This window comes from Thalassophryne amazonica, chromosome 22, assembly GCF_902500255.1.
Source record: "Thalassophryne amazonica chromosome 22, fThaAma1.1, whole genome shotgun sequence".
In the NCBI taxonomy this organism is placed as follows: Eukaryota; Metazoa; Chordata; class Actinopteri; order Batrachoidiformes; family Batrachoididae; genus Thalassophryne; species Thalassophryne amazonica.
In genome coordinates, this window is record NC_047124.1 from 24,170,535 (window position 1) to 25,323,967 (window position 1,153,433).

At 40.6% G+C, this 1,153,433-nt stretch overlaps 3 protein-coding genes, 8 long non-coding RNA genes and 1 other non-coding gene across 17 annotated transcripts; 5 read left to right on the forward strand and 7 right to left on the reverse strand.

The window, feature by feature from the left end:
• Positions 1–6,950: 6,950 nt before the first annotated feature.
• atxn7l1 (ataxin 7-like 1) lies at positions 6,951–102,738 on the forward strand. Of its 3 annotated transcripts, none has more exons than XM_034163009.1 (12): positions 6,951–7,124; positions 18,603–18,707; positions 68,929–69,034; positions 69,375–69,561; positions 70,399–70,823; positions 81,474–81,556; positions 83,504–83,766; positions 84,044–84,269; positions 88,522–88,643; positions 89,971–90,489; positions 92,817–93,063; positions 98,033–102,738. In XM_034163009.1, the coding sequence occupies exons 3-12, from the start codon at positions 69,019–69,021 to the stop codon at positions 98,048–98,050; spliced, it is 2,106 nt and encodes a 701-aa protein (XP_034018900.1). In that variant the 5' UTR covers positions 6,951–7,124; positions 18,603–18,707; positions 68,929–69,018; the 3' UTR covers positions 98,051–102,738. The 3 variants fall into 3 exon arrangements, with proteins under 3 accessions (XP_034018900.1, XP_034018898.1, XP_034018901.1); XM_034163007.1 differs by lacking the exons at positions 6,951–7,124; positions 18,603–18,707 and adding exons at positions 41,171–41,344; positions 52,837–52,941; XM_034163010.1 differs by lacking the exons at positions 6,951–7,124; positions 18,603–18,707; positions 68,929–69,034 and adding exons at positions 41,171–41,344; positions 52,837–52,941.
• On the reverse strand, positions 84,385–91,850 carry LOC117503769. Its single transcript, XR_004558658.1, has 2 exons — positions 91,804–91,850; positions 84,385–84,435 (listed from the first exon to the last, which is right to left on the reverse strand). It is a non-coding gene; the product is annotated as an uncharacterized LOC117503769 (long non-coding RNA).
• Positions 102,739–133,679: 30,941 nt separating the features above from the next.
• Positions 133,680–188,624, forward strand: znf800b (zinc finger protein 800b). 4 transcript variants are annotated; one of them, XM_034163873.1, is made up of 12 exons: positions 133,680–133,953; positions 155,224–155,318; positions 156,776–157,109; positions 159,623–159,718; positions 164,874–165,017; positions 169,162–169,333; positions 169,801–169,990; positions 170,910–171,072; positions 171,959–172,323; positions 172,494–173,624; positions 173,732–173,841; positions 175,066–175,841. In XM_034163873.1, the coding sequence occupies exons 2-11, from the start codon at positions 155,265–155,267 to the stop codon at positions 173,831–173,833; spliced, it is 2,751 nt and encodes a 916-aa protein (XP_034019764.1). In that variant the 5' UTR covers positions 133,680–133,953; positions 155,224–155,264; the 3' UTR covers positions 173,834–173,841; positions 175,066–175,841. The 4 variants fall into 4 exon arrangements, 3 of the variants coding, with proteins under 3 accessions (XP_034019764.1, XP_034019765.1, XP_034019763.1); XR_004558791.1 differs by lacking the exons at positions 133,680–133,953; positions 155,224–155,318 and adding exons at positions 135,529–135,711; positions 188,612–188,624 and having other exon boundaries at positions 175,066–175,483; XM_034163874.1 differs by lacking the exon at positions 155,224–155,318 and having other exon boundaries at positions 133,681–133,953.
• On the reverse strand, positions 176,052–178,692 carry LOC117504406. The gene is made up of 3 exons (XR_004558793.1): positions 178,682–178,692; positions 177,427–177,431; positions 176,052–177,162 (listed from the first exon to the last, which is right to left on the reverse strand). It is a non-coding gene; the product is annotated as an uncharacterized LOC117504406 (long non-coding RNA).
• On the reverse strand, positions 180,784–195,753 carry LOC117504407. The gene is made up of 3 exons (XR_004558794.1): positions 195,739–195,753; positions 192,682–192,686; positions 180,784–180,933 (listed from the first exon to the last, which is right to left on the reverse strand). It is a non-coding gene; the product is annotated as an uncharacterized LOC117504407 (long non-coding RNA).
• grm8a (glutamate receptor, metabotropic 8a) lies at positions 180,870–847,691 on the forward strand. The gene is made up of 14 exons (XM_034163875.1): positions 180,870–180,959; positions 189,172–189,996; positions 448,422–448,638; positions 634,173–634,308; positions 634,632–634,786; positions 644,096–644,233; positions 693,706–693,909; positions 725,178–725,317; positions 741,705–741,851; positions 747,960–748,381; positions 753,880–754,246; positions 842,111–842,251; positions 842,417–842,519; positions 846,881–847,691. The coding sequence occupies exons 2-14, from the start codon at positions 189,454–189,456 to the stop codon at positions 846,928–846,930; spliced, it is 2,763 nt and encodes a 920-aa protein (XP_034019766.1). The 5' UTR covers positions 180,870–180,959; positions 189,172–189,453; the 3' UTR covers positions 846,931–847,691.
• Positions 625,253–649,061, reverse strand: LOC117504405. Its single transcript, XR_004558792.1, has 4 exons — positions 649,047–649,061; positions 631,765–631,772; positions 627,415–627,418; positions 625,253–625,390 (listed from the first exon to the last, which is right to left on the reverse strand). It is a non-coding gene; the product is annotated as an uncharacterized LOC117504405 (long non-coding RNA).
• On the forward strand, positions 656,233–656,424 carry LOC117504508. The gene has a single exon (XR_004558809.1). It is a non-coding gene; the product is annotated as a U2 spliceosomal RNA (small nuclear RNA).
• Positions 824,100–843,744, reverse strand: LOC117504408. The gene is made up of 3 exons (XR_004558795.1): positions 843,591–843,744; positions 831,285–831,289; positions 824,100–824,110 (listed from the first exon to the last, which is right to left on the reverse strand). It is a non-coding gene; the product is annotated as an uncharacterized LOC117504408 (long non-coding RNA).
• A 97,739-nt stretch (positions 847,692–945,430) lies between the features above and the next one.
• Positions 945,431–949,773, reverse strand: LOC117503762. Its single transcript, XR_004558657.1, has 2 exons — positions 949,658–949,773; positions 945,431–945,526 (listed from the first exon to the last, which is right to left on the reverse strand). It is a non-coding gene; the product is annotated as an uncharacterized LOC117503762 (long non-coding RNA).
• An 11,889-nt stretch (positions 949,774–961,662) lies between these two features.
• Positions 961,663–964,676, reverse strand: LOC117503789. Its single transcript, XR_004558663.1, has 2 exons — positions 964,580–964,676; positions 961,663–961,758 (listed from the first exon to the last, which is right to left on the reverse strand). It is a non-coding gene; the product is annotated as an uncharacterized LOC117503789 (long non-coding RNA).
• An 89,674-nt stretch (positions 964,677–1,054,350) lies between these two features.
• Positions 1,054,351–1,076,045, forward strand: LOC117504340. The gene is made up of 3 exons (XR_004558772.1): positions 1,054,351–1,054,361; positions 1,055,293–1,055,301; positions 1,075,945–1,076,045. It is a non-coding gene; the product is annotated as an uncharacterized LOC117504340 (long non-coding RNA).
• The last annotated feature ends 77,388 nt before the right edge of the window (positions 1,076,046–1,153,433 follow it).

Consider the following 1,153,433-nt stretch of genomic DNA (forward strand, 5'->3'; position numbering starts at 1 on the left):
GGGTATACATATAACTATAGTGAGAATTACAATGATAAATGTGTTAAATTGAAACAATTGAGGGCTTTGCTAATTTGGGGCTTGTTTTTGAGAGCTAGCATTAGCCACATTAGCTCTGCTTCATACTTTTAAATGGCTAAATTGTCCAAAATGTGGTGATGTTGTAGTGATGCAGTGTCTGCATCCTTTGATGTCCAAACCTTTCTATTTCCATGTGAAAATGTATAGGAAAGTCGTGGTTATAGTTAGCGCAATTATAAGGGCTAGCATTTTCTTTTTTTTTTTTTCTTTTTTGCATTTACTCGTTTTGGAAAAAGCTTTGATGACAATTTCTACCTGTTGGCTAACTTCTGTAGGTTAGCATGTTAGCTTCACGAGACACCTCATATGATGCGGACGCTAGCATGATAGCATGTTAATGACTCAATCAAAGTAGGCTTTTCCTCTTAATGGAAATCAATCTGCTGTCGATGCTAAAACACGCGGCCCTTGTGTACAAATTAACAGTACACATCTTAGGCAGAATACACAAGTAGATTCCCAAATATTCACATGTTGAATTTGTGGTAGACAAACTGAATTATAATAAAGGACATATATAGTTTTGTTGTATGTTAAAATATTTGCTGAACACCTGATTCTTGCACTCCAGGAACTGAGTCTTTGAACATTAAATTTCTTACGTCTCTGGTCCCGTTAGAGGACTTCACTTGGCTTCTTGTATGTTTTATTTAGACGATGATGAATGAAAAGGTTCTTTCATCTCAAGTCCGTGGTTCCTGACAAGATGCGCTCCAGGAAAAAGCAACATCTCAACAAAAACAAGTTGTTTGTGCCTCTCAGAATAGGTGACACTTTGAAGCATCATAAATTTATTGTGGAACACGTAAACCAGTGTTTTCTGAAATTAATTTTGACATATTTTTGTACATTTGACAAAAGGCAGATGTTTCGCATTTGTCTCAACCACTTGAACGTTTGCACATTTTGTACATTTGGAGTTTCAAAAGTATTTGCTGCCTCGTTTAATATTCTTGTTTCAAGAAGTCTCTCTCACAATTCGCCCACATGCCACCTAGTGGACATTAGCATGAATAGCAACATGCAGAGCAAGCGATGCCAAGCTTTTGCGATGCCTTCAAAGCTTCAAAGTGTGAACCTGTGAAGCTGTTTCCCCAGGAAATCTTTTTTTTTGGGGGGGGGGGGGTCCTCTAACCACTAGATTGTAGCGTTTCAGTTGCGTTACAACACAAAAGCATCTGTTCCTTTCAGCTCTTCAAGTGCTTTAAAACAGCGAATCAATTTTTTTTATGACATTTTTATTTAGGGGCAGCATGGTGGCTTAGTGGTTAGCACTGTTGCCTCACAGCAAAAAGGTCATGGGTTCGATTCCCACCTGTTGCCTTTCTGTATGGAGTTTGCGTGTTCTCCCCGTGTTTGCGTGGGTTCCCTCCAGGTGCTCCGGCTTCCTCCCACATCCAAAGATATGCGTCCCTGCGACAGACTGGCGTCCTGTCCAGGGTGTACCCCGCCTCACGCCCTATGACTGCTAGGATAGGCTCCACCCCCCGCGACCCTCAATTGGAGTAAGCGGGTGTAGAAAATGGATGGATGTTTCATTTAGTGTTTCAAAGCAGTCATTTTCTGAAGGAAATGTTTCACTTTGTAGTTCGGGGATTTCCAAATGGTGACTCACTCTTTGAAACGCCTGTTTTATTTTATTTTTGAGTGTTTTTGTGAACTCGGAAATCCCCCGCTGCCTACTTGTCACCATAATTGTATTTCATGTTTTGAACCAATGTATAATTTTTTTAATGCACTTGCTTCATTTAATGTTTTGTTTCAAAATGGAGAATCTTTAAGCAACTTTAAAAAAAAAAGAAAACATTTTGAAACTGATTTTCTGAAACAGTTGTTTCATGTCGTTCTTTGAAACTACATTTATGAAAGTGTTTTGAAGCTGTGGATGAGGTTCTGAACCAAAGAACCCCCCATTGTGCCACTACTATAGTTGTTTCTCGTACTTCAAAATAGACAATCGCTTCCAGAAGCAGCTGTTTTAGTTAATATTTCAAAAGACTGAAACAACTACTAAAGCAACTGTTTTATTGAGTGTTTCAATTGTATCTAACCAGTGTGTTGTTTTCAGAATTAAAAAATTGTGACTCCTTTTCACTCAGTTGTTTCATTTGGTGTGATAATTTTTTTTTTCCAGTAATTTTTTTTTTCCTGTTCTTGTTGTGAAGCTTTTAAAATTGTATTTTCTGAAGGAAATGGTTCATTTGGTTCCAAGCATCAGAAGGTCTGCTTTTTGCTACCACTGTGTAATGATTTGAACCCTACAATTTATTTCACTTTTCTGAGGTACTTCACATTTTTTGTTCTTTTTTTTTCTTTTTCTGCACCTGTTGTCACAGTGAATGTCATTTGTATTTTCATCATTATTATGTGTTTTTGGTTTCAGTGTATTTAAATTGTAGCCTGAACTGAAACAATCTTACTTATAGATTTTTTTTTTTTTTCCGTTGCATGTTTAAAAAAGTCCACATTTGTTGATGTTATTAGTTGTATAATGTCATGATGAATGTTCAAACCACTCCATCAGCTTTTTTGTTTTCTTCCCCTAAACGTATGATTTATTTTTTCCAATAAATACAAACCGATGTTAGCGGGTTGTGTAAGAGGTGTACTGGTTTACGCCTCTGCACTTTTCTACTCATCATTCAAAACAATTCCAACTTCAGCAACAATTCCTTTGCTCTTAATCTGCAAAACGTTTTTGTAATGTGAAGTATTTGTGTACCTTAATAATTTGAATAAGAATAAAGTGCTTTTTCCTACGCTCTTGTCTAAATTGTGCAACAAAATTTTAAAAAAGTAACTTTTTGATTTTGTAATTGTACAAAAAAGTATTTTGTTTCCTTGTTTGTCCTTGTGATCTGATTACAGCAAAGTTATACACAGACTGTTGGTAATATTTTTGCAGGATTACATGGATTGAATACTTTATAGCGGTCTTGTTCTCACATTTCTGGGCTTTGGCGGTGGTATGTGCTTCTGGGTTGCCCTGTGGCCTGTGGATGATCGCTGTCTGTGTTTGTGGTGCGGATGCATTCGACCTGATTTGATTCCTCAGCATAAACTAATCAGGATCATTTCTTTGCCCTCATTAAGGCTTTAAGGCTGTCATTTCCTCTGCGTTTCCACCCGCCGCTCTTCCTTAGATGACTTCATGCTTGTGTCATGTGATCACAAGCTGGATGCTTCACTTTGATTTCGAAAGCACTTTGTTGACTCCCCAGCTGTAGCTTTTGTCATAACGAGTGACGGGAAGTTCTGGGGAGGAATTTTTTTTTCTTACTATTACATTGTACACATCTAAAACACAGTAAACTTTAGTTTAGCATGTGTGTTAAAATGGATGTGGCACTTTGAGGTCAACAAATACCATCACTGACAGGTGAGCACCAAACTTCTGCACAAAATTTTACTTTAGAAAAAAATTTCAAGGTTAAAGTCCTGTGAGAAGTGGCTTTTCAGAACCTCAATTAGATGTGATCAAATGTCAGGAGGATGTATTTAGTTCATGCACTTGAATCAAAGTTTTTTGCGTTGTTAGGCTCCGCCCCCCCTCAAATTTTTTTGGTTTCTGAATTCTTTTTTAGATATTTTTCACAGAACATTGGTTACCTGCTATGTACAATTTGTCATTGATTTTTGGCACTTTGTTTCCGAATGGTAACTGGAAGATAGACAAACTGGCACAAAATTGGAACCTCCATCCAATTTTGCTGGTGTACTGTAGGTAAATTCATAACAGAAAAAAATAAGTGATTGAGGCACTTTTTATTGAGATATAATGCAAAATGTACACCAAATGGGCTTTTTAATATTAAATTTAAATATACGCAAAATCCGCAATCTGGATCAGATGCGGATCAAACTTCGTCAGGTGATAGTGAGTGCCAGTCTGCACCTCACTTTCAAATATGAGAGTGACTGGGGCACGTTTGATTAAGATATAATGTAAAATATACATAAAATGCATGTGTTTTTCAGTGTTAAATTTAAATGGCCACAAAATGTGTAATCTGGATCAGATCCGGATCAAACTGTCAGTTCCTAAAGGATATCATCCTACATAATACTCTCAAATATGAAAGAAATTTGAACTTTTTGGACAGAGTTATGAATTTTTGAAAATGCATTCAATGTTAAAGATGGGGATTTTTCCAGTATTTTTCCTGACTTTGACCTTTGACCTATGACCTTGAAAACTGAATTAGTTCTTGCCTATCAGGATATGAATCTTCAGTAAAAAAATTTAATTGTGATATATAAAAATCTGTGGGCTCCAGGCTGTTCACAAACAAACAAACAAACAGGAATGAAAACAATACCTTCTCCAATTTTGTTGGCAAAGGTAATAAAAGAAGAAACCAACTGGCTGTTGGTTTAAATAGAAAAGAGCTGCTTGCTAACCACGCCCACCTCTCTTTAAAGAAGATCATCACTGTTCCACCCCCACATACGGTCAGTGAAAGAGGTAGGTTTTGCAATTTATGTTAACTTTTTGTTTTCAGGTTACTTAAAATGCGTGTCTTTATTTTGATTTTTATCTGGAAAAAACCCCAAGTTAATTTAGTTAGATTCATTTGTTTTCTAACAATATAATTTTGTGGAATATTTACATATAGATTAAAAGATGATCTGGCAGAATATGAGCCCTTAAAATATGTGTGTGGCTTCATTTCACATTTCATTTACATTTTTCATATTTTGTTGAACAACCAACGATTAACATAAACCGTCTTGCACCCTTATCCAATATCTTGCTGTTGAATATGAGTAACCACAAATTCATCAAAAAGTGGATGTATATTGATTTGATTACAGAAGCAATTCACTTCACTTAAAATGTAGATTGTTTTCAGCCGCAAGAGGGCGATGTAGTATCTTGATACGCTTGACCTACTTGGTCACTGAGAAATGGACCAATCATATTAAACCTCTCCGTTAAATTCAGTTTAGTCCTGAAATCAAGTTTAAAGTTTTTACTTCCTTAGCATCCTTTGTTTTAGATGATTGTACAATATTTAAAGATTTTTATTTTTTGCTGTTTGCAGTGCAAACACCTACAAAATACAACCACAAATTAAAATCCTTTTACATTATAAGAGACTTTACTTGGGTAGTGGACTTTGATGTACCATATGTTATGATTTGGTGCAAAGAAAATTGAACTAAGACATAAGTCATAATATTAGACCAATAATTAAAAGATACAATCATAATTGCAAGGTACAAAGTTGCAATTATGAGATACTGAGTCACAATGACTTCACAAATCATATTTTTCATATACATAAAACTCTTATAAAAAGATAGTCATATTTGCTTTTCCCCCTCCAAGTACTAAGATGTAATTAAGACATACTGAGTCATTACAAAAAAAAAAAAAAAAAAAAAAAAAATCAGTGGTAATTACAAAATAAGAATTTTAGACAATACATTGTAATATGTTCATAATTACCAGGCACAAGTTGTAATTAGATAGCATATCATAACCAAGAGATACTATGTTATAATTGTGAGATACTAAGTCATATCACAAGATATTGTCATAATTACTAGGTACTAAGAGATAAGGTTATACATTATATTGAGATCCTAGGTCATAATTATGAAATATTTTTTAAACAACTTGTAGTTTCAAGATAAAGACATATTTACCAGGTACAATATTGTAACTACAGTGTATTAACTCATACATACAAGGCACTAAGGCATGATTAAGCTACACAAGTAGGTTTTAGACAATAAATACAAATGACAAAATAGTCATAATTTCAAAGTACAAAATATTAATACAAGATGCTAAGTTATAACGAACTAGTACATCATAACTGATAAACAGCCTTTAATATTAGTCACTAAATCATAATTACAAGATGCTAAGTCGTATTTACAAGATACCAAGTCACATTTTGACATTAATTAATTCCAAGAAAAAAGTAAAAATTAACAAGCTGTGAAATCAAAATCATGATATACAGTTTAGTAACAGCTACTGGATATTAAGTCATAACTATGATATACAAAGTCAGAATATTTAGACAATAAATCCTAATTCAAACTATTTGAGTTGCAAGTCATAACATAATGCGTCATAATTATTAAATACTAAATTGTAACTGTTTGATACTAAGTCATAGTTCAATACTAGGTCAGAATTGTTTATAATTACCAGTTATGTTAACTGCAAAACTGTAATCATGACATACATTATAATTATTACATAAGTCATAACTACGAGATTTATCCTAGAATGTTCAGCTATATGTTGTAATAACAAGTTGTAATTACTTTTTTATCTTTGTTGAACAAAAATGTATCAGCAAACAAACAGTAAATGTACCACAATTAGTAAAACATTAAATAAAAGTTTGGTACCACCTTTTAAGAAAATAATTAAAAGAAAAGTTATATGTAAGGAAGAATAAACAACATAGAGTCGTAATTACATGTCAATTACAAATCAGTTTTTTATGACGTATTTTCTCGGAATACAGATAAAAAAACACGAGTGTGTGAATGAATGACTTGAATGAAGTTATTTTTTAAAAAGCGATAGTACATTTTTATTTTTTATTATATTTTTTGGGGGGGGGCGGTATTTGCATACGTAGCCAGAATGACGTAGTCGTTTTTTTTTAACGCCTCAAATAATCTACAACTACTGATTAAAACGGCCGTTTCTAACGATATTTTATGACGCACAAAACTGTTGCTGTCCCGCAGGGAATCGTTAATATACGCTTTCGGCTATTTCACGTGAACTTATGAACTCGTCCACAGCGGCCAACCTCTCTCAACCCTCCGACAGATGCCGAAATCGGGCGATGTTTACCGATGGTGACGTCAGCGTATTCGCCTCCCCCGCCTTCTCTCCCCTCCTGCTGTTGGCTGCGTGAGAAGCAGCGCAGAGAGAGAGAGAGAGAGAGAGAAGCAACAAGAAGGAAGAGCAATGGCGACACTGGATCGCCAAATACCAAGTCCGGATACCTTCCTTTGCGAGCTTCGGTCTTCTATCGTCTCTGCGGCTAAATTACGCTTTGTTGACAGTAAGTTCGCACGTCGGCCGCGCTGTTGTTTTCGCGGAAAACTGTGGGGAAGTGCGTGTGCGTGATGGTGCAACTGCCTGTGATTGAGTTGAGTAAAAAGCTCGTCCGCCGCGCACGCAGCGTCTGTCAAAGTAACTGTCACATACATTACAACCAGAATGCGTTATTAACGCGCGGCTGCTTTAACAGCGCGGCGCAGACGCGTGAGCGGCGGACTTTGTCGTCCTGACGCCCGCCAGTGACGATATTCCCCCTCCTCCTGTCCAAAGCTGCAAGTTTTGTTAGCTTTTGACAGCTTCGCTTGGGTTTACGGGGGCTAACCCGCTAATGCTAACCCCCGTAGCCAGCATGGCTCCACGCATGCCCCCCCTCAAAGTTTGTTATTAACGGTCCTGCCTGTTTCTGAGTGGCTCTTCGGTTTGTTCACACGCAGACTTCACCGCCAAAAACAGCGACGTGGAGCTCCGCTGCCTCGTAGAAGCGACGAATCTCAGTAAACAAGGTGAGGAAGTCACGAAAAACACACCGTGTTACAGACTGTTTTGTGACCCACCACATTCTGTGACCTAGCTACAGCAGCTAGCGCCCACCTGCTTATACTGTGTTTGTGGCAGCTAGTATCCCAACTATTGTGTCACAAAATATAATTGTACGCAGCAAAAGCAATTTTTTTAGTAACCTCTTTTTTGTATAATTAAGGTTTAATGTTTGTCACACCAAGTGGGGTGAAGGAATTTGTTAAATCTGACGTGTTTATAACGCTGGAATTGATCCTTGTCGTTTGATTGGTGGATTGTATGTCACGTGGTGTACCGTATTCTTATTTTGCATAATTAGTGTTTTTTTAATTGTATGCTGTAGGACATGTACTATCAATAGTGACTTTTCAATTATTTGCCCAGTTATATTGTAGAAAATAGTCTTGAATGATTTATGTAATTGTCTGTGTAATTTATATACATTTCGCTCTTTTGGACAACTCCACCACCTTAACCTAAAAGTGCGCCCATAACACGAAGAAGCTTTCTATAGCACGTGGACTTTGCCTTGATGGTGATATATTTGGGCAATTCTTGGGTCACAGAATTACAATGACAGCAAATTCTGGCCGATCGATTGTTCTTACTGTATATATGTTCCATTTTCACAGAGTGCAGAAACAAACGTTCATTTTGTCAGTTGTTGGTGTCGTTCGCCAGTGCGTTTTTCTGTTTGGTAATGGCATTATTTGCTACTAACTGTATTGTATCTCTGGAGCATGATGATCGACAAAGATCTGAGGAAAAGAGCTGAAAGTAGCGACGTCCCCATGATTGGTTGTAATGGTCAAAGTAGTTAGATTTCAGCTAGTCTATCATGATGTCATCTTAAATGGCCATGTATAGATGACATCACAGTCGGTGAGTGGTGGAAATTAAAGCCAGTTGTCTATCACGATGCCATCTACTGTAAGTGGGGCCATTTGAGATGCTGTGACATTATGCAAACGTTATGCCCATGAATAAAAATGCTCCTTATCGCGCACTGGAATATGTTATATAGGTCTTATATATCACTCAAAACTCAGATATCCATGGATCTGTGAGGAATCCTCTTTCCTGTTGTGCTGTTGTTCTGGTGTTGACTGACAACAAGTAAATGCCTGTGGTTAATACAGTCAGGCTAGCATTTTAACCTACATCTGCACCAGAACTGAGACACACAGGTATACACATGCCAAGACAACCTGGATGGTGTCACATGGAGTGACATGACATGATGTCGATCCAATAAGAAATCTGGTTAGGAATGTACTATTTAGTACGTGTTTGTAGAATACAAGCTTTCCTGACCCAATATCGGGATGTTCATGTGAAATTTTGGGAATGTTCAAACCCCAGAGTCATTGTGTGGCATCTGCAAAAAGGTCCACCCCCCTCCAAAGGGACTGTACATTTCCTAAATTTGTTGTTGCTTGGAATAGTCTCCTTTTCATAACTTAGATTTGGTATATATATTTTTAATAATATGATTAAGGATTCTACGGTATTGCTGCTTGGAAAATCAATGATGCCTGACATCTGTTTGTCCAAATTCTAGGAAACAAAATGATTGTGTAGTAGAATAAACGTGAACATTAGAATTTATTATTATTATTTTAATATAAAAAGTACAGTTTTTTTGTTCTTGGTTTTTTCCCAAAAAAGTTTATATAGTTGAGTTGTTTGAATTTGAAACTGATCGTAGGTGTGCTGAAGTAAATTCAAGACATTTAGTGTGGGTAGGAAGTGGACAGGCAATGTTTAAGGGGAATGTTCAAATAGAAAAGTGGATATTTGCACATATTCCACCTATTGTCGTTTTGGAGAGCGTGAGCCTTTGGAATCCTAAATGGAGCTGATCCAACTGCATGTCCTCCCTTTAGATTTTGTAAGGGATGTTTTGTTGCTATGTGACAGAGTGCTGTCGCTCCAAGCAAATGTGTTTATATTGATCCGTAGCAGTCAGGAACGGGTTGCCTTTCGCACAGGTCAGTTCTCCGACCACTGATCTACCACACCCCTTTTAAGATAAATTAAAGTATTTACACATGAGGTTCAGTTCTGCTTTTGAAGCAGAGGGATTTCTTCTTTAGGTGTCCTATGTGATCTGGAAATTAATGTGTTTAATCAAGCAAGGTTGTAGGTCTTTCATTTGAAGAACTTTGTCCTATCAAAGTATCATTGTGGAAGAATTTGGCAGAAAGTCTTAAGGAGAGTACAGAGTGAATTTATTGAATTGAGCACAGATACCTGGAAAGTCAGAATTGTGTTTCAACATTACCTGTGGGTAAACAAAAACTGTGTAGCTCCATATTGTCTGGATATGTAACCTATTATCAGCAACCGTCAACACCTAATAAATGGGGAGGTGATGTCTGGTGCAGTGGTTCTCAAGTACTACCCACTCTGATTGAAAATGAATGACAGCTGTTTGCTTTGCCGCTGTCTCTTGGAGCTAATGTGTCCAAGGGGTGATGGGGTCCCAACAATGCTTGACAGCATTGTAAACAGTGCCATTTTTTAAAATGTTTGAATTTTTATGACTTAAAAAAGAATTCAGCTTTCTTTAAACATTTCTGAAATTCTCCTCTTTAAACTCACAGTAAAAACTAATATGGACACTGTGACATAAATGAAATAAAAATCTAAAAGCCAAAACAATAGTGTACATGAGTATGGACACCTTTCAATATAATGCAACTAAATAATCACTTTTACAGCTAGTTTTCTTGGCATTGGTCACGGGATGGATAAATAAACATTTATTTCTAAGTCACTCAATGTGTCTTGGACTTATTCACCATCAGTTATTAAGAAATACAAATTAGACTTTTTTGTCACAAACAATTAAAACAAGTAAAAGCTCAAGGGGATCACAAACTTTTTCACATAACTGCAGGCGATTCTCTCTCAAGCTTTTGTGCTGTTGTCACTTCCAAGGATGGGAGCTGTTGCTTTAGGCAAAAAAAGGGAAAAAATAAACAAACAAAAACGTCTTGTCTCTGTTTTGCAGAGCCGAAGCTGGCTTCTTATTTTGTTCAACCAGCAGAGCAGCTCCCTGATGTTTTCAGTGTACAGTGATGAACAGATCAGAGAGCCAGTTCTCACGTTTGACAAGCTGAAACGAGAGTATTTGGGGTTTTACTTGAAAATGAACAAACAGATCCAGGTCGTGTTGTAAGTGAGAGCGTTGTTGATCTCTGTGGTCAGGGGCGGATGAGTCTGAGTGTGTGGTATTTATCATCGTGAGGTTGCCTTTAAGCTCTTTTTTTTTTTTTTTTTGAAAATACAGCTGATGTGGAATGCAAGCGGAGGAAGTTATGGAATGTGGAACGCTGCCCTTAAGGAAAGGTTGATGCTTTTATCCCCCACCGCCCCCAGGGAGAACACCAGAGGAGTTCCTCCACACGTAACCGTTTATAAATATCACGGGCAGCACGCGTTCCACGGTAACACGCTTGAGTCATCCCTACAAGTTTGAGCGCGCTACAGTCTGGGGGAAACTCTTCTCACCCTCACTGGTCAAATACCAGACCCACTCCCATGCTCGCTCGCTCGCTTGCTCACATGCCTCATTTTCCTCCGCGAGCCAGACTAAAGCGGCATTTACCGATTTGCTGATGCGTTGTCAGCATGACACCATGGCGTGCAGACAGAGACGAGCCAGGGAACTACACAAGGAAAGGCGTAAAATGCTTTATTTGCATGCACACATCATGGAAAAGTAACGGATTTAAGCTTGATCGCTTAATAGCTTCAAACGCTCATGCACACGGACACTCTAGCCAGGTTGGCAGTAATTGGAGTGTTGTGGATTGGAGGGTGTGATTGGTTTAGGAGTAATTCTGTCACTCTGTCGCTTCTGTAGCACACATGCACACGGAGAAATAATGGGACCTGTGGTGTTAGCTTTGAAGCTACTGCTGTTAGCTGACTACAAATAGAACTTAACGCACTGTGTAGAAAACTGCAGGAACCTCTTATCTATGATACAACAGAATTTTTTCCAGAATGAGATTGGATGCATGTATCATTACTCTTAATGGATTCTGTAATAGAAAAAAGCTCATTAATAGTAGGCATGAGGCAATTACCAGTTTCAATTGCAAATACTTCCTGTTGAATGGAGTTCCAGAAACAAATCTGACATTATTTCCAAGTGGATCAGTTTGTGAGCTTTGCATAGCTACAATCCAAGCATCGTGACCGATGGAGGGTTGGGAATAAAACATAAAAGCAGACAACCTCAGCTTGCAGAGGAAGGCCACCTAATGCGCAAAGCACATTTTTTGAAGAGTGACTGAAACGGGAGGAAAAAATGTGACACCACCCACAGCTTCTTACTGAATGCAAGATCATGTTTATTTGAGATTAGCTTCATCAAGAACAAGGCAAGGAGCTGCAACAGAAAAATGAGGGCTCTAAATTTTGTAGCCTCACTCACAAGGCGAACTAGAAAGTGAACCTTAAGTAAATGGTTGCTTGTTTTTTCTGTGTCACTATGGACAGAATTCAGTTTAAAAAAAACACTTTCAGAGTCAACAAGTTGAACAAAATGCGGTAAGCTCAGCTCAGATTTTTTGTTAGGAGAGAAATGGCGAACAGTGACGATGTACCGTTGGACTAAAATGCCAGCTTGTTAAAATGATGCTTTAAATTTCACATTAAAAATCTTGTCTGAGCACTGTGAGATTTTTTTACATTAAAAACTTTTATTGTGAAGTAAGTCAATCAACAATAGCGTTATGGATCTTACTTCAATACCTGCACCAAAAGAATTTCAATTACAGAATTTAAAATGCATATATACATATGCTGAAAATGTTTACAATCTGAAGTTTGTTGCATTTTAGCCTAATTGTTCATTCCCATAATTTACCTGGCAGGAGTTGACATTGTCGTACCTGATGTACTACTCTTAATTATAAATCCTTTTTTTTTTTTTTTTTTTTTTTTTTTTTGTCGGCTTAAGCTTTTTTGAAATGATTTTCACACTGGCAAACATTGAAGTAAACACTTTGCCGTCGAGAAACGTCCTAAGAACCTTTTTGATGTCTAAAATTTTAGCCTAGCTTTGTATTTGGGACTTTCTACAACAAATGGAAAGAATTGCAATGTGTGATGTTGCAGACGTCTGACATTTGCTGACTCTGGGGTACATGTTGTACAGTGTGTGTAGCTCTCGGGTAGAACTGTTTGGTTGTAACAGTCAAGTGTCTTGTAACTTGATGGTGGACTTGTGTAAAGCAGTCATGGAACTGTTTGTTATTGAGAAGTGATGCCTCCCTTCCAGATTTCAGCAGTCAGAAGTTTTATTTTATTTGTATAAAGTGTTGAGGTAATAAAAGTTCTGTTGCCAAGCATTTTATCTTGGTCTTAAATTTCTAACTGACCAATGCAAAGTTGATTTACTTATTACTTGAGGAGATCTTGGCGTATTTTTTTTGGTTGTCTTTTTTTTTTTTTCTCTCACCTGTCACTCATTTGGTTGTCACTACTTGCATTTGGCTTGACACACAGACACAGTGCAGGCTGCAGAAAATAGGCTCCACACTACGTTTTGCATTTGCTTTGGCACATGCAAAGGAAATTGTATTCACTCCGTTCTCAGACTGTCTCGTTGTTAGTGTGACATGTGGAGTTTGCCAAAAAACAAAAAAAAGCAAGTCTTTTTCCTCCCCTAGAGCAACAATTTTGGTTGGTTTAGCAGGGCCTTGTTGATGCTCCATTAACACGAAAGTGTGCCTATTCCCCGGAAACACTCACAGGAAAAAGTACAAAATGTGGCGATGCAGGCAGAGAAAGAAACCGCTTGGCAGGCAGAAGAAACCTGCCAGCAGCGCTCCCAGTTTCTCTGCACAAGTGCTCACATTACTTTATTATTAATTCTTTCCACTTAACAGCCTGCTGGCTGCAGTGACGATGTTTAAAGGAAGCTTTATTCCTTAACACAGTCATGCATTTTTAGTAGTTTTGCTTACGGATCTGCTCACACGGTTGTTTTATGGAGTCCAATATTAAAAAAGTCACAATTTTATTTGCAGAAGAATAAGGAAAAAAAATTACTGGGATAACTGTATTTCCTATAATTGCCTCAGAGAAGGATGTAGTACAGCAGATAACTGTAAGAATAGTTCAGATCCGGTTACAAGCACCAAAATTAGACTGTGTATACCTTTTGGTACATATTGTAGAAAAAATAACGTTAGTCATTTGAATTTTCAATAGGGGACCAAGTAGGGGTCAATTAAAGTAACTGCATAGGGATAAAAAAATGTTCCATCATACTGAAAGCTATACCCACAGTATGTGTCTGATCGTAAGATTTCAAAAAGGTATAGTTTGGACTATAACTGAATGTTCTGGAGTTATGGGGTAAAAACAGCAAGAATGGTGACAAAGGTCAGTTTCAGTTTGTACAGGGGTCAAAAGTTAAAGTTGCTCCAGTTTTGATAAAACGTGGTGCAAATTATTGGTTGAACTAATAGGATAACAAATGGAATAGTTCTGACTGTGTTGAATGTTTGGTCTCCAAAGTGAAGGTCAAACAATGTCGCCGTCCATTGGATTCTATGACATGTGACTTATGTTACCCTGTAACATGATAACTAAGCACGACACATGGTGCAAACTATTCCTTTTTAAAATCCTACTAACTCAACCAATAATTTACTCATGTTTTTACCATAATTCGGAACAACTTTAACTTTTGACCCCTGTACAAACTGAAAGTGACCTTTGTCACCATGCTTGCTGTTTTTACCCCATAACTCCAGAACATTCAGTTATAGATAGTCCAAACTATACCTTTTTGGAATTGTTATGATCAGACACATAATGTGGTATAGCTTTCAGTATGATTGGAACATTTTTTTTTTTTTATCCCTATGCAGTTCTTTAATTGACCCCTACTTGGCCCCCTATTGAAAATTCAAATGGCTAACGTTATTTTTTCTAAAATATGTACCAAAAGGTATACACAGTCAACTTTGGTGCTTGTAACCAGATTTGAAGGATTCCTCTGCAAATATTCTGTTATCTGCTGCACTATTGTCAGAAACCAGCCATAGGTCAGATTTGATGGCAGTATTATTCAAATGGCGTTCAGGGTTTCGTGCATTTGAAGCCATCTGCTCTTTCACATTAGTACTGTTAAGTACCATTGAGGCCAAGCTAATATTAACTTGGCCTTGCTTTAATTCAGTGACATTACACAGTACTTACTGATTCACTGCTCTTTTTCAGCAAAATCAAAAGACGAGCAACAAACCGTGTTCGCTAGTGATCATGACACCTGCAGCGTGCATGGGTGTCATTGAGGACTGCCCACGCGCGTGCACGGCGTAGCTGGTGTATAATGCGCTACCCAATGACCTCAGCAGATCCTTGTCCAATTCCATTCCTCCTTCTCACTCATGACAACTCATCAGCAACGTTGGGTCATGATGACACGCATCTGCACACATACACCCACACGGTGTGGTTTAACACCCCCCCGACATTTGAGCTTAGACAAACGGAGGCTCATGTCTGCAGAAATCCCACCTCTCCTCTGTGAGTCTGTATTAACTTCCATGCTAATAAATGCCATGAGTTCTGTCAGCTTGACTGAAGACAGGAAGATCAAGTTCTCAGCTTGTAGCCATTGCTGTTTTCTTTTGGATGTTTGTTTTTCCTCAGTAATTATGTTAATGTTGAATTTTTGGGGTGGGGAGGATCAGCCGAGTTGCTTTTTCCTCTTGAAGTGTCTCAATTGTCGTGGAACTGGTCAAGAGAGGAAGAAGTACTCAGTGTGGAGTTTATTTCTATGTAAAACAGCAGAGCTTAGCTGGTGCATGAGGTGGCACGACAAGCACGGGATATACTGTACTGCTTTGTTCACAATAGAGCTGAAACAACTAATCGAGTTAATCGATTAAATCGATTATTAAAACTAGTTGTCAACTAATTTAGTCATCGATTAGTTGCTAAATAACTTTGTTTTACCGCAAATGTTTTGTTTTTTCCATATAATCAACCGAGCTTTGCTTTGAATCTTGAACCAATGAAGGAGTGCTTCGAGCTGCTGTTCGTTGGTTTCACTTGTTTTATTGTCGCTTTATCTTAATTTTTCCCCACTAAAACCCTAAAGAGCATATGTCTGTGAGGAATATTTATCTTTTTCATGTTAAACTGACCTGTTATGGTCTTCTGAAACAGTTGATAGATGTATTTATGCTAATGCCGATGCTAATGCGTTAGCATGTCTATGGCGTTTTCAATATTAAAGTTAGCGTTAAGCTGCTGGCATTTCAGCATGTTTGTGCATTGTTTTCTGTATAATAATTAATGGCTCAGTGTTTGTTGTCGTAAAAGAGTCAAATGTATTACAAATTATAATATTTTTAATTTATTTTTATTTATATATTAATAATAATAGCAACAATAATAATAGTAATAATAACTAATAATGCTACAATACAATTTCAGAGGAGACATGAGTCACATGTGTCATTGTGAAATGACCACATAGTTTACAAAGTTATACAGAGAATGTTGCACATATAATGAGTCAGGCTACAGTTTTTGATTTAGATTTTATGGTTAACTGGTTATGTTACTTGCTCATTTGCAGCAACAAAAATGCCTCTTTTTTCACCATATAGTTTATAACATTTATATGTTTCAATGTTGTTTGATGGCAACTCAGCACTTTGATAAAGCAATGCTATTTGAAATAATTATTTTTGTTCTTTATTATAAACCGTTTTATTCTTTATTATTTTATATTTCAACAGCCAAGGGACATTTGACAATTTGTTGATTTTCAAGTATTTAAGTTTTCCAAATAATGTTCTGTTGTTAAATAAAGTGATGGAAGGAGAGAAAATTGTTTCCTTGGCACATTTTTAAAAAAATTCCCCGCTTATCTGATTAAGCATGTCGAAACCCCATCAGATTAATCGATTAAACCTAATTCACAACTTGGCATCCAGTTTACACGCCACATACAGAAGTAGTTATTCTGAGGCATCGTGAGCCGTATTCAAGCTAAAATGAGGTATTCCAGCCGAATGTCCCGTGATGTGCTCCTCAGCAGAACCTGAGCAGTCCAGTGGCCGTAGTAGCATAGAGTTGTGTTGCAGAGCACAGAAAAAAATTCTGAGATATCAAGAAGAGTTTGCCTGCCTGGAGTTATGCAAAGGCATGCCGTGGGCTCTGACTCTGGGGAAAAAAATGACTTTTTGTAACTGACTTTTTTGGGTGGTAGTAGTGGGGCTTAAAAATTCCCCCCAAGAAAAGAAGAAAATTTATTTGCACCCACATTATCTCATTCACATTACTGCTGCGTTTAGTACAGGAAATGACATCACACATGGTCGACCACAGCTAGAGAGTATTATGATGGTTAGGCGCTGAGTCAAATGGAATTGGTTTGTAGGTTTCCCTCATCTGATCAGGATCGGAAATACTTCACTGATCCCTGAATGGACATTGTTACATTTGCTGTAACATAGATAATATTAAAGGAAAAAATAGAAATGAGAATAAGAAAAATAAGATCATGTAAAATATGGATTTGCATTAGTATCTTGAAGTGAAGGCACGTGTTGGTGTGGAAAGTGTAAAAATGCGTGACATTCATTTTGATTTGGCATGTTGTTGAAAGTGAAACTGGGGCAAAGACATTGTTGGGGGGGGTCCCCACCTCAGCTACTCAGCTGCTGCTGACTTTGGTTTTTGGGGTTTGTCCACCCCTTCCAATGTCAGTTAATTTCTTTTTTTTTTTTTTAAACAGATTAGAAATGTTTTTTTGGGGGAAAATTTTCTTAAGAGCTGAATTACAGCCACCTTTCTCATCTAAAAAAAAAAAAACAGACCTTCACTGTAAAAAAAATTCCCTTATTTTTTACGGAAAAATCCTGGTAGCTGTGGTTACCAGGAGAATTCTGTAAAAATTGCGGTAAATGTGTAAATTATTTTACATAAACTATGTAAATTTTACAGAGTAAACCTGTTGTAATTTTATTGTCTATTTAGAAGATAAAATCTCTGCGAAACGGCCACCTCATGTTTTATTTTCCTCTAAATGTAGTTTAAACAGACACATCACCTCTTGTTTCAAACCCTTAATTATCAGTATGTTACTGTATTTGTGAAAATTCTCATCTGTAAAATCTAACAGTTTTTGGTGTTACCGTTTTTTCTGTTTTTAAACTACCGTCATTTGTAGATTCTACAATGGTATATGATTATTTTGACATATTTGTACTGTTAAATTCACAGTACAGTTCCACATTTTACACATTATTGCTGTAAAGTAAACACCACTCCATTGTTTTTCATTTAACAATTTGTTTATGTTGTGGATTCACGGGATTTCACCATTTTTTCACTTATCACTTTGTTTACAGTGTATGAAGCTCTCAGTGTTGGTGCTCTATATTGGTGTTAATGGAAACATGTAGACAAGCACCGTGTGAGAAATTTGTATTTTTGAAGATGAGTCATGGGCATGATTTTTTATTGGTTAAAGGCACGAGGCATAGGCATGAGATTTCCCCATCAGTCATGGGTGTCACAGTTTGTGATGGACGATTTGCTGAAATTTCCACCAAACGTGTACATTGACATGAAGCGCGGTCATTTTTGATGCCATTGCTGACAATATTGCCAATAAAGATGCACCTTATCTAGTACTGGGATATGCTACACAGGTCCCTTCTATCAGTTGCTGTAGCTGCTTGAGGACATTCGTCTCACACAGACTCTATCGAAACTAATAAATAGAATTTTGGCTTTTTGACTGAATCTGATCTTTTCAATTTTTTGAAACTTGCTTGCAAAATAAGCTGCAGTAAATCAGACCATTAGCTCTCACTGACTTGTTTTAATGTCTGCTTCAGTGATAGATGTATCTTCACCCGCTCTTGTCTCTTTTCTAATTTGTGGTCTGTCCGCTGGATGTCTGTTTCAGAGATGCACGTCTGCAGCCTGTTTTCCGCGCTGGAGGATTTTCATCTTGTTGTCTGCCATGTCTGCAATCAGGTGGTCACTCCTCAGGGCGGCCTTGGACACGATGGTAAGAAACTCGCTCCTGCACCACAGAAAAGAGATGATCACGGGTTGCCTCGGATCTGATGGCCAGAGACCCGGTGTGACCTGTGCCAGATTGGGCCTCAATATCACTTTGTATTTTGGGGTCTGAGTTGGGTGGCGCTCTGTTGCCGTGAGATCTGTGTATGTTTAATTGACTCGAGGATTGGAGCGTGCTGCACACGGACAGCTGAGAGCGCAGGGTCCTCGCCTGAACGAAAAAGAAGAGAGGAATATTTCAGCGAGGAGGAGAGGTGTGGATCTGGATGCGAGCGCATCGTCTTGAACGACACGTGCAAGGAGAACAAGCTGCTTCAGTTCCGCACGAAGCGTCACAAAGCTTTTTCTGGCTCGAGAATTAAGTCATTGTCAAATGTTGTCGAGCCAACGATAACACGAAGAAGCTGATCCTTTTTTCTAAATGCCACCTCTGCCATTCCTCTTCCTCCCCAGACCTCCAGTCACCCGCGTCGACCGGCGCAAGCAGTGATATACGTGGTAAAAATGTCACTGTTTGATTTTTAAGCAGATAGTCAGATTTTCTATGTTTGTAACACTGTTCACTGTGGCAACCCACTGGTCAGCAATTTTACCTTCATTTGAAGGCTGGCAAGTACATTCCCAAAATAGATCGCCAGTCAGTGACTTGAATTTCTCATCTTGCCAGAGATTGCCCGTACGTTTTCAGGTTATCATCTGTAGGCCCTTAGTACAGGTTCAGTTGTGAGTTTGATTATGCCGGTTGAGGTAAAAGAAGGTGATCAGGGTCACAAAATCTGTGAATAAATCGTGTTGTTCACATTTTATCGGCAAATTATGTACCTGATAAGTTAATTGAGAGTCAAAATCAGTATAATGTTGGCTACCACAACCGTGCCTGGATGGTACATGCACTATCACAAGGATACTGCTGACAGAAAGAAACCACACAAATGTAATCACTTTGTATTATATAACTAGAGTGGCGCATTCATAGAGCGCAAACCTCCGCCAACACTACCGTATTTTCCGCACCATAAGGCGCACCTAAAAGCCTTAAATTTTCACAAAAATACGGCCGTGCGCCCTATAATCCGGTGCGCCTTATTTGCGCACCTGAATTCCAAAATCTGTAAAACGACCGACGTTGTCTTTGAACGTCGGAATACGGACCATTCCCGCTGACACAGGGACGTAATACGTAAAGTACGTACACTGGTAGCGTAGAGTACATACCCTGGCAGCGATAAACCAATCGGAGAACATTACGTAATATGTAAAGTACGTACGCTGGTAGCGTAGAGTACGTACGCTGCCAGCGATAACCAATCAGAGAAGAGTCTGTGGTACGTACACTTACCTCTGCCACTCCTCCGGTAGTTACCGTATACTACAGGTATCTTGCAAAACAACATTTGTTTGTCTAAGGACCCCCGAAAATAGCACCAGCGAAGAGACATGCTTACGAGGCAGAATTCAAACTGCAGGCTATCAGTTACGCGGTTGTTCATGGGAATAGAGCAGCTGCAAGAGGAAACAAGAAAATGAACTGTGCCGAGTTAAAAAGACCAAACAGAGTTTCCGCGGAAACAAAGCGAGGTGGCCACAGCTAGAAGACCAACTCAAGCAATGGGTCATTGAACAAAGAACAGCGGGAGCAGCGTCTCTAAAGTCACCATTCGACTGAAGGCAAAAGCGACAGCAATGATGAGAGGGAAGATGAGCGGGAACCTGGCGTGTTTGATGGCGAAATTGCCAGCTGTTCAATTCAGACACAAAAGATGAGGACTTCGATGGATTTGTGACAGAAACATAATAAAAATAATGTGAGTACAATATTGTTAAATACCGGTAGTTCAGAATTGTTAAAAAGTTCAAATAAACTCACCGTTTTAGCGTGTGCCTTTTGTAAGGGTTAAGTACCCGCTAATTGAGGCCGCACTTTATAATCCGGTGCGCCTTTTGTAAGGGTTAAGTACCCGCTAATTGAGGGCGTGCCTTATAATCCGGTGCGCCTTATGGTGCAGAAAATACGGTAGTTTCCAATTCCGCAAATTTTTCCCTTGGAAAAAAATTTCAAGCTCAAAGTCCTGTTAGAAGTGGATTTTCATAAACGAAATTAGATGTGATCAAATGTCAGGAGGATGTATTTAGTTCTTGCACTTGAATCAAAGTTTTTTTTTTGTGGTGCTGTCAGGGGTTGGTTTTTTTTTTCAACTTTCAACAAAATCTGTAATCTGGATCAGATCCAGATCAAACCTTGTCAGATCATAGTGAGTGCCAATCCACACTTCAATTTCAAATATGAGAGTGATTGGAGCACGTTTGATTAAGATATAATGTAAAATATACATTAAATGGGGTTTTCAAAGTTAAATTTACATGCCCACAAACTCTGTAATCTGGATCAGATCTGGATCAAACCTTGTCAGATCATAGTGAGTGCCAATCCACACTTCAGTTTCAAATATGAGAGTGATTGGAGCACGTTTGATTAAGATATAATGTAAAATATACATTAAATGGGGTTTTCAAAGTTAAATTTACATGCCCACAAAATCTGTAATCTGGATCAGATCTGGATCAAACCTTGTCAGATCATAGTGAGTGCCAATCCACACTTCACTTTAAAATATGAGAGTTATTGGGGCACGTTTGATTAAGATATAATGTAAAATATACATTAAATGGGGTTTTCAAAGTTAAATTTACATGGCCACAAAATCTGTAATCTGGATCAGATCTGGATCAAACCTTGTCAGATCATACTGAGTGCCAGTCCACACTTCACTTTCAAATATGAGTTATTGGGACATGTTTGATTAAGATATAATGTAAAATATACATTAAATGGGGTTTTCAAAGTTAAATTTACATGCCCACAAAATCTGTAATCTGGATCAGATCCGTATCAAACTTTGTCAGTTCCTAAAGGATACCATCCTACATAAAGTTCCCAAATATGAAAGAAATTTGATCTTTTTTGACTGAGTTCAATGTTAAAGGATAGGGATTTTTTCCAATATTTTTCCTGACTTTGACCTTTGACCTATGACCTTTAAAATTGAATCAGTTCTTGCCTATCAAGACATGAATCCTGTATAAACATTTCATAAAGATATAGGAAAAATTGTGGGTTACAGGCTGTTCACAAACAAAGAAACAGGGACAAAAACATAACCGGGCAGAGGTAATGAATCACAGTGGATGTTGTAGCAGCATGTGAACAGTAATATAATGTTTTTCAAAGGTACGCGCTGGTGTATCGCTGTTACGTCTGTCCCTGTAGGCCCATACAACGCAGAACAAGGCCCATTCATGCAGTAATGAGTGGGCTTTTGGCCCACTGTGCAATTTATCCACAAACACCGCTGTCTTAAAATCTTCAGGCATTCTGCATTTTAATTAATTTATCTCCATCTGAGTTTGCACAGGAATCCTACAGGTTGTTTTCGGCTCTTTTCTAAACCTTTGGACCTTTTAACTTAAACCCACAGTGACAAATCACCAATCTCGCACATTACATTAAAAATACATATTGATACTCAAATACCTCAAGAGTGCTTGCAGCTGTCACAAAGGCTTTGAAGAAATATGCATGTAACCACACCCAGAAGCACGCAGAGCAACACAATACATTAAAGTAATCCCCGCAGGACACACACACAGACAGACAAAAGACCATCAAACATGCTGATATTTGTGGAGATACCACTAAATAATTCACAGAATAACAAGTACAGATTTGTGTCTCAGACTTTATATCCATTGAGTTAATATTTTAACATGTCAGTTAAGGGAATGCTTATCTGGGCTGTTAATCTAATGTTGAGCTGCTTATTTTCATTTAGAAAAATGGTCAAGTACAAGGTAGATACAAGCCAATTTGTTTAAATCGTCGGAAATGTGTTATTTCTTTCTCTCTTGGAAGATACTTAACCCTCTGAGTCCGACGCCGTCATATACCACGGCTGGGACCAAGCTTTACTAAATTATGAATAACTTTTTAATGATATGAGATAGAAACTTACTCTTTTTTTCTTTTCTTTTTTTTTTTTTTTGCTGAAATGTTAACTCCATGGACTTTCAATCCACCGTCAGCCATCTTTGTACTCCTCATAGAAGCTGTGTGATGACGTGCGCAATATGAGTGTCCAGTCGGAATTGGTTCACTGTCACATGGTTTTCCAAAATCCAATTGTAGGGCAGATTTACCTCACGTGATAAACCAAAGATCGTTTTCAGGAGTGATATCTTACTAGTTGGCCCATTTGAATAGCCCCCTAACTTCTCCAATGCCCCCTGCGTCATTACGCACAGTGAAAGTGAAAGCAGACGGAGAGCCTCGCATGACAATCTCTCATGCTCAAACAAAGAGTGTGTAACTATCAGGATTGCTCCACTAGTTGCATTTGAATGTTACTGGATAACTCTGTGGCTCTCTCCCTCTGGCGTAAAGCACTGTTTACCATATCAATGGGGTGAGGGAGAGGGGCCGCTCCTCAGACTGGAGCATAAACGCATAGACCATTTTGTATATATTGTTCAAAATGTGCATTTGTGTTTATTGTTTGAACTTTTTTGTTGTACAGTCTTTCACACCAGACCTCAAATTACCTTTATAAGTGTCAAACAGTTGTTTATTATAGTTTGCTGTGTGTTTTGAATAAATGTGGAAAATAATTTTCCGCTTTACTTTTTTTTTATTTGTGATTGGAAACCTTTATTACAATTATAAAACACAACAAAAGCATATATATTATGAAAGAACAGGTTGTCCTGAAAAAAAACAGACATAAAACTTGATTGTGGGTTGCAGGGAGAGCTGTTAACAGCAATAATAAAACATTTATGCCAGGCGAGTGAACTGTCCAAAACATGCCCGCGGACCCCAGAGGGTTAAATTACATTCAGCAAGTGCAGGTAACTTTAAACAACTTATTCAACTTAATACATTGTGATGCTGGAAGTACGAGGCTGCAGTCAAGACACCGAAGTGGTTCGATAACACCGTTTAACAAACGTAACCGTGTCGGCTGGAGTTATTCACGAGTCCAAACAGTTTTCTTCTTGTAAGCTTTATGGTGGTTGGCTGCATTACCGCCACCCACTGGACAGGAATGTGTACAGCAGACTGTCAAAGTGACAAGTGGTAGTTGATTCGATTTGATTAGATAGAACTTTATTGATCTTTATTAATCTATTGAACTTGATTGAATATTGTGAAATATTGACTCCCCTTAGCAGTAGTTATGAGCTGCTACTGTTCAGACTTTGTTGGAAATGAACATGCATGAACTGGCACATAGCTTGGGTTGATTGGAGTGCATGGGTGGGTGTAGGCGTTGACAAGCGTTGCTTCTGCCTACACCTTTTGGGCATCATGTACATTGTGTTCTTCTGCTTTCTTTTCTGAAACTTTTTGTTTGATTTTGTGGTCTGTAAATGAGTGTTTTTTTTTGTTGTTGTTTTGTTAAGCAGTGGTGCCTAATAAATTCAAATTCAATCCCTTGGGAAGACTCCCTCTGGGAAATTGAGGTTCCAGTAGCATTGTATAGCAGCACACAGGGTAAGAAGCACACAGAGTATCAAAAGTGAAAAAAAAAAAGAAATACAGTTTGCAAATATAAATACAAAGACACAATATAAATACCAGACATACTGATGAATACTGGTTTACTGGCTACTACAGCTAGTAATACCACATTGTATAAATACTCTGTTGCAAGTTAAAGTCCTGCAGTAGTGTTATTGAAGTAAAATTATTAGCATTCAAATATACTTAAAGTACAAAAAATGCTGATTTCAGAATAATTCATATATTAGATTATAACTATTGAGCCGCTGTGTTCATCACTGGCTGTTGTGGATTTTTGCGATTTTGAGGGAGGAGAAAAAAAAAGTCAGAAGTAGGCTTCTCGCAGTCATCTTCAAACTTTGCTCCCATTGGCCCAGCAGCCTGTCCGTCTGTTGCTGTTTGTGTTTGACTGTGGCTCCGCTAAGCGCATTCGCATCTGCCCGCGAACCTCTGCTTCCTTCTGTTGGTCGGCACGTGCACCAGCCTGAGCCTTTTAGCGAGAGCAGGCACATGATCACACTGCATGACGGCACACACACACATGGGCAGGCACACCGTCACGAGCGCACACAGTGTGTGTAGGACGCGCACACACGGCCTCCCAGTAGCGGCTGTTGTTTTGTGGCCCCCCCTGCAGGAGCTCCCCCCCGTTGGCTGTGTTGGCGGCCCACAGTGGTGTGAATCTCCAGAGCTTTTTGTGACACAAATCATCCTCAGGCAGGCGTCTTATTGGATCCGACCGCTCGAGTCACACGCCTCGTATTTGTGCCTGCGTCACTTTATTAATTCATGAGAATCCAATTGATTGATTGCTTTCATCTGCAGTTTGAACGTAACATTACATGCATACCACACAAACACTGGCTTTGTGGAATGATAAACGCTCCGTCTGACCTCTGCAGAGAGGTTTGCCTCTAGCAACTGGCTCCAATATTCTTATGATTTATGCATTTCCTTCCATTGTTGCGCACTTCCATCATGTTACTGTGGTGCCCTGCTGATGTTTGCTGTTTACTTATGATCCTCACATAGCTTTCTACGTTACGGCGATGGCCCTGAATTTGTTTACATTCATGGTTGACCTCTGCATTCAGTCAGCAGGGAAGCTGTGCACGTTCAGAAATGCATGTGCACGCATGCATCGGCATGTCCGTGCAAAGTGGTCGGGCTGGCCTCCTCGTGTTTTCGTGCCTCCAAGTTGTGCACAGTCAGTTTCCTGCAAGCTCTGGTCTGTGCAAAATCTATTTCACCATGTGCTGCATTTTATAGTCACCTCAAAAGACTGTTCCATTTACTGGATTTGTTTATTCAAATCTCCTCAGAATAAGGCAAATGTGTCTTCTGAATGTAAGTGGCTCCAGTGGGATGTTTCATAAATTGCTCACCCCAGCAGCGTTTGCACCACGCTCACCTTAGGAAGCTTCTCAGAGCTTCTCTGAATTTTACTACTGCGCTGCTGCACGTTTGCGTTGCTTCTGGCTCATGCAAATAAGAGAATTAAGGGTGCTTTCTGGACGCATTGGTGTGCACTCATACCTCTTAGCAGCGTGTCACCTCTGCTGTAAGACGGGCCGGAGCCACGATAAAATGGCAGAGGAAATCCAGGAGATCTACGTTGATTTAAAACCTCAAGAAATGCAGGTGAACTTCAGCACCTCAGAATAAGATGCTATGTTAGCAGTGCATTCCGGTTGCACTCTGAGATCATAATTCCTTAGTTATCAATAGGATGTTTCAATTAGATCACCCCTGAAGTCGTAATTCCAATTTGTTGAAAGTCCACATACCGCAACAGCTGTAGCTTTTACTGTTTTTGACAACCCCAATTCCAATGAAGTTGGGACGTTGTGTAAAATGTAAATAAAAACAGAATACAATGATTTGCAAATCCTCTTCAACCTATATTCAGTTGAATACACCACAAAGACACGATATTTAATGTTCAAACTAATAAACTTTTGTTTTTGTGCAATTATTTGCTTATTTTGAAATGGATGCCTGCAACATGTTTCAAAAAAGCTGGGACAGTGGTATGTTTGAATCTTCTGATTATATTATGGACTGTAGATGATGGAATCCCTAAATTCCTTGCAGTTGAACATCGAGAAACATTGTTCTTAAACTCTTGGACTATTTTTTCACGCATTTGTTCACAAAGTGGTGATCCCCACCCCATCTTTGCTTGTGAACAGCTGAGACTTTTGGGATGCTCCTTTTATACCCAATCATGACACTCACAATTAGTGTCCTCAGTTCCCAAACACTTATTGAGTGTTGTTGGAAGGAAGGTGATGTAACACAGTGGTAAACATAATACTGTCCCAGCTTTTTTGAAATGTGTTGCAGGCATCCATTTCAAAATGAGCAAAAATATTTGCACAAAAACAATGAAGTTTATCAGTTTGAACATTAAATACCTTGTCTTTGTGGTGTATTCAATTGAATATAGGTTGAAGAGGATTTGCAAATCACTGTATTCTGTTTTATTTACATTTCACACAATGTCCCAACTTCACTGGAATTGGGGTTGTAATTTTATACCACTTCTGTCTTTTTGTGTCCAATATAACAAGTCATACGCACAGTACTGTCCCACTCCCACTGGTAGACATGTTGTTACTGTGTTTTTATATGTGAATGCCGCATAATCTCTTGTTTAGCAACTGGTGGCACTAATATTGGCCAACCTGGTCGATGTTGCTAACAGCAACGAATGGCTAAAATGCAGTAAAAATGTTTTTTTACACAATCAAACGCACTCAAATCCAAACATACCTGCGGCATCATCTGTCCTGGGGTCTCTTTGGCGGAATGCATATTTGTGTGTAGCTCTTTGTGTGCTGTAAAAGCCGTCACAACAATGGCTTTCTTGGAGGCGTCCATGTTGTTTTCTTATTTGCGTTGTTGTGTGGAGACAGAAACGCATTTAACTCTAGTGTGGCAACTGTAACGCAGCATAACAGGCTAAAAAGTCTTGACTACTACTTTTTTCTTCTACACTGCACTTTCGGTACTTTATGTAATGGTGCCCCTAGTGGAGAGCAGAAGGGGATCAGACCATCTATGCATTAGCACAGTAATGAAAGGAAAAAAACCTGAAGAAGTCCCAGTATAAACATTTAAAGAAACAATAATTGATATACGATAAGCAACTAGATGTATAAAATAATTTAGCACATCCCACCCACTACTAGGATTATTGTAGTAGTTTTCCAATTTCCCAGTTTGGGGCCATGAACACCAAATTAGACAGAGTACATAAAGTTTGTTTCTTTTTTGTATGTTTCTTTTTAAAGCTGTGTGCTTTCAGTAAATCACCACTTATTGTAAAGTAATAAAGTTGCAACATACTTTTGTGTTCCTCTGTTCTGTTGTGAGGGTAAGAGGAGTGCATGATTCCTGTTGGTTAAAGTCTTTATTATTATTTTTCTCTTTCCTTCTCGCCTTTCTTTGTTATGGTGCATTAGACACCTCTAAGGCAGGTGGGTGGGGAGCAGAGTCCTATTCTTCCTTTTAGTTTCATTTCACTCTTAAACTCACCCGCACTTGAGCAGTTGAGTGCTTCCGTGTCGGAGTTTATCGTGTGATCTGTGGTGTAGCTGTTGATCTCGATTTCTGGCTTTTTCCTCCCCTCATTCCCTGTTATCACGTTATTGCAGCTTCACTCTGTGTGAAAGTTTATCTGAGGCCAATGCAAGCTGAAATCTGTTATATTCAGTTTGACTTTTTAAGTTTTTTGCACTCTGTGTTAGTGTAAATGATGCAGATGTAAGTGTAGCTGTTTCTAAGCTGTTTTTGAATGTTAAATACTAAGAAAACATCAGCAGTTGTGCAGAAATCATTGTAATTCTCAGATTAAATCTGACACAGAAATGGGTTTTCCCAGTGCACGTTAAAACGTGCAGTGATTATACAGAATTTCTTGTGTGCATTTAGTTGTCATTTGTTCATTTGTTTTTGCTTGCACTTAATTTTTCTTATTTGCGTTTCTTCCTTTCATCGTCTGACCTGATCTGTTCCAAATGTAAACAAACCCAGTTGAGCTGTGAGACTGCTGCTTCCTCTCTGTGAGGTCAGTCTGCCCACATGACCAGGCAGCAGCCAATCGGTGTCTCTCTGAGCTTTAGGCATCGCCATAACAACAGGCGGGCAGGAGAGCGTGGATCTAAAGGGTGCCCTTGTGCTCGAGTGGCTTTAGTGATCTCACCTGGGCAGCCGTCCATCTAATCAGTACGTCTCTGGAACAGATACCTTCCAAAGTACAATATCATTATGTTTTATTATTTTATTTATTATTGCCAGGAAATAGTCCTTCTTCTTTTTTAAAGTTGACCCATCAGGAGTCTGTATAAAGCATCAGCGTCTGTGTAAGTTTTTTTTTTCTTTTTTTTTTCAATTTGACAGATGACTTATGATGCAAGTACAGTATTTATTCGCATTTTTTTAAAATCAGGTTTGGAGTGTTTAAAGGATCACATGACAGGTGTGCAACACAGAGTGTATGATATGTTTAAAAACAGTCAATTGGGCAGCGCAGTCTCGTTTGAGCACGGGCGCTAAAGGGGTAAAATATGATGTAATATCTCTACTTCCGCGGACAAAAACACAGCATTTTCTGAGTTTTTGGGAAAATTACATGCAAACAAAGTGAAAATGCAAAGAAAAAGTGACAATGCGGTGGGAAAGTGGACCTGTGTTGCGGTTGGTTTGTGACCTGGAGCATAAACATGTCGAGGCGGTTTTGCTGGCGGGAGAACGTAGCTACTCTGGTTAGCTGTGTAGGCTAACACTTACCGACACGACGTCTCCTATTGGCCTCACCTTTCCTCCTCCACTGGGAACAGAAAAAAAACACTTCATGACTGCTTTGGTGATTACAGCTGGAAAAAAAAAACGGGAGCGGAGGTCCCCATAAGTGGTCATTTCCCGCAATATCGCACAGGGTTCAAACGAGACTGCTCTGCGCTATGATGTAAAATAAATAAAGCCTAAAAGTATACACACACACACAGAGCAGGTTTTTTTTAAATGATTTGACCTAATTAGTGCACGACTGACTTGTGAAATTCTGATTTTAATGATCATTTTGAAGTGTGTGAACATGTCACGGCTGCAAACTAATACCTGGAAACACGTCTGGACTCGGATCCCGGTCACTTTGAATACAGCTGCCTGCCTGGTTCTTCACCTCCACCAAGCTGTTTACACACCTGCTGCACACACATGTGGACATGCACAGTTTACGCTTCAGAAAAATCTCACATAGCAGCGTGGCAATGCATGCCGCGCGCACTTTGGAGCACATACCCAGTGCTTGTTGACAGACATGCTACGTGTGCATAATTTACACAAAGCCAAATAACAGGCTGGACATTTATTAGGCTTGTTCCTGTTTGTGTCAGCGCTCACCAGAGCGTTTAACCTGCAGCTACATAACACCAGATTTATTTTTCCTCCTTATTTATTCATTTTTAACCAGCTGACCGATTTGCTTTTGCGCAATTAGCCAACAAGTCGCTGTTGTTTCAGTTTGTAACTGACATCACCGCGTGCAGCAGTGTGACGCAAACGCAAGCGATAGCTGCTATTACGCTAACCGACTTTAAAATAAATTAATGGCACACATCAACATCAAACAAATAAATAAAACCTAGCGGCTGTAACACAGCGAGTCTATTTGCCAATTTGAAAATGCTACGACTTGACCAAGGTGCGACGAGTTGGTAGGTGATAGGAGTTGATCTGATACCTTTGGCACAGTTGTTTTCCCTGTTTTGTTTCAAAATGGACATAGTGTCAATTTTGTGCAAAAACATTATTATTTATTTTTGCTCCCTTCAAAAAGTGTGTATAATAGCCATGGGGAAAAATGAAAGAAATGCTCTGCAGCTTCATTAGACGTGTGAAGGTGTCACGGCACAGCCACGGAGCAGCAGAGGTCTATGAAGGGGGATATACATCAAAATAAAAAAATTGTAGTGCTCAACATGCAGTTGTGTGCGCACTGCATATAATCCTTTCTCACGGTTTGATTTATTTAACATAAGTAATCGAGTCTTTTGTCAACGCACACAGCCAAGATGGTAGATTTTGTGTTTATTAGCTACATAAATGCACATATCCCTGACACAGTCACTGTCGAATTTGCACACAGTGTGCGTGCTCATCTCTGCACAGTGCACAAACTGTTTGGATCGCTGTGGCCTACATCCAGCGCATATGTAAACATGTATTTGACTGTATCGTTAATGTCACAGGGATGACAGATTCTACGTAGGAAGAATTCCTGCCAGTACAACAGTACAATTAGGGACATCCCTGACGTGATACATAACTGTTTTTAGATGCGCTTCCCAGTTTGAATGTGAAGACGACACCTTAAAATGGCCTTAAAACTAGAGCACCGCACTTGTACAGTGCAAACCTCTGCCAACACTAGTTTCCAATTCCACAAATCTTTTACCTTGGAAAAAAAATTTCAGGGTCAAAGTCCTGTTAAAAGTGTCTTTTCTTAAGCTAAATTAGATGTGTTTAGTTTGTGCACTTGAATCAAGGTTTTTTTGTGTGTGGTGTCAGGTTTTTCTTTCAACTTTTTCAGTTTTCTGAATTCTTTTTCAGATAATTTTCACAGAACATTGGTTATCTCTGCTATGCGCAACTTGTCATTGCTTTTTGGCACTTGGTTTCTGACTGAACTGGAAGACAAACAGGCATAAAATTGGAACCTCCATCCAATTTTGGTGGTGTAGGTAAATCCAGTGAGTGAGGCACTTTATAATGCAAAATGTACACCAAATGAGCTTTTCAGTATTAAATTCAGATGTCCACAAAATCCACAATCTGGATCAGATCTGGATCAAACTTTGTCAGGTGATAGTGAGTGCTGCACTTCACTATCAAATATGAGAGTGATTGGGGCACGTTTGATTAAGATATAATGTAAAATACACATTAAATGGGATTTTCAATGTTAAATTTAAATGGTGACAAAATCTGTAATCTGGATCAGATCCAGATCAAATGTTGTCAGTCGATAAAGGAGACCATCCTACATAACAATCTGAAATATGAAAGAAATTTGATCTCTTTTGACAGAGTTATATACTTTTGAAAAATTGTTCAATGTTAAAGGATAGGGATTTTTCCAGTTGTCAAAGATTTTTCCTTACTTTGACCTTTGACCTTGAAAATTGAACCAGTTCTTGTCTGTCAGGATATGAATCCTCTGTAAAAATGTCATAATGATATATGGCAATTGTTCGCTCCAGGCTGTTCATAAACAAACAATCAGACTGGGGTGAAAACATAACGTGAATCCAGGACAAAGGTAATTATCAGTCGTTTTGTGAATGCGGCAGAGCGGAGACACAGACAGCTATGCACACTCCAAAAACTGCGATTGATTAAGTTTGCATAATTGAGTGTGATTGCATTCTTCAGTGTGATTCTTATCCATAGTCCTATTACAGTTCCTAGAATACTGAAAGAGCTAAAAGTGCAGCTCGAGTCCATGACCTAATTTTAGCCTGTAAGGTGGCTCCTGTGACGTGATGTTTTCGACACACTGTTTTTATGCTAGTCAGCATGATTTATATTAGTCAGCGCAACTCTGTGCGTGTGTGTGTGTGTGTGTGTGTGTGTGTGTGTGTGTGTGTGTATATGCACAGCCCTTTTGTTGTCCACATCAGTCTTTGTCAGGATAATTTATGCAGGACCTGAGAACAACTATTATTTGTAGGTTCCTGTAAGTGTTGGTTTGCTTATGATGCTGCGCAGGAATATATTTGCACGTCTTTGCTGTGAATTTGGAAAGTGCCGAAACATTCAGTGTCACAGCGAGGCCCCAAAAGAAGCCGTGATGTCTTCTGGTGAAAATCGGCAAGGTCATGTTCAGAAGTGGGATCAACCAAACCCCCTTTTACACCCTATTTCAATATCACAGTTCTTGTCTAGTATTTGACTGGTTTTTATTATTGTGGTCTAATCCTGTTCTTCCAGGTGTTGGGCTTCCTTAACATGTTCATCTGGGCGGGGAACGCCTGGTTTGTGTACAAGGAGACGCGCTGGCACTCCCAGAAATTCTCGAACCAAGCTGGACCCGGACGGCAAACAGCTCCCGCCCCTATATAGCACATTCGTCAGCTCACACACTCATCCACATCAGCCGTCCATCTGTCTGCTCCCATCTCGTGACTCAAACCCCATTTTTCAACAGTTCCATCTGCCTACCAGAAGGTGGCGGAATTTCCACAGTTGACCCACAGTCGTGTGTTTGTCTTTGCTGTTTTGTGTTGCTTTGATGGTATACGGTACTTATTATTTTTTGTCAGTGTTGCCATATCCACTCATTATAAGCAGCACTGTAAAAATATAGAATTGGGAGGGAAGGGGGGCTTGTTCTCCCATCTTAATAACAATGACCAGAATAATTTTGAGACATCAAATAATCAGTTGGAGCGCCTCTCTCACCGAGCGCAAACCTCCGTCAACACTCGTTTCCAATTCTACAAATTTTACCTTAGAAAACTTTTCAAGTTCAAATTCCTGTTATAAGTGGCTTTTCATAAACTTAAATTCCAAAAGTATAGATCAAAAAGGCTTTTCGATGTTAAAATAAAATATCCGCTAAATTTGCAATACGGACAGATGTGGATCATCTTGGCCTATTTATGAGAGCGTCAGTTTGAACCTCATAATCACAAGTGAGAGTGATTGAGGCACTTTTGATTGAGATATAATGCAAAATGTCCACCAAATGGGCTTTTCAATGTTAAATTCAATGTCTACAAAATCCACAATCTGGATCAGATCTGGATCAACTTTGTCAGGCCATTGTGAGTGCCAGTCTGCACCTCACTTTCAAACATGAGAGCTAGTGGGGCACCTTTTGATTAAGATATAATGTAAAATATACATTAAAGGGGTTTTCAATGTTAAATTTAAATGGCCACAAAATCTGTAATCCCGATCAGATCCAGATCAAACTTTGTCAGTCGATATAGGATACCATCCTACATAACACTTTCAAATATGAAAGAAATTTGGTCTTTTTTGACAGAGTTATGAGTTTTTAAAATTCGTTCAACGTTAAAAGATAGGGATTTTGTCAAGATATTCCTGACTTTGACATATGACCTTGAAAATTGAATCAGTTCTTGCCTATTGGGATATGATTCCTCTGTAAAAATTGGATAACGATATATGAAAAACTGTGGATTCCAGGCTGTTCACAAGCAAACGGATGAAAACATAACCTCCGCCCAACTTCGTTGGTGGAGTTAAATATCTCCACCTTCAGTCAGTCACACCCTACAATGATGTAATCAATCATGTAATGTTTATGTTTTATTGGGTACGTATTGTTGGTTATAGGATGGCAAGTTGTTGAGCCGTCCATTGGTCGAAATCCTGGCAGGTGCTTCTCAAAGTCGGTCACGAGTTGCCTAGTTTCTAGGCATTAATCTAGAATTAATCTCTTGCGTTCTGCCTTTCACTATCGTTAAAAGGACGTAAATATCTGGTTTGGCGTTTTGACAGCTGCAGTGGTGGAATTTTTCCGGTGTCTTTTCGTTGAGTAGGATAGAACATCTGGTTTGTCACACATCACCTACATTGAATGCAACGTAACGCAGATCAGTGATACAAGTGATACATTATTTTAAAACCATTTCAGGTCTTTAGGAATCATGCCTGTTGCTTAAATGGAAGAAGCTGCTACTTGCTCCGCCCCATCTCCAGAGGGTAGGAGGAGCCGTTATAAATTAGTCATGTAGTTCTTCATGCGCAGACACAAACTGTGTTACATTATTATATTTAACTGTAGGTTAAAAGATAACCAGACGTCAGTTTTGCACAATATGACCCCTTTAATTCCTGCAAATCCGTTGTACAAATGTCAAGGACATAGCAAATGAGAACATGTCCGCTGTTATTGTGACAAACATTTATTCTGGGTATACATATAACTATAGTGAGAATACAATGATAAATGTGTTAAATTGAAACAATTGAGGGCTTTGCTAATTTGGGGCTTGTTTTTGGAGCTAGCATTAGCCACATTAGCTCTGCTTCATACTTTTAAATGGCTAAATTGTCCAAAATGTGGTGATGTTGTAGTGATGCAGTGTCTGCATCCTTTGATGTCCAAACCTTTCTATTTCCATGTGAAAATGTATAGGAAAGTCGTGGTTATAGTTAGCGCAATTATAAGGGCTAGCATTTTCTTTTTTTTTTTCTTTTTTGCATTTACTCGTTTTGGAAAAGCTTTGATGACAATTTCTACCTGTTGGCTAACTTCTGTAGGTTAGCATGTTAGCTTCACGAGACACCTCATATGATGCGGACGCTAGCATGATAGCATGTTAATGACTCAATCAAAGTAGGCTTTTCCTCTTAATGGAAATCAATCTGCTGTCGATGCTAAAACACGCGGCCCTTGTGTACAAATTAACAGTACACATCTTAGGCAGAATACACAAGTAGATTCCCAAATATTCACATGTTGAATTTGTGGTAGACAAACTGAATTATAATAAAGGACATATATAGTTTTGTTGTATGTTAAAATATTTGCTGAACACCTGATTCTTGCACTCCAGGAACTGAGTCTTTGAACATTAAATTTCTTACGTCTCTGGTCCCGTTAGAGGACTTCACTTGGCTTCTTGTATGTTTTATTTAGACGATGATGAATGAAAAGGTTCTTTCATCTCAAGTCCGTGGTTCCTGACAAGATGCGCTCCAGGAAAAAGCAACATCTCAACAAAAACAAGTTGTTTGTGCCTCTCAGAATAGGTGACACTTTGAAGCATCATAAATTTATTGTGGAACACGTAAACCAGTGTTTTCTGAAATTAATTTTGACATATTTTGTACATTTGACAAAAGGCAGATGTTTCGCATTTGTCTCAACCACTTGAACGTTTGCACATTTTGTACATTTGGAGTTTCAAAAGTATTTGCTGCCTCGTTTAATATTCTTGTTTCAAGAAGTCTCTCTCACAATTCGCCCACATGCCACCTAGTGGACATTAGCATGAATAGCAACATGCAGAGCAAGCGATGCCAAGCTTTTGCGATGCCTTCAAAGCTTCAAAGTGTGAACCTGTGAAGCTGTTTCCCCAGGAAATCTTTTTTTTTGGGGGGGGGGGGTCCTCTAACCACTAGATTGTAGCGTTTCAGTTGCGTTACAACACAAAAGCATCTGTTCCTTTCAGCTCTTCAAGTGCTTTAAAACAGCGAATCAATTTTTTTTATGACATTTTTATTTAGGGGCAGCATGGTGGCTTAGTGGTTAGCACTGTTGCCTCACAGCAAAAAGGTCATGGGGTTCGATTCCACCTGTTGCCTTTCTGTATGGAGTTTGCGTGTTCTCCCCGTGTTTGCGTGGGTTCCCTCCAGGTGCTCCGGCTTCCTCCCACATCCAAAGATATGCGTCCCTGCGACAGACTGGCGTCCTGTCCAGGGTGTACCCCGCCTCACGCCCTATGACTGCTAGGATAGGCTCCACCCCCCGCGACCCTCAATTGGAGTAAGCGGGTGTAGAAAATGGATGGATGTTTCATTTAGTGTTTCAAAGCAGTCATTTTCTGAAGGAAATGTTTCACTTTGTAGTTCGGGGATTTCCAAATGGTGACTCACTCTTTGAAACGCCTGTTTTATTTTATTTTTGAGTGTTTTTGTGAACTCGGAAATCCCCCGCTGCCTACTTGTCACCATAATTGTATTTCATGTTTTGAACCAATGTATAATTTTTTTAATGCACTTGCTTCATTTAATGTTTTGTTTCAAAATGGAGAATCTTTAAGCAACTTTAAAAAAAAAAAGAAAACATTTTGAAACTGATTTTCTGAAACAGTTGTTTCATGTCGTTCTTTGAAACTACATTTATGAAAGTGTTTTGAAGCTGTGGATGAGGTTCTGAACCAAAGAACCCCCCATTGTGCCACTACTATAGTTGTTTCTCGTACTTCAAAATAGAGAATCGCTTCCAGAAGCAGCTGTTTTAGTTAATATTTCAAAAGACTGAAACAACTACTAAAGCAACTGTTTATTGAGTGTTTCAATTGTATCTAACCAGTGTGTTGTTTTCAGAATTAAAAATTGTGACTCCTTTTCACTCAGTTGTTTCATTTGGTGTGATAATTTTTTTTTCCAGTAATTTTTTTTTTCCTGTTCTTGTTGTGAAGCTTTTAAAATTGTATTTTCTGAAGGAAATGGTTCATTTGGTTCCAAGCATCAGAAGGTCTGCTTTTTGCTACCACTGTGTAATGATTTGAACCCTACAATTTATTTCACTTTTCTGAGGTACTTCACATTTTTTGTTCTTTTTTTTTCTTTTTCTGCACCTGTTGTCACAGTGAATGTCATTTGTATTTTCATCATTATTATGTGTTTTTGGTTTCAGTGTATTTAAATTGTAGCCTGAACTGAAACAATCTTACTTATAGATTTTTTTTTTTTTTCCGTTGCATGTTTAAAAAAGTCCACATTTGTTGATGTTATTAGTTGTATAATGTCATGATGAATGTTCAAACCACTCCATCAGCTTTTTTGTTTTCTTCCCCTAAACGTATGATTTATTTTTTCCAATAAATACAAACCGATGTTAGCGGGTTGTGTAAGAGGTGTACTGGTTTACGCCTCTGCACTTTTCTACTCATCATTCAAAACAATTCCAACTTCAGCAACAATTCCTTTGCTCTTAATCTGCAAAACGTTTTTGTAATGTGAAGTATTTGTGTACCTTAATAATTTGAATAAGAATAAAGTGCTTTTTCCTACGCTCTTGTCTAAATTGTGCAACAAAATTTTAAAAAAGTAACTTTTTGATTTTGTAATTGTACAAAAAAGTATTTGTTTCCTTGTTTGTCCTTGTGATCTGATTACAGCAAAGTTATACACAGACTGTTGGTAATATTTTTGCAGGATTACATGGATTGAATACTTTATAGCGGTCTTGTTCTCACATTTCTGGGCTTTGGCGGTGGTATGTGCTTCTGGGTTGCCCTGTGGCCTGTGGATGATCGCTGTCTGTGTTTGTGGTGCGGATGCATTCGACCTGATTTGATTCCTCAGCATAAACTAATCAGGATCATTTCTTTGCCCTCATTAAGGCTTTAAGGCTGTCATTTCCTCTGCGTTTCCACCCGCCGCTCTTCCTTAGATGACTTCATGCTTGTGTCATGTGATCACAAGCTGGATGCTTCACTTTGATTTCGAAAGCACTTTGTTGACTCCCCAGCTGTAGCTTTTGTCATAACGAGTGACGGGAAGTTCTGGGGAGGAATTTTTTTTTCTTACTATTACATTGTACACATCTAAAACACAGTAAACTTTAGTTTAGCATGTGTGTTAAAATGGATGTGGCACTTTGAGGTCAACAAATACCATCACTGACAGGTGAGCACCAAACTTCTGCACAAAATTTTACTTTAGAAAAAAATTTCAAGGTTAAAGTCCTGTGAGAAGTGGCTTTTCAGAACCTCAATTAGATGTGATCAAATGTCAGGAGGATGTATTTAGTTCATGCACTTGAATCAAAGTTTTTTGCGTTGTTAGGCTCCGCCCCCCCTCAAATTTTTTTGGTTTCTGAATTCTTTTTTAGATATTTTTCACAGAACATTGGTTACCTGCTATGTACAATTTGTCATTGATTTTTGGCACTTTGTTTCCGAATGGTAACTGGAAGATAGACAAACTGGCACAAAATTGGAACCTCCATCCAATTTTGCTGGTGTACTGTAGGTAAATTCATAACAGAAAAAAATAAGTGATTGAGGCACTTTTTATTGAGATATAATGCAAAATGTACACCAAATGGGCTTTTTAATATTAAATTTAAATATACGCAAAATCCGCAATCTGGATCAGATGCGGATCAAACTTCGTCAGGTGATAGTGAGTGCCAGTCTGCACCTCACTTTCAAATATGAGAGTGACTGGGGCACGTTTGATTAAGATATAATGTAAAATATACATAAAATGCATGTGTTTTTCAGTGTTAAATTTAAATGGCCACAAAATGTGTAATCTGGATCAGATCCGGATCAAACTGTCAGTTCCTAAAGGATATCATCCTACATAATACTCTCAAATATGAAAGAAATTTGAACTTTTTGGACAGAGTTATGAATTTTTGAAAATGCATTCAATGTTAAAGATGGGGATTTTTCCAGTATTTTTCCTGACTTTGACCTTTGACCTATGACCTTGAAAACTGAATTAGTTCTTGCCTATCAGGATATGAATCTTCAGTAAAAAAATTTAATTGTGATATATAAAAATCTGTGGGCTCCAGGCTGTTCACAAACAAACAAACAAACAGGAATGAAAACAATACCTTCTCCAATTTTGTTGGCAAAGGTAATAAAAGAAGAAACCAACTGGCTGTTGGTTTAAATAGAAAAGAGCTGCTTGCTAACCACGCCCACCTCTCTTTAAAGAAGATCATCACTGTTCCACCCCCACATACGGTCAGTGAAAGAGGTAGGTTTTGCAATTTATGTTAACTTTTTGTTTTCAGGTTACTTAAAATGCGTGTCTTTATTTTGATTTTTATCTGGAAAAAACCCCAAGTTAATTTAGTTAGATTCATTTGTTTTCTAACAATATAATTTTGTGGAATATTTACATATAGATTAAAAAGATGATCTGGCAGAATATGAGCCCTTAAAATATGTGTGTGGCTTCATTTCACATTTCATTTACATTTTTCATATTTTGTTGAACAACCAACGATTAACATAAACCGTCTTGCACCCTTATCCAATATCTTGCTGTTGAATATGAGTAACCACAAATTCATCAAAAAGTGGATGTATATTGATTTGATTACAGAAGCAATTCACTTCACTTAAAATGTAGATTGTTTTCAGCCGCAAGAGGGCGATGTAGTATCTTGATACGCTTGACCTACTTGGTCACTGAGAAATGGACCAATCATATTAAACCTCTCCGTTAAATTCAGTTTAGTCCTGAAATCAAGTTTAAAGTTTTTACTTCCTTAGCATCCTTTGTTTTAGATGATTGTACAATATTTAAAGATTTTTATTTTTTGCTGTTTGCAGTGCAAACACCTACAAAATACAACCACAAATTAAAATCCTTTTACATTATAAGAGACTTTACTTGGGTAGTGGACTTTGATGTACCATATGTTATGATTTGGTGCAAAGAAAATTGAACTAAGACATAAGTCATAATATTAGACCAATAATTAAAAGATACAATCATAATTGCAAGGTACAAAGTTGCAATTATGAGATACTGAGTCACAATGACTTCACAAATCATATTTTTCATATACATAAAACTCTTATAAAAAGATAGTCATATTTGCTTTTCCCCCTCCAAGTACTAAGATGTAATTAAGACATACTGAGTCATTACAAAAAAAAAAAAAAAAAAAAAAAAATCAGTGGTAATTACAAAATAAGAATTTTAGACAATACATTGTAATATGTTCATAATTACCAGGCACAAGTTGTAATTAGATAGCATATCATAACCAAGAGATACTATGTTATAATTGTGAGATACTAAGTCATATCACAAGATATTGTCATAATTACTAGGTACTAAGAGATAAGGTTATACATTATATTGAGATCCTAGGTCATAATTATGAAATATTTTTTTAAACAACTTGTAGTTTCAAGATAAAGACATATTTACCAGGTACAATATTGTAACTACAGTGTATTAACTCATACATACAAGGCACTAAGGCATGATTAAGCTACACAAGTAGGTTTTAGACAATAAATACAAATGACAAAATAGTCATAATTTCAAAGTACAAAATATTAATACAAGATGCTAAGTTATAACGAACTAGTACATCATAACTGATAAACAGCCTTTAATATTAGTCACTAAATCATAATTACAAGATGCTAAGTCGTATTTACAAGATACCAAGTCACATTTTGACATTAATTAATTCCAAGAAAAAAGTAAAAATTAACAAGCTGTGAAATCAAAATCATGATATACAGTTTAGTAACAGCTACTGGATATTAAGTCATAACTATGATATACAAAGTCAGAATATTTAGACAATAAATCCTAATTCAAACTATTTGAGTTGCAAGTCATAACATAATGCGTCATAATTATTAAATACTAAATTGTAACTGTTTGATACTAAGTCATAGTTCAATACTAGGTCAGAATTGTTTATAATTACCAGTTATGTTAACTGCAAAACTGTAATCATGACATACATTATAATTATTACATAAGTCATAACTACGAGATTTATCCTAGAATGTTCAGCTATATGTTGTAATAACAAGTTGTAATTACTTTTTTATCTTTGTTGAACAAAAATGTATCAGCAAACAAACAGTAAATGTACCACAATTAGTAAAACATTAAATAAAAGTTTGGTACCACCTTTTAAGAAAATAATTAAAAGAAAAGTTATATGTAAGGAAGAATAAACAACATAGAGTCGTAATTACATGTCAATTACAAATCAGTTTTTTATGACGTATTTTCTCGGAATACAGATAAAAAAACACGAGTGTGTGAATGAATGACTTGAATGAAGTTATTTTTTAAAAAGCGATAGTACATTTTTATTTTTTATTATATTTTTTGGGGGGGGGCGGTATTTGCATACGTAGCCAGAATGACGTAGTCGTTTTTTTTTAACGCCTCAAATAATCTACAACTACTGATTAAAACGGCCGTTTCTAACGATATTTTATGACGCACAAAACTGTTGCTGTCCCGCAGGGAATCGTTAATATACGCTTTCGGCTATTTCACGTGAACTTATGAACTCGTCCACAGCGGCCAACCTCTCTCAACCCTCCGACAGATGCCGAAATCGGGCGATGTTTACCGATGGTGACGTCAGCGTATTCGCCTCCCCCGCCTTCTCTCCCCTCCTGCTGTTGGCTGCGTGAGAAGCAGCGCAGAGAGAGAGAGAGAGAGAGAGAAGCAACAAGAAGGAAGAGCAATGGCGACACTGGATCGCCAAATACCAAGTCCGGATACCTTCCTTTGCGAGCTTCGGTCTTCTATCGTCTCTGCGGCTAAATTACGCTTTGTTGACAGTAAGTTCGCACGTCGGCCGCGCTGTTGTTTTCGCGGAAAACTGTGGGGAAGTGCGTGTGCGTGATGGTGCAACTGCCTGTGATTGAGTTGAGTAAAAAGCTCGTCCGCCGCGCACGCAGCGTCTGTCAAAGTAACTGTCACATACATTACAACCAGAATGCGTTATTAACGCGCGGCTGCTTTAACAGCGCGGCGCAGACGCGTGAGCGGCGGACTTTGTCGTCCTGACGCCCGCCAGTGACGATATTCCCCCTCCTCCTGTCCAAAGCTGCAAGTTTTGTTAGCTTTTGACAGCTTCGCTTGGGTTTACGGGGGCTAACCCGCTAATGCTAACCCCCGTAGCCAGCATGGCTCCACGCATGCCCCCCCTCAAAGTTTGTTATTAACGGTCCTGCCTGTTTCTGAGTGGCTCTTCGGTTTGTTCACACGCAGACTTCACCGCCAAAAACAGCGACGTGGAGCTCCGCTGCCTCGTAGAAGCGACGAATCTCAGTAAACAAGGTGAGGAAGTCACGAAAAACACACCGTGTTACAGACTGTTTTGTGACCCACCACATTCTGTGACCTAGCTACAGCAGCTAGCGCCCACCTGCTTATACTGTGTTTGTGGCAGCTAGTATCCCAACTATTGTGTCACAAAATATAATTGTACGCAGCAAAAGCAATTTTTTTAGTAACCTCTTTTTTGTATAATTAAGGTTTAATGTTTGTCACACCAAGTGGGGTGAAGGAATTTGTTAAATCTGACGTGTTTATAACGCTGGAATTGATCCTTGTCGTTTGATTGGTGGATTGTATGTCACGTGGTGTACCGTATTCTTATTTTGCATAATTAGTGTTTTTTTAATTGTATGCTGTAGGACATGTACTATCAATAGTGACTTTTCAATTATTTGCCCAGTTATATTGTAGAAAATAGTCTTGAATGATTTATGTAATTGTCTGTGTAATTTATATACATTTCGCTCTTTTGGACAACTCCACCACCTTAACCTAAAAGTGCGCCCATAACACGAAGAAGCTTTCTATAGCACGTGGACTTTGCCTTGATGGTGATATATTTGGGCAATTCTTGGGTCACAGAATTACAATGACAGCAAATTCTGGCCGATCGATTGTTCTTACTGTATATATGTTCCATTTTCACAGAGTGCAGAAACAAACGTTCATTTTGTCAGTTGTTGGTGTCGTTCGCCAGTGCGTTTTTCTGTTTGGTAATGGCATTATTTGCTACTAACTGTATTGTATCTCTGGAGCATGATGATCGACAAAGATCTGAGGAAAAGAGCTGAAAGTAGCGACGTCCCCATGATTGGTTGTAATGGTCAAAGTAGTTAGATTTCAGCTAGTCTATCATGATGTCATCTTAAATGGCCATGTATAGATGACATCACAGTCGGTGAGTGGTGGAAATTAAAGCCAGTTGTCTATCACGATGCCATCTACTGTAAGTGGGGCCATTTGAGATGCTGTGACATTATGCAAACGTTATGCCCATGAATAAAAATGCTCCTTATCGCGCACTGGAATATGTTATATAGGTCTTATATATCACTCAAAACTCAGATATCCATGGATCTGTGAGGAATCCTCTTTCCTGTTGTGCTGTTGTTCTGGTGTTGACTGACAACAAGTAAATGCCTGTGGTTAATACAGTCAGGCTAGCATTTTAACCTACATCTGCACCAGAACTGAGACACACAGGTATACACATGCCAAGACAACCTGGATGGTGTCACATGGAGTGACATGACATGATGTCGATCCAATAAGAAATCTGGTTAGGAATGTACTATTTAGTACGTGTTTGTAGAATACAAGCTTTCCTGACCCAATATCGGGATGTTCATGTGAAATTTTGGGAATGTTCAAACCCCAGAGTCATTGTGTGGCATCTGCAAAAAGGTCCACCCCCCTCCAAAGGGACTGTACATTTCCTAAATTTGTTGTTGCTTGGAATAGTCTCCTTTTCATAACTTAGATTTGGTATATATATTTTTAATAATATGATTAGGCTTCTACGGTATTGCTGCTTGGAAAATCAATGATGCCTGACATCTGTTTGTCCAAATTCTAGGAAACAAAATGATTGTGTAGTAGAAATAAACGTGAACATGTAGAATTTATTATTATTATTTTAATATAAAAAGTACAGTTTTTTTGTTCTTGGTTTTCTTCCCAACAAAGTTTATATAGTGAGTGTTTGAATTTGAAATGATCGTAGGTGTATGCTGAAGTAAATTCAAGACATTTAGTGTGGGTAGGAAGTGGACAGGCAATGTTTAAGGGAATGTTCAAATAGAAAGTGGATATTTGCACATATTCCACCTATGTCGTTTTGGAGAGCGTGAGCCTTTGGAATCCTAAATGGAGCTGATCCAACTGCATGTCCTCCCTTTAGATTTTGTAAGGGATGTTTTGTTGCTATGTGACAGGAGTGCTGTCGCTCCAAGCAAATGTGTTATATGTGATCCGTAGCAGTCAGGAACGGGTTGCCTTTCGCACAGGTCAGTTCTCCGACCACTGATCTACCACACCCCTTTTAAGATAAATTAAAGTATTTACACATGAGGTTTCAGTTTGCTTTTGAAGCAGAGGGATTTCTCTTTAGTTGTCCTATGTGATCTGGAAATTAATGTGTTTAATCAAGCAAGGTTGTAGGTCTTTCATTTGAAGAACTTTGTCCTATCAAAGTATCATTGTGGAAGAATTTGGCAGAAAGTCTTAAGGAGAGTACAGAGTGAATTTATTGAATTGAGCACAGATACCTGGAAAGTCAGAATTGTGTTTCAACATTACCTGTGGGTAAACAAAAACTGTGTAGCTCCATATTGTCTGGATATGTAACCTATTATCAGCAAACGTCAACACCTAATAAATGGGGAGTGATGTCTGGTGCAGTGGTTCTCAAGTACTACCCACTCTGATTGAAAATGAATGACAGCTGTTTGCTTTGCCGCTGTCTCTTGGAGCTCATGTGTCCGAAGGGGTGATGGGGTCACCAACAATGCTTGACAGCATTGTAAACAGTGCCATTTTTTAAAATGTTTGAATTTTTTATGACTTAAAAAGAATTCAGCTTTCTTTAAACATTTCTGAACTTCTCCTCTTAAACTCACAGTATAAAACTAATATGGACACGTGACATAAATGAAATAAAATATTAAAAGCCAAAACCATAGTGGACATGAGTATGGACACCTTTCAATATAATGCAACTAAATAATCACTTTTACAGCTAGTTTTCTTGGCATTGGTCACGGGAGGATAAATAAACATTATTTCTAAGTCACTCAATGTGTCTTGGACTTATCACCATCAGTTATTAAGAAATACAAATTAGACTTTTTTGTCACAAACAATTAAAACAAGTAAAAGCTCAACGGGGATCACAAACTTTTTTCACATAACTGCAGGCGATTCTCTCTCAAGCTTTTGTGCTGTTGTCACTTCAAGGATGGGAGCTGTTTGCTTTAGGCAAAAAAGGGAAAAAATAAACAAACAAAAACGTCTTGTCTCTGTTTTGCAGAGCCGAAGCTGGCTTCTTATTTTTGTTCAACCAGCAGAGCAGCTCCCTGATGTTTTCAGTGTACAGTGATGAACAGATCAGAGAGCCAGTCTCACGTTTGACAAGCTGAAACGAGAGTATTTGGGGTTTTACTGAAAAGAACAAACAGATCAGGTCGTGTTGGTAAGTGAGGCGTTGTTGATCTCTCGTGGTCAGGGGCGGCTGAGTCTGAGCTGTGTGGTATTTATCATCGTGAGGTTGCCTTTAAGCCTCTTTTTTTTTTTTTTTTTTGAAAATACAGCTGATGTGGGAATGCAAGCGGAGGAAGTTATGGAATGTGGAACGCTGCCCTGTAAGGAAAGGTTGATGCTTTTATCCCCCACCGCCCCCAGGGAGAACACCAGAGGAGTTCCTCCACACGTTAACCGTTTATAATATCGACGGGCAGCACGCGTTCCACGGTAACACGCTTGAGTCATCCCTACAAGTTTGAGCGCGCTACAGTCTGGGGGAAACTCTTCTCACCTCACTGGTCAAATACCAGACCCACTCCCATGCTCGCTCGCTCGCTTGCTCACATGCCTCATTTTCCTCCGCCGAGCCAGACTAAAGCGGCATTTACCGATTTGCTGTATGCGTTGTCAGCATGACACCTATGGCGTGGCAGACAGAGACGAGCCAGGGAACTACACAAGGAAAGGCGTAAAATGCTTTATTTGCATGCACACATCATGGAAAAGTAACGGATTTAAGCTTGATCGCTTAATAGCTTCAAACGCTCATGCACACGGACACTTAGCTCAGGTTGGCAGTAATTGGAGTGTGTTGGATTGGAGGGTGTGATTGGTTTAGGAGTAATTCTGTCACTCTGTCGCTTCTGTAGCACACATGCACACGGAGAAATAATGGGACCTGTGGTGTTAGCTTTGAAGCTACTGCTGTTAGCTGACTACAAATAGAACTTAACGCACTGTGTAGAAAACTGCAGGAACCTCTTATCTATGATACAACAGAATTTTTCCAGAATGAGATTGGATGCAATGTATCATTACTCTTAATGGATTCTGTAATAGAAAAAGCTCATTAATAGTAGGCATGACGGCAATTACCAGTTTCAATTGCAAATCCTTCCTGTTGCATGGAGTTCCAGAAACAAATCTGACATTATTTCCAAGTGGATCAGTTTGTGAGCTTTGCATAGCTACAATCCAAGCATCGTGACCGATGAGAGGGTGGGAATAAACATAAATAGCAGGACAACCTCAGCTTGCAGAGGAAGGCCACCTAATGCGCAAAGCACCATTTTTGAAGAGTGACTGAAACGGGAGGAAAAAATGTGACACCACCACAGCTTCTTACTGAATGCAAGATCATGTTTATTTGAGATTAGCTTCATCAAGAACAAGGCAGGAGGCTGCAACAGAAAAATGAGTTGGCTCTAAATTTTGTAGCCTCACTCACAAGGCGAACTAGGAAAGTGAACCTTAAGTAAATGGTTGCTTGTTTTTTCTGTGTCACTTATGGACAGAATCAGTTTAAAAAAACACTTTCAGATTGTCAACAACGTTGACAAAATGCGGTAAGCTCAGCTCAGATTTTTTGTTAGGAGAGAAATGGCGAACAGTGACGATGTACCGTTGGACTACAATGCCAGCTTGTTAAAATGATGCTTTAAATTTCACATAAAAATCTTGTCTGAGCACTGTGAGATTTTTTACATTAAAAACTTTTTATGTGAAGTAAGTCAATCAACAATAGCGGTTATGGATTCTTACTTCAATACCCTGCACCAAAAGAATTTCAATTACAGAATTTAAAATTGCATATATACATATGCTGAAAATGTTTACAATCTGAAGTTTGTTGCATTTTAGCCTAATTGTTTCATTCCATAATTTACCTGGGCAGGAGTTGACATTGTAGTACCTGATGTACTACTCTTAATTATAAATCCTTTTTTTTTTTTTTTTTTTTTTTTTTTTTTTGTCGGCTTAAGCTTTTTTGAAATGATTTTTCACAACTGGCAAACATTGAAGTAAACACTTTGCCGTCGAGAAACGTCCTAAGAACCTTTTTGATGTCTAAATTTTAGCCTAGCTTTGTATTTGGGACTTTCTACAACAAATGGAAAGAATTGCAATGTGTGATGTTGCAGACGTCTGACATTTGCTGACTCTGGGGTACATGTTGTACAGTGTGTGTAGCTCTCGGGTAGAATGTTTGGTTGTAACAGTCAAGTGTCTTGTAACTTGATGGTGGACTTGTGTAAAGCAGTTCATGGAACTGTTTGTTATTGAGAAGTGATGCCTCCCTTCCAGATTTCAGCAGTCAGAAGTTTTATTTTATTTGTATAAAGTGTTGAGGTAATAAAAGTTCTGTTGCCAAGCATTTTATCTTGGTCTTAAATTTCTAACTGACCAATGCAAAGTTGATTTACTTATTTACTTGAGGAGATCTTGGCGTATTTTTTTTGGTTGTCTTTTTTTTTTTTTCTCTCACCTGTCACTCATTTGGTTGTCACTACTTGCATTTGGCTTGACACACAGACACAGTGCAGGCTGCAGAAAATAGGCTCCACACTACGTTTTGCATTTGCTTTGGCACATGCAAAGGAAATTGTATTCACTCCGTTCTCAGACTGTCTCGTTGTTAGTGTGACATGTGGAGTTTGCCAAAAAACAAAAAAAAAGCAAGTCTTTTTCCTCCCCTAGAGCAACAATTTTGGTTGGTTTAGCAGGGCCTTGTTGATGCTCCATTAACACGAAAGTGTGCCTATTTCCCCGGAAACACTCACAGGAAAAAGTACAAAATGTGGCGATGCAGGCAGAGAAAGAAACCGCTTGGCAGGCAGAAGAAACCTGCCAGCAGCGCTCCCAGTTTCTCTGCACAAGTGCTCACATTACTTTATTATTAATTCTTTCCACTTAACAGCCTGCTGGCTGCAGTGACGATGTTTAAAGGAAGCTTTATTCCTTAACACAGTCATGCATTTTTAGTAGTTTTGCTTACGGATCTGCTCACACGGTTGTTTTATGGAGTCCAATATTAAAAAAGTCACAATTTTATTTGCAGAAGAATAAGGAAAAAAAATTACTGGGATAACTGTATTTCCTATAATTGCCTCAGAGAAGGATGTAGTACAGCAGATAACTGTAAGAATAGTTCAGATCCGGTTACAAGCACCAAAATTAGACTGTGTATACCTTTTGGTACATATTGTAGAAAAAATAACGTTAGTCATTTGAATTTTCAATAGGGGACCAAGTAGGGGTCAATTAAAGAACTGCATAGGGATAAAAAAATGTTCCATTCATACTGAAAGCTATACCACAGTATGTGTCTGATCGTAAAGATTTCAAAAAGGTATAGTTTGGACTATAACTGAATGTTCTGGAGTTATGGGGTAAAAACAGCAAGAATGGTGACAAAGGTCAGTTTCAGTTTGTACAGGGGTCAAAAGTTAAAGTTGCTCCAGTTTTGATAAAACGTGGTGCAAATTATTGGTTGAACTAATAGGATTAACAAATGGAATAGTTCTGACTGTGTTGAATGTTTGGTCTCCAAAGTGAAGGTCAAACAATGTCGCCGTCCATTGGATTCTATGACATGTGACTTATGTTACCCTGTAACATGATAACTAAGCACGACACATGGTGCAAACTATTCCTTTTTAAAATCCTACTAACTCAACCAATAATTTACATCATGTTTTACCATAATTGGAACAACTTTAACTTTTGACCCCTGTACAAACTGAAAGTGACCTTTGTCACCATGCTTGCTGTTTTTACCCCATAACTCCAGAACATTCAGTTATAGATAGTCCAAACTATACCTTTTTGGAATTGTTATGATCAGACACATAATGTGGTATAGCTTTCAGTATGATTGGAACATTTTTTTTTTTTATCCCTATGCAGTTCTTTAATTGACCCCTACTTGGCCCCCTATTGAAAATTCAAATGGCTAACGTTATTTTTCTAAAATATGTACCAAAAGGTATACACAGTCAAACTTTGGTGCTTGTAACCAGATTTGAAGGATTCCTCTGCAAATATTCTGTTATCTGCTGCACTATTGTCAGAAACCAGCCATAGGTCAGATTTGATGGCAGTATTATTCAAATGGCGTTCAGGGTTTCGTGCATTTGAAGCCATCTGCTCTTTCACATTAGTACTGTTAAGTACCATTGAGGCCAAGCTAATATTAACTTGGCCTTGCTTTAATTCAGTGACATTACACAGTACTTACTGATTCACTGCTCTTTTTCAGCAAAAATCAAAAGACGAGCAACAAACCGTGTTCGCTAGTGATCATGACACCTGCAGCGTGCATGGGTGTCATTGAGGACTGCCCACGCGCGTGCACGGCGTAGCTGGTGTATAATGCGCTACCCAATGACCTCAGCAGATCCTTGTCCAATTCCATTCCTCCTTCTCACTCATGACAACTCATCAGCAACGTTGGGTCATGATGACACGCATCTGCACACATACACCCACACGGTGTGGTTTAACACCCCCCCGACATTTGAGCTTAGACAAACGGAGGCTCATGTCTGCAGAAATCCCACCTCTCCTCTGTGAGTCTGTATTAACTTCCATGCTAATAAATGCCATGAGTTCTGTCAGCTTGACTGAAGACAGGAAGATCAAGTTCTCAGCTTGTAGCCATTGCTGTTTTCTTTTGGATGTTTGTTTTTCCTCAGTAATTATGTTAATGTTGAATTTTTGGGGTGGGGAGGATCAGCCGAGTTGCTTTTTCCTCTTGAAGTGTCTCAATTGTCGTGGAACTGGTCAAGAGAGGAAGAAGTACTCAGTGTGGAGTTTATTTCTATGTAAAACAGCAGAGCTTAGCTGGTTCATGAGGTGGCACGACAAGCACGGGATATACTGTACTGCTTTGTTCACAATAGAGCTGAAACAACTAATCGAGTTAATCGATTAAAATCGATTATTAAACTAGTTGTCAACTAATTTAGTCATCGATTAGTTGCTAAATAACTTTGTTTTACCGCAAATGTTTTGTTTTTTCCATATAATCAACCGAGCTTTGCTTTGAATCTTGAACCAATGAAGGAGTGCTTCGAGCTGCTGTTTCGTTGGTTTCACTTGTTTTATGTCGCTTTATCTTAATTTTTCCCCACTAAAACCCTAAAGAGCATATGTCTGTGAGGAATATTTATCTTTTTCATGTTAAACTGACCTGTTATGGTCTTCTGAAACAGTTGATAGATGTATTTTATGCTAATGCCGATGCTAATGCGTTAGCATGTCTATGGCGTTTTCAATATTAAAGTTAGCGTTAAGCTGCTGGCATTTCAGCATGTTTGTGCATTTGTTTTCTGTATAATAATTAATGGCTCAGTGTTTGTTGTCGTAAAAGAGTCAAATGTATTACAAATTATAATATTTTTAAATTTATTTTTATTTATATATTAATAATAATAGCAACAATAATAATAGTAATAATAACTAATAATGCTACAATACAATTTCAGAGGAGACATGAGTCACATGTGTCATTGTGAAATGACCACATAGTTTACAAAGTTATACAGAGAATGTTGCACATATAATGAGTCAGGCTACAGTTTTTGATTTAGATTTTATGGTTAACTGGTTATGTTACTTGCTCATTTGCAGCAACAAAAATGCCTCTTTTTTCACCATATAGTTTATAACATTTATATGTTTCAATGTTGTTTGATGGCAACTCAGCACTTTGATAAAGCAATGCTATTTGAAATAATTATTTTTGTTCTTTATTATAAACCGTTTTATTCTTTATTATTTTATATTTCAACAGCCAAGGGACATTTGACAATTTGTTGATTTTCAAGTATTTTAAGTTTTCAAATAATGTTCTGTTGTTAAATAAAGTGATGGAAGGAGAGAAAATTGTTTCCTTGGCACATTTTTAAAAAAATTCCCCGCTTATCTGATTAAGCATGTCGAAACCCCATCAGATTAATCGATTAAACCTAATTCACAACTTGGCATCCAGTTTACACGCCACATACAGAAGTAGTTATTCTGAGGCATCGTGAGCCGTATTCAAGCTAAAATGAGGTATTCCAGCCGAATGTCCCGTGATGTGCTCCTCAGCAGAACCTGAGCAGTCCAGTGGCCGTAGTAGCATAGAGTTGTGTTGCAGAGCACAGAAAAAAATTCTGAGATATCAAGAAGAGTTTGCCTGCCTGGAGTTATGCAAAGGCATGCCGTGGGCTCTGACTCTGGGGGAAAAAAATGACTTTTTGTAACTGACTTTTTTGGGTGGTAGTAGTGGGGCTTAAAAATTCCCCCCAAGAAAAGAAGAAAATTTATTTGCACCCACATTATCTCATTCACATTACTGCTGCGTTTAGTACAGGAAATGACATCACACATGGTCGACCACAGCTAGAGAGTATTATGATGGTTTAGGCGCTGAGTCAAATGGAATTGGTTTGTAGGTTTCCCTCATCTGATCAGGATCGGAAATACTTCACTGATCCCTGAATGGACATTGTTACATTTGCTGTAACATAGATAATATTAAAGGAAAAAATAGAAATGAGAATAAGAAAAATAAGATCATGTAAAAATATGGATTTGCATTAGTATCTTGAAGTGAAGCACGTGTTGGTGTGGAAAGTGTAAAAAATGCGTGACATTCATTTTGATTTGGCATGTTGTTGAAAGTGAAACTGGGGCAAAGACATTGTTGGGGGGGTCCCCACCTCAGCTACTCAGCTGCTGCTGACTTTGGTTTTTGGGGTTTGTCCACCCCTTCCAATGTCAGTTAATTTCTTTTTTTTTTTTTAAACAGATTAGAAATGTTTTTGGGGAAATTTTCTTAAGAGCTGAATTACAGCCACCTTTCTCATCTAAAAAAAAAAAACAGACCTTCACTGTAAAAAAAATTCCCTTATTTTTACGGAAAAATCCTGGTAGCTGTGGTTACCAGGAGAATTCTGTAAAAATTGCGGTAAATGTGTAAATTATTTTACATAAACTATGTAAATTTTACAGAGTAAACCTGTTGTAATTTTATTGTCTATTTAGAAGATAAAATCTCTGCGAAACGGCCACCTCATGTTTTATTTTCCTCTAAATGTAGTTTAAACAGACACATCACCTCTTGTTTCAAACCCTTAATTATCAGTATGTTACTGTATTTGTGAAAATTCTCATCTGTAAAATCTAACAGTTTTTGGTGTTACCGTTTTTCTGTTTTTAAACTACCGTCATTTGTAGATTTCTACAATGGTATATGATTATTTTGACATATTTGTACTGTTAATTCACAGTACAGTTCCACATTTTACACATTATTGCTGTAAAGTAAACACCACTCCATTGTTTTTCATTTAACAATTTGTTTATGTTGTGGATTCACGGGATTTCACCATTTTTTCACTTATCACTTTGTTTACAGTGTATGAAGCTCTCAGTGTTGGTGCTCTATATTGGTGTTAATGGAAACATGTAGACAAGCACCGTGTGAGAAATTTGTATTTTTGAAGATGAGTCATGGGCATGATTTTTTATTGGTTAAAGGCACGAGGCATAGGCATGAGATTTCCCCATCAGTCATGGGTGTCACAGTTTGTGATGGACGATTTGCTGAAATTTCCACCAAACGTGTACATTGACATGAAGCGCGGTCATTTTTGATGCCATTGCTGACAATATTGCCAATAAAGATGCACCTTATCTAGTACTGGGATATGCTACACAGGTCCCTTCTATCAGTTGCTGTAGCTGCTTGAGGACATTCGTCTCACACAGACTCTATCGAAACTAATAAAATAGAATTTTGGCTTTTTGACTGAATCTGATCTTTTCAATTTTTTGAAACTTGCTTGCAAAATAAGCTGCAGTAAATCAGACCATTAGCTCTCACTGACTTGTTTTAATGTCTGCTTCAGTGATAGATGTATCTTCACCCGCTCTTGTCTCTTTTCTAATTTGTGGTCTGTCCGCTGGATGTCTGTTTCAGAGATGCACGTCTGCAGCCTGTTTTCCCCGCTGGAGGATTTTCATCTTGTTGTCTGCCATGTCTGCAATCAGGTGGTCACTCCTCAGGGCGGCCTTGGACACGATGGTAAGAAACTCGCTCCTGCACCACAGAAAAGAGATGATCACGGGTTGCCTCGGATCTGATGGCCAGAGACCCCGTGTGTGACCTGTGCCAGATTGGGCCTCAATATCACTTTGTATTTTGGGGTCTGAGTTGGGTGGCGCTCTGTTGCCGTGAGATCTGTGTATGTTTAATTGACTCGAGGGATTGGAGCGTGCTGCACACGGACAGCTGAGAGCGCAGGGTCCTCGCCTGAACGAAAAAGAAGAGAGGAATATTTCAGCGAGGAGGAGAGGTGTGGATCTGGATGCGAGCGCATCGTCTTGAACGACACGTGCAAGGAGAACAAGCTGCTTCAGTTCCGCACGAAGCGTCACAAAGCTTTTTCTGGCTCGAGAATTAAGTCATTGTCAAATGTTGTCGAGCCAACGATAACACGAAGAAGCTGATCCTTTTTCTAAATGCCACCTCTGCCATTCCTCTTCCTCCCAGACCTCCAGTCACCGCGTCGACCGGCGCAAGCAGTGATATACGTGTAAAAATGTCACTGTTTGATTTTTAAGCAGATAGTCAGATTTTCTATGTTTGTAACACTGTTCACTGTGGCAACCCACTGGTCAGCAATTTTACCTTCATTTGAAGGCTGGCAAGTACATTCCCAAAATAGATCGCCAGTCAGTGACTTGAATTTCTCATCTTGCCAGAGATTGGCCCGTACGTTTTTCAGGTTATCATCTGTAGGCCCTTAGTACAGGTTCAGTTGTGAGTTTGATTATGCCGGTTGAGGTAAAAGAAGGTGATCAGGGTCACAAAATCTGTGAATAAATCGTGTTGTTCACATTTTATCGGCAAATTATGTACCTGATAAGTTAATTGAGAGTCAAAATCAGTATAATGTTGGCTACCACAACCGTGCCTGGATGGTACATGCACTATCACAAGGATACTGCTGACAGAAAGAAACCACACAAATGTAATCACTTTGTATTATATAACTAGAGTGGCGCATTCATAGAGCGCAAACCTCCGCCAACACTACCGTATTTTCCGCACCATAAGGCGCACCTAAAAGCCTTAAATTTTCACAAAAATCGGCCGTGCGCCCTATAATCCGGTGCGCCTTATTTGCGCACTGAATTCCAAAATCTGTAAAAACGACCGACGTTGTCTTTGACCGTCGGAATATCGGACCATTTCCCGCTGACACAGGGACGTAATACGTAAAGTACGTACACTGGTAGCGTAGAGTACATACCCTGGCAGCGATAAACCAATCGGAGAACATTACGTAATATGTAAAGTACGTACGCTGGTAGCGTAGAGTACGTACGCTGCCAGCGATAAACCAATCAGAGAAGAGTCTGTGGTACGTACACTTACCTCTGCCACTCCTCCGGTAGTTACCGTATACTACAGGTATCTTGCAAAACAACATTTGTTTGTCTAAGGACCCCCGAAAATAGCACCAGCGAAGAGACATGCTTACGAGGCAGAATTCAAACTGCAGGCTATCAGTTACGCGGTTGTTCATGGGAATAGAGCAGCTGCAAGAGGAAACAAGAAAATGAACTGTGCCGAGTTAAAAAGACCAAACAGAGTTTCCGCGGAAACAAAGCGAGGTGGCCACAGCTAGAAGACCAACTCAAGCAATGGGTCATTGAACAAAGAACAGCCGGGAGCAGCGTCTCTAAAGTCACCATTCGACTGAAGGCAAAAGCGACAGCAATGATGAGAGGGAAGATGAGCGGGAACCTGGCGTGTTTGATGGCGAAATTGCCCAGCTGTTCAATTCAGACACAAAAGATGAGGACTTCGATGGATTTGTGACAGAAACATAATAAAAATAATGTGAGTACAATATTGTTAAATACCGGTAGTTCAGAATTGTTAAAAAGTTCAAATAAACTCACCGTTTTAGCGTGCGCCTTTTGTAAGGGTTAAGTACCCGCTAATTGAGGCCGCACTTTATAATCCGGTGCGCCTTTTGTAAGGGTTAAGTACCCGCTAATTGAGGGCGTGCCTTATAATCCGGTGCGCCTTATGGTGCAGAAAATACGGTAGTTTCCAATTCCGCAAATTTTTCCCTTGGAAAAAAATTTCAAGCTCAAAGTCCTGTTAGAAGTGGATTTTCATAAACGAAATTAGATGTGATCAAATGTCAGGAGGATGTATTTAGTTCTTGCACTTGAATCAAAGTTTTTTTTTTGTGGTGCTGTCAGGGGTTGGTTTTTTTTTCAACTTTCAACAAAATCTGTAATCTGGATCAGATCCAGATCAAACCTTGTCAGATCATAGTGAGTGCCAATCCACACTTCAATTTCAAATATGAGAGTGATTGGAGCACGTTTGATTAAGATATAATGTAAAATATACATTAAATGGGGTTTTCAAAGTTAAATTTACATGCCCACAAACTCTGTAATCTGGATCAGATCTGGATCAAACCTTGTCAGATCATAGTGAGTGCCAATCCACACTTCAGTTTCAAATATGAGAGTGATTGGAGCACGTTTGATTAAGATATAATGTAAAATATACATTAAATGGGGTTTTCAAAGTTAAATTTACATGCCCACAAAATCTGTAATCTGGATCAGATCTGGATCAAACCTTGTCAGATCATAGTGAGTGCCAATCCACACTTCACTTTAAAATATGAGAGTTATTGGGGCACGTTTGATTAAGATATAATGTAAAATATACATTAAATGGGGTTTTCAAAGTTAAATTTACATGGCCACAAAATCTGTAATCTGGATCAGATCTGGATCAAACCTTGTCAGATCATACTGAGTGCCAGTCCACACTTCACTTTCAAATATGAGTTATTGGGACATGTTTGATTAAGATATAATGTAAAATATACATTAAATGGGGTTTTCAAAGTTAAATTTACATGCCCACAAAATCTGTAATCTGGATCAGATCCGTATCAAACTTTGTCAGTTCCTAAAGGATACCATCCTACATAAAGTTCCCAAATATGAAAGAAATTTGATCTTTTTTGACTGAGTTCAATGTTAAAGGATAGGGATTTTTTCCAATATTTTTCCTGACTTTGACCTTTGACCTATGACCTTTAAAATTGAATCAGTTCTTGCCTATCAAGACATGAATCCTGTATAAACATTTCATAAAGATATAGGAAAAATTGTGGGTTACAGGCTGTTCACAAACAAAGAAACAGGGACAAAAACATAACCGGGCAGAGGTAATGAATCACAGTGGATGTTGTAGCAGCATGTGAACAGTAATATAATGTTTTTCAAAGGTACGCGCTGGTGTATCGCTGTTACGTCTGTCCCTGTAGGCCCATACAACGCAGAACAAGGCCCATTCATGCAGTAATGAGTGGGCTTTTGGCCCACTGTGCAATTTATCCACAAACACCGCTGTCTTAAAATCTTCAGGCATTCTGCATTTTAATTAATTTATCTCCATCTGAGTTTGCACAGGAATCCTACAGGTTGTTTTCGGCTCTTTTCTAAACCTTTGGACCTTTTAACTTAAACCCACAGTGACAAATCACCAATCTCGCACATTACATTAAAATACATATTGATACTCAAATACCTCAAGAGTGCTTGCAGCTGTCACAAAGGCTTTGAAGAAATATGCATGTAACCACACCCAGAAGCACGCAGAGCAACACAATACATTAAAGTAATCCCCGCAGGACACACACACAGACAGACAAAAGACCATCAAACATGCTGATATTTGTGGAGATACCACTAAATAATTCACAGAATAACAAGTACAGATTTGTGTCTCAGACTTTATATCCATTGAGTTAATATTTTAACATGTCAGTTAAGGGAATGCTTATCTGGGCTGTTAATCTAATGTTGAGCTGCTTATTTTCATTTAGAAAAATGGTCAAGTACAAGGTAGATACAAGCCAATTTGTTAAATCGTCGGAAATGTGTTATTTCTTTCTCTCTTGGAAGATACTTAACCCTCTGAGTCCGACGCCGTCATATACCACGGCTGGGACCAAGCTTTACTAAATTATGAATAACTTTTTAATGATATGAGATAGAAACTTACTCTTTTTTTCTTTTCTTTTTTTTTTTTTTTTTTGCTGAAATGTTAACTCCATGGACTTTCAATCCACCGTCAGCCATCTTTGTACTCCTCATAGAAGCTGTGTGATGACGTGCGCAATATGAGTGTCCAGTCGGAATTGGTTCACTGTCACATGGTTTTCCAAAATCCAATTGTAGGGCAGATTTACCTCACGTGATAAACCAAAGATCGTTTTCAGGAGTGATATCTTACTAGTTGGCCCATTTGAATAGCCCCCTAACTTCTCCAATGCCCCCTGCGTCATTACGCACAGTGAAAGTGAAAGCAGACGGAGAGCCTCGCATGACAATCTCTCATGCTCAAACAAAGAGTGTGTAACTATCAGGATTGCTCCACTAGTTGCATTTGAATGTTACTGGATAACTCTGTGGCTCTCTCCCTCTGGCGTAAAGCACTGTTTACCATATCAATGGGGTGAGGGAGAGGGGCCGCTCCTCAGACTGGAGCATAAACGCATAGACCATTTTGTATATATTGTTCAAAATGTGCATTTGTGTTTATTGTTTGAACTTTTTTGTTGTACAGTCTTTCACACCAGACCTCAAATTACCTTTATAAAGTGTCAAAACAGTTGTTTATTATAGTTTGCTGTGTGTTTTGAATAAATGTGGAAAATAATTTTCCGCTTTACTTTTTTTTTTATTTGTGATTGGAAACCTTTATTACAATTATAAAACACAACAAAAGCATATATATTATGAAAGAACAGGTTGTCCTGAAAAAAACAGACATAAAACTTGATTGTGGGTTGCAGGGAGAGCTGTTAACAGCAATAATAAAACATTTATGCCAGGCGAGTGAACTGTCCAAAACATGCCCGCGGACCCCAGAGGGTTAAATTACATTCAGCAAGTGCAGGTAACTTTAAACAACTTATTCAACTTAATACATTGTGATGCTGGAAGTACGAGGCTGCAGTCAAGACACCGAAGTGGTTCGATAACACCGTTTAACAAACGTAACCGTGTCGGCTGGAGTTATTCACGAGTCCAAACAGTTTCTTCTTGTAAGCTTTATGGTGGTTGGCTGCATTACCGCCACCCACTGGACAGGAATGTGTACCAGCAGACTGTCAAAGTGACAAGTGGTAGTTGATTCGATTTGATTAGATAGAACTTTATTGATCTTTATTAATCTATTGAACTTGATTGAATATTGTGAAATATTGACTCCCCTTAGCAGTAGTTATGAGCTGCTACTGTTCAGACTTTGTTGGAAATGAACATGCATGAACTGGCACATAGCTTGGGTTGATTGGAGTGCATGGGTGGGTGTAGGCGTTGACAAGCGTTGCTTCTGCCTACACCTTTTGGGCATCATGTACATTGTGTTCTTCTGCTTTTCTTTTCTGAAACTTTTTGTTTTGATTTTGTGGTCTGTAAATGAGTGTTTTTTTTGTTGTTGTTTTGTTAAGCAGTGGTGCCTAATAAATTCAAATTCAATCCCTTGGGAAGACTCCCTCTGGGAAATTGAGGTTCCAGTAGCATTGTATAGCAGCACACAGGGTAAGAAGCACACAGAGTATCAAAAGTGAAAAAAAAAAAGAAATACAGTTTGCAAATATAAATACAAAGACACAATATAAATACCAGACATACTGATGAATACTGGTTTACTGGCTACTACAGCTAGTAATACCACATTGTATAAATACTCTGTTGCAAGTTAAAGTCCTGCAGTAGTGTTATTGAAGTAAAATTATTAGCATTCAAATATACTTAAAGTACAAAAAATGCTGATTTCAGAATAATTCATATTATTAGATTATAACTATTGAGCCGCTGTGTTCATCACTGGCTGTTGTGGATTTTTGCGATTTTGAGGGAGGAGAAAAAAAAAAGTCAGAAGTAGGCTTCTCGCAGTCATCTTCAAACTTTGCTCCCATTGGCCCAGCAGCCTGTCCGTCTGTTGCTGTTTGTGTTTGACTGTGGCTCCGCTAAGCGCATTCGCATCTGCCCGCGAACCTCTGCTTCCTTCTGTTGGTCGGCACGTGCACCAGCCTGAGCCTTTTAGCGAGAGCAGGCACATGATCACACTGCATGACGGCACACACACACATGGGCAGGCACACCGTCACGAGCGCACACAGTGTGTGTAGGACGCGCACACACGGCCTCCCAGTAGCGGCTGTTGTTTTGTGGCCCCCCCTGCAGGAGCTCCCCCCCGTTGGCTGTGTTGGCGGCCCACAGTGGTGTGAATCTCCAGAGCTTTTTGTGACACAAATCATCCTCAGGCAGGCGTCTTATTGGATCCGACCGCTCGAGTCACACGCCTCGTATTTGTGCCTGCGTCACTTTATTAATTCATGAGAATCCAATTGATTGATTGCTTTCATCTGCAGTTTGAACGTAACATTACATGCATACCACACAAACACTGGCTTTGTGGAATGATAAACGCTCCGTCTGACCTCTGCAGAGAGGTTTGCCTCTAGCAACTGGCTCCAATATTCTTATGATTTATGCATTTCCTTCCATTGTTGCGCACTTCCATCATGTTACTGTGGTGCCCTGCTGATGTTTGCTGTTTACTTGTTATGATCCTCACATAGCTTTCTACGTTACGGCGATGGCCCTGAATTTGTTTACATTCATGGTTGACCTCTGCATTCAGTCAGCAGGGAAGCTGTGCACGTTCAGAAATGCATGTGCACGCATGCATCGGCATGTCCGTGCAAAGTGGTCGGGCTGGCCTCCTCGTGTTTTCGTGCCTCCAAGTTGTGCACAGTCAGTTTCCTGCAAGCTCTGGTCTGTGCAAAATCTATTTCACCATGTGCTGCATTTTATAGTCACCTCAAAAGACTTGTTCCATTTACTGGATTTGTTTATTCAAATCTCCTCAGAATAAGGCAAATGTGTCTTCTGAATGTAAGTGGCTCCAGTGGGATGTTTCATAAATTGCTCACCCCAGCAGCGTTTGCACCACGCTCACCTTAGGAAGCTTCTCAGAGCTTCTCTGAATTTTACTACTGCGCTGCTGCACGTTTGCGTTGCTTCTGGCTCATGCAAATAAGAGAATTAAGGGTGCTTTCTGGACGCATTGGTGTGCACTCATACCTCTTAGCAGCGTGTCACCTCTGCTGTAAGACGGGCCGGAGCCACGATAAAATGGCAGAGGAAATCCAGGAGATCTACGTTGATTTAAAACCTCAAGAAATGCAGGTGAACTTCAGCACCTCAGAATAAGATGCTATGTTAGCAGTGCATTCCGGTTGCACTCTGAGATCATAATTCCTTAGTTATCAATAGGATGTTTCAATTAGATCACCCCTGAAGTCGTAATTCCAATTTGTTGAAAGTCCACATACCGCAACAGCTGTAGCTTTACTGTTTTTGACAACCCCAATTCCAATGAAGTTGGGACGTTGTGTAAAATGTAAATAAAAACAGAATACAATGATTTGCAAATCCTCTTCAACCTATATTCAGTTGAATACACCACAAAGACACGATATTTAATGTTCAAACTAATAAACTTTTGTTTTTGTGCAATTATTTGCTTATTTTGAAATGGATGCCTGCAACATGTTTCAAAAAAGCTGGGACAGTGGTATGTTTGAATCTTCTGATTATATTATGGACTGTAGATGATGGAATCCCTAAATTCCTTGCAGTTGAACATCGAGAAACATTGTTCTTAAACTCTTGGACTATTTTTTCACGCATTTGTTCACAAAGTGGTGATCCCCACCCCATCTTTGCTTGTGAACAGCTGAGACTTTTGGGGATGCTCCTTTTATACCCAATCATGACACTCACAATTAGTGTCCTCAGTTCCCAAACACTTATTGAGTGTTGTTGGAAGGAAAGGTGATGTAACACAGTGGTAAACATAATACTGTCCCAGCTTTTTTGAAATGTGTTGCAGGCATCCATTTCAAAATGAGCAAAAATATTTGCACAAAAACAATGAAGTTTATCAGTTTGAACATTAAATACCTTGTCTTTGTGGTGTATTCAATTGAATATAGGTTGAAGAGGATTTGCAAATCACTGTATTCTGTTTTTATTTACATTTCACACAATGTCCCAACTTCACTGGAATTGGGGTTGTAATTTTATACCACTTCTGTCTTTTTGTGTCCAATATAACAAGTCATACGCACAGTACTGTCCCACTCCCACTGGTAGACATGTTGTTACTGTGTTTTTATATGTGAATGCCGCATAATCTCTTGTTTAGCAACTGGTGGCACTAATATTGGCCAACCTGGTCGATGTTGCTAACAGCAACGAATGGCTAAAATGCAGTAAAAATGTTTTTTTACACAATCAAACGCACTCAAATCCAAACATACCTGCGGCATCATCTGTCCTGGGGTCTCTTTGGCGGAATGCATATTTGTTGTGTAGCTCTTTGTGTGCTGTAAAAGCCGTCACAACAATGGCTTTCTTGGAGGCGTCCATGTTGTTTTCTTATTTGCGTTGTTGTGTGGAGACAGAAACGCATTTAACTCTAGTGTGGCAACTGTAACGCAGCATAACAGGCTAAAAAGTCTTGACTACTACTTTTTCTTCTACACTGCACTTTCGGTACTTTATGTAATGGTGCCCCTAGTGGAGAGCAGAAGGGGATCAGACCATCTATGCATTAGCACAGTAATGAAAGGAAAAAAACCTGAAGAAGTCCCAGTATAAACATTTAAAGAAACAAATAATTGATATACGATAAGCAACTAGATGTATAAAATAATTTAGCACATCCCACCCACTACTAGGATTATTGTAGTAGTTTTCCAATTTCCCAGTTTGGGGCCATGAACACCAAATTAGACAGAGTACATAAAGTTTGTTTCTTTTTTGTATGTTTCTTTTTAAAGCTGTGTGCTTTCAGTAAATCACCACTTATTGTAAAGTAATAAAGTTGCAACATACTTTTGTGTTCCTCTGTTCTGTTGTGAGGGTAAGAGGAGTGCATGATTCCTGTTGGTTAAAGTCTTTATTATTATTTTTCTCTTTCCTTCTCGCCTTTCTTTGTTATGGTGCATTAGACACCTCTAAGGCAGGTGGGTGGGGAGCAGAGTCCTATTCTTCCTTTTAGTTTCATTTCACTCTTAAACTCACCCGCACTTGAGCAGTTGAGTGCTTCCGTGTCGGAGTTTATCGTGTGATCTGTGGTGTAGCTGTTGATCTCGATTTCTGGCTTTTTCCTCCCCTCATTCCCTGTTATCACGTTATTGCAGCTTCACTCTGTGTGAAAGTTTATCTGAGGCCAATGCAAGCTGAAATCTGTTATATTCAGTTTGACTTTTTAAGTTTTTGCACTCTGTGTTAGTGTAAATGATGCAGATGTAAGTGTAGCTGTTTCTAAGCTGTTTTTGAATGTTAAATACTAAGAAAACATCAGCAGTTGTGCAGAAATCATTGTAATTCTCAGATTAAATCTGACACAGAAATGGGTTTTCCCAGTGCACGTTAAAAACGTGCAGTGATTATACAGAATTTCTTGTGTGCATTTAGTTGTCATTTGTTCATTTGTTTTTGCTTGCACTTAATTTTTCTTATTTGCGTTTCTTCCTTTCATCGTCTGACCTGATCTGTTCCAAATGTAAACAAACCCAGTTGAGCTGTGAGACTGCTGCTTCCTCTCTGTGAGGTCAGTCTGCCCACATGACCAGGCAGCAGCCAATCGGTGTCTCTCTGAGCTTTAGGCATCGCCATAACAACAGGCGGGCAGGAGAGCGTGGATCTAAAGGGTGCCCTTGTGCTCGAGTGGCTTAGTGATCTCACCTGGGCAGCCGTCCATCTAATCAGTACGTCTCTGGAACAGATACCTTCCAAAGTACAATATCATTATGTTTTATTATTTTATTTATTTATTGCCAGGAAATAGTCCTTCTTCTTTTTTAAAGTTGACCCATCAGGAGTCTGTATAAAGCATCAGCGTCTGTGTAAGTTTTTTTTTTCTTTTTTTTTCAATTTGACAGATGACTTATGATGCAAGTACAGTATTTATTCGCATTTTTTTAAAATCAGGTTTGGAGTGTTTAAAGGATCACATGACAGGTGTGCAACACAGAGTGTATGATATGTTTAAAAACAGTCAATTGGGCAGCGCAGTCTCGTTTGAGCACGGGCGCTAAAGGGGTAAAATATGATGTAATATCTCTACTTCCGCGGACAAAAACACAGCATTTTCTGAGTTTTTGGGAAAATTACATGCAAACAAAGTGAAAATGCAAAGAAAAAGTGACAATGCGGTGGGAAAGTGGACCTGTGTTGCGGTTGGTTTGTGACCTGGAGCATAAACATGTCGAGGCGGTTTTGCTGGCGGGAGAACGTAGCTACTCTGGTTAGCTGTGTAGGCTAACACTTACCGACACGACGTCTCCTATTGGCCTCACCTTTCCTCCTCCACTGGGAACAGAAAAAAAACACTTCATGACTGCTTTGGTGATTACAGCTGGAAAAAAAAAAACGGGAGCGGAGGTCCCCATAAGTGGTCATTTCCCGCAATATCGCACAGGGTTCAAACGAGACTGCTCTGCGCTATGATGTAAAATAAATAAAGCCTAAAAGTATACACACACACACAGAGCAGGTTTTTTTTAAATGATTTGACCTAATTAGTGCACGACTGACTTGTGAAATTCTGATTTTAATGATCATTTTGAAGTGTGTGAACATGTCACGGCTGCAAACTAATACCTGGAAACCCGTCTGGACTCGGATCCCGGTCACTTTGAATACAGCTGCCTGCCTGGTTCTTCACCTCCACCAAGCTGTTTACACACCTGCTGCACACACATGTGGACATGCACAGTTTACGCTTCAGAAAAATCTCACATAGCAGCGTGGCAATGCATGCCGCGCGCACTTTGGAGCACATACCCAGTGCTTGTTGACAGACATGCTACGTGTGCATAATTTACACAAAGCCAAATAACAGGATGGACATTTATTAGGCTTGTTCCTGTTTGTGTCAGCGCTCACCAGAGCGTTTAACCTGCAGCTACATAACACCAGATTTATTTTTCCTCCTTATTTATTCATTTTTAACCAGCTGACCGATTTGCTTTTGCGCAATTAGCCAACAAGTCGCTGTTGTTTCAGTTTGTAACTGACATCACCGCGTGCAGCAGTGTGACGCAAACGCAAGCGATAGCCTGCTATTACGCTAACCGACTTTAAAATAAATTAATGGCACACATCAACATCAAACAAATAAATAAAACCTAGCGGCTGTAACACAGCGAGTCTATTTGCCAATTTGAAAAATGCTACGACTTGACCAAGGTGCGACGAGTTGGTAGGTGATAGGAGTTGATCTGATACCTTTGGCACAGTTGTTTTCCCTGTTTTGTTTCAAAATGGACATAGTGTCAATTTTGTGCAAAAACATTATTATTTATTTTTGCTCCCTTCAAAAAGTGTGTATAATAGCCATGGGGAAAAATGAAAGAAATGCTCTGCAGCTTCATTAGACGTGTGAAGGTGTCACGGCACAGCCACGGAGCAGCAGAGGTCTATGAAGGGGGATATACATCAAAATAAAAAAATTGTAGTGCTCAACATGCAGTTGTGTGCGCACTGCATATAATCCTTTCTCACGGTTTGATTTATTTAACATAAGTAATCGAGTCATTTTGTCAACGCACACAGCCAAGATGGTAGATTTTGTGTTTATTAGCTACATAAATGCACAATATCCCTGACACAGTCACTGTCGAATTTGCACACAGTGTGCATGCTCATCTCTGCACAGTGCACAAACTGTTTGGATCGCTGTGGCCTACATCCAGCGCATATGTAAACATGTATTTGACTGTATCGTTAATGTCACAGGATGACAGATTCTTATCGTAGGAAGAATTCCTGCCAGTACAACAGTACAATATGGGACATCCCTGACGTGATACATAACTGTTTTTAGATGCGCTTTCCCAGTTTGAATGTGAAGACGACACCTTAAAATGGCCTTAAAACTAGAGCACCGCACTTGTACAGTGCAAACCTCTGCCAACACTAGTTTCCAATTCCACAAATCTTTTACCTTGGAAAAAAAATTTCAGGGTCAAAGTCCTGTTAAAAGTGTCTTTTCTTAAGCTAAATTAGATGTGTTTAGTTTGTGCACTTGAATCAAGGTTTTTTTGTGTGTGGTGTCAGGTTTTTCTTTCAACTTTTTCAGTTTTCTGAATTCTTTTTCAGATAATTTTCACAGAACATTGGTTATCTCTGCTATGCGCAACTTGTCATTGCTTTTTGGCACTTGGTTTCTGACTGATAACTGGAAGACAAACAGGCATAAAATTGGAACCTCCATCCAATTTTGGTGGTGTAGGTAAATCCAGTGAGTGAGGCACTTTATAATGCAAAATGTACACCAAATGAGCTTTTCAGTATTAAATTCAGATGTCCACAAAATCCACAATCTGGATCAGATCTGGATCAAACTTTGTCAGGTGATAGTGAGTGCTGCACTTCACTATCAAATATGAGAGTGATTGGGGCACGTTTGATTAAGATATAATGTAAAATACACATTAAATGGGATTTTCAATGTTAAATTTAAATGGTGACAAAATCTGTAATCTGGATCAGATCCAGATCAAATGTTGTCAGTCGATAAAGGAGACCATCCTACATAACAATCTGAAATATGAAAGAAATTTGATCTCTTTTGACAGAGTTATATACTTTTGAAAAATTGTTCAATGTTAAAGGATAGGGATTTTTCCAGTTGTCAAAGATTTTTCCTTACTTTGACCTTTGACCTTGAAAATTGAACCAGTTCTTGTCTGTCAGGATATGAATCCTCTGTAAAAATGTCATAATGATATATGGCAATTGTTCGCTCCAGGCTGTTCATAAACAAACAATCAGACTGGGGTGAAAACATAACGTGAATCCAGGACAAAGGTAATTATCAGTCGTTTTGTGAATGCGGCAGAGCGGAGACACAGACAGCTATGCACACTCCAAAAACTGCGATTGATTAAGTTTGCATAATTGAGTGTGATTGCATTCTTCAGTGTGATTCTTATCCATAGTCCTATTACAGTTCCTAGAATACTGAAAGAGCTAAAAGTGCAGCTCGAGTCCATGACCTAATTTTAGCCTGTAAGGTGGCTCCTGTGACGTGATGTTTTCGACACACTGTTTTTATGCTAGTCAGCATGATTTATATTAGTCAGCGCAACTCTGTGCGTGTGCGTGTGTGTGTGTGTGTGTGTGTGTGTGTGTGTGTGTGTGTGTGTGTGTGTATATGCACAGCCCTTTTGTTGTCCACATCAGTCTTTGTCAGGATAATTTATGCAGGACCTGAGAACAACTATTTATTTGTAGGTTCCTGTGTAATGTGTTGGTTTGCTTATGATGCTGCGCAGGAATATATTTGTGCATCACGTACCTGAGTATTTATACGCAGCCGTATTTGCGCTCTTGTTTCCAAGGTGAATAATAATAATGACTCTGATGCTATTATCTGCTGGGTGACAAATGGCTCCATGTGGCCTCTTATCAGACTACAGCCTGAAAACATTTCATTTTCATTTTTCTGAAGGTGTACCTGAAAATGTCACTTTTTTTTCCAGTCTATTTCTGAAACATTGTTATTTAAACCCTCTCTGGTTTTATTTTCAGTATCTTATCAGTGGACAGGAATGTGGACTTTACTACAGGGGTTGAGCCATCCCAAAATTACTGTTCTGCCAATTCTTTTTGTTTTATTTTGCAGCAGATTCTTGTTAGGTCCTCGATGTGGAAGTTATTTATGTTCTGACACAGCAGAGAGATTCAGAGAATGTATGCTGAAGCAATATAGAAAAAAACAAGAACCTTATGATCAAATCAAACTCCAAACGTTGTTAATCTACAGGCGATAAACAGCGCGCGCACACACACACACACGGCCCTTAAGGCACAAAAACGCTATTAAATTGTCTGACTCAAACCAGATAGTAACTTTTTTACTTCACACTGAAGAGGCTGTGTACACTCACCATTTACAGATTAGACAAATTTACTGTCCACATCTTGTTTTTTTATGTCACCCCGCTGTGCTATCGGATGCAGTTGCCATATTTTTGTGCGTGTGTGCAGATTATTGTGTACATAACTCTTACACATAGTTACCCACTGGAGAGTGGGTGAGATGAATGGATTTTAAGGTTGTTGTTGATGCACCTATTTCCAGATTGAGGATTTTTTTGATTTCTTTTCTTGAAATGAACGACTGATTGAATTTTGAATTTCAGTCAATTTTCAGACACACTTTGTCTTTTGGTCACACAAACAGGATGACAGCCACAATTTAAGCATGTCTGATGTGAGAATTTACATTCAGAGTGTACAGTAGTGTTCAGAATAATAGTAGTGCTATGTGACTAAAAAGATTAATCCAGGTTTTGAGTATATTTCTTATTGTTACATGGGAAACAAGGTACCAGTTGATTCAGTAGATTCTCACAAATCCAACAAGACCAAGCATTCATGATATGCACACTCTTAAGGCTATGAAATTGGGCTATTAGTAAAAAAAGTACAAAAGGGGGTGTTCACAATAATAGTAGCATCTGCTGTTGATGCTACAAACTCAAAACTATCATGTTCAAACTGCTTTTTTAGCAATCCTGTGAATCCCTAAACTAGTATTTAGTTGTATAACCACAGTTTTTCATGATTTCTTCACATCTGCGAGGCATTCATTTTGTTGGTTTGGAACCAAGATTTTGCTGGTTTACTAGTGTGCTTGGGGTCATTGTCTTGTTGAAACACCCATTTCAAGGGCATGTCCTCTTCAGCATAAGGCAACATGACCTCTTCAAGTATTTTGACATATCCAGACTGATCCATGATACCTGGTATGCGATATATAGGCCCAACACCATAGTAGGAGAAACATGCCCATATCATGATGCTTGCACCACCATGCTTCACTGTCTTCCCTGTGAACTGTGGCTTGAATTCAGAGTTTGGGGGTCGTCTCACAAACTGTCTGCGGCCCTTGGACCCAAAAAGAACAGTTTTACTCTCATCAGTCCACAAAATATTCCTCCATTTCTCTTTAGGCCAGTTGATGTGTTCTTTGGTAAATTGTAACCTCTTCTGCACATCTTTTATTTAACAGAGGGACTTTGCGGGGATTCTTGCAAATAAATTAGCTTCACACAGGCGTCTTCTAACTGTCACAGCACTTACAGGTAACTCCAGACTGTCTTTGATCATCCTGGAGCTGATCAATGGGTGAGTCTTTGCCATTCTGATTATTCTTCTATCCATTTTGATGGTTGTTTTCTGTTTTCTTCCACGCGTCTCTGTTTTTTTTTTTTGTTTTTTGTTTTTTTGTCCATTTTAAAGCATTGGAGATCATTGTAGATGAACAGCCTATAATGTTTTGCACCTGCGTATAGGTTTTCCCCTCTCCAATCAACTTTTTAATCAAACTATGCTGTTCTTCTGAACAGTGTCTTGAACGTCCCATTTTCCTCAGGCTTTCAAAGAGAAAAGCATGTTCAACAGGTGCTGGCTTCATCCTTAAATAGGGGACACCTGATTCACACCTGTTTGTTCCACAAAATTGACGAACTCACTGACTGAATGCCACACTACTATTATTGTGAACATTGGATTTGTGAGAATCTACTGAATCTACTGGTACCTTGTTTCCCATGTAACAATAAGAAATATACTCAAAACCTGGATTAATGTTTTTAGTCACATAGCACTACTATTATTCTGAGCACTACTGTATATGACGGTTTACAGGTGCTCTAATTATTTTGCCTATTTTAAAACGCGGCATTTATATTAAAATTTTTGGATGCCTAAATCAAAGTTTGCGTGCCTTTCATGTTAAATAGCTGATTTCATGACTTTGACTGGTGGAGCATCCACGCTGTTCGAAAATATCTGTATTTGTTGTATTGTGTTTGGCTTTTCCCACTTGTACTTCTAACGTATTCGACCCTTTGTTTTTATTCAGGTAACTGGGGTGTAGTTTCCCTGTGAGCCAGAGTGTGACAAAGTCCTGGACCGTACCCTCCATCCCGTCTTGTCCCACTCCTATAAAGACATGCATAGCAAAAACCGTAAGTGCGCGCTCACCTCGTGCTGCTGTAAATCCTCCTGGTTTATTCTGCTGCACTTTAGCCACTTACTCTGATCAGGTCCGTATTTAGAAATGGTGACTCGTGTTTGAAGTACACATTTAGAAATACTCTGCAGAAACTGTGACACTTCACATGAGGGCACATGGTGTGATACTTACAGTCTCCACTTTGCTTTTTATTATATTACAACTGTCAAATTGATACACACTTCAGACTGATCCAATACCGTTCCCCGTGTGATAATTTGTTGGCCCGGTTGAGTTTGGGCACATTTATTTGGACTCTTGATGTATCTACATTTTTTATCTGTTCTCTCCAGAGAAGCGTCACGGCTCCCCTGCCCCCTCCAGGAGCCTACCGGTCCCCATGAAGCCCAAAGCACCTGCCGTGGCTCCAAATACTGGGGACATGCTGGCTTTCAGGGTCCCAAAAGATTACCCACAGTCCCGGTTCAGCAAGGCACCGCTCGCCGTTTACCCACCAAAGGGGGCACGGAACAAGACATGGTGCGTACGTTGACTTGTTGATTATTATGACTTGCACAAATGCAACAGCGGCCTCCAGTGGCCACAAAAAAGTAGCGATTAGCAGCAAGACTTCATAAGCAGCTTGATAGTTCTGTCTGTCTGTATTTTATGCTACTGTATGTCATTGTGCGTGTTAAAAGAGTCCAGAATAGGAGGGTCACACCTCACCTGTATCAAATAGAACCCAAAACTTCAGATTGTTCCAGTCATCTTCCCCAGCATGTCTTGGTCAGCCAAGGAAAAGACATTTGCCTGGAGGTCTGTTTTGCCAACAAATTATCCCATTTGGAGTATAATTTTGAAAGAATGTTGCTTTTATGCAAAGTGACCAAGATAACTTAAACTGTGGGGAATGAGTGTACAAAAACTGAAGTTTAAGTCCAGCATAATTCAAGAAATTTGCTGGACCTTTGCAGGATTTATTACAATTTTTATGGGTTCTGTTTCTTTGGGTCACCCTGTATGTCCCTTTTGGGGTACTTTATCAGCATGGCGGCCTCTATGAGGGAGCCCACCCCCATGTACATGTGCAGTGCTTTTGACAAATGCATCAATTCAATGCGGCAGGCAGTAAAACACTAATGCACAGATAGTTACGTTTACTCTAGTCCATGTCTGCTAGTAAATCCTGCATCCAGAAAGGGCAACATTTGTTCTGTTAGCATACTGCCTCATTAACGGTTGCTTGATGTTTGATGAAAACTTTGATTTTGTAATACCCTCTATTTATTTATGACTTGCCTTCTCTCGTCTGTTGCGCCAAAAAAAAAAAAAACATATTCACCCTTCTCTTCCTCTCTCCTGTCTTTCCTCCAGCGTGTCTCTTCCTGTCGTAAGCCTGGAGAAGATGCCCTGCCTCAGCAGGGACTCGGCATCCCACGTGCGTCTCACCCCCTCCTCTTCCTTCCCCCATTCCCTCAAAGCTTCATCCCTCACACCACCACTTTCTCAACGTTCCGGTGAAAAGCTGATGAATGGTCGCGTTGGCGTTAGCATTGGCAGTGGGCTGACCACACCACTGTCTGCCACGCCTCCATCCACTCTAGATAGGCGGCCCAGTCCGGCACATTCCCCGCTGGACAGACGACCGTCCTCGACACCTTCCCCTTCCTCACTGGACCGGAAACTCTCTATGTCGCCATCACCTTCTCAGCGATCTGGTGCGCCGTCATCATCGCCAGTAGAGAAGAAGCACCAAAATGGAAATAAGGGGTTCTCCAGTTCTCACAAAAGACTCTCAGGTTAGTCCTTTATTGTTTTTGTGTTGATCCAGAGCTCGGGACTCCATGTTTAGGTTTAGAAGTAAGAACTGATGAACTGAAAGGGAAAGATTTTAGCCAACAAACTGTCGAGTTGTTCGATAGTTTGGGTGATTAGTACCAATTGTAGGGCTGAATGATTTTAGTATAAGTCCTATATAGGACCTGATGCCCATTGATTCTGGTCCTTACCCCTGGATTGTGTTGTGTGAAGTGGGTAGGAGTCTGTTACGTGACTCCTCCCAGTCACATAACATGACTGGGAATCGAACCCAAGAGCTGGCCGATAAGTACTTGATGTGCAATGATTTCTTTTAGGCAAAAAAAAAAATAATTGTGTTGGTGTCATGTCTGTATACATCTTCTGCGTCTTCTCCATATGTTCCATTGCTGGATGCATTAAATGATTCTAGAGTTACGGTGTCATAATCTTTAAGAGTTCCTTATAAGAAAGAGTCATTCCTAACACATAGGACACACATGAGATCGCTCTCTCCATTCCTTGTCTCTGTATCCTTTGGAAAAACATCCAGCTTGAGTGTTTGGCTCCAGACTGGACAGTGGTGGGTTGAGGATGTTCATGCTGGAAAGAGTGTAATGTCTTTGTACTGTTCTTGAAATCTTTATCACTCTGTTATTTATTGTCCCGATCTTTGTCTTTTTTTTTCATTTTGTTTGCCATCTGTCTGCTATTGTTTTCAGTCATTTAAATAGTCGAATAGGTATTTTTTATTCAAAATGTGGTTTCATATCGTACATCTGGCTTAAGCTTGGGCGTGTTGGTCTAAAAATGAGGTGTGGTCAGGTACAGAGCTGCTGCTTTGATATTGTCAGTGTTTGCACCTTAGATTGCCACAAACCAGGTCTAAAGACAAGCAGTGTCTAACGTTACACAGAATGCAACAAACTTGCCTGTGCGTACTGACACCTTATGACTGTGTATTACGGCCACTATAGGCAAAGAAAAGGACAGGCGCCACACCGATTGGCTGATACCATATTTCAAATCAAATCAAATCAGATCAAATCAATTTTATTTATATAGCGCCAAATCACAACAGTTGCCCCAAGGCACTTTACGTATATTGCAAGGCAAAAGCCATACAGTAATCACAGAAAAACCCCAGCGGTCAAAACGACCCCCTATGAGCAAGCACTTAGCGACAGTGGGAGGGAAAAACTCCCTTTTAACAGGAACCTCCAGCAGAACCAGGCTCAGGGAGGAGCAGTCTTCTGCTAGAGGTATATTTGGACTAAAACCCCCATGACTAGTCAACATGGTAAACCCAATACTTTTACACTTTGTGCCACCACTTCCTGTCACAGAAAAATGCCACACTACAAATGGATTTGCACAGCTGACTGTAGCTTATGAGCCTGTAACCTTTTCAACTGTGAATCAAAGATGAACAGCACACAAATTGCATTTTTTGACATGGGCGCACCAGTACATGGGTCCTGGTTGGTATTTTATATTAATACAAGTAAAATTTCCAATATAAAACATATCTTGTGCAAAGTCAGTTAATTATGTTTAACGATTTTGTTTGTCGGAGCACATCCATACAGTTTTCTGAGAGTCCATTCGGAAAAAGTGGCCCAAGATACTGCCGTTCTCTTAGACCGCGGCAGTTGTGAGTCTCCACGGAGATCTGCCAGTTTTTTTTTACATATATGCTGGATAGACGTGACAGAGTGCGCAGTGAATATTAAATTGTTCATTTTTCCCGCTCGTCAGTTTGGATTTATCTTGTGTGGATGCGCGCGTGTGTCAGCGCATGTTTCCCCGTCATTCACTGGACAAACCACACCTGTCACTGGACTTTCTATGACGAGAAAACAAGTGGCAGCCAGGAAAGATAAAAACTTTTTTCCTTTTTCTTTTCTTTTTTCAAAACCATTACAGGACTGAAAAAGGTCACTTTTTGCCCCTTCTTTAGACCGGCGCACCACATGCGCTGTGTGAGTCAGTGCAGTGCTACAGGATGTCATCATAACAGTAATCGGGGTTGAGATTACTGCTCTGAGGTGACGCCTCCTTTCGGTGACAGTCAAGCTGCGTGTCCGCTTATCCCGAATTGACACCAGAGCTTTCAGAAGCCCAGAATGAACCATCAGCCACAGGAGAAGTATAAAACAAATCTCTCCGCCTGATCTGTTTAGATTTGAACACACACACGCACACAAAAGTTTCTGATGAACTCAGCAGACATCAGCTGACAAAGAATTCATTTTGGGCTTTATGAAACTTTATTCATAAAAGAATCACAGCACGGCTGCCATCATTGTGCCTGTTGGCTGTGATATTGAAATGACATGTGTGTGTTCATGTCCAAACTCGCTTCACTCAGATCATGTTACAGTGGAGGATCTGCTGTTGCCGTGGTCATTGCGTGCCCGTCCGGCGGTCTTCAGGTGCTCTGTGAAATGTTTCTGTGTGGCCTATGTGGTATTTGTGTGCCTTCCGATGTCGCAGCCCGAACAGTCTGCCCTGCCTCCACTGCACATGCATCATTTCGGACCACAGCAGCTCCTCTAGTGATCAATTCAATTTAATGCAGTTTATTCAATTTATAATGCACCAAAACACAACAAAGGTTTTCTCAAGGCGCCTCACACAAAACAGTTTAAAATTAAAATGAGTGAGTAAATTAAAGTATTCAAATTCGCAATTAAAGGACACAGGTAAAAGAATAAATAACGAATAAAATAAAAGAAAAAGAGTAAAATTAAGTTTTTAGTCTCGACTTAAAAATGTCCACGGAATCTGACTGCCTCACGGTCACAGGGAGACTGTTCCATAGAGTGGGGGCACAATAAGACAAGGTTCTTTGACCCGCTGACTTCTTCTTTGCCCTAGGAACACACAGTAGTCCGCATCCTGTGACCGCCAGTACGTAGGGTTTCACCAAATCGGCCACGTAAGAAGGCACCAGTCCATGAAAATTCTGTAAGGTGTATCTTCTGTTATATACCAATTCTAAGGTAGAACTCTACTAGTGTATATACTACAGTATATCTTTTTTTTTTCTTTTCCCCTGTCTGCATATATGGTATGGTAAGTAATGGTAAGTGCCACACTGGCAGAACCATTTATGAACATTAATACCCATATATGCAATTTATTCTTGCAAGACAGAAGGTATATAGTGCATAAGTGAATATGGTGTGTGTGTGACCTCCATCCACCCTTCCCGATCAGCCTACAACATCCTACTCAAAGCCAACCGACTAAAGTATATCTAAATATGCCTGGTCTTGAGAACCAGGGATGGTAGGTTGACAAGCTTTTCTATCCCATGGGAGCTCTGCCTCCCCACCTAAGTGGCTCAAGAAAATGGACAGCATGTATATATATGATATTTACACAATCAGGGTAGTAAACAGCATATACAAGAAATATAGATACTACATAATATTATAGGAGTTAGCTACTAAAACCTAAATATTCATACAGGAGTAGATTGTAGTATATGTCTACCTAGTCTGTAAATTATAGCTAGTAGGCTAAGCTATAAATATGGTTATGTTATTATAGAAACAGAAGCTATGATGTAATAAGTTTTAAGTATCTATCTATCATGAACAATTTTATAGGTTAGCAGCAAGACCTTAAAATCTGACCTGATCAAATGTATTAATGGGATTATTATCCATCAGATGACAAGGTAAAACCTCTTAAATCAGTCTGAAGTCAGTTTTAAGCAGAAACGCGGCGATATTCTGTGATGCTTTGAAATGACGGACGCCCAGTGAATGCATCAGCTAGCAGTTTGTGTAGCCACGTTGCTTCCTCCGTCTTTTATGATGAAACAATGCTGAATTTATGTGGAAATGATTGTTGTACAAAAGCTTCAGATATCTGTCGCTGAGATGGATGATGACTGGAGTGCAGTTTGAAGCAGAAACGAGGTGATAATGGGTGAACCGCGGCTAATGACGCATGCACAGTGAAAGCAGGGTGGAACAATTTTTAGGGGGGACTGTTCGGTCTGCGACACCGGTCTTAGAGACTCTTCTGTGGAAATCAGGTGCAGCTTCATACTTCACCGCGCTCATGGCGGTTTGCGAGAGGATACCGAGAGGACCTTGTGAGGTACTGGCGGCAGCTGTGCACCTCTTCGGTGTCATGTGGCATTCAGTGTGATTTCATGACCGCACAGGAACCGCTGAACACACCCTGTCCCTGTGTAAAGGTTTTTTTTTATATATACAGGGACACATGGCAGTGCATGGTGCGTTTGGTTCAACCGTGTGTTTAACACCTACAGTAGTGTTCAGAATAATAGTAGTGCTATGTGACTAAAAAGATTAATCCAAGTTTTGAGTATATTTCTTATTGTTACATGGGAAACAAGGTACCAGTAGATTCAGTAGATTCTCACAAATCCAACCAGCATTCATGATATGCACACTCTTAAGGCTATGAAATTGGGCTATTAGTAAAAAAAGTAGAAAAGGGGGTGTTCACAATAATAGTAGCATCTGCTGTTGACGCTACAAACTCAAAACTAATATGTTCAAACTGCTTTTTTAGCAATCCTGTGAATCACTAAACTAGTATTTAGTTGTATAACCACAGTTTTTCATGATTTCTTCACATCTGTGAGGCATTAATTTTGTTGGTTTGGAACCAAGATTTTGCTTGTTTGCTAGTGTGCTTGGGGTCATTGTCTTGTTGAAACACCCATTTCAAGGGCATGTCCTCTTCAGCATAAGGCAACATGACCTCTTCAAGTATTTTGACATATCCAAACTGATCCATGATACCTGGTATGCGATATATAGGCCCAACACCATAGTAGGAGAAACATGCCCATATCATGATGCTTGCACCACCATGCTTCACTGTCTTCACTGTGAACTGTGGCTTGAATTCAGAGTTTGGGGGTCGTCTCACAAACTGTCTGCGGCCCTTAGACCCAAAAAGAACAGTTTTACTTTCATCAGTCCACAAAATATTCCTCCATTTCTCTTTAGGCCAGTTGATGTGTTCTTTGGCAAATTGTAACCTTTTCTGCACGTCTTTTATTTAACAGAGGGACTTTGTGGGGGATTCTTGCAAATAAATTAGCTTCACACAGGCGCCTTCTAACTGTCACAGCATTTACAGGTAACTCCAGACTGTCTTTGATCATCCTGGAGCTGATCAATGGGTGAGCCTTTGCCATTCTGGTTATTCTTCTATCCATTTTGATGGTTGTTTTCCGTTTTCTTCCACGCATCTCTGTTTTTTTTTTTTTTTTTTTTTTTTTTTTTTTTGTCCATTTTAAAGCACTGGAGATCATTGTAGATGAACAGCCTATAATTTTTTTGCACCTGCGTATCAGTTTTACCCTCGTCAATCAACTTTTTAATCAAACTACACTGTTCTTCTGAACAATGTCTTGAACGTCCCATTTTCCTCAGGCTTTCAAAGAGAAAAGCATGTTCAACAGGTGCTGGCTTCATCCTTAAATAGGGGACACTTGATTCACACCTGTTTGTTCCACAAAATTGACAAACTCACTGTCTGAATGCCACACTACTATTATTGTGAACACCCCTTTTTCTACTTTTTTTTACTAATAGCCCAATTTCATAGCCTTAAGAGTGTGCATATCATGAATGCTTGGTCTTGTTGGATTTGTGAGAATCTGCTGAATCTACTGGTACCTTGTTTCCTATGTAACAATAAGAAATATACTCAAAACCTGGATTAATCTTTTTAGTCACATAGCACTACTGTTATTCTGACCACTACTGTATGAAACAGCACCAGACGAAGCTAAACATAAAGGTCTCAGTATATCCACAGAGCAAAATACTGCATTGAGCATGTGAGTGACAAGAATGGAGACGTGCAGGCGGTAGGTTTGGATTTTTATCTGCAAATGATTCAGGGGAAAAACCCTCATTTATGTAAGTAAATTAATTCCTTCAGTTTTAATCAGATGGCACTCACAGAACCGAGTACTGTGTAAAATATGCAAAAATCAATGTGCCCACAAAAGGAAATGCAAAAAGGGAGAAAACCCATCATGTCGGTCAGCGTAGCAGAATTCCTATCTGCGACGACGCGAGTCATTTTTCAATGTCATCAACGTGGACGATAATTTACTACATTGAAAGACACAACAGAGGTTTTGCTCTTTTTTTTTTTTTTTGCACAGTGTTGTGTTATAAAACAGGAAGCCTGGGTGCTGATCACAGCTCAAACAGTAAAAAGTAAAACTGACTCCGGATAAAGCGGAAGAAAATAAATGGATGGATGTTTGTGAAGTTATTGATTCTGTAACATCACACAAATTGATTCATACTGATCTGTCGTGGAAAACAGTGGAACATCCAGTTTACTGTCTGCCGCTTGTGAGCGCAGTGTTAGGCTGCAGCCATGAAGAATGCCGAAATTGTTTTTTTTTTTTAAATCTGTAATAAAGGTCAGACCGAACAGTTGGAGACAAATCTGCCACACGTGAGCCTTCACTATTACAAACTGTCCACGCTGTGGGACTGTGATCATGGTGCTAATCTGTGTGTGTCCCTGTGTGCCCCCTCATGTCACCCACACACACACACACAGAGCCACCGGCACTGTTTGAAAACATTCCCCTCCCTACCCCTCCCTTTTGGGACATGCTGCATGCTGTTGTTACACTTTGACAGTGGTGACACATGCACACATGACCCGACCTCGTGGTCTCCTCTACGAGAGGTCTGACTGCACAAAGAAGCAGTTTTGGACGTGAATATTTTGCTGCGTTACGGGAACTCTCTCTTCCTTTTGCACATCTTCTGTCCAGCTTTTCCCCTTTTCTTATTCATCTCTTCCACTTTTTTTTGCAGTCCAAGCTTCTGATTTACACCCTCGAAGTCATGGAGTCATGCTGCCAAAAAAACTGCTTGTCTCAGAGAATTTTTTTTATTTTTTATGTTTTAACCATAATATATTGTTTTGTTCTCTCTCTGCACCTCCTGCTTTGGCCTCCTCATTACACCACAGTATTAGTTGCATCTGTCCAAAAATATCTTTTTTTTTCTTTCATTTTTAATTATTTATTCAATTTTATGTTGACTTGTTTTATGTAAGTCGCCTTGAGACGGCTTTTGCTGTGATTTGGTGCATTATAAGCTAATTAAATTAAATTAATTAAATATGTCATGAAAGGGGGAAAACATAAATAAGTTGCATTGATCTATGTCACACTTATTTGTGAAATGTGGTGTTGCCACTTCATGTAATGGGAAGCAAAATTAATATAATTGGCATATTATTTAAAATGCAAACCTCACATTAGTGAGCAAAAGCTAACGAGCTAATTAATTGAATTGTATGAGGAACAAAGAACTCTAGTTAAAGTGTTTATTTTGCCTTCGAAGCAGATGATCATAGGTGAGGTCAACCTGCATTGCAGTTAAATGTTTGAAAACTCCTGTAAAGCAGTTGTAAAAGATAATAGCTTTATATTAGAGTTGGCTTTCTTGAACGCCTTTGCAATACTTGTTGTCTCACAAAGTCCAAACAAGTGTTATGACCAGTAGATAGAATATATTTTTTATTAACCTTTATTTAACCAGGTTAGTGGGTGATCTTTCAGTTTGAGAACATGATTTTTTAAATAGACTCATTGTCTAAGACTCGGACTGTCTCTCTCATTCCGTTTTTTTTCTTATTCTAGTTTTGCAGTGGTTGAGTATCCATCTTAATGGTGCATTTCCACCACCTTCTGCTTCTGCTCTAGAGTGTGAATTAAAGTGCCTGTATTTTTTTTTCATATGTTACTTGTGAGTATGTTGCAGCTTAAACAAATATAAAAATGCAACGTATAGTCCAGAAAATGCAGTACTTGTCTTTTTCTTTTCTTCCTGCATTCCAACGGGTGACCTTTTATGTTATGCATCTGTTTGTCTCTCAGCTTGATGACTTAATCCTGTATGATGAAAAAGCAGCTTCCTTTTTTCCCCTCTGACTGTGAACATGTGAACCAGCCCTTCAAGTTTGTGTCAAACACAGTTCTTGTTGTTACCCAGTTGTGTGTTGACTTACTTCCCCCCACCTGTATCTATTTGTGCTGTCATGTCACTGCTACTGAAAGATTACAGGGATTATAGGAGAGGCTGGAGCTAGATTACAGCCTTCTGACAGCAGCAGAGTTTAAGATAACCTGGTAATAACAGGTTGTCATATGCCTGCAAGTTCGGCACCATAGAGGTGCTTTAATAGTTGATATCAGGTTTGAAGTATCGCCGAAAACTGGTTTGGAAATACAACTTGAGTTCCAGCTATAACCAGTTGTCTAGCTGTTACTTCTCAGATAAAAACACAACTTTTTTCTTGCCATTGTTAATATTGCGTTTCTGGTTTTAGCTCTTTATCATGTTGGTTGACACAACAAATTGTTTACCAGCTTTATTGCTGAGTTAAAAATTTGACTCACGAACAAATCAGCACAGTGCAGGTTTATAACGAGTAACACATTTATCTGTATTATCTGAACAGGTTGGAGTAAAATCAGAAGTGAGTGTTAAAAGTTAACCTAAACTGTTACTTTTAAACGTTAGATTGTTTTTTTTACCACTTCCTGGATTACTTTGACCTTCCTGCCCCTGTTGTTGATGCACATTTTTTGAATACAGGGAATGTAATTATTTTAACCCTTTAAACTTCAACCAGTTTGATATTATTCTTATTAATAGTATTAATTGTACTATTAATAAGAATAATTTATGTAACACTTTGAGTTGTACATCCAAAGTTTTCCACAAAGTTGAATACATTTAAAAAATACCACCACATAACATTTATTAACAGAAATTATTAAAATAGGACATATATAAAATACAAATTTAAACATGAAATCAAAAAATTATCAACCACGACTGATCAAATTGAACTGTTTTGTGTCCCTTTCACCCCCCCCCCCCCCCCTTTTTTTCTCTTTGTTTTTGTGCTTGTAACATTTTACTGAATCTGAGACAATTTTTCACTACACCTGCAAATCTTGCACCACTATGGAGAGGGTCAAATCATGAATAAGTTGGAATAAGTGGAAATCAGAAATCTAGTGGTTACGGTGTTGGGCTTGAGTCCAGAAGATCATGGGTTCAAATCCCCGCCTGACTGGAAAATTACTAAGGGCCCTTGGGCAAGGCCTTTAATCCCCTATTGCTCCCGGTGTGTAGTGAGCGCCTTGTATGGCAGCACCCTGACATCGGGGTGAATGTGAGGCATAATTGTAAAGCGCTTTGAGCGTCTGATGCAGATGGAAAAGCGCTATATAAATGCAGTCCATTTAAATCAAACATACACAGATGTAATATCATAAATGAAGAAATAAAAAGCAACAACTTGAATTTCTTTCAAAATTTCTAAAAATGCTGTAAAAAGTTGGAGTATTTTTCCAAGTGGTGGTTAAGTGTTACCAGCTTTGAGGGACGGGCGTCTCCACAATCAGCCTCTGATGAAATTCAGATGAAGATTGGCTGTTTTTCATTTTACTTATTTTGGTCATGTGACCACACAGAGTTATTTGCTAACCTGTGACACTATGAACAGGTTTACAAAATGAATTGATGGATTTATTTGCAGAATATGGATCAAGGCTTGAAAAAAATGTTTATTTCGCAAAAAATAAACTAAACAAGGTATAGAAAAAAGTGATTTTGATGAAATCGTTATTTTAAGATTAGATTCCCCCCCCTCCCAATTGATTGTAAATTTGAAAACTTCAACAATAATTCCTGTTTTTGCAGTTTCTGGCTGTGATAGATCATGTAATTTTGTCTCTTTTTTTCAACATGCCTTTCAAACCCACCACAGAGTTGTGGGATCAGAGGGTTAATGTGATTAAACTAATAATTTAGTTTTTGATTTATGAATATTTTGCTGCAGCTGATGCCATCTGTCTGTCAAAGTAATGAAACCTGTGTTTAAAAAATAATTTAAAAAAAATTGGAAATACATGCCTTTATTAGTGCCATTTTTGCTGTTTTTTTTTCGTTTTTTTTTTTTTTTAATGTCAACATAGTTAGAAATGTATATTTGTGTTGCCTTTATGTCTAAATTGGAAGCTGAGCATCTGTGGCTTTGGTGGCCACCAGACCTAGGCTTCGAAAATGAAAGAAACAAGCGCACACAAATCTAAGATACATACTTCAACCACTCCTACTCCAAACACCTCCCCTTCGACAAGCCCGGATATGTCCAGGCTGCAGGCAGTATGTTACAGATAAGAGAAAAAAGCTTGGTTTTTCTGTCGAACTGGTGGATCAATGTTCACCACATTTTAATCAGTTTATCTTTATTATTTAACCTTTTCATTTGTGGACTTGCATGGTTATATCATTTATTGTTTTTGAGTTGTTGCGTTAACAACCTGGAGGCTCATTTATCTATCTGCTCACTCACTGCATTTTACACTCTATGTGCCTAGGTTTTTGCCCAATCCTAGGCACATGTTTTCAATTATTGCAGTTGTTGGAGAAACTGACATTCTCATGAATTTTATATTAAACTCTTGGACTTTTACGTTCCGCATGTGAGCGCAAACAAGTGAGGTTGTCGCAGCGCCGATCACGGTCCTCGTAAATTAACGTAAGGAAACAGGAAGTGGCAGAGCTGTTCTAATGTTGAGCTGCGTTTCTGCTTTCCAGACAGGGTGTTTGATCCCAACAAACACTGCGGAGTCCAAGACCCCGAGACTTCACGTCCCTGCACGCGGTCTCTCACATGCAAGGTACAGCACTCAAGGAAAACTGATGGTAACCTTCTGCAACAACACGCTTCCCTTAATAATGCCCCAGTGGGGGCCACGCTTTCAAAACAAATATTGCAACATTCGAACAACAACCTAAGTTCAGAAACGATCTGTGATATGTCTCATTGCACTGCTGAGGCGTTAGAGGGCTGACATGTCTCTTGATGAGGTAATTATAGATGGTGGATGAGGCCACAACATCTTTCAGCAGTAATACTCTGTTTTACTGTCCTTTAATTATCTTTAGCAAGCTCGACTAATCACTTCAAACTGGTTATTAAGCAGTTAGAGAAGCTGGATTTCTCTCTCTCTCTCTCACTCTGACTGGTTGATGAGAACAATCTTAAATGTATCTCCGCTCTGTATTTGCCTTCATGTTTCCACACTGGGAACAGATTTTCTTATTTAATTGGCTTATTTAACGACAGCGCCGGCGAGAACCTGGATTTCAAGTTGGAGCTGGTCAAGTGAGATGATATGTTAATCAGCAAAGACATTAACATTTTCATTTAAATTTTCCCCTCCATATTCTACTGGGCTCAGATCATAAGAAACACTCCTGATGGATCAGTGAATGTCGTTAGGATGCACCGTACGATAGGCCAACCATTTGCTGGAATGAGATTGTACTTATTTTCTTTGGTCTTGGAATTGGCCGACTGTGTGGGTCTGCAATATCTTGACAAAGACTTTGTGTAAGAAAGTGGTGCTTGGTACACAAGTTGACCTCACAAAGACCTCCAATGGGTTCAGCGTGGGGCACGTGTCAGTGCTAATTGTGGCCACCAGGGGGCTGACTCTGAAAATTCTTGTAAGCGTTACCTTGAGAAAGAGTTGCGATATCAATGTGAAACTTAATTCAAAACGTCACCCCACTAAGGCCTTGGACAAGTTGAACATTGAGTGTGGTTCAGTTCTAATTCAGGCCACCAGGGGGCTGGATCTCCGAAATCTAGTTCATGAATCATGGTCTGCTGTCGATTAGATCTTGTATGGAAGTAAATCTGTGCCATCAGAGTTTAAATTAGAATTTTTAAGGTTGAATTTGTTTAACATCAAAATATTCAGTCTCAAAAAATTCAACCTAAAAAAAAAATCAACCTCAAAAAAATTCAACCTCAAAAATATAGAAAAGCAGGAAGAAGCAGTCGATCCCTATCTCAATCATCCAACGTTTATGGAAGTAAATCTGTGAGGCTGGATTATTGAGACAGGGATCGATTGCTTCTTCCTGCTTTTCTATTTTTGAATTTTTTTGAGGTAGAATTTTTTTTTAGGTTGAAGTTTTTGAGGCTGAATATTTTGACTCTAAACAAATTCAACCTTAGAATGATGCTAAATAAACATTCAGCCTTAAAAATTCAAATTCAAACTTTGATGGCACAGATTTGCTTCCATAATCTTGTAAAAGAACGAGGTTGGGCTCGGCGACACAGGTTAGGTTAAGTATTGTACTTGTTTTCTTCTAATGACTCAAGTAAATCATTTGAGCATTTCAGCACGGCGCCTCCTTAATTTTGTGCACCTGTAAGGGTATTATTGAGCGTGAAAAATAATGCACAGTCCAGGTTGTCCAACCTAGTTTCTGTGTTATGGCCTTGGCTTGTCCGTTGTCTGATTCCAGGGAACACAGCACGTGTAGCGCTACATCCCCAAACCAGTCATGAACACTTTTTTAAAGCGCACATTTAAATGTTTGACGGTTATTTATCTACATATGTGACTGGAAAGATGAACCGGGAATCATACGGCACAACACCAATGTGCCGCAGTGATTAAGGACCCGCCTTAAAGTCACAGACACATTTCACTGCGATGGTGTATCTTGCTGAAAAAGCTCTTAAACAAATTGCTGAATGAATCTCACAGGAAAAACAGAGTGAGACTTATTACTGTGTTACCAAACTTTTGTTTTACCCGCTTCAGACTCACTCCTTAAGTCAACGGCGAGCCGTCCTCGGCCGGAGGAAACAGTTTGACGCACTCCTCGCCGAACACAAAGGGCGGCCGAAAGAGAAGGATTGTGTTCAGGAGAAGGAAAAAAACAGGGATGGAGCGAAGGGAGCAAGGGACGGATGCAGCCAGAATAGCACTTCACAAGAGAGCGCGAGTCCCAGCAAGCCTCATTGCCCCAACGGCCGACCCCTGTCGACGCTGAAGCTACGCCTGGCAAACGCACATATACCGAGGTAGGACACTGCTGCTTCAAGGCTCATTCAGGGCGACTTCATGGAGTTTTTGTTGGGTCACTGAGATTTAATCTATGCCCACATTGAGGGAAATCCTCGTCTGTTCTTGTTTTTTGCCACCAGGGGGTGCTGTGTACAATAATACAGAATGAACGTCCCCCAATTTATTCTGTTTAGATGATGATGGACTATTTATTTGACAGTTATATTTGTGTTTCCACTGCGTTTCTCTTCTTGCCTTCCCACCTCACTTTTATTTACTTTTATTTTCTTCCAGACACATCCAAACCAGGATTCCTGGCTTGATGACATCCACTTCTAGTCCTCTGCCCCCTGCACCATCTCCGGCGCTGGCTCTGAACCCCGAGCCGTCCCTCCACAGCAGCGTGACGGTAGCCGGAGATGGCGGTCGTCTTTCCAGTGACGATGGAGAAGCAGAGACTCCTGAGGACGGGGACAGACCTGCACTCCACTGCTCCAGTCATCATCCTCAGCCTTTAGGGGTGAATTCTCAGTCCACTGTACCTGAGCTTTGAAAATATTAGTCCATGAGCCCAATGCTAGTTTTGACAAAATAAACCAATAATTTACATCACTTTTTTTTTTTTTTTTTTTTTGCCAAAATTGGAGCAACTTTAACTTTTAACTCCTGTACAAGCTGAAATTGACCTGTCACCATTATCTTTTATGTTTTCTGTAAGATTTTTATAGCTACAAGAAAGGGAATTTTTAAACATTTCTCAAGAAGTAAATAAGGAATGAAACTTGGTAACAACAGAAACCATTTTGACCTCTTATTAACACAGTATAAATAACTAGAGTGCCAAGGCCCTGTGGGTTACCGGTTCAATTAAAGCCCAAGGCAAAATGGCCTCAAAAACAGGCCTATGAAACCCAAGACAATTCATAAAATCAGGATCACAGGTGAAATCCAGATCAAATCCATAGAAAAAAAGAGACAAATACGAAAGCAATTCTCCACTCATCGATACACTTCCAACCAAATTATCTTATGTCGTATTTTCACTGTTGCAGTGATCGGGCACTATGTCACTACAACAGTTGTATAAATTAGTTTGTTCTGTAAAACGGCTTGGTGGAGTGGTCCCTCTGACTATAACCCAGACGGGTGATATCACCACTTCTCATCTAGGTATCGTCTCGGGGGTTATGACAGATAATATGCTGATCATAAATAATTTTGGGATGGGAACAATGTCAGTGACCAATATTGTGCCCTTGTTAAATTAAAAGAAAAGTTATCGGACAGTGTTTGAGATAATTGAGTCCAAATACCCAAATTGGCTGTTTTTGGCATAAAAATGGCCGCCACTTCCAAACAAACAAATCTACAAATATGATTGTTAGACGGGAACTATGTCAATGACCTATATTACATCCTTGCCAAATTGGAAAAAAGTTATCAGTTTTTGAGATATCGTAATAAACGGACGATGCAGACGACTACGACGGACACCGCGCCACGACATAGGGTTAGCGGCCTATTAGGCTGGTAACCCAAAAAATATGTATACTGAACCGTAGATCCGTGTGTTGGCATGGAGAATTATCAGCCTACGGGGAGCGCTGGTTACTCTGTGCCTTCTAGTTTTTGAGTGTTTAGCCTCTGTTCTGGCTGTTTTTCTGTATTTTCACGAAAACAAAAGATTTGAAAAGCTTTGTGAGTCTAGTTTTGTTGTCTAGAATATCATTTCAGAATCAGTGTTCATAGTAACAGCCTTTTTTATTTTATAAATATGATGTCATGATCTAAAATTTTGCTTACTAGACCAGCTGTTATTAGGAAACATCTTGTGGAATTTAGCTGAATGGAGTGTGTCAACACAGCTCCTTTTATAGTTGAATTAAGTTGTACATAGTATATCAGTTAAGCGATTCATTGTAGACTGAATGCAGTAAATACAGTTTTATTGAAAATGATAAACCTTGGGCTCTTTTGCTAGTGAGCAAAGGTTCACTAACCTTCACTTTCCAGACTATACTGTGAGTGTTGCGAAATCAATAGATGACCTGATTGCAGCAGTTGAGTGTGAAGTCAGGGTGTCTGGCTTTGGGTTTGTAATTATTTTAGATCAAGCCTAAGATCCAGACTTGATGGCTTCCTGGACATAGCTGTAAGAAGTGTGTTTGTATGCGGTGGAGGTATTTAGGTTGTAGAGACATTCACTTATCTTGACAATGACATTCATGTCACTGGGAGGGGCTCATGGAGCTGGTCACAGGTTGCTTGGGGAAGCTGATCTGTTTCCAGGAAAAGGAAGGTCCAAGTGTTTTTGGTGCTTCCTTGTCTTACTGTATGGTTGTGAGTTCTGGATGCTAAACAGTGGCCTAATCCGATGATTAGATGTCTTTGGTACTAGGTGTCTTCAGAAGATCCTTTGGTACAGCTGGAATAACTTTATATCAAACAAACAATTATATGGAGAGACTCAGATGAGTTGTCCTATTTGCGTAACTAAGGAACTTGTGGTACAGTGTTGGTGCCATGCGGTGCAGTTCTGTGGATAAGATCCAGCACTGATGTGCCTTAATGTTGAGGACACCAACAATTCAATTTGTTTTATTTATGTATCGCCAAATCACAAACAAAGCTCCCTCAAGGCGCTTCACATGATGATATTGAGGAAGAAACCTAAAGCAGACCAGACTCAGAGGGGTGACCCACTGCTTAGGCCATTCATTGAGGTGAGCACGCAGTCATTTGCCCTACAGGCAGGGTATCATGAGATCAGTCCACCACCGACCAAACAGTCACCTCTAAAAATTGGTCCATCTGGCCTTCGCTGCGTGTGCGTCTGAGACTGACTCTGTGTCTGACTCTCCACACCCAAAGCGATCAAACGGAATAATGTGATTATTAACCATCAGATGACAAATTAAAACCTCTTAAATCATTCTAAAGTCAGGTTTAAGCAGACATGAGGTCGTTTTAAGCAGAAACAAGGTGATAATCGCTGCTGACTCAGACGTGCTGCTGTGGCGCTCCGATCGCTTCCTCCATTGTTTATTATGAAATAATGCTGAATTTATGTGGAAATGATTGTTGTACAAAAGCTTCAGATATCTGTCGCTGAGACAGATGATGACTGGAGTGCAGTTTGAAACAGAAACGAGGCGATAATCGGTGAATCGCTGGTGACGCTCAGAAATGACGCTGCTGATGCTCCGAAATGAGCTTGTGCACAGTGAAGCCAGGGCGGGCAGATTTTTAGGGGGGGCGTTCGGTCGGTGACACTGGCACGGTCAAGACAGATGACTTGTCTTCTGAAGCATTTGTGAAAACTCTCTGTACCCTTACAGTTTTGCTGTGTTATGCCGCGTTCACACCGGGTGCGATCAGACGCTACAAATTCGCGGGGGTCGTGTGGCAACGGACGCGCCACCATCGCCCGGTGTGTCGTTCTGCTTTTGCTGCGAAAATTCGCCCCGGTGCGTCATCAAATAGGAGGCACTTTCATTCTGCTCGCCGGCTCCGGTTGTCAGTCAGGTTAACATGACGGACCTTGATCACACGAAGTGAGTTGTTGTGGAAAGCTGACAAATGTCATGAGACGTTCCCAATACAGGGAGTATCATTAATTGCTGCAGAGCTGTGTCTGGATGATGGCTGCTTTCAGCGGTCCTTCCGCCTCCGCGGGACCCAGTTTGATGATCTCCTGTCCCGTTCACACGTGCACATGTAAACAATAAAAAAAAAAAGAAACTCTGCTGCTTGCTGTGGGACTGCACCTCGCTCTTCCCCCCAAAAAACTCTGTCATAATTGTGTTTAGAAACCAGTCACCATTTGTTTTATTATACATCTGTGTAGTTAATAAAATGTTCTCCACAGACGATTCGCTCACGCTCGCACGCATACAAAAAAAAAAGAAACTCCGCTGCTTGCTGTGGGGCTGCACCTCGCTCTTCCCCCAAAAACTCTGTCATAAGTGTGTTTAGAAACCAGTCACCATTTGTTTTATTATACATCTGTGTAGTTAATAAGTAAAATAATCTCCATGGACGATTCGCTCGCGCGCACACGTAACATAAAAAGAAACTCCGCTCCCGCTGCTGAGGGGCTGCTGCTCGCTCCAAAAACTCTGTCATAATTGTGAAATAAAGGACATAAGAGACATAAGTCCTGCTCACAGGCTGCTACCAGATACAGGACATGTTCACATCTTCGGTCAAACTCCAGACATCTCCACGTCACTACATATTCAGTCCCTGATCGGTCATCACGGTGCGACGAGACGAAGAAGTTCAGATTTTTCAACTTGGGGAGGAGGGCAACGCGACGTGATGCAACGCAATATCGCGCCACAAACGCGCCATTCGCTCAAAATCGCTTCACCCGCGTCGCTTCATTTGCGTCCATTGCATCGCGCTGCGTGACTTGGCGCCAAAACGCGTCGTTCCATAGCGATTACATGGCAACCTGTCGCTACTGTCGCTCACGTCGCGCCCGGTGTGAACGCAGCATAATAACTCCACGTACGAAATGCTTCTTAAAGGCGCGATGATGTTGAGTCATCGTGTTCCTCCAGGAATCATTTCAGTCCAACTGTGCGTTGAAAACAACCACACATTTGTAATATAATCCTGACTCAGAGAGGCCGCTTGTTGTTTCCCCACTTCAGTCCTTTTTAATCTTTGTTGAAGTCTCTCTAAAACAGTCCACCGTTTGATGCCTCTTGTCCGTCCAAATCCTTTTCTCACCATGTCACACATTTTCTTTCTTTGTTTCTTTGCAGTGTTGCATTTTCAGCAGCAGGCTCATGGGGCGGGGCCACTACGTGTTTGACAGACGATGGGACAGAATAAGGCTTGCGCTCCAGAACATGGTGGAGAAACATCTCAACGCACAGATGTGGAGGTGAGCGTGTGTTTTGCGTTTGCCCGCGTTCGTTTCCGTTCATCCTGAGCCTGTTTTCTGCCTTTGTTTTATTTGCTTCAAACAAGAAAATTGATTTAACTTGAGGCTTTTAAAGAAAATCCTTCTCTGTGTCACTCCACCAGGATTGTCTGCTTTTTGTACGTCTCAGTGATTGAGGTAAATGAAGTCCGATGTTGGAATGTTGGTGTATTCGTCTTGTGATTTGTCCAAGGCAAACTGGCTGATTTCTATGAATACAGACTGTATAAAAATGGTGATGTTTTCATTAAACGCCTTGAATTAAACCTCAAAATCTACACGGCATGTTGAATGCATCATTTCAACTCCAGTGTTGTCTCCAGAGGCAAAATTAGAAATATTGTGTCGCTGTCCAAATTCTTAATTACCTGACAGTAGAGAGCGGACACGCTGTCAGTCACAGGTTTGCGTCGCTCTCTTTTATCAGCTTTCGTGACCCAACTGATTGACTGTTTCAGACGCGTAGTGTTTCTCAGCAACGTCACTGACAAAATGTGGTCATACTGATGACTTGTGGAGCTTTGGTCAACGTCAACTTGGGTACACGCTACAACCTTTTATAATCAGTCTCTTTGTTTTGTGATTGCCGCCACTTTTACGTCAACTTTGCCCCAACAGCCCGCCTGGCCTGTATAATGGTAGGGGAAAGCCTTTATTTAGATACGGCTTTTTCAGGGCCAATACTGATTAATACTGATGTAGGAAACCGATAACAGATATGCGGAACGCTTATCAAGTGCCAAAATTAGTGTAACACACAATGTTTTTGAAATGCCTTGCAGCATAATGTTGAATTCACAGAACCTTTCAACATGTCCTTCTCACAAAACATGCATGGAGCTATAGTCAGCGTTATCACCAAGTGGAACAAAGAAATAAATACAGTCAACACAGGTCTGCTACCTTCTTCTAAACCCGTCTGTGGGACAGTAGTGTTCACCGTTGATGGACTGAACTTGTGACGTCGGACAAATCAGGTCGTGCTGTGGGCGGGACATTGCTAAAGACCAGAAAGTAGTGACTTCACCGATATCAGAGCCAAAGTAGTGGATTTTAAAAAGAAATGGTTGTATCTTTAAAAAATGATCGATACTGATAACCATAAAAATGTTGAATATCAGTCAAGCTGATAATAGGTCGATCCCAAGAATCTACTGTGTGGAAGCTACGGAGAAAAACAACTTCATGTTGATTGGTGCTTAGGTTTTTCTATACTTATCCTATTTTGTCAAAGAAGACTTTTATTGGGTCTTTTATCATTGAAAAGGTCCTGTCTTTTGTGTTCCAGGAAGGTGCCTCTGGCTGCTGAGAGCCTCCTTGCCCTCTCCTCCAGTACCTCCTCCACCACTTCACAACAGGCTCTCCCTCTCTCTCCCACCTCCGTCGCCCCTCCTCTCATATCCACTCCCTCGAGCCTCTTCACCTACACAGCGACATTTCCTCAATCGGCATCCATGGCCGGGGTGTTCAACATCCGAGATTCCCCACAACCTCTGGCCCCCGTTTCCACGCCGGGCAGAGCCCGTAACGGCCCACATAAAGCCAGCCGCCAATCCAAAGAGACAGAGGACTCATTAGCGGGATGTAAGAAGAGAAAAAACTCTTCCACCTCCTTTTCTTCTTCCTTGTTTCCGCCTGTGGACAATCACAAGAGGAACGGGAGCAGTTATAATCCAGGTCCAGGGGGGACAGCTGCCAATCCAGCACAGAAGAAGGGGCTCGGGCGCGGAGGAAGCAGTCTTTGGAGCAGGAGGGAGGACTGGCTATCCAGAGCTGACGGATCTCAAAGCCAAAACTCTCACAACAGGTGGGCTGCAGGGATGTAGCCAGGAATTTATTTGTTCTGGTGTGTGTGTGTGGGTGGGGGGGTTTACCAGGTTTTATCTGTTAAAAAAACACTTGAGTGTTTTGAATTATTTGAATCTTATTCAGTACTTTAATTTGATTCAGTAGTTTTAATTTTTTTTTTTTCTGATGCAGTTGTTTCATCCAAAATGTTCTGAATAAGTGAATTGTTTTGCCATCTGAGGACTCGGCACTGTCCGCGAGGTGTCCCCGTCATATTAGTTTGAGCATTTTGAAACTGAGCCATTAATTTAATTAAGAAGAAGAATAATTTCAAAACATTTTTTAAAAGCATTTTTCATTTTGTGTTTATTTCACATCAAAATAATGTTGCGTTTTCTGATGCCGTTGGTAAATTTTGTGTTTTCAGCATTTTTGGCACATTGAATCGTGATTGTACTTTTCATTTTTGTGAGTGAATCGGTTTCTGAAAAGGTTTTGGGGCTTTTGCCAACTGAATCATTTGTTCATCCAAAGATATTTCCACTATCCACATGTCACCTTTGTTGTGACTGAATCGGTTAGTTTGGTTTGTTTTGTGTTTTGGGCTAGAGGAGTGAATTGTGTTGCAAAGTAATACTTTCATTTTGTGTTCATAGGATTTTGAGTGAAACCGTTGTTTTTCAGTTTTCTAAGAGTCTGTGTAGTCGATGAGCCAGTCATGAATTTTGACCTAATCGGTACCACTTAAGAGGATGAAACGACGCTTAGAATCCAACCTCGCTGTATCATGGCCTACACAAAAATGTATGATCGCCATCCCAGGGTCGTAGCTGTAGCCAGGTAGGGGTCAATGAAGAATTACACAGAGGTCAAACTTTAAAATGCTCCAATCACGTTGAAAACTATATCACATTATTTTAATGATTCCAAAAAGGTATAATTTGGACTATCTATGATGGAATGTTCTGGAGTTATGGGGTCAAAACAGCAAAAATGGTGACAAAGGTCAGTTTCAGTATGTACAGGGGTCAGAAGTTAAAGTTGCTCCAATTTCAGCAAAAAATTATGCAAATTATTGGTTTAAATAAAAGGAGCAATAAATGTTTTGACTGTGTTGAATACTTTGCCTCCAAAGTAAAGGTCAAACAAGGCCAACATCCATTGAATTCTGTGACATGTGACCTGTGTTACCCTGTAACATGATAACTAAGTATTACAGATGGTGCAAACTATTCCTTTTTAGAACCCTATTAACCCAAACAATAATTTCCATAATTTTTTACTGAAATTGGAGCAACTTTAATTTTTGACCCCTGTACAAACTGAAATTGACCTTTGTCACCATTTTTGCTGTTTTGACCCCATAACTCCAGAATATTCCATCATAGATAGTCCAAACTATACCTTTTTGGAATCGTTATGATCAGACAAGTAATGTGATATAGTTTTCAACATGATTGGAGCATTTTTAAAGTTTGACCTCTGTGTAATTCTTAAGTGACCCCTACCTGGCCACAGCTACCACCCTGGGATGGCTATCATAAATTTTTGTGTAGGCCATAATACACTGAGCCTGGATCCTAAGTGTCTTTTTTTCCCCCTTAAGTGATACCAAAAACCAGCTTGGCCCATGCACTAATGGAGACATTGTCTCAGAGCGTGGAAGTCCATTTCTCCTGCAGCCAGTAGGGTCTTTAAACAATTGCAAACATAGAGTTTTCATAACAAGTGGCTATTAAAAAAAATGACCGCCACATTGCTTCGGTAACCGTGGAGATACTGTCACCAGGCTCTTGATACCTGCTAATTAGCGTTAATGATGCTATTGTAAAAGTTAAATAATAAAATTTCACTCAACAGAAATACTGAAGCACAGACTTCTTGGATTGACCATTTATGCTATTAGGTGCATCGTTAGCCATATTATTTCAGATACTTGTAAAAAAAAATGCTCAGAAAGGAGAACTGCTGTCATGTCTACAGCAGCTAGCAGCCACTGCTAGCATACGAATTGTCACATGTGAACTGTCACATGTGACAATGCCCCTGATGATCTTAATGTTTGAGCACCAGATGTTGCTGCTTGTCGACAGTGGATTTATCAAATATTATCTTTCAAGAAACAATCTGGTTTAACAAAAAATGTGGATGCGTGCAGTCTGTTGGCCCATCTCCAGAGGATAGAGCACTGGTATTGTCCACAACAATGGCTGATATTTGTTTTTTTCCCCCATAAAATAAAGCAATATGAAGTCCATTGTGGTTATTTCATTTAGTCCAAATAGATCATTTGCAAAGTGAAGTGAAGCATTCAAAAGATCATGTTTATCTGCTCTTCCTCTCTAGCCGCGATCTTGGTACCATCAGTGTACCCTACTCACTCAACAGAGACCCGGCCTCCACTTTGCATCAGCCCCCTGCTGGCCCCTCTGGACCCCTGACTTACAGAGGAGGAGCAGAGGGGCGGAAGAGGAGAAGCCCCAGTTCCTACAGAGGGAAGGTCAGCAAGCTCAGCAGGACAGACGGGCTGGAGAGACTCTTTGGGAACGATAGTGGAGGATTACTGGCCTCCAGACCTGACTCTCCGATACAGGTAAGTTGTTACATACAGCATGCATCTGCACTACCCAAAACTACATATCCCATAGTGGTAAAAGTTTTGTATGAATTTCCAGATATGTAGATTCTACCTATTTATCCTGGTCACAATGTTTACATGGTGCTTTTGATGGTTGAATGGCCATATTAAATGAAACTAACCACAGTTTGTTAGCATTAGCATACGTGACCATATATCATATTTTCCGGCATATATATATATATATATATATATATATATAATACATACATATATGAGGGCTGTCAATAAAGTATAGGTCCTTTTTATTTTTTTCAAAAACTATATGGATTTCATTCAGATGGGTCCGCGCGTCAGGACGCAGCCGGCGCGGTGCGGCGGCACAGGAAAAACACCTCCGTGTTGATAACCATTTGTAAAATCCAGGCGGCTTTTGATGGCTTTCAGTGGAGTGAGTATATGAGAAATTGTTTAACAGCTGGACATGTTCCAACTTGTCCTTAAGGCTTCCAACGGAGGTGTTTTTCCTGTGGCGGAGCGTCGCGGCAGCTGCGAGCCGACGCTGCAATCCGCCCGCACGTCTTTCATTAAAAAAATCTCCTTTAACAGTGGAATATCCGGATAAAATGCTGAAACCAACTTCTTCTGAAACGTCTCTGTTCTCTCACGACATCCTGGATCAATAGAGCCTGAAATGTGGAGGTTTTCAGCTTGAAGCAGGCTGACGACGGCGCCTGAGACGCTGCATGACGTCTCGCTCCGTGGCAAGTCCTTAAAGCGACAGTATCACCTCAAAATCTCTCATCAGCTGTTAACATTTTCATTGAAAACCAGCTTAATTTTTCGAACCATGTCCACTTCGATGTGTCTCACAGGTTTAGAAAAAATTTTTGATCAAACAAAGCGCCAGTCTCTCAGCAACTTCTCAGACAAAGGAATTCCGACGAGGGGCTGGACGACTCCTCCCACAAGGAGTGCTCACAGGCGAATGACGTCACCGACAGGCGTGGAAAAACTCACGCATGCGCACGAGGGTTCAAGCATGTCTGACGTAAAAACATATGAATGAAATCCATATAGTTTTTGAAAAAAATAAAAAGGACCTATACTTTATTGACAGACCTCGTATATACATATACATATATATATATATATATATATATATATTTATACACACACACACACACACACGAGGTCTGTTAGAAAAGTATCTGACCTTTTTATTTTTTTCAAAAACCTGATGGATTTGAATCATGTGTGCTTGCATGAGCCAACCTTGAACCTTTGTGCGCATGCGTGAATTTTTTCACGCCTGTCGGTTGCGTCATTTGCTTGTAAGCAGCCTTTGTGAGAGGATGGGTGGAGTCTCTCGTCGGATTTTCTTTGCAAGGAAAAAGACGGAACGACTGGAGCATCGCTGCATCAAATTTTGCTAGAAACTGGGCGACAGCCAGGTGGAAACCATTCGGATGATTCAGACGGCTTTCAGTGACGATCCTATGGGCATCACATAGATTGAGGAGCGGTACAACTGGTTTAAAGATGGCCGCACAACGGTGGAGAGCGCGCCGCGCTCCGGGCAGCCATCAACATGCTGAAATGACCAGGTCATTCCAAAGTGAATGCTGTGGTGATGTGGGACCATCGTGTGACTATCCGAGAAATTGTGGAAGAGGTGGACATCAGCACTTTTTCGGCACATTCCACTGTGACAGAAGATTTGGCCATGAAGAGTGGTGGCAAAATTCTTTCCTGAAGATGCCCACCTCTTCCACCATTCGGAAGATTCAGACGGCTTTCTGTGGCTTTTCAGTCTTGTGACTATCCGAGAAATTGTGGAAGAGGTGGGCATGTCACAACACGTCCTGTGAGACTTCAACACTGTGCCGCTTTTGCTCCATCAGCAGCTTCGTGCTGAAGCCATCGGCATGAATTTCGCCGCCACTCTTTTCATGGCCAAATCTTCTTTCAGAGTGGAATGTGCCGAAAAAGTTCTGATGTCCACCTCTTCCACAATTTCTTGGATAATCACATGACGGTCCCACATCACCACAGCGTTCACTTTAGAATGATCTGGTCATTTCAGCATGTTGATGGCCGCCCGGAGCGTGGCGCGCTCTCCACCGTTGTGCAGACGTCTTTAAACCGGTTGTACCGCTCCTTAATCGATGTGATGTCCAGAGGATCGTCACCGAAAGTCGTCTGAATCATCCGAATGGTTTCCACCTGGCTGTTGCCCAGTTTCTGGCAAAATTTGATGCAGTTGCGCTGCTCCAGTTGTTCCGCCATTTTCCTTGCAAAGAAAATCCGATGAGAGACTCCACCCATCCTCACACAAAGGCTGTTTACAAGCAAATGACGCAACCGACAGGCGTGAAAAAAATCAAGCATGCGCACGAAGGTTCAAGGTTGGCTCATGCAAATCCATCAGGTTTTTGCAAAAAATAAAAATGTCGGATACTTTTCTAACAGACCTCGTGTATATATATATATATATATATATATATATATATATATGTATATATATATATATATATATATCAGTAAAATCACATTCGCTGGCAGTAACATAATGACAAATGATGCAAATTTTGAAATTTCCAGGAATCAAAGCACTAAACAAAATAAACTTCAATGACAAAAGGTAAAAAAATGCCAATAATAACAACGTACACTACAACAGTCCCAAATTAAAGATGATAATACAGAAATGAGGTGTGATTTATACTCATGTGCAACTGATATATGGGCTTTTCCTCTTCAAGTGGCATTTTTTTAACAGGTGTAAGTTATACTTCTGGAAATACGGTAAGTATATGTGATCATGCTAACTTTGGTTGACGCCAACTACAGATGTTGCTGACCATTAACTTTTGACTGCACTTAGCTTGTGTATTTAGCATGTGCGGTTACACTAATTGTGGTTAGTGCAATGAATCATTTATCAGTTGTTTATTATAACAGTGGTACAAAGCTGAAATATCTTGGAATTAATAATTTTTCTGTTGCCAAAAAAATAAATAAATAAATAAAAAAAAAATCACACTTTACCAGAACATGAAACATGCTATGCTATGGCAGCCAAAATATTTTATTCAGTAAAATGTGTGAAAATGCTGAGGCTCGACTAGAAAACATGACTAATTAAAGGTGCAATCCCTTTAGATTTTTTTTTTATCCCCTGAAGTCATGAAAAAGGTTTTCTTCCTCACCACTACAGTTTTATTTCTTACTATTCAAATAAAGAATTCACAGTCGTTTATCATCAATACAATCAAAATTTGCCTTGTATGGCATCTCTTTAGAATTTTGACCCACATGGGTTAGAATACAGAGGCAAGATGGCTTTGCAGTTTTTGTGGTAATGCTGTGGATGACATGAGAGGGTTTAATATTAATATGGTTGTTGTAGGAAACACCGCTTTACTGCTGTGCCGCTTATGCTAATGCTACCATCATGAAGCTAAATAAATGCGTTGGACCTTCAGTTGTGACAGTTACAAAAAAAGAGGAATGTAAAATAGAAAAAGACAGTTATAGACACATCTAATAAACCAAGGTTACCGGGGTTCCGTAAGATAAAACCTGGACTAATTTTCACGCTACCATTTTGCTGGATACCCACTGGACACGTAGACAACCTTCACACAGGTCTACTATGTAAAGGTGTTTTTACACTAGTACTACTCCATAACTCTGCGGCCATGCAATCGCTTTGAGGCAGTCGTGAACCTCTTGAAGTTCTCCGTTATCATTGGTGGATGTTGCAATGCAATTCACTGCCAGAACAGTAGGGGGTGCAACACTTTTCTTGAAGACTTGGCCTACTATCCCATGTCCTCTGTGGTCATGAAAGTCATTGATTGTACTGGAAAAGTGAGTTTCCGAACATGCCGTGATGTTTTTGGAAGGCTCGAAGAGAGTTCGCAATAACAGAGGGTTCTGCATGGCTGCGGCGTTATGGGTACAGAGTAGCACAATTTTGGCTTTAGTTGTTGATACTACAGTTAGTTACATTGACAATGAATTTGCTTGATTTGTCAAAACAAGTAACTGGCAAGATTAGCATTGTATCATAGCTTTATTAGATGGTTTTCCTTGTTGTAAGTCAGAAATTCCGAGTGCCCAGTTTCCATTGAATGCAGTCTGAGCTTCAAACCGTACGTGTGTATTTCCTCCTTCATGCCATCAACAAAATCTTAAAACAGAAACTTGAGATATCAGAATCAGAATTTCTTTATTGTCCCGTAAAGGGAAATTAATGTTGCAGCAGGAGCACACAAAGGACAAGGTACACAAAGATAACAATATCAACAGTGAAAATAAGACCCAATTAAAAGTCTAAAATCAAACAAGGAAGGAAACAAAGTAATAAACTTAATAATAATAACTAACTAAGTAACCTTTATCACTAAACTTAGTAATAAAAGTAAAACTTAATAATAACAATAATAATAATAGTAATAATAATAAAATAAAATAAAAACAATAAAAACAATACCCATACAATGTCAAATATTCAATCCAGAGTCCATGCCAAAAACAAAAAGTATTGCAAAAATGCAATATGTGGATGTGCAAATAAGCAATAGTAGTGCAAAATAAAATCATCAAAGGCTAATTGCCATTGAGTAATAAAATTGCACTAGGAATAAACGAGACCTGAAATCTTTTAGTCCTCCTCATAGGAGCCCTAAAACGAAGGCCTGAGGGCATAATATTTCCTCTGGAATCCCCACCAAAATAAGTACCTGCCAAAAAAATTCACTGTAATTTTGTGATATACCACAGAAATAAAAGTACTTTTACAATTAGAATTAAACACAAAGTAAATTTGTTCTGCTTTGAGGAAAACCAAACAGGATTAGACCTTTAACAAATAGTGAAATTGTTTAAAATTTAGCCTGACTTCTAAGTTGCAGCTTCCTGGAAGCTTTATTTATGGCACAAGATGTCACTAACTTTCATGCTCACCTCCCTGCAGGTCAAGATGCATCATTAGCGACAACCTGTGTGATTGGACGGACGTTTGGGCAGCTGTGCAGGCCATCGCCATTTGGGACCTTTGACCGTCACCACTCTTCCGCTTCAGCACCAGTCAGACTGCGCCATCTCAGCAGCGCCGCCCTGTTTAGCCAACGATAGTTGGGCTCACGCACTGTGACCTTGAGGCGTTGGAGTCTTTGCAGCAGCCTCCTTCACTGGCTCCTCCCACCTCACGTGTCCAACCTTTGGATCTTTTGATGGAAACCTACCTGTTCATCACTGTGGTTATTTTTTTTCTTCTGTTTCTCTGCCGTAAATAAAACTTATCCTCTGAAAAGGGAATTTGCCTCAAGTTGAGAAAACTTCACGGCATTGTTCATATTACAGCCACCTCACAATTCGGGAGCATTTCATCAGAGTTTAATTCAGCGTTGTCCAGGCTTTTCTTCCCCATTTTTTTCCCCTCGTATTTGCTCAACCGATAAAGAAAAAAGTCTTTGTTTTTAGGATTTGATTGGTGAGAGACCTACTGACACTACTACTGTAGGATGCAAACCCCCTTCCGTAATTTTTCCTCTTTCCTCAGCCTCTGAGATGGAAGACGTAAAAGCAGCCTTTGTTGGTTTTATCCAGCTTGGATTTTTTGTTCTTTTCGGCTTCTTCCTCGGCATCTTTCTTTGCTGTTTCTCACGTCACTGTGGAGTTTTTTCCCCACGTGCTTCCCCTCCGTCTCCACCCAGCATGGCCAATTCAAAGTGCACTTACTGTCCTCCCTTCTCTTCGTGTCCATACTCGTCGACTCCGGAGCGGTTTCCAGCACTGCCACACGGAATACGTCTGTGTTACTGTCACCTGTCGAAGCTTTTCAGTCTCCATAGGAAGAAGTTCCCTTTAAGTTGAAGACAGTCCATGAATTATTTTTGTTTTCCTTGTTTAAATGTTGCAAGAAACACAAAAGTGTGTCTGTTTGTATGTCAGGACTTGCATCCAAAATGGAATTATTTCTCTGCTGTTGGATTTTTATTTTTATTACTATTATGTTTTTTTTTTTTTTTGTACAATAATTTATCCTTCTCTAAATGATATTTGATTTCTAACTGACTGCCATGGTTTGAACAGACATTTTGAGCAAAAATTATTTCTATGGCATTTTGAAGAAATGTTGGAAGTATTACGATAGTTCATATTGTTAATGTGTACATATGTTATTTTTGTATTTATTAATAATTGTCCCCTTATACTAATTGTGAGCTAAAAGGAGAGTGTTCTCCCTTCTACAGTTTTTCTTTGTGTAATAATATTGACATTGGCCTGGTTTCTCAAAAACGCGTTCTTCAGCAAATTTTCAGCTAATATAGTAGGTAGCTTTTAACGTTAGCATTTATCTTTGTAGCTAAACTTTATAACCACTTTTACTTTGTAAATTACAACTTCCAGAGAAACAGTAAAGGAAAAATACTAAAAAAAAGAAAAAATCAGGAAAAACTAAAGGATATATCTCCATGTTAAAAAAGTATTTCCCCATCCTGATTTTTTAATGTATTTATTTTTGTAATAATTTTGTGTAATTGAAATAGTTTGATTTTCAAACCAAATTTGTAAAAAAAAAAAAAAAAAAGTAGAATTTTTATAGGCTAATTTTATTTATTGAAACAAAATACTTTTCCAACGCATATAGAGCATGTAAGGAGCAAAAGTACCTCATAAATGTAACAGCTGGTGTGTCACCGTCATCACTTTTGACTCATCTGTCAACAGAAACTTCTTCCAAATGTTGAGGGTCATCACGGTGTGTTTGGCAAAATTGAGACAAGCCTCAATGTTAGTGAAGTGGTTTTGGTCTCACCACTCTCCTGTGGATGCCATTTGTTTGAGATTATGGTTCTCACTGTGGTTCCTTCAAGTTCTGGACCTTTAGAAATTGGTTTCCAGATTGTATTTCACCCACCTTCTTCCTCTTCTTTTAATTTTGACCTTGGCATTGTGTGGTACTGTGACTGATGGCTTTTAGCTGACTTTACACTGTGGACAGTTCTAGGTAAGTGTTTATTTGATTGAACACTTCACTCCAGGTGATCCCAGTTATCAATACAGTTTGATAGATTGGTGGATTTAGCAACTCATAAATAGTTTTTCTAACATTGAATAACTTTAATTCCATAAAAATTTACAAAAGGATGTTTGTTTAGTTATGTTACTTTTGTGTTAAATTTGTGGTAGTTTGAGTAGCCAAAATAATTTAAAATGTGACATACACCAAAAACTAGCAGGTCAGGGGGTTTTAAACCTTGGCTCAGTGCTGTATTTGATTTACATGCAGCAGTTTAAAATGTGAAACTTATTTGATTGTCAGTCTTACCTTAGCCACTCAGTCACTGCTGAGACTAAAAGCCTCTGGGGTCATTTCTGGGTGTGTGGTCAGAGGTTCCATTTTGTTCTCAACAAAATGTCATAAGCTGCTTTTATGAGATCTTTTGCTCTTTAGATTTTACCCACATCCTGTAGCATATGAAGATGTAGGTCTTTAACAGACAGTGCTGAGTTGTATTACTATACCAGTGATGATTCATGTATGTCACAACACCACATGAATCTGAAGCCAGCTAATGAACAGTTGTTTGTGAAACCAGGCCCTGGTTAGTGTTTTTTGTTTTTTTTTTTTGTTTTTTTTAAAGAAAGGGCCCCACATTCCTCTTTGCTTGTGGTTCCACCCTTTTTTCATTCTAATGTTCAGAACTATATATATTTTTTTAAACTCTTCTCTAATTGCAGCTGTGTTTGTAAAGTCAGGCCTGGGTCAAAAGGCTCAAATCTGATGCTGTGGAGGTTGTAACGAAGCTCTGGGATACTTCAGTGTGTTAGTCAGTGATTCCTTTTTTTTTGTAGACATTACCCAACTTCATCGTACAACTATGCTAGACATCATGGTGTATTTGCATAATCATGGGAGATTAAAGAAAAAAATTGCTAGTCACAGTTCGCATTAGAGCCCGACTGATATATCGGTTGACCTATATTATCGGCCGATTTTGAGCGTTTCACAAACATATCAGTATCAGAGTTATCTTTGCCAATATGACAACTTGTATTTTACCAAGTAAACAATGCAGAAAAACACTTTGGCTCTTGGAAATGGTGTCATTGCATAGTCTGTCCAGCAGAGGGTACTCTAAGGGCATTACTAACAATGCTGTCAGCCATGGTTAGAACCCCCATCACCCCATGGTCACATTAGCTACAAGACAGGGGCAAAGCAACCAGCTGCCATTCATCTTCAATTAGGGGCCGTTTTACAGCTACAATAGACAAATGGTCACCAGCTAGGCAGGGCCATAATAGACGGGAACTCTATTTTTCTACAAATGCTGAGTCATGCGAAACCATGACTGCCAAACCAGGCAAAGGCAGCATGACATAAATTGGTTGGTTGTTGGTTATACTTATAATAAAGTTCATGTTTAAACTGTAAAATTCAAGTCTCAAATACATTTCTTTGTCATAAGGGTTTGATCACAAAATGTTAGGAGTCATTGCCATTTTTATGTATATATTGGCAGACATATCGCTATTGTAGTTTTTTTTTAGCCCCCAAATAGCCATATCGGTCGGGCTGTAGTTAGCATTAGCATATGCATTCACGCCAACCTAGTCTTGATCGTCCAGTCTCTCTTTCTAACCTCCAGCTTCTAAAAAGAGGTTCTGGATCCAAGCACATTTTTAGATTGTGAAATGATGATGGAACCAATAAGTTTTTAATTAGCTCATCGGGCAAGAAGCAATTTTGTGTTTTAAGATTGCCCTGTGCCATTACATTAATTAACAAGTTGGTTCATGACAGTGTTTGGTTCAAAATCGATATTGACCTATTTTTTTTATTATTATTTTATTTTTTTAAGTAAAAAAGATGACCCCGAATGTAAAAATAGTCCAGGTTGAAAAATACAGAACTTCCACTTTAAACTGGTGAAGCTTTACACAAACCTTGTAAATTGCACGATTGTATATTAAAATGGCTGTGAAGTGACCGCTATACTGGTTTAAACAAAAACAAATGTTGAAACCCCCTAAAAACATGAAAGTACACTGTTGTTTGATGGAGTTTAAAGTAAATGAGAGCATTTTGATTTGCCTGATTGAAGCAGCGGGACGCTATGAACAGAAGTCCCACCTGGTACTGAACTGCTTCAGGATTCACATCTGTTATTTTATTTTATTTTTTGTCTCAAAGGCATCTAAGTACTAATGATAAGTGAATTGTACATAATCATATATTTTTATTAATGCTTTTCCAAGTGCTCAAAGTGCTTCCCATGATGACGCTTTTCCGTGTGGATTTCCGCGTGAGGCCACTGCGTGAAGCTGCCAAGTTCAGCTTGTTGGTCTGAATTTTTCTGTGGATACATGTTGCGTATTTTGGTACTCCTAGCATACACTGATTGACATGCTTATGTGCAGTGTGGACACAGCTAAGCTAAAAATTAGCTTCAGTAGCTGCTAATCCGCTAACTGAAACATTAACTGTGATAACCAATAAATCTTTTGTGCATTGAGCAAGACGTTTTGGCATGCCAACATCAGATGATGATCAAGATGTACATAAATAAGTACATTAACAAATAAAATTAGTTTACGTTTAACATACACTGTTCACAGTCCAGAAAGTATTAAAATAAGAAATATTAAATTCAAATAAAAATTCACATGGAAGTTTTTTTTTTAATGATCTAATTAATGCATTTACTCTGGCTTGACTTCTCCTCGAGGTGATGCTTGTTAGCGTTGTATTTCACTGGGCTGCTACTATTGGCGAGTAGTTGGAGACACAAATTCATGACAAAACACAGCAATTAGTGATTACTTGGAATCACACTGAAATAACAACACATTTGCAAACAAAGTGCTCAGCATGGCTGCAAGCTGCTATGATGCTGCTATTATGCCATAGGTATTAAAGGCACTGCGCTGCAGTGGTTTGAATCATATTTGTCTAATAGATTACAATTTGTTCATGTAAATGGGGAATCTTCTTCACAGACTAAAGTTAATTATGGAGTTCCACAAGGTTCTGTGCTAGGACCAATTTTATTCACTTTATACATGCTTCCCTTAGGCAGTATTATTAGACGGTATTGCTTACATTTTCATTGTTACGCAGATGATACCCAGCTTTATCTATCCATGAAGCCAGAGGACACACACCAATTAGCTAAACTGCAGGATTGTCTTACAGACATAAAGACATGGATGACCTCTAATTTCCTGCTTTTAAACTCAGATAAAACTGAAGTTATTGTACTTGGCCCCACAAATCTTAGAAACATGGTGTCTAACCAGATCCTTACTCTGGATGGCATTACCCTGACCTCTAGTAATACTGTGAGAAATCTTGGAGTCATTTTTGATCAGGATATGTCATTCAAAGCGCATATTAAACAAATATGTAGGACTGCTTTTTTGCATTTACGCAATATCTCTAAAATCAGAAAGGTCTTGTCTCAGAGTGATGCTGAAAAACTAATTCATGCATTTATTTCCTCTAGGCTGGACTATTGTAATTCATTATTATCAGGTTGTCCTAAAAGTTCCCTAAAAAGCCTTCAGTTAATTCAAAATGCTGCAGCTAGAGTACTGACGGGGACTAGAAGGAGAGAGCATATCTCACCCATATTGGCCTCTCTTCATTGGCTTCCTGTTAATTCTAGAATAGAATTTAAAATTCTTCTTCTTACTTATAAGGTTTTGAATAATCAGGTCCCATCTTATCTTAGGGACCTCGTAGTACCATATCACCCCAATAGAGCGCTTTGCTCTCAGACTGCAGGCTTACTTGTAGTTCCTAGGGTTTGTAAGAGTAGAATGGGAGGCAGAGCCTTCAGCTTTCAGGCTCCTCTCCTGTGGAACCATCTCCCAATTCAGATCAGGGAGACAGACACCCTCTCTACTTTTAAGATTAGGCTTAAAACTTTCCTTTTTGCTAAAGCTTATAGTTAGGGCTGGATCAGGTGACCCTGAACCATCCCTTAGTTATGCTGCTATAGACGTAGACTGCTGGGGGGTTCCCATGATGCACTGTTTCTTTCTCTTTTTGCTCTGTATGCACCACTCTGCATTTAATCATTAGTGATCGATCTCTGCTCCCCTCCACAGCATGTCTTTTTCCTGGTTCTCTCCCTCAGCCCCAACCAGTCCCAGCAGAAGACTGCCCCTCCCTGAGCCTGGTTCTGCTGGAGGTTTCTTCCTGTTAAAAGGGAGTTTTTCCTTCCCACTGTAGCCAAGTGCTTGCTCACAGGGGGTCGTTTTGACCGTTGGGGTTTTACATAATTATTGTATGGCCTTGCCTTACAATATAAAGCGCCTTGGGGCAACTGTTTGTTGTGATTTGGCGCTATATAAAAAATTGATTGATTGATTGATTGATGGGAAAAGAGGCTGTGGAAATACCCCAGCCTGTAGCGACGGAAAGCAGAGTCCTGTAAATAATAAATAAAAAATTTGCCTAGTGTGGCTCTACGGAGGAGAAGAAAATAGAAGAAAAAAAATGCATATTTTGTGGTGACTCACCAACTTGAGGAATGATGACCAGCAGTGACACCCCAGCAGGTTGTCGCCGGGCTGGCAGCATTAAAATTAGTTACTTTGAACTAAAAAAAAAAAAAAAAAAAAATCCAGATTGCCCGCATCCTCTGCCACCGGATAAATCTCATCTATCCTCATGACCCTGCCTCCACGGTGGATCGTAGCCAGTCTGGCAGCACAGCCGCTCAGTTGGGGGCTGCCGGGCTTGCTCGTTCACTTCCAGAAGTGCTATTCCTATCTGATCATACAAAAGGAAGAATGTGGCATCAACTACAACCAGTTGTCTCACATGTTGCACACTTTCCGACTCACAGAAACTAAATTCAGAAGGGTTTCAGATGCCCAGGAGGACTCTGGGACTATTTAGAGAAGAAATATGTCGCTCAATTTTTTTTTGGCATGTTCAAACGTTCAACCAGCACAAGAGCAATGCCCTGCGTCTCATGCAAGGAGAATGCAAACCCCCATGCGCGTTTTGTGAAATTTCGGGGAACTAGCTTGCGAATGTTCGCAATCTGTCACAGCCCAGTGAAACGCCACCCTGAATGTGTCGATTTCACTTAATGGCCTGTCGTACAAGAGGAAAAAAAATCATTTGATGCTAAGTTTTTAAAAAGTTGTAGACCATTAAACGTAAGTCTGAAAAAGTTACTTGACGTAAAAGTCAGCAGAGCTAAATTTAATGGACACCAACTGGTCCACCAATGGTTTTTAAAGTTTGCTGAAAAGCTAATTTAGCCTTGTTGATTCGTCATTAGCTGAACTGCGCCCACTGCTGCCAACGTACAGTATCATGTTTTCATGATTTTTGCATGTCGCGGATGGATTGCTTCGGAACGCCTGAGAAACATAACGAAATTATGTGTAGGTGACCTGCTTTCACCTCACCAGTACGTTCTCACATCTGTGTCTACGGAAAACAGGAAAAGAAAGACAGGATGGTTTTTTTTTATTATTTTTTGGGGTCAGATTCCACCCCGTTTGCCGGAGTGGGAAGTTACAACCTTGTGTAGCTATATTGAAGACACTGTTAACTTCAGAGCAGTTGTAGATTGTCTATGCTGTTAAATTTTATGGTGTTATTTACTTTTTTAAAACTAGTTCCCTTACTTTTTGCACTTTGTTGTAATGCCCAGACCTTTAACAATTTCTATTTATATAAACATCTGGGATGTGCAGTACACGATGAAGAGTATTCTTGAAAACAGAAGGGCCTGAAAACCAACACGCTGTTTGTTGGGTCTGATCCACAGTGGTAAATGTACTTTCTCACATTATTTGGATCAGAAAAATGGTTTTCCCTTCAAAATGACTTATCACTTGCTGTAAAATAAAATGGTCTTATATACAAGCTTTTATTAAATGGTTGCAAGTTAAGTGTTGTGTTATTTGTAAATCAAAGATCCAGCTTCTGAAGTTTTAGGAAAGTCCCTCTTTTACTCTGTTTTGTAAGCTTCACTTGTCATGTGCCTGATCGCTGATGACTGTTCTGTTACGAAATTAGATTTTAACGTGGTAAGAAAGTGCCAGAACATTTTTCCAACACACTATCAATTACAGTTTTTTTAAGTAAGGTGTCAGTGATTCATTTTTTTCTGTGATTTCTTTGAACAATCCCTTTTTTGAAGCAGAACGATTGGCACAACATACAATTTTAATCGAAAAACAAGAATTTGGTGCCCGAGTTTTAACTTACTTTTGTTTTTCTGAAATCAGATTTACATACATCGCACCTAATAATTGGTTGAACGTCCCTTAGTACGTTTCACCTTGGTGGTTGCCATCAGTGTTTGGGCACTCTTTTAAATTTGTTGGTTTTATGACGGACCCGGCTTTTAAGCACTTTCCAGATACTTTTGAAAGTCGTTCTGATGGAAAACCCAACTGTGCACAAGTTTAAACCATCCAGCTGATGGTTTCGGTTTTTGTTCAGTACTCAAATAGTTGTCCTCCTTTGACCTGAACTTGAGCGGGATTAGTTTTTTTTTAAAAGAAATGATGTTCCCATATGTGGATGCAGGGTCTCAGGTGGTTAATTATTCCCTGCACTTTGTGTAATGCACCAATTCTACTCTCAGCAAAACTGCTCCAAAGCTACCACCATTCTTACCAGTTGATACAGTGCTCTTAGGATTCAGTGCAGCTTTATTGTGGCCAAATACCTCAATCTTTGCCTCATCGGTCCATAAAACTTTACTTCAAAACCCATTTCCTCTGAACTCAAGGTGACAGGTTAGGTCTTTTTACAGACCAATGGTTCTCAAACCTGGTATGGAAAATGGGTAGATTAGCTGGTACTTCATGACCGGGTTGAGGACCACTGTTCCAGATTATGGCAAAGTAGCTCCATGCAATTGTTTGGTCTGATGATCTTAACCATCTGCAGTTGTTTAAAAAAGGCTTTAAAAGACATTCCAGACTTGCGCTCCTTGGACTTTCCCATTGTATTGTGTGTTGGTCAGTCCATTGAGTTCTCTTAAACACTTTTTATTCTTTCATGGAGAAGCTACCAGTTGCAGTGATCCATCCAATTTCTGGACCCACTTATTCCAGGTAAGGATCACGAGGGGCTAGAAACAATCATTCGGCCAGAGGCCTGGGTACACCCTGAACAGGCCGCCAGTCAGCCATCAGTAAACAGAAGTTCAATCAATCACTTCCGTTAAAGGTCTTGGCAAGGTATTACACCTTTTGGAACTTTCAACACCACTATACAATCGGTTGTGAACCTGCTAATCTCACACCCAGTTGTGGGTAATGACTTAGTGTAATTCTTCTGGTACCCAGCAGCAGGTGTCTTGGAGTCAGTCAGTTGTGGGTTCTGTCCAAAATCTGCTTAGCCACCTCAAATAAAAAGGTCTCTAAGTCATAGTATGATTTTGCACCGACAGATCCCATATTAATAATATGCAGAACAGGCCAGTGTTACAATGGTGATTGCACCCACCACCACTGGAACTTCCCATATGCCACATTTGGCTAGTTTGAGGCCAAGGGCCTTGGAGATACAGTGGCAAATGGACTACTCTTGACCATATCCCCCACCAATACTTTGTGACCTTGTATAACTTTAACCCTGTGCTGATTTCAGGAAACCTGGAGTGGTGTCCCGTTTAGGGAGTCAGGAGATTCTTATTGGCATCACACTATGGAATCTGGTGATCAGAACAGTACCAGCTGTCTTTGGGGCCTGTTTTTTGACTTACTTCTTCCTTAGTAATGAATCAAAATGTAACTTTGTTTAATGTGGTTCACAAACAAAATTTGAACTTTGAAAATTTGAATGTATTTTGAAATTTGAATGTATCTGATTGCAAGGGGTGTGATGGCACAGTCCATTTTCACCAAAACTGATGAAAGTGATTTTTGCAAGATGGGGTATTTGGGGCATTTAGTTGAGGTATACGCTCAGAGTCCTATTTTGATCAGTGTTTGATGTACACTACATTGAATGTACTACTGACTTCACAATGATTGCCTTGAAACTTTTGAGGTTTCTCGTCTTTGCTGATACAGGTTATTTGTCCAGGTTTTAAATCATAAAGTGGACCTGGTAAGTCCTGCTCACCATGCTGAGGAGATGCTTCGGTCTCAATTCAAGTGTTCATCCTACACTGAGTCAACATAAATGTTGATGTTAGCAACATCATTCATCTTACTGATTGAAATGCTGTCTCTAAATAAGAAGATTTAGTTAAAACTAGAAGATCTAGAAATATTTCCCTTTGAGAACTGATTTGAAAAAACATCTTGAACTAGCTCCTGCAGATGTGACCCATCACCGCTTGAGAAGACGGTAACAAATTTTACCTTCATTTGATGGTCTTGGTAGTATTGACATACTGTTCCCTGTGTTCTAAGAGGCTAGGGCTAGATAGCAAAATGTAGATGAGTAGGTGAGCGTGCTAATTCATCACAGCTAGCTTGTTTAAGTTTAGAACTCAAAAACAACAAATTCTATAAATGAGAATGAAGTGATTAGTGGGCGGGTAACTCATACAGCAGATCAATCCTCAAAATTGTTTTGCCGCTAATATTCCATGAATGTCTAACACCTGTATGGGATGGACTTTGAAAAATTAGTACTAGCTCAGTGCTAGCATCAGCTAGCAACTGCCTTTGTGCGAGTACCTCTTGATAAGCTAGCATCCACAGGTAAAACTGGAATTAAAAGAATAACCACATGGTTGAGGTTGATACCAAAACTTTTTAATGTTATTGTAAATTATTACTAATAACAAACAATAAATATTTGCTGCATTTCCAAATCCTTGGTTTCAAAGGAAGAAAGTCATCGCACACTGTACTAAGTGAGGCTTCGTTATGTCACCAACTGCTTCTAAAGTTCCTGTTATGTGCAGACGCGAGTTGAGGAGCTGACCAGCGTCTGACTGAACCCAGCACTAAATAACCAGAAAGCGGTTCCAAAAAAAAAACAAATTTATTTCCCTTCTGTGCAATAATTTGTGTACAACATAAATGTGCGGTTGTCTGGCGAGGTGAAGGACAGCGCGCTCTCCAGCGCCCAAATGGATCACCGCCGAACACCCCCCAGGTGGATACGACAAACTGACTCTCTGATGTGTGCTGACAGCATGTGTCCCTCACCCGTCCTCCTTCACAGGCACGATGTGTCAAACCCAGGCGCGGTCCTCAGCGTCTCACAAACGAACGTCACAAGGTCGAGTTCCCGGCAATTCTGCTCGAATCACTCATGGCTTAAATGCAGAATGCCATCTTATTATCTGCTTCAGCTGAAAGTCTTTAAGTTTGTACGTGAGCATCATCCACAGGTGCTGCAAGTCATTAGGCCTGCACGTGAACATCCTCCACAAGTGCAGCCAATAATGCTGATGAGGGTGAAGGACTCTTCTGCCAGCCCCTTCTCCACAGAAAAAACCCAGTTTGCATACCACCTGGAGAGCAAAGAAAAGAAAACAACACCAAAATGTCCAGCCAAACCCCCCAACACACAACAGTTCCAGCTGATGTACTCCCTCTGGTGTTGAAACATAACAAAATACAAGTTAATACTTAAAGAAAAAAATAAAAGATGCATTACATATTAAACGGCTACAGTTAGCATAGGGCCTAGCTGTTCCCATATGCACTAGCATGTACGCTATTCTGAGGAGGTGCCATTTTGCTGCCCCTCTGATGTCATATTACATTTTTATCGTAATTTTAGTGTATAGTTTTTCAAGCATTGCAGAAGTGCATTATTTCTTGATGTAGTTGTTTCGCTTTTATAAGTTTCAAAACTTAGATTCATTTTCCAGTGATGAATCGACCGTTCATAAGATGTCGATGTCATGTTTGAAGCAAAGTGAATCTTTTGAGTCTTTCCGAAGCAACGGTCCATTTAGTGTTTTTACTGCTTTGAAACGGCGGCTTGACGTCTGAAGCTAAAGCTTTACTTACTGTGGTTGTGAAATGGAGAATTATTTTGCAAAGCACTTACTTTGTTTTGTTTTTACTTTCTTACTGTCATTTCTGAATGTTTTAAAATGGAATCATTTAATCAACCAATGAATTTCCTAAGTCAACTGCTGTAGCATTTCGTATCACTGAATCTTTTTGTGAAGCACCTGTTTCACTTAGTATTTTGAAATGGTGATACATTTCCAAGAGAAATAGTTTAATTTAGTCTTACGGACAATAGAAAACTAATTAATTTTATGAATTAAATAATTCCCATCATTAACAAGATGTTATTGTAGCACAATTAGCCATTTGAAACACAACCTTTTTCTGAAGCAACAGATTCATTTAGCACCTTCACATTTAAGAGTTTCTCAAGTAATTATTTCAGTTAAAGTTTAAATTGTTTTAAATAAGCAATTTTTATATAAAGCAGTAGTTTCTAGATGGTTAGAGGGTTTTTTAGTTTTTTAAAAGGATTTTGTGATGAAATTTGATATTCAGCTTTAAAGCATCAAAATGTCAAATTTTGGCCATTCTTAAGCGTTTTTTAGGGGGGCTTTATTCAGCAGATTCACTCCTTATTAACACCTGTGCCAATGACATTAACCTTGTTTACCTTTAACGCATCATAAAACACCAGGAACGTTACACTTTATTTCTTTCTGTCCAGCTTCATGATGTTGATGATGCTGCAAAAGAAAACTCAGTGTTGCAGATAAATTGTCAACAGCAGAATCCCTGGGAAGCAAATAAATTGAGATTGTAAACTCAAGAAAAAAAATTTAATTGTGTGAATGGCATTTCACTCCAGACAGTTGCCTTGATTTGCCTCTGTGAGTCATCATCGCTGGAAGGACTGAGATGAGTTATTGCACATAAAACCAGCTCACCAATGACCCAAATATCATTGACAATATTTTTTGTTTCAGTCATAACCGTTGGATGCTGGATCAGCCTGCGCATTGATATGGTGTCTTGATGCTCCGTAGGCGTTGGCCTTGGTCACGGATATCTTGGTGTTATCCTCATATTTGAGCATTCAGTGTTTTGGTCATCTACATCTAGGCTACGTCTTGGTCAGTCCATTTTCAAAGCAGAGGGAATTTTCCTGTTTTCCAAATAAATTTCAAAATAATGTAGTTGCATAACTTATATTATGAATTTAACATCCATTGTTAACAGTGTTTGGGTCTTGACAACAACACTGGTTCCCGGCTCACAGCACTGAATATATAGACTTTTTTGTTGTTGTTGTTGTAAAACTGACAGTAATATAGCCTTCTTGGTTGAGGTAAAACATCTAATTTGTTAGTCTACAGGACTGTCCTCAGGCAGAAATAGTGTAGAAAGTGTTTCGAAGGACTGTGCAGAAGCGATGGCTGTTAACAGTGTCTATTTATACTCTGCTTAGATAAATACTTCCATCCAATTAGATTTATTCCAGCATGACATCCAACAGGCATTTGTGCCTGATCTGACTACAAAACCGGGCTGGAAACACAATCACCAAATTACACTCCCACCAACATTGACACCTTGTGGTCAGATACCTCCAACACCACCTACTGCCCTGTTCCAGCATTTGAATTTCCCTTACTCAATTTTCATTTATTTTAATGCCGATATGGACAATTAATGCAGATGTTTTCATTTCCAAAAGCTTCTGAATCCATTTTTTTTTTAACCAACATTTTGCTTTGAAATATAGTTGGGAGTTTCTAGTTAAATATCCCACACTTCATCTAGGTGCAAAATGTGGGGAAACTCACAAATTACACTTCTTTCGATTTTTTGCCAAGGTAGACTTAGATGACCACAGAATATTTCTACAATGTTGTGGTTAAACTGCAGTCACAGTTTTTGGCATTTCTAACATATATTTCTTATATATTTGGTAAATTTTCCTTGGGTACGAAATTACAATTTAAATGCATTTAGATGGAACATTATATAACATTTTCCAAGATTGTTTTAGAAAAGTTTTGGTAACATTGCATTGCCTTTCACTATGACAATTATTCATTCATATATATATACGAGGGCTGTCAATAAAGTAAGGGTCCTTTTTATTTTTTTCAAAAACTATATGGATTTTATTCATATGTTTTTACGTCAGACATGCTTGAACCCTCGTGCGCATGCGTGAGTTTTTCCACGCCTGTCGGTGACGTCATTCGCCTGTGAGCACTCCTTGTGGGAGGAGTCGTCCAGCCCCTCGTCGGAATTCCTTTGTCTGAGAAGTTGCTGAGAGACTGGCGCGTTGTTTGATCAAAACTTTTTCTAAACCTGTGAGACACATCGAAGTGGACACGGTTCAAAAAATTAAGCTGGTTTTCAGTGAAAATTTTAACGGCTGATGAGAGATTTTGAGGTGATTCTGTCGCTTTAAGGACTTCCCACGGAGCGAGACGTCGTGCAGCGCTCTCAGGCGCCGTCATCAGCCTGTTCAATCTGAAAACCTCCACATTTCAGGCTCTATTGATCCAGGACGTCGTGAGAGAACAGAGAAGTTTCAGAAGAAGTCGGTTTCAGCATTTTATCCGGATATTCCACTGTTAAAGGAGATTTTTTTTAATGAAAGACGTGCGGACGGGTCCGCGCGTCACAGCCGCCGCGATGCTCCGCCACAGGAAAAACACCTCTGTTGAAAGCCTTAAGGACAAGTTGGAACATGTCCTGCCTGTTAAACAATTTCTCATATACTCACTCCACTGAAAGCCATCCGTTTTTCCTGTGCCGCCGCACCGCGCCGGCTGCGTCCCGACGCACGGACCCGTCCGCACGGACCCGTCCGCACGTCTTTCATTAAAAAAATCTCCTTTAACAGTGGAATATCCGGATAAAATGCTGAAACCGACTTCTTCTGAAACTTCTGTTCTCTCACGACGTCCTGGATCAATAGAGCCTGAAATGTGGAGGTTTTCAGCTTGAAACAGGCTGACGACGGCGGCTGAGAGCGCTGAGCGACGTCTCGCTCCGTGGGAAGTCCTTAAAGCGACAGAATCACCTCAAAATCTCTCATCAGCCGTTAAAATTTTCACTGAAAACCAGCTTAATTTTTCGAACCGTGTCCACTTCGATGTGTCTCACAGGTTTAGAAAAAATTTTGATCAAACAAAGCTCCAGTCTCTCAACAACTTCTCAGACAAAGGAATTCCGACGAGGGGCTGGACGACTCCTCCCACAAGGAGTGCTCACAGGCGAATGACGTCACCGACAGGCGTGGAAAAACTCACGCATGCGCACGAGGGTTCAAGCATGTCTGACGTAAAAACATATGAATGAAATCCATATAGTTTTTGAAAAAAATAAAAAGGACCCTTACTTTATTGACAGCCCTCGTATATATATATATATATATATATATATATATATATATACATACATACATACATACATACATACATACACACACACACACACACACACACACACAGCACCACCACACTAACTCAAAAACAACAAAGCAATGAATGATATCTTCTTGTAAATCACCAAATTAAAAGGGAATGTCGTCATGGCAATCCCATGGTAGCACAAAAGATCATCTCTTTATCGATTTCTGGATGGATTGGTGGACCCGGAGATGACAGAAGACAGACGCTGCTCATGGTTGCGCTGGTCGGGATCTTGCACTCTGTCCTTTCTCTTTCTCCTCTGTGTTGTTCATCCACCTTTTTTTGAAGACTTCCACTCCCATAAAGATCATTGCTCACCAGCTGGCTTGGTCCTTCACTTGTCCTTCCCAGGTCTTCCAGTTGATAAAGCAACTCTTGAGGTTGTGCTTCAGGAGGACCTTGTAGCCTTTATTCTGCCCTTCTCTGGACCGTTTTCCTTTGCTCAACTGAGAGTAGATCTGCTTGGAAGGTCGGCTTTCATCCATCCTAATGATGTAACCCACCAACCGAAGCTGGCTCTTGATGATGACACTTTCTATGCTCTGGAGCTTAGCTTCACCCAGGACGCCAATGTTTGTACAGTAGTCAAGCATTGAAGTTTGGGGAACTACATGTAAAATTAATACAAATTCAATATTTTTACAACAAAAGAAAGCTATAAGAATTATTAGTAAAAAAAAACATTTTGTGAGCCAATAAGCTCACAAAATGAGCCATTATTTGTCTGTTTAGATATTTTAAAATTCTGGGACTTGGTCGATTACATCATACAAATAATAGCTACAAATTACACTCAACAAAAATATAAACGCAACACTTTTGGTTTTGCTCCCATTGCATTGTATGAGATGAACTCAAAGATCTAAAACTTTTTCCACATACACAATATCACCATTTCCTTCAAATATTGTTCACAAACCAGTCGAAATCTGTGATAGTGAGCACTTCTCCTTTGCTGAGATAACCCATCCCATCTCACAGGTGTGCCATACCAAGATGCTGATTAGACACCATGATTAGTGCACAGGTGTGCCTTAGACTGCCCACAATAAAAGGCCACTCTGAAAGGTGTAGTTTTATCACAGCACAATGCCACAGATGTCGCAAGATTTGAGGGAGCGTGCAATTGGCATGCTGACAGCAGGAATGTCAACCAGAGCTGTTGCTCGTGTATTGAATGTTCATTTCTCTACCATAAGCCGTCTCCAAAGGCGTTTCAGAGAATTTGGCAGTACATCCAACCAGCCTCACAACCGCAGACCACATGTAACCACACCAGCCCAGGACCTCCACATCCAGCATGTTCACCTCCAAGATCGTCTGAGACCAGCCACTCGGACAGCTGCTGAAACAATCGGTTTGCATAACCAAAGAATTTCTGCACAAACTGTCAGAAACCGTCTCAGGGAAGCTCATCTACATGCTCGTCGTCCTCATCGGGGTCTCGACCTGACTCCAGTTCGTCGTCGTAACCGACTTGAGTGGGCAAATGCTCACATTCGCTGGCGTTTGGCACGTTGGAGAGGTGTTCTCTTCACGGATGAATCCCGGTTCACACTGTCCAGGGCAGATGGCAGACAGCGTGTGTGGCGTCGTGTGGGTGAGCGGTTTTCTGATGTCAATGTTGTGGATCGAGTGGCCCATGGTGGCGGTGGGGTTATGGTATGGGCAGGCGTCTGTTATGGACGAAGAACACAGGTGCATTTTATTGATGGCATTTTGAATGCACAGAGATACCGTGACGAGATCCTGAGGCCCATTGTTGTGCCATACATCCAAGAACATCACCTCATGTTGCAGCAGGATAATGCACGGCCCCATGTTGCAAGGATCTGTACACAATTCTTGGAAGCTGAAAATGTCCCAGTTCTTGCATGGCCGGCATACTCACCAGACATGTCACCCATTGAGCATGTTTGGGATGCGCTGGACCGGCGTATACGACAGCGTGTACCAGTTCCTGCCAATATCCAGCAACTTCGCACAGCCAATGAAGAGGAGTGGACCAACATTCCACAGGCCACAATTGACAACCTGATCAACTCTATGCGAAGGAGATGTGTTGCACTGCATAAGGCAAATGGTGGTCACACCAGATACTGACTGGTATCCCCCCCAATAAAACAAAACTGCACCTTTCAGAGGGCCTTTTATTGTGGGCAGTCTAAGGCACACCTGTGCACTAATCATGGTGTCTAATCAGCATCTTGATATGGCACACCTGTGAGGTGGGATGGATTATCTCAGCATAGGAGAAGTGCTCACTATCACAGATTTAGACTGGTTTGTGAACAATATCTGAGGGAAATGGTGATATTGTGTATGTGGAAAAAGTTTTAGATCTTTGAGTTCATCTCATACAAAATGGGAGCAAAACCAAAAGTGTTGCGTTTATATTTTTGTTGAGTGCATGATAAAAGTTAAAAATAAACTTTTACATGTCCAGGACGTGTTTAAAAATGAGGGACTCCAGTTATAATTTGTGAGGAACATTATTATTTGAGAAATCAAAGATTCAAGCTACTGTAAAAAGTCATTGTGTTTGTGTTAAAGGTGTCAACATTTGGAATAAGTGTCCTGATAACATTAAATCATTTGATAACTTAGTTGGCTTTAAAAGGCTCTATAAAAATCATTTAATTAGTTGAATTAGGTTTATCAATTTTGTTTTGTTTTTGGGATTGTGCATTGTGCACTGTTGTTTGCTTGTTTGTGTTTTGAAATTTTAGTTCAGGGAATAATTTCTACTTTGTATTTGTTGTCATGAGTATATATATATATATATATACATTTTTTTTTTATTTTTATGGTTCTGTCTACAACCTTTCGGCCACATGGGTACATTGTTAAATTCTTCTCTTTATGAGCTATTTTGTTATTTTTGAGTCTGTGTGTGCCAAATAAATAAATTCATTCATTCATTCATTCATAGTCTTCCCACCAGATGCAGATGACACTCCTCAGGTGAAACTGCTCAACGGTGTTCAGGTGGTTTAGTTCACACATCTGTAAACCAGGGTTGGCATGACGATAGCTTTGTTTAGAGGATTTTCGTCTTGTGTCGAAGGTCTCTGTTGTTGAAAACGTGCAAAGCCGGCCAAAGGCACTTCCTGCACACTCAGATCAATGTCGGATCTCGTCATCGATATCGGTGTTTGATGACATATGGTTGCCCAGGTATGGAAAGTGTTCCACGTTCTCCAAGACTTGTCTTTGTAGTTTCACAGCAGGAAGCTTTGGATTGACCATGTTGGATGGAGGCCAATAGAGGATCTGTGTCTTCTTCAAGCTGATGTGGAGTCCAAACTCGGTGTACGCTTCCATTAATTGTTATTCTTCTAGTTTATTTTCAGGCAACAATTCATTAGTTGGGTTACAATGTTGCTGAAATATTGTTAAAATGTTATAAATGCTCCTTATGCAACATTTTTCAGCAAGTGTATCAACATTCTGATAGGGCTGTGATTTAAATCCAACAATTGTGTTGTGATATTGAATTTTTGATATTGCGCATATATTTCACTTTTGGCTGTATTCCCTTTGCTGCAGAGTGAGGCTTATTAAGACGGTGCAGTAAGGAACCGTAAGTTACCCCCATGCAGAAAGCTAGTATGAGAGGATGAGCATACAAGAAGTATTGACGGGTCTCACATCTGTAGATTCCAGTGGTTGGTTTGATCGCTCCAACACCAGTGTTGCTTATATCATCAGTCAACATGAAGTATGGCTGGAGAATGCACAAGTAAAAGTAAATCAGGTGCACAATTTTCCATAGATGAAGTCATTAACATACCTCATTTGATTAGATTCAAAGTCAAGAACGAGTCAAGCACTAAGCACAGATGGTGTCCATTTGAATTTGTTATGGGCTGATGAAACTTCATGAAACATTTGGAGCATTCCCCTTGTTGTTTTGGATGAAGTGTCCGTGCCCGTGTCTCAGCCGAAACCTCTCCTGATGAGAACTGTTGTCGCTTTAGAATCAATAAATTTGACATAAACGACAAGTATAGTGTGTTATCTTATGTTTTTGTTAAGAAGTCACATCTCATTTACAATTGGAGGTCAGTTATAGGATGAGGGGAGATGGCAGTCATTACTTCAACAGTCAATGCGCAGGTGGGCACTGACGTTTTTGACGCAGTTCACATTTCATGTTATTTTGTTGCTGAAGATGTCATGTGTCTGAATGATAATGCATCTTGCCAAAGACATACCACCTCAATCTCAAGCCCCTAGAGGTGCAACAAAGTATTGATTTTGACTTTGGGTAAGGTTGGGAAATCCAGAATGTTTTCCTTCATTGAGTGATTCCATTTTTTTCTCTCTATCTGATCTGGAATAGTAGCAGTCATTAAATTTAGTTTGAGGTATATTTCCAAAAGTCAGATTTTTCAGCTATTGGTCAAAAATTGTTTAGTGTCACACATGTGATTTGTAAATTTGCTATGAAGCAACAAAGTTGAATTACCACCCTCTGAGTGGTGATTCCATAATTTTTGCCAGGACTTGTATACGGTGCATCCGGAAAGTATTCACAGCACTTCACCTTTTCCACATTTTGTTATGTCACAGCCTTATTCCAAAATGGACTGAATTCATTTTCCCACCTCAAAATTCTCCTCACAACACCCCATAATGATAACATGGAAAAATAGTTTTTTGTGTGTTTTTTTTTTTGCAAATTTACTGAAAGTAAAAAAAAACAACAAAAAAAAAAACAGGCGTACATAAGTATTCACACCCTTTGCTCAGTACTTTGTTGATGCACCTTTGACAGCAATTACAGCCTCAAGTCGTCTTGAATATGATGCCATAAGCTTGGCTCACCTATCTTTGGGCAGTTTTGCTCATTCCTTTATGCAGCACCTCTCAAGCTCCATCAGCTTGGATTGGGAGCGTCAGTGCACAGACATTTTCAGATCTCTCCAGAGATGTTCAATCAGATTCAGGTCTGGGCTCTGACTGGGCCACTCAAGGACATTCACAGAGTTGTCCTGAAGCCACTCCTTTGATATCTTGGTTATGTGCTTAGGGTCAATGTCCTGCTGAAAGATGAACCGTCGCCCCAGTCTGAGGTCAAGAGCACTCTGGAGCAGGTTTTCATCCAGGATTGTTATGCGCTGGGGTGTTTAGCTGGCTTTGTTTTGTTTTCTGTTTCTCCCACCAGGTGGTATGCATTCAGGACTGAGTGGCTGAGCATTAGGACCTCACCCTGAACACCTGAGGCTTGTTTTCACGTGCAGGTCATCAGGACTCACAGCTGTGGTGTATTCTGTCTTGATCAGAGATTGCTGCATTTAAACCTTGAATGCACAGTGTGTGATTGCCAGAGACTCGACCTTGTGAGCAGACGTGTGAGATCGACGTCAGGAGAACAATCTCACCATTACGGATGCAGAGACCGCTCCAGGTTTGACGCCACAGTCTGTGAAGGAGGATTGGATGAGGTCTCACGCTCTTCAGCACACTTCCTGAGGTAATTTGGTTTTGGTGACTTTTATGAAGTAATGACAGTGGATTTGGTGTCCCTCAAACCTTGTGTTAGTGAGCTGTCACGTTATGCTAATTGTCTAATCAGCTTCTGCTGCAGTGGAGATTTGAACTGAGTTGTTCCGTGCCTGCAGGGTGAGAAGCTGATGTATAGATTTAAGCCAGGAAGTGTTTGCTGATTGTGTGCACCTTTTGAGCTGTGTCTCTCTGGGTGGAGAGTGTTGGACTCACCTCATGTTTTCTTTCTTCACAGACTCGGTTTGTCGCGGCCACCTGGGGGGTGTCGGCGGGGTCCCTGGGTCCGAACTGCTGTGGCTCCGGACCGTTTGCGCTGCTGAGAGCGCGCCGTGTTTTCACCTCACCAGACCGTGGACATTTTTGGTTGTTTATCACTGCACTCATTATGATTATTAAATTCTGTTATCTTTTGAACCGTGCTCTGCTTATTTTGTGCTGGGTCCTGTCAAACGCTGGGTCGGTGCTCCGACCGCGTCCGACACATAACACAGGATGTCTCTGTACATTGCTGCATTCATCTTTCCCTCAATCCTGATGAGTCTCAGTTCCTGCTGCTGAAAAACATGTCCACAGCATGATGCTGCCACCACGATGCTTCACTGTAGGGATGATGACTGTTTCCTCCAAACATGACACCTGGCATTCACACCAAAGAGTTCAATCTTTGTCTCATCAGAACAGAGAATTTTGTTTCTCATGGTCAGAGTCCTTCAGGTGCCTTTTGGCAAACTCCAGGTGGGCTGCCATGTGCCTTTTGCTAATGAGTGGCTCCCGTCTGGCCACGCTACCATACAGGCCTGAGTGGTGGATTGCTGCAGAGATGGTTGTCCTTCTGGAAGGTTCTCCTCTCTCCAAAGAGGAATGCTGGAGCTCTGACAGAGTGACCATCGGGTTCTTGATCACCTCCCTGATTAAGGCCCTTCTCCCCTGATCTCTCAGTTTTGACGGGCGGCCAACTGTAGGAAGAGTCCTGGTGGATCTGAACAACTTCCATTTCCAGATGATGGGAGGCCACTGTGCTCATTGGGACCTTCAAAGCAGCAGAAATGTTTCTGTACCCTTCCCCAGATTTGTGCTTTGAGACAGTCCCGTCTCAGAGGTCTACAGACAATTCCTTTGACTTCATGCTTGGTTTGTGCTCTGATATGCACTGTCAACTGTGGGACCTTTTGGTGTGTGCCTTTCCAAGTCATGTCCAATTAACTGAATTTACCCCAGGTGGACTCCAATTAAGCTGCAGAAATATCTCAAGGATGATCAGTGGAAACAGGGTGCACCTGAGCTCAATGTTGAGCTTCATGACAAAGGTTATGACTACTTATGTACACATGATTGCTTAGCTTTTTTATTTTTAATAAATTTCCTTTTTTCACATTGTCATTATGGGGGATTGTGTGTAGGATTTTGAGGAAAAAAATTAATTTCATCCATTTTTGAATAAGGCTGTAAAATAACAAAATTTGGAAAAAGTGAAGCACTGTGAATACTTTCCGGATGAATCGTTTCTTGACTCTTAGCCTCCTTGATGGGGGTTATGTTTTCTTTGAGGTTTACCTGTCCACCTGTCTGCTACTTTAGTTGTTTGTCAGCAAGACATCCCAGAGATCACTGATCCACAATCCTTTGATCCTGTGATCAAGATCATAATAAAACATCAAAATCGAGATTAAAAGAATTACAACCAAAGGCAAGATTAGGATCAAAAGCATTAGGACCAAATATGAAAGGGAGGCTCAGAATCTAAATAATCAGAGAGGCAAAGGCAGGATCAAAATAATCCAGATGAAAGATCAAAGACAGAATATGGATCAAAGTAAATGGGATCAAACCTCAATGTAGGGATCAGGATCAAAAGAGTTGGAATGAAACATCAAGGCAAGATCAGGATCAAAAGAATCAGGATGACAGTCAGGACCTGAATCAAAAGCAGCATCAAGAACAAAAGAATGGCAGTTTCATGGTCAGAAGAACTAATAGACTCAGTTACAAAAGAACTGGGGTGAAAGCACAAACGCAAACTCCAGATCAACACAATGAGGATCAAAGATCAAAGGTAGGACCTGAATAAAAAAAAAAATCAAAGTCTGGATCAACATCAAAAGAATGAGGATCAAAGATCAAAGGCAGGATCAGGGTCCAAAGAACCAAGATCAAATATCAAGAGTAGGATCTTTTTCAAAAGAACTGGGATGAAATATCAAAAGAATCAGCAAAGTAAACTTTTTTGATGCAAGATCAAAGTCAGATCCACCTTTAATTATCTCTTCAAGGCCTACCTCTGACACGTCACTGAAATCTGTTTATGTCCTCACTGTTATGTGTCAACGCGGGTTGAGGAGCGGACCTGCGTCTGACGGAACCCAGCGCTAAAATAACCACAAAGCGGTTCCAATAACAAAACAATTTATTTTTCCACCCTCTGGTGCATAACAAAGTGTATGAACAAAAAATGCGTCAGTCTGGTGGAGTGAAGGCTGGCACGCTCTCCAGCGCCTAAAAGGATCGAGGCCCGGTGCTTCTGGACCCACGTTTACCGCCAAACACCCCCCAGGTGGACACGACAAACCGACTCTCTGCGAAGGATAGAAAAGGTGAGGTAAGTCAGCAGCTACAACCAATATCCTTCAAAAGGCACACACTATCAGCAACACATTCAGGTCTGTATTTAAGCTTTATGTAAATGAGCAGCTTCTCACAACAGGTGGAGGATCACCAGTCCGCACGCCACGGCAGTGAGAAGCGAGCTGCACAATTCTCATCACAATTCAAATATACTGCGTAACAAAATACCAAGTTACCATCAACAATTAGTCAAACAATTAATCACCTCTGATGTGTGCTGACAGCATGTGTCCCTCACCCTTCCTCCTTCACAGGCACGATGTGTCAAACCCAGGCGCGGTCCTCAGCATCTCACAAACGAACATCACAAGGTCGAGTTCCCGGCAATTCTGCTTGAATCACACATGGCTTAAATGCAGAACGCCATCTCATTATCTGCTTCAGCTGAAAGTCTTTAAGGTTGCACGTGAGCACCATCCACAGGTGCTGCACATAACGTTGATGAGGGTGAAGGACTCTTCTGCCAGCACCTTCTCCACAGACAATAAATCAGTTTGCATACCACCTGGAGAGCAAAGAAAAGAAAAGAACACCAAAATGTCCAGCCACACCCCCCCAACACACAACACTCATGCAATTATCTGTCGACAACTAAACTCATGAACAGACAAGTGGCAATGAAACCACCCTCTGATACCCATAATAAATATATTTTATATAAAAAACATGCATTTTTGAAGAATTTTGAAGACATTTTCAAACAATACTCGACATTAACAGATTATAAGCATGACTTGTGGATTTCCTATAAAACTGTCTATCGTGACACCACTCTTATACAATTACCTGTGATATGTTTTTCGTTCGTTGCCGCTTGTTCGTCTTGAGTGGATCCCACTTGAGATCTCTGGGGATCTCCACTCATCCCCTTTTCACACAAGGTTTAATTATCAACAAATAATTTAAATTACTGGTATAAACACTTATCCTCTGTGCTTGACAGAAAGTGTCCAAACATGTCAGTAGGTACTGTGGTAAAGGCAATCTGCGTGTAATTGAGAATATAAAAGCTCTCGGCTACATTGGGTCGGGTCCATGAATGCAGAAGAGGTCCCCCCCCGCCCCCTCTTTTTTGCAAACAGCATTCTTATGATAATGGAATAATGCGGTTGCTTTAGATAATTGTGTATGGCCGACAGTGGTGGGCACCTTTTGTTGTGGGCTCCCAGGGGGCTAAAGGAAAGAACTGCCAGGGATTAGAACTATAGAACTTCTAATAACTATTGGTTGTTTTGCATTCAGTGAGTTTCTTGATGAAACAGGAGGCCAGAACCTGCAGGTACAACTAAATAAATAGACATTGTGATACCTCTGAAATACAGCAGTGAACTTTAGGACACACTTTTTTGTGAGCTCCAGGCAGTTCCATATAAGTATTTTGGACAGCAACACAACTTTTGTAATTTTTTGCTTCTGTACACCAACACAATGGAGTTAGAATTTAAGAGGTTTAACAAAAATATTGCATGAAAAATGCATTAATTACAACCATTTTTTCATACATAGCCCCAACATTTGCAGAGACTATAAGTAATTGAACATGCAAAATATAGCAGCCTTGCAGACAGGAAGGCACTGGGGAGGGTTGTGAGAGCAGCAGAGAAGATTATTAGGGCCAGGCTGCCAACCATTGGTGAACTGGCAGAACAGCACTGCTTGTCCACGGCAAGAAGGATAATCAGGGACACTTCACATCCCTATAACAAACTGCTTTCCGTCCTGCCCTCAGGTAGACAGTATGGTAGCCTGAGCTGCAAAACATGCAGATTCAGGGACAGCTTTTACCCACCTGCCATAAGACAGTTAAATAAAAATTGATAGAAAGAACTATGCAATATAGAATGAAGGATATAGAATACACTGTAGCATCTGGTAGCAACTTTATCCTTGTAGCAGTTTCATATGTGCAATATCCTGTGTACTTTATTTATCCTTGCATGTTGTGTATACACAGATGCAGAGGTGGAAGGTGGAAATTGAGCTACTGTTGCACAAAGAACAACAAGAAAGGGAGAAGGTACTGGGAGTTGGCTGATACGAAAGAGGAAAAGGTAGTCATACTGTGTGTACAAGAGACCAAGTGTAAGGGAAGTATGACCATTGGAAGTGGGATTAAACTGTTGTATCATGGTGTGAATCAGAAGACCAAATGGTGTTGGGTTTAGCCTAAAGGAAAAGTATATTAAGAGTGTCTTGGAGGTTGAATGTCTGACAGTGAAGTTGGAAATTGAAGGGTTGGTGCTAAATGGCATCAGTCCATACGCCCCACATGTAGGTTGTGAGATGAAAGAGGAAGAAGATATGACGAGGTGAAGAAGAGAAAGACAGAGAGCTGGGTATATAAGGAGAATGATGCTGAGGATGGAGCCACAGGAGAAGAAGGAGGCCAAAAAGAAGGTTTATGAACAGAAGAAGATACAGAGGAAAGGGTGAACTGGAGACAGATGATCTTCTGAGGTGACCCCTAACAGGATGAAATAGTTGTGGTAAACCCCTTGAATTAAACCTGAAAGTCAACACACACACAAAAAAAACATTTTTGTGTTTGTCCATCCAACCATCCATCTATCCATTCATTCATCCATCTGTCTGTCCATCTGTTTGTCTGTGCTCAGCATAACTCCATTCCTATTCCTGCCAGGGTCTTCAAATCCACAGGTAACATTCTTGGGACACAGACCTTGGACAAGTTCAAAGATGGTTAACCTTGACCTCTTCTAAGGGGTCAAAAGGTCACTTTCTTTCTACACATCTTTCATTGATTACATGCGCCTATGGCCGAGGATGCTTTAGCATTGCGTTATATTTACCATTTCATTTAAAATCTCAATAGATAGATAGATAGATAGATAGTACTGTAGGTACTGAGATAAAGGCATTTTGCAGGAGAATGAAGATCAGAGTCTTTTTGTTGATGACCCTGGTTGGAGAAGGCTAAGGTAAGGCTGATGTTTCACCTGGCTACAGCAGAGCAGATAGATGGTTACTTTCTAGAGGTGGGGCTGGACTGGCTGTCTACATGTGTGGTTGCCACCCAGAACCCAAGGAGGTTCTGTACTGTGGTGGATGTGGTGACATACGACACCACCTGACCTAGATTTTGACATGATACAATATTTTCCGATTCAGCCAAAAGCTGTAACTACGATGGAATTTATTAACATCTGTAAAATGAATATTTTCATTGCAAATTTCTTGTTGCTGTCACTGATCCACCAAATTAAAAAAAAGGGCATAATGAGAATGAAAGGATTAGTTTGTGATGAAATTTGATGCAGCAACTTTGTTTTAGCTAAATAATATTGCCCCCCGTGCCCCTGACCCTTAGTTGGAATAAGCAGGTATAGAAAATGGATGGATATCCCATAGATGTGTCTGCCACCTGCTGGAGGGTTACTGAATTTGGACAGATTATGGAAAATTACAAATGGCTGTAGTTGCACAGGCGTTCAAACGTATGGGGGGTGGACTGCTCAGAGGTAATAATACTGTATAATATCATAATATGAATAAATACTACAATCAGCTATCAGCACATTCATTCATACTGCTAAAATCACAAGCCTATGTTCACATTCCCAGCTGAAGTGACCCAAATATGGGTTTTTGTCTCCGTGTGACATATATCTCATCTTTTCTGTGCACTACTAATGCTAAATCTGCTCTTGAAATCTGATATTGTTTCAGTATTTGCCCATATGATTGTTATACCAGATCTCAGGCAATGTGATGGGCGTGAGAACAGTCAGAACAGACAGGTCTGACATTTTCTGAGTAGTGAAGCTTATGTATTTTTGTTGTATTATTCCAGGGTCATTGCATTCATCGCCCTGGATCTGATTCAGATTTATATTTGGGAGGTGGTAACCTAAATGTTTGATCTGATCTGGCCACAGGTTTGAATTTATAGGAAAAATCTGGTTAAAATCAGGACTAGCACCCTGTTCACAATGCTAGCTGAAGAGTACTCAATCGGATTTTTAATATTATTATTATTATTATTTTCTTTGGTACTTTTTGGCAGCTCAGATCATTCTGTCTGGACAGTCACATTAACTTTTGTATATAGGTAACTTGTACCTGATCTGACTGTTGTCACAGCAGAGATCAGACTTTAAGACAATGCTGTTTTTTAATGGCATAAATTAATTAAAAAAAAAATTCATTACACAGGAAAAGGTTAAAATTGTCCTCTTTAAACTCACTCATCTTCAACCATTTACTTTTTAGACTTCAAACTGGCTTTAAGACTCAGCAGTGATTGAGTGGCTAAGGTAAGACTCACTCACTCACTAATCTTCAGGTGCTTACTCCAACTAAGGGTCGCAGGGGGCTATCCCAACAGTCACAGGGCGTGAGGCGGGGTACACCCTGGACAGGATGCCAGTCTATCACAGGGTCACAAATAGACAAACAAACACGTTAACACCTACGGACAATTTAAAGTTTCCAACCCACCTGCATGTCTCTGGATGTGGGAGGAAGCCGGAGCACCCCCACGCAAACACGGAGAGAACATGCAAACTACAACCACAAAGGCCACACATGGGAATTGATCCCATGACCTTCTTGTTGTGAGGCAACAGTGCTAACCACTAAGCCACCGTGCTGCCCTTCTTTAAACTTACAGTATAAAAAAACGATGTGGTCTAAACTACATTAAAAAAAAGTTACATTTATTTATTTCATTACTATGCAAAGTATTAAATACAACACAAAATGTATAATCACTTTTAGAGCCACTTTTGTATATTCAAGTTAGGAGATAAACACAAAAAAATCTTCCAAGTCATCAAATCAATCATGGAGTTCATTTAATCCAATCATTAAGAAATTCAAACAGACGGATGTTTACATACAATCTTTTAATGATGGGCTTTTAATGTCTGTGACCTGTTCTTTTTCCTGGAATGATTGTGTAACATCTATCAGTAATGACTCTAAAAGACATAACAATTGGGTGCACAAGTTTGAATTTATTTTGGATCTTCTCTAATCCAGGTAGGGTCAAAATTACACATACAGGCTCAAGCACATACATACACCCCACAAATATTTAGTTAAATGTCTCTTAGCAAGCTGCACCTCAACCAGACCCTTTTGGGCACCATCAACAAGCTCCTGGCATAATTCTGACTGGATGTTTGGCCACCATCCTTGGCAGGATTGGTAGAGTTCCTTTAAATTGCATCTCAGTGTAGACACTGAAACTGGATTTCAGAAGTGTTCTTTCCCTCACTTACAGCACAAAACCAACAATGACATCAAATCCAGAGCATCGCCTATGCCATTACCATGGCAACCCAGATAGATTATATACTGTCACATGTGGATTCACAAATGTGACTGGGTCACTTTCAAATAAGAGTGTGAACGGTCTTATTTTATTTTATAAATCTAGTTTACTTGCAGCGTGAATATAGGCCTACATCTGATTTGAATTACATTTGGTTGGTTTCATTCCATTCTTTGGTGATGTGACTGATGTGAGAGATAAGATCTGCACTTATTAGTATGAACATAAACAGTTCAGAAAAAAAGGTTTAAAGTCCCTAAAAGAAGCTGGTTCTTTAAATGGAAAGAAGCTGCTGGTAGCCACGCCCCCTCTCCTTTCTGAGAGAGGGCATCCTGCCTTCCTTCTCTCGGAGGCTGTGCGACCGTGTCACACAGACAGCCTCAGTCGGTGTGTCTCACTGAGCAAGTGAGAGTCCAGATATGGGCTTCCGTGACATACGAGGTCTGTCCATAAAGTATAGGTCCTTTTTATTTTTTTCAAAAACTATATGGATTTCATTCATATGTTTTTACATCAGACACGCTTGAACCCTCGTGCGCATGCGTGAGTTTTTCCATGCCTGCCGGTGACGTCATTCGCCTGTGAGCACTCCTTGTGGGAGGAGTTGTCCAGCCCCTCGTCGGAATTCCTTTGTCTGAGAAGTTGCTGAGAGACTGGCGCTTTGTTTGATCAAAATTTTTTCTAAACCTGTGAGACACATCGAAGTGGACACGGTTCGAAAAATTAAGCTGGTTTTCGGTGAAAATTTTAACGGCTGATGAGAGATTTTGAGGTGATACTGTCGCTTTAAGGACTTCCCACGGTGTGAGATGTCGTGCAGCGCTCTCAGGCGCCGTCGTCAGCCTGCTTCAAGCTAAAAACCTCCACATTTCAGGCTCTATTGATCCAGGACGTCGTGAGAGAACAGAGAAGTTTCAGAAGAAGTCGGTTTCAGCATTTTATCCGGATATTCCACTGTTAAAGGAGATTTTTTTAATGAAAGACGTGCAGGCGGATTGCAGCGTCGGCTAGCAGCCGCCGCGATGCTCCGCCACAGGAAAAACACCTCCATTGGAAGCCTTAAGGACAAGTTGGAACATGTCCAGCTGTTAAACAATTTCTCATATACTCACTCCACTGAAAGCCATCAAAAGCCGCCTGGATTTTACAAATGGTTATCAACACGGAGGTGTTTTTCCTGTGCCGCCGCACCGCGCCGGCTGCGTCCCGACGCGCGGACCCGTCCGCACGTCTTTCATTAAAAAAATCTCCTTTAACAGTGGAATATCCGGATAAAATGCTGAAACTGACTTCTTCTGAAACTTCTCTGTTCTCTCACGACGTCCTGGATCAATAGAGCCTGAAATGTGGAGATTTTCAGCTTGAAACAGGCTGACGACGGCGCCTGAGAGCGCTGCACGACGTCTCGCTCCGTGGGAAGTCCTTAAAGCGACAGTATCACCTCAAAATCTCTCATCAGCTGTTAAAATTTTCACCGAAAACCAGCTTAATTTTTCGAACCGTGTCCACTTCGATGTGTCTCACAGGTTTAGAAAAAATTTTGATCAAACAAAGCGCCAGTCTCTCAGCAACTTCTCAGACAAAGGAATTCCGACGAGGGGCTGGATGACTCCTCCCACAAGGAGTGCTCACAGGCGAATGACGTCACCGACAGGCGTGGAAAAACTCACGGATGCGCACGAGGGTTCAAGCATGTCTGACGTAAAAACATATGAATGAAATCCATATAGTTTTTGAAAAAAATAAAAAGGACCTATACTTTATTGACAGACCTTTATGGACAGACCAGTCTAAAATGAGCTGTTTCAAAACCAAATTTTGTTTATAGCAGAATATTTTATCATGCATAGTCCTAGAATTGTAGGACCTATGGAGATATTTAATGTGAAACCCAAAATATGCCTAACACTAAAATGTAAATAAAACTGATTATTCAAATTCAACAACTCCTTTAAAGAATCTAAGCTGAAGTGTGATTGACACTTTCACTGGCAAATGATTTTTCTTTCCTTCACAAATCCAAAGATGGTGAAAAACCCATTCATAAAATCCTCACCAGTTTATCAAAAACATGCACATCCTGTACACTCATCAGAAGATCATTTTCTATCTTCGGTAACTCAGCTTTAGCACCATCGTTCATGTGCATGATCACCTGCAGGTGGCTGATGATGCTTTCTCTCACTTTCAATCCAATCCTTGAAAACGGTCTTTCATTCATTCATTCATTCATCCTCTGACGCTTATGCGGGTCGTGGTGGTAGCAGTCTAAGCAGCTCATCCCCACACTTCCTTATCCTCAGCCAAGTCTTGGGGGATCCAGAGGCGTTCCCAAGCCAGCTGGGAGATGTAATCCCTCCAGAGTGTCCTGGGTCTTCCCCGAGGCTTCCTTCCAGTTGGACGCGCCTGGGAGACATCCCTAGGGAGACGACCAAGGGGTCGTCTCCTTAGGGATGTCTTCCAAGGGGTCGTCTCCCTAGGGATGTCTTCCAGGACGACCAAGGGGTCGTCCTCACCAGGTGCCCAAAGCACCTCAGTTGGCTCCTTTTGATGCAAAGAAGCAGTGGCTCTACTCAGAGTCCTTCACAGTTGGACGCGCTCCCACCCTGGGATCGCACGTTGCAGTGGTTCTGGTACCCCATACTCCTGCAGCTCCCCACACAGGAACTCTCAAGGGACCCGGTCATATGCCTTTCCACAAAACACATGTAGACTGGTTGGTCATACTCCCAAGACCCTTGTAATATCCTTGTGAGGGTAATGAACTGGTCCACCTTTCTACAATTTGGATGGAACCTGCATTGCTCCTCCTGAATCTGAGGATCGACTAACACTCTAAGTCTCCTCTCTCGTACCCTGGCATAGGCTTTCCCAGCGAGACCAAGAAGTATGATCCCTCTAATTGGAACATAGTCCCCTTTTTTAAATATGGAGACCACCACACCAGTTTGCCAATCTAACAGTACTATCCCCAACTTCCTTGCAACATTGTATAATCGTGTCAGCCATGACAAGCCCAACAACTTCTGGAGACTTCAGCATCTCATAGAGGAATTTTTTTGAGTACCTCGGTGACTTCTGCTAAGATGATGGCACCAGATCTGCCTGAGTCTTCCATCCCTGCCTCCACAAGGTAGGGCATGTCAGTAGGATTGAGGAGATTCTCAAAGTGTTCTTTCCATCACCTGATGATATCCTTTGTCTAATTTAGCAGCTCTCCTCCCCGCTGAACACAGCCTGGTTTAGGAACTGCCTTCGAGGCTGACCGAAAATCATTTTCCAAGGCCTCTCCAAACGCTACACCCAAGTTTTTGTCTCAGCAACTACTGTGGCTGCAGTCCATCTGGCCTGCCGGTACCTGTCCAGTGACTTTGGAGACCTCTGTGCCAGCCAAACATGAAAGTCCTCTTTCTTCACCCTGATGGCTTCCATTATGGCAGGTAGCCACCAACGAGTTCTTTGGTTAGGTAAAAGGGTCATGTTGTGAGAATTCTGCTTATTTACTCTATACAATTAACCTGCATTAAATATGATGCATGAAATGGCTTGTTTTAAACTTCCTTGACATATGTCACAAAAACAAATTTCCTATCTCCTGCTTGCTCTGTCCCACTCACTCTGTCATTAATAGAGAGATGGAGACATGCCCCCCAAGAGTGGAAGGGACGGGCGGGGTGGTTGGCAGCTCCCTTCCATTTAAAGTGACACACGTAGAAACAGGTTTTTTTGTCATAAAGACTGGGTGTTTAGTCTATTTTAACAAGGTGTTTAAAGGATTTTTTTTTTTTTGCTTTCACAGCTTAATAACTACTTTTAAGGCACCTGGTGACATATTATCTTGCTAAAATAGTGTTTTACATGACCCCTTTAAATATCTATACCATAATTCTCTAAGTAACAAATCTGTGTCTGTTATGTTAATTAGTCTGTCCAGGGAGAGCTCAAAAACCACACAGTTGCACAGTTAGTCAATTTTTCAGGCAACATGTAAAATTACCTCAATATGTGCAGTTACATTTTTCAAAGCAAAACTGTCATTCCAAGCATTTCTTTTAAAGCGCATTATAAATCCAGTTGTTCAGAATAGAGGCGCTCAACTCATGCTAATGTTAGCCCATTAGCATTGCATCATGTGATGCTAGCAAGTTTTCATGCTAATGTTCCCTTACCAAAAAGTAGTATATGCAAGTATGTTTCAAGTATACTTCGTTTACTTTTTATATACTTATAAGTACTATTTTTTGGTAAGGGTTAGCCTGCTTGTGTAGCTATATGTGGTGCTAATTAGCATTGCATTATTTGTTGGTGTCAAGTTGCTATGGTAATGTTTGCCACTTACCATTGCGTTATGTGATGCTTGCTAACATCACATTATGTGAAGCTAACAATTTGCGAGATATGTAAAATCCACTGGCCGCTCAGGTCATCAACCGCCGCAAGTATGTATTTTTTTAAGCACATTATAAATCCGAGGCACTCTGCACTCACTAGCGCCATCACAGCTAGCGCCAAGCCAATTATGTAATTTATTATATGAAGACTGTAAATTTCAGCTAAAATAAATAAACAATGCTGCAACAAAATGATTTGCCAATTATGAACTGATACCGAAATAAAATTTGTATAATTAAAATCACCTTATATTTTATTTATCAACTCACATATACTGCCAGTCTGTCACAGGGCTTTAATTTAATAAATTTACTAAAACATATATTTTAAGTATTTTATTTTGGGGAACTTCAACTTTATTAGAGTGGATTCAGTAAGCGGAAAATGTATATTTTTGTTGTAAAAAATGCTTTGTTTATTGGACTACTTTTTTCTGAGCCAGTGGCGAATTAATATTCCTTAATGTGGTTATGCGGACATAACTCGAATATTAATTATGGTCGTTTATCAACAGGTGATTAACACGGTAAAAACGTCCTTTTCCCCTCCCTTTTTTCGTGTAATTAACACATTTTCTCGTGATTTAGTTGTGAGCGTTTGTGTCAACGTGTGCTGTACCGTGTTACATTTTATAATAAACCAAAATGTGGACGCTTACTGATTAGCTTGTTAGCATAAACCTCAACAGCTAGCACAATTTTTTTGCTACATACGTGAATTCCCTAAACAAATTAAGAGAGAAATATTTTCTCCCTATAATGTGAAGGTTAATGTCCATGAGGGGGGAAAAAATAAGTCAGAGAAGTTGTTTGCTTGTTATTGCTGTCACAGTCATGAAGTTAATATTATTGAATAATCAGTAACACTTATGTTTTAGCATGTAGTTTCACATAATCACTTAATGTTTATCAGTGATTAAATCAGTCTGGTTGCATTAATCAGGCATCCTACGATTTTTTTTTTGTAGAATTTTGCCTTTGTGTGCCATCACACAAAGTTGAAATCAAACAGTCACAATGTAATTGAGTAGAATTTCAGCGTTGATTCAACATTTAACAGTAAATATTGTATTCATCATTTAGGAATTACAGTCATTTTGTCCACAATCCCTCAGTTTTCAGAAGTAATTGAACAATCGTGATGGGCGATGACACCAAGCTTTATGGTGGAGTGGCAAAAATACAGGTTTTCTTACAAAGACAGGAAAATTCAATAACATTTATCAGATGGCACATGGGAGACTCAAGCCTATATTTGACCTGTTTGACATGAAGCTGTGACTGGTCCAACTTTGGCAAAAGTTGCAGTACACTGTTTCCCCATATAGTGTTGTTCTGGGTGTCTTTCTTGGTGGCTTCCCTCACTCATCTCTCTCTTGCACACTCATGCAGTTTTTGATAACTGCTGGCTCCAGATGGGTTTACCACACACTATGTATTTCTTAATGATCTATGTAAATGAAATTTGAGATATATTCAGAGTATGAAATGTTTATGCATCCTTCCCCAGACTCGTCTCAAGAAAACTGGCTGTAACAATGATGATTTGACCAATTACTTATAACCTTTGAAAATGAAATTCATTAATTTGAATAAAATGCATTTAACTACTTGTGGATCAGACTGCAAGTTGAAAAGCATGAAACAGTTTAATAAAATCAAATCAAATATGCGTCATGAGCAGATCATGCAGAGGAGCACCATCGTGCATACAAGGTGATTTTGTGCAACAAATGTTTGACTTATAGTTTGCAATTTGTTGAATATGAAAAGTCAACAGTTTTAGTGTGGAGAATATCCAGCAGGTGCTGTGCTTAAAATGACATGAAACCTACTAAAACATGCCAAAGTGCAAGATGTTCCACAGGTGGGCTCTCCATCCATTTAGTTATAGTACATTGCAGTACTTGGCAGTGGATTTTAAATATGTAATTCTGTGAATGAAGTGGTGACATATAGAATATTGAAGGAATGAAATGAAAAAATAACCTGCAAACTCATTAAACACCTGTGCACATGTGGATCTTTCAGGGATGTGACTTTTGGAGTGACTGGCACAAGTTTGGAACAAATAGTGCAAAATCGCATCTGCATTTATTAATGCGCAATAAAATGTATTTTTTTTTAAGTTATTTTGTTGGCAGCTCCGCGCATAATGTGCATTTGATTGTGGGTGCGCAAATTTTTTTTGATTTCGCCTTCATTTTTTTTGTGTTTTTTGTTTTTCCCAGTAAAGTGGTTACTTGTATCAAATCCGCCGATTTAAAAAGTATTTTTTGCCCGCGTCGTTAAGTTTGATTTTGCGTTCACGTCGTGGAGAGAGCTGCGTGTGGCGAAAACCCCCGTGCGTTCTGGGTACTCGATCTGGGTTCACGCCGTGGCCTTTGGGCTCGAATCTTGAGGTTTTTCAAAGTGCATCGAACGCAACAGAGTGCCTCCTTTCCGTTGTGCGCGGCATCGCCCCGAAGCACCAGCGTTGGCGGTAGAAATCGGACGCAGATGGTGCACCTTTGCGCAGAGACTGGCTTCACGCTGATAGCGTGCACAAAGGCAGCGGCTCGCAGAGGAACTTGTTCGGAGTGAGCCGGGGGACACTGGGAGGCGAAACAAACAATCTCCGGACTCGAAGTAGCCCGGCGCCGCGCAGTTTTTAACACCCTCCAAAACGCAGGATTCCTCCATCCCAGCCGGGAGATCCAAGGTAAGGACGCGTTTTTTGGTGCGTTTTGGTGTGCGGAGCGGGTTAAAGCGTCTTCGCTTTGGCTCGCCCAGCGTGGTTGTTTTTGCAGAAAATGGCGTCATCGCCCTCTTGTTTCTGCCTGGCCGCGGCGGGGAGAGGAGCACTTTCGGAGGCTTCTAGCAGTCTCTCCGTGCGGCGTTTTCGCCTCTCGAAGGCACCACCGGCTACGGCAACGTGTTGTAGTTAATAATCGAGGGTCAAAATGGGAGACGGTTCACGATTTGGCTCGGCAGAAGGACGCGCAAAGATGGAAGGGTCACTGGTCCTGTGCGCCAAGCTGCTTCTTGGAAAAGGTGGCACAGAGCCGCAAAACGCAGCGCTTTAGATTGACAATAACGGCGTTTTCTGCGGTTCCGAGTTCATCCAAACCGGAGGTAACACTTTGGTGTTACCGCCAGCGTACCGACGGGCGGGTTTGTGGCGACGCTGCGCCTTGGCTTTGTGTGGATTTTATTCGGGTTAGCTCGTTTTTACGCCGCACTTCTCGGCCATGCTGCAACGAGGGGCCTCTCTCTCTTTTTACGGCATGAAAGGTGCATTTTGCGCTCAGCTTTTCCTTTGATAAACTTAAGCTGCCCTCCTCTTTTGTTGCTCGAAATAGTGGCGTTTTTCTTTCTTTTCCCCGACCGACAATCTAACCGTGTAAAAAGAGATTTTCGGGGATAATGGGGCGGGGGGGGGGGAGCCGATGCAAATCGTGCCATGAGAAACGGCGACTTTGCCCTGCGCGCTGGCTCGCCAAAACACGGAGTGTGAATTTAAACTCAGATAAAGGCTCTTTTGGAGGCGAATCGCACAGTTTGCACCAAACTGTGGGGAAGTCCGGACTCTGCGCAATGATTGCACAGCTTTGCGCAGAGCTCAGCAGCAGCTGGTGTAACCGTCGCCACCATTCCGCCGCGATATTCTGTGTGCGCGCCGGCCAACCTTTTGTAAATAGTTGGGGACTCTTGGATAAAAGAGCACAATAGTGTTCACGCGGGTCCTTTATGGCGTGTGAATGCGGTCCCACGTCCCCACTCCGGCTGTCCTGTCCTTCCCCGTCAGCTACGTGCATGCGTCCTAGCGCTGGCCACATCCACCACAGCGAGGCCACTCGCTTCCTTCACGCATTTTATTTGTTTATTTATTTATTTATTTTTGGAAAGGTGGGGTGGGGGGGGGGCAGGCTCTTCCTTCTCTGGACAGAAAGTCGCGCGCAGAGGGATCGAAACAAGCGCAGCCGTCACGCACTGGAAACGGCGCGTCGTGCAGGTTTGTGTGTGTGTGGTTTTTTAAATTAAGTTTCCCCGAGTTATGCAACCGCATCCCCGCGGAGCCAACTGGCTCATCCGCCTTTATTTTACCCGTCGGCCCCCTCGGATACGGACGGATATCTGCACTTGATGAAGTCGAGCGGCGGCGCGTGCGGCGACGGCACCGGAATAGGAAGAAATGACCCGGTGCCATTTGCGTCACGGCCCGCGGCCTCGCACGCCCATGGGGGGGCGATGGAGTTGCAAATGGAGATCGCGCGCGCGCGCGTGTGTGTGCGCGCTGACGCTGCCTTCCCTCCCTCCCTCCAGTTGAAAGGGAACCAATAGACGCGACAACAATCGCCGTGCGCGCTGCGACTCTCGAGTTGTGCACCGAGTTGGGATGACTGTTTTCCCCGCTGGATCAACGCGGAAGATTGTTTGTTTCAGGATGGTGCGCGTAACATCACCCCGCACGGCACTCGTAAGTGGATGTGCACACGCTGTTTTTAACCCCACTTCACGGCGCCACAAGCCAGCCGGAGTGCGTGTATCCGCCCGACGCTTCGATCCTCGTGGTGCTCGGCGCATGTGGCCGCGGTGGAGGCGCCCATGCGCGGATCTTGTACTGCCATCGCGGCGATATGACCGTAAACTGATTGTGATAAAAGCGTTGGATTGTGGGTAGGAGGCTGGTTTTTGCTGCCATCCTCAGCGCGCCACGCGTTTCTGGTTTGGAGAGGCAGCAGGGCGTTTTATCCAGTTCATTTTCTGCTCCTGCGCTTTTGACCACTGCGCAGATGCTCATCCAGCAGAGCAACGAGAAGTTATTCACGATGCAGAAAGTCCTGTATTGCTGAATGTGGAAAGTGTAGACAGAATTGAAGTTAATGGGTTACAGTGTGGGTAGTGGTGTCATGATGATGACGTTTTTGAGCCAGTTTGATCAAAGTGAAAAACAAAAAGTAAAGGCTTGTTGGTGTTTAACATATAATACTTACAACTTATAAAAAAAATCCGTAAGAAGGAGCTGTCTTGAGCTCATTGGGTTGAATTTTGTAGTGTTGTTGAATATGTTAACTTTTAAGGCAGAAAGATTTGGAATTACTGAGCAAGCCGAAAACTTCTGGTATTTGGCACCATTGTTGTCCATGCTTTTGGCACAAAAAGGACACATCTCCAGGTGCAACTTCATTGTTTTCCCACACATTCGGGGGCACTTTTTGTCGTTATGTTCTCTTTGTCACTCTGAACAGCTGTGTGCCCCACTGTGGAAACTAGAAATTAGTTTAGTATGTGAGCGATGCTTTTTTTTTTTTTTTTTTTGCCACAGCTAAACAAAATCTGATAGGGCCACCGACCCATCAGTTAAATCCTGTGCATGTTAGCGATGCTGTCGGATTCAAGAAAACCACTTTAAAATCTGGCCCTCCCACAAGTGATGTCATTGTGAAAAGTCAGCTTCTAGACTATCTTGCTTTCACTAGAATTATCTCTGGATCGCAAGGCCATAAAGTCTCATGTTGAGCCTCGTTTTGTTTCAGAGAATGCAAACTTTCTGCAAAAATTTAGAAACTGCTGCAATGTTGAGAAAGAAGTTCATAAAATTAAGTACACTTAAGTACACTCACATTTATGCTCCAGTTCAGTGTGACTTCAGTGTCAAATTATTCAGAATGTTATTACATCTCATTACGTCTGAGTTGACAAGCAGTGTTTCTTCTCATGAAAAATCAAAAACCAATACTACATTGAAAATACAGACCCAAATATTTAGGGGTGTGTGTATTTCCCTTATAAAACAATATACAGTGTGCATGGATAAGGGGCATCACATGATTCAAGAACGATACGGTTTGATTTGGTGTGATATATGGTGCAGTTAGATGGCATTCATTTTTCATCATGAATTACAATAAGCCAAAAGTGGCATTGGCTACTTCAAACACATATTTCATGAAAAAACAGGAACTTTAAGTTTTTACTGCTGTGCCATGCAGAAGTAGGAGCGAAACAAAAGTTTCGCAGCTGATTTCTAACATTAAAATTCATCCATCAATTGCTTCGTCATACATTTAGGTGGATTGAAGGGTCCGTGTGTTGATGTGAGTCAGTTGTTGAATCTCCACAAATGACAAATTTGGTGCAACAGAAGTCAGTATAAATGTTCATACCCTTTAATATAATGCATCCAAATCATCACTTTTACAACCACAAGTCAGGAAATGGCTTCAATAGCATTGTTATGGGCAGGCTCACTTCAATAACATGGTGATGGTGCTCAAAGCAGACTCGTGCACTCTGAGGAGACGGGCAACTTTTCTGCTGCTTCACCAGTCACACCATCCTGTCAGAGTGATACACAGGGGTTAAAAACCCCCAAAAACTAAATGTTAGCTGAAGTTGCCTTTGTGCCTTCTGCCAAAGTGCAGCTTTAATTTCACATTTTCATTTTAACCAAGTCTTTGTCCCAACTCTACAGAGAAGTTGTAACTGGTAAAACAGCAGGCTAAAAGTTGCCTGATACTGCCCCTCAAGTCGGCCCAAGTTTGGAACACCTTCAAACTTGTCAGCAGGCTCTTGGAAGCTTCCCTCACTTGTCTGCTTTGTTTATATCACTCTGTTTTTGAAAGAAATTATCACACTGACATTTTGTTCCTATTTATTAATGATTGAGTTCAGCGAACTGCAAGATACATGCAGTGACTTAGAAAAGTTCATCCCCGGGCTTCCTGAAGCAAATTGGCTGTAAAAGTGAAGCCAGATGTTAATGAAAGGAGTTTGCACACTTTGACAGACTTGTTGGGTTGAATTTCTACTTTGCAACCTGTATTTTCAACACAGTCTAAGTAAATTTTTGATTATTCTTACATGTCATTGGTATTGCACAGGGGCACCCTGACTTTTGCTCACTTTATCTTTCATTTGTTTATTTATTTGAAACAGCAGACAGGTGTAAACAAATAAAAACCAATAGGTTTATACCTGCATCCTGATGCAGGTTATCGCCCATAAGACCAAAGATTAAAAACAAAACTTTTTATGTCTAATTAGTTCAGCTTCCAGTTTGTGGCACAACGTCTAGTTTGTGACTGACTGCAGTTGTTATTTATTTTTGTATTACTGACTGTGTACATGACTTATAAGTTTAAACTCTCTGAAACTGTATCTGAGCAAGCCTGGCTCAGGCCGGGCTAACCTTCAGTAAGAATATCAATTGGTAAGTAGGACATAAGTGTAGATAAAAAAGTGGGTTATAAGGAACAAAAATAAAATTGCCCAAAAAAAAAAAAAAAAAACCCAACCCATTGTGGCCTCATTGTTGACAGAATTGACCCTTATTTGACTGCTTGAGTTCTAAGAAGTCAAGTTTAGGTTCTTATTATTCGCACAGCTGTAAAGATCACCTGGCTCTCTTGTGCATGTTTCTCAGGTGTCACGTCCCTGCCGCAAACCAGACTGGCTCCCAGCCATAACGGCGTAATGATGTCACTGTATGATTCAGTCAGTGTAATGATGCAGTGCGCTTATTCAGTCACTGAGTCAGCTGGTCAGGCTGATGTGCAAGTGAAGACAGTCTGCAAGAATATTAACAGAAAGACAGAAGATGTTGTTTCAGACATCCATCCTGCAAGAGACAGGAAGATGTGCTTGTCGTGTTACCTGCAAGTCAACTGGAGAGGTTCCAAAACAGGCGTTAAGCACTTAAAGCGGTGCAGGAGAAAACTGAAGCACAGTTTGTTTTGTCAACAAAGGCCAATTTTCTGCTGCTTTTTGTCAAAAGTTTCTGACTGAACAGGCTTGTTTTGTTCAGGAATCTTTTATCATCATCATGTGGCGAGAATCCCAGGTGATTCCCTCCTTTCAGGATTGTAGATTTCTTGCTTTGATTTTACTGACACCACAGCTAATAGCTAATCATTGTATTAAGCAGGTTTCCATTTGAATTGAATTGACTTGATTCTATAGATCCCAGGCAACATATTTACTTGTGATGTAATGGAGAGTGGAACAGTAGATGATCCGTATGGGGGTACCCCCCCCCCCCCCCCCCCACACACACACACACACACATATAGATATAAACCTTGGATTACAACATGTGATTATGTAAAATACAGATTTATTGTCTTGGCAATTTGTTTTTAAAGTAACAAGAAAATCTCTGCAGAGTCACAGTGAAATCAGTGTGAGTGGTGGAAAAGCATCTGTGCATTCACATGAACAGAACATGTTAAAAATAGACAGCCTCTGCACCATAGGCTTTGTGTGTGTGTCTACATACAACCCCAATTTCAATGAAGTTGGGACGTTGTGTAAAATGTAAATAAAAACAGAATACAATGATTTGCAAATCCTGTTCAACCTATATTCAATTGAACACACCACAAAGACAAGATATTTAATGTTCAAACTGATAAACTTTATTGTTTTTGTGCAAATATTTGCTAATTTTGAAATGGATGCCTGCAACACGTTTCAGAAAAGCTGGAACAGTGGTATGTTTACCACTGTGTTACATCACCTTTCCTTCTAACAACACTCAATAAGCGTTTGGGAACTGAGGACACTAATTGTTAAAGCTTTGTAGGTGGAATTCTTTCCCATTCTTGCTTGATGTACAACTTCAGTTGTTCAACAGTCCGGGGTCTCCGTTGTCGTATTTTGCGCTTCATAATGCGCCGCACATTTTCAATGGGCGACAGGTCTGGACTGCAGGCAGGCCAGTCTAGTACCCGCACTCTTTTACTACGAAGCCACGCTGTTGTAACACGTGCAGAATGTGGCTTGGCATTGTCTTGCTGAAATAAGCAGGGATGTCCCTGAAAAAGACACTGCTTGGATGGCAGCATGTGTTGCTCCAAAACCTGGATGTACTTTTCAGCATTGATGGTGCCAGCACAGATGTGTAAGTTGCCCATGCCATGGGCACAAACACACCCCCATACCATCACAGATCCTGGCTTTTGAACTTTGCGCTGGTAACAATCTGGATGGTCTTTTTCCTCTTTTGTCCGGAGGACACGATGTCCGTGATTTCCAAAAACAATTTGAAATGTGGACCCATCAGACCACAGCATACTTTTCCACTTTGCGTCTGTCCATTTCAAATGAGCTCGGGCCCAGAGAAGGCGGCAGCATTTCTGGATGTTGTTGATGTATGGCTTGCACTTTGCATGGTAGTTTTAACTTGCAATTGTAGATAGATGCAGCGATGAATCGTGTTAACTTACAATGGTTTTCTGAAGTGTTCCTGAGCCCACGTGGTGAGATCCTTTACACAATGATATTAGTTTTTAATGCAGCCTGAGGGATTGAAGGTCACGGCATTCAATGTTGGTTTTCTGCCTTGTCGCTTACGTGTAAAAAGTTCTCCAGATTCTCTGAATCTTCTGATTATATTATGGACTGTAGATGATGGAATCCCTAAATTCCTTGCAATTGAACATTGAGAAACATTGTTTTTAAACTGTTGGACTATTTTTTTCACGCAGTTGTTCACAAAGTGGTGATCCTCACCCCATCTTTGCTTGTGAACGGCTGAGACTTTTTGGGGATGCTCCTTTTATACCCAGTCATGACACTCACCTGTTTCCAATTAACCTGTTCACCTGTGGAATGTTCCAAACATGTGTTCTTTGAGCATTCATCAACTTTCTCAGTCTTTTGTTGCCACTGTCCCAGCTTTTTTGAAATGTGTTGCAGGCATCAGTTTCAAAATGAGCAAATATTTGCACAAAAACAATAAAGTTTATCAGTTTGAACATTACATATCTTGTCTTTGTGGTGTATTCAATTGAATATAGGTTGAAGAGGATTTTCAAATCATTGTGTTCAGTTTTTATTTACATTTCACACAATGTCCCAACTTCATTGGAATTGGCGTTGTACACAGGGACTGTTCACATTGCAATTTAACATAACAATTATGTATTTTATTTAAAAATATTAATTAAACTTTGTTGACACTTTGTTTTGATTCAGGACTATGGGCCAAAGTTCCTTATTTTTATTGTTCTTGAAGTCTTTGGTAAAAATGGAAACAGTGATATTTGCTTCTTTTTTGTGGCTGATCTGAAAATGATGCCCTCTATGACTAAAAACTATGATCCTGTCCAAACCATGAGTTTTGTGATCCGTTACCCTGCAATATTTACGTTTGCCTGGAAGTGCTTCTGCAGCTGCCTTGTCTCAGTTGAAGTTTTCCCTCTTTTTTGTTCTTATCTTATACATTATGCTGCTGCAGTTACACTGCTTTCATATTAATTGTGTCTTTACATTACATTCATTTTGCAAACGTATGATCAGTGTTGATGTAATTTCATAGATGGTATTAGAGATGCAGTAACAGTTATAATGAAGTCTTTTGGTTGGGCAACTTGAGTTCTGAGTTGACTGAATACTGTAACTCCAGAGTGAAGTGTAGGTTTTTGATGGCCATAAACCTGTACTCAAGTAACAAATTTATATGTGTTAAACCTTGAGTAGCGACATTAGTGTTAAAAGTGAAACTATTATTTTATAGTTGAGTACATATGTGTGCAGAAACCGACACAAACAATGATTAGCTGGAAAAGTTCTCTATGCATACCTCTGCCAAAGCGATGCAAGCCCACATTTATTTATTTTTGCTAGGATTGACAGTTGTTGAGTGCATATTTCAGGGAAATAGAATCTAAGTGAACATTTCACTTGTTTATTGTGTATCATAAGCTGTACATGACTGACAGTTTATCACATTTTTGAAAATTTGATGGACATGTTGAAAAATAGCCCGTTTTACATCTGCATCCTGATCCACACAAAAGTTTTCGTGGGTTCTTCTTCCTGATAAGTTTTATAATTCTACTAACTTTCATGGAAATCAAGTGACCAGTCAAACTATCAACAAGTGCCACATCTTGCTAGTTGGGTACATAAATATGTGGACACGAACACAATTTTTGTGTTTATTATTATTTTTAAACTATTATTTATTTATTGGCACACCACGGCAGCGGTGTTGAAATGAAACAATCAAGATGTGCTTTTAATTCAGGGGGGTTTAACAAAAATTTACATTAATGATGGAGACATTAGAGCCCATAAAAAATAGTTTATCATCCTTGACATCAGGAAAAAAGGGAGGGTACATTTTTTTTACATGTATTTTTTGTATATTTATATATTTTAGTTTTCTTTGATACAACAACAGTGAAGGATTTTCTTCGAAAGAAGATATGAAATTTCAGCTACAGTTTGCCAGAAGGCACGCAGAATAGAATGTGTCGGCACAGAGCTACAACTCCCTGAGGAAAAACTCACCTTGCAACCATTGTACTTAGCATCTAAGCTACTTCCATTGTCAAGCGGCATATTCCGGGTCCGGCTCTGTAAACCTCGGTTGTCTTCGGCCAAAGCATACTCGCCTCCTAGGGGATGTGTCAGTTCTTGCATCAGCTGTATCTCCATCAATGAAATTTGGCAAAAATAAATAAATATATAAAAAAATGATGTGGGGCAATTTCGGCATGCAGGTGAGGATGATAAACTTTTTTTTTTTTTTTTACGGGGCCTTAGAGCCCATAAGTAAGTGGGAAAGTTATCATTTTTACAGTCAATATCTTTTGTAGAAGTTGCGATGAATATGTGAACATGTGTTGGACTTAATTTATATCAATCATTAAGAAGTATAAACAGTTTGGTACTGGATGAGAAATCTGTCTGGGGTGGGCAGTTATTTAAAAAAAAGAGTGAGAAGGTTAGCGAAGGTTTTAAAAGTTTAAAGCAGGACTGCAGAGTAGTCAGCTGGTTAATTCATCAGTTATGCAACTTTTAGTTGGTACATAACAAATCTTTATTGCATTTGTTTATCCAGACAGGTCAGATTTTACATTTGGCGTCATTTTCTTACTTCTTTCTTGAACTAAAATGACCAAAAAGAAAAAGAGGAACATTAAAATATAAAGATACAGGCTTAAGATTCAACAATATAAAACAATATTTAAGTGCTGGGCAAAAGTTTGAAACTATGTAGACAGTTTAAAAAAATTCTATAAAAATGTGCTGTAAGGTATCTATTAATTGAGACTATTCCTACTGTAGTAAGGTGAAGTCTGGATTGAAAAGATGTTCCTGCTAGCTTGGCTAACGGGGAATTCCCCTTTGGATGACCTGGTAGAGTTCTGGTCTTTAGTTCGAGCAGTCCGGTTTTCGATTCCAGTGCCATCCTGGCCACAAAGATAGGTCCTCTGGTCACACTACTATTGACAGAGCACCAATATTTAAAAAATATATCAACAACCAAACCTTTGATACTGTATATATGGGGAGTAGACACATGGCATATACTGGATAAAAATCATAATAAAATAGCCCAAACAATTTCCAGACATAAATTAGTAATAGACAGCAAGGAAGGTTTGGCGAGACAAATTCAGCTTGTTCAGTGTATCATTCAGCTCGCGTAAGCTAACACACCAACTTACTGCTAAAGGCTAGGCTAACATTAGCCTAAAAAGACTTTGAGTGTTCAGTAGCACTAAGATGGCGTTTTATTTTCATATTAATCACGCACCTCGGACAAATTGCCAGCTTATGCGTTCAGACAAACTGGTTCTGTGTAATTTGTCCGCATCTGGAGATTGTCTGCGCGTCTCCGCCGAGCAGACGAAATGCTGGCTACTGAGCCCAGAAAATGGAGCTCTGTCACAATAACAGCAAAAGTCCCAAAAGTGCCACAGGCTCTTGTGTTTTTGTTGTTCATCTTTTATATATATACTCAACAAAAATATAAACGCAACACTTTTGGTTTTGCTCCCATTTTGTATGAGATGAACTCAAAGATCTAAAACTTTTTCCACATACACAATATCACCATTTCCCTCAAATATTGTTCACAAACCAGTCGAAATCTGTGATAGTGAGCACTTCTCCTTTGCTGAGATAATCCATCCCACCTCACAGGTGTGCCATATCAAGATGCTGATTAGACACCATGATTAGTGCACAGGTGTGCCTTAGACTGCCCACAATAAAAGGCCACTCTGAAAGGTGCAGTTTTATCACAAAGCACAATGCCACAGATGTCGCAAGATTTGAGGGAGCGTGCAATTGGCATGCTGACAGCAGGAATGTCAACCAGAGCTGTTGCTCGTGTATTGAATGTTCATTTCTCTACCATAAGCCGTCTCCAAAGGTGTTCCAGAGAATTTGGCAGTACATCCAACCAGCCTCACAACCGCAGATCACGTGTAACCACACCAGCCCAGGACCTCCACATCCAGCATGTTCACCTCCAAGATCGTCTGAGACCAGCCACTCGGACAGCTGCTGAAACAATCGGTTTGCATAACCAAAGAATTTCTGCACAAACTGTCAGAAACCGTCTCAGGGAAGCTCATCTGCATGCTCGTCGTCCTCATCGGGGTCTCGACCTGACTCCAGTTCGTCGTCGTAACCGACTTGAGTGGGCAAATGCTCACATTCGCTGGTGTTTGGCACGTTGGAGAGGTGTTCCCTTCACGGATGAATCCCGGTTCACACTGTCCAGGGCAGATAGCAGACAGCGTGTGTGGCGTCGTGTGGGTGAGCGGTTTTCTGATGTCAATGTTGTGGATCGAGTGGCCCATGGTGGTGGTGGGGTTATGGTATGGGCAGGCATCTGTTATGGACGAAGAACACAGGTGCATTTTATTGATGGCATTTTGAATGCACAGAGATACCATGATGAGATCCTGAGGCCCATTGTGCCATACATCCAAGAACATCACCTCATGTTGCAGCAGGATAATGCACGGCCCCATGTTGCAAGGATCTGTACACAATTCTTGGAAGCTGAAAATGTCCCAGTTCTTGCATGGCCGGCATACTCACCGGACATGTCACCCATTGAGCATGTTTGGGATGCTCTGGACCGGCGTATACGACAGCGTGTACCAGTTCCTGCCAATATCCAGCAACTTCGCACAGCCATTGAAGAGGAGTGGACCAACATTCCACATGCCACAATTGACAACCTGATCAACTCTATGCGAAGGAGATGTGTTGCACTGCATGAGGCAAATGGTGGTCACACCAGATACTGACTGGTATCCCCCCCAATAAAACAAAACTGCACCTTTCAGAGTGGCCTTTTATTGTGGACAGTCTAAGGCACACCTGTGCACTAATCATGGTGTCTAATCAGCATCTTGATATGGCACACCTGTGAGATGGGATGGATTATCTCAGCAAAGGAGAAGTGCTCACTATCACAGATTTAGACTGGTTTGTGAACAATATTTGAGGGAAATGGTGATATTGTGTATGTGGAAAAAGTTTTAGATCTTTGAGTTCATCTCATACAAAATGGGAGCAAAACCAAAAGTGCTGCGTTTATATTTTTGTTGAGTGTATATATATATATATATATATATATATATATATATAAAATTCTTGGGGTGGGTGCTAATGCCTTTTTAGGGGGAGTGGGGGACAGATGTGTCTTCAACAAACATGGTGACGTTTCGGACTTGCTCCGGTACCCAGAACAGAAACATCATAATGTAGAAAAGTCAGGGGTACCGGGGGTCTGCCTTCACTTTTGCCCAACTTTTGCATTTGATGTGAAAGCCCCAATTTTCATTTCATGGAATTACGGAAATAATAGATTTTTGTCCAGCACACTTTGTTGTCTGATCAAAATCACATTTGTGACCAAAGTCCATATCCCACAGTGGTAAGTGGACCCCAGTGTCCCTTTTCCAAGGGGGGTCCATTTACAATCTGACACTGGCTTCCCTCTTGATACCTGTGTTCGTATTTCCTTTTGTGGCAGTTTTGTGAAAATGGGTTTCTCTCATATGACACAATAGTCCTGAGGCTTGACTACAAAGTGTTTTAATATGATTAAGGTTATAATAAAGTAAAATTGTCCCTTAAGAATCAGTGGGCTCACACTCTGAGTTATATTAGGTTATAGATATCCAATCATGCGGGCACTCATTTGGTCACCTTAGTCATCCGATCACCTCAGCACAAGATTTCTCTCATACACTGCTTCTCTCTGCTATAAGCGTGGAGTGGAAGGAAAACCTGCAGACTGTTGGCACATCATGGTGCCATTTCTGGCAGCATTGACATAAGATAAACTTTATTGATCCCACAGTGGGGAAAATCACTTGTTGCAGCAATAAGTGACATACAGTAGTAAGAAAAGAAAAATATCTACAATGTATATTACAATGTTTGCCTGTGGGTGCATAAATACTAATGAACTACATTTATATAGCACTTTTCCATCTGCATCAGATGCTCAAAGCGCTTTACACATCAATGGCTCACATTCACCCCGATGTGAGGCTGCTGTCATACAAGGTGCTCACTACACACCGGGAGCAACTTGGGGATTAAAGACCTTGCCCAAGGGCCCTTAGTGATTTTCTGGTCAGGCTAGGATTTGAACCAAGGATCCTTTGGTCTGAAGTCCAACGCTTAACCACTAGACTATCACCTCCCTAATGTGAACAGATTTTGTGAAAAACAGAATATAAATAGATAGATAGATAGATAGATAGATAGATAATACTTTATTGATCCCCCTTAGAGGGAAATTCAACTGTCCAGCAGTAAAAAGAGACATACAACAAACGAGCACAAAATACAAAAACACAAGCAAACATTAACACCATCAGTATGTGTTATTCAGCCTAATGGCCGAAGGGATGAACGATCTCTTATAGCAACATGTAGCAACATGCAGTGAGTGAACATGCAATAGCTATAACTTGTTTTTGTGGTTGCTTATCAAATAAATCACCTGCTGCAGTTCTTAATTAAACAAAAACAAATATGAGTATCTTATAAGACATCAAGTAGGACCTCAAAAGTTGGTAAGGTAGAGTTTCTGGTCCTAATTTCTGAATTATTTTCTTTTCATTGTTTCATTTTTCTAATAGGTCCAGTTGTTTTTGACAGTAAATGCTCTGAAACGGATCCAGTAGGGCTGCCACAAATGATTATTTTGATAATTGACTACCGTATTTTCCGGACTATAAGTCGCACATTTTTACATGTTTTGGCCGGGGGTGCGACCTATACTCCGGTGCGACTTATAAATGAAAAATATACCGGCAGGATCTCAATTAATTTACTGTAACAAAACAATTTTACGTGACAGAGTCGATCTATGTTTTAAAATGGGCACCGGAAAAGGAAATGCAATGCATCATGGGCACTGTACTATCAGAATCAGAAGAAGTTTATTGCCATTGCCAATGAACAGGATTCACAGACTAGGAATTTGCTTCGATATAATGGTGCAACATTAAACAGAGAGCAATATAAAATGCTAAGATAAAATATACAATATGTGCCAAAATAAGACAAAATATAAGATAAAAATGACATATGAAATGTGAAAGGCTGTGTGCGACAGAAAAACAGAAAGAAAGAGGAACAGAAAAAAAAACTGTGCAGTGGGAGGAGTGCAATTAAAAACCAAAGTACATTGTCTAAAGTGACCCGTGATAAAATGATAAAGTGACAGAGTTAAGGTTAAGGTGACTGAGTTATGAGGAGTTCATGAGTCTAACGGCAGAGGGGAAGAAACTGTTCTTATGGCGGGAGGTTCTGGTCCATATGGACCGTAGCCTCCTGCCCGAGGGGAGTGGTTTGAATAGACTGTGTGCAGGGTGAGAAGGGTCGGCTGTGATCCGACCTGCTTGGCCCAGAGTCCTGGAGACGTGCAGGTCCTGGAGAGATGGAAGGCTACAGCCAATCACCTTCTCAGCAGAGGCCACAATGCGCTGCAGTCTGTGTCTGTCCCTGGCTGTGGCCCCGGCGTACCACACCGTGATGGAGGAGCAGAGGATGGACTCGATGATGGCCGTGTAGAACTGCACCATTAGCTAGCTGGACAGGCAGCTTGGCCTTCTTCAGCTGCCGCAGGAAGTACATCCTCTGCTGGGTCTTCTTGATGAGGGAGCTGATGGTTGACTCCCACTTGAGGTCCTGGGTGATGGTGGTGCCGAGGAAGCGGTGACAGTCCACAGTGGTGATGGGACTGTTGGTGAGGGCGAGGGAGTGCGGGGGGGCTGTGGCTTTCCTGAAGTCCACGATCATCTCCACTGTTTTCTTGGCGTTGAGCTCCAAGTTGTTGCTGCTGCACTAGGTCACCAGCTGGTCCACCTCCCTCCTGTAGGCAGACTCATCCCCATCCGAAATGAGTCCGATGAGGGTGGTGTCGTCCGCAAACTTGATGAGCTTTACGGAGTCGTGGCTGGAGGTGCAGCAGTTAGTGTAGAGGGAGAAGAGCAGAGGGGAAAGGACACAGCCCTGTGGAGATCCTGTGCTGAGAGCCCGAGTGTTCGAGACATTCTTTCCCAGCCTCACATGCTGACTCCGGTCCGTCAGGAAGTCTGTGATCCACCTGCAGGTGGAGTCGGGCACGTGGAGCAGAGAAAGCTTGTCCTGGAGCAAAGCCAGAGGGATGGTGTTGAATGCAGAGCGGAAGTCCACAAACAGGATCCTAGCGTAGGTTCCTGGGGAGTCCAGGTGCTGCAGGATAGAGTGCAGGGCCAGGTTTATGGCGTCGTCTACAGACCTGTTGGCTCTGTAGGCAAACTGCAGGGGGTCCAGGAGGGGGTCGGTGATGGACTTCAGGTGGGATAAAACCAGGCGTTCGAAGGTCTTCATGACTACAGACGTGAGAGCCACAGGCCTGTAGTCATTAAGTCCAGTGATGCATGGTTTCTTGGGGACTGGAACTATAATGGAGGACTTGAAGCAGACTGGAACATGGCATGACTCCAGGGAGGTGTTGAAGATCCCCGTGAAGACTGGAGCCAGCTCAGCAGCACAGTGTCTCAGGGTGGCAGGAGAGACACAGTCTGGGCAGTATGGCGGCCGTCCTATAAGTCACGCTGGTCGCGATAACCAATCAGAGAACAGAACGTTGGACGCGTATTCCTCACCTCGCCCACAGCGTGTGAAGCTGACGAACACGGTGCTTGCTGTTATTCCGGCATGGCGAACAAAACAGCTTCAACTCTTGGATATCAGTGTGAGCAGAGTGTTTAAGTTGACGCTGAGAGCTGCGCGGGAGCACTGGGTGAGCGACGGCGGAGGATTAGCGTGTACACTTGGAAGGAGCTGGAGTCGATGATTGTGAAAAGAGTTTGAAGCAGACAAACATGGTGTTTATTCCGGGACAGCTAACAAAACAGCTTCAACCCTTGGATATCAGTGTGAGCAGAGTTGATGCTGAGAGCTGCATGGGAGCACTGAGCGACGGCGGAGGATTAGCGTCTGCACTTGGAAGGAGCTGGATCGACACCGCTGGGTGGTCATGAGCTGCGCAGGTAGGTGCTACATGGTTCGGCTTGCAATATGGGCCGCAAAATACAAACATATCTGTAGGTAAAATGCAGCTCACGAGAGGGCACTCAAGGCTTGTGTGACTGTTCCTGCGACTTCTGACTACCACAGAAAATAAAAATTTCAACGTTACTGATAACTTAACAAGACAACGGAGAAGGCCCGAAAAAATGCCACCAAAAAGAAAATCATACTCTGCAGATTACAAGTTACGACTGGTGAAATATGAAATCGAAAACGGTAGCCGTCACAATATTATCATCTGAACTTTTCATGTTAAGTTAACATACCTGTATGTCCATGCGACTTATAGTCCAGTGCAACTTATTTATGGTTTATTTTTCTTTATAATGGATAAAGTGGCTGGTGCGACTTATACTCCGGTGCGACTTATTTATGGTTTATTTTTCTTTATAATGGATAAAGTGGCTGGTATGACTTATACTCCGGTGCAACTTATAGTCCGGAAAATACGGTAGTCACCGATTATTATTATTATTATTATTAATTTAATTAGTTTTTTTGATTAGTCATCTCATCGGATCATGTATAAATTGTGGCTTATTGCACCAGCATGCAGCTGTTATTTGTCTTTCAGTGTTGCTATTGTTTATTATATAATTTAATTAATTATTTATTTTACTATGTGTTATTGTTGGCAATATTGCTTTAATACATTCATGCCAATAAAGCAAATTGAAATAGAGAGAGAGACCTTCTCAAAGGTTGTATCATATTTCTTTTCCATCATTGTGGTGGCATGAGATCGCCTGGTAGGTAGTTATCATGATATTCTGGGTTGAACTGCTGGATCATCTGTTTGAATCCTTGATTGCCAACCATGGACAGGGGTCTCATATCAGTCACCAACAAGTTCAAGATTGCTTCAGTCAGGATATTTGTTTGCCGAGGTGTGCATGTCGTTGGTTTGGTAACAAAGTCGTCCGTTGAAGAGGAACGCATTTGTTTTTTTAGCACTGTAATGTAGCGTTATAAAACATTGGCATTATCATATTTGCTATTTAAACATGGCATCGCTGTTATAACATTACAGCAAACATGTATTCTGAGGCTAATGAAATGTTATCGTTAATGTTAACGTTTAAAGCTATCAATAGAAGTAAGTACTGTAGCTCACTATAGATGTTAATGTTAGTGGCTAACTAGCCAATTAGCTTACCGAGACTACTGTCCCTTTTCGTTAGCATTTGAATCAGCCACAACGTGTTTCCTTCTCAGATGCTCCTGCATCGCCGTTGTACTGCTGTGGGAAGGCAAATTCTCCCTTGCACATTTTGCATTGAACGGTTTTGTCTTTAATTTGGCTAAAATCCTCCCAAACGTTTGAGCTCTGCCATGATACTGTTTGGGCATAACTTTTCCGTTGACATCACAGCTGACCCCGATTACCACTACTGCGCATGTTTTTCTCTCAGAAAGGCAGCGGAGAGTTCAGCAACAGTTCTGAGAGAAAAACAAAGCTTTAAAAAATAAACAATGATGCCGATTATTAAATTAGTTTCCGACAGTTAAGATAGTTGACGTAATTGTGACTAGTGGCAGCCCTGATCACCAGTCACATACATCACCTGAAACATTTCTTCTGCTGCAGCTATTGCACTTCAGCATGGTTAGAATCCTTGTTATGAGAGCAATTTGTACAACCCCAATTCCAGTGAAGTTGAATACAATGGCTACGTTTACATGCCGTTAATATTGGGGTTAAGGTCAATATTCCGGTTTCTGAATCATTAGGAATAACCCGTTTACAGGCAGACAGAGTTACTCCTGTATACATGGTCATTGGTATCATTTGGAATATCCCCATCTAAACTGCGATGCACATCTTCCAGTGTTGCTTGATTTGGTCTGGCGTTCACGCAAATCCTGTTTCGCGTAACTTTTCGGCCACCTTCTTATAAATATCGCTATCGCTGTACTTTATACCGCAAATAAAGGCATTATATTCATGTCTTTCACGATACTAATGAAGTACTTGGTTTCCTCTTCACTCCAAAAGTGTGGTGCTGTGCTGCCGCATCTGGATTTCCCCATACTTGTTTACCTCTGCTTCTGTGGTGTCCGGTGGGTTGCGCGCGCGGCATACAAATAGTTGCCGTCCTCAAAAGACCAAGATTCCTTGCGGATAGGACATGCACAGAACACAAAATAATGTTCCTTTCTATGGGGATATTCCGATGTGCATTTATATGACCTGATATTCGGGTTAGAAAAGGAGTAACCTAGGGGTCATATTCAGGTTTTTAAAAACCGGAATATGAGCATATTCGGGTTTTTGCGGGTGTTTACATGGCCGTGTGCAACTGGGTTATTGCTAATATTCTGGTTATGAAAGGGTTATTGGCTGCATGTAAATGTAGTCATAGATTTGCAAATCCTCTTCAACCTAATACACCACAAAGACAAGATATTTAATGTTCAAACTCATAAACTTTATTGTTTTTGTGCATGTATTTGCTCATTTTGAAATGGATGCCTGCAACATGTTTCAAAAAAAAAAAAGCTGGGACAGTGGTATGTTTGACCAGACGGTTTAAATTCTGATTGTTGCTCAATTTTGATTCATATTTCCCTTTTTTTGGGAAGCGGTTGGGAGGATGATCATAGTTACACCAAACACGTTGGATTTACCAGAACAGATCATGATTGTGTGGTTTGAGTTGATTTACCGCAGACATTTGAGTGGGTTGTGCTTGAATGCAATTATCTGAAAACTTACTATTTTAAATTTTTTTATGAGGAGATGTCAGGATCCATCATGTGTTACTACTGTAATCCTAATTTTCCTGACTATTCATCCGGTACTTGCTGTGCTCAGTCATGAGCGTAGCTCGGATTTTCAACTTGGTTGATGCAGCCAGGAGGCTTCAAAAGTACAGAGGGCGGGCTTCGAAGTGTACTAATGTATGGAATTTTAAATGGTGCAACTTTGTTCATATTGTTGAATACTGACTAAAACTTTCATCTGGAAAAACTAGATGAAAAGAATGCCCAGTATCTTGTTTTGAGCCACACCTTCAAGCGCTATGATATGTAGTGGAGCTGCAATGATTAGTTAATCCACAACTATTTTGATAATTGATTTCATCTTTTTGAGTAATTAAAACAAATCAGTTTTTTTTTTTCCCCAGCTTCTTAAATGTGAATATTTTCTGGTTAGTTTTAAGACCTGCTTTACTCCTATCTGGTAATAAATTAGATGTCTTTGGGCTGTGGAGGAAACAAGACATTTGAAGATGTAATTTTGAACTCTGAATAACAATGATAGATGTTTTTCACCATTTTGATATTTTATGGACTGAACAAGTAATTAAGAAAATAATCATTAGCAGCAGCCATCCTATGTAGTGACATTACTAAAACACAAATAATTTTTTTTTTTTTTAATTACACACAGAGATGTCAATTTTAGGCCTAATCCTGTGTGACAACCTGATTTTCACAGCTATCACCTTACAAAGTATTTAGTCCCTCCCCCTCCTTTTTCTTAGACCATCAGGGTGTTCTGACCTTTGACCCTTGATGTACTCCCAGCCTTGTTGTTGACACTGTTGAGGTAGAAATACTAGTCAATGGACACGCTGTCTTTTCAAGGCAGCACAAGACTGACAAACTTTGTCTCCCTCTGCTGGTCTTTCAGTGGAATTGGTAGCTCTCCAGTGGAGTTCCTCTAAACCTGGACGGTCGCGTCTAGGCTCAACATCTGCACATCACTCCTTTCCACAGCCTGAAACAAGACCGCATGTCGTTTTCTCACAAAACTATCGACTATTTTGAAATTTAGATCAGTCACAGCTGTTGTGCAGAGTCATTATTTCCAGCTCTTAACTTTTGATAGTTTATTTCAAAATGTGAGGATAAACAGTTGCTACCCTCGGCTGCTTTTCCTCGCTCATTTTCATTCATTGCGTCCAGCTGTTGATGTCGTCTGTTTGCCGGGTGCCGTGCCAAATTTCCACACGGTCTTCATGCCTACACCAAGTCATATACGAGCAGCCGTGATCGAGTGCATGAGATGTGGGCGTGGCACATATGGCTGCAGTTCATTGGGCCTGCTGCTTGTGTTGCTGGTCCCAGTTGTTCTGCAGAGACAAAAACCCAGTAAAAGTCAAGGTTGAAGCTGAGTAACAACAGGTCAGATCACGCAGCGTGTGTAACCATTACACCTCGCGTCCTGGATGGCAACCACCCAGACTAACCCTAACCCTTCCAATTATTGGAGTTCTCGACACTAAGTCGTGCCTTGAGAAAATGCCACATGGCCAAAACATCTTAGCTGATGCGCCCTCATAGTGCATGTGATGCTCCTCTTTTGAGTCTCCCAAAATAGCCGCTCTCAGTCTCAAATGCTGAGGACCCAGAGACACATTGTCCGTGACAGCGAAAACCTTCCAAAGCCTTTTTCGTGAAGCAGCAGTTTTTGTTTTACGAAGCACAAAATGAAGAGCAAAAGGAGCTGAAGTGTTGAACGGAGCAAGATAGAAAAAAGGTCTCAGAAAGGTTTCAGCGTCTGAGGAGGATTGTTTGTGTTTGGATCCAATAGACGGCTTCAATCCGCACCTTCAGTTCAGCGACGAGCTTTCAGATCGACCCTCACAGCAAGCAGCATCGAAGAATGATGTCAGACGCTGGGCTTTTGGCCAAGCTGTTAACTTAAACCACCACTAGAGGGCAGCCACTGGTGGCATTTCCCCCATTGCAAATATAACGAGTTATTGATTGTCTTCTTTCATTGAAGACTCCAAAGTTTATTGCAAAGTAGGGGATCTAGCGGCATTAAACCAGTTAGTTTGTCAAGAACTGTGACTCCACTGTTTGCGTGTATACGCTGAGGACAACTTACCAGAATATTTTGTGTGTGTGTGGTATTAGTTATAGATAACAGCACGCCTCTTATTGTGAGATGGGAGGAGACTTGCTGAAGTTCAAACTGGCATCAGATTGAGGAAGAAAGGTGGCGTGGTTGTTGGTGCCAGACGGGCTGCTCTGAGTATCTCAGAAACTGCTGATCTACTGCAATTTTCACACACAACTATCTCTAGAGTTTACAGAGAATGGTCCAAAAAAGAGACGATATCCAGTGAGCGGCAGTTGTGTGGAAAATGCCTTGTTGATGTCAGAGGAGAATGGGCGGGCTGGGTGAATGGGTGATTGCGTGATACTGTCATGTTAGTATACACCAACATCTCTGAGGAATGTTTCCAACACCTTGTCAAATCTGTGGCATGAAGAATTAAGGCAGTTCTGAAAGCAAAAGGGGGTCCAACCTGGTACAAGCAAGGTGTACCTAATAAAGTGGCAGCTGAGTACACACAAGTTTGTTTCAGCAATGTCATTATTGTTTAAGATTGGAAGAGATTTGTACATTACCCATCGTTGTTAGTGCTGCAAATGCAACAAGGTAGGTGTGCATGTACAGTTGTAGTGTAGATATTCTGAATGCAAAGTGTGCACAAACTAACTACGTTAACACAAATGTTACAAATTGCATATGAAATCTATTTAAATTTATGGACTCAGACATTAGAAACTTTATTTCCCAGTATAGTCCAGGTACAGCAAATAGAGCGAGAGCTGTTTTTTATATTTTATTTTTTCTTTGAAGCAGCCCCTCGGCTCATGTGGCATGTTATTACAGGTTACAGGTGTGTGCTGGTAGTGAAGGTGTGGTGCAGCCTGATGAAGGCCCAGAAGCCAGCTGGGAGGAAGAACTCTCACTGTCTCCACAGACAGGTACTGAAGAAAGACGAAGGGAAAAAAAAAACACAAACAAATCACAAGAATACCTGGATGCCTTGATTCACTGGTTGACACTCATATATTTTAAGTACAGCATAATAAGTAAATGTACATGAACCAGTACACTGTGTATGAACCTTGTATAACTGGTGAAGCAACAGACATATTGTACAATGAGCTTGTGATAATTTTTTTATTATTATTTATTAATCTGCAGATTTTTCTGTCGTTGGTATCCTAAAGTTTGTGATAAATTTTATTTTGATGGTAACAGAAACTAACTGAATGCAGTACATGAAGTCCCACCTGCAATATTTTTCACCAGCGGTCACCCGTTTTCAACACGTTTTGGAAGTAAAATTCCTGAAGACCAAATCTTTTATTTTTAAATTTAGAAAATACTTTTATTTTAAAGAAATTCTAATAAAAGCACATTTTATGAGTTATCCCTTATTTATTTATTTGTCAACCACATGCTTAGCTTTTCTGACTTTTTCTTGGCTGCTTGAGAGTTGTTTGAGGACTCTGCTCCATTTTGCACCAAGAGATTTAAGTTTGCATGATAACCTTTCCACCTTGCTTGTAAACTTACCTGACTTTTACAGCACTCCTTTTTCAGAACTGCCTCTCTCCATTACGCAGCACTGTAAGATAATAGCTTCAGTCCAGAGATATTTGGCGCCACCTACTCTTCTGGATGTATACCATATACAATTCCAGACCCTGAATATAAGAGAATCCCACTTTTTCTTTACAGAGGGGGGAAAGCAGTGTTTAATACTCAGAAAAATTTGGTATTTGTATACTTGTATTTAGACATAGGATTATGCTGTAGTCTGCACAGGAATTTTTACTTTTTTTCTGTATGTGTGGTCAACACATTGTCCAAGTGTCCCACTCATTCCTTGGCATAGCGGGCTGTAATGCGCCTGATTGGTTGAGTAATTTATCCATCTTCAAGGACAGTGTGGGACACGAGTGAGAAATGATGATGGACAAAGAGAGAGAAAATGAGGATAAATTGTGGAGGGAGAACAGAAAGATTGGGGACTTGGAGTAAGAGGAGGTTTGATCAAGACACGCGCAGAATGGCTGAGCGATCGGCACAGAGTCACTTATCTGTTGAAAGGTGTCTGCGTGTGACAAGGTTAATGCCACCCTGTGAAAACTCCGGATGCTCAGGAGACATGACGGATTCACACTGTGCTGTCATGACCCCTCGTTCTTTTTTGTAATGTGAGTTTTCTTCTCTGACAAAGGGCAGACTCATTTTTTACAACATATAGGAATTTATTTCCCCACAACAGAATGTATTTATGATTTGTTTGTGTGCATTTCTATTTTAAAGAATCTAGTGTCTAAATGATGACAGGATGCCGCTTCCGTTGCCTGAGAAAAGAATATTCTAGCATTTAATGATTTGACCAAATTGTCTCTTTTCTGTCCTGCAGTGTGGTGGCCAGATGGAGATGGAGGTCGGCCAGCACCAGTCGGACTCCCAGTGTGGAGGAACAGACCCGTCTTCTGATCAGGCTCAAATCCAAACCTCTTGTTCAGCCGAGGCTGCGTCAGATGACTGTGAACTGAGGCAGAATCGAGTGGACATCGAGGAAAGAGGATTTTCTCACGCCAGGTCCCTGCCCAAGTCTCTGTGGAAGCCCATTCCTCCACTGCAGCTCGAGCTGGGAAACCACGGGAGCAGCGCCACTGCGACCAGGGATCAAAGCTGCCAGACTGAAGACGAGCTTCACCAGAATGGAGCCAGCGGCTGCCCTCACCACACAGGTCAGGAGGATTATCTTCCCTCCGCACTCCGTGCTGCTTTAATTCCTCCACCTGTAGGCTAAAGCTGTGTGTCGGCTTTGTGCATTTCTGCAATGGAGCACAGCACCAAAGATGAATCCGTGATGGATGAAAGTCAACACAGAGCAACAGCACAAGCACAGGTCAAACGCAAGGGCTTAAATACACAATAAGATTAATAAAGGATTGTGGGGGGGGCATCATCAGCTAAATGCAATGAGAAGCACGTGAAAATATAGTCAGCTAATGAACTCAATAACATAAGAGCCAGAAATGCAAGGAACAAAATTCCATGGCCAGAGGAAAAACCATTGAAAACGGCTCTAATCACATCCTGAATCACAGAGGAGGCTGCAGCCGGAGCCACGCGCGCATGCACACACCTAACTACCTGCAGAAAGCATTTTGAGCCATCTAAAAAGGTAATTATTTGTCATGTTTAAATTATCATGGCTTGATAAAACAGTTGCGTGAACTTTCCTTCTTGTGTGCAGCTGTTAAAGTATGTTTATAACAGATGTAACTTCTTGTTATAATCTTTCAGACGAGTTGCGCTTTGATGCGATCCGCTGATGTCACCACTCGCACTGTTCACTTTTCTTTACTCCACTTGACGAGCTGCACGTGGTGTTGGAGATTAGATCGCGCCACATAGCACGACATTTGTGCGTAAAAGATTTTTTGATCATTTCAAAATTCTCCATGCGCAATAGCACGCACTGGCGCCCCTCTGGCGTCTTGTCTGCACCAGTTAAAGACGAATTTACTCTCCAGCATGACACAGGTCATGCTATTGCGTGAATCAAAAACATACTCCAATGGGCCTTTAGCCTTCAGGTGCCTTAATGTCCTTTTTTTTTTTTTTCCTCCTTGGCCTTGAGGGTTCTTTTTCTTGAATTTTAATGCCTCATAAGTGAGAAATTTTGCTTGTAGACATGCAGCTACTGTATTTTCCAGAGTACTAGTTTGGGAGGTGGTGCAACTTTATACACTGAAAAATAATGCATTTGTTATGCATATTAATACAGTTACTACTTATACAGGACTTTCACAGGAATTAAACATATATGGGGTTTAATCTCTTCAAGAGGCCTTTTTTTAACAGGTGCAACTTATACTCCAGAAAATTTGGTAATTGTAAAGATAGTATCATAACATGAATTGTTTTTTAGTTTTAGTTTGATATGTGTGTGTGTTTATTTATATATATATATATATATATATATATATATATATATATATATATATATATATGAAAAGTTTGAAAGATTTGAAGTGTTTCATTGTGAAGCAATAGCAGCTTCCAAAGCATAAACATTTTTCATACAATATTTGGGAAGCTATATAACTGGGCACATATGCAATGTTAGGCCAACAATTTTAGAAGTTAAAGACATCTAATGGCGTAGAACAATCCCTGCACATTTTAAGCGTGTAACACGAATAGTTCATTACTTTTGCTTTATGGAACCGACAACCCCTTTTGTTTTGCAGCCTCCATATCTCGGGGTGCACAAGCACCATGAGTACCAGTTAATGTGCATACCTGCGTATGTCCATATATCACAGCAGACAGTGACATTATTTACTTGATGTATGAAGCAAATCCAAGATGGTTCAGTTCACACGGAAAGACCCTGAAACTGGATTGTTAAATTTAAAGTGTAACTACTAAAGAGATGTGATATTTCTGCAGGTCACCATTGTTCTTGTTTCCTTCTCCCCTGCTGTTTCCTCCCTCCTTCCACACTTCTCAGACAGAAACCTCTTCATTCAGATGTAAAAACCTGTAGGTTTTGCTTTCAGAGAACCCCTGTCCCAGTAGAAAGAAGCTGTTTGTGTAAAAGGGCATGTCTGATTGGTTGATCTTTGACCTTCTGGTTGAAGGGGGTGGAGGGGTGGACTTCGGGGGAGGGGGGTTGACCTGCAGTGTTGGGATTATAGTCGGTGAGGGAAGTGGAGGATGGGAAAGATGAAAACATTCTGTCACGTGTTGCACCAGTTATCATTAGCATGTAGCTGCTTCTCTATCATCGCGGGTGTGTCGCCATGTGTGTCGTTTGCCTGATATCTGTCGTTTGCCAGAGTCTGTCTCTTACACACTCACGTGCATACGTGTCCCTGTGCACCGCTTCCCATGAAACATGGTTCTTGATACGCATGGACGTGTATGGAGCCAGTAAGGCTTCAAAATTGCATGAAAATGAAAAATCTAATCTTGTGTTCATGCTTAAAAGCTTCTGCTGCTGATCGCTAGAAACCAAATAAATGTCAGGAAAAAGACTTTATTTTGTTGTTAAATAATAATAGTTTTGATGATAGGGTCTGGTCTGGTCTTCAAAGCCATTATCTATCTGCTGCCACCAGGGGCAACGCTGGGAAATGTTTGACATTTTTTTGTTTTACAAATAAGTTGCACAGTCAAAATGTAGTATTTGTTGATCAAATTTACACCAGTCAGTAATAAAAAGCCCCCCCCCCCCCACTGTCTTTAGGTTACTGTGTGGAGCCTGGAGACCCTCCTCTCCTCCAGCAGCCTCTGCAGACCTCCAAGTCTGGAATTCAGCAGATAATTGAATGCTTCCGTTCAGGTTGGTGCTTTTCTTTTCTGCACTCCAAATAGTTTGGTGGTGGTGGGGAGAACAAATGTGTCTTTTTGCCAAAGAGGAAAAGGAGCATCTATTCTTTCATTCATGTCAGGTTCACAGAAAGGCTGAAGGGTTGGGCATCTGTGATGATATGGGGTGACGGGTAACGAATACATCGATCGGGGTTCAATTAGGGAATAACCCTGTTGTGTCTGATAATGGGCAGACGTTTATGCTGGGTTATACGGTCAAAAATACAGCTTTACCTGAGGCGTGTAGCAGAGCCAGTAAAACATAGTTTTACCGGTGACACGTTATATGGCGACCGTATAACAGCATGAATGTCCGCCTGTCATCAGACACAAGGGGGTTGTTCACATTCTAATCCAATTTCATCGTTTGCAGGGTTTATTTTTCTGTAGGTAATTCGGTTGGCGAAGCAGCGAGCGTCTCTCCAACAGCGGTCAGGGCACGGAGTAATCCATCAAATGTGAAAATCCATCAAACGTGAAATGGTAATTCTGTATCAGAATACACATCAATACTTTCATATGGTAGCTTAAATTCACTCATTTCGGCAGCGGCACGCGTCTTTCTCTCACTTTGAGCTAACAGTGCTAACAGCTAGCAGCGCGCGCAGGCAGTGTTCTGACGCATTGTACGTCTTGACAGTTCTGCGTCCCGACAATACTACGCATGCGCAGTTGCATGCGCGGAGTACAGTAATTACATCTCGTCAGGGTGCGGAGTAATACATTTTTGGCCACCGTTCCACAGATATTATACGTCTGATATGTCATATGATTAACCAATCAGTCGCGGAAAAAATGTAATTGGATTAGAACACAGATCTTAGAGCAAATACAGTAGTGTTCAGAATAATAGTAGTGCTATGTGACTAAAAAGACTAATCCAGGTTTTGAGTATATTTCTTATTGTTACATGGGAAACAAGGTACCAGTAGATTCAATAGATTCTCACTAATCCAACAAGACCAAGCATTCATGATATGCACACTCTTAAGGCTATGAAATTGGGCTATTAGTAAAAAAAAAGTAGAAAGGGGGGTGTTCACATTAATAGTAGTGTGGCATTCAGTCAGTGAGTTTGGCAGTTTTGTGGAACAAACAGGTGTGAATCAGGTGTCCCCTATTTAAGGATGAAGCCAGCACCTGTTGAACATGCTTTTCTCTTTGAAAGCCTGAGGAAAATGGGATGTTCAAGACATTGTTCAGAAGAACAGCATGATTTGTTTAAAAAGTTGATTGGAGAGGGGAAAACTTATACGCAGGTGCAAAAAATTATAGGCTGTTCATCTACAATGATCTCCAATGCTTTAAAATGGACAAAAAAACCAGAGACACGTGGAAGAAAACGGAAAACAACCATCAAAATGGATAGAAGAATAACCAGAATGGCAAAGGCTCACCCATTGATCAGCTCCAGGATGATCAAAGACAGTCTGGAGTTACCTGTAAGTGCTGTGACAGTTAGAAGACGCCTGTGTGAAGCTAATTTATTTGCAAGAATCCCCCGCAAAGTCCCTCTGTTAAATAAAAGACGTGCAGAAGAGGTTACAACTTGTGAACACCCCCTTTTCTACTTTTTTTAATAATAGCCCAATTTCATAGCCTTAAGAGTGTGCATATCATGAATGCTTGGTCTTGTTGGATTTGTGAGAATCTACCGAATCTACTGGTACCTTGTTTCCCATGTAACAATAAGAAATATACTCAAAATCTGGATTAATCTTTTTAGTCACATAGCACTACTATTATTCTGAACACTACTATATGCTGTATTCCACTTTTGAAACTTCACAAATTGGTGCTAAAGTGTCTGAATGCTTAAAAGATGCTTTGAAATTAAGGATTATGTAATACAATTGTGAAGACACGACTGTCAGCTTTTACAACATTTTATATACCGTATTTTCACAATTTATCCCCCCTACAAACAAACATTTGGGGGGGTGATATTGTAATCACCCTGTCTCTGTCCATGGGTCTTGTAATTGCAGCTCCTCCTAAACCCTTTAGTCATTTTCAGTGAAACCTCACAGAACGGTGGTGCACCATCTGAAGATGTCCATAAATGAAAAATAATTCTGGTCCAAAGTCTACAAGTGGATGTAATTGGAATTTTCTGTTTAATTAATGCATTGTAAAGCGCAACTCTTTCTAAACCACTTCACCGATTTCAATACAACTTCACACAGTGAAGATGTGCATGAAGGAAAATATTCAGTTCCAACATCTTCAAGTTGAGATAATCGGGCTTTTGTTGTTTTTAATACATCATATTTGTCAGTTATGTGTGCCGAGATTGACCAGTTTGTTAATGTAGGTATTCCATCACAAAAAGTCTTCACTACCATCAAGATATAACATATGCAAATAACTAGTCTGTTGAAGAGTGTTTGTGGAAACAGGATTGTGGATGCAGTTTTGTCAAACAAAGACATGGCAGTGACTATTGTGAGTGAGTAAGGGAGCGTCCCCATTAGCTGTGTGACGCGCTGTGCGCAGGAAGTCTTTACTTTCCATTAAAAGTAGATTTAATGGCAGCAGACTTTATTGCAGTATGATAGCAAGACGAGGATAAGAGGAAGCATTGAAATATGTACGTGAGAGTCATAATAGTTACCTGATTACATTTGCATGAAAGTGGCTCAGTGACACACGTACGCACACATGAGTAACATATTTAACAGATCATAAAATACACACTTAAATTGAGTTTTTGTGTGAAACTGTGAGTCAGATACGAACACTGACAAAACATCATTTTGTGAGTCAACACAACATGTCTATGTGGTGACGGACAGTAATGTGGTAAATATTTTACTTAACAAAAGGAGTTATTTAAAATCAAGAGGCTCCGCATAAGCCAAGGCGTGTATGTACCCTGTAAAATGGAGTGAGTGAATGAGTCCATCCCATCTTGTTTTTGACAAGATAACTCAAAGGCAATAATCTTGTAAGTCTCTACATTAAAAGGACACACAATGAGGATGAACTGATGAGACATGGGTTAACCTTCATGTCCAGATCACTCCGAAAAGCAGGGCCATAGTAAAATACGAAATGGGGCAAAATGGGGGCTGATAATCACGAAATGAGGATAAAATGTAATGAAATGGACCAGAGTGAACCAGACCGACTCCAAATAATTACTTTTATTTAATTGTTTAGCTTTTGTTTTTTTTTTGTGAGATGGTACATGTAGTAGGGGCCGGTGCACCATCTGGTGTTCAAGAGATGAAACTTCAGTCAGTGGGTCAGTCTGCTCCATTTTGTTACGTTTTACCCCCATTTCATTAATATGCAGTGTTGCCACAGTTACTTTGAAAAAGTAATCCAATTACTGATTACTCCTTGAAAAAGTAACTTAGTTACTTTACTGATTACTCAGTTGGAAAAGTAACTAAGTTAGATTACTAGTTACTTTTTAGTTACTTTCCCCAGCTGCCGACAACAACCCTCTGCCACCTCAACATGACAATGATACTTGTTTTGCCAAAACTCACTTTATAGTCACCCTTTCTTGGCTTCAGTGAAAATAAATACTTGTTTTATAAAAAGGAAAATAAAGACCTCTTTCTTGACCTCATATTTAACTGTTGACAGCACTGTAACAGTAAAACTTAACTGAATCATATTTGGAGTCAGTCTGCTCCATTTCGCTACGTTTAACCCTGTTTCATTATTATCAGTACCCATTCGCTCCATTTTGCTTAAAAATAATTAAATAAAGTAATTAAGTGAATCGTATTTAGTCATATTTGGAGTCAGTCTGGGTCAGTCTGCTCCATTTCCTTACTTTTTACCCCCATTTCGTGATTATTAGGCTCCATTTTGCCTCATTTCATATTTTAGTATAGGCGCAAAAACCACGTTTGTTTGGCTAATGTAATGCAACACAAGCAGCTGTGGCCTTCAGAAATGAAAGAAACTGAGAAATAAGCACATTTCTAGTTATGTGTAACTTAATTACCACACATATCTTGAGAGAGAAGGAGTCTACTTTGGCTACTTAAAAAAAAAAAAAAAGTCCTTCCCAGAGGCTTGGGTGGACTGTGTTATTTGAGTTTTAAAACATAACTGTTGTCACACAATCAGAATATGATTTATTTGTGTGATCAGTAAGTACCTGTGCAGAAACACACGGACTGTCATGGACTCCATTCTCTGCAGACCTTAGACTTAGACTCGTTTTAATGTCATTCAGTAAAAAACATCATCGATGCTGTCACAGAAAAAAATACTGATGCACTGCAAGAAAAGATAAAAACAGAATAATGCACAGAATACCAGTCCAAGGTGTGTGATTGTGACAAGGATATTTTTAAACTATCGATTTGTATGTAACTGTCTTATGGTGGTTGGGTAAAAGCTGTCCCTGTGAATTTGCATATTTTGCATCTCAGGCTACAGTACCGTCTGCCTGAGGGAAGGAGGGAAAACCGATTTGTTAAAGGGATGTGAAGTGTCCCTGATTATCCTTCTTACCCTGGATAAGCAGCACTGTTCTGCCAGTTCACCAATGGTTGGCAGCCTGGCCCTAATAATCTTCTCTGCTGCCCCCATGACCCTCCCCAGTGCTTTCCTGTCTGCAAGGCTGACCTAGCTTGTAAATTGCGTTTGCCATGTAATATAGTAATGCTTAACAAAATGCCAATATATGGATATAAATGGAAAGCTTACCAGAACAAAATGAGCTCAAGCACATTTCCTGATGCTGCAGTCCTGACAAAAATCCAGCGAAAGGACTAGATAGTTTGGGAGGGCTTTACATTTTACAGTCCTTCCTCGTACTTTAGTAGCAGCAAATTTAATTGATTTGTTGCTGGACCTATCGGCTTTTGTTTATCCGTGGCAACAGGCTGGGTTTTGTAAAATATGTGTTACGTGACAGGTCCCTCTGTGTAATAAAATGGTGTTTAGACAGGGGAAAAAGGCAAGTCGGGTCTCAGGTCCTTTTCAGTGAGCGCAACATATACAAATCTAATGACATAAATACTCTGCAGTTAGATTTTTTTTTCTTTTTCAAATTCACTGTGCTGGAAGTCAGTTGGTCTTTTTTCCTCCCATACCATGGTTAGGATGATGTTCTCTTTGAAATTAACAAGCTAATTGCTGTTGTTCCTCACTTGTAGGCACCACCCAGCTGAAGCAGATGCTGCTGCGGGAGGTGGACACCATCTTCGAGTGCAAACTTTGTCGCAGTCTGTTCAGAGGGCTCCCCAACCTCATCACACACAAAGAGTACTACTGCCTGTCGCGGCTGCCCGAATCTGACGGTTTGTGCAGCAAGAAATCGCCATTGCAGATGCACACAGCTGCAAAAGCGTTGAAATTTGCATATTTAGCAGCATTAACAGTGCTGTTTCTTGTGTTCCTGTAATACGCTGCTAGTTCTGGGTGCATTTATGTCATTTTAGGTTGTAGGACAGGTGGCTGTGAGATCAGAGTTTAATGACCAAATTAAACAGGCACATTTGCATAAAAATTCTGTTTTTTGTAAATAGTCCTGCCCCCAGTGAGGTGGCGGGGGCACATGTGGAGCCGCCGCTGGTGCACAACATTCAACACAAAGCAGGAAAGACTTCTCAGCTTTCTGAAGATGTTTTGAGAACTTTGGAGGTATGTTTAATAAAGTGACTGACCTCCTGGGTGAGAGGACGGTGTCTGGTCCCAGTTTATGCAGTGGACTGCTCAAATTACTTCATATCCAAGACAAAAAGAAAGTGTCTAAAAGACTGAATAGTCAGTTGAGCAGATCACTCCAGAGCGAGGCGTTTCGCGGATTGTGAGGTGTAACTACGCGGAGCAGAATGCTGACATCAGTTCCTGGATTCTGACACATCCTCACTTTTGTTGGCGCAGCTCTAATCTGTGCACAGACTCATTGATTGCTGCAGCGCATCCTAAAGGATTTACACATTTTCTATTCTGTCACTTCAAGGTTTTTTTCGTCCTTTTACACCGTCTGTCTCCTCATTATTTCCTTTCCCACATGCACACTTTAACACTTTCAGTTTGTGTATCGTGCCCTTGACTTCGACTGCTTACTCCTCTGCTGCGCCCTTATGTCACAAAGAAAACTGACTTTGATCCTGCTGCCTTTGCATTTTATCTGCTTCTTGTTAGCTGCTGTATGTCTCCATCTGCAATGCTCAGGCAAAGACTGGAGCTGAGGACATTACTCGAGTCATGGTGTTTTTTTTGTTTTTTTTCTTCTCTGCTGCCTCAAAGCACAGTTCAGTGAAAAATAAGCATTTCATCTATCTTCTCGCCTGTGGGTGTTTTCTTTATTAAGATGTTTCATACACTGCTGAGCTGATTTTTCTAAATCAGGATTCCCTTTAACAGTGGCTGGAAGTGTGTTGTTTTGTTAAATGATTTAATTGGTGTCTATTTTTTCACCTCTGAGACTTCAGGCCTAATTGGGAAGTGTATTGCAATTCTGATTATTATTTTATCAGTTTCCCCTTTTCACATTCTTACCTTGACAGTTTTCGTGCATACAGTGATGATCTGTTTATTTTGAAGTTGCTGAACGCAAGTAAAGAGCTTGGAAATGTTAGCAGCACATTCATACCCACGCGTGTGTGTATATATATACACACACACACACACACACACACACATATATCAGGTGATGGTCTCAGTTAAATTAATGATCACTCATATAAAAATTAGCCTTGCTCTTCATGATCACCAGACATACCATATTTTCCAGACTGCATGCTGCATCAAAGTATTAGTCATATCTGTCAAAAAATGTCTGATGAAAAAACAAACAAACACATAATTTGCATCTGTCTAAAAGGCGCAATTGTTTTTGAAATGTGGTGCTTCTGCTTCATGCAACAGTAAGCCAAATTAATTTAATCTGTGCCTTATTTAGAACACAACCACCATGTTAATAAGTAGAAGCTAATGGGCTAATTAATGTTATTGTACAAATAACTCAACTCTAGAGTAATCTGCGTCTTATTACATTGGAAATACTTTTTTGTCTGAAAAAGCATGTTTACATCACTAAATGTAAATAAACTTTTAAAAATGTCTATACTTTTAAAAATTGTTATACATTTTAAAAACGTAGTTAGCCTTGGGAGACCACTTAGACATGATGGATTTTCATGAAATTTTAACAAAATGTTTTCTTCACCATTTCTCCTAAAATGAAGGAGTGTGCGACTTGAAATGTAAAAAAAAAAAAAAAAAAAAAAAAAAAAAAAAAAAATCTTTTCGGCCACCCTAGTGTGTGTGTGTCTGTCTATATATATATATATATATATATATATATATATATATATATATATATATATATATATATATATATATATATATATATATATATATATATATGGGTATATATATATGGGTATATATATGGGTATAATCTGTGCCTTATTTAGAACACAACCACCATGTTAGTAAGTAGAAGCTAATGGGCTAATTAATGTTATTGTACAAACAACTCTAGAGTAATCTGTGTATATGGGTATATATATATGGGTATATATATGGGTATAATCTGTGCCTTATTTAGAACACAACCACCATGTTAGTAAGTAGAAGCTAATGGGCTAATTAATGTTATTGTACAAACAACTCTAGAGTAATCTGTGTCTTATTACATTGGAAATACTTTTTTGTCTGAAAAAACACGTTTACATCACTAAATGTAAATAAACTTTTAAAAATGTCTATACTTTTAAAAAATTGTTATACATTTTAAAAACGTAGTTAGCCTTACATTAGCCTCGCTGTCCTCCTGGTCAGGGTTCGATTTTAGCGGTTACCCGGGAACCCGTGGCACCCTACTTTGGGGGCGGGCACACAACTCTTTAGACTTGCATTCCTGACTGGAATCCACCTTTTTTATTTCATACCTGTACAGAAATCTATCAAATTTGGACAAAATGTGTGCAGAATTTGACTTTCTGAGACCGACACATACACAAAACGTCATGAAAAAATGTTCTTCTCCTCTGTTTGTAATGCCGCGTTTTATTATACACAGATCAAATGGAGCATTTTTGAGGGAAGAGCGAACAGCAGCCAGCGGAGAGTTTTTTATATTTCTCTACATGCGCGCACGAGCAAATCATCCATGAAGATTATTTTATTTATTAACTACACAGATGTATAATAAAAGCAAATGGTGACTGGTTTATAAACACAATTATGACAGAGTTTTTGAGGGAAGAGCTGCCTTAGATTCTGAGCTTAATTCTGATTCTGAGGAAGAACACCTTGAAGTGCTGCAGAGAATGGCAGATGACCATGATGACTGCTAATAGATTTTCTGTAATCACAAGTGTAATCAACACTCATGGCAGCCATGATTGTTAATGGGCTGGATGTTTAATAAAACATCGGCAGCTGAGATGACCCCATGCCAATATGCACAGGCAGATTGGCATGGGGTCATCTCAGCTTCTGACAAGGTTAGAAAATTTCAAAATTTCAGAAAGTATTACTCCAAAAACACAAAAATTCCCTTCCATAATTTCATCCTGTCTGATGAAGGGCGAGGCCCGAAACGTCACCTTTGGTGTGTTATTAAAGGCTTGTTTGGGAGCTAACTGGCTGTGCAGATCTCTTTTGTTTTTTGTTCTTCCATAATTTCACCCCGAATCTGCCCCAGATATCACCAGAATGCACAATTTGCATCCTTTTATATCAAAATTTTGTGGTGGTAATGCCCCAAGACCCCCCTAGTTGCTTTGCCACTATGCTGCGTAGCGGTAGGTTTGGTACCGAACTTTTCTGAGGGGCACCAAACTTTTCAGATTTTGGTGCCCTTAAGACACACAACTATTTATTCTAAAAGGCAAACCCTGCTCCTGGTTGTCCTTTGGCTTTTCCTTACAGTGCAAACAAGTGGAGTTATGAGTAGTGTGAAGGTAATTCCATATCTTTATTCCTGAATTATTAATTTTGCTCATTCTCTTAAGACCCAGCATTTCCTCTTCATTCAGACCTCCTTTCTTTTCTTTTTTTACGGTAGTTGGCATCAAGCTTAATTGTGCATTGCTGACAGTGTGGATTAAACGTCCTCTCATTGATATCAACATACAAGAGCAGCTTGTCACAAGTGTAGACACTGCCATCTTGTGGCTGTAGATTAATATGTTACATGCACCAGAGTTAATTACTGTTGTGCACATTAAAGAATAGTGTTCTTATTTATTTTTATTTTTTTTAATTTGTTGACTTTCTATAAAATATAATGGAGTTGCTTTTATGTGATTCTTTTGGCTGGCCCCCCCCAACCCCCGCTCTGGGTAACAACAGCGGCTCTGGTGTGGATCCGCATTTTGAGTTAGCATGGGTTTTACACTGGACGCCGCTCCAGACACAACAGTTAAATCTCATTATGAATTTAATTCTTAATACAAATTGTATTTTGTGCCGTGTGTTCGCCAGGTGATGACAGACAGAGTGTAGCCATTAAAGACCTGCTCGATGCCATATATCCGAGGGTGGAGCAGCCGGACTACGTGGTCCGACTGGAGCCCATCCAGACCAGCACCAAGGCTGTGTACCAGTACGTCACCACAGAAGAGGAGCTGGCAAGAAATCCCTCACAAACACCCAGGTACGTGGTGACTTGATGGATTCATGCTTGCTGCATCTCTGAAGGTGTCCCACAGTCATGGTTTATTTGTTTTTGTAATGCCACACTACATGCTCCATCTACCTAGTACTGGCTTACCCATTTGTAATAATAACGTAAGTGTAGCTAATGAATTTATCAATGACAAAATGTTAAGTAATCATCTCTAAGCATCTACTAATTCTGATGATACATGGGCAGTGATTGCTTTTCACTTTTTGGGGAGAAAAACCCATTAAAAAGGGCAAAACTACTTAGAAAAACCATTGATTCATAGCTTTAGCATGGCGTCAAAGCCTGTGGCCGTATGAAAGATCAAACAGACAGTGTTCAGCTGTTCAGTTTGACGCTAGTTTTACAGAGGCCGTCACTAAAGAAATGATGTTACACATAACTGCTCCATAAGTGTCTCCCACCCCTGATCTGTGTGTTTCATTGTTTTCCTGCAGTGCCAGAGAGAGCCCAGTAGCTTGGGAAAGAGGACCGGAGGAGAGTGTAGACGACAACCAGCCCACCCAGCCGGCAGGGTCGGACAGCCACAGCAGCCCGGGCCACAGCCAGGGTCAGAAAAGATGGGAGGCTGAGGAGGAAGCTAAAGAAGAGACACCACAGCCTGAAGATGAGGAGTCCAATAGTGGGGTTGGTTACTGCATGCTTATAAATAAGGAAGTGGTTAAAAAACACGTTTTTGTTAGCTGTCAGCTTGATGATTGCAGTTTTGTTTGTTTGTTTAAAAATAACACTATTTCTTAATTCTTCCAAGTGCAATATGGGACACCTCAGGGTGTAGTTCTAGGTCCGCTGGTATTCTCTTTATATGTAGCACCTATTGCTCAGCTTGTACATCGATGGCTTTGTGGTTAGCACTGTTCTCTCACAGCAAGAAGGATCCCAGGTTTGCTTTCATCAACTTTCACTGCTATGCAGATGATCTACAGATGTACATGACTGTTTTAGCATGTAAAACGTCTCATACCGCTAAGGTGGAGGCCTGTTTGGTTGTGGTGAAGAGCTGGTTGTCATCTAATGGATTTGAGCAAAATTAAGATGATGGTCACCGTTCCTTCAAGACAGAAACACATGCTTGATCACGTCACACTGTCAGTCAGTGATTGTGTGATTCAACACTGTAATCAAGTAAAAACAAAATAAATCTGAATGAATGTCCAGATCAGCCCTATTCTCACTTTCACAACTATGCATCTTGGAAGGTCACAGTCTACATCTGTGACAAATTGACACGTGAAGATCACAGTTGCCCAGGAGTGTGATCTAGTGCATGGTTTGATGACATAATGCTCCAGACTTGTACCTTGTGACATGCAAAAACAGCTGGAGCACAGCCTCAGTATGACTTTTGCACATGCTTGATGCTTCCGGAAAACCTTACGGCCCAATAACTGAATACCCTGATTCATCACGGATCCTCAAAGGTTATCCAGCATATGGAATTGGTGCATGTCCATGAAAGTGAGAACCTTTGAGCATACGAACAGCCTGCTCCACATTCTTACTTATAAAATAATAAGATTTTTTTTCATTCTGTTTCCTTGTCCAGGTTGATGATGTGACAATTTCTTGTTGTCTGTGCGGTCAAGAGTTCAACTCGCGCCGCAGCATCAGGCGCCACTGCCGCAAAATGCACCAGACCAAACTTGAAGAGCTCAGAAAGTTCACAGAAACGCGGACAGTTCCCACAAGTCTGCTGTCGATGGTGAAAGGTTAGTGCCAACACATATAAGACTGATAGTGGCAGTTCATAAGCATTAACAATCGCTGTTACCGCTACGTCTCTGTCTCAGTTTGCTTGGTGTCGATGGGATTAACTTGTTTTAAGGTTTAGCCATTTTGGGATCAGTGTCTTGCTTAAGGACCCTTCAGTACTTATCTATAACTGGGACTTTACAGAAATCAGATGACATTTAACACCTTTATTCTCTGGTACAGAGCCGCAGTTTAAAGGCGATGTGATTACCCTGAGATGGCATGTTTGATCAGCGACGGACCGTGTTTAAAAAAGCTTTAACAGCTGTTAAAGTTAAAGTGTGTGGCCGCACTTTAGCGTTAACATAGCGTTAGCGTAGCTGATTAGAAGCCACAACCAAACCGCTTTAAAAACATCTGATCCTGTTAGATCTCAGAAGTACAGCAGAGTAGGTCCTGATTAGTACCTGGCAGAAAAAAACCACTTGGGAACGGCGTGAGTTGTGGTTGGGTTTTTGTTTGTCGTGCTGGAGTTGCATCAAGAAGGGTGTCTGGCGTAAAACTTGTGGCAAACATCAGTGCGGATCTGTACCAGACGGGGGCAGCTGAAAATAAACCAAACAAGTTAGCTTAGCTGAACAAGCTAACCACTAGCATGAGCTGTAGTTGGCGTCAGCTTCCCACAGTTAGCTTAAGTCTTGTTTAACGTCAACCTGTAACCACGAGTATGTGATAATCCAAAACTAGCTACGTGTGGGTGTATATGCTGATAACTCTTGGTATTTTCATGAAAAAAAGAGAAGTTACAATAAGTTGATATCCCACTCTCTTAAAAATAGCATCTTGTTTTTCTTTTCAAAGTAAAAACAGGAATTCACTGTGTTGTTGTTTTTTTTACTAAAGGTCGCCCAAGAACGCTCACCTCACCGACTGGAAAATCCTGCCCCGTCTGTTTCAAAACGTTTGCCACGAAAGCCAACGTCCGCCGGCATTTTGACGAAGTGCACCGCGGTCTACAGAGGAACACCATCACCCCCAGCATCGCCTCGCGGCCCGGACAGCTCTTCTCTCTGGACGTTTCACTACCCAAAAAGAGCAACAACGCCTCGCCAACACGCACCCAGAACCCAAAGTCCACCCCGGTTAACCCGAAAACCACGTCTTCAACCCAAACCCAAGCCAAACCGCAGAGTTTACTTCCTGCCTCGCCACAGTCCAACCCAGCTTCTTGTCGCTGCACGCTCTGCAAACGCAACTACAGCTCCCAGGTTAGTCTGCTCCAGTCATACCGCTTTTTTTTTCTTTTCTTTTTTGTCTTATTGTAGTTAGTTACAGAATTCTGATGCACACAAGGAAAGAGAGCGACATAAAGCAGATTGTAAATGGATGAAAACAGTGTCGGTTACATAATTAATCTTTCATCTTATTTGCGTTTCAGCTCATGCTGAAGAGACACATGCGCATCGTTCACAAGATATACAGCCTCAAAAGTAAGAGATCTGCAAACGCGCCGCCTTTAACCACGACAGCACCCAGCCCAAACAGCAGTGCTGCTAGTTCTGCCCCTATCAACAGTATCCAAGTGAAAGAAGAAGCAGTAGAATCCTCAGATGAGGACAATGAAGAGGAGATGGACAGCAGTCCAGCCCCATCTCCACGCGACAGCACCGGGACAGGTAAAAGCGTCCCGGCGGCCAAGAACACCACCAAAGTGAAGGAAGAAGAGGCACCGTCCAGCCCGAAGTCAACTGCCTCAATTTCGGGATTGACCATCCGCGGAAGCAGCAGCGTGTGCAACAGCAGCGTGAGCGTCAAAATGACCAAACTGTCGGTGGGTTTCGACTTCAAGCAGCTGTTCTGCAAACTGTGCAAGCGGCAGTTCAGCTCGCGGCAGAACCTCTCCAAGCACATCGAGCTCCACACGGACGGCAATGACATCTTCATCAAGTTCTACCGCTGCCCCCTCTGCCGCTACGAGTCCCGACGCAAACGCGACGTCCTGCGTCACGTGACCGTGGTCCACAAGAAATCCTCGGCGTACCTGGCGAAGATCATGCCCAAACTGGAGAGCAGGGCGGTGAAGAGGCAAGCCGAGGCCGTCCTCAACAGTTCAAACCCAAACAAGAGGAGCACCAAGGAGGAAGTGAACGGGCGCCACACCTCTTCTTCGTCCTCACCCTCGCCTCCCGTCACCCGCAAGCAAGACCTCCACTCGTCTTCGTGCTCCAGCCCCGCCCCGACCACCTCGTCTGCCTCCTCTTCCTCCTCCTCCGGGGCGCCCGTCACTCGGAAACAGCAGGTCCTCTCATCTCAGACCGTCACTCCGTCTCCTCCCGTCACCCGTAAGCAGGAGCGCCAGCAGATGCATCAGCATCGCCCCGTCAGCCCGCCGCTGACCCGCCGTAGTGACAAACAAGCACACCAGCGCATCTCCGTCTCGCCCCCACACACACGGCGCCATGATGCCCAATTGGAGAGCAGCGGTTTCAGCTCATCCACTGAAGTCAGGGTGACCAAAAACTTCTCCCTGCACGCCTGCGACCAGTGTGGACGAGCGTTCGCCAAGAAGGTTCGGACTCCAATGTCCTCTGAACAACAACTAGCTTCAGTGTGGACTTGCTTCAAAATTCGATGTAAATGATGAATTAATGTGGATTTGTTTGTTTGTTTTTTCAGTTGTATTTGGAGTCTCACAAGCGAAGTCATCGTAACGCAGCGGCGGCAGCAGCCAGCAGGAGGAAAGGAGTCAGCACTCGGTCCAAATCTCTAATCTGGTGAAACACAACGTAAGAATTTCAATTTTTATTTTGTCTTCAGTGTAATAAATGTGCCACTATGTCACATCGCCATGTGTTCCACTTTCTGAAGTACACAAAATTTATTCTTGTCTTATTTTTGCTCAGTGAATCAGTCGCTCAGAAATGACGAAAGTTGTCTTTTTTGTGATTCTGATTCCAGGACAAAGAATGAAGCGGTACGGACACTTTATATGCCGTGCGTTTGTAGTGCCACGCTGTTGTTTTCCTGCCGATGATTATCGTCTTTAAATCTCTTCCAACATGGACAGCAGAAAGAAAACAAAACATATCCACATGTAGCTAATGTGGTTTGAATCACCTTGAAACATAGATGCTAAAAAAACCTCCCATTTCAAACCGCCATTTTTACAAATCCAAGATGGCCGACAAGGTGGTTTCCAAATGGGTGTTGCATGCATTTTCCAAAAAAAATTATTAGATGTACATAAGGAGCCTTCCTAAAAGAGCAATGCACCTGTTTGTGGCGCACTCCACCTCTTAAAGGGGATGTCGGATTAGTTGAATTCACGTTATGCTGAAAACACGCCCATGACTCATTAAGGGGTGTAATTAGCACACTGTGTCTGACACAGTGTGCTAATTAGGTGACAGTTGCACTATTGACTGTGTGCTGCAGATTATCAAGATAGGGCCCACAGTGTTTGCAGTCCAGAGGAACCCCCGCTACACTGTGAATAACTGGATCAAAGGAGGACATTGTCCATTTAAGTAGGAGGAAATGTTGGTAGTCATGTGACTTCCTGTGGGGAAAAATGTTGCATTATAACGAGGTATGTGTGTTTGTTTTGTTTTGTTTTTTTTTTGTTAAGCAGCTCTCACAGCTGACTGAGTTTGGCTCGGTGTGCTGCTCGGCACAACTTAGGTCTAGCCTGTTAATTTTGGCTCGGCCGGGCTTGACGCAAGTTGGCATCCGATTTTCCACTGAGCATGGAGTAAAGGATGAGTTTGTGCGGTGTGGGTGTGTACACACCAAGTTTGCCCAGAGTTGCCCTGAGCGTCAATGTCGGCGGAGTCAAAATGAGCTTGTGTGGACAGAGCTGCTGTGGGACAGTCGGGCGTGGCGTGTACGGGGTCTCTGGTGTTTGTGCGTGAGCGCCGCCCTTCAGGTGGTGAAACCACAATGTCTAGATGTTGGAATGTTCATTTATTTTTGATTAGAAATCGCGTCTTAACCTGTTTCTGTCCCTGCAGTCACCTGGGATTAATCCACCAGTGAGCCACTGCAGAGGAAAAACACGAATAAACAGACGGAGCACAGACGAGAAATGAAGGAATGAAGAGGAAGAATGTGACGGAGGAGTGACTTATGAAGGATTTTTCCACGTTTTGCTTAAGAACCAAATGTATTGTTGGAATCTGACGCTTTGGTAATTGTTTTTGTATAGAGATTAAATATAAAAGCAGACAGCTGCAGTGCACAAACTGACTGGATGATGGCGCTGCTATCCACATGAAAGACTGTGGCGAAGGTTTCCTCCTGCTGTATGTCCGCGTTTACGTACCGCCGCATGGAAGCGTGGAGCCGTACGCAGTTAACTGATTTACACTGCTGTAGTAAACGGCCCTCAGTCAGAGAAGGACAATAGACTTGAAGAGTGTGTGTGTGTGTGTGAGAGAGAGAGAGTGAGAGAGAACCAGAGCTGGATGTATGTCTTAGGAAATGAACTGGAACAAACCTTTTTTTTTTTTTTTCTTTCATAGGGAAATGGGAATCACGGTGTACAATCATCCAGATACACAAAAGCCGTTGCAGTATTTGTCGGTTTTACGTCAAACTTAAATGGAAGGGTTTTTTTTGTTGTTGTTTTTTTTTCACGTATCTACTGAATTAGCTCTATTAGCAAATCACTTTAAACGGAAATCATCCCTGACTTTATTCCCTTAAACATTCCACTCATAACTGGAGCTGTGTTTCTAAGCAGAGACATCGCAGCCTTTCCCAAGTCTCACTTCTTGCCTTAATGTTAGGAAAAAAATAAATAAAATAAAAATCTGCACGTTGTCCACAGCAGCCAGAAACTACTGTAAACAGATCACAGGTCAGCTTTTAAGGTAACTGCTCGCACCACGTCAACATGGCATACACCCCCCCCCCCACACACACACACCATTCTTTTTCTGATATGACCTTGTTTTTGTCTCTTAAAATTATTAATTACATTTTTTTCTCCCAAAAGCTGCAAAAACTTCATCTTTTCACAATTTAAGATGCATTCACATTATTGCGCTCAGCCTGCTGCACTGGTCTGCGCAGACAGAACCGCGCGTGGATCTCTACTAGCGTTAGCTATGTCATAAACCTAGCTACAGTATTTATGTTGGACTTTTTTTTTTTTTTTTTTACAACAAACTGGACAGTTGTTTTTGAAACTCACATTTTCCCATTTTTTTTTAGCTGAAAATTCTGCTTCTCCGTTGTTCGCACAGTCACCGCCCTGCTCTCAGCTCTTTGGCCACACCTCCAAACATCAGCGTGTTTTGGCATCTTAAGCGCAACAAATTTGAAATGTCGGTGCCGTGTGTCGACACAGTGCAAGTCACAAGACCGCTGTGACAAATTGCTAGAAATAAATAAAGAAGGTGCACATAAACTATGTTTGGCTTCAGTTATGCAAATGCACTTTTACTGTGGCACACAAAAAGTGCACATTTTGGAAACCATGGGGTGCACTCAAAATAAGAGATCCCACATTTCTTTTTTTTTTTTTTTTTTTTTTTTTTCCTCTTTCTGTTTCGGTCAGTTATTTCTGCATTGTGCATCTCATTGTTGGCTCTCAGAGGTGTAAAATGGGAAACAGTTTGTGCGTCTCCAGAGAGCTGGGTTGATTATAGATCATGTTGGTGTTTTAATGGACCAAAATCACAACGCCGCTGTCCCATGGCGCACTTTTCATTTACCCCATAATTGTAACATTTAAATATTGATATTTTATTGTTTTTATTTCAAATCTATTTAAAATGTTATTTTACATTTTATTGTTTCCTTTATTTTCTTTTCAGTATGTTAATCGTTTATCAGATCCAGCAACAGAATAATTAAAAGCAGCGAAGAGATGATGTGTAACAATCCGAGGTGATATCCCACTCTAAACACGTTCTCCAGCTCATTCTTCACACCTCTTAAATCACGCCACTGTTTGCATTCATGGTTATTAGCATGAAAAACGTTGCAGCACAGCATTTCATTTCTACTTTTGCCAACACAAACAATCATATCCACATTGTTAAAAGCCCTTTTGACTTGTTTTAATGTGTGAAAATGAACTTTTCAGTGAGCAGGAAAGGCTGCTTTTTTTTGTTTTTTTTTTCTTTGCGTTGTAATTTTTCGTTGCGTTGTAAGGTCGCGTTATATTTAAATACTCACTTTAGGTCTTTCAAATGTCACATAGTTTACTTTAATAAGAAAAAAAACACATACCATTGCTGTTATTTCGACTAAATGCTACATCAGTTCCATTTGAGTCAAACTTAAAGGTGTAGTCCTTTTCGATTCCTTTTTAAAAATTTTAATGATTGTTTTTGTCATAAAAAATGATCATCTTCATTCTTTACCACCACTACATTTTTTTTCTTTGTCAATATGAACAAAATTTGCCCTCTATGGAAACTATTTAGGATTTTGACCCATGTATCGGTGCATACAAATGCGCACTTCCTTCTTCATGTCATCTACAAGATTTTCTGACGCAAACTCACTGTTTTCCATAGATTCCTTGACCAGCAATAACATTTGCTGTAGAAACAAAGGAGCTTTGCAATAGCAACATTTTGTCAGAACGTACAATTTTGTCAATTTTATGGAAAATCGAAGGGGGCTGCACCTTTTCCCGACAGTTTGAGGTAGTCTAAACACTGGAAACGATTCACAATCTGACAGACCAAATGTAGATAGACGTCTTAAAATTTAAACAGAAAGCCATGAAATGGAGCGACATCAGAAAGATAGAAAGACCAAATTTTATTTTTGTATAAGTAAAAATGATCTAGCATATCCTGACTATACTGAAATAGATATAATAGTCAAACTAGTTATTGACTGTATCTAACTGTTGGTTGACCACATGCTTGAACCCGTCTGGTTAGTTGCTGCTCGTTTAACGCATAGGCAGATTTGTGTTTTTCGTTAACTAGTTGTCTTTGATGTCATTCCTTTTGTAGGTGGACAAGCCTTTTGCTGGAAATTTTAAAGAGCGAGAATCAAACCTCGAGAGATTTAGTTTTTTTTTGTTGTTGTTTGTTTAATTCCTGTCATTTCTTTCAACATTGTAATACGTTCCTAAGCTCACCTTCTAGCGAAGCCGAGAAGAATGTTAAAACCAACTACTTCATAAATAAAGAAAAATATTCCGCTTTAGTCCAGAGGGGAGTTTTTGTCTCGCTTTGCTTTTTGTCCTCAGGAAAGAGTTAAATTCTTCCAGCAATCTTGTTTGTTTTCAGAATTTAAAAGGAGCTGGTTTCATTTGTTCTCAGGAATTGCATCTTTGGCAAAACACAAAAAAGACCTTGAGTTTCCTGCTGCTTGTGTGATGTAATTTATTTATTTTTTGATGTGTCTTCCAAGTTTAATCAGAAGAAATGATCTTGGTGACACAGCACACAGCGTTTGACTGCAAACTGATTTCATATGTTGGAAAAATTGATGGTAATCATAAGTAACGAGTTGAAACAGTCACTTGACCACTGTTTTGTAAGTACTTTATCAGACAAAAAATTATGAATATTGTGTGATTACTGCCTCATAAATGAATTTGCAACTTCTGTCTGGTTTTGCTGCACTTTGGAAAAGCCTCGGCGTGCACCTTGTAACAACATAACTCAAAAACATTAAATGCTGTCATTTGCAAACTCTCCAAATTAAAAGGGTATATAAAGAGCATAAACTGATTGAAATTTGGTTAACTTTTATACACAACATCCATAATAAAACCAGGTTTGTTTTGCTTGTTAAACATACTGTAGACCTGTCTGCCACCTGCTGGACACATCGGCTTGTTGCGGGATATACCCTTATCGCTTGCATGGTGGAAATAAGGAGCAGGTGTGGTGTCCACCAAGGCCACAGCTGCTTGTATGAAATTTTTGAAATCACTATATTTACCCGGAAGAACTGCAAACAAAATGGTCAAGATGATTATTTGTGAAACAGTTGACTGGTGGATCATGAGCCAAGAAAGAACCCTTTAAAATTTAGGAGGGTTTGGATTCAGATTTTTTTCTTTTTTGGTTCTTTTTCACCATTTTATTTAACATGGTAACATGGGACAGTTTGTGACATTTTAATGAAAATTTCCAGAAAGATTACATACATCTTTATGGGGAAAAACTGGCATATGTATCCAGGTAAGTTTGAATCCAGTGCACATGTTTTCTTTCTAGAAACGTGTAGGAAGTGTTTAGATGCAAAACACACAATTTTGCTGGGGCCAACATGCACTTATTAAATAATTTTATTTAACCATTTTCACGTATGCAAATTTTCTGTTGTATTTTGCTGTGAATTCTGCTTTTCCACATTATTTTTTTTATTTATTCATTTATTTTTGAAAAAATAGATTATAGCATTTTGCTTCTAAACTCGTCATAAAGATCAAGGATGGAGGATCATGATCATAAATCTAAGTGGATAGAGGGGCGGGGCCAAAAATAAGTGATGTTTATATTACAATAAAGTGGATTATATTTTATAGAAGGTTCATATTTTAAACCTACAATAAACATAATAAAAAATGTGCAATAAAATATTTAAATGAGACAAAAACACAAACTTTAATCTGTTTTGCAGTCAGTTATTAGTTTGCAGAGAGATTAGCCATTAGCATGGTGACCCAAAATGAAAGCAATGTGGATCAATTGTGGTCCACAGGCCCCAAATTGGGCATCGCTGTCATTAAAGATTGTGCTGTTTTCGCTTAATTTTGTTCATCAGATTAGGAATTCAGATTATTAATGTTCCAGCCCTAAAGAAATAGTTTGGAAGTAATTTAATATAGTAGTTTTTAATGTGCAAGAAAAGATCTCACGTAATTTGTCTTTTTTATTTCTTTCCCCCCGTCGATTGTTTTTGCTGCAAAATCAAAGCTGATCTCTGCTGCAGTTTCACTCGCTTCGCCACCAGATGTCGCCGTTGCACCACGTGTGCGTCTCGCGCGTCGGCCGCGTTGCGCGCGTCTCCCCGTGCGCTGTCACACGGCGCGAACACGCCGCACGCATCTGTTCGCTCCGCAGCGGCAAATTGTTGCACATCGGACGGGAGGCGCTTCTTTTATTCGATCCACCAAAAAAAAAAAAAAGCAAGCAGCACGCGAAGAGATTTTAATTTTTTTATGATTGTTATAATTCCTTTTTTTTTTTTTTTTTTTTTTAAAGAAATCTAAGTTGTGTATGCGCTTAATTTGGAGGAGTTATCAATGCAGTTGCCGATCGCCAATGGCGTTTATTGCGGAGTATCGATCTGGAGGAAACTTGATTGACTGAGTGGCGCACGTTTTTTGGGGTGTGCGTGTGTGTGTGTGTGTGTGTGTGTGTGTGATTCATCTGGCCGCGGTAGAGTCGTGCGCTGTTCTTTTCAGCACCGACAACCGGAGCGGGAGCCTCATCACGGGAATCTGCGCGCGTCCGCGCTGTGCGTAAAGAAGATTGGGGGAAAAAAAAAAACCAGACCTCATGGATCCGTGCGCCAAAGAGGCGCCGAACTACGCGTGAAGCTCAGGTGGGATATTTATTTATTTTTCTTTTCAAAACCAATATTCTTGATCACGACTGACAGACTGAATCGCGGATTGACTCCAGCGGCGCCTCCTTAAACAGTCCGGGTTCATAACTGCGCCTCTGCGCGCAACCCCCCCCCCCCCCCCCCCCACGCTGGGATTGAGGTCCATTTTTCCTCCTTTCTGTGCATCCTGGATGCTTTGATCTCCTGAAATTCCTTCGCTCCTGTGGGAAGAATCCCACTCTGCAGGACTGATATTTGGCTGAGGTCGAGGGGGGAAACTGCTGAGCTCCGCAAGGAAGTTGCCTGAGGCGAGCAGGGACCCCCAAAAGAGGCTTGTGTCACCCCTCCTCATCTCCGCTGGGGAAGATCTCAGGTATGTCGTGCACCTCATTAGGATGGAATGCATGCCTCTGCAGGATGATGATGATTTCAGTTTGATTTATGGGGTGAAGTGTGCATCATTGCAGTGGCACCGTCTTAATTAGGGTGCAATCAGCAGCAGCCTATAGGGCTGCAGTATTCACCTACACCCCACTTTGATCTGACTCCTTTCTGAAGCTGTGGGCTGAATTTTGATTTCAGGAGGCACACACACATCATTCATCTGTGTATGGGCTTTTGTGTGTGCGCGAGAGATGTCATTCTGCAGACTGCTTTCGAGATGCTACAAGGAAAAACAGATGAAAAAGGTCTGGAAATCTGGTTTACCTTCATGCCTGCATCCCCCCCCCCCCACCCCCCCATACACACACACACCCATCATACATTTTGGGGACTTCGCCATCCTCCTCACAAGCTCACAAATTTTGCTGTCACAGGCGTGTGTGTAAGGCAAGTGGAAGTCAGACAAAGAGGGACTCAGGATGGAGAGAGTCTCACACTCCGGAAAAGAGCAGCATCCTCCCCTCGGGGGGGGGGGGTTGATGCACAAAGACCAGGTGTGCAGGCTAAAAGAGCACAAAGTGGGCAGTGGTGGCTCCGACAGCCAGCTGTGGGTTTAAATTAAAAAGAGTGATGAGCTCTCCGCGGCCTCTTGGGGTTGCCTTAAGTCATCACAGCACAAGAAACCTTGTATTCCCTTATCCTGGAGAGGAAACCAGGTTTTGAGGCGTTCAGACCCTCGTGGGAGCTGAGGGTAAAATAAAATCTGTGTGCGATTGCTGCCATGTGACAATTCCAAAGAAGGAGAAGAATTAGTCCAGTACAGACCCTGAGGCTCATCGCTGCCTGTGCTGATCCCCGGATAGTGTCGCGTGAACCAGATGAGCATCGACGAACCGCCCTGAATGGAACGTGAGATTGGCAAAGGTTACTTCCCAAGTCAAGGCCGGTACCCAATTGGGCGTATTGGGACAATCCAGAGTCTTGTTGTCTTACCCAAGTCTACAGCTTGGTATCCCAACTCTTTATCTTACGGATTTGCCTGCTCTGGGATCGATTCCCACTTATGCTACCTGGTCTTGGCTGGGGAAGTAACCCACGTTGGACTGGTGTGTCTCATCCACGGGGAGTTTTAGGCTCTCATCCATTTCACACTACAGAATCCAGCAATAAGCAACTGCACCAATGGGACTCAAAGCCTATGGAGGACTTCCTTCTTCTTTCTTCTTCTGTCTAACACTCGTGTGATTGCTCTTCCTTTGAAGAAGACAGCCATCAACCTGTAGGTATCATAATGGAACCTCAACTAGACTCGTTTGCAGTGGAGTCAAGAAGAGCCTGAGATGGAAATGCTGAATCAACAACATCACTGCCAGGAGAATAAACAGCATTAGAAGACAAATTAGCGCTGGCCAAACTATATAAAGGGAGTGTTTTAATCATAGCGCGCTCCGAACACCCCATTTTAATACAATAATTAAGTTAATGTAACTCAAACTTTGCAAAAACTTATTGTCACTCATTCCCATTAATTAAACTAACTCAACAATGAATTGTTGTCATAACTCTGTTCCTTTAAGTGCATTTAAAGTTTTGGGGCATTTAAGTGTTGGTGATGTATTTCCAGTGTATTCCATTCACTCATTTTAATTGAGTTTATGTAACGGAGGCCAGCAGGTGTCACTGTGCAGATGTAGTTAGTAAACCTCACTCCCAACAGCTCAACAGAATTCTCTGGTTACAAGGACAGAGCCCTGGGTTTTAGCCTTCTGGTTAGAGTCCAACTTCCATGCCAGAGATCGTGAGGTCGCATCCCGAGTGGAGCGAATGGGCGGAGTCATAACAACACAACGCAGAGTCAACAAGTAAACCAAAGAATGCATCAAAAAATCAAATTCAAAATGTAATGCAAATATTTTAGGCAGAAATTTGTCACTTTGTTATTGAAAAACATAAACTAGATTTACATGTTTAATTAACTATAAATTAAGTTACTAAAACTCCAACAAATTTTTGAAAATTATTTTATTTAAGTTGGCAAACTCAAATGGTTTAAGGCAATCGATTTCCTCAAATGGTTTGAGTTCAACTAACTCAATGAGTTTTACAGTGTAGTTTATAAGTTAAAAAGAATTACTATTTTTAGTAATTGATTTTGAAGCAATTCAAAGGTATTCAGATTAAACTGTTAAGTATTCTGATTGTATTGTACACTGAAAAATGGCAATAGTTGAGCCAACTTAATTCAATTATTTCAATTGGTAGCACCTGAATGAATTTAGTTGTTTGAACTTAAGTTAGTAAGTTAGATCCACTCTAACTTACTAAACTAAGTTCAAACAGCTTAATTGTTGTTTGAACTAATACTTTTCAATTGGTAACACCTGAATGAAATATGTTTTTTAAACTTAAGTTGGTAAGTTATATCAACTCTTAAGTTACTAATGCTACATTTACACATAACGACGACAAGTCACGAATGCCACGAAGTACACATTCTTGGCCGCTGATCACGAATGTGATGATTCGGGGCAGAGGCGTCAGGTGTCCTCAGGAACTGCTGCAACCTGTTACCACGCGTTATGATTAATGGCACATGTTGCCGCAGAATTATCAGGAACCATTATGCACGTTCAAGAATAGTGTTCCGCGTTGTTACGCGCTATCGTGCAGTTCTGTCACGTTGTGAACGAGGTGAATTGTCTCCACACACACCCCCATATTCATCCAACCGAATTCAGATCGCTCCAGTTTTTCAGAAGAACTTTGTGACTGCATGCGTAGTTGGGCTCTGTGCCATGGAGTGGCGCAGAGAGGAGGAGGAGGACATAGCCAGATGTGTGGCTTCATGCGGCTCTCGTCTCGTGCATTTCCCCAAACATCAGGCACATTTAGCAGGTAGAACACCTGCATGAGCGCGCTGAAGAGCACTGAAATTTGACTTTTAGCCGACTTGGTGTCAGCAATCAAACAATGTTGTGCAGCGCAGGGTTTAATTGTGCACGCGCTTCTTCCTCCGCCGAAATGGAGGAGGTGCAGAGATGTCTGGCTGCACATGAGTCTCCTCTCGCTCCTCTGGTTCAGACTCGTTCTCCCGCTCATCGGTTACAGCAGGTGGAACTCCTGCAGGAGCCTCCTGAGGAGCTTCAGCAGGAACTGTGGAACAACATTTGGAGCTGACTTTAATTGTGCGCACGTGACAGAAAACTGATCCGTCGTGGCGCGCAGTGAAATGTGATGCTGCGTTACAAGTCGTGTCAAAAGTTGACAGTTTCTGTGTCACTTCATAATAACGTGTGACAGTTTGGGCTCCAAGAACCATCACAGGAACCACTACGAACATTGTCACGTTCTATTAAGGATCACTACTCATCAAGACGCATCAGTACGCTCAGTTGCGACCTCCACGACATGAGACGAAATGAGGGTGATGTGTGACATTCGTGGCAGATTTTTTGACAGGCAAAAACGTGCTCCACGAATATCAAGAATATCATGCACCAACACGCACTATTAAGAAACCTATTGAGATGCGTTAAGTCACATTAAGAATGTCAGGAATGTGTCACGAATGACAGAAAAATGACATTCGTAACGCGTCTTGCTTATGTGTAAACGCACCTTAACTTAAGTTCGGTAATATCTGAATGAATTAAGTTGTTTGAACTTACTAACTTAAGTTCAAACAACTTAATTGTTGTTTGAACTAATTGAACTAATAGCTGTTTGAACTTAAGTTAGTAAGTTAAAGTAGATCTAAGTTACCATCTTAAGTCCAAACAACTTAATTCTTTCAAGTGTTACCAGTTGATACAGATTCATTCAAACAACTTAATTCATTCAGGTGTTACCAATTGAAACAGATTTTTAAGTTGGTTCTTTTTTCAGTGTATTTTGTATGTAGTAAGTGAATACATTTCAAAGTAATCCTACCCATCTGTGCAGACGTACTTAAACAAAATGACAAGGTCAACTTCATACATGATTTAAAGTTATGAAACATGAGTTGTCTGAGAATCTGTTGTAAGTCTACATAATTTCTACAGACTAATAAGTAATGGATTAAATTAAGGCAAATAAAAGGCTAAACTATGTGAAATGGGTCATCTCGATAGCTACAATCGAGGTAAGCAGGACAGCCATCATAAAGCAAGAAAATTCAGAGCAATGGCCCAAATAGAGAGAAATGATGAATTAAAAATAAAAAAATGAACATTCAGTCTTTAACAGTACTGTCCATCTGTGTGTTTTCCGCCACTTTCCAAAGTTGGGTGAGCGAGAACATCACATTAAGCATTGAAGCTCATGCTCTAGCCCATGGCAATCTCTGGCAATATGCTATATGTAATCCCACCGGTCTGTTATGAGTATCTAGGCAAAGTCCAAATGGAGGTATCAATGATTATCCAGGTGGCTAGGTGACTCCTTTCAGTGTGGGCAGTTCATTCCCCGCCACTCTGCAAAAGAAAGCCCTTCTTGCTATTTGTGCCCATGATCCTATTTTTGGAGATACCACCCACAAATGAGGGTACGAACTTTTGTAGATTGGAGATCATCATCCCTGCTCCTGGACTGGGCACAGATCTGGAAAATGAAGTCTGAAGGGATACTGCTGCAATCTGAATGTAGATCTTTGACTCCATTTGGTTAGAAGACCCCAAGATACCAGTTTGCCTGCAGATCTCATGTCCCTAGAACAAGCCTCAAGGGGTTGGCCCCAGCCTGATCTAGAAATGCTTTACCCACAAACCCATTGCCTGTTGTTGCAGGTGGTGCACCCATGTGTGGCTGGCTTCACCATGGCTTGAGCATGGCCAAACCTCATGGAAGTAGGTCCAGCCACCAGGTACTTGTTGATGAACTACCCTTCAGAGTCTCCTCGCAGGAAGGAGCCCTGCTTTCTTGATTCTGTTTGAGGTGGGGGAAATAGCAATTAAACCACCCAGCTTAGGTTTTTGGTAATGTTTATTTATTTAACCTTTATTTAACCAGGTTAGTCCCACTGAGATCAAGACCTCTTTTGCAAGGGAGACCTGGACAATAGGGCAATATATTGGTTATATTTAGTTTATGGTTATCAGAATAATTTCTAGAACATTTACCTAACTTTATTACTTCATTTTATATATTGACAAGTTATGTTTATAGCTGAGGGAAATTTGACAAATATATTAATTCTAGTCTCACCATCTTTCTTACTTGAAATGTCTTTCAATGACAAAACTATGACTTTTGGTAACGTTATCAAAATGTTTTGGGAACATTTGGATAAAACATATACGAGGTCTATTAGAAAAGTATCCGACCTTATTATTTTTTTCAAAAACTATATGGATTTGAATCACGTGCGATTACATCAGACAAGCTTGAACCCTCGTGGGCATGCGAGAGTTTTTTCACGCCTGTTGGTTGTGTCATTCGCCTGTGGGCAGGCTTTGAGTGAGGAGTGGTCCACCCCTCTTGTCTATTTTTTCATTGTTTAGGAATGGCTCAGAGACTGCCGCTTTGCTTGATCAAAATTTTTTCATAAACTGTGAGGCACATCCGAGTGGACACCATTCGAGAAATTCAGCTGGTTTTCGGTGAAAAATTTAAGGGCTGATGAGAGATTATGGAGTGTTACTGTCGCTTTAAGGACAACCCACGGAGCCGGAGGGTGCGCCGCGCTCCGAACCGCCGTCATCAACCTGTTTCGAGCTGAAAACTTCCAAATTTAAGCCTCTGTTGACCCAGGATGTCGTGAGAGAAGCGTTGGAAGCGTTACGGGACAAGTTTGAACATGCCCAGCTGTTAAACAGTTTCTGGGATAGTCACTCAACTGAAAACCATTGAAAGCCGCCTGAATTTTTCGAATGGTTATCAGAGTTATCAACACGGAGGTGTTTCTCTGTAACGCCGGGCCATGAGCGGCTGCCTGCCAATGCGCAAATCCGTCCGCACGTCTTTCATTACAAAATCTCCTTTAACAGTGGAATGTCCGGATAAACTGCTGATCCCGACCTCTTCTGAAACTTCTCTGTTCTCTCACGATGTCCTGGATCAACAGAGCCTTAAATTTGGAAGTTTTCAGCTCGAAACAGGCTGATGACGGCGGCTCGGAGCGCGGCACGCCCTCCGGCTCCGTGGGTTGTCCTTAAAGCGACAGTAACACTCCATAATCTCTCATCAGCCCTTAAAATTTTCACCGAAAACCAGCTGAATTTCTCGAATGGTGTCCACTCGGATGTGCCTCACAGTTTATGAAAAATTTTGATCAAGCAAAGCGGCAGTCTCTGAGCCATTCCTAAACAATGAAAAAATAGACGGGAGGGGTGGACCACTCCTCACTCAAAGCCTGCCCACAGGCGAATGACGCAACCAACAGGCGTGAAAAAACTCACGCATGCGCACGAGGGTTCAAGCTTGTCTGATGTAATTGCACGTGATTCAAATCCATATAGTTTTTGAAAAAAATAATAAGGTAGGATACTTTTCTAATAGACCTCGTATTTAGGTGACTTTATGCAATGTTACCAGTGTTCTGGAAACCAAAAAGAAACTTTCCATGTAACAATGTTCCCAGATTATTAGAATGCTCTCTAAACGTTTATGCTAATGTTATTGTCAAACGTTCTGGGAACCAAAAAGAAACTTTCCTTAAACATGTTTCCAGAATAGCATTCTCTAAACGTTTGTGCTAACGTTATTGTCAAACGTTCTGGGAACCAAAAGGAAACTTTCCTTAATGACATTCCCAGATTGTTAGGTCTAACACTCTCTAAACATTTGTGCTGTTATTGTCAAATGTTTTGGGAACCAAAAAGAAACTTTCTTTAAACACGTTTCAAGAATGTTAGGTCTAACGTTCTCTACATGTTTGCGCTATCATTACTATCAAACGCTCTGGAAACCAAAAGGAAACTTTCCTTAACAACGTTCCCAGAATGTTAGGGCTAACGTTCTCTAAATGTTTGTGCTATCATTACTATGAAACGCTCTGGGAAAAACCCCCGAAACTTTCCCTAACAACGTTCCCAGAATGTTAGGTCTAACGTTCTCTAAACGTTTGTGCTAACGTTATTGTCAAACGGTCTGGGAACCAAAAAAGAAACTTTCCTTAAATGCGTTCCCAGAATGTTTGACCTAATGTTCTCAAAACTTTTGTGCTAACATTTCAATCAAACGTTCTGGGAACCAAAAAGAAACTTTCCTTCAAAATGTTTAGAGAACATTAAAGCTAACGCTCTGTTAGGTGGGCATGCAGTTCTTGTTGAAGTTTGAACAAAGAGCTTCCTCACTTTATGAAATTGCAGATGATGCAATGATGAACTCAGGGTTGTGAAACAGCGGGGGTTAAATGAGACAGTAATACCTGAGGGTGGTCAACGCTAATGAAAGTGCGTATATCATGCAAACTAATTTTCAGGTCTAGCTGGATCTAGGTTGTACCACTTTTTTTAAATAGCTCAGTAGGACGAGTGCCCCATAACGTTGCCCATGGTAGAAGGCCATCTTTGGCTCAAGGGGTGACAACCGCTACCAGATGATGTATTGACTGCATTATGGAACAGCATTCAACATTAAACCTACCTGTTGGTAATTTTGGATTGTACGGCTGGATGCGTGGGATGTAATGTGTTCATTTATTCGCTGCAAAAACAGCAGGTGTGTGTGAATGATGCAGTAGCTCGGAGGCGCCAGTCGAACTTGCTTTCCCACTGCTGTCTCTCAGTCTCAGTGTCTCTCGAACTCCCTCTTTCCTCATCTCTCTCTTCACTTCTGTCTCTCTCTGCTAGTCTCTCGCCCCCTCACTGGAGCCGCTCTTCCACTGCAGCGGGTCGCCCGTGCCTTCGCACAAATTGCCCGAGGAGCTCACTGCGGTTCTCCACTGTCATTTTAACAGCTGTTCCGCTCATCGTCAGGTGGAGAAATGTGTGTCTGTGCACGAACGTGCAGGTGATTACAATCTGCCAGACGCTGGGTTTTCAATTATAGAATGGAAGTATAAATTTTGACAGGTCTGCTGGGGAAAATGGCTCTTGTGTGGGTGTGGGTGCATGTTTATGGCTTATTTCGGGTATGCTTGGCCGTTTTTTTTTTGCCATGCCCCTCAGTGGTTTACACATGCTATTTGTCTGGTGGACCGTGCATCCCTACAGCAGGTTTATGGTACTTAAATACTCCCTCTATCTCTCTCTCTGTCTTTGTCTCTCTGTCCCCAACAGGCTCCACTGAAGATGTTACTTGCGGATTACAGTCTCAACTCCCGAAACAGATTTTCTACGACATAACGGCCATATTACTGTTCTACCTATCTCCGTCACGCTGTCTTTTTTTGGAATATGACTTGCTCATTGGGGTCGCTCACCCTTCCTACATTGACCAATAGGAAGGCTTTACTCCTCAATATCCCTTAAAAATACCCCTCAATTGTGATTGGTCTACTGGATTACTTTACCCTGAAGCCTGTTTTTAGACCACCTGGGCTTTTTGTTTGCCAACCGATCATGGAATCGCAGTGCTACCCAACGTTGTACACACAGTGCCCTGCTGTCCTCTTTCTGTTGGTTGCTACTTCCTACACCTGGGTTCTGCCCCTTGCCTCCCCTCAGCGGATTCCCACTGACCCCCAAGCAGCACCAGAGTACGCTCACTCCATCCGATTGGATGGGGATATCATCCTTGGCGGATTATTTCCAGTGCATTCACGGGGGGACCGCGGCACACCCTGCGGGGAGCTGAAAAAGGAGAAAGGCATCCATCGTTTGGAGGCCATGATGTTCGCTATTGATCTGATCAACAAGGACCCCGAGCTGCTGCCCAACATCACGCTGGGGGCCCGGATCCTGGATACCTGCTCCAGGGATACCTATGCTCTGGAACAGTCCCTGACGTTTGTGCAGGCGTTAATCGAGAGGGATGGCTCTGATGTCCGCTGCGCTAACGGAGACCCTCCTATCTTCACCAAGCCGGATAAAATTGTTGGGGTGATCGGGGCGGCGGCGAGCTCCGTGTCTATCATGGTGGCCAACATCCTGCGCCTGTTTAAGGTAGGATTTAATTCCAGTATTCTTCTGAGTGCAAGACAACACCCAAAAACCTGAGTTTTTACCTCTCAACAAGGCTGCAGGGGTATTGTCATCATGTTTGTTAACCACAAATTGCTTATGAGCGCAATAATATTGGGTGTACATACTTGATTGTTAGCAAACTTGAAATGTATCAGACAAAGAACCCTATTGGCCTTTAGCCTACACTCGAAAAACTGATGCATTGGATGAACTCAATTTAATTATGAGCAGGATTTCCATCTAGTAAATATATGTAGCCCCAACCAAAGGTGGGATGAAGTCACTGTCAAGTCATTCTCAAGTCAACAGTCTGCAAGTCCCAAGTCAAGTCTCAAGTCAGCTTGCAAACAATTTGGTGTTCATTATGACTTGAGACTTGACCTGGGACTTGCTGATTCATGACTTGAGAGTGACTTGACGGTGACTTTGTTCCACCTCTGGCCCCAACTCAAATAAAGCACATCCATGCAAGATAATTTAATTTAATTGAGTTGGGACTGCATATATTTATTACAGTAGTGTTCAGATTAATAGTAGTGCTATGTGACCAAAAAGATTAATCCAGGTTTTGAGTATATTTCTTATTGTTACATGGGAAACAAGGTACCAGTAGATTCAGTAGATTCTCACAAATCCAACAAGACCAAGCATTCATGATATGCACACTCTTAAGGCTATGAAACTGGGCTATTAGTAAAAAAAAAAAAGTAGAAAAGGGGGTGTTCACAATAATAGTAGCATTTGCTGTTACAAACTCAAAACTATTATGTTCAAACTGCTTTTTTAGCAATCCTGTGAATCACTAAACTAGTATTTAGTTGTATAACCACAGTTTTTCATGATTTCTTCACATCTGCAAGGCATTAATTTTGTTGGTTTGGAACCAAGATTTTGCTGGTTTACTAGTGTGCTTGGGGTCACTGTCTTGTTGAAACACCCATTTCAAGGGCATGTCCTCTTCAGCATAAGGCAACATGACCTCTTCAAGTATTTTGACATATCCAGACTGATCCATGATACCTGGTATGTGATATATAGGCCCAACACCATAGTAGGAGAAACATGCCCATATCATGATGCTTGCACCACCATGCTTCACTGTCTTCACTGTGAACTGTGGCTTGCATTCAGAGTTTGGGGGTCGTCTCACAAACTGCCTGCGGCCCTTGGACCCAAAGAGAACAATTTTACTCTCATCAGTCCACAAAATATTCCTCCATTTCTCTTTAGGCCAGTTGATGTGTTCTTTGGCAAATTGTAACCTCTTCTGCACATGTCTTTTATTTAACAGAGGGACTTTGCGGGGGATTCTTGCAAATAAATTAATTTCACACAGGCATCTTCAAACTGTCACAGCACTTACAGGTAACTCCAGACTGTCTTTGATCATCCTGGAGCTGATCAATGGGTGAGCCATTGCCATTCTGGTTATTCTTCTATCCATTTTGATGGTTGTTTAGTGTTTTCTTCCACGCGTCTCTCTTTTTTTGGTCCATTTTAAAGCATTGGAGATCATTGTAGATGAACAGCCTATAATTTTTTGCACCTGCGTATAAGTTTTCTCCTCTCCAATCAACTTTTTAATCAAACTATGCTGTTCTTCTGAACAATGTCTTGAATGTCCCATTTTCCTCAGGCTTTCAAAGAGAAAAGCATGTTCAACAGGTGCTGGCTTCATCCTTAAATAGGGGACACCTGATTCACACCTGTTTGTTCCACAAAATCGACGAACTCACTGACTGAATGCCACACTACTATTGTGAACACCCCCTTTTCTACTTTTTTTCTAATAGCCCAATTTCATAGCCTTAAGAGTGTGCATATCATGAATGCTTGGTCTTGTTGGATTTGTGAGAATCTACTGAATCTACTGGTACCTTGTTTCCCATGTAACAATAAGAAATACACTCAAAACCTGGATTAATCTTTTTAGTCACATAGCACTACTATTATGAACACTACTGTAGATGGAAATCCTGCTCATAATTTAATTGAGTTCATCCAATGAGTCATTTCACTCAAAAAAACTGACTCATTGGATTGGATTCCATCTAATAAATATATGTAATCTCATCTAAATTAAATTACATTGTCTTGGATGAATGTGTTTTATTTGAGTTGGGGCTACATATATTTGTTAGATGGAAATCCTGCACATAATTGAATCAAGTTCATCCAGTGAGTCATTTGTTTGTGTGATACACTCAAAAAACTGACTCACTGGATTGGATTTCCATTTAATAAATATATGTAATCTCAACTAAATTAAATTACATTGTCTTGGATGAATGTGCTTTATTTGAGTTGGGGCTACATGTATTTGTTAGATGGAAATCCTGCTCATAATTGAACTGAGTTCATCCAATGAGTCATTTGTTTGTGTGATACACTCAAAAAACTGACTCACTGAATTGGATTTCCATTTAATAAATATATGTAATCTCAACTAAATGAAATTACATTGTCTTGGATGAATGTGCTTTATTTGAGTTGGAGCTACATATATTTATTAGATGGAAATCCTTTGCCCTTGAATGATCATAAAAGAGTGCATCTTTGAATTTTTTGCTCTCTCTCTTGGGCTCTGATTGCACACTGCACAGAGCCACTTCTCGGCAAAACGGCACACCGTGACTGATCACCGCGGTGGTCGTACTCACACACTTCCCCTCACTCATCACCCACGAGATAAAGTTCAGCGATGACAACCAATTAAAAAGCAGTCCATCTTTTAGGGGGGTTCTTGCCTGCGCCGCCTCCACTTACTTGGGAGAGACAGGCAGAGATTTAAAAAGAAAAAGAAAAAAAAATCCTGCATGGTTTACTTTATATATATTTTTTCTATCTCTTGTGTTCGAATGTGTCAAGTGATGCTTGTAAGCGATGGGACTGTGTTTGCTTAGATCTTTCCCAGTTTGTGGTTAAGCCAAATAAAAATGGCTGCCAAACAGAGATATCAATTACGGCTGAAATCTGTCAAGCGCCTCTTCATGTATCCGTGCAACAGTATTGTTTGTGTCCTTGCAGTGTACTTGTGTGCTTGTTTGCGCGCTGTCATCACAAGCTCAGCATTGATGCTCGTGTCCTCTCACATCCACGTATCGCCCATGCTACGGCCGCTTCTACCCTTTCTCTTGTCTGAAATTTGTGTAGTACATATGTAGATCTGCATATTAAACAACAACAGCAAAACACTATTTATGCCAGGATCTGTCACACCAATAGCGTGCCTTTTGGGCACTATGCTACCTTGTTCTCTTTTGCCTAATAAGATATAGGATACGGCGTGTGTCCGCCAGCGTATGCTAAACACATGTTGTCATTGTGGGAGTCTTGCACGTGCTTACATAGGTGTAATTCTGTGTTTGTGTCCGTGATTTTTGTGAATCTAGCATCAGTTTGGATGTACGCATTACACCAAGCAACGGCGGCCTTGGTGATCACCAGACCTGTAGACCTGAAAGAAAGTAACAACCAAGCTAACGTCAATTTATGTTTAATGGTGACCACACCTGCTCTTAATTTCCACCATACATATGATGATGGGATTATTTTCCGCAACAATCCCAGTCAAGTCCAGCAGGTGGCAGACAGAAAAGCAAAGGTTATTGTTATATTGATGTGGTGCATCAAAGTTAACTAAACTTGAAATTGTTCGTCTTCATTATATACCTAACCGATATAACTCATCCTTTTAAGCTATTTTAAAACATAAAGGTTTGAATAATAGGAATGTGCTATCTTTGAGTGACAGCTAGCGGGTCCAGGCAACTGCTGGCTGTTGGGCGCTAGCTGTGAACATGACTGTGTTTGTCATTTTTGAGCATTTTATTAAAAATTATCTGAGATGATTATGGCTGACTGTGCAGTTAATTGCGCTAAAGAGAAGTTGGTGTTCTGCTGAGAGAAATTTTAGCATTATTTAATTTGTGCGTTAGCACCATTAGTGCTAATTAGTAGGTATTGTTAGCTTGTTAACATTAGCTACACTGATGGTGCCATGGTTAATGAGGCTCTATGCTGCTCATAGTTTTTAATGCTAAATTATAAGAACCACTGCCCACTCAAAAAGAAAAAAAAAACCTGTTAATCATCTTCTGAATTTCAGTGAGCTCATTAGCCTGAGCTTTACTAACTTTGGGATATAGGTGGGTGTGTTTGAGCTTCATTAATCAAAGTCACACCGGTCTTGTCCACATTGTGCCCCCATACAAATTTATAATTGGTTTGGTGTTTAGCAGAGTGGCGCTAGCACAACCTGGTCTCACATTTTTTTTTTGTGCCCCGTCACGAAAAGTGTCCGCTTTTCGTGACAAGGTATTTTTTATTTTGTGATTTCTAATCTTCCCCTTCTCCTAACTCTAACCATAACCATAGCGTAAATGTGTATTCTCCCAAAACATTAACCATGACCCCCCTTTCACCCCACATTTTGTGCCCTCCATCACAAAATTAATTTGCGCCCCCATTACGAAAAACACCCCATTTTCGTACCCCCCGTCACGAAACCTGCTTTTCAGAAAACGTGTAGGTGACGTCACAGGTTTGTTCAGGATAGTTTAAGAACATATGCACAGAATTGTGTGTAGGCAATAGAGGTGGGCGGATCGATCCTAATATCGATACCAACGCTGGTATTGATATTGAACGATCCTCGTGTAAAAAAGATCTTTTTCTCTCCCGCATGCACTGTCTGCTGCGCACGCAGATTCATCAAAGTCTACTCTCTGTCTGTAAGAGCAGCGCGTTGCTCTGTGTCACACAACATGTAGCAGCCCACCCTTGTATTGTGGTTTGTCAGCTCTCTACCTCAGGAGATTTTGTTTTAAGTTGTGTTTAGTGATATTTTTTAAACAAAAATGTTGATTGTGATAATAAAGTATTTTGTTGTCACGTACAATGTTTGGCGAAATTCTAGCCTAGGTCTTTTGGATCCTTTGGATCTATGAAGCTTAAATATGAAAAAGTATCGGTATCGGTATCGGTATCGGCGATACTGGGCTTGTATTTACTTGGTATCGGATCAATACCAAAATTCCCGGTATCGCCCACCTCTAGTAGGCAATGCCAGTGTAGACAGGGCAATAGCGGCACCAATAGCCCTGGAGGAATAAAGAGTGATGTTTTAATATCTTTGAGGTCCCATAAATGAGGACGTTTGTTGATAATTTATCCACCGTCTGTGAGGTGCTCTTGGTTAGTAGGCGATCGTATTTAATGGACATATTGTCGTGTTTGTGTGAGACGATATCAAACACAGTGCACTGTGATTTCTCCTACACTGGATAAAATGAATAATGCAGCATCTGTCACAGTCTGAAAATAGCACGGAGCGACACATACTGTACACTGCACGAAACGTGAGCTTTATTTTATTTTATTTAAATCTGACAGAGCCAGTCACAGCAAGTCACCCACTCCACACACACACGAGAGGCTCAGCATGCAAATGCAGCAGGCCGAGGATAAGACGGAGACGGAGTCTTTAATCTCACAGCAGACAAAAGAGATTCAAACAACAGATTGTGGGAAATATTCAGCATCCAGATCCTCAAGACAACAGCCGTTATTTATTTTCTTACTTGCTTTGCTCGTAAGCGAGCAGCGAGCAGGCGGTCACACAAATTCCAAAATCCAGTTTAACACAAGCTGGTGGTTCTGTTTTATTATTATTATTATTATTTGTTTTGTGGGATGACATGAGATACATTGAGATCGAACTCCTCGTTCCTCCTCGTAGGGAAACCGGGGCTCATCCAGTGGAGGAAATTCCAAAAGAATTTCTGCCAAGGTGTTATGTTTTTCCACCCATGTTTGTTTGTTTGATTGTTAGCAGGATTATGCAAAAATGTATGTTAATGAAACTTTTTTGTAAGATAGGGAGTTTTTGAATCTAAGGTTCACACATAAAGGTCAGTGTACATGATCTTTGTTTAGTGATCAGTGTCAAAGATCCACAACAAATAGGATCAAAGATCAGTGTTTAGGATCAAAGGACATTTATTAAACTCAAAGATCACTGGTCAGGTCAGTGGTCCTGGGCTGTGTTCAGCATTAAGGATCAAAAGTCAGGAACAGAGATTAGCATCAAATATCAGTGTTTATGTTCAAAGGTCAGCAATTAGCATCAAAGGGCAGGAACAAATATTAGGAGCAAAGATCACTGTTTTAGATCAAAGGGCAGCAATCAAGACCAAAGGTCAATGTTCAGATTCAAAATTTCAGTAATCATGATCTATGCCCAGAGGTAAGGCTCAAAGGTCAGGAGGAACAAAAACTAGGATGAAAGATCAGTGTTTATATTCAGAGGTCAGAGGTTAGGATCAAAGCTACTGATCAGGCTTTGGTCATCATTTTAAAACAAAGGTGAGCAATCAGAATCAATGATGAGTGTTCAGATTTGATGGTTAGTGATCAAGATAAAAGATCAGTGGCCAGGCTCAAAGGTCAGTGATTCATGTGAAAGGTTGGGAACAAAGATTAGGATCAAATACCAAAGATCATAGTCAGAACTGGGTGAGCAATCAGAAACAAAAGTGAGTGTTCAGGTTCAAAGATAAATGTTCAGATTCAAAGGTCAGCCACCAGGATGAAAGATCAGGAGATTCAAAGTCAAGGATTATGATTAAAGGCCAGGAACAAGATTATTATCAGAGATCAGTGAGCAGGATCAAAGGTCAATAATTGGGAGCCAAGGACAGGAACAGAGATAGATGGATCAAAGATCACTGTCAGAATTGGGTCAGCAATCACAGAGGTGAGTTATCAGGCTCAAAGGTGTGTTCAGGATCGAAGATCTGCAGTTATGATCAAAGATCAGTGAACACTTTGAGCGGTCAGTTCTTGCTTTTTTGTTATTGTTCTTTTGATCTGCGCAGAATTGAATGAATATTGGACAGCTGTTGCTGTGGTGTCGTTTAACTCCTACTCTCATTCCCAAACGCAAATGTGGAGAAAATTCCATCAGTGGTAGCTCGGATTTTTCTCTCTCCCACCAACTTCCCTCAGAGACTAACAACTTCATCCTTGCGTATTGATTGTGTTTGTGTACTGTGGGTAATTACGGCGGTGGTATGGATCAGTGACCCCCCGAGACCTTTAGTCACCTTGAGACAAAACCCAGACACAGCTGGCGGCGTATTGCAGCGTATTACGTTCACCATCAGACAGCTAATAAAGCTCATAAACAGTCCGATGATAACGGATGCTAATACAAGGCCGAGCTTCTAAAAATGAAATATGATGAAGCACGGCGGCTGCATTCACATCGGTGTGATGCTAATGCGCGGTGTGTGGCTTTGTGAGCACCGCCGCGCAATTCTCAGCCTCTTACAATGGAGTGAAAAGCGCCTTTCACTCAGCGCCGTTCACATGCTGTGTGTCAGAAGCTGAAAATGAAATTCAGTTCATAAATTGATAAGTGTCGTCCGTCCCCCCGGTGAGAGCAAATGGAATGACTTTGCCTCTGGGAATTTGGGAAACACTGCTGTTATGCGTGCACACGCACACACACAGAAGACTCAACCTTTCATTCAATCAGCATCACTTCCACTTGATTCCACTTGTGGCTTTCAATTACACGTGAGTGCGCACACACACACACACACACACACACACACACACACACACACACACACACACACACACACATTTTTGCGTTGTATTTTGTGTCTTTGCTGGCAGTTTTTTTTTTTTTTTCCACAAATTTGTGTTTTACAGTGGCAGATCAGAAACAGAATCCTTTCCCATGCTCTCCCAGATTGCCTCATATTTATATTTGTGCGTCTGCTGGTGGAAGCAATGTTTGTGTATCTGTCATTACTCACAGTTGTACATCACACAGAAATATCTCTTTTGCATGCGTGTCTGCTCCAGTGTGTCATGTATGAGGGAATATCTGAGAATGGAAACCTGAGAATGTGGAATAAACCTTGAGAATATGGATGAGAAACCTCAGACTATGGAATGGAAACCAGGGATTATGGACAGAAAACCTGTGGATATGTAATGAAAATCTAGATTGTGGAATGAAACCTGAGAACTGGAATGACACTTGAAAATATAGAAAGGAAACCTGAGAATATGGACTGGCACTTGAGAATATGGCATGAATATGGAAAATATGGAATAGAAACCTGAGATTATGAAATTAAACTTGAGAAAATGAAATAAAAAATATATAACGCAAGGCTAAAATACCCTCTGCCGTATGAGCAATGTGTTCTTTATAATTTGCAGTTGTTTCATTAATTATTAAGCTTCTATAAATCAATCAATCAATAAAGCCCCTCTATAAATCAAAAACAATATTTATGTTTTAACAGCATCTGCAGCAGGTCTTGCGTGTGCGTGTACATGTTAGCGTGCACACTGACGTCAGCGAAACCTCTTATAAATCACTCCAGAGGTGTTATTAGGTTACAAAAACAACATTTTCAGTGCTTATTTCTTGCTAGCTTTTACATAAAATATGAGAAAGGTGGTATCTCGACAAAAATTAAGTGAAGTTAGCAGCTAGCGACACCAGGAAGTGATGTTACCACACTAATGCCTGCTAAATGTTTTGTAAATCCTTCCAGAGGTGTTGTCAGGTTACAAAAACATCATTTTCAGTTTTAGAAGTGTTTATTTCGCCCTAGCTTTTAAATAATATATGAGAAAGTTGTTATATCTCGCCAAATTGTAAGATATGTTAGCAGCTAGTGACACCAGGAAGTGATGTCACCACACTAGCATTCGCTAAATGTTTTGTAAATCCTTCCAGGCTTGTTGTCAGGTTACAAAAACAGGATTTTCAGTTTTAGAAGTGTTTATTTCTCCCTAGCTTTTAAATAATATATGAGAAAGTTGTTATTTCTAGCCAAAATGTAAGCTAAGTTAGCAGCTAGTGACACCAGGAAGTGATGTCACCATGCTACCATTTGCTAAATGATTTGTAAATCCTTCCAGAATATGGAATGTGGAATATTCTTGGAAGGTTTGCATTCCAAGAATATGGAATGGAAATCTGAGGATATGAAACAAAATTCCAGAACTGGAAACCGTTGTTGTTGAAGTTACTTCAACAAGTAACAACTCACTTTTATTGTGTGAACCTCCATCTTTGTATGATTCATTGTCATTCATTTCTTTTATTTGTGTCTTAACCTTGAGGTTTCAAGGTTTGGCCATGAGTGGTCAAATCTTAAGCCTTGTGTGATTAGACCTTCACTAACACACTGCCAGCCAATGACGTCATCATTTGTTGTTGATGTTCTGGTCACAGAACAAACTTGTGAAACGCTTGTGAGAAGCTAGGTGTCCAGGAGGTCCGTGAGGACCTTTGGCTATGTTTCCTGCTTACAGAGAAAACATCCATCGCTGCCGTAGCTTTGCTAGCACAGCAGACATTATTTATATTCTCATAAAATTGCATACATCTTTCTGTCTTTATGTTTGAGGTTTATAACTTTCTAGCATACATACTAAGAAAGTACTTCTTTGGGATTTTAGCGCTAAGCTATTTAGCGTTGCCGCCTTTGCCATTTACACACGTAAATCCTCTTTTCACACTTTATGTTGTTAAGCAAATTATGGAGGGCCAGTGTTTGCTTGACCCCTTTGAAAACGCAGCAGGCTGCGTGCTACTACACCAGAACAATTTGCTTTCTGGGCTCGCCAACGCCGTGTGAATTACAAATCAATTTGGCGCCCGGCTTCACAAGGATGACAACAGCATCCATTAGCTACGCAATTAATGGGGAATGTGGTCATTTCACTCAGATGCCGATTCAGACGGAATTCCCCAAAGGACCTGCTATTGTTATCAAGGTCGGGTGCCGCGCGGCCGAGTATAATCCGCTAGAATGTTTGAAGACGTAATGATGGAAAAGACACCACAGAAGAAGACAGAAGAAGGGGATAATGAGAAACAGGCACCGCGGAAATGAAGAGCAAAAGACAAGTTTAGAGAAGAAGAGATAAAGACAAAAGAAAGTTTAAAAAAGATAAAAGCATCAGGAGACGACGTCCTCTAGAGTGTAATGATGTGCTGCTGACTTCTTTCACGGAGGCGTTACACATTAAGACGGTGACAATAATGAAGCCTCAGAGACACGGTGAACGGCGGAAAAAACCCATTAGGGCATGAGACGCATTTCTGTCAACGTACGCGCGTTCATGTTTTGACGTGCGTCTGTACTTGCGGCTGCGTGCAGGACGCCCTCACCCATCCTCCGCTAACCAAGGCACGCTTAATGAGCAAACGGTTAATGAAGGGGAACTTAATTGTACTTCTGAAATTATTTATTGTGTTCATTTGTTGAGTATTGCCTGGAGATGATTCATTTCCACCCAGCGTGCGTGTTGTGTGAAAAGTGACTAAATTGGATTTGTTAGCAAATGAGTCACACCAATCCGACAATGTGTTTTTCAACGCGATGAGTGGGAAAGTTAAACATTTCCCAGATACGTTTGTGAGGCTGATTTTATTTTTTATTTTTTCCTTTTTCGCCCCCATTCCACGGAATGTCAAACTGCTTCTTTGGAAACACAAGTGGACATTCAAAATACAGTATATTGAGTATTTTTCCCTTTGAACAGATAACTCTTTAGCAATGCATCATATATATATATATATATATATATATATATATATATATATATATATATATATATATATATATATATGTGTGTGTATATATATATATATATATATATATATATATATATATATATATATATGTGTGTGTATATATATATATATATATATATATATATATATATGTGTGTATATATATATATATATATATATATATGTGTGTATATATGTGTGTATATATATATATATATATATATATATATGTGTGTGTATATATATATATATATATATATATATATATGTGTGTATATATATATATATATGTGTGTATATATATATATATATATATATGTGTGTATATATATATATATATATGTGTGTATATATATATATATATATATATGTGTGTGTGTATATATATATATATATATATATATATATATATATATATATATATATATATATATATATATATGTGTGTGTGTATATAATGACTTTCTGTGATTAATCATGATTAATCACATGCTATATGTGAAACCCAAAAATGAATTCAAAAGCCGCTTAAAAGCACAGTTTTATTTGAAAATGTAAATGAACATTGCTTAAATTTGAAAATGTAAATTTCAACTGAAACACACTAATGAAATCAAATATAAAACCACTGGCAGGTCATTTGTTATCCTGTTTCATATCAAAATAACAATATTCATGTCCATGACTAAATGTACTAAAACAAATACATCACAATTGTACACATACCACAATTTGATATGTGTACAATTGTGATGTATTTGTTTTAGTACATTTAGATTTTGTTGTGATTTGGCACTTTATAAGCCGATTAAATTGAATTGAAATTGAACATTTTATTGAGTCTTAAAGTAAATAAATATGAATTTGGTCACTGGATCCTTAAACTTTGTACATAATGAACTCTACATGGTGAATCCTTGATCTCTGGACATAAATAGGAATAAACGAAATCTGTAGTTTTTGTTAAAAGCATTTCCTTTCAGACATTGGCATGAATGTGTTTCCATATATCTGAGCTGAGCTTACAGCTGCTGTGCTTCACTTCAGGATGTAATTTGAAAAGAAAATACAGCACGTTTCATTTTGGGAGGAAAAAAAATGTTTTAGTCGATTGTAGTTTCTTGTCTGTATTACATTTGGAAAGAGGTGTCATTTTATTTAAAGCGGCGATTCATTTTGAAGTTATTAATTCCGACCGGACTCTGTCTCAGCCGCGCAGCGTTTCGAGCTGTGTGAACGGAACGGAGGACGATTCTCGTTTCTTGACAGCAACAAGACAAGAGTCCCAGTTAGTGACTTTAATCCACACAAAAGTGACTGACGATATTTTAATGGCTTTGCGAGGGGTTAAGAAGCGGCTTGCCGTTTCTGAAGAGCAGTGAATCAAAGAACCAACGAGCTACTGGATCGAAGCATTGCTTCAATGGTTCATGGTTTCAAAGTGGAGCCGCGCTGCAGAAATAGTTTATTACAGACCAAACCCTGAATATCCGACTTTATTTGTACGTCCGTATGACTCTGAAACTCGGAAAAATCTGTATCATTTACGGACTATAGGTTGACATGAAAACCACCGAAAAGCTGTGTTCACCGCGGGGACACATTCGGCTATTCGAGATTATTCAAGATTTTTTTTTTACCGATGACGAACGATGCATAAAAAAAATTTATATATATTTATTTATATATATATATATATATATATATATATATATATATATATATATATATATATACGAGGTCTGTTAGAAAAGTATCTGACCTTTTTATTTTTTGCAAAAACCATATGGATTTGAATCACGTGTGATTGCATCAGCCAAGCTTGAACCTTCGTGCGCATGCGTGAGTTTTTTCACACCTGTCGGTTGCGTCATTCGCCTGTGAGCAGGCTTTGTGTGAGCACTGGTCCACCCCTCTTGTCGGATTTTTATTGCGAATAAATGTCTGAACGATTTGGAGCTTTGCTGCATCAAATTTTTCCAGAAACTGTGAGAGACCTCCAGGTGGACACCATTCGGAAAATTAATATGGCTTTCAGGGACGATTTTATGGGGATTACACAGATTAAGGAATGCTTCAGCCGGTTTAAAGACCGCCCACAGCGGCTGAGAGAGCGGCGCACTCCGAGCGCCGATCGACAGGCTGACACCCCGCTGAAACAACCACATCATTTCAAAAGTGAAGGCTTTGTTGATCCGGGACGTCGTCTGACTTCCACAAAAATGGCAGAAGACGTGGACATCAAGACTTTTTCGGCACATTCCACTGTTACAGGAGTTTTTTTCATGGAAAGAGAAGCGGAGGGATGCGCCACGGAGCCGCTCATGGCGCGGGACAAAAGCACCTCCGTGTTGGTCTCACAGGCCGGCTTTCGGTGGCTTTTCAGTCGTGTGAGTATCCGAGAAATTGTGGATGAGCTGGACATGCCAGAACATGTCCTGTGAGGCTTCATCACGGCGTTGCTTTGCGCCATGCGGCTCCACCGCGACGTGCGGAATTCCGCACGTCTGTCTCAATGTGCCGAAAAAGTGCAGATGTCCACGTCTTCCTCAATTCCTGTGGAAGTCAGACGACGTCCCGGATCAACACAGCGTCCAGTGTGGAAATGAACGGCACATTCCACTGTTACAGGAGTTTTTGTCATGGAAAGAGGAGCGGAGGAAATAGGACTGCAGGTACAATGCCTCCATCCATGGTTGACCAAGACATGTTGGTAAAGATTGGAACAGTAGTGTTCTCCAACATGTTTTGGTCAACCGAGGAAAAACATGTATGTGTGTGTGTGTATGTATGTATGTATATGTGTGTGTGTGTGTGTATGTATATATGTATATATATATATATGTATATATATATATATATATATATATATATATATATATACACACACACACACACACACACTGTTTAACTCTTTCCAGTTCTGGAGTTCCATATTCTTGGGTGTCCATTCCATGTTTTTGAGTTTCATTCCATATTCTCAAGGGTTATTCCATACCCCCAGGATTCCTTTCCATATTCTCAAATTTCCATAATACATAGAAGAGTCATTCCATTGCTACAGGTTTAATTCCCATATTCTCAGCTTCCCATTACATATTCTTAAGAGTCATTCCAATGATACAGGTTTCTCGCCAGTATTCTTAGGATTCCATCACAATCTTCTCGACTGTCATGTCAGGTTTCTTTTCCATGTTTTTAAGTACATCATCAGTAGGGTTAGGGTTATTTCTAACATATATCTGCATATTAATGAGCATAAATAATTTTTAATACTTAAAGTGAAAAGGTATAAAGAGTACACAGTACACACTTGATTTTTACACTAAAGGTACCTCAATGAGGAGTAGATGTGCTGCATATAGTTCCACGTTAAATGGATAAAGTCATTTTTCGTGTGAGCATGATACCTCCTTGGAGATGTGGGATGAGGTACAGTTTGATTGCAAAGTTGTTTATTGCATATATCTGCATTTCAATGACCTTTTTTTTTTTAAATACTGAACACAATAACCTTTAAACAATACACAATATACATGATGATTACACCACAGATACAGCTTGAGATGAAGATGTGCTTATTGGATTTCATGCATATATTTGCATCCGGCTTATAATAAAGTCATTTTTTTTGTGAATATAATAACTCAATGCATGGTAGATACTTGATACTTACATCATAGGTATATCCAGCAAAGAAACTCACATATTCAAGAGGAAGAAAGAATTTGTAGTTGTGACATGATTGCTGTGGTCTGTCCCCTGTCTGTGTCCCTATTAGTGCAGCAGATAACTGAAACAATTCTTCAAATGGTGATGCAAGCACCAAAATCAGCACAAATACACCTTAGACATTACTCTTAAAAAAAAAAAAAAAAAAAAAAAAAAAAAAAAAAAAAAAAAGACTGGCCACTTGAATTTTCAATAGGCAGCCAGGTAGGGGTCAATTGAAGAATTACACAGGGCTCAAAAATTAAAAGACACTCCAATCAAATTGAAAACTATACCACATTACTTGTCTGTTCATAAAGATTCCAAAAAGGTATAGTTTGGATGATCTGTGGCTGAATGTTATGGAGTTATGGGGTAAAACAGCAAGAATGGTGACAAAGTTCAATTTCAGTTTGTTAAGGGGTCAAAAGTTAAAATTGCTAATAAGTGATGCAAATTATTGGTTGAGCTAATAGGATTAATAAATGGAATAGTTTTGACTGTGTTGAATGCTTGATCTCCAAAGTAAAGGTCAAACAATGTCAACATCCATTGGATTTTATGACATGTGACATATGTGACCCGATAACGTGATAACTAAGCATGATACATGGTTCAAACTATTTCTTTTTAAAAGTCTGTTAACTCAAACAATAATTTGCATTACCTTTTACCAGTTTTTGTGTGTGTTTGTAGGCGTGTCTTTGTCACCCGGTCTCCCCCACAACTGTTGCTTATAATCAAATGACACCACCTGTTGCTCGTCTGCTCGTTTGTGTCACTATTTAGTACTGTACTGTTTCCCTTTTTTTTTTTTTTTTTTTGCCTCCTTGCTCTTGGCTGAGACGGTCGCATTTTTCTCTTCTCCCTCTCTCCTTATCTTTCCTGCTTCTGTGGCATGTTGTCTGTGAGGCTGCCAGCTTTGCTCTTCTGGAAACAGCAAAAATGGATCTGTTGAAGTGGTCTCTGAACGCAATTGACACTATTTTTTCTACAAGACACTCGGGAGCGGAGGACCCGACCTGTCCTGCTGGGACACATGTGATGGGCTACGTGATGGACAGTTGGAGGAAATGGCAGGTCATGTGCCTTTACACGCTTTCTGTGGAGGACGTCGAAGATGTGTATATATTTGGCATGATGGTGACCGGGTTTCTGCTGTGTGGAGCGGGCATAGCGCTGGTTTACCGGAAAATTAAGAAAGTGGAACCGGCAATGATCTGCTCACATTGCTTCTTAGACTCAGGATGTTTTGTCATTATAGCTATCAATCTATCTAGCTAGTTAGGTAGCTAGATAGTAATAATTTACATTTGCTGATAATGTTAAATCAGTAATCAGACAGACCAGAATATTTTTCTATTTGACTGTAAAAAAAGCGATGCACATCTTAGTCTATTCCCCAAGAATATATAATTAATACTTGATAATACATTTTTGCTAAAACATATTTACAGTCACTTCTGTCGAAGACCAAGCTGGAGTTTTATGGTCTTAGATTGAACTATTTATAAATATTTATTGTATTAATGTTTTAGTTGCCTCAAAACATTGCCAGTTAGTTTTAAACAATATAAAATTCACATTGAACAAATATAATGCACATTTGAATATAAAACACAATTATATTTGATATGAAAAGTAATTATATTGCAATTGCAATATTGCTGTTGCAATAATTGCAATTCAATACATGATATATCATGTACTGAATTTGAGCCCACCAATACATTGCGAAGTATAGATACAACCACAGAGAGAAAATTCTTATATTTTGCAAAATGGATATGATTTTTTTCACAAAAAAATAAAACGTTACATACATATGTTTTCACATATGTATATTTTTAAAAGTTTTTGTGAAAAAGAAATTGTATCCATCATATCCAAAGGAAAGGCAAACCCTATATCCGCAAATTTGCATAGGGTTTGCGGTCAAGATTTCTTTAAGTAATTGACCCATGTAAACTACTAAAACCCAAAAGAAAATATATGTCATGAATGATATTCATGTTTCGCGAGACCTGCATTCATGTTTTGTGGGATATTTTATTCACAGTTTGCAGCAAAATCATGAACGGTTCGCGGATATTAACAGTTTGCTTGCAGATCATTCACGATTTTCAGCACATTCACATTTTTGGGGGTTTTTGGGTCTGTTTTTCACCCTGTGTTCACACGGAGTTGATGTGTGGTGGCATGTGACGCCACGCACGCATGGAGTTGTGCATGTGTGGACACGCGTGGCTGTGCATGTGTTAAATTTTGCATCATCCTGAAAATAACTGAGTGTTACAGTGACAGAAAAACAGATTCTGTTCCATCTAACTTGCATTTGTGTTTTCTGAAAAATATCTTTTATTTTTTTCTGTTTTGCATTATTTAGCAAGAGGTTGTTTCTGGCTTTAAATCGATTGGCTGCAAGCCACTGTCACTGTAATTGATCAGTTTGGTTGCTAAATGATATTGCTTACGCACGGATCAGTTGCCAACGTTAAGTGGCACAATGAACAATTGGGTGACAATTTCTGCACTGTGCTGTGAAGCTCAAACCGTGTAACATTTACTAAAGTTGAAGTTTTTTCTCTTTGTTCAGTCAGCATTGATTCTTTAAAGATGTCATATCTTTTTATCCTGCTTCCTTTTATGGTTAAATCTGGATGTAAACATCCTCAAGGGCCCAAAATTCTACATCTGTGCGCGTAGAAACTATTACAACTTGTGTCTAAAACGGCCCGTGTTCGACATCCGTCACACAACTGTGTCCCTGAACTTTGTCTATGAGGCATGCCACCGAGATGGTCGTAATTATTTATATTTAATTATGAGTTATATTTGCACTTTAGCTGTTAGCATGTGGTCAGATATTAGCAGTTAGCATTAACATGCTATCACAATGTGTACCATCAAATGGGTGAAGCTGGTGTCATCAAATTTGACCCAAAGGGTGATGAGTTGATGATGACAGCTAGCAGTTGATAGTATTTGTTGTTTTTGAGTTATCAAATTATCATTCTGGAGGGACTCGTTCATTAAGTCATATGTTTTTGCCCTGTTTGCTTGTGAACAGCCTGGAGCCCACAATTTTTAATATATCGTTATGAAATTTTTACTGACGATTCATATCCTGATAGGCAAGAACTGATTCAACTTTCAAAGTCATAGGTCAAACGTCAAAGTCAGGAAAAAGCTTGGAAAATTGGAAAAATCCCTATCTTTACCACTGAATGAATATTCAACAATTCATAACTCTGTCAAAAAAGATTACATTTATTTCACATTTGTGAGTGTTATGTAGGATGGTATCCTTTATCAACTGACAAAGTGTGATCTGGATCTGATCCAGATTCTAAATTTTGTGGCCATTTAAATTTAACATTAAAGTCCCCATTTAATGTATATTTTACATTATATCTTAATCAAAGGTGCCCCAATCAAGTTTTCATATATTGGTATGAAATTCTTACTGACGATTCATATCCTGATAGGCAAGAACTGATTCAACTTTCAAAATCATAGGTTAAAGTCAGGAAAAAGCTTGGAAAATTGGAAAAAATCCCTATCTTTAACACTAAATGAATTTTCAACAATTCATAACTCTGTCAAAAAGATTACATTTCTTTCACATTTGTGAGTGTTATATAGGATGGTATCCTTTATCAACTGACAAAGTTTGATCCGGATCTGATCCAGATTCCAAATTTTGTGGCCATTTAAATTTAACATTAAAATCCCCATTTAATGTATATTTTAAATTATATCTTAATCAAAGGTTCCCCAATCAAGTTTTCATATATTGTTATGAAATTTTTACTGACAATTCATATCCTGATAGGCAAGAACTGATTCAACTTTCAAAATCATAGGTCAAAGTCAGGAAAAAGCTTGAAAAATTGGAAAAATCCCTATCTTTAACACTAAATGAATTTTCAACAATTCATAACTCTGTCAAAAAAGATTCCATTTCTTTCACATTTGTGAGTGTTATGTAGGATGGTATCCTTTATCAACTGACAAAGTTTGATCTGGATCTGATCCAGATTCCAAATTTTGTGGCCAGTTAAATTTAACATTGAAACTCGCGTTTAATTAATATTTTACATTATATCTTAATCAAAGGTGCTTCAATCACTCTCGTATTTGAAAGTGAGATGCAGACTGCCACTAACTATTGCCTGACAAAGTTTGATCTGGATCTGATGCAGATTGTGGATTTTGTGGACATTTGAATTTAACATTGAAAAGCCCATTTGGTGGATATTTTGCATTATATCTCAATTAAAAGTGCCTCAATCACTCATTTGTGACAGTGAGGTGCAAACTGGCACTCTCAATGAATAGACTGTTTGATCTGCCTCTGATCTGTATTGCAGATTTAGCGGATATTTGATTTTAACATTGAAAAGCTTTTTTGATCTATATTTTATATATAATCTATCTTATGAAAACCCACCTCTAACAGGACTTTGACCTTAAAATTTGTGTCCAAGGTAAAAATTTGTGGACTTGGAAACCAGTGTTGGTGGAGGTTTGCAGTCTACGAGCGCGGTGCTGTAGTTATTTATTATATTTTCCTACACTTTAGCAGTTAGCATACGCTCAAGTGTTAGCATTTAGCATTAAGATGCTGTCACAATTTCTACCATCGAATGAGTGAAGCTAGTGTCGTTATAGTTGCCCCAGATGGTGATGAGTTGATGAGGACAGCTAGCATTTGATAGCATTCGCGGTTTTTGAGTTATCAAATTATCATTCTGGAGGGACTCATTCATTCAGTCATTGTCACGTTTTGCCAAATCCTAGAAATAACTGTTTTTAAGATGCCCAGTGAGCTACATTAGGTTGATGAAAATATCTATAATATGACCCCTTTAAAAGGTGATGTGGGGATGTAAAAGCAGCGGTCTAAAGAAGAACGATGCTGTAGTGTATTAAAATTAAATAACACTCATAGATTATTTCACACGTCTATCGCTGGGACTCATACATGATGTCAACATGGAGAAAAAAAAAGAGCACTTCCATCCATTTTTAATAGGCAGCCGGAAAAAACCCCCACAAGTGCTTCATTAAGTCTGTTTTATCTTTCAAGTAGTGTTTGAAAACGCAGAGGTTGTTCAAGGCTTCAAGATTTTAAAAGACCCCAAATATTTCAAAGATTTGACAGCAGATCCAATACGCAGTTGTTTTTCTTTTGTTTTAAATAAACGTGATGGAGTGTGGGACAGATGAGAAGAGAAAATGAGGGTAAAGTGGATTTAAGCAGAGAGCAGATTTGCTGTGAAATGAGATACAGAGACTTTTTAATGAGCCACCACTGGTGTGGAGCTCAAACTCCCTCACGGGAAGAGAACCTACAAGCTTGAAGACAGTCTGACATCTGACCCAATGACCTTCACCTAAATGATTAACCCCAGGCTGATCTTGCCAGGGCAGTTGTGGAATCCTCCTTAATGTGCGCCACTTTGGGTCAAAATGAAGTTGAAAATCAAATTCCTTGACCTTTGCCAAAATTCATTCTTGAAAGGGTAATTTGAGGGTCGACCTTCTTCTGCAAAGCAAGATTGGTAGAAATCAGCAAAAGGATTTGGTGGTGGCGGCGATGTCAATTATATTTTGACCTTTGACCCCAATGACCTCAACCCCAATGATTGACCTTTGCAGATTTTGACTTTACCTTAGCAATTCCAGGGCTTATCTACATATGTGTACCATGTTTTTTGCAAATAGGACTGAAAAATATTTAAATAATTTAATATAAATTTTGACCTTTGAGCTCAGTAACCTTGACCCCAGTGATTGATCTTTGGGAAATTTGATCTGGCCTGTGCAATTCCAGAACTCGCTTACATATATGCGACAAATTGGGTGTAAATCCTAGTGGCAGCAGTGGCATCAATTAAATGTTGACCTTTGACCCCAATGACCTGGGCCCCAGTGATTGACCTTCATGAAATTTGTTCTGGCCTGTGCAATTTCAGAACTTGCTTACATATATGCGACAAATTGGGTGCAAATCCTAGTGGCGGCAGCGGCATCAATGAAATGTTGACCTTTGGCCCCAATGACCTGGGCCCCAGTGATTGATCTTTGGGAAATTTGATCTGGCCTGTGCAGTTCCAGAACTCGCTTAAATATATGCGACAAACTGGGTGCAAATCCTAGTGGTGGCAGTGGCATCAATTAAATGTTGACCTTTGACCCCAATGACCTGGGCCGCAGTAATTGACCTTTATGAAATTTGATCTGGCCTGTGCAATTCCAGAAATCACTTCCATATGTGCACCAAATGTGGTGCAAGTCGTGGTGGTGGCGGTGTCAATTATATTTTGACCTTTGACCGAGTGATTGACCTTTGCAGAATTTGACTTTACCTGAACAATTCCAGGACCTACCTACATATGTTTGCCAAATTTGGTGCAAATAGAAATGGGGATTTTTTTTTAAAAGAAATTAATTGAAATTTTGACCTTTGAGCTCAGTAACCTTGACCCCAGTCATTGATCTTTGGGAAATTGGATCTGGCCTGTGCAATTCCAGTACTCGCTTACATAATATGCAACAAATTGGGTGCAAATCCTAGTGGCGGCAGCGGCATCAATTAAATGTTGACCTTTGACCCCAATGACCTGGACCCCAGTAATTGACCTTTATGAAATTTGATCTGGCCTGTGCAGTTCCAGAAATCACTTCCATATGTGCACCAAATGTGGTGCAAGTGGTGGTGGTGTCAATTATATTTTGACCTTTGACCCCAGTGATTGCCCTTTGCAGAACTTGACTTTACCTGACCTTCCTACATATGTGTGCCAAATTTGGTGCAAATTGTTTTTTTTTAAAACAAATTAATTGGAATTTTGACCTTTGAGCTCCGTAACCTTGACCCCAGTGATGGCATATGTGTGCCAGATTTTGGTGCAAATCCTGGTGGTGGCAGCAGTTAAATTTTTGACCCCATTGACCTTACCTGAGCAATTCCAGGACCTACCTACATATGTATGTCAAGTTTGGTGAAAAGTGGAGTTAAATCAATCAATCTAAAGTTTGACCTTTCATCCCACTGATCTTCACCTTTGCCAAAACAAACCTTTTAAGGGCAATCCTTGGGTTGAGGTTGACTGTCGTCCACACGTCACGTTTGGTGGAAATCTTCCAAAGGAGCTGTGAGGAGTTCACAGACACATCAGATTACGTGTTAATTCGTGTGACACGGAGGTGCTCAAGCACTGCGTTCAGGCGCTGTGATATTGACTGATTATCAAACGGTAAAGATAAACCTCTTGAGTCTCTTCTCCAAACTCATGTTTCCGTCTCATCTCCAAAAGAGCGTGAAACAGGTCAGCGGGGTGGTCTGGCTTTAAGGTCACATTTTCTTTCCTCAATTTGACTCCTGCTTCCTCGCTCTGTTCTTCTGCCTCCTTGGCGCCTGTCCATCCTTTAAAAACAGAAGAAGGAAAAAAAAAGAAAGACCGAAAGAAGCAGGGCTGTAAAAGTGAGAGATGAAGAGCGGGAAGGCAGTAAAACGGCAATCGCCAGAGGAAAAGAGTTCAGTAAAAGAGCAGCGGAGGACTCGAGGGAGAAAGACGGCTCGCGGGCCGCGTTTATTTTTTTACATCTCATGTGCGCGGCGCGTTAGATTAGAGCACCAAGGTGGGAGGATGAGGGAGGATAAAACGGAGGAGGTTAAGTGTTGTGGTTCAGTCTGTCTTTGGAATCCTTTGTTGAGTTGCGTTCTGCTGCAGCCTTTGTGAGCGCGGGTTATTAACACCATTAGCAGAGCGGCACACGGCCTCTCTGTTTTACGATATTTTGTACCAAGCGCCCACATGGTGGTGCTGTGACGTAGAATCTACAGAAAACCTTAAAGGTCCAGAAAAAGACTTCAACGATTAAAGTTTTGCAGATAAAGAAACAAACTGGTGTTTTTTCGTGCACTAGCACTCTAACAACATGGCATGTTTGTATGATTTGACTAGCATGTGCTAACTGTAGCTAGCAGAACCGCATAAGCCAATCATATGCTTAGCATTTGTGGACATGCTAACTACTTAGTCGTCAGTGTATAAATATGGTTATTGTATCCATATATGTTAACTAGCCTAACTACCTTTGCTAACAGCTTCAACCGTCAAAGCGCCAACATAATGTCCTGAAAAATCACAACAGTTCACCTCAGACTGAAAACATCTTGGGTCAAGTAAGAACCGGTTAAGTATTGATGTAGATCTGCATTAATCCATTATTTTGAACTTTGGTCTTGCCTTTGATCTTTGATTCAGATTAATTTGATCCTGCTTGCAGGATTACAGCAATCAGCAAGCAGTTTATGAGTTCAGTGTTAAGGATCAACGATGAGTGATTAGGATTAATGGTCAGCATCAAAGATGAGTGATCGGGATCAAAAGGTCAACAGTCAGGATCTGAGCTCAGTGTTCAGATCAAAGGTCAGAAATCAGGATTTGAGTTCAGTAGCCAGGGATAAATGTGGGCATCAAATATGAGTGATCAGGATCAAAGATCAGAAGTCAGGATCTGAGCTCAGTTGTGAGGATTAAAGATCAACATCAAAGTTGGGTGAGCAGGACTAAGGCTCAGTGGTTAGCATTGAAAGGTCAGAATCAAAGATAAGTGATGATGATCAGAGTTTAGTGATCAAGATTAGAGGGCAGCACTAAGGAGGAGTGATCAAGATCAAAGCTCAGCAGTCAGGATCTGAGCTCAGTGTTCAGGATCGAAGGCTAGAAATCAGGATCTGAGTTTAATAGTCAGGGTTAAAGGTGAACATCAAAGATAAGTGATCAGGATCAAAGTGCAGTGATTAGCATTAACTGTCAGCATCAAAGAGGAGTGATCAGGATCAAATTTCAGAAGTCAGGATCTGAGCTCAGTTATTAGGATTAAAGGTCATCATCAAAGTTGGGTGATCAGGATCACGTTTTAGTAGTCAGCATTGAAAGGTCAGAATCAAAGATGAGTGATGAAGATGAAAGTTTAGTGATCAGGATTAGTGATCAGCATCAAGGAAGAGTGATCAAGAGCAAAGGTCAGCAGTCATCATCTGAGCTCAGTTTTCAGGATTGAAGGTCTATATCAAAGTTGGGTGATCAGGAGCAAAGTTTAGTGATCAGCACTGAAAGGTCAGAATCAAAGGCAAGTGATCAGGATCAAAGTTTAGCGATAAGCATTAACTGTCAGGATCAAATACGATTGATCAGGATTAAAGTTCAGCAGTCAGGATCTAAGCTCAGTAATCAGGATTAAAGGTGAATATCAGAGTTAGGTGATCAGGATCAAAGTTTAGTGAACAGCACTGAAAGGTCAACATCAAACGTGAGTGATCAGGATTTGAATTCAGTGATCAGGACCAAAGGTCAAGTTTAAGGATGAGCAGTCAGGCTCAAAAGACAACAATCAGTAAAAGATATCAGTTTAATTAACCCTCTCACATGAGTGCACTTGTAAATTGGCCAATTCAACCCGTCACCATTTTCTGGTCTGCGTGGTCCCACAACAACTTGTTGAGAGATGCTAATTCTGCAGGATAGCATGGGTGCTAGCTTAGCATGCTAGTCTTAAGGCTCCAGAAATTTCAGATGCTTCTAGTGCATTCAGAACTTTGTCTTTTGGATTGGAAATGTTCACACAGAGAAGCCGATACATCAAGCTAAACTTTTATTTGGACTTGTTTAGTACATTAGCTGTAGGTAGACTCTGTATTAGCTCAAGTGGGCTGGTTGTGGAGGTCGCCATCTTGGTAGTGCTTATACTCAGCAATTAACCTGAGCTAACATAACTTAATATTGCCAATATTTGTTATAAAATGCTCAGAAAAAGCAAACACCGTGAGGCTTAAAAAAGCTGAGTTATATAAAAATGTACACCCCGTGTAGTTGTCATGATTGGGGAAGCTATAGCTATAGCAACCAAAAATACCAAAACTGTTTTTCTATACCAGTCTTTAAATGTTTATTTCCTCTGCAAATTTGGGCATTTTAACATGAGATTCCAATGTGATTGACTCACTTTTTGAGCATAGCCTCAAGTGGCCAATCAAGGAACTACACGTTTTGACACGTCTTCATTGGCTTCATTTTTTTTGTTGTAGCACTGGAGGTTGCCGCTTGGAAGCTTAGCATTAGCGGTTGTGAGGAAGTTACAAACCTGTATATTTTCATCAAATTATTACCTATTGTGCTGTAGTTAGCACCCTCCTAATGACAGGTCAGCTGTCCTTCCTAATGATGGGACTGACGCCTCTCCTGATGACTCTCCTGATGATGTGAATGACTCATTACCATGAACAAAAGACTGAAACTGCTTTGACCTGAGTACCACATTGTAAACAGGGGACAAAGCGTGTCTCAGACCCCCTCCCCGGTTAAGGCTGGGTTTCAACTGTTTCACATACAATGCCTCCTTCACTCCTCTCTCAAACCATTTCCTTTCTCTGGCTAAGATTTTAACTTCCTTGTCCTCAAATGTGTGGTTAGTGTCTTTAAGGTGGAGATGAAGTGCAGAATGAGGTCCACCAGCGCCCTCTCTGCGGTGCTGGTATAGCCTTTTGTGTAACGGCTGCTCTCAAGATGCCTGTTTCCTCTCGTGTATCCCCCCGATGACCTGGCCCCTGGCACTCCTCTGAAGTTAAGGCCGTGCTAAATGGCCTTGGCGCAGCGTTCACGTGTATTTTTAATGGACACGTCAGTCGCACCGGATTCTCGCACCTGAATTATGCAGAGTGGATGAGTGGAGGAGTGAGGGAGGACAAGTGGGGAAAAACAAAGGGGTTAAAATGCGACAGGGATGGAAGGAATGGAGGAGAAACGTGACAGGAGAGCAAAGAGATGGAATGAGAGTGCGGTACTCTAGATTAATCTTTGATGGAGAGGAGGAGGAGTGCTAATTCTCTTTCTTCTATCATTTTTTCCCCCATGCTCACCTCTCATCACTGCACAGCATCCCTTCATCTCTCTCTCTAGGGCTTCCTTTCTTCTCTGTCTTGCCGTTTCTTTTCCTAACTAAATCCTCCTTTTACTCACCAGTTCTCTGTCTCACACTCTTTTTTGGTCTTTCCCTCCCCCAAAAGACTTTTTCTTTGACGCCACACTTGATAGAAAGAGGAGAAAAGGTGGAGGAAGAAGTGAATGATAAACCTCCTCCCAACAAAACAAGCATTAGCATGTCATTAGCATTGGCATGGCTAAGACTTTATTAATGCTAGTTTGTATGTGTTTAGGGGTGTTTATTTGCACAAAATGAATATAGTAATCAAACTCATCTGTTCATTTGTGTATAATTCTCTGCATTAATCAATATGAGTATTTTCACAAGCTTAGAGTGAGCCCAGGGGCCCCTCATAGATGCCGCCATGTTGCACCGCCATATTGGTACAGTAGACTGCCAGAAGACTGCAGAAAAAATTGTCAAATTTAGTTGAATGAGACTAACACGTGAAAGAAAACTTGGAAATTAGCAGGTACTCAGAATGGGCACACCTCCCCTAAGGCCACATATGAGTAAAAAAATAAATAAATAAAAAATTCTGGATCCTGGATCTAAACTATGTTCCAAATTAAATTCAAAACAAAATCCCTCATTTTCTACGACATTATCCATCTGCTCACTAAATTTCATGAACATTTCACTCAGTGTTTTGAGGTAAATATTGCTATGTGAGAAGCATTCTGCTGAATCTCAGTTGCAGAATATATTCCGTATCACCTCCAAAATTGAATCACTATTTCCCCCAAACATTATTTATCAGCTCAGAAAAATTTTATTGAAATATGTTATTTACATTTTGAGCGAACTTATAAAAACTTAGTTGGCTTTCCATGGAATTTAATAATACATTTTAAGTAAAATAAATAAATAAAATATGAAATTGTAGTTCACTGCAAATCAAAGTGCATAAAATAATAATGTAATGTAAAATAAGAATTATTTATTATTATTAATAATAATAATAATTCTGCAACCAGATCCCAGATAAGCGGTTGAAAATGAGTGAGTGAATAATGATGATGATGATGATGATGATAATAATAATAATAATAATAAATTAGCTTTCAATAGTAGTATATCATTAAATCAAGTGGCACTCATGTAAAATAAATAAATAAGTAAAGTGTTAGGATAGGCTCCAGTCCCCCATGACCCTTAATTGGAGTAAGCGGTATAGAAAATGGATGGATAAATGCCTAAATAAATAAACCCTGCACACCCCAAACTATTTCAATATCTTGCTTATTTGTGATGTCATAAAGGAACAATACTGTATAATAAGAATAAAGAAAACCCAATTTGGCAGTGGTAAAGTAATCCAATGATGTACAGCAGTGAAAAATAAACAGAAGCAGATAGGTGTGTCTTCGTATTCACTGGCCAAAGCTTTAAATTACTCTCTGTCAAACAGCTCATGCAGCTCAGTCCAAACATTTCGCATTCAAAGTACTTCAGTCTGAGTCCAAACGCTCAAATACGTACCTCATTATTTTCTTACTAACAGTATTTTTTTAATATAAAGCAACTGCAACAGTCTTCTGTCATTGTGGCATCATTTGAATATGTGAAATTTGAATAACAGTGATTGTTTTCATAGAACTGAAAGGCTGATATTTATTTTGAAGTGTTTGTCAACCAAGGGGCGAACTCCAATAATAAAAAATGAAGCAAACAAGGAAGTGCCAAAGCCTGCAGTTCCATGAATCACCACTTGAGACTGATTCTAACAGTTAGTCAATTCCCATAGACCCCCATGTTAAAATATGAACCGTTACAGCAGAAATAAATATGTTTGTAATCTGGTACAAAAACTTTTTTTTTTTTTGTATCTGAGATCTTTTTCTTTGTCATTTTCAGAAAGTGTTACATAAATATCTCCGTTCACACAAAACTGAGTGAAACTGCCTGAAAACACTGCAGTACATATAACAATTTCAGACATTTTAAGCCATTAAATTAAGAATAATTGGGCATGTGGTCACTTTGAGTGATAGCTAGTGAGCACCCGTTGCAGATATCCACTGCTAGAAAGTGGCTGCTCGCTGTTGTTGACTCAACCACGTTTGTCCTTTACAAGCATTTGATACTGAGACTTACTTTGGGTTTAATTGTACCACATATGAAATCTGTGCTCCAGTATTCCCGCAGAGTGAAATTTTAGCATTATTTACCTTGTATGTTCGCACCATTAGCACTAATTAGCAAGTGTTGTTAGCTACACTGAAAGTGCCACAGCTAATGAGGCTAGCAACTGCAAAAGTAAGCTGTCATTGTGGCATCATTTGAAATTTGAATAACAGTGATTCTTTTCATAGAACCGAAAGGCTGTTTTTTATTTTGAAGTGTATGTCAACCAAGGAGCAACCTCCAATTATGAAAAATGAAGCAAACAAGGAAGTGCCAAAGCCTGCAGTTCCATAGGTCACCACTTGATACTCTCTCCAAGAGTTAGTCAATCCCCATAGACCCCCATGTTAAAATCTGAAACATTACAGGTGAAATCAATATGTTTACAGCCTGGTACAAACAGTTTTTTTTTTTCCTTTGAGAACTTACCCTATCGGATCTTTTTCTGTGTCATTTTCGAAAGTGTTACATAAATATCTTTGCTCACACGAAACCGAGTGTACATATGAAGTCTGTGCTCCAGTATTCCCGCGGAGTGAAATTTTAGCATTATTTACCTTGTGTGTTAGCATCATTAGCACTAATTAGCAAGTGTTGTTAGCTACACTGAAAGTGCCACAGCTAATAAGGCTATATGCCAACCAAACTGCAAAAATAGCCATTAATCACCAAAACCAAGGTTGGCTTGCTTGTTAGCCTTAGCTAGCTTGGTAACTTTAAGACTTGCGGGTATGTTTGGGTTTCATTTAACCTTCCCAGGTCTTGCTAGTCGTACCCACACTCCACTCCTTTACCTGTATATGTCTGGGATATGTTTGTGTGAATTCTAAACAAAGAAGTAACCAAACAGAAGTTATTATTTCCTTAAGTCAGCAAAATTTATTCTCATCAGCGTCTTGTTGTTCTGTCAGAGGTGATTCACAGTGAATCACGCGCGCAGCCTGACCTGCTGTCGACTCCGCTCGGGCTTCAGCGCGGCTTTGAGAGCTGGCGATAAGTTTGAGGGGTTACGTGATGAAGAAGAAGGAAAAAAAAACCCTTCAGGCTTTGGTATTTTGGTGCGTTTTTGATATTTCACGGAGACATCTATGATAATTAGAATGACATTTAGGAAGGTTTGACACGTTTCCTCTTATCTGTTAGTGACCGTCAGAACTGGAACATTCTTGTTTTTGTACCGTGTTACTCAGAGAGAAGATTTATATTTATATATGATGTCAGAATGCTGAGTTATAGCTTAATCACTGCCTAAATTAGACAAGGACAGTCAGTAATGTGAATTCTTTAACCCTGAGCTGTAAAAAAAAAAAAAAATTACAGTTTAATCTTCTTATTTTCCTTTCAGCTGCTCCCATTAGGGGCCGCCACAGCAGATCAATCGCTTCCATCTCACCCTGTCCTCTCTGTCACACCAACCACCTGTATGTCCTCTCTGACCACATCCATAAACCTTTTTTGGCCTCCTTCTTTTCCTCCTGCCTGGTGGCTCCATCCTCAGCATCCTTCTCCCTATATACCCTGGCTCCCTCCTTTGCATACGTATATCCAAACCATCCCAATCTCACCTCTCTGACTTTGTCTCCAAACTGTCCTACCTGAGCTGTCCCTCTGACATGTTCATTCCTTCGGGCCCATCTTCTTAATGCAAAGACATTAAGGATTGAATGCCTCTTTTCCACAGTGACCACTTACCTCAGAAACCGAAAACTTAATTTTTATTGGCCCAAATCAGGCTGCAGGTTTACTACTTTGTTTTTTTAAAATAATGAACGTAATAGTGTTACAAAGAGGAGACAACTAAGCCAGTGTCAGCGTCTGACATGAACATTTTCACAAAAATGACAGTGAAATTAATTTCAACGACAGCAGACGATCTGGTTGCTTCACATGACCTGGTGTAATTAATCAGTGTACGCTATTAGTTCCACACAGGGCTAAATGTGGAGAGAAGCGTGACGAGGAGAAGGTGAAATGGAAAAAAGATCACACTGAGGACACACAGGAATGTTACCGAAGTGAACCTTAACCATATGGTTAACCAAAACCATACCTGTTACTGGAAAGATTCCCGGAAGAGTAAGTATTGTTGAGATTTCCGAATTTGCTATGTTTCTAACATTTCACAAATTCAGAGCTCCAAGTCAAATATTTACTTCATCAGTCTGCTGGTACACACTCCTGTCCAGTAGGTGGCAGTAATGCACCAAAGGTTTACCAACTGCCTTGAAAATACCAGATGATGATGCTAACTTAGCTAACATTAGATTAATGTATTTATCGATGATAACTTCTGCACTAACGTTGTCTTTTTGTGGTTATACACTATTAATGATTTTAACTAGTGGATACTGTAATGTTTGCTAATGTTATTCCAAACTGCCTGCTGAACGCACCTCGTGGCTCCAGTGATAACATTTGCGAAATGCGTACAAGTATTTTTGGCTTCTGTTGTTTGTGGGAAATTTCGCTAATTACCCTGGACATCAGCAAAAGTGGCGATAGCAGGGTTTTGCTCTCATTGGTGTGTGCGCAAACAAGATAACAAACTAACATCATGCTAACTTAGCTAACAATAGATGAACATATTTAGAAATGATAACTTCTGCAGTAACGTTGTCTTTTTGTGGTAATACACTTTTAATGATAAAGTTGTTTCAACTAGTGGCTAGTCTACTGTAATGTTTGCTAACGTTATTTCAAAGTACATGCTGAACGCGTCTCGTCGCTCCAGTGCGCACATTTGTGAAATGTGTACAAATGTTATTTGGCTTCTATAGTTTACTGGAAATTTAGCTAATTACCCTGCACGTCAGTAAACCGGCAATAGCAGGGTTTTGTTTTCATTGGCGTGTGCATGAACAAGATAACAAGCTAACATCATGTTAACTTAGCTAACATTAGATGAAAGTATTTGTCAATGATAATTTCTGCGGTAATGTTATCTTTCTGTGGTAATACACTATTAATGATAAAGTTGTTTCATCTAGTGAATACTGTAATGTTTGCTAACGTTATTTCAAACTACATGCTGAAGGCACCTCGTTGCTCCAGTGCGCACATTTGTGAAACGTGTACAAATGTTATTTGGCTTCTATAGTTTACTGGGAATTTCGCTAATTACCCAGCACATCAGTAAAGCGCCGAAAGCAGGATTATGCTTTCATTGGCATGTGCATGAACAAGATAACAAGCTAACATCATGCTAACTTAGCTAACATTAGATGAACGTATTTATCAATGATAATTTCTGCAGTAACGTGGTAATACACTATTAATGATAAAGTTGTTTCATCTAGTGAATACTGTAATGTTTGCTAACATTATTTCAAACTACATGCTGAACGCACCTTGTCGCTCCAGTGCGCACATTTGTGAAATGTGTACAAATGTTATTTGGCTTCTATAGTTTATTGAAAATTTTGATAATTACCCTGCACATCAGTAAAGCGGCGATAACAGGGGTTTCCTTTCATTGGCATGTGCGTAAACAAGCTAACAAGCTAACATCATGCTAACTTAGCTAACATTAGATTAATGTATTTTTCAATGATAACCTCTGCAGTAACATTGTGTTTTTGTGGTAATACACTTAACAATAAGGTTGTTTCAACTGGTGGATACTGTAATGTTTGCTATCGTTATTTCAAACTGCATGCTGAATGCACCTCATCGCTCCAATGTGCACATTTGTGAAACGTGTACAAATGTTACTTAGCTTCTATAGTTTACTGGAAATTTTGCTTTCGCTGGAGTGTGCGTGAACAAGATAACTAAAAAAAAATGCTGGGTGGATTTCTCTCAAACTTGGCAGGAGTATTACTTGGATAGATAGCTAAAGTTTGGGAAAAAGATCAAGGTAAATATGGTCCAAAAAAAAAAAAATTTGTAAATTTGCCCCTTGGTGTTCCTAGATGGTTGCTAATCATGGCTCTTGAATGTTCTGTCAGGTGGTGCATGCCATATTAATTTTTAAAGGTGGTAGGTAGTCTTGGTCGTCTGCCACCAGTTGATGGGTTTGGAAGGTCACTCAGTGATCCTATGTCTGTGTTTTGGAACACCTGTTGACGGACGCCTTTGGGGCTGCTTACCACCACTTAAACAGCTTTGCAATAATACATAAAACTTGTTGAGTGCGTTTCACTCGCCGTCTCAGAGGGGATTTAAATGCTAAGACAAGACAAGTCCTTCACACCTTTCACTGAGCTCTGTCCAAGTACAGCTGGACATCAGCCAAGCTTTAGGCATTAAGAAAAAAATAAATGTGACGTGCGCACCGGGACGTAGAAGCTGCACACAGACGCGTGCAGTTGATGTAAAACCTCTTGATCCTACTTAAAGTCCCAACCTGTAATCCAAGCTGACCCGCGCTGGCTGTCGCTTGCTAAAAATGCTGAGATTTTTATTTTATTTATTTTGTTCCCCCCTGAGGTTTGTCTCTGAGGATTTGTAAACGGAGGCAAAACCGAGGGCTGAATTTGCTTTAAACACTGCAACTGACGTTATCCTTTCTGTGAACTGCAAGTTCAGGCCTGACTAAATTTAACTTTTCAGGACTGTAGTGTCTACATGAAACATGTAGCTAAACCACCAGAAGAAACCTCACAGATGTTTGCAGTTTATATTTTTCTTTACTGGATGGTGAAAAGCCATTGCCCTTTCCATGCCAGCTCTCACATGGCGGAAATGGAAGTACTCTGGCATACCGGAGGTTGATTTTATCTGTAATAATTTTTTAAACTTTTACAAAAAACAATGATTCAATAGTCTAAGCAATTTAGAAATAATTATTTAACTTATTCCAACATTTTTATCCTTTTATACTTCCATAAATTGTCAATAAATTATTTATTATAAAAACAAGTGCCTTAAGGGCAACACAGGGACTTTCGCAAAGATCGTTTCCTTCTCAGGTGCCATTAAACTATTAGTTCAGTCAAGGTCGAGTTTTGTTTTATTTCGCGAAATAACTCCTGCAGGTTCAAATGCACTATTTTGTAGAAAGGGTCCTGTAATATTTTAAAGATTCAGCAGTTTGCATGTCATCGGGATTATATAATCAATTTCAGTTCCGTTTATATAGCGCCAAATCACAACAAAGCTGCCTTAAGGCGCTTCACGCAAGTAAGGTCAAACCTTACCAACCACTAGAGCAAACACACAGGCGACAGTGGTAAGGAAAAACTCCCTCCGATGATACTGAGGAAGAAACCTCAAGCAGACCAGACTCAAAGGGGCGACCCACTGCTTAGGCCATCCTACCAAAAAGGTTTACAGTACAGAACACAACACAACAACAACTGATAAGAGTTCATGCAGGCGTCCAGTCCACCGTCGGGGGTGAGGGCGGGGGGATTATTATATTATATCAGTGGATTATATAATCAGATTACAAAGTAAAAGTAACTATAATCAGATCAAATTACATTGGAAAATGTGTAATTAGATTATAGCTACATTACCAAACATTACTTAATTACATTTGTTCTTAAAATATTTTAAAACCATTAAACCTTCTTTAATGATCTAGTGCTCTTAACCCATTAACTAGTTGCAGCTCTACCCATGTAGCCCACTAGAGGTCAGTCTTCAACCAATAGCCTGGATTTTCTTCTTTGTTAAACCCATCGTGTGGTACATTTCACTTGTGAGCGAGATTACTTCAGTTGTACCATCACTGAACTTTGTATGTGTTTTACATATATTGATCCCAAGAAATCTAGTAGTTTTGGGGTCCAAAGGTCAAGGTCACTGGTGCTTACGTGATAAAATTGACGAGTGCAATAACTTTTCCTAACTGCCTGATTGACACCGAACTGTGTACGTCTGTTAGGCATGGCGACCCCAAGAAGACTACTGATATTTTTTTAAGTGGGGGGGGACAAAAGATCACAGGTTAAATCACTACCATGCAGAAGTAATCTGCAAATAAAGTAATGACAGGCTTATCAATGTATCAAGGTTAGTGCAGATGTTGCACTTTTTTCAGATTATTGAGCTGATTTGAGATTGTACTGCCACTGGGCTTTTTAAAAGATTTAAGTCATAAAATAATTTTCTTTGGCACCACTATAATTTTATTCAGGAATTCATAATATGACATTGCTAATATGATCAAAACATTGAAGGGAAGACACAGACATACAGACAGCCACGAACTGCATTCAGTAGCGACGTCATAAATCATGTGAGGGCTAGTCTCGACTTGCGCAAGGAATGTTGGGAAACACATGGCAACAGCCAATCAGAATAGTGAGGCCCAGTGACGTCAGACTGGCTGCTCGCTCAAACATGATAAACCAAGGTGGCGGGAAAAACGCTCGGAAACAGCTTTTTTTTTCTGTATAAATCTTATATGTTTTCAGATATTTTGTAAAAGTTAATAAGAAATAAACACTTGTAGATCTAAAACTGTTTTTTGAAACCAGATAACACCTCTGAAAGTGAATTACAAGACATCTTATGGATGTTAGCATTTGCAGCGCATCACACAAGGTCTGGCAGTTTCAAAACCTAATACATGCGCGTCCACCTGTAGATGCCGTTAAAAGGAAGATAAAATAGTTGTTAGCTTGGTGGCATATTGTAATGCCAAGTGCTAATTTGGTATTTCCAAGAAACGGGTCACATTTGGTAACTACGCTGCTGCAAATAGACAATTTGTTCTCAAGCCGAGAGCAGTTTTATGTTGGTAGCCGACCTAAATGTTTAAATGTTTGAACCTGGCTGTAAAATCGCTACAACCTGATTTTCAAAGCTCAGTTGGAGAGGCTACAAAGATAACCTTAAAATTTAAGATGTGTTCTGGTTCGGGGATTTCAAGGTGCACCGGCTTAATCATCATGTTTAAAAATTGCAGAGAGGCTGAGGAAGAAATCAAAGCGGTTCTTCAAAAGGGAAAGGCACTTGCTCTGAACTCGTGTGTGTGTCCCGTTGGTGGGGGCGGGTCTGTTGGGTCGCTCAAGGGGAATTGGTGATTCAAAAGGAAGCTTGTTCGGGGGGATGGTGTGATGATACATTAAGTTTATGCATGATAATGTCTTTTTGCCGCTTGAGACTTGAATTCTGCACGCAGCTCACAAATTCACTTTTATCTTTCTACCAACTATAAAGTCATTCTTAAATGCGCCCTTATGCCACTGACACTGTACCATGAAGCAGAAATCAACTCCTGCATTACTTTAGGCTGTTTTAAGCCATAAAGGTCATTTTGATTGACAGCTAATGTCCAGATGCTAACAGGCCGCTAGCAGCTGCCCACTCACAGGTTTGTATCTCCTTTCTGAACATTTTAGAATACAAATATGAGATCATATTGTTTGCTGTATAGTTTATTCTACTAACAGTCCATTAACGTGTGGGCTGTAGTATATTTATTGAGTGAAAATGTGGTATTTATCTTGCATGTTAGCAAGTATCAATAGCTGTGTAATGTTAGCTACACAAACAGTGCAACCACTGCTGAGATAATTTAAACAGGCGGATGGATCATTATTCCGAAGGTCTGTTGGTCCGAGGGCCCTAAAGAAGGCCAGTTAGCTAGTTAGCTAGCAGGCTAACAGCACGCAGCAACAGCAGTGCTATGAAAAAGCTTTTCAAAACAGCAGTGACACCTTTCCGTTCTCAAGTCTTCCTTGGGATTTGAAAGTTTCTCCATGACACATCCTCATTTGGCTTCTGGCCTGGCAGCGGGGAAGTGCTAAAACTCCGGGTGTCTGCCTGCACACTCTTACTTTGGTCGGGGGCTTCTTGGTCGGGCATTATGCCATCACCGCATCTAGTCTGATGTACCATCGGACCAATGGGCCTTCGGAATATTGATTAGGCACCATTTGCCAGCCATAATTTTTAATACCCACTCTCAAGCCACCAGTTATTGATGCCACCACCTCGTCCACAAAATAAAAAGTTATTTCATCAACCAAACCCAGTTTAAGACTTGTTAGCCTTGGCAAGCTTGGCAACTTCAAGATATTTGAATGTGTCAAGCCCGGATCACACCATCTTATCATATTCCACCAATTATTCACTTATGGGTTGGTTTTGAACCTAGACTGTATATTTACTGGAAAACGGCTGCGTGGCGTCACCCAGAGCTTTTCTATCATGACCCAGAACAGGCGATATGATTCCCATATCTGCGTGTTGCCATGTTGGCAGCAACAGCAGCACTTAGTCTGGAGATGTCACAATGAACTCATTAATGCATAAAGGGGTGGAGTGTGGGTGGCTCCGTGAGTGGCCAAAAAAGGTCCGAACCAGCTAAGCTAACAGGTTAACCTCATTTCGGGTGTTTATTAAATCATGCTTTTAGGGACTGCGCTGTGGTTCCACTAACAGATTCGATTGGTGTGGACATTAAACGTTATGAGCTGCTTATTTTCTCAGTAAAGGGGCCTAATGAATGAGGCTACTCACAGCTGCTAAAAAGTGAGAGATAGATGGTCAATCTTTGGTCTTGTCAAAGGACAAAGACTGGTTCCATGACTGTTTCTGTGAAGGCTCTCAGTTGTCCAGGTGGTTTCCATAGTAGAGAAGCTTGAATCTTCGACTGGACTGGGTTGCTTGATGCGAGGACATTTTGCTTTTAATCGCAGAAGCTTCCTCAGCTAGAATTCTTGCTCTGGTAGTCTGACTTCTGTCTTGACTCTTGTAGAGAAAAATAACCGAAGCCAGCAAAAGCTGGAGTTTTAAACCTAACCAGAACCCTCCTACGGAGAGACAGACTGCTATTGGCCAGTGACTAACAGTTGCTCTAATTAGCACCTATTGTGCTCTAGTTAGCACCCTCCTAATGACAGGGCAGCTGTCCCTCCTAACGATGGGACTGACGCCTCTCCTGATGCCTCTTCTGATGACGTGAATGACTCATTACCATGAACAAATGACTGAAACTGCTTTGACCTGAGTACCTCATGGTAAACAGGGGACAAAGCGTGTCTCAGACCCCCTCCCCAGCCTTAAAGTAGACCTGCGTTGAAATAAATGTGGTCAGATTTCAGAAAGAAATAGCTGATATGTATTTATAAGACCCTTGTGAATGCAGTAAAGTAAATCTGTAAGCCCACATTTGTAATTCAGTGGAGAAATCTTCGTTTAAAAATGACAAATTTGCAGCTAAAATTTAGCCCTCTGTGAAAACCGTTTGTACAGCCGTATCATTTCCATGACGTCAGGGACAAGATGACGCGCTCCCGTTTTCAGTCCGATCCCGCATTGAAATTGATTTTATCTGTTAGTAATGTTACTTATACACGTCCTGGTTTCAACATCCAGAAGTAAGCTGCAATGAATGTGAGATACAGATCTGTGTGCTCAGATCAGCAACGACATCGACAGCGGACGCCGTTCTTCCTCTCCCGCTCTCTGCCTCCGCTGCGCTTATTAAAACGAGCTCGTTAACCGCCGACGCGGGCCACTCACACCCCCGTGTCTGCTTTGCAGCCGGTGTTGTGTCAGATTCAGCGCACACCGGCATCACCTCTCTGTAAGTAAGTAAGTAAGTAAACTTTATTTATATAGCGCTTTTCACAGACAGGGGTCACAAAGCGCTTTACAAGGTAAAACAATAAAAATATACAGTAAAACACTCAGTACTAAAAGATTATTGGCCATGAAAAGCCTGTTTAAAAAGTAGAGTCTTTAGTTGCTTTTTGAACATCTCAACAGAGTCCAGGGATTGCAGGGACAGAGGGAGTTCGTTCCAGAGACGAGGCGCTACGAGGAACCATCAACAGGTTCTGACCTAAAGATCTGAGGCTGCGGGCTGAGGTATAAGGCTGAATCAAGTCAGCAATGTAATCAGGAGCCTGACCATGTAGTGCTCTGAAAGTCAAAACCAAGATTTTAAAATTAATTCTGGAGGCAACAGGGAGCCAGTGGAGGGATTCCAAGATAGGCGTGATGTGGGCTCTCCTGTTGGTGCGGGTCAGAAGCCTCGCAGCAGAGTTCTGGACTCTGTCTACTGAATGGAGCTGCAGCACACTTGGCACAAGTCTTGAGATTACGCTCGCTGTTTTAATGCAAAGCGGCCGGTACACCTGTTGCTGCAAGGACAGACTTCTTGCGGCAAAATCCACAGCACCGCACGTCTCGGCAATCGGAGCCCCAGAGCTCCATGGACGCTGAGAGAGGTTTATATATTTTTAATGACTGGGATTCTTTGCAGGTCTCGCCTCCAGTACCATCGCGGGATATGGAGGCGAGACCCGCAAAGAATCCCAGTAGATTTTCATTGCGACACCACTCAAACGGGCGTATGAAAAAGTCCCAAGCACAAATAAAAGAAATGTGTACTCACCAAACGTGCCGCAAGACAATATGAAGTTTTAAAAAAAGTAGATCCTTCCGTATAAGACAAGAAAAAGGTGCAGATGCAAACTGACGTAAATCCACAAATTACAATTGGCGCAATGCATGTTGGGAGAGGGTCTTGTCCGTGGCGTCTCGGCAGCGTCCATGATGAGAGGGACAATTTGCGGAAGGCTAAATGTTAGCTGTAAATTTGTCATTTTCAAATGAAGATTTCTCTGTTGAATGACAGATCTGGGTTTGCAGATTTACTTTACTACATTCAGAAGGATCTCATGTGTAAATGTAAGTCATTTTTTGTTCAAAAAATCTGACTGCATTTTTTTCAATGCAGGTTTCCTTTAACTGGGGAGGCGGTCTGAGATTAGAAGCAAAACCTGCAATTAGAAGTGAAACGTCCTCGCGTCAAGCAACCCAGTCCAGTCAAAGATTCAAGCTTCTCTACTATGTTCCATGACTGGTACAATGACTAGGAATCCATCCCTGGTCTACATAATGTTAGTCCAACTCCTGTCCTATGGAGCTACCTACATAAAGTATAGAGCAGTGGTTCTCAAGCTCAGGTGTGCAACCTGTCAACAACTAACAGACACCTGAATGTGCCACTCAAATTGTGGCAGAGAGAGAGAGAGAGCTTGAGAGAGAGAGAGAGCTTGAGAGAGAGAGAGCGCTTGAGAGAGAGAGCTTGAGAGAGAGAGAGAGAGAGAGAGAGAGAGGGAAAATGTGTAGGTTTGGTGGCCTGTGAGGACTGGTTTGAGAACTACTGGTATAGAGAATTTTTAAATAACTTGAAATTTGTTATGAGCACTATTTTACTATTTGTAGACATGACTGATATTTAATTCAACACCAAAGCATTTGGACAGCAAACCTGTTTTGAAAGTTGCCCAGGAATTTTGTCCATCGTAGATATCTCTGGCTGTCTTTCTCAGAAAAATTTAAACTCCAACCCTTACATTCAGGAAAACAAACATAGAAGAGGCGTATCTGAATGTCTCCAGCAACCATTTGTGTTTTTTTAGGAAACATCCCCAGTGAACAGCCTCTAAATGCTATGGCTGGTTGGACCCGGACCTGTTGGGTGTAATTGTTTCTGCTGTTACTGGTGCTTAACGGGAACATGTAATCCATATGTTCATTAACACATGGATAGAATTTGGTACCCGGAGGGTGGACGGGAAATGGCATCAGTGATCCGTTCTCTGCAGCGCTACATGCAGCTTGGCACCACCGGTCACATTTTATAGTTTTCAGGTGGGGGAAAGACGATGATACCATTTTGCGTTTCATTCCCTCCCATACCAAGAGTTAGCAATGCAGGCAAGATGAGCTGTCACTTCAGTCCTCTCAGTTGGGTCATCATGGCACCACATCTTGACCAAGATCTGATTGTTGGAATATATTCTTCAAACATGTACATGGTTCAGTATGTTGATTGGTAGTTTTTGGCTTTTGTTAAACTCCTACGGATGGTTTGAAAATGTAATAGCGTGGGGCACTATTGAAATGAGGTATAAACTTGTTATGGCATCTGACCTCCACGAAAAAGCAAGATCCAGATTTTGCAGCCACAACAATCAACTCGACGGGTTCCTCCATGGTCAAAAGATAATTTTGACTCCATCTTTTAGTAAATGTCATGGAAGGGTTTCAAGATACTGCTGGACTTTAAAACTTTGGCATGCCTTCTATACAACTTTGCTCGTAACATGAACTCTAACCCTGCATGCTGCAGTTTTGCATTTGGAGATTTAATATATTTTCCTCACTGGTAGCTAAAGACCTTCGTTGCTTTTGCAGATGCAACCTAACTAGTGAAGGCGCCGTGTCTCGTCAGTGGTAGGCTTGGGTTGGCATTCGCTTGTTGTTTGTTCTAACAATGTGGATGATAAAAATAATTTGTTGCGTAGTTCAAAATTCATAAATTGGATTATCCTCCCAAATCATCTTGGTGTGGTGTCAGTGCCTAAACATTTCTTCGATTCTATGAGTTGTGAGACCAAAACCATCATGTGCATACCAGAGTCGACTAATTAAGGTACTTATAACAGGTCGACAGTATTTAGACGGGATTGTTTTAATAGGCTTGAAACATTGCCATGCCAATGCCTTAACCTACTTTTCAGTATGGTAACAAGCTTTATGTTACAAAAGATACTACTAGTCTGTTCTGCCCAATATCAGTTTCTAGCATTTGGGAAAACTATATGTATGTGTTCGTATCTCATTGTGTGTTTCAGAGGGGATGTGAGAAGGGAACACGAGCAGGCATTCCTCAGTTGGAGGTGCTATTACAGAAATGGGAATTAGATTTACTTTGCTGTGGCACACGCACACACACAGATTCTACGGTAATTTGCTGCCCCCTGTGTGTTGGCAGCAGAGTTAATGTATTCATAACTCAGCCAACGACATGAATTTCTCTTCTATGCACAGAACACAATATCTGAACACTTTAGATGTTCACACACAAGGCAATAACATACTTCATCTGACAGCTTTTGATTATTTTGGTGACAAAACGGGAGCGAAAGCACCCAACAAGTTTCACAACTGCCTGACACGACAAACTGTCTTTGGGTCTTCGGCCTTTGAGATCGGCAGAGACCTGGGATAAGTGTCTGAAAATGCCAATATCTTTGCAGTAGAATGGAGGTTATTAGGGTCTGGTGCTTCCTGTCATACTGTTTGATTGTGACACTTGGAAGTTAACCAGCGACCTACTAAGGCAATGTCTGGATATCTTTGGTACTCTGTGTCTTTAGCAAATTGTTGGTCATTCCAAGTACCCCTGGACTGGGTACTTAAGGAGACTCTGGTGAGTTGTATGTTGGATGGAATGTTCCATGATACACTCAACAAAAATATAAACGCAACACTTTTGGTTTTGTTCCCATTTTGTACGAGATGAACTCAAAGATCTAAAACTTTTTCCACATACACAATATCACCATTTCCCTCAAATATTGTTCACAAACCAGTCTAAATCTGTGATAGTGAGCACTTCTCCTTTGCTGAGATAATCCATCCCACCTCACAGGTGTGCCATACCAAGATGCTGATTAGACACCATGATTAGTGCACAGGTGTGCCTTAGACTGTCCACAATAAAAGGCCACTCTGAAAGGTGCAGTTTTATCACACAGCACAATGCCACAGATGTCGCAAGATTTGAGGGAGCGTGCAATTGGCATGCTGACAGCAGGAATGTCAACCAGAGCTGTTGCTCGTGTATTGAATGTTCATTTCTCTACCATAAGCCGTCTCCAAAGGCGATTCAGAGAATTTGGCAGTACATCCAACCAGCCTCACAAACATCGCGTGCATGTCACCTGCATACAATGTCAAATGCAACACTCTTCATCCAATCACTTAACTGTACTGATCCACGCAGAAGGGCAAAGCCTGCCCACCTGGAGGTTGGCCGAGTGCTGGCTTAAAACGTAGGTGGGGCGCAATGTCGGGACTCTTGTTGCAGTGTTGAATGAAGCGCTTGCTTCAAGACCTCAGCGCTGTCGTAGTGACTCTCTGTTCATTCAGTGAAAGCATCTTTTCAATACAGCAACTGGATTTTGAAGTCTGTTTCCTGTCAGTCCTTTGAGTCTTTGAGTTTGCTCACCACATAAAATTATCGAGAGGGGATCCGAAGGTGATAAAATCCCCTACATGTATAACATGAGTCAAGGGAGAATGTCAGTTATGACAATTTAGCAATGTGGTACACTTCTCTGGGCATGATCCAGCATGCAGGTACCTCAGTGCTGAAGACCCCGGCAACTGGACAAGGCCAAGGAATTGCTCACATTTCACTTGGCTGCACTAGATGGATGGCTGCTTAAGGGTGGTGTGGCTGGACCAGCTGTATGTCAGGGTGGCTGCTATCCAGAACCCGGGGTGTTGCTGTGCTGCTGTGGATGCATATAATAAGCCAAAGCAGGTGTATACCTTTGCTCTGGTCCAGCACACCTGACTGAACTGATTTGGTCTGAGGAGATCAGGGACAAATGCAAGCATGCAGTGCTTTGAGTCCTGAGGAATAGTAATGGGAAACACTGATCTATAACGATCCAAACCCTGTTGCTTAGCTCAAAAGTCACATAAAGCATGCTTGAATTTATCACGCCCACTTTTTCATAACTGTGCATGAGTCCATGACTGCCCAAGCAGGGGGTCACCCCTTTGAGTCTGGTCTGCTTGAGGTTTCTCCCTCAAATCATCAGGAGTTTTTCTTCACCACTGTCGCCTGTGTGTTTGCTCTTGGGGTTGGTAACCTTAGACCTTACTTGTGTGAAGCTCCTTAAGGCAGCTTTATTGTGATTTGGCGCTATATAAATGAAAAAATTGAAATTAATTGAATCGAATTGACTGAAAAACTGAACGGCCAAAGAAAAATGGGAATAGGTGCGGAAGCAAAGAAAATTGGAAAGCCAAAGTAATAGGAGACAGTCTATCGTGCCTTCACCTTATTTGGGGTCTATGCACAAATTCCTGCACAAATAAGGTCAGTGACGAATTTGGAAGTGATGGATATTGAGTTTGAAAAGTCATTCTTGCGCGTGCATGAACTTGCTGTTTTCGCCTTTAGGATATTTGTTTCCCAGTGCGCGTGAGAACTGCACGGTACGGCCGAGGATTCCATCATTAAATGCCACTGATCACTGTTTTTATGCTTGTTCCCAACCGGAAAATTCCAGCAGTCTGGCTCAGACGTGCTTTCTTTGTTTTGAATGTTAAATCTGTGTGTGTGTACTTGTTTGTGAGCATGTGTGTGTCTTATATATCACACCCGGACTCTGTATTCCTCCATGGGGTGCTATTTGGACTGTTTGACTCGGTGAGTGATGCCTCTGCAATATTGTGCAATGTCTGGGGTCTGGTCAAGCGGCCTGCGGGTTTATGATTAATTTAGCAGCCTATTGGTGATAACAGACTGCCTTGAGGTATGGCTCCCTGGGTGTAGCACATATGTGCACGCCCGTATGTGCACACGCAGAATGTGAAACGCATCATCCAATTGAGCCGGAGATGACCAAGGGGCGCATTTATGTGCATACAGACTGAAGCGCTCAAGTAAATGTGTACGTTTTTAGTGCACATGAGGGTTGTGCATGCATATATTCACCTTTGAGAGAAGTCGTGGTGAACAAGGTTGGGGTGGGGGGATAAACTGAGAAGTGTCAAGTTGCGCCTCCGTCAGATTTCTGCTGTCATAGCAGGTTTTTGGCAGCCAGAGACAGTAAAGGTTGTGTGTCCAGAAGTGTGTGCGCACATTGCGCGTACATGGGTTTGCGCGTGCACTGCAATGAGCTGCCACAAGTAAGATATTTCATTGCATTTACCATCTCATGGCTTCCACCTCAGCCCACCCTGTGATTGTAAGGCTTATATATTTAGAAGAAATGCAGAATTACTCAGTTTTAGCATTTAATTTAGCAGAACAAGGTGAAATTTTCATGATAGGTCCAGAAAAATATGAAGAAACCTTTACCCAAAGTCCTTGAAAACCCCTCTTGTGGCTTGTCAGCAGGTAGCTCAGAGCTGGCCTGCCCTGGGTTCGATAGTCAAGGGTTCATATCTCACTCATAGTACTTGTATGTATCCTTGGACACAAAACTTCAGTTGTGTTGTCTCAGTCCACTGAGTTGTAAAAAATCGGCACTGGTCTTTGTTGGGGAAGTAAATGTGAGACGTTTCGTTTAGCTAGAAGGAAAAGTGCGATAGAAATCCTTTGTTTTCAAAATCTAAGATGGTGTCCAAAATGGTCACCATGCCACCCATTTTTATATGTATTTGCTTCTGATAAGCTTAGAAACCTAATTTAAGTATCTATCTATCTATCTATCTATCTATCTATCTATCTATCTATCTATCTATCTATCTATCTATCTATCTATCTATCTATCTATCTATCTATCTATCTATCTATCTATCTATCTATCTATCTCTCTATCTCTCTATCTCTCTATCTCTCTATCTCTCTATCTCTCTATCTCTCTATCTATCTCTCTATCTCTCTATCTCTCTATCTATCTCTCTATCAATCAATCATGGGACTGCATATATTTATTACAGTAGTGTTCAGATTAATAGTAGTGCTATGTGACCAAAAAGATTAATCCAGGTTTTGAGTATATTTCTTATTGTTACATGGGAAACAAGGTACCAGTAGATTCAGTAGATTCTCACAAATCCAACAAGACCAAGCATTCATGATATGCACACTCTTAAGGCTATGAAATTGGGCTATTAGTAAAAAAAAAGTAGAAAAGGGGATGTTCACAATAATAGTAGTGTGGCATTCAGTCAGTCAGTTCGTCAGTTTTGTGTAACAAACAGGTGTGAATCAGGTGTCCCCTATTTAAGGATGAAGCCAGCACCTGTTGAACATGCTTTTCTCTTTGAAAGCCTGAGGAAAATGGGATGTTCAAGACATTGTTCAGAAGAACAGCGTAGTTTGATTAAAAAGTTGATTGGAGAGGGGAAAACTTATACGCAGGTGCAAAAAATTATAGGCTGTTCATCTAAAATGATCTCCAATGCTTTAAAATGGACAAAAAACCAGGGACGCGTGGAAGAAAATGGAAAACAACCATCAAATGGATAGAAGAATAACCAGAATGGCAAAGGCTCACCCATTGATCAGCTCCAGGATGATCAAAGACAGTCTGGAGTTACCTGTAAGTGCTGTGACAGTTAGAAGACGCCTATGTGAAGCTAATTTATTTGCAAGAATCCCCCGCAAAGTCCCTCTGTTAAATAAAAGACATGTGCAGAAGAGGTTACAATTTGCCAAAGAACACATCAACTGGCCTAAAGAGAAATGGAGGAATATTTTGTGGACTGATGAAAGTAAAATTGTTCTTTTTGGGTCCAAGGGCCGCAGACAGTTTGTGAGATGACCCCCAAACTCTGAATTCAAGCCACAGTTCACAGTGAAGACAGTGAAGCATGGTGGTGCAAGCATCATGATATGGGCATGTTTCTCCTACTATGGTGTTGGGCCTATATATCGCATACCAGGTATCATGGATCAGTTTGGACATGTCAAAATACTTGAAGAGGTCATGTTGCCTTATGCTGAAGAGGACATGCCCTTGAAATGGGTGTTTCAACAAGACAATGACCCCAAGCACACTAGTAACCAAGCAAAATCTTGGTTCCAAACCAACAAAATTAATGCCTCACAGATATACAACTAAATACTAGTTCAGTGATTCACAGGATTGCTAAAAAACAGTTTGAACATAATAGTTTTGAATTTGTAGCATCAACAGCAGATGCTGCTATTATTGTGAACACCCCCTTTTATACTTTTTTTTACTAACAGCCCAATTTCACAGCCTTAAGAGTGTGCATATCATGAATGCTTGGTCTTGTTGGATTTGTGAGAATCTACTGAATCTACTGGTACCTTGTTTCCCATGTAACAATAAGAAATATACTCAAAACCTGGATTAATCTTTTTAGTCACATAGCACTACTATTATTCTGAACACTACTCTGTCTGTCTGTCTATCTATCTAGGAAACTCATTGCAGATGATGCAGCGTTATTCCATTGTCTAGAATGACAATACAGCAAACCACTAAAATACATGAGTTGGGCTCAGTAAAGGAAGAGACTCTTGGATAAAATTTTTATTTAGTTAAAATAGAATTTGGCAACATTTATTTCCTGCATTAAAACATAAATGACAAAGTAAGTGCACGGTAATGGTGTACATAATGACTATAAACAAAAAAACAACATCTTAGAAATTAAGTTTTACTGTACATCTCATGAAAATATGCACAAAAGAATCGTTAAATCTTCAAGCAATTGTGGTTGATTTCGCAAGCATGTAATTTCCCCTTTAGATCATTAATACATTTCAGATTTCAGATTTCACACAAAAATGTAGCACCAGTGTTTTGTAGAGTTGAAGGGAATACGTGAGAAGGTTTATGGAAAGCCTTTGGGGATTTTTTTCATCCTCTCCATCTGCAAATGCTTCAGCCGGTGATAATAATTATGCATAAGGCGATATAAGTATGAGAATTCATAGAACGGTGCGCGGCATCCAGATCTAAAATGTTAAAATCGGAATATTCACATCTAAACGCTCTAGATCAGGGGTCGCAAAGTTTGGTCCTTGAGAGCCACATTCCTGACACTCTTAGTTGTCTCCCTGCTCCAACACACCTGAATCCAATGAAAGAGTCGTTAGCAGACTTTTAATGAGCCTTTCATTGGATTCAGGTGTGTTGGAGCAAGGAGACAACTAAGAGTGTCAGGAATGTGGCTCTCGAGGACCGAACTTTGCCACCCCTGTGTTAATGTGATGTCTGTTGTGTGTTGGTGTTTAAATGTGCTTTTGTAAAATATTCCATTTTTTTATTTGTAAAAACAGGCGTTTTTACAGAGCTCTGGAAGTGTCATCACAAATTTTTTTGCATAGTTTTTTTTTTTTGCATTCTTTTTTTTTCATTTTTTTGCATTCTCTCTTTACAACATTCATTTGATGTTGTAAAACATACTTTACACTGTGCGAGATGATTTTTCATGCAGGACTTTTTTGGACCAAGTTTCAGGTTAATCGTGCGTCCTGCATCATGTAGTGTTCATGGAGTATCAAGCTGCGGTCAACATCTGACGACCACCTCCTGATCGCTGATCGTATGGTCGAATGAGAATCAAACCTGTTTGATATATTATTGTGGTCGGCCGTCGTGAGGTTATCCTGCTGCTGAACGCTACAAGCAGCATCCAACCGTTCGCACTGTACCTGTGCAAACACTGCAGAGCTGTCTTGTAATAATGTTATTATTATTATTATTATTATTATTATGCAGTTGTTTTGTTTTTAAACTTCATTTGTAAAAAAAAAAAGCCATTTGCAAAGCAAAAATTTGATTTGACAATCATCTTTCTTTCTTTCTTTCTTTCTTTCTTTCTTTCTTTCTTTAATATTTATTTCATTCATTTAAAAGAAAAACCCCCCCCCCCAGAAAAAACAGAAATAAAGCATCACAATCACCAGAATGAAAAGGAGCAGAGAGAAGAACAAGTCTTATATCTGACATAACCGGGGTCAAAATAAATACAACACTGCCATCTACTGGTCCCCAGACACTGCCATGAACACTACTGGCCAGTAGATGCTAGATGGCAGTAGAGGCTTTCAAAACAAATTCTAGATAATCCCTGTCTGTTCACATTTAAAATGCGTGGAATTTAACAAACGCAATTAAAAAAAGTCAATGTCTATAAACGCAGAGAATATATACAAGAGAGTTTTAGGCACTAGAGTTTAATGCTGTTGTCCTTGGAGCCTGAACAGAGTGTCTGAAATGCATTTGTCCTGTCTTGACGTACTGAGATTACATCATCCTACCCATAATGGACTGCGGGGCAGAGCATGTGCTCACAAAACCTTAAAAATTAACACATTACTTTTAAACTAAAACATATATCTGATATTTTTACTTTATACAACTTCAGACATGACAGTAATTTTAAATAACTTGTCCAAAATTAGTTTGGTTAAAATTTGAACCATAAGTTAAAGATGTATGCCTCTGGATGACTTGGGTCATATTGCCAGCATATCAGTATGGTGTTAAAGGAAATGTTTTTTTTTTTCTTTTTGGGGCTGTTTTTACTTTGTCTGCAGAGGATTGAGATGCTTTTTATACAAGCAGTTCTATTCTGTTTGCGTTTGCAAAGGTTATAACTGTGTGTCTGGTACAAAACTTTTAACAGGTGGGTGCTGAACTAATTTTAAAAATGGTTGTCGCTGTTCAGCTTTGTTTATTTTGTTTATCGGTTTAAAAGTTATCGGACACAAATTCATCGGAAGATAATTAGTCCGATGATGGTCTTTAAAGTTATCTTAAAAGATAATCCGATACTGAAAATGTTATCTTTGATAATTATCTGTTATCAGATTATCGGAACTGTGCCCACCACTGGTCATTGTACACATTTATCTGGACCTATCCTGTAAAATTCCCGCGACCCAATCCCGGATAAGCAAGTGAAGATGAGTGAGTGAATGTATCCTGTAAAATTTAAGATTATTATATAAAATTTCCATTAATTGGCCATCCATCCATCTGTCTATTTTCTTCCGCTTTATCCGGAGTCGGGTCACAGGGGTAGCAGCTCAAGCAAAGCCGCCCAGACCTTCCGATCCACACACACCTCCCCCAGCTCCTCTGGGGGAACCCCAAGGCATTCCAAAGCCAGCCGAGAGAGCTGCTGCTCCTCCATGTCGAAAGGACCCAGTTTTGGTGGCTCGGGCATCTTTTCCGGATGCCCCCTGGACGCCTCGCTGGAGAGGTGTTTTGGGCACATCCCATCTGGAATATTAATTGGCCATTTTTCAGATAATGCTCTTGGACTAAATATAAAACCAGTGGATTCAAAGTTCCAGTTGCAGATGAAATGGTGTGAAAATTTCACATCACATTTTTCTTACCAAAGTTATCACTGTTGTCAATATTATCACGGTATCATTGGTAGAGCCTGGATAATGTATTGGTTGGCCACTAATATTGGCTGTTATCATATACCTATAAATGATACGCCAATATGATTTAACAGCACATTGTGTTCTGTGTCCTTATCAGCCATACACCCTTCGGCCTCAGGGTGTATGAACAACTTGATAACTGATAATATGAACCTTTCACAAACACATCTGCATTGGCATTATTTTTGCCAATATAAAGATGTTTATTTTACCAAATAAAGAATGCAGAAAAACACGCTGGCTGTTGGAAATGGTGCCCTTATATAGATTGATCAACTTCATTGTTTACAATGGTGTGATGCATGGCTGGGATCCTGTCACCCCTTGGTCACCTTAAGAGAAAGAGGCAAAGTGACCAGTTGCCATTCATCTTCAGTCAGTGCACATTTTACAGCTAGGCGGAGCCACAGCGCACTTTTTTATGTAAATGTTGAGCAACGTGACACAACTGCCAATCTCGGTGAAGTCAGTGTGATATTTATTGGTGGTTACAATGAGTTATTTATGTATTTGTCAAAGGGTCTGATAACAAAATGTTTGGAATCATTGCTGTTAAAAAAAAATGTATATATCCGTGTTGTGTTTTTTTTTTAACTCCCCGATATTGGTATCAGCCCCTCGAAAATCCATATCGGTCAGGCTCTAATTGTTATAATATGCTGAAGATGTTCAGTAATGAAAAATATGGAATTACCAGTCCACTGACAAGGCGTGCCAAGAATGAGGCAACCGCAAGTCAGCATGGTAAAGATGGTCATATTACTGGTTTTCAACAAGGGCTCTTAGCCAGCTATAAGAAGATACTCCAGTGATACTTCCTTGTGCACCAGAAAGCTCAGATGTGACCGTACCCTGGGCCTGGATTAGGAACAGGATGGTGGCGCTGTTTGTCTTATGTTGGACCATGTGATCTTCAAATTATTTGTAAAGTGCCAAATTACAACATCAGCTACTGATAAGTGCTGCACATTAATAAGGTCTGGGCTAGCGGCCACCAACCCTGGTCGTGGAGATGCAGGTTGTTCCAACTCTTCCTGCTCCACCTGCTGCTAATTCACCAAGTCAGGTGGGCTCAGCCAATCAGGAAAGCCCAGACCTGACCAATCAGCTGTGGTTGCATTCAGGGTAGGCGATCTCCAAGAGCACGGTTGGTGACCTCTGATCTTAACCCTACTCATCCCATGTTGTCCTGCCATGCTGCCTTGTCAGCCTCGCCGTGACACTGTTATTAAAATGTGTTTGCTTCCCGTCTTCCAGCTGTGCTTTCTTTACTTCCAGAGTTCCTTTTTTGTCTAAATTAACTTCTTCAGCAAAATAAACGCCCACTTAATGTCTACCACCTCCTCTGGCACGCTCCCTCACACCTCCCTCCGCCGCATTTCTAATTCCCTCCGCTCGCTGCTTTTCCACCTCCACTCTCCTCCTTCGTCTTTACTGTCATGGTAAAGAATGTTTAATGCAATGAAAGATCTCGTTTGGGTAAAAAAAAAAAAAAAAAAAAAATGGATGTGGCTTCCTGCTCCATTCTCTCGTCGCTATCTGGCGGTAATTACAGCTGTCTAATTGGGCCCGCGGAGGCTCTGTGAGAGGAGCATCCATGTGAGCGAGACAATCAGTGAGACAGTCAGTGTATCTGTGCATGTAAGAGTCGAGCTGAATACAAAGCAAGAGACCTTGTTCGTTTTAAAATTGAGAAATATATATTTATATTTTAACAATAAATGAACGGATCATTAAAAATGTCCACGAATCAAAGTCAAAAGACATTTGCACAAGTAGAAGCTCTCCACTTATTGTGCTCAAATTCATATTTTAGAAATGACTCTGTCCTGATAACAACATTAAAGGCAATTACATATTTTGTCAAAATTACAAGTTGAAATGAGCATTAAAAAAAATTCATCATGAGGTTTATGTCACAGAAATCCTACTTTACAATCACTGCAGTCATTGTTAAATTATTTCCTGTTGCATTTATAATAAACATTTGTATTTATTTACAGTGTCTGTTTTTCTGGTTGAAATGAGATACAAATAATCTACCAGACTTAAAAAAAAATGTACAAATTTCCATGTTATTTTGTCTAAAAATAAATGTCCGAGGTTCCTTATGTTAAACAAAAAATTATCTAATCTGACATAACAGGTGGTTTTAATTTACAGATGAAAGGTTTCTAAAGAACCATTTATTGATTTATTTGGCTATTTTAATTACAAGTGTTTTAAACTTTTTTAACAGTAATCAGAAATTCTGAGGTAACAAACAACAACAAAAAACATTTCCAAGGATTTTTCTTCATAAAACTGCTCCATAAATGAGCAGTCCTGTGACACGTTTGTTTTGTACAGATCAGTGGTTTATTTCTACACCGATCCATTTTGTACAGATCAGAGGTTTCTGTTTCTGCCACTAGTCTTCCGTGTTTTGGCCCGACGCGTCGTTCCTATTGGACAACGCAAAGGCTCAGAAAGTTGGATTGGCTTGAACTTTGTCTATGTCAGCCTGCCGACAAGTGGCAATGCGCGCTCCCGTCAGCATCTAAAAAGAAACGCGTCTCATTGAAAATAATGCTTTTTAGACTGTTTTTTGACGCGTCTGACGTATTCAGTGTGAAAGGCCCATTAGCTTAGTGAACAAATAAAAAATTAGCTGTCGTAGGCTAGCCCACTTACCAGAAATGCAGACAGCGCCAGGTTTATCTCCTCCACTCAGGGTGCAAACTTCATCAATCGGCCCTGAAGCAGCAGGTGGACGTTTTGGAAAAAAAAAAATCTAAAACCGAGGCCTGTTTTCTTTTCATTTTTTCAGGTAATAATCACCATCGATACTTCCAGCATTCTGCTTGTTTGTGTGCGGCTTTCACGCTGATTAGCTGGTAGCCCCGCCCCATCTCTCTATGAGCCAATTAAAACTCTTATCTAGCAGAGCGAGCGGGGGTGGGACATACGGTGCCCTCTGCAGTGATGGATGCCTGATGGCTGTCTTTTAAATGGAGAAAATAAAATTACAGTCAATAAGCGCTTATTTTATTTACACCGTCACGTTCCCCGGGGCAATTTGAAGTGGGTAGATGGAAATTCCCGGTCATTTTAGGTGAGTAGACGGCGTCTACCTGCGTTCCACGTAGACTACACCACTGGTATTGAGTGATATGTGCCTCAACATTAAATATATCAATGAAAATGAAAAAAGGAAAATCTGACCATGATCTTCAGTTCTGGATGAGGCGAATTGAAATCTATCTATCTATCTATCTATCTATCTATCTATCTATCTATCTATCTATCTATCTACCTATCTACCTATCTACCTATCTACCTACCTACCTACCTACCTACCTACCTACCTACCTACCAACCACTTTGAACGTTACCTTCCACATCTGCTCCAGTTGCTCCTTCAGCCTTTGGTACTTCTTGAGTGTCTTGTGCTCCTTCCTTCTAACGTTGCTTTCAGCTAGGATTGCCACATCAATCACAACTGCTTTCGTCTTTCCCTTGTCAACCACCACTATGTCTGGTTGGTTGGCCAGCAGCTGCTTGTCTGTCTGGAATTTGAAGTCCCACCGGACCTTAGTCCTGTTGTTCTCAACCACCTTTGGTGGCATCTCACACCAGGACTTGGGGACTTCTAATCCGTATGTGGCAACAATGTTCCTGTACAAGCTTCCTGACACTTGGTTGTGGCTCTCAGTGTACTATGCTGACCCGGCTTGCAGCTTGCATCCTGAAACTGTCTCTGGGGCACATTTGCACAGCCTGCAACTTGAGGCCTGTCACCTGTGGTAGACTCCTGTCTCTACGGATCTGGTGCTTAGGGCTTGTTCTTATGCTGCCATGATCAGAGCCTCTGTACTGTCCTTTAGGCCAGCTTTTCTAGCCACTGGTAGGTCTTCTTGATGTCAATCACTTCCTCTATCTGTCAATGGTACATCCCATGGAGGGGCTTGGTCTTCCAAGATCTCTCCTCTTCCCGCTCATATATATATATATATATATATATATATATATATATATATATATATATATATATATATATATATATATATATATATATATATATATATATACTCAACAAAAATATAAATGCAACACTTTTGGTTTTGCTCCCATTTTGTATGAGATGAACTCAAAGATCTAAAACTTTTTCCACATACACAATATCACCATTTCCCTCAAATATTGTTCACAAACCAGTCTAAATCTGTGATAGTGAGCACTTCTCCTTTGTTGAGATAATCCATCCCACCTCACAGGTGTGCCATATCAAGATGCTGATTAGACACCATGATTAGTGCACAGGTGTGCCTTAGACTGTTCACAATAAAAGGCCACTCTGAAAGGTGCAGTTTTGTTTTATTGGGGGGGATACCAGTCAGTATCTGGTGTGACCACCATTTGTCTCATGCAGTGCAACACATCTCCTTCGCATAGAGTTGATCAGGTTGTCAATTGTGGCCTGTGGAATGTTGGTCCACTCCTCTTCAATGGCTGTGCGAAGTTGCTGGATATTGGCAGGAACTGGTACACGCTGTCGTATACGCTGGTCCAGAGCATCCCAAACATGCTCAATGGGTGACATGTCCGGTGAGTATGCCGGCCATGCAAGAACTGGGACATTTTCAGCTTCCAAGAATTGTGTACAGATCCTTGCAACATGGGGCCGTGCATTATCCTGCTGCAACATGAGGTGATGTTCTTGGATGTATGGCACAACAATGGGCCTCAGGATCTCGTCACGGTATCGCTGTGCATTCAAAATGCCATCAATAAAATGCACCTGTGTTCTTCGTCCATAACAGACACCTGCCCATACCATAACCCCACCGCCACCATGGGCCACTCGATCCACAACATTGACATCAGAAAACCGCTCACCCACACGACGCCACACACGCTGTCTGCCATCTGCCCTGAACAGTGTGAACTGGGATTCAGAGAACACCTCTCCAACGTGCCAAACGCCAGCGAATGTGAGCATTTGCCCACTCAAGTCGGTTACGACGACGAACTGGAGTCAGGTCGAGACCCCGATGAGGATGACGAGCATGCAGATGAGCTTCCCTGAGACGGTTTCTGACAGTTTGTGCAGAAATTCTTTGGTTATGCAAACCGATTGTTTCAGCAGCTGTCCGAGTGGCTGGTCTCAGACGATCTTGGAGGTGAACATGCTGGATGTGGAGGTCCTGGGCTGGTGTGGTTACACGTGGTCTGCGGTTGTGAGGCTGGTTGGATGTACTGCCAAATTCTCTGAAACGCCTTTGGAGACGGCTTAAAATGAACATTCAATACACGAGCAACAGCTCTGGTTGACATTCCTGCTGTCAGCATGCCAATTGCACGCTCCTTCAAGTCTTGCAACATCTGTGGCATTGTGCTGTGTGATAAAACTGCACCTTTCAGAGTGGCCTTTTATTGTGGGCAGTCTAAGGCACACCTGTGCACTAATCATGGTGTCTAATCAGCATCCTGATATGACACACCTGTGAGGTGGGATGGATTATCTCAGCAAAGGAGAAGTGCTCACTATCACAGATTTCGACTGGTTTGTGAACAATATTTGAGGGAAATGGTGATATTGTGTATGTGGAAAAAGTTTTAGATCTTTGAGTTCATCTCATACAAAATGGGAACAAAACCAAAAGTGTTGCGTTTATATTTTTGTTGAGTGTATTTGGAATTTGAGCATGGACAACTGCTCAACCTTCCTTATTAACATTGTTGGTAAAAATGATCACAGATTGTATTTGGCACTGATTTTTCCCTTCAGTTTCCTTTGTTTTAACTTGACATTTTTTTTAAGCAAAGCATCATGTTTACCTGGAACAAAATATTTTGGGTTTAAATCCTGCCTGAAAGAAACAAGGCTTTTTTTTTTTTTTTACTTTAGACCAACTGAATCAACTATTTCACAAAACAATTTACTGTTTCAAAATGCTCAATACAGTTAATAACCCAACTATTTCAGTGATTTACTGTTTCAAAACACTTTGAACAGTAACAAAGAGCTGCATGAGAATTTATTGTTTGAAAACACTGCTTCATCACAAAATGATTCACTGTCATGAAGCTTGTAAGAGTATGTGACAGTGCCTTCATGGAATAAGTCACAGTTTGGAAAGGATCAAAGCACTTGAAACAGTAAGCACTGTTCAACAACTGCTTCAACGTGTGATATACTGTTTCAGAAATCCAAAGAGAAAAGTGCTTCAGACAATGAAACCGTTTCAAAACAACTGTAATTGTTTCATTTACTGTTTCATCAGAGCAAAAATGGCTCGGTCAGAAGGACGTGGTCTTCATGTGCCATTCCTGCTTGGAGCGGAGCTGAATCAGACTCTAAATGATGCTCTGTTCGTATTACTGTGCCACAGACTGTGATTTCATCTTGTTTGCCGAAGCTGGAAGAGCTTTGAAAAAGGGCTGTGCATGAATTATTTACAACCAGCCTTTTGACACGCCGAGGACCTGGAGTTGAGGGGATCAGAGTTTATGATGCTTATACGGACCCTGATTCAGCCCAAAATCCTGTACTGGTTTGGGACATCACTACTTTTTGGACTCTTATTTGGACACATTTTGGTTTTCAGTGACTATACAAAGTTTGAGTTCTCTTCAAGGAACTAACCGACCAAGGCGGTTAGTTTTGACTCATATATGCATGTAATGGGCTTCATATCTGTGTAACTGTACTTTGATACACCCACTCTGATTGTGATCAAACTTGACAGGTATACTGGGATGGGAAGGCTGCATTTGGTATTGATTTTGGTTTGGATCTGTCCACAATCATATTTGAGGTCCCGTTGTCATATATAGGAAAATTGTAATGCTTTCTGATATTTTATTATTGTGAACTTGAGTCTTTCACACCCGTGTAACATGTACGTTCTTTGCCTGATACTTTGAAATATAGGTGTGGCCTCACTGTTGTCATTGCAATTTCTTGTCAACAGGAGATCATAAAGGGATCTAAAGACATTTTAATGAGATTTGGGAGAGATGTAGACCTTGGATAAGGAAGAACGTCTTAAATTTTGTTGCAACTCCACATCAAGAGCTGCATCTTGGTTGGATCCGAGTCATTTGGCCCTGCCTTTGATCTGTAACAGTGATATATTTGAGTAGCTTCTCAGTATCAAAGACAGACAGGAAGACCAGTGGCATTGAAGCTATAACTTGAAAATTTCAAAACGTGGCATTCAGGATGATGTTTAGGATCAAAGATGAGTGATCAAGATCAAAGGTCTGCAATCACAATCAAAACGCTCTAATCTGGAACATATAGTCAAAGGGTCAGTGATCAGAAACAAAGATTGTTGTCAAAGGTCAGTAATCTAGATGAAATGTTTGCATCCAAGATCAAAGTTTAATCAGGAATATTGGGCCGAGATAACTTTCAGAATATTAGTTTTGAAATATGAACAATTCAACAATGATCGGGTCAAAGGTCTGGAGTTGGATCAAATGTCAGCAATCAGGAATATCTGTCAGTGATAACAATCAAAATATGAGTGATCTGAGTAAAAGGTCAGTAACTGGTATCAAAGCTCTGTAATCAAGAACATAAGCCAGGAACAAGAATCAAAATATTATTGATCAAATGTGAGTGATCATCATCAAAGGTAAACAGTCAGGCTCAAAGATTAACAATCAGGATCGAAGATGGAACATTGGATTAAAGCTCTGTGATAATTATCAAAATATTAGTCATCAAGATCACAGGTTAACAATCAGGATTAAAGCTCTTAAATCAGCAACATATGACAGTGATATGAATCAAATGTATTTGATCAGAATAAAACATCTGCATCACAGGTTAAAATCAGGATTAAAGCTTTGTGAAATGAGTCAAAATATTACTGATTAGGATCAAAGGTTAACAGTCAAGGTCAAAGCTCTGAAATTGGCAACATAGAAGACAGTGATTTGAATCCAATATGTTTGATCAGAACAAACATTGGCATCACAAGTTAACAATCAGGATTAAAGCTCTGTGATAAGAATCAAAATATTAGTGATCAGGATCAACAGTTACCAATCAGGATCAAATCTCTGAAATCAGCAACATATGACAGTGATTTAAATCAAATATGTTTGATCAGAACCAAACATCTGCATCACAGGTTAACAGTCAGGATTAAAGCTCTGTCATAAGAATCAAAATATTAGTTATTAGAATCAAAGGATCAAACTTCTGAAACTGGCACCTGAGGACAGTGATTTGAATCAAATATGGGTGATCAGAAACAAGCATTGGGATCATAGGTTAACAATCAGGATTATAGCTCCGTGACAAGAATCAAAATATTTGTCATCAGGATCGAAGGCTAGCAATCAGGATTAAATCAGGAACATAGGTCAGTGATCAGTGTGAAATATGGGTGATCAGATACAAAGACTGGGATCACAGGTCAACAATCAGGAACATAGTGAGTGAATGGGTGATCAAACATGATTGACTGGAAACAAAGTTTGGGATCAAAGATTAGCAGTCAGGATCAAAGTTTGTAACTACAAACATAGGTCAGTGATAAGAATGTAGTGATCGAATATGATTCATCGGAACCAAAGATTGGGGTCAAAGGCCACAATGATGTAAGAATTTTAGACAAGAGACTGAAGGAATCAGGAAAAAGGACTGGACCTTGGCAGAGGTCTGCGCACCGAGTACCCTCTTAGTACAATAAGTGAACGTGCGCTGATTTGGTGAGGAGAGTTGAACCTGGGCTGGCGCAGACACATTTAAAGTCTCCTCCAGACGGCAGCATGCCTGGCCCACAGGTCGCCATAAAGCCACAGGGCCGGCAACAAAACCAACCGTCTGTGACACTACAGTCTGCAGAGAAGGTCACACTCTGTGCGCGCGCATGTGTGTGTGTGTGTGTGTGTGTGTGTGTGTGGTATGTGAGAAGGTCTCTGGGTGCCTTGGGCTTTAATTCTCTCCCCCTGTTATGCCTGACTGGCACCACGGAGGCCAAAACAGAAGCAAACGCACACGTAAAGTCGACCCCGAAAACACACACATCTGTCACATGGCAGTAAATGGCGTGACTGTTGGATCGTCCAATCCAGGAACAGGGTACAATGACATCTGTATACGTGCATCTATCAGGCAGCGGCACGCCATTGCATGGCAAGAACTGCTGCGACTCAGCGCGGCACTGAGCGTTTAACCGTCCCATCAGCTCTGAGTGTCCTCATTGTGTTTTTATTATGGCTCCAGACATTAGGCTTTAGAGGGGGAAGAAGATCCAGTGATAAACTTTAACTTCCGCCTGTGCTTAAAACCACCTGAGTCTGCCTTTACGAGAAAATGGAAGGAGCGCTAAAGTGAGAAGAAGAAGAAAAAAAAAAACAACAACCCAAAGTTAGAAATGCAGTGGAATCTAAGATCTCAGCAAGTTTATTCATTCATTTATTCAGATGTTACATTTTTGTCTGAATTTATTCTCTCCTGCCACTTTGTATGTATTTAGAATGAGGTACATGATGTTGTGTTTACCTGTGTGCGCATCCTTATGAATGTTATGACATTTTTACTGAAGATTCATGTCCTGATACGCAAGAACTGATAAAAATTTTCAAGGTCATAAGTTAAAGGGCAAAGTCCGAAAAAATCTTGGAAAATCCCTATCTTTAACATTTAATGAATTTTAAAAATTCCTAACTCTGTCAGAAAAGATCAAATTTCTTCCATTTTTGTGAATGTTATGTAGGAGGGTATCCTCTATTGACTGAAAAAGTTTGATCCTGATCCGATCCAGATTACAGATTTTGTGGCCATTTAAATGTATCATTGCGAACCCCATTTAATGTATATTTTAGATTATATCTTAATCAAACATGCCCCAATCACTCTCATATTTTTAACTCAGGTGCAGACTGGCACTCACTATCACCTGACAAAGTTTTATCTCGATCCGATCTAGATTACAGATTTTGTGGCAATTTAAATTTAACATTGAAATCCCCATTTAATGTATATTTTACATTATATCTTAATCAAACATGCCCCAATCACTCTCATATTTTTGACTCAGGTGCAGACTGGCACTCACTATCACCTGACAAAGTTTGATCTGGATCTGATCTAGTTTACAGATTTTGTGGCCATTTAAATTTAACATTGAAAACCCCATTTAATGTATATTTTACATTATATCTTAAACAAACATGCCCCAATCACTCTCATATTTTTAACTCGGGTGCAGACTGGCACTCACTATCACCTGACAAAGTTTGATCTGGATCCGATTCAGATTACAGATTTTGTGGCCATTTAAATTTAACATTGAAATCCCCATTTAATGAATATTTTATATTATATCTTAAACATGCCCTAATCACGCTCATATTTTTAAATGAGGTGCAGACTGACACTATCACCTGACAAAGTTTGATCTGGATCCCATCTAGATTACAGATTTTATGGCCATTTAAATTTAACAATGAAATCCCCATTTAATGAATATTTTATATTATATCTTAATCAAACATGCCCCAATCACTCTCATATTTTTAACTCGGGTGCAGACTGGCACTCACTATCACCTGACAAAGGTTGATCTGGATCCGATCTAGGTTACAGATTTTGTGGCCATTTAAATTTAACATTGAAAACCCCATTTGATGTATATTTTACATTATAGCTTAATCAAACATGCCCTAATCACTCTCGTATTGGAAAGTAAGGTGCCGACTGGCACTCACTATCACCTGACAAAGTTTGATCTGGATCTGATCCAGACTGTGTATTTTGCAGACATTTTATTTTAACATTGAAAAGCCCTTTTGATCTATATTTTAGGCCATGAAAAGTCACTTCTAACAGGACTTTGACTGTGAAAATCTTTTTTTTCCAGGGTAAAAATTTGTGGAATTGGAAATTTGTGTTGACGGAGGTTTGCGCAGTGCTCTAGTTTGCATGCTGTGTTGACAGATATAACATATTTGCTCTGGAAACGATGATGCTGATTTGCGCAAACTCCGAAGTTTCGAGTGCGTAACACTCGACGGGACTTCGGACAATTCAAAGTGTCTCTTGGCGTGATTTCTCCCCTGTGTATGTTCTTTAATTAAATTCCCCTTTTCTCTTTATTCTACCCCCCCTCCCCTACACGCACACTTTTTGTGTGTGTACGTGTGTGCGCATATAACTGAGCGTCCTTTCTGAGCCCGAGTTGTGTTTATCCGAAGCTGTTAGGGTGTGAACGGCAACACCGAGAGCAGATGAGCCTTGAAATTCTTTTTTGAAACAACAAGAAATAAAACTTCCCCCCACCTTCCTGTAATTTCCCCAGTCTTCATCTACATCAGTTTCTCTCTCGCTCTCTCTCTAGCTTCACTCTTCTGCCACTTCTTGTTTTGGCAAATGAAGCGGAGATTCTCAGAAATGCCTTCCTTTTTTTTCTTCTTCTTCTATTCATTGACTTTATGTGCTTGAATGACAGTGATGACTTTTTGTTTTCTGTCCTCGTGTCATTACTAATGCATTTCAAATTGGGATGGAAAAGGACAGAAAATACAGAATTGGTGGTGGGGGTGTGGCTCTGGTAGTACACGCCGTTCTATCCACCACACTATAGAACCATTTGGCATCCTGGATGGCAGCCACTCTGGCAGACAACCGGTCAATCCCGCCCTCTTGAAGACCTCGAGACAAACAGTGGGACGTCTGTCGTGGTTAGCTATCACGTTACGCGGTAAAATACATCAAAGAATGACAGTTGATCTTGTTTGATCGTCAACGTTCAACACAGGCAACACTATTCCATTTATTAATCCTAATAACTTTACCAATAATTTGCATCAATTTTTTTTTAAACCACAAATGTTGAAATTGAAATCGACTTTTGTTACCATTTTTGTTGTTTTTACCCCATAACTCCAAAACATTCAGTCATACATGCTCCAAACTATACTTTTTTGGAACCATTATGATCAGACAAATCATATGGTACCCTTTTCAGTATGACTGGAGCATTTTTAAATTTGACCCCATCCTGGCTACAGATGCCAAATTTATGATGGCTATCATATATTTTTATGGAAGAGGCTGGATTGTAAGTATTGTCTGGTCACCCTGAGTGGTACAGATTAAGCTAAAATCCATTTTGGGCTCATGGACCATGTGGAGAATTTAAAAAATGGACAGATATCTGATTAGATTTCATACATAAAGCTACTAGATTTAAAATGTCTTGTACATTTCAAATTTTTCAAGTCTCTATAGAATGGTGACCAAAATGCCATATCAAACATTTTGCCTCCCTGAGTGGGAGTAACCAACCCACAGACAACCTATGTTTTCCACAGTCAGATGAAACGTGGCCATGTCTTTGGACTTCTCCAGAATCTGGGGGCCTCAACACTGAGGTTCCTCTATGCTGAACCCACCACATGTCCAAAAATATCTTAGCTGACATTCCCTGGAAAATGCAAGTGATACATCCTCATTGGAGTTTCCCAAAGTAACCTTTTGTTTGACACAAAGTCATTCGAGTGGACCCTCTGGAGACGCCTAATACCAAAGACATCTAGTCATTGACTTAGGCCACTGGCTGGCATCCAAGTCTCACATCCATACAGTCGGACAGAAGGCACCGGGATCTTAAATGATTTGCCTTTCTAGAGTGCATTTCCAACAATCAAAGTGTTTTTCAATGGTGCATCACGCTCACCCATCTGCACTCAGACTTGCACACCGATGCAAGGTGCTCAGCTGCACACTGTGCCCAACTTGGGGACTGTCCAAGAAACCTTAGCGAAATTTCCAGTCAGACAGGGAATTGAATCGGGGATCCTCCCTAACTTCTAGTCCATGGTCAAGACAGTTGGTAAACATTTCCTAGCCACCAAACTACCCAGTTCATGTAACACTACCAAACGCCCAGTCCATGCAAGCATTGAACAGGAAAGGAGCCAAAACATATTCCTGAGGAACGCCAGATTTTTTTTTGGGGGGGGGGATTCTGAGCCACTTAGTAAATCACTTACTGTACGTGTTTATAGACTGGCTATGATGACCAGCAACTTCTTAGGGATCCCACAAATTCTCAGGATGTCACACGGAGAGCAGCCCGGTCAACCAACTCAAACTTGGATGGATGACAGGGATATAACATAATTATTTTTGCTAATGTCAAGGCTGTAGAATGAAACTGACATTGACGTTCTCTTGTGTTTGTACATGGGGAAAAAGAACAAATAAAGGCTAACTTTGGAGAATATTAGCTATCAATGTATGTTTGACGTGCAATGATTGCCATGTCATCAGAGCGCTGTGCTAGCCACGTGCTAATTTGTGTAAGTATCTGTCCCCATATAGATTCAGGGTTCCAACACAAAGTACACCTCGAGTACGCAGAGGTGCGGCCTGATTCAATCACAACTTGCTCACTCTGCACGGCCCCGTGAGGTTTGGAGAGGTGCGAGGAGTGTTGCGTACTGTGCAGCAGTGACTCGTGCCTCGAGTTCCGCCTGCAGTCGCCACTTTCTATTTATGCAGCTGCAAGAGGTGGAGGTGAGAAATGGAGCGTGTTCCTTTCTGTGTCATCCTGTCAACAGAGGGCGAGAAAAATTCATCCATGCACACCCTGCTCCTCTGCATCTGCAGCTAGCCACATGGAGTTGGATGTGCACGTGTGCTATACAAGGACTGGAGCATCCTGTCAGCTGCAAAGGTCGAACTTGGGGGGAGTGGTTGGGGTTGGGGGGCCGTGTTGATCATCCCGCTGGATCTACAGAACACAGCGACTGAGGGGGATCTTAACAGGATGGGGGGTGAGGGGGGCTTGTCTAAGAGGTGACAGACGCGAGAGGCTTCATGTGAAGTGTTTGACAAAGTGAGACACTGTGACATCACAATGAAAATCTCATCAATTATGCAGGATTTGGAATTTGAGATGGCCTCGGGTAAAAATAAACAGTATGGAATGGAAACCTGAGAATATGTGAAGGACACGTGTATCTAAATCCTTCCAGAGGTGTTATCAGGTTACAAAAACAGCATTTTCAGTTTTAGAAGTGTTTATTTCTCACTAGCTTTTATATAAAAAATGATAAAGGTATTATTTCTAACCAAAAACGAAGTGAAGTTAGCAGCTAACACCACCAGGAAGTGATGTTACGATGCTAAAGTCCGTGACATCATACCATAAAAATAGGAACAGAATGTGATTTATTAACGTCTTAAAATAGGTCAAGGTTACCTATTTTTGAAGATGTCCAAGGTCTATGTCCCAAGAATGTTCCCTGTGAATTTGAAGACTTTGGCAGAAACAGGACTGGACTTATGCTGAGCACAGACAGACTGATGGGCGGATGAACGACAAGCCTTTGCAAACATTTATTATTAACAATTTCTACCTGTTGCTTACTGAAGGATACCTTTTGGCTAATTTGATTCGAGCTGCTTTTTTTGAAGTGTCGTGATTTGATGCCTTGATATTGAGGCTGAAGGAGACGCCATCATTTTTGTTGTTGTTTATGGACCTAGAGATGATGTCATTGGTTTAAACAGGAAACATTAGTTACCGTGCTAACTTGTGCTAGCACAGTAACTTCTGTAGGTTAGCATGTTAGCTTCACGAGACACACCTCATATGACGTGGATGCTAGCTCGATAGCATGCTAGTTACAAAGTAGGCTTTTCCTCTTAGTGGAAATGAATCTGGTTTTTGGTTGTAAATCTGTTCTTGTGTGCAGTTCCACATGCTTTTCTGATGGTCCAGATAAACCAAGAAATGAGACAAATCTGTCACTAATCACGAAGAATTCACAATCTGTTTTTGTTTTTGGGGGGATTTCTTGACTTAGCTGTCGCTTCATGTTCTGTCTTAACACAAGCTCTGGTTAAGAAAAAGTGTCAGTGTTCGGTATTTATACTAAACGCACAGGACCAAATTTAATACATAAATAAGTCAAATAAATCACAACACATGCAGGGGCGTAACCACTAATATTCTGGGAGGGGGTCCCCATTCTTAGTCATTTGAAATTGAACCATTAGTGCTTCATGTTGCAAAACGGTGTTTTTCTTCTTTGTTTCAAATATTTTAAAATTGTGAATTGTTTTCTGAAGCATTTGGCTCAGGTATCATTTTGATCATTTCAAAATGCCAAAGCATTTTCTGCAGTGCAGATGCATAATTACTTTGGTAATACAATTTTTTCTCCCTAAAATTAAAATAATAATTTTTTACCTATATATTTTTTTCAAATATGTTTCATAAAAAACACAAGACAAACAAACAAACAAACTGTGGTGATCAAAGTAAAAAAAAAAAAAAAAAAATTGAACGGATAAGAAAATTTTCATAGAATATCTCAAAAATTGCCATATCCATTAGTTGCATGAATGGGTTGACGTCCGCTGTCTCTGATCACCTTATTTTATTTATGAAATTTCTTTGAGCATTTCTGCACAGAGAATTTAGTTCTTAAGCAAACTTTTTTTCCTGAAATAATTCATTAATTTGAGCATTTGGAAAAGCAAATTGGTGTTAGTGGTTTATCCTGTTTGGAGCATGTTATTTTCTGAATATTTTTTGTTACTTAATAATTTTGAGGCATCATTTTTTTTATCATTTGGTTTATTCATTGGTTTGAGTGTTTATTATTTAATGAAGCCTTTATTTCACAATGTTTTGTGCATTTTTTGGGCAACACTGAATGATCTTCTGAAGCAGATAATTTGTGTTTTGACCATTTTGAAATAGTAAGCTACTGTTGTGGTCTGTCCCCTGTCTGTGTTGTGTCCTTATGTTAGTTGTCATTGTGGTCTTTCCCCTGTCTCTTGTCTGTTAGTTGTGTTGTTTTGCATGCTTTAGCAATTTTTGAGTTCCACTTTAGATTTTAGCTTTTGTTCCTTGGTTTTGGGACTTTGTTATTTTGTAGCTTGGTATTTAGTTATGCTAAGTATTTGTTTATATTCATCCCGAGTTGTTCGTGGTTTGTGTCACTCTGTCTCTGTCAACCCTGTTTGTTTGTGTGTGTTTGTAGTCATGTCTCTGTCACTGGTTCTACCTCACAGCTGTTTCACATGCCCAATCACAACACCTGTTGCTCGTCTACTCATCTCTTTGTCATTGCTTAAGTTTGTCACAGTGTGGTTCTCAGTTGCTGGGTTTTTCTGGTTCATGTCTTTTCTGTGTGTTTAATTTTTTTTGTGTGTGTTTGCTCATATCTGGTAAATAAACTGTTGACTTTTTCCCCCTACTCCAGTCTGGTATCTGTCTGCATTTTTGGGTTCAATCTCATCACACCCTAAAGGCTACATTATGACGCTATTGTTTGAATTAATGCTTTAAGCAGTTTGGAAGTTTTGATCAATTCCAGAAGCAGTTACGTGTTTTGAAAGAGAATAAATTTATGGCATAATGGTTTAATTTAGTGTTTCAACACTTTGCAACTGAATTTTCTGAAGTTTTGTGTTTTCGTCATTTGAAATGGCAAATGTATTTTCGACAAATTGACTTGAACATCTTGAAAGGTGAAGTATTTCACAAAGGTATTGTTTGAGTTGGGTTTATTTTTTTTTTAAACATTTAATCAGTTGGCTCCTTTTGCTTTTAAAGTGCTTCCAAGTTTTTGTCACATGGTGTTTTGGGCATTTTGCAACAATGAATCATTTACTGAAGCACTTCGTTTGTGTTGAGAGTATTTTGGAACTGTAAAGCTTTTGTTTCATGGTGTTTGGGGCATTTTGACTCATTTTCTGAAGCACAAGATTCATGTAGTATGATAGTATGACTTTTGTCTCGTGTATTGCTTAACCGTTTTGAAAGAGTGCATCGTTTATCGAAGCAGAGTCTGTGTATTATTTCATGTGGATGCAAATTTGACTTAATGGTTTTTGTGAATCATTTTCTGAAGCATTTGGTTCATTTAGTGTGCCTACATTATTTATCACAATGTTTGAAGCATTTTGACTGGCTCACTTCCTGAAACACTTGAAAGTGAAAAGAACACGGCCTCTCGTGATCTTAACCATTTTGAAAGAATGCATCATCTACTGACACAGTGGTTCAGTTTTGACTGACTGTTCTGAAGCAACTGGAAGATTTAGTGTTTTGACCGTTTCAAAGCAGATAATCATTGAACGAAGCTATTGTCCCAAAGGGATTTGAGTATTTTGACATGGTAACTTTCATGAAGCATTCAGTTTCTATTTTAAATTTCATAAAGCCTTTTTTGCCATCACTAGTTAAAAAACCCAAACTCTTCCATAGGCAGTTTTGGTCACAACTGTGTCGAATTAGTGCCTAACTTTGTACCACTCTACAGTTGGTGTTAATAATATGCTGTTCATGTGTCAACTTCAGATAAATAAGGGAAAAACAAAAAGTGACAAATTAGTGTTCAAGATGGTTACAAATCTAGTCAAAAAAATCATCATAAAATCTCATCTGCAACAGTAATTTCACTGACAATTTGGTCCTCCTTGTCCAATCCTGACAGCTGGCCTTGATCTTCTGGTCACATGATTACCAAAAATAAGTTGGTCCCACTCTTGTATGCTCAAACTTTAAACAGGCTCAATCCATTCTGTGTTCGTTCTCCTAGGCTGTATAAGTTTATCAGCACTTGACAAAAGTAACCTTTTAAAAATGTCACATTGAAAGGAAAATGGATTTATATTAAGCATAATGTATGTACAGGCTGTGGCATTCCTGGACTACATCATGCCGTCTTATTACAGCTAACATTTGAAGACGCAGCGAAAGGTAAAGGACATCCTGCAGTGTATAACACAAATGTTAATGCCCAGATGAAGTTGTGTGTCAGTGTCAAAAGCTGTAACATTTATCAGCCAACCGCTTCATTGAACAGCTGACATCTACTGGTCAAAAATGATGTGTTGGACCCTCTTTTGCCATCACAACTGCCTTAATTCTTCATGGCATAGATTCAACAAGGTGTTGGAAACATTCCTCAGATGTTGGTCCATATTGACATTATGGCATCATACGGTTGCCCATTAAACCAGTCTGCCCATTCTTCTCTGACATCAACAAGGTTTATTTGTCCCCACAACTGCCACTCACTGGATATTTTCTTTTTCGGACCATTCTCTGTAAACCCTAGAGATGGTTGTGCGTGAAAATCCCAGTTTATTAAATACTCAAACCAGCCCTTCTGGCACCAACATCCATGCTACCTTCAAAGTCCCTTAAATCCACCTTTCTTCCCCATTCTTGAACTTCAGCAAGTCATCTTTACCACATCTTGATGCTTAAATGCACTGAGTTGCTGCCATGTGATTGGCTGATTAGCTATTTGTGTTAACAAGCAATTGAACAAGCGTACCTAATAAAGTGGCAGGTGACATAGATTGTAATATCATCATGAAATGTAGATTTTTGTGATGGAGTTGTCTGTTGTGGTTAGAGGTTTGGGTGTGACCGAACTTTTGCAGGCAATGGACCCAAATGCAGGGAGCTGGACACGGAGAAGAGTACAAAGGAAAATATATTTATTTATAATAAATAAAGTAAAGGTACTGCGCTGGGGTGCCTGCAGTGTGGAGAGATGGCCTGGCTCCTGGCGGTGAAATGAGGGAGCTGCAGGATCCTGAGCCAGTCTTTGAAGGAAAATATCAACTAAGGTTTCAGGGTTCAGGACCAGGTGGAACGCTTGCCTCTGGGACCAGGAACTATGGGGAATAAAGACAGACAGGTGAGTGAATGCACTCGTAATGCTGGAGCCTCGAAACAGTTACAGTTCATAAAAGGTTTAACACAGGTTGTTTCAGAGGTCAGGAAATAAAGTTCTCTTCTTAAGAAATAAAGTTCACTGTTCAGGAATTGTTCATAAGTAGTATCCAAAGGTCAGAGGTCAAGTGCTGCATGTTGTGACACAGTTCCAATGAAGCAAGACTTGATACAGCTGGGTTTTCAATTGTTTATCAGAATTCATGCAGTTCTTAGGAAGAGTTCTTAGAACAGTTCTTTATCATAGCACAGTCACAAACAGGAATGAGTAAGAACGGGATCTCTTTGAGACAAAGAGGAACTTAACTGGTGTGGAGTCACAACGCGGTGTGTGCCAAGAGCCAAGGAGTTCCAAAATGATGTTGCTGTGCAGGTAGTCAGAGCCAGGATTCAGGTCTGCTTGGGAGCCATACCGGAATTGTCTGGAGTGTCAGGAAAAGACATTTTGCTCTAATGCGGGAATTAGAGGGGAGGCCAGGTTACCTGAGGTTTTGTTGTGGGATGCTTTGGTGTCTTAAGTGCACAGCTGAAAGACTCAGTCAGTGGTACAGGGCAGCATTCAGGTTTAATCCTCTTGGAGACTGTCTGGATCATGGAAGGTGGCTCTGGAAGCTGATGAGGCAAAATGAGGCAAGCAAGGCAACAGACAAACACAGCAGACACGTATCTGGCAATACATGAAAAGAAAGTCAGGGTTTAAATAGTCTATCAATAATCACTCAGTCATTTCTGTGTAGGCTCTCAGTTGTCCAGGTGGTTTCCATAGTAGAGAAGCTTGAATCTTTGACTGGACTGGGTTGCTTGACGCGAGGACGTTTCGCTTCAAATCGCAGAAGCTTCCTCAGCTAAAATTCTTGCTCTGGTGGTCTGACTTCTGTCTTGACTCTTGTAGCGAAGAATAATCAAGAAGTCACAAAAGTTGGAGTTTTAAACCTAACCAGACCCCTCCAGCACGTATTAGCACCTACAATAGGTGCTAATTAGAGCTATTGTTTAGTCACCAGCCTATAGCCGTCTGCCTCTCGGTAGGAGGGGTCTGGTTAGGTTTTAAACTCCAGCTTTTGCGACTTCTTGATTATTCTTCGCTACAAGAGTCAAGACAGAAGTCAGACCACCAGAGCAAGAATTTTAGCTGAGGAAGCTTCTGCGATTTGAAGCGAAACATCTTCGCGTCAAGCAACCCAGTCCAGTCGAAGATTCAAGCTTCTCTACAATCACTCAGTCACTCATCTGATCCAGGTGTGAAACAAAACTGAAGGCGCCATCTAGTGGAGAAACTAACACATGACACTGGTAAAACAGAGTTAAAACCAGGCTCTGAGGGAAATCCTGACGGTCGAACCATAACCAAAACACAGCCCAATCTCACGCCATTTCCTCATGACATTGCAAAAAGTAAATCAATCTATACTTCTTGATGCCGTCACGAAAATCTGGTACTTTTTGTGACAGGAGAGCAAAATGCGAGGTGAGGTGAGGGTTAGGGAGAGGGTTAAGTTAGGGTTAGGGGAATGGGTGGGGTGAAAATCTGACTCATTTTGTGACGGGAGCACGACAAAAAAGCACGTGAGCCTGGGCTGTCCAAACACCCTAGGGTGGGTCCGCAAAACCCTCCCTTTCGTGATACCTTATTTCATGATGCATCATGCAATTAGTTTGATACCATCATGACAATCTACAAAATTCTGTGACTGCATCACGATCTAATAGATTAAATCGCTTTTCGTGATGGCATCACAAACTGGTGCAAGACTGCGTTGGATATTACAAGCTTTTGTGGACGTAACAGCAGAAAATATACTTATTTTTGATCATTACTACATAGATACAATAGATTTTATTTTTTTTTGGCATTCACAAAGAATTAGATTTTTATTCCAGTTTATATAAAACTGAATTTAAATTTAACACTGTGTAGGAGTTGCTGCCATCAAGTGGTAAGGTTGCAGATTGCATGATGGCCATGATATTGTTTCATTTCTTTTTTGATATGCTAATGAACAGTTACGAATGTGATATTCCGTCCATGCTCAAATGCTCCTAGATCCTTCACACTGCAGCTTTAACGAATGCAAATGTCACACAGTGCTTGTTCAGCGTGGTTTCTGCTCGTTTTTGCTCAAGTTAAAAGTTAAAATCCATAAATATAAGTATTTCCAGGGCCACACTACCATCTAATGTAACTGCAGAAAGAGGGTCTCGGATTATCTGACAAACTGAAGAATTTATCAGCCACATACTGTATTAAAGCAGTGGGGCAAGTCCAACCGGTTTTCTTCAGTACATTTTTCTGTGGAAATGAAGAAAAATGAACATTCAGCATTAAATGTCTGCATAAGGAAAAAGGATTCCCTTGACTCCAATTATGTAACAGCATGTGTGAATGCAGAAGTGAACCTAAAGTTAGCAGTTTGTGATGGAAAGATGCAGGCGATCATCGGTCTGGACTGCAAGGCAGTTGATCCATCAGCCGTGCTCTGACATCCCGTCAGACACGGACTTTAGTTTCCTTCTTTTTTCGGTTTTACTGAACTGGTACTTGTTCTGACACAGCAGTCATGCTGCACTGCAGTTTTAAGTAATAAAATGACCCACCAGCAGCATTGCACGGTTTAAAAAAACAAAAATCTGTTTTGTTTTTTTTGCGTTGCTTATTTGAGACGTTGAATGAATTTGCGGTGGTAGGGGGGTTACCCATTGAAGGGGTTTCTTTCACAGATTTTTATAATATGGGAGACAACCCAAGTTTCTTGTTGGTAATCAATCCCATGTGTCCCAAATGTAGCTACAGACAACCTATAAATCCTTAAAAGTCTTCATGGATGTTTTGGTAGCTTCCTTCGCTGTTTTTGAGAACTGCCCTCTCCAGACAGATCTACCATACTGTCTGTATTTGTTAATGATTGCTGTTAAAAAAAAAATCAGTGAATTGGAAATGTTTATTTATTGCTAGGGGAGCTATGACCACTACCTTTGCACCCCCCTCCCCAGGACTAAACCAAACCAACTTTTTTAGGTTCTGTAGATGACCCCAAAACACAATCAGGATGTTCCCAAAAATAAAAACTGGCTCCCAACTGTCCCCCCCCAGAAAAACTATTCAATGATAAGAGTCTATTAGTGGCCATTTTAGACGCCATTTTGAATCTTAAGCCCATGAATGAATTTAGTTTAGGCACAAATGAGTTTGCTGTGACCTGCAATGGCCTTCCCATTGAATCTATGTGATATTTAAGTTGTTTATATTATCTTTAAAGGTGTTTTAGTGAAAAAAAAAAACTATTTTGGTGGCCATCTTGGATGCCATCTTGGATAACTAGCTTGAGGCCAGTTTTTATTTTTGGGAACATCCTGAATGTGTTTTGAGGTCATCTAAGGAACCTAAAAAAGTTGGTTTGGTTTAGTCGGGGGGGTGCAAAGGTAGTGGTCGTAGCTCCCTTAGTATATCCATGACCTGACTTGCCTAAAGAAAAATGGCAGCAAAATTGAGTTTTTTTCTTTTTTCTATAACAATAATCCTTCCACAGAGTTTGCCCCTATGACATATGGTCTCTGAAAATGGGGAAAATTTGTATTAAAAATGGCTGTAAATCCTAAATGGTTAAAAATTATACCTCTTGAATTAAAGTGAATGTTCAAGAATAAAATCGTATAGAAATAATTTCACTTCAGCTCCATTGTGTTGGAGTACAGAAGCAAAATTTCAGCGTTATGGTCCAAATACCTATGGGCCTGACTGTATGTACAGATATACAGTATACTGTAGCATTTCAGAAATGCGTTGCCAATAAAATTGCTGTTTTGAAGCGAGTGTAAGTGATGTGTTTTGTAACATGAGAGGAGCTCACACAGTGACTCAGGCATTTTAATAAAGAGTTCATAAAATCATGAAAGTGATGATGTCTAATAAGCGGTGAACCATATTTGGATCAGAAGGAAGTGAACAGACACTTCAAAGAAACATTTCTAACATTTTACAATAATTTAGTGACCAAATGAGGACTTTAGGCGTTTCTCTCGTTTTTATCAGTATTCGCTCAACACAGTCGGGGCTAGATTATTGATGAGACCTCATAACAGATAACCCATTTTTATTGGCTTGATCTATTGAAATGGAATAATACACTGAGACCTAATGTTGGAACTGCCCGTTTAAATTATTTAAGACTGTGACTAACCATTTGCTCACTGGTAGGATGTATTATTTGCTCAGAAAGTCTTAACAGCTACATGCTAACAGGCAAACCAAAGAATAAATTAACAATTGCATGAGTAGATGAATTTGTACCATCCAGTATTGTATTGCAACAGACTAAAAATTCATATTGAATGGTTTTTAAACAGCTAATCAACTGCTAGTGTGATGGAGGCCAGTAGGAGTCACTGTACATGTTAGCAGGGGTGAACATGCTACATGCTGAGTCACTGTCCACGCACTACAAACTACAGCTTTCATTAAAACACTGAGAGAACATGACACTATCAAACGTTGACTTGACATCACGCAAACAACACTTACAGCAGACTTAAATGGCTAGCTGGTCTAGCTTTTTAGTGAGTTGTGTAAGTCCAAAGCGTCATGTGTGATGTGTCAATGTGTTATCGGTGATAGCCTTCCTTCATAAAGAAGGCCACAACAGCTAGCTAGTTATTGTAATCAGTCAGGTAATAAATGAACAATTGCCTCTGTTTGCATGAAGTACATTTATTCTTTGTCATACTTTGTATTAAAAGTAACTGTAATTGCAAAGCAATGTGTAGCCTACTACAACCCCTGGCAAAAATTATGGAATCACCGGCCTCAGAGGATGTTCATTCAGTTGTTTAATTTTGTAGAAAAAAAGCAGATCACAGACATGACACAAAACTAAAGTCATTTCAAATGGCAACTTTCTGGCTTTAAGAAACACTATAAGAAATCAGGAAAAAAAAATTGTGGCAGTCAGTAACGGTTACTTTTTTAGACCAAGCAGAGGGAAAAAAATATGGAATCACTCAATTCTGAGAAAAAAAATATGGAATCACCCTGTAAATTTTCATCCCCAAAACTAACACCTGCCTCAAATCAGATCTGCTCGTTAGTCTGCATCTAAAAATGAGTGATCACACCTTGGAGAGCTGTTGCACCAAGTGGACTGACATGAATCATTGCTCCAACACGAGAGATGTCAATTGAAACAAAGGAGAGGATTATCAAACTCTTAAAAGAGAGTAAATCATCACGCAATGTTGCAAAAGATGTTGGTTGTTCACAGTCAGCTGTGTCTAAACTCTGGACCAAATACAAATAACATGGGAAGGTTGTTAAAGGCAAACATACTGGTAGACCAAGGAAGACATCAAAGCGTCAAGACAGAAAACTTAAAGCAATATGTCTCAAAAATCGAAAATGCACAACAAAACAAATGAGGAACGAATGGGAGGAAACTGGAGTCAACGTCTGTGACCGAACTGTAAGAAACTGCCTAAAGGAAATGGGATTTGCATACAGAAAAGCTAAACGAAAGCCATCATTAACACCTAAACAGAAAAAAAAACAAGGTTACAATGGGCTAAAGAAAAGCAATCGTGGACTGTGGATGACTGGATGAAAGTCATATTCAGTGATGAATCTCGAATCTGCATTGGGCAAGTTGATGATGCTGGAACTTTTGTTTGATGCCGTTCCAATGAGATTTATAAAGATGACTGCCTGAAGAGAACATGTAAATTTCCACAGTCATTGATGATATGGGGCTGCATGTCAGGTAAAGGCACTGGGGAGATGGCTGTCATTACATCATCAATAAATGCACAAGTTTACGTTGATATTTTGGACACTTTTCTTGTCCCATCAATTGAAAGGATGTTTGGGGATGATGAAATCATTTTTCAAGATGATAATGCATCTTGCCATAGAGCAAAAACTGTGAAAACATTCCTTGCAAAAAGACACATAGGATCAATGTCATGGCCTGCAAATAGTCCGGATTTTAATCCAATTGAAAATCTTTGGTGAAAGTTGAAGAAAATGGTCCATGACAAGGCTCCAACCTGCAAAGCTGATCTGGCAACAGCAATCAGAGAAAGTTGGAGCCAGATTGATGAAGAGTACTGTTTGTCACTCATTAAGTCCATGCCTCAGAGACTGCAAGCTGTTATAAAAGCCAGAGATGGTGCAACAAAATACTAGTGATGTGTTGGAGCATTCTTTTGTTTTTCATGATTCCAAAATTTTTTCCGCAGAATTGAGTGATTCCATATTTTTTTTCCATCTGCTTGGTCTAAAAACGCAACCGTTACTGACTGCCACAATTTTTTTTTCCTGATTTCTTATAGTGTTTCTTAAAGCCAGAAAGTTGCCATTTGAAATGACTTTAGTTTTGTGTCATGTCTGTGATCTGCTTTTTTTCTACAAAATTAAACAACTGAATGAACATCCTCCAAGGCCGGTGATTCCATAATTTTTGCCAGGGGTTGTACTTGCACAAGCTAATGCTGCATTTACACATAGGCAAGACGCGTTATGAATGTCATATTTGCGTAATTCTTGGCACATTCCTGACATTCGTAACATGACTTAACGCATCTGAATAGGTTTCTTAACAGTGTGTGTTGTTCCCTGATTTTTGTGGAGCATGTTTTTGGCTATCAAAAAATCTTCCACGAATGTCACGCACCACCCTCATTTCGCCTCTTGTCGCAGAGGTCACAACTGAGCATTTTGATCCATCTTGATTAGTGGTGATCCTTAATAGAGTGTTCTTCTCTGACATGCGCACAATTAAACCCTGCTGCACCACATTCAGTTTCATTGATGCAGTATGCTGAAGAAGGACAGTGACGCCAAGTCAGCTATAAGCCTTGTTCCAGTGCTCTTCAGCGTGCTGCTGCAGGTGTTCCACCTGTTGCATGTGTCTGATGTTTGGGAAAATGAGCGAGATGAGAGCCACATGAAGACACATCTTGGCTCTCTCAGTCTCCTCCTCCTCTCTGTGCCACTCCATGGCACAGAGCCTAACTAAGCATGCAGTCACAAAGTTCTTCTGCTGTGGATTTTGAGGAGCAAACTAGAGCAATCTGAATTGTTCAACAATTGATGGTAGGATGAATATGGGAGTGTGTGTCGAGACAATTCGCCTCATTCACAATGTGACAGAATGTAACGATGCACTGTTACGCGTAATAGCACGCTACAGTGCGCAGCAACGTGGAACATTATTCTCAACTGTGTGTAATGGTTCCTGATAATTCCAATTCCTGATGCCATTAATCGTAATGCGTGGTAACAGGTTGCAGCAGTTCCTGAGGACACCTGACATCTATGCCTCAAATCATCACATTCGTGATCAGCGGCCAAGAATGTATACTTTGTGGCATTCGTGACTTGTCGACGTTATGTGTAAATACAGCATAAGGCATTTTGGCCACTTTTCTGGAAATGATCCAGCATGCCGGTACCTTTAGTGTTGAGGACACCAACATCTGGAAAAGGCCATGGGGATGCCAAAGTGTCACCTGACTATAGCAGATAAAATACTACTTTGTAGAGGTGGAATTGCACTGGTGTTTTGCCTAGGTAGTTGTCATTCAGAACTTAAGGCGGTTACATAGTGTGGTAGATGTGGCAATAGGACCAACACATGCGTCACCTCGTACAAGCATTTAAAATCATCTACCTTCACCACCTGTACTCCTTGCACCCTCGCTATTTCACCATGCTCCCACTCTTTCACACACATTTTCCTCCTGTTCATTCCCCTTCTTTCCAGAGCATACCTCCGCTTCCACAGTTGAGTCAAAACTAGGTCTCTGCTCATGATGGATCACAATGTCATCTGCAAACAACCAAGCTATCTTTAATAGTTTTAATACAATAGCCAGAACTATTTGGGATGTTTATTATGTCTGTGTGGTCAGTGATATTTCACTTATAACTTTTCAACCTGCAGCACTGTAATAACATAATGGAAACGAATGTAACTCTCTAAGCAGAGGCAAAGGTGACTACTGGGGTCACCTTTGCCTCGTGAAGGAGATTAACACATTCTGCTTTCTTTACCAAGTTGTGACGTTTGTGTATGTGGACATATTTTCACACCCATCACCTAATTGGAAATAAACTGTAGGGTTCACAAGCTCTGACATCTACACTGCTAATCACCTGCAGATATGGGTGAAAAGAAAATTAGATGGTGAGAGAGATGAGGGGCGAAGGTATTAAGAGAGAGAGGAGAAACTCAAAGGATGAAGAAGACTTCAGTGTGCACCCTAAGGCGGACAACTATCAGTAAGAGCAGATGGAGAAAGTATGGCAGAGGGAAGACTTTCATTTGGAGGAGGATGGGTTAAGTAAGAGAAGGAAAGTGAAGTCAGAGGAGGTGATTTTTGGGAACAAGGGCTGAAATGTGCTAAACCGATGACAAGGACCGCGAGTAAAGGAAGCAATTAAAGGCTGGAATGAAAAGAGAAGTAGCAGTAAGGGAGGCGGAATGGGCGGGAGGGAAATTGAGAGTGAGGAATAAACCTTAGCTGTCAAGATCCCATCAGAGAAAAGTACAGCCTCCAGGCATCACCACCTCCTACTAGTAACAAGGGATTAATCACAAGCTCAAAGATGTCCATGAGAAGTGGAGAGGTTTATCTTCCACAACATTAAATAGGATCTACAGGATTCCCAAAAGAATGCTAGTGTCTGTTGTGTGTGCGCACGCGCACACATTGTATTATTTGATTGAGTTGATCCGGCCGTGTTTCATTCAGCCTCCTTCATTCATTCAGCACACCGAGTCTTGTGGAGTCACAGAGCACATGGGTCTGTGTTACATAATCAGGATACCAAAGCATTGTGTAACTATTGTATTATTTACACAACTGCAAGATTGTCTGCATCTTTCACAACTGCACTTCTGCAATGTTACTCTGTCAAGATACAGATGGGCAAATCTCTTCTTGCTATTGTTGTGTGCTGGAAAAAGCATTAAACCATTATTGAATGGCTGCTTGCAGGATATGGTGGATCCAGAAAGTATTCACAGCGCAGCACTTTTTCCACATTTTTAAATGTTGCAGCCTTATTCCAAAATGGATGAAATTTATTTTTTCCTCAAAATTATACACACAGTACCCCATAATGACGACGTGAAAAAAGATTTTGAGATTTTTGCAAAATTATTAAAAACAAAAAACTAAGAAATTACGTGTACGTAAGTATTCACAGCCTTCACCATGAACCTCATAATTGAACTCGAGTACATCCTGTTTCCACTGATCATCCTTGGTGTTTCTACATGTTAATTGGAGTCCACCTTGGGTAAATTCAATTGATACTTTCTGGCTGCACTGTATGTCAATATATTAGGAATGAATTACATTGGGACATCAAATAAGTGTTACAAACATAAATACAAATTAATATCGGCAATTATAGTGTGTGTACAGTGCCCTCCAAAAGTATTGGAGCATTTGAATTCACGTATCTTAATTTGTCATTTCAAATACTAAATTTACAAAAAATAATTTCTAAAATTATTTTCCTTAAACTCCAACTGAAAGCATATCGCTACAACTTGATATAATAAAAAAATCCAAGATGATGGGATGCATAAGTAATCAAAACACTATTGTCTATTTTCTTTAGACAAGTCAGGGGATGGATACATGTACATTTACAAGTCACTGAATATATCTTGGACTTTATTTACATAAATTATGAAGAAAGACACATTTGTGACATATGTAACAGAAACAACCCATCCCCTGATTTTAGCTCATAGTGTTACACCCCCCCCCCCCCCCCCCCCCCCACACACACACACCTTCTCTATAGCCCAGGATTACAGCGGTTTCCAAAATGACAAACAACCCTCATATCAAATGTGAAAATCACAAACACCACCACTTTAACTGAAGTGATAACATTTTTTTCTAAATACCTTTTGTAGTGCAGCAATAAATCATGCTCAGTATTTGTATAGTGTCCCACTTTTGCAAAGTTCACAGACTGCCCAGTTTATTATACATTAAAATATTACTGTAATTGTTTGTCAGTTAATTTCTTTTTTTCATATCGTTTGTGTTTCTGAGAGCCTATGTCTGTTTTTGAGACTTGAGGGTGATATTCTCAAAAAATTACACATGCGGTTAATTAATCGCAAACCTTGGAATTAATTTGATTACCGTTTTTTAATCACCTGACAACATTAATTATAAACGAACAGGAATTTATGTCAACAAGTGTACTGAGTGTATCTCTGTTTGTAGTTTTTATTTGATTGACTGGGTTGAGTCCACCTTTTTTTCATTAAGCCTTCTTCATTCTATCTGCACACTTCATTCAAGTGTTTGCATAACAAAGTCTTGTGGAGCATCACAGTGATACCTGCTCCGAAATTCTATCATGCATGTGATAGATTTTTGCCTGAAATGAGGCAAGTCGGGTCCAGCAGCTGACAGGAGAATCTATATAGTAAGAGACAATCCTATGTGTGTGTGTGTGTGTGTCCCTCCCATCCAAACGACACCCAGGAATTGAGTCAATCTTGGCACACACATACTCTGACATTCAGGGAGTGACACAGGATATTGAGCATTGCAGTAGTTCAGGGGAGAGACGCTTTAGTGCTGCAGAATTGAGCCAAACTTAGCACACACATACTTTGACATTCGGGGAGTGACCATAGGTTATTGAGCACTTTTGTAGTAGTAGTTAAGGGGAGAGACACTTTTGTGTTGCAGCACTGAGCCAAACCAGGCACAAATTTACTTTGACATGTGGGGAGTGACATAGGATACTGAGCATTGTTGTAGCAGTAGCAGTTAAGGGTAGAGAAATATTTGTGCTGCTGAATTGAACCAAACTTGACACACATATACTTTGACATTCAGTGAGTGACATAGGTAATTGAGTACTTTAGTGGTAGCAGCAGTATTAGCAGTTAAGGGGAGAGACACTTTTGTGCTGCAGAATTAAGCCAAACTCGGCACACACATACGGGGAGTGACATAGGCTATTGAGCATGTCAGTAGCAGTAGTAGTAGTAGTAGTAGTAGTAAAGGGGAGAAGAGACACGTTTGTGCTACAGCACTGAGCCAAACCTGGCACAAATTTTCTTTGACATGTGGGGAGTGACATAGGATACTGAGCATTGTTGTAGTAGTAGCAGTTAAGGGTAGAGAAACGTTTGTGCTGCTGAATTGAACCAAACGTGGCACACACGTACTTTGACATTCAGGGAGTGACATAGGTTATTGAGTATTTTAGAAGTAGCAGCAGTAGTAGCAGTTAAGGAAGAGACATTTTTGTGCTGCAGAATTGAGCCAAACTTGGCACACACACATACAGGGAGTGACATAGGCTATTGAGCACTTCAGTAGTAGCAGTAGTAGTAGTTAAGAGGAGAAGAGACACTTTTGTGCTACATCACTGAGCCAAACCTGGCACAAATTTACTTTGAATGTGGGGAGTGACATAGGATACTGAGCATTGTTGTAGCAGTAGCAGTTAAGGGTAGAGAAATATTTGTGCTGCTGAATTGAACCAAACTTGACACACATATACTTTGACATTCAGGGAGTAACATAGGTTATTGAGTACTTTAGTGGTAGCAGCAGTATTAGCACTTAAGGGGAGAGACACTTTAGTGCTGCAGAATTGAGCCAAACTCGGCACACACATACAGGGAGTGACATAGGCTATTGAGCATGTCAGTAGGAGTAGTAGTAGTTAAGGGGAGAAGAGACACGTTTGTGCTACATCACTGAGCCAAACCTGGCACAAATTTACTTTGAATGTGGGGAGTGACAGAGGATACTGAGCATTGTTGTAGCAGTAGCAGTTAAGGGTAGAGAAATATTTGTGCTGCTGAATTGAACCAAACTTGACACACATATACTTTGACATTCAGGGAGTAACATAGGTTATTGAGTACTTTAGTGGTAGCAGCAGTATTAGCACTTAAGGGGAGAGACACTTTTATGCTGCAGAATTGAGCCAAACTCGGCACACACATACAGGGAGTGACATAGGCTATTGAGCATGTCAGTAGGAGTAGTAGTAGTTAAGGGGAGAAGAGACACGTTTGTGCTACATCACTGAGCCAAACCTGGCACAAATTTACATTGACATGTGGGGAGTGACATAGGATACTGAGCATTGTTGTAGTAGTAGCAGTTAAGGGTAGAGAAATGTTTGTGCTGCTGAACTGAACCAAACTTGGCACACACGTACTTTGACATTCAGGGAGTGACATAGGTTGGCATGTCAGTAGCAGTAGTAGTAGTAGTAGTAGTAGTAAAGGGGAGAAGAGACACTTTTGTGCTACAGCACTGAGCCAAACCTGGCACAAATTTTTGTTGACATGTGGGGAGTGACATAGGATACTGAGCATTGTTGTAGTAGTAGCAGTTAAGGGTAGAGAAATGTTTGTGCTGCTGAATTGAGCCAAACTTGGCACACACATACGGGGAGTGACATAGGCTATTGAGCATGTCAGCAGGAGTAGTAGTAGTTAAGGGGAGAAGAGACACTTTTGTGCTACATCACTGAGCCAAACCTGGCACAAATTTACTTTGAATGTGGGGAGTGACATAGGATACTGAGCATTGTTGTAGCAGTAGCAGTTAAGGGTAGAGAAATATTTGTGCTGCTGAATTGAACCAAACTTGACACACATATACTTTGACATTCAGGGAGTAACATAGGTTATTGAGTACTTTAGTGGTAGCAGCAGTATTAGCACTTAAGGGGAGAGACACTTTTGTGCTGCAGAATTGAGCCAAACTCGGCACACACATACAGGGAGTGACATAGGCTATTGAGCATGTCAGTAGGAGTAGTAGTAGTTAAGGGGAGAAGAGACACGTTTGTGCTACATTACTGAGCCAAACCTGGCACAAATTTACTTTGAATGTGGGGAGTGACATAAGATACTGAGCATTGTTGTAGCAGTAGCAGTTAAGGGTAGAGAAATATTTGTGCTGCTGAATTGAACCAAACTTGACACACATATACTTTGACATTCAGGGAGTAACATAGGTTATTGAGTACTTTAGTGGTAGCAGCAGTATTAGCCCTTAAGGGGAGAGACACTTTTATGCTGCAGAATTGAGCCAAACTCGGCACACACATACAGGGAGTGACATAGGCTATTGAGCATGTCAGTAGGAGTAGTAGTAGTTAAGGGGAGAAGAGACACGTTTGTGCTACATCACTGAGCCAAACCTGGCACAAATTTACATTGACATGTGGGGAGTGACATAGGATACTGAGCATTGTTGTAGTAGTAGCAGTTAAGGGTAGAGAAATGTTTGTGCTGCTGAACTGAACCAAACTTGGCACACACGTACTTTGACATTCAGGGAGTGACATAGGTTGGCATGTCAGTAGCAGTAGTAGTAGTAGTAGTAGTAGTAAAGGGGAGAAGAGACACTTTTGTGCTACAGCACTGAGCCAAACCTGGCACAAATTTTTGTTGACATGTGGGGAGTGACATAGGATACTGAGCATTGTTGTAGTAGTAGCAGTTAAGGGTAGAGAAATGTTTGTGCTGCTGAATTGAGCCAAACTTGGCACACACATACAGGGAGTGACATAGGCTATTGAGCATGTCAGTAGCAGTAGTAGCAGTAGTAGTAAAGGGGAGAAGAGACACCTTTGTGCTACAGCACTGAGCCAAACCTGGCACAAATTTTCGTTGACATGTGGGGAGTGACATAGGATACTGAGCATTGTTGTAGTAGTAGCAGTTAAGGGTAGAGAAACGTTTGTGCTGCTGATTTGAACCGTACGTGGCACACACGTACTTTGACATTCAGGGAGTGACATAGGTTATTGAGTATTTTAGAAGTAGCAGCAGTAGTAGCAGTTAAGAGAAGAGACATTTTTGTGCTGCTGAATTGAGCCAAACGTGACACACACACATACCGGGAGTGACATAGGCTACTGAGCACTTCAGTAGTAGCAGTAGTAGTAGTTAAGAGGAGAAGAGACACTTTTGTGCTACAGCACTGAGCCAAACCTGGCAAAAATTTACTTTGACATGTGGGGAGTGACGTAGGATACTGAGCATTGTTGTAGTGGTAGCAGTTAAGGGTAGAGAAATGTTTGTGCTGCTGAACTGAACCAAACTTGGCACACACGTACTTTGACATTCAGGGAGTGACATAGGTTATTGAGTACTTTAGTAGTAGCAGCAGTATTAGCAGTTAAGGGGAGAGACACTTTTGTGCTGCAGAATTGAGCCAAACTTGGCACACACATACGGGGAGTGACATAGGCTATTGAGCATGTCAGTAGTAGTAGTAGTAGTAGTAGCAGTAGTAGTAGTAGTAAAGGGGAGAAGAGACACTTTTGTGCTACAGCACTGAGCCAAACCTGGCACAAATTTAATTTGACATGGGGGGAGTGACATAGGATACTGAGCATTGTTGTAGTAGTAGCAGTTAAGGGTAGAGAAACGTTTGTGCTGCTGAATTGAACCAAACTTGGCACACACGTACTTTGACATTCAGGGAGTGACATAGGTTATTGAGTACTTTAGTGGTATCAGTAGTAGTAGTTAAGGGGAGAGACACTTTTGTGCTGCAGAATTGAGCCAAACTTGGCACACACATACGGGGAGTGACATAGGCTATTGAGCACTTCTGTAGTAGTAGTAGTAGTAGTAGTAGTAGTAGTTAAGGGGAGAAGAGACACTTTTGTGCTACAGCACTGAGCCACACCTGGCACAAATTTACTTTGACATGGGGGGAGTGACATAGGATACTGAGCATTGTTGTAGTAGTAGCAGTTAAGGGTAGAGAAACGTTTGTGCTGCTGAATTGAACCAAACTTGGCACACACGTACTCTTGACATTCAGGGAGTGACATAGGTTATTGAGTACTTTAGTGGTATCAGTAGTAGTAGTTAAGGGGAGAGACACTTTTGTGCTGCAGAATTGAGCCAAACTTGGCACACACATACGGGGAGTAACATAGGCTATTGAGCACTTCTGTAGTAGTAGTAGTAGTAGTAGTAGTAGTAGTAGTAGTAGTAGTAGTTAAGGGGAGAAGAGACACTTTTGTGCTACAGCACTGAGCCAAACCTGGCACAAATATACTTTGACATGTGGGGCGTGACGTAGGATATTGAGCACCGTCATAGTAACAGTAGTAGTAGTAGCTAGGGGAGACACACTTTTGTGCTGCAAAATTGAGCCAAACTTGGCACACTCATACGGGAGTGACATAGGCTATTGAGCACTTTGGTAGTTGTAGTTGTTAAGGGGAGAAGAGACACTTCTATGCTACAGCACTGGGCCAAATTGGCATAAATTGACTTTGGTATATGTGGAGTGACCAGAGGATATTGAGCACTTTAGTTGCAGCAGTAGTAGGGGAGAGACACTTTTGTGCTGCATCATCGGCAAGTGTGCTGAATGGTCGGTGCCATACTTTTCTATTTTCTTCTTTTTCCTCTGATCTTTTTACCTCTTCATTTTTGCAAGTAACAATCAAGTAGTAGTAGTTGTAGTAGTGACAGAAGAAGCAGCTTTAATCACACCCTAACAGTTCTGTGGAATCCGGGATATGTGGGAAGCAATAGCTCTGTTGGTGAACCTGAAGTCTCTGAAACCCGCCGTAGGGTGGGTAATTGGCTAGTACTTAATAAATAAGACAAACTTGCGTTTTCTGTTGATTTAGTGCTTCACAGTTAATCAAATTTTAATCAGTTTATTCTCATGATATGCCCTTTGAATTTGGAAACTTACAAGGTGATAGCATTTAATATTTTTATGTTTAAAAACTGTCAAGGATGGACTTGTTGAACGCCCTAGCTAATCTACTCTTGCTTTCATAAACCTAGTAAACGCTTAGGATTGCTTCTCAATAGCTGCCCTCCAGGCAGTAGCTTCTAATGTAAACATGTGAGAGATTCACTATTTACTTCTGTGTTTCCGATAAGTGTTTTCCTGTCCTTCTCGTGCCTCAGAAGGTGGCGGTACGCCTGCGGAGAATGCAAACACCACACACACAGTCGAACACGTCGGCGCATACAAATATTGTTTCCTGACACTCGGTGGCAGTTTGTTGCAGATAAAGATTTATCTAACGCAGTGTGAACATGGAGGGAAGCGTGTTATTTTAAACCAGACGATGACGACGCTGAATTTTTTTCCTTTCTCTCTCTTTTCTACTGTACTCTGTTCCAGACTTTTTGCTCTTTTCTCACCGTTTTTGTGTTTGATCTCCCTCCTTGTGCATTTTACCGACGTTGTAGTACATGCTGAGACACCACTGTTCCCCTCTGTCGGCTGCCACATTGTCATGAAACTCTTTCAAGTTGTAAATGTCTGTGATTGTCTCAGCATCTGCCTGCTTTTAATTGGTTTAGCTGCACCCTAGTGAGGTGCATGGGAACACGGGGGTAATTTTTTGTGCCAATTCCTGCTTCTTAATAAATAAAGTGAGAAGTCAAGCAGGCCTGACTAAACATTTGTCAACATATTTGGTCCTGAAGAGACACGTCATCTATCTGCGAGTGAAGGATAGGGTGGATTTCTAGTTGAAATCTGTCACCTGTCTCTGAATTTTCTGTGTGATAGTTACGCGACTTCTTGATTAATTTAATCTGTCATATTGGACATTTTGCCTGCCCATCATTGACGCTGCGACTGCCTATGTACTCAAAATACACACAATATGCCTTCCTTCACTTTTGGACATATCATCCAGACCCTGAAGTTCACTGGGTTGGAGCTCATCTTCAGATATTATTGTGCAAATTGAATGTGGGTCTATGGCTCCCTCTAGACAAGACTCCAGTCAATCACAGGTTATTTCCTCAGTCAGTTCAATTTATTTTATTTATATTGCGCCAAATCACAGCAAAGCTGCCTCAAGGTGCTTCACACAAGTAAGGTCTAACCTTACCAACCCCTAGAGCAAGCACACAGGTGACAGTGGTAAGGAAAAACACCCTCTGATAATTTTGAGGAAGAAACCTCAAGCAGACCAAACTCAAAGGGGTGACCCACTGCTTAGGTCATACTAATAAAAAAACCCCATTTTGAACAATACAGAGGAACAATAAATTTTTGGGAATTATTAAGTCCACGCAGAGGTCCAGGACAACACCAGTTGGTTGGGAGGGAAGGGGGGTGGGGATTGAGTCTTCAGATCCAGTCTTTTAGCATAGTCCGTTTTGCAACTGTCATTGTCGACTTTTATTTGCACTCATGGGTGTAGCCGCACATGCATCAGCACCGCAGGCAGGGGTCATCCACGCTGTCAGTCAACGGCTGGTACTCATTTACACTTGGTTTGACTTTTCAACAACACAGGCAGGGTGCGCCCCTCGGAACTGAACCAACATCTAAATATTGGTAGTCCAACCCCTATTCTAGTAAGTAAGTTACTCAAACAAGTTGCTGATTGTTAAAAAGTTGTACTCATCTCCAGCTCAACTGCACCCAGGATCTAGCTTGTTGCATCCGACCAATCAAAATGCAACATTACAACATCTAAGCAACCAACTTAATGCACTACAGTGGAAGTCCTTGATAGGCCTTGCGGACCAATGATGTTGGGGGTTAGTCTGCATTCTGTATCATGAAATTGGTCAGTCTACAAGTCCCCTGGATGGGACACCAGTCAATTGCAGTTTACTTCTTACTTTCCTCTAGGTAAATGGGTAAAAGACAACTGGAGTATGTTGTCCAATCACCCACTTGTTAACCACCTTATGGATGCAGGTAATGAAATCCAATATTGGCCTTGAGGTGCATTGCTGCCAGTGGTTGTCCCCATAATCCCAAACCTGAAGCAGATCAGAACGTGCAACTCCCTGACTACTGAATACACTCAAAAACACATGACGGCAATGTGTAAAGTGAGTATACAGTATGTATATTTAAAGGTGAAAGTCGGCGGCTGACAATTCCTTTATTTTCGTGACAAATTTATCAAATTTGAAGCTCAACAAATTCTTATTCAAAGATTGTGGCAGATGTGAAGAGGTCTGTGGGCAGAGTTCACCCTGAACTTGAGTGAATGTTCAAGCAGATGCCTCCACTCTGCCAGGCATAAATTTGGAATTCCTTGCAATGCCTCTAGGTACTGGCATGAATCCAGATGTGTTTTTCAGCAAACTCTAATGGGTTAGTCATGAACCTTCTGTTTCAAATGCCCTGCACAGTGTTGCTGTTGGCACTCTCTGACACTATAGGTGGTGCTGTTGGGCAGTAAAGAGGCAGAAGACCTTACCTTGTAAATGTTTTGTGGTGGTGGGAACAAGGAGAAGAGGGATGTTGGTCTATCTCCTATGCCGACACATCATTCTCGCCAAAGTTATATTCCTCTTTGTACAAGTATTATGACATGTACAAGCCTCATTTGTCAGTACTGTGTTAGTTTTCCTGTAACTTTTGGAAGTTGCGGTCATAAAACCTAACAAAATGCTCATTTGATAGACCTGGGAAGGTCCAGTTGGTGTTAAATCAGCTCTATCATAGTGTTAAAGTTGTTGAATACTTGTTGGTCACTTAAGCTATAATGGAGTTGATTTAATGCTATTTGGAGTGGGGTCAAATGTACTCCTGGTGGAGTGGCTCCTGTGGTCAATGACTTTCTTAGTAGCTCAAACACAAGGATATCGTACATCTGACTTCAAGTGTTTCAACCTTAACTGAAGATAGCGCAAGTCTTGTTTGCAGAATTCAAAGATGATTGCTCTTGAAATGTGAATATTTTGGCTTCTTTGCATCGCCACAGTGGTTCCTGTACGGAGCCAAATGTTGACCTGCCAGTTTTTACACTGGATGCCATTCTTGACTCAACTCCAGATGTACAGGGAGATCAGAAGACAGGTTGGATTTTTGATTTTTCTTATAATTGAAGCCTGCTATAACTGCAACACTCAACTGATTCATAACATTAAAAACCAGACCGTCGATGGGTTCATAGCGCATTTCAAATGAGCAGGGGTCCGCTCATTACTTTGAAATGGATTTCCGATTGTTACACCCCAAGTACATATTTGTGCCCATTTTTCAAACTGTATTTTGAAAAGTTAATGATACTTGTGTTTTCTGCGTCCTGATGTATTTCTAATATTCATGATCACTGGAGCGCAACGTTGCATCAGTAATCCACCGGCTAATCACAGCTTCTTCGCTTGTATCTGCTCGGTTCCTTGCCAACACGTCTCTTTTGATCCCCCCACAAATAGCCAGTAACGCCAAACCAAATCAAACAACAGCAGCAGTTTCAGTTCTTATTATACAATTGGAAGAGGGCCAAAGGCTTCACCATCCAAGAAACAGAAATCAACAGAGGTGCTGCCAAGCCACTCTCCGGAACAGAGTCGGTGTCGTGTTTGGTTGCTTTTTCTTTGTGTATTGGCTCTCTGATTTGAGACTTATCTTTAGAACTTTTGGGAAGGAGCTGTTCTCCATTGCGCGCACATGTCATCGGCCATAAAACTGGGGTTCTGCCATGAAAGCTCCTATCTGGTGATGTGTGGGGACAAAAGCCTGAAGCCCTCGCGACCGTGCACACGCACATTTTGCAGCAAAGCTACAGATGCGGGTGCTTGGCTAATTGAGGAGAGCTCATTGATTGGTAGGTTATCGGAGATGAGAAGCACTTTGAAATCTATAGCCACTGGCCACAGGGAGAGACTGAGAACACAGAGAGAGAGGGAGAGATTCTGGATGTCGACAGTGAGACAGCAGTGAGCTTAGCACACAAGCACGTCTCCTTTCCTGCAGATTGATTTCGGCTCAGGCTTGTTCATCAGAAAGTTCGACGGGACTTTCAGGGCGGCTCATTCCACCTTGTAACGGTTGTATTGATAAGAGATGCCTGTACCGACTATTAAAGTGTGTGTGAAGGCCAGTGCTTGCATGAGAAGATTACAAAATTTACCTCATTGTAAAGCCATGACTGGAGTGGAGGTGTCTATGTTGGCAACAGCTCCATCGTAGTACCTTTGGAGTAGAGTTTGAAGAATTTTTCAGCCCAATAACTGTCAGATATGTGTGCTACCCAAAGCAAAATGTCGTCATTTTAATTGGATTGAACTGTCGGGCAATAGGATGGCTGTTGGGCTACCAATATGTATACCAGGGTTTAATTCCCGGTCATGTTACTGGTTTGTGTCCTTGGATAAGGCACGTCATCTGCACTGTTGCAGTCTACCCAAGTGTAAATGGGTACTGGCCTTGGTTGGGGGAAGTAACCTGCAACAGACTGGCATCCCATCCAGAGGGAGTTGCCGACTCTCATCGACCTCACGCTGCGGTATCCGGGGATAAGCACTAGCTTGCTTGGATCAAAGCCCCATAAGTATAGGAGATAAAACTTCTTGACTGTTTTTCAGAGGGTTCTAAAACAGAATACCGGGGTATGAAGTTATAAAGCCATAATAAAGTTTGTGTTCATTTTAAAAGCCAACACAATATTAGCAAAGGAAAGACTAATGGCCCGACTTTGATGATCTATAATGCAAGGTCTAAAGTGCTTGGCACAAGTTCATTTCGTAATGGCTCAACAGAGGACCCCTATGCAGAGAACCACAACAAAGGCAAGTAAAAACAAGTTTGCTGACCACAGGAGTCTCCTTAATGGCAGATAAGCTTGGTCAGTAAAGCTGGCTATACGGTCTACGTTGTCTTAGTCTGTTCAGTTGTAAATGGGTGCTTCTCTTGACTGGGAAAGCAACCCGTGTTGGACTGGCATCTGTCCAGGGAGAGTCGTAGACTCATCCGCTTCGAGCTACAGAATCTGGAGATGAGCACTGACACAACAGGCCTCAGGGCCTATATAGGCATGGTCCAAGTCTGGCACCGTACCCCATCAAACAGAGTGCTGGGTCGTATTCATGGGCAACCATGATCTGGTTTGTCATGGCTATGGACTGTGACATGAGATGCATATCTGTTACAGTGAGTTTTGGGTGCAGCATCAAACAGACCAATTGGCGCCATCTTGTCATTGCCTTGAAGAGCCATGTTCAGAACCTAGTCGATTGTTATTGCCTAGTTCACATGTGACAGAACTAAGAGGTTTTCTGGCTTCAAAGAGTGCAAGCAGATCATGTACATGTGTTGCAGTAATCCACCAAAGTTCCCTGAGGTGACACATTTGAGCATTTCATTCCCGCAACACATTCAGTTCCTCCAAACAGATATCCCCCCCGTCCCATTGATGGCTTTCATTCTCCCCTCCTGCAAACCTGGGTGGCTCTGATTCTGCAGGATGTCGGAACTCGGTCAACACAATATAGCAGCTCCAGTTTGGTGGAATCTTGCTAAAGGGCACTCTTGTTTGCCATGGCACTGCTCTCATTTTGGTGTGACGTTGACATAAAATTAATACAGTGACTTCTTAATCCAGACAGCAGTGTTTTAACTTCAATAGGACATTAAAGTGAGGCTCCTGTCTCGGTGGAATCCGTGTCATATGGGAATCAAACACAAGTGGGCCTGTGCTCCACTTAATCATTATAGCTGGGTTTTTTTTTTTTTGACACTCAAAGTGGCACATGTGTTCCAATATATATTCTCTCTCTGCCCTCCAGCATCTGCAAAGAAGGGGCTTATTAGTTTTTAATATAACCAGCAGGTGCACGCACATGCACCTACTCCAGGACGCTCGGAGACAAAAGCATCTCTGTCGGAGTCTCCGGAAGCACGCTCGAGTGAGTGGGTGGCGAACGTTGATGAATGGAACAAATGAATAGAGCAAGAGCGTGACAAGTGGTTTCTCTGCAGATTAGGACAGATTGTTTTTGCAATAAGGAGAAAAGAAACGGAACGCTCCTCTTTCTCAGTTTTTTTTTTCCTCTCCCCGTGTGACGGGAACAGATTTGAAGGGTCAGCTGCGGGCTGCACAGCGCGCACGCGTTTGGTTGCATCTGTGCGAGCAAACATTTCTGCTTTTGCATATTCAAATATGCAAATCCCAGTTGCTCGGAGTCTTGTCACTCTTTCACCGTGACTCACTCGTACTTAAAAATTCGGTATTTAAATCAGATAAATAATGAAGTTGGTTCTGTGAGAACGATAATGGTTGATGGCGACAGATGACACTGACCTCTCAATGTGCACATGCATGATATGATGGGATATAGTCCATCCTTTCCTCTAGAACAGGGGTATTCAACTCTTTCCAGAAAGGGCTGAGAGCGTGCAGGTCTTCTTTGCAACCACTCACTCCACCAAATAGTGATACAAGCACCAAATTTTGCACAAATACTCCTTAGACATTCCTCTTTTGAAAAAGCAGTGTCCACTCAAATTTTCAATAGGTAGCTAGGTAGGGTCAATTGAAGAATTACACAGGGGTCAAACTATAAAGTTGCTCCAATCATTTTTGAAAGATATTCCACATTATTTGCCTGATCACAAAGATTCCAAAAAGGTATAGTTTTGACTATCTATGACTGAATTCTATGGAGTTATGGGATAAAAAATAGGAAAAATGGTGAGAAATGTGCATTTCAATTTGTACAGGGGTCAAAAGTTAAAGTTGCTCTAATTTTGGTAAAAAGTGATGCAAATTATTGTTTGAGTAATTAGAGTTGTTAAAAGGAATAGTTTGGACCATCTGTCATGCTTAGTTATCATAATACAGGGTAACATATGTTATATGCCATTGAATCCAATGGATGGTGACATTGTTTGACCTTGACATTCAACACAGTCTAAACTATTCCATTTATTAATTCTATTAGCTCAACCAATAATTTGCATCACTTTTTACCAAATTGGAGTAACTTTTTTGGCCCCTGTACAAACTGAAATTGAGCTTTGTGACCATTTTTGCTGTTTTTACCCCATAAGTCCAGAACATTCAGTCATAGATAGTCCAAACTATACCTTTTTGGAATCCTTATAATGAGACAAATAATGTGGTGTAGCTTTTAACATGATTGGAGCATTTTGAAATCTTGACCCCTACTTGGCTGCCTGTTGAAAGTTCAAGTGGACACCCTGTCTTTTCAAAAGTGTAGTGTCTAAGGTGTATTTGTGACAAATTTGGTGCTTGCATCACCATTTGAAATATTTTTTTCAGTTAGCCGAGGCACTGAAAGGATTCAAGGCAACAACAGGACCACCAAGTGATACCCCATCAAGAACCCATGCGTGCACCATGAGGCATTGCCCAGGGGTTTTGATCAGGAGGTTCACCAGACAGCCAAAGCCGTAGACCCCTGGACACAACCCCAGGGTCTCCAGTCAGCACGCAGGCTATACTTAACCCCCTGGCCATGGCTGGGAATAGAATCCTATCCCCCCATCCATTGACCAGTCCATTCAGTCTCCACCTACCATCCCTCCAATCAGAGTCTTAACTAGTACAACCCCTACATGTTCCCCCATGCCCACAACCAAACAAAGGAGAACCATAAGCAGTCGTGTAGCAGTGCAAATGTTAAGACATCATGTATATAAGTGACATTTACACAATAAGGCTAATAAACAACATATACAAGAAATATAGTTACTACATAATATTATAGGAGTTAACTTCGAAAAACCTAAATATTAATACAGGAGAAGATTGTAGTATACGTATACCTAGTCTGTAGACTACTAGTAAAATAAATTATAGCTAGTAAGCAAAGCTATAAATATGGTTATTTTATTATAGAAACAGAAGCTATGATGTAATATTTTTAGGTATTTATCTAAGTTCACCCTGCTAGCTTACTATAGAAACACAAAATACATATATATGCTATCTAATGGAAACTCCAAACTTAGATATTATATGTTATTATCTATTAAAGAACTTATACACTGAAGAATCAGTAAAAATCTACACCATGTAAAATTAAAATGTAAATAACGAAAATAAACTAACTATAGCTGGATGAGCTACAGTTAAATTAGCCGTTAATAAGCCAACCGTACCTTGCTAGCCAACAAGGACAAACAAAGCCGGTAACTAGCATATAGTGTAGTTTAACCCTACAATAACGGTATTAACAAATGCATATAACAAATGTAAACAAAAGTATGTATTAACATTAGCTTCCCAAACAGAAAATAACCGACTATATTGTTAGCTATGCTAAAGGTGCTACAGCTGGCTAGATAAGCTAACGTTAGCTGTAACGTTTAACTAATTGTACCCCATTCCTATATTTTTATATCTAATATAATAATATTAAAAAAGAAAAAAGTTAAAGTGTGCTGAAATGTATAACTCTTGACTCTTCAGCACATTTAAAGTAACCACCGCGATGTGCTCAACGTTTCATAATGGAGTGAAGAATCCAGGGAAGATTCTCCTGGAAGGAAACCAAAAATAATAAGTGGGTGGTAAAAAGTCATGAGTGCAAATATAGACTTGTATGAGGTAAATGTTTTTACTTTCATATAAAAATGATTATTTCATGACAGATCCAACAATAACATTTAAAATAAATGGCGGTGACATTGTTTTCGCTGAAATCCTACAATGAAATGGAATAAAATTTGTGCGCGACTGTCTAACTACACGTTTCCAAAAGCTGAGGTACTTTTTGTTCTTTTTTTTTTTTTTAGTTTGCCTTCAGTTCCAGCTTTCGAAGACATACACCTCTCGCTTTTCTCGCATTTATATTTTATCACTTTCCATCAAATATGAATGTGGCTTTGAGATGTCATTCACACCAACAGACCCACTAACATTTTAGTGGCAAATCAGTGTTGACCTTTCAGCACGTTCTACCAGCTCTCTGAGGGAATGTTGGCTTTTTAAAAAGTAATGGAACTGTGAACTGCACTTTTTTTGGGAGTTGGGGGGGGGGCAATAATACACCAAGATGATAAGCTTTTGAAAAAATTTAATTTAAGTGTCAGCTAAAGCTACACTTACTGAACACTTTCACAACCCCCCCCCCAAAAAAAAACAAACCCGCAACCTTTTTTTTTTTTTAAATTTAAGTTATATAACTTCTAATGGTACAGTGTCATGTTTTGTTTATTATAGTCGACATCGTACAGTCGCCATAAATTTGAAAACTAACTATTGGGACCAAAACGGCATACTTTTTTGTACCAGGTTTTAAATTTTGTTGTAAAGTTGGACATTTGGGCAGCACAGTGACTTAGTGGTTAGCACTGTTGCCTCACAGCAAGAAGGTCACAGGTTCGATTCCCACCTGTGGCCTTTCTGTGTTGGAGTTTGCGTGTTCTCCCCGTGTTTGCGTGGGTTCCCTCTGGGTGCTTCGGCTTCCTACAACACACAAAGACACGCAGGTTAGATGGATTGGAAACTTTAAATTGTCCGTAGGTGTGCGTTCGGTGTGAATGTGTTTGTTTGTCTATATGTTGCCCTGCGACAGACTGGCGTCCTGTCCATGGTGTACCCCGCCTCACGCTCTGACTGCTGGGATAGGCTCCAGCACCCCGTGATCCTTGATTTGACTAAGCGTTTGAAGATGAGTGAGTTGGACATTTTAACATGGGGGACTATGGAAAAAAGCCTCAAGTGGCCATTCAAAGAACTGCACGTTGGCTGAATTCTTCAGCATTGGAGGCAGCTGCTTGAATTTTGCTGATAATTGTGTTTAGTAAAAGTTCCAGGCTACTGGACACTCCCTTGTCCATTGTTGGCCCTACTTTCTATATTGGAGTTCCACTTTATTTTCTACAATTTCACCAGGTGTAGTACTGTGAGCAGTGCTGTTCCTTAAAATACCTTCCAGCTTATTTCTGTATCCCAACAGCGTACAAGCCTTTTAGAAGTAAAATATGGACACATTTGACAAAGTTTGGCTTTAATTAAATGCTTTTATTATGTGTCTAAAGACAACATGGTGAACTTCTCCCACCCCAAGTCTGCAATTGGTGTAATGTCTCCCCAGATGCCCATGAAGGAATCATTTATTTTTGCCTTTTATTGCTTTTTTTCATACAATATTCAATTACAAGTGTTTGCAGACTTGCCACGACAGAGTGTTTGCTACTGTAAATCTTTAGAGCTAATCCTGCTTTTCCTTATGACCTTGTTTTTCTGTACGTTTGTGTTTTGTCGCTGAGGTTGCTGACTTTTTACTGTAGCTATACAATGAAATAATCAACGTAGAAATGGGAATGTTGTGGCGCTGTATAGTAAATCTGTCTAGATGGAGATATAGGCTTCTGTGATTGGTGAGACTCTGCAAAGAACACTGTTGGTTGCACAGCTTTATGGTTTTTGGTGGCTTCCCTCACTTGTCTTCATTTTCAAAATTTGAATGCATCCCTGCAAAGTTGTCAAAACTGGCTGATGTATGAACAAAAGTGATGCATTATTCTAAAAGGAAACCCATACTTTATTATTGTTTTAATACTTTTAAATGTCATGTTGCAGAGATTTGTTCTCAGAGTATAAACAGTTGAATTTTGGAAATTTTAATACAAAGGCGCCTGATTTATTTTCTTTCTTTTTTTTATTTGTTGTTAAGAAAAATATGTAAAACCTCAAGAGTGCCTCAATCTCTCAATGCCAGTGCCATACATCCCTCCAATGTACCACATTTATGAAAGGCTTTATTAGTTTTTCTGTTTTTATTATTGGAAATCATCAAATATGCAATTAGGGACATTTTGTTTCAGGCCTAGAGACACACAACTGTGTCGACTCTCTGCCAGGCAATTGGTGCCAGCCTCCAGGATCTCTCTGTGGGCCCATGAAAGATTTTTCTCCTCAATTTCATGTGATTTTTGCCTCGAGGAAAATGCGCGTCTTTGCAGTGTGTTGTTGCTAATCCTTTTTTTGTGTGTTGCCCTCTGCCATCTTCATAGCGTTCTAAGATTTATTTAATTTGCCACTGTTTTTGTATGGGTCTAATTTTGAGAATGTTGTTTTCTTTGGGCATCATCTTCCGCTTATTGCCGCTGAACATGTAACTCATGCTACTACCGCGGCGTGCACTCAGAAATGAGCTTTACGCTTAATGAAGGAAAGATCAGCATTTTTCAAGCTGGCCTCCATTTTCAGATGTTTTTGGCTTAATCCTGTCATTCAGGACAAAAACGAATTAAATCTGTGCGGTACTCAGAACACGTGCACTATCACAGACTAACTGGCTACATAACGCAATTATATGGGCCAGTGCTAAACATGCAAATTGCATCTGGTTGCCATTGAACAAGCAAAAAAAGTTGTTTTTTTTGTGGTAGCAAGAAAATGAGACCTCTTATACTTAAAAAAAAAAAATAACATTATGCAGTTAGCTGTGTACCGTAGCATCACTGTTGTCTTATTTGTGTTGGTGTTGAATACATAGTTAGCTTCCCTCTTCATGACAACTATGTGGGGTGTTTAAAAAAATAAACCCTATTTACATTATTTTAAGCTGTAAAGTTAATAATTGGTGGTGTAGTCACTTTGAATTTCCACTGTGTGCCAGAGTCATGTGTCGCTCACAGTGGCAGCTAGCTATTAGTGGCTGTACCCGTTGGAGTTGACTGTTTGTCCTTTCTGAGCATTTTATTACAAATATCTGACATAATATGGCTTGCTGTGTGGTTAATTATATTAACACACCTTTTTAAAAGGTCTGTACTCTGGTATTTCCATTGAGTGACACTTTAGTAGTATATTTAATTTGTTAGCACCGTGTTTGCACTAATTAGCAGGTAGCTTGGTGACGTTAAGACCACTGATTTCACAGTGGTTACTAAGGGAATGCCTGAACTCAACCACTCCCAAGTCCATAAAAATATGCTTTAATCTATTACGCAAATGCCCTCCCAAGATTAGGCATCCAGTTTGTAGACCTGGGTTTGATTCTCATCATGCTAATTGTTTGTCTCCTTTAACATGATATGGGGATTAGGGGTACCTATGGTGTAAGTATCACGTGGCAATTATGTGTTACTACAGTTTTTGTGTTTATAAATATGTCCATGAAATTTTTTGGGGGGGTCAGCTTTTTTTATTATGATGATGATGATTATTATTATTATTAATTAAAATTAAAAAAGCACATTAATAGACATAAAAAAAATACATGGCAAGTGTCTGAAACACTTTAAATCAGTTTTGAATCATTTATTTTGGCCTCATCCTCAACTATATCATTTTGAGGGATGAACAAGAGCCACTTTTCCTTAAAATAACAAAGATTTTAATATTGCATTCTGTAATGTTTGCAGAATATGCTAAGAATTTTATTGGAATGATGTAATGTCCTAATAACTAAGTTTTTTTTTCCATCTTTGCACACTATAGAGATATAATCGCTTTTAGTGCCACAGGGTTGACTAAAGAGTGACATGCCTAAGTTATGTTTTCATATTTTATGAGCAGCTACGTAATAAAAATAATTGCGTAGTGCACACTGGAAACCAGGCAGACAAACTACCAGTAATGTCTGCTGTGTGTCATCAAAGAATGCCAAATGTCATCTCTCGCTGGCATTCCCGTAGCCACGCCCACATTTGCTCGCACACAGCGAGGGCAGTGCGCCAACAATGTAACCGGCTCACTGCCCATTCAGCGATTGGTCATTTCACCACAGGGCTGTCCTTGCACATGCACGGCAAGCCCGGAGTCGTGCCACAGGCTGTAGGAGATGTGCACAGTGCCCACAGGGAGGACACGTAGGCCGAGGAAAAACAGTGTGTGGATCCGGATGTTGCTCTCAAGAGCAGGTTTACTGCCCACAGAGTTTAATGTGTTCTGTGGACTGTGAATAAGTGCACATATGAGTGGATGGGAACAGCCAGTGGGTTTTTTTTTTTTTTTTTTTTTGCCCCTTCTGCCAGTTCAGAACATGTCAACTTAAAGTGCTATGCATGGGTAAGGTTGAGACCAGGGCTGAGACGGTGCAGGTGTTGTTTGCTACCTATCACCTCTGCAGGCGATTTCAGAGATGATTAGGATTTGAGGGGAGAAGCAGTCGGTTGGAGACAAGCCTGCACCATTCTGGCCCTTCATGGTGCACTTTTCCACCTCTGGTCTAGATCAGCCCAACCTCAAGGGCAAGAACACCACCAATAATAAGAAAGAAAACCAGCCACTCCTCATTTTTACCCAAGGCCATCAAATATGGCCATCGGGCTTTGCATCAGTCCAATCCAATTACTACTTGGGTCTTCAAATGGACAGGGAACATTCTTGGGACAGAGACCTTGGACAAGTTCAAAGATAGCGGACCATGACCTATTTTAAGAGGTTAAAAAGTCACATTCTGTACATAATTGTATGGCATGATCTTGCAGATGTTAGCGTGGTGATGTCACTTCCTGGTGTCGCTAGCTGCTAACTTCGCTTTGTTTTTGGCTAGAAATACTACCTTTCTCATATATTATGTGAAAGCTAGTGAGAAATAAAGACTTCTAAAACTGAAAATGCTGTTTTTGTAACCTGATAACACCTCTAGAAGGATTTACAAAACATTTAGCGGACGTTAGCGTGGTGATGTCACTTCCTGGTATCGCTACCTGCTAATTTCGCTTTGTTTTTTTGCTAGAAATAACACCTTTCTCATATATTATGTGAACGCTAGTGAGAAATAAACACTTCTAAAACTGAAAATGCTGTTTTTGTAACCTGATAACACTTCTGGAAGGATTTACAAAACATTTAGCGGACGTTAGCGAGGTGATGTCACTTCCTGGTATCGCTACCTGCTAACTTCGCTTTCTTTTTTTTGCTAGAAATAACACCTTTCTCATATATTATGTGAAAGCTAGTGAGAAATAAAGACTTCTAAAACTGAAAATGCTGTTTTTGTAACCTGATAACACCTCTGGAAGGATATACAAAATATTATCAGACGTTAGCATGGTGATGTCACTTTCTGGTGTCAATAGCTGCTAACTTTGGTTCATTTTTGGCTAGAAATAACACCTTTCTCATATATTATGTGAAAACTAGTGAGAAATAAACACTTCTAAAACTGAAAATGCTGTTTTTGAAACCTGATAACACCTCTGGAAGGACATACAAAATATTTAGTGGACGTTAGCATGGTGATGTCACTTCCCGGTGTCACTAGCTGCTAACCTTGGTCCGTTTTTGGCTAGAAATAACACCTTTTTCATATATTATGTGAAGGCTAGTGAGAAATAAACACTTCTAAAACTGAAAATGCTGTTTTTGTGAGGTACGAATATGTTTGTATGAATGTCAAAGGTGGTTTGGGTCAGTTTTCTATCAGGCTACAACTTAAATCTCTAAGTGTCTTGAGTCATGATTGTATACTGCATATATACAGGACAAACCCTTTGTGACATCACCCATAGGTTTTCTGAAGAGCAGCTTTGAAGCTCAATTGGAGCATCTCCATTTGGCAGTGCTGGACTCTGCCAATGTCTCAGCCAACCCGTTAAAAGGTAAAATGTTGGCTTGCGGATACGTTCTGGGTAACATGGGTAGAATGAGTGATGACAGAACACGCCTCCAATTTTTCCAGAGAAGCTACATTTACCAATCAAGTCAAGGCTAACAGGCTAACCTTGGTTTGGGTATTTGATTAACACACAATTTTGTATACTGGCAGCCATATCTCATGGCTTAATCTGAATGTCTTAGTTTGTGATACCTTCACAAAATGTGGATTTTTTGTGATGGTGTCCCAAACTAATGGATTATCCACCATGTGTTTGGATTATGGTTACGTTTAGGGTTAGATTTAGGCAACCTCATCATGAAAATCTACAACACTTTGTGATGGTTTCACAATCTAATAACATAATACTGGATGTTGGGTTTGATAACCAGTAGCCTAGGTGTGAGTATAAAAAGTATGAGCTGCATATTGCCTTAGTCACCATTGTGCCATCAGTGGCGCTAACGTCACCAAGCTATCAATACCTGCTAATGAGTGCTAAAGGTGCTAACACACAAATTAAATAATGTTAAAACTCCATGCAACAGAAACACTGGAACACTTTAAATGGTCTGTTAGTGCAATTAACCACATGGAAAGCCTTACTGTCTCAAAAATGGCAAACAAGAGTGAGTTAAGACCACAGCAGCTAGCACCATCAGCTAGCAGCATCCTGGACCTGATGGCACACCAGCTGTCGCTCAAGTCACCATCCTCCTAATTATTCATAACTTTATGGCTTAAAACAGTTTCAGCCAGGGTGTTGTAGACGATCTGTACCAGGCTGTCAACATGATTAATGTTTGCTGTAAAGTTTGATATTTTTAGCATGGAGCGTCTATGGAGACTGGAGCTAGCATCAAGTAGCCAATCAAGGAACTGCAAGGCTAGGTACTCTTGCTTTTGGCTTCATTTGTCAGCACCACGGGTAGACGCTTTATCATCCCACAGGGTCAGGCACGCTCTTATGGTTGCTTCATGACAATTTACTCTATGAGAAAAATCCATTATAAATATTGCCGTCAATCCGCCTCTCTTCAGCTGTAGGGTCGGGAAAAACAAACATACAAATAAAAGCAAAACAAGAGGCAATGCATCTTAATCCACACCCTGAGTAACCATTGGTTGTGCATGCGCGCGCACACACACACACACACACACACACACACACACACACACACACACACACACACACACACACACACACACACACACACACACACACACACACACACACACACACACGTATAGACGCAGACGCGCCGTCAGTCCCTGTTGTCTGCCAGCCTGCCGGCAGAAGTGTTTGTCTGCAAAGGAAATGGAATTTGATGATGAAAGTACCCTTGAAGCAGAGACACGCACACAGCTCCTAAATTTCACTGACATGGCAATATGACAGAAAATGTGTTTTTTCGTCTGCGTGGCGGCAGGCATCAGTGGCTGTGCTGTACGAGAGATGACTGATGGGAAGATAGAAACTGAGGCAGAGAGATGGAGAAAGAAAGAAAGAAAAGCAGGTTTAAAAAGTACAACGAAGTGAGACAAGTGGATGGAATGTTGAGAGTGAGGGTGCTAGCTTTCATTGGAACTTTGTGAAGATTTGCAAAGTGATACATTTTCAAAAAGTGCACACAATAGCTGATCAGAAATTGGATGATGCCATATTTGTCCCCAGAAGCCACCATGGTGGCCATCTTGAATTTGTACAAATAGCAGCTTAAATGGGTGTTTTTCAGTATCACTGCTTCTAGATGTTCTTGGATCTTGATTCCAGTGGCTAAATGCACATTTTCTGCCCAAAGGAATTTAATGTTGCTGATTTAAAAAATGTATATATATATAAGTCACATTTATGTGTGGCCATTTTGGATTTTTGAAGGATTTTGCCCACATCAAAATTTTTATAATAAGCACAAATGTATTACTTGGAACTAAATATGTACATTTAGCGACTGTAATCATGATATTGAGCCATCTAGAATCAGAGATTTCAAAAATACCGCCATTTTAACAAATCCAAGATGGCCACCATGGTGGCTTCTGGGAAAATGGAATAATCAATTTCCGTCTCAGTTGTCTGGTGACACAATCTACTGTATTCATGAGCATAAGGTAATAGTCAAGATACCATCTCTTTATTCTGTCACAATCTCTGCAATTTCATTTTAATTTTCTCAGCAACCCCAAGTTTCTGTTTCATATACTTGAAACCTTTTCATGAAACATTACCACAAATTTTGAGCTTCAAAGAAATAAAAATACCTCTCCAAGAATTTTAGTAGCCACTGTGGCTTTAGAGCCAATTTTGACCTTAAATTAGTGCAGGACCACAAGCTTCTGTTTACTTAAGCTCGTTTTTTTTTCTTTTCTGAAAATGAGTTGTTACTTTTGACCGCAAAGAAATGGACCCTTGCTGTGTCTCAGCAACTGCTGATTATAGGAAATAGGTTTGGAAATCTAGGACCCAAAGTTTCTTTTGGCTCAAGTAAACAGTTTTCCTGAAAATGAACAGCAATATATTTTGTGTCCTCAACTTAACCTTTCACTATAACTTAGCAACTGCTGAGGCTAGAGAGCAGAGATTAAACTTAAATTACTCAGGGACCCCAAGTTTCTATTTATTCTAGGTGGGCACTTTTCCTGAAAATGAATAACATATTTTGAGTCTTCCCTAATTGAAACTACCCCTCACCATAACTTAGTCAGCCACTGAGGATAGAGAGCTGAGTTTAGGCTTAAATTTCTCCAAGACCCCAAGTTTCTATAGTTGGGCATTTTTCCTAAAAATGAACAACATATTTTGAGTCTTGCCTAACTGAAACTACCCCTCGCTGTAACTTAGTAACCACTGAGAATAGAGAGCAGAGTTTAGGCTTAAATTTCTCTAAGACCCCAAGTTTCTATTTGCTATAGTTGGGCATTTTTCCTGAGAATGACCACCATATTTTGAGTCTTGCCTAACTGAAACTACCCCTCGCTGTAACTTAGTAACCACTGAGAATGGAGAGCAGAGTTTAGGCTTAAATTTCTCCAAGACCCCAAGTTTCTATTTGCTATAGTTGGGCATTTTTTCTGAGAATGACCACCATATTTTGAGTCTTGTCTAACTGAAACCACCCCTTGCTGTAACTTAGTAACCACTGAGGATAGAGAGCAGAGTTTAGGCTTAAATTTCTCCAAGACCCCAAGTTTCTATTTGCTATAGTTGAGCATTTTTCCTAAAAATGAACAACATATTTTGAGTCTTGCCTAACTGAAACTACCCCTCGCTGTAACTTAGTCAACCACTGAGGATAGAGAGCAGAGTTTAGGCTTAAATTTCTCCAAGACCCCAAGTTTCTATTTGCTATAGTTGAGCATTTTTCCTGAAAATGAACAACATATTTTGAGTCTTGCCTAACTGAAACTACCCCTCTTTATAACTTAGTAACCACTGAGGATAGAGAGCAGAGTTTAGGCTTAAATTTCTCCAAGACCCCAAGTTTCTATTTGTTCTATTTGAGCATTTTTCTTGAAAAAGAACTTAAAGAAACACATTTAACATAATCACAGCTGAGCCATTGAACTTGTGGTTACATGAAGCAGAAGGAAAATGGCTTTGTATGTGTAGAAAAATGTGACAACACACATATTGCACAAGTGTTTTTTAATGGCATACGTCCAGGATACATAAAATATAAAAGTGCAGTGCAGAAAGTGTCTGTGTGAGTTCAGTTTGCATTTGGCTGTGGGGTAGAAAATGTTTTTAATGGTCTGGTAGTGTCTTCCAGAGGGCGTCAGGTCAAACGGTTGATGTCCGGGGTGGGAGAGATCTTTAATATTGGCTGCCCTCCTGAGGCGGCGGGTATCCAATGTTCCTCTGGGTGGTACTACCCCAGGAAGAGCCTTCTTGTCAGCTGTCAAACAGATAGCGGACCACACAAGGATGCATGTAAGGCCTGGAATTCAAAAATAATTACTCTCCGAGGTCATGCTGAGCCAAATCCTTGTGGTGTCACATCATGAGGTGGTAAATGCCACATTGTGCCAGGGGCAGTCGTCTTTGCTTAAGTTGGAGGCAGGGTGGTGGTGGTGGTGGTGGGGGGATTTCACCATGAGTATGTCAAGAGCAAGCACTAAGTGGGCAAGGTGACGTCCCAGAGATGGGAAAGACCCGAAGGCATTCGAGATTATTTTGGTCTCAGGTTGGAGCTCTTAACTGTCACGGTGGTGCAGAAGCTCTCCTGACCCATTCCATCATCATTTGCATCACCTCCAGGAATCCTGCTTCATACAAATGTTTTGATTATTGCTTTTTTTTAATGTTTGCCTCAGGTTGAAGCAATAAAAAGTAGCGATTAACAGCAATAGCAACTTCGGGACGCAAAAGGAGATGAGAGGAGAGGGTAAAAACGCGCTAACCCAATGAAAAAGATGGATGAACGAGGGTCTTATGCGCACACCAGCAAGCAAGGGACAGGAGGTGTTATTTTGTACTCCATCATAACGTCGTGCTGCCCACCGGCTTCGCCAAACGCCGATTAGACACATCTGTTTATCTCCTCTTTCTGTCCTTTTATCTCTACTCCACCTCCCTATAACCACACGCAGCTTATCTATCTGTCCTTTCCTGTCTCCTCTTGCCCGAATCCATCTTACCATTTCTCCTTCCATCATATCAGCTTTCACAGCTTGGCCCCTTCACCAGTTTGAAGTATGACCAAATCAAATAGAAGACTCTGATATTCAAAGCATGACAGTGCTAGAGATTGGGGGATTGAGTTGTGACATGCATCAGATCCATATCTGGGGTGCCATTAAGCCTAGAGGACCACCTTAGTCACATGTGTACTGATGTAAATTTGGTGAAGATGTCAGCCAGGAAGAGTTGAGCAGTGAAGAGGTAAATTTTGGTGCTGATCCCAATTAATGGGTGGAAGCTGTCTTAGATTAGAGCCCTGCGCGGGACTATATTCTTCCGCCTGCTCCCACTGAAATTCTGACCATTCTCGCCCACACCCACAAACATGTATTACAGTCAGATGTTTTCTCCCATCCTGTGGGAGAAAACAAGTCATTTAGAGTTATTAATAAAGAAATTTCTGGGATTGTTTGTTTTGTTGAATCCCTGGCCTGTATGTCTTTTGACACACTGATCAGGAATAGCTTTACTATTTGGTTGTTTTTAGTTTAAAGACCATTTCATGTGACAGTTCAGTTACTACATGCGCTCGCTGCGCTGTGACACAGAGAGACACAGACTCGCTGTGGTCCACTGTGTCTCTCTCTCTTGGTTCGCTCCTGTAATGCTCTCTGTTCCTGTTAAATTATATAAGATGAAAGTAGCGTGTGGGCACTCATACTTTACACTATTCTCCTTTGTTGACTGAGTCATCTTGTTGCTTCTGTAACCACCTGCAGCAAGGTTCTGATCATCCACTCCCGCAAGATTTCTGTTGGGTCCCGCAGGACCAATGCAGCGCTCTACCTTAGAGCTTTGATCTTGATAGCTTTATTTGTCATTCTGCCTTTGATCTTTTAATCTTTGATCTCTGGTTCTAATTCCTTTGATCTTGTGATCCAGATCAAAGGCCAGCCTATACAATCAAAGCTCAGTGATCACAACAAATAATCAAACTGACTATCAATCAGTATTGAACACGTAACCTCCCTTAAGGAATCAGGCAGTCGGGATCAACGTTCATGATAAAACCTGAGTCATCGGTTTCAAATATCAGGATCGGTGCTTGGTGATCACAGTCAAAGGTCTTTTGAGCTGGAGGATCATGCTGACCAACAAATCAACAAATTGGGTAACAGACAATTAGCAATGTACATGGATTTTCATCAAGGATTAGGGCAATCAGGATCAAAGAGAAGTGATCAGGATCAACGTTTGGTGAACATGATAACACATCTTCTGAGATAAAGTATCCTGCTAATCAACAAATCGAGTAACAGACAATCCACAATCAACGCATAATCTCTATCAACTCATAGAGCGATCAGGATCAAAGCTCGTGATCACAGTCATAGGCCTTTTGAGATGTTGGATCCTGTGGCCCAACAAGTCCAACCAACTGGATAACGGACAATTAGCAGTTAATAAAGAACCTCCATCAAGGGATTAGAATCAGAGTTCACAATCAAAGATGATTGATCAGCATCAAAGATAAGGATCAAACAAAGTAAAATGCTAATGCCTTGCAGAAAGAGGACTATTGGACCTCAGCATTCTTTAGTATGGCTAATGTAGATGGTCACCCACTCAGGCTGGTCAGCTTGAGGTTTCTTCCAACAATCAAAAAGCACCTGATGGAGTTGTTGCTCATCAATGTCACCGATGTGTTTGCTCTTGGGATTGGTAAGGTTGAACTGTTGCTCATATGTAGCCCCTTGGGGGCAACCTTTGTTGTGATTTGGTGCTGAATACATAAATTGGGTTCTCTCTCAGTGCATTTCTATTTTATCTCTGATAGAGATTTATAACCATAATAAGGGAAATCAATAATTCATAACAGCATTTTCCCCAGTTGGCCTCTTTGAACACGCTGACTGCTACATATCGCTCTACTCACCTTTTTCTCAAAAGGAGTATGTGAGGTTGTCAATACCAGTATCAGAAAGGATGTTGCTGTTGGCTCACCCAATTATGAGTGTCGGCTTCAATTAGCTGAGACAACACACTTTATTGATCAGTTTGCCGGTCGTTTGCGCTCAAACATCCTCCTTGTCAGAGGTCATTCCACAAGCATCAGAGCAAGCCTGTATTACACACTCCCTCAGAACCCCAGATACATTTTTGGTTCACTATTGGCACCTTGTAACCACAGCCTGGAAGCTGGATTCATGTTGTATACATTGACTGACTGTGTGGATTTAATTGGGGGAGAAACCACAGCATTGCACCGTCATTTGACAGTGTACATCTGATTGGGGGCGAAACCACAGCATTGCGCTGTCGTTTGACAGTGTATATCTGACTGGGGGAGAAACCACAGCATTGCGCTGTCGTTTGACAGTGTATATCTGACTGGGGGAGAAACCACAGCATTGCGCTGTCGTTTGACAGTGTATATCTGACTGGGGGAGAAACCACAGCATTGCGCTGTCGTTTGACAGTGTATATCTGACTGGGGGAGAAACCACAGCATTGCGCTGTCGTTTGACAGTGTATATCTGACTGGGGGAGAAACCACAGCATTGCGCTGTCGTTTGACAGCGTATATCTGACTGGGGGAGAAACCACAGCATTGCGCTGTCGTTTGACAGTGTATATCTGACTGGGGGAGAAACCACAGCATTGCGTCATCATTTGACAGTGTGCATCTGATTGGGGGAGAAACCACAGCATTGCATCGTCATTTGACAGTGTGCATCTGATTGGGGGAGAAACCACTGCATTGTGCCGTCACTTGACAATGTATACCTGACTGGGGGAGAAACCACAGCATTGCGCTGTCATTTGACAGTGTGAATCTAATTGGGGGAGACACCACAGCATTGCGCCGTCATTAAAATACAAATCTGGTTGCGTTAAGTAGCAACTCAATCCCACCTGTGCGTCGTCACTTCTATTCCATGCATCCTGCCTTGTCTGCCACCCCGTTCTTTCTCCAGAGGTCGGTACCATCCTCTAATCCTCTGTAGATCAATGGGTCATGTCATTATGCTGGCGGTGGAGTTTCAACAGCAACCCTGTGCAACCTCCCAGGACTAACTGTGCACATTAACGATCACAAACACACAGACGCACTCCGCTTAATGCTGCATGCTGTTTGATAACAACATTTTTCCAGCTTTAGTGCACTTGTGGGAGTTGACGATGGTTCACGCTAATGGCCGCGTGTATATACTCCCGCACATGGGCAAATATTTTACATGGTTAGGCCATTCTCATGTTTTTATTTATTTATTTTTAAGCTTGCATATCTCGAGCTCATGAAATCTAATCACACATGAGGTGAGTTTTCTAAAATGTCTGACTGTGCGGATTGTATAGTATGTATGTTTATACATTATCACTGTTTCACGTCTGGTGAATAGCTTGGACTGTTTGCCGTTATTATACCTCCTACGGACAAACTTGTAGGGGAATATATGAATCACAAATTTGTCAGATTTTCCATCTGCCTATTAGTCTATAATTGCAAATCCGACTCAACCGGAGCTACAATGGCACAGTCTTGTTTGAACCCCTGTGTGATATTGCGGGATTTGACCATTTCCAGGGACCGCCTGCCATTGCGGAACACAAACACAGCATCACTTCACACGGATAAATGGTGTATAGTTTTGTTTTTGGCTGCAATCACCAAAGTAGTTGCGAAAAGTGCAGTTTTTTTCATTCCCAGTGGAGAAAGGAAGACAAGGCAACTGGGAGAGGTCGTGTCGGTAAGTCTTAGCCTACACATACATAAATACATACAAGAGTTGTCCCCGGATGTAGGATTATTGCATCATATGTGTCATATTTTAACCCTTTAGCACGCACCCTCAAAAGTGACTACAATGCCCAATTCTCTGGGTGGCAGGGGGCCATTCTCAAATCCTGAGTGACCATGCAAGAAGTAGACTAGTGAGGGAAGCCACCAAGACATCCTGACGTCTCTCAAGGTGTTATAGGCATCTGTGGCGCTACTAATTACTTCATTGTAGTGTGGCACAGAGAAAGTCTTTCATACAAGATCATAGACTAAATCTAAGCTAATCTAATCTAAACCTCCCCATGTGCCTTCTGGCAAAATGTAGCTAAAATGTCACGTGTAAAGCCTACATGACACCACTCCACCATAAAGCTGTCTAAGTGGTGATGCAACAGACAATAGTTCCACTATGCACAGCCTCTCCTATCACAACCACAGTAGCCTATAACTCCCTGAATGTTGTGGGTATCTTGGTGGCTGCCCTCACTTTATTTCCTTAATGGCTAATGCGATATTTTTTGTTAACTATTTTTAATTTAAGCTGAACATCAATGCAAACTCCTTGATGTTTCATTTCAACTGTCACTATGGCGCACAGCAGCAAAATGGCAAAGATTGTCGCTACCAGCCTGGCAGAGCTGGGGGTATCATTTTGTGAGCTTACACACAGATCTGTAGTTGGGTTTTGGAGATAATAAAAAAGACGAAGTTTTTCAGAGATGATAAAAAGTTAAGGCGGACATAATGCAGGTGCTTCACTACCCCGCTGAGCGCCTGTGGATTTGTGGTTTTAAAAATCCACTTTAAAGCCTGCTTCATTTCCCCGTTTTACTGGAAAAATCGACCGAGAAAGTAGATTTGTCCATCAGTCTTCCTTCGCAGTCAGATCAGAAGGGCAAATTCACAACAGAAAATGTTACTCTGACTTCTTATAATGAAACTGCCAAGAAGGCAACACCTTAATAAGATGGATTCTGGCCGTGAGTGACGGGAAGTAACCACGCATCGGAATTCTGACATCGCGTATACCAAGGAAAATTGCATGTGCCCTACAGTAGATGCAAGTTTTATGGACTCAAATGATTAAAGAATTTCCCCCAAACTTCATTTTAAACCTGTCATACAAGAAATGCAGCTCAAAATGCATTAGATCAAGATGTCATTTAAAAAAAATTACATTACTAACATGCAAACACCCGCAATGCATTAAAAAAAAAATTCAAAACAACAACAAAAAAAGAAAGTTGATTAAATAAGAAAAGCTGTTGAAATGGGAAAAATTAACATTTTAAAGAGAGGTCTTTTTTCTCAAATTTTTAATTTGGGATAAAGTAATTTTTATATACTAGAGCTCTTGGTGAAGTTCTACTATACCTGCATTAAAGGTCAGTGTCCACCAGGTGGAAATATTGCTCCATTTCAAGAACCTTGAGCACAGGCTGCTGTGAGACAGGGCATTGACCAACCTGTTGCTTATATTAGCAGACACTGAATCCAATTATAGTTTCAAACATTTGCCGAATAGCAGAGTGCCCCCCCCCCCCCCCCACTGTTTTCTGACTTGGCTAAAATATCCCTGAATGTATTAGGCACTCCCAAACTTTGATGTCTTTATGCTAGTCTCAAAATTTTCAGACATTTCCTATAATGTTCCCAAATTCATTAGGGCTCCAAACCCCTGACATGTTCAAGTTAGACTCAAACCTTGCTATAAATTCCACAACTTTACAGTTACAGTTTCCTGCACCCTGACAACTTTGTCATCATTCCAGACTTGGATATAAAGTCCCTGACTGTATTTGCGTTCTCCAAACTCTGACAACTTTATGCTAATGTCGGACTTGGCTTTGAATTACTCAGCTTTAGGATGCATTCTGAAACCCTGACATTTTTATGGTTGTCCTAATCTTGGCTATAGAGTCCCTGACTTCATTAGGTTTTCCAAAACCTTGACATCTTCATGCTAGTTAAACATTTTTGACAATTTGATCTGGATTCCTGAAACCTTATATCTTCATGGTTGTTTCCATCTTCTTTATAAATTCTCCAACTTTATTATTCTCCAAACATTGACAGATTTATGCACATCTAGGAATTGACCAAAATCTTTCCAACTTCTTATGTTTGCCAAATGCTGATATCTTCATGGTATTTCCCAAATTGACTGCTACTTTATTAGGGTTACTCAAACCCTGGCATCTTTCTGCTAGTCTAAAACTTGTCTATATATTGTTTAACTTTGTTTACCAAACCCTGACACCTTCCTGGTCCTTCCCAACTTGGATATAATGTCCCCAACGTCATTAGATTTCCCCAAACTCTGATGTCTTTGTGTTAGTCTAACTTTGTTATAAAATTTCCAACATTGCTTTCCAAACCCTGACATTATTAATATGACTGAAATTACAGGAGAAATTACCTGACCTTACGGTAGCTCGCCAACTTGGCTGAAAAGTGTCCAATTTGATTATGTTTTCCTGAGGTTGGCATCTGTATGTCACTTATCAAATTTGCTCCAAGGTCCTACTTCTGTTAGGGTTCCAGAAACCTGACACCTTTGCGCAAGTTCCCCACTTGGTTATAACCAGACATGCAGATAACTGGTGCAAAGCTCATTGCTTTCCTCTTGAGAAGCACTTCCCTCAATAACCTACTATGTGCGATTTAGCACCATGAGCACCAGTTATGTCCACGCCTGGTTATAAAGGCTGCACTTGAATGCTGGCATCTTTCTGCTAGTTCCTAGCTTTACTATAACGTCAGCAACTGCATTTGGATTATAGAATGTCAAATACGACATTAAATTTAAAAAGATGTGAAAAATAAATCAAAATGTAAAAGAAAATGCATATTAAACTGTTTATTCTTGTTAGAATATGATAATGTTGTAGTGACAAATCCTCCACATTTAAATCTATTTCAGAAGGTTTTGTATTTTAAAAAATTGAGTATATTGACATGGTATTTCATGCAACTTTGACGTGGGATAGATTGGTAAATATCATATCATACATATCAAATTTCATACAATTTCAGCATGCTTTATGGTTGTGAATACATACAAATGTCCTTTTTCTTGTTCTTTTAAAAATATTATTATATTAGTGATAAAAATGGAGGATCGGGGTACAATTATTTAAACCTAACAGCTAACGTTAGCTTATTGAGCCAGCTGTGGCACCGTTTATCATAGCTAACAATATAGTCTGTTCTGTTTGGGAAGCTAACATTAAAACACACTTTTGTTTACATTTGTTGTGATATGTATTTGTTAATACTGTTATCGGGTTAAACTACGCTATTGTACTTTATACGCTAGTTACTGGCTTTGTTTAACCTTGTTGGCTAGCAAGATACGGTTGGCTAATTAACGGCTAAATTAACGGTAGCTCATCTAGCCATAGTTAGCTTACTTTTGTGATTTACACTTTTATTTTACATGGTGTAGATTTTTAATGGTATCAACAGATAGTATCTAAGTTTTGGGTTTCCATTAGAAAGCATGTAGCGTATGGAATTTGTCTACCTATAGTAAGATAGCAGGTTGAACTTTAGATAGATACCTAAACCATATTACATCATAGCTTCTGTTTCTATAATAAAATAACCATATTTATAGCTTAGCCTACTAGCTATAATTTAATTTTACAAGTCTATAGACTAGGTATACATAAAAGCTTTTCAGCCTACCATCCCTGGTTCTTAAGGCCAGGCACCTAAGTGGCTCTACTTTACTCTTCTTTTTAAAAAAATATTTAGATATACTTTAGTTTACACTAGTAGAGTTCTACCTTAGAATTAGAACGTATTATAGAAGACATACCTTACTGAATTTTCATATGGATACTTGGTACTTGATACAATTAAGAGAATCGGAGAGTAAAATGTAATACATTGGCAGGGACAGAAAGGTTTGGATGTGAGACAAGAGTTGTCAGCAGTGTGTTGTTGGTGCGCTGGGGTTGGTTTTGCTTTTTAAAAGGGACTTTAGCCCCCAAGCTGAGCGGTGGTTTCTGTTTGGGGAACCACCAGCCAGGCTGAAATAATGACCCCTGACAAGGAGGAAAGAGGTTGAGAGGAGGCAGAAGAGGTAAACGGGTTGTGAGGGGGCGAAGGGAGGCGGAATACAAGGCCAGGGAGGATGGATGAGACAGGGAAGTGGATAAACCAGGCGGATGGTGGTGGAAGATGCTGATAACAAAGTAGCTTTGAACACGGGAAATGTAGGGATATGTGACGGAGGTCTTGTAGGAAACAGACTGAGAGGATTTTGTCAGCACAAGTGGCTGTATTGGCAGTTTGTTAGTAGAGATGTGGGTAAAGCGGATTTGCATGAGAGAGGAAGTGGGGAGAAAGGCATTGTCTCAGTCACTGACATTCCTAGAAAGACTTTGCATGTTGCAGCATCATGCCTCGGTGTGCTCGAAGAAACAAGATCGAATGCGTTTTCCCGGCCGCTCCAATCAGATTACCTGAATACAACTGGAGATAAACTTCTACTCTGTTGCAAACTTACCTCTTTTCTCTATTTGCATTGGTTGAAACACAAAAATAAGCACATTATCAACGGGCTTACTGATGATATCTGGCAACGTCTATCTTGCCCTTTGTATCACTGTTTTCTATATTTTGCTTCCTTTGATTTGCCCCCCTTTTTCCTACTTTATGCACAGTTGCACGCACCACCACACACACACACACACACACACACACACACACACACACACACACACACACACACACATACACACACTCCCCGCTGACTTTGACAGTCAGCTTTGATGACACAGTGGCGTCTGATCTTCCTCTAGACTAAGGGGCACAGTGCTGTACCTGTGCCGGTGGGGATTGAGCACAACTATGTTTTGAATGAAATGCATGCGAGTGTTGGTGTGTATGTGACACTTGACGTTCAGTCTGTTTCTTGTCGCATCAATCAAAACGTCGCTGTGTCAGCTGTACTCTGTCTCTCCTTGAACCACACATTGGGGAAAATAAGTGTTGTTTTATTGAGTTTTAACCGTTGCATCGTTCCTCTATTGAGCTTTACAAATTTTGAAACATTAAAAGAAGTGTTAGTGTGACTTATACAGTGATAACTGGAGGGAGTCCTCGCCTTTAGGGTCTTTACCCGACATCAGCTAAAATCAGCTAACGGGTATACATAAAACGCTACGTTTTAGCTTGCTAACACTCGTCAAATTGTAATTTAAGGCAACTAACCTTCGCATTCGTCTGTAGATGCTTGACACAATTGAATTCAAGGTCTCTGAAGGCAAGAAAGTAAAGATTCGGGAACAAGCAAGATAGCGACAATCATTAACCTAGCTTAGCTTGCACCACACACTGCACCATAGTCCAGTGAGACGTTAGCATGATGAGTCAAGCAGAACAACGAACGGTAAGAAATAGCATGGTCCACTTTCAGGGTGTCCACCACATTTATTTATTCACTGTATTTGTAGTTTGCCAAGTAAGCTAAAGGTGGTTATGCTTCATTAGCCATTGTGTTTGGGTGCTAAGCTATCGTGTACAGATTGGTTGGTACTTCTCAGCTCACAATGTAAACTGAGAGTACTTATGGTGCAAGATCGTTGTGGCTAAACCACAAACATAAAAATAGTATAATGGCATAACACAATATAGCAATTTAAATTGATACAGTGGCGATTGAAATTTTACATCATTAGAATTCTGTTCAACCAACTTGTACGCAAAATGGTGGGTGTTGGCTCAGGATCAGATTGAAAATCTTTTCTAACTCCTGTCTGGCTTTTCAAGAATGGTTTTATGACAACACATACGGCTACATATGAGCTATCTTGATAGCTACATATCTAGCTAGCTAGCTTTTCACGCACTGCATCACAGGGGACATGCCTCGGCTTTGGAAAAGCTTAAGAGTTTGGTATCAAAACATCATTTTTCAGAGTTGAAGAAACATATAATGTCACAACTGGTAACTTTGGAAGCCCTAATCCCCTGCAGCTACAGGAGATTTACCCAGAATGCAATGCATGTTGATTCCCAAACTCTGTATCAACCACTCTCTCTCTCATTATCAAACACAAAATGTTTAAATATCATTAAACTGTTTTGTTTATGATAGTGTGACACATTGCAGAATATATTTTGTTGTCCCATAAATGCGCCAGTTTGTCTAAGTCTCACCAGTTTGTGGTCGAGCTACATTTGTTTGTTTTTGACTGAACCTACGCGTTTGTCAGTGCTCTGTCCATCAGCTGCCGTGACGTGTTTATATTCTTTCTGTAGTACCTCATCCTGTGGTGTTTTATCTGCTTTTTCCTCAGAGGTAAACGGAGCGACAGAAAGATTGATGGCTGTAGAACTGCAGGCAAACATTTTTGTTCAATCCCACGTGAATGTTTCTGTCTTTTTTTTTTTTAAACTACAGACTACAACAAATGGATTGGTCTTATCACACCCCCCCCCCCCCCCCCCCCCAAAAAAAGCGTAGCATTTGCCTTCTGGATTGACTTTTCCTTCCCAACTCTCAAACGTTTGACTCAACATACATTATTGGGGACAATATTTTTAAAATACAAAATTAATGTATATGTAATGTTTAATTATAAATGAATTAAATTTATATAATCAAAACATTAAAAAAATTGTCCAAAGTTCAACAACAATACCATAAATAAATATTTATATTTTTTAAAAATATGGATATCTTTTTGGCAAGCCACCAACAACTTTAATTGTCATTTTGAAGATGAAGTATTTTCACGTACGTATCATGTTAAACTAGCACAGTTGCATGAAAAATAATAGGTAATTTAAAGCTGATGATTTTGTTTGATTTCTGACTAAATTTTAAATATATTTAATATTTTGGGGTCATTTTTAAGAACTCTTACAAATTTGCAGATGAGAGGAGTTTTCATTTACTCATTTTTGGTGACTTCTTACGTCCCACCTTGGCAGATAACTGGACAACCCCCACTTCTCGAAAGTAACCATTTATCAACCAACTGGAATGTGGGCGTCCTTTTGTGATGTACCTGTATTCTGGATCATGTCCTGGGAAACGTGTCACATGGCCAAAACCTAGTGATAATGCTCATTGTAGTGTACCCAACTAGGCAATAGGTTGACACCCAGTCGTTCCCAGTGGTACCCAACGATCCTCCAAAGAGAACTTGTACCAAAGACATCCCGTGGTCGGCTTAGGTTACTGGTCTCCATGTCTCACACCCATACCGGGACCATCATACCCTATGTGGTTTTGTCAAACACCTCAATCCAGCTACCTCTTGACTCCATAAGTTCTTCCTAGACATCTGCCGATCTCAAAGGCCGAGGACCCAGAGACACCTTGTACCAAACACATTCCATCATCAGCTTAGATCACTGGTCTCCACATCTCGCACCCATACCACAACTTTCATACCCTATATAGCATCGTCAAACACCTCAATCCAACTACCTCTTGACTCCATAAATTTTTCCTAGACATCTCTCGATCTCAAAGGCCGAGGACCTAGAGAAACCTTGTACCAAACACATCCCGTCGTCATCTTAGATCACTGCTCTCCATGTCTCGTACCCTTTCCAGGACCTTCATACCCTATATAGCATCATCAAACCCCTCAATCCAGCTACCTCTTGACTCCATAAGTTCTTCCTAGACATCTGTTGATCTAAAAGGCCAAGGACCTAGAGAAATCTTGTCCCAAACACATCCCGTCGTCAACTTAGATCACTGGTCTCCACGTCTCGCTCCCATACCAGGACCTTGATACCCTATATAGCACAGTCAAACACCTCAATCCAACTACCTCTTGACTCCATAAATTCTTCCTAACCATTTCTCAATCTCAAAGGCCGAGGAGCCAGAGAGCAATGAACGAAGTTTGATATTTTCATATCCAATCTCGGCTCATGTGTGCTGCTGAAATTTCATCTCTCTTGTTTTTCTGTGGATCATCTGAGTTTTCTGGAAAACAAACAACGAAACATCCAGCTCCATCCACTGGGAGGGACTCAACTGAAAGCGAGCCAGACTTCGCCTGCAGGTAATTTATTCTTAAATTATAAGAGACCTTATTGTGAAAGGGGGCATTGTGTACCATCTTATGTCAACAGGTACAAAAAGATGCATCGATCCCAAGTGATAACTGCTGGTTCAAAACTTCAAAAAAGTTCAGCTTGACCCAAAGTCAGCACTGCTACCCTTCAGAGTTCGGTGCCTTTACGTGTTGGCACCAAGATGAGAGGAAGCGGAAATATATTATTGACTAAATTTACTTTCAAGCAGCAAATATTGATCTGCAAAAAAAAAAAAAAAAAAAAAAAAAGGAAACTGGCAGAAAATGAGTGCTTGGGTCCCTTGCAAATGTGACAGTCTGTGAAGTGATTGGCCATAGTGGCACGTCCTTGAAGGTGACACTATCGTCTCTAGCAGCTCCGGCGGGGGAAAAGAAAAAGTCAGAAATACCCATTTTTAGCTTGTGAATTGTTATTGGATGGTCCTCATTTCTTGCCTGCCAGTTAGTTGTAGGCTTGCCAACATATCTGGGAACAAAACTTGACAGTTAAATGCAAAGCGTTGATTGCCGAGTTCCAAGAAAACTGTCGCCTGAGTTGTTTGTGACAAATATTTGGAGATTGCTTCCTTCTGTTGTCTGCAAAGTGCCAGACGTCGTGTTAGTAGTATTAATTCCTGATAAATGAATGAAGGGGATCTTGTTAGGCACGTGTATCAGCTAATATATGTTACCAGGTGTCTTGAAAACGGATATTAAAGCTTGATGCCAAAAATACTCCACAACAATCTGTTTTCAAGTCTGTACACCCCTTGTTCTATTGAGATGTAGCGTAATGGTTTTCTGGAAACTACCAGGGTTTCAGATGTAGACTTTACATCTGAAACCCTGATGTAACCTAGATACTGTCCGATCTAGGTTTACCCCCTAGATCGGACACTGATTTTCAATACCTTTTGTGACACTGACCAAAGTGCACTGACATTATAAAGTCTAAAAAAATGCATGCAGTCATGCTTGTACAAGATCGAAGAATACGCGTGACTGGTTTGCTAACATAAACACAAACGTGTCACTGTAGGTGTGTGTGTGTGTTTTTCTTCTTCCAACTCTGGTTGTATTGTGTTCCAAATGTGGTTTGTTGAACAACCAACTCTTATTTGTTCATAAATCCTCAAATCATAGAAATGTCTGGACATCCCGAGTCTATATGCATGCTTTGTTCCCCACCTCCACCCAAAATTCCTGCAATTGCAAGCCCATTACTCTGTACTCTGAGCTAAAAGTAAGCTTCTTGGGTTTCTCACCATAGTGGCAAGGTGACTATAGAACTGGGTGGTGTCTTTTCAGTTTGCCGTTATGTGCTGTATATAACTGGAGAGCATAGAACCCCACATAGGACCCTGGAAGCATAGGAATGTAGGACTAACATAGGATACTGGGAACATAGGAATCTTTTCCATGTTCCCATTACATCCCATATAAATCTGGGAAACATGGCTTTCTAGGAACATTACATAGAACGGGGTTGACATGACACTGGGAGCATAGGACACCCTAGAACTGGGGTAATATCTCATCCTGAGTGCATAGTACCTCGGAAACATAGATGTACAGAACAGGTGAACATTAAATACTGGGACTACGGGACCTTTTTTGCATGTTCCCATTATGTGTCAGAGAAATCTGGGCAACATAGCACTCAGGGAACATAGGAATTTTAAAGTGAGGAAGAATGGCTACTAGCAATGTGGGACTCTGTTGCATGTTCCTTTGTATCCTAGAAATCTGGGGAATATGCACTTCTTGGGCCATAACAATCTACAACTGGGGAACATGGGTTGCTGGGAAAATAGGACCCCGGAAACATGGTAATATAGATGGGGAACATGGGACCCTGAGAGCATAGTACCCTGGGAACATAGGAATCTAGAACTGAGGAGCAGTGGGAATATGAGGCTCTTTTGCATGATCCCTTGATGTGCCATATCTGCATAACATAAGACCCTAGAATCATACACCTACACATCTACAACTGGGGAACACAGGACAATGGCAACATAGGACCCTTTTCCATCTATGCATTGTGTGCCATATAGGTCTGGGGAACATGGCATCCTGCGAACATGGGAATCTTAAATTGAGGAAGATTTGGTACTTGGAATGTGGGACTCTTTGCATGTTCCTTTGTGTCCTAGAAATCTGATGAACATGCATTTCTCGGGGCATAAAAATCTACGACTGGGGAACATGGGATCCTGGGAAAATAGGACCCTGGAAACATGGTAATATAGATGGGGAACATACAACCCTGAGAACATAGGAATCCAGAACTGAGTCTCTTTTGAATGATCCCTTGATGTGCCATATCTGGGGAACATAAGACCCTAGAATCATATATACATCTGGGGAACACAGGACAATGGAAACATAGGACCCTTTTCCATGTATGCATTGTGTGCCATATATATATATATATATATATATATATATATATATATATATATGCCTGGGGAACATGGCACCCTGGGAACAAGGGAATGACCCCTTTCTTATCACACCTGCATTCTTTGTCAGATGTACGAGGTATCTTATAAAACTAACCAGCAGTTTTATAAAAAAAAAAACTATATGGATTTGATTGACATGCGATTACACCAATCATGCTTGAACCCTCGTGCGCATGCGTGAGTTTTTTCACGCGTGTCGGTGACGTCATTTCCCTGTGGGCAGGCCTTGAGTGAGATGTGGTCCCGCCCTCTCGGCTGAATTCCTTTGTTTCACACGCTGCTCAAGACGGCGTGCGTTGCTTTATCAAACTTTTTTCTGGACCTGTGAGGAATATCCGAGTGGACACTATTCAAGAAATTAAGCTGGTTTTCGGTGAAAAGTTTAACGGCTGATGAGAGATTATGGGGTGTTTCTGTCGGTGTAAGGACTTCCCACGGAGCGGGACGTCCTGCAGCGCTTCCAGGCGCTGTTGTCGGCCTGTTTCGACCTGAAAACATCCTAATTTAAGGCTTAATTCACCCAGGACGTCGTGAGAGAACAGAGAAGATTCAGAAGAGGCCGGCATGAGGACTTTATGCAGACATTCCACTGTTTAAGGACATTTTGTAATGAAAGACGTGCGCGCAAATTCGCCGAGTCGTTTCCGTGACGAATCGACGAATCTGTGTGCGCCATGACAGGAAAAACACCTCTGTGTTGAAAACCATTTGTAAAATTCAGGCGGCTTTTGATGGCTTTCAACAAGTGAGTAACTGAGAAATTGTTTAACAGCTTGGGCATGTTCCAACTTGCCCGTTAAGGTTTCCAACTGTCGCGACCCCCCGCGGTCGTGTCCGGCCCGACATGCGAATCTGCCCGCACATTCTTTCATTACAAAATGTCCGTTAACAATGGAATGTCCGAATAAACTCCTCATGCCGACTTCTTCTGAAAGTTCTCTGTTCTCTGACGACTTCCTGGATCAACAGAGCCTGAAATGTGGAAGTTCTCAACTTGAAACGGCGAGACGCTGCCGCCTCGAAGCGCAGATCGCCATCAGGCGCCGTGGGCCATCCTTAAAGCGACACTACCAGACCAAAATCTCTCATCAGCCGTTAAAATTTTTACCGAAAACCAGCTGAATTTATCGAATGGTGTCCACTCAGTTGTGCCTTACAGTTTTTGAAAAAATTTTGATCAAACAAAGCAGCAGTCTCTGAGCCATTCCTAAACAATGAAAAAATCGGCGAGATGGTGGGCGACTCCTCACTCAAAGACTGCCCACAGGCGAATGACGTAACCGACAGGCGTGAAAAAACTCTCGCATGCCCACGAGGGTTCAAGTATGTCTGATGTAATCACACGTGATTCAAATCCATATGGTTTTTGAAAAAAATAATAAGGTCGGATACTTTTCTAATAGACCTCATATATACTACTTTTTGGGTGGCAGGGTAGCGCAAGTGGTTAGCAGACTTTCCTCTTTAGAGAAGACCCTGATTCAAGACCACCGCTGCCCCACATTTACACTTTGATCAGGAAGATCATATACTACATGTCATGTTAATTAACTTAGCAAGACAGGTCCTGATGGTTTCAAAACTGTTCCTTTTAATTTGCAGGATTCATGTCATTTTTTTTCCCATATGAGGGATTGTAAACAACTTTGGGCATCCATTTCCATTTGATGCGTCCTCCCATCTCTTTCTTGCATTCACGCCATCTGTCTCTCAGATCGACTTCAGACAGCATTCCCTCAAGCCTCTGTTCTGCGTTTCTTTGTGAAGGACTCTTGAATATTCACCACTTTGGGGAAAAGAATCAAACGTTAGTCAGCCGTGTGCTTTTGCTAAAAATATCTGACTCACGCTGGCGAGCCGTACCAAACGCAGAGAATATATGTGTGGGCGAACATGTCCGTGTGCATGCATCTGCAGCTTGGCTGGTTTGATGCACGTAGTTGACTTTGGTGCACAGACACACAGACAAAAGGGGAACTTTGTATTGGCCTTCGCGCAACCTTGTAAATAGTTTTGTCGTTTCCCTTTGGCATTCATGCCATCTGCTGTGCTGTACGTGGCATTCTGTTTCACCCCGCGCAGCGACATAATGAATTTGGTGTTTAAGATGAGATCCCATCCCGTGTGATTTCATTGCTTGCAGCTGCACTGCCTTTAGAATTTGCATTTCATTACTTTTTCAGTCATCGAGCGAGTTCTTCCTTTAGCACAAAAGTAAAATGTGTGGCTCTCCGACTCTACGTGTGTGTTGGCACAGTGGCTTTCTGTGCACAATAAGTTATGTTAGTGCAGATATTTGCAATAAAGATCACAAAGGAGCCATTCGGTCATGCTAATGTTAGCCGTTAGCATGTCATGCTAGCAATGTCTAAAACATTATTTCTGAGACTGAATCCATTATCACCACTTGAAGGTGTTCACTTTGCTCACATCATTGGCTACAGTCTGAAAATAAACTTAAATTTATATAAATTAATACAAAACTTCCCTCTTCTTCATTGTTTATCAGCAGATTGCAAACTAACTTTAAAGGTGCATACCGCCACCTACTGCATTGGAGTGTGTGGAATCATGGTATTAATTACTCTAAGTTAATACAATACAGAACATGAAACACTAAAATTAAAATAATAAAAACGTACATGGAATATCTTAATACTATCAAGAAACGCCACAGGTTTGACGGGTTTTGCACAGTCGTACAGCACTTTTCAAAGACGTAACAAGTGCTGTAGTTCAATTCAATTCAAATTTATTTATATAGCACATTTAAAACACAGCTGCAGCTGACCAAAGTGCTTCACAATAATAGCAATACAAAAGTGTAAAATATTAAAGGAAAAAAAAATCTAAAAATACAGCGCAAAATAGCAGAGCAAAGCATATACCACTTAGCCAGTGTTGAAAGCCAGGGAGAAGAGATGAGTTTTCAGTCTGGACTTAAACTGTCCCACGGACAGTTCATTTATAATCTCCCACCAGATAATGTGCTTTATGCAGTAAATGTATCTGCCTTGAGTTCTGGATCTTGGCATTGCTGTCACTACTGTATTATGTTTTTTATTCACTTAATTTTTCTTATAGTCAGTTAATTTATTAATCTTTTTATTAAATTAGTTCTGTTTGTTCAGCTCACCTGTCTTTGTAGTGACTCTGCTCAAAAGACCCCAGTGCAGAAAACAGACAGCTTGGTTAGCACAGCATTCTGTAATCTGAAGCCAGAGATGGCCCAAGGACAGATACAGGTAATGATCAATATTGCAGAAGTGTCGGTGAGGAGTGAGGCAGGGACTGTTTATTACAAGATGCGGGCCAGAGGTCGGAGTTCATAAGATCGGTGTACATGGCAGCAGTAATCAGAGAAGGCAGAAGTAGCTTCCAGAGACAAAACAACAAGGGTCAGCAATGAGGAATCACAAGGAGAATAATAATAATTCCGTTAGTTTCAGATGAATGAGGATACACTGGCCCCAGGGAAGACGAGAGAGTGGTTTAAATGATAACAATCCAGTGTGCGATTAAAATGGAAATAACGATGGAGGACAAGACATTGAGGGAAGTGGACAAAATACAACAGGAAGTGTGGATGGAAACTGGGGTTGTGACAGTATTCAATGAGCTTTGTATTCAGTTAGTTTTAAATCAGTTAAATTTATATTGAGTTGAATTTCATTTATTTAGCTTCATAGTCACTTAGCTTTAGTTTCACTTTGTTTGGTACTTCTGTGTTCATTTAGCTTCATAGTTACTTAGCTTTATATTCGCTATGTTACTTTTATATTCATTTAAAGTTATAGTTGTTTAGCTTTAGATAGCTTTGTATGTTACTTTTATGTTCATTTAGCTTTATAGTCACTTAGCTTTACATTTGCTTTAAGTTACTATTATTTTCATTTAACATTGGAGTCTTTTAGCTTTAGATTTGCTTTGCATGTTAAGTTTATGTTCATTTAGCTTTATAGATTTACATTCACTTTTGTGTGTTAAGTTTGTTCATTTAGCTTTATAGTCACTTAGCTTTACATTAGCTTTGTATGTTACATTTATGTTCATTTAGCTTCATAGTCAGTTAGCTTTACATTAGCTTTTTATGTTACTTTTACGTTCATTTAGCTTTATACTCACTTACTAGCTTTACATTTGTTTTGTATGTTAGGTTTATGTTCACTTAACTTTATAGTCTTTTTAGCTTTAGATTTACTTTGATAATTCATTTAACTTTATAGTCAGCTTTAGATTAGCTTTTGTATGTTAGTTTTTCTTCATTTAATGTTATGATCATTTAGCTTTCTAATCATTTAGCAATAAATTGTTAGCTTTGTATTCAGCTACCTCTTGCAAGTTTTTAAAATTTTTTTTTTGTTCCTTTACTTTGTTATCCATAATATTAATTTCGCCTTAACTTTATAGTCATTTAGAGTTGGAGTTGTTTTTGGATTTACTTTTTGGGCTAGAGCTTTCTGTTCAGTTAACATTATAGTTAGCTAGATTTGCATCCACTTAAATGAATGTTCAATTAATTCTGCACACAGTTATCTTTATTTACTTGACTTTATATTGTTTTAACATCATATTTTATACATTTTATGTTTAGGTAGCTTCATATTCAATGAGATTTACATCAATTTAAATTTATATTCACTTAATTTAATTCAGTTTTATATTCAATTAAGTTTATATTCAGCTAACTTTAGGTGGTGTTAGCTTTATGTTTCACTTTCAAAACATTATTGTCCCAGCGGTAGTTGGGACAATAATGTAATAAGAAAATAATAATAAGAAAATATCCCTGAAGTTAGTTTCTGTTGTTGACAAAGTTTGCCTCTTACAGTCTAAAATGCTAAGTCGATTCTCCTCTTGTGCATGGACACACGCTAACGTGACTACGTAATGAGCCGCCCACTATTTTAATTAGTTTCTTTGGTGCGTTGGCTTGTTCAGTAGATGCTTCCTGGATCACTGCTTCCGAGCTTAAACATATCCGATATTTGTACAGCAGATGGGAATGCAAACCAGATTTGCTGAGTCTGCACAACATTGGAATTACTCGTGTCTTCGCTTTGCTAATATGCGCTCATTAATATTCATGATTGGAGGCAGGTGTGCAGGAGGAGACTTCAAAGCTTTCTTGATGCACGGTGGAGCCAAGCTGCCTGGCACCATTACACTGGGCACAAACCGCCACGCTCGGTGAGTCTTGGTGTGCGCGTGTGGAGGGACATGCATGCTAATCACGCTACGTTAGGAGGGTTCAAAAATAAAAGCGTGCACACCTCATTCGTGCAGGCATACAAGGTGGATGAAAGGCTCCCAGTTGTAAACGCGCACACTTTGTGTCTCTGACCTTCTCTTTGCCGTACTCGCAGTGAGCCGCAGCAAAGCTGTCGGAGCAGGATATAAACCGCACCGCTCAGCCAACCTCTTTGTATGCGCCTGGCAAAAGGTCAGTCACACAGGTGGCTCATCCCCGTTTATCACCACTGGTACAGAAGTAAACATGCACGCTGACAAGCGAGCACACAATTTAATACAGTCATGGAACTCTGTACCATAATTCCTGAAGGCCAGAATCTGTCTGTCATATATTAGTTGGTCTGTCTGGCGAAAAACCCAAACTCAACTCAACTTAACTCAACTTTTTTTTTATATAGCGCCAAATCACAACAAACAGTTGCCCCAAGGCGCTTTATATTGTAAGGCAAGGCCATACAATAATTATGAAAAACCCCAACGGTCAAAACGACCCCCTGTGAGCAAGCACTTGGCAACAGTGGGAAGGAAAAACTCCCTCTTAACAGGAAGAAACCTCCAGCAGAACCAGGCTCAGGGAGGGGCAGTCTTCTGCTGAGACTGGTTGGGGCTGAGGGAAAGAACCAGGAAAAAGACATGCTGTGGAGGGGGGCAGAGATCGATCACTAATGATTAAATGCGGAGTGATGCATACAGAGCAAAAAGAGAAAGAAACAGTGCATCATGGGAACCCCCCCACAGTCTACGTCTAAAGCAGCATAACCAAGGGATAGTCCAGGGTCACCCGATCCAGCCCTAACTATAAGCCTTAGCGAAAAGGAAAGTTTTAAGCCTAATCTTAAAAGTAGAGAGGGTATCTGTCTCCCTGATCTGAATTGGGAGCTGGTTCCACAGGAGAGGAGCCTGAAAGCTGAAGGCTCTGCCTCCCATTCTACTCTTACAAACCCTAGGAACTACAAGTAAGCCTGCAGTCTGAGAGCAAAGCGCTCTATTAGGGTGATATGGTACTACGAGGTCCCTAAGATAAGATGGGACCTGATTATTCAAAACCTTATAAGTAAGAAGAAGAATTTTAAATTCTATTCTAGAATTAACAGGAAGCCAATGAAGAGAGGCCAACACGGGTGAGATATGCTCTCTCCTGCTAGTCCCCGTCAGTACTCTAGCTGCAGCATTTTGAATTAACTGAAGGCTTTTTAGGGAACTTTTAGGACAACCTGATAATAAAGAATTACAATAGTCCAGCCTAGAGGAAATAAATGCATGAATTAGTTTTTCAGCATCACTCTGAGACAAGACCTTTCTGATTTTAGAGATATTGCGTAAATGCAAAAAGGCAGTCCTACATATTTGTTTAATATGCGCTTTGAATGACATATCCTGATCAAAAATGACTCCAAGATTTCTCACAGTATTACTAGAGGTCAGGGAAATGCCATCCAGAGTAAAGATCTGGTTAGACACCATGCTTCTAAGATTTGTGGGGCCAAGTACAATAACTTCAGTTTTATCTGAGTTTAAAAGCAGGAAATTAGAGGTCATCCATGTCTTTATGTCTGTAAGACAATCCTGCAGTTTAGCTAATTGGTGTGTGTCCTCTGGCTTCATGGATAGATAAAGCTGGGTATCATCTGCGTAACAATGAAAATTTAAGCAATACCGTCTAATAATACTGCCTAAGGGAAGCATGTATAAAGTGAATAAAATTGGTCCTAGCACAGAACCTTGTGGAACTCCATAATTAACTTTAGTCTGTGAAGAAGATTCCCCATTTACATGAACAAACTGTAATCTATTAGACAAATATGATTCAAACCACCGCAGCGCAGTGCCTTTAATACCTATGACATGCTCTAATCTCTGTAATAAAATTTTATGGTCAACAGTATCAAAAGCAGCACTGAGGTCCAACAGAACAAGCACAGAGATAAGTCCACTGTCCGAAGCCATAAGAAGATCATTTGTAACCTTCACTAATGCTGTTTCTGTACTATGATGAATTCTAAAACCTGACTGAACCTCTTCAAATAGACCATTCCTCTGCAGGTGATCAGTTAGCTGTTTTACAACTACCCTCTCAAGAATCTTTGAGAGAAAAGGAAGGTTGGAGATTGGCCTATAATTAGCTAAAATAGCTGGGTCAAGTGATGGCTTTTTAAGTAATGGTTTAATTACTGCCACCTTAAAAGCCTGTGGTACATAGCCAACTAACAAAGATAAGTTGATCATATTTAAGATTGAAGCATTAAATAATGGTAGGACTTCCTTAAGCAGCCTGGCAGGAATGGGGTCTAATAAACATGTTGATGGTTTGGATGAAGTAACTAATGAAAATAACTCAGACAGAAGAACCACACATAGTTCGAGTGTCTCCAACTACGCTCCAGGTACAGGTATTTTCCGCAATATAATAATATTTTTTAGAGGTTTGGGAGGCCCTGCGATTTACATACTGAAAAAAAAAAAAACATGAGTTTGTTATTCATGAGAATAATTAGTCACTATTTATATAGGACCTTCACAGGAATCAAAGCACTAAACAACAACAACAACAACAAAACACTCCAACAACGAAAGAATAAATGCCAATAGTAAGGAAAACTTCAACAAGGCACAAAAATCCCAAATTAATGAGCTTATAATACTGACAAAAGGTGCAATTTATACTCTGCTGCGACTGATCATCCAGAAAATAATTTTTTTAAAGCACATAAATCCCATTGCTTACAATGGAAGCGTTCAACTGATGCTAACATTAGCCTATTAGAATTGTGTTATGTGATCCTAGCAACATTTCATGCTAACATTTGCCCATTAGTGAGTTTTCATGGTAACATTTGTATGTTTGTATTGTATTTGGTGATACTAGTGAGTTTACTAGTGAGTTTTAAGTCCCAAGTCCAACGAGAGTACAAGTCACAGGACCTCAAAAACTATTTTCAGACTAACATGACTTAAAGTATGAGTAAATTGTGTTTTACAGTAATTTTAATATTGCATAATTATTTGCAACTGTATTTGTGTGGTATTCTACTGCCAAAGAAATTATTATGATTATTATTATGGAATAAAAAATATAGCTCACATATTTACTTTTGTTTGAACTGATTTTTTTATTGACATGCTGATAAAAAGAGGGCTGGGCATCAAATGCTGCTTTTATTATATATATATATATATATATATATATATATATATATATACACAACAACACCACTACAACCAACAGATTCATCGTGTCCCACAACTCTTAAAATGGAGCAATAGCTTCACCTGGTGGACATTTAATGCAGGTACAGTAGAATTTTGCCAAGTGCCTGAGGATATACAGTGTATATATATATATATATATATATATATATATATATATATATATATATATATATATATATATATGTACCTCCATGTTGGAAGCCTTACAGGACAAGCTGGAACATGCCCAGCTGTTAAACAATTTCTCTGATACTCACTCGACTGAAAAGTGATCGAAAGCCGCCTGAATCTTACAAATGGTTTCCAACATGGAGGTGTTTTTTGTCCCGCCACGCCATGAGCGGCTGCGTCCTGACGCGCGAATCCATCCGCATGTCTTTCATTACAAAATCTCCTTTAACAGTGGAATGTGCCGATAAAGTGCTGATCCCGACCTCTTATGAAACGTCTCTGCTAGTTACACGACGTCCTGCATCAACAGAGCCTTAAATTTGGAAGTGATCAGCTCCTTTCAGCCTGTCGATGGCGGCTTGGGGCGCAGCGCACCCTCCGGCGCTGTGGGCCGTCCTTAAAGCGGCAGTAACAATCCTTAATCTCTCTGAAGCCCATAAAATTTTCACCGAAAGCCAACCGAATCTTCGAAATGGTTTCCAGCTGGTTGTCTGGCAGAGTTTCTGAAAAAATTTTAATGCAACAAAACGGCAGTCCTTCAGACATTCTTCTGACAATGAAAAAACGACGAGAGGGGTGGACCAGTGCTCACACAAAGCCTGCCCACAGGCGAATGATGCAACCGACAGGCGTGAAAAAACTCACGCATGCGCACGAAGGTTCAAGCTTGGCTGATGCAATCACACGTGATTCAAATCCATTTGGTTTTTGAAAAAAATAAAAAGGTCAGATACTTTTCTCACAGACCTCGTGTGTGTGTATATATATATATATATATATATATATATATATATATATATATATATATATATATATATATATATACACAGAACAACACCACTACAACCAACAGATTCATCGTGTCCCACAACTCTTAAAATGGAGCAATAGCTTCACCTGGTGGACATTTAATGCAGGTACAGTAGAATTTTGCCAAGTGCCTGAGGATATACAGTGTATATATATATATATATATATATATATATATATATATATATATATATATATATATATATATATATACGAGGGCTGTCAATAAAGTAACGGTCCTTTTTATTTTTTTCAAAAACTATATGGATTTCATTCATATGTTTTTACGTCAGACATGCTTGAACCCTCGTGCGCATGCGTGAGTTTTTCCACGCCTGTCGGTGACGTCATTCGCCTGTGAGCACTCCTTGTGGGAGGAGTCGTCCAGCCCCTCGTCGGAATTCCTTTGTCTGAGAAGTTGCTGAGAGACTGGCGCGTTGTTTGATCAAAATTTTTTCTAAACCTGTGAGACACATCGAAGTGGACATGGTTCGAAAAATTAAGCTGGTTTTCAGTGAAAATTTTAACGGCTGATGAGAGATTTTGAGGTGATACTGTCGCTTTAAGGACTTTTCACGGTGCGAGACGTCGCGCAGCGCTCTCAGGCGGCGTCATCAGCCTGTTCAAGCTGAAAACCTCCACATTTCAGGCTCTATTGATCCAGGACATCGTGAGAGAACAGAGAAGTTTCAGAAGAAGTCGGTTTCAGCATTTTATCCGGATATTCCACTGTTAAAGGAGATTTTTTTAATGAAAGACGTGCGGACGGATCCGCGCGTCGGGACGCAGCCGACACGGTGCGGCGGCACAGGAAAAACACCTCCGTGTTGATAACCATTTGTAAAATCCAGGCGGCTTTTGGTGGCTTTCAGTGGAGTGAGTATATGAGAAATTGTTTAACAGGCAGGACATGTTCCAACTTGTCCTTAAGGCTTCCAACGGAGGTGTTTTTCCTGTGACGGAGCGTCGCGGCGGCTGCGAGCCAACGCTGCAATCCGCCCGCACGTCTTTCATTAAAAAAATCTCCTTTAACAGTGGAATATCCGGATAAAATGCTGAAACCAACTTCTTCTGAAACTTCTCTGTTCTCTCACGACGTCCTGGATCAACAGAGCCTGAAATGTGGAGGTTTTAAGCTTGAAACAGGCTGATGACGCTGCCTGAGAGCGCTGCACGACGTCTCGCACCGTGGGAAGTCCTTAAAGCGACAGAATCACCTCAAAATCTCTCATCAGCTGTTAAAATTTTCACTGAAAACCAGCTTAATTTTTCGAACCGTGTCCACTTCGATGTGTCTCACAGGTTTAGAAAAAATTTTGATCAAACAAAGCGCCAGTCTCTCAGCAACTTCTCAGACAAAGGAATTCCGACGAGGGGCTGGACGACTCCTCCCACAAGGAGTGCTCACAGGCGAATGACGTCACCGACAGGCGTGGAAAAACTCACGCATGCGCACGAGGGTTCAAGCATGTCTGACGTAAAAACATATGAATGAAATCCATATAGTTTTTGAAAAAAATAAAAAGGACCTATACTTTACGGACAGCCCTCGTATATATATATATATATATATATATATATATATATATATATATATATATATATATATATATATATATATATATATATATATATATATATATATATGAGTGGGAAGCAATCCCACAACCTGCTTGCTGTGAGGCAACAGTGAGAGAAGAGAGAGCTGCCCTGCCCCAGCTGGCATTCAAACCCGAGGACACTGCAAACCACATTCTGCAGTATGTCATCTGTTCCTAAACCCCTCAGCCATAAGTACCCCCCAAGTTGGACATTTTAAAATGGAGCATCTACAGGGATTGAGTCTCTTCTGGAGGCACCACACGGTGGATTCAGTTTTCGGCATCAGGGGTTGCCGCTTGTTTAATGACCACATTTACAGTACATGTACCCATGGCTCAATTTGTATATATGCGTACTTGTGCATCCCATGAATTCCCCCCCCCACTGCTAAAACAAGACATATGCATTAAATAATTAAATTCCCCAGCAAACATTTATCATCACCTATCCAATATGTTGACCCATCATCCCGCCGTCATTGAGTCAGACGTCTTTTGTAAAGTATTTCATTATTCATGCAAGTGCAGAAGATAATGTTTGGTGTCAAGGCTTTGGCTCCACACTCTGGGCAACACACATTACATCTTGCACATAGAGGGATGTGGAGTGACAAAGCTTTCTCCAGCCTGTGTATGGCTGTGCTCCTGCAGGCACCTTGGTCCACCAGGAAAATAGACTAATGAAGCTCCTGTGTGGGCTTGACACCATCCACTGTGTGGTCATTCCCCTATAAGCACCGTCAACCAGTGTGGAAAGATACTACTCAAAAAAACGTGTGCGTAGGACTGGACATTGCTGCCATGTGGTCGTTCCCCAGGAGGTACCTCAGACCACCAGGGGAATAGACCATACCTTGACTTTGTCCACTCTGTGAAACTTTGATGTGCTGACCTGGACCCAGCTGCCATGTATTTAGCCCCTGGTGGGCCACAGACTACTAATGAAGCTGCAGTGTGTTGGCCATGCACCACCTACCATATGGCCATTCCCTAGCAATGAACTGCCAATAAGAGACTATATCATCAAACTAGGAGTAATTTTTCTACTTGAGTGGAAATCTTGATGCCAAGGGACTTGTAAATGGTCTTCTACAGTACAGGGGTTAGCTGAAAAGTTTGCAAAAAAGTAATGGCTTTATTTTTCTGGAATGCAAAGCGGTTCTTGTTTGGGGCCTTCCTCCCGAAGGGCCAACCCAAAGATGGTGAGTCCTTTGCTCTTGTTTGTGGCCAACCTCCCGAAGGGCCAACCCAAAGATGGTGAGTCCTTTGCTCTTGTTTGTGGCCTACCTCCCGAAGGGCCAACCCAAAGATGGTGAGGCCGTTGCTCTTGTTTGTGGCCTATCTCCTGAAGGGCCAACCCAAAGATGGTAAGTCCTTTGCTTTTGTTTGTGACCTATCTCCTGAAGAGCCAACCCAATGATGGTGAGTCCTTTGCTCTTGTTTGTGGCCTACCTCCTGAAGGGCCAACCCAAAGATGGTGAGGCCGTTGCTCTTGTTTGTGGCCTACCTCCCGAAGGGCCAACCCAAAGATGGTGAGGCCGTTGCTCTTGTTTGTGGCCTATCTCCCGAAGGGCCAACCCAAAGATGGTGAGTCCTTTGCTTTTGTTTGTGACCTACCTCCTGAAGAGCCAACCCAATGATGGTGAGTCCTTTGCTCTTGTTTGTGGCCTACCTCCTGAAGGGCCAACCCAAAGATGGTGAGGCCGTTGCTCTTGTTTGTGGCCTACCTCCCGATGGGCCAACCCAAAGATGGTGAGTCTTTTGCTCTTGTTTGTGGCCTACCTCCCGATGGGCCAACCCAAAGATGGTGAGTCCTTTGCTTTTGTTTGTGGCCTACCTCCCAATGGGCCAACCCAAAGATGGTGAGTCCTTTGCTTTTGTTTGTGGCCTACCTTCCGATAGGCCGACCCAAAAATGGTGAGTCCTTTGCTTTTGTTTGTAGCCTACCTTCCGAAGGGCCAACCCAAAGATGGTGAGTCCTTTGCTATCTTGCTAAAATTGCTACACAAAGTTACCAAAACCAAACATCCAGGAAAGCTTGCAAAGGTTTTTTTTCTCCTTTGTTTCATCAGGACAATGCCCCAACTCAAAAATCATACTCAACCTAATTTTATTACTTGATGACTTCCACCTATTTTGAGAATTGGGCGTGTCATGTCTAATGTTGTTTGCTTGTTTGTTTGTTTTTGAAGTCATCAGGATGATGGTTTCAGCACTTGCGTGGAAGTGCTGTAGTCAGGTTGTCGCCTAGAACATAATTCTGTGAGACCCAAACCTGTGTCTCTGTTGTCTGTTAGTCTCTCTAAGGAAACATTCAAAATCACACATTTTAGTCATTTTTTCAGGTAACATGTAAAATTACTTGATGATGTGTGGGTTTTTTCTAAGCAAAATTGAAGCTCTAAGTATGGCTTTTTTGTTTTTGCAAGCACATTATAAATCCCATTGCTGACAATACAGGCAGCTCATGATAACATTGGCCTACTAGCATTGTGTTAAGTGATGCCAATGTGTTTTCATGCTGACATTAGGCCGTTAGCAAGTTTTCATGCTATGTGTTAGTGTGTGTTCTTGCTTGTGTTTCCCGTTAGCAAGCATTCATGCTGTGTGTTATGTGATGCTCATGAGTTTTCATCGTGTTTGCTCATTAGTTTTCATGTTAATCTTACATTACATTAGTACTGAGTGCTGCTGAAGTGTTTTCACGCTAACATTACGGTGTTAGCAAATTTTCTTTGTGATAGTATATTAGCATTGCTGTATACAATGCTGACTTGTTTTCATGCATAGCCGTTAGCATGTTTCCACGCGATGTGTTAGTCTGCTAGCATTACGTTATGTGATGCTAGTGTGTTTTCATGCTTATGCTTTCCGTTAGTGAATTTTCATGTTCTGTGTTATGTGACACTCGTGACTTTTCATACTAATGCTTGCCCATTAGAGTTTTCATGTTAATGGTGCTGCAAAATTAGCACTGTATTAAGTGATAGCGTGTTTTCATGCTAACACTTGACTGTTAGCAAGTTTCCATGCTCTGTGATGGTATATTAGTTTTGCTGTATGTGATGCTAGCATGTTTCCATGCTTATGTTACCCATTAGCGAGTTTTCATGTTATGTGTTAGTCTGTTAGCATTGCATGGTGTGATGCTCATGAGTTTTCATGCTAATGTTTGCCCATTAGAATTTTCATGTTAATGTTGTATCATGTTAGCATTATGTTATGCGTTGCGAACATGTTTTCATGCTCACATTAGACTGTTGGCAAGTTTTCATGCTCTGTGATGGTATATTAGCATTGATGTATGTGATTTCTGTTAGCAGCATGTTAGGTGATGCTCATGAATTTTCATGCTATTGTTTGCCTATTAGAGTTTTCATGTTAACATTATCATTGCATTAGCATGGTGTTAGCATTGCTAAAGGCCTATCATTGTTGTGCGTGCATTTATTTTAGCATGTATGTAATTTTTTTAAAGCACATACATTTGGTTGCACACAATCTTGGCACCAAGCTAGTTAGAAAACAGTGCTGCAACACAATTATAACATTTACAAACTGAGTTGCAACTGGATTAAATATATATAATTTATAAGAACTTGGTACATGTTTCTCAGTATTTTCAGAATAATTGCTCTAAGGGAAGTCCAGTGATACAACAAATTACAGTCAAATTTATTGCCTATGTTCATAATGAAGTATATTTTATAGATTATTTAATTAAAAAATACCATGAAACCTACTACAATAGTTAGCTCTTGTTGTTTGGAGATTTTATATTCTTAATTTAATACATTCACTAAAATACATATTTTATTTTAATTTCAGTGTATTTATCAAAGGAGATTGCACTAGTTTCACACAATTCTTCTAAAATAATATTTCTAGCCAACTATTGGATGTTATTTATGTGGTCTGGTGCAACCCTTTTGTTAGATCTTAATTCGAGTTTATGACACTTTAGGGTTGTTTTTAATGTGTAGAACTTGTTTTCTCAGCACATCCTATTTCACGCGGCCACAGTAACTTAAGCTTATTATGATAATTCACCAGGGCCTTGATCATTTCCTTTATTTGCCCGCTGTACGTTGCGCCACAGATTACATGGCAAATTCAAATTAATTATTGAACCCTGTTCAACCCTGACTGTTCACGCACAGTCGTGAGATTATTCTCGGCTGCTCGATTCGCGCAAATTTTTAAGTCGACTCACCAACCTCTAGAAATTTTGAGGGTTTGTTTTCTTTTGCTGCAAGATGCTACCGTCGGGGAAAGGCCGACACGTACGGGCATTTGTCTTCGTGACGGGGTAGTTCAGCTAAAATCATTCTCGCCCACAGGCATCTCCTTCGATGCATCATGTTTTTCTGCCAAGTGCCGCGCAGGTGCGTGTGTGTGTGTGTGTGTTGCAACACCCCCTAACTTCACATGCATGGAGTGAATTTGTACCAGAGCTCGTACGCTCCTGCAGGTACACCGAACACTTATTACGTTTAAATAATGCATGCCGATATCGGTGGCGCACTCTGTCTTAATGCACTTTTTTTTTCTGTATTTCACTATTAAATGTGCCACATCAAGGGAGGTGCTTCCGGTAAAACGGTGCAGTTGCAAAAATCAAATCAACTTCTGAAGAAGACGACTGGTTGTCTTTGGTACGAGGTGTCTCCAGAGAATCCTTGGTTACCGCTGCAAAGCCTTTGTGTCAAATAAGCAATTGCTTATGGAGGCTCAGATGAGGCGTATAACATGCAGTGTGAGTTAGCGTCAGCTTTGGCCATATGGTGCGTTTCCCTGAGCGTGACCCAGCCTGCAGGTGCCGCCATGCTGACGACCAGAGAAACCGCTAAAAGGCCGTGGGTGAACTCGTGTTTCACCTCGCTGCAGCAGATTGATGGTTACTTTGGGACGATGGGGTGTACTGGGGGTCGGCCTGGGTGGTTGCCAACCAGGACATGAGGAGTGGTGGATGCAATGATGCGTGGAACCAGCACAGGCTTCCTGACCTGACCACCTGACGACATGCTGCACTGTCAAATTGAACTAGAATTACATTCAACAGAGATGGATGATGTCCGTGTAACATTCATTGAAGAAATTCCGTAATCTGTGCACACTCAGTGGGGCGGGAAAAGACCAATAGATGATCTGTACACACAAAGCATAAAAAGCTAGTAGTGCACTTGCAGAGTGCATACTTCTGTGTACATGGTTGATATTGACATCCTTTTGATCATACCTGCTGAGATTGATTTTGATCCTGATTATTGCAAATTCAGCAATCAGAACCAAATTCTGATTGCTGAACTTGCAACGTTTATTGCTGAACTTCGATAATTATCTCTGATCCCGATCACACTTCTTTGAAGCTAAACTTTGATCCAAATTGAGCTTTGATCATTATTGCTAAATTTTGATTCTTATCTTTGATCCTGATCATTTATCTTTGGTTCTCATTGCATAACTTTGATCCTTATTGCTGAGCTATAATAATTATCATTGATCCTGATCACACTTCTTTGATACAAAACTTTGATTTGGATGGAACTTTGATGTTGATTGCTGGACTTTGACCCTTGTGTTTGATCCCGATCACTCATCTTTGATTCTGATTGCTGAACTTTGATCATTATCGTTGATTCTTATCATAGTTCATTGATATTCAGCTTTGATCTTGATTGAACTTTGATCTTCATTGCAGAACCTGCATTCTTATTATCCTTGATCCTGATCACACTTTGATACAAAATTTTGATTGAGATAAAATTCTGATCTTGATTGCTCAACTTGGATTCTTATTGCTGAACATTGATCCTTGTATTTGATCCTGATCACTCATGTTTGATTCTGATTGCTGAATTTGGATCCTTATTGTTGAACCTTGATCATTATCTTTGATTCTTATCACAGTTCTTTGATATTCAACTTTGATCCAGATTGAACTTTCATCCTTATTGCTGAATTGCTGAATTATTCTTACCTTTGATCCAGAGCAATAATCCTAGATTCTGATTGCTGAACTTGGATCCTTATTGCTGAAATTTGACCCTTGTCTTTGATGTTGATCACTCATCTTTGATACTCAGCTTTGATCCTGATTACCAAAAACATTTTCTTGTGCTTGTATTGTTTGTGTGTCAGGAGACATCCTCAAAAGATTCCCTATCCTGATTACTTTGTTCCTTAAGGATCATGATTACAGATCAAAGAGATCTGTATCCAAAATAACATACAAAAGCGCAAAAATAAACTCCGGACTGAGATTGTCGCCGATACGGCTGAGGGTATTTTGGCATTGCGTTTTTGTATACATACTATGGACTCCTTTTTGAAGTTTTGGCTTTGCCAGACTTGACGTTACTGACGCCCCCCCCCCCCCCCCACACACACACAGTTTCCTCTATGAAATTCAGCTATCGGTAGTCATTTATAATTTATGCTTTGCTTTAGATCGCTTTTCACGACTTTCTGCCGCCGCTACGATCCCCGTACCTGACATCCGTCAAGGTGACAGCTGCTCTTTTGGGTCAGCCGAAATCCTTCAAGGCTGAATTACTGGTGAGCAGAGCCTGAAGAGAAACAGTCTGACATCCGCCGGAGAAGAAAGAATTTCGCAGGAGGTTTACAGTGACAGAGTTATGTCAAGTACCTCTCCTGAAGTGAAACGGAGCCGGCCCCCGCTTCATAAGCTAACCCGCAGCTTCCTGAACGACTGTGTCTGCTTGAGTTACATTTCAGCTAAACTTCTCTTTTGTGCGAGTGCACGCGGAGGGTTTCAAATCAAGTGAACAGTGGCCACGGGGCAATGAATCACGTCAGCCTAATCTATGTGTGGCTGGGATCCATGTACTGGATCGATGAGACACATCCATTGATTAAACGTGAACGGCCTGGGGGGCCCGCGGGGTTCAGACCAGGCCGCCTGCAGTCTGTGAGCCGCAGCGCCGCTCGCTTGAGAGCTGATTTACCCTTTAAGGCAACGACAGGCTATCACACACTTAACAAAGTAGCCTATTATCCTTCTGACTCCAAAGGCATCGTGTACATCACCTCCAGACGCTAATCTACACCGCGACACCCACCAAAACAGCGCAGAGATGAGACCATCCCTCACTTTGAATTCATCTCTGTTGACTTTTAACTAGTGTTGCCAGACTTGCTCGAGAGAAAGTAGCGACCATAACCGAGGAAAAAAAAAAAGGCAGTGTAAATCCGTGGAAGCCCACTGCTTTATTTGCGGGCTGCTTCGAGAGCTTTAAAGTTGAAAATCCCCAAACATTTCTACAGTTTTTGCATTGCACCTCCTTTTCAGGCTAAATGGAGCAAAACTTCTCAACTTTAAAGTCAGTTGACTACATCTCACAAAATCCATCACAATAGAGATTATCGTTCTTTGATGAGTCTGACTCTTATTTGCTATGAACCCGTAGCGTTGCACTGTTCAGGATCACTAGTTGTGTTGGACGGTGAGACGTTTGATTTGATTTAGCAATAAAAGTAACAAGCACATAAATAAAATATACATGGAACAAAAATTGCAGATCATCACACAAGCAAGCTTCAAATTTACTGTTGTGGTCAGTGTTGCCACAGTTACTTTGAAAATTTACTTTTTTAAGTTACCTTATACAGTTACTTCATTAGCAGTTTTATACAATTACTTTTTGAGTTACCTTATACAGTTACTGTATGAGCTACTTTTTTAGTTACTTTATACGGTTACTTCATTAAAAGCTTTATACAGTTACTTTTTAGTTACCTTATACAGTTACTTTGAGTTACGTTTTAGTTACTTTATATAGTTACTTTATTTGCAGCTTTATATAGTTACTTTATTAGTTACTTTATATAGTTACTTAGCAGCTTTATACAGTTACTTTTTGAGTTACCTTATACAGTTACTTCATTAGCAGCTTTATACAGTTACTTTTTGAGTTACCTTATACAGTTACTTCATTAGCAGCTTTATACAGTTACTTTTTGAGTTACCTTATACAGTTACTTCATTAGCAGCTTTATACAGTTACTTTTTGAGTTACCTTATACAGTTACTGTATGAGTTACTTTTTTAGTTACCTTATACAGTTACTTAATTAGCAGCTTTATACAGTTACTTTTTGAGTTACCTTATACAGTTACTACATTAGCAGCTTTATACAGTTACTTTTTGAGTTACCTTATACAGCTACTGTATGAGTTACTTTTTTTAGTTACTTTATACAGTTACTTTATTAAGCTTTATACAGTTACTTTTTGAGTTACCTTATACAGTTACTTCATTAGCAGCTTTATACAGTTACTTTTTGAGTTACCTTATACAGTTACTTCATTAGCAGCTTTATACAGTTACTTTTTGAGTTACCTTATACAGTTACTGTATGAGTTACTTTTTGAGTTACCTTATACAGTTACTTCATTAGCAGCTTTATACAGTTACTTTTTGAGTTACCTTATACAGCTACTGTATGAGTTACTTTTTTAGTTACTTTATACAGTTACTTTATTAAGCTTTATACAGTTACTTTTTGAGTTACCTTATACAGTTACTTCATTAGCAGCTTTATACAGTTACTTTTTGAGTTACCTTATACAGTTACTTCATTAGCAGCTTTATACAGTTACTTTTTGAGTTACCTTATACAGTTACTTCATTAACAGCTTTATACAGTTACTTTTTGAGTTACCTTATACAGTTACTGTATGAGTTACTTTTTGAGTTACTTTATACAGTTACTTCATTAGCAGCTTTATACAGTTACTTTTTGAGTTACCTTATACAGCTACTGTATGAGTTACTTTTTTTAGTTACTTTATACAGTTACTTTATTAAGCTTTATACAGTTACTTTATGAGTTACGTTTTAGTTACTTTATACAGTTACTTCATTTGCAGCTTTATATAGTTACTTTATTAGTTACTTTATATAGTTACTTCATTAGTAGTTTTATACAGTTACGTCACTAGCAGTTTTCAGAGGTGTCAAGTAACGAAGTACAAATACTTCGTTACTGTACTTAAGTACACTTTTTAGGTATCAATACCTTTACTTATTTTTCTGCCTACTTCTGACTTCTACTCATTACATTTTCACACAAGTATCTGTACTTTCTATTCCTTACATTTTTAAAACAAACAGCCTCGTTACTCTTGGCTTCAGTTTAATGTTTATATATATATTTCACGTCATGTGTGCCTGTAATCAACTTTTCTGCAGCACGGCTTTGCTTTGAACCATGAACCAATCGAAGCAGTGGATCGCAGATTGAAGCAATGCTTTGACCTATTGCTTCGTTTATTCAATCTTTCTTTCGCTTAATTTTCCCCCGCTAAAACCCTAAAGAGCATACTTCTGTGAGTATTATTTACCTTTTCTATGTTAAATCGACCTGTTATGGTCTTCTGAAACAGTTGATGTATTTTATAACTTTAAAACGGGAGCGACGCTAACGCGTTAGCATGTCTATGGCATTTTTAATGTTAAAAGTTAGCATTAAGCAATTGCAGCTCTCATCACGTTTTGGTGCATTTGTTTTCAAATTGTAATATTTCTTAAATTTATTTTTGTTTATATATTAATAATCTAATGATTATTATATACAATTTTAGAGAAAGAGGCAAAAAGAACCTGAATAGAAACACAACAGAAAATATAAAAGCAACTAACAATGAACATATATAAATAAATAAGTGTTTCCTGTGAACACCTAGTGACTCTTACACCTCCATTTCATCCCTGTCTTATTTAATGACAGTTTGTTTCGGTCAAACCATATTTTCAATGTGTTAATTTCTTCAGTGATTTCCTCCAGAACTATCTGCCAAACTAGAAAACTGCTGCATCCTAGTAAGATTAGAATACTACCGGAATGAATCCGAATAAGGAAAGTTGTGTTTTTTTTTTTCTTCTTCACTAAATGGATGCTGCACTCACAGCAGTTTATTGTCTGGAATAGTCCCAGATTGCATTTCAGAGCTTCGAGAATTGAAACATTATCGTGCAGGTGGTGTTGGGGGGTAATTTTGGGTTTTGGGTCTTGGGCCACATGTAGAACGAATCAGTTTTTAAATTAAACTTTCAATTCATATAGTGACATCTACCTTTTTTTTTTTTTTTTTTTTTCTTTTTTTTAAAGGTTACTTTATACTTTTATACTTTAAGTAGGTTTTGGAGCACATACTTTTTCACTTTTACTTGAGTAAAGAGGTCAAGTTGATACTTCAACTTTTACCAGAGTGTTTTTAAACTGCAGTATTTATACTTCTACTTAAGTAACAAATGTGTGTACTTTTGACACCACTGGCAGCTTTATACAGTTCCTTTTTTAGTTACCTGATACAGTTACTTTATATAGTTACCTGATACAGTTACTTCATTAGCAGCTTTATACTGTTCCTTTTTTAGTTGCCTGATAGTTACTTTATACAGTTACTTAATTCACAGCTTTATAGTTACTTTTTAAGTTACTTTATACAGTTACTTGATTAGCAGCTTTATACAGTTACTTTATTAATTACTTTATACAGTTCATTAGTAGCTTTATACAGGTCCTTTTAGTTATATTATACAGTTACTACATTAGCAGCTTTATAGTTATTTTTGAGTTACTTTATGTAGTTACTTCATTAGTTACTTTATGCAGTTACTTCATTAGAAGCTTTATACAGTTACTTTCTTAGATTTTTAGTTACTTTATACAGTTACTTTATTTGTTACTTTTTAAATTACTTTGTACAGTTACTTCATTTGCAGCTTTATACAGTTCCTTTTTTAGTTACCTGATACAGTTACTTTATTAGTTACTTTATACAATTACTTCATTTGCAGCTTTATAGTTACCTTTTAAGTTACTTTATACAGTTACTTGATTAGTAGCTTCACACAGTTACTTTATTAGTTACTTTATACAGTTACTTCATTAGCAGCTTTATAGTTATTTGTTAGTTACTTTTTAGGTACTTTATACAGTTACTTCATTAGATACTTTATACAGTTACTTCATTAGTTTTTTATTTACTTTATGCAGTTACTTCATTAGAAGCTTTATACAGTTCATTTATTAGTTTTTTTAGTTACTTTATACAGTTACTTTATTCGTTACTTTGTACAGTTGCGTCATTAGCTTTATACAGTTCACACGTTTTGAACCTTGTGGCTTAAACAACCGAAATACGTCTATTAATGAATGCATTGATTGGCAGAGTAAAAGACACGTACTAAATATAAATTCTTACTGGTTAGTTTCAGTGGGATTCATTAAATTCTGAAGAAATAATGCACATAAAGCATCCTGATTATTCAAAACGGTGTTTAAGTAAAGTCCCTCTGTAACATGGCTGTGCCATGAGATCTTCTCTCTCCCACTGAGTCTTGACAATTAAATTATGCCATGAGCCACGAAGAACTAAAATAAATATTAAAATTAGTCTGTTTTGTTTCTGCATTGAGTGGATGGTAACACTCACTGTAACATCCGAAGTGAACCTGAACTACACTACCCACAATACTCCCTGCGACGACCGGCCAATCACGTTTTGTGTTTAATGATGATGTCATCAGCAAACGACAAAACAGACAGACTAAAATGTTTGATTTTTAGGGTTTACAAATCTTTTTGACCGTTAAACTTTGCTCACTTTACCAGCAAAAAAAAAAAAAAAAAAGTTAGAGGACTGAAAGTTATCGGAACTAAATTTATCGGAAGATAATTGGTCTGTTGATGGTTTTAAAAGTCATCTGAAAAGCTAATCCGCTAGCAAAAACATTAGCTTTGATAATTATCGGTTATCGGATTAGCTGAACTGTGCCCACCACTGAAGTGTTGACATTTAAACGGTAAAAACTAAAGTATAGGCCACGAGGTCCATTGGTGCTGGTACTCATCCTGTGACTTCCCTGGCAACCTTTTGAACAAGACACTTCATCTGTACTGTCCAAGTCACCCAGCTACGTCCAAAGACACAGTTGGATACCTCGAACAGGAATTGAACCCAGGTCCACACATTGGTGGCCCAGCTCCTTAACCCACTGAGGTGCATACTCTGTCAAAAAAATGTCATCGCTTAATAACCGTCAACAAATACATCCCATAAATTACTTCAGAGTCTTCACTCAGCTCCACTGAGTAAAGAGTTTAAAAATCAGAGCGAGAGTAGAATTTTAAAAACCTGCTTCCAGAACGCCGTAAACTGGGAAAAGTAGATAATTTATTTATTAATTTATTTTCCTGAGAGGCAAGGTTTCCTGCTGACAGCATAATGCAGGTGACAAACTATATAACACTCCCACTTAGTGCAGGATTGCCATTGTCAGCACCGGCGAACCCTCGGTAAATTGTCTATGTCACACATAAATACACATGCGAACGCACTCTGGCTCTTACACGTAAACACACGCTCAATCATCAGTCTGTTATATTACGCACACATGCAGCTGTCACTTAGAAGAAATACAGCCTAAACAGTGCTGTGCCGCGCCGCGCGGGGCGCAGCTCGCGTGTGCACGGCGATCAGTCTCTTACACTGAAGCGGCGCCCTGCGACTTGCTCCACAGTGGTATTACAGTGCCTCTCAGCCTGTTATGATCTCATTCCAAAAGCATTCAGCGGTGCCACGAAGCAATTCCAAACACATTTCCAAAACACATTTTGCAGCACCGCAAAGTGTTGCATCCATCACGAGGGGAATAAGGCGTAATGACCGACAGACACTGTAATAGTTGATTTTCCTGTCAAGGAAGCGTGCGAGTTTGTGGATGTCTTGGTGCGTGGTTGAGTAGATCCATTGTGCTAATGTCAAAATGATTTCTCCGTGCTCTAATGCCCATATATATTTAATGAAATCAAGAGGGGGATGAATTATACATCTCTATCTCATTCAGCCTTTTTTTTGAATTACTCTCCTCTGCTTTCTCGTTTTACAGCCTCTATAATCAAACATTATCCTTCTTCCCTCTCCCCTTCCCCTGCTTCCTTTCTCCTTATTAGAGATCTTTGCCGGGTTCAGCAAATCTGAACCCGACGTGCATAAAAAGCAGTCTTTCCAAAATAAACCAGCGCTGCAAAAAAAGGGTTGTCTGAAAACAAGATAAAAACACTAAATCTGAGGGAAATGATCTTGCTCAGTATTTTTTATCTTCTTACACTGCAAATGATTTGGTTCTTACCAAGACAAAAACAGCAAAAAAAACCATTTAGATGTAGAAGTGCTAGATAACTTATCTTGTTTTATGGGTTAATGTCTTATTTTAAGTATTTGACATGCTTATTTCTAGATTCAGCAATCTTAATTCAAGACATCTTGTCAAGTGAAAATATTTGTCCATGCAGCAAGATGATTTCCATCCGATTTAGTGGTTTTATCTTTTTTACACAGGCCTTTTTTTGCAGTGAGAAGATGATTAAATTTGACCTGAAGTCGACCTGAGGATAATTAGACCTAATCTGTAATGCAGCTCCCCTGAACAGACCCAAGGAGAGAATGAGAATTCCCCAGTTTGTACAAATCCGGTGTCTTTCCGCAATTACGGCAATTGATACGAGGGATCAATCACATGGTGCATTTTAAAAAAATTAGTTGATGTAGATTAATTTTGGCCAACTGTCTACTACTGCAACATCCTTAAGTGTGGCATTGGAGATAACACTGTGGTAGACAATTGGTTGAAATGTAAAAGTGTGGGCATTTGAGATGACTTTGCAATCAAAGTTTGGTCAAAAGTGCAATTATTATGTCTGCCAAGGACGCAATAAAATTATCAGCGCCTATTTATTTATTTGTCTGACTGTTGGCAAGATTATGTCAAACCCGTTGCATGGACTTTGACAAAATTTTCATGACCGACAGATATTAGGCCATGGAAGACTCCATGAAATTTCTTAGGTGAGCCGGATCCGGATTGGCAAACTTCAGAAATCTCAGATTGTTCTTGTTTGAGCTGATGTTGAGGTGGATGACTGGTTGACATCTAGTGTGGCTATTTGAGATGACTTTGCAGTAGACTGGTAGATTCTGGATCAAGATTACGTCAAAACTACTTTAGGGATTCTCACCAAATTTGCATCACAGATAGATATTAGGATAGAAGACTTCATTGGATTTGGCAGGTGATCCGGATTGTTAGACTTCAGAATCTCTGATTGCTCTTGTTTGAGCTGATGTTAAGGTGGATAAAGTGCGAGCATTTGAGATGACTTTGCGGTAGACTGGTAGATGACCAAAGTGTGGCTATTTGGTATTTCATTGGGGCAGATAAAACTAAGCGTGGCCATTGGAATGGTGTTGTGGCAGATGATTGGCCGAAAATTAGACATAGCTATGTGGCGTGATGACATGGCAGACGATTGCCATGATGACATCCCAAATGGCCACACTTAGTTATCAGCCAGACTGTTGGCTGAACTGTAACTATGTTGACTGATTAAAAACACACATTATACAAGATCACAGTATACTACATGGGTATCTTGTATCAATTGCTGTGGTTGACGCGAGTCAAAGGTTTTATGTAAACTTGCACTTTTGATTTATGGTGAATTGTCATGGCTGCCATGGAAACACCACAGATAACCTGATACAACAAAACTTTAAATAAGAGAAATAAATCTATTTCAAGTTTCTGAGAAGCACTCATTATACTCTTTGTACACATGATGTCAACTAAAAAAACAAACAAACAAACAAAAAAAAAAACATTTTGTATAACAATGATAATGCACTTTTGAATCTGAGTTGTTTGCATGTACATTCAGATACTCGAGTATTAAATACACATACCTGAAATAAGGTGCCCTATTGAGGAAAAACTGGCCTCATACTTAAATAATTCCAAGGTTTTCCAGTCACGTATAGTCCCAATGATCAAAGTGATTAAGTCCGTGGGTAGAGGTAACATAACTGGTGCTTTATGGTTCTGATGATCAAAGTTATTTTTCGAATGAGTTTCTCGGTGCTACTGAAGTCGTGGAACTGGGGCATTGATGTCTTAATCATCAAAGGCTTTTCTTTTAAAGCATTGGGCTTTTTTTATTGCTGTTAAAGTTTGGTCCCCATATTGGTTGCAGATCATAAATGTTACTTTTTCACAGGTTGATATGTCCCCATATTGAAGAGTAAAATGAAAGTCTTTTATGTAAACTTGCACTTTTAATTGGTGAATTGTCATGGCTGCCATGGAAACACTACAAATAACTTAATACATCAAAACTTTAAATAAGAGAAATAAATCTATTTCAAGTTTCTGAGAAGCACTCATTATACTCTTTGTACACATGATGTCAACTAAAAAACAAACAACCCCCCCACATTTTGTATAATAATGACAATATAATTTCAAATCAGAGTTATTTGTAAGTACATTCAGATACTCGAGTATTAAACATACAAATACACAGACCTGAAATAAGGTGCCCTATTGAGCAAAACAAACCTTATACTTAAGTAATGCCAAGGTTTTCCAGTCACGTATAGTCCCAATGATCAAAGTGATTAAGTCCGTGGGTAGAGGTAACATAACTGGTGCTTTATGGTCCTGATGATCAAAGTTATTTTTCGAGTGAGTTTCTCGGTGCTACTGAAGTCGTGGAACTGGGGCATTGATGTCTTAATCATCAAAGGCTTTTCTTTTAAAGCATTGGGCTTTTTTATTGCTGTTAAAGTTTGGTCCCCATATTGGTTGCAGATCATAAATGTTACTTTTTCACAGGTTGATATGTCCCCATATTGAAGAGTAAAATGAACGTCTTTTATGTAAACTTGCACTTTTAATTTATGGTGAATTGTCATGGCTGCCATGGAAACACTACAAATAACTTAATACATCAAAACTTTAAATAAGAGAAATAAATCTATTTCAAGTTTCTGAGAAGCACTCATTATACTCTTTGTACACATGATGTCAACTAAAAAACAAACAACCCCCACATTTTGTATAATAATGACAATACTCGAGTATTAAACATACAAATACACAGACCTGAAATAAGGTGCCCTATTGAGTAAAACAAACCTTATACTTAAGTAATCCCAAGGTTTTCCAGTCACGTATAGTCCCAATGATCAAAGTGATTAAGTCTGAGGGTAGAGGTAACATAACTGGTGCTTTATGGTCCTGATGATCAAAGTTATTTTTCAAGTGAGTTTCTCTGTGTTACTGAAGTCGTGGAACTGGGGCATTGATGTCTTAATCATCAAAGGCTTTTCTTTTAAAGCATTGAGCTAGTTTTTATTACTGTTAAGTTTGGTACCCATATTGGTTGCAGATTAGAAATGTTACTTTTTCACAGGTTGATATGTCCCCATATTGAAGAGTAAAATGAAAGTCTTTTTAAAAACAGCTTTCTGGAAAACTGGATGCTTCTTGGCTGTATCCTAGCAACAGTCACTTACCACCATTTTTGCCCCAAAGGCGGGGAAAAACACTTTCACCATTACCTTTATTGTGTGACATGAGCATGTTTCCTCTGAAGTATTGTTGAGGGCCAAGATGTTTGTTTGGAGCTGTCGATACGAAACTGTTTATCATCATCATCCTAGTACTGTAAGATATATATATTTCAGGAGACGCTGAAAAATATAGCTTTCTGGCATATTACAACAATTAAATAGCATCCTTCACTAATATTAAATTGTGTTCTCTGTGTCTTAAATGTTGAAAATGTTATTAAAACTCCAATTGGACACATCTATAACGCACTCTACTAATCAAACTAAGATCAGATACTAAACATCTTAATTAGATTACTGCTTAATTTGATTATGACTTTATTTGAGTTAAGATAATCAAAAAAATGCCCTTTACGCGGCAATATCTAATGACTCTGAATGCTTCTTGCACCCATTTGAAAGCCGTTTCTGCCAGTCTTCCAGTACTGTGTGTTGAAGCTCCTCTATGTTTTTTCAGGTCTTTTTGTTCATTTTTACCCAAGGCCATCAAATACGGCCATTGCGTATTGCGAAAGCTTTGCGTCTGTCCATCCGTCTGTCTGTGCTCGGCGTAAGTCCAGTCCTATTACTCCCAGAGTCTTGAAATTTACAAGGAACATTCTTGGAACACGGACCTTGGACAAGTTCAAAGATGGCTAACCTCGACCTATTTTAAGTGGTTAAAATGTCACATTCTCTTCAATGATAGCTAACTTTGACCTATTTTTGAAGATATTGTAAGAGATTAAAAAGTCACATTCTGTTTTCAATCTGTAAAGTTTTGTTTTTGAGTGGCGGGCGTAGGGTTGCCAACTCTCTGAAAAATAAATAAGGGACACCTCGCCAGGGCCGACCGACGATTGCCTTCACCCTTCCCAGCGTCTGTGTAAAACGATTTTTAGCCATTTGACTGTTGACTTGACGCTGAATTTAAGTAGATGCATACATGCATTTGTTCTAATATGAACACGTGGAAAACAAATTATTAATTATTAATTAATTAATCATTATTAATTATTAATTATTATTAATTTATTTTTAGTGCAAAATAAATTTTCACTCACAATTTCAATATGAGCATTCTGTCCTGCTTCAAAGCATAAAATGAAATAAAAAATTCTTTAAAAATAAATCTCTCTGTAGTGCTTAACTTAAAATTGTATAAATTAACAAAAAAACAATTGAAAATTTGCATCATCCAAAACAATGTAACAGTGCACATTTACACATTTAGTGTGATAAAAAGTGCAAAAAATAAAGTCTGAAAAGTAAACAATACTTACAATACTTATAGCTGTTGTCGCGCACCTTTTCCACCCAGCCATTTTCCTTTTCTCATTCGCCCCTGTATTTTTGCATTCTTTTTTTTTTTTTTTTTTTTTAGGAGGAGGAGTCACGACGTTACAGACATTGCTGTCTGTAGGCATATCTGCAGTGCCAGTGTCGGTGTCTGCATCGATATCAGCCATGCTGCTTTGTTATTGTCGTCCAGCGACCGTCGTCGGCTCATGACGTCGGTATCTTCTTGCGAGCAGATGTCCCTCGACCAATGAGATAAGAGTGATTCTGTATTGTCAACTTGTGTCTGTCAGCTCATTGGTGAAAAGCAGGAGAGAGGCTGGGATCAAATTTACTGTAAGTTTCCATATAAAGCGCCAGTCAATTCCATTGACATTTTACAGACTTTTTGATTCTCACAGAAATACGGTTGGCAACCCTAGGCGGGCGTGACAGCCAGAGTATAGCTGCACTGTGACCACATGGCTGCTCTCTAAAATCACTTCATTTTGTGTGTACATGTTTGTCATATATTATGTAAAAGCTAGCGAGAAATAAACTCTTCTAAAACTGAAAACACTGTTTTTGGAACCTAATAACACCTCTGAAGTTATTTACAAGCCATTTCACGGACATTAGCATGGTGACATCACAGGCTGGTAGCTAGCTGCAAAACTGTTTTGTTTGTGTGTAAATATATCCTCTTTGTCATATATTATGTAAAAGCTAGCGAGAAATAAACACTTCTAAAACTGAAAGTGCTGTTTTTGGAACCCAATAACACCTATGAACTTATTTAAGACATTTCGCGGATGTTAGGATGGTGACATCACAGGCTGGTAGCTAGCTGCAAAACTGTTTTGTTTGTGTGTAAATATATCCTCTTTGTCATATATTATGTAAAAGCTAGCGAGAAATAAACACTTCTAAAACTGAAAGTGCTGTTTTTGGAACCCAATAACACCTATGAACTTATTTAAGACATTTCGCGGATGTTAGGATGGTGACATCACAGGCTGGTAGGTAGCTGCAAAACTGTTTTGTTTGTGTGTAAATATATCCTCTTTGTCATATATTATGTAAATGCTAGTGAGAAATAAACACTTCTAAAACTGAAAATGCTGTTTATGTAACCTGATAACACCTCTGAAGTCATTTAAAAGACATTTTGCAGATGTTAGCATGCATGCTAATGTCCGCTAACTCAAAGCTAACTTTCTATGGAGTTTTATTTGTCTCATTAATAAATGCAGTTGCACAGAGGGTGATCTACAAATATTCCTTGATTGGCACAACTTCTACTCTAAAAACATAAATATTGTTTTTGATTGATTGATTGATAGAGGGGCTTTATTGTGTATTGTATTTATTATGTACAAATTGTACGTAAGACAATAATTAAACAACTGCAAATTATAAAGAACACAATGCGCATACGGCCGAGGTTATTTTAGCATTGTGTTATATTTTTTGCAATGGCAGGTTTCAGCTCAAAAATTGTTAATGGGCTTTAGGTCAGGACTCCTTACTGGTCAGTTTAACATAGCCATCCCTTCTGTTTTTGTGATTCTTCTATGCTGTTTGATGTGTGCTTTGGGTCACTGTCCTGCTACCCCATGTTCCGACACTGGGCAACACATTTTGCTCAAAAATACTTCAATAACCTTCTGCTTTTATCCCTCTTTTGATCCTTTTAATGCCTCCAGTACCAGAGGCAGCAAAAACGCCTCATAGCGTGATGGGACCTCCACCATGTGTTATTGTAGACAGGCTGTTCTCTTTCTTTTGGTTGTCATCGTCCCAAATAAACAAGCTGATGCACTATGTCCCCAAAGAACTCCACTGTAATTTAATCCGAGAAGGACTGTGGCTTATCTATAAGAGTGTTTGCAAGCATTAGTCTTGCCTTTTTGTGTCTTTCTGTCAGTAGTGGTGTCTTCCTTGGCTTTTTTCCAAGGAGTTCAATTTGGGTTAGTGTGCAGTGTATAGTACAAACCAAAACCAGATTTCTCCCGGTCAAGGTGGATGGGGATCAGCACCTCCAAATCTGAGGGGCCGTCCAGACAGAGATGAATTTCGGCTTGCCTGTAAATGTTTAGGATCATATCAGCATTTCCACCACACAGAACGGGCGTTTTTGGAACCTGAAAATGCTACTTTTTGAAAACGGGTGACAGAGTGGATAAATCTCAAAATGCTGCCTTTGTGTTTTTGTGTGTACAACGAATACACAACTTTTGTGAAACAATGATGCCATAACCTCAAATCTCTAACCTCATCCTTACCCCCGGCCGCAAGATGTAATGCCTTTCTCTGTCAGGTGTCTCAGATACTGCATCTGAAACACGCATCCATTATGTCGGCGTATTTGGATTGACATGGTTCTCAGTCAACATTCTCTTGTATTTTAGTCTATTTATAATGTAATGTGACTCGAAGCAGAAGTTTGGCTTTGTATGCAGATGCTCCACATCTTCCTTTTTTTGGGGAGCTTTGCTGTGCCACATACAGGTATGGCCAAGGATAGGGAAGTGTGGGATGAGCTGTTTTGTCTGCTGCCATCATGACCAAGACTTGGATGAAGAGCAGAAAATGAGTGGATGAACCTGGATGTTACGGTTGGAACCAATAGGAACTACGTTGGACCCCATGATGCAGGTAGCCAGACACAAGTGACAGGTGTAAAAAGGAAGGTGTTTATTGTCCAGGTGACAGTGGTAATGCAAATACTTCCACGTGACAAAAAAACTAAAGTTAACTGGCAAGGTGACAAAAAACAAACAAAAAACCAATGAAAAACAACTGTCAAAAAGAGACAGCGAGACAACACTTACTAATTGAGGACAACAGGAGGTGACGGACCATAACCCCAACATACTTGTGTATCCTCCTCCCAAAAACCTGCACCAAAATTCAGACATCCTTCATCAGGTTTCTTCATGGTGCCACATCCTGGAAACATCTCAACATCTTAAACATGACGTATCTTTTCTCTAGTTATGTTCCCACATGCAGGAGTCTGAGTACTGAGGAATCCAGCAACTAGAGAAAAACAAATGGATGTCCATGTTTCACCTGACTGCAGAATATGGAGGACTACTTTTGAGATGTGGAGATGGACCGGTTTTCTGCGTGGATAGTTGCTATCCAGGCTTTTAACAACAGAGACTTGACACAAGGTGAAAATTCTTGTCTGCTGAATTGATCTGACACCTGGACCACCTACCACTGCCATTTGAAGACCCTCGAGTGATAACACTTTGAAGTCGCCACCTCCGTCATATAGATTAATTTTTGTTTGTGAGACTGGACATATTTTACAACAACTGAGACCTGAGCTGATGCAAATAAGAGAAATCTACTCTCCTTCAGCGCCAAAGACGAGCCTCACCCCATTATGCGTCATATGTAACGTCTTGCTTTGACAACCGCCGCCTGCCAGATGGCTAACACTGTGCGATCATTAACGTCATTTTCGCAAAGGTTCTGCCGCCTCTGAATTACAAAAAAAGAAACCCAGACGCTGCCTCAGATGTTCCAATTCGTGCTTGAAAGTTGTAAAAGAGGGATGTTGTTGTAGCACCAGGCGAGATAAAACAAACGGAATAAACAGCTCAGACGAGACAGAAACAAGAACGTATATTTATAGGGCAGGAAAACAGGAAATGTGCGTTCGAGTAAGAATGCGATTGTGTAAATATTTGAGAGTGATTGCACTTAAGAGATGAAAATCGAGGGAAACGGGCGTCGGGAAGATGAGAGGGGTAGATTCGGTAATAATGGACAACTCCAAAATGTTGTTAACTTCGCGGTAACCTGGATTTCAGCGCAGTCAGAGAGTTCATGGGAAGCATGTGCATGTAGGGGTGCACAAGAACAAGGAAAAACAGGTGCTTTGGGCACCTCGATTGGTGCTCAAATATATATATAGTAGTGTGTGTTTGTGTGTGTGTGTGTGTGTGTGTGTTTGAGAGTCAGAGACGAACAGATTCCATGCGGAATGCTGCTGACAGGAAGCTTCAAAGTGCTCGGAGACACATGCACACGCACGCCGCCTTTCTCCTCTCTTTTGATATTTCACACGAAAGGAGCCAAACACTGAAGAATAGATGCAATTACTGCTGTCAGCACAATCTGCATATACTACTTTTTGGTAAGGGGATCTGCATCCGCGCGTCTACACTTTTTCTTCGCCAAACGACAGCGGATTAGGTATTAATGTGTGTGTATAACCAATAGTTAGACTTTTTTTTTTTCTTGCTGCAGGGCATTGCAAAGCTGAAAAAACACAATCTGATGAGCGTCTTCGACTCCACTGGGATGCGATGCGAGTCACTTCTGTCGGGGGTTCAGTTTGAGGCTGGGGTTTTTAGTTGTCCCTGTATCTGTTATCAAGTCCTTGTTGGTTGTCCTGTCTCCCTGTGGTCAGTGGATGTGTGTGTGTCACGTGTCCCCTGTTTCATGTTTGAGTCCGGGGTAGGTGTGCGTTCCTCAGCCGTGTGCACTTCCTACACCTGTCAGCTGTGCACAATGTCTGTCAGCCCCGCCTGGTGTTTGTGTCCCCCTGTGTGTCCATGTCCATGCGTGTTTGTATGGTTGCTATCCTCATGGTGTCACCTGTCTGCCACCTGTTCATATTCCATTTGTGTCTTCACGTTTGTCACCCGCCCTGTTCCCTGGTCCCTTTATGTATTCTGTAGTGTCTCATGTATCTTAGTTATTTCCGTGTGGGTTACCGGGTAGTCTGTTTTAGTTTTTGATTATGGATTTGTGTTGGTTCTTTCACTTTCCTTTTGTTTCTTATTGTTACACTTATAGATTTGGTTTTATAGATTCACATTGATCATGATGTCTTTGTCACCCGTTATCACCTCGTGTTACTTTTTGTCCTCTCGTGCTTCCCCACCCTCATGCAGTCCTCACACCTGTTGCTAATCAGTTTAGTTTGTATTTAAGCCGCACCTTTGCTTTAGCTATTCGCTGGTCGACTACTTTGCACTCTGTTCCTCGTCTCTGCCACACGTCTGTTTATCTGTAAGTGTTCATACCCCATTGTGTGTTTTGATGATTTTTTTTTACCACCTTGTTAGTTTGATCACTTTGCCTGTTGTTGCACATTTGGATTTTTAACACTTGGGTGTGTTTTGTCACAGTTGTATTATCACTGGCACTTTGGGAGATTAACCCTCTGGGGCCCACGCCGTCAATAACTTTTTAATGATATGAGATAGAAACTCACTTTTTTTTACTGAAAAGTTAACTCAGCGGACGTTCGATCCACCGTCGGCCATCTTTGTACTCCTCATAGAAGCTGTGTGATGACGTGCGCAATGTGAGTGTCCAATCAGAATTGGTCCACCATCACATGGTTTTCCAAATCAAATCGTAGGGCAGATTTACCTTACGTGATAAACCAAAGATCGTTTTCAGGAGTGATATCTTACTAGTTGGCCCATTTGAATAGCCCCCTAACTCCTCCAATATGCCCTGTGGCATTACGCGCAGCGAAAGTGAAAGCAGATGGAGAGCCTCGCATGACAATCTCACATGCTCAAACAAAGAGTGTGTAACTATCAGGATTGCTCCACTAGTTTGCATTTGAATGATACTGGATTACTCTGTGGCTCTCTCCCTTTGGCGTAAAGCACTGTTTACCATATCAATGGGGTGAGGGAGAGGGGCCGCTCCTCAGACTGGAGCATAAACGCATACACCATTTTGTATATATTGTTCAAAATGTGCATTTGTGTTTATTGTTTGAACTTTTTTGTTGTATAGTCTCTCACACAAGACCTCAAATTACCTTTATAAAGTGTCAAAACAGTTGTTTATTATAGTTTGCTGTGTGTTTTGAATAAATGTGTGTGGGAAATTATTTTTTGCTTTATTTTTCCTTTATTTTTGATTGTAAACCTTTATTACACATATAAAACACAACAAAAGCATATATGATGAAAGAACAGGTTGTCCTGAAAAAAGAGACATAAAACTTGATTGTGGGATGCAGGGAGAGCTGTTAACAGCCATAATAAAACATTTATGCCAGGCAAATGAACTGTCCAAAAAATGCCCTCGGACTCCAGAGGGTTAAACACCTTGGTTTTTGCACCCTACCCTTTGCGTCCTGCTGCCTGTGTCCTGGGGTCCAATCCTTATTCTTCAGTGGTTCCGACCACAACATGCTTCCCTAGTCAAAGCTAGTATCAATTGTCAGCTTAGTGGAGTGGGACAATGTAGATGACAGAAACTGGTAGCCTGACGGGGAATCAAACCAAAGTCTATTCGTAATCAAACTCCTTATCCCACTGAGCTACCTACTTTACACTAAGAATAATGTCTAGACTTTTTTCACAGTCAGGTGTCCTTCTACGTTGCAAAGACACATTTTTTTTAGAATGTAATATAGTGGTCCCTCGTTTATCGCGGGAGTTACGTTCTAAAAATAACCAGCGATAAGCGAAATCCACGAAGTAGTCAGCGTTATTTTTTTTACAATTATTATATATGTTTTAAGGCTGTAAAACCCCTCACTACACACTTTATACACTTTTCTCAGACAGGCATTAACATTTTCTCACTTTTCTCTGCTGTGTAAATACTCTAAAGTTCAAACCTTAGTAGAAAAATAAGTCCAGTATTATAGAATGAAACCAAAGATCAAAACCTGTTTTCAGGCCCAAACATTTGTTTGAGAAATAGAATATTTTCCTATAAATAATTATGATGGCTTTTAGAACTAACGAATTCAATTGTAACGATCAACCTACGAGGTTGGACATATAAGAAATTATTAATAGTGACTGACCTCTTTGTCGTGGCGCCGCTACGTGGCATCTTTTTCCACTGAATGTCACCTCGGTGCAGGTGTCTTTTTCCGAGTGAGGAACACAGTTATGGGTAGTTGTTGGCGCTCTTTTTTCTTCTGGGCGAGAAGGTTCTTATAAACAGACACGCGCAGAACACAATGCGCTTGCTCTTTCTTTGCTCACTGTCTCCGGTGTTACCGTTGCGGGACGGATGCGGGACCCGCAAAGAATTCAAGTCATTAAAAAGATACAAACTTCTCTCGGTGGCCACGGAGCTCTGCGGCTGCGGTTACCGAGACCATGCAGCGCTGCGGGTTTTTCCGCAAGAATTCTATCCTTGCGGGCTGCTGGAGCACTCTGCATCAAAACAGCGAGTGTAGTCTCTGGACCTGTTGCCAGATTTTGGCCGCAACTCCGCACAGCAGACAGTGGGGCGGTGTGAGTGGCCCACTGCGGCGCTTACCAAGGCCGCAGACTCGGTAAGCGCATCGGAGGCAGTGAGAGCAATCGCGGTAATGCCGACCGGCCTGCCTGATGAGGACGCAAAATACAATGCGCTGTTAAAAAAAAAAGAATCATGCAAAATTGCACTAAAAAAAATCCGCAAAACTGCGAGGCCGTGAAAGGTGAACCGCGATATAGCGAGGGACCACTGTATATCCATTTAAATAACACTTCTTTTATGTGGGTCAGTATGTCCATTTACTCATCCTAAAATATTAGAGCACAAGAGCGCGGATTAAAAAAAAAAATTAAGTTCTGCTTGAAAGGAGAAATTCCATTCTTCTGTATGTTTTTCCAGCAAACTCAAGAACCTTGAAGCTGTCCAAATTGAATTTTTTTATGCACGTATTAATAATGAGGCAAATTTAACTCCAGTGAAAGTTAGTTTTAAGTTAGCATGCAAGCTAACATCCAAAAAAGGCCTTGAAAATGACAGCTGAGGCATTATCAGGTTACAAGAACAGTGTTTTCCGTTTTAGAAGTCTTTATTTCTCTGTAGCTTTTACATAATATACCAGAAACATAGCGGTTAGCAAGTAGCTTAACCAGGAAGTGACGTCATCACGTTAACCTCCGTAAAATGTCTTCTAAATAATTTCAGATGTGTTAATAGGTTACAAAAACAATGTTTTCAGGTTTAAAAGTCTTTATTTCTCTCTAGGTTTTACATAATATATGAGAAACGTATATAAAAACACAAAACAAAGTGGTTTTGAAGAGACCAGCGACTGATGTCACAGTGCAGCTCTACTCTGATTGGCTGTCACCAGCATCACTATAAAACAAAACAGATCATATTTAAATAGAATGTGACTTTTTGACCTCTTAAAATACATCAAGGTTAGCCATCTTTGAACTTGTCCAAGGCCTGTGTCCCAAGAATGTTCCCTGTGAATTTCAACACTCTGGCAGCAGTAGGACTGGATGGACAAAAAGCCTTCGCAATACCTAATGGCCATATTTTGGCCTCAGGTAAAAATAGACAATGTAATATGAAATGGTGTCAAAGGGTAGACTTAATTAAGCCATTCAGTTGCCGATCTTATTGGCTACCTGCAGAGTTGCTCAACTATGGGATTGGTTGCTCAGCTCGATATTTTAATCAAAGCCAAACCGGCCAGTCTCAAGCTCCTTTGGACATATTTCTGTCCCCTGTCTGCTTTGTTCAGCAGCTGCTTTTGGTAAATTGAGGATGCGGATCATGCTGTTTGTGATTAAATTGCGTTAAGTGACTAGCTCCACTATCTTTTTTTTTTCCTGTCAAAATGATAAATGGCATTTTGATTGTCCATCAAAGCGCAACCCACAGATCCGCCGTCACAAAACCCCTCAATTTCAATATTTGCTGTGACCTTTGAAGACTTTGGACTAAAAGGCGGGCAGGAAGATGCTGAGATAATATTGTGTTCCTGCCCTTCTTGCAAAAAGAGACACATTGACGGATGGAGTAAAGCTGGAGTCGAAGCGCCCTGCGTTCTGTGTTAGAAATCATTTTAGTGTCGCTCATAGAAAGAGAATGACAGATGGACTCAGACAGACAGGCAGAAATAACGGAAAAGAAGCCTGGTCATCAGTCCTGGGTTGAGACGAGCAAAGAGGGGGGATGACGAAACTGTCGAGGGTCATCGGGTGCTTCGGGTGTGTTTCTGTTTCTCTGCTGCACATCTTTGTGGAAGAGGTGTAAAAGTCTGGTAATTACAGCAAGGAGAGGTGACGCTGGTGGTCACCAGATCTAGGCTGAGGAGATGAAGGAAACTGACAAACAAGCGACTTTCAAATAATTTCAAAACTGGTCATATATTGAGAGAGATTAGAAACAAGAAAGTCCACTTTGGCCACATTCAGCACTGTTGTATTATGAGTTTTAGAACATAACTTATTTAGAAAATTAAGGTTTCTCTGATTTATTAAATTTATGTGCAGAAACTGCCTTGCTCTCTCTCTCTCGAACCCCATTCATTATGTACCAAACATAGCCGGTTCCCTTGCTGTGTTTTTCCTTCCACAATTTGAGTTAAATCAAGTCTAGGACCATCCACAGGTGCTGCATGTCACTGGATCCACACCCCACCCTGGAACTGATCCATTCATTTATGGTCTGCTCCTTTCTCTGCCCCTGACCAAGGCAGCGTTTTGCATCTGGAGCTGGTCCCCGGGCGGCAGACTGTGGCTGCCGACTGCTCCTAGTGGTGACAATAAAGGCTCTGTTCTATTATATTCTCATCTTTCAAAATTATCTATCTGCCACAGCCAAGTGAAATGTGGGTATCCCCTTATCTTTCTCCAGCTGCTGGTGTCCTCAATAAGGAGGCACCTCAAAAATTTCATGGCTGATGCTCCCTCACAGGACTAGATGGTAGAATCCCTTGATGAATCGGTACACTGTTGTTGATGGCGATTTTTCTCGATTTTAGTCTGGTTTTTAGTAGGACTAGATGTTAGAATCCCTTGATAATTGGTATAACACTGTTGATGGAGATTTTCTCTCAATTTTAGTCTGGTTTTTACTGGGACTAGATGTTAGAATCCCTTGAAGAATCGGTACACTGCTGTTGATGGAGAATTCCTCTTGATTTTAGTCTGGTTTTACTCGGACTAGATGTTAGAATCCCTTGGCACAACACTATTGATGGAGATTTCCTCTTGATTTTAGTCTGGTTTTTACAAGGACTAGATGTTAGAATCCCTTGAAGAATCGGTACACTGCTGTTGATGGAGAATTCCTCTTGATTATTCTGGTTTTACTAGGACTAGATGTTACAATCCCTTGGCACAACACTATTAATGGAGATTTCCTCTTGCTTGGGTTTGGATTGGATTAAGGAATGGCCACCTCGTGCCTCCAATATGACACATCATCACTTGTGCGCCCGGCTTTATTGGGTATTTCGGCTTTTTATCACAGTATATTTTCACCTGACTGTACTATTCATCTGAGTCTCCTTAAGTAATAACACGTTTGGCATCGTCATTCCGGGAGTACACAAGGATTCTCCAAAGGGACAGAGTACCAGAGTCATCCAGTTGTCACCTCAAGTTACAGCAAAGTCTCCACAACCATACAGGACAGGAAGCACTTGGACTCTAAAGACTTCCACCTTCATTTTCTTGCTAAGATATGAGCATCACTGCTCATCTCTGCCCAGCAAACCCTTGATGCCATAAGCTCTTTCCAGGCTTCTTTTGATTTCAAAAGCAGATGGCTCGGCGATTGAATGTCTCTGCACTTTAGACGCATCCAGATACACCTCAGATGGCCATGTCCAGGAAGTCACTGAAAGCCTGGATCTTCTGGTTGATCTTGGATAACCACAAAGCCAGGAAGTCAGATATCTTGATTAATTTCTCAAGTAAACATAACAAAACGTGGAAAAAGTGAAGCACTGTGAATGCTTTCTGGATGTTCTGGATTCATGACTACAGCAAAACAGTCAGAAAACAATTGGTTACTTCTCAGATTTAGAGGCTTTCTAAGTAGAAATGCTCTATCTCATTGACAACCACACCTGCTCCTAATCCATCATCAATCTACCATCCAAAAACCATTCAGCGGGTGGCAGACAAATATTTGCGATATTACCTGTGCAAAACAGTGTTGCCCTTTTTGGATGGATCCACTAGATTTTAATCACTTTACTCTTGTTTTTGCTCTTCAAGCTGGCTTGGATTGGCTAACTGACTCGCTTGTCTAGTTTTGTTGTTATCAGAGCAGAAATAGCTGCAAGTTTGTACTTCATTCTTCGTGCTCTATGCTGCATGCCGCCTTGGAGATCCAAAGCGCCATGGCACATGCGGTGTAATGTCATATGTAGCTCGACCCTGCTCGCGCTAAGTGCAAGCATGAAACGAGATAAAGTCAACATATGAGCGTCTGTGTGTTTGTAGTATGTGTGTGTGTGTGTGGATGTGAGACACAGTGTGATTTTTCCAGGTTTTGAGATGTGCAGTGAACCACACTTTTCTACCTTCTTCAGGGAGGTATGTGCAAGTGTGTGACAGCAGCTCCGTCACCTTTCATTACCATCATCATTAAGGGCGCTAGATGTGGAACGATGTAGAAATAGCTGGAGACAAACTGCATTACAAACATGCAGACACATACAGGTGAGGTTGAGCAATATAAAAAACCTGCACACACCAACAGGGTAGATACTAGTCTGACATACCTCAGAGTCACGTTCGACAACCAAATAAGACCGGGTTTGAACTTAAATGTACACTTTTTAGACTGTGATACCCAAATAAATGATGGCATTGAATTCCGAAGACCTTTTAGTCTATTTCTATAAATCCTAATCCCATATTGCTGCATTACAAAGGGGTATGTGCAACAAGGTTGAGCAATTCGGGGATGTGTCTTGCTAAAGGACAATTGGTGGCAATCTGGGATCAAATCCAACAACCATTTGGCTCGTGGACAGTCTGCTCCACTGACTAAGCTGTAGTCACCCCATTACCCCCATTACCTTGAAGTCTTCGATTTGAATTGCCTAAGTAATCCAACTGTGTTAGGTTGCCTCACTTACTCCCAACCAATTCAGCATTATGTGCCTCTCATTCAAAAAGCAATTACAGTTGCATTGAGTAGAACACGGGCCAATTCCGACATCGGCTTTTCAATCATATCAGCCCCAATTCAAAGTCCAACCCTTCAGATTGCCAAACCTACAGTCTGCCTATAACCACTTGACTTTGTCAGGTTCACTGGATTCACACAAAAATGAAGGTTTACAGACATAAATTCTACTGTTTGACTTATTATTGTTATTATTAAGGGCCTTTCACAATGGACGCATCGGAAGCGTCAGAGGCATCACGAATTGGTCTAAAAAGCATTATTTTCAAAGAGGCGCATTGCTTTTTAGAGGCGTCAGAAGCGTCGCGTCAAAAGCCGAGCTAAAGCAACGCTTCTGACGGGAGCGCGCATTGCTGCTTGTCAACAGGCTGACGCGGTCAAAGTTCAACCCAATCCAACTTTCGCCACTCTGCACTGTGACGTAGCTTCACGCTGTCCAATAGGAACAATGCATTGGGTCAAAACATGGAAGACTAGTGGCAGAAACCACTGATCTCTACAAAACAGAAATTTGTCATAGGACTGCTCATTTATAGAGCAGTTTCCTGAAGAAAAATCCTTGCAAATGTTTTTTTTTTACCTCTGAATTTCTGATTACTGTTAAAAAAATGTTTAGAACACTTGTAGTTAAAATAGCTAAACAAATAAATAAAAGGTTCTTTAGAAACCCTTCTTCATCTGTAAATTAAAACCACCTGTAACCTTGGACATTTATTTTTAACAAAATAAATTTTTGACAAAATAAAATAACATGGAAATTTGTACATTTTTTTTAAGTCTGGTAGATTATTCATATCTGATTTCAACCAGAAAAACAGAGACTGTGAATAAATACAAATGTTTATTATAAATGGAACAGGAGATAATTTAAGAATTACTGCAGTGTGATTCTAAAGTAGGATTTCTGTGACATAAACCTCATGATGAATTCTTTTTTAAATTGAGTCATTTCAACTTGTAATTACATCAAACTTTGTGATTGCCTTTAATGTTGTGATCAAGACAGTCATTTCTAAAATCTGAATTTGACTAGTGATTGTGAATGTTTTAAATTGTGCACAATAAGGAGAGCGTTTCAACCTGTGCAAATGTCTTTTGATTTTGATTTCGTAGACATTTTTAATGATCGATTTATTGTTAAAATATAAAATGAAACAGCTTTTAAAAAAATAGTAAAATAGTTGCTGTTTAAAGAGCCTTTTATTTAGAAGCAGGTGATGTTATGTTGGGTTCTCGGGACCAGATGAAGGTCTCTTCTGCAGCTTTGACCTCTGGTGTTATTGAAGACACTTTTCTCCTATTTTGAAGAGCAGAGATGTTTTTGTTCGACTGGACTTCATGGTGTTCAGCTCATCAATGGACGTTTTTGAAGCGCATCTGTATTTAGGTTGTCTAGACAGCAAATGTTCCTGATTGGGACAAATAAAAAAACATTTCTTAAAATATAAAGAAACATTACAGTTTATAAACGGAAAAAAAAACTACGGAATAAATGCCCGAAAAAAAAAAAACTAAGTTATTTAAAGTTGAGCTTTTATGGTCTCCAAAAAAAGCTGTGGCTTTATTTGGTAAAAATAATAATAATAAAAAAACCCAGAACCATTTACAAATGAAAGTGTTCACTCAGATCAACTGTGCTAAAGGCTAAGCTAACCTTATCATTAAACCTTCACAGCAGCGCAGTCAACGTCACGTTTTATTTTTATATTATTCTCATCTTGATAAAGCTGCAGAACTAACCCAGTTCAAGCCCATCCCTGTCCATTTTTCATGTAATCTGGAATTGCCCCAGGAAGGGCATCTGCGACTAAACTTGTGTCAAATCAACATACAGATTTACCTTTGTGACACGGCTCAAGGATGCATGGCACAGATAGTGGGAGGGCACAAAATGCATACTCTTAGACAAAGTGCTAGAGGTAAAAAGTAATCTTTATTGTTTGGACTGGCTAGGGTACGATACACAGGAAGGCAGGCAGTGAAGCAGACGTACATGTAAGTGCAAGGCAAAAACCGCGGTCAAAAGGCAGACTGGGTTTAAAGACACAGAGAGAAACTGTAACATGGGCCGAGTCAAAAACAATGTCCGAAAAACAGAGCAAGGTTGATAAACAACGTGGCAAAAACAGGACAATGACTAAAGGCTGGAATGAGGATACAAAATTGCAACGAACTGGCAGGGAGTGGAGAAAGTGAAGGGCTTAAATAACACAGGTGATGTAATTAGGGAAACAAGATGCACATGTTGGAATGTTCTGGAAAGGTAGGCGTGGTCAGGTGAATCCAAGAGGTGAATCCAAGAGGATTTTCGTGACGTGGTCACCCGTCGCACATTAATTGTAACCATAACCCCAATGCCCTCCTGCCATGTCCCCTCAAATTTTGTGATACTATCACAAAATTTTTTTCGTGATACCATCATGAAAATCTGCTCCATTTCATGACGGTATTATGAACTAATTGATTAAATTACTTCCTGTGATGTGAGATCAAGTTGTAAATACACATTTTCTGCTATATCTCCACAACCAATAAGGCTACAGAGATCATCTGAAGTTTATATTGGTCAGCAGAATATTCATGATTGATTGGTGTAAGTGGTCTCTTGATGAAGTCACAAGGAAGTCATGTTTTTTTGAGAATGTGCAGGGTTTACATCAGTCCTCTAATGCCTCATTTTTTGTTGATAGATTTACATCCAGGATCAAGATCACTTTCACTTAGCATGTTTGGAATGCCTGCTATTGATTTTCTTAGTATTTGTACCGTGATAAAGTACATACAGGAGATGGTGGCCCGAAGCAAACTCAATCCTGGGTGTGAAATGGGTCTGGAGCTACCCCTAACACTAACACTACCCCTAAACCTAACACTAACCCTACCCCTAACACTACCACTATCCCTAAACCTAACACTAACCCTACCCCTAAACGTAATACTAACCCCACCCCTAACACTACCCCTATCCCTAATACTAACACTACCACTACCAAAACCCCCAACACTGCTCTTACCCCTAAACCTAACACTACCCCATCCCTACCCCTAACACTACCACTACCCCTAACACTACCTCTACCCCTAACACTACCCCTGAGGTGATGGTCTAGTGGTTAAGGTGTTGGTCTTGAGTCCAGAAGATTATGGGTTCAAATCCCCACCTGACTGGAAAATCACTAAGGGCCCTTGGGCAAGGCCTTTAATCCCCTATTGCTCCCGGAGTGTAGTGACCACCTTGTATGGCAGTACCCTGACATCTGGGTGAATGTGAGGCATAATTGTAAAGCGCTTTGAGCATCTGATGCAGATGGAAAAGCGCTATATAAATGCAATCCATTTACCATATACCCTTATCCCCAAACCTAACACTACCACTATCCCTAACACTAACACTACCAAAATCCCTAACACTGCTCCTACCCCTAAACCTAACACTACCCCACCCCTATCCCTATCCCTAACACTACCTCTACCCCTAACACCACCCCTATCCATAAACCTAACACTACCCCTACCCCTAACACTACCACTATCCCTAACAGTAACACTACCAAAACCCCTAACACTACTCCTACCCCTAAACCTAACACTACCACTACCTCTATCCCTAACACTACCACTACCCCAACACTACTCCTTCCCCTAAACCTAACACTACCTGTAACACTACCCCACCCCTAAGACTACCCCTATCCCTACCACTACCTCTACCTCTAACACTACTCCTACCCCTAACATTACCTCTACCCCTAACACTACTCCTACCCTATCCCTAACACTACCCCTACTCCTACCCCTAAATCTTAACCCAACCAGGGCTGGCTGAGTTCTTAGGATAAAGCAGTGCTCTTACCTGTGTTTCACCACCAGAGTTGGGCACCAGTTGTTCCAAAGAAAACCTGCATCATCTTGGCACTATAGTATATCAGTATTTGTGCTCAATCTGCCCAGCAGTGTAAATTGTCATTCTGACATTGGTGGATATTTTCAATTGTAAATATACGCTTATCTTGAGTTTACACAGCTCACCATGGGCTGGCTATTAAACAGTTTACCTACTGAGTATAAAGAAGCAGTACAACAACAATACAGATGTGAAAAGTGGCATTAAATAAATGAAATGCGAAGCTTGCAGCTCTCGGTTGACAGCACTTACTTCAGTGTTGGATTTGAATGCAGAAACTCCATCAAAATACGTGACTCATGCTGGCAAGGAAATGAATGATCGGTACGAGGGTAGGCCCAGAAATAAACACCACCGAACCAAAGCAACAAGTTGCATTCTGACAGTTAATTCCTCTGTCAGCTGTTTGAGTAGAAGACACCAAAGCAAAAGAGAGTGCTTAATAATTTAGAGGCAGTACAAATGCTCACAAAGTGTGCCAAGAGATGTAAACAGAACAATATGTTCTCCGCTTTGTGCTAGATTTCAACGATAGTGGGAAAAATACAGCCGCATAAAAGCACAGCGCGCCATGGTGGAACAGAACAACAGAATGTGTGAAAAAGACAGAGATGTGAATGGAAGATGGAAGGTGAGAATTAGTGAGAATGATGTGGGGAAACGGGACATCCTGCTGAGAGATATAGAGAGACAGTGACGTGTAGAGTTGGCATTGGTAGCAATCATCACAACGGAGTCATAACTCCCACATAGTCTGCCTTGTGCGCTTTTTATCTGTTTCCTACAAGATTCGACCACATATCTTAAATGATGGGATAGAAAGGGCATGCATAGTTGAACATTTATCTCTACAGATAAATCCACCTCAAATCACCAGATTTCAGAAAATGTTCACGACTGACAATCTCTGATTTTTTCCATACTTTAACAAAATAATGTTGTTATTCCCAGTAAACACCATACAAAATTTCAGCCTTCTATCTTTATTGGTTTCTGAGTTATTGGGGGTTAAAAAATGGGGCGTGACTGATTTTACTGTGAAAACAAGTGGGACAGAAAAAGATTTTAAGTTTAATTAGTCATTTTTCTGGTGTTGCACTTTAGTAGGCACTACATGTTTTTAACTACTATAAAAGACGATCCAATGTTGGCTATTTGTTAGTTTACGAGGGCTGTCAATAAAGTTACGGTCCTTTTTATTTTTTTCAAAAACTATATGGATTTCATTCATATGTTTTTACGTCAGACATGCTTGAACCCTCGTGCGCATGCGTGAGTTTTTCCATGCCTGTCGGTGACGTCATTCGCCTGTGAGCACTCCTTGTGGGAGGAGTCGTCCAGCCCCTCGTCGGAATTCCTTTGTCTGAGAAGTTGCTGAGAGACTGGCGCGTTGTTTGATCAAAATTTTTTCTAAACCTGTGAGACACATCGAAGTGGACACGGTTCGAAAAATTAAGCTGGTTTTCAGTGAAAATTTTAACGGCTGATGAGAGATTTTGAGGTGATTCTGTCGCTTTAAGGACTTTTCACGGTGTGAGACGTCGTGCAGCGCTCTCAGGCGGCGTCATCAGCCTGTTCAAGCTGAAAACCTCCACATTTCAGGCTCTATTGATCCAGGACGTCGTGAGAGAACAGAGAAGTTTCAGAAGAAGTCGGTTTCAGCATTTTATCCGGATATTCCACTGTTAAAGGAGATTTTTTTTAATGAAAGACGTGCGGACGGGTCCGCGCGTCGGGACGCAGCCGCCGCGGCGCTCCGCCACAGGAAAAACACCTCTGTTGAAAGCCTTAAGGACAAGTTGGAACATGTCCTGCCTGTTAAACAATTTCTCATATACTCACTCCACTGAAAGCCATCAAAAGCCGCCTGGATTTTACAAATGGTTATCAACACAGAGGTGTTTTTCCTGTGCCGCCGCACCGCGTCGGCTGCGTCCCGACGCGCGGATCCGTCCGCACGTCTTTCATTAAAAAAATCTCCTTTAACAGTGGAATATCCGGATAAAATGCTGAAACCGACTTCTTCTGAAACTTCTCTGTTCTCTCACGACGTCCTGGATCAACAGAGCCTGAAATGTGGAGGTTTTCAGCTTGAACAGGCTGATGACGCCGCCTGAGAGCGCTGAGTGACGTCTCGCACCGTGAAAAGTCCTTAAAGCGACAGAATCACCTCAAAATCTCTCATCAGCTGTTAAAATTTTCACTGAAAACCAGCTTAATTTTTCGAACCATGTCCACTTCGATGTGTCTCACAGGTTTAGAAAAAATTTTGATCAAACAACGCGCCAGTCTCTCAGCAACTTCTCAGACAAAGGAATTCCGACAAGGGTCTGGACGACTCCTCCCACAAGGAGTGCTCACAGGCGAATGACGTCACCGACAGGCGTGGAAAAACTCACGCATGCGCACGAGGGTTCAAGCATGTCTGACGTAAAAACATATGAATGAAATCCATATAGTTTTTGAAAAAAATAAAAAGGACTGTTACTTTATTGACAGCCCTCGTATAGTTTGCTTAAAAAACAATAATAATAATAATAATAATAATAATAATAAAAAAAAAACCTGGAAAAAATTGTTTGATTTGTCGTAGTTTTGGCCCTCTGTATTTCAACAGTGAAGAACATCAGATCCTTCAAATTTTGGTATTTATTTCTTGTGTTATAGTACTGTTTTGATGACTGTTTTTTTGTTGTTGTTTGAAGTTTTACTTCCACTGACATTTTAGTTTTTTTAATTTGTAGAACTGGGTATGGTAAAACTGCAAAAAAAATACAAAAATTTGAAAGCTCTGATGTGGCTCAGTGTGGAAATACAGAGTGCCAAAACTCCTCCAAACACATTTTTTTTTTCTTTTATTAGTTTTCAGCAAGACATATACTGACAAACATGCAATTATGGATCTTTTTTTATACTAATTAGACATTTTAGTACCTAAGAACAGCAACTGAAAATTTCATTCATCAATAGTCTTAGTCTTAAGTAATGACTTAATGAACTTAGCATCTTTTTCCTGTACCACCCTGTTTTTAAAACCCCCAGTATCTCAAAAAACAATAAAGATGGCTGAAAATGTGTATGTTGTTTCCTGAATCAAATCGGAAATGATCATCCAGTTATTTTATATGGACTGTCCCTTTGAGTACATTGATACTGATTACTCAACTTTGATTGTGAACAGTAACCTTTTATAATGACTTGTGATTGTGATCCTGATTGCTGACTTTTAATCTTGTTCATTAGCCTTTGATCCTGATTGTTAAACTTTGATCCTGATCACTGACCTTTGAATCCCCGGTGATGAACCTTGAACCTAAATGTTAATCTCTATAATCATGTTCCTAACTTTTGATCCTGTTCATGGCCTTTGATGACTTGCATTTGAGCCTGATTGCTGTACCTGATCAATGAACTATGATCTTTAATGCTAATCTTTGATTCTGATTGCTGTCCTTTGATCCTGATCACTGACAGTTTGATCTAGCTGAATTTTGTCCTTTGACTGCTCGTCTTTAATTGTCTGTTTGATCCTAATAGTAACAGTTGGTTGTACTCATTAGCCTTTGATCTTGAATTATGCTCTTTCATCCTGCTCATGGTACTATGATCTCTCTCACTGATCTTTTGATTGTGACTGTCCTTTGATCTGGATCACAAACACTGTGAGCCACCTGTGTTGGATCATGCCTTGAGAAATGTGGCACCAGTTATTCCTACGGTTCCTTGTGGGGGTTTCTAAAACATTCCCTAGCCCATGCAATATAACCAACTTTATTAAGTGGCTATTTGTTACTTTATAGCTTGCTGAAAAAGAACAATAAAAAACCTACGCTGATACTTACTCAACTTTGATTGTGAACAATAACCTTTTATAGACTTTTGATTGTGATCCTGATTGCTGACTTTTGATCTTGTTCATTAGCCTTTGATCCTGATTGTTAAACTTTAATCCTGATCACTGACCTTTGATTCCCCCTTAAGGAACCTTGAACCTAAACATTATATCTATAATCATGTTTCTAACTTTTGATCCTGATCATGGCCTTTGCTGACTTGCATTTGAGCCTGATAGCTGTACCTGATCAATGAACTATGTTCTTTAATGCTAATCTTTGATTCTGATTGCTGTCCTTTGATCCTGATCACTGACAGTTTGATCTAGCTGAATTTTGTCCTTTGACTACTCGTCTTTGTCTGTTTGATCCTAATAGTAACATTTGGTTGGCCTTTGATCTTGAATTATGCTCTTTCATCCTGGTCATGGTACTATGATCTCTCTCGCTAATCTTTTGATTGTGACTGTCCTTTGATCTGTATCACAAACACCCTGAGCCACCTGTGATGGATCATGCCTTGAGAAATGTGGCACCAGTCATTCCTCCAGTTCCTTGTGGAGGTTTCTAAAACATTCCCCAGCCCATGCAATATAGTCAACTTTATTAAGTTGGCTATTTGTTAGTTTATAGCTTGCTGAAAAAACCCCCAATAAAAAAACCCTACATTGATACTGATTACTCAGCTTTGATTGTGAACAATAACCTTTTATAGACTTTGATTGTGATCCTGATTGCTGACTTTTGATCTTGTTCATTAGCCTTTGATCCTGATCACTGACCTTTGATTCCCACTTGATGAACTTTGAACCTAAACATTAATATCTATAATCATGTTCCTAACTTTTGAGCCTGATCATGGCCTTTGCTGACTTGCATTTGAGCCTGATAGCTGTACCTGATCAATGAACTATGATCTTTAATGCTAATCTTTGATTCTGATTGTTGTCCTTTGATCCTCATCACTGACAGTTTGATCTAGCTGAATTTTGTCCTTTGACTGCTTGTCTTTAATTGTCTGTGTGATCCCGATAGTAACATTTGATTGTACTCATTAGCCTTTGATCTTGAATTATGCTCTTTCATCCTGGTCACGGTACTATGATCTCTCATGCTGATCTTTTGATTGTGACTGTCCTTTGATCTGCATCACACACACACTGAGCCACCTGTGTTGGATAATGCCTTGAGAAATGTGGTACCACAAACTAAGTGATATTTCACATCTGAGTCTCCCTATGAAACCATTTGTGTCATTTCAACACTAGGGTCCCCGAAGAGACCTAGAATCAAAGAACTAGGTCTTAAAACTACAGCTTGACATCAAACTCCATTACTATGAAACTGTCACGCCATATAACGTGAACATTTTCTCTAAAATCCGAAAGGGTCACGTTTTCTGCCAAGAATATTGATCCTTCCACAGTATGTGCAGTCAAACAGTTGGTTGATGCAGCGCTCTGTTTTTGTAGCAGACCAGCTCACCATCTGTCTGCTAAAAGTAAAAAAAAGGCATCTTTTCAGTATTTTCCATCATGCACTTGCAATATTATTCAAATTATGATTCCCCCCCTTCTCCCCCTGGACACCCCTTATGGGAGGTGCTGTCACTTTGAGTCAACACTGCATTTTCAGTTTTTTATTTATTTATTTTTGTCTTGGATGAATTGAACTATGCCATGACAAGGGGTCAAAAAACTGTATGGCATCAGATCAATGTCAACCCTCAGAGAGCGAATGTCTACAGATGCATGTATTAAATATACTCAACAAAAATATAAACGCAACACTTTTGGTTTTGCTCCCATTTTGTATGAGATGAACTCAAAGATCTAAAACTTTTTCCACATACACAATATCACCATTTCCCTCAAATATTGTTCACAAACCAGTCTAAATCTGTGATAGTGAGCACTTCTCCTTTGCTGAGATAATCCATCCCACCTCACAGGTGTGCCATATCAAGATGCTGATTAGACACCATGATTAGTGCACAGGTGTGCCTTAGACTGCCCACAATAAAAGGCCACTCTGAAAGGTGCAGTTTTATCACAGCACAATGCCACAGATGTCGCAAGATTTGAGGGAGCGTGCAATTGGCATGCTGACAGCAGGAATGTCAACCAGAGCTATTGCTTGTGTATTGAATGTTCATTTCTCTACCATAAGCCGTCTCCAAAGGCGTTTCAGAGAATTTGGCAGTACATCCAACCAGCCTCACAACCGCAGACCACGTGTAACCACACCAACCCAGGACCTCCACATCCAGCATGTTCACCTCCAAGATCGTCTGAGACCAGCCACTCGGACAGCTGCTGAAACAATCGGTTTGCATAACCAAAGAATTTCTGCACAAACTGTCAGAAACCGTCTCAGGGAAGCTCATCTGCATGCTCGTCGTCCTCATCGGGGTCTCGACCTGACTCCAGTTCGTCGTCATAACCTACTTGAGTGGGCAAATGCTCACATTCGCTGGCGTTTGGCACGTTGGAGAGGTGTTCTCTTCACGGATGAATCCCGGTTCACACTGTTCAGGGCAGATGGCAGACAGCGTGTGTGGCGTCGTGTGGGTGAGTGGTTTTCTGATGTCAATGTTGTGGATCGAGTGGCCCATGGTGGCGGTGGGGTTATGGTATGGGCAGGCGTCTATTATGGAGGAAGAACACAGGTGCATTTTATTGATGGCATTTTGAATGCACAGAGATACCGTGACGAGATCCTGAGGCCCATTGTTGTGCCATACATCCAAGAACATCACCTCATGTTGCAGCAGGATAATGCACGGCCCCATGTTGCAAGGATCTGTACACAATTCTTGGAAGCTGAAAATGTCCCAGTTCTTGCATGGCCGGCTTACTCACCGGACATGTCACCCATTGATCATGTTTGGGATGCTCTGGACCGGCGTATACGACAGCGTGTACCAGTTCCTGTCAATATCCAGCAACTTCGCACAGCCATTGAAGAGGAGTGGACCAACATTCCACAGGCCACAATTGACAACCTGATCAACTCTATGCGAAGGAGATGTGTTGCACTGCATGAGGCAAATGGTGGTCACACCAGATACTGACTGGTATCCCCCCCAATAAAACAAAACTGCACCTTTCAGAGTGGCCTTTTATTGTGGACAGTCTAAGGCACACCTGTGCACTAATCATGGTGTCTAATCAGCATCTTGATATGGCACACCTGTGAGGTGGGATGGATTATCTCAGCAAAGGAGAAGTGCTCACTATCACAGATTTAGACTGGTTTGTGAACAATGTTTGAGGGAAATGGTGATATTGTGTATGTGGAAAAAGTTTTAGATCTTTCAGTTCATCTCATACAAAATGGGAGCAAAACCAAAAGTGTTGCGTTTATATTTATATAGCGCCAAATCACAACAAACAGTTGCCCCAAGGCGCTTTATATTGTAAGGCAAGGCCATACAATAATTACGGAAAAACCCCAACGGTCAAAACGACCCCCTGTGAGCAAGCACTTGGCAACAGTGGGAAGGAAAAACTCCCTTTTAACAGGAAGAAACCTCCAGCAGAAACCAGTTTTATTTGTTATTATCTATCGTCCACCTGGTCGTTACTGTGAGTTTCTCTGTGAATTTTCAGACCTTTTGTCTGACTTAGTGCTTAGCTCAGATAAGATAATTATAGAGGGCGATTTTAACATCCACACAGATGCTGAGAATGACAGCCTCAACACTGCATTTAATCTATTATTAGACTCAATTGGCTTTGCTCAAAATGTAAATGAGTCCACCCACCACTTTAATCATATCTTAGATCTTGTTCTGAATTATGGTATGGAAATTGAAGACTTAACAGTATTCCCTGAAAACTCCCTTCTGTCTGATCATTTCTTAATAACATTTACATTTACTCTGATGGACTACCCAACAGTGGGGAATAATTTTCATTACACTAGAAATCTTTCAGAAAGTGCTGTAACTAGGTTTAAGGATATGATTCCTTCTTTATGTTCTCTAATGCCATATACCAACACAGGGCAGAGTAGCTACCTAAACTCTGTAAGTGAGATAGAGTATCTCGTCAATAGTTTTACATCCTCATTGAAGACGACTTTGGATGCTGTAGCGCCTCTGAAAAAGAGAGCCTTAAATCAGAAGTGCCTGACTCCGTGGTATAACACAAACTCGCAGTTTAAAGCAGATAATCCGTAAGTTGGAGAGGAAATGGCGTCTCACTAATTTAGAAGATCTTCACTTAGCCTGGAAAAAGAGTCTGTTGCTGTATAAAAAAGCCCTCCGTAAAGCTAGGACATCTTACTAGTCATCACTAATTGAAGAAAATAAGAACAACCCCAGGTTTCTTTTCAGCACTGTAGCCAGGCTGACAAAGAGTCAGAGCTCTATTGAGCCGAGTATTCCTTTAACTTTAACTAGTAATGACTTCATGACTTTCTTTGCTAATAAAATTTTAACTATTAGAGAAAAAATTACTCATAACCATCCCAAAGACGTATCGTTATCTTTGGCTGCTTTCAGTGATGCCGGTATTTGGTTAGACTCTTTCTCTCTGATTGTTCTGTCTGAGTTATTTTCATTAGTTACTTCCTCCAAACCATCAACATGTCTATTAGACCCCTACCAGGCTGCTCAAGGAAGCCCTACCATTAATTAATGCTTTGATCTTAAATATGATCAATCTATCTTTGTTAGTTGGCTATGTACCACAGGCTTTTAAGGTGGCAGTAATTAAACCATTACTTAAAAAGCCATCACTTGACCCAGCTATCTTAGCTAATTATAGGCCAATCTCCAACCTTCCTTTTCTCTCAAAAATTCTTGAAAGGATAGTTGTAAAACAGCTAACTGATCATCTGCAGAGGAATGGTCTATTTGAAGAGTTTCAGTCAGGTTTTAGAATTCATCATAGTACAGAAACAGCATTAGTGAAGGTTACAAATGATCTTCTTATGGCCTCAGACAGTGGACTCATTTCTGTGCTTGTTCTGTTAGACCTCAGTGCTGCTTTTGATACTGTTGACCATAAAATGTTATTACAGAGATTAGAGCATGCCATAGGTATTAAAGGCACTGCGCTGCGTTGGTTTGAATCATATTTATCTAATAGGTTACAATTTGTTCATGTAAATGGGGAATCTTCTTCACAGACTAAGGTTAATTATGGAGTTCCACAAGGTTCTGTGCTAGGACCAATTTTATTCACTTTATACGTTTCCCTTAGGCAGTATTATTAGACAGCATTGCTTAAATTTTCATTGTTATGCAGATGATACCCAGCTTTATCTATCCATGAAGCCAGAGGACACACACCAATTAGCTAAACTGCAGGATTGTCTTACAGACATAAAGACATGGATGACCTCTAATTTCCTGCTTTTAAACTCAGATAAAACTGAAGTTATTGTACTTGTCCCCACAAATCTTAGAAACATGGTGTCTAACCAGATCCTTACTCTGGATGGCATTACCCTGACCTCTAGTAATACTGTGAGAAATCTTGGAGTCATTTTTGATCAGGATATGTCATTCAATGCGCATATTAAACAAATATGTAGGACTGCTTTTTTGCATTTGCGCAATATCTCTAAAATTAGAAAGGTCTTGTCTCAGAGTGATGCTGAAAAACTAATTCATGCATTTATTTCCTCTAGGCTGGACTATTGTAATTCATTATTATCAGGTTGTCCTAAAAGTTCCCTAAAAAGCCTTCAGTTAATTCAAAATGCTGCAGCTAGAGTACTGACGGGGACTAGAAGGAGAGAGCATATCACACCCATATTGGCCTCTCTTCATTGGCTTTCTGTTAATTCTAGAATAGAATTTAAAATTCTTCTTCTTACTTATAAGGTTTTGAATAATCAGGTCCCATCTTATCTTAGGGACCTCGTAGTACCATATCACCCCAATAGAGCGCTTCGCTCTCAGACTGCAGGCTTACTTGTAGTTCCTAGGGTTTGTAAGAGTAGAATGGGAGGCAGAGCCTTCAGCTTTCAGGCTCCTCTCCTGTGGAACCAGCTCCCAATTCAGATCAGGGAGACAGACACCCTCTCTACTTTTAAGATTAGGCTTAAAACTTTCCTTTTTGCTAAAGCTTATAGTTAGGGCTGGATCCCTTAGTTATGCTGCTATAGACTTAGACTGCTGGGGGTTTCCCATGATGCACTAAGTGTTTCTTTCTCTTTTTGCTCTGTATGCACCACTCTGCATTTAATCATTAGTGATTGATCTCTGCTTCCCTCCACAGCATGTCTTTTTCCTGGTTCTCTCCCTCAGCCCCAACCATGTATGTAAATGCATTAGCTGGTTCAAAGCCGTCATTAACTTGTATTTTATGTTGAAGAAGGTTAAGTTTACTCAGGTTACAGTACAAGTCTTGGTCTTCCTGGTCTTCTGCCGAGGAATTTGGGCAAGTGTAAAAGGTTCAGGTATTAAGTAAAGGCAACAACTATACACCGTATGATATTTACGGGCAAAAGTGACCATAAGTTAAAATGTTCATGCACTAATGAGGCGAAAGCACGATACAGTAGGTGGTTTTTCGAAGTCAAATGGCACAAAAAAGCTTTAATAATCCATGATAAATGTAAAAATAAATCCTATGTAGGCCTTAATGCCCATTGGTGCCCCTGCTTATCCCTGGACTCTGTCTGTCCAGTCAAATGCGGTTACTTCTCCTGCAAAGGCTTGAACTGCCTTGTCTATGGATGAAAATGGGTAGTGTGACTGTAAATCTAATCTAGGTCTACATACTGGTAGTCCACCTCCTACCCTACTGAACTACCTGTTCTACTTTGATATATACACACACCATTCAATTCCACTTGATGTTGGAAGAGTGTAAGTTCAAAGAGAAGTTGAGAAAGAGGGAGAAAGAGTTGAGAGCTGAGTAGACCAGGGGTGGGCAATAATAGTGTGCTAGGAAGAGCCAAGGATTTCCTCGCAACCATTCGCCTCAGTAGGTAGTTTTACTGATGAGATCCTCTCTTCAACTTAAAGTTCCAGTCATCTGTGAAGTCGCCTGCTGAGATCATTGTTGGCAAGGAAATCCTGTACTGTCTTGACTCTTCACGCCCACCACTGGGATAGACCACCAGGAAAGACCTGGTCCCAGATTGCAGTAAGTTAAATATGGTACCCCATGCATCCCAGTCCTCAGTCATTCCTCCGGTTCCTTGTGGGGGTTTCTAAAACATTCCCCAGCCCATGCAATATATAATCTTTCCATTATATTCTGGACCTGCTGCAGCACCTTCTTCCACTTGGGTTTGCCTGGAAAACCCCCAATGGAAGATGTGCAGAAGGTCAGAATGCCTGCATTACCTCAACAAGTCCTTTCTAAGCAAAAGAGTAAACCGCTCTTCGTGTTCCTTACGTAGTAGCTATAGGTGAGTCAAGCCAACTTGCGAATGGCTAATTTTGGCCCCTTCAATTTGCAGTATCCTTCTTTCGGTCATTAGATTAGATAGAACTTTATTGATCCCTTGGGAAGACTCCATCAGGGAAATTGAGGAGCAGCGCCAAATCTCCATCCGACAGGTCGGCGCAGGAAATGCGGTGTATGGAAGACCGCTGGCCCGGCGTGGTCCGGGGGCCTGAGTCCTTCTGATCGAGGCTCAGCTCATGGACGGTGTGAGGCCGGTAACAACCCCCGTCGTGCTGGTGTCAGGTCTTCCTGGAGTCGGGTTGTTTGGGAATACAGCCCAAAGCGGGTGATAAACTACATCTAAGGCTAAATACCCGCAGAAGACTGATAGCTGACAAGTACCTTAAGAGGAAGTTGAAAAGAACTTTGAAGAGAGAGTTTAAGAGAGTGTGAAACTGTTTAGAGGTAAACCGTTGAGAGCACCATTACTTGAAGTTCAGGACAACAGTTGTGTTGGAATGTAGTTCAAGTAGAAGATCAAGTCTAGGCACATGCTCTGGTGCAGTACGATGCCACATCTACTACACTATGCAACCACACAGGGTCCCAGATGGCAACCATCAAGGCCTTTTAATCAGGACAGTTTCACAAAGTCCTGTGTTATTGATAGTCCAACCCCAATCCTAGGTGCAAATTTTACTTCAGATTGCTAATGAGACCTCATGTTATTTGAACAGACTGGCTCCTAATACAGAGTGAGCAATTCATTGGTTTCTGTCAAGACCATCGGGGCCTCTGATTTGGAGGTTCTGAGACTTAAGGTGCGTTGACACTTGCACCACTTTGATGCACGCACTGTGTTGTGCAGGAGAGTAAACTCGTCTTTAACGGGTGCAGACTGAGCGTAAGAGGGGCGCTGGTGTGTGCAATTGCGCAAAGAAAATTTAGAAATGTTCAAAAAAATCTTTCACGCATAAATGTCGTGCAAAGTGACATGATCTGTTCACCAACATGACGTGCAGCTTGTCAAGCTGAGTAAAGAAGTGAACAGAGCGAGTGGTTGCGTCAGCGCACAGCATCAGAGCACAGCTCATCTGAACGATTATAATGAGATGTTAAATCTATCATAAACATACTTTTACAGCTACACGCAAGAAGGAAAGAACATGCAGCTGTTTTACCAAGCCATGACAATGTAAACATGACAAATAATTACCTTTTTAAATGGCTCCAAATGCTTTCTCCAGCACGCCGAACGGCTCTGGCTGGAGCGTTCCTCTGTGATTCAGGAACCGATTAGAGCCGTTTTCAGCAGCCAACTTGCAGAGAAAATGATTAAGCCGCTACGAAATAATTATTTTATATACACAGCGTCCAGCGCTCAGTGCGTGGCAGTCGGTGGAACAAAGCGCGGTGTCCTATTGGAGTCCAGTACACACTGGGAATATTTTTGACTGTGTGGCCTGTAGCATAGAACCCTACATCATATATATAACCTCCCCCACATCGCTGAACACAATAAGTCAAGTCATTTTCTACACAATGACTGAGGCGTGGACCATCCATCCATCCATCCATCCATCCATCCATCCATCCATCCATCCATCCATCCATCCATCCATCCATCCATCCATCCATCCATCCATCCATCCATCCATCCATCCCACAATTGACCCAATGTTTCTCCAGTTCTTTCTCTTCTCTTCTCTCTCTCTCTCTCTATCTCCTCCTCACTTTCCCCCTTCCACCTGACTACCCATTCCATTATATTAATAGGCTGTTGAGAGTATATGATTTCAGCAGTAGCTCTTTCTATTAGCCAACACTGCATTAGTGCATTAAGTCTGTGTGCACTGAGCTGTGTTACTGAGCTGGACACATTAACGCCATAATGGAACCCCGCTAGTACCAGTCTGCATTTGTATGCTGTCTTTTCTGGGCACACATATATACAGGGCACCATTTGTCACTGGCATCTCATTGACTCACACTGATTCCATGGAGAATTACCCCATCCTACACCAGATACCTCAAACCGCATTATAGCCCAAACACAAAAACTCTCATCCTTAAAAACGTCCTTGATCTGACTTGCACTCTCGAGCTACTTGTCTTCGGTACACCTCTTCCGTTGCAATGGTAGGTGCTTAGCACGTTTGGGTACATATACGAGGTCTATTAGAAAAGAAACCGACAGTTTTATTTTTAAAAAAACTATATGGAATTGAATCACGTGTGATTACATTAGCCAAGCTTGAACCCTCGTGCGCATGCGTGAGTTTTTCCATGCCTGTCGGTGACGTCATTCGCCTGTGAGCACGCCTTGTGGAAGGAGTGGTCCAGCCCCCTCGTCGGATTTTCATTGTCTAAGAAGTTGCTGAGAGACTGGCGCTGTGCTTGATCAAAATTTTTTCAAGAACTGTGAGGCACATCCGAGTGGACATCATTCGAGAAATTCAGCTGGTTTTCGGTGTAAATTTTAACGGCTGATGAGAGATTTTGGATTGTTTCTATCGCTCTAAGGACTTCCCACAGAGCGGGACGTTGCGCCCGTTTTTTAATGAAAGACGTGCGGACGGATTGGCGCGTTGGCTCGCAGCCGACGCGGCGCGCCCGCCACAGGAAAAACACCTCCGTGTTGATAACCATTTGTAAAATCCAGGCGGCTTTTGGTGGCTTTCAGTTGAGTGAGTATCTGAGAAATTGTTTAACAGCAGGGCATGTTCCAATTTGTCCTTAAGGCTTCCAACGGAGGTGTCTTTCCTGTGGTGGGCGCGCCGCGCCGGCTGCGAGCCAACGCGCCAATCCGTCTGCACGTCTTTCATTAAAAAAAATCTCCTTTAACAGTGGAATGTCCAGATAAACTGCTGATTCCGACCTCTTCTGAAAGTTCTCTGTTCTCTCACGACGTCCTGGGTCAACAGAGGCTTAAATTTGGAGGTTTTCAGCTTGAAACAGGATGACGACGTCGCCTCGGAGCGCTGCGCGACGTCCCGCTCCATGGGAAGTCCTTACAGCGATAGAAACAATCCAAAATCTCTCATCAGCCATTAAAATTTTCACCGAAAACCAGCTGAATTTCTCGAATGATGTCCACTCGGATGTGCCTCACAGTTTTTGAAAAAATTTTGATGAAGCACAGCGCCAGTCTCTCAGCAACTTCTCAGACAAAGGAATTCCGACGAGGGGGGTGGACCACTCCTTCCACAAGGCGTGCTCACAGGCGAATGACGTCACCGACAGGCTTGAAAAAACTCTTGCATGCCCACGAGGGTTCAAGCTTGGCTGATGTAATCACACGTGATTCAAATCCATATGGCTTTTTAAAAAAATAATAAGGTCAGATACTTTTCTCACAGACCTCGTATATAGTCCATGAGCCAGTCATCAATTTTGACCTAATCGGTACCAGTTAAGGTAACGAAACAACACTTAGAATCCAGCCTGAGTGTATTATGGCCTACAAAAAAGTGTAATACAGTAATCCCAGGGTGGCAGCTGTAGCCAAGTAGGGCTCAATGAAGGGTTACACAGAGGTCAAAATTTAAAAATGCTCCAATCATGTTGAAAGTTATACCACATTATTTGTCTGATCACAGTGATTCCAAAAAGGTATAGGTTGTACTATCTGTGACTGAATGTTGTGGAGTTATGGGGTAAAAACAGTAAAAATGGTGACAAAGGTCAGTTTCAGTTTATACAGGTGTCAAATGTTAAAGTTGCTCCAATTTTCTGTAAATCCTGTTGCACAGACTTCTTTGATGGTCCGTTAGGGAAATTAACCACACAGCAAGCCATATGTAAGATATTTGTAATGAAATGCTGAAAAAGAACAAACATGGCAGAGCCCAAATCAGCTAGCTGCCACTGCTAGCAGGGAACTGACTTGCAAAGCCACGCTTGTAGTTATTCATACCTTCATGGCTTAAATAGGTTCAATTGAGTTATAAAAATGAACTCCCCTTACAGCTGTCATCAATGGGAAATGTAATGACAAAGATCAAAACTGTAAACGTGTTTATTTCTGCTGTAAAGCTGGACATTTTTACATGGGGTTCTATGGGGAGTGAGTTACTTGTGGAGCCAGCCTCAAGTAGCCTTTGAAGAAACTGCAGGTTTTGGCACTTACGCTTTTGCTTTGTTTTTCACTCCCACTTAATAATTACACAAGCGGGTGCAAATATGTTGAGATGCGCATACTACGATGCGCTTCTCTCTTTGCTGATCTTTGTCTTCAATGATGCAAGCACATTGTGTGAGAGCTCTGAACAGTCCGTGCATTGTAATGCAGCAGCCGATGAGTCACGCTCTTCATGAGGATGTACTTTTAAAGCAGCAAAACAGAGTTCAAAATAGCGATCCGCTGTTCCCGCGACACCGGGTGGACTGCAATCATACGAGTGATCATCTTTATGAGGAAGAAGGCAAAAAAAGCAGCTTTGGGAAACTTCACATTATTAGTATGTAGCCTTTTCTTTGAACCTTGTCATTGCAAAGCAACAATCAGGTGGTTTTCAAAAACTACTCCTGCTATTTTCAGGTGTTCACTTTGCGACAGGAGTCGCTGCCTTTTTGAGTCTTGTGAAACTGTGTTCTGATGGCAATCTTTCTAAGCAAACATTGCCGTTACCCAAGTGGTGCATGAAATCTGACTTGCATTAGTTTGAAAACCCTTTTTGCAGGAGGCCACAATACATATTTTTGCTTCTCTATCACTCTGCCCCCCCAACAGCACCACCAGGAGGCTTTCCTTGGCTTTGTCAAAAAAAAAAAAGCCTGAGCATCCACTGAATGAACAGCTGGATGAATGCATCCACCTCCAGTTTGTGCTCACAATAATAACAACAATGTAATATTTACTGTAGCAGATTACACAGTAACATATTTATTATTTGTTTTTTCAGATCGAGTGTTAATTTTCTGTAGAGCCTGACCAATATGGATTTTTTGAGTGGGCCAAAACTGATACCTATACTGATACCAATACTAGGATGTACAAAAAAATTACGATACTGATATAACTGATGATACCTATATATGAGGTCTGTTAGAAAAGTATCGGACCTTTTTATTTTTTTCAAAAACCATATGGATTTAAATCATGTGTGATTGCATCAGACAAGCTTGAACCTTCGTGCGCATTGGTGAGTTTTTTTCACGCCTGTCGGTTGCGTCATTCGCCTGTGGGCAGGCTTTGAGTGAGGAGTGGTCCACCCCTCTCGTCTTTTCTTTCATTGTTTAGGAATGGCTCAGAGACTGCCGCCTTGCTTGATCAAACTTTTTTCAGAAACTGTGAGGCACACCCAAGTGGAGACCATTCGAGAAATTCAGATGGTTTTCAGTGAAAATTTTATGGGCTTTAGAGAAATTAAGGAGTGTTACTATCACTTTAAGGACGGCCCACAACCCCGGAGGGCGCGCTGCGCTCCGAGCCGCGATCGACAGCCTGGAACGAGCTGAAAACTTCCAAATTTAAGGCTCTGTTGACCCAGGACGTCGTGAGAGAGCAGAGAAGTTTCAGAAGAGGTCGGGATCACCAGTTTATCCGGACATTCCACTGTTAAAGGAGATTTTGTAATGAAAGACGTGCAGACGGATTCACTCGTCGGCACGCAGCTGCTCATCGTGCGGCGGGACAAAAAACACCTTCGTGTTGGAAACCATTCATAAGATTCAGGCGGCTTTCGATCGCTTTTCAGTCGAGTGAGTATCCGAGAAATTGTTTAACAGCTGGGCATGTTCCAACTTGTCCTGTAAGGCTTCCAACACGGAGGTGTTGTTTGTCAAACGCCATGAGCGGCTGCGTCCCGACGCGCGAATCCGTCTGCACGTCTTTTATTACAAAATCTCCTTTAACATTGGAATGTGTGGATAAAGTGCTGATCCCGACCTTTTATGAAACTTCTCTGCTAGTTACACAACGTGCTGCATCAACAGAGCCTTAAATTAGGAAGTGATCGGCTCCTTTCAGCCTGTCGATAACAGCTCGGAGCGCGGCGCGCCCTCAGGCGCTGTGGGCCGTCCTTAAAGCGACAGTAACGCTCCTTAATTTCTCTGAAGCCCATAAAATTTTCACCGAACGCCAACCGAATCTTCGAAATGGTTTCCAGCTGGTTGTCTGGCAGAGTTTCTGAAAAAATTTTAATGCAACAAAACAGCAGTCCTTCAGACATTATTCTGACAATGAAAAAAAGGACGAGAGGATGGACCAGTGCTCACACAAAGCCTGCCCACAGGCGAATGACGCAACCGACAGGCGTGAAAAAACTCATGCATGCGCACGAAGGTTCAAGCTTGGCTGATGCAATCACATGTGATTCAAATCCATATGGTTTTTGAAAAAAATAAAAAGGTCCGATACTTTTCTGACAGACCTCGTATATATATATAAAAAACAGTGAATACTAACACAGCGTTGCCACAGTTACTTTTGAAAAATTACTTTATACATTTACATTATACAGTTACTTCATTAGCAACTGCGGACAACTTGTCTGTAGCTGCTGAATGTAACTAACAAGGCAACTGGTAATCTAACTCAGCAAAGTAACAAGTAAATATTAGTTACTTTGCTGAGTACTCAGTCTTAAGTGTAACCATGTTAGATTACAAGTTACCTTATTAGTTACATTCAGCAGCTGCAGACAAGTTGTCGACAGCTGCTAATAAAGTAACCGGATAAAGCTGCTAATGAATTAACTGTATAAAGTAACTAATAAAGTAACTGTGGCAACACTGATCAAACCCTTATGACAAATAAATGTGAGGCTCCATATTTTATAGATTAAACATGAATTTTATTATAAATAACCATATAATCATCAACAGTGCTGTCAGCGCAACCTCGGTAGGACAAACTACGCAATGACATAATTTCCAATAGCCAAAGTGTTTTCTCCATTGTTTCATGAGTGAAATAAAACATTTGATATCGGCAAAAATAAAACTGATACTGATATGTTTTGGATAGGCTCCTATTAGCCTATATATCAGCCAGACTCAAATTTTCTATCAAATGCATTATAGTAATGCAACTGCATGTATGTAATTCATGCAACATAATTTACTTTTGGCACGTGGCTCTCCATTCTGATCAATTCGTGGCCCTTCAACAGACCATGTCTGGGCTTTTAAAGTTACATATAGCTTGGTCAATTTCTTCCATTTTAAAAGCTTACATCTGGTGTGAACAAAAATCATGACGCCTGTTCAGTGCCCTATTGTGATGCGCCATAATATACACTTAAACTCTATTATACTGCAGCTCAATTACATCTATAGCCATTAAATCAGTTTGCATATCAACCTTACTCACCCGAATGTTCCGGTGTGACACCGCTGATGGAGCCGTTAGACAAATGTTTTGGCTTTAACACCTGCAGTGACGTGTGTAGATGGTGACGTCTGTGCTCGTCGCTGTATCTGCGAAAGCTTGTGGAACACGCGACATAAGGTAACTGTCACATCCTACATACGGTGACCTCAGGCGCTGTGCCCGTTCATCCTTATTGTTCTCCCCTACACACGAATCATTTCTCATCCTGTAGAGCTCTCATCTCGAACAGTGATGACAGACAGTGGATAAATGGAGCACTTAACTTCACGTGGTGCACACAGAGTATTATCCAGTAGCGCATTACAAACACAGCAAGCATCTTCAATGATTTTTAAGCAGTGGAATCATCCAAAAACTCCCACAGTTGTCTTTGCTCTGTGAGGTGGTAGAACTTGAACAGGCGACAGTGGTAAGGAAAAACTCCCCATGATGACTTGAGGAAGAAACCTCAAGCAGACCAGACTCAAAGGGGTGACTGTGAAAAGAACTGACCTGGGACTGTCTTTGGACTTGGTGGATATTTGGATGGCTGATACTGTCCATTATCTTGGTCAGGGGTTATTTTTGGTCAGGTTTAGGTGTTGTTAATCTAAAATGCAGCTCAGGTTGACATTTTTGCAAATTTTGTTTTTGCAAAATTATTTTTTTATTAACTTTCAAATTCTAGATTCAGTTTAGAAACTTTTTTTGTCTGTCATCCGTGCTGTTGATTTGTCCTTAACACTTTGGCACTTTAAAGAGGTCAAATTGTATCTGTTTTTATGTGCTTTTTTGGTTTGGTTTTGTACTTGTATTAAGCACGGCGAAAGTCCCACAATTTTACGATCGTGCAAGTAAAACTCCTGTGCTGGAAGTGCAAATTAGCTCTGAAATGGCTTGTTTATGTTTCTGTGACATACGTCATGGACATCCATATATCTGCATCTGATTGCATTTTGGGCCACGCTCACTGAATGTCATTGGGCAATATGAAACACACCTATAGGATTTGTGGAATTTTTTGGAAAAACGTGGTTTGGCCAGTTGCAGCCTATTTCTTGGTACTTAAAGGGGTGAAGTTGTATGTGTTTTTATGTACTTTTTGGTTTGGTTTGGAACTCACATTAAACATGATCAGTAAACCACAATTTTATGACTGTGCACGGAAATACATGCAAAAATAAGCTGTGAAATGGCTTGTTTATGTTTCTGTGACATATGTCACAGACATCCATATCTCTGCATCTGATTGCATTTTAAGACAAATCCCCACTGAGTGTCATTGGGTGGTGTGACACACACCTATAGGTTTTGTCGAAATGAGAGAACTCTCTCTCATTTTAGAGAAAGCTTTTCGTCCGTCCATCTGTCAGTCTGTCTGTGCTCAGTATAACTCCAGTCCTATTACTCCCAGAGTCTTCAAATTCACAGGGAACATTTTTGGGACACTGACCTTGTACAAGCTCAAAGATGGCTAACCTTGACTTATTTTTGGAGGTTAGAAAGTCATATTCTGTTCCTATTTTTATGGAAGGATCACGCAGACATTAATGCAGTGACATCACTTCCTGGTGTCGCTAGCTGCTAACTTTGCTTCATTCCTGGCTAAATACAACACCTTGATCATATATTATGTAAAAGCTAGCGAGAAATAAACACTTGTAAAGCTGAAAATGCTGTTTTTGTGGCTATGCTAAAATATGAAATGGAGCAAAATGGGGTGAAATAGAGCCTGATAATCACAAAATGGGGGTAAAATATAACGAAATGGAGCAGACTGACCAAGAGTGACTACAAATATGATTAAATATGAGTCAATTAAGTACTTTTATTAAATTGTTTTAGCAAAATGGGGCGAAATGGGGACTGATAATAACAAAATGGGGGTAAAACGTTACAAAATGGAGTAGACTGACCCACTGACTGAAATTTCATCTCTTGAACACCAGATGGTGCACCTGCCCTACTAAATGTACTGAGAGCATCTCACAAAAAACAAAAGCCAAACATTAAATAATAGTACTTATTTGGAGTCAGTCTGGTTCACTCTGGTCCATCTCGTTACATTTTACCCCCATTTCATGATTATCAGTCCCCATTTGACCCCATTTCGCTCCATTTCATCCATTTCGTATTTTAGTATGGCCCCTGTTTTTGTAACCTGATAACACCCGTGGAAGGATTTACAAAACATTCAGCGGACGTTACCGTGGGGACGTCACTTCCTGACTTTACTAGCTGCTAACTTTGCTTCGTTTTTGGCTAGAAATAACCCCTTTCTCATATAGTATGTAAAAGCTAGCAAGAAATAAACACTTCTAAAACTGAAAGTGCTGTTTTTGTAACCTGATAACACCTCTGGAGTTATCAGACATTTTGCAGATGTTAGCATGTACGCTAGCTTCCACTAACTCCTAGCTTTCTATTGAGTTAGATTTGTCTCATTAATACCTGCAAATGCACAGAGGGTGAGCTACAAATATTCCTTGATTTGTACAACTTCCACTCTTGTCACACAAGGCCTCCTGCAGACGCTGTTAAAATGTAAATATTGTTTTTGAAGGATTGATTGACAGAGGGGCTTCACTGAACATATACAAATAGTAGTAAGACGATAGGATCTTAATAATTAATTGAACAACTACAAATTATAAAGAACACAATGCTCATACAGCCGAGGTTATTTTAGCATTGTATTATAAGAGGCTTATTAAATCTATATTACGTTGTACAAATGTGTATAATGTAGTTTTATTTCAAAGGAATATGAGCACAAGCAGATTTTACGGTGTGCATAGAAAGCAGTTTCCAGCAGCTGGGCTGTGGAGTTGTTAGAAATTTCAGAACTGAGCTATTAATAATGTTAAATCTGTATTGAACCCGTGCCTATTGATTAAACTCTGTGGTTGTGTTTGCTGTATAGCATCAAAACCAATACACATTTGCTTTATTGCTTATTTTTTTAAATTGGGTTTTCATGATTTATTTGACCAGTAAATGCAGTTAACTTTAACCAGTAAATTAGATGTCTGCTTAAACACCCGTATAATATTTCATGGGCTGTAACGTGTCAAGTGGCAAAACGGAAAAGAAAAAGAATAACTGATGTAAAATGTGTTTCTGGGTGAACCATATCTTAATTTAACTTCATTTTGCATTTACAGGCCGACTACAATGTTGATTGCTACAGCCAATCCAACATGTACAGAACAACAAAATAGGTCATTTATTAGAGGCCTCAAATCGCACCAGTGGAGCGACTCGTATGAGCGGGTCATAATAAATAATAAATTTTACTTATATGGCTCGTTCACAAAATGAATTTCAAAGTCAAATTACAAAAGGATTTAATATATTAAAATACAGATAAAAAGCAGAAGAATCAGATATTAAGAGCAAATAAAAAAAAATCAAAGCAACAGTTTTACATAAAGGTTATTATAGAGGCATGAAATCAAAATAAAAAAAAAGTTTGTTGGGCTTGCAGCCAATTTTGATATAATCGGTGGCGCTTAACTTGACAAATCAATGCTATAGTCCAGTGTCAGTTTACCGTAACCTACACAAAAATGTATAACCGCAACACTTTTGGTTTTGCTCCCATTTTGTATGAGATGAACTCAAAGATCTAAAACGTTTTCCACATACACAATATCATCATTTCCCTCAAATATTGTTCACAAACCAGTCTAAATCTGTGATAGTGAGCACTTCTCCTTTGCTGAGATAATCCATCCCACCTCACAGGTGTGCCATATCAAGATGCTGATTAGACACCATGATTAGTGCACAGGTGTGCCTTAGACTGTCCACAATAAAAGGCCACTCTGAAAGGTGCAGTTTTATCACACAGCACAATGCCACAGATGTCACAAGATTTGAGGGAGCGTGCAATTGGCATGCTGACAGCAGGAATGTCAACCAGAGCTGTTACTCGTGTATTGAATGTTCATTTCTCTACCATAAGCCGTCTCCAAAGGCCTTTCAGAGAATTTGGCAGTACATCCAACCAGCCTCACAACCGCAGACCACGTGTAACCACACCAGCCCAGGACCTCCACATCCAGCATGTTCACCTCCAAGATCGTCTGAGACCAGCCACTCAGACAGCTGCTGAAACAATTGGTTTGCATAACCAAAGAATTTCTGCACAAACTGTCAGAAACCGTCTCAGGGAAGCTCATCTGCATGCTCGTCGTCCTCATCGGGGTCTCGACCTGACTCCAGTTCGTCGTCGTAACCGACTTGAGTGGGCAAATGCTCACATTCGCTGGCATTTGGCACATTGGAGAGGTGTTCTCTTCACGGATGAATCCCGGTTCACACTGTCCAGGGCAGATGGCAGACAGCGTGTGTGGCGTCGTGTGGGTGAGCGCTTTTCTGATGTCAATGTTGTGGATCGAGTGGCCCATGGTGGCAGTGGGGTTATGGTATGGGCAGGCGTCTGTTATGGACGAAGAACACAGGTGCATTTAATTGATGGCATTTTGAATGCACAGAGATACCGTGACGAGATCCTGAGGCCCATTGTTGTGCCATACATCCAAGAACATCACCTCATGTTGCAGCAGGATAATGCACGGCCCCATGTTGCAAGGATCTGTACACAATTCTTGGAAGCTGAAAATGTCCCAGTTCTTGCATGGCCGGCATACTCACCGGACATGTCACCCATTGAGCATGTTTGGGATGCTCTGGACCGGCGTATACGACAGCGTGTACCAGTTCCTGCCAATATCCAGCAACTTCGCACAGCCATTGAAGAGGAGTGGACCAACATTCCACAGGCCACAATTGACAACCTGATCAACTCTATGCGAAGGAGATGTGTTGCACTGCATGAGGCAAATGGTGGTCACACCAGATACTGACTGGTATCCCCCCCCCAATAAAACAAAACTGCACCTTTCAGAGTGGCCTTTTATTGTGGGCAGTCTAAGGCACACCTGTGCACTAATCATGGTGTCTAATCAGCATCTTGATATGGCACACCTGTGAGGTGGGATGGATTATTGGGGTGTTGCATTTATATTTTTGTTGAGTGTATATAAAATCCTCCACTTATGTTAATTGGAGCATTATTTGTCTGGTAATCACAAGTCCAAAAAAGTATATTTTGTATTATATAACACCTAAATAGATCCTTGTCATTTCGTTGTTTGTATGTCACATGATATGGATCATTCGTCAAGGTCAGTATGTTCCATAGACTGTGCAGATTTGGTTCCATTTACCATGCAGCTTTGTACCATTGCACGGTGGCGCTAACAACGTACGCGCTCACACTAATGGTGACGGCGTTTAGCCAAAAACAAACATGGCGGAGTTTGATTTATTAGCAGTGCTCATTCTTGTAACAAACAAACACAAACAAATCGAGTACACCATAAGCTGTCTGGATGCATTTGCAGTATTCGCTGAGACGTCTTTTCCTGAAAAGAGTGGACATCTGCATTTTTTCGGCACATTGAGACAGACGTGGTGGAGCTGCATGGCGCAAAGCAACGCCGTGATGAAGCCTTCCAGGACATGTTGGGGCAGGTCCAGCTCATGCACAATCACAATCAGATATTCACACAACTGGAAAGCAACCGGAATCCGTCTGAAATCCACCTGAAAGCCGTCCTGAGAGACCAACACTGAGGTGGTTTTGTCCCGCGTAATGAACGGCTCCGTGGCGCGTCCCTCCGCTTTTCTTTCCATGAAAAAAACTCCTGTAACAGTGGAATGTACCGAAAAAGTGCTGATGTCCACATCTTCAGCCTTTTTGTGAAAGTCAGACGAGGTCCCGGATCAACAAAGCCTTCACATTGGAAATGATCTGGTTGTTCCAGCGGGGTGTCAGCCTGTCGATGGGGGCTGGGAGCGCGGCGCGCTATCAGCAGTTGTGGGCGGCCTTTAAATCGTCTGGATCACTCCTTAATCTGTGTAATCCCCATAAAATCGTCCCTGAAAGCCATATTAATTTTCCGAACGGTGTCCACCTGGAGGTCTCTCACAGTTTCTGGAAAAAAATTGATGCAGCAAAGCTCCAAATCGTTCAGACATTTATTCGCAATAAAAAAATAGATGAGAGGGGTGGACCACACCTCACTCAAAGCCTGCTCACAGGCGAATGACGCAACCGACAGGCGTGAAAAAACTCACGCATGCGCACGAAGGTTCAAGCTTGTCTGATGCAATCACACGTGATTCAAATCCATATGGTTTTTGAAAAAAATAAAAAGGTTGGATACTTTTCTAACAGACCTCGTATATTTGCTTAACCAAATTTTTTTTTTTTAATCAAAATTTTAGCACATGATTTTGTACAGGTGTCAAGTGTATTGGCATTTGTCACCATGTTTGCTGTTTTTAACCCCCATAACTCAGTTTTCACCCAAAGAAACTATACTTTTTGGGAATTTTTTATGATCAGACAGATAATCATTATTCCCCCTTTTTAAAATTTCCAACGCCAAACTATCCTGAGTTGATTTAATAAGAGTTAAATTTGTCACGGTCAGTTAGGCTGACCTTTAATCCTTTCTCAGTGAGTTTTGAACTACACTGTGAGGTGGGTTGTGTGTTGCGGAAGAGGGGTTGTGTGTGTGCGAGGGGGGCTTGTTTGTGGAGGGTGGCAGTTGTTGGTGTTTTGGGTAAGGGGTTGTATGTGTGCGTGGGGAGGTTGTGCGTGGGCATTTCTGTTGTATCTGTTGCTAAGCAACAGGCCAGTCAAAAGTGGATACACATGCACACACATAACAATATATACCGTATTTATGACTTTACCTCTGCTTTAGTATTGTTAGAATTCAGTCTGTGTGGCAGATCTCGCATTCAAATCCCCAGTGGTGCTGTTCAGCACAGGCGTTGAATAATGTCACTGAAGTGTGCGTGTCCTCAGCTGCTGTGACATAATGTCTCACAGAAAAAACGACCCATCTGAAGTGGTCACCCACTGAGCTCATGATGGGCCTCAAGTGAGGCTCATATGGCAAAATAACTGATGCATGCACATAAATGCACACGGGGAGAAATTGAGGTGCTGTTCCATGACGCACACCCAAATGTCCTCGGACCACTTAATGTTACAAAACTGGATTTGAGCTGACTGTTTTATGTGCAGTCATGACGCACACCCAGATGTCATCATTTGTGTGCAGTCTAAACTGATAAAACCAAGTGCTTCATATATGTCTGGGATGAACCAGGGCACCTGATGGACTGTCCCGTTATTGCTTATCATGCTGACACAAACAAGTTCATCACAAAGTTTTGATATGACACATGCTACTTCAACAAACAATGCGATCACGTCACACATCGACGCACCAGTATTTGCAGCCAATCCCATAGCTCCACTAATACACACGGCAGGGCAAAGACCGCCTACCTGGGGGCAGGTTGATTGCAGGAATAAGAACTGCTATCGGGGCTCTCTGTTGCAACGGTGCATGTGACATGGTGCTTCTGGAAGACCCCAGCTCTCTCTTAGTTGACTCTGTTCACAGTGTTGGCATCTTGTAATACATCTGTTTTTTTGAAGTCCGTCTTCTGTCAGTTAATAAGTTCGCTCACCACATAAAACTACCGGCTGGGGTTCAGGCAGACAGAAAAACCCCTACAGTGCCCCTACAGTGATTTTTGCGTGTCCCCGGAGAGATTTCCCATTCCCATTGTCAATGACAACAACAACAAAAACCCCAAATGCTGTCCTTGAACCAAAACGCATTTTATAACCACGACACGCACGCTCAAATGATTTTTAAAGAGTTTCTACCCTCTCATTTGCTGCTAAGTTGTTTTTCATTACACAGATTTAAAATGCCTTCCGCGCAGGTCTGCTGGCATATTGCATGATGTATGAGGCTCATTAACAAGTGTAACAATGGAAATATATGCCTTAGGGGCTTTGATGCCGGGGAATACCTGCTTAAAACTCACTCTTGCTCTGACTCATAATTCTCTGATACTGCCGGGTGTGCACGTCATTTGTGAATATACATGAATGCACGACGTTTGTGAATATATATATATATATATATATATATATATATATATATATATATATGCAGTATGTGTGGCTAAAAAAACCCATACAGGTTTGGATTTGTGACATTCGCGGCGGCAGTCACACAGTGAAAGGCAGGAACATAAAAGGAACACAAAGCCCAAACGCTGGCAGGTGACAAGTGTACACACGCGCACACACACCTGTTTGCCCGGATTCACACTATCATGCACAGACTCACAAAGAAGCCCTGTTGGAGAGCGCTTTTATGTAATGGCGGGAAGAAACAAAACAGAGAGAAGCTGCAGGTGGCTGGCTTGAATCAAGTGCTCTGGTGCCTTCCGCCTGTGTGTGTGTGTGTGTTTGTGTGTGTGCTCGTGCATGTGTCACGACACATAGAATCGAGGATGCTGCATTGATGCAGCTGCAGGGGGAATACAGTACGCACATCTACACAGTAAATCAGGACGCACTGCGCGGCAGCTTATGAATTTATTAATGTATCGATTCGTTCTATAATTAATTTGGTTAATTTTAGAAAAATCTTGACAGTGTTCATTGCAATTCCTACAAATCATGACTGATGCATTCACTTTAAGCTAATTAAGCTAGCTTGACAATCTAAAGTGCACAGTCAAAGTGCATAGTGTGAGTACATTTATGGTGTGCCCAAGTCCAACTTGCTATTTAGTTGATATGTAATGGAATTGTGAAGTGCAATGTGCAAAGAGTTTCTGTTCAGACAGATGAGGCGTGTACCTTCCCCCATTGCGAAGGTCCTAGACAAGCTAGGCAGACAGGCTAACTTCGATTTGGATTAACACGTTTTTGCAGACTGGGTAGTGGTATTCATAATTTGCTTGTACTATAATTAGTTTGGTTAATTTTAGACAAATCTTGACAATGTCCATTGCAATTCCTCCAAGTCATGACTGATATATTCACTTTAAGCTAATTAAGCTAGCTCGACAATCTAAAGTGCACATTCAAAGAGCGTCATGCGGGCATACTTTTGGTGTGCCCAAGTCCAACTTTCTATTTAGTTGAGATGCAATGTAATTGTAAAGTGAGGTACAACATGCAATGAGTTTGTGTTCAGGCAAATGAGGTGTGTACGTTCCCCCTATCGCAGAGTTCCCAGACAAGCTAAGGCAAACAGGCCATCTTTGATTTAGATTAACACATATTTTTGCAGATTAGGTAGCGGCTTTCATAATTTGCTCATACTATAATTAATTTGGTTAATTTTAAACAAATCTTGACAATGTCCATTGCACTTCCTCCAAGTCATGGCTGATGCATTCACTTTAAGCTATTTAAGCTAGCTAGACAATCTAAAGTGCACAGTCAAATGCGTCATGTGAGCATATTTATGGTGTACCCAAGTCCAACTTGCTATTTAGTTGATATGTTATGTAATTGTAAAGTGAGGTACAACATGCAAAGAGTTTATGTTCAGACAGATGAGGCATGTACGTTCTTCCATCGCAGAGTTCCCAGACAAGCTAAGGCAAACAGGCTAATTTGGATTAACACGTTTTTGCAGACTGGGTAGTGGTTTTCACAGTGGTTTTCAGGTACAGCAAAATATGTTTGGCGTATTGCCTCAGTAACAGTTGCACCATCAGTGGACCTAATGTTACCAAGCTATGATACATGCTAATTAGTGCTAACTGTGCTAACCTTTAGGGTGTCAAAAATCCAACCCCTAGTCTGCGTCGTGACACCTTTGTAATGGATCACGTATGGTGTAACATGTTAGGGTGAAATACGATGGGGTCCTTGTGTGCCCTGTGACCGCTATGGTAACCATGAAGGTCCAACAGGAACGCTGAACATGAGATGGCTAATGGGGTTCTGGTGACGCAAAAAGTCCTCAATGGGAGATCAGGCTTAGCATGCGATTGAGCATGCTATTCTTTGAGCATGCTTCACAGCTGTTGAGCTTGTAACTCAATAGCTGTGAACGCGGATGAAGGTTGCAGTAGGTCCTCAAACCCCAATCTTGTGCAATTTCCCAGCCATTGGCCCAGGCTAAGGATCCATAAACGACCGTGCAACTACATTCCCACATTAAACTCACATACAGGCAACTGTAGACCGACCCTGGATACACCATCAGGGGACTCAATCAGGAGACCATCTTTATCGCCAATGAGAGATTGCTACGAGAAGCTAACCTACATATTAAATGATATTAAAATTTCACTCAGTGGAAATGCCGAAGCACAGACTTCTTCAATGGTCTGTAGCACAATTAATAATACAGTAAACTATATTTCTCTATTTGTGATACAATGCTCAGAAAGGACAAACACATTGGAGTCCACAGCAGCTAGCAGCCAATCCTCGCTTGGCTCTGAAGTCTGGAATCCTCTTGCTGGCGCACAGCTCTAACTCAAAGTGACCACACCCCTAATTATTCATAATTTTATTGCTTAAAATACCTTAAACTGATGAGCTATAAAAACTAATCTACCATACAGTTTGTGTCAACAGAGAAACGATACATTTTAACGAGTGGTAGGTAACCCTAGCTTCAATGAGGAAAAGCCCTTCCACCGCTAGGGTGGATGTGAAAAATAGGTGGTAGGACTTTTACTCCCTGAAGCTGGGATTTTAACATGGGGGTCTACGGAGAGTGACACGCTTTTGAAGGCAACCTCAACAGGCCATTCAAGGAACTGGAACAAAATGAGAACTTCCTCAATGGCTTCATTTTTTTCAGTACAGCTGAATGGACGATTTGGAGATCAAATGTATGTTGTTGATATTGGTCAGCTGAGCAGAACGTAGTGATCTGAAGACGTTCTCTGCTATTTTGTCTCTAATTGCACCTCAGTGGGTTTATTCCGCTGCTTTACCAAAGCACAGCACCACAAGGTTTGAGGTCGGCATCTTCATCGTCATGCACTCGGGATGAATCATCTTTGAAAATCTCCATTTCTGAGTGTGGAAAAACGTCGAGGCTGAAGTGCAGCGGAAACTGTTGCCATTCAACTTTCGCCGGCTTGGCGCAAACGTGATCTAAAGGGGTGACCGATAACATCGGGTGACAATTTACAGACTGACTACCGAGCAAAAGAACCTTGTTATTTTTTTCTGTCATTCTGCAGTTGCCGTTTGGGGACAATCCGCCGTACCGTAGAGTGTTGTGGTGCACGGAAGACCGGTCCAACCTGCAAACATCTTGTTTTAACGGCTGTTCTCGTCAAAGCCGTTGCAGATTTAAATAAGACGATCGGCCAAAGTGGCTCCGTTGTAACTATAACTAGTCGTTACAGTGATGTTTATCGTTTCTTTGTCGACTGTAGCACTCAGTGAGGACAGTAAGCAGGTTTTCTGTCATGAATAAGAGAATAAATCCTCGTGCACTCAGTTTTTGTTGTATTTTTGTGCTTTGCTGATGTCGCTTTAATGGACCGGGAGCTGGATGCATCACAAAGCTTTGTGGAAAGTTTGTCAACGCCACTTTATTTCTTCTGCTGGTGATTGTCATGTTTTTCTGTGTGTGTGTGTGTGTGTGTGTGTGTGTGTGGGGGGGGGGGGGGGGGGGGGGGAGCATTTTGGACAGATGGTGGTTTGTTCTCTGCGTGACAAAGGATTCATTTGTTCCAGAGCGTCTTCCACAAGGTGGAGAAGTGCACGGGAGAGAACGTGAAAATGTTTTGACAGAGATCTGTTGAAGGCTGTAGCCTCGGGGTCGGTGGACGTTTGACCCCCCGAGCTGCACTCACCTTTGTGATATTGGCAGCGAGTCTCTCTCTCTGTCATTCTCTCTTTTTCTGTCTCTGTGTCATTCTCTTCTCTTGGTCTCCCTCTTTCTCTTGCTGTCTGTGTCTCTCACTCGCTATGTCTCTGAGTGTCTCGCTCTGTCATCATCTCTGTCTGTGTCTCTCTCTGTCATCATCTCTGTCTGTGTGTGTCTCTCTCTGTCATTATCTCTGTCTGTGTGTGTCTCTCTCTGTCTGTGTCTCTCTGTCATTATCTCTGTCTGTCTGTGTCTCTCTCTGTCATTATCTCTGTCTGTGTGTCTCTCTCTATCTGTGTCTCTCTGTCATCATCTCTGTCTGTCTGTGTCTCTCTCTGTCATTATCTCTGTCTGTGTCTCTCTCTGTCATCATCTCTGTCTGTCTGTGTCTCTCTCTGTCTGTGTCTCTCTGTCATTATCTCTGTCTGTCTGTGTCTCTCTCTGTCATTATCTCTGTCTGTGTGTCTCTCTCTGTCTGTGTCTCTCTGTCATCATCTCTGTCTGTCTGTGTCTCTCTCTGTCATTATCTCTGTCTGTGTCTCTCTGTCATCATCTCTGTCTGTCTGTGTCTCTCTGTGTCATTATCTCTGTCTGTGTGTCTCTCTCTGTCTGTGTCTCTCTGTCATTATCTCTGTCTGTGTGTGTCTCTCTCTGTCATTATCTCTGTCTGTGTCTCTCTCTGTCATTATCTCTGTCTGTGTGTCTCTCTCTGTCTGTGTCTCTCTGTCATCATCTCTGTCTGTCTGTGTCTCTCTCTGTCATTATCTCTGTCTGTGTCTCTCTGTCATCATCTCTGTCTGTCTGTGTCTCTCTGTCATCATCTCTGTCTGTCTGTGTCTCTCTCTGTCATTATCTCTGTCTGTGTCTCTCTGTCATCATCTCTGTCTGTCTGTGTCTCTCTGTCATTATCTCTGTCTGTCTGTGTCTCTCTCTGTCATTATCTCTGTCTGTGTGTCTCTCTCTGTCTGTGTCTCTCTGTCATCATCTCTGTCTGTCTGTGTCTCTCTCTGTCATCATCTCTGTCTGTGTGTCTCTCTGTGTGTGTGTCTCTCTGTCAATCAATCAATCAATCAATTTTTTTATATAGCGCCAAATCACAACAAACAGTTGCCCCAAGGCGCTTTATATTGTAAGGCAAGGCCATACAATAATTATGTAAAACCCCAACGGTCAAAACGACCCCCTGTGAGCAAGCACTTGGCTACAGTGGGAAGGAAAAACTCCCTTTTAACAGGAAGAAACCTCCAGCAGAACCAGGCTCAGGGAGGGGCAGTCTTCTGCTGGGACTGGTTGGGGCTGAGGGAGAGAACCAGGAAAAAGACATGCTGTGGAGGGGAGCAGAGATCGATCACTAATGATTAAATGCAGAGTGGTGCATACAGAGCAAAAAGAGAAAGAAACAGTGCATCATGGGAACCCCCCAGCAGTCTACGTCTATAGCAGCATAACTAAGGGATGGTTCAGGGTCACCTGATCCAGCCCTAACTATAAGCTTTAGCAAAAAGGAAAGTTTTAAGCCTAATCTTAAAAGTAGAGAGGGTGTCTGTCTCCCTGATCTGAATTGGGAGCTGGTTCCACAGGAGAGGAGCCTGAAAGCTGAAGGCTCTGCCTCCCATTCTACTCTTACAAACCCTAGGAACTACAAGTAAGCCTGCAGTCTGAGAGCGAAGCGCTCTATTGGGGTGATATGGTACTACGAGGTCCCTAAGATAAGATGGGACCTGATTATTCAAAACCTTATAAGTAAGAAGAAGAATTTTAAATTCTATTCTAGAATTAACAGGAAGCCAATGAAGAGAGGCCAATATGGGTGAGATATGCTCTCTCCTTCTAGTCCCCGTCAGTACTCTAGCTGCAGCATTTTGAATTAACTGAAGGCTTTTTAGGGAACTTTTAGGACAACCTGATAATAATGAATTACAATAGTCCAGCCTAGAGGAAATAAATGCATGAATTAGTTTTTCAGCATCACTCTGAGACAAGACCTTTCTGATTTTAGAGATATTGCGTAAATGCAAAAAAGCAGTCCTACATATTTGTTTAATATGCGCTTTGAATGACATATCCTGATCAAAAATGACTCCAAGATTTCTCACAGTATTACTAGAGGTCAGGGTAATGCCATCCACAGTAAGGATCTGGTTAGACACCATGTTTCTAAGATTTGTGGGGCCAAGTACAATAACTTCAGTTTTATCTGAGTTTAAAAGCAGGAAATTAGAGGTCATCCATGTCTTTATGTCTGTAAGACAATCCTGCAGTTTAGCTAATTGGTGTGTGTCCTCTGGCTTCATGGATAGATAAAGCTGGGTATCATCTGCGTAACAATGAAAATTTAAGCAATACCGTCTAATAATACTGCCTAAGGGAAGCATGTATAAAGTGAATAAAATTGGTCCTAGCACAGAACCTTGTGGAACTCCATAATTAACTTTAGTCTGTGAAGAAGATTCCCCATTTACATGAACAAATTGTAATCTATTAGACAAATATGATTCAAACCACCGCAGCGCAGTGCCTTTAATACCTATGGCATGCTCTAATCTCTGTAATAAAATTTTATGGTCAACAGTATCAAAAGCAGCACTGAGGTCTAACAGAACAAGCACAGAGATGAGTCCACTGTCCGAGGCCATAAGAAGATCATTTGTAACCTTCACTAATGCTGTTTCTGTACTATGATGAATTCTAAAACCTGACTGAAACTCTTCAAATAGACCATTCCTCTGCAGATGATCAGTTAGCTGTTTTACAACTACCCTTTCAAGAATTTTTGAGAGAAAAGGAAGGTTGGAGATTGGCCTATAATTAGCTAAGATAGCTGGGTCAAGTGATGGCTTTTTAAGTAATGGTTTAATTACTGCCACCTTAAAAGCCTGTGGTACATAGCCAACTAACAAAGATAGATTGATCATATTTAAGATCGAAGCATTAAATAATGGTAGGGCTTCCTTGAGCAGCCTGGTAGGAATGGGGTCTAATAAACATGTTGATGGTTTGGATGAAGTAACTAATGAAAATAACTCAGACAGAACAATCGGAGAGAAAGAGTCTAACCAAATACAGGCATCACTGAAAGCAGCCAAAGATAACGATACGTCTTTGGGATGGTTATGAGTAATTTTTTCTCTAATAGTTAAAATTTTGTTAGCAAAGAAAGTCATGAAGTCATTACTAGTTAAAGTTAATGGAATACTCAGCTCAATAGAGCTCTGACTCTTTGTCAGCCTGGCTACAGTGCTGAAAAGAAACCTGGGGTTGTTCTTATTTTCTTCAATTAGTGATGAGTAGAAAGATGTCCTAGCTTTACGGAGGGCTTTTTTATAGAGCAACAGACTCTTTTTCCAGGCTAAGTGAAGATCTTCTAAATTAGTGAGACGCCATTTCCTCTCCAACTTACGGGTTATCTGCTTTAAGCTACGAGTTTGTGAGTTATACCACGGAGTCAGGCACTTCTGATTTAAAGCTCTCTTTTTTTTTTTTTTTTTTAGAGGAGCTACAGCATCCAAAGTTGTCTTCAATGAGGATGTAAAACTATTGACGAGATACTCTATCTCACTTACAGAGTTTAGGTAGCTACTCTGCACTGTGTTGGTATATGGCATTAGAGAACATAAAGAAGGAATCATATCCTTAAACCTAGTTACAGCGCTTTCTGAAAGACTTCTAGTGTAATGAAACTTATTCCCCACTGCTAGGTAGTCCATCAGAGTAAATGTAAATGTTATTAAGAAATGATCAGACAGAAGGGAGTTTTCAGGGAATACTGTTAAGTCTTCTATTTCCATACCATAAGTCAGAACAAGATCTAAGATATGATTAAAGTGGTGGGTGGACTCATTTACTTTTTGAGCAAAGCCAATAGAGTCTAATAATAGATTAAATGCAGTGTTGAGGCTGTCATTCTCAGCATCTGTGTGGATGTTAAAATCGCCCACTATAATTATCTTATCTGAGCTAAGCACTAAGTCAGACAAAAGGTCTGAAAATTCACAGAGAAACTCACAGTAACGACCAGGTGGACGATAGATAATAACAAATAAAACTGGTTTTTGGGACTTCCAATTTGGATGGACAAGACTAAGAGTCAAGCTTTCAAATGAATTAAAGCTCTGTCTGGGTTTTTGATTAATTAATAAGCTGGAATGGAAGATTGCTGCTAATCCTCCGCCCCGGCCCGTGCTACGAGCATTCTGACAGTTAGTGTGACTCGGGGGTGTTGACTCATTTAAACTAACATATTCATCCTGCTGTAACCAGGTTTCTGTAAGGCAGAATAAATCAATATGTTGATCAATTATTATATCATTTACCAACAGGGACTTAGAAGAGAGAGACCTAATGTTTAATAGACCACATTTAACTGTTTTAGTCTGTGGAGCAGTTGAAGGTGCTATATTTTTTTTTCTTTTTGAATTTTTATGCTTAAATAGATTTTTGCTGGTTATTGGTAGTCTGGGAGCAGGCACCGTCTCTACGGGGATGGGGTAATGAGGGGATGGCAGGGGGAGAGAAGCTGCAGAGAGGTGTGTAAGACTACAACTCTGCTTCTTGGTCCCAACCCTGGATAGTCACGGTTTGGAGGATTTAAGAAAATTGGCCAGATTTCTAGAAATGAGAGCTGCTCCATCCAAAGTGGGATGGATGCCGTCTCTCCTAACAAGACCAGGTTTTCCCCAGAAGCTTTGCCAATTATCTATGAAGCCCACCTCATTTTTTGGACACCACTCAGACAGCCAGCAATTCAAGGAGAACATGCGGCTAAACATGTCACTCCCGGTCTGATTGGGGAGGGGCCCAGAGAAAACTACAGAGTCCGACATTGTTTTTGCAAAGTTACACACCGATTTAATGTTAATTTTAGTGACCTCCGATTGGCGTAACCGGGTGTCATTACTGCCGACGTGAATTACAATCTTACCAAATTTACGCTTAGCCTTAGCCAGCAGTTTCAAATTTCCTTCAATGTCGCCTGCTCTGGCCCCCGGAAGACAATTGACTATGGTTGCTGGTGTCGCTAACTTCACATTTCGCAAAACAGAGTCGCCAATAACCAGAGTTTGATCCTCGGCGGGTGTGTCGTCAAGTGGGGAAAAAACGGTTAGAGATGTGAACGGGTTGGCGGTGTACACGGGGCTTCTGTTTAGGGCTACGCTTCCTCCTCACAGTCACCCAGTCAGCCTGCTTTCCCGGCTGCTCGGGATCTGCCAGGGGGTAACTAACGGCGGCTAAGCTACCTTGGTCCGCACCGACTACAGGGGCCTGGCTAGCTGTAGAATTTTCCACGGTGCGGAGCCGAGTCTCCAATTCGCCCAGCCTGGCCTCCAAAGCTACGAATAAGCTACACTTATTACAAGTACCGTTACTGCTAAAGGAGGCAGAGGAATAACTAAACATTTCACACCCAGAGCAGAAAAGTGCGGGAGAGACAGGAGAAGCCGCCATGCTAAATCGGCTAAGAGCTAGTAGCTACGCTAAGCTAGCGGATTCCTAAAAACATGCAAAGTGAATAATGTGTAAATAATTTAGAGGTGATTCAGCAGAAGGAGTGCTTTAGTTAAGGCACGTAAAGATTACACTGGGAAACAAATCGTAATCTAGATAACTAGATCAATCTAACTGCGCAGATTAATCAGCTAACAGATACAGAAAAACACCGCTGTGCTCCAGAACAGGAAGTGATACAATACCGCAGTGAGAGCCAACCACCAGTAGAGGCCATCATCTCTATCTGTGTCTCTCTGTCATCATCTCTGTCTGTGTGTCTCTCTCTGTCATTATCTCTGTCTGTGTGTCTCCCTCTGTCTGTGTCTCTCTGTCATCATCTCTGTCTGTGTCTCTCTCTGTGTGTGTCTCTCTGTCATCATCTCTGTCTGTGTGTCTCTCTCTGTGTGTGTCTCTCTGTCATCATCTCTGTGTGTGTGTGTGTCTCTCTGTCATCATCTCTGTGTGTGTCTCTCTGTCATCATCTCTATCTGTGTCTCTCTGTCATCATCTCTATCTGTGTCTCTCTGTCATCATCTCTGTGTGTGTGTCTTTCTGTCATCATCTCTGTGTCTGTGTGTCTCTCTGTCATCATCTCTGTGTGTCTCTCTGTCATTATCTCTGTCTGCGTCTCTCTCTGTCATTGTCTCTGTCTGTGTGTCTCTCTGTCTGTCTGTGTCTCTCTCTGTCATCATCTCTGTCTGTCTGTGTCTCTCTCTGTCATTATCTCTGTCTGTGTCTCTCTCTGTCATTATCTCTGTCTGTGTCTCTCTCTGTCATTATCTCTGTCTGTGTGTCTCTCTCTGTCATTATCTCTGTCTGTGTCTCTCTGTCATTATCTCTGTCTCTCTCTGTCCTTATCTCTGTCTGTGTGTCTCTCTCTGTCCTTATCTCTGTCTGTGTCCCTCTCTGTCATTATCTCTGTCTGTCTTTGTCTCTCTCTGTCATCATCTCTGTGTCTGTGTCTCTCTCTGTCATCATCTCTGTGTCTGTGTCTCTCTCTGTCATTATCTCTGTCTCTCTCTGTCATTATCTCTGTCTGTGTCTCTCTCTGTCATTATCTCTGTCTCTCTCTGTCATTATCTCTGTCTCTCTCTGTCATTATCTCTGTCTGTGTCTCTCTCTGTCATTATCTCTGTCTCTCTCTGTCATTATCTCTGTCTGTGTGTCTCTCTCTGTCATTATCTCTGTGTCTGTGTCTCTCTCTGTCATTATCGCTGTCTGTCTGTGTCTCTCTCGCTATCTCTCTGTGTGTGTCTCTCTGTCATTATCTCTGTCTGTGTGTCTCTCTGTCATTATGTCTGTCTGTATGTGTCTCTCTCGCTATGTCTCTGAGTGTGTGTTGCTCTCTGTTGGTGTGTGTGTGTGTCTTTCTCACCATCTCTCTGAGTGTGTGTCTCTCTTTTGGTGTGTGTGTGTGTGTGTGTGTGTGTGTCTTTCTCGCTATGTCTCTATGGTCTCTCTCTCTCTCTCTCGCTCTGTCGCTTTGTTTGTGTCTCTTTCTGTCTCTCTGAAAGTGTCCATTTCCCTCTGACTGCACAAACTGAAGTTACAAATTGAAAGTACACTTGAAGGAAAAGCGTGTATTTTGTGAAAACGAAACAAAATGTAAAATCACAAAAACGTTTTTACTCTTGCATGAGTTTTTTTTTTTGGGGGGGGGGGGGGGACTTGAAAAGCCTTATTTTGAAAAATGGAACAGAAAGACTTTTTGCTATTAGAGGTCACATGACCTACAGAGAATCACATCACGTTCTAAAATACATGAAATGTCCGTGTGGACAAAGTGAAGAGACGGAGCTTCTTAAACACTATGAGATGACATTATGGCAATATCAGATTTAAAAAAAAAAAAAAAAAAAAAAATCGAAATGGCAATATTTAGCAGGACTGATCCTTCAGTACCCGTCTCGTCTCAGTGACATTCAAGAACCCGGGGGAACTCCTGTCATTTCACAGCTATTTCTTTTAATCGACATTCTGAAAATATCACTAAATGTCTGGGCAAATTTGAAATGGTAACACCGCTTCTGTCTCTTGCTGTTTGTGTGTGTGTGTGTGTGTGTGCGGCCTACCTGATTTTGCTCATGCCACACCACAATCCCCGGTCAAACCCTGACTTCCAGTTAACTCTCTGATGTTCTGGTGGTACATTTGTGAAACTTTTTGACCCAAGTGCAGCTTTTAATGCGGTTTTTCTTGAAATAGAAACTGAGCGAGGCGACAGTTTGCTGTTTTGACACCGTTTCCATTAGTGCCGTGGCGATATCGGAAGGTCGAAACACTTCGGCTGTGTTGAGGTAAAACAGTACTTCAGTCAAGCTATTTATTTCAGTCAGATTGAGCTTGATGAAGGGGAGCTGAGTGTCATTTAAAAAGAGTTTGTTAACACCATTTTTTGACGGATGCTTTAAAATGTTTAAAGTGACGCTCCACAGTATTTTTCAATGAGGTCTGGTAAATTGCAAAATTCCAGTGGGCAGTTGATGGTGCTAACTATAGAACTGCTGCAAAGTATAGCTTTTTCCTGTAGTGACTTCTATCTGAGACACAGACACGGTTCCCTGTGTAGGTGACACCATAACCTGCCCACCAAAAGTTTGCACTTCATTGATAGACATCATTCAAAATTGGCACATTAAGATTTTGCAACCACAAAACAAAGATTATTACGATTATTTTTAAAGAAGCCCAATTTTGGCTGTCAAGAAGCGGAGCATTCAAGAGGCTCTGGAGGCGGGAACCCCGTGCCGTTCAAGGTACTGCCGATTTTAGCACTTCCCTGTTGGTTTTACTTGGATCGCTTAGATTGCCGCTTGGTCAGGAAGCACTTGTGAATATCTGGTTAAATTTTAAACCCGTACTGATGGTCCTGTTTTCTGTTGTGCACACCTGGATGAAGTTGGACACCTGATACTATGCATGACCTTTTCCAGTGATGATGGCAACTGTTGGCAAAGCTGTCACGATGCCACAAAGCGCCACACGTGTGTTCCATAAAATGTGTTTCATTTAGGTGTTTCATTTAGTTTGATTCCACTTTCGTACTCTGACCCATGGTCATAAGGATTGCGTCATGACTGAAAGAACTAGATTGCGGGTGCAAGCGGTCGAAATGCATTTCCTCCAGAGGGTGGCTGGTGTCTCCCTTAGAGATAATGTGAGAAGTATGAATGGCCCTTTTAGGGATCAATGAAATTATTTGACTCTTGAATGTTGAATCTTGAAGCCTGGTCATCCATGAGGAGCTCGGCGTAGAGCCACTGCTCCTTCATGTGGAAAGGAGCCAGCTGAGGTGGTTCGGGCATCTGGTAAGGATGCCACCTAGGTGCCTACCTATGGAGGTGTTCCAGGGACATCCATCTGGGAGGAGACCCCGGGGAAGACCCAGGACTAGGTGGAGAGATTATATCTCCACACTGGCCTGGTGGAAGTGGTTAATGTGGCCCCGAAAAGGGAAGTTTTGGGTTCCCTGCTGGACCTGTTGGTCCCAGGACCCGATCCCGGATAAGTGGTTGAAGATGAGTGAGTGAGTGTATTTCATTCTCTTTATACTCGAGCTGAACTTCCCGCCTGCATCGATTTAGTGTCTCCTTTTTCTTCGCCTGAGACTGTATCCATAACAAATCTGTCTCTCCCTTTCTGTTTGTCTTGTGCAGAATTGTCCTTTTGTTACTTCTATTGTTTTTGTCTTTTATCGGAGCTGTCTCTCATCTCACTCTTTTATTAAACCATCAGCATTTTTGAACACTTATCTCATTCCTCTTCCCTTTCATGAAGCTCTACACAGATCCTCCGTTGTCTCCACAAACCGTCGTTGCGTCTCTTCCTGTCCCTCTGTTGTTTCCCGTCAATTATCTCCCTTCACTTCATTCGCTGTGCTTCTGCCTTTTGGTCCTCTTCCTCCCCATCGCTGCCTCTGCATACAACCCCTGGCAAAAATTATGGAATCACCGGCCTCGGAGGATGTTCATTCAGTTGTTTAATTTTGTAGAAAAAAAGCAGATCACAGACATGACACAAAACTAAAGTCATTTCAAATGGCAACTTTCTGGCTTTAAGAAACACTATAAGAAATCAGGAAACAAATTGTGGCAGTCAGTAACGGTTACTTTTTTAGACCAAGCAGAGGGAAAATCACCCTGTAAATTTTCATCCCCAAAACTAACACCTGCATCAGATCAGATCTGCTTGTTAGTCTGCATCTAAAAAGGAGTGATCACACCTTGGAGAGCTGTTGCACCAAGTGGACTGACATGAATTATGGCTCCAACACGAGAGATGTCAATTGAAACAAAGGAGAGGATGATCAAACTCTTAAAAGAGGGTAAATCATCACGCAATGTTGCAAAAGATGTTGGTTGTTCACAGTCAGCTGTCTAAACTCTGGACCAAATACAACAACATGGGAAGGTTGTTAAAGGCAAACATACTGGTAGACCAAGGAAGAATTCAAAGCGTCAAGACAGAAAACTTAAAGCAATATGTCTCAAAAATTGAAAATGCACAACAAAACAAATGAGGAACGAATGGGAGGAAACTGGAGTCAACGTCTGTGACCGAACTGTAAGAAACCGCCTAAAGGAAATGGGAATTACATAAGAAAAGCTAAACGAAAGCCATCATTAACAGCTAAACAGAAAAAAACAAGGTTACAATGGGCTAAGGAAAAGCAATCGTGGACTGTGGATGACTGGATGAAAGTCATATTCAGTGATGAATCTCGAATCTGCATTGGGCAAGGTGATGATGCTGGAACTTTTGTTTGGTGCCGTTCCAGTGAAATTTATAAAGATGACTGCCTGAAGAGAACATGTAAATTTCCACAGTCATTGATGATATGGGGCTGCATGTCAGGTAAAGGCACTGGGGAGATGGCTGTCATTACATCATCATTAAATGCACAAGTTTACGTTGATATTTTGGACACTTTTCTTATCCCATCAATTGAAAGGATGTTTGGGGATGATGAAATCATTTTTCAAGATGATAATGTATCTTGCCATAGAGCAAAAACTGTGAAAACATTCCTTGCAAAAAGACACATAGGGTCAATGTCATGGCCTGCAAATAGTCCGGATCTTAATCCAATTGAAAATCTTTGGTGGAAGTTGAAGAAAATGGTCCATGACAAGGCTCCAACCTGCAAAGCTGATCTGGCAACAGCAATCAGAGAAAGTTGGAGCCAGATTGATGAAGAGTACTGTTTGTCACTCATTAAGTCCATGCCTCAGAGACTGCAAGCTGTTATAAAAGCCAGAGGTGGAGCAACAAAATACTAGTGATGTGTTGGAGCGTTCTTTTGTTTTTCATGATTCCATAATTTTTTCCTCAGAATTGAGTGATTCCATATTTTTTTCCATCTGCTTGGTTTAAAAAAATAACCGTTACTGACTGCCACAATTTTGTTTCCTGATTTCTTATAGTGTTTCTTAAAGCCAGAAAGTTGCCATTTGAAATGACTTTAGTTTTGTGTCATGTCTGTGATCTGCTTTTTTTCTACAAAATTAAACAACTGAATGAACATCCTCCGAGGCCGGTGATTACATAATTTTTTGCCAGGGGTTGTATATCCTCAGGATCTTTACCCGTTTGGCTCCTGTTGTTTTCACCTCTCACTGATTGCTGCCCAGTTTACTTATCAGCCATCTTTGCCTCCGCTCCCTCTCACCTAGTTATCCCTCACTGTCTTTCTTTTATCTCATCTGTTTTTGTTTGCCTGTCAGAAAAGAAATTACGATTCTCTCCGGCATTTCCTGTGATGTGGGGGCGCGGGTGGTGCGTAAAAAACCAAGACGGCGTTGAAGAGAACACAAATGTTCCTTAGTGGCAATTAGTGCAGCCTGTGATCCATAGAGAGCAATAATAGATAATGATAGAATGAGGTGGTTCTTTTCTTTCTTGGCTTTTGTCTATGTTGCCCTCATTGACTTTGAAACTTGTCATTTTTGTGTTTCGTCACTTTCAAGCGTTTGATCAGCGTGATACAGAAGAGTGATCTCCAAAGTGACACATTTGATATATATTTTATGGCTGCGTGGAGTGTTTAGTCACAACGTTGAGTTTATTTTTTTCTCTTGAAAAGCTTAAACATCGTTTTCACTGTCATGAAGAGCGATAATACAAGTGGAAGTTCTTGAGTTTGAATTCCCATTTGGGAGGCAAAGCAAAGCGTATTTGTACCCTTACCAAGAAGGGCATTGTTTTATTCTTAGAAACGTCAATGAATTCCTCAAGATGTAAGCCTGACCTCGATAGAACTTGTCAATCATAGCGAGGTACAGAAGAATTTGGATGGTGACAAGTATTGTCATTTTACTTTTACACGACCACGATGGAGTTGAAATTGAATAATCAAGATGAGATTAGCTTTAATTCAGTGGGTTGAGCAAAAAAAAAAGATCACATTAACCATTTAGGAGCTATAGCCATTTGTATACGAGGGCTGTCAATAAAGTATAGGTCCTTTTTATTTTTTTCAAAAACTATATGGATTTCATTCATATGTTTTTACGTCAGACATGCTTGAACCCTCGTGCGCATGCGTAAGTTTTTCCACGCCTGTCGGTGACGTCATTCGCCTGTGAGCACTCCTTGTGGGAGGAGTCGTCCAGCCCCTCGTCAGAATTCCTTTGTCTGAGAAGTTGCTGAGAGACTGGCGCTTTGTTTGATCAAAATTTTTTCTAAACCTGTGAGACACATCGAAGTGGACACGGTTCGAAAAATTAAGCTGGTTTTCGGTGAAAATTTGAATGGCTGATGAGAGATTTTGAGGTGATACTGTCGCTTTAAGGACTTCCCACAGAGCGATACGTCGTGCAGCGCTCTCAGGCGCCGTCGTCAGCCTGTTTCAAGCTGAAAACCTCCACATTTCAGGCTCTATTGATCCAGGACGTCGTGAGAGAACAGAGAAGTTTCAGAAGAAGTCGGTTTCAGCATTTTATCCGGATATTCCACTGTTAAAGGAGATTATTTTAATGAAAGACATGCGGATGGGTCCGCGCGTCGGGACGCAGCCGACGCAGTGCGGCGGCACAGGAAAAACACCTCCGTGTTGATAACCATTTGTAAAATCCAGGCGGCTTTTGATGGCTTTCAGTGGAGTGAGTATATGAGAAATTGTTTAACAGCTGGACATGTTCCAACTTGTCCTTAAGGCTTCCAACGGAGGTGTTTTTCCTGTGGCGGAGCATCGCGGCGGCTGCGAGCCGACGCTGCAATCTGCCCGCATGTCTTTCATTAAAAAAATCTCCTTTAACAGTGGAATATCCGGATAAAATGCTGAAACCGACTTCTTCTGAAACTTCTCTGTTCTCTCACGATGTCCTGGATCAATAGAGCCTGAAATGTGAAGGTTTTCAGCTTGAAACAGGCTGACGACGGCGCCTGAGAGCGCTGCACGACGTCTCGCTCCGTGGGAAGTCCTTAAAGCGACAGTATCACCTCAAAATCTCTCATCAGCCATTAAAATTTTCACCGAAAACCAGCTTAATTTTTCGAACCGTGTCCACTTCGATGTGTCTCACAGGTTTAGAAAAAATTTTGATCAAACAAAGCGCCAGTCTCTCAGCAACTTCTCAGACAAAGGAATTCCGACGAGGGGCTGGATGACTCCTCCCACAAGGAGTGCTCACAGGCGAATGACGTCACCGACAGGTGTGGAAAAAATCATGCATGCGCACGAGGGTTCAAGCATGTCTGACGTAAAAACATATGAATGAAATCCATATAGTTTTTGAAAAAAATAAAAAGGACCTATACTTTATTGACAGACCTCGTATATGGGCCTTCCAATTTCCAAAGGCCATAAGAAAGCAGACAATTAACAATAAGGGTTATTTTCAATGCAAATCATTACTTTTATAGCCATTTTCTCAAGACAAGTCGAGGGATACATAATGAACATTTCCAAGTCACCAAGTGTCGGACTTCATTTATGTCAATCACCATGAAAGAAAACAATATACTTTACGATCAATCTGTCTGGAGTGGGCAGGTTTCAATAACTCAGTGACTATGCAAGAAGACAATGAGAGAAGCCAAAAAGACATCCAGATTGCTCTGGAAGAGTTACAGGTATTCAAATATTTCATCAAAGTATTAATATATATACTAAGAGACAACTGTATATGTGTTTATCTCCCTCTCTTATCCACATGGCACCTAGGAGTTGAGCCAAGCCTGGCACACACATACCTTGATGGTGACAGGACAAAATCAGCAATGGACATTATCTCAGCGGGACAGAATCCCAAGTCCTTATTACAAAAGTGGACAAAATCCCAGTCTCATGAATAAATATAATATAAATATAAAATATAATAGGGTTAGTGTACTACATTAAGGTAGTTGACACCTCTAAACAACTATGGTGTAGTCTCAACACAGTGTTCAGGTTTTGGCACCTGATAATCTGATCAGTACTTTGAAAAGATGAAACCTCTTAACAAGTGAGATGGGACTTTGGAATGAGACTGGGATTTTGTCCATTTTTGTTATAAGGGGTTGGGATTCTGTCCAATGGGAATATTGTCTTTTGAGATTTTGTCCGTTGGGATTTTGTCATGAATATGGGGAGTGACAAAGGCTATTGAGCACTTTAGAAGTAGTTAAGGGGAGAGACGCTTTTGTGCTGCTTCATCATCCGCAAGTGTGCCCAAAGGCTGGTGTCATACTCTTCTATTCTATTCTTTATCATTTTAATTTTTACCTCTAAATTTTTTTTAAGTACCAGTAATAGCAGAATAGTAGTAGCATTAGTAGTAACAGCAGTTGGCTCTCGCTGCTTTAGTTGTGTCCTAATAATTGTCTGGAATCCAGGATAGGTGGGAGGTGATAGGTTTGTTGGTGAAGCTGAAGTTTTCATTTCAGTCTCTGAATCAAACCTGCCCTGGGTCGGGTAATCGGCTAGTTATAAATGTACAGATCATTGTTTGAAAAGGTTTTGGTCCCACTGTTGTTGCACTAAAATTCCAGCCTCCAAAGATTCTGGATTCCGTTCAGAAGCTCCCACCTTGAGCCAGTCTTCAGGTTCCAGCTCTCATAACCACACAGTAAGAATGGAAACACAAGACTTAATAGACTTGATCTGTCGTCCTCATGCAAAAATAGTAATGATGCTAGACACCTCTGTCCAACTACCGCCTGACTCATCAACAACAGCCTTGTGATTTCTCGTGGTTTCACATCCACCATACCACAGAACCTCATTCGCTGGTTCGCAGTTATGAATTTTTGCGCCATCTCACGGTCTGTGTCTCACGCGAGAGGTCAGTTTCAGCAGAGTTCCGGTGTCGCTGACCAAACAGTCCCACCCTAAAAAATGGTCCGCTTTTTGCATCTGCATGTGTCATTAGCCACGGATCACGGATTAACATCTCGTTTCTTCTTCAAACTGCAACTCCAGTCATCATCTATCTCAGTGACAGATATCTGAAGCTTTTGTACAACAATCATTTCCACATAAATTCAGCATTATCTCATCATAAAAGGCGGCGGAAACAATCGGTCTGCAGAAGCTAAACGAGTTGTTAGCTGATGTGTTCACTGCGCGTTGGGCATTTCAAAGCATCATGGAATTTCACAGAGTTTCTGCTTCAAACCAAATTTAGAATGATTTAAGAGGTTTTACCTTGTCATCTGATGGTTATAATCCCATTAATCCATTTGATTGCTTTGTGTGGAGAGACTCCAAAATAACACAGGCGCAGATGCAAAAGGTGGACTGATTTTTAGGGGCAGACCGTTTGGGCTGCGACACCAGTTTGGGGCACAATGTAAACACACCCTATGAAGTATGGACAACAAGACAACACCGGGGCACAGCAGAAGTTCATCACAGGTGCTTCACCTCTTCTAGATAACGCTCTCGACTGTCATCATCTTGAACTTGTGAATTTGTTGAATCGGCGCATCCACATCCTTGCTAGCCATTGTTTACATGGCCTTGAAATGCTGGAACTGTGCTGGCGCTGTGGTGCATTCTGGGAAGCACAGGGGGATTATGGGAAATGTTAAAGTACCAAACATGGTCTTGTTTTGCAACCACTGAAGCAGACAAATGGTCCATCCCTACTTCTTGAAAGTAAGCATCTATCCACAGTGGGCAGGTGATACGCGGATGTCCCCTTGGCCTTCTTCAGCTGTTGGGGTCGTCAATGTGCTGAATCATGCTTTGTGAAACATGGGCCGTTTCCATAAATAAACAAGTAGAAAAAGCAATTTTTGCTGTATGTGGTGTTCCAACTGTCCAGCCATTCGAAAGGATATCAAACCAGTCAGACAAACTGGGAAAACTGCAGAAATTGTACCTCAACAGTAAATGCAGGCAGAAAACGCTGCACAGCATCAGCAAAAATGTTTGGAAATGTACATAGAAATGGTTGGCAGGATATGACAGAAGATTAAAAACAAACAGACAAACAAACCAAAAAAAAAAAAAAATCAGAGTAAAGCCAGAATGAGAAAACTTGGAGGGGGTTAGAATGGGAACATCCATTGCAGAGGCCGCATCGGCCTCAACAATCTTGGTAATTTAAGTCGGTGCGGCCCCACTGTGCCGGTCCTCTGCTCATTAGATACAAGCTGGCTGTTGGAGGGCTGAGTCAAATTTTGAACAAGTAAACAACTCGCTCGGCAGGCTTGGAAATCAAGGCTCCAGACGGCCAGATCAATTACAGTATCACACCTTTCTTGCGCTTGCTTTTCTTTCGCTGATATTTCCGTCTCAAATCAGTGAGAGTTAAGGTGTGAGGCTCTTCATCCCAACATATTTTTGCATGTTTCATTCATTAATCTCCATGTTTGACCCTGGCCAGCCACTGGCTGGCTCGCCTACATCTCCCCTGTGGACACATTCCATGGAACCCCTCCTTTTGTGTGTGTGTTTTTTTTCCAGAGTTTGTTTTTGTGTATAATGCAGTAGGGTTAATTAGCTTCAGACTTCCACCATCTATCAACCTAATGCTCGTACTCGGGGCCCCGACAGCTCCATTATGGCCAAAAGCTCACGCCAACAAATACACACAGCTGAAAAGTGTGTTTACACATACTAATATGCACCAATAAATACAGCTGGGTTTGTAAACAATCAGTCGCTGGCAAAGTTTTACTTTTGCATCAAACGGCGTATTGGACTTGAACGTTGGTAAAAGCTATTGCAATCCTTGCAGCTTTAATTTACACATATTTACATGTAAATTGGATGAAGAGTGTTGGAATTGCCCTGCTCCTTGTGTGTGTGTGTGTGTGTCTGTTCTATTTTTAAAGAGCTACTAAAGTAATTGGACAATTGGCTGCTGAGCTCTGTAATGGGCAGGTGTGTTATTTTCACATTACCTTCTTTCCAGTTCTGGTGACACAAAGCATCATTAGCTGGTAAAAACAAACTAACAAATCAAGATTGCCAAAACATCAGGTGTGATGAAACGCACTGTTTGGTACATTCTCTGGATAAACAGGTGCACTCGGAGAGCGTGTGCCTCCATTGGAGTAATAATGGCCAACCATGATTACTTCAGCACACAAATAGGGCCATATTAAAATTTGAAATGGACGAAATGGGGTGAAATGGGGACTGATAATCATGAAATGGGGGTAAATATAATGAAATAGAGCAGAGTGAATCAGACTGACTCCAATCACTACTTTTATTTAATTGCTTGGCTTTGTTTTTTGTAAGATGCGCTCAGTACATGTACTTTCAGCTTAGGACTCCAACGAGGGCGGCCACATCTCCTCCACTCTCGCTTATCTCTGTTCTCTGCTTTAACCTTCAAGTCCCTACTTCACCAGACTGTGAATTCCTCAAATTATATTGGATACTGGAATCTATTGGACTACTATTGGATTAACCATGGAATTGATCAGCTCGTCTGTGAATGCTATTGACACCATTTTTTCTACAAGAAGGTCAGGACTGGGAGATCCTATCTGCCCAGATGGAACGTATCCTGTGGGCTATGTTCTTGACTCCTGGAGTTCCTGGCGTGTGGCATGCTTGGCGCCTTTCTCCGTTGAGGACGTCGAGGATTTATTCATTTTTGGTCTTATGGTAGCAGGGCTGGTACTTTTTGGTTTATGTGCTGCCCTGATCTACTGGAAAATTGGCAAGACGGCAGCATCAAGAACCACGGCCCCTCGCTTGTCCGTCATGATTAACGAGGTTGGCAAGGCAGTGCATTCTCAGACTGCGATAACTCTTGAACTCAGACGCAAATTGGATGACATCTTGGAGCAGATGCGTGCCTTGCAGTTGAAATTGAAGATTTCAGAGGCCGGTGAATATTCTTAATTCATAATTGGGATTTGGTAGTTCAAGTGGAACTGTTAACAAGTGTTTTTCACTGCTCAAAACCATAACACTACAGGCTTATCAAGCCTGAAGGTCAAATTGCCCAACTGTTTTTCCCTCCAGAGGAATTTCTTCGGCCTGGGGATCATTTGGCTGTTTCTTATCTCAACTCACAAAGACAATAAACTGCTTTTCACAGGCCTGAAGCATGCTCCATTAACTCCCCCCACCCCCCTCCTATCCCCCATCATGTGTAGTGTGAAAATTGGATGCCCAGCTGCATGCCACCAAGGGTGTCGGTGCCCCTCTGAGTCTAGCAGAATAGTATCTCCTACCAGTACTCTCTGGTGGACTGCAGTCATGGTGCATTTTGGCTCTTTCACATTCAAATAGATTTGCTGGTATCATTCATTTGTCTGCTGTTTTTCTCTGAATACATATTGACGAGTGCTCAGTTCAATCTCCAGGGAAATAAACATGACATTATAGCTGGGGCAATGGATTTGTGGTGTGTGTGTGTGGGGGGGGGGGGGGGGGGTGCAGGATGGTTGTGGCACTTTACTTCATGGTGTCATTTGGTCATTGGTGAGTTGAATCATTCAACTCACCAACAGTTTCCTCAGCACCAATATGTGCCAGAGAACTCGATTTTGTTTTCCTCTTGCAAAGACACTCAGGAAAAGCCAGTGGCCTGGATCATTAGGGCTGTTAAGGTCTAAATCTAGCTGTTAGTTATCTTTTCACATCCCTAGTGGGATTCACACAATCTGTGGAGAGGAATAAAGTGTTCCGTGCTATTGCCAAAGTAATTAAGGCGTAGATGAGGCAGACCCGCCTGTTTTGGATGGCAGATATTCTCTGATACCATCTAGTGTTAGTTTTACTCCATTAGAGTTTACGCTAGAGGTATATGCAGTGAACAATATGTACTACATTTTTACAGAGGTATTTAATTCAACACTGTATTTTCTACCATTTACGAAATGCGACATCACCAGGATACTGGAGGCTGATTGTTGTCATGGTGCGAAAACCAATTGTTTTCTTTAAAGTTCTCTACTTTGATGTGAATAAAGTTTAACAATTGAGGCCCCTATGTTCCAAAGGAGTGCACAGCTCAAGTGCTAATTTCCACATGATGCAGTTGTGAATCTATTTCCTTTAAGTCACAAGTAGGATTGCACTCACCTGTGAACCCATGGGTGTGATGTGTGGGCCTACAACTGAGGTTTAATCAAGGACAGGACAGGTACATTGGTATCATGTGAATAAAGAAAGTGATTGACCATAGACCACCAAAAACCTAGTTGTACTTATGGTATTTGAAGTGTGGAATGCGGGTGGCGTGGTGGTTTCATGGTTAGCACTGTTGCCTCTCAGGTTGTGGGATCCCCTTTCTGTGTGGAATTTGCACATTCTCCTTATTTGCATGGGTTCCCTCTGGGTTTTACAGATTCCACCCTCTTCCAAAGACATGCACATTAAGTGACTTGGTAACTTTAATTTGACAAAGTGTGAATGCGTTTTTCTGTCGTCGGGTCCAGAGTGCACTCCACCTCTCGCCCTGTGTCTGCTGGGAAAGGCTCCAATCCCTGTGACCCTTAATTGGAGTAAGTGGGAATAGAAAATGAATAAATGAAAGTGTAGAATACAAAATGTCACCTTACTGTTCACCTTAGGGAGATTTTGGTGGCCTCTCTCCACTGGCGCATTCAGATCCATTAATTTGCCAGAAAACCTCTAACTAATTTCAGATTTCTTAAAGCAGCGGTATTGTGTCTTAAATGGGATGGCAGGCGACGCCAGTAATTTCAACAGGCTGGTCCCATTTTGACCATGGTTGCCAAAGCAGATCCACTGATTTTGCGCAAGTTTTATATTGGTGCTCTTTGTGACTTAACTCTAGAAGTGCAGGGCCTTGAACCAGGGATCATCTGTTTGGAAAGTAAGAGAACTAACCACTCTTTATTACATGTGATGCCTAAAAAAACACCTAAAGTAATGAAGAGGATAAATTCAGCCCCTTTGTGCTTCCTCTGCCCATATTATACCGGGATTACATGCCCTATCATTGCCAAAATTAAGTTGTACAGACCCCAAATGGACTTGTACTATGCGCTGTAGATTTTGTGGCATTGCATATTAAGATCTGGCCTTTTATGTAATCTTCAAGGCCTTAGGAAGGATTTGCCCTTTCTCAGAATCAGTTGCCCTAGTCTTTAATATCTTTGCGGAATTGGGAAAATTGCCTTTCTAATAAGCAGTCCAGCTGTTTGTCAAGGAGAGTTTTTGGTTCCTAATGCAACATTTAGTGGAGAGTTTCAGGGATTAAATGGTCCTTCGGAGTTGTTATACTTCTGCTAAGAATACCATATTGACTCTGAGGGGTGTTGTAAAACTTCAATTTGAGATTTTTCTTACGTTAGGAATTTTGGGTACACTGTAAACTCAGTGAGTTAGCTCAAACCATTTGAGGAAACCCAATTGCCTTAAACCATTTGAGTTTGCCAACTTAAATAAAATAATTTTCAAAAATGTAATTGTTAAGTTTTAGTAACTTAATTTCTAGTTAATTAAACATGTAAATCTAGTTTATGTTTTTCAATAAAAGTGATATTAGATTTCTGCCTTTGCATTACATTTTGGATGACATTTTTTAATGCATTCTTTGGTTTACTTGTTGACTCTGCGTTGTGTTGTTATGACTCCGCCCATTCGCTCCCCTCGGGATGTGAACTCACGATCTCCGGCATGGAAGTCGGACTCTCTAACCAGAAGGCCTAAAACCCAGGGCTCTGGCCTCATGACCAGAGAATTTTTTAGAGCTGTTGGGAGTGAGGTTTACTAACTACATCTGCACAGCGACACCTGCTGGCCCTCCATTTACATAACCTTCATTAAAATGAGTGAATGGAATGCACTGGAAATACATCACCAACACTTAAATGCCCCAACTTTAAATGCACTTAAAGGAACTGAGTTGTTATGACAACAATTCATTTTTGAGTTAGTTTAATTAATGGAAATGAGTGACTATAACTTTTTTCAAATTTTGAGTTATAATTAATTATTAATTAATTAATACTAATTAATTCATTATTGTATTGAAATGGAGTGTTTGGTTTAACAGTGTATCTGAAAGGCTTCCAGTATGGACAATCAAAATTAAATGTCTGGATTATTGAAAAAATATTAAATAACATCCTAAATCTGTAGTGAAAAATACTTTTATTGTGTACTTACTGTATTTGATGCTTTGCGAGCCACTTGAAAGTTCTATATTTGTAAAAATGAGGGAATAGTATTAACATGAGTCACTTCAACTGGTTTCTTGTCACGGGATTTGTAATATCTGTAGCAAATTACTATAATTTCATTACATGTAGGATGATAAACAGATGAAAGCATACACAACTAGAAGCACACGGAGAGCGCAAACCTCCGCCAAGGCCATAGGGTCACTGATGTCACATGGAATACCCTTCGGCAAAGAGACTTATTCCATGTCGTTTCAAGCATCTACTGTCATGTTTCAGATTCAGTGGTTAACCCTCTGGGGTCCGAGGGCATTTTTTGGACAGTTCACTCGCCTGGCATAAATGTTTTATTATTGCTGTTAAACAGCTCTCCCTGCACCCCACAATCAAGTTTTATGTCTCTGTTGTGTTCTGTTGTGTTTATAAGTGTAATAAAGGTTTACAATCAGAAATAAGAAAGGAAAAAGTAAAGCGGGAATAATTTTCCACACACACACATTTATTCAAAACACACAGCAAACTATAATAAACTAGTAAACACATTACTTCTAAGAACAATCTTTGGTGTGTAACGTCAGGTGAATCTGCCCCTACGATTGGATTTTGGAAAACCATGTGACGGTGAACCAATTCCGATTGGACACTCACATTGCTCACGTCATCACACAGCTTCTATGAGGAGTACAAAGATGGTGGACGGTGGCTCGAAAGTCTGCGGAGTTAACTTTTCAGCCAAAAAAAAAAAAAAGTACATTTCTATCATATCATTAAAAAGTTATTTCTAATTTAGTAAAGCTTGGTCTCAGCCATCGCTATACAATGGCATCAGCCCCAGAGGGTTAAACCCTTAGATCTTCAGCAAATATATTAAAAAGAGAAACTGCATGAACTACACAAGTTTTTTTATTTTCTAAAAACAAGTTTATTCAGTGAAGAGAAACAAATGCTAAATTATGTGTTGTGTCGTAACTTAATTTTTGTTCAGCCTTTGTGCCCGTCTTCATGAAGTTAGATGCAAAAATGTTGAATTTGGCCCTATCCTGCAATGATAAAAAATTACTGGATCCGGATCGTGTTCGGATCATACCAAAATTAAGGACTTCTAAGTTCGGCCTAGATACACCCTTGGTAAAATGTAATTGAAATCCGTTTGAGGATTCTTTGAGTAATCCTGCTAACAACCAACCAACCAAACCAACCAACCAACCAGCCAACCAACCAACCAACCAACCACCCAACCAACCAACAAACAGACCCGACCGAAAACATAACCTCCTCGGCGGAGGTAATAAAGAAAGAAAAATCAGAATAAGTAATACTTAACAGGGGTTTATGTGCAAATAGACTTGTTTGTACTCCTTGAAATGTTTCTTCACCCAACTAATAAATCTCCAGGTGTGAGATAGAACTTGTTTCAGTGCTAATTGAAACTATGCAGTCATAGCACCCACACACAAAGAGCTATCGCTCACCTTTTCACCCTGACGAAACTGGCCCTTCCCATTTTATCGTGGGCATCAATTTCTTTCTTACAGACACATATTATTAGAGCAAATGGAATTAGAGGGATTGAAGCCATAATCTCTTCAGCTGGTGCCGTGGGGGGACTGAGTCATTAATTTTCCTTTTCTGCCTTCGAACACAATGTCGGTCCACTGCTTCCAAAATGATCAGGCTCACTCCCAACTGAAAAAATTACTGCAGTGATTTAAAGGCTCCTTCACTCCCATTAATGCTGCACAATTTTGGATGCCACTACAGTGTAGCTATGGACGGTTTTAGAGTATCCCAGAATCCTTTGCACGCGGGGAGGGAGGCTTGATAATGGCTCAGATTAATGCTAACTTTAACATTGAAAATGCCATAGACATGCTAACACATTAGCATCGGTCCAGTTTTTAAGTTATAAAATACACTCATAACGTTCAGAAGACCATACAGGTCTATAAAAAGTAAATATTACTCACAGACATATTCTGTTTAGGGTTTTAAGCACGGGAAAAATTAAGATAAAGCGAAATAAAACAAAGAACCACCAAAGCATCAGATCGAAGATCGAAGCACTGCTTCATTGGTTCAAGCTTCAAAGCAAGCCGTGCTGCAGAAAACGCTTGATTTCAGACCTGGATGCACTACAGTGTAGCTATGATGGTTTTAGAGTATCCCAGAATCCTTTGCGCACTGGGGAGGGAGGCTTGATAATGGCTCAGCTTAATGCTAACTTTAACATTGAAAATGCCATAGACATGCTAACGCATTAGCATTGGTCCCGTTTTTATGTTATCAAAATACATCTATCAACTGTTTAACATAAAAAGCTAATATTACTCACAGACATATGGTTTTTGGGGTTTTAGCGGGGAAAAATTAGATGAAGTGAAATAAAACAAAGAACCAACAAAGCAGCAGATCGAATATCGAAGCACTGCTTCATTGGTTCAGGGTTCAAAGCAAAGCCACACTGCAGAAATTGTTGATTACAGACCTGCTGCAGGGTCTGTAATCAATGTAGAGAAATTATCATTTCTGACCAAACCCACCCCCCCAAAACAACGGCCACTCTGAAGGACCGATAAGGGAATCGTTAAGCCAAAGGCTGTGATGTCAATGGATTGAATAATTTCTAAGGATACCCGAAAAGAACCGGTTCTGACACGCAAACCCTAACAGCGCACACTTTTTTTTTTAAAAATAAAACTCAATATTAGAGATTCACGATTATCTTAGTTAAACACCTTAAATACATATTTCAGTTGAACTCACTTCCATAATGACGCAATGTTGCAAACAAGTTGCTTGTTGTTTTTGTCCACCCGCCAAGGCTGTTTTACACTGACAACAAAAATCTCGGCCTCCCCAGCGAGAACGTGAGTACGTGCGAGATTGACACCGTAAAGACGTCAGTAGAATACCCATTTTAGAAAAGACAGCTTTTTTGTGTGGGTTTGGCAGCACGGTGGCTTAGTGGTTAGCAGTGTGCCTCACAGCAAGAAGGTCTTGGATTGATTCCCAGGCTTTCCGTGTGGAGTTTGCATGTTCTCCTGTTTTTGCGTGGGTTTTCCTCCGGGCACTCTCTTTTCCTCCCACAATCAAAACTGCTTATTTAGGGTATGCTCCTTCCTCTGCCCCTAGAGCATCCTTTCTTGAGTAAACGTTACTGTCAGCAGCTTTGAGAGGACTTCCTTAAGAAGAAACAGTTAGATATTTAAAGTGGTAAGTTATACTATGTTATTTAGTCCTTGTAGTAAAGTGCACATTGAATGGCTTCAAAGGATTGAATTGCAATCAACAACTGGCTACAAATGCATTGTCTTTGAAGGGTGGTTGGGCTAACCCTTGGGGACATGGTGAGGAGCTCTTTCTCCGGAGGCAGTGAAGAGTTGAGTTGCTGCTCCTTTGCATTGAAATGAGGATTTTGACATGGTTTGGATATACAATTTGGATGCCCAGTGAATTGCTCTCTTGGGAATTTTCTGCTTCATCTAAATGGTAGGAGATCCTAGAATAGACCCAGAACACCTGCAGTAGGAGAGGTTGTACCATAGTGTTCAAATATAACAGTGGCTATGTTTTTTGGAAATAGAGATGAAATAATTGGGTGGTATTTTTCCAGGATGGACACTTTTTAAAGGCCTTATGTATTCACAACACTAGGTGGCATCATACACTCATGAAACAAGTGTACCTCCAGGACTGAAGGGACCCAGTCCTGGAACTCTTATACAGTGTACATAATGGAGAGATGGTGATCTTCCTGAAAACAGCTTGGCTCAAGAGATGAGTAAAGGCTCATTATTCTCAATTTACATTCATTAATCTCAAACCGTTTGTCCTCTCACTTCCATACACCCTTACTCTGGCACAGATGTTAAACAAAAGATCCACTAGAGGGCACTGCAGACCCTCTAAGGTTTCTGAGAACATCAACATGGCTACAGTCAAATTCATAATAATGTCAATCAAAGCAGTCTTCATGCCTTTTTGCCTAAGGATGTGCCTTGCTTTAACTTTGGCAACGCTGCCCCTACGATGTCTGTTTCATCTTACCCATAAGCTTTCAGAAAATGAACACAACTAATTGAATTGAACACAGAATGCAGACAGAAGAGTCTTCCCATATTTGTTTTTAACATAGCACAAATGAGCCTAAAGCTGACCAGCAACTGAGAGGCTATGATGGAATGTGAAGCTCGTGGTCATCAGTCAATTCCCAAGCAGCCAAGAAATAGAGTGCAGTATGTAACATAATATGATGGGGTGGCCATAAAAACTGTTTGAAAAATGCTTACCATGGTGTCAGTATGTGGTGAATAAGGAAATGAGACACCATCCATATTTTTAATAGCATGTTTTCAAATAGAAGCACTTCCTCTCATTTTAAAAAAGGTGACCAGAAAGTTATTTCCAAAAAGGTTGTCCTGAAAAATGAATTATAGTTATATTATTATATAATTATATAAAAAGCTATTGTTGTCATCAGGGTTGCCTTATATACCTATATCAAATCATTCCATACCTGGGAACATCTTGGGATTCCCCAGGAGATGCTGGAAGTCATAGGTGATGAAAGGAAGATGTATCTGAGCTGTTCTTGTTGCCACTGCAGCCAATCCCCTCGATAACGCTTGTAACACGACAGATGTGTTTGTGCAAGATAACGCTGCATCCATGGCTGGCGCTGATACTGGAGACCTCTACATCTGTACATACTCTCTCTCCTCCTGGTTTTGTTCTTTATTTGCTTACTTCATCATACCCAGGGAAATGGATGATGACACATGTCTGTTTTTACTTGCATGTCTACTTGCCGGTATCTCCAGCTGCAGAGCGACATAAAAGATCAAACCCACAAGCTGATCAGGTCACCAGGTTATTTCCACACCGGTGTTGTAAACAGCGGCCAATATCTCATATTCTCACAGTCACACGTTCACTTCTCTTTAGAAGTGGATATTCACCGATTTAAATGCATACAAAGCGTAAAAGGACAAGTGAAACAGCGCGCACAAATACACATTGTTCTACCATTTGTTTTCCTTCACTGGCCCTGGCTTGATATTTCTACACCTTCTATTTTTGTTTATCTGGATCCTGTATGAATTATACATACCTCCTGCACAAGTTATGAAAGTTACATTTAAATTCCCCCGCAGAGGATGGCAATAATGGAACACAAGTGTCCCAAATATGAACTCCCTCAAAGTTCAAGAGAAAGGTGAGAGAAGAAATGTAAAAAAAAAAAAAAAAAAAAAGCAAACAAAATAGCCAACCATATTTTCTGGAGTAGAAGGTGCACGTTTTTAGTGAACTATCAGCATTTTTATTGGGATTTTTGTGTACTGTAGTAGTGTCCTTTATTATTAGCATGTATTTTTTTTTTATTACTGAGTTTATTTTGTTTTTGAAAGCCCAATATAAATACTATCGCTACAAATATTGAAGGTGGTTTTTGAGTATTTAAGTCACACTGGAGTATAAGTAACAGAACCCCCCAAACTAGCAAAAAGAGAATAAAAAAAAATCAAAAACCCTGCAACTTATACGCCGGAAAGTACAGTAACAATTTTTATTCGAAATTAAGACTCTTATGCTGGTTTATTAGTTTTGATTTGTTATAGAAGTAAAACACTACTTGGTAGCTTTAATATGTCCCACCCCTTACTTTGCTTGGCTTTGTTGAGCCTTTGTCATATTTCACAGATGTGCGAGGACTCGCTTTAACATGGTTAAAAACCTAAGATGGAAATCACGCAGGGAAACATGATGCCCACTATGTTACCAAATATGGAATAAAATATACAACGGCATGCTATTTCTGGACAAGGGTAACATAAAGCTTCTGTTTTTTTTTTGCACTGTAAACTTTAGTAGCATTTGTGAATCTAAATTCATATTGTAGTGCTAGATGAAAGGTTCCCATGCTCAATTCCCTTGCCCACATGGTGATATCGGCTATTGATGAATGGCAGTTCTTGATGGGGAGATAACAAGTGTTCAACTTAGGCTTGTGCCCTTGCTCTTACACACTGAAATATCTTGAGATTCCTTGACTCGTTCACAATATTATACATGTACAGGAGAAATATGCACATCCATGTCCAATCTTTCAATAGAGGAACATTGTGTTTAACTTTTTAATAATTTCTAGTATCTTAAAATCTTTCACATACATAAAAAATGCTAATACCATCTCCCCCACCGCTATATAGGTAATCTGTCCACGTAGTGAGTTCCTACAAAATGCTGTGTAAAAACTAACTATACTTTTTCAAGCATAATGTCCTTGAAGATGGACTTGGTGTTTTATTTCTTTATGATTGATATAAACAACATCCATGATATATTTAACATTCATGTACCATCCCTAGGCTGTGCATCCCACTGTATATAGCACACCTTGGGCATACTGCAGCGTTTTGGGATTGCCTTTCATTGCTATGCTGATGATACTCAATTGTACATGCTGATAACTGCTGGTAATCTTATTCATATAAAATGCCTAGAGGCTTGCCTTGCTTCAGTGAGAAGCTGGATGTCGAGTAATTTCCTGCTTTTGAACTCTGATGAGACTGAAATGATGGTTCTTGGTCCAGCGAGACATCGGCATCGGTTTGACCAGCTAGCGCTTAGTGTAGGTTTGTGTGTTAGACATCATACGGACAAAGTGAGGAACCTTGGGGTTATTTTTGATCCTACACTGTCCTTTGACCTCCACATTAAGGACATCACGAGGACTGCTTTCTTCCATCTGCGAAATATAGCGACGATCTGTCCTATTCTGTCTATGGCTGATGTTGAGACCCCGATACATGCATTTGTTTCCTCTAGATTGGATTATTGCAATGTTTTATTTTCTGGGTTGCCGCAGTCCAGTATCAGGGGTCTTCAATTGGTTCAAAACTTTGCTGCCAGACTCTTGACATGAACCAGAAGGTTTGACACATTACTCATTTTGGCATCTCTTCACTGGCTGCCTGTCTCTGCGAGATCAGATTTTAAGATCCTGCTACTGGCCTGTAAAGTTGTTCACGGACTGGCACCACCCTACTTGGTGGATCTACTTAAGCCCTACGTACCGGCCCAGGCTCTGTGCTCACAGGATGCAGGATTACTCTGTCCCTAGGGTGAAGAAAGGTTTGTGGGACATAGAGCTTTTTATTATCACGCCCCGATCCTGTGGAGTGATTTATTTGTTTTAGTGAGGCAGTCAGACTTGTGGAGACTTTTGAGTCACATCTGAAGATGCATTTGTTTGCTATTTATATGATTATATATTGTGTTGTGGAAGTGACGTGACACGGACCCACAACAGGGGCGGTAATGAACGGACAATGGATAAGCCAAAAGTAACAATTTAATGTTGTGAACGCACAACGACGTACAGACAATAACAATATGGTGGACTGTCAATCATACACCAGGTGACGTGTGGGCAGGCTCGACGATAGAAGACACCTAGCGAGAGAAGAGCTGGATCCCCCACACAGCTTCCACCACCAACGGAGCTGAAGAACACCGGAGCCGCCAAGCCCTGCGCCCCAGGTGGTTGCTGTCTTCAGCAGTCAGACCCGGTACTGCTGGCAGAAAACAGAGACAGTCCTGATGAGTGTGAGTTCGCACACTCAGTAATCCCACAGTCAGTGTTCAGTAAGGAGGGAGCACCTCCACCTCCAATCACACACTCGTGCAGCTCCTGTTTAACCACTTATCTTGGTTTGGGGTGTGAGGCGAAGCCGTCGCTGATCACACCAAACGCCAATCCACAGATAAGGCAGAACACCACAGGATAACGGCTGCAAAGAAGTTCAGGTTATCACTCAATGATTTGAGTCAGCAGAGAAAGTTACCTGAATGGTAGCTGATTTTTCGGCGGGGAGGTGGAGTTGCAGTCCGGCCTTTATGGTGGTGGTGATGAGTAGTGGATGAGTGACAGCTGGTACGGATGATGAGTGACAGCTGTCACTCCTGGTTGCTCCGACGCCCTCTCGTGCTTGAAGCCCGCACTTCAAGCAGGGCACCATCTTGTGTGGTGGGCCAGCAGTACCTCCTCTTCAGCGGCCCACCAAACATATTGTTTACTATGCCTTTATTCTTTTTATTTTTTTAAATCATGTTTTTTAATCTTTTCATCATGCTCTTCGATTTTTTTGATATAATTATTTTGGTTTTTATTGTTGAGTTGTTTTATGTGAAGCGCCTTGAGACAACGCTGTCGTGATTTTGGCGCTCTATAAATTTAACGAATTGAAAATTGAATTGAAAGTGGATGATTTGTATTAAAAGAAGCAAAGTTTCAAAACTCATCTCTGTCCCACTACCTATGCCCTGACTGTATCCATAAAAACACTGAGACGGTTTTGGACGTTCTGGAAGTCCTAGTTATTTTTGTTTTGTGTTTGCTCATGTGACAGACGTCTCCTTGCTTGATTCGTTTCTGTTGAACTGTCGCAGAATTCCAATGAACGTCTGGCAAACATGCGTGTTTGTTGCCAGGTAGAGCGCCTTTGCTTTGCCGTCCCGCTCTGCCAGCACAAAAATCAATCTGCCTGTCAGCCATCTAACACCTTCGGCCTGTTCTGCAGCCGATCGCGAGCTACGCTTGCGTGTATGTCCGCCTGTCATCCTGTCAGCGCTTTGTGTCTCCATCCGGCCTTTTGCCTGTTGTGCTGTTCGTCTCTCCCTACTGCCAACTGTATCCGCAGCACCCCGCTGTCTCTCTTCTGTCCGTCTCTCCTCAGTGGATGGGTTCTGCAGCTCTCGCAGTAATGCGTTGCTGTGCAGCGCTCACAAATACAGCTTCAGCGAGTCATTAGTTACAGTGATCCTGTAGGGATCACAGACCAGCAAAAATATGCAGGAAAAGCTGTGACTACATGGGAATTACCACAGCAGGAGTCCATTTCTTTTTTTTTCTTAAAGACGTTTCTTCTCCTTCGTGTTTATGAAGCATCAGAGGGATCAAGAAAACGGTTATAAATAATATATTTTGCAACAAATAGAAGCATTAATAAGAAAATGATAGTGTTTTTAATCTATAAATATTAATCGATAATTTGGTCAAGCGAAAGGTGATCCAACAAAGTAAATCAGTGATGCATTTATTAAAACAACAAACAAACAGGCACCCCCTTCCCACCCCACCCCCCAGACTTTAATCAGGAAATGAATAGCTTTTGCTGATATGGAATCTTGGAAAAACCACTGTTTGAAACTGTGTCCTTGGAAAACTTTAGGGCAGCCATTCCACAAGCTCAAGCACACCGGGGCCCACTTTGAAACCTGAAAATTATGTGGCGCCCTTTAATTGCAACTGTGATTAACACATGAGTCCAAGATAAAGTGTTTCCATGTGTATATTACGTTAAACTACAACCCAGTCTCACGGCAGTTTGTGGCGACATTCCGAAAAGTACATTAACCTACGGGTTTGCAACGGGGGCACGGGAATAGCCGCTTTTCATGACGGTGGTCACAAATTCACTTCGTGATGGGGGGCATGAAATGTGGGGGGGCTATGGTTAGTGTTAGGAGAAAGGGAGGATTCTAAATAGCAAAATAAAAAAGCAGGTCAAGAAAATGAGGCGCTTTTCGTAACGGAGTGTTGTCAAAGTAACTTTGAAATGTTACTTTTTTAGTTACTTTATACAGTTACTTTACGCAGATACTTACTTCATTAGCAGATTTATGCAATTACTTTATTAGAATCTGCTGGAAACTGCAACTAATAAGTAATGTACTGTAACTAATAAGGTAACTAGTAATCTAACTTGGTTACACTTAAGATTGAGCAATCAGCAAAGTAACAAATAGTTACTTTCCTGGGTACTAAATCTTAAAAATAACCAAGTTAGATTATGAGTTACTTTATTAATTACATTCAGCAGCTGCCGACAAGTTGTCTGCAGCTGCTAATGAAGTAACTGTATAAAGTAACTGTAAAGTTATAACTGTATAAAGTAACTACTGAAGTAACTTTGAAAAGTTACTTTGACAACACTGCAAAAAACAAAAACAAACTAGTCAAATTAATGTAGAATAGCACATCATTTCAAGTCATTCATGTCTTTGTTTTTATTGCTCGGATTACATCTTAAAAAAAAAAAATCAAATTCTAAACTTTATTACAAAACTGAAAATCATTTTGTAGACTATTCATAGTGTTGTTTCATATTATTTTTTAAAACCTATTAAAAAAATTGTTCATCTATCTATCCATCCGTTTTCTGTACCTGCTTATCCAATAAAGGGCCACGGATGGGGGTGGGGTGGGGGGGTGGGGGTTAATGGAGCCTATCCCAGCAGCCAGCCATGGACGTGAGGTGGGGTATATACCCTGGACAGGATGCGAGTCTGTAACAAGTAAAAATATTTTATTTAATTTTGAAATTATTTTTAAATTTGTAATGGCTGACCTGTAGTAAACATGAACCTGGATGCTCCATCATTGTTGCTCATGATGCCTTGGCCTATTTATTTGTAATCCCCCTGCTCTAAAGAGCAGGAAAGTGGACATTGCTTATCCAGGTTGGCCTAAATTGCAGCCAAACCGCAAACTTGTCTTCTGCTCCATATCCATTATTCCAAGCAATTGAAAAAAAAAAAAACAAACTTCCATGCCTAACATCGTGCCTGTTCGCCATTCTCTCCAGATCCCCCAGATCAGCTACGCTTCCACGGCCCCAGAGCTGAGTGACAACACTCGCTATGACGTCTTCTCCCGCGTGGTGCCACCAGCACTCCTACCAGGCCCAGGCCATGATGGATATCGTCACGGCAATGGAGTGGAACTATGTGTCCACCCTGGCCTCAGAGGGAAACTATGGCGAGAGTGGCGTCGAGGCCTTTGTCCAGATCTCCAGAGAAACCGGTAGGAGGATTTTCTACATCTCTGCTATGTAGATTTTCGATACTACTAATTTGGATGTTACTGGATTGTGAGAGTTGTTAGCAAAGCAGCTAACCGCTGACCTTGAAGAGGATTGTTCAAATGATGAAAAACCTGGCAAAAGCATCCATATTGGGGTATTGTTCAAAATGAGCTCACGAGTAAGTGAAAATCCAAGATGGCTGCCAATTTTTGAAAATGGCTGCCTACAGCAGTGGCGGAAATCGCAGTTTGATATCTCATGAATGAACAACATTAAAATTGCATCATTGTGACATTGGAATGACAATGCTACAAGACAGACGAAACCTCACATGGTGTCTTGTTTCAAAGTCACGATGATGTAATTGTTTTGCATGTAATTGAGAACAAGAGGCAGTCTAATTTTGGGACTTGTCCAATATAGACACACTTGCCCATCAGTGATTGAACAGTGAAACTGTCCAAATGGCATACACTGAATGTACATCACAAGTTTCCATCCACCAAATTGATTATATTTTATATTGGAACAACTGAATGAACAATACATATACAATAGTTAAAATGAAATGGTACACTTGGATTTTTTTTTGTCCAGTTTTAATGTCAACTACTAATTTACTTTGTTACTGCACATAAATTGTATTTGGTAGCTGTCCTGGTACAGGAAATGAAATATTATTTATGTTAAAAATGCTATGCCATGTGACTATTTATTGCATAATCATTAATCAAATAAATCAGTTTATTTATATAGCACCAATCACAACAGTTGCCCCAAGGCGCTTTATATTGTAAGGCAAGGCCATACAATAATTATGTAAAACCCCAACGGTCAAAATGACCCCCTGTGAGCAAGCACTTGGCTACAGTGGGAAGGAAAACTCCCTTTTAACAGGAAGAAACCTCCAGCAGAACCAGGCTCAGGGAGGGGCACTCTTCTGCTGGAACTGTTTGGGGGCTGAGGGAGAGAACAGGAAAAAGACATGCTGTGGAGGGGAGCAGAGATCAATCACTAATGATTAATGCAGAGTGGTGCATACAGAGCAAAAAGAGAAAGAAACACTCAGTGCATCATGGGAACCCCCCAGCAGTCTAAGTCTATAGCAGCATAACTAAGGGATGGTTCAGGGTCACCTGATCCAGCCCTAACTCTAAGCTTTAGCAGAAAGGAAAGTTTTTAAGCCTAATATTAAAGTAGAGAGGGTGTCTGTCTCCCTGATCTGAATTGGGAGCTGGTTCCACAGGAGAGGAGCCTGAAAGCTGAAGGCTCTGCCTCCCATTCTACTCTTACAACCCTAGGAACTACAAGTAAGCCTGCAGCCTGAGAGCGAAGCGCTCTATTGGGTGATATGGTACTATGAGGTCCCTAAGATAATGATGGGACCTGATTATTCAAACCTTTTAAGTAAGAAGAAGAATTTTAAATTTCAATTCTGGAATTAACAGGAAGCCAATGAAGAGAGGCCAATATGGTGAGATATGCTCTCTCCTTCTAGTCCCCGTCAGTACTCTAGCTGCAGCATTTTGAATTAAACTGAAGGCTTTCAGGGAACTTTTAGGACAACCTGATAATAATGAATTACAATAGTCCAAGCCTAGAGGAAATAAATGCATGAATTAGTTTTTCAGCATCACTATGAGACAAGACCTTTCTAATTTTAGAGATATTGTGCAAGGCAAAAAAGCATTAGAGAATCAACAATATGTTGGCGTGATAATTAAGGTCAAATCAGGTTTAGGACTTAGGAATTATTAACGGACCCAACATTTACTCAGTCCACCAATAATGTTAAGTATATGGGGAAACAAATTGAAATTTGGTGGCCAGTTTTCAAAATGGCCACCATGTGGATTTTCAACTCCAAGATGTAGCTCAATGTGAATGTTTATACACTCCAAAATTGATGCATGAAAGAACTCAATTCAATCATGAGCAGGATTTCTAGGTAATAAACCTATGTAGCCCACTCAAATAAAGCACATCCATGCAAGATAAGTAATTTAATTTAGTTGGGACTACATATATTTATGAAATAGAAATGTTGTACATAATTTAACTAATATATTATATATATATATATATATATATATATATATATATATATATATACATGAGGTCTGTGATGAAAAAAGCGGGTCCTTTGTATTTTTTTCAAAAAATAATGGATTTGATTCATATGTTTTTACGCCAGACAAGCTTGAACCCTTGTGCGCATGCGTGAGTTTTTTCACGCGTGTCGGTGACGTCATTCGCCTGTGGGCAGGCCTTGAGTGAGGAGTGCTCCACCCCGCCTGTCGGAATCTCTTTGTCTGAATAACCGCTGCGGACGGCGCGCGTTGCTTTATCAACATTTTTTCTGGACCTGTGAGGAATATCCGAGTGGACACTATACGAGAAATTAAGCTGGTTTTCGGTGAAAAGTTTAACGGCTGATGAGAGATTATGGGGTGTTTCTGTCGCTGTAAGGACTTCCCATGGAGCTGGATGTCGCGCAGCGCTTCCAGGCGCCGTCGTCGGCCTGTTTCGACCTGAAAACATTCTAATTTAAGGCTTAATTCACCCAGGACGTCGTGAGAGAACAGAGAAGATTCAAAAGAGGCCGGCATGAGGACTTTATGTGGACATTCCACTGTTTAAGGACATTTGTAATGAAAGGACGTGCACGCAAATTCAGGCGGCTTTTGATGGCTTTCAACAAGTGAGTAACAGAAATTGTTTAACAGCTTGGGCATGTTCCAACTTGCCCGTTAAGGTTTCCAACGGAGGTGTTTTTCCTGTCGCGACCCCCCGCGGTCGGGTCCGGCCCGACATGCGACTCTGCCCGCCACGTTCTTTCATTACAAATGTCCGTAACAATGGAATGTCCGAATAAACTCCTCATGCCGACTTCTTCTGAAAGTTCTCTGTTCTCTGACGACTTCCTGGGTCAACAGAGCCTGAAATGTGGAAGTTTTCAACTTGAAATGGCGAGACGCTGCCACCTCGAAGCGCAGATCGCCGTCAGGCGCCGTGGGCCGTCCTACGGCGACACTACCAGACCAAAATCTCTCATCAGCCGTTAAAATTTTTACCGAAAACCAGCTGAATTATCGAATGGTGTCCACTCAGTTGTGCCTTACAGTTTTTGAAAAAATTTTTATCAAACAAAGCAGCAGTCTCTGAGCCATTCCTAAACAATGACAAAACGACGAGAGGGTGGGCGACTCCTCACTCAAAGACTGTCCACGCGGAATGACGTAACCGACAGGCGTGAAAAAACTCTTGCAATGCCCACGAGGGGTTCAAGTATGCCTGATGTATTCACACGTGATTCAAATCCATATGGTTTTTGAAAAAATAATAAGGTCCGTTACTTTTATCACAGACCTCATATATATATTTAACTAACATAATTTAATCCAATGAGCCATTTTGTGAATGTATCAATAATCATGCTTGTATCATAATTTGAATGATTTCTGTATTCATTATTTGTCCCAGTAGTAGTAGTAGATCACTATTTCTCAAGGTTGGGCTAATGGACTCTTTGGGATTCCTTCTAACCTTTTAGATGAAGTCCAAGGAGAAGTAACATTCTTTAAAATTGGTTTCAGCAAATTTCACAACTGCCTTTTTTGTGGTGTCTCTGTCAAGTGTAGTGTATAATTTACTCGAAGTTCACCAAAAGTAGTCGTTGGAAGCATTTGGGTCTTTGCCTCGTCTTTTCACAGTCCACGCTGAATGAACTCCAGTGTATGTTTCAGGTTAGAGTCTGTAATGTGAAAGGAATGAGAAAAGCAGCAGAGTGGAATCAGTCTTTTGAAATCTCTCAGACATCCAAGTGAAAACGCACTCTTTGGTGTAAATTGCTGGCTGTAGATTACAGACTCCGGCGACAGTTCTCCCAGCAGGCATTTGACGGACAAGTATGGATATCTTTTTGAAATGACATAGCTGTCACCATCAGGACAGGTCACGCTGCATCCTGCCCATGACAGAAATGTTTGCCTGCAGTGCAACACAGGAATCAGACGGTTGAAGTGCCAATTTAAAAACCGGAGCCTGCTTCTCGAATTAAAGGATGATGGAGAACTGTCAAGAGTAAATTACACGGGAGTCTAACTGTCCATCTTGCCTTTGTTATATTATTGAGATGATGGTAACATACACTGGATTGAATCATTGCCACAAACTGATAAAAATGGCGAGACGGATCACTTGTCTGCTTTGATGTCAGACTAGAGCCGGTGTCCTGTCGAGATGAGCTCCACATCAGTTTCTGCTTAAAACTGCACTCCAGTCATCATCTATCTCAGTAACAGATCTCTGAAGCTTTTGTACAACATCATTACCACATAAATTCAGCATTATTTCATAATAAAAGGCGGGGGAGCGATCAGACGCACTCTGATCGCACAGCAGCACATCTGAGTCTGACTCTCTGAGTCTCTACACCCCAAAGCGATCAAAGGGAATAATGTGATTATTAACCATCAGATGACAAAGTAAAACCTTCTTAAATCATTCTAAAGTCAATTTTAAGCAGAAACGAGGTGATCATTTGTTAATCGCTGCTAACGCTCTGAAATGACGCATGCCCAATGAAGGCAGGGGACAGACCAGTAAGGGGGATCTTACAGACTGCAACACTGCATCTGATCTGTACTGCGGATTTAGCGGATATTTGACTTTAACATTGAAAAGCCCTTTTGATCTATATTTTTAATTATATTTTAACTTATGACAAGCCACTTCTAACAGGACTTTGAACTTGAAATTCTTTTCCAACATAAAAAATTTATGGAATCGGAAACTAGCGTTGGCAGAGGTTTGCGCCCTACGAGCGCGGCGCTCTAGTTTGCAGTTTTAGTTTGTGTGTTTGATCAACAATTAAACCGTTGAAGATTTGTCATACAGCTGTTGTACATTAATATTGGGGTGGTGCGAGGGGGGTGGGCACCCCAACCATAACCATCCCAAAGACATAATCGTTATCTTTGGCTGCTTTCAGTGATGCCGGTATTTGGTTAAACTCTTTCTCTCCGATTGTTCTGTCTGAGTTATTTTCATTAGTTACTTCCTCCAAACCATCAACATGTCTATTAGGACCCCATTCCTACCAGGCTGCTCAAGGAAGCCCTACCATTATTTAATGCTTTGATCTTAAATATGATCAATCTATCTTTATTAGTTGGCTATGTACCACAGGCTTTTAAGGTGGCAGTAATTAAACCATTACTTAAAAGCCATCACTTGACCCAGCTATCTTAGCTAATTATAGGCCAATCTCCAACCTTCCTTTTCTCTCAAAATTCTTGAAAGGGTAGTTGTAAAACAGCTAACTGATCATCTGCAGAGGAATGGTCTATTTGAAGAGTTTCAGTCAGGTTTAGAATTCATCATAGTACAGAAACAGCATTAGTGAAGGTTACAAATGATTCTTATGGCCTCAGACAGTGGACTCATCTCTGTGCTTGTTCTGTTAGACCTCAGTGCTGCTTTTGATACTGTTGACCATAAAATTTTATTACAGAGATTAGAGCATGCCATAGGTATTAAAGGCACTGCGCTGCAGTGGTTTGAATCATATTTATCTAATAGATTACAATTTGTTCATGTAAATGGGGAATCTTCTTCACAGACTAAGGTTAATTATGGAGTTCCACAAGGTTCTGTGCTAGGACCAATTTTATTCACTTTATACATGCTTCCCTTAGGCAGTATTATTAGACGGCATTGCTTAAATTTTCATTGTTACGCAGATGATACCCAGCTTTTATCTATCCATGAAGCCAGAGGAGACACGCCAATTAGCTAAACTGCAGGATTGTCTTACAGACATAAAGACATGGATGACCTCTAATTTCCTGCTTTTTAAACTCAGATAAAACAGAAGTTATTGTACTTGGCCCCACAAATCTTAGAACATGGTGTCTAACCAGATCCTTACTCTGGATGGCATACCCTGACCTCTAGTAATACTGTGAGAAATCTTGGAGTCATTTTGATCAGGATATGTCATTCAATGTGCATTTAAACAAATATGTAGGACTGCTTTTTTGCATTTGCGCAATATCTCTAAATTAGAAAGGTCTTGTCTCAGAGTGATGCTGAAAAACTAATTCATGCATTTATTCCTCTAGGCTGGACTATTGTAGTTCCTAGGGTTTGTAGTTCCTAGGTTTGTAAGAGTAGAATGGGAGGCAGAGCCTTCAGCTTTTCAGGCTCCTCTCCTGTGGAACCAGCTCCCAATTCAGATCAGGGAGACAGACACCCTCTCTACTTTTAAGATTAGGCTTAAAACTTTCCTTTTTGCTAAAGCTTATAATTAGGGCTGGATCAGGTGACCCTGAACCATCCCTTAGTTATGCTGCTATAGACTTAGACTGCTGGGGGGTTCCATGATGCACTGAGTGTTTCTTTCTCTTTTTGCTCTGTATGCACCACTCTGCATTTAATCATTAGTGATTGATCTCTGCTCCCCTCCACAGCATGTCTTTTTCCTGGTTCTCTCCCTCAGCCCCAAACCAGTTCAGCAGAGGACTGCCCCTCCCTGAGCCTGGTTCTGCTGGAGGTTTCTTCCTGTTAAAAGGGAGTTTTTCCTTCCCACTGTTGCCAAGTGCTTGCTCACAGGGGGGTCGTTTTGACCGTTGGGGTTTTTCTGTAATTATTGTATGGCCTTGCCTTACAATATAAAGCGCCTTGGGGCAACTGTTTGTTGTGATTTGGCGCTATATAAATAAAATTGATTTGATTTGATAATGTCGCCCAGGGCACCAAAATAGCTGGAGCCGTCTCTGTGTCAGACTTAGAAGCGGGTACCCGTGGTCCTGAGAGCCTCCTATCAGGATGAGGCTGCCTTAGATCAGGTCACGAAATCGTCTGAGTGATGTTGACACATCAAAATGTTTGTATTTTTTTCTTCTTCTAATGGATATCTCATTGGTTGTTGATTAATGCTTCCAGACTGACAGGGATGAAGACATGTGAAGCAATCCGCTGAGATACTCCACCCGTACCGCCGTCTCTTCCCCATCCTTACTTTTGCATGTGTGTGTTGATGTGTGTCTGACAGCTCTGTGCCACGTCGGACCTGCCTTCTGTCTGTCACTGTTCCAGTGCCCATGTGATGCATTATGGGAGACAGTGTCACAACCTCTTGCCCCGTGGGCGTGCGGTGCGTCACAACGGGACAGCTGCCGGTCCTTGTTTAGTCTGCAGACACAAGTACAGCTAAGACATCGGACAAGGGAGAGTTTATAACACCGTCATAACACCAGGTGACCGTGTGTGTGCATGTGTGCAGAAAAGGTGCACAGTGCATCGCAAACACATGCATACATGCACACACACACACACACATAAACGTGCACACACTGAGCCACGGGGAGTTTTTAGGTGATTATTTTGTGATTGCTGTGCGCTATTCCACGTGCTGATCCCAACCATGCATATTAATTGGCGTTTAATTGCTGACCGGTGATTCTTGACTGCTCGTGTGTGTGTGTTGAGGATGATTCGTTTATCTACATTCTCGTCTTATGAAGCACTGCTCAGTTGGCTCATACCATTAAGGATCCATATGTCTTTTTTAATGGCAGCAGACTGTGATGCTTTTCTTTTTCCTCTAATTTTTTGTCTTTCTGATCAGGAGAACTGCACTGTCATCACTGTCCACTAGATGTTGCTGTTGCAGTGTATAGAACATTTGAAATGCTCATTTTATGCAGTTGTTTCATGTTAATGTTGAAACAGAGTATTGTTTCACTTAGTTTTGATTGTTCGACAATCAGAATCATTTTCTTAAGCAGTTGAATCACCTAATGTTGAGAGAATTTTGAAACCCTGAATTGAATTTATGAATCGGTTACTTTGTTTCGAATATGGTGAAAACAGTAGGTCATTTTTTCAGCAATTGTTTAATTTCCACATTTGATTGCCTGAGACGAGTCACTTTCTGAAGCAGCTGGTTAATTAATGATGCAACCATTTTAAAACGATACATTTCTGAAGTACTGTAGTTCATTTACTGCTTTGAGCATGTTGAAAACAGTCCAATTTCTTTTACAGTAGCCTTAGATTTGATTTTGATTGTTTTGAGATGGTGAATCATTATGCAAAACAATTGTTTCATTTACTGTTGATTTACTGTTGATGATTCTTAAGCTGTTCAATCACCTATTGTTGAGAGAATTTTGAAACCCTGAATTAATTTATGATTCGGTTACTTTGTTTCGAATATGGTGAAACAGTAGGTCATTTTTTCAGCAATTGTTTAATTTCCACATTTGATTGTCTTGAGACAACGAGACACTTTCTGAAGCAGCCGGTTAATTAATGATGCAACCATTTTAAAATTATACATTTCTGAAGTACTGTAGTTTCATTTACTGCTTTGAGCATGTTGAAACAGTCCATTTTCTTTTACAGTAGCCTTAGATTTGATTTTGATTGTTTTGAGATGGTGAATCATTATGCAAACCAATTGTTTCATTTACTCTTGTAAGTACTGTGAAACACTGAATTAATTTTTGAAGCAGTTGTTTCTTGTTGTATTCATGTTGAAACAGCGCCTCATGTTTTCAAATCACTTTATGAAGCAACAGGTTAATTTATTGATGCAGTAATTTTTAACGCTAAATTAGTTTCTGAAGTAGTTCGGATTTCTGATGTGGGGATGTTGAAACATCATTTTCTTCCAGAGTAACTTAATTTAGGGTTTGGATTGTTTTGAGTACAGTGAATCTCTTTCTGAAGCAGTTGTTTGCTTTGAGTTTCAAGCACTTTGAAACACCACATTAGTTTCTGAAGTTGTTTTCATTGATTGTTATGAACATGTTAAGCAGTTCACAGTTTTCTACCACAGTAACTTTGGTTATGTTTGATTGTTTTGAGACAACAAATAACTTTCTGAAGCACTTAGTCTATTGCTGTTTCAAATATTTTTGAAACACTGAATCAGGTTTCTGAAGCAGTTGTTTCATTTGTAAATGTCACATGTTGAAGCAGTCAATCAGTTTTTTTTTTGTTATCAGTTGTGTAATTTACAGTTGTTCTGAAACAATCATATTTTGAATTTGGTTAAACAAGCATTTTGAAACACTGGATAGTTTCTGAAACAGATGTTTCTTTTGTTGAATGCCACATGCTTAAAGAGCCTATCAATTTTTTAACATCAATTGTTTAATTGACAGTTGTTTTGAGACAAATTTTGAATAATTTGGTTCAGGTTAGTTTAGTGAAGCATTTGGAATGGTGATTTGGTTTCTGAAGCAGATATGTCTTTTGTTGAATGTCACATTCAAACCACAGACCAGTTTCTTCAGCAGCTGTTCATCTGTGGTTGTTTTAAAGCAACTGACTTTCTGAAACAGTTGGTTCATTTAGTGTTCCAGCATTGTGAAAACTGAATGAGTTTCTGAAGCAAGATATGTCTTTTTGTTGAATGTCACATTCAAACCGCAGATCATTTTCTTCAGCAGCTGTTTCATTTGCGGTGGTTTTTAAGCAACTGACTTCTGAAACAATTGGTTCATTTAGTGTTCCAAGCATTGTGAAACATGAATGAGTTTCTGAAGGAGATATGTCTTTGTTGAATGTCACATTCAAACCACAGACCAGTTTCTTCAGCAGCTGTTTCATTTGCGGTTGTTTTTAAGCAACTGACTTTCTGAAACAATTGGTTCATTTAGTGTTCCAAGCATTGTGAAACACTGAATGAGTTTCTGAAGCAGATATGTCTTTTGTTGAATGTCACATTCAAACCACAGACCAGTTTCTTCAGCAGCTGTTTCATTTATTGTTATTTTTAAGCAACTGACTTTCTGAAACAGTTGGTTCATTTAGTGTTCCAAGCATTGTGAAACACTGAATGAGTTTCTGAAACAGATATGTCTTTTGTTGAATGTCACATTCAAACTGCAGATCAGTATCTTCAGCAGCTGTTTCATTTGTGGTTGTTTTTAAGCAACTGACTTTCCGAAACAGTTGGTTCATTTAGTGTTCTAAGCATTGCGAAACACTGAATGAGTTTCTGAAGCAGATATGTCTTTTGTTGAATGTCACATTCAAACCACAGATCAGTATCTTCAGCAGCTGTTTCATTTGTGGTTGTTTTTAAGCAACTGACTTTCTGAAACAGTTGGTTCATTTAGTGTTCCAAGCATTGGGAAACACTGAATGAGTTTCTGAAACAGATATGTCTTTTGTTGAATGTCACATTCAAACCGCAGATCACTTTCTTCAGCAGCTGTTTCATTTATTGTTATTTTTAAGCAACTGACTTTCTGAAACAGTTGGTTCATTTAGTGTTCCAAGCATTGTGAAACACTGAATGAGTTTCTGAAGCAGATATGTCTTTTGTTGAATGTCACATTCAAACCACAGATCAGTATCTTCAGCAGCTGTTTCATTTGTGGTTGTTTTTAAGCAACTGACTTTCTGAAACAGTTGGTTCATTTAGTGTTCCAAGCATTGGGAAACACTGAATGAGTTTCTGAAACAGATATGTCTTTTGTTGAATGTCACATTCAAACCGCAGATCACTTCTTCAGCAGCTGTTTTTTATTGTTATTTTTAAGCAACTGACTTTCTGAAACAGTTGGTTCATTTAGTGTTCCAAGCATTGTGAAACACTGAATGAGTTTCTGAAGCAGATTGTCTTGTGTTGAATGTCACATTCAAACCACAGAGCAGTTTCTTCAGCAGCTGTTTCATTTATTGTTATTTTTAAGCAACTGACTTTCTGAAACAGTTGGTTCATTTAGTGTTCCAAGCATTGTGAAACACTGAATGAGTTTCTGAAGCAGATATGTCTTGTGTTGAATGTCACATTCAAACCGCAGAGCAGTTTCTTCAGCAGCTGTTTCATTTATTGTTATTTTTAAGCAACTGACTTTCTGAAACAGTTGGTTTGAAGCATTTTGAAACACTAAATTAGTTTGATGCTGATGTTTCATTTATTGTGGTGACCATGTTGAAACTGTAGATAATTTCGTTCCACAGTAGTACACACAATATGCCTGAAAACTGCATCCACGCCAGGCTTCTTCTTCACTGCACTTTCTGGTACTGTTTGCAGCACTGCCTCTAGTGGTGATGTGGAAGTAGGGAATTTGGCGAAAGCCATTTAGTGCATTTTGTTTCACAGCAGGTCTTCTGCTCCAGTACTGCAGTAGCAGCAACTTTAATGTGGTGCATTTTTGAGCAGAGTGCAGTACTTTCCCTGCAGCAGTCCTTTCGCAGTAGAAGGGTGGAGGAACGACTGGAAGGAGAACTTTTAATTGTAGTGCTCCTCCAGCTTTACACTGTAGATATGAATTCAGTGTTTCCTTTCTGTGTCCATCAAACACAGTTTGGTTCTGGCTTGTAATGATTCTCTTTATTGCATTTTAAATGATTTTTTTTGCTTCACGTTTACTCCTTCGATACACTTTGACTGATGTTCTGGTGGTACATTTGTGAAACTTTTTGACCCAAGTGCAGCTTTTAATGCGGTTTTTCTTGAAATAGAAACTGAGCGAGGCGACAGTTTGCTGTTTGACACCGTTTCCATTAGTGCCGTGGCGATATCGGAAGGTCGAAACACTTCGGCTGTGTTGAGGTAAAACAGTACTTCAGTCAAGCTATTTATTTCAGTCAGATTGAGCTTGATGAAGGGGAGCTGAGTGTCATTTAAAAAGAGTTTGTTACCAACCATTTTTTGACGGATGCTTTAAAATGTTTAAAGTGACGCTCCACAGTATTTTTCAATGAGGTCTGGTAAATTGCAAAATTCCAGTGGGCAGTTGATGGTGCTAACTATAGAACTGCTGCAAAGTATAGCTTTTTCCTGTAGTGACTTCTATCTGAGACACAGACACGGTTCCCTGTGTAGGTGACACCATAACCTGCCCACCAAAAGTTTGCACTTCATTGATAGACATCATTCAAAATTGGCACATTAAGATTTTGCAACCACAAAACAAAGATTATTACGATTATTTTTAAAGAAGCCCAATTTTGGCTGTCAAGAAGCGGAGCATTCAAGAGGCTGGAGGCGGAACCCCGTGCCGTTCAAGGTACTGCCGATTTTAGCACTTCCCTGTTGGTTTTACTTGGATCGCTTAGATTGCCGCTTGGTCAGGAAGCACTTGTGAATATCTGGTTAAATTTTAACCCGTACTGATGGTCCTGTTTTCTCTGTTGTGCACACCTGGATGAAGTTGGACACCTGATACTATGCATGACCTTTTCCAGTGATGATGGCAACTGTTGGCAAAGCTGTCACGATGCCACAAAGCGCCACACGGTGTTCCATAAAATGTTTTCATTTAGGTTTCATTTAGTTTGATTCCACTTTCGTACTCTGACCCATGGTCATAAGGATTGCGTCATGACTGAAAGAACTAGATTGCGGGTGCAAGCGGTCGAAATGCATTTCCTCCAGAGGGTGGCTGGTGTCTCCCTTAGAGATAATGTGAGAAGTATGAATGGCCCTTTTAGGGATCAATGAAATTATTTGACTCTTGAATGTTGAATCTTGAAGCCTGGTCATCCATGAGGAGCTCGGCGTAGAGCCACTGCTCCTTCATGTGGAAAGGAGCCAGCTGAGGTGGTTCGGGCATCTGGTAAGGATGCCACCTAGGTGCCTACCTATGGAGGTGTTCCAGGGACATCCATCTGGGAGGAGACCCCGGGGAAGACCCAGGACTAGGTGGAGAGATTATATCTCCACACTGGCCTGGTGGAAGTGGTTAATGTGGCCCCGAAAAGGGAAGTTTTGGGTTCCCTGCTGGACCTGTTGGTCCCAGGACCCGATCCCGGATAAGTGGTTGAAGATGAGTGAGTGAGTGTATTTCATTCTCTTTATACTCGAGCTGAACTTCCCGCCTGCATCGATTTAGTGTCTCCTTTTTCTTCGCCTGAGACTGTATCCATAACAAATCTGTCTCTCCCTTTCTGTTTGTCTTGTGCAGAATTGTCCTTTTGTTACTTCTATTGTTTTTGTCTTTTATCGGAGCTGTCTCTCATCTCACTCTTTTATTAAACCATCAGCATTTTTGAACACTTATCTCATTCCTCTTCCCTTTCATGAAGCTCTACACAGATCCTCCGTTGTCTCCACAAACCGTCGTTGCGTCTCTTCCTGTCCCTCTGTTGTTTCCCGTCAATTATCTCCCTTCACTTCATTCGCTGTGCTTCTGCCTTTTGGTCCTCTTCCTCCCCATCGCTGCCTCTGCATACAACCCCTGGCAAAAATTATGGAATCACCGGCCTCGGAGGATGTTCATTCAGTTGTTTAATTTTGTAGAAAAAAAGCAGATCACAGACATGACACAAAACTAAAGTCATTTCAAATGGCAACTTTCTGGCTTTAAGAAACACTATAAGAAATCAGGAAACAAATTGTGGCAGTCAGTAACGGTTACTTTTTTAGACCAAGCAGAGGGAAAATCACCCTGTAAATTTTCATCCCCAAAACTAACACCTGCATCAGATCAGATCTGCTTGTTAGTCTGCATCTAAAAAGGAGTGATCACACCTTGGAGAGCTGTTGCACCAAGTGGACTGACATGAATTATGGCTCCAACACGAGAGATGTCAATTGAAACAAAGGAGAGGATGATCAAACTCTTAAAAGAGGGTAAATCATCACGCAATGTTGCAAAAGATGTTGGTTGTTCACAGTCAGCTGTCTAAACTCTGGACCAAATACAAACAACATGGGAAGGTTGTTAAAGGCAAACATACTGGTAGACCAAGGAAGAATTCAAAGCGTCAAGACAGAAAACTTAAAGCAATATGTCTCAAAAATTGAAAATGCACAACAAAACAAATGAGGAACGAATGGGAGGAAACTGGAGTCAACGTCTGTGACCGAACTGTAAGAAACCGCCTAAAGGAAATGGGAATTACATAAGAAAAGCTAAACGAAAGCCATCATTAACAGCTAAACAGAAAAAAACAAGGTTACAATGGGCTAAGGAAAAGCAATCGTGGACTGTGGATGACTGGATGAAAGTCATATTCAGTGATGAATCTCGAATCTGCATTGGGCAAGGTGATGATGCTGGAACTTTTGTTTGGTGCCGTTCCAGTGAAATTTATAAAGATGACTGCCTGAAGAGAACATGTAAATTTCCACAGTCATTGATGATATGGGGCTGCATGTCAGGTAAAGGCACTGGGGAGATGGCTGTCATTACATCATCATTAAATGCACAAGTTTACGTTGATATTTTGGACACTTTTCTTATCCCATCAATTGAAAGGATGTTTGGGGATGATGAAATCATTTTTCAAGATGATAATGTATCTTGCCATAGAGCAAAAACTGTGAAAACATTCCTTGCAAAAAGACACATAGGGTCAATGTCATGGCCTGCAAATAGTCCGGATCTTAATCCAATTGAAAATCTTTGGTGGAAGTTGAAGAAAATGGTCCATGACAAGGCTCCAACCTGCAAAGCTGATCTGGCAACAGCAATCAGAGAAAGTTGGAGCCAGATTGATGAAGAGTACTGTTTGTCACTCATTAAGTCCATGCCTCAGAGACTGCAAGCTGTTATAAAAGCCAGAGGTGGAGCAACAAAATACTAGTGATGTGTTGGAGCGTTCTTTTGTTTTTCATGATTCCATAAGTTTTCCTCAGAATTGAGTGATTCCATATTTTTTTCCATCTGCTTGGTTTAAAAAAATAACCGTTACTGACTGCCACAATTTTGTTTCCTGATTTCTTATAGTGTTTCTTAAAGCCAGAAAGTTGCCATTTGAAATGACTTTAGTTTTGTGTCATGTCTGTGATCTGCTTTTTTCTACAAAATTAAACAACTGAATGAACATCCTCCGAGGCCGGTGATTACATAATTTTTGCCAGGGGTTGTATATCCTCAGGATCTTACCCGTTTGGCTCCTGTTGTTTCACCTCTCACTGATTGCTGCCCAGTTTACTTATCAGCCATCTTTGCCTCCGCTCCCTCTCACCTAGTTATCCCTCACTGTCTTTCTTTTATCTCATCTGTTTTTGTTTGCCTGTCAGAAAAGAAATTACGATTCTCTCCGGCATTTCCTGTGATGTGGGGGCGCGGGTGGTGCGTAAAAAACCAAGACGGCGTTGAAGAGAACACAAAGTGTCCTTAGTGGGCAATTAGTGCCGCCTGTGATCCATAGAGAGCATAATAGATATGATAGAATGATGGTGGTCTCTTTTCTTATCTGGTCTTTTGTCCGAATGTGTGCCCTCATTGACTTTGAAAACTTGTCATTTTTGTGTTTCGTCACTTTCAGCGTTGATACAGCGTGATACAGAAGAGTGATCTCCAAAGTGACACATTTGATATATATTTTATGGCTGCGTGGAGTGTTTAGTCACAACGTTGAGTTTATTTTTTTCTCTTGAAAAGCTTAAACATCGTTTTCACTGTCATGAAGAGCGATAATACAAGTGGAAGTTCTTGAGTTTGAATTCCCATTTGGGAGGCAAAGCAAAGCGTATTGTACCCTTACCAAGAAGGGCATTGTTTATTCTTAGAAACGTCAATGAATTCCTCAAGATGTAAGCCTGACCTCGATAGAACTTGTCAATCATAGCGAGGTACAGAAGAATTTGGATGGTGACAAGTATTGTCATTTTACTTTTACACGACCACGATGGAGTTGAAATGAATAATCAAGATGAGATTAGCTTTATTCAGTGGGTTGAGCAAAAAAAAAAGATCACATTAACCATTTAGGAGCTATAGCCATTTGTATACGAGGGCTGTCAATAAAGTATAGGTCCTTTTTATTTTTTTCAAAAACTATATGGATTTCATTCATATGTTTTTACGTCAGACATGCTTGAACCCTCGTGCGCATGCGTAAGTTTTTCCACGCCTGGCGGTGACGTCATTCGCCTGTGAGCACTCCTTGTGGGAGGAGTCGTCCAGCCCCTCGTCAGAATTCCTTTGTCTGAGAAGTTGCTGAGAGACTGGCGCCTTGTTTGATCAAAATTTTTTCTAAACCTGTTGAGACACATCGAAGTGGACACGGTTCGAAAATTAAGCTGGTTTTCGGTGAAAATTTGAATGGCTGATGAGAGATTTTGAGGTGATTACTGTCGCTTTAAGGACTTCCCACAGAGCGATACGTCGTGCAGCGCTCTCAGGCGCCGTCGTCAGCCTGTTTCAAGCTGAAAACCTCCACATTTCAGGCTCTATTGATCCAGGACGTCGTGAGAGAACAGAGAAGTTTCAGAAGAAGTCGGTTTCAGCATTTTATCCGGATATCCACTGTTAAAGGAGATTATTTTAATGAAGACATGCGGATGGGTCCGCGCGTCGGACGCAGCGACGCAGTGCGGCGGCACAGGAAAAACACCTCCGTGTGATAACCATTGTAAAATCCAGGCGGCTTTTGATGGCTTTCAGTGGAGTGAGTATATGAGAAATTGTTTAACAGCTGGACATGTTCCAACTTGTCCTTAAGGCTTCCAACGGAGGTGTTTTTCCTGTGGCGGAGCATCGCGGCGGCTGCGAGCCGACGCTGCAATCTGCCCGCATGTCTTTCATTAAAAAAATCTCCTTTAACAGTGGAATATCCGGATAAAATGCTGAAACCGACTTCTTCTGAAACTTCTCTGTTCTCTCACGATGTCCTGGATCAATAGAGCCTGAAATGTGAAGGTTTTCAGCTTGAAACAGGCTGACGACGGCGCCTGAGAGCGCTGCACGACGTCTCGCTCCGTGGGAAGTCCTTAAAGCGACAGTATCACCTCAAAATCTCTCATCAGCCATTAAAATTTTCACCGAAAACCAGCTTAATTTTTCGAACCGTGTCCACTTCGATGTGTCTCACAGGTTTAGAAAAAATTTTGATCAAACAAAGCGCCAGTCTCTCAGCAACTTCTCAGACAAAGGAATTCCGACGAGGGGCTGGATGACTCCTCCCACAAGGAGTGCTCACAGGCGAATGACGTCACCGACAGGTGTGGAAAAAATCATGCATGCGCACGAGGGTTCAAGCATGTCTGACGTAAAAACATATGAATGAAATCCATATAGTTTTTGAAAAAAATAAAAAGGACCTATACTTTATTGACAGACCTCGTATATGGGCCTTCCAATTTCCAAAGGCCATAAGAAAGCAGACAAATTAACAATAAGGGTTATTTTCAATGCAAATCATTACTTTTATAGCCATTTTCTCAAGACAAGTCGAGGGATACATAATGAACATTTCCAAGTCACCAAGTGTCGGACTTCATTTATGTCAATCACCATGAAAGAAAACAATATACTTTACGATCAATCTGTCTGGAGTGGGCAGGTTTCAATAACTCAGTGACTATGCAAGAAGACAATTGAGAGAAGCCAAAAAGACATCCAGATTGCTCTGGAAGAGTTACAGGTATTCAAATATTTCATCAAAGTATTAATATATATACTAAGAGACAACTGTATATGTGTTTATCTCCCTCTCTTATCCACATGGCACCTAGGAGTTGAGCCAAGCCTGGCACACACATACCTTGATGGTGACAGGACAAAATCAGCAATGGACATTATCTCAGCGGACAGAATCCCAAGTCCTTATTACAAAAGTGGACAAAATCCCAGTCTCATGAATAAATATAAATATAAATATAAAATATAATAGGGTTAGTGTACTACATTAAGGTAGTTGACACCTCTAAACAACTATGGTGTAGTCTCAACACAGTGTTCAGGTTTTGGCACCTGATAATCTGATCAGTACTTTGAAAAAGATGAAACCTCTTAACAAGTGAGATGGGACTTTGGAATGAGACTGGGATTTTGTCCATTTTTGTTATAAGGGGTTGGGATTCTGTCCAATGGGAATATTGTCTTTTGAGATTTTGTCCGTTGGGATTTTGTCATGAATATGGGGAGTGACAAAGGCTATTGAGCACTTTAGAAGTAGTTAAGGGGAGAGACGCTTTTGTGCTGCTTCATCATCCGCAAGTGTGCCCAAAGGCTGGTGTCATACTCTTCTATTCTATTCTTTATCATTTTAATTTTTTACCTCTAAATTTTTTTTAAGTACCAGTAATAGCAGAATAGTAGTAGCATTAGTAGTAACAGCAGTTGGCTCTCGCTGCTTTAGTTGTGTCCTAATAATTGTCTGGAATCCAGGATAGGTGGGAGGTGATAGGTTTGTTGGTGAAGCTGAAGTTTTCATTTCAGTCTCTGAATCAAACCTGCCCTGGGTCGGGTAATCGGCTAGTTATAAATGTACAGATCATTGTTTGAAAAGGTTTTGGTCCCACTGTTGTTGCACTAAAATTCCAGCCTCCAAAGATTCTGGATTCCGTTCAGAAGCTCCCACCTTGAGCCAGTCTTCAGGTTCCAGCTCTCATAACCACACAGTAAGAATGGAAACACAAGACTTAATAGACTTGATCTGTCGTCCTCATGCAAAAATAGTAATGATGCTAGACACCTCTGTCCAACTACCGCCTGACTCATCAACAACAGCCTTGTGATTTCTCGTGGTTTCACATCCACCATACCACAGAACCTCATTCGCTGGTTCGCAGTTATGAATTTTTGCGCCATCTCACGGTCTGTGTCTCACGCGAGAGGTCAGTTTCAGCAGAGTTCCGGTGTCGCTGACCAAACAGTCCCACCTAAAAAATGGTCCGCTTTTTGCATCTGCATGTGTCATTAGCCACGGATCACGGATTAACATCTCGTTTCTTCTTCAAACTGCACTCCAGTCATCATCTATCTCAGTGACAGATATCTGAAGCTTTTGTACAACAATCATTTCCACATAAATTCAGCATTATCTCATCATAAAAGGCGGCGGAAACAATCGGTCTGCAGAAGCTAAACGAGTTGTTAGCTGATGTGTTCACTGCGCGTTGGGCATTTCAAAGCATCATGGAATTTCACAGAGTTTCTGCTTCAAACCAAATTTAGAATGATTTAAGAGGTTTTACCTTGTCATCTGATGGTTATAATCCCATTAATCCATTTGATTGCTTTGTGTGGAGAGACTCCAAAATAACACAGGCGCAGATGCAAAAGGTGGACTGATTTTTAGGGGCAGACCGTTTGGGCTGCGACACCAGTTTGGGGCACAATGTAAACACACCCTATGAAGTATGGACAACAAGACAACACCGGGGCACAGCAGAAGTTCATCACAGGTGCTTCACCTCTTCTAGATAACGCTCTCGACTGTCATCATCTTGAACTTGTGAATTTGTTGAATCGGCGCATCCACATCCTTGCTAGCCATTGTTTACATGGCCTTGAAATGCTGGAACTGTGCTGGCGCTGTGGTGCATTCTGGGAAGCACAGGGGGATTATGGGAAATGTTAAAGTACCAAACATGGTCTTGTTTTGCAACCACTGAAGCAGACAAATGGTCCATCCCTACTTCTTGAAAGTAAGCATCTATCCACAGTGGGCAGGTGATACGCGGATGTCCCCTTGGCCTTCTTCAGCTGTTGGGGTCGTCAATGTGCTGAATCATGCTTTGTGAAACATGGGCCGTTTCCATAAATAAACAAGTAGAAAAAGCAATTTTTGCTGTATGTGGTGTTCCAACTGTCCAGCCATTCGAAAGGATATCAAACCAGTCAGACAAACTGGGAAAACTGCAGAAATTGTACCTCAACAGTAAATGCAGGCAGAAAACGCTGCACAGCATCAGCAAAAATGTTTGGAAATGTACATAGAAATGGTTGGCAGGATATGACAGAAGATTAAAAACAAACAGACAAACAAACCAAAAAAAAAAAAAAAATCAGAGTAAAGCCAGAATGAGAAAACTTGGAGGGGGTTAGAATGGGAACATCCATTGCAGAGGCCGCATCGGCCTCAACAATCTTGGTAATTTAAGTCGGTGCGGCCCCACTGTGCCGGTCCTCTGCTCATTAGATACAAGCTGGCTGTTGGAGGGCTGAGTCAAATTTTGAACAAGTAAACAACTCGCTCGGCAGGCTTGGAAATCAAGGCTCCAGACGGCCAGATCAATTTACAGTATCACACCTTTCTTGCGCTTGCTTTTCTTTCGCTGATATTTCCGTCTCAAATCAGTGAGAGTTAAGGTGTGAGGCTCTTCATCCCAACATATTTTTGCATGTTTCATTCATTAATCTCCATGTTTGACCCTGGCCAGCCACTGGCTGGCTCGCCTACATCTCCCCTGTGGACACATTCCATGGAACCCCTCCTTTTGTGTGTGTGTTTTTTTTCCAGAGTTTGTTTTTGTGTATAATGCAGTAGGGTTAATTAGCTTCAGACTTCCACCATCTATCAACCTAATGCTCGTACTCGGGGCCCGACAGCTCCATTATGGCCAAAAGCTCACGCCAACAAATACACACAGCTGAAAAGTGTGTTTACACATACTAATATGCACCAATAAATACAGCTGGGTTTGTAAACAATCAGTCGCTGGCAAAGTTTTACTTTTGCCATCAAACGGCGTATTGGACTTGAACGTTGGTAAAAGCTATTGCAATCCTTGCAGCTTTAATTTACACATATTTACATGTAAATTGGATGAAGAGTGTTGGAATTGCCCTGCTCCTTGTGTGTGTGTGTGTGTGTCTGTTCTATTTTTAAAGAGCTACTAAAGTAATTGGACAATTGGCTGCTGAGCTCTGTAATGGGCAGGTGTGTTATTTTCACATTACCTTCTTTCCAGTTCTGGTGACACAAAGCATCATTAGCTGGTAAAAACAAACTAACAAATCAAGATTGCCAAAACATCAGGTGTGATGAAACGCACTGTTTGGTACATTCTCTGGATAAACAGGTGCACTCGGAGAGCGTGTGCCTCCATTGGAGTAATAATGGCCAACCATGATTACTTCAGCACACAAATAGGGCCATATTAAAATTTGAAATGGACGAAATGGGGTGAAATGGGGACTGATAATCATGAAATGGGGGTAAAATATAATGAAATAGAGCAGAGTGAATCAGACTGACTCCAAATCACTACTTTTATTTAATTGCTTGGCTTTTGTTTTTTGTAAGATGCGCTCAGTACATGTACTTTCAGCTTAGGACTCCAACGAGGGCGGCCACATCTCCTCCACTCTCGCTTATCTCTGTTCTCTGCTTTAACCTTCAAGTCCCTACTTCACCAGACTGTGAATTCCTCAAATTATATTGGATACTGGATCTATTGGACTACTATTGGATTAACCATGGAATTGATCAGCTCGTCTGTGAATGCTATTGACACCATTTTTTCTACAAGAAGGTCAGGACTGGGAGATCCTATCTGCCCAGATGGAACGTATCCTGTGGGCTATGTTCTTGACTCCTGGAGTTCCTGGCGTGTGGCATGCTTGGCGCCTTTCTCCGTTGAGGACGTCGAGGATTTATTCATTTTTGGTCTTATGGTAGCAGGGCTGGTACTTTTTGGTTTATGTGCTGCCCTGATCTACTGGAAAATTGGCAAGACGGCAGCATCAAGAACCACGGCCCCTCGCTTGTCCGTCATGATTAACGAGGTTGGCAAGGCAGTGCATTCTCAGACTGCGATAACTCTTGAACTCAGACGCAAATTGGATGACATCTTGGAGCAGATGCGTGCCTTGCAGTTGAAATTGAAGATTTCAGAGGCCGGTGAATATTCTTAATTCATAATTGGGATTTGGTAGTTCAAGTGGAACTGTTAACAAGTGTTTTTCACTGCTCAAACCATAACACTACAGGCTTATCAAGCCTGAAGGTCAAATTGCCCAACTGTTTTCCCTCCAGAGGAATTTCTTCGGCCTGGGGATCATTTGGCTGTTTCTTATCTCAACTCACAAAGACAATAAACTGCTTTTCACAGGCCTGAAGCATGCTCCATTAACTCCCCCCACCCCCCTCCTATCCCCCATCATGTGTAGTGTGAAAATTGGATGCCCAGCTGCATGCCACCAAGGGTGTCGGTGCCCCTCTGAGTCTAGCAGAATAGTATCTCCTACCAGTACTCTCTGGTGGACTGCAGTCATGGTGCATTTTGGCTCTTTCACATTCAAATAGATTTGCTGGTATCATTCATTTGTCTGCTGTTTTTCTCTTGAATTACATATTGACGAGTGCTCAGTTCAATCTCCAGGGAAATAAACATGACATTATAGCTGGGGCAATGGATTTGTGGTGTGTGTGTGTGGGGGGGGGGGGGGGGGGGGTGCAGGATGGTTGTGGCACTTTACTTCATGGTGTCATTTGGTCATTGGTGAGTTGAATCATTCAACTCACCAACAGTTTCCTCAGCACCAATATGTGCTAGAGACTCGATTTTGTTTTCCTCTTGCAAAGACACTCAGGAAAAGCCAGTGGCCTGGATCATTAGGGCTGTTAAGGTCTAAATCTAGCTGTTAGTTATCTTTTCACATCCCTAGTGGGATTCACACAATCTGTGGAGAGGAATAAAGTGTTCCGTGCTATTGCCAAAGTAATTAAGGCGTAGATGAGGCAGACCCGCCTGTTTTGGATGGCAGATATTCTCTGATACCATCTAGTGTTAGTTTTACTCCATTAGAGTTTACGCTAGAGGTATATGCAGTGAACAATATGTACTACATTTTACAGAGGTATTTAATTCAACACTGTATTTTCTACCATTTACGAAATGCGACATCACCAGGATACTGGAGGCTGATTGTTGTCATGGTGCGAAAACCAATTGTTTTCTTTAAAGTTCTCTACTTTGATGTGAATAAAGTTTAACAATTGAGGCCCCTATGTTCCAAAGGAGTGCACAGCTCAAGTGCTAATTTCCACATGATGCAGTTGTGAATCTATTTCCTTTAAGTCACAAGTAGGATTGCACTCACCTGTGAACCCATGGGTGTGATGTGTGGGCCTACAACTGAGGTTTAATCAAGGACAGGACAGGTACATTGGTATCATGTGAATAAAGAAAGTGATTGACCATAGACCACCAAAAACCTAGTTGTACTTATGGTATTTGAAGTGTGGAATGCGGGTGGCGTGGTGGTTTCATGGTTAGCACTGTTGCCTCTCAGGTTGTGGGATCCCCTTTCTGTGTGGAATTTGCACATTCTCCTTATTTGCATGGGTTCCCTCTGGGTTTTACAGATTCCACCCTCTTCCAAAGACATGCACATTAAGTGACTTGGTAACTTTAATTTGACAAAGTGTGAATGCGTTTTTCTGTCGTCGGGTCCAGAGTGCACTCCACCTCTCGCCCTGTGTCTGCTGGGAAAGGCTCCAATCCCTGTGACCCTTAATTGGAGTAAGTGGGAATAGAAAATGAATAAATGAAAGTGTAGAATACAAAATGTCACCTTACTGTTTCACCTTAGGGAGATTTGGTGGCCTCTCTCCACTGGCGCATTCAGATCCATTAATTTGCCAGAAAACCTCTAACTTAATTTCAGATTTCTTAAAGCAGCGGTATTGTGTCTTAAATGGGATGGCAGGCGACGCCAGTAATTTCAACAGGCTGGTCCCATTTTGACCATGGTTGCCAAAGCAGATCCACTGATTTTGCGCAAGTTTTATATTGGTGCTCTTTGTGACTTAACTCTAGAAGTGCAGGGCCTTGAACCAGGGATCATCTGTTTGGAAAGTAAGAGAACTAACCACTCTTTATTACATGTGATGCCTAAAAAAACACCTAAAAGTAATGAAGAGGATAAATTCAGCCCCTTTGTGCTTCCTCTGCCCAATATTATACCGGGATTACATGCCCTATCATTGCCAAAATTAAGTTGTACAGACCCCAAATGGACTTGTACTATGCGCTGTAGATTTTGTGGCATTGCATATTAAGATCTGGCCTTTTATGTAATCTTCAAGGCCTTAGGAAGGATTTGCCCTTTCTTCAGAATCAGTTGCCCCTAGTCTTTAATATCTTTGCGGAATTGGGAAAATTGCCTTTCTAATAAGCAGTCCAGCTTGTTTGTCAAGGAGAGTTTTTGGTTCCTAATGCAACATTTAGTGGAGAGTTTCAGGGATTAAATGGTCCTTCGGAGTTGTTATACTTCTGCTAAGAATACCATATTGACTCTGAGGGGTGTTGTAAAACTTCAATTTGAGATTTTCTTACGTTAGGAATTTTGGGTACACTGTAAAACTCAGTGAGTTAGCTCAAACCATTTGAGGAAACCAATTGCCTTAAACCATTTGAGTTTGCCAACTTAAATAAAATAATTTTCAAAAATGTAATTGTTAAAGTTTTAGTAACTTAATTTCTAGTTAATTAAACATGTAAATCTAGTTTATGTTTTTCAATAAAAAGTGATATAGATTTCTGCCTTTGCATTACATTTTGGATGACATTTTTTAATGCATTCTTTGGTTTACTTGTTGACTCTGCGTTGTGTTGTTATGACTCCGCCCATTCGCTCCCCTCGGGATGTGAACTCACGATCTCCGGCATGGAAGTCGGACTCTCTAACCAGAAGGCTAAAACCCAGGGCTCTGGCCTCATGACCAGAGAATTTTTTAGAGCTGTTGGGAGTGAGGTTTACTAACTACATCTGCACAGCGACACCTGCTGGCCTCCATTACATAACCTTCATTAAAATGAGTGAATGGAATGCACTGGAAATACATCACCAACACTTAAATGCCCCAAACTTTAAATGCACTTAAAGGAACTGAGTTGTTATGACAACAATTCATTTTTGAGTTAGTTTAATTAATGGAAATGAGTGACTATAACTTTTTTCAAATTTTGAGTTATAATTAATTATTAATTAATTAATAATAATTAATTCATTATTGTATTGAAATGGAGTGTTTGGTTTAACAGTGTATCTGAAAGGCTTCCAGTATGGACAATCAAAAATTAAATGTCTGGATTATTGAAAAAAATATTAAATTAACATCCTAAATCTGTAGTGAAAAATACTTTTTATTGTGTACTTACTGTATTTGATGCTTTGCGAGCCACTTGAAAGTTCTATATTTGTAAAAATGAGGGAATAGTATTAACATGAGTCACTTCAACTGGTTTCTTGTCACGGGATTTGTAATATCTGTAGCAAATTACTATAATTTCATTACATGTAGGATGATAAACAGATGAAAGCATACACAACTAGAAGCACACGGAGAGCGCAAACCTCCGCCAAGGCCATAGGGTCACTGATGTCACATGGAATACCCTTCGGCAAAGAGACTTATTCCATGTCGTTTCAAGCATCTACTGTCATGTTTCAGATTCAGTGGTTAACCCTCTGGGGTCCGAGGGCATTTTTTGGACAGTTCACTCGCCTGGCATAAATGTTTTATTATTGCTGTTAACAGCTCTCCCTGCACCCCACAATCAAGTTTTATGTCTCTGTTGTGTTCTGTTGTGTTTTATAAGTGTAATAAAGGTTTACAATCAGAAATAAGAAAGGAAAAAGTAAAGCGGGAATAATTTTCCACACACACACATTTATTCAAAACACACAGCAAACTATAATAAACTAGTAACACATTACTTCTAAGAACAATCTTTGGTGTGTAACGTCAGGTGAATCTGCCCTACGATTGGATTTTGGAAAACCATGTGACGGTGAACCAATTCCGATTGGACACTCACATTGCTCACGTCATCACACAGCTTCTATGAGGAGTACAAAGATGGTGGACGGTGGCTCGAAAGTCTGCGGAGTTAACTTTTCAGCCAAAAAAAAAAAAAAGTACATTTCTATCTCATATCATTAAAAAGTTATTTCTAATTTAGTAAAGCTTGGTCTCAGCCATCGTATACAATGGCATCAGCCCCAGAGGGTTAAACCCTTAGATCTTCAGCAAATATATTTAAAAAGAGAAACTGCATGAACTACACAAGTTTTTTTATTTTCTAAAAACAAGTTTATTCAGTGAAGAGAAACAAATGCTAAATTATTGTTGTGTCGTAACTTAATTTTTGTTCAGCCTTTGTGCCCGTCTTCATGAAGTTAGATGCAAAAATGTTGAATTTGGCCCTATCCTGCAATGATAAAAAATTACTGGATCCGGATCGTGTTCCGGATCATTACCAAAATTTAAGGACTTCTAAGTTCGGCCTAGATACACCCTTGGTAAAAATGTAATTGAAATCCGTTGAGGATTCTTTGAGTAATCCTGCTAACAAACCAACCAACCAACCAACCAACCAACCAGCCAACCAACCAACCAACCAACCAACCAACCAACCAACAAACAGACCCGACCGAAAACATAACCTCCTCGGCGGAGGTAATAAAGAAAGAAAAATCAGAATAAGTAATACTTAACAGGGGTTTATGTGCAAATAGACTTGTTTGTACTCCTTGAAATGTTTCTTCACCCAACTAATAAATCTCCAGGTGTGAGATAGAACTTGTTTCAGTGCTAATTGAAACTATGCAGTCATCAGCACCCACACACAAAGAGCTATCGCTCACTTTTCACCCTGAGAAACTGGCCTTCCCATTTTATCGTGGGCATACATTTTCTTTCTTACAGACACATATTCATTAGAGCAAATGGAATTAGAGGGATTGAAGCCATAATCTTCTTCAGCTGGTGACGTGGGGGGACTGAGTCATTAATTTCCTTTTCTGCCTTCGAACTACAATGTCGGGTCCACTGCTTCCAAAATGATCAGGCTCACTCCCAACTGAAAAAAACTGCAGTGATTTAAAGGCTCCTTCACTCCCATTAATGCTGCACAATTTTGGATGCACTACAGTGTAGCTATGGACGGTTTTAGAGTATCCCAGAATCCTTTGCACGCTGGGGAGGGAGGCTTGATAATGGCTCAGATTAATGCTAACTTTAACATTGAAAATGCCATAGACATGCTAACACATTAGCATCGGTCCAGTTTTTAAGTTATAAAATACATCTATTAACTGTTTCAGAAGACCATAACAGGTCTATAAAAAGTAAATATTACTCACAGACATATTCTGTTTAGGGTTTTAGCAGGGAAAAATTAAGATAAAGCGAAATAAAACAAAGAACCACCAAAGCATCAGATCGAAGATCGAAGCACTGCTTCATTGGTTCAAGCTTCAAAGCAAAGCCGTGCTGCAGAAACGCTTGATTTCAGACCTGGATGCACTACAGTGTAGCTATTGATGGTTTTAGAGTATCCCAGAATCCTTTGCGCACTGGGGAGGGAGGCTTGATAATGGCTCAGCTTAATGCTAACTTTAACATTGAAAATGCCATAGACATGCTAACGCATTAGCATTGGTCCCGTTTTTATGTTATAAAATACATCTATCAACTGTTTAACATAAAAAAGCTAAATATTACTCACAGACATATGGTTTTTGGGGTTTTAGCGGGGAAAAATTAAGATGAAGTGAAATAAAACAAAGAACCAACAAAGCAGCAGATCGAATATCGAAGCACTGCTTCATTGGTTCAGGGTTCAAAGCAAAGCCACACTGCAGAAATTGTTGATTACAGACCTGCTGCAGGGTCTGTAATCAATGTAGAGAAATTATCATTTTCCTGACAAACACCCCCCCAAAACAACGGCCACTCTGAAGGACCGATAAGGGAATCGTTAAGCCAAAAGGCTGTTGATGTCAATGGATTGAATAATTTCTTAAGGATACCCGAAAAGAACCGGTTCCTGACACGCAAACCCTAACAGCAGCACACTTTTTTTTAAAAATAAAACTCATATTAGAGATTCACGATTATCTTAGTTAAACACTTAAATACATATTTCAGTTGAACTCACTTCCATAATGACGCAATGTTGCAAACAAGTTGCTTGTTGTTTGTCCACCCGCAAAGGCTTGTTTACACTGACAACAAAATCTCGGCCTCCCCAGCGAGAACGTGATTACGTGCGAGATTTGACACCGTAAAGACGTCAGTAGGAATACCCATTTTAGAAAAGACAGCTTTTTGTGTGGGTTTTGGCAGCACGGTGGCTTAGTGGTTAGCATTGTTGCCTCACAGCAAGAAGGTCTTGGGATTGATTCCCAGGCTTTCCGTGTGGAGTTTGCATGTTCTCCTTGTTTTTGCGTGGGTTTCCTCCGGGCACTCTCTTTTCCTCCCACAATCAAAAACATGCTTATTTAGGGTATGCTCCTTTCTCTGCCCCTAGAGCATCCTTTCTTGAGTAAACGTTACTGTCAGCAGCTTTGAGAGGACTTCTTAAGAAGAAACAGTTAGATATTTAAAGTGGTAAGTTACTACTATGTTATTTAGTCCTTGTAGTAAAGTGCACATTGAATGGCTTCAAAGGATTGAAATTGCAATCAACAACTGGCTACAAATGCATTGTCTTTGAAGGGTGGTTGGGCTAACCCTTGGGGACATGGTGAGGAGCTCTTTCATCCGGAGGCAGTGAAGAGTTGAGTTGCTGCTCCTTTGCATTGAAATGAGGATTTTGACATGGTTTGGATATACAATTTGGATGCCCAGTGAATTGCTCTCTTTGGAGATTTTCTGCTTCATCTAAATGGTAGGAGATCCTAGAATAGACCCAGAACACCTGCAGTAGGAGAGGTTGTACCATAGTGTTCAAAATATAACAGTGGCTATGTTTTTGGAAATAGAGATGAAATAATTGGGTGGTATTTTTCCAGGATGGACACTTTTAAAGGCCTTATGTATTCACAACACTAGGTGGCATCATACACTCATGAAACAAGTGTACCTCCCAGGACTGAAGGGACCCAGTCCTGGAACTCTTATACAGTGTTACATAATGGAGAGATGGTGATCTTCCTGAAAACAGCTTGGCTCAAGAGATGAGTAAAGGCTCATTTATTCTCAATTTACATTCATTAATCTCAAACAGTTTGTCCTCTCACTTCCATACACCCTTTACTCTGGCACAGATGTTAAACAAAAGATCCACTAGAGGGCACTGCAGACCCTCTAAGGTTTCTGAGAACATCAAACATGGCTACAGTCAAATTCATAATAATGTCAATCAAAGCAGTCTTCATGCCTTTTTGCCTAAGGATGTGCCTTGCTTTAACTTTGGCAACGCTGCCCCTACGATGTCTGTTTCATCTTTACCCATAAGCTTTCAGAAAATGAACACAAACTAATTGAATGAACACAGAATGCAGACAGAAGAGTCTTCCCATATTTGTTTTTAACATAGCACAAATGAGCCTAAAGCTGACCAGCAACTGAGAGGCTATGATGGAAATGTGAAGCTCGTGGTCATCAGTCAATTCCCAAGCAGCCAAGAAATAGAGTGCAGTATTGTAACATAATATGATGGGGTGGCCATAAAAACTGTTTGAAAAATGCTTACCATGGTGTCAGTATGTGGTTGAATAAGGAAATGAGACACCATCCATATTTTTAATAGCATTGTTTTCAAATAGAAGCACTTCCTTCATTTTAAAAAAAGGTGACCAGAAAGTCTATTTCCAAAAAGTTGTCCTGAAAAATGATATTATATTATATTATATATAATTATATAAAAGTATTGTTGTCATCAGGGTTGCCTTCTATATACCTATATCAAATCATTCCATACCTGGGAACATCTTGGGATTCCCCAGGAGATGCTGGAAGTCATAGGTGATGAAAGGAAGATGTATCTGAGCTGTTTCTTGTTGCCACTGCAGCCAATCCCCTGATAACGCTTGTAAAACGACAGATGTGTTTGTGCAAGATAACGCTGCATACATGGCTGGCGCTGATACTGGAGACCTCTACATCTGTACATACCTCTCTCTCCTCCTGGTTTTGTTCTTTATTTGCTTACTTCCTCATACCCAGGGAAATGGATGATGACACATGTCTGTTTTTACTTGCATGTCTTACTTGCCGGTATCTCCAGCTGCAGAGCGAAATAAAAGATCAAACCCACAAGCTGATCAGGTCACCAGGTTATTTCCACACCGGTGTTGTAAACAGCGGCCAATATCTCATATTCTCACAGTCACACGTTCACTTCTCTTTAGAAGTGGATATTCACCGATTTAAATGCATACAAAGCGTAAAAGGACAAGTGAAACAGCGCGCACAAATACACATTGTTCTACCATTTGTTTTCCTTCACTGGCCCTGGCTTGATATTTTCTACACCTTCTATTTATTTGTTTATCTGGATCCTGTATGAATTATACATACCCTCCTGCACAAGTTATGAAAGTTTACATTTAAATTCCCCCGGCAGAGGATGGCAATAATGGAACACAAGTGTCCCAAATATGAACTCCCTCAAAGTTCAAGAGAAAGGTGAGAGAAGAAATGTAAAAAAAAAAAAAAAAAAAAGCAACAAAATAGCCAACCATATTTTCTGGAGTAGAAGGTGCACGTTTTTAGTGAACTATCAGCATTTTTATTTGGGATTTTTGTGTACTGTAGTAGTGTCCTTTTATTATTAGCATGTATTTTTTTTTATTACTTGAGTTTATTTTGTTTTTGAAAGCCCAATATAAATACTATCGCTACAAATATTGAAGGTGGTTTTTGAGTATTTAAGTCACACTGGAGTATAAGTAACAGAACCCCCCAAACTAGCAAAAAAGAGAATAAAAAAAAAATCAAAAACCCTGCAACTTATACGCCGGAAAGTACAGTAACAATTTTTATTCGAAATTAAGACTCTTATGCTGGTTTATTAATGTTTTGATTGTTATAGAAGTAAAACACTACTTGGTAGCTTTAATATGTCCCACCCCTTACTTTGCTTGGCTTTGTTGAGCCTTTGTCATATTTCACAGATGTGCGAGACTCGCTTTAACATGGTTAAAAACCTAAGATGGAAATCACGCAGGGAAACATGATGCCCACTATGTTACCAAATATGGAATAAAATATACAACGGCATGCTATTTCTGGACAAGGGTAACATAAAGCTTCTGTTTTTTTTTGCACTGTAAACTTTTAAGTAGCATTTGTGAATCTAAATTCATATTGTAGTGCTAGATGAAAGGTTCCCATGCTCATCCCTTGCCCACATGGTTATATCGGCTATTGATGAATGGCAGTTCTTGATGTGGAGATAACAAGTGTTCAACTTAGGCTTGTGCCCTTGCTCTTTACACACTGAAATATCTTGAGATTCCTTGACTCGTTCAACAATATTATACATTGTACAGGGAGAAATATGCACATCCATTCCAATCTTTCATAGAGGAACATTGTGTTTAAACTTTTTAATAATTTCTAGTATCTTAAAAATCTTTCACATACATAAAAAATGCTAAATACCATCTCCCACCGCTATATAGGTAATCTGTCCACTGTAGTGAGTTTCCTACAAACTGCTGTGTAAAAACTAACTATACTTTTTCAAGCATAATGTCCTTGAAGATGGACTTGGTGTTTTTATTTCTTTATGATTGATATAAACAACATCCATGATATATTTAACATTCATGTACCATCCCTAGGCTGTGCATCCCACTGTATATAGCACACCTTGGGCATATACTGCAGCGTTTTGGGATTGCCTTTCATTGCTATGCTGATGATACTCAATTGTACATGCTGATAACTGCTGGTAATCTTATTCATATAAAATGCCTAGAGGCTTGCCTTGCTTCAGTGAGAAGCTGGATGTCGAGTAATTTCCTGCTTTTGAACTCTGATGAGACTGAAATGATGGTTCTTGGTCCAGCGAGACATCGGCATCGGTTTGACCAGCTAGCGCTTAGTGTAGGTTTGTGTGTTAGACATCATACGGACAAAGTGAGGAACCTTGGGGTTATTTTTGATCCTACACTGTCCTTTGACCTCCACATTAAGGACATCACGAGGACTGCTTTCTTCCATCTGCGAAATATAGCGACGATCTGTCCTATTCTGTCTATGGCTGATGTTGAGACCCCGATACATGCATTTGTTTCCTCTAGATTGGATTATTGCAATGTTTTATTTTCTGGGTTGCCGCAGTCCAGTATCAGGGGTCTTCAATTGGTTCAAAACTTTGCTGCCAGACTCTTGACATGAACCAGAAGGTTTGACACATTACTCATTTTGGCATCTCTTCACTGGCTGCCTGTCTCTGCGAGATCAGATTTTAAGATCCTGCTACTGGCCTGTAAAGTTGTTCACGGACTGGCACCACCCTACTTGGTGGATCTACTTAAGCCCTACGTACCGGCCCAGGCTCTGTGCTCACAGGATGCAGGATTACTCTGTATCCCTAGGGTGAAGAAAGGTTTGTGGGACATAGAGCTTTTTATTATCACGCCCCGATCCTGTGGAGTGATTTATTTGTTTTAGTGAGGCAGTCAGACTTGTGGAGACTTTTGAGTCACATCTGAAGATGCATTTGTTTGCTATTTTATATGATTAATATATTGTGTTGTGAAAGTGACGTGACACGGACCCACAACAGGGGGCGGTAATGAACGGACAATGGATAAGCCAAAAGTAACAATTTAATGTTGTGAATCGCACAACGACGTACAGACAATAACAATATGGTGGACTGTCAATCATACACCAGGTGACGTGTGGGCAGGCTCGACGATAGAAGACACCTAGCGAGAGAAGAGCTGGATCCCCACACAGCTTCCACCACCAACGGAGCTGAAGAACACCGGAGCCGCCAAGCCCTGCGCCCCAGGTGGTTGCTGTCTTCAGCAGTCAGACCCGGTACTGCTGGCAGAAAACAGAGACAGTCCTGATGAGTGTGAGTTCGCACACTCAGTAATCCCACAGTCAGTGTTCAGTAAAGGAGGGAGCACCTCCACCTCCAATCACACACTCGTGCAGCTCCTGTTTAACCACTTATCTTGGTTTGGGGTGTGAGGCGAAGCCGTCGCTGATCACACCAAACGCCAATCCCACAGATAAGGCAGAACACCACAGGATAACGGCTGCAAAAGAAGTTCAGGTTATCACTCAATGATTTGAGTCAGCAGAGAAAGTTACCTGAATGGTAGCTGATTTTTCGGCGGGGAGGTGGAGTTGCAGTCCGGCCTTTATGGTGGTGGTGATGAGTAGTGGATGAGTGACAGCTGGTACGGATGATGAGTGACAGCTGTCACTCCTGGTTGCTCCGACGCCCTCTCGTGCTTGAAGCCCGCACTTCAAGCAGGGCACCATCTTGTGGTGGTGGGCCAGCAGTACCTCCTCTTCAGCGGCCCACACAACATATTGTTTACTATGCTTTTATTCTTTTTTATTTTTTTTAAATCATGTTTTTAATCTTTTCATCATGCTCTTCGATTTTTTTGATATAATTTATTTTGGTTTTTATTGTTGAGTTGTTTTATGTGAAGCGCCTTGAGACAACGCTGTCGTGATTTGGCGCTCTATAAATTTAACGAATTGAAATTGAATTGAAAGTGATGATTTGTATTAAAAAGAAGCAAAGTTTCAAAACTCATCTCTGTCCCACTACCTATGCTCCTGACTGTATCCATAAAAACACTGAGACGGGTTTTGGACGTTCTGGAAGTCCTAGTTATTTTTGTTTTGTGTTTGCTCATGTGACAGACGTCTCCTTGCTTGATTTCGTTTTCTGTTGAACTGTCGCAGAATTCCAATGAAACGTCTGGCAAACATGCGTGTTTGTTGCCAGGTAGAGCGCCTTTGCTTGCCGTCCCGCTCTGCCAGCACAAAAATCAATCTGCCTGTCAGCCATCTAACACCTTCGGCCTGTTCTGCAGCCGATCGCGAGCTACGCTTGCGTGTATGTCGCCTGTCATCCTGTCAGCCGCTTTGTGTCTCCATCCGGCCTTTTGCCTGTTGTGCTTTTCGTCTCTCCCTACTGCCAACTGTATCCGCAGCACCCCGCTGTCTCTCTTCTGTCCGTCTCTCCTCAGTGGATGGGTTCTGCAGCTCTCGCAGTAATGCGTTGGCTGTGCAGCGCTCACAAATACAGCTTCAGCGAGTCATTAGTTACAGTGATCCTGTAGGGATCACAGACCAGCAAAAATATGCAGAAAGCTGTGAACTACATGGGAATTACCACAGCAGGAGTCCATTTCTTTTTTTTTCTTAAAGACGTTTCTTCTCCTTCGTGTTTATGAAGCATCAGAGGGATCAAGAAAACGGTTATAAAATAATATATTTTGCAACAAATAGAAGCATTAATAAGAAAAATGATAGTGTTTTTAATCTATAAATATTAATCGATAATTTGGTCAAGCGAAAGGTGATCCAACAAAGTAAATCAGTGATGCATTTATTAAAACAAACAAACAAACAGGCACCCCCTTCCCACCCCACCCCCCAGACTTTAATCAGGAAATGAATAGCTTTTGCTGATATGGATCTTGGAAAACCACTGTTTGAAACTGTGTCCTTGGAAAACTTTTAGGGCAGCCATTCCACAACTCAAGCACACCGGGGCCCACTTTGAAACCTGAAAATTATGTGGCGCCCTTTAATTGCAACTGTGATTAACACATGAGTCCAAGATAAAGTGTTTCCATGTGTATATTACGTTAAACTACAACCCAGTCTCACGGCAGTTTGTGGCGACATTCCGAAAAGTACATTAACCTACGGGTTTGCAACGGGGGCACGGGAATAGGCCGCTTTTCATGACGGGGTCACAAATTCACTTCGTGATGGGGGCATGAAATGTGGGGGGGCATGGTTAGTGTTAGGAGAAAGGGAGGATTCTAAATAGCAAAATAAAAAGCATGTCAAGAAAATGAGGCGCTTTTCGTAACGGAGTGTTGTCAAAGTAACTTTGAAATGTTACTTTTTTAGTTACTTTATACAGTTACTTTACGCAGATACTTACTTCATTAGCAGATTTATGCAATTACTTTATTAGAATCTGCTGGAAACTTGCAACTAATAAGTAATGTACTGTAACTAATAAGGTAACTAGTAATCTAACTTGGTTACACTTAAGATTGAGCAATCAGCAAAGTAACAAATAGTTACTTTCCTGGGTACTAAATCTTAAAAATAACCAAGTTAGATTATGAGTTACTTTATTAATTACATTCAGCAGCTGCCGACAAGTTGTCTGCAGCTGCTAATGAAGTAACTGTATAAAGTAACTGTAAATTATAACTGTATAAAGTAACTACTGAAGTAACTTTGAAAAGTTACTTTGACAACACTGCAAAAAAAACAAAAAACAAACTAAGTCAAATTAATGTAGAATAGCACATCATTTCAAGTCATTCATGTCTTTGTTTTATTGCTTCGGATTACATCTTAAAAAAAAAAAATCAAATTCTAAACTTTATTACAAAACTGAAAATCATTTTGTAGACTATTCATAGTGTTGTTTCATATTATTTTTTAAAACCTATTTAAAAAAAATTTTTCATCTATCTATCCATCCGTTTTCTGTACCTGCTTATCCAATAAAGGGCCACGGATGGGGGTGGGGTGGGGGGGTGGGGGTTAATGGAGCCTATCCCAGCAGCCAGCCATTGGACGTGAGGTGGGGTATACCCTGGACAGGATGCGAGTCTGTAACAAGTAAAAATTATTTTATTTAATTTTGAAATTATTTTTAAATTTGTAATGGCTGACCTGTAGTAACATGAACCTGGATGCTCCATCATTGTGCTCATGATGCCTTGGCCTATTTATTTTGTAATCCCCCTGCTCTTAAAGAGCAGGAAAGTGGACATTGCTTATCCAGGTTGGGCCTTAAATGCAGCCAAACCGCAAACTTGTCTTCTGCTCCATATCCATTATTCCAAGCACTTGAAAAAAAAAAAACAAACTTTCCATGCCTAACATCGTGCCTGTTCGCCATTTCTCTCCAGATCCCCCAGATCAGCTACGCTTCCACGGCCCCAGAGCTGAGTGACAACACTCGCTATGACTTCTTCTCCCGCGTGGTGCCACCAGACTCCTACCAGGCCCAGGCCATGATGGATATCGTCACGGCAATGGAGTGGAACTATGTGTCCACCCTGGCCTCAGAGGGAAACTATGGCGAGAGTGGCGTCGAGGCCTTTGTCCAGATCTCCAGAGAAACCGGTAGGAGGATTTTCTTACATCTCTGCTATGTAGATTTTCGATACTACTAATTTGGATGTTACTGGATTGTTGAGAGTTGTTAGCAAAGCAGCTAACCGCTGACCTTGAAGAGGATTGTTCAAATGATGAAAAACCTGGCAAAAGCATCCATATTGGGGTATTGTTCAAAATGAGCTCACGAGTAAGTGAAAATCCAAGATGGCTGCCAATTTTTGAAAATGGCTGCCTACAGCAGTGGCGGAAATCGCAGTTTGATATCTCATGAATGAAACAACATTAAAATTGCATCATTGTGACATTGGAATGACAATGCTACAAGACAGACGAAACCTCACATGGTGTCTTGTTTCAAAGTCACGATGATGTAATTGTTTTGCATGTAATTGAGAACAAGAGGCAGTCTAATTTTGGGACTTGTCCAATATAGACACACTTGCCCATCAGTGATTGAACAGTGAAACTGTCCAAATGGCATACACTGAAATGTACATCACAAGTTTCCATCCACCAAATTGATTATATTTTATATTGGAACAATGAATGAACAATACATATACAATATGTTAAAATGAAAATGGTACACTTGGATTTTTTTTTGTCCAGTTTTAATGTCAACTACTAATTTACTTTGTTACTGCACATAAATTGTATTTGTAGCTGTCCTGGTACAGGAAATGAAATATTAATTTATGTTAAAAAATGCTATGCCATGTGACTATTTATGCATAATCATTAATCAAATCAAATCAGTTTTATTTATATAGCACCAAATCACAACAGTTGCCCCAAGGCGCTTTATATTGTAAGGCAAGGCCATACAATAATTATGTAAAACCCCAACGGTCAAAATGACCCCCTGTGAGCAAGCACTTGGCTACAGTGGGAAGGAAAAACTCCCTTTTAACAGGAAGAAACCTCCAGCAGAACCAGGCTCAGGGAGGGGCACTCTTCTGCTGGAACTGGTTTGGGGCTGAGGGAGAGAACCAGGAAAAAGACATGCTGTGGAGGGGAGCAGAGATCAATCACTAATGATTAAATGCAGAGTGGTGCATACAGAGCAAAAAGAGAAAGAAACACTCAGTGCATCATGGGAACCCCCCAGCAGTCTAAGTCTATAGCAGCATAACTAAGGGATGGTTCAGGGTCACCTGATCCAGCCCTAACTCTAAGCTTTAGCAGAAAGGAAAGTTTTAAGCCTAATATTAAAAGTAGAGAGGGTGTCTGTCTCCCTGATCTGAATTGGGAGCTGGTTCCACAGGAGAGGAGCCTGAAAGCTGAAGGCTCTGCCTCCCATTCTACTCTTACAAACCCTAGGAACTACAAGTAAGCCTGCAGCCTGAGAGCGAAGCGCTCTATTGGGGTGATATGGTACTATGAGGTCCCTAAGATAAGATGGGACCTGATTATTCAAAACCTTTTAAGTAAGAAGAAGAATTTTAAATTCTATTCTGGAATTAACAGGAAGCCAATGAAGAGAGGCCAATATGGGTGAGATATGCTCTCTCCTTCTAGTCCCCGTCAGTACTCTAGCTGCAGCATTTTGAATTAACTGAAGGCTTTTCAGGGAACTTTTAGGACAACCTGATAATAATGAATTACAATAGTCCAGCCTAGAGGAAATAAATGCATGAATTAGTTTTTCAGCATCACTATGAGACAAGACCTTTCTAATTTTAGAGATATTGTGCAAATGCAAAAAAGCATTAGAGAATCAACAATATGTTGCGTGATAATTAAGGTCAAAATCAGGTTTAGGACTTAGGAATTATTAACGGACCCAACATTTACTCAAGTCCACCAATAATGTTAAGTATATGGGGAAACAAATTGAAATTTGGTGGCCATTTTTCAAAATGGCCACCATGTTGGATTTTCACTCCAAGATGTAGCTCAATGTGAATGTTTATACACTCCAAAAATTGATGCATTGAAAGAACTCAATTCAATCATGAGCAGGATTTCTAGGTAATAAACATATGTAGCGCCAACTCAAATAAAGCACATCCATGCAAGATAATGTAATTTAATTTAGTTGGGACTACATATATTTATGAAATAGAAATGTTGTACATAATTTAACTAATATATATATATATATATATATATATATATATATATATATATATATACATGAGGTCTGTGATGAAAAAAGCGGTCCTTTGTATTTTTTTCAAAAAATAAATGGATTTGATTCATATGTTTTTACGCCAGACAAGCTTGAACCCTTGTGCGCATGCGTGAGTTTTTTCACGCGTGTCGGTGACGTCATTCGCCTGTGGGCAGGCCTTGAGTGAGGAGTGCTCCACCCCGCCTGTCGGAATCTCTTTGTCTGAATAACCGCTGCGGACGGCGCGCGTTGCTTTATCAACATTTTTTCTGGACCTGTGAGGAATATCCGAGTGGACACTATACGAGAAATTAAGCTGGTTTTCGGTGAAAAGTTTAACGGCTGATGAGAGATTATGGGGTGTTTCTGTCGCTGTAAGGACTTCCCATGGAGCTGGATGTCGCGCAGCGCTTCCAGGCGCCGTCGTCGGCCTGTTTCGACCTGAAAACATTCTAATTTAAGGCTTAATTCACCCAGGACGTCGTGAGAGAACAGAGAAGATTCAAAAGAGGCCGGCATGAGGACTTTATGTGGACATTCCACTGTTTAAGGACATTTTGTAATGAAAGACGTGCACGCAAATTCAGGCGGCTTTTGATGGCTTTCAACAAGTGAGTAACAGAAATTGTTTAACAGCTTGGGCATGTTCCAACTTGCCCGTTAAGGTTTCCAACGGAGGTGTTTTTCCTGTCGCGACCCCCCGCGGTCGGGTCCGGCCCGACATGCGACTCTGCCCGCACGTTCTTTCATTACAAAATGTCCGTTAACAATGGAATGTCCGAATAAACTCCTCATGCCGACTTCTTCTGAAAGTTCTCTGTTCTCTGACGACTTCCTGGGTCAACAGAGCCTGAAATGTGGAAGTTTTCAACTTGAAATGGCGAGACGCTGCCACCTCGAAGCGCAGATCGCCGTCAGGCGCCGTGGGCCGTCCTTACGGCGACACTACCAGACCAAAATCTCTCATCAGCCGTTAAAATTTTTACCGAAAACCAGCTGAATTTATCGAATGGTGTCCACTCAGTTGTGCCTTACAGTTTTTGAAAAAATTTTTATCAAACAAAGCAGCAGTCTCTGAGCCATTCCTAAACAATGACAAAACGACGAGAGGGTGGGCGACTCCTCACTCAAAGACTGTCCACAGGCGAATGACGTAACCGACAGGCGTGAAAAAACTCTTGCATGCCCACGAGGGTTCAAGTATGCCTGATGTATTCACACGTGATTCAAATCCATATGGTTTTTGAAAAAAATAATAAGGTCCGTTACTTTTATCACAGACCTCATATATATATTTAACTAACATAATTTAATCCAATGAGCCATTTTGTGAATGTATCAATAATCATGCTTGTATCATAATTTGAATGATTTCTGTATTCATTATTTGTCCCAGTAGTAGTAGTAGATCACTATTTCTCAAGGTTGGGCTAATGGACTCTTTGGATTCCTTCTAACCTTTTAGATGAAGTCCAAGGAGAAGTAACATTCTTTAAAATTGGTTTCAGCAAATTTCACAACTGCCTTTTTTGTGGTGTCTCTGTCAAGTGTAGTGTATAATTTACTCGAAGTTCACCAAAAGTAGTCGTTGGAAGCATTTGGGTCTTTGCCTCGTCTTTTCACAGTCCACGCTGAATGAACTCCAGTGTATGTTTCAGGTTAGAGTCTGTAATGTGAAAGGAATGAGAAAAGCAGCAGAGTGGAATCAGTCTTTTGAAATCTCTCAGACATCCAAGTGAAAACGCACTCTTTGGTGTAAATTGCTGGCTGTAGATTACAGACTCCGGCGACAGTTCTCCCAGCAGGCATTTGACGGACAAGTATGGATATCTTTTTGAAATGACATAGCTGTCACCATCAGGACAGGTCACGCTGCATCCTGCCCATGACAGAAATGTTTGCCTGCAGTGCAACACAGGAATCAGACGGTTGAAGTGACAATTTAAAAAACCGGAGCCTGCTTCTCGAATTAAAGGATGATGGAGAACTGTCAAGAGTAAATTACACGGGAGTCTAACTGTCCATCTTGCCTTTGTTATATTATTGAGATGATGGTAACATACACTGGATTGAATCATTGCCACAAACTGATAAAAATGGCGAGACGGATCACTTGTCTGCTTTGATGTCAGACTAGAGCCGGTGTCCTGTCGAGATGAGCTCCACATCAGTTTCTGCTTAAAACTGCACTCCAGTCATCATCTATCTCAGTAACAGATCTCTGAAGCTTTTGTACAACAATCATTAACACATAAATTCAGCATTATTTCATAATAAAAGGCGGGGGAGCGATCAGACGCACTCTGATCGCACAGCAGCACATCTGAGTCTGACTCTCTGAGTCTCTACACCCAAAGCGATCAAAGGGAATAATGTGATTATTAACCATCAGATGACAAAGTAAAACCTCTTAAATCATTCTAAAGTCAATTTTAAGCAGAAACGAGGTGATCATTTGTTAATCGCTGCTAACGCTCTGAAATGACGCATGCCCAATGAAGGCAGGGGACAGACCAGTAAGGGGGGATCTTACAGACTGCAACACTGCATCTGATCTGTACTGCGGATTTAGCGGATATTTGACTTTAACATTGAAAAGCCCTTTTGATCTATATTTTTAATTATATTTTAACTTATGACAAGCCACTTCTAACAGGACTTTGAACTTGAAATTCTTTTCCAACATAAAAAAATTTATGGAATCGGAAACTAGCGTTGGCAGAGGTTTGCGCCCTACGAGCGCGGCGCTCTAGTTTGCAGTTTTAGTTTGTGTGTTTGATCAACAATTAAACCGTTGAAGATTTGTCATACAGCTGTTGTACATTAATATTTGGGGTGGTGCGAGGGGGGTGGGCACCCCAACCATAACCATCCCAAAGACATATCGTTATCTTTGGCTGCTTTCAGTGATGCCGGTATTTGGTTAAACTCTTTCTCTCCGATTGTTCTGTCTGAGTTATTTTCATTAGTTACTTCCTCCAAACCATCAACATGTCTATTAGACCCCATTCCTACCAGGCTGCTCAAGGAAGCCCTACCATTATTTAATGCTTTGATCTTAAATATGATCAATCTATCTTTATTAGTTGGCTATGTACCACAGGCTTTTAAGGTGGCAGTAATTAAACCATTACTTATAAAGCCATCACTTGACCCAGCTATCTTAGCTAATTATAGGCCAATCTCCAACCTTCCTTTTCTCTCAGAAATTCTTGAAAGGGTAGTTGTAAAACAGCTAACTGATCATCTGCAGAGGAATGGTCTATTTGAAGAGTTTCAGTCAGGGTTTAGAATTCATCATAGTACAGAAACAGCATTAGTGAAGGTTACAAATGATCGTCTTATAGCCTCAGACAGTGGACTCATCTCTGTGCTTGTCCTGTTAGACCTCAGTGCTGCTTTTGATACTGTTGACCATAAAATTTTATTACAGAGATTAAAGCATGCCATAGGTATTAAAGGCACTGCGCTGCAGTGGTTTGAATCATATTTATCTAATAGATTACAATTTGTTCATGTAAATGGGGAATCTTCTTCACAGACTAAGGTTAATTATGGAGTTCCACAAGGTTCTGTGCTAGGACCAATTTTATTCACTTTATACATGTTTCCCTTAGGCAGTATTATTAGACGGCATTGCTTAAATTTTCATTGTTACGCAGATGATACCCAGCTTTATCTATCCATGAAGCCAGAGGAGACACGCCAATTAGCTAAACTGCAGGATTGTCTTACAGACATAAAGACATGGATGACCTCTAATTTCCTGCTTTTAAACTCAGATAAAACAGAAGTTATTGTACTTGGCCCCACAAATCTTAGAAACATGGTGTCTAACCAGATCCTTACTCTGGATGGCATTACCCTGACCTCTAGTAATACTGTGAGAAATCTTGGAGTCATTTTTGATCAGGATATGTCATTCAATGTGCATATTAAACAAATATGTAGGACTGCTTTTTTGCATTTGCGCAATATCTCTAAAATTAGAAAGGTCTTGTCTCAGAGTGATGCTGAAAAACTAATTCATGCATTTATTTCCTCTAGGCTGGACTATTGTAGTTCCTAGGGTTTGTAGTTCCTAGGGTTTGTAAGAGTAGAATGGGAGGCAGAGCCTTCAGCTTTCAGGCTCCTCTCCTGTGGAACCAGCTCCCAATTCAGATCAGGGAGACAGACACCCTCTCTACTTTTAAGATTAGGCTTAAAACTTTCCTTTTTGCTAAAGCTTATAATTAGGGCTGGATCAGGTGACCCTGAACCATCCCTTAGTTATGCTGCTATAGACTTAGACTGCTGGGGGGTTCCCATGATGCACTGAGTGTTTCTTTCTCTTTTTGCTCTGTATGCACCACTCTGCATTTAATCATTAGTGATTGATCTCTGCTCCCCTCCACAGCATGTCTTTTTCCTGGTTCTCTCCCTCAGCCCCAAACCAGTTCCAGCAGAGGACTGCCCCTCCCTGAGCCTGGTTCTGCTGGAGGTTTCTTCCTGTTAAAAGGGAGTTTTTCCTTCCCACTGTTGCCAAGTGCTTGCTCACAGGGGGTCGTTTTGACCGTTGGGGTTTTTCTGTAATTATTGTATGGCCTTGCCTTACAATATAAAGCGCCTTGGGGCAACTGTTTGTTGTGATTTGGCGCTATATAAATAAAATTGATTTGATTTGATAATGTCGCCCAGGGCACCAAAATAGCTGGAGCCGTCTCTGTGTCAGACTTAGAAGCGGGTACCCGTGGTCCTGAGAGCCTCCTATCAGGATGAAGGCTGCCTTAGATCAGGTCACGAAATCGTCTGAGTGATGTTGACACATCAAAATGTTTGTATTTTTTTCTTCTTCTAATGGATATCTCATTGGTTGTTGATTAATGCTTCCAGACTGACAGGGATGAAGACATGTGAAGCATCCGCTGAGATACTCCACCGTACCGCCGTCTCTTCCCCATCCTTACTTTTGCATGTGTGTGTTGATGTGTGTATGACAGCTCTGTGCACGTCGGACCTGCCTTCTGTCTGTCACTGTTCCAGTGCCCATGTGATGCATTATGGGAGACAGTGTCACAACCTCTTGCCCCGTGGGCGTGCGGTGCGTCACAACGGGACAGCTGCCGGTCCCTTGTTTAGTCTGCAGACACAAGTACAGCTAAGACATCGGACAAGGGAGAGTTTATAACACCGTAATAACACCAGGTGAACCGTGTGTGTGCATGTGTGCAGAAAAGGTGCACAGTGCATCGCAAACACATGCATACATGCACACACACACACACACATAAACGTGCACACACTGAGCCACGGGGAGTTTTTAGGTGATTATTTTGTGATTGCTGTGCGCTATTCCACGTGCTGATCCCAACCATGCATATTAATTGGCGTTTAATTGCTGACCGGTGATTCTTGACTGCTCGTGTGTGTGTGTTGAGGATGATTCGTTTATCTACATTCTCGTCTTATGAAGCACTGCTCAGTTGGCTCATACCATTAAGGATCCATATGTCTTTTTTAATTGCAGCAGACTGTTGATGCTTTTCTTTTTCCTCTAATTTTTTGTCTTTCTGATCAGGAGAACTGCACTGTCATCACTGTCCACTAGATGTTGCTGTTGCAGTGTATAGAACATTTTGAAATGCTCATTTTATGCAGTTGTTTCATTTAATGTTGAAACAGAGTATTGTTTCACTTAGTTTTGATTGTTTCGACAATCAGAATCATTTTCTTAAGCAGTTGAATCACCTAATGTTGAGAGAATTTTGAAACCCTGAATTGATTTATGAATCGGTTACTTTGTTTCGAATATGGTGAAACAGTAGGTCATTTTTTCAGCAATTGTTTAATTTCCACATTTGATTGCCTTGAGACGAGTCACTTTCTGAAGCAGCTGGTTAATTAATGATGCAACCATTTTAAAACGATACATTTCTGAAGTACTGTAGTTTCATTTACTGCTTTGAGCATGTTGAAACAGTCCAATTTCTTTTACAGTAGCCTTAGATTTGATTTTGATTGTTTTGAGATGGTGAATCATTATGCAAAACAATTGTTTCATTTACTGTTGATTTACTGTTGATGATTCTTAAGCTGTTCAATCACCTATTGTTGAGAGAATTTTGAAACCCTGAATTAATTTATGATTCGGTTACTTTGTTTCGAATATGGTGAAACAGTAGGTCATTTTTTCAGCAATTGTTTAATTTCCACATTTGATTGTCTTGAGACAACGAGACACTTTCTGAAGCAGCCGGTTAATTAATGATGCAACCATTTTAAAATTATACATTTCTGAAGTACTGTAGTTTCATTTACTGCTTTGAGCATGTTGAAACAGTCCATTTTCTTTTACAGTAGCCTTAGATTTGATTTTGATTGTTTTGAGATGGTGAATCATTATGCAAACCAATTGTTTCATTTACTCTTGTAAGTACTGTGAAACACTGAATTAATTTTTGAAGCAGTTGTTTCTTGTTGTATTCATGTTGAAACAGCGCCTCATGTTTTCAAATCACTTTATGAAGCAACAGGTTAATTTATTGATGCAGTAATTTTTAAACGCTAAATTAGTTTCTGAAGTAGTTCGGATTTCTGATGTGGGGATGTTGAAACATCATTTTCTTCCAGAGTAACTTAATTTAGGGTTTGGATTGTTTTGAGACAGTGAATCTCTTTCTGAAGCAGTTGTTTGCTTTGAGTTTCAAGCACTTTGAAACACCACATTAGTTTCTGAAGTTGTTTCATTGATTGTTATGAACATGTTAAAGCAGTTCACAGTTTTCTACCACAGTAACTTTGGTTATGTTTGAATTGTTTTGAGACAACAAATAACTTTCTGAAGCACTTAGTCTATTTGCTGTTTCAAATATTTTTGAAACACTGAATCAGTTTCTGAAGCAGTTGTTTCATTTGTTAAATGTCACATGTTGAAGCAGTCAATCAGTTTTTTTTTTTATCAGTTGTGTAATTTACAGTTGTTCTGAAACAATCATATTTTGAATTTGGTTAAACAAGCATTTTGAAACACTGGATTAGTTTCTGAAACAGATGTTTCTTTTGTTGAATGCCACATGCTTAAAGAGCCTATCAATTTTTTAACATCAATTGTTTAATTGACAGTTGTTTTGAGACAAATTTTGAATAATTTGGTTCAGTTAGTTTAGGAAGCATTTTGGAATGGTGATTTGGTTTCTGAAGCAGATATGTCTTTTGTTGAATGTCACATTCAAACCACAGACCAGTTTCTTCAGCAGCTGTTTCATCTGTGGTTGTTTTAAAGCAACTGACTTTCTGAAACAGTTGGTTCATTTAGTGTTCCAAGCATTGTGAAACACTGAATGAGTTTCTGAAGCAGATATGTCTTTTGTTGAATGTCACATTCAAACCGCAGATCAGTTTCTTCAGCAGCTGTTTCATTTGCGGTGGTTTTTAAGCAACTGACTTTCTGAAACAATTGGTTCATTTAGTGTTCCAAGCATTGTGAAACACTGAATGAGTTTCTGAAGGAGATATGTCTTTTGTTGAATGTCACATTCAAACCACAGACCAGTTTCTTCAGCAGCTGTTTCATTTGCGGTTGTTTTTAAGCAACTGACTTTCTGAAACAATTGGTTCATTTAGTGTTCCAAGCATTGTGAAACACTGAATGAGTTTCTGAAGCAGATATGTCTTTTGTTGAATGTCACATTCAAACCACAGACCAGTTTCTTCAGCAGCTGTTTCATTTATTGTTATTTTTAAGCAACTGACTTTCTGAAACAGTTGGTTCATTTAGTGTTCCAAGCATTGTGAAACACTGAATGAGTTTCTGAAACAGATATGTCTTTTGTTGAATGTCACATTCAAACTGCAGATCAGTATCTTCAGCAGCTGTTTCATTTGTGGTTGTTTTTAAGCAACTGACTTTCCGAAACAGTTGGTTCATTTAGTGTTCTAAGCATTGCGAAACACTGAATGAGTTTCTGAAGCAGATATGTCTTTTGTTGAATGTCACATTCAAACCACAGATCAGTATCTTCAGCAGCTGTTTCATTTGTGGTTGTTTTTAAGCAACTGACTTTCTGAAACAGTTGGTTCATTTAGTGTTCCAAGCATTGGGAAACACTGAATGAGTTTCTGAAACAGATATGTCTTTTGTTGAATGTCACATTCAAACCGCAGATCACTTTCTTCAGCAGCTGTTTCATTTATTGTTATTTTTAAGCAACTGACTTTCTGAAACAGTTGGTTCATTTAGTGTTCCAAGCATTGTGAAACACTGAATGAGTTTCTGAAGCAGATATGTCTTTTGTTGAATGTCACATTCAAACCACAGATCAGTATCTTCAGCAGCTGTTTCATTTGTGGTTGTTTTTAAGCAACTGACTTTCTGAAACAGTTGGTTCATTTAGTGTTCCAAGCATTGGGAAACACTGAATGAGTTTCTGAAACAGATATGTCTTTTGTTGAATGTCACATTCAAACCGCAGATCACTTTCTTCAGCAGCTGTTTCATTTATTGTTATTTTTAAGCAACTGACTTTCTGAAACAGTTGGTTCATTTAGTGTTCCAAGCATTGTGAAACACTGAATGAGTTTCTGAAGCAGATATGTCTTGTGTTGAATGTCACATTCAAACCACAGAGCAGTTTCTTCAGCAGCTGTTTCATTTATTGTTATTTTTAAGCAACTGACTTTCTGAAACAGTTGGTTCATTTAGTGTTCCAAGCATTGTGAAACACTGAATGAGTTTCTGAAGCAGATATGTCTTGTGTTGAATGTCACATTCAAACCGCAGAGCAGTTTCTTCAGCAGCTGTTTCATTTATTGTTATTTTTAAGCAACTGACTTTCTGAAACAGTTGGTTTGAAGCATTTTGAAACACTAAATTAGTTTGATGCTGATGTTTCATTTATTGTGGTGACCATGTTGAAACTGTAGATAATTTCGTTCCACAGTAGTACACACAATATGCCTGAAAACTGCATCCACGCCAGGCTTCTTCTTCACTGCACTTTCTGGTACTGTTTGCAGCACTGCCTCTAGTGGTGATGTGGAAGTAGGGAATTTGGCGAAAGCCATTTAGTGCATTTTGTTTCACAGCAGGTCTTCTGCTCCAGTACTGCAGTAGCAGCAACTTTAATGTGGTGCATTTTTGAGCAGAGTGCAGTACTTTCCCTGCAGCAGTCCTTTCGCAGTAGAAGGGTGGAGGAACGACTGGAAGGAGAACTTTTAATTGTAGTGCTCCTCCAGCTTTACACTGTAGATATGAATTCAGTGTTTCCTTTCTGTGTCCATCAAACACAGTTTGGTTCTGGCTTGTAATGATTCTCTTTATTGCATTTTAAATGATTTTTTTTGCTTCACGTTTACTCCTTCGATACACTTTGAACTGAACATGTCCTACTTTTGCTTGCCGCGCTACAGCTGCAGCGTTGCTTTGCTCCCAGGAGTCGTCGTGCCGAAAATTCTGCTCAACTAATTTTTCAGCATCTTCCTCGCAGCAGTCAGCAGAAACGAGTTGTTTCATATTAAACACGCTTGCTTTGGGGAAAAGTGGAAATAACTTTATCTTTCAGGTTACGACCTCGAATCGACGGGATCTCGGGATGTTGGCATCAACGCCGATTTTGGATGTTCTTCCCGTGCTATCCAGGTCCCACAGTACTATCGGCAGTGGCCCCGGATAGTTTAGTTAATATGGAATTATTTTATTTTTTTCAGAAAAATGTGACTCATTGGAGGATTTTTGGAAGGCACTTTTTTTTAATAGGAATTTATGGGAGTACTTGAATAAATGCCACTAAGTCCTGGTGGCTCACGCTTTAATCTGAGCTGCACTGGGACAAACTTACAGTACTTTTATGTTCAGTTTATCCATTGTTACAGATTTAGTGCCACTTTCTAAAAGCCTCATCCTGTTAAGACCCTCAAATGCGGTTTCAAGAGATGTTTGCCAAGAGCTCCGCCTGTGCCGGGTACCACGCTGGGATAATGATTTGGTAGGGGTGTGCATCTCTTTTTTAAAAGATCATATACAGATCTAGACATATGGGTTACGACACGCCCTATATTAATTATTTAGTGTTCTATGACTCAATCACATACAGATTTTGGGGGGGAGAAATTTATTTTCCATGACAAAATAGAATGTCAAATGTGGCAAATTCAAATTTCATGAAAAACCAGGGATCATCCGAAGGTTGTTCCGTTATTCACCACTGGATGCAAAACCACATACAGAGCACAAAGTGCAGTGTAAATTCAACCCAGAAGAAGATGTCAGGTGTTTTCATAGTATAACATGCTGTGCTAACAGTGTTAATCAGTATGTCTGGTATTTATATTTGTGTATTTGTATTTACAAACTGTTTTTCTTTTTTACTTTCACTTTTGATGCTCTGTGTGCTTCTTACCCTGTGTGCTGTTATACAATGCTGCTGGAACCTCAATTTCCCTGAGGGAGTCTTCCCAAGGGATCAATAAAGTTCTAATCTAATCTAATACATCAGCTCAATGTGAACTTGGCCCAAGTCTGAACTTGGCCTGGGGGCTAACCCTAAACCTACCGCTAACCCTACCCCTAACTCTAACCCAATCCTAACCCAGGCCAATTTCTTCTGAGGGCCGAGTTCTCTTGTTACCCCGTAACATAATTTTCCCCATTCCAAATTGGAGTGACACTAGAGAGGGGTGTTATTTCAAAACATTTGGAAATCTATAAATGTTTGCATGGAATATGGAAATATACACAGAATAAACCATAGCAAGATAAATTGTGGGTCATTTGATTCCAAAAACCTATATGGATGGAGCCAGTGAAGATATCATGTCCAAAAATCGCCAAAAATATCGCCGAAAATGTTATATCTTGAGAACCGCTGCACCTAGAGGCTTGAAATTTGGCTCCAAATGTTGCTTGACCCCAAGTTTATATTCAACCTCTATAGTAACAATAAGTAATAATAACTATCTGGTGTTTTTTTAAGAGCAATTGACAAAAAACCTAATTTCAGTACATATGTTACGATCAATTGTAACAAAGAAAATCTATGTAGTTTTTATTTCAGGAACATCAGTTGAGTATAATTATCACATGTAAAGAATGACATGGCCACAATGAACTAATTATAAGCAGAGTGGTTTTTTACATCAACAGCACATATACGACACACGCGTTACTTGAAATTTTCAAACGCTCCGTCCATATGGGTTTTTGGAACCAAATGACCCAAAATTTATCCTGCTATGGTTTATTCCATGTATGTTTCCATATTCCATGCAAACATTTATAGATTTCCAAATGTTTTGAAATAACACCCCTCCCTAGTGACACTTCTAAGAAATTGCAAATTGAATGTAAAGTTATACCAGCTATTAGTATCGGACATGTTTTTTTTAATCTTGCAAATTTAGTATTCCTGTCATCAGTCTTTCAAAACGCTCTCATAATCTTTGAACTTTTACAAGAGTTTGTAGATGCTGACGTAAAAGAGTAACATCTTATCTGAAGCATATCATTACAATCAAGCCTTCAACTGGTTGATAGTACATTCTAATCCAATTACATTTTTTTCCGCAAATCTGATTGGTTAATCGTGTGAGATTTCAGACTGTATAATATTGGGGCAACGGTGATAAAATATTCAACCGTTTCACATTCGATGTATTACTCCGCGCCCTGACTGCGCAGATGTCAATAATGGTGCTGTCTGTTGAGAGGAAGAGAAAGTGGCGCACTGACAACGATGCCAACTTAGGTGAATTTAAGATGCCACGTTAAGCCTTGGCGACCGAATTACCTACAGATAAACAAACCGTGCAAATGATGGAATTGGATTAGAATGGGAATAACCCCCTTGTAGCTGATTTGCGGACGTTCATCCTGGATTATGGTCGCAAAACCAGCATGAACATCTGCAAATCATCAGACACAATAGGGTTATTCCCTAATTTTGATGGATTCGGGGGTCTGTGTGTCAATATACTTGTATCTTTTATTTTAAAATTGATTTCTGATTCGTATTTGTGAATTGTTACACCTGTAGCAGTTGGGCTTATTAAGGAGTAGGCATGGGTTCATTTCCCTGACGTGGGATGCTATGTAACAGTTGAAAGGCCGCTGATTATCAGGAAAAAAGTTGCAAAGAACCTGTGAATAGCAACAGTCATGGAGACAGCCATGCCACCTGTCTCCATCCTTGGTCAAGACTTCATCTAGACTGTCTTAGTCCACCTACCGGTAAATGGCTACCAACCTTGGAAGGGGAAGTAACCTGGATCAGACTAGAATCCCATCTCATTGTAGACCCTCATCCACATCACACCGGCACCAATGGACCTCCGAGCCTGTGAAGGACTTACTAGTTTGTTTTTTCTCCTGTGTTCTCACTTTCAACCATGATGACCTTCCAGCCTGTTTTAGAACCAATAGCAGTTACACTTCAGTGAGCATGGGCTAAATGTTTGATAGTCATTAGCAAATCTTCACCAACTGGGTGCACAATGCTGCTTTTGTGCTAATGAACTCGCGTAGCTTTTCGATCAAAGGTTAATGAACAAACAATGCAAAGGTCAACCAAGGGGTATTTCATCAGAAAATTGTTCCAAAGGCCAAAGAGAGAGGCAGTGATAATGTGTGTTTTGCATTAAAGGGATCAGCAGCAATGATCAGAATCATTTTTCCCCTTGTGGTACTCCATTGATTTCTTTCCCCACATTCCCTACAAAGAGACCAAAAACGTAAGATGTAGTGTATAGACCTTATTATCCGCAGGGGGCCAATATGGCAGATGCATGCAAAACATCATCAAATGGCTATCAAAAGCTGATCCAATTACGTTGGTTGTGATCTGTAACTCCTCTACTGGAAGCTGATGGATCAACAAAAGTGCCCTAGCAGGGTATTCCTACGTCTTGGGGTTCGATTTATTTTAGACTTGTTTCAAATGACAGAAGGCTCACTTTCCTATGTGGTTTTCAGTTGGTTTAACTACTCAAACAGGAGATACCATTACGTTACAGTGATGCTAGCAGTAAAAGTTACATTTCTGATAAATTCACCACAACTGGTTGAGCTGGACAGCTCGTCGAAGTATTTTTCCAAGTCTTTTTTCTCGACTTTTCCTGTTTCTGTGTGACAGGAATGTGTGTTTTTAAATGGGTGTCGTGTGAACTGTTTCGCAAGCATTGGTGGCCACCAGTCGAAGGCTTTGGCAATGAAATAAACTGTCAAAGACACTAATTTTAAGGTATATGTTTCTTCAAAACCAGAAATGGTGTCTGCTTTGGTTACATTCATATAAAATCCTTTCTGTGGGGTTGTGTGGACCTGCAAATCCTTTTTGAGTGTGGAATGTATGACAGTATTACGTTTTTGAGTGTACACTCTATGAAACGATCAGAAAGTAGCTTCGGATTTGACAACTCTGAAATCCCGAAGTCTTGGTCTCAACTCATACTCGACCCTTTAAGATCTTGGTGTTGACTCAGGCTCTATATCGGTGGTCTTGTCTCCATCCCTGCTAGGTAATGGTACCCATGGGCATGAAGACCGTAAGGGTTACACCAATCTGACATTTAACCAAAATGACCTTGACCTTCGCTCAAATGATTGACCCCTGGCTGACCTTGCCAGGGCAGTTCTGGAATCCAACGACATGTGCGCCACATTTGATCCAAATTGGATTGAAAATCAAATTCCGTTACTTTTGCCAAAATAAATTCTTTAAGGCCATTTTTGGGGTCAACCTTCATTGGCATACCAAGATTGGTGGAAATGAGCAAAAGGACCTGGCGGAGTAGGTCAACAAACAACTGACTTTTGAAAAAATGTGACCCTCCTGGGCATTTCCTGAATCTACCTACATATGTGTGCCAATGTCTGTGCAAATGGAAGTGTAAAAATGAAAATTTTGACATTTGATCCCAAATATCTTGACCCAGTGTTTGACCTTTGGCCAATTTGACCTAGGTGTGGGAAATTCCAGAACACACAACTAATGTGTATATGTCATGGACATGAACGAGCTATTCAGCATCTCACCATGTCATTTAGATCCTGCAGACTTTTTTCAGTAAATGCTTCTGGGGAGCATTAGCATGGCTAAAAACCTTCATGCAATTTACACATTAAATAGTCACTGGTGTACGCTGCCTCTCACTTTAGTGTTCCCGTATTCAATATCAACCCAACATTTGGCATTTCCTGTTTAAGTGTTGACAGTGCACTGAATTCTCGCAAGATTTCCTCTATTTGCATGAGATCTCCTCTTTCTCTTTTTAAAAAATGTATTTTTTTTAATCAAGACAAACAAAAAGTTAAACAAAAACTTTACAGAGGATAAACATGCCAGCGCAAAAACAACATAATGAAAAACTGGTTAATATCCTCTGTTGTAGCTCCATCATTTAACACTTCCTGTTTCAGTGTCAACTTGCCACTGAATTCCCATGAGATTCCACGAGATCTCATCTATTGTCTATCCAGGACGTGTCGATCCAAGAAGTGTTCAACATTTGACATTTCCTCTTTCATTGTGGACTCAAAATTTGGCACTGTATCATGAGCGAGCTCGCATGTTGAAGTTTGAAGCAATTGGGAATGAAAAATTTAGATTTTTAGTGATCTTGACGTCAATAATTGACCTTTGGTAAATTTTAATGGGCAATTGCAGGACCTAGGAATAGTAGGAGAATAAACCATCAAATTCTCCATCACCAAGGAGCCTGACAGCAGAAGGTATCTGAATCAAGACCTGCTTTATGGAGCATATGGATTCCTGTTCCACACAACTAGACGTGTCACTGTACTTACTGAATGATAAGACATCCATTAAATCAATTCACAGTCCCATCTCCTCCCACTACAGCGCAGGAACCAACCTCATCTCCTCATCTGGCACTAAACCGTCTCATCTCTGCCGAGGAATTCTGCAGGCGCAGAGTCTTTTGGCAAGTCTGTCTGGAAAAAGCATGAAAAAGCACACATGCGTTCAGCTGTGGCTGAGTCTGTGTGTAACCTGTAATCAAAGAAGCAATAGAAAGCAAAAATTTGCACGTGCATGAGCGCAAATCCGCCAGCTTGAACAGAATCATCACTTTGCCGTGACACCAGGCCGCCGGCAGAAACTTTGGAAGGCGGTAATGGAGAAGGTAGGAGAACGAGCAGCAGAAGGGGCTGGGAGAACAATAATTAAAGGTTTATCTCCAGATTGGTTTAATTAGTTCTCTGGCTCTAATGTAATCTTCCGGCTTTTTTGCTTAGCTTTGCCTCTTTAGTTTGCTTTCAGTCCAGACTTGTCCTTCACAATGGAGGTGGTCTTCACCATTATCGAAATCTTGCCAGCTTACACTTTGTTCAGGCTGGAGGAACCACAGTATCCTTTAATTGAAATACATTGTGATACGTATTACACCCATTATAAATCAATTTGTAAGCCTGGACAGTTTTTATACCGTAAGCTGTGGGAATATTCTTGGCAGGCTTTAGAAATTATTGTCAGGTGGACGTGAGTCTCGGCAGCAGCGCCATTGTTACAGGCAGTGATTTCCAGAATTGATGACGGGGCCCCTGGGGAAGCCTGGAGCTACTGCGAGGGCAGTGCCAGCTTATCCGATTCAGGTGGGGGCAAATACTCTGATTCTAGCTCATCCGTTGAGACTCAAATTAGTACAATTTCTTCAAATGGAGAAATATAATAGGTACAACCTCAATCAGAAATAGTTAGGACTTTTTGTGATTGGGTTTTGACGTCAAGTTCATTGCAGATGATACGCCAATTTCCTTTCGAGAAGTCTGGGTATAGATACAGGAGCATTTCCAAGTCAATGAATATGTCTTGGGTTTCATTCCTGCACAGATATTGGTGTCACTAAATATCTGTCCAAGGACCTCATGATTCCATGCGCAGGGTGTTCACCCAATGAAGAGCTGAGAAACAGGTTGAGTAACTCAAACACAAAATGGATCAGCTTGAAACAGAATGTAACTTTTTAACCTCTTAAAATACATCAAGATTAACCATCTTTGAACTTGTCCAAGGTCTGTGTCCCAATTATTTTTCTTGTGAATTTCTAGAGTCTGGCGGTAATAGAACTGGTCTTATGCTGAGCACAGACACACAGACGGGTGGACAAAAAGCCTTTGCAATACCTGACGGCCATATTTCATGGTCTTGGGTAAAAATGTGAAGAAAATACTTTTTAAAAGTCAAATGCTAGACAATTTGTGTGTGCTTGTAATAATGTAGGGTTGTTTTTTCATGTCTATGATTTTTTGCACAGCAATATATTTCACACATTTTGACGTATCGTCTCATCACATCAGACTGCGAGTGCAGTGATTGTAGTTCACTCAGCTTCACAAACGAAATGAATGAAATGAACGTATGCTGTGAAGAAGTCAGGGCGGCGTGCTCTTGAGCTTGCGCTCGCCTGACAGTGTCGTCCCTGAGGTCGATTTAGCTCTCTGTTTCTCGTCCTTCATTACGCGCCGCTCCCAGCTTAAGACTGATGCTGTTCATCACCACATACAGACACGCACTGGGCTTACAGCATCAAGCTATCCATTTGTAACTAATTACACCAGCCTTGGTTTTCATCTCAAGGTGAAGCCGCCTTTGTTGTCTTCATGAAAGAGCGCGAAAGTAACTCGGCTGCTGCTTTTAAAGTGCGTTCTGTTTGTGCCACACACACATCCTTGTAAACCGTGAAACCTTTAGATGTGTTTGTATGGGTGTGTGAGGGCAAAGGCATGACTTCACCACAAGTATCATAGTGCTGCAAGAACTATAAGGCAAAGAACTGAGTCATTTTTCTGCAGAATGGAGACTCAAGAATGAAACTTGCAACAGGTAATAGTATGAATGACAGCAGCACAGCTTTATTTGCAGTGGCACCACCATTATTCTCACTCCCTATGACTGCTGGGATAGGCTCCAGTCCCCGTGACCTTTAACTGGAGTAAGCAGGTAGTATAGAAAATGGATGGATGGATGGATGGACCACTGTTATTTTTTTTTTTTACTGCAGCAGAGGTTTTCTTCAGGTACAGTGGGCAACCCTTCAGTTTCTACCCTCCAAAGACCCTTCTCTAGAACTAGGCTTCAAATGGCTTTTCCCACACCCCATAGGTCTGTGCCATCCAATGGAAGGCACACCCCATAGGACTGAGCCTTCAAATGGAAGGCACATTCCATAGGTCTGTGCCATCCAATGGAAGGCTCCGCTTTTCGTTGAGTTTACAAAGGCATTATGAAGGTGTCCCTGCGCGAGGAATCACTATCGTTTGGGTGACGTTCATGAACTTAGGAGCAACCACACTCTGGTACACCGTTTAGTCCATAGTTCAAAGCCATGAATGGGCATAGGGTTAGAATTAAAAACTGATGTTGACGGAGTGGTATGTAGCACATTTTTCACTATTAGAAGTGTGTTTTCTTCTGAAATGGATAACTATTCTCTGTACTTCTTGAGTTGCGTCAAAAAGGGCGACAAATGGATCTACTGCTCTTAGAGGTTAGTGTTTCATACTGTAAAACACCACTAGGGAGGTGGTGGCGTAACAGCTTGCATGTTGGACTGGGACGCCAGCGACTCGGGTTCGCTTCCCGATCGCAGCCACCTCCCGACTGGCACTCTTAACATTGGTGCTGGGGAGGAGGGAGAGACACGTGCCGTGGGCCCTTCTGGAAACAAGCTTCGTGCTTTCGTCGGTTACCCACATTAAATATGATCCACTTCTTCTAGGTCTTAATAGGATGATTTACACAGGCAATCGATGGGGTCTTTTTTGGTCATGACAGTCGCCCGTTTTAAACGTTCATGAAAATACTTACTCATACACCAAGCAACCCCCGCTGGTCATCTGTGCCATGGCTTTCAATTGCATGATGGTTGGCTAGATGCCTTTGGTAGATAAATTAGGAGACAAGTCACTGAAGCATGTGTTTCATCTCCTGAATACTGTATTTAGAAATAAAAACCATCTGTGTTTCTCACCAGATCATGCTACCATTCTGGGATTTGGGTAAAAAGGTCCTATAAAAGATGTATTAATCCATTAAAATGGCAGCTAATGCCATTACACCACTACATATTTGCATAGATGATAGTAAGTAAAGCTAAACTCCTCTAAATTCACATAATGTTGAGGGTTTTTCTTGCCTTGTATGAAGTACAAGCAGGAAGAGTGAGCCTGTTCCCACCACTGGAACTGGTGAGGCATGTTAGGGGTGTCTTTTTCAAGGGTGAGATAAGTCCCTGCTTCAGGGTAGGTACGTATGAAAAGTAAGTCCCTTTGGCTCCTACCTTGATTAACCTGAGGTCACCACAGCAGATCCGAGGTGAATCTGCATGCTGATTTAGCACAAATTTAGCCTTATTCTACCTTTCTTGATGAAAATCCACATTAAATGGAATATGGTCGGGGTGGTCTTGAACCCAGAACGTTCCGCTCTGCAAACAAATGCACTTAGCGTCTTGGCCACTTGTCTAGGGAAGCTAGGTACTAATGAGTTGCCCTAAAAAACCATTGGGTTGGTCTTAATGTGTATTGGTTGTGAACACATGAGGGACACCAACACGTGCCCCGCCAGATTAGCTAAATTAGTGCTACTGCAGAAGAATCACAATAGAATAGATAGCAGAAGCAACAGAAGGACCAAAGAGGAGGTTAAGATGTTGTTGGCTTTCATCTTGATGGATGAGTTCCACCCATTGAAAGTGCAATGGTTGAGATGACCAGTTTTGAGGGTATTCTTTCATTCGTGACATCTGGGAAGTGGATTGAGTTCTGGAAGCGGACACGGACCTCATGTCTGCAGCTGTTTTTGAAAACATGAAAGTTCTTTACATGGGATCTTGTCAATGTTGTTGAAAATGGATCTATACTGATTTGTTCAATGCTCTGTTTGATATTACTTTCTAATGTAAATGATCTCAAAGACATCTCAAATATATTTTTAAGTCGCCACATTCTGTTAAAGTAAAGCAGATGTTAGCCTTGTGTCATCCCTTACCTGGGTGGAACTAACAACCCTTTGCGGATGGTGTTGCTAATCGCCAAAGGACATATCAAGATGGCAATTATTGCTTGAACATCTGTAAAATTCTTCCCATCCGGCAAAAATGTGTAATTTTCCTCTGTCACCCCAATATAAAGTCTGTCAGAAATGACTTTTTCAGAAAAGTCTGGCCAGTGACTACTTTCCACTTAAAACCCACCTCAACTATTTCCAGCCAGATCTCATTGTTATTATTAGAAAATCAGGAATGGAGGAGTAATTAGCTTTGCCTCCTACAAAGCCATTTTCTGCTGACATGGAAATTGCAGGAGAGCACAAAAAGTTGTCTGGGTAAGTGCAAGAAGGCATAGCTAAGTCTTATCTAGATTGATGATGCCCATTTTGGGTTTAGTGGGTGCTTGGCCAAGGTGGGTTCCCTCAAGGAAGGAAACGGAGAGCTGGGTGTGTGTGTTCACTGCCCTCAGGTTCTGTGTTTGCCCTCCTGGAATCCAGCAAGAGATGAAGGAGGAGAGGGAAAATAAATCTCAGCCACTTCCCGCTAAGCCTCAAATGTAATTTTAGCAGTATTGCACCGGTTGGTACCCAATAGATTTGCGTGCGCGTCATTGAGCGTTTGTGCATCTGACGTTGGCAAGGGCATATGTATTTTTTTCCCAGCGAGTGCACACCTGCATGTTTGTCGATATGTCAGTTGGAAGTTGATGCATTTGTGGTGTTGTCGATGTGTTTGTATTGTGTGTTCGGGGAGTATCTGCCTTCACAACTTAAAAGCACTTTCAAGCCTCCGTTCCGCTCCAGTAATTTTAGGATCCCCCCTCCCTCGTTCCTTCAACAACCATGCTTTCATAGTTTCATCTGTCTGCAGAAGGTCTCTGGGGTGATGGTTAAAATAAATTCTGCCTGGTATCAATCTAACCCCTCTGAACCAGCCAAAAACAAAACGAAATGTAAGAGTAAGACATGATTAACCCTAAAATCTCAAGAGGCTTTGAGACTTTGATGGCAGCCCTCAAAACAAAATACATTTAAAAAAACAAACAAAAAAAATTGCCGGGCCAGGCACTGCGTGGTTAAATAATTTAGAATGCAAGCAAGCACTTAGGAGTAAGAAAACTCAAAATCCACTTTACTCAGGAAACCTAAAGTCAATGCCTCAAGACTTTAGTGAAGTATTGAGTGTCTTTGGTGGAGGTGCTTTCTATCCAACTGTAATGTTATCAGACTTAGAGGCTAACCATTAACCTTAGACAATGCTCTTTTGGTCTTGTTGGAAATACTTTGTCAAATGAACTGTTACTTAGGGTTACTTACTTGTATTGTGAGGGAATGCCAATCATGACCCGTTGACCATATGTAACATCCCTCTGGACATGATCCAGCATGCGGGTGCCTCAGTGTTGAGGACCCAAGCAGCTGGAAAAAGCCAAGGGGATGCCTGTGTTCCACTTGGATGCATCTTCTTTTGAGATGTAGGGATGGACCAGTTGTCGGACTGGGTGTTTGGCAGCCATGACCAAAGGTGGTTCCATTGTGTGGTGGATGCTAATCCGAGCAAAGCACACCCATGATTAATTCAGAGCAATGTCGGGCACAGCTAACCAACCTAAACGTCAGCTTCAATAACCATTAATTGAGTTAACTGTAATAAGGCGAGATTGATGGAACATCTGAAACATTTAGCTTAAGCTAATGAGAACTTCTAACCACTAGATTTTGCCATATGAATTGAGCTTTGGCTTGTTTTTTTGTCTGGCTGTAAAAACCTGTAAACAAAAGCTGAAAATTTAAAGTTATTTTAATTGTTTTATTAGTGCATGAGCTTCTACAGGAACAAATGTCTGATTTTTAGGGTTTATGAAAGTTTTTCACGATTACATCTTGCTGAAAAATGCAAGTTTACTTAAAGTTAGCAGAACTAAATTTAGTGAAGCTACGTTTTCCGTTAATAGTGTTCAAAGTTAGCTGCAAAGCTAATCTAAAAGCTAACCTAAAATTTACCATTGCTAAATAGCTGATTAGCTGAACTATGCCAACCATTGCTTAGGAGACTAAATACAAATACTAAATAGGGCAACTTCATTCATTCGTTCATTTTTTTTTGCAACTTACCCGGGTCTGGTCACGGTGGCAGCAGACTAAACAGCTCATTCCACACTTTGCTATCCTCAACAAAATCCCGTAACTCTTCTGGGGGATCCTGATATATTCCCAAGGCATTTTAGAAATATAATCCCACCAGCGTGTCTTGGGTCTCCTCCAGGACCTCTTCCCAGTTGGGCTTTCCTGGAATACCTCTCTAGGGAGTTGACCAGTTGTGGTGGTTCTGGCATTCTTACCAGATGCCCGAACCACCTCAACTAACTCCTTTTGATGCAAAGAAGCAGCAGCATCTCTACTCCAAGACCCTCCTGGATAGTCAAGCTTCTCAACCTGTCCGGAAGTCTAAGCCCAGTTACCCAATGGAAGAATTTTATTTCCTCAACTTGTATCAGTGATCTTATTGTTTCATTCATCACCCAAAGTTCATGGCTAGAGGTGAGGACAGGAGTGTAAATTGACTAATAACTTGAGAGCCTTGACTTCTGGCTCAGCTCCTTTTTCACCGCAAAGGTCCAGTACAACATCTACAAAACGCACCACCCCAATCCGCTTGTCAATCTCTTACTCCATCTTACCCCAACTTGTGAACAAGTCCCCGAGATACTTAAATTCCTGTACCTGGTGCAATGACTCTCACCTGACCTAGAGGGGACAATTCACCATTTTCTGACAGAGGACCATGGCCTCAGATTTTGAGGTGCTCATTCTCATCCCAGTCACTTCATACTCGGCATCAAAACTGCTAAGGGCACATCTGAAGTCACTGCCTGATGAAGCCAAAAGAACCACATCATCTGCAAAAAGCAGATGCAGCTCTGAGGTCACCAAAGTGGACACCCTCAAGTCCCTGACTGCACCTTGAAATCCCATCCATAAACATCATGAACAGGACTGGTGACAAGGGGCAGTCTTGGCGGAGTCCAACACCCAATGAGAACAGGCCAGATGCAATGCCCCTACTTTAGTCATATCTCTATATGACCGTGGGCTTCAGCAGTTCCAGTACCCCATACTCCTGCAGTGCCCCCCCCCCCCTCCCGCCCCACAGGACACCTCGAGGGACCCATTTGTATGCCTTTGTAGCTTACTTTGCATTCAGTTTCTGCATGGTATAAATAGCAAAGTGGAGCGTTCTAAATGCACTTGCGTTGTGCAGCTTCGACAGTGAGCTATACATCATTCAGACTCTTTGTTATAATGATGGGTTCAAGTTTATGTTAGAATAAGATTGTGAGATATTCTTCCTGAATTTTGGACACCTTCCCTCTTCAACTTCTCCCAGGTGTGATCCATGAGTTTTCGAGAGACAAAAGGAGGCCGTTGTCTTCCACCTCTTTGGATCAGGGTGCGTAGATGAACTCTGCAGATATGTTACAGTACTTTCAGCCTTGCAGCAAATAAATCAAACTCTGCTGCCTGCACGCACAAATACACCCACACACGGAGTGTCTCCATCTTGTCTTCTCTTGTCGGTTACAAATCCATGGTCCTCCAGCATGCAGACACCCACCAGGCTGATGGATGGGAAGCAGGCAGAGGCTGATTAGCCGGAATGAATGGGGCAGAATTACAACTTTGTCCGCACAGCGATTGCATTGTTGGTCCCACAACGATCCACGTCGGATTGCCGGAACGCTGCGATGTGGGACTAATCTATGTCATCCATCTGTCTTTGCAGTCTATTTATTTTCCTCACGCTTGTCTCTTTGATTCCTCCATTTTCTGATTCTTTCTATTTTCCTTTCAGTCACTTCACTCCTCGTTATTGCCGACTTTTCGAAGGTGGAGCCAACAGCGAGCTGTTCTGGCTACAAGCAGCCCAAAAAGGTTCCAAAATTTTCTAATATCATTCTGAACTTATTTCTGTCAAAATAAATTCTCCAACTGTACAAAGTGTTTTGTTAAACTGCTTTTCTTTGACTCTGTGACCTTGTTCAACATATTAAAACTGCTGGAAGCATTTCCCAACCCATTCACAGAAAGCAGATTTACGACTTGTAAACTGAGGTCAGACACACAGTTTGCCATTGATGTTTATTTCATGATCTCAGAAAGCATTTCTGCTTTTACAAGAGAAAGTACAGCCTGCTGTGAGAAGCGGAGGAGGAAACCTAATGAACAATACAGCAGCTCAGTCAGATCTGGGAGCAGGCGGCGTGCTTGCTTCCAGCACGGCTCCCTTCTTTCAAAATAACTTTCAAGTTAATTTCATACGTTCACTCAGCTTCAAAATATCAGTGCAATGTAAATTCTTCTAACTGTAAAGCTACAGAGGTAAATCAATCTGAATATTACCCAAGTGGCAACTTGAGACGGTCAAAAATGAGGCACACCTGGAAGAAGGAAAATGTTGCAGTTCCTTGGCTGGCCACTTGAGGCTGGCTCCAAAATTGAGCAGATTGCCAGACATAATTGTTTGCTTGATAGAAAACAAGGGTTTTTGTTTCCACCTCCAACTATATGGATGTGAATTTTTTTTTGTTTTATGCATAACTCTTTAGTTTCAGACACTTAAAAGCCAAAAACTATGCACAATATTTTTGGAGCACAGACAAACATGCAGAGTTAGAAATGTTGCAGCAATGCAACTGTGTAAAATACATACTGACTCCAGTTATTGCAACAACCAAAGAAGAAAAGTTTGTAATTACGTAGACTATGCAGCCATGGTAGAAGAAAAATCAAGGAAGAATGACCACATCAAATGAACAAATACTGCACTCCTGAATCCCATTCTGTAGGACCTGAAGCCACGTGCATGATGAAAGAAAACAGCCACAATGCAACTGTGCATGTTGGAATTAGAGCCTGACCAATATCGATTTTTTTGGTGGGCTGATACCAATATTGGGGAGCAAACCATTCACAATACTGATACATCAAGATATAGATCTAAACAAAATGCTAGTAACTCCAAATATTTCTTATGAAACCCTCATGACGAAGTAATTTAAGTTGGGCTCGATGTTTACAATTCAAACATGACATTTATTATAAATAAATGCAAATATAATCAACAAATGGTGCATCCACGCATGTTGGAATTAGAGCCTGACCGATATGGATTTTTTGGGGGGCTGATACCAATATTGGGGAGGAAACCATTCACAATACTGATATATCAAGATATAGACATAAACAAAATGGCAGTGAATGCAAATATTTTGTTATCAAACCCTCATGACAAAGAAATCCAACTTAGGCTTGATATTTTACATTTCAAACATGACATTTATTACAAATAAATGCATATATAATCAACAAACAGTGTGCTCACACAGCGTTCACTCAGATTGGTCGTCGCCATATGACATCGCTCAGCCTTTGCATGAACTAGGCTTCTCATCTATTTTGGCCCTGCCTATTTGATGGCATAATGTCCAGTTGACTAATGGGTGTTGGGGGTCCTAGCCATGCTTGACAGCATTCTAAATGATACAGTCACAATACCTTCTGCTGGACGAACTATGTAATGGCACCATTTTTGGCAAAAATAACATCAATCCTATCAGCAGATATTGTCACCCACCAGATATATCAGTTGGGCTCTAGTGTACTGTGGAGAGCTGAAGACACAACAACATTCCCAGTCTCTTCGAGGGAACCAGAGTCCTGTTTATTAAATTTCACAACGCACAAATCAGTCGAGTGTCCCCCATCAAACTCCATTACTTAGATGGGCTGCCTTCATATTTAGATTTCAGTGTCCGATGGTGTCAGAAGTAGCGCGGAACCAATTACTCACCAGAGTCGAAGGTGGAATCTGATGAACGATGTGTAATGGCTGAGGGTTGGTAGCATTTCCAACACTCACCGGTATGACAAACGTGGCCGTGTTGCCATAGTTCGGCTCTGACAGGGTAATTTATTCCCACTCCACCAGCACGGAACTGCGGATCTAAAAGTTTTACCACTTACCCCAGCCTTTCCCATTTTTCACTCCAGAATGAAGCCATTATTATTCAAAAGAGAAATGGGAATTTATGCAAGCATCGATGTGGCCTTATATCTTCACTTCCACGTTTCGTCTTCCCCTCCTTTTGTCTGCCTCATTTGTGTGCTGCTTTTGTGTTTTCTATTATATCTGCATTGTAATGTCCAGCTAATATGAAAACCAGCTCTTGTAGATGTGCTAAGATTAAGAGGTGTTTTCATTCGATCTGACATGGGCTTTAAAAGCCTTATTTTGCACAAGGATTTATTTCAAAGTATTTTGTAGGAATCGGGTAGTGATACAGTTGTAAGGAACTGGTCGTTCATCTTGCACTGCTGTGATATACATTGCATTGATCCATGAAAGGCAAGTATTACATTTCTTTCCCACAACCTCAAGAACTGCCTCATCAACTGGAAGAGGTAGGACGAACACATGAGGGAATGTGGAAGTTTTCAAAAAATTGCAAACAAACAACACAGAGGAGAAAGAGGAAGGAGAGAGACCAAGATCCTGACCTGCAGAAGCTTCCCACAGCAGCCATGTGCAGCGTCTGTAAAAAAAACGATGCGTCCATTCAGTCATCTCTGCGTCCACCATCCTCTGCGGGAATTGATCAAGAGATCTGCCAAGACTGATGACCAAATTTGGCTTGGTGCTTGTTATTGTCATCTAGTCCCTTGAGATTAACCTGGGACTAGATTGTGCTAATTCAATAAAGGCATTCATGAAACCTATACTTCCACCGCAGGAACGTGCTTGGCATTTTATTGGGTCCAACACCTTTGCGGGTGTCTCTACTGCAGGGACTACCTTTGAAAGTTGACTTTCCAGACCTTTTTCTGTGGGGTAGTTACTCCTGAGTGCCCCTGAAAGACAACTGTATGGCACGCATTGTTAATTCATTGGGGTATGTGGATGACAACAAGAAGCACCAAGCCAGACAAGACAAGCAAAATGAAGGCAAGTACAGAAGAACCAAAACAGAATATAGAGAGACAACGGATGGACTGACGAGGAAGTAAAGGCATTGTTGGCTTTTTTCTCAACGATTAAGGTACAGTGGGGATTTGATTCCTCAAGGAAGGAGGCCAAAGCTGTCATGGAGTTATTACTTCACTGCATACATATCTGCATGAGCCCTGTAGGTCTTCACCACAATGGAGACACAACACCTGAAAAGGCCAATTACTGGGCTCTTCCTGCAAATGTTCAACATCTGGAAACAACGTTTTGTTCCAGTTGTGGATAAAGACCTCTGGACTCAATGATCTCAAACAGCATTGTTCCTCTAAATCTGTTTTGCCTCTTTGGCTAGTTGTGATCTATGACCTGAATAAGTGTAGTTTGTATGACAGAATGGGTCAAATATGCAATAGTTGGTGGCAAAGAGGAATAATAAATATAAACATGAACATATAACGCAATACCATTGGCCGTATGAGCATAAAAACAGGAAGCAGAATGAGACCTTTTGACTTCTTAAAATAGGTCAAGGTTAACCATCTTTGAACTTATCCAAGGTCTGTGACCCAAGAATGTTCCCTGTGAGTTTGAAGATCCTGGCAGTAATAGGGCTGGACTTATGCTGAGAACGGATGTACATACACAAAACCTTATCATCACATAGTCCATGGACCAGGGTGACAAAACCTTTGATAGGGTGTTTAGGTCACCTATCTACAGGGATGTGATAAAAGTGTGATAGCCATCCTATTGTGCTAGCTGTAGCCAGGTATTACAGGGGTCACCATTTTAAAATCATCTTGAAAAGTAGGTCATACTATTTGTGTGATCATAGGGGTTCCAAAAAGGTATAGTTTGGCATATGAGCTAAATTAAGTCAAGTCTGGGAGCAGATAACACAGCACTGTTGAGTTAACAGGATTAATAAATGGAATCGTTTTGCCTGTGCTGAATGCTTGGTCTCTAAAATAAAGGTCAAACAAGACCAACATCCATTGGATTCTAGGAAATATGACATATGTTGCCAAGTAACATGAAAATTAAGCACAACAAATAATGCAGACTATTCCATTTTAAAACCCTATTAACACTAACAATAATTTGCATCACTATTTTACAAAAAATAGAGCAACTTTAGACCCCTGTACATACTGAAATTGACCTTTGTTACATTTTTTTGGTGTTTTTTCCATATTCAATCATAGGTAATCCAAACTATGCCTTTTTGGAATCCCTGGTGATCAGACAAATAATGTGCTACACTTTTCAATATAATGGAAATAAGTCCTATATAGCCTTTTAGACTCCTTGTTGTCTGTGTTTATCTCCGGATTCTGGAGTGTGAACAAATGAGTCTACAACTCACCTTGGACAGGATGCCAGTCAAATGCAGATTATGTCCCCATCTGAGAATAGTACCAAAACTAAGTGTCTTGTGGAAGGACACATACAGGTAGCATGAGTGAGGTTCGAGCCCAGCTTTTTCTCCACTGAACTACCTGCTCTGCAAGATGGTTGGAGCCTTTTTAAATGTTGACCCCTGTTTTATCTTTTTTTGACCCCCTATCTGACTGTAGCTACCACCCTGGGATGCTTATCAAACATAAATATTAATTAGGGAATAACGCAGTCTGATGATGTGTCGGACCTTCATGCTGGGATATACGGTTGAAAATAACACTTTAAAAAGGAGGTAAAAAGGAGTTTTATCTGTGATGCGTTAGTGGAGCCGATAAAACGGATATTTTTGACCGTATAACAGCAAGAACGCCCGACACATCATTAGACACAACGTTGTTATTCCCATTCTAATCCAATTCCATCGTTTGCACGGTTTATTTTTCTGTAGGTAATTTGGTCAGCGAGGCTGAAGGAGCGAGCCGTCTCTCCAACAGCAGTCAGGTAATCCATCAAATGTGAAAATCCATCAAATGTGAAACAGGAATTCTGCATCAGAATCCACATCAATACTTTTGTACGGTACGGCAGTTGCGTGTGCATGCGCTGTTGTGTGTGCATGCGCTGTTGTGTGCGGAGGACAGGACTCACTTTCAACAGTAATGACATCTCGTTAGAACACCGGTCAGGGCATGGAGTAATACATCTTTGGCCACCGGTATAATATTTTGTTCTCTTCCACCGATTATGTCACACGATTAACCAGTCAGATTCATGGAAAACATGTAATTGGATTAGAATTAGGGATATATATGCCTAGTAAAGGGGGTACTATGTTTTACCACCCTAGGTGGTAGTGACATGCCTACTTTGAGATGTCTGGACCAAGGCCTAATGTGAGTAGAATACCTGGTGGTTTTCATCTGGTTGGTCTCGGCACGAAATGGTCACATGGAATCATCAATCGGCACCCACAAGGTTGGGCCCAAGAGTTGCACTGGACACCTTATAGGTGGCCACATTAAGCTTCGTGCCTCAAAAGTCAGGCTTCCAAACTATATTTGCTAGTTAGGCTGCTGTCTAAATAGACATATTTAAATTTACCTGCTGCCCTCTCAGTTGGTGAGATGCTATTTTTTTTTCTCAAGTAGTTAATTCAGAAGCGTGTGAATTGAAGTGATATAAACACATGCAGTGTTGTCTCCACACTTTTATTTATTGCTTTTCTTCACAAACAGCTTCCTAACATTTAGATGGCAGTGTTGTGAAAGGGTGTCGAATGCTAGCAGCTGGTGGTGGCACAGAGAATCACATGCGTAGGACCGTTTTTCCATTACAGACATTCATCAAAATGCAGACTAAAATTGTAACGCTGCGAACATTTGGTTAGAACAACTTTCACAGCAGGTGGTTTATAATGCGATGGCTCTCGTGTGATGGTGAAAATGAAGTGAGAGGGGAGTAAATATGATGGAAAAGAGCAGAACAAGCAGTGAGTCCATGTCATCGAGGTTCGTTGGTTCGAACCCCCAACCATGCTGTTCAATGCAGGTGGAGAAGGTTGAATACAACCACTTAGGTGCCCTTGAGCACCTTCTGTTGTGCAGTTGAGTGCTCCTGATATCGGTGTGCCAATGTGAGGCATTGTCAAGTGCTTTGAGCCTCATAGATTGAAAAGCGCTATGGAAAAATGTTGAATGAGTTAAATCTGTCTATAAAGCAAGAAACATCTGTGTGTGTGGCTCATATATCTCTCTGACTGTTTGTCAGATCAACCTCAGCTTTCGGATGTGGCTTGTGCATGGCATGATGATGTGTATCCTTTATTATGAAAATTTTGGGGATTCATTTTCAAAACCTTTATTTTGAAACCTTTATTTTGATCCACATTGTAACATTTATATACTTCCAAAATGGCATGGCTTGCTGATGTTACTGGTAGCAAAGTTAAACAACATCAGATGGTTTATGTTGCTCGCATCATTTCACAATAAACTGTTTTATGCCAGCATCCCAGCAAATGCTTTTACTGTGAAAGGCATGCTGTCAGAGTTCCTTGCGACTGAGTTTAATTTAACAACACTGAGAAGAAGCTAAAATCCATTTTTTTGCTAAAAACGACAAAATTTTTTCCATTAGTTGTACAACGTTTCATACAGTACATAAGCTGAAAAAATATTCTATTTTCCCACAGTTTGTACAACATTTCATTCAGTACATAAGCTGACTAAAATCTTATATTTGCTGGGAGTTTAAATTTAAATAATCTGTGTACAGAAGGTGAGATACTGATTTGCTCTTTCAAATATTCTAAATGTTCTGTTTAATTTTGTCTGACTCTATTCCAATAACTTGTTTAATAGGAATCCTTTAATTTTCATATAATTGATGATAAACTGATTTTTTTAAACAATATGAAATACTACATTCAAATAATAATAATATAATATAACATAAGTACACCTCTTTCTACAGCCCACCTTCAAACACAGCCTCTTGCGACCATCCATGAGAAATCTACTTAAATTCCCACTTTTCTAAAGGAATACAAACTTCCTACGGGCACTGCACTAGTTTCATATAAGAGAGAGAATACTGATTACAGAATTATGAAAAAGTGTTGGTGTAGTTCTTAAAACACTACAATTGGCATTTCATTGCAAGTACCTGATAATTTCAAATAACTCAAAACAAATTGCTAAATGGTTCCATTTTATGTGAAAGCCGATTTCACAGCTTGACTTTTAGCATTCTAAATGGGTCCAGGTTATAGGACTTGCTAAAAGCTGGCAAGAAACAAAACTTGGACCAAACTACTTCTGGCAACACATTACCAATTAAAATGGTTCATTCAGTTGCTCTCACTGGTGGTAAGTTTCAAACATCTGGGACTTCGATGTTGGATGCCAAACCTGAAAGACAAATGACAGACAAATACTGGCATCCTGCAGCTTCAACTAATTGGGTATACACTCTTCCCAAAAGCATTTTAAACTTTAAATTGTTTGTATTCTGAAAGGAATACTGCACCTTAGCAGACTGTACTTCAGAAGTGTTCATGGGTTCTTGGAACTGGGACTCTATGGTGAGATGGTCCTGTTGAATATTGGAACCTAATTACACTTCATTTGATGAGTTACTTCAGGTAGGTGTGATAACATGGAAATTATCATAAAAATTGTTTTTTCTCTCTATTTGACTCATGACAGGTATTCCCTGTAGGTCTGTTCAAACAGCTACACCATTTGGGGTTGTGGGATCTGTGTAGGAACAATGCGTCCAAAGATTGGCTAGTTTTAGGGTCCAGTGCCTGGATTTGTCCAAAAGTGTGCCTTGCTCAGGGACACTTTGATACTTTATTGCTCCCTTGGGCTTGTAGAGTATAAGCATGATTACAACTCATAATAGGTTAGGTGGTTGACATCACATTTCTGTCTCATACCTTCATCTCTATCAGTTCCTTAGGTGTGATCCTGAGGTTCTTGTGGACCTTTGGAACAAAGGTTTAATTCCAGGGAGCTAATTTGGACCCCTTCCTCAAACATTTAAATTAAATTTAGTTTGGCTGGTCCCGTACCTCAGCAGGGAAGGGGACCATAGACTATTATTGATGCCAGCGCATCTTTCTGGTGAGGTCACAAGTTCTCTCTATGTCCATGTGTGTGACCTCCGAATGTTTCATCCTAATATCATTGGCGCTGACGTGAATAACTATGTGGCTATATCTTGTGTCATGTTCCTTTGTCTGTCTATCCTTTTGCAACATTAGCATCCTAAGATGAGAGGCAATGTCTGGTGCTCTGGCCCCAGGAATACATTTAATGTCAGTCGGCGTCTGTAATCTGTCTTTGCGGGTGATGAAATCCCCTATCACTAACACCTATGAGTTATGAGCCATCTCATAACAACTACTATGTATTGTTATAAGATGGCTCCAAAGCTGGAACCTAAATTGTAGAAATTCAGAATTGTGCCTTGGCTTAATTATTTAGAATTTTTTTCCCCTTGCTCCTAAATGCAAAGAGGCCCTGGTTCTTCAGGTAGACCCTTAAATAAGTCAAGGTTTTCCCGGTTCTCTCTAAATTATACTAATTCAAGATTCTGAAGCTTTTAAATGTAATTCTATTGATTTCTTGAATTTTTGATGGTGTTTGATGGGGTATTTGTCTTAGTGCATGTCAAGTACTGACCAACTGTGGTGAAAAGTAGAGATTCTAACTGGCATAATGTGGTTTGTGAATGGAATATGTAGAGTTTGAGAAAACAGTTTTAAAAGATTTTGTATTCAGTCACACGTAACATTTGGGATCAAGTGGTTGGATTCAAAGTCCAGGGTCCATCCATTATACCATGGAACCACTGGGTTCGACGTGGGAAACCTTGCTTCAAGTAGGAGTGGATGTTGGTTTGTTGGTCATGTGGTTTGGCAAAATGTGTCTATGGATTAGAGATGTGCACCTATTGCTTATAGAACAATACAGTAAGCATCTAGATACGTACATGGGTTACAATACAAGTCAAGAATAATAGTTATTATGCGATTCAATCCAATGCAGTCCAATTCAGTTTGTTTAATGGAGACATTCATTTTCCATGCTAAATTAGCTTTATACAAAAAGTAGATCTGCATACATTCAGAAGACTGTATCAATGTAGTCAAATCTATTCCTTTAAAATTGATTTCCGATTCCTATCTGTGAATTGTTCCACCCCTTCTATGTATACAAATTCAAAGCATTGCCACTAATCCATCCAAGCTGCTCCCCTCCTTTCTCTGTGTGGACACAGGTTTTAGATGATCTGTTTTGGCTGGTCTCATCCTTCACCAATATTAAGGTTATATGAGCTTTTATCCCAACTATGTCAAAAACTAATATTTGCAAAATTTTCCTCAGACCTTGACTTGTGCTCAGATTAATGCCCTCATATTCTAAAAAATCCATACGGTCAAAGAACATGGACATCAGCCAACACAAGCACCAAACTGCACTCTTGTTGCCATGGTGTTTTTGAAAGAGATCGAACTTTTCGATTTAAAAAAAAAAGGCTGCATAAAAAGTGCAACAGGGAGTTGTTTGATACAGAATTTGTTTAACATTGACATCAACAAAAGGATGCCATCACTTATTCATCACTTGCTCAGAAGGAGACAAAGCAGCAAAAGAATTGACTTGCGCATGTTCAGAGGCAATACCCAGATATCCACGGGAAACGTACTATCAGCATTGCTGTCACAAGAAAATGGTGTCAGGAAAATGTTGCTTTTGAGTGAAGAATGACAGGAAAGTGAGACGGCGCATGTTTGGATGAAAGAACACCTTCTTTCTTTGTTCTCATTCTTTTGTGTGTGGTCGGGTGCGATTCAAATATATCCTGACTCATAATGCATGCCACAAGTTGACAAAAAGTAAACAGAAATCTATTTAAAAAACTAAATTTATAGATTTTTTTCTCTACATCCTATTTTGCGCGCTAGTTTTTGCCCTACACATTCTCATTTCAAACCTGTCACATATTTACACTCAATCAGTGCCCCTTTGCATCACTATGTCCTTCAACATGTTTTTGGCCACAGTGCCATTTTTCACAGTGCCAACACACACAACTATCTGCTTCACATCCTCATTATGTTTGGGTTATAGTTATTGTCATAGTTGCAGTTAGAGTTAGTATTTATCCACACTTTACTAAATGATGTGAAGGGCTTACACAACCTGTCACAATTGATGTTAGGTCAAAAAAAAAAAAAAGTGAGAATGTGTTTTCTGACCAGCTTTTGTTGGGGTGTGTTGTTTTTGATCTCTGGACTGGAGTTGTTGGAATTACTGAGCATCAGCCAAGGACAAAGTGATTTGACTTTGAGAAAAATTGATTAAAAGTCATGAGTTTCCAGGATGCATATTGGTGAATTGAAGATAAAGTGGTTCAGATTTAGATAGAATGGCCACACAAATAAGTAAAGATACCTTGACAATTGCGTATATTTGATCCCTGCACTGGCACGCAATCATATGTGCCATAGAGTAAACTTGTAAACTGTGCGTGGCTGCGTGCAAGTGCGCAAAGAATTCTTGAAGTGTTCAAAATCTCTGGCACGCATTAATTTTGTGAACTAGACATGAACATTGAACAATCTATTTCAAAATACTGTGTGTCACTGCGAGTCAATATGTCTCATTGTCACGCAGCGCATCTGAACGATTATGAGGAGCTGTTACATCCACAATAAACATAATGTCACAAATACATTATCGAACTCATAAGAAGGAATGAAAATGCAGCTGTTTTACCAAGCCATTAGAATATAAATATTATAAATAATTACCTTTGAGACTATTCCAAATGTGTTCTCCATCTCATGAAGCACACAAGAAAAGCTGCAGCTGTAGAAATTTATCTGTGATTGTGGGAGTGATGAGAGATGGTTTCATCAGCCAAGTTTCAAGAGCAAATGCATCATCTGCTACCAAATAATTATTTTATATTACATGGCGTCCAGTAGCACAAGCACGGCATACAGCAGGACAAAGTGGGTCACATTGGCATGATGAATTGTGCGGCAGTGTGGGGATTAAATTTGTGTGTCAATGTCGCTTAACCCTCTGGGGCCCACGCCGTCGTATACGACGGCTGGGACCAAGCTTTACTAAATTATAAGTAACTTTTTAATGATATGAGATAGAAACGTACTTGTTTTGCTGAAAAGTTAACTCCACAGACTTTCGATCCACCGTCGGCCATGTTTGTACTCCTCATAGAAGCTGTGTGATGACATGCACAGTGTGAGTGTCCAATCGGAATTGGTTCACCGTCACATGGTTTTCCAAAATCCAATCGTAGGGCAGATTTACCTCACGTGATAAACCAAAGATCCTTTTCAGGAGTGAAATCTTACTAGCTGGCCCATTTGAATAGCCCCCTAACTCCTTCAATACACCCTGCGCCATTACGCACAGCGAAAGTGAAAGCAGACGGAGAGCCTCGCATGATAGTCTCACATGCTCAAGCGAAGAGTGTGTAACTATCAGGATTGCTCCACTAGTTTGCATTTGAATGTTACTGGATTACTCTGTGGCTCTCTCCCTCTGGCGTAAAGCACTGTTTATCATATCAATGGGGCGAGGGAGAGGGGCCGCTCCTCAGACTGGAGCATAAACCCATAGAGCATTTTGTATATGTTGTTCAAAATGTGCATTTGTGTTTATTGTTTGAACTTTTTGTTGTACAGTCTTTCACACAAGACCTCAAATTACCTTTATAAAGTGTCAAAACAGTTGTTTATTATAGTTTGCTGTGTGTTTTGAATAAATGTGTGTGGAAAATTATTTTTCGCTTTACTATTTCCTTTCTTATTTTTGATTGAAAACCTTTATTACACTTATAAAACACAACAAAAGCATATATATTATGAAAGAACAGGTTGTCCTGAAAAAAAAGAGACATAAAACTTGATTGTGGGATGCAGGGAGAGCTGTTAACAGCAATAATAAAACATTTATGCCAGGCGAGTGAACTGTCCAAAAAAATGGCCTCGGACCCCAGAGGGTTAATTTGCATGAATTGCAACCAAATCTACAAGGTGCGGCGAGTGTTGCACTCTGTGTCCATTCATGTTCATATTATTCTTAAAATGTTCATAGCACTTTTCTTGTTGTGGAAGTGTAAGAGCACGGACCCACAACAGGGGGCGCAAATGAACGGACAATGGATAAAGCCAAATACAACACTTTACTGTTGTGAAATTGCACAACAACAACAACAGATTACAATATGAACTCCAATATACACAGTGTTATGTGGGCAGGCTCGAAGATAGGAGACGTCAGTCCAAGTCGAACCGGAACCACACGATTACCACCGCCACCGAACCCCGGGAATACTGGAGCCGCCAAGTCCCGAACTCCCAGGTGGCCACTGCCTACGTGTGTCGGACCTGGTACTGCTGGCGAGGAGCAAACACAGTTAGAAGTGGGTGCGTGTGCACCCAGCAACACGTATGGTGGGAAATCACCTCCACCTCTCGTTGAAAAAAGGAACAGAGTAAATGCTGTCCAAGTCACACAAGCAACAGTTATTCCAAAATACAGTCAGCTGAGAATTTACCTCTTCGTAGAGCGATATCTCAGCAATGAGGTGGAGATGCCGTCTTGCTGATATACCACTGAAGATCAGATGATCGATGACAGCTGTCGTCGGTGATAAGTGACAGCTGTCACCCCGGCTACTCCTGTGAGGCGGCAGCGCCCTCTGGTGCCTGGAGCCCGCACTCCAGGCAGGGCGCCCTCTGGTGGTGGTGGGCCAGCAGTACCTCCTCTTCAGCGGCCCACACAACAGGACCCCCCCCTCAACGGGCGCCTCCTGGCGCCCGACCGGGCTTGTCCGGGTGGCGGCGGTAGAAGTCGGCCAGGAGGGCCGGGTCCAGGATGAAGCTCTTCTTCACCCAGGAGCGTTCTTCGGGGCCGTACCCCTCCCAGTCCACCAAATACTGGAAGCCCCGGCCCATCCGTCGGACATCCAAAAGCCGGCGCACTGTCCAAGCCGGCTCGCCATCGATGATCCGGGCAGGAGGTGGTGTCGGACCCGGAGTGCAGAGGGGTGAGGTGTGATGCGGTTTAATCCTTGACACGTGGAACACGGGATGGATCCGCAGTGAGGCCGGAAGCTGAAGCCTCACTGCGGCGGGACTGATGACCTTGAGGATCTTGAATGGACCTATGTACCGTTCCTGTAATTTTGGGGAGGCCACTTGCAGTGGAATGTCCTTGGTGGACAACCACACTTCCTGCCCAGGACGATACATAGGGGCCGGGGTCCGCCGCCGGTCTGCATGGGCCTTTGTCCTCATCCGGGCCCTCAGCAAAGCAGAACGGGCGGCACGCCACACCCGACGGCACTTCCGCAGGTGGGCCTGGACCGAGGGCACACCAACCTCTCCCTCAACCACCGGGAACAACGGGGGCTGATACCCCAGACACACCTCAAAAGGGGAGAGGCCGGTGGCGGACGACACTTGGCTGTTGTGGGCATACTCGATCCAGGCCAGATGGGTACTCCAGGCCGCCGGGTGCGCGGCTGTCATGCAACGCAGGGTCTGCTCCATCTCTTGATTGGCCCGTTCTGCTTGCCCGTTGGTTTGGGGATGATACCCGGATGAGAGACTGACCGTGGCCCCCAGTTCCCGGCAGAAGCTCCTCCAGATGTGCGAGGAGAACTGGGGACCACGATCGGAGACAATGTCTGTTGGAATCCCATGCAGCCGGACGACGTGGTGGACCAGGAGGTCCGCTGTCTCCTGGGTTGTTGGGAGCTTCGGGAGGGCCACGAAGTGGGCCGCCTTGGAGAATCGGTCCACTATCGTGAGAATGGTGGTGTTGCCCTGGGACGGCGGGAGGCCCGTGACAAAATCCAGGCCGATGTGGGACCAGGGGCGATGAGGCACGGGCAGCGGCTGTAGCAATCCCGAGGCCTTGCGATGGTCGGCCTTGCCCCTGGCGCAGATGGTACAGGCCTGGATATAATCCCAGACGTCGGCCTCTAGGGACGCCCACCAGAAGCGCTGCCGGACAACTGCCGCGGTTCTTCGCACCCCTGGATGACAGGAGAGCTTAGAGCCGTGACAGAAGTCTAGGACTGCAGCCCTAGCTTCTGGTGGGACGTAGAGTCTATTCTTCGGCCCAGTCCCGGGGTCCGGGCTTCGTGCCAGGGCCTCCCGGACGGTTCTCTCTACGTCCCAGGTGAGGGTGGCCACGATAGTGGACTCCGGGATGATGGGTTCCGGTGGATCCGACAACTCCGTTTTGACTTCATCTTCATGTACCCGGGACAAGGCATCCGATCTCTGGTTTTTGGTCCCGGGACGGTAGGTGATCCGGAAGTCAAAACGGCCGAAGAACAGTGACCAGCGGGCTTGCCTGGGATTCAGCCGCTTGGCGGTCCTGATATACTCCAGGTTCCGGTGGTCAGTGAAAACCGTAAATGGCACGGACGTTCCCTCCAACAGATGTCTCCACTCTTCAAGAGCCTCTTTCACCGCAAGGAGTTCTCGATTGCCGACGTCATAGTTCCGTTCGGCCGGGGTCAACCTGCGGGAAAAATAGGCACACGGGTGAAGGACCTTATCGGTCTTCCCGCTCTGGGACAGCACAGCTCCTATCCCTGAGTCCGAGGCGTCCACTTCAACCACTAACTGGCGGCTAGGATCGGGCTGCACCAGAACTGGTGCAGACGAGAAGCGCCATTTCAACTCCTTGAACGCGGCATCGCAACGATCCGACCAGGTGAAGGGGACTTTTGGTGAGGTCAGGGCTGTCAGGGGGCTAACTACCTGACTGTAGCCCTTAATGAACCTCCTGTAGAAATTAGCAAAGCCGAGGAACTGTTGCAGCTTCCTACGGCTTGTGGGCTGGGGCCAGTCTCTCACCACCGCAACCTTGGCCGGATCAGGAGCGACGGAGTTGGAGGAGATGATAAATCCCAGGAAGGACAAAGATGTGCGGTGGAACTCACACTTCTCGCCCTTCACAACAGCCGGTTCTCCAACAACCGCTGCAGGACCTGACGTACATGTCGGACATGGGTCTCAGGATCCGGAGAAAAGATGAGTATATCGTCTAGATATACGAAGACGAATCGGTGCAGGAAATCCCGCAAGACATCATTAACCAAAGCTTGGAACGTCGCAGGGGCGTTTGTAAGACCGAACGGCATGACCAGGTACTCAAAGTGGCCTAAAGGGGTGTTAAATGCCGTCTTCCACTCGTCTCCCTTCCGGATCCGAACCAGGTGATACGCATTTCTAAGATCTAGCTTGGTGAATATTCGGGCTCCATGCAGGGGCGTGAACACCGAATCCAACAGGGGCAACGGGTATCGATTACGAACCGTGATTTCGTTCAGTCCCCTGTAATCAATGCATGGACGAAGTCCGCCGTCTTTTTTACCCACAAAAAAGAAACCTGTACCCATCGGGGAGGTGGAATTCCGGATCAACCCGGCGGCTAAAGAGTCCCGGATGTAGGTCTCCATTGATTCGCGCTCAGGCCGTGAGAGGTTGTACAGCCTACTGGACGGGAACTCACCGCCTGGAACCAAATCAATGGCACAATCGTACGGACGGTGGGGGGGAAGGGTGAGCGCCAGATCCTTGCTGAACACATCCACAAGGTCGTGGTACTCCACCGGCACCGTCCCTAGATTGGGTGGGACTCTGACCTCCTCCTTAGCCTGGGAATCGGGGGGTACCGAGGAACCTAAACATACCCGATGGCAGGTCTCGCTCCACTGAACCACTACCCCGGACGGCCAGTCGATCCGGGGATTGTGTTTCAACATCCAGGGGAACCCCAAGATCACACGGGAGGTAGTTGGAGTCACAAAAAACTCGATCTCCTCCCGGTGATTTCCTGACACCACCAGAGTTACAGGTGGTGTCCTATGTGTGATTGGAGGGAGCCATCTAGTGCTCGTACCTGCACCGGCGAGGTAAGAGCCACCAGAGGGAGCCCTATCTCCCTGGCCCATCTGCTGTCTAACAGATTCCCTTCAGAGCCCGTGTCCACCAGTGCTGGGGCCTTCAGGGTTAAATCCTCATACAGGATTGTAACTGGGAGTCGTGTAGCAATGTGGGTGTGTCCCACGTGAATGTCTCGGCCCACCCCTAGCCCAGTCTCTAGGGGCGGGCGTTGGTGTTTAACCGCTCGGGGCAGTCTCTCAATTGATGCTCTATCGAGCCACAAACAAAACACGCCCCGCGGTCCAGCCTCCTCTGTCTACTTGGTGCTCTAAATGTGGCCCTGCTCGTGTCCATAGCTTCGTCAGCAGGGGGAGCTGTAACCACACGAGGCGCAGGGGCCATGGAGCGTGGGGAGGGCGGAACGCGATCGGAACCGGAAGGGAGAGGGACGGCGCGTGCCCGGCCACGCCCTTCGTCTTGTTCCCGACGGCGTTCTTCCAACCGATTGTCTAATCGTATGATGAGATCGATAAGCCCATCTAAATCCCGCGGTTCATCCTTAGCCACCAGGTGCTCCTTTAGAACCAATGACAGTCCGTTTACAAAGGCGGCGCAGAGGGCAGTGATATTCCAGCCTGACCTCGCAGCCGCGATGCGGAAGTCGACTGCATAGGCAGCTGCGCTCCGGCGCCCCTGTCTCATTGACAGTAGCACGGCCGAAGCGGTCTCTCCTCTATTTGGGTGATCGAACACTGTTCTGAACTCCCTCACAAACCCATCATATCAATCAATCAATCAATCAATTTTTTTTATATAGCGCCAAATCACAACAAACAGTTGCCCCAAGGCGCTTTATATTGTAAGGCAAGGCCATACAATAATTATGTAAAACCCCAACGGTCAAAACGACCCCCTGTGAGCAAGCACTTGGCTACAGTGGGAAGGAAAAACTCCCTTTTAACAGGAAGAAACCTCCAGCAGAACCAGGCTCAGGGAGGGGCAGTCTTCTGCTGGGACTGGTTGGGGCTGAGGGAGAGAACCAGGAAAAAGACATGCTGTGGAGGGGAGCAGAGATCGATCACTAATGATTAAATGCAGAGTGGTGCATACAGAGCAAAAGAAAAAGAAACAGTGCATCATGGGAACCCCCCAGCAGTCTACGTCTATAGCAGCATAACTAAGGGATGGTTCAGGGTCACCTGATCCAGCCCTAACTATAAGCTTTAGCAAAAAGGAAAGTTTTAAGCCTAATCTTAAAAGTAGAGAGGGTGTCTGTCTCCCTGATCTGAATTGGGAGCTGGTTCCACAGGAGAGGAGCCTGAAAGCTGAAGGCTCTGCCTCCCATTCTACTCTTACAAACCCTAGGAACTACAAGTAAGCCTGCAGTCTGAGAGCGAAGCGCTCTATTGGGGTAATATGGTACTACGAGGTCCCTAAGATAAGATGGGACCTGATTATTCAAAACCTTATAAGTAAGAAGAAGAATTTTAAATTCTATTCTAGAATTAACAGGAAGCCAATGAAGAGAGGCCAATATGGGTGAGATATGCTCTCTCCTTCTAGTCCCCGTCAGTACTCTAGCTGCAGCATTTTGAATTAACTGAAGGCTTTTTAGGGAACTTTTAGGACAACCTGATAATAATGAATTACAATAGTCCAGCCTAGAGGAAATAATGCATGAATTAGTTTTTCAGCATCACTCTGAGACAAGACCTTTCTGATTTTAGAGATATTGCGTAAATGCAAAAAAGCAGTCCTACATATTTGTTTAATATGCACTTTGAATGACATATCCTGATCAAAAATGACTCCAAGATTTCTCACAGTATTACTAGAGGTCAGGGTAATGCCATCCAGAGTAAGGATCTGGTTAGACACCATGTTTCTAAGATTTGTGGGGCCAAGTACATTAACTTCAGTTTTATCTGAGTTTAAAAGCAGGAAATTAGAGGTCATCCATGTCTTTATGTCTGTAAGACAATCCTGCAGTTTAGCTAATTGGTGTGTGTCCTCTGGCTTCATGGATAGATAAAGCTGGGTATCATCTGCGTAACAATGAAAATTTAAGCAATACCGTCTAATAATACTGCCTAAGGGAAGCATGTATAAAGTGAATAAAATTGGTCCTAGCACAGAACCTTGTGGAACTCCATAATTAACTTTAGTCTGTGAAGAAGATTCCCCATTTACATGAACAAATTGTAATCTATTAGACAAATATGATTCAAACCACCGCAGCGCAGTGCCTTTAATACCTATGGCATGCTCTAATCTCTGTAATAAAATTTTATGGTCAACAGTATCAAAAGCAGCACTGAGATCTAACAGAACAAGCACAGAGATGAGTCCACTGTCCGAGGCCATAAGAAGATCATTTGTAACCTTCACTAATGCTGTTTCTGTACTATGATGAATTCTAAAACCTGACTGAAACTCTTCAAATAGACCATTCCTCTGCAGATGATCAGTTAGCTGTTTTACAACTACCCTTTCAAGAATTTTTGAGAGAAAAGGAAGGTTGGAGATTGGCCTATAATTAGCTAAGATAGCTGGGTCAAGTGATGGCTTTTTAAGTAATGGTTTAATTACTGCCACCTTAAAAGCCTGTGGTACATAGCCAACTAACAAAGATAGATTGATCATATTAAGATCGAAGCATTAAATAATGGTAGGGCTTCCTTGAGCAGCCTGGTAGGAATGGGGTCTAATAAACATGTTGATGGTTTGGATGAAGTAACTAATGAGAATAACTCAGACAGAACAATCGGAGAGAAAGAGTCTAACCAAATACCGGCATCACTGAAAGCAGCCAAAGATAACGATACGTCTTTGGGATGGTTATGAGTAATTTTTTCTCTAATAGTTAAAATTTTGTTAGCAAAGAAAGTCATGAAGTCATTACTAGTTAAAGTTAATGGAATACTCAGCTCAATAGAGCTCTGACTCTTTGTCAGCCTGGCTACAGTGCTGAAAAGAAACCTGGGGTTGTTCTTATTTTCTTCAATTAGTGATGAGTAGAAAGATGTCCTAGCTTTACGAAGGGCTTTTTTATAGAGCAACAGACTCTTTTTCCAGGCTAAGTGAAGATCTTCTAAATTAGTGAGACGCCATTTCCTCTCCAACTTACGGGTTATCTGCTTTAAGCTACGAGTTTGTGAGTTATACCACGGAGTCAGACACTTCTGATTTAAAGCTCTCTTTTCAGAGGAGCTACAGCATCCAAAGTTGTCTTCAATGAGGATGTAAAACTATTGACGAGATACTCTATCTCCCTTACAGAGTTTAGGTAGCTACTCTGCACTGTGTTGGTATATGGCATTAGAGAACATAAAGAAGGAATCATATCCTTAAACCTAGTTACAGCGCTTTCTGAAAGACTTCTAGTGTAATGAAACTTATTCCCCACTGCTGGGTAGTCCATCAGAGTAAATGTAAATGTTATTAAGAAATGATCAGACAGAAGGGAGTTATCAGGGAATACTGTTAAGTCTTCTATTTCCATACCATAAGTCAGAACAAGATCTAAGATATGATTAAAGTGGTGGGTGGACTCATTTACTTTTTGAGCAAAGCCAATAGAGTCTAATAATAGATTAAATGCAGTGTTGAGGCTGTCATTCTCAGCATCTGTGTGGATGTTAAAATCGCCCACTATAATTATCTTATCTGAGCTAAGCACTAAGTCAGACAAAAGGTCTGAAAATTCACAGAGAAACTCACAGTAACGACCAGGTGGACGATAGATATGTCTGAAGGAGCCGTGAATTTTGCTCCCAGAGCGCTGTAGCCCAAGCACGTGCCTCACCACGAAGCAGATTTATCACATAAGCTACTTTGCTAGCATCAGTCACGTACATGACGGGACGCTGTGCGAAGACGAGCGAACACTGCATAAGGAAATCCGCGCACATCTCCACACAGCCTCCGTACGGCTCTGGGGGGCTTATGTATGCTTCCGGGGAAGGTGGGAGGGGTCGTTGAACGACCAGTGGAACGTCACTGTTACGCACAGGGTCGACGGGAGGGAGAGCCGCAGCGGCGCCCGGTGGGCGCGCTTCCACCTGCGTGGCGAGAGCCTCCACTCTGCGGTTCAGGAGGACGTTCTGCTCGGTCATCAAATTCAACCGAGTCGTGAAAGCGGTGAGGATCCGCTGCAACTCACCGATCACCCCTCCTGCGGACGCCTGTGCGCCCTGTTCTTCCATTGGCCGTTCAACAGCCGGTTGACGCCCCTCGGGATCCATGACGGTGGCCGAGATATCCTGTTGTGAAAGTGTAAGAGCACGGACCCACAACAGGGGGCGCAAATGAACGGACAATGGATAAAACCAAATACAACACTTTACTGTTGTGAAATTGCACAACAACAACAACAGATTACAATATGAACTCCAATATACACAGTGTTATGTGGGCAGGCTCGAAGATAGGAGACGTCAGTCCAAGTCGAACCGGAACCACACGATTTCCACCGCCACCGAATCCCGGGAATACTGGAGCCGCCAAGTCCCGAACTCCCAGGTGGCCACTGCCTACGCGTGTCGGACCTGGTACTGCTGGCGAGGAGCAAACACAGTTAGAAGTGGGTGCGTGTGCACCCAGCAACACGTATGGTGGGAAATCACCTCCACCTCTCGTCGAAAAAAGGAACAGAGTAAATGCTGTCCAAGTCACACAAGCAACAGTTATTCCAAAATACAGTCAGCTGAGAATTTACCTCTTCGTAGAGCGATATCTCGGCAATGAGGTGGAGATGCCGTCTTGCTGATATACCACTGAAGATCAGATGATCGATGACAGCTGTCGTCGGTGATAAGTGACAGCTGTCACCCCGGCTACTCCTGTGAGGCGGCAGCGCCCTCTGGTGCCTGGAGCCCGCACACCAGGCAGGGCGCCCTCTGGTGGTGGTGGGCCAGCAGTACCTCCTCTTCAGCGGCCCACACAACATTTCTTCCCGTTACCAATGTAATGCTGTTCTTAATGTTTTAATGCTGCTTTCATTTATGTCAGTCCTCTTTGTATATCATATTCGCCTGTCGGAGGCCCAGAACCGAGCATCAGCCCACCTCCTTTTGTTTTTGTGTTTTTTTTTAAGAAAGTTGGTTAAGGGCCTACTTGAAATTAAATTAAATTGCAAGGAACACATCTATTGAATGAGAAAAGGACAAAAATAGACAGTTTTATTTGTGATCAAATTATGTTCTGACCCTTTTCTGTGTTAGTGCTATATAACCTGTGGGAACTTCTCTTTCTTTAATTTTTTTTTCTTTTTTTTTCTCCCAATCTTGTACATCATTCCTTTGATGTAATATTTTAAGGATAATATATTAATTCATGCAGCGCTTCAATTAAATAAATGCATGAGTCATGATTTTATTAATGCATTTTTTTCTCAGGTAATTTATGCACAAACTGCAGGTACTAATGTGGATTCTTGCAGTGATTTAATTTAAATTACGAGTGTTTGAACAAACTGCTCAAATGACTGAGGCATACATGTCTGCATATTTTAATGTTATTCTTTTTCATTAAATATCAGTAAAATACCAAATTTGAAATATGACTGTTTTTTTTAAAGTTGTTTTTGAATTAATTTTAATCATTTTTACAATGCAGTATATTCAAGAAAGTTTGACATTTTCTGATTCAGATTTACTCTTATTTTTCACACTTTATCACAAATTAACTGACATTCAGAAGCTTTTTATTTTTTGTACCATCTTAGACTTATTTTGCTTATAAAAAAAAAAAATCACATTTAAATTTTAGATTGCATGTATTCAGAATAGATTAATATAAAAAATATACCTGATATTTTTGTGAAGGTCTGCATATTTAATCACTTTGACAGGTTATAAAACATTCTACAAAAGAGTAAATATAAAATATTTCAGCACAAGTTATCCACTAATTATTTTTTAATCAATTCCTTACAAATAATTTGTTTTCTGCTTTGCTTAATTAAATGAGTGTTCTGGATGGTGCTGCCATGTTGCTATGGTGACAGAGAGGCGGAAGGATGCGGCAAAGTTTATGATGTCTAATTTGTTGTCGAGCAGAGAATTCCTTCACGTTTTAAACAATCTGCATGAATTACAGTCCCAACACCACGCATTTGGTTTCGGGCTGATGTTAATCTTGAACTCTTGTCTTTGCGGGTGATGTGAATTATAAATTTTAAGATGCGTGCTCGGGATCCGGCAGGATGCTCCGACTTGATTCTGAATTCATGAGCTAGAAAAGATGAGTTGTTCCACATTCCATGCCGGACTCCGTGCCGGACTCACAGCGCTGGCGGCTATTCTGACAGCGCATCAGAATGCAGGAAGCTTTCAATGAAAGAGAAAAATGCATGCCTTTGTCTCTTTCTCCAGCTCACCTCGTGCTTTTTGTTTGTCTCGCCTGCAGTTCTTCTGTTTTTCTCTCAGATGCTCGTTCTTGCTCTCCTGCAGGCCGGCGGTCTGTCTGTTTCTGTTCTTTTAGTCTCTCGCTCTCTCCCTCACACACGCACACATACACTTGCATCCTAATGAGTAACATATTGCTTCCTTATTATGTGAGATGATGAGAGCTCATCTCTGGAGGTGACATTATTAACTTTCAGCTGCGGTGCACCTCAGACAATTTACATATGTGTTCTGGTGTTTCTTGTCCGTTTGTGTGCAAACTTTAAATTTTTCGACGTATGTTTAAATGTAACGTGTTTTAAGAGATTTTCATGATGTGTCACTATTTTTAAGCTTCATTTTGCGCAGTTGAGTGCTTTGCATAGCAGCATGCTGACATCAGTGTGTGTGTCGGTGTATGTGAAGCCCACGTCACACACAGCAAGAATGTGCCGGAAACATGCCGATACGGCAAATATTGCCATAATCCGACACAGTCGGGAGGAAAAGAGGCGTGGTCTGCAGAGTCGGCATGCAGACAGACTGTCTCTTCCACACCTGTCACATCGCATCCAGAGCGTATGTAGATGACACGGATTGCTATCAGAGGGCCATAAAAGGCGCTGCAGACTGACCGATCTCCAAATGTCTGTATGGCAAACACGGGACCGGAGCGCTGTGTTCCCCACACGTGTGCACATGGGGCTCCAATTATCACTCAGCCATGTGTGTATGCACAACGCTGCATGAGCCACTAAACGCGCACGGGGCACACATGTGCTTGCCTGCCACTGGACAGCTTCACTCCATGCAGTCCCTCAGACAGAGCGCCTTTCCAAGGAACCTTCTTTTTTCTTGTTTGCCCACTTTAGGAGCACACCGCAACTCTGGACACTGCAACAGTTGGATTATCACATGGAAGAAATGTCTTTCTTTTGGGTGAGAGGATTCTAACCGCAGGTGGCTGTCCTGGCTTCATGTCCACATGCGTGCTGTGAAACACTCCTGGACCGCTGTTGGAGGTGAGATTCATGTTTATTAATGGTGTAACGGCCTGGCACAACAGTTCCACGTCATATCTCCTCCTGAGTTAGAAGGCAATCATTTATTACAGTTTGAGATCCATGCAGCGCCAAGCCTGATGCGTGCAATGACGCATTACTGCACACCACAGCTATGGCGCAGCTGCTCGTGTTATGGTGGAGATAATAGTTCACATTATTTACATCACCCATGGAAGGAATTAACAAATATCTGTGCTGTAAGGTCTATTGTGGATATAACAGTCTGTTCAAATTTGCGGCAGCATGCGCACAGTAGCACATGGAGCTTTTGCTTTGATAGCCGCTGTTCACATTCACTGTACACCATAATAATTCATAATTATTATGGTGATGAATTGTGCCACATGCATTTTACAGTTTCCTTTGCACTACGTGGGGGGGTGGACATTATTATATGTGCCGTGCAGGTCATATGTTCATGCTTTGCGGTGCCAGATTCAACTCGAGGTTCCCTCATATACTCTCAAATCATTTTGCATCCTGTTTTCCGCCATCAGAATATGTCATTTGCGGTCAGATGGTTGTCAGATTATACATGGACCGTCGTTGGATAGGTGTCCCATCTCAACCACGCCTGGAGAGTTTTGAACATGTGCATTACGCTATTGAGTGTTGTTAGAAGGAAATGTGATGTAACACAGTGGTAAACATACTACTGTCCCAGCTTTTTTGAAACGGGTGGCAGGCATCCATTTCAAAATGAGCAAATATTTGCACAAAAACAACAAAGTTTTTCAGTTTGAACATTAAATATCTTGTCTTTGTGGTGTATTCAATTGAATATAGGTTGAAGAGGATTTGCAAATCATTGTATTCTGTTTTTATTTACATTTTACACAACGTCCCAACTTCATTGGAATTGGGGTTGTATTTTAAGAGGTATTTTAAGACTTAAAAAAATACATTCTGTTCCTATTTTTATGATATGATCTCATGGACGTTAGTGTGGTGATGTCACTTCCTGGTGTCACTAGCTGCTTACTTCGCTTCATTTTTGCCTAAATATAACACCTTTATCATATATTATGTTAAAGCTGGCAAGACAAACAATTCTAAAACTGAAAATGCTGTTTTTGGAACCTAATAACACCTCTGAAGTGATTTACAAGACTTGTAATAAACGTTAGCGTGGAGATGTCACAGGCTGGTAATTAGCTGCAAACTCTGTTTCGTTTGTGTGTAAATATAACCTCTTTCTCATACATTATGTAAAAGCTAGCAAGAAATAAACAGTGAAAAAGCTGTTTTTGTAACCTGATAACACCTCCAAAGTGACTTCCAAGACATTTTGCGGACGTCAGCGTGTACGCTAACCTTCACTAACTTCCACTTTTGTCAAAAGCTCATGCACTCCCTCCTGCAGATGCCATTAAAATGTAAATATATGATTAATTGATAGGGGTGCTTTATTGAACATGTACAAAATGTACATAAGACAATAGGATCTTAATAATTAATTAAACAACTGCAAATTATAAAATTAATAAAATTAACAATGAAATATCAAGGAAATATCGAGCAGTGGCCGAGAGCACAGAGAATTTGTTAGAAAAATTAAAACTTTAACATAAGTACTTTGTGGCACACAAAGTATGAAAGGGAAATGAAAGTTAAGTCTTGTGTTCAAAAATTTCATTCAACTTTTTGATGCTTCCTTTATTAGTCTGTCCACCTTTGGCATCATTTCAATTTGATTTTATCTGTAATAAATCATGCTTGGATTTTACAATTCAACTCCATTGCTGATGAAACAAAAACAACAACAAAAAGCAAAACTCAGAGTAATTTTTTCCGGGACGTACCACACTCTAAACCCGAATGATCAATTAATTAAAACGATTAAGTAGTGTTAACTCAAAGTAAAAAACAAACAAACAAACAAACAAAACGTTTGACTTACTTAAGTATTTCAAGTTTGTGTAACATGGTCTTGCTTTTTGAGTAAATTCAACTCAGAATTTTTGATTGACTTGAAGGAATTGTATATTAAGTAAGCAAAACTTCAAAGTATACCTTAAGCACAACTTAAAAGAATTAAGTAATTATATATGGAAATATTTGAGTTGAATTAGCAAACACTTTAGCAGGGGTGGTGGCCAAGTGGTTAGTGCGCTTGGCTTTGGTACAGAAGGTTTCTGGTTCAAACCCCACCCCTGCCACATTTCTGAATGTAATGTAGACCCAGGAAGGGCATCTGGTCTACAACTTGTCAGCTCAACATGCAGATCCACCTCGGATCTGCTGCGGTGACACTGAGTGAAAAGCAGGGAGCAGCTGAAGGGACTAACTTTTACTTAATGAACACTTTAATTTAATTGTAATCATGAGGTACAAGTAGCATGTAATCAAAACCTTTAAGTTCCTGGGAAGAATTGACTTTAAGTTTATGAACTCAAAAATATTGTGGCAACTGATTACCTCAATATTTTTGAGTTTTGTTAACTTGGTTGGGTTAAAGTGCAGATGTCCGGATGTGAAGTACCCATACTGCCCAGATGTGTATTTATATTGTACATTGTTATCTTGATGATGCTGATGCTGAGACCCTGATTCATGCGTTTGTCTCTTCTAGATTGGACTACTGCAATGTTCTATTTTCTGTTTTAGCACACTCCAGCATTAGGGGTCTCTCATTGGCTGCCAGACTTTTGACACAAAGCAGAAAGTTTGACCACATTACACCCATTTTGGCATCTCTTCACTGGCTTCCGTCCCTGTGAGATCAGATTTTATGGTTCTGCTACTAGCCTATAAAATTGTTCACAGACTGACACCTCCCTACCTAGCTGACCTAATTAAACCCTACGTACCCGGCCCGGGTTTGCGTTCTCAGGGTGCAGGTCCTACTTGTATTTCTAGGGTGAATAAAAGTCTGTGGGTCACAGAGCTTTCTCTTATTGTGCCCCTGTTCTGTGGAATGATCTCCCTGCATCAAAAAAGCAGTCAGATTCTGTAGAGGTGTTCAAGTCCAGACGTAAGACGCACTTATTTTCCCTTTGGTATGGCTAGCATACTGAGATAGTATGTTGCTTTTTACTCTTTTAAATTCGGCCTCAACTTTATCTAAATTCTGGGTCTTTTAGTGAAGCTTAGGGCTTGTGGCCGGCGATCACCTTAGTATTTCTTCTGTTTTTCTTGTTGCTTAATGCTGACAAATTATAATGTATTGTCAGTGTATTGTAATGTGTTGTCTTTCTGGTGCCTGATTCCTCTCTGTTTGAGGTGCGGCTCCATCCATAGATGGGTGTGGTGTGTGTTTCTGAAACCCTCCTGTCCTGTCCACTGGCAAAATTTCCTGTATATTTGTTTTGTGAATTGGTGTGTAAATTATGTATGCAACATGGCCCAAACAGAGGGTCACCCCTTTGGGTCTGATCTGCTTGAGGTTTCTTCCTCAAATCATCAGTGGGAGTTTTTCCTTGCCTGTGTGTTTGCTCTAGGGGTTGGCAAGGTTAGACCTTACTTGTGTGAAGCACCTTGAGGCAACTTTGTTGTGATTTGGCGCTATATAAATGAAAATGAATTGAAATTGAAATTGATGGTGTGTTTAACGACTGACTGGCTGTATGGGTTGGTGCGGACTTTACACCGAGTGCCCTCTGGTGGCCATTTTTAGCCAATGAAAGCATTTAGCCAATGAAAGCTCAATACAAATACATGTAATCTGATCACTTTGGGTTAGGGTTAGGGTGTTATTAATGTCTGTGCGATTATGTGATAATTCCTAACCTACATGTGCTGGCATCAGCTATGATTAGCTTGACTACATAAAATAGCCTCTACTGTTTTTACTCACACTAACTGTGTCTTTGCAGTCACATTAAAATAGCTAACATTTAACATGACAACATATGCTAACATCAGCAGCAGTTAGCATGACAGTGTTGGTAATGTTTAGGCCCGCACATGGTAGCATCACTGCGATTAGCAAAAGTGCACTGGAAACTGTGGTTCACATATGAAGTAACTTATTAGTATCAATCAATCAATCAACTTTTTTCTTATATAGCGCCAAATCACAACAAACAGTTGCCCCAAGGCGCTCCATATTGCAAGGCAAGGCCATACAATAACCATGAAAAACCCCAACGGTCAAAACGACCCCCTATGAGCAAGCACTTGGCCACAGTGGTGGCCAAGTACCTAAGGATAGTACCTATCCTTTTGCATGAGCACATATGTTAGTGTCAGCTACTGTTAGTATAACTGTATATGGTTATTGTTGTTAGTTTATATGGTCACATGTTAGTGGCTAAATGTTAGCATGACTTCCTATTGTAGTGTCCAGTGTTGTTGGTGTTACTGCATTTGGTAGCGTTACCCTGCAGTTGGCGTGACTTCCTACTATATAGTAATCTCCACTGCACTTGGTGACTGCATAAAGTAATGGGTGCTGTCACAGCTATTAGTGTGGTAGTGTCAGCTGCAGTTTGTGTGACTACTTATAATAATAACCACTTCAAGCCTCACAGTTCCAAGGGTATAGTCTGGATTTTACCATACCATTTTACCTTTATTATAGTGTAATGCCCATGTGTTGCCCATCAAATTTTCAGAATTGTGATTATTGCATATGGTAGCCACCATGGCTGTTAGCATGTCTGAGAGTTTTTCGTGTTTTCTTTAGTAAATTCTTTAGTTACTACATAAATTTAGTAACAATCAATATAATGCCCATGTGTTACAGATTAAAATGTTCAGAATAATTTCAGCTTTCTATGTGTGAGACGTATATTTGTCTAGAAAACTGTATGAGCTAGTAATAGACATATGTTGAAAAGTTGACCAGTATGCAGGAAACCATCATTAGAGCTATATAGACCGGGAGCCCACAGGGGTCAGCCTAGCTGGAAAGGTAACAAAATTTGTTGTGCCCAGCAAGGATCTATGTACTTACACAAACAAAGAAACGGAAATCTGCTGATCCCCTGCTGGTGGGTGTGGTCCTCAGGGGCAGGATAATACATGGGAAATGTGAGCTAGCTTAGCTCTTATAAGTAACAAAGAAAAGCAAGTCAAAATGTAATAAGCATAATAAAGTGTATTAGAAATGATGTGGGTGGTGGCCAAGTGGTTAATGCACTTGGTTTCAGTTCAGAAGGTTCCGGGTTCAAATCCCACCCCTGCCACATTTCTCCATGTAATGTGGAGTTGCGTCAGGAAGGGCATCCGGCGTAAAACTTGTGCCAATTCAACATGCAGATCCACCTTGGATTTGCTGTGGCGACCCCAGTGCAACAAGGGAGCAGCCGAAGGGACTTACTTTAGAAATGACCAATGACAGAGGTTTTTTGGTGGTGGGGTACACCTGCCGGAACTAAAAAAGGGCACCAAAAATCATGCTAGATCAGCCTGTTGGGGTAACTAACTTCAAATTTATCAGTAGGGCCCACTTTAACAGAAATTGAGCAGTGACAGATATTTTCAATGGTGGTGGGTCTGGGCCAGACACCCACAAAATTACATGCCAGTAACTTTTTTTCATGAAATACCTGGTTCACTATGGATAAATCTTAACCTTTTTCTTTGCTCCAGCCCAACAAATCCAGCTACCGCTCAGAATCTGAAGGAGTCTGCCTCAAACATTCTAGCACAGTTAGACCTGCTTTTTAGGAGTCTTCTAGGTGGCCTAACACCAAACCTCCATGGGGTGCATAAGGATGGTATTGACCGTAAGATGATGTCGATGGCATGCGATGCCATTTTTAATGTCACTAGAGGAACAGTCAAACCATGGAAGCACACTGGTTTGGGATTAAGGATAGCTTCACTTACTGGATCCATGCTCATGCTACAGATTTTGAACATGTCAGGGTACAGTATAAGTTACAGTGAGGTGAAGGGTCTAGAGACAGAATTTGCTTATTCCGTGGAGTCGTGCAATCGCCATGCACCAGATGGCATAAAGTTGAATCCAGGCCTTGCAACAGCATGTGTGTGGGATAATAATGATGCCAATGTGGAAACTTTGGACGGAAAGGCAACCCTTCACACAACTGTCGGTCACACGTACCAGAATGTTTTGCCAGACATGACAGACCCAACTACAAACGCAAGTGGCATTTGAGAGGGAAGGAATGGATGACAATTTGTAGAGGTTCCATGTGACATTGCACCATTCAGACAACCTCTGAAGAAAGCAACGTTTGTATGCAGCAGTGATGTAGCCAACATTGATGAGACAAAGATCCAGCTGAAACCTCTCGACCTGTACTGGTTTTGTAGGCTCCAGGATGGAAATACACCCCTTCATTCTACCTTCATCAGCGTGTATGTGCAGGATCTATTACCAATACAGTGCATATGGTATATGGACCCAATATCAAGATCACCCACCAACAATGATGTGAGGGAGACCATGGTCAGGACCATGAGCATTGCCGAGGCGACAGAACAGTGATACCGGGGTAGTGACCTATGACTTAGCTGTTGCTTTGAAGGTTTACTCAATTCAAGAAATCGAAAGGCCACTCTTCGACAAATTGTTGATAACGCTTGGTAACTTTCATCTAGAACTTGCATCTTCAGAGCAGTTGGTAATTTCATTTCAGAAAGCGGGATGGAATATATCTTGACAGAGGCAGACATACTGGCGGAGGGATCAATTCTTGGCTTCTTAAAAGGGAAGTTCTACAATTGGTGCAGTCGTATCCACGAACATCTCACAAACGTTCTGGAGCAGAAGATGTACCAGCGATTTCTCTTAGAAGTGCCAGTCGAGGAGTATGAAGGATTGCAGGAAGTGATGAAGAATGTCCCCACCAATCCTGCTGAGATGGAAGAAGAACACCTTGAACATCCAGTCATCTTGGAACATTTGAGAAAGTTCAAGGACTTTTTTCTGAAGGTGTGCAACAGTGCAGTTTTGGGGAATTTACATGTTCCTCATCAATTGCATCCACAGGGAGCTGCAAAGATGCATGATGTGGGTGGCTACATCAGTGTCTTTCCGGCAGTGTTAGATGTGCTCTTTCTCCTACACTGTCCAAATTATGCCAGATGGGGGACACTCTTCATTCAAAGATTGTTGACTGCGGACCCAGCCTTGTGAGATGTTCTTCAAAAAGGAGCTTTTTCTGTCCGGAGAACCTCAAAGAATTACAACAGATCTGCGGTTGATCTCTCTCTGGAGCAATCCATCAATTGGGACTCCGCATCAAGTATGAGGGGCGTTGTTTCTTTCCGGAACTCTGAAACTGCATTGCGACGTTGGTCAATCACAATGACACAAAAGCTTTGGCTGTGACTGAACTTCAGGCATCATAAAGAACAACAACCAAATGAAATCCCTCAGTGAGAAGATTGATGAGTCTTGCAGTCCTTTTACGGTGGATGCGCCGTCAAGCTTAGTTAATGTTGCGACTGGGTATGCAGCGTCCAAGACCACTGAGGACTACCTGCTGACAACTCTCCAATGGGGATCGGATGCCAGGGACAAATTCAGTGAAGAGTGGAAAAGTAACAGTAGACATTTTCACCATCCAGTCAAAAGGACCAAGGTACAGAACTTTGCTGCTGGAAATGTCAAGAGGAAGGTCAAAGTAGCAGCTCTGCAGAAAGACATTACCAATGCTGAGAACCTGCGAGATGCTTTCATCCGTCTGACAGTGGCAATCACAGAGGAAACAGCCTTCGACTTTTGCAATGTCCTTTCCTTCCCGATCATCTTGTATCCCTTGTCATTTGCACACTGTGATGGGTCATGTGTGAAGACGGACAAGGCAGCGCTGCCTAACAAGCTGGAGTCCATGCAGAGGGTTTTGTTTACAGAAAATGACTGATCTTTGATGGTGGACTGCCGCAATATGTTGCAACTATATGGACCCAGGCTTAGTAAAGGTTATTGCAAATCACGTTTTGGAAAGTGATGGGCTTTTAATCACATAAATGATTCGCTCCAGTCCCACATGTATCGAAATACATTACGATCGGACAGGACATTTTATCTGATGCGAGCGAAAAATCTGCTGTACAAAATCTGTTATATACGATGTTTATTACATGGAAAACAATACTATTTGGGACTTTTTTGTCTGGTGACTGCAAATATCTGGCTTATATGATGGTGGTTTAGGTGAGTTTTACTGTACATGGGACTGAACAATAAATTTACCTCTCAAAGCTTTGACGATGATGTCGGCTTCCATCACACAAAACTGTCTTTATTTTCCCAAATTATTCTTCTGTTCAGATCTGAAGGGAATCTGTAAATCTTGAAGTCCTTGTTGTGTCTATTTGTGCCTCCAAATGCACAACAACCCGCCATTTTCAGCGAATAAATAGCTGGATTTACATGCAGACACATTAATAGCCAACACTATTTAGAACCCAAGATGGCACCATGAGTCACGTGACCAATTTTTTTCGACTCCTCATGTCACCACTCTCTCTATCAAGGCACTCTACTTTTGGGTGTCTGGCTCGGACCCCCACCACCACCACTGAAAATGTCTGTCACTGCTCATTTCTGATAAAGCGGTCTGTACTGATACATTTGAAGCTGGTTTGAAGTTGTCACCCCATAAGCTGAGCTAGTTCAGCTGCAGGGCGTAGTACTTTTGGGTGTCTGGCTCAGACCCCCACCATTGAAAATATCTGTCACTGCTCAATTTCTGTTAAAGTGGGCCCTACTGATAAATTTGAAGTTAGTTTGAAGTTGTTACCCCAACAGTCTGATCTAGCATGATTTTTGGTACCCTTTTTTAGTTCCGGCAGGTGTACCCCACCACCAAAAAACCTGGTCATTTCTAATACACTTTATTATGCTTATTACATTTTGACTTGCTTTTCTTTGTTACTTATAAGAGCTAAGCTAGCTCAAATTTTCCATGTATTATCCTGCCCCTGAAGACCACACCCACCAGCAGGGGACCGGCAGACTTCCATTTCTTTGTTTGTCCAAGTACATAGATACTTGCTGGACACAACAAATTTTGTTACCTTTCCAGCTAGGCTGACCCCTGTGGGCTCCCGGTCTATATAAGGGTTTATGTTACCTGGGACTAGTGTTACTCTGTATGGTAATATTAATATAATGTGTTATCAGCTAACAGTTAGTTGGGTAGTGTTAGCTACGATTAGTGTTATTGCATGTAATATTGCTAGTTGCGGGTAGTGTGACTTCCATGGAAATGTTAATGTGGCTCTTGTATCTGGTAACATGTTGGCAGCTAACAGTTAGCGGGATAGTGTTAGCTATGATTATTGCATATGGTAGCCACCATGGCTGTTAACATGTCTGAGAGTTTTTCATGTTTTCTTTAGTAAGTTCTTTAGTTACTACATCAATTTAGTAACAATCCATATAATGCCCATGTGTTGCACAGCAAAATGTTCAGAATAATTTCAGCTTTCTGTGTGTCAGACATATATTTGTCTAGAAACATGTATAAAGATATGAGATAGTAATAGATATATGTTGAAAAGTTGACCAGTATGCAGGAAACCATCATTAGAGCTATAAGCGTTAATGTTACCTGGGGCTAGTGTGACTCTGTATGGTAATATTAATGCAATGTGTTGGCAGCTAACAGTTAGTTGGGTAGTGTTAGCTATGATTAGTGTAATTGCATGTAATAATGTTAGCTGCGGTTAATGTGGTTCTTGTATCAGGTAACGTGTTGGCAGCTAACAGTTAGGGGGATCATGTTAGCTATGATTGGTAGCCACCATGGCTGTTAGCATGTCTGAGAGTTTTTCATGTTTTATTTAGTCAGTTCTTTAGTTACTACATAAATGTAGTAACAACCAATATAATGCCAATGTGTTGCACATCAAAATGTTCAGAATAATTTCAGCTTTCTATGTGTTTCTAAGCTCCACATCCGAATGTTAGTTTTTGGAAAACTTTCATCTCCGTTTGCCATTTAAAGTAGCAAAGGCATACAATGTGACCCGAAAACACAAATATGAGTGGAAGACCGCCTTAAAGTAGTTGTTGCCAGTTACCATGAAGTTCACTAAAGTCAAAACAAATTTAAATAATAATTTAAAAGACTTGTAATTGTGACAAGAAGTTGTTTGTACAAATTAGCTCTCACTGTCCTCTCCTGCTGTTCTGCCAGTTCCCCACTGTGCCAACCGATCATTTCAGGCTAACAAGCTTCCTCGGGACATTCTCACATTTGTGTATTCCTGCCTGTGGTTTTCCATAAACTTGTGCAGGTGAATTATCCAGTTACAGTACATCAACTGTGCATCTCCAAACCTGCCAAAACGTGCACTTTGGAAACCAGCTAGCAAACAGAGCTCAGTTTAGAAACTCATCTTCTCTCTTGGAATGTGTTTGTTGCTAACGAATCTGACCCGTGCACTGTTCTTTGTGCTGCCCTCGCTCAGCAATTCGAAGTTAATTAATTGGCGAGTCGCCGAGGTGTCATCTGTCAAGCTGCAAACTCACTTGAGCGACACTCGCCAACGTACGCGTGCGTTCCTTCTCGGAATCTGTTTAATCAATGCCGGCCTCGCGTAAGGCACAGCCTGCAAGCCGGTTGCAAATCCTCGCGACGTGATGGCATTAAGCCCCGTGTTCTCTCAGAATTGCTCTGAAAAGACAAATCCGCAGGCTTAGGCAAATTACACACTCTTACACCTGCGCCGACACACACGCTTTCATATTTCACATACACACCTGTGTGTGTGTGTGTGTGTGTGTGTGTGTGTGTGTGTGCATCATCATGCTGCTTTCATCTACGCAATCACTTGACATTAAATGCAGCATTGTTAATCAAATTACACATATGATCGTTAGAGCGTATCTGCTGACCCATTTCCATTTGAAATGATATTTAACACAGCATATCATGCTCTCATTAACCCGACTGGGCAGTTTGAAGATGACATCATCCTGTATTAAACTGTGAATTATTATCCACTCCACACCCAATTCCTTCATCATTATCATCTTGCCCGACGAAGGTTCTACAGGATTTTTAATAGGAATACTATAGCGTGTCTAAGAAAACTGGAACAGCTTTTTCCCCTATCGAGTTCTGGCTGATGAAAATCCATCAGAATTCCCATAAGAAGAGAGGGAAGCCAAAAGAATCCCATAGAAATCCTGTAGCACTTCTGTCAATAAGGTTTCGATATGCTGTCTGTCCAAAATCGTCTGTCCAAGAACTTTTTCCTTGAGAATTCCAGTTGGCAAAAATCCTGAGGCTTTTTTAGAATCCTAGGATTTTTTTTGGTCAACAGGATTCCAATTTGAGCTGCTCTTTCCTATAGGGTTCCGTTTGATGAATATCCTCCAGGATTTCCATAGGAAGATGCAGGAAAAATGAAAGACATCCTATACAGTAAGTCTCTGGGTCTTTGACCTTTGAGATTGGGAGATGTCTTGGAAAACCTTATGGAGTCATAGGGTTCCTGGACAGAGGCGCTTGACTCTGCCAATATCTTTGCATGACATTATGGTGCATTTCTCTGGGCGTGATCTTTGTTGAGGACCCCAATAGCTGAAGAAGGCCAAAGGGTCATCCACCTTTCACTTTGCTGCGGCAGATTGATGGTTATTTTTGAGCGGTTGGGATGGGCTGGTTGACTGCCGAGGTGGACCCAAGGCGGATTAATAGTGTGATAGATGTGGTAGCGCATGGCTCCAGGACATGTTCCCAAACCTGACCTGAATCCTATAGGGGGAATTCTGTTGGAACAGAAACTGGAAACAACTTTTTACTATAGAAATCAGATAGGAAAACTACGTATGCTGTTGGAATCTTGTAGGATTTGCATCAACAGGAATCCTATATAGAGTCTTGGAATTACTTTTTCTTATCAAAATCTAAGGGAACTGTTGTAGCAATTTGTGCTGTTTTCATTAGCACAAATCTTGTAGTGTTTCTATCAAAAACCAGAACATTTTTTTTTCTAGAGGAAATTGATCGGAAAAGTGTAAGAATGCTATAGTACTTTTGTCAATAGGAATACTATAGAATGAAGAAAACTGGAATGGAAATACAAATTGTTTTCTTTTGGAAAATGAAAACATGCTGAAAATTGGTACCTATTGGATGGTTCAAGAATGTGCGTCCAAATCACATTATGGATTCTAAATTTAAAGCTACACTGTTTAGGATTTAGCACCATCTAGTGATGAGGTTGTAGTTTTTATTATGTGGCTGCTGATCATAATTTTCTTTCCCTTCATTTTTGCTTATTTGGCAATCGGGATTCATGCTACCTTGCCTTTTTTTTAAAAAAAAAAAACTTTTTAAAAACTTGTTAGCCTGCATGGGCAATGAGTAGATGGCGTGTAGCGGCGCAATCACGGATGTCCTTTTTTTCATTAGGTTTCTGATCTTGCTGCAAAATATGAAAGGCAAAATATGTCCCTTTTGGGCTACTGTATCAGTCATCCCAGTGTTTGGAGGTTACTTGTTATAAAGTTAGCTTAATGAGCAAATGTAGCGTTTCTATGGTTCTTTTTCATTATTTGCACCTGTTTGTTTTGGGGCATTCCCACTTTCTCGCTCAGCCTGTTCATTCCCTTCCTCTCTTTCTTTCCTTGTGTCTGTTTACACCCAAATGTTTACTGAGACATGCAGGCAAAATGGTCTCCTCGCAGATCCGGAGGCATCCATGATTTCGGAAATGCCACACTGAGCGCTAATGCGCGCAGACACGTGTGTAACCCCTGCCAAGGCTTTTCTGGCTCCACTGTATTGCGTTTCCTCCCCGATGGTGGCTTTGGCCATATGTCTCGGCGTGGGTCCACAAGTGGGCGTGTGCATCTGTGTTTTCCCCAACCAGGCCACAATGTGTTTAGTTCCAGCGCGCGCACACGTGCACACGGCTGCTCAAGCAGAGAGGAGGCTGTGCTGGCAGATTCAGCGGAAGGATTGTAAACTGTGCACACGTGAGTGAAACTTACACCGGCCCAGGCGCTTTTGGCAGCCCGTCCCACTAAAGCTGTCATTCCGCCAAATTATCGCCGCTGTGGACGGAAGCCTTATTACACTTTTATGCCGCCGATTTAAGACCTTTCCACTGATTCCTCAACGTGATTCAGGTTAAACGGCATAACGAGAAATCAGAATAAATACTGCACACGTACAACGCTACTGTACGCGACCGTGTGTTTTTCCAGATGTATGTTTTAAAATGTGGCCTTTTCAACAGCCATTCATCTAATTAAAGTGGCTGTTCTGGAATGAGCTTAATTGGGAACGCAGCTGCCTGTCCAACTGCAGGCACAGACATCTCGATAATCACTGACTGGAAGCCATAGGGATGTAAAGCAGAGCATCATTATCCAAACCCATTACTTTCACTCTGCAAAGTGCGCATACAGAAGGCTGACAGCGTCAGATATTTCCCACATGACAAACCATTCAAAATATGAAGTCAAAATTGGAGATTCAACTTCATTAACAGCTGAGCTATGAAATGTAGATTTTTTTTTTTGAAAGGTTTCCAAAACAAGAAAGGAACAAAATCTGTGTGAGCTTGATAAAAGTGAAAAAAGTTCTATTTTCCTTTAAAGCTACACTGTGTAGAAATTGCTGTCATCTAGTGGTGAGTTTGCAGATTGCGTTATACCATTGCTGGTAATGAATTTGTTTTTGCTTTTTTAGCGGCACTAGCAACCAGTACATAGTGTATCTTGAAGCAATCACTGATTCCTCTTGGTTCAAACTGTAAAAAAGTAAGCATGTCCCATTTGGGCTACTGTATCAACATGGTGGCCTCCATGAGCGGCTCTACTACCATGGCGATTGGAAGGTCTCATGGTAAGCTTATGAAATTGCATTAATTCTTTGTTGCAGGTAGATTATGATCTAACAGACAACCTTAAAAATCCTAGGCGCTGTTCCCACATGCACAATTTTTGACCAATTTTTGAATTGTTGACTTGTACTCGGGATTGTCCTGGTGAGGCTACAGGAATTGTACCATGTCAGAGTTGCGTGGGTGAGTCTTGGCAATGTCTTGTATACTCGCAAGACTTCTCCATGACACTAGTATGATGTAGAAGATGATTCCTTATGATTGAACTAAGAATCACCATGATTTAGCATGACATCATCAATATTCTAACAAGACAATCTTGTGGCATAGTCTTCTCTTGGAATACTTTATAAGTTAGCGGAGCAGAATTTACGGGAAGCTAACTGGCCTGCTAGTGGATTTCAGAATAGGGCAGCGCAGTCTTGTTTGACCCCTGCCCGATTTCGTGGGATTTGACCACATCCGGGGACAGCCTGTACAAACACAGCATCACTTTTAATGGAGAATTAGTGTAGTTTTGTTTTCGGCGGCAATTACAGAAGCAATTGCGAAAAGTGCATTTTTTTTTTTCCATTCCCAGTGGAGAAGGCAAGACGAGGCAAATGGGAGAGGTCATGTCGCTACATGTTAGCTTACAGAGCTAACCAGAGTAGCTGTGTTCTCTCGCCTACACAACCACCATTACATGCTCGAGCTCCACAAACCACAACACATGTCCACTTTCCCACTGCATCGTCGCTTTTTCCGTGCATTTTCACTTTGCAGTGAAATTCGCCCAAAAACTCAGAGAAAGTGCCATGTTTCTGCTGAGGTAGAAAAATTGTGTCATATGCGTCATATTTTACCCCTTTTTTGTGCACCCTCGAACAAGACTGCGGTGCCCAATTAGCTGGAATGCTAATCTGTCAATGAAAAAGTTAGCTTTGGTAATTAGCTGTTAGCTAAGGAGCTGAACTCGGCCCACTGCTATTCAGGAATCCACTAAGATTTGATAGTCGTGGGGGTATTGCAGTTAAAATCTTGTACGTACAACACAATGCACTGAAATCTGAAATACAATGTGGACACAGTCCTCGGCCCAAATCACCAAAACATCCGCAACATCCAAAACCCTTCTGATGTATTACTGAAAGCAGTGGGATACAGCGTGGCTTTGGCGTCAAAAACTTGTGGTTTGCCTGGTGGTGTTCCTGTGGGTTGCTGGTGCGTTTTGTCTCAGTAACTAAAACCTGAAAAAACACTCAAGCACAGTAGAGACGGAAAAAGATGTCAAAGCCAAGCATGATACAGAGTGAGGAGACCAACTTGTGGAGGGAACAGAAATCTCATCAGCCTTCCACGTCTCTCTTTCTCGCTCTGTCTCTCTTGGCTTTAGCCGGCATAGAGACATCCGAGCCTTGCACTCAATTGCAGGTGCTAGTCAGACTATAAATGGAGCGAGGATATGTCATCCCTTTTCAGAAGAATACTACTGCGTCTCCTTCCCAGTATTATTTTTAAACACAGTGCAATCGGTAGTTTGTCTTCCCTCCGGATTCCTAAATCATCTTGGGCGAAAACCATGATTGTCTCACTGAATTCAAAAGCACAAAGCCTGCTCCGTCTTTACCAGTCCCACTAAAATTGCAGCAAACTCATGCTGACATATTGATTTCCAATGCGGCAAAATCTCCCCCTTTGTCTTACAGTTAAATTAAGCATTCGGTGTTGACTGTCAGAGGGTTTACCTCCGTCCTATTGATCCATACCACTGCAAACCTTCCTTTAGTGATGTACACTTGAACTTCCCGTGTTAAATGCTTCATGATGTATTGAATCTACCTTTATTGTGGTGTCATGATACTAATTACTGTAGATGACACAAGGAAAACAAATTTGTACTTTTGAGATGTTGATTCTCAGTTGAGAAGTTTCGCCAAACGCAAGTGCACTTCAGGTTAAGCCGTGAACATGCTTGGAGAGGGAGGATCGAGGATTTAAGAGTGGTGTTAAATAACTGGGAATGCCTTCCTTCAATACTCCCTACTGCATATCGGTACTTATACTCAACAAAAATATAAACGCAACACTTTTGGTTTTGCTCCCATTTTGTATGAGATGAACTCAAAGATCTAAAACTTTTTCCACATACACAATATCACCATTTCCCTCAAATATTGGTCACAAACCAGTCTAAATCTGTGATAGTGAGCACTTCTCCTTTGCTGAGATAATCCATCCCACCTCACAGGTGTGCCATATCAGGATGCTGATTAGACACCATGATTAGTGCACAGGTGTGCCTTAGACTGTCCACAATAAAAGGCCACTCTGAAAGGTGCAGTTTTATCACACAGCACAATGCCACAGATGTTGCAAGATTTGAGGGAGCGTGCAATTGGCATGCTGACAGCAGGAATGTCAACCAGAGCTGTTGCTCGTGTATTGAATGTTCATTTCTCTACCATAAGCCGTCTCCAAAGGCGTTTCAGAGAATTTGGCAGTACATCCAACCAGCCTCACAACCGCAGACCACGTGTAACCACACCAGCCCAGGACCTCCACATCCAGCATGTTCACCTCCAAGATCGTCTGAGACCAGCCACTCGGACAGCTGCTGAAACAATCGGTTTGCATAACCAAAGAATTTCTGCACAAACTGTCAGAAACCGTCTCTGGGAAGCTCATCTGCATGCTCGTCGTCCTCATCGGGGTCTCCACCAGACTCCAGTTCGTCATCGTAACCGACTTGAATGGGCAAATGATCACATTTGCTGGCGTTTGGCACGTTGGAGAGGTGTTCTCTTCACAGATGAATCCCGGTTCACACTGTCCAGGGCAGATGGCAGACAGCGTGTGTGGCGTCGTGTGGGTGAGCGGTTTTCTGATGTCAATGTTCTGGATCGAGTGGCCCATGGTGGCGGTGGGGTTATGGTATGGGCAGGCGTCTGTTATGGACGAAGAACACAGGTGCATTTTATTGATGGCATTTTGAATGCACAGAGATACCGTGACGAGATCCTGAGGCCCATTGTTGTGCCATACATCCAAGAACATCATCTCATGTTGCAGCAGGATAATGCACGGCCCCATGTTGCAAGGATCTGTACACAATTCTTGGAAGCTGAAAATGTCCCAGTTCTTGCATGGCCGGCATACTCACCGGACATGTCACCCATTGAGCATGTTTGGGATGCTCTGGACCGGCATATACGACAGCGTGTACCAGTTCCTGCCAATATCCAGCAACTTCGCACAGCCATTGAAGAGGAGTGGACCAACATTCCACAGCCACAATTGACAACCTGATCAACTCTATGCAAAGGAGATGTGTTGTACTGCATGAGGGAAATGGTGGTCACACCAGATACTGACTGGTATCCCCCCAATAAAACAAAACTGCACCTTTCAGAGTGGCCTTTTATTGTGGGCAGTCTAAGGCACACCTGTGCACTAATCATGGTGTCTAATCAGCATCTTGATATGGCACACCTGTGAGGTGGGATGGATTATCTCAGCAAAGAAGTGCTCACTATCACAGATTTAGACTGGTTTGTGAACAATATTTGAGGGAAATGGTGATATTGTGTATGTGGAAAAAGTTTTGATCTTTGAGTTCATCTCATACAAAATGGGAGCAAAACCAAAAGTGTTGCGTTTATATTTTTGTTGAGTATACGTACTGCCATGGGGGTGAACAGTTTATTTTTGCCTAAATTTTCCAAGGTTTGTCGACCAACGTATTTTCAGCTCCAGTGCTTTTGTAACCTGCAGTGTATTCAGGAAAAAAAACATCACTTTTAACTGAGAAATGGCGTACTGTTTTGTTTTCGGCTGCAATTACCGAAGCAATTGTGAAAAGTGCAGTTTTCTTCAGTTCCCAGTGGAGATGGGAAGATGAGGCAAATGGGAGAGGGAGGATCGAGGATTTAAGAGTGGTGTTAAAGTGGATATGACACTTAAAGACAACATAGTCTTATTACATGTAACAAAGGTTATATAATTCAGTCAACCTAAGTGTTTTGGGAAAATGGATGCGATTCTCCCGTTATATATAACATTTGAACGTCCCGCCACTGAAAAATGTGCACGCCCCGTGACCAGCTTCCCGCTGAGCATCAAGCCTAAAATACGTGGACCGTATCGGCTTACGCGCCTGGTGGCCGTTGTTTACACTTTTTTTACCAGCAGAAACTTTGATTAAACACAGCTCTCAGGGACTTCTTTGTCGATATGCCTGACCAGTGTGTCGCAGCATATTGCACAAACACAAGGGCGAAAGGTTTTAGCCTTTTCAAGTCCAGGCAGATTGATCGAAATCGTTGTGTGATGCACGAAATGTCCGGCTGCCGCTCGCTCTGCTCGCACACACGCATTTGCTCCCGACAGCAGACACTTTCCTCTACCGTCTCCATGTTCTCGCACCGCTTACAGGAACACCTAAAATGTCAACCCCAAATAATATGTTCACAATAATCTTGAAATGGTCAAGGAAGTTATGTAGTAAACACGGCGACGGCATGTTCACTGTTGTTTTCGGTGGTCTTTTTCAAAACGTTCGCCGTTTATTTCCTATTCCCTATTCTTTCGTCATTGTCTGCTGTTGTTCAGCTGTACAATTGTCATTCGTTCCGGAGAGAATCTCACTCTGAAGGGTCCAACTGGGGCTACAGTATCGGTTCCTTTTAAACTGAAGAAGTCGGTCGGATGACCGTTGAGACACTTGTAGATAAAACAAGCTGTCCAGCTGCTTTAAACTAAATTTCTACACAGTTCAGCCGCAACTTATTAAAAGGATGATGTGCTTATACTTAGTCCGTTCACATTTTAAAATCTGGTCCCACGGGAGTGTAATGACTCATCACTACCAACCTCCTTCAATCTGTTAAGCTGCAGGTGTGAGCTTGGCGATAACAAGGCATTGGTGTTGACCTGCTATTCCCAGCGGTGAGGGGAGGAGATTGTATCACACAATGACAGCATCACCTGCCTTTCCTTTTACAAAGCATGGCTGGAGTCTCTTTTGCTGCTTGCTTCTCTCGAGTTTCAAGAAATATCAAACCTCACGGATGTTCCCCCTCTAACACTGTCTCATGTTTGTTTTCTGACTTTATCGACCTTCATGACTTCGCTGGAATCTGCTGCCTTAATTCGTGCACATGGCACAATATTGAGCGAGGTGGTGCAGTAGACCTCTGCACCTGTGGAAGGGTAAGGGGTCCTACACTTTATTAAGAAAAAAGTCTCAAAGAGACGAAAGAACAGCAGATTGTGTCAGACCTAGAAGTACAAGGAAGTCTTATGCAGGCCCTGAGGCCCATCAGGCTGGTACTTATCCCCGGATACCATTGTGTATTGTAGATAAGAGTCTACTACTATATAAGTGCAGTCCATTTACTACTCTACCTGGATGGGACACCGGTTCATCTAGGGTTACTTCTCCAGCCAAGACAAGCACCCAATTCTGACTGGGTGGTGTTTTGTCCAAGGTCACACACAGGAAGCTGGAAGCACACACATGGAATTGAGCCACAATCTACAGAGTGAGAGTATTGCTTGGTGTATTCGGTGGTATAGCCTATCTAGGCCCCAAGTCCTATTGACACCGATGCTTGTCACCAGATACCAAAATGTGAAGATAAATCTTCAAGCTCAGTGTCCCAGGTGTCACACCTGGGTGGATTAGGAAAATTCATATGAAATGCCTTGTCTAAGGATGCATACAGGTACCCTGAAGCACACACCCAGAATCAAACCATGGTCTTGGACTTGTAGTCCAACACTTATCCTACAGATCCCCCTGTATTGTGTATTGTCTTGAAGAGTAAGTCCTATATCGGCCTTGAGGCCCAGTAATGTTGGTGCTTATCCCTGGATACGATAGTAATGAAGCAGCTGAGTCTGCAACTTCCTTTCGATGGGACACCAGCCCATTGCATGCTACTTCACCCAGCTGCTTTGCAGCTGAGACAAGGATGATGTAGATAACCTGCCTTGTCCAAGAATGCACACACCTGGAATTGAATCTACCAGAGTCACATGCTAACTGTATTATTTAAAAAATTCTAATAAAATTGAGTGGAATAAAGAGTTTGTGTGATTTTTGGTAGCAGGTTTCATTTGAAGCAGTGATGTTAGACTTATTCTGTCGGTTTGCACCATAGAACACTCCATCATCCTCCAAAAGAAGTCATAGTTTTGAAGACCGGTGAACTCATGCATGCTCAAAAGGTGACCAGGTACATCAAATCCCAATCAGGCGAACCAAAATGAGTGGAGGTTTGATTTGAAGTCTTAAAGGAAAGCGTCTTCAAATGACTGGTGTTCTTCAACAGACTATCAAACCTTGCAGGCTTGAGAGTCACAATGCTCTTTGAATTGCTCTACAACACAAAGAAGAGTCAATTATGCAAATACTGTATCTTGTCTCATACTTTTTTTTAGGAAAATTTGTCAAAGCTTGCTAAACCCACAGGGAATACCACTGCAAAATGTACGTAGTAACACCATTTGGCTGCTCCCTTGTTTTCACTTGGGGTCACCACAGGGAGTTTGAACCGTGAACCTGCTGCACTGAAACAAAGCATACTAACCACTTGGCCACTATCCCCGCTGACTACAAAAGGGTACATACGTGGAAAAAGAGACAATGGTGTGTTCACTGTCCTGTTGCTAAGGGCTTTGTTTGTAGCACAATGTACGGTGCTTTAGAGAGTCACATTATATCGCTGGAGCGCACTGACACTCCTTGGTGTCTATATGTTGCTACAGAGTAAAGGGAGCAGATAAACCAAGCCCAATTTGAAGGGTTATCAAACACACATGCACCAGGGGGTTCCCTTCTTTGAGGTAGGGTTGTACTGTATGCCTCTGGAAAATTACAGCAGCAGTACTTGTCTCAGCGAATACTGTCGCCACATAATGATGAAGTCAGGTTCAGCTGATGAAGGTGGCACCTTTATCCCCAGATACCACAGATCGGACACCAGTCCATCAAAGGTTACTTCCCCAAGCAATGTTGGTACCCATTAAAATTGGGTGGACTGGGACAGTGCAGGTAAATGGTCTTGTCCAAAAACACAGACAGACTTGGAATGGAACCCCAGTCGATATAGTGGTTGTCTAGTAATGGGGGTGGGGGGTGGATGGAAGTTTAATCAAGGAACCAAGATTGGAGAACTCGTTTGTGATACTGGGTACCGCATTTTGTGGAGTTTGAGTCAGTTACTTTTTACTACTTTGGGATGTCCTGCGACTTATTTTCTGGGCATACAGAAAAATCACATCGTTATTTCAGAGGAATCAAAGGTTTAAACAAAATAAATTCCAATAATAAAACAAACATCAATAATTAAAAGGTACATTGCAACACAGGGCAAAAATCCCATATTAAAGAGCAAGTGCAGAGTGACCTAAAAAACAAAAACAGAACCCATAAAAATTGTAATAAATCCTACAGAGGTCCACCAAATCTCTTGAAATTGAACTTTAGCATGTGTACGATCATTCCCAAAAGTTTCAGTTATCTTGGTCACCAAGACATGTTGGGGAAGACTATTGGAACCCAACATGTCTTGGTCAACCAAGGAGAAGACATTTTGCCTGGGGGCCTATTTCACCAACAGATCATCCCATTTGGAACATAATTTTGAAAGAACATGACGTTTATGCAAAGCGACCAAGATAACTGAAACTTTGAGGAATGATTGTACACAGACTGATGTTTAAGTCCAGCAAATTTCAAGAGATTTGCTGGACCTTTGTAGGATTTATTACAATTTTTATGCGTTCTGTTTTGTTTGGGTCACTCTGTAATACAGAAAAAAGGTGCAATTTATTCTATGGTGCGACTTATATGGGTTTTGTTCCCCTCTATATGCCAGTTTTGTTCAGTTTTTACAGACATGATGTATACCCCAGAAAACATTGCACTTTGGTACCTGTGGTCTAGTTTCTATAAGTAAAAGAGCCTATAAGAGGATAATGTTCACTTATTTGACAACAGTTTATAATGAACTATTTAGTTATAACAGTCATAGACGAGCCATATACTGTGCAAATTACACCACATATAGCTCCATGGTGGAAGATGTGAAATTGCAGCTCGAGTTTGCCAGAAGGCACATGAGAGACTCAAGCCTAGGTGTGATCAGTTTTCTTGCATGAAAATTGTTCTCTGCTCCACTCCATCATGAACTTGTGACTGACTGTGCAACAGAACAAAGTTGCACTGCGGCTAGATTCTTCAAAAACATCCACAGAAGCCTATAACTCCTCCATGGTTGTCATGGGTGTCTTGGTGGCTTCCCTCACTCATGGTGCACAGTCACACAGTTTTTGATAACAGCCCAGTCCAGACAGATTCATGATATAGACTCATTTTAATTGCATTTTTGTAAAGATTGATGCATCTCCAGTGCCTTGGAAATGTTGGTGCATCCATTCCCTTGACTTGTTTACAGAAACCTGGCTGTAAAAGTACAAATTTGTATTGAAATATTTAGTTTGCCCAATTACTAATGACTTCTATTTTAAAAGTGGATGTACTTGCTGAATGGTTATTGCAATGTTTTTGTTAAACCCCTTGAATTAAAGCTGAATGTCGACTCTACAAGGACATCTTGATTGTTTTGTTTCATTGCCATTGTGGTGGCCTAAAGAGGCCAAAATACCAAGAAAAGTAATGATTGCATCACTGTCCAAATACTGATGGACCCAAATATATGACTGGTGTCAAGTGTGGTGTGATTAAGCCACAGTTGGTTTTAATGTAGTTTATGTATAATTTCTGCTTTCAATGCATAATTTATATGCCAGCCAGTGGTAATGATCTGTCACAATTTTCTCAAAAAACTCTCTCCTCACACTGCGACAACCTAATTTCTCTGAATGGATCAATACGATTCCCATTTTATCTCAAACAGGAATCTGTCTGCGTGTTGGTCACCAACTCCCCCCTCCTTCCTCCGCCCCAAATCCCTGTTCGTTTTTCTGCGACTGAACCAAACAAGGTGATAACCAGCTGCAGACACTCTGTGCAGACATCAATCACAGAGACACTGACGGGTCGGCCGCGGCATTATACAGTTCTTGTCAGGGGAGAAACAGACAGGTCGACACAAAGATGCACAGTCCGACCCAATGGAGACACAGGGGGACAGATGATGAAATCATCAGGCGCCATGGTTGCCTTGGGCTACTGTGTACGGTGACCTGGAGGTCTCGGTCTTTAGTGAAGGGTCATTGTAATTCCACGGTCCTCCAGCTTTGACAGGCTACATAAAGAATAAGGCCACCGTAGGACATTTCTTTGACAATCACAACCAGTCATCCACCCACAGGTTGCCTGTGGTAAGCCGAATTGACCCACAAGTAGAGAGTAGAGGTTGCACCATAGACCACTACAAACCTGTTCTAAGAATGCAGAGTTTTTGTGTAGTATTTGTATGTGCAATATTTAGATCCTCTTAAGGTGCATCACCGCAGTCCATTGAACTGTAAAGTGGTATTGCCTTTGGCTGGTGAAGTAAACTGGGATGGACTGGTCACCTGTCTAGGGGAGTGGTAGGCTCTCATCCTCTTCATACTATGGTATCCAGGCCTGTAATATAGGACAAACTAGTTGTGATGAAAGTTGTAGATTGTTTCTTGCACATATTTGAGATTAGACCAGGCAATGCAGACGAGGGTATATGCAGTAAAACTCGCATATAATGGTTTCCTGTGGACGAACAAATTTTGTCCATTATAATCGAAATCCGCTATATGTCCGTTTTATACATATAATAGATTTTGCCCAAAATGGGCAAAATCTATTATATGTATAAAACGGACAAAATTCATTATATATATATGTAACTGATTAGTTACAGTCAGGAGGCGCCAAATGATCTATGGGGAATTCCCAGCACCAATTAGGCTTAAATATCTCCTTGGTTAAATGCCTGACCTTGTATTACCGAGTCAAAACTTCATCTGAAAGCCGGCGATGCTATGCTATGACGTCAATGTGCATGTGACCCTTTTGAAGTTCTCTGTTGCATTGGTGGGAACAGTGGCTTTTTCTGGATCCATTTGTTCCTCAACGAGCTCCTCTTCTTTATACAATCATCAACCCCCAAGCCAACGTTACAGCATGTGCATTTTCTCTCCATGAATTGTGGGTCATTTGAGTGGCCTTGTAGTTTTTAGACTCCGTGTTGTAAAGTTGGTCATATTTGTGGACTTTTCTGACAAAACCATTTCATCCATGATTGCAATGTAATCGGCGGCTGTGCTGCAAAAACGATTAAAATATAAAAGGAGAGGAAGGAGTGAAAACATAAAAAGTGACAAATCACAGCCCTTGCTGTGGCCGTCATTTAGCAGGTGCACGTCGGCTACGGGGAGGGTTCACAGCCAGGCAGAGGGCTCTGATTTAAAGCGGTTGTCTTTGGTTTGCTGCACTCAGCGATAAGATAGCAGCGTTTTGTTAATAATCTCAGGCCTTGAATAAAAGTCTGCCTCGTATAGGCACCGGGATGTGAGTACAGTTTGAAAAAATAAACTCCTGGGCTTTTAATCAAGTTTTAATGGCGCAAATAAAAATTTTATTTCCCTTCATATTGAGGGATAATGTAGTACCAGCTGCCCCCCCAATTTGTGCATGAGTATACACTATAATTATTTACAGTACCATCTATGAAGTATGATATATATATATATATATATATATATATATAATGTATTCCAACCTCTGCTATTGTGACCTTAAATGCATTTTGTCATTCTAAATGTCAAATTGTTTGTATGTTATTCTAATTGCATTTCAATAAACATACTGGCTATCTGGTTTAATTGAAAGAGCCTGATTGTCAGAATATTGTGCATTTGGGTGCTTTATGCTACTTTTAAAATGGGAACAAATTCTATTTGGATAAAATTGTCCCTGAAACACCACTGCATTAAATCATTAATAAAGTATGAGTTTGAAATAATTGCTTTTATTGCAATGCTAATTCAATTAGATAATGGTTTTGAGTGCTTTGAATATGTAATCAACACTTAGAGTGAATCCACTTTGCATCAAAAACAGGATGGCATTTTCTACACGTTTTACTCAGCTGTAAAAACAAAACAAACAACCAAAAAAAAATCCTGCATAATTATTTGCCGCCCCACATATATCTCCACTGTCACATGTTCATTCTCTTTAATAAAAGCTGATCAGAAAATAAATCCTTGAAACGATGGTGATGCTCAGGAGACATGCAGCAACATAGTGCAGCAGATAACTGAAACAATTCTTCAAATGGTGAAGGTAGCACCAAATTTGGTACAAAAACCCCTTAAGGGCCTTTCACGTTGAATGCGTCAGTTGATCGTTTTGACGCTTTCGCTTCCATTGAATGCGACCAACCAAAACCCTATCCATTCAACCAGTAATTCAGTTCAGTTGATAAAGAGCTGGTCTGCCAACATGTAGACCTGGGTTTGAACCTTGCTCATGCTACCTGTAAGACACAATTTTACTACTATTCTCAGATGTGGACATCAACTGCATTGGACTGCAGTTTTTTTCATGTTGTCATTATGGGGTGTTGTAGGTAGAATTTTGATGTGAAAAAATGAATTTACTCCATTTTGGAATTAACATAAAATGTTGAAAAAGTGAAGTGCTGTCAATACTTTTTGGATGCACTGTAGATCTATATCTATAGATATATATAGATATATAGCCATATCATCTCAAAAATTTCTATTAAAATGCTCAGAAAGGGGCTAGCAGTCTGCTCGTGGTTGGCCACTTAGATGCAGTCACCCACCCTAAGGTAATTCACCACACTTCTGATCATACATAACTTTACAGCTTGATAAAAAATTTAAACAAAGGAGTTAGATAAAGATTCTCCATCATCCTCCCACGAGAACATGCAAAATCAAGGAGCGTGTGAATAGCATTTAGCTGGAAAATGAAGTGTGCAGTTGTCTGAGATGTTCCTATTTCTCAATAATGTGGGTGTATGTGCACACGTGCATTCAAATGCTGTATATTTCATCTTTTGAAACCTTGGGGTCTGCTTGTTAATAAATATCTAATTACTTCAAGAGCTTAGCAACACCATCATTTCTGGCTCTGTAATTGGCTCAGAGGGCTGGAATGTATTTGTGCGTCTGTGCATGATTGTATGTTTGAGGAAGACCTAATGAAGGCCCAAAGGAACGTCATTGAAGTAATAATTTCTTAAAGTGTTTTTCAGATGTTTCGAAATGATATGTTGTACGTAGGATCTCGGCAATTTGCAAACTGTCGCTCGTGCGCTACGTGTGCGTGCCCGTGTTGCTTCCACATTTATAACCGACTTGTAATGCCAGTTAAAACCTCGTCCTTTTACAGGATTAATTAACGGAAAATGTGTGTGTGTGTGTGTGTGTGTGTGTGTGTGTGTGTTGGGTGTCAAAGCACTTGCAATGAACAATGTGCAGTTTCTGTGCTGTACTTTCCTGTGTAGCTCGTCGTCCAAACCACAAAAGAACAATCTGACACCTAATTAAAAAAGGGGTTTTGTTGGTTCAGATCACCCAGAATAAGGAATAAGGATTTTGGAAATCAGTTTGTGGTCCTGGGTTCAAATCCCCGTCATGCTACGCATTGGTGTCTTTGTGCAAGGACCTGTAAAAATAAATCAAGGACCTGTAAATGGGTACCAGCCTTGGCTGGGGAAGTAGCCTGCATCAGACTTGTCCCACACAGGAGATGTTGGAGACTAGTTGGGGGGGATAACAACTGGGTCCAATGGACCTTGGAGCTGAGACAGTATAGGGATTATTTACAACTGGGACAATGCAGATGGAGTCTTGCCCAAATACAAAGACTATGTTCCCAGCCTTGGCTGGGAACGTAGTCTACGTCAGACTAGTGTCCCACACAGGGGAAACTGTAGTCTAGTTGGGGGGATAACAACTAGGACCAATAGGCCTCAGCGTCCCACACAGGGAAAGCTGTAGTCTTGTTGGGGGGATAACAACTGGGACCAATAGGCATCAGCGCCGGGACAGTATAGGGAATATTCATGACTGGGACAAAGCAGATGGAGTCTTTCCCAAGGACACAGACTGGCCTTGGCTGGGAACATAGTCTACGTCAGACTTGTATCCCACACAGGGGAAACTAGTCTAGTTGGGGGGATAACAACTGGAACCAATAAGCCTCAGGGTCCCACACAGGGGCAACTAGTCTAGTTGGGGGGGATAACAACTGGAACCAATAGGCCTCAGCATCCCACACAGGGGAAACTAGTCTAATTGGGGGGATAACAACTGGAACCAATAGGCCCCAGGGCTGGGACAGCATAGGGCATATTTTGAACTGGGACAATGCAGATAATCTTGTCCACGGACACAGACTGTTAGTCTGAAGAATCATATTATTTATATGCAATCAGACAACAATCATTAGCTTATTTAAATATGGATACTGTTACATCACAACGAATGCGCTATTTAGTCTGACTGCATATACTATCAGCATTTTTGTAGCATATGTGGTCATGCTAACTGTGGTTATACAAAACAATCCAACATTGACTACTGTGATGTTGGCTTTGAATGATGCTGCTAAGCTAGCATAGGGTAACTGCGGTTTTGGATTTCGGTAAGCTGTGACAGGGGCAGCATGGGGGCTCGGTGGTTGGCACTGTTGCCTCACAGCAAGAAGGTCATGGGTTTGATTTCCACCTTTCTCTGTGGAGTTTGCATGTTCTCCCCGTGTTTGCGGGGGTTCCCTCTAGGTGCTCCGGCTTCTTGCCACACCCAAAGATGTGCGAGTTAGGTGACTTGGAAACTTTATATTGTCCGTAGGTGTGTGTGCAGGTGGGAATGTTTGTTTATATGTGACCCTACGACAGACTGGCGTCCTGTCCAGGGTGTACCCCACCTCACACCCTATACATAACCTTTTGCTACCAGATCATACATAGTCTGCATGCTTGGCTAAGCTTGGCTTATCCCAGCTTTTGATTGCTTTTACCAATAACAATGGCTGAAACTCTTCCCTTAGGGCTGAGAGGTCCTGTAGGGATTGTAAACAATCCCTGTAGAAGGGGCTAGGACAGCCCCCTGTGGCTCTTAATTAGAGTAAGCGGGTATAGAAGATGGATGGATGGCTGGATGGAAGACAAACAATGTCAACCCAATGTATGACACAAATAGCAGTTTGCACCAGATCCAGAAATGTCAGAAATCACTTTATCGTGAATATTATATTTTTTCCTTTCAGGCACAGTGATTTAATATGACCCGTCCTCTTTGGAGTAAAACCGGTTTTCTCTTCAGTCCCATTTTCATATCGCACATACTCTATTATGAATTCACATTGTGCAACTTTTTCCTACAACTTGTTCATTGTAGGAGAATCATGACAGATATGCGTGCCTGTAATACGTAAGGACAGGCGATACATGCAACTGAGCGATCGGCAACAAAATTGCGCACAGCCACAGTGGCGACTGTAACAGAAAGGACTGTTTAACACACCATCAGGCACTTCTCCTGAGAGTACTTACCCAGAATACCTGATCACACAATTACCATAGAAGGAGCAGCAACCTGCCGCAGGCCCACATGTGTTCTCTCTGACAAATGCATTTTCTCCAGGAACTGCAGTTTGGTTTGGAAGTGCGTATGTGGCTTCTCCCATGAGATCTTACCTTTGAAAGGCACAGGCCGCCTCTTGAAGATTTATCTCTTTTGTGACTGCTCACAGTGTAGTTTTCATTGTACTCTGTGCTTGCATGTGCTAAAAATGGATCCTGGCGCATATATTCTTGGATGATTTGCAATTTTATACCAGCATTTTTCCATTGTTCTTAATGCAGGGCACAATCCGAAGTAGAAGGTTTGAATTCTTGTGAGATGTACCACATAAAGACGTCAACTTGACAGTATGGTGGCTGAGGAAGGCTAAAATGTGTCTGATTTAAATACAAAAACACTTTAATGTGATAACATCTGCTTCAAACTCAAACAAAAAGCATTGCAAAGCTCCACAACACAACGGAAATACTATCAACACAAAAAGAGGTTTCTGCCCATAGGTTATTAGTAACTTCTACTATCCAGTGCATTCCAAATAAATTATTAAAATGTGAAAATATAGCTAGATCAAGATGAAAATCATCACTAAAATAAAGAATAATAGCGTTGTTGACCTGTTAGCATTAGTGCTAATAGAGCTTCGCTGCACCTTGAACTGTCTGTCAGTATTAGTGACCAAGACCAGGATCCAGACTAAGTTCAGTCACAATGTGGTTTGGAATTATGTCTCTATGAGGATGTTTGTATTTTACCTCTCCGATGAAAATTTACTTTGCAAGGTCTTTTCCTCCCAGGTAGTCATTACTTGCCTCTGTAGCAATGCCTACACTCATGTCCATAGCAGCTCCTACTAAAAGTAAATAGGCTGTGGGTATCAGCATCAGTGCAACTCGGATAGGTGTGGAGATAAATCTGTTTTGCCCCTTGGTATCGAAAGGCAGGGGATGCCTGGAATGTCCATTGTTTGCAATCCCTACAGGACCTCTCAGCCCTAGGGAAAGAGTTTCAGCCATTGTTATTGGTTAAATCAATTAAAAGATGGGATAAGCCAAGCTTAGCCAAGCATGCAGATTATATATGATCTTGTAGCAAAAGGTTATGAAATATATAGCTGGGAATGGTACCGGAAGGAAGGAAACAAGAACTCAAAGTGAATTAATATGAAACCCAAGCCTTATTACTGTTCAAAGGCTCTGTAAAAGCCTAGACGTTGCTGTCGGTTGACTAGACAGACAAATGAGCCCAGCCACTCCTGTTTAACACAAACGACAACGACAACTGCAACCTCTGTGTAAGTCACCAAATTAATAATAAGGAGATATTGATTGAAATTTGGTGAATTTTGATGCACCGGATTAATTTAAAAAGTATATTTTGCTCATGTAGAACACTACGTACCTGGATGTGTCTGGGCTTGTTGCACTCAACCATATCATCACAAGCATGATGGAAATTAGGAGCATGTGTGGTTGTTGGACTGATGCATGTACCTTCATCACCTGTAAGTAGTCATGTACCTGTTGCTGCTTGATGACACACGGACATCCCTTTGGCCTTTTCCACTGGACTGAGCGTATCTGTAGCTGAGAAACGATATTGAGACGTACGTTTGTACAGCGATTATATTGGTGGTAATGGCGATTCCATTGTGGGCATGCGGTCTTTCACAAACAGCCTCTGATTCATCCCGCGGCTTTGACATTTCCGTTAATCTTGATTCCAGACCCGGTCATCGCGGGACCATTGTGGCCGAGTGCCTGATATGAAATGATCACAGTTTATTGTTGTCACGCCGCTCTATCACCGTCATGGGCATTTTTGGCGAAGGACAAACATGAAATTGCAAGGGCAAAACACCTCTCTGTTTTCTCTGATTCAGTGAAATATAAAACAAGATGGAGAGATTTGGGGAAAGAAGGAGCGAGCGAGGTTGATGGCCTGTGGAAAATGGTGAGGGAGGAAGGTCAGCGAGGGAGAGCGATCAAAGTGGGGAAGAAGAATAAAGAATGTCATCACTTGATGACAGGGGAAAAAAAAAGATTCAGTGGGTTTTTGAAGTGAAAGTTTTTGGATGGAAGATAATGGATTTGGAAAATAATGAAGTTGAGGAACGTTGTCGCAAATGAGAGCGACAGCAAGGAGAAACGGAACAATAGAGATGGAGATGAAAGTGATTAAACTCAATCTACGGGTCGGCTTTGAAGGAGAGAGAACGAGCAATGGAATGCAACTGAAGCCGAGGTCACACCAGTTTGGCTAATTAAACCTGTTGAAGACCGTCGCGTTTTATTTTATCTCCTCATCCTACAGGTTGCCAGAGGACTGTTCGTGCAAAACAACTATTTTGTACCTGATTTCTGGGCAAATCTATCTGTGTGAAACCAGAACAAGCAAGTTATGAGCATATGGAACACCAAATATAAAATGTTGCATGCACTTTTACGATTGTTTATTGTTCCTGAACTGTGCCGCGTACCTCCCTACCCGATTGCACAAACAAATCACCGTAGGCTTGTGAAAAGTATGCTTATATGAATCAGAACAAAGTTTTCTTCTTTCTTTCTTCTCTCTTAATCTTTGGTTATGCTTCATGTAGGCAAACTGGTAAAAAAAAAATAATTCTATTCATTCTGCATATTTTATACAGCAGATTAATGACAGAATGCAGTGATACTTCAAGAAATTTGCTTGTTGAATGAATTAAACTAGCTTTTTGTCACTACGCCCTGCTTGACAAGGCCATATATTTAGAACTAGGCACAGGTTGAAAAATCATGCCCATCTTCAGATTGTTAAAGAACAGCCCATAAAGGAGATAAGCCAACACATGTTGGGATAACTATTTGGCAAAATGTGGACCATGAGTTTATGAAGTTGCTATGCCACCATGCACAAAATCTGTCACAGCATCACACCCAATTAAAAATAAGCAAATTGTACTAATGGTGAACAAATATTAAAAATATAATGCAATGCTAAAATACTCTCAGCCATATGAGCATAAAAATAAGAAACAGAATGTGACCTTTTGACCTCTTAAAATAGGTCAAGGTTAGCCATCTTTGAACTTGTCCAAGGTCTGTGTCCCAAGAATGTTAACTGTGAATTTGGAGGCTCTGGCAGTGAAAATGTGGGTGTGGTGGAGGAAATAGTGTTTTCAAACATCATAACCTTTTGATCCCCAAAAGGACCCCTTAAAATAGGTCATTGTGACCCATCTTCGAACTTGTCCAAGGTATACTTCCTAGGAACATTCTCTGAAAATTTCTTGCTGATGGGATTAATAGAAAATGAGTTACCGTGTACATAGACCGACAGATGGACTGGCGCCAGGTCTTCGCATTACCCAATGGGCATATGTTGGCCTCGGGTAATAAAATCATAAATGGGCTGTATTTATATCATGTGTTCATGCTCAAAGCATGTTACAGTAGGCAAGTTTCCAATACCCTCCAAATTGTGCAACTTGAATGAGCGAATTGTAAACGTGTATTTAAAAAAAACTCAAATCTCAAAAAAAAAAACTTGCTAACATGAATATGTTACATCCAACACACATCCAACAAACATGCTAACTGGCTAAACTAAACACTCCTGATGCGACCTAAAAGCAGTTGAATGCTTTGCGTGTAGAAACCTTTCCTGGCCAGAAAACCTCTCACTTCTGCGTTTTTTCGTGGAAATAGCATCTAAATGGTGCACGTATCTTTTAAAGGCAATGACAGATGACACTCTGATTGATTTATTTCATGTTATACATAAAATGCACCCGGGATTAACTGACTAAATACAAGAGCTGTGCATGAAGGAAGCAGAGTCTCGTCTCAAATCTTCTGCTTAAGAAGCTAATGGAATGTTCAGAATTGAGCTTGTAGAAGCATTACCCAGAGGACCTGTACACTGAAAAAATAATTGGAGTGATATTTACTTGTAAAAAGCTAGTAAAGGTTTTTCACTCAGAAATTCCAAGTAAAGTTGTTAGTACACTTGGTTTCGGTGCAAAAGTTTCCCGGTTCAAACCCCACCCCTGCCACATTTCTCCATGTAATGTGGAGGCCCGTCAGGAAGGGCATCCAGTGTAGAATTTGTGCCAAATCAACATGCAGATCCAAATTGGATCTGCTGTGGTGACCTTGAGTGAAAACAAGGGGAACAGCCGAAAGGTTTTACTTTTTATAACTAAAGACAGAGTAAAATTCAGTGAAAATATTCAATTGATAATTGCTAAAAATGTTACTTGAGTTATTCTTTTAGAAAAACTAATATATGCAAGTAAAATTTACTGAAGAATTCTCCTTTTTCTGAGTGAAAAAACTTTTCCAAGGTTTTTCAAGTAAATATTTTTTTTCAGTGTATGTGTGAATGCAAATGATCAAATCAGTTGGACCAAACATTAAACAGACTATAACCCTTTAATGGCCTTACTTGCGCTTCACACAAATAAGGTCTAACCTTACCAACCCCTAGAGCAGGGGTGGCCAAGTTTGGTCCTTGAGAGCCACCTTCCTGACACTCTTAGTTGTCTCCCTGCTCCAACACACCTGAATCCAATGAAAGACTCATTAGCAGACTTTTAATGAGCCTTTCATTGGATTCAGGTGTGTTGGAGCAAGGAGACAACTAAGAGTGTCAGGAAGGTGGCTCTCGAGGACCAAACGTGGCCACCCCCGCCCAAGAGCAAACACACAGGTGATGGTGGTACGGAAAAACACCATCTGATAATTTTGAGGAAGAAACCTCAAGCAGACCAGACTCAAAGGGGTGACCCTCTGCTTAGGTCATACTAATAAAAAATATTTTTAACAATACAGAGGAACATCAAATTTTTGAGAATTATTAAGTCCACGCAGACGTTGAGGACAGCACCAGTTGGTTGGAGAGGGGACTTGAGGAGGGTGGAGATTGGCTCTTCAGATCCCGTCTTCGAGCATAGCCCGTTTTACACTTGTAATCTCCTGCTGTATGCTACATGTATGAAAAGCCGACTCTGGATCTGGGCAATGTCACAGCCTGATTTTCGGGACATGGTTCGCAGTACACACAAGAAAACAGCTGCCGCAGCTTGGTCAAATATCCCATCATTAACAACTAAAACATTGTGTGTTATTCAAGACCAATTTCATAAGCTTCTCTTCAATTTTCAAACCTTTTTTAATACAGTGGTCTGAGAAAATCCAGGTAATTGTGTATGTTAAGTATGTAATCCTCCTGAAATCTACCTGTGTGTATTCACGGGAAGAGTAAATTACCGTAAATATCCCAGCTAAAATACCTTACTGGGCACTGGGATTGGTGACATAGATGAGGGATTTTTTTTAAAGTTGAAATTCAGTAAATGGAGATTGACATTCACTATCAGAGAGAAACACAGCAGGCAATTTAAATTGACACGAGAGCTCGACTCTTCCAAAAGGGCACCAATTTTAGTTTCTAGTATTTCTAACAACACTACAGGTGAATTTGGATAGCATTTCATTCCGTCTTTTGATGATGGATACAAGAATTCCAGTTGTTGACTGGTTCCTTTGATGTTCATACCTAATTAACATAAATTAGCATTTCTTTTTGCAATTAGTGGTGGGTCAAGTCTCAGTATGACTGGACTAATATTAAGGTGTACAAAATAATTCCATGCCAAAAGTAATGTTACAGTGTGAGATGTTCCTATTGCTATGCGGTCTGGTGGAGGCTGTCCACATGGATCAAAGTCCAAACCTTTTGCCCCACATACATATGTGTACTGGGCAAACCTGGAGTAAAGTTACATATTCCCCTGTTGTTGGATTAGGAAAGGAATACAGAATATCTAATATCTTGAATTTATATTGTGAGGCTATTTGAATAATTTGGAGTTATACCACATTTTAAATTGTACTGTTAAACAGGATAATGAAAATTGATGCGTACAGGAAGTTTCTTTCTATTATGTGTATCCGCCATGAATGGGGAAAAAACAAGATGAGTGATTCTTGCATGAGGCCCAATGAAAACTAGGTTAAAATCAATACCTCATCAACACACCACCCATGTGAAACAGTACCCAATTGAATCAATACCCCCATGTGAAACAATACCCCACAGATTCAATACACCTATGTGAAACAATACCCAATTGAATCAATACCTCCATGTGAAACAATACCCCATTGAATCAGTACCCCCATGTTATCAGGATTGGCTCGTGATGTAGGCTGGACACAAATGCAGGATGCAGGTACACAGCTCAGTGGAGTTAAAGCATTTACTGGGTTCGTTAGCTGGGGTCGGTACACAGATAGGTAGTCCAAAAGAAGCAACATTAACGAAGACATCAGACTTAGGCATGGTCGAGGTACACAGGCAGGTAATCAAAAACACGATAAAGCAATCACGGCAAGGCAAAAAAACACAAGGAACTGAGCTGGAAAGAGGCACTGAGCACATTGATCTGGCGAGGGACAAAGTGTGCGGCTTATAAAGCATCCAGGTAATTAACTGCAAATCAAGAACAGGTGTGTGGAGAAGCTGTGGCCAGACAGAGAGAGACACCCACCACCAAGAACCAAAAGAGAGAGACAAGAAAAAGCAGGACAGAGAAAATCCAAGCAGAAAGACAGAGCAAGGGAGAGACAGAACACAAGAACAACCCAAACAAGATCGTAAAACAGAACACAACCTAAAGAGATCCGAAACCTCACACATGTGAAGCAATACCCCATTGAATCAATGCCCCCATGTGAAATAATACCTCATTGATTCAATACTTCCATGTGAAACAATACCCCACTGAATCAATACCCCCATGTGAAACAATACCACATTGAATCAATACCTCCATGTGAAACAATACCCCATTGAATCAATGCCCCCATGTTAAACAATACCCCATTGAATCAATGCCCCCATGTGAAACAATACCCCATTGAATTAATACCACCATTGAACAATACCCCATTGAATCAATGCCCCCATGTTAAACAATACCCCATTGAATCAATGCCCCCATGTTAAACAATACCCCATTGAATCAATGCCCCCATGTGAAACAATACCCCATTGAATTAATACCACCATTGAACAATACCCCATTGAATCAATGCCCCCATGTTAAACAATACCCCATTGAATCAATGCCCCCATGTTAAACAATACCCCATTGAATCAATGCCCCCATGTGAAACAATACCCCACTGAATCAATACCCCCATGTGAAACAATACCACATTGAATCAATACCTCCATGTGAAACAATACCCCATTGAATCAATGCCCCCATGTTAAACAATACCCCATTGAATCAATGCCCCCATGTGAAACAATACCCCATTGAATTAATACCACCATTGAACAATACCCCATTGAATCAATGCCCCCATGTGAAACAATACTCCATTGAATCAATACCTCCATGTGAAACAATACCCATTGAATCAATGCCCCATGTTAAACAATACCCCATTGAATCAATGCCCCCATGTGAAACAATACCCCATTGAATTAATACCACCATTGAACAATACCCCATTGAATCAATGCCCCCATGTTAAATAATACTCCATTGAATCAATACCTCCATGTGAAACAATACCCATTGAATCAATGCCCCCATGTTAAACAATACCCCATTGAATCAATGCCCCCATGTGAAACAATACCCCATTGAATTAATACCGCCATTGAACAATACCCCATTGAATCAATGCCCCCATGTGAAACAATACTCCGTTGAATCAATACCTCCATGTGAAACAATACCCCATTGAATCAATGTCCCCATGTTAAACAATACCCCATTGAATCAATGCCCCCATGTGAAACAATACCACATTGAATCAAAAGTCCATGTGAAACAATAGCCCATTGAATCAATACCTCCAAGTGAAACAATAGCCCATTGAATCAATACTGCCATGTGAAACAATACCCCACTGAATCAATACCCCCATGTGAAACAATACTCCATTGAATCAATGCCCCCATGTTAAACAATACCCCATTGAATTAATGCCCCCATGTGAAACAATACCATATTGAATCAATACATCCATGTGAAACAATAGCCCATTGAATCAATACCGCCAAGTGAAACAATAGCCCATTGAATCAATACTGCCATGTGAAACAATACCCCACTGAATCAATACCCCCATGTGAAACAATACTCCATTGAATCAATACCCCCATGTGAAACAATACTCCATTGAATCAATGCCCCCATGTTAAACAATACCCCATTGAATCAATGCCCCCATGTGAAACAATACCACGTTGAATCAATACGTCCATGTGAAACAATAGCCCATTGAATCAATACCGCCAAGTGAAACAATAGCCCATTGAATCAATACCGCCATGTGAAACAATACCCCACTGAATCAATACCCCCATGTGAAACAATACCACATTGAATCAATGCCTCCATGTGAAACAATACCCCATTGAATCAATGCCCCCATGTTAAACAATACCCCATTGAATCAATGGCCCATGTGAAACAATACCCCATTGAATTAATACCACCATTGAACAATACCCCATTGAATCAATGCCCCCATGTGAAACAATACTCCATTGAATCAATACCTCCATGTGAAACAGTACCCCATTGAATCAATACCCCCATGTGAAACAATACTCCATTGAATCAATACCCCCATGTGAAACAATACTCCATTGAATCAATGCCCCCATGTGAAACAATACCCCATCAAATCAATAACACCATGGAACAATACCCTGTTAAAATGCTCCCCAAATATTTATAGGCCTGCTTGTATATTTAGCCAAGTCTGGTTGATAACATTACTGCATTGTATTCAGATTACGATGAACATGATGATGAATTCAAAAAAAGTTGAGTTGGAAATCAGATTTATGAGTGATGCAGCATGACTTTATTCACTTTAAATCAGATTCGATGACTTTGAAGCTGGATGCTGCAGAGGGTGCACACTCCTGAGAGAAAGCAACAAAGTTATTGAAGTGTTGGCACCAGCTCGGATGGCAATGAGCCAAATTTTTCAAATTAACGTGCAGAATATAAACAGTAGAGGGACCAAATATTGCATCTGTGCATACATTCCAACATCTAACTGAAGAAGGAAGTTGGAGGAAAAATTAGGTGAATTAGGTGAGGTGAACGGGTGAATGTCAAACAAAAGGAGAGATGCTTTTGATGCTTTGCCCGTATCAACTATGATGCCAGTGGATGGCAGTGAAATTGAAATGGAAAAGGAGGGGCAGAGAGATCACAGAAACCCAGTAGAGGCATATTCCCAGCAGGTGACAACTCAGACCTCGCTACGTTAGAGTCATGGCGGCAGGAGGGATGAACGATTGATAAGAGATGGCACTAAAAAATGAGAGGCAGAGAGAGAGAGAGAGAGAGAATTGGATAACATGTGATGGATCTTATTCCAAGCACGTTTCTATAGTGTATTCTCTTATCACCGGAATTCAAATGCATCTGGCATTCATGTGAATGTATCCGTCTCTCATTTCGACTACTTTCATTCACAATAAACAGATTCATACATAGCCTGCTACGTCACCAGATTCTTGACTGGTTGCACAGTCGATATTTGGTCAAATAATTCCCAACATGTAAAACTATCACTGTAATTTTAGCCTAATATTTCATCCGTAGATGGGTAATTCTAAGGTAACTGAATTACAATGAGAGATTTTTTTAAAATGATGAGCTAAAATATGGCAAAACTTTGCTGTCATAACCCTCTGGGGTTGGCACCATCGCATACAATGGCCGAATACAAGTTTTATTAAATGATACACCATTTTTTAATGATATTAGATAGAAACATACTTTTTTTTGCTGAAAAGTACATTCCTGTGACTTTCGTTTCAGCCATCCACCATGCTTGTAGTCCTCATAGAAGCTTTGTGATGACATGCTCAATGTGAGTGTCCAATCGGAATTGGTTCACCGTCACATGGTTTTCCAATATCCAATTTGTAGGGCAGGTTTACCTCACGTGGTGAACCAAAGATTGTTTTTAGTAGAGGTGTGTTACTAGCTTGCCCATGAATGTCGTTTGAATAGCCCTCTGGCTGCTGGCTCCAATACGCCCTGCACCATTATGCATATGAATGGAAGTGATTAGAGTAAGAGGGCCTCATACAATCTCACATGCTCAAACAAAGAGTGTGAGTAGGAGGAATGCTTCATTACTTGGCCTGTGAATGTTATTGAATAAGCCTGTGGCGAGTTCTCTCGCTCCAGCGTAAAGCATCGTTCACGCATATGGATGGAACAAGGGTCGGGGGAAAAGGGCCTGCCCCTCAAAGTATGAAAGGCCCTGAAAGCTTGTTTTCAGTGCAGGAAAACACTCCAAAAACAGTCAACTTCATGGAAGTAGATGTTTGTGATGTGACCTTTGTGTAATAGCAGACAGAAATTGATTTGAGATGAAGACCAACAAAACGCATAGATCGGTTTGTATATGTTGTTCAAAATGTGCATTTGTGTTTATTGTTAGAACCTTTATTTTGTACATTCTTTTGTACAAGACCCCAAACTACCTGTATATAGTGTCAAAATAGTTGTTTATTATAGTTTGCTGTGTGTTTTGAATAAATGTGTGTGAAAATAATTTGCTGCTTTATTTGTTCCTTTCTTATTTCTGATTGTAAACCTTTCTTACACTTATGAAACACCACTAAAGCATATATATTCTGAAAGTACAGGTTGTCCTGAAAAAAAATACATATCACTTGATTGTGGGATGCAGGGTGAGCTTTTAACAGTAATAATAAAATATTTATGCCGGGCGAGTGAACTGTCCAACAAATGCCCTCGGACCCAGGAGGGTTTAAATCTGTTCTTATAGATTTCTCCAGCTACAATAGTGACTGAGATCTGGGTAGTGATATGTGGAGAAAAGTGACACATCATCATCCCGGATGGTCTTCTCCGCGTCCCAGGTGAGGGTGGCCACGACAGTGGACTCGGGGATGATGGTCTCGGTCAGGTCTGACAGCTCTGTCCTGACTTCCTCTTTGTGCACCCGGGACAGGGCGTCAGACCATTGGTTCTTCGTCCCAGGGCGGTATGTGATCCGAAAGTCAAAACGCCCGAAGAACAGTGACCAGCGGGCTTGCCTGGAGTTCAGACGCTTGGCGGTCCGGATGTACTCCAGGTTCCAATGGTCAGTGAAAACCGTGAATGGCTCCGAAGCTCCCTCCAACAGGTGTCTCCACTCCTCCAGAGCCTCCTTCACCGCAAGAAGTTCCCGATTGCTGACATCATAGTTCCTTTCAGCCGGGGTCAACCTGCGGGAAAAATAGGCACAAGGGTGGAGAACCTTGTCGGACTCCCTGCTCTGGGATAGCACGGCTCCTATCCCTGAGTCAGAGGCGTCCACATTGACTATAAACTGGCGACTTGGATCGGGCTGCACCAGGACTGGCGCAGTCGAGAACCGGCGTTTCAACTCCCTAAACATGGCTTCGCACTGATCCGACCAGGTGAAGGGGACTTTTGTGGAGGTCAGGGCTGTCAGGGGACTAACCACCTGACTATAGCCCTTGATGAACCTCCGGTAAAAATTAGCAAAACCGAGGAACTGTTGCAGTTTCCTACGTTTTATTGGTTGCGGCCAATCTCTCACCGCCGCAACCTTGGCCGGATCAGGGGCGACGGAGTTGGAGGAGATTATGAACCCCAGGAAGGACAAAGAAGTACGGTGGAACTCGCACTTCTCGCCCTTCACAAACAGCCGGTTCTCCAACAACCGCTGCAGGACCTGATGTACATGCGTCACATGAGTCTCAGGATCCGGGGAAAAGATGAGTATATCGTCTAGATATACGAAGACAAACCGATGCAGGAAGTCCCGCAAGACGTCATTTACCAAAGCTTGGAATGTCGCAGGGGCGTTAGTGAGGCCGAACGGCATGACCAGGTACTCAAAGTGACCTAACGGGGTGTTAAATGCCGTCTTCCATTCGTCTCCCTTCCGGATCCGAACCAGGTGGTACGCATTTCTAAAATCCAGCTTTGTGAAAATTTGGGCTCCATGCAGGGGCGTGAACACTGAATCTAACAGGGGCAGAGGGTATCGGTTGCGAACCGTGATCTCATTCAGCCCCCTGTAATCAATGCATGGACGAAGTCCGCTGTCTTTCTTGCCCACAAAAAAGAATCCTGCACCCATCGGGGAGGTGGAGTTCCGGATCAACCCGGCAGCTAACGAGTCCCGGATGTAGGTCTCCATTGATTCGCGCTCAGGACGTGAGAGGTTGTACAGCCTGCTGGACGGGTACTCAACGCCCGGGATCAAATCAATGGCACAATCGTACGGACGGTGGGGGGGAAGGGTGAGCGCCAGATCTTTGCTGAAAACGTCAGCAAGATCGTGGTACTCACTTGGCACCGCCGTCAGATTGGGAGGGACTTTAACCTCCTCACTAGCTGTCATACCAGGCGGAACCGAGGATCCGAGACATTCCCGGTGACAGGTTTTGCTCCACTGAGCCACAACCCCAGACGGCCAATCAATCCGGGGATTGTGTTTTATCATCCAAGGATAACCCAAAATCACACGGGAGGTAGAAGGTGTTACATAAAACACAATCTCCTCCCTGTGATTTCCAGACACCACCAATGTCACTGGCTGTGTCTGGTGTGTGATTAATGGAAGAAGGGTGCCATCTAGTGCGTCACGTGGAGTGCCCTGGCTGTGGAGCGTGGGGAAGACGGCTTCCTTTTGGACCCGGGAGGAAGAGGGACGGCTTGTGCCTGACCATGCCCTTTGTTAATCGGTTGTCTAACCGTATAACTAGATCGATAAACCCGTCTAAATCCCGCGGCTCGTCCTTTGCCACCAGGTGCTCCTTAAGGACCAGAGACAGACCGCTTACAAAGGCGGCGCGGAGCGCAACAGCATTCCAGCCGGCTCGCGCTGCCGTGACGCGGAAGTCGACTGCATACTTAGCTGCGCTCCGACACCCCTGTCTTATCGACAGCAGCACTCTTGAAGCGGTCTCGCCTCTATGAGGGTGGTCGAACACCTGTCTGAACTCCCTCACAAACCCAGCATATGTCGTTAGGAGCCGAGAATTCTGCTCCCAGAGCGCCATAGCCCAGGCGCGTGCCTCTCCTCGAAGCAAATTTATAACGTAAGCCACCCAGCTAGCGTCTGACGCGTACATGATGGGACGCTGTGAAAAGACGAGTGAGCACTGCATCAAGAAGTCCGCGCACGTCTCGACACAGCCTCCGTACGGCTCCGGAGGGCTTATGTATGCTTCAGGAGAAGGTGGGGGGGTTCGTTGAATGACCAGTGGAATGTCTGTTTCTGGCATTCGGTCAGCAGGAGGAGGTGCTGCAGCAGCGCCCTGAGCACGCGCTTCCACCTGCGCGGTGAGAGGCTCCATCCTCTGATTGAGAATCACACTCTGCTCGGTGACTAAGTCCAGCCGAGCAGTGAAAGCGGTTAAGATTTGCTGCAGCTCACCTAACACGCCTCCTGCTGACGCCTGTGCACCTCGCTCTTCCATTGGCTGTTCAAGCGATGGTTGACACCCCTCGGGATCCATGACGCTGGCCGAGAAATCCTGTTGTGAAAGTGTAGGAACACGGACCCACAACAGGGGGCGCTAAATGAACGGACAATGGATAAGCCAAACAGTAACAATTTAATGTTGTGAAATGCACAACAGAATACAGACAAACACAGTTTTGGTACCACAAACAATTAAATGTTGAGTGACGTGTGGGCAGGCTTGAGGATAGGAGACGTCCGTCTAGAACCGAGCCGGATCCCACACAGGCCCCACCGCCAACGGATCTGAAGAGCACCGGAGCCACCAAGTCCTGGAGCCCCAGGTGGCCACCGTCTCCAGCTGTCAGACCGGGTACTCCAAGGTAGCTGATTTCTCGGAAGGGAGGTGGAGTTGCAGTCCGGCCTTATTGGTGGTGGTGGTATGATGTGAATGAGTGACAGCTGGTGCTGATGACGGGTGACAGCTGTCACTCCCGGTTGCTATGCTTGAAGCCTGCACTTCAAGCAGGGCGCCATCTGGTGGTGGTTGGCCAGCAGTACCGCCTCTTCAGCGGCAGTGATGCCGGTAACGCGTTACTTAGTAACGCGTTACTTAGTAATCTGACCACTTTTTTTAGTAACGAGTAATCTAACGAGTTAATCTTTCCAAATCAGTAATCAGATTAAAGTTACTTCTCCATGTCACTGTGCGTTACTATTATTTTTCATTGTGGGTCGACAGCAGCATTAAACTTGGTCCGTGGGCAGGAGGTCGGGGTTCGACTGAACGTCCCACTTTAAGCGAGCTGTGAGCTTTTCATCCGCGTTTTTTTGCAGCTGCTCAACTCGTCCTCACCTCTTAAAGCGCGGCGATCAGCACACCTGCACTGAGCTTTACAAAGACATTTTTATACTTTTTTTCCTCCTTTATTTAGAATTCTGAGCTGAGCTGCTCCGTATCGTCTCGTTAAAAACAGCTGATCCTCCGCGACGCGTCAACAACTAACACTGTTTTCCACTCAAATGCACCTAAACTCTCTTTCTGAGGACCACATGATGTGAAAACGCAATAAAACTTTCTTACCTGTAAATCTGGTCCTGTTTTCTGCATAAATAAATGGTATCCATTCTTTGTGCTCAAACGCCAAAGCAGGGGCGAATCCAGATGGAATGGGGGCGTGGGGGAGGGATGTGCCCCCCTCACAACACCCCTAGATTAAAGGTCCAGTTTTGAAGCCGTTTTGTACTACAACTACTAATACTGCTTAAAATAATAATAATTTCGACAAGTAAAATGTTTAGAGAATTTAAATGTTAGAAAAATGTTAGAATTTAATAGTTACATTTATAAACAATGTAGGTTTGAAATTGCAAGTTTTACTGTTACAGTGCTGTCAACAGTTAAATATGAGGTCAAGAAAGAGGTCTTTATTTTACTTTTTATAAAACAAGTATTTGTTTTCATTGAAGTCAAGAAAGGGTGACTATAAAGTGAGTTTTGGCAAAACAGGTATCATTGTCATGTTGACATGGGTTGTTGTCGGCAGCTGGGGAAAGTAACTAAAAAAGTAACTAGTAATCTAACTTAGTTACTTTTACAATTGAGTAATCAGTAAAGTAACTAAGTTACTTTTTCAAGGAGTAATCAGTAATCAGTAATTGGATTACGTTTTCAAAGTAACTGTGGCAACACTGTTCAGCGGCCCACACAACAATTCTGACATAATTATTTGTATTGTATTAGTATAACTGTTGACTTTGTCTAATGTAGGTGTATTTTTGTACCCAGATGTGACTACATTTTCCTGACCTGTGTAAAGTGTGTAAGTGCACGTATCAGTGAAGTGAGTATGTGATCCACTGCTCCCGCTTGTTAGCTTTGATGGCTGTTATGGACCTGCCTCATAATCTTTTACTGTTTTCGTCTGCGAGCTTGGCTGCGAAGCGACTGGGGAAGAGGCCGTCACAATTAATTTCCTTTGAGATCGAGGGGAGGGGTGAAAGAAGACAGGAGGAGATGGAGGAAAATTGAAGGGAGGGATGAAGGTGAGAGAAAGGAGGTGGTGGAGGAGTATTGGGAATAAAAGAGTCGATGGGTGGAAGACTGATTGGATTGAGAGACTGATCGGTGGGCAGATGGATTGAGGAAAAGAGAAGGTAGAATCATGAGAGCTGTAAATTGTAATGGCTCGTAGAATTCCATCAAAACACTGCCGAGATGGAGACAAATAGAACGGGACATTTCTCCTCATAATATCTCATTAAATTAATTTGAGATTACCACTCTACTCCAGCTCTTCAGAATTATTCATCGAAGAAATGGATGTTCAAAGGCGAATACTTTGTACCTCCTCATGAAGGGATGCAATTTATCTGCATAAAGCACACACAAAAACAGTGTTTTTCAATCCAGTTTCATTGCCCGTCTCTGGATTTCTTCATAGAAGGAGTAGAACTTCATTGACAGATAAAAACTGACATCATTTTAGAGGAATGTAATATTATACTTACTGTGTTTTTTGGACTATATGTGGCACTGGAATATGAGTTGAATCTGTCCAAAAAAGCATCATGATGCCTATAATAGTAAGACATTTCGGATGCTCCCTTGCTTTTTCATTCGGGGTCGCCACAGCAGATCCAAGGTGGGCCTGCAAATTCATTTGGCACAATTTTTACACCGGATGCCCTTCCTAACACAACTCCACATTTCATGGAGAAATGTGGCAGGGGTGGGGTTTGAACCGGGAATCTTCCAAACTGAAACCATGGAGTAAATCACATTTATCTTTAAAACATGCTACTGCTTCACACAACAGCCAAAATTAAAAAAAAATATTAGTGCATTATTTATCCGCGATAGTAAGCAGAAGCTAACAAGCAAATTTATGTTATTGTTTGAGGTGCAATGAACCCGAGAGTAAACCACTTCTTGTCCTCAATGAACAAACGAAAACATTAAGCAGCTGAATGTGCATAGGCTTATTCATGAAATTAAAATAAACTTTGTAATTGATTATACATCTTTAAAATATTATAATTAGCCTTACCTAACACTAGCAGTTCTTCTTGTTGCCCTCTGGCTGTCCCACAAAGGGCAAACGAGTAGAGTTGAGTCATTATATGAGAAACATGTTTTACTCAGGACCTGAGGCCCATTGGTTAGTATAGAAATAATGAATGTTTACGAGTTCAGTGGTACAAATATTTCATGATAAAAGATGGAATGTTCCATTCAACTTGTAAATATTCATGCCATTGAAAGAATGAAAAAACATTCAGTATTTCTTTTATATAACAGCTAAAATAGATCCTTATCATTTGATATTTTATTAACTTATAAACAACAGAAAAGGGACTTACATTTTAGTGTTCCACTGGTGCTTATTAGTCCAACACGAACTTTAAATTGGAGTCCAAAATTTTGACAGTGTAATCTGTGATGCCGTACACTAAGCGTGTACTTCCAAAAAAAAAAACAACAAAAAACAAAAAACAACAACAACAAAAAGACTTCGTGTAGCTCCTCAGTCTAGCGAAAAATCACATCAGAAATTTGTCCAGCTTTTCATCCTAACAGCTCTTCATACCTCCAGATGGCTTACACCTTAGTGGATTTTTTTTGTTTTGTTTTGTTTTTTTTGGGGGGGGGGGGGGCTTTTTTTTGTATGTGTGTTAGAAGAATTAGCAGCATCAATTAGATCCTTCAAGTCAGTGCCCGTCAGCAACAAAAAACTCTGATATGTTTAGCTAAACACCGCCCCCGGTAGTGTGAGCATGTGCAGTGGTCAGTAGGGATGTGAATCGTACAACAACTCACGATTCAATTCGATTCCGATTCTTGGGGTGACAATTCGATTCAGAATCGATTTTCGATTCAAAGAGCTCTGAGAAATAGTTATATTACTTAAGAAATGTTTATGTTTAATAAAATGCAGCTTTACAAGGTTAATCAAGTGATTCTAGATGTAAATTTACTTATCTGCTTTGCTCGTTCAGAGCTGGCTGGCAGTTTAGCGAAGCGCTGGTCAGTACTCGTCAGAGACCGCTGCTCTTTTAGCTCCGGTTGATAGCGTAGCATGTGGGCTTGCGGATTTGAAGTGTTTCCAAAGTACTTGACTTTCATTTTGCAAATTTTGCACACTGCATAAGTCATGTCAAGCTCCTTCTTACGCAGCAAATAATAAAATCCAAAATGCGCCCAAACATTTGCCCTCAGCAAAGACTGTGCTGGCTGAATTAGCTCTTCGTCCGCCATGCTAAGCTGCAACTCACGAATGTTTGAAGCATGCCGGAACCCCCCCCCCCCCCCATGCGGAGACTCTGTAGTACGGAAGCCGCTGCCTGACAAACAATACACACAGCGAGTAAGCAAGAAAATGTTTTAAAAAAATGCTTTTTAAAAATCGATTCTTGGACATTTTGGATCGATTCAGAATCGTAATAAATAAGAATCGCGATTTGGACATGAATCAAATTTTTCTAACACCCCTAGTGGTCAGGGTGTGCAATAGCACATTTCATATAGAACCAAAATTGCACACTAAAAAAAGAACTATTCCACGGTCAATGAAATACGAGGGCTGTCAATAAAGTTACGGTCCTTTTTATTTTTTTCAAAAACTATATGGATTTCATTCATATGTTTTTACGTCAGACATGCTTGAACCCTCGTGCGCGTGCGTGAGTTTTTCCACGCCTGTCGGTGACGTCATTCGCCTGTGAGCACTCCTTGTGGGAGGAGTCGTCCAGCCCCTCGTCGGAATTCCTTTGTCTGAGAAGTTGCTGAGAGACTGGCGCGTTGTTTGATCAAAATTTTTTCTAAACCTGTGAGACACATCGAAGTGGACACGGTTCGAAAAATTAAGCTGGTTTTCAGTGAAAATTTTAACGGCTGATGAGAGATTTTGAGGTGATTCTGTCGCTTTAAGGACTTTTCACGGTGCGAGACGTCGCGCTGCGCTCTCAGGCGGCGTCGTCAGCCTGTTCAAGCTGAAAACATCCACATTTCAGGCTCTATTGATCCAGGACGTCGTGAGAGAACAGAGAAGTTTCAGAAGAAGTCGGTTTCAGCATTTTATCCGGATATTCCACTGTTAAAGGAGATTTTTTTAATGAAAGACGTGCGGACGGGTCCGCGCGTCGGGACGCAGCCGCCGCGACGCTCCGCCACAGGAAAAACACCTCTGTTGAAAGCCTTAAGGACAAGTTGGAACATGTCCTGCCTGTTAAACAATTTCTCATATACTCACTCCACTGAAAGCCATCAAAAGCCGCCTGGATTTTACAAATGGTTATCAACACGGAGGTGTTTTTCCTGTGCCGCCGCACCGCGTCGGCTGCGTCCCGACGCGCGGACCCGCCCGCACGTCTTTCATTAAAAAAATCTCCTTTAACAGTGGAATATCCGGATAAAATGCTGAAACCGACTTCTTCTGAAACTTCTCTGTTCTCTCACGACGTCCTGGATCAATAGAGCCTGAAATGTGGAGGTTTTCAGCTTGAACAGGCTGATGACGCCGCCTGAGAGCGCTGCACGACATCTCGCACCGTGAAAAGTCCTTAAAGCGACAGAATCACCTCAAAATCTCTCATCAGCTGTTAAAATTTTCACTGAAAACCAGCTTAATTTTTCGAACCGTGTCCACTTCGATGTGTCTCACAGGTTTAGAAAAAATTCTAATCAAACAACGCGCCAGTCTCTCAGCAACTTCTCAGACAAAGGAATTCCGACGAGGGGCTAGACGACTCCTCCCACAAGGAGTGCTCACAGGCGAATGACGTCACCGACAGGCGTGGAAAAACTCACGCATGCGCACGAGGGTTCAAGCATGTCTGACGTAAAAACATATGAATGAAATCCATATAGTTTTTGAAAAAAATAAAAAGGACCGTAACTTTATTGACAGCCCTCGTACAATGGTGAATAGTAAGAATAATGTTACGTGACATACAACCCACCAATTAAATGACAAGGATCCACTTAGCCGTTATATAACACTTGTTACTGGATACTGTAGTGTGAAATCCATGATAGTCTACGTCTCTTCATGACGGGAAGCCAGTCCGTCACAAGTTACTTCCCCAGTGAACACTATAGCAATTTACAGCTGGGAGGACTGAGACATTGCAGATGAAGTGTCTTGCTCAAAGATGCAGAAAGTTGGCTGACGAACACACCTGACACAGATCCGCGGTCTGTATATTGGTATTCCACCTCATACGCCACAGAAACACCTGCTGTCCTACATAAGGCCTTCTGACAAAGCGTGAACATGCCTTCAGATGAGAACACGTTCGTCAAATCTCTTCTTTGCTTACACTTTATCAAGTGAATGACTCAAAGTTTTGATTAAACTGTTTTAGTAATTACTGTTGTTATGGCAGCAGAGCGGCGAACGACTACTTGGCATATTCTCGACTTGACTTCACCTTGTAACTCTCAACATTAAGTGCGTCGTGGGTGGTGAGATTGTAGCAAGGAGAGAAGAAAACAAGACTGGATGTGTGCACGTCGTCGTGAATCCATTACCGCAGAGGTTCAGTGCTTCACATTAGCGCGGAGACCAACCTTATTAAGATAAGGAAGAATGAGACAGACCTCAAGCTTATGGGACCTACTGATAACGCCAAACGGCTTCACCCGTCACATGTGAATTTGTGCGTGCAGGTGAGTGTGTGCGTACGTGGGACTATTACATCACCTTCCTGCTTGATAAGAAGGCAATCAGTGATTAGTAAGTGGGCTCAAGTCATTCCATTTAAGGTTTCTTATTGGTTCATTTGGATGAAGCTTGTGCATGTACTTAAGATGCCCGTGTCCCGATGAGAATGAATAAGCTATTAAAAGTTTTTTTTTTCCTCCCAAGGGAAGGGCTTTTGAAGTATTATGAATAGAATTAGAATCATAGTGTAATTTAGACTAATGTTAGCCTAATTCCGCCGGCACCTTTTTCCTGATTCTTTCATGGAAGGGAATCGGATGTGAATTAGGATGAAGCATCCAGACATTATGTACCTGACTCAAATTTGGAGTGGGGGATAAGGGGGTACTAACCTCCTCATCAAGACTTGGGCCTTCACAAAAACAGGTAACAATAACAGTATTGGAAGGAGTTGAAATATTTATATGTCCTTCTGAACCTGGATGAAAACATTGCAATTTATTATGTGGGTATGATGCTATGCGCGTTCTGGATGATTGGATGATTACCGGTCGGATATTTTCCCCTGACATGACAATCGGTCCGCAATGCGTATTTTCGTTACAAACCAGGAAGCTAAAAACCAAGTTGGACATGAACGTACTCCATAAATATCAATCAATCAGTTTTTCAATCATTTTTTTTATATAGCGCCAAATCACAACAAACAGTTGCCCCAAGGCGCTTTATATTGTAAGGCAAGGCCATACAATAATTATGTAAAACCCCAACGGTCAAAACGGCCCCCTGTGAGCAAGCACTTGGCTACAGTGGGAAGGAAAAAGTCCCTTTTAACAGGAAGAAACCTCCAGCAGAACCAGGCTCAGGGAGGGGCAGTCTTCTGCTGGGACTGGTTGGGGCTGAGGGAGAGAACCAGGAAAAAGACATGCTGTGGAGGGGAGCAGAGATCGATCACTAATGATTAAATGCAGAGTGGTGCATACAGAGCAAAAAGAGAAAGAAACAGTGCATCATGGGAACCCCCCAGCAGTCTACGTCTATAGCAGCATAACTAAGGGATGGTTCAGGGTCACCTGATCCAGCCCTAACTATAAGCTTTAGCAAAAAGGAAAGTTTTAAGCCTAATCTTAAAAGTAGAGAGGGTGTCTGTCTCCCTGATCTGAATTGGGAGCTGGTTCCACAGGAGAGGAGCCTGAAAGCTGAAGGCTCTGCCTCCCATTCTACTCTTACAAACCCTAGGAACTACAAGTAAGCCTGCAGTCTGAGAGCGAAGCGCTCTATTGGGGTGATATGGTACTACGAGGTCCCTAAGATAAGATGGGACCTGATTATTCAAAACCTTATAAGTAAGAAGAAGAATTTTAAATTCTATTCTAGAATTAACAGGAAGCCAATGAAGAGAGGCCAATATGGGTGAGATATGCTCTCTCCTTCTAGTCCCCGTCAGTACTCTAGCTGCAGCATTTTGAATTAACTGAAGGCTTTTTAGGGAACTTTTAGGACAACCTGATAATAATGAATTACAATAGTCCAGCCTAGAGGAAATAAATGCATGAATTAGTTTTTCAGCATCACTCTGAGACAAGACCTTTCTGATTTTAGAGATATTGCGTAAATGCAAAAAGCAGTCCTACATATTTGTTTAATATGCGCTTTGAATGACATATCCTGATCAAAAATGACTCCAAGATTTCTCACAGTATTACTAGAGGTCAGGGTAATGCCATCCAGAGTAAGGATCTGGTTAGACACCATGTTTCTAAGATTTGTGGGGCCAAGTACAATAACTTCAGTTTTATCTGAGTTTAAAAGCAGGAAATTAGAGGTCATCCATGTCTTTATGTCTGTAAGACAATCCTGCAGTTTAGCTAATTGGTGTGTGTCCTCTGGCTTCATGGATAGATAAAGCTGGGTATCATCTGCGTAACAATGAAAATTTAAGCAATACCGTCTAATAATACTGCCTAAGGCAAGCATGTATAAAGTGAATAAAATTGGTCCTAGCACAGAACCTTGTGGAACTCCATAATTAACTTTAGTCTGTGAAGAAGATTCCCCATTTACATGAACAAATTGTAATCTATTAGACAAATATGATTCAAACCACCGCAGCGCAGTGCCTTTAATACCTATGGCATGTTCTAATCTCTGTAATAAAATTTTATGGTCAACAGTATCAAAAGCAGCACTGAGGTCTAACAGAACAAGCACAGAGATGAGTCCACTGTCCGAGGCCATAAGAAGATCATTTGTAACCTTCACTAATGCTGTTTCTGTACTATGATGAATTCTAAAACCTGACTGAAACTCTTCAAATAGACCATTCCTCTGCAGATGATCAGTTAGCTGTTTTACAACTACCCTTTCAAGAATTTTTGAGAGAAAAGGAAGGTTGGAGATTGGCCTATAATTAGCTAAGATAGCTGGGTCAAGTGATGGCTTTTTAAGTAACGGTTTAATTACTGCTACCTTAAAAGCCTGTGGTACATAGCCAACTAACAAAAATAGATTGATCATATTTAAGATCGAAGCATTAAATAATGGTAGGGCTTCCTTGAGCAGCCTGGTAGGAATGGGGTCTAATAAACTTGTTGATGGTTTGGATGAAGTAACTAATGAAAATAACAGAACAATCGGAGAGAAAGAGTCTAACCAAATACCGGCATCACTGAAAGCAGCCAAAGATAACGATACGTCTTTGGGATGGTTATGAGTAATTTTTTCTCTAATAGTTAAAATTTTGTTAGCAAAGAAAGTCATGAAGTCATTACTAGTTAAAGTTAATGGAATACTCAGCTCAATAGAGCTCTGACTCTTTGTCAGCCTGGCTACAGTGCTGAAAAGAAACCTGGGGTTGTTCTTATTTTCTTCAATTAGTGATGAGTAGAAAGATGTCCTAGCTTTACGGAGGGCTTTTTTATAGAGCAACAGACTCTTTTTCCAGGCTAAGTGAAGATCTTCTAAATTAGTGAGATGCCATTTCCTCTCCAACTTACGGGTTATCTGCTTTAAGCTATGAGTTTGTGAGTTATACCACGGAGTCAGGCACTTCTGATTTAAAGCTCTCTTTTTTAGAGGAGCTACAGCATCCAAAGTTGTCTTCAATGAGGATGTAAAACTATTGACGAGATACTCTATCTCACTTACAGAGTTTAGGTAGCTACTCTGCACTGTGTTGGTATATGGCATTAGAGAACATAAAGAAGGAATCTAAACAGCATTGGGAAAAAAACACAGATTGAAAGCTAACCAGCTAACAACCGGATCATCTGTTAGCAAGTTCTTCATGGAGGTCTCTGCCCCCCGTACACCCCCTTTCCATTTCTCAATGCTTCTGTGCACCTTCTCAGCTGCAGGGGGCACCAATGTGCCATTTCCCCTCACTGCGGCGCAGATGATTTTTTTTTTAAGTGCTCGTGCCAACCCCACGTGTCAAGAAAAAATGCCGCCCCGGGTGGCTGCCCTGATTGCCTGTGCCAAAAACCCCTACTGCTACGAATGAACGTCAACATGAGATACTTGCTAGCTTTTGCCTTATGTTACAGTTTAACTAGAGGTAGCCAGCTAAAGCTAATGTTTGGCTTACTGACATTTGCCAAAATCAGGTAAGAGCCCCCCCCCCCTCCTCCATCTCAGATTGTCATTGTATATTTTTGCACTCTGTGAGCATTGAGCATCACCATGAACATCCTCACGGTGATTTTGTTTATTTTAGCTGAACAAACTGTGAGTGAGGCGCCGTTCTCCGCTCTCTCCTGGGTGTTGCAGTCAAGGATGCTCAGACAAATGAAAACTGATGGAGTGTCCAAGAGCAGGGCAGTCATGAGCGGACTGACCTGACAGTTATGAAGGAGATGAAATGACTTCAATTGTGTTGTGCAGTAAAATGGTTTTCTGTGTCATCCTTTAACCTCTGAGATGTCATGCCATCCCCGAATGCAGCAAATAATTCCCAAATCAGTACTTTGCACAAAGCTTTCTTGCAACACAATGACAGTATGGTGTTTACAAGCAAAAATAACGGTTGGTTATTGTGATGGATTACCTGTTTCAACCAGAATTAAAGTCTCGGTGAGTTTGTTCTGTTGCATTAATTCAACCGATGGGTGCTTGAAGACAGGAATTGCAACTGAAAAGGATTTTGGCATCAGGACAAGTTGTTGATGAATTCCATCACAGCTCAGTGTGATTGTGTTGGCATTCATCCATTTATTCACCCACACTACAATACCTACACTCATAGTACAAACTATTGGCACCCTTATATTTTAAGTGCAGAATATGAAGGTGCGCAGGCATTAATATACATCAACCACTTCTGTATCATCATAAATAAAAAAAAAAGATGGCAGAAATGCTTCTTCATCAATAAACCTCTCACTTCTGAATGCACATGGCTCTTCAAGGCAATGACAGACGTCAGTCTGATTGGGTTAAATCTTAGAGGTCCGTAGGGTCATTGGTGAATCCATGGACCCCTGAGGATCTGGAAGATTGTGGATCAATGATTTTTCATGTCTTGGAACCCTTGAAGGTTATTGAGGAGAGGTGATGGTCTAGTGATTAAGTGTTGGGCTTCAGACCAGAGGATCCTCAGTTCAAACCCAGCCAGAAAATCACTAAGGGCCCTTAGATAAGGTACTTAATCCCTTAGTTGCTCCTGGTGTGTGGTGAACACCTTGCATGGCAGCACCCTAACATCGGAATGTGTGTGTGTCTGTGTGAATGTGAGGCATCATGGTAAAGCACTTTGAGCTTCTGATGCAGATCGAAAAGCACTACTATATAAATGCAATCGATTTACCAATGCACCCAATTGGAAATGGTTAAATGTCCTGCATTTACAGTATATTGTGCTTTCCCATCTGAAACAGACACTCAAAAATGTACTTTACAATGATCCCTCACATTCACCCATTCACACATGCACACCAATGCCAGGGTGCTGCCATAAAAGGAGCTCAGCTGCACACTGGGATCAGTTTGGAGATTACCCAAGTTATCTTTCAGTTTGGGAGGGGTAGAGAAGCAGATAATATCAATTTTACAGCGAAGTCATGCAAATGTTGGTACAAGCTCCAAATTTGGCACAGTGATTCCCAAGATAGTGTTTAACAAATCTGGTCGATTGGCTACTTGAAAATCTAAGATGGTGGCCACCAATGTGACCTGCTGAAAATTATTTTTTTCCGTTTTGCAGCATCGTCAAAATCCAAGATGATGCCTAATTTCCTGATGACTGCCAAATCAACCCCAAAATATTTTTTCCTAACAAAAATACTACTTATTTGAATGGTGTGATCGTGCTGTCTAATTGCAGGTTTTCAGGCATGTCGGATTATATTTTTCATGCCCCAACGACATTATTACAAAATTACAACACACTTTATTCAACGCTTAGCACCTTTTCATAAGCCTACATGCAGTAGTTTCAAAAGATTAACACTTTCAAAACATGCTGGGTAGAAACCATTGACACTAAATGTAATCAACATCACTCTAAGCAAAATAAAACATAATAAAGAGCATAGTATCTAGCAAATAAAATAAAAAATAATATAACTAAATGGAATTTGATGCCATTATGATTTTAATTGATTGAATAGGTGCATTTGCATTTTTTGCATTCTATGCAAAAATTGATTTTTTGATAGGTCACTTTGGCAGCCATATTGGAAAATGGCTGCCATCTTGAATTTACGAGTGGCCAATCAACCAGATATGCTTAGGGCCCTTTCCCACTGGGGAGAGGATTAATAGCGCATGAATTGAGTTCACAAATTGCGGGCGTTTGTTGTCGTCCGCAACAAAAATGGCCAAAAATGACAAATGTCCCAGTATGAATTACGGATATATTAATAATATATAGCAAATATATGATGAACAATCATGGTTATACAAGTATAACGCATGTAGTGAGGAAACTGATCTGACACACTGAGATTATCACGGCAGTATTACGGGTGTATTATGAATGCATCGCGCACATCTGCATTGTGGTCATAAAATAAGTGCACTCGCTCCTTTCGGCATCACTATTCACACCAACAATACAGCCTCTGGAGCAAGTGCTGGACTTGAACAAGTTGATCACAGAGTGTTGTCATGCGAGGGTTAACTGTTTATGAGTTTGGGGAGTGGGGGGGGGGGGCGCTCGGGGTATGAGATGTTTTTTTTTGTTTTTTTTTAAGAGTGTCACAGAAAACAGACTTAAGCGTGAGTTTACAGCAACTCTTCCTTTTGTTGGTGTTAAATAAAAGTCCTGGATTACAACTATAGGGGGATCACACTCCTCAGCCTCCCCGGTAAGGTCTATTCCAGAGTACTGGAGAGGAGAATTCGACCAATGGTCGAACCTCGGATTCAGGAGGAGCAGTGTGGCTTTCGTCCTGGTTGCAGCACACTGGACCAGCTCTACACGCTCCATCAGGTGCTCGAGGGTTCATGGGAGTTCGCCCAACCAGTCCACATGTGTTTTGTGGATCTGGAGAAGGCGTTCGACCGTGTCCCTCAGGGCACCCTGTGGGGAGTGCTCCGGGAGTACGGGGTCCGGGGTCCTTTGCTAAGGGCTATCCGGTCCCTGTACGACCGCAGCAGGAGCTTGGTTCGCATTGCCGGTAGTAAGTCAAACCTGTTTCCAGTGCACGTTGGCCTCCACCAGGGCTGCCCTTTGTCACCGGTTCTGTTCATTATTTTTATGGACAGAATTTCTAGGCGCAGCCAGGGTGTAGAGGGGGTCTGGTTTGGGAACCACAGAATCTCGTCTCTGCTGTTTGCGGATGATGTGGTTCTGTTGGCTTCATCAAATCAGGACCTTCAGCGTGCACTGGGGCGGTTTGCAGCCAAGTGTGAGGTGTCCGGGATGAAAATCAGCACCTCCAAATCCGAGGCCATGGTTCTCGACCGGAAAAAGGTGCTTTGCCCTCTTCAGGTCGGTGGAGTGTCCTTGCCTCAAGTGGAGGAGTTTAAGTATCTCGGGGTCTTATTCATGAGTGAGGTACGAATGGAGCGTGAGATCGATAGACAGATCAGTGCAGCCTCTGCAGTGATGCGGTCGCTGTATCAGACCGTCGTGGTGAAGAGAGAGCTGAGTAGGGGGGCAAAGCTCTAGATTTACCGAACGATCTATGTTCCGATCCTCACCTATGGTCATGAGATTTGGCTCATGACCGAAAGAACGAGATCGCAGGTACAAGCGGCCGAGATGAGTTTCCTCCGCAGGGTGGCTGGGCGCTCCCTTAGAGATAGGGTGAGGAGCTCGGTCACTCGGGAGGAGCTCGGAGTCAAGCCGCTACTCCTCCACGTCGAAAGGAGTCATTTGAGGTTGCTCGGGCATCTTTTCCGGATGCTCCCTGGACGCCTCGCTGGAGAGGTGTTCCGGGCACGTCCCATTGGGAGGAGGCCCCGGGGAAGACCCAGGACACGCTGGAAGGATTACATCTCTCGGCTGGCTTGGGAATGCCTTGGGGTTCCCCTGGAGGAGCTGGGGGAGGTGTGTGTGGATCGGGAGGTCTGGGCGGCTTTGCTTGAGCTGCTGCCCCCGCAACCCTACTCCGGATAAAGCGGAAGAAAATGGATGGATGGATGGATGGATTACAACTATTACGTCTTTGTGGATCTACACAGCTGCACCGGCACTGACTGGCAGGTATGTCGCTTTCTGCCACATATAGTACTTTGGGTTTACGTGACGTGGTTGTTATGCATTCACAGATTGTCCACAAATCAGCTGCAAAGCAGATGTAATAAAAACGCTTTATTCGTGGCCAATCTGTATGCATTCACTACAACAAATTTTAGTTTGTGATGTGGACAAGATGGGCACGATATATATCTGTTTTACACATTGTCCCAGTCCGCTGCCAAGCCGCAAATACCCGTCAGTTGCGGATATCAGCGGTTAACGGCAGATGTACAGCGCATATAGTGAGTATGTATTGTATATGAATTGAGTATATATGGAGTATATAAGGCGGATGTCATCCGCATGCAGATTTTTGAGCTACTCAAAAATCCTGGCTGCGGACATGCGTGCCTCTGCGGATGATCATGGCCGACTCATAGGATGACGGCCGACTCATAGAGGCATGTTACACGGATATTGCGGATGTTTGGCGAATATGGGCCAATTCTGTGCGCAATCCATACGCAAATCCTCTTAAACGCCAGTGGGACAGGGCCCTTATATTTGGTGCTTGTACCACCAAATGTATGACTTTTCTACAACCCCAATTCCAATGAACTTTTGTGTAACGTGAATAAAAACAGAATACAATGATTTGAAAATCCTCTTCAACCTATGTTGAAGGCAAAAATGGGGTTGTATTATTTGCTCCACTACAAGTCCACCACTTTAACCTCTAACCGATCACCTTCCAAAAACCTACCTGTGATTAATCAAGAGCCCTAATACAACTACCCACTGAGCAGGCAGATCAGTGGAAGGAGTTGGGTAATCAGTATGTAGATGGGCTCAATTCGAAGTCATGCTACCTTTCTGTCCTTGGACAAGACACTTCATCTGCTTTGTTCCAGCCAACCCAGCTGTAAGTGAGTACTGGTCTTGGCTGGAGAAGTAATTTACGAATCCCAGTGAGTCATAATCTATCATCCACTTCATTCCGAGGAATCCGAGGATACACCCTGACGTGATTCGGCAACAGAGTTGACAGGACTTACTGCTACTACATCCACATAAATACAACCCCTTTGTGACACGGGAATAAGTGGAGTTGGACCAAATGCACCTGTTGGGGCCCAAAAACTTTGCTCATGTCTGATCTCTTAGTTTTGTTGTGACCACACAGCTTCAAGAAGTAAGAAAACATCGATACAAATCTGTAAAGAACATCCCTACATGTTTTTACAGAAGCGTTCACAGAAACAGTTTTCCTTTGTTGGGAATCAGACGAGACTCTTTAGCATACACACATGTCCTACATATAAAATCAGTTTTTGCACACAAGCGGCCCATAAATGCCGCTGCCGCTCGCAGCCCTCGGCCAATAAAGATGTACAGAGGAGATCCAAGTAATCAGCGAACACGCTGTAAACCAGGAGGGCGAGCGTGTTTGTGTGTGCGCGCGCGTCAGGTAGCTGACACGGTGATAACTCAGCGCCGTGATGAGAGAGGAGAGACTGCAGTGGCGTACGGCTGGCACTTTATGGCACCGCATTGCTCCAAACACACTCGCCCTCCCCGTCTGTCTCACTCCGTCCCTCCGACTCCTCCCGTCGCACCTTTTATTTCCCTTTTCTCCTTATTTGATGTCTCACAGCTCAATTGGTTCTCTGTCGGCTCCCTGACTTCCGTTGCCTTCTCCGCGCCCTCGTTATCGGTGCGTCCCTTCTTCTTCTCTGCATTCCCCCCCGTCTCTCTCAATCAACACATGTCCTCGTTCACTGTCAGATGGCACAGCAGCACGAGGTGTGAATCTGTAATGAATCTGATGCCTTTTACACACCGCCGCCTCCACACATTTGCAACCTTCCTCTCCGTGCCCTCCCGCCATTCAGTCTTTTCCTTCCTCCAATCCTCCCTTTGTTTACTAGGTAGTTGCAATCCAACTGGTGTTCGAGGAACCCGAGGTTCCCGGGGGACAAAAAGCAGGAGGAGGAAAAGGATTCCCTCTCCTGGCGTGTCCCCCACCCGCCGTATTTATACAAGGATTTGGGAATCACTGCCAACCACACTTGAGTGGAATCTGTTGCCCAAATTTCATTTCAGAGTAATTCCATACCGGCTTGTTGGCATATGTTGTCCAGATCACGTGCAGCTGAAACAGATTGCCTGTCAGTGGTCTTGTCCTGAGGGGAGTATTGCTTCTTCTGCTCTCATGTTGCCAATATCGTCCCCTGATCACGCTGGCATTGATCCATGCTGGTTCAGAATTGGTTTGGGTCATGTGTTTTGTGGCTTATCAGTCTTCTGATAAACAACTTTTGCCCAGAGTGCCAACATTTCTTACTGATCAGATTATTGATTCATTTCTGTGGCAGAATCAGATGACTGGATAGTTGGGCTCTGAAACCATTACTGTCCCATAAGTGGATCGGTCAGGCAAAGTGATACCATTTTGAGAAAAATCTGTTAGAAATTATTGTCCCAATCCAAGGTCAAAATTTGGGCTAAGTGCTTAATACACAGTTACGTCCACATGGATTCAAGGAACTAGGAGCTATTGCTATTTGTATACCTAGTGCTACAATTCTCAGTTCCCATAAGTAATTGAACGAAACAATTATTTGTAACGTCTATATAGCACTTTTATGGTCAAAGTGCTTTACAGTGATGCCTCACATTCACCCATACGTAAGAGTAATGCCATGCAAGGCACTTGCTACACACCAGGAGCAACGTGGCAATTAACTGCCTTGCCCAAGAGCCCTGACTGATTTTCTTGTCTGACAGTGATTTGAACCAAGGACCTTCTGGTTACAATCTCACTGCTTTAGCCACTTGGCCATCATCTCCAAACAAACACTTTTACAGCCCATTTTTTCAGGCAAGTCAGGGGGTAATATTTTGAAGCCAACAAATATTTCTTAGGTGTTATTTAACATTAGTCAATAAGAAATGCAAATAGTATAATACTCTCAAAAAACAGTTCTCAAAAACTGGGTGTCCATGCAAGGAGACAAGTGAGGGAAGCCACCAAGACACCCAGACGCATCATGATACGTAGACGTATCATTGGGATTTTAATGCAACAAGCCTATCACTGCTCGGATTGACCCAGATGTGTGATTGTACAATCAGTGTGCTTTCATTTAGCATTCCAAGAAATTGGACCTCTGGAGAATTGAAACACTTGGCACTGCATCTGGAAGCTCTGTATAGGCCCAAAAGCCCACTGATGCTGGTGCTTATTCCTGGATTCCATAGTGTGAAGCAGATGAGTCTTCGACACATGTAGACATGTTTTGGATGTAGTTATTTTATGATGAGGACTATATCTGGAATTTTACACAAAATCAATACCTAGTAGGATTAGGATTTTCCTCCCCTTGAGAGTTTCAGAATGTCACATATCCTTCAGATAGAAATACTAAACTTGTACCACTAAGAACACACTTGATTTAGCCCGATCAATAAGCACCTTCTATTGTGTTTGCGGGCTTGACGTGTTCCGATTGGGGACTGGACGCAGCGGCACCGTCTCCTCGACTCGTTCATGTCGATGCTGCTGTCTTGTTAAAAAGGAAACCAGGCTGTTATTTGTTTACTGGCTACTCCTCTGCCTTGGAATCACTTTCAAGAACCTCTGGACGTCTTTTCTTTTGAGCATCAACATTTGCCCCCATGAAAACTAACCATTGTTGTCGCTCTTGAAATTGAATCTTTGTGGCTCGGCGCTGTACATGTAAATGAGAAGAGATTCTGAATGCAGAACACTGCTTTTTGTGACTTATGCAGATCGTTTGCCTGTCACTTTGTACTCGTTTGGAATTTGTGGGTACTGGTGCAGCTCGGTGGATCATAGCCATTTTCAAAACCGTTCCTACAAAATATTAAACCAACACTACTGTATCTTTTACTGATATTTTCCATTAAGTCTATAGTCTGAAGTGATCCCAAATGCAAGAGCGCACACACTGAATATAGAGTGAAGAGGTTTTTTTTGAAGGGGAAAGGCTCTGGGGAGATGAGATGGAGGGCCTTTCAGGATATGGAGGCATGATGATGACGTGAGGGGACAAGAACACTTCATGTGGTGAGGAATTGTGATGTGAGGTAGATACTCGAGGGGTCAAGGCTTGGAGATTTGCTGTGAAGGTTTGGGATAGCATGCAGAGAATTCATATAATGTAATTATCTGTTTAAGTAATGATGTCACATTGCACTTGAATTAGTCTTTCAGATCCAAACAGACACACAGGCAAAATATGATTGTGGAAACCGGTGAGCAGTTTCCTCTCACAACATTTATCTGTAATACTCTTGAATGTCAAAAACGTATATGTCACTCAACATCAATAAAGAAGTCATAAAAACATGGATTGAAGACCTTTAGTTTTCCTGTTGTCCTGCCGCACACATAAGTTAAATACCCGTTAATTATGTTTTATAGAAGAACTTTGTTTTAGAAATATCTAAAATGTGTTTTGTGTAGGCATGTGTGTGTTTAACAGCAAACTTTGATTTTTTTTTTTAAATGTTCTTTAGGCCTTAATGATGGTTAGCTAACCCTCTGGAGTCCGAGGTCATTTTTTGGACAGTTCACTCACCTGGCAGAAATGTTTTATTATTGCTGTTAACAGCTCTCCCTACATCCCACAATCAAGTTTTATGTCTCTTTTTTTCAGGACAAATCATGGTTTCATAATATATATGCTTTTGTTGTGTTTTATAAGTGTAATAAAGATTTACAATCAAAATTAAGAAAGAAAAAAGTAAAGCAGGAAATAATTTTCCACACACATTTATTCAAAACACATAGCAAACTATAATAAACAACTGTTTTGACACTTTATAAAGATAATTTGAGGTCTTGTGTGAAAGACTGCACAACAAAAAGATTCCAACAATAAACACAAATGCACATTTTGAACAATATATACAAAATGGTCTATGTGTTGTGTTATTTTGATATGGTAAACAGTGCTTTACGCAGAGAAAGTAACAGAGTTATCCAGTAACATTCACATGCAAAGTAGTGGAGCAATCCTGATAGTTACACACTCTTTGTTTGAGCATGTGAGATTGTCATCAGAGGCTCCGTCTGCTTTCACTTTTGCTGTGCATAATGGCACAGGGTGCACTGAGTATGTACTAATAGTATATACTCATTGGCGCACCAAGGGGGCTATTCAAACGGGCCAACTAGTAACATAACACTCCCGGTGGACCAATTCCGATTGGACACTCACATTGTGCACGTCATCTAACAGCTTCTATGAGGAGTACAAAGATGGCCAATGGCTGGCTCGAAAGTCTGCAGAGTTAACTTTTCAGCAAAAAAAAACAAAAAAAACAACAACAACAACAACAAAAACAGTAAGTTTCTATCTCATATCATTCAAAAGTTATTTATAATTTAGTAAAGCTTGGTCGTAGCCATCATATATGACGGTGTCGGCCCCAGAGGGTTAAACACAGCCACAGAACTCTTTAAATGTGTTGTGTAAAAATGTTTGCGTAAAAACCTGTGTAAAGCTAGTAATTAATGTCCGATGGTTAACAATATTCAAACCCATGCAAGAGACAGGTGTATGATTGCAGGCAAGAGGCACCAGCTGGTTGCACGTGCAGGGAGGAGAAACCTTAACAGCGCTCATACGAGGGAGAAACCTGACCAGTACTCACATGATGGAGAACCCCAAACAGTGCTCACCCAAGGGAGAAACCTGAACAGCGCTCACACAGGGGAGAAACTAGACCAGTGCTCACATGGAGGTGAAACCCAAACTGTGTTCACATGGGGGAGAAACCGGACCAGTGCTCACATGGGGTAGAACCCCAAGCGACATTCACACAGAAGAGACACCCAAACAACGCTCACACCTGGGGAGAAACCAGGCAGCGGCACAGTACTAAAACCAAAACTCAAAAAATTGTGAAAGTATGGTGCAAACAAAATCCACAAACACCAAAATGTAATTGAAATGAAAAGTGTCACGTGAATAATCAAAATGCAAAGGCACCAGAGAAAAGTTCAGGTGTTGAACATGAATCTTTACAAATTAAAAACATGTAAACTCAAATGATCAGTGAACTAACAGTTTGCACAGATATTACATGCAAAATATACTTAAAAGGTGAATGTTTCACTGGCTTTGTCAACACAGAATGCAACATTTAATAATCTTGCAGCAGCCTGGAGGATTTTGACTTTTACCGAGTGCTGGGTTGACACACAGATGGAACATTTGAGTTCTTATTTTAGTGACTTGGCAACAGCAAAATGGGTTTCTATTCACAACTGCATTTTCTGAGGCAATCATGTTGAGTAATGGCTCTCAAGGTAAAAAAAAAAAAAAAAAAAATTCTGTGATCCCAAGTAGGCATAAGAGGCATTCCACAAAATAAATAATGAAAATAAGGAGGGAGGAAAAAAGGGATTTTCAATTTGAAGATAAGAGTGCATTAGACCAAGTGGTGCTGCTTTGCTCTGTGCTTTGTGAAATAGGACAGATGATACAAATCACTGGGAAATTCAAAGTTCCTGTATTTTTCTTCAGCTGTACCACTCCAAATAAATATGTTACCCATAGAAATGTAATCTATTCATGAGGGCAAGATCTAAAGTCCTTATTGTGTGCAGAACACACAGGAGTATATTGACATATGAAATTCTTTTATACCACATCGACAGTCGGTCAGGTTGTTTTCAAATCATTAATCAAAACACAAATTTTTTAATTGGTCAAGGGTGTCCATCTGTTTGGTGTAGGTGTGTGCCCAATGTAACTGTAACAACAACAAAAATAACACCAGATGTGCCCATGAGAGTAAATACTTCTAAAAATAAATCAAGCACACAAACTGAAAGATGGCAGAAATATCCACTACTGTGCAATCGTGTTAAACATTTTATTTTATTTAAATCAGTGAGTCAACAATTAAATTTCAAATGTGTAAACATTTCTCTTAAAAAAAATAACACACCATTTATTTCCGTTTTTTTAAGAAATTAATTTGTTATGTGTAAACTGTAATTTTAAAATTAAAACAAAATTAAACAAAATTAAAACAAAGAAAAAAATAATTCTAAATTGCAGTAGACCTCTTAAGGTTTATCTGTTTTGGCAGGAGAAAAGTGGTTATAGTCTGCTTATTTACATTTATTTATGAATGTTGGATGTGCAATATTTTCAAAAGGTTTTAAACGATAAACATGCCTCATTTTTTTTGCAGAGGATTGGAAACACTCTGTTTGTAGCACTATGATAATATTACCATAATGGATTTCTGTGTACCAAAATACATAGGCAGCTGTAGGGTAGGATGGCGCCCTCTGCCCTCCAGGAGTTTCAGTAGCCTTACCAGAAAATTGATATTGACCACTCAAAATTCAATGTTTTCTCCCTCAGTTTGATATGAGCCTATATGGACTTATTTTTTTCGTGAATTTTTGCAATACACCTACGAAATAAGGAATTTTTCTTATCAATCCATTCTGGAATGCCAGCACGATTAAAAATGGACAATTTCCTTGTCCAGCAACTCTGTACAGTGACCACAAAACAATTGGCTGTACTAAAATACGAAATGGACGAAATGGAGCCTAATAATTATGAAATGGGGGTAAAAAGTAACAAAATCGAGCAGACCGACCGAGACAGACTCCAAATATGATTAAATATGATTCAATTAATTACTTTTATTTAATTATTTTTAAGCAAAATGGAGACTGATAATAATGAAAGTGGGGTAAAAAGTAACGAAATGGAGCAGACTGACTCTGAATATGATTAAATATGATTCAATTAGTTAGTTTTATTTAATTATTTTTAAGTGAAATAGATTGAAATGGAGACTGATAATAGTGAAACGGGGGTTAAACGTAGTGAAATGGAACAGACTGACTCCAAATACGATCTAGTTAATTACTTTTATTTAATTATTTTTAAGCAAAATGGGGACTGGTAATAACAAAACGGGGGTTAATCGTAACAAAATGGAGCCGTCTGACCCAGACTGACTCCAAATATGATTAAATATGATTCAGTTAATTACTTTTATTTAATTATTTTTAAGCGGAATGGAAACGGGGGTAAAACATAACAAAATGGAGCCGACTGACCCAGACTGACTCCAAATATGATTAAATATGATTCAATTAATTACTTTTATTTAATTATTTTTAGCGGAATGGAAACGGGGGTAAAACATAACAAAATGGAGCCGACTGACCCAGACTGACTCCAAATATGATTAAATATGATTCAATTAATTACTTTTATTTAATTATTTTTAGCGGAATGGAAACGGGGGTAAAACATAACAAAATGGAGCCGACTGACCCAGACTGACTCCAAATATGATTAAATATGATTCAATTAATTACTTTTATTTAATTATTTTTAAGCGGAATGGAGCAAAATGGGGATTGATAATAACGAAATGGGGGTTAAACATAGCGAAATGGAGCAGACTGACTACATATATGATCCAATTAAGTACTTTTAATTTTTTTTGAGCTAAATGGGAGAAATGGGGACTGATAATAATGAAATGGGGGTAAAAATTAATGAAATGGAGCAGACTAACCCATTAATTGAAATTTCATCTCTCGAACGCCAGATGGCACACATGCGCCTACTACATAAGCGCATCTCACAAAAAACAAAAGCTAAACAATTAAATAAAAGTAATTCTTTGGAGTGAATGAATGAAAAGTCAGTCTGGTTCACTCTGCTCCATTTTGTTATATTTTCCACCCATTTCTTGATTATCAGTCCAATTTTGTTCCATTTCACGCCTCATTTGCTGAGCTAATACAAGTATGTTGCGCCCCTCTGGAAAGCATTTTACAATTTTTGACTTTTCTGTGTCTGTCTAATCTATTTTTCGCCCATTTTTCCAGAGGTAAGGAAAGTGCCTAATAATTACACTGACCTTGAAATTGGGTGTCCATTGTTAGGCCACACCCTCTCTCATTAAACAAATACATTGTCACCTGAAAAAGTTTAAATTGAATAAGCATTCTAGCTATTCATAGCGATAAGAAAATATGCATCGAAATTAGGTCAGAATTCTCACTTCCCTAACTGTGCACATAGTTTAGCTGTAAACTTAATTTAGTTGTAAAATTAGGGACTTTTCACGATGACTATGAATTTAAATGGCATAATTTCTTAGAAATTTCAACATGAGGCATTCCGAACATTTTTAAAATTAAAATGTTAAAATGTGTCAAAGCTAAAGGGGGCACAAACTTTTTCACAGCACTGCGTATATAGATATGGGTCTGTACTCGTAATAAATTATACCCACAAGAAAACGCTCATCATTATTAGTCGCCGTCAGACCTGAAAGGTGTCTCCTCCGGAGGTTAGTCTCCCATTAACATTACATTAGCATAGAGACAAGCGCGCGACAGCTCGACATGGCTGTGCTTCCTCTGTTTCTCTTCCAATTACCAAAATGACGGAGACACTGCAGGCAATCTGGCCGGCCATCGACAAGCGGCCCCGTGAGGAGTCCTTACAAGTTCTCGCTCTCGGAGGTTCCACCCATAACGGATCAGTTTAAAAATTTCCCCCGTTCATTTAAATATTCATTTCAGCCACATTGCGAGGCTGAAAACTCGGGTGATGAAAGCTTTTTAAATGCTTTCACTCCAGAAATCCATAGCCACTGAACCGTGACGGGTGACTTAAGGGCAAGCGGACCTTGTTGTTGCTTCGCTGCTATCACAAAAACAATATTCCGTGGTAACACATTTGTGGAATAGCTCGAGGAGGTGGAGTTGAGATATAGAGGCGGTTTGACAGAATTACATTAAGCTGAGGTCAGGAGGTTACAGAGCATACACGGAGAAGGTGCCGCTTACGCTGAAGTGGAATCAAGTCGACGGAAGCGCCCGTAAACTGTACGGAAGACGGAATGGGAGACTGAACAGTGGCTGAAACAAGGATGTCTGTAACGCACCATTGAGCTCTTGTTTTCCCTTGTTGCTTGCTGTATTTTTCCTCTCTTAGCTCCTTTCTGACAGCTTGGGATGGGTGAAGCTGGGAGGGAAGGATGAGCCGGATGAGAAGGCAGGGGGTAGACAGCGAGGCAGGGAAGATGAATATAGAGGGGAGTTAAGGAAGGGAGAGAATCGATGGATGGCTACTGACACTCCCACAGTGGGCAGAGCTGAAATAATGGGGCTGGGTGACCACCTGATTGGTCCAAAACAGCACGGGGCCCGCAGAGGAGAAGATCATTCTCACTCTTCATGGCTTACAGGGTCAAAGGGCATGCAGCAGTGATGGAGAGAGAGAGAGAATGAGAGAAAGCTGATGTTTTGTAATGGAAGATGAAAGAAACTCCCTTTTCCTTCTATATAATCAAAAGTGATATTTTCACTGTCAGATACGAAGACAAACACAAGGTGAATAGCTGTACACCCGAACATACAGTAGCTATAGAAAGAAGAAAGACCTACATAGGCCGTGAGACACAAAGGTGCTTGTGCTAATCCACTAACCCCCAGATATCCTAAAGTGAGGAATCTATGACCAGTGGTGGGCACAGCTAACCAAAAAGTTAGCTTCGATAACCATTAATCCAATAATCGAAAAGTTATCTTTTATGACGCTAAACTGATAAACTGCTGAAAAATTTATCTTTATTACAGATAACCGATAACTTTTAGTATTGATTCAGATGTGGCCACATCAGATTATACTGTCGGCATCTGATAAACCAGTTACACTAAAAAGTTGCTTCTTTTTTTCACACGTTTTAAACCCTGCGGCTTAAACAACCAGAATACGTCCATTAATGCACTGATTGGCAGAGTAAAATGCACGTAGTAAATATAAATTCTTACCTGTTAGTTTCAGTGGGATTCATCTGAATAAAGTGTCCTTTTCTTAATCCAAAACAGTGTCTAAACGGTGAAGAAAAGTCCCTCTGTACACACAGCTGCACCATGAGATCTCTTCTCCCCCACCGAGTCATGGCGATTAAATTATTGTGCCGTCAGCCACAAAGAAATCAAATAAAATAATGTTAAAATTAGTCTGTTTTGTTTTTGTCGAGCGGATGGTAACAGTGTAACGTCCAAAGTGAACTCGAACTACACTACCCACAATGCTCCCTGCGTTGACCGGCCAATCACGGCTTGCGCTTAATGATGACATTTTCAGCAACTGGCAGGCACCCAGTCTGCCACAAATACACAACAGACAGACTAAAATGTTTGATTTTAGGGTTTACAAATGTTTTTGACCGTTAAACTTTGCTCACTTTACCAGCAAAAAAAAAAAAAATGTTATCGGACTGAAAGTTATCAGAACTAAATTTTTCGGAAGATAATTGGTCCAATGATGGTTTTAAAACTGATCTGAAAAGCTAATCTGCTAGCAAAAACATGTAAACCAAGTGGAAAAGCAGCTTGTTTCTGTTGGTCTAATTTGTTATTTGTGTGTCGCGTGTCTGCAGCATAAACAACTGGAATATGTCCATTAATGCATTGATTGGCAGAGTAAAAAATGTTAGTACATATAAATTCTTACCTGTAAGTTTCAGTGGGATTCATCTGAAGAAATAAAGTGTCCTTTTCTTAATCCAAAACAGTGTCTAAACAGTGAAGAAAAGTCCCTCTGTACATACAGCTGCACCATGAGATCTCCTCTCCCCCACCGAGTCATGGCGAATAAATTATTGTCCCGTCAGCCACAAAGAAATAAAATTAAATAATGTTAAAATTAGTCTGTTTTGTTTTTGTCGAGCGGATGGTAACAGTGTAACGTCCAAAGTGAACTGGAACTACACTACCCACAATGCTCCCTGTTTTGACCGGCCAATCACAGCTTGCGCTTAATGATGACATCATCAGCAAGCGGCAGGCAGCCAGTCTGCCACAAATACACAACAGACGGACTAAAATGTTTGATTTTAGGGTTTACAAATGTTTTTGACCGTTAAATTTTGCTCACTTTACCAGCAAAAAAAAAAAAAGTTATCGGACTGAAAGTTATCAGAACTAAATTTTTCGGAAGATAATTGGACCAATGATGGTTTTAAAACTTATCTGAAAAGCTAATCCACTAGCAAAAACGTGTGTCGCATGTTTACTACACAACCGTACACATCTAGCTTGACAGACAGCGGCGAACACTAGCAAGCTGAAAGAAACAACACATTAACACCGTGCTTGACAACCAGGAATTTGCATGCGTTTGACTGCTACAGGTAGATGTTTTAAGGACCGTTTGTTTCCTAGGTAACTACTCTCTGGCTCACTCATCATAAATGTTCACACAGCCAAAATGGTTTTCACAGTCACAAACCTGAAACTTTTATTTGCACGACGAGATAATGCAAACAGTCACACGACCGCGAGATCTGTGAATCTCCGGCCAGAAACAAAGATAACAATCAGTGATCCCCCAGTAATCTGTGGCTGGGGTTCGGTCAAACTCTTAAACAAGCTCCGCGCTGAACTGTAAAACCATCACCAGTGACCCCTTTTCTTCAGCCAACACGCTCCACTGACTGTAGTCGAAGTGTGTGCTTGTTTATGTATTGTGCCCGTCCGTGTTGTTTGTTAGAAGATACTTCCCACGTATGCGTGTGTGTGCGCAGTGTGATTTTTATGTTGTCTACCCCATTCATCAGTGACACACTCGCCTTATTAAGTGCTAAGTAAATGCCAGTTGACTCCACTTTATAGTGCAGCAGATAACAGAATATTTGCAGAGGAATCCTTCAAATCTGGTTCCAAGCACCAAAGTTTGACTGTGTATACCTTTTGGTACATATTTTAGAAAAATAAAGTTAGCCATTTAAATTTTCAATAGGGGGCCAAGTAGGGGTCAATTGAAGAACTGCATGGGGTAAAAAAAAAAATGTTCCAATCATATTGAAAGCTATACCACATTATGTGTCTGATCATAAAGATTCCAAAAAGGTATAGTTTGGACTATCTATAACTGAATGTTCTGGAGTTATGGGGTAAAAACAGCAAAAATGGTGACAAAGGTCAGTTTCAGTTTGTACAGGGGTCAAAAGTTAAAGTTGTTCCAATTATGGTAAAACATGATGCAAATTATTGGTTGAGCTAGTAGGATTTTAAAAAGGAATAGTTTGCACCATGTGTCGTGCTTAGTTATCATGTTACGGGGTAACATAAGTCACATGTCATAGAATCCAATGGACGGCGACATTGTTTGACCTTTACTTTGGAGACCAAACATTCAACACAGTCAGAACTATTCCACTTTGTTAATCCTATGAGTTCAACCAATAATTTGCACCAAAACTGGAGCAACTTTAACTTTTGACGCCTGTACAAACTGAAACTGACCTTTGTCACCATTCTTGCTGTTTTTACCCCATAACTCCAGAACATTCAGTAACAGATAGTCCAAACTATACCTTTTTGGAATCTTTATGATCAGACACATAATGTGGTATAGCTTTCAATATGATTGGAACATTTTTTTTGACCCCTATGCAGTTCTTCAATTGACCCCTACTGGGCCCCCTATTGAAAATTCAAATGACTAACATTTTTTCTACAATATGTACCAAAAGGTATACACAGTCTAATTTTGGTGCTTGTAACTGGATTTGAACGATTCTTACAGTTATCTGCTGTACTATTATGCCGTTACCCTTTTGTTTTTTGTGCGGGATTCGCCGTCCTTCTCCATTCAGCACATGAAGGCACAATCAAAGGAAAATCCCGCGGAGCAAGCAGCAGACCAGAATCCAGTGTTGGGTGTAGGCGAGTACATTCAGTCTGCTTTTTCTTTTTTGGGGTACCATATATTGGCGCTAATCCTCCGCCTGGCCATCTCACAGGCTACATGCTGCCAATAATGCTTACGGGAAGCAGGGATTGAAGTTAACACAAAAGAACAGAGGTGCACAAAAAGGTTTTTTCGCTTAGCGTAAAGACTTTCGAAAGTTGGGTTTATTTCCTGCTGAAATTCCAAGAACATGTTACTGCCAACACTGGCTAATAAAGAAAGGCTTTTGAAGTGGATTGCACATTTAAGTCTGAAGGAAAACAAACAAGCTGTAGATTTACAATGTCACAACAAGAATTCTAAATACACAATGATTTTGAGGTTTGTAGACCCTTTGACATGTTATACTGAGGTCATGTTTGGAACACTCTATTACCTTACCTTGATCTCCATTCTGGTGCTCAGGTGAGACAAAAACTCCTATCTAACTCCTTTGTCCCTCAGGCCATCAGACTGTTCAACTCCTCACTCAGGAGGAGGAGGAGTAACAGGAAGACAGAGGACGGGAATGAGAGGAAGAGTAGTAGCTGGAACCTCAGTTTCTCTGAGAGAGTCTTCTCAAGGGATCAATAAAGTTCTATCTAATGTAATCTAATCGACACAATTCAGGGATATTTTTTTTTATCATTGAAGTATCTGAGTCAGTTCAAGCTGATGCAATTTGTTGTTTAATGTAAACATTAATTTTCTATGATAAATTAGAATAATCCAAAAGTGCTGTTCAGCATAGAAAAATACATATTGTTTCTTGTGGCGAGCTTTTTAAAGCTCATTAAAGCTTCTTAAACTTTGTTAAGGGTTTGTCCATAAGTGAATATGATGAAAAAAGTAAGAAGAAATATGCAGCACTATGAATGGATGGATGTTATGAATGATCGGGTTCAATTGCACATGTGGTCTTGCGTAATTCAAAGTAGTGTGCAATTTATAAAGGTGATTTTGCTTTTAGGTGCCTTTACAAATGTTTTTTATAAATCTGTTTTTTTTATTTCTGGATTGTTGTTTTGTGTCCATTTATATTTTTGCTAACTGTTTTTCTTTTTTTTTCACTTTTGATACTCTGTGTGCTTCTTACCCTGTGTGCTGCTGGAACCTCATTTTCCTCGAGGAAGTCTTCCCAAGGGATCATTAAAGTTATATCTAATCTAATCTCTAATCTCTTATTATGAACAAGTGTGAAGGCTGTGTTTCACCAGCTTGCCATGTGGATGAGAACATTCCCAAACTAGATTATTTCCAATGAAAAGCGGCCACCTAAGTGACCTCATGTATTGGGTCACTAATTTTACATCTAGGTTTCTAAATGTATACCATCCATTTAGAATATAGTGTACAGTACATAAATGTAATGCTAAAGGGTGGGGTGGGGGATGGGGTTTCGGCTAAATGTCCATAAAATTTGGCTGGCTTGACCTCTGCATTCCATCAAACATTAAAGCAAATTATATTAAAGGAAGGCATGAAGATGCAAAGGTCTATAGCAAATATGCATGGAAGGTACAGCATCAATAAGGATGTGGTCACCTTGTTAAAAATACAATTCTTTACCCGGTGGAAAACAGACCTGTGAAACCACTTACTTTGGCCACTACCCAGTAACCTGGACCACCTGAATGCTACTTCTTGTTGGCATTGCCAGGATATTTCTTGAATCCACTTACATGTGTATGCTAGGTTTGGTCCAAATCAGGTTGAACATCAACTTTTTGTCCTTGACCCCAATGGCCTATACTTTGATGGCAATTTTGGGTTTGATTTTTTATTCATATATATATGATGTTGGGTAGAAATCAATCAAAGTATGTATAAGGAGTAGGCAAACAAACAAACAAAAACCAAAGGTATCTTGGCCCCTCAGTGTTGAACTTTGGCAAACAAGTCATCTGGGTAATTCTGAAACCCATATTTATGGCAAATTGGTGTAAATAAGGAATAAAATTCTAAATTTGATTGATGACCCCAATTTCTTTGATCCTAATCATTGACATTTGGCAAATCTGACTTTACCTGGGCAGGTCCAGGTCAAAATTTCAAAAAGTTCAAATTTTGCCTTTTGATCATAATGATCTTGACCTTGTCCCCTTTCAGAAATTTGACCTCAAGTGAGCAGTTCAGAAATCCTTCTACATTTGTGCCAAATTAGGTAGAAATCAGTGACAAAGAAAAATGTTGACCTCAGCCAAAACAATCCCTTGAATGGAATTCTAGGGTTGACCTTCATCCACATACCAATTTTGGTGGAAGTCAAGCTAAGGACCTGGGAGGACTAGGAAAAGGAACAAAAATACAAAAAAACTCCCCAGACCAATAAGCTTTCAAATTATGTTTAGAAATTATACTTTAAAATGGTCAAATTGCAGTTTAATGTACAACATTAGTACCGTCCAAGAGCAAACATTATACCAACCTTGGACAATCAATCTTAATAAGTCTAATAACTGCTGTGCATCATTTAGGACAGTCCCCCAGGGTGGGAAGCACAATTAATAATCACATAATCAATCAGGTGATGTTTTAATGTTTAAATATTCATTTTTATACGATAAACAGATTACACATTTTTTGTTTCAAAATTCTCCACTCCTTCTCCGAGGACAGGTCAGGATTGCAGGCAGGACAGTCATGAGCCTGTAACCTCTCTCCTTTCACACTTATGCCTTTGTAATGTGTGCAGAATGTGCTTTTGCATGGCAAATTCTTGAAGGCAACAGATGAAGATAAATATCTTGATGTAATGTTCTGCATTGATTCTGCTGTCACATACTCGTAAGTGTGAATTACCTTATTGCTGATAGTCTGGATGGTTAGTTTTTTTCTTTGATCTTGAGTTTAGAGTGTTCATTTCTTCCAAGAAAAAAAAAAAAAAACTATCTGGCATACTGATTTGTCTGATCACAATACATGTTTCCACTGTGCCCTTGGTTCATCCAACTGCATACCAATCCAGATACCACAGAGCCCAGAGAAATCCATGCCACTTCTGGATGAGTTCACACAAGCCTTATTTCTTGCACAGTCAAGATTTAAGCGGCATTTGTGAATGTAACTCTGTTTACTACTGGTTGGCGAAGGTTTCCCAAAGTAATCCCTTGCCCTTGTGGTTATATCAGCTATTGATGCATGACTGTTCTTGATGTACTACTGTCTGAGGGATTAGAGATCATGGGTGGTTTTCCGGTCAACTGATTCTGCTGTTTTTCTCTCTGTCCGAGGTGCAGAGGGAAATGTGTGGGAGTGGCGTCTGTGGATAACGGGATGCTGGAGTCACTGTGACATGCCATGCCTGAAGCTAATGCATCAGATCTTCTTAATTCCTGTTTTCTGTCTCTTCAGTTCTATAAAAATTTGTGAAAACCTTGACTCTGGTCTGCTTGAGGTTTCTTCCTCAATATCATCAGAGGCAGTTTTTCCTTACCACTGTCGCTTGTGTGCTTGCTCTAGGGGTTGGTAAGGCTAGACCTTACCTGTGTGAAGCACCTTGAGGCAGCTTTGTTGTGATTCGAAATTGAATGGAATTGAATTGTGTTCACCGTAGGCTTGTACCCTTCCCCTTTATACACTCAAAGAGTTGTGTGAAAAAGTTATGGAGTCAGGAGGTCAATAAACAAGATGTTTGGCAATGCTGATAACCTTGCAGGAAAATGAAGGTCCAACCACTTGGGGCTGTGGTGCTTCTGCCTTACTGTATGGTTGTAAGACAAATGACAAAAGATGACAAACAGATGTTTTTGTACTCGCTCTCTTCAGAGGATTCCTGGATAGCACTGGAATGGCTGTGTCAAATGAACAGTTAATTATGGTAGTGGTCCCTGTCCCAGGTCGTCATGTAGCTCCTACCTGTATATTTTCCATTTCTGCTTACCCTGACGCTAATCAGCCTTTGGGAGAGCAGGAAGACATGAAAACTGTTCAGGTTAGTGGTTCCATACCCCATGAGGACTAGGGTTTGGAACAACTCCCTCATCTGGAGAAGACCGAGGGGGTTCCTACTTTTCACCTGGCTGTGCCAGACAGCTGGTTACTTGTGAGAGGTAGGGATGGACCTGCCATTTGCAGGACCTGTCTGCCTGGCAGGTTGGCATCTGGTACCAAAGGTCATTCTGTAATGCTGTGGATGCATCAGCGTACAGTACTAGTCTAGACCTGACCTGATGATGATTTGAACCATTCAACAACAACAGTATAAAATGAATGTCAACTGCACCGATGTCAGTTTGAGTGCTTCTCTCAGCCCCTTGTATTTAAGCAAGGTGGCTAAGTCTAGTACTTACTATCACAGTTCAAAAGCATGCAGATTTGACAACATGCTGACTCTTGGGAATGTTTGTTAATGGGTGACTGTCTGACATAGGTGTGCGACTTGCCTCTGGCGTGCACTGCCTTTACCACTGTAAGCTAGGATAGGCTCTGCCAAATCGTAGGGCCCCTTCACACGTAACACGAAAGACACAGAAACCAGAAGAAAATCCTTGAACCAAAAATGTTATGGGGAACTGCGAAACATTTCACCTGCGGGAGGGATGCATGATTGGACAGGCGTGCACAATACCGTGGCGACAGTTTTGTGCACGCTCGTGTTCTTGCGTACAAACACAGTGTGAGCACATGGAAAGTCACACACACAGCAGCGGAGGGAAAAAACAAAAAACCACCACAATTTATAATACTTAATTCCTGTTATGAAGAGCGGATTTAGCCTCCGGCAAGATGTGCACCAGGAAGTAATGAAATGATGTGGATTACTGGTGTCCCTTTTATGTTTTATGTGAATTACCTGATGCGCTTGTCTCATGAAGAGCCGGCCGGCTCCCATGTTGTGAAGAGCCGGCCGGCTCCCATGTTGTGAAGAGCCGGGCTCTCGCATTGTGAACACATCAGCTGGTATGGCGTGTCCAGTGCGCAGTGCAGTAATCCGATGCAAATGTGATATGTGTTTTAATTATTACAATGTCGGGAAATCCCACATTGACAAGCGCCTCGCAGGGGCATCCTGTGGGGTGATTTCCTGTATGGCACGATATTCACCAGTGTTGTGGTGCGCTGACGAGGTAGTCAGCTGAAGCAATATGTGTTTTAATTTATTTCCATGCGAGGACAGCAAGCTGACATCTGTGCCTCATGCTGTAGTTATGGACTTAATATCCTACAAACCAATACAGGTGTTCCCCAGCTGTGACTTAGGAGCACAGATATCTGAACAGCTGCAAGCCGCAAGGGGACATGCCCCGCCCTTTGTCCGTGGACGCTGCTGCTGTGGGGGAAAAAAAAATGGCACACCACCATAAAAAAAAACACTGCAAGTTATTGAATCCATCTTATCAAGCGGACAATACAAGTATGATCCTTCTGTTCCTCTGTAGATGACCCATGGTCATAGACGTAGAGTCATAAAATAACATGAATGAAGTAGTGTGCGCTTATCATGTCCACATCTGCTGGCCCACCAAGTGGCGAGCCAAAGGAGAGACACTGCGTTATGTAGACCATAGCTTACGTGGGTGACGTGACATTCAGAACACCAGCTGAGTGTTCACATGATCGGACAGTTCTTTTCACATGGAGCAGTCTGCCGGTGTGCACGCTGAGCGGCTGCTCCAGCCCATGGCAAAAGCGATATATGTTTTTATGTATTTCAATGTGAGGACAGCAGGCACACGCACGCACCTCACATCATGGAGTTGTAAGGTCATGTCCATCACAACACGATACGTGTTCTTCAGCTGTGATGTCCAGGTCCAGAGATCTCAACAGCTGCTGCTGTTTGGGGCCACGCCCACTTGTTCATGCAGTGCACAGAACAAAGTGTCACTCTCTATTTCTTTGTTGTGTGATCATTCGTTTTAGTTACTTGTTATGCAATTATGTATGTAGTTATTGTAGTAATTATTTATATACTTGTCCTGGCAGTGGGCTCTCTGTTGTAATGTAACACGTCGTATGCACTGAGCCGTCAATTTCAGCTGTCAGTGTGTGGCTGGGCAGCGGTCATACACGCACGCCACATATGTTGCAGGGGGAGCCGACACTCTGGCACCCCACATGTGTTGCTAGGTTCCGCCACACTCATGGGTCACATATTTCACAGACAGCTTGAATGTGGTCATCTGCACTCCACTATCATGCCAGGAACATGAATGGTCAAGACTTTTCTAAGTGCCCGGCGAGCAGTGTTAGATGTTCGTGTGTGGCACCTGGAATTTGGCTAACACCTGTCCAGTGGGGGGTTGAATGGGCGCTCCCAGGGCAGTCGCTGTCTTTCGGCCACTTGTGTGCATGAATGGTTGTGGCGACAGCTGTACGAGGCGTTTGAGGCAGCTCCGATTTTTCATGAGTGGCGTGCAATTTGTCCTGCGTGCGCTAGTCGGCTTCAATCATGTTATGTGTGAAGGGGCCCTTAAAGTAGGACAGGTTGGTTAAAAGGGGGTGCATAGACATATGGATACAGTACATTGATTACTTGGCAGCACGGAGGTAAGGAGTGATGATGCTTGTGGTGCATTGCGCAGTAAGATTCCATCAGCAACAAAAAGATTGAAGATGGAGGGATGACTTGACAAAGAAGAAAAAACAACAGGAAAGACTCAGCAAGTCATCAATACCTTGCTGGGAGTAACGGAGAAAAAAAAAAGAGCAAAAGTAAGAAGACTGAGCAGGCGAGATGAGGGTCGACATTTTATCACCATTAACTCAGTGAAATTGGTGAAGATGGAAGAAGTGGAAAATGCACGGAACAGTGGCAGCGCAAAGTCAGAGAAGTTTAAAAAATAGAAATGAAAACAGAAGGAAGTGTATGATTTGTATTCACGGAGCTGCTGAACATGGCGGGGGTGGAGGGCAAACAGAAAACAACAGAGGAAAAAAGCAAGCTGAAGATGGCTGCACGCTTCATACAAGAAGTGCCGAGCAGTTTGTGTGAGCTACTTGATATGTCCATTCTGTTCATAACACAGATTTGGAGGATCCTTTGATCTGAGGCTCTGGGGAAGACCAGTGGGTGGGAAAGAAACAATTGATATGAACGGTGTTGCTGACATTTTTTTTTTTTTTTTTGCTGCTCGCTGACTGATATGGCGCCTTTTCAATTTGCTGCAGTATTGCTTGCTGTTCCTGTAAAACCATCACTTGCTGTGTACATTGCATCAAAACAAATGGCCAGTGTTTTCTTGACAAGGAATTCAAGAGAAACATCAGCATGAAATTTCGCTCCACACTGTTTTGGATTGTGGTCTAACTGCAAGTCATGTCTGGGGGCATGTGCTGGTGTTGCTCTTTGCTGCATCCACAATACCATAGAACTGCCTTGAGTCTTGAACGGCATCCACCAAGGCAGACAACTGGTCCATCGCTACATCTGCCAAAGCCAGGTGAAGTGTGGTCATCCTCTTGGCCTTCTCCAGCCACTGCATTCCTCAATGCTCAAACCCCGATGGATACACAATACCAGCACATGCTCCTAGACCTGAACTGGTCCCTTCAGAAGAAACATGAATGCTTGGAATGGCTTTAAAGATGGGGGTTACCACTTACATTGTAAGGACATGACAGTTACGACATTGTGGCCATGTAGCACACTTCTCTGGTCATGCCATAGTGCTGAGGATGAAGAAACAAGAAAAGGCAAAATGCTGTATGCCTACATATTATCAAGGCTGTCAGACAAATAAGACTGGAGACAAATGCAGGACTTGACAACGTAGCTCTGGTTCAATGAGGCGTTTACTGAAAGGCTCAGCAGGGTTTGGTACACAGAGAGGCAGTCCAAGAAAAGCAAACAAATCAAAAACATCAGGCAATGGCATGGTCGATTTAAAAGGCTGGTGGTCAAAAAACAACGTGGAAGCAGGACTTAGAATGAACAAGGAACAGAGCTAGAAGCGATGGCACAGGGCACAACGATCAGGCATAAAACCAGTGCAACCATTGGTGATAAGATAGGAAACACGTGTGGAAAGATCCAGAACAGGGTGTGACGCAACCAGAGTGAAACGCCCCCACCAAACTTGAAGAAGGGTAGACGAGAGAAATGGGGACCAGAAAACCCAAGCAAGACACACCCAGCCAGAAAATAACATAATCCAAAAACAAAACTCAACAGCACACTATAAGACAAAACACAATACATGACACGTATCATCTGGCTGTAATGGATTGGAAATTTTGATATCCGTTCATGTCTGTTTTTGTCCTCTTCTTGTCTGTTAAGTGCGTTCCTTTCCAGAAGATGTCCAAGTCCATTGGAAAGTTTTGTGCATGCTATCCGACAGAGAGCTTCCCTGGTGGTTTCACATTTGTTTCCCATTTTGCCACTGGACGTCCAATAGATGTTAATTTTACATGCGCATTATCTGTTCATCTTCTGTTCACTTTCGGAAGTGCAACGTAACCACATTCGGTGGTTGACCACTCATACCATCAGAGCCCTAAATCCGCTGGCGATTCTTGCCTACTGTGCAAAATACACTAATCTGTCACAGGGTGACAACACCTCAAGAGATAGTAGCCTACTTTCGGGATGTGGGGTCAAACCAGTTATCTGCCTTTGTGGTTGCTGTAGCACGGCGACTGCGGTGATGCGCTGCACCAGCATATGCTCTCAGATCTGACATCTCCCTTCCGTTGCACGTGGTCTGGACCGCTGAGCAGCATAAGCTCAAACCACCCTAATCCTTAACACCTAAATCTCTCCCACCGCGTTATCAACATCAGCGCACCCTCACTGCACGTCCTTCCCACTTAAGCACTGTCAAGTTCAAGCCAAGTCCCCAAAATATCAAATGCTAGCAGATGAGAGGGGGGGGAATAAAACATAAGTTCTCTGTGTCTGTCAAAAATGTCACTTCACCACCCACCAAGCCCTCTGTGCTCCATCATGAAGCCCGCTGACGCATCGATGTCTCCTTTAGACTTTTCTTCTCTTTGCCTAAGCCTTTGGCAGTATTGTGTGTGTCCATTGATGGCGCGAGCAGCGCAGCCTGAGGCGAGCGGAGTACGCACCAATACTTGAAAGAATACTTCATGGCCAAGTCATATTGATCCGGTGTAATCTATGCATGGGACAGCTGTTGCCAAAGCAATAGTGCATTAAAAGCACCTGGCCCAAAGAATAAAACATTCTGCATTTGATTAGAGCCTTTAGATGAAAATCCATTAATGCTGACAGAACCAGTATTCTTGAATGACAATATCGATTAGAAAATCTGTTCATGTCAATGTGATTGTTTAGTTAATAGAAAGGCCTGTGTGACTAACTGTGACAACATTATTTCACAAAAAAAAGGACTAAATTTTGAGCGATCTAGCAGAAGGTTAATTTTCTACACACATTTATTCACTTCAACTGCTTATCCAAGATCAGGGGGTGGGGGTGGGGGAGGTGGAGCCTATTCCAGCAGTCATAGGTCGTGAGGCGGGGTACATACTAGACAGGATGTGGACGGAAGCCTGAGCACTTGGAGGAAACCCACGCAAACACGGGGAAAACATGCAAACTCCACACAGAAAGGCCACAGGTGGGAATCGATCCCATGACCGTTTCGCTATGAGGCAACAGTGCTAACCACTAATCCACCGTGCTGCACTTTTTAAATGCACACACTCATACACTCTTCAGCTGCTTATCCAAGATCAGGACGCAGGGGGCTGGAGCCTGTCCCAGCAGCATGGTGGCTTAGTGGTACGTTAATTTGATCCTCGCACTGGCACGCAGTCTGGTTACGTGCAAGTGCGTAAAGAAAATTTTTTAAATGTTCAAAATCTCTGGCATGCATAAATTTTGTGAATTATAGACGTAACCATTGTGCAATCTATTTGAAAACACTGTGTATCACTACGAGTCAATGTGTCTCATTGCCGCTTAGCGCATCTGAACGATTATGACAAGATGTTACATCCACAATAAACATAATTTCACATATACATTATGTAACTCATAAGACGGAATGAAAATGCAGCTGTTTTACCAAGCCATTATGATATAAATATTATAAAAAATGACCTTTGAGATGATTCCAAATGCGTTCTCCACATCATGACGCACACGAGAAAAGCTGCAGCTGTAGATAATTCCTCTGTGATTCCAGGAGTGATGAGACGTGGTTCCATCGACCAAGTTCCGAGAGCAAATCTGTCATCTGCTACCAAATAATTATTTTATGTAATGTGGCGTCCAGCGGAGTAAAGCGCGGCATCTGTTGGCACAAAGCGGATCGCATTGGCATGATGAATTGTGCGGCAGTGCGGGGATTAAATTTGTGCAAGTGTCAAGGAGGCTTAAGTCCTCTTCCGGTCACGGAAAAATATCCACTGCCTTTTTTTTTTAAATAAATTGTTTGATTTATAGTTAGTTTCTCTTAGCTTGTATTCAGTTGTTTTTTTTGGGTTTTTTTTACATATTTTGACATAGTTTGCTTAACATTCAGTTGGGTCAATATTGTAGTTTTTAAAATATTTTGATTGTTTAAATAGGGTAGTTTTATATTAATTTAGGTTCAAGTTCCTTTCCTTAGATTGGCTTTCCAGCATTCACATGGTTTGAACCCACATGAGGGTGGAGTTGAAAGTGTGCCAAAACACGACTGAGCTCTTTTCCTCTATTCTGATTGGATTACGGGACATGGTGAAAAAAAAAAATTGTGACCTGGATTTTGAATGTTTGTGCAGCAGCAGGGTTCTTTGAAAGAAAAATGTAATTCCTGAAAATGTAAATCTGAATTGTTCATATGATTCAGGCAATGTCATTGCAATCCTAAGAGGATTTGTCTGGAAATTCGTGTGTTTTCAACCGTTGTATATTAACGGGGACTTGTGCCATTGACAGTATTGTGTTTACAGTAGTGCAATGTAAGGAGTAACGGCACTGCAGTCCCTGCTCGGTTTAATCCCGCGTGAGGGATTAAGACACAGAAACAACAAAACTGGATTTTCTGTTTGCTCAATTTTGTGTTTTTGTGTAAATATATGCATCCACTGTATGTGTGATTTAATGTGGGTGGACGTTTGTGTAAGTACAAGACCGAAGGAAAATAAACAAATTCTGCTTGTGCTTGTTCACCAAAGCATTAAATCTGAACTTGACTTTGAAGTCGTTTATGTATTGCCTTAGAATCTTAACTGAAAAAAAAACAAAACAAATGGAATGAAGGGTTATTTTTCTTTTAAAAAGACAAATAAAAATCAGCAACAGTGACAAAAGGAGTTTCATAACGAGAGTGGAGTTAAAATGAAAAAATCAAGATGTGATTGTAGAATCGACTTTCAGCTTTAAGTCAAGGTGTTTAACAAAAAAAAAAAAATCACATCAATCATTTTGGTATTACAACCATTTTTATACATACAGTAAGACCTCCATTTTCAAAGTACAAACATAATTTAAGGAATGCTTTTTTTCTTCAGTACAAATTACCATTTTTTCTTGTTTTCTTGAGACGGCAGGGGATGGATACATGTACATTTCCAAGTCATTGAATATTTCTTGGACTTGATTAACATCTCTTCTGTTAGTTGTGAAAAACAGAATGACTGTGCAAGAATTACATGCATGTGGGAAGCCACCAAGACACCATGATGACTCTGAAGTTATGGGCTTCTGTGACTTTAGAATCTGTACATGGTGCAGCTTTTATCTGTTGTATCACCAGTCATACAGCTTCATGGCTGAGTAGTAGAGAGGAGGATTCTGAATTTTTATACATTTTTATACATAATACCTCAATTTTCAAAGGACAAACAGAATGTAAGGAGTGTTTTTTTAAATACAAATCATCACTTTTACAGCCTATTTTCTTGAGACAGATCAGGGGATGGATAGATGTACATTTCCACATCATTTAATATTTCTTGGAAATTACATCTCTTCTGTTAGTTGTGAAAAACAGAATGACTGTGCAAGAATTAAATGCGTGAGGGAAGCCACCAAGACACCATGATGACTCTGAAGTTATGGGCTTCTGTGACTTTAGAATATGTGCATGGTGCAGCTTTTGTCTGTTGTGTCACCAGTCATACAGCTCCATGGCTAAGTAGTAGAGAGGAGGACTCTGAATTTTTATACATAATACCTCAATTTTCAAAGGACAAACAGAATGTAAAGAGGGTTTTTTTTAAATACAAATGATCACTTTTACAGCCTATTTTCTTGAGACAGATCAGGGGATGGATAGATGTACATTTCCACATCATTTAATATTTCTTGGAAATTACATCTCTTCTGTTAGTTGTGAAAAACAGAATGACTGTGCAAGAATTAAATGCGTGAGGGAAGCCACCAAGACACCATGATGACTCTGAAGTTATGGGCTTCTGTGACTTTAGAATATGTGCATGGTGCAGCTTTTGTCTGTTGTGTCACCAGTCATACAGCTCCATGGCTAAGTAGTAGAGAGGAGGACTCTGAATTTTTATACATTTTTATACATAATACCTCAATTTTCAAAGGACAAACAGAATGTAAGGAGTGTTTTTTTTAAATACAAATCATCACTTTTACAGCCTGTTTTCTTGAGACAGACCAGGGGATGGATAGATGTACATTTCCACATCATTTAATATTTCTTGGACTTAACATCTCTTCTGTTAGTTGTGAAAAACAGAATGACTTTGCAAGAATTAGATGCGCGAGGGAAGCCACCATGATGACTCTGAAGTTATGGGCTTCTGTGACTTTAGAATATGTGCATGGTGCAGCTTTTGTCTGTTGTGTCACCAGTCATACAGCTCCATGGCTAAGTAGTAGAGAGGAGGACTCTGAATTTTTATACATTTTTATACATAATACTTCAATTTTCAATGGACAAACAGAATGTAAGGAGTGTTTTTTTAAATACAAATCATCACTTTTACAGCCTGTTTTGTTGAGGCAGATCAGATCAGGGGATGGATACATGTACATTTCCAAATCATTTAATATTTCTTGGAATTGATTAACATCTCTTCTGTTAGTTGTGAAAAACAGAATGACTGTGCAAGAATTAGATGCATGAGGGAAGCCATCAAGACACCATGATGACTCTGAAATTATGGGCTTCTGTGAATTTAGAATCTGTGCATGGTGCAGCTTTTGTCTGTTGTATCACCAGTCATACAGCTTCATGGCCAGTGATGCCGGTAACGCGTTACTTAGTAACGCGTTACTCTAATCTGACCACTTTTTTTAGTAACGAGTAATCTAACGCGTTAATCTTTCCAAATCAGTAATCAGATTAAAGCGTTACTATTATTTTTCATTGTGGGTTGATAGCAGCATTAAACTTGGTCTGTGGGCAGGAGGTCGGGGTTCGACTGAACTGCCCACTTTAAGTGAGCTGTGAGCTTTTCATCCGCGTTTTTTTGCAGCTGCTCGACTCGTCCTCACCTCTTAAAGCGCAGTGATCAGCACACCTGCACTGAGCTTTACAAAGACATTTTTATACTTTTTTCCCTCCTTTATTTAGAATTCTGAGCTGAGCCGCTCCGTATCGTCTCGTTAAAAACAGCTGATCCTCCGTGACGCGTCAACAACTAACACTGTTTTCCACTCAAATGCACCTAAACTCTCTTTCTGAGGACCACATGATGTGAAAACGCAATAAAACTTTCTTACCTGTAAATCTGGTCCTGTTTTCTGCATAAATAAATGTTATCCATTCTTTGTGCTCAAACGCCAAAGCAGGGGCGAATCTAGATGGAATGGGGGCGTGGGGCAAGGATGTGCCCCCCCCACAACACCCCTAGATTAAAGGTCCAGTTTTTAATCCGTTTTTTACTACAACTACTAATACTGCTTCAAATAATAATAATTTCGACAAGTAAATGTTTAGAGAATTAAATGTTAGAAAAATGTTAGAATTTAATAGTTACATTTATAAACAATGTAGGTTTGAAATTGCAAGTTTTACTGTTACAGTGCTGTCAACAGTTAAATATGAGGTCAAGAAAGAGGTCTTTATTTTACTTTTTATAAAACAAGTATTTGTTTTCATTGAAGTCAAGAAAGGGTGACTATAAAGTGAGTTTTGGCAAAACAGGTATCATTGTCATGTTGAGGTGGCAGAGGGTTGTTGTCGGCAGCTGGGGAAAGTAACTAAAAAAGTAACTAGTAATCTAACTTAGTTACTTTTACAATTGAGTAATCAGTAAAGTAACTAAGTTACTTTTTCAAGGAGTAATCAGTAATCAGTAATTGGATTACTTTTTAAAAGTAACTGTGGCAACACTGTTCATGGCTGAGCAGTAGAGAGAAGGACTTTATTAAAAAGTCTGCATGAAATTGTGGCTACAGTTTGCCAGAAGGCACAAGGCAAACTCAAGTTTTGATCTAATCTGTTTTCTTGCTAAAAATACTTTTCTGCTTCAACCCACCTTGAAGATGTGACTTTTGATTTAACAGGCAAATGTTGTTTCACTTCCCATTTCTTCAATCGCATCTACAGAAGCCTTAGAAGTCCTTGGTGGCTTCCCTCGCTCGTCTTAACTTTTTTTTTGCTGTGCCATAATGTATGTATTTCATAACTATTGATGTAAATGAAGCCCAAGACGTGTTCAGTGACTTGCAGTTGTTGAGGTATTAAGTTGTCATTCAATAATTTTAGCTTTGCAGATATCACTGGGCCTCTGTGGAAGCTAGCCTGTGTTAGCAAATGTGGCTACCTTGCTAACCCTGATATTGCATAGTCTGAAAAAGTTGATAATCAGCATTGACACTATCACAGCGTGACTTCAGGTACACCATTTATATTTGTGATGCCAGTCAGCGCTCCTCTCTATAGTGTGTTGTGTTTCTTTGTCAGCTAGAGGTGGGCAATACCGGGAATTTTGGTATTGATCCGATACCAAGTAAATACAGGTATCGCCGATACCAATACTTTTTCATATTTAAGCTTCATAGAACCAAAGGATCCAAAAGACCTAGGAGAGAATTTCGCCAAACATTGTACGTGACAACAAAATACTTTATTATCACAATCAACATTTTTGTTTAAAAAAAAATCACTCAACACAACTTAAAACAAAATCTCCCGAGGTAGAGGGCTGACAAACCACAATACAACAAAATTAACACACCACAACACATACTGTAAACAGTTTCAAACTTATTCTGTTTTTCAAGTCAAACAATACAATAAAATAATACAAAAAATAAGGAATTTCTTCCATTCAGTGCACTTCTCTTAAGTATGGATCTTTTTACACGAGGATCATTCAATATCATTACCAGCGTTGGTATCAATATTATCGATGTTAGGATTGATCCGCCCACCTCAGGTGTCAGCTTTATCCTAAGCACAGTAGCATAGCATGCTAGTCACACTCTGCACACAGTCACCAGCAACCAGAGGAGCCTCTTCAGCCACAGACTGCTCCTTCCCAAGTGCAGGACCAAGAGACTGAAAAACAACTTCATCCCTCAGGTCATTAGACTGTAAAACACCTCACTTGGGTAACAAGAAGACAGAGGATGGGAATGAGAGGAACCGTAGTAGCCAGTAGTGAGCAGTGTTTCTGGTATTTATATTTGTGTATTTATATTTGCAAACTGTTTTTTACTTTCACTTTTATAACTCTGTGTGCTTAATTTCCCTGAGGGAGACTTCCAAAGGGATTAATAATAAAGTTCTTTCTAATCTAATCGAATATAGACTATATAGTCTTTATTGTAATGGCACTATTCTGGGGTAGGCTTATCTACTGTATCTGTCTACTGTAGGTATTAGTGATATAGGGTGCATTTCTAGCCTTTTTCTACACGCTGGCACGTTGCAACAACGTCAATTTACTGGACGCGGGTTTCTATGGGTCTGTTGCATTTGACCTCACCGATGAAACTTCAAGTAGATGTTTATTTTTACTTCAACACTTATTAGTTAGAAACAGCTGTCAACCTGCAGATACACAATTCTCATTTTACAATCAAATGGTAGTTCATTCAATCATTTTATATTTGTGATGGCCCGGCTGAATATGTGGGCTTTGCCGTGTAATATTTGTGTAATGTTAGTGTGTTTGTGCATGCAGTAATTTGTTTAAAACTTTGGCTGCCATTAGTTAGTGTGAGCGTATTGCTGCGTTCTGTACAATATGCACTACTTGAAGTCTTAGCAAAACTCTATTGTACATGCATTAATGGTAAATAACCACCAGATGGAGATATTGCTCCATTCAAGAACTTTGAGTAGAGGTGCTGGGTACCAGTGACGGGTAACACGAGAACTCCTCCCAGGGAGAACTCGGCTCGGGTAGGGGATAGGCATATGGTTAGGGGTTAAGGGTTGTGATAGCCCTGAGCCTAGTTCACACCCGGGGCTAAGTTCACATTGGGCTGACTTCTGTTTCCATGATGACCAACAACCCAGTCCTCACTGCAGTTTGTGATGACATTATGAAAAGCACATTAATCTATTGGTTTGTCACGGGGGGCACCAAAATGAGGTGTTTTTTGTGACGGGGGCATGAATGTGAGGTGATGGGAGTCTGGGGGAGTTATGGTTAGGGTTAGGGGAGGGTGGACACTTATGCTATGGTTAGTTTAGAGTTAGGAGAAGGGGAGGATTATAAATAGGAAAATAAAAAAAAGTGTCACAAAAAATGGGGTGTATTGCATGCCAAGGGCACCCAAAAAAAAAAAGCGTTAGACTGGGCTGTGACCAACCTGTTTGCTTATATTGTAGATACAGTCTATTTCATAAGTATTTGGATGGTGAACAATCAAGATGTGCTTGTATTGCCACATTTCCACCTTTAATTTAGAGCCATTTTAAAGAAAGTACCCAATCCTTCCATTTGTAGAGGCCATAAGTAATTGGACAAACTAGTTAATTGCCTATTTGGTCACTGTCCAAATACTTATGGAACGCCGGCTGCATATATTCAACCGTATTTAGCGTATGTTTTAGTAATCGTTGCTGTTCATGTGTCGTTTAAGTGTGTTTCCAGTTCAAATACAGATAATGGGAGGGAATTCTTCAGTGAGGAGAGAGAAAACATGGTACGAGTACTAGAAAGGAAGATCGATACCGAGAAGTCAGAGAGAGAGATGGGTTCCAGAACGGGAAGTGGACATGTTTCATGTCCTTTGTGATCTCTGAGCTTAAAGTTGACCTTGTGCGTTTTATCTGTGGCCCGACATCTAATCATTGCTTTCTTATCTCCTTCTTCCCTCACTTCACACTCCCCACTTCTTTTCCAGCCTTCCTTACTTCCATTTCCCCTCCTCCTGCTTTTACTTCTCCTGTGTCTCCCTTATCTCGCTGGCTTTCCCACTGACTTTACCTCCCTGCCTGCTCCTCTTCCCTCAATTTGCACCCTCACACCTTCGCTTTACCCATTTCCAGCGCTAGTTCAACCCAAATCCATCAGGACCACACCGTCTCCAAAGCTCTTTGATTAATCGGAATTGATTTTGGGCACAATCCATAACTGCCTTGGCAAGGTCAACATCATTTCTGTGAAGGCCATGGTTACTAGGGTCAAACGCCATATAGTTATTTTAAATAATCATATCAACTGGTAGATGGACAAATGCATCTGGAAAGTTCTGGTTCTCCTTCCTCGCACCACATTTCTATACGCTATATGACACATGCGCTGCACGCCACCGAGAAGGTGCCCCCCATCTCCTCTCAGACTCGATCAAGTGCTGACATCAGCGAGACTGTCTGACTCCTGTGGCGAAGGCAGACCTGCTGCCTCGCCTCAGACAGAGTGTGGGCAGAATGAGATGTTAAAGGCTCACATCTCTCCTCTATTTCTTTCTCATTTTGCTCACTCTTTGGCTCCCATGTGCGTATTTTGTATTTCTCTTCTTCCCCCGCATCGGTCCGACCGCGTGTCCTTGGCGCGCCTGCTCTTACACAGATGTAATAATGGCATGCCTAGTCCAATGCATGGCTAAATGTTTGTACAATGAGAAACAGAAGAGCCACCAAAATAATAAACTAAAAATACCAGAAAGTCAAAGTCGTGCTTTTTAAAATGCTGTCGTTTTGCAGCGTTGCTAAACTCTCACGTGTCCAGATGGGCTACATTACTTTGACATTTATTATTCCGTCCTATTTTCAGCTATCAGGGTGACAACGCGAGTGAAATGCTAAAGGGGACAACGAACAAGATGGAACAATTTAACTAGCTTTGTAGTATTTATGTAATGAGTAATGGCGTCGTTTCCTGTTTGCTAACTATTGTCACTTATCTATGTGCAGAAGGCAGTAAAGCTGAAGGTCGGGCTGCATGTTATCCAGACTTTAAAAACACCAATTATATTCAGATATTGCTTTAGCAAGAGTCAGTGGCCTTGGTGACCACCGGAGATGGGCTTTGGAAATGAAAGAAATGGAAAACAAGTTCATTCCAACTTAAATATAAGTTCAAAACCCTGCATATGTTGAATGAGGTGGAAAGAAAGTGTCCGTTTCAGCTAAATTCATACAAAATCCTTCTGGCAGGGTTTGTAAACTTTCAACTGTGTTATTTGAGTTACATTACCACTTATTAGCCACATTTATTATTAATATTGCCATGAAGTGGACACTTTTTAAAATAGTTTTATAGTGAAGCATTTGCTTTTCATAAGCTATTCAGCCTTGCTAGCATTTCTGCTACTTCTACTATTAATGCATTTTCTGAATGTTCTTCACTAACAGCAAACTTGCAGCAACTGCACTCGTTGAGCAATAAAGGGCTTGATATTATGAACTTTAACACAGGTGCCTAAGCTAATGTTAGCAGATTTTTACAAGGGAACTAATGGGAAATGATAACACCACGATTCAAGCTAACATTAGCAGGCTAGCTAGTGATGAATTGAGTTCAGAACCCTTGGATATTCAGAAAGACCCAAAATAAAAATAACTCTACTTCCCGAAAAAGTGTGTTCATGAGATTATCTCAGAGAGCCTTTCAAATATGTTTTTATAATTTATATCTGAATAATATTTTTATGCTAAATGAAATTGTCAGACATTTTTGCTCATATGATTGGAACTTCACTAATTATACATGAATGTATAATCTGCGGCCACCTACACCCTCGTTGCCTCAATTCTGAAGTAATTGGGTGTGAAGAATGAATTGCCCTTTCAGGGATCAATAATGTTCTTTGAATCTTGAATATATGACATAGCAGTAATGTTTTGTTAAAAAATTATTTCAAGATGCATTTTTTTAAGCAGATTTATTTATTTATTTAGTTTTTTGGCCTTTGTGGTGAAGTGTGGTTATTTCCAGAGCACAATGTTATCAGTTCAAGGCCACCCCTTGCCATTTTCCAATGCGGAGTTGAATCTGGAAGGGCATCCGGCACAAAACCTCCAAATCAATATTTATGTTGATTTGGCACCCGGCAGATCTGAGGTGGCTCAGATCTACCCCAAGTGACAACAAGGGAGAAATCGAAGGGACTTACTTTTTTTTTTTTGGACGATTTTAAATTTTTGAGGCTGTTGGAACTTTGTCCTTCGAAGGCATATTTTAGTGGGAGGCTATAAATTTCCGGGGACAGCAGTTTGTGGTTGTCAATAATTCATTAGCGAGCCCACAAAATGGTTTCGATATGACCCCCCATCCCCCAACAAAGGGCAGGAATCAATAATTTATTGTACCATTCATCTATACCTAGGTGGAAAACAAAGGAGAACAGATAGGTCTTGAACACACAGTTACAGAAGTGCACACAAATACATTCAAAGGCTAATGTTCATTGGCAAGCAGAGGCAACTGGCACAAACGTGTGGGTACGAGCACACACTTAATTCAGCAACTTCAAAGGCCCACCGCTGCACCATCCCAAGCTGGGAACAAAGCTTCGGGAAGCAGAGGGCCAACTTTAATTTTAAAGCAGTGCTATGAGGTTGAGAGAGAAAGAATTGTGTCAAAAGCACAGTTTTGTACTGGTGCGTGTGTATGTATATGTGTGTGAATCTTCCAAGTTTCAGTGCAGTGCAATGGCAGTGGGGTGGTTGTATCAGAGTAATTCTCCTTAAGCTGAAGAAAGTAATTAAATTCTTCCTGTGTGCATTTGACGGGTAGAAAACGGCGTACTTGGACGAAAAGCGCTGTGAATGTGTTTGACAATGACATGATGCCTGTGTGGGACCGCACTCCCACACAAAAGTGTGATAAAGCTTTATCTTAATGGAAGAATAATTAAAATGTAAAGGATCATACAGGCAGGCTTTTTTATTTTTTTAAATACATGCATTAATGGAAACTATCATTCAAAACATAGGACAGTGACTATAAAAGCATTTTCTTGAGTTACCAGCCTTTTGTAAATAAATATTAGATGTACCAAGTAGAGTTGGGGCATTGATTCGACATATGATTCTGTTTTTGGCCTATGCACCAGTTGGGATATTCTTAGACCACTTTATCTCAAAATTGGGTGAAATTGAAGACTCCCCATGTTCATCCTTTTAGGAGTTCAGTATCTTACCCATAGACAGTTGGCTGCACTCTGGGTTTTGGAACCACCATCCCTTCGGGCTACTCAACAACCCAACCAACTTTCACAATTGAGCTATAGTAGTTGCCTCCTATTGAGAATGTTGTAGCCAAAAACTGGATTTGTGGCACGGATGTTGGAAGTAGGGGGTGTTGAGGTGGCTGCATCACCCCCTACTGCAGAAGAGCTGTAACTGCAATGCAAAAAATAAATCCTAAATAAATAAATCAATAAAAAAGTCTATTTTGATAACAGATAATAGTAGATCCTAATATTTGGTGTTAGCAGTGGTGGGCACAGCTAACCAAAAAGTTAGCTTCGATAACCACTAATCAGCTAACTGAAAAGTTAGCTTTTATAATGCTATAATGTAGCGGAAGCTACAGCTAACTGATAACTTTCAGTATTGCCTCCGGTACACAACTCCTGACAGGCTGAGTTTGAGTTTAAACACCGCCAATGCTTCTGATTAGAATCAAAGATGATCACAAACCCAACACAACCAATGAGCCAGCGCTACTGTAAGGAAGCATCATTTGCATGCACAGGATCCAGAGGTTCAGCCGTGAGGCCGAAGTCCTCAAAAGGACAGCAGGTTTGACTTATAGTTTTGATTTATAAACCAAAATAATTTGGATAGTTTAACTACACACAAAACAATTCCACTGTGCTATCTGGAGGCTGTTGGCAGGGAGAAAGAAAAGCTGGACTTATTTCTGACATGATTTTTTTTTTTCGCTGCACTGAGGACTAGTTTTGCCACAGTTACTTTGAAAAGTAATCCAATTACTGATTACTGATTACTCCTTGAAAAAGTAACTTAGTTACTTTACTGATTACTCAATTGTAAAGTAACTAAGTTAGCTTACTAGTTACTTTTTTAGTTACTTTCCCAGCTGCCGACAACAACCCTCTGCCACCTCAACATGACAATGATACCTGTTTTGCCAAAACTCACTTTATAGTCACCCTTTCTTGACTTCAATGAAAATAAATACTTGTTTTATAAAAAGTAAAATAAAGACCTCTTTCTTGACCTCATATTTAACTGTTGACAGCACTGTAACAGTAAAACTTGTAATTTCGAACCTACATTGTTTATAAATGTAACTATTAAATTCTAACATTTTTCTAACATTTAAATTCTCTCTAAACATTTTACTTGTCGAAATTATTATTATTTTAAGCAATATTAGTAGTTGTAGTAAAAAACGGCTTCAAACTGGACCTTTAATCTAGGGGTGTTGTGGGGGGGCACATCCTTGCCCCACGCCACCATGCCATCTAGATTCGCCCCTGCTTTGGCGTTTGAGCACAAAGAATGGATAACATTTATTTATGGAGAAAACAAGACCAGATTTACAGGTAAGAAAGTTTTATTGCGTTTTCACATCATGTGGTCCTCAGAAAGAGTGTTTAGGTGCATTTGAGTGGAAAATAGTGTTAGTTGTTGACACGTCGCGGAGGATCAGCTGTTTTTAACGACCAGATACAGAGTGGCTCAGCTCAGAATTCTAAATAAAGGAGGAAAAAAAAGTATAAAAATGTCTTTGTAAAGCTCAGTGCAGGTGTGCTGATCACCGCACTTTAAGAGATGAGGACGAGTCGAGCAGCTGCAAAAACCGTGGATGAAAAGCTCACAGCTCGCTTAAAGTGGGCAGTTCAGTCGAACCCCGACCTCCTGCCCACGGACCAAGTTTATTTTCCCTTGTTGCTTGCTGTATTTTTCCTCTCTTAGCTCCTTTCTGACAGCTTGGGGGGTGAAGCTGGGAGGGAAGGATGAGCGGATGATGAGAAGGCAGGGGGTAGACAGCGAGGCAGGGAAGATGAATATAGAGGGGAGTTAAGGAAGGAGAGAATCGATGGATGGCTACTGACACTCCCACAGTGGGCAGAGCTGAAATAATGGGGCTGGGTGACCACCTGATTGGTCCAAAACAGCACGGGGCCCGCGAGGAGAAGATCATTCTCACTCTTCATGGCTTACAGGGTCAAAGGGCATGCAGCAGTGATGGAGAGAGAGAGAGAATGAGAGAAAGCTGATGTTTTGTAATGGAAGATGAAAGAAACCCTTTTCCTTCTATATAATCAAAAGTGATATTTTCACTGTCAGATACGAAGACAAACACAAGGTGAATAGCTGTACACCCGAACATACAGTAGCTATAGAAAGAAGAAAGACCTACATAGGCCGTGAGACACAAAGGTTGCTTGTGCTAATCCACTAACCCCCAGATATCCTAAAGTGAGGAATCTATGACCAGTGGTGGGCACAGCTAACCAAAAAGTTAGCTTCGATAACCATTAATCCAATAATCGAAAAGTTATCTTTTATGACGCTAAACTGATAAACTGCTGAAAAATTTATGTTTATTACAGATAACCGATAACTTTTAGTATTGATTCAGATGTGGCCACATCAGATTATACTGTCGGCATCTGATAAACCAGTTACACTAAAAAGTTGCTTCTTTTTTTCACACGTTTTAAACCCTGCGGCTTAAACAACCAGAATACGTCCATTAATGCACTGATTGGCAGAGTAAAATGCACGTAGTAAATATAAATTCTTACCTGTTAGTTTCAGTGGGATTCATCTGAATAAAGTGTCCTTTTCTTAATCCAAAACAATGTCTAAACGGTGAAGAAAAGTCCCTCTGTACACACAGCTGCACCATGAGATCTCTTCTCCCCCACCGAGTCATGGCGATTAAATTATTGTGCCGTCAGCCACAAAGAAATCAAATAAATAATGTTAAAATTAGTCTGTTTTGTTTTTGTCGAGCGGATGGTAACAGTGTAACGTCCAAAGTGAACTCGAACTACACTACCCACAATGCTCCCTGCGTTGACCGGCCAATCACGGCTTGCGCTTAATGATGACATTTTCAGCAACTGGCAGGCACCCAGTCTGCCACAAATACACAACAGACAGACTAAAATGTTTGATTTTAGGGTTTACAATGTTTTTGACCGTTAAACTTTGCTCACTTTACCAGCAAAAAAAAAAAAAATGTTATCGGACTGAAAGTTATCAGAACTAAATTTTTCGGAAGATAATTGGTCCAATGATGGTTTTAAAACTGATCTGAAAAGCTAATCTGCTAGCAAAAACATGTAAACCAAGTGGAAAAGCAGCTTGTTTCTGTTGGTCTAATTTGTTATTTGTGTGTCGCGTGTCTGCAGCATAAACAACTGGAATATGTCCATTAATGCATTGATTGGCAGAGTAAAAAATGTTAGTACATATAAATTCTTACCTGTAAGTTTCAGTGGGATTCATCTGAAGAAATAAAGTGTCCTTTTCTTAATCCAAAACAGTGTCTAAACAGTGAAGAAAAGTCCCTCTGTACATACAGCTGCACCATGAGATCTCCTCTCCCCCACCGAGTCATGGCGAATAAATTATTGTCCCTCAGCCACAAAGAAATAAAATTAAATAATGTTAAAATTAGTCTGTTTTGTTTTTGTCGAGCGGATGGTAACAGTGTAACGTCCAAAGTGAACTGGAACTACACTACCCACAATGCTCCCTGTTTTGACCGGCCAATCACAGCTTGCGCTTAATGATGACATCATCAGCAAGCGGCAGGCAGCCAGTCTGCCACAAATACACAACAGACGGACTAAAATGTTTGATTTTAGGGTTTACAAATGTTTTGACCGTTAAATTTTGCTCACTTTACCAGCAAAAAAAAAAAAAGTTATCGGACTGAAAGTTATCAGAACTAAATTTTCGGAAGATAATTGGACCAATGATGGTTTTAAAACTTATCTGAAAAGCTAATCCACTAGCAAAAACGTGTGTCGCATGTTTACTACACAACCGTACACATCTAGCTTGACAGACAGCGGCGAACACTAGCAAGCTGAAAGAAACAACACATTAACACCGTGCTTGACAACCAGGAATTTGCATGCGTTTGACTGCTACAGGTAGATGTTTTAAGGACCGTTTGTTTCCTAGGTAACTACTCTCTGGCTCACTCATCATAAATGTTCACACAGCCAAATGGTTTTCACAGTCACAAACCTGAAACTTTTATTTGCACGACGAGATAATGCAAACAGTCACACGACCGCGAGATCTGTGAATCTCCGGCCAGAAACAAAGATAACAATCAGTGATCCCCCAGTAATCTGTGGCTGGGGTTCGGTCAAACTCTTAAACAAGCTCCGCGCTGAACTGTAAAACCATCACCAGTGACCCCTTTTCTTCAGCCAACACGCTCCACTGACTGTAGTCGAAGTGTGGCTTGTTTATGTATTGTGCCCGTCCGTGTTGTTTGTTAGAAGATACTTCCCACGTATGCGTGTGTGGCGCAGTGTGTTTTATGTTGTCTACCCCATTCATCAGTGACACACTCGCCTTATTAAGTGCTAAGTAAATGCCAGTTGACTCCACTTTATAGTGCAGCAGATAACAGAATATTTGCAGAGGAATCCTTCAAATCTGGTTCCAAGCACCAAAGTTTGACTGTGTATACCTTTTGGTACATATTTTAGAAAAATAAAGTTAGCCATTTAAATTTCAATAGGGGGCCAAGTAGGGGTCAATTGAAGAACTGCATGGGGTAAAAAAAAAATGTTCCAATCATATTGAAAGCTATACCACATTATGTGTCTGATCATAAAGATTCCAAAAAGGTATAGTTTGGACTATCTATAACTGAATGTTCTGGAGTTATGGGGTAAAAACAGCAAAAATGGTGACAAAGGTCAGTTTCAGTTTGTACAGGGGTCAAAAGTTAAAGTTGTTCCAATTATGGTAAAACATGATGCAAATTATTGGTTGAGCTAGTAGGATTTTAAAAAGGAATAGTTTGCACCATGTGTCGTGCTTAGTTATCATGTTACGGGGTAACATAAGTCACATGTCATAGAATCCAATGGACGGCGACATTGTTTGACCTTTACTTTGGAGACCAAACATTCAACACAGTCAGAACTATTCCACTTTGTTAATCCTATGAGTCAACCAATAATTTGCACCAAAACTGTGAGCAACTTTAACTTTTGACGCCTGTACAAACTGAAACTGACCTTTGTCACCATTCTTGCTGTTTTTACCCCATAACTCCAGAACATTCAGTAACAGATAGTCCAAACTATACCTTTTGGAATCTTTATGATCAGACACATAATGTGGTATAGCTTCAATATGATTGGAACATTTTTTTTGACCCCTATGCAGTTCTTCAATGACCCCTACTGGGCCCCCTATTGAAAATTCAAATGACTAACATTTTTTCTACACTATGTACCAAAAGGTATACACAGGCTAATTTTGGTGCTTGTAACTGGATTTGAACGATTCTTACAGTTATCTGCTGTACTATTATGCCGTTACCCTTTTGTTTTTGTGCGGGATTCGCCGTCCTTCTCCTTCAGCACATGAAGGCACAATCAAAGGAAAATCCCGTCGGAGCAAGCAGCAGACCAGAATCCAGTGTTGGGTGTAGGCGAGTACATTCAGTCTGCTTTTTTCTTTTTTGGGGGTTACCCTATATTGGCGCTAATCCTCCGCCTGGCCATCTCACAGGCTTACATGCTGCCAATAATGCTTACGGGAAGCAGGGATTGAAGTTAACACAAAGAACAGAGGTGCACAAAAGGTTTTTTTTTTCGCTTAGCGTAAAGACTTTCGAAAGTTGGGTTTATTTCCTGCTGAAATTCCAAGAACATGTTACTGCCAACACTGGCTAATAAGAAAGGCTTTTGAAGTGGATTGCACATTTAAGTCTGAAGGAAAACAAACAAGCTGTAGATTTACAATGTCACAACAAGAATTCTAAATACACAATGATTTTGAGGTTTGTAGACCCTTTGACATGTTATACTGAGGTCATGTTTGGAACACTCTATTACTTACCTTGATCTCCATTCTGGTGCTCAGGTGAGACAAAACTCCTATCTAACTCCTTTGTCCCTCAGGCCATCAGACTGTTCAACTCCTCACTCAGGAGGAGGAGGAGTAACAGGAAGACAGAGGACGGGAATGAGAGGAAGAGTAGTAGCTGGAACCTCAGTTTCTCTGAGAGAGTCTTCTCAAGGGATCAATAAAGTTCTATCTAATGTAATCTAATCGACACAATTCAGGGATATTTTTTTTTATCATTGAGTATCTGAGTCAGTTCAAGCTGATGCAATTTGTTGTTTAATGTAACATTAATTTCTATGATAAATTAGAATAATCCAAAAGTGCTGTTCAGCATAGAAAAATACATATTGTTTCTTGTGGCGAGCTTTTTAAAGCTCATTAAAGCTTCTTAAACTTTGTTAAGGGTTTGTCCATAAGTGAATATGATGAAAAAAGTAAGAAGAAATATGCAGCACTATGAATGGATGGATGTTATGAATGATCGGGTTCAATTGCACATGTGGTCTTGCGTAATTCAAAGTAGTGTGCAATTTATAAAGGTGATTTTGCTTTTAGGTGCCTTTACAAATGTTTTTTATAAATCTGTTTTTTTTATTTCTGGATTGTTGTTTTGTGTCCATTTATATTTTTGCTAACTGTTTTTCTTTTTTTTTTCACTTTTGATTACTCTGTGTGCTTCTTACCCTGTGTGCTGCTGGAACCTCATTTTCCTCGAGGAAGTCTTCCCAAGGGATCATTAAAGTTATATCTAATCTAATCTCTAATCTCTTATTATGAACAAGTGTGAGGCTGTGTTTCACCAGCTTGCCATGTGGATGAGAACATTCCCAAACTAGATTATTTCCAATGAAAGCGGCCACCTAAGTGACCTCATGTATTGGGTCACTAATTTTACATCTAGGTTTCTAAATGTATACCATCCATTTAGAATATAGTGTACAGTACATAAATGTAATGCTAAAGGGTGGGGTGGGGGATGGGGTTTCGGCTAAATGTCCATAAAATTTGGCTGGCTTGACCTCTGCATTCCATCAAACATTAAAGCAAATTATATTAAAGGAAGGCATGAAGATGCAAAGGTCTATAGCAAATATGCATGGAAGGTACAGCATCAATAAGGATGTGGTCACCTTGTTAAAAATACAATTCTTTACCCGGTGGAAAACAGACCTGTGAAACCACTTACTTTGGCCACTACCAGTAACCTTGACCCCTGAATGCTACTTCTTGTTGGCATTGCCAGGATATTCTTGAATCACTTACATGTGTATGCTAGGTTTGGTCCAAATCAGGTTGAACATCAACTTTTTGTCCTTGACCCCAATGGCCTATACTTTGATGGCAATTTTGGGTTTGATTTTTTTTATTCATATATATATGATGTTGGGTAGAAATCAATCAAAGTATGTATAAGGAGTAGGCAAACAAACAAACAAAAACCAAAGGTATCTTGGCCCCTCAGTGTTGAACTTTGGCAAACAAGTCATCTGGGTAATTCTGAAACCCATATTTATGGCAAATTGGTGTAAATAAGGAATAAAATTCTAAATTTGATTGATGACCCCAATTTCTTTGATCCTAATCATTGACATTGGCAAATCTGACTTTACCTGGGCAGGTCCAGGTCAAAATTTCAAAAGTTCAAATTTGCCTTTTGATCATAATGATCTTGACCTTGTCCCCTTTCAGAAATTTGACCTCAAGTGAGCAGTTCAGAAATCCTTCTACATTTGTGCCAAATTAGGTAGAAATCAGGACAAAGAAAAATGTGACCTCAGCCAAAACAATCCTTGAATGGAAATTCTAGGGTTTGACCTTCATCCACCTACCAATTTTGGTGGAAGTCAAGCTAAGGACCTGGGAGGACTAGGAAAAGGAACAAAAATACAAAAAAACTCCCCAGGACCAATAAGCTTTCAAATTATGTTTAGCAATTATACTTTAAAATGGTCAAATTGCAGTTTAATGTACAACATTAGTACCGTCCAAGAGCAAACATTATACCAACCTTGGACAATCAATCTTAATAAGTCTAATAACTGCTGTGCATCATTTAGGACAGTCCCCCAGGGTGGGAAGCACAATTAATAATCACATAATCAATCAGGTGATGTTTTAATGTTTAAATATTCATTTTATACGATAAACAGATTACACATTTTTTGTTTCAAAATTCTCCACTCCTTCTCCTGAGGACAGGTCAGGATGCAGGCAGGACAGTCATGAGCCTGTAACTCTCTCCTTTCACACTTATGCCTTTGTAATGTGTGCAGAATGTGCTTTTGTATGGCAAATTCTTGAAGGCAACAGATGAAGATAAATATCTTGATGTAAGTTCTGCATTGATTCTGCTGTCACATTACTCGTAAGTGTGAATTACCTTATTGCTGATAGTCTGGATGGTTAGTTTTTTTCTTTGATCTTGAGTTTAGAGTGTTCATTTCTTCCAAGAAAAAAAAAAAAAACTATCTGGCATACTGATTTGTCTGATCACAATACATTTTCCACTGTGCCCTTGGTTCATCCAACTGCATACCAATCCAGATACCACAGAGCCCAGAGAAATCCATGCCACTTCTGGATGAGTTCACACAAGCCTTATTTCTTGCACAGTCAAGATTTAAGCGGCATTTGTGAATGTAACTCTGTTTACTACTGGTTGGCGAAGGTTTCCCAAAGTAATCCCTTGCCCTTGTGGTTATATCAGCTATTGATGCATGACTGTTCTTGATGTACTACTGTCTGAGGGATTAGAGATCATGGGTGGTTTTCCGGTCAACTGATTCTGCTGTTTTTCTCTCTGTCCGAGGTGCAGAGGGAAATGTGTGGGAGTGGCGTCTGTGGATAACGGGATGCTGGAGTCACTGTGACATGCCATGCCTGAAGCTAATGCATCAGATCTTCTTAATTCCTGTTTTCTGTCTCTTCAGTTCTATAAAAATTTGTGAAAACCTTGACTCTGGTCCTGCTTGAGGTTTCTTCCTCAATATCATCAGAGGCAGTTTTTCCTTACCACTGTCGCTTGTGTGCTTGCTCTAGGGGTTGGTAAGGCTAGACCTTACCTGTGTGAAGCACCTTGAGGCAGCTTTGTTGTGATTCGAAATTGAATGGAATTGAATTGTGTTCACCGTAGGCTTGTACCCTTCCCCTTTATACACTCAAAGAGTTGTGTGAAAAAGTTATGGAGTCAGGAGGTCAATAAACAAGATGTTTGGCAATGCTGATAACCTTGCAGGAAAATGAAGGTCCAACCACTTGGGGCTGTGGTGCTTCTGCTTACTGTATGGTTGTAAGACAAATGACAAAAGATGACAAACAGATGTTTTTGTACTCGCTCTCTTCAGAGGATTCCTGGATAGCACTGGAATGGCTGTGTCAAATGAACAGTTAATTATGGTAGTGGTCCCTGTCCCAGGTCGTCATGTAGCTCCTACCTGTATATTTTCCATTTCTGCTTACCCTGACGCTAATCAGCCTTTGGGAGAGCAGGAAGACATGAAAACTGTTCAGGTTAGTGGTTCCATACCCCATGAGGACTAGGGTTTGGAACAACTCCCTCATCTGGAGAAGACCGAGGGGGTTCCTACTTTCACCTGGCTGTGCCAGACAGCTGGTTACTTGTGAGAGGTAGGGATGGACCTGCCATTTGCAGGACCTGTCTGCCTGGCAGGTTGGCATCTGGTACAAAGGTCATTCTGTATGCTGTGGATGCATCAGCGTACAGTACTAGTCTAGACCTGACCTGATGATGATTTGAACCATTCAACAACAACAGTATAAAATGAATGTCAACTGCACCGATGTCAGTTTGAGTGCTTCTCTCAGCCCTTGTATTTAAGCAAGGTGGCTAAGTCTAGTACTTACTATCACAGTTCAAAAGCATGCAGATTTGACAACATGCTGACTCTTGGGAATGTTTGTTAATGGGTTGACTGTCTGACATAGGTGTGCGACTTGCCTCTGGCGTGCACTGCCTTTACCACTGTAAGCTAGGATAGGCTCTGCCAAATCGTAGGGCCCCTTCACACGTAACACGAAAGACACAGAAACCAGAAGAAAATCCTTGAACCAAAAATGTTATGGGGAACTGCGAAACATTTCACCTGCGGGAGGGATGCATGATTGGACAGGCGTGCACAATACCGTGGCGACAGTTTTGTGCACGCTCGTGTTCTTGCGTACAAACACAGTGTGAGCACATGGACAAGTCACACACACAGCAGCGGAGGGAAAAAACAAAAAACCACCACAATTTATAATACTTAATTCCTGTTATGAAGAGCGGATTTAGCCTCCGGCAAGATGTGCACCAGGAAGTAATGAAATGATGTGGATTACTGGTGTCCCTTTTATGTTTTATGTGAATTACCTGATGCGCTTGTCTCATGAAGAGCCGGCCGGCTCCCATGTTGTGAAGAGCCGGGCTCTCGCATTGTGAACACATCAGCTGGTATGGCGTGTCCAGTGCGCAGTGCAGTAATCCGATGCAAATGTGATATGTGTTTTAATTATTACAATGTCGGGAAATCCCACATTGACAAGTGCCTCGCAGGGGCATCCTGTGGGGTGATTTCCTGTATGGCACGATATTCACCAGTGTTGTGGTGCGCTGACGAGGTAGTCAGCTGAAGCAATATGTGTTTTAATTTATTTCCATGCGAGGACAGCAAGCTGACATCTGTGCCTCATGCTGTAGTTATGGACTTAATATCCTACAAACCAATACAGGTGTTCCCCAGCTGTGACTTAGGAGCACAGATATCTGAACAGCTGCAAGCCGCAAGGGGACATGCCCCCGCCCTTTGTCCGTGGACGCTGCTGCTGTGGGGGAAAAAAAAAAATGGCACACCACCATAAAAAAAAACACTGCAAGTTATGAATCCATCTTATCAAGCGGACAATACAAGTATGATCCTTCTGTTCCTCTGTAGATGACCCATGGTCATAGACGTAGAGTCATAAAATAACATGAATGAAGTAGTGTGCGCTTATCATGTCCACATCTGCTGGCCCACCAAGTGGCGAGCCAAAGGAGAGACACTGCGTTATGTAGACCATAGCTTACGTGGGTGACGTGACATTCAGAACACCAGCTGAGTGTTCACATGATCGGACAGTTCTTTTCACATGGAGCAGTCTGCCGGTGTGCACGCTGAGCGGCTCTGCTCCAGCCCATGGCAAAAGCGATATATGTTTTTATGTATTTCAATGTGAGGACAGCAGGCACACGCACGCACCTCACATCATGGAGTTGTAAGGTCATGTCCATCACAACACGATACGTGTTCTTCAGCTGTGATGTCCAGGTCCAGAGATCTCAACAGCTGCTGCTGTTTGGGGCCACGCCCACTTGTTCATGCAGTGCACAGAACAAAGTGTCACTCTCTATTTGTTTGTTGTGTGATCATTCGTTTTAGTTACTTGTTATGCAATTGTGTATGTAGTTATTGTAGTAATTATTTATATACTTGTCCTGGCAGTGGGCTCTCTGTTGTAAATGTAACACGTCGTATGCACTGAGCCGTCAATTTCAGCTGTCAGTGTGTGGCTGGGCAGCGGTCATACACGCACGCCACATATGTTGCAGGGGGAGCCGACACTCTGGCACCCCACATGTGTTGCTAGGTTCCGCCACACTCATGGGTCACATATTTCACAGACAGATTGAATGTGGTCATCTGCACCTCCACTATCATGCCAGGAACATGAATGGTCAAGACTTTTTCTAAGTGCCCGGCGAGCAGTGTTAGATGTTCGTGTGTGGCACCTGGAATTTGGCTAACACCTGTCCAGTGGGGGGTTGAATGGGCGCTCCCAGGGCAGTCGCTGTCTTTCGGCCACTTGTGTGCATGAATGGTTGTGGCGACAGCTGTACGAGGCGTTTGAGGCAGCTCCGATTTTTCATGAGTGGCGTGCAATTTGTCCTGCGTGCGCTAGTCGGCTTCAATCATGTTATGTGTGAAGGGGCCCTTAAAGTAGGACAGGTTGGTTAAAAGGGGGTGCATAGACATATGGATACAGTACATTGATTACTTGGCAGCACGGAGGTAAGGAGTGATGATGCTTGTGGTGCATTGCGCAGTAAGATTCCATCAGCAACAAAAAGATTGAAGATGGAGGGATGACTTGACAAGAAGAAAAACAACAGGAAAGACTCAGCAAGTCATCAATACCTTGCTGGGAGTAACGGAGAAAAAAAAAAGAGCAAAAGTAAGAAGACTGAGCAGGCGAGATGAGGGTCGACATTTTATCACCATTAACTCAGTGAATTGGTGAAGATGGAAGAAGTGGAAAATGCACGGAACAGTGGCAGCGCAAAGTCAGACAAGTTTAAAAAATAGAAATGAAAACAGAAGGAAGTGTATGATTTGTATTCACGGAGCTGCTGAACATGGCGGGGGTGGAGGGCAAACAGAAAACAACAGAGGAAAAAAGCAAGCTGAAGATGGCTGCATGCTTCATACAAGAAGTGCCGAGCAGTTTGTGTGAGCTACTTGATATGTCCATTCTGTTCATAACACAGATTTGGAGGATCCTTTGATCTGAGGCTCTGGGGAAGACCAGTGGGTGGGAAAGAAACAATTGATATGAACGGTGTTGCTGACATTTTTTTTTTTTTTTTTTGCTGCTCGCTGACTGATATGGCGCCTTTTCAATTTGCTGCAGTATTGCTTGCTGTTCCTGTAAAACCATCACTTGCTGTGTACATTGCATCAAAACAAATGGCCAGTGTTTTCTTGACAAGGAATTCAAGAGAAACATCAGCATGAAATTTCGCTCCACACTGTTTTGGATTGTGGTCTAACTGCAAGTCATGTCTGGGGGCATGTGCTGGTGTTGCTCTTTGCTGCATCCACAATACCATAGAACTGCCTTGAGTCTTGAACGGCATCCACCAAGGCAGGACAACTGGTCCATCGCTACATCTGCCAAAGCCAGGTGAAGTGTGGTCATCCTCTTGGCCTTCTCAGCCACTGCATTCCTCAATGCTCAAACCCCGATGGATACACAATACCAGCACATGCTCCTAGACCTGAACTGGTCCCTTCAGAAGAAACATGAATGCTTGGAATGGCTTTAAAGATGGGGGTTACCACTTACATTGTAAGGACATGACAGTTACGACATTGTGGCCATGTAGCACACTTCTCTGGTCATGCCATAGTGCTGAGGATGAAGAAACAAGAAAAGGCAAAATGCTGTATGCCTACATATTATCAAGGCTGTCAGACAAATAAGACTGGAGACAAATGCAGGACTTGACAACGTAGCTCTGGTTCAATGAGGCGTTTACTGAAAGGCTCAGCAGGGTTTGGTACACAGAGAGGCAGTCCAAGAAAAGCAAACAAATCAAAAACATCAGGCAATGGCATGGTCGATTTAAAAGGCTGGTGGTCAAAAAACAACGTGGAAGCAGGACTTAGAATGAACAAGGAACAGAGCTAGAAGCGATGGCACAGGGCACAACGATCAGGCATAAACCAGTGCAACCATTGGTGATAAGATAGGAAACACGTGTGGAAAGATCCAGAACAGGGTGTGACGCAACCAGAGTGAAACGCCCCCACCAAACTTGAAGAAGGGTAGACGAGAGAATGGGGACCAGAAAACCCAAGCAAGACACACCCAGCCAGAAAATAACATAATCCAAAAACAAAAACTCAACAGCACACTATAAGACAAAACACAATACATGACACGTATCATCTGGCTGTAATGGATTGGAAATTTTGATATCCGTTCATGTCTGTTTTTGTCCTCTTCTTGTCTGTTAAGTGCGTTCCTTTCCAGAAGATGTCCAAGTCCATTGAAAGTTTTGTGCATGCTATCCGACAGAGAGCTTCCCTGGTGGTTTCACATTTGTTTCCCATTTTGCCACTGGACGTCCAATAGATGTTAATTTTACATGCGCATTATCTGTTCATCTTCTGTTCACTTTCGGAAGTGCAACGTAACCACATTCGGTGGTTGACCACTCATACCATCAGAGCCCTAAATCCGCTGGCGATTCTTGCCTACTGTGCAAAATACACTAATCTGTCACAGGGTGACAACACCTCAAGAGATAGTAGCCTACTTTCGGGATGTGGGGTCAAACCAGTTATCTGCCTTTGTGGTTGCTGTAGCACGGCGACTGCGGTGATGCGCTGCACCAGCATATGCTCTCAGATCGACATCTCCCTTCCGTTGCACGTGGTCTGGACCGCTGAGCAGCATAAGCTCAAACCACCCTAATCCTTAACACCTAAATCTCTCCACCGCGTTATCAACATCAGCGCACCCTCACTGCACGTCCTTCCCACTTAAGCACTGTCAAGTTCAAGCCAAGTCCCCAAAATATCAAATGCTAGCAGATGAGAGGGGGGGAATAAAACATAAGTTCTCTGTGTCTGTCAAAAATGTCACTTCACCACCCACCAAGCCCTCTGTGCTCCATCATGAAGCCCGCTGACGCATCGATGTCTCCTTTAGACTTTTCTTCTCTTTGCCTAAGCCTTTGGCAGTATTGTGTGTGTCCATTGATGGCGCGAGCAGCGCAGCCTGAGGCGAGCGGAGTAAGCACCAATACTTGAAAGAATACTTCATGGCCAAGTCCTATTGATCCGGTGTAATCTATGCATGGACAGCTGTTGCCAAAGCAATAGTGCATTAAAAAGCACCTGGCCCAAAGAATAAAACATTCTGCATTTGATTAGAGCCTTTAGATGAAAATCCATTAATGCTGACAGAACCAGTATTCTTGAATGACAATATCGATTAGAAAATCTGTTCATGTCAATGTGATTGTTTAGTTAATAGAAAGGCCTGTGTGACTAACTGTGACAACATTATTTCACAAAAAAAAAGGACTAAATTTTGAGCGATCTAGCAGAAGGTTAATTTTCTACACACATTTATTCACTTCAACTGCTTATCCAAGATCAGGGGGGGGGGGGGGGGGAGGTGGAGCCTATTCCAGCAGTCATAGGTCGTGAGGCGGGGTACATACTAGACAGGATGTGGACGGAAGCCTGAGCACTTGGAGGAAACCCACGCAAACACGGGGAAACATGCAAACTCCACACAGAAAGGCCACAGGTGGGAATCGATCCCATGACCGTTTCGCTATGAGGCAACAGTGCTAACCACTAATCCACCGTGCTGCACTTTTTAAATGCACACACTCATACACTCTTCAGCTGCTTATCCAAGATCAGGACGCAGGGGGGCTGGAGCCTGTCCCAGCAGCATGGTGGCTTAGTGGTACGTTAATTTGATCCTCGCACTGGCACGCAGTCTGGTTACGTGCAAGTGCGTAAAGAAATTTTTTAAATGTTCAAAATCTCTGGCATGCTAAATTTTGTGAATTATAGACGTAAACCATTGTGCAATCTATTTGAAACACTGTGTATCACTACGAGTCAATGTGTCTCATTGCCGCTTAGCGCATCTGAACGATTATGACAAGATGTTACATCCACAATAAACATAATTCACATATACATTATGTAACTCATAAGACGGAATGAAAATGCAGCTGTTTTACCAAGCCATTATGATATAAATATTATAAAAAATGACCTTTGAGATGATTCCAAATGCGTTCTCCACATCATGACGCACACGAGAAAAGCTGCAGCTGTAGATAATTCCTCTGTGATTCCAGGAGTGATGAGACGTGTTTCCATCGACCAAGTTCCGAGAGCAAATCTGTCATCTGCTACCAAATAATTATTTTATGTAATGTGGCGTCCAGCGGAGTAAAGCGCGGCATCTGTTGGCACCAAGCGGATCGCATTGGCATGATGAATTGTGCGGCAGTGCGGGGGATTAAATTTGTGCAAGTGTCAAGGAGGCTTAAGTCCTCTTCCGGTCACGGAAAAATATCCACTGCCTTTTTTTTTTAAATAAATTGTTTGATTTATAGTTAGTTTCTCTTAGCTTGTATTCAGTGTTTTTTTTTTGGTTTTTTTTTACATATTTTGACATAGTTTGCTTAACATTCAGTTGGGTCAATATTGTAGTTTTTAAAATATTTTTGATTGTTTAAATAGGGTAGTTTTATATTAATTTAGGTCAAGTTCCTTTCCTTAGATTGGCTTCCAGCATTCACATGGTTGAACCCACATGAGGGTGGAGTTGAAAGTGTGCCAAAACACGACTGAGCTCTTTTCCTCTATTCTGATTGGATTACGGGACATGGTGAAAAAAAAATTGTGACCTGGATTTTGAATGTTTGTGCAGCAGCAGGGTTCTTTGAAAGAAAAATGTAATTCCTGAAAATGTAAATCTGAATTGTTTCATATGATTCAGGCAATGTCATTGCAATCCTAAGAGGATTTGTCTGGAAATTCGTGTGTTTTCAACCGTTGTATATTAACGGGGACTTGTGCCATGACAGTATTGTGTTACAGTAGTGCAATGTAAGGAGTAATGGCACTGCAGTCCCTGCTCGGTTTAATCCCGCGTGAGGGATTAAGACACAGAAACAACAAACTGGATTTTCTGTTTGCTCAATTTTGTGTTTTTGTGTAAATATATGCATCCACTGTATGTGTGATTTAATGTGGGTGGACGTTTGTGTAAGTACAAGACCGAAGGAAAATAAACAAATTCTGCTTGTGCTTGTTCACCAAAGCATTAAATCTGAACTTGACTTTGAAGTCGTTTATGTATTGCCTTAGAATCTTAACTGAAAAAAAACAAAACAAATGGAATGAAGGGTTATTTTTCTTTTAAAAAGACAAATAAAAATCAGCAACAGTGACAAAAGGAGTTTCATAACGAGAGTGGAGTTAAAATGAAAAAATCAAGATGTGATTGTAGAATCGACTTTCAGCTTTAAGTCAAGGTGTTTAACAAAAAAAAAAAAAAAATCACATCAATCATTTGGTATTACAACCATTTTTATACATACAGTAAGACCTCCATTTTCAAAGTACAAACATAATTTAAGGAATGCTTTTTTTCTTCAGTACAAATTACCATTTTTTCTTGTTTTCTTGAGACGGCAGGGGATGGATACATGTACATTTCCAAGTCATTGAATATTTCTTGGACTTGATTAACATCTCTTCTGTTAGTTGTGAAAAACAGAATGACTGTGCAAGAATTACATGCATGTGGGAAGCCACCAAGACACCATGATGACTCTGAAGTTATGGGCTTCTGTGACTTTAGAATCTGTACATGGTGCAGCTTTTATTCTGTTGTATCACCAGTCATACAGCTTCATGGCTGAGTAGTAGAGAGGAGGATTCTGAATTTTTATACATTTTTATACATAATACCCTCAATTTCAAAGGACAAACAGAATGTAAGGAGTGTTTTTTTAAATACAAATCATCACTTTTACAGCCTATTTTCTTGAGACAGATCAGGGGATGGATAGATGTACATTTCCACATCATTTAATATTCTTGGAAATTACATCTCTTCTGTTTAGTTGTGAAAAACAGAATGACTGTGCAAGAATTAAATGCGTGAGGGAAGCCACCAAGACACCATGATGACTCTGAAGTTATGGGCTCTGTGACTTTAGAATATGTGCATGGTGCAGCTTTTGTCTGTTGTGTCACCAGTCATACAGCTCCATGGCTAAGTAGTAGAGAGGAGGACTCTGAATTTTTATACATAATACCTCAATTTTCAAAGGACAAACAGAATGTAAGAGGGTTTTTTTTAAATACAAATGATCACTTTTACAGCCTATTTCTTGAGACAGATCAGGGGATGGATAGATGTACATTTCCACATCATTTAATATTTCTTGGAAATTACATCTCTTCTGTTAGTTGTGAAAAACAGAATGACTGTGCAAGAATTAAATGCGTGAGGGAAGCCACCAAGACACCATGATGACTCTGAAGTTATGGGCTTCTGTGACTTTAGAATATGTGCATGGTGCAGCTTTTGTCTGTTGTGTCACCAGTCATACAGCTCCATGGCTAAGTAGTAGAGAGGAGGACTCTGAATTTTATACATTTTATACATAATACCTCAATTTTCAAAGGACAAACAGAATGTAAGGAGTGTTTTTTTTTAAATACAAATCATCACTTTTACAGCCTGTTTCTTGAGACAGACCAGGGGATGGATAGATGTACATTTCCACATCATTTAATATTTCTTGGACTTAACATCTCTTCTGTTAGTTGTGAAAAACAGAATGACTTTGCAAGAATTAGATGCGCGAGGGAAGCCACCATGATGACTCTGAAGTTATGGGCTTCTGTGACTTTAGAATATGTGCATGGTGCAGCTTTTGTCTGTTGTGTCACCAGTCATACAGCTCCATGGCTAAGTAGTAGAGAGGAGGACTCTGAATTTTTATACATTTTTATACATAATACTTCAATTTTCAATGGACAAACAGAATGTAAGGAGTGTTTTTTTAATACAAAATCATCACTTTTACAGCCTGTTTTGTTGAGGCAGATCAGATCAGGGGATGGATACATGTACATTTCCAAATCATTTAATATTTCTTGGAATTGATTAACATCTCTTCTGTTAGTTGTGAAAAACAGAATGACTGTGCAAGAATTAGATGCATGAGGGAAGCCATCAAGACACATGATGACTCTGAAATTATGGGCTTCTGTGAATTTAGAATCTGTGCATGGTGCAGCTTTTGTCTGTTGTATCACCAGTCATACAGCTTCATGGCCAGTGATGCCGGTAACGCGTTACTTAGTAACGCGTTACTCTAATCTGACCACTTTTTTTAGTAACGAGTAATCTAACGCGTTAATCTTTCCAAATCAGTAATCAGATTAAAGCGTTACTATTATTTTTCATTGTGGGTTGATAGCAGCATTAAACTTGGTCTGTGGGCAGGAGGTCGGGGTTCGACTGACTGCCCACTTTAAGTGAGCTGTGAGCTTTTCATCCGCGTTTTTTTGCAGCTGCTCGACTCGTCCTCACCTCTTAAAGCGCAGTGATCAGCACACCTGCACTGAGCTTTACAAAGACATTTTTATACTTTTTTCCCTCCTTTATTTAGAATTCTGAGCTGAGCCGCTCCGTATCGTCTCGTTAAAAACAGCTGATCCTCCGTGACGCGTCAACAACTAACACTGTTTTCCACTCAAATGCACCTAAACTCTCTTTCTGAGGACCACATGATGTGAAAACGCAATAAAACTTTCTTACCTGTAAATCTGGTCCTGTTTTCTGCATAAATAAATGTTATCCATTCTTTGTGCTCAAACGCCAAAGCAGGGGCGAATCTAGATGGAATGGGGGCGTGGGGCAAGGATGTGCCCCCCCCACAACACCCCTAGATTAAAGGTCCAGTTTTTAATCCGTTTTTTACTACAACTACTAATACTGCTTCAAATAATAATAATTTCGACAAGTAAAATGTTTAGAGAATTTAAATGTTAGAAAAATGTTTAGAATTTAATAGTTACATTTATAAACAATGTAGGTTTGAAATTGCAAGTTTTACTGTTACAGTGCTGTCAACAGTTAAATATGAGGTCAAGAAAGAGGTCTTTATTTTACTTTTATAAAACAAGTATTTGTTTTCATTGAAGTCAAGAAAGGGTGACTATAAAGTGAGTTTTGGCAAAACAGGTATCATTGTCATGTTGAGGTGGCAGAGGGTTGTTGTCGGCAGCTGGGGAAAGTAACTAAAAAAGTAACTAGTAATCTAACTTAGTTACTTTTACAATTGAGTAATCAGTAAAGTAACTAAGTTACTTTTTCAAGGAGTAATCAGTAATCAGTAATTGGATTACTTTTTAAAAGTAACTGTGGCAACACTGTTCATGGCCTGAGCAGTAGAGAGAAGGACTTTATTAAAAGTCTGCATGAAATTGTGGCTACAGTTTGCCAGAAGGCACAAGGCAAACTCAAGTTTTGATCTAATCTGTTTTCTTGCTAAAATACTTTTCTGCTTCAACCCACCTTGAAGATGTGACTTTGATTTAACAGGCAAATGTTGTTTCACTTCCCATTTCTTCAATCGCATCTACAGAAGCCTTAGAAGTCCTTGGTGGCTTCCCTCGCTCGTCTTAACTTTTTTTTGCTGTGCCATAATGTATGTATTTCATAACTATTGATGTAAATGAAGCCCAAGACGTGTTCAGTGACTTGCAGTTGTTGAGGTATTAGTTGTCATTCAATAATGTTAGCTTTGCAGATATCACTGGCCTCTGTGGAAGCTAGCCTGTGTTAGCAAATGTGGCTACCTTGCTAACCCTGATATTGCATAGTCTGAAAAAGTTTGATAATCAGCATTGACACTATCACAGCGTGACTTCAGGTACACCATTTATATTTGTGATGCCAGTCAGCGCTCCTCTCTATAGTGTGTTGTGTTTCTTTGTCAGCTAGAGGTGGGCAATACCGGGAATTTTGGTATTGATCCGATACCAAGTAAATACAGGTATCGCCGATACCAATACTTTTTCATATTTAAGCTTCATAGAACCAAAGGATCCAAAAGACCTAGGAGAGAATTTCGCCAAACATTGTACGTGACAACAAAATACTTTATTATCACAATCAACATTTTTGTTTAAAAAAAAATCACTCAACACAACTTAAAACAAAATCTCCCGAGGTAGAGGGCTGACAAACCACAATACAACAAAATTAACACACCACAACACATACTGTAAACAGTTTCAAACTTATTCTGTTTTTCAAGTCAAACAATACAATAAAATAATACAAAAAATAAGGAATTTCTTCCATTCAGTGCACTTCTCTTAAGTATGGATCTTTTTACACGAGGATCATTCAATATCATTACCAGCGTTGGTATCAATATTATCGATGTTAGGATTGATCCGCCCACCTCAGGTGTCAGCTTTATCCTAAGCACAGTAGCATAGCATGCTAGTCACACTCTGCACACAGTCACCAGCAACCAGAGGAGCCTCTTCAGCCACAGACTGCTCCTTCCCAAGTGCAGGACCAAGAGACTGAAAAACAACTTCATCCCTCAGGTCATTAGACTGTAAAACACCTCACTTGGGTAACAAGAAGACAGAGGATGGGAATGAGAGGAACCGTAGTAGCCAGTAGTGAGCAGTGTTTCTGGTATTTATATTTGTGTATTTATATTTGCAAACTGTTTTTTACTTTCACTTTTATAACTCTGTGTGCTTAATTTCCCTGAGGGAGACTTCCAAAGGGATTAATAATAAAGTTCTTTCTAATCTAATCGAATATAGATATATATAGTCTTTATTGTAATGGCACTATTCTGGGGTAGGCTTATCTACTGTATCTGTCTACTGTAGGTATTTAGTGATATAGGGTGCATTTCTAGCCTTTTTCTACACGCTGGCACGTTGCAACAACGGCAATTTACTGGACGCGGTTTCTATGGGTCTGTTGCATTTGACTCACCGATGAAACTTCAAGTAGATGTTTATTTTTACTTCAACACTTTATTAGTTAGAAACAGCTGTCAACCTGCAGATACACAATTCTCATTTTACAATCAAATGGTAGTTCATTCAATCATTTTATATTTGTGATGGCCCGGCTGAATATGTGGGCTTTGCCGTTTAATATTTGTGTAATGTTAGTGTGTTTGTGCATGCAGTAATTTGTTTAAAACTTTGGCTGCCATTTAGTTAGTGTGAGCGTATTGCTGCGTTCTGTACAATATGCACTACTTGAAGTCTTAGCAAAACTCTATTGTACATGCATTAATGGTAAATAACCACCAGATGGAGATATTGCTCCATTTCAAGAACTTTGAGTAGAGGTTGCTGGGTAACAGTGACGGTAACACGAGAACTCCTCCCAGGGAGAACTCGGCTCGGGTAGGGGATAGGCATATGGTTAGGGGTAAGGGTTGTGATAGCCCTGAGCCTAGTTCACACCCGGGGCTAAGTTCACATTGGGCTGACTTCTGTTTCCATGATGACCAACAACCCAGTCTCACTGCAGTTTGTGATGACATTATGAAAAGCACATTAATCTATTGGTTTGTCACGGGGGCACCAAAATGAGGTGTTTTTTGTGACGGGGGCATGAAATGTGAGGTGATGGGAGTCTGGGGGAGTTATGGTTAGGGTTAGGGGAGGGTGGACACTTATGCTATGGTTATGTTTAGAGTTAGGAGAAGTGGGAGGATTATAAATAGGAAAATAAAAAAAAGTGTCACAAAAATGGGGTGTATTGCATGCCAAGGGCACCCAAAAAAAAAAAGCGTTAGACTGGGCTGTGACCAACCTGTTGCTTATATTTGTAGATACAGTCTATTTCATAAGTATTTGGATGGTGAACAATCAAGATGTGCTTGTATTGCCACATTTCCACCTTTAATTTAGAGCCATTTTAAAGAAAGTACCCAATCCTTCCATTTGTAGAGGCCATAAGTAATTGGACAAACTAGTTAATTGCCTATTTGGTCACTGTCCAAATACTTATGGACCCGGCTGCATATATTCAAACGTATTTAGCGTATGTTTTAGTATCGTTGCTGTGCATGTGTCGTTTAAGTGTGTTCCAGTTCAATACAGATAAATGGGAGGGAATTCTTCAGTGAGGAGAGAGAAAACACTGGTACGAGTACTAGAAAGGAAGATCGATACCGAGAAGTCAGAGAGAGAGATGGGTTCCAGAACGGGAAGTGGACATGTTCTGTCTTTGTGATCTCTGAGCTTAAAGTTGACCTTGTGCGTTTTATCTGTGGCCCGACATCTAATCATTGCTTTCTTATCTCCTTCTTCCCCTCACTTCACACTCCCCCACTTCTTTTTCCAGCCTTCCTTACTTCCATTTCCCTCCTGCTTTTACTTCTCCTGTGTCTCCCTTATCTCGCTGGCTTTCCCACTGACTTTACCTCCCTGCCTGCTCCTCTTCCCTCAATTTGCACCCTCACACCTTCGCTTTACCCATTTCCAGCGCTAGTTCAACCCAAATCCATCAGGACCACACCGTCTCCAAAGCTCTTTGATTAATCGGAATTTGATTTTTGGGCACAATCCATAACTGCCTTGGCAAGGTCAACATCATTTCTGTGAAGGCCATGGTTACTAGGGTCAAACGCCATATAGTTATTTTAAATAATCATATCAACTGGTAGATGGACAAATGCATCTGGAAAGTTCTGGTTCTCCTTCCTCGCACCACATTTCTATACGCTATATGACACATGCGCTGCACGCCACCGAGAAGGTGCCCCCCATCTCCTCTCAGACTCGATCAAGTGCTGACATCAGCGAGACTGTCTGACTCCTGTGGCGAAGGCAGACCTGCTGCCTCGCCTCAGACAGAGTGTGGGCAGAATGAGATGTTAAAGGCTCACATCTCTCCTCTATTCTTTCTCATTTTGCTCACTCTGTGGCTCCCATGTGCGTATTTTGTATTTCTCTTCTTCCCCCGCATCGGTCCGACCGCGTGTCCTTGGCGCGCCTGCTCTTACACAGATGTAATAATGGCATGCCTAGTCCAATGCATGGCTAAATGTTTGTACAATGAGAAACAGAAGAGCCACCAAAATAATAAACTAAAAATACCAGAAAAGTCAAAGTCGTGCTTTTTAAAATGCTGTCGTTTTGCAGCGTTGCTAAACTCTCACGTGTCCAGATGGGCTACATTACTTTGACATTTATTATTCCGTCCTATTTTCAGCTATCAGGGTGACAACGCGAGTGAAATGCTAAAGGGGACAACGAACAAGATGGAACAATTTAACTAGCTTTGTAGTATTTATGTAATGAGTAATGGCGTCGTTTCCTGTTTGCTAACTATTGTCACTTATCTATGTGCAGAAGGCAGTAAAGCTGAAGGTCGGGCTGCATGTTATCCCAGACTTTAAAAACACCAATTATATTCAGATATTGCTTTTAGCAAGAGTCAGTGGCCTTGGTGACCACCGGAGATGGGCTTTGGAAATGAAAGAAATGGAAAACAAGTTCATTCCAACTTAAATATAAGTTCAAAACCCTGCATATGTTGAATGAGGTGGAAAGAAAGTGTCCGTTTCAGCTAAATTCATACAAAATCCTTCTGGCAGGGTTTGTAAACTTTCAACTGTGTTATTTGAGTACATTACCACTTATTAGCACATTTATTATTAATATTGCCATGAAGTGGACACTTTTTAAAATAGTTTTATAGTGAAGCATTTGCTTTTCATAAGCTATTCAGCCTTGCTAGCATTCTGCTACTTCTACTATTAATGCATTTTCTGAATGTTCTTCACTAACAGCAAACTTGCAGCAACTGCACTCGTTGAGCAATAAAGGGCTTGATATTATGAACTTTAACACAGGTGCCTAAGCTAATGTTAGCAGATTTTTACAAGGGAACTAATGGGAAATGATAACACCACGATTCAAGCTAACATTAGCAGGCTAGCTAGTGATGAATTGAGTTCAGAACCCTTGGATATTCAGAAAGACCCAAAATAAAATAACTCTACTTCCCGAAAAAGTGTTGTTCATGAGATTATCTCAGAGAGCCTTTCAAATATGTTTTATAATTTATATCTGAATAATATTTTTATGCTAAATGAAATTGTCAGACATTTTTGCTCATATGATTGGAACTTCACTAATTATACATGAATGTATAATCTGCGGCCACCTACACCCTCGTTGCCTCAATTCTGAAGTAATTGGGTGTGAAGAATGAATTGCCCTTTCAGGGATCAATAATGTTCTTTGAATCTTGAATATATGACATAGCAGTAATGTTTTGTTAAAAAATTATTTCAAGATGCATTTTTTTAAGCAGATTTATTTATTTATTTAGTTTTTTGGCCTTTGTGGTGAAGTGTGGTTATTTCCAGAGCACAATGTTATCAGTTCAAGGCCACCCCTTGCCATTTTCCAATGCGGAGTTGAATCTGGAAGGGCATCCGGCACAAAACCTCCAAATCAATATTTATGTTGATTTGGCACCCGGCAGATCTGAGGTGGCTCAGATCTACCCCAAGTGACAACAAGGGAGAAATCGAAGGGACTTACTTTTTTTTTTTTGGACGATTTTAAATTTTTGAGGCTGTTGGAACTTTGTCTTCGAAGGCATATTTTAGTGGGAGGCTATAAATTTCCTGGGACAGCAGTTTGTGGTTGTCAATAATTCATTAGCGAGCCCACAAAATGGTTTCGATATGACCCCCCATCCCCCAACAAAGGCAGAAATCAATATTTATTGTACCATTCATCTATACCTAGGTGGAAAACAAAGGAGAACAGAATAGGTCTTGAACACACAGTTACAGAAGTGCACACAAATACATTCAAAGGCTAATGTTCATTGGCAAGCAGAGGCAAACTGGCACAAACGTGTGGGTACGAGCACACACTTAATTCAGCAACTTCAAAGGCCCACGCTGCACCATCCCAAGCTGTGAACAAAGCTTCGGGAAGCAGAGGGCAACTTTTAATTTTAAAGCAGTGCTAATGAGGTTGAGAGAGAAAGAAATTGTGTCAAAAGCACAGTTTTGTACTGGTGCGTGTGTATGTATATGTGTGTGAATCTTCCCAAGTTTCAGTGCAGTGCAATGGCAGTGGGTGGTTGTATCAGAGTAATTCTCCTTAAGCTGAAGAAAGTAATTAAATTCTTCCTGTGTGCATTTGACGGGTAGAAAACGGCGTACTTGGACGAAAAGCGCTGTGAATGTGTTTGACAATGACATGATGCCTGTGTGGGACCGCACTCCCACACAAAAGTGTGATAAAGCTTTATCTTAATGGAAGAATAATTAAAATGTAAAGGATCATACAGGCAGGCTTTTTTATTTTTTTAAATACATGCATTAATGGAAACTATCATTCAAAACATAGGACAGTGACTATAAAAGCATTTTCTTGAGTTACCAGCCTTTTGTAAATAAATATTAGATGTACCAAATAGAGTTGGGGCATTGATTCGACATATGATTCTGTTTTTGGCCTATGCACCAGTTGGGATATTCTTAGACCACTTTATCTCAAAATTGGGTGAAATTGAAGACTCCCCATGTTCATCCTTTTAGGAGTTCAGTATCTTACCCATAGACAGTTGGCTGCACTCTGGGTTTTGGAACCACCATCCCTTCGGGCTACTCAACAACCCAACCAACTTTCACAACTGAGCTATAGTAGTTGCCTCCTATTGAGAATGTTGTAGCCAAAAAACTGGATTTGTGGCACGGATGTTGGAAGTAGGGGGTGTTGAGGTGGCTGCATCACCCCCTACTGCAGAAGAGCTGTAACTGCAATGCAAAAAATAAATCCTAAATAAATAAATCAATAAAAAAGTCTATTTTGATAACAGATAATAGTAGATCCTAATATTTGGTGTTAGCAGTGGTGGGCACAGCTAACCAAAAAGTTAGCTTCGATAACCACTAATCAGCTAACTGAAAAGTTAGCTTTTATAATGCTATAATGTAGCGGAAGCTACAGCTAACTGATAACTTTCAGTATTGCCTCCGGTACACAACTCCTGACAGGCTGAGTTTGAGTTTAAACACCGCCAATGCTTCTGATTAGAATCAAAGATGATCACAAACCCAACACAACCAATGAGCCAGCGCTACTGTAAGGAAGCATCATTTGCATGCACAGGATCCAGAGGTTCAGCCGTGAGGCCGAAGTCCTCAAAAGGACAGCAGGTTTGACTTATAGTTTTGATTTATAAACCAAAATAATTTGGATAGTTTAACTACACACAAAACAATTCCACTGTGCTATCTGGAGGCTGTTGGCAGGGAGAAAGAAAAGCTGGACTTATTTCTGACATGATTTTTTTTTTTTCGCTGCACTGAGGACTAGTTTTGCCACAGTTACTTTGAAAAAGTAATCCAATTACTGATTACTGATTACTCCTTGAAAAAGTAACTTAGTTACTTTACTGATTACTCAATTGTAAAAGTAACTAAGTTAGATTACTAGTTACTTTTTTAGTTACTTTTCCCAGCTGCCGACAACAACCCTCTGCCACCTCAACATGACAATGATACCTGTTTTGCCAAAACTCACTTTATAGTCACCCTTTCTTGACTTCAATGAAAATAAATACTTGTTTTATAAAAAGTAAAATAAAGACCTCTTTCTTGACCTCATATTTAACTGTTGACAGCACTGTAACAGTAAAACTTGTAATTTCGAACCTACATTGTTTATAAATGTAACTATTAAATTCTAACATTTTTCTAACATTTAAATTCTCTCTAAACATTTTACTTGTCGAAATTATTATTATTTTAAGCAATATTAGTAGTTGTAGTAAAAAACGGCTTCAAAACTGGACCTTTAATCTAGGGGTGTTGTGGGGGGGGCACATCCTTGCCCCACGCCACCATGCCATCTAGATTCGCCCCTGCTTTGGCGTTTGAGCACAAAGAATGGATAACATTTATTTATGGAGAAAACAAGACCAGATTTACAGGTAAGAAAGTTTTATTGCGTTTTCACATCATGTGGTCCTCAGAAAGAGTGTTTAGGTGCATTTGAGTGGAAAATAGTGTTAGTTGTTGACACGTCGCGGAGGATCAGCTGTTTTTAACGACCAGATACAGAGTGGCTCAGCTCAGAATTCTAAATAAAGGAGGAAAAAAAAGTATAAAAATGTCTTTGTAAAGCTCAGTGCAGGTGTGCTGATCACCGCACTTTAAGAGATGAGGACGAGTCGAGCAGCTGCAAAAACCGTGGATGAAAAGCTCACAGCTCGCTTAAAGTGGGCAGTTCAGTCGAACCCCGACCTCCTGCCCACGGACCAAGTTTAATGCTGCTATCAACCCACAATGAAAAATAATAGTAACGCACAGTGACATGGTGAAGTAACTTTAATCTGATTACTGATTTGGAAAGATTAACACGTTAGATTACTCGTTACTAAAAAAGTGGTCAGATTAGAGTAACACGTTACTAAGTAACGCGTTACCGGCATCACTGCTGAGGACGTACACAGTCTTTTTTTGGTAGTACACGCATGCACAAGCACTGACCAGGTTTTGTGTGTGCGTGCGTGGGAGACAATGACTCTCCCGAGACATAATTTGATTGAGCTAACTGACGCTGCTTGTAACACACACATACACACACACACACACACACACACACACACACACACACACACACACACACACACACACACACACACACACACACACACACACACACACACACAAAATCCACCCCGCTGTAAGCCGTCTGGATGCATGAAGGCCTATTCACTTGAAACGCTGATGTGATTTTTGGCTGGACTGAGGAACTACACAAAGTCTTTTTTTTTAATGGAAGTCCGAAGTCAGTGCACAGCATCACTGGACTACACACTTGGAACACCAAAATGTAAGTCCCTTTTCTATTGTTTATAAATTAATCAAATATCAAATGACAAGGATCTATTTTAGACGTTATATAAAACAAATAATGAATGTTTTTTACATTCTTTCAATGGAACAAATATTTAATTCGGTGAAAGCTGGAACAAACCATTCAACTCGGCTTCACCTGGTATGTTCCAGCTTTCACCTCATGAAATTTTCATACCATTGAAATTGTAAACATTCATTGTTTGTGTACTGTCTCAGGACCCCCTGCTTTGTGTAATAGCTATACGATGAATTGCTAAAAATGCTAAAAAATTTGTTTTGTTGTACCCTTTCCCTAAGAACAAGGTTTCAAACCATGACCTACGAGGATACATAACCATGAAAGTCGGAATGGGTGCTTATGGTACTTTTGCACATGCAACAAAAAGCTTACTGGTATTTGGGGAATACAAATACATATGCACAGGTTGCATGTTCTTTGAAACTGGGCAATTCTATGGTAACAGAATTGCAATCCCAGCAAAATCTGGTCGTATTTTATGTGATTGTTTTCTCTGATTGTCATTACGTTACCGTAGAATGACACAATCTCAACAGGTGCAAAGGTATCACTCAGTTGACGAACAGTTTATAACATATTGGTCAAGCCCAAAGTATTTGCATGTTAACTGCAAGGCTGTGGACAGCTACAGCATTGACGCCTTTACGGTGTCAAATCTCACGCGTAATTATGTTCTCGCTGGGGAGACCGAGATTTCGTTGTCAGTGTAAACAAGCGTTTGCGGCAACTTGTTTGCAACATTACGTCGTTATGAAGGTGAGTTCGACCAAAATATGTATTTAGGTGTTTAACTAAGATAATTGTGAGTCTTTAATGTGAGTTTTATTTAAAAAAAAAAAAGAAAAAAGAAAAAACGTGTTGCTGTTAGGGTTGTGTGTCGGGAACCAGTTCTTTTTGGGTATCCTTAAGAAATGATTCGATCCATCGACATCAACAGCCTTTTTGCTTAATGATTCCCTTATTGGTCCTTCAGAGTGGCCGTTGTTTTTGGGGGTGTTTGTCAGGAAAATGATCATTTCTGTACATTGATTACAGACTCTGCAGCGGATCTGTATAATCAACCGTTTCTGCAGCACGGCTTTGCTTTGAACCTTGAACCAATGAAGCAGTGCTTTGATCTTCAATCTGCTGCTTCGTTGGTTCTTTGTTTTATTTTGCTTTATCTTAATTTTTCCCCGCTTAATCCCTAAAGAGCATGTGTCTGTGAGTAATATTTACCTTTTTTATGTTAACCCTCTGGGGCCGACGATGTCGTATATGACGGCTAAGACCAAGCTTTACTAAATTAGAAATAACTTTTTAATGATATGAGATAGAAACTTACTCTTTTTTTTTGCTGAAAAGTTAACTCCGCTGACTTTCTACCCAGCCATCGGCCATCTTTGTACTCCTCATAGAAGCTGTGTGATGACGTGCGCATTGTGTGTGTCCAATAGGAACTGGTTCACCGTCACATGGTTTTCCAACATCCAATCGTAGGGCAGATTTACCTCACGTGAAAAGCAAAAGATCATTTTCAGGAGTGATATGTTACTAGTTGGCCCGTTTGAATAGCCCCCTGGGTGCTCCAATGAGTACAAACTATTGGTCTCCAATGCACCCTGCGCCATTATGCACAGAAAATCATTGAAAGCAGGAGCAGAAGGAGAGCCTCTGATGACAATCTCACGTGCTCAAACAAAGAGTGTGTAACTATCAGGATTGCTCCACTAGTTTGCATGTGAATGTTACTGGATAACTCTGTTGCTTTCTCGGTGTAAAGCACTGTTTACCATATCAATGGAGCAAGGGGGAGGGCCGCTCCTCAGACTGTAAGGAGCCAAAGTGTGAATGAAAGCTGCTTTAGGAGCAGCACAGAACAGTCCAAAACATAGTAGAAGTAGATGTTTGTGATGTAACCTTTGTGTAATAGCAGACAGAAATTGCTTTGAGATGAGACAAACAAAACGCATAGACCATTTTGTATATATTGTTCAAAATGTGCATTTGTGTTTATTGTTGGAACCTTTTTGTTGTACAGTCTTTCACACAAGACCTTAAATTACCTTTATAAAGTGTCAAAACAGTTGTTTATTATAGTTTGCTGTGTGTTTTGAATTAATGTGTGTGGAAAATTATTTCCTGCTTTACTTTTTTCTTTCTTAATTTTGATTGTAAATATTTATTACACTTATAAAACACAACAAAAGCATATATAGTATGAAAGCATGATTTGTCCTGAAAAAAAGAGACATAAAACTTGATTGTGGGATACAGGGAGAGCTGTTAACAGCAATATTAAAACATTTATGCCAGGCACGTGAACTGTCCAAAAAATGCCCTCGGACCCCAGAGGGTTAAACCGACCTGTTATGGTCTTCTGAAACAGTTGATAGATGTATTTTATAACTTAAAAACAGGACCGATGCTAATGCGTTGGCATGTCTGTGGCATTTTCAATGTTAAAGTTAGCATTAAGCTGAGCCATTATCAAGCCTCCCTCCCCAGCGTGCAAAGGATTCTGGGATTACTCTAAAACCGTCAATGCTGCCTGTGCCGGCTGGTAGTAATGGTCACCAAGATGGGGGGGGACAAAAAAAGGCATTTGCAAGTACTGCCGTACCATCAGCGATTGCTATCTGCAACATTATCACAATGACATTGCCATCCCAAGGTTCACGTATTAGAGAAACAGCCAAGATCTACAAGGAGAACAGGCGTAGATTAGCTTGAACCTTGCACCTCGTTTCTGTGAGGCAAGGGTGTGAACCACTACGCCGCCAGATGCCCTCCAAACATCTTAAAACTAGTTTTACATAATTTGTTTTGTAACTTTAAGTCAGCGTAAACACTCACAGTAACTTCACTGCTAAGATAGAACTTAGCCGTAGCACTGACAGTCACACTTATTTTCTTGGCAAATACTTGCACCATTTTTATTTTATTATTGTTCCAGCCAACTAAAAACCAGTGAGTTTGACTTTCGCTACCTTAATTTAATTTTGTAACAGACCAAACACTTCATTGCCACTGGCAGTAAGGCAGCTTAGCAGGAAATGTCATTAATATCCGTGTGAGTCCGAGCCATGTCAGTATGAATATGTCACTGGATGTGTGTGTGTGTGTGTGTGTGTGTGTTTGATGCTCCTAAGGTGTTGAATAGAGATTTTTGGCTCAATGATGGGTATGTTAAGCCATATGGCGTGTTGAGTGAAAGCCATCAGCTCTTCAGACACCACCATTAACTTTAATGGTAACTACCGCTTTCAGACAGCTCTCGCGACGAGGATTCCAACACTGGTTAACTACCGCTTTCAGACAGCTCTCGCGACGAGGATTCCAACACTGGTCTTGCCTCCATGAAAGTGCCTTACTGCTCTTCTCGCAGTTTTTAAGTGGCCTGGAAATAATTGTGACATAATTGATTCTCCAAAGGGAGGTTTAGCTGAACTGCAGGGGTCCCCTGATTTGTTTGTACCCCTGCCTAAGTAAGATGGTTGATGCCTGTGGCTAGGTGCCCCCCTGCCGCTATTTCTGCAACATGCTATTGTGTCCCTTTTCTGTTGGCACTGGAAGATGGCATCAAAACCTTTGATTGTTGAGGTCGTCCCAGTCACTCCCCTTGGGATGCAAACCCACAATCTCCTGCGTGGGAGGCGGGCGCTCTGACCAGTTGGCCAAAACCTGGGCTCTTGCCTGAGTAGTCAAAGTATCCTATCCTATTGACTACCACATGCACAGTGACTCCTGCTGGCCTCATCACACATGGGTAACCAGTTTCAACACTTATGCTGCATTCACATGTTGGCAGAAGAAAAACCGTCACAGCAATTGTGATAGCAGAATTTCTGTCATCTGCAGATGATAACGTCAAGCACAATCATTTTTCATAGAGAGCATCATGGTCAATAATTTAGTTAATTGATGGATTCAACAGAGAAAGATTAAAAGATACAACAGAGTTTTAGTGTGAAATTAAAACAGGAAGGCCTGGCTCTGATGTCATCTTAAAACAGTAACTTTTTGTGGGGTTATAGATTAATTTCTTGTTGTAATATCACACAAATTTGTTCACGCTTACCTGATTAAAACCAGGTGACTCTCTGCACTTAAAGAATCCATCTTTTGCTTTCTGTTTTTCTTCATCGAAAAGTTAAAAGAACATCCGGTTTGTCCTTGTTGCTATTTTAAGCAGTAAAAGTTGAACTTTTACAAAAAAAATTTGACAGCAAGTGCTGTTGTGGTGCACTTACTGCCAGAGGTGGCTGAATTTTTCCATCAACCTCTCACTGAAAACAATAGAACATCCGGATTTCCTTCTGCTGCTTACAGCCGACATGTGAATGCAGCATTAGACATTTTCACATAATAGTCTATATCTTTTGGCTCAGGATTTTGGAACGGACAATATTCATCATCCGCACATTTCCCAACTTTGTCTAACTTTTATTTTGTGGTTTTTGTTATTTTCACATTTTTATAAGATTTATCGAAAGGAATAATAGGGTATTTTCAGACTAATCGAGCAGTCAAATTTACTGCTCTGCAATGAAGCTTTAAACGTCATGTCGGTTAGTCACTGATCAGGCAATTATGGCATCTGCTGGTCTCAGCAGTAGTTGATAAGACTGAGTCCCTGTGACCTCTACCATGGATGAGAGATCATTGGGAGAAGTTGGACCAGCAGTGTGGAGGATTGATCAAAAAACATGTGTTGCTGCAAATACCAGTAACATATGGAGGCAAATATTGTGACTGGAAGATCACGATGGTGACAAAAAGCTTAAAGGCGGTGTCACACAGTACAACCCAACAGGCTGTGTCAACATCTGCCATCATCTTGTGATAATGTGCGATCTAGATACAAGACTGTGAAACAACCATCGCAATGCAAGTGATATTTTTCATCTTAGTCTCTGTAAATAACTGCTCATTTGACACATTCATTCCAGTGGTACTGAAGGATCCTTCAAAGAGACCTCGTACCAAAGACATCTAGTTGTAGCCTTAGGTCACTGGCTAACATCCAGACCTTACAATCATAATTAGCATTGCCAAACACCCCTGTCCTTTACCTCATGACTCCATAAAATATTCCCAGGCATCTGTCAAGCTCAAAAAGCCAAGGACCCAGAGGCACGACTGTCACTGCCGAGATAAGTGAGTGTCTCTGTAAGTTTGACATTTTCGCCACATGCATATACATCTCTGATGGCAGAATTGTGGATGTTATTGAAAGATTGTGGCCTTAAGGGCAGTCGTGAACCCAAGCGCTCTGGCTCAAGTGCTGCAATTAGGGCAAGCGTGGGTTCCACTGATACTGCATAGATCCAACTCAGATAAAACTGAAGTTATTGTACTTGGCCCCACAAATCTTAGAAACATGGTGTCTAACCAGATCCTTACTCTGGATGGCAGAGTATAGACGTAGACTGCTGGGGGGTTCCCATGATGCACTGTTTCTTTCTCTTTTTGCTCTGTATGCACCACTCTGCATTTAATCATTAGTGATCGATCTCTGCTCCCCTCCACAGCATGTCTTTTTCTTGGTTCTCTCCCTCAGCCCCAACCAGTCCCAGCAGAAGACTGCCCCTCCCTGAGCCTGGTTCTGCTGGAGGTTTCTTCCTGTTAAAAGGGAGTTTTTCCTTCCCACTGTAGCCAAGTGCTTGCTCACAGGGGGTCGTTTTGACCGTTGGGGTTTTACATAATTGTTGTATGGCCTTGCCTTACAATATAAGGCGCCTTGGGGCAACTGTTTGTTGTGATTTGGCGCTATATAAAAAAATTGATTGATTGATTGATCCATAAACTTTGGGCAACCCAACCCAAGACTCAGTCCGTGCAACCACTGAACGGCGCAAGATCCAGAACACATCCTTGAGGAATGCCAGCATTCACTGGGAAGAAGTCGAGGTTTTTGTCACCTGAAAGAATTGCACCCCAAAAAGTTTGGGTAACACTTTATATTAATTGCACTCTGTAAAGCATTTATAAAGTGTAATAAATGCTTAAGTAACTACTTGTAAAACATTTACAGAGCATTCTTTTTTATTAGCTACTCATTGTTAAGAACATAAATAGATGGCTTAATAATTATTAATAACAAAATATGTAATATCTTTATAAAACATTTATATATTTTTAAAATTCTCTATAAACATTTAAGAAAAGTTGATCATTAATAGTTCATCATTTACAAATGTAATATTAACTGCACGCTATAAAGCATTAGTAAACCATTTATAAACTGTCAGTAAATGCTTCAATAACTACTTGTAAAACATTTACAAAGCATTCTTTTTATTAGCTACTCATTGGTAAGAACATAAATAGATGGCTTAATAATAATTAATAACAAAATATGTAATGTCTTTATACAACATTTATAATCTTTTTAAATACTCTGTATACACATATTAACTGTACACTATAAAGCATTAGTAAACCATTTATAAAGTGTTAGTAAATGCTTAAATAACTACTTGTAAAACATTTACAAAGCATTCTTTTTATTAGCTACTCATTGGTAAGAACATAAATAGATGGCTTAATAATTATTAATAACAAAATATGTAATGTCTTTATAAAACATTTAGAATCTTTTGAATTCTCTATAAGCCATTTAAGAAAAGTTGATCATTAATAGTTCATCATTTACATGTAATATTAACTGCACGCTATAAAGCATTAGTAAACCATTTACAAAGTGTCAGTAAATGCTTAAATAACTACTTGTAAAACATTTACAAAGAATTCTTTTTATTAGCTACTCATTGGTAAGAACATAAACAGATGGCTTAATAATTATTAATAACAAAATATGTAATGTCTTTATAAAACATTTAGAATTTTTTTAAATTCTCTATAAAACATTTAAGAAAAGTTGATCATTAATAGTTCATCATTTACAAACGTAATATTAACTGCACACTATAAAGCAAGGGTAAAGTGTTTATAAAGTGTCAGTAAATGCTTAAATAACTACTTGTAAAACATTTACAAAGCATTTTTTATTAGCTACTCATTGGTAAGAACATAAATAGATGGCTTAATCATTATTATTAACAAAATATGTAAGGTCTTTATAAAATATTTATATATTTTTTAATTCTCTATAAGCCATTTAAGAAAAGTTGATCATTAATAGTTCATCATTTACAAAGATAATATTAACTGCACGCTATAAAGCATTAATAAAGCATTTATAAAGTGTAAGGGACAAAAGCAGTCAGATGAGTAATTTCATGTTCCCAGTTTATGTCTATGTTGGTTAACAGATGAAATATGTCAAGGAGGCGAGAGTGTGGGAGGCTGGCAGATTGTTAATTAAATGTTGAGACAGCAGTATTTCCTGTCCTGAACTGAATGAATTTCATCTGAAAAGAGACCAGAGTTAATTACTGACTATGAGGGTTTCATTTGGTGAAGTGCTGGATGCACTTAACATCGAATTTATCATCGTTACTCACGCCCTGCATGTGTTTTAGCAGCTGCAGAGTGACGACGGCCAGATGCAATTGCACAATCACCACGTGCACACGCGTGCATTTGCAGAGATGACAGAAACCACTCAGGCCCGTCAATGATGCATGCGCGCACACACATGGACATGTTGCACTCCTGCACACTCATCTACCTTCTGTTTATAGACTCTGAGTATCAGGAATCAGTCATGTCTTATGAATGCACAATAATCAGGTTACTGGAGATAAACTGGGGGGTCGGGGCATTGCTGCTCAGTGAATGAAGGGCCAATAATTCAATTATCTCAGTGTAGATAAATGTAAAATTGCCAAATTATGTAATAAGCATGCTATTACTGTCAGCCATCCATCTAAAACCATTTAAAAATAAATAAATAAAGAGGATTTGTGGCTGGGATGACTCTAAAGGAATATTTATTCTACTCTCGGAACTACTCTAACAGGACTGATGGTACCGAAAGGCCCCATTAAAAAAGCAAAACATGAGTTTATCATTCCCACCCACATGCCGGAATTGGGACCACATTTTTAAAATTTTTTATTTTGGCAAATATTATTGACGGCTGTACAGCTGGTGCAAGAACCGGCATGCCTGCGAGGTGGCGAGTGTGCTTTGGGCAAAGACGGCCTAAGTTTCCCGAGGCGGACCCAGAACTTACCGCTTATTGCCACTGACTATCACAGACGTGAAGTTGATGCTGTTTATCGTGATACAGATTGCCAACAAAACTAAGAAGCTGAAGCCATGGCACAGAGTGAGTGCCCCCCACCCCCCCACCCCCATGGCGACTATGCACAATATTTACAGCCAGTATGCATGTGGTATGCTGGACAATGGAGGTAGCTTGGACGCTAAGTACAACAGTTGCGAGGTGAGTTTTTCCTAGTTAGCTTTTTCTTCTATGGCGAGTATTAGTGCCAAAAAGTACTCACGCTCAGCAGTTTCGTCCACTTGGTCCGAGCGACTATGCGATATTTACAGCCAGTATGCATGTGTTATGATGCACAATGGAGGCAGCTTGGACGCTAAGTACAATGCTTGCAAGGTGAGTTTTTCCTAGTTAGCTTTTTCTGCTATGGCAGATATTGTATTTTTCGGACTATAAGTCGCACTTTTTCACATGTTTTGGCCGGGGGTGCGACCTATACTCCAGAGTGACTTATAAATGAAAAATATACCAGTAGATTCTCAATTAATTTACCGTAATAAAACAAGTTTACGTGACAGAGTCGCTCTATGTTTTAAAATGGCCACCGGAAACGGAAATGCAATGCATCATGGGCACTGTAGTATGGCGGCCGCCCTATAGGTCACACTGGTCATGATAACCAATCAGAGAACAGAACATTGGACGCGTATTCCTCACCTCACCCAGACAGTGATTGTGAAACAGCGTGTGAAGCAGACAAACACGGTGCTTGCTGTTATTCTGGGAGGGCTAACAAAACAGCTTCAACCCTTGGATATCAGTGTGAGCAGGGTGTTTAAGTTGATGCTGAGAGCTGCGTGGGCGCACTGGGTGAGCGACGGCGGAGGATTAGCGTCTGCACTTGGAAGGAGCTGGCGTCGACACCACGGGGAGGTCATGAGCTGCGCAGGTAGGTGCTGCATGAACATCGGCAGCTGACACTGGTGTGTACTATGGTCCACAGTGGGTAATGTGTCAGAAAAGAACTGTTCAGCGATGGTGCGGGTTATGGTTCGGCTTGCAATGTGGTCCGCAAAATACAAACATATCCGTAGGTAAAATGCAGCTCACAAGAGGGCACTCAAGGCTTGTGTGACTGTTCCTGCGACTTCTGACTACCATAGAAAAATAAAAATTTCAACGTTACTGATAACTTAACAAGACAAAGGAGAAGGCCTGAAAAAATGCCACCAAAAAGAAAATCATACTCTGCAGATTACAAGTTGCGACTGGTGAAATATGCATCCGAAAACGGTAGCCGTCACAATATTATCATCTGAATTTTTCATGTTAAGTTAACATACCTGTATGTTCATGCGACTTATAGTCCAGTGCGAGTTATTTATGGTTTATTTTTCTTTATATTGGATAAAGTGGCTGGTGCGACTTATACTCCGGTGCGACTTATAGTCCGGAAAATACGGTTTAGTGCCAGAAAGCACTCGCGCTTGGCAGTTTTGGCCGCTTGGTCTGGGTGACTATGCGCAGTATTTACAGCCAGTATGCATGTGTTATGATGCACAATATAGGTAGCTTGGATGCTAAGTACAACGGTTGCAAGGTGAGTTTTTCCTAGTTAGCTTTTCTGCTATGGCAAGTATTAGTGCCAAAAAGCACTCATGCTCAACAGTTTCGGCCGCTTGGTTCAGGAGACTATGCGCGATATTTACAGCCAGTATGCATGTGGTATGCTGGACAATGGCGGTAGCTTGGATGCTAAGTACAACGGTTGCAAGGTGAGTTTTTCCTAGTTAGCGTTTTCTGCTATGGCGAGTATTAGTGCCAAAAAGCACTTACACTCGGAAGTTTTGACTGCTAGAGCCGGCCAGTGAGTTTTTTTCATAGGGTACATCTGTCATTATGTATATATTTTTGTGGATTTTAATCAAATACTATTGCAGAGCTGTGAGGCTGATTTTGTCATAGTTCTAAATGAAACTTCCCCTAAAGGGTTTCATAGTTTCAAAGTTTCATTCTCCGTTGCTAAGAAAAAAAATTTAAATGATAAAAAATAATATATTTTTTTCTGACATCAAGGATGATAAAGTGTTTTTTTTGTTTGTTTGTTTATTGGGCCTAACAGAGATTTAATTCCATCTGCTGCTTCACCTGGAAGTGGATTGCACTGCAGTCTCGTTTGATGGCGGGCGCTAAAAGGGTAAAATATTATGTAATTTCTCTAATTCCGGGGAAAGAAATATACCATTTTCTCTGATATTTTGGGCAAATTACATGCAAACAAAGTGAAAATGCAAAGAAAAAGTGGCAATGCGGTGGAAAATTGGACATGTGTTGCGGTTTGTTTATGACCCGGAGCTCAAACATGTCGAGGAGGTTTTGCAAGCGAGAAAACGTAGCTACGCTGGTTAGCTGTGTAGGCTAACACTTACCGACACAACGTCTCCCATTCGCCTCGTCTTCCCTTCTGCACTGGGAACCAAAAAATAAATAAACAAACAGTTTTCGTGACTGCTTCAATGATTGCAATTGAAAACAAAACAGTACACCATTTTCCCCTGTGAAGTTATGCTGTGTATATATTGCACAACGGGACCGGCTGTCCCCATAATTGGTCAAATCCCGCCATATCACGCAGGGTTCAAACGAGACTGAACTGCTCTTCAGTTTAACAACTGCATTTTTAAGAACTGCCACAAATACGTCATTGAATATTTAGCAAATTTTTACTTTTTCAAACTGATGCACATAGAAAACACAATATGCTAGATACTTCAAATATTTAAACTAGTAAAAGTATTTTAAACACGCACAAACACATCTACTGACTGGCTCATATCAAATCATTTTGTACAGTATTGGTGAATTAATTGTGTCCCTAGGGTGAATAAAAAGTCTGCGGGTCTTCCCATTGAATGCTGGCATTCCTCTAGGATGTGTTCTGGTTCTTGCACTGTTCAGTGGTTGCACAGACTGAGTATTGGGTTGGGTTGCCCAAAGTATACGGATCTTTGCAGTATCAGTGGAACCCATGCATGCCCTGATTGCAGCACTTGAGCCAGAGTGCTTGGGTTCATCTTAACTAAGATGGCAAAGAAAACCCAGACACTGTACTTTTTGCTAATTTGTTCACGTCAATAAATAACAACTCTATTCTCGAGGTCGGCGTGACGTCACTTCAGCAAAGTGGCCAACCTGAAGGTGATAATTCCTGCTTCCGTGACTGGCCACTCGGTGAAAACGTGTTCGGTCTGTATCCTATTCTATTGAAATCAGACAGTTTTTATTGTCTCTAACTTGTGTCTAGCAGCCAGCTGATCGCTCTCATTGCCTGGAACAATGAGATTTATACACCAAGCTGACCTGAAATGAACCATTGTACATTAAATTGACTTTGACAAGTCTGACCCCTTTGAAAAGTGACCAAATTACATGTATTTGTACTGAGTCTGATGATGTTTTTCGCCTCTCTAGGTTAAATGTCCGGATGACCGATGTTGAGAATTCAAGTGAAATGCTTTACAGATTCATTCACTCATTCTTGTTTTACTGGTTGACATCTAGATTAATGGTGCATTACTGCCACCTGCTGCTCTGGAGTGGGATTCACACAGTAAGTTGACATTATATAAGATTATTTTGGGATTTTGACAGGATAGAGGTATTTTATGGGCCAATCGGATTTCAGCTGAGGCCATTGGCTTTTGCAGCAAGGTACAGCTTTCCTGTTGTTTGCAGTATATGACAGACTACTTAGCTTGTATGGACTGTGCTTATACGGAGAGGGGGCACGTTAGTATTTTTATGTTGCTTTTGTTCCTTCCCAAAACCATAGTGGAGAACCAAGCCAAGATACACCTCGCTAGTACCAGGTTGGACCCCCTTTACCTTCAGTACTGCCTTAATTTTTCATGCCATAGATTCAACAAGGTGTTGGAAACATTCCTCAGAGATGTTGGTCCATATTGACATGATGGCATCACGTAGTTGCCCATTCAGTGTCTGATATCAATAAGGCATTTTCATCCACACAATTGCCGCTAACTGGATATCTTCTCTTTTTTGGAGCATTTTCTGTAAACCCTAGATGGTTGTGCTTGAAAATCCCTGTAGATCTTCAGTTTTTGAAATACTCAGACCAGCCAGTCTGGCACCAACAACCATGCCAAGTTCAAAGTCACATAATTCCCCTAATTTGGACTCAGATTATGCACCCTTTAAGTAGTGTAGTTGAACACACCACAATTGAGCTTATCCTGATTGTCACATTGGGTCCAACTGCAGGAAGCAGATGCCAGCAGAGGGCATTTCCTGTTGAAGACATTCCAGTAGAGTCTGGGTGTATGAGATGCGCTAATGGAGCAACAGTAGATTATAGTCCGCCCTGCAGTGTTTCAGCATGAGACCAATCAGGATCAATCTGATTAAAGTCATGCGTGGCATGGCATACTTCTGTTTGTAGCTGGGTGAACACAACGGAATGTTCTGCAATGAAATCTGATGGGGTTAGATGTTCGATTAAGGATAATAAAGAAGTTGCAGTTGCAGGTGTCTTAGCCTTTCAAACAACCAACAATAACCAATATTATGTTTTAACTGGCTGAAGTTAGTTGCTGTCACACGAGAATGGATTGTAGGAGTAGTTACGAGTTTGTCTGCAACCGCGCGCGCGCACACAAGCGCACGAACAGCCTGCTGTTATTCGACGTCGCCTGTGTCTGGGAAGTTTGTTCTCTACGGAGGCTGTTATTGATGACTGGCGAGATGCTATAAAATAAATGATGATTTAATCACTTTTTAACTGCACCAAGGAAATAAACTGGAGAACGCAAACATCAGTACATGGATTTGCGTGCATTTGTGCGACTCTGCTTACGTGCCTTTGTGCAAATCTGCTTGCACTTTCTCACATTTTAAAACCAGTGTATATATGGAAAAATGTGTCAAATTGTTTGATTTTCCTCATGAAAGCATTCACCACTTCCAACTGCAGGATTTTTTACAGTATGTGTGTGCAATGAGGGCTGGCTGTGCAGATTCTGCAGCTACAGTGATTATACTTGAGAGCCTTTTAATTCAAAGCTAATGAGTATTTGTTTTAGCAGTCATACATATTGGTGTGCATGCATCCACGTGGGTATAAGTGCGTGTGCATGTTATTAAGGGACGTACTATGGTGACTGTACGGATGTTCAACAAATGAGCTGGAACAGGCGCGTAGGGAAGGGAACATGAGTCACAGACAAATTCATACAGACACATTAGACACACAAAGGACACAGCACTGATTAAAAGTGTAAACATGCTTTGTTTTAATAATCAATCAATCAGTCAATTTTATTTATATAGCGCCAAATCACAACAAACAGTTGCCCCAAGGCGCTTTATATTGTAAGGCAAGGCCATACAATAATTATGTAAAAACCCCAACGGTCAAAACGACCCCCTGTGAGCAAGCACTTGGCGACAGTGGGAAGGAAAAACTCCCTTTTAACAGGAAGAAACCTCCAGCAGAACCAGGCTCAGGGAGGGGCAGTCTTCTGCTGGGACTGGTTGGGGCTGAGGGAGAGAACCAGGAAAAAGACATGCTGTGGAGGGGAGCAGAGATCAATCACTAATGATTAAATGCAGAGTGGTGCATACAGAGCAAAAAGAGAAAGAAACACTCAGTGCATCATGGGAACCCCCCAGCAGTCTAAGTCTATAGCAGCATAACTAAGGGATGGTTCAGGGTCACCTGATCCAGCCCTAACTATAAGCTTTAGCAAAAAGGAAAGTTTTAAGCCTAATCTTAAAAGTAGAGAGGGTGTCTGTCTCCCTGATCTGAATTGGGAGCTGGTTCCACAGGAGAGGAGCCTGAAAGCTGAAGGCTCTGCCTCCCATTCTACTCTTACAAACCCTAGGAACTACAAGTAAGCCTGCAGTCTGAGAGCGAAGCGCTCTATTGGGGTGATATGGTACTATGAGGTCCCTAAGATAAGATGGGACCTAATTATTCAAAACCTTATAAGTAAGAAGAAGAATTTTAAATTCTATTCTAGAATTAACAGGAAGCCAATGAAGAGAGGCCAATATGGGTGAGATATGCTCTCTCCTTCTAGTCCCCGTTAGTACTCTAGCTGCAGCATTTTGAATTAACTGAAGGCTTTTCAGGGAACTTTAGGACAACCTGATAATAATGAATTACAATAGTCCAGCCTAGAGGAAATAAATGCATGAATTAGTTTTTCAGCATCACTCTGAGACAAGACCTTTCTAATTTTAGAGATATTGCGTAAATGCAAAAAAGCAGTCCTACATATTTGTTTAATATGCGCTTTGAATGACATATCCTGATCAAAAATGACTCCAAGATTTCTCACAGTATTACTAGAGGTCAGGGTAATGCCATCCAGAGTAAGGATCTGGTTAGACACCATGTTTCTAAGATTTGTGGGGCCAAGTACAATAACTTCAGTTTTATCTGAGTTTAAAAGCAGGAAATTAGAGGTCATCCATGTCTTTATGTCTGTAAGACAATCCTGCAGTTTAGCTAATTTGTGTGTGTCCTCTGGCTTCATGGATAGATAAAGCTGGGTATCATCTGCGTAACAATGAAAATTTAAGCAATGCCGTCTAATAATACTGCCTAAGGGAAACATGTATAAAGTGAATAAAATTGGTCCTAGCACAGAACCTTGTGGAACTCCATAATTAACCTTAGTCTGTGAAGAAGATTCCCCATTTACATGAACAAATTGTAATCTATTAGATAAATATGATTCAAACCACTGCAGCGCAGTGCCTTTAATACCTATGGCATGCTTTAATCTCTGTAATAAAATTTTATGGTCAACAGTATCAAAAGCAGCACTGAGGTCTAACAGGACAAGCACAGAGATGAGTCCACTGTCTGAGGCCATAAGAAGATCATTTGTAACCTTCACTAATGCTGTTTCTGTACTATGATGAATTCTAAAACCTGACTGAAACTCTTCAAATAGACCATTCCTCTGCAGATGATCAGTTAGCTGTTTTACAACTACCCTTTCAAGAATTTTTGAGAGAAAAGGAAGGTTGGAGATTGGCCTATAATTAGCTAAGATAGCTGGGTCAAGTGATGGCTTTTTAAGTAATGGTTTAATTACTGCCACCTTAAAAGCCTGTGGTACATAGCCAGCTAATAAAGATAGATTGATCATATTTAAGATCGAAGCATTAAATAATGGTAGGGCTTCCTTGAGCAGCCTGGTAGGAATGGGATCTAATAGACATGTTGATGGTTTGGATGAAGTAACTAATGAAAATAACTCAGACAGAACAATCTGAGAGAAAGAGTCTAACCAAATACCGGCATCACTGAAAGCAGCCAAAGATAACGATACGTCTTTGGGATAGTTATGAGTAATAATGCAGTAACATCGCCGGTGTTTTGCTCACGTGTTTGCCTCCATACTTTACATTGAGTTAACGGGCCAAACAGGCATGAAGGTATTCTAGGACTTACTAGATGTTCTCATGTGGAGTGTATTGGGATTTATACTGGATAATTTAGTTCATGACCCAAGCAAGGTTTCAGTATCACCACAACAACACTTAACTTTCAAGTCACATTTTGTCATGGCCTACACAAATATATAGAATATTCTCAGAGTGGTAGCTATAGATATGTAGGGATCACTTAAGGATTATTTAGGGACCAAAATCTGAAAATGCGCCAATTGTGTTGAGAGAGATACCACATTATTTGTTGACTCATAAAGATTTCGAAAAGGCATAGGTTATACCATCTATGACCTAGAGTTCCTGCAGGGGATAGTAAATCATCTTTATATTAAATGCATGAGTGCGTGATTTTGTAAAAGTAAAAGTAAATGCATTAAAAATACATGGATGATACAAGAAAGGGAAAACACTTATTTCCATTGTGGTCCATTTAAAAATCAAATGACGAAATAGAAAGAATAATAAAATGAAATAATCATCATGATCATAATAGTAATGATAATAATAATAATAATAGTGTGTATATGGTAACGGCAACCTAAACAATTTATAAATACATTAAGACAGTAAATTAACATTAAGATATTGCATAATTGACAGGAAATAAAAGGGTTGTGTTCCACTTCTAAAAATTGTTGTGGTCTAAGGTTCTAAAAACAGTCCAACTCATTGCTTAATTTATTACCACTCTTGAAAAATGTCAGCTACCTATTTTATAAACACTCCTCAATCTAAAGCCCATGGATCCCCACGGGCAACATGCTAGTACTTCATTGTAAATGTATTATTCAATAAAAAAATAGCAAAAAGGAGACTGAGAGGGAACAAGGTAACACCTATTCCTCATTACCAGGCAATTTGCAAGAGCAATCTAATTGTTATCCCTGCTGCATTCACTCTCAATAATAAAGCAGTTTGGGGTGAAGTTATTTCTTGCTACGTGCACAGTAGTTTTGCTGTCTCCATTTCAATCAACTCCTACTCCCTCCGCTGTTATTTCTTTGCAAATCCTCTGAGATTATTATCCATCCTTTGCTCCAATTCTGTTGTTTCCTTCCTTCTCGGACTCCACTATAATGCTCTGGTTTCTTCTGGCTTTATTTCCATTACACCACATATGAGTTTTGTTCCATGAGGAATATTGTTTGTTCCCATCCCTTTTCTGTATGGGTTTGCATTGGTCCTGGATCAAGACCAAGATCCACTCTGGACTCAACCATCAGAAGTGCATCTCTTGGCGGTGACATTCATGCCTCTGGGTCCTCAGGTTTTGACATTGAGAGATACCTGGGAAGGGTTTATGGAGCCATGAGGTCTTTGTATTCTGAGGGAACTTCAACTACGATGTTTTGGAGATGTGTTGCATTTGTCTGTGCATGATCCAGCACATAGTTGCCAAAGTGTTGAGGACCCTAGCAGGTAGAGAAGGCCAAGGTGACACCCAAGCTTTACCTGGCTGTGGTAGATAAATGGTTACATTCGAGAAGTAGGGATAGAGTGATTGTCCACCTGAGTGATGCCCATCCTGGACGCAAGGTCATTCCATTCTTTGGCAGATGGGGTGATGCATAACACCAGCCATCAGACTTGACTTGACTGTTTCTTCACTGAAAAAAAAATGGAATGATATTTACTTGAAAAAAACCTAGGCAAGTTTTTTTCACTCAGAAATTCCAAGTAAATTTTACAAGAATTCTTAAGTAAATTGTACTTGCATATATCAGTTTATCTAAAAGAATAACTCAAGTAACTTTTACTAGCAATTATCAATTGAATATTTTCACTGAATTTTACTCTCTTTACTCATAAAAAGTAAAACTTTTCAGCTGTTCCCCTTGTTTTCACTCAAGGTTGGTTTCAGTGCAAAAGGTTCATGGTTCAAACCCCACCCTGTCGCATTTCTCCATGTAAGGTGGAGGTCCATCAGGAAGGGCATCCAGTGTAGAATTTGTGCCAAATCAACATGCAGATCCAAACTGGATCTGCTGTGAAAACAAGGGGAACAGCTGAAAAGTTTTACTTTTTATGAATAAAGAGAGTAAAATTCAACCAAAATATTCAGTTGATAATTGCTAGTAAATGTTACTTGAGTTATTTTTTTTAGATAAACTAATATATGTAAGTAAAATTTACTTAAGAATTCTCCTTGTAAAATTTACTTGGAATTTCTGAGTGTAAAAACGTGCCTAGGTTATTTCAAGTAAATATCACTCCAAATTTTTTTTTTCAGTGTTCTTACCCTCATTCCTGTGATAATGACTGTAGGTACCCATATCTGTTCATTGGTTGTTTAACTTTTTATGCAGATTACTCCATAACTAACTAACTAACTAATTTGCACAAACTGGTGGAACACTTGGGAATGAATGATATTTTAAGAGGATCCAGATAAAGAATGAAGAATATGTACTCAGAGTAGGTCATTTTTAATTAGCGTATACAATTATGAACAAAATGAAGGGTTGGAGATCTACTTGGAGTTAGCAGAATAGTAGCTATGATGGTGGTCTTTGGTTCAGGGCAAGATCAATGTCCAAATTTGTGAAAGCAGTTGAGATTAACTTATAAGTTTGCCCATTAAAATTAAGGCATTTTAATGTTTTTTGTAGATGATTGCTTTGATACACATTAGTTCTTGATATTCATAAAGTATATACTTATTCTAGTTTAAGACAATCAAGACTGAGTAGGATTGCTTTCAATTCCAAGACAAGAATGAGCTAGTGAAAAGGTACACTCTAAGAAATAAAATGTAGAATTTAATTGATAAAGTTAAGGTAACTTTTTCCACATAACTTTGTCAATTAAGTGCAAAACAATCTTGTGATTTACCTAATAATGTTTCATTTGATCTAATTAACTTCAGCTACAATATTGTTTTGCACTTAATTGACAATGTTATATGGAAAAAGTTACCTTAACTTTATCAATTAAATTCAACATTTTATGCCTAAGAGTCTTGTGACTGGTCTTGAGTATTTCAACACTAGGGAACATTACATACACATATCACGTGTTGTGATGGCATTTTATTTGGAGTAGACTCCATACATGACTTGTACACCAGAAGGCTTGATCGTTTTCCCTATAAACTTGGTAATAAAATACTAAATATTCTGTTTATGTTCCAGGGGGTGTGTGCATTGCCCAGTCCTTGAAGATCCCTCGGGAGCCGAGGCCCGGGGAGTTTGACAAGATCATCAGACGCCTGCTAGAGACCTCTAACGCCAGAGCCATCATCATGTTCGCTAATGAGGACGACATACGGTGCGATTCTTCAACTCTTTGCAGTTTAAAACAGTATTGATTCGGTGAGGGTCTTGGTGGCATTTCGATTTGGTTGAGACCCTTTAATACTTTTGATTTCAAGAAAATTGGCAAAACCTTGTAGCTCCATGTTGGTCATAATGCACATTTAGCTCAAACTGGGTTACATACTGAGGAGGGAAGGGTTCACTGCCTTGCTTAAGTGCACTTCAAAAGTCATATAACCACTAATGGATTTTGCTCTGGGCTTTTTTGTTGCTTTCTGGTGCATTTTCTAGCCATTGTAAAAGTTTCCACTTTCTTTTTCTCGTTCTGTGAGTCAGACGGGTTCTGGACGCAGCCAAACGGAACAACCAGACGGGTCACTTCTTGTGGGTGGGATCAGACAGCTGGGGGTCCAAAATCTCTCCTGTGATTGGACAAGAAAGAGTGGCTGAAGGAGCCATCACCATTCTTCCCAAGCGAGCATCTGTGGATGGTAAGTGTGTGTGTTAAAAAAAAAACAACCAAAAACTAATTAATCAAATTAAGGGCTGGAGGAGAAAGAGCAGAATCAGAACGTGAAATCCACTCATGTTCCCAGTGGGCAGCAGGTTTTTGCCATTAGGGCAGCGAGGAGATCCTCATTTTGCTCCCTGTCAGAGATTCCTAGAAGATAATTGACTCCTGGAGGGACAAAGGCTGCAAGATATCAACTGAAAGTGAAGGAGTCAGAACTTTGCAGAAGTTTAAATGAATCAAAATGAGCTTTGTCTGGTTGACACAAAGGAATGCAAGAGACTTCATCAAATTAGACTCTGATAAAACTGATATGACTAATTAAAACAAAAAAGTCCTGTCCCGACAACTGATTCTCCAAGAGATTTACTATTTTGATCCCAGTGGAATCACTCTTCCTTGTTCAGTCACTACTGCTTTTATTAATCAAAATATGAATTTACAATAAATTAGTCAGGAACCCCAAGTTACTCTTTGCTGGAATTGAGTATTTTTCCTGATAAATATCCCAAAACATTTGTTTTGACTTTTGATCCTAATAAAATAACTCTTCATAGCTCAGTAACTACTGATGGTATAGATGAAAACTTGCAATATAATAGTCAGTGACTCCAAGTTACTCTTTGCTGGAATTTAACATTTTTTTCCTGAAAACATCCAAAAACATTGTTTTTTAGTTTTGATTTCAATAAAATCATAATATGTAGTTCAGTAACTACTGATGTAATCGAGCACAACTTGCACTTACAATAAATTAGTCAGGGACCCCAAGTTACTCTTTGCTGGAATTGTGCATTTTCCCTGAAAAAAAATCCAAAAATATGTGTTTGACTTTTGATCCCAATGAATTCACCCTTTGTAGCTCAGAAACTACTGATGGTATAGAGGAAAACTTGTAGTCAGGGACCACAAGTTACTTATTCCTGGAATTGAGCATTTTCCCTGAAAAAAAATCCAAAAACATGTGTGTTTGACTTTTGATCAAATTGAATTCACCCTTTGTAGCTCAGTAACTACTTATGTTAAAGAGGAAAACTTGTAGTCAGGGACCCCAAGTTCCTCTTTGCTGGAATTGAGCATTTTCCTGAAAATATCCAAAAAACATCTGTTTTGAGTTTTGATCCAAGTGGAATCACTCTTTTTAGTTAAGTATTCTACTGCTGTTATAGAGCAAAACCTAAACATACAATAAATTACTCAGGGACCCCAAGTTACTCTTTGCTGGAATAGACCATTTTTCCTGACAAGATCTAAAGACATTTGTTTTGACTTTTGATCCCAGTGGAATCACGCTTCCTAGTTCACTCACTGCTGCTTTTATTGAGCAGAACATGGACTTACAATAAATTAGTCAGGAACCCCAAGTTACTCTTTGCTGGAATTGAGTATTTTTGTCTTGATAAATATCCCAAAACATTTGTTTTTACTTTTGATCCTAATAAAATAACTCTTCATAGTTCAGTAACTACTGATGGTATAGAGGAAAACGTACAATATAATAGTCAGGGACTCCAAGTTACTCTTTGCTGGAATTTACCATTTTTTTCCCTGAAAATATCCTAAAACATTGTTTTTAGTTTTGATTTCAATAAAATCATAATATGTAGCTCAGTAATGACTGATGTAACAGAGCACAACTTGCATTTACAATAAATTAGTCAGGGACCCCAAGTTACTCTTTACTGGAATTGTGCATTTTCCCTGAAAAAAAAAATCCAAAAATATGTGTTTTGACTTTTGATCCCAATGAATTCACCCTTTGTAGCTCAGAAACTACTGATGTTATAGAGGAAAACTTGTAGTCAGGGACCCCAAGTTACTTTTTCCTGGAATTGAGCATTTTCCGTGAAAAAAACAAAACAAAAACATGTGTGTTTGACTTTTGATCCCAATGAATTTCCCCTTTGTAGCTCAGTAACTACTTATGTTAAAGAGGAAAACATGTAGTCAGGGACCCCAAGTTCCTCTTTGCTGGAATTGAGCATTTTCCCTTAAAAAAAATCCAAAATCACGTGTTTTGATTTTTTATCAAAATGAATTCACCCTTTGTAGCTCAGTAACTACTGTTGTTAAAGAGGAAAACTTGTAATTACAGACCCCAAGTTCTTCTTTGCTGGAATTGAGTATTTTCCCTGAAAAAAAAAAATCCAAAAACATGTGTTTTGACTTTTTATCCCAATGAATTCACCCTTTGTAGCTCAGTAACTACTGATGTTAAGGAGGAAAACTTGTAATCAGGGACCCCAAGTTACTCTTTGCTGGAATTGAGCATTTTCCCTTAAAAAATCCAAAATCACGTGTTTTGATTTTTTATCAAAATGAATTCACCCTTTGTAGCTCAGTAACTACTGTTGTTAAAGAGGAAAACTTGTAATTACAGACCCCAAGTTCTTCTTTGCTGGAATTGAGTATTTTCCCTGAAAAAAAATCCAAAAACATGTGTTTTGACTTTTGATCCCAATGAATTCACCCTTTGTAGCTCAGTAACTACTGATGTTAAGGAGGAAAACTTGTAATCAGGGACCCCAAGTTACTCTTTGCTGGAATTGAGCATTTTCCCTTAAAAGATCCAAAATCACGTGTTTTGATTTTTTATCAAAATGAATTCACCCTTTGTAGCTCAGTAACTACTGTTGTTAAAGAGGAAAACTTGTAATTACAGACCCCAAGTTCTTCTTTGCTGGAATTGAGTATTTTCCCTGAAAAAAAAATCCAAAAACATGTGTTTTGACTTTTGATCCCAATGAATTCACCCTTTGTAGCTCAGTAACTACTGTTGTTAAAGAGGAAAACTTGTAATTAGGGACCCCAAGTTCTTCTTTGCTGGAATTGAGTATTTTCCCTGAAAAAAAAATCCAAAATCACGTGTTTTGATTTTTTTTTAATCAAAATTAATTCACCCTTTGCAGCTCAGTAACTACTGTTGTTAAAGAGGAAAACTTGTAATTAGGGACCCCAAGTTACTCTTTGCTGGAATTGAGTATTTTCCCTGAAAAAAAAAATCCAAAAGCATGTGTTTTGACTTTTGATCCCAATGAATTCACCCTTTGTAGCTCAGTAACTACTGATATTAAAGAGGAAAACTTGTAATCAGGGACCCCAAGTTACTCTTTGCTGGAACATTTTTCCTGTACATCAGTTTAAACATCTGTTGTGACTTTGGATATACTGTGTATCACAACGGGAGATGGCACTTTTTGACTGTGTGCTATAGATTATCAAGGTATGTCCTACTTTGTACTACTTGCTTTACCTCCAGAGCTGGCAGGAAGTGAAATTAGTGACCCTGGCTGTCAGAGTGAAGCAGATAGGCTCAACCGACAGCTGTCTGGTTTCTCTAACAACACAGCAGATTAATCACAGCGGTATTTTCAGTGTACCATCCTTGGCACAGTTTATCCAAGTTGGTCCAATAGTCCCCTCACATTCATTTTGTTTTCCTGAGGCCAAAATATGGCCACCAGGTATTGCAAAGACTTTACGTCCGTCCGTTTGTCTGTCTGTGCTCAGCATAACTCCAGTCCTATTACTGCCAGGGTCTTCAAATTCACAGGGGGCATTCTTGCGACACAGACCTTGAACAAGTTCAAAGATGGTTAACCTTGACCTATTTTAAGTGGTTTAAAGGTCACATTCTTTCGTCACACTCTTTCACCGATTACATGCATACAACCGTAGGTACTTTAGCATTGCATTCTAATTAATCAAAAACCCAGACAGAGCTTTAATTCATTTGAAAGCTTGTCTCTTAGTCTTGTCCATCCAAATTGGAAGTCCCAAAAACCAGTTTTATTTGTTATTATCTATCGTCCACCTGGTCGTTACTGTGAGTTTCTCTGTGAATTTTCAGACCTTTTGTCTGACTTAGTGCTTAGCTCAGATAAGATAATTATAGTGGGCGATTTTAACATCCACACAGATGCTGAGAATGACAGCCTCAACACTGCATTTAATCTATTATTAGACTCTATTGGCTTTGCTCAAAAAGTAAATGAGTCCACCCACCACTTTAATCATATCTTAGATCTTGTTCTGACTTATGGTATGGAAATAGAAGACTTAACAGTATTCCCTGAAAACTCCCTTCTGTCTGATCATTTTTTAATAACATTTACATTTACTCTGATGGACTACCCAGCAGTAGGGAATAAGTTTCATTACACTAGAAGTCTTTCAGAAAGCGCTGTAACTAGGTTTAAGGATATGATTCCTTCTTTATGTTCTCTAATGCCATATAACAACACAGTGCAGAGTAGCTACCTAAACTCTGTAAGGGAGATAGAGTATCTCGTCAATAGTTTTACATCCTCATTGAAGACAACTTTGGATGCTGTAGCTCCTCTGAAAAAGAGAGCTTTAAATCAGAAGTGTCTGACTCCATGGTATAACTCTCAAACTCGTAGCTTAAAGCAGATAACCCGTAAGTTGGAGAGGAAATGGCGTCTCACTAATTTAGAAGATCTTCACTTAGCCTGGAAAAAGAGTCTGTTGCTCTATAAAAAAGCCCTCCGTAAAGCTAGGACATCTTTCTACTCATCACTAATTGAAGAAAATAAGAACAACCCCAGGTTTCTTTTCAGCACTGTAGCCAGGCTGACAAAGAGTCAGAGCTCTATTGAGCTGAGTATTCCATTATCTTTAACTAGTAATGAGTTCATGACTTTCTTTGCTAACAAAATTTTAACTATTAGAGAAAAAATTACTCATAACCATCCCAAAGACGTATCGTTATCTTTGGCTGCTTTCAGTGATGCCGGTATTTGGTTAGACTCTTTCTCTCCGATTGTTCTGTCTGAGTTATTTTCATTAGTTACTTCATCCAAACCATCAACATGTTTATTAGACCCCATTCCTACCAGGCTGCTCAAGGAAGCCCTACCATTATTTAATGCTTCGATCTTAAATATGATCAATCTATCTTTGTTAGTTGGCTATGTACCACAGGCTTTTAAGGTGGCAGTAATTAAACCATTACTTAAAAAGCCATCACTTGACCCAGCTATCTTAGCTAATTATAGGCCAATCTCCAACCTTCCTTTTCTCTCAAAAATTCTTGAAAGGGTAGTTGTAAAACAGCTAACTGATCATCTGCAGAGGAATGGTCTATTTGAAGAGTTTCAGTCAGGTTTTAGAATTCATCATAGTACAGAAACAGCATTAGTGAAGGTTACAAATGATCTTCTTATGGCCTCGGACAGTGGACTCATCTCTGTGCTTGTTCTGTTAGACCTCAGTGCTGCTTTTGATACTGTTGACCATAAAATTTTATTACAGAGATTAGAGCATGCCATAGGTATTAAAGGCACTGCGCTGCGGTGGTTTGAATCATATTTGTCTAATAGATTACAATTTGTTCATGTAAATGGGGAATCTTCTTCACAGACTAAAGTTAATTATGGAGTTCCACAAGGTTCTGTGCTAGGACCAATTTTATTCACTTTATATATGCTTCCCTTAGGCAGTATTATTAGACGGTATTGCTTAAATTTTCATTGTTACGCAGATGATACCCAGCTTTATCTATCCATGAAGCCAGAGGACACACACCAATTAGCTAAACTGCAGGATTGTCTTACAGACATAAAGACATGGATGACCTCTAATTTCCTGCTTTTAAACTCAGATAAAACTGAAGTTATTGTTCTTGGCCCCACAAATCTTAGAAACATGGTGTCTAACCAGATCCTTACTCTGGATGGCATTACCCTGACCTCTAGTAATACTGTGAGAAATCTTGGAGTCATTTTTGATCAGGATATGTCATTCAAAGCGCATATTAAACAAATATGTAGGACTGCTTTTTTGCATTTACGCAATATCTCTAAAATCAGAAAGGTCTTGTCTCAGAGTGATGCTGAAAAACTAATTCATGCATTTATTTCCTCTAGGCTGGACTATTGTAATTCATTATTATCAGGTTGTCCTAAAAGTTCCCTAAAAAGCCTTCAGTTAATTCAAAATGCTGCAGCTAGAGTGCTGACGGGGACTAGAAGGAGAGAGCATATCTCACCCATATTGGCCTCTCTTCATTGGCTTCCTGTTAATTCTAGAATAGAATTTAAAATTCTTCTTCTTACTTATAAGGTTTTGAATAATCAGGTCCCATCTTATCTTAGGGACCTCGTAGTACCATATCACCCCAATAGAGCGCTTCGCTCTCAGACTGCAGGCTTACTTGTAGTTCCTAGGGTTTGTAAGAGTAAAATGGGAGGCAGAGCCTTCAGCTTTCAGGCTCCTCTCCTGTGGAACCAGCTCCCAATTCAGATCAGGGAGACAGACACCCTCTCTACTTTTAAGATTAGGCTTAAAACTTTCCTTTTTGCTAAAGCTTATAGTTAGGGCTGGATCAGGTGACCCTGAACCATCCCTTAGTTATGCTGCTATAGACGTAGACTGCTGGGGGGTTCCCATGATGCACTGTTTCTTTCTCTTTTTGCTCTGTATGCACCACTCTGCATTTAATCATTAGTGATCGATCTCTGCTCCCCTCCACAGCATGTCTTTTTCCTGGTTCTCTCCCTCAGCCCCAACCAGTCCCAGCAGAAGACTGCCCCTCCCTGAGCCTGGTTCTGCTGGAGGTTTCTTCCTGTTAAAAGGGAGTTTTTCCTTCCCACTGTAGCCAAGTGCTTGCTCACAGGGGGTCGTTTTGACCGTTGGGGTTTTACATCATTATTGTATGGCCTTGCCTTACAATATAAAGCGCCTTGGGGCAACTGTTTGTTGTGATTTGGCGCTATATAAAAAAAAAATTGATTGATTGATTGATTGAATATGAACTTTTGTGCAGAGTACCTCCACAGAAATTGGTTTTCAGTCATAGTTGCGTAGGCCCGTGGCACCACGGCCATGAACATTTTTCAAGTTAAATAATCTCAGCACACCATATGAAAATGCACAAGAAGGAAAATAATACTATGTGACTTCTTCAAGAGGAGATAATTGGACTTTTGTGTTTAATTAATGCATCAGACTGTATGATGTTGACCCAAACCGCTTTATGGATCTCCGTGAAAGGTATCACCATTGTGTCACACCATATAGAAAATGTGCATAAAGGAAAACAATTTAGATCCGACATCTTCAATGAGAGATAATGGGACTTATGTGTTTAATTGTTCAGTCATACTATGATATTAACTTCTTACGTGCAATAACTCCAAAACTGTTTTATGGATTTTAATGAAACTTCACACAATTGTAGCACATCATATGAGGATGTACACGGTGGAAAATAATTCTGGTCTAATGTCTTCACTGAGAGATAATGGGACTTTTGTGTTGAATTATTCAGTCATACTATGATATTAACATCTTACGTGCAATAACTCCAAAACTGTTTTATGGATTTTAATGAAACTTCACACAATTGTAGCACATCATATGAGGATGTACATGGCAGAAAATAATTCCAGTCAGATGTCTTCAATAAGAGATAATGGGACCTTTGTGTTTCATTGTTCAGTCATACTATGATATTAACTTCTTAAGTGCAATTACTCCAAAACTGCTTTATGGATTTTAATGAAACTTCACACAATTGTAGCACATCATATGAGGATATACATGGCAGAAAATAATTCTAGTCAGATGTCTTCAATGGGAGATAATGGGAATTTTGTGTTTAATTGTTCAGTCATACTATGATATTAACTTCTTATGTGCAATAACTCCAAAACTGTTTTATGGATTTTAATTAAACTTCACACAATTGTAGCACATCATATGAGAATGTACATGGTGGAAAATAATTCTGGCCTGATGTCTTCACTGAGAGATAATGGGACTTTTATGTTGAATTGTTCAGTCATACTTTGATATGAATTTCTTAAGTGCAATTACTCCAGAACTGCTTTATGGATTTTCATATGAGGATGTACATGGTGGAAAATAATTCCAGTCAGATGTCTTCAATAAGAGATAATGGGACTTTTGTGTTTCATTGTTCAGTCATACTATGATATTAAAATCTTAAATGCAATAACTCCAAAACTGCTTTATGGATTTTAATGAAACTTCACACAATTGTAGCACATCATATGAGGATGTACATGGTGGAAAATAATTCTGGTCTGATGTCTTCACTGAGAGATATGGGACTTTTGTGTTGAATTGTTCAGTCATACTTTGATATGAATTTCTTAAGTGCAATTACTCCAAAACTACTTTATAGATTTTCGTATGAGGATGTACATGGTGGAAAATAATTTCCGTCCAATGTCTTCAATGAGCGATAGTGAGAGTTTTGTGTTGAATTATTCAGTCATACTATCATATTAAATTCTTAAGTGCAATTACTCCAAAACACTTTTATGGATTTTAATGAAACTTCACACAGTTGTAGCACATCATATGAAGATGTACATGGTGGAAAATAATTCTGGTCTGATGTCTTCAATGAGCGATAGTGGGACTTTTGTGTTGAATTGTTCAGTCATACTATGATATTAACTTTTTAAGTGCAATTACTCCAAAACTGCTTCATGGATTTTAATGAAACTCCACACAATTGTAGCACATCATATGAGGATATACATAGAGGAAAATAATTCTAGTCTGATGAGTTCAATGACAGTTATTGGACTTCTGCATTTACTTCATGCACCATACTTTATATTGTCATCTTAAGTGCAACATCTCTGCAACACTTCGTGGATTTCACTGAAACATTGCAGGCTGGCAGCACATATTTGAAGTTGAGCAAGAAGAAATAATAATGGTCGGACACCTTCAAGAGGACATAATTCGATTTTCTTTTTAATTAATGCATCTTACTGTATTGAGTTTACTTTACAAGCAAGCACAACTCATCCAAAGGTACTTAATGGATTTCAGTGAAAAGTATCGTAATTGTAGCACACCACGTGAAGATGTGCATGATGGAAAATCATTGTGGTCTGACATCTTCAAAGAGAAATAATTGGACTTTTGCATTTACTTGATGTACCGTACTTTATATTGACTGCTTAAGTGCAACTTCTAATCCGCTTTATGGATTTAAGTGAAGCTTTGAAGGATGATAGGGATGGGAAGATGTGCATGAAGGAAAATTTTGGCAATTCAACATGTTCACGGAGAGGTAATTAAAATTTTGGTGTTTGTTTTTTTTAGTGTCATATTTGTCATGTATAGAGGTTTACCAGTTGTTAATTCAGGCATTTCATCACCAAAGATTTACGACCGCTGATTTGTAATGCCTTCAAGTAACTAGTACGGCAGAGCGGGGATCTCATTTTTGGAGCTAATTAATCACTCTCCCTCTTGCATTTTCTTCTTACTTTTCTTTTTGCAGCGTTTGACCGATATTTCCGTAGCCGCTCGCTGTCCAACAATAGGAGGAATGTGTGGTTTGCTGAGTTTTGGGAGGAGAATTTCAACTGTAAGCTGGGGATGCACGGAAAGCGACCTGGTAGCCTCAAGAAATGTACAGGTAGGACTCCAGAGGGCGACAGAGCCAAAAAAATCAGTGATTTCTGTATTTTCAAGCAATGACTCTTTTTTCTGAAGCATTTTTTCCATTTCACGTTTTGAACGTTTCAAATCATAATTTATATTTCACGTTGAGTGCTTCTTCACATAATGTTTCGAAACGGTGAATCTTTTTTTGCAGCAGTTTATTAGATCTGTTATTTAATTACTTATTTTACGAATCACTAGTTTCATTTAGAGCTTTGGATATTTGGAAACAATGATTAGCTTTTGGACACAACTGGTTCATTTAGTGTTTCAAACATTTCAAAGCAAGGACTCACTTTCTGAGGCAACTGATTCACTGAATGTGTCAAGTACTGTCGGACAATGACATGTTTGCTGAAGCAGCTGTTTCGTTTGTCATTTGAAGCATTAGGAAATAGCCAATTACTTTCTGAATCCTCATTTAGTGTTTTGAGCATTTCAGAACACTTTCTTTTCACTGTTCAATTTTGTGATTTGAGTGTTGTGAGTTGATTCTTTAATTTATGTCTCGTATGATTCAAAACAAAATTTGATGAAAAACTGCATTCTTGTATTGGGAAGCAGTGAATAATTTCATGGATCAGTTATTTTATCTTTCACTTTGAATTATTATTTAGCTATTTTATGAATAATGTGTTTTTTGGAACACTGACTTTTTAGAAAGACTAAATCATTTTTCAAGCAGCTACTTCATTTACTGTTTATAACATTTCATTGTTTCAATGAGGGCTTCAGTTACTGCTTCAAGTGTTTACTTAAGTGTTTCATTGAGGGTTTCAGTTAGTACTTTCAATTAGTGTTCTGAGCTTTTTATTTTGTGTTTCAAGTCTTTCAAAACAGGGAATCTTTTTCTGAAGCGGCTGTTTTTCTGAAGTGCTTCAAGTGTTTACTTAAATGTTTCATTGAGGGCTTCAGTTAGTATTTCAAGCAATTCACTGAATGTTTTATTTAGTGTTCGGAGCCTTTCATTTTGTGTTTCAAGTCTTTCAAAACGGAATCTTTTTCTGAAGCAGCTGTTTCATTTAGTCTTTCAGGTGCTTCAAAACTATGAATTACTTTCATAAGCAGGTATTTTATTTATTTATTAATTTATTTTTACCATTTTTGACATGACGACTTATCTACTGAGTAACTTTGTTTGCCTGCTGGTTGAATTGTGTGGAAGCATTTCATGAATTTAGTGAAAGTGTTTGACTTTTGAATTAATCATTTAATTTAGTTTTTCAAACAGTGAAACATTTCCCAAGATCTTTTTTCTTCCACATGCTTCCAACATTTTGAAATACTGAATCATTTTCAAAGGAGAAACTATACATAACCAGTGGTGGGCACAGTTCCGCTAATCCGCTAATCCACTAACCACTAATTAGCAAATTAGTGGTTAGTTTTTAGTTTTTGTTAGCAGATTAGCTTTTCAGCTAACTTTGAAAACCATCAGCGGACCAATTAGTGTCCGCTAAATTTAGTTCTGCTAACTTTTGGTCCGCAAACATTTTTTTTCTGGTAAAGTGACTAAATTTAACTGTCAAAAACCCTAAAATCATACATGCTAGTTCCTATGTATGAATACAGAGAGCTAGCTAACACTTCCAGTTCACAGGTCAAAGCACACAAATGCTGGTAAGAAGACAAGTTACACTGTGGACAAAAACAGTATGTAAGCAGCTCAAAAGTCAGTATTTTTATTAGTTTATTTTTCGTGCATTTGTTTTGTGTTTGTGAAGGCAGTATGGGTGAGCCATAGTTCCATTAATGGTTTGTAAACTGTGACGTCTAACACTGCATTTTACTGCTTTTGATAAAGATGACGACAGCGTTTGATGTTTTATTTTTTATTTATTTATTTTTCATGCGTTTGTTTTGTGTATGTGATCCTGGGAATGCCCAGCAGCCTTTGCAGCGCTTAAATTCAAAACTGGCTCATCAGTAGTCAATAGTGTAATTTGATATGGCCACGACCGAGTCTTTTCTAAAAGTTAGCGGTTAGCGGTAACTTCTGCAAAAAAGTTTTGCGGTTTATCAGCTTAGCGTTATAAAAGCTTTTCATTTAGCAGTTTAATGGTTATCGAAACTAACTTTTAGCTTAGCTGTGCCCACCACTGTACATAAGTAACTCGGTAAAACTATTGAATACTTAGCTCAAATTTTGGGTGCAGATAAACTCAAGTGAGGACAGAAGAATCTTGTTTTTTTGGGACATTTTGGCAACTTTTAACATCCTTAACAGACCTACAATATTCTGGAACTGTCCGTTCACACACTTACAGGCAATGCCCAAACACAAAGACGTATTCACGCCGGATTATCTTTTGTGTCCTTGACATCAATCACAGCATGACGTTTTCAGCTTCAACTCTTCAGGGAAGCTTGCTTGCCACTAATTAGGGCAGCCCGCAAAGTTTCAGCACATTTACCACATCGCAGTTGCCTGTCAGTGTCTTTGCTGGAGCATCTTGGCCTTGAAAGTCTGACAGCAGGGACAGACACGGGGTTTAATTAGAATGTATGCTGTAAAGATCACTGCTGACTGGAACAAGTGGCCTTAAATCACAGTGCACATTAGCTGCGAAGCTCCAAGGAGCAATGGAGCTCAACAAGTACAATTGTTTGGGTGCTCAAAGTTGAAAAGGAAATTAAACGCTACTTTGTTGTAGTCGGTGCTTGTAAATATAGTTATTGAACCACCGGTGTGTATGTAGCATGTGAGCTTTAATAATCACAGTTTCATTGAATGTTGGCTGTGAAAAAACAGTATACGTCTATGGCCTGTGTTCATACTGCTGTGGTTAAGTCCATAGTACACAATTCATTTTGTAACAACCGTGACTCGCATTCACTGTCAGTTACCATTATCACCGCTGGCACGTGTCCCTGTGTGTCTAAGTGTCATGGGTCCACAAGTCGTGCGGCAAACTCCATTAATCCCATGTGGCGTGGTTTGCGACCTCTAAATCATCAACACAAAAGCCAATCAGCAACCTGCTTCCCATGGTTGAATGTGAAAATAGCCGTGATTGTCGGCTGTGATTAAACTGAGACGAATAGAACAAATGGAAAACTACATGGTGTCAATCAGCATCCAGAAGGGAAATTAACAGAAGGACAGACTGACAAAGTGTCAGTGTGAGTTAAAGGGGTCATACTGGGGAATATTTTAATATTTTACCCTCGCTATTTGTGTCGGAGCACATTCAGACTGCCAAAAATCCACATCCAAAACCCATCAACAGCAAAATGTCTACTGCAATACATTTGTAAAAACCCGTGTCCAAATAGGACTTTCTTTTGATGGAAAAGCACTGAGTAAGCGCTGGATGGGTCTCTTATTGTGACAGGGTTTCAATGACAACAATAAATGGCTAAAGACAAGCTCATAATGTATGGTGATTAAAAAGTACTCACCCACAGCCAGACCCAAGCGTCTGTCCAATCACAGATGAGTTTGTTTTGTCTCAATTAAGATAAATTTTAAGTGACAAATCAGCAAAAATGTATATCTCATCCTGTTTGCCTGAAAAAGTGCTGCGGTGACATCACGGCACCTCTCTGAAAAGCTGAGAGATTTTCAACTTAAGAGCACAAAAAAAGAGTCTGCTCTAAAAAAAACAGCCCCCTTCCAAAAAAAATTTTGAAAACACATTTAAGATAGTTGTGTGTAATATTAAATGAAAGAGGGATTATTTTTGTTTGTTTCAATGATGCCATAAATAGTTTCTTTCAGTGGTTAAGAGATTACCACAGTGCGTCATTTGTAAAAGTGTGATAATCCCAATTCGTAGACTTAAGATGAACATTGCTAAATTGATGTTAACTGTTTGATGATGGATTAGCTGTATTAAACCCTTGCTGTGATTGGCGTTAGCATATACAGTCACACATTAGTTGTTAGCAACAATATTTGTGATCATGCTAACTGTTGAGATTTATGATATTAAGTCATATTCTCATGAGCGCCACTAGCTTAGCTTATGGCAAGCTAAAAGTAGGCGCTTTCATTTTGGCTGAACAACTATACAGTTTTTGTATATTCTGTGTTAGTACGTGCCCCGGCCGATGTGCTTGATAAATTCCTGCACAACATGTAGTTCCCAAACAATGCTGTATTTGCAATGACAGTGCGTTTTCAACAAAAACATAAGGAGTATATTTGGCACAAGAATTTGTGTATCTTGTGTATTTTTACGCCTAAATGATCGTAAGTCACTCATCCAGCAGCATTTTCTCATGTTGGCAAATTCAGCGCTGGGCAGACAAAAGTAGTCCGGCGAGCAATGCCAAAATGCTAACTTCAACGAATGCTAACTTACATGTCCGGTGATGTGCTGGAGTATGTGCGGGTGCTACGTGTCGCCATGTGTTGTTGATTTAATCATGCTAACCTGTGAGACAGCTGCTCTTTGATCGAAGAATCCTGAAACACAAAAGCAATGGAACTCCTTCTGAGTTTTAACAAAATAAAAGCTTTTTTTTAAGTGCATCGGCTTGAGCATATCCGTAATTGTAAACAGACTCTGTTGGAGTTGCATTGAAAGCGTGCACTCAGGTAAAACTAGTGCCCAAGGGGAAGCTAGACGAAGCAGACACCAGATCACGGATAGGCTGCTTGGTGACATGATTACGAATGCTTCCACGCCACTGGCTACAGATAAAATCAGCAAGTTCACAAGCTGTTAATTAATGAAAGCTGCACTGTCACACTTGATCCTCATGTTTCGCTGATGTATAAGCACTCCTAACACACAAACGCACAAAAAAATAATATATATCATTTCAACTTAAGAAGTGACAGTAATATATTTAAAGAACTGCATGTGAATAAATTGGTAAGTATGGGGAGGAATAGTACTCTCCAACTGCTCCAACTGTTTTTCTGTTCACCTTTTCAAAAACTGGGTAATAATACAGTATCTGTGAGTTTCAAGATGGCAAGGGCTAATGCAGTCTGACATTTGACCATCTGACCTTGACCTGCACCCAAAAAGATTGCCCTATGGTTGACCTTGCTATGGCAAATCTGGAATCCACCTAAGAGGTCCAAATTGGGTTGAAAAGAAAATTCCTTGACCTTTGCCCAAATTAATTCTTGGAGGGTAGTTTTGGGGTCAACATTCATTGTAATACCAACTTTGGTACAAATCAGCAAAAGGTCCGAAGATGAGTAGCCCAACATGCATACATCAACTTTCTATTAGGTGCTTTTTGGAGGAGTTGTTTAACCACACGTATTCATTTGATGCTTTTTATCTGGGACCGGTGTTGCAGACCGAACGGTCCACTCCTAAAAATTGGTCCGCCCTGCCTCCACTGCGCATGCGTCATTTCGGACCACAGCAGCTCGTCCCAGACAGAGTCTCTTCACCCAAAGCAATCAAATGGATTAATGGGATTATTAACCATCCGATGACAAGGTAAAACATCTTAAATCATTCTAAAGTCAGTTTTAAGCAGAAAAGAGTTGATAAGTGGTGAACCACAGCTAATGATGCATGCGCAGTGAAGGCAAGGCAGACCGATTTTTAAGGCGTACCATTCAGTCGGTGACACCGGGTTAGGGTGGCAGCAGATCAAGCGGCTAATCCCTCACTTCCCAAGTCCTGTAACTCTTCCTGTGGAATCCAAAGGTGTTCCCAAGCCATCTGGGAAATATAATCCCTCCAGCGTGTCCTGGGGCTTCCCTGTAGCCTCCTCCCAGTTGGATGTGTCTGGAAGACCTTCCAGAGAGACTACCAGGTTTGGGCATCCTCACTAGATGCCCTAACCCAACTCAGCTGGCTCGTTTTAATACAAAAAAGCAGTGGCTCTACTCCTTGTCCCTAGTCGAGCTTCTCACCGTAAAAGGGCTGTGATTAAACAAGAAGTCCTCAAAGGTGATTAGGCGGAGGAGGTAAATACCTTATGACCCAACAGCTGTGAAGGCGGATGAAGGCTGCAGCAGGTCCATTGGATGAGGCTAAGGCTCTGTCAAGGTTCTGTCAAGGACCTTGTGCTTGTTAGCAAGCAACACCATTCTCACATTAAACAAACCCACACACAGGCGTCTCTTAATTTACTATCCTGTCCAGGAATCCACATATTCGAGAGTTAAACAGGACAAGGGTGAGGGAAGGAATAATAATAACTAACTGTAGTTTGGACCGTATAGTATGATGGACACCATGTACAGTTAGCATTTTATAAAGTGTCAACAGATTAAAATGCAATTAATTGTAACAGTGCAATGAAATTAGTAACTATATAAGACATGTGAAATGTAATGACAACAGTGCAAAGTGGGTGCGTAGAGAATGGTGAATACGTTCATTATGTTCATGTTCATGTGATACAGATCTATTTGCAGATATTTGTTAACTCTGTCAGCTCTGATGAGAGTTCCGTGTGTGTTGGAGTCGGAGGTTTATTATTCATGAACAGTATACTTAACTGTTCATTAGAGTGATGGCCTGAAGGAAGAAATTGTTTCCATGCCTGGTTGTTTTGGCGTACAGTGTTCACCACCCAGACGGCAGAAGTTCAAAGAAGTCATGACCAGAGTGTGATGGGTCTGCAGTGATGTTTCCTGCCCATTTCCTTGATGAGTGTGTTTGTGTTTGCTGTCCACGTCCTGGTAGGTGGTGCATCCCAGAAAACCTTGATGTTTCCAATGTGGACACAGTGTAATTGAGAATGATGATGGAGGCAGTGGTGGGGGCTCCCCATGAAGTCCAATGTCAAAGGACCAGGCATTCCACCTCCCATCTCTATGCAGAACCGTCCGGCTCTCAGATGTGGCCAATCATTGTAGTGTCATCTGCAAACTTCAGGAGTTTAACAGATGGATTATTCAATGTGCACTCATTGGTATAAAGGGAGAAGAACAGTGGGACAAGTACACATCCCTGAGGGACACAGTGGTGCTGGTTTTCTGAGTTCTGCTTGTGAATTTTCCTAGCATCACCTCCTGCATTCTGTCCGTCTGGAAGTTAGTGATCCACGGGCACATGCAGGCTGGCATAGTGAGCTGAGTCAGTTTGTGGCGGAGGACTTCAGGGACGATGGTTTTGAATACAGAGCTAAAATCCACAAACAAGATTCTAGCGTATATCCATGCAGAGTCGAGGTGTTCCAGGATGAAACGCAGCCCTGTGTTGACCACATCCTCGACTGACCTGTTTGCCCAGTAGGCATGGGATCCAACAGGGGTCCTATGATGTCCTTCAGGTGGCTCAACACCAGTCTTTCAAAGGGTCACATGATCTTTGACGATGTGGCACCATATGTAAAGGGAACGCCGTGTCACAAATGGTTCACTTTAACAAATTTCTTCTCTTTTGCAATTTAAAATAAAATTAATGGAGTTGTAATCAGGTTTCGACAATCATTTTAATTCTTGATTTGACCCTGAGCACCTTGTTATGTTTGACCATGCACTGGATCTACAGCTCGCCAGAGTAACAGAGATCAAATAACGCTCATTTTTCCACACACCAAAATGTGGTCTTTTTGTTTTTCCTCCTTGATCCGATGAATTTGGCCCCCACAGTTGAAACAAATATGTTGGAACCTCAATGAAATCAAATGGAATTTAGTTGTTTGTTTTTTTTTTTCCATTCAACGCAAGAAAAAGTCAATTTCCCACTGGTTTGGGGTCAGGGTTGCATTGAACTTTGCTCACCTACTTACCTTTAATCCCATCACGCTGTGCAGAAAGGCTTTGCTGGGCTTTATGGGAAATGAATCACAGGCAGGCAGCTCCAGCTCGCCTTTCATTTTTGTTTTTCAGCCCCGGCTCCGTTGTAATGCTTGCTGATCTCTCTCTAGTCATCGCACCCTGGATTTGCCGAAGTGTCATTTCCCACCCGTAGCCTGGATGCAGACACACTAAGACGGGCGTGCCAGGGCAATGCAAAGGCAGAAACGCAAAGCCGGTCGTGTGTAGACGGGATACGCACATGCATTTCTCCACCCAGACCTATTAGTGGCTGCAGCCCACCGTTGAATTACACTGTCTGTGACAGTCACTGTACACGCTGTGGAATTAAAGTGCAGGGAGAGCAGGAAGCAGTCTTCTTACACTATTGACTTTTTTCTTTCTTTTCTTGTGTGTAGATTGTGGCTTGTCGTTCTCGTGGGAATGCTTCTCATGCTCTTGCGTTTGTAATCTTTGTTGTCTTTGCTCTGTGCCTCTGCCGCTGCCCGTCTGTCTCTCACTACTGTCTTCACCACCTTGTCCTTTATCTGTCAGTCAAGTGAACGTTACATTTGGAAATATGCAATGCTGCACTTTGCAAAAGTCTTAATCACTAAAGGTTTTCGGGAGCCTCCTCTTATTTAGGTCGAGTCTTGGCATATGCAGTCACATTACAAGCGATTGTCACGACAAATGCCAGCACCTCACTGCATATGCTCAATAAAATGTTCATTTTGAAGTCACATGTACGTACGTTTTCACACCCTTTGCTCAATACTTTGCACCTTTGTCTGCAATTACAGCCTCAAGTCTTGTTGAATATGACACCACAATCTATGTTTGGGCAGTTTTGTCGATTCCTCTTTGCAGCACCTCTCAAGCTCCATCAGGTTGGATGGGGAGCAAATTTTGAAGAAGAAACTGCAAAAGAGGAAAAAAACTTGAAGACTTTCTGCAGCTGTACCAAAATTGTAAAATTATTCAGGTAACTTGTGATATTATAAATATTTGAGACCAAGGAGTGTTTCTGTGTTCACCCTGTATATATATATATATATATATATATATATATATATATATATATATATATATATATATATATATATATATATATATATATATATATATTGAAAACCATTTGTAAAATTCAGGCGGCTTTTGATGGCTTTCAACAAGTGAGTAACTGAGAAATTGTTTAACAGCTTGGGCATGTTCCAACTTGCCCGTTAAGGTTTCCAACGGAGGTGTTTTTCCTGTCGCGCCCCCCCCCCCCCCGCGGTCGGGTCCGGCCTGGCATGCGACTCTGCCCGCATGTTCTTTCATTACAAAATGTCAGTTAACAATGGAATGTCCGAATAAACTCCTCATGCCGACTTCTTCTGAATGTTCTCTGTTCTCTGACGACTTCCTGGGTCAACAGAGCCTGAAATGTGGAAGTTTTCAACTTGAAACAGCGAGACGCTGCCGCCTCGAAGCGCAGATTGCCGTCAGGCGCCGTGGGCCGTCCTTAAAGCGACACTACCAGACCAAAATCTCTCATCAGCCGTTAAAATTTTTACCTAAAACCAGCTGAATTTATCGAATGGTGTCCACTCAGTTGTGCCTTACAGTTTTGAAAAAATTTCATTCAATATTCTCAGGTTTTCATTCAATATTCTCAGGTTTTCATTCAATATAGTCAGGTTTTCATTCAATATTCTCAAGTTCCATTCAATATATTCAGGTTGTCATTCAATATATTCAGGTTTTCATTCAATATATTCAAATTTTTCTTCAATATTCTCATATTTTCCTGTTTGGCATGCCATATAGAATACTGTACAAATGTTTATATATATATATATATATATATATATATATATATATGCTGTTCAAATGTTTTAGGCACATTTAATAAACTAAAATAATTGACTATGGTTGACTATGAAATAATTATTTATATATAGTCACCTAAGTATTTAAAAATTGATCAGTTTATGTAGAATAAAAGCCATCAGATTTGTAGCTGGTCATGAAATAGGATGTTTAGTCACTAGAATCTCACAAAGTCACAAAATCTTGCATTTTTACAGAGTGCAGCATAATAATCTAAGAAGTAAAGAGTATTTAATGCACCATCAACTTTATCATTGAACAGTTGAAAAAACAATTGTGAGACATTTGAACAGATGCTGCTGTTGGCTTCACAGCAGTTTCTATTGACATGGGTGTTGAATGGAGCAGGTAATAATCAGCAACCATGTCTCACCTCACAGGAAAATGTTTGCTCTTTTGTTGTTAATCTTAATGAAAATTCATCCCTCCATTACCCTTTATCCAGCTGTCGTACATACTAAAATCTCCCTTTCACCCTTTGTATTCATTGCCTGTGCTTTTCTTCTTTCTTTTTCTCTTGTTTTGCACTCTTCCCGTGGTATGTGCTTAAATTAAACTTTGCGCCGTTATGCGTGGCCATGGAAACCAACGCGTCGTCATCATTTCATTGTCTTTCCCTGCTAACGTGGCAAATAAAAGTGCCAAAAATTTTGCAAGGCAGACTTTACATGTACTTTTTCCGACGGACTCATTCTTTTGGAGGCGCCATTTATATTGCAAAAACTATTTGTGACAGTATTTGTAATAATGTATATTTTATGCAGCGGTATTTGCGCTCGCATTTCTTACTATGAATGATTACAGTGTTGCACGCCGGGTTTAATGGGGCCAATAACGTGCAGTCAGAGGTCTCTCCACCCTACTAAACGAGGGCAAACACGCGGTGGCAGATACGCCCGTGGAATAGTAAGCGACACAATTGGTTTATTCGAAAGCAGCAGACAATAAGTCGATGGACAATTTTCTTTGGGTTTGAAGGTGTTTGTGCAGCTGCTCTACAACAAATACAGGCATACGGTATGTGGTGCATTTTAATGAGGCTAGTCATCATCTTTAACATTAATCCTTTTGGGTTTGTTGGGAGCACAAGGGCTTTTAAAGCCATTTCATAACAGATTACAGTTTGTGTACCTCAGGAAAGTGTTGTAGATTTTGTCTCTAGGGGTGTTTCTGTGTTGCCAAACACTATGTTGATGGCACTTTTTTCTTTTCAGTCCTCATGCTTTTTTGGTCCTCACCAACATGAGTTCATAAATATTAACTGTACAAGGTATACTAGTATATATATATACTTGACAAACCCTCCATGGAGGGTTTCCTAAAGAGCGGGATTGAAGCTCACATGGGGTCGCTCTCGATGTTACAATCTTGGGAGCGCCTGAGTCCGCCCAACTCTTGGCCAAGCCATACTAGTGTATCTTGGGTGGGCTGAATCAAGCCACATCACGCCTCTCACCTTGTAGTTACCAAGCAAGCTAAAGCTCACAGGCTAACTTTGGATTTGATGTTCGAGTACTGAATATTTTTGCGGACCGGACAGTGGTTTTCATCAAGGTTGGCTTCAAAGCTGGTACAAAACTAGGATAGATATATTTCCTTAGTAACTGCAGTGCTATCGGTGTACCTAACATCACTAAGCCATCAACACATTAATGCTAATGTTGCTAACATATAATTAAATGATACTCACATTTCACTCACTTCTTAGTCTTTTTAAATGGTCCACACTGCAAACCATATTAATGGTTAGTCATTGCAATTTTGTATCTTGAATACATTTCTGTCCATCTTGTCTGTATCTTGTATTCATTTTTCTTGGACTGTCTTGTCCCTGCCTGTACTCATACCTACCTATCCATCTCTAATTATCTCTGCTGTTATATCTGTCTTGTATCAATCAAAAAAATTGCCTACCTTTGTTGTATCTATCAATATTTTGTTTGTCCCTGTTTGCCTTTTTTGAATTTATCTTAAAAAATTTTCAAATCTAACATTTATCCATCTGTCTTGTAGAGTTTGACCGATATATTGGTTATAAAATAATATGAACCTTTCATGAGCATATCGGTATTGGCATTATTTTTGCAGAAATTAAAACTTTTATTTTACCAAATGAACAATGCAGAAAAACACTTTGGCTGGTGGAAATTGTCATTACATAGTTTCCCCAGCAGAGAGTGACCTGCCAGCATTGTCTACAATGCTGTCAAGCATGGCTGGGACCCCATCACCCCTTGGTCACATTAGCGACATGAGATAGAGGCAAAGTGACCAACTGCCATTCATTTTGAATCAGAGTCGGCATTACAGCGACTACAGACAAGTGGTTGCTATGCCACTGGCTAAGTGGGGCTAAAATAGACAAGTGTATTTTATGCACATGTTGAGTGAATTGATATACATGGTTTGGTTGTTGATTATATTCATTGATAATAAAGTTCTCTGCCTTTTGGCTAAGATAAAGTGTAGCATCTGTTCTTATCCATTTAATATCTGATACATGCCCTATCCAGGGACCATATATTAAAGTGATTTTTGGAACAGGGAGATGGAATAGGGGCTTGCTCTGTCCACTCCATGCATCAACTTGGTATTGCAGTATTGCCAGGAATGGTGCACCCCCCAAATAATTTCCTTTGGCCACAGTTGATATAATCAGATCCACATTGGTATTTGACACAGGTTTTATACTGGATGCCATTCGTGGTGCATCTCCAGTTTCCTTGGGGAAACACACACAGCTCCTGGCATTCTGAAGCGGTCACCCATCCAAGTACTAACCAGGATCCACACTGCTTAGCTTATAACGTCCTGCTTATATTTATCTTGTAGCCACATTGAACTTTCTCTATTTAGACTGTATATAAAACATCTTTTCAGTGTTGGATTATTACATAGATTATTAAAGGTTTGCACACACACACACACACACATATACACACATAAGCTTACCCATGGCATTTTCCTCATGTTATATAAACTATGTATGTGGTACAAAGTGTAATTAATTGGAACATTACTTTCTCAAGACTACTACTGATAGTTTGCCATCTGAAGATGTGTTTTTGGTTATATCTCTGATGGTGGAGTCTCGATTAAACATGAGTGATTTGTGGATGTGCCTGTCTCTTCCAGGAGGTAATTAGATGCAAACTTAGTCCAACTTACACACAGCCGCTGTCAGACTCAAACACACATTTGCTCAACTCAAATAGACTGTGTCTTAATGAGGCCCACGGGGAGGGAGAGTTATTAAACCAGCAGGCTGGTTAAACTCTTCTGTCCCCAGTGGAAAAGATCTCGGAGCCATATGGAGCGAAGGACGGAAGCAAAGACTGATGGAAACCTTGATGGACAATTAGAGACACAAACAGACGGAGAAAGGACCTCTGACTCTGTAGGATTATGTTTCAGTTGGTGAGATAAGGAGCCACTTCACTCTTTATCCATCTTCATTTGGAGGACTGTCACTGGCACAAACTCAGAAGTGCCCTTACAGGAGTCCTGCACCATACATTTAGAAGCAACACATCCCTCGGAGATTGAAAAGGATGTCGAATTAGAACCAAAAAAGCCCTATTATGGTATATTTTCAGTTATTATCCTTTTGTAATTCTACTTATTTCATCTTATGCCTGATTTTGGAACTACACTGATCAGCCATGGCATTTTGACCACCTGCCCCCTTTTGCAACTACAATGTCAGTGACCCATCTAGGTACAGATTCCACAAGACCCTTTGATCAGAAACCAACATTAGGTGCATCAAATGAGGCTTGAGTGCCTATAAACGTGATGTCAGTTCATCAGTTTTACTTCCTTGGATCAATTTAAGTAGAGAGCTCAGAAGGTGCAGTTTTGGAGATGTTCTTGCCGAGTTGTCTCGCCATCACAATTTGGCCCTTGTCAAAGTCAGTCAAGTCTGAAGGTGTCCCCATTTTTCTTGCTTCCAACACATCAACTTGTCAACTTGTTGTCTAAATATGAGAGGCGATTGAGAACTTTTGAGCCGGACCCAGAAAAAAAGTAGGGCGTGGTTCTCCAACTTTTACATTCTGAGAAAGCAGAATTTCTTGAAAGTGTTGTCAAACTTTTCCTTAAATGTCGGCGTCTCTTCTAATGGTGTCCGATCAAATTAGAGGGACTTCAGTGAGCGCATACCTCCACCAAGGATTCAAGGATTTAACAGTTGAGGCCAGACATTATGTCAACACAATGTTTGGGCACTTTTACAGACATTATTAGTTAGCATCAGTGGTGGGAATAGCTAACCAAAAAGTTAGCTTCGATAACAGTTAATCCGCCAACTGAAAAATGATCTTTTACAAAGCTAAACCGATAAACTCCTAAAAAAATTAGGAGAAGTTACAGATAAAAGCTAAACCGCTAACTTTCACTATTGATTTCAGTACACTAGCAGCTACTGACACAACAACGAGCCAGCGCGTCTATGTCAGATTAGCTTTCTGTCAGCAAACAAGACATGGTAACCAAGGAAAAAGAGGAGGAAGAGGCATAATAAAGAAAATTTCTCTTTACACCATACAGTCTCGCCAGCATATCACGCAAGTCATCAACAGGCATACAGTTTTAACTTATGGTTAAATTTTTAGCCAAAGTAATGCCAAACAAGTTATTTAAATTAACGTCACATCTGGCATTTTATAAAGTGAAAATATCAGCTATATGTTTTAGTTTTAAACACCCCAAACTCGGTGTGTAAAAATTGGTTCACCTTTTGCATCTGTGCATGTGTCATTTCGGACCACAGCAACACATCTGAGACGGAGCCTCTTTACCCAAAGCAATCAAATGGAGCTTATTTAGCCACGGCGCTCTGATCGCTTCCGCCGCCTTTTATGATGAAATAATGCTGAATTTATGTGGAAATGTTTGTTGTACAAAAGCTATAGATATCTGTCGCTGAGATAGATGATGACTGCAGTGCAGTTTGACGCAGAAATGACGTGTTAATCTGTGAACCGCATCATCAGGGGGGACAGATTTTTAGGGGGACCATTCAGTCTGCAACACCGGATATTTTTTTGACTTCATAAGCCGTCAGCCAACATTTTGTAGGCTTTGGAAATGCTCGTGTAAATTAACCTTTTCCTAGGCATGTATCCTATCCTATAGATGAGTTTATTGCGTCCAGTTTGTTATTACAATAATTCAAAAACAGTAAATCCTGCCATCTGCGATCTACAAAATTAGGAATTAAGACTAGTCCTTGAGCCACACGATGCCGTGCATAATAATTTCTTCTTTGAGCCAAGCTCTTACTGTCCACCAGATTTCAGCGAAATCAGTTTTGTGTATGATAGAGATATACTGCCAAGAAGACAAACAAACAGCTGATGGTGAATAACATTATTATTATTTTTTTTTTTTTGCACATGAAGTTTGTGTCTATCCTTTCCGAGGGTGTAAAGATGACGGAAGACCCAGTGACAAAATGCACACATTCCTTCAGCAACACAAACAAAGCATCTTTATTTGTTCACATGAAAGCTGAAAGAGATTCGATGGAGAATGGACTGACGAAGGGAAATTAAAAAAGAGCTGGGGGGGGGGGGGGGCACAGCTGAAATGACAGTGATTCAGTATAATATGAATAATGACTAATGAATAATTTATATTAGCTGTGTGTACTACCAGCGGTGATATATATCAGTAATATTGTGAAAATGTAATATATATTAGCCACATGGCAGTGGCATCGCATTATTCATAAAAAGTGGTGTTCTGCGGCAAATGGCTCTTTAAAAAGCAGGAGGAGAAACCATATCGCTGCGGTTGAACACCAACTCTGGAGAAGAATGAAAGTGGATGAAGGAGAAAAGAGGAGGAGGAAGCGTGAGTAAATAATTCCACCAGGTATTCAATAAGCAAATTTATCAATCCATTTACTCAGTCAGGTCAGGTCTGGGAGTATGTGCCGGTGCCACACATTACTGCATCCATCAAACAGTGGAATCATCTTGGGTCCGCGATGGCCTACACATTCTCACTCCCATCTCATCACATTGTGACATTTGGTCAGTGCCCTTTTGTGTCACTATGTGATGGGTTAGGTAGCCCCTTCGTCTCACATCGATATACATGTGGGGAAATGCTTTTTTATAGTTTCTTCCTCTGTGCTTTTGGAGTGATAATCAGTACCCCAGCAATGGAAAGCTGCATATCATCAGTGTAACTATGGAAATGTATGCCTTGTCTCCTGATGACATTCCTAACTGGCAGAAAAGATAAAAAAAGTGGACCTAAACTTAAGCCTTGGAGAACACCACAATTTAATTTAATGCTGTTAGATGAACATTCATATATATATATATATATATATATATACACACATAATATAATATAATATAAAATATCAGGCATGATAAAGATTTAAACCAACTCAAAACAGTAACAGATAAGCCAATCAGGCTGTGGAGTATATATTGCACAGTCAGCCACATCAAAAGCTGCATTGAAGTCAAGTAATAACAGCACTGGAAGTTTTCTCATGTCCAGGTTGTACAGTACCTGAAGAAATTATTATTAATATATACCTCCTGGCATCCGTCCGTCTGTGGGAGACAGTGGTGTAGCATCCAGATTGTTTTTTGTTTTTTTGTTTGAATTGAAAAAGTGGATAAAATCAATTTCAGTTAATTTAATTTATATAGCACCAAATCACAACAAAGCTGCCAATGCGCTTCACACAAGTAAGGTCTAACCTTACCAACCCCTAGAGCAAGTACACAGGTGACAGTGGTAAAAAAAAAACTCTCTCCGATGATTTGAGGAAGAAACCTCAAGCAGACCAGACTCAAAGGGGAGACTCTCTGCTTGGGCCATGCTACCAACTCAGTTGACAATACAAATATAGAGGAAATTTTTGTCTTTTGTTTCTATCTGCAACTGCGTGAATGACTTATCTGTTATGTTTCGGACGCGGTCGGAGCACCGACCCAGCGTTTGAAAGGACCCAGCATAAAATAAGCAGAGCACGGTTCAAAAGATAACAGAATTTAATAAACATAACAATGGGTGCAGTACTAAACAACTAAAAAGTCCGCGGTCTGGTGAGGTGGAAACACGGCGCGCTCTCAACAGCGCAAACGGTCCGGAGCCACAGCAGTTCGGACCCAGGGACCCCGCCGACACCCCCCAGGTGGCCGCGACAAACCAAGTCTGTGAAGAAAGAAAACATGAGGTGAGTCCAACTCCACACAGAGAGACACAACTCAAAGGTGCACGCAATCAGCAAACACTTCCTGGCTTAAATCTATACATCAGCTTCTCACCCTGCAGACACGGAACAACTCAGTTCAAATCTCCACTGCAGCAGAAGCTGATTAGACAATTAGCATAACGTGACAGCTCACTAACACAAGGTGTGAGGGACACCAAATCCACTGTCATTACTTCATAAAAGTCACCAAAAACCAAATTACCTCAGGAAGTGTGCTGAAGAGCGTGAGACCTCACCCAATCCTCCTTCACAGACTGTGGCGTCAAACCTGGAGTGGTCTCTGCGTCCGTGATGGTGAGATTGTTCTCCTGACGTCGATCTCACACGTCTGCTCACAAGGTCGAGTCTCTGGCAATCACACACTGTGCATTCAAGGTTTAAATGCAGCAATCTCTGATCAAGACAGAATACACCACAGCTGTGAGTCCTGATTACCTGCACATGAAAACAAGCCTCAGGTGTTCAGGGTGAGGTCCTAATGCTCAGCCACTCAGTCCTGAATGCATACCACCTGGTGGGAGAAACAGAAAACAAAAACCAAGCCAGCCAAACACCCCAGCCCACAACAGTACCCCACCCTCACGGGAAGCCTCCTGGCGACCACACGGACCTGGGCCAGAAAAAACAAAGCCCCCCTCCAGGGACCATGGCTGGAATGTTGGCTGGGAACAAAAAACACCTCCTGCAGCTTCAGTTTCAGCTCCTTGTGCTGACGATCCAGCTGGGGAAGGCCCGTCTCCAGGAGCTGTGCGTTACTGTGCTCTGACGACAGCTCCATCATCAGCTGCTCAACCTGCAATGTTAATTTCTTCATGCAGTCATTGATCATCTCAATGTTGAGCTTCTCTAGTTCTTCCTTCAGCTGGATAATGCACGCTTCCAGCCGCCTCTTCTCTGTCAACAGGGAACTTTGTGCCGAGACTATCACTCATCCCAGAGCTCATCCTTTCTCACCCTGAGCCTGTCTGCAGTAGACTGCTCCGCAGCTGACACTCCAGTGCAGAGATATCCTTTGTTGACTTTAATGGTCTTGCCCTCTGTTTCATTTAGCAAACCTGTTATAGTCTCCACCTCTGACTGCATCTTTGCGTTCATTCCTGTCGACTCTTACTTCAGTTGTTCACTTTGCATAATTTTGGCCAGGAGTTCTTGAAACTGTGTACTCAGCCTTCTTCCGACTGTGTGTTAAAGTCTGCTTAGTCATAAAACAAAAAAAAGAAAAAAAAAGACAAACACAAACAACCATACCAACCCCCCCCCTCCCCAGAGGACCGTCCCATCAAACCCCGGGAAGAGGAGAAAAGAAAAAACACAACCCAAACTTAAGCTTGCAAAAAAAAAAACTCTAACACCCCCTCCCCCCCCCCCCCGGACGACATGTAGGGACCAACACCCCCCAGAGGACATCCCGCCAGCTCCAGGAGTAATAACCACAGTCGAGGTCCCTCTGGGATCCAAAGTCACCCACGGGGGCTCCCATCGCCTCCCAGAGGACCGTTCTATCAAACCCCAGGAGACGCCCCCCCCATGACTAACAGACCCAGCCCCGGCCGTCTACGGCTAGATGGACCCACAGTCCTTTCCCCCCCAGAGGACACCACAGTCACACCCTGAGGGCGGAAACTGGGGAAAAAAAAAACATACAAACAAAACAACAACCCCAACCCCACCCCCTCAGCGCAGTGGAAACTGGAAGTACATCCAGTGTCACCAACCACGACTATACCCCAAAAGTCAACTGGGAGGAGTGGAACAGCGGTAATGGCGTACGGCACAAGACGGCGCCACCCCTCCGACTTTTAAACCAGCCACCAGCTGCGGGTATATTCCACTGCCCCTAACCTCAGCTACGCCGATGGCATACGGCTCAAAGGCGCGCTGAAGCCGGAGGTGGAACAGGGAATCAACAAAAAAAAACAACACCCCGAACCCCCCCGGGTGCAGAGGTACCTGGGAAACGCCCAGCATAACCAAACTGCACCACTCCAGCAACGCCGACAACGTACGGCTCACACAGCTGGAGCCAGAGGAGAAGAGAGGGAACAACAAAAACAAAAAAAAAGAAAAAAGAAAAAACAACCCAATTACCCCCCCATCACCCCCCAGAGGACCGTCCCATCAAACCCTGGGAGGTGAAACCAAAAGAAATAAAAAAGATCAACAGACAAACATAAAGTCACCTGGGTCAAACTATGCTCCAGACAGCCTGCATTTTCAACTCCACCAGACCACAGACAGTGCTTTAAAACCCACAAAAACAACAAATTAACCCCTGATAAAAACACCTCATACTAAAACAAGAAACAGATAATAGACCAATAAAAAAAAAAAACTAACATTGGCCTACGTCGTCAAGTGCAAAGAATGGAAAAACATTGTGTTTTCCATCCCTTGAACCTGAACGGTAATGTGACTCTGTCACCAACAGAGGGAGCCAAAGTGCCAAATAAGAAAATCCCTGTGGCAACAGAGTAAAAACCAATACACACTGCTGTAAACGACAGCAGATTATAACAAACAGCTTAAAGTGCAAACTAAATACCACCGGGGCTGCTACAACAGGCGTCAGAGCCAGCTGCACGGGAGGAGACGGGGCTACAGCGGTAACAGTGGGGTGCGACACGACCCAAGCTGTAAACTCCACCATGCGCGCACCAACGCGCACAACCCGGGCGGAGAGCACCCGCAAGTGATCCCGGATCAACTCCAACATCTGCTGCAGCCTTCCCGGCAAAAATACCGTCTCTGCTTCCGCTGGTCCATTGTTAAATGGCCAGAGACTACTGTTATGTTTCGGACGCGGTCGGAGCACCGACCCAACGTTTGAAAGGACCCAGCATAAAATAAGAAGAGCACGGTTCAAAAGATAACAGAATTTAATAAACATAACAGTGGGTGCAGTACTAAACAACTAAAAAGTCCGCGGTCTGGTGAGGTGGGAACACGGCGCGCTCTCAACAGCGCAAACGGTCCGGAGCCACAGCAGTTCGGACCCAGGGACCCCGCCGACACCCCCCAGGTGGCCGCGACAAACCAAGTCTGTGAAGAAAGAAAACATGAGGTGAGTCCAACTCCACACAGAGAGACACAACTCAAAGGTGCACGCAATCAGCAAACACTTCCTGGCTTAAATCTATACATCAGCTTCTCACCCTGCAGGCACGGAACAACTCAGTTCAAATCTCCACTGCAGCAGAAGCTGATTAGACAATTAGCATAACGTGACAGCTCACTAACACAAGGTGTGAGGGACACCAAATCCACTGTCATTACTTCATAAAAGTCACCAAAAACCAAATTACCTCAGGAAGTGTGCTGAAGAGCGTGAGACCTCACCCAATCCTCCTTCACAGACTGTGGCGTCAAACCTGGAGCGGTCTCTGCGTCCGTGATGGTGAGATTGTTCTCCTGACGTCGATCTCACACGTCTGCTTACAAGGTCGAGTCTCTGGCAATCACACACTGTTCATTCAAGGTTTAAATGCAGCAATCTCTGATCAAGACAGAATACACCACAGCTGTGAGTCCTGATGACCTGCATGTGAAAACAAGCCTCAGGTGTTCAGGGTGAGGTCCTAATGCTCAGCCACTCAGTCCTGAATGCATACCACCTGGTGGGAGAAACAGAAAACAAAAACCAAGCCAGCCAAACACCCCAGCCCACAACATTATCAGTCCAATGCGCGAGTGACAATCTCTGCTACATTTGTTGCACGTGTACTGCTGAGCTCGCTGCTTAGCAAAGCCTTTGTTTCCTCTACTGCTCAGCCCTTTGGGAGTAATATATGAGGTCTGTTAGAAAAGTAACAGACCTTTTTATTTTTTTCAAAAACTATATGGATTTGATTCATATGTTTTTACGTCAGCCAAGCTTGAACCTTCGTGCGCATGCGTGTTTTTCCACACCTGTCGGTTGCGTCATTCGCCTGTGGGCAGGCTTTGAGTGAGCACTGCTCCACCCCTCTCGTCGTTGTTTCATTGCAAGGAAATGGCGGAATGGTTTGGGCTTTTTTTTTCATCAGAATTTTTTCAGAAACTGACAAAGGAACACCTCCATTTCGGAGTGTTAGAGGACAAGTTGGGACATGCCTATCTCGGCTTTCAGTGCTTACCAGTCGAGTGAGTATAAGAGAAATTGTGGAGAGCTGGGCATGTCCCAACTTGTCCTCTGGCACTCCGAAACGGAGGTGTTCCTTTGTCTCGCTCCATCAGCGAATCGGTCGTGATGCGCGAAGCCTCCATACGGCTTTCCATGACAAAATCTCTTGTTAAAAGTGAAATCTGCCGGAAAATGGCTGATGTCCAGCTCTTGTGATAACCAGAGAAAGTGCACACGACGGTCCCGGCTCCACACAGCCATCCATTTAGAAATTATGTGGTGGTTTCTGCCTCTCGCTGGCTGCTCGGAGTGCGGTGCGCCATGCGCCATTGTGGGCCGTCCTTAAAGCTGTAGTAACACTCCTTATTCTCTACCAAGCCCGTAAAATTTTCACCGAATGCCAGATAAATTTTTCGAATGGTTTCCAGCTGCCTGTCTCTAACAGCTTCTGAAAAAATTCTGATGGAAAAAAAGCCCAAATCATTCCACCATTTCCTCGCAATGAAACAACGACGAGGGGGGTGGACCAGTGCTCACTCAAAGCCTGCCCACAGGTGAATGACACAACCGACAGGTGTGGAAAAACTCACGCATGTGCACGAAGGTTCAAGCTTGGCTGACGTAAAAACATATGAATCAAATCCATATAGTTTTTGAAAAAAATAAAAAGGTCCATTACTTTTCTAACAGACCTCGTATACATATATATATATATATATATATATATATATATATATATATATATATATATATATATATATATATATATATATATATATATATATGTGTATGTGTATGTAGGGGCGTTGCCCCACAATGCCCTCTTTCTGTCTGGATCCGCCCCTGGTTTACAGTCTATGAGCAGGTAGAATGGAGATGTTGTGTATTTATTGGAAAGCATGACCTAATTGAAAGGTAAGAAGGTTTTATCAGTGATTTTTACTTCACGCCGTCATCAAAAACAGACTTTAAACATATTTGAAAAAGAAAATGCGTGTGTTTGTTGTAACGCATCGCACGTCTGTGCAACTCTGTGAGTGTCCTTGCTGTGGTTAAACTGAAAACACAGTTGCAGAGTTTGAAAGAAAATAAAAGTTTAAAAACATGTTTGTAACCTCTGCACTCCTCTTTGCTGTCTGTGTCCTCATGTTCTGAGACACAGAAGGTAACTTATTTTTTTCAACTCTGACATGCTGCACAAAACAGCGGACTGACAGCTCACAGCATCATGTGAACACACAGAGTGATTACAGGTGCACGTACCAAACGTCTTATACTGGTACTTTGATAATACTGTGATCTGGTAGAGTCCCTGAACAGGCACCAATATGAAAATGATGGCAAAAGTAGGCAGTTTGTCCGAACTCCCCCCTCCCCCGGCTACAAGCCAGTATGTGAATATATACTCCAGTTTAATGTAGTGCCCACTGCTGTTCATCTCCAATACAAGTAGTTAACCTAAATTTCTGTTCTGTTGCATTTACACACAAATAGATCCACAATGTAAACAACAACAACAAATTCACAGACAGGATTCCCCTTACCAAACATTTCTGCTACATCTGTGGCCTCAACAGCGATCACATTTCTCTATTTACATTGTGGAATATCATTTAATCCCTATCCCTAGAAGGCAGCCTGAGCTTCTCATCACTGGAGACTTCAGCGGATGACCATGTCAGCTTATCTCTATGTTGAGAACAATAGCTGTCTTATTCTTCTGGGCATGTTTTATGTTGTTGTTGTTTTTTTTTTCTACAGCTGCACGCTATGCTGCCCCCCTCCGTGGTAACAAAAGGCAAACTGAGGCAGTACCACTGTATTAAAGCACAGCTCCCTGTTTTTTCCTGAAATTCGATGTTATTTGTTTAAGTTTAGCAATATCACTTTTGGCATATTTTGACTTTCATTGTGATAGGGGCACACTTCAAATCTAGGAATTCCTGGAAAACATTCATCACTGGGTGCAGGATGACAGATTAATAAAATCCAATGAATTTGAAGTGTAAATATTAACATATTCAATATATTCCGTAGAAAAACTCATCCACAAGATATGACTTCAAAATAATTTTCATTCCTCTCTGATTTTACGATTCCTGACTTTGTATTTTTTCCCCTTAAAACCTGCAGTCAACCTTTTGACAGAATTGTCTCTTGACATCTTGATGTTTTGTTTTCCTGCTTTTATTTTATCGACCCACAAGCTGACCCCACACTCGCACGGATCCGGCTGAACAATATTATAAAGTGACATTTAACATTGATTTCTGTAAAGACATACACTAATTACAGGCCTACGTACACACGTGTGTGGACATATGCAATGGCGTTATTGACATAACCCTCTACCCCGGCACTCTCTTGTCAAATTATGTGGAGCAGAATTTCTCTCTGTTGCTCATTTTCTGTTCTTTTCTATGGATTATTCTTTTCTCTCTTGACAAATGAGCCAGTAGCTTGGCACCAGAAAGATGATGGAGAAATAGAAAGTCCTGTACATGCACTGACATCCATAGGCGGCACTTCAGCGGATTCTGTAGCATGACGCAAACAAGCGCATCCAACTCCCATTGGAAGGATCGCCAGTCCAAAGCATGTTAAATCCCCATTGACCCTATGTGTCTTTTTGCAAGGTATGTTTTCACAGTTTTTGCTCTATGGCAAGATGCATTATCATCTTGAAAAATGATTTTATCATCCCCAAACATCCTTTCAATTGATGGGATAAGAAAAGTGTCCAACATATCAACATAAACTTGTGCATTTATTGATGATGTAATGACAGCCATCTCCCCAGTGCCTTTACCTGACATGCAGCCCCATATCATCAATGACTGTGGAAATTTACATGTTCTCTTCAGGCAGTCATCTTTATAAATCTCATTGGAACGGCACCAAACAAAAGTTCCAGCATCATCACCTTGCCCAATGCAGATTCGAGATTCATCACTGAATATGATTTTCATCCAGTCATCCACAGTCCACGATTGCTTTTCCTTAGCCCATTGTAACCTTGTTTTTTTCTGTTTAGGTGTTAATGATGCCTTTTGTTTAGCTTTTCTGTATGTAAATCCCATTTCCTTTAGGCGGTTTCTTACAGTTCAGTCACTCCAGTTTCCTCCCATTCGTTCCTCATTTGTTTTGTTGTACATTTTTCGATTTTTGAGACATATTGCTTTAAGTTTTCTGTCTTGACGCTTTGATGTCTTCCTTGGTCTACCAGTATGTTTGCCTTTAACAACCTTCCCATGTTGTTTGTATTTGGTCCAGAGTTTAGACACAGCTGACTGTGAACAACCAACATCTTTTGCAACATTGTGTGATGATTTACCCTCTTTTAAGAGTTTGATAATCCTCTCCTTTGTTTCAATTGACATCTCTCGTGTTGGAGCCATGATTCATGTCAGTCCACTTGGTGCAACAGCTCTCCAAGGTGTGATCACTCCTTTTTAGATGCAGACTAACGAGCAGATCTGATTTGAGGCAGGTGTTAGTTTTGGGGATGAAAATTTACAGGGTGATTCCATAATTTATTCCTCAGAATTGAGTGAGTCCATATTTTTTTTCCCTCTGCTTGGTCTAAAAAAGTAACCGTTACTGACTGCCACAATTATTTTTCCTGATTTCTTATAGTGTTTCTTAAAGCCAGAAAGTTGCCATTTGAAATGACTTTAGTTTTGTGTCATGTCTGTGATCTGCTTTTTTTCTAAAAAAATTAAACAACTGAATGAACATCCTCAGAGGCCGGTGATTCCATAATTTTTGCCAGGGGTTGTATGCAGAGGCAGCGATGGGGAGGAAGAGGACCAAAAGGCAGAAGCACAGCGAATGAAGTGAAGGGAGATATACCACATTATGTGTCTCATCTCAAAGATTCCAAAAAGGTATAGTTTGGACTATCTGTGACCGAATGTTATGGAGTTATGAGGTAAAAATAGAACAAAGGTCAGTTTCAGTTTGTACAGGGGTCAAAAGTTAAAGTTGCTCTAATTTTGTTAAAATGTGATGCAAATTATTGGTTGAACTAATAGGATTAATAAATGGAATAGTTTTGACTGTGTTGAATGTTTGGTCTCCAAAGTGAAGGTCAAACAATGTCAACGTACTTTGGATTCTATGGCATGTGACATATGTTACCCTGTAACGTGACAACTAAGCATGTTACATGGTGCAAACTATTCCTTTTTTAGAACCCTATTAACTCAACCAATATTTTGATCACATTTTACAAAAACTGGTGCAACTTTAACTTTTGACCCCTGTACAAACTGAAACTGCTCTTTGTCACCATTTTTGCTGTTTTTACCCCATAACTCCAAAACATTCAGTCACAGATAGCCCAAACTATACCTTTTTGGAATATTTATGATCAGACAACTACTGTGTTATACTTTTCAATATGATTGGAGCATTTCTAAATTTTGAGCCTTGTATAATTCTTCTTTGGCCCCTACTTGGCCGCCATATTGGATTTTCAGACGCTGATTTATGAAGAATGTTCATGCCAAATCTCATGCTTGTTTCACCAAGTGAACAACTGTGACCAAAAGTCATACTTATCTGCTCCACTAACTCCTCACCCCACTGAGCTACCGCTGTTCGAGAAAGCCAGACTTAAAACGAAATATGTGGGGTAGATTTGTGTAGCTAGGTGGGTTTACTGTTTTCATGTTATAGAAATCAACACACATTGATTATAAATATGTTTATGCGACATAAGAGCAGCTCGCTCCCATCCTGTTATCTCCCTGAAGTCTTTCAGATGCGTTTGATAAATGAGAGAAAAGCTAATAAGCAACCTTTATGCAAATGTATTCATCGCCATCTGAGTTTGCATTATGACGCGGATTAAAAATAAATTTTAAATTTATCTCTTATGCTGCTGAGAATACGCATGTAGAAGGGAGAAAATGGCTTGAAAAGGATGAAAATGTTTTGCTGGAACCAGTAGGAGGGAATTGTGCTCCAAATTACTGTTTAATTAAGAAGCTTGTTCAAATCATTACTCTGTCTGTCATTTTGGGGGCGATCAATCACTCCGTGTGTAAAAGTCATCTGGCACAATGGTCCATGCAGGCATCTATCATGGTATTTATGTAGCCAGTCAGAATTCTTGTATTAGCGTCACCTCACTGCCCTCACATATCGGCTTGTGTCTGCATTCAAAACACTTTGCTTCATGAGCAAGCCAGTAAAACACGGCATCAACCTCCAGCACCAGGCGCCTGGCAAACCGGCCGCATGTCCTGGTGTAAAGGTGAACTCTAAAGGACGATGATTCAGCCTCAAACCAGACGATTATGCAGACATTCAGAAGGATGTTCAGTTTGGGCAGTTTAATAAAAGCTCTGTACGGACGGGTTTGGCATTTCCTTTCTGACCCTGAAGTATCGAACATCTGGTTTCTACCTTGTCATCTCACTGATCCTCAGCTTATCTTTGCCTCAACACCCTGGAGGTTTAACCACAGGTGATACATTGGACACAGCAGATGCAAGGGGATGACATTCTAAGGTTGTATGGCCAAGACTAGGGCCACCAACCCTGCCACCAACCCTGCTCCTGGAAATCACCCACTTGACATATTTTCTAACTAAATCAGGTGTACTTAGTCCATCAAGAGCTCGGAAGCACCAGGCTCGACTAATCAGTTGCAGTTGCAGCAGGTAGACATGAAGCCCAATTATACCTTGGGGCATTTTTGTGGGTCTAGCACCTTTGCATTGGTTTCTACTGCCGGTGATTTTTGTGCTCTTTATCATGGCCAGATAAGTCCCTGCTCTGGGGTAAATACTTCTAAGTGGCCTTGAAATACTGATGGCCTGAACTCGAGTTGCATTGGTTGGAGATCAAGTCAAATTGTTCAAAGTAAGGTGAAGATACCAGCAACAAGTGACAAGCCAGACGAGTGAAACGAGAGCAAGAGTAGAAGAACCAAAGCAGAATAAGGACAACAGAGGCGACAGAAAAAGTTATGAGGAGGTACAGGCATTGTTGGTTTTCTTCTCAATGGATGAGGTCCAGTAAGGTTTTAAACCCTTGAGAAGGAATAAATAAATTAGCATTCTGGCTCAAACTGTCACAGAATTATTACGTCATTGCATACGTTGGTGCATGAGCCAATTATGGGGCTGTTCCTGTCAGTGGTTGTAACATTTGGGAAGTAGATTAAGTTAAGGCAGTTGAAATGGACCTATGGAAAACATTCAGGGCAGGTGATCTCCAGAAGGAGGCTTGGTGGCTCCTGGTCTCAACATTTCTCTCTCTTTGAAGCAAAACATCCTCGCATCAAGCAACCCAGTCCAGTCGAAGATTCAAGCTTCTCTACTATGGAAACCACCTGGACAACTGAGAGCCTTCACAGAAACTATGGTGTCATTTGATGTGACTTCGTTGTTCACCTGCATCCCCACCACTGAGGCCGTCTCAGCTGTGAGGCAGAGACTGCTGGAGGATGCATCTCTACATGAAAGGACCAAACTCACACCAGACCACATCTCCCAACTCTTGGAGATCTGTCTTAACACCATGAATTTCCTGTTTAGGGGGGATTACTACAGGCAGATCCATGGTTGTGCGGTGGGGTCTCTGGTTTCCCCCATTGTGGCTAATTTGTACATGGAGCGAGTGGAGAAGAAAGTCTTGACGTCTTTCACGAGCATCTCTCCCAGTCACTGGTTCAGATATGTTGATGACATATGGGTTAAAATCAAGCAACAGGAAGTTGAGGACTTTACAGAACATATCAACTCGGTGGACTCCAATATCAAGTTCACACGTGAGGATGCCAGAAACAACCATTTAACCTTCTTGGACTGTGATGTTACGATTGTAGAGAACAGACAGCTCCAGACAGGGGTTTATAGAAAACCCACTCACACTGATCAATATCTGCGCTTTGGCTCAAACCACCCCCTTAAACACAAGCTCGGGGGGATCAGGACTCTTCAACACAGAGCCCTACAGGTGCCCACAACTACAGAGGGAAGGGCTAAAGAACAACAACATGTCTGGAAAGCCCTCACAGTATGTGGGTACCCACGATGGTCCCTGGATAAAGTGCAGAAGTCCCAGAGAACAAAGAGACCAGACAGACAGGAGACGGAGACAAGAAGAAGAGGAGTGTCTCTCCCTTATTTAGCAGGAGTAGGGGAAAAACTACAGAGGATCTTCAGACAACACAAAATCCCAGTTTACTTTAAACCTGTTAACACCTTCAGACAGAAATTAGTTCACCCTAAGGACAGGATCCCAAGTTACAAACAGAGCAGTGTAGTGTATTATATCAGATGTCAGGAAAACTGTAACGAACACTACATAGGTGAGACTAAGCAACCTTTACACAAAAGGCTATACCAGCACCGTAGAGAGGGCACCAGTGGACCTCAGTCTGCAGTTCATCTCCACCTTAAAGACACTAACCACACATTTGAGGACAAGGAAGTTAAAATCTTAGCCAGAGAGAAGAAATGGTTTGAGAGAGGGGTGAAGGAGGCATTGTATGTGAAACAGTTGAAACCCAGCCTTAACCGGGGAGGGGTTCTGAGACACGCTTTGTCCCCTGTTTACAATGGGGTACTCAGGTCAAACCAGTTTCAGTCTTTTGTTCAAGGTAATGAATCATTTACATCATCAGGAGAGCCGTCAGGAGAGGCGTCAATACCATCGTTAGGAGGGAGAGCTATCCTGTCATTAGGAGGGTGCTAACTAGAGCACAATAGTTGCTAATTAGAGCTATTGTTTAGTCACTAGCCTATAGCAGTCTGCCTCTCGGTAGGAGGGTTCTGGTTAGGTTTAAAACTCCTGCTTTTGTCTATTTGTTCTTCTCTACAAGGGTCAAGACAGAAGTCAGACTACCAGAGCAAGAATTTTATCTGAGGAAGCTTCTGCGATTTGAAGCAAAATGTCCTTGCATCAAGCAACCTATTCCAGTCGAAGATTCAAGCTTCTCTACTATTTTCTCTTTAAATTAACTTTTTCCTGAATGTAAAACATTGGGCCTTGCCTTTATAGTGTGGCACAAATGCTTTTTTTGGGTGTGTTGCAGCAAAAAAAAAAAAAAAAAAAAAAGTATTGAAACATTGTATTGGACCCAAACTGAAATGGAATCTTCAAGCTTTGATTTATTGGTTGGTATTTTATTTTATTTGAAAGTCAACAACAATGCCAGTAATGTAAGTATCATTTCTGAATTTCTGTTTGAGATTTTGATACCCATTGCCCACGTCATTTAAATCGTGAATCCACTTGACCTCATCACTGTGCCCCATGGGCCTATTGGTAAACATAAGGTGTGCCTATGTATCATAGTGGTGCATTGGTCTCCTGTGGAAGTAGAAAGTGTTTTTTTTGCTATAAACCAGCAATTAAATGGGCGAGTATCAGAAGTGCCTTACATAAGAAGGTTGTGGAAGGTATCTCAACAGTTTAGTTTCTCAGTGACAGGATTTCAAAACGGCAATAAATCGATTACAAATGTATACCAGCAACTTTCCAAAGCATATGCATTTAGATTAATAGACTGCATTCCCGGCAGCAGTTAGTTTCATTCTATGCCAGTTGGGTGGGAAGTGCTACAAGCAGTGACTTGAAAATAAATGGCAGGCAGGAGTGTTGATATGCAATTTTCACAGCCTGGATAGAAACAGGGACAGCCATCTGTAAGGCTGATGGTGACAATGAACATGCAAATGTTGATGGACAGTGACTTATTAACACTACAACAAGATAATTACATTTTTGTGTCTAATTGATGCTACCTTGTAAGTGGAACTCCCCTAGAACCCCTAGTAGACTTCAATGACATGTCACACAATGGTTGCACATCACGTGAAAGAAAATAATTCCAGTCCAACTTTGTAATGGGGAGATAACTGGAATTTTGCATTGAATTGATTCATCACATGATGTTGACGTTGTAAGCACAACTCATCTTAAACCTGCTGGTCAATTTCAATGAAACTTCACACAGTGGCAGTGCGGCATATGAAGATGTGCATGAAAGAAAACAATTATGATCCAACACCATCAAGGGAAGATATCTGGAATTTTGTGTTTGATGCAACATAGTGTATACCTGGCGTATTACCCACCCCCCTGAGTGGGTTTGATTCAGAGACTGAATTGAAGACATCATCTTCACCAACAAACCTATCACCTCCCACCTATCCCAGATGGCAGAGAACTAAAGCTGCTTGAAGAAAAAAGAGCTGCTATTACTACTACCACTACTACTGCTACTGTTACTGCTACCACTAATACTGCTACTGTTACTGCTACCACTAATACTGCTACTGTTACTTGCAAAAATGAAGATGTAAAATGTTCAAAGAAAAAAAGAAGAAAATAGAAAGGTTTGACACCAACTTTTTAGCACACTTGCTGATGATGATGCAGCTACCAACTCTACTACAACTACTACTACTACTACTAAATAGCCTATGTCACTCCCCATATGTCAAAGTGTATGTGCCCCAGGTTTGGCTCAATTCTGCAGCAGAAACGTACTTTCCCCTTAACTACTACGATTACCATTTCGTCAATTTATTAATTTCAATTTATTACATTTTATATAGCGCTAAATCATAACAAATATGCCTCAAGGCACTTAACACAAGTAAGGTTTAACCTTACCAACCCCTTGAGCAAGCACACAGGCAACAATGGTAAGGAAAAACTGCCTCAGATGATATTGAGGAAGAAACCTTAAGCAGACCAGACTCAAAGGGGTGACCCACTTTTACTATTTCTATTACTTCTACTTCTACTAATACTACATCTAATACTAAAGTGCTCAATAGCCTATGTTACTCCCCATATGTCAAAGTAATTTTGGCTCAAACCTGCAGCATAAAACAATAGCCTATGTCACTTACTGGTCGATTATGTCAAAGTATATGTGTGCCACGTTTGGCTCAATTACGAGATGCCATTTGGACAGGAAAGGGACATATACACACACACACAGTTGTCTCTGAGTACATAGATATTGATTTTTCCTCGAGGCCAAAATATGTCCATCGGGTATTGCAAAGGCTTTTCGTCCTTCCGTTGGTCTGTCTGTCTGGCCGTCTATCTGTTCAGCATAAGTCCAGTCCTGTTCCTTCAGAGTGTTGAAATTCACAGGGAACATTCTTGGGACACAGACCTTGGACAAGTTCAAAGGTGGCTAACCTTGATGTATTTTAAGAGGTTTAAAAAGTCACATTCTTTTGTAACCTGATCCGTTTAGTTAGAATGACGCAAGTGACAGCCAGTCAGAGTAGAGCTGCACTGTGACATCGGTCGCTGGGCTCTTCAAAACTGTTTTGTTTTTTGTGTTTATAGACATGTTTCTCATATATTATGTAAAAGCTAGAAAGAAACAAGCACTTCTAAAACTGAAAAAGCTGTTTTTGAAACCTATTAACACTTCTGAACTTATTTGTAAGACACTTTACGGAGGTTAGCATGGTGTCATCACTTCCTGGTTCAGCTACTTGCTAACCGCTTCGTTTCTGGTATATTATGTAAAAGCTACAGAGAAATAAACACTTCTAAAACGGAAAACACTGTTCTTGTAACCTGATAACACCTCTGGTGTCATTTATAAGACATTTTGTGGGTGTTAGCTTGCATGCTAACTTCTGCTAACTCAAAGCTAATTTTCTGTGGAGTTAAGCTTGTTTCATTATTAGTATGTGCAAATGCACAGAGGGTGATCTACAAATATTCCTTGATTTGCACAACATGAACAAATTAGGTTTGATTAAAACGTGTACAAAGTGTACGCAAGACAATAGGATGTTAATAATTAATTAAACAACTGCAAATTATAAATAACACAATGCTCATAGAGCCGAGGGTATTTTAGCATTGCGTTATATTTAAACCATTTGATGGATTCCAGTGAAACTACAAAAGAGGGTAGCACACCATGAGAAGATGTGTATGAAGGAAAACTGGACTTCTTATTGCTTGTCCACATATTTCACCCCAAAATCTTTACCACTGACATGGAATATATGCAACTGACTACAGTATTTTCCGGAGTATAAGTCCCAGCTGTCAAAATAATGCCTCTTGAAGAAGAAAACTTATATTCTATACATTTTTTAAAAAATGTTATCAGCTCTTTAATTTTGGTTTTATGTGTATTATTGTAGTGTGCTTTTTATTGTTGCCATTTTCTTTCATTATTAAAGATGATTTTGTTTCATGCCTGGGAATAGAAGCACCTATTTTAAAAATTTAATCTAATAATAATTATCATTATTAATATAAAGAAGGATTTTTCAGCATAGAAACTGCATCTTTGAATCTAGTAAAAAACATGATTTATACTACGTAAAATATGGTTATATGGTGAAGCGGGGAGTATTATTTTGTAATTTTTTATCACATTTCTAATTTTAATCAATGTTGATTTGTTTTAATATTTAAAAATATCAACTCAATTTCATCTTTTGAGGGAATTGTGTGCAAAGTTACGACTTTATTTACAGCCAATGGACTTTAATGCTTATTTTCTTTCCTTTCAAGTCCGAATTGCTTTCAGGATGATCTCACTTTCAAACAAACCTTTCATCATGAGTTGAGTGTTTGAAGAAGGTCCGTGCCGCGCCTGTATCTTGTATTAAATGGAACCGGCGGGAGCAACACACATTTGATGACTGTGTCCACCCCCGTCTCTTAACGAGAACAAATAATCAACAGAATATGAAAAAGACTCCGAGGCAGATATAGTCCATGGGCCAAGCAGGTTTTCGGTACAACTTAAAGGGAAAAAAACAACACTTAGAATCCAGTATCATGGCCTACACAAAAATGTATGATAGCCATCCCAGGGTGGTAGCTGTAGCCAGCTGGGGTCAATGAAGAATTATACAGAGGTCAAACTTTAAAAATGCTCCAGTCATGTTGAAAACTATATCACATTACTTGTCTGATCATAACAATTCCAAAAAGGTATAGTTTGGACTATCTATGATGGAATGTTCTGGAGTTATGGGGTCAAAACAGCGAAAATGGTGACAAAGGTCAATTTCAGTTTGAACAGGGGTCAAATATTAAAGTTGCTCCAATTTCAGTAAAAAATTATGCAAATTATTGTTTGGGTTAATAGGGTTCTAAAAATGAATAGTTTGCACCATCTGACATGCTTAGTTATCATGTTACAGGGTAACACAGGTCACATGTCATAGAATTCAATGGATGTTGACCTTGTTTGACCTTTACTTTGGAGACAGAGCATTCGGCACAGTCAAAACTATTCCATTTATTGATCCTTTTATTTCAACCAACAATTTGCATCATTTTTTGCTGAAATTGGAGCAACTTTAATTTTTGACCCCTGTACAAACTGAAATTGACCTTTGTCACCATTTTTGCTGTTTTTCCCCCATAACTCCAGAACATTCCATCATAGATAGTCCAAACTATATCTTTTTGGAATTGTTATAATCAAACAAATAATGTGATATAGTTTTCAACATGACTGGAGCATCTTTAAAGTTTGACCTTTCTGTAATTCTTCATTGACCCCTACCTGGGTACAGCTACCACCCTGGGATGGCGATCATACATTTTTGTGTAGGTCACACACACACATACACTGAGCCTGGATTCTAAGTATTGTTTTTTCCCTTAAGTGGTACCAGTTAGGTCAAAATTCATGACTGGCTCATGGACTAATACGGTCGTGGTTTGCAGACGGTACTCTCTGTGCGGTCGTCTCGGAGGTTTTCGAGGAACGTCGGATGTCATTCAGAGCAAGCAGAAAGGCTGAATTTAATTTAGTAGCTGCTGACTGGGAAATGGAATGTAAAGTAATGTATATGAGACAGTCGCGGCGCATATTAAAACACAAGCAGGCTGTCCATCCATCTCTGCGTCTGTCTCGGTCTCAGACCTGATCTCTGTTGATCTCGTCTCTCTTTCGTCAAAGAGAAATGCGTCTGCATAGTAATGAATATATTCTAAAACTGACAGAACATGCACATGGGGTGTTGTTTTTTTTTATTTGTTTTTTGGGGGGTACTGCAGTGGTATTTATTGTGTGTTGTAGGTAACAGTCAGGCAGAAGCTGCATTACATTTTTACAGTTCACACATGCATCCACCGGTTCCAACACCCGATGCAATTCCAAGAAACAGACAGCGCAGTGTTTCCCCAGTTAGCGCCACTCATAACAGCGCCAGCCATTTAACTGTCTCAAGGCACGATTGCATTTTCTTGCGATATGCTGATTAATGATGCATCATGTCGCTGCACATCTCATAAGAGGAGCGGAGAAATTTTCATTATCTCATGACATGTTGATCTATGGCTCAAAGTACAAGACTTTGCTGTGCTTTTTTTTATTTTATTCCTCTCAAAGGAATCGTGGGCATGAATACAAATGGCGGTGTACGCTTGCAGTACAGCGGGAATGATGATTTCATTCACAAGTGTATGCAGAAAATCTGAATTCACAAATCTGGTTTGAAGTGATGACGGTGGTGTACTTAGTAAGGCTGCCCGCAACAGGTAACAGCTAAATGCCATATGAATGCTAAGGGCCCTATCTTGACAATCTGTGGCATATGGTCTAAGGTGCATAGGGCAACTGCATTTGGAGGCGTGTCCAACTCATCTTTATAACTGTATGCAGCCAAGATTGAAAGTAGTTTTCCATCGACTAACCTACGAGGGTACGTCACAAAATTCTTGGCCTCATCCAGAAAACATCACAGGATCAGGATGATTCTTGCATTATTTTTCAAGTCTCCATTAAATCCACTGTACGTGGTCCACTGGTGTTTACGCTTTACTGTCCCTTCATGGAAGAAGGTCACATCTTTAACTGCAGGATACTTTTGTTGCTTCCAGGGGAGGCCAAGAACCTGTTGACGCCCCCTTGTATCTTAGCATAATGTAGCATGACATATCTTTTTGTATAGCAAAAATGATTAATTGAATGTTAATTTAATTTCCAACTTTTTTGATAGATTATTTTTAATTCTTTTTTGTTTTTAAATGTCCAAATTCTCTGATTTCAGGTTCTTAAATGTATTTTCTTGTTTCTTTACTCATCAGCCGTTTGTCTTTAGGTTAATTAACAGAACAAAACATTTGAGGATTATATGTTCCTTTTTTCTAACACTGCTTGTACCCAACTCAACCACTCAGTTCATCAAGAAAATAATGAACAGATTAATCATTAATGGAAAATAATCAGTTACAACCATATAAAATAGGCCAACAATTTCCTTGCTGGTCTTTTTTATGTCTCAGGAAGAGGTGAAGTTGTGTGCCTTTTGTTAATTTTTGGCACTTTTTATCCTTTTTTTTCTTTTTGGTAAATACATTTTCTGGCAAAACATTTGAAAACAAGGCTGAAAGTTATTTAGTAGAATTTATTCTTTTGATTTACTGATAAATTAACCCAATTATTAATTGAGTAATTAAAAATAGTCAAGAGATAAATAAAGAAATGTTTGAATAATCAATAACTAAAAAAACAAAATCAGTGTGATTACAAAAGTAATTGTTAGTTGTAGGCGTACCTGTTTGTTAAAATATGTCTGTATTTCTCAATATTTAATGTCGACGTGTTTTCGTTGTTGCGGTTCACGCCAGTCACCCATGAATCCAATCAATCAACTTCTGTGGAAATGCAGCAGAGACAATGTACTGTCCAGAGATGTGATAGTTGTCCATCAGTGTGTCAGAAATCCTCAGCATCATTTTCTTTGTAGAGTCCCCAGTTTTGTATTTCTGCTTCAGCAAGAAGCAACACACAAGCAGTTACGCATCAGTAAAAACACACACTAAACTGTAACACTGCAGAAACACCACTTCATAAAGCTGTTCTTAAATAAAACACTTATCAACACAGTTTTCCTGGATTTCTTGAGAAAGGCACATCCAAAGGAGATTAAGTGTGACAAAGTAGCTCTAATGAAAACAGAGTGATCGTATTTACATTAGCTTAAGTGTAATCAGTGCTAATGATTAGCAACTGTAGTTCAACATCAGTAGTCAGCAATGTGTGTGTGTGAAGAAATCTGTTTTATTTCAAGGAAATCTTAAATGAAAAGCACATAAAGTATAGTTCTTCTGGTTTTGTATGCTGGTCTGTTCACAGTCATTCGTACCAAACGTAAAAGTAGTCATGAGAAACAAATTGAAACAGTAAGCTAAATCTACTTTATTTGATTAATTTGTATGGAATATTTAAATTTTTTTGTAATTTTGCAGAAAATCTATCTATCTATCATCCTAGCTAGCTAGCTAGGATGATAGATAGATAGATAGTTCTAGCTAGCTAGGACTATAACCATATAGCATTTTTACAGAAGCGATCCAACAATTTCCTTAACTCAGAAGTCAAAGATGTAGCAAAGGTCGGTAACATTATTTTACACCCCATTCAAGAGGTCAACACCGGTAGAGCTACTTTCACTCTCCAACAGTGTTTTTACTCAAATGTTATCCCAGCAAGTAAATTTTACTCAGCAAAATTTTCTATCTATCTATCTATCTATCTATCTATCTATCTATCTATCTATCTATCTATCTATCTATCTATCTATCTATCTATCTATCTATCTATCTATCTATCTATCTATCTATCTATCTATCTATCTATCTATCTATCTATCTATCTATCTATCTATCTATCTATCTATCTATCTATCTATCTATCTATCTATCTATCTATCTATCTATCTATCTATCTATCGTTCTTTCTATTGTTCTTTCTATTGTTCTAGCTAGCTAGCTAGCTAGAACTATCTATCTATCATTCTAGCTAGCTAGCTAGAACTATCTATCTATCATTCTAGCTAGCTAGCTAGAACTATAGCCATATAGCATTTTTACAGAAGCAGTCCAACTATTTCCTTAAGATTCAGAGTAAAACTCAGAAGTCAAAGATGTAGGAAGTGTGGGCATGAAATTGGCAACATTATTTTACACCCCATTCAACAGGTCGCCATTCTACTACAATTGCCCATGATCCCAAAAACGTGCAAAAACGGGATGAAATTACTTAATCTGGCTTGCCTCCTAGCATGCTGGTTTATAAAGTGCAAACCTGGCAATCTGCCCGAAAACTAAAGAAAAAGAGTTGTGCCCTCAGCCAAACATGATCAAGCTGTTCAACTTTAAACAAAAGCTGCAACAAACGCTGCTTCGGCTTCAAATTTGACGTCAAACAAGTTTCAAGCCATAGCCACTACGGATGCCCTATTTAAAGAGGTTTGAACATGATTGAAACCGTTAAGATGAAGAATGCCCCGAAGTTAATACGTAATATCAATGATTTCAAGAATTCAAATTGGTGAGCTTTTCAGTCTGGTGATTATCACATACTGAAAATGAAGTGACTAATCGGGTCAAGAATACAATGATTAGTAAAGCGCTCTTTTATGTGGTTGCTTCACATTAGTATTTGTCACGGGTCAAGAACATGCACTTGTGTGCTGTTGTGCAGTGTTTCTTGATTCAGTTATTGCTTTTTCATTCATTTCATGTTGTTTTTTTCCTCGCAGTAAACTAGTGTTTTCTGGTTAGACTTTTTTCCATCAGAACACTCCTGTGGTTTCTCCATATTATTTGTTTTTCTCACACTGTAGAGCAGCATACAGGTGTCTCTCTGGGTTTACTATTCTTTTGAAGTCCTGTTGCTCTTGTTTTCTACCTCGTGTCTGTGTTTTTACCTCCACACCTTTTATGTTTCTTTCTCTCTTCCTCACAAAGATCAGCGTTTAATATTTCTTTCCTTGTAATTCTGGCCTTTGTTGTACTTCATTGTTTGTCCTCTCATGTACAAGTTCTTCTGAATTATACTCCGAGCTCCCATGTGTCCGCCGTTAAGGACTTGCCTAAAATGTGTTAAAGGGTGTTTCTTTTCATATGTCTTCTGCCAGATTGTCATGATTCAGTCCTGCTTTCTCTCGTTCTTGTGTTTCTAGTGATCTAGTTGTTATCTTTATATATATACCTTTACAACATCTTTGGACTTCTGAGCTTTATCTAACATATTATGGAAAATGTGCACTACTTCTGTGAAACAGACCCACTGCCTCCTTAACTGGTTAACCCGCCTGTTTTACCATCTGAAAGACTGCTGACAGATAACCTGCTTTACAGTGTACTGGACCTTTGCCTGGTTGCCATTCTGAATATAGCCTACTGGATTGGAACTCTGTCTTACAAGGGTTGCACCACTGTGTTTGACTCGAGGCTGTTTCTAGTTAAGATTGTAATAGATGTTGTTACACCACTCAACATTGTCGTTCACTCTGAAGGAGTCCACAGCCTGGTCTGTGACAGTATTAGCATGTGCTAGCTAGCAGTGAAGTTGAGAAAATTAACCCATCTTTTAAAAATAGTTTTTTCTGAATGACCCTTATTGAAATACATATAAAACAACTTCAGCTCTTGAAATTAGTTTCAAATTATAGTACGTTTTGAGTGTAAAAATCCATGCATATTTTTTGTTTTGTGAAATTCCATCTGTGTATGATGTATTTTAAGTTTTCCTTGTCCTGGGTCTTGGCCTGACATTTCAAGTTTCAGCATTATCCTGGGCCTTGGAGTTCAAAGCCTTGGCCTCAGGGGTCAAGCCTTGACTTTAGCTTTGGCATTGAAGGTCAAAGCCTTGGCTTGTGTCTTGGCTTTGGCAGTCAAAGCCCTGACCTGGTCCTTGGGGTCCAAAGCCTTGGCCTTTGAGGAACAAAGGCTTGGACTGAGGGTTAAAAGCCTTGCCATTGATATTTGAAGCTTTAGCATTATCCTGGGCCTTGAGTTTCAAAGCCTTTGCCTCAGGGGTCAAAGCCTTGACTTTAGCTTTGGTATTGAAGGTCGAAGCCTTGGCTTGTGTCTTGGCTTTGCCAGTCAAAGCCCTGACCTGGGCCTTGGGGTCCAAAGAATTGGCCTTTGAGGAACAAAGGCTTTGCCTTAGGGGTAAAAGCCTTGACCTTGATATTTAAAGCGTTAGCATTATCCTGGGCCTTGAGGTTCAAAGCCTTGTCCTTTGAGGAACAAAGGCTTTACCTCAGGGTTAAACGCCTTGACCTTGATATTTAAAGCTTTAGCATTATCCTGGGCCTTGAGGTTCAAAGCCTTGGCCTCAGGGGTCAAAACTTTGACTTTAGCTTTGGTATTGAAGGTCAAAGCATTGGCTTGTGTCTTGGCTTTGGCACTCAAAGCCCTGACCTGGGCCTTGGGGTCCAAAGCCTTGGCCTTTGAGGAACAAAGGCTTGGCCTCAAGGTTAAAAGCCTTGACCTTGATATTTGAAGCTTTAGTGTTATCCTGTGCCTTGAGGTTCAAAGCCTTGGCCTCAGTGGCCAAGCCTTGACTTGAGCTTTGACATTGGAGGTAGAAGCCTTGTCTTGGGTCTTGGCCTTGGAGGCCAAAGTCTTGGCCTCAGGGTTCAAATCGTTGCCCTCAGCCTTGGCCTTGAAGGTTTGCATCTTGACTACAACACTGTTTTGTCTATAATTTAGAATTTTCAATGTTGCTAGAATACAATTATCATGTTCATCACAATCTGGTTCATTATTACCACTGCCAAGTTTGCTTTGTTATTTTTGTGTGTGTATCTCTGGCTTTATTGTGTGGTTTGTGGCAGATTTACAGAAAAGTGGCAGAATTCATGAAAATGAAGGTTCGAAGAAGAAAACAGCCCATCTAAATTTCATAATAAATTTGGTGCTAAAAGTACTGAAAAGTCACATTTTTACACCTTACGTCTCTTTTTCTCCATTATGAAAACAACAGATTGTCGTATTGAGGTACACAATAAGTACACAGGTCCAGTGTTTCAGTGCTCAAAGTGCCTTAGTGTGAAAATAACTTGAGATGAATTATATTTACTCAAGTTGAAAATTTTGTCTCATTAAATACTTTTCATATTCAAAGTGACTGATATTCCTGACATGAAAACTGGAAAAGAACTCAAAGTCCTAACCAGGTACAAAAAGTACCTAAGTCCAAAACCAAAAATGCAGTTCCATCTCAATCGATGTTTTGAAAATGCTGAAAACTTGCATGCCAACACATCAAACATAAAGAATTACTTTGTGATGCATGAAAACAGCAAAACTTTCAATGACTGATTTTATGACTCCATGATATTTCTAGAGTCCAGATTTGATTTTCTAAAAATCAACATTTTTGTGAAGTACTTTTAGCACCAGGATCTTCAATTAGACTATGAGCCAGGATTTACATTTCTTCATTTTGTTTTTTTACATTATGTGTGTCAGACTGTCCAGCTCTCAGTGGGTTAAGGTGTTGGGCTACCAATATGAAGATCTGGGTTTGATTCCTGGTCACACTAGCCATCTGCGTTCTTGTACACAATAAGTAACCTACCCATCCACAGAGAATTGTTGACTCTCATCCTTTTTATCCTGTGGAATCTGGTGATAAGCATCGTTACCACCGGCAGTCAATTTCCACTCCATGGATGAACCACATTTAGTTAGATATGGAACTCAAGACCCACATTTATCTGTCTGTCCATCTGCCCATCCGTCTATCTACACAGCAAATTTTGCTTAGTAAAATTTACTCTGCTGGGATAACATTTGATCCCAGTCTAAACAGAGTTAAATATACTCTACCATAGGGCTAAATCAACTCAACATAGTGTAAAATCAACTCTTATTGGAGTAAAACCACTTGCACTGACTAGACGGTGTCACCGACTGAAGGGTCCACCCTAAAACTCGGTCCGCCTTGCCTTCACTGCACATGTGTCATCATGTCAGCGACACCGGTAGAGCTGATTTCACTCTCCAACAGTATAATTTACTATCTATCTGTCTGTCTGTCTATAATATACTGCTCAAAAAATTTGAGTATAATTTACTATCTATCTGTCTGTCTGTCTATAATATACTGCTCAAAAAATTTGAGTAACACTTTTTAATCAGACTGTAGCATCAATTCAATTCAAATTCCTGGGATATTGATCTAGTCACCAAACATTAATGGTTTATCACTGATTTTTTTTCACTAGTTTTGCATTTGGCTCTGGTCGGTGTCTGCTCCTTTGTGCAAGGAGGAACAGGATGAGCACTGCTAGAGCCCAGCAAAATGACCTCCAGCAGTGCCACTGGCGTCAGTGTCTCTGACCAAACAATCAGAAGCACTTCATGAGGGTGCTCTGAGGGCTTGGCGTCCTCTAGTGGGTCCTGTGCTCACTGTCCGGCATCGTGGAGCTCCACTGACATTTGCCGTAGAACGCCAAAATTGGTAGGTCCCCCTACTGGCGCCTTACTGTGCTTTTTACAGAAGAGAGGAGGTTCAATCTGAGCACATGTGACAGAGATGAAAGGGTCTAGGGATGCCTGCAACAACATTCAGTATGACCGGTTTGGTGGTGGGTCAGTGATGGTCTGGGAAGACATCTCCCTGGAAGGACGTGCAGACCTCTACAGGCTAGACAACGGCACCCTGACTGCTATTAGGTATCAGGATGACATCCTTGGACCCATTGTCAGACCCTACATTGGTGCAGTGGGTCCTGGGTTCCTCTTGGTGCAAGACAATACCTGCCCTCATGTGATAAAAGTAAGCAGGCAGTTCCTGGAGGATGAAGGAATTGATAGTATTGAGTGGCCTGAACTAAATCAGTAGAGCACTTCTGAGAGATGATGTTTCGCTTCACCCGACACCACCAGGTTGTACCTCAAACTATCCAGGAACTGATTCCCTGGTCCAGATCTGGGAGAAGATCTCCCAGGACACCATTAGGATTTGGGGGATGTGATGGTCTAGTGGTTAAGCAGTGGGCTTCAAACCCCATTCCAGCCGGAATATCACTACGGACCTTTGGGCAAGGTCCTTAATCCCCAAGTTGCCCCCGTTGTGAGGTGAGCGCCAGTGGTGGGCGAATGTGAGGCATCATTGTAAAGCGCTTTGAGCTTCTAATATGGATGGAAAAGCTTTGTATCAATGCAGTCCATTTGCCATCTGTCGTCTCATTAGGATCATGCTCCGACGTCGTCAAGCAGGCCAACAAGCACATGGGGGCCGTACAAACTACGGAGTACCAGTTTGAGTTGCTGCAATAAAATTTTGGCAAAATGGGCTGAAATTATTCACAGGTTGTGTTTGAATTCAGCCCTCAGTAGGTTGACAATTTCCACTTCTATCAACCGATGTGGCATTTGTTCGTTCCTAACACATTACCCAGTCCATATCAGGAAAGATTTATTTTTTCCCCATTGAATAATGGAAATATTTCTAAAAGTGTGTGTGTGTTTTGCTGTGAAAATTTGCTGTCGCCTGACAGCAACAGAATATCTGCACAGCTCAAAATCTGGGTTTATGGCCAGAATTTCAAAAGCTAATGAGAAAGGCTGTCTCCCTCCCCCAACACACCCCCATCTCAGCAACAACTGAGGTGTAACAATAATTAGGAATACTGAGTGGGTTGTTTACCAAAAGGTGCCTGCTTTCTCCGTCTGAATAACGATTACTGTCATCTTTGCAGCTGGTTTCCTTATGAAAAGCAGAATTCATGCTTTGATACACCAAAACAGTCTGTTCATAAAGTCTGATTGGCGACGAGGTGTCCAGTACACAATTCCAACACACGTACTGTCCCAACAGACCCAGACAACAAAGTCGTGGAGTAAACATACAAACACGTGCTCATGCAAAGCGCCCAGCGATGGGTTGGTAGCTCTGAAATGGATTTCACTCTCAGGTCCCCATTAATTCCTTGCAGGTACTCATATTGATTGAAGGGCCCCTGGTCTTGTTAATTCAGCTCGGACAGGCTGGTTTTAATGCGGTTCGCGCTGCCTGAAGGTGACTGCTGCTTGGAACAGAAATGGGAGAATAGAGTCTGGGGACGGAGGAAGGAGGGAGACAGAAAGAGGAGGAAAGAAGCGAGAAAGGAATGGGGAATGTGAAGAAGTCAAAAGTTTAAAAAGGGAGGAGAAAGATAAAAGTCACAACAACTACAACACCAGCTACCAGTATGACACCTGCTACAACTACAATCAATAGTTGTGATAAAGGGTGTTTCTTTTCATATGTCCACTGCCAGATTGTCATGATTCCATCCTGCCAGATTGTCATGATTCAATTACTACGACAACTAATACAACTACAACGACAGCTAATACAACTCAGACTGCTACACCTAGAACACCAACATCTACACCGGCTACACCTACAACTGCTACACCAACAATTGCTACGAGTGCTACAGCTACAACAACTGGTACGTGTGTTATACCAACAACCTCTATGCCAGACCTGGGCAAACTGCGGACCGGGGGCCACATGCGGTCCTTTGCATGTCTCTGTCCGGCCCTCATGAGGTCTGTGATTATTATTACATATATTAACAATGTCAAGCTTGTGTGTTGCAAATCATTAGAGAGGTTTATTTAGGTATATTTAAATATTTCCATATTATTACAATAATAAAAATTACCTATAAAAGCTATTAAATAGGTAATTTTTTGTCAAATTTGTAATGGGAGACAGCCGAGTTATCAATGTTGTGGCCCTCGGACATAATTCAGGTTCCCTATGTGGCCCCTTGTAAAAAATGAATTGCCCACCCCTGCTCTACGCCTACAACTGCTTTGACTACTACATCTAGAACCCTGGCATGTACTCGTATACCTGATGAACCTGCAACAACTGGTACATCTGCAACAACTGCTACAAGTGCTAAACGGTGCTACACAACAACTGCTACATCTGCACCAATTGCTACTGCTACACCTACAAGTGCTACACCTACAACAACTGCTACGATTTCCTACAGTAACTACTACAATTACAGCTACTGCAATAGGTACTGCCTATGATTCCTACCTACTGTAATAGGTACTACCTATGTTTCTTACCTACTGCAATAGATAATACCTATGATTCCTACTTACTGTAATAGGTACTACCTATGATTCTTACCTACTGCAATAGATAATACCTATGATTCCAAACTACTGTAATAGGTACTACCTTTGATTCTTACCTACAGCAATAGATAATACCTATGATTCCTACCTACTGTAATAGGTAATACCTATGATTCCTACCTACTGCAATAGATAATACCTATGATTCCTACCTACTGTAATACATACTATGTTGTGTGGGCTGCCAGAAGAGGAGGTATTGCTGGCCCACCACCAGAGGGCGCCCTGCCTGAAGTGCGGGCTTCAGGCACGAGAGGGCGCTGCCGCCACGGACACAGCCGGGGGTGACAGCTGTCACTCATTATCTCCTGACAGCTGTCACTCATTCATGCTTCATCATCTCACTCCATAAAATCCGGACGTCATCTCCACCTCATCGCCGAGATATCGTCAAACCGTTCAGGTAGTATTCTCAGCCTTGAAAGGTAACTGTGTATCAGTCTGAACTCTTTTTTGCAGCCGCTTTCCTGTGGTGTTCCGTGTCTGTGTGACCGGCGTTCGGTGTGTCCAGCAACGGCTCCGCTGCACACCTCTACCAGATAAGTGGTTAGACAGGAGTCTGCCCACACGTCACCCTTGTGATTGACTGTCTGTTAAATTTCACATTCCTCTGTGTTGTGCTCATTCACAACAGTAAAGTGTTCATATTTGACTCTTTCATTGTCCGTTCATTTGCGCCCCCTGTTGTGGGTCCGTGTCACTACACTTTCCCCAACATACTATCTATGATTCTTACCTACTGCAATAGATAATACCTATGATTCCAACCTACTGTAATAGGTACTACCTTTGATTGTTACCTACAGCAATAGATAATACCCATGATTCCTACCTACTGCAATAGATAATACCTATGATTCCTACCTTCTGTAATGGGTACTACCTATGATTCGTACCTACTGTAATAGGTACTACCTATGATTCTTACCTACTGCAATAGATAATACCTATGATTCCTACCTACTGTAATAGGTACTACCTATTATTCTTACCTACTGCAATAGATAATACCTATGATTCCTACCTATTGTAATAGGTAATTCCTATGAAACCTACCTACTGCAATAGATAATACCTATGATTCCTACCTTCTGTAATGGGTACTACCTATGATTCCTACTTACTGTAATAGGTACTACCTATGATTCTTACGTACTGTAATAGGTACTACCTATGATTCTTATCTACTGCAATAGATAATACCTATGATTCCTACCTACTGTAATAGGTAATACCTATGATTCCTACCTACTGCAATAGATAATATCTATGATTCCTACCTTCTGTAATAGGTACTACCTATGATTCGTACCTACTGCAATAGATAATACCTATGATTCCTACCTACTGTAATAGGTACTACCTATGATTCGTACCTACTGCAATAGATAATACCTATGATTCCTACCTACTGTAATAGGTACTACCTATGATTCTTACCTACTGCAATAGATAATACCTATGATTCATACCTACTGTAATAGGTACTACCTATGATTCTTACCAACTGCAATAGATAATACCTATGATTCCTACCTACTGAAATTGGTACTACCTATGATTCTTACATACTGTAATAGGTACTACCTATCATTCTTACCTACTGCAATAGATAATACCTATGATTCCTACCTACTGTAATAGGTAATACCTATGATTCCTACCTACTGCAATAGATAATATCTATGATTCCTACTTTCTGTAATGGGTACTACCTATGATTCTTACGTACTGCAATAGATAATACCTATGATTCCTACCTACTGTAATAGGTACTACCTATGATTCTTACCTACTGCAATAGATAATACCTATGATTCCTACCTTCTGTAATGGGTACTTCCTATGATTCCTACCTACTGCAATAGATAATACCTATGATTCCTACCTACTGTAATAGGTACTACCTTTGATTCTTACCTACAGCAATAGATAATACCTATGATTCCTACTTACTGCAATAGATAATACCTATGATTCCTACCTTCTGTAATGGGTACTACCTATGATTCCTACCTACTGTAATAGGTACTACCTATGATTCTTACGTACTGTAATAGGTACTACCTATGATTCTTACGTACTGTAATAGGTACTACCTTTGATTCTTACCTACAGCAATAGATAATACCTATGATTCCTACTTACTGCAATAGATAATACCTATGATTCCTACCTACTGTAACAGGTACTACCTATGATTCTTACGTACTGTAATAGGTACTACCTATGATTCCTACCTACTGTAATAGGTACTACCTATGATTCGTACCTACTGCAATAGATAATACCTATGATTCCTACCTACTGTAATAGGTACTACCTATGATTCTTACCTACTGTAGTAGGTACTACCTGTTGGGAAGGTGTAGTGACACGGACCCACAACAGTGGGTGTTAATGAATGGACAATGGATGAGCCAAAAAGTAACAATTTAATGTTGTGAATCGCACAACGGAATACAGACAATAACAATAGAGGAGTACAGTCAATCGTATACAAGGTGACGTGTGGGCAGGCTCGAGGATAGAAGACGTCCGTCCAGAGAAGAGCCGGATCCCACACGGCTTCCACCGCCAGTGGATCTGAAGAACACCGGAGCCGCCAAGTCCCGAGTCCCAGGTGGCCACTGTCTCCAGCTGTCAGACCAGGCACTGCTGGCAGAAACAGAAACAGTTAATGGTGGGTGTGTGAAGACACACCCAGTAATCGTCCCTTGATTAGTTCCTCCGGGAGGGAGAACCTCCACCTCCAGAAAAAAAGTCACCCATGCAGCTCCTGTCAGTCACTTTCCTGGAAGGAGTGAGAGGCGAAGACGTCGCACTCACGCTTTCCGCCTATCCAGCTGCTGACTGTAGCCCCAGGAAAACTGCTGCACACAGAACAATATTCAGTCTCAGTAAGTCACAGCAGAGAAGGTTACCTCGATTGGTAGCTGATTTCTCAGCGAGGAGGTGGAGTTGCAGTCCGGCTTTTATGGTGATGAGTTGAACGAGTGACAGCTGGTGCTGATAAGTGACAGCTGTCACTTCCAGCGGCTCCGACGCCCTCTCGTGCTTGAAGCCCACACTCCAGGCAGGGCGCCATCTGGTGGTGGTGGGCCAGCAGTACCTCCTCTTCAGCGTCCCACACAACAACTACCTATGATTCTTACCTACTGCAATAGATAATACTTATGATTCCTACCTACTGTAATAGATAATACCTATGATTCCTACCTACTGCAATAGATAATACCTATGATTCCTACCTTCTGTAATGGGTACTACCTATGATTCTTAACTACTGCAATAGATAATACCTATGATTCCTACCTACTGTAATAGATAATACTTATGATTCCTACCTTCTGTAATGGGTACTACCTATGATTCTTACCTACTGCAATAGATAATACTTATGATTCCTACCTACTGTAATAGATAATACCTATGATTCCTACCTACTGCAATAGATAATACCTATGATTCCTACCTTCTGTAATGGGTACTACCTATGATTCTTACCTACTGCAATAGATAATACCTATGATTCCTACCTACTGTAATAGATAATACCTATGATTCCTACCTTCTGTAATGGGTACTACCTATGATTCTTACCTACTGCAATAGATAATACCTATGATTCCTACCTACTGTAATAGGTACTGCCTATGATTCTTACCTACTGCAATAGATAATACCTATGATTCCTACCTACTGTAATAGGTAATACCTATGATTCCTACCTACTGCAATAGATAATACCTATGATTCCTACCTTCTGTAATGGGTACTACCTATGATTCTTACCTACTGCAATAGATAATACCTATGATTCCTACATTCTGTAATGGGTACTACCTATGATTCCTACCTTCTGTAAAAGGTACTACCTATGATTCCTACCTACTGCAATAGGTGCTGCCTATGATTCCTACCTACTGCAATAGGTACTACCTATGATCCCTACCTACTGTAATGGGTACTGGCTATGATTCCTACCTACTGTAAAAGGTACTACCTATGATTCCTATCTACTGCATTAGATAATACCTATGATTCCTGCTGCAATATTGTAGTGACATTGTGATCATGTGTTAAACATAAACTATGCCATCATATTGCACATGTGAGAGAAGCATCAGCAAATGCTGTGCTTGTGAACTTTATGCACGTATTGAAAGATGAAAGAATTATCATTTACCTGATAAAACACACGGGCACCCTAATTAGTCACGCTTTACTGACCTGAAAGGAAGTTATAATCAGGTACACCCACGGCTTTATGGAAGCTTTAAAAAGCATGTTCAAAAGTGCATAAAATGGAACAATTAACCAAACAAATTTGCAGTTAAATATGAGCCCGTGATCCCACCTCAGAATGAAACATCGGTCAGAGAGAGGTTTTTATTAGCTTTTCCTCACACAATGAATTGTTCTTCTGTCATTCCGAAGATGTTAAGAGGGGCTGTGTTGTTGTTCCTTCTGTAAATTTGTGAGCTGGCGAGAATCGCCTGAGACGATGTTATTTGTCATTGTCAGGCTGAGCGCCCGAGCTGGTAGCTCTATGATGGTCAGCCTATCCGGCAAAACCTTTTTTTTTCTTTTTACTCCCTCTTTCATCATTTTTCTGCTTTTGTTTGGTTCACCTCAGCTGTCTTTTAAAATTCTTGCCTGGAGTCTTTCGTCTCTCTAACCTTTATTTATTTATTTTTTGTATTTAGCCCCCACCCCAGGACAAACTGGTGGTACTCTCCAGCTTTGTCTTTGACTGTCATTGTACCTTTTCTGTCTTTGATACCTGGTCTAGGGATCTGTAGTGTGTACATCATATAAAAAGTACAAATCTGTTTGCCAACATGAGTGCCTTTCAGCACAATGATATGTTGTGTTGAAGTAAAATTGTTGATATGGCATCATTAAATAAACAAACAAACTTCACATTTATCAATAAATGATATAAAGGTGAATGAGCCAATGGACAAGCTTGTTTATTTATCAGTCATTCATTCCAAGATGCATAACAACACGTGGTTTAAAAAAAAAAAACACATAATCACACACTCCAACCTTATAATAGACAAAGAAGGATCACCCAAATTGTGTCACATCATTATTATTTCATTGTGGAGTGATGTAGAGACAGATTTTCATTGACACTTTGCAAGCAAACACTTGGTAGAATCACTTTTCTTCCCAGAAAATGCTTCTCTGTTCTTCTTCACAGTGATGCTGCAATTAAAAACAGTGTGCGGTAGCATTATGTCATTGCTAATTTGAGTGTATTTTTTTCAAGTTCCCCTGTCAGCTGCCACATTATTTACATTAATTCTTTTTCGAAGTAGTTTTTTTTCCTGAAAATCGGATTTCTTGTGTACAAAGCGGTTGCCAAAGGTGAATAGAGCAGTCAGACAATTGATTAGTTACAATGTTTGAAACAATTAAGCTATCTATTAAGTTGGCTTCATTATGTCATATGGAACAATAGATTTGGCTGTTATTAGTGTAGAATTTGTTTTTTAAAAAAGTAGTAAATACAGAGAAAACTACACTGGTCCCAGATTGAACCCTGAGGAACTCCACAGAAGACAGCAGTGTTCAACGTCATCTTTCTCCTCTAACCACTTTCTTTTTGTCTTTTGTCTTTTGTCTCAGGTTTAGAAAAAGTTGGTCGTGATTCCAGCTATGAACAGGAGGGGAAGGTCCAGTTTGTGATGGATGCAGTGTATGCCATGGCCCATGCTTTGCATCGCATGCACAGGGAGCTCTGCTATGGGTACCCAGGCCTTTGCCCGCGTATGGCCAACAGCATTGATGGCAAAGAGCTGCTCAGCCACATTCGTGCTGTCAACTTCAACGGTAAGAATTAGAGTTTCGGTTGGCTTTTGATGAACATATTCATGATCATAGGTCGAGATGCCACAGATCTATGCAAAAATAATGGCAGTCACAATCACATGGAGCCTGCAAAACCTCAAGAAGCTCCGTTCACTTTCTGATTTCTGCATTATCTTTTACCTTTCATCCCTTCACCACATCCCATACTTTGTTTCTGATGCAAACATTAGTAATATTTTACATTTAATTCAATCAGTAGTTGAGAATGTCCTGCTTCGTGGTGCTTCCAGTAGTAGTTCCAAATGGGTCTTGCAGTGCAAGTGTAATTATAAGTTGGAGCCAATAATGTCTTTCAAATGTACAAAATTTGTTTTTTACACCCCAACCTAATTATGTGCAATGCTAACATTAATTACACTTCCAATTTGGCAAATCTTCATCTTTGAAGCTTTGCAAGACAAAATACCAATTTATCAGTTTTGTTTATTGCAGATTGTAATTTGGTCTCCGAACACTCAGAGCCCAATTTGTCTGTGATTTCCGCACACAATATCCGAATTCCTCCGCCCTTGTCAACTTTTAATGGGTGCAATTATTTGCTCATTTCTTTCTAAATAATATCAGCTACTTCATTTGAATATTGTCTTATTAATCTCTTTCTCTCTGACTGGCTTGTACCTGTGCTTCTGAGTGTGTTTATTTGCTGTGCTCTTTTCGGTGTTGTGAAGAATGCATAATGCCTGATGGGCTACAGCAGGAAAACAAGAATGCCAGAAAAGCAAATTATTCTGAGGATTAGGGAAATACATGTCTGATTTAATGTTCGAGACAAAATTGATGTGATGCTTAATGCTTTACCAGGCAAGACTTCCAATGAAAAAATAAAATATTCCAACATAATGGTTGAGGCCTACAAAGTACATTTTTGTTTTTGTGCCAAGGGAATCAGTGTCACTTTATGGTGTTGTACACTGAGGCACGATGTGCACTACACTATGGACTTGGGTTCTTGTTGGGAACCACTCAGGTGGACAACCAATCCATCTTCACCTCCTGAATTTAGCCATGTATCTGCCACGGCCAGGAGATATGTGGGCATCCCCTTGGCTTTCTCAGTTGCTTGGGTCCTCAACAGTGGGGCACCCATGCTTGGATCATGGAAAGAGTAATGCACCACATGACCATAAGATGTATGCTGCATCTAATTCTCCCTCAGTAACTCTTCGTTTCACACAATCATTCCGGCGGTATTCCACAATCCTTCAGACTGACCTAATCCCAAAGACATTGAGCTGTTGCTTTAAGTCACTGGTTGGCATCCATGTCTTACAAGCCAGGTCTGGGAGCATGCCACAAGTTGCTGCACCCACCAACCATGGAACCGCCCCAGGACCTGGATGGTTTACCACCTAGGCAGCCAACTGGTTCATCCCTACCTGTCCAAAGTAACATGTATAAGCCACAGGTGGTTGAAACATTGGAGTCCCCTTGACCTTCTTCAGCCATTTAGGTCTTCAACACTGAGGGATCTACGTGCTGACACATGCACAGGTCTTACAGCCATAAGAGTAAGTAAGGCTAAGTCCAAGAAGTCATTGATAGTCTGAGTCTTCATTGTCATCCAGGACCATCTCAAACCCAGAAACACTGACTTCTCAAGAGCCACTAAGAATACAGCATTGACTGCAAAGTTAAGGTCCACATTGATTTTCCAGCATAGGCAGGTTGTATATGAGCTCTGAGGCCCTTTATCATAGAATTCAGTGCCAAGAAGCAGATGAGAGTGAGTGACTCCCTCTTGATGGGATGCCAGCCCATTGCAGGTTACTTCCTGAGCCTAGATCAATACCCCATTTACAAAAGTTTGGACTGAGACAATACAGATGAAGTGTCTTGTCCAAAGTCACAGACAGATAGCGTAATCTGGCATCAAACCCAGGTCAACATGCTTGGTGGAATACCACAGTTGACAGATCGGCTTCACAGTCCGTCTTAGTGTGTCCACTATTTTGAGGTTGTGGATCCAAACCAATGATGGGGGCTGCATGAATAACCACCCGAGTGTCGCTTCACCTTCAGCCTCCAGCATCAACAGTGTTACTTCTGTCCTGATACTCTCTGACTGCTGCACAAAGGACCAGATTACAAATCAGTCTTCGGGAAATTGGTTTGCGAAGCAAATCAGCGTTGTTCATCCAGAAAGACAGTTAAAATTTGCAGTATGAGAACTAACTGTGCAATGACAATTCTTCATCTCAGAACATTTGGAATTGCTATTAACTGTACCAAGTTTTGATAAATATGCGAGAACATCTTCCCTGTAATGATGACATTAAAGTGTTGTGCTGGAGATTTTTGCTGATTATTATTGCCTGTGGATTATTCCAAACTGTTTCCCTGTGACTGTTTAAAGGCATTTTTTTGTGATTGAATTGGGTTTAGTCAATTCCAATTGTTTTCGGAAATGCTCGACTTCCTTTATCTCACATCGTCATCAGAATGGAAAGCCTATGTGAGACTTTAAAGCAGCAAATTTGTGGACAATTTATGCACAATTGAGTGTATTCTCATGGCGCATTTAATATGAAAAGTCAAGCGTGATATTTTGTGCATGCATATTCCTATAAATTTCCATTATCATGTACCTCAGTCTTTTCACATTTAACATTCAAAAATATGCTTTTGCAATTGCATTAAGGTTAGGATAAGTAATTCTGTGTTTATATATATACAGTGAGGAAAATAAGTATTTGACCCCCTGTCAGTTTTGCAGGTTTTCCCACCTACAAAGAATGGAGAGGTCTGTAATTTTTTTCATAGGTGCACTTCAAATGTGAGAGACAGAATCTAAAAAAAAAAAAAATACAGAAAATCACATTGTATGATTTTTAAATAATTAATTAGCATTTTATTGCATAAAATAAGTATTTGAACACCTACCAACCAGCAAGAATTCTGGCTCACACAGACCTGTTCATTTTTCTTTAAGAAGCCCTCTTATTCGGCACTCTTTAACTGTATTAATTGCACCTGTTTGAACTTGTTACCTGTATAAAAGACACCTGTTCACACACTCAATCAATCACGCTCCAACTTATCCACCATAGCTAAGACCAAAGAGCTGTCTAAGGACACCGGGGACAAAACTGGCGACCTGCACAAGGCTGGGATGGACTACAGGACAACAGGCAAGCAGCTTGGTAGAAGACAACAACTGTTATGATTATTTAAGAAAGTGGAAGAAACACAAGATGACTGTCAATCGCCCTCAGTCTGGGATTCCTTGCAAGATCTTACTTTGTGGGGTAAGGATGATTCTGAGAAAGCTCAGAACTACACAGGAGGACCTGGTCAATGACCTGAAGAGAGCTGGGACCACAGTCACAAAGATTACATTAGTAACACATGATGCTGTCATGGTTTAAAATCCTGCAGGGCAGCAAGGTCCCCCTGCTCAAGCCAGCACATGTCCAGGCCCGTTTGAAGTTCACCAGTGACCATCTGGATGACCCAGAGGAGGCATGGGAGAAGGTCATGTGGTCAGATGAGACCAGAATAGAGCTTTTTGGAATCAACTCCACTTACCATGTTTAGAGGATGAGAACAACCCCAAGAAAACCATCCCAACTGTGAAGCATGGGGGTGGAAACATCATACTCTGGGGGTGCTCTTCTTCTCAATACGACTGCACCGTATTGAAGGGAGGATGGATGGGGTCATGTATTGCAAGATTTTGGTAAACAACCTCCTTCCCTCAGTAAGAGCATTGAAGATGGGTCATGGCTGGGTCTTCCAGCATGACAATGACGCCAAACACACAAAGGTCCTGGAGTGGCCTGGCCAGTCTCCAGACCTGAACTCAATAGAAAATCTTTGGAGGGAGCTGAAACTCCAAACCTGAAAGATTTGGAGAAGATCTGTATGGAGGAGTGGACCAAAATCCCTGCTGCAGTGTGTGCAAACCTGGTGAAAACTACAGGAAACGTTTGATCTCTGTAATTGCAAACAAAGGTTACTGTACCAAATATTAACATTGATTTTCACAGGTGTTCAAATACTTATTTGCAGCAGTAACATACAAATAAATTATTAAAAAAAAATTATACATTGTGATTTCTGGATTTTTTTTTTTTTTTTTTTTTTTTTTTTTAGATTATGTCTCTCACAGTGGACATGCACCTAAGATGAAATTTTCATCTTAGGCCCATGATTTCTAAGTGGGAGAACTTGCAAAATTGCAGGGTGTTCAAATACTTATTTTCCTCACTGTATATATACGAGGGCTGTCAATAAAGTAACGGTCCTTTTTATTTTTTTCAAAAACTATATGGATTTTATTCATATGTTTTTAACGTCAGACATTCTTGAACCCTCGTGCGCATGCATGAGTTTTTTCACGCCTGTCGGTGACGTCATTCGCCTGTGAGCACTCCTTGTGGGAGGAGTCGTCCAGCCTCTCGTCGGAATTCCTTTGTCTGAGAAGTTGCTGAGAGACTGGCGCGTTGTTTGATCAAAATTTTTTCTAAACCTGTGAGACACATCGAAGTGGACACGGTTCGAAAAATTAAGCTGGTTTTCAGTGAAAATTTTAACAGCTGATGAGAGATTTTGAGGTGATACTGTCGCTTTAAGGACTTTTCACGGTGCGAGACGTCGCTCAGCGCTCTCAGGCGCCGTCGTCAGCCTGTTCAAGCTGAAAACCTCCACATTTCAGGCTCTATTGATCCAGGACGTCGTGAGAGAACAGAGAAGTTTCAGAAGAAGTCGGTTTCAGCATTTTATCTGGATATTCCACTGTTAAAGGAGATTTTTTTAATGAAAGACGTGCGGACGGATCCGCGCGTCGGGACGCAGCCGACGCGGTGCGGCGGCACAGGAAAAACACCTCCGTGTTGATAACCATTTGTAAAATCCAGGCGGCTTTTGATGGCTTTCAGTGGAGTGAGTATATGAGAAATTGTTTAATAGGCAGGACATGTTCCAACTTGTCCTTAAGGCTTTCAACAGAGGTGTTTTTCCTGTGCCGCCGCACCGCGTCGGCTGCGTCCCGACGCGCGGACCCGTCCGCACGTCTTTCATTAAAAAAATCTCCTTTAACAGTGGAATATCCGGATAAAATGCTGAAACCGACTTCTTCTGAAACTTCTGTTCTCTCACGACGTCCTGGATCAATAGAGCCTGAAATGTGGAGGTTTTCAGCTTGAACAGGCTGATGACGCTGCCTGAGAGCGCTGAGCGACGTCTCGCACCGTGAAAAGTCCTTAAAGCGACAGTCTCACCTCAAAATCTCTCATCAGACGTTAAAATTTTCACTGAAAACCAGCTTAATTTTTCGAACCTTGTCCACTTCGATGTGTCTCACAGGTTTAGAAAAAATTTTGATCAAACAAAGCGCCAGTCTCTCAGCAACTTCTCAGACAAAGGAATTCCGACGAGGGGCTGGACGACTCCTCCCACAAGGAGTGCTCACAGGCGAATGACGTCACCGACAGGCGTGGAAAAACTCACGCATGCGCACGAGGGTTCAAGCATGTCTGACGTAAAAACATATGAATGAAATCCATATAGTTTTTGAAAAAAATAAAAAGGACCATTACTTTATTGACAGCCCTCGTATATATATATATATATATATATATATATATATATATATATATATATATATATATATATATATATATATATGATTGTTTGCGAGATTGATCTCAGCTTTCGGATGTGGTTTGTGCATGGCACAATGATATGCACATGAAAATTTTTGGGATTAATTTTCAAAACCTTTATTTTGAAATCTTTATTTTGATTAGCATTGTAACATTTGTACTTCTAAGATATCATGGCTCGCTGATGTTACTGGTAGCAAAGTTAAACAACATCAGATAGTTCATGTTGCTCGCACTGTTTCACAATAAAATGTTTAATGCCAGCATCCCAGCAAATACTTCTACTGTGAAAGGCATGCTGTCAGTGTTCCTTGAGACTGAGTTTAACTTGACAACACTGAGGAGACAGCTAAAAATTTTTTTTTTTTTTTTTTTTTTGCTAACAAAGTTCCCACTATTTCTCTAATGTTTCAGTCCAGTACTACCTATGATTCCTCCCTAATGCAAGATGAACAAAATCTTATATTTTGCCACAATTTGCACAATGTTGAATTAAGTACATAAGCTGAATAAAATGTTAGATTTGCTGTGAGTTCAAGTTTAAATAAACTGTGTTCAGGAGGTTGGGGGTACTGAGGATTTGCTCTTTCAAATATTCTAAATGTTCTGTTTAATTTTGTCAAAGTCTCTTCCAATAACTCGTTTAATAGGAATCCTTTAATTTTCTTATAATTGTTAATAAAACTGATTTTTTTAAAACCATACAAAATGTTATATTCAAATAATAATATAATATGATATAAGTACACCTCTTTCTACATCCTGCCTTCAAACACAGCCTCATACGACCATCCATGAGAAATCTACTTAAAGTCCCAATTTTCTATATAGTGTAGCAGATAACTGAAACAATCATTCAAGTGGTGATAGAAGCACCAAATATGGCACAAACAATCCTTAGCCATCACTCTTTTGAAAAAACAAACAAACAAACAAACAAACAAAAAACGACTGGCCACTTGAATGTTCAACAGGCAGCCAGGTAGGGGTCAAGAGGAATAACACAGGGGTCAAAAATTAAAACTGCTCCTTTAGGATTAATAAATGGAATAATATGAATGTGTTGAATGTTTGATTTCCAAAGTAAAGGTCAAACAATGTCGACATCCATTGGATTCTATGACATGTGACATATGTTAGTCCATAACATGATAACTAAGGATGACACAAGGTGCAAACTATTTCTTTTTGAAACCCAGTTAGCTCAGCCAATAATTTGCATCACATTTTGCCAAAATTGGAGTAACTTTAACTTTTGACCCCTGTACACCTTTGTCACCATTCTTGCTGTTTTTACCCCATAACTCAAGAACATTCAGTCGTAGATAGTCCGAACTATACCTTTTTGGAATCTTTATGATCAGTCAAATAATGTGATATAGTTTTCAATATGATTGGCGCATTTTTAATTTTTGACCCTTGTGTATTTCCTCAATAGACCCCTACCTGGCTGCCTATTGAACATTCAAGTGGCCAATCATTTTTGTTCAAACGAGTAATGTCTAAGGAGTATTTCTGCCAAATTTTGGTGCTTGTATCACCATGTGAACAATTCCACTGTCAATATTCTGTTATTTGCTGCACTAATAGGAATACAAACTTCCTACGGGCACTGCACTAGTGTGTGTGTGCGTGTGTACATATATATATATATATATATATATAAAATATCATAACGCTTCAGCTTTGCCTCTTTAATCACAATAGTATCACAGCATACGATTAAAATGTTGAATGTGTTGTGTGGGCCGCTGAAGAGGAGGTACTGCTGGCCCACCAACACCAGAGGGCGCCCTGCCTGGAGTGCGGGCTCCAGGCACCAGAGGGCGCTGCCGCCTCACAGGAGCAGCCGGGGTGACAGCTGTCACTTATCACCGGCGACAGCTGTCATCAATCATCGGATCGACAGTGGTATATCAGCAAGACGGCATCTCCACCTCATTGCCGAGATATCGCTCTACCAAAGAGGTAACTTCTCAGCCGACTGTGTTTTTGAATAACTGTTGCTTGTGTGAATTGGACAGCATTTATTCTGTTCCTTTTTTCGACGAGAGGTGGAGGTGGTTTCCCACCATACGTGTTGCTGGGTGCACACGCACCCACTTCTAACTGTGTTTGCTCATCGCCAGCAGTACCAGATCCGACACGCGGAGGCAGTGGCCACCTGGGAGTTCGGGACTTGGCGGCTCCAGTATTCCCAGGGTTCGGTGGCGGAGGAAATCGTGTGGTTCCGGTTCGACTTCGGACTGACGTCTCCTATCTTCGAGCCTGCCCACATGACATTTTGTATTTGAGCTTATCTAATATTGTAATCTGTTGTTGTTGTGCATTTTCACAACAGTAAAGTGTTGTATTTGGCTTTATCCATTGTCCGTTCATTTGCGCCCCCTGTTGTGGGTCCGTGCTCTCACACTTTCACAACAGAATGTTTGTGCTTCAACAAATTTCTTCAGGGTCTCTTAGAGCACTGTTTGTTTTCATTTGGTAAAAAGAAAAAAAAAACCTTTGCGTTGACTTTGAGTTGTTGATGTTGTTTTTGTAAATGCATAATTGCCTGCCATGATTTACAGCCGCTGCCACTCTTTAGAACGCTTGGATTTAGTGAGCTCATTTATTTGCACAGTGAAACGCGCTAAAGTGACATCAAACCGATAAATTTACAGAAATCTTTATCGGAAAACATGAGGAAGTACTGCTGTACTTTTGGTTCTTTATTTGTTCCATAAATTAATGTTTCCTTTTATGATTTCCAAGATTTCAAACTTGATGACTGGCAGAGGCTCTGAATGTGGAATAAAAACCGAACAAACAAGTTCAGTTTCAGCTCCATGGAACTCCAAATCGGTATCTTGAGAGACAGAAGGAAGAAGCGTCTGCTTTGAATCCATTCGAGGGGTTGTGTGGACTTGTAACCATGTTATTTAGGTTTTAGAACCAAAGTTGTTGAATATTCACAAAGTTTATGTCTGAGTATTTATGTTTCTCCTTACTAAAGCTCTCTCTCTCACATACCCCATTCATTGTATACCTCACTCAACCACATTAATTTCCTTCTTTTTCTTTTGTGATAAAATTCATACATAAACTGTAATTAGATTCCAAACAGTCCTGCCGATGTGTATTCCCGCTCATGCTACTTGCGTATGCCCTTGGACAAGACACTTTATCTGCGTTGTCTCAGTCCACCCAGCTGAAAAAAAATGGGTACCAGCCTTGACATCATTGTAAAGCACTTTGAGCATCTGCTAGATGGAAAAGCGCTATGGGAATGCTGTTCTTCTTCTTAATTAGAAAGGCACAGCATGCCAAGCTGTCATTTTCCATAATACTATTTCATACTGTTTTTACCAGCTCTTGAAATGCTAGAAAATAATCTTGTCTTTTTTCTGATTTCTCTCGTGGACACAAATCACACTAACGCTGCCTTTATTTATGTCTAAATTCATGCAAAATCATTTCAGCGGGGGTTGTGTAGAACAAAGTATGACTATATGTTTGACGTTCAGAATATAACCACTGTAGAAAAAAGGCATTAACAGTTTACTTCTCTGATTTAATCTTGTTTTCTTATTGACAATGACACACGCCCCCAGTTGTTATCAAATCAACATGTACTAACCATCGAGTACATTGTAGGCATGTCTATGGGATATTACATTGGTCAAACAAAGTGTACAAAAGTTTCATTAATTTGAGTGACAAAATGACAGCATTTGTTGTTTTTGTCTTTTATTGTTAACAAATCGTAGTGTCCAGCTCTCTGTCTGCCTCTCTGTCTACCTACCTATTCATCCCCTCTATCTACTTTTCCATCCATTTTTCCTTCTACCTATCCACCCATCTGTACTCCTGCTTACCCATCCATCTCTCAATCTATTGACCTACCCTTCCATCCATCCTTTTGCCTACCTACATATCCATTGATCTATCGACCTATTCATCTCCCCAACTCCTTACTGACCCATCCATCTATTCATCTACCTATCTACCCATCCATCTCTCAATCTACTGACCTACCCTTCCTCCCTACCCATCCATCCATTCATCCATCCATCCATCTGTCCACGTAGCTATCTATCTACCTAACCATCTATCCATCCATCCACCTACCTCCCTACCCATCCATCCATCCATCCATCCATCCATCCATCCATCCATCCATCCATCCATCCATCCATCCATCCATCCATCCATCCATCCATCCATCCATCCATCCATCCATCTGTCCACCTAGCTATCTATCTACCTAACCATCTATCCATCCATCCACATACCTCCCTACCCATCCATCCACCTACCTCCCTACCCATCCATCTGTCCACCTAGCTACCTATCTACCTCCATCCATCCATCCATCCATCCATCCATCCATCCATCCATCCATCCATCCATCCATCCATCCATCCATCCATCCACCCACCTCCCTACCCATCCATCTGTCCACCTAGTTACCTATCTACCTAACCATCTATCCATCCATCCACCTACTTCCCTACCCATCCATCTGTCCACCTAACTACCTATCAACCCATCAACCCAACCATCTGTCCATCCACCAACCTCCCTACCCATCCATCTGTCCACCTAAATACCTATCAACCCATCAATCCAACCATCTGTCCATCCATCAACCTCCCTACCCATCCATCTGTCCACCTAGCTGCCTATCAACCCAGCCATCTGTCCATCCATCCACCTCCCTACCCATCCATCTGTCCACCTAGCTACCTATCAACCTATCAATCCAATCATCTGTCCATCCACCAACCTCCCTACCCATCCATCTGTGCACCTAGCTACCTATCAACCAACCATCTGTCCATCCATCTACCCACTTACCTATTAAGTATCTGTCTGTTGGTTTATCTGTCTATGGTATCCACCTATTGCATTTTACAGGGTATTTGTGTTTTTCCAAAGCATAAGAAAGCAACTTCATACCTTGCATTTGTACAATTTTTACTTTTAAAGCAATAATTACCAGAGTTTAGTTTGCTTCTGTGTTTTGTACCACATATTGTAGGGATTGATCTGGACCTTATATAGGATGCTGCTTAGAAACCTCCATAGAGTACATTTTATGTTCTGATTGTAAATATTTAATAATCCTGTATCAGTGCTGCATTCGTCTGAGTAACAGAGGCAATGCAGCATGTTAGAGTCACTCTTATTTAGGCTGTTTGCATCAGTAGAAGCCTGCAAGATGTAAAGATTCTGTGTACGTTGATGCAAATGCCCGAACGTGTGCATTTCTTTTGTTGCCATGGCAGCGATGATGCTGAGGTTTTATTCTCGATTCCTATCAGTGGTACATAAAAGGAGTGTTGAAGCACAGTGATTATTCTCCACGTGGATCTGAACCAAGCCACTTTATCGTAAACTGTAAACGTTAACACACAGCTGCAGTAGAAAACAAGATGAGGAGACACGGAATGAGAGCTGATAATGAAGTGGTCCCCTGTGGGATACTTACACGCGGCACTTGTTATCAGTATTCACACACCGGTGGTGTTTTAGTCTTGTAAAAGAAAAGAAAATAAGTACTTCTTTGTACAATAATTTCAAAAATTTATGCAATCATCTTCAGTAAAAACTATCTATAACGACTAAACAGTTCACACTTCTATGAGATGAAGTTTTAGCCTCGTTTCTTACTGTACAGTAGCTGAATGAAGAAAAAACAGCTGACAAAAGTGGTATTTCATTTTGCTGGATCTAATTTAAACTTAAGAGATTATATTATTACTGGTTTAGAACACCTTGGGATCCCCCCCAAGAAGAGTTTGAGGACTTGCCGTGGATAAGGAAGTGTGGGATGAGGTGCTTGGTCGGCTGCCACCGCGACCCAGACTGGATAAGTGTCAGAAAATGAATGAATGAATGCATCTAAACGTTTATCCAGATCAATGTACCAAAATCATATACCTTCTTATATAGAAATATTTAATCCCTCCCGCCCCCCCACAATGATCAACTGTCAAGGAAATGAAAGCTGTATTTACTTAACAGAGTTATGTCCATCAATCCCACAAAAAGGTTGATTGAATGGGAAATATGAAGTTATTTATTGTATAGCAACTGCTTACAATTTGTTTTCCCATTTAAGCAATTTAGATGAAGTAAATGCACCGTCATTATTTTAGAATGAATATTTCCTGAGAAAAGAAACAAAATATAAATTGATCAAAATGAAATTGCAATGTAAAAAAAATATTATGTCTGCCTACAGTTTTATTGGGCTTTCCCTGATCTTATAGTCCACATCCTGATATTTGATCCTGATCTTTCATCCTGTTTGCAGTTTTCTTTCTCATGATCCTTGATCCTCTTCCAACACCTTTTGATCCTGATTGCTTTCTTTCTCTTCATCTTTAATCTTGACCACTCATTTTTGATCCTCTTCCAGGAATCTTTGTCTTGATTGCACTTTTTCTTCTCTTGAATTTTGATCCTGATCATTCATGTTTGATGCTGTTGTATTGGTCTTTGATCCCATTTGTTCTGTTCTTTTTTCCTGAACTTTGATCCTGATCGTTCATCTTTGATTAGGTTCTACTACTCTTTGATCCTGGTTTCTATGTTCTTTTTTCCTCCTGAACTTTGATCCTGATCATTTGTCTTTGATTCTGTTCCACTGGTCTTTTAACCTGGTTGCTGTTCTTTTTTCTCTTGATCTTTGATCCTGATCATCGTTTATATCCTGATCTTTGTGCCATATAAAAGTTCTAAATTTGTCTTTTATAAACTTGAATAAAACTTACCTCAAAGTCTTCTAAGGAGGGAAAACAATCAGTGGAGTTGATGGTTGATATTATTTATTTATTTATTGGCCGGTTTAGGAGGGATGGGACATAATCAAATATGCAGTACTTTAAAAACAGTACCCCCCCCCCCCCCTCCAAAATCCATGCTTTATGTATATATCTAACTTCCCAAACACTCAACCAAAACTTGTTTATTTTGTACTGTTTACACTGTGCCAAGTTGTACTTTAATACTTGTCCATGTTTTGTGCTGAAGTCTATCTAAATCTAGGAACTATAACAAATTATGGTTACATGAACACTGTTTTCAGAAACAAGCAATGCACATGTTTCGACACCAGGGGGCATATCACTTTGTGACATATTGAGACAATTTACCACCATTTATGACGCCTTCCTTTTGATGTGTACTGCTGAATAATGTTTCAAACCACAGGTGTTTCAAAGGTTTTGAAAGTGTTCAAAGCAGTGTTCCACTTCATTTACAATACTGATGTATAAAAGTTGGCACCATGCCCAAGCCACACGTTCTATCCAGGCTGTACTTCCAGTTTTACTTTCCCGATCTGTTATATATTTTGGCCACTATCATATTTCTCCCCACAGTTGCTAGCACGTTAGCTGGGCAGAGCAGAGGGCAAATACCATGTTTCCACTTATCAGCCAACAGGTGGCAGACAAGTCTATGGAATATTGCATAGCCAAAACAAAGTTGCTTTGTTGGTCGATGTGGGATGTCATCATTCACCAGATGCAAGTGGGTTTGTCCTCATTACATACTCTCTTGATTTGGTGAGTTGCAAGATGATAGCATTTATTGTGTTTGAGTTCTTGTCTACACACTCTGGCTGGGATGGACTAACTCACTTCCTCACCCACTCATCTACATTATTGCCATTGAAGCCCACGCTGGGACCAAAATATTTATGGCTTATTTTAATTGGAGATGTGCAAATTTAAACCGTTCTCTTTTTTCCACCATATGGCCGATATAGACATTGTATGTCGTTCCCAAAATAGACACCCTTTAAGTAGCTTGTTGTATGATGACCTGTCCCAATCATGTGTCCATTTTTCCTATTTCTTTTGTTTTTGGAGACATTTTGTACCTTATGTATATTTTTTTCCTCTCCTTTCACTTGCCATTAAAGATATTGTTTTGGCAGATTACACTTTCTTTCTTTCTTTTTTGTTAACTGCACTTTTTAGATTTCAAAGAGTGCAGTTTTGAAGTACACTCCTTAATCCTTGAAGTGCAAAATGGCACCATCAAACCCTCCTTTTCAGCCCTATTGCATTATTACTGTTGTGCGACATCGTACACAAACATCAAGCTGTTTCTGGAGTGAGGCCTGGCTAAAAAAAGTCATTGCCTATAACTGACAAAAAGCTTGTTGTTTGAAATAGAAAAAGCTCAGACCCTGGGCAGCGCTAACCTAAAAGTTAGCTTTGATAACCGCTAATCCGCTAGCTGTGATAACTCCACATCAGTAAACACTTAGCTAAAGCTACAGATAACTGCTAACTGCTAGCTTTTTTCTGTTTTCTTCTTTCCCCTCCTTTAACACCCAGAACATCAAACCGAAAGAGTTTAAATTTAATATGCTGTATCACAAACGTGAAGGTTAAAAAAAAAAGTTTAGCATGCCTAGATGATCAAGATGTACATAAATAATTATAGGACCAAATAAAATTAAAGAATATTTTCCATTTAATATACAATTTAGTCACAGTGCAGAAAGTATTACTTGAATAAGAAACACTTAAAAATAAAAACAAAACAAAACATGGAAACTCATTTTATCTTTTCTGCTTTACATCTCCTCAAGGTGATGCTTATTGCCTTTGCACAATCTGTCAATTTCACTTACTGGATTAATGTATAAACTCCAACAGGCACAATCACATATTTTTGACTGTTAACCTTTAGTTAAAATAAATAAATAAATAAATAAATAAGTATAAGTATAATTTAAGTTTTTGTCCTGATGGAACATTAACCCCTTAACGCCTATTGTCGCATATATGCGACAATATATGACTCAAATATGCAGCATACCAAATTGACCAGTATGCCTGTTGTCGCAAATTTGCAACATACCATTATTATTATTATAACATTATAACATAAATTATTACCAAAATACCAAAATAATGTAATTAATAATCTCAACATTATTTACCATCTACTTAAAGGCAAAAACACACACAAAACATTTTTTTATATACAGCTATATAAATTCAGGCATTAAGGAGTTAATGTGATTTATTTTCATCACCAGCAGAGTGCTAAAGAGACAAAGGATGGCTGTGGTGAATAAATAGAGTGCTGTGATGCTAATAAAATAATTGCAGGACTTTTACCTTTTAAAATCAGTGATTTTTTTTTTCTTCTTCTTCTTCTTGGCAGCGGGACAAATCGGTGGGGGCTGAAAAATGCACCTGGAACACTGTACCATAACACAGGGGGACTGCTTTAAAAACACTGTGTTATTAACAAGCAGTTTCCGCAATAAGGAATTATAATATTTCAAGACGTCATCTTCCAAAAAGATGGGTATCTTACATGGATAAGAGTTTTTGTCAGGCTGTGATGATGAATCCGGCTGAGAGGATGCAACAGCTCAGATTGACATACTTTATTTACTCTGTGTTCTAGGGCAGCCAAAAGGTGTGCTTCACATGACACAAACTTTCTTTTTTGTGAATTAAAAATAGAGCCCGACCGATATATTGGCTGGCCGATATTATTGGCCGATATAAGCCCTTTTCAAAGTACTCACTATCAGCCAAAACTTGGCCGATAGAATGCCGATAATTTCTCATAAACAGAAAAGTTACTGAAATAATGTTTGTGTCAGCAATGTAAAATGTCCTTACACCGTTTGTCCAGTAGATGGAGCTCTGACTCCATTCAACAGAGAGCTGCTTACACCCCTGCTTAAATGTGTTCATCACCGGCCCCCGTAGTTCGCCATCACACTGCACTGATCAGCTGAGAAAAGAATACAAGTAAGTTTATAAGGATCTATATCCTTATCCTGAGCCTATATCTAAGTTGCAGCAACAAGAGGTACAAGATCAGATGTATTTCACAACTCTTTTTAAGGATATGTATTTATTTAATTCTTGATTGCATTTTTTGAACTTGAAAATTCTTCTCTGTTATAAAGTTAATCAATGTGGGGACAAAGCTTCAGCTTTTAGCTCATACCTTTTTTGTTATGGGTCCAAAAAAGAACATTTTATTCATTAAAAAAAAAAAATAACATCAGCTGATTTATCGGCTATCGACAAATCAGCCGATTGATCGATTATCAGCATTTTTTTCATCCAAATATTGTTATCGGTATTGGCATCAAAAAATCCATATCGGTTGGGCTATAATTAAAAATAAATAAAATGCAGGCTCTAACAGGCTTCTTCCTGTTTCTAGGTTTTTTTTTAGGATTGAAATAACAGACATTAACAGCGTTGTGTTTGGGTCAGGTTTGAACAGAAATATGAGGCCCAAAATGAACTCTAGAGTAGAGTAGGCAGTCCTCAAATACTGAGTGATTGTGCAAGGAGTCTTGTTAGGGAAGCCACCAAAACACCCATGACAACTTTGTACAGGCTGATACAGGCTTCTGAGGCTGTGGTAGGATTTTCTGTGTATAGTGCAGGTATTGCTTATCGACCTGACTGTATATTTGTAAAAAAAAAACAAAAAACAAAAAAAATAATAACAATAATAATAATAAAACATTGTTTTTGACCAGAAAATAATGTACAATATGTGTGCATGTGGTACATATAGCAGCATGGAACCATAGTCAATTTAAAAAGAGACATACAGTATTTTTTCTGTTTTACATGACAGTCAATGGACCAGGAAGAAGCGAAGAAAGGTGTAAGTTGTGCTGGTTCGGCTGTATCAAACTGCACCAGGGCACAGTGACCTAAAGAGTGGAAAACAATGAAAAGGAATAATATTACATCATATAGAGACTAGCATGGGGAAGAAACAGAGCAGGCACAGAGAGCAAACTTTTGATAAACTTGGTAAAACACTAGGTGGATGAAGTTGGAGATAAAATATTCTAGGTCAAGATGAGCTCCTGTAGAAGAGGTTGGGGAGGCGGGGTGTAACATGGCGACTCGGAGAAAGTCTACAATAATAATGTCATTGAGTTTTTTTCCCCCCACATTTTGACTTCTGACCACAAAGAAACCATGTGACTGATGTGCAACAATTGCAAATGTGTGATCCAAATTTCAAACACCAGCTTACTGCTGAGATGCGTAAGCGTAAAACTGGAGCTTTTGAACCCGGTGTCGCCAGCCGAACGGTCCCCCCCCCCTAAAAATCAGTTAGCCATGCCTTCACTGCGCTTGTATCATTAGCCGCGGTTCACCGATTATCACTTCGTTTCTGCTTCAAACTGCACTCCAGTCATCATCTATCTCAGCGACAGATAACTGAAGCTTTAGTACAACAATCATTTCCACATAAATTCAGCATTATTTCATCATAACAGACGGTGGAAGTGATCAGACCGCAGCTACACGAGCTGCTAGCTCATGTGTTCACTGCGCGTTGGTTATTTCGCCTAGTTTCTACTTAAAACGGCCCCGTTTCTGCTTAAAATTGACTTTAGAATGATTTAAGAGGTTTTACATTTATCATCTGATGGTTAATAATCCCACTAACCCATTTGATCACCTTGGGTGAGCTCCGAAATGACGCATGTGCAGTGGAGGCAGGGTGGACAATTTTTAGGGGCAGACTGTTCAGTCTACAACAACGGTTTCATAAAGCAGTCTAATCTTGTTTTGTGGACTAAGCTGACTTAGTCGACTCATCTTTTGACATTAATCGTTGCACAAAGCGCTTAGTCGGCTAAAATTTTGTGTTACCCGACAAAATCATTTTGGATTGGTACAGAGGAGGCTAATCTTATTTTAGTCAACAAAACTTCAGTGTCTTACCTCACAAAGGGTGGCTGTCATGTCCCACCACTTGATGGAGGAGGAGGGAAGGAGAGACTTGCGGGGGGGTTCCGGAACCGGAAAAATACGTTGGAGATGTTTACGGATGCCGAGATCGGGAGCGCTTCTCCTCTGTTGCGGCGGACTCTGCCATGTTTGTAGCAGATGGACCAACCCGGAAGTAAACAAAACTGTTTACTTGACAATGGCACTCGCGAGGCCACTATGACAGTGAAAATCGTCGACTAATGTAAGATGGCTAATCTACAAGTTTAGACTTTGATGTGAAACTGAGATTAGACGGATGTTGGGCGACTAACCTTAGTCGACTAAGTTAAGTTAACAGACTAAAAGACTACACTGCTTTATGAAACCGGGCCCTGGTTTGCAATGTTTTGAATGTGAGCACCATCAATCGTGTTGAGCCTCTGCATGAGATTGAAAATCACAAGTTAAATACAGTCCACTTACCATTTATGTACAATGTTTTCCGTGAGGCCCTTTGGTGTCGGTGCCTATTGCTGGATTTGGATAGGCATGTATGCCTTGCTCTATTTTCAGTTTCAATTTATTCCATTTATATAGCGCCAAATCACAACAAAACTATCTCAAGGCACTTCACAGAAGTAAGGTCTAACCTTACCAACCCCGAGAGCAAGCACATCCCGATTTGCAAAGGCCAGGTCTACACTTTTTAAACCAGCCAGTTGCCAGGTCTGCACTTTCTAAGACCACCTGTTAGGAGGCAAAGCTGGATTAAGCCATTTCACCCCGTTTTAAAACTTTTTTTGGATTGTGGACCATCAAAGTAAAACGGCACCCTGTGGAATAGCCCTGTAACTTCCCTAGTCAAGGCCAGTATCCATTTGCAGCTTGGTGGACTGGGACAAGGCAGGTGAATTGTCTTATTCAAGGACATCAGTGTGTAATGTAACTGGAAATTGAACTAAGATCTAGTTATTTGCAGGCCAACTCCTATTCCACTTATTTACCTGAATAAAAAAGCAAGTCCTACTTCAGCCCTGAGGTTCACTGAATTCTATGATTTATTCTGGACAGTACACCGTTCTGACACAGGTTACTTCCCCAGTTAAGGCCATTATCCATTTACAGCTGGGTGGTCTGGGTCTTGTGCAACCTGTACAGGTTGTATGACCAGGAATCAAACCTAGGTCTACATATTGGAAGCCTACCTCCTTATCCCACTTAGCTACCAAGCTGACACAAAACTTGTCTTTACCTAAGTATATTGTTAGTGTCCTACATCTCTGTCATATCTACACGACTGACATGAATTTAATGTTAGATTTAGGGCTGAACTGAGACAGGAAATGAAAGATGGAAATAAAATTTTTTTAAACATATCCGAAGACTCGTGAAGCTCACATCTGTTCAACATTTTCTGATACCAAGTTAACATTTAAAGCATTTATATTTCCTGCCTCCAGAACATGCCGTTAATGGCAGTTAGATTTAACAAACAACATAGTGAGTCATCTTGCCTGACAGAAAGACGTGGTCGAGTGCATAAAGTTTTGGCAGACTGACTATTTTATGCACTTGGATGCCACCACAGTGCAGTTAATTCATTGGGCTAATTCAGTGGGTTTAAGAAAAATATTACATTTACTGTTAAAGGTATGGGACCTTTCAGATTTCGTTGCCCCCTATTTTGCTTGGGGTTGCCAAAGTGGCTCCACTATGGATCTGTATGTTGCTTGCTCAACTTTTACCCCAGATGACCTTTCAAACACAGCTCCACATGTGCATACAGAATGGGGCACAGGAGGCCACTTGCATCACCATGCTTCCCTAAGAGGACCTTCTCAGCTAAGTCTAGGAACATGTTCTGGTATTGTGCATTGTTGCATCCACAACTCCTCATTTGCGTCATGAAACCTGCGTAAGGGATCAAGTAGGGGATTGCCTGTTGGGGTGAAATATGGTGGGGAACTTCTCTGCCCCATGGCTGCTACAGTAACTATGACAGCCCAACAGGAACCCTGAATACAAGAGAGCTAACGGGGCTCTGGTGAATCAAGATGTCCTCAACAGTGAAGTCTAATGAAAGCTGAAGCAGGTCCTGAAACCCTGATAGTCTGGGATTTCCCAGCCATAGGACCAGTCTAAGGATCTGTCAAGGACCATATGTTTGTTGGCATGCAATGACATTCCCACATCAAACAAACCCAAGCAAATACATCTCCAGGTCGACATTGGGTGTAGAATCCTGTCCAGGACTCAACATAAAGGCTGCCTTCCTCACCACCAAGGGATTGCCATGATGATGATGACACAATAGGTACTAGACAGCAACCACCCAAGCAGACAACCAGTCCATCTCAGCCTTTTGAAGATAACCATCCATCTTCTACAACTCAGTGAAATATCAGTGTCCTACTGACATTTCACTGAGGGTGGTCTCAAACATATGAGTTTGAGACCCCTGGTGTAGAATGTTCCAGCAGTCTTTGTTGGAGGTGCCTGTCATGAGAGTGAAGGGTCATCTAGACCTTGAATCGTGCCATCAGAAGATGCCTTCTCCTGGGCATCAGCCAGGGACCAACTGGTGGCAATGGGGAGGAGGAGGGAGGGTTCAGGTCAGTGACTGTAAGCAGCAGAAAAGTGAGTTAGAACTGACATTTTTAAAATCACATGCATGTCATGTCTCCTCATGGTCTTTTTGTAGTTGCTGAGGTCCTCAGCACTGAGATACCTGCATGCTGGATCATGGCCAAAATGTAGCCAACATTCCCTCTGGATGTAACAACTACTCATCACCTGAGTCTCACTAAATAACCATTGATTTGATGGTACTCAAGGATCCTCCAAAGAGACCTAGTACCAAAGACAGCTAGTCTTCAGCCTTCGACTCTTCGGCATCATCATGTATGACGCAAAATGAAAAGAAGAAAGGATGTGCAGCACTGCGGCGGTTGCAAACCACTATCTACTGCATAATAATGAAACTATTACTGTGCCTCTTCCATCTGCCACATTCGGTAATGCAACTCCCCGCTTCTTCTTTTGTTTATTTCTACTTTCCCTGACTTTACTTCTACAAATCGTGTTCCCCGTTGAGGCTGCTTTGTCTCGACTTATCAACTTAATTCTATTCTCTGTCACACGCTGTTATTCTCTTTCCGTTGTCATTGCTTCCTTTTACTCCTTTTATATTTTGTGCCGTGGCGTAGAAATGTACATCGTGACACAAATTGAGGTGCACCAAATTAGCTTCTAGTAATTATCGGAGGTTTTGAACCTCTCTCCGCCTGTTATTTAACAGTATAACCAAAGCGAGGACCTGGATCTTCGATGAACACGTATTGTTCCAGTCTGACTGTCGCAGAGGAGGAAAGAGAAGTAGTGAGAGATGGATGGTCCGCCGCTCGGAGAGTTTTACCCTGGCTTCCGAAAACTAGCTGGGAAAAGATTGCAAACAGACTGCAAAAAGTCCATTTGCATGACGGAGGACTCAGAAGGCAGCTGGGCGCGGCCGGCGAGCGTTAAAGCAGCTGCTCGTTCTTGGTTACCTCCTCCGATGCGAATGTGAGAAATGTTTCTGTGCAACCAGTTCAAGCTTCATTATTACTCTTCTGCCGTTGTTCCGTATTCTTTTTTAGCGTTTCTCTGGCTGCCTGTTCCTCTTTGTCTCGCTCCTATTAGCGCTATTGATGCACAGCACACAGATGGGAGCCTGTTGGCAAAAATTCAGCTCAGACACTCTTTCACAGTGAGAGAGAGAGAGAGAGAGAAAGCCATGTTTTATTAATGCATGCTGCAGTGGCGTTTTTGCATCTCGCTTTTATAAACATTTATTCTTTGATATGAAGACTTGTGGTTCATCCTTACTGTTTTAAAAGTGAACTCGACAAAGCTGAGGGCATTTTTGGCAGTCCATCTGCTTTGTTGTAACTCTTTTCTCTTATTTATTTATTTATTTTTACTTTTTTCCTCCTGCCGTAGTAACTGGGACAGGTCTAAAGGCCTTTGGAGCTCCTCTCCTATATGCCTCTGTCAGCTCAGAATGATTTAAGACCCATGCTAAATATACTCAGTTTTCTGCACTTTTCTCAACTCTATTTGTGATCCATTCACCCCCCCCCCCCCCCCCCCCCGTTGGCTATGCCGTGCTAGATCTACCTTGAAGACTCTGGAGACAGGAAAAGTTGACTAGTGATTTTGTTGTACAACAGAGGTCTCAAACTTCATCCCAGAAATGGCCGAGAGGGTGCAGGCTTTCTTTGCAATCATCCACTCCACCAGGTGATTTTACTGATGAACATCACTTTGAGCAAGTGGAATCAGTTAATCAGTGAAATCACCTGGTGGACTGATTGGTTGCATAGAAAACCTGCACCCTCTTGGCCCTTTCTGGTACAAGTTGAGACCCCTGGTGTAGAATGTTCCAGCAGTCTTTGGTGGAGGTGCCTGTCATGACAGTGAAGGGTTATCTAGACCTTGAATCCTGCCATCAGAAGAAGGCAAAGGCAAAGCTACTCCAAGGCATCAGCCAGGGACCAACTGGTGGCAGTGGGGTGGAGGAGGGAGAGTTCAGGTCAGTGACTATAAGCAGTAGAAAGGTGAGTTAGAACTGACATTTTTAAAATCACATGCATGTTTCCTATTTGTCATGAGTCGATGACTAAAAGGAGGACCACTTGCTTCCAGTTGGAGATTACTGCTGTTACTGATTAGGTGAATTTGAATGAATGATTGGAAATATTCCTGACAGAATGTATGCTACACTACATTTCCTGGCATGTATTATGTGTTGGCAGTAGTAAATAATTTGTGACGAACCATTTGAATTAACAAACTGGGGAGTTGATGGGGAGGTGATGGTCTCGTGGTTAAGCTGTTGGGCTTGAGACCAGAGGATCCTTGGTTCAAATCCCAGCCTGACTGGAAAATCACTAAGGGGCCTCAGGCAAGGTCCTTAATCCCCTAGTTGCTCCCAGTGTGTAGTGAGCACCTTGTGTGGCAGCACCCTGACATTGGAGTGAATGTGAGGCATTCTTGTAAAGCAGATGGAAAAGTGCTATATAAATGCAGTCCATTTACCATTTTATTTACAAACTGATAAACCTGTGTATTGATGAGTGCAACAAATATGTACATACAAGCTAAACAACAAAAACAAAATCCAGTCATCTCCTATGGAAGATGTTGTACCAAAAGGATTTTCTTTTATGCACATCCTTCACTGAATTCCACCTACCAGTTTAACAGTGTCAATACCGTAGGATGCATCAATTAAGCACAAAAGTTCAAGTTATCTCCCCTAAAATTTGTCTGATTGGAATTATGTTCCTTGTTGTACATCTTCATATGGTGTAGCGGCCAAGCGATTAGTGCACTTATTTTTGTAGCAAAAGGTTTCCACTTCAAGAGTGATTGTTATTATCCCCCAAGCTGCAGTCGGTCAAATGGCACATGAGAAACACAACTCTACAACAGATTCATTTTTCTGCCATTGGAGTCGTCTTTTCAGAAACAACAGACTAATGCACGATTCCAGATTTGTCTACCTATCTGTGTCCTATCTGTGTCCTATCTTGTGTCCTGTGTAACTTGCAGTTACTCCAAACTTGTGCATGTGGTGCTCATTGTTATTGTTGGGGGTGGCAGACTACAAACTAAAGTAATGACAGCTGAAGCAATCAAATGAGAAAGGAGAGTGTTTGACTTGATGACTTGGCTGTTCTGTCATTGATATACCGCTTTTTATATGTTGTCTGTTTTTTCCATCCATCCATCCATTGACCTACCTGTGTATCCCCCCATCCATCTGTGTACCCCTGCATCCAACTATTCATCCAGCAATCCAGCCAGCGATTCAACCATTCACCCATCTGAATACACATCAAAAGGTCCCAGCTGGAGTCTGTTTTATCCATCCATCCATCCATCCATCCATCCATCCATCCATCCATCCATCCATCCATCCATCCATCCATCCATCCATCCATCCATCCATCCATCCTTGCATCTGTCCATCTGTGTACCCCTGCATCCAACTATCCATCCATGCATCCAGCTAGCAATCCAGCAATTCACCCGTCCTAACATACATCAAAAGATCCCAGCTGGAGTCAAACTGAGGTAGCACCAACCCCTGAATACTACCCTGTTCTCATGTGGGTGATTCTTAGACTACGGGCACTTATTATGTCCTTTGATCATATTGTATGAAAAACAGAAAAAAAGGGGAAATTTCACACTTTTATAGTTATCTTTACAATGAAAGTGTGTTAAGAAATTTGTCCTAGTAGTCTATGATGACTTTTTCACCTTTTTTCAGCATCATTATATGCAAATATTGCCGTTTTGTGCTTGTCCCACACCCAGACTTTTGATCTTCAATGATAAAAATGAATGGTAAACAAATGTTTTTTCTAATGTTTTAAAATATCTCTGAATAAAATATCAGTAAAATAATCAAAACATAATTGGGGTATTCAATGTCATACAACTGTTGTGATTTTTTTTAAACAAAATGTAGTTGTCCCACACTATTGCCGTAATTTCCACCACAACACTGTAATGTCCCTAAACAGTTTGTATGAAAAATTGTTTGGGTAGTTTCTATGGAGATAAACAGTGACATCAGAGCACATGTATATAGCACCAAATCACAACAAACAGTTGCCCCAAGGCGCTTTATATTATAAGGCAATGGTGTGGTGGAAATTACATTTACAAGGCCAATAGTGCCCATAGTTAAAGAATCACCCATATACTTTTCTTCTCTCTGTTGGCATTATTCAGATGGGTAACTGACCTGTTGGTAAAACATCTACCCATGTAGCCATTTCACACACTTTTTTGGTTCACATTTGTCTTCACCGTGTGAAATCTGACATCCTTCCAGTTACATTATAAAAGAAAAAAGTTGTAACGTGAGAGCTTTCTCACTTTGTAGAGGTATTCTGTTTCTCACTTCCTAGAGGTTTTCTATTCCTGTTTCCCATTGGGAAACCTTCCAACACTGCAGGGAGCCTAGAAAGCAGAGCCCCAGGTGCTAGATGGAAAATGGTATCTTGCTGGAGGATACTTTAGCAGTGTCTGACTCACAGCAGCATTCTGCTGCTCCTTTGGGAAAAGCCTGGAGAATTAAACAGTCAAAGAAAGCTTTTCTTGCAGCTTTAAATAAACACAAACACACACACACACAATACCTTCAAGTAGAACACACAAGAAAATGAAAGGTATTGGAGAGGCAATGCATACTCTGCGTGCACACACACACACACACACACACACACACACACACACACACACACACACACACACACACACACACACACACACACACACACACACACACACACACACACACACAATGCATTTTGTGGACTATTCAGTAGGTTAACGTTTCTCATAATCCACCTGGCGGCCCTCTGCGCTTCCCAGAATGCACCACATCGTCAGCAGAGTTCCAGCGTGTCACAGCACATGGAAACAACGGCTGGCGAGGATGTGGATGGTGTTGATCCAGCAAGTTCACGGGCGATTATGATGATGACACGTTCTCCCAAGTGGAGAGGGTTAGCTAGAGCAGGTGTAGCACCTGTGATGGACTGCCATGCTCTGATGTTGTCTTGTTGTCCAAACTTCACGAGGTTCATTTATATTGTGGCCTGAACCGGAACTCTGCTGAAACTGACCTCGCACGTAAGTCACGGATGGAAAAATGGTGTGAGATCCAGAACTGCGAAACAGCAAATGGTGATGCAAGTTTATGACATTTTATTGACTTCATTATGATGCCACTTATACCATGTAATTATAAACCATAAGCTGATTGATATGATCTTTGGATCACCTTTCTAGCCCTATTGGGTTTGAAGATATCTTAGAAAATGTATTTTTGGACATTATGATGTAATTTTATCAGATCTTTGTCATGTTATCGCTCGCACTGTTTGATTTCATATGCCATAACCAGCTTTACATCATCTCTGTAGGCCTGTTTGTTGCAGAAACATCATGGAAAATGTCTTTTTTTGGACTATATTTTTAACAGTCTTGACTTTGACTTTTGACCAATCTGCTCCAAACGTTTATCATCTGGAGACACATGCAAGGAATTGTACTGACCGGTGTCGCCGACCGAACAGTCCCCCCCTAAAAATCGGTCCACCTTTTGCATATGGCATGCGTCATTAGCCGCGGTTCATGGATTAAAACCTTTGTTTCTTCTTCAAACTGCCTCCAGTCATCATCTGTCTCAGCGACAAATATCTGAAGCTTTTGTACAACAATCATTTCCACATAAATTCAGCATTATTTCATCATAAAAGGCGGCGGAAGCAATCAGAGCGCCACGGCTAAACGAGCTGCTAGATGATGCGTTCACTGCGCATCGGTCATTTCAAGCTTCACCAAGGGTAAAACTAAGTGGCAAGTGAAGTCATACCCCGTCCAACTGATGAGTATGTGTTATGTCTTCTCCAGACTATCAACAGCCTTGTTTCTGCTTAAAACTGAGTTGAGAATGATTTAAGAGGTTTTACCTTTATCATCTGATGGTTAATAACCCCATTATTCTATTTGATTGCTTTGGGTGAAGAAACTCCGTCTCAGACGACCTGCTGTGGTTCCGAAACGATGCAAAAGGCGGCTCGATTTTTAGGGATAGACCATTCGGTCTGTGACACAAGGTTTCCAAGGTATTTTGTACACAGATACACACAAGTAATTACAATACTGTGTGGTACTGCTGGTGGGCAAGGTAATCAACACTTCTTTGAACACTACACTCCCCATGGACACCCAATGTGAGTACTTTCCCCAGTGTATAACCTCAGAACTTTGAAGAAATAAAGTAATTTCCACAGGAGAAGTCTTTGGTACTTTGGTATGAGGTGTAATACATCCCTTGCAAGGAAATGCCAGTTGTGGCACTGTGGCTGTGTGGTGCATTTCCCTCTGGGTTATCTAGTGAGCAGATAGACTACCTTCTTGTTGAGGAGCACATTCACTGGTCAAGGCCAAAAGAATGCCCATATTACACCTGACTGTGGCAGATACATAGTTATTTTTAGGAGATCTGTCTAGAACGCTGGCCACGCTGTTGGCCAGTTGCATAGGGTGGTGGATGTCACTCAACTGACTTGTTCCAGGAAGGTAAAACAGGGATCCTTCTTTAGTTCTAGGTTCACCCCAACATGGACATTGCCAGACAACGGAAACCTCAACATGATCCACCTCGTCTAGAGGTAGTACTCATGAATTCTTTGATTATAAGGGTAATCTTATGTAGTATCTGGGCTTGGCTACCTGAATATAGTTGTCAGTACCACATAGAGGTGGAGACGTGTTGCCAAGGCGACAACAAAATCATTTGCTTTTCAAGGCCATGCCAGCTTAAAAAAATAAAAACCACCAGATATGTTCCGTCAATGGTCCTGTGATGCCTCATGCTTTACACATTCATCACTTCAGTTAGTGTTTAATTATTTTTTCTGCACTTTGAAGAATATTTGTCATGTTGCACCATCACACATGGAAATGTCAAAAAAATGAATTATTATTCCACCTTCATTTACTAGAAAAACAAGCCGTTCTGCGCTATTGTACAAATATCACGTTGAAAACAACCTAAGTGGAAATGAATTAAGCTTGTCTTTATTCCAACCAAAACATTTATCAGAACTGATGAGAGGTTGTCAGCTACCTGCTTGGATAATGCATTAGCTGGATGCTGCCAGGTCCCGTCGTATGGCGTGAGCGTTTCCGGAAAATGCTGTGGCTTTTTAAAAGCGAGAGCTGTCTTTAGCCATGTTACTCATATGTTCGTCAAACTGTTCAAACAGTATGTGATTTAATAATGAATTTCAACTCAAGCTAATCACTGCTTTCAGAACAAACAGGCTGCTTTCGATCAGCATAATTGAGGCCGTTGGAGAATGTTGGCTCAGCATGTGTTTATTAGAGAAAGGGTAAAATACGAGAACGCTTGTCCATGTTGATCCATGCGTTGTGTCAGTGTTCCAATGTGTAACTTTGTGTACTGACGATATATTGGACCACTCCTGAAACTGGACTCCCACCCATTCTCAATCCTCACCATCACATTGACATAATAGCCTTGAATGGACCTATATTGAGCCAGTCCAGTTTTGGGACTGGTCCAATATAGGTAGGAGAAACCGGGGCACGGTGAATCACAGGGCACAGTGAATCAGTAGCTATATCTGCAAAACTACACATATATTTGCAGCAGCTATGCCATATTTTTATGCATAAAGACATCCCCTTATAAATTAGTGTTTTGTTTTTGGATGCATTAAGGGTAAAACTAAGTGGCAAGTGAAGTCAGTTTTTTCTCATAAAAGTAATTTTTTTGGATGTCAGTGTCTTTGTATTTATTTCTCACAACAGAGGAAAGGTGGCACAAAAAATTATTTGTTGGAAGAGTACCCCGTCCAACTGATGAGTATGTGTTATGTCTTCTCCAGACTATCAGCTATTTCATAACATGACTCATGTGTGGCACATGCACCCAGGGCACAGTGAATCAGTCTAGAAAGTGATTTACTAAGCCCCAGGATCAAGTGGATGACAAATATTACTTGTTGAAGCTTATACATTTATTTTTCCATGATTTTTTCCTATAATTTGTGTATATAAACAACTGTTTTCATGTTTGAACAGAAATTCAGACAGTTGTATTTGTATTTGTGTTGTATATAATAGTTTGTAAAGGACTTATATCACTATATAAGACACTCACTTTACATAGCTGGTTTGCTGGATTATAGTTTGTATATTCATCAGCATATATTTAATAATTTTGAAGAAATCTTTATAACCGTGTGTTTTTTCATTATATTCTAAGTTGATTCACTGGGACAGTGAATCAACATAGAACACCCGTAAATTACACTGGAGACATAAATAACACATCCTTATAAACAATAACTTGTTGTATTAAATCCACAATAGAATGACATAAACCTATGCATAATGTGTTTATGCTGCCACAACACAACATTTCAGATCCACTGTGCCCCGGTCTCCCCTATTATTCCCCTATGTTTCTGCTGCCTTACATTTTTTTAAAAATCCTTTCACTTTCTTTCTGTTTGTACTTCACACTCTTCTTCTCCTTCTTCTGTCTATTTTATTGGTGGTTTTAATTCACTGCTATACGGTTTTACTCCTTCAAATCATTTCTCACTATTTGCATGAAAATGGGCGACAATTGGTGTCATTCCATCATATCAGTGACTTATCACAGCGGATTTTCCTATCTCTAAACCCAACACAGCCCTCTCTCCACATATGCACTATAATTGGATTTCCTTTATGCAACACCAGATTCGGCAGTTTGATTTGATTGTATTGCTACGTAAAGCCAAGAAAGTGAGTGAGACTGCGAGAGGAAAGGTGAAAGGTTTGTGTTAAGGCTTATTGCTGCTGTGCAAACCAAACTAAAACCATGCAGGACATCAACGCATTCATGCATGCACCTCTTCAATTACGTACAGTGTGCACACACAAATGCACAGAATTTGCAAAAGCTAGGCAACTGTAACATCGACAATCTGGCTCCATGCAGGTTTTTGTTTACAAATGACTTGTTTGACATTTACGAGGATTGCTCATTCATATTATATCATGTTTTATGAAAATTAATGGGAGTTGCAGGTAAGCACAAGGAAAGAAACAAGTGAACAAAATCGGAATGGCGCACCTGATCTAAGAGTTTTCTTTTGTTTTAAAAGAAAACACCTTTCTTTGAACCTTACAAGATCCCCAACTCATTAAATAAATAAATAAACAAGAGCAAGCCCAGATTTGTAACATCCACCAATCTGGATCCGGTGTCCCGTCGAGATTGTTATGTGGGCCGCTGAAGAGGAGGTACTGCTGGCCCACCACCACCAGTCGGCGCCCTGCTTGGAGTGCGGGCTTCAAGCATGAGAGGGCGCCAGAGCTATTGGAAGTGACAGCTGTCACCTGTCAACCTCACCAGCTGTCTCTCATTAACCTCCTTACAAGAAGCGGATCACAACTCCACCTCCTCGCCGAGAAATCATCTACCACAAAGGTAATTTCTCTGCTGACGTATCGATTGTCTAAACTTTGTTCTGTGTGCAGCCGCATTCCTGTGGTGATCCAGAAGAGGGACCAACAGGAGCTGCACGAGAGAAACGTATCTGGAGGTGGAGGTTTTCCCTCCCAGAGACTTTGAGTGTAAAGGTTGCTGGGTGTGAGGACTCACACTCACCTCCTTCTGTGTCTTCTTTGCCAGCAGTACCAGGGCCGACAACGGAGGACAGAGACCACCTGGGGATTCAGGACTTGGCGGCTCCGGTGTTCTTCAGGCCGTTGGTGGTGGAAGCGGTGTGGGCCCCGGCTCCTCGTTCATCAGAGGTCTCCTATCTTCGAGCCTGCCCACTGTCCTCTTGTATACAATTGGTACCTGTTATTTCTGTTTGTATTCCGTTGTGTACTTTCGCAACATTAAATTGTTACTCCTTTTCTTATCCATTGTCCGTTCACTTGCGCCCCCTGTTGTGGGTCCGTGTTACGACACCTTCCTAACAGAGATGAGGTGAATGTCGAGATGAGGTGCGTCGCGCTACCGCTACTACATACTGTTGGAAAGCACGGGTTCTTGGCTTGCTGTCAGTGTTGAAATTTTTCAGAGTGAGGGCTTACATGAGAACTTACGGTAATGAGAATCAGCGGCGCACTCGTGTGAAACGTCCGTGTTTTTCCTCTGTGTTATGACATCACAGGCTTACGTTTACCGTAATACACCATATATCATTGGACGAATCATATACACTCCCAGTTAAAAGTGTTAACATATGTTCCCATTCAATTGAATGAAAAAGGATTCTGATTGGAAATCCTTTTGGATTTCCATAGAATTCCCATTGACGAATATCCTGCATGATTCCTTCATTATTGTAGTCTACAGTGTCAATGAATAGCATCAAGGTTTTTTAATTCAATTTTCCTTCATTTATATGGAACAAAAAATAAAGTCATGATAAACTAGTATTCAGAATTGTGTCACGGTCTAAATAAAAACATATTGACATGTTTTTGACAGATTCTGGCAAAAATCCACACGTTGAGAGTATCATTTAGATTTCATCGAGAACTGACCCGAAACTTGAGCCTAGACTAGATTTGTTTTCATATATGGAAATCATTCAATGTGCCACTCCATTTCGAAGCAGTGACTTGTTGTACAGCAGACAAACGTTGATCCAGTCAGTCATAGACACTTTTGGAGTTGTCATAGATGTCTTGGTGGCTTCCCTCACTACTCTTCCTGCATTCACTTTTTAGAAGTGCCTATACTCCAGATAGATATACCTTACTGAACCATGTGGTTTGTACATATTCAGTGACTTGAAAATATGTCCATCCTCTGACGTGTGTATATAAATGTACATAATTCATTGGTTAATGCGAAGTTTTTAAACTGTCTTCATTCATATGCAGATGTCCAAATACTTATGATCCTGGCAGTAAATGTGACTGACAGCAAATGCATTTAATTGCTCATAAGGGTATAAATCGGCTGTTTGCTGGTGGAGGTAATCGATATTATTGCTGCAGAAACAGAAGCATTTTATTGATCAGAACAGGTTTTAGGACCGGCTCTCCTTTAACTGAAGGATTCATGACTTTGATCTCTGATTGATGATGTCCAAGTGCCTTTGGGCAACAAATTACTCAACCTCTGGCAAACTGACACCATGTACGTATTTGAAAATCATCAGCATCTGTCATTTTTGCAGCTCACCAATTGTCATTGCACTTGAGCTCAGTAAAAAGAAGAAGCTCTTTGAGTGTCAGTCACTTTAAATGAGTCGTATTAACCAATCACTATTGTCTCTTTATGACATCTGTGTTTCAGGAAGTGCCGGCACTCCGGTGGTGTTCAATGAGAACGGTGATGCTCCGGGAAGATATGATATTTTCCAGTACCAGACCACCAACAGATCTACTGCCGAGTACAGAGCCATTGGCTCTTGGACCAACAAACTCCACCTAAAAGTGAGATTAAAAAACAAAACAAAACAAAAAACACACACTGACACGGGAATCAAATTCGCAGACTCACAGTCGGAAATCAGTTTGAAAAAAAACCGATCAAGACGTTAGGAAACATCATGCACGTATTGTGTTTTCACACAACTTGAGACTGTACAATTGTGAGTACAGCTAACCTAAGTGTTAGCATTGATATCCGCTAATCGGCTAATTCAAACATTAACTGTGATAATGCTAAATAGAACAAAAGGTAAAACATTTAGCTAAAGCTAAAGATCCTTTCAGTGACCCATAATCCTTTGTGTGGTTGTTAGCAGAGGGGTGGGAGTGATTCCGGTTCAACTTGGCTATTGTAAACAACAAAAATGGCGGCAACGCTCATCATGCACAGAGGAAAAAAAATGCAAATCAGCATGAAATGCCCTCTTGGAAGGCATTAAGTTGATGTTTATACACTTTTTTTATGTTTATTGTTTTATCAAATCTCACAACAAATTGCACGCAGATTACGTGCCATCAATATTCCCATTCCAGAAGGTCCTTATGATTTATGAGGAAACAATGAATCTCCCTGCTATGCTTTGTTACCGCGTGACTGGAATCCTCCCACGTGTGCAAAGGATCATGGCACCCTGAAGTGGAGAATTGCTAGTTGCTAACTTTTATGACATAATTTAGCTTTCTCTTTTTTTTTTTTTTTTTGGTATTTACCTTTCATTTTTTTTTTTTTTTTGGCTCTTGGCTTCACTCATTCATTCACTCACTCACTCACACAACTTCAACCGCTTATCCGGGACTGAGTCATAGGGTTCTTGGCTTCAGTTTTTTTTTTCCAAAAACCTGAAAAAATGGACCTTAAAAGTTAATACGTTAACCCTCAGTGGTCCAGAAATATAAAAACCCATTGATTCTCAAGGGGTTCCCAAAAAGGTTTAGCTTGCCAAGTTTGGAATATTGATCAAGATGTACATGGATAATTAAATGTACAAATAAAGTTAAACTGTAGTTTCTATTTAAAAAAAAATCACTTTACTTGCAGTATACAAAATTATTAAATAAATAAGAAATATTAAGAAAAAAATACACATGGAAAATAATTTTAATAATCCAAAAAATTTGTTTACTCTGGCTTGACTTTGTTCTCCTTGCTCTTTTTGAGGTGATAATTGTTGCGTTAGCACAGTGTTACTTTGTGTATAACCTCCAACAGGAACAAATGATTTTAGGGTTTACAAATGTTTTGAACCATTCAACTTTATTCCAAAAATGTTAGCTGAAAGTTATCTGAACTAAATTTAGGGGACGTTTATTGGTCTGCAAATGGTTTTCAAACTTAGCTGGAACACTAAAAGGTTTTTTGATTTGCTGTTGTGCTGTGTGATTTGCTGTTGTGTTGTCCGATTTGCTGTTGTGTTTTTTGATGTGCTGTTGTGCTGTGTGATTTGCTGTTGTGCTGTGTGATTTGCTGTTGTGTTTTTTTGATTTGCTGTTGTGCTGTGTGATTTGCTGTTGTGCTGTGTGATTTGCTGTTGTGTTTTTTTGATTTGCTGTTGTGCTGTGTGATTTGCTGTTGTGCTGTGTGATTTGCTGTTGTGTTGTCCGATTTGCTGTTGTGTTTTTTGATTTGCTGTTGTGGTGTGCAATTTTCTGTTGTGTTTTTTGATTTGCTGTTGTTCTGTGCGATTTGCTGTTGTGTTTTTTTATTTGCTGTTGTGGTGTGCGATTTTCTGTTGTGTTTTTTGATTTGCTGTTGTGGTGTGCGATTTGCTGTTGTGTTTTTTGATTTGCTGATGTGCTGTGTGATTTGCTGTTGTGTTTTTTGATTTGCTGATGTGCTGTGTGATTTGCTGTTGTGTTTTTTGATTTGCTGTTGTGGTGTGCAATTTTCTGTTGTGGTTTTTGATTTGCTGTTGTGTTTTTTGATTTGCTGTTGTGTTTTTTGATTTGCTGTTATGCTGTGCGATTTGCTGTTGTGGTGTGCGATTTGCTGTTGTGTTTTTTGATTTGCTGTTGTGGTGTGCAATTTTCTGTTGTGTTTTTTGATTTGCTGTTGTGCTGTGCAATTTTCTGTTGTGTTTTTTGATTTGCTGTTGTTCTGTGCAATTTTCTGTTGTGTTTTTGATTTGCTGTTGTGCTGTGCGATTTTCTGTTGTGTTTTTTGATTTGCTGTTGTGCTGTGCAATTTTCTGTTGTGTTTTTTGATTTGCTGTTGTGCTGTGCGATTTGCTGTTGTGTTTTTTGATTTGCTGTTGTGGTGTGCAATTTTCTGTTGTGTTTTTTGATTTGCTGTTGTGGTGTGCGATTTGCTGTTGTGTTTTTTGATGTTCTGATGTGCTGTGTGATTTGCTGTTGTGTTTTTTTTATTTGCTGATGTGCTGTGTGATTTGCTGTTGTGTTTTTTGATTTGCTGTTGTGCTGTGCGATTTGCTGTTGTGGTGTGCGATTTTCTGTTGTGTTTTTTGATTTGCTGTTGTGCTGTGTGACTTGCTGTTGTGCTGTGCGATTTTCTGTTGTGTTTTTTGATTTGCTGTTGTGCTGTGCGATTTTCTGTTGTGTTTTTTTGATTTGCTGTTGTGCTGTGCGATTTTCTGTTGTGTTTTTTGATTTGCTGTTGTGCTGTGTGACTTGCTGTTGTGCTGTGCGATTTTCTGTTGTGTTTTTTGATTTGCTGTTGTGCTGTGCGATTTTCTGTTGTGTTTTTTGATTTGCTGTTGTGCTGTGCAATTTTCTGTTGTGTTTTTTGATTTGCTGTTGTGCTGTGCGATTTGCTGTTGTGTTTTTTGATTTGCTGTTGTGGTGTGCAATTTTCTGTTGTGTTTTTTGATTTGCTGTTGTGGTGTGCGATTTGCTGTTGTGTTTTTTGATGTTCTGATGTGCTGTGTGATTTGCTGTTGTGTTTTTTTTATTTGCTGATGTGCTGTGTGATTTGCTGTTGTGTTTTTTGATTTGCTGTTGTGCTGTGCGATTTGCTGTTGTGGTGTGTGATTTTCTGTTGTGTTTTTTGATTTGCTGTTGTGCTGTGTGACTTGCTGTTGTGCTGTGCGATTTTCTGTTGTGTTTTTTGATTTGCTGTTGTGGTGTGCAATTTTCTGTTGTGGTTTTTGATTTGCTGTTGTGTTTTTTGATTTGCTGTTGTGTTTTTTGATTTGCTGTTATGCTGTGCGATTTGCTGTTGTGGTGTGCGATTTGCTGTTGTGTTTTTTGATTTGCTGTTGTGGTGTGCAATTTTCTGTTGTGTTTTTTGATTTGCTGTTGTGCTGTGCAATTTTCTGTTGTGTTTTTTGATTTGCTGTTGTTCTGTGCAATTTTCTGTTGTGTTTTTGATTTGCTGTTGTGCTGTGCGATTTTCTGTTGTGTTTTTTGATTTGCTGTTGTGCTGTGCAATTTTCTGTTGTGTTTTTTGATTTGCTGTTGTGCTGTGCGATTTGCTGTTGTGTTTTTTGATTTGCTGTTGTGGTGTGCAATTTTCTGTTGTGTTTTTTGATTTGCTGTTGTGCTGTGCGATTTGCTGTTGTGTTTTTTGATGTTCTGATGTGCTGTGTGATTTGCTGTTGTGTTTTTTTTATATGCTGATGTGCTGTGTGATTTGCTGTTGTGTTTTTTGATTTGCTGTTGTGCTGTGCGATTTGCTGTTGTGCTGTGCGATTTTCTGTTGTGTTTTTTGATTTGCTGTTGTGCTGTGTGACTTGCTGTTGTGCTGTGCGATTTTCTGTTGTGTTTTTTGATTTGCTGTTGTGCTGTGCGATTTTCTGTTGTGTTTTTTTGATTTGCTGTTGTGCTGTGCGATTTTCTGTTGTGTTTTTTGATTTGCTGTTGTGCTGTGTGACTTGCTGTTGTGCTGTGCGATTTTCTGTTGTGTTTTTTGATTTGCTGTTGTGCTGTGCGATTTTCTGTTGTGTTTTTTGATTTGCTGTTGTGTTTTTTGATTTGCTGTTATGCTGTGCGATTTGCTGTTGTGTTGTGCGATTTGCTGTTGTGTTTTTTGATTTGCTGTTGTGCTGTGCGATTTGCTGTTGTGGTGTGCGATTTTCTGTTGTGCTGTGTGACTTGCTGTTGTGCTGTGCGATTTTCTGTTGTGTTTTTTTGATTTGCTGTTGTGCTGTGTGATTTTCTGTTGTGTTTTTTGATTTGCTGCTGTGTTTTTTGATTTGCTGTTATGCTTTGTGATTTGCTGTTGTGGTGTGCGATTTGCTGTTGTTTTTTTTGATTTGCTATTGTGCTGTGCGATTTGCTGTTGGAGTGTGCGATTTGCTGTTGTGCTGTGTGACTTGCTGTTGTGCTGTGCGATTTGCTGTTGTGCTGTGCGATTTGCTGTTGTGTTTTTTGATTTGCTGTTGTGCTGTGCGATTTGCTGTTATGGTGTGCGATTTTCTGTTGTGGTGTGCGATTTGCTGTTGTGCTGTGTGACTTGCTGTTGTGCTGTTCGATTTGCTCTTGTGTTTTTTGATTTGCTGTTGTGCTGTGTGACTTGCTGTTGTGGTGTGCGATTTACTGTTGTGCTGTGTGACTTGCTGTTGTGCTGTGCAATTTGCTGTTGTGTTTTTTGATCTGCTGTTGTGCTGTGCGATTTTCTGTTGTGTTTTGATTTGCTGTTGTGCTGTGCAATTTTCTGTTGTGTTTTTTGATTTGCTGTTGTGCTGTGCGATTTGCTGTTGTGTTTTTTGATTTGCTGTTGTCGTGTGCAATTTTCTGTTGTGTTTTTTGATTTGCTGTTGTGGTGTGCGATTTGCTGTTGTGTTTTTTGATTTTCTGATGTGCTGTGTGATTTGCTGTTGTGTTTTTTTTATTTGCTGATGTGCTGTGTGATTTGCTGTTGTGTTTTTTGATTTGCTGTTGTGCTGTGCGATTTGCTGTTGTGGTGTGCGATTTTCTGTTGTGTTTTTTGATTTGCTGTTGTGCTGTGTGACTTGCTGTTGTGCTGTGCGATTTTCTGTTGTGTTTTTTGATTTGCTGTTGTGCTGTGTGACTTGCTGTTGTGCTGTGCGATTTTCTGTTGTGTTTTTTGATTTGCTGTTGTGCTGTGCGATTTTCTGTTGTGTTTTTTTGATTTGCTGTTGTGCTGTGCGATTTTCTGTTGTGTTTTTTGATATGCTGTTGTGTTTTTTGATTTGCTGTTATGCTGTGTGATTTGCTGTTGTGGTGTGCGATTTGCTGTTGTGTTTTTTGATTTGCTATTGTGCTGTGCGATTTTCTGTTGTGGTGTGCGATTTGCTGTTGTGCTGTGTGACTTGCTGTTGTGCTGTGTGATTTGCTGTTGCGCTGTGCTATTTTCTGTTGTGTTTTTTGATTTGCTGTTGTGTTTTTTGATTTGCTGTTATGCTGTGCGATTTGCTATTGTGGTGTGCGATTTGCTGTTGTGGTGTGCGATTTTCTGTTGTGCTGTGTGACTTGCTGTTGTGCTGTGCGATTTTCTGTTGTGTTTTTTGATTTGCTGTTGTGCTGTGCGATTTTCTGTTGTGTTTTTTTGATTTGCTGTTGTGCTGTGTGATTTTCTGTTGTGTTTTTTGATTTGCTGTTGTGTTTTTTGATTTGCTGTTATGCTGTGTGATTTGCTGTTGTGGTGTGCGATTTGCTGTTGTGTTTTTTGATTTGCTATTGTGCTGTGCGATTTGCTGTTGGAGTGTGCGATTTTCTGTTGTGCTGTGCGATTTGCTGTTGTGTTTTTTGATTTGCTGTTGTGCTGTGCGATTTGCTGTTATGGTGTGCGATTTTCTGTTGTGGTGTGCGATTTGCTGTTGTGCTGTGTGACTGGCTGTTGTGCTGTTCGATTTGCTGTTGTGTTTTTTGATTTGCTGTTGTGCTGTGTCTTGCTGTTGTGCTGTGCAATTTGCTGTTGTGTTTTTTGATCTGCTGTTGTGTTTTTTTGATTTGCTGTTGTGGTGTGCGATTTGCTGTTGTGGTGTGCGATTTGCTGTTGTGCTGTGCAATTTGCTGTTGTGCTGTGCGATTTTCTGTTGTGTTTTTTGATTTGCTGTTGTGCTGTGCGATTTTCTGTTGTGCTGTGTGACTTGCTGTTGTGCTGTGCGATTTTCTGTTGTGTTTTTTTGATTTGCTGTTGTGCTGTGCGATTTTCTGTTGTGTTTTTTGATTTGCTGTTGTGTTTTTTTGATTTGCTGTTGTGCTGTGCAATTTGATGTTGTGGTGTGCGATTTGCTGTTGTGTTTTTTGATTTGCTGTTGTGCTGTGCGATTTGCTGTTGTGGTGTGCGATTTTCTGTTGTGTTTTTTGATTTGCTGTTGTGTTTTTTGATTTGTTGTTGTGCTGTGCGATTTTCTGTTGTGTTTTTTGATTTGCTGTTCTGTTTTTTGATTTGTTGTTGTGCTGTGCGATTTGCTGTTGTGTTTTTTGATTTGGTGTTGTGCTTTGCAATTTGCTGTTGTGGTGTGCGATTTGCTGTTGTGTTTTTTGATTTGCTGTTGTGCTGTGTGACTTGCTGTTGTGGTGTGCGATTTGCTGTTGTGCTGTGTGACTTGCTGTTGTGCTGTGTGATTTTCTGTTGTGTTTTTTGATTTGCTGTTGTGCTGTGCGATTTTCTGTTGTGTTTTTTGATTTGCTGTTATGCTGTGCGATTTGCTGTTGTGCTGTGTGACTTGCTGTTGTGCTGTTCGATTTGCTGTGGTGTTTTTTGATTTGCTGTTGTGCTGTGTGACTTGCTGTTGTGCTGTGCGATTTGCTGTTGTGCTGTGTGATTTGCTGTTGTGGTGTGCGATTTGCTGTTGTGTTTTTTGATTTGATGATGTGCTGTATGATTTGCTGTTGTGGTGTGCGATTTGCTGTTGTGGTGTGCGATTTGCTGTTGTGTTTTTTGATTTGCTATTGTGCTGTGCAATTTGCTGTTGTGGTGTGCGATTTGCTGTTGTGGTGTGCGATTTACTGTTGTGTTTTTTGATTTGCTGATGTGCTGTGCGATTTGCTGTTGTGGTGTGCGATTTGCTGTTGTTGTGTGCGATTTGCTGTTGTGTTTTTTGATTTGCTGTTGTGCTGTGTGACTTGCTGTTGTGCTGTGCGATTTTCTGTTGTGTTTTTTGATTTGCTGTTATGCTGTGTGATTTGCTGTTGTGGTGTGTGATTTGCTGTTGTGTTTTTTGATTTGCTATTGTGCTGTGCGATTTGCTGTTGTGGTGTGCGATTTGCTGTTGTGATGTGCGATTTGCTGTTGTGTTTTTTGATTTGCTGATGTGCTGTGTGATTTGCTGTTGTGTTTTTTTGATTTGCTGTTGTGCTGTGCGATTTGCTGTTGTGTTTTTTGATTTGGTGTTGTGCTTTGCAATTTGCTGTTGTGGTGTGCGATTTGCTGTTGTGTTTTTTGATTTGCTGTTGTGCTGTGTGACTTGCTGTTGTGGTGTGCGATTTGCTGTTGTGCTGTGTGACTTGCTGTTGTGCTGTGTGATTTTCTGTTGTGTTTTTTGATTTGCTGTTGTGCTGTGCGATTTTCTGTTGTGTTTTTTGATTTGCTGTTATGCTGTGCGATTTGCTGTTGTGCTGTGTGACTTGCTGTTGTGCTGTTCGATTTGCTGTGGTGTTTTTTGATTTGCTGTTGTGCTGTGTGACTTGCTGTTGTGCTGTGCGATTTGCTGTTGTGCTGTGTGATTTGCTGTTGTGGTGTGCGATTTGCTGTTGTGTTTTTTGATTTGATGATGTGCTGTATGATTTGCTGTTGTGGTGTGCGATTTGCTGTTGTGGTGTGCGATTTGCTGTTGTGTTTTTTGATTTGCTATTGTGCTGTGCAATTTGCTGTTGTGGTGTGCGATTTGCTGTTGTGGTGTGCGATTTACTGTTGTGTTTTTTGATTTGCTGATGTGCTGTGCGATTTGCTGTTGTGGTGTGCGATTTGCTGTTGTTGTGTGCGATTTGCTGTTGTGTTTTTTGATTTGCTGTTGTGCTGTGTGACTTGCTGTTGTGCTGTGCGATTTTCTGTTGTGTTTTTTGATTTGCTGTTATGCTGTGTGATTTGCTGTTGTGGTGTGTGATTTGCTGTTGTGTTTTTTGATTTGCTATTGTGCTGTGCGATTTGCTGTTGTGGTGTGCGATTTGCTGTTGTGATGTGCGATTTGCTGTTGTGTTTTTTGATTTGCTGATGTGCTGTGTGATTTGCTGTTGTGTTTTTTTGATTTGCTGTTGTGCTGTGCGATTTTCTGTTGTGTTTTTTGATTTGCTGTTGTGTTTTTTGATTTGCTGTTATGCTGTGTGATTTGCTGTTGTGGTGTGCGATTTGCTGTTGTGTTTTTTGATTTGCTATTGTGCTGTGCGATTTGCTGTTGTGGTGTGTGATTTGCTGTTGTGGTGTGCGATTTGCTGTTGTGTTTTTTTGATTTGCTGATGTGCTGTGTGATTTGCTGTTGTGTTTTTTTGATTTGCTGATGTGCTGTGTGATTTGCTGTTGTGTTTTTTGATTTGCTGTTATGCTGTGTGATTTGCTGTTGTGGTGTGCGATTTGCTGTTGTGTTTTTTGATTTGCTATTGTGCTGTGCGATTTGCTGTGGCGCGCGATTTGCTGTTGTGCTGTGTGACTTGCTGTTGTGCTGTGTGATTTGCTGTTGTGCTGTGCGATTTTCTGTTGTGTTTTTTGATTTGCTGTTGTGTTTTTTGATTTGCTGTTATGCTGTGCGATTTGCTGTTGTGCTGTGCGATTTGCTGTTGTGGTGTGCGATTTTCTGTTGTGCTGTGTGACTTGCTGTTGTGCTGTGCGATTTTCTATTGTGTTTTTTGATTTGCTGTTGTGCTGTGCGATTTTCTGTTTTGTTTTTTTGATTTGCTGTTGTGCTGCGTGACTTGCTGTTGTGCTGTGCGATTTTCTGTTGTGGTTTTTGATTTGCTGTTGTGCTGTGTGACTTGCTGTTGTGCTGTGCGATTTTCTGTTGTGGTTTTTGATTTGCTGTTCTGTTTTTTGATTTGTTGTTGTGCTGTGCGATTTGCTGTTGTGTTTTTTGATTTGCTGTTGTGCTGTGCAATTTGCTGTTGTGTTTTTTGATTTGCTGTTGTGCTGTGTGACTTGCTGTTGTGGTGTGCGATTTGCTGTTGTGCTGTGTGCCTTGCTGTCGTGCTGTGTGATTTTCTGTTGTGTTTTTTTGATTTGCTGTTGTGCTGTGCGATTTTCTGTTGTTTTTTTTTATTTGCTGTTGTGTTTTTTGATTTGCTGTTATGCTGTGCGATTTGCTGTTGTGGTGTGCGATATGCTGTTGTGTTTTTTGATTTGCTGTTGTGCTGTGCGATTTGCTGTTGTGTGCGATTTGCTGTTGTGCTGTGTGACTTGCTGTTGTGCTGTTCGATTTGCTGTGGTGTTTTTTGATTTGCTGTTGTGCTGTGTGACTTGCTGTTGTGCTGTGCGATTTGCTGTTGTGCTGTGTGATTTGCTGTTGTGGTGTGCGATTTGCTGTTGTGGTGTGTGATTTGCTGTTGTGCTGTGTGACTTGCTGTTGTGCTGTGCGATTTTCTGTTGTGTTTTTTGATTTCCTGTTGTGTTTTTTGATTTGCTGTTATGCTGTGTGATTTGCTGTTGTGGTGTGCGATTTGCTGTTGTGGTGTGTGATTTGCTGTTATGGTGTGTGATTTGCTGTTGTGCTGTGTGATTTTCTGTTGTGCTGTGTGATTTTCTGTTGTGTTTTTTGATTTGCTGTTGTGCTGTGCGATTTGCTGTTGTGCTGTGCGATTTTCTGTTGTGCTGTGTGACTTGCTGTTGTGTTGTGCGGTTTGCTGTTGTGGTGTGCGATTTGCTGTTGTGCTGTGTGACTTGCTGTTGTGCTGTGTGATTTGCTGTTGTGTTTTTTGATTTGCTGTTGTGTTTTTTTTGATTTGCTGTTGTGGTCTGTGATTTGCTGTTGTGGTGTGCGATTTGCTGTTGTGTTTTTTGATTTGCTGTTCTGTTTTTTTGATTTGCTGTTGTGGTGTGCTATTTGCTGTTGTGGTGTGCGATTTTCTGTTGTGCTGTGTGACTTGCTGTTGTGCTGTGCGATTTTCTATTGTGTTTTTTGATTTGCTGTTGTGCTGTGCGATTTTCTGTTTTGTTTTTTTGATTTGCTGTTGTGCTGCGTGACTTGCTGTTGTGCTGTGCGATTTTCTGTTGTGGTTTTTGATTTGCTGTTGTGCTGTCTGACTTGCTGTTGTGCTGTGCGATTTTCTGTTGTGGTTTTTGATTTGCTGTTCTGTTTTTTGATTTGTTGTTGTGCTGTGCGATTTGCTGTTGTGTTTTTTGATTTGCTGTTGTGCTGTGCAATTTGCTGTTGTGTTTTTTGATTTGCTGTTGTGCTGTGTGACTTGCTGTTGTGGTGTGCGATTTGCTGTTGTGCTGTGTGACTTGCTGTCGTGCTGTGTGATTTTCTGTTGTGTTTTTTTGATTTGCTGTTGTGCTGTGCGATTTTCTGTTGTTTTTTTTTTATTTGCTGTTGTGTTTTTTGATTTGCTGTTATGCTGTGCGATTTGCTGTTGTGGTGTGCGATATGCTGTTGTGTTTTTTGATTTGCTGTTGTGCTGTGCGATTTGCTGTTGTGTTTTTTGATTTGCTGTTGTGTTTTTTGATTTGCTGTTGTGGTGTGCGATTTGCTGTTGTGATGTGCGATTTGCTGTTGTGCTGTGCGATTTGCTGTTGTGGTGTGCGATTTGCTGTTGTGTTTTTTGATTTGCTGTTGTGCTGTGCGATTTGCTGTTGTGGTGTGCGATTTTCTGTTGTGCTGTGTGACTTGCTGTTGTGCTGTGCGATTTGCTGTTGTGCTGTGCGATTTGCTGTTGTGGTGTGCGATTTTCTGTTGTGCTGTGCGATTTTCTGTTGTGCTGTGCAATTTTCTGTTGTGTTTTTTGATTTGCTGTTGTGCTGTGCGATTTTCTGTTGTATTTTTTGATTTGCTGTTGTGTTTTTTGATTTGTTTTGCTGTGTGACTTGCTGTTGTGGTGTGCGATTTGCTGTTATTCTGTGTGACTTGCTGTTGTGCTGTGTGATTTGCTGTTGTGTTTTTTGATTTGCTGTTGTGTTTTTTTGATTTGCTGTTGTGGTGTGCGATTTGCTGTTGTGTTTTTTGATTTGCTGTTGTGTTTTTTTGATTTGCTGTTGTGGTGTGCGATTTGCTGTTGTGGTGTGCGATTTGCTGTTGTGCTGTGCGATTTGCTGTTGTGTTTCGCACTTCAGGGCCACCGTTTTTACAAACATTTGAACCATTAATCTTTATTCCAAAAAAAGTTAGCTGAAAGTTATCTGAACTAAATTTAGGGGAAGTTAATTGGTCCGCAAATGGTTTTCAAAGTTAGCTGGAAGGCTAAAAAGTTAGTTTTGCTAATTAGCTCTTAGCTGATTATCTGAACTGTGCCCACCACTGCAAATGGGGCATTGGAAAAAAAAAGATCTGTGTTTCGGTAACACACAGGAATCAGCATTCGCCTGAACTCTTTGAGCACTCTGAAGGGCTCTCTGTTATAAATTCACCCCAGACTTCATTAGAACAGCCAGATGACAGATGAGAAGACTAATGGACACATTTTTTTTTCCTGCCTGATGGGCAGTTTGGCGGAAAAGAGAGTGAAAGCGAGCAGGAAGAAAAAGAACACTGAAGAAAAGACAGGCGAGCAAGCATTTTGACAGTCAATGAACACATATATTTTATTTGACATATATTTAAGTAGGTAAATTAATTGAGGACCAGTTCTCATTTGCAGTGATGGCAGAGTATATAATTTAACAATCCGACACTCTGCATTGGCTGTGAAACCACAAAAACAGATTTGATTAGTCCAGGTCGTAGTGGCCGCTTGCTGCTGTCGAATCAACTGTGTTTCTCATTTCAAATTATTTTATTTCAAATATCCAAGATAATGTGACTTAGAGTGTAAGTAATTGTACTGACGGAGCATCAATGGTGTTTGTGCTCCAGTGTTTCTATTTACAGTGGGGTAAAAAAGTATTTAGTCCCTGATTGTGCAGGTTCTCCTACTTAGAAAGAGGAGAGAGGTCTGTAATTTTCATCATAAGTACACTTCGACTATGACAGACAATAATATTGATTACCTCCACCATGTGCCCAGTTGCCACTATGGTAACCATGAAGGCTCAGCAGGAACCTTGAACACAAGACAGCGAATGAGGCTCTGGTGAAACAAGAACAACGGTGGATCAGGCAGGGGAAGGTGATGGCTTGTAACCCAGTGGCTGAGAAGGTGGATGAAGGTTGCAGCAGGTCCTCAGACCCCGATTGCCTGAGATTTCCCAGCCACTGGACCAGGCTAAGGATCTTTCAAGGATCCTGTGTTTGTCAGCATGTAAAGACATTCCCACATTAAACAAACCTACATACAGATCTCTAGATCGACCCTAGATGTTGATTTTCTCCATGTCCACCATCCCATCTAGGAGTGGATCAGGAGACTGTCTTTCTTGCCAATGAGGGATTGCCATGATAACTACATTAAGGGTTCCATGGTCATTGAGGCAGTATGCCGGAAAATATGGATGGATTATTAAAATATGGATTTTTTTTTTCCCCCCCCATATAAACTGTATTAACATCTTCTTGATTTGCATGAAAAACCCCAGAGGATATGGCAGAGGAAGGTTCTGGAACACAGAGAATTTTAGATAATATATTCTTTTTAATTATTTTAATTCTCCCAGTCATGGACATTGTTAATGGCATCCATATATCAATGGAATCGCTTATTCCTGTCATTATAAGATTATAATTTGTTTCAACAATTTTTTTCATGATCTGGATAAATTTGTATTCCCAAATACTCAAATTGTGTTACTCCCTTGATTTGTGAGGTCTCTGGGATTGGATTAATTCTATCTTCTGTAATTAGTAGTAAGATTGAGGATTTGGATTTATTAATTTTATAGCCTGAAATATCACAGTATAATGTAATTATTTCTAAAATATACTGTAAAGATTTGCTCAGCTTTGACAGGAACAAAATAACATCATCAGCAAATAGTGAGACCCTGTGCTCAGCAGGGCTGACAGTAATAGCAGCAAGGTGAGGATGTGAGCATATTGCCATTGCCAGTGGCTCAATTGCTAGTTTAAACAACAAGGGTGAGAGTGGAGAGCCTTGTGTCCAACCTCTTAATTTCGTCCACGAAGTCAAGGTCAGTAAGCCTTTCATAAAAAAAATAAATAAATAAATAACATGTAAGTCAATAGTTTCCACAACCCCACCCAAAACCCAGTCCATGCAAGCCTTGAACAGTTTAGGAGACAGAACACATCCTTCATTCTTTGAGATTTTGAGATGCTTTGCAAGACCTTATTTCACTGGAAAGAGGTCCAATCATTAGGGTCCTGGTGCCTACTGTCTTACTGTATGGTTGTGTGGCTGGGACACAATTCAATAACTTAATTTGACGACTAAATGTTTTTCATACTGTCTCTTAAAGTTCCTTGGGTACTCACAGAAAAACTTTATTTCAAAAGAATGGTTACTTAGTTAGAGGGGCACTACTTGGCATCATGAGGTAATATCTACCCATTTCTCTGGTCGTGACCCAGTGTGCAGATGCCTCAATGCTGAGGACCCCAACAACTGGAACAGACAAAGGGGAACCCCAAGTGTGGCAGATTGATGACTACTTGCAGGGGATGGACTTGTCTGTTTGGGTCAATCCATGACTTCAGTCAGTTCTGCAGTCTGGTGTATGCAGCAAAATGCATACACGTTTTGCTTAATTTGAGCATTCTGTCATTATTTACAAATGTGTACAAAAGACCTCAGAACATCTTGTTTTCTTCCTCCATCAGTTTGCACACATGGTTTTAATCACAGTGGTCATATGCTGAAAAGTAGCAGAGGTCAGAATAAGTTAGTCTCAGCCGGTTGAAGGCAAACTCGCACACCGAGATGATTCCTCTGATACTGTGGTTATTTGCAGAGGATAATGTAATTCCCCTCTCAAAATCCCAGCAGTTGGCATGCATTGCCACTTGCTAATAACCAATGAATGACACAGGCTAGCACTGGACAAGAGAACAGATTGTAACACACGGAGACCCTGTGGACACTCTGCTGCTGTATTTATTTAAATATCTTACATACCAGGTTGTTGCAGAGCCATTTAAATTCCTTTTATATCATTTATCCTCTTGCACCAACATTTCCAGACTGCTGCAAATCTTTTTTCCCATCTTTCGTCACAGCCTTAACAAGCACTAGTTTTTCTAAGCACAGAGACAGTCAGCAGGCTTACCGAAGTGTGCAAGTGTTAACAAATGCAGTTTTGTAGATTTACATCTTGTGCAAGCATGCGGATTGTTGTGAACTTGCAGAAAATGTTGAGTTCTCATTATGGTTGCAGCACTCATTGTTAAGCAGATGAATAAACAGGACCCAGAATGCAGACAACCACACACTGACAAGGCAGAATAAGTGATTTTATTTGCCAAAATCGGATTAGTCAAAGTCCAAAAGTTGGGATCTGTCCAAACAGACTCCTGGTTGGAGAGTCAGTGGGTCTGAAGGCTTGGCGTGCACAAAACAGGTGGCAAGGCTGGGCGTGGCCTGTAAAAGATGTAAGTCAATGAACTAGCGAGGAGTGGATGAAGGAGCCAGTCTTTTAAACTGCACTGGAGTAGATGATTGATTGCAGGTGTGAGTTGCAAGCAGGTCATCCAGGCTCAGCACAAGACTCACAGAACACACTGACATATGAGGGGAGGGGAGGCACAGTGGAGGATAGAAACAGAAAATGGTAAAATTCTAACACTCACATGTTGTGCCCACAAACACAAGAGAATCTAACTGTGCATGGTGCAGCTTTCCATAGTTTCTCCAACCACAGAGAGTGGTACAGAGAAGAATCTGAAAAATAAGACATTAAATTTCATCTACAGTTTGCCAGAAGGTACATGACAGACTTAAGCCGAGTTGAGCTGCTTTCTCATATGAAAATTCTTCACCACTCTGCTCCACCATGTAGCTGTGTCTTAGTGCAACACATAAATTGTACAACTCACAGTTTCTCCAATCAGTCACAGAAGCCTGTAACTCCTTCAGAGTTGACGTGTTTCCTGTTGGCGTCACTTGGTATTCTCCGTTTTAAATCATTTTAATAGTGTTAATTTGATTTGACTTGGAGGGATCCGAATCATTGTCAGGATCTATGAACATTTGACAATGGATCAGAAATAATGGATCAGAAATAATCTCACAATAAAACAGAAGAACAGGCCTTAAGGCCTGTTGGGAGGAGACTTATGACTGGATACTGTTGCGTGAAGTGGATGAGAGTCTACAACTCCCTTTGGATAGAATGGACAGGTTGATAGACTGGATCAGACATTAGTCTTCATGTGATCTGTAGTGAGGATAGAGAGCAGGTTAAAACTAGAGAGGTGGAGATATGCTCTGGAGAGAAGGGGAATGAAAGTCAGACAGAGGAATAACAAGAAGAATGTGTGTGAACGAAGTGATTTAATGATCATGAGTTCATATCATGAGGGAGCTGAGCCAAAAGGTGAAGCTCTCGAGCTACTGGTCAGTCTTTGTTACTACTCTCACCTGTGGTCATGAGGACCGAAAGAACTAGATCATGGGTACAAGCGGTCAAAATGGGCTTCCTTAGGAGGGTAGTGATGTCTCCCTTAGAAATAAGTTGAGAAGCTCGGTCATCCATGGGGAGCTCGGAGTAGAGCCACTGCTCCTTCGTGTTGAAAGGAGCCAGCTGAGGTGGTTTGGGCATCTGGTAAGGATGCCCCCTTGTTGCCTCCTTAGGGAGGTGTTCCAGGCATGTCCATCTGGGAAGAGACCCCAGGGAAGATCTAGGACTAGGTAGAGAGATTATATCTCCACACTGGTCTGGGAACGCCTTGGGATCCCCCAGTCAGAGGTGGTCAATGTGGCCCGGGAAAGTGAAGTCTGGGGTCCCCTGCTGGAACTGTTGCCCCACGACGTGATCCCAGATAAGCGGCTGAAGTAGAGTGATGAGTGAGTGAGTCCATATCATTTAAGTAGATCATGGTGTGAGAAGCACCAAAAAATGACATTTTAGAATTACTGCTTGACCACTCAACTGTGTCCAAGCAGGAGCACAGCATGCCAAAGGAAAAAAAAAACCTCAGATTCTCCATCGATGCTAACATAGGGAGTTTGTGTTTTCACTGCTGTCCATTCTGAACACTTGTCCACGAACTGAAATACAGATGGCCTCTTTGTGCCAGATGTGATTACGGTGTGATCGCCAGCTTCCAGTCTAGCTGGTTTCTCGTTTTGTGCCCGTCAGCGCTCAGGAGAGCGATCAGAGTGTCCGTTAGCGCTAATTGCTCTCTGCGTTTGCCCAGAAGACACACGTTGTACAGGAACAAAAGAAAAGTGTTTGTTAAAGGTTTCACAGCAGAACACATTTCAGCAGATGGGTGCCAAACATTCGACCACGTTCCCTGCTGCATACTTTTTTCTCTTTCGCCCCCCATTTCAGGTTGAGGCAATGCGTTGGAGAACAGGGAATCCATCTGTGCCAGCGTCTGTCTGCAGCGTGCCATGCCGCACAGGTGAAAGAAAGAAAGTGGTCAAAGGTGTACCGTGCTGCTGGCACTGTGAGCGCTGTGAGGGATACCACTACCAGGTAAATTGCATTCATTCTTCTTTATTTGTGATAAAATTAGAAAAGAAATAAAAACTAGTAAATCCATTAGAAACATAAATGTAGCTGTATTTGCAATTCTAAATCAAAAAACCTTGGGACGGTACATGTAACTATCTACAGCGATTCTTACATTTACTTTGACATCTGTTTCATTACAGACAGTATGAGCCCAAATTAGTTCCTGGTTTGTGTGGTCAGCGTCATTTCATTTGTTAATATACATCCATTTCGACATTTCAGGCGGGCACCACATTCCAAAAAAAAAAAACATTGGAAGGGATATTTCTCCTTTTAGAGTGCACAATATCACTAAACAATTCAAGGAATCCCATGATTGCTGATCCTGATGCACTGGATCAAAAAAACAATCATTCATCAATAGCTGCTATAGCCACATGAGCAAGGGATTACTCTGGGGAATGTTTGCAAAATGTAACATTATTGTAGTGTTTGACGAATTCCACTTAGAACTTAACTGTGCAAAAAGAAGCCTGATGTTTACTTTGACTAGAAGTAGCCTCTGGGCTTGGAGGGATCTGGGTTCGACCGTCAAACAGTGGAAGTGTGTATTGTGGTCAGACAAATCAGTATTCGAGATCTTTTTTTTTTTTGGAAGAAATGGATGCTGTGCTCCTTACTAAAAATGAAAGGGGCCACCCAGACTGTTATCAGCAACAAGTCCAAAGGCCAGTGTCTGGTATGAGGCTCTGTCAGTGCTCTTGGCAAAGGTAATGGATAGTTCTGTGATGGCAGCATTAATGGAGAACAGTACATTGAGATTTGCTGCCGGAAAGACATCTTTCCCAGGGACGTCCATGTATTTTTCCGCAGGACAATGCAAAACGTCTTTCTGTACACATTACAAATGCATGGCTGCAGAAGGAGAGAGTACGGATACTGGACGGCCTCCTCCGGTCCTGACCTGTGCTCAATAGAGAATATGTGGTGAGGTTTGAATTGAAAAATGCAATGCCGACCCCGAACTGTTTCACACCTTAAGACTGCAGGCAGAAAAGGAAAAAATAACACCAAGCAATGAAAAATGATTATGAGTTCATTCATTGAATGATGATCACCATCCTCAATGTCAAAACATCTTTTAAGTGCTGTGAGAAGAAATGGAATATATCAGAGGTGGGACGAAGTCACCATCAAGTCATGAATCAGCAAGTCCGTATATATATATATATAAGTATATATATATATATATACAAGGTTTAAGGATTAGTTAGGATTAGTTTGAAATGTAATCAGATTACAAGTAATCCAAATGTTTGTACATACATACAGTACATGTAATCCACATGTATTCTTTCAAAGCAATCCTACCCAAACTTGTATATATATATATATATATATATATATATATATATATATATATATATATATAGGAGACCCTGGCTTATTATTTTTAATGTATTTATTTGTTTATTTTAATTTTCTATACCATCCCAAAGAAACAAAATATTCTTAAGTTTGAATTTTAATCTTTGATGTTATCTCTTTCCTATTCATAAATTTATAAATTATTTATGATTCTTCTGCAAAAGGATATTGTTGCTTCTTTGCAGTACTTGACTGTTCATGTATTTACAATTCTATTTTTTTATTAAAATATATGATTTGCTACAGACTTCACAGTACGATTATCACAACTGTTGTAACTGTTGGCATTAAATGTAATATATTCTTTAATGCTATCTGTTCGTAGTCAACTGTGCCATGTTAAAGTTAATAAAGTCCGGTATGAATAGACCTGAATTGACCTCATGACATTATCATATTCCAGGGACCTGTACGGGTATGGACCTAATTTTGGTGTCAGGTTATCTGCAAGATACACATTTCCACAGGTTCCAATGGAACGCTTGGTCGGGAACTAAAGTATTATTGCCTTAATAGACAAATGCACCAAATCCTGCCATGATTAAGACCTCTGTAACAACTGGGAGCAGATTTGGACTTAAATGACTTGGTTCTACACAACCAGTCCCGAAATGTGCCACACTTCTACTTCACAATGGTTCAACCAAGGATATTTACGAAGATGGTACCATGGATGCCCACACTTCACCTGGCTGCGCGATGGTTATTTTAGAGATGTGGTGACAGACTGATTGTTTACTTGGTTGGTTGCCATGCAGGACACAAGGTAGTTCTGTGGCATCATGGTTCCAAGCCCATGGGCCAAGGTAAATTGGCCCTGGGTAAATTTGCTTGAAACCAAACAAGCAAAGTCATGACTATCATTAGGAGAGTATTTTTGTTGTGTATTTTTCAAAGGAAATTGCATTTGAATGGTGTTTGTTGCATTGGTATTTTTTTGTAGAGTTGCCAGATCTTGTGTCTGTTCCTCTGAGGTATTACCTTACGTCCAGGTTTAATTCCCAACAATCTGCAGGTGGATAAGAATCACTTAGAAAGTCAGCAAAAAATGCCATTCTCTCTCCTCATCGTTTTATTGGGTTTTTAGACTCATAAACATTAAAGAAAGGGGGAAAAACAACAGATATTATAGCAAGTAGACTTGTGTAATTAGAAATAAGGGAAAGGTGAGCTCATCCTGTGTCATAAAGATAATTTCGAAGCTTCTTATTTTAATGTTTAAGCTGGAACAATATCTAAATGAGCTTGTGCATGCTGACTGCTACCATTTTGGAAAAACATTTATTGAAATTAGAAAAAAAATTAGCCAACTGTAAGAGTGAGCAATCGATGGTCCTTTAGCAGAGTCACGCATATGCTGGAAACTCAGGCGTCTGTCGACACATTTGCTATTCCAGCAAAAGGCATAGAATACGGCAGAGAAAATGTGTTTTCCTGACAGAAGGAGATAACATGCAACTCAGCTTCAGGTGCTCTGAAGTTGCGTCAACTGTTGACATGGCTTTAGTACAGAGATGCAAACATTTCTGTGGGTGCTACGGACACATTTTCCACACTCAGGTGAAGAGGTTGAGGTTTTAAACCTTGCTCAGCTTTCTTTTGCAGTTATTGGGGCAGATTGAGGGTTACACATCAGCACACAGATTGGGTTGAAGATAAAACTGAGAAAAGTAACAGCACCTATCAACTTGGATTTAGTTTTGGCATTACTCGATTGAAGGTCATTGCCGGTATAGGCCTCCCCAGGATTAGATGCATTAGAAAAAAGGCATTAGCTTGATACATTTGAGGTGTGGCTGATAATAGTATAACCCACATAATGACCGGATTGGACTAGTCCAACCCGGATCTGCTTTATAATGACGGGAGAACAGGCAAGGGTGAGTTATTCCCTTATTTAAACCAGATGCTATAGGTAAAAGGGGCTTGCAAACCTAGGGAACTGACCACCAAGCAGAAGGAAAATTCTGGTTTCAAAGCTCCACTGCTTTGTTGCCATACTTAATGCTATGAGAAACGCTAGGAGGAAGACTTCCATGAAATAAAGACCTCAATACCAACATCCCAGCTTTCTAGACTATTGCAGTTGACCCTTGGGTGTAAAGGGTACATAGGGCAGGTATTGCGTACATCATATGCCACTTTAAGCATCACTGCACAAGCTTGAAGGCACCTCTTGCAGTCACTGTAGGACATTCTGTCTATCTGACATAGGCCTTACTAGCCCGGCCCAGTCTCACACTTGTTTTGTTGTGATACCGCCATGAAATGTATCACATGTTTGTGACACAGTCAAGTATAGTCCAGTATTTTTAACCTTACTCCCTCCCCCTAACTAAAACCCTAACCTTAATCGTAACCATAACCTACATGCCCCCCCCGCGTCAACACATATTTCATGATACCATCACAAAAATGTAACACATTCAGCAAGAAAAGTCTTGATGACCATGCTTTTTAGGACTGCAGTGGCATAGACCTCTTGGAGTTTTTGGAACACAGCAACACCATCAACTCCAACAGATACACAGACATTTTAGAAATGCTACACGCATGCTTGAAGGGTGTTTATCCTTGATTTTAATCCAATTACATTTGTTCTGTGAATCTGATTGGTTAATTGTGTGAGATTTCCAACCATGAAATATCGATTTGACGGTGGCAAAATATTCGACTGTTTCACATTTGATGTATTACTCCGCGCCCTGACCGCTTTGCTACGCAGATGTCAACGTTCAACCATTTCACATTTGATGTATTACTCCGCGCCCTGACCGCTTTGCTACGTAGATGCAGTGGTGGGCACAGCTAACCAAAAAAATTAGCTTCGATAACCATTAATCTGATAACTGAAACGTTATTTTTTTTTTTACACTAAACCAATAAACTGCTAAAAAAAAAAAAAAATCTTTATTACAGATTTAGTATTGATTCAGACGCGGCCACATCAGATTACACTGTCGGCAAAGATCTCCTCTCTCCCACCGATTCTTGATGATTAAATTATGCTGTGAGCCACAAAGAAATGAAATAAAATAATGTTAAAATTAGTCTGTTTTGTTTCTACATCAAGCGGACAGTAACACTCACTGTAACGTCCAAAGTGAACCTGAACTACACTACCCACAATGCTCCCTGCGTTGACCGGCCAATTCCGTTTTGCGCTTAATGATGACATCATCAGCAAGCAACAGCCACAAACACACAACAGATGGACTAACATGATTGATTTTAGGGTTTACAAACATTTTTGATCGTTAAAATTTGCTAACTTTACCAACAACAACAACAACAAAAAAGTTAGTGGACTGAAAGTTGTCGGAACTAAATTTATTGGAAGATAATTTGTCCACTGATGGTTTTAAAAGTTATCTGAAAAGCTTATCCGCTAACAAAAACATTATCTTAGATAATTATCGGTTATTGGATTAGCTGAACAGTGCCCACCACTGCGCAGATGTCAACATTCAACCGTTTCACATTTGATGTATTACTCCGCCCCCTGACCGCTTTACGACGCAGATGTCAACATTTGACCATTTCTCATTTGATGTATTACTCCGCGCCCTGACCGCTTTGCTACGCAGATGTCAACATTCCACCGTTTCTCATTTGATGTATTACTCCGCGCCCTGACCGCTTTGCTACGCAGATGTCAACATTCAACCGTTTCTCATTTGATGTATTACTCGGCGCCCTGACCGCTTTGGTACGCAGATGTCAACATTCGATCGTTTCACATTCGATGTATTACTCGGTGCTCTGACCGCTTTGCTACGCAGATGTCAACATTCAACCGTTTCTCATTTGATGTATTACTCGGCGCCCTGACCGCTTTGGTACGCAGATGTCAACATTCGATCATTTCACATTTGATGTATTACTCGGTGCTCTGACCGCTTTGCTACGTAGATGTCAATAAATAATGGCGCTGGAGCAATGACGCTGTTGCTACAATAAGCTTCGCCGACCGAATTACTTACAGAAAAATAAACTGTGCAGACGGTGGAATTGGATTAGAGCGGAAATAACCGTGTTGTGTCTGATGATTTTCAGATGTTAATGCTGGATTACAGACATAAATAGCCATTTTAGCTGCTGCGGTAAAACTCAATTTGCAATCGTAAAAACCAGCATTAACGTCTGCAAATCAGCAGACACAACATGGTTATTCCCTAAAAAGATGGAATTCTTGACAGGACAATGCTCGTCCACCCAGGAGTCGATAAGCACTGGATGCACTGAATTTTAGCACATTTGCCGTACAGTAAGGATCTGTTGAGGAAGTGTGTGGAAGGAAAAGGTGACTACATACTCTGCCTGACAAAGAACATTCCAAGCTTTAAGCAGACGTGATGCATGTCAGTATCTTGCTTGTTGCTGAAATAATCGCATAGGAGGCAGAACTTTTCAGCAACAACTTTTCTCATGGCGATACAGTGCAGGAGGGAAATGATCTTGTACATTTGGAATAATTTGACAACAAAATCAAGATGTTGCAAGCCGTCAGGCAGACAGAGTGGTGTGTTATATCACGGGCAGTGCCCCGTAGGGGAAAGTTGCTTGATCCTGTTACTGTTTTAGCGCAAATTATAATAGAGAAATAGATTAAGTTTCTGATCGGAGTTAATATGCACCCCTTGAGGAAAATGCACAGAATAATGATTACAGTGCACAACATCTCCACTCTCTCCTCACCAGGCTTCAGAGTTCACCTGTGAGCTTTGCCCGTACGAGATGCGACCTGACGCCAACCGCAGCGGCTGCGTTCCCATCCCGATCATTAAACTGGAGTGGCACTCCCCCTGGGCCGTCGTCCCCGTCTTCATCGCCATGCTGGGAATCATCGCCACCTCTTTTGTCATCGTCACCTTCGTGCGGTACAACGACACGCCCATTGTGCGGGCGTCAGGCCGGGAGATGAGCTACGTGTTGCTCACGGGGATCTTCCTGTGTTACGCCATCACGTTCCTGATGATCGCCACACCGGACATCGGCGTCTGCTCGTTGAGGAGGATTTTCTTGGGTTTGGGGATGTGCTTCAGCTACGCCGCCTTACTCACCAAGACCAACAGGATACATCGCATCTTTGAACAAGGGAAGAAATCTGTGACAGCTCCCAGGTGATGACAAACCCCCGTCTGTCATGATGTGCACTCTTCCTGCCCTCTGCGGCGGAAACTCAAATCTGATAGGTGTTGTGGCACCAGAGGTCATTATTGGGTGTGTGTGTGTGTGTGTGTGTGTGTGGGAGTGAGAAGCTCATGTGTTCTGGAGTAAGCAGCTTGCAGTCATTATTCATTATTATTTTTTCATGCATTATTTATGAGAGACATGAACTTGCACTTATCTGTTATACTGTCACATTCAGTGTGAGTTTTCCAGGGAGAGCACATCAACTGTACCAAATGGCTCAAATATTAAAGTGGGACGTAGCAGCACTTGGATCCATCTCCCTGCTGTTCATACGGTCAAGTTATAATTTATTTAAGCACTCTCCAGCTATAGACGCCTTTACGGTGTCAAATCTCAGGCGTAATCACGTTCTCGCTGGGGAGGCCGAAATTTCGTTGTCAGTGTAAACAAGTGTTTGCAGCAACTTGTTTGCAACATTGCGTCGTTATGGAGGTGAGTTCAAACAAAATATGTATTTAGGTGTTTAACTAAGATAATCATGAGTCTTTAATGTGAGATTTATTTAAAAAAAAAGCCTGTTGCTGTCAGGGTTGTGTGTTGGGAACTGTTTCTTTTTGGGTATCCTTAAGAAATTATTCGATCCATCGACATCAACAGCCTTTTTGCTTAACGATTCCCTTATCGGTCCTTCAGAGTGGCCGTTGTTTTTGGGGGTGTTTGTCAGGAAAATGATCATTTCTCTGCATTGATTACAGCAAAGCTGCAGACCCTGCAGCTTTGAACCTTGAACCAATGAAGCAGTGCTTTGATCTTCGATCTGCTGCTTCGTTGGTTCTTTGTTTTATTTCACTTTATCTTAATTTTTCCCCACTAAAACCCTAAAGAGCACGTCTGTGAGTAATATTTACTTTTTTTTATGTTAACCCGACCTGTTATGGTCTTCTGAAACAGCTGATAGATGTATTTTATAACTTAAAAAGGGGCCGATGCTAACACATTAGCATTTTCAATGTTAAAGTTAGCTTTAAGCTGAGCCATTATCAAGCCTACCTCCCCAGCGCGCAAAGGATTCTGGGATACGCTAAAACCATCAATAGGTATGATTTCTTATTTTCTTATTTTTTTAATTATTCATATGACTTATTTTTTTCATACTGAATATAATTAACAGGTGTCTCTGCTATTATATAGGACAAAGGAGTAGTGAGTTGTATTTTAACTGTTTATAATACAAGCATATGTTGGAAAATAACCTGAACAGAAACATTGCGACTGAATATGGTCAGCCTGTATCTTCAAAATAATGATGCTGGAGATATTAGCTACAAAACAAGGTGATTAATCCCTTTCTAACAGCTAAAACTCCATGGCCCGGTGTCATAAGTAATCTAATCTTATTTTGTTTAATAAACTCACTTAGTTGACTAGTTGATTGATGTTAGTTGTTGCACAAAGCACCGACTAAACTTTTTAGCCTGGTACAGAGGAGGCTAATCTTATTTTAGTCGATAAAACTTCAATGTCTTACCTCAAAAAATGGCAGTTACCATACCGCCACTTGATGGAGCACTCAAAAGCACCCCTACATCTCTCGTATTCCTTCAAAAAAGGTGCTTCCTCTGCTTTTGGCCGTGGTTGCAGCAGACGACTATCATGATGTGTTTGTGACAGTTCTCACAGGAGCCACTGGGCGTTGCTGTTACACTGAGCAGCGTTGTGTGCACAAAAAGGTTGATGGAAGTGTAGAAGAAGAAACTGAAGAGTGAAACTGCTAGGCTAAGTGCTAAGCATGTCGTTCTGCGGTTGGTATGGGTCTGTAAATGTCAATAAATCCAGTTAACGAAACAAAGGTTGGATAGCTCATGACAATGACCAACCCGGAAGTAAACAAAACTGTCACACATGGAGCCGTCTCTCGGCAACGGCACGTGATAGGCCGTTATGCCTGTGAAAACAGTCGACTAAGGAAAGACAGCTAATCTGCAAGTTTAGCTATCGATGTGAAACGGTGATTAGACTGATAATGTTGGGTAGCTAACTGTAGTCCACTAAGAACATTTAGTAGACTAAAAGATTAGGTTGCTTTATGAAACCGGGCCTAGGATTCGACACCCTGGACTTTATTCTTAGACATTTTGGGAGTCATCTTTCCACTCAGGACATAAATACAATTAATCAGTGCATTATTGCTACAGGAAGCAAACGCCATCATAGGCTAATGGCTAATTTATCAACCTGCTTCTTGTTGCCACTGAACAAGTTAAAATGGCATTTGAAGTTCCCAGTAGTATGGAGAGGATCCAGGATGAGCTAAATGTGTATGTTGACCTCATTAAAATTTATAAGATGACAGAATTTACAGTTAGTGGCTTACCTTAGCCTGGCCATCCTCCCTGTATTTTCAGTGGTGACAAGGAGTGGTTTACTTGGAGTGTTTATAGCTTGTCAAGTGCCATTACATTAATTAGCCACTTTGCTTGTGTTCTACATCAATAATGTGCCAATTAGTTTTGTCTTGAGTTGAAAGATGACCCTCAAAACACTGAAAAATTAGAGCCTTGTAAAATACCAACCTTCCCCTTTAACCTTTCCTCAGCCACCAAGTTAAATCTGATCTACCTACTGTAGTTTTATATTTGACGTACAGACCTGGTTCCTATAACTTTAATGATATAATTTTAAATATGTTAAGAAACTGATCAAAAATGAGCCAATTGTGTATCATCAAACTGCTTAAAGGAGACCTGCATTGAAAAAAATGCAGTCAGATTTTTTGAACAAAAAATGACTTACATTTACACATGAGATCCTTCTGAATGTAGTAAAGTAAATCTGAAAGCCCAGATCTGTCATTCAACGGAGAAATCTTCATTTGAAAATGACAAATTTACAGCTAACATTTAGCCCTCCGCAAATTGTCCCTCTCATCATGGACGCTGCCGAGACGTCACGGACAAGACCCTCTCCCAGCATGCATTGCGCCAATTGTAATTTGTGGATTTACGTCAGTTTGCATCTGCACCTTTTTCTTGTCTTATACGGAAGGATCTACTTTTTTTAAAACTTCATATTGTCTTGCGGCACGTTTGGTGAGTACACATTTCTTTTATTTGTGCTTGAAAATTATTTTGGGGGACTTTTTCATACACCCGTTTGATTGAGTGGTGTCGCAATGAAAATCTACTGTCTTTCGCCTCCAGTATCATCGCGAGATATGGAGGCGAGACCCGCAAAGAATCCCAGTCATTAAAAATATATAAACCTCTCTCAGCGTCCATGGAGCTCTGGGGCTCTGATTGCCGAGACGTGCGGTGCTGTGGATTTTGGCGCAAGAAGTCTGTCCTTGCAGCAACAGGTGTACCGGCCGCTTCGCATTAAAACAGCGAGCGTAGCGGAGGCAGAGAGCGGGAGAGGAAGAACGGCGCCCGGCTGTACAAACTGTTTTCACAGAGGGCTAAATTTTAGCTGCAAATTTGTCATTTTTAAACGAAGATTTCTCCGCTGAATTACAAATGTGGGCTTACAGATTTACTTTACTGCATTCACAAGGGTCATATAAATACATATCAGCTATTTCTTTCTGAAATCTGACCACATTTATTTCAATGCAGGTCTACTTTAATAAAATATCCAGTTACTGAACAATCAGACAAAATGCATTCACATAGAAATAAGTACAGTAAGTCCTCTCTAGGCTCTGTTTGGGTTCAATAAATTGTCTTCTGCAAATTTACACAGTGTACACAAAAATGTTAAATGTGTACAAGCAAGACAAAAAGAGGCTTCTGCACAGAGGACTTTCACAAATGGACCACTCAATGCATCATGGGCTGTAGCACATACCTGATCCGGAAAGCTGTTTAAGTCAGTAAAATTCATGTCATACTCCTAAGCTGGCTTTATTTTCACATTTTATTGTTTATTCACAACGCAAAATTTAATGCATCCATCCCTGACTTTTCGGAAATCCATCAAATAAATGCATCAGCTGTTCGCCAATAGTTGTCATGTACATTTTCTGACTAAGTACCTCTTGAGGGTTGACTACAAAACTACAGGGTGGAGTTCAATTCAAGGTTTATGCTTAACGTTTGGACAAGACACTTTGTTTGCATTGTGCCAGTCCACCCAGCAGTAAATGGGTACCAGCCTTTACTGGCTGTGAAATCTGCACTGTACTGGCATCCAGTCCAGGAGGAGTCGTAGACTCTCATCTGCTGGATGTCGGGGCCTCAGGCCACGTATAGGACTATTTCTTCTTAGCTATGCCAGTGAATCTGTTGCAAGTAAAAGTGAAACAGTGCATTGCAAAGGAATGTGATGCTGAGGACCAGAGAATATTCTTCATAAATTTGAACTCTAGGCAGTCAGAGCTGCAGTAAATGGAATTCTGTATCTCTCCGCCTAACATCAACATGGCAGCCTTATCAGCTCCTAAAGGCCAAATTCCCTGCTCTTCCCCCAGAAGGATCTATGGCCTTGGTGAAGGAACTCTGCTCACCCCTTCTCATCTCCCCCCCCCCCCCCCCCAGCCTGCTGTTGCCTAGCAATGTCAGACTTTACACACATGGACAGAAACAGTCAGACTATACACACTCACAGACAGAAATTGACAGAAATTTAACTCATCTGCACACGACGCATGTCTCCCCCCCCCCCCCCCGTGTCTCTCCACTCCCCTCACCCTGGCTTCCTCCCTGCCACCTCGAAGGCAGCACAGTTTTTACTGCTGCAGCATTCAGCGCCCAAGCTGGGCGGTGTGGGCCCCTCCTGCTGCAGCCTTCACTCACTTTGCCTCAATTCGGATGAAGGCTTCAAGTTTAGAGCACATAAACAATGTCAAATGTATATGTGTTGTCTTTAATTTTGATGTGTGCCATTATTACGGTAAACAAGTAATAATTGTGGATTAATTGCTGTATGTTGTCTGAGGTAATTGGAGTGTAAATGTAATTGCCCTTTTAGGGACCAATAAAGTTGTTTGAAGTCTGAAATTCCAAATTCCAGCATGTTTTATACACAGCTGCTTACTGGCAGTGACTCAAGAAACTATTGGCAATACTGGTAATGATCTTAAAGTAACGTGGCCAGTTCCAACTGATTCCATCTAAGGAAAGGGCATTGTCACACAGTGTTTAGTGGTTGTTACATAATGTCTTCATACAGAAAGGATTTTAAGGCTTTTCTCCATCCAGTGTGCTCTCTGTCCCTCGCTGTCTTGCACTAATAGACCTCTTAGCATGGGAGCTCAAAGGAACAAGTAGTTTCTTTCCCCGTGTTTTTCTGTCACTTGATACATTGTTTCCACAGTTCAGAAATCCTATCCCTTCATTTTGTTCCTACCTTATCCTCTTATCCCTCATCTCCTTCCAACTCTGTGTGGGTTTAGCGAGCCGCATGTATCTTAGTGTTACTCGTCTGAGTGTACTATAAAAGCCAAATTTCCTGGATTACGTCCTCACGTCATGAATCTTCTCCTTCCCAGGTTCATATCTCCCACCTCCCAGCTGGTCATCACCTTCTCCCTCATCTCTGTTCAGCTGCTGGGTGTTTTTGTCTGGTTTGCGGTGGACCCACCCCACACTGTGGTGGACTATGGCGAGCAGAGGACCCAGGACCCAATGGCGGCACGAGGCGTCCTCAAGTGCGATATCTCGGACCTGTCCCTCATCTGTTCCCTGGGCTATTCCATCCTGCTGATGGTGACGTGCACGGTTTACGCCATCAAGACGCGAGGCGTGCCGGAAACCTTCAATGAGGCCAAGCCCATCGGGTTCACCATGTACACCACCTGCATCATCTGGCTGGCCTTCATACCCATCTTCTTTGGCACGTCGCAGTCCGCAGAAAGGGTAAGTGTACTTCAGTGGGCAGACAGATGGCACTGGGTTGAGAGGATTTCTGATGATATTGTACATGTTTGTGTGTGAACTATGAGATAATTCTCTGGCAGACAGGTTGTGTTGGTGGTGTGTGGTGATTGCTTTCTGTGTGCATGACTAAACTCTCCTGAGCTCATTTTCTAGCATCAAATTTTGGAACCATATTTTGTTGCCATAAATTTGCATGTATTACCACTGCAAATAGGACGTGTTCTCCGACTGTCTAAAACTTTACTCCAAATGAACAGTATCTCTTGGAACTGAGAGACGGATTGATTTTCTCTCAACATTGCAGCTGTACAAATAATTTAGAAACCAAAAACTCTGGAGTGTCACTGATGAATCTGTGTCTTGGGCAAGGCTAGTAGAGAGTTGTACTGTACAACTCATTCATTCCTTTTACCTGTGGGCATGTAGACTGTAATGGTGATTGTAATGAGGTTTTATTCTGGGTTTTTCCCAGTGGGATCTCCAGTCACATATATTTACTAGCTGCTCCTTCAATTTTACAGTGTTTTTCTTGGACGTTTGAGTCATAATTAAAGGTCTGCCACATTTCTTTGCCTCAGTGTTGCTGACACTGACCGCGTTTGCCATTCAAAGGTTGTAAAATCTCCCCATGTCATATATGTTGTTGCCACAGAAACTGACGTCACTATATTTTTTCCCTCATGGGTCAAAATCCAAAACAGTTTCTAGACAAAGTGAATTTTTATCATATTGGCTATTCGAGACTGTGAATCCTTTATTTGAATGAGGGATCAAAATTAGTGGACCCAAACAATGTCCTTTTTAATTAATCAAAAACTTTAAAAAAATCAAAAGGAGTTCCAACTTTAAGGTAATGTTCTAGATATGGTCAACATGTCGAAACATCCAATCTTTGTATTGGTTTATTTGTTCTTGGGGTTCCTGTAAATCATTGTGGACAAATTCTGACATCACTGCAACACTTCCATAATTTTTGATATCATGCTATTCCATAGAGCGCTGTTCCTTCCCGTTTAATTCCGAATGGCAGTCAGGACATGTTTTGAGGCATCATAGTAACTTCTTGATCCATATTTGTCAATCTTGAACAAATTTGGTATACAGTATGTAGTAGTTACGGCAATCATCAGCACAAGATTTGAAATCAAAAGCCAGTTTTTGAACTGTTCAAAACTTTCATCCCAATTCTTGAAACCATTGATTGTACATGGTAACTTCCAGGTATTCGTAGCCTTAGTGGCTTGAATAATCTTTGAACTTCTTTAAACAGGGTATTTGTAATGACTGCAGCTTGACACTTGTTTGGTCGTGTTCCATCAGCTCGTCAGCTAACGTTGAAAACCATTTGCAAACCTATTTGCTTCTGTGAAATTTAGCTACATAAACATTAAGTAATCTAACATGGTTTGACTAAAGTTTAAAAATCAAAAACCTTCGTAAATCCGAAACTCACATGTTTGTTTTTTGTGTTGCTTACACACTCATACATCAAACAAAAGTGACAGATCCGCCAAGGCAAGAAACGACACCTTAAGGAAATTGAAAAGCAGCAGGTCAAGCCAGAGTAAATGCATTAAGAAATACAAATATTATGATGCTAAATGGTGAATCTGTCTGGAAAAGGCCAGTTTTAAAAACAGAACTACTGGGGGGAGCCACCAAGGCACTCATGGCAATTTTTATGTGATTGGACAAAGTGAGAAACTGGACATCATGCAACTTTTGTCCATTACATAATCCATTATATTACTTCATGGAATGGAACAGAGAAGGATTTCCTTAAACAGATTCAATGAAATTTCATCAACAATTTACTAGAAGGGATATGGGAGACTGGCATAGATTAGATTTTATGTATTTATTTATTTATTTTAATAAATGAAAATCTCTGTTCTTCTTTGGAAGCCTATACTTACCACATTTTATGGAGTATATTTTAAGTCACGTTTTTTCTTTGTTTTATCTAGTTTGGATCATTCTGCCACTTCAGTGCAACTCCAGTGCAATTTATATACCTTTACATATGTGTGACTAATATAGAAAATATCTATTTATATTGGCCATTCCCAATCATCAAATCAAAAATGATTAAAATAAAAATCTCCAATAATAAAACAATAAATGCCAATAATAAAAGTATGCCATTATAATGCATAAAAAATCTAAATTAAAGAGCTGACAATACAGAAAAATGTGCAACTTTACACTCCAATGTGAATTATTGTATATTACATAAATGCATAATTCTTTGGATTTTTCCCTCTTTACTCTTAAATGCAGGAAGTCCTTATTCCACTTAGTCATTTAGTGGCTTTTCCAGTATTTCCATTGATTTCTGGAATCTTGTGTAATCTCCTCTTTAAGGAGGATTCATCTTAGTATATATTAACTGCTGACCCATAGATAATCTGGCGGTGAATGAAAATATTTTAAATTTCTTTATATATAAAATAAAGTAGACATTCTCAGATAAAATAGAATTTTTGCAGTTAGGGAAAAATAGAGTTAGAAAGTTTTTAAACAAAATGTATGAAAACGTACATCCAGAATTGTAATATTCAATAAAAAAAAAGATAGAAAATAAAATGGAAATTGTGATTGATTGAACAGCTCTTTGATAAAACAGCATATGTGCATTTGGAGTAAATGGAGTTTTTTTTGTGTTTTTAGGTCATATTTACATTGCAGTGGTTGCAGTATACAGTCCAATGCATAATGAATATGCCTGTGACTTCTTGTCCTTCCTCTTCTTTCTCTCTCTCGCTCAATAAAAGTGATGACTTTTTAGTTTCATGTTATTGTGGAGTGTCATCCGGGGTTTTTTCCTTTTCTCCGTGTTCTATTTCTACATCTCGGCCCATTTTCCTTTCAAGGCGGGTGCCAGCCTGTGTCGCCTAGCAAAAAGCTGACATCAAAGTGATCCAGTCTAATCACACATCAGGGAAATCACAGTCTTGTCGGATGTTCCATAGTTTCCCTACTTTGCTTGGTTTTATTTCGTCAAGAAGCCAGAAAGTGGTGAATAACCGATTCAGAACACATTCCAAACACATTGAGTGTACTTGCAAAAGTACTCCTACATAAATTATTTAATAGTCTAATTCAGAAACAAGGCTCAGGCTACCTTTTGATTCTAGGTACCAGTGTTCTAGTCTGATGGAGTTTCCGCTGTTTGTGTTTTACATGATCCAGTTATGAGCAGGTGGCTCTGCAGGATAGTTGTTGGACTACCAATGTATACACTGGGGTTTGATTCTGCGTGCTACCAGCCTGTGCTTTTGGACAAGACACTTCATCTGCATAGTCCCAGTCCACCCAGCTGTAATGTCTGCTGGGATTGGTTGGGGAAGTAAGCTGTGATGGACTGGCATCCTCTCCACAAGGAGACATAGACTGTCATCTACTTTGTGCAACAGTATTTGGGCATAAACACTAACACCAATGAAAATTAGCACTTACACTATGAGGGAGCATCAGCTACAAAACTTTGGACCTTTCATCATGTAGGTGCCTTAGTGTTGAAGACCTCAGCAGCTGAAGACGGCCAAGAGGATGCCCACTTTTTCACCTGTTACTTTCGAGAGGTGGGGATGGACCATATGGGTCCATCCCATTCCTGGGTGATTGCCATCTACAACTTGGGGTGGTTCCACTATGTGGTGGATGTGGTAATACATGTCACTAGTGCATACTCCAAGACTTAAGAAGAAGAAGAGTTTTTATTGTCATTGTATATTTATGAATATACAAGGAAATTTGTCCTCTGCATTTAAGCCATCATAATTACAGTTAGACATAATTCAACCATTATGAGTTGAAAGCAAAAACTCTGGCGTGTCACTGACAGCCATAGTTTGGATTCCCTGGACCAACTCAGCAACAGACATGGGGAGAACATGTAAACTCCATGTAGAAAAGACCAGGTGGGAAGTGATCACAGGACTGTCTTGCTGTGAGAAACAGTGCTAACTACTAAGCCACCATGCTTGACTTAACCAGTGGGCCTCAGTGCCTGTAGAGGACTTACTTCTGAATTAAGGTCCAATCTTGACATCCTACAGTACATTTGACAGAAAACAAAACCCAATACCAAAGTGTAACAAATAATAACACACATGAGATGAACAAAAACTACAATGGAACTGATAAGAGAATAATAAGAAAATAAACACTAAGACGACACTGAACTGAACCTGACTAAGAAAACAAAATGACTAAACAAACCAAAAATAAAAGAGAGACAAAGTGGAAAAACAAACCTGATATTAAAGCACAAATGATCATATTAGAAATGGGAACAGTGAGATGAAAAAATGATAACTAAATGATGAACATTGAAAACACAGACTTACTGAATAAAACAAAAATGGAACTGAACCTTGACCAAAGTGAGAAAAGCAACAACGAAACAAAGTGACAAATCAAAACAGAACAGAGAATAAACATGGGACAGAAATAAAGCAACTAATAAATCAAAGCCGGGGCAGACAATGGGCAAAAGAAAGGAGGAACAATAGAATCAAAGGCAAAAACACAGTCCCTCCCATTTTAAAGCCCATAAGTATTGTATTTTCTGGCATATGTTACACCCAAGTATAATTGGTGTCATTTTTCTGAATGTGGAATTCAGTAGCACATGTGCACACAAAAGCCTGTGCTGTTACTTAACATAAGGACTTTTAAATTCCAAAAATAAGTTACATGGACAAATAAATGTGCATTGGACAACATCTTGGATGGTATTTGATGAAGTCTGGGCAAAAAAGAGGTTATATTTACTAGGGATGTGAATCGTACAACAACTCACGATTCAATTCGATTCCAATTCTTGGGGTGACGATTCGATTCAGAATCGATTCAGAGAGCTCTGAGAAATAGTTATATTACTTAAAAAAATGTTTATGTTTAAGAAAATGCAGCTTTACAAGGTTAATCAAGTGATTCTAGATGTAAATTTACTTATCTGCTTTGCTCGTTCAGAGTTGGCTGGCAGTTTAGCAAAGCGCTGGACAGTCGTCGGCAGAGACCGCTGCTCCGCTCCTTTTAGCTCCGGGTGATAGCGTAGCATGTGGGCTTGCGGATTTGAAGTGTTTCTGAAGTACTTGACTTTCATTTTGCAGATTCTGCACACTGCATAAGTCATGTCAAGCTCCTTCTTACGCAGCACATAATAAAATCCAAAATGCGCCCAAACATTTGCCTTCAGCATAGACGGTGCTGGATGAATTAGCTCTTCGTCCGCCATGCTAAGCTACAGCTCACGAATGTTTGAAGCATGTCGGACCCTCCCCTCGCAGGGACGCTGTAGTACAGAAGCCGCTGCCTGACAAACAGTACACGCAGGGAGTAAGCAAGAAAATATATAAAAAAAATGCTTTTTAAAAATCGATTCTTGGACATTTTGGATCGATTCAGAATCGTAATAAATAAGAATCGTGATTTGGACGTGAATCGATTTTTTTTTTTTCCGGCACCCCTAATATTTACACAGAGCCAAATAGTATGGATCAGGGCCAAATCGTGACACCTACTTTTTATTTATTCCTAGAGACAATGTATACTGTTATAAAAAACAAAACAAAATGTGTATGGGCTATTTTGTATTTCCCCCCAGGATCTGAGGATGGTCTCAGGGCACATTCCTAGGCTATTCTAAAAGTCTAGGAATAACAAGCGAGGCATTCTGAAATGAAAAACAAAAATGGAGCCATTTCAGCTTATCATGTGAATGTAGCTTTATTCACTTTCCTGAGATGTTCTGTAATGTGATCGTGGGAATCAGGTGACCTTCTGTCTGCCAGAAGCTTTTCTGACCTTTATGGTACTGTGCATGAGTGGCATGTGTGCCGCTGCCCTTTTTTCTCTCTCTCTCACTCTAAGGTGCCAATTCTTCGCATGTCAGCACATCAGCAAAACAGCTCCCATGCCATGTTTGTTTAACTAATTAGAACATCCACCAGTGACTGTATGTATATTTGGGAATGATGGGGGTTTGTATTGCGGGTGTGTGTGTGTGTGTGTGTGCATCCAATTTAATTGGACCATCCATCGGTGCACATTTTTGTGGCTGCGTGTGTTTCTAATTAGAATATCCTCTGGAGTGCACGGCAGCTGGCTGGCTAACAGACACGGCAGATGAGCAGGAGGAGAGAGGAGTGAAAGGATAAACAGGTAATGATGTGACTCGCTGATGAGGGTTTAAGGAGGAGAGCGAGCCAAAGGCCACAGGTTTGACTTGATTAGCACGTTTTGATTAACTTCATCAAATTAAAGACTAATGCTTTTCTTAACTCGATAGCAGCCTGATATACCAGTTGTAACGGTCTTAGAAAATGCAATATGGCATCAACTTTATCCAAGGTTGGGCTTTAGACCATCGAAAACCTGTTTTCACCAAGATGCTGGCAGAAAACTGTCTAAAACCAGTTTTAGAGAGTTGAGCTAGTCTAAAACTGCCAAAAACCTATAAACCAGAGGTGGGACGAAGTCATTGTCAAGTCATTGTCAAGTCATCAATCTGCAAGTCCCAAGTCAAGTCTCAAGTCAGCTTGCAAACAACTGGTGGTCATTATGACTGGACTTGGGACTTGGTGATTCATGACTTGAGAGTGACTTGATGGTGACTTCGTCCCACCGCTGGTGAAAACCTATAAAGTCTTGATATAAACTTTGAATTATCTGCTTGCCCCCCACCCCCCATTTGAAGGATATGTTCACACTGTCATGGGCGTCACTAGCTTAGGGCCCTGTCCCACTGGCGTTTAGGAGGATTTAGGGGAGGTGATGGTCTAGTGGTTAAGGTGTTGGGCTTGAGTCCAGAAGATCATGGGTTCAAATCCCCGCCTGACTGGAAAATCACTAAGGGCCCTTGGGCAAGGCCTTTAATCCCCTATTGCTCCCAGTGTGTAGTGAGCGCCTTGTATGGCAGCACCCTGACATCGGGGTGAATGTGAGGCATGATTGTAAAGCACTTTGAGCGTCTGATGCAGATGGAAAAGCGCTATATAAATGCAGTCCATTTACAAATGGTATGTCGCGCATGCAGATAGAGTGGGCACGGATGAGGCGAGTGCATCACGGCTGCTGTGCCCCTCATGGGGGCGCCTCCGCAGTCGCCTTCCCTTCTGTTCCCTGTTATATCCGCTTTTCTTCCTCATGTATTCGCTGTGCACTACGTGATCCACCCCGGGACATTTGTCATTTACACCCACCTTTGTTGCAGACGCTCAGCTTTTGTCTCCTCATTTCATGCGCAAATCCTCCTAAACGCCAGTGGGACAGGGCCCTTAGCTTATGACAAGCTAAAAGGGGATGCTCTTGTTGTGGCCGAACTCCTATACGGTTTTTGTATATTCTGTGTTAGTACGCACCCACGGCCGACGTGCTTGATGAATTCCTGCGCAAAAAGTAGTTCCCAGATAATTGTGATATTTGGCACAAGAACTTGTGTATCTCATGTGTCGGCAAATTCAACGCCATTTTGCAAACAACCGGAAACTGGGTCAGGCGAAAGTAGTCCGACGAGCCAGTAAAAACGGTCCAAAACATGGTTTTACCGGGACCATTTTGGCCATTTTAGACCGTTTCTTCGAAAATGTTCCAATCTTGACTTTACTTTAGGGATTAGACATGCCAACTGTTCAATACTTGTGTGGACTGGGTGTTTGGTGGGGGTGTGGAAATTCGGGGGTGACTGACTATACCAATAATCACCCAGGCTGATTGATTATTGACCTGTGGTCAACTGATTATTGATGGACCCCTAGTGGAAACCAATGGCTTAGGTGCCTTTGTTGGTGAGGAAAGGTTTACTAACCTTGACATAGCGGACCATGCATAATCTTTGTTAAATCATTGGATACTTGAGAAGGCCAGCAAGGAATCTGAAGCTTCATTTCCAGTGAGTGGTTGATGCAGAATGGTACAGTTCGGAACGGATAAATGTGGCTTGTCTTGCGTTTCTTCTGCTAGCAGTGCCCTTTGTTTGGTGGAGCGTGATAGACACTGACATGTATGTCATTGAGGTGGGCAGCTTGATGTCATATAGTTTTTTTCTCCACAATGATCACCAGGAAAATCTGCACCTCCTCGTTTGACCAAGCTTAGCTGCTTTTCACTGCCATTCTTTGTTTTGTGGATGTTTAAAACAAATATTTATATTTTAACCTGTCTCAGGGTGATGATACATTCCTATGCTGACATGAGCCAATCAATGAACAGCAGTGGGTTACAGTTTTTGGAATATAAAAGTCCTTATGTTAAGTAACAGCACAGGCTTTGGTGTGCACATGTGCTACTGAATTCCACATTCAGAAAAATGGCACCAATTATACTTGGGTGTGACATATGGACCTTTTGTTACCGTTACATTATTTTGGTACCCCAAGTGAAGGCTGCACAGGTAGGTTATTTTGGTACCGGTTCCAAAATCTGAATGTGGAAACGTACAAAACAGCGCTACGTACTGTGCCATACTTATCTGGACCACTCAGTGGAAATGAAACTTGAGGTACTAAGTTGGTAGCTGTCCTGAATCAAGACCAAGGTCCAGGCTTTCAATGCCTTCCCGGACCCAACCATCGGACGTTTAAGTGTATGAACAGGTACACGTTCATCCTTCTTGCTTTTTTGTTACTTTTGAACATTTTCTTATTAATAAAAAGTGCAGTGACAACTGTGTAGAAAGCCGCATCATTTTAATGAGGTTCCTCTGTTGTTTAAAGGCTGAATGCTTAAAGAACCAGTTCTGCAGTAGAAATACAGGCCTAAATTGGACCTTGTTTTTTACTGAAGGAATCAACATCCAGTCAAACTCTTCCTGCAGCTATGTTGCTTCACAACATATAACACCTCTTCTGGTCTTACCATTCCATAGTCAGGACCATAAGTATTTAGTCAGTGATACAATTTTTGTACTTCTCTCACTCTACACCATGTTGAAATGAAACATTCATGGAGTTCTTGTAGTGTCAACTTTCAGTTTTAATTAGAGTTAAACACAAATAGTACATGATAAGGAATTTCATTTCTTAACACAGTCCCTCCCATCTCAGAGCCCATAAGTATTGTATTTTCTTGCATATGTCACATCCAAGTATAATTGGTGTCATTTTTCTCAATGTGGAATTCAGTAGCACATGTGCACACCAAAGCCTGTGCAGTTACTTAACATAAGGACTTTTAAATTCCCAAAAAAGTTAGATGGACAAATAAATGTGCATCGGGCAACATGTTGGATGGTATTTGATGAAGTCTGGCCAGAAACAAAGTGGTTTTGGAGCGCCAGAGAGACCAGCCAGTGATGCCACGGTGCCGTTCTGCTCTGATTGGCTGTCACCCCACCTAAAAAAAAAAAAAAAAAAAATCCATGATTCATAGCATAAAAACAGGAAACAGAATATGATTTTTTTAACCCCTTAAAATAGGTCAATGTTAGCCATTTTTAAACTTGTCCAAGGTCTGTGTTCCAAGAATGTTCCCTGTGACTTTGAAGACCCTGGCACTAATAGAACTGGACTTATACCAAAACAACAGAAATATGTCCATTAATGCATTGATTGGCAGAGTAAAAGACACGTAGTAAATATAAATTCTTACCTGTTAGTTTCAGTGGGATTCATCTGAAGAAATAATCCACATAAGGCGTCCTTTTAAAAAAAATCAAAAACAGTGTCTAAACATGATGAAAAGTCCCTCTGTACACACAGCTGCGCCGTGAGAGCTCCTCTCCCCCACCGAGTCTTGGCGATTAAATTACAGCCACAAAGAAATAAAATAAAATAATGTTAAAATTAGTCCATTTTGTTTTTGTGTTGAGCGGACTCACTCACTGTAACATCCGAAGTGAACCTGAACTACACTACACACAGTTCTCTGTGCGTCGACCAGCCAATCACATTTTGAGCTTAATGATGATGTCATCAGCAAGCGACAGGCAGCCAATCTGCTCCAAACACACAAGAGACAAACTAAAATGTTTGATTTTATGATTTACAAATGTTTTTGTCCATTAAACTTTGCTCACTTTACCAGTCAAGTGTTATCGGACTGAAAGTTATTGAAAGTAAATTGATCGGAAGATAATTGGTCTGATGATGGTTTTAAAACTTATCTGAAAAGCTAATCCGCTAGCAAAAACATTAGCTTTGATAATTATCTGCTATTGGATTAGCTGAACTGTGCCCCCACTGGTCTCACATATATTGAGTGATTTGGAAATGTTCATGTATCTATCCCCTGTTTGTCCAATTACTCTGCCCAATTAATTTTGAACCTTTCTATAATCACTCTGTCTTAGCTTCATTTCTTGTGTGCCGTCCCTCCTTCTTGTCTCCTTTGAATACTCAATCTGGCTGTGGCTCCTAGCGGGAGGGGGGTGCAGAGTAATTGGACAAACAGGGGATGGATACATGTGCATTTCCAAATCACTCAATATATGTGAGAGCAGTGATGGGCACAGTTCAGATAATCCCCGCGGGCGGGGGGGTGCAGAAAAGAAACACGGAGGAGAAGAAAAGAATCTGAAGTGAAGGCGAAGCTGGAGAACGACGGGGAGACGCGGAATGTGGGCGATAAAATGAGAGGGAGAGATTCTTAACCATCTCCGAGCAGTGAGGTATTATTTTTAAATAGGTCAGGGTACCAGGCAGAGGTCGCCGGCTCCACACAGCTTCTGCCGCGCCCCGCAGGCATCACAAAGTTTGTGCATGTGTGTTTCCTTCTGCCTCTTTCTGCTCAAACCCTGGGATACTTTTTCCATCCTGCTATGTCTCTCCATGTTCACCTCATCAGCTTTCTCGCCGACACTACAGATAGGCAGCAAACTGCGCTCCTTCCTGCTTTCTTCTCTCTCCTCTTTACCTTTCCTGTTTTCCAGGAAACGGTGAGCTTGTTATCTCTTCCTCCAGCACAAGCAGAAGTAACCACCCTGTGTGCAAGAATGGTTTTTCTTTTTTTTTTCACCCCCACACAGAGGGCCGGATGCGCAAAGCTTTGGTGAAAACGTGGGCAGAATATATACTGGACGACCACGCTGTGAAATCACCCCTAGGTTGTTCTGAAGAACCTAATTTGAGACAGGTCTAAATATCGCCCGGGTCTAGACCCCGCCCAACTCCTGGCCAAGCTGTAAATGGGTAAAGGGGTGGAGCATAGATAGCATGAAGTCTAAACACACCTCCCATCTTATACTCTCCAAACATGCTGAGGCTAACAGGCTAATCATGGTTCAGGTGTTTGATTAACGCATATTGCTAGTACTGGGTGTTGGTTTTCTGACCAGGTGGCTTGGGCGCGAGTATTAAAAGTAGTATTGCCTTAGTAACTGTGGAGCCAATATCAGGTAGCCGACAGAGTGCTTAAAGACACAAGCACTAGCTTGTTGTTTTGGGTTTGTGATTGCTTCACATTGAATTTACTCAGAAGCCTCTGTGGCGCTAAAAGTTGAAATTGATTTATTAGTCGCAGTGTGCCAAATCAATACTAAAAGTTAATGGTTAGCTGGATTCTACAGGAACTGAATTGCTTTTGGGACCAGCCTCAAGTGATCATGCAAGGAACTGCAACTTGTGGCACTTCCACATTGGCTTTGTTTTTAAGCGCGGGAGGTTTCCACTTGACACATACTCCGTTGTTCTCCAGAGTCAGAGAAGCACGGCTAGCCCATATTGGTGGTGTCCTCCAATAACACCACAGCAGCAATCATTACACATGCTTCCAGCTCGTTATCCCAGCTATTGTCATTAATTAGTCAGTCATAGTCTGTGTCAACAAACAAGACCAGAGCAGTGATCATCACAGCCATTACCTACACAGCTGGGTATATTTATTGCCCCCCTCACCCTCATCATTATTTCAATGCTTCATATCAGCTGCAACTGTAAACTGTCAGGCACAGCGATATGGTTTCTCCAGGATCATCCTCACATGCAGCTTAATAGGTTTCAAATCCAAATTTACAAAGAAGTTCGCAATGAAAAGGTGCAAACACAGAGGAAGAATAAATTCATAAGACAAAATTCAATATTCAGTCTTTAAAATAAATTGCCATCAATTTATAATCCCGTCTTAACTGGGATAATTGTGCAGATGCCAATTATTCGTAGACAATGAAGGAGCCTCACAGGCTGAAATAATGCTGTGGTAGATTCTGTCTTGTTTTCCATTTCTGGTCACACACGAGTTATAGAACACAGTTTGTCACAGTGGACGATTCGTGCAGTCTCACCACAAACATACAGGAACTTGGGTAATTTGCCTACATTCAAGCTCAGTTTTCCCCAACTGCACATGTTGCATTTTATCAAACAATATGCATTCTGGTCACTGACAATGTCAACCATCTACCAGATGATTGGTGTGTGCTGGACTGACCATGCATTAGGTGCAACTGTCCTCATCACTCAGAGACAGACAGCTTCTGTAAAGAAATACGAGTTTTTGTCATGGAAAGAGGAGAGGCTCCACGGCAACGCACGGCGCAAAGCAATGCCGTGATGAAGCCTTCCAGGACATGTTGGGGCATGTCCAGCTCATGCACAATCACAATCGGATAATCACACGACTGAAAAGCAACCGGAATCCATCTGAAATCCACCTGAAAGCTGTCCTGTGAGACCAGCACCGAGGTGGTTTTGTCCCACGTAATGAACGGCTCCGTGGCGCATCCCTCCGCTTTTCTTTCCATGAAAAAAACTCCTGTAACAGTGGAATGTGCTGTTCATTTCTAAACTGGACGCTGTCTTGATCCGGTATGTCGTCTGACTAGCACAGGAATTGTAAAAAGACGTGGACATCAGCACTTTTTTGGCACATTAAGACAGACGTGCGGAGGAGTTCCGTGCGTCGCGGTGGAGCCGCATGGCGCAAAGCAACGCCGTGATGAAGCCTTCCAGGACATGTTGGGGCATGTCCAGCTCATGTACAATCACAATCGGATAATCACACGACTGAAAAGCAACCGGAATCCATCTGAAATCCACCTGAAAGCCGTCCTGTGAGACCAACACCGAGTTGGTTTTGTCGTGCGTAATGAACGGCTCCGTGGCACATCCCTCCGCTTTTCTTTCCATGAAAAAAACTCCTGTAACAGTGGAATGTGCCGAAAAAGTGCTGATGTCCACATCTCCTGCCTTTTTGTGAAAGTCAGACGAGGTCCCGGATCAACAAAGCCTTCACGTTGGAAATGATCTGGTTGTTTCAGCAGGGTCTGAGCATGTCGATCGGCGCTGGGAGCGCGCCGCGCGCTCAGCAGTTGTGGGCCGTCCTTAAAGCGGCAGTAACACTCCTTAATCTGTATAATCCCCATAAAATTGTCCCTGAAAGCCATATTAATTTTCCGAACGGTGTCCACCTGGAGGTCTCTCACAGTTTCTGGAAAATAATTGATGCAGCAAAGCTCCAAATCATTCAGACATTTATTCGCAATAAAAATCCGACGAGAGGGGTGGACCACACCTCACTCAAAGCCTGCTCACATGCGAATGATGCAACCGACAGGTGTGAAAAAACTCACGCATGCGCACGAAGGTTCAAGCTTGGCTGATGCAATCACACGTGATTCAAATCCGTATGGTTTTTGAAAAAAATAAAATGGTCCGATACTTTTCTCACAGACCTATATAATATATATATATATATTAGGGGTGGGCAAACATAAAAAATCTTAATCGCATTAACTCAGTGACTTTCTGTGATTAATCATGATTAATTGCATGGTATATGTGAAACCCAAAACTGAATTCAAAAGCCGCTTAAAAGCACAGTTTTATTTGAAAATGTAAATGAACATTGCATAAATTTGAAAATGTAAATTTCAACTGAAACACACTAATGAAATCAAATATAAAACCACTGGCAGGTCATTTGTTATCCTGTTTCATATCAAAATAACAATATTCATGTCCATGACTAAATGTACTAAAACAAATACGTCACAATTGTACACATACCACAATTTGATATGTGTACAATTGTGATGTATTTGTTTTAGTATATTTAGATTTTGCTGTGATTTGGCACTTTATAAGCCGATTAAATTGAATTGAAATTGAACATTTTATTGAGTCTTAAAGTAAATAAATATGAATTTGGTCACTGGATCCTTAAACTTTGTACATAATGAACTCTACATGGTGAATCCTTGATCTCTGGACATAAATAGGAATAAACGAAATCTGTAGTTTTTGTTAAAAGCATTTCCTTTCAGACACTGGCATGAATTCCGACCAGACTCTGTCTCAGCCGCGCAGCGTTTCGAGCTGTGTGAACGGAACGGAGGACGAGTCTCGTTTCTTGACAGCAACAAGACAAGAGTCCCAGTTAGTGACTTTAATCCACACAAAAGTGACTGACAATATTTTAATGGCTTTGCGAGGGGTTAAGAAGCGGCTTGCCGTTTCTGAAGAGCAGTGAATCAAAGAACCAGCGAACTACTGGATCGAAGCATTGCTTCAATGGTTCATGGTTTCAAAGTGGAGCCGCGCTGCAGAAATAGTTTATTACAGACCAAACCCTGAATATCCGACTTTATTTGTACGTCCGTATGACTCTGAAACTCGGAAAAATCTGTATCATTTACGGACTATAGGTTGACATGAAAACCACCGAAAAGCTGTGTTCACCGCGGGGACATGTTCGGCTATTCGAGCTGCATGCAGCTGCATCGGTCCAAACCGGTCTGGATCCGGGCCTGATCCTGTAGAACTTTGTACCGAAAATGTCCATTCAAAAGTTCGGTGTTTTTCTGCATTTTGTTTTGTTGTGCATTGCATAGCCTGTACTTTTCTCGATCCTCGTGTCGTTTTCTGTGTGAACTCAGCTATCAGCAGGAAGCAGCAGCATAAGCTCGCCCCCGACTGACGCTTTCAAAATAAAAGGCAACGAGCAACAATCATAAAAGGCTAAAAAAAACAAAACAAAAAAAAAAAAGCGCAGCGTTAAGGGGAGGAACAAAATTGTCTGCGATAATGACCTCAATAATTAACGCAACGTTATATTTATATATATATATATAAAATAAGCAAGATGGACAAATAAATGTGCATTGGACAACATAATTGACATTATCTGATGTAGTTTGGACAACAAAAAACATCACATGTACACAAATGCAGAAGTGATCTGTAGAATTTTACAGGAAGCCCTCTGATTGTGGTGTGTACTGTAAGGACTTTTAAATTCCAAAATATAAGCAAAATGTACAATTAAATGTGTGATGGAGAACATATTTGATGTTATATGATGTAGTTTGGACAACAAAAACCATGAGATGGAAACAGATGTAGAAGTTAACTCTGGATTTTTGCAGGAAGCCTCCAGCTTGTGGTGTGTGCTATAAGGACTTTTAAATTCCAAAATATAAGCAAAATGGACAAATAAATGTGCGATGGACAACATAATTGACATTATCTGATGTAGTTTGGGCAACAAAAAACATCAGATGGACACAAATGCAGAAGTGATCTGTAGAATTTTACAGGAAGCCCTCTGATTCTGGTGTGTACTATAAGGACTTTTAAATTCCAAAATATAAGCAAAATGTACAAATAAATGTGTGATGGAGAACATATTTGATGTTATATGATGTAGTTTGGACAACAAAAACCATGAGATGGAAACAGATGTAGAAGTTAACTCTGGATTTTTGCAGGAAGCCTCCAGCTTGTGGTGTGTGCTATAAGGACTTTTAAATTCCAAAATATAAGCAAAATGGACAAACAAATGCATGATGGACAAGATATTTGACATTATCTGATGAAGCCATCAGCTTAGAAATGATCCAGTCGCAGCTCGCAGTGCGGCGCACCGACCGTCCTTAAAGGGGTCCTTAAACCTGTAGTTAAAGTCCTTATTCTCTGTGAAGCCCGTAAAATTTTCACTGAAAGCCAGATAAATTTTTCGAATGGTTTCTAGGTGCCAGTCTCTAACAGCTTCTGAAAAAATTCTGATGGAAAAAAAGTCCTTTTCATTCTGCCATTTCCAGACAATGAAAATCCGACGAGGGGGTGGGACCACTCCTTCCACAAGGCGTGCTCACAGGCGAATGACGTCACCGACAGGCGTGGAAAAACTCACGCATGCGCACGAGGGTTCAAGCATGTCTGACGTAAAAACATATGAATGAAATCCATATAGTTTTTGAAAAAAATAAAAAGGTACGATACTTTATGGACAGACCTCGTATAAGCAAGATAGACAAATAAATGCATGATGGACAACATATTTGACATTATCTGATGCAGTTTGGAAAAACAAAAAACAGATGGACACGAATGAAGAAGTGACCTGTCGATTTTTGCAGGAGGCCTCCAGCTTGTGGTGTGCGCTTTAAGGACATTTAAATTCCAATAAATGAGCCAGATGGACAAATAAATGTGTGATGGAAAACATAGCAGATGTTATTAGATACAGATTAACACAGCACTAGAAACAAACTAGAAATGTGAGTCCATTTATAAATGTATTTTTAGTCAGCTTCATTATTTTGGATTTTTTTGTTGTGCATTTTTGTTCAAACCTGTGAGTTATACTCCAGAAAATATAGTATATACATTTTTGCAGAGGAATTCTCCATAAAGCACAGTGTGAAACAGCACTCTGAACCTTGAGAACAGAATGGATTCTGCAGTGTTTGAAGGATGGAGCCTGGTTTTTAAAAAAGAAGTAGGTTCATTCACTGAAGCTTCTATTCACTCCCATATTGGCTTTGTGCCTTACCAAGGACTCTCATTCACATTCTCAAGCTGACATATTCTCTGTGTCCTCACACTCACCATTGTCAAACTTCAGCCCAAAGGTTCCAACCTCCAAACAGCCCCCCAGTGAAGGGAAGAATCGACAGCACCCCCACTTTGGATAATGTTTGCCACTTATTTCCTTGAGATTACATTTTGTCCTCGGGAGTCTATAAAGAATGCTGGCTGTCTGTCTCTTTGCCACTCACAACACGCATCCGTACAACATGTCAGCATGCTGCCCTTGAAGAGATTTATAATCGGGACTGTGGTCGGGATGGAACAGCAGTGACCGCCCAGGTCTTCACTGGGTGTAACCATCGGTAATCAATCTACAGTAATCTGAAGAGGAGAGACAGAGGATGAGAGACAAGTGGATACAGAATCAAAGATGGATGATAACTGAGTCGGGAGGGATTAAGCGGGCAGCGACGCTGGGGTTTGACAATTGATTTAAAAAATGGTGGGTGACCACTGTTCTAAAAGCAGGACGAGACGGTAATGCACTTATTGTACAGGGCAAAGTACTAGGTGTAGATTTATGGAGTCTCAGTCGTACCAAACCTGCAGTGTTTCCCAGCTGTAGCTTCATTTCCAAGTCACAACATGAGCTCGCATCTCCGAGGAAACCATTTATCGGTTTATCACTCACACGGCAGTCTGTTTTCTGGCATTTTTACCTGTAACAAAGTGATTCTCACCATCTACATCTTTTGCAATTGCCATTTTCCAAGTGTAAACAAAGCAGCTTGCTGTCAAACAGTAGGCAGGTCAGTAGGTTGGTTGCAAAGTGTGGGAGGGGCTTGTACTGATCAATAAGAGAGACCTGTTGCTGGAGAACTCCAGCCATCATCTGTACCTTAAAAAAAAAGAAAAGAAAAAATCATTCACAATTTTTTTAAACTTGGTTTTATTCAGTTTAGGGTCATGTGGGGTTGTTCCAGAGATCATAGGGCAAGAGGCGAGGCTACACCCTACATAGGCCACCAATCGATCACAGGGCTGACACATATACAGACATTCATTCACACTCTCACTCATAGCTACGATCAATTTAGAGGTTCCAATTAACCTAACCACTTTGTATTAAATATTTAAATTATTGTTTGGCCAACTGGATCACAATCTGTACTTGATGCATTCTGGGTGCACTTATACCTGTCCTTTTGTGTGGTCAAGCTCTGTGCGATTGCAATCCAATTACCAAAAATTACCATTTATCTTCTCAATTGCTATATTCAGTGCCTCTATTGATTCTGCAAAGATCTCAGAATTGTCCTCAAAGTCAAGGTCAGTAACCCTTTCCTGGCACCTAAGCTGCTGTTCTCCACAACCCTACCCCATGGAAAATAAAACGAAGCAGGAGCCAGAACATATCCCTGATGAATGCCAGAATTCACTGGGCAAAAGCCAGAGACTCTGCTCCCACTCTACAAAGCACTCCAAGTGCCTAGGCATAGGCTAGCTGTGATGTCCAGCAATTTGTTGGTGATCTTGCAAATTTTCAGAATCACAGACAGAGAATCTCAGTCACTTGACTCAAACCTTTTGCAAAAATGAACATGGACAGCAAAGAAGCACTGTTGGCATTCATGATTGCAATTTATGGGTACTCGCAGAGCTAGAACATGTTCAGTGCTTGCCTTCTTAGGTCTGAAGCCAGACTGTCACTGAGTGACAAGTAATCCTGTTAAGAATAATCCTTGCAAGCACCTTTCCTGACACGTAGAGCACTGTAATAACCCTGTCGTTGTTGCAATCCTTGTGATAATCCCTTCCTTGTCAGAGTGGGATAACAAGTCCTTTCTTCTGCTCTATAGTATGGAATAATCTCGTATTTTATTGGGCCAAGTTAAAGACCAACAGTAAATGGTATCATACAATGTTATAGTCTCCGTGAGGGCAGGGTGATCATTCAAGTACAGGTAGATCACTATATTTATTATTGTAGTAGTTAACACAATTATTTTTCATATTCTAGTAGCGTGTATGTACGTATCTTAATTAAATTCACGGGCAACACGGTGGCTTAGTGGTTAGCACTGTTGGCTCACACCAAGAAGGCCATGGGATCGATTCCCACCTGCGGCCTTTCTGTGTGGAGTTTGTATGTTCTTCCCATGTTTGTGTGGGTTCCCTCCGGGTGTTTCGGCTTCCTCCCAGATCCAAAGACATGCAGCTTGGGTGGATTGGACCCTTTAAATTGTCCACAGGTGTGTGTGCGGGTGTGAATGTGTTTTGTTTGTCTATATATGGCCCTGCGACAGACTGTTGTCCTGTCCAGGTACCCCATGCACTGTGACTCCTGAGATAGTAAGTGGGTATAGAAAATGGATGGATGGATGGATGGAATTCAGTTTACTTCTGGGAAATACATTTTTTGCATGATGAGCCAATGGAAAGTAATAGTTGAGGTAGTGGTAGGTTTTACATGCACTTCAACACGGCAGGATATCTTTTCCTCTCTGCATATGAACACACAGTTCTTAAACCAGCAATTCAAGGGATCAACAGAGCGCGTAGGGCCAATCTCGTCTGAACAACGTTGGATTTAGACATCATGTTGTCTTTATTCTGACAGAATATGCAGATCCTTGGGGTGATTATCTTCAATGGGTTTTGTGGGGTAAAAGAGTGAGAGAGAAAACCTTTCATTTATTTTTGAAGAGGTGTTTTTTTTAATCTTTTACAGGATTCTTGTGGGATTTGGTTGTTTGGTTTAAAATGGGGAAGAGAAAGACAGGGAGTGTCAGATCCCGACATCAAATGGGGAGATCTTGAAAGATTGGGAACACCCAAGGGAGACTGCACACATTGTGCGTGCATACCCATAAAATTGTAGCACGTTCACAAACGTATACACTTTAGCACACTCACTGGAATGAACACTTGCTGATGCAGAAATACTCATGGAAAGCCACTCGAGAGAGGAATAGGATTGGAAAAAAAAATTCCCCATCAAGGCTCAGCACAACAATCCTTTGCATTGGCTCATGCGCATTCGCAAAGCTAAAATCAGGCAGAATGTCGAAAAGACCAATATTTATCCCACATCTGGGAGGGAATAAGAATTGCAGATCACAGTTGTCCGAATACCCAGACTGTCCAGAATGTGCTTGAACGCACCACAACAGTGCATTCGGGCACATTTGGGAAATTCGGCCAGGGCGGAAACATGCCGAACATCCCCGGCAAACGCGACCAGAATAATCCCAAATGGCATTTTCTCTCTGTCCGATTGCTCAGAATGCAGTCAGACTGCGGTCAGATGGAACTTTGACTGCCATTCAATAGTGGTTCCACCTCAACTGTGCCACGACTGTTTTGAACATGAGCAAAGCATTCCAGGCAGCTGAGCAAATGGGACCAACTGGTTCGACTGCTTTGACACTGCTGTCTGACGTTCCACAAATGCACCTCGACACTTCTCGAATGTGGGTTGATGTTTCATTTGGACGCCATTTGGCCTCATTCATGCTATGTGTGATGGGGGTCTAAGGGCAAGTAATAAATGGTAAATTAACCTAGCAGCTCACTTCTTGTATGCATGTAACAAAAAAAAGTATTGGATTCCTGGATGCATATAGACGGGTTAAAGTATGCAATGGGAAATACACCATAGTTTAGAAAATACTGCAAGACCTTGGAATGCAAAATGTCGATATGAACAGATTAAGATGTTGTTCCTGTCTCACTATAATTAGTGGTGTTCTGCTGAACCTTACCCAGGACGAATTCTGTTATCCCCAATTTTAATAGTCAGAGTGTGGACGCAGCAATCTGGTGTCCAGTGGCTGGCATAGATGAGAAACACTTGGCTTGCAATAGCTGGCATAAAGGCAGTCTTGTTAAGGACAAAAACAGTCTGGTCAACAAAATGTTGTGAACTAATTAAGGGTTGTGCAACATTTAGGCCAGAAAAACATGCATACCATATGCCACATTCATGTTGGTAGTTTGTGCATTGAGTAAACTGGTTCCTGATAATTGTGTTATTATGCGCTAATCAGCTTATGGCAGAGAGATGGTAAATGTATAGGTTCTATGGTACTTGAGGACCAGGTAGAGAACCACTGGTGTGGCAGTTAACAGAATTTTCAAGGGAATCATTCAAATTGTGGTACAACTACCAAATTTAACAAAAATTATTTTGCCCATGGACCACTCAAATTTTCAGCATGGGACCATCTTGAAAAATGGCTGCCATGCTTTATGTTGAAAATTTTCTTTCAGTGATAAATAAGCACAGATTTGCCCAATGTCGATGAGCCTAGCCTCAAATCCTACCTTGTTATAACTATGTAGAAACAAAAGCTGGAACTCTAGAAGTCATTTCTCAACTCAAGCAGCATTGCTTTAGCATGTCAACAATGCCACCAACCCACATGTAGACGGGTTTGCTTCCTGATCTTGCTACATAGTATCTGTGTATACTTGAAGAAGACACTTTATCTGCATTACTGGAATCTAACTAGCAGTGAATGGGTTCCCTGTGATGGACCTGTGACCTGTACTGGACTTACCAAGATCATCCCATGTCTAGTATTTTTACCACATTCGGTAATGGACCACCATTTCAAAGATCATTTCAGTTACCTGCTACGCAATATTGGACATGTATGTCATTTCAGTTTTGGGCATTCTATGAAATCATTGAGCTTGCCTTTTTAAATAGGAGGAGAATTTGATGCACAAGTTTGTGGGATAGGTATTGGGCTTCAGAGATCTAGACCACAGTTTGATTCCAGGTCTGTACATAACAAGACCTTCAACCGATCAATCAAACCAATCGACCCCATCGATTGGTTCCTGTGGCCTTTCTGTGTGGAGTTTGCAGTTTTTACTTTCAATTTATAATACGCCAAATCACAACAAAAGTTGCCTCAAGGCGCCTCACACAAAACAGTTCAAATCAAAATTAAAATGAGTGAGTAAATTAAAAGAGGAGCCTACTGGAGCCCATCCCATTTGTCATTGGGCGAGAGGTTTAGTACTCCGTGGATAGGCTGCCAGTCAATCGTAGACAATATCATATAGATTTATTATTTTGTCAGTATCCATTCAAACCACAGGGAACTCCAGAAGCCATTAACAAGACTTAAACAATTAGCTATATGTATTACCATACCTTTATACAATTTTTAATGAACAATCCTGGAATTTTGCATCAAGAGTAACAACATCATTCCATCGGTAGTCCTATAAATAAATAAATCTGCTGTCAAAATGTGTATTTCACTGTAATAGAGCCACCTTGGCTGATTATTCCTGGATTTTTAACAATTACACGACATACACAACGAATGTCTGGATAACTACTAAACGTCAAGTTGAAGTAGTACTTCATTGTTTTCCTCTATTAATTTTCTAATTATTATTGAAATTGTCTTGTGGGAATATAATCTTTAAACACAACTTTTTCAGTTCAGATATCTGAAAATAAAAGCTATCATATACCCAGTACCTTCCTCGATGGAGCGGCGGATTTAACCACTCCTACTTTCCACAGTCAAAGTGTGACACATTTTTCTTCATGTTCGAAGGCAATGCATTGACTGATGAGTGTGTGCAAGTATTTCCTGGGGATTTTAATTGGCCGGAGCTGTGCACAGCGGGATCACATGCATGTAAGTTTGGGAAAAGTCAGAGAAAGAGAAAACGAGAGCAGACTATTCTCAGCAGGTTCATGCCTGGTGTGTATTACAATAAGACCTCAAAATCTGTTTGGCTTGAGCATACCGGTCAAACGCCGTTGCTAACAAACTGCGGCTGTCAGAATGGTAATACCGCTTTATGAAATACACCCTGTGCACTTTGAGGCACCGGGGGCCCTTAGACCAGTTTGGATGACTCCTGGAGGAATGTTTTTTTTATAAAGGATAATGAGGCATTTGTGGTCAACGGGGGCCACACAGGAGCCCAATTAAGCTGTACTGAGTGGAAATTAAAATTTTGAGTAGAGCTTTTACCATTTTCAAAAAGTTTTTTTTTTTATTCTTTTAAAGCAAGATTTAAAACTACAATGTTAACCTTTCCAAACATGTAAGTTACATATATGTAAAAACACCTCATATAATTGTTTTTCGGACCATGGTACAAACAGTTAGTACTCTCACCTTCTAAGGAACAGGACCCCGGTTTGATACCACCCATTTCCCATTTTCATGTACATCTGGAGTTGCATCAGGAAGGGCATTCAGAGTAAAACTTGTGCCAAATTAAAATATAGATCCACTTTGTTGACCCTGAAAAACATCGGTCATAATGGGTCAGGATATATGGATATGGATCAGCCATGTTATTAGGCACTCTTTTCTAATACTGGGTTGGACACCTATTTTTGTCAGAACTGTCTTAATTCTTCATGGCATAGATTCAAAAAGGTGTTGGAAACATTCTTCAGATATGTTGGTCCATACCGACATGATGGCATCACACAGTTGCCCATTCAACTAGTCTGCCCATTCATTCTCCTCTGATCTCAGATATCAACAAGGTACTTTCATCCACACAACTCCCGCTCACTGGATCTCTTCTCTTTTTTGGACCATTCTCTGTCAGCCCTAGAGATGGTTGGGCGTGAAAATCCCAGTAGATCAGCAGTTTCTGAAATACTCAAACCAGCCAGTCTGGTACCAACAACCATACCACATTCAAAGTCGCTTACATCCCCTTTCTTGCTCATTCTGATGCACAGATTGGAACTTTAGAAAGTCGTCTTCACCACGTCTAGATACCTAAATGCATTGAGTTGCTGTCATGTGGTTGATTAGCTGTTTGTGTTAACAAGCAATTGAACAGGTGTGCCTAATAACTGGCCGGTGATTGTACTTGTAAAGGACTTTTTCTTGAGAATTTTGCTACAACATAACTGCTTTCAGATATCTTGCAATGTCTTTCTTTCTGATTATTTAATATCAAACATATTAGTGTAATTATACCTTATAGTCACTTTGATGTAAGTAAGTCCTATATATATAGAACTAGAGGCTCCTTGGTGCTGGTGCCTATCTGTGTTTACCATAGTGTCAAGCAGATAAGTCTGTAACTACCATTAGTTGGGATGCCAGTCATATACCCAGTTAAGGTCAGAACTCATTTACATCTGGGTGGGGTGGGACACTCAACATTAAGTACCTTGTCCGGGGGCACAAATAGGTAAGGTTGCCATGTCTACATATTGCCAATCCAACTCCTATCCCACTGAGCTACATGCTGTGCTTTGGTGTACCAAGTTAATATTTTGTAAACAGAACTGTAGAATATGCTGTTGTATGTAGTATAATTGATTAATTTAAGAACATTCCAGTAGTTAATTATTTCATGAAACTCCAGACAATACAACAGCGTCTTCTATAGCATAGGAACATTTTATAAACAATAAAGAAAGCCATTGGATCTACATTGGGTGGACATATTTGGCAGATGAAAGACACTACAAACAATTGACGTGTGGTGTAGTTGTTCATGATTATTGGCCAATTGGTTGAACGAAGCTCCGTTTCAAAGACACTTGCAAAATCATGCTCAAATAAGGCAGTCTTTCATCAACTGTAGGCTATTCATTCATTTAATGATGATATTCATGAGGATATTTGATTTATTTCTGCTTTAAATAGATTGAAAGCATTAGATGGAAATGCACAAAATTGCATTAACCTTAAGAGCTTTCGTGACAGTTGTTGAATTAGAACCTTTTCTATAATTAGTGTCTCTCTGACACTTTTCACACTTTTAGAACTTGTAGATTTTTTTTACACCTTTATAACACATCTGTCTGGTGCGGCTGTTGTCGGCGCTGCAAGTGATAAATCTATAAATTTCATTGGAAAACTCTTGACAGGGTCTTGCAACTTACAAAACTTGAACTGTATATATTATTAAAAAGAAGCACAGTCTGGAGTAGCTCTCAGATGACCAGACCAACACGCAGCAGAAAAGTACCCAACGATCCATCAGGTTATATGTACATCAATACTACTTTTCCAGGTCAGTGATATTATAGAATCTTCATCTGATCTCAGTTCCATCAGAGACACCAGTGCTAAAGATGGGGCAGGTCTGGACCTCGATATAGTGGATGAGAAGTTCATGCAGGTGTTCAGGCCACAGGCTCTTGAGCCTGACCCAGAAAATGTAGGGCATGATTCTCCACCTTTTGCTTTGGAGAAACCAATATTTCTCAACATTGCACCAAGTGAGTGAAAACTTCACACATTCTCATAGCTACACGAGTAATACTGTGGTTATTGTGAGTACATGCTGGCCATAGGTTTTAATTCAGCCTGACCAATATGGATTTTATTGGGTGGGCTGATATTGATATTAGAGAGAAGAAAATAGAGAGAAGAAAAAGAAAATAACTTTGATACTGTGTGTCTGCTTATATACGAGGTCTGTCCATAAAGTATAGGTCCTTTTTATTTTTTTCAAAAACTATATGGATTTCATTCATATGTTTTTACGTCAGACATGCTTGAACCCTCGTGCGCATGCGTGAGTTTTTCCACGCCTGTCGGTGACGTCATTCGCCTGTGAGCACTCCTTGTGGGAGGAGTCGTCCAGCCCCTCGTCGGAATTCCTTTGTCTGAGAAGTTGCTGAGAGACTGGCGCTTTGTTTGATCAAAAATTTTTCTAAACCTGTGAGGCATATCCGAGTGGACACTATTCGAGAAATGAAGCTGGTTTTCGGTGAAATGTTTAACGGCTGATGAGAGATTTTGAGGTGATTCTGTCGCTTTAAGGACTTCCCACGGAGCGAGACGTCGTGCAGCGCTCTCAGGCGCTGTCGTCAGCCTGTTTCAAGCTGAAAACCTCCACATTTCAGGCTCTATTGATCCAGGACGTCGTGAGAGAACAGAGAAGTTTCAGAAGAAGTCGGTTTCAGCATTTTATCCGGATATTCCACTGTTAAAGGAGATTTTTTAATGAAAGACGTGCGGGCAGATTGCAGCGTCGGTTCGCAGCTGCCGCGATGCTCCGCCACAGGAAAAACACCTCCGTTGGAAGCCTTAAGGACAAGTTGGAACATGTCCAGCTGTTAAACAATTTCTCATATACTCACTCCACTGAAAGCCATCAAAAGCCGCCTGGATTTTACAAATGGTTATCAACACAGAGGTGTTTTTCCTGTGCCGCCGCACCGCGCCGGCTGCGTCCCGACGCGCGGACCTGTCCGCACGTCTTTCATTAAAAAAATCTCCTTTAACAGTGGAATATCCGGATAAAATGCTGAAACCGACTTCTTCTGAAACTTCTCTGTTCTCTCACGACGTCCTGGATCAATAGAGCCTGAAATGTGGAGGTTTTCAGCTTGAAACAGGCTGACGACGGCGCCTGGGAGCGCTGCACAACGTCTCGCTCCGTGGGAAGTCCTTAAAGCGACAGTATCACCTCAAAATCTCTCATCAGCCGTTAAAATTTTCATTGAAAATCAGCTTAATTTTTCGAACCGTGTCCACTTCGATGTCTCTCACAGGTTTAGAAAAAATTTTGATCAAACAAAGCGCCAGTCTCTCAGCAACTTCTCAGACAAAGGAATTCCGATGATGGGCTGGACGACTCCTCCCACAAGGAGTGCTCACAGGCGAATGACCTCACCGACAGGCGTGGAAAAACTCAGGCATGCGCACGAGGGTTCAAGCATGTCTGACGTAAAAACATATGAATGAAATCCATATAGTTTTTGAAAAAAATAAAAAGGACCTATACTTTATGGACAGCCCTCGTATATATGAATAATGGAAAGGATTCATAACATTTCAATACCAAACCCTTATGAAAAAGAAATTTTATTTAGGCTTTGTGTTTTACAGTATTAACATGAACTTTAATTTAAATGACTATAAATATAACCTATAACCATTCAACATACATCACACTGCCTCGATTCTGATTGTCGTTTGCATAAAACAAACATCTTATCTCTTTATTTCCTAGCTGGCTTCATAAAACCACTTGTCTCTTCTCACTGTAAAACACCTCCTCTGTGTGAAAATGAATGGCAGCTGGTTGCATTGCCTTTATCTCTTGTAGCTAATGTGTCCAAGGGGTGATGGGGTCCCAGCCATGCTCAACAGCATTGTAAACAATGCAGGTGGTATACAGTCTATTCAACAAGCTATTTAATGACCCCATTTCTAACAAGTGTTTTTTTTTTTGCAATGTTTATTTGGTGAAATAAAAGTTTTCCAATCTGCAAAAGTAACACACACCCGTAAGTTCATGAAAAGCTTATGTCACCCGATATTATTGGCCAACCGACATCTGGTCAGGCGCCAGTTTTTAATACCTGCACCCAAACTGTGGGTCCAGTCTGCAAAAATAATATGCATGAAATATAAAAAATATGCAATGAAAAAAACACCACAGCTCTCGGCCTCAACTTTATCTAAATTCTGGGTTTGTTAGTGAAACTAAGGGCTACTGACAGGTGATCACCTTAGTATTTTCTCTGCTTTCCTGTTGCTTAATGCTAATGAATTTTACCTTGGAGTGTTTCTGGATGACTTTTGCTTTTTTTTTCTCTCTGTCCAAGGTGTGGATGACTTCACAAACGTCATGGGCTGGATTTGACGTCTGCATAATTTCTGAAACGGACGTAAAACGTGGAATGGACTCTGCCGCGGGAACAGCCCCACTGAATAGCTTGAGCGCTGCTGGATGACCCCTGCCTGTGGACTGGATGCCTGCATGGACGTCTCATCAAATGCATCTTCTTTTGTTGTGTTATGCTCTGTTTTGTAAAACTTTGCAAAATCTTGTAACTGTTAGAATGGCCTAAGCAATGGGTAAGGTCTAACTTTACAACCCTTAGAGCAAGCACACAGGTGACAGTGGTAAGGGGAGGTGATGGGCTAGTGGTTAAGATGTTGGGCTTGAGACCAGAGGATCCTTGGTTCAAATCCCAGCCTGACCAGAAAATCACTAAGGGCCCTTGGGCAAGGTTCTTAATCCCCTAGTTGCTCCTGGTGTGTAGTGAGCACCTTGTGTGGCAGCACCCTGACAACGGGGTGAATGTTAGGCATTATTGTAAAGCGCTTTGAGTGTCTGATGCAGATGGAAAAGCGCAATATACATGCAATCCATTTTATTAAGGAAAAACTTCCTCTGATGATTTGAGGAAGAAACCTCAAGCAGACCAGACTCCAAGGGGTGACCCTCTGCTCGGGACATGCTACTGACCCACTTGACATTGCAAATATACAGGACATTTTGGGAGTCCATGCTGGTGTCCAGGACAGGAGGATGACTGGGGAGGGAGGGTGGGGGGTTTGGGTCCACATTTCCTGTCTATTTCATGACGATTACAGAAGAAGACATCATCTAGCAATTATAGAGGCTATTTGTATTATATGGACAGTTCATTGGTAGCAACTGTCTGCATATTCACTTCATATCTGTGTGGGTTAAGCCCCGTTTACACATAGACGGTAAGAGCTCCCGGAAGCGTCCCGGAAGAGTTTTTGCCCGTCTTAAGGATCACACGCCGTTTTTAATGCCGGCGCTATGGGGCGTGGCTTAGTTCCGGCTTTACTGGGAATCGTTGAAAAAATTATTCAACATGTCGAATAATTCCGGGAGCGCTCCCGGAGAATTCGCATGACGACGCGAACAACGGCGTTTGATACTTTTTAATCGCCATTTCATCCTGCCCCTTCCTGTAGTGCCGCAGTTTACACCACTGTAATTGGTGGCCGGCGTTGTAACCCTAATCAACGGCGTGTAAAATGGCAATAGAGCCCACATCGGCATCATCAAAAGCGTTTTAACCGGCGACAGAGGCAGACAAAACAGCGGTGCTAGCGGACAGTAGGCCGTTCTAAACGCCACCTCCCGGTTAACGGCGTTCCAAACGGCCGATAGGCAGCGGTCAATATAAAAACGCTAGCGCGCTGCATGCAGGCCTCTCACTCGCGGCCAGCTCCAGATGTTTTTGCAGAGAAGCTCCAGTATGCCTCCTAAAAGAAAATTGGCAGCAGCAAGGACTTACCAAGAGGTCTGGTTCAGAAGCAGAGGGTAGCCCTGTGGTGGAGGGGGAAAGAAAGGAGAAGAAAAGGCTGAGGATGATCTCCCTCCCCTGAAGTGACAGAGGCTTCAGCCTATTATACTCTGGGGGCGGTGCCTATATGCAAATGTTCCTGGAGTAACGCAGGATTTGCCTGGATAAATCCAGCGGTACACAGGGCATTATCTGCGGCAGCAGAACACCGCCATTCTCACGCGCATCTTAACCTGTGATTGTAAAGGATAGAACTGGGTATTAACCCTCGTTGCCTGACGTGTGCCGGATGCTACGGCATCAAAATGCCGCTGTATTTGTCGGATTTAGCAGCGTTTTATCCGCGTATTTGTGGAGTAGTACGGCGGCCAAAACGCTGGCAAAATGCTCCGCCCTCTTTCCACCCGCGAAAAAACAGCCGAAACTACATCGACCTTCGGTCTACATACTGCCCACCGACAAAACAGTCTATGTGTAAACTAGGCTTTACTCTTGACATTGAACAACTTGCTTTCAGGTTAATGTCTCAATAGTGGTGGGTGACGGGAGCAGCACTCCAGCTCAAGTCAGGCTTAAGAACATGGAATAGGGTGCACTTGGTTTTCAACCACCAAGGCAGACAACTGGCCCGTCTATCTGTCTGCACTTCAGTCAATGTAAAAAAATAACAAACAAAAAAACACTCAGTTTAAAATCACTCACGGGTGAAGGCTGGATTGGTGCTAAAGTTGATGCACCCCATAGGGAAGCCCTGATGAAAACATCATTCAAATGTATTTAGGTTATAATTGGTGCCATTTTTAAAAAAACAAACAAATACCTCTCACTAAATTCTCATCACCCTCCTGTGGATCAGGTGGTTATTATAATGAGTGTCCCATGGTGTGAGTGGAGAACAACAGCGCATGTGACAATTAGACCCATGTGGAGACGCACACAAACCCACAGCTTGGAGGTTTTGACACCAAATGACAACACAGAAAGCCTTTAAGAACCTCGGGCGATCTATAGAGCCACCACGCAAAGGCAACCATCAAGGACACCAGCACTCTGTTCTCAACAGGCACAAGAGGACAGTGTCCTAAATGATTCACAGCAGAGATGGAGTGGAGACGATGGGAAGGGGAAAGACGCAAGAAAGGATGCGGAGAGAAAAAAAAACTTTAAAGTTCCAACAGACCAACATCATGGTGGAAAGCTGGAGAAGGAAAGAACGAATCGGTGCAAAGAGGGGAGGAGATGGGAGGAAAAAAGGAAACATGCAGCTTTGCGTGGGTAGAAAAGAGGGAATGAAATGAAAGGATGGAAAGTGGGATCTGCAGTGCTTTCTTTTTTATTTCTGCCTTTCCCATTTCTCTCTCTCTCTCTCTCTCTCTCTCCTCTCTCTCCTCTCTCCGCTCTCTCTCTCTCATCACGTGCTGAGTTGAGCACCCAGTAATCATTTCTTTCAAACAGTCAAGACAGGCGAGCGACAGAGTGGACTGACAGCTGGCAGGAGAATGTAAGAGACATGGAGACGCAGGAGATGAATGAAAGTTGAACTTTATGCAAATCAGCAGCAATATGGTGCCACATGAAGGGCACATGTTGGAAAGCTCTTTTCACATTTGTTCCTATCAATTTCATTTTGTGTATGAATCCTGTTTCTTGCACCATGCATCCCTATTGATGCATTATGCGTCCTTTTTGTTGCATTATGTCCTTTTGTTGAATTATGTGTCATTTTTGTTGCATTTTGCGTCCCTACTGATGCATTATACATCCTTATTGATGCGTTATGCATGCTTATTGTCGCATTATGTGTCCTTTTTGTTGCATTATGTTTCCTTTTTGTTGCATTATGCGTCCTTATTGATGCATTATGCATCCTTATTGTCACATTATGTGTCCTTATTGTTGCATTATACATCCTTATTGATGCATTATGCATCCTTATTGTCACATTATGTGTCCTTTTTGTTGCATTATGTGTCCTTATTGTTGCATTATACATTCTTATTGATGCATTATGCATCCTTATTGTCACTTATGTGTCCTTATTGTTGCATTATACATCCTTATTGATGCGTTATGCATCATATTGTCACATTATGTGTCCTTATTGATGCGTTATGCATCCTTATTGTCACATTATGTGTCCTTATTGATGCGTTATGCATCCTTATTGTCACATTATGTGTCCTTTTTGTTGCATTATGCGTCCTTTTTATTGCATTATGCATCCTTTTTGTTGCGTTATACATCCTTTTTGTTGCATTATGCATCCTTATTGTCGCATTATGTGTCCTTTTTGTTGCATTATGCATCCTTTTTGTTGCCTTATGCATCCTTTTGTTGTATTATGCATACTTTTTGTTGCATTATGTGTTCGTTTGTTGCATTATGCATCCTTGTTGTTGCCTTATGCGTCCTTTTGTTGCATTATGTGTTCGTTTGTTGCATTATATATCCTTATTGATGCATTATGCATCCTTATTGTCACATATGTGTCCTTTTGTTGCATTATGTGTCCTTATTGATGCATTATGCGTCCTTATTGATGCATTATACTCCTTATTGATGCATTATGCTTCCTTTTGTTGCATTAGTGTTCTTTTGTTGAATTATGTGTCCTTTTTGTGCATTATACATCCTTACTGATGCATTATGTATGACCTGTTTCCTTTGGATGTTGTTGATGTATGGCTTTCGCTTTGCATGGTAGAGTTTTAACTTGCACTTGTAGATGTAGCGACGAACTGTGTTAATGAAGTGCCACCTGAAAGATTGAAGGTCACGGTCACATTATGTGTCTTTTTTGTTGCATTATGTGTTCTTTTGTTGCATTGTGTCCTTTTTGTTGCATTATACATCCTTATTGATGCATTATGTGTCCTTATTGTCACATTATGTGTCCTTTTTGTTGCATCCTTATTGATGCATTATGTATCCTAAATGTCACATTATGCTTCCTTTTTGTTGCATTATGTGTTCTTTTGTTGCATTAGGACATGATTGACATTTGACATTTCCTGTTTCACTGTGGGCTCAAAATTTGCCACTTCCTGTTTGGGACGCCCTGTATCATGAGCACGCTTCACGCTGATGCGCCGCCACTTTGGTTGTATTATGCTTCCCTCATTTTGCACTCTGCCTCCTTACTGATGTGCAGCCTTGTTGTGGTTTGCATCCTTTTGTTGCATTATGTGTCGTTTGTTGCCATTATACTGTTGGGAAAGTGTAGTGACATGGACCCACAACAGGGGGCGTAAATGAATGGACAATAGAGGGAGTTAAATTTGAACACTTTACTGATGTGAATATCACAACCACACACAGCAGATTATAGAATAAATACAAGTCAGGATAAAGGTGTCGTGTGGGCAGGCTCGACGATAGGAGAACGTCCATCTGGAGAAGAACCGGAAACCACACGATTTCCACCGCCACCGAACCCGAAGGATACTGGAGCCGCCAGGTCTCGAGTCCCCCAGGTGGCCACCGTCTCAGCGGTCGGATCTGGTACTGCTGGCGAAGAGCAAAGACAGTCAAGTTGTGGGTGTGTGTACACCCTGTAACAACAACGGTGGGAATTCCACCTCCACCTCTAACACACACTCGTGCAGCGTCTGAGTAACCACTTATCTGGTGGGAAGTAAACGAAACAGTCGCGGCCCCACGCCGGTCCTCTGGGTAGACAGCTGCAACAAAGTAGCTCTTGAAATCACTTTTATAATACCAGACAGAGAAAGTTACCTCCAAAGAAGTACATATCTCGGCGACGTGGGTGGAGGTGTCAGCCTGCTTTATCCTGGGTGAAGTGCAGATGATCGGTGACAGCTATCATAGTTGATGAGTGACAGCTGTCACCTCTGCTGTTCCTGTAGGCAGCAGCGCCCCCTCGTGCCTGAAGCCCCACTTCAGGCAGGGGCGGCCCTCTGGTGGTGGGCCAGCAGTACCTCCTCTTCTGGCGGCCCACACAACATTATACATCCTTATTGATGCATATGCATCCTTATTGTCACATTAGTGTCCTTTTTGTTGCATTATGTTCCTTAGTGATGCATTATGCGTCCTTATTGATGCATTATCATCCTTATTGATGCATTATACATCCGTATTGATGCATTATGATTCCGTTGTTGTTGCATTATGTGTTCTTTTGTTGAATTATGTGTCCTTTTTGTTGCATTATACATTCTTACTGATGCCATTATGTATGACCTGTTTTCTTTGGATGTTGTTGATGTATGGCTTTCGCTTTGGCATGGGTAAGAGTTTTAAACTTGCACTTGTAGAGTGTAGCGACGAACTGTGTTAACTGGCAATGGTTTTCTGAAATGTTCCTGAGCCCACGCAGTAAGATCCATCACACAATGATTAAATGAAGTGCCGCCTGAAAGAGTTGAAGGTCACGGTCACATTATGTGTCTTTTTTGTTGCATTATGTGTTCTTTTGTGCATTATGTGTCCTTTTTGTTGCATTATACATCCTTATTGATGCATTATGTGTCCTTATTGTCACATTATGTGTCCCTTTTTGTTGCATCCTTATTGATGCATTATGTATCCTAAATGTCACATTATGCTTCCTTTTTGTTGCATTATGTGTTCTTTTGTTGCATTAGGACGTGATTGACATTGACATTTCCTGTTTCACTGTGGGCTCAAAATTTGCCACTTCCTGTTTGGGGACGCCCTGTGTCATGAGCACGCTTCAACGCGGATGCGTGCCACTTTGGTTGTATTATGCTTCCCTCATTTTTGCACTATGCCTCCTTACTGATGTGCAATCTTGTTGTGGTTTGCATCCTTTTTGTTGCATCATGCAACAAAATGGTTGCTATGGGTATAACACTTAACAATTCTTGTATTTGCATTGGAATTACCAGTCTTATCTGTATCACCCCTTCCCTAATATACTATTCCAGCACATCTGGTAGGATGCAACACTTGCACGCATAGATGTGTGTTATGGTGCACAAATGCCAGTCAGGTCTGGTTGTTGCCAAAATTGTTATGTTGTGCTTCAAATTAGGATGGTTGTGTATGGATTCAAGTTTGGTTTGAAGTGTTTGAGAACGCTCCGTGTGTAGTGGAGTAGGGGTAGTGAGATAGGATTGGGATGTCCAATATGTAGACCTGGGTTTGATTCCTGTTCAGGCTACCTGTCTGTGAATTTGGACAAGACACTTCAAGTACATTGTCGCAGTCTACCCAGCTCTAAATGGGTGGTGCTCTTTGCTGGGGGAGTAACCTGTGATGGACTGGTGTCATTGGCTCTCATTCACTTCATGCTATGGAATCCGGGGATCAACACTGGCACAGGCATTAGGACATATATAAGTCTTTTTCATGTGTTGTCAGTGTTTTTTGTTGGATGGTTTTGACTTCATATGAAAGTTTTCAGGAATTACTGGATTTTCAGAAGTGGAGTATTTAGAAACTGATAAATCATGTTAAAGAAAATTGCTAACTTCAATTAAGGTTACCGTATGTGGCCATACCAACTGTGGCTGCCACTAGCAGTGGTTTGGAAGGTGCAGAGAGCAAATGCATTCAGAGCATGTCTAGGTAGTTTTTACTGTTTTCACAGCAAGTAATCTGAGCACAAAGTTGAGTACAGGGAGCACTGGATTTGCATTTATTCCCCTAATTAGTCATTATTATTCTTTTAATGTTTAACTGTGTCAGGCGGAAACTAAAAATAACACGTGTTGCACTGTGCACTGCTTTGCAGTGGTTGGAAGACAGGACACTGTCTAGGCTGGATGATGTTACAGGTAAACACAGTTCATATGACCGAATTATAATGCGTTGTACTTTTGGATATTGAGTGTTCCCCCAAAAAATCTCAGTTGTATTGCATTTGAACAGCAACATACGCTATATAATATCAAGACTTTCCATATGAGGGTGATTCTTAGACTACGGGCACTTATTATGTCCTTTGATCATATGGTATGAAAAACAGAAAAAAAGGGGAGATTTCACACTTTTATGGTTATCTTTACAATGAAAGTGTGTTAAGAAATTTGTTCTAGTAGTCTATGATGACTTTTTCACCTTTTTTCAGCATTATTATATGCAAATATTGCCGTTTTTGTGCTTGTCCCACACCCAGACTTTTGATCTTCAATGATAAAAATGAATGGTAAAGAACGTTTTTTTTTCTAATGTGTTTTAAAATATCTCTGAATAAAATATCAGTAAAATAATCAAAACATATTTGGGTATTCAGTGTCATACAACTGTTGTGATTTTTTTTTAAAACAAAATGTAGTTGTCCCACACTATTGCCATAATTTCCACCACAACACTGTAATGTCCCTTAAACAGTTTGTATGAAAGATTGTTTGGGTAGTTTCTATGGAGATAAAAGTGACATCAGAGCACATGTATATAGCGCCAAATCACAACAAACAGTTGCCCAAGGCGCTTTATATTGTAAGGCAATGGTGTGGTGGAAATTACATTTACAAGCCAATAGTGCCCGTAGTTAAAGAATCGCCCATGAACAGGCCTCCTAGTTGTATCATCCTATGTATAACATTATTACCTATTCATATTTTCTTGCTTGAGTGGCTTCACACCAGATAAGTAAACCTATAGGAATTTGACTGTGTTTCTTGGCCTACACAATATACAGTTGGTAGAGTTCATTGAGATCAGTGGTAGCTTTTGAGAAATCAAACAAAATCCTCAATGTTTGCATAGGGTGTATGTTGGGTCAGATGATGGAGGACAGCAGCTTAGGTGACTTTGTCAGTGAGAAAATGTTCGCTGACCTTGATGTTAGAGGATCCTGTAATCTTTGCCAGAGCTAACAGATGCACTGATTGCAGCACTTAAGAAGATGAATGAAGTGTCAGACTGTCTGGAGTTGCAATTGTCCTGGCTCAAGAGAAAAGCAAGGCTTTTGGCAACTTCCTAGACTGGACTTTTCTGCATAAGAGTATCTGTGTCTCGTGGAAGTGTAAAGCATATCTCAGCAGTGATGTTCATGTGTCTGGGTCCTCCGTGTTTGAGTTGAGACCGACCTGGGAAGAACTGTAGGAGTCATAAAGTCCCTGAACAGAGATGTTTGGAGATGCTGACATATTTGCAGGAAAATAAGGGTCCGAGTCTGCATGGTCTGTGATGGTTCTTGACTTACTGTATGTTTGTGAGACTTGGATGCTAACCAGTAATGTAAGGTGATGACTGGATGTCTTTGGTACTTGGTCTCTTTGAGGAATCCTTGGGTACCCCTAGAATGACTTTGTGCCAAACAAATGAGTACTTCAGAAGACTCAGATGAGAAGTATGACTTGTTTAGTGAGGGAACCTCAGCTACTACAATTTGGCCTTGCACTTAACCTGTTTCTTTAGGCCATGTGACCTGTTTCATTGGATATGATCCAGGTGCCCCAACATTGAGGACCCCCAGCAGCTGCATAGTGAAGGCCAACGTGAAGGTTAGGTTTCACCTGGCTGTGGCTACATAGATGGCTACTTTCTATAGGAGAGGATGGACTGGTTGTTTGATGCATTATGCATCCTTATTGTCACATTATGTGTCCTTTTAGTTATCTTAAGATCCCCAAAATACTGGTCAGAACTCATCCAGGACCCAATACCGTTCCATACATGTGGTACCAGTGTATGCTCCCAACCCTGACTTGAGTAAAATGTCAAAACACACCATCTTTTTACGCTGAAGAACTACAATATGTCATGTATGATTCTTGCTAATGCAGGTGACTATATCTAGAAGTCTAAGTTTTACGCAGCTGAGTTGTTTTAGTCATTGATACACTTTGTTACTCATCTGTTCTGGAAAGTTCAATTCCCAGGCCAGTTTACCTTACATTTAAGGAACAATTTTGGCATATGGGCAAACATCTCGATGACCAAAACAAGGAGTCCAATTCCTTCTGACGCAACTCAAGGTAAAGATTCAAAATCCCTAGAACACCAACGTTTAATGGGTTCTTTCTTCTTCATTATCTTCCTCCAAACCCACAACCAAACAGGCAAGCTCAGCTGAAAGAAGTAATTACCGAGCCAGCTGGCAGCACAGATACATATTTCACAGCCATCTTTAAAAGCACAGTGAAGAGTTGTTGCGGCGTTAATTTGTTCATGCACATTTGATTCTGTGTTTTCCAGTTCCCCGCAGGCAAATTTTCATCACTAGCGAATTTCCCATGGCAACAAGTGACACAGCACTTTGTTCCTCAGTTCAGTTGCCTCGCATTGTCAATGCCCTGCTTTCTTTTTCATCTCCGCCTTCTTTCATGGTTACTTGTTTGCTTGCCGCATTTGTTTCTCACATCTGTTCTTCGTCCTGCATCCTGATGCGTTCACGTTCATGCAGCCTATCCTTCTCTTCATCTGTCTTGCATTGCCGGCCAGAGCGCTTTGCTTTCTCCCTCCTTTCATCGTTCGAGGATCACACAATATGAGAAAGACCTTAAAATCAGAGATACGATATAGTGTCCATATCAGGGACGTTGTCATTGTCTGGACGTGTGGCCTCTCTTGCCAGTGTCAAGTTCAAATTCCAGTTTGTATGAATGCGTCCCTTGTTTGGATGTTGCACGTTTCTGCCATGCTTCCTGCTTTGTTATATTTTGGCTGCGTAATCCATTGACTGATGAAATGCAATGCAACCTGATTTAAAAATAGAAGCGTTTAATCACTTTTCAACAGTTATTGCCATGTTTGGTGTAGCTGGTATGAAAGCTGTGTCTGGTTGGTGACAGACGCACAGATCCCTTTGGTTTTGACAAGACGGGGAGCACACACAAATCTTAATTTGACAGTTTCACTTCGACAAATGAAGGGCCTTTTGAAACCATAATGAGGCCTTTGAAAACCTTTACGTAACATATTTTAAGACTACCTTCAGGCCCGCTATCTTCCATCTGGGCCCGGTTTCATAAAGCAGTCTCGTCTTTCAGTCTACGAAACATTGACTACCGTCAGTCATCCAACATTATCCGTTTAATGATGGCTAAATTTGTAGGCTGGTCATCTTACGTTAGTCACAGTTTTCACGGGCATAACAGCCTCCCCGCGTGCCATTGCCAAGAGACAGCTCCAATCCATGCCAGTTTTATTTGCTTCCGGGTTGGTTGCTGTCATGAACTATCCAGACTTTGTTTCGTTAACTGGTTGTATTAACATTTATGGACTCATATGAACTGCAGAATGATGTGCTTAGCTCTTAGCCTAGCAGTTCTTCTACACTTGCCATCAAGCGTTTCTGTGCACATGATGCTGCTCAGTGTAACGACAACGCCTGGTGGCTAATGTGAGAAATGTCACAAACACATCATAACAGTTGTCATCTGCTGCAACCATGGCTAAAAGAGGAGGAAGCTTTCCTTTTAGAGGGATACGAGTGATGTAGGGGTGCCCTTGAGTGTTCCCTCAAGTGGTGGTACATGCTAGCCACCATTTTTTGAGGTAAGACACTGAAATTTTAGTTGACTACAATAATATTAGCCTCCTCTGTACCAGGCATAAAAACTGGTCATGTAATGCAAAACTTTAGCTGAATAATTAATGACTAATGTCAAAAATGAATCAACTAAGTGAGTTTATTCGACTAAACAAGAATAGACTGCTTTATGAAACCAGGTCCTGATGCACAGTGCAAGTATAACTCCCAGTTTCCAACTGGCACAGTTATCATTTTAACACCAACGCACCGCCCAAATTCTTTTAATTGTAATTGCATTTGCAGTCAGTTGGGTGCCCATAGGCATGTTGATCCTAAGATCCCCAAAATACTGGTCAAAACTCAAGCACAGAAGTTACGCTTTTCAAAGTTGTTTTCATAGTTTCAACTCAGTTGGATACAAAAAGTAGCAATGAAATAAAATCTCAGTAAAACACAAAACCTTAATAATTCTGGTTTGTACTATATTTTTCTGGTGGTTTTCCTTCTCCCAGGTTGGCTGCTGGACAGCACCAAGACAACACTGTCCAGGTGTAGCCGTGATAGGCAGCAGTCTTTGTGCCTGTTAGGATATGGAGGTGATTGGATGATCAGAGGAGGGTTCCGAAGAGGTGTTGCGGAATGATTGCGGTGTGTTGTGCACAGATCGGTTTCCTCCACAGAAAACCTCTCACTTCAGAGTTTGCCACATAAAGAGCAATGCAATCACAGATGACTATCTATGGAACTAAATACAACCCCTTTGAGCTCAGATTGCACACTGTATGATTAGCAAAGTGGTGTTGGACACACCCCAAACAGACTTGCAAGATGTGTTTTTGAACATGCGCCATGGATTATCAAGATGGAGGCCATAGTGTCTTTTAGATTTATGTGCTACATCCGAGTACCAATTATTGGCAAGTCGTTTAGAGCAGATATGAGGTTGAGCTGTCTTGCTGCCGCTATGGGTCTGGTGATAAAAGAAGACTAGCTCTCTGTATGCTTTAATCATTCTTGGATTCTCAGAAGCATATATCCCATAAATTACATTCACACACAACTATTCTGCATAAGTGATTTACATTTAATGGTAGTGCAGATGGTGCGGTGACTTTTATATTCCCCTGCAAAACGCGTGGGCGCATAAAGCCTGTAAGTCACTGCTTTTTTTCCACCCTGCTGTTGCAGCCAAAAACTGACCTATCGTCGGCTCGCTTCATGCCACAGAGAACAGCAAGCCCCAAGATGTTACAGACTAGGCACTGAAATGTAATGAAAAAGTGAAAAATTTGAAACACATCTGCAGGAGTAACTGGAAGTGTGACAGAGCGCGCCTCCATTAGGAGGCTCATCATACAGTCTGATTTATGAGGCCAAGAGATATGTAGTATTTTCCCACTTGATTTTTTTGAGGATGGAGAAAACCCATTTCTGCAATGATTTGCAAAGTCTTAAAATTGGAGATTTGTTCCCAACACATTTCTAGAACTATATGATTGAATGGATTATAACATTTATTACACCCCCTGTTCTACAGTAACTACCAACCCATACTGCATCTGTATGATGATTGTTGGTGCTCTAGCATTGTGGGAATTTACCCCTAATCTGACACTAGGTGAGGTTTCCTCAAAACGGCAATACTATTCTGCCTTGGCCACCATTTATTATCCCCTTCCTAGTAACGCTTTGTTTTGTAGGTGGGGGAATACAGCCGCTCACTAACTGTCTGAAGATTTTCCAATATATCTCCAAGGCCCTATGACAAAATGCGAAACTTGAAATATGGACAATTTCTCCAGTTACATTCACCAAAGCCTATAACTTCTTCAGGGTTGTCTAGTTTTTGAGAACTGCCTACCTGACACAGATTTACCATTAGTCCAGCAGTTAAGGGATAGAATCGTGCACTTTTTTACTAAAGCGCCAAACTTTGTCCAAGGACTCTTTAGGTTATATTAAGTCATGTCAAAGCAGGAGACTTTTGATTTTAGCCCTGTATCCTGCTTTTTTTAAAAGGGTGTTTGCATGGTTATAATACAGTGTATATTTTGCTATTCATATGACAATACGATCATATGGTTATTATGTAGGGGGCCAGCGATCAAGATTGGACATTGTTAAGCTGTAGAGAATGGCTACTGCAACTAGTGCAAAGCTATACTGAGCTTATGTGATCATGTATCGTCCGTCGTGCGGTGTCGTGCATCCTTATACATTAGCAGGGTGGTATGTTTCAAAATGGAAAGAGGTACAGGACTCATTTCAGGCCTGTAGGGATCTTTAACAGGCCTCTACCTCTGAGACATAAAATTAGGTCACTGTGATCTTCCTAGCATGAAAGCTGTAGAGAGTAGTTCATTAAAAATATTCATGAAACATTTGTGCATATCTAGGAAGTTTGCCAACCAGGTATTTACAATGTTTTCAGTTAAAAAATATGGTGATAATCATCTTAATACCAATAACATAAAATAATAATGATAACAACAACACAATAATAATAATAATAATATAATGGTTATGGCCATAAAAACAAAATTGATTTCTTGTAATTAATAAAAAAGCATTTCTTTCCGTTCAAACACTGTTGTTATTTTAGAGTGTAAATATGTTAGAGTGCATGAGTAGCATCTTTCCTTTGCCCTATGCTCGGAAACAGCTATATTGCATAGGTATATTGATATTCACAATGAGTTAGACAATATTTAGTCACTTTCCCTAGATTAACGCTTTTTCTAAGAGTGTAAGCACATTGAAGTACATTTGAAGCATCCCTACTTAGCCTTAATACATTTTTCATGACCTTCAAGTTTATATTATGAACTTAAAAAGACATTTGGATAAGAGTTTGTCATGAATTATATGCTGTAGAAGGCTGAAAATGGTTATTCTCTTAAACCCAAGTTTTTAGAGTGTAGATGTTTATGGATTCAGTGTCTCCCGATCTTATATTCTTCAGGACACTATAAAGTACCTCTGATAAAGTTTTGGCGCTTTTGTATAAAAATGCGTGATTCCCCTAAAATTTGTCCCTTAGCCACCGGACTACATAGAGTACCATACTGTATGTTGTATTTCTTAATTATTGGCATAAAGGAAGTCCAACACATATGCAGTTATGTGAAAATGTTCATGTATCCATCACCTGACTTGTCTGAACAAAACTGGCTGTAAAAGTAATGATTTACTTGTGTTACAGTAAAGAGTTTCACTATGGGGCTATTCCACTGTTCCTTCCCATTGAATTCTGAATAGCAAATTGGGGAACATTTTGAAGCATCTTTTTGATCCTTCTTTGTCCATTGTAAACAAACTTGGTGTAGGTAGTAGTTACAGCACCACATTTGAAATCAAGATCTAGGTTTTGAACTATTCATAAAGTTCATCCCAGTTCTCGAAATCACTGATAGTACATGGAAATGTTCAAGTATTTGTAGTCTCAACAGCTTCATTCATATTCAACCTTCTTTAAACGGGGTGCCCATAGTGACCGTGGCTAGAAATGTGTTTGATCATGCTCCATATAGGGAAAAATGTGAAGCTAAATCAGCATTTGTTGAGGTTTTAGTTCCAAATTGATCATATCTGGCAAAGGGCACATCTCCTTTCTCTCCTTTTCGGGTGGGTTGCCAGGTCTTCACTTTACAAGACAGCCAATTGCCAGGTCTACACTTTACAAGACAGCCAATTGCCAGGTCTACACTTTACAAGACAGCCAATTGCCAGGTCTACCTGCACTTTACAAGACAGCCAATTGCCAGGTCTACCTGCACTTTACAAGACAGCCAATTACCAGGTCTACCTGCACTTTACAAGACAGCCAATTACCAGGTCTACACTTTACAAAACAGCCAATTGCCAGGTCTACACTTTACAAGACATCCAATTGCCAGGTCTACACTTTACAAACAGCCAATTGCCAGGTCTACACTTTACAAGACATCCAATTGCCAGGTCTACACTTTACAAAACAGCCAATTGCTAGGTCTACACTTTACAAGACAGCCAATTGCCAGGTCTACACTTTACAAGACAGCAAATTGCCAGGTCTACCCTTTACAAAACAGCCAATTGCCAGGTCTACCTGCACTTTACAAGACAGCCAATTGCCAGGTCTACCTGCACTTTACAAGACAGCCAATTGCCAGGTCTACACTTTACAAGACAGCCAATTACCAGGTCTACACTTTACAAGACATCCAATTGCCAGGTCTACACTTTACAAAACAGCCAATTGCTAGGTCTACACTTTACAAGACAGCCAATTGCCAGGTCTACACTTTACAAAACAGCCAATTGCCAGGTCTACCCTTTACAAAACAGCCAATTGCCAGGTCTACCCTTTACAATCTTGACTTTACAAGACAGCCAATTGGGAGGTCTACACTTTATACGTCAGCCTGTTAGGAGGCAAGCTGGATTAAGCTATTTCATCCCATTTTTGGATTTTTTTTTGGATCATGGGCAATTGTCATAGAACAGCACCCAGTGGAATAGGGCTATTACTTGTGCAACCAATTATTTTGCCATTTATGTTTTTTAATTAATTTCAATCAATCAATCAACTTTTTTTTATATAGCGCCAAATCACAACAAACAGTTGCCCCAAGGCGCTTTATATTGTAAGGCAAGGCCATACAATAATTATGAAAAACCCCAACGGTCAAAACGACCCCCTGTGAGCAAGCACTTGGCAACAGTGGGAAGGAAAAACTCCCTCTTAACAGGAAGAAACCTCCAGCAGAACCAGGCTCAGGGAGGGGCAGTCTTCTGCTGAGACTGGTTGGGGCTGAGGGAAAGAACCAGGAAAAAGACATGCTGTGGAGGGGGGCAGAGATCGATCACTAATGATTAAATGCGGAGTGATGCATACAGAGCAAAAAGAAAAGAAACAGTGCATCATGGGAACCCCCCCACAGTCTACGTCTAAAGCAGCATAACCAAGGGATAGTCCAGGGTCACCCGATCCAGCCCTAACTATAAGCCTTAGCGAAAAGGAAAGTTTTAAGCCTAATCTTAAAAGTAGAGAGGGTATCTGTCTCCCTGATCTGAATTGGGAGCTGGTTCCACAGGAGAGGAGCCTGAAAGCTGAAGGCTCTGCCTCCCATTCTACTCTTACAAACCCTAGGAACTACAAGTAAGCCTGCAGTCTGAGAGCGAAGCGCTCTATTAGGTGATATGGTACTACGAGGTCCCTAAGATAAGATGGGACCTGATTATTCAAAACCTTATAAGTAAGAAGAAGAATTTTAAATTCTATTCAAGAATTAACAGGAAGCCAATGAAGAGAGGCCAACACGGGTGAGATATGCTCTCTCCTGCTAGTCCCCGTCAGTACTCTAGCTGCAGCATTTTGAATTAACTGAAGGCTTTTTAGGGAACTTTTAGGACAACCTGATAATAAAGAATTACAATAGTCCAGCCTAGAGGAAATAAATGCATGAATTAGTTTTTCAGCATCACTCTGAGACAAGACCTTTCTGATTTTAGAGATATTGCGTAAATGCAAAAAGGCAGTCCTACATATTTGTTTAATATGCGCTTTGAATGACATATCCTGATCAAAAATGACTCCAAGATTTCTCACAGTATTACTAGAGGTCAGGGAAATGCCATCCAGAGTAAAGATCTGGTTAGACACCATGCTTCTAAGATTTGTGGGGCCAAGTACAATAACTTCAGTTTTCTGAGTTTAAAAGCAGGAAATTAGAGGTCATCCATGTCTTTATGTCTGTAAGACAATCCTGCAGTTTAGCTAATTGGTGTGTGTCCTCTGGCTTCATGGATAGATAAAGCTGGGTATCATCTGCGTAACAATGAAAATTTAAGCAATACCGTCTAATAACTGCCTAAGGGAAGCATGTATAAAGTGAATAAAATTGGTCCTAGCACAGAACCTTGTGGAACTCCATAATTAACTTTAGTCTGTGAAGAAGATTCCCCATTTACATGAACAAACTGTAATCTATTAGACAAATATGATTCAAACCACCGCAGCGCAGTGCCTTTAATACCTATGACATGCTCTAATCTCTGTAATAAAATTTTATGGTCAACAGTATCAAAAGCAGCACTGAGGTCCAACAGAACAAGCACAGAGATAAGTCCACTGTCCGAAGCCATAAGAAGATCATTTGTAACCTTCACTAATGCTGTTTCTGTACTATGATGAATTCTAAAACCTGACTGAACCTCTTCAAATAGACCATTCCTCTGCAGGTGATCAGTTAGCTGTTTTACAACTACCCTCTCAAGAATCTTTGAGAGAAAAGGAAGGTTGGAGATTGGCCTATAATTAGCTAAAATAGCTGGGTCAAGTGATGGCTTTTTAAGTAATGGTTTAATTACTGCCACCTTAAAAGCCTGTGGTACATAGCCAACTAACAAAGATAAGTTGATCATATTTAAGATTGAAGCATTAAATAATGGTAGGACTTCCTTAAGCAGCCTGGCAGGAATGGGGTCTAATAAACATGTTGATGGTTTGGATGAAGTAACTAATGAAATAACTCAGACAGAACAATCGGAGAGAAAGAGTCTAACCAAATACCGGCATCACTGAAAGCAGCCAAAGATAACGATACATCTTTGGGATGGTTATGAGTAATTTTTTCTCTAATAGTCAAAATTTTGTTAGCAAAGAAAGTCATGAAGTCATTACTAGTTAAAGTTAATGGAATACTCAGCTCAATAGAGCTCTGACTCTTGTCAGCCTGGCTACAGTGCTGAAAAGAAACCTGAGGTTGTTCTTATTTTCTTCAATTAGTGATGAGTAGAAAGATGTCCTAGTTTTACGGAGGGCTTTTTTATAGAGCAACAAACTCTTTTTCCAGGCTAAGTGAAGATCTTCTAAATTAGTGAGACGCCATTTCCTCTCCAACTTACGGGTTATCTGCTTTAAGCTACGAGTTTGTGAGTTATACCACGGAGTCAGACACTTCTGATTTAAAGCTCTCTTTTTCAGAGGAGCTACAGCATCCAAAGTTGTCTTCAATGAGGATGTAAAACTATTGACGAGATACTCTAACTCTCTTACAGAGTTTTAGGTAGCTACTCTGCTCTGTGTTGGTATGACAATAGAGAACTTCTTGTATGCATGTAACAAAAGTTTGGATTCCTGGATGCATATAGACGGGTTAAGTATGCAATGGGAAACACCATAGTTTAGAAAATACTGCAAGACCTTGGAATGCAAAATGTCGATATGAACAGATTAGATGTTGTTCCTGTCTCACTATTAGTGGTGTTCTGCTGAACCTTACCCAGGACGAATTCTGTTATCCCCAATTTTAATAGTCAGAGTGTGGACGCAGCAATCTGGTGTCCAGTGGCTGGCATAGATGAGAAACACTTGGCTTGCAAGCTGGCATAAAGGCAGTCTTGTTAAGGACAAAAACAGTCTGGTCAACAAAATGTTGTGAACTAATTAAGGGTTGTGCAACATTTAGGCCAGAAAAACATGCATACCATATGCCACATTCATGTTGGTAGTTTGTGCATTGAGTAAACTGGTTCCTGATAATTGTGTTATTATGCGCTAATCAGCTTATGGCAGAGAGATGGTAAATGTATAGGTTCTATGGTACTTGAGGACCAGGTAGAGAACCACTGGTGTGGCAGTTAACAGAATTTTCAAGGGAATCATTCAAATTGTGGTACAACTACCAAATTTAACAAAATTATTTTGCCCATGGACCACTCAAATTTTCAGCATGGGACCATCTTGAAAAATGGCTGCCATGCTTTATGTTGAAAATTTTCTTTCAGTGATAAATAAGCACAGATTTGCCCAATGTCGATGAGCCTAGCCTCAAATCCTACCTTGTTATAACTATGTAGAAACAAAAGCTGGAACTCTAGAAGTCATTTCTCAACTCAAGCAGCATTGCTTTAGCATGTCAACAATGCCACCAACCCACATGTAGACGGGTTTGCTTCCTGATCTTGCTACATAGTATCTGTGTATACTTGAAGAAGACACTTTATCTGCATTACTGGAATCTAACTAGCAGTGAATGGGTTCCCTGTGATGGACCTGTGACCTGTACTGGACTTACCAAGATCATCCCATGTCTAGTATTTTTACCACATTCGGTAATGGACCACCATTTCAAAGATCATTTCAGTTACCTGCTACGCAATATTGGACATGTATGTCATTTCAGTTTTGGGCATTCTATGAAATCATTGAGCTTGCCTTTTTAAATAGGAGGAGAATTTGATGCACAAGTTTGTGGGATAGGTATTGGGCTTCAGAGATCTAGACCACAGTTTGATTCCAGGTCTGTACATAACAAGACCTTCAACCGATCAATCAAACCAATCGACCCCATCGATTGGTTCCTGTGGCCTTTCTGTGTGGAGTTTGCAGTTTTTACTTTCAATTTATAATACGCCAAATCACAACAAAAGTTGCCTCAAGGCGCCTCACACAAAACAGTTCAAATCAAAATTAAAATGAGTGAGTAAATTAAAAGAGGAGCCTACTGGAGCCCATCCCATTTGTCATTGGGCGAGAGGTTTAGTACTCCGTGGATAGGCTGCCAGTCAATCGTAGACAATATCATATAGATTTATTATTTTGTCAGTATCCATTCAAACCACAGGGAACTCAAGAAGCCATTAACAAGACTTAAACAATTAGCTATATGTATTACCATACCTTTATACAATTTTTAATGAACAATCCTGGAATTTTGCATCAAGAGTAACAACATCATTCCATCGGTAGTCCTATAAATAAATAAATCTGCTGTCAAAATGTGTATTTCACTGTAATAGAGCCACCTTGGCTGATTATTCCTGGATTTTTAACAATTACACGACATACACAACGAATGTCTGGATAACTACTAAACGTCAAGTTGAAGTAGTACTTCATTGTTTTCCTCTATTAATTTTCTAATTATTATTGAAAATTGTCTTGTGGAATATAATCTTTAAACACAACTTTTTCAGTTTCAGATATCTGAAAATAAAAGCTATCATATACCCAGTACCTTCCTCGATGGAGCGGCGGATTTAACCACTCCTACTTTCCACAGTCAAAGTGTGACACATTTTTCTTCATGTTCGAAGGCAATGCATTGACTGATGAGTGTGTGCAAGTATTTCCTGGGGATTTTAATTGGCCGGAGCTGTGCACAGCGGGATCACATGCATGTAAGTTTGGGAAAAGTCAGAGAAAGAGAAAACGAGAGCAGACTATTCTCAGCAGGTTCATGCCTGGTGTGTATTACAATAAGACCTCAAAATCTGTTTGGCTTGAGCATACCGGTCAAACGCCGTTGCTAACAAACTGCGGCTGTCAGAATGGTAATACCGCTTTATGAAATACACCCTGTGCACTTTGAGGCACCGGGGGCCCTTAGACCAGTTTGGATGACTCCTGGAGGAATGTTTTTTTTTATAAAGGATAATGAGGCATTTGTGGTCAACGGGGGCCACACAGGAGCCCAATTAAGCTGTACTGAGTGGAAATTAAAATTTTGAGTAGAGCTTTTACCATTTTCAAAAAGTTTTTTTTTTATTCTTTTAAAGCAAGATTTAAAACTACAATGTTAACCTTTCCAAACATGTAAGTTACATATATGTAAAAACACCTCATATAATTGTTTTTCGGACCATGGTACAAACAGTTAGTACTCTCACCTTCTAAGGAACAGGACCCCGGTTTGATACCACCCATTTCCCATTTTCATGTACATCTGGAGTTGCATCAGGAAGGGCATTCAGAGTAAAACTTGTGCCAAATTAAAATATAGATCCACTTTGTTGACCCTGAAAAACATCGGTCATAATGGGTCAGGATATGGATATGGATCAGCCATGTTATTAGGCACTCTTTTCTAATACTGGGTTGGACACCTATTTTTGTCAGAACTGTCTTAATTCTTCATGGCATAGATTCAAAAAGGTGTTGGAAACATTCTTCAGATATGTTGGTCCATACCGACATGATGGCATCACACAGTTGCCCATTCAACTAGTCTGCCCATTCATTCTCCTCTGATCTCAGATATCAACAAGGTACTTTCATCCACACAACTCCCGCTCACTGGATCTCTTCTCTTTTTTGGACCATTCTCTGTCAGCCCTAGAGATGGTTGGGCGTGAAAATCCCAGTAGATCAGCAGTTTCTGAAATACTCAAACCAGCCAGTCTGGTACCAACAACCATACCACATTCAAAGTCGCTTACATCCCCTTTCTTGCTCATTCTGATGCACAGATTGAACTTTAGAAAGTCGTCTTCACCACGTCTAGATACCTAAATGCATTGAGTTGCTGTCATGTGGTTGATTAGCTGTTTGTGTTAACAAGCAATTGAACAGGTGTGCCTAATAACTGGCCGGTGATTGTACTTGTAAAGGACTTTTTCTTGAGAATTTTGCTACAACATAACTGCTTTCAGATATCTTGCAATGTCTTTCTTTCTGATTATTTAATATCAAACATATTAGTGTAATTATACCTTATAGTCACTTTGATGTAAGTAAGTCCTATATATATAGAACTAGAGGCTCCTTGGTGCTGGTGCCTATCTGTGTTTACCATAGTGTCAAGCAGATAAGTCTGTAACTACCATTAGTTGGGATGCCAGTCATATACCCAGTTAAGGTCAGAACTCATTTACATCTGGGTGGGGTGGGACACTCAACATTAAGTACCTTGTCCGGGGGCACAAATAGGTAAGGTTGCCATGTCTACATATTGCCAATCCAACTCCTATCCCACTGAGCTACATGCTGTGCTTTGGTGTACCAAGTTAATATTTTGTAAACAGAACTGTAGAATATGCTGTTGTATGTAGTATAATTGATTAATTTAAGACATTCCAGTAGTTAATTATTTCATGAAACTCCAGACAATACAACAGCGTCTTCTATAGCATAGGAACATTTTATAAACAATAAAGAAAGCCATTGGATCTACATTGGGTGGACATATTTGGCAGATGAAAGACACTACAAACAATTGACGTGTGGTGTAGTTGTTCATGATTATTGGCCAATTGGTTGAACGAAGCTCCGTTTCAAAGACACTTGCAAAATCATGCTCAAATAAGGCAGTCTTCATCAACTGTAGGCTATTCATTCATTTAATGATGATATTCATGAGGATATTTGATTTATTTCTGCTTTAAATAGATTGAAAGCATTAGATGGAAATGCACAAAATTGCATTAACCTTAAGAGCTTTCGTGACAGTTGTTGAATTAGAACCTTTTCTATAATTAGTGTCTCTCTGACACTTTTCACACTTTTAGAACTTGTAGATTTTTTTACACCTTTATAACACATCTGTCTGGTGCGGCTGTTGTCGGCGCTGCAAGTGATAAATCTATAAATTTCATTGGAAAACTCTTGACAGGGTCTTGCAACTTACAAAACTTGAACTGTATATATTATTAAAAAGAAGCACAGTCTGGAGTAGCTCTCAGATGACCAGACCAACACGCAGCAGAAAAGTACCCAACGATCCATCAGGTTATATGTACATCAATACTACTTTTCCAGGTCAGTGATATTATAGAATCTTCATCTGATCTCAGTTCCATCAGAGACACCAGTGCTAAAGATGGGGCAGGTCTGGACCTCGATATAGTGGATGAGAAGTTCATGCAGGTGTTCAGGCCACAGGCTCTTGAGCCTGACCCAGAAAATGTAGGGCATGATTCTCCACCTTTTGCTTTTGGAGAAACCAATATTTCTCAACATTGCACCAAGTGAGTGAAAACTTCACACATTCTCATAGCTACACGAGTAATACTGTGGTTATTGTGAGTACATGCTGGCCATAGGTTTTAATTCAGCCTGACCAATATGGATTTTATTGGGTGGGCTGATATTGATATTAGAGAGAAGAAAAATAGAGAGAAGAAAAAGAAAATAACTTTGATACTGTGTGTCTGCTTATATACGAGGTCTGTCCATAAAGTATAGGTCCTTTTTATTTTTTTCAAAAACTATATGGATTTCATTCATATGTTTTTACGTCAGACATGCTTGAACCCTCGTGCGCATGCGTGAGTTTTTCCACGCCTGTCGGTGACGTCATTCGCCTGTGAGCACTCCTTGTGGGAGGAGTCGTCCAGCCCCTCGTCGGAATTCCTTTGTCTGAGAAGTTGCTGAGAGACTGGCGCTTTGTTTGATCAAAATTTTTTCTAAACCTGTGAGACACATCGAAGTGGACACGGTTCGAAAAATGAAGCTGGTTTTCGGTGAAAATTTTAACGGCTGATGAGAGATTTTGAGGTGATTCTGTCGCTTTAAGGACTTCCCACGGAGCGAGACGTCGTGCAGCGCTCTCAGGCGCTGTCGTCAGCCTGTTTCAAGCTGAAAACCTCCACATTTCAGGCTCTATTGATCCAGGACGTCGTGAGAGAACAGAGAAGTTTCAGAAGAAGTCGGTTTCAGCATTTTATCCGGATATTCCACTGTTAAAGGAGATTTTTTAATGAAAGACGTGCGGGCAGATTGCAGCGTCGGTTCGCAGCTGCCGCGATGCTCCGCCACAGGAAAAACCTCCGTTGGAAGCCTTAAGGACAAGTTGGAACATGTCCAGCTGTTAAACAATTTCTCATATACTCACTCCACTGAAAGCCATCAAAAGCCGCCTGGATTTTACAAATGGTTATCAACACAGAGGTGTTTTTCCTGTGCCGCCGCACCGCGCCGGCTGCGTCCCGACGCGCGGACCTGTCCGCACGTCTTTCATTAAAAAAATCTCCTTTAACAGTGGAATATCCGGATAAAATGCTGAAACCGACTTCTTCTGAAACTTCTCTGTTCTCTCACGACGTCCTGGATCAATAGAGCCTGAAATGTGGAGGTTTTCAGCTTGAAACAGGCTGACGACGGCGCCTGGGAGCGCTGCACAACGTCTCGCTCCGTGGGAAGTCCTTAAAGCGACAGTATCACCTCAAAATCTCTCATCAGCCGTTAAAATTTTCATCGAAAATCAGCTTAATTTTTCGAACCGTGTCCACTTCGATGTCTCTCACAGGTTTAGAAAAAATTTTGATCAAACAAAGCGCCAGTCTCTCAGCAACTTCTCAGACAAAGGAATTCCGATGATGGGCTGGACGACTCCTCCCACAAGGAGTGCTCACAGGCGAATGACCTCACCGACAGGCGTGGAAAAACTCAGGCATGCGCACGAGGGTTCAAGCATGTCTGACGTAAAAACATATGAATGAAATCCATATAGTTTTTGAAAAAAATAAAAGGACCTATACTTTATGGACAGCCCTCGTATATGAATAATGGAAAGGATTCATAACATTTCAATACCAAACCCTTATGAAAAAGAAATTTTATTTAGGCTTTGTGTTTTACAGTATTAACATGAACTTTAATTTAAATGACTATAAATATAACCTATAACCATTCAACATACATCACACTGCCTCGATTCTGATTGTCGTTTGCATAAAACAAACATCTTATCTCTTTATTTCCTAGCTGGCTTCATAAAACCACTTGTCTCTTCTCACTGTAAAACACCTCCTCTGTGTGAAAATGAATGGCAGCTGGTTGCATTGCCTTTATCTCTTGTAGCTAATGTGTCCAAGGGGTGATGGGGTCCCAGCCATGCTCAACAGCATTGTAAACAATGCAGGTGGTATACAGTCTATTCAACAAGCTATTTAATGACCCCATTTCTAACAAGTGTTTTTTTTTTGCAATGTTTATTTGGTGAAATAAAAGTTTTCCAATCTGCAAAAGTAACACACACCCGTAAGTTCATGAAAAGCTTATGTCACCCGATATTATTGGCCAACCGACATCTTGGTCAGGCGCCAGTTTTTAATACCTGCACCCAAACTGTGGTCCAGTCTGCAAAAATAATATGCATGAAATATAAAAAATATGCATGAAAAAAACACCACAGCTCTCGGCCTCAACTTTATCTAAATTCTGGGTTTGTTAGTGAAACTAAGGGCTACTGACAGGTGATCACCTTAGTATTTTCTCTGCTTTCCTGTTGCTTAATGCTAATGAATTTTACCTTGGAGTGTTTCTGGATGACTTTTGCTTTTTTTTTCTCTCTGTCCAAGGTGTGGATGACTTCACAAACGTCATGGGCTGGATTTGACGTCTGCATAATTTCTGAAACGGACGTAAAACGTGGAATGGACTCTGCCGCGGGAACAGCCCACTGAATAGCTTGAGCGCTGCTGGATGACCCCTGCCTGTGGACTGGATGCCTGCATGGACGTCTCATCAAATGCATCTTCTTTTGTTGTGTTATGCTCTGTTTTGTAAAACTTTGCAAAATCTTGTAACTGTTAGAATGGCCTAAGCAATGGGTAAGGTCTAACTTTACAACCCTTAGAGCAAGCACACAGGTGACAGTGGTAAGGGGAGGTGATGGGCTAGTGGTTAAGATGTTGGGCTTGAGACCAGAGGATCCTTGGTTCAAATCCCAGCCTGACCAGAAAATCACTAAGGGCCCTTGGGCAAGGTTCTTAATCCCTAGTTGCTCCTGGTGTGTAGTGAGCACCTTGTGTGGCAGCACCCTGACAACCGGGGTGAATGTTAGGCATTATTGTAAAGCGCTTTGAGTGTCTGATGCAGATGGAAAAGCGCAAATATACATGCAATCCATTTTATTAAGGAAAAACTTCCTCTGATGATTTGAGGAAGAAACCTCAAGCAGACCAGACTCCAAGGGTGACCCTACTGGCTCGGGACATGCTACTGACCCACTGACATTGCAAATATACAGGACATTTTGGGAGGTCCATGCTGGTGTCCAGGACAGGAGGATGACTGGGAGGGAGGGTGGGGTGGGTTTGGGTCCACATTTCCTGTCTATTTCATGACGATTACAGAAGAAGACATCATCTAGCACTTATAGAGGCTATTTGTATTATATGGACAGTTCATTGGTAGCAACTGTCTGCATATCACTTCATATCGTGTGGGTTAAGCCCCGTTTACACTAGACGGTAAGAGCCCCCGGAAGCGTCCCGGAAGAGTTTTTGCCCGTCTTAAGGATCACACGCCGTTTTAAATGCCGGCGCTATGGGGCGTGGCTTAGTTCCGGCTTTAAACTGGGAATCGTTGAAAAAATTATTCACATGTCGAATAATTCCGGGAGCGCTCCCGGAGAATTCGCATGACGACGCGAACAACGGCGTTTGATACTTTTAATCGCCATTTCATCCTGCCCCTTCCTGTAGTGCCGCAGTTTACACCACTGTAATGGTGGCCGGCGTTGTAACCCTAATCAACGGCGTGTAAAATGGCAATAGAGCCCACATCGGCATCATCAAAAGCGTTTAACCGGCGACAGAGGCAGACAAAACAGCGGTGCTAGCGGACAGTAGGGCCGTTCTAGAACGCCCACATCCCGGTTAAACGGCGTTCCAAACGGCCGATAGGCAGCGGTCAATATAAAAACGCTAGCGCGCTGCATGCAGGCCTCTCACTCGCGGCCAGCTCCAGATGTTTTTGCAGAGAAGCTCCAGTATGCCCTCCCTAAAAGAAAATTGGCAGCAGCAAGGACTTACCAAGAGGTCTGGTTCAGAAGCAGAGGGTAGCCCTGTGGTGGAGGGGGAAAGAAAGGAGAAGAAAAGGCTGAGGATGATCTCCCTCCCCCTGAAGTGACAGAGGCTTCAGCCTATTATACTCTGGGGGCGGTGCCTATATGCAAATGTTCCTGGAGTAACGCAGGATTTGCCTGGATAAATCCAGCGGTACACAGGGCATTATCTGCGGCAGCAGAACACCGCCATTCTCACGCGCATCTTAACCTGTGATTGTAAAGGATAGAACTGGGTATTAACCCTCGTTGCCTGACGTGTGCCGGATGCTACGGCATCAAAATGCCGCTGTATTTGTCGGATTTAGCAGCGTTTTATCCGCGTATTTGTGGATAGTACGGCGGCCAAAACGCTGGCAAAATGCTCCGCCCCTTTCCACCGCGAAAACAGCCGAAACTACATCGACCTTCGGTCTACATACTGCCCACCGACAAAACAGTCTATGTGTAAACTAGGCTTTACTCTTGACATTGAACAACTTGCTTTCAGGTTAATGTCTCAATAGTGGTGGGTGACGGGAGCAGCACTCCAGCTCAAGTCAGGCTTAAGAACATGGAATAGGGTGCACTTGGTTTTCAACCACCAAGGCAGACAACTGGCCCGTCTATCTGTCTGCACTTCAGTCAATGTAAAAAAATAACAAACAAAAAAACACTCAGTTTAAAAATCACTCACGGGTGAAGGCTGGATTGGTGCTAAAGTGATGCCACCCCATAGGGAAGCCCTGATGAAAACATACATTCAAATGTATTTAGGTTATAATTGGTGCCATTTTAAAAAAACAAACAAATACCTCTCACTAAATTCTCATCACCCTCCTGTGGATCAGGTGGTTATTATAATGAGTGTCCCATGGTGTGAGTGGAGAACAACAGCGCATGTGACAATTAGACCCATGTGGAGACGCACACAAACCCACAGCTTGGAGGTTTTGACACCAAATGACAACACAGAAAGCCTTTAAGAACCTCGGGCGATCTATAGAGCCACCACGCAAAGGCAACCATCAAGGACACCAGCACCTCTGTTCTCAACAGGCACAAGAGGACAGTGTCCTAAATGATTCACAGCAGAGATGGAGTGGAGACGATGGGAAGGGGAAAGACGCAAGAAAGGATGCGGGAGAGAAAAAAAACTTAAAGTTCCAACAGACCAACATCATGGTGGAAAGCTGGAGAAGGAAAGAACGAATCGGTGCAAAGAGGGGAGGAGATGGGAGGAAAAAAGGAAACATGCAGCTTTGCGTGGGTAGAAAAGAGGGAATGAAATGAAAGGATGGAAAGTGGGATCTGCAGTGCTTTCTTTTTTATTTCTGCCTTTCCCATTTCTCTCTCTCTCTCTCTCTCTCTCTCTCTCTCTCTCTCTCGCTCTCTCTCTCTCATCACGTGCTGAGTTGAGCACCCAGTAATCATTTCTTTCAAACAGTCAAGACAGGCGAGCGACAGAGTGGACTGACAGCTGGCAGGAGATGTAAGAGACATGGAGACGCAGGAGATGAATGAAAGTTGAACTTTATGCAAATCAGCAGCAATATGGTGCCACATGAAGGGCACATGTTGGAAAGCTCTTTTCACATTTGTTCCTATCAATTTCATTTTGTGTTATGAATCCTGTTTCTTGCACCATGCATCCCTATTGATGCATTATGCGTCCTTTTTGTTGCATTATGTCCTTTTGTTGAATTATGTGTCATTTTTGTTGCATTTTGCGTCCCTACTGATGCATTATACATCCTTATTGATGCGTTATGCATGCTTATTGTCGCATTATGTGTCCTTTTTGTTGCATTATGTTTCCTTTTTGTTGCATTATGCGTCCTTATTGATGCATTATGCATCCTTATTGTCACATTATGTGTCCTTATTGTTGCATTATACATCCTTATTGATGCATTATGCATCCTTATTGTCACATTATGTGTCCTTTTTGTTGCATTATGTGTCCTTATTGTTGCATTATACATTCTTATTGATGCATTATGCATCCTTATTGTCACATTATGTGTCCTTATTGTTGCATTATACATCCTTATTGATGCGTTATGCATCCATATTGTCACATTATGTGTCCTTATTGATGCGTTATGCATCCTTATTGTCACATTATGTGTCCTTATTGATGCGTTATGCATCCTTATTGTCACATTATGTGTCCTTTTTGTTGCATTATGCGTCCTTTTTATTGCATTATGCATCCTTTTTGTTGCGTTATACATCCTTTTTGTTGCATTATGCATCCTTATTGTCGCATTATGTGTCCTTTTTGTTGCATTATGCATCCTTTTTGTTGCCTTATGCATCCTTTTGTTGTATTATGCATACTTTTTGTTGCATTATGTGTTCGTTTGTTGCATTATGCATCCTTGTTGTTGCCTTATGCGTCCTTTTGTTGCATTATGTGTTCGTTTGTTGCATTATATATCCTTATTGATGCATTATGCATCCTTATTGTCACATTATGTGTCCTTTTTGTTGCATTATGTGTCCTTATTGATGCATTATGCGTCCTTATTGATGCATTATACATCCTTATTGATGCATTATGCTTCCTTTTTGTTGCATTATGTGTTCTTTTGTTGAATTATGTGTCCTTTTTGTTGCATTATACATCCTTACTGATGCATTATGTATGACCTGTTTCTTTGGATGTTGTTGATGTATGGCTTTCGCTTTGCATGGTAGAGTTTTAACTTGCACTTGTAGATGTAGCGACGAACTGTGTTAATGAAGTGCCACCTGAAAGATTGAAGGTCACGGTCACATTATGTGTCTTTTTTGTTGCATTATGTGTTCTTTTGTTGCATTGTGTCCTTTTTGTTGCATTATACATCCTTATTGATGCATTATGTGTCCTTATTGTCACATTATGTGTCCTTTTTGTTGCATCCTTATTGATGCATTATGTATCCTAAATGTCACATTATGCTTCCTTTTTGTTGCATTATGTGTTCTTTTGTTGCATTAGGACATGATTGACATTTGACATTTCCTGTTTCACTGTGGGCTCAAAATTTGCCACTTCCTGTTTGGGACGCCCTGTATCATGAGCACGCTTCACGCTGATGCGCGCCACTTTGGTTGTATTATGCTTCCCTCATTTTGCACTCTGCCTCCTTACTGATGTGCAGCCTTGTTGTGGTTTGCATCCTTTTGTTGCATTATGTGTTCGTTTGTTGCATTATACTGTTGGGAAAGTGTAGTGACATGGACCCACAACAGGGGGCGTAAATGAATGGACAATAGAGGGAGTTAAATTTGAACACTTTACTGATGTGAATATCACAACCACACACAGCAGATTATAGAATAAATACAAGTCAGTGGATAAAGGTGTCGTGTGGGCAGGCTCGACGATAGGAGACGTCCATCTGGAGAAGAACCGGAACCACACGATTTCCACCGCCACCGAACCCGAAGGATACTGGAGCCGCCAGGTCTCGAGTCCCCCAGGTGGCCACCGTCTCAGCGTGTCGGATCTGGTACTGCTGGCGAAGAGCAAAGACAGTCAAGTGTGGGTGTGTGTACACCCTGTAACAACAACGGTGGGAATTCCACCTCCACCTCTAACACACACTCGTGCAGCGTCTGAGTAACCACTTATCTGGTGGGAAGTAGAACGAAACAGTCGCGGCCCACGCCGGTCCTCTGGGTAGACAGCTGCAACAAAGTAGCTCTTGAAATCACTTATTATAATACGCAGACAGAGAAAGTTACCTCCAAAGAAGTACGATATCTCGGCGACGTGGTGGAGGTGTCATCCTGCTTTTATCCTGGGTGAAGTGCAGATGATCGGTGACAGCTATCATAGTTGATGAGTGACAGCTGTCACCTCGGCTGTTCCTGTAAGGCAGCAGCGCCCCCTCGTGCCTGAAGCCCACACTTCAGGCAGGGCGCCCTCTGGTGGTGGGCCAGCAGTACCTCCTCTTCTGGCGGCCCACACAACATTATACATCCTTATTGATGCATTATGCATCCTTATTGTCACATTATGTGTCCTTTTTGTTGCATTATGTGTCCTTATTGATGCATTATGCGTCCTTATTGATGCATTATACATCCTTATTGATGCATTATACATCCTTATTGATGCATTATGCTTCCTTTTTGTTGCATTATGTGTTCTTTTGTTGAATTATGTGTCCTTTTTGTTGCATTATACATTCTTACTGATGCATTATGTATGACCTGTTTCTTTGGATGTTGTTGATGTATGGCTTTCGCTTTGCATGGTAGAGTTTTAACTTGCACTTGTAGATGTAGCGACGAACTGTGTTAACTGGCAATGGTTTTCTGAAATGTTCCTGAGCCCACGCAGTAAGATCCATCACACAATGATTAATGAAGTGCCGCCTGAAAGATTGAAGGTCACGGTCACATTATGTGTCTTTTTTGTTGCATTATGTGTTCTTTTGTGCATTATGTGTCCTTTTTGTTGCATTATACATCCTTATTGATGCATTATGTGTCCTTATTGTCACATTATGTGTCCTTTTTGTTGCATCCTTATTGATGCATTATGTATCCTAAATGTCACATTATGCTTCCTTTTTGTTGCATTATGTGTTCTTTTGTTGCATTAGGACGTGATTGACATTTGACATTTCCTGTTTCACTGTGGGCTCAAAATTTGCCACTTCCTGTTTGGGACGCCCTGTGTCATGAGCACGCTTCACGCTGATGCGTGCCACTTTGGTTGTATTATGCTTCCCTCATTTTGCACTATGCCTCCTTACTGATGTGCAATCTTGTTGTGGTTTGCATCCTTTTTGTTGCATCATGCAACAAAATGGTTGCTATGGGTATAACACTTAACAATTCTTGTATTTTGCATTGGAATTACCAGTCTTATCTGTATCACCCCTTCCCTAATATACTATTCCAGCACATCTGGTAGGATGCAACACTTGCACGCATAGATGTGTGTTATGGTGCACAAATGCCAGTCAGGTCTGGTTGTTGCCAAAATTGTTAATGTTGTGCTTTCAAATTAGGATGGTTGTGTATGGATTCAAGTTTGGTTTGAAGTGTTTGAGAACGCTCCGTGTGTAGTGGAGTAGGGGTAGTGAGATAGGATTGGGATGTCCAATATGTAGACCTGGGTTTGATTCCTGTTCAGGCTACCTGTCTGTGAATTTGGACAAGACACTTCAAGTACATTGTCGCAGTCTACCCAGCTCTAAATGGGTGGTGCTCTTTGCTGGGGGAGTAACCTGTGATGGACTGGTGTCATTGGCTCTCATTCACTTCATGCTATGGAATCCGGGGATCAACACTGGCACAGGCATTAGGACATATATAAGTCTTTTTCATGTGTTGTCAGTGTTTTTTGTTGGATGGTTTTGACTTCATATGAAAGTTTTTCAGGAATTACTGGATTTTCAGAAGTGGAGTATTTAGAAACTGATAAATCATGTTAAAGAAAATTGCTAACTTCAATTAAGGTTACCGTATGTGGCCATACCAACTGTGGCTGCCACTAGCAGTGGTTTGGAAGGTGCAGAGAGCAAATGCATTCAGAGCATGTCTAGGTAGTTTTTACTGTTTTCACAGCAAGTAATCTGAGCACAAAGTTGAGTACAGGGAGCACTGGATTTGCATTTATTCCCCTAATTAGTCATTATTATTCTTTTAATGTTTAACTGTGTCAGGCGGAAACTAAAAATAACACGTGTTGCACTGTGCACTGCTTTGCAGTGGTTGGAAGACAGGACACTGTCTAGGCTGGATGATGTTACAGGTAAACACAGTTCATATGACCGAATTATAATGCGTTGTACTTTTGGATATTGAGTGTTCCCCCAAAAAATCTCAGTTGTATTGCATTTGAACAGCAACATACGCTATATAATATCAAGACTTTCCATATGAGGGTGATTCTTAGACTACGGGCACTTATTATGTCCTTTGATCATATGGTATGAAAAACAGAAAAAAAGGGGAGATTTCACACTTTTATGGTTATCTTTACAATGAAAGTGTGTTAAGAAATTTGTTCTAGTAGTCTATGATGACTTTTTCACCTTTTTTCAGCATTATTATATGCAAATATTGCCGTTTTGTGCTTGTCCCACACCCAGACTTTTGATCTTCAATGATAAAAATGAATGGTAAAGAAACGTTTTTTTTTCTAATGTTTTAAAATATCTCTGAATAAAATATCAGTAAAATAATCAAAACATAATTTGGGTATTCAGTGTCATACAACTGTTGTGATTTTTTTTTAAAACAAAATGTAGTTGTCCCACACTATTGCCATAATTTCCACCACAACACTGTAATGTCCCTTTAAACAGTTTGTATGAAAGATTGTTTGGGTAGTTTCTATGGAGATAAAAAGTGACATCAGAGCACATGTATATAGCGCCAAATCACAACAAACAGTTGCCCCAAGGCGCTTTATATTGTAAGGCAATGGTGTGGTGGAAATTACATTTACAAGGCCAATAGTGCCCGTAGTTAAAGAATCGCCCATGAACAGGCCTCCTAGTTGTATCATCCTATGTATAACATTATTACCTATTCATATTTTCTTGCTTGAGTGGCTTCACACCAGATAAGTAAACCTATAGGAATTTGACTGTGTTTCTTGGCCTACACAATATACAGTTGGTAGAGTTCATTGAGATCAGTGGTAGCTTTTGAGAAATCAAACAAAATCCTCAATGTTTGCATAGGGTGTATGTTGGGTCAGATGATGGAGGACAGCAGCTTAGGTGACTTTGTCAGTGAGAAAATGTTCGCTGACCTTGATGTTAGAGGATCCTGTAATCTTTGCAGAGCTAACAGATGCACTGATTGCAGCACTTAAGAAGATGAATGAAGTGTCAGACTGTCTGGAGTTGCAATTGTCCTGGCTCAAGAAGAAAAGCAAGGCTTTTGGCAACTTCCTAGACTGGACTTTTTCTGCATAAGAGTATCTGTGTCTCGTGGAAGTGTAAAGCATATCTCAGCAGTGATGTTCATGTGTCTGGGTCCTCCGTGTTTGAGGTTGAGACCGACCTGGGAAGAACTGTAGGAGTCATAAAGTCCCTGAACAGAGATGTTTGGAGATGCTGACATATTTGCAGGAAAATAAGGGTCCGAGTCTGCATGGTCTTGATGGTTCTTGACTTACTGTATGTTTGTGAGACTTGGATGCTAACCAGTAATGTAAGGTGATGACTGGATGTCTTTGGTACTTGGTCTCTTTGAGGAATCCTTGGGTACCCCTAGAATGACTTTGTGCCAAACAAATGAGTACTTCAGAAGACTCAGATGAGAAGTATGACTTGTTTAGTGAGGGAACCTCAGCTACTACAATTTGGCCTTGCACTTAACCTGTTTCTTTAGGCCATGTGACCTGTTTCATTGGATATGATCCAGGTGCCCCAACATTGAGGACCCCAGCAGCTGCATAGTAGAAGGCCAACGTGAAGGTTAGGTTTCACCTGGCTGTGGCTACATAGATGGCTACTTTCTATAGGAGAGGATGGACTGGTTGTTTGATGCATTATGCATCCTTATTGTCACATTATGTGTCCTTTTAGTTATCTTAAGATCCCCAAAATACTGGTCAGAACTCATCCAGGACCCAATACCGTTCCATACATGTGGTACCAGTGTATGCTCCCAACCCTGACTTGAGTAAAATGTCAAAAACACACCATCTTTTTACGCTGAAGAACTACAATATGTCATGTATGATTCTTGCTAATGCAGGTGACTATATCTAGAAGTCTAAGTTTTACGCAGCTGAGTTTGTTTTAGTCATTGAGACACTTTGTTACTCATCTGTTCTGGAAAGTTCAAATTCCCAGGCCAGTTTACCTTACATTTAAGGAACAATTTTGGCATATGGGCAAACATCTCGATGACCAAAACAAGGAGTCCAATTCCTTCTGACGCAACTCAAGGTAAAGATTCAAAATCCCGTAGAACACCAACGTTTAATGGGTTCTTTCTTCTTCATTATCTTCCTCCAAACCCACAACCAAACAGGCAAGCTCAGCTGAAAGAAGTAATTACCGAGCCAGCTGGCAGCACAGATACATATTTCACAGCCTCTTTAAAAGCACAGTGAAGAGTTTGTTGCGGCGTTAATTTGTTCATGCACATTTGATTCTGTGTTTTCCAGTTTCCCGCAGGCAAATTTTCATCACTAGCGAATTTCCCATGGCAACAAGTGACACAGCACTTTGTTCCTCAGTTCAGTTGCCTCGCATTGTCAATGCCCTGCTTTCTTTTTCATCTCCGCCCTTCTTTCATGGTTACTTGTTTGCTTGCCGCATTTGTTCTCACATCTGTTCTTCGTCCTGCATCCTGATGCGTTTCACGTTCATGCCGCCTATCCTTCTCTTCATCTGTCTTTGCATTGCCGGCCAGAGCGCTTTGCTTTCTCCCTCCTTTCATCGTTTCGAGGATCACACAATATGAGAAAGACCTTAAAATCAGAGATACGATATAGTGTCATATCAGGGACGTTGTCATTTGTTCTGGACGTGTGCGCCTCTCTGCCAGTGTCAAGTTCAAATTCCAGTTTGTATGAATGCGTCCTTGTTTGGATGTTGCACGTTCTGCCATGCTTCCTGCTTTGTTATATTTTGCTGCGTAATCATTGACTGATGAAATGCAATGCAACCTGATTTAAAAATAGAAGCGTTTAATCACTTTTCAACAGTTATTGCCATGTTTGGTGTAGCTGGTATGAAAGCTGTGTCTGGTTGGTGACAGACGCACAGATCCCTTTGGTTTTGACAAGACGGGGAGCACACACAAATCTTAATTTGACAGTTTCACTTCGACAAATGAAGGGCCTTTTGAAACCATAATGAGGCCTTTGAAAACCTTTACGTAACATATTTTAAGACTACCTTCAGGCCCGCTATCTTCCATCTGGGCCCGGTTTCATAAAGCAGTCTCGTCTTTCAGTCTACGAAACACTGACTACCGTCAGTCATCCAACATTATCCGTTTAATGATGGCTAAATTTGTAGGCTGGTCATCTTACGTTAGTCAACAGTTTTCACGGGCATAACAGCCTCCCGCGTGCCATTGCCAAGAGACAGCTCCAATCCATGCCAGTTTTATTTGCTTCCGGGTTGGTTGCTGTCATGAACTATCCAGACTTTGTTTCGTTAACTGGTTTTATTAACATTTATGGACTCATATGAACTGCAGAATGATGTGCTTAGCTCTTAGCCTAGCAGTTCTTCTACACTTCCATCAAGCGTTTCTGTGCACATGATGCTGCTCAGTGTAACGACAACGCCTGGTGGCTAATGTGAGAAATGTCACAAACACATCATAACAGTTGTCATCTGCTGCAACCATGGCTAAAAGAGGAGGAAGCTTTCCTTTTAGAGGGATACGAGTGATGTAGGGGTGCCCTTGAGTGTTCCATCAAGTGGTGGTACATGATAGCCACCATTTTTTGAGGTAAGACACTGAAATTTAGTTGACTACAATAATATTAGCCTCCTCTGTACCAGGCTAGAAAACTGGTCATGTAATGCAAAACTTTAGCTGAATAATTAATGACTAATGTCAAAAATGAATCAACTAAGTGAGTTTATTCGACTAAACAAGAATAGACTGCTTTATGAAACCAGGTCCTGATGCACAGTGCAAGTATAACTCCCAGTTTCCAACTGGCACAGTTATCATTTTAACACCAACGCACCGCCCAAATTCTTTTAATTGTAATTGCATTTGCAGTCAGTTGGGTGCCCATGGGCATGTTGATCCTAAGATCCCCAAAATACTGGTCAAAACTCAAGCACAGAAGTTACGCTTTTCAAAGTTGTTTTCATAGTTTCAACTCAGTTGGATACAAAAAGTAGCAATGAAATAAAATCTCAGTAAAAACACAAAACCTTAATAATTCTGGTTTGTACTATATTTTTCTGGTGGTTTTCCTTCTCCCAGGTTGGCTGCTGGACAGCACCAAGACAACACTGTCCAGGTGTAGCCGTGATAGGCAGCAGTCTTTGTGCCTGTTAGGATATGGAGGTGATTGGATGATCAGAGGAGGGTTCCGAAGAGGTGTTGCGGAATGATTGCGGTGTGTTGTGCACAGATCGGTTTCCTCCACAGAAAACCTCTCACTTCAGAGTTTGCCACATAAAGAGCAATGCAATCACAGATGACTATCTATGGAACTAAATACAACCCCTTTGAGCTCAGATTGCACACTGTATGATTAGCAAAGTGGTGTTGGACACACCCCAAACAGACTTGCAAGATGTGTTTTTGAACATGCGCCATAGATTATCAAGATGGAGGCCATAGTGTCTTTTAGATTTATGTGCTACATCCGAGTACCAATTATTGGCAAGTCGTTTAGAGCAGATATGAGGTTGAGCTGTCTTGCTGCCGCTATGGGTCTGGTGATAAAAGAAGACTAGCTCTCTGTATGCTTTAATCATTCTTGGATTCTCAGAAGCATATATCCCATAAATTACATTCACACACAACTATTCTGCATAAGTGATTTACATTTAATGGTAGTGCAGATGGTGCGGTGACTTTTATATTCCCCTGCAAAACGCGTGGGGCGCATAAAGCCTGTAAGTCACTGCTTTTTTTCCACCCTGCTGTTGCAGCCAAAAAACTGACCTATCGTCGGCTCGCTTCATGCCACAGAGAACAGCAAGCCCCAAGATGTTACAGACTAGGCACTGAAATGTAATGAAAAAGTGAAAAATTTGAAACACATCTGCAGGAGTAACTGGAAGTGTGACAGAGCGCGCCTCCATTAGGAGGCTCATCATACAGTCTGATTTATGAGGCCAAGAGATATGTAGTATTTTCCCACTTGATTTTTTTGAGGATGGAGAAAACCCATTTCTGCAATGATTTGCAAAGTCTTAAAATTGGAGATTTGTTCCCAACACATTTCTAGAACTATATGATTGAATGGATTATAACATTTATTACACCCCCTGTTCTACAGTAACTACCAACCCATACTGCATCTGTATGATGATTGTTGGTGCTCTAGCATTGTGGGAATTTACCCCTAATCTGACACTAGGTGAGGTTTCCTCAAAACGGCAATACTATTCTGCCTTGGCCACCATTTATTATCCCCTTCCTAGTAACGCTTTGTTTTGTAGGTGGGGGAATACAGCCGCTCACTAACTGTCTGAAGATTTTCCAATATATCTCCAAGGCCCTATGACAAAATGCGAAACTTGAAATATGGACAATTTCTCCAGTTACATTCACCAAAGCCTATAACTTCTTCAGGGTTGTCTAGTTTTTGAGAACTGCCTACCTGACACAGATTTACCATTAGTCCAGCAGTTAAGGGATAGAATCGTGCACTTTTTTACTAAAGCGCCAAACTTTGTCCAAGGACTCTTTAGGTTATATTAAGTCATGTCAAAGCAGGAGACTTTTGATTTTAGCCCTGTATCCTGCTTTTTTAAAAGGGTGTTTGCATGGTTATAATACAGTGTATATTTTGCTATTCATATGACAATACGATCATATGGTTATTATGTAGGGGGCCAGCGATCAAGATTGGACATTGTTAAGCTGTAGAGAATGGCTACTGCAACTAGTGCAAAGCTATACTGAGCTTATGTGATCATGTATCGTCCGTCGTGCGGTGTCGTGCATCCTTATACATTAGCAGGGTGGTATGTTTCAAAATGGAAAGAGGTACAGGACTCATTTCAGGCCTGTAGGGATCTTTAACAGGCCTCTACCTCTGAGACATAAAATTAGGTCACTGTGATCTTCCTAGCATGAAAGCTGTAGAGAGTAGTTCATTAAAAATATTCATGAAACATTTGTGCATATCTAGGAAGTTTGCCAACCAGGTATTTACAATGTTTTCAGTTAAAAAATATGGTGATAATCATCTTAATACCAATAACATAAAATAATAATGATAACAACAACAACAATAATAATAATAATAATAATAATAATGGTTATGGCCATAAAAACAAAATTGATTTCTTGTAATTAATAAAAAAGCATTTCTTTCCGTTCAAACACTGTTGTTATTTTAGAGTGTAAATATGTTAGAGTGCATGAGTAGCATCTTTCCTTTGCCCTATGCTCGGAAACAGCTATATTGCATAGGTATATTGATATTCACAATGAGTTAGACAATATTTAGTCACTTTCCCTAGATTAACGCTTTTTCTAAGAGTGTAAGCACATTGAAGTACATTTGAAGCATCCCTACTTAGCCTTAATACATTTTTCATGACCTTCAAGTTTATATTATGAACTTAAAAAGACATTTGGATAAGAGTTTGTCATGAATTATATGCTGTAGAAGGCTGAAAATGGTTATTCTCTTAAACCCAAGTTTTAGAGTGTAGATGTTTATGGATTCAGTGTCTCCCGATCTTATATTCTTCAGGACACTATAAAGTACCTCTGATAAAGTTTTGGCGCTTTTGTATAAAAATGCGTGATTCCCCTAAAATTTGTCCCTTAGCCACCGACTACATAGAGTACCATACTGTATGTTGTATTTCTTAATTATTGGCATAAAGGAAGTCCAACACATATGCAGTTATGTGAAAATGTTCATGTATCCATCACCTGACTTGTCTGAACAAAACTGGCTGTAAAAGTAATGATTTACTTGTGTTACAGTAAAGAGTTTCACTATGGGGCTATTCCACTGTTCCTTCCATTGAATTCTGAATAGCAAATTGGGGAACATTTTGAAGCATCTTTTTGATCCTTCTTTGTCCATTGTAAACAAACTTGGTGTAGGTAGTAGTTACAGCACCACATTTGAAATCAAGATCTAGGTTTTGAACTATTCATAAAGTTCATCCCAGTTCTCGAAATCACTGATAGTACATGGAAATGTTCAAGTATTTGTAGTCTCAACAGCTTCATTCATATTCAACCTTCTTTAAAACGGGGTGCCCATAGTGACCGTGGCTAGAAATGTGTTTGATCATGCTCCATATAGGGAAAAATGTGAAGCTAAATCAGCATTTGTTGAGGTTTTAGTTCCAAATTGATCATATCTGGCAAAGGGCACATCTCCTTTCTCTCCTTTTCGGGTGGGTTGCCAGGTCTTCACTTTACAAGACAGCCAATTGCCAGGTCTACACTTTACAAGACAGCCAATTGCCAGGTCTACACTTTACAAGACAGCCAATTGCCAGGTCTACCTGCACTTTACAAGACAGCCAATTGCCAGGTCTACCTGCACTTTACAAGACAGCCAATTACCAGGTCTACCTGCACTTTACAAGACAGCCAATTACCAGGTCTACACTTTACAAAACAGCCAATTGCCAGGTCTACACTTTACAAGACATCCAATTGCCAGGTCTACACTTTACAAAACAGCCAATTGCCAGGTCTACACTTTACAAGACATCCAATTGCCAGGTCTACACTTTACAAAACAGCCAATTGCTAGGTCTACACTTTACAAGACAGCCAATTGCCAGGTCCTACACTTTACAAGACAGCCAATTGCCAGGTCTACCCTTTACAAAACAGCCAATTGCACGGTTTCTACCTGCACTTTACAAGACCAGCCAATTGCCAGGTCTCCTGCACTTTACAAGACAGCCAATTGCCAGGTCTACACTTACAAGGACAGCCAATTACCAGGGTCTACACTTTACAAGACATCCAATTGCCAGGTCTACACTTTACACAACAGCCAATTGCTAGGTCTACACTTTACAAGCAGCCAATTGCCAGGTCTACACTTTACAAAACAGCCATTGCCAGGTCTACCCTTTACAAAAACAGCCAATTGCCAGGTCTACTACCTTTACAATCTGACTTTACAAGACAGCCAATTGGGAGGTCTACACTTTATACCGTCATGACTGTAGGAGGCAAGCTGGATTAAGCTATTTCATCCCATTTTTGGATTTTTTTTTTGATCATGTGGCAATTGTCATAGAACAGCACCCAGTGGAATAGGGCTATTACTGTGCAACCAATTATTTTGCCATTTATGTTTTTTAATTAATTTCAATCAATCAATCAACTTTTTTTTATATAGCGCCAAATCACAACAAACAGTTGCCCCAAGGCGCTTTATATTGTAAGGCAAGGCCATACAATAATTATGAAAAACCCCAACGGTCAAACGACCCCTGTGAGCAAGCACTTGGCAACAGTGGGAAGGAAAAACTCCCTCTTAACAGGAAGAAACCTCCAGCAGAACCAGGCTCAGGGAGGGCCAGTCTTCTGCTGAGACTGGTTGGGGCTGAGGGAAAGAACCAGGAAAAAGACATGCTGTGGAGGGGGGGCAGAGATCGATCACTAATGATTAAATGCGGAGTGATGCATACAGAGCAAAAAGAGAAAGAAAACAGTGCATCATGGGAACCCCCCACAGTCTACGTCTAAAGCAGCATAACCAAGGGATAGTCCAGGGTCACCCGATCCAGCCCTAACTATAAGCCTTAGCGAAAAGGAAAGTTTAAGCCTAATCTTAAAGTAGAGAGGGTATCTGTCTCCCTGATCTGAATTGGGAGCTGGTTCCACAGGAGAGGAGCCTGAAAGCTGAAGGCTCTGCCTCCCCATTCTACTCTTACAAACCCTAGGAACTACAAGTAAGCTGCAGTCTGAGAGCGAAGCGCTCTATTAGGGTGATATGGTACTACGAGGTCCCTAAGATAAGATGGGACCTGATTATTCAAAACCTTATAAGTAAGAAGAAGAATTTTAAATTCTATTCTAGAATTAACAGGAAGCCAATGAAGAGAGGCCAACACGGGTGAGATATGCTCTCTCCTGCTAGTCCCCGTCAGTACTCTAGCTGCAGCATTTTGAATTAACTGAAGGCTTTTTAGGGAACTTTTAGGACAACCTGATAATAAAGAATTACAATAGTCCAGCCTAGAGGAAATAAATGCATGAATTAGTTTTTCAGCATCACTCTGAGACAAGACCTTTCTGATTTTAGAGATATTGCGTAAATGCAAAAGGCAGTCCTACATATTTGTTTAATATGCGCTTTGAATGACATATCCTGATCAAAAATGACTCCAAGATTTCTCACAGTATTACTAGAGGTCAGGGAAATGCCATCCAGAGTAAAGATCTGGTTAGACACCATGCTTCTAAGATTTGTGGGGCCAAGTACAATAACTTCAGTTTTATCTGAGTTTTAAAAGCAGGAAATTAGAGGTCATCCATGTCTTTATGTCTGTAAGACAATCCTGCAGTTTAGCTAATTGGTGTGTGTCCTCTGGCTTCATGGATAGATAAAGCTGGGTATCATCTGCGTAACAATGAAAATTTAAGCCAATACCGTCTAATAATACTGCCTAAGGGAAGCATGTATAAAGTGAATAAAATTGGTCCTAGCACAGAACCTTGTGGAACTCATAATTAACTTTAGTCTGTGAAGAAGATTCCCCATTACATGAACAAACTGTAATCTATTAGACAAATATGATTCAAACCACCGCAGCGCAGTGCCTTTAATACCTATGACATGCTCTAATCTCTGTAATAAAATTTTATGGTCAAACAGTATCAAAGCAGCACTGAGGTCCAACAGAAACAAGCACAGAGATAAGTCCACTGTCCGAAGCCATAAGAAGATCATTTGTAACCTTCACTAATGCTGTTTCTGTACTATGATGAATTCTAAAACCTGACTGAACCTCTTCAAATAGACCATTCCTCTGCAGATGATCAGTTAGCTGTTTTACAACTACCCTCTCAAGAATCTTTGAGAGAAAAGGAAGGTTGGAGATTGGCCTATAATTAGCTAAAATAGCTGGGTCAAGTGATGGCTTTTTAAGTAATGGTTTAATTACTGCCACCTTAAAAGCCTGTGGTACATAGCCAACTAACAAAGATAAGTTGATCATATTTAAGATTGAGCATTAAATAATGGTAGGACTTCCTTAAGCGACCTGGCAGGAATGGGGTCTAATAAACATGTTGATGGTTTGATGAAGTAACTAATGAAAATAACTCAGACAGAACAATCGGAGAGAAAGAGTCTAACCAAGTTACCGGCATCACTGAAAGCAGCCAAAGATAACGATACATCTTTGGGATGGTTATGAGTAATTTTTTCTCTAATAGTCAAAATTTTGTTAGCAAAGAAAGTCATGAAGTCATTACTAGTTAAAGTTAATGGAATACTCATGCTCAATAGAGCTCTGACTCTTTGTCAGCCTGGCTACAGTGCTGAAAAGAAACCTGAGGTTGTTCTATTTCTTCAATTAGTGATGAGTAGAAAGATGTCTAGTTTTACGGAGGGCTTTTTATAGAGCAACAGACTCTTTTTCCAGGTTAAGTGAAGATCTTCTAAATTAGTGAGACGCCATTTCCTCTCCAACTTACGGGTTATCTGCTTTTAAGCTACGAGTTTGTGAGTTATACCACGGAGTCAGACCACTTCTGATTTAAAGCTCTCTTTTTCAGAGGAGCTACAGCATCCAAAGTTGTCTCAATGAGATGTAAAACTATTGACGAGATACTCTAACTCTCTTACAGAGTTTAGGTAGCTACTCTGCTCTGTGTTGGTATATGACAATAGAGAACATAAAGAAGGAATCATATCCTTAAACCTAGTTACAGCGCTTTCTGAAAGACTTCTAGTGTAATGAAACTTATTCCCCACTGCAGGGTAGTCCATCAGGGTAATGTAAATGTTATTAAAAAATGATCAGACAGAAGGGGAGTTTTCAGGGAATACTGTTAAGTCTCTATTTCCATACCATAAGTCAAAACAAGATCTAAGATATGATTAAAGTGGTGGGTGGACTCATTTACTTTTTGAGCAAAGCCAATAGAGTCTAATAATAGATTAAATGCCGTGTTGAGGCTGTCATTCTCAGCATCTGTGTGGATGTTAAAATCGCCCACTATAAGTATCTTATCTGAGCTAAGCACTAAGTCAGACAAAAGGTCTGAAAATTCACAGAGAACTCACAGTAACGACCAGGTGGACGATAGATAATAACAAATAAAACTGTTTTTTGGACTTCCAATTTGGATGGAAAAGACTACAGAGACAAGCTTTCAAATGAATTAAAGCTCTGTCTAGGTTTTTGATTAATTAATAAGCTGGAATGGAAGATTGCTGCTAATTCCTCCGCCCCGGCCCGTACTACGAGCATTCTGACAGTTAGTGTGACTCGGGGGTGTGACTCATTTAAACTAACATATTCATCCTGCTGTAACCAGGTTTCTGTAGGCAGAATAAATCAATACGTTGATCAATTATTATATCATTTTACCAACAGGGACTTAGAAGAGAGAGACCTAATGTTTAATAGACCACATTTAACTGTTTTAGTCTGTGGTGCAGTTGAAGGTGCTATATTATTTTTTCTTTTTGAATTTTTTTGCTTAAATAGATAATAATTTGTGTCATGTTGTATAGATTACGTTTCACTACAATTTGAAAGGGCATCATTTTTAATTTTTTTTTTTTTTTTTTGTATGCAGAAGCCTTTTATTTTAATTAGATCTCATTCCAAAAATGCAGATGTGTAGTAGCTCAAGGGTTTACAACCTTTCTGGCACCACTGCATACCATAACCACAAATACCCCAACCCAAGTTTCTCAGACTGCACTTATTGCATTTTATTATTAATATGGACTTTATTTCAATATAAATCTACAAATAAGGAGGATTACTGCAGTTTTTATTGACTGTGAGATTTTCAGTTTGTCTGCTGTTTGCATACATCAAGATCAGTTAATCTTTAAACAGTGTGGAAGATGCCAGAAGACTGCAAACATTGATGCAACCTTTTGAACGGCTAATTGAGATAATTCTGTGTTAATTACGTGACATTTGGCTGTATTTAAAAGGGCTACCTGTTGCTTCTTGAGTTCAAAGGCATAAAAAACTGAAACGATGAATCCGAGAGTCTGGGCACATCACAAGTACTTCTTTCTTTATTAGAGATTGAAACAAAGGTGGTATTCCTTCAACTGCTTTAGGTTTTACGGCGTACTGAGCTTTTCAGCATCTCAGGTTTTAGCATTTGTGCAGCTGAGTTTTCATTAACCCCACATCATATTTATGTTGAACCCACAGCTCTTGAGAGACATCCTCTAATCTGGGGTCTGTTACTTGCATTGACACGTTCATCACTTTAAAATAATTGTGGCTCCTACGTTTGAGGAGATGCAGTGAAAGCACTCCCACAAGTGTGCAGTTAAATGGTTTCTAAAAGAGGTTTATTGTTGGCGAGTATTAAACTCCTCTTGCCTTTGATGTCCAAAAATGAGCATCGATTGTGGTTCCTGGAAATTTTCTCACGTTCTCAGTTCTTTTAAAAGACAGTTCACAGAATCCACTTCCATAATAGATTGTTAGTCCAGTCAGCAGTCCGGTGGTGCACCCTTGGTTTCTCTCAAATTTCTGACTGGGACCTGGGATGTGCTCGGCTTGGGGTATATAGTGTAAATGAGGTCCTGCATGAAATCTGCTTCCCAGTCCTGACCAATTTCTTGCTAATTGCATTAGGACTGTTGTGACTATGGTCTGTCAGGTTTCCAATCGTATGAAGACCACAACTGGGTGTAGGGAGGATTGTTGAGACAGCACAACCTGGATGTCCAGCTCTCTAGCCATCAAGTTTACAGAACAATGTGAGGAAAATGAAAAATGAGGTTTCTACTTTGTTTCCTAGTTTCCATGTTCATCACAGTTGATTGTATGAGGACTCACTTTCTTCACTCTTCCCCCAAGACCCACCATATCAACACCTACCCAACCTTCAACTCCAGATTTTTCAGCCTCTCACTTGCTTTACAATTTTCTTTTTCTTTGCTTTTACTTGTCTTTACTCATCAGGGAGAAAATATTTTGAACTTCTTTTCTTGGGTGTCTTTATTGTGTCTCATCCTTAGTAAGTCTATTGGTTTGATTTATGCTCAGCCAAATTCCCCATCTCCACCACCAGTCAGTCAACATCTTCTACATGAACCTCTCTGGAAATGCCCCTGGTGTTGTGTGGGCCGCCAGAAGAGGAGGTACTGCTGGCCCACCACCAGAGGGCGCCCTGCCTGAAGTGCGGGCTTCAGGCACGAGAGGGCGCTGCCGCCTCCAGGAACAAGCCGTGGTGACAGCTGTCACTGATCATCTACTCCACATCTGGAATAAAAGCAGGAAGACACCTCCACCACATTGCCGAGATATCATCTTCATCAAGAGGTAATATCCTCAGCCTTTGTGGTAATTTTCTAAATCTATCTATTGTGAGTGTTTGCAGGAGTACCGGTCCTTAGTTTGTGGAGGCTGTGCAGGACGGCACTCTTTTCCTCTGAGGGATCGCTGCAACACGTATTGAGTGAGAGGTGGAGGTGGAATTCCCACCATAATTGTTCTGGGTGCACACACACCCACACTTGACTGTTTTTGTTTTCTGCCAGCAGTACCAGATCCGACACGCCGAGACGGTGGCCACCTGGGGACTTCGGGACTTGGCGGCTCCAGTATCCCTCGGGTTCGGTGGCGGTGGAAATCGTGTGGTTCCGGTTCGTCTCCAGACGGGCGTCTCCTATCGTCGAGCCTGCCCACACGACACCTTTATTAATTGACTTGTGTACATTCTGTAATCTGCTGTGTTTGGTTGTGACATTCACAACAGTAAAGTGTTCTAATTTAACTCCTTCCATTGTCCGTTCATTTACGCCCCCTGTTGTGGGTCCGTGTCACTACACTTTCCCAACACCTGGGATTTGTCAAATTTCGTACTCTTCTTCATTCATGTCTGGTCTTAGATAGTTCTGGACAATTAATGGGCCCATATTTGATGAAGCTCTTTCAAGCCAAAGTTAGTCCGTAGCCTGTGAACCAGGGGAAATCTGCACCTACCCTCAGAGCTAGCATCTTAATCAACTGCATTAGAACATAGGACAGTCGGGTTGGATAGATCATTGCAGTGTACCATATACAGTTATAGACTTTTGATTTTGGTGTACCCATGATTATGTGGACATGGTCAGGATGGGGTTCACCGCATAATCACGGGTACACCGAAATCAAAAGTCTATAACTGCTTTATTATATGGTAAACAAGAAAACTGGGAGTTTGTCAAACATACTAAAACTGAAAAATCATTCTCAAGTTACAACTCTTTATTATTACTGTCATACTGCACCATCTGACATCCCATCGATTAACTGGAGATGCCTGTTAAGTCCGTGATGAAGAGTCATCAGACTTGTTTTCTTATAAAGTTCGCCATTCGCCTGTCCACGCAAAATCGACCGAGTACTCTGTCAAGCATCCGTCTGTCATAAGTTTTAAAGTTGGGCGCATGTCCCTTTTCAGTGATGTACTTGCGAAACTGACTGTGTATTTCTGCAGGTGTTCTTCACATCTTTTTCTTGTAAAATTAATTTTAAGTCAGCATCGCTAACAGACTCAAACCTGTCTTCTGACATCTTGTCAACAAACTGACAGCCAAAGTAGGCATTGTATCGCCTTATCTGCTTGGCCGTTATCGATATAAGACGTCGCTTGATTATGTAGTGCTACGCTGCACGAGAGGTGTACTTGTTTCGCACCAGCAGTCAACTCGGCATGTGGTACAGCTCAGAAAGTGGCAAAAGGGCCAATCAGAAGTTGGCAAAATCCCATACCATATAATAATGTAGGTAAAGAGTTGGCTTCACTGAGGCTTGGACAGCTTTTCCTTGGCAGGCGTTTGTAGTCCATTTTAATTATTTGTGCCTCTGGTGTGGCTCTACACATGCAGACTTGGAGGATAGATTTCTAGGAGAGTTAGTCCTCCAATGTCTGAATACAGGACTAATCCTGATGATGCTGTTGCTGTCAGTGGTGGTAGTACCCCCCCCCCCCCTTCCCCTCCCAACATGCTTGGATCTCAAGTATACTGGGAGGATAATTGCCTTCAGGCATAGTTCAAGATCCAGTTTTGCTTTCCATGTAAACAGTTTAGCACATTGTTTAATGTATTTTGAATTTTTCTGGGAACCAGGAAGCAGAGTTCTAAATAGGTCAGCAAAATACAATGATAAAAGTCAAATTGAGATTTACAGTAACAGTTCTGTTAGGCCTTGATGATTCCCAGAATGCCACATTTTGATTGTGAGTCCAGGTCTCTTAAGCGTTTCCAGAATTCTGATGTCTTTGCTGGTCCCAAATATAACTATTAAGCTGAAGGGTTTAGGGGGTTCTGCTAACCCTTATATCTTTACACTAGTCCCCAACTATCACTGAGGTACTATGGTTGTCTGGACTACTCCATGAACCTCTTTTTCACTCCTGCCCACTGGCAATTGGCAGTAAGGCACCCTTCATGTAAGAATGGTGTGGACTCAACCACCTGCAGCTCAGCGTATCTAAGACGAAGACGCTGGTGTTGGACTTCAGAAGACGGAAGAACCATCCAAACCCAGTTACCATTAATGGAACTGAGGTGAACACTGTGGACGACTACAAGTTCCTGGGTGTCCACTTAGACAACAAACTGAACTGGACTGTAAATACAGATGATGTGTAGAAGAAAGATCAGAGCTGACTGTAGTTGCTCAGGAAGCTCAGGTCTTTAAATGTCTGCAGACACATGTTGCAGATGTTTTATCACTCAGTGGTCCCCAGCGTTATCTTCTACGCTGTAGTGTGCTAGGGCAGCAGACATGAACAGACTCAACAAGCTTATCAGGAGAGCTGGCTCTGTCCTGGGGGTTGAGATGGACTCTGCGGTGGAGGCGTCAGAGAGGAGGATGTTGAGGAAACTGCTCAGCATCCTGGACAACCTGCCACCATAATGTCATGTGAGAGCACCTTCAGCCATAGACTGTGACCACCAAGGTACACCACAAGGTTTTTCCTACCTGTGGCAATCAGACTGTACACTTCCGTCACTTTCTGCAGGATGAATACATAATGAACAGAGCTATTCACACTCAGTTACTCAGTGTTATGTGCAATTTTGTTGAGCATCTTGTGCAAATGCCCCCCGTCATTTCTCATAAATCTGTTAATATAAAAAAAACCTTCACTGTTTACTGTTTCTGTACTCTGGCAAAGTAATTTTCTTTGGGATAAATAAAATTGATCTTATGTAAGTTGACGGGGGTCGTAGCATCATTTGACAGAAGCTGCAATGATGAGCAGATTTTTAAAAATTAGCCTTGTGAGCACAGACATCAGCCAAGGCTTATTTATCTGACAAGGTGTTTAATCAGTCCAATTAATCAGCCACCTGTCCTTATGCTGAAGTCAATATAAATCACAGACAGCCCCATCTTCCATCCAATGCACAATGCAAATGTTAGTGCTAGTTTCCAACTTTCTTTAAATCGCAAGACAAATGTATTTGTGCTCATTCACGCACCCTTGGGCTTGTTGGAGGTGTGGCCAGGCATAGTGCTGGTGGACTCTTATTGTGAGAAACAAAATTAGTTGCGGCATAGATGGCGAAAACCAGTTTTTCTGGTATTTATGCAGTACAGTATACAGCTATGCCTGACATAGGCGGGTTAACAACCGATGTGCATCCAACAAAACCGAATAGAAATTAATTGCATAAAATTAAAGTCGACAGAGCTCACATTATGCACCCTATAAACAGCAAAGTGGAGTTGGACACACACCAGATTGTGATTGTATTATGTACTTTACACCATCTGCTATTGACTGCCAAGATAAGGCCAGACAGACAAAAAGCACACTACGCGCGATGAAACTGATGATTTATCCAATCAATGATCCGGCTCAGTTGACACAAAACTTTCCTCTTGCTTCAGACTGATTAAGTGTTTCTCTTTCACTTTTGTCCATATGTAAACCCAAATACAGTCGGGTCAACAGTGCGTGTGCTGGTATTTCACTACAAACCATCCAAAGCAGCTAAAGTGGCTCCTCTTGCACTATATGCAGTGCAGCTGAGTCTAGATCCTTATTAAAAGGTGTTTCCATAAATTGACTGTGACACAGAAGTCCTCGCTTTCCAGGATAGCGAAGATTCGGCTCGTCATAGAGAAATGTTCATCTTCATCATACGCTTGAGGTGAGCCCTCTGAAGGATATTTTTTGCTGGTATTTGGTAGTCAATCACTCAGAAATGATAATAAGGTCACTCGATACACCCGAGCTTCAAGCTTGTACAGAATTAAAATGATTTCTGCCCCATCGACTACATTAAGATAGAATGAAAACCAGTTTTACCCAAATCAACACACATCCAGGACCATCATGGGCAATAGCTGTGTTTGCGTAATGTTACATAACTTTATGGGAAAGTGTGGGATTTTTCATCCCAGGCACTTTTTTACAGATGTTTTGAGATTCAAGTTTTCTAAAATCCTAAATCCATACAGGTTGGTTGTCGATGAGGTGCTTGTTCTTGGAGAGCAGCAATGCCAGATGGGGAAAAAACCAAACCTGTTTGTATCAGTTATAAAGTTGCTTTACATTTATTGAAGAAAACATGCATACACTCCCCATGAAATTTTCAACTATTTAATGGCGACAAGTAGCGGTTTACTGTGATGTTTTGAGTTTGCCCCATAGGCTTACATTGTATAGCTCTTAATGGCCCAGTCACACGGCATACAACGATTGCGGAACGAAGGGAAAAATCACAATTCGTTGAGAAAAGTTGGACGAACAAGCTTTATCATCTGAATAGCCTGGGAATCAAGAGTGCAAAAGGGATGAAAGAGGAACAAAATGAAACTGAAGCTAACACTGATCTTGACACTTTAAACGAAATGTGCCTGGAGCCACTGCTGGAGCAGTGTGTGTCTGCATCTCTGTGTTCTAGGCCTCGGCGCTGGACGGAGCTGCAGCTCCTCTACACAAGCGCTCAAAAACCGACGTTTGTACTTTGTGAAAACATTCACAACTTTCATTAGTCACTTCCTCCAAACCATCAACATGTCTATTAGATCCCATTCCTACCAGGCTGCTCAAGGAAGCCCTACCATTATTTAATGCTTTGATCTTAAATATGATCAATCTATCGTTATTAGTTGGCTATGTACCACAGGCTTTTAAGGTGGCAGTAATTAAACCATTACTTAAAAAGCCATCACTTGACCCAGCTATCTTAGCTAATTATAGGCCAATCTCCAACCTTCCTTTTCTCTCAAAAATTCTTGAAAGGGTAGTTGTAAAACAGCTAACTGATCATCTGCAGAGGAATGGTCTATTTGAAGAGTTTCAGTCAGGTTTTAGAATTCATCATAGTACAGAAACAGCATTAGTGAAGGTTACAAATGATCTTCTTATGGCCTCAGACAGTGGACTCATCTCTGTGCTTGTCCTGTTAGACCTCAGTGCTGCTTTTGATACTGTTGACCATAAAATTTTATTACAGAGATTAGAGCATGCTATAGGTATTAAAGGCACTGCGCTGCGGTGGTTTGAATCATATTTATCTAATAGATTACAATTTGTTCATGTAAATGGGGAATCTTCTTCACAGACTAAGGTTAATTATGGCGTTCCACAAGGTTCTGTGCTAGGACCAATTTTATTCACTTTATACATGCTTCCCTTAGGCAGTATTATTAGAAAGCATTGCTTAAATTTTCATTGTTATGCAGATGATACCCAGCTTTATCTATCCATGAAGCCAGAGGACACACACCAATTAGTTAAACTGCAGGAATGTCTTACAGACATAAAGACATGGATGACCTGTAATTTCCTGCTTTTAAATTCAGATAAAACTGAAGTTATTGTAATTGGCCCCACAAATCTTATAAACATGGTGTCTAACCAGATCCTTACTCTGGATGGCATTACCCTGACCTCTAGTAATACTGTGAGAAATCTTGGAGTCATTTTTGATCAGGATATGTCCTTCAGTGCGCATATTAAGCAAATATGTAGGACTGCTTTTTTACATTTGCGCAATATCTCTAAAATGAGAAAGGTCTTGTCTCAGAATGATGCTGAAAAACGAATTCATGCATTTATTTCCTCTACGCTGGACTATTGTAATTCATTATTATCAGGTTGTCCTAAAAGTTCCCTTCAGTTAATTCAAAATGCTGCAGCTAGAGTACTGACAGGGACTAGAAGGAGAGAGCATATTTCACCCATATTGGCCTCTCTTCATTGGCTTCCTGTTAATTCTAGAATAGAATTTAAAATTGTTCTTCTTACTTATAAGGTTTTGAATAATCAGGTCCCATCTTATCTTAGGGACCTCATAGTACCATATCACCCCAATAGAGCGCTTCGCTCTCAGATTGCAGGCTTACTTGTAGTTCCTAGGGTTTTTAAGAGTAGAATGGGAGGCAGAGCCTTCAGCTTTCAGGCTCCTCTCCTGTGGAACCAGCTCCCAATTCGGATCAGGGAGACAGACACCCTCTCTACTTTTAAGATTAGGCTTAAAACTTTCCTTTTTGCTAAAGCTTATAGTTAGGGCTGGATCAGGTGACCCTGAACCATCCCTTAGTTATGCTGCTATAGACTTAGACTGCTGGGGGGTTCCCATGATGCACTGAGTGTTTCTTTCTCTTTTTGCTCTGTATGCACCACTCTGCATTTAATCATTAGTGATTGATCTCTGCTCTCTTCCACAGCATGTCTTTTTCCTGGTTCTCTCCCTCAGCCCCAACCAGTCCCAGCAGAAGACTGCCCCTCCCTGAGCCTGGTTCTGCTGGAGGTTTCTTCCTGTTAAAAGGGAGTTTTTCCTTCCCACTGTCGCCAAGTGCTTGCTCACAGGGGGTTGTTTTGACCGTTGGGGTTTTTCTGTAATTATGGTATGGCTTTTGCCTTGTAATATAAAGTGCCTTGGGGCAACTGTTGTTGTGATTTGGTGCTATATAAATAAAATTGATTTGATTTGATTTGATTCAGCTGATTGAACAAAGTCAAACAAAAAGTAATGTTACAAAAACTAAACAAACAATAGGCAATCCAAGTCAACACAGAAGAGAGATCGTGAAATGACTGGCTTGATGGTCTTCTCTGCCACAGTAATCATAACACTGAGTCTTATGGAGGAATATTGAATACTTTGGATCCCAAATAATTCTCTCCTGCATTCTGGTCAATTTTTCATCATATATCCATGAATACATCATATTTTTATACTGGTTCAGACAATTATAAGTCTCACATTCAGAAATCAGAGACTGTTCTGAGCATTTTGATATGCAACACATGGACATTATACTAAAACAAAGCACTTTACAAGGGGAAATTTTTGAGGTATGGTGAAATTGAATTGTAGTGTCTTCACAAAAGTAGCCATTATTCTGGAATGCTTCCTAATTTTTTGCACGTCTTTCAAAATAAGAGCACATTTGAACATAAACTTCAATTCCACTTCCACACTGATGACATCGTCACGTGGAATAGATGAGAAAAACATAGTGAAAACTCATTATTTTTTGCTTTTTACAATTTTTTAAATTTTATTTTCAATGGCCATTTAATTTTTTTTATTTAACTTTGGATGAACATTTAACCTGCATTTAACCAAAAAAATAGGGTGGGCTGATGCTCGGCCTGGGACACTCCAACACACAGGTATGGTGATTCAATTTCCATTAGTTTTGTATCAGTTTAACCATCTAACCAGACATCCAATAGCAGCACATATCGGTGTCCTGTTTTCATCCTGCCTTCTTCTGTGAAGCATTTCTTTTCCCAGATGTTAAACCCTTACCAGCCATCACTGTGCAATCTCTGGATCCTCTTTACGTCTGGATCGTTTTTCGTCACGGACCAGCGAGTTTGCCTCTGCTAACGTTTTAAACTTTAAGAAAACACATTGCACACAGCCAACCGTAGCTAATTGTCAACTTTCTGTGTGGGACGTCTTCCGGATAACGGAGTGACGCACGCGTGCACACAGTGTTTCTTCTATTATCAGCTGTTGACAGAGAGGCGGGGGAGGACACTTTCGCTTTGTGTAAATAGCAGCTGGGAGCCGCGGCTTTCTTTTCCTCTTATTTTCTCATTATTAAATTAGTCTGTGGTATTTTTCAACACCATTCTTCAGTCTTTAACCGACTCCTTCATCAACACCTCAATCTTCTATCTCCGCTGCATTCTCCCACACACCAGCCTTTGCACACACACTGAAAAAGTGTTTCTGTCTCCATCTGTTCCTGTCTGATAGAACCACTCATTGATCCCTGTTTCTGTACGATTCCAGTGAGTGCAATTTGTTGGCAGGAAATAAGAAAAAGAAAGAACACGACAAAGTACAAATGAATCCACAAACTCACTGTAATCATTTTGTTGCTGTACTGTTGAAGCTACTACAGGGCCTATACATACTATGTTTTATTTACGCTAATGTGTATGCGATGTGACCCCAGCTAGCTCATTGTGAGGCGCTAAAGACCAAAGTGTTCAACATCAAAGGTGTAGCACATCACTTTTTTTATGCATCACAATATGTATCTATCAATACAATTGAGTAATTTGAGTAAATTGAGTTTTTATTATGGAACAGTTCGAATAGATGCAATTTGACTGTTTGTGCACCACTGGGGGCAGCACCACATAGAGGAGCAGAAATCACTTCATAGGAGAAGCCCAGCCAGCTGTTACTAGCATAAGTAGCATAGCGTAATTTTCCTGTTTTGAACTAGTATAACAGTATTAACAAACTGTGAACTTAAAGTTCAAATGGGTACATTTAACTGTTATACAATCTACCATATTGGCCATGTTGATTTTGTTTCTAATTCGCAAACTTAACATTTCTGCGACCGGTCTTATGAGTTTCACACTGTCATTTCAACTTTGACAAGAATTTGAAGGTGCTAAAGTAGGAGCAAAACAAGCATAATTAATTTTTTTTTATGTTAAAATCAAGCCATAGACCAATTTGTAGTAAGAAGAAGAAAGTAAGTCCTGTATAGGCCCTGAGGGCCGTAGGTGCTCGTGCTTATCTCCAGATTCCATAGCATCAAGCGGATAAGAGTCTATGACTCCCTCTGATGCAGGTTACTAACCCCATCCGAGGCCAGTACCCTTTTACAGCTGGGTGGACTGAGGCAATGTAGATTAATTGTCTTGTTCAAGGACATAGACAGGTAGCATGAGCAGGTTTTGAACCCAGGTCTACAGATTAGCAGGCCAGCTCTTCATCCACTTCATCCATTATGATGTCAAAATGAAGCCATTGGCAAGTTCATAGTACATAGATCAGTTACGGCGTCAGTGTATCAATGAAGCATCATGACGTCAGTGGCAGGTCTCTGGAAAACGGCTTAATTTATGTGCTTATATAACATGTTTCTTATATATTCTGTAAATTCTGGTGAGAAATAAACACTTCTAAAACTGAAAACACTGTTTTTGGAACCTAGGGTTTAGGTTCCCTCACTGAATTATATGCTTCGGATTTTCCAAATCCAAGGAATTACCCCAATTTCTTTTCTTTTAATGTCCACTTCAACTTTGTTTACCCAAACTAAATCTCATCTAGAGACATGTTTACTGCATTTATAGCTTGAAACGCATCCAGAATTAAATTACCTCATTAAAAATAAATATGAATGTGAACATACCTCTTGCCTTGTGCTCTGTCCCACTTCTGTGAAGCCTCTCTGGCCTTGAATGTGTATTTATTTATCTAGTTAAGCTACATCGCAAGATAATTTTACTTGAAATGATGAATATCGGAGTTAAACACTTGTGGCCACTCTGCTACAGCTTGTACCTTCCAAATTAATATTGAATGATTCGGTCAAAACAGGGTTATATTATATTTTGTTTTTTTTATTTTAATATATGTTACATGTCTTCAGTTCCACATAGAACCAGTGGCGGCTCTGGAGATTTTTGTCATGCTGGGTCTAGCTAGGGATGACACTCTTCACTGATGTAGGAGGCAGAATTTATACATAGGAAATGTTCGTTTTGCCTACTCCATGCATATTAAGACTCACATAAAATATACAAGTGATATAACTTACAATTACCACTATAAAATAAGGGAGCAAATTTCAGGAATAAGAATTCTCTTTTGAATGAGGATGTCAAACTCTGCTCAATGCTTTATCATGGAATGACAAAAATTAAAATATATAGTACTATATTTATTGTTGAATTTATGTTTTCATGGTTTTGAATGAAACAATATCATTATAAGAAACAATAAAAAAAAATTGTGCATCACAACCACTCCATTTGAAAAAAAACCTTATTCATGTGAGCCAATAAATTTGACCCATTAAAATGTAACACTTCCGACAAACCAATACAGCGTTTCTGAGAGCGTTTCTTAAGTCATGTTAATTCCTTTAAAATTAGTTTGTTTTTTCCAAAATTGACTTTGTTGAAATCTTGCCATGACGATGATTTTAACCAAAAAATAACTGCTGTTTCACAAAATATTTATACTAAACTTTGTAAAAATTCAATGTCCAAAGCATGGTATTCATTATACCCAAAAATTGTGGGGGGGAATCAACCATTTCACATTACCGTGTCTGTCCAAAAATTTAGCCAGATACTGGTTCAAATATCTTGGCAAAAAGTCGCGATTAAAAGACGTTTTTGGACATTAATCACATTACTGAATGATTCCCAATCCTGTCTGTCTTAAAAGTACATTGTGTAAATACTCACCATGTCTATGTCTGTCAAGAAATAACATGCGCAAGAAATACTGGTATTTCCTGGAAGTCCAGGCTTACGTGATACACACATTTCTTGGGAGCCCAGACTACTGCAAGGTTTGACTGGCATCGTTTTTAGCAAGGCAGGACAAAATGGGTGTCTGAGCATCTTGGTGGTGTTGTCGGTCAGAGATCGTAACGTACAAAAGAAGTATGTTACGAAGAAGTAAGCATATATTTGTAAATTTACCGGTTACTTTTTTAAAGAACTGTGATAAAAGCACTATGTTTTCACTTGGTTGCATGATAAATTCATTTATAAAAGATGAATAAAAAGTATTTTCATTAATAAATACATGGATTTGAACTTTTAAATGATTTGTTACATATTATCCCGTAGAAGATTTTGACTCATGTCTGAGTTTTACTTGTGTTGTGCTACCATTACAACACTTGATACAATTTATCCATTCACTATTTTATAGTGTCGGAATTTTATGTTATTTTGTTTTGTTTATTTATTGCTTATGTCTTAAGAAATCAGCCAACTAGCATAACTTCAACTATCTACTGTAACATGAAATGGTCGCATTTAGTTGATGTTGGTGCAGAAAATGATCTGAAATCTAACAACATGTACAAATAAAATACTGGTGTTAAAAAATGCTACATTGGTCCCACCATAAATTGCCATACTTGCGGCAAAGCAGACTGGATCACACTCTCATATCCGCAGATCTTTGATGAATTGTGACGTCTTAAATTTGGAAATCTTCCAGGCTGAAAAAGAGAAAATCAACCTGATCTCATACAAGTTCATGATGGCTTAAAAAGTTATTAAATCTATAAGTTTGTGATACATCAAAAACGACATAGTTAGCATTATGGTTGGGGATAGTGATAATGTGACCCATTTCATGATGGTATCATGAAAAAAAACATGAGACTGGGCTGAGAAATTTTAATGTGAGTTTTATAAAAACAAACAAAAAAAGTGTGTTGCTGTTATGCCGCGTTCACACCGGATAATACAGTCAGGATTGAAGCTAATCTCCTTCACTCTTTCTGAACGTTGAACCGTCATCCTCCTGTTTTTAAAATTTCATCAGGTTTAGTTTTTCTCAACAAGTCAAGAATCAGTTTTTCATCAGGTTAACATACCAAAGTGAACAAAATAAGGAACCCAACCACCTATCTTGCTAAGCTGGTAGCGGACGAATGACATCTGCAGGGTGCGATGGAAACTTGACCACTCTGGATCAGTCAGAAAATGTGACAAACTGAGGTTCAAGTTTTTTGAGGGCAAATTCAAAATGGGTAATTTTGGGGAGGTGGGGGGCTACAGCTCCATGAAGCCCCACAATAGAGCCGCCTTTGTATAGAACTGTACATACTCTTCCAGTTAAGCAGATGTTGACATTAGACGTTGCATTATCTCGCGTCCTTGTGGAGCAGGATTGTTCAACGTGTGCTGCTGCTCCACTTTCTGCTTCTTGTCAGACCAGAGTTAACACCACCGCTTCAATATGTCCACTTTTTTTTTCTTCTGCCAATGCAGAGTTGACTGCTGTCTTCTTTCAGTTCATCTTTGATCACCTTCTCCTCCACTCACATTCTGGCTCTCTTTTCCTCACTTTGCCCATCTTCGGACATTATTTCATTTTTATTTGTTGTTTCTCATCTCCTCTCCGTATTACATTTCTGGCATTCCCCCTCCTCCGTTTCTACCGTTGCATCTCCTTCAGTTTAGCTCTCGTTCTGTCTCTGTAGGGCGCAGACAGCCATCGCCCCATAAGCCCAGTGTCTGGAGAGCTTGTCAGTGTTGTGGGTGAAGCTTTTTCATTACATCCATCTTCTTTCCAAACTTGCTTTTGAAGCCCGCTAAGGACCGGGGAAGCTCGGTTCACCGCGCTGCCTGGCTTGTCAAACTTACTCCGTGGGATCGACATCTTCCAATAGTCTAATTTTGTCAAGCACACATAACATTTGAGTGTCTGCTACTGTCGGTGTCAGCGTATCTGTCCGTCACCGGAACTGTTTTCCAGTAGAAGCTGTCACTTTGTCCACTCTGCCACTCTCCGTCTGTCAGACCGAGTGCAGGTCTGTGCCCCAGTTTGACTGCAGTCATTCAACCGAATACACAGTAAATTTTAAAAAATACCAAAGCAACGTTTTTCTGAAATACAGTCACTCAATTTTTGGGGGCAAATTCAATCTCACGGGTAATCACGTTCTCGCTGGGGAGGCCGAGATTTCATTGTCAGTGTAAACAAGCGTTCGCGGGTGGTGGAGTGGACAAGCAACTTGTTTGCAACATTGCGTTGTTACGGAGTTGAGTTCAACCAAAATATGTATTTAGGTGTTTAACTAAGATAATCGTGAGACTTTAATGTGAGTTTAATAAAAACAAACAAACAAAAAAAGCGTGTTGCTGTTATGCTTCATTTCCACCGGACGACACGCGAGCGACGGCAGCGACAGGTTGTCATATAATCCCTATGGAAGGATGCATTGTGGCGCCAAAGAAGTTCAAGCCACACAATGTGATAGATGCGAATGAAGCGATTTTGAGCGATTGGCGCGTTTGTGGCACGATATCGCATCGTGTTGCCCTCCTCCCCAAGTTGAAAAATCTGAACTTTTTCGTCTTGTCACGTCGTGATGTCCAATCAGGGACTGGATATGTAGTGACGTAGAGATGTCTGGAGTTTATACTTGTTTATACTTGATGTGGACATGTCCTGTCTCTGGCAGCCAGCTTGTGAGCAGGACTTATGTCCCTTTTGTTACATGCCCTGCAGCAGGTCTGTAATCGTTGTACAAATTGTGGGAAAATATAAGATTTATTCAGCTTATGTACTTACTGAAACGTACAAATAGTACGAAATTTGTTGGTGTTAGCAAAAACCTGATTTTAGCTAACGTCTCCACAGTGTTGTCAAGTTAAACTCAGTCGCAAGGAACAATGACAGCATGCATTTCACAGTAAGAGTATTTGCTGGGATGCTGGCATTAAACATTTTTATTGTGAAATGGTGCAAGCAATATGAATTATCTGATGTTGTTTGTCTTTGCTACCAGTAACATGGGCAAGCCACGCCATTTTGGATGAATGCTACAATGTTAATCAAAATAAAGGTTTCAAAATAAAGGTTTTGAAAATTAATTCCCAAAATTTTCATAATCAAATTTTTATTATAATTCTGATGTGATCTAGTGATGTTGCTACATTAGAATGTTTTTGTTCTGACAAACCGTATTAAACAAAAGGTTAGCCGCTGTTAGCATTAGCATATGTAGCCTCATATAGTAAGCGTTGTTAGCCATGTTGTAGTTGTAGCCTCAAAAGCTGAGTCCGATCTGACAAATAGAGAGATATGTGAGCCACATAATCGCACTCACACAGATACTTCTTGCTTTATATATAGATTTTAATGCAAATATGTATTAAAATCATCACTGCCTTGGGTCCTAGATGGCAACCACCCAAGTGGAACACTGGTCCATCCCACCTCCTGAAAGTAACCATCAACAGTACAGCCGAGTCTCATGTTTGTTCTTTCGTGATACCATCATGGAATGTGTCACATTTTCATGATGCGGTCAAGTTCAGCTCACTATTTTTAACCCAAACCATAACCATAGCCAGGAAACCAGTATTGATCAGTATGTCTGGTATTTATATTGTGGATTTGTATTTATATTTGCAAACTGTTTTTCATTTTTGATACTCACTTGTGTGCTTCTTACCCTGTGTGCTACTATACAGTGCTGTTCTATCTAATCTAATCTAATCTAATCCAATAACCCCCACCCCCAAACATTGTTACACATCACAAACTAACAGATTGAATCACTTTTCATGATGCCATCATGAGACTGGGTTGTATAACACATGTAAACCATCCAGTTCTCACCAGACAAGTCAGGGGATGGATACATGAACATTTTGAAAACACATATTGTCAGTTAATAAGAAATACAAACAGTATGGTACTGTATGTGTTCGACGATAGTCTTCAGGGTCAGTATTGTCCTTCTTATGCTTATTTTTGGAGGCATTCTTGTTTTTTTTTTTTGGGGGGGGGGGGAGTTGTAATTAAAGCATAGGAGCGATCATATTAAAGGCAAAAATCATCCAGTTGTGAAAGAGGTGAATTATGGCTACAGAAAGAAAGGTCTGTACATCATCGCGGGCTCCACAACTGTACCTCCAAATATTCTCTACTTCCTCTGCCCCATACCAATCCAAATAATTATCTGTCCATTTTAGTTTTAACTTTAGTGTCAAATTAATTGCAAGATCACACGTTTCTAGGCTCCAATGGAAACCTTTGAGAGAAAATGAAGTGTTGCCATATGGAGAAGAAGAACCCAGCAGATGTCAAAAACCTCAAGGGCTAGAGAACAAGTTTCAAGGTTAATTTACTCAACGATCAGCAGTTTGCTACTTCTTTCTTCCTGTGTATACGAGTTTATCTCACCAGAATGTCATGGCTGGTTTCTTGGCTTGTCCTTCACGTCCCACGTTTACTCCCTCATCCCATTTGTGCCGTCGTCCTCCCTTCCTCGTCAGACATATTGTGTTGTTGGATCGACCGCTCTGACTATCTCCGACAGCTCGAAACGTGATCAGCGTCTCGTTCTTGTCTGTTTTTCTGTCTAGATGTATATTCAGACCACCACCCTGACGATCTCTCTCAGTCTGTCTGCCTCGGTCTCTCTCGGGATGCTCTACATGCCCAAAGTCTACATCATCCTCTTCCATCCTGAGCAGAACATTCCCAAACGGAAGCGCAGCTTCAAGGTAAACCCGCCTCCGGATTCTACAGAATGGCGAACCTTCTATATTTGATCTCCCGTATTTACTTACTTACATACTTTATGCCAATGAAAGCAGATCAAACTGATCTGACACAGTTTAACTCAATTCAAATGGTTTGTATTTGAACACGAACATGTGGCAATACAGGCCATTGTGACAGCTGCCACCATGTCGGGGAAACTGACCCAGAAAGGAGACCGACCCAACGGAGAGGTCAAGACTGAACTGTGTGAGAGCATGGAGACCAACAGTGAGTAAGAGAACACCAGAATTTTATAACTATACATGTAATAATCCGCATTGGTGGCTACATTTTATTCCAAAATACCATTGTATACAAATACACAACTAATACTTGCAACACTTTATTATTAAAACAAGACATCACATAGAAAAACTTGAATATGAGTAGTACAGAAATTGTTGCTAAACAACCGACACTGGCTAGTAATGATAAGAATAATCACCGCCAACACCAACACAACAATAATAATAATAATCATCATATATGAAAAATGACAGTACTGTGCAAATGTTTAACTTGCATAAAAAAATTTAATGAAACATGATTTAATGCCTAATATTTATTTACAGCTAAGATGCACCAATTATTTATTTTACAATTAACTAATTTATGTGGTCTCCTGCAGGTTTCAAAATAAAGGTTTTGAAAGTTAATTCCCCAAATTTTCATTTTCTATTTCAGTCTATTATTAAGCATTTTTTATTTAATATTTGCAGTTTATTGCTTTGAAAACCTATGTAACATCAATTAACCACTTTCGTTAACTGAGTAGAATTTCACGTCTGATTTGTTAAAAAGAAACATTTCAAAAATGCTTAAATCTTTTGCACAGACATGAATTTTTGGGGGAACAAGTGGATTTTCTGTTCGGGAGTGTTTACACTAGATGTTGCTACATGAGAATGCTTTTGTTCTGACAAACAGTATTAAATAAAAGGTTAGCTGCTGTTAGCATTAGCATATGTAGCCTCACATAGTAAGCTTTGTTAGCTATGTTGTAGTTGTAGACTCACCACACACATAAGTCACGACTGATTTGTTGTTCTTGACAACCATGGTGCAATTAGGACACGGTGTGTTTGACTACCGACAGACTGGATTAAAAAAAAGTCAAAACACTGTTAGCATTAGCACATACAGCCTCATGTTTGTCATGAGAAAACAGGAGAGACAATTTTCAGCATTGAGTATTAAAAGGCTGCAAAACGTAACTGAAAATATCTGGATTTTTTCTTTTCAGCATGGAAAGTCCAGTCAATCGATCCAATAATTGTGTTGCAGTTAGCATTTGCACACAAAATGACATTACAGGTGAAAGAAAAGTCAAGTTGTATATTGCAGTTGTCGTCACATGAATCTCAAAATAAAAACCATATTCTGCATTTATTAATAAAACCTTGGGTCTGATTTGAATGAGATCAACGAAAGGACACGAACAACAGTTACAAGGAATACATTTCACAAAATATTAAATATTATTGGGAAATATTATTTATGGATAACTACTTGTGTATTGATGTCAGTTATCAAAACTGGGAGCGTTAAATGGGGCGGGGGGGTTGATAAAGATGAAGTGGCAGCAAAGCAGTAAGTTTTGAAATATTAACCTTGAAAAAACAAAAATGTGAAAATATTTCAAAATCAGATTAAATATCAAACACATGAAAATGTGGTGATTTGTCACAGCATGACCCCTTTAATCATGATCTTATTGGCTCTAAAACAATTTCATTTTTTAAATCTGCCCATTGAACATTAAAATCTGAATGAAAACATCATGAATCAAACATTTTAAGACAGTTTTAAACCTGTTGGAACTGCAACGTTTTCTTCTTCCAGTTGGACCATCGAAGCTTCCCGCTTCTATATATTCTACATATTCTAATGCTAACAGCAGTTAGCATCTTCTTTAATATGTCATAATATTATGTCACTGTTCATCATAAATAGTGGCACACTCCTCAACGAGAGAGATCTTTGCAGGTCCTGGAGAAAACGTTGTCTCAGCTAATTACAATTTGATTGAATTACGTACTTCACCTGCATTTTGTGCGTACATATGGTATGCATCAAGTCTTACCTTTGCTTTAATTAAAAGTAAAAGATTAATTTAAATGTGAAATGTAATTTCACGCCTGAATTTTTTTTGCCTGGCAGAAACAGCTGCATCAGTGACAGTCTTTAAGGAGCGCGACAGTGACGTCCCGTTACGTTCAGGTCAAAGCGTTGTTTTGTGTGGAGTCTCTCCTCCCATTCTGTCACCCGTCTGCAGATGTGTCCGTGCGCACGCCTAGCGTCAGGCTGCGGACACGTCTGCCAGTGCATTGCCAGCTGTGCACGTGATGCTCGTGCACCCATCGGCATGTTGTTTGCAATCAAGCAGCAAAGTGTTTGATTTCCTCCAATTCAGACTCCGAGCTGTCCGCAGGGTTTTAAAGAACCAAATGTTTTAATGGAACATTTGTATTAGTCTGACTGTTATAGCTGCTCGTGTCCAAAGGCAAGTACCAAATATACAATCAATAACTGAGATGAAGAAATGTAATACATTCAACAAAATGAACAAACAATATAAATCATAGATTTACATAAAGACTCATTCCAAGAATAATGGCTTTTTTATTTACATAATTGGTATGATTGTTTGCTTTTTTGTGCACATTGCGCCTTAGGTATAGTGCATCACTTGTTCATCTTTCAACTCTGTCTTTTGTCTAATTTTTATCGACTACATCTTTAAAACATGACCACACAACTGATGCCCCATTTGGTTTTTATGTGACATTAGAACAAGTAAGAAAGACCCTTCGGCTGTTCCCGTGGTTTCACTCACCACAGCAGATCCAAGTTTTACGCTGGATGCCCTTCCTGACGCCACACCACATTATTATGCGACATTAGAATATTTATCATTAAAACATCTCCCGTAACATCTGTGCAAATGATCAATTAGCTCCAACAGAAACAAACATATGAGTTTTGCTAAACTTTGTATAAATATACAGTGCATCGAGAAGGTTTTGTTATGCCTTATTCTAAATCGGAGTAAATATTTTTTTTCTATCAAAATTGTACTCACAACACCCCATAATGACAACATAAAAAGTTTTTTCCTGAAATTTTTTGCAAATTAAAAAACAAAACAAAACAAAACCTAAGCAATCGCATGTAGATAAGTATACACAGCCTTTGCCGGCAGCAATTACAGCCTCAGGTCTTCTTCAATATGATGTCACAAGCTTGGTGCACCTATCTTTGGGCAGTTTTGGCCATTCCTCTTTGCAGCACAAAATTAATATCAAAATAAATAATAATAATAATAATAAATAATGTGTCCTTGCCTCAAGTGGAGGAGTTTAAGTATCTCGGGGTCTTCTTCACGAGTGAGGGACGGATGGAGCGTGAGATCGACAGACAGACCGGTGCAGCATCTGCAGTGATGCGGTCGCTGTATTGGACCATCGTGGTTAAGAGAGAGCTGAGTAGGGGGGTAAAGCTCTCGATTTACTGATCGATCTATATTCCGATCCTCACCTATGGTCATGAGATTTGACTCATGACCGAAAGAACGAGATCGCGAGTACAAGCGGCCGAGATGAGTTTCCTCCGCAGGGTGGCTGGGCGCTCCCTTAGAGATAGGGTGAGGAGCTCGGTCTCTCGGGAGGAGCTCGGAGTCGAGCCGCTGCTCCTCCACGTCGAAAGGAGCCAGTTGAGGTGGCTTGGGCATCTTTTCCGGATGCCCCCTGGACGCCTCACTGGAGAGGTGTTCTGGGCACGTCCCATCGGGAGGAGGCCCCTGGGAAGACCCAGGACACGCTGGAGGGACTATGTCTCTCGGCTGGCTTGGGAATGCCTTGGGGTTCCCCCGGAGGAGCTGGGGGAGGTGTGTGTGGATCGGGAGGTCTGGGCGACTTTGCTTGAGCTGCTGCCCCTGCGACCCGACTCCAGATAAAGTGGAAAAAAATGGATGGATGGATGGAATAATAATAATAATAATAATAATAATAATAATAATAATAATAATAATAATAATAATAATAATAATAATAAACAGCGCAATTACAATAGGGTCCTCGTAGGACTTTTTCCTACTTGTGCCCTAATTAATACAGAAGTGACAATCATGTTGCTGCTATGGAACAGATATTGTAGAACATGTTTTTACTGTTTCCTGGACAGTTTTAAAGAGAATTAAACAGCTGATGCTTCCATTTACCAAGTCTTAATTTGGGTTGTCTGACCCCTTAATCTCTTTCCTATCTTGACTACTGTATACAAGTACCCCCTCAAAAAAATCACATTTAAAGGACTGAGGGTGTTGAAAAAATATTGAAATTTACCACAAGACATAGAGGACTTGAGATATAATAGTTTTGACAAAATCTTTCAGCTTAGGTCAGCGTGACACTTTTACGGGACGGTGTAGACAGAAGTCTTCTTCTCACTTTGCTGTTCCTCTTCCTAATCTTTCAAATTTCTTCTTCCCCTCTTTCCATTTCCCTCTCTTCTCTCCTCCATTCATCAATACTTGTTTTTTGAACCACCATTCATTCCCGTATTCCCCAACTTCCGCTCCTTCTCGGCAGCTTCATCAACTAAGACGACATACGTCAGCTACAGCAATCATGCCATCTGAGGGGACCGGACAAGGCGGAGAAGGGCATTGAACAGGAGAGGGGGCGTGTCACGGGGGGCAGGGCCTAGTGAAAGAGAAGAAACGGTCACTCTCAGCCGACTGGCTGAAGGGCTGGTGGACAGACGGAGAGCAGCCAATGGAAACCAAGCATGAGACATTTTGTATTGTTCCGCATCAAACCACAGAGGTGGAACCACATAAACAGCCAATCAGTGTGCCTGCTTTCCTGCTGCTCATTGGTCCTATAACATGAACTTTTTCCTGTTTCCAGAAACAAAACAAAAATAAAAAGAGGCAACGTGCAAAAGGTGACATACCATAGGACGCTGTGGTGGACAGAGCAACTATTGACATATAAAAAAAGAAATAAAAAAAAGCAAAAATTAATAAAATAAAATAAAATAAAATTTAAAAAAATCATGTAGACATTCTATCAAAGGTGGGGGCTGGGAAAGAGATTTAACATTTTAAAAGATATTTAACAAAAGAGAGAAAATCTATGAGACTCAAACCTGTTTGTTGTTCTTCTCTACTTGTAAGTATTTTTGTGGTTGTGATGATTTTTTCATTCTTGTCCCACTGTTGTCCAATGGATCGCTCTTGCATAATGAGATGAGTGTGTTTCCTCCTGCTGTCTTGGCTAACTGGATTGTAGCCTCTGTTTGTGATCCTGTAAACGCCATGGTTGAAGCATGCCGGTTTTTATACAAAACAAAATAAAAAAGATTTATTTATAATAAAGGAATGTTTTTGCAAATGTGTAGAGTGGTGGTTGTCCTTTTGAAAAACAAAACAAACCAAAAAAAAAACCAACAACTCTGTTCTTACCTGACCAGTAGATGGCGGCATGCACTATATATTTTTTTTTTGTAAAATTTTGAGAGTACCTCGATTTTTTTATTTTTTTTTTATTTGCTTCAATCAGTTTTCATTTTTACAGAATATTTAGTCATAGTCTTGAATAATATGCATATGTCGCGGGCATGAATGAGCGAAGCTCGTCAGCATCTCACCATGTCATTTAGGTCCTTCAGACTTTATTTTGAGTAAATGCTTCAGGGGAGCATTAGCATGGAAAAAATTTATATCAATCATTTATATTTTTTTTATTTATCATTTATATCAAGTTGTAGAGATTTGCTTTCAGTTTGAGTTAAGGAAGATAATTTTAGAAAAAAAAATGTATTTGAAATGGAATAAACAAATTAAAATGTGTGAAATACCAAGTGTTCCAATACTTTTGAGGGCAACTGAGAAGCTCTCAGATATAGTGCAGCAAATAAGAGAATATTTAGAGTGGAATCCTGCAAATGGTGATACAAAGATCAAATTTGGCACAAATAATCCATAGACATGAACTCCTTTAAAAAAACTGATTGGTCACTTGAAATAGGCAGCCAGGTAGGGGTCAATTGAAGAATTACACAGGGGTCAAAATCAGGGTGGGCAACTTGTTCCAGAAAGGGCCAAGAGGGTGCAGGTTTTCTTTGCAGCCACTGACTCCACCAGGTGATTTCACTGATTTGAGCAGATGGAATCAGTTAATCAGTGAAATCACCGGGTGAAAGATGCTCCAATCATATATAAAACTACAACACATTATTTACCTGATCATAAAGATTCCAAAAAAGGTATAGTTTGGACAATCTGTGACTGAATGTTATGGAGTTATGAGGTAAAAGCAGCAAGGAAGGTGACAAAGGTCAGTTTCAGTTTGTACAGGGGTCAAAAATTAAAGTTGCTCCATTAATTTAGCTCCAGCTGAATTTGTGCTGAATTTTATGCTTGTATCACCATTTGAAGGATTGTTTCAGTTATCTGCTGCACTAATAAGCCAACAGAACATGAACCAGCTGTTGTCTGTTAGTACATAAGCCAACCCAAATTAAAGGAGAAATGCTGCTTTTAACCACCTGGACCTCATTTCGGACATAAAATACACTCATTTACTCACCAATATAAGTTTGGTGTGATTAGAAGTCCATAGTTCAAACGACGTGTTCAGTTCAAATCTGAAGCAAACATTTTTCTTCTTCTAAGGTGGATTAGAACTTTTTGTGGTACACAGCACCAACTACTGGACAGCAGGAACCTAGCAGTCAATGTGACACTGATTTGAAAATGCAGCTCTTTCAACTAGATGTGTGGTGCCGTGACATGTCAATCATCTGTGTCTAATCGGATTTCAGGAGAGTCCAGTGAAACCCCGGCCTCCACTCTAGTTCCACCCATGTCAGGAAGTGTTTGACATTTGAACATTTCCTGTTTCACTGTGACTGATAAATTGGCACTTCCTGTTTGAGTGAGCTTGCCACTGAGTTTCTGTGAGATTCCATGGGATCTCGTCTGTCAATCCAGGAAGTGTTTGACATTTGAACATTTCCTGTTTCACAATGACTGATAAATTGGCACTTCCTGTTTGAGTGTGAGCTTGCCACTGAGTTCCCGTGAGATTTCATGGGATCTCGTCTATCAATCCAGGAAGTGTTTGACATTTGAACAATTCCTGTTTTACCGTGGATTTGAAAATTGGCACTTCCTGTTTAGGACGCCCTGTACCATGAGTGAGCTTTGCGTCGCTTCGCTCGTAATATGTGTCTTAGCTTTTGTCATTAATGTAGTCATTTGTATTGTTTTAGTTTAGTCTAGTTTTAGTCAACTAGCGTATTTTCTAGAGTATAAGTCACAGTTTTTACTAGTTTGGGAGGTCCTGTGACTTATATACCAAAAACATTATGCAGTTGTTATTAATAATAACAATTACAGTAGCTATTTATATACAGTAGGACTTTCATAGGAATCAAAGCACTAAATAAAATTAACTCCAGTGCGTCTTTTACTCTGGTCCAATTTAGAGTATATGTCAGAAAATATGGCAAACATCCCAGGATTTTAGTCAACTAACTCACCTGTGGATTTAGTTGACTAAAAGTTGCAGGAGAGAGCTCACTAAAATCTTGTTATATTATTGGATTAAACAAGACTAAAACTAAAACAATTCAAATGACTAAATTAATGACTAAAATGAACATTTCAGTCACAACTATGCTTAAAATTAACAATGGCTTCGATTTGTACAATTTTTAAAAAAGTTCATAATTGTGATTATTTGATTTTGAATTTTGCTCCATTTTCAACTTTATTTGATAGATTAGATTAGGTAGAACTCTATTGATCCCTTGGGAAGTGTTGGGAAAGTGTCAGTACACGGACCCACAACAGGGGGCGCAAATGAACGGACAATGAAGAAAGTCAAATAACAAGGCTTTACTGTTGTGAACACGCACAACAAATACAACAAATCACAATTTCGGTCTCAAGTTAAATTCCAACGGTGTCGTGTGGGCAGGCTCGACGATAGGAGACGTCTGTCCAAGACGAACCGGAACCACCCGATTTCCTCTGCCACCGAACCCCGGGAATACTGGAACCGCCAAGTCCCGAACTCCCAGGTGGTCTCTGCCTCCGCTCGTTGGATCCGGTACTGCTGGCGAGGAACAGACACAGTCAGACGTGGGTACGGCTGCACCCAACAACACGTGGGGTGGAAAACACCACCTCCACCTCTAATCAGAATACAACACTGTCTAGTAACTAGGATACTTATCGAATATGTTCCTTTCACAAATGATGAAGGGCTGGCTGAGTTCGTTACCTCCTTGGTAGAGCGATATCTCGGCAAATGAGGTGGAGATGCCGTCCTGCTGATATACCTCCTCAGTGACTGGGATCAGCTGTCTCCAGTGATAGATGACAGCTGTCATCCTGGCTGCTCCCGTAAGGCGGCAGCGCCCTCCGCTGCCTGGAGCCCGCACTCCAGGCAGAGCGCCCTCTAGTGGTGGTGGGCCAGCAGTACCTCCTCTTCAGCGGCCCACACAACAGGAAGACTCCCTCAGGATTCCAGCAGCATTGTATAGCAGCACTCAAGTATCAAAAGTGTACTGGTAAAATGAGCCTAAATTGGACAGGTAACATGGAACCAATGTTTTTTTTTTTCTTTTCTTTTTAGTTTGGGGAAAAGTCCCCGATGATGATATGTTTTTAACCACGTTTATTTCAAGGATACTTTCACAAAATTAAAGTGGTGGGTTTGTCAACTGACAAGCCATCTTAAAGAAAATGCTCATGCCCTAATATGGTTTCCAGAAGATCGCCATTCGAAACATTATCTGTACTTGGGAAAACCTTAGAGGGTCTGGGAGGATTTCTGCAATAAACTGGGATATTCAGTCTTTGTGCTGGGGCCTTTTTGAAAATCGTGATAGGATTCTCAAGCTGTTTGTCAATTCACTCTCTCCTTCGCAAACCTGGCCATAGCTTGTTGCGCATTCACCTCTTTTTGGATCGCATAATATTGTCACGCATGCCCCAACACCACCAGGAGAGTTTCTGGATGTGTTAAACTTATGCTAAAGTTATACCACTTGCACAGTACGGGAGGTTTTCGCACACGATATGGTCCGCAAAATCTTGCGCGACATGATATTCATCAATAGTCTTGATCTTGACACGCCGGTTTGTCCGTGACCTTCCAGGATGCAAGTCCATGAACGCAAGAAAGGGGCTTGATTTGACGATGCCAATTCTGGATGGATAACACTGGATGACGTGCGTCGTGGTTTATGTTGGCCGCCACTGACACAAACTGTCAGCCCAACCATTAACTGTGATGCTAATCATAACTGTCAACTGTGGTTAGCACGGATTAGTATGTAAATAGTCCAGGAAACATGGTCAGTGTCATCCTACGTTAGCATTGCCATTAATGTGGTACGTCAAAAGTCAAAGACACAACATTTGGTATAAAATGGGGCAAACTCCAAATCTTCAAATGTGCTAATTTGAGGAAACCTCCAATTTGTGCTTGTGGAGAAAAATAAAGTTATCATTGATCACTTTTGCTCCATCTCATGCAAGCTCAAGCAGGGACTCGGAGTGGTATCACAGTGGCTGTTTCATAGATCAAAGCCTATGTAGCACCACTCAGTGACAGTTCTTCCTTTGAGTTTCTGTCTTACATGAACATGCTGCTGTGGCTCCATACTGCATTCAGCTTCAGTGACTGATTCCTGTTGACTATACAGCACGTCATAGAACACTTTATAGAAGATGTTGTTTCCCTGAGTGGTGGAGATAAAGCTGAACGCAGCAGGTTGAACACTGATCTTGATGAGGTTGTGCTTGCCCCATGACAGACAGTATTTTCCCTCAGATATCCTTTGAAAACAGGTAGGTGTGATATCAGCAAAGCTGCAAGTGCATTCAAGTCAATCCAGTGGATATGCTTGACAAATGAATGTCTTTGTAATGCATTAAGAACAAAAATAACTTCAGTCATCTTGTATGTTTTTGCTTTGTATTTTATTAATTTTGACAAAATAAATTTAACACAGTATAGTTTTATATCCACTTACTTCAACATTGTAGTAGCAAAACTAGATTTTAGACTTGACTGAATGATGAAAGACTGATGCTGTTTTAGATTTTGCATTCACTCTCTTTCCCCCCTTTGTGTGTGTGTGTGTGTGTGTATATATATATATATATATATATATATATATATATATATATATATATATATATATATATATATTAAAAGCCTGTGTACATGTATGCATGCATAGGTGCATGTGTGTGTATAATTTCGATCACGGAAAAACTGTGGAGAGCTGACATTTGCCGTTTGGTACGCTTATGTATCTTGGGTCAGGGATGAACACTGCCAAAATGGAATGTGGATAGGACTAATATTTTTGGAGAAATTTGAGATATTATGTAACAAAAGCGAACAAAGGACTAATATTTTTGGAGAAATGTTGGATATTACATAACAAACGTGAACAAACATTGATAGGACTAATATTTTTGGAGAAATTTTGGATATTACATAACAAAAGTGAACAAACATTGATAGGACTAATATTTTTGGAGAAATTTCAGATATTACACAACAGAAGCGAACAAAGGACTAATATTTTTGGAGAAATTTTGGATATTACGTGACAAAAGTGAACAAATATTGATAGGACTAATATTTTTGGAGAGATTTCAGATATTACATCACAAAAGTGAACAAAGGACTAATAATTTTGGAGAAATTTCAGATATTATGTAACAAAAGTGAACAAAGGACTAATAATTTTGTAGAAATTTTGGATATTGCGTAACAAAAGTGAACAAACATTGATAGGACTAATATTTTTGGAGAAATTTCAGATATTACTTAACAGAAGTGAACAAAGGACTAATATTTTTGGAGAAATTTTGGATATTACGTGACAAAAGTGAAAAAAATATTGATAGGACTAATATTTTTGGAGAAATTTCAGATATTATGTAACAAAAGTGAACAAAGGACTAATATTTTTGGAGAAATTTTGGATATTACATAACAAAAGTAAACAAACATTGATAGGACTAATATTTTTGGAGAAATTTCAGATATTACTGTTGGGAAAGTGTCAGTACACGGACCCACAACAGGGGGCGCAAATGAACGGACAATGGAGAAAGTCAAATAACAAGGCTTTACTGTTGTGAACGTGCACAACGAATACAACCAATCACGAAATGGACAACAGTCAATTCACAAAAGTGTCGTGTGGGCAGGCTCGAAGATAGGAGACGCCTCTCCAAGGTAAGACCCGAACCACACGGCTTCCTCCGCCACAGGACCCCGGAAATACTGGAGCCGCCAAGTCCCGAACTCCCAGGTGGCCACTGCCTCCGCGTGTCGGACCTGGTACTGCTGGCGAGGAACAAAGAACAGTTAGATGGGGGCGCGTTTGCACCCAAGACTCCGAACAGCAGGGAAGTTACCTCCACCTCTCGTTGGAACAGTAATCCACAAGCTATACACTAATCCAAAAGGATACACTCCGTCAGCTTTGATACGTTACCTCGTAGGTAGAAACGATATCTCGGCAATGAGGTGGAGGTGCCGTCCTGCTGATATACCCCACAGATGATTGCCGTCAGCTGTCTCAGGTGATGGGTGACAGCTGTCACCGTAGCTGCTCACGTGAGGCGGCGGCGCCCTCTGGTGCCTGGAGCCCGCACTCCAGGCAGGGCGCCCTCTGGTGGTGGTGGGCCAGCAGTACCTCCTCTTCAGCGGCCCACACAACAATTACACAATAGAAGTGAACAAAGGACTAATATTTTTTGAGAAATTTTGGATATTACGTAACAAAAGTAAACAAACATTGATAGGACTAATATTTTTGGAGAAATTTCAGATATTACGTAACAGAAGTGAACAAAGGACTAATATTTGTGGAGAAATTTTGGATATTACATAACAAACGTGAACAAACATTGATAGGACTAATATTTTTGGAGAAATTTCAGATATTACATAACAGAAGTGAACAAAGGACTAATATTTTTTGAGAAATTTTGGATATTATGTAGCAAAAGTAAACAAACATTGATAGGACTAATATTTTTGGAGAAATTTCAGATATTACGTAACAGAAGTGAACAAAGGACTAATATTTGTGGAGAAATTTTGGATATTACATAACAAACGTGAACAAACATTGATAGGACTAATATTTTTGGAGAAATTTCAGATATTACATAACAGAAGTGAACAAAGGACTAATATTTTTTGAGAAATTTCAGATATTACGTAACAAAAGTAAACAAACATTGATAGGACTAATATTTTTGGAGAAATTTCAGATATTACGTAACAGAAGTGAACAAAGGACTAATATTTTTGGAAAAAATTTGGATATTACATAACAAACATGAACAAACATTGATAGGACTAATATTTTTGGAGAAATTTCAGATATTACGTAACAGAAGTGAACAAAGGACTAATATTTTTGGAGAAATTTTGGATATTACATAACAAAAGTAAACAAACATTGATAGGACTAATATTTTTGGAGAAATTTCAGATATTACACAACAGAAGTGAACAAAGGACTAATATTTTTTGAGAAATTTTGGATATTATGTAACAAAAGTAAACAAACATTGATAGGACTAATATTTTTGGAGAAATTTCAGATATTACGTAACAGAAGAGAACAAAGGACTAATATTTTTGGAGAAGTTTTGGATATTACATAACAAACATGAACAAACATTGGTAGGACTAATATGTTTGGAGAAATTTCAGATATTACGTAACAGAAGTGAACAAAGGACTAATATTTGTGGAGAAATTTTGGATATTACATAACAAACGTGAACAAACATTGATAGGACTAATATTTTTGGAGAAATTTCAGATATTACATAACAGAAGTGAACAAAGGACTAATATTTTTTGAGAAATTTTGGATATTATGTAGCAAAAGTAAACAAACATTGATAGGACTAATATTTTTGGAGAAATTTCAGATATTACGTAACAGAAGTGAACAAAGGACTAATATTTGTGGAGAAATTTTGGATATTACATAACAAACGTGAACAAACATTGATAGGACTAATATTTTTGGAGAAATTTCAGATATTACATAACAGAAGTGAACAAAGGACTAATATTTTTTGAGAAATTTCAGATATTACGTAACAAAAGTAAACAAACATTGATAGGACTAATATTTTTGGAGAAATTTCAGATATTACGTAACAGAAGTGAACAAAGGACTAATATTTTTGGAAAAAATTTGGATATTACATAACAAACATGAACAAACATTGATAGGACTAATATTTTTGGAGAAATTTCAGATATTACGTAACAGAAGTGAACAAAGGACTAATATTTTTGGAGAAATTTTGGATATTACATAACAAAAGTAAACAAACATTGATAGGACTAATATTTTTGGAGAAATTTCAGATATTACACAACAGAAGTGAACAAAGGACTAATATTTTTTGAGAAATTTTGGATATTATGTAACAAAAGTAAACAAACATTGATAGGACTAATATTTTTGGAGAAATTTCAGATATTACGTAACAGAAGAGAACAAAGGACTAATATTTTGGAGAAGTTTTGGATATTACATAACAAACATGAACAAACATTGGTAGGACTAATATGTTTGGAGAAATTTCAGATATTACGTAACAGAAGTGAACAAAGGACTAATATTTTTGGAGAAATTTCAGATATTATGTTACAGAAGTGATCAAAGGACTAATATGTTTGGAAAAACTTTGGATATTACATAACAAACATGAACAAACATTGATAGGACTAATATTTTTGGAGAAATTTCAGATATTACGTAACAGAAGTGAACAAAGGACTAATATTTTTGGAGACATTTTGGATATTACATAACAAACATGAACAAACATTGATAGGACTAATATGTTTGGAGAAATTTCAGATATTACGTAACAGAAGTGAACAAAGGACTAATATTTGTGGAGAAATTTTGGATATTACATAACAAACATGAACAAACATTGATAGGACTAATATGTTTGGAGAAATTTCAGATATTACGTAACAGAAGTGAACAAAGGACTAATATTTTTGGAGAAATTTCAGATATTACGTAACAGAAGTGAACAAAGGACTAATATTTGTGGAGAAATTTTGGATATTACATAACAAACGTGAACAAACATTGATAGGACTAATATTTTTGGAGAAATTTCAGATATTACATAACAGAAGTGAACAAAGGACTAATATTTTTTGAGAAATTTCAGATATTACGTAACAAAAGTAAACAAACATTGATAGGACTAATATTTTTGGAGAAATTTCAGATATTACGTAACAGAAGTGAACAAAGGACTAATATTTTTGGAAAAAATTTGGATATTACATAACAAACATGAACAAACATTGATAGGACTAATATTTTTGGAGAAATTTCAGATATTACGTAACAGAAGTGAACAAAGGACTAATATTTTTGGAGAAATTTTGGATATTACATAACAAAAGTAAACAAACATTGATAGGACTAATATTTTTGGAGAAATTTCAGATATTACACAACAGAAGTGAACAAAGGACTAATATTTTTTGAGAAATTTTGGATATTATGTAACAAAAGTAAACAAACATTGATAGGACTAATATTTTTGGAGAAATTTCAGATATTACGTAACAGAAGAGAACAAAGGACTAATATTTTTGGAGAAGTTTTGGATATTACATAACAAACATGAACAAACATTGGTAGGACTAATATGTTTGGAGAAATTTCAGATATTACGTAACAGAAGTGAACAAAGGACTAATATTTGTGGAGAAATTTTGGATATTACATAACAAACGTGAACAAACATTGATAGGACTAATATTTTTGGAGAAATTTCAGATATTACATAACAGAAGTGAACAAAGGACTAATATTTTTTGAGAAATTTTGGATATTATGTAGCAAAAGTAAACAAACATTGATAGGACTAATATTTTTGGAGAAATTTCAGATATTACGTAACAGAAGTGAACAAAGGACTAATATTTGTGGAGAAATTTTGGATATTACATAACAAACGTGAACAAACATTGATAGGACTAATATTTTTGGAGAAATTTCAGATATTACATAACAGAAGTGAACAAAGGACTAATATTTTTTGAGAAATTTCAGATATTACGTAACAAAAGTAAACAAACATTGATAGGACTAATATTTTTGGAGAAATTTCAGATATTACGTAACAGAAGTGAACAAAGGACTAATATTTTTGGAAAAAATTTGGATATTACATAACAAACATGAACAAACATTGATAGGACTAATATTTTTGGAGAAATTTCAGATATTACGTAACAGAAGTGAACAAAGGACTAATATTTTTGGAGAAATTTTGGATATTACATAACAAAAGTAAACAAACATTGATAGGACTAATATTTTTGGAGAAATTTCAGATATTACACAACAGAAGTGAACAAAGGACTAATATTTTTTGAGAAATTTTGGATATTATGTAACAAAAGTAAACAAACATTGATAGGACTAATATTTTTGGAGAAATTTCAGATATTACGTAACAGAAGAGAACAAAGGACTAATATTTTTGGAGAAGTTTTGGATATTACATAACAAACATGAACAAACATTGGTAGGACTAATATGTTTGGAGAAATTTCAGATATTACGTAACAGAAGTGAACAAAGGACTAATATTTTTGGAGAAATTTCAGATATTATGTTACAGAAGTGATCAAAGGACTAATATGTTTGGAAAAACTTTGGATATTACATAACAAACATGAACAAACATTGATAGGACTAATATTTTTGGAGAAATTTCAGATATTACGTAACAGAAGTGAACAAAGGACTAATATTTTTGGAGACATTTTGGATATTACATAACAAACATGAACAAACATTGATAGGACTAATATGTTTGGAGAAATTTCAGATATTACGTAACAGAAGTGAACAAAGGACTAATATTTGTGGAGAAATTTTGGATATTACATAACAAACATGAACAAACATTGATAGGACTAATATGTTTGGAGAAATTTCAGATATTACGTAACAGAAGTGAACAAAGGACTAATATTTTTGGAGAAATTTCAGATATTATGTTACAGAAGTGATCAAAGGACTAATATGTTTGGAAAAACTTTGGATATTACATAACAAACATGAACAAACATTGATAGGACTAATATTTTTGGAGAAATTTCAGATATTACGTAACAGAAGTGAACAAAGGACTAATATTTTTGGAGACATTTTGGATATTACATAACAAACATGAACAAACATTGATAGGACTAATATTTTGGGAGAAATTTCAGATATTATGTAACAGAAGTGAACAAAGGACTAATATTTTTGGAGAAGTTTTGGATATTACATAACAAACATGAACAAACATTGATAGGACTAATATTTTTGGAGAAATTTTGGATATTACATAACAAACGTGAGCAAACATTGATAGGACTAATATTTTTGGAGAAATTTCAAATATTATGTAACAAAAGTGACCAGTGAATGTTGATAATTACATTCTGGACTCATACGTAATTCCAGTAGGGGGCGGTAAATCAGTATATTAAATGCGAAGTGGCGTGGTGGTAAATCATCAATATATTAAAAGCGAAGTGGCATCTGTGTACATGTATGCATGCATACATGCCTGCGTGTGTATAACTTTAATCACGGACAAATTGGGGACAGCTGACATTTGGCGTTTGTTATGTTTATTTTGGGTCAAGGATGAATGCCGCCAAAGTGGAACGTTGGTAGGTCTAATATTTTTGGAGAAAGTTTGGCTATTACGTAACAAAAGTGAACAATGGACATTGATGATTACATTCTGCACTCACACGCCATTCCAAATCATTATAGAAACATTGCGTAATTTATTATCACCCTTGAAAAATGTTAGCTACCTATTTTATAAACACTACCCAATTTAGAACACCTGCTGGTTCACAAATGAGTCATATTTAATTAATCCAGTATCTAACAAAAAATGCATTGATCATAATTGATCCTGATCATTGTGGGGCATTTCTTGTCTAGTTTGTGTTTGTATCATCATGGAACAAAAACATATGTTACCACATGCATGCTGGACATGAAAATACATTTTTGGCCTTTGACCAAACTCTGTGTGTGTGTGTGTGTGTGTGTGTGTTGGGAAGGGAGGGTCAGAATGGTACATCTGTCAGGTTATGCTTTAGCTAAAATTATTAAACTAAAACATCCAACAGTGTGTTCTCTATGACTTTTTATCCCATTTATTCTGAAGTTCAGGTTGAGCAAAATCTCCTGAGGACTAGTTTTACTGTCGTAATTCAACTCTTAACTGAGTGACAAGTTGTTTTCCGATTGTCAGGCTGGTGTTCCAGATTTTGTGATTTATTTTTTGGAAACGCTACACTACTTGGAGCAGATTTCATGCTTTTGTTTTATGGCTGGAAATGTTGCCAGCAAATAATCTTTGAGGATGTTGTTCACAGTTTGACAAGTAATTCTCACACCCACGACACTGTTGAGTGAAAATAATTCCTGAAAACACAATTGACAGAACACAGGTGTGGCTGACTAACACCCAGCCAATTACAGTGCAACAGAAAGTATTCAGTGCTTCCCTTTTTCCACATTTTATGTTGCAGCCTTATTCCAAAATGAATGAAATTCATTTTTTACCAAAATCTACACACAGTACCCAATAATGACGATGTGAAAACATTTTTTTAAGATATTCTCCAAATTCCCAGAGATATATGATGATGGCTTTCATGAAGGCGAAATTGTGATGAGATGATGGTTTTCCAAATCTTTGAAATTCTGAAATAGAGATAATGTAGAGCAAGATGAGAAGTATCACTTGCATGGTGAGGGAGTGTCAGCAACAACATTTTGTCCACATGACATGTTTCTCTGTGCATGGTCCAGCACACAGGTGCCTCATTGTTGAGGACCCTAGTGGTTGGAGAAGGCCAAGGGGTTGCCCACTTTTTGACTGGCTGTGCCAGATAATTGTTTACTGTAGGGAAGTAGGGATGGACTGGTTGTCTGCTTGTCATCCAAGATCCAAGGCCAGCGCCATGGTATGTTGGATGGGGTAACGTGTGGCACAAGCACATATTCCCACAATTGACGTGACTACAACTTACCAAAGTTTCTCCTTAGTATTAAGATTCAAATCTATTCCAAATTTTTGAGTTTAGTTTTAAACACGTGTCCAGTCTTGTAAGAGTCTCATGTTGATCCTTCAACTTCTCCGGGGGTTTTAAAATGTACAAGATGTTAGCACATAATTGATTCCCTCAACTGGTTCACTTCCTAGCACATTTAGATTCATCCAGTGTGTATCAAATTTTAAGGACCATATGTGTCACTGGAGTACAAGTTGCATCTGTCCGAAAATGTGTCATGAAGAGGAAAAATCATATATGTCACATTAATCTATAAGTCAATTAATTTAAGTAATTTATGAACCAATGATTTATGAACCATGCAAAAAGGCACATTATTTATTTATATAATAAACACCATGTTAGCAAGCAGAAGCTAACGAGCTTATTAATGCTATTGTATGAGGCGAAAAAACTCAAAGCAAACAGCTTTTTGTTACCACAGAACAGACAAAAATACTATTGCAGAGTAAATCTGTGCACATTTTCCTCACAAAATCTGAAGAAGAAGAAGGGCATTTATTGTCTTTGTACATACATGCATACATACAAACAACATTTGTCCTCTGCATAATGTGTTTGTCTATCTATATGTAGCCTTGTGATAGACTGGTGTCCTGTCCAGGTTGTACCCTGTCTCATGCCCTGTGACTGCTAGTATAGCCTGCAGTCCCCCGTGACCCTTAATTGGAGTAAGTTGGTATAGAAAATGAATGAATGAATGAATGAATGCCCTATTCATTTAAACCACCCTAATTACAGTTAAACACATTTGACACAATCCAACTGCTAAGAAAGGTCTTTAATCTCCAATTGCTGCCGGAGTGTAGTGAGCGCCTTGTGTGGCAGCACCCTGACATGGGGTGAATGTGAGGCATTATTGTAAAGCGCTTTGAGCATCTGATGCAGATGGAAAAGCGCTATATAAATGCAGTCCATTTACCATTTACGAGCAGTGAGTAGCCACAATCTGGCTCCCGGGGACCAACTCAGGGCACAGTTTCATAAGGCAATCTAATCTTTTAGTCTACCAAACTTACTCAGTTGACTAAGGTTAGTTGACAAACATTAACCGTCTAATCTCCGTTTCACATAAATGGCTAAACTTGTAGATTAGCCCTCTAATGTTAGTCGATGATTTTCACAGGCTTAAGTGGCCTCGAGAATGCGTTGCCAAGAAATGCCTCCAATGCGCAAGAGTTTTGTTTACTTCCTTGTTGGTGATCTGCTATAACCATGGCAGAGTCTGCCGGACCAGAGGGGGGTGTTGTTCCTCCTTGTTTTGTGGTTGATGGCTGGAGCTACCATGTCCAAGATAAAGAGGATTGTAGGCAGATGGAAGCGATATCGCTGTTGAACCTCGGCATCCATAAACGTCTCCAATGGATTATTCCGGTCCCAGAACACCTGCTCCCGCCACAAGGATGTCCTTTCTTCCTGCTCCATCTAGTGGTGGTACACGATAGCCACCATTTTTGAGGTAATACACTGAAGTTTTATTGACTAAAATAAGATTAGCCTCCTCTGTAGCAGGCAAAACCAAAACGTTAGCTTACTAAGCGTTTTGTGCAATGACTAACGCCAAAAGGTTAGGCAACTAAGTGAGTTTAGTCGACAAAGCAATATTTGACCAGTTTGGGCCCTCGTGTAGAGATGCGTTGGTCATGGTCATTCCTCCTCTGTTTCAGTTCCAGCAGGTGCACAAAATGAAACCAAGTCAAATGTGTCAAGTAATATAAAGGTTATTCCCAGTATTTATTTTGTGTGTTTTTTTCTTTCAGTTTGAGAACATGGTTTATTAATTTTGCTAATTCTCTAAGACCCAGCATGTCCTTCTCAGTCAGATCTTCTTCTTGTGTTACAGTCGTTGGCATCCAACTTATTGGTACTTTACCGCCACCTTTGTGGATCAGTGTGGATCAGGGATTGTGGATTATTCAGATCAGTATGTAGGAGCATGGATGTGAAATGGACATTCAGCCTTTTATCTTATTGCGTTTAACTGTGAATAATTTGCCACCGCTAAGAGAGTTTTTTATGTAAACACACTTGTAGTTATTTCAGCCTTGGCCAGGTTATAAAAACTATAATAACTGGTCTGTGTTTTGTTTGCTTTTAATTTATTACATTTTGCCACTTTTATTGCACAGCATTTTCCCAGCTTCAGTCTGGGGGCTATAAAAGTTTATAATATTTAATTACTATAATTGTGCTGTTGATGATCATTTAGTTACAATTGCAGGATAGACTTGACGATTGGCTGCTTCAGGTGTCATAAAGACTCGTAGTCGAGCATAATGACTGTGAGGATTTACTGAAGAGAGCGTGTACACGTACTGTTGTGTTTTATTAAGTACTTAATTACACTTTTGGGTGCTATGAAGTTAATTAAGGGAACAAATTCTCATGGACGCGACTGCATGATAAAATATCTTAAGTCACTTAAAACTAGATTTAAATCCTGGGCCTTATTTTAAAAGGTATATTTTAAATAGATATTATGCAATATTAGTTTTGTGTATTTTAAACTGCAAACTGTATATTGATTTTCATGTAAAACATCTTTGAAATCTAGCAATTCTGCATGTGTAAATGTCAAAATTTGCATTCCTCTGAGAAAAATTGGGACTGCAACAGCTTGGTTACCATTTCTGTGACTTATGTCACATTAATCTGTAGCTGGATTCCTGCCTGCTGTATTGGAGATAAAGATATGCCTTCACTATACCCTTTATTTATAGTGGTAGATGACCCACCTGCTACATGTGATGTCAACTGCACCTACTCCTAATGTCTATGATAACATTATTCTTCTCAGTAGGTCAAAGCATATTTTTCTATTAATGTAGTGCATCAATTTAAACCAGATTTTAATCAGATTATGCTCATAATATGCCCTTTTAATTGTGAGATTTACATGAGGATAGGATTTATTGTTTTTGAGTTAATAACCTTGAGGGATGGGCATTTTACATTTCTTTCTCCAAAGTATAAGAATATGGTTTCATGATGCAATTGTGAGTGCATCAAAGACGTCCTTTTGTCCTCACTCACAACACACACCTGACTGGTTTGGAGTCTGAAGTGTGTCTGAGGTCTTTTGCATTTTGTTGCTTCCAAGAGCATCACAATCTGGTTGAACAGGAAATCCATGCAGGTTAATTTGCTGCTGTAATTGTTTTTTTTTATTACCAGTTCCAGTTTTCCAAATAAACCACATTATTATTATTATTATTATTATTATTATTATTATTATTATTATTATTATTATTATTATTATTATTATTATTATTATTATTATTATTATGTTAATAGTCCATGGGCATTTGGTCCAGACTGGGTTGAAAGCAAATTCCTTGACCTGTGACGAAATGTATTCTGTCAGGTACATTTTAGGGCCAACCTTAATTGACCAACCAAATTTGGGGAAAACAACCAAAACAAACATGACTTGGCCCCAAAGACTGACCTTTGGTAAAAAAAAAATGTCATTGCCTGGGGAATTCCAGAATCGGCCTCCCCATGTGACACATTTGGTTCAAATGGGAGTGTAAAAGCTTAAATTCTGACCTTTGAACACAGTGATTGACCTGCAAATTTTCATTCACTGGGACAATCCCAGAACCCACTACCCATGTCTTTGACCCCAATGGTTAACCTACTGCACATTCGACCTTGCTGCGGTTCAGATGGGAGTGAAAAACTTACATTTTGACCGAAAATCCCAGTGATTGACCTTTGGCAAATTCTGCCTATTTGGGAACCCGTCTATATCTAAACTAAGTTTGGTGGACATTGGCAGGAAAATCAAAAATGGATGGATGGAAATCATACCAAGGACTTGGGATGAGCAGCATTTCACAAGTTATTGTACAATTTACATTCAAATCAGTGATGATCCATACACAGAGTGCACAAGTGTGATGAACCCACTTATGTAAGGCGCATCTGAGTGTGCATTCGACTTCATGCCAGCTGTTCTGTGGAAAAATGCACAAATGCTTTCTTGTGACTGATCATGGCTTTGCATTACAGTGCAGCTCAAATTTCGCTGAACGCCCCAAGTATATTTGGAAATGCACATGAAAATGTTAACTCCATTGGAAAGGAACTGGAAAAGCACAAGTTTGTACAGAGTAGACGTTTGGCACCAGACAGCCTTACTATACCGGATGATCCTAGGTCATGAAATCTAGGTCATCAAGTGCAGAATTTTACCACAGTGAGGTGGAGTTTTGCCGGATCGCTGCTTGTTGGTTTGCTAATAATTTTGGGCAGCACAACTCTCCACTTTTCCTAAAATGATTTAATTGTTCCTGACAGTTTTACTGTGTGATGGTAAAACCTCAAGCAGCCCAATTCTGAAATTTAAAGGAAGATTGTTTTGTATGAGTTTTATTAATTTATTCAAATATAATTTTCAATTTTTTATTTTATTTTAGCTTTGTTTATTCTCTGTCTCAGAAATAATAGAATCTGCTGGCAGCAGAGAATCAGAAAACAAAACAAAAAAAAATCAATCCGCGAGTGACAGTCGATGCTGATATTATTGCCAGTTCAGTATAATATTGTGACCCAAAAAATATATATTAAAAACTTCTCTACTCAACTTGTGCATTCATGCACAAAGAATTGTTGGCTTAAAGTAACACACATGCACACATAAATGTGCACACAAACGTGTCTGAACTGATCGGAGGATGACGGAAACACTTTTCTCCAAAGGTGAGGCGGCGCAATTTTGGAACATGGAATTTTACATCTGTGCACCACCAAAGGAGCTTAAATGTGGAGGAGAAAAAAGTTTAAAAAACAAATCAAGATGTGCATTCAGTGTTGGATTAATTCAACTTTTTTTTTTACAAAAAATTATTACTTCCACCAAAGAAGTATGTTTTCAACCGTGTTTGTTTGTTTGTTTGTGAACAGCCTGTAACTAATTCAGTTTTTAAGGTCAAAATCAGGAAAATCTTGGAAAAATTGAAAAATCCCTGTCCTTTAACAATGAATGAATTTTAACATTGTTTTGCCAATTTTTCTATTTGACTAATTTACTTCTTACAGAAGTATTTTTTCCTTTTCTTTTTATTGTTGTTTGTGCACCAATGACACCAGATCAAATTCCTTGTATTTGAGAACTTACTTGGCAATAAATTTGATTCCGATTCTGATTCTGAGAAGCCGAACTACTCGAAATTGAGAGTTGTTCCGGGCATCTTGGTGACTTCCCTCACGTGTCTTTTTGCATGGCCCGACACATGCAGTGATTTAGAAATCTTCATGCGTTCATCCACTGACATGTTTTAAGAAAACTGGCTGTAGGAGTGATGAACGAACTACTTGAAATTGAGAGTTGTTCCGGGCATCTTGGTGGCTTCCCTCACGTGTCTCCTTGCATGGCCCCAAGACACATTCAGCGATTTAGAAATCTTCATGCGTTCATCCACTGACATGCTTTAAGAAAACTGGCTGTAGGAGTGATGAACGAACTACTTGAAATTGAGAGTTGTTCCGGGCATCTTGGTGGCTTCCCTCATGTGTCTCCTTGCATGGCCCCAAGACACATTCAGCGATTTAGAAATCTTCATGCGTTCATCCACTGACATGTTTTAAGAAAACTGGCTGTAGGAGTGATGAACAAACTACTTGAAATTGAGAGTTGTTCCGGGCATCTTGGTGGCTTCCCTCACATGTCTCCTTGCATGGCCCCAAGACACATTCAGGGATTTAGAAATCGTCTTGCGTCATCCACTGACATGTTTTAAGAAAACTGGCTGTAGGAGTGATGAACGAACTACTTGAAATTGAGAGTTGTTCCGGGTATCTTGGTGGCTTCCCTCACGTGTCTCCTTGCATGGCCCCAAGACACATTCAGCGATTTAGAAATCTTCATGCGTTCATCCGCTGACATGCTTTAAGAAAACTGGCTGTAGGAGTGATGAACGAACTACTTGAAATTGAGAGTTGTTCCGGGCATCTTGGTGGCTTCCCTCACATGTCTCCTTGCATGGCCCCAAGACACATTCAGCGATTTAGAAATCTTCATGCGTTCATCCACTGACATGTTTTAAGAAAACTGGCTGTAGGAGTGATGAACGAACTACTTGAAATTGAGAGTTGTTCCGGGCATCTTGGTGGCTTCCCTCATGTGTCTCCTTGCATGGCCCCAAGACACATTCAGCGATTTAGAAATCTTCTTGCGTCATCCACTGACATGTTTTAAGAAAACTGGCTGTAGGAGTGATGAACGAACTACTTGAAATTGAGAGTTGTTCCGGGCATCTTGGTGGCTTCCCTCACGTGTCTCCTTGCATGGCCCCAAGACACATTCAGCAATTTAGAAATCTTCATGCGTTCATCCACTGACATGTTTTAAGAAAACTGGCTGTAGGAGTGATGAACGAACTACTTGAAATTGAGAGTTGTTCCGGGTATCTTGGTGGCTTCCCTCACGTGTCTCCTTGCATGGCCCCAAGACACATTCAGCGATTTAGAAATCTTCATGCGTTCATCCACTGACATGTTTTAAGAAAACTGGCTGTAGGAGTGATGAACGAACTACTTGAAATTGAGAGTTGTTCCGGGCATCTTGGTGGCTTCCCTCATGTGTCTCCTTGCATGGCCCCAAGACACATTCAGCGATTTAGAAATCTTCTTGCGTCATCCACTGACATGTTTTAAGAAAACTGGCTGTAGGAGTGATGAACGAACTACTTGAAATTGAGAGTTGTTCCGGGCATCTTGGTGGCTTCCCTCACGTGTCTCCTTGCATGGCCCCAAGACACATTCAGCAATTTAGAAATCTTCATGCGTTCATCCACTGACATGCTTTAAGAAAACTGGCTGTAGGAGTGATGAACGAACTACTTGAAATTGAGAGTTGTTCCGGGCATCTTGGTGGCTTCCCTCACGTGTCTCCTTGCATGGCCCCAAGACACATTCAGCGATTTAGAAATCTTCATGTGTTCATCCACTGACATGCTTTAAGAAAACTGGCTGTAGGAGTGATGAACAAACTACTTGAAATTGAGAGTTGTTCCGGGCATCTTGGTGGCTTCCCTCATGTGTCTCCTTGCATGGCCCCAAGACACATTCAGCGATTTAGAAATCTTCATGTGTTCATCCACTGACATGTTTTAAGAAAACTGGCTGTAAGAGTGATGATTTGGATTAGTAATAACCTTTATATCAAATTTGTCCAATTACATATGGTCTCTGAAAAGCACCGCTTGATTTTTCTGGTTGATTGTTTTGGAAAAATTATACGTAAAAATGCCTGCTGTCCGACTGCTTTTCGACCCGACTGTTGGAGTTGGCAGACATATGGTGCTCTGCTCTCTCTCTACTTGTCAGCCATGTGTGTGTGTGTGTGTGTGTGTGTGTGTGTGTGTGTGTGTGTGTGTGTGTGTGTGTGTGTGTGTATGAGGAAACGGCACACCTGGGAGAAACATCTCACCTGTCAATCAAGCACTCAGTCAGACTGAGGATGAGGAGGAGGAGTCTGTAAAAGCTTCCATCCTCCTAATGAGGAAGGCCTCCGTTTGGGAGTTGAGCGTGTTTAAAGTGCGGAACAGCGATTTTAGACGGGAAAAAAACAAAATGAAGGGAGGCTGTTTCCCTGTGTTTAAGGTTTTTCAGGCGGCGCGTGAAGCCTCCGAGCCCAGAATTTATCGTAATTAGTGCTGTCAGATGGCCTGTGCCGGGGGAAGCCATTACCTTAAATAGACTCGCCAGTGATACGGAGCCTGGTTCTTACAGATGTTTGCGTGCCTGTTGAGGATACAGCTGGCTGACGCTGTGAGGGCGCTCTTCCAGATTTGTGAATCTGAACGCGGATGCAGAATCATAATAGCTAAATTATGGTGTCTTTTTGTTGTTGTTTTCCTCTTCCCCCACACAACATCACAAAATATGTGACAAATACAGAGGAGCCAATTCCCACCAGCCATGTGGAAAAGAGTTTTCTTGGGAGGAAGTTACAAATACGAGACAAAACTTTTGCTGAAAATTATGTTTTCATGATAAGTTCGGTTTTTAACACTTGTTGCAGTAAAACACCATTGGCAACAAGAATGAATTTGCGCTCCGCGCCTTCTGTACTTCTATGCAGCCTTGACCTTTGGGCTGGCGGCGTTCTCCGGTGCTGAAAAATGAAGTCCACGTGGAAGCATCAAACCCTGCAGTTCCTTCAATGGCCACTTGAGGCTGTTTCCAAGCCTTCTCTTGTCGTGCCCGTTTTGTGGAATGATCTCCCAACATCGATAAGACAGTCGAGACCAGCCTTAAGACACTGAATAAATTGAAATTGAAATTTTCAAAATCCTATTATAAATGCCCAACTTTGCACACAGTAAATTTTGCAGAGTAAAATATACTCTGCCAGGATAACATTTGGTGCCAGTCTAAACAGAGTAAATACATTCTATTATAAGGTGAAATCATCATCATCGTCTTGTCCAATCAAGTTGTTCTTGTTGGGAAAGTGTAGTGACACAGACCCACAACAGGGGGCGCAAATGAACGGTCAATAGATGAGCCAAAATATAACAATTTAATGTTGTGAATGTGCACAACGAACATACAGACAATCTCAGAATATCATAACAGTCAATACACAAAGGTGACGTGTGGGCAGGCTTGAGGATAGAAGACGTCTGTCCTGAGAAGAGCCGGAACCACACGATTTCCGCCGCCCCAAAACCTGGTGAATACTGGAGCCGCCAAGTCCCGAATTCCCAGGTGATCACCGTCCCCGACTGTCGGATCTGGTACTGCTGGCGAAGAACAAAGACAGTCAAGTGTGGGTGTGTGTACACCCAGTAACAACAACGGTGGGAATGCCACCTCCACCTCTCACTCAATAACTTGCAGAGTACTGAAGATTCCTCAGGGAAAAGAGTGCCTTCTAGCGCTCTCTCAGCTTCCACTGACAGCGGTACCGGTACTCCTGCAAACACTCACAATATACAAACAATATTGCAAAATGGCTGAGGATATTACCTCCAATGAAGTATGATATCTCGGCAACGAGGTGGAGATGACGTCTGGTCTTTATGGAGTGAGATGATGTTGAGTAGATGGGTGACAGCTGTCAAGAGGTAATGAGCGACAGCTGTCACCCCCGGCTGTGTCCATGGCGGCAGCGCCCTCTCGTGCCTGAAGCCTGCACTTCAGGCAGGGCGCCCACTGGTGGTGGGCCAGCAGTACCTCCTCTTCTGGCGGCCCACACACAACAGGACCCCCCCCTCAACGGGCGCCTCCTGGCGCCTGACCCGGCTTGTTGGGGTGTCGACGGTAGAAGTCGGCCAGGAGGGCCGGATCCAGGATGAAGCTCCTCTTCACCCAGGAGCATTCTTCGGGTCCATACCCCTCCCAGTCCACCAAGTACTGGAACCACCGACCCCTCCGACGGACATCCAGGAGCCGGTGCACCGTCCAAGCCGGCCCCCCGTCGATGATCCGAGCAGGAAGGGGCGCCGGTCTGGGAGCACAGAGGGGTGAGGTGTGATGAGGTTTGATACGTGACACGTGGAAAACCGGATGGATCCACAGTGAAGCCGGGAGTTGGAGCTTCACTGCGGCAGGACTGAGGACTTTGAGGATCTTGAAGGAGCCAATGTACCTGTCCTGAAGTTTCGGGGAGTCCATCTGGAGGGGGATGTCCTTCGTGGAAAGCCACACCTCCTGCCCGGGCTGGTAAGCAGGGGCCGGGGATCGCCGGCGGTCTGCATGGGTCTTCGCCCTCGTCCGGGCCTTCAACAAGGCAGAGCGGGCGGAGCGCCACACCCGACGGCACTTCCGCAGGTGGGCCTTGACCGAGGGCACACCGACCTCTCCCTCCACCACGGGAAACAACGGGGGCTGATACCCCAAACACACCACAAATGGGGAGAGGCCGTTGGCCGAAGACACCTGGCTGTTATGCGCATACTTGATCCAGGCCAGATGGTTACTCCAGGCCGTCGGGTGCGCGGAAGTGACGCAGCGGAGGGTCTGTTCCAGTTCCTGGTTGACCCGCTCTGCCTGTCCGTTCGTCTGTGGATGGTACCCAGACTAGAGGCTCACGGTGGCCCCCAGTTCCCTGCAGAAGCTCCTCCAGACGTGTGAGGAGAACTGGGGACCACGATCTGAGATGATGTTGGAGGGTATCCCATGCAGACGGACAACGTGGTGGACCAGGAGGTCTGCTGTCTCCTGGGCTGTTGGGAGCTTCGGGAGGGCCACGAAGTGGGCCGCCTTGGAGAAACGGTCCACTATCGTGAAGATGGTGGTGTTGCCCTGGGACGGCGGGAGGCCCATGACGAAATCCAGGCCGATGTGCGACCAGGGGCGATGAGGCACCGGCAGCGGCTGGAGGAGTCCTTGGGCCTTCGTGTGTACTGCCTTGCCCCTGGCACAGGTGGTGCAGGCCTGGATATATTCCCGGATGTCTGCCTCCATAGACGCCCACCAGAAGCGCTGCCGGACAACTGCCACGGTCCTTCGCACCCCTGGATGACAGGAGAGCTTGGAACCGTGACAGAAGTCCAAGACTGCAGCTCTGGCCTCTGGTGGGACGTACAGACGGTTCTTCGGACCTGTTCCTTGGTCCGGGCTCCGTGCCAGGGCCTCCCGGACGGTCTTCTCCACGTCCCAGGTGAGGGTGGCCACGATAGTGGACTCAGGCAGGATGGGCTCCGGTGGATCCGACAGTGCAGTTTTGACCTCCTCTTCGTGTACCCGGGACAAGGCATCCGACCTCTGGTTCTTGGTCCCGGGGCGATAGGTGATCCGGAAGTCAAAACGCCCGAAGAACAGTGACCAGCGGGCTTGCCTGGGGTTCAGCCGCTTGGCGGTCCTGATATACTCCAGGTTCCGATGGTCAGTGAAAACCGTGAACGGCACAGACGCTCCCTCCAACAGGTGTCTCCACTCCTCAAGAGCCTCTTTCACCGCAAGGAGTTCTCGATTGCCGACGTCATAGTTCCGTTCAGCCGGGGTCAACCTGCGTGAAAAGTAGGCACACGGGTGAAGAACCTTATCGGTCTCTCCGCTCTGGGACAGCACGGCTCCTATCCCTGAGTCAGAGGCGTCCACTTCAACCATGAACTGGCGGCTAGGGTCGGGCTGCACCAAAACTGGCGCAGTAGAGAACCGTCATTTCAACTCCTTGAACGCGGCTTCGCACCGATCCGACCAGGTGAAGGGGACTTTTGGAGAGGTCAGGGCTGTCAGGGGGCTAACTACCTGACTGTAGCCCTTAATGAACCTCCTATAGAAATTAGCGAAACCGAGGAACTGTTGCAGCTTCCTACGGCTTGTTGGTTGGGGCCAATCTCTCACCGCCGCAACCTTGGCCGGATCAGGGGTGACGGAGTTGGAGGAGATTATAAACCCCAGGAAGGACAAAGACGTGCGGTGAAACTCGCACTTCTCGCCCTTCACAAACAGTCGGTTCTCTACCAACCGCTGCAGGACCTGACGTACATGCTGGACATGGGTCTCAGGATCCGGAGAAAAGATGAGAATATCGTCCAGATATACGAAGACGAATCGGTGCAGGAAGTCCCGCAAGACGTCGTTAACCAAGGCTTGGAACGTCGCGGGGGCGTTGGTGAGGCCGAACGGCATGACCAGGTACTCAAAGTGACCTAACGGGGTGTTAAACGCCGTCTTCCATTCGTCTCCCTTCCGGATCCGAACCAGGTGATACGCATTTCTAAGATCCAGCTTAGTAAAGATTTTGGCTCCATGCAGGAGGGTGAACACGGAATCTAACAATGGCAACGGGTATCGATTGTGAACCGTAATCTCATTCAGCCCCCTGTAATCAATGCATGGACGAAGTCCGCCATCTTTCTTGCCCACAAAAAAGAAACCTGCCCCCATCGGGGAGGTGGAGTTCCGGATCAGCCCGGCAGCTAATGAGTCCCGGATGTAGGTCTCCATTGATTCGCGCTCAGGTCGTGAGAGGTTGTACAGCCTGCTGGATGGGAACTCAGCGCCTGGAACCAAATCAATGGCACAATCGTACGGATGGTGCGGGGGAAGGGTGAGTGCCAGATCCTTGCTGAAGACGTCAGCAAGATCGTGGTACTCAACCGGCACTGCCGTCAGATCGGGAGGGACTTTGACCTCCTCCTTAGCCTGTGAACCGGGAGGAACCGAGGATCCTAAACACCCCCGATGGCAGGTTTCGCTCCACTGAACCACCACCCCAGACGGCCAATCAATCCGGGGATTGTGCTTCAACATCCATGGGATGCCCAAAATCACGCGGGAGGTAGAAGGAGTTACAAAAAACTCAATCTCCTCCCGATGGTTTCCAGACACCACCAGAGTTACTGGTTGTGTCTTGTGTGTGAGTAAAGGGAGGAGGGTGCCATCTAGTGCCCGCACCTGCAATGGCGAAGGAAGCGCCACCAGAGGGAGCCCTACCTCCCTTGCCCATCTGCTGTCTAGCAGATTCCCTTCTGACCCCGTGTCCACCAGTGCTCGGGCTTGAAGGGTTGAATCCCCGCTCAGGATTGTGACTGGGAGTCGTGTGGCAATTTGTGTGTGTCTCACTTGAATGTTTTGACCCCCCGTTAGCCCAGTCTCTAAGGGCGAGTGTTGTCGTTTTGGCCGTTTGGGGCAGTTTCTCTGTGTGTGCTCAGTTGAGCTGCAGAGAAAACACTCTCCACGGATCAGCCTCCCCATTTTGGCCCTGTGCGTTTCCCTAACAACGTCAGCAGGGGGAGCTGTTGCCCCACAAAGCGCTGCGGCTGTGGAGTGTGGGGTGGGCGGCCCCTTTTCGAACCCGGAAGGGAGAGGGGCGGCGCGTATCCGGTCACGTCCTTCGCCTCGCTCCCGACGGCGTTCCTCCAACCGATTGTCTAACCGTATAACGAGATCGATAAGCCCATCTAAATCCCGCGGTTCCTCCTTAGCTACCAGCTGCTCCTTCAGAACCAACGACAGTCCGTTTATGAAGGCAGCGCGGAGCGCAACGTTATTCCAGCCGGACCTCGCAGCCGCGATGCGGAAGTTGACTGCATAAGCGGCTGCACTCTCGCGTCCCTGTCTCATTGACAGCAGCACTGTTGAAGCGGTCTCTCCTCTGTTAGGGTGATCAAACACTGTTCTGAACTCCCCCACAAACCCAGTGTATGCTGATAACAACCGTGAGTTCTGTTCCCAGAGCGCCGTAGCCCAGGCGCGTGCTTTACCCCGAAGCAGAGCAATCACATAAGCTATTTTACTAGCATCTGACGCGTACATGACGGGACGTTGTGCAAAGACGAGCGAACACTGCATAAGAAAGTCCGTGCACGTCTCCACACAACCTCCGTATGGCTCAGGAGGGCTTATGTATGCTTCAGGGGATGGTGGGAGGGGTTGTTGAACCACCACTGGAACGTTTATATCCTGCACAGGGTCGGCAGGAGGACGAGCTGCAGCAGCGCCCTGAGCACTCGCCGCCATCTGTGCGGAGAGAGCCTCCACCCTGCGGTTCAGGAGGATGTTTTGCTCAGTCATTTGATCCAACCGAGCCGTAAAGGCGGTGAGAATGTGCTGCAGCTCACCAATCACGTCTCCTGCAGACGCCTGCGCTCCCTGCTCTCCCATTGGTCGTTCAACAGCCGGGTGACGCCCCTCGGAGTCCATGACGCTGGCCGAGATATCCTGTTGGGAAAGTGTAGTGACACGGACCCACAACAGGGGGCGCAAATGAACGGACAATAGATGAGCCAAAATATAACAATTTAATGTTGTGAATGTGCACAACGAACATACAGACAATCTCAGAATATCATAACAGTCAATACACAAAGGTGACATGTGGGCAGGCTCGAGGATAGAAGACGTCTGTCCTGAGAAGAGCCGGAACCACACGATTTCCGCCGCCCCAGAACCTGGTGAATACTGGAGCCGCCAAGTCCCGAATTCCCAGGTGATCACCGTCCCCGACTGTCGGATCTGGTACTGCTGGCGAAGAACAAAGACAGTCAAGTGTGGGTGTGTGTACACCCAGTAACAACAACGGTGGGAATGCCACCTCCACCTCTCACTCAGTAACTTGCAGAGTACTGAAGATTCCTCAGGGAAAAGAGTGCCTTCTAGCGCTCTCTCAGCTTCCACTGACAGCGGTACCGGTACTCCTGCAAACACTCACAATATACAAACAATATTGCAAAACGGCTGAGGATATTACCTCCAATGAAGTACGATATCTCGGCAACGAGGTGGAGATGACGTCTGGTCTTTATGGAGTGAGATGATGTTGAGTAGATGGGTGACAGCTGTCAAGAGGTAATGAGCGACAGCTGTCACCCCCGGCTGTGTCCATGGCGGCAGCGCCCTCTCGTGCCTGAAGCCCGCACTTCAGGCAGGGCGCCCACTGGTGGTGGACCAGCAGTACCTCCTCTTCTGGCGGCCCACACACAACAGTTCTACTCCAAAAAGTATCATGACGGAGTTGATTTTACACTGTGATAGAGTTGATTTAGCACTGTGTTAGAGTATATTTAACTGTGTTTAAACTGGGACCAAATGTTATGCTGGCAGAGTATACTTTACTCTGCAAAATTTACTGTGCAGCAGAAAAAAGCACATTTCTACACTTGGGGTGGTGACCCAATGGTTAGGGAGCTTGTTTCCAGAGCAAAACCTTCCTGGTTTAAGGGAGAAACCAAAGGAATGTACTATTTCCAAACTTGTACAAAAACACAGTTTTGGAATCTGTAGCTTATTTCCCCTTTCATAACAACTACTTACATGTAACTCATCAGTTTAAGATATTTTAAGCAATAAATTTAAGAATAATTTGAGGATTGGCTAGCAGTGCCTGCGAGCTGCTGTGGACTTGACCGTGTTTGTACTTTCTGAGCATTTTACTACAAAAAATTAGATAATATTTGTGGTTAATTGTATTAAGGGACCTATGTAACAAGTTTGTGCTCCAGTATTTCTGTCAAGTTAAATTTATTATTATTAAATTAAAGTCCTTGAAATGTTGCCAGATGTACCAAGCGCTTGTACCAAAGTAATATTTTAAACAGGGTGTATTGTGTTCTAAAAGCACTGTTCTTACTTACTGTATACTGAATATTGTAAAGTGAGATTTTGTTGTGCTGCTACCATTTTGCTAAGATCCACCACAGTAGTATAGGCATGGGATCCAAATGTTGATTTGCATTTTTTTTTAAATACAACTCTAAGTCTTTGAATAGAATGGGTTTTGGTTAGCCTTGAACCTGAGATATTTTGCTTGGGAGGCATCACATTAGGGTTTGCACACTTGTACTGTCACACAATAGGCACTACTCTCAGCCAATTTTTAATTTAAACTTTATTTAACCAGGCTAGCCCTATTGGGATTGAGATCTGTTTTACAAGGGAGGCATGGGTAATTTTTAAAGTTTCCATTTCACCTCTGAAAATATTAATTGCATGATAATTCCACATTAACATATTTTTATTGTATTTGCACAAAGTATGTTATGGGGTGTTCCAAAAAAATCAGATCTGTTCAGAACTGACTGAGTAGGCTAAATATCAAGAAAAAACAAAAAGAGTGTTTCTCAAACAGAATGTCCCTGGCCCAATTTCCTATAATTGTGTTTTTTTTTTTTTTTTTTTGCAAATTACAAACGTTTGCAGTATTTTCCAAAAAGGTATTTACATATTCTTAAAGTCATTTTTACAGAAATATTGTATCAAGCAAAGCTGTTAGATACTTTTTTAACTTTACAGTGTACAGTATGACCAGAAGACTGTAAACCCTTTAATCCAGTCAAATCGCGAATATAATATCAGCTTTGACTGAAAAAAATTGCATTAAAACTGGAATTCGGGCAGAAATTGTGAGTCTTTCTGAATGTCTGTCCCATAAGCCCCAGACATGAAAATCGCCGAAAAAATTTTTTGTTCAACTTTTAGTCAGAATGGTGTTGATTTGGTCTAATGATATGAGTAATATCGGCTTTGACTGAAAAAAAATTGCATTAAAACTATAAATCAGGCAGAAATTGCGAGTCTTTCTGAATGTCTGTCCCGAAAGCCCCGGGCATGAAAATTGGCCGAAAAAAATTTTTGTTCAATTTTTTGGTCAGAATGGTGTTCGTTTGGTCTAATGGCATGAGTAACATCGGCTTTGACTGAAAAAATTTGCATTAAAACTATAAATCGGGCAGAAATTGTGAGTCTTTCTGAACATCTGTCCCGTAAGCCTCGGACATGAAAATCGGCCAAAAAAAATTCAGTTAATTTTTTGTCAGAATGGTGTTGATTTGGTCTAATGGCATGAGTAACATTGGCTTTGAATGAAAAAATGCCGTTAAAACTGGAACTCGGGCAGAAATTGCGAGTCTTTCTGAACGTCTGTCTCGTAAGCCTCGGATATGAAAATTGGCCGAAAAAAATTTTGTTAAATTTTTTGTCAGAATGGTGTTCATTTGGTCTAATGACATCAGTAATATTGGCTTTGACTGAAAAGAAAAAAAAAAAAGTGTTAAAACTGGAAATCAGGCAGAAATTGTGAGTCTTTCTGAATATCTGTCCCGTAAGCCCCGGACAAGAAAATCAGGTGAGAAAAATTTTCGTTCAACAGACTGTAAACCCTTTAATCCAATCAAATCTGAAAGGCCAGAGAACTCAGTCCAGTGACCTCCTGACTCCCTACGTTCCTCAGCTGAGCTACAGTGGACATGAACGTCACATTAAGTGAATCTCTAGTTGTTTCAACACCGTCATTCTACAACTTATAATGTGGTCCATTCATTGCCCCCAAGAAAGATGAAGGACACTTCACAAGTCCATTAAAGGGAGTACAACCTACAACCCCCTGAGGACAAGTACTTTAACAACTCTGGAGAGGAACTGCAATAATCTTGTATTGTTGAGCAGCCTGATCTTGTTTGTTTTACAACAGACAAGTGTCTTCTCCGAACAGTACACAGTCAGGTACCTCGATATTTGTAATTGAGCCTTTGCACACCATCACAATGGGGTAAAAAGAAACAACCAAGATTGAAGTGGAGACTTCTAGCTGTAATTCAAAGGGTTGCACAAAAAATAATGCTTTAACCATTAAGGACTTAGGGCTATTTTTTGACATAGCTCCTGCAACTTCACACGCCAAAAACTGGGTGATGAAGACAAGTGAGGGAAGATGCCAACAAACCCATGACAACCCCAATAGCGTGATAAGCTTCTGTGGCTGTTGGTGTTGGAGAAAATGTACACAGTGTGACGTTTTGTGTTGCGCCAAGTGTTACACAGCTTCATGGTGGAGTGGAGCAGAGAAGGATTTTCAGATCTAGGCTCAAGCATCCCATTTGTCTTTCGCCCAAACTGCAATTGGATTTACCAACTTTTTATGAAAAGCCTTTGTTTGTCCACTCCACCATTAAGCTGTCCAACTGGTGATGCACCGATTAACAGCCATGAGGACTCCCAGTGGATCTGCAGATATCCAAGGCGGTACTGAAAATAGTACCCTGACCACCGTCGTTAGATTTTGGCCAATTAGCATAACTGTAGCAGTCATCGGTATACAGTAGATGATTGACTGGGTGAAATCTCATAAGATCGGCCAATACAAATGTGCATATTATCCAGCACTGGGAAAATTGTACATTGGTTCGTCTACCAGTTGTCGTAATTATGGAAGATTATCAGTCTTGGCTCTTTTAGCCACAGATATGGGAGGAATCCTCATACTGATGGGAGGTGGGTTGGATGTAGTTGCTGTTGTAGTTATAATATGTTTAATACTTAAAATTTACATTTAAAAAGATGTCCCATATAAGTCTTGAGGCCAAATGGGGCAGGTGCTTATCTCCTGGGGACTGAAGCATGAACTGCCCGTGGAGGAGATGCCTGTCCATTGCAGGTTGCACTCCCAAGTAAGGGCAGTACAATTCAGGTGAAGTATCTTGTTGAAGGGTGGGTAAGCTTAGACCTTACTCTTGTAAAGTGCCTTGGGGTGACTTGCATTGTGATTTGCAGCTGTATAAATGAAGTGGAAAGACACAGCAAGATGGCATGATGGGAGCTTGAACCCAGTTCTATATACACACACCAGCCACTATATTAGGTACACCTTGATAGTACTGGGTTGGACCTATGTTTGCCTTCAGAACTGCCTTAATTCTTTGTGGCAAAGACTCAACAAGGTGTTGGAAACATTCCTCAGAGATGTTGGTCCATATTGACAAGATGACATCACACAGTTGCCCATTCAAATATTCAAGCAGAAATTTCGAATGTCTGTCTCAATATCTGTCCATTCCATCCTGGAAACGAAGTCGGACAAAAAAAATTTTTTTTGTTCAATATTTTGTCAGAATGGTGTTCATTTGTTCTAATGACATGAGTAATATTGGCTTTGACTGAAAAACTGTGTTAAAACTGGAAATCGGACAGAAATTGTGAATCTTTCTTAATATCTGTCCAGTCAACCCCAGACATGAATTTGGCCCAAAAAATGTTTCGTTCAATTTTTGGTCAGAATTGTGTTCATTTGCTCGAATGACATGAGTAATATAGGCTTTGACTGAAAAAAGAAATTGTGTTAAAACTGGAAATCGGGCAGAAATTGTGAATCAATTCAATTTTTTTTTTATATAGCGCCAAATCACAACAAACAGTTGCCCCAAGGCGCCTTATATTGTAAGGCAAGGCCATACAATAATTATGTAAAACCCCAACGGTCAAAACGACCCCCTGTGAGCAAGCACTTGGCTACAGTGGGAAGGAAAAACTCCCTTTAACAGGAAGAAACCTCCAGCAGAACCAGGCTCAGGGAGGGGCAGTCTTCTGCTGGGACTGGTTGGGGCTGAGGGAGAGAACCAGGAAAAAGACATGCTGTGGAGGGGAGCAGAGATCGATCACTAATGATTAAATGCAGAGTGGTGCATACAGAGCAAAAGAGAAAGAAACAGTGCATCGTGGGAACCCCCCAGCAGTCTACGTCTATAGCAGCATAACTAGGGATGGTTCAGGGTCACCTGATCCACCCCTAACTATAAGCTTTAGCAAAAAGGAAAGTTTTAAGCCTAATCTTAAAAGTAGAGAGGGTGTCTGTCTCCCTGATCTGAATTGGGAGCTGGTTCCACAGGAGAGGAGCCTGAAAGCTGAAGGCTCTGCCTCCCATTCTACTCTTACAAACCCTAGGAACTACAAGTAAGCCTGCAGTCTGAGAGCGAAGCGCTCTATTGGGGTGATATGGTACTATGAGGTCCCTAAGATAAGATGGGACCTGATTATTCAAAACCTTATAAGTAAGAAGAAGAATTTTAAATTCTATTCTAGAGTTAACAGGAAGCCAATGAAGAGAGGCCAATATGGGTGAGATATGCTCTCTCCTTCTAGTCCCCGTTAGTACTCTAGCTGCAGCATTTTGAATTAACTGAAGGCTTTTCAGGGAACTTTTAGGACAACCTGATAATAATGAATTACAATAGTCCAGCCTAGAGGAAATAAATGCATGAATTAGTTTTTCAGCATCACTCTGAGACAAGACCTTTCTAATTTTAGAGATATTGCGTAAATGCAAAAAAGCAGTCCTACATATTTGATTAATATGCGCTTTGAATGACATATCCTGATCAAAAATGACTCCAAGATTTCTCACAGTATTACTAGAGGTCAGGGTAATGCCATCCAGAGTAAGGATCTGATTAGACACCATGTTTCTAAGATTTGTGGGGCCAAGTACAATAACTTCAGTTTTATCTGAGTTTAAAAGCAGGAAATTAGAGGTCATCCATGTCTTTATGTCTGTAAGACAATCCTGCAGTTTAGCTAATTGGTGTGTGTCCTCTGGCTTCATGGATAGATAAAGCTGGGTATCATCTGCGTAACAATGAAAATTTAAACAATACCGTCTAATAATACTGCCTAAGGGAAGCATGTATAAAGTGAATAAAATTGGTCCTAGCACAGAACCTTGTGGAACTCCATAATTAACTTTAGTCTGTGAAGAAGATTCCCCATTTACATGAACAAATTGTAATCTGTTAGACAAATATTATTCAAACCACTGCAGCGCAGTGCCTTTAATACCTATGGCATGTTCTAATCTCTGTAATAAAATTTTATGGTCAACAGTATCAAAAGCAGCACTGAGGTCTAACAGAACAAGCACAGAGATGAGTCCACTGTCCGAGGCCATAAGAAGATCATTTGTAACCTTCACTAATGCTGTTTCTGTACTATGATTAATTCTAAAACCTGACTGAAACTCTTCAAATAGACCATTCCTCTGCAGATGATCAGTTAGCTGTTTTACAACTACCCTTTCAAGAATTTTTGAGAGAAAAGGAAGGTTGGAGATTGGCCTATAATTAGCTAAGATAGCTGGGTCAAGTGATGGCTTTTTAAGTAATGGTTTAATTACTGCCACCTTAAAAGCCTGTGGTACATAGCCAACTAACAAAGATAGATTGATCATATTTAAGATCGAAGCATTAAATAATGGTAGGGCTTCCTTGAGCAGCCTGGTAGGAATGGGGTCTAATAAACATGTTGATGGTTTGGATGAAGTAACTAATGAAAATAACTCAGACAGAACAATCGGAGAGAAAGAGTCTAACCAAATACCGGCATCACTGAAAGCAGCCAAAGATAACGATACATCTTTGGGATGGTTATGAGTAATTTTTTCTCTAATAGTTAAAATTTTATTAGCAAAGAAAGTCATGAAGTCATTACTAGTTAAAGTTAATGGAATACTCAGCTCAATAGAGCTCTGACTCTTTGTCAGCCTGGCTACAGTGCTGAAAAGAAACCTGGGGTTCTTATTTTCTTCAATTAGTGATTAGTAGAAAGATGTCCTAGCTTTACGGAGGTTTTTTTTATAGAGCAACAGACTCTTTTTCCAGGCTAAGTGAAGATCTTCTAAATTAGTGAGACGCCATTTCCTCTCCAACTTACGGGTTATCTGCTTTAAGCTATGAGTTTGTGAGTTATACCACGGAGTCAGGCACTTCTGATTTAAAGCTCTCTTTTTCAGAGGAGCTACAGCATCCAAAGTTGTCTTCAATGAGGATGTAAAACTATTGACGAGATACTCTATCTCACTTACAGAGTTTAGGTAGCTACTCTGCACTGTGTTGTTATATGGCATTAGAGAACATAAAGAAGGAATCATATCCTTAAACCTAGTTACAGCGCTTTCTGAAAGACTTCTAGTGTAATGAAACTTATTCCCCACTGCTGGGTAGTCCATCAGAGTAAATGTAAATGTTATTAAGAAATGATCAGACAGAAGGGAGTTTTCAGGGAATACTGTTAAGTCTTCTATTTCCATACCATAAGTCAGAACAAGATCTAAGATATGATTAAAGTGGTGGGTGAACTCATTTACATTTTGAGCAAAGCCAATTGAGTCTAATAATAGATTAAATGCAGTGTTGAGGCTGTCATTCTCAGCATCTGTGTGGATGTTAAAATCGCCCACTATAATTATCTTATCTGAGCTAAGCACTAAGTCAGACAAAAGGTCTGAAAATTCACAGAGAAACTCACAGTAACGACCAGGTGGACGATAGATAATAACAAATAAAACAGGTTTTTGGGACTTCCAATTTGGATGGACAAGACTAAGAGTCAAGCTTTCAAATGAATTAAAGCTCTGTCTGGATTTTTGATTAATTAATAAGCTGGAATGGAAGATTGCTGCTAATCCTCCGCCCCGGCCCGTGCTACGAGCATTCTGACAGTTAGTGTGACTCGGGGGTGTTGACTCATTTAAACTAACATATTCATCCTGCTGTAACCAGGTTTCTGTAAGGCAGAATAAATCAATATGTTGATCAATTATTATATCATTTACCAACAGGGAGTTAGAAGAGAGAGACCTAATGTTTAATAGACCACATTTAACTGTTTTAGTCTGTGGTGCAGTTGAAGGTGCTATATTATTTTTTCTTTTTGAATTTTTATGCTTAAATAGATTTTTGCTGGTTGTTGGTGGTCTGGGAGCAGGCACCGTCTCTACAGGGATGGGGTAATGAGGGGATGGCAGGGGGAGAGAAGCTGCAGAGAGGTGTGTAAGACTACAACTCTGCTTCCTGGTCCCAACCCTGGATAGTCACAGTTTGGAGGATTTAAGAAAATTGGCCAGATTTCTAGAAATGAGAGCTGCTCCATCCAAAGTGGGATGGATGCCGTCTCTCCTTACAAGACCAGGTTTTCCCCAGAAGCTTTGCCAATTATCTATGAAGCCCACCTCATTTTTTGGACACCACTCAGACAGCCAGCAATTCAAGGAGAACATGCGGCTAAACATGTCACTCCCGGTCCGATTGGGGAGGGGCCCAGAGAAAACTACAGAGTCCGACATTGTTTTTGCAAAGTTACACACCGATTCAATGTTAATTTTAGTGACCTCCGATTGGCGTAACCGGGTGTCATTACTGCCGACGTGAATTACAATCTTACCAAATTTACGCTTAGCCTTAGCCAGCAGTTTCAAATTTCCTTCAATGTCGCCTGCTCTGGCCCCCGGAAGACAATTGACTATGGTTGGTGGTGTCGCTAACTTCACATTTCTCAAAACAGAGTCGCCAATAACCAGAGTTTGATCCTCGGCGGGTGTGTCGTCGAGTGGGGAAAAACGGTTAGAAATGTGAACGGGTTGGCGGTGTACACGGGGCTTCTGTTTAGAACTACGCTTCCTCCTCACAGTCACCCAGTCGGCCTGCTTTCCCGGCTGCTCGGGAACTGCCAGGGGTGAACTAACGGCGGCTAAGCTACCTTGGTCCGCACCGACTACAGGGGCCTGGCTAGCTGTAGAATTTTCCACGGTGCGGAGCCGAGTCTCCAATTCGCCCAGCCTGGCCTCCAAAGCTACGAATAAGCTACACTTATTACAAGTACCATTACTGCTAAAGGAGGCCGAGGAATAACTAAACATTTCACACCCAGAGCAGAAAAGTGCGGGAGAGACAGGAGAAGCCACCATGCTAAACCGGCTAAGAGCTAGTAGCTGCGCTAAGCTAGCGGATTCCTAAAAACACGCAAAGTGAATAATGTGCAAATAATTTAGAGGTGATTCAGCAGAAGGAGTGCTTTAGTTAAGGCAGGTGAAGATTACACTGTGAAACAAATCGTAATCTAGATAACTAGATCAATCTAACTGCTCAGATTAAACAGCTAACAGATACAGAAAAACACAGCTGTGCTCCGGAACAGGAAGTGATACAATACCGCAGTGAGAGCCAACCACCCAATCTTTCTGTATATCTGTCCAGTCAACCCCAGACATGAATTTGGCCCAAAAAATTTTTCGTTCAATTTTTGGTCAGAATTGTGTTCATTTGCTCAAATGACATGAGTAATATTGGCTTTTACTGAAAAAAGAAACTGTGTTAAAACTGGAAATCGAGCAGAAATTGTGAATCTTTCAGAATATCTGTCCAGTCAACCCCGGACATGAATTCAGTCAAAAAAAAAAAAAAAAAAAAAAAATAATAATAATTTTTTTTTTCAATGTTTTGTCAGAACGGTGTTCATTTGGTCTAATGACCTGAGTAATATCGGCTTTGACTGAAAAAAATTGCATTAAAACTGGAAATTGGGCAGAAACTGCAAGTCTTTATGAATGTTATCTCGTAAGCCCCGGACATGAAAATTGCCGGAAAAAATTTTTTTTTGTTTGTTTGTTTGTTTTGTCGGAATGGTGTTCATTTGGTCTAATGATATGACTAATATCGGTTTTGACTGAAAAAATTGCGTTAAAACTGGAAATCAGGCAGAAATTGCAAATCTGTCTGAATATCTGTCCAGTCAACCCTGGACATGAATTTGTACGAGAAAAAAAAATGGTCAGAATGGTATTCAACTGGAAGTGTATTTGTTGTCCACCTTGTATTCTGCACTACCTTGGTCTGCACTTAAAGAAGAAGTAGAAAATCCACTACAAGTCCTATACCACATTGATGTTGGTGCTTGTCCTTGAATTTTTCTGTGAAGGCTCTCAGTTGTCCAGGTGGTTTCCATAGTAGAGAAGCTTGAATGCTCGACTGGGCTGCAACCCAGTCCAGTCGAAGATTCAAGCTTCGCTACTTTGTCCTTGAATTCTGTTCTGAGTCCTTAACCCGCACTTGGACTCCAGCTGAATACAGTTTACTTTCCCAGCCAAGGCCAGTATCCACTTCCAACTGGGTGGACAGGGACAATGCAGATTAAGGGTCTTGCCCAAGGAAACAGACAGATAGGATAACCAGGACTTGACGCCAGGTCTACAAAGCCACATTCTCTGACGTTTACTAATCTATCGAGAAAACTTTGTGCTGAAATTTAAAATAAACAATTTCTCCAAGCTAAAACCATTGGGTCCATAGGTCTAAGACAGAAATGCTCTATTCCCACGCTTCCCCCCGGGTACCTGTTACCAAGGGGTAGATGTCCCCGTTGTAAGGTCACACATTGCCAGGTTGATGCAGTGTAAGGATAACGTGGCTACACCTATAGAAGCAGCTGCTTAGTCGACTCACAGCTGCTAATGTCTCCAGTAACCGCCTGCATGGTGTTAGCATCTGGAATACGGCTGACAGAAGACGTATGCACTCGGTGATGTGAGGAGAAAGCAGACGAGGACAATGAGAATTTCAGGAGGAGGAGAATTTAGACGAGGGGAATAAATCTCCAGAGAAGCGAAATAAAAGATTATACATTGCTAGGATTACAGGCTAGCGAGATGGATTTGAAAATTACACATCTGTTTGCTTCACTACCCCTCTGTTTTTTTCCTGTCTACCTGTGGCTTTAATGCATTGTCAGAGAAGATAATAATGAGGCGACGGCTGGCAGAAGAAAAGAACTTTTGGGTTTATGGCTCACCACACAATAGGACGCTTAGCCTTGGAGCTGGCTAACATCTGCTGTAGCATGTGGCTATGTAAATATTTGCCGGCAATCTAATGTTTGAAGAGGTGACCTCCTGTATTGAGCTTGAAAATGCTGTTGAGTTTAAGAGCAAATCTGATTTAGCTACAGTACGTTTACACTAGGGATGTCCAGATCCAATTACAAGGATTGGAGTTGGACCAATCAAGGCAGTTTTTTTGATTGATTGGGGTCTGATATATTAACCAGGAGTTGCACAGATCAGTGTGGGGTCTGTCGTGATTCATTTCAGAAGCCAACTGAGCTAACAGCCTCTGCTCTGTGGGTGCTTGCTGCTAGCATAGTGTTTTAAAAGCACATTTACACTCCATTTAACATAAAATATGCACCAAGTCTGTTTCTGAGTTATGGCACATGAAATGTTTTTCTTCCTGGCCAATCAGATAGCATTTGCTGCATAAATACAAGGTTTTCTCATCATCCTGCCCATATTTTCCTCCTGCTAACAGGTGCTGTGCAGGTGCGTAGCCAGAAAGGCGAGGAGACAGAAGAGCCCTCCTCAACCACCTCCTTTTGGGTAAAGGTGCATTTATGAAGACATATAGTGCAGCAGATAATATTTAGAGCAGAATCCTGCAAATGGTGATAAAAGCATCAAATTAGGCTGAAATACTCCTTAGACAATCCTCTTTTGAAAAAAAAACATTGGCCACTTTTCAGTCAGCGTTCAGGTAGAGGTCAATTGAAAAATTACACAGAGGTCAAAATTAAAAGATGCTCCAATCATATTGAAACCTATGCCACATTATTTGCCTGATCATAAAGATTCCAAAAAGGTATATTTTGGACAATCTGTAACTGAATTCTATGGAGTTATGGGATAAAAACAGCAAGAATGTCAGTTTGTACAGGGGTCAAAAGTTAAAGTTGCTCCAATTTTGGTAAAAAGTGATGCAAATTACTAGTTGAGTTAACACGGTTCTAGAAAGGAATAATTTGGACCATGTATCATCCTTATTTATCACATTACGGGGTAACATATGTCACATGTCATAGAATGCAATGGACGTTGACCTTGTTTGTCCTTTACTTTGGAGACCAAGCATTCAACACTGTCAAAACTATTCCATTTATTAATCCTATTAGCTCAACCAATAATTTGCATCACTTTTTACCAACATTGGAGCAACTTTAACTTTTGACCCCTGTACAAAATTAAACTGACCTTTGTCACCATTCTTGCTGTTTTTATCCCATAACGCCATAGAATTCAGTCACAGATAATCCAAACTATACCTTTTTGGAATCTTTATGATCAAGTAAATAATGTGGTATAGATTTCAATATAATTGGAGCATCTTTTAATTTTGACCAATGTGTAATTCTTCAATTGACCCCTACCTGACCACCGATTGAAAGTCAAGTGGCCAATCAGTTTTTTTTTTCCAAAAGAGGAGTGTCTAAGCAGTATTTCTGCCGAATTCGATGCTTTTATCACCAGTGCATGATTGTTTCAGTTATCTGCTGCACTAATATTTTAAAGTCATTTTTTTAACGTAACAACAACAATCATAATAATATGGCAATGAATGGATTTTATTATCCCAGCCACCAGTCTTTCGTAAGTGGTATTCATCAAGAATTAGTCTGAGTATTCTAGTTCTTCTTGCTACATTATTGCAATAAGTGGAACTGATGAGCCACATGAAAAAAATAGTCTTCTTTGTTGTTGTTTACATTAAGGAGAAGCTGAGATTGAAGGTAGTTGGAGAAGTATGGTGGCCCTGAAGTGCAAAACACAACAGCAAATCGCACAGCACAACAGCAAATAAAAAAAACACAACAGCAAATCAAAAAAACACAACAGCAAATCAAAAAAACACAACAGCAAAAGACCTTCGGGCAACACGAATCATTGCTGATTGGATGGTGGTCCGTCCTGGCCTGTGAACTGGAACACCGTATACTCAGGTGGCAGATGAACAGAAACAAACGAACATGCCGAGGTGTATTGCCAAAACTGTGGCAAAATGTTTGAGGAAAAACCAAACTTCTGCAGTGATTCTGGGGAAAAGGCTAAAAGAAGACGGTGACGACACTCACGCGCGACCTTCAAGTTTAAGAGCACGTACGTTTTCACTCGCGGCGCTCATATTTTGAGAACATGTAAACCTTCCAGTTCACAAGACAGGATGGACCAATCAGCGACGATTCGTGTCGCCCGAAGGTACCTAACTTTTCAGTTTTGGTTCATGTTGTTGTCGTTTCTCTTTTGCTGTTGTGCTGTGCGATTTGCTGTGGTGCTGTGCTATTTGCTGTTGTGCTGTGCTATTTGCTGTGGTGCTGTGCTATTTGCTGTGGTGCTGTGCGATTTGCTGTTGTGTTGTGTGATATGCTGTTGTGTTTTTTTTATTTGCTGTTGTGTTTTTTTATTTGCTGTTGTGTTTTTTGATTTGCTGTTGTGCTGTGCGATTTGCTGTTGTTTTTTTGATTTGCTGTTGTGCTGTGTGATTTGCTGTTGTGTTTTTTTTTATTTGCTGTTGTGTTTTCTTTTGCTGTGCTGTGCGATTTGCTGTTGTGTTGTGCAATTTGCTGTTGTGCTGTGCTGTTTGCTGTGGTGCTGTGTGATTTGCTATTGTGTTGTGTGATTTGCTGTTGTGCTGTGCTATTTGCTGTGGTGCTGTGTGATTTGCTGTTGTGCTGTGTGATATGCTGTTGTGTTTTTTTTTTTTTTTTTTTGATTTGCTATTGTGTTTTTTCATTTGCTGTTGTGTTTTTTTTATTTGCTGTTGTGTTTTCTTTTGCTGTGCTGTGCGATTTGCTGTTGTGTTGTGCAATTTGCTGTTGTGTTGTGCAATTTGCTGTTGTGCTGTGCTATTTGCTGTGGTGCTGCGTGATTTGCTGTTGTGTTGTGTGATATGTTGTTGTGTTTTTTTGATTTGCTGTTGTGTTTTTTTGTTTGCTGTTTGCTGTTGTGTTTTTTTGATTTGCTGTTGTGCTGTGCGATTTGCTGTTGTGTTTTTTGATTTGCTGTTGTGCTGTGCGATTTGTTGTTGTGTTTTTTATTTTCTGTTGTGCTGTGCGATTTGCTGTTGTGTTTTTTTGATTTGCTGTTGTGTTTTTTATTTGCTGTTGTGCTGTACGATTTGCTGTTGTGTTTTTTTATTTGCTGTTGTATTTTCTTGATTTGCTGTTGTGCTATGCGATTTGCTGTTGTGTTTTTTTGATTTGCTGTTGTGCTGTGTGATATGGTGTTGTGTTTTTTGATTTGCTGTTGTGTTTTTTTGATTTGCTGTTGTGCTGGACGATTTGCTGTTGTTTTTTTGATTTGCTGTTGTGCTGTGCGATTTGCTGTTGTGTTGTTTTGATTTGCTGTTGTTTTTTTGATTTGCTGTTGTGCTGTGCGATTTGCTGTTGTGTTTTTTGATTTGCTGTTGTGTTTTTTGATTTGCTGTTGTGCTGGGCGATTTGCTGTTGTGTTTTTTTGATTTGCTGTTGTGTTTTTTGATTTGCTGTTGTGCTGTGCGATTTGCTGTTGTGTTTTTGATTTGCTGTTGTGCTGTGCGATTTGCTGTTGTGTTTTTTTTTATTTTATGTTGTGCCGTGCGATTTGCTGTTGTGTTTTTTTGATTTGCTGTTGTGTTTTTTTATTTGCTGTTGTGCTGTGCGATTTGCTGTTGTGTTGTTTTGATTTGCTGTTGTTTTTTTGATTTGCTGTTGTGCTGTGCGATTTGCTGTTGGTTTTTTTTTGATTTGCTGTTGTGTTTTCTTTGGCTGTGCTGTGCGATTTGCTGTTGTGTTGTGCAATTTGCTGTTGTGCTGTGCTATTTGCTGTGGTGCTGTGTGATTTGCTATTGTGTTGTGTGATTTGCTGTTGTGCTGTGTGATATGCTGTTGTGTTTTTAGATTTGCTGTTGTGTTTTTTTTTTTTTTTTTTGATTTGCTGTTGTGTTTTTTGATTTGCTGTTGTGCTGGGCAATTTGCTGTTGTGTTGTTTAATTTGCTGTTGTGCTGTGCTATTTGCTGTGGTGCTGCATGATTTGCTGTTGTGTTGTGTGATATGTTGTTGTGTTTGTTTTGATTTGCTGTTGTGTTTTTTTGTTTGCTGTTTGCTGTTGTGTTTTTTTGATTTGCTGTTGTGCTGTGCGATTTGCTGTTGTGTTTTTTGATTTGCTGTTGTGCTGTGCGATTTGTTGTTGTGTTTTTTTATTTTCTGTTGTGCTGTGCGATTTGCTGTTGTGTTTTTTGATTTGCTGTTGTGTTTTTTTGATTTGCTGTTGTGCTGTACGATTTGCTGTTGTGTTTTTTTAATTGCTGTTGTGTTTTCTTGATTTGCTGTTGTGCTATGCGATTTGCTGTTGTGTTTTTTGATTTGCTGTTGTGCTGTGTGATATGCTGTTGTGTTTTTTGATTTGCTGTTGTGTTTTTTTGATTTGCTGTTGTGCTGGGCGATTTGCTGTTGTTTTTTTTTATTTGCTGTTGTGCTGTGCGATTTGCTGTTGTGTTTTTTTTTGATTTGCTGTTGTTTTTTTGATTTGCTGTTGTGCTGTGTGATTTGCTGTTGTGTTTTTTGATTTGCTGTTGTGTTTTTTGATTTGCTGTTGTGCTGTGCGATTTGCTGATGTTTTTTTTGATTTGCTCTTGTGCTGTGCGATTTGCTGTTGTGTTTTTTTTATTTGCTGTTGTGTTTTCTTGATTTGCTGTTGTGCTGTGCGATTTGCTGTTGTGTTTTTTGATTTGCTGTTGTGCTGTGCGATTTGCTGTTGTGTTTTTGATTTGCTGTTGTGCTGTACGATTTGCTGTTGTGTTTTTTTAATTGCTGTTGTGTTTTCTTGATTTGCTGTTGTGTTTTTTTATTTGCTGTTGTGCTGTACGATTTGCTGTTGTGTTTTTTTATTTGCTGTTGTGTTTTCTTGATTTGCTGTTGTGCTGTGCGATTTGCTGTTGTGTTTTTTGATTTGCTGTTGTGCTGTGCGATTTGCTGTTGTGTTTTTTGATTTGCTGTTGTGTTGTGTGATTTGCTGTTGTGTTTTTTTGATTTGCTGTTGTGCTGTGCGATTTGCTGTTGTGTTTTTTTGATTTGCTGTTGTGCTGTGCGATTTGCTGTTGTGTTTTTTTTGATTTGCTGTTGTGCTGTGCGATTTGCTGTTGTGTTTTTTTGATTTGCTGTTGTGTTTTTTGATTTGCTGTTGTGCTGTGCGATTTGCTGTTGTGTTTTTTTGATTTGCTGTTGTGTTTTTTTGATTTGCTGTTGTATTTTGCACTTGCCACCGTAGTTAAGAAGGTCCTATGTATGCCCCAAGGCCCAACACAGCCACATTTTCATTGTGCAACTCCTTATCCCACTGATGTACGGTACCTACTCAAGGTGTCAAAATTGACTGATACAAATTGAAATTTGATTTTCAAGTAATATACATGACAGTATCGAGACAAGGACTCTGATTCAATTTAAATGTACCACGAACCAGTGGGTGGCGCTATTTTAAGGCTATCAGTTGGATGAGCTAACGTTGTTTCACTGCTTCTTAGAAGTCCAAAGGTTGATACAAGACACAGGAACGCAAACATTCAGAGGAAAAACATCAACATATCTGTTAATGGTAGGTTGTATAATGGACAAATGTCCCATTTCAGTTTTGCAATATGTTAATACTGCCATAGCAGTTCAATAAGGGAATTGATAGCATGCTAATAACAGCTAGCTGCTTCTTCTGGGCTTCTTTATGCTGCACTTTCTGCTACTGCATGTGGTGCTGCCCCCATTGGTGCAAAAATCGTGAGCAGAGGCGGTGCCAACATGCTTTATCACAGTAGTAAAAACCTGAAGATTAGCTATCCCTGAATTTTCGTGAAACATGAATTTGCTGTTGTTCCTGAATCATCCTCAGTATTAAATGACTCAGACTCACCATGGAGATATTTAAACTTTGATCCAGACATCCCGAATTTATGCCACATTTCACAGTGAAAGGTAAACAGAACAAAATGCAAATGAATCCAAAGTGGTGAAAGAAAGGTCAAAGAAATAGACGGATGTCTCGACTACTGAGGTCTGCCACCTCGGTGTTTCACTGCGGCAATGTGACGGTGTGAAAAGAAAATCCCCCTTTCTTCCATTTCCTTGACAGTAGGAATTAATTTCAAATTGCGCATATGTCTTCATGATGAACGTAATTGCTTTTCAGGGTGCACTTTGTCAGGAAAAGCCCTTACAGAGGAAATGAAGGCGACACGCAATCTTGTCCTGTATTGTACTTGGCCGTGCAATAGGCGCGCGGTTTTGTCAGCGATTTGTCACGGCACTTTGTTGCTGAAACAATGGGTGACTTTACTGTATTACCGCGTCTGCCCCAACTTTCTTTTTTATTTTTATTTTTTATTTTTGCAGAGGAGTAAGGAAAGACACAACCACAAAAACAAAGATGTCAGATTTTGTTGTACTTGAGTCGCCGGTATTGTTACCTCACGTTAAATCAGCAGTCAGGAAAAAAGAAAGAAAGCAAAGAAAGTAGTATTTAACACAGGTCAAATACTGTCAGGATTTTGTGCACAGAGAAGCAGTTCAGGGACATATTGAGCTTTTATTAAATTTCCTGAGATGTGCTAGAAAGTTGTCCTTGGCTCACATAACAAAAAAGATTTTTTTTTTTTTTTTGGTGATGTTTGTCATCTTTATCCAGTATCTTTTTTGTGAAACAGAAAAGTAGCGATATCCTGTTTCCATCAAATAAATGCTGCGGGTCGCTCAGTGTTTACCAAATTCAGACTGAAAGGCTTTTAAAGTAACTTTTAGGGATGAAGTTGTTTTCTCAGAAAGTTTGTTTCTTTTTTGTGTTTTTTTTTTCTGTTGCTCAGGTGATGTGACATCAAAGTGTGAGAGCTGTTAATCAAATTGTTTCCTCAATTTCAGGTGTCAAATGCGTTCAAAAAGTGACTTTTTAAATGTACTCTGAATGAAATCTTGCCTATTTCCCACTTTAAAATGTTGTAGTGTAATGGTGTGCAAAGAATGAAGCAATATTTCCTATGTGTCTGTTTTAATCTCAGATTTTCTATCCCTTGTTTATGTAATGGAGATGGCTGCAAGAAAATTCTGCACATGCATTCTAAATGAAAGTGAGCCTCGCTCAGTGGTGGGCACAGCTAACCAAAAAGTTAGCTCCAATAACAGTTAATCCACTAACTGAAAAGTTATCTTTTACGAGTTATCTTTTACTCGTATAAAGCTAAACAGATAAACCCCTAAAATAATTAGCGGAAGTTACAGATAAAAGCTAAACTGCTAACTTTCATTGTTGATTTCAGTACACTAGCAGCTACTGACACAACAACGAGTCAGCACTTCTGTGTCAGATTAGAACAGGCAGACAGTTTTAACTTATGGTTAAAATTTTAACCAAACTAATTCCAGACAAATAGTTAAATTAACGTCATGTCGGGTTTTATAAAGTGAAAATATCAGCTATATATTTTAGTTTTAAAGTAATGCACTATTTTTGAAGGTTTTAGTGTTTGGACCACACATGCTGCAGTGCATTATGGGTAAAGTTTCATGACAGGAGAATGCATTGAGATGCCCCGAATCGGTTGTCTATACCTAGTAATGAATGCAGATATTGTCTTCATGGTAATGCTGTTTTTGTATTTGTGATTTTGTACTTATATTTGTTAAATAAATGTCACATTTGAGTTTCACCATAAAGATTTTAAATTTAAATTTAAATTTAAAATGTATTCACTCTATGTCAAATTTAGTCGTCAACTAGTCGTTTGACTAGTGGCTTTGATTGGAATTGGAATATAGTCCCAAAAGAATGAAGAATGAAAGTCCAGTCATCAGTTCATGCTTGCATCACCCATTTATCATGTGAGCGTCTTGATTGTAGCAAGTGTAGATGTGAAGATGGAGGCCAATTAGAGTAGCGCTCCACCATGATGACAGTGGCTGGTCTCTTCAAAACTGTTTTCCTTTGTATTTATATACATGTCTGTCATATATTCTGTAAAAACTAGCAAGAAATAAACACTTGTAAGCCCGAAAATGTCATTTTTGGACCCCAATAACACCTCTCAACTTATTTCGTGGATGTTAGCATGGTGACGTCACAGGATGGTAGCTAGCTAGCTGCAAAACTCTGTTTTGTTTGTGTGTAAATATATCCTCTAAAAACAGCCTCTATCCTCTATCTTTTTGTTTGGATTGGTTTGGGACTAATAAAAACATAGTAGACTAGTCGGATGTTAGCTAGTCGTAGTCAACTATTACAACTAGTCGTCGACAAATGGTACCCGACTAATCAGCAAATTTTCATTAGTTGTCCCAACCCTAGTAAATATTACCCTTGTTTAAGAAGTAATTACCTTGGAAAGATTTGTGTGTGTTTGGGGGGCGGGGGGATCACAGACAGAAATGATACAAACCTAAGCATTAAATATAAACCCCACATCCCATATTCCATATTGGTCGTGGAAGGACACCACAGCCGCCGAAGTGTCGTTCAGTTTAATGCATGTGCAGCAGAGGAGAACATAATGAAGAGTTACGGAAGTTGAGGAGTGAAAGTGCTTCCTGACGCGTCTCATATAAAGTGAAAAAGCAAATAAAATAAAAAATAGTCAAGCAGGAAAACACCCTAACTGTAGCGGATGAGAGAGTGAGTGATTAAATGCATGCGTTGTGGCGGAATGAACTAGAATCTTACACCAACTTGTTTGGTGATAGGAAGTCTATGTGAAGGGGACGAGAAATTAAGTAAGCCAGAAAATAAGAACGTGTAGAGAGACAGAGAGAGAGCGTGAACGGAGGAAGCAGTTTGAGGAACGGACATTCAGATCAAATACAGAAGGCAGTCTGCTCATCTAGTGTGAAATTTATTTTGTGTGACTTACAGTCATAGAGATTTGGGTTTGTAAGTGAAATTATTATGGGTGGGAGTGCAGCTAGCCATACGTGCATGCTAGGAACAAGCATGCTGTATGCGGTTCATTCAGCATGTACAATAATCAGAATTATTCACGCAAAATTAAGTAGTGAAAATGGATCGCATAGTTATGCAAGAACATGTGAACGCTTTAGAGAAACTACAAGTGTTCTGGGCTGCCTTGAAGAAAATGTTAATGGCGATTAGTGTTAGCATATACAAGTATGCAAGCAGTGATTGTCACTAAACAAGAGCTTTAATGAGGCACTATCTCTGGTCCCTTTTTGCTGTTTTCTCTGGGTATTTTTTTGTATTTTTCACATTCTTCTCTAAGGAGCTCCCCCTACAGCTCAGGAGTACATATGTCACAAAATTACAAACTCACTGCCAGTGTTCTGTCGAGATGAGCTGCCCCGTCGAGTTGAGCTCCCGTCATCTAATGGACAATATTCTGCTTAATGGCAGCGTGTACATGCAGGTCTTTACTTTTTACCCAAGGCCAACATATGGCCATCGGGTATTGCGAAGACCTGGCATCCATCCGTCTGTCTGTCGGTCTATCCAGTCCTATTACTGCCACATTCTTCAAATTCACAGAGAACATTCTTGGGACACAAACCTTGGACAAGTTCAAAGATGGCTAACCTTGACACATTTTAAGAGGTATTTTAAGAGATAAAAGTCACATTCTGTTTGAAACTGTTCTGCTTTGTTTTTGAGTGGCGGGGGATGACACCAAATCAGAGTAGAGCTCCACAATGATGACAGTGGCTGGTCTCTTCAAAACTGTTTTCTTTTGTGTTTATATACATGTCTCTCATATATTCTGTTAAAACAAGCGAGGACACTTGTAAACCCAAAAACTGTGTTTTTGGAACCTAATAACACCTCTCAACTTATTTTGCGGATGTTAGCATGGTGACGTCACAGGCTGGTAGCTAGCTGCAAAACTCTGTTTTGTTTGTGTGTAAAAAAAAAACCTCTTTGCCATATATTATGTAAAAGCTAGCGAGAAATAAACACTTCGAAAACCAAAAACACCCTTTTTGGAACCTAATAACACCTCTAAATTTATTTCACGGATGTTAGCATGGTGTCATCACAGGCTGGTAGCTAGCTGCAAAACTCTGTTTCGTTTGTGTGTAAATATATCCTCTTTGTCATATATTATGTAAAAGATAGCAAGAAATAAACACTTCTAAAACTGAAAATGCCCTTTTTGGAACCTAATAACACCTCTGAACTTATTTTGCGGATGTTAGCATGGTGACATCACAGGCTGTAGCTAGCTGCAAAACTCTGTTCCGTTTGTAAATATATCCTCTTTGTCATATATTATGTAAAAGCTAGTGAGAAATCAACACTTCTAAAACTGAAAAGGCCATTTTTGGAAACTAATACCTCTGAATTTATTTTGCGGACATTAGCATGGTGATGTCACAGGCTGGTAGCTAGCTGTAAACCTTTTTCATTTGTGTGTAAATATATCCTCTTTGTCATATATTATGTAAAAGATAGCAAGAAATAAACACTAACTTCTGCTAACTCAAAGCTAACTTCCTATGGAGTTAAATTTGTCTCATTAATACCAGCAAATGCACAGAGGGTGATCTACAAATATTCCTTGATTTGCATAACTTCCGCTTTTGTCAAAAGCTCATGTACATGTACACGCAAAGCCTCCTGCAGACGCTGTTAAAATGTAAATATTGTTTTTGATTAACAGATTAATAGAGGGGCTTTATTGAACAAATTGCAAATTGTGTGCAAGACAACAGGATCTTAATAATTAATTAAACAACTGCAAATCATAAAGAACACAAGGTTCATACGGCTGAGGGTATTTTAGCATTGCGTTATATTTTAATTTGAAAAGACAATTATTACTTATTACTGAATTAACGTCACTGTAACTTCATGATCCGTCTTTGTCAATCTTGAACACACTTGGTATATTTAGTAGTTATGGCCATCATCTGCACCAGTTTTGAAATTGGGATCCAAGTGCTCAGCTGTTCAAAAATTTCAACCAGATTCTCAAATCGCTGATAGCACATGGGAACGTAGGCAAATTCAAAGGCTTCAAATTTAAAGGCTTCAGTCATGTTTGGGGTAGTCGTAATTACTTCGGCTTAAAACCCATTTGATCAGGCTCCCATCAGGGGAAAAAGTGTTTGTTCAAAGTTTAACAGCTTACACCCCTTTCTTTTCTTTTCAGGCAGGTTGCACTTTGTAAGGGAGCCTGTAGAGGCAAACCATCTGTCAGTTATTCGAACCAAGGATCCTCTGGTCTTAAACCCAATGCTTAGTGTCAGAGTTGTTCGGACCTGAAAAGATTAACAACCCATTTTACACACAGAAATGATCACGCAAGAGACACTGAATTTCTTTTTTTCCTGATCAGGAGAGGGCAAACGAGGAGCTCCTTCAAGAACTGTCGTCTGCTCTGAAGGCCCCGCCCGTTTGCTTCTCCTTTTTATTGGATATAGTTACATACAAGCATATAGGAGTGACAGTATTACAAAACAATGGAAAGACACAAAGTCTGGTCTCACATTGATATGAAAACTGTTATGGCTTTGAACCCTCAGTCTCCTAATCTTACCATAATACTGTCCAGCCCTGAACTGGTGTTCCGGTTACAGTGCTCTTTCCTCAAGGCTGAACCATTAATTAAAGGTGCACATCTGTGCTTAGCAAAAACATGACCCTAGCAAAACAGTCTGCACATTCTGGCAAAACAGTCCAACCTAAGCCAAAGATCATCTGCTCACTTTCTGTTTGACAGTTTTAATGATCACTGAACAGTGATTGCTTTGACAATGAGTAATTATTGAAAGGAATAATGGTACATGAACTCTCACACATGCATACATGTATATATGAAAAATAGAGAACAGAATCAAAGACACGATCACAGAGAGTACATCAAAGTAAAGACATTAATATTTGATCATATATATTGACAATATAGAGAAAAGCCCTGTCACTTAGCCACTACCTCATCACCTCCCCAACTTGCAAAATATGGAAATGACACAAACAAAAATCTACAGATCAGGTTCGGGAGCTTGCACCAGTGTCATGTGTTGCCATTTCCACTGTACCATGAACCATGGAACCAGCCTGAGTCTTGGATGGGAACCACACAGGCAGACAATTGAACCATCTCCATCTCTCCAAAGTAGCTATCTGATGCAACCTAGTGATATGTGGGCATCACCAGCCACTGAGGACCTCCACAATGAGAAACCTGCATGTCGGATGATGCACAGAGTAACTTGCCACATGGCCGAAATGTCGTCGATGATGTGCACTCACAATGCAAGTGATGTTCCTCTTTTGCATCACCCAAAGTATCCACTCATTTGACACAATCATTCCAGTGGCACCTTAGGAGCCTCTGAAGATACAAAGTACTGAAGACATCTAGTTGTCACTTCAGGTCACTGCTTAGCATCCAGATCTCATAATTATATAGTAAGACCGGAAGCACAAAGACCCTAAAGTTTTGGAACTTCATTCAGTTTCAGTTTATTTCATTTATATAGCACCAAATCACAACAAAGCTGCCTCAAGGTACAAGTAAGGTCTAACCTTACCAACCCCTAGAGCAAGCACACAGGAGGCAGTGGTAAGAAAAACTCCCTCTGATGATATTGAGGAAGAAACCTTAAGCAGACCAGACTCAAATGGGTGAACCTCTGCTTAGGCCATACTACCAAAAAGGTTTAACACAACTTCAACTTCATTCCACTGAAGGCCAAGAACTTAAGACAAGATGTCACTATTGATAATTGAATGTCTCTACAATTTTACCATTTTCCCCATTTATAGATACATTTCTCATTGTCAAGTCCAGGCAATCATTGAAAGCCCGGATCTTAGCCTTGATCCAAGACAATGACAAACCCAGACATCTGACTCCTCACAATGATGGCCTGAACATTTCTTGGACCCATCTAGAAGTACCTACCAGTCGTGTAATACTGTGTATTCAAGCTTGCAGGAGTCATTTTTACACCATAAGTTTCAGCTCAAACTACAGGCCAGAACTCACTGCTCACCCCTTTAAAACAGCCTGTCCTTTCTTTTCCTGCCATTCTTTTGTGTTGCTAGATGTGCGGTTTGGGTCATTATCCTCCTGAAAGACCAAAGACCTTCACCTCAGACCTCCTGTTCTGACATTGTGCTCTAAAACACTTCTGATTGCGTAATTCCTTTGATACACTCAGTACATCCAGTATCAAAAGCAGTGAAGCAGCTCACAGCATGGGGCGACCACCACCCCCACCTTGTCATGGTGTTAACCCGGTCAAAAATTGAACATGTTGGACCAGCGTTTCAGACATTCTGGTGCTCAGTGGAATACCTACATTTCTCAGTATTTTACTTGCCTTTTAATCTTCTTTTTGATGCTCCATTGCTCGGCGATGCCATAGGTTTGCTGGACAGCGATGTTTTTACTGTTGGAATACCAACTTGGATGCTATCTTGTGTTTGAAGGCAATAACTAGACGTCTTTGGAACTAGGACTCTTCAAAGGATTCTCAAGTGCTGCTGCAATGGCTTTCTGTCAAAGAAATGATAAGTTAAGAAGTCTCAAAAAGTGTTTGGTCCAAGGACACAGACAGGCAGCGTGCGTATTATTCAAAACCAGGACCCGTATCTGCACATCAACTCAAAGCCCTCTCAAATAGCTCCTAACTTTGCCTAAAATTTCCTAGCAAGTTATCTTAGCCTAAGAGTGAGCCTGCAGGTGTCTGAGAGCAAGTCTGAGCAAGGAGGGGACAGAAACTCCTATCTTTGTGAGGAGGCGTGGTTGACCCCGTTGCTAGGTATGATGAAGTCCTCTAAGAGAGCTGTGATTGGTTGTCACGGAAAGGGGAGGAGAAATTTAAAAAATAAATGCACTCTGCATTAAGACGTGTAATCGTGAGGATAACTTTGTCGTGATGATGAAACCCAGAAAAATTAAATTGTTGCATAGCTTGAAAATCTTTAAACGTACCGCATTCACATATATATTAAAGGCGTGCATGCATGCGTGTGTGTGCAATATTGGTGGGCACTGTTCAGCTAATCAGATAACCGTTTTAAAAGCTGTTAAGTTTTAAAACCATCATCGGACCAGTTATCTTCCGAGAAATTTAGTTCAGATAACTTTCAGTCTGCTAACATTTTTTTTTTCTGGTAAAATGTGCAAAGTTTAAACATTTTAATCCCTGTCATGTGTAGCTCAGTGGTTTATGGAAGACTGGCTGTCGCTTGTTGATGACGTCATCATTAAGCACATCATTAAGACATGATTGGCTGGTCAATGCAGCAAGCATTGTGGGTAGTGTAGTTCAGGTTCACTTTGGACGTTACAATGTTGCTGTCTGCTCGACACAAACAAAACAGACTAATTTTAACATTATTTATTTTGTTTCTTTGTAGCACAAGATAATTTAATCGCCAAGACTCGGTGGGAGAAAGGAGATCTACAGTGCAGCTGCAGGGACTTTTCTTCACTGTTTACACACCATTTTGGATCATCAGGACGCTTATGTGGAATATTTTTTACAGAATTTAATGGATCCCACTCCAACTAACAGGCAAGAATTTATATTTACTAAGTCTTTACTCTGCAAAACAATGCATAATGGACGTATTTGGTTTGAATTTGCCCAGCAGCCCTGCGGCGCTTAAAATGAAACTGGTTTATCAGAAGCCAAACAGTGTAATCTGATGTAGCCGTGTCTGAATAAAAGTTGTCGGTTTATCTGTAATAAAGATACATTTTTTTGCAGTTTATCAGTTTTAGCATCATAAAAGAAACTTTTCAGTTGTTGGATTAATGTTTATCAAAGCTAACTTTTGGTTAGCTGTGCCCACCACTGGTGTGTGAGTTTATTTAGTACGTTCATTGTGAGTACATAATATAATTGTAAATACGCTATAAAAAATACATGCATGACCCAAGAAAGGGCAAACCTTATTTCCATTGTTGTCCATTTAAAATCAAATTAAAAAATAGATGTAATAATAATAATAGAAAATAACAATATTAATAATATAGGAAAATAATAATACTATAATAAAAATGTGAGAATATTAACAGTGTGTATATGATAACAAGAACCTAAACAATTTATAAATACATTAAGACAGGGAAAATTCTAAGAAATGTCTAATAATTCGAGGAATTCTACGATTTAGATAATGTCACTAGGAGCCATTTTTAGCCTTAGACTGCTTCGTGGATAAGGGCCCAGGTCTACGTATTGGTATGCCAACTCCTTTTCCACTCAGCTACCCCACTTATGATTAAATGTTGCAAAGGGGCTACCTAACTCATTGATCTTGATGCAAAGTAGTAATAACAAAGCACAAATATGTGATACATTAGGGATGAGGGACTATGCTAGGGGTATTTGTCATCTATGACCCGAGGTGGTTCCATAGTCTGGTGGATGTGGCAATGTGTGGCACCAGCTCCAATACCTGGCGTAATTGCTTAGAGTTCAAAGATAAGAAGTGCTTTAAGAATAAAAATATTATTGATGATCTTTAACATGAAAGGAATAATTTTCTCTAATGTTAATAATATTGTGAAATGGTCAAGAGGCAGGAGTTGATGAGTAAAAGTAAAATGAGGCCAATCTGTGTCATAAGGATTCAATTAAAAACGTCGCTTTAAGTGCATGTGTACATTTCAGTAACCATAAAACTCTATAATGTGACCTTCTGATATTCAGAGCCATTAATCTTAAGCACTTCCACAGATGACCAATTTAGGGAGTGCAGAGCATTTCAAACTGCAAACAAAAGATGGTTGGAATACCATGGGGGGGGTTGTCTGTTTGTATTTCATGGAACGCAAATGGTTCTTTGTTCCATTTCCCCCCATGATGCTGTGATTCATTGCTTTTCACAGGGATGGTGCACGTCGTGGTGAGTCCATTCCCTCCCGATTGTCAACACAATAACTCCCAAACCAAGTGCTATTATCTTGTAACTTGCCAAATTTGAAGGGCGTGATTAGTAGGACAAGTCATTCAAATCTGCTGAGCCTTGGTGCACCAGATCAGTCACAAAAGCAAATTTGTTTTGCCTGTGTACTGTAATATATCATTAATATAGGTGCAGTATTGATGATGGATTAGGAGCAGGTGTGGTTGTCAAGGAAAAACAAAAAAACAAACAAAAAACAAACATTCCACAAAGAATTACCCTGAGAAAGTCACGTTGGCTGCTTCCTTGTTTCGGGGTTGCCAAAGCAGATCCAAGGTAGAAGTTTTACACCAGGTGCCCTTCTTGGCGCAACTCCACATTACATGGAGAACGGGCAAAGAAATACACAAATTCAATCAATCAATCAATTTTTTTATATAGCGCCATTTCTGACTGGATCAATTTGGATACCTTCTAAAACTCATATAACACAGTCCTAAGTCTACACAACCCCTCTTAAATTCAATCAATCAATCAATTTTTTATATAGCGCCAAATAACAACAAACAGTTGCCCCAAGGCGCTTTATATGTAAGGCAAGGCCATACAATAATTATGTAAAACCCCAACGGTCTCAAACGACCCCCTGTGAAGCAAGCACTGGCTACAGTGGGAAGGAAAAACTCCCTTTTAACAGGAAGAAACCCTCCAGCAGAACCAGGCTCAGGGAGGGGCAGTCTTCTGCTGGGACTGGTTGGGCTGAGGGAGAGAACCAAGAAAAAGACATGCTGTGGAGGGGAGCAGAGATCGATCACTAATGATTAAATGCAGAGTGGTGCATACAGAGCAAAAAGAGAAAGAAACAGTGCATCATGGGAACCCCCCAGCAGTCTACGTTCTATAGCAGCATAACTAAGGATGGTTCAGGGTCACATGATCCAGCCCTAACTATAAGCTTTAGCAAAAGGAAGTTTTAAGCCTAATCTTAAAAGTAGAGAGGGTGTCTGTCTCCCTGATCTGAATTGGGAGCTGGTTCCACAGGAGAGGAGCCTGAAAGCTGAAGGCTCTGCCTCCCATTCTAATCTTACAAACCCTAGGAACTACAAGTAAGCCTGCAGTCTGAGAGCGAAGCGCTCTATTGGGGTGATATGGTTACTACGAGGTCCCTAAGATAGATGGGACCTGATTATTCAAAACCCTTATAAGTAAGAAGAAGAATTTTAAATTCTATTCTAGAATTAACAGGAAGCCAATGAAGAGAGGCCAATATGGGTGAGATCTGCTCTCTCCTTCTAGTCCCCGTCAGTACTCTAGCTGCAGCATTTTGAATTAACTGAAGGCTTTTTTAGGGAACTTTTAGGACAACCTGATAATAATGCATTACAATAGTCCAGCCTAGAGGAAATAAATGCATGACTTAGTTTTTCAGCATCACTCTGAGACAAGACCTTCTGATTTTAGAGATATTGCGTAAATGCAAAAAAGCAGTCCTACATATTTGTTAATATGCGCTTTGAATGACATATCCTGATCAAAAATGACTCCAAGATTTCTCACAGTATTACTAGAGGTCAGGGTAATGCCATCCAGAGTAAGGATCTGGTTAGACACCATGTTTCTAAGATTTGTGGGGCCAAGTACAATAACTTCAGTTTTTATCTGAGTTTAAAAGCAGGAAATTAGAGGTCATCCATGTCTTTCTGTCTGTTAAGGACAATCCTGCAGTTTAGCTAATTGGTGTGTGTCTCTGGCTTCATGGATAGATAAAGCTGGGTATCATCTGCGTAACAATGAAAATTTAAGCAATACCGTCTAATAATACTGCCTAAGGGAAGCATGTATAAAGTAAATAAAATTGGTCCTAGCACAGAACCTTGTGGAACTCCATAATTAACTTAGTCTGTGAAGAAGATTCCCCATTTACATGAACAAATTGTAATCTATTAGACAAATTATGATTCAAACCACCGCAGCGCAGTGCCTTTAATACCTATGGCATGCTCTAATCTCTGTAATAAATTTTTAAAAATGATTCTGTATACATGAAGCAGATTCTTCCTTCATTTTATCTCAACCCATTTTATCTCAATTTGATTATAGCTTGAAATGGGCTTGTTTGAAGTCCTTTGAGTTTAAAAGTCTAGATTGTTGGCTTGTCCCGGCCACACCACTGTTTGTTTGACAACTAATGACCTGCTACAACAGGATGTATGATGCTAACTGCGGCTAAAGCTAACTGCCTCCCTAACATTAGCCTTCAGTCCACTGTGATGCTAACCTTTAGCATTAACTGCTCTTGGTGTTATCCGCTGTTGGCACAATCGCAATTAGCGTCATCTGCAGTGAGCATTTTCTTTAATATGGGTTGTCAGTGTACAAGGGGACCTGTAGATGTAATAATGTCCAACGGAAACAGCCGTGTTCTCCATATTGCATTGTTGCATTAGCATTCATTTCAACATATATTGTATTGTACATATAATATGTAGGTTTTGTGAGCCGAGACCGTTTATGTGCCATTTTTTTATCCTCTGGGCAACAATGTAAGACTTCAGAAGTGGCTACAAAAAGGAAGAAATACCAGAAAGATTTTTACCATCAGATAGGATGTATGTTTAAAAGGCCCAAGCCCATTATCGTAATGGCATTTGATTCAGGAAAATGGCCACCCCTTAAGTACTGCTCATTGTGGGGACACAATTTTACACACACAAAGCCTTTCCTGTGTCCCTGCAGTGCCAAAGCGTTGCATCTAACAGCCGAAATGATACACCTTCACTCAGCTTGTCAGTAGAACATTCAAAAAGTGCCAAAAGGCGCCTCACTGCATTCGTGGTGACTGATCATGTTGGGCCTTTGTGGGTGTGTCATTGAGCTGATTGACAAGTGTGTGAGTCACACACACAGGAGAACACCTGTATGAGTGTGCATGGGGGTGCAAAGCTTTTGTCTTGAATGCGTAGGCAAAGCGGTCTGCAGCTACAGTGCTCTGCACAATGGCATCGCTAGTAAGCTGATGTCTAACATGGATGAATGCAAGCAGCTCTGGATAGTTTAAACCAGATAATACATCACTATCATCCAATATTACAACAAAACGTGAACACTTAGGGGCACCATCAACTGTTAATCTATACTCAGTTGAGGATAGATTACTACACCGGTGAGTAATCGGTATATCTACTTAAGATCATTGCCATTGCTGCGTCCCTGTCTGATCCTTGGCCAGGTACAGCCCATAGGTAGCCCTAAGGCCCGTTGACTCATGCTACAGGCTATTCCACAGGTCCAACGTTCTACTATGATCTTCCCCAATCCAAAAAAAGTGCAAAAAAATGGGATGAAACAACTTAATATGGCTTGCCTTTATTTGGGCAAAATGCAGACCTGGCAACCTGTCCGAAAACAAAGAAAGGAGCTACATCCTTGACCAGATGCTTTGGCTGCTTGGATTCAAATTTTTACCCCAATGGAACACGACCAAGGCAAGTTTCAAAGCCGGTAGTCACGCAACAATTCCATTTAAAGAAGTTTGAATTCGATTGAAACCATTAAGACTACGAATACCCAGCAGTTCCCATGAAGTATCAATGATTTTGCGAATTGGATGAAATTTTTGAACAGTTCAAAACTTGGATCCTGCTTTCAAATCTGGGTTGATGACAACTGTAACGACTACAAATACACGTTTGTTCACGACAAACATAGATCAGAAGTTACTATGTGCTTCAAAATGTGCCTCGATTTTCTATTCGGGATTAAATGGGAAGGCACAGGGCTCTATGGAATAGCCCATTATTCCTGGAATTCCTGGATTCTGTAATGAGAAAGGAGAGTCTATGTGAGAGTCTATTGAATGGACAGGTTCTTCCCCAGCCAAGGCGGTTCCAGTTACCAGCTGGATGTGTCATTTATTTTATAGAATAAATCAACTGTACATGTAATAGTTTTATACTTGTAGCAAACTTTTTAGTCATGAAAGGACCCTTACCAAGGAAGCTTAGTTATTTTTCTAGTCTGTCCAGATGATGTGTCCTAATGGACAGTTCTGCTATTATGCATAGAAAACATACATAAGTATGTAGGGGACTTTCCTGTATACTGTATACAGGAACGTATATGTTGGTCTACCTAACTATAAGTATAAAATTAACGTTACAGTATAATTTTCTGTATACCTGTCAGTACAAACAAAATAAAGTTTATTTATAATTTGGTGATTTTTTCCTCAAAGTATTTATCAGTAACCTAAAGGTTTTATACTTGCTTATTTTTAGTTTAAAAGATGTGTACAGCTAGTAACGTTGGATCAACCTTTTTTTGTAAGGGTGGGTACTGCTAGAAGACTTGGTCAAATAAAAAGTTATTTTTTGTCTTGGGGTGAGGACTCCGGTTACTTTCAAGAGGTGGGAATGATCGGTTGCCTGTATGGGTAGTTGCCATCCAGGACACAAGGCAGTTCCGTGGTGTAGCGGATGTGGTAGTGCACGGCACCAGTGCCTGCTGTCAGTCCTGACCTGAGACTACCCCTGTTATTGGCTTTTCTACTTCTCCTGGACCAAAACCCTGCCCCTAGCTCATGTCATTTAATTAAATTGGAACTTTCATGTCCCCCGACTAAATTGCATAATTTCCAGCACATCAGAATCAATTGGTACTCGGTTCACTGGCTACTCCAGTGCTCGCTCCTTTTATAATTTCAGGTTTGTCTCTGCCGAGGCTCACTGGCTGGATTAGTTCTTTGATGAGCTACACACTGAAATGATCAACGTCAGATGAGAAACTGCTGCAGAAAAGTCGACTCAGATGCCAGCAAGCAAAAAGTTCAGTAAATGTGATGGGGAGCTGGGGGAGGGGGTGCTGGGGATCCAAATGATACCCCACAGACTTGCCTCGACGCAAATAATTTCTTCTTAGCCAATCTTCACAGCCATGTATGGTACCTCAGGGCATTGCAAAGCATCTCGATGTTCTTTTACAGGCGTCACTAAACCTGTGCACAGCTGAGAAACGGGGCCGTGCCAGCTCTGATTACTACACGCGCATTACTGTGCGAACGGCTCATCAACAGTCTCATGTAAAACAAATTTCCTGACAAAAGGTGTGCATAATGATTGTGCTCAACTATCTGTTGTACTTAAAATACGAGGTCTATTAGAAAAGTATCCGACCTTATTATTTTTTCAAAAACCATATGGATTTGAATCACATGTGATTACATCAGACATGCTTGAACCCTCGTGGGCATGCGAGAGTTTTTTCACGCCTGTCGGTTACGTCATTCGCCTGTGGGCAGGCTTTGAGTGAGGAGTCGTCCACCTGCTCGTCGATTTTTTTCATTGTTAAGGAATGGCTCAGAGACTGTTGCTTTGTTTGATAAAAATTTTTTCAAAACTGTAAGGCACAACTGAGTGGACACCATTCAATAAATTCAGCTGGTTTTCGGTAAAAATTTTAACGGCTGATGAGAGATTTTGGTCTGGTAGTGTCGCTTTAAGGACGGTCCACGGCGCCTGACGGCGATCTGCGCTTCGAGGCGGCAGCGTCTCGCCGTTTCAAGTTGAAAACTTCCACATTTCAGGCTCTGTTGACCCAGTAAGTCATCAGAGAACGGAGAACTTTCAGAAGAAGTCGGCATGAGGAGTTTATTCGGACATTCCATTGTTAACGGTCATTTTGTAATGAAAGAACGTGCGGGCAGAGTCGCATGTCGGGCCGGACCCGACCGCGGGGGGTCGCGACAGGAAAAACACCTCCGTTGGAAATCTTAACGGGCAAGTTGGAACATGCCCAAGCTGTTAAACAATTTCTCAGTTACTCACTTGTTGAAAGCCATTAAAAGCCGCCTGAATTCTACAAATGGTTTCAACACGGAGGTGTTTTTTCCTGTCGCGGCGCACACAGATTTGCCGAGTCGTCACGGAAACGACTCGGCGAATTTGCGCGTACGTCTTTCATTAAAAATGTCCTTAAACAGTGGAATGTCCGCATAAATTCCTCATGCCGGCCTCTTCTGAATCTTCTCTGTTCTCCCACGATGTCCTGGGTGAATTAAGCCTTAAATTAGGATGTTTTAAGCTCGAAACAGGCCGACGACAGCGCCTGGAAGCGCTGCAGGACGTCCCGCTCCGTGGGAAGTCCTTACACCGACAGAAACACCCCATAATCTCTCATCAGCCGTTAAACTTTTCACAGAAAACCATCTTAATTTCTCGAATAATGTCCACTCGGATATTCCTCACAGGTCCAGAAAAAATTTTGATAAAGCAACGCGCGCCGTCTTGAGCAGCGTGTGAAACAAAGGAATTCAGCCGAGAGGGCGGGACCACATTTCACTCAAGGCCTGCCCACAGGGAAATGACGTCACCGACACGCGTGAAAAAACTCACGCATGCGCACGAGGGTTCAAGCATGATTGGTGTAATCGCATGTCATTCAAATCCATATAGTTAAAAAAAAAATAAAAGGGTCGGTTTATTATCTAAGAGACCTCGTATATATATCTGTAATCTCTCTTTTAATAGGATCCATTTTTTGAACTGTGCACAAATTTAATCCTGATTCTCACAATTGTTGATAATAAGGATAGTAGTAGTAGTCTTCAATCATGTTCCTGTTTCTTCAAATGGGATAGTTATAGTGACTATGACTTGTAAATTGTTTGATCGTACTCCATCGGGGTAAAATTTTGAAGCCGGAGCAGCGGTTGTTGCAGTTTTTGTTCAGAGTTGAACAGTTTGATCAAGCCTTCCTGATGGCGCAGTTCCTTTCTATCATTTCATTCAACACGCCTTGACGCCTAAATGTATTGAGCTGCTGCTATGTAAAATGCTAATTAGCTATTTGTGTTACCAAGCAATTGAACAGGTGTACTTAATAAAGTGGTCAGTGAGTGTACATTGTGGTTTGTGTGGAGTATTATAAAGAACGTGGGCTTGATATTACGCTAACGCGAATAGAGGTTTACTGCTCATTGTTAGTTAGCATTGAGCGAGATTAGCATATTTGGCTATATGCCTAGAGTTTGAATAAAAATTGAATAAAAATCTGGCAAATCAGCTCCTGGTAGCATTAGCGCTCACACGAAATACCCTTAGAAATGACCTTCTTCTTGGTGAACTTTAAATAAACCTGTAACCTGGTTTTCACAGTTTTTTTTATTATTCTCTCCATCTGCCTCCACACTGTCCTTTGTGTACCATTTTCATGTCTCCTGAATTGTTTATTTTTCGTCCTTCCTGTTTCTTTCATCAGGTCGAGCCCTCTTGCTCCTTTGGTCACTCTTGCTCTCCGTGGCCGCACCTTCTCTGCTCCCTCGGCCTGCTCGGAGCAACCTTCTTCCGTCTCTCCGTCCTCCTCCAGTTTGTAATCAATAATGGATAGAGGTGTGCAGTCGCTCCTCTCCTCCTTCTTACCAGCTCGGATTCAATGAGAGAGGCCCAACATCTATCAACACTGTCGCACTGCCAGCCTCAGCTGCTGCTCCTGCTGCCGCGTCGTGATTAGAAGTTGTCGTCGTGTGTGCGCGTAATTTTGCAAGAGGCCAGGAGGAGCAATTTGATGGCACCATATAAGGCAAGGAGCTTTATATTTCTATTCATAACTTCCCTGGAGACTCTGCTCATGCACACAGACACGACAACACCACAGAAATGCAGCAGGCGCTGCGGCGGGTGAAGCTGTTGCTTAGCGCGCTGCATGTAGTGAAGCAAGACTAAGACCCGGGATAATCTTCATCGAGCTTCTTCCTCAGTAGAAGGAACAGCACAGTTAATCACTCCTCTTGTTGCAGGTCCAATCTGCTCTGCTCGTCATTCAGTACCGCGCAGCGCAGTAGTCATGTAGCATACTTGCTTCCTGTTGACTGGCACAGTTTTGGGTCCACTCAAACTCCAGGTTACAGTGACATGGCTGATCGATGATGAAGTACCTGGCCGTCATGTCATCTCTGTGGAACCCGTTAGGAGTGAAAACATGTTTAATAGCGATAAGAGATTTAAGAAAATTTCCAGAATTACAGTTTGCTAGCTATTCTGTTCCCAATTAGCTAGCAAAGGATGCCTACAGTATATATTTATGATATGAGATTTATTGTCATTGTCGTTACACGAGTGCAACAACAACAAATTACGCTTACACTCCAATTACCTCAGACAAAATACAGCAATTAATCCACAAATATTACTTGTTTACCGTAATAATGACACACATCAGAATTAAAGACAACACACATACATTTGACATTGTTTATGTGCACTAAACTTGAAGCAGTCTGTCATCCCAATTGAGGCAAAGTGGGTGAAGGCCGCAGCAGAAGGGCCCGCACCGCCCAGCTTGGGGGATTGAAGGCTGCAGCAGTAAAAACATTGCTGCCTTTGCAGTGGCAGGGAGGAAGCCAGGGTGAGGAGAGTGGAGAGACACGGGAGGGGTGGTGAACAGTGTTGAGCACAGCTAAACAAAAAGTTAGCTTTGATAACCATTAATCTGACTACTGAAAAGTTATCTTTTATGTTTCTAAACCGATAAACTGCTAAAAAAAAATTGCATCTTTATTACAGATAACCGATAACTATTAGTATTGATTCGGACGCAGTCACATCAGATTACACTTTCGGCTTCTGATAAAACAGTTTCACTTTAAGCACTGCAGGGGCTGCTGGGTAAATTCAAGGATCACAAACACAAAAAGAACACACTAAAATGATTGAATGAAAAAATAAAACCCCAAACACTGTCATCATCTTTCAAAAGCAGTAAAACACAGTATTAGAGGTCACAGTTTCTGGTTCAATATAGAAAAGGGGAAGACATCAAGTACCATAATGAATAGAAATAAAATGGTGTCTGTGTCAAGACTGGGTAAACTGTCTTACAGTCTTCCATCAAAACTCCATTAAGTCATGATTACTGTGAGCCCTGGGCAACTCCATATTACATTGACATCTTGTAGTATTTTTGCCTCTGTACTTAACCGCAGTGGAATTAAAGAGACACAATCAAGGTGTCCATGTGGTGTCAATTTTCAGTTGCAACTCAACAGCTTTAACAAAAATATGGTGTTCACCATTTTGGAATAACGCCTATTTTTGTACATAGTACCTCCATTTTCAGATGACATAAGCAATGTGAAAAGTAATTATAAGGTATATTTTAATACAAATAATCACTTTTAGAAACAGTTTTCATGAATAAATTTAAGTTAAAACAGTATGGTACAGTGCAAGAAAAATACAAGTGAGAGAAGCCACCAAGAGACCTACAGATCTACTGCAACTCAGTGGAATTTGTAGGCTTCTGTGACTGTAGATTGCAAAAGTATGCGTGGTCCAACATTTGTCTTTTGTTTCAGCTTTAATTCAAATCCTAAGTAAGCACATAGGCCCACTGGTGCTTGTCTTTAGAACTCTAGCTTGAAGTAGGTAAGAGTCTACAACTCTGCCTAGATGGGACACCAGTCCATTTCAGGTTATTTCCCCAGACAAGGCCAGTACCCATTAATAGCTGAATGGACTGAGACAATGTCAATTAACTGTCTTAATAAAAGGTGTTTACCAAAAATATTGCATTGACCATTTAGGAATCATTGCCTAATTTTTAAAACAAGTAATCACTTTTACATGAAGTTGTCCTTCGACAAGGCAGTGGACGGACACATTACTGTGTCCAAGTTACTGAATATGTCTTAACATCAATCATTAAAAAAATGCTGTATGTATGATATGGAAAATGTGTCTGGAGTTGGCAGTTCTCAAAAACTGAGTGAGTGAGCAAGATGGAGACAAGTGAGGGAAGCCACCAAGACACCCATGACAATATTGACAGTTTTTAACTTCTGTAGCAATGATTGGAGAAACTGTGCATTGCTTCATGATCAAGTGGAACAGAGAAGGAGATAGATCAAATCTAGGCTCATGTCGGAAACCTTTTTTAGCATCGCCGTGGAGCTGAATAACTGGTGATGCAACAGACAAAAGTTCCACGATGTACACTTTCATCAGACACACCATAGAAGGCTATAACATCTTCAGACGTCTTTGAGTATCTTGGTGGCTTCCCTCACTAGTTACCTTCCCACATTTAACTGCTTACTCATGACAGATTTATAATACAGTACCATACTGTTTGCTTCTCTATATCATTAAAAATAATCCTTTTGTTTGTGCAATTATAGTTCTCACTGCTACTTGAAATTCTCATAACAGGAGAATTTTGTAACCATCAGAGAAAAACACCTGTTTGTTTTTATGCTGCTATTGTTGGCAGTGATTAAACCACTGCTAAATCCAAGTTGCCTTGATAAATGCACCAAGCACAGATAAGTGGATTTGCTTGCTTTTCTTCACAAATGTGAACTCATCTGCTTGAACAGCTCACCAGAGAGGCTCAGTAACCCTCTCAATTGCCTCTCGTCATACTCTGCAATTTGGTCTATTCTGCTCCTTTGTGTTCGCAAAGAGGGCAGCGCGCCCAGCAACCACTGCCCCCAAACAAAGCTCATTCTTCAGTGGTGGAAAAATGGCAATGATGCAATATGAATTTCGACAATTGCACATTCTGCTCACTTCGCATTCAAAATATTCCATGTTGAATGTTTTATTTGAAGTGCAGTGTTTGCTACATGATGTTCTCCTCTCCACAAAGAACAGGAAAGCTGTTGCACATGCTGGGTTTGAACATTTTTGAAACTTCTCTCTTCCCTTTTTTGTATGAGTGCAGGACAACCCTAACCCTAACCCTAACCCTCCTCCGGGTTGGAAGTACCTTACTGATCAAGGTAAAGGGCTTAAACATCTTGGAATCAAGCCTCTTGAGTCCTAATAGCAGAACTTCAGAGGCTGCGCGAAGAGTTGAAGTGTCTGGGTTTGTGATTGTTCTGGATCAAGAAGTCGAAGATCCAGGTTTGAAGTCCAAAGATGCCCGGGAAGACGCCAAGGGGTTATGACGTCACTGTACAGAGATGTTGAGGTTTTTGCAGGTGAAACGTAAGTACCCTCTTGGCCTTTGCCAGTCATTGGGGTCCTGATGCACCTATGCTGGACCATGATTGGACTGAAGCACCACATTTAAAATGTCAAAGCTGATGCTGCCTCAAAACTTGGTTTCCCTAGGTAATCCTTCATTTGACCCAAAGTCATTCCAGTGGTACCCAAGGAACCCCTAAAGAGACCTACTATCAAGACATCCCATCATCACGGCTGGTGGTTAGCGTCTAACTAGGACCTGCAAAACTTGCACCTTTGTTTCCCTACAAAGGTATCAGCATCACCAAACACTCTGTCCAGTCACCTCATGGCCCCATAGGTTCTTCCAAGGTCTGTCTCAAGTTCAACTGCTGAGGACCCAGTCGCATGAATATCACAGCCAAGATGAGTGAAGGTCTCTAAAGGTTCAATGCTTTCACCGCAGACAGATAGACTTTTGATGCACAAATTCAGAAAGTTGTTAAAAACCTGGATGTTAGTCTTGATCCAGGAGAATCTTAAGCTTACGCTCTGTACACCACGTCTCAAGTTCTGCAATCAGGGTATCCATTGATTCTACAAATACTGCAGCATCATAGGTTGATTTGGCTACATGTTTGTTGGTTCTGCCATACCTTTGGCCTTACCTCAACAGTTGGTTCTCAACCATTCTTGGGCTTGACCCTCATTTTCAGATTGGACTTGGTAAAACGATACAACACTTAATGAGAAAAAGTCGCCACTTGTGGTAACAAATGTAGCACATTTCTTGGGGCATGGTCCAACACGCAGTTGTCCTAGTGTTGAGCATCCAAACAGCTAAAGATGGCCAAGGAGGTGATCATGTTTTAGTAGGTTGCTCTCATGTTAAACGCCACACGTAAGGAGAAACTTCAGGTTTCAGGCAGTGGGTCAGTTCATTTGGATTCCAGTATAGTGCCGTACCAGTGCTTACTTCTAATGGGCCTTTACACTGGAGGTTTCAGCCTGACGCGTCAACACCGCCCAACGTGTCGTGACGTCAGATGCTTCGCTTCAGAAGTGGCAAGAGGTGGCGGAGATTGTGGCTATGTCACACTCTGGCTGTTTTCACAACCCGAAAAAAGTCGAGGCGATCGCCATCTTGCATTTGCATATGTAGAACCACAAAAATGCATTAAAAACAGCAGTAGAATGATTCTCCCATCACCCTGCTGGGAGAACTGCGACAGCGGGCCGACCCGCACCAAGAAGCCGGGGTTGAGGTATCATCCCTGGGCAGAGCAAGGCAGGCAGGCGGGGTGATGGAACAGACCCACTTAGTCCGAAATCTCCCACTTTTTGGATATATGTGAAGTCCCAGTTTGACCAACAGAGTTTAGTTCTGCAGCTTTATCGAGGCGAGAATAATATAAAAATAAAATGTGACATTTACTGCACTGCTGTGAAGGTTTAATGATTGGCTAACATTAGCTTAGCCTTTAGCACAGTTTATCTGCGTGAACACTTTAATTTGTAAATGGTTCAGTTTTTTTTATTTTACCAAATAAAGCTACAGTTTTTTTGGAGACCATAAAAACTTATATATAAATATATATATATATATATATATATATATATATATATATATATATATATATATATATATATATATATATATATTTTTTTTTTTTTTTAAGAAATATTTTTTATTTGTCTCAATCAGGAACATTTGCTGTGCAGACAACCTAAATACATTGATGAGCTGAACACCATGAAGCCCAGTCGAAAGAAAACATCTCTGCTCTTCTGACCCTTCTGACGCCTCTAAAAAGCAATGTGTCTCATTGAAAATAATGCTTTTTAGACCAATTAGTGACCCGTCTGATGCTTCCAACGCATCCGGTGTGAAAGGCCCATAAGAGTTGGGGATCGACTGCTTGCCTGCCTGGGTGGTTACCACCTAGGACCCATTCCATAGTGTTTTGCTGCAGCAGTGCACGGCATCAGCACATGTTCTCAAATCTGACCTGGTACTGACATAAGTATGGCAATATTACTTGAAATGTTCAAGCAATGACCACTTCCGATTCCATACTCATACCAACACCAAGGGGCATTGACAAGTCATCACTATTTGCCAACTCGTAATGGGTACAAATTACAACCCAGATTCGATTTTTTACTCGGATGTCTACAGTCGACATTTGCTGAAGTGTCCTTGGTGAGTTACTCACATATATAACATATATTAAAATTTCATAGGAGTGTATCCACGTGGAACTGGACTGAGGGTGGTGCATTATTGTGGAACAACATACGGGTCTTACTTCCATGGTGAAGCTGTGGCTGAACTCTTACTGCCTTTCCAAACAAATACTCTTGTTCCTTGGTGTAATTAGTATGTCTCACTGTGTCACTGTTTATGATACTTATAAATCAGTACTTAAATGCAAATAATGGACTGTAAATGCCCTAATAAATATTACAAGTCACTAATGAATTGTAAAATAGTGTAAAATGCAAGAAGTCGGTATTACTCCTGTCCTCAAGTCTTTACATTGGCTCCCTGTTTTTTACAGGATAAATTACAAAATCCTCGTGCTGACCTTTAGAGCTCTACATGGGCAGGCACCGGAATACATTAAGGACCTGATCCAGCCTTATGTTTCCAGCAGGAGTTTGAGGTCTTCCAATCAGAACCTGCTGATGGTTCCCCGAGCTTGTTTTAAAACTCGAGGGGACAGATCTTTTAAAGCTGTGGCACCTCGCCTCTGGAATGAGCTTCCCTGTTCTCTTCGCTCACTAGATTCTGTGGATGTTTTTAGACAGCAACTAATCAATCAATCAATCAATTTTATTTATATAGTGCCAAATCACAACAAACAGTTGCCCCAAGGCGCTTTATATAGTAAGGCAAGGCCATACAATAATTACGTAAAAACCCCAACGGTCAAAACGACCCCCTGTGACGCAAGCACTTGGCGACAGTGGGAAGGAAAAACTCCCTTTTAACAGGAAGAAACCTCCAGCAGAACCAGGCTCAGGGAGGGGCAGTCCTCTGCTGGGATTGGTTGGGGCTGAGGGCTAACTAAAGACACATTTTTTTAAACTGGCATTTTAGTGTCAATTTATTTTATTGTTCTATATTTGTATGTGTTGTTTTTATTGTCTATTTATATCGTGTGAAGCACTTTGTGACCTTGGTCTGTGAAAAGTGCTATATAAATAAAGCTTACTTACTTACTTAATGAGCAGGCCTTGGATGCTTGCTGACATCAGCAGTTACTATTGAAACCCCATTTTGTGTGTGTGTGTGTGTGTGTGTGTGTGTGTGTGTGTGTGTGTGTGTGTGTGTGTGTGTGTGTGTGTGTGTGTGTGTGTGTGTGTGTGTGTGTGTGTGTGTTTCGAGGACTTCATCACACTTTTAAGCTTAGTCAAGGTATATGTATGGGTCAATAAGTGTCCATTTCCTCGTAATTAGATTCTTAAGACCCTGATTATTCAGATGATTGTAGTTGCAAATAATATTCCACCATGTACCACTGCTACAACAGATGATAATTAATTTATTCTTTGTGGCAGCATATTGAATAAGTTTAAAGTGACATTCTTGATAAACTGTTACTAGTACATTACCCTTGGAAATCTACAAGATCCAGAGGTCTGCTTTGTCTCAAGTGGGAAACTTGTCAACTGTTTTCTTACCAATCGAATTTTCTGCCACTGTTGGTGTGTCTGACATGTCGTTTTTGCAAATCGCCTTCTTGAGATTGAAATACAAATGCTTTGAGCAGAAACAAGGGCACACGCTCAAGCTGGCTACTCACTACAGAAGTTGTGTTGTTACTCCGTTCTTGGTCAAACTTCACTGGACATTAATGTTTGCCTCCAAAGTGACTACTAGGTCTGGATGCATCTACTTAAATGGTGTCGTGAAGGTCTATGCCACACCTAGACTGTTGTGGTCTTCCAAGGACTGGCATCTGGTACTACCATCCCTACACTCAAGGCAATCAAGATTATTCACATTTATAGCCATTCGATGGTGAAGCAAGCTACTGGATGTTATTAGAGCATGAGTGTTCCTCTGTACCTTCAAGAAGCTCTTCAAAAGCCTTGTTTCCACCAAGCGGTTTCAGTTGGCGCAGTATAGAACCATTTGTTATGTGCTTGCACATTCAGATTTAGGGATGGGTACCAAAATAACCGATCCCTACTACTTTTTGGCACCCTTCGGTAGACAGACAACCGGCCCGGCTATGAATTGGGTCGGTTACTGGCCGCCATTTTGGAGTGAGATTTCCCACTCCTAAACGACCAATAGGAGAGCAGTGCTTGTGCCACATCAGCGTCTCAGCCGCCAGTCAATCACAGGGTAGGAGATAGAGGCCAGTATCTGGCTCAATTCAGGGCCAGTTGTTGGGCTACCCTTTGGTTGGGGTTCCAAATTAATGGAAAGGTAAAAAAAGGGAGGCGCTTACCCACTCCTGTTCATTGATTGGATCATACTAACATAGGAACGCATCATCACCCTGCGACAGGCTTTCTTGGAGGAACAACTATATGACATCACGCTGCCCATCTCGATGACGTGCATGTCAACATCTACCATGCTCCACCTACCAAGCAACGGGTAATGTGGAAACACAAGTCAATCCATGCTTAACCGTTACAATCCATACTATACCGTGCCCTACTGACCCGGACCGCTTGGTGAAAATGAGGCTAAAGAGTACCCCTTCTCCTAACACAAGGCCGCACGACAGAGCTGAATTCTGTTTGGTCGGAATTTTCTCCATGCCAATCAGACAAATGTTGAGTGAGTTGGATGCCCACACGTTCCCGTTTCTGATTGCATTCAGCTAGCATATATGTCTGGAAATCATTTTTAAACAACCAAAAGTAAATCTTCAGATTAAACTGAAGGTTCGGTACCAAATTGAAACCAAACTCTGAAACTGTGACGATAAAAGGTTTTTCTATTGTCATTAGTACCGTCGGTACTGAGGACACAGTTTTTATACAACTGCCATTAAATTCCAATCTTGGAAATGCAACACATTGAGTCTTATGGAGCCTTACTTCGATTAGTGGGGTAAAATTAGTGTTGGTCAATAAAAAAATAAATGCTAGCCAAAGAGAAAAGTCACAGAGCAATTCTAGATCAGTCTCGTTTAAGTTTCGAAGCTGTGAAGCTGCTAAAAGCTTCTATAGTTGAATGATGTGCTTGGTTTGGTGACTCCACAGCTGCTTGGGTGTCCAGAGGCAGTTTGAATGAGTTTCATGTAAAGGCTCATTTAATTCCAGTGCTGTGTGGCCGAGTGATACAGGCAATATTTTAGAACATAAAATTAATATGTAACCCAAACTTGTATGTGATAATGGCCAATTTGCACTCTGACGATGACCCTGTCGTTTGCTAATGGAGAGTGGAATGTTGCTTCGTTGACCAGGCGAGGTCTGCCAGACTCTGCAGGAGCTGCACTCACTGGGCAATTTATTAGGTACACCTTGCTATTACAGGGTTGAACTGTCTTAATTTTTCGTGGCATAGATTTGAGAAAGTGTTGGAAACATTCCTCAGAGATGTTGGTCCATATTGACATGATAGCATCATGCATTCGCCCATTCAACCAGCCATCCCATTCTCCTCTGACATCAACAAGGCATTTTTGTCCACTCAATGGATGTCTTCTCTTTTTTGGACCATTCTCTGTAAACCCTAGTGATGATTGTGCATGAAAATCCCAGTAGATCAGCAGTTTCTGATATGCTCAAACCAGCCTGTCTGGCACCAACAACCATGTTCAAAGTCACTTAAATCCCCCTTCTTCCCCATTCTGATGCTCGGTTGAACTTCAGCAAGTTGTCCTCACCACGTCTAGATGCCTAAATGCATTGAGTTACTGCTATGTGATTGGCTGATTATGTTAACAAGCAGCTGAACAGGTGTAACTAATATAGTGACAGGTGAGTGTAAGTGAGTCACACGGCGTTTGCTGAACGAAGAAAAAAAAGTCGCAAAGCCACAAATCATTGAGAAAAAGTGGACAAATGAGCTGGCACTTCTCCCATCACGGAAAAGCCTGCGAGTGCAGAGCGCATAAAATACCAAAACTAACAAAAGAAAAACAAAGTAAATGGTGACCTTGGCACTGTGATCATTTCTGCAGCGAATCTACACTCTCCACAGCCACCTGTAGCTGCATTGCCTTGACAACAGGTTTGAACATGTGCGCACACATGCACGTTGCAGCCACAGATGGCATGCGAACATGCGTAAATAGTTAAAGTAGTTGATCAAACGTTCTTGCCGCTATTGTTTCTGTATGAAAATGCTGCTTTAGTCGCACACATGGACGAGTCACATTCAGCTCCAAAGATCTTTAGTTACTGATCCGTTCAGATATCATCAGTGTTCTTGTAAGATGTCGGACTTGGGAGGTTGGACGAAGTTGTATGACAATCAAACGGAACGCCGACGATACGGGAATACACAAATGATGAGGAACCGTCAAGACAGAAAGCAAAACAGAATAAGGACAAATTGTGGTCGTCATCAGAGTTCGTTCAGATTTTCCAACACTTTAAAAATTCTGACAAAACGCCAGCTACAGGGACGAAGCTGGACAATGGTTAAATGATGTCTATGGAAATCAGTGTCCAGATTTCTTGTTTTGTTTTGGCTTTGGTGTTCTTCACTAATGCTGTGTGACTGGGGCTTAAGTCAGTGTCAGTCGGGCAATGCTGATGTTTGTCATTGTCTGAGAAAAATTTTCAACATACCTAAAATTTTTGACACATTCTAAAACAGCAACAAGAGTTGAGGTCCACTTCCGCTACGTCACCTCTGCTAGTATGCCATTACTGCTCTGTTCCCCTCCATTAGCCTCTGCTGGCCAATGTTGAACGCTTCATCGGATGCACCACCTCTTCCAGATCACTTGGGCTTGAAGAAATATATAGAAAAATGAACAAATTTGAAGGAACATTATTCGACGACGGACCAGTGGCAAGTGCTTCAATTAGAGTTACACTGAGTTTATTTAAGCTACGTCACGTGATGTCCCATAAGTTGAGTCGATCATCAGCTCCACCAAGCTAAGCTACTCATCTGAGGAATGCACTATGAATGTGCCGGCCCTCCGAAGTTAAACTAACTCCTGTGTGAGCCAGTGGACCATCCCAAACATCGAGCTCCGCCAGTACAACGGGCCCTCTGCCATGCGATGTTCTACTGCATTGGAGACAGGAAATTTGGACCCCTGGAGTGTGCCTTTGGCAGCGTATCAGAGATTTTTGTCAATCTGCTACCTCTGCCAGCGTTGGCCGCTTCATGTCATAGAGTCAGTGGGCCCTAAACCCAACCCTGAGGTTCAAATGATTTGAAGCTGAATGTGTTTGAACCAATGGGTGATGTGAAATCTCCAAACTGGGGGAAAAAAATACAAAAAGCAAACTGCTGACAGTTCTGGGATCAGTTCTTAGACACTAAATGTGTGGGAAGGAAAATCATCTTCAGCTCTTCAACTTAAACAGTCCTCAGAGGTTTTAAGAAAAGTAAAATACAAGTTTTAACAAATGTCATTTTTCACACCAGTATTTCTTTCTTCTTATATTTATACAGTTTTTTTTTATCTTGTTAGAATAAAAGACAGCGAGATAGATAGCACATCAGACAATGCAGATGACATTTCTTTCTTATCACACTGATGAATAACAATTTGGATTCTGAGAATGGAATGATTATGACTATCCTTCATAATCATTCCATTGTTTGAATCCAGATCGTTATCCGTCAGTGTGATAAGAAAGAAATGTCAGTGTATACATGCATATTTTCTCTCCTCAAATCTGGATGGATACAGTACACTGCAAATAACAAACCCATGCATTTTTCATTTCCATTCTTATATTTAATATGTCTTGTATAATTGTGTTCACTGCAATTTAGTTTGTGAAAATTACTTACATCATAGTCATCTTGATTGTGCATTTATTAAAGCATCCCTGTAACAAGGCTATTCCACAAGGCACCATTCAAGTACGTTCACCCACGGTCCAAAAAAGTGCAAAAATGGGATGAAATGGCTTAATCTGGTTTGACTCCTAACAGGCTGGCTTATGAAGTGCAGACCTGGCAACTTGGCTTGCTTACAAAGTGCAGACCTGGCAACCTACCCGAAACTGAAAGAAAGGAGCTTGAGCTCCTGAACAAAAACTACAACAAACGATGTTTCGAATTAAAATTTTTTACCCCGATGGAGCGCCCTCAAACAAGTGTCAAGCCATCGTCACTACAAAGCCGTTAAGACTACAAATACTCAGAAGTTACCACGTACTGTCAACAGTTTCAAGAACTGGGATGAATCAGAATCAGAATTGCATTTATTGCCAAGTAAGTTCTCACATACATGGAATTTGATCTGATGTCACTGGTGCATAAACAACAATAAAAAGAAGAAAAGGAAAAAAAAATACTTCTGTGAGAAGTAATTCATGTGTAAACAACAATAAAAAAAAAACTGTAAGAGGAGTCAAACAGACAAAATGGGCAAAACTTTGTTCACTGTCAAATAAATATAACATAGTGGAATGGGGCTGTGCAACGGTATGCAGATGTGTCCTGGGTGAGAGGGATCGGCCACTATCTTCCTTGTTCACCTCAGGGCCCTGTAGGTGTTCAGGTCCCAATCCAAAACACAGGTCACAATCCAAATACTGGATCCCGATTTCAAATTGGGTGCCAGTGATGGTTGTAACTATTATGTATACCAAGTTTGTTCAAGATGGGCAAAGCTGGATCAAGAAGTTACTGCAATGCTTCAAAACGCGCCCTGATTTGTTATTCAAGATTAACCGGGAAGGAACGGCACTCTGTGATATAGCACCCTAAACAAAATTATATGCCTCGAAGTACTCCAAAATAAAAGCATGTAACTTTTTGAAATTTCCTGGAAATGGTCCCAACCAGACCCTTGGTGTTCCCGCCTCAGATGGATGCTTTCTTTCATTCGTCCTTCCTTTCATTTTCTATACCGACAAATTTCAGTTAAGGGTCATGGGGGAGGTGGGCTCTAACTCACATCCTGGTCAATTTAAAGTTTCCAAATCACCTTGGGAAGTGGGAGGAAGCTGGAGCACCCAGAGAGAACCCACCTGAACACTGGGAGAGCATGCAAACTCCACACAGAAAGGACCAGATGGGAAGTGGATAGTGTTAACCACTAATCCACCGTACTGCCATTAAAATATTAAGTCAATAGAAAAATGTTTTTCCACAGGCACCCATGTAAAGATGTAATTTAGCACAGCTTTAAGCCGCTGAGAAAAACTTGAAATTAGGCCATGAAAGCGCTTGAATTTGACCTTGGAAATGATGTATGAACTCTGATATTTATTCCTGTCTTTTGACGGAGCTCTGCAAACAGCGGTACGCCACCTCATCCTTTGCTGTACAGATGCTGGCGCTCACTGTAATTTGTGTTCTGCATTTTGTCTGACAAGGCAAAATTTGTGACTTGGCCATTGCTAATCTCCATGAAACTCATTATAAGAGAGCAGGAGCCATTGTAGCCTTGTCTTAAGAGGTCAGCGTTTGGCACCTCCTGTTGCCCATGGTCTTTACGATGGTTTACTACTTAATATGACCAACTGCTTGATCATTGTGAGTTGTTGCAAGCCCCGCTCCCCTGTCAGGTGAAAACCTTAGTGCCCATATTTCTGCAGATGAGATGATCGTCTTTGAAAAAATAACTATTATCCCTTTGACTATAAAGTGCAGTATATGACTCAGTGGGTTTCATAAACACCACTGGCAATAGCGACTAATGGCCAGAGAAGGGCAAGTTTATGGTAATTGTAGTTAGTGTTTATGCCAGAGCAAAGCAGAGATACAAAGCACTCGAGAGACGGCCAGACAGTAAATGTGGGAAGATAACAGCGTCTCCGCTTGGTCATAATGGATCGGACTGCATTGGATTTTCTGAGATGACTCAAGAATTTAGCTGATATAAAACCAGGACAGATAAACACTGTGATATGGATTGACAGTGGTGGGCACATCTAACCAAAAAGTCAGCTTCAATAACCATTAATCCGATAACTGAAAAGTTATCTTTTATGACGGTAAACCAATAAACTAATAAAAAGTTTTATCTTTATTACAGATAACCGATAACTTTTAGTATTGATTCAGTATTGATTTACACTGTCGGCTTCTGATAAACCAGTTTCACTTTTCACTGCTGGGTAAATTCAAGGATGACAAACACATAAGAAGGCACAAAAAATTTGTGAATAAAAAGATAAAACCCCAAACACTGTCATCATCTTTCAAAAACAGTAAAACACAGTATTAGAAGTACAAACTAAAAACCTGCTGCTTTTTTCACACAATTTGAACCCTGCAGCTTAAAAAAACAAAATACGTCAATTAATGCATTGCTTGGCAGAGTAAAAGACACGTAGTAAATATAAATTCTTACCTGTTAGTTTCAATGGGATTCATCTGAATAAATAATCCACATAAAGCGTCCTTTTTTAAATCCAAAACGGTGTCTAAATGGTGAAGAAAAGTCCCTCTGTACACAGCTGCGCTGTGAGAGCTCCTCTCCCGCACTGAGTCTTGGCGATTAAATTATACTGACAACCACAAACAAATAAAATAAAATAATGTTAAAATTAGTCTGTTTTGTTTTTGTGTCGATTGGATGATAACACACTGTAACATCCAAAGTGAACCTGAACTACACTACCCACAATGCTCCCTGCATTGACCGGCCAGTCACATTTTCCACTTGATGACGTCATCAGCAAGTGAAAGGCAGTCAGTCTGTTACAAACACACAACAAATGGACTAAAATTTTGGATTTTAGGGTTTACACACATTTTTGACCATAAACTGCTCTCTTTACCAGGAAAAAAAGTTATCGGAACTAAATTTATCAGAAGATCGTTGGTCCGATGATGGTTTTAAAACTTATCAGAAAAGCTAATCCACTAGCAAAAACATTAGCTTTGATAAGATAATTATCTGTTATTGGATTAGCTGAACTGTGCCCACCACTGTGGATTGATTATATGAAACAACTTGTACAGCTGTTCAGATGTACATGCCATCAACGGATGTAAATTTATGGTCAGTTGTGACCTTGAAAGAGATGGTTTATATGTACAGGCTTGGTGCTTTAAAGGGAAAAGTGTATAACCAGCTGTCATCACCATGATGCAGAATGCCTATATCAGGGAAAAATTGCAAACTTTATTCTCTCATGGTTCTGTTGAAATGTAACAGAACTGTAATGGAAAGAACTTTGCAGATTGTGCAAGATTTTCCTATTAGTAGAGTTAACGTAGAAGAGCAAAATGGTCACATTAGGTAGATTCACTGGTGATGCATATTGCCACATCTGCCGCCTCATAGAACCATACTTGGGCCCAGTTGGCAGCCACCCAGGCAGACTGGCGATCCATTCCTATCTCCAGATGTCCCCTGTGCCTCATCACGTCATCAGGATCCTCAATAATGAGGCACCTGGATGCTGGATTATGCTTAGAAAAAATTGCCAGCTGACACTCTTGCATGTTGCAATTCATCAGCTGTATCCTGGTCTTACTAAGTATAAACAATCATTTGATACAAAGTCATTCCAACGTTATCCAAGGAGTCTCCAGAGAGACCTACAGTGCAGCCAGAAAGTATTCACAGTGCTTTACTTTTTCTACATTTTGCTATGTTATAGCCTTATTTCAAAAAGGATGAGTATTTTTTCATCAAAATTCTACACACAATATCCCATAATGACAATGTGAAAAGTTTTTTTTTTTTAGATTTTTGCACATTTATTAATAATGAAAAAACAAACAAACTAAGAAATCACATGTACATAACAAAGTTTGACAAAGTTTGACAAAGTTTAATTCGGCACACAAAATATTCAAATAGAAAAAAATGAACAATTCCACAAACAAACACAGACAAAACTAGTGAGTCCGAAAGGGTGTGGGCTGAAGCAAAGCTTATTAGTGCCCACCCCTGCTAGTACAAGTCCAACAATTCTAATCAGTCATATTTACATAAATATAAATTCACTACTACATGTCGACACACAGACATAGACATCAATATACTATTCACTTATAATTATATTTATATAGTACCAGATCATAAGAACGTCGAATCAAGGCACTTTACGCCAGTAAGGACTAACCTTACCAACCCCCAGAGCAAGCACTAGGCAACTGTGGTGAGGAAAAACTCCCTATAGGGAAGAAACCTCAAGCAGACCAGGCTCTTGGGGGTGACCCTCTGCTTGGGCTGTGCCATATATACCTATATACATACGTATATACTTTACAAACATAAATATATACATACATATACACAGTCACTTATATACATATACACCTACCCATATCTATATATCTACATACGCATATACATACCCACACATTCAAATATACAATAAGTCCCACTTATAAATTGAACATTCCATATAAATCAAATTATATTTGCTTCTTTATGATACTTAGACATAATGTTCTTTTTGAGTAGTTTCTTAAATCTCACTAAGGTACTACTCATTCTAACCTCTGTTGAACATTTGTTCCATTTCTTCACCCCAACCACAGACACACAAAAACCCTTTACATTTGTTCTTACTGGTGGTTTCATAAAAATTGCACAACCTCTTAAACTATATCTGGATTCCCTCAATCGGAACAGACTCTGGACATGTCTCGGTAAGGCTTGGTTTTTCGCTCGAAATAAAGTTTGAATTGTAATGTAATCGACCAAATCAATGAATTTTAATAAATTTAAAGACACAAATAGAGAATGAGTTGGTTCACGATATTGTTTATTGCAGATGATTCGTATGGCTCGTTTTTGCAAAAGGAATATTGGATTGGTATTTGATTTGTAAGTGTTTCCCCATGACTCAACACAATATGTCATATATGGTACCATCAGAGAATGATATAAAGTAAGTAACCCTTCTTGCGGCAGTAGGTCTTTGGCTTTATACAAAATAGCTATAGTTTTTGACAATTTTGATTTCACATAATTTCTATGTGGTTTCCAGCTAAGTTTCTTATCAATTATAACACCTAAAAATTTATTCTCTGTTACTAACTCAATTTCCTTATTGTTTATAGTTAAATTTTTACATTTGGGTGCCTGTTTATTTCCAAATATAATACATTTAGTTTTCCCAAGGTTGAGTGACAACTTATTAGCGTCAAACCAAACCTTAAATTTTTCCAGTTCTTTCTCCACTATGTCCAGAAGCTGTTCAAGATTTTCACCGCTACAGAACACAGTTGTATCATCCGCAAAAAGGACACATCTCAGTGAACTCGACACCCAACTTATATCATTTATATAGATTATAAACAACAAATGACCCAGCACTGAGCCCTGCGGCACCCCACATGTGACATCCCTGAGTTCAGAATTTGTATTATTGAATTGAACATACTGAAATCTGCCTTGTAAATAACTAGCTATCCATTCATATGCCAGACCTCTGATTCCATATTTCTGCAGTTTACTTAATAGTATTCCATGGTTAATTGTGTCAAACGCTTTCTGTAAATAAAAAAAAAACACCTATTGTGTATTGTTTATTATTAATTGCAGTTGCTATACTTTCCACAAAGTCCATCAAAGCATGTGATGTAGTTCGAGACCTTCTGAATCCATATTGTTCTTCACAAATGATGTTATGCTTCAGTAAATAATCATTTAATCTTTTAGCAAATATTTTTTCCAAAATTTTGGAAAATTGTGGCAGGAGTGATATAGGTCTATAATTAGAAAATGTGTGTTTGTCACCAGTTTTAAACAGAGGAATTACTTTGGCTATTTTCATTTGAGAAGGAAATTTACCAGTACTTAGTGACATATTGCAAATATAATTGAATGGTTTTACTATACAATCAATAACTTTTTTTAATGAAGCCATATCCAAATTATTAAAATCAGTCGATTTCTTACTTTTTGAACCATGAACCAGATCAAGTATTTCCCTTTCATGAGTACCACCAATGAACATTGAAACAGATTTGTTAAAGAATTAAGAATTTACAGCCTTTGCCATGAAGCTTAAAATTGAGCTCAGCTGCATCCTGTTTCTGCTGATCATCCTTAATATGTTTGTACAGTTTAATCGGAGGCCACCTGGGGTAAATTGAGTTGATTGGACATGATTTGGAAAGACACACACCTGTCTACATACAAGGTCCCACAGTTGACACAGTGCATGTCAGAGCACAAACCAAGCAAGCATGAAGTCAAAGGAATAGTCTGTAGACCTCCGAGACAGGATTGTCTCGAGGCACAGTTTTGGGGTCTTGATTAAGGCCTCAAGACTGTGCCTCCCTGAATAAGGAGGTGACCAAGAACTCGATGGTCACTCTCTCAGACCTCCAGCATTCCTCTGTGAAGAGAGAAGAACCTTCCAGAAGGGCAACAATCTCTGCAGCAATCCATCAATCATGCCTATATGGTAGAGTGACCACATGGAAGCCACTCCTTAGTAAAAAGCACATGACAGCTGTTAAAGCTTTTGTATATACGTTATCACTGTTAAACATTTGTACCTTTGTCTTTGTTCTTTATTTGTACAGGCCTGTTGTGTGGTATTTGTTACACAGGTTATTTTGACTGTTGTGACTTTATGACCTTATGCTGTGCGAGTGCTTATTGTGCAAAACAGGAACTCTCCAAGCAGATGCAGAACAGAAGATAAGTGCAAACCACAAGCACAAGATGTGCAGCCGACAAAGTCAACAAATGGCTGGGTCAACAGCAGGGAACAGGATGTGCTGACCGCCAACGGTAGACGAAACAAAAGGAAAGAAACTGTTTTTCCACGCAGCTGCACTTATTGGCATAGGTGTCATGAGATGTTTGTTTTACTGGAGGAAACTTGTCATGCGATGTGTCCCCCCACCCTTAGGACAAGTTTCCCAATGTGGGTAGGGCTTCTCCTAATAAAAAGAGTGAGCGTGCAGCAGTCCTGAGTGCTCTCAGTGGTACTACGTGTACGGACTGTCTGCACTCCTCGCGAGCTTAAATTGAAGTTCTGTCTCACTGGTATTCTTGGCTCTGTTTGTCTTGTTAAAGGTTTTAAGAATGTTTGGAGGAGAAAATACCCAACAACAGCCTGTCTGGAGTTTGTTAAAAGGCACCTGAAGGACTCTCAGACCATGAGGAACAAAATTCTCTAGTAAGATAAAACAAAGATTGAATTATTTGGTGTGAATGCCAGGCATCATGTTTGGAGCAAACCAGGCACCATCCCTACAGTGAAACATGGTGGTGGCAAAATCATGCTGTGGGGATGTTTTTCAGCAGCAGGAACTGGGAGACTAGTCAGGATTGAGAGAAAGATAAATGCAGAAATGTACAAGACATCCTGGATGAAAACCTGCTCCAGAGCACTCTTGACCTCAGACTGGGGCGACAGTTCATGGACAATGTACCTAAGCACACAGCCAAGATATCAAAGGAGTGGCTTCAGGATAACTCTGTGAATGTCCTTGAGTGGCCCAACCAGAGTTCAGTCCTGAATCCAATTTAAGATCTCTGGAGAGATCTGAAAATGGCTGTGCACAGACGCTCCCAACCTGATGAAGCTTGAGAGGTGCTGCAAAGAGGAATGGACAAAACTGCCTGAAGATAGGTGCACCAACAAAGTATTGAGCAAAGGGGTGTGAATACTTAGGTACGAGTGATTTGTTTGTTTATTTCTTTTTTTAATTGCAAAAAAAAAAAAATTCATGTCATTATGGGGTGTTGCATGTAGAATTTTGAGAGGAAAATTAATTTACGCTATTTTAGAATAAGGCTGTAATGTAACAAAATGTGAAAAAAGTGAAGCGCTGTGAATACTTTCTGGATGCACCGTAGTACCAAAATTGTCCAGTCAGTCTTCAGTCACTGGAGGAAGTCCAACTCTCATGACAATACAGTAAGACTGGAATCAGTAGGTTGTTGAAGGATTATACCTTCATTCTCCTCCAAACGTAACAGCCAGTCCAAGTCTCAAGACCATACACCAAGACTAAAATCACCAGGTCCTTGAAGATTTAGCCCTTCATTCTCCTACAAAGTGCAACCAAGTTGAAATCTCAAGATGATACACTAAGACTGGAATCACCAAGTTTTTGAAGCCTTGGATCTTCATTCTTCTCCAAAGATACCAGCGTGTCCAAGTCTCACGGCCATACACTTAGACTAGAATCATGAAGTTTTTGGAGATTTAGGCATTCGTTCTCCTACAAAGGCACCATCAAGTCCAAGTCTCAAGACCATGCAGTAAGACTGAAATCATAACATTTTTGAATCCTTGGACTTTCATTTTTCTTCAAAGCTCCCAGCAAGTCCAAGTCTCAAGAACATACACTAAGAAGAAAATCACCAGGTTCTTGAGGATTTGATACCAGATACCAGAATGTTCAACTCTCTAGACCATAGACTTAATACTAGAATTATGAAGTTTTTGGAGATTTAGACAAATTATCCTACAAAGGTAACAGTATTGTCAACACCTCTTTCTAGAAACCTCATGACTCCAAAAGCTCTTCTCAGATGTTCATCAGCTATATAGACGGGAATGTCATTGTTGAGAAAAGTGAACCTTTTGACAAGCTTAACACACTCACTGTAACAAGCAGTACTGCTGATGGCTGACTGGACAGTCTTGTTTGATTTCTGGAACTGGGTCTTGATTCAAGACAGTTGTACGTCCAGACACTCTGAGTCCTCGATCATTCTCTTGTGCTGCAATATGGACAAAGCATGTCACAGAATTGATTGATGAGCTAATTTGTGAAACATTCTCAACCTCTTAAGACCAAAAACAGAAAGTAGGACCATAATTTTTAATTTGCCCAGTCCTGTGCAAATCATTAAAGATCCATTCCCTTTTTTTTAAGCACTTAAGTCAGGAAATGTTTTTCTTCTTGTGGCCTACTGTAATTTTCTTTTTTCGTGTTCAAAAAAGGATTCACAGTTTTAATATCACAAAGAACAAAAATCACCTTGTCTGGAAACAGTTTCTCATTTTGACCCCTCATGGGCTAAAATACAGCAACAAGATGCTGTGACACACTGGGAAACTCAGTTTGTTTGGAAGTAAACTACAACATCTACTCTACGTATGTTAGTGTTAGATTCATTAATTCGACTTTCAGTTATGACTGAAAGTGCAAAAAATAAAAATAGAATGGAAATCGACAGCGGCAGACACTGCTAATAAGGACAAGTGAAAAGAGAGGGTTTTGCTGGATATTTGTAAGCCAGAAATTCAAATCTTGCACATATACATTTTTGTTGATGTCATCTGCAAAACCTTCCAGAATTAATGTTTTATATTTGTCATTGAATTCTGCCACACCCAAGCCCAAATAAATACCAAAAATAAAATAGCAATATTTTTGCAATATACTACACAGGTATTTTAAAATTATTAGACTTCAACCCAAAGTAAATTTTGACATTTTTGTGTCAAAGTGAACCAAAACAAATGGATTGAATGAGGTTGAATATTCAATTACAGGTTCAAAGTAGAGTATTTAAACCATGAAGGGAATACACAAAGATGAGTCATGTTTGATTTTTGCCACAAGTCTCGAGGGTGGGTGCAGCAGAATGACTATCACAAGGCTTGCCAATCCAAATCCAAATGTGGCTCACTATGCTGTGCACATCCAGATTCTTTTTAACATGCAAGTCCACAGATTTGACAGCAGTCCACCAATGAGACTATTTCTGAAGCATCCTGCTGCTGGGGCTCACAAATGCATAAAAAAGAATACAAAGCATAGAAATGCTGCAGATGCCTTTTTACATATTATATGCAAACATTCAAGGCAAATCAGCACAGAGATGAGAGTCATCCACAGTAAAAAGAGAACTATGGGGAAATATTCACTGCACAGCTGGAAATGGAGGCAATCCAACCAATGACTTCAAAAAGGAGGCATAATATTACGAAAGTGTGATAAATATGTATCGTATTGACTTACCATAGTACCGTATTTACTCTAATAAACACTCCCTCTCTCATAGAGGTCCTCGTCCTTGATTTTTTTCACTACATTGCATGCAGTGAAACTGTGAATTCTTGAGAGTACATAGTTAAATGAAAATGAAATAGTTCAACCTCACTGGTACGAAATCTCATCAAGTCCATTTTGGTTTCCATGTTGCCTATGTAGCCACAGTGCCTTGTATTTCAAACCCTCTCCTGTCATGCAAATGCCTGCCATACCCCCCCCCCCCCCCCACCAGGCAGCCGTTTTGCTGGTTTGGCCAGGGTTGCAAGCTTGTCCTTGTTCCTACACCACTCCCAGATGCGTTTCCTATTGAGTAGAAAAATCCAAGCAGCATGGTGCTTCCCCTTCTCTTCCGCTTCTTTCACAACTTTTACCTTGAACACTGCCGAGTAACAACGTTTGTGCGGTACCATTTTATGCAGTTGTGTAGCAGCTACTGCATTCAGGAATACCACATTTGTTCAGAGCCTGTGTTGCTTCTCTTGCATGCAGTACGCATGTACTTACATACCATAAGGGCGAGTACAGCAGATCATCAATAAATGCCCCCTTTTACAAAAATTGCACATCCATAGGAGCATTTATTAGAATAAATATGGAATTTGGACAGTGAAGTTTTTGTAATTTTGCATCGATACACAGTCATGATGAAGTTGAAATCTATACTAATACCACCCAAAATATGTATATGGTGTAGATCTTCAGCATTAACTCAAGGGGTTTAGCAACAATGAATTAAAGTGCGTAATTAGTCAAAGTAAATATAAAGATTACATTTTGTCTAGTACTCATTACTTAAATTGCGAGTTTTCTTTAGTCAAGTCAGGGATGCCCTCTGTCTGGAGTTGACAGTTCTCAAAAGATTAGATGAAAAAAAAAATCCTTGTATTTCAATTGTCCAATGAAGGATTATGTGTACAAAAGGCATGCATTCCTCAATGTTCTAATGCATCGAATTAAAGCTGGAAGGCTGCGCTGCAAGCACATCATGATTGTTGCATTTCAGTTCCATTCTGATAATGTACAGAGGCAAAACAGCAAAAACAGCCGCTGTGCAAATACTTATGAATCTGCCGAGAGAAAAGTGGTTGCAAATTTTGAGACTGAGCAACATCTCTCATGTCAAAGACTGTTTTGTGGAGGACACCTCTGCATGTGCGCATCCATGCTATCTGCAATGCTGATGGCCAATTTCCAGTGGAATTTAGCCTGAACTTCCCTGAATATGTCTTAAATGTCATTACTCCGGCAGATATTGTCAAATCCGCCATTAGCAGCAGAAACCTTGTGAAAGGTTGCCTAGATCTGGACAGGAATGCTAATTACACTAAGGTGCCGATACAGACACTTCAGCAGCCACTGCTCGTTAACTAGTAATTACATATAGCGGCCATGCTAAACCCGCTCGGTGCAGTTTATGCTGTCAAGGTGACAGCATAAAGGTCTCGTGCTATCAACAAACACAAAGCGTACACGTTCAAAGCTGCCCCTTTTTGAAAATATCCTGTCCTATTTGTTTGATCGGAAACATTTATGTGCAAGTGAAAAGCCACCAACACACTCAGAACTCTGTGACGCAGGTTGTGAGTCAATGAGATTCCTCAGTCTGTGTCATGGCGGCATCCATTGAGAGAGCTTCTGCTGTGTGATTCTGTTACGTCAAATTAATTGTGGCTGCAAAAAAAAAAAAGTATAACATGAAGTAATGCAAGTGTTAAAAATTGCATTCATACAGTACTGTGCAAAACTATATATATATATATATATATATATATATATATATATATATATATATATATATATATAAAGTTTAATGCCCCCCCCCCTTTTTATTGGCATATCAACATGAAATCAGTTAAAAAAGCGAATATGTAAACTATATATTTTATATTCCATACTAATATAAAACTCTTTTGTCCCTCAGGCCATCAGACTGTACAGCTCCTCACTCAGGGGGAGGAGGAGTAACAGGAAGACAGAGAACAGGAAGGAGAGGAACAGTAGCAGCCAGTAAGCAGTGTATGTTTGTTTATATTTGTGTATTTTTATTGATATTTCAATATTTCAAACATAGTTTTGAGGTCCTGCAATGTAAATAGAACACAACTGTCATATCAATTATTATCAAAGTTGAAATTCATCATATATTTCATTTATTTATGAATATTCATGGTTTGAATCATATTTATCTAATAGATTACAATTTGTTCATGTAAATGGGGAATCTTCTTCATGGACTAAGGTTAATTATGGAGTTCCACAAGGTTTTGTGCTAGGACCAATTTTATTCACTTTATATATGCTTCCCTTAGGCAGTATTATTAGAAAGCATTGCTTAAATTTTCATTGTTACGCAGATGATACCCAGCTTTATCTATCCATGAAGCCAGGGGACACACACCAATTAGTTAAACTGCAGGAATGTCTTTCAGACATAAAGACATGGATGACCTCTAATTTCCTGCTTTTAAATTCAGATAAAACTGAAGTTATTGTACTTGGCCCCACAAATCTTAGAAACATGGTGTCTAACCAGATCCTTACTCTGGATGGCATTATCCTGACCTCTAGTAATACTGTGAGAAATCTTTGAGTCATTTTTGATCAGGATATGTCATTCAGTGTGCATATTAAGCAAATATGTAGGACTGCTTTTTTGCATTTGCGCAATATCTCTAAAATTAGAAAGGTCTTATCTCAGAGTGATGCTGAAAAGCTAATTCATGCATTTATTTCCTCTAGGCTGGACTATTGTAATTCATTATTATCAGGTTGTCCTAAAAGTTCCCTGAAAAGCCTTCAGTTAATTCAAAATGCTGCACCTAGAGTGCTGACGGGGACTAGAAGGAGAGAGCATATTTCACCCATATTGGCTTCTCTTCATTGGCTCCCTGTTAATTCCAGAATAGAATTTAAAATTCTTCTTCTTACTTATAAGGTTTTGAATAATCAGGTCCCATCTTATCTTAGGGACCTCATAGTACCATATCACCCCAATAGAGCGCTTCGCTGTCAGACTGCAGGCTTACTTGTAGTTCCTAGGGTTTGTAAGAGTAGAATGGAAGGCAGAGCCTTCAGCTTTCAGGCTCCTCTGCTGTGGAACCAGCTCCCAATTCGGATCAGGGAGACAGACACCCTCTCTACTTTTAAGATTAGGCTTAAAACTTTCCTTTTTGAAAAAGCTTATAGTTAGGGCTGGATCAGGTGACCCGGAACCATCCCTTATTTATGCTGCTATAGACTTAGACTGCTGGGGGGTTTCCCATGATGCACCCAGTGTTTCTTTTTATTCACCTCTTTTTGCTCTGTATGCACCACTCTGCATTTAATCATTAGTGATTGATCTCTGCTCTCTTCCACAGCATGTCTTTTTCCTGATTCTCTCCCCTCAGCCCCAACCAGTCCCAGCAGAAGACTGCCCCTCCCTGAGCCTGGTTCTGCTGGAGGTTTCTTCCTGTTAAAAGGGAGTTTTCCTTCCCACTGTCGCCAAGTGCTTGCTCACAGGGGGTCGTTTTGACCGTTGTGGTTTTTCTGTAATTATTGTATGGCTTTTGCCTTACAATATAAAGCGCCTTGGGGCGACTGTTTGTTGTGATTTGGCGCTATATAAATAAAATTGATTTGATATATACTCAACAAAAATATAAACGCAACACTTTTGGTGTTGCTCCCATTTTGTATGAGATGAACTCAAAGATCTAAAACTTTTTCCACATACACAATATTACCATTTCCCTCAAATATTGTTCACAAACCAGTCTAAATCTGTGATAGTGAGCACTTCTCCTTTGCTAAGATAATCCTTCCCACGTCACAGGTGTGCCATACCAAGATGCTGATTAGACACCATGATTAGTGCACAGGTGTGCCTTAGACTGCCCACAATAAAAGGCCACTCTGAAAGCTGCAGTTTTATCACACAGCACAATGCCACAGATGTCGCAAGATTTGAGGGAGCGTGCAATTGGCATGCTGACAGCAGGAATGTCAACCAGAGCTGTTGCTCGTGTATTGAATGTTCATTTCTCTACCATGAGCCATCTCCAAAGGCGTTTCAGAGAATTTGGCAGTACATCCAACCAGCCTCACAACCGCAGACCACGTGTAACCACACCAGCCCAGGACCTCCACATCCAGCATGTTCACCTCCAAGATCGTCTGAGACCAGCCACTCGGACAGCTGCTGAAACAATCGGTTTGCATAACCAAAGAATTTCTGCACAAACTGTCAGAAACCATCTCAGGGAAGCTCATCTGCATGCTCGTGGTCCTCATCGGGGTCTCCACCTGACTCCAGTTCGTCGTCGTAACCGACTTGAGTGGGCAAATGCTCACATTCGCTGGTGTTTGGCACGTTGGAGAGGTGTTCTCTTCACGGATGATGCGAAGGAGATGTGTTGCACTGCATGAGGCATATGGTGGTCACACCAGATACTGACTGGTATCCCCCCCAATAAAACAAAACTGCACCTTTCAGAGTGGCCTTTTATTGTGGGCAGTCTAAGGCACACCTGTGCACTAATCATGGTGTCTAATCAGCATCTTCGTATGGCACACCTGTGAGGTGGGATGGATTATCTCAGCAAAGGAGAAGTGCTCACTATCACAGATTTCGACTGGTTTGTGAACAATATTTGAGGGAAATGGTGATATTGTGTATGTGGAAAAAGTTTTAGATCTTTGAGTTCATCTCATACAAAATGGGAGCAAAACCAAAAGTGTTGCGTTTATATTTTTGTTGATATATATATATATATATATATATATATATATATATATGTACGAGGTCTGTTTGAAAAGTATCCGACCTTTTTATTTTTTTCAAAAACCATATGGATTTGAATCACGTGTGATTGCATCAGACAGGCTTGAACCTTCGTGCGCATGCGTGCGTTTTTTCACGCCTGTCGGTTGCGTCATTCGCCTGTGAGCAGGCTTTGAGTGAGGTGTGGTCCACCTCTCTCGTCTATTTTTTTATTGCGAATAAATGTCTGAACGATTTGGAGCTTTGCTGCATCAATTTTTTCCAGAAACTGTGAGAGACCTCCAGGTGGACACCATTCGGAAAATTAATATGGCTTTCAGGGACGATTTTATGGGGATTACACAGATTAAGGAGTGATCCAGATGATTTAAAGACCGCCCACAACTGCTGATAGTGCGCCGCGCTCCCAGCCCCCATCGACAGGCTGACACCCCGCTGGAACAACCAGATCATTTCCAACGTGAAGGCTTTGTTGATCCGGGACCTCGTCTGACTTTCACAAAAAGGCTGAAGATGTGGACATCAGCACTTTTTCGGTACATTCCACCGTTACAGGAGTTTTTTCATGGAAAGAAAAGCGGAGGGATGCGCCACGGAGCCGTTCATTACGCGGGACAAAACCACCTCGGTGTTGGTCTCACAGGACGGCTTAAAGGTGGATTTCAGACGGATTCCGGTTGCTTTTCAGTTGTGTGATTATCTGATTGTGATTGTGCATGAGCTGGACCTGCCCCAACATGTCCTGGAAGGCTTCATCACGGCATTGCTTTGCGCCATGCAGCTCCACCGCGACGCGCGGTGCATCTAAAAAGATAATCTGATAAAGAAAACAATTTTCGATAATTATCTGTTATCGGATTATCGGAAGTGTGCCCACCACAGTGTATATATATATATATATATATATATATATATATATATATCAGAGTATATAGCATGTTCCTTGACAGAAAGACCAAAGGATGATGACAGTGTCGTGCCTTTAACCCAAAAGTGTAACCTTTATGCCTGATGAAGGTAGAAAAACAAACAATTGAGACCCATGCAGTACTTTATCTGGGTCAAGCTCAAAACTTCTCATTTGCTGCTTGTAGGAACACCAGCAAAAGCATGCTACATTTCTTATTGTTTTCGTTATCACTAAATATATTTAACTTATGGTTCATCTGGAAAGTATTCACAGAGCTTCAGTTTTTTTCCCACATTTTGTTAGGTTACAGCCTTATTTCAAATTTCAGTAAATACATTTTTTTTCCCTCAAAATTCTACTCACAACACCCCATAATGACAACATAAAAAAACATTTTGGATCATGTACAGAGAGTCAAGCTACATGGCCAAAATGTCAAAGCTGATACTTTGTTACAATGCAAATGTTATTCCTGGTCTTCATCTAACTAAGCAGATACGCATCTAACAAAAAGTCATTCCAGTTGTCCCCAAGGATCCTCATAAGAGACCTCATAAAAAAGACACTGTGTCCAAGTCTCACAACCATATAAGAAAAAAGGAAGCACCAGACGCCTAAGACTTGGACCTTTGTCCTCTTGCGAAGATATCGACATCACCAAGTACTTCTATCCAACAACCTCATGACCCCATTAGTTTTTCTCAGGCATCTATGGGTCCAAAAAACTGAGGGTTGAGAGAACTGAATGTTCCCAGCAAAACTGGAAAAGTCAAGAGAATTATAGATGAACGCTGGGCCAAGACATTTCTTCACTACACACTGAAAGGAACATAAATGTGGATTGCGGATAATATTATTGTGCCTTGAAAGATGTCTGCTTTGTGTCTTCTTGTGCTAATTGTGCTATCCCTTTATGTCTACATAATTGCTGTCAAACAAACATGAAAACCACATTTTTGTTGCCGTGAACTGCTGTGTGTTTATGTTCTCGAGGTGCCTGTTGTTGTCATGTGTGTAAACGTGTCGGTTACTGTGATGGCTAACTTGTCAGTGTCAGAGTCAGAGTGTCAGATCTGCCTCTTCTTATAAACCACTACAAATATTTCTTACGCCAGCAAGCTGTTCGCTGCCAAGCCAAGAGATAGAAAGAAACAAGTCACAGACTCAAGCTCCATTAAAGCAAAACACGATAGTGACAGCCAGCGGGTTTGCAGAGTGTTCGTCACTGCTTCTCACGCAACAGATTTACTTTATTGTTGTGCCACAATGATGTATTTTTACAAACTGCAAAATCAAACTTCAAGAGTTGAACTACTAGAGTACCTAGGCAATACCTGGGACCTGAAGATACTCAGGGTTATGGTAGACAGATAGTTTAAGTATAGTGTCAATCAGGATGTGGTCACCTTGTTTGCTATTTCCTGGTAACACAATTCATTGTCTTTTTGGAATCTGCTCTTTAACCCTGATGACCTTGACTCTCACTCAAAATGACTGATAATTCCATCACCTTACCAGGACCATTCTAGAATGTATCTACACATGTGCAAAACTGGATTCAAATCAAGTAGAAAAATCTAATTCATTGACCACGTTAACATTGACCTTTGCTAAAATGGACACTTTATATTATTAAAGGAAATTCCAAGGTCAACATTCATCCACCAATTAAATGTTGGTAAAAATTCACCAAAGGACCAAGAAGGATTAATCCAACATGCGTGACCTTGACTTGGGCAATGATACATGAGCTTGACTGACCTTGAGCAAATTTGGCCTCGTTCGGAGAATTTTGAAACACATCACCTGCATATGCCAAGATTTGCACCAAAGAGCACTTCTTTTTTTTTCCCCCCACATTTTCTTAGGTTACAGCCTTATTTCAAAATTCAGTAAATTAATTTCTTCCCTCAAAATTCTACTCACGGAGCATCTGTTCTCCGTGTCTCCAGTCTGAGGTCAAAATTTTGGATTTTGAACTCAGACTTTCAACAATTTCGAAACCCGTCTACATATGTGTGCCAAGTTTTCTGGAAACAGAAGTCAATATCCAAATTTTGACCTTGGATTCCTCGAATCTTGACTGTTGATGAAACAAACCCTTTAAGGGCAATCCCAGCGCCAACCTTCATCCACGATGCAAGTCTAGTGGAAATTATTCAAAAGACGTGAGAGGGGTATGGGAACGAAGAAACAAACAAACAAAAAAAAATGTTAAAATTTTATGACATGGATTAAAAAATTCAGAAATTCTCCCAAAAAACCCCCACAAAAAACAAAAATTCAAAATCAATATAAACAGTATTGTGAATGTTTTAAACCTGTTTCTGTACATTTGTGGTACCCCCCCCCCCCCCCCCGCACCAACAAGCCAGTTAGTATGTCAGTAAAAAGACAATTGTGAAATATTCAAATGTTAAATTATAATAATAATATATAATACGTATATTCTCTGGGTTTGTAGACGTTGTTACTGCATTTATTTTATGTAAACGTGAGAATCACAGGCTGTCTCTCCATTATTTTCAATGGGAGCTGCTGTGAGCTACGCTCGCTTCCTGATCATGTCGTTCTGGGGGGAAGTGAAGTTTGCTCTTTGACGTCTTCATTATTGTTCTTTACAACACTGTTTGTCCTCTTTGTTCCAGACTAATAAATATAATATGTCTGAAATTCGGTTTACACTTATTAAATTCCACACAGATTAAACGTAGCAGACAGATTTTTTGTTATAATTGTTTTAGCAAGTTTTCAGAGTATCATGCAGCAGTCTCTTATTAACGTGATGAAAAGCATGTGAAAACCCTGAATTGAAGAATTCATGATTTTCAGATCAGAGATTGATTAAACCAAATCAAGACTAATTAATTGAGACTGATAAATTAATGTTTAAATTATGGTACTTATGCCATATAAAAAAAGAATAAGTGGTGCCCCATTAATGCTTAAATAATAAGTATTAAACCCTAAATCAATTATTTTGGTGACCTGTTATTTTGGGGCCTAATCCAGTCTAATTCAATTTGGGAGTTTAATTACTTATTCACTACAACTAAATGCTACATATCAAGGGTCCCCGTAGTGAGGCCTGAATATATGTAAAGCAAAGTGTCTCCACTCAAATCACCAATAATCACTACTTTCTACATTTTATCGGTGCTCCATGAGTGCGATTCAGTAAATTATTAATAAATTTATTCCAATAAATGTATTAATATTTGTTACATTATTATTGGTGCCCCGTGTGGAGGCTTAAAATTGCTACAGTGGTCAGTTGTTCATTCCTGTCCGTCCAAATGGAGTACTGTCCCGCTGGGATGTCCAGAATGAAAGATCTCCACAGCTGATTCAGTGGGCGGCCACACCTCCTGTCAGTTTTTAGCACACACACCAAAGCCATACTCATGGGGCACTTAGACAAATTTCACTGCCAGTACGACAATGATTGTTTGCAGACTATTGTCGTGCCAAGAATGCGAATGGCCACACATTTTCTAAGTGCCACGCGAGCGGTGTTAGATGTTCATGTGTGTCACCTGTAATTTGGCCAACACCTGCCGTGAGAGGGTTCAATGGGCTCACACAGCGCACATTGCGTCTGTCAGCTGCTGGTGTGCGCAAATAGTTGTAGCAACAGGTGTACGAGGCGTTGGAAGCAGCTACCAAATAACACAGTTTGCATACGATTCCTGCTTCATGCGCAATTAATGCGCGATTTGACCAAATTTGCACTATATGTGAAGGGGCCCTAAGTTTCAGTTTGTACAGGGGTCAAAAGTTAAAGTTGCTGCAATTTCAGTAAAAAACAATGCAACTTATTGGTTGAAATAAAAGGATTAATAAATTAAATAGTTTTGACTGTGTTGAATGTTTGCTCTGCAAAGTAAAGGTCAAACAATGTTGAGGTGAACAAACAATGTTGGATTCTATGACTTATGACATACGTTACCCCGTAACATAATAAGTAAGCATAACACATGGTACTATGGAGTACTTACAGACGCAGGAGGAGGACAGATTTTATTCAGATGATGAACTGTGTTCAACTGTAAAACCAATTTTGCCAATCTGTCCACAACCTCTTAAGAACTTGACATGTCTTAATTTTGTCTGCTTGATCTTGGACAGATCTAAGATTCTGATTTATGGTCTTCATAAGTTTGCCAGTGAGCTCACACAGTGTGATAATTTTCACTGTCAATGTAACACCTGTTTTGAGCAGTCTGTTGTGTAAACTATTTGGATCTAATGGCTCGTACTTTTACAGATTTCAAGGACAAGCTAGTTGTAATCAACTCCAAGCTCAATTTACTGTTGGATGTCCTATTTAAGGCATTTAGATGTCTTACCTGAGCCAACTCCTGTGTGAAGGACATCAGCTAAGGCTGGTGAACGCTTTAAATTAATCTTAAAGACAAATGCTAAGTATATATCAAATAAAAATGTGGCAAAGTGAAGTCCAGGTTGAAATATAGTCCTGTTGGCTCGACTAATGGAGATTCCCCTTTCACTTACCTGGTAGAGCATGTAATTTGAGGTTGAGACAACTACTGTTGGTTATTGTTTTAATTACACATTCTCCAAAAAACAAACAAACAAAAAAAACCAATACAACAAATTCTCTAACAATATTTTATTTCTCTAACACATATTGTATTTCTGAAATGACAACACACACAACTCAGAAAAATGCAATTTTAGAAAACATAATTTGAGAAAAATGTAATAAAGACAACAATGTCAAAAAATTAACATCTGTTCGACTATGCAGACAGATTTTCTTTTTTTTTTAATTACACAATGTTATCTCTGCTAATGGGAATGCTTTTGACACAGATTGTTTTTGTTTGAATTTTTACATGATTATTTAAAAAAAATAATCACCGATTAACTGATTAAAATTCTTTAAAAAATTTGTTTAACATATTTTCTTTAGGTTTGGTGTAAGAGGGAAGACAATGATTAACACGTAAAATTAACACGTTAAATTAAATTTAATTCATATCCATCACATGATTAGCAAGAAAACAAGACGATATCTTGCAGAAGCACTAGTCTCCACTTGAAACAAGCTCTAGGGTGTCATCACCAAACAGGAAAAAAAAAAAAATTGATGGGTGACGGTGGTGTGCAAACTGAATGGCCAATTCCACCTCTGTAATGTTGCCGACATTTCTTCTCTCATGTAAATCAGCTACACATATTACAGATAGTCTGTCATAAAATAGCATTACTAATCTCCTTGTACTGAAAAACTAACACCATCCAGATAAGACTGTTGACGAACAGGGATACAATCTTTAAAAGAAATTTAACAAATATTTTTAAAAAATTCAACAAGTATTTTAATTTTTTATCGGACAAAGTCAGTTTTTTATAAGTTTAACCGGCATGCAAGATCAAGAGCTGTCACTGAGATAGATGATGACTGGAGTGCAGTTTGAAGCGGAAAAGAGGTGATTATCCGTGAATTGCGGCTAATGACGCATGCGCAGTGAAGGCCGATTTTTAGGGGGGACCATTCGGTCTCTGACACCGGCCATAATCAGATGTTTAGTCATGAACTTGGAGAAAAATAATGTGTTCTATCAACAAAGATAAACGGTCAAGGGATGTTTTTTGTTGAAAGTTGAAAAGCTCACGCTCCCTTCTTTTATTCTTAAGTAGGTTGCCAGGTCTGCACATTATAAGCCAGCTAGTTGCCAGGTCTGCACTTTTTAAAGACAGCATGCTAGGAGGCAAGACGGATTAATCCGTTTCATCCTGTTTTTGCACTTTTATTTATCATGGGTGTTAGTAGACGTGTACCTGGTGGAATAGCACTGTAAAACTGTCATTCTACAGTCATTCAGAATGAGAATGAGTCAGCATAATATTCTACAGTGCAAATATAATATACATTATCATATTTTTCTAACTAGTTTGGGAGGTCCTGCAACTTACTATTGTCAGGACTGGACGAGGGCAGGACACAAATGCAGGCTCGACAAAAGGAAATATACTTAAAGGGTGGTTTATTCAGGCTAGGGATCGTTAACAGCAAGGCAGTCCACGAAGCAAAAATACTTGACAAGGATTAAGCAAAAGACGTGGTCCAAAGAACAAGCAAGGTCAAAACAGGAGCAAACAGGTATGTCAGAGCAGAGGCAAAAAACAGGATCCAGAGCACAAAACAGAGTCCAAAAACAAGGCTAGGCAAAACAAGAACGAAACAAGAGGCTGGTACGTGAGGGAATCAACGAACGAGCGGGGAAGAAGTGAACAGACGCAGGTTAAATAGGGACAGGTGTTAATCAGGAAATGAGGTGCACGTGGAGGAGGAAAGGCCTGGAAAGGGGGGCGTGGTCAGGTGACAGCTAAGAGGCCAATGATGCAGAAGGGCGGTGACAAATGGGCAAGAGAATGACAGATGAAGGGGCGTGGCTGACTGAGAGGACAAAGTGCAGGTGCAGAACAGAGAGTGCAGTGATCCGGAAAAGACTGTGGAAACAATGAGAGACTGACAAGCAGGAGCAAGAGAAAGGTGATCAGATACAAACATGACAATAAGAGATAATACAATGAACACCACCCTAACTTGAACAAAACTGAAAAGCATACAGGAACGTGATAAGTGAATCATGGGAAATAATACAATAAACCTACTTAGAACAGACAGAAGAACTACAAGAAAACAAAACTGAAAACCAAAACCAGAAATACCCAAATACTTAACAGAAGAGAGAACAGTAACATAAGCAAACAAACACAAAATGCTGAAACATAAAAACAGACTGTGAATAAACTAGAATGGAACTAAAACATAGCTATAAAGTAACAGAAAGAAAGTGACAAAGCAATATGAGAACATTGAATAAACGTGAAGAAAGAGGCAATAACAAAACAAGACTAAGACATAACTGAGGTGAAAAGTAACAAAGGAAGAAAGTGACAAAGCAAAAATCAGAACATGGAAAAAAAACCCCACATGAAGAAAAAGGTAATTAACAAAACGAGGCTGATGCCAAAGGAACAGAACTAAATGAAGAAGGGCCATACGGGCTGAAGCCTGGAAACGGCCGGGACATGACAACTATATACTGAAAAATCACACATTTGTTTTTTTTAAACAATCAGAATTTTGACGATTTATATAGGACTTTCTCAGGAATTAATGCACAAAGCGAAATAAATTCTAATGACGAAAAAAGAACAATGTACAAAATTACCAAAATTAAAAAACTGATAATACAGAAAAAAGCTGTGACTTATACTGCAGTACTACTTATAGTTCAGGAAATGTCTTAGTAGATCCGTTATTTTGATGTGTATAAATTTACTCCTCACAGAGGAAATAAAGTGGAAGCCGACAGTCTTTGTCGGCCCACTTGTAGTTGTCATCCTTGGCGATGGCGCCACAGTGGTTAGATAGCGGCAGCTGTGGCTGTGTGTCATTCTTCCACTGGCTGAACTCCACCACCTGGTCAACTGTCCAGATCCAAAATCCAAAGAGGCGGCTCTGCCTCAGACCGAGCCACAGTGGACCAGAAACGTTACTGTGTTTAAGCCAGTCCACAACTGCCCTCTGATCCTCATCATCTTGGATCCACAGAAGCCTCGTGTGTTTTTCATGGCAGTAATCATAGGCTTCCTCCCAAGTTAAATACTCTTTAACAACAATGATTCTCACAGATCCTGAGTAGAAGCAAATAAATAAATAAATAAATAAATGTAATAAATAAATAAAAGCAAAGTGCGGTTTAAAAGGAAGGCCAGTTTTGATTTTGCACAAAGTTGACAAAAAAATTGTGTAAAAATTGAGTTATTTTAAATCAAAGTTTGGATCCAGTTCATGGGACGAAAATGATATGCCACCAGAAAGGAAAACTAAACCACACACTTGATATATTTTTGTAAATTACTGAATTTTATTTTCCATTTGTGTCTGAACAAAATAAATAAATAAAAATTCAGATTTCAATAATTTGGTGCTAATTTCACTTCCTGGAGTGACTGCAAAGAAAATTTCACTTATGACTATTTTTTTTTTTAAACAGAATTGTTTTCTTAAAGTACAACTTCACATTTCAGGATTACTTGTTTATGTTGCTGCCCGTTTGAACTTTAGCGCGTCTGTTCGCTGGTTCCTGAAGGAACAAGATGTGTTACGTTGAAATTTGCTAGTTTTATAAATGTTGTAAAGTACTTAATGAAGTTTGTTTTAAGTGATACACAAATTAAATTATTAATAGTAGCAGTACAAGTGATACTATGGTAAATGGTAAATGGACTGCATTTATATAGCGCTTTTCCATCTGCATCAGACGCTCAAAGCGCTTTACAATCATGCCTCATATTCAACCCAATGTCAGGGTGCTGCCATACAAGGCGCTCACTACACACCGGGAGCAATAGGGGATTAAAGGCCTTGCCCAAGGGCCCTTAGTGATTTTCCAGTCAGTCGGGGATTTGAACCCATGATTTTCTGGACTCAAGCCCAACACCTTAACCACTAGACCACTAGACTCTCTCTCTCTCTCTCTCTCTCTCTCTCTCTCTCTCTCTCTCTCTCTCTCTCTCTCTCTCTCTCTCTCTCTCTCTCTCTCTCTCTCTCTCTCTCTCTCTCTCTCTCTCTCTCTCTCTCTCTCTCTCTCTCTCTCTCTCTCCTCTCTCTCTCTATATATACACACATTTGTTTCACTTTATGGAAACATTTTGTTTTGTTCTTATTACCAAATAAATTTAGACATTTTGAATAATATTTTGATTACACAAAATTGCTTTGTTGGCATTTACTGTATTTCCGACCAAATGTCGGGGTACCAACAATTTTGTCCACGTGTATATACAGTACTGAGAAAAAGTTTTAGGCATCCAAGATTTATGACAAAAGTAACATTTAACGCCCCACCCACCCCCTGGTTTATTGGCATATCAACACGAAATCAGTTCCAACAGAAAATGTGAGCTGTTATTTTTGAATCAATAATAATAATAATAATAATAATAATAATAATAATAATTTATTTTATAAGTGTGCTGGCCAGTAGAATACCACACAAACACAGTTGCAAATGGTCATGCAATATTGATATGATTGCAAAACAAAATTACTCATAATTTAACTCGTCACCCTTAAGATAGTTTTGAGGTCCTAAGTCTTGTATCCTGAAAGATTAACATGGAAATGGAACCCAGTTGTCATATGAATTATCATCAAAGTTGAAATTCATCACGAATTTCATATATATGTATATATATATATATATATATATATATATATAATATATATATATATATATTATATATATATATATATATATATATATATATATATATATATATATATATATATATATATATATATATATATATATATATATAAAGACACACATACACACAAGGGAACGTACCTTTGGAACATATCGTGGCTGCTGTTTCGTGACAGTCGTCCGGATACAGATAATGTCCAGTCGGCTCAATTGCAGGTGTCTGAACTGTGCAATTAGGATTACCGTCGCGCTCGTACCAAAGTCTAAATGTAGAACATCTTTCATCTTCCCACTCCCAGTTGTCTTGCATAGGTCCAATCCAAAATGATTCTCTCCTCTTTTCAGATAGTTCTTTTGCATATGTGTCATTGATCAAGTCTTTGTTTTGTCTTCTGCAGTAGTGCTGAGCCTGACACCAGTTCCTTTTCATATCGACAAATATACTCGTATTATCTACAAAGCAAAAATAAAGACACTGGTTGAGTGTACTGCTTTTGACAGAACTTCCAAACATCATCTACTTGGATGTCTGAGAACCGTCAACATCGTACTGGGTTGTGTAACAGTGAGACAGAAAATTAAATTAAGCCTTCAAGTAATATTGCATTTCTCATAAAAATTATTGCAAATGATAGAATGTGGGAAGTTAAATACATTCAACAAAAAGGCAGCAGTTAAACTCTACAATAAAAGTAATTCACAAATGATACACAACAGTGGATTAAGAGTAAACTGTGTTTACGGTAGTTAATATTTATTCATGCAAGTAAGATGTTAATGTTACAAAAATGTTACAAAATGTTACAAAAGTTTTCATTACATATATTTAAATATAACAAATCCGGTTTGAAATGTCCCAATATGTTGTGTGTGGGCCGCCAGAAGAGGTACTGTTGGCCCACCACCAGAGGGCGCCCTGCCTGAAGTGCGGGCTTCAGGCACGAGAGGGCGCTGCCGCCACGGACTCAGCCGGGAGTGACAGCTGTTACTCATTACTTCCTGACAGCTGTCACACATTCTTCATCATCTCACTCCATAAAACCCAGACGTCATCTCCACCTCATCGCCGAGATATCGTACTTCATTGGAGGTAGTACCCTCAGCCTTTTTGTGGTATTTTGTAAATCTGTTTATCGTGAGTGTTTGCAGGAGTACCGGTCCTTCGTTTGTGGAGGCTGTGCAGGACGGCACTCTTTTTCCTCTGAGGGACCGCTGCAACACATATTGAGTGAGAGGTGGAGGTGGCATTCCCACTGTTGTTGTTACTGGGTGTACACACACCTACACTTGACTGTCGTTCTCGCCAGCAGTACCAGATCCGACAGTCGGGGATGGTGATCACCTGGGAATTCGGGACTTGGTGGCTCCAGTATTCACCAGGTTCAGTGGCGGCGGAAATCGTGTGGTTCCGGCTCTTCTCAGGACAGACGTCTTCTATCCTCGAGCCTGCCCACACGTCACCTTTGTGAATTGACTGTAATTATATTCTGAGATTGTCTGTATTTCGTTGTTACTTTTTGGCTCATCTATTGGCCGTTCATTTGCGCCCCCTGTTGTGGGTCCATGTCACTACACTTTCCCAACACAATATTGTAATATGTTGCCAGTGCTGCATATAACAATATTAATTAATAATATTTTGGAAACTCTGTATAGCTCATATAACATAATACAACAAAGTATTATTATTATTATTATTATTATTATTATTATTATTATTATTATTATTATTATTATTATTAGCAGGGGTGGTGGCCAAGTGGTTAATGCGCTTGGTTTCAGTTCAGGAGGTTCTAGGTTCAAATCCCACCGCTGCCACATTTCTCCATGTAATGTGGAGTTGCGTCAGGAAGGTGCATCCGGCATAAAACCTGTGCCAGTTCAACATGCAGATCCACCTTGGATTTGCTATGGTGACCCTGAGTGCAAACAAGGGAGCAGCTGAAGGGACTTACTTATTATTATTATTAATATTATTATATGTACATAATTGTTTATTAATCACATTAAAATGTCTGAAAATTGTGACTAAATGTTGCCAGCAGCAGTCGTTTATATATATATATATATATATATATATATATATATATATATGACTAATCACGTGTGAAACTTGCCATTATTGTACATTGTTACCAATACAGCACATTGCATTATTATTTAATAGTTAAAATATTTTGGATAGTATATATGAGTATTACTTGTATAACATAAGAAAACAAATTATTATTATTATTATTATTATTGTTATTTATTGTTTAATTAGCACAATAAAATGTCCAATAAAATGTGACAAAATGTTGCCAGCAGCAGTAGTTATCATAATTCATCATTAGTTTATTGAAATATGACTAATCAGGTGTGAAACCTGCCATTATTGTACAGTGTTATCAATGCAGCACATATTATTTACAAAATTTTGGAAACTATGTATAACTCGTATTACATAAGAAAACAAATTGTTGTTGTTAATTATTATTATCATTATTATTATTATGTTATTTATTGTTTAATTATCACATCAAAATGTCTGATAAAATGTGACAAAATGTTGTCAGCAGCAGTAATTATCATAATTCATCATTAGTTTATTGAAATATGACTAATCAAGTGTGAAACTTGCCATTATTGTACAGTGTTATCAATGCAGCACATATTATTTACAAAATTTTGGAAACTATGTATAACTCGTATTACATAAGAAAAGAAATTGTTGTTGTTAATTATTATTATCATTATTATTATTATTATGTTATTTATTGTTTAATTATCACATCAAAATGTCTGATAAAATGTGACAAAATGTTGTTAGCAGCAGTAATTATCATAATTCATCATTAGTTTATTGAAATATGACTAATCAAGTGTGAAACTTGCCATTATTGTACAGTGTTATCAATGCAGCACATATTATTTACAAAATTTTGGAAACTATGTATAACTCGTATTACATAAGAAAAGAAATTGTTGTTGTTAATTATTATTATCATTATTATTATTATTATGTTATTTATTGTTTAATTATCACATCAAAATGTCTGATAAAATGTGACAAAATGTTGTTAGCAGCAGTAATTATCATAATTCATCATTAGTTTATTGAAATATGACTAATCAAGTGTGAAACTTGCCATTATTGTACAGTGTTATCAATGCAGCACATATTATTTACAAAATTTTGGAAACTATGTATAACTCGTATTACATAAGAAAAGAAATTGTTGTTGTTAATTATTATTATCATTATTATTATGTTATTTATTGTTTAATTATCACATCAAAATGTCTGATAAAATGTGACAAAATGTTGTTAGCAGCAGTAATTATCATAATTCATCATTAGTTTATTGAAATATGACTAATCAAGTGTGAAACTTGCCATTATTGTACAGTGTTATCAATGCAGCACATATTATTTACAAAATTTTGGAAACTATGTATAACTCGTATTACATAAGAAAAGAAATTGTTGTTGTTAATTATTATTATCATTATTATTATTATTATGTTATTTATTGTTTAATTATCACATCAAAATGTCTGATAAAATGTGACAAAATGTTGTTAGCAGCAGTAATTATCATAATTCATCATTAGTTTATTGAAATATGACTAATCAAGTGTGAAACTTGCCATTATTGTACACTGTTATCAATGCAGCACATATTATTTACAAAATTTTGGAAACTATGTATAACTCTTATTACATAAGAAAAGAAATTGTTGTTGTTAATTATTATTATCATTATTATTATTATTATGTTATTTATTGTTTAATTATCACATCAAAATGTCTGATAAAATGTGACAAAATGTTGTTAGCAGCAGTAATTATCATAATTCATCATTAGTTTATTGAAATATGACTAATCAAGTGTGAAACTTGCCATTATTGTACAGTGTTATCAATGCAGCACATATTTACAAAATTTTGGAAACTATGTATAACTCATATAACACAAAACAAATTGTTGTTGTTGTTATTATTATGTTGTTGTTGTTATTTATTGTTGAATTATCACATTAAATGTTACAAAATGTTGCTAGCAGCAGTAGTTATCCTAATCAATCATTAGATTTATTTTTTTAATATGAATAATCTGGCGTGAAACATTACAATATTGTCAAGTGTAAGCAATGCGGCATATAACAACATTAATTAAGAATATTTTGAAAATGCTGTATAACTCGCATAACATAATAAATCTAATTATGATTATTGTTATTATTATTTGTAATTAAATGTTTATCAATCACATTAAAAATGTCATTATTGTATAGTGTGACCAATGCAGCACATATCATGAATATTTCATAATTAAAAATATTTTAGAAATGATATATGAGTATAACTCATATAACATAACAGAATTACAGTCTTTACCCAGATTTTGAAGTTTCCTGGGAATTACCAGCTCTCCGGATGTGGCACGTACCACCGTTTAGATTGGACACTGTGATTCAAAGAAGTTTCACATCTGATTAGTCATATTTCAAAAAACTAATGATGGATTACAATAACTACCGCTGCTGCCAACTATCGCAGTTGGTGTCACAGATATGTTGGTGATAACGGTCACTTACCCTTATGGCACATGAAAGGCATTCGCTCGGAACAGTTAACATTTCTGATTGTGTCCTTGTCAACAACTTTACATATTTGTGTATCAGCCAGATGACCATCAGATACAGAGTGTCCAGTTCTGTGCAGTCCGAGCCAGAATTTCCTGTCGTTTTGTGAAATATAGTCATGGCTCATTGCATAGTTAAATAAGACTCGGGCATCGTCTTCATCATACAGCGTAACAAGTGAAGAGTCAGCGTTTCTACATTCTTGTTTTGCCGTCTCCCGAGGAACAACTTTATTGAAAGCGTAGAATTGTCGTAGTCGCTGTGCTGTAAAGCTGCAAACTGCTGTGAAAAAAAATAAAAAATACAAGAAAGTCACTATTGGCACATTTCACTAAATGGATATTTTGCAAAACACTTTTTTTTTTTTACATAATTCAGGCCTTTAAAGATTCTCTATTGGAAACTCTGAGCAGCAAATTGAGATAATTATGATTTAAACTTAATTATTTTAGTGTGTGTGTGTGTGTGTGTGTGTGTGTGCGTGCGTGTGTGTGTGTGATAAGCCGACAAAAGACATTTTTAAAGTGTTGTAGATTTTTTTTCTAAATTGTGTATCTGTTCATTTTCTGAAACTGAATCCATTTAGGTTGAGGGCGGAGCCTATTCAACTGTACTCTGGCCCATGATTGATAAGAAATCCAAGCTTGAAAATTCTCTGCATATCTGCGTAAATCTGCAGAACCTGATGCAGGGGGATACCTGAAAATCCAACTACAAAAATAGGCACAGTTGGATTTTGGTTCATCGTCAGCATCATCTAACCGCTGGCCAGTTGAGATGATGTTGTCAGAGAGGAACAAAAATCTTACTATGGAAGCTTATAGAAGTGCGTGTTATCAAGCAGCAGAAAATCCTACACGGGTCCCCTGTATCATCGCAGTCAGTACAGTGCCTTGAAAAAGTATTCCATTTGGTAAATCAAACATAAAACATCAGTTTTGTTGCCAGTTTTCTTCAGTCAAGTCAGGGGATGGATACACGTACATGTCCAAGTCACTGACTATGTCTTGGATTTTATTTATTATGAAGAAATACAAACAGTATGGTATGGTATTGGTAAGTCTGTGTTGAGTAGACAGTTCTCTAGATAGATAGATAGATATATTACCAACTGCTTACTGCTTTGAGAACTGCTTACGTGACACAAATTTACCATAGAGTACCATACTTTTTGATTTTTTTCATTATTGACAACAACACATCATGTCAACAACGCATTCACTGACTTGGAAATGTTTGTGTTTCCATCCCCTGACTTGTCTGAAGAAAACTGGTAATAAAATAGGTATTATAGCAAAGCATTTATTTTGCAACCCATCATCTTGGGTTTTATGTTTAGAATTCATTTATATTAAGTTGTAGAGATTTGCTTTCAGATTGAGTTTAAAGAACGTCATTTTAGAATTAGTTTTTTTTTTTTTTGTATTTAAAATACCATAAACAAATTGATGTGTGAAATTCTCAGTGTTCCAATACTTTTGTTGGGTACTGTTATTCACTGACTTGGAAATGTTTATGTATCCATCCCCTGACTTGTCTGAAGAAAACTGGCAATAAAACTGATTATTTACAGGTATTATACCAAAGCATTTAATTTATTTTGCAACCCATCATTTTGGGTTTTATATTTATATTTCATTTATATTAAGTTGTAGAGATTTGCTTTCAGATCTTTCAGAGTTTAAAGAACGTAATTTTAGAATTTGTTTTTTGTTTTTTTTGTTTTTTGTATTTAAAATGACATAAGCAAATTGATGTGTGAAATTCCCACAGTGTTCCAATACTTTTGTAGGGCACTGTTATTGACTGACTTGAAAATGTCCATGTATTCATCCCATGCTGTGACTGTTGTCCTGTCCACAGTTGACCACATAAAACATGTTCATACTGTAACAGAAATCAAGAAGATGTAAGAATCAGTGTTTATTTTCTTGCATTTTCCACATCATCCCATTTTTACTATTAGAATTTTTTTGCTTTTGATATGGGGATTTGTATTTAATTTATTGAACTTATAATCTAGTCACAAATGTAGACACTGAACATCTTATGGTAAGAAGCAAACTTGAAAGTGTTCCTTACCTGAACACAGCACAAGCAGCATCAACGTTGCCTTCATGGTGTTTGCGATGAGTAATGCAGGAAGAAATGTTCTTTGAAATTCTAGTCAGAAGAGAAAAATACTGAAGATGGTTTAATTTTTAAAAACGTGTGCACATCAAACCCCAACACACAAATAATTTAACACATGCATTAGAAAGTAGTAAAGTAGAGCCTCAGGTTTGTTACCTGCCGACGTGCAGAAGAGAAGTGCAGCTCAGTGGGATGTGTTTTACTGATTATATTGTGTTAGTGTGATGTGAGCCAACTCATGACAGAATGGGTTTGTGTACATAGTCAAATTAGTGATGGTGAAGGTGGAATAATAAAGTACAGCTGGGTTATCAATAGACCAGTGTTCACAGCAAATATTTTACTATAATTACAATGAAACATGACATTATGTCATAAAATACTGACAGATCTTCTCATGTTTTGTAGTTGTTTTGACTGGTAACTACTGATTGATACACCCTTTTGACTGCATTTGTACATTTACAAACTACTCTACATATGAAGAGACAACTATATGTGTGTGTCTGTGTATAGGTCCCTCTGCTGTCCAAATTGCACCTCGGAACTGCACCTCGGAACTCCATATGGCAAAGTACACTTGCCATATGGAGAGTGACATACACTATTGAACACTTTAGCAGTAGTACTACTAATAGTAATAGTAGTACAACCCCAATTCCAGTGAAGTTGGGACGTTGTGTGAAATGTAAATAAAAACAGAATACAATGATTTGCAAATCCTCTTCAACCTATATTCAATTGAATACACCACAAAGACAAGATATGTAATGTTCAAACTGATAAACTTTATAGTTTTTGTGCAAATATTTGCTCATTTTGAAATGGATGCCTGCAACACATTTCAAAAAAGCTGGGACAGTGGTATGTTTACCACTGTGTTACATCACCTTTCCCTCTAACAACACTCAATAAGCATTTTGGAACTGTGGACACTAATTGTGAGTGTCATGATTGGGTATAAAAGGAGCATCCCCAAAAGGCTCAGCCATTCACAAGCAAAGATGGGGTGAGGATCACCACTTTGTGAACAACTGTGTGAAAAAAAATAGTCCAACAGTTTAAGAACAATGTTTCAAACATTCAATTGCAAGGAATTTAGGGATTCCATCATCTACAGTCCATAATATAATCAGAAGATTCAGAAAATCTGGAGAACTTTCTATACATAAGTGGCAGCAGTGAATGCCCGTGACCTTCGATCCCTCAGGCTGCACTACATTAAAAACCGACATCATTGTGTAAAGGATCTTACCGCGTGGGCTCAGGATCACTTCAGAAAACCATTGTCAGTTAACACAGTTCGTTGCTACATCTACAAGTACAAGTTAAAACTCTACCATGCAAAGCAAAATCCATACATCAACAACATCCAGTAATGCCACCGTCTTCTCTGGGCCGGGCTCATTTGAAATGGACAGACACAAAGTGGAAAAGCGTGCTGTAGTCTGATGAGTCCACATTTCAAATTGTTATTGGAAATCATGGATGTCATGTCCTCCGAATAAAAGAGGAAAAAGCCCATCCAGATTGTTGACCATCCAGTTTATCAGTTTGAACATTAAATAGCTTGTCTTTGTGGTGTATTCAATTGAATATAGGTTGAAGAGGATTTGCAAACATTGTATTCTGTTTTTATTTACATTTTACACAATGTCTCAACTTCACTGGAATTGGGGTTGTAGTAGTAGTCCAGTAGTCCACTAGCCCAGTCTCTTGTTGTGATACTGTCCCAAAATGCATCACATTTTTATGACACGGAAAAGCCCGAACCCTAACCATAGCACCTATGCCACTTCTCCCCCACGTCACCCCAAATTTTGTGATACCATCACAAAATAATTTCGTTATCAGCGGTGGGCATAGCTCACCAAAACGTTAGCGGATTAACTGTTATCAAAGCTAACTGAAAAGTTATCTTTTATAAAGCTAAACTGATAAACCCCTAAAAAATCAGAGGATAGAGCTCTCTGTCTGCGAGGAAACATTTAACAGGTAGGTACTAAAATCTTTGACTTCAGACTTCACAAATGTTTTTAACTGTTAAGCTTTATTCACTACGCCTTCAAACATATGTTAGCGGTGTAAAAAGTATCAGACCCAAATTTGTTAGAAGCTAATTGGTCCGCTAATGGTTTTCAAAGTTATCTGAAAAGCTGATAATGAAAACATTAGCTTCAATAATTAGCGGTTAGCGGATTAGCGGAACTGTTCCCACCACTGTTCCTTATGCCATCATGAAAATATAACACATTTGACTGTTTCACGAGCCAATAAATTTTATTACTTTTCTTGATGCCGTCACACTCTGGCATGAGATCAGGTTGGGATAACAACGGCTTCCAAATGAGTATATGAAAATATCTTTTCCTGGAAAGACTTTATGGTAACAGAATAGAGGAAGAGGGGAAGATTAAATACAGAAACCATTTGCTAGTCAAAGCTGAAGAGGCTTAAACATAATAAACTAGGTTATGTAATACTATATAACATAATACTGTAAAAATATTTTGTAAAAATGTTGTATTCATACTTATACATAATATATAATATATAACCTAACATAATATATTATATTATATAATATATTATACTATGTTTTATTCATGCTTATTCATAATATGACAATGTAATATAATAATATTAGTATGCTATATAATATAATACTCTGCTGTATTCATACTTAAGAGAATTATAGCGGCCTTGTTGAGTTTACAGCGTGTTACCATCTTAAAATGCAATGCTGTAAGTTTTGCCAGGTCTGGGAGCATGCACATGGTGGTGCATACGCCACACCATAACCCCCCCGGTGCAACCAACCCAGTCAAACCGCCGGTTCATTAACCCTCTCAAAATATAACATCTATGTGTCAGTCTACTGAAATATAGACATCAACAAAGGCACCTAAAATGCTGAATTCCACAACAATGGACAACCCACCCTACCAAAAGAACTGTAGTTATGTACAGTTTCATACATAAAACATCAACATATAACCACATACTTTTTGTACAGCACATTCTTTGGGTCCTATAGTACATTCAGTGCAAAGCAGGTGTCATCGCTTGCTTCATGCCCAGGGGTCTCATTTATACTCATTGGGCAAGCACAAAATAGTATCAAAAAGATGCCTGTGACAATTTAAACACATACATTGAATAAGAAATGCAAACTAGACTTCAAAATGTGCAAATCTTCAAAACATTTTGGAGGGGGCAAATTGAAGCCATATAGCCGGAAAAAATAAGGCGGCATTACACATATAATGGTACCATGTGCCAGTTAGTCATAAGTCATACATTTAGTCCCACTTAAAAAAAAAAAAAGCACGCCACAAATACATGCATCGGTCACTTTATTAGGTACACCTGTTCAATTGTTTGTTAACACAAATAGCTAATCAGAATCTCAATGTATTTAGGCTTCTAGACGTGGTGAAAATGACTTGCTAAAGTTCAAACCTGGCATCAGAATGTAGAAGAAAGGGGATTTAAGTGACTTTGAACGTGGCATGGTTGTTGGTACCAGCCGGGCTGGTCTGTATGTCAGAAACTTCTGATGTACTGGGATTTTCATGCACAACCATCTCTAGGGTTTACAGAAAACGGTCCGACAAAGAGACAATATCCAGTGAGCAGAAGTTGTGTGGACAAAAATGCCTTGTTGATGTCAGAGGTCAAAGAAGAAGGGGCAGGCTGGTTTAATGGGCGACTGCATGATGCTATTATGTCAATATGGACCAACACCTCTGTGGAATGTTTGTAACACCTTGTTGAATCTATGCCATGAAGAATTCAGGCAGTTTTAAAGGCAAAAGCGGGTCTAACCTATTATTAGCAAGGTGTACCTAATAAAGTGGCAGGTGAGCATACATGGCATTGCAAACAATTTTTATTTCAATTTGGAAGACAGGCATCATCCCTACAGATGGGAAGAATGTACTTGTTGACACAATATGGATTGTAACAACTATAGGGGTATCACACTGCTCTCTGTGCCAGGGAAGGTGCTTGCAAGTAGTGTTCTTAATCAAATTCAGTTTCAGCTACTTGCTGCTCAGCAGCCAGAAGAGTCTACCTTCACACCCATAAAGTTAACTGTTGACTGCATTTTAGCCATGCGGGTCCAACATAGAACTCAAGCATGAATATCAGTAGTGCTTCTTTATAGCAGAGCTCACCAACCTGTTCATGGAGAGCACCTGCCCTGCATGTTTTCCACATCTACCTACTCAAGTCACACCTGATGTTTTTTAAATTTGTGTTTTCCAGCTCTTGATTGGCTGAGAACACCTGATAGAGTTAATTGCTTGGGAGTGGAACAGGGAGAGTTAGAAAAGCGTTTGATTCAGTTGATCGGACTACTCTGTGAGATCCCCAAGAAGCTACTGCACATCTTAGTCTATACAGAGATAGTGTGAGTAATGTGGGGAGTGGAGGCACAGACTGTTTTTCCCAGTGAATGCTGGCGTTCATCAAGGTTGTGTTCTGGGTTCTACTCTGTTCATTGCTTGCATGGACTGAGTGTTGGGTAGGGTTGTGGAAACGAGTGACTTGGGTGCTTTTGTTGGCAAGGAAAACTTTACTGACCTTGATTTCACAGATGATGCTGTGATCTTTGTGGAATCAATAGATGCTCTGATTGCAGCACTTGAGAAGCTGAATGAGGAATCAGTGTCTTGGTTTAAGACCGTCATGGATCAAGACAAAGATTCAGGCTTTTAACAACTTCCAGGACACAGGCATCAGAAGTGAATCTGTATCTGGTGAAATGTTTTATCTTGTAGAGACATTCACGCCTCTGGGTCCTCAGCCTTTGAGATTGAGAGCCACCTGGGAAGAGCTTCATGAGGTCACTGGACAGAGGTTTTAGTGATGCCGATGTCTAGACAAATAAAGTCTTTAGGGTACTAGGTGTCTTCAAAGGATCCTTGGGTGCTGCTGGAATGACTGTATCAAACAAGAGAATACGAACAGAGACTAGGATGAGGAGTATCACTTGTATTGTAAGGGTTCGTCATCAACAACAATTTGGCCATGTGGCTCATTATTGCTCCGTCTCTATTTCTCCTCAAGTCATGTCTCACACTTTGATTACGGATAAAATGAACAAAGGATGGTTCACTCAGTCACTCAATGGAGAGTTGTCAGCTTGTACTGTGCGTTGGTTCCCTTTTATTTTATGGCATGACACATTTTGGAACCGCACTGAAAGGACAAATTGAATGTGATGGCAAAACTGAAATGGGCAGCCAAAGAGAAGATCACTGCAGTTCAAATTCAAACGAGCTGATCTAGTTTGACTGAGGTTTCAACGACTGGCAAGTCATGTTCAGTTTGTCAGGATACATTATTAAACGGGACCCATTTTTCATATGTTGCACTTCTTCCAAAGAACAGATGTTGGAAAAGTGTACATATTCTGCACCAAGTCTCAGACCAGTCATCTTAATCCAACAGTTACCGCTCCATCCTGCCATTAAAAATTGGTGACACATGGCTGGCTACAGTGGAATGAGGTGTTGTGGTGCATGTTGTTGCTATTCTGGATTAAACCAGAAGGAATAGCCCTCTGTGAAACAGCCCCATAAAACTGAAATGAAAAAGAATTAATAAAATTTTCGTCTCCACTGCACGTTAGTGATGGCAAAGCCGGAACACTGTTTCTGAACATTTAAAAACCTTTACAACACCCTATTTCAGAAGACAGTTGAGCTAAAAGTAGCCTTGTTACATCACCAAGTGTTGAATCTGGGTCCGTCCGTCCATCCATCCATCCATCTATCTATCCATCCATCCATCCATCCATCAAATCCATCCATTTTCTATACCTGCTTACCCCAAGGTCCTGCAATATAAACAGAACCCAACTGTCATATCAGTTCATCATCAGTTTATCATCATAGTTGAAATTCATACATTTCATTTACAATATTTATCAGGTTTTCATACTTTTTAATGCTTTTATGATGCATTAGATGTGCCTAAAACCTTTACACAGAGTACAGGTGAACCCCTTTAACTTGCACAAGTTGGGGTCAACAAAATCAGACTGCTAGTTATCTGAAACCATGAGTTAATAAGGTTGACAAAAAAAATAAATAAATAACAAAACCCCATTTAAAATCAATTATAGAGTTGTCGAAATCTTTGGAGTCCACAAATCGACCACGAGTAAAGCCAAAACACGAGTTACACAAACGGTATACACATTATTGGTTGAAATAAAAGGATTAATAAATGAAATAGTTCTGACTGCATTCAATGTTTGGTCTCCAAAAGTAAAGGGTTAATTAATGGATTAGTTTTGACTATTCCTTTTTAAAACCCTATTAATGCAACAAATACATTACTTTTTACCCAGATAACAGCAACATTGACTTTTGACCCTTGTACAATTTGAAACTGACCTTTGTCACCATTCTTGCTGTTTTTACCCAATAACTTACCCAGATGGTGCAAACTATACCTTATTGGAATCTTGGTGATCAGACAAATAATGTGGTATAGTTTTCAACATGATTGGAGCATCTTCTAATTTTTACCCTTGTGTAATTTTTCAGTTGAACCCTGAGCTTGCACAGTGTTAGTGAGTTATAATCAACTCCAAGCTCAGTTTCCTGTTGGACATCTTACGTTGGCCATCTCGTATTTAAGGCACTCAGTTGTTGCCTTACCTGAGCCAGCTCCATTGTGAAGGACGTCAGCTAGATTTTACAATCATTTACTGTTGAGTCACCATTGAGAACTGTGTTTGCGCTGTCTTGGAATGGTTTTCTGAAACAGAAGAAAATTGAAAAAAAATTCTCACTGTCCAAATTCTTGTGGACTATCAATTTGGGGACTTCATGAAAAGTTCACCATCCTTTGTAAAAATGACTAGATGAGCTTCTTATTCTGAGCATTTTGATTGGCTTTGGAGTTCCCCAAGTTGAGTCAAACCTCGTCAGTTACTTTTTTGAAATTTGACTTTGAGATAACTGCTGTAGGTGATGGCTTGAAATAAAAATTCTCCAAAAATACAACAAATTCTATGACAATATTGAATTTGATTTCTCAGAAGATATGCATTTTATTTCTGAAATGACAGCATACAGCTCAGAAAAATGCAAGTTCAGAAAGCACAAGTTGAGAAAAATGCAATAAATACTGTACATTAATGTCAAAAAAGTAACATCTGTGTGATTCTGCAGTCACAGATTTTTTTTTTTTTTTAATGACTGTTTCCTGGTGTTACCTCCGCTAATGGAATGTTTTTGGACATTTGTTTTTGTTTGAATTTTTAATGTTGACAATTGGGATACAGTATTTAATAAAAAAAAAAAAATCAACAAATATTTAAAAACATCAAAAAATATTTTAACTTAATTTGTAATCAGAGTAAATCCAATTTTTGTATGTTTAACCGGCATTCCAAGAAAATTAGCATTTTTTTTTTTTTCCCATTTTGTCAATTTCTCAAGACCATTCAGGAATTGTAATTTTCAAAAAATTTTTCAAGGAATGAGATGTACATGATGTATGGCAGCACAAAACAATGTGGGGAAGGGTTGCTATTCCACAGAGCGCCATTGCTTTCCGTTTAATCCCAAATCATAGAAACTTCTTCTTCCATCTTTGTCAGTCTTTAAAACCTTACTATACATAGTAGTTACGGCCTTCAACTGCACCAGATTTGAAATCGGGATCTGATTTTTGAGCTATTCAAAAATTTCATCCCGGTTGTCAAAATTGTTGATAGTATGACTTCGGGGTATCCGTAACCTTAACGCCTTCAGTCATGTTCAAACGTTTTTAAATGGGGTATTCGTAGTGATTACAGCTCGAAACGTGTTAGACTGTGCTCCACTGGGGTAAAAATTTCAAGCCGAAGCAGCATTGGTGTGGCTTTTGTTGAAAGTTGAACACCTTGCACTCCCTTATTTTATTTTTAGGTGGGTTGTCAGGTCTGCTCATTATAACACAGCCAGTTGCCAGGTTTGCAGTTGTTAAGACTTTTTTGGATCGTGGATGAATGATCTAATAAACGTTTATAGTAGAATGTTTATGTACCCTGTGAAATCGCCCTGTAATTGACAAAAGAAAAAAACTACAGGCAAATCTGTCATACTACAGACAGTCATTCAGAATGAGAACAAGTGAGCATAACATTCTATAGTGCAAATACAGTATAAATTATATAAATAAATATAAATGATTGTATTTTTCTAACTAGTTTGGGAGGTCCTGCAACTTACACTGTATACTGAAAAATCACACATTTGTTATTAACAATCAGAAATGTAATGATTATTTATATAGAACTTTTCCAGGAATCAAAACACTAAGCAAAATAAATTCTAATAAAAATATCAGTAAGTAAAAAGTACACTACAACAATGTACAACAAGATCAATAGATTTCTGATGTCCGCCAATTCGGATCCGGATAACCTCTAAAATTCCGTGGAGTCTTTCATGCCCAAATGTGTCTGTGGTGCAAATTAGGAGAGAATAAGTGAAGTAGTTTTGACATAAATCCTTAAAAACCTATAAAGTGAAATCCTGAGCCAGAATCCAGATCACCTCCAAAATTTAATGTTCTTCCATGGCCTAATATGCATCTGTGGTGCAATCAGTGATGTAGTTTTAACGTAATGCTTCAAAGTCTATATAAAGTGAAACCTGATCCAAAATCTGGATCCGGTTCACCTTCAAAATTTAATGCAGTCTTCCATGGCCTAATATGTATCCATGCTATAAATTTTGTCAAAATCTGTGCAGTAGTTTTTGACAGACAACCCAAAAACTATCATTATTTTTATTACGTCCTTGCCGGATGTAAAAATCTCAAAATTAAACAACTGATAATACAGAAAAAAAGCTGTGACTTATACTGCAGTACTCCTTATAGTCCAGGAAATGGGTTAGTAGAGCCGTCATTTTGAAATTAACCAATTTCCTCCTCACAGAGGAAATAAAGTGGAAGCCGACAGTCTTTTCCGGTCCACTTGTAGTTGTCATCCTTGGCGATGGTGCCACAGTGGTTAGATATCAGCTGTGGCTGTGTGTCATTCTTCCACTGGTTGAACTCCACTGCCAAACCAGTTGTCCAGATCCAAAATCCAAAGTGGCGGCACGGACTCAGACCGAGCCACAGTGGACCTGGAACGTTACTGTGTTTAAGCCAGTCCACAACTGCCCTCTGATCCTCAACATCTTGGATCCACAGAAGCCTCGTGTGTTTTTCACGGCAGTAATCATAGGCTTCCACCCAAGTTAAATTTTTTTTAACAACAATGATTCTCTCAGATCCTGAGGAAAAGTAAAAAAAAAATAATAAATAAAAAGAGGAATAAAGTAAAGTATGGTTCAAAAGAAGGCTGGTTTTGATTTGTACAAAGTTTACAAAAGTTTGCTTTGTTTAAAAGTCAAGTTATTTTAAATCAAAGCTTGGATCCAGTTCATGGGACGAAAATGATATGTCACGAGGAACAAAAATGAAATCAGACACCCACACGTGTATATATATATATATATGTTTTAATTGGTGAATTTTACTTTTCATTTGTGTCTTAGGAAAATTAATAAATTAAAATACAGCTTTCAGTAATTTGGTTAGCGATGTACCTTTGGAACATATCGTGGCTGCTGTTTCGTGACAGTCGTCCGGATACAGATAATGTCCAGTCGGCTCTTTTGCAGGTGTCTGAATTGTGCAATTAGGATTATAGTTGCGCTCGTTCCAAAGTCTAAATGTAGAACATCTTCCATCTTCCCACTCCCAGTTGTCTTGCATAGGTCCAATCCAAAATGATTCTCTCCTCTTTTCAGATAGTTCTTTTGCATATGTGTCATTGATCAAGTCTTTGTTTTGTCTTCTGCAGTAGTGCTGAGCCTGACACCAGTTCCTTTTCATATCGACAAATATACTCGTATTATCTACAAAGCAAAAACAGAGACACTGGTTGAGTGTACTGCTTTTGACAGAACTTCCAAACATCATCTACTTGGATGTCTCAGAACCTTCAACATCGTACTGGGTTGTGTAACAGGGAGACAGAAAATTAAATCAAACTGTAATATTGCATTTCTCATAAAAATTATTCCAATTGATAGAATGTGGGAAGTTAAATACATTCAACAAAAAGGCAGCAGTAAAATTCAACAATAAAAGTATATTAATTAAAAAGTGTTCAGTGGTGGGCACAGCTAACCGAAAAGTTAGCTTTGATAACCATTAAACCGCTAACTGAAAAGTTAAATTTTATCATGCTAAACTGGTAAACTGCTAAAAAAAATTAGCAGAAGTTACTGCTAACTACTAGCTGCTAACTTTGAGTATTGACTCCATACACTGTCGGCTACTGATAAGCCAGTTTTGAATTTAAACACCGCAGAGGCTGCTGGGTAATAAAAAAAATAAAAACCAAACACTGTCATCATCTATATCAAAAGCAGTAAATCACAGTATTTGAAGTCAGTTTATCTCCATATTATATATTCATAAACCGTTAACGGAGCTACGGCTCACCCATATTGGGTTCACAAATGCAAAACAAATGCACAAACAATAAATAAAAATGCTGACTTTGAGCTGCTTACATACCGCTTTCGTCCACACTGTAACTTCTTGTCTCCTTACCAGTACTTGTGTGTTTTGACATGTGATTCGGAAGCGTTAGCTAGCTGTATGTGTGAAACTTGCCAATATTATGAAGTGTTTCCAATGTAGCACATAATATTATTTAATAATTAAAATGTTGTCGGAAGTAAATATGAGGATAACTTGTACAACATAAGAAAACAAGTTATTATTATTAATGGTAAATGGCAAATGGACTGCATTTATATAGCGCTTTTCCATCTGAATCAGACGCTCAAAGCGCTTTACAATTATGCCTCACATTCACCCCGATGTCAGGGTGCTGCCATACAAGGCGCTCACTACACACCTGGAGCAACAGGGGATTAAAGGCCTTGCCCAAGGGCCCTTAGTGATTTTCCAGTCAGGTGGGGATTTGAAACCATGATCTTCTGGACTCAAGCCCAACACCTTAGCCACTAGACCATCACCTCCCCATTAATTATTATATTATGTAAGTAATTGTTTATTAATCACATTAAAATGCCTGAAAAATGTGACAAAATGTTGCCAGCAGCAGTCCATCATTAGTTTTTTTTTATATGACGAATCAGGTGTGAAACCTGCCAATATTATAAAGTGTTTCCAATGCAGCATGTATTATTATTTAATAATTAAAATGTTTTGGAAAGTAAATATGAGTATAACTTGTATAACATAAGAAAAAACTTATTATTATTATTATTATTATTATTATTATTATTATTATTATTATTATTATTATTATTATTAAGTAATTAATCACATTAAAATGCCTGGAAATGAGACAAAATATTGCCAGTAGCAGTCCATCATTTGTTTTTGGAAATATAACTAATCAAGTGTGAAACTTGCCAATATTATAAAGTGTTTCCAATGCAGCATGTATTATTATTTAATAATTAAAATGTTTTGGAAAGTAAATATGAGTATAACTTGTATAACATAAGAAAAAACTTATTATTATTATTATTATTATTATTATTATTATTATTATATTTAAGTAATTAATCACATTAAAATGCCTGGAAATGAGACAAAATATTGCCAGTAGCAGTCCATCATTTGTTTTTGGAAATATAACTAATCAAGTGTGAAACTTGCCAATATTATAAAGTGTTTCCAATGCAGCATGTATTATTATTTAATAATTAAAATGTTTTGGAAAGTAAATATGAGTATAACTTGTATAACATAAGAAAAAACTTATTATTATTATTATTATTATTATTATTATATTTAAGTAATTAATCACATTAAAATGCCTGGAAATGAGACAAAATATTGGCAGTAGCAGTCCATCATTTGTTTTTGGAAATATAACTAATCAAGTGTGAAACCTGCCAATATTATAAAGTGTTTCCAATACAGCACATAATATTATTTAATAATTAAAATATTTTGGAAAGTAAATATGAGTATAAATTGTATAACATAAGAAAACAAGTTATTATTATTATTATTATTATTATATGCAATTAATTGTTTATTAATGACATTAAAATGCCTGAAAAATGTGAAAAAATGTTGCCAGCATCAGTAGTTATAATAATCCATCAGTTTTTTTTAAATATGATTAATCAGGTGTGAAACTTGCCAATATTATAAAGTGTTTCCAATACAGCACACAACATTATTTAATAAGTAAAATGTTTCAGAAAGTAAATATGGGTATAACTCTTATAACATATAAAACAAATTATTATTATTATATGTTGTTATTCATTGTTTAAGTATCACATTAAAATGTCTCAAAAATGTGACAAAATGTTGCCAGCAGCAGTAGTTATAATAATCCATCATTAATTTATTGAAATATGACTAATCAGGTGTGAAACTTGCCATTATTGTACAGTGTTAGCAGCACATAACATTATTTCATAAAAACATTTTAGAAATGATATATAACTCATATAACATAACAGAATTACAGTCTTTACCCAGATTTTGAAGTTTCCTGGGAATTACCAGCTCTCCGGATGTGGCACGTACCACCGTTTAGATTGGACACTGTGATTCCAAGAAGTTTCACACCTGATTAGTCATTTAAAAAAAACTAATGATGGATTACGGTAACTACCGCTGCTGCCAACTAACGCAGTTGGTGTCACAGATATGTTGGTGATAACGGTCACTTACCCTTATGGCACATGAAAGGCATTCGCTCGGAACAGTTAACATTTCTGATTGTGTCCTTGTCAACAACTTTACATATTTGTGTATCAGCCAGATGACCATCAGATACAGAGTGTCCAGTTCTGTGCAGTCCGAACCAGAATTTCCTGTAGTTTTGTGAAATATAGTCATGGCTCATTGCATAGTTAAATAAGACTCGGGCATCGTCTTCATCATACAGCGTAACAAGTGAAGAGTCAGCGTTTCTACATTCTTGTTTTGCCGTCTCCCGAGGAACAACTTTATTGAAAGCGTAGAATTGTCGTAGTCGCTGTGCTGTAAAGCTGCAAACTGCTGTGAAAAAAAATAAAAAATACAAGAAAGTCACTATTGGCACATTTCACTAAATGGATATTTTGCAAAACACTTTTTTTTACATAATTCAGGCCTTTAAAGATTCTCTATTGATGAAACTGAGCAGCAAATTGAGGCAGTTATGATTAAAAATGGATTATTTTAGTGTGTGTGATAACAGCAGAAAATACTTTTTAAAGTGTTGTATATATATCTAAATTCTATATCTACTTATTTTTTTCTGAAACTGAATTCAATTTCAATTTAATTCAGTGTATATTATTTATACAGCACCAAATCACAGTAGGTCTAACCGTTCCAACCCGCACACAGGTGACAGTAGTAAGGAAAAACTCCCTCTGATGATTTGAGGAAGAAACCTAAAGCAGACCAGACTCAAAGGGGTGACCATCTGCTTGGGTCATGCTACAGACACAATTGATAATACAAATATACGGGAAATTGGGTCCACAGATACAGTCTATTTCATGCCCACTACAGAAGGTGACACCCACTCCCACATCTGGATGGAGCTGCACCTTGGACAGACAAAAAAAATTTAATCAGGCAGTATAATTTATCAGCAGTCAGCAACAAGAAAAACAGAAGAAATACTAAGGTGACCCCTGGCCAGTAACCCTAAGCTTCACTTCATTTTCTGAAACTGAATTAATTTGGGATGAGGGTGGAGCCTATTCAACTGTACTCTGGCCCATGACTGATGCCAAATCCAAGCTTGAAAATTCCCTGCATATCTTTGTACATCCACATTGGCACAAGGCTGATGTTCTGCTGCAGTTGCAGAACCTAATGCAGGGGGATGCCTGAAAATCCAACTACGCCAGTAGACACAGTTGTATTTTGGCTCTACATAAAATATCAGTTTTATTGCCAGTTTTCTTCAGACAAGTCAGGGGATGGATACATGTACATTTCAAAGTCACTGAATATTTCTTGGACTTTACTTACATCACTTATGAAGAAATACAAGCAGAATGGTATTGTATTGGTAAATGTGTGTTGTGTTAATTGGTGTAGACAGCTCTCAAAAACTGAGTGACTGTACAAGGAGACAAGTGAGGAAAGCCACCAAGGCATCACGGAAGACTTTATAGGCTTGTGTGGCTGTGAATGGAGAAATTGTGAACAGTGCAGGTTATAGATCAGGGGTGGGCGTCGAGGGCCGAGACACTGCAGGTTTTCCGTGTAACCAATCACCTCAGCAAGTGGGTTGCTGATGAGCTTCTGCTCTGAACATAAACACCTGGTTGTCAATGAAATCACCTGCTGAAACACCTGATCTTTAATGAAATCACCTGCTGAGGCAAATGGTTGCATGGAAAACCTGCAGTGTCTCGGCCCTTTATGGCACATGATTGCCCACCCCTGTAGATAGATAGATAGATAGATAGATAGATAGATAGATAGATAGATAGATAGATAGATAGATAGATAGATAGATAGATAGATAGATAGATAGATAGATAGATAGATAGATAGATAGATAGATAGATAGATAGATAGATAGATAGATAGATAGATAGATAGATAGATAGATAGATAGATAGATAGATAGATAGATAGATAGATAGATAGATAGATAGATAGATAGATAGATAGATAGATAGATGTTACTTTTACAAATGTGAAAATAGGACAACAGGTCAAATAGGTTCTCACATGGGTTCCTATAGCAAATCATATAGTATCTTCCAGGTTTTCACATGGGGAAAACCAGTGGCTGCTCAAAGTTATCTTTTACGTTAACATTGTAAGTAAGCTAAGGTCAGACGATTCTTGTATAAACCATTGAAGGGGTTGTGTTGAATGTCTTTGCAGCAATTACAATAATTTCAGCAATTAAAAAAACCTATATTATAGTAATGTTGTTTAAGTTGTTGGAACTTGTCATTGTCCAAAATGGCAGTTAGACAAACACAGCAGAAAAAAAACCCCTCTATGGTTGAAATAAAAACCCATACCTAAAACGTATAGGTTTCTATGTTGTTTGGTCACTTTTCTATAGTTATTAATATAAATAACTGTACAATAACAATAGTGCCGTTTATTATAGTCTTTCACATGGGTTCCTATAGGGTGCACAGGGGATCCTGTCGCAATTAATATTGTATCCTATAGGTTTTCACACCATGCCCCTGTATATGCATGCATACTTGGTGCAAGCCCAGGTCATATATATCTATCTATGCATGTCTGTGATATTTAGAAATGTCTTATACCAGGAGTATAGTCAGATATGGGAATTATCCACACAAGGGATTTGTATTTTGAATACCAATGGGATTTTTATTTGAAACTATTGTTTCCCTATATGCCACACAATGTGGCTATAGCTTTCTATAGGGTACTATAGTTTCCAATAGGTTTCCTATTACATTATTATATGACTGTGACGCTACACGCCCTCTGATTGGCTGATTACCAGTCAGATATTTTCCCATATCCTGACTGGTTACCATGACAATCGGTCCACAACACGTATTTTCTTTACAAACCAGGAAGCAAAAAACATGATAAAAAAACAACTAGTCAGACAAAAACAAACTGCAAAAATATCTAAGCAGCATTTGAAAAAACACACAGATGTAAAACTTACCAGCTAACGGCCAGACCATCTCTTAGCAAGTTCTTCTTGGAGGTAAAGACCCTGTAGTCTCTGATTACGAGCCGTCAGCAGCGTTCATATTTGGGCGATGCTGTAAGTTTGCGTGTTTATTTATATATATATATAATAGCCATATAATAAACAAATTATTAACCTTGTTTGTTCGGCCTGTACGGGGATATCAGACCTCCGTGTTTTTCTCATGGACCTCGCCAACAGTCAGTCTGTGCTGACTACACATCTGATATTTCCCTGTACAGACCTCTCAGTCGGTTAATATTCCTTTAAAAGATTCCAGTATAAAACTATAGTTAACTATAGTTACCTATATGATTTTTTTTGGTCTGGGTAATTGGAGATGCAAGACACAAAAGTTGCACCATGCACAGTTTCCCCAATCACAGACGCCTACAGTCTTTCAAAGTTGTCTGGGTGTCTTCGTGGCTTCTCTCATTTCTCATTAGTCTATTTCCATCATGGACTCTCTATTTTTGAGAACTGACACAGATTTATAATAGAGTGCCATACTTTTTGTATTTCTTCATTATTGATGTAAATAAAGTCCAACACATATTCAGTGACATGGAAATGTTTATGTATCCATCCCTTGACTTGTCTGAAGAAAACTGGCAATAAAAGTGATTATTTACAGGTATTATACAAAGCGTTCAATTACATATGCAACCCATCATCTTGACATTTTTAATGAATTTACTTTAAGTTGTAGAGATTTGATTTCAGTTTGAGTTTAACAAAGATAATTTTACAATTATTATTATTTGTATTTAAATTAGCATAAGCAAATTAAAATGTGTGAAATTCCCAGTGTTACTTTTGTAGGGAACTGTCATTCACTGACATGGAAATGTCCATGTATTCATCCCATGGTACACTGGTGTCCTGTCCAGAGTTGACCACATAAAACATGAAATATCTTTGGTTCATACTAACTGAAATGTAACAGAAATCATGAAAATGTAAGAATCCCTTTCTTTACTTGCATTTTCCACATTGTCCCATTTTTATTTATTTATTTATTTTGATATGGGGATTTGTATTTAATTTATTGAACTTATAATGTAGTCATAAATGTAGACACTGAACATCTTGAAACTTAAAAAATTGAAAGTGTTGATACGGAGGAACGGTTCCTTACCTGAACACAGCACAAGCAGCATCAACGTTGCCTTCATGGTGTTTGCGATGGAAAACCGTATTTGTTGTATTGAATAATGCAGGAAAAAAAGGTTTTTGAAATTCTAGTCAGAAGGGAAAAATATTGATGTTTTTAATAAAATTAATAACATTTTAAACTTAAAAATTTTATTATTTTTTTTATTAAATTTTTTTAACCCCTTAACGCCTGAATTTATATAGCTGTATATAAAAAAAATGTTTTGTGTGTGTTTTTGCCTTTAAGTAGATGGTAAATAATGTTGAGATTATTAATTTCACTTTTGCACAAAAAATAAATAGTAATTTTGGTATTTTGGTAATAATTTATGTTATAATGTTATAATAATAATACTGTTATGTTGCAAATATGTGACAACCGGCATACTGGTCAATTTGGTATGTTGTATATTTGAGTCAAATATTGTAGCATATATGCGACAATAGGCGTTAAGGGGTTAAATGTGTACACAAAAACCCCAACACAAAAATAATTTAACACATGCATTAGAAAGTAATAAAGTGGAGCCTCGTATTTGTTACCTGCCGACATGCAGAAGAGAAGTGCAGCTCAGTGGGATGTGTTTTTCTGATTATATTGTGTTAGTGTGATGTGAGCCAACTGGTGACAGAACGAGTTTGTGTACTTAGTCAAATTAGTGATGGTGAAGGTGGAATAATAAACAGAGAAGTACAGCTGGGTTATCAATAGACCAGTGTTCACAGCAAATATTTTACTATAATTACAATGAATCATGATATTATGTCATAAAATACTGACAGATCATCTCATGTTTTGTATTTATTTTGATAGTTACTAGTAACTACTGATTGCTACACCATTTTGACTGCAGTCCATTTGTACATTTGGAAACTACTCTATATATGAAGAGACGACTCTACCTCCACTTAGGAATGGAGCGAAATTTGGCACACGTATAATTTAACATATGAGGAGTGACATAGGTTGTTGAGTGCTTTAGCAGTAGTACTAGTAATAGTGGTGGTAATAATAGTAGTCTTCATAGTAGTTCAGGTGAGACACTTTTGTGCTGCAGAATTGAGACAAATTTGGTACACATATACTTTGACATATAGGGAGTCACATAGTAGGCTATTAAGTACTTTCGCTGTAGTATGAGTAATGGTAGTAGTAGTAGTAGTAGTAGTTTAAGTTAAGGGGAAACGCAATTTTGTCGTGAAAATTCCTGGATGTGGACCACTGGGTAGCGGTCCGGCATCGTGGTGTCGTTGAGTTGGCGTAATCACCGGAAGGGCATCATCCGCCGTTGGGCTTGGGAACCATGTGACGGCATGACGCCCACGGGCTGATGGAACTGTGCATAATGCTGAGGCATTCCATGATGTCCAGTCTGGAAATGGGCAGGATGCTCCGATGCATGCCTGTGTCACAGAGGAACTGCCGCTTGGAGATGGTATCTTGACTGAACAGAAGACTGTTGGTGCATCCAATGCACAAGGCCACTACTGAGCAACATAGGTTATTGAGTACTTTAGCAATAGTAATAGTAATTGTAGCAGTAGTAGTAGTTTTAGTTAAGGGGAAAGACACTTTTGTCGTGAAAATTCGTGGATGTGGGGGACTGGGTAGCGGTCCGGCATCGTGGCATCATTGAGTCGGTGGCAATCACCGGAAGGGCATCATCCACCATCGGGCTTGGGAACCATGTGACGGGACGATGCCCACGGGCTGTTGGAACGGTGTGTAATGCCGAGACATTCCATACTGTTGAACTCTGGCAATCCTAAGCTTGGCTGAATAATGACGCCTTACCCAGGCATACACCGGTGGGCCCACAGTGGCCATTTGGTGCCCTACTCCATGCTTGGCAGCGGAGCAGGCGATGAAACGTCAGCCTGTAATAGCATGCAACCTGATGGAGTCCACAGTGTAAGAGTCCCAGTTAAAGCTAAAGAGTGCTGTGCGAGCTTATGGTGCTGGCGTACAGGGCGGGGAGCCAAACCCATCGCTTGGAGATGGTATCTTGAATGAACAGAATCCTGTTGGTGCAGCCAATGCACAGGGCCACTACTGAGTGCCGGACCCAATGTTTTTCTTGTGGTCGAAGGTGCAGGGTGAGCGGCAATGCCTGGCTTTGGATCTGAATATAGCATGGTAGAAGCAGAGGCCGGGCTGAGAATGCTGCTGGGACAAGATAGGTGCTGCCGCTATGAGTACTGCTTCCTCTGGGGGTGCCACCAGTATGCGTATGGTGTGGGCTTGGGCAGCCGCGGCCATGTGGGCAGGGATGAGTGCCACAGCAGCCATGGTGTGGTGTTGGCCGGCCAGGAAGAACTTATCCTCTGCCAGCACACGGCAGTCGGTGATGGTGGTGTTGGCCAAAGCTGCCCGCATCTGGGGAGGGAGTTACTGCACAAAAAAGGTGGATGAAAAGGAAATTCAGTCTGTGTTGCCCCAGGAGCAGCAACATTTTGTCCATAAACTCAGAGGGTTTGCTGTCCTCTAACCCATGCAGGGAAAAAAGCCTGCTGGCCCTCTCAGCATCGGAAAGTTTGAAAGTCTTTAAGAGGTGAGCCTTGAGGGCTGCATATTTATCTGCTGCTGGAGGATTTTGAAGGAGAGTTACAAGCCTTGGCACTTTGGTCCTGCTGTGGGCAGACATGACGTAATAATGGTTTATGTCATCCATGGTGATCTCCCGCAGTGCAAACTGCACCTCTGTTTGGGCGACCCAGGCAGATGGGGATGACTCACAAAACTTGGGGACCTTCAACAACACTGCATACGCCATCATGATTGTGTCAGAATGTCCTTCAAAAATGTTGAAAAGACAGATGTGTGGGTCACCAGTGTGGAAATTGCGCTTGGCGAGAGAAAGAGTGGCAATTTCACATTTCAACAACACATTTGCATGTCCCTTTATTTCACTGAACTGATTCACACATACCCAGACTTTAAAAGGAGGCTCAGCTCCACGTCTTAACCCCGCAGAGGTCCTGACAGTAAATCATCACAGCAGGGCCAGACCGTCGCCTATCACCCACAGGGATACAGACACCTTTGTTTACGCCTGCTACAATACAGCATGTGATCGGAACCTGAATACACATTGTCGAGACAGGAAAACAGCTTTGAGGACAAACAATCGTGCATAACCCACACATGGATCCTGCCGGGAAAGCAATGATATGCGCATCTCAGCTTGTTAACATATGTAAAGTGGTATATCACCCATGCAGGGGTCCTGCCGGGAAAGCAGTGAAACACGCGTCTCTGGTTGTTAACCAAAAGAAAACAGTGTAACCGCAAGTGGTGGCACATTTACATGAAAAGTAGGTTTAACATGTAGAGCAGGACTGTAACCACAGGTGGTGATCTGACTTGCTTTATTGTGTCTGAACAGTACATTGTGTGTTGTGTGTGTGTTTCAACTACTGGCAAATGATGTTCAATTTGTCAGAATGCAATATTAAGAGCTTAATCTGGCTTGCATCCTAACAGGCTGGCTTACAAAGTGTAGAACTGGCAACCCAGTGGCTTATAAAGTGCATACCTAGCAACTCCTGAAAATGAAAGAAAGGGGCTGTGCCCTCCACCAGACATGATAAAAAAACTGCAAGAAACACTGCTTTGGCTTCTTATTTTTACCTCGATGGAACACAGTCAAAGAAATTTCAAGCCACAGTCACTACGAGCAACACGTTCAGAACTGATTCAAGCTGTTAAGACTACGAATACCCCAAAGTTACCACGTTCTATCAACGATTTTGACAATCAGGATGAAATTTTTGGATAGCTCAAAAACTGGATCCCGATTTCATATCTGGTGCCGATGATGGCTGTAACTACTATGTACACCAAGTTTGTTCAAGATTGGCAAAGATGGATCAAGAAGTTACTATGATGGTTTAAAATCTGCTATTCTGGATTAAACAGGAAGTAATGGTGCTCTGTGGAATAGCCCAATAAAACTCAAATTAAAGAATAAGAATTAATAAAATTTTGAGTCTACACTGCAAGTTAGTGACGGCAAAGCTGGAACACTGTTCCTGAACATATAAAACCCTTTGCAATACCCTATTCCGCCTTGTTGCATCACCAAATGTTTCGAAACAATTGTTTCAAAATCTTGTACTTGATTTGCCCCTACTGTTAGAACCTTAAATAAAACAAGTGAATGAACACCTACTCGCGCAACTTATTTGTGCTAGCATGTTTGTTGCTTGTTGATTTTCTTGGAGGGAAAATGTAATAGCCTTCATTTGTAGTGGCCTTTATTCTGCAGACAGTAAAATGTGTAACTACATTTTTATCATGTCATTCTTTGGCTTTTCTTCTGAAATAATGTCATGCAAATGACTTTGCAGAGCTTATCGGAACATGCAAACTGCGTGCCATTAGGCATACTGTAGGTACTTAGAACTGCATTTGTTTAATATTCAAATCATTACGGGGCGCAGTGGAGCCAGCAGGCACACATCTATGAATAGCGTAGTGTGACAGGTGATGATATGCAAATTCACTAAGTATTGTGTTTTTAGTAAATATTTACCTTTTACACTTGCTTAATTGGTTTGCTGAGAGCACACATGCTGTGTTTCTTTTAAAGGTCACAGTTACTTTAACTTAATGTCTCCCTTTGTGATCTGACAATTCATTTGCAGATGACTAGTTCATGTTATAATAATACAGCAAAAAGTGAAATTATTTCTACATTTCTTCATTCACACCACTGCCACAGCAAAGCTCAAACAATTTTGCCACGTTTTATGCCATTGAATATGCCATTTTTATGCCATTGGATAGTGTTTAGAAAATAGGTAGCTGACATTTTTCAAGGGTGGTAATAAATTATGCAAAGAAGAAGAAGCACTCACCCATTTTATTTCCTGTTACTTATGTAATTTTGTATGTAAATTTACTCTCTTAATGTATTTGAAAATTGTTTAGGTTCTTGTTATCATATACACACTATCAGTATTATTATTATTACTATTATCAGCATTATTATTTTATTATTCTATTTTGTGATTTGATTATTAAATGGACCACAATGGAAATAAGTGTTTTCACTTTCTTGTGTCATCCATGCATTTTTAAAGTATTTACTATTATATATTTACTTACATTGATCTTAAATAAAATCACACATGCACACACATGCACGCTTTCGATATATACATGATTTACTGCCCCCTGCTGGAATGGCATGTGAGTCCAGAATGTAATTATCAATGCCCATTGTTCACTGTTGTTGGCTAATATCTGTAGTTTCTCCAAAATATTAGTCCTATTAAAGTTCTGTTTTAGCGGCATTCATCCTTGACCCAAAATACATAAGTATACCAAATGGCAAATTTCAGCTCTCCCCAGTTTGTCTGTGATCAAAATTGCAATCACACATGCATACACACATGACAAAAAGGCATAAAAGTGTGTACCTTTTTCTCTTTTCTGCATTCTGCCAAAAGTAGGTAATGGTCACATGACACTTAACTCACTCATGGTAATGGCAACATGACACTTAACTAAACTGCCAAAACCAACTGAACTACAAAAACACAATAAATTAATAAAACTAACAACACTGTTAAACTAGCACAAACCACAAAAACATTTCAAACCCCAAAACCCTGAACTCCCATGGTGCATTGTGGTACAACATCCATTGTTTACTGTTGTTAGTCAATATTGATAATAACAATATTAGCCCTATTAACTTTCTGTTTTTGCAGTGTTCATCCCTGCAATTTAAGTATACCAAATGGCAAATGTCAGCTCTCCCCAGTTTCCCTGTGATAGAAGCCATGGACACGCACACACACATACATGCACACAGAAGCCATTTGGCTATTATAATATAGATTTTAATTCAATATGATGTAGAGTTTGGCACTGTTTGACTGATGTGGGCCCTGAGGCCGTTTACTACCCATGCTTATTACTGGATTCCATAGTGAAACAGATGATAGTCTAGGACTGTTGTATTCTCCTTGGTTTTTTACATTATCATACTTGGAAATTATGAATAAATTAAATAAAGAAAAACTCATTCATTCATTCAGTCTTTTTCTATACCTGCTCACTGGGCGAGAGACGGAGTAAACCCTGGATAGGACTCTAGTCACTGTGCCACCCAGGAAAAACACATTTTACAAGTTTTATTAGGAAGCGGAGCAGGCTACGGCCTCAACTTTATCTAAATTCTGGATCTTTTAGTGAAACGTAGGGCTTGTTACTTAATGCTGACAAAGTATACTGTATTTTTTATCTTTCTGAAGCCTTTTTTCCTCTCTGTTTGAGGTGCGGTTTCTTCCAGAAAAGGGTGTGGTGTCTGCTTTGGAAACCCTCCTGTCCTGTGCAACATTTCCTCTATATTGTTTTGTGAATTGTTTTGTAATTTCTGTTGGTAGCATGGCCCAAGCAGAGGGCTGCCCCTTTGAGTCTGGTCTGCTTGAGTTTTCTTCCTTAGAGGGAGCTTTTCCTCGCCGCTGTCGCCGCTTGCTCTTGGGGTTGGTAAGGTTAGACCTCACTTGTGTGAAGTGCCATGAGGCAACATTTTTATGATTTGTCTCTAGATAAATGAAAATAATAAATTATGAGTTTTCCTTTTTTTTTTTTTTTTTTTTTTTTGGACAAAAACCATCATATTTTTGGAAAAGAAAATATTTTTCAACACACAGTACTTTGATAAGTACTTAATGTCTTTTGTGATTTGTCGAGTAAGCGTTACACAAGTCGAACATTATCAAGCATTTTCAGCTTTTGCTTTGTGTACTTAAATACTTAAATTCAAGTAGCTGCCTCAGTGCATAATTTTGTTCCATAACTACCCACTGGAGCACCTCCAAGTAAACATTCCTCTTCAAGTTTTCCAAGCTTAGCAAACAATGTGTGCTTGAACACACTCTTCTTTCCTTTCTATTGCAGATTTTCATTTAACTGCAAGTTGTAAGGCACTAAATCTGTCACTATGGAAACAGCGTGCGGGTAAATGTAGAGGAGGAGAGGGAGGACATGGTTTGTAAGTGGTTCCTACAAAATCGCTTGACTCCAAGCGTACATGGGTTTTCATTTGCAGATGCAGTGCAGGTGCTTCCGCTTTTATATTTGTGCGTTATTCAACACACCGTTTAAAGGACCTGTATACAAGTCTATATATATAATGTTTTTGTCAGCTCATATGTGCTAGCATGGCTTGGTGGTGGGCGTTGCTACATCCACCATGCAATGGAACTGTTTTAGAGGCTGGCGACCAACCAGGCACACCCACAAGTCAGCTTAATTACTGAACATAGCTAATCTATCGGCTGCGTCCAGGTGTTATGTGAGGGCTCTCCTCAGCCTGATTCAGCTCCCGGAGTACACAGAAGTGAACCATCCGGGAATTATTCACAGCGTTTCACTTTTTCCACATTTTATGTTTCAGAAATTATTTTTTCCCCTCAAAATTCACAACACAATACCCCATAATGACAATGTGATTTCTTTTTTTTTTAGATTTTTGCAAATTTATTAAAAATAAAAAAAACAAAGATATCACATGTACTTAAGTATACACAGCCTTTTCAAAGTTGAGCTCAGGTGCCTCCTGTTTCCACTGATCATCCTTGAGATGTTTCTACAGCTTAACTGGAGTCCACCTGGGGTAAATTCAGTTGATTGGACATGATTTGGAAAGGCACGCACCTGTCTACATATAAGGTCCCACAGTTGACAGTGTATGTCACAGCACAAACCAAGCATGAAGTCAAAGGAATTGTCTATAGACCTCCGACAGTATTGTCTTGAGGCACAAATCTGAGAAAGGGTACAGAAACATTTCTGCTGCTTTGAAGCTCCTAATGAGCACAGTGGCCTCCATCATCTGTAAATAGAAGACGTTTAGATCCACAGGACTCTTCCTACACCTGGCTGCCTGTCTAAACTGAGCGATCGGTGGGGAAGGGCCTTAGTCAGGTCCTTTCCTTGGTCCTCTCTTGGTCCTTTCTGGAATGTCTTTGGACACCACTGTTCTATAAAGACACACTGCTGACAGCCAACTTCAAGATGATGGCCAAGTCATTGTATCTCAGACTTCATCCGCCAGAGTTGGAAGTCTATACACCCTTATTTCTCCCTCAGGTTCTGCAGTTTCAACCAGGCCATCCATGGATTCCTCAAGAATCACAGCATCATCTGCAACATTAAGGTCAGTGAACGTTTCTTCATTGATGAGGGTTCTCCATTCCATGCAGACATGGAATGACATAGGTGCCCAAACACATCCTATGATGACCTAAAATCCTCGTCTTCAAAAAGGTGTCCAATACTAATGTGGTGTGGCACTGATTTAGTGTGAATAGCTATTGACGTGGTCTCTCACACTTGATCGCTAGCGCTCGCAAATGCTCCTAGAGTCAAGTGTAATGGAAGAGTAATGGAAAGGAGTCAAGAGTCAAGAGTAATGGAAAGGAACTTAAGGTGGCAGTTGGAAATGTGGCAAGGAGATGTCAACAAGTGTGACAGAGAACACGTGTGAGAAACAAAAAGGTAAACTTCGCTAAGAAACATAAGAGGAGGAGTGGGGGTGGGGGTGAAAGAGTGCACACACCAAGAATTAAGGGTGAATTGACAAGGCGGATGATTTGGATGTAGAAAGGTACCAGGCAGAGTCGCAGGAAGTGAATGAAACGGAGTAAGGATTGGCAGGTCGGTAGAATACTTACTGCTGTTTTTGTCCAACCTTGAAGATTAATGAGGAGAACAATGTGGAAACGATATTTGGTGTCTTTTATGAGTAGTTTTCAGGATGGAAATGGGTGCTTTTAATTTAGCTTTATTCTGTCATAAAAGCATGCATGGTTCTGGAATTTAACGTGGCGTGCTGAAGGGCAGAAAACGTGGAAATATACTCAACAAAATATAAACGCAACACTTTTGGTTTTGCTCCCATTTTGTATGAGATGAACTCAAAGATCTCTAACTTTTTCCACATACACAATATCACCATTTCCCTCAAATATTGTTCACAAACCAGTCTAAATCTGTGATAGTGAGCACTTCTCCTTTGCTGAGATAATCCATCCCACCTCACAGGTGTGCCATACCAAGATGCTGATTAGACACCATGATTAGTGCACAGGTGTGCCTTAGACTGCCCACAATAAAAGGCCACTCTGAAAGCTGCAGTTTTGTTTTATTGCGGGGCATACCAGTCAGTATCTGGTGTGACCGCCATTTCCCTCATGCAGTGCAACACATCTCCTTTGCATCATCCGTGAAGAGAACACCTCTCCAACGTGCCAAACGCCAGCGAATGTGAGCATTTGCCCACTCAAGTCCGTTACGATGACGAACTGGAGTCAGGTGGAGACCTCGATGAGGACCACGAGCATGCAGATGAGCTTCCCTGAGACGGTTTCTGACAGTTTGTGCAGAAATTCTTTGGTTATGCAAACCAATTGTTTCAGCAGCTGTCCGAGTGGCTGGTCTCAGACGATCTTGGAGGTCAACATGCTGGATGTGGAGGTCCTGGGCTGGTGTGGTTACACGTGGTCTGCGGTTGTGAGGCTGGTTGGATGTACTGCCAAATTCTCTGAAACGCCTTTGGAGACGGCTTATGGTAGAGAAATGAACATTCAATACACGAGCAACAGCTCTGGTTGACATTCCTGCTGTCAGCATGCCAACTGCACGCTCCCTCAAATCTTGTGACATCTGTGGCATTGTGCTGTGTGATAAAACTGCACCTTTCAGAGTGGCCTTTTATTGTGGACAGTCTAAGGCACACCTGTGCACTAATCATGGTGTCTAATCAGCATCTTGGTATGGCACACCTGTGAGGTGGGATGGCTTATCTCAGCAAAGGAGAAGTGCTCACTATCACAGATTTAGACTGGTTTGTGAACAATATTTGAGGGAAATGGTGATATTGTGTATGTGGAAAAAGTTTTAGATCTTTGAGTTCATCTCATACAAAATGGGAGCAAAACCAAAAGTGTTGCGTTTATATTTTTGTTGCGTGTAGATACACGATGGGTTTATCAAAGACACAAGAGTGTAGAAGGACAGCCGAGGCAAGATCGCTCGATTCTTCTTTGTTGAGTTGCTCATAAATAGTCATTTTTTTTTCTCTTTCACAGGAATATTTTTTGAATCACAGTGGAGATTTTCTACATTAATAACAGGTCTATTGCATACATTGAGTCTAATATTATATTACTTTTTAATGCCACTCTTTGAAGGGGAAACGGCAATAGTAAGGGTGTACGGTAATATAGTCACAGGTGACAATCAAACCAGCAATCAGTGGTTATAAATCGGCTCCTTAATGGTCCAAAAGGGGGCAGGATTTTATTGGGTTCCACCACTTAAATTTCACTGATTAACGACACTTGGAGTAGAATAGCGCATAAAGATATGCAAATGTGTGATGCTACATTGGCTGTGGATTACTGTAGGTTTGTTGGCATTGAAATATGAATTAATCTAGGCTTGGAATCAGTTCTAGGAACAGAAATGCAAATGAGAAACAACTGACATGTCCCTAGGGGTGGAAAAAAATGCAACCAGAAACTATATTTCCAAAATTTCCAGAAAATAAACATTTATTTGAAATAAGGGTAACTTTTATTTTTTCTTGAGTTGTTATTCAACGTAAGTTGACGTTTAGCCAACCTGTTCACACTCCGGTTCATGGTGGCATCAAAAAAAGTGATTTAATCTATTAGTTTGTGATGCCGTCACGAAATGCGTCACATTTTCGTGACAGTATAACGTTTTGTTGTATTGAATAATTGTTCCTTCCTTTTTAATTAGGCTATTAACAATGGGGCAGGTGTCTGTTGTGTGGGCCGCCAGAAGAGGAGGTACTGCTGGCCCACCACCAGAGGGCGCCCTGCCTGAAGTGCGGGCTTCAGGCACGAGAGGGCGCTGCCGCCACGGACACAGCCGGGAGTGACAGCTGTCACTCATTAATTCCTGACAGCTGTCACACATTCTTCATCATCGCACTCCATAAAACCCAGACGTCATCTCCACCTCATCGCCGAGATATCGTACTTCTTTGGAGATAATAGACTCAGCCGTTCGTGTTTTACAATATAATCTGTATATTGTGAGTGTTTGCAGGAGTACCGGTCCCTCTGTCTGTGGAGCTGAGTGAGTGCTGGACGGCACTCTTTTCCCCTGAGGAATCGCTGCGGTACTCTGCAGAATATTGTGTTAGAGGTGGAGGTGGCATTCCCACCGTTGTTGTTACGGGGTGTACACACACCCCCACTTGACTGTCTTTGTTCTTCGCCAGCAGTACCAGATCCGACAGTCGGGGACGGTGATCACCTGGGAATTCGGGACTTGGCGGCTCCAGTATTCACCAGGTTCGGTGGCGGCGGAAATCGTGTGGTTCCGGCTCTTCTCAGAAGACGTCTTCTATCCTCGAGCCTGCCCACATGTCACCTTTGTGGATTGACTGTAATCATATTCTGGGATTGTCTGTATTCGCTGTGCTCCTTCACAACATTAAATTGTTACTTTTTGGCTCATCTATTGACCGTTCATTTGCGCCCCCTGTTGTGGGTCCGTGTCACTACACTTTCACAACAGGTGTCAGCCTCATTATATCTAAAATCTAGGTGTGTTGAGTGACGCAACGTGTGAGCTGCTAGCAACCGCATTACTATGTTATTCCTGTATGTTATTCTGTTGGTTACTGCTGGAAATCAGGGTTTTTACTCTATTTTATACAGACAAGTAGCATGACTGAGAATCAAACCTGGGTCTATATATTGGTAGCCAACTCCTATAGCTACTGGCTCTGCATTATTTATTAATATGCATCATCATTAAAAAAATACAAGTACAAAAAAATCTGAAATACAAATACAAAAAAATACATGCTAACTAAAAATCTAAAAGCCAAAATGATTGTGTAAGTAATGGTTCCCTTAGGTAAAAAAAAACAACAACAACAACAAAACAAACATAAAACATCAGTTTTCATGGCAGTTCTTCAGACATTCAGGGATGGATACATGTACATGTCCAAGTCACTGAAAATGTGTTTTGGCTTTTATTTATATCAATTATGAAGAAATACAAACAGTATGGTACTGTATTGGTAAGTCTGTGTAGAGGAGACAGTTTTCAAAAACTGAATGATGGTACAAGAAGGATACTCGTGAGGGAAGCCACCAAGGCACCCAGACAACTCTGAAGTAGTAATCGAAGAAACTGCATGGCAACTTTAATTTCTTGCACCACAAGACACCACTTCATGGTGGAGTGGCACAGAGAAGGATTTTCATAAACAAACAAACAAACAAAAACAAGAGCATTCTGAGGTTGACGAGGACTCAAAATAACAGATATGTGATTCACATCATGACCCGGACTTTACCTGGATCCGGATTCCACAACACAATGCAGTAACTGCATACTGATCCAGAATGGTCCAACTGATCAAGATGTTGCAATCTGATATTGAATCCTCAAGCTGAAGCAAAATATTGTCTTCCTGACCTTGGTTTTACATTGCGATGCCGCGTTTGTGAAGTACACTCTAAAAAAATGAAGCGCTGTCTCAATGAGAAAAAGTGATGGAACAATTTGCATCGATTTGAGGTCATCCTTAAAAGCCTATATAAAGTGAAACCTTGATCCAGAATCCAGATCTGGATTCGGATCACCTCCAAAATTCAGTGGAGTCTTCCATGCCCTAATATCTGTCTGTGGTACAAATTTGGTGAGAATCTGTGAAGTAGTTTTGACGTAATTTTTCAAAGCCTATATAAAATGAAATCTTGATCTGGATCCAGATCTGGATCACCTCCAAAATTTGACATAATCTTCCATTTCCTAATACAGACAGACAAATAAATAATTGATGATTTTATTACGTTTTTGGCAGACGTAAGAAAAAGCAGATCAGATCTCGACTCAATTCTCCTAAGTGCTTTCCGGCAAACTGTAGATGAAAGTTCGCATCTTATTTTCGAGAAGACCTTTCTCTCAGCTTCTCCTCTTGGAAACTGCATAAGTGGTTTTGAAGTAGAGAAATTCTCCACTACGCACAGTTTCTGGAGTCACAGCTGAATTTAAGGTGAAGTACGACACACCCCAAATCCACAGAGGCTGTGTGCCATTGATCATCAAGATAGGGCCCCTAATTATTTTTTCCCTCACTCCACCACATGAGGTTTTTAGCTGTAAATCAGGCTCAACTTGTCAGAGTTATTAAGGAGCTATATCATTGAATGCAAACATTTAGCTTCTCGCTGCAGATTAGAGATCTCCTCTGTCTTTATCTTAAGCCCTCTGCAGCATATTTAACGCACAAAGTCTTGTTTTTGCACTCTCCCCCCAATTATCCATGACAATGCCATGTTGGGTTCACAAGAAAACCACTTTTCTGCTAACTCATTATTTCACAGATTTTCAGTCCAAATCCCCCCCAAACAATGATTTCATTGCACTGACTGATGGTCAGGATATAAAGCAGCCAGGCAGCCGAAAGCTCGAGTTTGACTTCTTCGAAGTCGAAAGAACAAAAACCAAGAACCCTTGCTGAGGATCGGAGGGTTGGTCTTGCAAAATTAAATTAGATTTTTAACTTTAATTGATTAACTCTTGCTGAGATAGTCGGAGCGAAGTGTCATGCTGAATAACTTGAGTATCGACTGTCGCGGCTGTGAAATCGATGGCGGAGAGCTCGTGGATGGTGTTGGCAATTAAATGGATGATGTTTTTCTTTTCTGTGTTGGGATTCTCCTACGTTTCTTTATTCAGCATTTTGCGTGCCAGCATTCCCAGCAGTGCTTCCTCCTGTCTGGCTCGCTTCGCCTCGCCCACTTGCCACTTGCCGTTGCCTTTTCTTTGAATTCTTCCGACAGCTTAAAGCAAAAATCGGAAAAATCGACTTCAGCAGTGTCCTGCACCTGCATAGCTCGACTGTAATTCTTTTACTTCTCACTTTCTTTTGGTCTTAATCTCAAATTGATATTCGCTTTCATGCCAAGCTCTTCATAAATCATCAGCGATCCAAGGAAAATGCTTCGGAGCCTTTGTTGTTCTGGATGGTGAACAGCAGTAGGGACAGCGTTCCTCCACTCGGGCCTGCATTTTGGTCTACACAGTTGATCCCGTTGCATCTTAGGCCCTGTCCCACTGACGTTTAGGAGGATTTGCAGATGGAACTGCGCACAAAAGTGGCCCACATCCACCAAACAACCGCAATAACCGTGTAACATTCCTGTATGGAGTTGGCCGACATCCGAACATGGTCCGGATCATCCGCAGAGGCACGCATGTCCGCAGCCAGGATTTTGAGCCGCTCAAAAATCCTGATGCGGATGAGATCCGCATCACTTCCTGAACACATACTGAAGACATACGGAGGACATACACAACCAACGCGCTGCATATCCGCTGTCATCCGCTGATATCCACAACCGACGGGTTGCAAAACAGATATAACGCGTGCCCAGCACGGCCACATCACGGTCACAAATGGTATGTCGCGCATGCAGACAGAGTGGGCACAGATGAGGCGAGTGCATCACGGCTGCTGTGCCCCTCATGGGGGCGCCTCCCGGTCGCCTTCGTTTCTGTTCCCTGTTATATCCACTTTTCTTCCTCATGTATTTGCTGTGCACTACGTGATCCACCCCGGAACATTTGTCATTTCTGCCCACCTTTGTTGCGGACACTCAGCTTTTGTCTCCTCATTTCATGCGCAAATCCTCCTAAACGCCAGTGGGACAGGGCCCTTAAAGGGGTCAAGCTAATATTGTTGTTTCACTGAGGATTTGGCAAAATTATTTGAGTTTGATCTGAAATGTCCTAATGCTCTAATAAGAAGATGATCAACTTTATTTGTCGCATTTCTTTAAGTTAGCTTTTTAGCCTAATATTGTATTTTATTGTTTTCGTATGTTATTTTAGATTATTTTTGTATGCCATGTGCAGCGCTTTGTGACCCTGGTCTATGAAAGGCGCTTTATAAATAAAGCTTACTTACTTACTTACTTACTTGCCCCAAAGGAAATTATTTTGTCAGGGTACCGAAACAATAACAGTCAACAGTGAACAATGTTTTTTAAAGACATTTGTACAAGATGTTCAACAATATTGCACATAACTCTGAGTAACTAAATAACTCTGAATAATTCTGTTAAATTATGTATTATGGATTTTTTACACATTTGCACAAGATGTTCAACAATATTGCACGTAACTCTGAGTAAATCAATAACTCTATTCATTTATGTATTCGTCCTGTAGAAGGGGGAGGAGTTATACAGTCTGATTTCCACAGGTAGGAAAAACCTCTTGTGGCATTCTGTGATGCACCTCAGTGGTCTTAGTCTATGGCTGAAGGTTCTCTGACAGGATATGGCATGTAGGAGGTGGGAGGTGTTGTCCTAGATACTGAGCAGTTTCCTCAGCATCCTCCTCTGTGACACCTCCATCACAGACTCTATATATGTAATTATTGAAAAAATACTTCATGTCTGAATGAATGGATGAATGAATAAATGAATTAATTTATTCGACACACACACATACTTAACAACACCACCAAAAAGCTTATAAGCACCCACCCCTTTGACCATTAAATATATATATATATATATATATATATATATATATGCCAATACATGTCAGTAAAGTATTTTGTGGGGAAATGGTAACTGAGTCATGGGAGAGCTGAAAAAAATCTCTTTATTTTAACTTTGGTGCTTTGTGATATCTTAAAGACTAGATAAGGGATGCGGGTCAGAACTCTGATTTGGCCTTCCCATATGTTTATTGGGAAGACATGTCAACGGCAATGTCCCAGTCCACCCTGGACTGGGCAGCAGCCTTTGCTGGGGACGCAACCGTCGTTGGACTATGATCTTCGCTTGGACACAGCTCTAACTGCTCATTGGCTTCACTCTACAAAATCTGTGGATATGCACCCACACCAATGGGACTCAGGGTGTATAATGGACTTCTACTTCTGATATACCCTCTGAATTCTCTAGTGGTATTACTCATTTTGTTTATGGCAAAATGTTAATATTTGCATGACTTTTAGTGACATTCACTAAATTCGCAGTGATGGGCACAGTTCAGCTCATCCGATACCACATAATTAATGAAGCTAATGTTTTTGCTAGTGGATTAGCTTTTCAGATAAGTTTTAAAACCATCATCGGACCAGTTATCTTCCAATAAATTTAGTTCCAATAACTTTCAGTCCAATAACATTGTTTTTTTTTTTGTTTTGTTTTTTTTTTACTGGTAAAGTGAGCAAGTTTAACGGTTCAAAATGTTTCCAAACCCAGCTAATCCAATAACCGATAATTATTGAAGCTAAAGTTTTTGCTAGCGGATTAGCTTTTCAGATACGTTTTAAAACCATCATTGGACCAATTATCTTCTGATAAATTTGCTTCTGATAACTTTCAGTCCGATAACATTTTTTTTTGTTGTTGTTGCTGGTAAAGTGAGCAAAGGTTGACGGTCAAAATGTTTGTAAACCCAGCTAATCCGATAACCGATAATTATCGAAGTTAAGTTTTTGCTAGCAGATGAGCTTTTCAGATAAGTTTTAAAACCATCATTGGACCAATTATCTTCCAATAAATTTAGTTCCGATAACTTTCAGTCCGATAATTAATTTTGTTTTTGCTGCTAAAGTGAGCCAAGTTTAACGGTCAAAATGTTTGTAAACCCAGCTAATCCGATAACCGATAATTATCGAAGTTAAGTTTTTGCTAGCAGATGAGCTTTTCAGATAAGTTTTAAAACCATCATTGGACCAATTATCTTCCAATAAATTTAGTTCCGATAACTTTCAGTCCGATAATTAATTTTGTTTTTGCTGCTAAAGTGAGCCAAGTTTAACGGTCAAAATGTTTGTGAACCCAGCTAATCCGATAATTATCAAAGCTACAGTTTTTGCTAGCGTATTAGCTTTTCAGATGAGTTTTAAAACCATCATCGGCCAATTATCTTCCGATAAATTTAGTTCTGATAACTTTCAGTCTGATAACTTTTTTTGCTGGTAAAGTGAACAGTTTAACAGCCAAAAATGTTTGTAAACCCTAAAATCAAACATTTTAGTCCTCCTGTTGTGTATTTGTGGCAGGCCTGTATAGAACTGACTCTTGTTTCTCCCTTTGTGGAAATTAAAACTTTCTTCTTTGTTGTATCTCTCTATCTTTGTTGGTGTTGCCAACTCTGTGCAAGAAAGGAGGCTGTCAGCATGAAACTCAAACTTTTCTAACACCTGTGTAATTGGAAACCAATGCACGAATGCCAATCCAGGGCAGGATAGCAGCAGTCTAGACCAATCCATAGGTCACATGGGACATTTAACTTCTGCAATATATTCTAAGCCTGCTGAATTTGTCCTGAAAAGAGGCACGGGGAAGTATCCATGAGCAACACTAATAATAAGAGTAACACTAATCCCGACTGCTCAATGTTTGGCTGCAAACCATCTTTGTCCTCGATGGTGGACACGATCAAATGGTGTAGGCAGAATTGAAAAAAACAGTCGTAACATCCTCCCAAATGAGGCTTCTTCATCTTCAGCTGTAGTTTGAGAAAATTCAAAACAAACTTGGCAAAAGGGACAAGCCCTAGGCTCAAACCCATGTCGAACATGTTTGATATGTTAAGGCGGGCACCCATTGCCCACGTTGGCCCCAGTTTGCATTTCTGGCCGTATTTATTGGAAATATCAGGAAAACTCACATTCCTACTATTATTGCAGACTACACCAGAGTACAGACGAGTCAAATGACGCAAGTGTGCACGCTTGTACGCTTTATGGTTGTGAATATATACTAATCGTTTTTTAACAATAGGGAGAAGTGGGGTACAATTAGCTAAACTTAGCTGCTAATGTTAGCTTAATGACACGGTTGCAGTACCATCTGTCAAACTTAACCACATAGCCGGATCTGTTTGTTAAGTTAACGTTAATAGACACTTGTTTACATTTGTTGTTATATGTACTGGTTGTTACGATCATTATTGTAGGGTGTAGCAACACTATTGTGCTTTATACTCTAGTTATTGGCTTTATTTAGCTTTTTTGGTTAGTAAGGTGTGCTAGCTAGTTATAGGCAGTGTTGCCACAGTTAATTTGAAAAAGTAACTTAGTTACTTTACTGATTACTCAATTGTAAAAGTAACTTAGTTACTTTACTGATTACTCAATTGTAAAAGTAACTAAGTTAGATTACTAGTTACTTTTTTAGTTACTTTTCCCAGCTGCCGACAACAACCCTCTGCCACCTCAACATGACAATGATACCTGTTTTGCCAAAACTCACTTTATAGTCACCCTTTCTTGACTTCAATGAAAATAAATACATGTTTTATAAAAAGTAAAATAAAGACGTCTTTCTTGACCTCATATTTAACTGTTGACAGCACTGTAACAGTAAAACTTGCAATTTCGAGCCTACATTGTTTATAAAGGTAACTATTAAATTCTAACATTTTTCTAACATTTAAATTCTCTCTAAACATTTTACTTGTCGAAATTATTATTATTTTAAGCAATATTAGTTGTAGTAAAAACCGGCTTCAAAATTGCACCTTTAATCTAGGGGTGTTGTGAGGGGGGCACATCCCTCCCCCACGCCCCCATTCCATCTAGATTCGCCCCTGCTGTGGCGTTTGAGCACAAAGAATGTATAACATTTATTTATGCAGAAAACGTGACCAGATTTACAGGTAAGAAAGTTTATTGCGTTTCACATCATGTGGTCCTCAGAAAGAGAGTTTAGGTGCATTTGAGTGGAAAATAGTGTTAGTTGTTGACGCGTCGCGGAGGATCAGCTGTTTTTAACGACCAGATACAGAGCGGCCTCAGCTCAGAATTCTAAATAAAGGAGGAAAAAAAGTATAAAAATGTCTTTGTAAAGCTCAGTGCAGGTGTGCTGATCACCGCGCTTTAAGAGGTGAGGACGAGTCGAGCAGCTGCAAAAAACCGCGGATGAAAAGCTCACAGCTCGCTTAAAGTGGGCAGTTCAGTCGAACCCCGACCTCCTGCCCACAGACCAAGTTAATGCTGCTATCGACCCCACAATGAAAAATAATAGTAACGCACAGTGACATGGAGAAGTAACTTTAATCTGATTACTGATTTGGAAAGATTAACGCGTTAGATTACTCGTTACTAAAAAAAAGTGGTCAGATTAGAGTAACGCGTTACTAAGTAACGCGTTACCGGTATCACTGGTTATAGGCTAAATAACAGTAGCTCTTCTGGCCATAGTTATCCAACTTTCAGGATTTATACACTTACATTATGTAGATTTTTAATGGTTCTTCAGTTTAAACAGTTGGTCTTTCTATAGTAACTATCCATAGCATAGCTAGCAGGGTGAACTGTTTCTATAATTACATAACCAGATTTATATCTTAGCCTACTAGCCATAAATTAGTTTTGCAACAAGTCTAAAGACTAGGGAGATGGATATTTCAATCTTTTTTCTGTAGGAACACTTAGGTTTCAGGTACTAACTCCTATAATATTATGAAGTTATTATATTTCTTGTATATGTTGTTTACTGCCCTGTTTGTGTAAATGTCATTTATGTGCTGTCCATATTCTTGAGCCACTTGGGTCAGTAGGGAGAGTTGCTTCATGTCAAAAGTCTGGCTGCAGCATTTTGAACCAACTGGAGACCCCTAATCCTAGACTGCGGTAAACCAGAAAATAGAACATTGCAGTAGTCCAATCTAGAAGAGAGAAATGCATGGATCAGGGTCTCAGCATCAGCCATAGACAGGATGGGACGAATCTTCGCTATATTTCGCAGGTGGAAGAAAGCAGTCCTTGTAATATTTCTAATGTGGAGGCCAAAGGACAACGAAGGATCAAAAATTACCCCAAGGTTCCTCACTTTGTCAGTGTGATGTATGACACACGAGCCGAGGCTGAGCGTTAACTGGTCAAATTGATGCCGATGTCTCACTGGACCAAGAACCATCATTTCAGTCTTATCAAAGTTTAAAAGTAGGAAGTTTCTAGACATCCAACTTCTCACTGCTGCAAGGCAATCTTGTAAGGATTTTATGTGAATGAGATTACCAGCAGTTATTGGCATGTATAACTGAGTATCATCTGCATAGCAGTGAAAACTCCGTAATATGTGCCCAAGGGGTGCTATATAAAGGGAGAAAAGCAGGGGGCCTAAGACAGGCCCCTGTGGAACCCCAAATTTCATGTCACTAAGGTTAGAGGTAGTGTTACTGTACAAAACACAGAACGACTGGTCAAGTATGACGTCAGCCATGCAAGGGCACTCCCAGTAATCCCAAAATGATTTCCCAGCCTATCAAGTAGAATATGATGATCCACTGTATCAAATGCAGCACTGAGATCTAACAGCAACAGAACCGTAGTGGTGTCCGAATCCATTGTAAGTAGAAGATCATTCACCACTTTCGTGAGAGCCGTCTCTGTGGAATGATATTTTCTAAAAGCAGACTGCAGTGGCTCAAAGAGATTATTCTCAGTAAGATAGTCTACGAGCTGCCGTGACACCACTTTTTCCAGAATTTTAGAGAAAAATGATAGATTTGATATCGACCGATAGTTTGTCAATACACTAGGGTCAAGATTAGGTTTCTTAAGTAATGGTTTAATCACTGCAGATTTGAAACATTTAGGAACACATCCAGAAGTTAAAGAAAGATTAATAATTTCCAGTACAGTCGGCCCAAGAGTGGGCCACAGGTCCTTAAACAGTTTTGTTGGTATAGGATCAAATAAACAGGTTGTGCTTTTTGTTGACTTTACGAGTTTTGTCAGCATGCCTAGTGAGATACTGTCAAATTCTGTGACTGTCTAGCGTTGGGACCAGGAGGCAGAGCTGTGGTCTTATACACCTCTCTGCAGCTTCTCTCCCCTGCCATCCCCCTATTACCCCATCCCGTAGAGACGGTGCCTGCTCCCAGACCACCAATAACTAGCAAAAATCTATTTAAGCATAAAATTCAAAAGAAAAAATAATTATAGCACCTTCAATTGCACCACAGACTAAAACAGTTAAATGTGGTCTATTAAACATTAGGTCTCTTTCTTCTAAGTCCCTGTTGGTAAATGATATAATAATTGATCACGTATTGATTTATTCTGCCTAACAGAAACTTGGTTACAGCAGGATGAATATGTTAGTTTAAATGAGTCAACACCCCCGAGTCACACTAACTGTCAGAATGCTCGTAGCACGGGCCGGGGCGGAGGATTAGCAGCAATCTTCCCATTCCAGCTTATTAATTAATCAAAACCTAGACAGAGCTTTAATTCATTTGAAAGCTTGTCTCTTAGTCTTGTCCATCCAAATTGGAAGTCCCAAAAACCAGTTTTATTTGTTATTATCTATCGTCCACCTGGTCGTTACTGTGAGTTTCTCTGTGAATTTTCAGACCTTTTGTCTGACTTAGTGCTTAGCTCAGATAAGATAATTATAGTGGGCGATTTTAACATCCACACAGATGCTGAGAATGACAGCCTCAACACTGCATTTAATCTATTATTAGACTCTATCGGCTTTGCTCAAAAAGTAAATGAGTCCACCCACCACTTTAATCATATTTTAGATCTTGTTCTGACTTATGGTATGGAAATAGAAGACTTAACAGTATTCCCTGAAAACTCCCTTTTGTCTGATCATTTTTTAATAACATTTACATTTACCCTGATGGACTACCCTGCAGTGGGGAATAAGTTTCATTACACTAGAAGTCTTTCAGAAAGCGCTGTAACTAGGTTTAAGGATATGATTCCTTCTTTATGTTCTCTAATGTCATATACCAACACAGAGCAGAGTAGCTACCTAAACTCTGTAAGGGAGTTAGAGTATCTTGTCAATAGTTTTACATCCTCATTGAAGACAACTTTAGATGCTGTAGCTCCTCTGAAAAAGAGAGCTTTAAATCAGAAGTGTCTGACTCCGTGGTATAACTCACAAACTCGTAGCTTAAAGCAGATAACCCGTAAGTTGGAGAGGAAATGGCGTCTCACTAATTTAGAAGATCTTCACTTAGCCTGGAAAAGAGTTTGTTGCTCTATAAGAAAGCCCTTCGTGAAGCTAGGACATCTTTCTACTCATCACTAATTGAAGAAAATAAGAACAACCCCAGGTTTCTTTTCAGCACTGTAGCCAGGCTGACAAAGAGTCAGAGCTCTATTGAGCTGAGTATTCCATTAACTTTAACTAGTAATGACTTCATGACTTCTTTGCTAACAAAATTTTGACTATTAGAGAAAAAAATTACTCATAACCATCCCAAAGATGTATCGTATCTTTGGCTGCTTTCAGTGATGCCGGTATTTGGTTAGACTCTTTCTCTCCGATTGTTCTGTCTGAGTTATTTCATTATTACTTCATCCAAACCATCAACATGCTTATTAGACCCCATTCCTGCCAGGCTGCTCAAGGAAAGTCCCTACCATTATTTAATGCTTCAATCTTAATATGATCAAATCTATCTTTGTTAGTTGGTTATGTACCACAGGCCTTTAAGGTGGCAGTAATTAAACCATTACTTAAAAAGCCATCACTTGACCAAGCTATCTTAGCTAATTATAGGCCAATCTCCAACCTTCCTTTTCTCTCAAAGATTCTTGAGAGGGTAGTTGTAAAACAGCTAACTGATCACCTGCAGAGGAATGGTCTATTTGAAGAGTTTCAGTCAGGTTGTAGAATTCATCATAGTACAGAAACAGCATTAGTGAAGGTTACAAATGATCTTCTTATGGCTTCGGACAGTGGACTTATCTCTGTGCTTGTTCTGTTGGACCTCAGTGCTGCTTTTGATACTGTTGACCATAAAATTTTATTACAGAGATTAGAGCATGTCATAGGTATTAAGGCATTGCGCTGCGGTGGTTTTGAATCATATTTGTCTAATAGATTACAGTTTGTTCATGTAAATGGGGAATCTTCTTCACAGACTAAAGTTAATTATGGAGTTCCACAAGGTTCTGTGCTAGGACCAATTTTATTCACTTTATACATGCTTCCCTTGGGCAGTATTATTAGACGGTATTGCTTAAATTTTCATTGTTACGCAGATGATACCCAGCTTTATCTATCCATGAAGCCAGAGGATACGCACCAATTAGCTAAACTGCAGGATTGTCTTACAGACATAAAGACATGGATGACCTCTAATTTCCTGCTTTTAAACTCAGATAAAACTGAAGTTATTGTACTTGGCCCCACAAATCTTAGAAGCATGGTGTCTAACCAGATCGTTACTCTGGATGGCATTTCCCTGATCTCTAGTAATACTGTGAGAAATCTTGGAGTTATTTTTGATCAGGATATGTCATTCAAAGCGCATATTAAACAAATATGTAGGACTGCCTTTTTGCATTTACGCAATATCTCTAAAATCAGAAAGGTCTTGTCTCAGAGTGATGCTGAAAAACTAATTCATGCATTTATTTCCTCTAGGCTGGACTATTGTAATTCATTATTATCAGGTTGTCCTAAAAGTTCCCTAAAAAGCCTTCAGTTGGTTCAGAATGCTGCAGCTAGAGTACTGACGGGGACTAGCAGGAGAGAGCATATCTCACCCGTGTTGGCCTCCCTTCATTGGCTTCCTGTTAATGCTAGAATAGAATTTAAAATTCTTCTTCTTACTTATAAGGTTTTGAATAATCAGGTCCCATCTTATCTTAGGACCTCGTAGTACCATATTACCCCATTAGAGCGCTTCGCTCTCAGACTGCGGGCTTACTTGTAGTTCCTAGGGTTTGTAAGAGTAGAATGGGAGGCAGAGCCTTCAGCTTTCAGGCTCCTCTCCTGTGGAACCAGCTCCCAATTCAGATCAGGGAGACAGATACCCTCTCTACTTTTAAGATTAGGCTTAAACTTTCCTTTTCGCTAAGGCTTATAGTTAGGGCTGGATCGGGTGACCCTGGACCATCCCTTGGTTATGTTGCTTTAGACGTAGACTGTGTTTCATAATTATTGTATGGCCTTGCCTTGCAATGTGGAGCGCCTTGGGGCAACTGTTTGTTGTGATTTGGCGCTATACAAGAAAAAAGTTGATTGATTGATTGAAATTCTGTAAATCTAGGTAATACCTCAGTAGTGGCGCCCACATCAATAGCAGTGTGTAGTGGCTGGATTAAGGCATGCCAGGATATCTTTAACCTGATGTCTTATATTTTCTTCCCAAAGTAATCCAGGAAATCTTGTGCTGTAAAAGGAGAGCGAACTACAGGTGGTTGTCCATGCAAAAGTGATGCCACCGTGTCGAACAAGAACTTTGAGTTATGCTTGTTTTTGTTGATCAAATCAGAGTAGTAAGTCCACTTTGTAGCCAATAATGCATGCTTATAGTCTAAGATAGCATCACGCCACGCAAGGTGAAATACTTCTAATTTTGAACAACGCCATTTCCGTTCTAGACCTCTTGCTTTATGCTTGAGGTCACGCAGATAATCATTGAAACAAGGTGACTGTGATTTGGGGGAGCGCAGTTTTAACACAGGTGGTGCAATCATGTCGAGTGTAGTTTTGAGCACTGAGTTTAAACTATCCACAAATCTGTCTACTGACTGGGTATTTGTCAAATGTGAAGCTAAGACATCCGGCAGTCTAGCTTCGAGTCAGTCTTAGTTGGGAGGAGTTGATAGCATCGCCGTAAAGATATATAAGGTTGTTGTTCCACTAAACACTGCAGCGAAACTGTAAACTTAATAAGTGAGTGATCAGACACCACTGATATAAGAGGCATGATGTCAATATTCGTGATAGCAATACCACGTGCGAGAACCAGATCCAGGGTATTTCCACTAATGTGCGTTGAATCCCGAATGCATTGCCAAAATCCGAATGCATCCACAATTTCCATAAATGATTTGCAGAGGGGATCAGAAGGCTTATTTATATGAATGTTAGTCACCAATCATCAGAATGTTATCTACACTAGTTGACAAGTTAGAGATGAATGCACCAAATTCATCTAAGAATTCAGAATATGGGCCAGGAGGCCTATATACAGTGACAAAGTAATACGACTGATTTTTATTCTTCTGACCTTGGCAATGTGTAATGTCGTGAGCAGAGCGGAGAATCAGATGCTCAAATGAGTGATATTTGTAACCCCCAACAGCTAATAAGCTAAACCTAGATTTATAAATAAGAGCAACACCCCCGCCTTGCTTCGCATCACGGGGGACATGACTAAATGTATATGCTGGTGGGCAGGCCTCATTTAAGGGGAGGACAGCTGTAGGTTTAAGCCAGGTTTTACATAGCCCAATCATATCTAAGTGATGACCAATAATTAGATCATTGATCAACAATGATTTTGAGGACAGTGATCTTATGTTAATGAGAACGACCTCAGTGGGGTTGACAGTTGAACTGTTTGGGTTTAGGGGTGGTTCCAGAGTAGCATATATAAGATGCCTAGAAGTAGGTTTGGGTTTAAGACATTCCACGCATGTTGTAGGTAGCAGACACGAAATCTTTGCTATTGCTGGAACAACCACTGGGCCATCCTCAATTTTAACATCATCCAATATAGTAGTGGGTATTAAGTTTGGAAAGCATATCCCTCTATGATTTTTATGGATACGACTACGGAAGCAGGCCACAGTCTCAACTTGTTGAAATTCTGTCCCTGGCAAATAAAGTGCACTATCACCATAGTGGATTTTCTGCACTAAATTTCCCGCTAAGCTAATGGATTCCACATCCACATTTGTCATAAGCCTTGCAGGGTCTCTAATCACCTGCTCCGTGGCCTGCTGTAGATTCCTAATGTTACCCTCCCTGTAGAGCTCTATCTATGTTCGCAGACAGGATGGCGGCGCCTTCCCCAGTAGGGTGGAGGCCGTCCAGCATCAGCAAGCCACGGTGGCCCCAGAATGAAGGTCAGTTATTAATAAAGCTAAAGCCTTGCTGTCTACAAAACTGCGCCAGCCACCTATTTAATGATGTCAGCCTGCTAAATGCCTCATCAGTACACCGGGAGGGGAGGGGACCAGAGACTATTAGTCGATGCCGATACATCTTTCCGGCAAGGACACAAGTCCTCTATATGTCCATTTTTGTGACCTCTGAGTGCTTCATCCTGATATCATTGGTGCCAACGCGAATAACTATGTGACTATATCTCATGTCATGTTCCTTTGTCTGTCTTCCCTTCTGCAGCATCAGCACCCTAAGATGAGATGCAATGTCGGGAGCTCTGGCCCCAGGAATACATTTAACGTCAGCCAGCATCTGTAACCTTACTTTGCGGGTGATAGAATCCCCTATCACTAATGTCCGGTGTTTCGGCCTGGAGACAGGAGTGGAAGTCACTCGTGGGCTCAGAGAATTCACATATGGCAAATCCAAGGGGGAGAACCGATTCACAGTTCACACTGGCGAGTGTGATCGGGGTGCCACAACCGGGCACCAAGCCCTACGGGGCTTCCTCCGCCTAACCACAGTCCGAAAGCCATCCTCCACAGCCGGCGTTTCTAAGCTGATGCTAATGGGCTCGCTAGGTGGCCCAACACTAACCTCATGTGGAGTACCCGTAACATCTAACTCCACTGTGCTAAGAAGCTGCTCTAACTTATGGACACGGCTCTCTAAGAGAGCCACCCTATCTTCCAACATCACACAGGATTTACAGAGGGTGTAAAGTATAATAAGTAGTGTACTTTGTGCACTAAGAAATTAAAAAATGTAGCCAAGCAAACACGAGCTAACCAATAATGGATAAGCTAACCACTCCTAAGGCTCACACAGACGCAGATAAATGAATTAAATTTCACAACAGGTAAAAAAAAGTAGAAGCTATAAAATACACTAAACAGTTAATTAACTAACAGGAGTGTAAAAAATGAAATGAAAAAATGATGAGAAGGGTCAGAAGTAGCTAATGCAAGCTAACCGCTAGCAAAAATGCTAGCCGTTCCTAAGATTTTACACAGGAGTAAAAATTACTTAAAATTCACAGCAGTTCAACTGAAAAACGAACAGAAGTATTAAACAGGTAGAAAAGAAACAGCTATAAAAAGTAACAACGGAGAGGGGAGGTGTCGACCTAGCTAGCGAAAGCTAACTGCCAGCGAATGCTAACCGCTAGTGAATGCTAACTGCTAGCGAGTCACAACAGGACTGTTGTTAAATAACGTTCAGAGTAGATACAATTAATAACCAGAAGAGTGCTAAACAGAAATAAAAGAAGCGTCTACAACCGTGTGAAGTTCAGAGTGGTGTCACAGCAACAAACTATCCATCAGAAGCAAGTTGCCAGATCTGTGAAAATCAGCAGTCAGAAGTGACTTGATAAAAAAGCTTTTAAACCTACCAACCCTGGTTCTCAAGACCAGGCACCTAGGTGGCTCTGTTCCTTCTTCTTTCTTCCTCTGTGTGTGTGTGTTTTTTTTTTATATTTAGGAGTACCTTAGTATACACTAGTAGAGTTTTACCTTAGATTTGGAATGTATAATAGAAGATATACCTTACTGAATTTTCATGTGCCGCATAGCACTACTCGTACAGTCTATCCAGTGCTCCCATGGTTATTACCACACTTTTTCGAAACTATCTTCTGCTGAAGATGCATGCCTTTCATGGGATTATCCTGTGGATTATGCTGCAGAGGAGAACGGTGGGTCTCAATCGCTGAATGTTGCCCCAACATGTCCATCGTCGCTGACTTTTGCCACTTCGATATCATACTTTTTCTCCACTCGTCTTGTCTTTGTAGCCGACTTCATTGGCAAGCAGTAGATAGATGCTTTGAATGAAGTAGTCTCCTTTTTTGGCTAGGAGCTGTGTTCCCTCTTGGATCCCTTTTTATTTTGCTGAGTCATTCGCTGTTTTGTAACATGCAGTGGTGTTTAGAAAAGCACGGACAATGAATGGCAGATCTGAATGCCTTCGAGGGCAGCAAAACCACCAACTGATTTGTCTTTGCTTTGAAATATGAAAAACCCAAATCCCATCTTGTCCCTTGCTATCAAATTAGCAATTAAAATTGCCGACAATAGTATGGCTGGTTTCACTATTCTCCCGTGCCACCCCGGGCCAAGCCGGCCTCGCTTTTCCAAGATTTTTAAATGTCACAGTCAGAGAAGTTGAAAAAGGCTATACCAGTGACATTTTAATGTGTGTGTGTGTGGACGAAGATGAGCAGACGCACATACATTTGGAATAAATTAATTTTTCCCAATGCAAATATTAGACCTTAGGTTATGTGAGATTAGCACGTGTTCATCATCTGCTGTGTATTCGACTTTGTTTAGCTAAGTGTTTCGTTTTGACCTGGCTTCACCTGCTGAGAGCCACAAAAAAGGAACACACGTTCATTTCAGTTTGTCCTTTATGACAATTAGTGCGCATAAAGCAGATGTGGAACTGGCGATCATCAGGTGTTGGACCCAAGGGCTCTGCTAAAGTTGGAACAGTTGATTAAATTCACTGCTTGTTGTCATTTGGATCCTTACAAGTTTCTATGCCACAACTTGTGTTGCTAAAGATTAGACTTTTATTACATTTTTTTTTTTTAGCAAAATGGAGAGAAATGGTGACTGATAATCACGAAATGAGGGTAAAATGTAAAGAAATGGAGCAGAGTCAACCAGACTGACTCCAAATAATTACTTTAATTGAACTGTTTAGCTTTTGATTTTTTGTGAGAATTCGCTCAGTACATGTAGTAGGGGCAGGTGCATCATCTTGCGTTGAAGAGATGAAACTTGCTCCATTTCATTACGTTTTACACCCATTTTGTTGTCAATCCCCATTTCGCTAAAAAAATAATAAGAATAATAATAAAAGTACTAATTGAATCATATTTGGAGTTAGTCTGCTCCATTTCGCTACATTTAAACCCTGTTTCGTTACCATCAGTCCCAATTTCGCTCAATTTTGTTGAAAAATAATTCAATAAAAGTCATTAATTGAATCATATTTAATCAGCGAGAAGGTCGTGGGTTCAATTCCCGTGTCCTTTCTGTGTGGAGTTTGCATTTTCTCCCCGTGTTTGCGTGGGTTTCCTCCGGGTGCTCCGGTTTCCTGCCACATCCAAAGACATTAGGTTAGGTGGATTGGAATCTTTATAATTGTCCTTAGGTGTGTGTGTGTGGGTGTGTCTGTGTTTGTTTGTCTGTTTGTGGCCCTGCGACAGACTGGCGTCCTGTCCTGGGTGTACCCCGCCTTGCGCCCTATGATTGCTGGGATAGGCTCCAGCCCCCCGTGACCCTTAATTGGACTAAGCGGTACAAGATGAATGAATGAATGAATGTTTAATCATATTTAGAGTCAGTCTACTCCATTTCGCTACATTTAAACCCCGTTTCGTTACTATCAGTCCCAATTTCGCTCCATTTTGTTGAAAATAATTCAATAAAAGTAATTAATTGAATCATATTAATCATATTTAGAGTCAGTCTGGGTCAGTCTGCTCCATTTCATTACTTTCTACCCCATTTCGTGATATTAGGCTCCATTTCGCTCCATTTCGTATTTTAGTATAGCCGGTATTGGGGTAGACTGGAGGAAGGCTCATTTTGAAAAATGGCCATCATCTGTTATCCAATATGGCAGCGACAGATGACATCTTGATTTTTGTTTCCTTGCAATAACTAAAGAAAACCTCATCTATTTGAAAAAAATCTCTTGGTGGTGAACTGGGGGAAGCTAAACGGAGGGTTCCTTTTGAATATAGGTCCATCTGTTATCCAGTATGGCTGCTGTAGGTGCCATCTTGTTTTTTGTTTAGTGTGATAACTAAAGAACGCCTCATCTGATTTAAACCGTTTTTCCATGGTGTACTGGGGGAGGCTGGAGGAAGTATCCATTTGAAAGAGGGGGTCAATAAACCACATGCTGGTTGTAAAGTTACAAATTTTAACTGTACTGTCTTTTCAACTCCTGCATCATTCAGATAAAAAAAAAAAACTGGTACAAACCCAAGTTAACAGCATCCAAATTCAGGCATCTCATCCATCATTATCCACCTGAAATATAACAATCAACTCTAAATGATTAGTTAAATGTTTCATTATGGCTACATAGCCAGCTGACATTCAACACCCAATCATATTCTTCAATAATTGCCAAGTCCTCTCACATTTGAAATTGAGGTTCCAAACACTTTAGTGGCAGTTGAGGAAATGCCCTCCACCACTCCCGGCCTCTTCATGAAATTCAACCTGGATTGTTTTCACAATACATATCTCAACGATGGGAGTGAGCCCTCTGTGGAATATCTTTAATTCTAAATCAGGGTTGTAATTAACCAGCACACTGGAGTTAAACTCGCGAGAGGTTTGGCTATAGAATTTTTGAAGCTAGCAGGAAAAATTTGAGCTGCAAGTGATAAATGAACCACGTACATTTTAGGAAAAGCAGAAACATCCCAATGGACAACAGACATTCAAAAGACCACTGCTACATCCGTTAATGAAGAAAGTGATGGCTCAGATTTACAGAGGATGTACAGAGAGGGTACAACACACTTCACCCTGAAACTCTTAATTTTTTCAGTCTTTTGGATTTTTGTGCCAACTCTGCTGTCTGTGTCCTGGATGCTGTTTACCGCCACCGTGAATGTCTCCACGACGCTGTTTTTACAGGCTGCCTGAACACGCCGATGTATTTCTTAAGGCCCCCTGACATGAGCATGACCTTGATTCACGCACTTGCACGCCCGTCGTTGTGATGATCCTACCCACTGTGTTCCCAAGCCGGACACGTTCTTTGTTCCACTGCCTGCCACGTGCTCTGCCCTGGACGCTGTATATATAAAATAAAGATTTCATGTCGGATTAATCATTTTCTCTGCAAATTGGCCGTTGAAAATGGCTCTAATCGCTTCCTAAATCACAGAGGACCACTTTAGCTTCAGCTGCAGAAAGCGTTATGAGCCGTCTAAAAAGGTCATTATTTGTCATGTTTACATTGTCATGGCTTTGTAAAACAGTTGTGTGTTCTTTCCTTCTTGTGTGCAGCTGTTAAAGTGCGTTTTTGATCGATTTAACATCTTGTTATAATCCCTCAGACAAGCTGCGCTCTGATGCGATCCGCTGATGTCACCACTCACTTTGTTCACTTCTTCTTTACTTGACTTGATTAGCTGCACATTGTGTTGGCGATTAGATTGTGTCATGTAGCACGACATTTATGCATGAAGGATTTTTTTGAACATTTCAAAATTCTCTTCTCATAATTGCACATGCTGGCGTCCCTCTCACGTTCATTCTGCACCAGTTAAAGATGAGTTTACTCTCCTGCGCGACACAGGTCGTGCTAGTGTGTGAATCAAAGTCATGCTCGTGTCAGGGTGCCTTTACTTTAGAAGAAGTCAGAATACATTTTTTTCAGGAGATAACGGACTTTCTATCTAACATGCCAGAATCGTGAGAAACTTGAGGAGCTGACAGCGGAGCTGCAGTCAGACATTATTCTCTGGCTGGCAATCGCGCGATCCGTGAAAGAAGGACTTATATTGGACCTGGAGATTGTTCTCCAGCTGGTGATTGCGTGTGCAATCTATGCATGAGGACTTCCTTGGTGGAGTGGACTTTACATATTTAATCTTGGAAATCATTCTGCAAATGGGTGAGTGCCCTGTTCAGTTTTTCCGCTTTTGTATTTTGTTCTCAGTGGAGCTGGCAGGCTTTATTTATTTATTTATTTATTTGTTTTTATTTTACTTTCAGAGAGTCTGTAGGATTTTAGATCTTGATGTGTACGGAGCAGCACACTCTTAATGCACACACAGATCTCTCTACTGTTTTTTAGGCTGTCTGATCACGCAGATGTATTTTTTAGATTTTTCACAGTTATATTGATGACAACATTTATAAGCAGGCTTGGGGAGTAACGGAATACATGTAATGGCGTTATGTAATTAGGATACAAAAAAAGGTAACTGTATTCTGCTACAGTTACAGAAAAAAAGACGTATTCAGATTACAGGTATTTTTAGTAAAAATGGGATTACTTCGGAGGATTACAATTTTAATGCCTTTTATGATATTATCTGTATATTTTTTTTTCTTTGAAATAAAAATGTCCCTTCATGGACAGCAACACGACGTCTCCTAACTGGGCAAAATATTGATTGATTAAGTACCCAGATGTTAATGCATTTTCAATGGAGATTCGCGACTGAACACACTCAGAAAAATGCTCGCAAAATATGTGTTAAAATGCCATTTTGACCTGGATATCGAGCCAGTGAAATTAAATGACATTAAATTATGTCAGGAAAGTATTAAACTTACTCTGACACACACACACACATTCCCAAATATTAGTGTTGAAAGTTACACAGATCTGCTCTGTTCAAGCTGCTGAGCTGAGGCGTCCTGCTGCAGCTGCTGTTCAGCGCAGCGCGGCTCCTAAAACCATTACAATACATTTATATACATATTATATTTTTACACAATTATCCTTTATTGACCAAGTTTCATTCATGAAGTCGGTGTGGGTACACATCTCTATGTGTGGGTGTGACTGTGAGCGGCACAGCGCGGGTCATTATAATCTCATTATTTTAAGGTGCAAATTAAAAAAAAAAAATCCCCCCTCTTGTCGAACAATTTTAATCACTAACGACAAGTATTTTAACTAGACATTGATCTAGCAGTGGAAAATATCAACTAGACATAAGTGAAGAGTTAATGGTCCGTGTCATCGGGCGACACAGGTACATCAGGAAACATACAGCTGTTTAATGACAAGAAGAACCAAAACCACTTACTTATGGAAGGAAATATTGTCTCCCTTGTTCCTCCATTTGTGGCTTTGCCAACATGCGCAGCTTTCCGGCATATTCCACCTGTTTCTTGAACTTCTCTGCACGCAAATCACTAACTTGCCCGGAATTAAAATGGTGACCACGCCTCCTTACTGACAGTATTTACTTAATGGTTTTCATTATGCTTTTGTTCTTATTTTGAAAGTTCAATAAGTGGACTGATATGTTAAACATGGTGCGAATGCCATGTGGAAAAACTAAAGTAAGATAATTTTATGTTTACTGAACAAGTAGCAGAATTTTTTGTTTGTTTTGTATATTGTTCCGCAAGCCACTTTTAATTACAAATTCATCCACACACCGCCTGAGTTTTCATTATCCTTCATTTATTTGGCATATTTTTGTTGAAAATTTAGCAGGTGAACACTGGGTGTGTTTAAAACAATATTGTGGTGCTCTTAATTCATAATGTGAAGTAAAACACAGCATGCCATGTAAAAGAAACAGTTTTATTTTTGCTTAATAAACTGTACTATGTAGTCAAGACTATTTCTATTTAGTTTCTTTTGTCTGTATTAGCATATTTGATATTGGAGTAATCCAGAAGTAATTGAAAGTAATCAAATTACATTACTTTAATATTATGGTACTTGGATTACGTTACTGACTACATTTTTCAACAGGTAACTAGTAACTGTAGCAGAATACATTTTTAAAGTAACCCTCAAAACCCTGCTTATAAGCATGCACATTATTAACATTATTAACATTAATAACGACATCTGTTGCACATACTTAAAAACAAACAGCTGTAATGTCTATAACCCAAAGCAAGGTCAAGTTCAGTGTGTGCTGCAAAGAGGTGGACGCTGCATAAAACGCCGAAGGCTAAAAGTGTCCAATAGTAACAGTGGTTCATTTTTGTCTAATGGAAAAATCAGCAAAGTTTTCAGAGATGTCTGTTTGATTAACACATTTGATACCATCAGCAGCCTATCGACTAATAAAGAATGAATTTAAAGTTCTGCAATTCTGAAGTATCCGCCTCTGATTCACATCAGCTGTAATGTCTTTTTTCTGACGGTGCTCTCAGTGTCATAAAGCTGGAGTTTGATTTGAAGAAGCAGTACTATCCCACAGGCACTCGTTGGAATTATAGGGCTGCTTCACAAGTTGTGAGACTGGGCACATTAAAAAACTCAATCAATCATAGGTTTATAGTTCAACTCCTGTGGCTCTCAGGGCATTTTGACTCATTACCTCAATTCCACTCGCGCCACTTCTTTATGTGTTGCCTTCAACCAGTTGGAGCCAATTAGATAACATCCTGTATAGCGTGAATTGTTGTCACAGCGGTACAATATGGCAACCATTTAGAGAGAGGAATTGAAATGTAAATTTCACTACTTTACTCAGAACTCCCATTAAATTATTTGTTTCTCAGGGCTCTTCTCTTAAAAGTTTATTTATATTACACCCCAACGAATGCTAAGGTAGCAAGAAGAATGTTCTTCACTGTGGCATAGCAACTTAGTGCCATTTCTGTCACCACAAGCAACATTTATTTCACCGACTATTTGTTATTTAAATTTGAAATGTGCTTGCGAATGAAGTTAAAAAACACCAACATCATCAGTTCCCATAAAACTATAGTATTGTGTTTGCACAGGCGTCTAGTACTTGGCCGTACCTTCGTGAGTAGATGCGGGGAGTACTTTAATGATTCCAGCAATCACCTTTGAAGATTTACTGTATATACGACTATAGAATCACTGACCCACAGAAAGACATGTCAATCTCAGTAATGAAAGCTAGAAATTATCGATTGCATGGCGAAAAAGAAAAAAAACTGCAACCTTGGGTTGCATCAGCCGTGACACAACTTATAGATTTCAAGCGAGAGGTTAAGATCTACAGCGTAGGGTATAAATTCTGCAAAATGGATAACATCAGTGCAGAAATATAGAAAAATATGGGTGGGCTGGAATGTGCCTGTAAGTCTGAGTCAGGAACAGGGGGATCCTTGGATGGGTACATCATCACTTCCCAACACTCACTGACATTCATGAATCACTTTAACAAACGATCGACTGTGCTAAAATATGGGTGCTACCTTAGAATAAACAAAAAAATGAGCCATGTGGTTAGACTGTTGGTGAAGCTTTACGTCAGAACCCTTGAGTTAGATTGATGTGTGTCCATAAAATCTGTGTCACAACCAGTGACTTTGACAGAATTTTCAGAATTGACGCATCTATGAACAGTGACATAATGATTGTCCTGCACCTCTATCATAACCGTTGTGATGCTGATAGATTATAGCATGATGACACATTACGCTACACTTTGGGGCTTAAAGTCACGACACTGAATGTCTTATCAGAAAGTGGAAAACTTGCAATCACTCTCCTATAGCACTACTTTGATTTCTATACCTTGTACTTCACACAGAAGCCAAATCAGTATTCCCTGTACTGGTAATGGCGTAAGTCTTGGGAAGCAAAAACACAGATGAATGAGTGAGGGCTGGTCCATTGTGTAGACAATAACACAAAAACAAAAATGCTATCAATGTGTAACTCACCAAGTTAAAAAGTTTGCATAATGAGGATGAAGTGATTCGTTTGTGATGAACTTTGATGCACCACATCAATCCTAAAAGCAACTTTGTTTTGTTTTCAATTTCAATTTCAATTTATTTTCATTTATATAGCGCCAAATCACAACAGACTTGCCTTAAGGCGCTTCACACAAGTAAGGTTTAACCTTACTAACCCCCAGAGCAACAGTGGTAAGGAAAAACTCCCTTTGAGGAATAAACCTCAAGCAGACCAGACTCAAAGGGGTGACCCTCTGCTTGGGCCATGCTACAAACGTAAATTACAGAACAATTCACAGAACAATTCACAAAACGAATATACAATATTGTTTTGCCTATGTAATATATCATAGATGTGTCTGTTCCTCATGTTAGCATTAGTGTTAGCTAAAGAGAAGCTAGCAACTGAAATATGACGGAACATACTGAATGCATTAACAAAAACACGACAAAACATGTAACAGAAATGAAAGAATAGATAGAATGTGCAGCTGGGGGTAGCACCAAAACTCGTTGTTGGCTACTTCTAATTTTTGAAAGCTAATTTGAAACAGTACTTTCAAGTATTACTCCAGAGATTGTGAAAGGAAGATATCACAATGAGTCAAAATACACAATAGAATGGGAAAGCAAAGGTGAAATGAAGGATTAGATAGAATGTGCAGCTGGGGATGGTGCCAAAACTTTTTAATTTCTCACAAATTACTGAGCACTAACTGTAAAAAACTATTTCAAAATGTTTTGAATCCTTTGAACCATCCACGTTTCAAACGTTGTGTACAATACACAATAGAACAATACAATAGAAGGAGAAGACAAAACTGAAATTAAGGAATCGATAGAATGTGCGGCTGGGGGTAGCGCCAAAGCATTTTGTCGTTAGCTACTGCTAATTTTTGAGAGCTAATTTGAAACAGTACTTTCAAATATTACTCCAGAGAATGTGAAAGGAAGATATCACAATAAGTCAAAATACACAATAGAACGGGAAAGCAAAGGTGAAATTAAGGAATAGATAGAATGTGAGGCTGGGGATGGTGTCAAAACTTTTTTAATTTCCCACAAATTACTGAGCACTAACTGTAAACACTGTTTCAAAATGTTTTGAATCCTTTGAACCACCCGCGTTTCAAACATTGTGCCACAGCCCACCTGAAAATTAAGATGTGCTCTGCTGCCACCTGCTGGACAGTTAAGGGTTGTGCTTTAATATAAAATGTTGAATTTCATGTTTAAAAGTGGCACACATCACAGGGTGTGAATGCAAAGTAGCACACAGCGTTTGGAATTTAATAAACATATTTAGCACATTGTGCGTAACACAACATTTACTTATTGTGTTTATTAGTTTAACACTATGTAGTTATTTGCAGCTCAGTGTGAAGTTAAAGACAGAACAGAAAGTTCCTGCTTGGCTGGGAGATTAGCAATTAGCCTTGATTTGTGGAGAGTCTACAATCAATGTTAACCTGCTCTTTTGTTGGAATAATTAAGTGGTACATTTGACCTCCAAACACGAGTGATCCCTGAAAATGTCACTGCCAAGTTTCTTCATTACAGGTTGCAAGGAAGCCGTGTAGATTCCTTAATTGCTCACATGCCAGTGAAAGGACTAACAGTTAGGGCGACATTATGCCTTTAATCATGAAGTCATAACTTTTGGAAAGTTTCCACCGTGATACGTTGCAACTCTGATAATCCCTCCTAGGCTCAACAGTGTGGCGGTGGTGCTTTTTCAAAGGTTGCATTGAAAGTTCAAATCCTCAAAAGCTATCTCTTAATTATTAATTAAACATGCAAAGCAATTTGATGATTATTTTTTTCATTTGTTGAAGTTATTGATTTACTCAGTAGTGTGTGGACCTCAGGGGGAGGAGGAGTAACACGAAGACAGAGGACAGGAACTAGAGGTGGGCGATACCGGGAATTTTGGTATTGATCCGATACCAAATACAGGCCCAGTATCACCGATACCAATACCAATACTTTTTCATATTTAAGCTTCATAGATCCAAAGGATCCAAAAGACCTAGGATAGAATTTCACCAAACATTGTACATGACAACAAAATACTTTATTTATCACAATCAACATTTTTGTTTAAAAAAATATCACTCAACACAACTTAAAACAAAATCTCCTGAGGTAGAGGGCTGACTCGAGGAGAGCGCTGAGTGGGCGGGCCAGGCTGAGCCTACCTGCATGGATGTTGGCTGGCGCCGCTGAGCCACGTGATGGCGCAACAACAAAAGACCAGAGGGGGGAGGGTGCGCTGCTCCGTATTGTGACACAGTGCAGCGCTGCTTTTACAGACCGAGAGTAGACTTTGATGAATCTGCGTGCGCAGCAGTCAGTGCGTGCAGGAGAGAAAAAAAAAGGTGGTGTATCTATCTTTTTACACGAGGATCGTTCAATATCATTACCAGCGTTGGTATCGTTATTATCGATATTAGGATCGATCCGCACACCTCTAACAGGAACGAGAGCAACAGCAGTAGCTTGGAAACCAGTAGCGATCAGTATGTCTGGGATTTATATTTGTGTGTTTATATATAAAATTGAAATTTTTTTTTTTTTACTTTCACTTTTGATGCTCTGTGTGCTTCTTACCCTGTATCACCGCTATACCCCTACCTGGCTATAGCTACCACCTTGGGATGGCTATCATACATTTTTGTGTTGGCCATGGTACACTGAGGATGAATTGTAAGTGTCATTTAGTCCTCTTAAGTGGTACCGATAAGGTCATAATTGATAAATGAGTCTTGCAGTTGCCACAAATGGGGAAAAAAAGTAAATCATAGAAATGTTTTTTCTATAATCTGCACATGAGATAGAAGTCATTCCTGTGCTTTGATTAATTCTTCGATAATTTAGAGACCACTGCTGTAAAACAAACAAAAAACAAACAAACAATAATCAAAGTGTTGCCATCCATATCCCCTTTAAGCCAAAGTGTCCCATTCACATTGAACACAGGTTTGAGCTTTTTTGCCATTTAATGCACCTCTGGCAACCTGTTAGAGCACAGCAGCAGCCACCAAAGCTCCCTGAGGTGAAGCAGTGAAGCAATATAGCAAACTTTATTTAATGAATGCTTAATTTCAAGCATGTTGGAAATGCACATCTCATTAATTTGCATCGTTCAACTCGATTTTCTGCAAGGTTTTTGTTATTGGTTTTATTGTTTCAGCTAATTCTTGCCACATGCAAAGATTGAATTGAAATATCACTCAATGATGGTGATTAAACTAAAAAAAATATCTTACAGGTCTGCAATTACAGTAAAACCATGATATGTATTCATGTGCTAAAATCAAGATAAATATGTTTGTTTCCCTTAACGGTCAACAGGTATTTTCCATTGGAGAACCTGCACTTTATTCCTAATGCTTGCACATTTTCAGTTACTCTAACTCTCTCTATGGCCTTATAAAAGCTCCAAAAAAGGTCCAAGACTGAAATGTTGGAAGCTACTGATGTAGAAAAATGTGGCCGCTGCTGCTGTTTCAGAGTCAGTGTCCTGAAACAGCGCATGGATCAACAGGCTTACGGTCCAAGGAGAGGAGCTCTCCGTGCAGCTGTTCCACACAGCTCTGCTTCTTGTAAAACCACTGACGGTTCTGCAGGCAGTTGGGAATTACTGCACCGCAGCCCTCTTGTAGATTGCCATGGAGCTGTCCCTGGTTTTGACAGCCTTGGCGCTCCCTCCTAATGTTTAGTTCACACTCTGAAAGAAGAACAACCTGAGCAAGCTCATTATTTCACATAACGATTCCAATGAAAGCAAAGCAAAAAAAAAAAAAAATGTTCCAAACCACAAACAACTGAGTCATAAATCACAGTGACTACATCAGATTTGTTTCATTAGGAGATCTGGGAGCTTCAAAATGTAGGGAGTTTACTCTTGTTGCTCTACTCAACAGTGACTAAGAGGATATATACCAGCGAGTTGACAACAATAAATGCTACTATTGATCGTATCAATTAACCCTCTGGGGTCGACGCCGTCGTAAATGACAGCTGGGACCAAGCTTTACTAAATTATAAATAACTTTTTAATGATATGAGATAGAAACTTACTTTTTTTTTGCTGAAAAGTTAACTCCACGGACTTTCGATCTGCCGTCGGCCATCTTTGTACTCCTCATAGAAGCTGTGTGATGATGTGCGCAATGTGAGTGTCCTATCGGAATTCATCACATGGTTTTCCAAAATCCAGTCGTAGACCACATTTACCTCACGTGATAAACCAAAGATCATTTTCAGGAGTGATATCTTACTAAGTGGCCCATTTGAATAGCCCCCTAACTCCTCCAAAGTGCCCTGCGCCATTATGCACAGCGAAAGTGAAAGCAGACGGAGAGCCTCACACGACAATCTCATGTGCTCAAAAAAAGAGTGTGTAACTATCAGGATTGCTCCACTAGTATGCATTTGAATGTTACTGGATTACTCTGTGGCTCTCTCCCTCTGGCGTAAAGCACTGTTTACCATATCAATGGGGTGAGGGAGAGGGGCCGCTCCTCAGACTGGAGCATAAACGCATAGACCATTTTGTATATATTGTTCAAAATGTGCATTTGTGTTTGTTTGAACTTTTTTGTTGTACAGTCTTTCACACAAGACCTCAAATTACCTTTATAAAGTGTCAAAACAGTTGTTTATTATAGTTTGCTGTGTGTTTTGAATAAATGTGTGTGGAAATTTTTTTTCATTTTACTTTTTCCTTTGTTATTTTTGATTGTAAACCTTTATTACACTTATAAAACACAACAAAAGCATATATATATATATATACGAGGGCTGTCAATAAAGTAACGGTCCTTTTTATTTTTTTCAAAAACTATATGGATTTCATTCATATGTTTTTACGTCAGACATGCTTGAACCCTCGTGCGCATGCGTGAGTTTTTCCACGCCTGTCGGTGACGTCATTCGCCTGTGAGCACTCCTTGTGGGAGGAGTCATCCAGCCCTTCGTCGGAATTCCTTTGTCTGAGAAGTTGCTGAGAGACTGCCGCGTTGTTTGATCAAAATTTTTTCTAAACCTGTGAGACACATCGAAGTGGACACGGTTCGAAAAATTAAGCTGGTTTTCAGTGAAAATTTTAACGGCTGATGAGAGATTTTGAGGTGATACTGTCGCTTTAAGGACTTTTCACGGTGCGAGACGTCGCGCAGCGCTCTCAGGCAGCATCATCAGCCTGTTCAAGCTGAAAACCTCCACATTTCAGGCTCTATTGATCCAGGACGTTGTGAGAGAACAGAGAAGTTTCAGAAGAAGTCGGTTTCAGCATTTTATCCGGATATTCCACTGTTAAAGGAGATTTTTTTAATGAAAGACGTGCGGACGGATCCGCGTGTCGGGACGCAGCCGACGCGGTGCGGCGGCACAGGAAAAACACCTCCGTGTTGATAACCATTTGTAAAATCCAGGCGGCTTTTGATGGCTTTCAGTGGAGTGAGTATATGAGAAATTGTTTAACAGGCAGGACATGTTCCAACTTGTCCTTAAGGCTTTCAACAGAGGTGTTTTTCCTGTGGCGGAGCGTCGCGGCGGCTGCGTCCCGACGCGCGGACCCATCCGCACGTCTTTCATTAAAAAAATCTCCTTTAACAGTGGAATATCCGGATAAAATGCTGAAACCGACTTCTTCTGAAACTTCTCTGTTCTCTCACGACGTCCTGGATCAATAGAGCCTGAAATGTGGAGGTTTTCAGCTTGAACAGGCTGACGACGGCGGCTGAGAGCGCTGAGCGACGTCTCGCACCGTGAAAAGTCCTTAAAGCGACAGTCTCACCTCAAAATCTCTCATCAGACGTTAAAATTTTCACTGAAAACCAGCTTAATTTTTCGAACCGTGTCCACTTCGATGTGTCTCACAGGTTTAGAAAAAATTTTGATCAAACAACGCGCCAGTCTCAGCAACTTCTCAGACAAAGGAATTCCGACGAGGGGCTGGACGACTCCTCCCACAAGGAGTGCTCACAGGCGAATGACGTCACCGACAGGCGTGAAAAAACTCACGCATGCGCACAAGGGTTCAAGCATGTCTGACGTAAAAACATATGAATGAAATCCATATAGTTTTTGAAAAAAATAAAAAGGACCGCTACTTTATTGACAGCCCTCGTATATATATATATATATATATATATATATATATATATATATATATATATATATATATATATATATTATGAAAGAACAGGTTGTCCTGAAAAAATGACATAAAACTTGATTGTGGGATGCAGAGAGAGCTGTTAACAGCCATAATAAAACATTTATGCCAGGCGAGTGAACTGTCCAAAAATTGCCCTCGGACCCCAGAAGGTTAAAAACATAAACAGAACTAACATTATCATGTTAAAGCCACTTTTTATACAATATTATCTTTGTTACATTGTCTTTCACATAAAGGTTTTCAGCAGTTGTTGTCTGGCACTTCTTGGATTAACCTTTTCTTTCCTCATCTTGGATGCCATTTCTCTTTTATCCTGCAGGAACTCTTCTTTTTGTTCAACAGTTTTTGAGTTATATGATGTTTTCATTCTTTTCCTTTGCTTTGCCAGTTTTTCTTCCTTTTCTTCAGCTGATAACATTTTCCTCCTTGTTGTGCTCTGCAAGTTTTCCTTTGATTTTTCCATTAATGTACACTTCCTTGTCATTTTGAAGATCTAAAATTAAGTTAAAATGTTTCTTTTAAAGCACATGTAACATGCAATGCATGTTAACAAATGCATGAAAAATGGAAGGGAGTTTTTAGAATGGGGAGAAAAATATTTTTATTATTGTGGGATGCAATATGTAAAATAACTGATGCATAGTTTTATACTGGAACTCTCTTTAAAGGAAATTATAATTCTGGCCAAATAATAAGACATCGTCAGTCATTGCATCAAAGTCACACCCACTGCATCACTTACATCTTTTGTCTGCATCAGCTAAAAACCTATGCAATTAAAATGTAATAGAATCAAAGAAAAAGATCTGAAAGAGTGTAGTGTGGTTATGTGAGTGTAGGATATATAGTGTATATGTTGGGAGCATATTGTGTGCAAGTTAAAACACTGCATAATTTAAAAATGTGAGTGACTGGATTATTAGCGGTGAACAGTGGTGTCTTGGTGGTAGCTTCGATAACCATTAATCAGATAACTGAAAAGTTATCTTTTATGATGGTAAAACAATAAACTGCTAAAAAAATTTATCAGATAACCAATAACTATTAGTACTGATTCGGACGCAGCTTCTGATAAACCAGTTTCACTTTAAGCATCGCAGGGGCTGCTGGGTAAATTCAAGGATCACAAACACAATAATGAATGAATAAAAAAATAAAACCCCAAACACTGTTATCATCTTTCAAAAGCAGTAAAACACAGTATTAGAAGTCACAGTTTATCTCGGTATTATGCATACCATCATTTACGAGCTAAAAAGCTGCTGATTTTTTCACACGCTTTGAACCCTGCGGCTTAAACAACCGAAATACATCCATTAATGCATTGACTGGCAGAGTAAAAGACACATAGTAAATACAAATTCTTACCTGTTAGTTTCAGTGAGATTCACCTGAATAAATAATCCACATAAAGCGTCCTTTTTAAATCCAATACAGTGTCTAAATGGTGAAGAAAAGTCCCTCTGTACACAGCTGCGCCATGAGAGCTCCTCTCCCCCACCGAGTTGTAGCGATTAAGTTATACCATCAGCAGCCACGGAGAATTCAAAATAAATGTTAAAATTAGTCCGTTTTGTTTTTGTGTCGAGTGGACGATAACACTCACTTTAACGCCCAAAGTGAACTTGAACTACACTACCCACAATGCTCTCTGCGTCGACCGGCCAATCACGTTTTGTGCTTAATGATGACATCAGATGCCATGAGCAAGCGACAGGCAGCCAGTCTGCTACAAACACACAACAGACAGACTAAAATGTTTGATTTTAGGGTTTACAAACTTTTTTGACTGTTAAACTTTGCTCACTTTACCAGAAAACAAAAAAAACAAAACTACTGGTGGTGAATATACCATGCCATCGGCCTGTGTTCTCAATAACTTTTTGTTTATGTTTGTTTGTTTATTCCTGAAGTGCTGAAATGAAGTGTCATGGCATTGATAAAGTTTTCCAAAGGAAATGGGCTATGCATTTTTCAAAATAAAAAAAAAAGAAAGTCAATTCAGTGGAACGCAACAAGAAAAAAATTCTGTTAAGGACAAAGAATCAAATAACTTACCTCAGTATGATGTATCAAACATAGTAATCCATGATTTTGCCTCCGCCCTCCTCAATTATAGTTGATTTCCTGTGTTGTTTCTCTTTACTTTTCTTCCTTTGAAGCCAAAAAGTGACAGTGGTATCCACTTTGTTGTTGTTGTTGTTGTCGTCTCTGTGTTGTGTGTTGGGGGGGCGTGGCTGGCTGTGTTGGTGTTCTTTTCTTTTCTTTGCTCTCCAGGTGGCATGAGGGCTGATTTGTCTGTGGAGAAAGTGCTGGCTGAAGAGTCCTCACCCTTATTAGCGTCATGTGGAACACCTGTGGCAGGAGCTCACATGCGGCCTTGAAGACTTGCAGCTGTAGCAGATAATTGGATGGCGTTCTGCATATAAGTCATGTGTGATTTGAGCAGAACTGCCGGGAACTCGACCTTGTGACGTTCGTTTGTGGGACGCTGGGGATCGCGCCTGGGTTTGACATATTGAGCCCGTGAAGCAGGGAAGGGTGAGGACACATGCTGTCAGCACACGCTAAAGGTAATTAAGTGATTAAGTAATTGTTGATAGTATTTTGGTGTTTTGTTACACAGTAAACTGAGACTGTGAAGAGAATTGTGCAGCTTGCTTCTCACTGCGGTGGCGTGCAGGATAAGTGATCCTCCACTGGTTGTGAGAGGCTGCTCATTTGTATAAAGATAAAAAGAAACATTGACCTAAGTGTGTTGCTGATGGCGTGTGTTATGCGAAAGATGGAGTTGTGTCTGCTGACTCGCCTCACCTTCTCTTTGCTCCACAGAGAATCGGTTCGTCGTGTCCACTTGGGGGGTGTTTGGCGGTGGTAGTGGGTCCAGGAGCACCGGGCTTTGATCCTTGCGGGCACTGGAGAGCGTGCCACTTATCAGTCCACCAGAGGGACGCTTTTTATGTTTTACATTTGTAAGCACAGGTGAAAATAAATTGTTTCTGTTGGGAACCGCCTTCTGGTTGTTTTTACCGCTGGGTTCTGTCAGACGCAGGTCCGCTCCTCAACCTGCGTCGACACATAACAGTAGTTCCCGGCCATTCCATAATGGACCCAGCGGCAGAGGCGGTTCCTTTTGCCGAAAAGGTGCAAGAACACTTGGAAAAAATATGGGAGCAATTACAGCATCTCGCAAATCGACTTGAACAAACAGACGCCCGTGTTACGGAGCTTGCAGCGCAAGCCGTTCCGCTTCCTGCAGCTCCAGCTGTGGCATCATCGATACCGGGGCAGATAACTCCGTCACCCAGGGATTCGGTGTTCGAACCGGTTATTTGTCATCAGGAGCCTTATGCGGGAGACGCTGAAGCTTGTGCTTCGTTTCTTATGCAATGTTCTTTGGTCTTTACTCAACGACCGGCTTCCTTCTCTTCCGATGGAAGTCGTGTTTCCTATGTAACAAATCTGCTCCGAGGCGACGCCTTAGCTTGGGTCACTGCGTTGTGGAGTAACAACTCGCCGTTGTTAGGGTCCTTTAAGGATTTCTCCCGGGAGTTCCGATTGGTTTTTGACCATCCGGTGAAAACGAATACCGGTGTTCAACGGTTGCTGAATCTCAGGCAGGGGAGGCGGAGTGCGGCGGAGTATTCCGTGGACTTTCGGATTTGTTCTGCTCAATCCGGTTGGAATGCCGTAGCTTTACGGGGCGTGTTTGTAGACGGGTTAAATGAGGCACTAAAAGACGAGCTGGCGGTCCGTGATGAGCCAAACGATTTAGATGAGCTAATATCGTTGGTGATTCGTCTGGACGATCGGATGAGGGAGCGTGGACGTGAGAGAGGACGCCCATCAGAGCGTTTTTTTTTTGTCTCAGGGCTTTCCCCGACACAGGTCTGGGCCGTCTCTTCTTCGCCCCACTGAGGCTCCTCTGACGGGACCTCCAGCTCCTCCTGTTGACGAGCCCATGCAGCTCGGACGAGTAGAGATGTCTGTATTGCCCCGACACGTAATCGTCAAGAGAAATAACGGCGACGTAACCCCAAGTGTTCTGTGACAGGCAAAACAACACAATAAAAAAAAGACAAAAAAAAAAAAAAAAAAAGAATTTCTTAGCACAAGTAAATGTTTTGTTTTTTTTAATTAGGGGTCATGAGTGTTTGGGGAGTCAGGGGCGTATCTGGTGGAGTGATTGATGGGCTCACTTAAGTGTCAAGTTTGTATGTGGTTTAGGTATTTTTTTGTTTGGGTAGTTGGGTCGTTTTATTTTGTTGTTTTTATTTCTCTACATCCCTAACCCCGACCTCACTTGCCCCAAGCCTGTTCGTCTTGTGGGTTGTGGGGTGGTGCAGGTTGGTCACGCTGAGCATTCTCAGAAGACATCTGCACCTGGGGGGGGGGGGGGGTGTTGGGGCATTTCTTTGGTTTGGTTAGGGCCCGGTTCCACTCCAGCCTCGGTGAGCCTTTGTACCGTTCGTCATTGGTGTTGCCGGGGTGTGGTGCAGCGGAGACTTACCTCAGTCGGAGGGGTGGGCCGAACTGTTGCCGTTCGCCGTTTCGGTGGTTCCACCCCTCCCGAGCAGCTGGGGTATGGTCGAGTTGTGGCACCGGACGTATTTCCAGTTCTCTGCTGCGCCTTGGGGTTGTGCTGGGTTAGTTTTTTCCTTGTTCCCTTCTCCGGCTTACTATTTTGGGCCGTTTGCCAAAATTGAGCCGCCGGGGGGCTCTGGGAGGGACCTGGGGTCTTTCGGGGTGCTGGGGAGGGTAACGGGATTTATGGTCGTTTCTATCCCCCCGGGGTTGTTTTTGGTTGTCCTCCGGGGGTTGGTTTTTGATTTCGTTTTGTTTTCCTTCCGGGTTCCACCTCCGGGGTTGATGGGACGGTCCCCTGGGGAGGAAGTTGGCTTGGGACCGACCAGCCTTGTGTGACCAAGTCTGGGGTTCCGGGGTTGTGGGGTGGGTACCTCCTGGGGTTGATGGTACGGTCCCCTGGGGGGGGCGCCGTGTTGCTCCATGTGCACCTGGGGACCTTTGTTGGGCTTATGGTTTTGGCTGTTCCTCCTGGAACTGGCAATGACGGCCTTCTGGGGGGGGTTGGGCTCTGCAGGTCATTCTGGGGGGGTTGTTTGTTACTTTTCTTTTGTGCATTTACGTTTGTATTGTGTTTGTGGGACTGTGTTGGGGGTTTTGCATTTGGGAGTTTTTCTTTTCTTCCCGGGGTTGATGGGACGGTCCCCTGGGGAGGTTGTTGGGTGGGTTTTTGTGTTTTTCTGTGTGAGTGATCTTGTTTTTGGGGACTGTTTTGGGGGCTTTTGTTGGTTCCAGCCGGCCTTCCTGCTGCGCTTCCTGTCCTGCTTCCTGACGTGGACCCTGGAGGGGGATGCTGTTCTCGGGCCTGGTTGGTTCGGTCGCCGGGAGGCTTCCCGTTGATGGGGGGGTACTGTTGTGTGTTGGGGGGGCGTGGCTGGCTGTGTTGGTGTTCTTTTCTTTTCTTTGCTCTCCAGGTGGCATGAGGGCTGATTTGTCTGTGGAGAAAGTGCTGGCTGAAGAGTCCTCACCCTTATTAGCGTCATGTGGAACACCTGTGGCAGGAGCTCACATGCGGCCTTGAAGACTTGCAGCTGTAGCAGATAATTGGATGGCGTTCTGCATATAAGTCATGTGTGATTTGAGCAGAACTGCCGGGAACTCGACCTTGTGACGTTCGTTTGTGGGACGCTGGGGATCGCGCCTGGGTTTGACATATCGAGCCCGTGAAGCAGGGAAGGGTGAGGACACATGCTGTCAGCACACGCTAAAGGTAATTAAGTGATTAAGTAATTGTTGATAGTATTTTGGTGTTTTGTTACACAGTAAACTGAGACTGTGAGGAGAGTTGTGCAGCTTGCTTCTCACTGCGGTGGCGTGCAGGATAAGTGATCCTCCACTGGTTGTGAGAGGCTGCTCATTTGTATAAAGATAAAAAGAAACATTGACCTAAGTGTGTTGCTGATGGCGTGTGTTATGCAAAAGATGGAGTTGTGTCTGCTGACTCGCCTCACCTTCTCTTTGCTCCACAGAGAATCGGTTCGTCGTGTCCACTTGGGGGGTGTTTGGCGGTGGTAGTGGGTCCAGGAGCGCCGGGCTTTGATCCTTGCGGGCGCTGGAGAGCGTGCCACTTATCACTCCACCAGAGGGGTGCTTTTTATGTTTTACATTTGTAAGCACAGGTGAAAAATAAATTGTTTCTGTTGGGAACCGCCTTCTGGTTGTTTTTACCGCTGGGTTCTGTCAGACGCAGGTCCGCTCCTCAACCTGCGTCGACACATAACACTCTGTGTCCCACATGGCTTCTGGGGAACTGCAACAGTACAAAAAAAAAAAAAAACAACCTTACTGTCATAACAAAGAGGAGTTTTTGCAAAATGCTTGCCAGCGTTCTGAGCAATTTGGTTTTAATTCTGCATGAAAATAAAGGTTAATTATTTGCCGAATGATCCTGTAAGTAACATTTGTTCTGTTTGTCAACAAATTTGAGGAATTTGGCACACAGAAAGGGTCAGAATAGTGAAATTATGTGAGGATTGAAATTTCTTAATGTCTTAATAATTGGCACATTTTAGTAAAAATGCAGTGCAAAATCATAAAAGCTTCTCAAAAGCTCAATTTCCACTTGGAAAAAAAAAAAAATCCTCTCCAGCTACATGAACGTGTTGAGTAATAGAACACTTACAGCTGAAACATACAATAGGACCGTCTGTCTGGCAAACTCGTCTTCACTTTCAAGGCAACTGAGACAACAATGTCACATCTGTGCAGTCGGTTCATTAGGAATGATGAGGAGCGGCATCGCGCATTTCATCGACATCTGACGGTCTGACGTGTCGATCTTTGTGGAAGGCGGGAGTCACGGCAGCTTCCTAATGAATTGAGGGATGATCTTATTCTCAAATTTATTTATCTCCTTTTAGAACAGAAGAAGCCTGACAATCCTTGACGTCTGAAGGAGTTGGTGAATAACGAGTGGAACTGAATTCCATCAGCAGCTTCTCTCTCTGTCTTAAATTTTTTTCCATATTTTTCCTCATTCTTTTGCTCAAAATTGTGTATAGCTACAAAATATTATTTCTGTCCGCTGTATATTTGCTGTAACTGTTGTCTTAGGCCTGAAGGGATAACACACGTAGCTGCAGGAGATACACAGAACCTTTTCTTGTTTTCTCTCAGGGATTGGACAGCAAAATTTTAGACAAGTGGGTGAGCGAGTGAGGTAGTGTTGACAGGAACTGAAAACAAACTCTCCAAATGAAGAGAACATACAGTAAGGATGAAAGATCAGTGGCCAGGATGAAAAATGATTGGTCAGAATTGAAGCTCAGAATCAAAAACTAGTGCTCAAGATCAAAGATGAGTGGTCAGAATTGAAGCTCAGAATCAAAAACTAGTGCTCAAGATCAAAGATCAGGATGAAAGATAAGTGGTCAGAATTGATGCTCAGAATCCAAAATGAGTGCTCGAGATCAAAGATCAGGATGAAAGATGAGTGGGTCAGAATTGAAGCTCAGAATCAAAAACTAGTGCTCAAGATCAAAGATGAGTGGTCAGAATTGAAGCTCAGAATCAAAAACTAGTGCTCAAGATCAAAGATGAGTGGTCAGAATTGAAGCTCAGAATCAAAAACTAGTGCTCAAGATCAAAGAGCCAGAAAAAATATCAATGGTCAGGATGATAAAAAAAAAAACAGTGTTCAGTATTTTTTTAAAAAATCAATCAAAATCAGTGATCAGGATTTTTTTTAAAGGAATGCTCAAGATCAAAGATTAGCATCAAGGATGAGTGATAAAGATCAAAGATCTAGACCAATTGTGCACAGTCAGGACCAAATGTGAGTAATCTGGATCAAAGATGAGTGGTAAAGGTCAAAGATTGACACCAAATGTGACCAGTCACGATCAATGAAAAGGTTCAAATCTGAGTAATTGAAAGATAAGTGGTCAGGATCAAAGATGAGCAGTCAGGATTAAACATCATTGATAATGATCAAAGCATGACAGTGATCAGGATGTGGTGATTTGGTGTATCGGATTAGTGGAAACTTTGTTTCCCTATGCAATATCCTGTAGATTTGCTGTCACCTGCTGGATGATTGATGGAGTCTGTCTTCACAATTTTTTTGATGCTGCATGAATTGTTGAAAATTACTATCAGCTGTGGTTCACATTCAGTGTTCAGTATTTTAAAAGCAATCAAAATCAGTGATCAGGATTAAAAAAAAAGAATGCTCAAGATCAAAGATCAGCATCAAGGATGAGTGTTAAAGATCAAAGATCTAGACCAAATGTGCTCAGTCAAGACCAAATGTGAGTAATCTGGTCAAAGATGAGTGGTAAAGATCAAAGACTGAGACAAAATGTGACCAGTTAGCATCAATGAAAATGTTCAAATGTGAGTAATTGGGGCAATAGATCAGGACCAAATGTAAGCAATCTAGATCAAAGATCAGGATCGAATATAGGCAATTGGGATTAACGTTCAGGATCAAATATGAGCAATCAGTATTAAAGATCAGAAGCAAATATAAGTAATTAGGGCCAATGATCAGGACCAAATGTGAGCAATCAAGATCAAAGACAAGGGTCAAATGTAAACAATCGGGACCAAAGTTCAGGCTCAATTGTGAGCAGTTTGGATCAAAAAGGTGAGTGATTACGAATAAAGACCAGGACGATAGGTGAGTGAATAGGATTAAATTGCAGAAACAAAGATGAGTGTTAAGGATCAAAGCTCAGAATCAAAAATTAGTCCTCAGGATCAAAGATCAGGATGAAAGATGATTGGTCAGGATCAAAGATGAGTGGTCAGGATTAAACATCCTCGATAATAATCAAAGGATGGCAGCCGGGATCCAAAAAAACAAAAACGCTGAGAGATGTGTGAGCTTTGAGACGGTGGAGATGCTTCATAGGGCAACATGACCAGATAAGAAATCAGAAGTAAGCAGACTTTAATGTGCACACCTGCAAACGTGGGCAAAAATGAACGTTATGTCACCAGTGCGTTTACTCACAAACACTCACTTCTACACACACAATACAGCATTCTGTCACCCAGTCCTACCAGGAAATGTTTTTTTTTCCTTCTTCTTCTTTTCACAGGCGGTCTAAGTGGAGCAGTCCGCTGCAGCCAACCCCACTGTAATTAACTGTCACAGTGCCTCAAAACTAACAAATTGACTTTGTGTCAAGGAGGGCCCATTAATTTACCGGCCCCCAGTCCTCCATCCACAGCCTATTATCTCCATTAAGGCAGCCTTTCATGTCTGGGAATAGTTTCCTGCTCACACTCCTCACCTCACTTTGCAGTGATTCACTCAAAGCGTCCGTGTGCATATGTGCGCTTACATGGCACACCCCCCCCCCCCCAATTGTGCAAACTGGCACAACAGACACGATCACGACACGAGGAGAGATTCATGGTGTCTCACAACTGTGATGTTATCACAGATCCAGTTCCTACAATGATGAAAGTAGATCGGCACTCTGCAGAGCAAGTGTAGTTAGCATGCAAGCTAACATCCGCAAAATGTCTTGTAAATAGGTTCAAAGGTGTTTTTAGTTTCCAAAAACAGCATTTTCAGTTTTAGAATTGTTTATTCCTCCCTAGCTTTACATAATATACGAGAAACAAAGCTCGTAGCAGGTAGTTACACCAGGAAGTGATGCCACCATGCTAAACTCGGTGAAATGTCTTGTAAATATAAGTTCAGAGGTGTTTTTAGTTTACAAAAACAGCGTTTTCGGTTTTAGAAGTGTTTATTTCTCACTAGCTTTTACATAATATACCTGAAACGAAGCTGTTAGCAAGTAGCTACACCAGGAAGTGATGTCACCATGCAAACCTCGGTGAAATGCCTTGTAAATAAGTTCAGAGGTGTTTTTAGTTTAAAAAAAACACCATTTTCAATCTTAGAAGTGTTTATTTCTCATAGTTTTTACATAATATACCAGAAACAAAGCTGTTAGCAAGTAGCTACACCAGGAAGTGTTGTCACCATGCTAACCTCAGCAAAATGTCTTGTAAATAAGTTCAGAGGTGTTATGAGTTTCCAAAAATAGCTTTTTCGCTTGTAGAAGTCTTTATTTCTCGCTAGCTTTTACATGATATACCAGAAATGCAGCTGTTAACAAGTAGCTACACCAGGAAGTGATGTCACCATGCTAACCTCTGCGATATGTCTTGTAAATAAGTTCAGAGGTGTTATTAGGTTCCAAAAACAGCACAGATGGACCGAAGAAAAGCCTTCACAATACCCGATGGCCATATTTGATGGTCTTGGGTAATAAAAAAAATACACTTTCCATCAAACACATTCCACCAGTGGCAGATAAATTCATCACAGTTCTGTTTGCCTTCCAGTCAAACATTTTTAAAAGCTTATGCTGCACTTCCACATTGGCATGACAACCTGAGGGAATAAAATTTCCACTCCACACTAATAAGCGTTGCTCAAAAGGAACAAAGAAACGCTTCTCCATGAGTCATAACTACATAAACAAGTAAATAACGTACAGACTAATGCGCAGATTTGCGATACAGCTCACAGTTATTGCTCTTCAACTGTAACATATTACGAGGGTTTTGCAGAGAGAGCACATTGTGGCGTCGAGAGCCGGCCGGGTTTTCCCCACTGAGACTGATTCATTTTTGATGATCCCTAAATAATTATCAGCAGCTTGCAGCGCTCTCATGGTGAGGAAACATTTTCAGTCCATATTGCAGGTAATTTCAGCTGCCAATTGGAGTGTATCAAAAGCAATATTGAAGATTTAATATTTCTTATACACTGCACTGAATAAACTTTTCCATGCCACAGGTATCCTGCTGCACTCAGATTAGACAGTTTGACGTTCATGCAGTTTTTGTTTCAAACATGTGAACCCATCATCCACTGTACATATAGTATACACCGTGCATATAGGCAGATTGGCACATAGGTTATTTGCATTTGTTTAGCCCATAGAAATAAGTATGATCATGAGCAAAGTACAAAATCAGCAGGTTATTGGACTTTTTTTTAAGACTCTGCTGTCATGTTTTTACTCAAACAAATAATGTGTATAATATCAGTTATCAAGTTGTTCACCAATGAATATGGCTTTATACACCCTGAAGAAAACCATAGACCCTTGGGCCTTCGGCCTCAGGGTGTATGGTTTTCTGAAGGGTGTAAAAAGCCATATTCATTGGTCAACAACTTGATAACGATTTTATCATATGCAGTTTATCGCGGGAGTTACGTTCTAAAAATAACCCGCGATAGGCGAAATCCGTGAAGTAGTCAGCGTTATTTTTTACAATTATTATAGATGTTTTAAGGCTGTAAAACCCCTCACTACACACTTTATACACTTTTCTCAAACAGGCATTAACATTTTGTCACTTTTCTCTCCTGTGTAAACACTCAAAGTTCAAACCTTAGTAGAAAAAAAAATAGAATGTTTTCCTATAAATAATTATGATGGCTTTCAGAACTAACGAATTTAATTTTCACCATCAACCTACGAGGTTGGAAATGTAAGAAATTATTAATAGTGACTCACCAGTATTTCACAGTTCCTCTGACTGTACCTCTTCGTCGTGGCGCCGCTCCGCTGTCCGGATTGGCTGATTACTCGGGTGGAATGAAAAATATTACCCGTCCATGAGAAGGGTGTATTGCTATTTATTCTTTAGTGTTTTATCCAATCATATTGGCGTATCATTTATAGGTATATGATAATTGTTTTTACCACCCAAGTTGAAGTGGAAAACATGGATAATGGAAAGGGTTTTGTATATGTCCTTGCTTGCATAGGAGAGAATACCAGAGGTGTGAATCAAAGAGTCCCAAGTCAAAATAACCACAGTTGTTTGCAAGCTGACTTGAGACTTCATTTGGGACTTGTAGATTGATGACTTGACAGTGATTTTGTCCCACCTCTGTAGAATACTGTCACGAATGGACAGCGTAGACATAGATGGTGCAAAATCACAAGTCGCCCCAAGGCGCTCCACAAAAGTACGGACTAACATTTCCCACCACCTGAGTAAGCAAGAGTTGGCAAGAGTAGTCAGGAAAAAAACACTTGTAGGCATTTTTTTATTGTAGCAAGAAACCTCAAGCAGACCAGACTCACAGAGGTGATCATGTGGTAACTGCTCTTTATATAACCACACACAAGAGACAGCCAATGGATGAACACCATTCACCCAAATAATATGCAGAGTGATGTTAGACTGAAGCATTTTAACACTATTATTTACATGGTGTCAACAAGACTGAGCAGGAAATATTCACCAAGAAAACAATGAATCACAAAAATTTCAAATTTAAGAGTTTTCCTAGGAATCATTGCATTCCACTTCCCATGACAGAGTGAAACCCATATAGACCACTATGTAGTCCTCACCTGAGGGGTCAGTTGTCCTGTCTGATGCCATCAGCTCGCACATAGTCCTTTAAGTGTCCACAGTATCACCATCAGGGAGTCCACAGGCAGTAAGTTCCTGAATGCATGGAAATTCTTCTTCATCTTCGGTAATCCATCATATCCGACGTTGACTGTTGCAAACGTAAAGAAGAATTCTTCTTTACAAGAGTGAAGACAGAAGTCAGAATAGCAGAGCAAGAATTTTAGCTGAGGAAGCTTCTGCGATTTGAAGCGAAACGTCCTCGCATCAAGCAACCCAGTCCAGTCGAAGATTCAAGCTTCTCTACTATGGAAACCACAGGGACAACTGAGAGCCTACACAGATATAAACATATGCCACATGCCAAACAAAATAAAAGTAACAACCCTTTTCCTCAGGGCGCCGGTCTACTACAACTACCCATGAGCCAAAATAATGTACAAAAATGGGATGAAAGAGTGTAATCTGGCTTGCCTCCAAACAGGCTGGCTTATAAAATGCAGACATGCCAACTGATTGGCTTATAAATTGCATACCTGGGAACCCTCTCAAAAACAAAAGAAAATGAGCTACGCCCTCAGCGGGGGCAACAACAATGGATCACGATCAAACAAGCTTCAAGGCACAATCACTACAAATACCCTGTTTAAAGAGGTTTTGAACATGATTGAAGCTGTTAAGACTACAAATACCTGAACATTACCACGTATTATGGAAGATATCGAGAAATTGGATGAAATTTTTGAAGTCCATAAATTGGATCCCAATTTCAACTCTGATGTTGATGAAGACCGTAACTACTATGTGCAGTAGTGTTCAGAATAATAGTAGTGCTATGTGACTAAAAAGATTAATCCAGGTTTTGAGTATATTTCTTATTGTTACATGGGAAACAAGGTACCAGTAGATTCAGTAGATTCTCACAAATCCAACAAGACCAAGCATTCATGATATGCACACTCTTAAAGCTATGAAATTGGGCTATTAGTATAAAAAGTAGAAAAGGGGGTGTTCACAATAATAGTAGCATCTGCAAACTACAAACTCAAAACTATTATGTTCAAACTGCTTTTTTAGCAATTCTGTGAATCACTAAACTAGTATTTAGTTGTATAACCACAGTTTTTCATGATTTCTTCACATCTGTGAGGTATTAATTTTGTTGGTTTGGAACCAAGATTTTGCTGGTTTACTAGTGTGCTTGGGGTCATTGTCTTGTTGAAACACCCATTTCAAGGGCATGTCCTCTTCAGCATAAGGCAACATGACCTCTTCAAGTATTTTGACATGTCCAAACTGATCCATGATACCTGGTATGTGATATATAGGCCCAACACCATAGTAGGAGAAACATGCCCATATCATGATGCTTGCACCACCGTGCTTCACTGTCTTCACTGTGAACTGTGGCTTGAATTCAGAGTTTGGGGGTCATCTCACAAACTGTCTGTGGCCCTTGGACCCAATATAAACAATTTTACTTTCATCAGTCCACAAAATATTCCTCCATTTCTCTTTAGGCCAGTTGATGTGTTCTTTGGCAAATTGTAACCTCTTCTGCACTTGTCTTTTATTTAACAGAGGGACTTTGCGGGGGATTCTTGCAAATAAATTAGCTTCACACAGGCGTCTTCTAACTGTCACAGCACTTACAGGTAACTCCAGACTGTCTTTGATCATCCTGGAGCTGATCAATGGGTGAGCCTTTGCCATTCTGGTTATTCTTCTATCCATTTTGATGGTTGTTTTCTGTTTTCTTCCACATGTCTCTGGTTTTTGTCCATTTTTAAAGCATTGGAGATCATTGTAGATGAACAGCCTATAATTTTTTGCACCTGCGTATAAGTTTTCCCCTCTCCAATCAACTTTTTAAACAAATCATGCTGTTCTTCTGAACAATGTCTTGAACATCCCATTTTCCTCAGGCTTTCAAAGAGAAAAGCATGTTCGACAGGTGCTGGCTTCATCCTTAAATAGGGGACACCTGATTCACACCTGTTTGTTCCACAAAACTGACAAACTCACTGACTGAATGCCACACTACTATTATTGTGAACACCCCCTTTTCTACTTTTTTTTTACTAATAGCCCAATTTCATAGCCTTAAGAGTGTGCATATCATGAATGCTTGGTCTTGTTGGATTTGTGAGAATCTGCTGAATCTACTAGTACAGGGGTACTCAAGTTCGGTCCTCCAATCCAATGAAAGGCTCATTAAAAGACTGCTAACGAGTCTTTCATTGGATTCTGGTGTGTCGGAGCAGGGAGACAACTAAGAGTGTCAGGAAGGTAGCTCTCGAGGACCGAACTTGAGTACCCCTATACTAGTACCTTGTTTCCCATGTAACAATAAGAAATATACTAAAACCTGGATTAATCTTTTTAGTCACATAGCACTACTATTATTCTGAACACTACTGTACATATACCAAGTTTGTTCAAGATTGACAAAGATGGATCAAAAAGTACTACGATGCTTCAAACCGTGCCCCGATTTGCTATTTGGGATTAAACGGGATGTGACAGTGCTCTGTAGAATAGCCCCATAAACATGAGTAAGAGCTTATTCAGCAAATAAAGAATTATGTTGACAAATTAAAAAGCAGTGACATGGTATAAAGTGATTAGGCTTTCAGTTTCCACCTCAGGCTGCCTTCATGAATTTCTGCCCAAAGATATCAGCAGCTCTGATAAAGAAGTAATGCTGCTTGGTTTCAATTCCTCTGCATCTTCAGCTGAGTTCAAGATTAAAATACGTGACACCTTGTTCCTCAGGGATTAAAACTGCAATATTTCCTCTGTGGGTTCGAATCGGCGTTGGATGATTTAGAACTGTGAGTCTGACAGGAGTACCAGCTAATCTTCTTTTAATATGATCCCCCCACACACACCCCACACACACCCATCCCTGTACGCACTGGAAGGCGCAGACCGTATCTTATTCTTTAAAGAATCCTCAAAGCGAGTCCTGAGCTCAGATCAGATAGCTCACACTTTCTCTCAAGCTATATCTCTGTGCAGGGTCAGAGGTGAGAGAGAAGACAGGCATGTGACAGACAAATACAGAAGAATTGTAAGAAAATATGATATATAGAACACCTGAACCAAGGTTAGCCTGTTAGCTTAGCTTGTCAGTAAGTTGAAGTGGTGGAAGGAGGGCAGAGCAGGGCATGTTTAGGCTTCAATCTGCTGTCCACCTCTTCATCCAAATCTGGATTTGTCATGATATGAATTCTGCTCTAAATGTCAGTGTTCACATATAAAAATTAGCACCACTCTAATAAAGGAGTGCCTCGTCGACAGAGATCTTTTTCCCCTCTCTGTGCCATTAATAAAACAACTCTGCTCCTCTTCCCCCTGTGTCACACTCAGAGGCAGAGAACCAGAATACAAATAGACCCGATTCCCTTTTGTCTCCTCGTCACCCCTTGCTAATCAGTTTCAGCTTTTCCTCTGGTGGTTCCAAACCCAAATCTCCTCATTTGCTCAGTCTTCATGAGTCCCTTCCTTTAAGCATCTTTTTGTTGCAACTGTAATTTCTGTCTCCCTTGTTTTCTGTGGCAACCTTAACTCTGTCTCTGTATTGCTCCCTCTGGCTTCATGTCGGGCTTGTACGATTTTTTTTTTTCTCAGCACTACAAGAGTACAAAAAAAAATAACACTGTCAAAGCCAGAGAGTGCTGGGTGAAGAAAATAATGACACGGTGGGTGGTAATAAATGTAAAGTGACAACCCCTATATGACCTCAAATATGGTAATTGTGTTTGCATGAAGAGATCGAAGCATGAATTTTAAGAAAAAGAAAGATCGAAAGGTGACCTGTTATCTAATCAGAAGCAGCTGATCTTAATTTCGGCATCAACAGTGACAAATAGGAAACACCACAGCCAGTTAAAGGTACTCCGGACTCACTTGACACTGTCTGAGGCTTTGCCTCCTCCACCCCGCCATCTCCTGTATGGTTCCTGTCATGCCTTTGTGCTCCATTGCCTCCCATTGCTCATGTTGCTTTTGCTTGATTCCTGCAGCCACCCTGGTCATCTTACTGTGCTGCCCCCACCACCACCAGTTGGTCCCCATCCCCCCCTGCCTTCTTCCAATGGCAGGATTCAAGTTCAATATACGCTGATTCCATCATGGGGACAGTCCCAAAACAAAGACTATCGCAATTGTACAGGTTAAATTTGTGGAGCAAATGTTGAAATCACCTATCTCCTGTCTCTCACAGTTGAAGTGTACCTACAATAAAAATTACAGACCCTTTCATTCTTTGTAGGTGGGAAAACTTGCAAAATCAACAGTGGATCAAATACGTTTTTGCCTCACTGTAGATGGTTACTTTTGAGAGTAATCAATGGAGCAGTTGTCCAACTGGGTGGTTGCCATCCAGTACCCAAGGCGGTTCCATAGTGTGGTGGATGCAATGACACCAACAACCAATTCTGGCTCCCAGAGTTGATTTGAATGCCACATTTTAATTACATTATTATTATTGCCATTTTGCTGAAATTTTAACAAGTCAGCAGCATTAGGTCAACCTTCTTTTGTTTAATATCCATGTCTTCTATACATATTAAAATATTCCAGTGCTTTTTCAGAAGGAAAATTAGTTTTAATTACAATAACTCTTGCATTCTATCCATGATCATAGAAGTTGAATTTATTACAACATTGGATCAATTTTGCTTTGTACTTTTAAAAAGAATGGCTTTATTGTAGGTAATGAGTTGATGTATTTCTAAATTATACAACCTTGAGCCGGTATACAATACTTAAGGTATGTATTATGACTGTAGTGTGCAGCTCTGATCTTCAGGACATGAATTCAAGGTGGCCTTCCCTCTAGTGACACCTTAAAGTTTAAAAAATGTAATATTCTCTGGTTGTTTTAGTTCCAGACATGGTTTTGGTTTCACAGCCCTTACACAGTGGAACAAAAAAATAAGGAAGGCCACTGTGACCGGCAAAGTACATTTCTCAGAAGTCAAAAAGACCAAAAAAGCTGAACCTATTTTGCTGTCTGCCTGAACATTTTCATTCGATTCCTTGATTCAAACACAGTAATTAGTGTCACTTTGGGAAAGCAGCAGTTTAAGAAAAAGACTTGCCTTGTGTTGTATTCTGTGCCTTACTATTCCCTCTTTCTGCACTTTCTTGTCATTTTAGTATGGTCTCATTTTGTTTCTCAGTCTAAAATGGGAGCTCTTCGAGGTCTGCAATTGTGCAGATTTAAATGCACTTTAAACAAGTGTAATTCCACAAATGCATCTTCTAACGGCATCACATATCCCATGTTTGCCTAACAAACAAAAGGGTCCCAGTTGAAGGCCGCTCATGCCCCTGTATTTTACATCTGTAGGCTAGCTGTATCAGGAAGAACACTCTCTGGCGAGCAAATCAAAAGACATCAGTTTTAAAACACTTGTTTCATTTGCTCACTGCTTTTTTCATTCTCTAACATGCCTCCTTTAGCAGTCACACTAGTCCAGTGAGATAGATGTAAGTTTGGTTACACAATGTCTTCTGTGGCTGTTGTGTTGTAGCTGTAGGACAAACATAGAAAACATAATTTCACATTGGTAATGCTAAACTGTGTAAAAATCTTTAACTAGGCAAAAACAGAATGTTAGCCAAGGAACACAATAACAGGGTGAAAACAACAGCTAACTTCACGCTAGGCAGTGGTGGGCACAGTTCTGCTAATCTGCTAACCGCTAGTTAGCAAAGCTAATGTTTTCATTAGCGGATTAGCTTTTCAGCTAACTTTGAAAACCATCAGTGGACCAATTAGCTACCGATAAATTTAGTTCTGCTAACGTTCTGTCCTCTAACATTTTTTTTGCTAGTAAAGTGAGTCAAGTTTAAGGATCAAAAACATTTGTAAAGCCTAAAATCATACACGTTAGTTCCTGTCTGTGTGTCTGCAACAGTCAGGCTGGTGTTCTGTCCAGATGAGCTCCCATAGTGTAAACTGACCGTTGGCGTGTTTGCTTTAAAGACAGCATGTACATGTAAATCTTTACTTTTTAAAGTGAAAAGTCACTCTTGATTTCTCTGTGATTTACTGCTTTTTATAAAGATGATGACCATGTTTGAGATTTTATTTTTTTATTTATTTAGTAGCCCTTGTGACACCTAAACTCCAAACTGGCTTGTAGCTGACAGATGTGGTCGCAACCGAGTCAGTATTAAAAGTTAGCAGTTAGCAGCAGCTATTTTTTTTAACGGTTTATCGGTTTAGCGTTGTAAAAGTTAATAATAATACGATGGAATGACTTGAGCAAAGGTATTGCATCAAATTTTGCCAAAAGCGTGTTCACTCCCAAGCGGAAACTATTTGCAAGCTTCAGCAGGCTTTTGGCGATGATACCATGAGTCCAGACAATACTGCGTATACTCATTTGCATGTGCTGTTTCGCGCGCGCATGCGCTGTTGCGCGTGGAGGACAGGAATAACATTCAACAGTAATGACATCTCATCAGAACACCGGTCAGGGCACGGAGTAATACATCTTTGGCCACCATTTCACAGTTACTATACGCCTGATATGTCACCCTATTAACCAAATAGATTTGCGGATTTGCTGTTTGTTATATTTACCTTTTAGCACAACTTTGTGCCACAGTATGATGTGCAGCTTATCGGTTGGTATAGACAGGCCAAAATACGCAGAGCATCAAGGGAAATCATCAATATTGGAAACCAAGTAATGGATGATCAACCACACTACTCTCGACGGCATATGTGCAACCCGCGCCAATGCCAATGTCGACATAGGCGCCCTGTATTGTGAAGGCAGTCAGTTCTTTAACAAAGACTCTGTGTAGTCATCTTCTTATTATATATTTGAGATTCATTAAATTGCGTAAAACACACCACAAGCACACAGTAACAGAAACGTTGCATTTAACATGCCGTTAACCTAGAAAATGGGAGGAAATAATCTTTGAAGTAAGATTTACTTTTTGTTTTTTTAGTTGCTTTTTTTGCTCTACTTTTTTGTTTCGTTTTGCATCTCAAAATATTGTAATCCTATCCAGTACTGCGGCTCTTTCCTTCGTGCCTGCAAACGCCTGCAGGGCTCTATTAACATTCTGCTGAGGTGAATCCATTAAATGTCACCTGGGCTGCAGGAAGAGAGAGAGAGGAATAAGTAGGCGGGTTAATTTTCTTACTAAAGGCTGTCCTGATCTGTGACAGAGCATGACTCACTCAGCACACATACTCGAAATACAAATAACAGACACACGACCGTGAGCAAAAAAACTCGTCTTATTGCAAATGTTATGAATTCAATTGATGTACTGCTTTGGCTTTGTAGCTAGTAGTGGCTTAAAGGTTTGCTTATGATCTTAAAATATCAGGTGAGCTGCTGGGCCGTGTCTTTATCTACGACATCGACATGGCGATAACAAAGGTCCAAGTCTTTAGGATCCTGGGGAGACTTGGGTGCTATAACCAACAATGGCTACTAGGTCCCTTTGGGGGATCCTTGAGTACCACTGGAATGACTTTGTGCCAAGTGAATGGTTTTCTAGGCAGACACAGATGAGTAGTATCACTTACATCAGCTATGACATTTTGGCCATGTGACACATTTTTGGGAGTGTGACCAACATGTAGGATTCTCAGTGTTGAGGACCCCAGCAACTGGAGAAGGACAAAGGGGCGCCCAAATGTCACTTGGCTACTCCAGATAGATGGTTACTTTAAAGAGATCAGAGTGGGCTAGTTGTTTGCCTAGATCAGGGGTGCCCAAGTTCGGGCCTCGAGATCTACCTTCCTGACACTCTTAGTTGTCTCCCTGTTTCGACACACCTGAATCCAATGAAAGACTTGTTAGGAGACTTTTAATGAGGCATTCATTGGATTCAGGTGTGTTGGAGCAGGGAGACAACTAAGTGTCAGGAAGGTAGATCTCGAGGACCAAACTTGGGCACCCCTGGCCTAGCTGACGAGGCAGTTCTATCATGTGGTGGATGTGACGATGCATGACACCAATGCATGTAGTACCTGAGCTGACATAACACAAGATGTATGAATATATTTTTTGTGTTATTCCATTTGCTTTGGTATGCCAACAGCGGGGGTGGTGGCCAAGTGGTTAGTGCGCTAGTTTCCGTGTGGAAGGTTTCTGGTTCAAACCTGACCCTTCCCCATTTCTCCATGTAATGTGGACGTAAGTATTCACACCGTTTGCTCAATACTTTGTTGATGCACCTTTGGCAGCAATTACAGCCTCAAGTCTTCTTGAATATGATGCCACAAGCTTGGTGCACCTATCTTTGGGCAGTTTTGTCCATTCCTCTTTGCAGTGCCTCTCAAGCTCCATCAGGTTGGATGGGGAGCGTCGGTGCACAGCTATTTTCAGATCTCTCCACAGATGTTCAATTGGATTCAGGTCTGGGCTCTGGCTGGGCCACTCAAGGACATTCACAGAGTTGTCCTGAAGCCACTCCTTTGATGTCTTGGCTGTGTGTTTAGGGTCACTGTCCTGCTGTAAGATGAACCGTCATCCCAGTCTGAGGTCAAGAACGCTCTGGAGCAAGTTTTCATCCAGGATGTCTCTGTAGATTGCTGCATTAATTTTACCTCAATCCTGACTCCTCTCCCAGTTCCTGCCACTGAAAAACATCTCCACAGCATGATGCTGCCACCACCATGCTTCACTGTGACTGGTTTCCTCCAAACAGGATGCCTGGGATTCACGTCAAAGAGTTCAATCTCTGTCTCATCAGACCAGAGAATTTTGTTTCTGATGGTCTAGAGTCCTTCAGGTGCCTTGAAGGTTCTCGTCTCTACACAGAGGAATGCTGAAGCTCTGACAGAATGACCATCAGGTTCTTTGTCACCTCCCTGACTAAGGCCCTTCTCCCCTGATCTCTCAGTTTAGATGGGCGGCCAGCTCTAGGAAGAGTCCTGGTGGATCTGAACTTGGAGGCCACTCATTGTGACCTTCAAAGCAGCAGAAATGTTTCTGTACCATTCCCCAGATTTGTGCTTTGAGACAATCCTGCCTCGGAGGTCTGCAGACAATTCCTTTGACTTCATGCTTGGTTTGTACTCTGACATTCACTGTTAACTGTGGGACCTTGTATGTAGACAGGTGTGTGTCTTTCTAAATCATGTCCAATCAACTGAATTTACCCCAGGTGGACTCCAATTAAGCTGGAGAAACATCTCAAGGATGATCAGTGGAAACAGGATGCACCTGAGCTCCATTTTGAGCTTCATGGCAAAGGCTGTGAATACTTACAGTAGCGTTCAGAATAATAGTAGTGCTATGTGACTAAAAAAATTAATCCAGGTTTTGAGTATATTTCTTATTGTTACATGGGAAACAAGGTACCAGTAGATTCAGTAGATTCTCACAAATCCAACAAGACCAAGCATTCATGATATGCACACTCTTAAGGCTATGAAATTGGGCTATTAGTAAAAGAAAGTAGAAAAGGGGGTGTTCACAATAATAGTAGTGTGGCATTCAGTCAGTGAGTTCGTCAGTTTTGTGGAACAAACAGGTGTGAATCAGGTGTCCCCTATTTAAGGATGAAGCCAGCAACTGTTGAACATGCTTTTCTCTTTGAAAGCCTGAGGAAAATGGGACGTTCAAAACATTGTTCAGAAGAACAGCGTAGTGTGATTAAAAAGTTTATTGGAGAGGAGAAAACATATACGCAGGTGCAAAAAATTATAGGCTGTTCATCTACAATGATCTCCAATGGTTTAAAATGGACAATAAAACCAGAGACGCATGGAAGAAAACGGAAAACAACCATCAAAATGGATAGAAGAATAACCAGAATGGCAAAGGCTCACCCATTGATCAGCTCCAGGATGATCAAAGACAGTCTGGAGTTACCTGTAAGTGCTGTGACAGTTAGAAGATGCCTGTGTGAAGCTAATTTATTTGCAAGAATCCCCCGCAAAGTCCCTCTGTTAAATAAAAGACATGTGCAGAAGAGGTTACAATTTGCCAAAGAACACATCAACTGGCCTAAAGAGAAATGGAGGAATATTTTGTGGCCTGACGAGAGTAAAATTGTTCTTTTTGGGTCCAAGGGCCGCAGGCAGTTTGTGAGACGACCCCCAAACTCTGAATTCAAGCCACAGTTCACAGTGAAGACAGTGAAGCATTGTGGTGCAAGCATCATGATATGGGCATGTTTCTCCTACTATGGTGTTGGGCCTATATATCGCATACCAGGTATCATGGATCAGTTTGGATATGTCAAAATACTTGAAGAAGTCATGTTGCCTTATGCTGAAGAGGACATGCCCTTGAAATGGGTGTTTCAACAAGACAATGACCCCAAGCACACTAGTAAACCAGCAAAATCTTGGTTCCAAACCAACTAAATTAATGCCTTGCAGATGTGAAGAAATCATGAAAAATTGTGGTTATACAACTAAATACTAGTTTAGTGATTCACAGTATTGCTAAAAAGCAGTTTGAACATATTAGTTTTGAGTTTGTAGCATCAACAGCAGTTGCTACTATTATTGTGAACACCCCCTTTTCTACTTTCTTTTACTAATAGCCCAGTTTCATAGCCGTAAGAGTGTGCATATCATGAATGCTTGGTCTTGTTGGATTTGTGAGAATCTACTGAATCTACTGGTAGCTTGTTTCCCATGTAACAATAAGAAATATACTCAAAACCTGGATTAATCTTTTTAGTCACATAGCACTACTATTATTCTGAACACTACTGTATGTGCGTGTGATTTCTTAGTGTTTTTATTTTTAATAAATTTTCAAAAACCTTAAAAAAAACATTTTTGCATCGTCATTAGGGGGTATTGTGTGTAGAATTTTGAGGAAAAAAAAAATAATTTCATACATTTTGGAAGGCTGTAACATACAAAAAATGTGGAAAATCTGGATTTCTGGATGCACTATATAGACACTTACAAAATTGCTTAATTTAGTTACGTTTAGCACATAATATGTTGACTGCAGTGGTGAAACGTTTCTGGAAATTCCAGACTTTCCAGTTTAACACAGTCCTCTTTATGGCAGACATTAGGCAGGTTCAAATTGCCCTTCAAACGGATTTATTTGAACCTGCCCTCCCATTGCATTACTAATGGAAATTACGGTTTTTGCAAGAGCCTTGCTAGCATGGCAGACATTGCAAAGCGACAAAGCCCAGAAATCACATTCCATCAGTCAATGGAAATCCTGTTACTATTGTCTTTTGGTGGCACACTGAATACGAGGTCTGTTAGAAAAGTAGCCGACCTTTTTATTTTTTTCAAAAACCTGATGGATTTGAATCACGTGTGCTTGCATGAGCCAACCTTGAACCTTCGTGCGCATGCGTGAATTTTTTCACACCTGTCGATTGCGTCATTTGCTTGTAAGCAGCCTTTGTGTGAGGATGGGTGGAGTCTCTCGTCGGATTTTCTTTGCAAGGAAATGGCGTAACGACTGGAGCAGCGCGACTGCATCAAATTTTGCCAGAAACTGGGCAACAGCCAGGTGGAAACCATTTGGATTATTCAGACGGCTTTCAGTGACGATGCTATGGGCATCACACAGATTAAGGAGCGGTACACCCATTAAGGATTAAGGAGAGACTCCACCCATCCTCACACAAAGGCTGCTTACAAGCAAATGACGCAATCGACAGGCGTGAAAAAACTCACACATGCGCACGAAGGTTCAAGGTTCGCTCATGCAAGCACACGTGATTCAAATCCATCAGGTTTTTGAAAACAATAAAAAAGGTCCGACACTTTTCTAACAGACCTCGTATATTGCTTAACTTTTGAACAATATTATGTATAATCCTCTCCTACTCCAAACTCTAACCATAACCATAGCGTAAGCGTCTACCCTCACCAAACCCCAAACCATAACCTCCCAGACCCCTCCTTCACCCCATTTTTCCTTCTCCTGTCACAAAATTAATTCATGCCCAGTAATGACACGTTTTTTTATTTTGCTATTTATAATCCTCTCCTACTCCAAACTCTAACCATAACCATATCATAAGCGTCTATGTCCCCAAACCCCTAAGCATAACCCCCCAGACCCCCCTTCACCCCAAATTTCCTTCTCCCATCACGAAATTAATTTGTGCCCCGTAACAAAAAGCGCCCCATTTTTGTGCCCATGCCACAAACTCCTAGATTAATGTACTTTTCATACATTTATTCTCATGAACTGCCGTGAGACTGGGTTGTGTGAGTGTTGTGGTTTGCGGTTTCTTTACTATGGTACTGCAATAGTAACCTGTAACCACCAATTCCCTAAAACGCTGAAATACTATAATTTCCGGAAAACTTTCTTCACTCACTGTGAAGACGAATAAAGTTTCTATCTTATCTAAGTAGCTTCATCAGTTGAAATAAACTGATGTTGTTTCCCCCGTTACACCTGTCAAAAATAGTGTCTCTGTTGATCACCAGTGTGGGTCAGCAGTAGTTCTCGGTGTTCATGTTAGTTACCCTTGAGAGTTGCTCAGGTCAATTCATCCCCAAGAAGGTCATTGATTTCGTTTTCCTTGATCAATATGTGAAGGTTTCCTTATCTTCTTGAGGACAAATGAAATGATGCAACCATAAAAAGCAAACTGCAAGAAGATGATGCCTCACTCGGACGCCCCATCAGTTCAATGAAAAACCACTTGGATGAATCATCTTTAAAAAAAACAAGACATTTGTATTGACTCTACGGGGCAAAGGATTTCTTCTCTTTGTAGTCGGTTCTTGTGAATAATTTCTCAACCCAATCTGAATATTTTCATTATTGAAAACAATGTTAAAAAAAAATACCCACCAGTGCTGAACACATTTTTCATTGAGAAACCCCAGAATCATAAATACACCTGTCTCCTGAACGTCATTCAATCAAAAATCAATCACCACAAACTCTTATCTCAAATTGAACTTGGAAAGCATGCAAGCAGTCATAATCCAATTTGTGCCTACAGTGATTTGCTTTGCAGTGTTTTCCAGACCTGACATTCTCATACCACACCAATACCATTAGAGACATCTCCTGTCATGCACTTGTCCAGAGTATCTATTTTATTGCTTTCTCCATCCTCCTGGTTTCAATTCATTTGTAGAATACAAAGTCTGCATAAGTTACCTCAAAGTGCCACACGTGTGTAAGGTCTAGGACCTTACCAGTGGTGGGCACAGTTCAACTCATCGGCTACCAGTTACTAAGCAAACCATTCATACGTAAGCTAAACCAAACACTGGACCTTACCTAGGGTGACCACATTTTGATTACCGGAAACCAGGAGACTCAGTCCAGCAATGACATACTCAAATGATACTCAATTGTCGGTCAATTTAATGGACCAGTGATAAACAATGAAAACCAGGACATTGGCATCACTTTCTAATAAACAACCCAGGACGGCCAGGACAGGACGTGAAAACAAGATATGTTCTGGGAAACCAGGACATTTGGTCACCCGATCTTACCCACCCAATGAAAAAGCACAGTGGTTATGGTGGTAAGGAAAAACTACGAAGAAACCTCAAGCAGACCAGGCTTCAGTGGGGTGTCCATCGACTATGACCTAACAGAACAAAACAAAAAGCACAATGCAAGACTGACAGAAAATGCAATGGCAGAAATGTTGCATCCATGACACCATGGAACTGCCATAGGTCCTGGAAGGCAACCACCCAGGTAGAGAACTGGTGCATCCCCACATCTCTAAAGTAACCAGCTATCTGCTGTAACCTGGTCAAGCAGGGAGCCTCTCCTTGACCTTCTTCAGCCAAAGATGAGTGAATGAGAGACAACTGATCAGGTATCAGCAGTGCTGCCACAGTTACTTTGAAAAGTTACTTTTGACAGTTTCATTTTACAGGTACTTTATACAGTTACTTCATTAGCAGCTGCGAACAACTAGCCGGCAGCTGCTGAAGGCAACTAATAAAGTAACTAGCAACCTAACATGGCAATTTTTAAGATTGAATACTCAGAAAACTACTCAGTCTTCGAGATGCTAATGAAGTAACTGTATAAAGTAACGTAAATAATAAAGTAACTAGCAATCTAAGTTGGTCATTTTTAAGACTGAGTACTCAGAAAAGTACTCAGTGTTAGTCATTCAAAGTACCTGAGGCAGCTTTGAAGTGATTTGGCGCTATATAAACTAAAAGTAACTATTAGTTACTTTGCTGATTAATCTTAAGTGTAACCAAGTTAGATTACTAGTTACCTTATTAGTTCCATTACTTATTAGTTACAAGTTCTTAGCAGCTGCTGATAAAATAACTGCATGAAGCTGCTAATAAAGTAACTGTATAAAGTAACTGTATAAACTAATAGAAATAATAAAGTAACAAGCAATCTAACTTGGTAATTTTTAAGACTGAGTACTCAGAAAAGCAGAGGTGTCAAGTAACAAAGTACAAATACTTTGTTACTGTACTTAAGTACACTTTTTAGGTATCTATACTTTACTTCATTACTTATTTTTCTGCCTACTTCTGACTTCTACTCATTACATTTTCACACAAGTATCTGTACTTTCTATTCCTTACATTTTTAAAACAAACAGCCTCATTACTCTTGGCTTCAGCACCGGTGGGACCAGCAGGGCTCCACCTGAAGCCCGAGGCGCCAGCGCAGTTCCACTGGCGCGGCTTTACCGAGGTACCAGCGCGGATTTATCTGACCATGGGTCCGAAGAAGGCACTGACGGTGGAGGAGGGAGATGATATCAAGAAGTCCCTGGACGTTTTGTCTGAGGAAATTTCTGTTGTTAAAATGCAGCAGAAATCCATTATGGAGCTGGTGGAAGAAGTGAAGGCTCTCCGGATCCAGAATGTCGAGAAAGACCGGCGTCTGGTGCACCTGGAGAACCATGTTGCGGAGTTGGAACAGTACACAAGGATGAACGACGTTAGTATTACAGGAATTCATATTAAACCTCGATCCTACGCACGGGCAGTGTCAGAAGACAGCGGAGGGGAGGCCAGTGAGCAGGAGGCCAGCTCAGTGGAACAACAAGTGGCTGACTTCCTGCAATCTAAAGGTATTCAAATGGACTGTAATAACATTGAAGCATGCCACCCCCTGCCCAGGAGAGAGGATGGAGACAAGCGAGCAGTTATAATGAGGTTTGTCAACAGAAAACATAAAATGGCATTGTTAAAACAGGGACGGAAACTCAAAGGAACAAACGTATTCATCAGTGAACATCTGACCAAAAGAAACGCAGACATCGCAAAAAGCAGGGAAAAATTCAACAGACATGGACATCCAACTGCAAAACATTTATCAAATTGAATGGAACACCAGAACAAGCGAAGGTTATGGTAATCAGGAACATCGAGGAACTGGACAAATACGACCAATAAGGTATGAGGACACAAACACATCACAACACCATGACACAGACCAGAGGAACCTATTCATCTACTACGTCATCTACATCTGGAGACAAGAAGGATATAACTCACAGGATTGCTGATCATGGAAAACTAGAACTGAGAACATTTAAATACACAGACCACAATGTACTTGACTTGGAGCACGATATAGACCCGGACAATAATTTCTTCTCAAATATCAATGACAGTTGATATAGTGACACGGACCCACAACAGGGGGCGTAAATGAACGGACAATGGAAGGAGTCAAATTATAACACTTTACTGTTGTGAATGACACAACCAAACACAGCAGATTTCAGAATGTGCAAAAGTCAATCAATAAAGGTGTCGTGTGGGCAGGCTCGACGATAAGAGACGCCCGTCTGGAAACGAACCGGAACCACACGATTTCCACTACCACCGAACCCGAGGAATACTGGAGCCGCCAAGTCCCGAAGTCCCCAGGTGGCCACCGTCTCAGCGTGTCGGATCTGGTACTGCTGGCAGAAAGCAAAGATAGTCAAGTGTGGGTGTGTGAACACCCAGCAACAATCCTGGTGGGAATTCTACCTCCACCTCTCACTCAATACTTGCAGCGCGTCCTCAGAGGAAAAAGAGTGCAGTATTGCACAGCCTCCACAAAAGGACCGGTACTCCTGCAAACACTCACAATAAACAGATTTTCAATATTACCACAAAGGCTGTGGATATTACCTCTAGATGAAGATGATATCTCGGCAGTGTGGTGGAGGTGATGACAGTTTGTTTCGGTCAAACCATATTTTAAATGTGTTAATTTCTTCAGTGATTTCCTCCAGAACTATCTGCCAAACTAGAAAACTGCTGCATCCTAGTAAGATTAGAATACTACTGGAATGAATTTGAATAAGGAAAGTTGTTTTTTTTTCCTTCACTAAATGGATGCTACACTCACTCCAGTTTATCGTCTGGAATAGTCCCAGATTGCATTTCAGAGCTTCTAGAATTGAAACATTTTCGTGCAGGTGGTGTTGGGGGGTAATTTTGGGTTTTGGGTCTTGGGCCACATATAGAACGAATCAGTTTTTAAATTAAGCTTTCAATTCATATAGTGGCATCTACCTTTTTTTTTTAAAGGTTACTTTATGCTTTTATACTTTAAGTAGGTTTTGGAGCACATACTTTTTCACTTTTACTTGAGTAAAGAGGTCAAGTTGATACTTCAACTTTTACCAGAGTGTTTTTAAACTGCAGTATCTATACTTCTACTTAAGTAACAAATGTGTGTACTTTTGACACCACTGCAGAAAAGTACTCAATGTTAGTCATAGTACTTGAGGCAGCTTTGTTGCAATTTGGCGTTGTATAAACTAAAAGTAACTATTAGTTACTTTGCTGATTACTCAGTCTTAAGTGTAACCAAATTAGATTACTAGTTACCTTATTAGTTACATTCCTTATTATTTACAAGTTATAGGCAGCTGCTAATAAAGTAACTGCATGAAGCTGCTAATGAAGTAACTGCATAGAGTAACTGTACAAACTAATGGAAATAATAAAGTAACAAGCAATCTAACTTGGTAATTTTTTAAGATTCAGTACTCAGAAAAGTACTCAATGTTAGTCAAAGTACTTGAGGCAGCTTTGTTGCAATTTGGCGTTGTATAAACTAAAACTAACTATTAGTTACTTTGCTGATTATTCAGTCTTGAGTGTAACCAAATTAGATTACTAGTTACCTTATTAGTTACATTACTTATTAGTTACAAGTTATAGGCAGCTGCTAATAAAGTAACTGCATGAAGCTGCTAATGAAGTAACTGCATAGAGTAACTGTACAAACTAATGAAAATAATAAAGTAACAAGCAATCTAACTTGGTAATTTTTTAAGATTCAGTACTCAGAAAAGTACTCAATGTTAGTCAAAGTACTTGAGGCAGCTTTGTTGCAATTTGGCGTTGTATAAACTAAAACTAACTATTAGTTACTTTGCTGATTACTCAGTCTTGAGTGTAACCAAATTAGATTACTAGTTACCTTATTAGTTACATTACTTATTAGTTACAAGTTATCGGCAGCTGCTAATAAAGTAACTGCATGAAGATGCTAATGAAGTAACTGTATAAAGTAACGTAAATAATAAAGTAACTAGCAATCTAAGTTGGTAATTTTTAAGACTGAGTACTCAGAAAAGTACTGTGTTAGTCATTCAAAGTACTTGAGGCAGCTTTGATGTGATTTGGCGTTGTATAAACTAAAAGTAACTATTAGTTACTTTGCTGAGTACTCAGTCTTGAGTGTAACCAAATTAGATTACTAGTTACCTTATTAGTTACATTACTTATTAGTTACAAGTTATAGGCAGCTGCTAATAAAGTAATTGCATGAAGATGCTAATGAAGTTACTGTATAAAGTAATGTAAATAATAAAGTAACTAGCAATCTAAGTTGGTAATTTTTAAGACTGAGTACTCAGAAAAGTACTCAATGTTAGTCATTCAAAGTACTTGAGGCAGCTTTGATGTGTTTTGGCGTTGTATAAACTAAAAGTAACTATTAGTTACTTTGCTGAGTACTCAGTCTTAAGTGTAACCAAGTTAGATTATTAGGTACCTTAATAGTTACATTACTTATTAGTTACAAGTTGTCGCTAGCTGCTAATGAAGTAACTGTATAAAGTAACTGTATAAAGTAATGTAAATGATAAAGTAACTAGCAGTCTAAATTGGTAATTTTTAAGACTGAGTACTCAGAAAAGTACTCAATGTTAGTCATTCAAAGCACTTGTGGCAGCTTTGATGCAATTTGCCGCTGTATGAACTAAAAGTTCTATTAGTTACTTTGCTGATTACTCAATCCTAAGTGTAACCAAGTTAGATTAGTAGTTACCTTAATAGTTACATTACTTATTAGTTACAAGTTGTCAGTAGCTGCTAATGAAGTAACTGTATAAAGTAACTGAGTAAAGTAATGTAAATAATAAAGTAACTAGCAATCTAAGTGGGTAATTTTTAAGACTGAGAACTCAGAAAAGTACTCAATGTTAGTCATTCAAAGCACTCGTGGCAGCTTTGATGCAATTTGGCGCTGTATAAACTAAAAGTAACTATTAGTTACTTTGCTGATTACTCAATCCTAAGTGTAACCAAGTTAGATTACGAATTACCTTAATAGTTACATTACTTATTAGTTACAAGTTGTCGGTAGCTGCTAATGAAGTAACTGTATAAAGTAATGTAAATAATAAAGTAACTAGCAATCTAAGTTGGTAATTTTTAAGACTGAGTACTCAGAAAAGTACTCAATGTTAGTCATTCAAAGTACTTGTGGCAGCTTTGATGTGATTTGGCGCTGTATAAACTAAAAGTAACTATTAGTTGCTTTGCTGATTACTCAATCTTAAGTGTAACCAAGTTAGATTACTAGTTACCTTAATAGTTACATTATTTATTAGTTACAAGTTGTCGGCAGGTGCTAATAAAGTAACTTCATGAAGCTGCTAATGAATTAACTGTATAAAGTAATGTAAATAATAAAATAACTAGCAATCTAACTTGGTAATTTTTAAGACTGAGTACTCTGAAAAGTACTCAATGTTAGTCAATCAATGAACTTGAGGCTGCTTTGATCCAATTTGGTACTGTATAAACTAAAAGTAACTATTAGTTACTTTGCTGATTAGTTACTTTGTTGATTACTCAATCAAGTGTAACCACGTTAGATTACTAGTTACCTTAATAGTTACATTACTTATTAGTTACAAGTTGTCAGTAGCTGCTAATGAAATAACTGTGTAAAGTACCTAATAAAGTAACATTTCAAAGCAACTGTGGCAACACTGGGTATCAGTAATGTATCAAATAACAAGAATTGATAATGACGTTGATTTTGAGAAATATCAACTCCGATTCCTACTGGCAGGGGGGGGGGGATGCAACACAGACAGACATGCAGTCATACAAACTAATAAAAACATAACTTAAGTTCAAAGAACAATCAGGATCAAAGCTGAGGATTAAAGATGAGTGATCTGCAAGCAGGATCTGAGAATGTGAGCGATCAAAGGATTAAACCTCCTACAATGGGGAAAAACATCAACAGCGACCTAAACATAGGACTCATGGACTGTGGCAGGGCTCTGAAAACAAATGTGCATTTGTGGATTTACTGAATATTTGCTCAAGGCATTCGTCTTTTGCATCACACTGCACCATGTGCACGTACTGACTGCTGTAGAATTAGTACACAGATAATACATTTTGCTGAATACCTTCATTTTGGGCTAATTTAAATAGATTTCCTTATGCTTACCCCTTACTGCACTACATCGTGGACAAACGCCTCGACTCTTAGTCGGGAGTTGCAAACTGACACTGACGGAGGGTTGATGTTTCCCCATTTGATGGCACAAAAGCCTCGGGGAGGACTAAATTCCATCTCCACGCTGTGGAAGTGCCAGATAGAAAGTATCTTGTCTTTTTCGTTCGCTCAATCTGGAAGAAGAAGTGAAAAAAAAGCTTCTCCTTTAACAGGAGAGGCGGCAGCGAACCCATTCAGCTGTCGTGGGACATGAAGAAGAAACGCTCGACGTGAAATCTTAAAATTGGCTTTCACACATTCAATTTGTCATATTAATAATTCCGCAGCCAAATTACAAACAAGTATATCAGTTAGCCATGGCTGCATAACGTAGCGTGTACAAGAGGATCATTTACATAAGGAAGTGTCACAGACTTATCGCCAGAGTTTAATTGGGGCTGATAAATGTCTTATTCTTATATCTTCAACGTCGCACTTCAGAGGAACGGCTCACAAAGACACACTGTGAGGATGTCAGACAACAAACGCGTTGGAAATCTGGGCCTTTGCAAATCTTTGGCGGTTGGAAAAAATTGGACAAAACGATAGGTGTTGCGTTGTGACTGATGCGCCACATCAGGAATAGCCTGTTTGAGTTTTGCGCGCTTTCTAAAACGTAGTCATATTCTCTTTCCGTACAAATAAATGGACTGCATTTATATAGCGCTTTTCCATCTGCATCAGACGCTCAAAGTGCTTTACAATAATGCCTCACATTCACCCTGATGTCAGGGTACTGCCATACAAGGCACTCGGGTAGTGAGCACCTACTGGAGGAGTTTTATCGCAACAACAAGTTTGTTGGCAATAAAACTGGTAGGAAAAGTTACCACAGGATGGCTATCACCGAAAACGCCCATCACATCGGCGCATCATGTTACGGGTGAATCTTTTTGTGGGGAAGGTCCCCTTTCCTGGTGGCATCGGGGTAGGCAGCATGTGAATCCTGCCATCGGAAGAAAGCAGGATGCAGCATGTGAATCCTGCCATCAGAAGAAGGCAGGGGTGGAGCTACCCAGTGGGGTAGAGGAGGGAACATAGGACATTGACCAATGAGGATGCAGGAACCAGCAAAGGTGACACAAAGAGGAGGCAAAGGCAAGGTAGAACCTGCACTTCACTTTACTTTTAGTAAACTCAACATGACACGTCGACGTGACGTACTTTCAGTGATAGCCACGTAGGGCCAAAAAGGATTGGAAAGAGAGACAAAATGTAAGCGCCTACTGGAGGAGTTTTATCACAACAACAAGTTTGTTGGCAATAAAACTGGTAGGAAAAGTTACCACAGGATGGCTGTCACCGAAAACGCCCATCACATCGGCGCATCATGTTACGGGTGAATCTTTCGTACAACTCCAGACCTCATCAGATTTTCTTGTTCTTTAAAATTCCTTCTATAAGATGAATTTTATGTGAATTTGAATAACAGACATTTTTTTTTAACTTTCACTTTTGATACTCTGTGTGCTTCTTACCCTGTGTGCTGTAATACAATGCTGCTGGAATCTCAACTTCCCTGAGGAAGTCTTCCTAAGGGATCAATAAAGTTCTGTCTAATCTAATCTAATCTAATCATAGCCCCCTTAAGACCACCACAGATGTAATTAGTCTACAACTGACAATTACCCGTTTGGCAGTCTATCATATATGACTATAAATGCAATCACCTCTAACCATAATTTCAATTTAATACTCAGAATTATAGTAGAATAGATGAAATTTGATAAACTTTTTATTACCAGTAGACAGCTGTTTGACTCAACTAGAACATTTTAAAACATTTTTTTCATGCTCTATCATTAAATATCTTAAAAAAAACAATCAGCTTGTAACCATTGTACAGTATGGGTCAAATTTTAGACACCTCAGTGTTTTGATATTGGTGTTTTTTCTTCATCAGTTTGTCAAATGACCTCCAAAAATCTAAATTTACAGATTTTAAAATATTAATAACACAAAGTGCTCCAAAAACCCACCAATCTTCAGAGTTACTTGGGCTAAATGTTAACATTTCCAAGTACAGAGTGGATGGAAAACTCTTCAACCTGAGCCGACAGAGCCAAGAAGGAATTCGCCATCACTTTCCTCCTGGACTTCCAGTATGCAGGCGGCAGTTGTGCGTCATCCTTTATGGAAGAAGGTCTTCAGAAAACCCTTGAAACCTTTGAGGAAGCCGACACCAACCTTGTTCTTCCCATCAGTTTGAAGAAGACAAAGATCTTGTACCAGCCTTCACCCAACATGGTCCATCCAAAGCTGCCTGCTGTGCAGCTGCACAAACAGGTCCTGAAGAACATGACAAACTTTCCATACCTGGGTAGCCATGTGACATCAACCGCTAACACACCAATGCAAGTGTGAAGGAACTGCCCTTGGCCAGCTATGTACAGTGGTGTCAAAAGTACACACATTTGTTACTTAAGTAGAAGTATAAATACTGCAGTTTAAAAACACTCTGGTAAAAGTTGAAGTATCAACTTGACCTCTTTACTCAAGTAAAAGTGAAAAAGTATGTGCTCCAAAACCTACTTAAAGTATAAAAGTATAAAGTAACCTTTAAAAAAAAAAAAGGTAGATGCCACTATATGAATTGAAAGCTTAATTTAAAAACTGATTCGTTCTACATGTGGCCCAAGACCCAAAACCCCAAATTACCCCCCAACACCACCTGCACGAAAATGTTTCAATTCTAGAAGCTCTGAAATGCAATCTGGGACTATTCCAGACAATAAACTGCAGTGAGTGTAGCATCCATTTAGTGAAGGAAAAAAAAAACACAACTTTCCTTATTCGGATTCATTCCAGTAGTATTCTAATCTTACTAGGATGCAGCAGTTTTCTAGTTTGGCAGATAGTTCTGGAGGAAATCACTGAAGAAATTAACACAATGAAAATATGGTTTGACCGAAACAAACTCATTAAATAAGACAGGGAGGAAGTGGAGGTGTCAGAGTCACTATGTGTTCACAGGAAACACTCATTTATTTATGTATGTATTTATTTACGTATGTTCATTGTTAGTTGCTTTTATATTTTCTGTTGTGTTTCTATTCAGGTTCTTTTTTGCCTGTTTCTCTAGAATTGTATATAATAATCATTAGATTATTAATATATAAACAAAAATAAATTTAAGAAATATTACAATTTGAAAACAAATGCACCCGAACGTGATGAGAGCTGCACCTGCTTAATGCTAAGTTTTAACATTGAAAATACCATAGACATGCTAACGCGTTAGCATCGCTCCCGTTTTTAAGTTATAAAATACATCCATCAACGGTTTCAGAAGACCATAACAGGTCAGTTTAACATAGAAAAGGTAAATAATACTCATAGAAGTATGCTCTTTAGGGTTTTAGCGGGGGAAAATTAAGCGAAAGAAAGAAAGAATAAACGAAGCAATGGTCGAAGCATTGCTTCAATCTGCGAACCACTGCTTCGATTGGTTCACAGTTCAAAGCAAAGCCGCGCTGCAGAAAAGTTGATTACAGTCTCACATGACGTGAAATATATATATAAACATTAAACTGAAGCCAAAAGTAACGAGGCTGTTTGTTTTAAAAATGTAAGGAATAGAAAGTACAGATACTTGTGTGAAAATGTAATGAGTAGAAGTCAGAAGTAGGCAGAAAAATAAGTAATGGAGTAAAGTATAGATACCTAAAAAGTGTACTTAAGTACAGTAACGAAGTATTTGTACTTCGTTACTTGACACCTCTGGCTATGTAACCACGTTTTCAACAACAGAGACCTTTGACATGTGACAAAATACCTTGCCAATAAAGCCATCATCATACCTACCCTGGGATCTGAGACTTAGACCACCTACTGCTGCCACCTGAAGACCCTCAAGCAATTCCATCAATGCTGCCTGAAGAGTATCCTCTGCATCAGGTGGGAAAACTACCAACTTACCCCAACTTACAGGCTGAAGCCAAGTTACAGAGCATCGAGTGTATAATCATTAACAACCAGCTTCGGTAGGTGGGTCACGTTGTTAGGATGGATGACATCAGACTTCCCAAGAAGATCTTCGACTCTAAAAAGAGTGAAAGGAACATGGTCATAAGAAGAGCAGAAGGACCTGCTCCATCGACTGGAAGACCTGGGAAGAACACACAAGGGAGCGAGCCAGCGGGCGAGCAAAGATTTGCACTGAAGTGGAAGTCTTCAAAAAAAATGTGAATGAACAGGAGAAAGAGAAAGTAGAGAGAGAGCAAGAACCTGCATCTGTAAAAACAACATGTGCATGTCAAGGCTTGTTTATTCATCTCCGCATCCACCATCTTGTCCGCGAATCGATCAAGAGACAATCTTGCTTGCCACAGACAGATAGCTCAAACAAACTCTCCTTTAAAAGACTTTAAAAGCAACTTCAGCTCTGCCGTCTACTTCAGAGTCAATAAATGGCAAAAGAGTTTAGCAGGGCTAATGCAAATCAATCATGGTTGCACCATGAAGACTCAGGAGGTAAACAACTTGAACATTGATGCCATAAATATGACTGTACAAATGGAATAGTCTGTTATGGGGAAGGTCCCCTTTCCTGGTGGCATCGGGGTAGGCAGCATGTGAATCCTGCCATCGGAAGAAGGCAGGATGCAGCATGTGAATCCTGCCATCGGAAGAAGGCAGGGGTGGAGCTACCCAGTGGGGCAGAGGAGGGAACATAGGACATTGACCAAGGAGGATGCAGGAACCAGCAAAGGTGACACAAAGAGGAGGCAAAGGTAAGGTAGAACCTGCACTTCACTTTACTTTTAGTAAACTCAACATGACACGTCGACGTGACATGTACTTTCAGTGATAGCCACGTAGGGCCAAAAAGGATTGGAAAGAGAGACAAAATGTAAGCGCCTACTGGAGGAGTTTTATCACAACAACAAGTTTGTTGGCAATAAAACTGGTAGGAAAAGTTACCACAGGATGGCTGTCACCGAAAACAGAGAGACAAAATGTAAGGGCAAAACAAAAGTGAGAATGAAAGCAGGGCTTTTTAAATTGCATTTGATGGACTTGATGAATTATATATTTTATGGCTGCTTAACCTAGGAGCTGGTTGAAAGAAGAAAAAAATCTGTTAATTTCAACTTGGATAACTGTATTGAGAGTGGTACTAAATGCTAAACAGAGGACTAATGTAATTTGGCATCACTGTTATTTGGCAGTGAAGACAAAATGTTGTCACTGTCAGTGTTGGCTGAGAACTGATGGTTTATTTAGCAAAAGTTGCCTTACTGGTCAAAAGAACAGGCAGTTGGTTGCTCACTGCTGCCTCTGGCAAAGTCACACATCTAACTCTACCCCCCAACCCAACCCATCTACAGTCTCCAGTTCAATTTGTAGAAGTTTTTTCTGAACTTGACGAGTACAAAACTGAAAGAGCTGCTTCAGTATTTAACTATGAATTCTTAGAAATGGCTTCCCATTTCAGAGAAATGCCCCAGACATGAACTATAGCAAAGCACTAGACATACTCCCCTGTACGACGGCGTTTTAGGGCCACATTGAAATTTTTTTTGACTTCAAGAATAAAGTCGTAATATTACAAGAATAAAGTTGTAATTTTACGAGAAAAAATTCGTAATTTTACAAGAATAAAGTCGTAATATTACGAGAATAAATTCGTAATTTTCCGAGAATAAATTCGCAATTTTACGAGAATAAAGTCATAATATAATCATTTGACTTTATTCTCGTAAAATTACGACTTTATTATTGTAATATTATGACTTTATTCTTGAAGTCCAAAAAAAAAGAAAAAAGAAATTCAATGTGGCCCTAAAACTCTGTCGTACACCTGCTACTGTAACAGCAAAAACTGAAGCGTTTGATCCCGTTATCCCAAAGTGATCCACACACTTTCCAAAGCAAAGCTTTCCTTGGGAATCAAAAGAAGCCAGACAACCAACCGCTCCAAGAGCTGGCTCCCAAAGATGACAAAACCCCCCATAGCAAGAGAACTCACAGAAACGGATGCAACTTAGTTTATTCCTCTTCTCAGGGAAATTCCATCTTCAAACATAGAAATCATTAAAAAGTGTGCATAATATTATATATATATATATATATATATATATATATATATATATATATATATATATATATATATATATATATATATATATACACACACACACACACCTCCCTAGGGATGTCTTCCAGGCAAGTTCAACTGGGAGGAGGCCATGGGGAAGATCCAAGACACACTGGGGGGACTGTATTTCCCAGCTGGCTTGGGAATGCCTCCGGATCTCCCAGGAAGAGTTACAGGACTTTTCCGAGGATAGGGAAGTGTGGGATAAGCAGGTTGGTCTGCTGCCACCACAACCCAGATCCGAAAAAACAGCAGAATAAATAAATGAATGAATCTTATACCCCCACTTAAAACTATAATATTACCTCATAAAAAGTGTTGACCACCAATCCTAGAGTGATCAGATGGTCAGTCACTGTGGAGTCAACGGATAGCCTGTACACTGTGCCTAATGTACACCAATTACATCAAAGGCATAAGAAAACAGCAAAGAATCTGAAAATGTGATTAAGCTCTAAACTAATACATTTTCATCACCAGAACTTGAAAAAAGCCTGAAAAGTCTTGGATCTACCATCAACCAATAAAGAAAACAGTGCAACAACGAGTGCACGAGTTTGTATATATTTAAAATCTGTATAAAATTTGCATGCAAGTGCAATTATCAACTTTCTAACCCAAGAACATGCAAAAAGGAAGCTGACAAAGTGAAAGAGAGAGAGAGAGAGAGAGAGAGAGAGAGAGAGAGAGAGAGAGAGAGAGAGAGAGAGAGAGAGAGAGAGAGAGAGAGAGAGAGACTTCACAAGCTACTGGCTTTCTCCAACTACTCTGCAAGCATGTTCGGTCTGTGTTACCATAGAAACAGCACCCCATTAGGTGGGAGGAGAGTGAACAGGCAGGCAGGGAAAAAGAGAAGAGAAAAGAGAGAAAGGGAGAGCTGAAAGATAAATGGCTGGAAGGCTCAAGGTGGGGAAGTAAACATGAGCCGGTGTGGATGGGAAGAAAGAGTGGAGGAAATGAAGGTGGGAGGAAGACGGAGATGGGCAGGAGAAAGAGATGGAGGCATGTGAAAAGAAAAGGGGGAATGTGAGAGAAGGTTCCTCAGTGATGATTCGTGGCGGCTCATTGACTTCAACTTTCATCAGCAACTTAAAACTCATCAGCCTCGTTTAAAAGTTTTTAAATTATTGAATAAACTCTTCTTCCTGTACTTGAATGCACCTGCTTTTCTTCAGGGCCAACCTGATTTTAGAGAAAATTAGATTTTAAAGCTGCTTTAGAGATCGGGGCATCATATTCCGACACAATCTATCTAAAGAATTGCCGTATTTGCATACTGGGTTAACTGGAATCTGCTATCCCTACAGGACCTGTAAACCTCCAGGGTCCTGAGGCGAGCCAGGAAGATAATGGCCTATCCCTCTCACCCAGGACATAAACTTTTTGTCACCCTCCCCTCTTGCAGACAGCTGAGGTCCATCAGGACCAAAACCTCAAGACGCAAAAACAGCTTCTTTCCGTCTGCAGATGAACTTAGAAATAATGCCACAGACCCCGATTTACCCTGCCCCGCCCACTCCCACAAAGTACCAATTGATCATCCCTGCACTAAAAGGTACTGTACATCTGCATGCTCTTGCACAGCTCCATTTCTCTATGATATATTTATTTAACAGTGAACATAGTTTTGCCTATTTGACTCCTTCTTACAGAAGTATTTTTTTCCTTTTCTTTTTATTGAGAAGCACAGGCAGCATGCTGGATTAGTGGTAAGCACTGTTGCCTCACAGCAAGAAGGTCATTGGGTTCGATTCCCACCTGCCGCCTTTCTGTGTGGAGTTTGCATTTTTCATTTAACCTTTATTTAACCAGGTTAGCACCATTGAGATCTAAATCTCTTTTGCAAGGGAGGCCTGGACAATTATAAAGTTTCCAATTCACCTAACCTGCATGTCTTTAAATGTGGAAGGAAACCGGAGCACTCAGAGCAAACCCACGCAAACACAAGAAGAACATGCAAGTACCATACAGAAAGGCCACAGTTACGAACAGGTTTTACCTTACCTTTAATGGTGCTGCATGCTACTTCTCTCAGTGTTGACTTGTTCCTACCTAGTACTTCCATTTATACACGTTAGTCAGTGAAAAATATTCAACCAATTTGAACTTAAAGTAAAATCTGAGGTTTTTTAAGTTTTAAGAAGTCAGGTGAATAAGTGGCAAAATGTTCCTCCTTGACCCATGCCCTCTTATGTCACTGCTGTTCTGGGCACATATGTTAGCATAATGATGCTAAACAACTGCCTTGTTGGCAGAAAGGAAGGGTTATTGTCATTTATACTGATGGGGGAATCTGAGCGTATCGATGTCAGGATGAAAGTCGTGATTGACAATATGTCCTGGTGAGGAATTGCTTTTGCGGTGCTGCTGGTGTTACGGTCTGTGATGCCATCTGTCCTCAGTTCAGATCACAGCAGATTCTTGTTCACACAATCTACATTCTAACTGCATCATCATAAATCGCATCAGATCTCAGACCACGCATGCACATGGTAAAATGTGTATACGTCATTCACACAACTTTGAGGAAAAAAAAATCAAACAGCCGGTATTGTGGTGATAGCTCAGCGATGTAATAATCTTTATGTCTCCCTGCACAGATGTCGGCATTGATACCATGTGGTCCCATAATTACATGATGATCAGTCGCAAACTGACACAAACACCCACTTTTTGTAGCCCCAGTTTGCATAAAATATTCATTTTTTCATCTGCTATGATGCATTCTCTTGTTTTATTTATTCTTGTATAACTAACTAATTCCCACAGTCTCCTGCTACAGGAATAGGCCTGAAATTTTTAAATCTACACACAATTATCTTGTCAGATCTTAATTAGATATCAATTCAATCTATTTGCACAGGACGGCCTGCGTCATCTGTCAGTGGCGGCTTGTGCCGCCCCACCCCGCCGACCCCTTGTTTCTCTCCTTGTCCTTCAGTCATCCTGCTTTTCTATTCTCCTCGTTATTAATAAACACTGCCTGGAAGGCAACAGAATAATCAGTGAGTTGAAGCAAAGAAGGCAATGCCGGAGAGGACAAGAATGGCAATGAGGAGCAAGACGACAGAAGGACGCGACGTGGAAAGAGATGGGACGGGTCGCAAGGAACCAGAGTGTATGTGGGAAAGGATAAAAGGAAGGAAAAAGGAGAGTTAAAATAGATAATTGAATGGGGAAAGGACAGGCTGAATAAGGCCGGTGGAACGGAGGAGGAGTGGGTAGAGTGGCGGAACGAAGAGGATGTGACAACGGCATCTTTCATGATGGCTGTAGAGCAGGGATACGCGTTCAGATCACTCTGCCACACTCTGTGCCAATTTACATGCCACCTACAGGCTGCACAAAGGCGAGGAGGGGGACGGGGGGGCAGGAGTACTTTTACATTGAAGGAGGTTAGTATAGTATAGACAGGAGTGAAGTGGAGGTGAGGAGAGGGGAAAGGATGAGAGGAGGCAAAGGAAAGGCAAGAAAAATACTGACAGGGACAATGTGAGGTGGTTCAATGCTTTTCTTGTTGACATCAGACTTGCTCGGGTGATCAATGGATGTCACACTTGCATTTGAGCAGCAAAGTGTTGGTCAAATGCAATGCATTAGATTGTTCCAAATATAAGACGGTGTTTGTTTCCTACGAGGTGTCAAATACCCACGAAACAAATGTGCCTTCTGTAGTTTACAGTGCTACATTACAGAGACACAGTTATTGTCCTGAAAAGGGAATGGCTCAAAAACCTGGTAGGTTAGCCAGAAACTGAGAGGAAGTTATGATACAAACCTTAAAACCCGCTGTCCACATGCGCCCGGGTTAGGTTGCGGTTGGGTTCCTGGTAGAAAAAAATGCAAAATCGCTAACTCACGGGATAATCACCAACCCGCCACATCCCACCTACAAGCATACATGCACACCGGACAGTATCTGGACTATCGGGATAATCAGGAACAAAATTTTGGACTGTTCAATATTTCATTGCCAGCAGAATTAATCAGGAACCTAAACAGGTCATTGGTGAGCTTGCGGCAACTTAACTGGTCCAGCTGCAACGTCCCAGGAACCCTGCTACAAGCTGACACCATTAGATGTGTACCAAACACTGATGCAGATCTGTACCCGATCTGTTATCTTAAAGCTCATCGCGGCAGCACCACAAGTAGGTGCTGAAATTTCCTATCCTGTGACTAAATATCACCAGTGGCAAGGTCACTGCAATCTTCATCTCTGCTTCTTTTTGTGACTTTGGATGCTGTTTGCTTCCTGATTTGGATCTGGAGCCTAACTGGAAACTAATGGGAACATATGGACACTAGGCATAATCTCATCTTGATAAATGCAGCAGAGTCATCAAACAACTTTCAAGCAGCCAGGAAATATGGTGTGAAAGTGTGAGCCCAAAAAGACCATCTTAAAAATGTTAATTGCCAGAAATGTTTACTCTGGTCCGACATGCAGCAGTGTGTCAGTAGGTTATTGAAAAAAGAAATGAGATGCTACCCACAAAATGTGCTTTTATTAATATTTAATGCAAATTAGCATATTTTCATGACAAAAAGTGTATCTAATCTTCTGTTTTTCCAAAACGTTTTGTAAAAGGGAGCTTATCATCAGACAGCCATTTTCTGTAACCAGTATTTTTACACAGTTTCCACTGGTAGCTGACAGATTTGCACCAATTATTTGTGAGAACAGTTGTTGAAAACAACTTTAGTGAACTGTGATGTATGAACTGACATCAGCCATTGCATCCACGACCAGTTTTGTCAATATTGTTACTAATGAGCTTATGGGATGACTGATGTAAACAATGTTCAAGATGCTAAAGGATATCATATTGGCTAGCTGTGTCACATAATCTCATTTTGTGTAAGTTCTAACTTGACAAAGTACAAACTATTCTAAAATCAGCATAATAGTTTGAAGTTAGTTTTCAGACAACACTGTATAATACAAAATTGTTCAAGTTATTTAACTATTTGGCCATCAGTCTCAAGCTAACATCTCTAGCTTGTCAGTTTAGCTTGGCTAGCTGAGCTTCCCCGTGTGCAAATCTTGCACTCCAATATGCTTTTATATGTTTACACCAGGTTACATCATTTTTTTTTCCAAATTTCTAAATATTAATTGCAGTTGGAATATTAGATATTAGCTCCACATGGACAAGACATTAGCTTCAGTAAGTCCCCGCAAGAAATCACTACGACACCAAGCCTCAATCTTCACGTCTGTCCTGAATGTGAACACATTAAAAGACAACGGTCACCCCCATTGACAAGAGAGACTTTTTATTCTGTGCAATTCAGCTATGATGCTGTCAAGCACCAAGCAAACACTGTTATGTGCACAATCTCTCCATTCATAGCCACTGGAGCTTGTACAGTAAATCTTTCAGGGCTATCAGGGGTGTGTTGGTGGCTTCTGTCATTTGTCTCCTTCATGCACAGTCACTTAGTTTTTGAGGACAGCCTGCAAAAGACAGATTTATGATACTGTGTCCTTTTCCCCCATTTTTAACAATTGATTTATGAAACTAAACTCTTAAGCGGCATTCAGCGACTTGGAATTGTTCTATCATCCCCCAAGCTACCGAAAACGATCTGTCTAGGAAAATGTCAGTCTGTTCTACTCAATGAGGTAGACTACTGAGACAATTAATGTTGTTTAATATTTTCTATTTATTGAGTTCTTTTTTTATTTGAGATTCAATATTTAATGCTCGTAAACACTAAAAACATGTAAAAGTATAAAGCAGTAGATAGGGACATTAATTTTTGATTTTCTATACCCGCATACTCCTATCAAGGGTCACATGGGGGGTGGGGTTATCCCAGCAGTCACAGGGCGTGAGGCGGGCCACACTCTGGACAGTTCACCAATCTATTGCAGGGCCACAAACAGACAAACAAACAATCACACTTGCAGAATCACCTACGGTCAAATAAAAGGTTCCAGTTCAGCCAACCTGAATGTCTTTGGAGCTGTTCCTATGACTGTACTTTTCTGGACAGAGACCTGTAATGTTGTGCTTGGAACCTGCTGGAGCTACTCTTCCCATTTGAGGGTTCCAGCCCCTAGTGTTCCTAGTACCACTGGGACCACTTTGAACTTTACCTTCCACATCTGTTCCAATTGCTCCTTCAGCCTTTGGTACTTCTTGATTTTCTTGTGCTCCTTCTTTCGGATGTTGCTGTCAGCTAGGATTGCCACATCGATCACAACTGTGCTGTTTTTCCCCCTTGTTAGCCACCACTATGTCTGGTTGGTTGGCCAGCAGCTGCTTGTCTGTCTGGAATTTGAAGTCCCACGGGACCTTAGCCCTGTTGTTCTCAACCACCTTTGGTGGCATCTCACACCAGGACTTGGGGACTTCTAATCTGTATGCGGCACAGATGTTCCTGTACGTGCTTCCTGACACTTGGTTGTGCCTCTCAGTGTATGCTGTCCCAGCTTGCATCCTGCTACTATGTGCTGGACTGTCTCTGGGGCACATTTGCACAGCCTGTAACTTAGGTCCTGTTGGCTGTGGTAGACTCCTGCCTCTATGGATCTGGTGCTTAGGACTTGTTCTTGTGCTGCCATGAGCAGAGCCTCTATGCGGTCCTATAGGCTGTCCTTTTGTAGCTACTGGTAGGTCTTCTTGATGTCAGTCATTTCATCTATCTGTCGATAGTCCATCCCATGGAGGGGCTTGGTCTTCCATAATATCTTCTCCTCCTGTTCTTTTTCACTGTTTATCTTCAGCTGTCTGAGGCATTTTTGTAGAAGCTGATATCGGGGGACATCTTTCTGATGTATTCATGGATGCTCCTCGTATCATCATGGATTGTGGCTCTGACACTCACTTATCCTTGCCCTCCCTCCTTGCATTGCTTATAGAGCCTCAGGGTACTGGACTTTGGGTAGAAACCTCCATGCTTCACCTCCAGACTTGACATCAGTGGCGTCTACATCCTCCTGTGGCCAACTTATGATCCCAGCTGGGTATCTGATGACTGGTAGGGTGTATGATTAATGGCTCGGATCATATTTCTACCATTGAGTTGGCTTCTCTTACCTTCTGAGGTACTTGGCTGTTTCCTGACCTTCATGTAACATCATCATGATTCCCATTGGCTTGTGGGATTCACAGCTAGTTGCCAGGATAGGCATAACCAGGGGACAACTGAATAGGGTCAACTGTCCCCTGGTTGGTAAATTGCCAACGGACAACTCACCCCATTTTCCTACTTCTTAGGATAGTATGAAGCTTTCCAGCTTGCAAGTCCTGTTTTTCTTTTCTTTTCTTATGTAATTATCAACATTTATGTGTAACAATGTGATTTTGCACTTTGTCCCTTGAAGTGCGGAGTGCGGCAGAGGAAACACGATGCTAAGGGTTTGATAATAAGATGAAGTGCTCTCCCTCAGTCTACTTTGCATTTGTTTCTTGCTCCCTCTCAGTCATGTAATGTGAGTGCTGCCTGCACCTCCTTTTCCTTTACCCTCTGGCTCCCACTCATTTTGAGAAACTAGGGCATGAAAATAAGCCTCAGCTTTGCCAGGAGAATGCTAAATACAGGCCCTCTTTTCTTTGGCTCTGCCTCTTTAATCAACTTGCGCTTATCTCGGCCTTGCATCCCTTGTTTTACTCTTTTCAGAGTGTAATGGAGAAGAAATCTCTACACCACCAACATCTTCTCACCGAGCTCCGCCTCCTCCTCCTCCTCCTCCTCCTCCGTCTTCTTGCACGTCTTCATTCATTTACCTTTGTTTTTCTCTCACTCCTCATTCCTTTTCTCACCTTGCAGTGCTGGGCATTCATTATTTCCTGATTCTGTCCTTCCTTTGGCACTGTGCTTTGTATATTTTGCCTCTTTTAAATGTTTTTTCTTCCCACTCAATCTTTGGATTCGCACTGTAGCAGACGGCACAAAACCTGAAGTCAGATGGTCATACACAGGTTCAAAAAGTTGTCTGAACTCTTCCCCCGAGTACTGTTTGCTTGGGAACGACCTGCTTAGTGCAGCAGATAAGTGAGACAATCATGCAAATGGTGATAAAAGCATCAAATTCTGCAGAAATACTCCTTAGACACAACCGATTGGCCACTTGGCTTTTCAATCAGTGGTCAGGTAGGGGTCAGTTGAAGAATTACACAGAGGTCAAAATTAAAATATGCTCCAATCATATTGAAAAAATATTCCACATTATTTGCCTGATCATAAAGATTCCAAAAAGGTATAGTTTGGACTGTCTGTGACTGAATTCTATGGAGTTACGGGATAAAAACAGCAAGAATGGTGACAAACGTCAGTGTCATTTTGTACAGGGGTCAAAAGTTAAAGCTGCTCCAATTTTGGTAAAAAGTGATGCAAATTATTGGTTGAGCTAATAGGATTATAGGATTTTGGATTTTGAATAGGATGTTGTCATTATTATATACATATATGTATTAGGGGCCTCTTTGGGCCGCTAGAATCCTTCTCCTTATTCTCCCCTTTTCAGCACTCCTGTCCGTGACACACAAACACCCCTGACTTTGGGGCCGACCACATCTAGGCTTTGGAAAAGAAAGAAACTGACACTGTCAATTCAAGCTACACTAATTTCGACCACACCTGCTCCTCATTCACATCATGCGTCTGATAATATGATTTCCTGTAACAATCAAGACAAATCCACCAAGTGGAAGACAGTCCAAAGGCCTATTACTGTACTGTTCTTAATATTTCATTTTTTCTTTATTTTAAAAACATATCTTAAAAAAGGGGTTGTCATCTTATACACTCAACAAAAATATAAACACAACACTTTTGGTTTTGCTCCCATTTTGTATGAGATGAACACAAAGATCTAAAACTTTTTCCACATACACAATATCACCATTTCCCTCAAATATTGTTCACAAACCAGTCTAAATCTGTGATAGTGAGCACTTCTCCTTCATCCAACTTCATCCAACCAGCCTCACAACCGCAGACCACGTGTAACCACACCAGCCCAGGACCTCCACATCCAGCATGTTCACCTCCAAGATCGTCTGAGACCAGCCACTCAGACAGCTGCTGAAACAATCGGTTTGCATAACCAAAGAATTTCTGCATAAACTGTCAGAAACCGTCTCAGGGAAGCTCATCTGCATGCTCGTCGTCCTCATCGGGGTCTCGACCTGACTCCAGTTCGTCGTCGTAACCGACTTGAGTGGGCAAATGCTCACATTTGCTGGCGTTTGGCACATTGGAGAGGTGTTCTCTTCACGGATGAATCCCGGTTCACACTGTTCAGGGCAGATGGCAGACAGCGTGTGTGGCGTCGTGTGGGTGAGCGGTTTTCTGATGTCAATGTTGTGGATCGAGTGGCCCATGGTGGCGGTGGGGTTATGGTATGGGCAGGCGTCTGTTATGGACGAAGAACACAGGTGCATTTTATTGATGGCATTTTGAATGCACAGAGATACCATGACGAGATCCTGAGGCCCTTTGTTGTGCCATACATCCAAGAACATCACCTCATGTTGCAGCAGGATAATGCACGGCCCCATGTTGCAAGGATCTGTACACAATTCTTGGAAGCTGAAAATGTCCCAGTTCTTACATGGCCGGCATACTCACCGGACATGTCACCCATTGAGCATGTTTGGGATGCTCTGGACCGGCGTATATGACAGCGTGTACCAGTTCCTGCCAATATCCAGCAACTTCACACAGCCATTGAAGAGGAGTGGACCAACATTCCACAGGCCACAACTGACAACCTGATCAACTGACAAAGTGACAAGTGACAAAGTTTTTTTAATTCGGCACACAAAATATTCAAATAGAAAAAAATGAACAATTCCACAAACAAACACAGACAAAACTAGTGAGTCCGAAAGGGTGTGGGCTGAAGCAAAGCTTATTAGCGCCCACCCCTGCTAGTACAAGTCCAACAATTCTAATCAGTCATATTTACATAAATATAAATTCACTACTACATGTCGACACACAGACATACACATCAATATACTATTCACTTATAATTATATTTATATAGTACCAGATCATAAGAAAGTCGAATCAAGGCACTTTACACCAGTAAGGACTAACCTTACCAACCCCCAGAGCAAGCACTAGGCAACTGTGGTGAGGAAAAACTCCCTATAGGGAAGAAACCTCAAGCAGACCAGGCTCTTGGGGGTGACCCTCTGCTTGGGCTGTGCCACATATACCTATATACATACGTATATACTTTACAAACATAAATATATACATACATATACACAGTCACTTATATACATATACATATACACCTACCCATATCTATATATCTACATACGCATATACATACCCACACATTCAAATATACAATAAGTCCCACTTATAAATTGAACATTCCATATAAATCAAATTATATTTGCTTCTTTATGATACTTAGACATAATGTTCTTTTTGAGTAGTTTCTTAAATCTCACTAAGGTACTACTCATTCTAACCTCTGTTGAACATTTGTTCCATTTCCTCACCCCAACCACAGACACACAAAACCCTTTACATTTGTTCTTACTGGTGGTTTCATAAAATTGCACAACCTCTTAAACTATATCTGGATTCCCTCAATCGGAACAGACTCTGGACATGTCTCGGTAAGGCTTGGTTTTTCGCTCGAAATAAAGTTTGAATTGTAATGTAATCGACCAAATCAATGAATTTAATAAATTTAAAGACACAAATAGAGAATGAGTTGGTTCACGATATTGTTTATTGCAGATGATTCGTATGGCTCGTTTTTGCAAAAGGAATATTGGATTGGTATTTGATTTGTAAGTGTTTCCCCATGACTCAACACAATATGTCATATATGGTACCATCAGAGAATGATATAAAGTAAGTAAACCTTCTTGCGGCAGTAGGTCTTTGGCTTTATACAAAATGGCTATAGTTTTTGACAATTTTGATTTCACATAATTTATATGTGGTTTCCAGCTAAGTTTATTATCAATTATAACACCTAAAAATTTATTCTCTGTTACTAACTCAATTTCCTTATTGTTTATAGTTAAATTTTTACATTTGGGTGCCTGTTTATTTCCAAATATAATACATTTAGTTTTCCCAAGGTTGAGTGACAACTTATTAGCGTCAAACCAAACCTTAAATTTTTCCAGTTCTTTCTCCACTATGTCCAGAAGCTGTTCAAGATTTTCACCGCTACAGAACACAGTTGTATCATCCGCAAAAAGGACACATCTCAGTGAACTCGACACCCAACTTATATCATTTATATAGATTATAAACAACAAAGGACCCAGCACTGAGCCCTGCGGCACCCCACATGTGACATCCCTGAGTTCAGAATTTGTATTATTGAATTGAACATACTGAAATCTGCCTTGTAAATAACTAGCTATCCATTCATATGCCAGACCTCTGATTCCATATTTCTGCAGTTTACTTAATAGTATTCCATGGTTAATTGTGTCAAACGCTTTCTGTAAATAAAAAAAAACACCTATTGTGTATTGTTTATTATCAATTGCAGTTGCTATACTTTCCACAAAGTCCATCAAAGCATGTGATGTAGTTCGAGACCTTCTGAATCCATATTGTTCTTCACAAATTATGTTATGCTTCAGTAAATAATCATTTAATCTTTTAGCAAATATTTTTTCCAAAATTTTGGAAAATTGTGGCAGGAGTGATATAGGTCTATAATTAGAAAATGTGTGTTTGTCACCAGTTTTAAACAGAGGAATTACTTTGGCTATTTTCATTTGAGAAGGAAATTTACCAGTACTTAGTGACATATTGCAAATATAATTGAACGGTTTTACTATACAATCAATAACTTTTTTTAATAAAGCCATATCCAAATTATTAAAATCAGTCGATTTCTTACTTTTTGAACCATGAACCAGATCAAGTATTTCCCTTTCATGAGTACCACCAATGAACATTGAAACAGATTTGTTAAACGTTGAATTATTTACCCAGAAGTTATTAGTTGATGAGTCAATCTTACTGGCAAGAATTTTACCCACATTAACGAAGTATTCATTAAAGTGTTCAGCAATAGACTCGTCGTTATCAATCGTGATGTAGTTGTTACTCTGAAAAAATGAAGGATAATCTCTAGTTACTCTATTCTTTTTTACTATTTCATTTAATATGTTCCATGTGTTTTTGATGTTATTTCTATTTTTGACAAGTAACTCATTATAATATGTTTTTTTACTGAGTCTCATGATATTGATTAACTTATTCTTATATGTTTTATACTTACTTTCAGCTTCCTTAGTTCGTAGTTTTATGAATTGTTTATATAGTACGTTTTTCTTTTTACATGCCCTCTGAAGTCCCTTAGTTATCCATGGTTTGTTGCTATATTGATTTCTATATATTTTGTCAACAAATGGACAGTGTTTATTATACAAACTGGAAAAAATGGAGATGAAAGCATCATATGACCTGTCAACATCATCAACAAAAACATCTGACCAATTCTGACTTGATAAATCCTCCCTTAAATTATCAATTGTTTCAGGTGTTACTTTTCTACTCATGAATTTGATATTGCTTCGATACATACAACAACCCTCCAATGCAAAGACTGAGAAAACTGGCAAGTGATCACTGATATCACTGACCAGTAGTCCCCCACTAAGATTACCGGATATAACATTAGTTAAAATATTGTCAATGAGAGTTGTTGTATCCATAGTTATTCTGCTAGGATGAATGATGGTTGGAAACAGTCCTAAACAGTACAAGGTGTTTATAAATGAGGTAATTTGTGGATGATTGTGAGGGTTTAAAAAATCTATATTGAAATCTCCACAGACAAATAAATGCTTATTTCTGTTGATTTTGTTGTACATTCCTAAGATAATGTCTTCAAAGGTGTCAATATTTGTCCCAGGAGCTCTGTAAATGCAACTATGTTTTTGGAGTTTATAGATGTCATTTCTATGGTAACACATTCCATGATGATGTAAATGACATGTTGTTAATGAGTTTACAGTTATAATCTGACCTTACAAACAATGCAATGCCTCCGCCCCTTCTCGTCTGCCTATTAACCAGGAACAATTCATAACCATCAAGATATACCAGATCTTTATTATCCTCATTTAACCATGTTTCTGAAATTGCAATAACTGAAAAACGTTTTTTGGATGTTTTCAAACAATCATTAATAGTGGACAGATTACGAGAAAGACTTCTGCTGTTGAAATGTATAATTGAAAAATTTTCATCATTGATTTTATAATTTTTGAATTGTTCTGTAAAATATTTGCACTGTCTCACAATATTCTCACTGAAAAAGGTATCAGGATCATTTTCAGATTCGAAGGGGTGGTTAGCAGAGTTATTATAATTAAATGTATCTAGACAGAGCTCCTGGGCAGAAATAAACGGATCATTATCCTTAGTCATTATGTCTCTCTTGTCTCCGGGTGTAGATGATGTGGATGAGTGGGTTGCTCCAGTCTGCATCATGGTGCTGTGATGTGTTTGAGTCCTCATACCTATTGTTCATATTTGTCCAGCTCCTCGATGTTCCTTATTGCCATGACTTTTGCTTGTTCTTGTTGTGTGGGCCGCTGAAGAGGAGGTACTGCTGGCCCACCACCACCAGAGGGCACCCTGCCTGGAGTGCGGGCTCCAGGCACCAGAGGGCGCTGCCATCTCACAGGAGCAGCCGGGGTGACAGCTGTCACCTACGACAGCTGTTACCAATCATCTGATCCGCAGCGGTATATCTGCAAGACGTCATCTCCACTTCTTTGCCGAGATATCGCTCTACCAAGGAGGTAACGTTCTCAGCTGACTGTGTTTCTGACAGGAATATCTATTGCTTGTGTGTGTTGGACAGCAGATATTCTGTTTCTTTTTTCGACGAGAGGTGGAGGTGGTTTTCCCACCATACGTGTTGCTGGGTGCACACGCACCCACATCTAACTGTTTTTGTTCCTCGCCAGCAGTACCAGATCCGACAAGCGGAGGCAGTGGCCACCTGGGTGTTCGGGACTTGGCGGCTCCAGTATTCCCGGGGTTCAGTGGCAGAGGAAATCGTGTGGTTCCGGTTCTGCTTTGGACGGACGTCTCTTATCTTCGAGCCTGCCCACGTGACACATTTTTTGTGAATTGACTACTTGTCTACAATTGTTATTCGCCGTGTTGGTTGTGCTTCTTCACAACAGTAAAGTGTTGTTATTTGACTTCCTCCATTGTCCGTTCATTTGTGCCCCTGTTGTGGGTCCGTGTTCCTACACTTTCACAACAGTTCTGGTGATCCGTTCAGTTTGATGAATATTTTACAGTTTGAAGTCCATGTGTGCTGGATTTTTCCCTGTTTCTTTAAGAAGCGTGCTTTCCTGGCGATGTCGGCATTCCGTTTGGTAAGATGTTCATTGATGAATACGTTTGTCCCTTTCAGTTTTCTTCCTTGTTTAACAGTGCTGTTTTGTGTTTTCTGTTGATGAATCTCATGATGACGGTTCGTTTATCACCGTCATTTCTCCGGGGCAGCGGGTGGCACGCTTCAATGTTATTTAAATCCATTTCTATACTTTTAGATAGGAGGAAATCAGCAACCTGTTTTTCCACAGAGCTGACCTCCTGTTCACTGGGCTCCCCTCCGCGCGGCCTCGGTGTTTCCGCGCTAATGGATCCGCGGTGGCTGCACGAGGCCTCGGGGAAGCGGCACTCGTGACGCGCGGCTTTAATGACGCAGCGCGCGGCCTCAGTGAATTCACCACGTTGGGCGGGCCTCGGACGTTGTTGCTGTCCAGTCGCGGGGCTAAGTTGCCGGTTGAGGTGGTATTCCCACTGTCCGGGTTGGCAAACACAGGTGTGGCAGATGGCAACTACAAACACCACCTCTGAAAACTCAGGTACAAACTTTTTGCAGCTCGCTCTGACGACACGCAGCTCTGACTGACTGTGACTGACGCAGCGAACACAGAAGAACTCTATGCGAAGGAGATGTGTTGCACTGCATGAGGCAAATGGTGGTCACACCAGATACTGACTGGTATCCCCCCAATAAAACAAAACTGCACCTTTCAGAGTGGCCTTTTATTGTGGACAGTCTAAGGCACATCTGTGCACTAATCATGGTGTCTAATCAGCATCTTGATATGGCACACCTGTGAGGTGGGATGGATTATCTCAGCAAAAGAGAAGTGCTCACTATCACAGATTTAGACTGGTTTGTGAACAATATTTGAGGGAAATGGTGATATTGTGTATGTGGAAAAAGTTTTAGATCTTTGAGTTCATCTCATACAAAATGGGAGCAAAACCAAAAGTGTTGCGTTTATATTTTTGTTGAGTGCAGTTGTGGCCTGGACTTTTACGTTTCAGATATCCTCAGCAATAAGTGGCACCGTATGCCTATGAAAGCTCTGCACCTTTCTTGACACCTAGAAAATATTATGGACGTCAATAAATTTCCACTTCTGGTGCCAAATGGCACCCCTCTGCATTTTCACACCATAATCATTTATCAACACAACTTTTTCATCACTACAAGAACCAGAGTATAACACAAAAAATACAGTAAATCACAATTTGTTATGCTTCTCCCAGAAGTCCTTTAGGTTCCTGTTTCCATGTTGGAGTGACACATTCTCCCCTGACCACTGAGGTGGCAAGCATCTCTTGTTCCCAATCTGCAATTTTATTTCAGTAATAAAGATGCATTATTTTCACTGCTCAAACTGCACCAGGAGAAATTTATAAAGAGAGCAGCAGAATCACACCACATTGTACTGTGCTTTACTTTTCTTCCACATCAGACCAGGAAAAAACTGGAAGAGCACTAAAGGCAGGAAAATAAATACTTCTAAAATCTTTTCCAATATGAATAAGCTCAATAATGAGACTGAACACAGACATTCTAGTAGATGTTGGTTGCAAATACTCCAGGCACAGTAATCCAGCAGGTCCAGCACCACAACATAAATGCAAGAGGTCTGGCAGGTTCATAACAGATCTGCAACAATTTGGCCTTGAATCTATTTAGTGATTTGTAGTGTTTATAAATCTTATTTTCAGTCTTGCAGAGAGCTAGTGTGGCCATTGAAGAACTGAGCTGATGTGGTCCCATTTCCTATTGATTCTTGCGTCTGTCGAAGTCAGGTAAGGTTTTGGAACCACCTCACGGACTTCCTTTAGGTTCCAACTATTGATCACTCAGACAGACCTGTGGTCCATCCCTATCTCTTGAAAGTAACCATCTACTGAATCTACCATAGTAACGTGATATATGGCCATCCTGTTGGTGTGGTTCAGTCTTTGAGGTTCTTAGCAAAGAAGCACCGGCTTGCTGGGTCATGTTCTGAAAACACATAACATGTTGCAACTGATACTTCTTCATCTGTGCCTAATCTTTGTGTGAACCTTTGACATTAAATCAGTCCAGCAGCTCCCCCTTAAAGTCCAGGCACCAAAAATATCCAGCAATAATCCTCACACAGTGATTCGACTCCAGGTCACACACCCTTACAAGAATCTGAAGACTTGGACCTTCATCTTCCAGCAAAGATGTTGGCATTACCATAACCCAAGTCCAGTAACCTCATGAATGCACATGGTCTTCCCAAATATCTCTTGACCTCATAGGCTGAAGTCCCAGATAAATGTTACTGCTGAGGTAAGTTAACCTCTCAACCGGTTTGATATTTTCACCAGATACAGACTCCACTGATGGTTGGGTCCAAGCCTTCATTGAGAGCCTGGATCTTAGACTTCATCCAGGATACACATAAGTTTAGGTACTGTGACTCCTTACTCAGATTCTTGAGAGCTTTAACGAGGACATCCATAGATCCTATGAAGATCACAGCATTATCTCCAAAGACTGGGTCAGTTAATCATTTCTCACACCCAAAGGAACCCAGGTCCCTGAAGCCGTCAACCTTATCCAGCACCCAGTTCATGCAAGCAGCAGTGTCATGAGGGACCACAAAACAGCCATGATGAACCCCAAATTCACTAGCCAGATGTCAGTCTGCTTTTACAATGGACAGCACTTGTAGTACTAAGTATGGGCCGGTCATGGCCAGTAGACCAACCTGTGGAAAAAAAAAAGCCTATATCCATTTTTTAAGGCCCTGTTTCTGAAAACAGGTTCAAGAAATTATAAGTATAAACCTGAGTTCTGGGTTGAATAACTGAGCTGGCAAACTCACCCTACACCAAAAACTTGGTATGTATGAATGCCTTTAAGAACGTACTACTCAACCATTGCTCATTCTGTGCTGCTGACCTGGATGTTTACAGACGATGCATATGTGCATAGCCACATATTCTGCAGGTATTTCTATATTACAATGGCAGACTTTTCTAAAATGGTTCCTGATGTACAGAGCATTCGGAAAGTATTCACAGCGCTTCACTTTTTCCACATTTTGTTATGTTACAACCTTACTCCAAAATGGAATAATTTCATTTTTTTCCCTCAAAATTCTACTCACAACACCCCATAATGACAACATGAAAAAGTTTTTTGAAATTTTTGCAAATTTACTGAAAATACTGAAAAACATCCCCACAGCATGATGCTGCCACCACCATGCTTAACTGTAGGGATGGTGCCTGGTTTCCTCCAAACATGACACTTGGCATTCAAGATCAAACAGTTGTATCTTTATCTCATCAGACCAGAAAATTTTGCTTGTCATGGTCTCAGAGTCCTTCGGGTGCCTTTTGGCAAACTCCAGGTGGGCTGCCATGTACCTTTTACTAAGTGGCTCCTGTCTGGCCACTCTACCAGACAGGCCTGATTGGTGGGTTGCTGCAGAGATGGTTGTCCTTCTGGAAGGTTCTCCTCTCTCCACAGGGGAATGCTGGAGCTGTGACAGAGTGACCATCAGGTTCTTAGTCACCTCCCTGACTAAGACCCTTGTCCCCCGATTGCTCAGTTTAGACGGGCGGCCAGCTCTAGAAAGAGTCCTGGTGAATCTGAACTTCTTACATTTACAGATGATGGAGGCCACTGTGCTCATTGAGACTTTCAAAGCAGTAGAAATGTTTCTGGACCTTCCCCAGTTTTATGCCTTGAGACAATCCTGGTCTACAGACAATTCCTTTGACTTCATGCTTGGTTTTTGCTCTGACATGCACTGTCAGCTGAGAGATCTTATATGTAGAGAGGTGCGTGCCTTTCCAAATCATGTCCAATTATGATCAGTGGAGGCAGGATGCACCTGAGCTCAATTTTGAGCTTCATGGCTGTGAATACTGATGTACATGTGATTTCTTTTTTTTTTTATTTTGTTTTAATAAAGTTGCAAAATTCTCAAAAAAACGTTTTTCACATTGTCATATGGGGTACTGTGTGTTGAATTTTGAGGAAAATAATGAATTCCATCCATTTTGGAAGAAGGCTATAACATACAAAATGTGGACACAGTGAAGTGCTGTGTACACTTTGCAGATGCACCGTAGGTGGGTACAATACCATGGGTCATTGGACTCTGCATGTTATATGGCTGGGGGGGCCTGGCTGCCGGTTTGTTTGTCTTTTGGTTTCCTCCCAGGTGGCTTGCGTTTGGGACTGAGTGGCTGTGTTGCTGAGGCTGTCAGGACCTCACCCTGATCACCTGCGACTCGTCAGGACTCACAGCTGTGGTGCATCTGGATGGATTGGAACATGTTGGCATTTAAGACTGGAGTGCACAGTGTGTATTTGCCAGAGACTCGACCTTGTGACCAGACGGGTGAGATCGTCGTCTCGGGAGCCATCTCATCAACAGCGGATGCTGAGAACGTCCAGGTTTGATGCACAGTCTGTGAAAGAGGAGGAGGTGAGGTCTCACGCTCGTCAGCACACTTCCTGAGGTACGTTAGATTTTGTGACTAACAGTTATACAGTCAGTAAATGTGGTGTCCCTCACACCTTATTGTATTGAGCTGTTTGTTAGTCATGTATCAGCTTCCACTGCAGTGGAGTTTTGTGAACTGGATGTTCCATGCCTGCAGGTTGGGAAGCTGATCAGTAATCAAGCCAGGAAGTGTTTGCTGTTTGTACACCTTTAAGTGTTCTGTGTGTAGAGTGTGGACTCACATAATGGTTCCTTCTTTCACAGACTCGGTTGTTGCGGCCACCTGGGGGGTGTCGGCGGGGTCCTTGGGTCCGAAACAGCTTCTGGCTCCGGATCGTTAGCGCTGCTGGGAGCGCACCACGCCAGACCGCACCTTTTGTTATTATATTATCACTGTTATGTATTAAATTCAGTTAGCCTTTGAACCGTGCTCTGCTTATTTCATACTGGGTCCTTCAAACGCTGGTCGGTTCTCCGAGCTGCGTCCGACACATAACACTGCATCCACTTTCATTTGTCTCTGCATTATTGTTTGAAGATGTCCTTCAGTTAGGAGGCTCCAGATGCCTCATGGAATAGCGTAATGTAGTCCATTTCCAGACTATGGAAGTCATAGAACATCCGAATACCATTCACCTACTACTTCATGCCTACTAAGTTTACAGATACCCTATGGATTGTGATGTACTGCTTTTTGGCTACTATAATGAGTATATTTTGAGTTTTTGGATATAGCCTCAGGCCTTTCAGTTTCAAAACAGGTGATAACAATTGGTTACCTCAGGCTTGATTAAATTTAAACCAGAGGAAAGCGCATGCACAAGTAGTGGAGGGGAAATGTCCCCATCAGTATAATATGTAACAATTCACCATGGCAACAGAAGAAAAGGGCTAAATTTTTACAGTTTCTCGAAAATTAAGTTAGAAATATGAATGAATGTGTGTATGCAGAAGATGAGTATACATATTTATACACCAGCAGCAGCAAAAGAATGGTAGCTGGTGTGTCAAAATTAAAAAAAAGGAAAAAGAAATCACTGACCAAGCTGCATTTCACAGAAAAACACAGACACCTTCCTCTTCTACTTTTGGCTGCTTCTGTTAGGGGGTCACCACCACAGATCATCCATCTCCATCTCGCACCATCTTCTGCATCTTCCTCTGTCACTCCACCTACCTGCATGTGCTCCCGCAGTACATCCATAAACCTCCTCTTTGGCCTCCCTCTTCTACCTTGTGGTTATATATCTTATATGGGTTCCTCCTATGCACATGTCCAGACCATCTCAGTCTTCACTCTCCGACTCCAAACCATCCATCCTGTGCTGTCCCTCTGATATGCTCATTCCTATTCCTGTCCACCCTTGGCACTCCCAAAGAAAACCGCTACATCTTCAGCTGACACCTGTCTTTTTTTACTATGACCACCACCTCTAAGCTGTGTAACAGAGCTGACCTCACTATCTTTTTGTAAAATGCAGATATCCTTCTGTCACAAATCACTCCATCCTGCCTGCACTCTCTTCTTTACCTGACCCTTTTTTTCAACTCGTCATGTCGCCACGCTCATCATCATCATTATCTTCAACCACTTATCTGGGATCAGTTTGCGGAAATAAATAATGTTGTTTTTGTTGCTGTGACGCCACTCTGAACTTCTCACGCGGTGCTGTAATTAAATACAGCTACTGAGGATTGTTTTTCACCGGCGTGGTTCCACCTGAAGCCCGAGGCGTCAGCGCAGTTCCACCGGCGCGGCTTTACCGAGGCCCGAGGTGTCGGCACAGTTCCACCGGCGCGGCTTTACCGAGGCCCGAGGCGTCAGCACACATCCACCGGCGCGGCTCCACCTGAAGCATGAGGCGTCAGCGCAGTTCCACTGGCGCGGCTACACCTGAAGCCCGAGGTGTCAGCGCGCATCCACCGGTGCGGCTACACCTGAAGCCCGAGGCGTCAGCGCAGTTCCACCGGCGCGGCTTAACCGAGGCCCGAGGTGCCAGCGCGGAGTTATCTGACCATGGGTCCGAAGAAGGCACTAACGGCGGAGGAGGGAGACGATATCAAAAAGTCCCTGGACTTTTTGTCTGAGGAAATCTCTGTTGTTAAAATGCAGCAGAAATCCATTATGGAGCTGGTGGAAGAAGTGAAGGCTCTCCGGATCCAGAATGCCGAGAAAGACCAGCGTCTGGTGCACCTGGAGAACCGTGTTGCGGAGTTGGAACAGTACACAAGGATGAACAACGTTATTATTACAGGAATTCATATTAAACCTCGATCCTACGCACGGGCGGTGTCAGAAGACAGCGGAGGGGAGGCCAGTGAGCAGGAGGCCAGCTCAGTGGAACAACAGGTGGCTGACTTCCTGCAGTCTAAAGGTATTCAAATGGTCTGTAATAACATTGAAGCGTGCCACCCCCTGCCCAGGAGAGAGGATGGAGACAAGCGAGCAGTTATAATGAGGTTTGTCAACAGAAAACATAAAATGGCATTGTTAAAACAGGGACGGAAACTCAAAGGAACAAACGTATTCATCAGTGAACATCTGACCAAAAGAAACGCAGACATCGCCAGGAAAGCTCGTCTCTTAAAAAAGCAGACAAAAATTCAACAGACATGGACATCCAACTGCAAAACATTTATCAAATTAAATGGAACACCAGAACAAGCGAAGGTTATGGTAATCAGGAACATCGAGGATCTGGACAAATACGACCAATAAGGTATGAGGACACAAACACATCACAACACCATGACACAGACCAGAGGAACCTATTCATCTACTACATCATCTACATCTGGAGACAAGAAGGATATAACTCAAAGGATTGCTGATCATGGAAAACTAGAACTGAGAACATTTAAATACACAGACCACAATGTACTGGACTTGGAGCACGATATAGACCCGGACAATAATTTCTTCTCAAATATCAATGACAGTTGTTGCTATTATACAGATGAACAGTTTAATCGGATCATTAAAACGGATAACAAATTATCAATAATCCATTTCAACAGCAGAAGTCTATATGCAAACTTTAACAACATTAAAGAATATTTAAGTCAATTTAAAAAAATATTTAACATAATTGCTATATCAGAAACATGGATCAATGAAGATAAAGGAATGGATTTTGAACTGGATGGATATGAATTTAATTGTGTAAACAGAAAGAATAAGAGTGGAGGAGGAGTGGCTGTGTATGTGGATAAGAACATGGATCATAAAATAGTAGACAATATGACAACTGTGATCGATAACTTATTAGAATGTATAACTATTGAAATATATATAATAACTAATCAAAAAACTGTGTTCATTTGTGGTGACTTAAATATTGATCTGCTCAATCCAAATAACCATAAAATAACAGATGAATTTATCAATATAATGTACAGTATGAGTTTATATCCAAAAATCACCAGGCCAAGCAGAATTACATCCCATAGTGCCACCTTAATTGATAATATATTCAGCAATGATATTGAGAATAACACTGTGAGTGGATTATTAATCAATGACATTAGTGATCATCTACCAGTTTTCATCGTTTATAATAGAAACCATCGGCGGAATCAGCCAGAGGAGAAAATAAAATACAGGCGAGTGCGGACAGAGGAAAACATGAACACACTAAAGAAGGATTTACAGGAGCAAAACTGGGAAAAGGTATACAGTGAAAGTGATGCTGATAGTGCATATGAAACTTTTTTACAAATATTTACATCATTATATGACAAAAATTGTCCAATTAAACATGACTACAGAAAACAAAAAATCCAAGCTCGACCATGGATGACGAAAGGGTTACGAAATGCATGTAATAAGAAAAATACACTGTATAGAGAATTCATAAAACTAAAGACTAAAGAGGCAGAAAATAGATATAAGAAATACAAAAATAGATTAACTAATATTATATGGGTATGTAGGAAGGAATATTATAGTAACATATTATATAATAACAAAAACAATATTAAAGGAATATGGGATATATTAAATAGCATTATCAAAAATGGTAATAAAAAACAGAGTTACCCTCAGTATTTCATTGATAATAATGTCAAGAAGGAAAATAAGGATGAGGTAGTCAACGGTTTTAATAATTTTTTTGTAAATATTGGACCAAGCTTGGCAGAAAAAATTCCCAATTCCCAACCTGAGGATTGGGATAATAATCTCATAGAAAGAAATCCCTGTTCAATGTTCCTCACAGCAGTGGATGGAAAAGAAATTATAGACATTGTGAATAATTGTAAATATAAAACATCTACCGATTTAAATGAAATTGATATGGTGGTGGTAAAACAGGTCATTGAATGGATTGTAGAACCATTAACATACATCTGTAACTTATCATTTCAAACCAGTAAATTTCCCAATCAAATGAAAATAGCTAAGGTTGTGCCGCTGTATAAGACTGGGGATAGACACCACTTCACAAATTATAGACCTGTTTCTTTGCTTCCACAATTTTCCAAATTATTAGAAAAGTTATTCAATAATAGATTAGACAAATTCATAAATAAACATAAATTACTTACTGATAGTCAATATGGATTCAGAGCACATAGTTCAACATCACTTGCATTAATAGAATCAGTTGAGGAGATTACAAACGCCATAGACCACAAATTACATTCAGTTGAAATATTTATAGACCTTAAAAAGGCTTTTGATACAATCAATCATGACATATTAATCAGTAAACTTTAACAGTATGGGATTAGGGGGTTGGTGTTGCACTGGGTGAGAAGCTACTTAAGTAACAGAAAACAGTTTGTGAAGTTGGGGGAATATACATCATCATGCTTGGACAATGCTTGTGGCGTCCCACAGGGGTAAGTATTGGGTCCAAAACTGTTTCTAATTTATATAAATGATATTGTCAATGTTTCCAAAATATTAAAATTAGTATTATTTGCAGATGACACAAGCATTTTTTGTTCAGGGGGGGATTTGCAGGAGTTACTGAGGAGGATCAGTATAGAAATGGGAAAATTGAAAATATGGTTTGACAGAAACAAATTATCATTAAACTTAAGTAAAACAAAATACATGTTATTTGGCTATTGTAATACAGACATACAGGTTCAGTTACAAGTCGAGGGGGTAGATATTGAAAGGGTACATGAAAATAAGTTTCTGGGGGTGATAATAGATGATAAGATAAACTGGAAGACTCATATAAAACATATACAAAGTAAACTGTCAAGAAGCATTTCCGTTCTAAACAAAGCGAAACATATTCTGGACCACAACTCACTCCGCATTCTTTACTGCTTACTGGTTTTACCATATTTACAGTACTGTGCAGAGGTATGGGGTAATACTTATAAAGGTACAACACAATCACTATCAGTAATGCAGAAAAGAGCTATAAGAATTATTCATAATACTGGCTGTAGAGATCATACAAATCCACTATTTTTTCAATCCAAATTCTTAAAATTCACAGACTTGGTTCATTTTCAAACAGTACAAATTGTGTATAAAGCAATAAACAATTTACTTCCAGCAAATATTAAAAATATGTTTTTTAACAGATCAGGGGATTGCAGTCTGAGGGGGAAATTTAATTTAAAGCATCAGTGGGCACGAACAACATTAAAAGGTTTCTGTATTTCTGTCTGTGGGGTGAGGATGTGGAACAGATTGGGAGTGGGGCTCAAGCAATGTCCAAGCATGAACCAGTTCAAACAGCGGTACAAAAATATGTTTTTTTCTAGGTATAGAGAGGAGGAAGGGTAATGAGGGTTAGGGTGTTTTTTGCTTCGGCTTGTAAATATATAGTATTTTGTATGTAAGTAGGTATGTGTAGGTGTATATTTATGTTTGTGTATATATGTGTGTATATGTGTATGTATGTATATGTGTATGTATATATATGTATATGTGTGTGTATATGTGTGTATATATGTATATATATATGTGTACGTATGTTGATGGATATATGTGTATATATGTGTATATATATATATATATATATATATATATATATATATATATATATATATATATATATATATATATATATATATACGAGGTCTGTCAATAAAGCAACGGTCCTTTTTATTTTTTCAAAAACTATATGGATTTCATTCATATGTTTTTACGTCAGACATGCTTGAACCCTCGTGCGCATGCGTGAGTTTTTCCACGCCTGTCGGTGACGTCATTCGCCTGTGAGCACTCCTTGTGGGAGGAGTCGTCCAGCCCCTCGTCGGAATTCCTTTGTCTGAGAAGTTGCTGAGAGACTGGCGCGTTGTTTGATCAAAATTTTTTCTAAACCTGTGAGACACATCGAAGTGGACACGGTTCGAAAAATTAAGCTGGTTTTCAGTGAAAATCTTAACGGCTGATGAGAGATTTTGAGGTGATTCTGTCGCTTTAAGGACTTCCCACGGCGCGAGACGTCGCGCAGCGCTCTCAGCCGCCGTCGTCAGCCTGTTTCAAGCTGAAAACCTCCACATTTCAGGCTCTATTGATCCAGGACGTCGTGAGAAAACAGAGAAGTTTCAGAAGAAGTCGGTTTCAGCATTTTATCCGGATATTCCACTGTTAAAGGAGATTTTTTTTAATGAAAGACGTGCGGACGGGTCCGCGCGTCGGGACGCAGCCGACGCGCTGCGGCGGCACAGGAAAAACACCTCCGTGTTGATAACCATTTGTAAAATCCAGGCGGCTTTTGATGGCTTTCAGTGGAGTGAGTATATGAGAAATTGTTTAACAGCAGGACATGTTCCAACTTGTCCTTAAGGCTTTCAACAGAGGTGTTTTTCCTGTGGCGGAGCGTCACGTCGGCTGCGAGCCGACGCGCGGACCCGTCCGCACGTCTTTCATTAAAAAAATCTCCTTTAACAGTGGAATATCCGGATAAAATGCTGAAACCGACTTCTTCTGAAACTTCTCTGTTCTCTCACGACGTCCTGGATCAATAGAGCCTGAAATGTGAAGGTTTTCAGCTTGAACAGGCTGACGACGGCGGCTGAGAGCGCTGAGCGACGTCTCGCACCGTGGGAAGTCCTTAAAGCGACAGAATCACCTCAAAATCTCTCATCAGCCGTTAAAATTTTCACTGAAAACCAGCTTAATTTTTCAAACCGTGTCCACTTCGATGTGTCTCACAGGTTTAGAAAAAATTTGATCAAACAACACGCCAGTCTCTCAGCAACTTCTCAGACAAAGGAATTCCGACGAGGGGCTGGACGACTCCTCCCACAAGGAGTGCTCACAGGCGAATGACGTCACCGACAGGCGTGGAAAAACTCACGCATGCGCACGAGGGTTCAAGCATGTCTGACGTAAAAACATATGAATGAAATCCATATAGTTTTTGAAAAAAATAAAAAGGACCGTTACTTTATTGACAGCCCTCGTATATATATATATATATATATATTGATATTGGTTTAGGTGTGTAGGAATCTATGTGTATATGTGGCAAAGGGTATTACTGGTTGTGGGGAAGAAGGGGTAGGGATAAATAAGCTGATGCTTCACCCTACCCCTTTTCGGACATGTTGGGTACACAGTAGGAACTTTTTTGTTGTTGTCTTTACTGATCTATCTTGTAATTGTTGTTGTATCAAATGTTCGAAATAAATAGTTTTCATTCATTCATTCATTCATTCATACATCTCTCCACAGTCTCACAGTCCCTCTCTTTGAAACACATGCACTCCATCTTGCTCTGACTGACTTTCTTTCTCCTTCTCGTCAAAGAATATCTACACCTCTCCAGGCTAGATTCGACCTGCTCTCTACGCTCACTACAGATCACAATGTCATCTGCAAAGATCAGAGTCGATAGATCTGTCTGACCTCGTCCATCAACCTATTCATCACTACCGCAAACAAGAAAGACTCGGAGCTGATCCTTGATGTAATCCCATCTCCACCTTGAATGCATCTGTCATTTCTACTGCACTGTTGTCACATTGTCCTTATAAATGTCATACCCCACCCTCACAAGCTCTGCCACTCCAGACTTCCTCAAACAATACCACAACTCTTCCCTTAGAAACCTGTCAAAAACTTTCCCTAAATCCACAAACACATAGTGCAACTTTTTCTGGCCTTCTTTATACTTCTCTGCCAGTGCTGTCAGCACAAATATTGCATCTGCAGTGCTCTCTCGCTCAGCATGAAACTTGTATTTGTGTGTCAACAATACACTGTGTGTGTGTGTGTGTGGGGGGGGGGGGGGGGGGGGGGGTTGGGGGTTACAGACACAGCACCCAGCACACACACAGAGTTGAGATGTCAATCTATGCGGTTTGCCCATATTTTAGACTACAGTAATTTTTCAGCCACTATGGCGTATGACAATATGTATACGGTGAAATGAAAATTTCAAAGTCGTGTTTTAGTTGTTTTTTTGTTTTTTTTTTTCGATAGAAACGTTCCATTTTGTTTTGATGTCAGTGATCTGGTCTATAAATTAGGACAGTTTCTATGTCTGTGCCTTTGGAAACCTTTTTTCACTGTTTAAAACAGCACCAGACCAGAGGTTTATTTTATGTTTTTAATGCTATCAGTGCATCAACTGTGCATGGATTAACTTCTCTTACTATGAGCAATAAAACAGCCCCCTTAATGTTTCCATGCAGGTAAAATACATAGCAATTTTCTTTTTCTTTTTAACTTGTTTTAATAACTGTCACTGGTAAAGCTTAAATTTGGGAGTTCATTCATTTACTGACATTCACACACTTTTCAGCTTTAACGCTCATTAAAGGAGCTCTGACAGGTTTAAAACAGTCTAAAAATCATTGATTCATGATGTTTTTGTCCAGATTTTAATGTTCAATGGGCAAATTTAAAAATGAGATGGTTTTAGATTCAATAAGATCATGATTAAAGGGGTCATATTGTGATAAATCATATTTTCATGTTTGATATTTAATCCGATTTTGAAATACTTTCACATTTTTTCACATTTTTTTTTTTAGTCTCAGTATTTCAAAACCGACTGCTTTGTTAACAGTTTATCACTTGATCTTTGTTCATTTTATCTCAATAATATGAAATACTATTGTGAAATGCATTTGTTCTAACTGTTCATGTCCTTTCATTGATCTCATTCCAATTACATCCATCCATCCATTTTCTTCCGCTTTATCCGGAGTCGAGTCACGGGGGCAGCAGCTCAAGCAAAGCCACCCAGACCTCCCAATCCACACACACCTCCCCCAGCTCCTCCGGGGGAACCCCAAGTCGTTCCCAAGCCAGCCGAGAGATGTAGTCTCTCCAGCATGTCCTGGGTCTTCCCCGGGGCCTCCTCCCAGTGGGACGTGCCCGGAACACCTCTCCAGCGAGGCGTCCAGGGGCATCCGGAAAAGATGCTCGAGCCACCTCAACTGAGTCCTTTCGACGTGGAGGAGCAGCGGCTCGACTCCGAGCTCCTCCCGAGTGACCGAGCTCCTCACCCTATCTCTAAGGGAGCGCCCAGGGTGCCCCGAGGGACACGGTCGAACGCCTTCTCCAGATCCACAAAACACATGTGGACTGGTTGGGCAAACTCCCATGAACCCTCGAGCACCCGATGGAGCGTGTAGAGCTGGTCCAGTGTGCCGCGACCAGGATGAAAACCACACTGCTCCTCCTGAATCCGAGGTTCGACCATCGGTCGAATTCTCCTCTCCAGTACTGTGGAATAGACCTATCTCATTCCAATTAATAATTGTATTAATAAATGCAGAATATGGTTTTTATTTTGAGATTAATGTAACATATAACAACATGTAATAACATCATATATAACATACGAGGTCTGTTAGAAAAGTATCCAACCTTTTTATTTTTTTAAAAAACTATATGGATTTGAATCATGTGCGCTTGCATCAGCCAAGCTTGAACCTTCGTGTGCATGTGTGAGTTTTTTCATGCCTGTCGGTTGCATCATTCACCTGTGGGCAGGCTTTGAGTGAGCACTGGTCCACCCCCTTGTCGGATTTTCATTGTCAGGGAAATGGCTGAGCGATTGGAGCAGTGCTGAATCAGATTTTTCCAGAAACTGTGAGAGACAGCCAGGTGGAAACCATTCGCAAGATTCAGACGGCTTTCGGTGAGGATACTCTGGGCATCACACAGATTAAGGACCATTACAACCGGATTAAAGACGGCCCACAGTGGCGGAGGGTGCGCCACGCTCCGAGCGGCCATCGACAGGCTGAAACGACCAGATCATTTGCAAAGTGAAGGCTGTGTTGAACCGGGATGTCGTCTGACTACCAGAGAAATTGCAGAAGAGGTGGACATCAGCACTTTTGCGGCACATTCCACTGTTACAGGAGATTTTGTAATGAAAGACGTTCGGAGGAATTCGCACGTCAGGATGGAGCCGCAATGGCGCACAACAAAAAGCATGTCCGTGTTGGAAGTCTCACAGGACAAGTTGTGACATGCCCAGCTGTTACACAATTTCTCAGATACTCACTTGACTGAAAACCTACCGAAAGCCGTCTGAATATTCAGAATGGTTTCCAACACAGACGTGCTTTTTGTTGTGCACCATTGCGGCTCCGTCCCGACGCGCGAATTCCTCCAAACGTCTTTCATTACAAAATCTCCTGTAACAGTGGAATGTGCCGCAAAAGTGCTGATGTCCACCTCTTCTGCAATTTCTCTGGTAGTCAGACGACGTCCCGGATCAACACAGCGTTCACTTTGGAAATGATCTGGTCATTTCAGCCTGTCGATGGCCGCTCGGAGCACGGCGCACCCTCCGCCGCTGTGGGCCGTCTTTAATCCGGTTGTAATGGTCCTTAATCTGTGTGACGCCCAGCGTATCCTCACCGAAAGCCGTCTGAATCTTCCGAATGGTTTCCACCTGGCTGTCTCTCACAGTTTCTGGAAAAATTTGATTCAGCACTGCTCCAATCGCTCAGCCATTTCCCTGACAATGACAATCCGACGAGGGGGGTGGACCAGTGCTCACTCAAAGCCTGCCCACAGGCGAATTACGCAACCGACAGGCGTGAAAAAACTCACGCATGCGCACAAAGGTTCAAGCTTGGCTGATGCAATCACACGTGATTCAAATCCATATAGTTTTTTAAAAAAATAAAAAGGTCGGATAGTTTTCTAACAGACCTCTTATAATAACCTCTAAAATTCAGTAGAGTCTTCCATGGCCTAATATCTGTCTGTGGTAAAAAGTTAATTAAAATCCGTTCAGCAGTTTATATGTAATCCTGCTAACAGACAGACAGATAAATAAATAAATGCCAATGATGTTATTACATCCTTGGTGGGCCTAATAAACATTTGATCTAATGTATGCTAGCGAGAAATAAACATTTCTAAAAGTGAAAATTCCTTTAAAAAACAAAAAACACGTGAACCTATTTGCAAGATATTTCACGGATGTTAGCACGGTGACGTCACAGGCTGGTAGCTAGCTGCAAAACTCCATTTTCTATCCTCTTTGTCATATATTATGTAAAGGCTAGCAAGAAATAAACACTTCTAAAACTAAAATGCTGTTTTTGTAACCTGATAACACCTCTGGACTCATTTACAGGACATTCTGTGGCATTAGCATGCATGCTAACTTCCGCTAACTTGAAGCTAACTTCCTATAGAGTTAAATTTGTCTCATTAATACCAGCAAATGCACAGAGGGTATTGCACAACTTCTGCTCTTGTCAAAAGCTGATCTACACGCACACACGCAAGGCCTCCTGCAGATGCTGTTTAAATGTGAATATTATTTTTGATTGACTGATTGATTAAACTTTATTAAACATGTACAATTGTGCATAAGACAATAGGATCTTAATAATTAAATAAATAACTACAAATGATAAAGAACATAATGCTCATATGGCCAAGAGTATTTTAGCGTGGCGTTCTATTTTAAAAATGTGCTTATTTAAGGTGCTAAAGGCATTTTTGAGGTAAAGCTGACAGACACTTTATTCCAAAGGACTTTGGGGTGCTGAATCTTATTTTGTTTTTATTTTATTTATTTATTTTTTATTTATTAATTTTTTTTGTCTGTCACACTCAATGTTGCTGTTTAAGGTCTAAAATCAGAAAAAAAAAAAAAACTTTTTTTAAAGGATCTAATCTAATATGGTAATGATGGGAATTCCAGCTCTTACAGATTCTTATGGCTTACTAAAAAGAGCTTCGACTTCCAAGTGGGTCCTTTTCCAAGTGGCTGCTTTTCCTCAAAAAAATGCCTCCAGGGTTCACTTTTCATGAAAATGGGCCGGGTCTATATTGCTGCTTGCAGGTCTTCACCTTTTCTAAGGTGAGCTTACGCTATTCTTTCCCATAATGCCATGATTTGGCTGATCATCTTTATGCCTCTGTAGTTACTGCAGCTCTCCAAATGACCCTTATTCCCAGAAATCAGAACCAGCACTCTTTCCTCCACTCCCCATCTCTCTTAAACATTTCAGTGCCGCCACTGGTATGTCATCTGGACCAGCTGCTTTTCCACTCATCATCTTCATAGCTGTCTTCACTTTTTCCTTACTGCTTCGTTGCACTTCCTGATTTGTTCATATCTTCCAGCCTTCTTTCTGTCTCATTGTTTTCATTTATCAGCTCCTCAAAGTATTCCATCCACATTTTCAACATACTTTTCTCTCTTGTCAGCACATTTCCATCTGCTTCCTTGATCACTCCAACTAGCTGCACATCCTTTCCTGCTTAGTCCCTTTGTCCGTCCAATCTGTATAAATCCTGTTGTTATTTCTTAGTGTTCATCTTCATGTACAGCTCACTATATGCCCCTTCCTTGGCCTTTGACAATTCTCTATTAACCTTTTCTATCACATCACCTTGTTCTGTCTAGTTTCATCATGTTGTCAACTTTCCCAATTGTTTTTCACCCACCTCTTATAGATACATACATAAGTTTCACCTGTCAAAAAAAAAAAAAAAAAAAAAATCACATTTATTTTTGAAATATGGTGCTACCACATAATGCAACAAGAATTAAAATTAATTTGACTGGTGGCTCGTTTATTTTTTTAACACAAACACTGGGATAAGGAGTACAAGCTAATAAAGTGGTTTGGCCACTGAACAAACAACCATACATGAGGTAAATTTCAGTGCAATTAAATGTTTGAAAACTGTTTTTAATTAATTAATTAATTTATTTATTTATAATGTGAACACTGTGTCAGATCCCAAAAGAAGCTATGATTTAATGGTATTGTAGCAGGCCATTTCGTATTATGACCACTAACGAGGCGATCATATACGAGATAAATGTGCAATGTAATTAAATGTTTGAAAACTTGCCATATTATTAATAATACAAACACTGCATTAGCCACAAGAAGCTATTAAGCTAATTAATCTAATTGTAACAAGCACAATGCATGAGTAAGGTGTTTCATTCACTTAGGATGATCATACATGAGGTAAATAAAAACCGTAGCCTCTACTATTTTGCAAACACTACAGTTTTTCATGTAATATTTGAGATGATGAACAAACACATGTAGAGTGCACAAAATCGAATGACAGTGGTACAAGAAAAAGGTGAGTACAGTACAAACCCTGCTCACTGTGTCATTTCAGCAACTTCCAACTTTAAAATTCAGATTGGGCCACAGGAACTACCAATGCTTTAGGTGTTTTTATCACAGTGGATATCCAACCACATGAAATGCATGTTGAAAATAACAGCCCATTATGAAGTTCCCCCTCTCTTGATTAATTAAAACAAAAAAAAAAGCAGTTTTTAATGTGTTTCTCATGTCCCCCAAACCATGACCTTGCTAGTACTGGGTTGGACCCTTGTTTGCCTCCAGAACTGCCTTAATTCTTTGTGGCATAGATTCAAGAAGGTGTTGGAAACATTCTTCAGAGATTTTGGTCCATATTGACATGATAGGATCATGAAGTCACCCATTCAACCAATCTGCCTGTTCTCCTGACCGACATCAACAAGGCATTTTTGTCCACACAACTGCTGATTACTGGATGTCTTCTCTTTTTTTGACAACTCACTGTAAAATCTAGAGATGGTTGTGTGTGAACATCCCAGTCGGTCAGCAGTTTCTGAAATACCCGTGCCCGTCCGGCACCAACAACCATGCCGCGTTCAAACTCACTTATATCTCCTTTCTTTGGCATTCTGATGCTCAGTTGGAACTTCAGCAAGTCAGCCTCACCATGTCTAGATGCCAAAATGAGCTGACTTGCTGCAGTGTGATTGGTTGATTAACTATTTGTGTTAACAAGCAATTGAACAGGTGTGCCTAATAAAGTGGCCAGTGGGCGTATAGCGCAGGACCTGCCAAGCTAGTTAAAAACAAACAAAAAACATTTTATACTTGAAAAAGATGGTTTGTGTGTTTGTGTGTGGGGAAAAAAAACAAAACAAAACAAAAATAACGGCAGCTTTAGCATTCATTGTATGCTTAGGGAATACTGCTGAGTCATGCACAGACCAAGGCTAGTTTTCCGCAATGGTATTCAACGCCTCCCCAGCCCCATCCTCTGCAACTGCTGCTAACTTGGAGGGATGAACCTTATTTGGGGAATCAATACAAGAATCATCTTTGTGAGAAAACAAGCTTTTGCTTCATTTGTATCTCATCTTTCTTCCACTCATTGCACCATTCTGTGTTCCTTTATACCCTTACTTTGTTTGAGCTGTTGTTTCAATGCTGCTACAGCTTGTTGATGTTGTTCTTTGCCTGTTCATGTGCTTCTGCCAAGCGATTCTCTGCTGTACAGATTGGCTTATAAATCCCAACTGAATGGAAACACTCGAGACTTTTATCAACCCAACCCTGCTTACTTAGCATTAGTTTTCATTGTGTTAGACCATTTTCCTCACTATTATCTCTGTTCTTTCTCACGGTTAATATGGGTTTATGGCATTATTGTTCCTCTGTGTTCCTTATATGCAACCATTTGCTACAGCTTGTTTTCTCTTCCATACCCATTTACTGGACGTGTATGTTTTGCACTTGTATTTTCCAACACCTTTGCAGTACATGTACAGAGTTGGGTAAGATTAGTTTGATACTGTGGTTATGTTGAAATACTGAATACAAATTATAACACAATCTGAAAACTCTTGGATACTGAATACTTTTGAATTACTTCAAAATCATTTACTAAAAATTATGCACTCATATGTAAAATGGACCACAAACTATAAATTAAAACAAAGTATCTCAAAACATCCATTAATCCATTTTGTAATGGATAGATGCTTGTACATTGTGTTGCATCCACCACACTACAGAATCATCTTGGGTCTTGGATGGATACCACCCAGGCAGGCAATTGCTCTGGCCCCACCTGTGTTAAGAAGCCATCTCTTTGCTGCAGAAGGTAAAAACTGTGCATATCCTTGGGCTTCTCCAGAGAATTCCACCACACTGACAAAATGGTGAAGCCAAGGTTCCCCCACAGTGCAAGTGATACTCCTCATTTTAGTATTCTGAAGTACCCAGTCCTTTGAAACAAAGTTATTCCAGTGATACCCAAACATCCTCTAAAGACATCTACTAGAAAAAAGATATGTAGTTGTTGCCTTAGGTTATTGGTTTACATCAAAGTCTCACAGCCATACAATAAGATAGACACAGGAAGCACCAGGACCCAAAAACTTTGACCTTCATTGTCCTACAACGGTATCAGCATCACCAAACATCTTTGTCCGGAGACCTTATGATTCCATAAGCTCTTCCCAGTTGTCTCTCGACCTCAAAGGCTGGGGACCCAGAAACATGATTGTCACTCCTGCGGTAAGTCATTGTTTTTATAAGTTCAACATATACATGTACACTTCTGATGGCCAAGTCCAGGAAGTCACTGAAACCCTGGATGCTAGTCTTGATCTGGGTTAATCACAGGTGCACACACTTTGATTACTTAGCTTCATGATTGCAACAATGAACATTTCCACTGATCAAGATGTGATCAAGATCACAGCATCTTCCACAAAGTCAACCCCAGTAGACCTTCATTCCAAAGCCAAGGCACCAAAGCCACAACTCTACTTAACACCAAGTCCATGCAAGCATTCAACAGCACAAGAGTCAGAACACATCTCTGAAGAATGATCAGTACTCACTGCACAATAAAGCAATTCACTGTTGCTTTATTGTTTGCTTCTTTTTTTTTATCGAGTTGCTATTGTGCAAGTTTTTACACAAATATTGCCATTGGCATTTCAGCACCAAACAAACATATTGTTTTCTCAAACAATTTAATGAAAAAAAATTTTATGAACTAACTATATACTTTCAAAAAATAATTTTTGCTGCCTTGCGTACTTTCATTGTTATTTGGCAAGACGGCTATGTCCGTATAGTTACCTGTAAATGCTGAAAACACAGTCATGCTTTAGTGAAAATTAAAATTGACTAAACAATCAAAGCTGTTAACTGGCTAACAATTTGGGTAAAGATGAAACAACACTTCCAACTCTCGGCTGGCTTGGGAACACCTTGGGGTTCCCCCGGAGGAGCTGGAGGAGGTGTGTGTGGATCGGGAGGTCTGGGCGGCTTTGCTTGAGCTGCTGCCCCGCGACCCGACTCCGGATAAAGCAGAAGAAAATGGATGGATGAAACAACACTGATGTTGTGATAGAATCAACAAAAAATGACCTTCAATGTAACATTATACTTTAAGGGACAACAATTCAAACTACTTGGCATTCATGTTACTGGTCTCTGAAATTTTCAGGCCAGTCATCTCCTGTTCAATCACCTTTATTTTGTTTTTTAAAACGCTGTTTAGATTTTTTTTATGTCATAAAATTGAATAAAATATTGGTTGCAAAACATTTTTTGTTGTTGACAGCAGAACCCCTAGAGATACCAAATACCATGTCCTTTTCAGCCGTCTGTCATTTTGACAGCTCAGGGCCAGTTAGTCTGGACTAACATTACACATAACTGCTGATTTATTTGTGAGCTCTTTGTTAACGCCAGAAAAGATAATTAGTGGCTTCAAGTGCAGAGGAGTACAGCGTGACTTCTTGTCAGTCACTCGCGCAAACTGCTTTTTACTATACCTGCCAGCCTAAATGTTTACAGGCTTTAAATAATATTTTCTTCTCTGGTTTGGGTCAAGAAACCAAACTACAAATGTGAACTCAACTTCTGCAAGTAATCATATTGTTAGAAATTAATTGTTTTGTTCTCCAGTAAAGTCCTACGGCCACCATGTGTGTTAAAACGTATTAAAGTTTATCATCAAGCACAGCCAGTGTAACTTACCTTCAATACATAGTTCATGAATAAGCAGGTATTTACTATTGTAATACAGCACGTTGGCTCTGTCTCTGCATTCCTTTCATGTGCCACTGGGGGCAGCACGACATACGTAGCACGAAGAAGCATAGAAGAAGCCAAGTAGAATGAACTAGCTGGTGTTAGCATAGGATAAATTTTCTGTTCTGGTACGGTATGACAGTATTGACAATTTGTACATAATCTCAAAGTTCAAAAGGAAATATTTAATAGTTATCCTCCTTACTACTATTGGAAATGTTAACTTTGTGATAGGATAACGTTTCTGTTCTGGAACGGTATGACAGTATTGACAATTTGTACATAATCTCAAAGTTCAAAAGGAAATATTTAATAGTTATCCTCCTTACTACTGTTGGAAATGTTAACTTTGTGATAGGATAACTCTTCTGTTCTGGAACGGTATGACAGTATTGACAATTTGTACATAATCCCAAAGTTAAAATGGAAATATTTAACCGTTATGCTGCTTACTACTATTGGAGATGTTAACTTTTGAATGGATAACTTTTCTGTTCTGGAACAGTATGACAGTATTGACAATTTGTACATAATCCCAAAATTCAAACAGAAATATTTAACTGTTATGCTGCTTACTACTATTGGAGATGTTAAGTTTTGAATGGATAACTTTTCTGTTCTGGAACAGTATGACAGTATTGACAATTTGTACATAATCCCAAAGTTCAAATGGAAATATTTAACCATTATGCTGCTTACTACTAACGGAGATGTTAATTTTATGATAGGATAATTTTTCTGTTCTGGAACGGTATGACAGTATTGACAATTTGTAATAATCCCACAGTTTAAACAGAAATATTTAACCGCTATGCTGCTTACTATCAGAGCTGTTAACTTTGTGATAGGATAACTTTTCTGTTCTGGAAAGTTATGACAGTATTGACAATTTGTACATAATCCCAAAGTTTAAACGGAAATATTTCACCGTTATCCTGCTTACTACTATCGGAGATGTTTCCTTTGTGATAGGATAACTTTTCTGTTCTGGAATGGTATGACAGTATTGACAATTTGTTCATAATTACATTACATTACATTACATAGTTTGTTTATTTGAATATGTGTATAGTACACAAGACAAGATAAAACTGAATCATTACTGCATAAAGAAAGTACATATTCAAAAAGGAATGGGAAGAAGTATAAACTTATTAGTCCCATCCCTTTAAATAATCCCAAAGTTCAAACGGAAATATTTAATCATTATGCTGCTTACTACTAATGGAGATGTTAACTTTCTGATTAGTTCCACATCAGTCTTATGCCAGCATTTGAACTTATACAAGAGATTGCAGACATGGAAGTAGCAACATAACAGTTTAGCTCAACTGATTACAACAAGCTTACATATAAATTATATACAGTAACATGAAAGCTTTAGGCAAAATTCTATTGTACCTGCATTAATGGTAAAGGTAAGGTCCACAAGGTGGACATATTGCTTGTTTCAAGATCCTTGAATACAGGCTGTTTTGGGGCACGATAATGAACCTGTTGCTTATAGTCATGAAAGAAAAAAGAAAAACAAACAACACGATAATGAACCTGTTGCTTATAGTCATGAAAGAAAAAAGAAAAACAAACAAAGAAAACAAAAATAAACCCAAAACCATTTCATCAAACTGCTTGCAAAAGTTTGCAGTGGTGCTAGCTTTTGCACTAACAGTACATCTGGGCAGTAACATATCCAGTGTGTTGGCAGACCAAGACAGACTGAAGCCAATTCCTGTTCAACTACTTCAACTACCAGACGACAGGTTTGTTTATTACAGCTCTTGGCGAGGTGCCTGTCACCATGGACCAAATGGCATTGGTCCGCCACAGACCTTAAGATGGATAATGTATTTCGTTCCACCAGGATTTCCATTCTCACCATTTTCATCTAGTCTCGAGCCTAGATGTAATTGCAGATTTAGTCGTCAATGGCCCTATGTGGACGGTAGAACCTTACATGGTTACCGCTCTCATGCAAACCAATACCTGACCTGACCTGACTATTTATAGTAATATATCATAAATTGGGCTATTAACCAATTCATAGTACATTTACATCAATTCAGGGTCTATCGATGTAGTTGTATCTTGTACTAATATCAATTTCCAATTTGTATCATTTAATTGTTACACAGCCTAAGAAGATCAAGATGAAGAAGGCAGATGGTCCTGACGGTATCAACTCCAGGCTCCTCAAATCCTGTGCAGACCAGCTGTGCAGGATATGTTGAGCACATCTTCAACAGGAGCCTGAAATTTGGGAGAGTACCTCAGCTATGGAAAACCTCCTGTATGGTACCAGTTCAGAAGAAAAGGTCTCCTCACTTGGATGACTTCAGCAACTTCAGGCCGGTGGCACTGACATCGCATCTGATGAAGACCCTGGAGAGGCTGGTCCTTGGACATCTCCACCTCCTGGTGAAATCATAGATGCATCCACTTCAGTCTGTGTCCCAGCCTAGCATCGGAGTGGATGATCCTGTCATCTACCTCCAACACAGAGCTGTTTCTCACCTGGAAAAGCATGGGAGCACTGTGTGAACCATATTTTTTGATTTCTCCAGTGTTTTCAATACCATACAGCCGGTGCTTCTGAGGAACAAGCTGGAGATCACAGGTGTGGACCCCCACCTCTCATGTTGGATCTTGGACTACCTCACAGAATGACCACAGTACATGAGGGCTCGGGACTGCATCTCTGACATGGTCATCTGCAGCACGGGGCTCCGCAAGAAACCGTCTTGGCTCCCTTTCTCTTCACCCTCTACACTGCAGACTTCATGTCCAACTCCTCCACCTCCAGATCAATGTGGGGAAAACCGAAATGCTGGTGGCGGATTTCCACAGTTACAGATGCTCTCCACCAACACCAGTGAAGATCCAGGGAATGGCTATTGAGATTGTTGACTCTTGCAAGTACCTGGGTGTTCACCTAAACAATAAACTGGACTGGTCAAAGAACACTACTGCACTTTACAAGAAAGGCCAGAGCAGATTCTACCTGCTGAGGTGACTCAGGTCCTTCGGCATGCACTTCTGCGGACCTTCTTCGACTCTGTAGTGGCATCAGCCATTTTCTATGGAGTGGTCTGCTGGAGCACCAATATCACAACTGTTGAGAGGAAAAGACTTGACAAAGTGGTTAGGAAGGCCAGCTCTATGGTGGTGGGAGAAAGGTGGATGATGGCTAAGCTGTCATTCCTGCTGGAGAAGGCCTCCCACCACATGCGTGAAACCCTGACTGCACTAGAAAGTTCCTTCAGTGACAGGTTGCTCCATCCAAAGTGTGTCAAGGAGCGATACCACAGGTCCTTCCTTCCTGATGCTGTCAGACTCTACAACCAGTAATGTTCCCAGTAGACCACTCAAATCACTCAACCATTGAAAGTAACAATTGTCTGTCTCTCATGCACAATAATACTACACATTCTTGTGCAGTAGTACTTGTACACTCATGTACATCACTTGAACATTTATGTCAATATTACAAAACAATATTTTTGGCTTGTAAATTGTGTATTCTACTATACACACACACACATATATATATATATATATATATATATATATATATATATATATATATATATATATATATATATATATATATATATATATTCCACACAGAACCTGACTTCTGTGTGTTTTTGTCGGTACTATATTTTGTTTTACCTTATTTTACCATACTTTGCACAATTGTTCTTTGCTGCTCTAACTTTGTCAATTTCCCCACCGTGGGACTAATAAAGGATTGATTATCTTATTTTATTACATTGCCACACTGAACCACATGCTACATTATTACTAAGTCACATTTAATTTGCATAACTGTGTCTCAAACATAGAAGGCATAGGTGTTGCTTGGGTGCTTTGTCTTGTTTTGATTATGTGTTGCTTCTGCCCATTGCATCACACTGCTTCCACCTCACTTTCTCCAAGTAAGAAAAGGCCGCAGCCAATAACGTCCTCAAAGGAGTCAAACTCATGTCAAACATCAGTCCTCACACACTCACAGTCTTACCCCCCCCCCCCCCCCCCCCATCCTCCTGCATCATATATAACCCTCTATTTTATCTTCCACATTACACGGGTGCTATCAAACAAGGTCAGAGCAGGCGGTAACATGTTGGGTCGAGGCCTCCGTTTTGCCATCCTTCTCCTCCCCCTTCCAATGCTCAACCACTTTCTGGTTCATGCTTATCATAATGGAGGGATTAAATTATGTATTAAGCTGAACTATTTTGTGGCTGTCCAGGGAATGTCACAGAGTGCCTTAAACGCCACCCCGGTGAGTGATGCTTTAAAAGGGTAAAGGATCTCAAAAATCCCAGAGAAACTCTGCCACTTTGGGAGCATGGATAAGTCTAAAGGGCGGCAGACAATTAAACCTGAGGATTTGATCCCTGCGTCAGTGCTGCTGGGAGACCATACAAGATTGGGCAGAAAATAGGAGGGAGGAGACAGAAGAGGGGATGGATGAACAGAGGTACTGCCAAAGACTGCATGAAACCCACAATACTGTAGTCAGAAGTGTATTTTGTTATGTTAAAAATATACCTGGAATGAAACCGTGTGTTGGACCATCTTGACAATATACGGCACATGGTGGAAATCAATACATAAGTATTAGAAAGTACTTTAATAAGTCAATTGCATAAGAATCAGGGTGCAAAGTGGTTGTATTGAGTTTGTGTAATAATCATGGTTCGGCTGTGAAATGAATTAAGGCAATCGGATTGTCACCTGTTATTACCTTTAACAACTGGCGGCGCTGGAAACACATTTTGATTTGGAAGATGGGCTGAAGTGAGAGGGTGTCTGGCAAGGGTGAGTAAAACAGGTAAAACAGGTGAGTAGGTCATTTCATTTATCAAGTATGTTTGCTAGTGACACAACATGAACACTGGGCATGAAAATGGCAAATGCACTGGTTGGAAACTAGCGATGGCGGTTGCAGTACTTGTGCTGCTTTGCACTAGGTGTCAGAATAGGGTCCAGTGAAGTTTGGTGTGATTCCACAAGTTGAAAATTTGACCCCTATTAGCTTGAGAATATTAAGAGTTCATCGCATTTGCTTTGTTTTATGCATGAATTAATTAATTTTGAGAAATTAGCATTTGATTTTTACCTGAGGCCATCAAATATGGCCATCAGGTATTGTGAAGGCTTTGCATCTGTTCGTCCGTCTGTCCAGTCCTATTATTGACACAGTCTTGGGTAAATTCTTGGGACACATTCAAAGTTTTCCTCTAACCTTGACCTATTTTAAAAGGATAAAGAGTCACATTCTGATCCAATCTGTTCATGTTTGTTTTTGAGTGGCAGGCATGACAGCCAATCACAGTAGAGTTACACAGTGACGTCAGTGGCTGGTCTATCCAAAATTGCTTTGTTTTGTATGTTTACATACGTTTCTCATATATTATGTAAAAGGTAGTGAATAAACACTTCTAAAACTGAAAATGCTGTTTTTGAAACCTAATAACACCTCTAAAGGTATATAAAAGACATTTCGCAGATGTTAGCGTGGCTGGTAACTAGCTGCAAAACTCTTGTTTGTGTGTAAATATATCCTCATTGTCATATATTATATAAAAAGCTAGTGAGAAATAAACAATTCTAATCCTGAAAATACTGTTTTTGGAACCTGATCACCTCTGGAGTCATTTACAAGACATTTTGCAGATGTTAGCATGCATGCTAACTTCCACTAACTTCCTATGGAGTTCAGTTTGTCTCATTAATACCTGCAAATGCACAAAGGGTGATCTACAAATATGCCTTGATTTGCACATTTCCTCTTGAAATGTAAATATTGTTTTTTGATTGATAGAGAGGCTTTATTAAACATGTACAAATTTTATGTAAGACAATAGGATCTTAATAATTAATTAAACAACTGCAAATTATAAAAAAACACAATGCTCATATAGCCGAGGGTATTTTGGCATTGTGTTATATTTTTATATCTTTTGGATAGATTCAAACACTGAAAAGGTGATTTATGGCATAATATTTTTTTTAAAACCGTAAGGCTTTTCAAATTCTCAAAACACTGGTGAAATTTAGTTTCTATTGAAATCCAAGCATTACAATTATGCTTTATTTTAGAAACGTCTTGCTAAATTACAGCTCATTTTAATGACGAGAACAAATGTACCTGGGGAGAATTCTATAATTAATATCTTATTTTTTCTTTTAACACATGCATGATGTTTCGAAATTACCAGAAGTTACATTTGAACTTGCGTAATGTGCGTACAACGGGCATGCATGCTAAAATCTGTAAAATGTCTCAGAAATTGCTTCAAAGGTGTTATATGGTTTCAAAAACAGCATTTTTAGATTTAGAAGTATTGATTTTTTGCTAACTTTCACAAAATATATGAGAAGCATATTAGATTTATACAGAAATAAGATGGTTCTGAGTATTTTCTGCCATGTTGGATTATTTTATTGAAGAAAGTGGCCAGCAGCAGCCTCTCTACTCTGATTTGCTATCACCGTGGGCTTCCCAGCATCCCTCTCACAAGTTGGGGGAAGCCCCCATGTGATATATGATGTCACGATCATAGATTGTACGAATCGCTACAGCAAGCTGGTCAAGGCCATGTGTTCTCTTGAAATTTTCCCCTTCAGGAGAATTATAGATTTATTTTGTCTAAATAATGCAAATTTTAATCATATTGGCAATGAATCTTCTATTTAAAGGCTAATATATAAAATATTGGGTGCCAACGAAAATTATTTTTTGACCTAAATCGTAAAAAAATATTATTATATGTAATAATAATATATTATATTATATATATAATAATAATAATATCATATTATTATAAAATATAATAAAAAAAGTTGCAACTTGGCAACTTAAACTCTTTAATTCCACTAGGAGGCACTGTTGCATAGATGATAACATACAGAGTTGTTGCTAATGTGATTATTATTCTGTGCTCTTGAAAGCTTCTCTTTCACTGAAAACTAATTGGTACATTAAATTCAAATCAGCAGAGGAGTTTTTAATTCAGTAATTGTTTTTCAAGTGGATTTAACATTTTCTGGACACATGCGGTTCCCAAGTTACAGTTTGCTTTACAATTGCCTCCACAAAGGTAAACTTATTCACTGTTTATTTATTTGCAAAGTTTATACAAAAAAATTAAAAATTAAAAATATGAATGAGCAGAGATCATTCATTTTCCTTCACTTTTTGTCTGTGGGGTCTTTGTTCCTCCTGAAGGTTCCCAAGGTGTACCCAGGCCAAATGGGAAATCAAAAACCCTCCAGTGTGTTCCAGCTCTACCTTGGCTCTCTTCTGAGTTTAGACAAGTGAGAAAACCCCCAAAGGGATGTGTCCAGTGGGTATTTTATTGACAACAGAATCCTTTTGGTGTGAATCCTCACCATTGTGAAGTATTAGGAGGACTGAGCCGTTGGGGGTATTATACCCTCATCTCTGAAGATGAATTAGTCACAGGTGATGGGTTACTCCAAAGTGACTCCTCAACCATGTCAAATCCTGTAAAGTTTTGCAACCCAAGTCAGAAAAACTGGGGATCTCTTCTGGAGGTAGACCTTGGAGGGGAGTTTGCCAAAGTACACTCAACAAAAATATAAACACAACACTTTTGGTTTTGCTCCCATTTTGTATGAGATGAACTCAAAGATCTAAAACTTTTTCCACATACACAATATCACCATTTCCCTCAAATATTGTTCACAAACCAGTCTAAATCTGTGATAGTGAGCACTTCTCCTTTGCTGAGATAATCCATCCCACCTCACAGGTGTGCCATATCAAGATGCTGATTAGACACCATGATTAGTGCACAGGTGTGCCTTAGACTGCCCACAATAAAAAGCCACTCTGAAAGGTGCAGTTGTATCACACAGCACAATGCCACAGATGTCGCAAGATTTGAGGGAGCGTGCAATTGGCATGCTGACAGCAGGAATGTCAACTAGAGCTGTTGCTCGTGTATTGAATGTTCATTTCTCTACCATAAGCCGTCTCCAAAGGCATTTCAGAGAATTTGGCAGTACATCCAACCAGCCTCACAACCGCAGACCACGTGTAACCACACCAGCCCAGGACCTCCACATCCAGCATGTTCACCTCCAAGATCGTCTGAGACCAGCCACCCGGACAGCTGCTGAAACAATCGGTTGCATAACCAAAGAATTTCTGCACAAACTGTCAGAAACCGTCTCAGGGAAGCTCATCTGCATGCTCGTCGTCCTCATCGGGGTCTTGACCTGACTCCAGTTCGTCGTCGTAACCGACTTGAGTGGGCAAATGCTCACATTCGCTGGCATTTGGCACGTTGGAGAGGTGTTCTCTTCACGGATGAATCCCGGTTCACACTGTCCAGGGCAGATGGCAGATAGCGTGTGTGGCGTCGTGTGGGTGAGCGGTTTTCTGATGTCAATGTTGTGGATCGAGTGGCCCATGGTGGCGGTGGGGTTATGGTATGGGCAGGCGTCTGTTATGGATGATGAACACAGGTGCATTTTATTGATGGCATTGTGAATGCACAGAGATACCGTGACGAGATCCTGAGGCCCATTGTTGTGCCATACATCCAAGAACATCACCTCATGTTGCAGCAGGATAATGCACGGCCCCATGTTACAAGGATCTGTACACAATTCTTGGAAGCTGAAAATGTCCCAGTTCTTACATGGCCGGCATACTCACCGGACATGTCACCCATTGAGCATGTTTGGGATGCTCTGGACCGGCGTATACGACAGCGTGTACCAGTTCCTGCCAATATCCAGCAACTTCGCACAGCCATTGAAGAGGAGTGGACCAACATTCCACAGGCCACAATTGACAACCTGATCAACTCTATGGGAAGGAGATGTGTTGCACTGCATGAGGCAAATGGTGGTCACACCAGATACTGACTGGTATCCCCCCCCAATAAAACAAAACTGCACCTTCAGAGTGGCCTTTTATTGTGGGCAGTCTAAGGCACACCTGTGCACTAATCATGGTGTCTAATCAGCATCTTGATATGGCACACCTGTGAGGTGGGATGGATTATCTCAGCAAAGGAGAAGTGCTCACTATCACAGATTTAGACTAGTTTGTGAACAATATTTGAGGGAAATGGTGATATTGTGTATGTGGAAAAAGTTTTAGATCTTTGAGTTCATCTCATACAAAATGGGAGCAAAACCAAAAGTGTTGCATTTATATTTTTTTTTGAGTGTATATATACTAACAACAACAAATACCAAAGAAGTTTGCATGAATAATATAACTTAATTAATGAACTACAATTTTAAAACACAACCAGACAAACAAGAGTGCACAATGCACAAACCCAAAAACAATAACATTTGTAAACCTAATTCTTCAAACTATAACAAGTAATTTTATTATTTTTTAAAGCTGTTTAAAGGTACCAAGTAATTTAATGTTATCAGGACAGTTATTCCAAATGTTAACACCTTTAATGGAAACACAATTTTTTACAGTAGTTTGGATCTTTAATTTCTCAAAAAAATAATGTTCCTCTCAAATTATAACTGGAGTCCCTCATTTTAAACAAATTCTGGACATGTTGAGGCAATAGTTTATTTTTAACTTTATGCATAATAAGTCCGTCAAGGACGTAATAAAATCATCTGCGATATTTATTTATTTATTTGTCTGCCTGTCTGTTAGCAAGATTATGTCAAAACTACTGTACAGATTTTGACAAAATTTTCATCACAGATAGATATTAGACCAAGTAAGGCTTCATTAAATTTTGGAGGCGATCCAGATCTGGATCCGGATTCTGGATCAAGTTTTACTATATATAAGCTTTGAAGGACTACTGGTAGCGGGATTACGTCAAAACTATGTTACGGATTCTCACCAGATTTTCACCACAAACACATATTAAGTCATGGAAGACTCCAATGAATTTTGGAGGTGTTCCAGATCTGAATCCAGATTCTGGATGAAGATTTCTCTTTATATAGGCTTTGAAGGATTACTTTAAAACAACTTCATGGATTATCACCAAATTGGCACTACAGATAGATATTAGGACATGGAAGACTCCATTAAATTTTGAAGGTGATCCGGATCCGGATTTTGGATCAAGATTTCCCTTTATATAGGCTTTGAAGGATTACTTCAAAACTACTTCATGGATTTGCACCAAATTGGCACAACAGATAGATATTAGGGCATGGAAGACTCCACTGACTTTTGCAGGTGATCCAGATCCAGATTGGTGGACATCATAAATCTGATTGCTCTTGTTTGTATTGTGATGTAATCAACCAGTCAAACTGGGGATTATATCTACGTATGTATATATCTTGATATAGCCAGGACAGACACTTAGATGTGGATTCATCTTAATTTTATGGAGGTACAGAAGCCACATTAACAGTACACTCTTCATTTATGGTAAATAGTGAGGTTGCGGGGGAAACTCACCTCATATAATCTCAATTTTATTATGTAAATTTTACATTTCTTTAACACGGGGAGGTGTTTAAATGCATCTCAAGTACATCCTTTAAGTGTTTGTGTTATTCAGTTGCATTGAGGTACATGCTGGTGTCAGCTGTAAAATAACATACTGATAATGAGACAAAGGCACAAAGAAGAGATAAAAGACAGGAGACAGAATAAAATTTCCTCCCAGAGCATGTTTGGTATTCTTACCATTTTTGAAAAACAGGGTGAAAAGGGTCATTTCTTTGTTCTCATGCCGCCTGATAATTATTGAAGAGACAAAGGAGCAGCAGACTAAAGACAATATCCCTGTGGGGCCTGCGAGCTTCTGTAAAAAGGAGCACGGCATGTTTTTCATAGCCACCATCACATTTGCTTTTGTGTATGACATAACTTGTATTGTACTTGCTTAATTAGTGATTGTTTGGGGAATTGCACAAAAGGGATTCAGTAGGTCATGGCATATCTGTTAATGTGGCCTTTCACTGTCCTGTCAGTGCATTTATAAATAATTATGAATGGTGTTTTCAAAAGCACATGTTAAGCAATAAGCAAGGTTTTCCCACAAAAAAGGCTTCTATGGCTTTAAAGGTGTAATGTCCAATTTTTCATGAAGATAATCCTGGTGAATCCTGGAAATCCTGAATTAGATATCAAACTTTGAAGCAAAAGAAATACCCATCGACAATGAGAAAAGCCCACTGAATGTCAAACAGAGTGAAACTATACCAATTTGAAGACTGGAGCTGGATTCCAGGTGGGTGCATCAGGCAGCTCATCAGGTCCTCCTAATTGTAAATGGCTACCACCTTTTGCTGGGGAAGTAATGTGAGAGGTACTGGAACCCCATCCGAGGGGAGTTATACACTCAGATCCATTTCACGTCAAGCCATGTGCCGGTGCAAGGCTTTGCTACATCCATGACACTATGGAACCATCTTCGTTCCTAGTGGTGGGCACAGCTAACCAAAAAGTTCACTTCGATAGCAGCTAATCAGCTAACTGAAAAGTTATATAAAGCTAAACCAATAAACCACCAAAAAAAAAAAAAAATTATCGGAAGCTACAGCTAACCAATAACTTTCAGTATCGTCTCCGGTACACTACTAACAAGCCGATTGTGAGTTTCACTTCTGATCGAATCAAAGGCGATCACAAACCCAAACAATGAGTCAGCGCTGCTGTGTTTGTGCGACCTGCACACTGCTACAGCCAGGCTCCTTCTGCTGGGGTAGAATTGAGCTCAGCATCTCTCGGCTGCCTCACTGCTGCACAATACGTAGCAGACTGGAGTCAGCAGGGTTTATAAATTTTTTTTTAGCCGACATTAGCAGTCTAAGAGTTATCAAACCTACATTTATTGGAAGCTAATTGGTCCACTGAGGTTTTCAAAGTTAGCTGAAAGCTAATCTGCTAAAAACGCATTTGCTTTGCTAATGAGTGGTTAGCGGATTAGCGGAACTGTGCCCATCACTGCTTGTGAGCATACCACACAATGCTAACTCATACAGCCAATGCAATAACACTTATCCACAAAATATTAACATCTCAAAACTGTCTTCTGTTGAAGAGAATGACGTTTTTCATGGAATTTATGCTTCAGAGCAGAATTAGAAGAAAAAGCTTTTGCTCCAAAAACAGTAGGTCCCTATTACTGCAAACTGATCTCATGCCAGTCGCATGGTTTTCAAAGTTATCTGAAAAGTTAATCTGAAAATAAAACATTAGTGTCAATAAGTAGCAGATTTGCAGAACTGTGCCCACCACTGTTGATTCCTGCTTTCAACCACCCATGCAGACAATCGGTCCATCCCCACCTCTCAGAAATGGCCATCTATCTACCGCAGCCAGGTGAAGCATGGGCATTTCCTTGGATTTCTCCAGCCTCTGGGATCCTCAACATTGAGACATCTATGCACTGGATTACGCATCAAGAAATGCTTAAATGCCAACACTGGCACTCCAACACAAAAGTGATAGTCATCGTAGTCTCCTGAAGTAACAGCTCATGTAATAAAGTCAGTCCAGTGGTAACCCAAGAATCCTCTGAATGGAGCTATTGCTAAAGACATGTCGTAGTCACCTTAGGTCTCTATTTAGCAACAAAGTTTGACATTCATATAGTAAGACAGGGAGCACCAGAAACCTAAATAATTGGATTTTTGTTCTCTAGCAAAGCTATTGTATGTGCATCGCCAAACACAGCTGTCCAGCAACCTCATGATGCCAGTAGCTTTTCCCAGGGTCACTTGATCTCAAAGGGCGAGGACCCACAGACATATATGTCAAGGCCAAGATGGGTGAATTTCTGTACAAGTTCAATACAATACATATATGTACTCGTCTGATGGCCCACTCCAGGAAGTCATTAAAAGCCTGGATCTTAGTCTTAATCCAGGACAATCACAAATCCAGACTCTCCGATTCATCACTTGAGGTACAATCAGAGTATTCAGTGATTCCGCAAAAATCACAGCCTCGTTTGCCAATTCAAGGTCATTAAACCAATCCTTGCCAACAAAAGCACCCAAGTTACTAGTTTCCACAACTCTACCGAACACCCAGTCCACGCAAGCATTGAACAATGTTTGAGCCAGAACACATACAAATAATACGGCTCTGATGAGACAAAATTACCAGAATTACATGGAAATGTTTGGCTTCTGGATCTCGACTCCAATCAGCAATCGCTGTTGCCCAAATTACGTAAATATAACAGGGTTATTTCTGGGTTTCAGGGTTATTATAGACTTATTTCTGTGCCATATACTTTAAATTTAAAGGAGCTGTTGCTTGGCACAATGGAAACCTCAACAATATTAAACTAGAAAGGGTTATAAAAGGCAGTTTTACATCTACATAATATTTTTTTTTTAAATGTTAGTCTTAATATCAGTGCACCATCTGTCTGTAAAAACTCCTCTGTAATGAAATTGGCATTCTATTCATCCCCAGTTGTCTTCAATTTTGACTTTTCTTTACCTGCACTAGCTTTGGGAATTATTCACTCTCACAAGCCTCAGAAAAAAGAAAAAAAAAAAATCACAGAAAAATTCCTGGAAGGCAAATAAATTGAAGGTGAGTCCAGTCTACATCGGTAAACTCGCCAGATAATGTCGACTAAAATTACCTTTCTGTTTACCATTGGAACAGTCTGCACATCTCCTCTACTGACATCAATACAATCCTTCAAAGCGTTAAATTGCCCTTTTTAGTTCTGGAGTGGGATAAATGTCTCATGGGAATTTATGTTAATATTTGATTTGTTAATATTTGTTTTGCCGTCAGTGAATGAATAATGCAATGAGCTGAACTGAGGACTGTCATGAACACCAGCACTTTCTTTGTTAAATTTATATTCTTTGTTATCTGAAGGTTTTCATACGACGGTTGAGAAAGACCGTAACACGTCCCAGTTGAGACAACACAAGGAAATGCGGAAAATACAAATCATTTGCATCAATTCTGCAACAATGAAAAAACATCTTGCAAATTCAGTGCTTGCAAATAAAAGACAAACCAAATATAACTTACAATACTTGCAACAGTTTAAGGTAATAATGTACCCACAACACAACAAATGTATTACCAACATAAAAATAAGACTTTTACTGATAGACTGTTCAATGCATCACAAATCAATCAATCAATCAACATTTATTTATAAAGCGCTTTACAGCACCGACTGGTGTCCAAAGTGCTTAACATTAAAAACACAAATTTACAAAAAATAAAACACATATAAAATATAATTTTAAAATAACACATACATAACATAAATATAACAGAACATGTCACCTCCCCACTAAGTGTTAAAAGCCAGTTTAAATAAATAAGTCTTTAACTTAGATTTAAAAAGTGCTAGTTCAGGAATAGTACGTAACTCAAGAGGTAGCTCATTCCACAGTCTGGGGCCAGCTACCGCGAAAGCATGATCACCCCAGCGTTTATATCTTGACCTTGGAACATCTAAGTAAAGCTGGCCAGACGCCCTTAATGTCCTACTGTAGGTGCGCAAAGTTAAAATTTCAGACAAGTAGGGAGGTGCAAGGCCATAAATAGCTTTAAAAACAAACATTAAAATTTTTAAATCAATTCTAAAATGAACTGGAAGCCAGTGGAGTGAGTACAGGATGGGCGTAATATGCTCACGTCTAAAAGTGTTTGTTAAAAGACGAGCATCAGCATTCTGCACCAAATGGAGACGTGCAAGAGACGACTGATTAATGCGCGAATAAAGTGCATTACAATAATCAAGTCTGGAGCTGATGAAAGCATGAATGGCCGTCTCAAGATCACATCTACTGAGAAAGTGCTTTGTTTAACCAAAAGGCGAAGTTGGAAAAAACTAGCTTTGACAACAGAATTTATCTGTTGATCGAACCTCAAACAGCTGTCAAATATCACTCCCAAATTCTTGACAGCTGGTTTTACATTGTTAGCCAAAGCACCAAAATTTGGTGTTACCACATTTGGTATGCCAGTGCGCTCAAACACCATGATCTCAGTTTTACCATCATTCAGGTAAAGGAAGTTTTGGGACAGCCACTGCTTTACATCATGAATACAATTAAATAATGATGACAAAGCATCACTCCCATTAGTCCTCACAGGCAGATAGATTTGCAGATCATCTGCATAACAATGAAAGGATGAATGTACAAAGAAAATAGAATCGGCCCAAGGACAGAACCCTGCGGCACTCCACAGCACAGAGGAGCAGTTGATGAGGAAAGGTCCCCAATCACGACAGAAAAGCTCTTTTCAGCCAAATATAATCTAAACCACTTAAGTGCAGTACCATGAATGCCAATAAAATGTTCCAACCGGGAAACAAGTACTGTGTGATCCACAGTATCAAAGGCTGCTGTGAGGTCCAACAGAACCAGCACAGCAGGATTCCCTGCATCCACCGACAGAGTAATATCATTATGAACTTTTAAAAGTGCTGACTCAGTGCTGTGTCGCGATCTAAACCCAGACTGGAATTTTTCAAGGATGAGATTGTCTTCTAAAAATGATTGTAACTGTAAAAAGACAACCTTTTCTAAAACCTTAGATAGAAATGGCAGATGAGACACAGGTCTAAAATTGGATAAAACTGATGAGTCCAGGTGAGGTTTTTTAAGAAGAGGTCGAACCACAGCATGTTTAAAAGCAGCTGGAACAGACCCTGATCTAAGACAAGCATTGATAAAGTTTCTCTGTGAATTTTCAGACCTTTTGTCTGACTTAGTGCTTAGCTCAGATAAGATAATTATAGTGGGCGATTTTAACATCCACACAGATGCTGAGAATGACAGCCTCAACACTGCATTTAATCTATTATTAGACTCTATCGGCTTTGCTCAGAAGTGTCTGACTCCGTGGTATAACTCACAAACTCGTAGCTTAAAGCAGATAACCCGTAAGTTGGAGAGGAAATGGCGTCTCACTAATTTAGAAGATCTTCACTTAGCCTGGAAAAAGAGTTTGTTGCTCTATAAGAAAGCCCTTCGTGAAGCTAGGACATCTTCTCTACTCATCACTAATTGAAGAAATAAGAACAACCCCAGGTTTCTTTTCAGCACTGTAGCCAGGCTGACAAAGAGTCAGAGCTCTATTGAGCTGAGTATTCCATTAACTTAACTAGTAATGACTTCATACTTTCTTTGCTACAAAATTTTGACTATTAGAGAAAAAATTACTCATAACATCCCAAAGATGTATCGTTATCTTGGCTGCTTTCAGTGATGCGGTATTTGGTTAGACTCTTTCTCTCCGATTGTTCTGTCTGAGTTATTTTCATTAGTACTTCATCCAAACCATCAACATGTCTTATTAGACCCCATTCCTGCCAGGCTGCTCAAGGAAGTCCTACCATTATTTAATGCTTCAATCTTAAATATGATCAATCTATCTTTGTTAGTTGGCTATGTACCACAGGCTTTTAAGGTGGCAGTAATTAAACCATTACTTAAAAAGCCATCACTTGACCCAGCTATCTTAGCTAATTATAGGCCAATCTCCAACCTCCTTTTCTCTCAAAGATTCTTGAGAGGGTAGTGTAAAACAGCTAACTGATCACCTGCAGAGGAATGGTCTATTTGAAGAGTTTCAGTCAGGGTTTTAGAATTCATCATAGTACAGAAACAGCATTAGTGAAGGTTACAAATGATCTTCTTATGGCTTCGGACAGTGGACTTATCTCTGTGCTGTTCTGTTGGACCTCAGTGCTGCTTTTGATACTGTTGACCATAAATTTATTACAGAGATTAGAGCATGTCAAGGTATTAAAGGCATTGCGCTGCGGTGGTTTGAATCATATTTGTTCTAATAGATTACAGTTTGTTCATGTAAATGGGGGAATCTTCTTCACAGACTAAAGTCTAATTATGGAGTTCCACAAGGTTCTGTGCTAGGACCATTTTATTCACTTTATACATGCTTCCCTTGGCAGTATTATTAGACGGTATTGCTTAAATTTTCATTGTTTACGCAGATGATAACCAGCTTTATCTATCCATGAGCCAGAGGATACACACCAATTAGCTAACTGCAGGATTGTCTTACAGACATAAAGACATGGATTGACCTCTAATTTCCTGCTTTTAAACTCAGATAAAACTGAAGTTATTGTACTTGGCCCACAAATCTTAGAAGCATGGTGTCTACCAGATCGTACTCTGGATGGCATTTCCCTGATCTCTAGTAATACTGTGAGAAATCTTGGAGTTATTTTTGATCAGGATATGTCATTCAAAGCGCATATTAAACAAATATGTAGGACTGCCTTTTTGCATTTACGCAATATCTCTAAAATCAGAAAGGTCTTGTCTCAGAGTGATGCTGAAAAACTAATTCATGCATTTATTTCCTCTAGGCTGGACTATTGTAATTCATTATTATCAGGTTGTCCTAAAAGTTCCCTAAAAAGCCTTCAGTGGTTCAGAATGCTGCAGCTAGAGTACTGACGGGGACTAGCAGGAGAGAGCATATCTCACCCGTGTTGGCCTCCCTTCATGGCTTCCTGTTAATGCTAGAATAGAATTAAATTCTTCTTCTTACTTATAGGTTTTGAATAATCAGGTCCCATCTTATCTTAGGGACCTCGTAGTACCATATTACCCCATTAGAGCGCTTCGCTCTCAGACTGCGGGCTTACTTGTAGTTCTAGGGTTTTGTAAGAGTAGAATGGGAGGCAGAGCCTTCAGCTTTCAGGCTCCTCTCCTGTGGAACCAGCTCCCAATTCAGATCAGGGAGACAGATACCCTCTCTATTTAAGATTAGGCTTAAAACTTTCCTTTTCGCTAAGGCTTATAGTTAGGGCTGGATCGGGTGACCCTGGACCATCCCTTGGTTATGTTGCTTTAGACGTAGACTGTGGGGGGGTTCCCATGATGCACTGTTTCTTTCTCTTTTTGCTCCGTATGCATCACTCTGCATTTAATCATTAGTGATCGATCTCTTTTTGCTGGTTCTTTCCCTCAGCCCCAACCAGTCTCAGCAGAAGACTGCCCCTCCCTGAGACTGGTTCTGCTGGAGGTTTCTTCCTGTTAAAAGGGAGTTTTTCCTTCCCACTGTGGCCAAGTGCTTGCTCATAGGGGGTCGTTTTGACCGTTGGGTTTTTCATAATTATTGTATGGCCTTGCCTTGCAATGTGGAGCGCCTTGGGGCAACTGTTTGTTGTGATTTGCCGCTATATAAGAAAAAAGTTGATTGAGTTGATTGATAAAAGTTAGGAGACCCGCCCCAACAGTATTAAAAAACCTCCTTCAGCACCTTAGCTGGAACAACATCTGAAGGACAACTTGTAGGTTTTGTGTGTTTTACAACATCAGCGAGAGATGCAAAAGAAATGGGCTCAAACTGTTCAAGCACAGCAGAATGTGCACGAGGAGCAGACAACTCAACATTACAGTTCTGATCAGCGTTCTGTCTGACTGATGAAACCTTATCAATAAAAAACTGAAGAAACTCCTCACAGGTTGTGTTTGCAGCGTCCATCAAAACAGAGGTGTTAAAAATGAAATAACAAATGAAATAATAAACTGCAAATGTAACTGGCATCTATCTATTAAGCAAGAAGTGTCTATTTGAGTGTGAGCATGTGGCTCGCATATCTCTGACTGTTCGTCAGATCGGCTTCAGCTTTCGGATGTGGCTTCAACATTGCACGATGATGTGCATCCTTTAATTATGCAAATTTTGGGAATTAATTTTCAAAACCTTTATTTTGAAACCTTTATTTTGATTAACATTGAACAATTCGTACTTCCAACATGGTGTGTCTCACTGATGTTACTGGTAGCAAAGTTAAACAACATCAGATGGTTTATGTTGCTCGCATCATTTCACAATAAAACGTTTAATGCCAGCATCCCAGCAAATTAGTGTGAAATGCATGATGTCAGTGTTCCTTGCGACTGAGTTTAACTTGACAACACTGAGGAGATGTTAGCTAACATCTGTTTTTTGCTAAAACCAACAAATTTCTCACTATTTAGCCAGTAAACCAGTATTGATCAGTATATCTGATATTTATATTGTATATTAGGAGACGCCCGTCTTGTATTTATATTGTATTTATATTGTATATTTATACAGCAAACTGTTTTTCTTTTTTACTTTCCCTTTTGATACTCTGTGTGCTTCTTACCCTGTGTGCTGCTATATAATGCTGTTGGAACCTCAATTTCCCAGAGGGAGTCTTCCCAAGGGATCAGTAAAGTTCTATCTAATCTAATCTAATTTGTACAATGTTTCAGTAAGTACATAAACTGAATAAAATCTTATATTTGCTGTGAGTTCAAGTTTAAATAAACTGTTCAGGAGGTGTGGGTCCTGAGGATTTGCTGTTTCAAATATAATGCTCTGTTTAATTTTGGCTAAGTCTCTTCCAATAACCTGTTAAATATGAATCCTTTTATTTTCATATCATTTATAATAAACCTGATTTTAAAACAATATGAAATATTATATTAAAATAATTATAGAATATGACATAAGTACATCTCTCTGTACATCTCACCTTCAAACACAGCCTCATATGACCATCCATGAAAAATCTACTTAACCTACTTAACCTAATTTTCTATAGGAATACAAACTTCCTACGGACACTGCACTAATAATATGAAAATCAAGAACCACCTCAACAAAAATAGTTACTGAACTCTGCCGGCCAGGTATGTGCCATAGCCCAAAGACAATAGCGACGATCAGTCAAGTACTTCCATTGTATTATGGATATTGTGTGTGTTGTGTGAATTTGCAGAAGACACACGACACAAAAAATGGGTACAAGAAATTGGAAAGAAGTTTCTGAAAATGTTCTTCCATGAGGTCCATTGTGTTTCTGTAGTCGCTGACCAAGTTGACCTATTTGCCCAGAAAAAGTAGTCAGTACGGGTGAAATTTGGGCCACAAATTGTTTTCTTGTTGTCATTATGGGGTGTTGTGAGGAGAATTTTGAAGGAAAAATTGAATTTACTCCACTTTGGAAAACGTCGGTAACATAAAATGTGTAAAAAGTGAAGCACTGTGAATACTTTCCAGATGTACTGTATGTCAATGTGTCCAATCTTCAGTTGACCTCTGGATCATCTCAAAAGCTTTTACGTATGTCAGTGATGGCTATTTGGCAGCCAATTCAAGCGATAATAATTATCAGAAGGACAGACACGCAGACAGACAGGAGGGTGGCCAAAATGTAAATCATAAGGAAAGTTGACTGTTGTAATATTTCACTTTTTATTTTTTTATTTTTTTTCGGGATTTCTTTGTTTTTTGACCTGTGAACATCTACTCTGATATTAAACAAATCTGCACACCATCAGCAGTTACACGCACTGTTATTTTAAATTAACTGGCTCAAAACAATAATTACCATATTTTTTTATTAATATGGAATTGGGCCACTGGCATCACTCATTAAGAAAATAAAACGCTGACTTGTCTGCTTTTCTTCGTGTTATTCGATACCCTCTGATATCGCAAGAACAAAAGAAGGGGAGAGCGCGAGAAAGTTCAGTATGCAAATGGATGCTCCTCAAATAAAAATACAAACAGGTTTTCTCACAGCGGGAAAGGCACGTTGATTTGTTTGATGTGTCGAAGTTTTGAAAACTCAAACAGTATACGTTTACACGTGTATAACTACACCATTTTGGCAAACGTTTTTTTCCCGTGACTTCTTTCACTTGCTGAACAGGAACGGCACATTTTATTTCAGATTATTATTCTGTTGGGTACTGAATTAAAAGATCCTTATAGTTGGTTGTACGTAAAGAGTACTACACATATAATACCTTTCTTAGCCTGTGCAATGATGTGAATATTGCTACATCAGCTGAATTATTGAAGCCTGGATGAATGTTATTAGCTCAGCTCATCCTCTAACTATGGACTGCTAAAGTTGAAATATTATGTCAGACTGAAAATGGAGATTCTCTTCCCTAAGAAGTTGGAAAGTATCTGGACAATGTGATAGAACAATAAAATGAAGAAACGTTAGGGGATTGAAGTGTTACTAGTGGTGGGAATGGCATTAAAACAAAAGACTTTTCCCCGACTTTTGCCGAGTGATGTGCCTTCTTGGAATGACACCACACCGAATCTGGCCAGGCAAGAGCTGGCGACATGTAGTGTAATGTTTGTCGGTTGCAATATCAGCTCAGTGACATCATACTAAGGTAGCAAAGAGAAATATTTTACTCAAAATAAAACTACATCTAGCAAGGTGAAACCCAGAATGAAACATTTTCCTACTAGCTTGGCTCTTTGGGATTTCCCTTTGGTTGAGCTGGTAGAGCATTGGTGTCGTGAAGAAGTCTGGTGTTTGAATCCCATGCACCAGAAGCTGTTGTGTGGGCCGCCAGAAGAGGAGGTACTGCTGGCCCACCACCAGAGGGCGCCCTGCCTGAAGTGCGGGCTTCAGGCATGAGAGGGCACTGCTGCCTACAGGAACAGCCGAGGTGACAGCTGTCACTCATCAACCATGACAGCTGTCACCGATCATCTGCATCTCACCTTGGATAAAAGCAGGATAACACCTCCACCACATCGCCGAGATATCGACTTCTGTGAGAGGTAACTTTCTCTGCCAGCATTAAGTGATTCCAAGAGCTATTGTGTTGCAGCTGTCAACCAGAGGACCAGCGTGGGTCGCGACTGTTTCGTCCTACGTCCCGTCAGATAAGTGGTTAAACAGACGCTGCACGAGTGTGTGTTAAAGGTGGAGGTGGAATTCCCATTGTTATTGTTACTGGGTGTACACACACCCACACTTGACTGTCTTTGTTCTCCGCCAGCAGTACCAGATCCGACACGCTGAGACGGTGGCCACCTGGGGACTTCGGGACTTGGCGGCTCCAGTATCCTTCGGGTTCGGTGGCGGTGGAAATCGTGTGGTTCCGGTTCATCTACAGACGGGCGTCTCCTATCGTCGAGCCTGCCCACACGACACCTTCATTAATTGACTTGTATCTATTCTGTAATCTGCTGTGTGTGGTTGTGACATTCACAACAGTAAAGTGTTCTAATTTAACCCCCTCTATTGTCCGTTCATTTACGCCCCCTGATGTGGGTCCGTGTCACTACACTTTCCCAACAGAAGCAAAAGGTATATCTCTTGGTTACAACTGGGGCTATTGACAGGATGTGGCAGTTGAACAAATAATTCCAGGGAATGTTTCTTCATGCTTAAAGGCACCTGTAACCTTGGTTGAAAGTCTAGTGTTGGGGACATATGAAGCAAGGTGAAATACATTTCTACCACGTTGGGTACTTGGGTTTTCCATTTGGCTGACCTTCGTCTCCTGACGAAGTCTGGCATGTGTAACCTACCACAAATATATATCACATATACAGTTTGCCTTAAGGCACATGGGATACTTGAGCCTAGATTTAATCTGCATTGTTGCATAAAGGTCCTTTGGTTTTCCACTCCAACTGGTGATGCAACAGACAAAAGTTTTACTTTACACAGTCTCCACAATTACAGCCACAAAAGACTATACCTCCTTCGGAGAAGTCGAGGTATCATAGTGTCTTTCCTCCCTAGTCTTCCTAGAAATTTGTGAGATATTTGAGATTTTCCATATAGTAGCATGCTGTTTGTATTTCTTAATGATTGATGTAAATGAAGTCCAAGACCTAGTCAGTGCCTTTGAAATGTACATGTATCCATCCCTTCACTTGTCTAAAGAACACTGGCTATAAAAACCGCCGATTCGTATTAACAATCGACCATGCACTATTGGTATCACACCATGATAGAATTTTTCAATTTCAATTTATTTCCTTTATATGGCACCAAATCACAACAGAATTGCCTCAAGGCACTTCACACAGGTAAGGTCTAACCTTACCAACCCCCAGAGCAACAGTGGTAAGGAAAAACTCCCTCTGAGGAAGAAACCTCAAGCAGACCAGACTCAAAGGGGTGACCCTCTGTTTGGGCCATGCTACAGACATAAATTACAGAAACAATTCACGGTACCCACCCATGTAGACAACCAGTGAATATCTCCACGATTTCAACACCAGTCTTCACTTGGGTTTCTGCCTCTGCTCAGCACAGTACTCAGCATCGTCTTGGTAATCCCACAAATTATCAAGATGCCCCAGTGTGCAACCCGGTCAACTGCACAATATGCTTTTCAAATATGGTCTCTGGCTGCAGAGAGGCACTGCCAATATTCACATTTGCATTGAATGAGAACTCACAGAGCAACTCGCTATAATATTTAGTTTGTCCATAAGTAGGTTGTCAATTACATACAGTCTCTGAAAATCAAAGGACTGTGTATAATTTTCTTTTATTTTTTTTATAATTTAATCTTAATTTAACCAGGTTAGTCCCATTGAGATCGAGATGTCTTTTGCAAGGGAGACCTGGACAATTTTTAAGTTTTCAATTGACCTAACCTGCATGTCTTTAAATGTGGGAAGAAACCGTAGCACCCGGAGGAAACCCACACAAACACGGGGAGAACATGCAAACTCCACATAGAAAGGCTACAGGTGGGAATCGAACCCATGACCTTCTTGCTGTGAGGCAACAGTGCTAATCACTAATCCACTGTGCTGCCTGCCAAATAACTAATCTGCTACTATAAACAACAAGTTTATTGCCATGTCCCACAGCAGCCTGCATTCAAGGTTCTTGAATTGGAGCAACACCTCCACCTGGTGAACATTTAGCATTAATGCAGGTACAATAGAATTTTGCAAAAAGCTCTAGTTCCTAAATTGTTAATGCAATATTTTTTATGTTAGACCCCTTGAATTAAAGCTGAAAGTCTACACTACAAGCAGGTCTTGATTATTTAATTTCAGCTCTGTTGCGCAGGTGTAGAGAATCAAACCTAGTAAATTTGGATTTGGCTGTTTTACGACAAATCATTCTACCCTCACATTACTGGAAAGATGAATTTCACTATGGTTTTCCTCCAGTGTTTGTGAGCGGCCCATGCACCTGTGCGTGTGCTCAGACTGAGCACACACGTGCGTCCCTGTGTGACGAACATCAGTGTGTACATAATGCGTTCGGAGTTTTCTACACATCTTTGTGTGTTTGATTGGCAGCTCTGCGCTACTGAAGCTCGACCGCTGTTGAGAGGAGCCCATTGCAGCAGAGCCGAAATCAGCGTGAACAAACAAAACGTGCACATGCCCACCCTAAAAGCGCACGCAGAGTTCCAGCCTCCCAACATCTCCAGATTTGACATCTCTTGCATATGCTTTTCCGTGTGTGTATCTCGCTGTGTGTATTTTAAACACAGGCTGTCTCTCTCTGTCATGCAGACGCATGTCCACACACACTCACAAAAATAGGGTCAAGTGTGTAGTAACGATGATCCTATAAAGCAGACTCGAGCAGTTTCTACTGAGCATTTAAAAGCACTCAAGCGGCAGTTCAATTAGCGGATGTACAGTATGCTCATGTGGTGAAAATGTTTAACATGCCCATACAAAGCTTTGATTTATACTCTCACAAGCACAGCTGAATGGAAGTGTTGTTGCTCTTGTACTTGTTAACATTTGCTGTTTATCAAACCAAATGGCTTCAAGAGAATTGGACCGGAATTGCGTAAGAATTAATCCTATCCAGGCCTAGATGCTGATCGAGCAGCTTCCCCTAGATATGACACCAGTCCATTGCACAGTACTCCCCAGTCTGGTGACAGTAGCAGAGAAGACAACACTGAACAACCTGCTGGACATTAAGGACGTTACCAGTCACCCGCCGCACACCGTCATCAGCAACCAGAGGAGCCTCTTCAGCCACATACTGCTCCTTCCCAAGTACAGGACCAACAGACTGAGAAACTCCTTTGTCCCTTAGGCCATCAGACTGTAGAACTCCTCACTCAGGGGGATGAGGAATAACAGGAAGACAGGGGATGGGAATGAGAGTAGTAGGCAGTAAACCAGTATTGATCAGTGTCTGGTATTCATATTGTGTATCTGTATTTATATTTATGTGGTGGCCAAGTGGTTAGTGCACCTGGTTTCGGTGCAGAAGGTTCACGGTTCAAATCTCACCACTGCCATATTTTTCCATGTAATGTGGAGTTGCATCAGAAAGGGCATCTGGCGTAAAACCTATGCCAATTAAACATGTAGATCACCAGATCAGATTTGCTGTAGTGACCCCGAGTGCAAAATAAGGGAGCACCCGAAGGGACTTACTTTTTATCTGTTTTTATGTTTATATTTGCTGTTTTTCTTTTTTATCACTTTTGATACTCTGTGTACTTCTTACCCTGTGTGCTTATATACAATGCTGCTAGAACCTCAGTTTCCTTGAGGGAGTCTTCCCAAGGAATCAGTAAAGTTCTATCTAATCTAAACTAATATAATCTACAGCTGGGTCAGCTAGAATGAATCAAATCAACCGATACCGATCTGGGATCGGATCGGTCCCATCCCTAGCCCTATGATTGCTGAGATAGACTACAGCCCCCATGACCTGCAAGTGGAGCAAGCAGATATACAAGATGGATGGATGGATGGATGGATGGATGGATGGATGGATGGATGGATGGATGGATGGATGGATGGATGGATGGATGGATGGATGGATGAACTGATTAGGGTTAGTTGAACGTTTGTGCAGCAGACGAATCCCAAAAGCAACTTTGTTTTACCTGTGTAATATCCCTCAGATGGCATTTAAGATAGCACCCGCAGAGAGAAGCAGACATTAGATTAGATTAGATACAACTTTAGTGATCCCTTGGGAAGACTTACTCAAGGAAATTGCGTTAAATGAGGGAAAATTATGCCCACTATGTGTGCAAAGAGTAAATAACACATACAATAGAATTGGAAAGTAGAATGGAATTAAATGATAAATAGAATGTTCGGCTGGGGGTGGTGCCAAAACCTTTCATTGTTACAGTAAATTTCTGATTGCTAATTCGAAACACTGCTTCAAAACACTGCGTAACCTTTGATGAAGATGTCCAATAAGAAAATGTCCAATAAGAAACAAAATACATAACTGCAGTTATCGAACATACAGAATCTGTGGCTGGCGTCAAATCTTTTCGTCTGTACTGCAAATTAGTGATGCTAACTCAAAATACTACATTGTAACATGTCAAATCCTTTAAAACAAGTGATGCAATGAAGACATGCACATCCAAAACACGTAAAAAGGCCTGCAGGACCAAAAACAACAACAAAAAAATATCAAAGAGAGAAACCAAATGATCCGCACAGCCACAGTGCTCCAATACAGAAAATTCGTCAGATGAAAGGCTCTTGCCCGAAACGTTACGTTTATTTTTTGTAAAATAAAGTTTTCTGTAGTGGAGCATTGTGGCTGTGCGGATCATTTGGTTTCTCTCTTTGAAATCCTTTAAAACAGCCATGTTTTGAACATTATTCCAGAGAACGCACACAAAAGCAACAAATCACATGCTGTGCTGCCACCTGTTGGATGATTCAGGACTATACACCCATATCCAATTACTGTATGAATTTCTGATTTTGAAGGTTACAGTCAGTGGAGGAGCAGTATGTGCACAAGCACATTGGGTAAATGTGTTGAACTTGTAGAGAGATATACTCAACCTCAAACCTCAACTCTGGGTCGTCGACCGTTGAGATATGGAGATGCCTGAGAAGAGCGTATGGAGTCATGCGTTGCTGGACAGAAATGTTTGGCCATACCACTGCAGGAGAATGAAGGTCCCAGTCTTTAGGGCTTCCTGTTTTGCTCTATGTTTGTAGACAATGAGAAGCCTTTGGTACTAGGTGTCTTCAGAGCAGAGGTCTCAAACTGATTCCAGAAAGGGCCAAGAGGGTGAAGATTTCCTTTGCAACCACCCACTCCATCAGGTGATTTCACTGATTAACATCACTGTGAGCAGATGGGTTCAGCTAATCAGTTAAGAAAATCCTCTGCTTTAGAGGATCCTTTGATACCTCTGGACTCACTTTATGTTACTCATGAGGAGTATTATTGTATTGTGAAGGGAACTTCCCACTAGTCCTAGTCCTAATGTTAAGGAGAGCATGTTGAAGTTGTTTTTGCATTTATGGTACTGGTGGTTGGCTCTCACTGCGGTATTGTATCACTTCCTGTTCCGGAGCACAGCGGTGTTTTTCTGTATCTGTTAGCTGTTTAATCTGCGCAGTTAGATTGATCTAGTTATCTAGATTACGATTTGTTTCCCAGTGTAATCTTTACGTGCCTTAACTAAAGCACTCCTTCTGCTGAATCACCTCTAAATTATTTACACATTATTCACTTTGCGTGTTTTTAGGAATCCGCTAGCTTAGCGTAGCTACTAGCTCTTAGCCGATTTAGCATGGCGGCTTCTCCTGTCTCTCCCGCACGTTTCTGCTCTGGGTGTGAAATGTTTAGTTATTCCTCGGCCTCCTTTAGCAGTAACGGTACTTGTAATAAGTGTAGCTTATTCGTAGCTTTGGAGGCCAGGCTGGGCGAATTGGAGACTCGGCTCCGCACCGTGGAAAATTCTACAGCTAGCCAGGCCCCTGTAGTCGGTGCGGACCAAGGTAGCTTAGCCGCCGTTAGTTACCCCCTGGCAGATCCCGAGCAGCCGGGAAAGCAGGCCGACTGGGTGACTGTGAGGAGGAAGCGTAGCCCTAAACAGAAGCCCCGTGTACACCGCCAACCCGTTCACATCTCTAACCGTTTTTCCCCACTCGACGACACACCCGCCGAGGATCAAACTTTGGTTATTGACTCTGTTTTGAGAAATGTGAAGTTAGCGACACCAGCAACCATAGTCAATTGTCTTCTTGGGGCCAGAGCAGGCGACATTGAAGGAAATTTGAAACTGCTGGCTCCCTCCAAAGATTTTCTATTGAGTTCAGGTCTGGAGACTGGCCAGGCCACTCCAGGACCTTGAAATGCTTCTTACAGAGCCCCTCCTTAGTTGCCCTGGCTGTGTGTTTGGGGTCATTGTCATGCTGGAAGACCCAGCAATACATGACCCCATCCATCCTCCCTTCAGTACGGTGCAGTCATCCTGTCCCCTCTGCAGAAAAGCACCCCCAGAGTATGATGTTTCCACCCCCATGCTTCACGGTTGAGATGGTTTTCTTGGGGTTGTTCTCATCCTCTAAACATGGTAAGTGGAGTTGATTCCAAAAAGCTCTATTCTGGTCTCATCTGACCACATGACCTTCTCCCATGTCTCCTCTGGATCATCCAGATGGGCACTGGTGAACTTCAAATGGGACTGGACATGTGCTGGCTTGAGCAGGGGGACCTTGCTGCCCTGCAGGATTTTAAACCATGACAGCATCATGTGTTACTAATGTAATCTTTGTGACTGTGGTCCCAGCTCTCTTCAGGTCATTGACCAGGTCCTCCTGTGTAGTTATGAGTTTCTCAGAATCATCCTTACCCCACAAAATGAGATCTTGCATGGAATCCCAGACCGAGGGAGATTGACAGTCATCTTGTGTTTCTTCCACTTTCTAATAAATAATCATAACAGTTGTTGTCTTCTACCAAGCTGCTTGCCTGTTGTCCTGTAGTCCATCCCAGTCTTGTGCAGGTCTACAGTTTTGTCCCTGGTGTCCTTAGACAGCTCTTTGGTCTTGCTATGGTGGACAGGTTGGAGTGTGATTGATTGAGTGTGTGAACAGGTGTCTTTTATACAGGTAACAAGTTCAAACAGGTGCAATTAATACAGTTAAAGAGCGCAGAATAAGAGGGCTTCTTAAAGAAAAATTAGCAGGTCTGTGTGAGCCAGAATTCTTGCGGGTTGGTAGGTGTTCAAATACTTATTTGCAGCAGTAACATACAAATAGAGATTAGAGAATACAAATACAAATAGAGATTTCCCCTCATCTTGTGTACTGTGCTTCACAGAGACGTGGTTAAATGCACAGACACCGGACTGTGCGCTCCAACTAGAGGGATTCCGACTCCTCCGCGCAGACAGAGACCGAGCACTCTCTGGTGGAAAAACAAGAGGTGGAGGACTCTGCTTCTATATCAACAACGCCAGGTGCTCCGATGTGACTGTGATCTCCCAACACTGCTGTCCCTCTCTGGAATATCTCCTCATAAACTGCAGACCGTTCTACTCTCCACGTGAGTTTAACTCTTTCATACTTTGCTCTGTGTATATTCCACCGAGCGTGGACGTGCACGAGGCCGAGCGCGCGCTCGCGGATCAGATTATGAGCGTAGAGAGAGACTTTCCGGACTCTCTTGTTATAATTCTCGGTGATTTTAACAAAGGGAATCTCAGTCAGGAATTACCAAAATACAAACAGTTTGTTAAATGCCCGAGCAGAGAAGGGAGCACGTTAGATCATTGTTACATGACAGTGAGCGGCGCCTACCGCGCGGTGGCCCGTGCAGCTTTGGGACTCTCAGATCACATGATGGTCCACTTGATCCCCACGTACAGACAGAGACTAAAACTCTCTAAACCTGTTGTGAGGACGTCTAAAGTGTGGAGCAATGAAGCTGTAGAGGAGCTACGCGCGTGCTTGACCACCACGGATTGGGATATGTTTGAGGCTTCAACAGACAGTCTAGATGACTACACGGACACTGTGACGTCATATATTAATTTCTGTGAAGACAGCATCATCCCACAGCGCACCAGGGTGAGATATAACAATGACAAGCCCTGGTTCACACCTAAACTCCAGCAGCTCCGTCAGCAGAAAGAGGTGGCTTTCAGAGAAGGAGACAGAGACAGCTATAGAGGTGCAAAGTACAGATTTAGCAAGGAGGTGGCAAAGGCTAAATCCATGTACAGTTCACGTCTGCAGCAAAGGTTCTCTGCCAACGACTCGGCCTCTGTGTGGAGGGGGTTGAAAGAGATCACCAACTACAAGCCCAAAGCACCTCGTTCTATTGACGACCTGAAGCTGGCCAACGACCTGAACGTCTTCTATTCACGCTTTGAAGACAAGGACTCACACCTCCCCACCCCCCACACAACTGGATATTCAAACACTCTGGACCTCCCCCCTCTCACTGCTGCCCTCCCCACTCCCCCTGTTGCTCTCTCGGTCCAAGAAGAGGACGTGAGGAGACATTTCGAAAGGCTGAATCTGCGTAAGGCCCCGGGCCCAGACTGTGTCTCTCCTGCCACCCTGAGACACTGTGCTGCTGAGCTGGCTCCAGTCTTCACGGGGATCTTCAACACCTCCCTGGAGTCATGCCATGTTCCAGTCTGTTTCAAGTCCTCCATTATAGTTCCAGTCCCCAAGAAACCACGCGTCACTGGACTAAATGACTACAGGCCTGTGGCTCTCACGTCTGTAGTCATGAAGACCTTCGAACGCCTGGTTTTATCCCACCTGAAGTCCATCACCGACTCCCTCCTGGACCCCCTGCAGTTTGCCTACAGAGCCAACAGGTCTGTAGACCATGCCATAAACCTGCCCTGCACTCTATCCTGCAGCACCTGGACTCCCCAGGAACCTACGCTAGGATCCTGTTTGTGGACTTCAGCTCTGCATTCAACACCATCCTTCCGGCTTTGCTCCAGAACAAGCTTTCTCTGCTCCACGTGCCCGACTCCACCTGCAGGTGGATCACAGACTTCCTGACGGACCGGAGTCAGCGTGTGAGGCTGGGAAAGAATGTCTCGAACACTCGGGCTCTCAGCACAGGATCTCCACAGGGCTGTGTCCTTTCCCCTCTGCTCTTCTCCCTGTACACTAACTGCTGCACCTCCAGCCACGACTCCGTAAAGCTCATCAAGTTTGTGGACGACACCACCCTCATCAGACTCATTTCGGATGGGGATGAGTCTGCCTACAGGAGGGAGGTGGACCAGCTGGTGACCTGGTGCAGCAGCAACAACTTGCAGCTCAACGCCCAGAAAACAGTGGAGATGATCGTGGACTTCAGGAAAGCCACAGCCCCCCCGCACTCCCTCGCCCTCACCAACAGTCCCATCACCACTGTGGACTGTCACCGCTTCCTCGGCACCACCATCACCCAGGACCTCAAGTGGGAGTCCATCATCAGCTCCCTCATCAAGAAGACCCAGCAGAGGATGTACTTCCTGCGGCAGCTGAAGAAGGCCAAGCTGCCTGTCCAGCTGATGGTGCAGTTCTACACGGCCATCATCGAGTCCATCCTCTGCTCCTCCATCACGGTGTGGTATGCCGGGGCCACAGCCAGGGACAGACACAGACTGCAGTGCATTGTGGCCTCTGCTGAGAAGGTGATCGGCTGTAGCCTTCCATCTCTCCACGACCTGCACGTCTCCAGGACTCTGGGCGGTGCAGGTCGGATCACAGCCGACCCTTCTCACCCTGCACACGGTCTATTCAAACCACTCCCCTCGGGCAGGAGGCTACGGTCCATCCGGACCAGAACCTCCCGCCATAAGAACAGTTTCTTCCCCTCTGCCGTTAGACTCATGAACTCCTCATAACTCAGTCACCTTAAGCTTAACTCTGTCACTTTATCATTTTATCACGGGTCACTTTAGACAATGTACTTTGGTTTTTAATTGCACTCCTCCCACTGCACAGTTTTTTTTCTGTTTCTCTGTTTTTCTGTTGCACACAACCTTTCATATTTCATATTTCTTTTTTTTTATCTTATATTTTATCTTATTTTGACACATATGTTATATTTTATCTTAGCATTTTATCTCTTCTTAATGTTGCACCATTGTACCGAAGCAAATTCCTAGTCTGTGAATCCTGTTCACTGGCAATGGCAATAAACTTCTTCTGATTCTGATTCTGAAATAAATTATTATAAACTCATACACTGTGATTTCCGGATTTTTTTTTTTTTTTAGATTATGTCTCTCACAGTGGACATGCACCTAAGATGAAAATTTCAGACCCCTCCATGATTTCTAAGTGGGAGAACTTGCAAAATCGCAGGGTGTTCAAATACTTAGTTTCCTCACTGTACATCATGAAATAATATAAAGAGGACAGGATCAGTGGACCCAAAGACCAGTAGACCCTAGAGCTAGTGAACCCTCCCCTATTGTGAAAGAGTGTTTGCTAGTACATTTTGGCCAAGCTCCACAATTTCCTAGGGGCAGCAGAAGCCCAAGGGGATGCTCATGTTTCACCTGGATGCAGGATATAGATGGTTAACTTTGAGAGGTGGGAATGGATTGGTCGTCTGCCTGGATGGTTGCCATCCAGGACCTAAGACAGTTCTATAGTATGGTGGACGTGGTCACATTATTGCCAATCATGAATACTTGCACGGGTTAACAGCCTGGATCTGCTCCTCTTTGGCACTATGGAGCTTCTGAATACTGTCTGGTGTGTGTGTGTGTGTGTGTGTCACCACATATCATCATAAACCATATTCTGTGTGCCTCAGCTTGTGTGCGGACATTCTGTTCATCACTGCTAAACGTTTGTAAAGGAGACCGTGAGAAACGCGTGTGCAAACATAATGGAACAAGGACAAATTTGTGTAGTATGTGAGCTTGTGCTTATTTGTGCGTTTGCCTGTGCATGTGCATGTGTGTGTGTGTGTGTGTGTGTGCGTGTGTAATGTGGTTGTGAGCATCTGTCCTTCTTAGATAAGAATATGATGTTTCTGCTGAATAAAAGGCCTTTGGAGTCGGCTCCGTGGGGGGAGAATGGATGCAGTTATCAAGAAGCCCGAGACCCTGACAAGACATCAAGACTGCAGAAATAATAGAACATGAGGGTGAATAAAAGAAAAAAAATGCTTTATCTCTATTTCTTAAATGAATTCTTTGTTACTCGTTGTCACTCCCGCATGTTTGGACTCAGTATCTTTCACACATGCAGTGAATGTTTTTTTTGTGGCCCTGTACATGAAAAGCAGAAGATGGGAAAAATCCCAAACTAGGGCAGATGTTTCACAGAAAACCAAGTGCATTGATTATCAGCATCAAATGTTGACCATAGTCATAGATTTATGATAGTTTTGCTTTGGACATAAGTAAATATATGCAGATGTAACCTATGGCTAAAATATGTCTGCCATAATAAGTGTGTATTATGGTTGGTCAATGTATTAGATGTATTGACAAGCAATGGCCTTGGTGACCACGAGCCCTAGGCTTTCGAAATTCGAGAAACTGCCAATGAAGCAAATTTCATTCTATGTCTAATGTTAAAACTACTCTCTATGTGTTGTTTTATATATATGATTGTGAGATTTGGACACCAACTAGTGACATATGACAATGACTCGGGGTTGTATGGGCCAATAAAGACTATACCTGTTGTATATTTTGTTTGCCGGGGAAAGAAGGCTAAATTCTTTTGCCACATTCCACGTAGCCTTTGGAATGGGACGGCCCAGTTGTGCCATTCTGAGACATGCAGTCAAAATACGCAACCTTCAAAGGAGGTGTCCCCTGAATTGGGACACAGCTTTTGTGTCAAATGAAAGGCTATCTTGGGAGTGTTGGGAAAGTGTAGGTACACGGACCCACAACAGGGGGCGCAAATGAACGGACAATGGAGGAAGTCACATAACAACACTTTACTGTTGTGAATGGGCACAACAAATACAACAGATTACAACAATGGACAAAAAGCCAAATCACAAAAGGTGTCGTGTGGGCAGGCTCGAAGATAGGAGACGTCTGTCCAAAGCAGAACCGGAACCACACGATTTCCTCCGCCACCAGACCCCGGGAATACTGGAGCCGCCAAGTCCCGAATTCCCAGGTGGCACTGCCTCCGCGTGTCGGACCTGGTACTGCTGGCGAGGAACAAAGAAACAATTAAATGTGGGCGCGTTTGCACCCAGTAATCCGCACGGCAGGAAAACTACCTCCACCTCTCGTTGGAAAAGGAGTCTGTTATACAACGCACAAAAGTCACAAAAGGTTACTGTCACACAGTTAGCTGAGAATGTTACCTTCCAGGTAGAACGATATCTCGGCAAAGAGGTGGAGACCTCGTCCTGCTGATGTACCCCTGCTGATCAGATGATTGGTAACAGCTGTTGCAGGTGATGCGTGACAGCTGTCACCCTGGCTGCTCCTGTGAGGCGGCGCCCTCTGGTGCCTGGAGCCTGCACTCCAGACAGGGCGCCCTCTGGTGGTGGGCCAGCAGTACCTCCTCTTCTGGCGGCCCACACAACAGGGAGACTCACATGAAGAGTATCACGAGCATCATGAGTGAATGTCATCTTCGGCATGCCCTCAGACCCCAATGTGTGTGTTTATATGTACTTCAACAGGGGGTGAGTTGGGACAGTATTTGCACATGGATCGTAGTGGTGGGCAAGACTAGACCAAAAAGTTCAGGGCCAAAGTTTTGTCCCAGCCCCGCCATGTCAAAGATTGTTGGATTTCCTATGAAAGTATAAAGCTATCTCAGTTGTGCACATTTTAATGGAACATTCACAAAGGTACCTGCCTTAAACTCCATTAATAATCTCTCATATGATATAATCCAACTGTCGCATGGAAGCAGAGAAATATAAAAGGTTTTTGTGTGCTTGGAGAAATTGTTGGCATGGGTTGTCTGAAAAATCCATGTTTTTGCAAAGTTGGTTTCAATTTTTTCAACTAAAAAAATTCTCTTGCCTGAAGGTAACACAATTGTGATTACTGAGAGTTGAGTTGACACTTTGGTATCTCTTTCACAAAACAATTTTCTCAAAAAAAAATCAACAGAAGTGATGGCAGATTCAATAATCCATCAACTTGCATAGAGGTGTATCATTCCAGGACACTGGATGTTGAAGGAGGCATCTACGAGGGCTGTCAATAAAGTAACGGTCCTTTTTATTTTTTCAAAAACTATATGGATTTCATTCATATGTTTTTACGTCAGACATGCTTGAACCCTCGTGCGCATGCGTGAGTTTTTCCACGCCTGTCGGTGACGTCATTCGCCTGTGAGCACTCCTTGTGGGAGGAGTCGTCCAGCCCCTCGTCGGAATTCCTTTGTCTGAGAAGTTGCTGAGAGACTGGCGCGTTGTTTGATCAAAATTTTTTCTAAACCTGTGAGACACATCGAAGTGGACACGGTTCGAAAAATTAAGCTGGTTTTCAGTGAAAATTTTAACGGCTGATGAGAGATTTTGAGGTGATTCTGTCGCTTTAAGGACTTTTCACGGTGCGAGACGTCGTGCAGCGCTCTCAGGCGCCATCGTCAGCCTGTTTCAAGCTGAAAACCTCCACATTTCAGGCTCTATTGATCCAGGACGTCGTGAGAGAACAGAGAAGTTTCAGAAGAAGTCGGTTTCAGCATTTTATCCGGATATTCCACTGTTAAAGGAGATTTTTTTAATGAAAGACGTGCGGACGGGTCCGCGCGTCGGCTCGCAGCCGTCGCGACGCTCCGCCACAGGAAAAACACCTCTGTTGGAAGCCTTAAGGACAAGTTGGAACATGTCCAGCTGTTAAACAATTTCTCATATACTCACTCCACTGAAAGCCATCAAAAGCCGCCTGGATTTTACAAATGGTTATCAACACGGAGGTGTTTTTCCTGTGCCGCCGCACCGCGCCGGCTGCGTCCCGACGCGCGGACCCGTCCGCACGTCTTTCATTAAAAAAATCTCCTTTAACAGTGGAATATCCGGATAAAATGCTGAAACCGACTTCTTCTGAAACTTTTCTGTTCTCTCACGACGTCCTGGATCAATAGAGCCTGAAATGTGGAGGTTTTCAGCTTGAAACAGGCTGATGACGCCGCCTGAGAGCGCTGCACGACGTCTCGCACCGTGGGAAGTCCTTAAAGCGACAGTATCACCCCAAAATCTCTCATCAGCCGTTAAAATTTTCACCGAAAACCAGCTTAATTTTTCGAACCGTGTCCACTTCGATGTGTCTCACAGGTTTAGAAAAAATTTTGATCAAACAAAGCGCCAGTCTCTCAGCAACTTCTCAGACAAAGGAATTCTGACGAGGGGCTGGACGACTCCTCCCACAAGTAGTGCTCACTGACGAATGACGTCACCGACAGGCGTGGAAAAACTCACGCATGCGCAGGAGGGTTCAAGCATGTCTGACGTAAAAACATATGAATGAAATCCATATAGTTTTTGAAAAAAATAAAAAGGACCGTTGCTTTATTGACAGACCTCGTATGCAGGTTAGCAGTGACGCACAATAAATCGGGCGAGAACAACATTTTTGTTGACAGATCTGCTCAGCGTGTAATGCAATGGCCTCACCAAGTTGTCCACTTTATTTTGTGGATTTTTAACAACAAATTTCATAGCGGCAGAGCTCATTTGTGAGAGAAAACCGTCAAATTCATTATTCAGTATGACTATTTCAACAAAAGAACCACTTACTGTATATAGGGTAAAGCTTAGCAAACAAACAAGCAAAAAATAATAATACTTGAGTATTTGTGACAGCACGATGGCTTTATACTAATTGTTTGCAAAATATTTGCTAACAAATGTTAGCAAAAAATTTCCCAGCAAATATTTGGTGGCAATCATCAGTACATGAATAATATGCAAGCAACATGTTATTAGCTTGAGAGCTAATACTTGAATTGTGAGTTTTTTAGCTAGTTACAGTAACCTAAAACACAAACATTGAGTCCCTGCTTTCAAGGCAGCAACATGCTAGCTTGCTAAATTAGCTGTCTTGAGAAACCAGTTTAACTGGTTTATGCTAGTAAGCTTGCTAACTCAGACACTAGAATATGTTTACTAATTAAAAGCAATGGCTGTTATTGCAGAAGGTATAGGTTGCAGTTTTACAATTGAGTGCAAACTATATTATTTTGTTTGTACAACTGTTTAAACTTCAGTCAAGCAGAATTTTAGAAAGCCCACTATGTAAAACAACAAGCTAACTGACAGCCGTGACCATTTAGGGCAGGGTTTGCTGCATCCTGTCAAATTTTATCACTGTCCCGTTCTGGCTTATATGTCGACTCATATTCTGATGTTTGCCTTTTCATGCAGACTCCAAAACAATCTTCAAAACACGGTGTTTCAAAGGTTTCAAAATGTTTCAAGCAGTGTTTTGTGTGTTAGCCTTTGCTAATTTCCACTACTGACAACACATTTTGCACCCACCCTGGCCACACATTCTATCTATTCTGTAACTCTGGTTTTACTTTGCCATTTTATTGTCTATTTTGCCCCGTATTTGCCCATGTACTAGTTATCAAGTTTATAGCTTATCTCATTAGCAAACACTGACATGGGTACATTTGGCAGACGTAGATCCTTAGTCTTTATAACGGTGTTAACTTAGTTATTTAAATATTCCTAAGCCTGAAACCGTTGACAGATGAATGTTTGTTGCCCCCACGTCCGAGTTAATCCATGTTGCAGTTCGTATTTTGAAAGAACCTACAGAAAAGCACATAACAGAAACTGACATCATCACCTGTGTTCATATGGAACTTTTTTGCATGAGACAAACACTTCCAACAGACATTGAACATATCTGCAAAACTGGGGACTGCCAAAGATTAAAGAAGCCATTCAACGTCACCCAACGATAGAAAATAAAACTTGTTTAAGTCACAGAGCAAAAAGCACTTGTTTATGGCAGGAGAAAAACAGCCGTGCTTAAACAATGAAAGTGTCAAAGTGACAAAACGCAATCCCGAGCTGCTGGTGGTGAACAAAGCAAATGCTGTACTTGCCACCCTGAATGTGTTGAAAGGTTGCCAGAAAGACACAATGAGTAATCATTTCAGGATTAGGTTATTTAAAGAAAAGAGGGTGAATCTCCCAGACGACACTTTGATGATCATTGTATTTGCTGAGATTGGTGTTTGTTGGGTATTTATACGAGGTCTTTTAGAAAACTATCCTACCTTTTTATTTTTTAAAAAACTATATGGATTTGAATGACATGTGATTACACCAATCATGCTTGAACCCTCGTGCGCATGCGTGAGTTTGTCGGTGACGTCATTTCCCTGTGGGCAGGCCTTGAGTGAGATGTGGTCCCGCCCTCTCGGCTGAATTCCTTTGTTTCACACGCTGCTTGAGACGGTGCGCGTTGCTTTATCAAAATTTTTTCTGGACCTGTGAGGAATATCCGAGTGGACACTATTCGAGAAATTAAGCTGGTTTTCGGTGAAAAGTTTAACGGCTGATGAGAGATTATGGGGTGTTTCTGTCGCTGTAAGGACTTCCCATGCAGCGGGATGTCGTGCAGCGCTTCCAGGCGCCGTTGTCGGCCTGTTTCGACCTGAAAACATCCTAATTTAAGGCTTAATTCACCCAGGGCGTCGTGAGAGAACAGAGAAGATTCAGAAGAGGCCGGCATGAGCACTTTATGCGGACATTCCACTGTTTAAGGACATTTTTTAATGAAAGATGTGCGGGCAAATTCGCCAAGTCATTTCCGTGACGACTCGGCGAATCTGTGTGCGCTGCGACAGGAAAAACACCTCCGTGTTGAAAACCATTTGTAAAATTCAGGCGGCTTTTGATGGCTTTCAACAAGTGAGTAACTGAGAAATTGTTTAACAGCTTGGGCATGTTCCAACTTGCCCGTTAAGGTTTCCAACGGAGGTGTTTTTCCTGTCGCGACCCCCCGCGGTCGGGTCCGGCCCGACATGCGACTCTGCCCGCACGTTCTTTCATTACAAAATGTCCATTAACAATGGAATGTCCGAATAAACTCCTTATGTCGACTTCTTCTGAAAGTTCTCTGTTCTCTGATGACTTTCTGGGTCAACAGAGCCTGAAATGTGGAAGTTTTCAACTTGAAACAGCGAGACGCTGCCGCCTCGAAGCACAGATCGCCGTCAGGCGCCATGGGCCGTCCTTACGGCGACACTACCAGACCAAAATCTCTCATCAGCCTCAACCAGCTGAATTTATCGAATGGTGTCCACTCAGTTGTGCCTTACAGTTTTGAAAAAATTTTGATCAAACAAAGCAGCAGTCTCTGAGCCATTCCTAAACAATGAAAAAATCGACGAGAGGGTGGGCGACTCCTCACTCAAAGACTGCCCACAGGTGAATGACGTAACCGACAGCCGTGAAAAAACTCTTGCATGCCCACGAGGGTTCAAGCATGTCTGATGTAATCACACGTGATTCAAATCCATATGGTTTTTGAAAAAAATAATAAGGTCGGATACTTTTCTAATAGACCTCGTATATACTAATTCCCGACGACTATGCAAGCTGCAGTGCAACACCATTTCCATGAGTTTTCCATTAACGCGTAAAGCTCTGTTCTCGCTTTTGCGATGTGCATTCCGGAAGGTCACGGTTTCTAACTGTGACAAATCAATGTGTGAAGATTACGGGTGCCAGAAAATATGACCTAATGCGCGTTTTGATGACTTAATGCGCCTGACTTCCACCATGAGGCATCCAGAAAAAACTCGTAGCAAGCCAAGAGCATAATGTTGGAACAACCTTGGTAGTTCGAAAAACCTCAACGTCAATGCAAAGGTTTACCAAAATGTGGTATAAGGTATATCCAAGAATTTCCCAAAGGATGGACAAGGTTTCCAACAGTTACAGTCTAAGCTGTATATCTGTGAAAGAAGGTGGTGTCCATTTAATGCACCTGACTTCCACCATCAGACTTGCAGAAAAACACGTAGCAAGCCGAGAACATAACGTTTGAACAACCTTGGTACTTCTAGAAAACCTCAAAGTCAATGCCAATGTTTACCAAAATGTGATATAAGGTATATCCAAGAATTTCCCAAAGGATGGACAAGGTTTCCAACAGTTACCGTCCAAGATGTATATCTGTGAAAGAAGGTGGTGTACATTTAATGTGCCTGACTTCCACCATGAGACATGCAGAAAAACTTGTAGCAAGCTGAGAACATAACGTTGGAACAACCTTGGTACTTCTAGAAAACCTCCCAGTCAATGCAAAGGTTTACCTAAATGTGGTTTAAGGTATATCCAAGAATTTCCTAAAGGACAGACAAGGTTTCCAACAGTTACTGTCCAAGATGTATATCTGTGAAAGAAGGTGGTGTACATTTAATGAATCCCCAAGTTAAGTCTTGAGAGCATCTACCAGATGGTGGAATCACCTTGTGTCCTAGATAGCAACCACCTCAGCAGACAACCAGTCCATCCGCACTTTTAGAAGTAGCCATATCTCTGCCACAACCAGGTGAAACATGGGTATTGCCTTGGACTTCTCATAGGCATCAACCTGACTGCAGAAAGGACAAAGAGGATTTCATTAATGAACTCATCCTGTCTGTTCTTAATCAGTGAAATCACCTGGTGGAGTTGATGGTTACAAAGAAACCTGCACCCTCGTTGTCTTTTCTGGAATCAGGTCGACACCCATGCTTTCTATAGCATTGAGGTCCTCAACAAAGAGGCAGCTGCATGCTAGATCACATCTCGAGAAAGCTGCCACTTGTCCATAATGTCATAGCCAACATCACCCTGCCATGTAAGTGATACTTCCCATCTTAGTTCATTTGAGACAAAGTCATTCCAGAGGTACTGGGACATCCAGTCATTGCCTTAGGTTACTAATGGTGACCAAGTCTTACAACTGTACAGTGCGACAGGAAGAACTAGGTTTGTAAAGACACAAATGATGACAAGACAAGCCACCGCTCTGTAGTGATTCCGCTCCTACATTGGGCTCCACTACCCATTTCCAAGGTTCCAACTCTTGTATCAAAGCAGAAACTTAGTTGTCCAAAAGCTTTTGACAGGCGAATGATTGAATATGTGCACACTTCTGGTTTTGCTACTACAAACTTGTCACCATGCGCGCAGCCACACTGTGTGCAACTGAAACATTTGCTATCATTTGCTGTCATGAATCAGCGACCATGAAAGGTCCGCCTGTGTCGTCTACTCCCGCTCATTTGTGCTAATCCCGCTCCATTATGAACATGAAATATTGCCATTGTTTTCTATGACACTATTAGTTTGTTCTCTTCCTGTGATGAGTGTCTTTCTCGCTCATTGGGTCTTGTATGCCGAGAACATCACATTCATTATTTTGGCGATACTCCACGTGTGCGCCGCAAGCCCGCGCGTACACACTTTTATTTATTGCAACTATTAGTGAACAAACGCGGAGAATTCTAAACCATCTGCCTGTGTCGCTGCACATGCCGCTCTCCTTTACGTTACTGTTGGTTTTGATATTTTGATTTGCGCGCCTATCTCTCTTACCTTCCTTTTTTTTGCAAACGTCGCTCTTCATTCTCAACCTTTGGAGTCAAGCAGCAGGGTTGGCTGACAATCTGATTGGGTTGGCTGTGAGGGAATGTGTTACTGTCTGAAGCCAGATATCTGGGTGACTTTTCTGACCGACTTAACTGGATTTGTGCCTGGGCGGCCGACTGAGAGCCTGGACGAACACCAAATTACACAGCCAGCTACATGGCTGACAGACTGGCTCTCGTCAGACCTGCTGTAGTGATTGAGTGAGTGTCTGACTGGTTGGCTGGCTGGCTGCCTGGCAGTCTTGTTTACTGCGTGAGAAAATATTTGGTCAAATAACTGAATGGCTGACTTTATGAATGTTGTCTGCTGGCTGCTTGTGTGATTTTTTTTTTACTATTCTGAAGACCCAATTTGGTTAAACGTCTCTGTTTGCGGTTTGCCATTCGTCTTTACAGCCCCAATTATTTCAGCATTTACAACATTCAATTCTAAGTGGCAGCATTAAAACACACACACACAAAATGCCATAAATAAATTTGAAATTAAGACTGTGAACTGGAACAGCAATTCTCAAATCTGAAAGAAAGCTACACAAAGTACCAATCAAATGTTGGTACTGTTGTACCAATGGTACTAGCCACTTTATTAGGTACACCTATTCAATTGCTTGTTAACACAAATAGCTAATCAGTCAATCACATGGCAGCAACTCGGTGCATTTTGGCATCTAGAAGTGGTGAAGATGACTTACTGATGTTAAAACGGAGCTTCAGAATGGTGAAGAAAGGGGATTTAAGTGATTTTGATCATGGCATGGTTGTTGGTACCAGATAGGCTGGTTTGACGATTTCAGAAACTGCTGATCTATTGAAATTTTCACACACAACCATCTCTAGGGTTTACAGAGAATGGTCCAATAAAGAGAAGATATTCAGTGAGCGGCAGTTGTGTGAACAAAAATGCCTTGTTGATGTCAGAGGTCAGAGGAGAAGAGGCAGGCTGGTCGAATGGGCGACTGCATGACACTAACATGTTAATGTGGACCAACATCTCTGAAGAATGTTTCCAACACCTTGTTGAATCTATGCAATGAAGAATTAAGGCAGAAAGGGGATTTAAGTGATTTTGATTGTGGAATGGTTGTTGGCGCCAGACAGGCTGGTCTGAGTATTTCAGAAACTGTTGATCTACTGGGATTTTCACGCACAACCATCTCAGGGGTTTACAGAGAATGGTCCAACAAAGACAAGATATCCAAATTTTCCAGCCCATCTTCAACTTGAGCCTGAGCCAGATGGTTGTTCCTGAGTGGTGGAAAACCTCATGTCTGGTCCCTGTGCCCAAGAAAAACCCCAACACAGTTAGTGACTACAGATCTGTGGCCCTAACATCACGTTATGAAGACACTTGAGAGGCTCGTCCTGAAACACCTCCGCACAGTTGTCAAATCATCACCGGACCCCCTGCAGTTTGCGTACCAACCCAATAGGGGAATGGAGGATGCCGTTATCTTCATTCTGCACAGAGCTTACTCTCACCTAGAGGAAGCAGGCAGCACCTGTGAGAGTCATGTTCTTTGACTTCTCCAGTGCATTCAACACCATCCAGCCTGACTTCCTCTGCAATAAGCTTTGTGACATGAAGGTGGATGCTCCACTGGTGGCCTGGATTACCAACTACCTCACAGGCCACCCACAGTATGTGAGGCTTCGGGACATTACATCCGACACCGTCAAGAGCAGCATGGGGCACCACAGGGGACGGACCTATCTCTCTTTTTGTTCACACTCTACACCTGATTCTGCCATTATGGGCTACATCGGGAGCGACCAAGAGGCTGAGTACAGGAGTGTGGTGGAGTGGTGTGAACTCAACCACCTGCTGCTCAACGTATCTAAGACAACAGAGCTGGTGGTGGACTTAAGAAGACAGAAAACCCATCCAAACCCAGTCTAACAGAGGTGGACATTGTGGACTACTACAAGTACCTGGGTGTCCACATTGACAACAAACTTGACTGGACTGTAAACACAGATGCTGTGTATAAGAAAGGTCAGAGCCAAATGTACATGTACCTCCTTAGGATCTTTGCAGAAATATGTTGCAGGTGTTTTATCACTCAGTGGTCTGCAGCATCATCTTCTATAATGTAGTGACCTGGGGCAGCAGGCTGAAGGCAGCTGACACAAAAAGACTCAACAAGCTCATCAGGATTGGTGGAGGTGTCAGAGAGCAGCATGCTGCTCAGCAGCATGTTGAGCAGTTTCCTCAGCATCCTGGACAATAACTCCCACCTCCTGCTTGCCACACAGACGTCCTGCCAGAATACCTTCAGTTGTAGACTGAGACCACCGAGGTGCACCACAAAATGTCATAGGGGGGCTTTCCTTCCTGTGTCAATCAGACTGTATAATCCCTCCCCCTTCTGCAAGATCAATGCATAACAAAGTTATTTGGACTTATTCAGAATTATGTGCAATATTGTCACATCTAGTGCAAATGTCTGAGTCATTTTGCAGAAATTTGTTGTACTTATTGTTAAAAACCAAACCAAACATTGTTTAATATTTACTGTACACTGTACACTGGCAAAATAATTTCCTTTGGGATAATTAAGGTTGATCTTATATCATTGCTTGGGTACTGGTATATTTTTTCTATTTGTATTTGGAAAGAAATATGTGGTTTAATCACATTTTCCCCATAGCCTGGGCAGTGTAATTTTTAAGACAGCTTTGTTTGTTTTGTAAATCGACTTTCCCTGCCTGCTGTACACATTCAATTCAGTAGGCATCAGATCAATAACAAGCTGCTGTTGTGCACATTTGTCTCTCAGACTTTGTTTGTGGAAGAAAAAAAAAAAAAACGTTGAGTCAGCAGGCAAATAAAGCCACTTAGGATTGTTTTCCTGGACTGCAGTTGATTGGGCCACTTACGCACTTGGACAGGATTATAAAGCAGGTTTTTCTGCTATTTGATCATTCAGATTAAACAAAATCGCCTTTGGTTTTTCCCTTATTCCCACTCTATAATGGCATTTGTCTGGGTTGCATAGCCGTTACAAAATCATTGAGTGTTCGAGTGAGAAATCGGAGTGTCTGGATTTCCTACTGTCTGAAAATCAAGACCAAGATCTTGGGTATTCAATGATTTGTTGGACTTGGCCGCCAGAAGAATATTTGTATGTGGTAAAAATATTGAACTGGAAGAGGCATTCATTTGTCTTGGCAGCAGAGGTGAGTCAAAGTCACTGTCAAGTCATTCTCAAGTCATCAATCTGCAAATCCCAAGTCAAGTCTCAAGTCATCTTGCAAACAATTGGTGGTCATTATGACTTGAGACTTGACTCTGGACTTGCTGATTCATGACTTGATGGTGACTTTGTCCCACCTCTGCTTGGCAGTGACATTCATGTTTCAGAGTCCTCAGGCTTTAAGGTAGAGTGAGACCTGGGAAGTGCTTATGAGGGTGCTTAGGACGGGTGCCCAAGTTCGGTCCTTGAGATCTACCTTCCTGACACTCAGTTGTTTCCCTGCTCCAACACACCTGAATCCAATGAAAGACTCATTAAAAGTTTGCTAACAAGTCTTTCATTGGATTCAGGTGTGTTGGAACAGGGAGACAACTAAGAGTGTCAGGAAGGTAGATCTCGAGGACCGAATTTGGGCACCCCTGGCTTATGGATTCATGAGGTTGACAGACAGAGATGCTTGGTAATGCCAATACCTTTGCAGAAGAACGAAGGTCCAAATCTTTCATGTCTTTGTTTCCCGTCTTACTGTATGGTTGTGGGACTTGGCCATGAATCAGCATTCTAAGGCAAGACCAGGATGTCCTTTGTCTGAGGTCTTGTTGGATGACCCTTGGGTACCTCTGGAATGACTTTGCCTCAAGTGAATTGGTTGTTTGAGAGACAGAGACCAGAGGATCCTCGGTTCAAATTCCAGCCTGACCGGTAAATCACTAAGGGCCCTTGGGCAAGGTCCTTTATCCCCTAGTTGCTCTGGTGTGTAGTGAGTACCTTGTATGGCAGCACCCTCACATTGCGGTGAGTGCGAGGCATTATTTGTAAAGCGCTTTGAGTGTCTGATGCAGATGGAAAAGCGCTATGTAAATGCCGTCCATTTACACTCACAAAGCACATTGCTTCCAATGTGGGAATATCAGCTTCACCATTTTTGGTCATGTGGTACAGCATTAAGGTGCTTCAGTGTTGAAGATCCCAGCAGCTGAAGATGGACAAGGGAATGCCCACATTTTATGTGACTGGACCAGGCAAACCAATTGTCACTCTGAGTGGTTGCTATCCATGACCCAGAGCAGTTCCATAGTGTAGCTGATGCACAAATATGTGGTGACATTTTATGCTTTTAGACCTAACCTGACCTAGCAGTAGCAAACCATCCAGATGTTAGGTAATCTTGTAGGGTTTATTAATCTTCTGTCAATGTAGGAATGAATGTAGCATTAAATCTGTACTCTTGAAAGCACAATGCAGTATTTTTCTCCCATTTTGACCAATTTGCTATGACCAGCTTACAGAGTTGGACAAATAATTTATACCCTTGCCAAGACAGTTATTTCTTCATAGAAATATTAGAAATATTAGAAATATAGAAACATAGAAATATTTCTTCAATCAACAAATCAACAGTATATTTTGGTAATTGCATTACCGACTGTGATGACCTATTGTAGAATCAAGAAAAATTCAGTGTTATCCATGAAGTTTTCATGCTAATGTTAGCATGTTAGCACATTTTCATCAAACTCCATCGTGTCAATGTTTACAATGCTGATAAACTTTTAAGTTTCTTAAATATTTATTATGGCCACTCTTAAAACTTCAGTTCTCTTTATAATTTTATTACTGGTAAATTTTAGAATTGCTTTAGATGAGATATACAAGGGTTGTCAATAAAGTATAGGTCCTTTTTATTTTTTTCAAAAACTATATGGATTTCATTCATATGTTTTTACGTCAGACATGCTTGAACCCTCGTGCGCATGCGTGAGTTTTTCCACGCCTGTCGGTGACGTCATTCGCCTGTGAGCACTCCTTGTGGGAGGAGTCGTCCAGCCCCTCGTCGGAATTCCTTTGTCTGAGAAGTTGCTGAGAGACTGGCGCTTTGTTTGATCAAAATTTTTTCTAAACCTGTGAGACACATCGAAGTGGACACGGTTCGAAAAATTAAGCTGGTTTTCGTTGAAAATTTTAACGGCTGATGAGAGATTTTGAGGTGATTCTGTCGCTTTAAGGACTTCCCACGGAGCGAGACGTCGCGCAACGCTCCCAGGCGCCGTCGTCAGCCTGTTTCAAGCTGAAAACCTCCACATTTCAGGCTCTATTGATCCAGGACGTCGTGAGAGAACAGAGAAGTTTCAGAAGAAGTCGGTTTTTAATGAAAGACGTGCGGACGGGTCCACGCGTCGGGACGCAGCCGGCGCGGTGCGGCGGCACAGGAAAAACACCTCCGTGTTGATAACCATTTGTAAAATCCAGGCGGCTTTTGATGGCTTTCAGTGGAGTGAGTATATGAGAAATTGTTTAACAGCTGGACATGTTCCAACTTGTCCTTAAGGCTTCCAACAGAGGTGTTTTTCCTGTGGCGGAGCGTCGCAGCGGCTGCGAGCCGACGCTGCAATCCGTCCGCACGTCTTTCATTAAAAAAATCTCCTTTAACAGTGGAATATCCGGATAAAATGCTGAAACCGACTTCTTCTGAAACTTCTCTGTTCTCTCACGACGTCCTGGATCAATAGAGCCTGAAATGTGGAGGTTTTCAGCTTGAAGCAGGCTGACAACGGCGCCTGAGAGCGCTGCACGATGTCTCGCACCGTGGGAAGTCCTTAAAGCGACAGTATCACCTCAAAATCTCTCATCAGCCATTAAAATTTTCACCGAAAACCAGCTTAATTTTTCGAACCGTGTCCACTTCGATGTGTCTCACAGGTTTAGAAAAAATTTTGATCAAACAAAGCGCCAGTCTCTCAGCAACTTCTCAGACAAAGGAATTCCGACGAGGGGCTGGACGACTCCTCCCACAAGGAGTGCTCACAGGCGAATGACGTCACCGACAGGCGTGGAAAAACTCACGCATGCGCACGAGGGTTCAAGCATGTCTGACGTAAAAACATATGAATTAAATCCATATAGTTTTTGAAAAAAATAAAAAGGACCTATACTTTATGGACAGACCTCGTACTCATTATCTCACAGGAATATATCACAATTATCTGGGAACTACTTTTTGCACAGGAATTCATCAAGCACATCAGCTGCAGGCGCATACTAACACAGAATACCCAGAAACTAGAAAGTTGTTCGGCCATAATGAGATCGTCCATTTTTAGCTTGTAATAAGCTAAGCCAGTGGCGCTCATGAGCATGTGTTCAAAGCCATATGTTTTCATGCTAGCAAAAGCTTGTTAGGGATGCTAACAGGCTAAATTTAGTATTGCTGGCGTGTCTGTATTCATATTAGCATGTTTGTATGAAAAATGTGTATTTCATTAGCACAATATGAATTCTGTTGCTCACAAATTCATTAGCTGTAATAAAATATATTTTAATTATCAGTGCTATTGTTATTTGGGAGATTTTATTATTGTTATTATTTACATTTTATATAATTTTATAATTTTACTAAAATATATTTTTCTGCAAATTTATTTTGGGATATTTTAGTTTATTCATTGGGATTGCACATGTCATCTTTATAATTACCCTGTTTCACCATTTCTCTTTCACTCCCATCTATCTCTACTGTTTCTTTGTCTTTCATTATCACTCTCTCAAGCATTTCCTCACTTCAGACATTCAACATGATGTTGTGTGTTTCCACTTTAACCTCTTCTCACTCCTGTCTCCCTCCACACAGACGCAGTAATTTCCCATCGGATAATCCCAATGCAGACACATCCCGGCGGCGCCCGAATCGGCGGCGTGAGCCGGTGAGATACTAAGGTAAAAAACACACTTCTCATTAACCCGTAAGAAAGACAGGTAAAGGAAAACGTATTACCGAGGTGGCTGACAATAGCTGATACTCGCTGGCTGCATTACTGGGCTCTTGCAGAAACAGGCAGACAAGCGTATAAATATCGTATTAAGAGCAAGACATGAGTTTCTCAAACTTATCTCAATTTGTCCCCCTGATTTTCGGCTTGTATGACGGCAAATTCGAAAGCCCTCAGCAGTGGAAGCTGACACCCACAACACTCTTGTGGTTTCCTCTGTGAGACTGAAATAAAAGATTACATTTTTATGGTTATCACTCTATGTTGTCCCCCTCTCCCCCAACCCAACCCCTCACCCCTCGCTCAATATCTCAATTTCTCTTGAGAAGCCTTCTCTCATTCTAGGGAAGGCGGGCTCTCTTCTTGTGGGCATTGTTAGATTACATTAAATTCACTGTTTCAACCATTCTTGCATGTACATTTTATGTACGTATCTACAATTTAAGACTAAGACTACAATCTAAGACTCCAATTGGACTTCTTACTTAGGTTTCAAGATGTTTCAGTTATCTTGTAAGGGGTTTCTTCAGTGTAAGGTAAACTGACATGACTTCTCCATTTATTGTTGCAAGCACAGGTTTGCCTACACCATGGCTACAATCCTATCCAACAGTATTCTCTCAATTCCATTTTGTCAAAAGATATATTTAGATTGCAATTTACTTTATTTCCATATAAGAGTTAAAAGCAATTGTTACAAATCAGATTTATTTTAGTTTTTATTCATTGTGTCATGGTGAAGAATGAGCTAAGCCAGCTGGCGAAACTTTGGGTTTACGAATCCATTTACACTCCTACCTTCACCTATGGTGATGAGCATTGGTTGATGACCGAAATAACAAGGCTGCAGTTACAAATGATGGAAATGAGATTGCTCCATTGACTATTTGGGCTTTCACTCTGGGACAGAGTAGGAAGCTCGTATATTCTGGATGGACTTGGAAAAGAGCAGCTGCTTCTTCACTTTGAAAGGAGCTGAGGTGTTTTGGGCATCTGCTAAGGATGGTCCCTGGTCATCTCCCTAGGGAGGTGTTCCACGCATGTCCAACTGGGAAGAGGACTCAAGGAAGAACCAGGACATGTTTGAGGGATTAGATTTCCCAGCTGGCTTGGGAATGCCTCAGGATCCCCAAGGAAGAGTCAAAAAACTTGGCAAACTGGGCCCAGGAATTAGCAAGCCTTTCTTCTAAAGGTCCATGAGGACCTCAAGATCAACCTAAAGAACTGATGGAGGCATCACATTGAAATGTGACATTATCCACCATTAAGAGAGCACTCCATTACCATGACATGAAATGCTAGCAACTATCGAAGAAGCCATTTATACAAAATCGACAGATACATCCACCACGCTACAGAATCTCTTTGAGTCCTGGTTGACAACTACCCAAGCAGGCAACCGGTCAATCCCCATCTCCCAAAAATAGCCATTTATCTGTCAGAAGCAGTTGAAATATGGGCAACCCCTTGTCTTGTGCTAGTCAACATTGAGACAACTGTGTGGTAGATCATACATGGATAAACACACCATGTGTTCAACATTTCATAGCCAGTTGTCCCTCTTGATCCACTTAGTATGCCTGTTTTGGCAAAAACCTGAGGCGGTTCATGGATTAGGCAGCACCTGGGACTACCTTTCTCTCTGCAAGGTGCTCTTTCTTTTAATTAACATTCATATTAAAAATATAACGCAATGCTAAAATACCCTCGGCCATATGAGCATTGTATTCTTTATAATTTGCAGTTGTTTAATTAATTATTAAGATCCTATTATATTATGTACACTATGTACATGTTCAAAACAAATCATTTGTTCATGTTGTGTAACTCAAGGAATATTTGTAGATCACCCTCTGTGCATTTGCAGGTATAAATGACACAAATTTAACTACATAGGAAGTTAGCTTTGAGTTAGTAAAAGTTAGCATGCATGCTAACATCCAAAAATGTCTTGTAAATGACTCCAGAGGTGTTATAAGGTTACAAAAACAGTGTTTTCAGTTTTAGAAGTTTTTATTTCTTGCTATCTTTGACAAAACATACTAGAAACCAAGCTGTTAGCAATTAGCTACACCAGGAAGTGACGTCACCATGCTAACCGCTGCGAAATGTCTTGTAAATAAATTCAGAGGTGTTATTAGGTCCCAAAAACAGCATTTTCAGTTTTAGAAGTGTTTATCACTATTTTTTGCATAATATATGAGAAACATGTATAGAAACACACAAAACAAAGCAGTTTTTGAAGAGACTCGTGACTGATGTCACAGTGCAGCTCTACTCTACTGTCACCTGCGTCACTCAAAAACTGAGTGGATCAGTTTATAACAGAATGCGACTTTTCAAACCTCTTAAAATACCTCTTAAAATGGGTCAAGGTTAGCCTTCTTTGAACTTGTCCAAGGTCTGTGCCACAAGAATGTTCCCTGAGCCTGGCATTAATAGGACTGGACTTATGCTGAGCACAGACGGATGGACAGACGGACGAAAAGCCTTTGCAATACCTGATGGCCATATTTGATGGCCTCAGGTAAAAATCCATCCTCCCTGTCCAAAATGAGCCCATTATTGTCTTCAGAAATATGTCCTCTATGCTTTTAATGAAGGTAAACTGTTTAGTCTTGACTTGTGGTGGTGCTCCTTCTTTGCTGGGTCATTAATTTACATTGAAGCTGTTATATTTTAACTACATTAAGATATGAATATATCTCACTGCATTGGACAGCACAAATGTTGCTACTCAGCTTGTGTTTTGAGGTCCAATTATTGAGGTCAACAACTGTCTTTCATCAGTTTGAAATTGGATCTGAGGAAAATAGACCTACTGCACTGAATCAACCAATGATTCTCTTGAGATTCTCCAACACACCAGACAAATAAAAGAGGACAAGGTTCTTTATTCTGTCCTGACTATTTGGTCCATCTGTTTTTTTTCTCTTTGATGTATCTGTTTGCCAACTTGACAATGGACCACAAAGTATATCCACGATTCTAATCCAATTACATGTGTTCCGTGAATCTGATTGATTAATCGTGTGAGATTTCCGACCATAAAATATCGATTTGATGGTGGCAAAATATTTGACTGTTTCACATTCGATTTATCGCTCCGCGCCCTGACCGTTTTGCTACGCAGATGTCAACATTCGACCGTTTCACATTCGATTTATCGCTCCGCGCCCTGACCACTTTGCTACGCAGATGTCAACATTCGACCTTTTCACATTCGATTTATCGCTCCGCGCCCTGACCGCTTTGCTATGCAGATGTCAACATTCGACCGTTTCACATTCGATGTATTACTCCCTGCCCTGACCGCTTTGCTATGCAGATGTCAACATTCGACTGTTTCACATTTGATGTATTACTCCATGCCCTGACCGCTTTGCTACGCAGATGTCAACATTTGACCTTTTCACATTCGATTTATCGCTCCGCGCCCTGACCGCTTTGCTATGCAGATGTCAACATTCGACCGTTTCACATTCGATGTATTACGCCATGCCCTGACCTCTTTGCTATGCAGATGTCAATATTCAGCCGTTTCACATTCGTTGTATCGCTCCGTGTCCTGACCGCTTTGCTACGCAGATGTCAACATTCGACCATTTCACAGTTGATGTATTACTCCGTGCCCTGACCGCTTTGCTACGCAGATGTCAACATTTGACTGTTTCACATTCGATTTATCGCTCCACGCCCTGACCGCTTTGCTATGAAGATGTCAACATTCAACCGTTTCACATTCGATGTATTACTCCCTGCCCTGACCGCTTTGCTACGCAGATGTCAACATTAGACCGTTTCACATTCGGTTTATCGCTCCGCGCCCTGACCGCTTTGCTATGCAGATGTCAACATTCGACCGTTTCACATTCGATGTATCGCTCCGCGCCCTGACCGCTTTGCTACGCAGATGTCAACATTCGACCGTTTCACATTTGATGTATCGCTCTGTGCCCTGACCGCTTTGCTACACAGATGTCAACATTAGATCGTTTCACATTCCATGTATCTTCTGCACCCTGACCGCTTTGCTATGCAGATGTCAACATTTGACCGTTTCACATTCGATGTATTACTCCATGCCCTGTCCGCTTTGCTACGCAGATGTCAACATTCGACCATTTCACATTCGATTTATCGCTCCGCGCCCTGACCGCTTTGCTACGCAGATGTCAACATTCAATCGTTTCACATTCGATGTATTACTCTGTGCCCTGTCCGCTTTGCTACGCAGATGTCAACATTCGACCGTTTCACATTCAATGTATCGCTCCGCACCCTGACTGCTTTGCTACGCAGATGTTAATAATGGCCCTGGAGCAATGACGCTGTTGCTACAGTAAGTTTCGCCAACCAAATTATTTACAGAAAAATAAACCGTGCAAATGATGGAACTGAATTAGAATGGGCTAACGTGTTGCCGGTAAAACTCAATTTGCGACCATAAAATGTAGCACTGACGTCCACAAATCATCAGAAACAACAGGGTTATTCCCTAATTCTTCTGAGTTTTAAATGCCTGAACAATTGAGTATTTGTATTTTCTCCCTTCTGCTGTTTAATACTGTAAATCCTCCTTAAATGGTCATAGAAATTTCACGTTTTTGCTTTCAACCTTTTTCTAAGCATTTTAATGGACACGCTAACACAAACTATGTTGAAATGCTGTATTTTTAAAATTAAACTACTGCTACAGCTCCTGTACGTGGACCTGCAGTGATACTCTGCTGTAGATGATCATCACTGCCATTTTTTTTTTTAGCTACCAACTTTGACACGGTCTGCTAGTTGTTTGTAACAGGACGGCCATGAACCAGAGCAATGAAGCCAAGTCAACCTGTCAAAATTTCTGCCCCATTTACTCCATCTGTGAGGCAGTGCTGTCTGTGTGGTTTAAACCCTGCTGTGTGTGGCAGAATGGAGGCTGATATATTTGTTGTTTTCTACTAAGAATGTTTCTTCTTTATAGTTTAGAGGTGGGTATATTCTCAAGCATACAATGTCTTACATGCTCTTTACTGATATTAGAGTTTCTCACAGTGGAAGCTATCTGAATAAACATATAGAAATGAATGTGTCATACATGATTTTGACAGTTTCTGGCTCTTTTCTTACCCTTGCTTAAAGTCTTAATTGCGAAAAAGTCACAATCCTTATACAGAGTGCACGAATGTGCTAAAAACATTTTGCTGAGTCAGGTGAGCTGGCTCAGCAAAAAAAAAAAAAAAAAAGTTAGTGGACTTAAAGTTAGCTGAACTAAAGTTAGCTGAACTAAATTTAGCGGAAGCTAACTGGTCCGCTAATGGTTTTCGAAGTTAGCTGAAAAGCTAACCTGCTAACAAAAAAGTTAGCTTTGCTAATTAGTGCTTAGCGGTCACAGCCAGGTGTCATGTGGGTGACCGTTCGGCTCGCCTGCATGGTTGAAGTTGATATTCCTCACTTTTCATCTAAGTTTCCTAAAGTAGACACAAGTAATCACATTAAGGTGGAAAACGGGTCATAATTAGGCAGTGCAGTCTCATTTGACGTCGGGTGCTAAAGGGGTAAATTATGACGCATATGACGTAATTTTTCTACTTCCAGGGACAAAAATGCAGCACTTTCTCTGAGATTTTAGGCAAATTACACGCAAACAAAGTGAAAATACAAAGAAAAAGTGATGATGCGGTGGGAAAGTGGACACGTGTTGCGGTTTGGTTATGATCCGGAGCTCAAACATGTCAAGGTGGTTTTGCAGGCGAAAGATGGCAGCTATTCTGGTTAGCTGTGTAGGCTAACACTTAGCAACACGACGTCTCCCATTCACCTCGCCCCTTTCTCCACTGGGAACTAAAAAAAACTGCACTTTTTGAGACTGCTTCTGCGATTGCAGCCGAAAAGAAAACAGTACACCATTTTCCTGTGTGAAGTTGTGCTGTGTATATATTGCACAATAGGAGCGGCTGTCCCCATAAGTGCTCAAATCCCGTGAGAACTGTAGTGGAAAAAGTCCAAAAAGGATTTGGATTGTTGCCATTCTTCTGACAAAAAAAAAGAAAAAAAAAAAGAAACAAACAAACAACAACAACAACGAAAACCAAGCCAGCTCAGTGTCACAGTCAGGGGATAAAGATCAGATCTGGGCTATTTCCAACTCTAACACGTAAGTAGCCATGCAGAGCATTGTTTGGACACACATCAGCTTTCTCCCTGTTTGTGTTTATGTGCATTTCCATCTCCTTCCCTTCCCACAGCTCTGGGGAACTGTTAAATGAAGGGGGGATTTCTCCAAACATCAGTTAGAGACCCCTTCTGGTCAGAAAAACATCCTCGCACACGTCAGATTACCTTGTTAGGCAGCCGTGTGCGTGCGTGCTGGTTTTGAGGGTTTGGTTGTCATCACCAGTGGGTTTGTGGATATGTGTGAGTGCACTGTAGTGTTGTGAGTGCAGTGGTCGGATGATTTTGAGGTGCAGGCACAGAGAGAAGCACTCAGCCAGATGTGGTTTTATTCAGTCAGGCATATTTTTACACAGGGGGGTAGAAAAGTAAATGCACAAAAACAGATTTACAAGGGCTGACCTTTACCAGGTGACGAGTGGTAACACTCAGTTCTTAATTCCCCAACCTGATCCATGCATGCAGAATTTAAAGCACAGCTCACGCTAGGATTGGCACCTTGCTAGACCCAAATAAGAACCTATGATGGATTTAGAGCTACATTAATTGCCTGAAGTCTTGAATTGACGATTGACAGTTGAATTGATAGCAGCCTGAACTGATGACAAGGCAAGACAGATCACAAGCCAAGACACTCGGATATGTTTCTCAGGTTCTCAGCTGATGCAGTTCGGGAATTTATTTATTTTGTGAAGTGCAAAGTTAAAGTCAGTAAACCTTTCACTGCCAAAAACGGCACCTAAGCCACTGGTTTCCACACCCTTACCCAACAACCAGTCCATGCAAGCACTGAACAGTGGAGGAACCAGAACACATCCCTGATGAACGCCATTTTCACTGGGAAAAAAATAGCTTTGGCCTCCACTCTTAGCGCAGTGACAGTACCTATATATAGGCTAGTTGCGATTTCTGGAAAGTTTTTCAGGATGGTCCAGGGAGCAGGTGGTCAACCAAACTCGATAACTAAACTAGGGCACCTAAGCCATTGGTTTCCACACACTTACCTAACATCCAGTTCATGCAAGCATTAAACAGTGGAGGAACCAGAACACATCCCTGATGAAAACTGGTTTTCACTGGGGAAAAAAAAACAAACATTAGTTTTGGTCTCCACTCTTATAACAGTGGCAGTACCTACTGTATATATAGGCTAGTTATGATGTCTGGAAAATTTGTCAGGGTGGTCCAGGGAGCAGGTAGTCATCCAAATTAGATACTTTGTGACAATCAACATACGCTACTAAGAAGCATTGTAGATATTCATGCTTTCATTCAGTGAGTACTTGCAGAGTAAGTCAGTAAACCTGTCATTGCCAAAAAGGGCACCTAAGCCATTGGTTTCCACACCCTTACCCAACAACCAGTCCATGCAAGCATTAAACAGTGGAGGGACCAGAACACATCCCTGATGAACACTGTTTTCACTGTGTAAAAAAAAAAGGTTTTGGCCTCCACTCTTATAGCAGTGACAGTACCTATATATAGGCTAGTTATGTCTGGAAAATTTTTTGGGATGGTCCAGGGAGCAGGTAGTCACCCAAACTAGATACTTTGCAGCAACCAACATACACTACTAAGAAGCACTGCAGATATTCATGCTTTCATTCAGTGAGTACTCACAGAGTAAAAATGTGGCTGATGGTTGACGTCTTGGGTGTGAAAGACAGACTGCTCCAGTCACTGAACTGTATCCGCTAGTAACTGGAACTGAATCCGGCTAAGAATAATCCTTGCAAGCACCTTTCTTGGCACAGAGAGCAGTGTAATAACCCTGTAGTTATTGCAATACAGGCTATCACCTTTCACATTTCAGAGTGGGACAACAAGTCCTTTGTGTTTCAGATTGAAACAGAAATTGTTTGCAAAGGCAGAACACCATCTCAACAGCCTGGAGGAGTTCAGTGCCAATGTCCCAGATCCCTGGATCTGTGCAACTCTTTAAACCGGATCTAGGCCAATTCTGAAACAGCATGTTTAGTCAGGGTAACCCGATCTAACCTTTCCCGTTGGTCTCATGTGAGAGGCAAAATATTCCATTACAAACATTAAATGTAATATGCCAATGGAGCTTTGTGAAGCGTATAAGTCATAAATAAGCACAATGGGGCAGCATCTCAAATAATAAATACATGTTCTACTTTTGATTTTTGATTTTTTGATTTTTTTATATTTTTTTTGGCTGATAAATGAGCATTTCTCACCCGTACTGCAAACAAAGAAGAAACTTGGTTTGGTTAAGTTAGGTATAACGTGACAAGGCCACATGGATCCACCATGATCTTTACATCCAAAGACCACATGTTCTAAACATGCAGCTTTGGATGAGCCATCGACCTGATCAGCAGTGTGGAACTCAAAGTGAGGCAACAGTCTTTGAATTGCAAAGGTTGATCCTGCAGGTCAAATACCAGGTTGGACTCACAAGCTACTTCTACAGCTCAAGGACCAGAACTTGCCGGACCTGAATTTATTACTACAACTTGTGTTTTTTTTTTTAATTTTTAAACATTCCTGTTTCATGTTTTGATTTTCTCTCCACATTGCTTCACGCTGTGTGAACTCACTTAAAAGTCTACAAGGATTTTTTTTTTTTTCCATTTTGAGGTGACAGCCTCTTGGGCTTGCACCTCTTCTGCATTTAAAAGACACTTCTAATAGTGTCGAGAACAAGTCTCCAGTATCCCTCACGAATTGTTTGAGATAAAAAGAATAAATGCACCCCAAGAGTGTCCTGTGTACCTCAAAAGGTGTGAGATATACAGTACAGCAACACTGGGCTTTTGAGAAATGTGAAAATTCCCCATTCAGGCAGGAATTCAAGTATGTTTGCTGTCTCCGTGTGGAATCAAATATCCTTTGTTTGTTTCAAGTATTTTTGATGCACATCCTCCAAAAATCATCATGGGCAGTTGTGGAGCATACGGCTATATCTTTTTACCAAGACAAATTTGGTGAGTACATTCAGAAAGAATACGGTTCGAGATACAAGTGGTGAAACTGAGGGTTCTCCACCAAAGATCTAGGCTTACACTGGTGCTTGGTGAGAAGCTTGAATATCTGGGAAGGTCTGCTTCTTCTCATTTAAAGGAGTCAACTGAGGTGGTTTGGGCATCTGGCGAGGATGCCCCCTGGTTGTCTCTCGAGAGAGGCCTTCCAGACACATCCAACTGGGAGAAGGCCCCAACTGGCGGAAATTGGCTTCCTCTATTTAGTATTTGAACTTGCACTCTGGGACAGGGTGAGAAGCTCATATATCCAGGATGGACTCGTAAAAAAGCCATTGCTTCGTCACTCTGAAAGGAGCCAACTGAGGTGTTTCGGGAATCTGGTGAGGATGCTCCCTGGTCCTCTCTCGAGGGAGGCCTTCCAGACACATCCAACTGGGAGAAGGCCCCAAGTGATGGAAATGGAGTTCCTCCATTGAATATTTGGACTTGCACTCTGGGACAGGGTGAGAAGCTTGTATATCGAGGATGGACTCAGAAAAAAGCCATTGCTTCTTCACTCTGAAAGGAGCCAACTGAGGTGTTTCAGGAATCTGGTGAGGATCAATCAATCAATCAATCAATTTTTTTATATAGCGCCAAATCACAACAAACAGTTGCCCCAAGGCGCTTTATATTGCAAGGCAAGGCCATACAATAATTATGTAAAACCCCAACGGTCAAAACGACCCCCTGTGAGCAAGCACTTGGCTACAGTGGGAAGGAAAAACTCCCTTTTAACAGGAAGAAACCTCCAGCAGAACCAGGCTCAGGGAGGGGCAGTCTTCTGCTGGGACTGGTTGGGGCTGAGGGAGAGAACCAGGAAAAAGACATGCTGTGGAGGGGAGCAGAGATCGATCACTAATGATTAAATGCAGAGTGGTGCATACAGAGCAAAAAGAGAAAGAAACAGTGCATCATGGGAACCCCCCAGCAGTCTACGTCTATAGCAGCATAACTAAGGGATGGTTCAGGGTCACCTGATCCAGCCCTAACTATAAGCTTTAGCAAAAAGGAAAGTTTTAAGCCTAATCTTAAAAGTAGAGAGGGTGTCTGTCTCCCTGATCTGAATTGGGAGCTAGTTCCACAGGAGAGGAGCCTGAAAGCTGAAGGCTCTGCCTCCCATTCTACTCTTACAAACCCTAGGAACTACAAGTAAGCCTGCAGTCTGAGAGCGAAGCGCTCTATTGGGGTGATATGGTACTACGAGGTCCCTAAGATAAGATGGGACCTGATTATTCAAAACCTTATAAGTAAGAAGAAGAATTTTAAATTCTATTCTAGAATTAACAGGAAGCCAATGAAGAGAGGCCAATATGGGTGAGATATGCTCTCTCCTTCTAGTCCCCGTCAGTACTCTAGCTGCAGCATTTTGAATTAACTGAAGGCTTTTTAGGGAACTTTTAGGACAACCTGATAATAATGAATTACAATAGTCCAGCCTAGAGGAAATAAATGCATGAATTAGTTTTTCAGCATCACTCTGAGACAAGACCTTTCTGATTTTAGAGATATTGCGTAAATGCAAAAAAGCAGTCCTACATATTTGTTTAATATGCGCTTTGAATGACATATCCTGATCAAAAATGACTCCAAGATTTCTCACAGTATTACTAGAGGTCAGGGTAATGCCATCCAGAGTAAGGATCTGGTTAGACACCATGTTTCTAAGATTTGTGGGGCCAAGTACAATAACTTCAGTTTTATCTGAGTTTAAAAGCAGGAAATTAGAGGTCATCCATGTCTTTATGTCTGTAAGACAATCCTGCAGTTTAGCTAATTGGTGTGTGTCCTCTGGCTTCATGGATAGATAAAGCTGGGTATCATCTGCGTAACAATGAAAATTTAAGCAATACCGTCTAATAATACTGCCTAAGGGAAGCATGTATAAAGTGAATAAAATTGGTCCTAGCACAGAACCTTGTGGAACTCCATAATTAACTTTAGTCTGTGAAGAAGATTCCCCATTTACATGAACAAATTGTAATCTATTAGACAAATATGATTCAAACCACTGCAGCGCAGTGCCTTTAATACCTATGGCATGCTCTAATCTCTGTAATAAAATTTTATGGTCAACTGTATCAAAAGCAGCACTGAGGTCTAACAGAACAAGCACAGAGATGAGTCCACTGTCCGAGGCCATAAGAAGATCATTTGTAACCTTCACTAATGCTGTTTCTGTACTATGATGAATTCTAAAACCTGACTGAAACTCTTCAAATAGACCATTCCTCTGCAGATGATCAGTTAGCTGTTTTACAACTACCCTTTCATGAATTTTTGAGAGAAAAGGAAGGTTGGAGATTGGCCTATAATTACCTAAGATAGCTGGGTCAAGTGATGGCTTTTTAAGTAATGGTTTAATTACTGCCAGCTTAAAAGCCTGTGGTACATAGCCAACTAACAAAGATAGATTGATCATATTTAAGATCGAAGCATTAAATAATGGTAGGGCTTCCTTGAGCAGCCTGGTAGGAATGGGGTCTAATAAACATGTTGATGGCTTGGATGAAGTAACTAATGAAAATAACTCAGACAGAACAATCGGAGAGAAAGAGTCTAACCAAATACCGGCATCACTGAAAGCAGCCAAAGATAACGATACGTCTTGGGATGGTTATGAGTAATTTTTTCTCTAATAGTTAAAATTTTGTTAGCAAAGAAAGTCATGAAGTCATTACTAGTTAAAGTTAATGGAATACTCAGCTCAATAGAGCTCTGACTCTTTGTCAGCCTGGCTACAGTGCTGAAAAGAAACCTGGGGTTGTTCTTATTTTCTTCAATTAGTGATGAGTAGAAAGATGTCCTAGCTTTACGGAGGGCTTTTTTATAGAGCAACAGACTCTTTTTCCAGGCTAAGTGAAGATCTTCTAAATTAGTGAGACGCCATTTCCTCTCCAACTTACGGGTTATCTGCTTTAAGCTACGAGTTTGTGAGTTATACCACGGAGTCAGGCACTTCTGATTTAAAGCTCTCTTTTTTAGAGGAGCTACAGCATCCAGAGTTGTCTTCAATGAGGATGTAAAACTATTGACGAGATACTCTATCTCACTTACAGAGTTTAGGTAGCTACTCTGCACTGTGTTGGTATATGGCATTAGAGAACATAAAGAAGGAATCATATCCATAAACCTAGTTACAGCGCTTTCTGAAAGACTTCTAGTGTAATGAAACTTATTCCCCACTGCTGGGTAGTCCATCAGAGTAAATGTAAATGTTATTAAGAAATGATCAGACAGAAGGGAGTTTTCAGGGAATACTGTTAAGTCTTCTATTTCCATACCATAAGTCAGAACAAGATCTAAGATATGATTAAAGTGGTGGGTGGACTCATTTACTTTTTGAGCAAAGCCAATAGAGTCTAATAATAGATTAAATGCAGTGTTGAGGCTGTCATTCTCAGCATCTGTGTGGATGTTAAAATCGCCCACTATAATTATCTTATCTGAGCTAAGCACTAAGTCAGACAAAAGGTCTGAAAATTCACAGAGAAACTCACAGTAACGACCAGGTGGACGATAGATAATAACAAATAAAACTGGTTTTTGGGACTTCCAATTTGGATGGACAAGACTAAGAGTCAAGCTTTCAAATGAATTAAAGCTCTGTCTGGGTTTTTGATTAATTAATAAGCTGGAATGGAAGATTGCTGCTAATCCTCCGCCCCGGCCCGTGCTACGAGCATTCTGACAGTTAGTGTGACTCGGGGTGTTGACTCATTTAAACTAACATATTCATCCTGCTGTAACCAGGTTTCTGTAAGGCAGAATAAATCAATATGTTGATCAATTATTATATCATTTACCAACAGGGACTTAGAAGAGAGAGACCTAATGTTTAATAGACCACAATTTAACTGTTTTAGTCTGTGGTGCAGTTGAAGGTGCTATATTATTTTTTCTTTTTGAATTTTTATGCTTAATAGATTTTTGCTGGTTATTGGAAGTCTGAGAGCAGGCACCGTCTCTACGGGGATGGGGTAATGAGGGGATGGCAGGGGGAGAGAAGCTGCAGAGAGGTGTGTAAGACTACAACTCTGCTTCCTGGTCCCAACCCTGGATAGTCACGGTTTGGAGGATTTAAGAAAATTGGCCAGATTTCTAGAAATGAGAGCTGCTCCATCCAAAGTGGGATGGATGCCGTCTCTCCTAACAAGACCAGGTTTTCCCCAGAAGCTTTGCCAATTATCTATGAAGCCCACCTCATTTTTTGGACACCACTCAGACAGCCAGCAATTCAAGGAGAACATGCGGCTAAACATGTCACTCCCGGTCTGATTGGGGAGGGGCCCAGAGAAAACTACAGAGTCCGACATTGTTTTTGCAAAGTTACACACCGATTTAATGTTAATTTTAGTGACCTCCGATTGGCGTAACCGGGTGTCATTACTGCCAACGTGAATTACAATCTTACCAAATTTACGCTTAGCCTTAGCCAGCAGTTTCAAATTTCCTTCAATGTCGCCTGCTCTGGCCCCCGGAAGACAATTGACTATGGTTGCTGGTGTCGCTAACTTCACATTTCGCAAAACAGAGTTGCCAATAACCAGAGTTTGATCCTCGGCGGGTGTGTCGTCGAGTGGGGAAAAACGGTTAGAGATGTGAACGGGTTGGCGGTGTACACGGGGCTTCTGTTTAGGGCTACACTTCCTCCTCACAGTCACCCAGTCGGCCTGCTTTCCCAGCTGCTCGGGATCTGCCAGGGGGTAACTAACGGCGGCTAAGCTACCTTGGTCCGCACCAACTACAGGGGCCTGGATAGCTGTAGAATTTTCCACGGTGCGGAGCCGAGTCTCCAATTCGCCCAGCCTGGCCTCCAAAGCTACGAATAAGCTACACTTATTACAAGTACCATTACTGCTAAAGGAGGCCGAGGAATAACTAAACATTTCACACCCAGAGCAGAAAAGTGCGGGAGAGACAGGAGAAGCCACCATGCTAAATCAGCTAAGAGCTAGTAGCTACGCTAAGCTAGCGGATTCCTAAAAACACACAAAGTGAATAATGTGTAAATAATTTAGAGGTGATTCAGCAGAAGGAGTGCTTTAGTTAAGGCACGTAAAGATTACACTGGGAAACAAATCGTAATCTAGATAACTAGATCAATCTAACTGCGCAGATTAAACAGCTAACAGATACAGAAAAACACCGCTGTACTCCGGAACAGGATGCTCCCTGGTCGTCTCTCGAGGGAGGCCTTCCAGACACATCAAACTGGGAGAAGGCCCCAAGTGACGGAAATGGGGTTCCTCCATTGAGTATTTTAAATTATTAAAAAAAATATGAACCAAAGTATTATTTGATTCTGAGTGCTGGTTTCAGGGCTTCAAACACAACAAACGCATCAACACAGGACTTTGCTGTTTTCCTCAAGTAGGGCATTAAAGCGTCCCCAATCGACAGCTCCCAAACCAAACTGCTTCGGCAATCACGGGCATCATTATGCTGAGCAAACCCGTGAGTCGCCGATCTGAATTGCAAATGCGAAGCTGTTTTGTTTTGGTCAGCTGTGTGTTTGCATAGAGGGAGAATATTCAGTCTCCAATCTTCGTTTGATGTCCCTCCCACGCGAGCAGATGACTGACTGTTCAGAGAAGCCCGATTCATCTGTTGGAGAGTTTCTTTGGCATCGGGGGGAAGACGATGAGGACGACAAAGGGAGAGCACGCCACCATATGGCCATCTGGGCTATTAGCTTGGACCAATCTGCCGAAGCTGTTGGTGACTGGCTTTGCTCGCTGCATGCCCTGCTTCAAACACCACGGATGGAAGCGAATGAATGCCCTAAGGCACATATGCGCAGCCTTTTACGGTCAGCGCTATGCATAGCTGCCAATAGTCCTTCTGTTTATCATTTTGTCTGTCTTTTTTCATGAATTCATCACAAAAAAAAAAACAAGATACGACACATGAATTCAGCATATTCCCAACTGTGGGTTTGTCAGATCTGCATTTAAGACACGATCCAGATGTGCTTCGTATCTGATCTGACATAACTCCCTTGTGGTTCGACCCTGGACAAACTACTCGCATGCCAGCTTTTGCTATCATTTAATGGAATATTTGATCATTAGCAGCCCAGATCATCAATGGGTATGAAACATCCAGGTGTTCATTGCTTACAAATTCAAGCGACAACCTGTTTCATGACCGAACAGGCAGGAAATTGAGATTGGTGAAGCACCAGTGACGTTCTGTCATGACTCAGCAATTAAATTGATCTTTTGAGTCTGGCTGCTGCACGCTGCTATTCACAGAATAAAAAGGAAAATTTTGTGCAAACAGCATAGGCGGCTCTAGCGATTTCCTTGAAGGGGCAGTAGCCCCTCAGAGAATTTTAGTAGCACTACAATAACCCCATTTGAACACTTGCCATTAAAAAAAATCTGTTTTGAGTGTCCAATTCATTAACAAACATATTGTTTTGATTCTTGAAGAAATTTTATCCATTTTTTTATGTTATAGAATGAATGAGGAAAAGAAAGAACAATATCTTCAAACTTAAGGTCGTAACTGTTAAACTCAACCATTGTGGGGCCACTGTGGATTCAGTATGGTGGAGGGTTGTGTGTAAGTGTTTCAGTTCTGGACAAAATTAGTCAGATTTTAAGACCACACAAAACCATATATTATGGTAACAACTAACACACACAAAATATATACATAAAAAAGTAAAAAAGTATTGAACTATGTCAGCGATCCAGTCTTTATATTGCATTAGAATTTGGGGTGTAAAACTCTAGCTCCATGATGTGATACATATCACGATACACGAATCAGGTTCGATACATAATTCCCGCTAATTATGCAGAAAGTAATCTATGGTGAATATCTGAACTTTAAAGGTTTACGGTTTTTCAGTTTTTAAGATTTAAAAACATAAGAATTTTCTTTGGCACCCCTATAATTGTATTCATTAGCATTTAAACAAGGGATTCATGATATTATATTGTCATTTTGATCAAAATTTGTGCTGCGTGGAAACAATTTAGAATTTGGACCCCTGATGGGTAGAAATTCAAGCAATCAGACACCATGACCTACATTTGGTAGTGATGTAATTGATCACTTTGGGACTTCCTGTGATCTGGACGAGGATGTTGGGAAGAAAACGGCAACTGCCAATCAGACTAAGAAAGGCAGGATGACATCAGCTGGTTGCTCACTGAAACAAAATAAATCAAGAAGGCAGAAAATGCTCTGAAACATCTTATATCTGTATAAATATAACATGGTTCTCATATATTTTGCAATATGTTTGCATGAAATAAACAGTTCTAAATGTAAAAACTCTATTTTAGAAACCAGATAACACATCTGAAGTGACTTGAAAAACATCTTATGGATATTACACCCCGGGAACACCCCCAGAAAAATGTGCTTTCTTCATGAAAACAAGCTGTAATTTTGCACCATGTTACAAAAATATACCTACATTATAATGCTTGGATCTTGCTAGGAACATACTTTTGCCAGTTTTATGAAATTTGAAAGGCCGTACAGCTTTAAAGAGACAAATTATTCTGAAGTTTAAAGCTAATCCTTGATGTTATATTTGACCTCTGACATCATCAACAAGGCATTTTTGTCCAAACAACGGCCACTCACTGGATATCTTCTATTTTTTGGACCATTCTCTGGAAACCCTAGAGATGGTTGTACGTAAAATCCCAGTAATTTGGCGGGTTCTGAAATACTCAAACCAGCCTGTCTGCTACCAACAACCACACTACATTCAAAGTCACTGAAATCCCCTTTCTTCACCTTTGTGATGTTGCATTGCAAATGCAATGAGTTGCTGCCATGTGATTTAGCTGATTAGCCATTTGTGTTAACAACTGGTTGAAAAAGTGTACCTAATAAAGTGGCCGGTGTGTGTATACGTCACAGTACGTGAGGACAAAGGAAGAGAAGAAGAGTTTGTTAAACATTCTAAGTGATACCATTACAGCAATTCTGGATTTTTCAAAATACACAATGAAATGCTAATTTTTTCATGGGACATACACTCTCCTCGCCATTACTATCGTAATTACAGTTCTCGCGAAAGCCTGTCGAAAATGACAAATCACAAAAAGCTGCTGTTTGTTTTTTTTGTTTTGTTTTGTTTTGTTTTGTTTTTGAGATCCTAAAAATGTTGCTTAACATTTGCACAAATCTGTAATGAAAACCCAGCTACTGGCATGAGAATCAATACTTTGTTCAATAAAGTGTATTGGTAAAATCCAATCATGCCCAAATTCAAAGTCCTTGAAGATACACTGATTTGAGACGTCTGGTTCAAATTTGTTGAGAATCGAGTAGATCTTGTTCAAGTTATCGCAAGCACAAGAAAGTGTGACGGCATCCTGGGCCATTTGTGTGGAGGCCATTTCCATATTCCAATTCTGCCCTTTTGACCAGCAGTAGTTAACAATTCTGGAGCCGCCACTACTCAACATCCATAAGCAGATATGTTCACTGAAAAAGAAGGTGGCATCAATTCATAGCAGGGTGAAATAATCCTCTCTGCGCCTCATTCACAAGCACTTTGTGTCACATTTTCATTATTAATTTATGGAATCACTCCTGAGGAGCAAACGGGAAAGAAGTGCGACTGTGATTCCTCATTAGCCGCTATCGGAAACACAAGCAGAGACAAAGCACAGGCTCATTGTGATCACAGATACCGAGGCAGATAGAAGGATGGAGATTAGTCTGAATGAAACCACCAAGATCAAATCAGCCCAAATCCACAAATATGCACGCGCACACGCATGCGTGCACACTGACACACACTATTTTGCATGTGGCGAATGCGTGCAGCATGAAAATGTCTTGCTATGAAACGGTCAGGCTGTCCCCACATTTAAAAGGAAGCAGTGCAAAACAGGAAAGTCACTAGATTCCTTTATGAATGTTTTGATGCTAAAGCATATGTTCGTTTTTCCTCCAAAATGCCAGAGATGCATCAATCTAATGCTATAGTAAAATAGTAACACATATTTCTGTGAAGAAGGTTGTTTTCACCCATGTTTGTTGGTTTATGAATAAATATGGGTGGGTGGGTAAGTAGACAGCGACATTGACGGGTGATGAGTAGCAGGTAGGTGGGCAGATAGGTCGATGGGTGGGTAAATGCATGGGCACACATTGACATATAGATATGAGCGTCTGATGCAGATGGAAAAGTGCTATATAAATAAATGCAGTGCATAATCCATCCCCACCCATGTTTGCTAAGAATAACTCAAAAATGACAAGTGCTCTCATTTTACAACTCATTACATTAAAAAGACAAAAAACAACGATAAACATTTTCAAATCTGGTAAACATTGTTGCAGTAGATTCAATTTTAAAAAGTTTAATAAGTATGTGTTGCGGACATGAACATGCAAAGCTCTTCAGCATCTCAGGTCCGTCAGATTTTATTGTCAGTAAATGGTTCTGGGGAGCATTAGTATGGCTACAAATATTCAGCTTCTGGTGAGCTTTGCTCCCCCCCCCCACCCCAAACTACGGCCCTCTTAACCCCCTGGCATTTTAAGCATTTTTCTTTATTTACTGTTCACATACCTGGAAAGTCATCAAACTCTAACAGTATAATTTCGGCCCTTCAGACTTTTGTTTTCAGTAAATGGTTCTGGGGAGCATTAGCATGACTAAAAACCTTCATACAATTTACACACTAAATTGTCACTGACTGTTCTCGTGCTGTCAAAGTGCACGCTGTCTCTCACTTTAGTGTTCCTGGATTCAGTGTCGACTCAACATTTAGCATTTCCTGTTTCAGTGTTGACAGTGCACTGAATTCCCGCGAGATGTCCTGTATTCACATGACGTCTCCACTTTCTCTTTTAAAATTTTATTTTTTTAAAAATTCAGACAAAAACTTACACAAAAGTCTTACAGAGGATAAACATAGCAGCACAAAAACAATATAATGAAAAACAGGTTAATATCCTATGTTGTAGCCCCAGGAAATATTCAACATTTGACATTTCCTGTTTCACTGTGGGCTCAAAATTTGGCACTTCCTGTTTGGGACTCCCTGTACCACGAGCGCATGCACGTCGCTTTGCTGCTGAAGGAGTCTTCCGAAGGGATCAATAAAGTTATATCTAATTATCTAATCATCTAATCTAATATATATATATATATATATATATATATATATATATATATATATATATATATATATATATATATATATATATATATATATATATATATATATATATGGAAGAAAAAAAAAAAAAAGATCAACTGTAATGTCTAGTCAAATGACTGGCAGTATTCGTAAAATCTGAACATTGTAAGTTCCAGCAATGCTGGATTTCTTGCATTATTTTTTCTTTTTCATCATTAAATTGTATTTGTAAGTGTGTAGATAAAGAAAAGTAAAAGGAACTATGGCTGTCTGGCATCTTTGATGATGTGTGAGAAATGTATAAAAAAACATCTTTATACTGCTTTTGAGAAGCTGTCAAACTATTTTTGGAGAATACCTAATTATGGTGTAGAAGTAAATAATATTTGGGACATTTAAGAAGAATGATAAAAACACTAACTTTTTTTTTTTTTTACACCCTTTTGCAGGCACCTTGCAGTAATTGAGTGTAACATACATAAGAGATACTGAATAACAAGGATACTTCAATAATAATTAATTTTCCTCACTAATTGCATGGAGCCATGTACAAATGAGGTGAATAACTCCGCCACGGTCCAACTATAGTGTGTCAACACTTTTTAAATGTTTCTCATTGTCAGAAGGTTATCCCTTTGATCTCTTCTTGAATTTTATTATATCTTGATTTCTAAACCCTTGTTCTTGACATTTGTTCCTCATCAACTAAGCTTTGATCTTAATCATTGATCTGCATCACTTATCTTTGATCCGGAGCTTGGATTCCTCATCTTATGAGCACAACAGGAGTGAAATCAAACACCACTTTCAAAAGTATGTAGTATGGAAGCGTATTGCATTCACTGGATAAAAAAAAAATTGACCCACTGATCTCGTAATTACGAGATCCTGATCTCGTATTATGAGATCGTTTCTCGTAATTACGAGAAAAGATCTCAATTCTTGTTCCCCAGGAGAACAAATCCCCCATTTGTTCTCCTGGGGGATTTCAACGCCCACGTGGGCGGCGACAGTGACACCTGGAGGGGGGTGATCGGAAGCACGGCCTCACCCGATCTGAACCCGAGTGGTGTTCAGTTGTTGGACTTCTGTGCTAGTCACAGTTTGTCCATCATGAACACCATGTTCGAGCACAAGGGGTGTCCATAAGTGCACGTGGCACCAGGACACCCTGAGCCGGAGGTTGATGATCGACTTTGTAGTCGTATCATCTGACCTTCGGCCACGTGTCTTGGACACTCGAGTGAAGAGAGGGGCAGAGCGACCGATCACCACCTGGTGGTGAGTTGGATCCGCTGGGAGGGAGGAAGCCGGTCATACCTGGCAGGCCCAAATGTATCATGAGGATCTGCTGGGAAAGACTGGCAAGAACCCTCTATCAGCGAGGTCTTCACTCCCCCTCGGGAGAGCTTCTCCCAGATCCCGGGGGGAAGTTGTAAACATGGAGTCCGATTGGGACCATGTTCCTCCACCTCCATTATCGATGCGGTCCGCTCGTTAGCTGTGGTCACAAGGTCTCTGGTGCCTGTTGCGGCGGCAATCCCCGAACCCGGTGGTGGCACTGGAAGTAAGGGATGCCGTCAAGCTGAAGAAGGAGTCCTACTTATCTTTGTTGGTAGGTGGGACCCCAGAGGCAGCTGACATGTACCGGCAGGCCAAGCGTGCCACAGCCCGTGCGGTT

Bases quoted from the DNA above. Each gene is read 5' to 3' on its own strand.
- atxn7l1 (XM_034163010.1), top strand. From the start codon at position 41,248: ATGGCGACACTGGATCGCCAAATACCAAGTCCGGATACCTTCCTTTGC. The intron at 70,824-81,473 runs GTTAGTCCTTTA...TCTGCTTTCCAG, and splicing joins TTCTCACAAAAGACTCTCAG to ACAGGGTGTTTGATCCCAAC. The intron at 90,490-92,816 runs GTGGGCTGCAGG...CTTCCTCTCTAG, and splicing joins AGCCAAAACTCTCACAACAG to CCGCGATCTTGGTACCATCA.
- znf800b (XM_034163872.1), top strand. From the start codon at position 135,631: ATGACTGTTTTCCCCGCTGGATCAACGCGGAAGATTGTTTGTTTCAGG. The intron at 157,110-159,622 runs GTCAGGAGGATT...CACTGTCTTTAG, and splicing joins CGGCTGCCCTCACCACACAG to GTTACTGTGTGGAGCCTGGA. The intron at 169,991-170,909 runs GTTGGTTACTGC...TTCCTTGTCCAG, and splicing joins ATGAGGAGTCCAATAGTGGG to GTTGATGATGTGACAATTTC.
- grm8a (XM_034163875.1), top strand. From the start codon at position 189,454: ATGGAATCGCAGTGCTACCCAACGTTGTACACACAGTGCCCTGCTGTC. The intron at 634,309-634,631 runs GTGCGATTCTTC...TCTGTGAGTCAG, and splicing joins GCTAATGAGGACGACATACG to ACGGGTTCTGGACGCAGCCA. The intron at 842,252-842,416 runs GTAAACCCGCCT...GTGGCAATACAG, and splicing joins AACGGAAGCGCAGCTTCAAG to GCCATTGTGACAGCTGCCAC.